The sequence below is a fragment of the Bos grunniens genome, chromosome 5 (assembly GCF_055505025.1).
Source record: "Bos grunniens cultivar Pamir isolate PY7600 chromosome 5, Bosgru_T2T1.0, whole genome shotgun sequence".
NCBI lineage: Eukaryota > Metazoa > Chordata > Mammalia > Artiodactyla > Bovidae > Bos > Bos grunniens.
This window is the reverse complement of record NC_141169.1, coordinates 8,846,293-9,999,725: the sequence shown is the minus strand read 5'-3', so window position 1 is coordinate 9,999,725 and position 1,153,433 is coordinate 8,846,293. Positions and strand designations below refer to the sequence as shown.

The 1,153,433-nt window shown below is 38.2% G+C and overlaps 2 protein-coding genes, 2 long non-coding RNA genes and 1 other non-coding gene across 21 annotated transcripts in view; 3 read left to right on the top strand and 2 right to left on the bottom strand.

Annotated features, from left to right (window-relative positions):
• Positions 1-103,198, top strand: part of PAWR (pro-apoptotic WT1 regulator) — a 128,275-nt gene extending 25,077 nt beyond the window's left edge. The window contains exons 3-7 of the mRNA XM_086398833.1: positions 56,425-56,556; positions 68,003-68,037; positions 90,807-90,957; positions 93,278-93,382; positions 95,512-103,198. Coding sequence (XP_086254959.1) covers positions 56,425-56,556; positions 68,003-68,037; positions 90,807-90,957; positions 93,278-93,382; positions 95,512-95,598 — 510 coding nt within the window. The 3' untranslated portion in view covers positions 95,599-103,198. The remainder of the gene's footprint in view (positions 1-56,424; positions 56,557-68,002; positions 68,038-90,806; positions 90,958-93,277; positions 93,383-95,511) is intronic.
• Positions 75,702-75,837, top strand: LOC147371306 (small nucleolar RNA SNORA5). Its single transcript, XR_015164968.1, has one exon. It is a non-coding gene; the product is annotated as a small nucleolar RNA SNORA5 (small nucleolar RNA).
• Positions 103,199-183,367: 80,169 nt separating the features above from the next.
• On the bottom strand, positions 183,368-798,777 carry SYT1 (synaptotagmin 1). Of its 5 annotated transcripts, none has more exons than XM_086398826.1 (11): positions 798,394-798,777; positions 675,906-676,010; positions 587,431-587,489; positions 410,814-410,996; positions 352,709-352,893; positions 346,190-346,312; positions 341,781-341,948; positions 338,508-338,675; positions 291,713-291,830; positions 191,987-192,120; positions 183,368-186,442 (listed from the first exon to the last, which is right to left on the bottom strand). In XM_086398826.1, exons 4-11 carry the CDS (start codon positions 410,977-410,979, stop codon positions 186,236-186,238), a joined length of 1,269 nt encoding a protein of 422 aa, XP_086254952.1. In that variant the 5' UTR covers positions 410,980-410,996; positions 587,431-587,489; positions 675,906-676,010; positions 798,394-798,777; the 3' UTR covers positions 183,368-186,235. The 5 variants fall into 5 exon arrangements, with proteins under 5 accessions (XP_086254952.1, XP_086254957.1, XP_086254953.1 ...); XM_086398831.1 differs by having other exon boundaries at positions 346,190-346,303; XM_086398827.1 differs by lacking the exon at positions 587,431-587,489.
• LOC147371304 (uncharacterized) lies at positions 234,033-447,933 on the top strand. Of its 13 annotated transcripts, none has more exons than XR_015163439.1 (4): positions 234,054-235,560; positions 377,584-377,625; positions 380,340-380,469; positions 447,605-447,933. It is a non-coding gene; the product is annotated as an uncharacterized LOC147371304 (long non-coding RNA). The 13 variants fall into 13 exon arrangements; XR_015163440.1 differs by lacking the exon at positions 447,605-447,933 and adding an exon at positions 435,653-445,570; XR_015163437.1 differs by lacking the exon at positions 447,605-447,933 and adding an exon at positions 389,210-389,748.
• Positions 798,778-967,103: 168,326 nt separating the features above from the next.
• LOC147371302 (uncharacterized) lies at positions 967,104-1,005,831 on the bottom strand. Its single transcript, XR_015163436.1, has 3 exons — positions 1,005,709-1,005,831; positions 973,618-973,762; positions 967,104-967,392 (listed from the first exon to the last, which is right to left on the bottom strand). It is a non-coding gene; the product is annotated as an uncharacterized LOC147371302 (long non-coding RNA).
• Between the last annotated feature and the right edge of the window lie 147,602 nt (positions 1,005,832-1,153,433).

Here is a 1,153,433-nt window from a genome sequence, read left to right as displayed (position 1 = left end):
TATACAAAATTTGGTCCACTGGAGAAGGAAATGGCACACCACTTCAGTATTCTTGCCTTGAGAACCCCATGAACAGTATGCAAAGGCAAAAAGATAGGACACTGAAAGATGAACTCCACAGGTTGGTAGGTGCCCAGTATGCTACTGAAAATCAGTGGAGAAATAACTCCAAAAGAATGAAGTGACGGAACCAAAGCAAAAACAACACCCAGTTGTGGATGTGACTGGTGATAAAGCAAGGTCTGATGCTGTAAAGAGCAATATTGCATAGGAACCTGGAATGGTAGGTCTATGAATCAAGGCAAATTGGAAGTGGTCAAATAGGAGATGGAAGAGTGAACATTGACATTTTAGGAATCAAAGAACTAAAATGGACTGGAATCGGTGAATTTAATTCAGATGCCCATTATACTACATTATATCTAAGGGCAAGAATCCCTTAGAAGAAGTGGAGTGGCCATCATGGTCAACAAAAGAGTCTGAAATGCAGTACTTGGATGCAATCTCAAAAATGACAGAATGATCTCTGTTTGTTTCCAAGGCAAACCATTCAATGTCACAGTAATCCAAGTCTATGCCCCAACCAGTAATGCTGAAGAAGCTGAAGTTGAATGGTTCTGTGGAAACCTACAAGACCTTCTAAAACTAGCACCCAAAAAAGATGTCCTTTTCTTTTCTTTCTTTTTTTTTTTTTTTAAAGATGTCCTTTTCATGATAGGGGACTGGAATGCAAAAGTAGGAAGTCGAGAAACACCTGGAGTAACAGGCAAATTTGGCCTTGGACTACAGAATGAAGTAGGGCAAAGGCTAATAGAGTTTTGCCAAGAGAACACACTGGTCATAGCAAACACCCTCTTCCAACAACACAAGAGAATACTCTATACATGGACATCACCAGATGGTCAATGCCAAAATCAGATTGATTATATTCTTTGTAGCCAAAGATGGAGAAGCTCTATACAGTCAGCCAAAACAAGACTGGGAGCTGACTGAGGCTCAGATCATGAACTCCTTATTGCCAAATTCAGACTTAAATTGAAGAGAGTGGGGAAAACCATTAGACCATCCAGGTATGACCTAAATCAAATCCCTTACAATTATACAGTGGAAGTGAGAAATAGATTTAAGGGACTAGATCTGATAGAGTGCCTGATTAACTATGGACGGAGGTTTGAGACATTGTATAGGAAACAGGGATCAAGACCATCCCCAAGAAAAAGAAATGCAAAAAGGCAAAATGGCTTTTGAGGAGGCCTTACAAATAGCTGTGAAAAGAAGAGAAGTGAAAAGAAAAGTAGAAAAGGAAAGATATACCCATTTGAATGCAGAGTTCCAAACAATAGCACGGAGAGATAAGAAAGCCTTCCTCAGTGATCAGTGCAAAGAAATAGAGGAAAACAACAGAATGGAAAAGACTAGAGATCTCTTTAAGAAAATCAGAGATACCAAGGGAACATTTCATGCGAGATGGGCACAATAAAAGACAAATGGTATGGACCTAACAAGCAGAAGATATTAAGAACAGATGGCAAGAATACACAGAAGAACTGTACAAAAAATATCTTCACGACCTAGATAATGACGATGGTGAGATCACTCACCTAGAGCCAGACATCCTGGAATGCGAAGTCAAATGGGCCTCAGGAAGCATCACTACGAACAAAGCTAGTGGAGGTGATGGAATTCCACTTGATGATGCTGTGAAAGTGCTGCACTCAATATGCCAGCAAATCTGGAAAACTCAGCAGTGGCTACAGGACTGGAAAAGGTCAGTTTTCATTCCAATCCCAAAGAAAGGCAATACCAAACAATGCTCAAACTACCACACAATTGCATTCATCTCACACACTAGTAAAGTAATGCTCAAAATTCTCCCATCCAGGCTTCAGCAATACATGAACCGTGAACTTCCAGATGTTCAAGCTGGTTTTAGAAAAGGAGAGGAACCAGAGATCAAATTGCCAACATCCGCTGGATCATCGAAAAAGCAAGAGAGTTCCAGAAAAACATCTATTTCTGCTTTCTTGACTATGCCAAAGCCTTTGACTGTGTGGATCACAATAAACTGTGGAAAATTCTGAAAGAGATGGCAATACCAGACCACCTGACCTGCCTCTTGAGAAATTTGTATGCAGGTCAGGAAGCAACGGTTAGAACTGGATATGGAACAACAGACTGGTTCCAAATAGGAAAAGGAGTCCGTCAAGGCTGTACATTGTCACCCTGCTTATTTACCTTCTATGCAGAGTACATCCTGAGAAACACTGGGCTGGATGAAGCACAAGCTGGAATCAAGATTGCCGGGAGAAATATCAATAACCTCAGATATGCAGATGACACCACCCTTATGGCAGAAAGTGAAGAACTGAAAAGCCTCTTGACAAAAGAGAAAGAGGATACTGAAAAAGTTGGCTTAAAACTTAGCATTCAGAAAACTAAGATCATGGCATCCTGTCCCATCACTTCATGGGAAATAGATGGGGAAACAGTGGAAACAGTGACTGACTTTATTTTTGGGGGCTCCCAAATCACTGCAGATCGTGATTGCAGCCATGAAATTAAAAGATGCTTACTCCTTGGAAGAAAAGTTATGACCAGCCTAGATAGCATATTCAAAAGCAGAGATATTACTTTGTCAACAAAGGTCCATCTAGTCAAGGCTACGGTTTTTCCAGTGGTCATGTATGGATGTGAGAGTTGGACTATAAAGAAGGCTGAGTGCTGAAGAATTGATGCTTTTGAACTGTGGTGTTGGGGAAGACTCTTGAGAGTCCCTTGGACTGCAAGGAGGTCCAACCAGTCCATCCTAAAGGAGATCAGTCCTGGGTGTTCTTTGGAAGGACTTACGTTGAAGCTGAAAATCCAATACTTCGGCCACCTGATGCGAAGAGCTGACTCATTTGAAAGACCCTGAATCTCGGAAAGATGAAGGTAGGAGGAGAAGGGGACGACAGAGGATGAGATGGTTGGATAGCATCACCGACTCAATGGAGATAAGTTTGAGTAAGCTCTGGGAGTTGGTGATGGACAGGAATGCCTGCCATGCTGCAGCCCATTGTGTCGCGAAGAGTTGGACACGACTGAGCGACTGAACTGAAGTTATTTAACAGTTTCGTCATACTTTTCCATTTATTACCTTATTTTTTATTTTAAAGAATGTTTGAGAGTTGTTCAACTAATAGTGCATTATCAAGATATTTGTTAGAGTTGCTTCTTTTGGAGCACTTGAAAATGAAGCCTAATTTGGGGTGATTATTGGATGGGGAGATGCTATTTAAATATGTTTCTTAGTTCTATGCTTATGATGACTGTATTTCTCAAACCAATAATAATGATATATGACCTGATGACAAGATAAAGTATTTGAAACTTGGATGATTCTGGAAGAAGAGACGTGAGCCTAGTCTATGATATGGCTTACTCTTGTCATGTGGAGAACGTTTTGAGGCTTGCATGATTCATGAATCTGTACTGCAAGTTACTTAAAATTCTATTAAAATCATAGTGCAGGAAACCATCAGTGTAATATTACTGGTCTTACATCCTTGATCTTTACGTAGCCTCCATTGGATGGGGAATCTTATATATAGCTCAAGCCAATAACTTTCAGGACTAGTCTTTCAGCACCTCTAGGACTGAAGACTTTGAGAGCAAAATGTAAAGAAGGCTCATCAAAGCCCGTATCTGAAATAGAAAAGGACGAGAGTGCATTTTTAGCGTGCACCCATTCCTTCCTTTCCATGGCTTGGTTTTGACGTTTTTCTTCCTTTCAGGGTCTTGGCCATAGCACACAATTAGAAACACATGTGTGTAAGCATGTTGGTGTTTGTATTGGAGGACACAGTATGCTTCTAGTGAGAAGTCCCCAACGTGCTGTCCGGATCCTTCTCTTTACATTTGTCCTGTCTGTAACCTTCCTTTCTTACCAGGTGTTGTTTTGTTTTGATACTCTTGGAGGTGAAGAGTTCAGAAATAAGATGCTGGAGTAACCAAAAACAAACTGTTCAGGACTACGGGCAGCTTAATGGGAAGAAATACTGGTTATAAGTATGTACCCTGTGTGTAAATATAATACCCAGGTCAATAATTTTAAACTTTGGGCAATCTTATTTCATCTATTTCCCCCAGTTTCCATTATTTGAGGCAATTCTAGAATCTTGCCACTTCATTGTAAACAGTATAAATTTATAAAGATAAGAATTCTTTAATAAAAATCACAATACCACTATTATATAAATAATTCCTTAATATCATATATCCGGTGTTCAGATTTCCATGATTATCTCATGCATGTTTTTTTACATTTTGCCCAAATAAGATCTGTAGTACAATGCAATTGGTTGCTGCACCTCTTAAATTTCTTTTAATCTTCACATTCGTCCTCTTTTATTCTTTTGCAGTTTATTGTTTGATTAAAGCTGATTGTCCTGTGCTGACTGCATCCGCATGGTGGTGTTTAATATAATCCTCTGAATTTGTATTTCCTGTAAACACGTAGATTTTGATTTAAACTAGATGTTTGATCAGATTCATGTTCAGTTTTATTTTCTCAAGAATACTTAATAGGTAGTACTTTGTATTCCTAGGAGGATTAAAACCCTGGTCAGCTCTTACGTTAGCAGATGGTGATGAATTCCCTAGATCATCTGTCCCCAAGCTTTTTAGTTTCAGGATATCTTTATCTTCTTTGTCGTTGTTCAGTCATTCAGTTGTGTCCAACTCTTTGCAACCCTAGGGACCGCAGTCAGGCTTCCCTGTCCTTCACTATCTCCTGAAACTTGCTCAAACTCATGTCCATTGAGTCAGTGATGCCATCCAACCATATCATCCTCTGTCGGCCCCTTCTACTCCTGGCCTCAATCTTTCCCAGTGAGTTGACTCTTTGCTCAGGTGGCCGAAGTATTGGAGCTTCAGCTATAGTATCAATCCTTTCAGTGAATATTCAGGGTTGGTTTTCTTTAGGATTGACTGGTTTGATCTCCTTGATGTCCTTGGGGCTCTCAAGAGTCTTGTCCAACACCACAGTTCAAAAGCATCAATTCTTTGGTGCTCAGCTTTCTTTATAGTCCAACTCTCACATCCATACATGACCACTGGAAAAACCACAGGTTTGACTAGACAGACCTTGGTGGGCAAGTTATGTCTCTGCTTTTTAATATACTGTCTAGATTGGTCACAGCTTTTCTTCCAAGGTGCAAGTGTCTTTTAATTACATGGCTGCAGTCAGCATCCACAGTGATTTTGGAGCCCAAGAAAATAAAGTCTCTCACTGTTTCCATTTTTTCCCCTTGTATTTGACATGAAGTGATGGGATTGGATGCCATGATCTTAGTTTTTGGAATGTGGAGTTCGAAGCCAGCTTTGTCAGTGAATTTTTATATTCTTAAAAATCATTAAAAACTCTAAGGACATTTTGTTTATTGTAAATGTTATTATATCTATTGGTGTTTACTTTATTAGAAAAAAAGCTAAAAAAATTTAGAAATGTCTGTTATTTATTTAAAAATAACAATAATAAACTCACTGTATGCTTAAATAAACATTTTCCTGAAAACTATTTTCCAAAACAGAAAGTTAGTGAGAAGAGTGGTCTTATTTTACGTTTTTATAAATCTCTTTATTGTTTGGCTTAAAAGAAGATAGCTGGATTCTCACATCTGCTTTATTCTTTAGTCTGTTATGATATTACTTATGTAATCTTTGAAAACTTCATGTACACTCATGAGAGTGTGTGTGTGTGGGGGGAGTGAGTAACATCTTAGTGTCATTATAATAATACTTAGTATCACTGTAATAATATAGTCTAAAGCTGTCATTTTTCTAGTAGTCATGTATGGATGTGAAAGTTTGACCATAAAGAAGGCTGAGCGCCAAAGAGTTAACGGTCTCGAATTGTGGTGCTGGAGAAGACTCGAGAGGCCTCTGTCTGCAGTGAGATCAAATCAGTCCATCCGAAAGGAGATCAGCACTGAATATTCATTGGAAGGACTGATGCTGAACCTCCACTGCTTTGGCCACTTGATTCCAAGAGCTGACTCATTGGAGAGACCCTGATGCTGACAAAGATTGAAGGCAAAAGGAGAAGAGGGCGGCAGAGGATGAGGTGGTTAGAGAGCATCCCTGACTCAGTGGACATGAGTTAGAGCCAACTCTGGGAGATTGTGAAAGACAGGGAAGCCACGGGATCGCAAAGAGTGGGACACAACAGCTGAACAACAACAACAATTATTGTAGAATATTTTTGATTCTGCACATTCTCTGAAAGGGTTTTGGGAACCCACAGGGGTTCCTTTGGACCTTGTTTTGGGGTCTGCTAGTTTATCTTCATTTTATTAGGGGGTTGCAAAATGGTGATACTCCAATTCTTACTACGTTGGAATTTGTTAGTTGGAGAGTTTTATAAATAATGCTTCTCTTTTATCACCTGTTTATTAGTAATTACCTTGAGATGTTATTTGTACAAATAAGATAGGCTCAGTGCTTGTTTCTTTCCCTTTAGAGAGATGGAAGCTTTATTGTATGTTTCACCATGTAAGAGAAAGGACCATGAAGCCCCCCTTTGTACTAATTGAAACCATTGCTTACCGTTAGAATCTCCTAGAAGGGAAGGGAAGCCCTCTGCTAATACATTTGAGTTGCCTTCTTAAATTATTAAGGTGTAGTTTGTATCTTACAGGTTGCTTATTTAGTAATATATCATATAACATTGTAATCTCTTTAAGAAACTACTAGAAGAAGCTAAAAAGGATTGAAGGCTTCCAGGGTATCTGATGCTTTGAGAAATGTGTGAAGATTAACAAGATTATGTCTGTGAATTGTTTAAAGCTGTTGTATATTGTGAGATATATTACTGTTAACTCCATAGAGGGAAGAATATAGGCTATCTTATGGAATGTTAAGTTTTGCTACAGTTTGATTTTAGAAAACTGAACTTTCTAATCTAATTCCAGAATTGCTTCCCCAATTTGAGCACTCTTGAAGTGAGACTGGGAGTTGTAAGCTGTCATAAATGATAAAATCCAGAAACTGAAACTGGAATGGAATGAAGTCTGGAGAGAGAAGATATGTGTCAGAGCAGTATAAGCAATAGATTAATTAGGCATAATAAAACTTAATTTCTTAATTCATCTTCCCCACAAATGAAAGGGGAAAGTCATCTTAATTTCTTACTTGTGTGTACTTGAGATGAAACATAGAGTCAGTTTTCCTGTACTAAACAGTTTTTATTTTAATTGGCTTTTGGAATTTTTATGATACAATAGAAATATGTTGAGATGAGTTTATTGAGCCAACCATCTATAGATCTTAAAATATTTGGCAGTTTAAATAGCTATTTAATATGGCCTGGAAGTGAGAAGGATGTGAGTTGAAGGATATAAGTTGAACCAAACAGAATAATCTGTCAGCAAAATAAATTTTTTCTAGTGGACTTAATGTCTTGTTTTTGGACCTGGTGAAAATTATTTTAGAGATTAAAATTTAATAGCATAGTTGTGGTTAGACGGTATCTGTTTTAGTTTTATTTGTAGACTATAAGAAAAATTTTAAAATATTTATATATATATATTTTGAATAATATTTGCATAATAATATTCAATAAATATTGAATAATATTTGTATTTATAGAAGTTCATTGAAAAAAGTTAACATTTTTTGGGAGAATCGTTTGAGTAGCCACCATCATTCCATGGAAAAATACCTGTTTGGAAAATAAATTAAATCTTTTCATTGTTTTTTTTTTTTTTTTTTAAACTTTACATAATTGTATTAGTTTTGCCAAATATCAAAATGAATCCATCACAGAAATACATGTGCTCCCCATCCTGAACCCTCCTCCCTTAAATCTTTTCATTGTTTTAATAGTTTTTCCCCCCTTATATATTGGGGGTAATATATCAAACCTCTTTATAGTTGAACCTTATAAATGTTGTTGAATTTTGGAAAAATATTTGGTGAGCTTGTCCTTCCTTCCTGGAAGCTGAAGAATTTTCTAGTTTTTAATGAAGAATGCAGTGATTGGATGTTCACTACAAAGTTAAAATTTTTTTTTGATTAAAGTAGTGAGGATGCACATTTACTATGTTTACACAATTATCAATATATGTTTGTTTTCAGTCTTTTTTTTTCTTAAAGGATAAGCTTTGGAACTTTACCAAAAAAAATGCTTACTTTGACTTTGAAATACTTTAGTATCACGTTTAGAACTTTAAAATAGTTTGGTATCACATTTAGGACTTTCTTCTTAATGCTGTATTTAAAAGCTTTAAATAACTTTTGAAAAACAATATATGACCCCAAACAAGCTAATTCCATGGGTTTAAAAACATAAACAAAAATATACTTTCAGCGCATGTTCAAGTAAATATAGATTCAATTTCTTAGTTTTTTTTTTTTTTAATTGAGATGTAATTGACATATAATATTATATTTGGTATGCAACATAATGATTTGATATGTATATCAATTCAAAATGATTACCACAATAAAATTAGTTATCATCCATCACTAAAAAAAAAACACGTGGTATGATAGTTTATAGTAACTGATAATCTGTCTAAAAGTATGACATGACCCTAAAGGGTCAACATTTAGAGAAGACGTAAGGCAGTAAAGAACCTTTTTTGGGTTTAATTTGTTACTTTTTTGGGTTTTAATGGAGGATTTTGTAGAGGTGCAGTGAAAGACTGGGACTTCCCTAGTGGCTCAGACAGTAAAGAACTTGCCTAACACATAGTGAAAAATAGGGTCATTCTGGTCTTCCTGGGATCCCAGGTGGCACAGTGATAAAGAATTCTGCCAGTTGGACCAGGAGGTGCAGGAGACATGGGTGGATCCCTAGGTCGGGCAGATCTCCTGGAGTTGGAAACGGCAACCTGCTCCAGTGTTCTTGCCTCATGGACAGAGAAGCCTGGAGGGCTGCAGTCCATGGGGTCCAAAAGAGTCAAATGTGACTGAGCAACTGAGCATGCACACAGCCTTTCAAGTAAGGAAAACTTATTTCAGAAAAACACTTGGGAATTAGTTACAGCCCCAGACCTTGATTTGGTAGTCTCTAGTGACTGACTATTTAAAGGGCTGTTTTTAGCTTCGTATAGCTTTTTGAAAATAATCATTTATGAAAAACAGGTAAATAGTCCTGTTAAATTTCTTACTAAGTCTGGTTATTTTTAATAGGCAAATTTTTGTTTAGCATGTAAAATAAACTTCTTTACTATAAGCTGCTACTGCTGAATGTTCGTGTTCTCCCTAAATTTTTATATTGAAGTCTAGTCCCCAGTGTGCTGGTACCTGAAGGAGGAGTCTTTGGGAATTGATTGGGTCATGAAGATGGAGGCCTCATGAATGGGCTTAGGGCCCTATAAAGGAGGTTCTAGTGATTTACCTTGCTCCTTCCACCACGTAAGAAGAGCAGAGAGACCTTCCTCTGTGACCTGGGAAGTGGCTCTCAACAGAAGACGCAGTCTGCCCGGGCCTTGATCCTAGCCTCAAGACTGTGAGAAATGAATTTCTGTTTGTAAGTCACCTAGTCTGTGGTATTTTGTTTATGGCAGCCCAAAGGGAGTAAGACATGAACTATTATTCTCTTTGATAATTTCATATTTGCCAAGACTTAGTACTTCTCCTCGGAGAAGGCAATGGCACCCCACTCCAGTACTCTTGCCTGGAAAATCCCATGGATGGAGGAGCCTGGTAGGCTGAAGTCTGTGGGGTCGCTAAGAGTCGGACACTACTGAGCGACTTCACTTTCACTTTTCACTTTCATGCATTGGAGAAGGAAATGGCAACCCACTCCACAGTGTTCTTGCCTGGAGAATCCCAGGGGCAGGGGAGCCTGGTGGGCTTCTGTCTATGGGGTCGCACAGAGTCAGACACGACTGAAGTGACTTAGCAGCAGCAGCAGTACTTCTCTTGGAATGTTTATTTTGCATGTGCTTTGTAGTTGGATTTGCTTTTAATTTTTTAATTTATTTTATTACACTATAAACACATAGCCTAGTATAGTATGACTTTATTTCGTTTATACGTTGCTGTGTCAGAAGTTCACACTAGCCTGTTTAAAACAAATTTATAAAACTTTAGTTGCCAAATAATCACTAAGGGAGATTTAGTAAGTTTAGGATAGGACCCATGAATTTGCATTTTAAAGATTGTACCAGATAATTTTGGTGAATGTGGACCATCAGCAGTACCTTTGAAAAATTCTGATTTACAGAATTTATTAATAACTTCATGTTAGCTGAAACATATTACTCAGTTTAAATCTCCAGTTTATTTATCTTGGCTTTCAAAGTTTACTTTTTAAAAGACTTCTTAGAGTTATTATTGGTATTTTGCCTGTGAAGATAGAGTAAGGAAGCATTAAGAAAATGTTATTTAAACAATGCTGATCCCTAATCTTAAATAATGAAAATGATATTGTGTTGTCATTGTAAATAAAAATAGCCACCACTTACTTGAGGGCTTTTACTTGACAAATATTTTAGGTAAGCACATTTAATTTATTTAACCCTAACCTTAAAAGATAGGTGAGCGAATCTCCACCTTCCTAATGAGAAATCTGCTCTTGATCAGTTTTATACAAGTAATAACTGATGTAACCAAGGTTGAAATCCATGTCTTGAAGAAAGGATAAAGGGAAGCAAGCTGAGCTGAATTCTAGTTTATCTCATCCCAGAATCCATCTTTCTTAAAAATTAGCATTGTTAATAGTTAACAATATTCAATAGTACTTATTAAGAATATTATGAAGAATAAATATTTGAAATTAATAATTCTTAATAATTATCCGTACATTCGGAGAACGCAATGGCACCCCACTCCAGTACTCTTGCCTGGAAAATCCCATGGGTGGAGGAGCCTAGTAGGCTGCAGTCCATGGGGTTGCTAGGAGTCGGACACAACTGAGCGACTTCACTTTCACTTTTCACTTTCATGCACTGGAGGAGGAAATGGCAACCCACTCCAATGTTCTTGCCTGGAGAATCCCATGGACAGGGAAGCCTGGTGGGCTGCCGTCTATGGGGTTGCACAGGGTCGGGCACGACTGAAGCGACTTAGCAGCAGTAGCAGCAGCATCCTTACATTAACAAAATTTGTATAATGAGAAAATGATGAGTAGATAGGTATTTGTTAATCTTAATGTTTATGTTCCCTCTCAGATTGCTCCCTTGGTGTTTCCTTGGAACCCCAGTCACTTACTCTGAATTTACCATCTTTTTCATACGGAATATAGAGAATGCTGAGATTCTTTTTGGTTTCCTGCCCATTTTTCCTATCTCTCTTATGATTTTAGGTGTTGATTCCACATTTTAGAATTTATCTTCTGTCCTCTGGAAATAGACATGATGGGAATGAGTGCCATTTTATGACTTGAAGTTTGCTGATGCATACATAAATGGACGTTATATGATTTGGTGTAAGCCATTGTGGATTTCTTACTCTGGAATCTGTTAAGAGTTGGGTTCTTCCTTTGATCTTAATGTGTGAATGATGCTTTTGTCTTGAAGAAAGGATAAAGGGAAGCAAGCTGAACTGAATTCTAGTTCACTTTGATGATGTGGTAGGTCCAATTAGTGATGGGCCAGGAGAAGGATGTAAGATATTAGTAATCCCAGGCTATTTTGATTTACTGATAGGGGAGATGCAGAAGAAAGGGCTAGATACATTGGAAAAATCCAGGCTAAAGACTTTAAAGATGTTTGATTTTTCTGTAGCTTTTCCCTAGCTTTCCTAATCTTTGACTTCTTTATTTGTTAGGATACATCTTAATGTAGTTATTCTGTTTAATACCACAGCCTATTTACAGGACTATTGTGAGAATCAAATGAATGTAAAGTATTTTCCCTGCAAATGATTTTTATCATCGTTCCTGTCTCAGATGTCTGGATGTTTTAAGCTCTTCTTATTGACTGGGATTTTTCTGTATTTCAGATAACGTTTACTGCATTTCAGCCTCTTTTGAAAAGGTTGTTTTTTAGCTTGAGAATATTTTCTAGCATTTTTGCAAGTGGCAACATTTGGGTTTTCGTTTAGTATATTTTAATTTATTTTTACTTTTTATTGCTTTCCCATTTTACCTTGTAAATGTGATTAACCAGGCTATATATAACCCTTCTATAATTCCCTGAATCCTGTCTCATCTGAGCCCTGCTTAAAGGTATGGCCCTTTTGACTGTAGTATCTTTTTTACTGAAGATACACAGGCTTTTCGTAACTGTTTATGGAGATAAGGGAAAGTGATGAAGGGAGGGAGCTTTAGTTTAATGTAACATGATGCAAACGCAGCACTGAACTTGGTAGTTAACAAATTTCCTAGTTCTAATAGGGCTTTAAATTTAGGTGTTACTAATACAAGAATCTGGGGGGAGTAAATAAGAAAGCTATCTTCTTACAACTAAAAGTGAAATAGTACCTTACATGTAATGAATTGACTTTTAAGCTACATGCCCATGATAAAACTTCAAATGGTGCAGGCAACAGTGTTCCTTTCTTGTGTGCCTTCCAGAGTTACTCTACTTTTGCCAATAAATATGTATGGATATCCTAAGATTCTTTCTTTCAAGGCTGATGATGAACACTGTCATGAATTTGAAATCTTTTGTTAGTAATTTCCTAGTTAGAAATATTATGGCTAAGAGTTTGAAGTATAAGTTCTTAAGAGCAGATTTTCTTCCTTAGCTTTAAGTATATAATACAGTTACTATTTGTATTCTCCAGTTTGTAAGATTTCATCTTTTTTTCCAAGTCCAATAAAATGCTTTTTTACAGTGTTGCTATAAAGACTGCATCTGGATTTTAGGGAAGAGGTCTGGCCTAGAGATAACAGTTTGGAGGTACTCAGTCTACAGTAGTGGTTTTCGTGTTTTAGCACGTATCATCACTTGGAGATGGAGAAGGAAATGGTACCCCACTCCAGTACTCTTGCCTGGAAAATCCCATGGACAGAGGAGCGTAGTAGGCTACAGTCCATGAGGTCGCAAAGAGTCGGACACGACTGAGCGACTTCACTTCACTTCACTTGGAGAGCTTGTTATACACACATTACTGAGGTCCACCCAGTGTCCAATTCAGTAGGTCTGGGCTGGTATCCAAGAATTGCGTTTCTAACTTGTTCCAAAGTAATACTGATGCTACTATGATTCCACACTTTGAGCATCAGTGATCTGTTCTGTTTAAACCATGTGAAAGTAGACAGATTGAGTTAGCTTGGGTGTAAAAGAGCTGACAGTTCTGAGGGCTGAGGCCCTTTAATTAATGGAGGCAAGGGGTGGGGTTCGGTAGGGTGAGGTGCTGCCAGGTGAAGGAGGAAAGTTCAGGTAGTCAAGTAAATGTGGAAGAAGATCTTTTGTGTTTTATCACTCTCTTGAAAGTTTCAGAATACACACAGACGCAAAGGACTTAAATTCCTAAGAAAAGAATCAGCTGTTTTAAAGAATGGTTCAGTATGTCTGCCTTGAGGGCAGAAAGAAAGGGTTGCAGTAGGGACTGTTTACTCTTTCCTCTTGGCCTGGGGAGGTTTGGCAGTTACCAAAAGCAAAGTCCTCTGAGTGTATGACAGAGGACGTGGTACCGGAGCAAAGGGCCTAGCAGAGTCTCCTAATTGTGAAGGCAGCTTGCCTGTGCTTGAATTCCAGCCATGTTTGTGAATCACTGATCCTTGTATTTGTAATGTTTTTTTTTTTAATATAATGTTAGACACAATCAGTTCAGTTCAGTCGCTCCCCATGGACTGCAGCACACCAGGCCTCCTTGACCATCACCAACTCCCAGAGATTACTCAAACTCATGTCCATTGAGTCAGTGATGCCATCCAACCATCTCATCCTCTGTCGTCCCCTTCTCCTCCTGCCCTCAATCTTTCCCAGCATCAGGGTCTTTTCAAGTGGGTCAGCTCTTCACATCGGGAGCCAAAGTATTGGAGTTTCAGCTTCAACATCAGTCCTTCCAATGAACATTGAGGACTGATTTCCTTTAGGATGGACTGGTTGGATCTCCTTGCAGTCCAAGGGACTCTCAAGAGTCTTCTCCAACACCACAGTTCAAAAGCATCAGTTCTTCAGCACTCGGCTTTCTTTATAGTTCAACTCTCACATCCATACATGACCACTGGAAAAACCATAGCCTTGACTGGACAGACCTAGTAAAGTAATGTCTCTGCTTTGTTGGTTAAAGTAATGTCTCTGCTTTTTAATATGCTGTCTAGGTTGGTCATAACTTTTCTTCCAAGGAGTAAGCCTCTTTTAATTTCATGGCTGCAGTCACCATCTGCAGTGATTTTGGAGCCCCAAAAATAAAGTCTGCCACTGTTAGACACAATAGGTACTCAATAAATTATAACTTTCACCAGATAATCTTTTTTTGGTTCCTGGTTTGTTGATATACCACAGAATCTTTTTTAATTTTGCTAGTATAGAGATTTATACTTTTTGTATTAATTTCTTGAATTACTCATACCCTTTTTGCATTAAGTTTTGCAGTTTTACTGTGGTACAGAATACAAGGAGAGGGAAGAAATACAGGCCTTCTCTTTTAGTGGCTTAAGCAGAACAGGTGGCGTGATGTCAGGGGTTTGCGGCCTCAGGCCAGAGGGGCTCTTTGTTGGCACCACCGCACACTGTCTCCCGGCCTAGCAGAACTGCCATAGGCAGCCGCCGAGTCCCTGAGATGGCACTAGTTGGGATACGCTGAGAGCTTAAAAGACACACAAATTTAATATTAACATTGTTTTCAAAGTCTTCCAAATCCAGTGTGTCTTTTAAAATATTAAAATATTGTATATAATTCTTTATATGAATTATATATTGAAATGATAATTTTGAGCTATTTGATTAAAATATATTATTAAAATTAATTTTCTCTGTGTTTATTTTTACTTTTTTTAATGTGGCTACTAGAAAATATAATATTGCCTGTGGCTTACATTTTGTTTCCATTTGACAGCATGGATATGGGAAGAGGAAGAGCACAGTGGAAACATCCAACTTTATGACTCTAGCATTTGTCAGTGGATGAAAGGGAAAGGAGAAGATAACCAGACAGTGAATCTTACGAAAAGATGAACACAAATCTGTTATCTTTAAATTGCTTGGCAATAGCAATTAGCATGTGTATTCAAAAGATGTAGAGACTCTTCTATAAATTTTTTTTTGTGTTTTTTTTAGTGAGCATTAATTATATAAATGACTTTGGAGAGAGAAAACAGCTGTTTATTAATGTGCCCTTTCCTCAAAGAGGTGAGCCAGAGTTTTTAAAAAACAAATCAGACATTTATTCTAATTTATATAGATAAGGCTTGACAGTTTGAAGAAAATAAACATGTATTATCTGATCATATTGACCTCATTTTTGGTAATTGTAGAAACAGATTTAATGTTAATGCCACTAATAGGTTTATTATACAAACCAGTGGTACTCATACTGCCACAAGCAACTCTTGAGCAGGAGAAGACATAGTTTATATCCCAGGGGGTCTGCATGGTACTAGTATAGCTGCCCAGTTCTTTGAGGTCTTCTGTACTATTCAACAGGATTCCCAGGTGCCTCAGAGGTACAGAATCTGCCTGGCAGTGCAGGAGATGACATGTTTGCTCTTTGGGTCGGGAAGATCCCCTAGAGAAGGAAATGGTAACCCACTCCAGTATTCTTGCCAGGAGAATCCCATGGACAGAGGAGCCTGACAGGCTACAGTCCATGGGATAACAGAGTCAGACACGACTGAGGGACTGAATAGCATGTGCTATTCAACTCCTCCCACCCCCAGTCTTTGAATACATTTAGTGCTTTAGGAATAGGTCCTGTGTGTACTGTGCCTCTGTATGCCATGATGTGTATTTCCAGGAAGAGTGTGTGTACCCTCAAATAAGTACAGCTTCGAAGAAAGTAGAACTAGATCAGATCAAGTGTTCCTTGAAGGCCTCTTTTATGAGTTCTGGATATAATATAGGAGAAGATGATGCCTCTGCTTTCTTTTTTACAGTATTGAAACTATTCTTAATTGGAGGTTAATTCTGTTACACAGTGTCTCCCTCTATCCCATCACATATACAAAATTTTCTCTTATAAATGGTAAGACTAAATACTCTGTTTATAAATTGCAATTTTTAAAAACAAAATTTTAGTTAACACTTTTAGTATAGGTAAAATAACCAAATTCACCAAGTACCTAACTAGTTACAGTAATTACAAATCCGAGGACTTAATCTCTTTTAACCTCAATTTGCTCTCTTATAAAATGGGACTAATTCATCTTGGTATTGATGTATGCGTTAGTAGTAATAATGACATTGATGATAATGACAGTAGAAGTTACTACGTTTTATTACCAGACTCTCTTCCAGGCCTTGGGTGGTTGGTGTTATTACTCCTGTTTTATAAATGAAGAAATTGGCTTTATTTGGAATTCAGATCCATGCGCTGTTGTTTTCCTTTAATTTACACATTAATGCCCTTGACCCCATGTTATTTAGCACACAGTTATTGTTGGGCTTCCCTGACGTACTCCTGATAGCTTACAGTGAATGGTGTCGGATTCGTGATTTCAGAAGATTTAGCTTCCAGACCAGGGACCAGGCTTGGTCACTCAAGAGCTTTTGTGTAACAGAGTTTTATTAAAGTAAGAAAAGGGACAGAGGAAGCTTCTGATGTAGACATCAGAAGGGGGTGGAGAGTGCCCCCCTTGCTAGTCTTATCAAGGCTTTATATATATTTTACCAGACCCACTCCCACAATATAAGTCTTAAGATATTGGGATTAGAACTAACAGTAGAAAGATCTTACCAGACCCATGGGCTTCCCTGGTGGCTCAGTTGGTAAAGAATCCACCTGCAATGCAGGAGACCCTGGTTCTATTCCTCGGTCAGGAAGATCCCCTGGAGAAGGGAATGGCTACCCGCTCCAATATTCTTGGGCTTCCCTTGCGGCTCAGCTGGTAAAGAATTCGCCTGCAATGTGGGAGAGCTGGGTTCAATCCCTGGGTTGGGAAGATCCCCTGGAGAAGGGAATGGCTACCCACTCCAGTATTCTGGCCTGGAGAATTCCATGGACTGTATAGTCCATGGGGTCAGAAAGAGTCAGATGCAACTGAGCAACTTTCACTTTCACTATTGTTGTTTGGTCACTAAATTGTCTTTCACTCTGCGACTCCAAAGACTGTACCCTTCCAGCACACAGAGTACTCATTAAATGGTAATAGGTTAATAAATAAGCACAAAACAAAATGGCTCTAACAAAAAACACTGACGGAATAGAAAGAGTGACAGTGAAGCCAGAGGTTAAAAGGCCAAAACTTTTGCCCAAGGCCATTCTACTAGGTGGAGAAGGGCATGGGAACCCACTCCAGTACTCTTGCCTGGAGAATCCCATGGACAGAGGAGCCTGGTAGGCTGCAGTCCATGGGGTTGCAAAGAGTCGGACACGACTCCAGTGACTTAGCACTCATGCACGCATTCTCCTAGGAGATAATGTATGAAAAACAGAGATTTGAGCCTGGGGATCCATTTGACTCTAAAGGCAAATGATTTCATTACTTACAGCTTAGTTATGTTGTTCTTCAGTTGGTAAGTCGTGTCCTACTCTTTTGTGACCCCAGTAACTGTAGCCTACCAGGCTCCTCTCTCCATGGGATTTCCCAGGAAGAATACTGGGCTGGGTTGTCATTTCCTTCTCCAGAAGGTATTCCTGACCCAGCAATTAAGCCTGGGTCTCCTTCCTTGGCAGACAGATTATTTACCACTGAGCCACCTGGGAAGCCCCTAGTTATCTCTAAAATGTGGAGAATAGTTATCTGGAGTGGTTGAGTAAATGTAACTGTTAAGTGTTACTCTCTGACTCATAGATACTTAGTGACTTTTAGTGATGATGATTAAGATCATAGCTATCTAATGGTAGTATATCCATAAGGAATTCTCTTCTCTTCTTGAATTTATCACTCTTGCTGTTTAAAAATATCATCTTTATAATGATGCAAAATATTCATTGGTTTTTCTTCTTTTACTTCTAACTTTTTTGCTTTTTCTGCATTTGTTGAATTTCTATGGCTTATGCCCTCCCTATGAAATTAGATTGATGTCCAGTTCTGCCATTCTCATTAAGACTTGGACAGTTCTTTTTGCAAATACTTGTACATTTATATTGTGCTTTTGTTTTCTGTGTCTTTATACTTGTATTTCCCTCTCACCCCATTCACACTACATTCCGTGTTTTTCACAATGGTCTTTATTCAGTAAACAATATTTGGAGACTTATTATATGTTCGGTATTGTGCTAGGTGATAGGGATACAGTGATGGGTTTAATAGAGTTTTTCCCTGCTTTTGAGACAACAAATATTAAATAAGTGATCATGAGTGGGATGAGTGTCACAAAAGGCTAAGAATAGGGCAGTGCGTCTTAAAGTGTGGTTTTGGGTCTAACATTATCGTCACCTGGGATCTTTTGAAAAATGCAGATTCTTGGGCTTCTCTCCAGACCTGCTGTCTTACTTAGCGAGCTCTCCAGGTAATGCTTGTGGGTGGTAGAGCTCAAAAACTTTGATGTATGCTGTTAGTAAACCGTGTAACACAGCAGAGTATTCTTATCTTCTGAGTTGATGAGGGTGGTGGTTGTGGTGTGTGCATATGAAGGCTATCCCCATGAAGTATTTTTTAAGCTGTGTTTTCTCCCATTCTCTCCCTCCTCTTTGCTTTTCTCAGTCCCAGCGCTTCTGCTGCTCATTTTTCTCTGTTATCCTGAATTGTCCTGTGGTACTTCAGTGTCTGCTTCCATTCCCGGTTTCTAACATGGTCAGGAAAGAACCAGATTCCCGTCAATGCCACATTGAAGTTTACTCTTGAAAAAAAGATTTTATTTGTGCTGTCTTCTGTTTCCTTCATTCATTTCCTCTGATCCTCCTGACTAGGGTAAACCAGCCAGAGGCTGCTCATCAGAGCTGATTGCAGAACTCCAAGTACTTGTATTTATAACCCACCATGTCTGTTGGAGAAGGGAATGGCACCCCACTCCAGTACTCTTGCCTGGAGAATTCCATGGGGTCGCAAAGAGTTGGACACGACTGTAGCGATTTAGCACCATGTCTGTGGTAGATTTGCTTTTAATGGCTAGCTATGTCTCCTAAACTGCTATCATGGGCCAGGCACTAAACATAATGAACTATATTGTCTTCAGCTTTTTTTTTTTAAACTTTATTTGTTGCACCCATGTCTAATAAAATAGTTGATTAAAAGGAATGAATCTTGGGACTTCTTGGTGGTCCATTGGCTAAGACTTGGTGCTTCCAGTATAGGGGGTCCAAGTTTGATCCCATCAGGAAACTAGATCCCACATGCCATAACTAAGACCTTGTGCAGCCAAATAAATAAAATAAATGAGTATTTAATAATAACATGTGTGTGCTCAGTTGTGTCTGACTCTTTGAGACTGTGGACTCTAGCCCACCAGTCTCTCCTCTGTCCATGGAACTCTCCAGGTGAAAATACTGGAGTGGGTAGCCATTCCCTTCTCTAGGGGATCTTCCTGACCCAGGGATTGAACCTATGTCTTGTGCATTGGCACATTGGCACGTGGATTCTTTACCAGTGAGCCACTTGGGAAGCCCAATAATAATAATATGTCCACCCCACCCCACCCCCGCCACCATGCACGCCAAAAAAAGAGTGAATCTTTTGTCTCCAGGCCCACCCCTCCCACCTCCGCCTTTCAGTTCAGTTCAGTCGCTCAGTCGTGTCCGACTCTTTGCGACCCCATGAACCGCAGCACATCAGGCCTCACTGTCCATCACCAACTCCCGGAGTCCACCCAAACCCACGTCCATTGAGTCTGTGATGCCATCCAACCATCTCCTCCTCTGTTATCTCCCTCTCCTCCTGCCCTCAATCTTTCCCAGCATAATCTCTCATATAATTTGTAAAACTTCTTTTGGGGAGTATGTAGTCTTTTAAACCCAAATATTCTCTTTTGTTAAATATCAGGAAAAAAATGAAAACAGGATGAGCCACTGACTCCTTACTGAAAATCACAGAAAATAACTTTTTAGAACTTCTCATGCTGTTTGTTTCATTGGTAAGTTTTTAATGAATGTCTGGTCTCAAGCTACTGTAGCTTATTTCCTTTCTCTTAAATTATATAAGAATATAATTGATGTTATGATTACAGATAGAAATGTTTGTATTTTTAAAATCAGATTTACTGTGAAATTTTTTAACACTTTAGTTTTTTCTAGAATTGGTTCATCTGGATAATAAAGTGAGCTCAGGGGCTTTCTCCAGACATTTATTACTACTGTATACATGGAGATGAAGCTCCTGAGATGAGGTAGAGAGCAGGGCAAGTGTTGTTTTTTGTTTGTTTTAAATTAAGTTTTTATTGAATTTGTTACAGTATTGCTTCTGTTGTTTATGTCTTGGTTTCTTGGCCATAGGGCGAATGAGATCTTAGCTTCCCGACCAGGGATCGAACCTGCACCCTCTGCATTGGAAGGCGAAGTGTTAACCACTAGACCAGCAGAGAAGTCCCAGGGCCAGTGTTTGTAATGATAGGAACAAATAAAGCGGGACTTCCTCGGTGGTCCAGTGGCTAAGACTCCATGCTCCCTAGTCAGGGAACTAGATCTCACATGCCCCAACTAAGACATGGCACAGCCAAATAAATAAATAATAAACAAATAAACAGACAAATAAAGATTGCTTCTGTTTGTGAATAATAAACAGAATTTGGCCTTCTACATTGACCTATTTAATCGACTATCTAAAATGCTCCTGCTGCAAAGTATTAGAGATTTTTACCTCGAGCTTAGATTTTTATAAGTATGTTAATAGTCAAGAGACTTAACAGATTGAATTTAATAAATATTCCAAAATGAAACAAAAACAGTTACAATTCTGTCTGTGTAAACATTTTAAAGAAGCATTAAAACAGGACTACTTACTGGTATTATTTACTTTGAAGGATGACTAGTTTAGTCTCTTGGAATTTTAATGTTAGATATATAAATCTGCATTTGTTTGGAAGATAGTTCATTTAATTTACTAAATTAAATTCTTATGTGTACTGATGTGCATCTGTATATAAACATAATTTTTTATTCTAACATGAGGCAAAAAAATTTTACTCTGCTTGGTTGGCTGATAGGATGAACATAAATAACCCCATTACTCATCAAAAAAGAAAAACTGGAAGAATTCAAGTATTTAGTTGCCTATGAAATTTAGATGGGAAGATAGACCTTCAAGTTGGACTTCCTCTCATGCTTAATGAGTATATGCATTAATAACTCTTAGCTTGAATCTGAATTAATTTCCTTTAAAAACTCAAGGACAGTTAATTACTGTTGTTTATGTTAAATATAACATATTAGTTAGGAGGGTGCCAAGGCCAGATGAAAAATAATCTACTAGCATCTAGGATTCATGATTTTTCTTAACTGTATTAACTTTAAATACATTTTTTACTGTCTTTCTAGTTAAAGAAGCATATTATCTGATCAAGGATGACTGCCTTGGTGTTCTTTCTCCTGCCTTTGAGGTGCACCAACCCTGCCTCATAATCTTCTCTTTTGTACATTGAACTTTTTCGAGGATTTATCTTACATTTGACATTATAGTTTGCTCTTTCCTTGAAAGACTCCCTGAGAGAAAACTTTTTTCTTTGCTTCAGTTATGACTCATTCTCCAAGTTTCTCCTCTAATTCTTTGAACACACTCCATAATTTCTTTGCTTTATTACTTATTAAATGTTGGTGTTCTTTGTGGTCCTTTCCTAGGCCTTCTTCTGAATCTGTATATAATTGCTCAGCAATCTCAACCACTCCTGTAGCTTTAGTTCCTGTATATATGTTGATAATTTAATTTCTTTGTGGAGATAGATTGACATATGATAAACTGCATAAATTTGAAATGTACCATTTGATAAGTTTTGACATGTGTATACCCATAAAACCATTATAACAATCAAGATATTGAACACATCCATCACCCCCAAAAGTTTACCCATGATCCTTTGTAATTGCTCCCCCATCCAAGGAAACCACTGATTTGCTGTCTGTTACAATAGAATATTTGGCATTTTCTAGAATTTTATATAAATGTAATCATACAGGGTATACTCTTTAAAATCTGGCTTTGAGACTTCCCTGGTGGTCCGCTGGCTAAGACTCTGTGCTCCCAGTGCAAAGGACTCAGGTTCAAATCCTGGTCAGGGAGCTAGATCCTACATGCCGCAACTAGGAGTTCACGTGGCACAACTGAATGTACTGCATGCTGCAGCTAAGACCTGGCTCAGCCCAAATAAATAAATACTAAAGAAAAGAATCTGGCTTCATTTAGCATAGTTGTTTGGCTTGTATTAGTTTCCCACTAATCCTTTCAGATGGGTTAGCCTCGGGGTGCATCCTCATGTGGATGCACTGGTCAGCATTGTTGTTTAGTTGCTGAATTGTGTCTGCCGACTCTTGCAAACTCATAAACTGTAGCCTGCCAGGCTCCTCTGTCCATGGGATTCTCCACACAAGAACACCGGAATGGGTTGCTATTTCCTTCTCCAGGGGATCTTCCTAATCCAGGCATCGAAGCTGAATTTCCTGCATTGGCAGGTGGGTTCTTTACCTCTGAACTACCAGGGAAGCCTCAATGCCTAGCTTAAATCTAGAGAGGAGACCCTTCCAGGTCCCTGGAGATTTTGTGCCGTTGTATTCAGAACTCTGCTCTGCCTACTCTAGCTACCTTGGCCTTTCTGGACTCCCACATCCACTTCTTCAGTTCAGGGAGATGATTGGTCTCTGCCCAGGTTCCTTCTCACTGTGCTGTACTCTGGAGACTCTAAGAAGTAATTACAGAGTCACCCTTAGTTTTCTGTCTCTCATTATGCATTATTGTGTGCTTATAGTTACTGTCTGAAAACCATTGTTTCATGCATTTTATCTATGTTGTTGTTTCAGGCAGGCAGATAAATCTGGTCCTTGTTTCTCCAACTTGGCCAGAATGGATGTCATTTCTGTTAATTGATGAATCTGTATTTCCAGTGCCTCTTTTTCTCTAGAGCTTAATACTTGTGTCAGTCTGCCTACTAAATGTTTCTGCTTTTTTCCCCTAAAAATATATAGTCTTCTCTGCTAAACCTTGTTCTTGTGTTCCTTAGCTTGTGAATGAATAGTACAGCCATCTACCTAGCTTTTCCAATTTACTGATATTATTATTCTGAATTACATGAATATCTTCCATATTTCCCTGCCCCACCTCCATGTCACATCCATTCATTCACTGCATGTTGTCAACTGTCGTTCCTAGATATTGCTCAGATTCATCTACTTCTCTCATATCCTAATGACTACTGTACTATTTCATGCCACTGATATCACTCATTTGGATCATGGTAGTAGCCAGAGAAAGCGATGGCACCCCACTCCAGTACTCTTGCCTGGAAAATCCCATGGATGGAGGAGCCTGGTAGGCTGCAGTCCATGGGGTCGCAAAGAGTTGGACACGACTGAGCGACTTCACTTTCACTTTTCACTTTCATGCATTGGAGAAGGAATTGGCAACCCACTCCAGTGTTCTTGCCTGGAGAATCCCAGGGACGGGGAAGCCTGGTGGGCTGCCATCTATGGGGTCGCACAGAGTTGGACACGACTGAAGCGACTTAGCAGCAGCAGCAGCAGCAGTAGCTCCTAATTAATTTATCTGCCCCCAGTCTATTCTCCATCTTGTCAGAGCTAGATTTCAAAACACAAATGCATGCAATTTTCCTCTTGGAAAAGGATTTAGGAAGTCCATAATTTTTAGTGAGGTCAACATTTCCTCCAGTATCAGAGCTATGTTCAGATTTTGAGTTGCTTTCATACTTCCTTTCTGAAATTTTAAAATAATGGAAAGTAGTAATATATAATGAGGTACGGGACTTTTGGATGTCCCGCTGTCAGGATCCCTCAGATTTAATCTTATGTGCGAATCACTTGAAGCTTTTGTAAAAATGCAGATTTTGTTGAAAGTTAGGGTGAGGTGAGGTGGGATGCGGCCTGAGATTGTACTTTTTTAGCAAGAGTAAATGCATTAGAAAACTAACCGTGATGTTAAGAAATTTTAATGAAAATAAACTTGTACTTCCTTTTATGTCCTTGATTTTTTTTCCGCTCAGTACAACAGCAGTACTTCACGTGCTGAAACTGTTGTAGATTCCTTCAGTGTTACTGAGCAGAAAAGAAAGGGCATTTAAATATTGCAGTCCCCAGAACCTAAGTGATAATTCCCTCTCCCAAGGGGTGGTAAAGCAACACCAGAATTAGGCTTTTTGAGGAGCTTTTCATCTTAAGAGTCTTCCTTGGTTGGTTGATTTTATGGGAAGGAGGAACACGTTTTACACAGAGGAACAAGAGGGCTATCTTTGAGCCATTGTTTTAGAATTATTGCAAAGCTTTGTCTGTTATACTTGACCATAGCCTCTCTTTTTAATATATTGATTATAGGTACTACCTTATTACTGATATTCTTGTTTTTAATTTTTGGCCATAGTACAACTGTTTTGGATTGGCTAGTCCAAGTGTTCCCCCCTGGGGAAGCACACACATTCTTTGCTGATACTTTAGTGAAATAGTGTTTGTAATTAAGATAAAATTTAAATATAGTCACATATAACTAAACATATTATTTATACAAATGGAGGGTGCTGCGATTGTGGGTAGACTTTCATCCATTAGTCTAATCCCTATTTTTATGCCAATAAGGGTATTATTTCTCTGAGTCATAGTACTGGGATATTCCACTGTTATCACAAGCATATTCTTGGTTTTCCCCATTTCTGTTCTTCAAGTACTGTCAATTTATTTTTGTTCATCTTGTTCTCTCAGGTTTGCAGTAGCTCTTCAACATGTTTGACTACTTAAATTAAGCTGATGTGACAGTTTGACTCTTACAGGAAGAGTGCATATTCACACAGTACCTCTAGAGTACTTGCATTTCTGCGATTTACCAAGCTACGTGTAATGATCCTTTAGAACAACTTGAGTTTGTAGGCCTAAACTAAAAATTACGAATTAAATTAAGTTGCCCGTTGTCTACAATTAAAATAATTTGTCAAACTAACAGTTTAAAAAGTAAACTAGAATTTGAAATTGATGAAAGATAGTGTTTTTTAAAAATAAATACTGATATATTCACATGAAAAGTGTTTAAGGAGTTTGAAATTGCATCAATTAAAAAAATTATCCTACTTTGTGGTAGAGAACTCTTGTAAGTAGATCAGTTCAGAATTTTAAGTGATACAGTTGAAACAGGATTTTCTGCATTTGGAATATTTAATTTAGTCCCCTTTTTGCTTAAAGTAGAAATGTGATCTCATATACTGTATTGTTGTAGACAGATAACACAATAATGTGTAGAAAATTATCAAAGGATTGTTTTCATTGAGATTCTTTGTTATTTTGTGTCTTTGCTAATGATGGAGAAAATAAATGTGAAAACTCACAATAGAACCTGTTAAGTTCCTCAGAAAAGAAACTCTTTGTCAAATCCTAAATCCAATTCTTTGCTTTTAAGCCAGGTTTCCGTCCCTCACAAACTAATTTAAATCCTCCCAGGAATGCACAGTGTCCCTGCCAAAGGTTTTCTCATGGTGATTGATGAAAAGATTTGCTGCATTCTTTGTAAATACATTTTAGGGACAGGTTAACGTAGAGGTTGGAAAATGAAGTAAGTGCACAATGGTCCATATTTTTGTCTTTTTTTTTTATAATTAAACTCTTTCCAAAGAGCTTTGAAAAGACATTCCCTACAGAATCACAAATCTGAAGCTTTTTTATATAAACAATTCAGAATGACTCTCTTTGAAAACCTTTCTTTAATCAGCTCAAATACTCATATTTGTCAGGTTGTGGTCTGCATTACAAGGTATATTTAGCCAATGAGCCTCTCTGTGTTGCTTGGTGTATTAAATACTTAAATGCCACTAATGTTCTTCAAAGTTTTTCAGGGTCTTTGCAGATGTGGGCTTAAATTGTTTTTATCTTCCCTTTTTCTCTTTTTATTGTGGTAAAATACATAATACATAACATAAAATTTGCCATGTTAACTATCTTAAAATATACAGTTCAGTGCATTAAGTATATTTACATTGTCAAGCAACCACTTTTTTATTCATCTTCCCAAACTGAAACTCCATCAAACAGTAACTCCTTATTTTTCTTGCCTGCTGTCTCCTACTCCTAACAGCCACCATTCTTTCTGTCCGTGAATTTGAGTACTTCAGGTACCTCACACAAGTAGATTCATATCTACATATTTGTTCATTATTGGCTTATTTCATTTAGCATAGTATCTTCAAAGTTTCATCTGTGTTGTAGCATGTGTCAGAATTTCCTTATCAAGGGTGAATAATATTCCACTGTACATCTATATGATTTTTTGTTTATCCATTCATGGGTCAAATGACACTGAGTTGCTTCCTTTTCTTTCCTTTTGTGCTGAATTTATTATAGAACAAATTCAAGATACTGATTGTATCAGTCGCTTCCAGTGTTTTACAAAAGTGGTTCAGAAATCCACTATAGAAGGGGATCAAGGGACCTAAGCTTCAGGACTCACTCTTTCTTCCTTGATTTTTCTCATTGTCACTTGAGGCTTTACTTCGTGAGTCCAGCCTGGATTTGAGAACAATCTGATGATCCAGCCAGATCTAAGCTGAAATACCACATGAGACAACTGTGTTGAAAGACTGAGCTGAGATAGGAAAGCCTGAGGGCTGGGATCCAGGATTCAGGCCTAGAAGGGAAAGCTTCAAATGCAAATTGTATATGTGCCATAATTTCTGTAACCAATTCTCTTTTGTTTGTAATTTGCCCTTCTTTGAAATTGTACGTATTTACATCCCAATTGCTTACTGTTTGTATTTTCCGAATTGCCTGTTCATGTTTATGGTATATATTCTGTTCATCACATAGCATAAAAATCTAAGTGTGAAGAAAGAAAATGACTTTAAACTTCAGATGTGAAAATTTGCTTTATTTTAAAATTTGTATTTATTTCTTGTGATTATGCTTTATTCATTTCTCAGGCATCTGGTTTTCTCTGTTCAAGATCATTTACTCTAGTATCCAAGTTTCCTAGATTTATTGGTTACAGATTCATAGCTATAAAATGTGTTTGTATTGAATCGTTTCTTCCCATGCCATACTAGCTTCATTCACACCGCTGTTCTGTAATACAGTGAAGGAGTGCTGTGACGTTAAAGTTTGAATTGGGTCTCACAAGCTATTCTTCTCTGAGAACACTGGTGAGATATTATAACATGCAAATTGAATGTTTGCATAATCAAAATGGAAAAGCATGGAATATAAAAATCAGCTTTTTGTAAATCCTAAACCAGAAAACTAACATCTAAGTCTGTTGACTAGTTTAGCTAAATCTTAACTCAGGGTATGGACTCAGTTGGAAGTACAGTAAAAAGGAGCAGATGTTGATTATGTTTAAAGTATTAGCTCAACCTTTGGGTTTTATGTGAAGGGGTAATTCAGATAATATGATCTCCCGTTGCTCTATGTAACAAGGAGATTTTAAAAGTTAAATGGAGATTGGCTTCCACTTAGGGAAGAATGCTCATCTAGAGCCAGTGGTATTTACCAACTGCGCCTGTGAAAACATTCCTTTTACCCTCAGATGCTCACTCAGCTTCCTGTTATCCAAGTGACATTATTATAGCCTTTAGTAGTCAGAGAAATTAAAAGCACATTTTAAAAGCATGAATAACAGAATCTCCCTTCAGTTTTACAGAATTACTGCTTTTTATGATAATTCAAATATCAGAGGATTTCTGAAAATGTAGAGAGTTTGTTTAACTGCTAAACTTTCTGTGACCTTTTAAAGACACAGATCATAGAATTAGAAAGCATATGTCCGTTGTTTTTGTTGTTTGGTTGAGCTGCTCAGTAACTTCTGACTTCATTTAATTGAAAGTGTGACCATTTGAGAAGTTTGGGCCATTTTTTTGCTATGTTTTTTCATTGGTTGAACTATCAATGTAATTAAGTCTTCAGCTATGATAAGATGAACATATGAATATACTTTATCAAATCAAAGTTTTTTATCTGGGTACAGTACCTCTGTGGAGTGCAAAATGGAGTAAGTTTAGTTTATTGGCCATTTGCTTACCTACTAGTCTTTAGTCTTTGTTTACCTATTAGTCTTTAGTCATTTACTCTATGGATTTTTATGCAGATTTCTAAATGTTAGGAGTGTAGGAATGTAGAAAACTTTAGTATTGGGAATGTAATTCTGAAACTTAGTGGATTAATAAATATTTTTTCCCCTTATATCACACTTTTTCCTGTTCAGCTACCCTTCTTTCCCCCAACTGGAAGGATAAGTAAATTCCTTCTGAGTCTGCCTGCAATGCGGGAGATGTGGGTTTGATTCCTGGTTCGGGAAGATCCCCTGGAGAAGGGACAGGCTACCCACTCCAGTATACTTGCCTGGAGAATTCCATGGACAGAGGAGCCTGGTGGGCTGCAGTCCATGGGGTCACAAAGAGTCAGACACGACTGAGTGACTAGCACTTTCTGAGTCTTAGAATTTTAGTTTGTAAAAGGGAGTTGTGTAAAGACTTCCTCTATTGCCTGGCTAACTCGGTGCCTAATGTGTAGTAGAAGCTCCGTAAATGATAGTTTCAGTGGGGGAAGGAATGGATGGGACGAAGTGAGAGAGTAACATTGAAGTATATACATTACCGGGTGGAAAAGAGATAGCTAGTGGGAAATTGCTGTGTAACACAGGTAGCTCAGCCTGGTGCTCTGTGACCTCCCAGATGGGTGGGATTGGCAGTTGGGAGGCAGGCCTGAGAGGGGGGAGATACATGTATGCTTATGGCTGATTCACGGTTATGGCAGAAGCCAACACAACATTGTTAAACAATTATCCTTCAGTTAAAATTAAAAAAAAAATGGTTCCGTTCAGTTCACTCACTCAGAAGTGTCGACTCTTTGTGACCCCATGAACCACAGCACGCCAGGTCTCCCTGTCCATCACCAACTCCCAGAGTTTACCCAAACTCATGTCCATTGAGTTGGTGATGCCATCCAACCATCTCATCCTCTGTCGTCCCCTTCTCCTCCCACCTTCAGTCTTTCCCAGCATCAGGGTCTTTTCAAATGAGTCAACTCTTTGCATCAGGTGGCCTAAGTATTGGAGTTTCAGCTTCAACATCAGTCCTTCCAATGAACACCCAGGAGTGGTCTCCTTTAGGATGGACTGGTTGGATCTCCTTGCAGTCCAAGGGACTCTCAAGAGTCTTCTCCAACACCACAGTTCAAAAGCATCAATTCTTCGGTGCTCAGCTTTCTTTATAGTCCAACTCTCACATCCACGCATGACTACTGGAAAAACCATAGCCTTGACTAGACGGACCTTTGTTCACAAAATAATGTCTCTGCTTTTTAATGTGCTGTCTAGGTTGGTCATAACTTTCCTTCCAAGGAGTAAACATCTTTTAATATCATGGCTGCAGTCACCATCCGCAGTGATTTTGGAGCCCAGAAAAATAAAGTGAGCCACTTGTTTCCACTGTTTCCCCCTCTATTTGCCATGAAGTGATGGGACCAGATGCCACGATCTTAGTTTTCTGAATGTTGAGCTTTAAGCCAACTTTTTCACTCTCCTCTTTCACTTTCATCAAGAGGCTCTTTAGTCCTTCACTTTCTGCCTTAAGGGTGGTGTCATCTGCATATCTGTTATTGATATTTCTCCCGGCAGTCTTGATTCCAGCTTGTGCTTCCTCCAGCCCAGCATTTCTCATGATGTACTCTGCATATAAGTTAAATAAGTAGGGTGATAATATACAGCCTTGATGTACTCCTTTTCCTATTTGGAACCAGTCTGTTGTTCCATGTCCAGTTCTAACTGTTGCTTCTTGACCTACATACAGATATCTCAGTAGGCAGGTCAGGTGGTCTGGTATTCCTATCTCTTTTAAGAATTTACCACAATTTGCTGTGATTCACACAGTCAGAGGCTCTGGCATAGTCAATAAAGCAGAAATAGATGTTTTTCTGGAACTCTCTTGCTTTTTCGATGATCCAGCAGATGTTTGCAATTTGATCTCTGGTTCCTCTGCCTTTTCTAAAACCGGGTTGAACATCTGGAAGTTCACGGTTCACATATTGCTGGTAGTTTCTATTAATTTAATTTACAGTTTTCCTCTTTGCTACCTTATCTAAAGTGTGAAAATTGCTCAGTCATGTCCGACTCTTTGCAGCCCCATGGACCCCTGCCAGGCTCCTCTGTCCATGGAATTCTCCAGGCCAGAGTATTGGAGTGGGTATCCGTTCCCTTCTCCAGGGGATCTTCCCAACCAAGGGATTGAACCCAGGTCTCCAGCATTGCAGGCAGATTCTTTATCATCTGAGCCACCGCGGAAGCCCCTACCTTATCTAAGTGCTTTCTTATTCATGTAACCTATTTTCCAATTTTTAGAACTTTAAGCTACTATAGCTCAAAGAATACTTTTTATCTAATGCTGTATCTTGGGAAAATGTGTCTGAAAAAGCACCACTTTGTTTAACCTGTGTTATGTCAGTGTACTTCCAGAAAACTTTGCTTCCTAAAGTATATCATTAAAAATATTCCTAGAATCAGAATTGAAGGCATCTTTGGAGTTTGAAGTAATTTTCGTTTACCTGACCTTAATTTACCATCCAGTTTAGTCATTGTCTCTGCGGTAGTATGCCTCAAAGTTTAGACATTCACATAACATCTGCTGTTTCTGTGAAGTGCTTAAGTTAATAGTTACTTAATAGTTTTTAAACTTGGCCTTAGATAAGCAATAATAGTTTTGAAGTTATAGGTTCTGTAAACTAGCTATATTATTTCTAATGTATATTAAAACAATTATATAACATTTTGTGATTGTTTAAAATTGTATTGATTTACCTTTTATTAATTGCCTGAAGTTTCCCTGACAAGATGATCATCTAGCCTCTGAATATAATTCCCTTTCTTTCTTGTTTCTATCCCTTTCTATATAAACTTGAACATAATAAATCTTTTTTTTTTAATAGTGAAATATGGCTCTTTGGTGAACAGTGTTAGTTGCTCTGCTGCTGCTGCTAAGTCACTTTAGTCGTGTCTGATTCTGTGCAACCCCATAGATGGCAGCCCACCAGGCTCCCCTGTCCCTGGGATTCTCCAGGCAAGAACACTGGAGTGGGTTGCCATTTCCTTCTCCAGTGCATGAAAGTGAAGTTGCTCAGTCTTGTCCAGTCATGTCTGATTCTTTGCGGCCCCATGGCCTGCCAGGCTCCTCTGTCCATGGGATTTTCCAGGCAAGAATACTGGAGTGGATTGCCATTCCCTTCTCCAGGGGATCTTACCAGCCCAGGGATTGAACCTGTGTCTCCCGAATCACAGGCAGATTCTTTACTTCCTGAGCCACCAGGGAAACAGGAACCATTATAAATACTGCATACAGCTATCTGTTAAGTCTCAAAATACGGGGAATATTTAATATACTTTTTTCACTTAAATATTTTAAGATATTCACTTGGGGAAGGAGACTAGAAATACCCCTATTTTATATGTAGATTTTCCATTCTTTGCAGCCAAAGATGGCATCACCGACTCAATGGACATGAGTTTGAGTGAACTCCAGGAGTTGGTGATGGACAGGGTGGCCTGGCATGCTGTGATTCATGGGGTCTCAAAGAGTCGGATACGACTGAGCCACTGAACTGAACTGATATGTAGATTTTCACTGGTTTCAGCAGGATCCCTGCCTCACCTCCACCCTTGACTATTACTAATATCTTAGAGTCAGGCTCTTCTTTGGTTCAGTGTTTGTTCAGTTCAGTTGCTTAGTCGTGTCCAACTCTTTGTGACCCCATGGACTGTAGCACTCCAGGCTTCCCTGTCCATCAGCAACTCCTGGAGCCTGCTCAAACTCAAGTCCATCGTGTTGTTGATGCCATCCAACTATCTCCCACCTTCAATCTTTCCCAGCATCAGGGTCTTTTCCAGTGAGTCGGTTCTTCGCATCAGGTGGCCATAGTATTGGAGTTTCAGCTTCAGCATCAGTCCTTCCAATGAATATTCAGGACTGATTTCCTTTAGGATGGATTGGTTGGATCTCCTTGAAGTCCAAGGAACTCTCAAGAGTCTCTGGCAACACCACAGTTCAAAAGCATCAATTCTTCTGCACTCAGCTTTCTTTATAGTCCAATTCTCACATTCACACATGACTACTGGAAAAACAATAGCTTTGACTAGATGAACCTTTGTTGGAAAGTAATGTCTCTGCTTTTTAATATGCTCTCTAGGTTGGTCATAGCTTTTCTTCCAAGGAGCAGGTGTCTTTTAATTTCATGACTGCAGTCACCATCTGCAGTGATTTTGGAGCCCAAAAAATAGCCTGTCACTGTTACCGCTGTTTCCCCATCTATTTCCCATGAAGTGATGGGACCAGATGCCATGATCTTAGTTTTCTGAATGTTGAGTTTTAAGGCAACTTTTTAACTCTCCTCTTTCACTTTCATCAAAAGGACTCTTTAGTTCTTCTTCACTTTCTGCCATAAGGGTGGTGTCGTCTGCACATCTGAGGTTATTGATATTTTTCCAGCAATCTTGATTCCAGCTTGTGCTTCAGTCAGCCCAACATTTCACATGATGTACTTTGATATAAGTTAAATAAGCAGGGTGACAATATACAGCCTGGATGTACTTCTTTCCCGATTTGGAACCAGTCTGTTGTTCCATGTCTGGTTCTAACTGTTGCTTCTTGACCTGCATACAGATATCTCAGTAGGCAGGTGGTCTGGTATTCCCACCTCTTTTAAGAATTTTCCGCAGTTTGCTGTGATCCACACAATGAAAGGCTTTGGCGTAGTCAATAAAGGAGAAGTAGATGTTTTTCTGGGGTCTCTCTTGCTTTTTCGATGATCCAGCGGATGTTGGCAATTTGATCTTTGGTTCCTCTGCCTTTTCTAAATCGAGCTAGAATATCTGGAAGTTCATGGTTCACGTCCTATTGAAGCCTGGCTTGGAAAATTTTGAGTGTTTGTAGAGTAAACCTTTTCCATGGGGATAAGATAGTTGCCTGAAGAGGACAGGGAGTGGGGTGTCCTAACTCCCTCTTAAACAGACTTCTCACCATTCCCCCTGGTTTTGCCCAGTCCTCTCCCTTGCCTTTAGGGACTTCTGAACTTTCAGTTCCCAAATCTTTTCCCCAATTTCTTGGTATAATTTTTCCTCCCTTTTCTGGTTGAAATGTAGATTTCAGCTTTTTCTGCTCTGTGAAATAAGCAGTTCATCTGTATTTTAAAGCCAGAATTTAGCTGTCAGGTCTCTTTTGTCTCGATTTTTGTTGATAAGTGCTAATTTGTTTTTAAACATTTCTTCATTGTCATTTTAGTGGAAGGGAGCTGGGATTAAATATATATTTCCCAACTATCAATCGAATCTGAATTCCATGAGGAGAGAATTATTTGTCTTGTTTTTTTTTTTTTGCTCCATTGCTATTTGCATGTATATGTTTGGAAGAATGAGGAATCCATTTGTTTGTATAATAAGTAGCATATTATGAAGTGCTTAATAAGCATAATTTCATTTGAATATTCTTCAATGTGGTTATAAAAACAAATGACCCTACTTATGGTTGAAAATACTGGTACTTGGGAGGAAGTGGAACTTGCTTAAAGTTAGTGGTAGCAGATCTTGACTGCTACCCCTTGTTCTTAATTGAGACCCTGAGCTTGGTTCAACTGAAAAGCCTTTTCAATTGCTATGACCAGATCAACATTGGGCTTTGTGGGCCTTGAAATTTTTCAGAGGAACACTATTGTTGGGATAATGAACATACTGTTATGTCAGAATAGGGTTCTGAAAGTATTATACTTCGGAGAACTTTTGTATAATATTGACATTGTCAATGTTATGTTTATTGTTACCACGACCCATGTGAATTTGTTGAAGAAGCTGAGTCTTTATCATAAGAATACTATGTAGTTGTTTTCCCTATTAGGGAGAAAAGAAGATGAATTTGTGGCAGCCCAAATGAAGGCTTAGGAGTATTTTGTTTCAGAGATAGCTGCAGAGGGGCTAAACTCTGTAGACAAGAACTGGACTTCAGCTGAGCAACAGGGAGGGATGGAGAATGTTCTTTGAAAAGGTGAGGAGTATTTTAGACATTTGTAGATAGAGTTAATAGAGCCTACATGGTAACTTTTATATATGGTCTTTTGAGGATAATATAGTCATTTAATGTTTCATTAAGTTTATTGGTAGTCCCCGCAGAGAATGTCATCAACTTTTGCCTTTTTAGATTTACATATTATTATTTAGGGGGAAATACTTAGGCTACACATAAAATCTAGTTCTCTGTGGTAATCTAAGGAGACACCAACCGAGGTCTGCAGCAGATTGTGTCATTGATGATATGTACCCTATTTTAGATTTGTAGGAAAAAAGAGACACCCCCAATTTCAGGGACTTAAAGGAAAAAAAGGATTCCACTGTCTTTTAAAGGGTCTTAAGGTTGTTAGAAAGAAGCAACATAAAGCAGGAGGGAGATTTCTAAGTTTTATCCATATAACCCTCTGCTACCTCTCTTCTTCCCAATAAATAAAACAAGAGGCAAGGTTAAGGAAAAAAAAAAATTTAGTGACAGTCCCAGTGGCATTTCATTTTAGACTCAAGAAGGTTCCCAAACTTTCTCAGTTCACCACACCCCTAGTGTGCCAGTAATTCCTTCAAAGAAATACCAAATCACACCATTTATTAATACTTAGTAGTTAGGTCTAAACAGGTTAAGTATTTATGTTCTAACGACTAAATAATGAATATGAATTCTTTTACTTTTTTCTTTGAAGAAAGTTTTTTGTTTTTTTTTTTTTTACTTCAGCCGAGCTGCACTGCATGTGGAATCTTAGTTCCTTGACTAGGGATCAAACCCATGGCCCCTCCAGTGGAAGCATAGAGTCCTAACCACTGGACTCCCAAGGACTTACCCCAAGAAATACTATAATTTTATTCTTAAATAGCTAAAATTTTTTTCTAATGGGATGTATACATCTTATATTAATACTAGACCACTTCTTAAAACGTAGAATGAAATGAGATGGGAACTTCTGTCATTTCATTTTACACATTTATTTTTTGTTTTGGCCATTATTTTTTTCTTTCCTTTTAAAAAATTTTTGTTTAGTTCCAGAGGCTTAGTTTTGCAAGATAATGAGTACGTGTAAAGGAATGCAGTAGGATCTAATTTGAAACTGAACTCTTTTGAGCTCGTGGCTCATACAGTGTTCCATAGATGGCACAAGTATTTGTTTCCCTTGGAGCTTGTGGGTTTACTGTACCTTAGTGTGCTGTTTGGGGACCATCGTCCCTATTTAAGGGTTATTAGAGATAGAGTGTGTAGACTCAAGTGTATTTAAAATCTAACTTTCAAGTGAAATCCTGGTCTCAATTTAGACTTCACATAAGTTGTCTTTACTTTAGGTTTCTAGTCTTAAAGGGAAAATATATTTATAGTCAAAGTAACAAATATACAAAACTTCCTCTCTCTGCTCACAGACTTTAAAAGTTAATCATTGTTGTAAGTAAAAGTTGTTTTTTTAAACTTTCTGTAAAAGGACAATATTGAAATACTAGTTGTTTGATAAAGGGAATAGGAAAACAGCTAAGGCAAGGAGAAATGGAATTTTTGTTACCTAGTGTCCTATTTAAATCTTTTATGTAAGTGATTTGGTCAACAGTAAATGCGTTCTGAACACTGAAGGAAGGTATGTAAATGAATACTTCATGCTTGTAATTGTTAGGCATATAATTTGATCTGAACTATGTAATGGGAAAGGCATATTATTATCATTCCTTAAAAGACTTTGAAAGTAGGCTACGCAAGAACATTTTTCAGTAAATGTCAGAATTAAGACAAAATGAACTTATCATTTACTATAGACATTTTGTTTTCTGTCTCATTATAAAAGTCTGGTTCATTTCTTCTGACAATGAGTTCAAGAACTTTGGATCCTTGTAAAATAAACTGAAACTCAATGATATGGGATTTTGGCAATTTAAACCAATCTTAAATTTCAATTATAAAGAAAAGAAACCACATAATAAGCATATTTGTACTGAAGGAATGCTCTCCTTTCTAAATAATAAGTAACTGTTGTTTGTCAATGTTCATTGATTCAGATGTGTGAGATTAAGCGTTATTATCTTAATATTTGTTTTTATACTAAATAGTCTGTATTTATAAAGAAGACATGGACACAAATCAAATAGTAGACCAAAAATGATCCACCTTAGTTTATGTATCTGTTATTCAGTCCAGTAGCATTGAAATTTTTCTCATATGGTTAAGATCCTAATGAAACATTTAAATATTGCTTTCTTTCTGATATTCCTTAACAGTTGAAAATATTACATGGCTCTAGCTTCTCTTCACATGTTTTAAAATAATGGTATATTATAGTTTGGTGAAATTTTCTTTCTCAGTGGCACATAAAAATAATATTAGAACCGGCAATCACTTTATGGCAAATAGATGGCATCACTGACTCAATGGATGTGAGTGTAAGCAAGCTCCAGGAGTTCGTGAGGGACAGGGAGGCCTTGCATGCTGCAGTGCAGGGGGTCACAGAGAGCTGGACACACTGATTAGAACCAGACGTGGAGCAACAGACTGTTTCAAAATTGAGAAAGGAGTACGTCAGGGCTGTGTATTGTCACCCTCCTTATTTAACTTCTGTACTGAGTACATCATGTGAAATACCGGACTGGATGAAGTACAGGCTGGAATCAAGATTGCTGGGAGAAATAGCAATAACCTCAGGTATGTAGATGACAGCACCCTAATGACAGAAAGTGAAGAGGAACTAAAGAGCCTCTTGATGAAGGTGAAACAAGAGAGAGAAAAGGTGCCTTAAAACTCAACATTCAAAAAACTAAGATCACAGCATTTGGTCCCATCGCTTTGTGGCAAATAAATGGGGAAACAGTAAAAATAGTGACAGGCTTTATTTTCTTGGGCTCCAAAATCATTGTGGATGGTGACCACAGCCAAGAAATTAAAAGACGCTTGCTCCTTGGAAGAAAAGCTATGACAAACCTAGAGAGCATATTAAAAAACAGAGACGTCACTTTGCTGACAAAGGTCCATGTAGTCAGAGCTGTGGTTTTTCCCGGTAGTCATGTATAGATGTGAGAGTTGGACCATAAAGAAGGCTGAGCGCTGAAGAATTGATGCTTTTGAACTGTGGTGCTGGAGAAGACTCTTGAGAGTCCCTGCAAGGAGATCAAACCAGTCAATCCTAAAGGAAATCAGTCTTGAATATTCATTGGAAGAAATGATGCTGAAGCTGAAGCTCCAGTACTTTGGCCACCTGATTTGAAGAGCTAACTCGTTGGAAAAGACCTTGATGCTGGAAAGGATTGAGGCAGAAGGCAAAGGGGGCACCAGAGGATGCGACGGATGGCACCGCCGACTCAATGGACATGAGTTTGAGCAAGCTCTGGGAAATAGGAAAGTTGGTGGGCTGCAGTCCATAGGGTCCCCCGAATCGAACACAACTGACTGAACAGCAGCAACAGTGTTTTCAATCAATGGCACCTTTAGATTCAGTGAGATATTTTTCTGATCATCTGCTCCCCAGCCATTCACCCTATAGTATCTCAGATAAATGAATGTTTATGATTCCTGAAAATGCTCAGGAAAGAGTTGTTACTCAGATTCCCGTGGTTAAATCATTAGACATTCTTAATCCTATTAGTAAACATTGTATAAAATACCTGCTGTATTTGAGACCCTTTTTTATAACAGTGAAAGTAAGGAACAAGCTCAGTCACACAGAATAGTAAACACGGCCTAGTGATTAAGAACGTAGGTTCTGCAGCCAACTTGTTTGTGTTTAAGTAGCAGTTCCTTCACTTGTTAGGTGTGTGACTTGAGGCAAATTGCTTGTGAGTGTATATGTGCTCAGTCATGTCCAATTCTTTGTGACTCTCTGGATTGCAGCCTGCCAGGTTCCTCTGCAAGTTGCTTAACTGCTTGCAAATGTGTAAAATAAGGATGATAATAGTTTCTATCTTACAGGGTTGTTGTCTAAATTAAAAGACATGCTCTGAAAAATACTTCAAACAGTGCCTGGCTTATAGTTGCTATATAAATGTCATGTTCTTGTCATTTTTGTATTTGCGTTAGCATGAATAGTGTTCTCTCTAAAAACATTTAAAAAATAGCACTTAGCTAACTTTGTATATGGAGAAGGCAGTGGCACCCCACTCCAGTGTTCTTGCCTGGAGAATCCCAGGGACGGGGGAGCCTGGTGGGCTGCTGTCTATGGGGTCGCACAGAGTTGGACACGACTGAAGCGACTTAGCAGCAGCAGCAACTTTGTATAATCAGTATACTTGAGAATTAAGGACACAAATAGAGTTTGTTATTTAATGAAAGTTAAGGCAAAATGAACCTGTTTGTCTAATACGGTAATTAGACAAAACTTGTTTAAGTGTTTAGTTCCCTTTTTATTGATTCTTTTTCTAGCCACTGCCAATACAGTTCAGTTATTTCCCCTAACTTCCGACTCTTAGATGCACATACACATATACTCATAATTTCTCATCCAGGATTCCTTCCTATCGAACCATTCCAGGATTGAGTTTCTTTAAGCTGCATTCATATACTCCCGGCTGCTCAGTTCTCTCCCAGTTCCTGTATCCTCTTCATACCCAAGATATGTGTATCCAAAGTATAAAAGAGCTTGAGAAATTGGAATCTCCTGGTCACACAGGTTGGGTTGCTTACTTGGGTCATATTATGACTAGAAGCCCGGGATAAAGGAAGACGGTACAGCAACTAGGACTGAGTCCTTGAGTCTTGGGGCCAAGGGATGAGGGGGACATAAAAGAGTTAGGACTAAGGGAGTGCTAAGGAGAGAGACGCTTGGTGGGTGGGGAGCATGCTACGCTCAAGTAGATTAGTTTACTTGTGAAGTTGCTCATTCATTTATTAGTATTCAGGTACCTGTAGTATGCCCGCCTCTGTATTAAGTGCTAACTTAGATTCAAGATCAGTTTTAGTTTTTTTACATAGACAAAACTTTGTATTTTTCTGTGAGAGAAGCTGTTCTTAAAAACGGAAGTATATATTAGTATGAATGATTTATATGATAAATTGCTTTCAGATTGACTATTTGGGGGATGAGAGGATATGCATAGGGGATAGTTCAGTTCAGTTCAGTCGCTCAGTCGTGTCCGACTCTTTGCGACCCCATGAATCACAGCACACCAGGCCTCCCTGTCCATCACCAACTCCCGGAGTTCTCTCAGACTCACATCCAATGAGTCAGTGATGCCATCCAGCCATCTCATCCTCTGTCGTCCCCTTCTCCTCCTGCCCCCAATCCCTCCCAGCATCAGAGTCTTTTCCAATGAGTCAACACTTCGCATGAGGTGGCCAAAGTACTGGAGTTTCAGCTTTGGCATCATTCCTTCCAAAGAAATCCCAGGGCTGATCTCCTTCAGAATGGACTGGTTGGATCTCCTTGCAGTCCAAGGGACTCTCAAGAGTCTTCTCCAACACCACAGTTCAAAAGCATCAATTCTTCGACACTCAGCCTTCTTCACAGTCCAATTCTCACATCCATACATGACCACAGGAAAAACCATAGCCTTGACTAGGTGGACCTTTGTTGGCAAAATAATGTCTCTGCTTTTGAATATGCTGTCTAGGTTGGTCATAACTTTCCTTCCAAGGAGTAAGCGTCTTTTAATTTCATGGCTGCAGTCACCATCTGCAGTGATTTTGGAGCCCCCAAAAATAAAGTCTGACACTGTTTCCACTGTTTCCCCATCTATTTCCCATGAAGTGATGGGACGGGATGCCATGATCTTCGTTTTCTGAATGTTGAGCTTTAAGGCAACTTTTTCACTCTCCACTTTCACTTGCATCAAGAGGCTTTTGAGTTCCTCTTCGCTTTCTGCCATAGGGTGGTGTCATCTGCATATCTGAGGTGATTGATATTTCTGCTGGCAATCTTGATTCCAGCTTGTGCTTCTTCCAGTCCAGCGTTTCTCATGATGTACTCTGCATATAAGTTAAATAAGCAGGGTGACAATATACAGCCTTGACGAACTCCTTTTCCTATTTGGAACCTGTCTGTTGTTCCATGTCCAGTTCTAACTGTTGCTTCCTGACCTGCGTACAGATTTCTCAAGAGGCAGGTCAGGTAGTCTGGCATTCCCATTTCTTTCAGAATTTCCCACAGTTTATTGTGATCCACACAGTCAAAGGCTCTGGCATAGTCAATAAAGCAGAAATAGATGTTTTTCTGGAACTCTCTTGCTTTTTCGATGATCCAGCGGATGTTGGCAATTTGATCTCTGGTTCCTCTGCCTTTTCTAAAACCAGCTTGAACATCAGGAAATTCATGGTTCACATATTGCTGAAGCCTGGCTTGGAGAATTTTGGGCATTACTTTCCTAGCATGTGAGATGAGTGCAATTGAGCAGTAGTTTGACAAGGAAATTTAAACAGAAATGTAAAGCTTCTTAATGGGGCTAGACAAATGCTCCTGAAGGAGAGAGAGGACTGAAAATGAGATTTATAGACGCCACATCAAAAAGCTACATTGTCTTTGTAGGACCTGTACAGAGCTTTAGCTGTACATGTGGACCCTGTAGCATAATTATAACTCTCCCCATATTCTTCTCTAGGATCCCTTTTCCTATAACCTTTCCTTATTTAGTTACTTTTTAATAGTACTGACCATTGGTGGAAATTCTGGCCAAAGGAAACAGAGAAGCTGTTTGGTGGCTTTGTTTCTATAAGCAGAAAAGAGGATTCCAGGACAATTGTTCATTTTCAGAGGATTCGGTTCTATCATTCTTTTTTGTTCAAATATGTATACAAATTATTCTTCATTGTGTTTTTCCATTTCTGAATTCTCAGAGAAGCAAATTGCATTGGGGAAATCTCATTGTGTGTTAGATTGCCTTCTGTTCTATTGAATAATCTTTTTTCTCCCTGCCCCCTAAAACTTCAACAGGTGGTTTGACTATAGGAAATTCTGAGTGTTTTTATAAATACCCATACTCACAAAAGCTAGTAAGATAACTTATTTTAAAAGTTTCAGGGCTTCTGCCTATAGTCCTTTTAGAGTCATTTTAGGTTTGGGTCCTCTGAATTTATTAATCACTAGTTTTCATTCTTCAAGAGAAGGGATTTGACGCTGAGAATGATCCATATTCATTATGTAAGAGGAAAGTGTTGCTTGTTCATTGCTGAAGAAATGAGTCTTCACTGAATTTAGATAGTGTTTCTCACAGTATTCTGTATACAGCAAGGTTTTGAAAATCCTGTTTCTTGTTAGAATCTGTAATGAAATTGACTGTGATTATCAGAAGTTACTTCAAACTGATTACAGATTTTTCAAAATGTATTTTTAAGCAGAAGGAATGTTTTTGAATAAAAATGAATAAATATGCTGTTAAAATTGTTGAAAAATTTTATAGGCCAATTTTCTTGTTGTTTAGTAGCTAAGTTGAGTCCAACTCTTCCGTGAGTTGGACTACCCCATGGACTGTAGCCCAGCAGGCTCCTCCGTCCATAGGATTTCCCAGGCAAGGATACTGGTGTGGTTTACCATTTCCTTTGCCAGAGGATCTTCCCAACCTAGGGATCAAACTCGCCTCCCCTGCTTTGATAGATACTTTCTTTACCACTGAGCCATCAGGGAAGCCGTAGGACAGTCTTTGGAAAGATTTTAGGGAATTTGCATGTATATTCATTATGTTCCCATTATATAGGTGTTACTGACAAGAAGCTGAAAGATCCAGAAATAATACTGGATGAGGTCTCTGCAGTTTGGAAACTTTGAGACTTAATTAAGTAGGCAGAATTTCCAACATAAAAGGCACCAGAGCTATATATATATAGTGTATATAATCAAGAACTAGAATGAGTTAAAAATTAAGGAATTAAGAATTTATAATCTGATGTTTTACATTTGAAATAATTAGACAAGGTTTCAATTGGTACCTACCATGCTTGTGGTTGGATTAACACAGAAGAGAAGGGAGAAAGCGATTCCAGTTGAAACAGCATTGAGCAAAGGAATCTGTACTAGTACGTACCTGTGAGGATTAAATGTAATAATCCAAATAAAGTATTAAAATAGTGCCTAGTACATTGTAAATTTCCAATAAAAGTTAGCTATTATCAGCTTGTTTACTTGTACATCTGAGTGTTCTCTGATGGGAGTTGTTATAATGATAATAAAACATTTACTAAGTTGTAATGTTGCTTTGTGCATCACTAATTTTTAGCTTTTTGTGAACCTATTTCCTTTAATCCTTAAAATTTTATGGGACATAATTATTGTCATCCCCATTTTAAGATTAAAAAAACTGAAGCATAGACTAATTAAATATATTATTGCCCAAACGTCCAGGAAGTTGAAGAGTGGTCATATGGCTCGCATGCATCATTGGATGTAGCTGAGGAAAGGTTGTGAATACTGGAGTGCTTAAGTCAGATAATGTGCTCAGTCGCGCCCAACATTTTGCAACCCCTCCGTTTGTAGCCTGCCAGGCTCCTCTGTCCATCGTATTTCCCAAGCAAGAATACTGGAATGGCTTGTCATTTCCTCCTCCAGGGTATTTTCCCAACTTAGGGATCGAACCCGGGTCTGTTGCATCTCCTGCATTGGCAGGTGAATTCTTTACTACTGAACCACCTGGGAATCCCAGTACAGAAATTTGGAACCTCTAATAAGCTGTACCGTATATTTTCGAGTATATTAAACGGGTGTGCTGTGTGCTCAGTTGTGTCCAAGTTTTTGCAACCCCATGGAGTGTAGCACATCCCAGGCTCCTCTGTCCATGGAATTCTCCAGGCAAGACTATTGGAGTAGGAAAAAGACATGAACCCGTGTCTTTTGCATTGGCAGGTGGATTCTTTACCACCAACACTACCAGGGAAGCCCATGTTAAACAAGACATGTTCATAAATATGCCACCTGGATCTTTAGCTAATTTCATCTAGGCTGAGTATCTCCATCTTTCTACCCTTTGCTAAAACTTGTTTATACACATAGCCAATTTACTCCCTAGCTAGGGTTTCAGAAATAAAGTGATTTTTAATTAAAAAAAAAAAGAGAGAAATTATGGCATTGACATGAGTGACATTACTTTTAAAATATAAGCATCAATCAAATGTTCAAAGTGTGAAAGTGTTAGTCGCTTAGTCATTGTCTGACTCTTAGGGACCCCATGGACTGTAGCCTGCCAGGCTCCTCTGTCCATGGGATTCTCCAGGCAAGAATAGAGGAGTGGGTTGCCATCCCCTTCTCCATGGGATCTTCCCAACCCAGGGATTGAACTCAGGTCTCCTCATTGCAGGCAGAGTCTTTATCATCTGAGCCACCAGGATACTCTAAATGTTCAAATGTATCTCTAAAATAAAAAAAGAAAAAGAAATGTTCAAAGGTTTCACTATTTTTATTTTCATTTAAACCAAGTATGTTGTGAGCTGAAAATCTTAGACAAGGTGTATATCTATTGAAAGCTAAATATAGGTATTTTGCATTGTGTGTTTTCTTTGATTACTCATTGCTTCTCTGGGAGTATAATCAATAGCTTTTGAACTACTGAGCTTTAAGAGCGTGATGTTTGTTTTTCCAGCCTCAGCACTAAACTTACTAAGAACCATCGTTGATACTTTTAAGATAGAATATACTTTACGTATTTGTCTCTCTTTTTGTAGTTCCTTTTGAAGATAGTCTCTCTCCTTATTTTACTGCCTAGTTTGTTTTCCTAGCATTGTTTGTGTGACTCATGTTGAGGGATTTTTGTGGTGTAAATACCAAAGCCTAGTACTTGGAATTACTAATCATTAAAACAAATGCAGTTATGTTGAGACTTGGGTTGTAGTTAATAAAAGAAAGTGTATAGTATAAAGATTGTAGAAAGAATTTTCACCTAAAACTAGTATGATTCTGGAGTCTTTCTTACTAAGTTTGGTAACTTAAAAAATCCAGTGGGAGAATGTCAGATATTGATAGAAGATGATATTAATAAAGTTGTTATGTTCAAGTATAATTGCACAAATAATGTGTTGTATAAGACTTGCTTCTGAGTTACCTGTTTGAACAGCTAAAGGATATGCAGAGACCCTCCTCCTCACTCATTCCAAAAATTAGACAACTTCCTGAAAATATTTATGAATTAAGTTTATACAGTAGAATTGGACTTGCAGCAGTGATGAGCTTTAAATTAGTAACAGCTGATCTGTGAAAAGAGACACGAAAAGCAAAGGAGAAAAGGAAAGATATAAGCATCTGAATGCAGAATTCTAGAGTAGCAAGGAAAGATAAGAAAGTCTTCCTCAGCGATCAATGCAAAGAAATAGAGGAAAACAACACAATGGGAAAGACTAGAGATCTCTTCAAGAAAATTAGAGATAGCAAGGGAACATTTCATGCAAAGATGGGCTCGATAAAGGACAGAAATAGTATGGACAGAAATACCTAACAGAAACAGAAGATATTAAGAAGAGGTGGCAAAAATACACAGAAGAACTGTACAAAAAAGATCTTCACGACCAAGATAATGATGATGGTGTGATCACTCACCTAGAGCCAGACATCCTGGAAAGTGAAGTCAAGTGGGCCTTAGAAAGCATCACTACAAACAAAGCTAGTGGGGGTGATGGAATTCCAGTTGAGTTATTTCAAATCCTGAAAGATGATGCTGTGAAAGTGCTGCACTCAATATGCCAGCAAATTTGGAAAACTCAGCAGTGGCCACAGGACTGGAAAAGGTCAGTTTTCATTCCAATCCCAAAGAAAGGCAATGCCAAAGAATGCTCAAACTACTGCACAGTTGCACTCATCTCACACGCTAGTAAAGTAATGCTCAAAATTCTCCAAGCCAGGCTTCAGCAATACATGAACCGTGAACTCCAGATGTTCAAGCTGGTTTTAGAAAAGGCAGAGGAACCAGAGATCAAATTGCCAACATCCGCTGGATCATGGAAAAAGCAAGAGAGTTCCAGAAAAACATCTATTTCTGTTTTATTGACTATGCCAGAGCCTTTGACTGTGTGGATCACAATAAACTGTGGGAAATTCTGAAAGAGTTGGGAATAACAGACCACCTGACCTGCCTCTGAAGAAATCTGTATGCAGGTCAGGAAGCAACAGTTAGAACTGGACATGGAACAACAGACAGGTTCCAAATAGGAAAAGGAGTTCGTCAAGGCTGTATATTGTCACCCTGCTTATTTAACTTCTATGCAGAGTACATCATGAGAAACGCTGGACTGGAAGAAACACAAGCTGGAATCAAGATTGCCAGGAGAAATATCAGTCACCTCATATATGCAGATGACACCACCCTTATGGCAGAAAGTGAAGAAGAACTCAAAAGCCTCTTGATGAAAGTGAAAGTGGAGAGTGAAAAAGTTGCCTTAAAGCTCAACATTCAGAAAACTATAAGATCATGGCATCTGGTCCCATCACTTCATGTGAAATAGATGGGGAAACAGTGGAAACAGTGTCAGACTTTATTTTTTGGGGCTCCAAAATCACTGCAGATTGTGACTGCAGCCATGAAATTAAAAGACACTTACTCCTTGGAAGGAAAGTTACGACCACCCTAGATAGCATATTCAAAAGCAGAGACATTACTTTGCCAACAAAGGTCCATCTAGTCAAGGCTATGGTTTTTCCTGTGGTCATGTATGGATGTGAGAGTTGGACTATAAAGAAAGCTGAGCACCGAAGAATTGATGCTTTTGAACTGTGGTGTTGGAGAAGACTCTTGAGAGTCCCTTGGACTGCAAGGAGATCCACCCAGTCCATTCTAAAGGAGAACAGTGCTGGGTGTTCTTTGGAAGGAATGATGCCAAAGCTGAAACTCCAGTACTTTGGCCACCTCATGCGAAGTGTTGACTCATTGGAAAAGACTCAGATGTTGGGAGGGATTGGGGGCAGGAAGAGAAGGGGATGGCAGAGGATGAGATGGCTGGATGGCATCACTGACTTGATGGACATGAGTTTGAGTGAACTCTGGGAGATGGTGATGGACAGGGAGGCCTGGCATGCTGCAATTCATGGGGTTGCAAAGAGTCAGACACGACTGAGCCACTGAACTGAACTGAACTGATATGACAGATTGATGCTATTTTTGAAGTCTTAGGGTTTTCCTTCTGAGCTGGACCCTCAGTACTTATCTGGAAATCCTTTACGTATTTTTAACTCAGTTTCATATTTTCCTGCAAAAAAGAGATCAGTCCTGGGTGTTCATTGGAAGGACTGATGTTGAAGCTGAAACTCCAGTACTTTGGCCACCTGATGCGAAGAGCTGACTCATTGGAAAAGACCGTGATGCTGGGAAAGATTGAGGGCAGGAGGAGAAGGGGACGAGAGAGGGTGAGATGTTGGATGGCATCACCGCCTCAATGGACATGGGTTTTGGTGGACTCCGGGAGTTGGTGATGGACAGTGAGGCCTGGTGTGCTGTGATTCATGGGGTCGCAAAGAGTCGAACATGACTGAGCCACTGAACTGAACGTATTTTAAACTTTGAAGCCTATATCCCACTACCTCGTCCTTAACTTTTACCCATGTTTGTCAGCAGGTAAACACAGTTACTTCTCAGAGAAGCTAGAGAACCCTCAGTCAGAACTGTTTTAATATTTATTTGCCTGTATTGTCTTACTTATCTGCGTTTGAGCCATCTTGAGAGCCTCCCCTTGCGCTTTTTAGAAAAGGTTTAGCCTTTGACTTCTCCCTTGGTCCTTCCTTTCCTCTTACATATGCTACAAATATTTTAGATGCTCCACACCAAACTTCTCATCATTTCTTCTCTTTCTAAATTATCTGTGTGCCAGAATGATACCATGAACTAGAAATCCAAAAGTTGTCGTGTTACCACTGCTTACTGCTTTTCAGGTTCAGTTCATTCAGATCCCACTGCTGTTTGCTGTCTGTCCACAATTCTTATCTACTTTCATTTCCTTAGTTCTAACTCATTGCACAGCCCTGTAGTGCTCCCATTTTATAAGATCACACAGCTAATTAATGTTGTTTGGTTTCTCCAAATAATTTATACATTAATTCAAATGTATTGAAATAATTATTCTACCAGGAGAATTTGCTGTCTGGAAATGGCCAGTTTTGAGAATGAATACTATTGAAGGGAAACTGCTAGAGACAGTGTGTGTGTGTGTTAGTCACTCAGTCGTGTCCAACTCTTTGCAACCCCAGGGACTGCAGTCTGCCAGGTTCTTCTTGTCCATGGGATTTCCCAGGCAAGAATACTGGAGTGGGTGGCCATTTCCTTCTCTAGGGGATCTTCCCCACCCAGTGATCAAACCTGGGTCTCCAGCTTTGATTCTTTACTGTCTGAGCCACCAGGGAAACCCTTAATCCTATTAACTTTTAATGATAAAAATAATGTGATTTGGGCATTATCATAAATTGATCAGTAGAACATAATAGAAAGCTAAAACATAGCCATATATAGAAATACAAAGATGCCATTTTGAATTGGTGGTGCAGAGTTAGGGATTGCTTAGAGCCCCAGAGGGTGAACCTAGAACTGTTACTCATACAGCCTCCTGCCAGTGCAGGAGGGGGTTATCCATGTCTGTGACTAGAACACTTGCTTATAAAAAAAATTATTAGAATCCAGACTCACTGTACAAGAAATTAAATATGAGATGAAAAAGTTTAAAAATGAGATGGTAAAAATTAAAGTATGTGTTTAATAGGTCTTAAAGTGGGAAAAACATTTTATTAACATAAAACCACAGGAAGAAAATCCCAGAAGGAAAACTTAAACAATTAAAAGGTGAGCTAGAACAATAAATTGACAATATGCTAGACAAGGATTACCATTTTATTATATGAAGAGCTTTTGGAAATACTAAAGAAATGAATAAACCAGAATAAAAATTGAGAGAGGGTGTCAGTAACAAAAAGTGAAAATATGTAAAGAACTACATAAAGCCACTAAAAAGAGAACAGAAGTTCATCCTGCTAACTAGGATTCAGTGAAGCCATTATTTGTCTAATACGTTCGGCGAGAGTTAAAACAATCTTAATAACGGTGTGTTCAGTTGTGTCCAACTCTTTGTGACCCCATGGATTGTAGTCTACCCAGTTCCTCTGTCCATGGAATTTTCCAGGCAAGAATACTAAAGTGGGTGGCCATTTTCTACTCCATTAGATCTTCCTGACCCAGGGATCAAACCCTTGTCTCTAGCATCTCCAGCATTGGCAGGGGATTCTTTACCACTGGGCCACCTGGGAAGGCCAGTGAGACAACCTTAATGTTCTTGCAGGAAAATTTGGCAGCATGTTTAAAGAGCTATAAAAATTAGAGATGGGCACCCAAATTTATTTGAAAGGCTATTTAGCTTGTATGTCCCACCACACAGATCTGATTAAATAAATCATGCTGTGTTCATAATCTAATATCATACTCTGTAGCTACTAACATTTTTGTGAAAATGAAGAGGTGGATTCCCAGGTGGCTCTAGTGGTAAAGATACCGCTGCCAACTCAGGAGACGCCTGGGTCAGGAAGATCCCCTGGAGGAGGTCATGGCATCCCACTCCAGTATTCTTCTTGGGGAAATTCCTTGGACAGAGGAGGCTGGCAGGCTATGGTCTGTGGGGTTGCAGAGTTGGATATGACTGAAGCGACTTAGCATGCACACATTATATGACTAAGTCTCAAAACAAGATGCCTACAATTATAGATTTATGGGTTTAAAAAAGAAAAAAGTTCTAGTAGAGTGATCTGTATCAAAGTGATGATGGTTGTTTATTTTAAAATAAAGGGTGATTTTTATTTTCTTTTCTCTATTTTAAAGTTTTCTTATAATGTACATTAATTTTGTAATTAGAAAAAAAATGTCATTTTCTGTTTAAAAAGTAACTGTAGTTTTTAGGCTGTTATTATTATTTGTTGAGTTTGCTGAAAATGAGAGTGCTGCCTCTCTAATCATGAATGTTGTTGCTCTTCAAAGACCTTGAAACTGCTGAGCCCTGAGATCTGATTGGGATCCCAGCAGGAGGTGGTATGGTTGAATTGTCCTTGCCTGAGTTGTGTCTGATAGTATCAGTGTAGAATCTGTTGGTGGGCAAGGTACTTTAAAACTGTGGAAAATGAAATTCTGTTTTCATTTTCTGTTTTTTAGAGTATTATATTTTTAGGTTCTTTACAAGTAAGATTGCTTTTTTAGTCTAACGGTGCAAATTCAGCTTTTAAATGCATGAACTCAAAGTACTTATGTTGTATGTTACCAAGTTGTTAGACAGCATAACTGATTCAGTGTGATAGATGAAATTGGTTGCTAGTTTACAAAGTTAATCAGGATGTTTCATGATTAGTCTTGAAAATTTATACATTTTAATTTACCCCACTTTTTCTGGCTTGAGGCTGTGTATGTGTGTGTGTGTATGTGTGTGTGTGTGTCTACGTGTGCACGTGCATGTTTGTAGCAGTTTACAGTCATTGTATTATAGATAGATGTGACCTTTTTCAGCTACCTAATGTGAGAACCACAGTTGTTTATTTTGCTTAGTTCGTTTTACATAAAAATGCTTATATTAATTTGATCTTATTTCAGTATTCTTTTTGCTGTGCTGTAAAGGTTCTTTTGTTAACCATTTCTTGACTTAGGAGCAGAGTGGGAAGGCTAGGAAAAGCTAGGAAGAGGTTGAGTGATGACAGAGTAGTACATGCTAGATACAGGACTAATGGAGGATGGAAAAAAGTGTATTACCAAGAGGGAGGCAGATAAAGCGGCAGTGGTGCTGGCAGGATTGGCATGGTCTGTCTGAAGAAAGCAAGTGGAATCTGTCTTTAAACTCTCCTAATACCGTTCCTGGACGTAGTAACTTTCATTTTGGGGAACACAGTCACTTATCCAAATTCGTGGTTTATAATTGTGTGATCCCAAATACAGAATTTTTTCCCCTCCCCTGGAGCTGTGTAGTTATTTCTTTTTTCCAAAAGCTTTGCTTAGATTGCTTAATTGATTTTCTTCTAAATGTGAAGGGAAATGAGCATGCTTTTAGAGCCACATTTGTATGATTTATGGTACATTGATACAATTAAGCTTACTTGGGTGTTTAGTTCTGTTGTAATTATGTTCCTTGTTGTGATTCATATGATGAAAATGTACTGCTATTCCCTAGTCTTAGCATCTTATAGAGAAGTAATTGTGCAAAAATTTACTGAAAAACTAGAACACGTGAAGAATTTGTATGGATTCCTTATATTAGGATCAGATGTGCATAGATCACAGAGACTGAGGCATTTGGAAAGAAAAATATGGTATTACATTTTGGGGCGGGATTCTGAAAATTAAGGGAACTAATATTTTTAAATCGATTTTATGAACTAATGTTTGGAGGTGAATGAATTGTTCGATTCATTTGTAAGACTCCTCACTTATGATAGGGAATAAATAAGAAAAAGGAATGTGAAGCAGTCTGTAGCTGCTGCTGCTAAGTCGCTTTAGTCGTGTCCGACTCTGCACGACCCCATAGACGGCAGCCCACCAGGCTCCCCTGTCCCTGGGATTCTCCAAGCAAGAACACTGGAGTGGGTTGCCATTTTCTTCTCCAGGCATGAAAGTGAAAAGTGAAAGTGAAGTCACTCAGTCGTGTCCAACTCAGCGACCCCAGGGACTGCAACCTACCAGGCTCCTCTGTCCGTGGGATTTTCCAGGCAAGAGTACTGGAATGGGTCGCCATTGCCTTCTCCAGTCTCTAACTAGGTTTTCCAAAAACTACATAGTAGACCACACAATTTATTCTAATTATGGAAGTGTCAAAACTTGGCTTAGGCATTTATTGTATTAAAAATTAAATAATTTTTAATGCATATGACATTTTTAAAAATTGTACTTTCTTTAGTTGAATGTGCATAGTTTCAGAAAAATAATAGCTCTGAGTGATGATTGTTGTGCTTAGGTATACCTTTACTGTCCAAGAATTCTAATTGATGTAAGTACAAAGCTCTGCTGAATATATCTCTTCTCCATATATGTAAGCACGCCAAGTTGCTTCAGTCATGTCAGACGCTTGAGACCGTATGGACTGTAACCTCCAGGCTCCTCTGTCCCTGGGATTCTCCAAGCAAGAATACTGGAGTAGGTTGCCATGTGCTCCTCCAGGAGATCCTGCTGACCCAGGGATCGAACCTGCATCTCTTCTGTCTCCCCCATTGGTCAGCAGGTTCTTTACCATTAGTGTTGCCATGGAAGCCCCTCTCCGTATACTAAAAGCATTTAAAAAGGTTATTGTGAAGAAAGAAAAAATGAGTTAATACATGTTGTGTTTAAGGTAGGCAAATGATACGTTGGTTGCTTTTTTCTGGATTCTTGAGTTCTGTGGGAATCTCCTTTTTAAAATTGGTAGTGAAAAGCTATTGTGAAATGGGTCTTCTTTAGTTATTTTGGTCTTTGAACTTACTAAATGTTTGATATTTTAAAAACCTTTTTTTGGACTGATAAAAATGTGTTTTATTAGTGAGTCAAATACCACAAATAGCTTTGCTGCCAGTGACATTTTCCAAAATGTTGAGCAACTTAAAAAAATTATTATTAACAAAAATGAAATATCTTATTCTCTGCTTTTAAAGGTTAGTTATCTTTTGGAAAAAAAATCCGCATGTAATTTAAAATCCTGAAACCTCTACCCCCAACACCCTCCCCCCACCCCCATAAAATGTGTTTCGGCTCAGGTAATTTTTGTGCTCCAAGATCACTGCAGATAGTGACTGCAGCCATGAAATTAAAAAACGCTCCTTGGAAGAATGACCAACCTAGGCAGCATATTAAAAAGCATAGACATTACTTTGCCAGCAAAAGTTCGTCTAAGTCTCAAAGCTGTGGTTTTTCCAGTAGTCATATATGGATGTGAGAGCTGGACTATAAAGAAAGCTGAGCACCAAAGAATTGATACTTTTGAACTGTGGTGTTGGAGAAAACTCTTTAGAGTCCCCTGGACTGCAAGGAGATCCAACCAGTCCATCCTAAAGGAAATCAGTCCTGAGCATTCATTGGAAGGACTGATGCTGAAGCTGAAACTCCAAAAGTTTGGCCACCTTATGTGAAAAGCTGACTCATTGGAAAAGACCCTGAGGCTGGGAAAGACTGAAGGCGGGTGGAGAACGGACGACAGAGGATGAGATGGTTGGATGGCATCACCGACTCAATGGACATGAGTTTGAGTAAACTCTGGGAGCTGGTGATGGACAGGGAGGCCTGGCGTGCTGCAGTCCATGAGGTCGCAAAGAGTTGGACATGGCTGAGTAACTGAACTGACTAAATTACAAATAGATTTTTCTTCTGCATGGCTGTTCAGTATTACAGTCTACGTTTGGATGGAATGTGAGTCAGTTCTTTCTTAGAGGGACTAATTTTTCAAATTATACATTTTTAAATTATGCAAGATATCCATTTCATGCTTCTGATCCATAAACAAGTAATATATATTTTAAAATTATCAACATGAGCAGAAATTCCTCCACAAAATTGCTTGCTTCTTAGGGAGTGGTATTGACTGAATAAGAATCATTGGCCAGAGAAACAGTCAAAGAATAGGGAATCCTTTCACCAGGCCCAAAGATATGAAAGAACTTCAAAAACAAATAGCTTCAAGTTGAGTGAAACTTACTGGAGAAAGGTCTTTTTCAAGGAGCCAACTAAGTTTCATTCTGTAGCTGAGAAAAGCAAAATGTTAATCAGGAGGAATTCCAGAGGGCACTGAAGGATGATTTAGAAGGGAGAGGAGGGACAAAGGACTGGGTCAGATTAAGGAATGTACCGGGCAGTATGGAAAGAAGAGTCTGCCAGTGTTGGGGTGAGACCTGGGGAAGTTTGGTCTGCTGTCAGTGACTGAAATAAACATGGAAATGAGACCTGATAGAATTCCTAGAAGTCCCTTTAAAATGAAAAAAAAAAAAAAGTAAAAATCTTAACATATACAGAACTACAGAGTAGATGAATCTTTATATAACTATTATCCAGCTATAACAACAGTTAGCTCTTAGCTACTCCATTTGTCCTGTAACTTCCAGTAATTTTGTGTTCTGCAAGGTGACCTAAGACCCTCACAAATAATATGAAACCAGAATTCCACTGAAAAGTGCTCACTGATATTTTCTTTTTTCTTCGTTTGAACTCTGGGTTATGGTGCAGTAAATGGATTTCATGAGTGATAAATAAGGTTATATGTGGTAGTTGGAAAATTGAGTTTGTGGTTTGTCTTTAAATGGCTTGGGCTGGAGTTCTGACTGCACCCCTCAACAACTTTGTGTCCTTCAGCCTCTTACTTAATTCTCATCCTCACATTCTTCTTATATAAAGTAGTACATAACTCTTGTACTTTTTGTGAAAATTACTTGTGTTTGAAGTACTAGCTGTCAGTGTTTAACAGCGGTCTACGCACCTAGATGATACTCAGTTACTAGTAGACGCTATTACTATTTTAAGTGACCAACCTGGAATTTGAATCTTGGTCTCTCAGATTCCAAATTCCAAATTCTTATAATTTTTTAATCTAACATAGAACTCATTTTAATACCTTCACTAACATTTCTTTCTTTGTGAAGTGAAAGTGTTAGTTACTTAGTTGTGTCCAACTCTTTGCAACCCCATAAACTGTAACCTGCCAGGCTCCTCTGTCCATGGAATTTTCCAGGCAAGAGTACTGGAGTGGGTTGCCATTTCCTTCTTCAGGGATCTTCCTGACCCAGGGATTGAACCCGTGTCTCTTGCATCACCTGCATTGGCAGGTGGGTTATTTATCACTAGCGCCCCCTGGGAAGCCTCTGTTGACCTCTTGTCCTGTACTCCTTTCTCTTTTCTAGCATCATAAGTCTTCATACACTTGAAATGATGAAAATTTATCATCATGTATGTAAGTTGGTGCAGCCACTATGGAAAACAGTATGGAAGTTCCTCAGCAAGCTAAAAATAGAATTACCGTATGCTCCAGCAATCCTACTCCTGGGCATATATCCAGACAAAACTATAATTCGGAAAGATACATGCACCCCTATGTTCACAGGAGCCCTATTTACAATAGCCAACACATGGAAACAAAGTAAATGCCCACCAACAGACGAATCAAGAGAGAAGATGCAGGGTGTATGCACAGTGGAATACGACACCCATCAAGTCCACTCCCAGTGGAATACTACAGTCATAAAAAAGAACAAAAGAATGCCATTTGCAGCAACATGGTGGGAAAAAAAAAAAAAAATTATCTGTTGGTTTGAAGAAGTCTTTTTAAAAGTCCTAAGAGAGATTCTTCTTCTAATCAATATTAATTTCTTAAACTTTGGTAACCTTTACTAGATTTCTTTTATTGAGTCTGTCTCCAACCTCAGATATATCTTTTTTTTTTTTTTTTTTGCCCCTGCTGCATGGCTCGTGGGATCTTAGTTTCCCAACCAGGGATTGAATGTGGGCCCCAGAAGTGAAAGCACTGAGTCTTAACCACTGGATCGACAGGGAATTCCCGAATATATCATTTTTCATAGGACCACATTGCCTACTGTGTTGTTTAACTAGTCTTTCCACTTTTGGTCCCTGTCCCTATTAATCAGAACTCTGAATTGCTGGTACAAGTTCCTGCCCCAAGTCAGCCTTGATCATGCTTTATTTATATTCCAGGGAATTGTATCACTAGAACATCTTTCCGTGTTACGTAATGAAAAGTGCAGACTTCTAAGGCTATTTATTATCTGTATTTCTTTGTGAACAGAGCATATGCGTTTCCATTACTCGCCTCTGTCAAGAACTTTAAAGGATCTGAGATCTTAGCCTCTCACAGGCTAACAAGTTAGCCTCCTATGGGTTCATGGATCCTGGTAGAAGACACTAGTCTCCTGGGTCAGAGTCAAGAACAGTTTGTTACAGCAATAGCAGCAGCCACAATCTTATCATATTTCTTGTACCAGTTACCTAAGCCCCAGTTCCCACAGATTGAGGAGATGAGGGCCAGGTGACACCTGTACACAGTTAGCTGCATTACAGGAGGGCCCCTGAGCATTTTCTGGAATCTCAACCTACCTGTTTTTTTAATTCATCCCTTCCATTCCTTCCCCCAGCTTTCTCTCCATAACATCTTGATGTAAGACCGCGTCTCAGCAGATGCTTCTTCCATGCCCGCCCTGTGGCCCCTGTGTCTGTGAACGTGCCGCTGATTTTCTGTGTTCTCCTGTACTGTAAGCTCCAGTGACCCTTGCTTTGCACAGTGGCTTCAGTTTTTCTCTGTGCACAATATGTAAATCCTATTGCCTTTCCTGCTGTCCTGCCATTGGTATATCTCAGAGTGCCTGCAGAGAGATTATTTATTTTTTGTCTCTTATAGAACACACAAAGGCACTGTATTGGTTAAGAATGTGTTCAGTTACAAGGATTAGATGACCACCATTTCACATTGGGTGTAATGGATAGAGTTTTGTTTTCTGTTTGTGGGTTTTTTCCCGCCATGTACGAAGCCTGGAGGTAGGTAATGGCGGTGTTGCTTTCAATTTTTTAAACAGTCCTTTTTCATGCAAGCTTTTTCATATGCTCTTCCCATCATCTGAAATTCTTTTTTCTGTATTTGCAATTCCAAATTAAACTCATTTTTTAAGTTACAAGTTCTACAGAGTCTTTTGTTGGAGATTTACTCTTGAAGTGAAAATACTCACAGGTACTACTAAGGTAGAAAAAGGGCCACTATCATTGAGTTATCTATGCACATACACACATGTGCGTACACATCTTCCCATTAGATTCTGCATTCTGTGTCTGTGTGGTGTGTCTGCTGCTGCTGCTAAGTTGCTTCAGTCATGTCTGACTCTGTGAGACCCCATAGACGGCAGCCCACCAGGCTCCCCCATCCCTGGGATTCTCCAGGCAAGAACACTGGAGTGGGTTGCCATTTCCTTCTCCAATGCATGAAAGTGAAAAGTGAAAGTGAAGTCGCTCAGTCATGTCTGACTCTTAGCGACCCCATGGACCACAATCTACCAGGCTCCTCTGTCTACAGGATTTTCTAGGCAAGAGTACCGGAATGGGGTGCCATTGCCTTCTGTGTGTCTGTTATTACCCTCCAAAAAGTGCTTTAAGATACACAGTCTATGTACTTGAAGATAGAGTGATACAGAATAAATGAACCCTGGCTTTAAGCAAACCCTGTCACTAGTGGTTAAGAGCCTCAAGAAAAGATGTTGACAGAGGTGTGAATGTGGAGGTTTGGGTTTTAAGTGGATAATTTAGTTTATAGGAATTAAATGCACCTGTTGTTGAAAGGAACACTTTTATTGTGTAGTTTCTGAATGCTCCATATTTCTATTTGCTATCAAATTTATCTTACGTACTTTTAATAAAAACATTTTATTAATATTATATAGAGATAAAATGAAAACTATTCTTTCTTTCAGTGCTTAGATGAATATGAAGATGACGAAGCTGGGCAGAAAGAGCGGAAACGAGAAGATGCGATTACACAACAGAACACAATGCAAAATGAGGCTGTAAGCTTGTTAGATCCAGGAAGTTCTTACCTGCTACAAGTGAGTATTTAGAAATTCTAGACTGTCACTAGCTATTTTAACAATAGTTTTTTTAAGTTACTGGTAATAATTTTTCCAATTTTATTTTAATTGCATCAGCTCCCCTGAAGTACTTTAAATGAATTTAACTATGTATTTTCCTTATGTCTAAATACCTTTTGATGTAAGCAGTATTTGGTCCTTAGATCCTGATCAATGAATATTTACTGATTAACCAAGCAGGTTTAAACAGTATCCATTGTGAGAATAACCAGGAAAAGTAATTAGCTCTTTTGCTCTTAAGTAAGGTTTAGCAGACAGTTCTGTTCTCAGCTGATATTTGCTTTAGAATTACATAGCCAGTAGAGTTGAATAACAAGTTTCTACTAAGTGAAATGTTTAAACATAATAAAACACAATATGTAGTATTGTGAATTTCCAGATACATCAGTGTTTCTGTGTAGTTATAAAATACTTTTTAAAAGAAAATTTAGGTCAGTTTCTAATTAGCTGTTATCTTGGCTTCTTGTGGCACAGAGAATTGGAAGATGTTGGCATTGGAGTACCTCAGTTTAAAGCAGATTGCTCTGCAGAATCATTCCATGCAAACTGTCATTTGGGAATGATCTGTATATATTTAATCTTAAATTAATTTGGCGATATTTTGAGATGTTAAGCTGCTCTGTTGTCTTTTCAGCGTTTTATTTTTTTTTAATGCATTTTATTATGATACCACTTTAAAAGGGGGTTTCCAAGCAGTACATGCATCTCCCTGTTTTATTGATGAAAAAAGATGAAATATAAGGTTGTCTGTTAACTTGCAGGGTTATAATAGAAGGCATTTAACTGAGAGAGGCAAAATGTTTTGAAGTGGTTTGGATATGAATGCAAAATTTCTCTTTCCTCTTCTCTTCGAGGCAGATATTGAGGTGGTGAATGGTAGAATAACACGGGTTTGTCTGTTCCCCTGTATTGCAGTTGCTACTACTAGGAGAAGTAGTACCCTATTACATTAAACTATCTTTGTATCCTTTGTGTATCACAACAAAGTTGAAATGAAACCTGTACATATTCCAGGTCAAGAAATAGGCTTACTTTGTTAGGATAGAGACAGTATAGCATTTAGATTAAGAATCTAGACCTGGTTTCAGTTCTTGATCATGTCACTTAACATCAGGCAACAACTTTTGGAAAGAGAGCTGATTTATTTCTGTTGAATGAAGTCCTTACCCTTTCGAAGCTGGGGAGCTTAGTGTTTAGGTTATTCCCAGGTTTAAACCCAGATACGGAGAAGTGTCAACTGATCTGGCCTCTTGCAGTTTAACTTCTTTCCTATAGCTTTACTAGTCTCTTCCTAGATCTACCCTTCATTTCTCTCATTTTCATTTGTTTCATTAGCAATTAGGATGTGACTCACTGGTGATCGTGGTTTTAAGTATCTATTTTTCAGGCTGTGTGCTTAGGATGAAAGAGAAGCAGAGAGTCTCCCGTGGATTCCAGACTGCCACACTGAAGTGGGAATGGGAACAAGAACTCTTCTGTCTACATAGCTGGCCTCTCTCTGAGTTCCTACCTAAACTCATATTCTGTTACTCTAAGACAGGATAGATTTTATTTATAATTCCAACTTCAAAAATAGTAAATAGAAAGAAAATATTGGCATTTAAAAATACGTATTATGTATTTATGGCTGCGCTGGGTCTCCATGGCTGCATGAGGGCTTTCTCGAGTGGTGGCAAGTGGAGGCTCCTCTCTAGTTGCGGGGCAGGGGCTTCGCATTGTGGAGGCTTCTCTTGATGTAGAGCACTGGCCTGGGGTGCTCAGGCTCAGTAGTTGTGGTGAATGGACTTGGTTGTCCTGCAGCCTGTGGAATCTTCCTGGACCAGGGATTGAACCCATGTCGCCTGTATTGGCAGGCAGATTCTTAACCACTGGACCACCAAGGAAGTCTCCATTGGTTGTTTTAAGGCTTTCTTTCTTTTTTTTTTTAAACAGACCAGAGAGAAAGACTTTTGTTTCTTAGCATTGTCTATGTGGTAGCACAGTTGTCAAGAATCTACCTACAGTGCAGGAGACACAAGAGACACAGGTTCCATCCTTGGGTCAGGAAGATCCCCTGGAGGAGGAAATGGCAACCCATTCTAGGATTCTTACCTGGGAAATCCCATGGGCAGAAGAACCTGGCAGGCTACAGTCCATGGGGTCACCAAGAGTCCCACACAGCTGAGCACACAGGGCACATGTGAATCTTTGCCATTCAGTGAAACAGATTTTTTGAAATGAAGAATGAAATGGGAACATGGATTTGGGGTAATAGTATGCTTTATGAAAGGTTAGAGTATTTTAAGTTTCTGTTTGGCTTTTTTCAAGTAATATGGAATAGTAGTAATAAAATATGAGCCTTTAAATTTTTTTCTTTCATTTTTACCTATAATTTTACACATTTTAACCATGTTTTTCCCTAGGTAGTCATGCCTAATCCTGTCAGTTTTTAAAGTAATATATTAAATCTCTGATTAAATAATACAGGATCAATGGAAAATATGAAAGATAGGAAAGTACCTTTCTTTTTGTATTTTTAAAATTGTTTATTAAATTTTAAACATTAGGCTTAATTAATTTAAAAGGAAACATATGTCACATGCTAAAAAATGCAAAAAGCATAGAAAGGAAAAAAATAGTAAAAAGTCTCTCCCACCTACCTGGTTACCTTCTTTGGAGGCGACTAGTGCTTTCTTTTGGAGAAGGAACTGGCAACCCACTCCAGTGTTCTTGCCTGGAGAATCCCAGGGACGGGGGAGCCTGGTGGGCTGCTGTCTCTGGGGTCGCACAGAGTCGGACACGACTGAAGCGACTTAGCAGCAGCAGCAGCAGCAGCAGTGCTTTCTTTTCTTGTACATTCTTCTCAAGGCAGTGTGTGTGTATAATATACATATTCCTAATTTTAGGCGCACTCTTGCAGCTTGTTCTTTTCATTTAATATTGTGGAGAGACTTCTGCGATAGTACATAAAGAGCTTCCTTATTATCTTTTTTTGTAACCACAGAATATTCTGTTTTATAGATGTATCATAATTTTTCTGACTTGATCATTTAGTTGAAACATGTACGTTTTTGATGCTACAAACAATGTAGTGGTAAAAACCTTTCAATATGTAAGCAACTTACAGTCTTCTGTATATGTGTGTATAAATCAGTAGGATAAAACCCTAGCACTGGAATCTCTGAGTGAAAAGGAATACATGTTTGTAATTTTGATGATATTGCCAAAATTCTCTTTGTAGGTGTTAGAGCATGAACATTTTTTTCATGTTATTCAAATCTCTTTATATATTATTTTCACTGGCATAGAATTTTTTTTTAATGTGAATAGTAGTTGACACAAATTTCCCATTAATAGGATTCCTCAGTGGTTAAACATTTTTGCTATTATAAGTACTACTGAAAGTAATATCTGTGTAAATTGAACTTGTTTTGAATTATTTTCTTTGGCCAGATTACCAGAGATAAACTTATTGGGTCAAAGGTCATAACAATTTTTAAAAATTATGTATTAGCTGTCCCTCATGACTTGCGGGATTTTAGTTCCCCACCAGGGATTGAACTGGTTCTTCTTGCAGTGGAAGCACAAAATCCTAATTACTGGACCACCAGTGAAAGTGGAACTTGCTCAGTCGTGTCCAACTCTGCAACACCATGGACTATACAGTCCCTGGAATTCTCCAGGCCAGAATATTGCAGTGGGTAGCCTTTCCCTTCTCCAGGGGATCTTCCCAACCCAGGGATTGAACCCAGGTCTCCCGCATTGCAGGTGGATTCTTTACCAGCTGAATCACAAGGGACCCCCAAGGAATTCCCTATAATTCATATTTAAGACTAAAAATTTCTCAACATATTGCCTAAATTACTTATAAAGAAAAGTTTATCAGTTTATGTAATCAATAGCATTTTATGAGAGGGCATTTATGAATTTTATTTTACTTCTTTCTTTGATTCATTTATTGATTTTCCTCTTAAAACATTCTCAGGCTAACTGAAAAGTTACAAGTACTGTGTAGAGAATTTTTTTCCCCTTAAAATGTTTGAGACTAAGTTGCTACCTTGATGCCTTATTACCCCCAATACTTCCCTGTGTGTTTTCTGCAATGAAGATCTCCTGCATAACTGCAACATAGCTCTTCAAGATAGAAAATTAAAATTGACATTGACACATTTTTTTACCATCTAGTTTCTTCAGATACCATCAAGTTTCACCAATTGTCCCAATCATTTCCTAAATTATAGCAAAGGGTCTAGTTCAGAATCACATATTCTGTTTAGTTGCTGTATCTCCTTAGTTTCTAGTTTGATCCATCTTTCTTTAGCTTTCTTAATCTTAACACTTTTTAAGACTATAGGTCATTTATTTTTGTCAAATGACCTTCAGTTTGGGTTATCTACTATTTACTTCTGATGAGATTCATGTTGTGTATATCACAGAACTGATGCCGTGTTTTTCTCAGTGTGTAGTCCATCAGGTGACACATGGTTTTAATGTGTTCCGTTGCTGCTGCTGATCACTTTGGTCATGTGATTAAGGTAGTGTTTGCCAGGCTTCCCTGCTGCTGCTTAATAAGTGCTTTGTGGCTAAGTCCTCTGAGCCATGTAGATGACTTTGTCTCCATCAAACTCTCTATTCTCTGCACCCATTTGTCATCTATTTATGTCTGTATATCTGTATCAACTCACTACTCGCCATTTTATCTGATGGGTTTTACCCATTTGTATTAGCTTGATTGCCACAAATTTGGTATCTTAAAACGCCACAAATTTGGTAGCTTAAAACAACACAAGTTTATCAACTTACAGTGTTTTTAGTTGGCAGTCTCATTGGACTGGTAAAACTGTGGATCGAAATCAAAGGGTAAAATCAGGACTGCATTCCTTTTTGGATGCTATAGGAGAGAATCCATTTCCTTGCCTCTTCCAGCTCTTAGCAGCTACCTGAATTCCTTGTCCCTCTTCCTTCTTCAAAGTCAAAATTGTAACTTTTCTGCTTTGCTCTATTTCCCTCTGACTTTCTGCCTCTTTCTTCCACTTTGAGTGACCATTGTGATTACAATGGGCCCATTAGATAACGCAGTACAATCTCCCTATTTAAGGTCATTGATTAGCTACCTTAATTTCCCTTTGCTGTGTAACCTAATATGTTCGAAGGTTTTAGAAATTAAGATGTGAACATCTTTGAGGGTCATTAGTCTACCTTGTTGTTCAGTTGCTAAGTCGTGTCTGACTCCTTGCAGCCCCATGAACTGCAGCACACCAGGCTTCCCTGTCTTTCACTATCTCCCTGAGTTTGCTCTACCACAGCATCACTGTTTGTTTATTTTAATATTCACAGTATCCCAGATTTGGCCCGTGGGAGCCCCTGTAACCTTTTGTATCGTTTGCTGCATCTCCGTCTTAGAATACTTCTTTGTTTTCTGGTGTAATAAGGTATTGCAGACTCATCTGGAGCTTTCTTACTCCAGCCTTGAAAGCAGCTGTGTCTCTAAGGAGCCCTGATTCCTTTTATTGAAAATGATAGTATGAAGCCAAGGTCTGGGCTGTAGTTGTGTTCATGTTGTTGAGGTGTCACTGTTCCTAGTCCCGCTCTATGTACAGACCTACTTTGTGTGTCTATATGCGCATACATACGTATGCATCTGTTTGCTGCTTACTTAGCTGTCTAGCTAGCTACATCTATTTATGCAGATATTAAAACTAATTTATACCAGTATGGCCAATTGTAATCTGATATCGCAAGGCTTAGTCTAGTATTTGTAACTCCCTTTTCTGACATTGGGTAACCTGTTTCACATTATTCTTAATATGTTTTCTTATTTATTCAGTTCCCCTGTATGTAACCTCTCTCCCATTGTCACTCCTTCCTCACGCTGATGCTTTCCTCACCGCAAATGGGTTCTGACGTCACACATTGGCTTTGCCTTCTGCATGAACACTCTTCACTTTCTTCAGGCTTGGCCATTCCCTTGTGAGGCTGCAGATACCTTCTTTCCCTGCTTGGTTCTGACTCCTCATCGCAGGTCGCTCCCCCTGTGGATCCCCTGCCACCTGCTTTGCTCCTGCCGTCCCGTGAGGGCTGCTCTTCCCTCAGGTCTTTCTTTGCCCTGCGCAGACTGAGACCTCATGCTGGATTACTCCTCCCTGGGGTGCCTTATCAACCTGACTGGGTTTTCACCCACTCAGGCCAGGCTACCACTCTGTGGATGCTCTCTTCATCCTATTTATTGTGGCTCTAGCACATCTCCCCTGCTCATTCCCTACAGAGATCCTCTCCACACCCTGCACAGGCTGTGAATTCTCCATGCCAGGCCGCCTCTTCGGGGGAATACCTTCTTTACCCTTATGGGCAAAACCCCCATTTTGGGCCACCCTCCTCCGTGGATGACCATCATGCCCTCACACTCTGTTTGGGGCTCTCAGTATCCCTTCATGGGGCTCCCTTTCTGACCTCTCCTCAGGCCTGATATCCTGACTTCCCTTTCCTGCATTGTCCACCTCTCATCGTTGTGCTCAGGCTCTGATTTCTTATACCAGGCCAAGTTCCCCCGCTGTATGTACATTATGTTCGGTTTTCTTATTTTCATTTTTAAGTTATTTTATCAGTTATACCTTATAGATGTTCCATTCTTCATTCATCTTCAACTTTGTATCTTTAGTATCAATACATTGTGTATACCAGTATAGGTATTTTAATTTACTCCTGAAAGTCGGTTAACGTGGTATACCATAGTCTTATTGAGGGCTCAAATAAATTTGAATAACTTGAGTATTATTTTACTATATTCTACTGGGCCTGAATTTGTCTAATCTTATTTCACATTTGCTTTTATATTTGTTCATACTTTACAAGTTGTGATCTCCCATTGCACCTGTAAAGACAAAGTTCGTGGGATTTCCTTATTGAGCATTGTAAGCTTGAATGAAGCAGAATGTTTTATTTAAACTTACATAAACCAATTTGCTTTGCCAACATTTTCTAAGCTCTACATAGATCTTTCTCCTTTCCTTTTGTAATATAAACCATCCCATTGCAAGGAAGATTATTTTAGGAAAAGTATATTTTAAATCAGTAGTATAATAGACTTTGGAGTTATTGAAGGTCTAATTACATCGTCTTTGAAACTTTAAAGACCAGTATAATCTTAACATTTGTATTTTTTATAAGCAGTTTCAGTGATACTGAAAGTGTTTCTTCTCCCTCGCCCCTACATTTAGACTAAAATTGTCAACTTTTTAACAGTTATAGTAATTGTTATCACTGTTTGCTCAGAAGTCTTTGTGGTCCCTGAAATACAGAGGCTTATAGTTATATTTGTATAGAATTGTGTATTAATACATAGAAGCGTCAAGCATTTTCCTCCTCAAAATTGTAAGGGACTGTTCAGTTCTGTTGCTCAGTCGTGTCCGACTCTGTGACCCCATGAATTGCAGCACACCAGGCCTCCCTGTCCATCACCAACTCCCGGAGTTCACCCAGACTCACGTCCATTGAGTCAGTGATGCCATCCAGCCATCTCATCCTCTGTCGTCCCCTTCTCCTCCTGCCCCCAATCCCTCCCAGCATCAGAGTCTTTTCCAGTGAGTCAGCTCTTCTCATGAGGTGTCCAAAGTACTGGAGTTTCAGCTTTAGCATCATTCCTTCCAAAGAAATCCCAGGGCTGATCTCCTTCAGAATGGACTGGTTGGATCTCCTTGCAGTCCAAGGAGACTCTTGAGAGTCTTCAACACCACAGTTCAAAAGCATCAATTCTTCGGCACTCAGCCTTCTTCACAGTCCAACTCTCACATCCATACATGACCACTGGAAAAACCATAGCCTTGACTAGACGGACCTTTGTTGGCAAAGTAGTGTCTCTGCTTTTGAATATGCTATCTAGGTTGGTCATAACTTTCCTTCTAAGGAGTAAATGTCACTGCACTATAGGTGTTGAATTTTTTTTCCCTTCTAATATTTCAGTTTTGTCTTTTTGTCAGGGTGTAAAGATGGCTTTAAACTCCCATCTCCTACATATGAGTTTTGAATACACTTGAGAAGCAGGCTGCCACCCCTCCCAATCTCTGCTGACACTAATGTAGTCTGTCTGATTTGAGGAACATTTGGTTGTTAAGCAATGAAATTTGGTTACCAGAGTCACTGTGAAATAATATTTAGCTACAAAATGTATAATCTAATAAAAACAGTTTTCAAATCTGGCCAGTAAGCAATAAGCTGAGGAGTGTTGGTCTGCTTTAGAATCTTAACTTGAATATAAGTTATATAGAAATAGACTTAAATCTGATTGTTAACGTATCTTGGACTTGAGCATGGAGTGGTTTGGTCAAGTATGTCTGAGTTTATAATTTTATCAGTTGTACCAGACGAGTTGTATAGAAAATACTGTAAAACTTGAGATATGTTTTAAGTGACTGTGTGCTCAGTCGCTCAGATATGTCTGACTCTTTGCAATCCCATGGACTATAGCCCGCCAGGCTCTGCTGCCCATGGAATTTTTCCAGGCAAGAATAATGAAATGGATTGCCATTTCCTACTCCAGAGGATCTTCCCTACCCAGGGATTGAACCCGCATCTCCTGCATTGGCAGGCGGATTCTTTACCACTGTGCCACCTGGGAAGTGCCTTTTAAGTGACTAGTTGTTTTTTAAAAAGCTGTAAGAAATGTAAAAAATTAGTAGCATACAACTTCTTCTTATTAATAGTACACTTCAATGGTGCTTTTAAGTCATTTATAGGTAGGTCAGTGTAACAGTAGTATCATGCTACTTACTGTAGTGCAGTGTTGCTAAAAACATCCTGCATTTCACATTTCTGTACAGATTAAAATTCTAATCTAAATGTGTATTAGTCTCTAGTTCTACCATGTAAGGGGAAAATGCCTACATGAAGCCTCAAATATTTTTTATTGCCAGGTTTCTATACCATTACAGTCAATATATCAGCTACACACAAATCCGTAAATGTAACAGAGGCTCTTATCATTTAGCAGTTATGCTAATTTCATTGCAGTAAGAAGTAGTCTGGATAATCAGGCTGTGTCATTTTTTGAAATATTTCAGTTATAACCAAAATCAGAGAGGTGTTTATGTTTTGGACCTTACTGTGTCATTAGCATCTTTTCTAGTGCATATTTAATTTAGATGGACATCCTTTAAGGTCTGTGCCTAAAGTTTTAGTTCATATATAATAAGATTAGGGAATATTATGAAAGAAAACCTTGATAAAATATTAGTTGGAATACTGCTTATAAAACTTAAGGGGAAAAGTTGCATTTGAAATCATTACTTTGAGTGCATACACATAACTTTAGTATTTCTTTCTGCTTTATCTAAATACTAGGATTAAACATTTTAATCTAGTTACTGTGGTTTAAAAAATAGTTTTAAAAAACTAGATTTTATAAAGTATATTCTTTGTTATTCACTTAGAGCTATCATATTTTTGTAAATAGGAGCTCTGTTTTACATGTTTGGTGTTAGAGTACAAAGATTCATCTGTCTTATCTTTAGGGTCTCATAGTTTAATGACAGGTAGATAAGAAACTGTTTAAAGTTGACTTGCTAGGCTTTTGTTATTGTCCCTGCTATGAGATCAGTTGGTGCCCAGAGGAGGGTAAAATGTCTTTGAACCAACTGTCGGACCAAGGCTCCTCCAGGGGTGATCCTATTAAAGGGCCAGGCCCACACACATGGGCACTTCTTGTATCGTATCACCTGGTTACTTTCGAAAACTTTTTAATTCCAAGGTGGTGCTTTTTCTATAACTGTAGATTACCAGGGAAGTTATTTCTATAGGTTGTCAATATATATTTATTGCATACTGTTTATACTGAGGTTTTGGGGGAGAAAGAAAGGTGAGAGACCCCTGCTGCCCCTTTATCACATTACTTAAAAATGCCATAAAGTCATATTTAAATAAGCGATGTAGGCTGTTGTGGTGTGTGCTGTGTGTGCTCAGTCGTGTCTAACTCTCTGTGACTCCATGGACTGGAGCCCACTAGGCTCCTCTGTCCATGGAATTTCCCAGGCAAGAATACTGGAGTGGGATGCCATTTGCTAGTAGGCTGCAGTAATGGGACTTTATTGATTTGGAGGAATTAAGTCAGATTCATTAAAGTTCTGCTCAGAAAATTCAGTAAAGATTCTTCCACATCCTAGGTTTTTTTAAAAAAACCTTCACTGTTAATTTTAAATTATTCACCTGTTGTAAAAGAGTTTTGCTAATTGTTTTTATCACTTCCATCATTTAATCCTCACAACAACCTGGTAAAGTAGACATTGTTTTTATTCCTATTTTAGAGATGAAGAAACTGAGACTAATGGAAGTTAAATAACTTGCCACAGTCTCACAGCTACTGGGTAGCCTGTCTGGTTGGAACTTGAATCTAAGTCTTAGTCATAACTGTATGACTTTTCTATCTTGTTTTTCCACATTGATACATTCTTTACCATGTAGTATTTGCTGTTTTAGGCTGGAATCTGATCATCTTATGGGCTTCCCTAGTAGCTCACATGGTAAAGAATCTGCCTGCAATGCAAGAGATCAGGATTTGATCCCTGGGTCTGGAAGATGTCCTGCAGAAGGGAATGCCTACCCACTCCAGTATTCTTGCCTGGAAATTCCATGGACAGAGGAATCTGGTTGGCTGCAGTCCATGGGCTTGCAGAGTCAAAGACTTACTTATTTAAAAAATTAAAAAAAAAATTATAGGAGTATAGTTGATTTGTAATCTGTTAATTAAGACTTATCATTTAGTTTTGACTATGTGTTAGTTGCTCAGTCGTGTCCATCTCTTTGCTACCCCATGGATTGTAGTCCGCCAGGCTCCTCCATCAATTTGATTTTCCATGGGGTTGTGAAAGAGTCCATGGGGTTGTGAAAGAGTCGGACATGACTTAGCAACTAAATAGCAATAACAATAGTTTTCTCACCCCAGAGCTTAATATTAACTTACAGCTATCTTTTTTGGGGGGAGGTCTAGCTTAGAATCAGCATAAAAAATATTTTCTCACCTTTTATTTTTAGCTATTTTAAAAAATAAGCATTAATCATTATATGTCTGTGGTGAATTGTACCCCTCCCTCCTTTTTTTTTAAACTGAGGGCATAGAAAACACTAGAAGGGGGATATGTTGTGTTTTTTAATGCTCGACTTCCAAAAAGGTTTAGATTGGTTGATGAATGATAACCCTTTAAAATATTTTTCTAAGCTTTTAAAATGTTTCCAAATTAAAGATATAATCTTTAAACAGTGATTGGTTTTGTCTGAAAAATCAAATGTAGGATATTGTTTTGTTTGATTGGCAATGTGAATTTTTAAAAGTAATGGTAATTGTTCCAACATTCTCTATCAATTGTTTTATATAACCTGGAATTGTGTGTGCTTTTACACATACCCAAACTGATATGTTGTTATTTTTACTTTACAGGAGCCATCTAGAACAGTTTCAGGCAGATACAAAAGGTAAGAATCCTTAAGTTAAGACTAAGAACATATTGTAGACATATGTGTAATGTCAGAAACCTTAATTATCCTCTTCAAAAGAAACTGCATTGTAGGCAGACCACAACTTATTCTCACATACTCTGCAGTCTGAAAACTGCACACAGCATGGATTTGTAAAGGTTTGATGAACTTAGCAAAAGAAACTTAGAGTCATTTTCACTTGTGTATTTAAACACTGAAAAGATAAGTATAAACCCTGTACTAGTCAGCTTGGAATGCCATAACAAAATGCCATAGACAGGATGGCTAAAATAGAAATTTATTTTCTCACAGTTCTGGAGGCTGTGAAGTCCAAAATCAGTCAGAGTGCCAGCATGGTCTGGTTCTCATGAGGGTTCTCTTCCTGACTCTCAGAGAACTGCCTGCTCACTGTGACCTCATGTGATGGAGAGAGTGGGTAATTTGGTCCGATTCTGTTGGTGAAGGCCTGCCTGCCAGTTGCAGACTTAACAGCTCGCCACTGTGTCCTCACGTAGTGGGAGGGGCTAGAGAGCTCTGCGGTGGCAGTGCTCTTATACACGTGCAGAAGGGCTCCAACTTTGTGACCTAGGCACCTCCCGCAGCCTCACCTCCCAGTGCCCTTACGTTGGACATTAGGGTTTCAGAATAAGAATTTGGAGGGACGCAAGCATTCAAACCATAGCAAGTCCATAGTACCACCTATTCACAATTAAATAATGCTTTTTACCAGAAAATGTGTTTGAGTGTATGTGCTTATGTATAGGAGGAAGAATGTTTGAGTGTGTGTGCTTATGTATAGGAGGAAGATCAGAATTAAGTATGAGAAGTTGTTTAACAGAGATGGCTGAAGTAGTGGTGTCCTTCCCTGTTGAAGCCATAAAGTTGCAGAAGATGTGGTCATCATGCTTGTGCTAATAATTATAGTATAATGGTAAATCTTATCAAGTCTTATAATGTCCAGGGTACTTTATGGAGATCTCATTCAATTCTTGCAACAGTTATCTTATAAGGAAGGTACTGTTGGTAAAATATTTACTTTTACTTTGTAGGTGAGGGAAATGAGACAAAGAGGTAGAATGATTTCACTGTGGTTATAGAACTAGTCAGTATGAGTCCAGATTTGAACTCAGGCAACCTGACTCCAGCACCCACATGCCTGTGCAAGACCATCTACTTAGATTTATATGTATAAAACCTCTGTTTTCCTCTGTTTTATGTTAAGTTTAAAATATATGGTTAAAAGTTGTGGTTGTTATAGTGTATATAAATAAAATATTGATTAAGAAGAGCTGTTATTTTATTATTAAGTTATTAAATAGAAAAGATTTAAATGTTTACTAATAAAACAATGTTTAAGAAGGCTAAGGTTATCAAGGACTAAGTAAATCTGACATGTTTGCCACTGCTGCTGCTTTTTATTTTAATTTCTGAGTAATTTTGATATAGGTATAATGAAACCTGTGATTCCTTTCAACTTCTAACATGTAAGCATTTTTTGGTAATTTTTACTTAGCATGACTAGTTTAAACTGGAAAGAATCTTTTTTTGTTTACTAGCAAGCATTGTCAATCAAAAAGCTTTGATTTGGCCCATTTGCAGGCCACATTCTCAAACCAAAGTATTTTTATCAGTTTTTGTTTTGGGAAATAAAAATGAACTTCAGTAACTTACCACATTTGTTGTATCATTCATACACATTTAGTTCTTAAGTCAGTTCAGTTCAGTTCAGTCGCTCAGTCATGTCCGACTCTTTGCGACCCCATGAATCGCAGCACGCCAGGCCTCCCTATCCACCAACTCCCGGAGTTCACTCAGACTCATGTCCATCGAGTCAGTGATGCCATCCAGCCATCTCATCCTCTGTTGTCCCCTTCTCCTCCTGCCCTCAGTCCTTCCCAGCATCAGAGTCTTTTCCAATGAGTCAACTCTTCGCATGATACACCTTAAATTATAATTGGCACTTTTCAGATTTGCATTCTTTACTTAGGGTCATTAGGGGAATAATTTCCTTACAGATCTTCATCAAAAGCTTTATTTATCATTGATCATTTATTTACCATTTATCATTGTGTTAAATCAGGAAGACAATTGATTTCACAGGGTGTATGTTTTTATTTTTAAGCTTTTTAGACCATTATTTTACTTGTGACCTGTTCGTACACTTGTTGCTTCTTTTATTTTCATAGCCTAGAACATGTGGTTTGTTACGTTTCAACTCTTAAAGGTTTAGCTATGTTTAGTACTACTAAAAAAGTTTTTTTAAGTTACTAATTATTATTCACAAACTCATTGCGACTCAGACACAAGATAAAAAACAAACAAAATCTAGATCTGAACTTATCAATGCCTTATCTAGAGGAATTTGTTGTATTGTATATCAACAGTTAATTACATTCATTAACCTGTCAACAAGTTGCAACAAAGATTGGAGAATGTATATTTCTTGGAGAGGGTGTCTGCTGATTAATGGGGATGAAAAAAAGGAGGAATGGGCTAAAGGATGGATATTTGGCATTATATGTTAGAAAATATTTTCAGTAAACCAAATAACTTACACATATGGCTACACAAACTTAAAAAGTCATCAGAGGATATAGCCATCCACAAGATCAGTTTGTGTGTTCTTATAAATTATGAATTAAATATTAATTTTTTATTACAGTTATCAAGGATGCATTGAATTTGTTAAGCAGTGACTCTATGTAAATGAGAAGAGTAAATGACTCTTCTCATTTATGTAGAACATTTCTTAAATATTCACTGAACTCCTTTTTATAAAGCATGTTTAAATGGGGCTTCCCTGGTGATCTAGTGGTTGAGGCTTTGCGCTCCCAGTGCAGGTCCGATCCCTGAGCAGGGAACTAGATCCCACGTGCCACAACTAAGAGTTTGTATGCTGCAGCTAAAGGCTCCGCATGCCACAGCAGAGGGTGCAGATCCCTGTGTGCTGCAAGTAAAACCCGACACAGCCAAGGACATAAATATTGTTTTAAAAAAAACAACTATGTTTCAATAACTTTGGAAAATTATTTGGGGGTGGGGGTCATAAAGTTTCTGAAACTTAAGGTTTAGGAAGGGTGGACCAGTGGTCATGTATTTGTGGGGGTTTTTTCTCCCCAATGTGTAATTTTCATAATAGAATGTTTCCTTAGTTAAGTTTATAGTTATCTCTTTAAGGTAATTTACTGTATTTAACATATAAGAAAAGAACATGTATGATAGCCCCTAACAGAAAAACTGAAATTTGTAACAATGAAATAGCATATATGCTGTAATATATTAATGTAAAGTTACAATATGGACATTAAACTGATGTTGTAGAAAACATTACCTATAAGAATTAATAATTATTGGAAAATTATTACCTATTTATATTAAACAAGTGGAGGGAGAGCATATAACAAAGGGTATGATAATAAAACAGTGTCTCATATAAAGTGTTCTAAACTTGAACTCTGTTGACAAGCTGCTAAATTTCTATGTAAAAGAATATCATGCTTATTTCGGAGAAGAGCTATATTTTTCACCAGATTTTCAAAGGGATCTGCAATCCAAAAAGGTTATGAACTACTAATAATTGATATATTGTGGAATTGTGGCTCAGCTGGTAAAGAATCCACCTGCAATACAGGAGACCTGGGTTCGATCCCTTGGTTGGGAAGATCCCCTGGAGAAGGGAAAGGCTACCCACTCCGGTAGTCTGACCTGGAGAATTCCATGGACTGTATAGTTCATGGGGTTGCAAAGAGTTGGACACAACTGAGCGACTTTCACTTTCATAACATCTGTTGTCTCTGGGTTATTGGGGTTACTGGAGAGATTGATCATGTTATCTGTTTCCCACAGTGAATGTGTACCATAACTCTCATAGAGTCTGAGAAATGACTTTTGTATTCAATTGTTGCTCTGTTTATGTGTGTGTGTTTAAAGGGAGAGAGAAAGCCTACCCAGCGGGTGGGGCTATTTGGGACAGGGACTGCAGTGGTGGAGTACAGTCAGGCAGAGAGCATATTGAGAATGCGGAGGTCAGGCTGGTGCTTGTTGGTTATTTAATTAAGGATCTTACAGTTTATCCAGTACTCCTGAATATTTGATATCCTTTCTAAAAGGAGGATTTTACTCAGGAGTCTTGTGTTACTTCTAATTGTGAAACTTTAAAGTATCTTATTTTATTGTTGGCCCACACAAGGGCCAACAAGTTCCAAAGCAAGATATACCATGCAAATTCTCTAGCAACATAGGAACACAGCCCTGAGCTCCAATATACAGGCTGTCCAAAGTTACTACAAAACCATAGACATCGCATAACTCATTACTGGACACTTCATTGCACTCCAGAGAGAAGAAATCCAGCTCCACCCACCAGAACACCGACACAAGCTTCCCTAACCAAGAAACCTTGACAAGCCACCTGTACAAACCCACCCACAGTGAGGAAACTCCACAATAAAGAGAACTCCACAAACTGCCAGAATACAGAAAGGACACCCCAAACTCAGCAATATAAACAAGATGAAGAGACAGAGGAATATTCAGCAGGTAAAGGAACAGGATAAATGCCCACCAAACCAAACAAAAGAGGAAGAGATAGGGAATCTACCTGATAAAGAATTCCAAATAATGATAGTGAAAATGATCTAAAATCTTGAAATCAAAATGGAATCACAGATAAATAGCCTGGAGACAAAGATTGAGAAGATGCAGGAAAGGTTTAATAAGGACCTAGAAGAAATAAAAAAGAGTCAATATATAATGAATAATGCAATAAATGAGATCAAAATCACTCTGGAGGCAACAAATAGTAGAATAACAGAGGCAGAAGATAGGATTAGTGAATTAGAAGATAGAATGGTAGAAATAAATGAATCAGAGAGGAAAAAAGAAAAACTAATTAAAAGAAATGAGGACAATCTCAGAGACCTCCAGGACAATATTAAACGCTCCAACATTCGAATCATAGGAGTCCCAGAAGAAGACAAAAAGAAAGACCATGAGAAAATACTTGAGGAGATAATAGTTGAAAACTTCCCTAAAATGGGGAAGGAAATAATCACCCAAGTCCAAGAAACCCAGAGAGTCCCAAACAGGATAAACCCAAGGCGAAACACCCCAAGACACATATTAATCAAATTAACAAAGATCAAACACAAAGAACAAATATTAAAAGCAGCAGGGGAAAACAACAAATATCACACAAAGGGATTCCCATAAGGATAACAGCTGATCTTTCAATAGAAACTCTTCAGGCCAGGAGGGAATGGCAAGACTCACTTAAAGTGATAAAAGAAAATAACCTACAGCCCAGATTACTGTACCCAGCAAGAATCTCATTCAAATATGAAGGAGAGATTAAAATATTGTATTTTAGTGTAAAATTCCTCTAGTTGTAATCTCATGGTGCTGCCAGTCTTGTCCTCATGGTAGTTGTAGAATAACAGTGTTTATCCCCCACCACAACACCTTCTATTCTTCCCACAGAAGATATAAAAATTCCCAGAGGGAGAAAATTTTCAGTAAACAGTGGTGTTTATCCTTGATAATACTGTTTATTCTTTTTCCTTCTGAACATTTCAGTTAATAACTTTGTAACTAAGGGCAGAGGAGGATTCTTTTTGGAGGTGTATTAGTTAGAGATTTGTGTTAACATTCCTGAGTAGAACGTTGCAATCTTTTTGGAGTTAATAAAACAATCTTTTATTCTGGGTATTGTGCACTGTACATATCTAGCCCTGAAAATCGGTTAAAACATTTCTGTTTTTAAAATAAACAGAGCTAAATTTGGCAATAAGAGCTAGTAACACAATTATTCACAATTATGACAGTATTCTTTACAAACATAATATATAGTAGGGATAAATGACTGATTTTTTTTTTCAGTAATATTCCTTATTTTGAATTTGTATATTATCATTTGTATAAAGCAGTAAGAAGGATTTTTAATTAATAGGTTAAACTTTTTGAAATCTTATTTTAAGCTTGTATGTACATCAAGCAAATACAAACATATTAGGGTATATCCACATGTTTAGGTTTTTATTTGTAGTTGTCAGCATTGTAGTTTGTATTTGAATAATCATGTGGTTGATGCAGGTGTGTGGACTTTTTTTAACTGAAAAGAGGCCTTTAAAATGATTCTAGTTCTCTTTTATATATGCTGCAACTTAGGTGATAACCTTACTCTCTTGATTTTCTTTCTACCGCTCTGCTGGTATTTCCCAGTTTTATTTGTATTTCTTCCTTTCCTGTACTTAGTCTTTATGTGTTGGTGTTACTCAGCACTTTGTCTTATTATTTTTGTTCTGTTTATTTGTACTGGAATTTTTTTTCACACTGATGACTTCAGTTATTATATTTACCTATGCTGATGATTCCAAATCATTAGCTCCATTCCTATATAACCGACAACTTTAAAATACCTGTTTTTAGATATCATAGAAGCATCTTAAACTCAGCATGTTCAAAAGCAAACTTGTGAAGCTTAGATTTCAGTGAAAGTGAATGTGATGTTGCTCAGTTGTGTCCGACTCTTTGTGACCCTATGGACTGTAGCCTACTAGGCTCCTCTGTCCATGGGATTTTCCAGGCAAGAGTACTGGAGTGGGCTGCCATTTCCTTCTCCAGGGGATTTTCCTGACCCAGGGATCGAGCCCAGGTCTCCTGCGTTGCAGGCAGACGCTTCACCATCTGAACCATCAGGGAAGCCCTAGATTTCAGTTCAGTTCAGTTCAGTTCAGTTCAGTCGCTCAGTCGTGTCCGACTCTTTGCGACCCCATGAATTGCAGCACGCCAGGCCTCCCTGTCTATCCCCAACTCCCGGAGTTCACTCAAACTCAGGTCCATCGAGTTGGTGATGCATGCCATCCAGCCATCTCATCCTCTGTCGTTCCCTTTTCCTCCTGGCCCCAATCCCTCCCAGCATCAGGGTCTTTTCCAGTGAGTCAGCTCTTCGCGTGAGGCGGCCAAAGTACTGGAGTTTTCAGTTTTAGCATCAGTCCTTCCAAAGAAATCCCAGGGCTGATCTCCTTTAGAATGGACCAATTGGATCTCCTTGCAGTCTAAGGGACTCTCAAGAGTCTTCTCCAACACCACAGTTCAAAAGCATCAATTCTTCAGTGCTCAGCTTTCTTCACAGTCCAACTCTCACATCCATACATGACCACTGGAAAAACCATAGCCTTGACTAGACAGACCTTTGTTGGCAAAGTAATGTCTCTGCTTTTGAATATGCTATCTAGGTTGGTCATAACTTTCCTTCCAAGGAGTAAGCGTCTTTTAATTTCATGACTGCAGTCACCATCTGCAGTGATTTTGGAGCCCAGAAAAATAAAGTCTGACACTGTTTCCACTGTTTCCCCATCTATTTGCCATGAAGTGATGGGACCAGATGCCATGATCTTCATTTTCTGAATGTTGAGCTTTAAGCCAACTTTTTCACTCTCCTCTTTCACCTTCATCAAGAGGCTTTTTGCTTTACTTTCTGCCATAAGGGTGGTGTCATCTACACATCTGAGGTTATTGATATTTCTCCCAGCAATCATAAAATCAGATGTGTTTTTACAAATTAGAAAAAATTATTTTGATGCTTTGGATTTTCAAGTGAAAATTTTAAAAACTCTGTGAGGCATCTCTTTCTGTTATAGCCATTAAAAATAAAAAATGCCCACAGTCAAGTCAAATTCAGCCCTGTTCCCGTGGTAGCAGGGGCTGGCCCGGATGACTGCCACAGCAAACTCTGCAGCTCATGGGCCCTGGGTCCCCTGCCCTGGGACCTGGGGATAAGTTTGGCTATGGACACGGTACGCCCGGTCTGGGGACTCGCTGGGGTGGGAGCAGAGGCAGGCCCTGCCCAGATGGGACATATGTTTAGTAAGCTCAGGCCTAGTTGCTGTCTCGCAGGGCCTGCACTGTATGGGACCCCTGGCCCGCGGGCTATCAAGCTGACCCCTGCGGGAAAGAAAAATAAATAAATAAAAATAAAAAATGCATGCTCATCTTAGAACTGTACCTTCGAATCTTTATATTTCATAAGTTAAAATAAGTTCCTCAGAAGTAAAGAAGCATCTTCAAATTATACTTTCATTAAGAACATTATAGTCAATTTTTGTCAAAACAAAGAAAACTTACACCATAGTTAAAATGTACACTTAAAATTCTTTTCATCCCTTTATGTTCTACTTTTTGTGATACAGTAATAATATTTTAATAATACCATGTTCTAAATCATAGTATTTAATTTACATATATATTTGTATGATAAATTATATGAGTATATTATATATAATCACATATAGTATAAATCATAATATAAAATAGATAAATATACATACCAATGTGTATATAGTGAATAAATTTAGAAACCATTCATTGAAATTCTTCTTAAAATAGTTTTCAGTCTCCTGCTTGCTTTTCCAGTGTCATATCTTATCACTCCTATGTTTACATTTCATGCTTTAGCCATATTGGATTTTTCTGTTTCTCAATAGACCACATACTCTTTCATATTTGCACATTCTTATTCCTCTTTTAAGTCTTGAGTTTAAACATTCTTTTAATGCTGTTCAAAGTGTGGTCCTTGAACTGTTTCTAACCCATGACAAAGTAAGAATAAAACATAAAAGTAAATATTTAGAAGCCTGAATTTCATTTTGACATTGTTATCATCACACCCAGGTTCATGATAAGTGGACTCCTTTATGAACAGGATATTGACTAATTCAAGTACCATGGTACATATGTGTTTGTTGTTTTTTTTTTTTAAACTTTTGCTCTAACTTTTTAGAGCAAAATTGAGGAAAAGGTACACAGGTTTCCCATCTAAACCTGTCCTCACACATGGATAGCCTCCTTCCTATAGGGAGGCGTATTTGTTACAGTTGATGAACTTACACTGACACATCGTAACCAAAGTCCCTAGTTTATATGGTTCTCTCTTGGTGGTGTACCTTCTGTCAGATCAGATCAGATCAGATCAGTCGCTCAGTCGTGTCCGACTCTTTGCGACCCCATGAATTGCAGCACGCCAGGCCTCCCTGTCCATCACCAACTCCCGGAGTTCACTCAGACTCACGTCCATCGAGTCAGTGATGCCATCCAGCCGTCTCATCGTCTGTCGTCCCCTTCTCCTCCTGCCCCCAATCCCTCCCAGCATCAGAGTCTTTTCCAGTGAGTCAACTCTTCGCATGAGGTGGCCAAAGTACTGGAGTTTCAGCTTTAGCATCATTCCTTCCAAAGAAATCCCAGGGCTGATCTCCTTCAGAATGGACTGATTGGATCTCCTTGGAGTCCAAGGGACCCTCAAGAGTCTTCTCCAACACTACAGTTCAATAGCATCAATTCTTCGGCACTCAGCCTTCTTCACAGTCCAACTCTCACATCCATACATGACCACAGGAAAAACCATAGCCTTGACTAGACGAACCTTTGTTGGCAAAGTAATGTCTCTGCTTTTGAATATTCTATCTAGGTTGGTCATAACTTTCCTTCCAAGGAGTAAGCGTCTTTTAATTTCATGGCTGCAGTCACCATCTGTAGTGATTTTGGAGCCCCAAAAAATAAAGTCTGACACTGTTTCCAGAAGTCGTGGGACCAGATGCCATGATCTTTGTTTTCTGAATGTTGAGCTTTAAGCCAACTTTTTCACTCTCCACTTTCACTTTCATCAAGAGGCTTTTGAGTTCCTCTTCACTTTCTGCCATAAGGGTGGTGTCATCTGCATATCTGAGGTGATTGATATTTCTCCAGCAATCTTGATTCCAGTTTGTGTTTCTTCGAGTCCAGCGTTTCTCATGATGTACTCTGCATAGAAGTTAAATAAGCAGGGTGACAATATACAGCCTTGACGGACTGCTCTTCCTATTTGGAACCAGTCTGTTGTTCCCTGTCCAGTTCTAACTGTTGCTTCCTGACTTGTATACAGGTTTCTCAAGAGGCAGGTCAGGTGGTCTGATATTCCCATCTCTTTCAGAATTTCCCACAGTTTATTGTGATCCACACAGTCAAAGGCTTTGGCATAGTCAAGAAAGCAGAAATAGATGTTTTTCTGGAACTCTCTTGCTTTTTCCATGATCCAGCGGATGTTGGCAATTTGATCTCTGGTTCCTCTGCCTTTTCTAAAACCAGCTTGAACATCAGGAAGGTCACGGTTCACATATTGCTGAAGCCTGGCTTGGAGAATTTTGAGCATTACTTTACTAGTGTGTGAGATGAGTGCAATTGTGTGGTAGTTTGAGCATTCTTTGGCATTGCCTTTCTTTGGGATTGGAATGAAAACTGACCTTTTCCAGTCCTGTGGCCACTGCTGAGTTTTCCAAATTTGCTGGCATATTGAGTGCAGCACTTTCACAGCATCATCTTTCAGGATTTGGAATAGTTCAACTGGAATTCCATCACCTCCACTAGCTTTGTTCGTAGTGATGCTTTCTAAAGCCCACTTGACTTCACATTCCAGGATGTCTGGCTCTAGGTGAGTGATCACACCATCATGATTATCTGGGTGGTGAAGATCTTTGTTGTACAGTTCTTCTGTGTATTCTTGCCACCTCTTCTTAATATCTTCTGCTTCTGTTAGGTCCATACCATTTCTGTCCTTTATCGAGCCCATCTTTGCATGAAATGTTCCTTTGGTATCTCTGATTTTCTTGAAGAGATCCCTAGTCTTTCCTATTCTGTTGTTTTCCTCTATTTCTTTGCATTGATCGCTGAAGAAGCCTTTCTTATCTCTTCTTGCTATTCTTTGGAACTCTGCATTCAGATGTTTATATCTTTCCTTTTCTCCTTTGCTTTTCGCTTCTCTTCTTTTCACAGCTATTTGTAAGGCCTCCCCAGACAGCCATTTTGCTTTTTTGCATTTCTTTTCTATGGGAATAGTCTTGATCCCTGTCTCCTGTACAGTGTCACGAACCTCATTCCATAGTTCATCAGGTACTCTATCTATCAGATCTAGGCCCTTAAATCTATTTCTCACTTCCACTGTATAATCATAAGGGATTTGATTTAGGTCATACCTGAATGGTCTAGTGGTTTTCCCTACTTTCTTCAATTTAAGTCTGAATTTGGCAATAAGGAGTTCATGGTCTGAGCCACAGTCAGCTCCTGGTCTTGTTTTTGCTGACTGTATAGAGCTTCTCCATCTTTGGCTGCAAAGAATATAATCACTGATTTCAGTGTTGACCATCTGGTGATGTCCATGTATAGAGTCTGCTTTTGTGTTGTTGGAAGAGGGTGTTTGTTATGACCAGTGCATTTTCTTGGCAAAACTCTATTAGTCTTTGCCCTGCTTCATTCCGTATTCCAAGGCCAAATTTGCCTGTTACTCCAGGTGTTTCTTCCTACTTTTGCATTCCAGTCCCGTATAATGAAAAGGACATCTTTTTTGGGTGTTAGTTCTAAAAGGTCTTGTAGGTCTTCATAGAACCGTTCAACTTCAGCTTCTTCAGCGTTACTGGTTGGGGCATAGACTTGGATTACTGTGATATTGAATGGTTTGCCTTGTAAATGAACAGAGATCATTCTGTCGTTTTTGAGATTGCATCCAAGTACTGCATTTCAAACTCTTTTGTTGACCATGATGGCCACTCCATTTCTTCTGAGGGATTCCTGCCTGCAGTAGTAGATATAATGGTCATCTGAGTTAAATTCACCCATTCCAGTCTATTTCAGTTAGCTGATTCCTAGAATGTCGACATTCACTCTTGCCATCTCTTGTTTGACCACTTCCAATTTGCCTTGATTCATGGACCTGACATTCCAGGTTCCTATGGAATATTGCTCTTTACAGCATCAGACCTTGCTTCTATCACTAGTTACATCCACAGCTAGGTATTGTTTTTGCTTCAGCTCCATCCCTTCATTCTTTCTGGAGTTATTTCTCCACTGATCTCCAGTAGCATATTGGGCACCTCCTGACCTGGGGAGTTCCTCTTTCAGTATCCTATCATTTTGCCTTTTCATACTGTTCATGGGGTTCTCAAGGCAAGAATACTAAAGTGGTTTGCCATTCCCTTCTCCAGTAGACCCCATTCTGTCAAATCTTTCCACCATGACCTGCCCGTCTTGGGTTGCCCCACGGGCATGGCTTAGTTCATTGAGTTAGACAAGGCTGTGGTCCTAGTGTGATTAGATTGACTGTTTTCTGTGAGTATGGTTTCTGTGTGTTTGCCCTCTGATGCCCTCTTGCAACACCTACCGTCTTACTTGGGTTTCTCTTACCTTGGGCGTGGGGTATCTCTTCACGGCTGCTCCAGCAAAGCACAGCCATTGCTCCTTACCTTGGACGAGGGGTATCTCCTCACCCCTGCCCTTCTTGACCTTCAATGTGGGATAGCTCCTCTAGGCCCTCCTGTGCCCATGCAGCCACGGCTCCTTGGATGTGGGATTGGTCTTCCTGGCCACCGCCCCTGGCCTCGGGCTTAGGGGCGTGGGGTAGCTCTTCCCGCCCATCGCTCCTGGCCTCGGGCTTAGGGGCATGGGGTAGCTCCTCCTGGCCGCCGGCCCTGACCTCGGACGTGGGGTAACTCCTGTTGTCACCACCCCTGACCTCAGACGCTGGGTATCTCCTCTCGGCCGCCTGCCCGACCTCGGACGCAGGGTAGCTCCTCTCGGCCATTCCTGCGCCATCGCAGTCTGGTACTCTCGGCTGCTGCCCCTGACCTCAGACGTGGGGTGGCTCCTCTCGGCCGCGCTAATGTGTAATGCCATGTCTCCATCGCTATGTAAAATGATACTATGGTATGATACTGTGGTATCATTTTAGTTTCTGATCTTTTTATGCTCCATGTGCCTTTGCCACAGAGTCATATAATTGAAACCAAACAGTATATAGCCTTCTCAGCTTGGCTTCTTTCACTTAGTAATATACAATTTAAATTTCCTCCATATTATTTCATGGTTTAATAGCCCATTTCTTTTTATGTGCTGAATAATATTCCATTTTCTGGATATACCACAGTTTATTTATCCACTTACTTATTAAAGGGCAGTGTGATTGCTCTCAAGTTTTGGCAGTTATAAATAAAGCTTCTATGAACATCCATGCATAGGTTTGTGTGTAGACATATGTTTTCAGCTCCTTTAGATTAATACCAAGGAGCATGATCCATGGTAAGAGTATGTTTAGTTGTATAGGAAAACCACCAAAGTGTCTCAGAAGCAGCTGTACCAGTTTACATTCCAACCAGCAGTGAATAAGAGTTAATGTTGCTCTATATCCTCACCAGTGTTGATCCTGATTTTAGCCATTTTAATGTGTGTGTAGCAGTATCTGATTTTAATTTGCATTTCCCTGATTACAGATGATATGGAAAATCTTCCTATATGCTATTTTGCCATCTGTATATCTTATTTTCTTATGAGGTGTCTATTAAGTTCTTTGGCTCATTTTTCAGTCTGGTGGTTTGTTATTGTTAAATTGTAGAATTATCTGTATATTTTGGATAATAGTTCTTTATCAGATATATCCTTTTGTAAATATTTTCTTCCAGGCTAGCTTGTCTTGTTCTTTTAACATTGTCTTTCACAGAGCAGAGATATTTAAAATTTTAATGAAGTTCAGCTATCAATCATGGCTTCCCAGGTGGCTCAGTGGTAAAGAATCTGCCTGCCAGTGCACGAGACGAAGGTTTGATCCCTGGGTCAGGAAGGTCTCCTGGAGAAGGAAAAGGCAACCCACTCCAGTATTCTTGCCTCGGAAATCCAATGGATAGAGGAGCCTGGTGGACTACAGTCCAAGGGGTTGCCAAAGAATCAGATACGACTTAGTGACTAAAGAGCAACAACTATCAACTATTTTTCATGGATTGTGCCTTTGATGTTTTACCTAAGAAGTCATCAGCATACCCAGAGTCTTCTGCATTTCTCCTATGTTAGTTGTCTTCTATGAGATTATATATTAATAGTTTTGCATTTTTCATTTAAGTCTTGATCCATTTTGAGTTAACTTTTGTTAAGGGTATGAGTTCTTTGTTTTATTTTTCATTGCATGCACATGTCCAGTTGTTTTCCATTTGTTGAAAAGACAGTTTTGTTCCATTATATTGCCTGTACCCCTTGTCAAAGAGTTTTGGCTTATTTATGTGAGTCTCTTTCTGCTTCTGTTGCTGTTCCATTGCTCTGTTTGTCTCTTCTTTTACCAGTACTGCACTGTCATGATTACTATAGCTTCAAACTAAGTCTTAAGTTGGGTGGTGTTAGCCCGCCAACTTTGTTAATTAATATTGTGTTGCCTATTCTGGATCTGGCCTCTCCATGTAAACTTTAGAATTAGTTTGTCAGTACCAAAAAATAGCTTGTTAGGATTTTTTTTTTTTTTTTTTTAGATTTTGAAACCAGTTTATTTAAGCTTCACAACAATGATGAAAAAGTAGAGACCAGTGGCAGTAGCAACAGATGGATGGTATAGGTGAGGGCTGAGCTTTAAGCCTTCCAGAATCACCAGGAATCAACTTTTATTTCCTATAAAGTTTCAACAGAAGAAACTTATACACCAAAAAACTCAGCTTCGAGAGATGTTCCCTTATGCAGAAATTCTGGAACCCCAGTAATGAAGATGGTTCCCACATTAATACCACAGGCTGAGTCTATTTTCCAGTGTTATGCATTTTCTTACTTTTTGTTTTTGAGTTAGTTTTCTGAGTTTAAGATTCACAGCAAAACTGCTAAGAAGGTACAGAAATTTGCCATATGCCCCTTGCCCACACAAATGTATACTGCTAAGTCACTTCAGTCGTGTCCGACTCTGTGCGACCCCATAGACGGCAGCCCACCAGGCTCCCCCGTCCCTGGGATTCTCCAGGCAAGAACACTGGAGTGGGTTGCCATTTCCTTCTCCAGCTTGTTAGGATTTTGATTGGGCTTGCATTGAGCCAAGAGATCGATGGGAAATCAAAGTTGGGAAGAAGTGGCACGTACCAACATTGACTCTTCCTGTCCACTAACTGGTTTCTCCATTTACTTAGTTCTTCTTTGGTGTCTTTCATCAGTTTTTGTTCTTTTCCTCATATAGATGTTATACATTTTGTCAGATTTATACAGAAGTATCTCATTTTGTAGAGAGCTAATGTAAATGTGTTGTTTTAAATTTCAAATCTCACTTGTTCATTTCTAGTGTGTAGGAAAGGGATTGACTTTTGTGTATTACCCTTATGTCTTGCAGACTAGCTATAATTACTTATTCATTTCAGGAATTTTTTTGTGTTGGTCCTTTCACATTTTCTCCATAGGTGATCATATCATCTGTGAACAAAGGCAGTTTTATCTCTTCCTTCCCCGTCTGTATACCTTTTATTTCCTTTTCTTGTCTTATTGTATTACCTAGACTTCCAGTAAGATACTGAAAAGGAGTTGGTGAAGGGAGACATTCTTGCCTTGTTGATCATAGCAGGAAAGCTTTGAGTGTCTCACCACTAGGTATGATGTAGGTTTGTGTGTGTGTTTGTGTGTGTGTAGATATTCTTTATCAGGTTTAGGAAATTCCTTTCTGTGCTTAGTTGTACTTTTTTTTTTTTTTTTTAATCATATATAGATGTTATAGGCTCCTCCGTCCTTGGGATTTTCCAGGCATGAATACTGGAGTGGGTTGCCATTTCCTTCTCCAGGGGATCTTCCCGACCCAGGGATTGAACCTGGGTCTCCCGCATTGTAGGCAGACGCTTTACCGTCCAAGCTACCAGGGAAGCCATATAGATGTTAGATTTTGTCAAATGCTTTTTCTGTGTCTGTGTGACATGTGATCCTTCTTTAGCCTGTTACTGCAATAGATTACATAATTGTGTATATGTGTGTTTTTTTAAACAGAATCAGCCTTGAATAAATGCCATTTGATTTTTGGTGGATAATTTTTTTCTATACATTCTCAAATTCAATGTGCCAATATTTTGTTGAGGATTTTTGCATCAGTGTTCATGAGAGATCTTAATCTTTATTTTTTAGTTTTCTTATGGTATCTGTCTGATTTTGGTATTAGAGTAATGCTGGCCTCATAAATTAAAATGTATTCCTGCTATTTTTACTTCTGAAAGAGATTTTAGTAATCTGTATAATTTCTTCCTTAGATTTTGGATGGATTCACTAGTGAACCCATCTGGGCCTGATACTTTCTATTTTGCAAAGTTATTAATTATTGATTTAATTTCTTTAATACATACCAGCCTATTGAAATTATTTGTTTCTTGTGTGAATTTTGGCAGATTGTAGCTTCCAAGCAATTGATCTGTTTCATCGAGGTTATCAAATTTGTGGTCAGAGTATTACTTTATTATTATTTGCATGTCCATGGAATCTTCAGTGATATCCCTCTTTCATTTCTGTTGGTAATCTGTGTCCTCTCTTTTTCTTAGCTTGGCTATAGGCCTATTGGTTTTGTTGATATTTTTAAAGAAATAGTTACTGGTTCTTTGATTATTCTGTATTGGTTTCTTGTTTTCAGTTTCATTAATTTCTGCTCTAGTTCTTGTTATTCTTTTATCTGCTTATTTTGGATTTAAAATGCTCTTTCTTTCCTAGTTTCCTAGGGTAGAAACTTAGAGTATTGATTTTAGATCTGTCTTTTCTAATACATGCGTTCAGTGTACACGTTCCTTTCTAAGCACTACTTTCACTGTATTCCACAGATGATAAGTTGTAAATTTTTTTTTGTTTTGTTCAAAATACTTTAAAGTTTCTCTTGAGATTTCTTCTTTGACCCATGTGTTATTTAGAAGTGCATTGTTTAATCTCCATGTTATTCGGGAGTTGTCCAGTTATCTTTCTGTTATTAGTTCTGGTCTAATTCTATTGTGCTCTAAGACCAGGCACAATATGATTTCTAATCTTTTAAATTTGTGACGGTGGGTTTTATGACCCAGAGTTTGGTTTATCTTGGTCATCTTGCAAGCTAGTAAAGAATGTATATTCTGCTATGCCTGTGTTATTTTTATGTTGCTGCTGCTGCTGCTAAGTCAGTTCAGTCATGTCTGACTCTGTGCGACCCCATAGATGGCAGCCTACCAGGCCTCCCCGTCCCTGGGATTCTCCAGGCAAGAACACTGGAGTGGGTTGCCATTTCCTTCTCCAACATTTTTATGTTAGTCATTTGTAAACCAAAATGTGTAAGAATTGAAGAAAATGTGAAGATATATTTACCTTAGAAATCTTGTGTTAAATTTAATCAGACATATTCTTGTTCCATAAATAAAACAATTAAGTAGACATATACTTAAAATAAATATGTAAAAGCTAAAAATCTTTTTTTATTCTTTTCAGTTTCTGCTTTTGTTAGTATTATCTAAATCTAAGAAGTAAATTTTACATTCTTTATTTTTAATTTTAATTTACTTAGAATAAAACAAACTTTACTAGACTTTTTAAAAGAAAAGATACATCTTTTTTGAATGTGACAGAAGTAGTAGACCAAAGTATGATAATGATGGAAGTAATTTCAAAGAGATACAGACCAAAAGAGTTTGTACTTGTTTTGTTGAGAAGAAGTATCCCTCCTATAGTGAGTTCAGTTTTTAGCCATTATTGATAGGGAGGTGCTAAAACCACCCTTATGGCAGAAAGTGAAGAGGAACTCAAAAGCCTCTTGATGAAAGTAAAAGAGGAGAGTGAAAAAGTTGGCTTAAAGCTCAACATTCAGAAAACGAAGATCATGGCATCTGGTCCCATCACTTCATGGGAAATAGATGGGGAAACAGTGGAAACAGTGTCAGACTTTATTTTTTGGGGCTCCAAAATCACTGCAGATGGCGACTGCAGCCATGAAATTAAAAGATGCTTACTCCTCGGAAGAAAAGTTATGACCAACCTAGATAGCATATTGAAAAGCAAAGATAGTACTTTGCCAACAAAGGTCCGTCTAGTCAAGGCTATGGTTTTTCCTGTGGTCATGTACGGAGAAGGCAATGGCACCCCACTCCAGTACTCTTGCCTGGAGAATCCATGGACGGAGGAGCCTGGTTGGCTGCAGTCCATGGGGTTGCTAAGAGTCAGACACGACTGAGCGACTTCACTTTCACTTTTTACTTTCACGCACTGGAGAAGGAAATGGCAATCCACTCCACTGTTCTTGCCTGGAGAATCCCAGGGACAGGGAAGCCTGGTGGGCTGCCATCTATGGGGTCGCACAGAGTCGGACACGACTGAAGCGACTTAGCAGCAGCAGCATGTATGGATGTGAGAGCTGGACTGTGAAGAAAACTGAGCGCCAAAGAATTGATGCTTTTGAACTGTAATGTTGGAGAAGACTCTTGAGAGTCCCTTGGACTGCAAGGCGATCCAACCAGTCCATTCTAAAGGAGATCAGCCATGGGATTTCTTTGGAAGGACTGATGCTAAAGCTGAAACTCCAATACTTTGGCCACCTCATGCGAAGAGTTGACTCATTGGAAAAGACTCTGATGCTGGGAGGGATTGGGGGCAGGAGGAGAAGGGGACAACAGAGGTTGAGATGGCTGGATGGCATCACTGACTCGATGGACGTGAGTCTGAGTGAACTCCGGGAGTTGGTGATGGACAGGGAGGCCTGGCGTGCTGCAATTCATGGGGTCACAAAGAGTCGGACACAACTGAGCAACTGAACTGAACTGAACTGAAAACCATAGTGGGATTATTTGCAGTAATGTACTGGCTGCTGAAACAATAAAACCACCAAATTTAAGTGGCATTTATATGCACGGCGTTACATTCACAACCACAAATGTCTTATTTGAAAGAAAGACTGTCACAGTTAAGAAGCTGACAGAAGCAGATCATCAGGATTTCATTAGTGTTTTGTGAGTTTCTTTTCCAGTCTGACTTCAGGTTGCTGACATTAAAAACTAGGTATGAAAAGTGAAAGATGTTTGCTGGAAGTTGTTGGATGAGTCTGTAGCAAAGTAGATAGTTCATGTAATGCTTCTCAGCTACGCCCATGATTTGTTATATTTAGGGATACAGAAGACCAATTCTTTGACAAAGCAGGATAACAGGAATTTTTGTTACAGTATGATCAATACCTTGATTTTGCTGACATAACAGTAATGTGAAGAAAGAAATTACTTTTCATTTTCTTTGTTGACAAACAATGCTTGCTGTGAAGTATATAAAACTTTGAAGGGCCAACAGATGCGGTTTGGAATGTTTGTTTGTTTTGCAGGAGTGTGTTCTGATTAGATAGAGACAGTGACAGGGAGCAGTGTTGCAGCCTGTGCCAGAGCACAGATAAATGTCTCCTGCTTTCATTGACAAAGTCTGGTTAGGCCGGCTGAGATAAACAGTCACTACAGGCGTGAATTACTGAGACGCTGATACATTAAAGTTGTGGTTTAAAGAAAATTAAAAGATATGAACTGTTACCCTATGCTGACGTATACAGTGATTTTTAGAGGGAAACATTCTGACAAAAGTGTTTGACTTTTGGGATGAACGTCATGTTTTTACAAGCAAAAACCAGGTTTTATAAATCAGCTATACTTCAGTCTTCATTCTAATCCCCAAAAAAGGCAGTGCCAAAGAACACTCAAACTACCGCACAGTTGTGCTCATTTCTCATGCTAGCAAAGTAATGCTGAAAATTCTCCAAGCCAGGCTTCAATAGTACGTGAACCAAGAACTTCAGATGATCAAGCTGGATTTCGAAAAGGTAGAGGAACCAGAGATCAAATTGCCAACATCCCATCATAGAAGAAGCAAGAGAATTCCAGAAAAACATCTACTTCTGCTTCATTGACTATGCTAAAGCCTTTGACTCTGTGGATCACAACCAACTGTGGAAATTTCTGAAAGAGACGGGAATACCAGACCACCTGACCTGCCTCTTGAGAAACCTGTATGCAGGTCAGGAAGCAACAGTTGGAACTGGACATGGAACAACAGACTGGTTCCAATTAGGAAAAGGAGTCCGTCAAGGCTGTATATTGTCACCCTGCTTATTTAACTTATATACAGAGTACATCATGCAAAATGTCGGGCTGGATGAAGCCCAAGCTGGAATGAAGATAGCTAGGATAAATGTCAATAACCTCAGATATGCAGATAACACCACCATTATGACCGAAATCGAAGAGGAACTAAAGAGCCTCTTGATAAAAGTGAAAGAGGAGAATGAAGAAGTTGGCCTAAAACTCAACATTCAGAAAACAAAGATCATGGCATCTGGTCCCATCAGTTCATGACAAATAGATGGGGAAACAATGGGAACAGTGACGGACTTATTTTCTTGGGCTTCAGAATCACTGCAGATGGTGACTGCAGCTGTGAAATTAAAAGACATTTGCTCCTTGGAAGGAAAGCTATGACAAATTTAGACAGCATATCAAAAAGCAGAGACATCACTTTGCCAACAAAGGTCCGTTAGTTAAATCTATGATTTTTCCAGTAGTCACATATGGATGGGAGAGTTGGACCATAAAGAAGGCTGAGCGCTGAAGAATTGATGCTTTTGAACTGTGGTGTTGGAGAAGACTTTTGAGAGTCCCTTGGACAGCAAGGAGATCAAACCAGTCAATCCTAAAGGAAATCAACCCTGAATATTCATTGGAAGAACTGATGCTGAAGCTGAAGCTCCAGTACTTTGGCCACCTGACGTGAAGAGCCAACTCATTAGAAAAGACCCTAATGCTGGGAAAGATTGAAGGCAGGAGGAGTAGACGACAGAGGATGAGATGGTTGGATGACATCATTGACTAAATGGACATGAGTTTGAGCAAGCTCTGGGAGTTGGTGAAGGACAGGGAAGTCTGGCGTGCCACAGTCCATGGGATTGCAAAGAGTCAGACACGACTGAGCAACTGAACAACTAGAAATATTTCAATTTTAAAAGAGGAAACTAGTTTGATCCCCAGCCTTTTAAATATGTGTATGAGACTTATTTGTCTGATAGCATCATTCTTTAAAAAAAAAAAAGATATTAATTAGCCTTTTGTGCAAGAAAGAAATGCCATATTTTTAGTGTTACATAAAGACAAAGAAAAAAAATGAAAGTTAGAAATTTGGGGGGGAAAGATTTTTCAAATTGTTATGGTTCATTCTCCAATACATCAGTAAGTAAGTGATGATTTTAGTATTGCACATTTGCAAAATGTTATAATCCATTACCTTACAAATTTGATAAGATACACTTTGAATTTTATTTTCCATCAAAAGAAAACCCTTGCATAGGGAGTTAATGGATCAGAATTCTATTATTTTCATCAAAAATTGTCTCAGATTTACCAATAATTTTGATAGATAAATGATTAGAACTGGCTACCAGTAAAGGATTGGGGACAAATTTTGAAAAGTGTCATTTTCTGCATAGTGGATAATAATGAGTATCCTGAGCTTGCTCAAATCGCTTTGAAGTCTCTTCTGGTCAGTATACATTGGTGAAACTAATTTTTCTATTGTGAATGCTATTAAATCATAGAGGTAGTTTAGATATACTTTAGCCTTTGTGATCAGCATTGTCATCAGTCTAAGCTAGAGTAGGTTGATGAGCAAGAATGATTCTAGTCTCCACGAAAGCCCCCAGGAAGCTCTGCCTCCCAGTGTTTTTACCATATGTAATCCTTTCCCACATCCCACGCAGGGCTGACGTGGTAGTGTGTCACTTGTGAGCTTCGGTCACAAGAGACTGCAGTGTGTCTTGGTGGTTGTGTCACTTTGTCTCTGGAAGCAGCTGTCTTGTGAACAGCCTAGTAGAGAAGCCCACATACTGAGTAACTGAGGCTTTTGACCAGTTGCCGGTTTGAAACTGAGGCGTTTTGCCATCAGTCCTGTGAATGAGCTTACAGCCAAATTCTCCTCCAGACCAGGCAAGCCTTCAGATGACTGTAGTCCTGACCAACGTCTTGACTAAAACCTCATAAGAGACCCTGAAATATAAACACCCAGCTAATGTGCTTCCAGATTCCTGACCAACAGAAGCTGTCAAATAATTGTGTTGTTTCAAGCCACTAAATTTTGGCATAATTTTTTATGCAGTAATAGATAACTAATGCAAAAAAATAAGAAGGAAGCTTATTATATTAAAGACTTACATACTATTAGTTCAGAGTATGAATTGCTGTTTAATATGAAGAATTGCTATTTCACTGATAAATTTTGGTTAAATAATTAAGAATTACAAAATGACAGAAGTTGCCAGTTTGACAGCTGTTTTTAAATAATAATTGCCTATATGCATACTTCCAATGATGATGACTCATTTTCATGTAATTCTTTTTCTTGTTTATCCTATTACTGAAATATAATTTTACGGGTCTGAATCTATTGCAACATTTAGGCATACATTTTGTATGATGTTTTTCACTTTTATCTTTCCAATTCAATTCTACTTGATCTTACTAAAATATTGGCCCATGATGTAATGGAATTTAAAAATAAAAGGAGAAAGAAAGTAGTTCTTCACTACTTCACACATTTCTACTAGTCTACATTAGGTCCCCTCTTGTAGTTCTCAGAGTACATTACGCTTAACCTTACTGTGATGGTTGTCTTGGTTTATTGTCATTGATCGTGTTCTTGTTACACGGGAAGTTCTGTGAAAGTCACAGTCCATGTCTGTGCTTCCTGTTCCACCCTCAGTGCTCAAAACAATGTCTGCTACTTAGCAGCTTCTCAGTAGATAGATTAGTCAAAAGAATTAATTTTTTTGTATTTTTATTATATTGAAATAATGATTAACTTCTATAATTATAAATAATTTGGCTATCATAATCATGTGTCCTCAGGGGAATGGTAATTGTTTATGGTAAATAGAAAATACTCTTTGCACTCTTCCTGCTGAATATGAGGTATCTTTAAAAAAATGTGTATCTTTTTAATTTCCATAGCACAACCACCGCCTCTGAAGAAGATGTCTCAAGTAGATTTCCCCGAACAGATAGAAGTGGATTCAGCAGGTATAACAGGGATGCAAATGCTTCAGGTAATTTGGTCTCAAGTAGCAGCACATTGGAAAAGAAAATTGAAGATCTTGAAAAGGTATGAATTACAAATTATTTAAGATCTATGAAATTAATATACCATTAGGATTCCTTTTTCACTTTCATAGCAGCTGAGAGAGAAAAATTGAAATGTGTAAGGATGAGGCAGTACCAGGAAAGGGAAGAAAATGAGGGGCATGATGGGAGATACTGTTAGTGTTCATTGGTACTTGTACGTGTAGTCAAACAGCAGCTTTGAATCAGTCTTAATTAGATATTCCCTAGATGCATAGTGGCTAAGCATTTTCTGATTTCTTAGTGCTGTTCTATCCAGTTCTGTTGATGTTAAAACTTTTAGAAATGGAGTCAGTTCTTGAATTGCTTAGTATTTAATGGCTCCTCTCATTCTGCCAAGAGTTGTCTTTAATACTAATATATTGAACACAGTCTTCACCTTTGAAACGGTTGGAAGCATATTCTAGCTAGCAGTGTGTACCACTGTGTGTTTATTATTACATACTCTATTCAGTTTGTAGACTTTCCTCTATGTTCTGAGTTAGAGCCTAGAGCCGCTGTGATGTCTGCAACGATTTTAAGAGTAAACCTGTTTAAGAGTATCTTTGTGGCTCAGACAGTAAAGAATCGGCCTGCAATGAAGGAACTGTGGATTTCATCCCTGGGTCAGGAAGGTCCACGCTGGAGAAGGGAATGGCTACCCAGTCCAGTATTCTTGCCTGGAGAATTCAATGGACAGATGAGCCTGACGGGCCACAGTCCATGGAGTCATCAAGAGTCGGACATGACTGAGTGACTAACACTTGAGAACATGTCAAATGAATATTGGCGTTAATTTATTAACCATGGGTTCTCAAGTTTGTTCTGTAGACATTCAATCCCTAAAATTAATAATGGTGCTGAATTACTTTCTGATTGTTCAAAGCATATCTTGTTGAATTGAAATTATTCCTTGTAAGATAAAAGTTGCTTTAAGTAGAGATTGAATTTTACTCTTTTTTATAACATTATGATTATTTTTAGTTCACATTTGAACTTTAACACTAGTTTCTGTGAGTTTAAATTGAAAAACTTTAAGGGATATATAGTATACTAGTTTTCAAGTCTGTGCATGCTCAGTCGCTCAGTTGTGTCTGACTCTTTGTAACCCTTTCAACTGCTTCTCCGTCCTTGGGTTTGTTAGGCAAGAATACTGCAATGGGTTGCCATTTTCTCCTCCAGGGGATCTTCCTGACCCAGGGATTGAACCTGCATCTCCTGCATTGCATGCAGATTCTTTACCTCCGAGCCATCTGGGAAGTCTTAATAGTTTTCAAGGGGGTTCATCAAAAAAGGCTTTTAAAGTTCACAGAAGTTTGGACTGAGTTGTTGGCAGCAGCAGATTAATGAGACTGTCTGACTGCTTTCCTCTGAGGTCATAAGAAAGAAGCCAAATTCTGGCTGAGACTTTTTCAGTTCGGCTTCACTTTTGCTTCTCAGATGGCTGACCCAGCCTAAAGTCCTGGATTCTAAGCAAGATTTCTCTGAAAAAGGTGTTGCATTGTTTCTTTTTGTTTGTTTGTTTTGGTTTTGGCTGTACACGGCTTGGTGGATCTCAATTTCCCCAACCAGGGATCAGACCCACACTCCCTGCAGTTAGAAGTGTAGAGTCTTAACTACTGGATGGCTGGGGAAGTCACTGCATTGTTTAAGGGGGAAAAAAGTTTAAAAGCTAATATCATTTTCAGCTCCTTCATTTTACCCATTTGTCAATTAACTGGCAGAGCCAAAAGTAAAATGGAGGATCACTATTTTTCTGTTTTCCACAGAGCAATCTCCTTATCTTAAACTGTGTTTTGAACGAAAGTTTTGAGTTTCCTTCAGCAGGGTATTAGTCATTTAATATTAAGAGATACTAAAGAGCTAAAGTCATTGTGCTTAATTGCTCAGCCATGTCTGACTCTTTGCAACCCTATGGACTGTAGCCCGCCAGGCTCATCTGTCCATGGGGATTCTCCAGGCAAGAAGACTGGAGTGGGTTGCCATGCCCTTAGCCAAGGGATCTTCCCAACCCAGGTCCCTGCATTGTAGGCAGATTATTTACCATCTGAGCCACCAGGGAAGCCCATTTGAGTATTGGTATTTGTTAAAAACTTGGGTAAACATTGATTTAATCAGAAGTATATTTTACAATCCTGTTTCCTCTCATTCCCTGGTTCTTTTCTGTGGGATGGGTTCCTCCTTCCCTCCCCAAGTGACTTAAGAAAGTCACTGGAAATTTTCATATATCTAAGGTACTTCACCAGATTTAGTGGATGTATTCTATTTAAGATTAGAAACAACTTGTTACTTCTCAGTTAATACTTTGTAATTTTATGTACCAGGAGGTGGTAAGAGAGAGGCAAGAAAACTTAAGACTTGTGAGACTAATGCAAGATAAAGAAGAAATGATTGGAAAACTCAAAGAAGAAATTGATTTGTTAAATAGAGTGAGTACTCACATATTTCATTTTAATGGTTTTGTTTTTTCCTCTCAATTGGATGAAAATACAGAAATATGAAGAAGTAATTTTATTTAATAATGTGAACTGAATAGTTCATTCCTTTGTTAATGTCACAGTAATTTGTGGTCGTCAGGACTGTCATTTCATTCCATAAACTGATTCTTCTGGCCAATTATCAGTTGTATTTATATTATTCTTCTGGGAATGGACCAGTGAATGGATTTGTTTTGTGTTTTGTTGGAGTCTGGATGTAAGAGGCAGCTTGGTCAGCACCACACATAACATGTACAACAGTACTGGCAGAGTTGCCTCAAAGAAGAACTGAAATTGCTCTTTCTTGCTATAAGAAACGCCACGTGTCTCTGTTTTTGTGGTATTTTGACCACTTTTGCCTGCCCCAGTTATACGTATTCATCCCCCATTTTAGGTTTAGCCTTACTCCAAGTTCTCTATTACTACTGGTCATAACACTTTTTCCTTTTCAGCCCTAGTATTTACTTCCTGCTTAAGAAGTAGGTATTAATGCTAGGCCATACTTAGGTAATGGTTATGAGAAGTGATTTCGTAGTTTTCCTATTTTGAAGGCTTTACATAAGATGGAGGAAAGAAATTTGTTTCAGGGGAAAAAGGAACAAATTCTTAATCCAGTCTTAACTCTAATTCTAAAAGCAGAGAAAATAGAAAGCTGCATTATGTGCAGACTCATTCTAATACAGCTCCATGGATTAACTGTAGGGTGTACAGGAGGACACTGAAACTCAGGCCGGGTATAGGAATTGCATAGTTATATGCTGAGCCAGTAATTGACCTTCAGGTATTCAATAGTGTTAATTTTAAGTAAGCTCTTTCATTCTTGATGACTGCCTTTCATCTTGGTTCAGAACATGGGCATTCCTCTATTGGCTATAGAATGTGATTTAATAAAATCTGCAAATATGTTTGACTTCTGTGATGTACTGGCACTGTCTTAGGCACTGTGTTTATTAAAAAGCATAAGACACCTGCCTTTACAGAGATTATAACCTAATAATGATATATGAACGTATTATTTTATCATTTAATGATAAATCTTAGATAGGTCTCAGTTGTGGTACTTTTAAAAAAGAATCTCATATCTTTATTATTGTTTTTTTTTTTTTTCAACAAATTACTTTCCTAATATCATTTATTTAGTTTGTGAATAAATACAAATTCTGTGTTTGTACTTTTAGAACTCAATTCAAAGACAGTATACTAAATGTATCAGAATGCTGCTGTCCAATAGTGTGCTTAGAATTCAGATTTATCTCTCCAAGTTTAGTATTTTGAATTGCAAGGGTAAATCTATAAATGTCTGCTTTTCCAACCATCAGTAAATAGTCTGCCTTGAAATCGTGTTTCTTCAAACTAAAAATTACAGTGGATTGTCTTTGTATTTATCGAGTGATTGTATTTATGGCACTGGGATTAATATAGGCAACAGAGACCTGGAATCTGATAGCTTTAAAGCTGGAGGGTAATTACATAGTGGCTTTTGCATTTTTGTAAACTCGAAAACCTTTCTCTCAACTCGGTAAGCCCCAGATCTCCTTTTCTGTATGCCTCAGTTATGTCACCTCCCCAGAGTCTCACTCCCCAACATGAACACTTGTTAAGATCACCCAAGGTGGTGGAAGTCTATATAGAACTTGTACTTGGGTCCTTCCTAATGCCTAATGTGACACACGTTTGCAGTCCGAGGCCCCAGACCTCTTACTGACTGCATATGTATTTAGCCCTCAATTTGTGGAAGGAGGGATTTTTTTTTAACTAAAGACTTGTCATTTTTGATTAGAAATTGGAAGGTTCACAACAAACAGTTCTGCTTTCTGACTTCTCTTTAAAAACTGAAAGATCTGACAAGAGCTGGCCTGCATTATCATGATGCCAGTGAGGAGTCTAAGAGTGCATGCTGCCTTTACCTGAGGCGCATATTCCTTCTGAAATTGTTTTCAGAACTAGTCCATGTTTCCAAATTAATTGTTTATATGAATTATCTTTGAATGTGCATTTTGAAGTGTTTTTTTAAATCACCTTCAGAATATTTTTAAGCATTTAAAAAACTTATGTATTATTTTCCTTTTTGTTTCCTAAAGGACCTAGATGACATAGAAGATGAAAATGAACAACTAAAGCAGGAGAATAAAACTCTTTTGAAGGTTGTTGGGCAGCTAACAAGGTAGAAGATTCAAGGCTCAGTGTGGAAAAATATTTTAAAACTACTGAATGTTATGTTAATGCTAGGACAATATTCCTATCCTGTAATGCATTAAACTAACTATGTATATTTATTTCTAGAAAACAGTGGGTGTTTCTTTTCAAAGTATTTCTTTGTCATTATCAGTTTCAAAAAGTATCAACCTTTTACTCCATGAATAAGTAACATCTTTTAGTTACTAAACTGGTAGGTTAGGCCTCTTTTGGTTTTGTGTGATATTCAAATACTATATGGTTTAAACTCACAACCATCTGAATATATTGCATGTATGGTAGTATGTTTTCCCCCTCGAAGAATATACTTAGTGTTTGTTTACATGAATTCAGATACTTTTGGGGGAATTACCTGCAAATGCCTTATTACTGATGTGTACAACTTGTTATATGTTGATGATATTTCATAAAGGTCTTTGGCTACTGTCATTTTTTCTTTTAGCTTATTCTAAGCATTTAGAAGAACATGGAGTCACACTTTTATAACAGTCATCTTTAAAAAGGAAAGCTAAAAAAGTCACTTAATATCAAGTACTAGTTGGCTAAATATAAAATTGAAGAGAATACTTGAATTGTGCTATATAGTAAATTAAAATGTACTATTTTGTATTCAGATATTGAAAAAAATTTAAAATCACTTTGACTTTGGAAAAACATACAGTTGTAATTTTAATGTATAATTTCTTATGTAGGTACTCCTTTTTTTATAATTATGCCAAGGTTTATAAGTGAACATGGAGTATTTTAAAGGTTGTTTATTCATCAAGCCTAAAAAGTATATATAATTTCAGTGACTGTATAAGAAAAACAATTCATATTTTTAACTACATGCATTAGAATCAAACCAAAATATTTATCCACATTTAAAACATTTATATTTACAGTAACAAAGCAGTACATAAACAGAAATAGTACTGAAATATTTTGTTAGTTTCTGACTTGGCAGATAACACTGTGACACAGTTGTTCTCATATGAGAAAATTATTCCCCTACCTCAAATTTAAGGACTTTCCTCTTAACTTTGGATTTTTAAAAACAGAATTATTTTGAAGAATTATGAAAAATTTCTCTTTGATCAAATAATAATAGTATTTAGACTTGTTTTATGTTACGTTTTCATGTTGAGTAAAGAAATTGTCTCCTTTAAGATACATTAAGAATGGTCTGTCTGATGTTGAATCTCTAATAGTACAGCAGTTAATGTATGTAAATAGCTTGAATATAGTAAAATCCATTTTGGGTACCTACCGACTCTTCACTTGCTATGTCACTACATGATTCACTGTTAGAAGATAGGGAGGGATATTGCAGAGTAAATGGTGAGTATCAGATGTTGAATTCTGAAACTCTCTTCAGTAGCCTAGATTGCACCCTCTTGCCTGCCACAGTCCCCCACTTCAGAAGTTCAATCTTGAGTAATCATCAGAGTCACCTGGATTGCTTAAAAGGAGTTCCTAGGTTACCACTTCTAGGTAGGTTTAAGTTGAGACCTTGGATAGAATAAGCTCAACATGTGGTGATTTGGATCATAATTTCGATTTGCAGACAGCTCCTCGTGCCTCTTTCCCCCCATAACTTCCATTGGAATCACTGAAATTAACATAATTTTAGCTATCAGCATTATTTCACCCTTTAGTTTATTTAATAATTAACTTTGTCTCTGGAAAACTTGTCATATGTCCATATATATATATTTACCGAAAAGTTCATTGATAGATTACCAAACTTGATATAGTTGTAGAATTACTGCATAACGGCATCCTTTGGGAGAATATTCCCAGCGTGGGAGTAGTGGTTTGCTGCCCGCTTGTCAAAGTGGCGTGCCAGGCTCAGTCACTGGCTTTGGCTGGGAAGTCCTCATCTCCCTTTCTTTACCCTTGGATGTATGGCAGAAATATCAGTATTGCCTTGTTTCCGATCCGTAGTTTGGATATTGTGAAAATGCTGTCAGTATCCAGCCTTAAAATATATTAGTGTACTCATTCTCCAAATAAGAGAAGTATTTTGAATTTTTTGTTTAACCCATTGGGAAGTAAAGAAATATCTCATTTCCCTCTTTAAATTTATACCAGGTATTAATGCTTTTAAAGACCAAGCCGTTTTAAAATTTTCCCTTTATTTCCGTTTACCAGGAACGTTTGCAATGATGAACTTTTTACATAGTGGTACGTAGTACAGATGCAGGGAGGAGCCTGACCACTTTGGCAAAGCAGTTCATGTGCTGTCTTCCCTTCCATCCTTAAAATGTGCATTTATATCACATACAGGTTTGACACTGAATGTTGAAACGCAAAGTAGGATCTGCTACAGGTTCCCTTTAAATTTTATAAAAAACATTGAGATTTTTAAAAGGTTACTTAAATGTACACTATCTTAAAATACTTGACTGTTGTCAATAAAGTGTTAGTTTTTGTGAAATTATTAGTCCCATTCAGAAATATTTCTTATATTTCCTGGAAATTTGTGGCATAATAAAGCATATCCAGAGTGTATGTGTTTATGATATTATTTTCCAAACAATAAGTTTATTATCTTTAGGATAAACATGACTTGCTTCCTTGATTTCTGGCATATATTAACTTGTGAATTACTGAAGTTATCGTTTCATCTTTCTAAAATTGTTACTGATTTTATTGCACTACAGTTATCTTTAGAGAGGAAGAGGAAGGCTTTCTGGTGTGTATTTCTAAGGGAATTTACTAAATGTAAATAGCCTGTCAAACCTGCTCAAGTAGCTTATGACATAGAAAATTAAGCATCAGTAGATACCTGAAGCAGTGTATCTTTTAAAATAACTTTTTAATTCCAGTAGAAAGCAGTATATTCCTAAAGGTGAAAATCCTACCTCAATTACATGTCGTTTATATTTTCTGGATTAATCTGGATTTTTATAATTAGAAACTAAGATGTAAGTTTTAAAGTCCACTAATACTTTGTGGAAAACAATGCAAGTCAATGTAGTAGAATGTCCATATGTTCAACACTGAAAGACACAATAGGAAGGACTTTGGGTTCGATGATCAATTGGATGTCCTAGACAATATTGCTATGTATAGTGATAGTCATCTTTCGTATTTTTGTAATTCTTTGATCTTGACTCAGTACCTAGTAAGTTCATGCAGTATTGGCACTTATTTAATAACTACTCATAATGTTGTTAATAACCTGTTATAAGATTCAGGCATGTGTTTTCATCTTGCAACACAAGAAACAAACACACCAGCTTTTCACTGAAGAGAATTTATTAAGTGAGGAGGAACTAGCATTTGGGAATTAGACCTTTAAGATAACATGCTAAAGTCGGTGGTAAATGTTATTATATCTAAACCATTCCTAATATGTAACAATAAACTTTCTTTTGCACTGGAACTGTGCTCTCATGAACAAAGGACTTCCCATTGATTAGGATTGTAACTAGTATTACTTATCTGAGAACTAGTGACACTTTTCTTTTGTTGTTTTAATGAACTGAAGACATAGTACTAGTTAGACAGCAAATATTTTGCTTATCAAATCCATCAACAAAGGCACTTCCCCCCATGCTGTTGGTTTTCTCACTGATGTATAGAAGTTAGTCTTTTGATTCTCAGTGTAGGCTTGAATCATTGCCCAAGAAAACCTGAGCCCACGTTGTTTTTTTTTAGTTTACTTAGCTAGAATCTCACAGCATATTAAAGTCATATCCCCACCCCCACCCCCAAATAATTATGTTTGAGTATGTGAAAAAGGTATGGTTACGGGGGTATGTTAAATTTTCATACTTACTCTTTTAGCAAGTATTTATTAGTCAACTGGCTATACAGTTCTAGATATTACAGAAGTTTCCAAAAAATGGACATGGACCAGCACTTATATCTAGAGTGTATAATCTGTAATGGTATATAAGTAGCAGCAGCTGGTCTAATCTGAATAGTTCATTCAAAAGTATTTTGTATTAATTATCCAGCCATTGTATTTAAGCTCTGGATAATAGGTACTGTTTAATTTGCTGTAGCATTTACTGAATGGTGGAAAGACTGAACATATTGGGATGTATCTTTCCATGTTTCTTTCAGATAATTATATATTATGAAAAGAACATTTTAAAGCATTTGGAGCAGTAATGAAGTAAAAACAATTCAATGTATGTCAGATACACCCAACTGTTGATGCTATTCAAATGTGATTTTGTTAGTTTTTCTGTATACATTATTGATTACTGATTTGTTTTTAGGTATTTAAGTCTAATAAACAGTTCACATATTGGCAGTCACTTTGATAATAATAGAATATTAGTGATGATCACTTGATGGACATTTATTACATGCTTGTTTTGTTTCCCCTTCTGGATGCCTGATAGATGTATATTACTTTTTTTTGGTGAACTTGTTTCTTGAAAGTTTTGACCATGCTATTCAGGGTGTTTAATGTTATGCTTTTCTTCTAAATTTAAGTCTAAGATGTCTGCTGTTACTAGTAAAGATCATATGAAAGCTAAAATTTACTGTTTTGTTGAAAAATCAGCTAATTCAGGTTATCCAATTATTCGTAGAGAAGCATCTGATAATTTATTGATCACTTTAGTATTGTGTAGACAACTCTCATAATTCTCATTGCATAGGTTTTTACTGAGGTAGTCAACATGATAAAGATTCACTTCTAATATGCTTTGCATGGAAAATAACAAATATTCAATAAAAAAGTAAATTTTCATTTAATTTTTAACACTGGTTAATTTTTTATTCTTTCCTCTACCATCAGTAAAACCCTGACCTTGAGTTTTATTTTCAAAGTTAAAGGACAGTGCTAATATTCTAATTAACTTTTGTGCCTCTTACTGAAACAATATGTAATACTTTAAAATCTTTAGAATATTATTGTAGCAGGAATTGTGTTTTAAAAGAAAAAAATATAGTATTAATAAATCTGAATATATTTGTGGTGGGGCTTTTTGAAATAGTGAGGAAGTGTACACATAATTGTCTTTGTTTTGAAACTACACAAATAATTTCTTAATCCAAACTTGGATCTATCATCCACTAAGTCAGATGGTGGTCAAAGAATTTCAGGTCCCTTACAGTTAGAAAAGATAAGTAGAGATCTGGGAACGTAAAAATCCAGTCTGTTTGTTTGTTTGTTTGTTTTTTGTAAATGGTTTACAGAACCTTTTGCCTGATGTGTCATTCTTCATACACCTGCACGGGCTAATCGGTCTTTACTTCTAGAACTGTAGATTAATCTTCTCAGTAATGTCATAGATGTCTAACAAGTGAGCAGGCATCTTTCAGTCAGGCTGTTTAGATAATGTCTCAAGTCCTTATGTAAGAATGTGCTCCATTAGCAAGTTTATTAAAAAAATTTTGCAAAGTCTCCTAGTCTGCACTGGAACTGGAGCCCTTTATCTTAGACGTCATCAAATCCCACTCCCCCTTTTTTTTCTCTCTCTGTCTCTTCTAGATTCACTCAGTGGGTGCACACAATTCTATGAGTAGCTTTAAACTACCTACATAATTTTTTAATCTCATGCCTCTAGTTTTCTCTTCCCACTTCTACAAGAGGTTACATTTTATTTCTGGTCAGCTTCTTGGAAAGAACTATGTAATATTAGACCTTTATGTTAAAGAAACAGAAATAGTTATAATACCCTTTACAATCTCCCTCCTCCTTTTTTGGATGTCTAACCATATAAGGCTAAAAAGAAAGCAAAATGTATCTCTTAATTCTGGATCAAATGCATAATTCAGCTGTCACTTCCAAAAAACTACTGTGACTGAATAAAGATGCTTTTAATAAAGGAGAAAGCTACTTGGTGTCAGTTGAGCGATATGGAAAAAAAAAAAAAAAAAAGAATATGATCCAGTTAGGAAAGGTAGATTTAAATCACTAAAGAAAATTATGCCAGTAATTTTCATGTTAACTGTATTCTGTGTTGAAGTATGCAAAACTACTCAGTATAAATTATAGTCAATCCATATATGATCAGCTGCTGTACATGTTTAGATATACTATGGGACATGAAATTTACAGTGTTTATATGACCATATAGGCTTTTATCCAGGGAAATATTTGTGTTTCTTTAAAATGTAAACTATTAATATTTTCTATGATTAAAGGTAAATGATGTCATCAGTGGACATTTTAGTTTTATGGAAGCAAATTTTTAAGAAAAATAGTAGAAAGGTGTCTGATTCCTTTTATTATTCTTGTAGTGCAGGTATAAACAAAGATATCAGTTAGAGGCATAGGAAAGTTCATTTGAAGAACCTGCAAATCACTTTTGGTAAGAATACATTCATCTTATACAAGTGTTCAGAAAATTGGGAAAATTATAGCCTTTTGTAGCAGATTGAAAGTTTCATGTATGAGTAGTTCAGGACAGTAAACATCACTAACTTGAAGTAAAATTATGCCAGTAATTTTCACATTAACCGTATTTATTATTTGATGTAAATCAGTTAATCAGTGAAAACTATAATTGAATGAATGGACATTTCAGAATGCTAATTAATGATCAATAGAAGCCTAAGAGTACCTCTTGTAACTCTTTTGAGAGCAGTATATCTTCAGTTTTGTTAAGCAGAGTAACTCAGTTAACAATTTGAACATAACTTTAACCCTAATTTCGTATAGGGCATCCTGAGTGGCTCAGTGGCAAAGAATCTGCCTGCCATTGCAGGAGTCTTGGGTTCGATCCCTAGGTCAGGAAGATCCCCTGGAAAAGGAAATGGCAACCCACTCCATACTTCTCTTACCTGGAGAAGTCCATGGATAGAGGAGCCCGGCAGGCTACAGTCCATGGAATTGCAGAAGGATCAGTCACGACCTCTAGTGCCTTAACAATTTCATATATCGTGAAAACATTTGGTGGTTAGTTACTCGGTAGCCATATATGCCAGGCATTGTGTTCAGTGCTGTATTTATTTGATTCCTTAAACTTACGCAAGAAAGAGATTGGGAGATTAATTTGCTCAAGGTGACAAAGCAGTGTTTTGTACCTTTTGCTATGACATACTTTTATGACATAATCACTGTCCTATTAAATATTTTCCCAGTGGTTCTCAGAGTCTGGTCCCCACACTGGTATCCTTGGCTTCACTTAGAAACCTGTTAGAATACAAAAGAATACAAATTCTTGGGCCCCACCCAACAACAGAATGAGGTGAGGCCCAACAATCTGTTTTAACAAGCCCTTCAAATGATTCTGATGCAGGTCAAAGCTTGCAAATTTGCATTATGCATTTCTATTTTTAAGCAAAGATCTTTGGTCTTTCTTTTGTTTTTGGACATTGTATAAGCAATATAACAAGAACTTGTGGGGGAAAAAAAAGTGATCTTTTCAGTGTTGCTTATGTTGCAAAAGATTGTATCAGGAAAAGCCTCAGCATGGATACTGGCAGCTTGACATAAACCTATTAGTTTAGTATTATCTCTGGAACTCAAATGAATTCTTAAGTCCAAGAGTCTGTAAATGAAATCTTTGTTTTTCTGTGTTAAGGTCGATCTCTTATTGCCTGAAGCTTTTTGGTATCAGAAAAGCATTTTTGTTAAACTTTAAACCTTAATGGGAGCAAATAAATGTATGTTTCATCAGAGTTATGGGTTTGTTTTTGTTTTCTTGCGTGTACAAATACTGTGGGGTAGTCCATAGGGAGACTGAATTTTCAATTTACTCTCTGTGGAGCCAGAAATTGAAAAGCATTTTCTCCTTAATTGGCCAGTGATGGGAAATCCACAAACTTGGATCTCAATGAGTAAAGAAAATTAAAGTCTATTTGCGTTAATTGTTTTCTTATATTATGAGGTAGTTAAAGAATTACTTTTTTTTGTTTTGTTTTAACTTTCTAAAAGCTCTGGAGCAGGTTTTGATGACAGAATTCTTATGAAGATATGACAGAGAGTACTCGAATACCCCCACACCCGTTTCCCTCTGTTACTAATGTCTGACATTAGTGTGGTGCATTTGTAACAACTAATGAGTCGTATTGGTGCATTATCATTTACTGAAGTTCATACTTGGTTCAAATAGTCTCACTTTTCCCCTAATGTCCTTTCTCTGTTCCAGGATCCACTCTACGGTAGCACATGACATTTAGCTGTTATTTCTCCTCCTTACACCCTAAATTCTGACAGTTTCTTAGACTTTCTTTGTTTTGATGACCTCAACAGTTCTGAGGTATTACTGGTTAGGTATTTTTCATATCTTACTATGGACATTTCAGATATACACAAAAGGAGAAAAATTACCCAATCTTAGTTTATCTATGCCCCCCTTTTTTTTTCTTTTTTTTGCTGAGGTATTTTACAGTTAAATTTCACCTGTAAATACCTGAGTATGTGTGTCTAATAGATAAGGGCTTAAAAAATAACCACAGTATGATCATACCCAACATATTTAATGGTCATTTCTTGATATCATCTGTTTAGTTTGGATTCTCCTGGAAGGCCTGCAAGATATTTAGTGGGGAAAACACCTGTGAGGAAACATGGGGAAGGAGCTAGGGCTGGTTGGGAAACCTCGGTACAGATCTGACTGCAGTGAAGAAGAGAGGGAGGAAAGATGGTTGAGCAGGAAGTCTTCATTCACAGTGAAGTTTGAAGAAAGTTTTAGCAAGTCTTAAAAAGTCCTCCTGCCGAAGATGCTCATTCATCAGAGTACAGTCCTGCATCTTGCAGGAGTGGGCTTGCCTTTGTATTCCTGCTATGCTCCTTTGTTGGCAGGGAGTAGTCAGTAGGAAGCAGGGTCTTAGCTGAACACCGTGGCAGATTCAGATCACAGCAGCTGTCAGTTAATTACCCAGCCTACAGTAGGAGAGTAGAGAAGCCCATTTTCATGGCTGTCTCATGCTGTAATACTGTATGTTCAAATTTCTGCATATACCTCAAAAAACATTCTTTTACTGTTTATTCAAATAAAGATCCAAATGAGAGTCATTCATTGCATTTGGTTGCTATGTCTCTTAAGTCTTTTTTAACCTCTAAATTACACACACCTCCCACTTTTGTACCATTTTTCAGGTTAAAATTAGACGATTTGTCTTGTAGAATTTCTCACATTTTGGATTTGACTGATTCTGTCTTTAAGATGGTGTTAAACTTGTCCGTCTATCCCCTCTGTTATCTGTAAATTGTTAATTAGATGTAAGGGAGTTTATTAGATTCACTATATACCTTTTGGGCAGTAATTTTATAGGTACTGTGTACTTCTGTTGAATCATATTAGAAGGTACATAATGTCTGGGTTGTCTCATTTTTAATGATGCTAGGACAGATGGACAGATTCAGATGTTATTAGATTGATTTCTCTATTTAAAAATTTCATAGCAACCTTTTATGTAATGGTTTTAGCAAACTTTGATAGGTATTGCAGTGATAATTTTCAGATTCTTTCATTCTCTTTACGTAAGTAGTTAGAATTCTTTAAAAAGAAACTCTTCCATCAATTACTTGGTTTCCCTAGAACATAAGGAAGGTAAGATCACATCCTTTTCCTTTATTTACCAGTTTTACAGTAATGGACCAGAGCCCAGGCAACCTCCAAAGGTAAGTCATATATTTGTTTTATGTAGTTAAAGTGTTTAATTCATTGCAATATTTTTATTGTGCCCAGATTATCTCGTATTTGGCCCCTGGGTGCCCCTTCCAAGTTGGCTTCTGTGTCCTTTTTGTCATGGATAGCCTCCTTGTTTTTTTCTGGCATTAGTTGTTCCAGTCTCATCTTGTGCATTTCCTTTTTAGAACCTGGAATTAAGAGCTACCTTTCTTTTGTAGAAAATTAAAGCCTTGATAATCATCTAAATAATCAGATGAAATAAAAACCCGAGAGCGTTTGCAGAGCTCTTAACTGTAAGAGCTGTAAGAACTTTGAAATATTTTCCAACTGGCACTTTTACTGGAAAATTTTAAAATGATGGAAAGCTCCTTGTTGCTTTGCAATTTCTCATTCATTCATTTTCTGTGCAAGTGGTAAGCAGTTCTTAGATATCTTGACTTGAAAAAAAATTTAAATCTATTCATGTCTATTAAGCATCTCAGGACGTTACTATAAAAATCAAGTTTTTTTGGTAGTTAAATCCCATTAAAATGGTGTTCAAATTAGAATGCAGCGCAGAAGTAATGTCAACATGTATAGATGTTCATTGAGTTGGATGTGAAATATCAGACAGCTTATACAATAAGGTATGCTAATAAAATCATAATAAAAGTGGTACCCAAATTGTGACTCCTCCCCCCCCCCAATTAGATTTGGCCCAACAGACAGCTTATACAATAAGGTATGCTAATAAAATCATAATAAAAGTGGTACCCAAATTGTGACACACACACCCCCATTTAAATTTGGCCCAATAGACACTAGACACTTCTGTCTCTAGTCACATCTGAATGAGGGTCAGTTCTGAAGTGCAAGCCAAGTAAGTTTTCACAGCTGTTGTGAGACAGTTGTGGTGAGGAGGAGGAGAAGGAGGAGAAGGAGCGTTGGATGACGACTAGAGGCAGGTTGTGAAGTTGCCCTGTGACTGAGCCCCCAGGAGTCCTTGCTCTTTAGAGTAAAGCCTGGTTGCTGGCAGCTGTCAACCTAGGGCACCACTTGATAATGAGGATTGACAAACCTTTTCTTCTATTCCTACCCATATCTCCATCCAGAAAGAAGGACCCTCTCTTTTCTTCCCAAATACGGAAACCACCTGTGGTGCTTGTGGTGCATGGCCTTCTCAGTGCGGGAGCGTCTCTCGTTGCAGAGAAGTGCAGGCTTTAGAGTGCAGGCTCAGTAGTTGTGGTACATGGATTTAGTTGCTTCACAGCATGTGGAATCTTCTCGGACCAGGGACTGAACCAATGTCCTCTGCATTGATAGGCAGATTCTTAACCACTGGACCACCAGGGAAGTTCTAGAATTCTTGTATTTTGCATCTTGCATTGGCTCACAAATATTCATTGTATATTACTTTGTACTAGTCTCTGATTCTGGGTACTCAGTACATCACAGTGAAGTAAAAGACAAATCCTAGACTACACGAATTTCTTTCTTTGTTGCCCCCAAGAGAATGTTGGCACAGGGTGACTGCTTCCTAGAATGTCCTTTGGAACTTTCCAAAAGATGAGAATTGAAATTCACTGATCTTTTGACAGAGAGTAACCTTAATACATATCACAGACTACAGTTTGCATCATAAAAATCATGCTGATAGGTCTAATGTTGGGGAAAGACAAATTTATTCTCCTAATTTTGAGAAATTAGGGATTTTGAGCATAAATTCATACTTCCATTCATTTAATTTGTTGTATGAATTTTTTTTGTCTCCATATCATATCCTTAATGGCCAGTGCTAGTAAGTTCTCACTGGAGGTCAGGAGTCTACATTTTCCAGTACAGTCTGATCATCTGAAGCATTTGTAATTATTTCCCATTTCTGTGCTTAATTTTATAATGGATTTCCAAATATGGATCTGTATTCCTGTAGCTCATAAAATTCCCAAAGTCAACCATGGTTAAATAAAACTTCTTCTTGTGTTTTTCTTTCCTTCAGAGCTCTGCAGTTGAGGTGGAACTAAGCTACAGTGTACTTTATAAGCTTTTGGTATCTAGTTAGTTGAGAAACCTTCTCCTGTGGTGAAATCATCATCCATTTACTTTTTTTTGCTTTTTTGTGATTGAGTGATCAGGACACTTTATCCTTTTCCTGTGATTTTTGCCTAAAGATTTATTTATTTTGGGAAGAACCTATGTAGGGGAAGTAGAACCAGTTTTGCAAGGATAAATCCTTGATTCACTTATAAACCCAGGATAGCACTTTCCCTTTTATACTTATATTTTTAAAAACACTCTTAAAGTAACTTAAATTGGTAAGAGTTATTTCCCTTTCCCAGGATATTTGAGACGTTTCTCTTATTTTGTCTCAGACAGGTTTATAACCTCTTCCTAACTTTGAAAAGGTGAATATCTCCATGTTGTTCGGGAAATAAGACTGAGAGGAGTGTTTCACCTTGAGATCACATGGTGATATAAACAGAATCAGATACCTGTCTAGTACCTGAAAATGGATGTGTCAACCACTAATAAGATTATTCTGCAACACTGGTCTGTTTAGAGAAAGGTCAGGGATCAAATAATACCATAAAGCCATGTTGTTGTTCAGTCGCTAAGTCATGTCCGACTCGGCCACCTCCTGGACTGCAGCCCACCAGGCTCCTTTGTCCATGGGATTTCTCAGGCAAGAGTACTGGAGTGGGTTGCCATTTCCTTCTCCAGGGGATCTTCCTGACCCAGGGATCAAGTCCCAGCCTCCTCTTGGCAGGCAGATTCTGTATCATTGAGCCACCTGGGAAGCTTACTATAAAATCATAAGATAGAGGAAATCATAAAAATCATTTGAATGGAGGGAGAATGGAAATTAACTTTTCTCCTTATCTCTCCTTATCTCTTGAGAGCATGATTTCAATTCATGTGTCCGAGGTCACTCCGGTAGTAGTGGTATAGCCAGATTCTGAATTTGAGGAGGTCTAACTTGGAAGCCAACCTTCCCAGGTGGCACTAGTGGTAAAGAACCTGCCTGCCAATGCAGGAAAGGTAAGAGACACGGGTTGGATTCCTGGGTTGGGAAGATCCCTTGGAGAAGGAAATGGCAACTCACTACACTGTTCTTGCCTAGGAAATCCCATGGACAGAGGACCCTGGCAGTCAACCGTCCATGGGGTCACAGAGTTGGACGTGACTGAAGCAACTTAGCACGTGACATGTGAACTTGGAAGCCAGCACTTCATTAGGTGGTGAAGAACCTTAGCTGCTGCCTTTGGGTGGGAAACCATGGTTCATCAGATGTTGAGTATATTTTGCCAAATAACCCTGACTATGACTGACACCAACCCTCCCTCCCCAATTCCTTCAAACAGCTCCTAAAGAGGTCTCCTCAGTCCGTTAAGGGATTAATCTCTTCTAGTTGTGCACCTCCCGTCTAATCCTTTAACCATATGTGTGCATTTTGACAACAGTCTGACTCATGTGAGTGTCCCTATGAACTCCAGGTGATTCTGAGGCAGGGTTGGAGAGACTACCACACTTCAAGAAACACCTCCTTGAATTTAGAATCTGGCTATACCACTGCTCTCTGAGTAACCTCGGACACACTGCTTTATAATTTCCTCATCTGCTGCCAGGACAAACCAGTGTCCTAACTTGGCTGTCTCATTCTGAAGGTTAAATGAAAATGTGATGCAGTGCCTGTTATGACTGATGGGAGAAGAATGAAAATGAAGTACCTTTTATAGTGTGATTTGTACCAATGAAGAAATTGAGATTATAATGATTATCTTCCCTGAAATTAAGCAAAAAGTAATCAGGAAGCTCTAATGAGTAATAAAACTGCCATCTAGTCTTACATATCTGTTTTGCTAGGGAGACTATCTGTACTCAGAAGTCCAATGGAAGTAAGTCAGAACTCTGTCCTAAAAAAGACTGTTGCACTGTGTTGATACAAATGTAACATGATCTCTATAGCCCCTGGAAAATTGTGACTACTCAAGAAACACTGAAGGAAATCTTGTTTGGAGGCAAACATACTTTAGAAAGAAAGAGCTTCTTGATTTAGTTTACTTGAGAAGCTCAGACTATGATTTCTCAGTTAGCTTTCTCTTCCTTTCAAATCCCCAAGCTCAACCTGGGCCTGTTTCTCTACCAAGAAATATCTCTGCCTGGACTCCTGAACAAATATATTCCAGAGGAGTATCATTAACCGAGCTGATACGGAAACTAAACACGGTGAATCAGCTTGAGTTCAGAAAGGCTGGCAACAGGTCAGTTTCTTTTCTGTACTTCTCCTCTTGTTTTTTTCAGTGCACCTGATTACTAGAGACTGGTATGTCCTGATAGCAGAGAACAGGAAGTATATCAAAGCAAGGGGCTGTTTGTCCTCTGACCTGCTCCTGTATAACGGCAAGCAGTTTCTGTTGACTTGGATATGTGTACTGTTAATATAAGGCGGCAGAGCAGAGGAGGGCAGTTCCAGGTGTCCTACTAGGGATTTTTTTTTTATTAAGTCACTGAGGCAGAACACCACAGTGGCAACCGAAAGGGCTAGAACATCCCCGCCCCCCCTCACCTCCTGAATTGCACAAGTTTGAAAGTAATGTTTGTCTTATGACCTAGAAAAAGAATCTTAACCGGAATGTGGGTGTTTTGTTTTTTCTAGTTATATGTATGTATTTGAAATCGTACACACAGCATAATTCCTTTTGTTGTATTTTCTCCTCAGATATTATCTTGGATCTTAACGCTTGACCATTCTTACACCTAACGTGCATTATTACTCAAGTAGAAAAATACTCTGCTCAGCTTAAACGTGTGTATTGTCATAAGAAATCTGTGGAGTATAAAAACGAAAGTTTAATCTCTATTTTAATTAAGTTCAGAAATAATAGGAATGGCTTTTTTCTCCATGAATGATATTGATGAGAAAAATTAAAGCAAGTGAGAGACTCTTTTCAACTAAAAATATTTGGAACTTCAGTTTAAATTGGTGGGGATTATGAAAGGTAATGGGCTTCCCTGGTGGCTCAGCGGGAAAGAATCTGATTGCAGTGCAGGAGAGGCAGGAGATGTGGGTTCCCTGAGTTGGAAAGATCCCCTGGAGGAGGGCATGGCAACCCACTCCAGTATTCTTGCCTGGAGAATCCCATGACAGAGGAACCTAGCAGACTACAGTCCATAGGGTTGCAAAGAGTCAGATATGACTGAAGTGACTTAGCACGCACGCATACATAATACGGTAATATGGATTTAGATAGATGGATTACTTTGAAGGGTTAGTAAAACTTCTTAAGGATCTAGCATTTTTAAGGAATTAAATAAGATTTTTTTTAAAAAATTGAGGTCAAATATGTGTTATTCATACATGGTGAATGTAGAACTATTAGTATTATTTCCACATATGCTTTGTCTATCTACATGTTTCTTACTAATCTTTTATGGACAGTGTCTATATTTTTCAGTAGCTCTTAAGTCAATTTATAAATTTCTTTGACTAGATTACTTTTTCTGAAAGATTTTTGTGACTTTTTAGTTTTGTCTTGGGATTGAGTTCTGACCAGTATTTTTTCTTTCTCTTTCTGTAGGCCAATTTACGCGTTTTCTTACCTTAATTTTGTGACTCTAAATTTTTTTTTCATGAAAATAAAATTCTAATACAGATTTCCATTGTAGCCTGCTGAATCCTGGAACTCGTAATATGATTTAAGAAAACTCACTTTCTAAACTGTAGAAAAGAAATCCATTTAGTTAACTCTTGTTTAGTCAGGTTTTTTTTGGTTTGTGGATTATCCATATTCTTTGCTCCACATTTACAGCTTTGCTTTATCTGTTTGTTTGCTTGTTAAGCATGAATAGAGAAACAGAAAGAAGCAGATCTGGTAAGATTTAGCATGGGAACTGAAAAAAAAAAAAACCAACTGATGGCCAAAATAAGGCTTGGCTTGGAGCATTCTGTTGATAGTAAAAGAGAGTGTGACAGTTTTATCTTACTAGCAAACTGTGACCTGTTGATCCTGACACAGTTAGGTTATCGATCAGGGGTTTTGTCCTTTGATCCTGCTGCTAAGTTACTGTGTAGCCTGTGCAAACCCATCAGTATAAGAGTGTAATAGGGAAAATGCCTACATAACTTTGGGTTCATGGTCCAAAGGGATGTTTGTAAAAGGAATTTAAAGAATTCACTGATTGTGATTATGATATTCTAGATACTATATAAGAAACCTCAAAAAAAAATGGTACCTTCTCTCCTAAGATATTGCTGGGCTGAAACTGGTAATGGGCTTTTTTCTCTCGCTCTTCAGAATTTGTGTAACAGTAGCACTATAGAAAATATTTTAGAGTTAATCATTTTGTTCTTCGAATACAATTTAAAGAACACTTTTTATACACATTCTATAGTGTGTAAAACTGTGTCACAGACCTTGACTCAGAGGATTAATTAGCTGAATAATGCCGAAATGGAAACTAAAATAGTTTTCCTGATTTCCTATTCATCAAAATGACATACTCTAAATAGGAGCATTTTTGTTCTATTTATGGAAGTCTGATATACCTATGGTCTGCTGTTACCATGTGTTTAATTTTTTTGTTTTTAATTCAAATGGGGTGGATGGTATGTTGTTAAACAAAGCCAAAGATTTAGGACTAAGCAGGAATCTTCTGAATCATGTGTTTGTAGCATAACAGAATCCCACTCCCTAAGTACAAACAGCCAAAAGTTAACATTTTAAACTGAACTTAGATTGAGGAAAAGTAGAAAAGCACACTGTTGAGATAGTCTTTAAGATTTTGATGCACCACCTACTGAGTGATCTTGGATGTGTCATTTCTCCTTCTTTAGCCTCCACTTCTTAATCTACAAAATACACCACATCATAATAATATCTTTCCTGTTTCATGAAAGTGATTTTGAGGATTCAAAATACAGTGGAAGTTTGTGACATGAGCCATGACAATGTTAGTGATTTATCACTAGTATAAAACCATATGTAGCTGTTATATTAGCTCTTATATTGATAGCAAATGAAATTGACTTTATGTTAGAGGTAAATCTTATGACTTCAAAAGATTTTTTTTTTTAAAGTCTAAAATCCCAGAGATGAAAAGAATCCAAAAGTTATTGGTTGCCAGAATTAAAAGGGAAGTTTTTAATTCAGCTTCTAAATTATCAAAAGATAGAAGCAGGTAAAATGTAAAGCTTATGTTCACAGGTTTCACAACGTACACAACGAATACTGAAGGCCAGAGGGGAGACGGACTTCAGTGCAGAAAAGCAAATAGTCTCCTAAAATCCCTTTTACTATAGTAAGGCCCATCAGTGTAGAGGTCTCATTGTATAACAGGTGCTCAATAAATATTTGTCCAGTGAGTGAATGAATGAATGATGAGTAAATGTACATAAATGCATCTGCTTCTCCCTTGGCTGCTTCTCCTGTTGAAAGACAATCTTTTCACGTTGAAATTCCACAAGAAACTTCTTAACCAAGTCATGTGTTTGGGTCAGTCTGTTTCTAGGCTTGTTTGTGTTTTTCACATTCTTTTTTTTTTTTTTTTGGCCTGCAATACTATTCTGTGACCTCTTTCATGAATTCCAGAAGGTCATTCAGTTGGGCCCCAAGGAAGTTAGTAAATTAAACTTGATTTGGAATGAAATACATAGGGTGTGTGGCTTGGATTGGAATCAAATTAGGTCTGGCTAATCTTATTTTGGTTTAATCTATGTGGGAAAAAATAGAAATAGAGGAAAAACAAATAAACAGAAAATAGTGGGAACTATTCTTGTATAACGATAAGCAGTTTCTGTAAGGAATAGTTCCAAGGGTCAAAACCTGAATTATTTTTATTAAAAGCTTGGGGACAAGATTCAGCAATGGAAAGGCTAACTTCTCCAGTCTTCATAGCTGGTGTTTACTTTTCTAGTTTTTCCAAGCCAGAATCTCTCAGCTTTTAAAATATGGATACTCCATACAGAAGGCATACTACTTAATATATTTCATGCTTTTTAATCTTCTCCAGGGCTCTGCAAATGGAAAAGCCCAATCTTCGGGAAACCTCAGCTACTAGGGAGGCAAAAAAAGTATCTAGTTAAATCATCCAGACTCAAGTCTTGAGCCTCTGATGCGGTCCGTAGGCAAAGAAATGTTGAGAAGGTGCTCTCGATTCTTGCACTAACATAATTTCTTTAAGCTTACCTCCCTTCAGTCATTTCCAGCTTTCAATATATTGGATGACTGAAGACTTAACCTTGGTGCTCAGAGTTCAGGAAATCCCCTTTCATGGCTGGCTGAGAGCATTTGAATAAAATGGGAAACATCTTCAAAGCTACCTGGGAAGAGGAGGGTGGCAGGAAGGAGTAAGGTAAAGCCACTGAGAGTGAGAAGCCGTTTAGTCTGGAGTTCTAACTGGGGCCAGGAGTCTGAATGGGGTTGTTAAATGTTTTGTAGTATATATTTATTTGGCTGTCCTGGGTCTTGGTGGTGGCATGTAGGATCTTTATTTGGGACATGAGAATTCTTAGTTGTAGCATGTAAACTCTTAGTAATGTCATGTGGGATCTAGTTCCCTGACCAAGGATTGAACCCAGGTCCCCTATATTGGGAGTGCGGAGTCTTAAGCACTGAATCACCAGGGAAATCTGAATGAGATTGTTTCCTGAAGAAAGTTTCATGTGATTGCCTAATAAGTACTTATAAAGGAGAGAATGAAGATTTACCATTGGAGTTTCTGGAATGTAGTAATATTTGTTCTTGACAATTGAATTTCCCCTCCCATGGAAGTCAATATTTTGTTCCTTTAATAAAGCAAATTAAGTTTTCACTTTAAAAGGGGAAAGAGTCATTACTTAATTTTTCATATTTAACCTGTGGATCAAAGGGATGAATTAAGGATGACAGTAATGAAACATGGGGAGATGATGTGAAATATATCCCGTGCTTCCTACAGCATTCTAAGTACCGTCTCCCACTTGGTTGTCTGCTGTTGTTGAAGCCTTCATTTGCCTGAGTAGAGGGAAATAATAATGGTTTTTCTGTTGTCTAAAGCAGGCAGCTAGACCAAATGGTTTTGTGCAGTTCTTTTAAGAACTCAGATTAATGATTCCAAAGCAGCAAATAAATTATGGCTTTGGTTAGTTTTCCAGGAGCAGATCTAGTTAGTGACAATTTTCTAAAAGTATAATGGATTTTTGGCTGCTTGAGCAATACTTTATTTTAAAAAATATTTTGTTAGGTAATATTTTGTGTATATATAAAATTATGCACATATATACAGTTATACATTCACTTGTAAAATACGTGGGCTTCCCTGATGCCTAAGCTGGCAAAAAACCCACCTGCAATGTGGGAGACCTGGGTTGGGAAGATCCCTTGGAGAAGGGAACAGGTACCCACTCCAGTATTCTTGGAGAAGGAAATGGCAACCCACTCCAGTGTTCTTTCCTGGAGAATCCCAGGGACGGGGGAGCCTGATGGGCTGCTGTCTATGGGGTCGCACAAAGTCGGACACGACTGAAGCGACTTAGCAGCAGCAGCCAGTATTCTGGCCTGGAGAATTTCATGGCTGTACAGGGTCACAGTGAGTTGGACACGACTGAGTGATTTTCAGCTTCATACATACACTTGTAAAATACGTATTATGCACTATTGATACAGGTTTTAAAATAAAACGAAGATCCAAGTACATACAGGCCAGCTAAAGAAATAATACATTCTGTACTGTTTTTACTGGAGTACGAAGGTCTTAGCACAAATGCTGTTCCTACAGAAAGGATACCATGATTTCATTTTCTGTTTTAGGAATGAAGAGATGGTTACCATTTCGTTAGTTCAGTTCTGATATTCCCTGATAACTAGCTTTTTTTGTTTTTACAGCTTAGAAATGTAGACTTACTCCCTCAGGCACTGCTGACAATATTTTACTTAAAGTAACTGTTGAAATGGTTAGATTAAACAAGCTGCATTCTAATAAATGATATCTTTAAAGGGTTTATAAAAATATGGAGGGATACATACAGATGCCTTAAATCTTTTTTGAAACAAGGGGATGCATGAATAAAAAAGATTTTTAAATGCTCACTTTGCTAAAGTTTAAGAGAGCACATCTAGTATAATCACAACTACTCAGCATGGCAGGAAGAAGAATTAAACATTTGTCCTTATCTCTGGGTGACAGAATTCTCTTTTTTCATAGTCATATTTTCCAAACTTTGAGCATATTTGTTTTTATAATGGAAAAATCTTTTATTATCTTTATTATTTTTAATTAAAGGATGGACTTCCCTGGTGGCTCAGAGGTTAAAGCATCTGCCTGCAATGCAGGAGACCTGGGTTCGGTCCCTGGGTCGTGAAGATCCCCTGGAGAAGGAAATGGCAACCCACTCCAGTATTCCTGCCTGGAGAATCCCATGGACGGAGGAACCTGGTGGGCTACAGTCCACTGGGTCGCAAAGAGTTGGACACGACTGAACGACTTCACTCACTCACTCAAAGGATAGTTGCTTTACAATGTTGTATTGGTTTCTGCCATACCACAGCATGCATCAGCCATAAGGATATGTATCTCTCCCCTCCCTCTTGAGCCTTCCTCCCACCCCCGCCCCCCGGGGTGGCAGCGCCGGGCTGAGCTCCCTGTGTCACAGCTCCCCACTAGCTCTCTATTGCATGTGTATATGTCATTGCTACTCTCACTTCGTCCACCCTCTCCTTCACCTGCTGTGTCCACAAATCCAGTCTCTACGTCTTGCCCCGCAGATAGGTTCAACAGTACCATGAAAAGCCTCTTATTTTTATGAAAATGCATCGATTGCTGCTGCAGTTCCATGATGCCCAGGAGCATTTCTAGTGTGCTTCTGCCACCTTGTGCTTTCTGCAACCCATTGCAGTGATCAAAGAAGGAAGAAAAGCTCTTAGGCAGGTGGGCATTTCCTTGCCGATGCATTTTCATCATGGAGGAGGATGAGGGGGGAACATTTAAGACACATGAAAGGTACATTGTGTGTGAGAGAGAGGTTTTTTTAAAGTTCTGGGGGACTGTTTACTAGATGACATCAGCATTAAAATTTTAGTTTGTGACTAGGACCTGCAACCTGGCAAAGAGAAGAGTAAAGACTTTGGTTTCAGTGTTGATAACAGTAAGCTCCTTAATAAGGTTTTAAAACATATTTTGACACTTTGTATCCTCCTGTTTTTTAAATGTGTTCCTTTCACTTACGTCCAGAGCTCTAGGTAGTTTATTGTTAAATGAGCTTCTTTAAATTAAATCGCCTGCTGTGTTTACATGACTGTTATTCTCTTTTCACATTATCATTCCAGACGACATTCCATTTGTTGAGTTCCTCCAACTATTTATATGGTCTGCTGCCCTGGAGTTATGCTGAGCTCCTGCAAAGGGCATCTCACCTGGAACTTTGGCCTTCCTGCTAGAGCGTAAACAAGTCCAGTTCCATGACCTGTCTGAGGAGCTCTCACATCTTTCTTTTTAGGAATTAATTTAAATACATTTGATTTTGAAATGGTATTTAAAGAACCTGGATGCAAATGACTTATCTTTGTCATCTGAGCAAACACCTATTTCTAGGATAGTGGAAGTGTTTCCTCGTTCACTAATATATTGACAGCAGAAGGCCAAAGGCAGGCTTTTATTTACCCTTTAGACTCAACAGTTGCATTGAAGAATTATGACTTTGACTAAAAACACAGTTACAATCTTAGGAGGGCTTGAAATGTCCAGAAAAAACAAGTTTATTGAGCATCCATGACAGAACAGGCCTGGTACAAGGTTTTTTTTAATATATATAGTTATTTATGTTGTTGTTCAGTGGCTAAGTCGTGGCCTTTTGTAACCCATGGGCTGTAGAGTGCCAGGCCCCTCTGTCCATGGGATTTTCCAGGCAAGAATACTGGAGTGGGTTGCCATTTCCTACTCTGAGGGTCATCCTGACCCGGGGATTGAACTCACATCTCCTGCTTTGGCAGGCAGATTCTCTGAGCCACCAGGGAAACTCGCAGTTATATAGAGTTTTAAATAAAAACTGTGAGATACGTACTTTCTTCCTTCTTCCACATTTAAGGAAACTGAGCTCAGAGATGAGATGACTTACTGAGGATCAGGTAGCTTGAAAATGTCAGAGCAGGAATTTGAACTCAGTGTCCCTGCCTCCAGCTCCATAGCCAATAAAGAGCAGACTGTGTTTCCAAGGCAGACAGGCTCTTTGGTCCTGGTGCTCTGAAAAGGGAAGGCCCAGCTACAGGAAGTGGGTAGGACCCACCAGGAGGCATGTGGGCAGCTTCAGTACCGCCTCTTCAGGAGAGGGCTTCTGGCTTCCCAGCCCCGCCCAGCGTACCTTCCAGTTCTCCCTGTATGCTCAGTTCTGACTTATTTCAGAGAAATAACCTCACTAATCTCCCAGCCTCTCTGGACTCTCGATGAAGTCCAGATTCCTCGGCCTGGCTGGTTAGCCCCTCCAACCCCAGACCTCGCTTCTCTCTGCTGCCCACCACAAGCGTTACTTCAGCTCACGGGACAATTCAGTGTTTACCCTCCTCAGCATCCGGCTGCTCTGCTGGTCCTAGAGTGTTGCTCATTCTTCCTCCTCTGTCCCCCTTCCTCCTACTTGTCTTTTATGGTCTCTGTTTAAAAGTCCTCCTTTCAGAAAGCACTCATCAGACTGCCTTATAAATACTTCATCTTACTGAGATTTGCCACATTTCATAAAACTCACCCTTTTAAAGTGTATACAGTTCAGATGGAATCATCGCCACTATCTAATTTCAGAACATTTTCATCACCCCAGAAAAAGCCCCACACCCATCAAGCCCCTCCTCACTACCCTATGACCCCATGCACTGGCAAGTAGCAGTTTAATGTCTGTGTCTTATGGGTTTGTCTCTTCTGGGCCTTTCATGTAAATGAAATCTCATAATATTTCTCCTTTGGTGTCTGGCTTCTTCCTTTGAGCATAATGTGTTCAGGGTTCATCCATGTAGCATGTAACAGCACTGCATTCCTTTCTATGGCGGGACATTATTCCATTTATGGAAAAGCGACATTTTGTTTATTCCTTCATCAGTCAATGAACGTTTGCATTGTTTTCTCTTTTTGATCATTATGAACAATGCTTCTCTGCATATCTGTGTACAAGTTTTTGTCTGATCATATGTTTCTAATTTTCTTGCATGTGTACGTTGGAGCGAAATTGCTAGATTGTATGTTGTGCGTGCTCAGTTGCGTCAGTCATGTCCGACTCTTTGCCACCCCATGGACTGTAGTCCCCCAGACTCTGTCCATGGGATTCTCCAGGCAAGAATCCTGGAGTGGGTTGCCATGCCCTCCTCCAGGGGAGCTTCCCAACCCAGGGACCTAACCTGTATCTCTTACTGTGTCTCCTGCACTGGCAGGCAGGGGCCTCCCAGAAGCACCACCTGGGAAGCCCGTATGGTAGCTCTGTTTTCCGCAGCAGCAGTAACGTGTTACGATTCCTGCTGGCAGTGTATGGGCGTTCTCATTTCTCCACATCCTTAACTATCATTTGTTATTTTTTTTTTCTTTCCTTTTGTTTTGTTTTAGAAGGTTACAGCCACCTTTGTAGGTGTGAAGTTATAATTGACTTTTAACTGGCTTGTTTATCTCATGACTAAACTCTATGAAAGCAAAGACTAGGCTAGATCTTACTCATTATTGTTCTCCAATGCCTAACACAGTGAGTAGTTGTGCAATTAATATCTGCAAAATGAGTGAGAAGACCCGCAGCTTAGCTGTTTGCTTTGTGTCTGTAGGTCCAGGAAAGATAGGCACTGGAATGGGAGAAACGTGCTGTGCCAGTGCACAGTTTTTACGAGGGTGCTGTAGGATTTTTATAACCTCACTAAGCAGCTGATTCCATGGCTTTAATAGTCTTACCTGAGAAACTCCCCACATGGAGAACGGCATGAGTGCTCATTTCAGCAGCTCAGAATGGGGAGAATATGCTCAGCTCAGCTCTGCTGGCATTTTAATCTGTGATTCCAGGGAGTCTTTCTATTCCAAACACATTTTCTGAGGGCAAGTGAACATTGCCTAATGAGAAACCCATTCATTGCAAGTGAAACTGGAGAAGAAAAAGAACAAAAGTTCCTTTCCTGGAAACAGACAGACCACATTGAGTATACATTCCAAATAATACAGATGGCAGCTTGGTTGTCATGTTCTGAAACCACTCTATTTAGCCAAGTTATAGCTGGGATCTCATCTACTGTTTATCCTTTCCGAGCTCTCTGTTTTAACATGTCCTCCAATCTTGGATTTGTAAAGGTGAGCTGGAAGCAAAGAGGTGCTTCTTCCCTCATTTGCTGGAGCAGGCGATGTCCTGTAAGGAAAGTGCCTGTTAAAGAAATAGCCATGGTGCCTTCTTGGTAATGTTCCTGGGGTGAGTGGGTGTGAGGGCCACAGGAGCCACCTGCAAAACTGTTGAATCGGGTCTCCACCCTTTGTCAACATTCTGCCTAGTCAGGTTTTGCTCCATCGGGAGTCATCCTCCATAGCATTTTCTTCTGTCTTTGTTTTTCTGTACTTTTTTCTCTATTCATCTGCTGTGAAACAGAGTGCCCAACCCTAGGAGCTTCCTCTTCAAATACTTTTAAATTTTGGGAGTAGTTTTCAGCTTCTATCTTCCCGTCAGTACATGTGGATTCCCAGAGTTACAAATCCCCACCCGACTCATTTCAATAAACTTTTCCTGTATTTTATTTTCCCCCCTCTAAAGTACAGTATGGACTCATGATCCTTTGAGGGAAGAGAATGGGAAAGGAGAAGAGAGACCTTTGGGAAAGTCTTAGGTAAATAGTACTGACCTTGTTTAAAGAGTGTTAATGTTATTATATGGCAGTGAAAACACAAAAGAGAAAAAAAGAAACCAAACAGCAACCTCTGTCCAAATATGGCCCACTTGAACTCTGGATGGTATTTCAGCATTGTAGGAAAATTACAGCTATCCCTCTGGCTGCAAATACTTCACCTTATCTGCCTCTGCTGACAGACTGAAGTTGAGCTGGATGTTAGCAGGTGTTGGCTGTTTCCAGAAGTACAGCACCCGTGTTGGGGCAGCGATATCCATGCCCATGCCCCAGCCCTAACCTGGTACCTCTATTCCTCCCTGATGTATCACTTCCCCCCAGACCTTCAGTCAGTGGGTTCCTTTGCATGGCTTCTTCAAATACTAATCTCAGAAGTCAGATAGGAGCCTGTCCCCTGGGCCTCAGAGCACCAGTGGAACTCATAGGAAGGGGAATTTTGCCAAAGAAGCTCAAAGCTTCCAGCAACTTTGCTTTTCTTGGCACACTAGTAGGACTGAATCTACTGGGCTCCAGCTCACACTCCCAGTCTCCAGCAGAAACATGTCCGTCCCTCCCCCACACCTCCAACCCCCATCCCCTCGTTTGCACACATGACTAATCTACTAAATCGCTTCTGACCAGCCTCGCTTTTGAGCAAGCTGATCTTTTGCAACTTGAACACGAAGAGCAGAGTTTTGTACAAAAAAGGCTGTGCATGACTGTTTAACCGTTCATTCCTTTGAAAATTCCTTTTGTTCCTGAGGGCAGAGGAATTCCGGAATGCAGGCAGAAATTCAGGAGGACCAACGTGCAAGTTGAAAGCTCCGGCTTCTGACCTGTACCACGTGGTTCAGCAAGATGGTTACAGATAGCCCGGAAACTTTGGCCCGGGCAGTTCATGCTGGGCTGGGCAGTGCATCTGGATGGATCCACCCCGAAGTTGTTTGTTTACAATGAGTGGAAGGAAAAGTTCTGAAACATCCTGTCACAGGATGTGCGGCCCGGCCTGCCCGAACCCTGCCGCCAGAGGAGACCCGGAACGCTTAGTGGATTAGTGACGACACTGCCCCCCAGTGGTGCGCCTGAGGCCTAGGCGAGTCAGCCGCAGGAGTCCTGCAGTTTCCCTGGGAAGTTTAGCCCGGGAAACTCCCAGCGGGTGTGTGAGAAAGGGGGCGGTGGGGGGGAGAGGCGGGAAGCGAGAGGAAAGCGGGAGGGTTCTTGCCAGTGGAGCTCGTCTCTGAGGCTCTAGTGACCGGGCTCCCGAGATCCACTTAGGGCCTCAGCGAAAACTTTTCTCCCCACCGTTCCAGCATGTGATACTAGGGAAAATCCTGATTAAAGATTAGTGCTAGGACCCTGGGTTCTCCTCCAGCCTCGGAAGCTTCCCCTGGCCCATGTGCCTTTCCCTAACCAGGCTGAGCGGGAACCAGCTGGTGCAAAGGCTCCCCTAGACCAAACTCCCTCTGTGGCACCCTGCGTGAGTGTTTGACCAGACTCCCTCTGTGGCTCCGTCCTCCCTAATACACTGGCTGCCCTGTGCTTCCTTCCACCTTCCTTCAGATGAACTGTGGCCCAATTCCTCAGGTGCCTGTGGGCAGGAATGTTTATAGAGAGCTGCCTCAGGCCTGGGGGAATGACAGGAATGCTGAGAATTTCAGGCACTACTTTTCAGCCCTGGGGAAAGAAAGTTTGGGCCCAGAGGGAGAGGGAGGGGCTTTCGAAAACACCTAAGATCAAAATGACCTTTGGCTAAGGAACCGGCTCTGAAACCGGAGTCTCCTCCAGGAGCCCTTCTCTGGACCTGGGAACTGTTACCCCTGGGCACGGTGGTGGGGGTGGTGGCGGCTGTATAGCTGACTGTAGATATGCTGTATGTATGTGTTTACTCGATCACTCGTGTCCGACTCTCTGCAACTCTGTGGACCTAGCCCACCAGGCTCTTCTGTCTGTGGGATTCTCCAGGCAAGAATACCGGGGTGGGTTGCCATTTCCTCCTTCAGGGATCTTCCCGCCCCAGGGATCAAACCCCGGTCTCATGTGTCTCTGGCATGGCAGGCGGGTTCTTCAACCTGCTGAGCCATTCTGCCAGCATTATGCCATAGACACGTTAGTTGCATCCAACATAATTGGTAAACAAACTGAGGCAACGTTGTGTTGTAGCCACCAGTCTCCCTGGTTTGAGCTGTAAGTACTGTTCCTGGGTTTGCTCCATCCTGGAACTTGCCTTCATTCATGACCGGAAAGAAGGGGGGAAATGGCGAGAGCTTGACTCAGAACTCGACTCAGAACTCTCACCAGAGCCTTGCTATTCACACTAACTTTTTTATTTGGTAATTTTTTTTAATGTCTTGCACTTAACTCACATAAATATGAGAATGACCATCATGCACTCAATCCCTTTTGTAACAATCAGAAGAATCTCACATGGGGAACGTGATTTGGTTGGTTGCTTAATGTGAGGCTCCTGTTTCAAATTTATCATCCTAGGCATGTCTGGCTCTTGAGAGTTTAAGTTTACCTTCAAACACTGCAGCCACCTCACCCCACCACCCTGGTTAGCCTTTGTCCCCATAAACATCTCCTTGGAAACATGAATGTGTTACTTAGGGTAGGAGCACTGCCCCTCACATTCAAGGAGTGCAAACATGAACATGTGTAACCAGTTTTGTGAGAATCTTTCCTTGAGCGAGGGAATAAACATGAAAGGGTCTTTATCTTTCCTGTAATTGCTACTGTGTTCTGTCAAAACTCTTCTCCTTCTGGGTTGTAAGCGCTTTTAATGGTATCTCTTCAGGATTATAATTGCTTTTTTTTTTTAATTTACAATTCAGCAAACATTTATTAAAATTTTTCTTAAAATTTATTTAAATTAATTCTGATAGAAGTATAGTTGATATATAATATTATATGTTATTATATTATAAGTGCTTTTTAATGGTATTTCAGCCCAATTCCATGACTTGTGTTACTCCCAGTTTATTGAAACAAGGTCACTGAAATCTTAAGACTCAGTCATGTTCATTTTAAACATTAAATTATTTTTACTTTAAAAATAATTTTCTCTTCAAAGGCCGTCTTCTCTCTGTTGCCCACATTGCTAGAGGAACCAGTCGTCTTACGTGCTGAAGGGCGGGATGGGGGTCTTTGTGCCCTCACACCCCAGTGCTCTTTGCTCTGCTTGCCCCCTCTGATGTAGGAGCAGAAGATGGCAATGGCTCCTCTTAGCAGTCTGCTTCCACAGGAGGTCTGGATTCAGCTCTCCTTGCTGTAGGCTGTGGCACCTTTCTGGCCAACGCTGACTGCCCTTTGCTCGAGTCTGTGTAGAAGGAGGCAGAGCGCAGTGTCTCTGTTGCGGGGCATGTGCTGGCTCTTCAGTGGGTTCTCCAGATTTTCCCTGGCCAGGCTCCAGGTGGAGATCTCTCTCAGGTGCAGTGTTCTCCTTTAGACCATGTTACACATAGCTGCATGGGCAAGCATGATGGCCAAAGCCCAGTCACCTTCTTTGAAGTCTGTCAGAGCCAAGTGCAACCCTTGTCTTGCTGCTCCAAAGAGCCCAACTCAGCCCATCATCTTGCGCTGCCTGTCAGCTTCAGCATCTCTTTTGCTCCCCTTTCCACTCTTGCAAGGCTCAGATGTTGTGCCAGAACAATGATTTGCCAACTGTCAGACCACAGCCCTTCTCCGGTGCTCTACTTAGCAGTTGTGGTGGGAAGTGACATTTCAGCCTCAATCTTATTGTGTGGGGAGCTCAGATTGAATACTAAGTTTCTAAACAGTGAGGGGCAATGGAAGGGATGGTTGCCACTCTGCAGAATGCATTCCTCCCAAGAGGTACCCCCTGTCTCTCTCCCATTCTATTTCATCAAAGAAGTGAGTCTTCTGGCATGTTGACTATCTCCAATGCTTTTGACTTGTGGTGCTGGAAAAGACTCTTGAGAGTCCCTTTGGACCACCAGGAGATCAAACCAGTCCATTCTAAAGGTAATCAACCCTGAATAGTTGAATAGTCATTGGAAGGACTGATGTTGAAGCTCCAATACTTTGGCTACTTGATGTGAAGATCCGACTCAGGGAAAGATTGAGAGCAGGAGGAGAATGAGACGACAGAGGACAAGATGGTTGGATGGCATCGTTGATTCAATGGACCTAAGTTTGAGCAAACTCTGGGAGATAGTGAAGGACAGGGAAGCCTGGCGTGCTGCAGTCCATGGGGTCACCAGGAGTTGGACATGACTGAGTGACTGAACACAACAATCCTGCATAAAGGCTTCTGTTTCCTATATCTGTGAGTTCTCAGGACATGTTTCCTGTATGTGTGAGTTCTCAGGACTATGGTGGGGTGAAATTTTGTTTGTTGCTACAGGCCTTCCTCAACAGTTCTTGAGCTTCAGTGGTAACAACTGTGTATCATCTAGTGATACCCTTGTTCTCGGTTCTGGTTTCATACTAGATTCAATTCGTCTGAAGTGGGACCTGAGTCTTAATAGTTAAGAAAAAAAAAACTAGTGATTTTGGTTTACACGAGGGTTAGAAACTTGACGTGACCAGTGGAAGACAAAACAGGATCTGGAAGGGACCGCACGTAGAATTAATTCTCAAGTCAGGGTGGGTAGTATAGGAAAAATGTGGTTCTTGAGCTGCAACTAAAAAAAAGCAGGCCTCCTAGCAGAAAGCAGATTGAGGGATGAAGAATTTTGGGGAGGGGGCCAAGAATAGCACTGCTGCTGCCACTGCTAAGTCACTTCAGTCGTGTCTGACCCTGTGCGACCCCATAAACAGCAGCCCACCAGGCTCCCCCGTCCATCCCTGGGATTCTCCAGGCAAGAACACTGGAGTGGGTTGCCATTTCCTTCTCCAGTGCATGAAAGTGAAAAGTGAAAGTGAAGCCGCTCAGTTGTGTCCGACTCTTAGCGACCCCATGGACTGCAGCCCACCAGGCTCCTCCATCCATGGGATTGTCCAGGCAAGAGTACTGGAGTGGGGTGCCATTGCCTTCTCCAATGCATGAAAGTAAAAAGTGAAAGTGAAGTCGCTCAGTTGTGTCTGACTCTTCTCAACCCCATGGACTGCAGCCTACCAGGCTCCTCTGCCCATGGGATTTGCCAGGCAAGAGTACTGGAGTGGAGTGCCATTGCCTTCTCCGGCAAGAGTACTAGTTCCCCCCAAATCTGTCTTTCTAATCATTTTGTTTTTCTTACCATCAAATACCCAATCCTACTCTTTGAAAAAGATTTATTGCTCTTGAACTGCTTCTGAGCACTGCTGACTGGGTTGCACAGGGCACTGTGTCCAAGGCCTTGCTGTCAACATGGTCCTTGTCCTATAACATAGCAGACAGTAGGAGTAGGAATAGATGTTTGCAGATAGTTATCAGACAGGGACCTCCCCTACTTCCAATGCAAAGCGTGCAGATTTGATCCCCAATAAAGGAACTGGGATCCCACATTCCTGTGGCAATAAAAACAACAAAGTTCTATAAAGCAATTATCCTTCAATTAAAAAATAAATTTAAAAATAAATAATAATCATAGATCACTCATTTTTAAAAAATGGTTATCGGACAAGCAGCAACCTCTTTGAAGAGGCTTAGCTCCTGCCTGTGAGAATGATTGCCATTAAATATGTTTTCCTTTGGCACTTAACATACGGCTACTCAGATACCTAGCTTTTTCTCCTTTCTGGACCTTCTTTTTCACCTGCTAAAACTGTAAGCCCACTGCGTAGGTGGTTGACCCCAAAGTCAGGAAGAGTGGGAACATCTCTTTTTGTGTCTCTGTTTTAGGAATGAGAAAACATTCCACTTCTTTCCATGTCTTGGTAACCGAGATTGGCTCATGTCCATTTTAGACCAGTGACTGGTAAAAGGCATGGGATTCCTGTAGGTGGATTAGTCTATTCCTGTGGAGAAGAGTCAGCATTGGAGAGTCAAGCTCCAAGAGCACTTCACTCTGCTTCTCTCTCTTACAGCACTGCTCACACAATTTTGTAGTGTTCTCTTCACTTGTCTGTTTTCCCTAATAGGTCTAGACCTTGTCTTACTGATCTTTTTCTCTTCATATCCTCCTAGAGTTTATAATATGGTTAGAAATATAATACCCACCTGCACATGAACCATGAAGTGAAGTCGCTCAGTCGTGTCCGACTCTTTGCGACCCCATGGACTGTAGCCTACCAGGCTCCCCTGTCCATGGGATTTTCCAGGCAATAGTACTGGAGTGGATTGCCGTTTCCTTCTCCAGGGGATCTTCCAGACCCAGGGATCGAACCCGGGTGCCCCGAATTGGGAAGTCCATAGACACTTTAAATAGATACCTCACATAGTGGCACGGTTTTGTTCTTCAGCTTGGGTACCCTAAAGGAATCAGCGTTATAGGCGGCTACTATAGCAAAGACTATTGGAGATGCATTTGCACCTGGTAGATTGGCAGTAGCTTTTCCAGTCTCTCCAGCTCCCCTGAAGTTCCAATACAGCTGGAGGTGCCTCCAGCAGTATCTTCTGCTAGCTGCATAGTCACATGATGGTTGGTCAATCCGCTGTAGATGCAGTAATGTTGATGAGGATGTTCATAAAGGCAAAGGACTTCTGAGTAAGTCTTATTGACTATTGTGTTTCCTTGAAGGTGCCTGGAGCTGCAGGCATTTGAAGGTCTCCTGTGCTGCTCTTCCTTGCTCTGGTTGGGAAGTGCAGTACTGTCATTTGAACAGCTTTTCTCAGGCATTATTGATCGGGTCTATTTGCCAGAGCACAGAATGAATAGAGACCATACTGGACTAAATAAGACACTAAACTCAGGGCAGCATGACGGAGCTCTCAGTGGCTGAAAGAGTGTAGTACGTACAGCACTTGGCAGAGGGGGAAACATGCATCTGCCAATTATGGGGAAGACATAGAAACAGTTATTTATAAAGTGCTTTTGAGGTATAATTCAGAAAAATGGGCTTAGAATACATGCTACATGGAATGACATTAACTGTCCTAATATACCAAGTGGTGGCATAGATAACTAGTTTGGGGTGCCTGTTCTACTCGTATCTCCTTTTTCAGTTGTAAATGTATAGCCCTGCTGAAAGGATGGGTTCAGGTGGCCAGGTTTGTACCATGGAACCTACACACCTGCCCCCAAATATTGCACCAGGGATGTGGAAACCTGACCTAAGCTGAAGTAATTAGATTTTCTTAGTTTCCTAATGACCCTAAAATGATGGTCCAGTAATGTTGAGTTAGGTCCAGTACCCCAGTTGAGTTTGCCTTTGAGGGATAGAAAGCAAAAATTGTAATTTCTTAACAAGATAGAGACTTAGGGCTCCTGTGGCAGGCTACTTCATTGCCATCAGGGACTCAGGTTTCTTTTGTCCTACTGCTCTGCTGTCTTCAGCACGTGCTGCTTTCTATCCAGTGGTGTGCTGGTAAACTAGTTCTCAGGAGTGCAGTGGGGCATGGGAGTAGAAAGTCTGGACTTGTAATGTTTGCCTGATTCCTGTGTTGACAATATTCCCACTATGGCCAATATCAAGCTACCAGTGATTTAATCACTAGTTTGCAGAATTCTTGAATTTTAACAGTCTGCCCTCTTCTAGCTGGTTCTTCCTCATGGCCCAGAATGGCTGCCTCATCTCCAGCCATTAGAACTGCATTTCAACCAGTAGGGAAGAAGAAATCAAAAAGAAGAGCAAACTCCTTTCCCTTTAAGGTATCTCCCAGAAGTTGTGCACAGCCCTTCCACTTAAATCTCCTTGGACAGAACTTAATCACATGACCATGTCTACTTGGGGTATGTATTGTTCTGAATTTCCATGTGCTCAGCTAAAATTTGTTTTTGTTTTTTTTTTTTACTAAAGAAGAAGAAGGGAATATATGTGGGGGAATATTAGCAGTGTCTATCACTCATCGTGACACCCAGTTCCACATCCGTGACTAAGTTCCTGAGGAGCAGAAGTCCACATTAAAAAGAAGTTCATTTTCAGGAGGAGAAGAATTTAGTGGATGATAAATAGGTGGTTCCAGATAGAGAGGGAATTGCTACTTATTTTTATGTTTTGGCTGACCAGTGAGAATACTCCTTTCTCTTCTGAGTTGGAACCAGTTGAGGGACAGATAGATAAGGCAGATGGAGCTAAAGTGTCATCTTTATTACTGATTAAACTGTTTGATGAACAACCCTGCAGTAACAAAGGGTTCACTCACTTCACCGCCCAAATAAACTTACCTACCTAGTCCAAGCAGGACTGCCCAACTCTTTGCCCTGGGCACCTGCCCTTGAATGTTTCTTACAGAAGGTCCCCTTCCCCCACACCACCCCCCCCCCGCCCCAGCCAAAAAAAAGAACAAAAGGCTACACGAAGCATGAACTTTCTTCTCCCAAATTAACCAGACAGGTAACTGAGATTGATTGAGGGGCAGGGAGAGAAGCCATGCTATGTCCATCCATTACTAAATCATGAGGAAAAAGTGTTCCTGTCTGCTCTTTGTGACCTTTCAAACCTGTTGAGGTTTAGCCAGTCATCCTACAGTTGGTTTATATGAAATCTCTGAAATCTTACAGCTATCTCTGTTTTTTTAAACCAACACAGATGGTTTCTCTTAAAACAAAACTGTCTAATTAAGAAGTGTTACTAAAGGCCATCTTGTGTGGGTCAGACCCTGAATGCTGTAGAATTTTACAAGAAAGATTGTGAGAGAGGATTGGAGCACACAATGGGTTTTTCATGGAAGTGGTAAAACTTGAACTTGTTCTTAAAGTCTGGGCAGGATTTTGCTAGGTTGAGGGGATGGAAGTGTTTCAGTCATGGGGAATTTCACAGGGGAAATGAGAATCAGTTCAGTTCAGTAGCTCAGTCATGTCCGACTCTTTGCGACCCCATGAATCGCAGCACGCCAGGCCTCCCTGTCCATCACCAACTCCCAGAGTCTATTTAAACTCATGTCCATCGAGTCGGTGATGCCATCCAGCCATCTCATCCTCTGTCGTCCCCTTCTCCTCCTGCTCCCAATCCCTCCCAGCATTAGTCTTTTCCAATGAGTCAACTCTTCGCATGAGGTGGCCAAAGTACTGGAGTTTCAGCTTAGCAACATTCCTTCCAAAAAACACCCAGGACTGATCTCCTTTAGAATGGACTGGGTGGATCTCCTTGCAGTTCAAGGGAGTCTCAAGAGTCTTCTCCAACACCACAGTTCAAAAGCATCAATTCTTCGGTGCTCAGCCTTCTTCACAGTCCAACTTTCACATCCATACATGACCACAGGAAAAACCATGGCCTTGACTAGATGAACCTTTGTTGGCAAAGTAATGTCTCTGCTTTTGAACATGCTATCTAGGTTGGTCATAACTTTCCTTCCAAGGAGTAAGCGTCTTTTAATTTCATGACTGCAGTCACCATCTGCAGTGATTTTGGAGCCCAATAAAATAAAGTCTGACACTGTTTCCACTGTTTCCCCATCTATTTCCCATGAAGTGATGGGATCAGATGCCATGATCTACGTTTTCTGAATGTTGAGCTTTAAGCCAACTTTTTCACTCTCCTCTTTCATCTTCATCAAGAGGCTTTTTAGTTCCTTTTCACTTTCTGCCATAAGGGTGGTGTCATCTGCATATCTGAGGTTCTTGATATTTCTCCCGGCAATCTTGATTCCAGCTTGTGCTTCTTCCAGCCCAGCGTTTCTCATGATGTACTCTGCATAGAAGTTAAATAAGCAGGGTGACAATATACAGCCTTGACGTACTCCTTTCCCTATTTGGAACCAGTCTGTTGTTCCATGTCCAGTTCTAACTGTTGCTTCCTGACTTGTATACAAATTTCTCAAGAGGCCGATTAGGTGGTCTGGTATTCCTATCACTTTCAGAATTTTCCACAGTTTATTTTGATCCACACAGTCAAAGGCTTTGGCATAGTCAATAAAGCAGAAATAGATGTTTTTCTGGAACTCTTTTGCTTTTACCATGATCCAGCAGATGTTCGCAATTTGATCTCTGGTTCCTCTGCCTTTTCTGAAACCAGCTTGAACATCTGGATGTTCACAGTTCACCTATTGCTGAAGCCTGGATGGGAGAATTTTGAGCATTAGGAGCGTGTGAGATGAATGCAATTGTGCAGTAGTTTGAGCATTCTTTGGCATTGCCTTTCTTTGGGATTGGAATGAAAACTGACCTTTTCCAGTCCTGTGGCCACTGCTGAGTTTTCCTAATTTGCTGGCATATTGAGTGCAGCACTTTCACAGCATCATCTTTCAGGATTTGAAATAGCTCAACTGGAATTCCATCACCTCCACTAGCTTTGTTCATAGTGATGCTTTCTAAGGCCCACTTGACTTCACATTCCAGGATGTCTGGCTCTAGGTCAGTGATCACACCATCGTGATTATCTGGGTCATGAAGATCTTTTTTGTATAGTTCTTCTGTGTATTCTTCCCACCTCTTCTTAGTATCTTCTGCTTCTGTTAGGTCCATACCATTTCTGTCCTTTATCGAGTCCATCATTGCATGAAATGTTCCCTTGGTTTCTCTCATTTTCTTGAAGAAACCTCTAGTCTTTCCCATTCTTTTGTTTTCCTCTATTTCTTTGCATTGATCACTGAGCATAGGGGAATAGATATAGTTTTGTCAGTTCACTGGTGGTGTTGGTGGGAGACATATTCAGATCATATCAGCCGCTCAGTCATGTCCGACTCTTTGCGACCCCATGAATCGCAGCACACCAGGCCTCCCTGTCCATCACCAACACCCGGAGTTCACTGAGACTCACGTCCATTGACTCAGTGATGCCATCCAGCCATCTCATCCTCTGTCATCCCCTTCTCCTCCTGCCCCCAATCCCTCCCAGCATCAGAGTCTTTTCCAATGAGTCAACTCTTCGCATGAGGTGGCCAAAGTACTGGAGTTTCAGCTTTAGCATCATTCCTTCCAAAGAAATCCCAGGGCTGATCTCCTTCAGAATGGACTGGTTGGATCTCCTTGCAGTCCAAGGGACTCTAAAGAGTCTTCTCCAACACCACAGTTCAAAAGCATCAATTCTTCGGCGCTCAGCCTTCTTCACAGTCCAACTTTCACATCCATACATGACCACAGGAAAAACCATGGCCTTGACTAGACGAACCTTTGTTGGCAAAGTAATGTCTCTGCTTTTGAACATGCTATCTAGGTTGGTCATAATTTTCCTTCCAAGGAGTAAGCGTCTTTTAATTTCATGACTGCAGTCACCATCTGCGGTGATTTTGGAGCCCAGAAAAATAAAGTCTGACACTGTTTCCACTGTTTCCCCATCTATTTCCCATGAAGTGGTGGGACCGGATGCCATGATCTTCATTTTCTGAATGTTGAGCTTTAAGCCAACTTTTTCACTCTCCACTTTGACTTTCATCAAGAGGCTTTTGAGTTCCTCTTCACTTTCTGCCATAAGGGTGGTGTCATCTGCATAGCTGAGGTTCTTGATATTTCTCCTGGCAATCTTGATTCCAGCTTGTGTTTCTTCCAGCCCAGCGTTTCTCATGATGTACTCTGCATATAAGTTAAATAAACAGGGTGACAATAGACAGCCTTGACGAACTCCTTTTCCTATTTGGAACCAGTCTGTTGTTTCATGTCCAGTTCTAACTGTTGCTTCCTGACCTGCATACAAATTTCTCAAGAGGCAGATCCAGGTGGTCTGGTATTCCCATCTCCTGAAGAATTTTCCACAGTTTATTGTGATCCACACAGTCAAAGGCTTTGGCATAGTCAGGAAAGCAGAAATAGATATTTTTCTGGAACTCTCTTGCTTTTTCCATGATCCAGCGGATGTTGGCAATTTGATCTCTGGTTCATCTGCCTTTTCTAAAACCAGCTTGAACATCAGGAAATTCACGGTTCACATATTACTCAGCCATTAAAAAGAATGAGATGATGCCACTTGCAGCAATGTGGCTGGACCTAGAGATTATCATACTAAGTGAAATAAGTTCAAACAGAGCAAGACAAATATCATATGATATGATTTATGTGTGGAACTAAAAAATAATACAAATGAACTTACTTACAAAACAGAAATAGACTCAGAGACGTAGAAAACTGTGGTTACGAAAGGCAATAGCTGTCGGTGGGGGAAGAGGAGATAAATTAGGAGTTTGGAATTAACATATACTCACTACTATATATAAAATAAGTAACCAACAAGGACCCATTCTATAGCACAGGGAACTATACTCAGTATCTTGTAACAGCCTATAATGGAAAAGAATTTCAAATAGAATGTGTGAAATAGAATAAACCATGAGTCTGTTTGCCATACACTTGTGATTAACCCAATATTGTAAATTAAGTATACTTCAATTAAAAAAAAAAGACATGGGTGGTGGTGGGGAACCATAAAGATTCTAGCTGTGGTACCTTTTGGAGACCAGTGAGAAACCAGGTTAGAAAGAGAGCTTGGGAAAACTCTAACACAGAAGTAGCTGATGGAGATAGAAGTTTGTAGCCATTGAAGAAGAACTAAATATAATGTTTTTCCCAGATTATTCTGGAGGAAAAATTACTCTTTGAATTTTTTAGCTGTACAGACCAACAGATTTTTGTTGTTGTTGTTTAATCCATTTAAAATAAATAGCCCTGACTAATACATTCCACTTACAGAATAAAGGGAACTGACTCTCAAACTTTTGTGTGCCTGGAAGACTTGTTAACATACAGATTGCTGATGGCACTTACCCCCGCACTTTCTGATGCAGTAGTTTGGGGAAGGGCTCAGAATTTTCATTTTTATAAGGTCCCTGTGATGCTGCTGGTGGTGGTCCTGGGATCACACTCTGGGAATCACTGGATGAATGAATGAATGAAGGAGAATGAATTCCCTAAGTTGTAAAATGAGAGCTTAGATGAGATCATCTCTGAAGTCTTTTTGAGTCTATGCTTCTTCTAGGTGAGAGGATAACCCATTTATATTTTTTTCCATATAGTAAAAATTTCAGTGTTTACTGAGGTTGCTTTTATCCCCTGCTTGTGAACTAATTTCACATTTTACATGTGGGCTTCCCTGGTGGCTCAGAGGTTAAAGCATCTGCCTGCAATGCGGGAGACCCGGGTTCAATCCCTGGGTCGGGAAGATCCCCTGGAGAAGGAAATGGCAACCCACTCCAGTACTGTTGCCTGGAAAATTCCATGGACTGAGGCTCCTGGTAAGCTACAGTCCATGGGGTCACAAAGAGTCGGACACGACTGAGTGACTTCACTGCACTTCATGTCATTACATAGGTGGGAATCTGAAGGCATGTGATTGGATTGGAGATGCTTTCTCAAGACAAAAGACCCTCAGAACATGTGCTTCCCACATTTTCATGGCTTCGCGCTTTTCTTTCAAGAAAAGAAAAACAGGAAAAAAAGGTAGTAGCTACTTCAAATAGTGTCCACACTACTTTCACAGATAAAAAGAGAAGGGGTGAGACTTTTCCTGTAAAGGAAAAGCACATTTGACCCAGTACTTGAAGCTTTGAAGAGCATTTACTCAAACTGTTAAAAACATTCAACCTCAAGAAAATATTTACCTGATTCATAATTGTCCAAAACTACCAGCTGGATGTCTGGCCCCAGAGGTTTGAGGCTTCCTAGGTCAAACTTAACATAGAACCACGGCAGGCTGATCCCACCACAGGTGGAGGGACTGTCGTCAACATTTGCAGCAGCAGCAGAAGCAGCAGCAAAGCTCTCCCCACTCTGCGTGGCCTGCATACTGCTGGTTGAGTGAAGGTGGCCGACGACAGCTGTGGGCAGCCAGATGGCAAGCTCCACCGAGATTGGGGGCTTCCAGAGTCATACCCTGAGTGATCTTTACATGTGGCCCCACGTCAGGGAGAGGAGGCAGACAGCTGATGTATCCAAGACAACTGGATGACGGGAACACGAAGCTCTCAGCAGCAGAGGCAAGATTCTGAGGGATCAGCAGGATGATGATTTTTTTTTTTTTTCCTAGTAAGATGGGTTTTGTGGTTCCAGCAAATGAGGAAGTGGTTACTCTTTTTGCTGAGAACTCGCCCACATGATTTCAGCTGTGGGTGAATTCTCCCATGATCAGGAATTCTTCCATGATAAGTTAGCAACTGCGGAAAATCTAAAACCCTCGGGTCTCTGTCCTAACCCTGGAGAACCTGATCTTTGACCCAGGTTTTTTTCAGCAAATGGAAACATGAGGGTGGAGCGGAAGGCAGACAAGTCTATCCACTCGGTCCTTCTGACTCAGGCAGGACTTGACAACATTGACCTCGCCACTGGATAGGAGTTTATTTTCTAATTTTAATTTATTTATTTTGGATAGGATTTTAAATGCTCTTCGCACTGTGACTTCCTATTTGGGATCTAGGCTGACTGATTTTATGGCTAGCTGGCTTTACAGCCAGTTCACAATCCATTCTCTCTTCCTCTTAGTCTTGACTCTCTAGTGTTCTATCTCCATCGATTATATTGTGAATTGCTTTTCGATTAGGCTGTGTGTTACTATTCATTATATTCTGTACAGTGAATGTCCCTCACTAATATTCTCAGTCCATAGCTATGTTCTAAATCTGATCTCTTGGTTTTGAAAACATAGTTCAATTCAAAGCTTTGATTCCTATTTGTTCCCTTAGCTCCTGGAGACAGTCATCCTGGAAGCTCCTTTGTTGTTGCTCAGTCGTGTCTGACTCTGTGACCCCATGGACTGCAGCATGCCAGGCTTCCCTGTCCTTCTGTCTCCCAGAGTTTGCTCAACCTCATGTCCATTGAGTCGGTGATGCCGTCCAAACATCTCATTCTCTGTCACCCCTTTCTCTTCCTGCCCTCAGTCTTTCTTAGCATCAGGGACTTTTCCAGTGAGTCAGCTGTTTGCATCAGGTGGCCAAAGTATTGGAGCTTCAGTTTCAGCATCAGTCCTTCCAATGAATATTCAGGATTGATTTCCTTTACGATTGACTGGTTTGATCTCCTTGCAGTCCAAGGGACTCTCAAGAGTTCTCCAACACCACAGTTCAAAAGCATCAATTCTATGGTCAGCCTTCTTTATGGTCCAACTCTCCCATCCATAAATGACCACTGGAAAAACCATACCTTTGACTATATGGACCTTTGTTGGAAAAGTGATATCTCTGCTTTTTACTGTGCTGTCTAGATTTTTCATGGCTTTTCTTCCCAGGAAGAAGCATCTTTTAATTTCATGGCTGCAGTTATGCAGTCTGCAATGATTTTGGAGCCCAAGAAAATACATTCTGTCACTGTTTCCATGGTTTCCCCATCTATTTGCCGTGAAGTGATGGGATCAGATACAATGACCTTAGTTGTTTGAATGTTGAGTTTTAAGCCAACTTTTTCACTCTCTTCTTTCACCTTCATCAAGAGGCTCTTTAGTTCCTCTTCGCTTTCTGCCATAAGGGTGATATCATCTAGGGAAGCTCCTCAGTTCAGTTCAGTTCAGTTCAGTCGCTCAGTCATGTCTGACTCTTTGCTACTCCATGAATTGCAGCAAGCCAGGCCTCCCTGTCCATCACCAACACCCGGAGTTCACCCAAACTCTTGTCCATCGAATCGATGATGCCATCTAGCCATCTCATCCTCTGTCGTTTCCTTCTCCTCCTGCCTCCAATCCCTCCCAGCATCAGAGTCTTTTCCAATGAGTTACCTCTTCGCATGAGGTGGCCAAAGTATTGGAGTTTCAGCTTTAGCATCAGTCCTTCCAAAGAACACCCAGGACTAATCTCCTTTAGAATGGACTAGCTGGATCTCCTTGCAGTCCAAGGGACTCTCAAGAGTCTTCTCCAACACCACAGTTCAAAAGCATCAATTCTTTGGCTCTCAGCTTTCTTCACAGTCCAACTCTCACATCCATACATGACCACTGGAAAAACCATAGCCTTCACTAGACAGACCTTTGTTGGCAAAGTAATGTCTCTGCTTTTGAATATGCTATCTAGGTTGGTCATAACTTTTCTTCCAAGGAGTAAGTGTCTTTTAATTTTATGGCTACAATCACCATCTGCAGTGATTTTGGAGCCCAAAAAAATAGTCTGACACTGTTTCCACTGTTTCCCCATCTATTTCCCATGAAGTGATGGGACCAGATGCCATGATCTTCGTTTTCTGAATATTGAGCTTTAAGCCAACTTTTTCACTCTCTACTTTTCCTTTCATCAGGAGGCTTTTTAGTTCCTCTTCACTTTCTGCCATAAGGGTGGTGTCATCTGCATATATGAGGTTATTGATATTCCTCCCAGAAATCTTGATTCCAGCTTGTGCTTCCTCTAGCCCAGCATTTCTCATGATGTACTCTGCATAGAAGTTAAATAAACAGGGTGACAATACACAGCCTTGACGTACTCCTTTTCCTATTTGGAACCAGTCTGTTTTTCCATGTCCAGTTCTAACTCTTGCTTCCTGACCTGCATACAGGTTTCTCAAGAGGCAGATCAGGTGTCTGGTATTCCCATCTTTGAAGAATTTTCCAGAGTTTGTTGTGGTCCACACATCAAAGGCTTTGGCATAGTCAGTAAAGCAGATTCTGGAACCCTCTTGCTTTTTCGATGATCCAGCGGATGTTGGCAATTTGATCTCTGGTTCTTCTGCGTTTTCTAAAACCAGCTTGATCATCTGGAAGTTCACGTTCACGTATTGCTGAAGCCTGGATGGGAGAATTTTGAGCATCACTTTACTAGTGTGTGAGATGAGTGCAATTGTGCGGTAGTTTGAGCATTCTTTGGCATTGCCTTTCTTTGGGATTGGAATGAAAACTGCCCTTTTCCAGTCCTGTGGCCACTGCTGAGTTTTCCAAATTTGCTGGCATATTGAGTGCAGCACTTTCACAGCATCATTTTCCAGGATTTGAAATAGCTCCACTGCAATTCCATCACCTCCACTAGCTTTGTTCGTAGTGATGCTTTCTAAGGCCCACTTGACTTCACATTCCAGGATGTCTGGCTCTAGATGAGTGATCACACCATCATTATTATCTAGTAGAGGTTAATTTTAGTGCCAAGGAATTCAGATGTTTTCTTTAGAGGTTGTTAGGGAAAGAACTTGAGAGCAAAACAGGGACAGGAGCATGGGGGAAGGTGGAGATGAAGGGTTTGTCTTGGGTTACCTAAGATATACTCTGCCTACTTTCTAATTTCACAAAAGGTTGAAGCCTACTAATGAGTTAGTCTGATGAAAACCCCAGTGTAAAGTGGAGCCTGAATCCCACTCCTTGAAGCTAGAAAAGACACAATTGGTATTACATCCATCAATCACAGATTAAAACTTCCTCTGAAATGGCTTTAAAATCTTTAGATGCCGAAGTGGTGGCAGCCTTGAAGCTCTTTTAGTGTTGCTGTGTTGCCAGAAACCGGGCTAAGCTTTGATTTTTGGAGACCCCACGTTGCAGTATACTAAAGCCTCTGTGTCTGTGTGCATGCTTAGTCATTCAGGCGTGTCTGACTCCTGATGGCCCTGGGGCCCGCGGCCTGCCGGGCTCCTCCGTCCATAGGATTCTCCCAGCGAGAGCCCCGGGGCGCACTGCCACTCCCCCCCGCTCCCCCCAGGTGCTCATCCTCACCCAGCGACTGAACCCAAGCCTTCTGCTCCTCCTGCACTGACAGGCGGACTCTACTGAGCCACCGGGGAGGCCCTGTATTAAATCCTTCAGTGCAGTTCAGTTGCTCAGTCGTGTCTGACTCTCTACGACCCCATGAATCGCAGCACGCCAGGCCTCCCTATCCATCGCCAACTCCCGCAGTTCACCCAAACTCATGTCCATTGTGTCGGTGATGCCATCCAGCCATCTCATCCTCTGTCATCCCCTTCTCCTCCTGCCCCCAATCCCTCCCGGCATCAGGGTCTTTTCCAGTGAGTCAGCTCTTCTCATGAGGTGGCCAGAGTATTGGAGTTTCAGCCTCAGCATCAGTCCTTCCATTGAACGCCCAGGACTGATCTCCTTTAGGATGGACTGGTTGGATCTCCTTGCAGTCCAACGGACTCTCAAGAAAGTGAAAGAGGAGAGTGAGAAAGTTGGCTTAAAGCTCAACATTCAGAAAACTAAGATCATGGCATCTGGTCCCATCACTTCTTGGGAAATAGATGGGGAAACAGTGGAAACAGTGATAGACTATTTTTTGGGGCTCCAAAATCACTGCAGATGGTGATTGCAGTCATGAAATTAAAAGACACTTACTCCTTGGAAGGAAAGTTATGACCAACTTAGACAGCATATTAAAAACCAGAGACATTACTTTGCCAACAAAGGTTCGTCTAGTGAAGGCTATGGTTTTTCCAGTGGTCATATATGGATGTGAGAGTTGGACTGTGAAGAAAGTTGAGTGCCAAAGAATTGATGCTTTTGAACTGTGGTGTTGGAGAAGACTCTTGAGAGTCCCTTGGACTGCAAGGAGATCTGTTAAAATATTCCTAGACTTTTCTGAGAAAGATCATCAAGTCCTTTCTGTCCCTTTTCTCCTGGAAGCTGGGCCAGTTGGATATTAATTAGGTCTTTATTTGACATTCTCATAACTATTGGTAGCTTCATGAACAATCTTTTCCCCTAGGCAAGGCTTGAGGGATACCAGTTTGTGAAAATGTTCTTTTTCTTTTAAGAAAAGTTAGTACTGCCTCTGCTAGTTTCCATGGCTGCATCTCTGTGCATCTGGATATAGGAAATCATTTGCCTTTTTTTTTTAAGTAATTTTATTTGTTTATTTTGACTGTGATGGGTCATCGTTGCTGTGAGGGCATGTCTCTAGTTGCAACGAGCAAGGGCTACTTCTTAGTCATGGTGCTCAGGCTTCTCACTGCAGAGGCTTCTCTTGTTGGGGACTGCAGGCGCTAGCGCGTTGGCTCAGTCGTTGTGGCACATGGGCTCAGTTACCCCTCAACATGCGGGATTTTCTTGGATCAGAGATGGAACACTTGTTTCCTGCATTGGCAGGCAGATTCTTTACTGAGCCACCGGGGAAGCCTGAACATCATTTGCCTTTAATCGTATCATTCTGGGGTCTGGCCAGAGTGAGCTTTGTGTTCTGTATTTGTGGTTTTTATACATGTCGCAGTGTCTACTGACAGAGATACATCACTTAGAAGAGAACACTACTGAACAGTTGCAAGCCTGCAATGGAAATAAAAGAGGTGGGAAGATGGGCTAGAATGCAAACAAATTAATCAGTCACTGAGACGCCTGGGATTCATGTTTAAAATGCTTAGAGATTGTGCCACATGTAAGTAAGAATACAGCACGTGTCATTGTTCTGCTGCTCTATGCGTGTTTTTGCAGACTGTGCCCTTGCTGCTGCCTCCCAGTTTTCTCATTGCTCACAGGTGACACACCTTTCCTGTGTTGCTTGCCTTCCCCGTTTTTCCACAGAGTGGAGCTGTAACTGCACCGAGATGAGGCCAACAAAATTCCAGAGATCAAATGATAATGAGAACGACCACAAGTGTCTGTTTATCTATTGACAGGCGAGGGGAAAAAACTCATCAGGTTTCGTTTGAAGATCTCAAGGTGTGGAAATCAGACTTTTAGATCTTAATCCAGTGAGAATAAAAGATGAACCACCTCTCATGTCTGCTCATGACAAGTCATTTCTTTACTCTGGGAACGAATCTCATCCTCAGTGGTCTGAAATATGCCTTTCAAAGACATAAGTTGTTTGTTTTTGAGATGACGGCACCTCACAGGTGTGCTCAGCCTGGCAGGACGATAGCATCTGATATGTGGAAAAGAAGAGCCTTTCTTGTGTATGTTGTTCAGTAAGTTGGCAAATCCTTATTGATGCAGTTTGTGCCAAGAGGTGTTCTTAGTGTTCCTGAGGGTAGAGCAGAGAACTGAACAGGTGAGTCTCTGACCTTAAGGAGCTTCTACTTGAGTGGAAGGAGACAGTTAATAAAAGTTTATCCGTGCAAGAAATAAAATAGGGTCACATGTTTCAGATTGGCCTAGACTGATCAGGAAAGACCTCTGAGGAGAGACTTCTGAACTGAGGTCTGAACGTTGGGAAGAAACCACCCAACTGACAATTTTGAGGGAACAGGGGCCAAGCTCAACATGTTGGATAGAAACAAGGTCCCTGCATCATGATGTGATAAGGGAGGAAGAAGGTAGGATGAGGTGGGAGAGGGAGGCAGGGGCTGGGTACCAAAGGCTTTAGAGGCCCTGATGAGGAGTTGGGAGTTTCTTCATGATGCCATGCAAAGTCATTGAGTGGCACAGGAACGGGGTGTGGGCTGATTTAATTGGAATAAATAATGTGGCTGCTGTGGAGAGGATGGACAAACAGGACAGGTGTGGTGGTGATGGAGAACTGTTAGTAGGCTTACACTAGGTGGGTAGCAGACGGGGAAGGGAAGAGGTCAGGTTAGAGATACTTACGTATTGTAATCAGAGCTATCAGACTATAGATGGACTGGCTGTAGGATATGAGTGAGAAGAACGGGATGGCTAGTACGTTTTTGACCCGAGCAGCTAGTAAATGGTGGTGCTATTGGTTTTAAAGCTTCTGGTGGTTTTGGGGAGAGAGGAGAATTTGGCAGAGAAATGATACTCTGCAGAGTTCTTTTCAAATCTGCGTAAAGGACTTAAGTCTTTTTGTGCCAAGCTACTCCACTGATGTAATGAGAGATGCATTAATACTTCTAGCCTATAGGGGGCACTTTTACATGATAGTTTGATTCCTAGTACTTCGTGATCTATAATGAATGGCCTGAGTGAAGCATTAATATCAGTAACGGGATTTCTTTAGTTAGAATTTTTCCCCCAAGACTAAAATGGTACTAAGGAAGTGAGTTGGAACTGTAATTAATTCTCTAGGCAATAGAGGACTAGCTTACAATTTTATTTTCAGTCAACTAACTGGTTTGTTTATCGGCTCCAGGACTTTTGGAATGTTAAGGGACTGATTAAAATTAGCCTTGAGGATAAGAAAATAAATACAAATAAATTCCTCACATTCTTGGAGCAAAGAATCCCCACTGAAAAGAGCAACTAGATCTAAAATGCCTGATTTTGTTGGGCTATCAGAGATGATAGATACATATATATATATGCATAATCTTTTTTTCCTATGAATATATATTTCCTATGAATATATTTCTTGCCTAGATTCACAGGGAAAGAATGATATTTCTATCTACCTATCAATCATCTCCTCTCCTGCCTTTTTCCTGTGAATATGAGACAGCAGGAACAGCCACAATTTTGAATCAAAACAACTGAACAGCATCTTGTAAGAATAATGTCTCAGTCTTCTGTCTATTTCTTCTTTCATTTTTCAGTCATTTGGTCAGTCAACAAGCATCTACTGTATTCTAAGCACTCTCTTGCCCTCTGTGGGTACAAAGACTTAGCCTACTGTTTCTTATTATCGGTTACTATGAACCCTTTTATAGTTAAAATGAGTAATAGCAACAAGTTTAGTTTGATGGATCCTAGATGGAGAATTTTGTGTCAGATCCTGAGAGTAAGTAGACAGCATATTAAGGGGTTATCTTGAAGGCAGTGGGAACCACTGAAGCCTTCTACATGTGGAAGAGATTTGATCTAGCTTTGCACATTAGAAAGATTGCTATGGCAACAGTACAAAGATGAAAAGTAAATGAGTCTGTGTACCCGTCACCTGCTCCCAGACCTTTGCCTTCCCTTCCAGGTCACTACGTGTATATAGGCTTGGGACTTGCCACCCTTAATTAGTATATTCTGTGACTCTTAGAAAAGACAGATGCAAAATATGTGCCTTCTTGAAATTCCCTTAGTAAATGCTTCTAGATCAGAGTAAGAAAACTGCCAAACCAGTTAATAACAGTAGCTTTTAAATCTCATCATAATTGCTTTATTAGATGCTATCACCTGAGTAATTTTCCAATTCAAGGATATTTCAAGGAAAAATGTGGTTGAACTTTTACTTTACCAGTCTTTTCTTGTCTTTCCTCTAAGCCCTTTCTTATGAAGTCAAGCAAAGGAAGTAAGCTGGGTGGAGAGTATTACCTTACAACTGAAGATTTGTAGTAGAGTTCAAATGAGGTTTCCCCCCCGGTGGCTTAGAGACTCCTTTGCAATTAACTATATCTGTACTTTGGCCATTCTCTATTTTGTTTTGTTTCCTTTTCTTCTTTTGATCCTGAGACTTTGGTTTTCTGGAAACATCTTAGAAGCAGCCCAGTGAATTTTCTCTCTGATGGGTTATGTATCTTCCTATTTGTAGGGAATGCAGATACAATGACTCAGGGACCAGTAGCCCAGGCAGAGAAATTAGGAGATGAAAAAGGAGAGATATAAATGTCCAGTTTCCACTCCACAGTACTTATGTAATATTGTCAGGGAATGAATGACAGTAAGTTGCTGTGATCATCCAATTCGTCATTCACTTCCTCAGCAGACATCTGTGGAGTACCTCATCCATCACCCAGCAATGCCAGTTCAGCTCTTATCCTCATGGTTATTTTGGCACAGCCTTGGAGAGGGTTTGGTGCACTTATGAAGAAAAAAAAAAAATGAGTTCCTTAAAACTTTAAAGTCATTACTGCTTTACTCTGCTAGCTTATTTAAAGATTCATTTATTAACTCACTCAGCAAATATATTTATTTTGATTAATTACTGTAGAAAATACTATGCTAGGTTTCAGGATTCATGAAAAAAACAAAAAGATGCTGCTTTCAAAGAGCAAAGAAGCTCACTGCATTTCAGTGGTTCCCATGGTGTCAATAAACACATCACTCGAGTTACATCCAATTTAATAACCCGCAGTGGTTTGGAACACTCATTTGAAACGTCCTGGGGCTGGAATAAATAATGAATCATTATTATGAAGTGCGAGGTCCCTGGGGAGTATGATCTTCGGAGTAGCCAGCGATGGGATGAAAGGCGTTTCTGGTCACTGTGGTCGTGTGAGGAGATGGCATCTGTAATAATCCACTCACAGCTCCGGGGCCACAACGGGAGACAGTGCTGCTGCCTCTCTGATATCTGCCGCATGTTCCCAGGTCTTATTTACTGTGCTTTGCATCATCTAAACCCTCCTGACGTTTCCTCTTTGGCTGTAATGAACATTTTTGTTTTCTCCAGAAACTGTTGCCCACTGTCCCTCTCACAGAGTTGCTAACAAGTCTCACAAGTTTCAAGGCCGGAAATGAAAAACCATGTGCAAGCAGAGCAGGAAAAAAAAATTCTGGAGTCAAGTGAGCATGAGTTCACAATAATTTTGTCTTTGTGAATCTACAAAGCATCAAAACATCCCTGCAGGGAATGTTGTGCAGGGATACTAAAGGAATAAGATCTTAGCCTTTGAAAGTTGGGGAGAGGAGCTTTAGTATTGAAGGGTCTGTTGTTATTTCAGGTCTGGAGAAACCTAGAGAATTCAGAGAGATATCACCAAGATAATTTTTAAAAAAAATAGGTTGAAGGTAGAAGATAGGGTGGGAAGAGTGTGGCTTTGAGTAACAGAGGACACGATGGCTTGTGAAGGACAGTTTTCTTGGGAGGCGAGCATGAGTGGAAGGGGAGGCAATGTTGAAGCAGGTCTCCTGTGATTCTTTTTCAACCTCTCTGCAAGGGCGGTTTTAGGCTCCCCCAGTATGTACCATTTCCATTGCAAAACTCATTGCATTTGAAGTGAGGTGAGTGATTCAGCTTAGAAACATGTTCTTAATAGATGTGCTACGTCCCAGGAAGGGCACATGCTTTCCAGCTCCATCCACTTGGAATCCTGAGTAGGCTGCTGGGTGGATTTTTGTTATCTTGTTTACATTATTTCGTATTCTCGTCTGCACAACTGACCTAAAGAAGCCTGTGCTGTAATTGAAAGATGAAGTAGGTAACTGTATGGGAGACACCCATATCAGGCACATGTTAGCTTTTCTACTAAATGGAAACTATTATTATCACAAAGTTACAGAAGACGTTTGCAAAATCCTTATTTCCTGAAGATAGTGAAAAACTACACAGATTTTCATGAAATTGCAATATTAGATATGATCCTGGAAGAGGTAATTTGAAAACCCTCTGTACATTCCCAACAAATACACTTTATTTTGTTTTATTTCCTCAGTGTAAAATAATGTGGAGTTGACATAATTCAAAATATTTACTAGTATATAAAGTAAAATTATATCCCTTCTAATTCTATGCTTAAGGTGATCACCATGAACAGCTTGATGTATACCCTTTCATATCTTTCTCTGGTTACATGAAAAAAAAAAAACCCACACATACACATATGCATACATATACTTTAAAAAAAATAGAATTATATTGTACACGTATTTTTGCAATTTTTTTTATGTAACAATGTATCACGGACATCTTTCTATGACATTTCATGGGGTTCTATCTAGTTTTTATTTTATTTTTGTTTAAATAGCTATATAATATTCCCTAGTGTGGATATATCATTCTTTGTTCAATCAATCTCCTTCTGTTTGACTTTTAGATTGTTGCTTTTTTTTTTTTTTTGCTGTAACAAATGATCCTGCAATGCACAACTGTGTAAGTTTTATTTTTGTAGGATTTAGTCCTAGAAATATGCATGGCTATGTCAATGCATATTTGATGTCGTAATAGGTTAGTTTTCAGAAGACATTGTTAGTTTCTGGTTAGGATTTATTTTAACTGACTTTAAACCAGTGTGTATGGCTTACATTACTGAAAAACAGCTTAAAAGAAATGGCCTATTGACCAATGAGCTAAATGGGACACCAAGTGGATAAAGTTGAAGTCTTTATTTCTCTTGAACTCTGGCAGTTACAAGATTGTCCTCTTCCTAGAGCTTGTTTCAGTAATTCTGATCCCCTGGGAACTAAATCACAGCTCTGGGAACTTTGGGATTTGCTGAGGAAGAATGTTCTTAGATGCTTTAAAGCTATGCTGGCGGCTCCAGTTAGATCATCAGTACCTTTCAGTCAGCAGTGTCACAGAGGTAGGGGAGATGCGGTTTGGAGTGTGGTCTTTGTTCATATCCCTGAGGACTCTGTCAAGATAACCAAGGCGATTTTCTCTTGTACTTGTAACAGTGAAATCAGCTTGGAGAAAATTGGTAGCTTATTGTACTTTAGTGGGAGAAATGTAGCATGCTTAGTTATCCAACTCATATACCTGCCACCTATTGTAGGAAAATGGAATCTGAGAGCCTGTGTCATTTGCATGGTGCAGAGCAAGAGGAAAACTGGTTGTACTGTAGCTGGGGTACTGTTTCTTTGCCCTCCTAGCTCCCTTATCTCCTCTTTCAAACACTTTCACTGCCAAATCCCTAATCCACGTCTGCACAAAGAGAACGCTGCTCCACTGCCAGCACGAGGAAAGCTCTGGGGCCCTTAGAACTCTCCCCGGGCTAAAAGTGCTCCTATTAACTTGTTTGTTGATTTGTTTCTGATAAAGAGCCCTATTTTCTCTCTAGTGGCTCCAGAAGAGGAAATTAATTTCTAGTTTTGAATTCATTTTCTTCTTTATGTAAATAAAGCTTTTATAAAATATAATGCATGCACATAGTTTAAACATAAAATAATGCAAAAAGACTTATAATGGGAAATAATTTCCCCACTCCTTTCCCTGTCAGTTCTGATAGCATTGTTAACTTCTGTTTCTTCTGATGACTGCTTCCATCCCTCTAAACAGAATTCCTACACTGCTCCTTCCTTTCTTTTGTTAAAATTAATTGTATACATATATGTATACTTCACTTACATTTCCTCTTTCCTCTTTTTTCCTTCTTCCCAGTACATTTAAATCATCATTTTACAATTCTGCAATGGGTTATCATATTTAGGTTGTTTTCATGTCTAGAAAGAGAAAATCAATTCCAAGTATTTAAGCAGTAAGAAAAATGTATTTTCCCACAATAGGATGTTCCAAAATAGGTTGGCTACAAGGTTAATTAATTTAGATAATGTCTAAAAGAATATGGAAGGTCCCTTGGAAAAGGAAATGGCAACCCACTGCAGTATTCTTGCCTGGAAAATTCCATGGACAGAGGAGCCTGGCAGGCTAGAGTCCATGGAGTCACAGAGAGTCGGACATGACTGAGCAGGCATGCAAAAGAATGTGAGAGGCTGTTTCCTCCTTAATATCTTTCCCAGAAGCTCAGTGCAGATTTTTCTTTCCTGTAGATTTGGCTGAAACCAACCACATATTCACTGCTATTGGCTGACAAGGGGTGTGCAGTTATCATGATTTAGATCAATCATGATTTACCCTTGATTTTTCTGAGTGCATGATTCTAAAGAATAATGTGGACACGTGAACATGATCTGGGCTCCGCTAACAAGCCAGAAGCAGGGGGAAGGGGAGGTGGCGATGGGTCAGGCACCAGTCACGTCCACTCTAATTACCTTGGTGGCGTGAATTCCTTTTGTACCTTTAGTTGCTCCCCTGTGGGTTCCCCAGCCTTTCTCCTCCACAGTCTTCCCTTCCTTTCACTTGCCAGCATTTGTCAGCTGTGCTTTTACATCATTTGCTACCATTCACACTCTGCTGTGTATATTTAAAAAAAAAAATCTTAAAGTTTTGTGTGTAGATTGACTGACCAAAAATCAATAATTGATGTTTGCAATGCAGTATATAATTCTCTTTGAAAATCAAAATTCTGTCTTCCTAGCCTACTGTGCCTGGTGCATAATGGGGATCTGTATTTGCTGAGTGAATGAATGTGCCCGAGTTACTTACAGATAGATTCTACCTGTAATGTCAAGTCCAATAGGGTGGAGAGAGGGTGCAGGAAGGGTGAGGAAAGGGATGTAGGAACATACATAAATTCGGCAACCCAGCCATCTCACATGGGGTTCTGATATGAAGGTGGTTAAAGCTACTATAGAAACAAAATCTTTGGCTTGAAGGAAGTCTCAGCTTGCATATGTAAATTGCAACTCTCTATGATTCCTCTTCTCCCCAAGAATTGGAAGAATCTTCCTTCCAAAACAGGACAGGGCATGCGTTACTGCCAGCTGGTGGGACTTTGTCCAGTTCTGGACCAGAAATCTGTGTGCAAAATAATTTCCTTTGCTCAGGGCTGGAGAACACACAGCTTTCACACAGGAGATCATACAGGCTTTCAATTAGGATTTACCTCAACAGGCCAGCTCCCTGTGATAAATGACCCACAGGGAAAGACAAATGAAGCCCTGCACTGGGCAAGCTGTTCTCTCAGAATAACTCTGCTCTCTGGGTATTGTCAGTGAGAATTCCTGGTGAGGGGAAATGGATTGTGTCCCAGGGAGAAAAAACACACAGGAGTGAGGACCGCTGTGACAACGGTGGGTGAGGTGGCTTCAAGGAAGAATCAATAACAGATGGATGGAGAGTTAGAAATGTGAGGTTTTATAGAGGAAATCTTTGTAGCTCTAATTAGAAGCGGAATATGGACTCTGCTCAGAAGGCAGCTCTGGAATACCTGCCACTCTGTTTCCCTGTTCGTGCAGCTCACATGATTTCGCATATTGGTGGGCAGAAGCCCTGGTTACACTGACGCTAATTAGAGTGTCTGTCCTCGCACCTAGTGGACCGTTTCCCCCGGCTTTGCATCTCAAGCAGTGAATGGAAGAGGGAATTTTAATGATGTCCTATTAAGGCAGCTAAACAGTGCAACAAATAGTTCTCACTTCCTCAGCTGGCATTGTTAAGAAAATAATTTGTTCTAGCGAAATTCTAGGTCCTTAACAATTGAGGGTTATTGTTCGTTCTCAGAGGACCACGGATTCAGATACCTTTTCAGGTGGATGTAGGGGGAAAGGTGGAAAATGTTGCTTTGGTTTGCACGGAGGAGAGGAATAATTCTTTTCCTCTCATTGACATTCTTTCTCCCATGATAATTATTTTGGAATAATTTTCTCCACCACGGGCCAACTTAGAGTAACTGTGGAAACTGAATTACATAGAAGTGGTGAGCCAAAATTCCTGCATCATTAAATTTAGAATCAGTTAATAACATGGGTTCTTCTAGCAAGTAGCCATTTAAGCAGCCTGCTGCTATTTCAAACCAAAAAAGTTTGAATTGACCCTTGAGATTCAGGGCTGTTCAATCTGGATCTTGGAACCTCTCTGAAATGGGCACAGCTCTTCCCTGTCCTGCCTCTCTCCTTCACCTTAGGATGAGCCCGTATTAATGCTTAGATGACTAACCTCAACCTGGGCCAATTCTCTTGCCTTCCTCAGCTCCAGGCCTCAGTGTGTGGGTGAGTTGCCCGCTGGAATCTGATTGGACTTGGTGGTAGAGCAGTAGGGCCAGGGTGAATGCTATGATTCACACCATGCCAGGTTCCTTTCAGGATACATTTATCACTTGGAATCGCTGTCTCTCTGCTCTTTGTATCTGTATCTTCACTCTCTTTTTCCTCCTTTTTATTGGTAGCCTGGGCCCTCCAGTGTCAGGCCTGACAGCAAAGAGCTCCATCCCATGATGGCGATGGCTATGTCTGCCTGAGATGGGTGGGCCGAGGCTGGAAGGAGAGCTGGAGAGGTTGCTCATCTGATATGGGTGGTGTGAAGATAGCTTCTCTGGCTCTAACTGATGGCTGAGTCAGCTCTCCTGTTAGGACCCGTCAGAAGTTTTAACCTAGTATCTCTTCTGGTTCACTTTTTCAGTCTTTCTCCCTCCACTGGCTTCTTCCTTTAGGACCCACAGATGTGTTTTGATTTCCTTATAGTTGGCCAAGTCATAAGATATGTAGCTCAGTTGATAAAGAATCTGCCTGCAATGCAGGAGACCTGGGTTCAATCCCTGGGTTGGGAAGACCCCCTGGAGAAGGAAATGGCAACCCACTCCAGTATTCTTGCATGGAGAATCCCATGGACAGAGAAGCCTGACGGGCTACAGTCCATGGGGTTCCAAGAGTCGGACATGACTTAGCAACTAAACCACCACCATATAATTGGCCGAACCATGTTTATTTCTGTATATGCATTTATCTCTATCTCTGTCTCCATTTTCTCAACCCAAGACTCCCCAGCGCTATGGCCAACATTCTTGAGTCAAGTCTTCATATTTCATTACCCATGTACTCTTTGACCCTTTTAAATCTGTCTTCTCCCTGTAATATTTATCTGAAATGGCTTCCTTCAAGGTCACAAGCAACATTTTATATTTAAATATTTTTATTATAGAAAATGCCAAACATACATAAAAGTAGAGAGAAGGTTATTCTCATTGAATGCCTGTCGATTTCCTTTTTATAATACTTCCTTTTATAATCATCACTCTCACACTTATCCCATTCCCACTGTAAAGTAACTAATGATGTTGGACTCTGTATCTTTAACAGAATGGTATTAAAGAAAATACAACTACCATATATCTCACTTATCAAAATGAACAATTCTTTTATATCTTCTGATTCCCAGGTATATATTTAAGTTTTTCTGTAACTAATTACCTTTTAACTGCCAATACCAATGAACTTTTGCTTTTATTCCTTTGATTTAATAGTCATAGTAGACCATTTTAGAGTGGTAACATTAAACTCTGGGTATAATAATCCCCTTACCTCAATTCCAGCTGTCGTCACTTTGCCTTTTCTCAAGTGAGGATTGAGAAAATAGCCTAGATAGTCTCTTAGGTTCCTTCCAGTTCAGCTGTGTGTCTCAGAGTCTGCAATAGTTCCTCAAGGAAGCCTGCCTTCCCCAGCTTTCACCTCACCAGGTCCAATTCCTATCCAGGTGTTCCTTGAATATATATATATATATTCCCTGAGGAGAGATCTCTATTGGTCTATCTACCTGTGTATTCCCATCATTGCTATTCTAGATTCCTGAATTTGTTACTTGTTTAACTGTCTGGAGAAGGGAATGGCAATCCACTCCAGTAGTCTTGCCTGGAGAATCCCCATGGACAGAGGAGCCTGGCGGGTCACAGTCCATGGGGTCGCAAAGAGTCGGACACACTGAGCGACTAACACACGAACACTTAACTGTCTGCCACTCGTGGACAATGGACTTCACTGGTGGTTCAAATGGTAAGGAATTCACCTGCAATGCAGGAGACCCAGGTTCGATCCCCGGATTCGGAAGATCCCCTGAATAAGGAAATGACTACCCACTCCAGTATTCCTGCCTGGAGAATTCAATGGACAGAGAAGCCTGGTGGGTTACAGTCCTTGGGTTGCAAAGAGTTAGACACAACTGAGCAATTAACACTTCCACCTCCTGGACAATATCCTCATAGTCATTCTTGTATTTCTAGTGCCTGGTTAAATAGTACTGAACTGTCTAATTAATTCTTAATATTAACATTGCTGTTACTGATATATAGCAGTTATTGATTGCTTACTATATGTTATGTTGTATGCTAAGTGCTATGCGTGCTTTATTTCATTTAATCCTGATAACTCTTTGAATAAAGCCCCATCATCATTATTATTACTTTACAAAAGGCAGAGGAACCAAAGATCAAATTGCCAACATCTGTTGGATCATAGAAAAAGTAAGAGAGTTCCAGAAAAACATCTACTTCTGCTTTACTGACTATGCCAAAGCCTTTAACTGTGTGGATCACAACAAACTGGAAAATTCTGAAAGAGATGGGAATACCAGACCACCTGAACTGCCTCCTGAGAAATCCGTATGCAGGTCAAGAAGAAACAGAACCAAACATGGAACAATGTTCCAAATTGGGAAAGGAGTATGTCAAGGCTGTATGTTGTTACCTTGCTTATTTAACTCATATGCAGAGTATATCATGCGAAATGCTGGGCTGGATGAAGCCCAAACTGGAATCAAGATTGCTGGGAGAAATATCAATAACCTCAGATATGCAGATGACACCACCGTTATGGCAGAAAAGTGAAGAGGAACAAAAGAGCCCCTTGATGAAGGTGAAAGAGGAGAGTGCAAAACCTGGCTTGAAACTCAGCATTCAAAAAAACGAAGATTATGGCATCTGGTTCCATCACTTCATGGCAAATCAATGGGGAAACAGTGACAGACTTTATTTTCTTGAGCTCCAAAATCACTGCAGATGGTGACTGCAGCTATGAAATTAAAAGATGCTTGCTCCTTGGAAGAAAAACTACGATAAACCTAGAAGACATATTAAAAAGCAGAGACATTTCTTTGCCGACAAAGGTCCATCGAGTCAAAGCTATGGTTTTTCCAGTAGTCATGTATGGATGTGAGAGGTGGATCATAAAGAAAGCTGAGTGCCGAAAAATAGATGCTTTAGAACTATGATGCTGAAGAAGACTCTCAAGAGTCCCTTGGACAGCAAGGAGATAAAACCAGTCCATCCTAAAGGAAATCAGTCCTGAATATTCATTAGAAGGACTCTCGAGAGTCCCTTGGACAGCAAGGAGATAAAACCAGTCCATCCTAAAGGAAATCAGTCCTGAATATTCATTAGAAGGACTAATGCTGAAGCTGAAGCTCCAATACTTTTGGCCACCTAATGCAAAGAAATGACTCACTGGAAAAGACCTTGATGCTGGGAAAGATTGAAGGCAGGAGGAGAAGGGGACAACAGAGGATAAGATGGTTGGATGGCATCACTGACTCAATGGACATGAGTCTGAGCAAGCTCCAGGAGTTGGTGATCGACAGGGAAGACTTGCGTGCTGCAGTCCATGGGATCCCCAAGAATTGGACATGACTGAGCGACTGAACTGAACTGACAAGTGAAGAAGCTGAGGCTTAGTGAGGTCACTAGGCCAAGGTAAGAGAAAGAGTGGAACAGAGAGGTCATATGATGTAGAGTTTTTGAGTCCCAAGTATGCTACTCCTTGACTGTGAGATTATGGATGAGCTTTGTTAGATCCTGCAGACCTCTGCTTCTCCACTGGCAACATAAGGATTGTGACAAATCTTTGCCTTACAGAATGGTGATGACTAAATGGGGTGGTGCATTTGAAGGTGCTTGAAAGCTGTTAGGTTTGTGAGAAAATCACACATAATCTTTCAACTATAATTTACTGTTCTTATTTGCAAATAACTGCCTTCCATTCTTTCCCCTAGTCATGTAATGCACAGAGTTGTAATCATAGCATGCATTCTGTTCCGTGACCTACTTTTCCAGTTATGGACATTATTATGTTGCTATATATTTTTCCTTTTTATTGTGAAGTATATCACATACATAGAGTGTATAAAATGCATAAACATAGTTTAAAGAATAATTATAAAATGAAAAGTTGTAATACACGAACTAGATCAAAACATTACCAACACTTTAGTAATGGATCTGTGTCCCTCTGTGGTTGTACCCTCTTTTTAAAAAATTTTTAAAATTTATTTGCATTTGGCTGTGTTGGGTCTTCATTGCTGTGCCCATGCTTTCTCTAGTTGCTGCGAGTAAGGGCTGCTCTGCTGTCGTGTGTGGGCTTCTCATTCCCGTGTCTTCTCTTGTTGAGGAGCACAGGGCCTAGGCGTGCAGGCTTCATAGTCATGGCGTGAAGGCTTAGGTATCCCAAGGCATGTGGGATCTTCCGGGACCAGGGATTGAAGCCATGACCCCTGCACTGGCAGGCATATTCTCAACCACTGGACCACCAGAGAAGTCCTTGTACCTTCTTTAAAAGGTTATCCTTTTAATCTAAAGGAACCCCTGTGTTAGCTCTGTGTTCACCGTGGTGTTTCTCATTTTAGCTTTATCACCTATGTGTGTATACTTCAACAACACAAGCACAAACCTAGCTGTGTAAGGAAAGAGCAATATTGCCCCTTTTAGATGAAACATAAAACATATAACTTTCTCAGAGTCCCTGAATTATAGCCTGGTCTCAGATTTCCTAAAAGTTTTTAGGAGCCCCTTTTTGGGAAGTCGTGGGGCATGGTCACGAGTGAATCCTAGGAAGCAGAGCTTGCACAGTTAGGGGGTCTGGCAGGAGTACAGATGGGCCAGGGACTGGATATATAGTAGGAAAATGTGGAGGGGAGAGAATGCTTTGTGTTCTCCACTTTGAAGCTACAATGGCCTGCTTCAGACTTTCAGGAAGACATCAAAGCAAAATGTTTCTCTAGGAAGAAATGAGTATTCCAAGCTGATCCAAGAGTCAAGGTGCAGAGTAGAGAAGAGAATCATCAAAGTGAAAGTGAAACTTTTAAGTTTAATTAGGTCCCATTTGTTTATTTTTTCTTTTATTTCCAATATTCTGGGAGGTGGGTCATAGAGGATCCTGCTGTGATGTATGTTGGAGAGTGTTTTGCCTATGTTCTCCTCTAGGAGTTTTATAGTTTCTGGTCTTACGTTTAGATCTTTAATCCATTTTGAGTTTATTTTTGTGTATGGTGTTAGAAAGTGCTCTAGTTTCATTCTTTTACAAGTGGTTGACCAGATTTCCCAGCACCACTTGTTAAAGAGATTGTCTTTAATCCATTGTATATTCTTGCCTCCTTTGTCAAAGATAAGGTGTCCATATGTGCGTGGGTTTACCTCTGGGCTTTCTATTTTATTCCATTGATCTATATTTCTGTCTTTGTGCCAGTACCATACTGTCTTGATAACTGTGGCTTTGTAGTAGAGCCTGAAGTCAGGTAGGTTGATTCCTCCAGTTCCATTCTTCTTTCTCAAGATAGCTTTGGCTATTCGAGGTTTTTTGTATTTCCATACAAATTGTGAAATTATTTGTTCTAGCTCTGTGAAGAAGCTTCTGCACATCAAAGGAAACTATTAGCAAGGTGAAAAGGCAGCCTTCACAATGGGAGAAAATAATAGCAAATGAAGCAACAAACAACTAATCTCAAAAATATACAAGCAACTCCTACAGCTCAACTCTAGAAAAATAAATGACCCAATCAAAAAATGGCCCAAAGAACTAAATATACATTTCTCCAAAGAAGACATATAGATGGCTAACAAACACATGAAAAGATGCTCAACATCACTCATTATCAGAGAAATGCAAATCAAAACCACTATGAGGTACCATTTCACGCCAGTCAGAATGGCTGCGATCCAAAAGTCTACAAGCAATAAATGCTGGAGAGGGTGTGGAGAAAAGGGAACCCTCTTACACTGTTGGTGGGAATGCAAACTAGTACAGCCACTATGGAGAACAGTGTGGAGATTCCTTAAAAAACTGGAAATAGAACTGCCTTATGATCCAGCAATCCCACTGCTGGGCATACACACTGAGGAAACCAGAAGGGAAAGAGACATGTGTACCCCAATGTTCATCGCAGCACTGTTTATAATAGCCAGGACATGGAAGCGACCTAGATGTCCATCAACAGATGAATGGATAAGAAAGCTTTGGTACATATACACAATGGAGTATTACTCAGCCATTAAAAAGAATACATTTGAATCAGTTCTAATGAGGTGGATGAAACTGGAGCCTATTACACAGAGTGAAGTAAGCCAGAAAGAAAAACACCAATACAGTATACTAACGCATATATATGGAATTTAGAAGAATGCTAACAATAACCCTGTGTACGAGACAGCAAAAGAGACACTGATGTATATAGAACAGTCTTATGGACTCTGTTGGAGAGGGAGAGGGTGGGGAGATTTGGGAGAATGGCATTGAAACATGTATAATATCATGTATGAAATGAGTCGCCAGTCCAGGTTTGATGCACGATACTGGATGCTTGGGGCTGGTACACTGGGACGACCCAGAGGGATGGTATGGGGAGGGAGGAGGGAGGAGGGTTCAGGATGGGGAGCGCATGTATACCTGTGGTGGATTCATTTCGATGTTTGGCAAAACTAATACAATATTGTAAAGTTTAAAAATAAAATAAAACTAGAAAAAAAAAAAAAACAAGAAAAAAAAGTGAAAGTGAAGTCGCTCAGTCCTGTCTGACTCTTTACGACCCTATGGACTGTAGCCTACCAGGCTCCTCTGTCATGGGATTGTCCAGGCAAGAGTACTGGAGTGGGTTGCCATTGCCTTCTCCAGAGGATCTTCCCGACCCAGGGATGCAACCCAGGTCTCCCGCATTGTAGGCAGATGCTTTACCATCTGAGCCACCAGGGAAGTCCCCAGAATCACCAGTGCATGGTTCAAATAAGCCAAGTGTGCATGGGCAGAGGCTTTAAACCCTCAGATTCTAATGATGACAGAAAGGCAGGGGGACCTTGCTAATTAACGGTAGCTCTCCACATGTCAGTGTTTTGAATAAGACTGTTCTAGTTGCTGCTCTATACTTGTTCTGTAACTATCTTCTTGGGATCTTTCTTCACTTTTCTCCTGAGAATTCCTTTTTCTTTCTTTACTTTGAATCTCCTATTTTCTCAAACCCAATGTTTTTCTCTTTTTTGGTTTACTTCATCATTTCAGTAGAACTAATTAGTCAGTTTTACTCAATAATGAGTTAGTGAGAGTTTTTGTTTTTTGTTTTTTGTTTTTTTTTTTGAGAACATGGATGTCTGAAAATGCCTATATCCCATCGTCTCACCTGTTTGATAGTTTGGTTGTCCTTTGAAGCCTATTCTCCAGTGTCTTCTCTCTGCCAGTGTAGCTGCTGAAATGTCCAGAGTGATAGGGATTTCTTCTCCTTTCCTGTCCTCCTCCTCCTTTCTCCCTCTCGCTCTCTGAAAACTTATAGAATCTTTTCCGTGCCCCACTGTTTTGAAAGAATGTGTACAAAAATGTTCACAATAATGTGCCTTATTCTAGATTACTTTCACCCGCTACTGGCAGACAGTGGATCTTTTCAAGCTGGCATCACAGTTTTGGGAATGTTCCTTAATTATTTTGTGGATGATTTTCTCCTCTTTGTTTCTATGTTTCTGGAGCTTGGATTTCCTGGATTGATTCTCTTATTTTTCTTATCTTTTTCTCTTATTTCCCAGATTTTTATCTTTCTTATGTGTGATAGTGCTCAGTTCAGTCACTCAGTCGTGTCCAACTCTTGCAACCCCATGAACCACAGCATGCCAGGCCTCCCTGTCGATCACCAACTCCCGGAGTCCACCCAAACCCATGTCCATTGATTCGGTGATGCCATCCAACCAACTCATCCTCTGTTGTCCCCTTCTCCTCCTGCCCCCAGTCTTTCCCAGCATCAGGGTCTTTTCCAATGAGTCAGCTCTTCACATGAGGTGGCCAAAGTATTGGGAGTTTCAGCTTCAGCATCAGTCCTTCCAATGAACGCTCAGGACTGATCTCCTTTAGGATGGACTGGTTGGATCTCCTTGCAGTCCAAGGGACTCTCAAGAGTCTTCTCCAACATCACAGTTCAAAAGCATCAATTCTCTGGTGCTCAGCTTTCTTTATAGTCCAACTCTCACATCCATACATGACCACTGGGAAAAACCATAGCCTTGACTGGATGGACTTTAGTTGACCAAGTAATGTCTCTGCTTTTCAATATGCTGTCTAGGTTGGTCATAACTTTCCTTCCAAGGAGTAAGCGTTTTTTTATTTCATGGCTGCAATCACCATCTACAGTGATTTTGGAGCCCAGAAAAATAAAGTCAGCCACTGTTTCCCCATCTATTTCCCATGAAGTGATGGGACCGGATGCCATGATCTACATTTTCTGAATGTTGAGCTTTAAGCCAACTTTTTCACTCTCCTCTTTTACCTTCTATCAAGAGGCTCTTTAGTTCTTCTTCACTTTCTGCCATAGGAAATTTCCTCAACTCTTCTATTTTTTTTTAACTTTTGGTGATCACATTTCTAACTTTCGAGAGCATTTATGCTGTTCTCTGAAGATCTCTTTTAAAAAATAGCATCCTATTTTTGTTTTATGCCCACAATGTCTTATCTGATTAATAACAAATTGTTCATATGTTTTCTCTTTTTGCGTCGTCTCTATTTATACTAGTTCTTTCCCCCTAATTTTGTGTTTTGGGTCTCTATATTCTGTGCAGGATTGAGCATGTTTTCATATATTCAAAGTCATTTGTATTTCCCACACTCTTATTACTATGTATCCATATCTAGTATTTTAAGGTTGACAATCATTAGTATCGGCATGAATGCAGAACTCTTATTGGAGCATAAATTTATAACAGCTTTTTTGGGGAGAAAATAGCAGTGTCTCTCAAAATTTTGAAATGTACGTACCCTTTGATCAAGAATTTAGTATCAGAGAAATGCAAATTAAAGGTACATTGAGAGGTTTCTGGTCAAGAAAAAAATGAAGGGACAAGATTTAACTTGTTACCATAACTGAAAAACTAGGCAGAACCTACAGAACAATCATTTTAAGGCCTTGAATCATAGGCAGTGGGAGATATATTCCTGAGAGGACAATAAACACAAAACTGCCGTGACTGTAGCAGCTCACTCCCTAGGCACTTCCTAGGCCATAGCACAGGAAGGGAACCTGGCAGTCGCAGTTAACTGGGGAGACAGAGATCGGAGTTTGGGGAGGCAATTGTTGCCAACATGGCAACAATTTGTGAGTCAGAGTTCCCTAGAGAATGGGCAGAAAGGAAGGAGACAGAGAAGGAGAGGGAGAGAGGGAGCTGCAAGGGGCCCTCCTGAGAGTTTGGCCCACTACTAAGTGTGAAGGGGGAACTCTCTAAGAGCAGGAAAAATGACCATCAAAAGGAGGAAAGTGCTTCCCTGGTGGTTCAGTGGTTAAGAATCTACCTGCCAGTGCAGGGAATGTGGGTTCAACCCCTACCCTGGGCAGATCCCACACTGCTGCATGGTAACTAGGCCTGAGCACCACAGCTACTGGGCCCATGCAGTGCAACTGTTGAAGCCCATGCTCTTCAACAGGAGAGGCCACTGTGGTGACACGCCCAGGCCATGCAGCTGGAGAGTAGACCCTGCTCACCGCAACGGAGAAAGTCCATGCGCAGCCACGGAGACCCAGCCCTGCCAGAATCAGATAAACAAATGAGTGAGTGAGCGAAAGTCGCTCAGTCATGTCTGACTCTTGGTGACCCCATGGACTATACAGTCCATGGAATTCTCCAGGCCAGAATACTGGAGCGGGTAGCCTTTCTCTTCTCCAGGGCAAGTTCCCAACCCAGGGATCGAACCCAGGTCTCCTGCACTGCAGGTGGATTCTTTACCAACTGAGCTATCAGGGAAGCCCAAATAAATAAATAAATCTTAAAAAAAAAAATGAAATAGGAAGAACAATTGCTGGGATTCAAACAGGCTGGGAATAGTTCATGTTCCCACAAGCCATAGTGGAAAGACCTCATTATATACACGTTGGATAGAAACCTCCAAAGAATATGATCGTAGTACTGGAACTAAATTAGCTCTTGACTAATGACTGCCCTGGATACAACTTAACAAAGCTTAAAAGTAGGTCTTAAAAGTATTCTGCTTATTCCAATAAATTACCTGTGTGTCAGAAAAATATCCAATCTTATTTAAAGGAATACATAGACTCCAGAGATGGTAGAACTAGAAGAAAAGGATACTAAAGCATCTAAATAGATACATGCCATATGTTAAAAAAGGTAGAAGAAAATATGAGTGTGTTTAGGAGAGAAATGATAGTATAGATATGTATTCCAAAAGAAATTTTTAAAGATGAAAAGATACTGTATCTAAGATAAAAAACAGACCAGGTAGGGGTAACAGCAGGTGAGGCAATGGAGAAGACGTGTTCAGTACACTTTAAGGCAGTAGCAGAAACCACCCAAAAGAAAGAGCAGGAAATGAGAAGACTAAAGAAAAAAACTCAAGTAGAGCATTATGTTCTGTGGGACAATATTAAGCAGCCTAAACTCTATGTAATTGGACTTCTGGAAATAAAGGGGAAGGAGAGGGAGAAATATTCAGATGGCTCTGGCCATTACCAGTCATTGGAGGGACTTTGGACAATTTCAGAGGGGCTTTTGGTGACCAAGGCCCATGCTGGACCAGGTCCAGAGTTGGAGTGCCTTGTGTGCATGGCACCGCTGTCTCTGGCAGGTCCAGGCAGCAGACTTAGAAAACTTCAGGGAAGATGCTCCAGAGCACAGGGATCCTTGAGTGGCAAGACGCAGGACAGGGTCCGCACTGGCCTCCAGTCTAATGGTGTGACTGTACCCACTACATTTTATCCCAGGGAAAAGTGCTGGGCCCTTTCCTTTTATGCCCAGTTGCATCTCTGCTGCTGATGGAGTGAGATGTAAATAAGGGTAACGAGCTTTTATTGTATTAAGTCAGTGAGATTTCAGGGCATGTCTATGATAGTAGCTACACAATAATTATTCAAATTAATCATTCCACTTCTTTCATGTTTTAATTACCTTTGAACTTGGGTAACCTCCAGAACGGCTAGTATCTTGTTCTGGTCTTTTTTCCTCATGCTCGTTTGAGTGTCCTCCATCCACCCACTGCACTGTGCTTTTTATAGAACTTCACAACACTTCTAGTTGGCTGATGGCACTTTGTTCTGGTTTCTTTATATCATTCCTGTCATTTTGGGAATTCGGGGTTAAGAAAGTAATTAAATTGTGTGCTTAATCCACCAGCTTGAGTCGATCTTCCTCTCACTGTATTAATTTGCATTTTTTGATTCCTTATAAGCCTGAACATTTCCCCATATGTTTGTTTCCTGATTACTTCCTAATTTGTGAGTTTGCTGCTCATGTCCTTTGCTTTTTCTTTACTGTGATATTCATTTATTATTAAGAATTGAGAACTGCTGCATTCAAATTTATTAATTCAAAAATGTGCCCTGTGCATTTCTGTTTCTCTTTATTTACTCTCCTCTATCCTCTGCTTGTTTAAATTGGACCCTTTGCAACATATCTGAGAGACTTCCTGTTCAGTTACAGACCCAGTCTTCAGTTATCATTCCTCCAATAGTGTCAGGCATATCTCATTTTATCTAGCTTCACTTTACTGCATTTTACAGATTCTGAGTTTTTACAGATTAAAGTTTTGTAAGCACTTTGTGGCAAGCAACTCGGCACCATTTTTCCTATAGTACCTGCTCACTTTGGGTCTTTGTATCACATTCTGCCAATTCTTGCAGTATTTCAAAGCTTTTCGTTATTATTATATTTGTTACAGTGATCTGTGATCAGTGATCTTTGGTGTTGCTATTATAATTTGGGGGGGGCAAGGAGTCACACCCATGTAAGGCAGAGAACTTAGTAGATAAATGTTATATGTGTTCTGCTGCCTGGCTGTTCTTCATCTCTCTCCCTTTTCTCAGGACTCCCTGTTCCCTGGGACATATTGATATGGAAACTGGACCACTTAATAACCCTGCAGTAGCTTCTAGGGGTTCAAGTAAAAAGAAGAGTCACTTAAAAGTCTTTTAAATGACTTTAAAAGAGTCATTTAAAGTCATATCTCTCACTTTAAATCAAAAGCTAGAAGCTTAGCGAAGAAGGCATGTCAGAAGACAAAAGAAAAGGTAGTCAGAAGTGCCTATTAGCCAAGGTGTGAATGCAAAGGAGAAGTTCTTGAAGGAAATTAAAACTGCTGCCCCAGTGAACACACAGGTAATAGGATAGAGAAACAGCCTTATTGGTGATCTGGAAGAAGTTGTAGTGGTCTCGATGGAAGATCAAGCCAGCTACAACATTCCCTCATGCCAAAGCCTACTCCAGAGGAAGGTCCCAACTTTCTCCCCTTTTACGGAAGTTGAGAGAGGTTAGGAAACTGTGGAAGTAAAGTTTGAAGCTAGCAGAGGTGGGTTCATAAAGTTTAAGGAAAGAAGCCATTTCTATAATATAGAAGTACAGGTAAAGCAGCAAGTGATAATATACAAGCGGCAGCAAGGTATCCAGATAATCTAGCTAAGATAATTAACAAAGTTGGCTATGGCTACACTAAACTAGGTTTTCAATGTAGACGATAAATTGAAATGTAGGCGATACATTAACGTTACGTCAACTAGATGATACATTAACTCTGTTAGAAGAAGACGGCATATAGGACTTTCATAGTTGGAGAGGAGAAGTTAATGCCTGGTTTCAAAGCATCCAAGGACAGACCGATTTTTCTGTTAGGGGCTGGTGCCTTGAAGTTGAAGCCAGTGCTCACTTACCATTCCCCTAATCCTAAGGCTCTTAAGAATTATGCTAAACCTACTCTATCTGGGCTCTATAAATGGGACAACAAAGCCTGGATGACAGCACATCTATTTACAACATTGTTTCCTGAGAATTTTAAGCCCACTGTTGAGATCTACTGCTCAGAAAACAAGCTTCTTTTCAAAATATTACTTCTTACTGACAATGCACCTGGTCACCCAAGAGCTCTGATGGAGATGTACAATAAGATTCATGTCATTTTCATGCTGCTAACACAACATTCATTGTGCAGCCTATGGATCAAGGGATAGTTTTAATTTTTAAGTTTTATTATTTAAGAAATATACTATGTAAGGCCATAGACAGTGATTCCTCTGACGGGACTGGGCAAAGTAAATTGAAAACCTTCTGGAAAGAAGTCACTATATAGATGCCATTAAGAACATTCATGCTTCATGAGAAGAGGTATACCAACATTAACAGGAGTTTGGAAGAAGCTGATCCCAATTCCCGTGGCAGATTTCAGTGGAGAAAGTAACTGCAGATGTGGTGAAAGCAGCAAGAGAACCAGAATTAAAGGTGAAGCCTGAAGATGTGACTGAGTTGCTGCAATTTCATGATAAAACTTGAATGAATGGGGAGTTGCTTCTTATGGATGAGCAAAGAAAGTAGTTTCTTGAGATTGAATCTACTCCTGTTGAAAATGCTGTGAAGACTGTTGAAAAGACAACAAATTTAGAATATTATATAAACTTAGTTGATAAAACAGTGGCAGGGTTTGAGAGGATTAACTCCAATTTTGAAAGGAGTTCAACCATGGGTAAAATGCTTATCAAACAGCACTGATGCTACAGAGAAATAGTTTGTGAAAAGAAAAGTCAGTTGATTCAGCAAACTTCATTGTTGTCTTATTTTGACACAAAATTGCCAAACCCACCCCAGCCCTCAGCAACCACCACCCTCATCAGTCAGTAACCATCAACATTGAGGCAAGGCCCTCTTCTAGCAAAAATATTATGACTCACTAAGACCCTAGTGATGATTAGCACTTTTAGCAATAAAGTATTTTTATATTAAGGTATGTACATTGTTTTTCAAGACATAGTGCTATAAACACTTAATAGACTGCGATATATTGTAAATATAACTTTAAATATGCGTGGTACCAAAACTTTCATATGACTTGCTTTATTGTGATATTCACTTTATTATAGTGTTCTGGAACTGAACCCATGATCCCTCTGAGGTAAGGCTGTATTTGTAATGGGAATATATATTGTGTATTTATTCTCACTAGACTTCATACCATGCATTTTATCTATGTTATCATATTTAATTCTTTTTTTTAGAGTTCTATTGAATTTTTAAAAATGTTTAATTGGATAATTGCTTTGCACTGTTGTGTTGGTTTCTGCCATACAACAGTATAAATCAGTCATCAGTCATATTTAATTCTTAAAACAACTTTGCAATAGTTACAATTATTAAACCTGTTTTACAGATGAGGAAACTGAGGTATAGACAGGTAAATTGCCTAAAGTTGCACAGGTGAAGTGAGATGGGACAGGGACTCAAGTCCATTCTGCCTGTTTGCAAAGCCCTTAAACACAACACCCTGCTGATTCCTTTGAATTCCTATTGTCCCTTTGGCCGTGTCACTTGCGTGCAGCATACTTAATTTATGTATAATTATTTATTTTGCGCTGTGTATAGCCTAAATTTCCTATTTGGTTGTAAACTTTTTATGGTTACCCACTTTTGCCATAGAACTGCTCTTCATAGCCTCTGTGCGGATCTCAGGGATAACAAATGATAGGCCTTCAGTGAAGTTTGTTAACTGTATTAATTGTTCAGGATCACTTTGGGGTTAGTTAATTACTATTCCACATTCAAGGTCAGGAGGGGCGGCTGTGAGGAGATACCCTTCGTCCAAGGTAAGGAGCAGTGGCTCTGCTTTGCTGGAGCAGCCATGAAGAGATACCCCACATCCAAGGTAAGAGAAACCCAAGTAAGATGGTAGGTGTTGCGAGAGGGCATCAGAGGGCAGACACACTGAAACCATAATCACAGAAAACTAGTCAATCTAATCACACTAGGACCACAGCCTTGTCTAACTCAATGAAACTAGGCCATGGCTGTGGGGCAACCCAAGACGGGCAGGTCATGGTGGAGAGATGTGACAGAATGGGGTCCACTGGAGAGGGGAATGGCAAACCACTTCAGTATTCTTGCCTTGAGAACCCCATGAACAGTATGAAAAGGCAAAATGATAGGATACTGAAAGAGGAACTCCCCAGGTCAGTAGGTGCCCAATATGCTACTGGAGATCAGTGGAGAAATAACTCCAGAAAGAATGAAGGGATGGAGCTGAAGCAAAAACAATACCCAGCTGTGGATGTGACTGGAGATAGAAGCAAGGTCCGATGCTGTAAAGAGCAATATTGCATAGGAACCTGAAATGTCAGATCCATGAATCAAGGTAAATTGGAAGTGGTCAAACAGGAGATGGCAAGAGTGAACGTCAACATTCTAGGAATCAGGGAACTAAAACGGACTGGAATGGGTGAATTTAACTCAGATGACCATTATATCTATTACTGAGGACAGGAGTCCCTTAGAAGAAATGGAGTAGCCATCATGGTCAACAAAAGTCTGAAATGCAGTACTTGGATGCAATCTCAAAACCAACAGAATGATCTCTGTTCGTTTCCAAGGCAAACCATTCAGTATCACAGTAATTCAAGTCTATGCCCCAACCAGTAACGCTGAAGAAGCTGAAGTTGAACGGTTCTATGAAGACATACAAGACCTTTTAGAACTAACACCCAAAAAAGATGTCCTTTTCATTATAGGGGACTGGAATGCAAAAGTAGGAAGTCAAGAAACACCTGTAGTAACAGGCAAATTTGGCCTTGGAATACGGAATGAAGCAGGGCAAAGGCTAATAGAGTTTTGCCAAGAAAATGCACTGGTCATAGCAAACACCCTCTTCCAACAACACAAGAGAATACTCTACACATGGACATCACCAGATGGTCAACACCGAAATCAGATTGATTATATTCTTTGCAGCCAAAGATGGAGAAGCTCTATACAGTCAACAAAAACAAGACCAAAGCTGACTGTGGCTCAGATCATGAACTCCTTATTGAAAATTCAGACTTAATTGAAGAAAGTAGGGAAAACCACTAAACCATTCAGGTATGACCTAAATCAAATCCCTTATGATTATACAGTGGAAGTGAGACGTAGATTTAAGGGCCTAGATCTGATAGATAGAGTGCCTGATGAACTATGGAATGAGGTTCGTGACATTGTACAGGAGACAGGGATCAAGACCATCCCCATGGAAAAGAAATGCAAAATGGCTGTCTGAGGAGGCCTTACAAATAGCTGTGAAAAGAAGAGAAGTGAAAAGCAAAGGAGAAAAGGAAAGATATAAGCATCTGAATGCAGAGTTCCAAAGAATAGCAAGAAGAGATAAGAAAGCCTTCCTTAGCGATCAATGCAAAGAAATAGAGGAAAATAACAGAATGGGAAAGACTAGAGCTCTCTTCAAGAAAATTAGAGATACCAAGGGAATATTTCATGCAAAGATGGGCTCGATAAAGGACAGAAATGGTATGGACCTAACAGAAGCAGAAGATACTAAGAAGAGGTGGGAAGAATACACAGAAGAACTATACAAAAAAGATCTTCACAACCAAGATAATCACGATGGTATGATCACTGACCTAGAGCCAGACATCCTGGAATGTGAAGTCAAGTGGGCTTTAGAAAGCATCACTACGAACAAAGCTAGTGGAGGTGATGGAATTCCAGTTGAGCTATTTCAAATCCTGAAAGATGATGCTGTGAAAGTGCTGCACTCAACATGCCAGCAAATTTGGAAAACTCAGCAGTGGCCACAGGACTGGAAAAGGTCAGTTTTTATTCCAATCCCAAAGAAAGGCAATGCCCAAGAATGCTCAAACTACCGCACAATTGCACTCATCTCACACACTAGTAAAGTAATGCTAAAAATTCTCCCATCCAGGCTTCAGCAATACGTAAACTGTGAACTTCCAGATGTTCAAGCTGGTTTTAGAAAAGGCAGAGGAACCAGAGATCAAATTGCCAACATCCGCTGGATCATCAAAAAAGCAAGAGAGTTCCAGAAAAATATCTATTTCTGCTTTATTGACTATGCCAAAGGCTTTGACTGTGTGGATCACAATAAACTGTGGAAAATTCTGAAAGAGATGGGAATACCAAACCACCTGATCTGCCTCTTGAGAAATCTGTATGCAGGTCAGGAAGTGACAGTTAGAACTGGACATGGAACAACAGACTGGTTCCAAATAGGAAAAGGAGTACGTCAAGGCTGTATATTGTCACCCTGCTTATTTAACTTCTATGCAAAGTACATCATGAGAAACGCTGGGCTGGAAGAAGCACAAGCTGGAATCAAGATTTCTGGGAGGAATATCAAGAACCTCATATATGCAGATGACACCACCCTTATGGCAGAAAGTGAAGAGGAACTCAAAAGCCTCTTGATGAAAGTGAAAGTGGAGAGTGGAAAAGTTGGTTTAAAGCTCATCATTCAGAAAATGATCATGGCATCTGGTCCCATCACTTCATGGGAAATAGATGGGCAAACAGTGGAAACAGTGTCAGACTTTATTTTTTGTCATCACTGCAGATGGTGACTGCAGCCATGAAATTAAAAGACGCTTACTCCTTGGAAGAAAAGTTATAGCATATTGAAAAGCAGAGATATAACTTTGCCAATAAAGGTCCGTCTAGTCAAGGCTATGGTTTTTCCAGTGGTCCTGTATGGATGTGAGAGTTGTACTGTGAAGAAAGCTGAGCACCAAAGAATTGATGCTTTTGAACTGTGGTGTTGGAGAAGACTCTTGAGAGTCCCTTGGACTGCAAGGAGATCCAACCAGTCCATTCTGAAGGAGATCAGCCCTGGGATTTCTTTGGAAGGAATTATGCTAAGGCTGAAACTCCAGTGCTTTGGCCACCTCATGCAAAGAGTTGACTCATTGGAAAAGACTCTGATGCTGGGAGGGATTGGGGGCAGGAGGAGAAGGGGACAACAGAGGATGAGATGGCTGGATGGCATCACTGACTCGATGGATGTGAGTCTGAGTGAACTCCGGGAGTTGGTGATGGACAGGGAGGCCTCGCGTGTTGCGATTCATGGGGTCACAAAGAGTCAGACACGACTGAGCTACTGAACTGAACTGAACTGAATTACTTAATGGAGATTCTTTTTGCATGCAAATCTGAGAGGCACCTTCTTTGTATTTATCTCTGATAACTCTTGCCACACATTAACTATCACTCCTCCTTGATACGCCTCTTTTTATGGCCGTTTATTTAGAAAGTCCTTATGTGACAATAATCCTTCAGCACTCCATGGAATTCCGCTTGTAATTATGAAGAACTAATATGCATGAAAGTTTCCATAAGTGGGCTTGCTTTTCTTGGCCCTTTTTCAATCAGGTGAAACTTCTTAAAAGAGCCTAGATTCTGTCTCATCAAATTTCCTCCGGTAAAAATTTTCAAGTCTCTGTAGTTACCTTTGAAAATTGCAGGGCAATTTGTCATAATGGCAAAGCAGCCTGTCTTCAATAGAACCTCTAGAGTGGCTTGGGTTATTGCCCTTCCATTCTTACAGAGACTAACAGAGTTCAATCATATCTCCTTTCCCAGCCACTGACTGTCTAAAGAAGAGAGAAAAGATTACAGTGCCATCAAGATGATGATAATACTCAGCAATTTATATCCCCTACATTTCCCCACGTATTTTAGACCTACCCATTCCACAGCATCTTCAAGGCCAGTTGTGCTGGGAACTGAGATGAAGTCCCATTTTCTCCATTCCAAAAGAACAAAGTAGAATTAAAGATATGTATCTAGATCATGGCATCCCAACAGAAGATAATAATACTTAAGGATAGTTATTGTTTTTTACAAAATATGAAATAAAACACTACAAAATCTATTTTCATTATTTAAATTATGAATAGAACTATATTTACAAATAGAATTTATAGAAGGCAATTGCTACAGAGTTAAAACTAATGGTTTTGGATTCTTTGATCAATATTCAGGTTTAGAAAAACTTTTACAGACCAATTGTATATTTATTTCTAATTGCTGACCTACAGAAATTTGCAGTGTAGAGCTTGTGATGGTTATAAATAGATATATATATATATATTTTTTTTTTTTTTGAAGGTGCAGGATGATTTTTATGGTGCACAGTTTGTGTAACTTTTTTGAAAACATGCAAAATGAAACCATGCAAACATGTTAATAGCATGTTACATGGGTAACATGTTAGTTACATGTAAGTAACATGTAAACAACAGAAGTTTAAAAGCACAAGAGAATGATAAATACCAGATTCAGGAGGGGGCAATCTTAGTGGGGTGGGGGGCAAAAGAAATTAGGACAAGCTCATAAGGGTCTTCAAAACATTAGTCACAGAGATCTAAGTGAAAGATCCAGTGCAAATATCTGTTCAGATTCAAAAGAACTAGGGGTGGATTCTTGGGTGTTTATTATGCTTTTAAATACATATATTTTTATTGATTAATACAATATACCTATTGCCAAGAAGGGTTTGGGGTGATATACAATAAAGTATAGGAATAATAAGTCTAAAATACAGACAACTCTTTGCAAGATAAAAATGATGGGAAATGTGTTTGTAAATGTGACTCAATTAATTAAAAGGAAATGTGACAGACAATTGCTTAAATGAGAAAGAAGTTTGTTTTTCTGAAACAGAAAGAAGTTCTGGAGCCCAGGGCAGCCCCGTAATGCCTGCAGCAGACCAGGCTTCTTCCCTCTTGCTGCTTCCCTCTTCTTAGACTGTGCCTTTCAGTGTCATGGTACAAGGTGCTGGCTGCCCCTCAGTGTCATGACTGTGTTCCAGGCAGGGAACAGAGACAGAAGCAAAAGGCTATGTGGGCACACTGGCAGAATTTCCATGTTTGAAATAGCTTGCCTAGAAGCCATACCTAGTTACTCCTGCTTAGATTTCATTTGCTAAAACTTGGTCACAATATCACAAAGGGATGTAGATTCCATGTGTGCTTGTAACTGAAAACTTTGCCACATTGGACAAAAGGGATTTGTAAGGGCAGAAGGGAAAAATGTATATGAAAATATAACTTGCAATGTTTGTTACAGTGACTGATTTTAGTAACTGATTTTAAAAGAAGTATATCTAAAATATATATGTTCAAGTGTTCTAAAAAATTACTCACGAAAATCATGTGTTACTTTAAAGTAAAATTTTCTTGTTTCATGTCAATTATACCTCAATAATTTTGTTCTAATGTTGATAAACATTTTTTTAAAAAGGCGTCTGAGTCAAATTAGTTTGGGACTCCATAATTAAGCAGCAAGAACCAATAACGTAATTGAAATCTGCTTGTAAATCTCCAGGGTGGAGAATAGGATGAAATAATTCCTAAACTTTTTGGCCCCAGAACTCTTCTTTTGGTTTATTTTTAAGACTAGTGTTTCTCAATTTGAGAAATGCTGAGTAGAATTTTATCTTGTGACTGACCAAGAGAAATTTTTATCTTTATTCTATCCAAAAACTTTAGTTAAACCTATCTTTAGGGTATTTTTTATGAATAGTTTTACCAGAAGGAATTTTAAAGATGTTTTGAGCCATAGCAAATTCATTGGAACTCTCCCTCCTTCACATACACCACACACACACACAGAATCTTTTCCTTAAACAACCAGTCATGTCAATTTCTATCTTCTTGTTTGACATTATTATTAGTTTTTAATGGCACATGGTACTTTTTAATGGCACATGGCTCAAGAGCTGTTGGAGAAGACTCTAGGTCTAAAGACACGACTGAGTGACTAAGCACACATCCACACAGTTGTCTTCATGGCTACTTTAGCTGTTCTTGAGCACAGCCTTTCTGGGAGTTTCTACCAAATGCCCAAGTTGTTCAACATGGTCTCTTTACTCTGACTGGCTGGAGCTCAAAATACGCCCTAGGCTCATGTGGGCTTTGGTGGTGTTCAGCTCACAGCATCCCAGTGGCTGTTCCTTCCCTGAGTATTCTTTTTGGCCTGGCCTCATGGAATCTCATCTTGCACACACATAGTTTAGTATTTGGCCAAAAACTCAAGGGACACCTATGCAGAATTTTGGAGCTCCTTTGCTCCTTCTTTTTTTTTTTTCCTAGTACTCTGCCCTACAAATTTCAGCTGCCTCAGTAGCTATGAGCTTTGATCTCTGTTTCCTCAGTTCAGCAAGACCCCCATAATTTGTGTGGTCCCCACGTCTTTCCTTGTGGCTCAGATGGTAAAGAATCTGCCTGCAATGCAGGAGAGCCGGGTTCATTCCCTGGGTCAGGAAGATCCCCTGGAGAAGGGAATGGCAACCCACTCCAGTATTCTTGCCTGGAGAATTCCATGGTCAGAAGAGCCCTGTGGGCTACAGTCCATGGGGTTGCAAAGAGTCAGACAGAACTGAGCAGCTAACATGTATTACCCTTCTTTTAGTATCAAAGTTTCTCCAGGAAGAAACCTGAGATGGTTGTGTGATTCATCTCCTTTGTTTTCTTTTATCCACAAACTCAGTCCTGTGTATCCTGTTTTTCAATATATAAAAATAGTCACTTCAAATATTTTCTCTAGTTTTATAATTGTTCACTGGGAAGAGGGTTAGTCCAGTAGCATTTACTTTCATTTATTGCTGTTGTTGTTGTTGTTCAGTTGCTAAGTTGTGTCTGACTCTTCCCGATCCCGTGGACTGTAGCACAAACTCATGTCCATTGTGTGAGTGATGTCATCCAACCATCTCATCTCATCCTCTGTCATCCCCTTCTCCTCCTACCTTCAATCTTTCCCAGTATCACGGTCTTTTCTACTGAGTTGGCTCTTCTCATCAGTGGCCAAAGTATTGGAGTTTCAGCTTCAGCATCAGTCCTTCCAATGAATATTCACGATTGATTTTCTTTGGACTTGAGTGGTTTGATCTCCTTGCAGTCCAAGGGACTCTCAAGAGTTTTCTCCAACACCACAGTTCTCCTTGCAGTCCAAGGGACTTTCAAAAGTGTTCTCCAACACCACAGCTTCCAGCCTTCTTTATGGTCCAACTCTCACATCCATACATGACTACTGGAAAAACCATAGGTTTGACTGTACATAACTTTGTCTGCAAAGTTAACGTCTCTGCTCTTTAATATGCTATCTAGGTTTGTCATAGCTTTTTCTTCCAAGGAGCAAGCGTTTATTAATTTCATGGCTGCAGTCACCATCTGCAGTGATTTTGGAGCCCAAGAAAATAAAGTCTGTCACTGTTTCCATTATTTCCCCATCTATTTGCCACAAAGTGATGGGTCCAGATGCCATGATCTTCATTTTTTGAATGTTGAGTTTTAAGACAACTTTTTCACTCTCCTCTTTCTCCTTCTTCAAGAGACTCTTCAGTTCCTCTTTGTTTTTCTGCCGTAAGGGGGGTGTCATTTGCATATCTGAGGTTATTGATATTTCTTCCGGCAATCTTGATTCCAGTTTTTGCTACATCCAGCCCAGCATTTCACATGATGTACTCTGCGTATAAGTCAAATAAGCAAGGTGACAATATACGGCCTTGACGTACTCCTTTCCCAGTTTGGAACCAGTCCATTGTTCCATGTCTGATTCTAGCTGTTGCTTCTTGACCTGCATATGATTTCTCAAGAGGCAGGTAAGGTGATCTAGTGTTCCCATCTCTTTTAAGAATTTAAAAAGTTCTTGGTTCATGTACTATTGAAGCTTGGCTTGGAGAATTTTGAGCATTACTTTGCTAGCATGTGAGATGAGTGCAACTGTGTAGTAGTTTGAACATTCTCTGGCATTGACCTTTTTTGGGATTGGAATGAAAACTGATCTTTTCCAGTCCTGTGGCCACTGCTGAGTTTTCCAAATTTGCTGACATATTGACATATCACAGCATCATCTTGTAGGATTTGAAATAGCTCATCTAGAATTCCATCAATTCCACTAGCTTTGTTCATAGTGATGCTAAGGCCCACTTGACTTCACACTCCAAAATGTCTGGTTCTAGGTGAGTGATCACACCATCATGGTTATCTGGATCATGAAGATCTTTTTTTTGTATAGTTCTGTGTATTCTTGCCACCTCTTCTTAATATCTTCTGCTTCTGTTAAGTCCATACTGTTTCTGTCCTTTATTTGCATGAAATGTTCCCTTGGTATCTCTAACTTTCTTGAAGAGCTCTCTAGTCTTTCCTATTCTGTTATTTTCCTCTATTTCTTTTCATTGTTCACTTAGGAAGGCTTTCTTATATCTCTTTGCTATTCTTTGAAACTCTACATTCAGATGGATATATCTTTCCTTTTCTCCTTTCCCTTTTGCTTCTCTTCTTTTCTCAGCTATTTGTAAGGCCTCCTCAGACAGCCATTTTGCCTTTTTGCATTTCTTTTCCTTGGGGATGGTTTTGATCACCACCTCTTGTACAATGTCACAAACCTCTGTCCATAGCTCTTCAGGCACTCTGTCTGTCCGATCTAATCTATTTGTCACTTCTGCTGTATAGTCATAATTATGGCCAAAAGCATATGTCTGATATGAATGACTAAGGATGTGGTTTCTTATCTTTTCTGTTTTCTACCTCTCAACCACAGAGAATGAAAAAGTCAGATACTTTTCATTAAGTAAGCCTTCATCCTTTTCAACAAGGAATGGTCTGGATCCCACCTAGTCAATGAAACAGGAGGATTTCTTCTAGGGTTTTTCTGGAAAGACAGCTTAACTTTCTGATAAAAGGAGAAAGACACTAAGGGGGAGTTCTCTCTCACTGGCCTTACCTACCTCTACCTCTTGCTTCAGTTTATGAGCCCTTGATGTCTTCAGTTATGACAGCTATTTTGGATGATGAGACAACCAACCCAAGGACAGAAAGCCAACCCACTGAGGATTGTGAAGAGGAAAGATGAAAAGAGTCTGGGTGCTCAAAACAATGCTAAGGTACTAAACCAATCCTTGGACTGCCTCCCTTTGGGCTTCATGTTAAGTCTCAACATGTTTTAAATCTCCAGTAGTTTCCGTTGTTGTTTTTATTACTTGAATCCAGAACATTCCTACCTGATGTAGAATTAAATCTTTTCTTTTCCAACTGATGAAACAGTTATAAGACCTTCTACTTTAAAAAAAAGTTTGGCAAAGCTAATACAATATTGTAAAGTTTAAAAATAAAATTAAATTAAAAAAAAAGTCTATTGAAATAGCTACTTTTTCATATTCTGAATTCTTAGATGTATTTTGGTCTCTTGTGGACTTTTTATTTCATCCCATTTTTGTATCTGTGTAGTATGGTGAGTCCTTGGAAGGAAAGTTATGACCAACCTAGATAGCATATTAAAAAGCAGAGATATAACTTTACCAACAAAGGTCCGTCTAGTCAAAGCTATGGTTTTTCCAGTGGTCATGTATGGATGTGAGAGTTGGACTGTGAAGAAGGCTGAGCGCTGAAGAATTGATGCTTTTAAACTGTGGTGTTGGAGAAGACTCTTGGGAGTTCCTTGGACTGCAAGGAGATCCAACCAGTCCATCCTAAAGGAGATCAGTCCTGGGTGTTCATTGGAGCGACTGATGCTGAAGCTGAAACTCCAGTACTTTGGCCACCTCATGTGAAGAGTTGACTCATTGGAAAAGACCCTGATGACAGGAGGGATTGGGGGCAAGAGGAAAAGGGGACTACAGAGGATGAGATGGCTGGATGGCATCACCGACTCGATGGACAAGAGTTTGGGTAAACTCCGGGAGTTGGTGATGGACAGGGAGGCTTGACATGCTGCAATTCATGGGGTCGCAGAGTCGGACACGACTGAGCGACTGAACTAAACTGAACTGAGTATATTGACCATCTAACTTTTCACTGTCCGGTAGGGCAAGAGTTTCTACTGTCCTCAAATGATGAATTATGATATTTCTTTTCAACCTTAGAATACTCTTCTTGGGTCCAATTTTCTTGTAATTGATTTAGCAGAGCAACTCCTGCTTTTGATGTCTTTAAGGGTTATGAGACTAGTAACAATTGGGGAGAAAATGTAGCCATTACCTCAAGGCTTTATGGAAAGAAGATGAAGTTGTTGGTAGTTTGAAAGTTTCTTTAAAACATGCCAGTGTTGCATACAGATAATAATGTCCTAGTGCGATGTTATTTTCAGAAGAGTAAAGCAAAGGGAACATTTACTTCAAAGTTTTGAACAGCTGTTTTCTGTATGGATTGAAAAAAATGCAATTCAAAAGTTGACATCACCATCCCTAAACACATTAGCAAATAGAGAAATGAAGTTGTACAGTAATAAAATATAACGTCCCTTTTCCCATTCTGCTTAAGTGATAGGCAATTAGTCTGCTTTCTGAGTCTCTTGATATGACAGGAGTCTGAGACAAGCAGGCCCCTTAGTTTGCTAACTGCAGCTGTCAGTTGGGAAGGATGTTTTGCTTGACAGTTGATTAGGGGTTAAATGAACTGAAAATATCAGTAATTTTGCTGCTTTTCCATTTATTGTAGCAGCAATTATCTATTTCCCCTGTCATCTCTAAAGACTAGATTTAAACAATTATCTAAGTAAGAAAAACTGATTTTGAATGGCAAAAGAGCAACTAGGATTTGAAACCACTATCTCTTTGAGGAATGAAATTCTCATCTGAAAACTGGCTAAAGTGGTTGATAAGTCTCAAAAGATGCCTCTAGAGATCTACTAGAACTAAATAATACAGTTCTGAAAAAAATATTGAAGCACTATTATCTAGCTCATCCTTAATTATTTGGCCTAACATTACTAATTCTGAGTCAATTAGCTTATGTATTTATTGATCAATATTTATTGAGTCTCTGTGATCAGGATATAGTCCATAGGATCGCACAGACTGGACACGATGGAACGACTGAGCACACACACACCACGTGCAAGGCACCATTCTAGGACCGAGCAAAGCAGGTGAAAGGCTCGGTGCCTAAGGACACATTTCTTTGAGAAGCAGCAGCGAATAGGGGCTTCCCTGGTGGCCCAGTGTCTAGGACTCTGTGCTCCGAAGGCAGGGGGCCTAGGTTCAATCCCTGGTCAGGGAACTAGAGCCGCGTGCCACAACTAAGAGTTTGAACGTCACAACTAAAGATCTTGCATGCTGAAACTTAAAAAAAAAAAAAAAAAGATCCTTCATGCTACCACAGAGATTGAAGTTCCCATGGGTTGCAACTGAGACCTGTTGCAGCCAAATACATAAATAAATATTAAAAAATAAACAACCAATAAACAGATAAACAAGAAAATATTTAGTATGCCAAGCAGTGTTGTTTCACGGAGAAAAATAAAGCAGGTAGGGGCATAGAGGGTAAAGGAATGAGGATGGTGGAAGTTGGTGTTTGATTAAGGTCTTAAAATGAAGGAAAGAGTTATGGGCTCTGGAGGGAATGGCAAGCACAGCAGGTGCAAAGGCCCGGAGGTGGGAGCATGTTTGGCTTGTCTGAGTAGCAGCAGAGAGGCAAGTACAAATGAGTGGTGTGAGCCAACGGGAGAGGCTGAGTGACGAGGTCAAAGCAGTACCTGTGCTGCACCATGCCGGGTCGTGTAAAACCTGGTAAGGAATTCAGTTTTGCTTTTGAGTGAGGTGGAAAATCATTGGAGACTTTTAAGATGAAGAGTGGCATGACCTGTGGGTTTTAACATGATAGTTTGGCTGCTCTATGAAAAATAAACTGAAAGGGAGAAGGAAAAAATTATAGGGGCAAGTTACAGGGCTGAGTTAACCACATGCAAGACAAAGGTGACTTGGACCAGATGGGAGGGTGCTGAGAAGGGGCAGACACCGGTGATTCACAGGTAGGACTGACAGAACTGGCTGATATATTTCACGTGGGTCAGGAAACAACAAGCGTAGTCGTCGTTACCTTTGAGGTCTGGCGTCTTACTGAGATGGGGGAAAACTATACCAGCAGCAAGGTAGGATGGAGAGTGGGTTTGGTACTGGGGAAGAAAAAGGGTTCAAATAGTCATGTTACATTTGAGATGCTATTAGGCATCCAAATGAAACATTGAGTAGGTAGTTGGATAGATGAGACCAGCATTCAAAGACGAAGTCTGGGCTGGAGACAAAAAGTTTGGAGTCATCATCACGTAAACAGCATTAAAGTCACTGGGCACGATGAGAATGCAAAGAGAAGTATGAGCCCCAAGCCTGAGCCCCTTTCAAAGTTCTTAGCACTGTTATTGACTTGATTTGTAACTTTTAATAAGTCTCTTGATCTCTGTATTTCTCAATTTCTAATATCATGTTGTCCAATAAAAATATAATGTGAGCTGCAAAGGGGACCACATAGGTAACTTAAAATATTTTAGGAGTGGAGAAAAGTTTAAAAAGTGAAATTAATGTTTACTATTAAAATGAATTATAATTTTTAAAAATATTTATATTGAACAGTGTGATAGGCAGAATGATGACCCCCCAAGGATGTCCACGATCTCTGAAATGTGATATGTTTCTTACATGGCAAAGGGATTTAGCCATGATCAATGTTAAGGATGAGCTTCCCAGGTGGTGCTAGTGGTAGAGCGTCTGCAGGCAATGCAGGAGGTGCAGGAGACCCCGGTTCAATCCCTGGGTTGGGAAGATACCCTGCGGGAGGGTATGGCAACCCACTCTAGTATTCTTGTCTGGAGAATTCCATTGACAAAGAAGCCTGGTGGGCTACAGTCTGTAGGTTCACACAGGGTTGGACACAACGGAAGTGACTGGGCATGCATGTACTGAGGTTAAGGACATGGAGATGAGGAGAGAGTGTTGAATTATCCAGGTGGGCCCAATTTAATCACACGAGTCCTTCAAAATGGAGAACTTTGTCTATGGTTAGAGAGAAGGAGGAAAGGTCTGCTGCATGAAACAGGGAGGCCACCAGACAAGGACTGTGGGCAACCACTTTAGCCTAATTAGACCCAGTTCAGACTTTTGAACTACAGAAAAGTAAGAATAAATTTGTGCCTTTTTGAGCCAACAAGTTTGTAATAATTTGTATGGTGGCTACAGGAAGCAAATGTATTCAACATATGCTCCATGATCATTTCCAGGTGAAATCAATGTAAAAAATTATTATCAAGCTATTTCACATTAAAAAAAAAATTATACCTAGTCTTTGGAGAAGGCAATGTCACCCCACTCCAGTACTCTTGCCTGGAAAATCCCATGGATGCAGGAGCCTGGTAGGCTGCAGTCCATGGGGTCGCTAAGAGTCGGACACGACTGAGCAACTTCACTTTCATCTCTCCCTTTCATGCATTGGAGAAGGAAATGGCAACCTACTCCAGTGTTCTTGCCTGGAGAATCCCAGGGACGGGGGAGCCTGGTAGACTACCATCTATGGGGTCACACAGAGTCAGACACGACTGAAGTGACTTAGCATAGCATAGCATAGCATAGCATAGCATACCTAGTCTTTGATATCTGACATGTATTTTTACATGTGTAGCACATCTCAGCTTGGACTAGCCCCATTTCAAACGCTCAGCAGCCACATGTGGCTCACGTCTATCGTTTATACGTGGGGCCTCTAACCTGTGAAGCAAGGAGAAGGCTAAACAACTGAGTACAAGGAAGACACATATGACGTTAACTTTCTGTGCCAACTTGGCTGGCTCACAATGCCCAGATATTTGATTAAATGTTATTCTGGATATTTCTGTGAAGATATTTTAGGAACAAGCTAACATTTAAATCAGTGGACTTTAAGTAAAGCAGATTACTCTCCATAATGTGAGTGGGCCTCACCCAATCAGTTGAAGACCTTAAAAATTTGATCTTCTCTGAGCAAGAACTATAGCTGTTCCATGAATCTCCACAAATGTGTGAGTGAATTCCTTAAAATCTCTCCCTCCCTTGGTCTCTCTCTATGCGTGTGTGCCTGCTTAGTGACTCAGTTGCTCTTTGCCACCCATGGACTGTAGCCCACCAGGCTCCTCTGTCCATGAGTTTCTCCAGGCAAGAATACCGGCGTGGGTTGCCATGCCCTCCTCTAGGGGATCATCCCAACCCAAGGATTGAACCCATGTCTTCTGGATTGCAGGAGGGTTCTCTACCATCTGAGCTACCAGGGAAGCCCCCTCTTTCCCTGTATATGTATGTATGCATGTGTATACACATGCATATGTACACACACATACTGTGTTAGTTCTGTGTTTCTCTGGAGGACACTTGACTTTGCATCTGAGACAAAGGAGACACAACATGTTTCTAACCCCCCTCCTGTCCCTGTGTCCAGAATCCAGAGGTTTTTTTTTTTTTTTTATAATTATTTATTTATTTGGCTGTACTGGGTCTTCGTTTCTTGTGGGATCTTTAGTTGCAGCATGTGGGATCTAGTTCCCAGACTAGAGATAGAACCTGGGGTCCCTGCACTGGGAGCAGGGAGTCTTAGCCACTGGATCACCAGGGAAGTCCCCCGAGTCCAGAATCTTATAGGCTAGTGGTCACTCTGGGGAAAGAAAGATGTGGATTGGGAGTGTGCAAGTGGGGCTGGAGGAGAGATATGACATCGCCTGGGAGGCAAGAAGAGGGGAACACAAGGGGAAGGGTCTGTGTGGGGACTGACTTTGGAAAGAGAGAGTCTATTCTGTTTCAGGTAAGACAGGGTCAGAGAGGTCTGATGTGCTGTCCTGGGAATCCTGGTTTCACGTGGGCTGAAGCATTCTGAGTCCTGTCAAGGCCCAAGTGGATGAGCCCTGCATTCATTTTCCAGGATTGCTATAACAAAACAGCTCGGACCGGGAGTCTCAAACAAGACACATTTGTTTTCTCACAGTGCTGGGGCTGGCGGGGAGGTGCTGGCAGGGCTGGCCTCCTCTGAGGCCTCTCTCCTTGGCTTGCAGATGGCTGCCCCTGCACACGGCCTTCCCTCGGTGTGTGCGCAGCCCTCGCGTTTCTGCCTCCTAAGCGCCTTTTCTTAGAAGGACATAAGCCAGATTAGAGTAGAGCCCACCCTATGGCTCCTGGTGATGGAATCACCTCTTTAAAAGCCCTGTCTCCAAACAGAGTCCCCTTCTGCAGCACTGTGAGCTCGGGCTTCGACATATGCATTTTGAAGGAGACACAGTTCAGTCCCTAACATGACCCCACTTCAGTCTGCCTGAGACTCCCAGCCAAAGGACTAGCGCTCAGCTCAGAATAAGTATTTATTGTAAAGTGATTTTATTTGCTATTTGGCTGTGCTGGGTCTTCACTGCTGCTTGGGGTATTCTCTCGTTGTGTGCACGGGGTCCTCTTGTTGTGGAGCCCAGGCTCTGGAGCATCCGGGATGCGGCACACAGTAGGTTCAAGATGAGTGCTCAGTTGTTGTGGCTCCCATGGGATCTTCCCAGACCAGGGATTGAACCTGTGTCTCCTGCGTTGGTGGGTGCATTCTTTACCACTGAGCCACCCGTGGTCACGTATTAAATAAACAGGTAGAGATGATGTATGTCTTGCTGAAGAACTAGTGAAGTAAGAGAACCTTTTCAGGGTGAAGAATGCAGGCTTGGGTGACGATTCCTGGGGGTGAGGGCAGAAGAGGTCAGATGGTTTCTTCCTGACCGTGGGACACAGGCTGGGATCATCCTGGCCGGAGGCAAAGCCAAAGCTAATGCATTGCCCAACCTATAAATGACTGTCCCGAGCCTGCCTAATTTGAGTCAGCTGAGTCTGAGTTCCGGCTCTCAGAAGCCAGCAGCACAGATTTTAGGGATATGTCAGAAAATGAGGCAACTGTGACAGTGACAGGAAATTAGCCAAGGAGCGATTGTCCCGTTCCTTTTATAATTCATAAATCATCCGACTATCTCACATTTGCTGAGGAAGCAGTGCTTTACTATTCCCAAATGTGTTCATTTTCCCCTGAATTAAAAAAAAAAAATCTTCAATATATTCAAAGGAAGTAGCGTCTCTTCAGGCATCGTTACTCTAAACAGCGCTGTTGTTTGCCTGATGGTCAGAGGCGTATGGGGCTTATGGGTGGCTGGAAGAGCACAGACTAGGCCTGAGAACCTCTGCTGCGCGTCCCAGAGACACTGCGTGGGGGACAAAATGTGACCTCTCTCTCCTTCCCCTAATTGCCCAAGTGTCTGTGCACCCTGCCTTCCCTTTCCACTTCACTTAGCAACCTGTTAAGTTTCTACAATATTAACCAATCGAGGAATCTAAAGTTGTGTTAATATCTCACTGCTCTCCAAAAGAGGCTGCCTAAAATATATAGCTGCTGTTGCTGCTGCTAAGTCGCTTCAGTCGTGTCCGACTCTGTTCGACCCCATAGACGGCAGCCCACCAGGCTCCCCCGTCCCTGGGATTCTCCAGTCAAGAACACTGGAGTGGGTTGCCATTTCCTTCTCCAATGCATGAAAGTGAAAAGTGAAAGTGAAGTCTCTCAGTCATGTCCGACTCTTAGCGACCCCATGGACTGCAGCCTACCAGGCTCCTCCGTCCATGGGATTTTCCAGGCAAGAGTACCGGAGTGGGGTGCCATTGCCTTCTCCGAAAATATATAGCAGAGGACTGTTTTCCCTAGCACTAAGTAGGAAGGTGAATGACTGTTGCAGGTCATTGAAAGGTAGTGCATATACTTCTGAAATTTCCTTTCTCATAGTGCTTTTGGTCAAAAGGGAAAACGACCAAGCCACTGCTGTGGCCTGACTTTGTGTCCTCAGCATCCTTTCTCTTTGGGCAGAGGTGAACCAGGACCAAAGGGTAGATAGATGCCCGTTGTTTTTGTCTGCTCAGTACCCACTTTTCTTCCTTGGTGAGGGCCCTTTGATTTTCCTTTGAGGAACTATCTCTGCTTCATCTCTGTGGCTCTTGGGCTGAGACATGACCTGCTGCTGCTGCTGCTAAGTCGATTCAGTCATGTCCGGCTCCGTGCAACCTCATAGACGGCAGCCCACTAGGCTCCTCTGTCCCTGGGATTCTCCAGGCAAGAATACTGGAGTGGGTTGCCATTTTCTTCTCCAATGCATGAAAGTGAAAAGTGAAAGTGAAGTCTCTCAGTCATGTCCGACTCTTAGCGACCCCATGGACTGCAGCCTTCCAGGCTCCTCCGTCCATGGGATTTTCCAGGCAAGAGTACTGGAGTGGGGTGCCATTGCCTTCTCCGGAGACATGACCTATGCCTGGCCAAAGTGAACACTGCCTCACGTGGCCACAGTAGTCATCTGAGGGAGGGCACGCTCCCCAGGCATGTTGATTTGGGTCTGGGAGCTTTAGTGGCGTAATTGTGAAAGTGGCAGTCTCTACAAGTGTGCTAAGCTGGAAGAATAGAAGTTTGAAGGTGCTAGGGGCCATTGTGGAGACACTGGAACTTGACAATGAAGTACCAGTGAGAACAGAATTGGATGGGAGTGGGAGGGGTGGGAAGAAAGAGAACCATGACATTGTGTGTGGCCCTTGATCCAGCTGTTCCTCAATGGGATCATAACTTGAACTTCCTGGTTAGATGACCCAACAGTTCCTCTTGTCTCTGCCTCTTATTGTCTCTACTTCTCTCTCCCTTCCCTGCATCCCTTTCCTTCACTCTCTTTTTCCCTTAATGCAGCTTAAATTGGGTGTCTTGCAGAGGCAACTCAAACAATCCTGCCTATAAAGGTTGTCAGCCCTTTGCTGCACTCCCCTGCCATGGGAGGCAGGAAGTGACCGAGGTAAAGAAGACAGGGGAGAAGGCAGTGAGTCCTTCCTTTTTACAGTACCAAATCCTTTTTAACTTTGTGTGTGTCCTGGCAAGTGCAAGTCCACTTTGCACAGGGAAAAAGCCTTTGCTGGCAAGATGCTTACTGTCAAAGAAGAAGGATGAGTGTGGGAACTTTGGGGATGCATATGGTTGGGGGCAGGGAGGAGATTAGTATAGCTGAAATGCAGGCTTTGCAATGCAGGTAACTCACGGCAGCCCCGGAACTCAGATCACACAAGTCATCAGCAGCAGGTTTGCACGGTGCCTTTATTACTGCTCCCGCTTGATGCTTCCTCCAGCGTAATTATTATTCTGTATGCTTTGGAAATTTTCTTTGTACAGTTAGTATCAGGCTATTTCTCATTTTTATTTTCCTGCCTTTTTTTTTTTAACCTTCTTATTCCAAAGTCAACATCTGACTATTTTACAGTAGAGATTTGTGTGCAGCTTAAATCAGTTGCTAAACATCAAAGAGTCCTGTGCATATTAATAGAGTGTTGCAGGGAGGGGGTAACTGCACACAGGGTTGGAATTTTCAGATCTGTAATAGTCAACTTTGCATAAATGGAGGAAGAATGTGATCTCTTGCCTCTGTTTCATCAGGGGTGGCTCAGACAGGAACACCTGAATCTTAGGAGAAAGGAACTTGAGTGTTTAGAAAGTCTATGCAGTTGCTCAAAGGTTTCCTAATGTTATGGACCAAATGTTTGTGTCCCCCCGAAATTCTTATCTTGAAATCCTAACACTTAAGTGATTGTATTAAGATGGTAGGGGACCTTTGGGGTGACTAGGTTACTAGTGTGGAACCCTTATGATTAGGATTGTGCCCTGATAAAATGGACCCCAGAGAGCTCTCTCGTCCCTTCCACTGTGGGAGAATTCAGCAAGAAGACCACCTCTCACCAGACACTGAACCTGTTGGTGCCTTGACTCTGGACTTCCCAGCCTTCAGAACTGTGAGAAATAAATATATGTTGTTTAAATTACCCATCAATGGTATTCTGGTTTATAGCAGCCTACATGGACTAAGACAGGGGTCCCCACCCCCTGGGGCCACCAACTGGTTCTGGTCCATGGTTGGTTAGGAACTGGGCCACACAGCAGGATGTGAGTGGCTGGTGAAACCAAAACCACCCTCCCCTGCTCCACCCCGGTGCATGGAAAAATGTCTTCCACAAAACTGGTCCCTGGTGCTGAAAAGGTGGGGGACCATTGGACTGAGACGCCTATGTGTCGGTCCTTTGCTTGCTTTTGCTCCACCCTCATCCCCACCTCTAGGTGCTGGTTGTGCCGAAGGTGGCGGGCGCGAAGACCCAGCAGCCTGTTTCCCGGACTCCCGGCCCAGCTGGCTCTGTTGAGGTTCTGCAGGTGGGGGGCCCTGGTTGAGGTGGCAGGGAGGAGAGGGGCGGAGGGAATCCTCTTCCTATTTCCATCTTCTTTTGGCTTTCTCTAGCACGAATGAGCCAATACAGGACCCGATCTTCTGGCAGCTCTAGGCTCCAATGCAGAGCCTCTTTGTGGGTCACAACCCCAGCACTTGAGACCCTGTAGTGTTTCCATAGTAATTCCCACGGGGCCTGGCCCCTCCTCTACAGTTACGGGCTATGTTAACATCTCCATTTCGTGTTTCCAGCCTTAGGGGTGGTGTGATGGGCTCAATTGTGCCCACCCCCAATTTCTGTATTGAAGTCCGAGTGCCCCAATACCTCAGAATGTGTCTGGAGAGAGGGTGCTTGAAGAAGTAATTAAGTATAAGTGAGGTCATCAGGGTGGACCCTAATTCAACATGACCCATGTCCTTATAAGAAGTTAGGACACAGACACACGTAGCAGGAAGTCCATTGAAGACACAGGGACAGGATGCCACCTACAAGCCAAGGAGAGAGATCTCGGACGAAGCACCTTGGTCTCAGCCGTCTACCTCCAAAACTGTGAGAAAGGAAACCTGTGTTGGTTAAGTCACCAGGTCACGGAATGTGAGCTGCCCCTGGGAGGATGCGTGACCTCAGGTAAGGCAGGCTTCCTGGTGGAGGGCACCGGGACTCGGCTGTGAGCTGTCAGCAGACAGTGCTTCTAGCAGATTCTACAGGCTGAAGGGGAGTGGCGATGGCCCACCAGGGAGTCCACTAGGATGGGGCTGGTGAGAGTTCTCAGGGACTCCGTGCATGTCACAGCGTCTTGAGACAAATAAACATATTTATTTGTCTGCCTTGTGTCTTGGTTGAGACATGAGGGATCTGTGTTGCCTGATGTGAGGCTCTGGCTCTCTAGTTGTGCCTGTAGGCTTGGTTACCCTGAGGCATGTGGTACCTTCAACCTGAGTCGCCTGCATTGCAAGGCAGATTCTTAACTGTTGGCCAACCAGGGAAGTCCCTTGGGATAGCATATTTGCATGTCTGCCTGAGACTGGGACCAAGTGAACCTTATGACATCATTTGTTGTCTCTGCATCACCCAGGAGAAACACAGTACACAGCAGGCACCTGATAAATATTGAATTTAGTGAAGGAGAGAGATTTACTTGTTTTACCTGGTAATTGCAATGAGCAGGGAATTTAATGTGTCCTGCTCTCCTTTGGGTTTTAAAATATCTTCTTTTTATTTTGTCCCATTCTGGAGAGGCTTATGGGACTTGGGCTCTAGAGTATAAAAGAAGGACACATTTTGGGCAAAGCAGGGAGCGAGAAAGTGTACCTGGTGAACTGATGATAAATAGGAGCAGAGAAACACGTGTTGAGAATGACACTGCCCAGGAACACTGGGCAGGAACGGCCGAATGCTCTCTGGGCAGTTTTCCCTCTCCAGCCATTCTGTCGTCATAGACACAGGGGCTGGCATTCAGGGCAAGCTTTTGTTTAGCTGCCTGTGTTTCCAGCTGGCCCCAAAGTCAGTAGGCCATGGACTCCCTACCAGGGTCAGGTAAGAAAAAGAGTTGAAAGGCGGCAACATCAACAGGAAATAAAACATTTTTATTGAATACCTGTGTAATATGTTAAGTCATTTTTAAACAACAGTCAGAAAACTACTGTGGAATTCACTACACGAAATGAAACAAAATTTAAACCACCTCATCAAAAATGAAGGTAAAATACAGCTAAAGTAGTTGGCTCGCAGGCCACGAGCCATATGGCAGAAGAAAACACCCCAACATTTCTACAAGATACAGGGAAAATCCACACAGAGAAGCACTCAAGCAGGCAGTAAATATACACGAAGGCAACTAGGCTCATTCTAGAGCATCAGATTCTAATACTTTACACAGCTCTGTCAGAAGGGTGCATGTGGCTTACTGGAGGATGAATCTCAGTCTTGCAGCAGGTTCGGTCACTGACTTGTGACAGATGTAGTACCAGCTGATTCTATGGTGACAGTGTCCCATGTCTGGCAGTGTTGCAAGAGAACGCATTAGTCGTGCTTTAATGCAAGAAATGATGTGTACTTGGCAACTCGAACCTGCTTGTTTCAAAATGTGTGTTTCGGTGCGAACAACTTAAAGCTGAATACAGTGAACTCAAATGTCAATTTCTGATATTCAAGGAACTTAAAAAAGTCAACTCCCTCGCTTTAGTAGGGGCTTATCTTTTAAATCGGAAGGAGTTTCATTTGAATCTTTTTTTTAAAGCAGATGTTTAATCTCACATCAGGACTTGTGCATTTTCTACTGTCTACTTTCTGAAAAAAGTGTGGAGCATCCACAGAAGGGAGAGGTCTTATTCTCCCTTCGTCCTTCAGGTTTATCCCAGTCCAGGACTCTGCTACAACTGGGCTGAAAGGCCAAAGGGCTGGCCTCTGCTTTGATAAGGAAAGAACTAGACAGGAATTCTAGTTCTCTCAGGAAACAGCCAGCCCTACGATTGAAGCTTTCCATTAGCCTTTTTTGAATTCTCTTTGAGGTTTTAAGAACCATGGCAAAATCCAAAAGCCTGAACGTGAGGCTAATGCTTAGCTTCCTTCCATTTTGTTTTGGTATTTTTGAAGACGGACTTTCCCTTCAGAGCATTCCTTCTCTGGCCTGGGAGTGAGAAGGAACCACAGAGGTTGGTGGGAGCAAAGGCTAGGTGCAGTGGAGATCAGAGGCTGCCCTTCGGCTAAGTGGTGGTCTGCTGCAGTGGGGATAAATATGATATATTGCACAGTGCTTGACAAAATGCTGTGTGGTCCACCTCGTGCTTTCTATCGTTCTTGTCCTATGCATAGCTTTTCGGTGCTGAGTTGGTCCTTTGTAATGAGAACTGTTTGTGCTACACACACCTTGGGCAGTGCAGTAGGAGGGAATGGCAGTATTGTTACAATATCACTAAGGAATAGATTGAGTGCTATCCACTGAGGAAACTACGTTACGTGTCTAAGCACACACGGCAGTCACAGTGTTACACAGAGCAGTCCTTTAAGACTCTTATGGAATGACTAGTAGCTTCATAATAGTGCCATTTACTACATAATAACATTGAAAACATGTAAAAACTCCTCCTAAATCAAGCATCTAGTATACATAAGAGGTTGCTTCAGTTTACTAGAACTTGTTCTTGGTTGTGTTTCACCTTTTTTTTTTATTTTAAAGGACAAATTAAAACTTATTTACGTAAAAAGAGCATATAAAAAGATCACTAGCTAACTGTCTGTTTTGGCTTTAATGGAGGTGCATTCAAAACTATGGCTAGTTATTTCCTTCCTCTTTTGATGGGATTACAATACTGTCTGTTTACCACCAAGTAATTTTGTGTCCTAAGCACAGATTGCTGTGTTAAAAATACTCTGCATTCCTTCTAATCCGGTATAATAAAATATTTTGTTATGAAGTCGATGTGCAAACCTTTGGAATCATTGTAGGTGTGACAGCTGGAACGGAATTCACAGGGTGCACGTTGTGTATGAAGGTGAGACGGAGAGCTACTTTTCTTCTTGAATAGTCAGGCAACATTTCGAAATGCCGACTTCTCTCCTCTGCTTCTTCCCACCCCTCCCATCCCTAGATAAATGCGGGTGTGTACACACACACACACACACAAACACACGCACACACGGAATACCATCAAGTCGTTACTCTATGTGCAGTAACATGGAATCATCAACCACTGGTCAGTTGCTTCTGCGAATGTCAGAGTGAAGCTCTGACTTAAGCTCTGTAGATATGCACAGACGGATACTATTCTGTTTGTGGCTGTGCTTCCTGGAGGTCAGGCTGGATGCTGCTCAGATCATGCTAGTTTGCCTGTGAAGAAATTCTACAAAATTGGATTCACCCACCAAATCTGTGGTGCAAGCGTATCTTGGTGCTCATAGGATTCAATAGAAGCTCAGGTTTAAGTTGTCCTTTAAGATGTCAGCTTCACTGTACTAGTGCCTTACAAGTTGAGATTGCTGGAATGCAGATGATACTCTATTTACCGTATAATATATTATCAGCTCTCCTATATCTCAGTCAATTTACGTAGTTTAAAATAGAACATCTTATTAAAAACATCTAGATATACACAGATTAGGAAACGCTTACAACATACAAATACACAAACTAGAAATAAATCTTTAGCATACTGATATGTACAACGGTGTGATACAATAAAGAATTTCCATCATGCTCTATCTACACATCATATTGCTTAAAAGAAGAGTAGATTTGGAGGGCAGTGGTATGATGAAGGGCTTTGGGGCTCTCTACATTTAAATTTGTGCAAATTAAAACAGGATTTGAAGTACCACTGAATTGTGTTAGGAATGCATGGCTGGAAAAACGAAAGGACCCATATTACTGAGGTATTTACAGATACTGGCTAAAGAGCACTATGTGGGCAAACACAGAAAGGCTTCTTCTCCCCTTACTTCTTGACTGCCAGCATGGCGTCAACCTCCTCCTCTACCTGCAGGGTGTGCCACTGGGCGATGGGGCGCCGGGGGTTAGCCAGCATGTCTGACCAGTGTCGCAGCTCCGCCCCGGTGCTGTTGTAGCCCACGAACACTTTGCCGATGGCATCGTTCTTGCCAATCTTGTCATAGTCCAAAACAGTTACCACCACTTGCACTTTCTGAGAGAGGACACAAAATAAGCATTAATCATCCAGCTCTAGAGGTACAGTCCTACCACCAAGCTTCTTTGAGATCCAAGCAATTGGGAGATAAGAAGAACCAATCTGAAAGTACCAGGACAAGGCTGAAAGTCCAGTCCTTCTTGTCATTATTACATCATCAGCATCTTCAAAATACTTAATAAATGTTTCTTTTGGCACAGTTCTAAGACTTTCATGTGAACTGCTCAGTTACATTAGATCCTGTTAACTGCTGTCATGCAGATAAGATGCTAAAGCTCAGAGGAGTTAAATCACCTGCCTGAAGTCATATAAGAAATGAGTGTTCATTTCTTATATGTTTCTGGAGTTCATCTTGTAAAATACCATGCCATGCCGCCCATGTCAACTTGTGTTCACTGTTAAATCCATTTGTTTCCATTGTTTTATCAACAAAATTTCTGACATTAATACTCAGATCATTTTTTTTGGGGGGGTTACAGTTTTCAAAGCAACCATATACTGCAGTCCTATTTCAGGTGGGAAGAGCCAGCATAGTTTAATTTAAAACCACTGTAGAATTTCAGCTAATCGATGATTATTGTGAGTATAAAGTGTGACAATAGAGGGAAAGTCTTCAATAAGTAGTAATTAACTATATTTTTTCTCATTCATAAATTCTCTCAGTAAAAACGAAGTAACTGTGTATCCAGCATTGACATCAGATGGAAATAACCCTTTAAGCTGACAAGATTTACTCCAGTGATTCCATTAGGTTGTGAGGGTTTATTTTATTTTTTCCAAGCTTTAAACTTATTATTTTGCACTGGGGTATAGCCTATTAACAATGCTGTGATAGTTTCAGGTGAGTAGCAAAGGGACTCAGCCATACATACAAATGTATCCATTCTCCTCTAAACCCCCCTCCCATCCAGGTTGGCACATAACACTGAGCAGAGTTCCATGTGCTATACAGTAGGTCCTTGTTGGTTATCCATTTTGAATATGGCTGTGTGTTCATGACCTTCCCAAAGTCCCTGATTATCCCTTCCCCCTGGAAACCCTAAGTTTGTTTTCTAAGTCTGTTTCTTTCTGTTTGGCAAGTTCGTTTGTATCATTTCTTTTTAGATTCCACATAGAAGGGATGTCATATGATATTTCTCCTTTTGCGTGTGACTTACTGTATTCAGCATGACACTCTAGGTCCCTCCCGTTATTACAAATGGCATTATTTCCTTTTTTTTAAATGGCATTATTTCCTTCTTTTTAATGGCTGAGAAATATTGTGATGGCGTATTTAATGCCTTACTTTTTTAACTGGTCAAAGAAAATCTAGGCCAATTTGACATGAAAGAAACGCTTTCTAAAAGTACATTTTAGTTCTTTCTAAGTAACTGATTTGCTTAGTCAAAATAGGCAATGGTTCCAACCTAGAAACCAAGGGAAAATCGGGCCTCAAGACGCGTTGAAGAAGGACTCTCGAGGTCTTTCTCGGGTTGCGGCAGGAAACCCTGGGTTCCCTCGACTTGTGCCGGTGACCTCACGGAGCTTCTCAGGGTGCCTCTGAGAAGTCAGGGATACCGTTGGGTAGGGAGGGGCCTCTCGGGACTCCACTGGGTTCGGTGCAATGGAAGAGGGCCTCATCTCGAGTTGAGGCAGGAAAAGGACAAATTTAGAGTTAAGTGAAATTTATAACTTTTGGTGGCCAGAGTCAAAAGAAGCAGAAAATGTAACGATGGAAGCCAGGGCCAAATGAAGATCCTGCCCAGCTGTGGCCCTTTACTGCTCTATTGTCTGAGGATTGCGTTCTGTACGAACATCCTGAGAGAGGCACCCACACAAAGCTTCAGATCAGAGAAGAATGATCACTTCTGAAAGTGGAATTGAGAATGTAGAATGCACCACACGGGCAGTAAAGGAAGCAAATTTCCATTTTGTGCAGCCGTGGATTGATTCCATTACCAAGAGAAAGACCTATTTACTGGATGGCATTTGGGACCAAGAACAGCGTCATGGTGGTCCTGAGCACTTCTCCCAAGTGACTTATCTGGATGCCATCTGGGGGCAGAGGCACTAGGGGCATCGTGGACAAAGGGAACAAGGGTTTTGGAGGTTGGAGTGAATAGTTGGAGTGAGTTTTGGTTTCACCTAGAAACGTATTGTGGAGAAGGAAATGGCAACCCACTCCAGTGTTCTTGCCTGGAGAATCCCAGGGACGGGGGAGCCTGGTGGGCTTCCGTCTATGGGGTCGCACAGAGTCGGACACGACTGAAGCGACTTAGCAGCAGCAGCAGCAGCAGGAACGTATTGATTAGTAGCAACCAGGACAAAATATCCTTATAAGGGACTTTCCAGCTGTGTATGTAGCATATACATTTTTGGGGAGTAGAGGGATGGTTTGCTACATTTTCCTGTCATTTGGGGAATCAGTATATTTTGCTTCTTTCATGTTTCATGTAGATAGAGGCAGAAAGACAGTCTTATAACCTCAGGATAAATGAAACCTAAGTCCCTATCACAGCATGTTAAATGCTCAATTATTTTCTCTTGGGAAGTGCAAAGCTTAGGTAAGCAGCCTCTTGGGGGAAAAATGAGAAAAAAGAGCAAATTGACTCAAAGAACGGAGAAGACAGGATACAGTCAAAGGCATGCTCATTATTTTCATGCCTCATGGACTCTGTATCAGGCTCTCTCTGTCCTGACAAAATGTTATCTTCTCTGAAAGGCTGCCCCAGAAACCCAGCACACATCTTGTTTCTAATGTGCTTCATTTTTCAATACGTTTGCATTTGCTGAAATTTATAGCTGAAAAGGGACATGTATTTTTTCTTTTAATGTATAGAATTATAGCTCAAAGGAATAGATTTACAATCGGATTTTTTATTGCAATGTCCTGCCTTAAATAGTTTTGTGGAATTAAAGCACAAAATGCCAGGAGGTGTTAATTTCCATAGGACTAATGTCTCAGAACTAAAAAAAAAAAAAAAAAAAAAGAGTTCATCAAATAAATACTGCAAAATAAATTGTCAGAGAAATTTTGGATGTCTTAATTTGCCAGTGGGTCCAAAGCAGTGAGCTCACTGGTTCAGACTAGTTAACAAGTGACTGGGGACAGGGAATCTTCTGCAATGTCATTTACTTGTAGAACAGCTATGGAAAGTAAGTAAGTGTGTACAATCTGCTGCTTCTGCTGCTAAGTCGCTTCAGTCGTGTCCGACTCGTGCGACCCCATAGATGGCAGCCCACCAGGCTTCCCCGTCCCTGGGATTCTCTAGGCAAGAACACTGGAGTGGGTTGCCACAATCTGCTGACATGCGGAAATATATATAAGAAAGGTTATATGAAAACTGTGAACTGATGTGAGGATGGTGGGATTATTGGCAGTTAAAAAACTGGCCTATATTATACAGTAGCTTCTAGCCACAGGCACTTGCTTAGTCGCTTCAGTCGTTTCCGACTCTCTGCGACCCTACGGACCATGGCCTGCCAGGCTCCTCCGTCCATGGGATTCTCCAGGCAAGAATACTGGAAGGGTTGCCGTTTCCTCCCCGACAGGTAGCTGATTAAATTTAAATAAATTAAAATCGAAGTCCCCTGTTACACTAGTGGCTAAGGTGCTCACGGCCCACCTATGGCTGGTGGCTACCGGACTGGACAACACCGATATTCCCATCCTTACAGAGTTCTGTTGGAGCATTAGATCCATTTTCTAATAAAATGCTAATTTGAAGAGAAGGGAATATTAGTATTGTGAATAATAATGGTGGGAACCATATCCTGAGTGTTCGCATGTGCTTAACACTGTTCCAGATGCTTCTACATGCTTCTTGCTTCGCCTGGGTTCTGTTATTATTCCTGTTTTACACACGAGCCTCAGTTTCCTTTTCTTGTTTAACTATTTCTTTATTGGCTGTGCTGAGTCCTCGCTGCCACGTGCCGGCTTTCCCTAGTTCTGGCAAGCGGGGGCTGCTCGCTGGTTGTGGTGCGAGGGCGTCTCATTGCAGTGGCTGCTCTTGTCCCGGGGAATGGACTCAAGCGTGCGGCTTCAGTAGCGGCAGCTCATGGGCTTAGTTGCCCTGTGGCATGTAGAATCGTCCTGCACCAGGGATCGACCCTGTGTCCCCTGCATTGGCAGTTGGATTCTTAGCCCCTGGACCACCAGGCAAGCCCCCAGTTTCCTTATATGTATATAAAACTGGGGTAATAATGGTGCTTCTTTCACAGCATAAGGATTAAATGAGCTTATGCAGGTAAAGTGCATGAGTATGTACCTTGGGCCTATGTACAAAATAAGTATACAATAAATGTGGCTATTATATTAACTTTCTTCATGGAATAAAAGAGTGATTCATTCTTAAAGTACTGTATTTTAAGAATGGATTAAAAGTAAAAATATGCAACTGAAGACTGTTTGCTGACTTTTGTGATTCTGAACCTGTAGAAAGTTCCATGCTGTAGTTTTTAATTGCCCACCCTTCATCTTTCCTTCAAGTCACGAGCAAATTTCCATAGGACTGAAAAGATAGACCCACATCAAATATTTTATAAAGTTTAAAAATAGTGTGGCTTTAACCAATTTGACTCTCTGCCACCCATTAAAAGTTAGTAAAAATAGCCTATAATTAGTGGATGTGAACTTTGGATCCAATAGCCTAACTATGGACTATGAGATAAGAAAACCTAAGCATATTTAAGAATTGCTAAGTAATAAGTGAAAGTGAAAGTTGCTCAGTTGTGTCCGACTCTATGTGACCCCATGGACTATGCAGTCCATGGAAGTCTCTAAACCAGGATACTGGAGTGGGTAGCCTTTGCCTTCTCCAGAGGATCTTTCCAACCCAGGGATCGAACCCAGGTCTGCCGCATTGCAGGCAGGTTCTTTACCAGCTGAGCCACAAGGGAAGCCCTAAGTAGTAAGATTATATGCTATCTCTGTGGCTACATGTAGATCCTATTTTGAACCTATTAACTGCAAGGTCTTTTAATAGAATACTTCCAATCATAATAAATATTATCTAGCAAATTAAGGTTCCTTCTTTACAAAAATAACTATCCATTCCAACTCAGAAACAGGAATCTGAATTTAAACAATTGAAAATACAACTTGACCTAATTTTTCTACTGGTAAAAGATTAATTATGCTGCATATCTAGCATCAACCAAGATATTTCTTTTCTCACTTTTTATTTTTATTTTTTGCTACAAAGAGGTGATAATGAGAAATACTGTGGCTTGAGAGTCAAAAGTTAAAGCTCATTTTTTCTTGACCTTTTAACTGTTGTGGATGTACTTTCTGAATTAGCAGAGTTGTTCTGTTGGTATTCTTTTTCCTACTTTATTTCTGCTCACCAGAATGCTGCTGCTTTTGCTGATGAAGCAGCGTATCCTATGCTGTGTATTTCATCATTTCCCTCTTCACGTAGCTTGAGCATCTAATGTGCGTGGAGTAAGGATGGCAGTTCAAGTAGAGACATGTGCACTGAGAGTTTACAAGGTCTGTGTGTTTAATTTATGCGGTCTGAAGAAACGAAATCGAAGGGGAAGACAAAATATGTTTAACATTACCTGGATTTGCTCAAAGGGTACTTCAAAGCTGAATGACTCATTGTAGTAGGGGTTAAGTGTATTCTTTTTAATTGTTGTCTTTTTCTTCTTCAGCCTCTTGCCATTCTGCATCAGATGAATCTTCACATAAGGATCTGAAAAATAGAAACAAAAACTTTAGGAGATCAGAGACACATATTTTAGATTATAATTGAGTTTATAAAAAGTAAGTGTTTCATATAGGAAAGTAATTGTGTAGCATATGTTTAGTATTTTTAAAAATTTCAAGTGTTTCTTGTTGAAAGATTTTAAGTAACCTATGGGCCATGTATTTTTGGTCATGATATCTCAATGTTTGTAGTTGGATTTAGGAGATGAGAGCAGTGGTGTGCTGGCAAACCTCCTTTTTGGGAAAAAAAAAAAAAGTCTTGATGTAGCATTTGCTAATGTTCATGGTATAAATATTCTCAGCATGGCCAATTTCAAGCTAACTGTTTAACAACTGGCTTAGTAAATTCCTGAAAATTTAGCAGTTGGCTCTTGTAAGCTGGCAAGAAACCGGCTGCAGTATACCACTGCATGGAATAAAATTCTTGACAGAGAGGACAAAGGAGCCGTTTCGTTCTTTCACTTACTCATTTGCTCAAACAATAATAGGCCCTAGGGGTATAGATGTAAACAAACCAGACTATCCCTGTTTTCAGGATAGAACTTCAGACTTGTGGGAGAAATAGACAATGAACTTGAAGAGAAATACATGTGAAAGTATAACTTGAGAAGAGTGCTCTGGAAGAAAAGAGCAGATTGATGTATGATAGAGACTCCCGGGGTGGTATGGTGAGGATGAGGGAAGAATGGAATCATATAGTTAGATCACTTAGGTAAGACCTTTCTGCAGAGGGAACACTGACAGTGAGATGTGAATACTGAAGGGCGAGAAGAGGCTGTGTGTCTGAGTGTGCATGTGTGTGTGAGAGAGAGATACCCAGGATCTGTGCCAGAACATTTCTAGGTAGAAAAGAGCTTCAAGGGTTCAAGGAAAAGCGAATAAGCTGGTAGCACCCCCAAAAGTAATGAGAAAAGGAGCAGGGGAAAGATTCCCTTGGCAGTTTCCCAAGTCTCATTGCTAGGTAAGACAATGGATGGATAAGATGGTTCGCATTACTAACAGATGAATGACCCCCCTACAGGTTATCAAGAACCAATGCCCAAGTTTGATAATAAAATCTACTGTTTCCTGAAACATTTTTCCGTCTGATAGGCAATGCATGTTCATTATAGAAAAATATCAGGGGGCAATGATAAACAAAAAGAGGAAGAAATCATCATGATTTTACTCCCCTGCCATGCCTTCCAAAATTTCTTTCCTTTCTTTCAGAACATGGAGAGCTGTAAAAAAACTTCACAGATATTCTACTCTAATGCCCATGTACTTTTAGAATGTACAGCTGCAGACCAGAGAAGGTGGTTTTTATACCCCTCTTCCAATCCTCCAGTAGAACATAACTTCTGAAGGACAGAAAATTTGTCTGCCGTACTCACTAATTGAATTTACTAAACAGTATCCAGAAGTATTCAATTTTTGTTGAATAAATAAGTGGAACTTATTTAGGGCCTAATAATCTGGGCCTCCTTACCTTTACTTCTCTGTCTTCCCATTGCCCCAAAGCCCAGATTACTTAAATACGTGTAGTCTGCGTTCTTTGTTTTTAATGTTACATCCAGTCAAGGGGCTTGCAATTAAGATTTTAATCAAAATGAAGAATATCTTTAAAAGCCAGATCAAGAAATGAGAAACCATGTGTGTCAACGAAATAGTTGGTCAGTTAAAAAAAGTCCACTGTGAATACTTGCCAATGAAGAGGAAAATGAGAAAAGCCTGCTGCTCTCAGGCAACGCTGATTTTTGGTACAGAGACCTGGCTTGCCTACCAAGCTGCCCGTCTCCTCCATCGCAGCCCCTTACACTGTATAAAGATGGTCAAGCCTCCAGTTGCACCTTGGCACTGACAAAATACCGTGGTACTAAACACTCCCAAATCAGCTTTGATGGCTCCTATGTTCACGTGTGGAAACTCCATCAACCTAAGGCACAGGCTTTTGCAAGACAAGCATGGTGACTGTACGTTTATTCCTTTAACACAGTAAATGACCAGCAAATTCCTTGTGCATCTGCCTTTTGAGCAAGCAAATTAAAAACCAAGATCCTTTCAGATTTCAACATGATCTCTGATGTGACCAACGCCTGCAGGAGAACAAGGTGACTCAGAAAAACTGATTAGTTAGGTTCTCACTGACTGAGGGGGCCAGGTGTGAGCTAACAACTGAGTAACAGGAAAGAGTCAGTCATCTGAAGTCAGTCATCTGAACCAGCCAGAAGGAACCGTACGTGCAGAGCCCCATGCCGCTTGCCTTTCCTCCTGTTTGTGAATCAAGAAAGCAAGGGGGAGGGAGGGGGGTGGTGAGGTCAGGGATGTAACACTGTCAAAAGCAGAATCTGCCATTCCCACCCCAATTCAGAGGTATTCTATAACTTAATGACCCCTCCAGAGGGCTGGAACAGGAGCAGGTTTGGGGCAGTATGAATGGGCAGAGGGAGGCTTTGCCTTTGCAGATTCCTCCTGATACAGGCACCAAAACCACTTACTTTATAGCCAAAATTCCCAGCTTAATCATAACCAAGACTGGCAGGAACTCAAAGGTCTTTTTCTCTTTTTTTCTTCCCAGATTTATTGAGATATAGTTGACACATAACATTGTGTAAGTTTAAGGTGTACAATGTGACGACTTGACGTACATATGAGAAGTGATTACCACAATAAGGTTAGTTAACACAACTGTCAGTTCACATAATTATGACTTTTTTTGGTGGTAAGAACATTTAAGCTCTACTATCTTATTAGCAACTTTCAAGTATAGAACACAACATTGTCAGCATGCCGTCCATTGGATCCCCAGAACTGACTCATCTTGTAACTAGAAGTTTGTACCCCTTGATCAACAACTCCTCACTTCCCTGGCTCCTCAGGCCCTGGCAATCACTATTCTACTTTCTGCTTCTAGGAGTCTTTCTTTTTAAAAAATAGATTCCACATCCACATAAAAGGGAGGTAATACAGCATTTGTCTTTCTCTCTCTGACCTATTTCTCTTAGCATAATGCCCTTGAAGTCCATCCGTGTTGTCGTCTTTTCTTTGTGTGGCTGAATAATACTCTGTCATATCTATCACACTTTCATTATCCATTTATCAGTTGACAAACATATAGGCTGCTTCCATGTCTTGGCAACTGTGAGTAATGCTGCAGCGGACATGGGACTGCAGACATCTTTTTGAGATAGTGATTTCCTTTACTTCAGATGCATACCCAGGAGTGGAATTGCTGCATCATATGGTATCTCTGTTTTTAATTTATCTCGAGGAAACTCCATACTGTTTTCCATAGTGGCTGCACCAACTTATGTTCCCACCAGCAGTGCATGAGGGTCCCCTTTTCTTCACATCTTGAGTGCTTGTACTTCTTGTCTTGCTGATGATAGCTATTCTAGTAGGTGTGGCTTTGATTTTTATTGCCCTGATTATTAGTGATGATTAGCACTGGATCTAATCATCACTAATCATCCATTTTTTCCTGGATCTGTTGGTAATTTGTGTATCTTCTCTGAAAAAATATCATTCTAACCTCTGCCCGTTTTTAATTGGATTAAAAAAAAAATTCTACTTTTCTTTGTTGCTGTTGAGATGTATGAGTTTCTTATATATTTTGGATGTTAGCCCCTTATCTGACATATGGTTTGCAAATCTTTTATCCCACTCCACAGGTTGTCAGAAGTCCTCTTTTTCAATGTTTGTGCCTGGATTAAATCTTGACTGTCTAAGCCCAACAGCTTATGTACCCAAGGTGGTCACATTTGAGCATCTTCTTTGTCCAGCCATCCAAAGTCTTACATTAATTCTCCAATTTCTCTACTCTTCTTCATTTTCATCCACTCTTTGGCTTGATTTCATAAATGTCCTCTGGTTGAAGTCTTGCCCTGGATTCTGGTCCCTTTGGAGATGGCCCTAATCTCTTGATTAGTTCACTAGCAACTTCTTTGGGAACCTAGACCTTGCTCCTGTCTCCCTAAGTATGGCTGAGACTTCTTAATGGAAATATACCCACGTAACTATGAGACACACCCATGCTTTAAGGACACGCACACTTTTTATAGTAAGGATCGCCTCTTCTGTAAAGTAGAACTCTGCATACTTAAATTTGCTCTGTTTTAGGGACTGGTCCCCAAAGCAAATCCTTGTCAGTTTAGTTTCTTAATGGTTTAGAAATCCTGGTCATTGCATGACAAGACATAATTTTATGGAAATGATAAAATAGGCAGTAATGAGACTCCTAGGGATCAAGACCATCCCCATGGAAAAGAAATGCAAAAAAGCAAAATGGCTGTCTGAGGAGGCCTTACAATTAGCTGTGAAAAGAGAAGTGAAAAGCAAAGAAGAAAAGGAAAGATATAAGCATCTGAATGCAGAGTTCCAAAGAATAGCAAGAAGGCATAAGAAAGCCTTCTTCAGCGATCAAAGCAAAGAAATAGAGGAAAACAACAGAATGGGAAAGACTAGAGATCTCTTCAAGAAAATTAGAGATACCAAGGGAACATTTCATGCAAAGATGGGCTCGATAAACGACAGAAATGGTATGGACCTAACAGAAGCAGAAGGTATTAAGAAGAGATGGCAAGAATACACAGAAGAACTGTACAACAAAGATCTTCATGACCCAGATAATCACGATGGTGTGATCACTGACCTAGAGCCAGACATCCTGGAATGTGAATTCAAGTGAGCCTTAGAAAGCATCACTACGAACAAAGCTAGTGGAGGAGATGGAATTCCAGTTGAGCTATTTCAAATCCTGAAAGATGATGCTGTGAAAGTGCTGCACTCAGTATGCCAGCAAATTCGGAAAACTCAGCAGTGGCCACAGGACTGGAAAAGGTCAGTTTTCATTCCAATCCCAAAGAAAGGCAATGCCAAAGAATGCTCAAACTACCGCACAGTTGCACTCATCTCACACGTTACTAAAGTAATGCTCAAAATTCTCCAAGCCAGGCTTCAGCAATATGTGAACCGTGACCTTCCAGATGTTCAAGCTGGTTTTAGAAAAGGCAGAGGAACCAGAGATCAAATTGCCAACATCCGTTGGATCATGGAAAAAGCAAGAGAATTCCAGAAAAACATCTATTTCTGCTTTCTTGACTATGCCAAAGCCTTTGACTGTGTGGATCACAATAAACTATAGAAAATTCTGAAAGAGATGGGAATACCAGACCACCTGATCTGCCTCCTGAGAAATTTGTATGCAGGTCAGGAAGCAACAGTTAGAACTGGACATGGAACAACAGACTGGTTCCAAATAGGAAAAGGAGTCCATCAAGGCTGTATATTGTCACCCTGCTTATTTAACTTCTATGCAGAGTACATCATGAGAAACGCTGGGCTGGAAGAAACACAAGCTGGAATCAAGATTGCTGGGAGAAATATCAAGAACCTCAGCTATGCAGATGACACCACCCTTATGGCAGAAAGTGAAGAGGAACTCAAAAGCCTCTTGATGAAAGGGAAAGTAGAGAGTGAAAAAGTTGCCTTAAAGCTCAACATTCAGAAAACAAAGATCATGGCATCCGGTCCCATCACTTCATGGGAAATAGATGGGGAAAGAGTGGAAACAGTGTCCGACTTTATTTTTTTGGGCTCCAAAATCACTGTAGATGATGACTGCAGCTATGAAATTAAAAGACGCTTATCCTTGGAAGGAAAGTTATGACCAACCTAGATAGCATATTCAAAAGCAGAGACATTACTTTGCAAACAAAGGTCCGTCTAGTCAAGGCTATGGTTTTTCCTGTGGTCATGTATGGATGTGAGAGTTGGACTGTGAAGAAGGCTGAGCACCAAAGAATTGGTGCTTTTGAACTGTGGTGTTGGAGAAGACTCCTGAGAGTCCCTTGGACTGCAAGGATATCCAACCAGTCCATTCTAAAGGAGATCAGTCCTGAGTGTTCTTTGGAAGGAATGATGCTAAGCTGAAACTCCAGTACTTTGGCCACCTCATGCGAAGAGTTGACTCATTGGAAAAGACTCTGATGCTGGGAGGGATTGGGGGCAGGAGGAGAAGGGGACGACAGAAGATGAGATGGCTGGATGGCATCACTGACTCGATGGACGTGAGTCTGAGTGAACTCCGGGAGTTGGTGATGGATAGGGAGGCCTGGCGTGCTGCGATTCATGGGGTCGCAAAGAGTCGGACATGACTGAGTGACTGAATTGAACTGAACTGAACTGAACTGAATGAGACTCCCTAACATTGCCATTGCTCTTGAGTACAACTACTAGATACCATGCGTGGCATCCAAATATCCATTAGGTTTTTGTAAGCCTGTAAATACCACAGGGGGATAGGCAAGCTACAAAGTTGGGCTGCTGTCCTCAGGAACTCCATATGTCTATGACTACACTGCTTATATTCTGTTCCCAGAACAAGTGCTCATGGAACCCTTCATGATCTAAATACTGACAGCCCTCCTTCAACACCATTTCGATAATCCCTATTGCTATTGAAACAGGTGCAAGACTTGGGACAGTTGGCTTTTTATTTGTTTAATTTATCCTAAAAAGGGGGTGGGATCTTTTTGTTTTTCTAACTGTGGTAGAAATGAAGAGCTCTTTTCTGATATCTATCTAGTCTCTAATAGTATATGTTTCTAACTTTTCAGTGCTAGAAAATGATGAGCTAGCATTAGAAAGAAGGTTCTTCCCGCCCAACGATAAACTGCAGTTACAAAGAGTGCAGATTCATTGCCGCATTTTGGGTGATTTTCAGGTGTATCATCTGGTCTTGTTCTCACTACCGCTACCTTCAGTCACCATTTGTCAGGCTCTCTTTTTGTCTGAAATCAGTCTAACTGAACTCTACCTCCTTCTGTCATAATAGTTGTTGTAACTTGGGAGAATTTTAGAACACTGTAGTAAAATCACCCCCAAACTTTTATATGTTGACAGTCCTCTTTCATATAAAATTTAGTTTTTTTGTTCCTAACAAAAACAATTATAGAAGGCAGAGAGATATTTCCCTCAAAAGATAGCCATATCCTAACCCTCGGAATTTGTTAATATGTCACCTTATATAGCAAAAGAGACTTTGCAAATGTAATTAAGGTTAAGGATCTTGAGATGAGAGGGTTGTCTAAGAGGACCCAGTCTAGTCATGTGAGAAAACAGAGGCCCTTTTCTGGTTGTGGTCAGAAAGAGATGTAACAATAGAAGACGGGTGCAGAGATAAACCACACTGCTGGCTTTGGAGATGGGGAAAGGGGCCACCAGCCACAGAATGCAGGTCACCTCTAGAAGCTGGGCATGCACACACTGCATATTTAAAATGGATAGCCAACAGGGACCTGCTGTGCAGCACGTGAAACTCTGCTCGATGTTATGTGGCAGCCTGGATGGGAGGGGAGTCTGGGGGAGAACGGACACACTTGTGTGTCTGGCTGAGCCCCTTCACCACTTACCTGGCAGTGTCACAGCATTCTTAACTGGTTATTCCCCAAGACAAAATAAAAAGGTAAAAAAAAAAAAAGTTGGAAAAGGCAATGGATTCTTGCCTAAAAGGAACACAATTCTGCTGACACTTTGATTTTAGTCAAGTGAGACCTGTGTCAGACTTCTACAGAGCTATATAAACAAGTATTGTTTTTAAAATTAACTTTGTGATTGTTTATCTTGGTAGCAACAGAAAAGTAATACAGCAACCAAAATTGAAGAGATAATTCTGTTGTTTATCTAGCGTGGTTTGAGGATGAGAGTTTAATTTAAATAGATCTAGAAAATAATATTTTGGAAAAAACTGATATTCTTTCCAATCTCCTAAAAATTATTACACTGTTATTCAAAGCAAAATCTTTCAAAAATTTGCTTTTTTTGATTAAAATGTTAACATATAGCATGAAATCAAAAGATAATATTTATGTACAGGTGTTTTAGGGTTCTAGGTAAAATTAGTGAAAATGAAATGCTAGCTGAGAATAATTTTTAAAGTAAGATCCATTGCAAGGTTTAATATAATAATCTTCCTTTATATCTGTAGAGTGCGTGAAGGTGATATATGTACAGGCTTCCCTGGTGGCTCAGATGGTAAAGAATCTGCCTGCAGGGCAGGAGACCCAGGTTTGATTCCTGGGTTGGGAAGACCCCCAACAGAAGGGAATGGCTACCCAATCTAGTATTCTTGCCTAGAGAATTCCATGGACAGAAGATCCTGGCAGGCTACAGTCCATGGGGTTTCAAAGAGTTGGACACGACTAAGTGACTAACACTTTCATATAAAACATGTACAATATACATAACATATATGTAACACACATACATAACATATATATAAACATATTACATATATATGATAAATTATATAATCTCCTTTAATCCGTACAACAATCCCAGTGAAAAAACTGAGGCTTAGAAAGGCTGATTTTTTTTCCCCCAAGAATGTATACCAAGGTCTTCAGACACTGAACCTGCTGCTCTGTGTGATATTTGGAGAAATAAGTTAGCATCCTGTTTGTAAGTACAGACCCTGGAGCTAAACTAACTTGAATCTTGGCTGTGCTACCAGCTGTGTAGTTTGGGCAAGTTATTTAAGCTCTTTATTCCATAGTTCCTTCACCTTAAAGTGATGAGACTGGTCATACCTTGCTCAGAGAATTGTGAAGATTAAATTGAGTTTCTCTTTTGAAAGTTCTTCAGAATGTACTTGGCACATATTTTATTAATTATTCATATTTATTATAGGGTTGTGAAAGGACTGACATCTAAGTCAGCATCTGTGTGTCAGACCCTCCCCCAAATCACTTTGTACAACTGGTGCCCACCATTAGCAAATGGGAAAAAGTCATACCAAGCTAACCCTAGTGCCAGATTTATTTCTGGAAAGAACACCCATGCTGAGCAACTGGTTCATTACTGAAGAATTTACTCCTGTATAAGATGAAAGAGAAGGAGTTTCTTTCTTTTCTACCTGCAGAGATGGTCTTGAGGTGTGTGATGGGAAATGAACCCAACATCCAATATTCCACATCCTCCTGTTCCTGAAGTCAAGACATCAAATGACTCAGAGCTGAGAAGGTGATCTGGAGAGTTCTACCTGCAGTCTTATTACTGTGGTTCTAGGATAGTGTGAGCCAAAACTGTGATATATGGACCTTTCTTTCCAGATATTGAGCTAATGTGGGTATACTTGGACATATTATGTATGGAGAATCTACTTTCCTGATGCTGCTCGAAATGAGGAAACAGAGAAAAGGAGGCCCTCAGCTTTGAGATTTGTTGTTGGAAATACGGTAATATCCATTGGTTGTTGGAGAGAGGTAGTGTCTATACCTCCACTCATAATTTTTCTGTGAATTGCTTTTCATTGTGAGAAAAAAATATAGTCTGATTTCTTTCTTCTGCTTCCACCTAGTCTCAAAACTCCTGCATTCTTTTTTCCACTCTTTCCAATCTAGAGCGAAGGATAGGAAATCATGTTAAAGTTTCAGTGAGAGGATTTGCTAAGACACTTATTGTACCTCACCTTGTAGACGGGAGGCTTGCAAGTACTGACTCTGCCAGGTGAAAGGAGTGTTGAGGATCCCAGGATGGTGACCAGATGAATGCTCGTGTCTCATTTCCATTTTCAGGGATGAGGATGAAGACCTCCTTTGATTGGTTAGGTGATTACTCGGTCAGTTTCAGCTTATGAGCAACTCCGAAGGTGGGAGGGTCATTCTCTGCCAGTTGGGAAGCCTCTTCTCATATGATTCGTGGGGCAGACAGCCTATGGTCTGGGGCCAATCTTTGTCTTTCATGGTTCCTATTCAGGTGTTAATTTTGAGCGGAAGACTTCTCACATATATTTTCACATTAAATGGTAGGAGTCTCCTTTCTGAAGGGTTTATTCCAACAACAAATTCCTAGTAGTCTGATCTGGCCCTGATGCTCCAATATTTAGCTCTAGGTGAAGTGAGCTATCACTACACATAGTCCTTCAGACTTCGCCTCCCATCCCACTCATCTCCATCTGATCCACCCTGGACACACTGAATCTGCCATCCTCTTTTGCTCAGGGAGTAAGAAGAGTGTTGACACATGTACGCCCCTATTTCCTTGTGTTCCAGATTTCCCTACCATCCACCTTGCTTTACAAAGGCTTGGTTGATTTGATGGCTTTGTCTATGGAAGGGATGAAAATAGGGAGGTTGGGTATGGCAATCAGAAGAAACTCTAGAAGCCCTCACTCTGCCAGGTAATTCTCGATACCGCCTTAGCTGGCATTGTTGTGGACTAAATGTGTGTGCTCCCCAGATTTATATGTTAAAATCCTAACCCCTAAGTGTGATGGTATTAAGAGGTGGGGTCTTTGGGAAGTAGTTAGGTCTTGCGGGTGGAGCCTTATAAGAAGAGTCATGATCTTTCTCTATGCCACATGAAGATAGAGTGAGGGGGCAGTTGTTAACCAGGAAGAGAGCCTTTCCTAAGACCCTGACCACGCTGATCTCTCACTTTAAGTGTCTAGGACTGTGAGTAATGAATGTCTGTGGTTTAAGCCACCAAGTCGGTAGTATTCTGTCATAGCAGCCCTACCTACCTATCCACCTACCTACTCACTATCCATCCATCCATCCATCTATCTTCTGTCTCTCTCCAAACTAAAATGACAGTCTTCCCACTAAACTCTCCCTGGGTTCCCTCTGCTTTTTCTCCAGCGTTACTGATCCTTCTTTATTTTCTCCTGTCCCTTCATCTGCCCCAAGATTCTCAAGGACAAATGTTTTCATTTCAATCACATTTGATATTATTTTAGCACACATTTCATAGGCTTTTTCTCTGTACTCCTTTGCTCAGACACCCTGCAGTCCAACCTTATGCTTTCAATATTACTGCTACCTCAGTAAAACAGAGCTTCTGGCCACAGAGTCTGGCACTGGAATGCAATGTTTTCACCAACACTGGTGTCCCTGGCACAGTTTCAACATGTGGAGATACATTCCCAAAAAAGGATAGAGAGTAACCTTTGAGGAAGACTTTGAAACTCAGTATAAAATTCAGCAAATTGTTTTCCTTCAATTACAGGGACACAACTTGGATGAACTTTGCAGAAACATAAGGGCAGCCCACACACTGTACTATAAGGTCATAACTATAACTACCTCAGCTCTGTGATCCTTGGGACAGACACCTACTGATCTCCTCACCTCCCTGTAGGCCTGTTCTTTTGTCAGGAGTCCAGCCTGATCTGGAGCCATCTTTGATCCCTTCTCCACCTCCCATGAACGCTGGGCCACTGGGTGCTGCCCGTTTGCCTTCATCTGGTCACTCTCGTTGGTTCTGTCTTTCTAAATGTTGCCATACTCTAAAGGTAAGAAATCTAATCTCTCTTGCTACTGTAACTTCAATGTCAGACCAGTCTTCCTATAATTGTTAAAAGGGCATTTGATCCCATTTTAATGATTCTCATTAAAACCCTTTAATGACTTGCCAGTGTAAAAAAGTCATTAAAGACAGAAAATCTTTCCATGTGAAAGATAGAAGGCAGGAGGAGAAGGGGATGACAGAGGATGAGATGGTTGGATGGCATCACCGACTCAATGGACGTGAGTTTGAGCAAGCTCCAGGAGATAATAAAGGACAGGGAGACCTGGCGTGTTGCAGTCCATGGGGTCACAAAGAGTTGGACACGACTGAGCAACTCAACAACAGCAGCAGCAATGTAAAACGAATTCCAAACTCGATCGTGGCATTCACAGCCCCATCCTGACTTCCATAAACCCTGTGCTGCTCTCCTGGTCGATACTTACTCTTTGTCACAGAGAATTGAAAATGCTCTGTCTTTGAACTGCCGGTCCTTCAACCTGGAATGCCCTTTCTTTCTCTTCCCCTTGTAAATGTGATTTAAAAGTCACCTCTTCCCTGAAGATTTTATTGATGATTTTCTCAGTCAGAACCTTCAGATAAACCTTTCTTTGCCTGGCAGCATTTTCTTTTGTACTGTTGCAAAGCATGCATCTCTTTCTTTTCGATATTGGAGGACTTCTGTAGTAACCCAGTAACACAAAAACAGTGTTTTTGTGGGGAAATGTGTTTTGAATTCAGAACTACTGGCTTCAGGATGAACTTTGAGGAGACTGTCTCCTTGTAAGAAGGGGGCTCTTTCCATTACTACTCCATACTCGAATGCCCATGAACATGGTCACCCCCTTCTTCCTTCAGGCAGTTCTAATGTCAAATTATGCTAACTTCATAGAAATACAATTGGAAAACAGCTGGCTGTAAGCAATGATCCTTTTGTGTGAGATATAAAGGAGCCACTAAAAGCTTTTTGCATTTACAATGAGAACTGGAAAGCAGCAGTTCAAAGCGGAATAATGCAAGACGCCTGCAGTTCTCATCTTGACAATTTTGCATAATTATACTGTCTTCTTTCTTAACGACTACAGCGACTGTGGGCCCTTGTAACCATGGCCTTTCCATTTCAACCAGAGACTTGATAAGAAATACCCTCATTTCAGCTGTTTTGTTCAATCCCTTCTGAGCCAGTACCCAGCTTCTCAGTAACTATAGGTATCATTCCTTTTATCTTTTTCCTCTGCTGTGGATAATGCTCAGTACATTTCAACGCACAATGTTGGAAGAGGAAAGTAGCACATTTATCAAGTACGGTCTCAAATTTCAAGTGACTGAAAACTCATTTCAAAATGGTGTAAATTGTAAAGGTAGCTTATTGACTTATATGATGGAAAAGTCCAAAAGTAAGACTGTGTGGCAAAGATTAATTGTCCCCTAAATCCTTTCCCCCCTTCTTTAAGTTTTTTAAATTAAAAAAGTTATTTTTAATTGAAGGACAATTGCTTTACAATATTGTGTTCATTTCTGCCATACAGCAACATGAATCACGTGTATGTCCCCTCCCTCTAGAATCAGCCATAGGTACATGTATGTCCCCTCCCTCCCGATCCCGCACCTCTAGGTGGTCACAGAGCCCTGGATTGAGTTCCCTGGGTCATAGAGCAAGCTCCCATTGGCAATCTATTTTACATATGGTACTGTATATGTTTGGAGAAGGCAATGGCACCCCACTCCAGTACTCTTGCCTGGAAAATCCTATGGACGGAGGAGCCTGGTGGGCTGCAATCCATGGGGTCGCTAAGAGTCGGACACGACTGAGCGACTTGACTTTCCCTTTTCACTTTCATGTATTGGAGAAGGAAATGGCAACCCACTCCAGTGTTCTTGCCTGGAGACTCCAGGGACGGGGGAGCCTAGTGGGCTGCCGTCTATGGAGTCGCACAGAGTCGGACATGACTGAAGCGACTTAGCAGCAGCAGCAGCATATATGTTTACTCTCTCCATTCATCCCACTGTCTAATTTTTTTTTACTTTGCATTTTTTAAAACAGATGTATGAAGTTTATTTATTTATTTTTGGTCATGTGATGTGGCTTGTGGGATGTTAGTTCCCCAACCAGGGGTTGAACCCATGCCCATAGCAGTGAAAGCATGGTCCTAACCACTGGACTGCCAGGGAACTCCCTCTGCTTCCCTTTTCATCAATAACTCTTTCATCTGCTGCTGCTGCTGCTAAGTCACTTCAGTCGTGTCCAACTCTGTGTGACCCCATAGACAGCAGCCCACCAGGCTTCCCCATCCCTGGGATTCTCCAGGCAAGAACACTGGAGTGGGTTGCCATTTCCTTCTCCAATGCATGAAAGTGAAAAGTGAAAGTGAATTCACTCAGTCATGTCCGACTCTGTGTGACCCCATGGACTTCAGCCTACCAGGCTCCTCCGTCCATGGGATTTTCCAGTCAAGAGTACTGGAGTAGGGTGCCATTGCCTTCTCCAACTCTTTCATCAGTAACTCCTTTTTCATCAATAAACTCTTAATTTTACTAAGGCACCATTTCACCCAGCTAGAAATATTTCTCCCAGCCTCTCTTACAACACAGTATGGTCCACCTAACTAACTTTTGGCTATTGGAAGGTGAATGGAAGTGATATATCTCAACTCCATAGCATATCTTTGAAACAGTGGCTCTCAGTGGGGAGCTATTTCATCCTCCAGACATTTTGCAAAATGTCTGGAGGATGAATTTACAACATTTTGCAAAAATGGAGACACTTTAGATTCTCATAACTTGGGGGACGATACAGGCATCCCCCAAGTGGGTGGGTCAAGGTCAGGGATTCTGCTAAACATCCTACAATGTACAGAACAGCTCTTAACAGCAAAGAATCACAACCTCCTAAATATCATTAGGGCTAAAATTGATAAACCCTGCCTTAAAGTAGGGCTTCCCTGGTGGCTCAGATGGTAAAGAATCTGCCTGCAATGTGGGAGGGAAGACCCCCTGGAGCAGGAATAGGCAACCCACTCCAGTAGTTTTTCCTGGAGAATTCCATGGACAGAGGAGCCTGGCGGGCTTTAACATAAGGTTCATGCCCTCTACTTTTCTTTTTTTTTTCTTGCATCTGGAACATGGGTGTGACAGGAGGGCAGTGACCTCGCTTTTACCTTGCAATGTAAAGACAGTAGGCGGTTGGGGGACAGGACAAGATAGGAAGATCTTGGGCCCCTAAGTGACCTCACAGCCCAGATCTGCCCACTAATCTCACCCACCCACCCAACTGTGGACATGAGGGTGATGAGGAGCTTCAAAGAGCAGTCCCATCGTTTGGAGGCCCTGTGTGGTGGGATCCCTTTGGTACAGCAGTTCCGTCTGCTCCCTGCTTAATGCTCCTGACTCCAGCAGGATCAGGGTCCCTGGTTCGCTTGTGTCTCTACCGTTTTCTACAGACTCCTCTGAGAGTTCCACGTGGGCCTCCTCGAGATACCCTAGGCTCTTCTCTTAAGGGTATAAATGACTGTACCAGCTTCAAGTCTCATATCACCACACAATACCATCCAAGGGGAAGAGTCTGCATCAGAATTTCCAGGAAAAGCCCCAAGTTCACTCTGATTGGACAAATACAGATGACCCTATGTTAACCCCTGTGGTGAACATATCACAGTGTGATGAGCTAGGCTAGCTTGGTCCTGAGCATCTGTCTATCCCCAAACCAATCAAGAGGTCCAGGTATCCTACCTTTGGTGTTGGGGGTAGGTGCAACTCTAGTCTAAGCCCAGCGTTAAGTATAGAAGAATATGGTGGTTCCTCAAACAGGAGTTAGAAGGCTCTTACCAAGAATGACGAGAATAGAAATTGGAGGCAACCAACCAACGTTTATTGAGTTTTTCCTAGGGTCTTGAGGATTCCATCTGTGTCTAAACTTGAAAGTGTGCATATGCTTATTTTCAGAGAGATACCCCTTCCCACTTGAGATCAAACTCCTAGGAATGAGCCCATTAAGCACTTGTATAAAGTGGTCCATGACATGAAGCTTATTTTATTTTCCCCTAGAGGAAGGCAGAAAAGTATATGTTTGTGTGTCTTACAATAGACAGATAAATCTAATTATCATTGTATTAAAAAAATAAAGTAGTCCAGCAGTATCAGAGACAGCAGAGTTAAAACATGGCAGATTTAGGATTTAGAGTTTCTCTGCCAACGGCAGCTTTTTCTTGTACGCTGATGGAGTCTTTTATCAGTAAGCCAATCATTAAGCAGTATACAAATAATTAAATAGTAATAGGGTTCACAGAACAGACAATTTCCATTCCCATCACTGGCAGTTACAACACATTTACTTGAGGGAGGTCTTTATAAATAATTTACAAGTACTTAGAGAAGACTACATGGAAGAATTTAGATGGCTTTATAGTTTAAAATGCTCCTTGTAATGGTATAGTAAGGATGCAGCATTAAAAATATATTCTGGGAAAATTTTCCTTCTGAGCCCACAATTTAAAAATGAATTTACATTAGTTAAGTGCAGTGTTTGCTAGAAGAATACAACATTACATAAGTGACTGCCACAAAGGAAAGCAGCTTCATTTTAGTGAGACATCATAAAATGGCAAAGGCTGGTTTAGTTCATTAACGGTGGCAGAGTGCTCTGAGGAGACAAAAACATAAGTGCAAAATGCTGTTGTGAATTCAATGGAAAGCATTTCTGGTTGTGAAAGAGGAAGCCTCTGAATTCCAACAATCACTTCTGTTGTTGCCAGAATGGACTGTGTGTGACTGCCAGCTTCTTGACTAAAGGTGTAGGAATGCATGTGCGAGACCTATGGAACAGGACCTAGGGAAGGAAGATTTCCCGGACACGGCGTGCTTACGGGCGTAAGAGAACAGTGTGAGGGTCGGGTCCACCCTTGGTGGGGCAAGGGCTTCACTGTGTTTGCAAAACTCAAATCTTTCCTGTTCAGTGCTGAAGGTAAAATTCTTCATCTATAATTCAACACTCTTCTTCCTGAACTTTGGAAAATCTTTCGGGAAGGGCAAACACATGAGAATAGGAATGGTAGTAATTATGTTCGATTCTTTCTGGATGACTACAGAGAGTTTCATGGAATGACCAAGTATTAACTTTATGAGCCGGTTCAAAAAACAAAAACAGCCAAAGGATTCGGCAAAACAAACAAAATTGCAAACAGCAAATTTGACTTGCCTTTTTTTTTTTTTGACATTTGGGCTTAGCCTCTTATTTATGCCAGATGAAAGATCACTAGTAAGATACTTTTTTTTTTTTCTCCTTCCTTCCTTTCCTTTCTTTTTACAATTATTAGACATTTCTACTAGATGAAATAACATTGGTAACACTGTTACTGGATAACATTGCTAAGATTTTTAAGCACATGTATTATGATATGACAATAAATGGATGCTACTCCTTAACACATAGAGAAGGTTTCCAGGTAGCTCAGTCGTGTCCAACTCTTTGGGACCCCATGGACTGTAGCCTACCAGGCTCCTCCCTCCATGGATTCTCCAGGCTCAGCCTGAGTTCAAAATACAAACAACGAGAGAACAGAGCTGCTGTTACACGTGCTGTGGCAGCAGGGCTGCGCTCTGTGGCAGGACCACGTGAGGCTCACCCAGTTCTCAGATGGCTCAGTTGGAATGGATTTCACCCTCATTAACTCCCCATTCCTTGCATGCACTTGCTTTAAAATATCTACGTGTCTTCTAGACATTCTGTTGTCCAAACATTAGAAGGTTTATGGATCGAGACTGTCTGGGATAATGGAGGGAGAGACTTGGAAATGTTCCCATGGAGAGTGGAGGAATTTCTCTCCGTGGCCTCACTTTGAACTACTTCCAGAACCTGTCAAGGGCCTGGGTCTATCTCCGAGGGAGTGGAGGCATGGTCCCTATGTTTTCTTCACTGGAAGCTGCCTCACCGCTTCTTTTTCTGCTTGAAAAAGGAAATGCATTCATGATCTCTACAAGGTTTCTTTCTCCTTCCTGCTCCCTCCTGCTTTTAAGTGACATTGTTAGCCTGTGGGCCTGGATGAACAAGGTGGCTTTCTTTCATCTCTTCTAGAGAAAGAGATACTGTATTTAAAGACTCATAATATTGTTGATAACTCATGCTTTCCACCACTGTTTGAAGATTTTACTGTATGAATAACGCATGCCCTAGTTTTAAAAGACACAAAACTTTGAGCACCCTGGTTAGCTCTCGTTACTAAGTTTCTTTGTATGAATGTTGATTTCCTTTATCCTTCCAGAGAGATATTTCATTTTGGCTCATTGATGGCCAAATATGGTTCTGTTTTCTAAAGCTGTGACACTGTTTGAAATAAGCGGGTGCTTTGCACGTCAAGAAGATAAGTAGCTTTGCAAGGGAGATCAACTTCTATGTTGGTAATCTGGTTTTCTTACAATATTGTAGGAAGAAAATAAAAATAAACTATGACTTCAATATTATATTGCATATACGAAAATGACACGGAGTAATATAATTCTGTGGTGATTTTTACTGCTTTTTATGAAGCAAATTTGTGATTAAAGTCAATCACTGCATCTCAGTATTTCAGATCTCAGTAAAAAGTCATTATAATGTTATTGTACACACTGAGTTCTTTGGAATTGACATCATCTAGGATACTTCATCCCTAATCATGGAGAAATTAGAGTTGGGGCCTTTGAGTTAGTCAGATTCTTAATACAGAAAGTTTGGTTTCTGTGGGTTGGTTTAATTCTTTTCAAGATTCCAGAGCCATACACTAAATGGCCACAGAGATGGCCCAGAGGTATAAATGTTAGGGTGACTATTTTCCCCACATTTTCCATTTTCTTGAATCACAGATATTCTGTAGGCTGACATCTTTCACTTTGATGACTTTCGGTTTAACCTAAGTGGTTATTTTGGTTTTTTTCTTGACATTATTCCTTAGCTCTGTGGTATCGAATTCATTCACTTATTCATTTATCTGTTCATTTATTCACTCAGCTGCTCAGTTTCTCACTTACTGAGCCCACTAGTGTACCAGGCACTCATCTTTTAGCCAGTGTCCTGTTCAATCCTGTACTCTCATGCCTGGCACGGAGCCTGGCACATGGTAAGAATCCAGTAACATTTGCTAAATGATTGCATCAGTCAGTGAGGTATAAACACCTGTTGAGCAACTCTCAGGGAACAGGGTGTGCGCATACAGAAAACTATAGAACCCAGTTAGTCCTTCAAAGAGCTCACAGTTAGTTAGAAAGGGAAGGCAGAAATTCCTGAAGAGTTTAAATCAACTCATAGCTTCTGTAGTAGGAGAGATAGTGTAAGACGGTATATGTTTTCTTGCTAAATGATTCGTATGGCGATGACTGTGAGAGGAGTTCAGAGCAGATGGACATCCTTCACTTGGTTGAAAACGCTTGGTTTGAATTCAAAGCTCTACACTCAGGGCATCCAAACAAGTGTCATAAAGAGAGAAGCCACCTTTAGTCCTAAAAATCAGCAGCTCTTATGTCCTCTTTTCCTTCCGCCTCCGCATATAGATGTACAATTTCACAAAACGCCAATACAGTGGTATTTGGATGGTGTTTATGCTCGTGTAGAGAAGCAAAAAGGCACTGGATGGATTGTCTTTCTTTGAACTTATTTTTTTTCCCTTGGCCTTTTCTAGTCTTTCTGAGCACAGTGGAATTTCATGGTTACCCTACTGTGATTTTCATAAACAGGCAATCCATACATCTTAAGATGGTTTAAATGAAATGGAATTTTGTATGATATGCAGAATTCTACAAATAGCAGGATGCATATATACCTGCTTGTAACGTTTGCAGGGTTGAGGTTAAAACTACAAACGCAAGTGCAAGTACCGCGTGTCTAAAGTGTTACATGTTGTGAAGTGAAGTGAAAGTGTTAGTCGCTTAGTTGTGTCTGATTCTTTGTGATGCCATAGGCTGTAGTCCGCCAGGCTCCTCTCTCTATGGGATTCTCCAGGCAAGAATACTGGAGTGGGTTGCCACTCCCTTCTCGAGGGGATCTTCCCGACCCAGGGATTGAACCAGGGTCTCCTGCTTTGCAGGTAGATTCGTTACCATCTGAGTCAGCAGGGAAGCCCAAGTGTTGTAAACTAAGATGCAAACTGTTAAAATATGTAGTTTCTATTCTCATATATTGACAAATAAATGTCGATAATAACCAGGCAATCCAGCTTTAAATCAAGAATTCTGAACCCTGGGGCTCAGCAGTGGAAACAGCCTTCTTTTCCCCCTCACTAAACTCCCATGGACACCCTAAGAAGTTTCATATATACTTATGAGGACACCCCAGCCTGCATGTCCCGGTGTCATTCAGCAGCCCCCGAAGGCTGCTCCTCAGCCATGGGGCGTGTACCTGCCTTCAGGTGGCACCCAGAGCCTGGTCCACAGCAGAGTGCTGGCTGCACCCTGAGGGGCACATGTTCTGTTGGTCTTGAGGACCTTTTGGGGCTGCGCTGGTTCTCTGCTGCTATGCGTGCTCTCCCTGGCTTCTGTGGGCAGGGGCCCTGCTCTGTCGTGCTTAGTGGGCTTCTCGCTGTGGAGCACAGGCTCTGGGCACAGGGGCTCAGTAGTTGTGGCTCATGGGCTTAGCTGCCCCGTGGTTTGCAGGATCTTCCCAAACCAGGGGATGAACCTGTGTCCCCTGCGTTGGCAGGTGGATTCTTAACCACTGGACTACGAGAGAAGTCCTTAGGGACTCTATTCCCTGGAAGTGTAGGGAGAGGAGGACCAGAGTGGGTCCTCTAAACTCTGGGTTCCAGGATAAGGTTCCTTCTTGCCCACATCTAAGGTCTGGGTTGCATATTCTTTCCAATTCTTAAAAAGCTCTTAGGCACTATACTATTCACTCTTTATATTTTACATAAAAAAGCTCATTTATTCTCTGTGACCATCCTGAGAGATGTTTCATCACCTCCATTTTACAGCCAAGGAACCTGAAACTAAGTGATGGGACCATGGTCAGACACTTAATATTAGTGATCATAGAAACCCTGATATTAGTGATCATAGAAACCCTGTGGCTTTAAACATTCATCCTAATCTAGCATTCATAAACTCCATCAGTTTTAGACTCCATACATTGTGTAAGGAAGGACGATTAAAACACGACCTAACTCCTTATATGGTTTTCAATCCAGTATTATAGTGTAACTTACATGTTCACATGTCTTAACTAGACTAACAGGCCCTGAATGATCTGGCTAATCTCTACCCCTCCATTTTCATGTCTCAGGATACCACCTCCCACACCTGCTGTTCCAGCCACACGGCCCTTTCTGCATCTTGAATACGCTGTGTTTCATGCACTTTTGGGACCGCATGCCTCCTCTTCATGCCCCTACCCTATATCTCTGTAAGCTCAGCTCTATATCATGTCTTCACAGGAACTCTTTGACTCTCCATTTCAAAGCATTCTCCTTTTATAATCTTCATCAAGGATGACTATCATCCATGAAAATGATGGCAAATGAGACTCGGTGAAAACAGTCGATTTATCCAACAGCCTTTCCCCTGAGTTTCTCATCAGAAATACTCTCCCAGGTGCTGCTCCAGACTGGATAGAATTTGACAGCTGAAATACCTGTAGTGAGCTAATCTCACAATTTGCCTTGGATCACCGGCATTCTGGGCATGAGCTTTCTTAGAGCAGAGGGTATAAAGTCATGAACTCTTTTTGGAGAAAGCTATTCCATATCATTCTTCAGAAGGTTATACCCTGTTTGTAAAGCAAGTTTATCTAGCAAAAGGCGGTGAAATATGGTTTTTCCCTTGGATAACCATCTGTGGTATGGATGAGGTTAGAACATGCTGTTCTCATTCATCCCAGTTTGGTGTCAGGGTGGGAAGGATGATGAGGGTTAAATGCTAAGAACTGTCATCTCTAGGAGTGAAGATCAGAGAGCGAATATTCTAAAGGAAGTTTGTGATTTGCCTTGAAAGTGCATCCAAGGGAATGCAGAGTGAATTAATTTAGTGGAATTGTCAACCAGAGTGAGAGGTCTGCTCTTGAATCTTGAAAATATTTGGATGCTTTGGATACAAGCTTAGTTTCAAAAGGGTTAATCCTTACCCACCAGCGCAGGGTATGCAGATACTTCCAACAACTCCCAACTTGTTACTTCGTCTGAAGACCATTTTAAAGGGACAGTGAAATATCTTTGTTGAGTACATGAATAAGAGGGCAGACGTTATGTTCTAAGATCATTTATGGGCTCTGATTTAAATGGAAAATCTCTCTGTGTTTTTGATACCTCTTTTAGGACATGGCATAAATGAGTCATAGGCCATCTGCCAATGAGTAACATTAATGCTTTTTAGGTAAAACCATTCCTAACAACTGTTAGATGGAGAAGTCTTACAAGATCAACTTGAATACATAATGCTAGACTTTAGGAGTTAAAATTTAGCTAAGGAATTATTCATTAAAATATCAGTGTATTTACCTCTTAAAAATATTGAAAGAGAGTTAGATTTAGTCAAATGAAAGAAAATGTTGTCACGTTGGTATTTTCAACGTGGCAGTCAGAACAGTCCAAAGAATTTAGTTAGGTAACTTATATGAATTTAATATTTGCCTTCCATTCAGGGTGATGTGACTTCAGGCTAAGGATGAGTCTATGTACAGAAATTGAAAATAAGGCCTGAATGAGTCAACTGACCTTGACTCAAGATCTTTTCTGAAAACATACTCACTGCATATTGCTTTAAAAAAGCGAGATTCCTATGTAATCTTGCTGAAGGCCATTGTGAACATGAACAGATGAAAACTGAGTTGGAGTGTAAAAAGGTTTTGGACATTCTTAGAGGGCAAATTACAGGATGAGTGAGGCTTACTGAACATTTGTTATGTGTCCAGTGCTTGGCAAGATGATCTGAAAAGATGGTGAGAAATATGGACACATTGCTATCACCTTGGAGGAAGTTACAATGAATGAGAGTTTTCATCTGAAAACATAAGAACAAATATTAAATTTGGAAATTTAGGTCTACTGGTCCTATCTTCGATAATGCTTGGTTTATGTTATGCTGTTTTTTCCCTGCATCTTTGAAAGGTTTAATATTTATCACTGTAATTTTTAAGGTCCATATTAAAGTAGTATGAAAAATTTATCAAAAAAAGGCATTAATGGACAGGTAGGCAGAGGAACCAGAGATCAAATTGCCAACATCCGCTGGATCATGGAAAAAGCAAGAGAGTTCCAGAAAAACATCTATTTCTGCTTTATTGACTATGCCAAAGCCTTTGACTGTGTGGATCACAATAAACTGTGGGAAATTCTGAGAGAGATGGGAATACCAGACCACCTGACCTGCTTCTTGAGAAACCTATATGCAGGTCATGAGGCAACAGTTAGAACTGGACATGGAACAACAGGCTGGTTCCAAATAGGAAAAGGAGTATGTCAAGGCTGTATACTGTCACCCTGCTTATTTAACTTCTATGCAGAGTACATCATGAGAAACGCTGGACTGGAAGAAACACAAGCTGGAATCAAGATTGCTGGGAGAAATATCAATAACCTCAGATATGCAGATGACACCACCCTTATGGCAGAAAGTGAAGAGGAACTAAAAAGCCTCTTGATGAAAGTGAAAGAGGAGAGTGAAAAAGTTGGCTTAAAGCTCAACATTCAGAAAACAAAGATCATGGCATCTGGTCCCATCACTTCATGGGAAATAGATGGGGAAAGAGTGGAAACAGTGTCAGACTTTATTTTTCTGGGCTCCAAAATCACTGCAGATGGTCACTGCAGCCATGAAATTAAAAGACGCTTACACCTTGGAAGGAAAGTTAGGACCAACCTGCTGCTGCTGCTAAGTCGCTTCTGTCGTGTCCGACTCTGTGCAACCCCATAGACGGCAGCCCACCAGGCTCCTCTGTCCCTGGGATTCTCCAGGCAAGAACACTGGAGTGGGTTGCCATTTCCTCCTCCAATGTATGAAAGTGAAAAGTCAAAGTGAAGTCGCTCAGTCGTGTCCGACTCCTAGCGACCCCATGGACTGCAGCCTACCAGGCTCCTCGTCCATGGGATTTCCCAGGCAAGAGTACTGGAGTGGGGTGCCATTGACCAACTTAGATAGCATATTAAAAAGCAGAGACATTACTTTGCCAACAATGGTCCGTCTAGTCAAGGCTATGGTTTTTCCAGTGGTCCTGTATGGGTGTGAAATTTGGACTGTGAAGAAAGCTGAGCACCGAAGAATTGATGCTTTTGAACTGTGGTGTTGGAGAAAACTCTTGAGAGTCCCTTGGACTGCAGGGAGATCCAACCAGTCCATTCTAAAGGAGATCAGCGTTGGGTGTTCTTTGGAAGGAATGATGCTAAAGCTGAAACTCCAGTACTTTGGCCACCTCATGCGAAGAGTTGACTCACTGGAAAAGACTCTGATGCTGGGAGGGGTTGGGGGCAGGAGGAGAAGGGGACGACAGAGGATGAGATGGCTGGATGGCATCACTGACCTGATGGATGTGAGTTTGAGTGAACTCCAGGAGTTGGTGATGGACAGGGAGGCCTGGCATGCTGCGATTCATGGGGTCGCAAAAAGTCAGGCACGACTGAGCGACTGAACTGAACTGAAGCATTAATGGACAGTGCAATGATTAATGAAAAACATTTAAACTTAAAAAGTCTATAATCACAAACATTAGTTTCATGGAAAAATGGGAAACCAAATAGAGTTTAGAGCGTGGATTTTGTGGCATATTTCTGAGCAAATTAAAACAACAGCTATCAAGTTTATTCGGGAAGTTGATTAATGGTCAATCAACTAGTTTGTAAAAATCAATCCTTACCAACCAGCTGTCAGCCACACTCCAGCACCCCTAGAAAATCCTCAAAAAACAGAGCCCAGGCAAGAAAAAGAAACTGGGCAAATGGAAGCTATGATAACACTGCAGAGAAATCAATAGAAGCATGTCCATGCATTTCAAATTGTAGCAAGAGGGGAGATGTCTATATGCTTATTCCTCCTGTTGGGTTTACTTCCTTCTTTGCTCTTAAAGTGCTTAAGGACAACTGTCATTCCACATACACCTTTGCAAATCCTTATTACAGGTAAATCCACACCACACACACACCCGCCCACATCATTTCACATCTACAACATTTGTTTGTAAAGGCACTTGCAGGAAAAGAGCATCATTCCTTTGTAAGGCTCTCTCTATGGTTATTTGTTTTCTGGCAATGCAGAAATTCCCCTAAATAGGTCATCAGAATACTGATAATCATCTCCAAGGTAACCAGCTTTCAAGGCAACTGGCTGAGAATTACATTTCTGGTTGGGGGAAATTACATTAGAGGCATGATAGTGACACAAGAAGACGCAATCTAGTGCCATTCAAATTCCATTCTAAGTACAGCATTTATCAAATATTTTCTCCATAGTCTGAATTAAGTGTTTTATTTGGGAGACATTTGTAGGTAATGCACAACCTCTTACTGTATACAATAAAAAGCATAAATGTTTGGTTATTTCTTCATTTAGGTTTGGCAAATAGATAGCTTTAGACACTTGGATTTTCTCATGCTGACCCAGGGCCCATACTTAGTAGAAGTCTAGAGACAGGTTTATTCTGACTTCCTGTCTCTGTCTGCTACGATTTGTGTAGGCGTTTGATATACTAAGAGGAGAGATTGGATTCTTATGGCATTGTGCAAGAAAAATCTTGAGCATAAGGTATGAAATTGAAGAACTCTTCTGACAAATGTGTTTCCTAGATATGAAGGAATCCATTTTTTAGTGTCCAGGGTAAGACTAACTCAAGTTCAAGTCCTTGAATGTTTTACAGCGAAGAGGAGCTGGAGCACCACCCAACCAAACCACTTCAGCTCGATGTTGTTTTTATCTGAGCCTTAAAATACTTGGATGATTATGAGGAAGGAGCTATTCATGGCAATCTTATATTTGCAGATCACAGGTAGAGTATTTAATTAGAGTAAAAAAGAAAAAGTTGAGGCCTCCAGCTGAATGCAATAGAGTGAAAACAGAGCATGGACTCGTCCCTTCTTTCTCTCACAACTGAAAAAGTGAATGCTGGACGGATTTCTCTGGTGTCCGGTGGTTAAGAACCTGCCTTGTGGTGCAGGGAACACAGGTTCGACCCCTGGTCGGGGGAACTAATATCCCACATGCTGCAGAGTGGCGGGGCCCATGAGCTACAACTAAGACTCAACACAGCCAAAAACAAATAGTTTTTAAAAAGTGAGTTTCAACTCTAAGAAACACTAGTTTCACCCTCCCCAAAATAAACCAGCTGCCAAATTAGGGCGAGGAGCGCCACCTAATAGTATGGACACGGAAAACAAAGCAAAGTGTGCGTGTACACACGCCTGCAAAATGCAGGCCAAGGAAAGAGAGATTCTGGAGCAACGCAGGGTAGCTCCTAACCTTGACCTACCTCCCTGCCGCTCTGAAGCTTCACTGGCAAATTCGATGAATCGTAAGCCTTCACTATTGCCCTCAAATCTAAAGAAAGTCGACCTGAGTTACTATTCTTATTTTTTCTCCTCTTTTGACTGAGGGGTAGGGGAATGGCTATTAGGCAGAAGTGGGCAAGTTCTTTTGGATAGCACATTATATCAGTCAAGATACTACAACGAATATAAACTCAAGAGAAAGAGAATTTTTCTCTCACTTGTTCCCAGTGCCTGGATTAGAATAATGCCTGGCAGAGAAGATGTAATCAATGTGTCAAATGATTGTGGGGAAAAAAAAAAAAATTCCCAGTGTTCCCTTTTAGGGTGGATATGAGTCCTGGTTGTAGAGAGGGGTTCAAACAGTTCAAAACTCCTATCAAATTCCGGAGGAGAGAGGAGAATCCAGGAGTTCTAATTCACACAAATGCCATGCAGCTTTCACAGGGCCTCCCTTTCCCTTCCGTCTACAGGAAAGTGAGTGGTATTCAATAACCAAGTTCTCAAACCACAGCTCAGTGGGGAAATAAATCAGAGTCCATGGAAACGGAGTCAAGGAGAAGTCATGTACTCTAGATCAGAACAAAGAGAAGCTCTGGAAAGAACAAGATAGGGGGAACAAAACTGCAGTAAATATCCAGACGTGCTAAGGCAACGCTCCCAGATAAAAACAAACAAAACTAATCAACCCTTAAGAGAAAGGAACCTGGCGTGCAGAGGAATGATAAAACCCCCACTCTTAAAGAAAACATAATCCAAAGCACAAAACAGAATTCCTCAGAAGGACTTTGTGCTATGAATCAAGTTAATGAGAACATGCACTCAGAAAAATATGAACTCAAAGATGGGATGATAGAGCAACAGGAAAGCTACAGAATTACAAAGGTTGAGGACAAAAACAGTATTATACACAATAAATAAAGATGATATAACAAGGAATGAAATAAACATGGCTGCAAAAAAGATCAGTGACCTGGAAGAAAGGCTTATAAATAAATACAAGGGGAGCAAAAGAATTAGAAGGTAATAGATCGGAGTTCCAAAGCACTTAACATAATTGAGGATCCCTGAAAAAGAGCCTCCAGTAAATGCAACAGGAAAAGAATTTGCAAATATCATACAAGGAAGTATCACTGAAGACAAACCCACAGATTGAAAGTGTATACCACATTCTCGGACATATTGATAACAGAATGTTTAACATTGCAAGCATATTACTGAACAAATAATTTAAATTCAAGAACACAGACATTCCTCAGGCATTGAAGCGGAAAAAACAAAAGTCACAGACAAGGAAGCAAAAATTAGGCTGCCCTCAACGATCTCCACAATACATTCAACACAGAAGCAATGTGTATGCCAACCAACACGTCAAGACATATTCTATCGTGAAAGAATGTCAGTCAAGGATAACAGGCAATTGGGTCTCATGAATTTCTGGTTTCAGTGATTTGGGATGATGGGGTAGCCAACCTTAGAATATCTATCCTTGCATCTTCCGAAGTGTGTCTTCTGAATTCTAATCCTGTCATGTGTTTCATGAGAAAGGGAGCTGCAGTCAGACCACTGAGAAACGCAGAGCCTTTGTCAGTCTCGCCTTAGAGATTTATAATAAAGTGTGAGAGTGTTAGTTGGTCAGTCATGTCCTACTCTTTGCAACTCCACGGACTGTAGCCCACCAGGCTCCTCTGTCCATGGAATTCTCCAGGCAAGAATACTGGAGTGGGTTGCCATTTCCCTCTCTAGGGGATCTTCCCGACCCAGGGATCCAACTCAGGTTTCCCCACATTGCAGGCAGGTTCTTTACCATCTGAGCCACCAGGCAAACCCAGAGATTTATAATACACATCAGCAAATAAATGACTCTAAGAAATTTCTGCATTAGAGAAACCTGATTTTCCTTTAAAAAAACATTCTGTAACCCAACATTTTTACTGACATAAATTTTACTCCCCAGAACATCTAATAACATCTTGCTGAAAGAGATCCCATTTGGAGAAATTTTGATCTATGATAATGGAGGGGGAAAAGATTTAATAACTCAAAACCGTAGCCAATCCAAAGCAAACCATATTTATTTGCCTACTTTCCCCCTTAAAAACAGTAATACAATTTTATCATTCATTCATTCATTCATTTTAAAGTATTGAGATTTAAAAATCCAGGTACAGGAAGAAAAAAATACTCCCAGCAGAGGGGTGACAGTCAGACCACTTTGAAAGTTCTAATAATAAACTCTCTCCTAAAGCAGCCATTTTCAATCTTTAAGTACAGCTCAATTTCACATCTGCTTTGTGGAAAGGAATGCATCTCTGAAGGCTGCGTTCCCACTATGAACTCTGGACGTGGCAGGACTAGCTCAGTACAAATGAGAGACATTCGAGGAGATGTACTGAATCCGAACACTCTTTTTCTTCTTTTGGGAACTAAGAACGATGTAACTAAGAAGGCAAAGGAGTACACATCTTCTATTGGAGAAGAAAGCAAAGCCACTGCTGCTTTGCAATACTTTCCCCTACTTCTCAGTAATTTTCCAATTTACATAAACAGTTTCTGACAGTGTGCAGTGCCTTCTAATTAGGTTATATACGGCTGCTGGAGAATGGTTGGAAGACTTTGCTGTCTACTCACATCCTCTCTTATGCCACTTTGAACTGGAACAAGTATTTATATTCAAGTCTGAGTTGTCTCTATTTCCCTCCCATCCTATTAGGAGAGAGATAGGTGCCGGAATGTGGAGTGAAAGGTGGGAGGAAGCTTTCGGGTTTCAGATAGTGTTATATATGTCTGTACTTGTAAGATATCACCAGGGAGCTGATGAAGATAAGAGAGCAGGTTAAGGAGTAACTAACTTAGAGAAGGTCAAAGGATTTCAAGGACTGAAGGAAGGGACCCACTAACTGGAATGCTGCAGAAACAGGAATCGTCAGGATATGCTGTCCCCTGCAGGACATTTAGGGAATAACACACCAGTTAAAATTAAAATGTTAAACAAAATCAGTGTTGACAGAATGTGTTCTGGTTGGGGTGTTATTTGGTAATGTCTAGAGCCGTCTATGGGGTCGCACAGAGTCGAACACGACTGAAGTGACTTAGCAGCAGCAGCAGAAAAGTTGAAGAGGTACATTCCCTAAATCCCAGAAATCTCACCCTTACGTAAACATCCTAGAGATATTCGTCCATTTTTGTATCAGGAGACATGTATAGGAGTGCTCCCTGTTGCACTGTTTGTGACAGTAAGAAATTGGAAACAACCCAGATGCTCATTAACAGCAAAGTGTAAATCTTAATAGGAGTATACTCCTACCATGGAATGCTGTACAGCAATTTAAAGGTAGCAAGTTTACATTAATCAATATGAATACATCTGAATAATATAATTTGCATACATTCCTGCATGCTGCTGCTGCTGCTGCTAAGTCGCTTCAGTCATGTCCGACTCTGTGTGACCCCATAGATGGCAGCCCACCAGGCTCCCCCGTCCCACTGGAGTGGGTTGCCATTTCCTTCTCCAGTGCATGAAAGTGAGAAGTCAAAGTGAAGTCGCTCAGTCGTGTCCGACTCTTTACGACCCCATCCACGGACTGCAGCCTACCAGGCTCCTCCGTCCATGGGATTTCCCAGGCAAGAGTACTGGAGTGGGGTGCCATTGCCATTCCTGCCTAAGGATCCATAATATGACGTGTGTGTATTAGTCTCTCAGTCCTGTCTGACTCTTTGTGACCCCATGGACTGTAGACCACCAAGCTCCTCTGTCCATGGAATTCTCCAGGCAACAATACTGGAGCGGGTAGCCATTCCCTTCTCCAGGGGATCTTCCCGACCCAGGGATCCAACCCCCGTCTCCCGCATTGCAGGCAGATTCTTTACCGTCTGAGCCACCAGCGAAGCCCATGTAATATGATACTGTTTATATATATATAAAGTTTGAAAACACATGAAATACATAGAGTATGATGTCATTTATATAACTGAAGACATGCAAAAACAAAACTGTATGTGTAATAAAAACATACTCAAGAATAATGAACATAAAACATGAGACTAGGCTGAGAATCACAAACATCAAACTTAAGAAATTTGATTAACAGTTACCTCTGAGGACAGAAAGGGAGCAGAAGGACCAGAAAGAGTGCCCGAGGTGGGGTGACTGTATGTGCTAAGCTTGGTTTCTCTTGTGTACTGCGTATGTAAGTATTCATTGTATTATACTTAACATTGTAAGGCCTGAAATATTTCATAAAAACAACCAAGGACCTCTGATCCAGATTTGACTAAGATGTCTGCGGTCCCTGCCGTGAGGGCCCTTTCACATTTGGTAGCATGACAATGGTACCCCACCCAGTACTCTTGCCTGGATAATCCCATGGATGGAGGAGCCTGGTAGACTGTAGTCCATGTGGTCTCTAGGAGTTGGACACGACTGAGAGACTTCACTTTCACTTTTCACTTTCATGCATTGGAGAAGGAAATGGCAACCCACTCCAGTGTTCTTGCCTGGAGAATCCCAGGGGCGGGGGAGGCTGGTGGGCTGCCATCTATGGGGTCACACAGAGTCGGACACGACTGAAGTGACTTAGCAGCCACAGCAGCAGCAACATGACTGCCAACACTGAGCCAGTCTGTGCTTACAAAGGTAACTGAATCCCACCTGAGATGCCCCATGTTACCTTCAGACGCAACCCATGTGACCCCACCTGACTTGCCCATCAATCAAGTTCCCATCTGATCCCCCCAGATGGCGTGAGCTCATCATCATGACTGAGGGGTTCGTGCAGAGAGGGTTCAGGCAGAGGAGAAGCAAAGCAAGGCAGGCTGTGCAGACTTAGGAAAAAGGGAATGTGATGGATTTGGAACTGTGTGTTCCAAATGACGTCAGTTTCCTTCTTTTGAAGGAAACCTCTCTGAACTTGATGAACACTGAGTGATGTGGGGGGAAATAAAGACATCCTCAGTTGTAGCACCGTGAGCGCCTGCAGCGTGAGGAAGAAGGTAAAACATCCTGGCTAGCTTGTATTTGGCTATAACAGGTAAGACTCAGAGGTCAGTTAGTTGGGTGCTTAAGGTGAGGCTAGGGTCCCATTTGGAGGCCCCTGTAGGGCATTTCAAGCATCCAGTGAGGTGACATCCTCTGTCAGTGGCTGTCAACACTGGCTTCACGTTTTAATCACTGGAGAGTTTGAAAAACTACTGATTCCTTGGGCCCACTCCCAGAGATTCTGAATTGGTTGGTCTGGGCTGGTGCCTTTGGTGTTTGCATTTTATAGCTGTCACTTTCCCACGATTGTACATTCATCCAGCACTGACTGCTGTGCTGCAGTTGTTATGTCTGTGGTCCTGATAGACCCTTGAGCAACTTTCTGGGCCACTGGTTACCGTGGCTGGGAGGGTCACTGCGGGCCTATCCCAAAGACACGTAACCGAGTAATTACGATAATATGAGACGTGGAAGGTCATACATGTTCTATACTCAGGATGTAAACTGAGGCAGAGGGAGCTCCATGCAGTCCAGCTCTGGAGGGGAGGAGTTTTTGCACAGAGGGAGGGATGACTAATGTTTTTAGAGCCTTGTTGTGAGCATGGGTTTTGAGCAGCCTCAGCATGACCTGAGAACTTGATAAAAATGCAGAACGTCAGGCCCCATCCTGTTTGCTGTAGAACTTTGCTGCAGAAGACCTGCAGCAAATCTTATTTTAACAAGGTCCCCAGGAGATTCATATGGGCACGAAGGCCCGAGAAGCACGACCGTCCTGTGAGAGCACCACCACCCAGAGCTTTACCCGCGTGTGAAAGGGCGTGCGTGGGCTGTCTCAGCTTGGGCAGACGGTGAATGAGGAGCAAGTGCTGGCATCCGGAGAGGCAGGCCTGAGCCTGGTCACGAAGGGGCTTGTGGAGTTTTCTCAGGAATTTGGATTTCATCCTGAAGGTGGTGAGAGGCTAATTAAAGCCAATTAAGGCTTTTCAGCAGGAGAGTGGCACAGTGAGATTTTTGGTTTAGGAAGATACCACTGGCAGGAGTGGGGAGGATGGAAGGAAGGTCAGGGCAGGAGCCCAGGGGCCCAGGTTTGGGAGGCTATTACCATCACAGAGAAGTGGTGAGACCTGAACCCAGGCAGCCCTGGGGGGAAAAGATGGAGGTGGAGACGGGTTATCTGAGAGGCCTGAGCAACAGGACTTATCAACGCTGACAACTCCCGTTTCCTTGAAAAGCCTTTTAGAAATATGTTGTATATCACTGGAAGAAGACAACCCAATACATAAGCAAACCTCAAATCAAAATTTTCAAACACCTGATCTTAAGTCAAAGTCAAAGTCAAGAAAACAGGATTAGGAGGAAAACACAAGTATCCATGATGAATCGTGAAAGCAGACACTGCTGCTGCTGCCAAGTCGCTTCAGTCGTGTCTGACCCTGTGCGACCTCATAGACGGCAGCCCACCAGGCTCCCCCGTCCGTCCCTGGGATTCTCTAGGCAAAAACACTGGAGCGGGTTGCCATTTCCTTCTCCAATGCATGAAAGTGAGAAATGAAAGTGAGGTCGCTCAGTCATGTCCGACTCATAGTGACCCCATGGACTGCAGCCCACCAGACTTCTCCATCCATGGGGTTTTCCAGGCAAGAGTGCTGGAGTGGGGTGCCATTGCCTTCTCCGAGAAGCAGATAAGACCGAATGAAAAGGTCTGTTGTTCCATTTTTCTTGTGCTGCCTCAAATGTATTAAATGGACACTTTTGATGACTGATAATTGATGTACACTTTATGATTTAATTTTAATTTAAAGACGCATTGCTGTTATACAATTTCACAGGAAACAAAGCACAGAAAATATGTACACACAGACACACGCATATATATCTCTCTCTCCAGATTTTTGTTGTATTTTTGTTGTTTATGACTACAAAGTATGGTTTCCTTACTGGCCACAAGAGAGCTGTTCTTTTCACATTTCACTGAAGGTGCAATTGTTTTCTAGAGCGTATCATACCTTTTCTACCTCCGTTTATCAGTAGCACATTGGCAAAAGAATTTGTTAGTCCCAAACTTATAAGAGCAGAAATAAATTTCCAATTGTCTGTTACTTGAAATATTAATGAGGCTGATTGTTTTTTATTCATTCTCTTAACAAAAAAAAATTGAATTCAGTCTTTTTACTTCCATTTTTACCTTTTAGTCAATAACACTAATGGTATATGAGAAGGCTTAGTTTATTATTAACCTCATTAAAAAAAAAGATATTTGATAAAACATGAAACTAAATTACCAACGCTATAATTTTTTATACCTTTGAAAATGTGATTATCTGTTATTTTATCACAAAAGCACAAAAACCTCAAATCTACTTAGAAGAGCATTCATAAATATAAGCATCAAATGGTAATGACAATGACTGTATATGTTTCTGAGCAGTATTGGGTTGGCCAAAAAGTTCTTTTTGAGTTTTTCCGTATGATGATATGGGAAAACACAAACAAACTTTCTGGCCAACCCAGTACTTGAACATGAGAGGAAAATAGCAAAGGAGTTGGACTTTTTGCCCTTGCCCTCCGCCTTGCTGCTGCCTCCTCTTTCAGGCAAACATCTACCAAACCCTTTCTTTCAGGAGACCAGAGTGGTCACGGGACCACTTCTTCAATTTCCTGACCTTGCCTCTGCTCTGTGTCTTTCTGTCTGTCTTTCTGACAAGAGCAGCTCAGACTTAACCTTCACAGTTCCCTCCTTCTCATTAGTTTACTTTCTCAGCAGAATATTCCCTAGGTTTGGAATGAAAATCCTTTAATATCTATTTACACTCCAGAAAACTAAAACACAAATGATCTGTGGTGTCAACGGCCCTACCATTCCAGTGTAGCTGCACTACTTATGCAAACTGCCCGGAGACCTCAAAAGTTCAGAGAAAGCTGAATTTGCATGCATGGCTGGGATCCTGATTGCAAATAGGCTGAGGCTTGCAGAACGAGTTCTATGGTAGCATAGCTCAGCACTTTCTACAAAGAAATCCTAAAATGTCCAGATTGTCTCTTCCGTTGACTGTTAACGGGAACATCTGGGGAGGGCAGTTTGGCAACATTTATCAGCGTTTCAAATGCACATTCCCTTCCACTCAGGGATTCTGCTTGAAAGTTTTTAGGCTGTAAATTCTCTTGCCTAAGTATCCAAGATAGCTATATATACGTGCTCAGTCGTGTCCAATTCTTCGCAACTCCAGGGACTGTAGCCTTCCCGGCTCCTCTGTCCATGGGATTATCCCAGCAAGAATATTGGAACAGTTTCAGTACTTTGCCATTTCCTCCTCCAGGGAATCTTCCTGACCCAGGGATCGAACCTGCATCTCCTGCACTGGCAGTTGGGTTCTTTACCACTGTACCACCTGGGAAGCCCAAGTATTCAAAGGTACATGTATAAGGAGATTCAAAATAATATTGTTTGTGAAGGCAAAAGCACTACATACAATCTCTATGTATCTACTACCGCTGCTGCTGCTGCTAAGTCGCTTCAGTCGTGTCCCACTCTGTGCGACCCCATAGACGGCAGCCCACCAGGCTCCCCCATCCCTGGGATTCTCCAGGCAAGAACACTGGAGTGGGTTGCCATTTCCTTCTTCAATGCATGAAAGTGAAAAGTGAAAATGAAGTCGCTCAGTCGTGTCCGACTCTTTGGGACCCCATGGACTGCAGCTCACCAGGCTCCTCCATCCATGGGATTTTCCAGGCAAGAGTACTGGAGTGGGGTGCCATCACCTTCTCTGGTATCTACTACTAGAGAATGATTTAAAAGTTACTGTTCATTCACACACTAAAATGGTAGGCAATTGCTCCGTGCTCATGCGGAGACGCCTCAGTGGTAAAGCCAAGGAATGTCTTGGTGGGGCTTCACTGTTCCCTACTTCACAGCACTCCCCTTTCTTAGATATGGGCACTTGACGTTCCATTTTATCTAAAGTGGATTACTACAGAGCTTCCAGACCTTCTGTCAGCCAGATCGCCTATGTCAAGCTCCTTCTAAATCTACATTATAGAGATATAACTATAAACATAATTACAGTTTAAAAAGTAAAAAATGTATGATGATATTTATACATAATATAGAATCTATGCATATATGCACATGGAAAATTTCTGGAAGGATTTACCTGAAACAGTGGTTATCTCTGGTTAGAAGGGTTGGCTATGGGGTTGGAGAGGGACTTTACACTTCTGGTCTGTTTTTACTGCTTTTTCATGAACACATTACTTTTATAAATTAAAAAATGAATTTAAATAAACAATTCTATACACACAAGTACATAAAAAGAAAAACTGGGAAAGGCCATGGGAAAAGGGCAGTTATCTAAGTCCTGTGTGAGCAGACACCCTAACCAGATGCCACAGATAAAACAGTCCCTGTGTCTCCTGTGGTGGTCGAGACATCAGAGGTGTGTCCGTATTGCCCATCACTGTATCCCTACCGAAGACATGGTTCCCCTACAGTCCAACTGCCACTTGATTCTTTAGCACCCTGAAGGTTTTGCCTTAAGGCTGGCAGGGGTAGCGAACATCACTTCTCCCGAGAAATCTCCTGTGATTCCTGTGGCCCTCACTGGCTCCTGTCTTCTTTTCACTCCTATTACAAAAAATTCATTGCTTTAGGGTTGGTGCCTATCTCCCCTTTATTTATACTGACAGCATTCCTTTTCTTTCCAGGCCATTGATGGTAGGAAGAGGTCTTCAGTGTAACTACAGCTGCTCCCATCATAGTGTGCCCTGTTGCCCTGCAGACTGACTGATAGCAAATGAAGGTTTTACTTCTGTGCCAGTTTTGCAGGTAGAGCCTCTTGTGTGGCAAAGGGAGAAGATCACACAGCATGTGCCAAATTGCATATAGTGGGACATCCCTGCACAGTAGATGCAACTGTCCTGGGAGTCTTGATTCAGGACAAAGTCTTGACCTCTTAGCATGAAGTATGTGTTCTCAGCCTGTCAACAAACATGCATCAGCACACACGCACACACACACACACATACACACTCACTCAGAATCCTCATCTGCAGCCACTTCCTGCTATATATCCATACTCCTGCTTCACCAAATTATTTGTCTTCCTGGAATGCACAATGTGTTTTTATACCATGATAATAATTTATCCCAACTGTGGTTCAATGGCATCCAGAATGCAATTAACCCATATTCATTTTCTCCTTCCTTTGCATTTTGCTTAATGATGCTTAACTCTAAATAGCTTCTTCCATAGAAGGAGAAAAAAGACTCCAGGGAGACAGTTGGGAGGATGGGCAACCGCCACCGTGTCTTACAGTCTGGTGGGTTTGTAGTGTTCCGTGTTATTGCCTGCTAAATTTTCACGGGGGTGTGCTCCGTATGCGTCACTATACAACATCTAGCCTAAATTGTGAACAAAAACAAGTATTTTTTTTCTTACATGTATGGAAGAGAATTGTTTGGCTCACAGAGGAAAGGAGATAGTTGTGGTTCAATGTTAAATTTTTGGTTCTGCTGGTTGAAGATGAAGTTTATTTTTATTCCTCCTAGTTTTAGTTGCACCTTAGTATTCAGGCATGTGATTGTCTGAAGTTTTGTCCTTATGATCTAATTAGGAATTCTCCTATGGTGTTCAAGTGACCTCTTACATTAACTCTTGATTTACTAACTGGCTTCTAGACACAAAGAGAGGATTAAAAAGCTGCAGAGATAAACTGTTCCAGAATAATGTACATAACACATAAGCAAGAAAGTACCTCAATCCCATTCACAGAGAGTTTGTGTCTAAGATATGTGAAGTTCTCTGCTTAGCAAACATCAGGAAATGACACCAACATGCCAGTTTGACTGGCATGTTGTGATCCGGCTACTTATATCGCCCTAGCTTTTGAGGTAGTGAAATGCCGCACGCCATCAGATACTTAAAGCCATAAAGTTGCTGGCAGCTCAGTTACAAATTTAGATAGGAAAGTATTTGGCGTGAAAATAATTAGCAGATAGATCTTGTGGTTCGCTGACTACTTAATTAAATTGGAGATCCTCTGAATATTTTTATCTGCCTCTCCACTGAGACAAGAGCTTGACAATCAACTCAAGGGAATGACTCGGCTAGGAGAAAACTCACAAGTTACATTGGAAGGACTGTCTATCAAGATCAAGGCAAAATGAACCAAGATCAGGGTGGCTTCTTTCTTAAACAACAGGAAAACAAACTGAGGTACCTTACCTGAAGTGGTCAGGTGGCCTCTTCATTGAGTGCCACTGAGATGGAAGGAAACCTCTTCTCTAATGTTGCCATTCATAAGCATACATGACTCATCAATGGGTAGGGTCTTGTTCCTTTCTGACCAGAGTTAGTACTTCCAAATTTGAGTTCACGAACCTCTTTCTCTCATGTCCTATCTTTTCACAGTAATAAAGAAGGCTACATCTAAGGCAGGGGGAAATGTTCCAATACAATGGTAATCCAAATAAAAGAAATCCAAATAAAAATGAGACTCCTAAGTTGGTTCTATCAGATTGCCAAAGACTTAAAAAAATTATATAATGTTCATTGTTGGTCAAAGTGTGCAGTCATCTGCTAGGCTGGGAGGTAGTAAGAATGTAAAATATTAATACTCTTTCTAAAGGGGAATTTGGCATGCCAAAGCCTTAAGATATGCATATCTTTGATTGGAAAATACACCTTCTAAGGTATATTTTGGATGTAATTGAGGATATGAGAAAAGATGTAGTGACAAAGATAATGATTGTGGTGGTGGTTTAGTCACTAACTTGTGTCTGATTCTTGTGACCCCATGGACTATATAGCCCGCCAGCCTCCTCTGTCCATGGGATTTCCCAGGCAAGCATACTGGAGTAGGTTGTCATTTCCTTCTCCAGGGATCTTCCCAACCCGGGAATCGAACATGGGTCTCCTGCCCTGCAGGCAGATTCTCTACCAACTGAACTATGAGGGAAGTCCTATTAATTGCAGTGTGGCTTATAATACAGAAAAATCTGAAATCACTAAAGAATTTAACAGTTGGATGTTAGTTAAATAAGCTATGGTAAAAATCACATAAAGAAATGATCTATAGGCATTTAAAACAACATTGAAAAATTACTGATGCAGAATAATGTTCACAACATACTGTTGTTAACAAAAGTAGATTAAAAATTAGCATGTTTTGTATATTCCAACTTTATAATGGAAAGTATATAGGTATACAGATGTGCATAAAGATAGGCCTAGAATCATGTACTAAAGAAATTAACCCCATTATTTCTGAGTGGTGAAATTCAAGATAGGTTAAAATTTTTTCTAATTATCTGCGTTTTCAAAAATTTTATAATTTATATTTACCTTAGTGAAAACCAAAACCTACTTCTAATTAATCAATATGAATATTCATGGAGAAGCTAAGTCTTCCGTGACTGTGACGATGACAGCAAGTCAAGGAGCCTGTGGACCTACGATGGTGCCGTGTGTTGCCTGCTCCAGTCGCCCCCTCACCCCTTGGTTTTAGCACCCCAGATTTTAGGTGGGCACACTGCCAGAATAAAAAACTGCTTTTCTCAGTTTCCCTTGCAGGTAAGGTGCTCAAGACTAGATTCAGATCACTGAGACGTAAGTGGAAATACCATGTGGGACTTGAAGAATTTTCACTGAAGGGCCTGGGTTTACTTTATTTCCCCCCTTTTCCTTCTCGCATGGATGTAGCCGCTGCCACAGGGGTCCATGGCATGGAAACCACATGCAGAGGGCAGAGGATGGCAGAGGAGAAAGACAGCTGTAGGTTCCTTGCGACACATGAAGACATCATGTCAGCTCCGGACTGACAGCTTTCATTCTGCTTCATATTATAGACCCATACATTTCTACTTCCTTTAAAGCTCTGCTATTCGGGGGTTTCAGTTATTTGTTGCCGTGCCCGGGCCTTACTAATATATAGACTAATTGTGTTTGTGGTTGTTGCTAACTGATCAGAACCCTTCATGGAAGGGCTTCTTACAACTGGTTGTCCAGAAAAAAAAAAAAAAAAAATATGGAGCATCATTAAAACCATACTTTTGATGTAATTTCTTGAATTTCTAGATGAGTCTCTCATTAGTTGATTTTTTTTTGATGCAGCAGATAAGCCTATCTAGACATGATCTCAAAGGTTGATACAGCCAATTATAATAGCACTAGCTGTCAAATATAATTCTTAATTATATGAGTTAAACATTAAATGGATGTTAATGATGATGAGAATAATGACATTTTCACACCAGAGCAAATGTGGCTTTTTAAAGTACAGAAGTTTTTAATAATTGCATTTAGGAAAAAAGAGCCAATTACTAAAGGAAAGTTTATCATCTGGGATGTATTGTTAAAGGAATTTTTGCCAAATGAATATTTCTGTGAACCAACTTATGAGTTTGAGAGAAAAACTGTATTGACCTCTGAAACAATACATGGATTCTTTAGCTTCAAGTCTTATTGCTACCAAAATTAAGAGGAACAGTATAATTTCTACCATCAATGGATTCATCTATTATTCTTTTCTGGGGATTTGTAACTTATTTTCCCAGATTTCATCATTATGTGGCCAATTTAGAGAACAGTATGATTGGGTGCTTCAAGGATTTAAAGCTTGATGATGATGAAAAGTTTCTTTTGTCAGTTCTGCTTCTATAAAAAACAGGCATTTCAAAATGATTTTTGAAATGGTCTGACAATATAGGCAATTAAAAAACACAAAGTTAATTCTTTCCATCCTCCAACTGTAAGACATTATTAGAAATGAAAGTGGCCGGAGTAGAAAAGAAGGAAAAAAATTTTTTAGAGAGACATCCTCTTTTTCTTTCTTTTATTTTTCTCCTTATCAATGCAAATGTTCATGTTTTCATCTCTGTAGGAATTTTTCCTCACTGCATTCCACAAGCCCAGAGAAACTCGCTGGAACTCATACAAAACCCTCTCCTGCTGCCATATTAGGAATCAAAATGTGTAGCAGAACCCTACTGCCAAGTCGAGATAATCAACAGGGAATGTCTGTGCCTTCAAGCCAAATGAGTGCAGAGAAATGATCAAGGCAGCAAAATAAATAATAAAACAGCACTGGCTTTAGATTGTGGTCTTGTTATATCCCACTCACTAATAAAGCTGTGCTGGAAATTTCTGTACCTGTTGGCTAGTCAAGTACCAGAGTCTAGTTCTGCCTCATTTTCCTGTGGATACAATACACTCTAGGTCACAAGTGTAGCAAAATGAGATAATGTATCTCTGTCTTGTTAACTGCATCAAAAATTGTTGTGGTCTGCACACCTCCTAAATCTTCTACCTTAATACCAAACTGATTCTGCAGTACTTTAAGTTTTAGATTTTTCTTTTGCCAGCTTTTGGAAAGGGCCTCTCAGTATGTGGAAGTTACCAGGAAACGATCCAGCTATCGCTTTCACTCCAACTGAAGCTGGTTGTGAGATAAGTAGTGTCTTCCTAACTTATACCCAGCACTTGGTCTATCACATACTTGACTGGAAATAAATGTTTAATTAATACATGTGACAAATTAAGAGCTGCTTCAAATCACAGCACAGTGGTTCTGGGATCCTAGTGAGGGACAGGATGGGGATTATCTAGTGAGGGCTGAGCAATCATCTAGTGAATTAAACAGAGTATTGTGGAACGAACTGCCTGCTTTATGAACACAGTAATGATTACACCTGGTAACGTAATGCTAGTACGATGAGAAACTTGACCTCGCGACCACATTTCAGAAGTTTTAAAGGAGGCAGGTGTAAGAAGTGAGGAGATCAGAGAACAGAAGCTTTCATAAATCAAGACAATAGATAACAGGAGTCTGGGTGAGAGCAAAATTGTAGACTCAGGATGAAGCAAAGAATTCAGAGCTATTACAATGTAATTTGTGTGCTGTGACTCCCTGGGAAATTATAATTATCAGAGAAATAATAGACCCTTGGTCAAATTGCCTCTGGTCATATTACCTGGATGAGAAAAAGAAAATAACAAAGGGGGAAAAAAGTGGTCTAGAACATTTGAAGGTACAGGGACAAACCAACAAAAATGCTTTCCTTGTATGATTCTCGCATGCCATAGTTTACAAGATTTCCCTGGATCTTGTCTCATTTGACACTTTGTGAAGTCTGCAAGGAGGACCTCCTTACTCCCTTAAGCCAAGTGAGGGCACAGGTTGAATCAATTCTGCTAAATAACTTGCCCAAATTCTCCGTAAGACTGTGCACTAGATCTCAAGTCCTTTCTCAAACTCCCACTAATGCCAACCTAAGATGTTGTTGGTGCCTTCTGGGGGTTCCTCCTTTCCTTCGAGATGAGACTTAGTAACAGGTCCCCAGTTTGTTTGTTTGGTTGTCAGCCTTCCATTTGAGCAATCTGTAATAGTCGCGGGAGCCCACAGCTTGGCTTTAGGGAGGTAAAGCTCTGCCCTGAATGGACAGAGAGATGGGGGTGGAATGCCTTTTGTTAGGAGGACTGGGAAATGATGCCCAGATGCCCAGGCTGCTGCTGCCATCTCCTGTTCAGAGTGTTCACCCAGACCTGCCCTAACACATGTTTCAGAAAAGGCAATGGCAACCCACTCCAGGACTCTTGCCTGGAGAATGCCAGGGACGGGGTAGCCTGGTGGGCTGCCGTCTATGGGGTTGCACAGAGTCGGACACGACTGAAGCGACTTAGCAGCAGCAGCAACACACATTTGCTGTAAATCCGAGTGCCATATCCAGGTCCATCTGATTCCAGGTGAGGCTCAGGAATATTCCTCCCTGCCTTTGAGGGTCCCTATTCAACCTGTTCTGGAGGCTGTGACTTCTGGTGGCCAGCACTGGAAGGTGGTGAGAACAGGATGAAGGGAGTGAAGGCTATTGTTTGCAGGAAGAGGGAGCAGGAAGAAGAGGTCTGCGAGGTGGAGACGTGGTCAAAGATAGAGGCAAGGAAGACGGCGAGGTGCATCTACTCTGACTGTCTTGCATGACCCATCACTGCAATGGAAACCTCTGTGCTGGCCACGTGCAAGAGAGGCGAGGGAGCACAGAAAATCAGGTCCGCTCCTGATTTCAGGAGCAGTCATCAAAGGAGCCTCAGATGAAGCTGACCTGTCCAGATAAATCGCTTATGTGAATTCTGGTTGTATATCTCACCATCCACCGAGGCTTGGAAATAACTCACAGATGAATTCAGCTTTTTTGCTCCTGAGGCTGTAGCGTAGATTCTTAAAGGATCTGGTGAGACGCATGGCCAGAATATCTGCAGAGGCTAATGCTATGAGGGTATAGAGTATGTTTTGGGGCCAAGCGTAGCATAATATGGGCTTCCCTGGTGGCTCAGCAATAAAGAATCTGCCTGCAATGAAGGAGCCACAGGAGACGTGGGTTTGATCCCTGGGTCAGGAAGATCTCCTGGAGAGGGGAATTGCTTACTCACTCCAGTATTCTTGCCTGGAGAATCCCATGGACAGAAGAGCCTGGTGGGCTACAGTCCACCAGGTTGTCAAAGAGTCAGATATGACTGAGGCAACTTAGCTCGTTTGCATGTAGCATAGTATAAATTTGATTCTTGCTCAGAAGTGACCACTTAACAGTACTATTTCTAGGGTTTCATTTTTTAAGGAGAGTAGAATGAATTTCATGAAGATCAACCATTATAATTTAGCCTGCCATTCATGGGAATTTCATAGGCAATGTAAGGCCTCCAACCAGACACAGGGCTATGAGACTGCTCCTGTATTTGATAAATTAGCTTTATTGGGACCCATAGTTTTGCTTTTACCCTGTAAGATCTGTACTCAGAGGTGAAGTCCCTTTGCAGTGTTGTTATCTTGCTTATCCTTGGAGGTCTGGCTTAGTTCCAATTTTAAGAGTAAAATGGATTCTGAGGCCCATTTATAAAATACGACTCAGCTTCATATATTTAAAGAAAACATACGGATTAAACAACATTTTCAGCCACACTGGTTGGAAAATTTCTCAGGTGGCGTCGTTCCTGTAATCAAGAAACTTCTACAATTGTTATTCCCAAATGGCAGCCTTTCTGGTGGGCTTACTAAAAACAAATTGCTGAGCCCCACTCACAGATGCAGTAGATACTGGGTGGGGTCTGAGGATTTGCCTCTCTAACAACTTCTAGCTGTTGTTGATGCTGCTGGGCCTGGGACCACAGTTTGAGACTCACACATGTTTTTTATCAGCCTCTTCCCACCTCTTTATTTCTTCATCTCTGGATCATAACCATAGTCATTTGGGCCTGTTATGGGCTGAATTAGGTTCCCCCAGTTCATATTGTTGAGGACTTAACCCCTAGTAGTACCCCAGAATGTGACTGTATTTGGTGATGGGGTCTTTAAATAGGGAACTAAGATTAAAACAAGGGTGGGCCTCATCCAATCGAAGGCCATCATAGAGAAACGCTGACCTGTGCTGAGCGCCTGCGTTGTGTTCAGTTCACGTCTGACTCTTCGCAAGCCCACGGACTATAGTCTGCCAGGTTCCTTTGTCTGTGGTCTTTCTCAAGCAAGAATACTGGAGGGGGTTGCCGTTTCCTCCTGCAGGGGATCTTCTAGGCCCGGAGACTGACCCCGTGTCTCCTGTGTCTCTTGCACTGGCAGGCGGGTTCTTTATCACTGAGCCCCCTGGGCGGCCCTGGCCTTTCCCAAGGAGGAGGGAATTCTGCCCGCAGACAGCCTGCGGATTTTTGAGCTGCAGCATCAACTCTGCCCTGGTTCTCCAGCGTCCTGCCTACCCTGACAACCTTGAAAATTTCCTGTGAGTCAGTTACTTAAATTTTCTTTCTCTTTACATACACGTATCCATCCTACTGGTTCTGTTCTTCTGGAGCAGAGGTCTGCAACCCTTGGTACCAGCCTGTTAGGAACCAGGCCACACAGCAGGAGGTAAGCAGCAGGCAAGCAAGTAGGCAAGCAAGCTAAGCTCTCCATCACTCACATTACTGCCTGAACCATCCCCTCCCCTCCCACCCACCGTCCTTAGAAAAAGTGCCTTCCACGAAACTGGTCCCTGGTGCCAAAAAGGTTGGGGACCGCTGCTCTGGAGTACCTTCATACAACGTTTCACTCGCATTCAAGTTCTGGTTGAAGACTGAGGGTGAATCTTTTCGTAGGAGTATTTTTCGGGATACATAAAGCACTAGGAAAATGGAGCTTGCTGGCTTTCCCTGTGTCTACCTATCCCCTATCGCTTTTTATGATCGTCTGTTCGGATATGTTGAAGATTTATGATGTATGGGGATTGCTGTGTGCTCAAGAAGAGAACCTAACGGGCCCTCCGTCATGGGGACCATACTTTGCCTTGCTTTTTTAATAGTCTTTTTTGTGGTCAGTGTTATAAAAAAACTCTCCCCCAAGTCTGACTGCTGCTTGGGACTGTGGTTTAACTGCAAGGGCTAATTCAGGCCCTTAATATGCAGGGGAGTCACGTGGAATTTCCTTGGAGTATTCAGAATGCTTTACAAATGTGTCAGCATGAGTGGCTATGGTATCTTATTACCTTCATTTTGACTTTTCCCTAAGTCCTGCCTCACACACTGAGGATTTAATGAGCTTTCACAGAGATGTCTACATCAAAACAGCCCTCGCGGAGCCATAAGCTTTACTGAGCTTGCGTGTCTCATCTTCTATTGTGTTTTTTTTTCCCTGCCTCTGGCATCCATGTGATTGAACTTAGGGGGCTATTTAAGTTTGCAGCACAGAGGAGACACCTGTGAAAATCTGCCTTTTGAGGCTGCCCATCCTAGAGGGGTGTTTCTTGGGCTGCCTTGTTTTCAAGTTTGCCTCGTGAACAGAAATTAGAGCTTTCAGAATGGCTCAAACTTGAAACCCAGGCTTTATCTCCCAAAGCTGGAAACCCTGAGCTTGAGCTGAGGCTGGAAGGAAAGCTCACAACGTGTTGAGATGGCGGCACCTACTGGTCAAGTGTGGTACGGCAGCTTGCGGGAGGCGCGGTCTTGAGGCTGCCCAGGAGCTGGTCCCTGCGGGGGCTCTGTGTAGCGGTTGTGGACGCTTTCCATGGGAGGAATGCTTACTCTCTGAGCTCGCGAGGGCTCGAACGACCCAAGCTGGAGGGTCAGTCAGTGTCAGAGGGTTTTCTGAAGGGCTTGGTGCTTCTGATAGTGCCACAGCACTCGTCTGCAAACAGTGCTGTGAGTATGTACTAGTCCACATTTTTCTTTCTTCCTAAAAAGCTTGCGACTTCATTATTATTTTTATTTTTTTACGATGTAATTATTTTTAATGTCTAGCTTCCATGAGGTAATCTCCTCCTGAGGAGCAAAATACAATTGAAGAGTAAAATGCTTCTCACAGGACTCTCCTAGACGGCAAAGGCACTTGCAAAAGACAGGCATTCTGGGGTGGAAGGATGGGCCACCCTGGGTTTTTCCCCCCACAGGCTTTATCATCAGGAGATTTATATTACTAGCTTCATGAATGTCAAGTGAAACTGTTACAGGAATATTATAGCAATTCTTGATATGTGGTCTATATGGAAACTGATAATTGAGTGCTAGTTAACAGAGTTCTTGCAAGCTAACTACCAGTGTTACATTTGCTTATGTTTGACTTCTTAAAGCATTTTGATACAGTATAATAACAATACAAAGCAGATGAGCCAAGCGACATTAGAACCATCTTCTAGACGTGGTAACAGACACAAGAAACTGAAGAGGTTTACTGAAGGTCACGTTGTTAGGGCTGGCACCCAGGTGACATGTCCCTAACTGCTACCGTGGTGCTTCTCAGACGTGCTGGGGCGATGGCATGCATCCCTAGATTATTATGATGTCGTCTAAAGGGGTGGATGAACATATAAGGAAGTCCTACTTTTGGCTTAGAGGCTCTTCTGGGTTCGCGAATGGGCTTCACAAAAACCAAATACACTGGGGTGTTCTACAGCTGCACGGCAGTGACGCGGACAACAGTGAGTTAGGAAAGGTGGATAAGTGGCACCTGCCTTTCCACACTGTGCCTTTGGTCTCAAACCTGGTCTCGAGCATTAGATGGTCACCTGTCAGATGGCCTGGTTACCTGCAGATAAGCTGTACCGAGGTGACGAAATGGCCTCGAAGTTCCAGAGCCCTGATTTCTGGCCCTGACCTTCCTGCAAGCACCTGTCCTCTGTGTGTTTCTTTGCTTTGTGAAAAATTGAAAACCCTGCCTCCCATCTTCACTCTGGTACTTTTTGCCTGGCACACTCTGTACAAAGTACAGTTGGTAAGGGGATTAATGTAATGATGTGGAATGGCCCAGAAGTTCTAGAAGGAAGGAAAGGCAACTTGTTTTGCAGGCAGCAGGAGAGAGTCTCCTGTGTGCTGGGCATCATGCTTGCTTCTGGATATGTAGCATTTCATTTAGATCATCAATGATAGCCAGGAGGTGTAGCTGTTTGTTGCGATGGGGAAGTCATGGCTCAGCTGGGTTCTTTGCCTCAGGTCCCCAGGCCTGCTTCTCTCTCCCATGTCACACTGTGTCTGGAAACCTTAAGGAGGATCAGGCCTAGGGGAAGAAGGTTAGAGTGGGGACTCTGAAGACAATGGAAGGTCTTACTAGTGTATTTGAAGTGAGGCTCAAGAATAGGAGGGAAGGTGGGGGACTAGGTATGTTCCACTCATCTTGGCTTTAGAGAGGAGGGTACTCGAACTCTTTGCTTTCATTTGAGTCATTGTGGTTTGTCCGGCTGTACGTAAATGTGGCGAAAGGGAAAGCTTCTCTTAAGACCTTGTTCTTTTGGATATAATAATTAGCTTAAAATGTATTCCTCAAGAAAAGCAGAGGGAGGGCAAACATCCTTTATTTCATTGGTTCTCATTACTGTCAACACCAGCATCTGCTGGGAGACTTGTGTGAAATGCAAATTCTTGAGCTCCACTCCAGAGCGCTGTGGTTGGGTGTTGGGACCAGCAATCTGTATTTTAACCAGATCGCCAGATGATTCTGAATTAACGCCCAAGTTTGAGAACCACTTCTCTACTCTGTAATATCTACTACCTGAGAATTTTGGTCTTTCCTTATCTATACGTGAAAAGGTGCCTTTAAAAACAAATCATCAGCAATCATCAAATGTGCTTGCTAAGACTTAATTTATTTCTCTCCTGGTATGTAATGGAAGATAAGTGCAATACTAGGAACTGTCTGGTTATTAGAAATAAAGCCAGTGAAGGTTTTTCCCTTCCTGGCAATATATTTGAACACTTTAATTCTAGAGAAAATACACCTTCTAAATATAACGTTACATCTGAATTTTTACTTTATTTTTTATCTTATTTTCTTTGAAATTATCTCCGGAAGACAATAATTGAATTTTTAAAAAGCCAAAAATTATTCAGATAACGACAGATCACTTGTTTCAATGTCCTATGACAAAATTCACTTAAAAGATAACAATATCAAAAATACTTCTAAAAAGATTAAAGAAAGGATCAATATTTCTTCTATTTCTGTCCTATCCTAATCCCCTAAGACAAGAAATATCTTTGAAATTATAAGATTCTGGGTTTGCAAGATTTCAAAGGAGACCAATCTTGGTGGTACTGGACTGTGTGCTGATGTTGCCAGCACTGAGTAGGTAGGCAGAAACACAGCCTACCATGGCTTAATCTACACGATGAGCTGGACGGTGGTTTGTAGTAAAGGTCTGGAGAGAGACCAGCTAAAAGGGCTGTGACAGAAATATGAAGGGAATCACTGTGAAACATAAAAAATTGCCTTTCTGACTCTTCCAATATCAAGTTATCCCTTCTATTCAAACTCCACTGTTTATAAAACATGCCCATCCTGTACACTTATACCTTTTTTTTTTGGAAATATTAATTTAGATAAGTTCTCCCAGAAAACTTTTCTCGTCCATAAATCCTATTTGTGTTTTGATAAATTTGTTATTGATGAAACTTTACACATGCTGATTTATAACATACATTAACATTGATGCAATCATGTTTTAAAATCTGTTTTATTCTTGGCTTCTAGAGTAGAGGGATCACATTTCATTAGATGTTTTGTTCAGTGGATATGTACTGTCCCCTATCACATCGCACCATAAATAAGGCATTAAGACATATGTGCTTTTGATCCCTGTCACAAGGAAAATTGTTAAGTTGGCTGACAATACAAAGCCAGGATGAGTTAAGAGGCAAGTTAAGAATTGAACACCGTAACACAAATGGTTTTTTTAAGACAGTACTTGCTGAAAAGCCACATCTATTATTGAATACAAGATAATGATTGCTGTGAACTTGAAGCGTAGTTCTTAGTATTCTATCCACCTAAAGTGTGAAATTCCCTCAGTAACATTTGAACAGATTTCCCCTGCTAGTTCAGAGGAGCTCAGCCTCTGTTGTAGCAAGGGCCCTGCTATCCCCCGGTTCTCCTGTTCTGCGGGTCAGACTGACCTTGCATAGTGATTGCTTTCTGAGGCATAATAAATGACAAATGGAATACAATTGATAGTAACAGGGAAAATACTTTGTATTTAGAAATCAATTAGGTCAACTTTCAACTTTAAACAGCAACTCAGCATCTAATGTTTGCAGTATTAAGGTAACTTGACCTCATCCAGTTATAAGGTTAAAAAATTCACCGTGATTTTCCGAGACCCCCAAACTTGAGAGATTTCAATTCTACATCGTCATATAGAATTTACAGTTGCTAATGGAAAATACTGTGTAGGTTTTTCCTATATTGGAAACTGTTGGGATTATAACATCACATAGATGTATAAAAAGATCCTGATATAACATATAAACCATCCTGATATATTTCTCTACGAATCATATCCCCCACCCTACCTCATGTTGAAGATTTAAGACAATGGTGTATTTGATCTAAAATAATGATGAAGAAAACCATTACTTGAGATGTTTGGAGGACCAACTGGAACCTCCCTAGTACCAGGCTGTCGTCTTCTTACTGCAGGGAGGAAGGAAGGACACCGCCTTTCTGCAGACCCTTTCCTCAGTAGCAAGCAGAGCAATGTTCAACATTGCAGGTCTCCCCACTGTCCTCTTTTCCTCGAGAACCCTTTTGTGGCCAGCTCCCCAGTGCCACGGGATGCAAGCAAACACTGTCCCAAAGTTTCGTAGCTCCTGCAAGAACTGGCTCCTGCCTGCCTCTCAGACTTAATTCCCTTGGTGCTCTCAGGGGGGTGCCAAGGTCCAGTCACACCAGCCTTCCAGATAGTCCTCAAATATACAGCATTCCTTCCCATCTCAGGAACTTGGCACTTTCCTTGTTGCTTGGAAAACTTTCTTCCAGAGTTTCAAACATCTCTGTTTGCCAGAGCGGTCAGCCCTCTGCAGTCACCTTCTAAATTATTCTGTAGGCTGTTTCCTTAGCATTTAATGGTATCACAAATTATCTTACTTTTCTTTGGTTTCGTTTAATTATCTCTATTTCGTTTATTATCTCTCCCTACTAGAATGTAAGTCCTTGTGGGTGAATGATCATGTTAACTTGTATAATCCCTGTATCTCTATGATAGTGCCTGCCACTAAATAAATGCTCAGTAAGTATTTGACACAGACTGTCTGAAAAATACTGGTTTTTGATCAAGCCACACAAAGTATTTGAGCTACAATTTTCTCCATTCAATCTGTGATTATATCTCTTAGCCTGGATATATATGAATTCATAAAACTTCTATTCTTTGAGCTCTATCTCATTCTCAATCAGAAAAATAATTTAATTTCATTTTGTATAAGATTAGTATCAACTGGGGAAATTAAAGTCATTGCTTCCCGTGACCTTTAGCCAGTGAGACTGGGCATCTACATTTTAAAAATCTAAGGTGGCTATGTACGTAAAGGATTGAGAAAGACTGGAATAATAGCTTAATATTTAGATATTTAATCTTTACTTTAAAATGCTATAAAATGATCAAATATATCCTCCTATCATGTATTTAAGTAAAAAAAAAAAACAGCAAGTATCAATTTAGGGCAGAAATCACATCAACCAACCTTCCTCTAGTAGGGTAACCTAGCCATCATTACAGAGATTCTTTACTGTTACCTGGAAATCTTTAGATCCTATGAAGTGTTAGACATAATAAATACCTCACTTTCTAAAGTATTAAAATATTTGGTATAGAAATGATTATAAATTATATTCCTAGATATAGTAACCAATTTAGTGTATGAAGTATTGAGTATTTTGCAGCCATAATATAACAAAGATTATCAATGGTTGACTGGGTAGACTATAAAAGTCTCCCTGAATTTAGTACTAAGGATTAATTTAGGAAAACCTGGATACTTGCTTTCTTTACTAAGTGTGGCATAGTAACAAAAATCAAGTTTACCAAAAGTTATTTTATTTTTGATATGATATGCATCAACTTAAATTGTTTTCCTCCCCATTGGTATGTTTCCTGTATCTTTTCTCCTTTCATTAAATTACTGAGTAAAGTGTATACTATACATAGGAGAAGAAATTTCTTTCACTTCATGAATCAAAGATTACTTTTGAAGTCTATAATAAATGTGAAGCTCTCTGCTTCACTAATTAAACAACTAACCCATTCAGAGGAACTTTTGTAGTATAGACATGATTGATTGATGTCTTTTCTATAACTAGTCTTCTCTACATCTTTTTCCTGTCTACTCAGTTTGACAATTGTGTTTAATGCCTATTTTGTATTAGGTCTTTTAAAATAATCTTGGCATTAAGAAATGCTATAAAAAACTGATGCTGCTGCTGCTAAGTCACTTCAGTCATGTCCGACTCTGTGCGACCCCGTAGACGGCAGCCCACCAGGCTCCCCCATCCCTGGGATTCTCCAGGTGAGAACACTGGAGTGGGTTGCCATTTCCTTCTCCAACGCAGGAAAGTGAAAAGTGAAAGTGAAGTTGCTCAGTCATGTCCGACTCTTAGCAACCCATGGACGGCAGCCTACCAGGCTCCACGGGATTACCAGGCAAGAGTACTGGAGTGGGGTGCCATTGCTGTCTCCTATAAAAAAACTGAGTGGTGTGTAAATAGTTTTTAAACATTAGAGTTATCATGAAATTAATCTATTGAATCTTAATTCTACTGATAATTACGGAGGTAATTTAATGTAGACAGGCTAATCCATTTAATAACTAAATACACTCAACAGCAAAACAGCTCTGTTGTGTAGATACATCATTGGTAAGATGGAATTTATGGTCCAGGTGTTTTAGCATTTGAATAAGAGGAAAAATATATCATCTGTTTTAAAATGATGCAGTAGAAATCTGTTTTGATTAAGTCTAGTTAGGTATTACAGTTTATTGATGTGAGCTGAAACAAGTTTTCTTTGGCATATGCCAAACAGATCGATTCCTATCCCAATAGTCAAGCATCTTTAAATGTAATAATTGTGAAAAATATTAACTCTGATAGGAGATGTTAGAATAAAGGGTGAGTTATATGTCATTAATTTCTGATAGGTATTGATCTTGAGTTTAAATGGGTTCATATTTGGATACTGAATCATGCTGCAGACTCTTCTATTATATACAATTCATGTTAATACCTAGCTATAGACCCCTGGCATTTACTAGGTCCTTATCACCCAGCCATCTGGGCTATGTCAACAGTTCATGTATCTGTCTGATTTTAAATAATACATGTGACCAGATGTAGTGCATGAGTGTGAACTGCAGATAATATTGCTTCTCCGGTCAGCCCCTGCTAGAGCTTTCAGTTTAGTCAGAGAGAGGGGACACATTGGCATGGCGGTTGTTTCTGCCCCTCATGCTCCCAGACGCAGACACGTTACCTGACAACACAGAGATGGCACGGTGTGGCCGAGGGTCAGTGTCGGCGAGGGCTTCCCTGGTGGCTCAGCTGGTGAGGCGTCTGCCTGCAGTGCAGGAGACCTGGGTTCCATCCATGGGTTCGGAAGATCCCCTGGAGAAGGGAACGGCTACCCACTCCAGTACTTTGGCCTGGAGAATTCCCGTATCAGAGAGGGATGGGGTGGGGAAGGATGGAGACTGACAGATGTCTAAAGAAGTGCTTTCAGGATTGTCTCTCCAGACAGGGTCAAACTAGATATCCTCAGATTTCTTTAACTGGAGAGACCAATCTTGACTAAACTGACTTATTTTATGTACATCAGATAAACATATATCTACATACATATTTTATGTACATCATTAAACCAACTTACATAGGTTTGCCTCTCTTGATATTCTTTCTCTACTCTTTTTCTTCTTTATACTTCAAATACTTCAAGTACATTGTATGTTACAAGTAGGGTCATGTGGGGAGTAAAGAATTACCCTCCATCTTCCGGTCTTCATTTGCTGTAAGTTGTGAATATATTCTCACTTATGTATAAACAGTCAGCATTATTTGCTGTGTTCTTAAAATCTTTGTGCAGCTGATAGCTTTACTATAAATTATGGGCTCTATATCATTATTCTATATCATCATTTTCCTATTGCATGTAGTTTTCCCACAATGGCGAAAAGCGATGTGGTTTTTATGGATATGTGAGAAAGACAAAGGGATGTTTTAGAAAATGGTTTGTAACTATTTGTTTTTCAAATTGTTGTCCACAAGTGCATCCCCATGGAAACTTGCCTATTTTGGGTATTTCAAACGTACATTTTTAAAAAGATTGAGAATGTGGCAGCCATGGAGATAGTCTCATGAAACAATATCTAAACGGTTCCTTTTATGGAGAAACAAACATGATTAATAGCATATTGTTATGTCTCGTGTCTGCTGATCCCCGCTCATTCTCCAAAGAGCATTATTTCTGCGGTGACACATGCTGATCATGTGGTGTGGATGTGGCACATTTGAAGAAGAATTTACAGTGTATACAAATTGCAGAGCTTTCAACAGTGGATTGATATTTGCCACATAGCTTACAAAATTGCTGTAGTGATGGCCTCGTTTTTATTCATGACATGTAGCATTTGGCCCATTGTCTCCCAAACCTAGCAGGAAGTTTTGAGCTTCTTGGTATTTTAAGATTCCTTGACTTCTTATCACAACAAATCAGCTACCCCAGATAAAAATAAATCCATCTATTTCTTTCCCTCATTTTCCTGACTGGTGTAATCATGTGTAATTCTTACTGTCTACTCAAAACTGTTGGGGGATCAGCTAAAGATTCTATTTTCAGTGGTTATAAAAGATAATATCTTTTCTTTGCTCTTGGCAACATCTTTTCCACATTTAGAAAACAATGAAAATGGGTCATGTTAGCTCTTGGCCATCATCCTAATACATGCTTTGGAGTTAATGACCTATGGACTGTCTCATTCTTTATTAAACTAGAGTTTTGCATTCTTAGGGGGCTTTCCAAAATTTCTGAGCACTGACTCCAGTGTCCTCCGGTGTACACATTTCAGAACTGGGAAGGAATTTTCTTTTCAATTTATTTTTTTATTGAAGGATAATTGCTTTATAGAATTTTGCTGTTTTCTGTCCAACCTCAACATGAATCAGCCATCGGTATACATACATCCCCTCCTGAAAACTTCTTTTACTGTTTGTTTTCAAAAAACACTTTTGTCCTTTGTTTTGTGTTATATATTGTGAAGTTGGTGTTTCTTAGAGGGTGATTCTTCAAGACTTTGCATCAGAATAACCAGGAGTTGTTATATGCAGATACCTGAGTCTCTGTCCCAGAGATGCAGAGTCAGAATCACTGGGGTGGGTCTGGGCACCCGCATTTTTAACAACTATCCCTGGAGATTCTATAATAACACACCCTCCTGATAGAATACAACTGTTTAACCTCTGTGCCTAGGGGCTGTAACTGATCTTGAAAGTAACGACTATCACCTTGCTCCAGGTGACATAATTTGCACTGGACGGCTTGAGTGAAGCCCATGAAAGACTGAATTCAACTTAGAGAGTTTGGCAATCAAGCTAAATATCCTTGGAAACTTCCAGAGTTACATTTAGAATTGTGTCCCATGATACGTGCTGGAAGTGAGACTTGAAACTCTTCAACCATGAAGATGAGGTGGCAGCATTGTGTGGTGAGATGGCACAGGAAACCTGAATATAAACACGAAGCTGGGGTGCAGGTGGAATGACGATCACAGAGCCAGATGAGCGTGGCTTCCAGCTCTGTCTCCATAATAGTGAACAGTTACTTAAGTTCTTAAAGTTTTAGCTTCCTCATCTGCAAAATGATGAGAGTGCTTATTTTCCCACAGGAATGCTGTGAGGATTAGACCAGCTATTCTCTGTGCTACAGAGAATAGTGTAGCACAGTGTCTGACTCTTATCAAGCATTTAGCAAATGGCAGTATTTTACATTATTTAAGTGTGCTAAAAATGTTCTTCATTTCCATGGGCTGTCTAATTTAATGTAGGACTTACTAGATCTATCAGAGGACACATTACTGGGAAAAGTATAAATACCTTGTACTAGAATTTTTATAGTGGGGTATCATCAGTTCAGCATCTTTATACAGAACTATGGTTGACTATTGTGTTGTTGAAAGATGTGTTGCTATAACATATTCTGTAATTTATTGAAAATATGGCTTGAGCCAGGACTGATATTTCCATACCTTAATTTCTTGCCAGGGTGTGAAATGTGAATGAGAATAACCTATTTACACAATTCTGTTGCAAGTAGACAGTCATGGAGAATAATGGGACAAATGGGATAATTTGACTTATTAAATATTTTTTATAAACATGGTATAACTAGGTTTCAGGTAGCATGAATACACATCCCTAATAGCATTCAAAAATGAGTTCCTTAGGAGTTTGTTAAACAGCAAGACTTAGGTATGTCACAGGCTTAGCAGATGGAGACAGAAATCGTGTATATAAAATCATGAGTATCATGTCCTTTGTATAATTTTTATGATTTGTGCTAGAAACTGGGATTTGAAGTATCTGTTTAAGTTTTCTGTGAATAGAAAGGATATAAAAACCCTTTTTAGAAATTTCTACCACTACATGGTTTCAAGCATACAATCCTTCCCCTGAAATCAGTAGTTTTTTTTTTTTGAAGGAAGACAGTGATGTGTATATGTTGGAGAGAAAAAAGACATAAGTAAAGTGTTGAAAGATGTTGACTAAGGAACTGGAAAAATGTTCCAAGTACACTGCAGGTACTTTCAGGCCCAGCTCCATGTATTGCCCACCTCCCCGCAGCTACATGCAAACATGTGTAAGTATTTACACAACATAGTAGAAGAAAAAGTGTGTACTGGATGTAGAGGATCTTTTGTTTTAATGTAACAAAATGACATTATTAATGAGAACTTAATGGTGAGATGTTGAAGATTTTGGATTAAATACATCACCTAAAAATGCTCTTATTATAAACAACTTCTTAAGAAAAGGGTTAAAATATATCCCCTTAATAGTATGTATTAGTCAAACCATTCTAATTCTAGCAGTTATTTGTATATTAAGTATGAACAACCTGGATCTATACATAATTAGGTATTACAGATATTATAGAAATTTCCAAGGCCATCTAATAGGCATTTTAGCCTCTCTCCTAGCAACTATTATGTGGGCATTTCTTAAGACTCTATTGACATTATAAACAACTTTAAAAATAAATCTTAATTGACATCCCCAATAGAATGCACATAGAATATTTTGTGCATCATTCTTAATAAAATGCACATATAAAAAATGGAATAATACAGAATTGATTGAAGCTAGTTAGAATTATCCTCCAAATGTCTGCTCAGCTGACATAGTTGATATTTGAAATTATTTCTCTTGTTTTTACTTTTTACAGTAATTTCATTTGATAGGTGAGCTTTCTAAACCTTATTTAATTAAAGAAGTAATAAAACCATTGATTTTAAAAATATAAGAAAGCTTAGATGTCAAACAGTTAAATTTTTTTCATTTGAGAAATTGATGCCTGGATAAGTTACATGACTTGCCCATAGCTATGATTCGAAATCATTGTATAATCATGACTAGAACTCACTGTGGTGTTTCTCCATTGAACGTTGGTAGAAAAAAGAGGCAGATGTTAACTTTAGAATTACCACTAATTTCCAACCCCTTCTCTGGGCCACTGCTGTCTCTGAAAATTACTACCTCTTCAAGCAAAAGGGTATAATATGCAAAAATATTCCTTTTATGAAGGATATTAGCTAAAATATAAGCGGGTACAGATAGCAGAAGTGCTGACAGTGGAGATAACCTGCCTTTATCTCAGTTGCAGATATCTGCCGTGATTGTCATGTGTACTAACACGTATGTCTAACCATCACACAGTCACTTCCTTCATCCCCTGCAGGCAGACATCTTTATGTCAACTGCATTCAGAATGATTTTATAAAATGCTGCAATAGGTTATTCTTCCAACAGCCTGTTTTTAACGTGTGTGGTTAATGTTGAGAGAGAAGTCAAAAAGGATGAGAAGGTAGAATTATAGAGACATTGACCGTGAACAGACAGTGGGAGAAGAGAGGGAGGAAGGGGTGGGGAGCTGGACGCAGGCGCGAGGCTACTCTGCATGGCACCCGCAGAGCCAGGGCTCTGGAGACTCTGGACACAGACGCCTGGGAACTGCTACCCTCAGGAAAGGGTGCTGAGAATTTTTGTAAAACATTATTAGGTTTCAGAGACTAAGGCAGCAATAGTTATTTAAAGACTCAAACACTAGGGAATTTCAGGAATGCAGAGTAGTTATTAATGTTTTCAATAGGAGTATAATAGGCAGGAAAACAGTCCATGCAACAGAAAACAAAAAGGAGAAAAAAAACTCCCAAAGACATATTTGGGGTGGAAATGTGGCTGTTTCTAAAGAAATCTTACTGTGAACTTTTTTTGGTTGAAAATTCATTGTTTTTAAATAAAAAAAATATATATTTCTCTATAGATATATTTGGTTTGTCAAGAATCAAATACTTCTCTAAAGAGGGATGTGGCTCCTTTCTTTGGGAGTGGTTTAGAGCAATGTGGTTACCGGTGGTTACCAGCAGGGTGATGGACTAGAAACCCTTATGGGTTGACTCAAGGCCCAGGATGTAACAGTGCTGATTAAAGTAGCAGTCCTGACAGCACAAACTACATCAGAGACCGCGGCAGTGACGTTTGCCTGACTGTCTTAACCTTGGACTGGCCTGAGTTTCAGTAGCAAATTTTGTTTTCCTTTTGACTGCAGGGTTTTTCAAGCTTGTTCATGTAATGATAGGCCACTCTATCCACGCACTGAAAAGAGCTGGAAAAATATGGTCTCTGAAGAGGCACGAATCGTGTGCGCTCCCACCTAAGACACCAGTGCACAGTCTGTTCTTGGCTTTCTTTCATTGAGTATGCCCATACATAACACATTTTTTCTGAAATAAAAAAAACAGGTAATCGAATTAATACCCACGAGTGATCGATGCTCCCCTCGAATTGGTAACCTCAGCCTAATACATCAATTTATTCTAAAATACATAATTGTAGTCTGCATATGTAATCTAGCTTACAATTTTGCCATGACACCATTTGAACTCTAAATCTTGGCATTCTGCCACCAGTAATTTTGGTATCGTGACTTTAATTTTCATTGTGAGTGACTTTTTGGAGGGGTGCACATAAAGATTCAAGCTATGTTTTCAAGGCTAATCAGACTTGGAAAATCAATGAATTATACATAAATCTTGATTGAGCACCCACACATAGACAACAAAAAGTACACAAAAAGTCCTGGGAATCCACTTCCAATAACTGATTTACATAGAACTGATTTTTGTCTTAGAGATTTGACGAAAAAGATTTTTGGACAGCTGCTTGTTCCACACGGAATCGCGGTTACCCACCCCGCCCCGTGGTCATTATACATTGCTTGGTAGGTATAACTCAGCGGAAAAGAGGAAACGCTCAAACAACAATTCAAAGACGTCGGTATTAAACACTTATGTATAAACAGATTAGGAACACGATGTCTGTGTAACTCAGGAGAAGTCAATTAAACCTGTCATATAATAAGCGATGATGTCTTCTCACATCTGCCCACAAAACTGAATCATCTTTCATTTTTGTTTGCTGACAATGCTTCTACTCCAAGCTTGAAATGATGAGACTATGCATTAAAATCACCATGGCTCTAAGTATATGGTGTTCCAGAGCTCCCGGGATAGGGTAAAAAATGTTTGTCAAAACAACCCTGCAACTTAGCGCCACAGCATCTTCGTCCGTAACCCATATGCTTAGGCAGTGTAAAGCCACTTAAGAACGTTTGCTGAACTCACATTTTACACGTCAGTGCCAAGCTGAATAATTTTTATACTTATACGAGATACAGGCCAGTCTGGCTACAGGGTCCCTGTAGATTGATAAAGTCTGCTTATTTTAATATGAATCTGTTCAGTTAGACTTGTTTTTGATATCCCAGCATTAGAGACTTAGAGACATGGAAGAGGCTGTCTAAAGATTTTTGGCATACAAATCGAATCCTATAAAATTTGGTTTCAATTTTGTATATAAAATATGTGTTATCAAAATGTTTACATAAAAGCTTATGTATGAGCAATTGCAATAAACATATGTTTAAGAGGTGTTTACTTAAATCTGGGTATTTTCAAAGCCTGGGGACTTTCAGTTGCTGTGTTAATAGTGTTAATTCAGCATTCAGCAAAAGATACAAACATGATACATATGGAAAGTTTGCTTCAACTTCTAAAACTCAATTCCCTTTATTTATGAAAAATCTTCCGTATTAAAATGACCATCTCTCAGCTTACTCTCAATGTTAAGTTTTCCAGAGGAGGGCAAATCCTCTAGTTGTATGACTATGACACAGAATTAAATAGAATTCTTTAATTCGATTAAATTCTAGTTTCCATAGGGAATTCCCAAATAATAGGTATAATCCATAAGAGGTTATATTCTTAGGAACGTTGATCATAATTGAATAGTGTTCTGGAGAGGAATTCCTCTTGTTAGCTTATCAAAATAACAAAGATAAAGAAGGATTTGCATCTTTTGGAAAGGCACACATGCTTTTCCATGTTGAGGAACTGAGAAATGCAATAGTTTATTTTCACGTGTCTGAGTAATCTAAGGATTCACTCTTTTATAAGATAGAAGACATTTGTTTTGTTGCAACAACAAAAGCCTAATTTTAAAATTCTGATCATTTGATGGTGTGTTTTGTCTAACTGTAAATTCTGTGAGGGCTGACAGCAAATGTTCATAAAGATTAGAGAAGCACAAAGAGGTTTTTTCCGTTTGTTTTAGGAAAAACTTTCTGAATTGAAAAAAATGGATATCTTGAATAGCCATCTGTACCACACGGACGTATTTTGTTCTCGTGCCATATTGAACAGGGAGGGAGGAAATGGAAATCTGTGTGTTGTTTTTGTTTTTTTTTGTTTTTTTTTTTTTTTTTCCGTAAAGCAAGTTAGGACCTCTATTATGTTAGGAATAAATATTGCAAGAGCTCTGTTTAGGTGTGGATAAATTTCCCTTAGAGCATTCATATTAGACACAGAACCAGATGATCGATAGTACCAAACAGCACACAGTCTACTGGGGAGAAAATCATATTTTATAAGCAGTTCAGATGAGCTTGCATTTCTACAATACCTGAATTTCTTTAGAAATTCCAAGAAGGGACTGCACTCTGACATTTATACTTCATCACAACCCAAGAATCGCTACTCTGTGTTTGGAGTAGAAATCATTTGCCATACTGTTGAACCATTTTTTTCCCCTTTGAATCCTTATAATCCCTTGTAACAGGGCTAAAAAGTGTTAGAACCATATCATCTTAAGATAAATCATTTCCAGAAGGGCAGAACACATGTACATATTCAACTTTTTGATAAAGCTTCATGTTTCTTTTATTTCTTTTACTTCCTTTTCTTCTCTGAAGTCTCTAATTTTCTTTTTTTCCCCTTCTATAGATTCTTTACTATCTATGAGTAAACAGCAAGGAGAATTACCCCCGCCTCTCCTTTTCCAGGTAAAATAAGGGTGTTGGGAAAGAGTTTCTCAAGAGGATGTGGGTTTACGTACTTGTGAAAATAAATTTCCTGAAGTCAGAGTTCCTTCTAAACATTATCCAGAACTGTGTAAGACCTTAAATCCAAATTCTTAGGGGGAAAAGAATCTCTTGGGGAATGTAAGTGTAGTAAAGTGTCTGGCTGTCTCCTTTAGGAAGAAACTTACAGAGCAAGACAGGCAGAGACATCCCTTTCAGAAAATGCCTCCCACAGTGAGAACAGTCTCTGACTGTTCAGTCCCTTCCCTGAAGTAACAGACTATATGCCTGAGAATCTCTGTGTCTTTTCCATAGGAAGCTTTTCTCTAACCAGGAGTGGGTACCTTGACAACTTGAATGAAAAGCGCGTTGACTAAAATGATCTTAATAAGCATGCCTCATGACCTTCCTCCCCTGTGGTCTCATCAGTGGTCAATAAACTGGACTCACGATCCTCAATTCTTGCAGAAAAACCCATCTGTCAGAGAAGTAATTACCCAGCTAGAGGTATGCCCCTCTGAGGTGAAGCCCAGGAATCATTATAATACTCTGTAATTAGTGCTTATTATTTGATCCTTTCACGTCAGTGGTAGCAGCAAGAAAGTGCCCCTCCGCTGGACGTTCCTATCATAACAAGGCACAGAGAATATTCATGTAAAAGCTTTGCATTGTCTTCATCTTCCTTGCCATGGCAACTTAGAATCAGCTTGCTTCCAAGCAATTTGTAGCTCAACTTGCTCCCTTGACCGCAGACAGCAGACCTGCATTTCATCCAGGAGTATTGAAATCTTTAGCCTGACAACAGGTATCGGTATTATCCTGACAAAGACCTGTATGCTAAGCTCCTCATTTTTCTCTACAGGGACCAGTAGTACTTTCAGGGCTTGTTCTTGGCAGATGTTACTCTAACAGAAATTCAGAAATCAAATCCCGATTCGAAGCCCCTGCCATGCTGCGTGCTGAGATGGGGAGTGAGCACATGCTGCTGCGTCTCAGTCGGCCCTGTTACCTGGACTTTGGCTTTTGTTGCGCGGTGCTTTGTAACCACACTGGTCTTCTGTCTTCTTCAAGGGGCTCTGATAAGGAATATCTGATTATAAGAATTTGAGACAGTCTCAACTGCGGGCTTTTACAAAGTTGAAATATGCAGTTTTACCTTTGAAGGAAGGATAGGTTACTTTGGGGAGAGCAAAAGAAAAGCACCTGTAATCCTTCAAAGGAAAACCAAAGCTGTTGTGTTTTAAAGTAGAAATCAGGGAATTCAGAATAACGGTATTATAGCTTAATACAGGCCATTGATCTTCCATTTTCCAAGAAATGAAAGCTATTAAATCCTGAGAAAGTATGGTGCGGTAGCTAAGGGCATAGGCTTTAGATGACTTAGGTCTCTAAGCCATAGTTATCTCAACTGCAAAATGTTGATAATGATAGTATATATTTCCTAGAACTGCCATTGGAGTCATGGGGTAAAGACTGTCGAGTGTTGAGCACGCAGTAAGCGCAGACTTCTAGTCCTGCCACCTATTTCAATCAGACTGCATGGTGTCACACGCTGGTGCCAATCCTCGTAGGGGTAGCATTCTGGGTCGCACATGCACTGCTCTATCTTAGAAATCCTACATATGGGGGTTGCTCAAGCAGGTCCGGGACACTTGGGCTTTCGAATCTGGGTGCCAGGAGATAATAGGGTTGAGGGGGAAACATCTGGCAAAGTTCCACTTGGGGGAACTGTAAGGGAGGCTGCTTCTAGTTCTGCTAAACAAGCCCTCTTCACTTTTAGGAAAGCACTTGTTAGACGTCGGGTGCAGAGAGAGGAGTGACAGGTATTTACTGATTGAATAAAGGAGCCACGTGAATAAACATGTTTGAGGAACACATTTCAAATCGTATCCATCCAAAGAGTGTCTCTAAACTCCCAGCTCTGTCTGTCTTTCAGAGTATGCTAATTATTTCCTGCTGTTAATATCTGCTCAAAAGCTCCAAATGACAGGTGCTGTTACATCCTCAATTTTGGGGGGAGTTGAAGGAGTGTTATAAGAAATGCCAGGATTAGAGTTAAAATCTTACTTTAGAAGATTCCATCTGCTATGAAAATTAAAGTAAAATAGGCCAACTTGAAGTTTCCCAAAGAGGTGATATTGATTCCAGAAAGGGGTTTTAGATTCATCCATCAGGAAGCACGACCCAAGTAGAGTTAGAAGGTGGGGTCTGCGTGACTGGTTCAGTCATTTCCCTCTCTGCTGTGAACCTGGTGAGGTGTGTGACTTCCTCACGCCGTCTTGTCAATGGGGTAAATAAGACCTGTCTCGGGTCTCTCGTGATAAGATGCCAGACTGCATGTAAACTGTTAGGCACCGCCGGTGGAAGACCTTTAATAATGGCTATTTTAAAAATTGTTATATTTCCTTTGTGTACTTTTAGTATTCTCTTAGTAAACATGCTTTTCAAAGATAGAGTTGTACTAGATGATTCTGTACACAGATATATCTATGATTAATATATTAAGAAGCAAAAGACACAGCAGAGAGATTTATTTGAAATCACAGCTTTTCAAGGTGTTTGATATTGAGTTTGGAAATAAGGATTTCAACCATCCCAAAAGCTTGGGCTAACTAGGACTTTCCATAAAACATCAGGAGGCTTTATGTGGCTTTACTGTATTATTATGTAGTTTAGACTGCTCTTTGAGATTTTAAGATAATTATCCACTCCCTTTAGTATTTTCAGAGTCCTCTAAGGACTCCTTAGAATGGTACACAGTTCGCACCTCCCAGTAACCTTCAAAAGAGCCAATTTTCCTTATTCTTTGAAAATGTACATGTCATTATCCAGAATATTTTCAACTGAGTTTTTAAAAAATGGCAGGGTTTCATTTTGTGGCAGTCTTGCTAACCTAATTAAGTAATCAAGTGATTTGTTATTTCAAGCACCATCCCATTGTCTTGCCTGCATTTTGATTAATTTTCTAAAAGATTTCTCTGCTGATATGCTTATTGGGTTTGAGGACCTTTTATGAAACCATAATCTCAGAACTGAAAATGAGGATGTAACTTATCAGAAACATGACAAGGACACTAGAATTAAATTCATTTCTTTTCTCAGGAGGAAATTACCATGGAAGGATGTGGAAGGTAATTCCTTCTATATCCAGATCTTCAACTCCCACCCCCATTTTGAAAATAAACATTTTGACCCAAGCCCAATTTTTAAACATGCACTCCTTTTTGTTTTGACTTCAGAAGCCACTATCATGACTTCCACAGATTTCCTAGTCTCTTTATGCAAGTAATTGATGTAAGAGCTTTCCCAATGTGGGCTGTTAAGTTCATCTAATGACCATTTTTAGTCATGATATTTGGTGCTTCTCCAAGTGGGGTCCTTAGCTTGGATGTGTGTGTGGGCATTCTAGCATATTCCTTGAGTTAATCACTGCTGATCTGAATTCCAATCTTTATACTTTTGTTCTTGGCATGAGTTCATGATTTAATGCTAGCTTTTCATCAAAAGCATGTGCCCAACTGTGGGTCATGTTTTCTTTTTTATAGCCAATGGGATTAATAAATTGTGCTTTTGACCTACACAAGTGGTTCTTAGATTGGAATGGTGTGACAATCACTGCCAAATCAGAACCTAGACTTGCTTTCAGTGCCTCATAAGCTTTATTAAACTAACATCTCATCAATTCTTTTAAAAACAGTTTCTTTACAAATACATTTCTGTAAATTTACTTAATAGACTATATAGCCCTTCCTCTTTAGTAGTAAGAACCAAAAAGATTGCTTCCAATGGACTCTTTCTCTTGGAGCATTAAGAGTTGCTATTTGTGTCACAGATTATAAAACAGTAGAAGTTTCTTGAAGCTAGGTCATTCTTGCGATATTTTTGAAGGTTGCTGGATCTGTCCTGGAGACAGGTATGGACCAGTAAACTAGGCTTGGATTGGAAGGATTTCATAAAGGAATTAAGCCTTGAACACATTCCAGTTAGTGAGGAAAAGATTTATAGGGGAAATGAAATCTGAGTTTGATCATCTGAGAGACAGGTATTGATATCTTCAGTATGGTGTGTGGCATAAGAAGTAATGCAAATCTAGGATGAGGATTACATGTGAGGATGAGAGTAAATTCCATGGCTAATGACCTGTGTTTTCTATAGTTTTTAGTGGCTTTCAGAGTGAGATCATACGAAGAACGAGAAAGATACTCTAGCCAATAACTTTGAAATGTTCTTGATGGGATAAACACCTAGGAGTAACTGGTCATGGTTGAGATGAAGAAAAGGCAGATTTAAAAGTTAAATGGAATAGCAAGTTATAACTTTGGTTAAAGACCTACTGGATCTCTCCATTTGTTCTAATTGGTATCATAAATTAAACATGTTCCAGAGGAAGCCCATGCTGTCCACCCTCCCTGAACCTGACCTGTGCAGATTTCCCCACCCCAGGGCTCAGCAGCTCCATTCTTCATTTCGCAGGCCAAAATCCATGCCCTCATCTCTAGCTCCTCACTCTTCCATTGACACAAATCCTGTTGGCACTTCTTTCAAAATATATTCAGACTCTGACCACTTAAACAGTCCCATTTTCATTTTTCTCCTAAAAACTGATTATCTAATACACTTTGTAGTTTACTCATTTATCTTGTTTAGTGTTTCTCTCCCTCTCTAGAATATCAGCCTCATGAAAGAGAGTTGACTCTTATTCACTGCTCTATCCTTAGCCTCCAGAACTGCCTAGGATATAGTGTGCATGCCCAGTCCCTTCAGTCGTGTCTACCTCTCTGTGATCCTGTGGACCGTAGCCTGCCGGGCTCCTCTGTCCATGGGATTCTCCAGGCAAGGATACTGGAGTGGGTTGCTGTGCCCTTCTCCAGGGGATCTACCCAACTCAGGGATCGAACCTGCGTCTCTTACGTCTACCTGTATTGGCAGGAGTGTTCTTTACCACTAGGGCCACATGGGAAGCCCAAGGACATAGTAGGCATGCTTTATTTTTATGATCAACGAACAGGTAAAACTGTTATGGAAGAAGGGACAGCACATACTAGATTTAATTGATTCAACAGCAATTTTTGTGTACTTACTCTGTGCCTACTTGAATATTCAAGTATTTAAATCTTGTGTATATAGTATACATTTCACCAAAATGCTAAGTTAGCCTTAGGATTTGGGATAAAATCTATACTATATATCATAGAATACATATACATAATATACTTAGATTTAGAGAATATATATTTATGGCAATGAATTTTTTATATATATATATATATATATATATATATCTATCTCCCCACTTATTTGGGTTGACAAGTTAGTAACTGAAAATTTATAAAATCTCAGGGATCTCATCACATTTGAACAGAATCTTCTTGGAAAGAACTCATTTTTAGAAATATAATTAAATTGTCTTCTCACATACACTCTTTTCTGTTTAGTTTTAGTCAAGACTGGAGTGATGACGAAATAGGTGTTAGAATGTAATTATAAGCTCTCCTGAGAGAATGACAGCAGTTTTCTAAATAACAGATTAGTTTGTTGTATAAATTGTATAGCATTTTATCATCCTGGATATTCTCAATTTATTAATCTTAAAGGACTGTAGAACTAAAAGGAGAGAGGGAACTAAGTTGTTTATATTATAAAATAATAACTATGGGCCAATGTGGATTTTCAAAATTAATGCCATCATATAAAAAAATCTTTTATTTTTGAATAAAATATCACAAAGACAAATTTTAACATACAATTATATACACTGTGTACCAATTCCAAATACATGTAATAGTATTTTAAAGTGACACTGAGATATCAATGTGATCTTACCTCAAGGTTGAGTCTATCAGAAACAGTCTTATTTGGTTCTTCTTCCTACTAAGGAGGATGGACTATGTAGTCATTAAGTTAGTTCACAGAAATGTATTTAGAGAGAAAATAATTATTTTTAAAGAATTCATTGAAAGGTTAGTTTAATAAAGTTTATGAAGCACTAAAAGCAATCAAATCAAGGTTGACTGATTCATTTTGTATGATAAAGAATAAAATTTGTGGAGTGAACATTTTATGGCATGCTTTTGAATTTTTGAAATGTATTTTCCAATATATTATTTGCAATTGGTTGCAGAAGTATATGACTTTGAACAGTAAATACATTTTGTTTAATCTAATAGTGGCATTTGCTATTGAAAAAAATGCTGTCATATGTAAAGGAGGTTAGATTTCAAGACGCAGTCATGATTTCTTGGAAAATAGAAGGATGACGGAAACAGGATCAAGCTTTTTAAAATCTATGTGGCTTAAATAGTTCTATGATTTTTTTTTTGTACTTTATCCTATCCCTAGAAGTTGTCAGTAAATAAGTGTTAGTTGCTCAGTTGTGTCTGACTCTGCCATGTCATAGACTGTAGCCCACCAGGCTCCTCTGACCATGAAATCCTCCAGGTGAGAATATTGGAATGGGTTGCCATTTCCTAGACTGTTTTCTAGTTAGGCCATTATTACCTATACACATAATAAAAAAAAATAAAGTGGTGAAGAATTCAGCTCTTCAGAAAGTAAAAATATCAAACATGTTCTATGAATATCTCTAAAAGGATAGATTTAACAGTGCATGGCACAGAGTTGGTGCTCAGTAGACATGTAGTGAATAAATGAACTTGAATAATAAAAACAGTTTGTGTAAAAAAACCAACATGCATTTTATTGCTTTATGGTTTGCCCTGGAACAGGAGTCCTAGAAATCTTGTGATTAGATAAATCATATATAATATAACATATGTGTTATAGTATCAGGTAGTGAAATATAAAGGATTTTTGGCAGTTTAACAGGAAGTCTGCATCATTTGGATCATTCATTAAATGGGCCATTTGTCACCTTATTTCTGAGTTTAAGTTAAGAAGTTAGCTTTATGCATTGTGCTTTTGGGAAGATACTGCTTCATTTCAAGTTTAGTGCAATATAAGCTAGAAAATTGCCTATTTAGATTACAAAAAAATTCTTGAAGGAAATGCATCTCAGTAGAAGAAGTGGGGGGATTCATGTACCAAAATGTAATCAGAACTCTTTCAGAAAAACAAACTTGTTCTGGATAAGATAGTTGTTCAGTTCAGTTCAGGCGCTCAGCTCAGTTCAGAGTTGTGTCCAACTCTTTGCGACCCCATGGACTGCAGAATGCCGGGCTTCCCTGTCCTTCACTGTCTCCCAGAGTTTGCTCACACTCATTTCCATTGAGTCAGTGATGCCATCCAACCATCTCATCCTCTGCTGTCCCCTTCCCCCCTCGCCTTCAATCTTTCCAACAGCATCAGGGTCTTTTCAAATGAGTCAGCTCTTCGTATCAGGTGGCCAAGTATTAGAGTTTCAGCTTCAACATCAGTCCTTCCAATGAATATTCAGGACTGATTTCCTTTAGGATGAACTGGTTGGATCTCCTTGCAGTCCAAGGGCTTCTCAAGAGTCTTCAGCACCACAGTTCAAAAGCATCAATTCTTCGGCACTCAGCTTTCTTTATAGTCCAACTCTCACATCCATACATGACTACTGGAAAAACCATAGCCTTGACTAGATGGACCTTTGTTGGCAAAGCAATGTCTCTGCTTTTTAATATGCTGTCTGCTGCTGCTGCTGCTGCTAAGTCGCTTCAGTCGTGTCTGACTCTGTGCGACTCCAGAGACAGCAGCCCACCAGGTTGGCCATAACTTTTCTTCCAAGGAGTAAGCATCTTTTAATTTCATGGTTGCAGTCACCATCCGCAGTAATTTTGGAGCCCAAGAAAATAAAGTCTGTCACTGTTTCCACTATTTCCCCATCTATTTGCATGACGTGATGGGACCGGATGCCATGATCTTAGTTTTCTGAATGTTGAGTTTTAAGCCAACTTTTTCACTCTCCTCTTTCACTTTCATCAGGAGGCCTTTAGTTCCTCTTCACTTTCTGCCATAAGGGTGGTGTCATCTGCATATCTGAGGTTATTGATATTTCTCCCAGCAATTTTGATTCCAGCTTGTGCTTCCTCCAGCCCAGCGTTTCTCATGATGTACTCTGCATAGAAGTTAAATAAGCAGGGTGACAATATATAGCCTTGATGTACTCCTTTCCCGATTTGGAACCAGTCTGTTGTTCCATGTCCAGTTCTAACTGTTGCTTCCTGAACTGCACACAGATTTCTCAAGAGGCAGGTCAGGTGGTCTGGTATTCCCATCTTTTGAAGAATTTTCCAGAGTTTGTTGTGGTCCACACAATCAAAGGCTTTGGCATAGTCGATAAAGCAGAAGTAGATATTTTTCTGGAACTCTCTTGCTTTTTTGATGATCCCACGGATGTTGGCAATTTGATCTCTTGTTCCGCTGCCTTTTCTAAAACCAGCTTGAACATCTGGAAGTTCACAGTTCACATACTGTTGAAGCCTGGCTTGGAGAAATTTGAGCATTACTTTAGTAGCGTGTGAGATGAGTGCAATTGTGCAGTAGTTTGAGCATTCTTTGGCATTGCGTTTCTTTGGGATTGGAATGAAAACTGACATTTTCCAGTCCTGTGGCCACTGCTGAGATTTCCTAATTTGCAGCATATTGAGTGCAGCACTTTCACAGCATCATCTTTCAGGATTTGAGATAGCTCAACTGGAATTCCATCACCTCCACTAGCTTTGTTCGTAGTGATGCTTCCTAAGGCCCACTTGACTTCACATTCCAGGATGTCTGGCTCTAGGTGAATGATCACACCATCATGGTTATCTGGGTCATGAAGATCTTTTTTGTATGTTTTGTGTATTCTTGCCACCTCTTCTTAATATCTTCTGCTTCTGTTAGGTCCATACCATTTCTGTCCTTTATTGAGCCCATCTTTGCATGAAATGTTTCTTGAAGAGATCTCTACTCTTTCCCATTCTATTGTTTTCATCTATTTCTTTGCATTGATCACTGAGGAAGGCTTTCTTATCTCTCCTTGCTATTCTTTGGAACTCTGCATTCAAATGGGTATATCTTTCCATTTCTCCTTTGCTTTTCACATCTCTTCTTTTCACAGCTATTTGTAAGGCCTCCTCAGACAGCCATTTTACCTTTTTGCATTTATTTTTCTTGGGGATGGTCTTGATACCTGTGTCCTGTACAATGTCACGAACCTCCGTCCATAGTTCATCAGGCAGTCTATCTATCAGATCTAGTCCCTTAAATCTATTTCTCACTTCCACTCTATAATCATAAGGGATTTGATTTAGGTCATGCCTGAATGGTCTAGTGGTTTTCCCTACTTTGTTCAAAAATGACAGAATGGTTTCTGTTCGTTTCCAAGGCAAACCATTCAATATCATGGTAATCCAAGTCTATGCCCCCATCAGTAATGCTGAAGAAACTGAAGTTCTATGAAGACCTACAAGACTTTCTAGAACTAACACCCAAAAAAGATGTCCTTTTCATTATAAGGCACTGGAATGCAAATGTAGGAAGTGAAGAAACACCTGGAGTGACAGCCAAATTTGGCCTTGGAGTACAGAATGAAGCAGGGTAAAGTCTAATAGAGTTTTGCCAAGAGAACTCACTGGTCATAGCAAACACCATCTTCCAACAACACAGAAGACTCTACACATGGACATCACCAGATGGTCAATACCAAAATCAGACTGATTATATTCTTTGTAGCCAAAGATGGAGAAGCTGTATACGGTCAGCCAACACAAGACCAGGAGCTGACTGTGGCTCAGATCATGAGCTCCTTATTGCCAAACTCAGACTTAAGTTGAAGATAGTTGTTTAGAGGACGAGTAATCATTTTTTTCTCAATGCCCTTGTCCCAAATTTTAAATACATGTTTCAACATACTTATCCTTGCAACACAAGAAGCATATATGGACTGTGATAGAATGACAAGGTAGGAGAATGTTGGCTTTGATGGAATTGTTTCATTTATTCCTTAACTACATTTGTGTACCTGCTCTGTCCAACATGATGTTAGGCACTTGGTGTACATTGGTAATAACATGTTCCTGTAAGCCAGAGGGTCATCAGTCCAACAACCAGCTAGCAATGACTAATGTTATCAGTGAAACCACCAGCAATAAGGGAAGCAAATAATGAAAAATAGCAAATGCTAGGGGAAGAATTCGGAGAAGGCAATGGCACCCCACTCCAGTACTCTTGCCTGGAAAATCCCATGGGTGGTAGAGCCTGGTAGGCTGCAGTCCATGGGGTCGCTAAGAGTCGGACACGACTACGAGACTTCACTTTCACTTTTTACTTTCATGCATTGGAGAAAGAAATGGCAACCCACTCCAGTGTTCTTGCCTGGAGAATCCCAGGGACGGCAAAGCCTGGTGGGCTGCCGTCTATGGGGTTGCACAGAGTCAGAGATGACTGAAGCGACTTAGCAGCAGCAGCAGCAGCAACAGGGGAAGAATTATCTTTGTTTTTCTTTTGCATTATAGTTTATTACAAGATTCTGAATATAGTTCCCTCTGCTATACAGTGGGACCTTGTTATCTTTTTTATATATAGTTGCTTTTATCCACTGGGATGGTAAAGAACCTGCCTGCAGTGTGGGAGACCCAGGTTTGATCCCTTGGAAAAGGGACTAGCTACCCAGTCCAGTATTCTTGCCTGGATAATTCCATGGACAGATGAGCCTGGGTGGAGGGTACAGTCCAGGGGGCTGCAAAGAGTCAAAAACAACTGAGTGACTAACACTTTAAGTTTGTATCCACTAATCCTAAACCCCTAACTTACCCTCCTCTTGTCTTTCCCCTGTGGTAACCATGCTGGTCAGAATGGCCATCATGAAGAAGTCTACAAATACTAAACGCCGGAGAGGGTGCAGAGAAATGGGAACTGTTTTTACATAGGAATTTACATTCTTACCTCCTATACTGTAGGTAGGGGTGTAAATTGGTACAACTACTATGGGAAATAGTATAGAGATTCCTTAAAAAAAATTAGAGTTGTGCCATGATCCAGCAGTCCTATTCCTGGGCATATATCTGGAGAAAAACTGTAATTCGAAAAGATCCATGCACCCCTGTGTTCAGAGCAGCACTATTTACAACAGCCAAGATGTGCATGCTCAGTCACTTCAGGCGTGTCCAACTCTTGTGACCTTATGGACTGCGGCCCATCAGGCACCTCTGTCCATGGGGATTCTCCAGGCAAGACTATTGGAGTAGGTTGCTATGCCCTCCTCCAGGGGATCTTCCAGCCCCAGGGATAGGACCTACATCTCATATCTTTCACATTGGCAGGTGGATTCTTTGCTGCTCGCACCACTTGGGTAAGCCGAGACATGATAGCAACCTAAATGTCCATTGACAGATGAATGGATAAAGAAGATGTGTGTGTGTGTGTGTGAGAGAGAGAATATTACTCATTCCAGAATTCCCCACTGTTGATTATTCCAACGCAAACTCCCTGCTTAGACCCATCAATGTTCCCCTAATACTCTGAGAGCATAAAGTTCTAGTCCCTTGATCCTGCTTTGCCTCTCTCTAATTCATTGCTCATTCTCTGCTGTAGCATTTTCATCACACTTGCCCATGGGTTTCACACAGACGTGCCTTTGCTCACACTATGCTTAGGCCTGTCCTGAGCGTCATAACCCCTCACCCAGTTCTTTCTTCAGGAAGCCCTCATGAACACACACAGTAGAGGTTATCTTCCCTTTCTCTGGCCTCAGGGCTACTGAAATTACTGCCTTTGGACCAAATCTGGCTGCTGTATTTTTTTGGAGGAGTCGGGCATGAACTAAAGAGGTTTTTACATTTTTAAAAGTTGGAAAAGAATTTAAAATATTCCATGAGATGTAAAATTATATGAAATCAAATGTCAGTGTCCCTAAGTAAAGTTTTATTAGAGGATTGTGACCTCTATTCCTAACATATTGTCTATGGGTGTTTGTGTTACAGGGGCAGAGTTGAATAGTTCCAAGAAACCAAGCGGCTTGCAAAGCCTGAAATATTTATCTTGCAGTCTTGCAAAGTCTGAAATATTTCTCTCATTCGCTAGTTAATAAATTACAATGCATTGCCCGCCTGGTTAATGAATAATCGATTTTTTTTTAAGGAAGGAAAATTGAAACAACATGATATAATATCTTCTGTGGTAAAAGAAAAGAAAGGAAAAGAAAATGTAGTATGATTGGCAGATTTTTGGCATACAAACTGGAAACAGTTTTCTGTGGTCTTCAGTGTAGAGTTAAATGTTCTCCATAGGGAAGAAAATATTAGAATTTCTTGTTTTATTTATTTTTTTTTCTTCTAAGAATAAGACCAGGTTAGAGATTTACAAAGATTTGAGGTACAGAACCACGTGGCGCCTTTGTTTGGGCATGATCCACGGGCAGTGTTCAGGGCTCCTGTGGGGGCCATGGGGGCTCACAGTGGAGGCGGGGGCGCCTGGGGACCCTTGCTTGGCTTGCTTGTTTGCTTGCTGTGTTCTGCTATGTACTGGAGTTTATGTGAATTAAGTTATACTTATTTATGGATTATATTTAATTTTAGCCAAACTAATCCTCACAAAATGAGCATATTGCTTAAAATGATTCTTGAAAAATGAAGGTGACTTAAACTTGATAATGCAAATATATTTTACATGAGTAAAAAATAAGAATGTGACAGAACTGGTGGTTTCTAGAGTGAGCTCAGTGTCAGACATAGAGGTAAAAATGATCTATTTCACATTAGAGAAGTGGCCAAAAATCTTTTTTTTAAAAAATATCAGAAACTGATTTATATTTACTGTGAATCTCAATTCATAGTAAATATTGTGACTTTGTGAGGTATTTTTTCAAATTTGACACTTCTTTTTAGAACTAAGTGAAATAAACGTGTGAATTCCTGTGTCACAAGGTTAAAACAATATTTTCAATTGAGGCATATTTACTGACAGTAGTTATGGTAATAACATTGAAAGGGAGAATTATGTTTTTGTCTTTCATAAATGTAAAATGTGTATTTTATTTTTGCATAGGTTTTGCTTTTTTATTTTTAAAGAAGTTCATAATGTTCATTTTATATTACTATAATAGTAGATGTATAAAATTTATAAACCTACAATAAACATGCAAGAAGAATGTGCTCCAGAAGTCTTACTAATTAGAAATCTTAAAATTGGTGTTATTAGACAATTCATTATTAGACAATGTCATTATTAGACAATTGTATGCTGCTTAAACATTGATTGTAAAGAAGGGATAGCTTCTCCTCAGTCCTGTTCTCACTTTGATCTTCATAAAATATTTAATTGGCTTGTAAATAATTTTTTTTGAAAAAACATTTGTTTGAGAAGAATTGCTTATAACTCTGAAGCTAGAGTCTACGGACATTGGGTGAGGGAAACCTTTAATTTCATACCTTGTTGTTTTTTCCCTAATAAATAGACTTTTTATGCTTCGTTCTTTTTGAGACTATAGACTCCATATGGGGATGGACCATGTCTATTTTATTGACTGAATCTTGAGTACCCAGTGTAGGGCTTAGCCCGATGGTGATTGACTTGCTGATTATCTCTGACTTTAAAACCAGTAACAAGAGAAGAGTGAGGTGAGGACCTGATCGTGTTGGACTTTCTCCCTCTCACAGGGCGACAACACATCTTGGACTGAGAAAGTGACTTAGCCTGGGAAATAAAATTTAAAATCTTCTTGTTGAAGGAATCCTCCTGTATAATCAGTAGTGTAATGTTAGTTCACGCTATTTTATACATCATTTGCTTTTTCAGACATACTGTCAACCTTCCAGAGGTTTGTTCTACATTTCCTAGTCATTCTATAAATCTACAGTGTTTTAGACTACCAGGATGGGCTCAGTTGAAGGAAATAACTACAGTATTATGCCTAAAGATGCTGTCCTTTCTATGATAGCGTAATAGGTAATCCGAGGAGTGTCAGTCGTTAGAATTGCACAATGTCATAGCTGGGCTGTGCTAATGTTCATCTATGTGTATAATTGTAATCTGGATACTTTTATTGTGACACAATGTATTCAGTTCAACTTTTGATTCAGCTCACTTCAGTTCATATTTAAGCCCAGTATGGAAGGATAAAATGAAACATTCGCATTTTCATTTTATTTCAACCCTTATGGGGCCCTACTTCAGGCAGTGCTAGATGATGACCACACAGAAATGAATTTAGTCAGGTCTCTGGTGAAAGGAATTCAGAGAGAGCCACAGACACCTACAACGTGTGATAAGTCATGCATGGTAAGGGATAACTCTGGTGTGCCGTGGGAACAGAGAGAAAGGGATAAACAGAGCGCCTGGTGGCCCTAGTGATAAAGAACTCAGTCTCGTGAATGGGGAAAGGCATTTATGGGACACTCTCAGACAGACAAGCCTGTGTTCATGAAATGCATGGACAGTACGAGGTAAAGACCAACGATGATGGGACTAGGATAATGGGGAAGTTTCCTGGAGAAGCACAGACTTAAATTGCTTCCACTCAGGCTCATTGGTTCTGCTCTTCTTGTGACTTTGTGCCAAACTGAAAAGAGGAGGAGTGAAAAAGAAAGGCAAAGGAAGCTTCTTAGCTCACACCTCTGAGGCACGACTTCTGAAATGATTAAAGGAAATTAAAACTGCCCAGGGACTCACTGGCTGCGTGTGACTGCCTTCCCACTGGGAAGCCGCAGCTCTGTTTCATGCCTGCTCTCTTCTGTATTATGTAAACTTGTGAACACTAGCCTTTTCCCTCTTCCCTGGATCTTTCTTTTTTCTTTTTTAGTTGGAAAGACCATAAATTCCTTCAGGACATTATTTTCCAGCAGAAATAAGACACACACACACACACACACACACAAAAGAATAAAGAGCAGCTTCTCTTTTGTTGTTCATGAGGACGTTCACTGTCTATCTGTGAAGTCTCAGGCATTTGCATGTGTTGGCATTTGCAGGCACAGTTGGACATCATTACTTTGTCAAAATAATCTATAGAGGGTATTAATTGTGAGTCAACTGATCATTTTGCAGCTCAAAAGCATTTATTATCTTCTGCGGTTGAGGTTTCTAGGTTTGGGGATTATGGCCAATTGAAATTAGTGTGCGTCGTCTAGACAGTGGAATGTAGTTGGTAAGCAGACAAGCTTAGGTAACAGACGCAGCTGGGTGAGGAGCTGGAACCTGACTTCATTCCCTCTGTGACCTACAGCAAGTCTATTAATTTTACAAGCTTTTGTTTCCTCATTTGCATATGGGGAGAATCTTGACCTCATGGGATTAGGATGAAACAAGACCAAAAGTAGCATTGGCTAGATTATAGGATCCTCCTCATCATCAGTGGTAGTCCTCCATTCTCATTTTTTTATGGAAAAAAAAATACTGCTGGTTGGTGGGGATAAATGTGTTTTTAATAGATACACTCTTCCATGTGCTAATAGAGCTTTAGGCTGAGCATGATCATTAGAGCTTCAGTTATCACCTAGAATGAGACAGTCTTAGGAGATGGGGCGTCAACCTGTTAAATCCCTCCAAACCTTTGGCAGTGAGTCAGGCACCATTTCTGACCCAATGTTCTGCTAAGCTTGCCTTTAAGCCTTTGATTAGGTGCTGAAATGGAACTGACTATGAATCTCCACTGCATATACCCATGATTCCTGTTCAGATCTTCAGAGTTAACAAGAGTAAGTTCAATTATTTCCCCATGTATTTGCAGGTAGGTAACATACTGTCCTCTCTAAGTCTGTTCTTTCGTAGCTTTAGCATCTCCAATTCCTTGAATGGTTCCTTAACTGAGACTGGGTCTGCCTTCTACATGACTCTGATTTCCCTCCAAATTTGCTTCAGAAAGTTAATATCTGTCCTCTTAACTGTGCTTCCAGAAACTAATGCGGTATTCCAGATTTCTCAGTATAGAGTACGTAAGCTGTGTTGCCAGAGTCTCATCTTTGAAATGTATAATCTCAGTTGGTAAGAAAATTATACAGCTGTTTTTACATTTCAAATTAAATGGAAATTTAAATGGTTAGGGAGGTAATGACAGGACCCATCCATACCAACAGAGGTCAAACATAAAAATCTTTGTGCGCATGGACCCACTCAAGATGAAAAAAAAAAAAATGTCCCATTCCTATATCTTGTTTGCAAGCAAATGTTAAGTTCTAGTAGCTTTTAAAACTGGTTTCTCTTACAGCATTAAAGATGGCTAACCTAGTTTTGATTAAAAAATTTTTCAAGTGGTGATTTTAAGAATGAAAATCTATATGCTGTAATTATGTGGGTAAGTTAATTTGAAAGCTGTATCTATTTATATATAAAAATCTGTACATTTAATTTGGTTTAAGGATAGCATCTTCAGTTTTGGACTGAACTTACGTAATACTTTAATTCTATTGTGTTGAATATTATTCCGGGAATACTAAATATATCTTGATTTAAAAAAAATAAAAGCAGCCGTGATCGAAATAGGTTTGTGGTAAGTTTTTAAACGTGAGGATCAAGCTGGAATGTACCTCCTAATTTTGTGTTTATATCTGTCTTGGCATTCTGTGAAGCTCTGACACTTTTTATCCCTGGAATATAGATAGTCTTCAGGTTTTTAGCTTCACAGAAAATGCTTCCTAAGCAATGGGTTTAACCTTGGGTCAGGCTAGCTAGTTTGAGAGAGGCACAGTTCAAAGTTACTGATGTAGGCAAATTTAGCGATTAGTTAAATAACAAATCAAAGTGACATAGAGGGATCATCTCTACTATAGCACAATTCTTCACATTTCTTCACTACTTTCTTAGTATTTTATCTGAGCTGCTTTTCCTGTTGGTAGGTAGAACCATTCATTTGATGTAAGGTGAAGGCTGCAGAGTAGAAGCATAATCCAACCAGAGTGTTCCCCATTTTTTAAAATGCCAGGATGGCCCCAACCTTGGGGATATGTTTGATACAGAAAAGGAGAATTTTAGCTAGAGGAGAACAAGCTAAAGAGAGTCAAGGGCTATAAGGATGTGGGAGTTTACATGGGTACTTCTCTTTTGGTGTTGTGGACATTTGAGAATTTGTAGAGCTAAGTTAATGGAGAAGGAAATGGCAACCCACTCCAGTATTCTTGCCTGGAGAATCCCAGGGACGGCGGAGCCTGGTGGGCTGGCGTCTATGGGGTTGCACAGAGTCGGACGCGACTGAAGCGACTTAGCAGCAGCAGCAGCAGAGCTAAGTTGAAAGTTGGAATCTTGACCACTCAGTTATGCAGAAACAAAGGGCAACAAATGCTGACTCATTGTATGTACTTGGAAATAAAGGTATTCATTATTTGGAAAGACAAGGGGGAGTTGCCCTGGGACAAGGCCTTGCCCCTTCTAGTCAAGTGAACAAAGCGACACCAGGTTCCATCTTGCGGTGTTTTCATTTTACAGAGAGTTTATGCAGCTACCAGGCCTCAACTAGATAATTAAGATGACAGTCTATATTTTTATTCCTATTTGTTAGCAAGTGAACTGTGTTTATCTTGGGTCGGTGATCATAAAGAACCGCTTGGAGGAGAACTCTTAGAAAATTCAAATAACTGAGTTGAAAGTGGTAGAAATACATACTTGAGAAATACACTGCTGGTCTAACTGCTTATCCGATGTGCTAGGTTTTGTGGTCAAGTACTAACAGAAGAGGGGAGCAGGCTCTGCTGGCCTTGGCGTAGGTCTCCTAGAGTAGGTGAGCCCAAGAATGTGATTGCCATCCAAATAGTGGAAGCACATTCTTTAAATATGTGCATTAGCCACAGAAGACTGTATTTTCTAGGAACCAGGATATGGTGAGAAAAACAGTTGACCTAGAACTGTCTTTGGCTTTAGAATAACCAACACTTGCATAGTGCTGTCAAACTGGTTTCCACCTGGCGTTCCTTCATTTGCTAATACCACAGCCTTGCTATTCATACTGCAGCGGTATAAATGATCAGAATCAGAAAGGTTAAAGGCTTCAGATCCAGGTTTTCCAGTGTCAGTTGCTGTTCCTTTTCTGCTGCATCCTGCGGTCTCTCAGGAGCGGGTCTGTTTATGGCTGAGTTGCAGCTCCAGTGGAGGCCGAGGAGACAGGGACAAATACTGGTATTTTCAGATGGGTCTTTATTATTAGGCTCTGCCCTGTAATACCTGTTAAATTATGCCTAAGGCATGCCTTTTGGCAAGGTCAGGGCACTATAAAGCCTTTCTGTAAAGCTAAATTCCTGTTGGGAGGCTTTTAAGGTTTTTATATTTTAATGAAGTTATTAAAATGAAAGTTCAGACTTGCATAATTCATAAGTGTTCACTGCCTCTTGTAAAATCTCTGCCACGAAACTCTTCTTAGAAATTTTTCAGTGAAATTCTTATATAAAACAAGTGCATACCTTCCAGTTAAGGTTAAAATAGATTTCTAATTATAGTAAACTGAAGTTTCCCTGTAATACAGCTTTTCAGGGCTGGTTTCCTTTATAATGTTCTCACTGCATGTAAAAAGGTACTAGAAAATTCAAGAGTATTTTCTAGATACTATACACTTGGAATTGGCAACTTTAGTATAAGCTGCTTTCAAATGTTTAAGTAGTCTTGTAGAAACTAGAAATCAAGAAATCCTTTGAAACATGTTGGTTTTGACTTTGGTAAAGGTATGCAGCATGCTTTTAATTTTTAGTGATTGTCACAGATAAATTCAACTTCTATCAAAGCAATGCTGCTGGATTGAGTGTGTTAATGGATTCAGAAACCTGCAAATATACCTGATGAAAATTTGAAAATTTACAAGCTAATGTCCTGATTTTGTGTGTAAGTGTGTATATTCTTTGCAATCAATCCAGGTCGTCTTTTTAAGCAACGCATTTTTAGGTTTTGAACTTAGGGTAATTGCATCTTACTTTAAAATTGTTTCTTATTTAGAGGCATGATGAAATTGTGTAAATGTAATATTTTAACCTTTCAACAACAGGAACCAGTAGTAGAAGCAGCAGCAAGAAAATTTTAGAAACATTAAAAAATTGGAACTTTCCCGTTTGTTCCTACATATCAATAAGAGAAAGAAACACTTTGTATTGCAGGGATATTGATGCCTTTGCTCTCTTTCAATCTGTTGATGGGACTTGGTTTGGGAGGAACTGATATCTTGATTATATTCCTATCCAGGAACACATTATTCTATTTCGGTCTTGCTTTAAGTCCTTTGGTGAAGTTAGTTTTCTTTACAGTTATATTTATAAGGGAATTACTGAATATATTATGGTATATCCAAACAAGAGGATGTCATACAACTAGAAGAAGTAATGGCACATTTATACATACTGGCCTGGAGGAGTCTCTATTATCTACTGCTAGGTGAAAAAATATTAGAGTAATTCTGATTTTTATGATCTCATTCTTATACAATGCATATGTTATATGTACATGTATAAAATATGTAAATAAAAAACTTTAATGAGTTTCAAATTGTTTCTTTGAACTCTTTGTGAATGGAAAGGGATTAGAAGGACTAGTTTGGGGACTTAATTTTTTACCTTCCATTGAAAATTAGTGGTGGAGTTGTAAGTTATCTTAGTTTTATGAAGCTTCTCCATAATTTGAAAACTAAAGATCAAGGACAATAGTGTAACAGTGCTATGTGTGAACGCATTTGTTTAATTAATTAGGTTATGCAAGTCCATAATGCTAACAAAGGGCAGCTATAACATCCGTAGATAACTGACTTCTACAGTTCCATATGTACATGTATTAGCTCTGCAAGTGTGCCATCACAAAATATGCATTTAACTCTTTTTGGTTCACATGGAACAATTAATCACACTGTCATATCGTTGGCTGACATCAGTAGTTTGAAGTCTAGAATGTTTTAAGTCAGTCTCAATAACATTGCTTTAGTTTTGAGTAAAAGCATTTTGAGATTTCCCAAGGAGATCAAATCATGTGCTCATCTCAAAGGTAAAAAGTTAACTTTGCAAGGAAACAAAGTCTTTTTTTTTTTTTTTTTGTAGAAGAAAAAAATAATAGAAAACCTCCTAGTTTTCCTGGGAACACTAAGAATGATAGCAAAAATTAGTCTATTAGGAATTTTTGAAGGCAACCAGCTGCTATGGTCTCTTGACTTTTATAAGGAATTAGTCTATAAAGGAGTGAAAAAGTAAGGTGATGAGCCACTGCTTTATCTGTTCACGCTGGGCTAGAGATGTGACTAGAGGACCATTTTTGTCTTTACTTCTTCACAGGAAAATGTCTTTATGACCCTCACTGAGGAATAAATATGGAAATGTGTGCATTTCTGGGTTACTCTTTTCCTTTACCTCCTGGAGAATGTCTGTTTCACTTTTTCTTTTTAAGTACTAAGGAAGTGGGGGAATAAAGGAAAAAAAAAATCTGAAAATGACAGCTAAATTTAATTTCAAGAAAACGGTTTTGTTTCTGATCTTATTTCTTAGTTGGTATTTCTATTATAGTATTATTACTCTGATGCCAAAATAATTTCATTAAATGGAAAAAAATTAAAGTCAGATTAGTTGGAAGATAAAGGCAAAATAAGCAGTTAGATTGGCAGAATCTTAAAATCCGTAACTGATTGTTTAGGTAGGGAGGGTTGAAGTATTTCTCCCTAATATTAGTGCCAAGCCCTCTGAGAAGACAAGCATACAATCCCTGTTCTCAAGGTAGCTCATGGGACAAGCAAGTGGCAAGGCCATAAAAAGGAAGGAAAAAGAGATAAATTTATAACAAACCAGGAATAAAGGATGAAGGGACCAAACACAAACAATATATCCTTTTGAAAGTGGAAATGACTATAATAAAGTGCATTTTTAAAAAAAAAAAAAAAGATTGTTTTTGATGTTTCTATGTCTCCGAGCATCGTTATGGTATTTTGGACTTGATAGTATTTTCCATTTTTGTTACCTAACTGTTCCAGGCCTAATGGGAAACAGGCAGTTTCATGAAAGGAAGTGAAAAATAGCAAAGCCATTTGTAATATATTTTTAAAATTTTAAATATAGTTAATTTAGGTGGCGAAATGGTACAGAATCTTGCAGGAGTTGCAAGAGATGCAGGTTCGGTCCCTGGGTCGGATTCCCTGAAGTAGGAAGTGGCAACCCACTCCAGTGTTCTTGCCTGGAAAATTCCCTGGACAGAGGAGTCTGGCGGGCTACAGTCCATGGTGCCACAGAGAGTAGGCCAGGAGTGAGTACACATAGTTAATTTATAACATTGACACAAATGCAATATATTTTTAATAGTTTTATTTAAAAACTAAAATACTTTTTTTTAAATAAATAGTTTTATCAAATACATATAGTATAGATAATAAAATCTCTTAAAGCCCACTAAACACAGTTTAAAAACAATTATTTGGGACTTCAATCCTGCCAGTGCAGTCATCGATTAAATCTGACTTTCCCTATTCATTCTGTATCCTGAATGGAAAACAGAGGATAGTGGGAATGAATGGAAACTCAGGGAAGCAAATAGAGCCATTCTAGGTTGAATCAGTGAGTTGTGCAGCTGTGGGGTCTGTTTCTGATGGTTACTTATGGAAAAGCACAGGGTCCTACAAGACAACACACAGTAAAGCTTTAGAGATTCCCCTTTCAAGCCTATAACTGAAAACAGATCCATACATTGATCTTAACCCATTCCATCTCCTACAGCAACAAGTTTTACTGCTGCTGCTGCTAAGTTGCTTCAGTTGTGTCCAACTCTGCGATCCCATAGATGGCAGCCCACCAGGCTCCCCCATCCCTGGGATTCTTCAGACAAGAACACTGAAGTGGGTTGCCATTTCCTTCTCCAATGCATGAAAGTGAAAAGGGAAAGTGAAGTCGCTCAGTCGTGTCCAACTCTAGAGACCCCATGGACTGCAGCCTACCAGGCTCCTCCGTCCATGGAATTTTCCAGGCAAGAGCACTGGAGTGGGGTGCCATTGCCTTCTCCGACAAGTTTTACTACTCAACTATAAAGCAGCAGAGAAATTTTGGCAAAGAACTTGAGTAGAAAGGTGCCTTTGAGATGATTCTCAGTGGCCCTCCCTTTTATCTACTTTCTTTCAAGCATCAGAGTCCCTCCCTAATTCTAGCATTGTGGGATGTGACAAACAGGTAGGTCTCACTGTAGCTCAGCCTTTCATGATTCAGACTTTAATCATCTCTCTGCTCAGCTTTCCTTTTCCGTACTACAAAGTCCCAGTCTTCTAAGCCTGTCCTCACACACAGCTCCTTCATCCCTGTTTCAGCGGCCTCTCTGGCAGCTGGTCCTTTAACCCTACGCTCTTTCTGACCGTAACCACAGGCACACCACACATGGATGGGCTTTAGTCTGGGTCAAGGTAGGGCATTTTCCCCCTCTTGTATTTGTAAAATCTTCCATGACAACACCAAGCCTCTCTTTTGTAGTGGCACACTTGATAAATGTCTTCAAAGGATGACTCTAGATGACTGTTCTTGGCTTATAATTGATTGACCCTATTATTTTTATACTCTAACACTTTTTCCTTTCAATATATTCTAAGCTTACCCACACTGAAGCTCATCTACCACACTCTGGATTACTCAACCTACTCAACAAAGATTTTTTTTATTCACTGAGCTTGGAATTTCAGTGGCTGGAAACATGTATGTTACCTTCAAAATGGAAGTTTCAAGATGACTTAGTAAAAATTCACAGCGTTCTTTGGAACTATTTCTACTTTTCCATCTGCAGATCTTTTTAACATTGTTCAGCGGCGCTCTCTTTTCTTGGTATGTTGCAATTCTAATTTCTTTGATTTTCTTATTTAAATACATAAGATTGGCTCACAGAGTCCCATAGCATTTTATAGGGAGAGCAAGATTTCAATCAGCCATTGATACTGAGTAGCTGGTAAAACTTTTCTTTAGTCTTCCTCTAGCACCTAATTGGAGAGGGAAATGGCAACCCACTCCAGTATTTTGGCCTGCAAAATTCCATGGACAGAGGAGCCTGGCAGGCTATGGTCCTTGGGGTTCGGACATGGCTGAGCACGAGCACCTAACAGTCACTTGGATCCCTTTGACATGAACTTTCTTTCTTAAGGTTCCAGCAACATCCCTACTCTTCTGATACATTTGAAATTTCACTGTTTTATATCTCATCCTCTTTGGTGCATAATGAATCAATCATTAAAAATAACCTACCAATCTGTACACTGAGAAACTGACACAATCAGCCTAGAAATCCACTAATAATTTATGTCTGATCTTATGAACTCACTGATCCTGTCTTTGCTATTTAAGTCACCAAAATCCAGTTGAACAATCAATCAAATTTATTACATATTAATGGCTTCCACGGAGAAGGCAATGGCACCCCACTCCAGTACTCTTGCCTGGAAAATCCCATGGATGGAGGAGTCTAATAGGCTGCCGTCTATGGGGTCGAACAGATCGGACTCGACTGAAGTGACTTCACTTTCACTTTTCACTTTCATGCATTGGAGAAGGAAATGGCAACCCACTCCAGTGTTCTTGCCTGGATAATCCCAGGGGTGGGGGAGCCTGGTGGGCTGCTGTCTATGGGGTCGCACAGAGTCGGACACGACTGAAGTGACTTCACTTTCACTTTGGCAACCCACTCCAGTGTTCTTGCCTGGAGAATCCCAGGGGCGGGGGAGCCTGGTGGGCTGCTGTCTATGGGGTTGCACAGAGTCGGACACGACTGAAGCGACTTAGCAGCAGCAGCAGCAGCAGCAATGGCTTCCATGATCTAGTTTTCGTTTCAGCATAAAGCAGTGTTGGAATCAGGTAGAATTTTTGGCCATCTCTCAAACTATAACAGGTAGTTAACCATCTGTCATCCAGGTTGAACATGGTGAGAAAGAATAATGCCTGAGAAGTCATGTTTTATTCATAGAGTCTGAAGACTTCTTGGGTTGAGACCCTAAATCTGCCAAATACTGATTCTGTGACCTTGGGAAAGTTTCCTCTCTGTGCTTTACTTCTACCAATAAAATAGCATTAAAAATATTTATCTACATCATAGGGTTGTAAGTGGGAATTAAGTCAGCTCACACAGGTAAAGCGTTTAGAAGGGTATCTGGCTCACATTGTGTGCTGTGAGTGTCTGCTGTTTTCATGTGTACAGCCGAGGACTGGCATTGTGCCTGGCACTGAGTGTGTGTTCAAATGATGTTTGTCATAAGATTGGATATGTACCTGCTGGCTAAGGGACTTATTTCGGAGTTTTGGTGCTGTTCTGAATGAATGCTTTCAGCCTGTTGTTCATATTTTCTGATGTCTGATCTAGCCCATGTCTCATGTCTGCTCTTCTCACTTCATCCAAACCAGTTAGCCCTTCAGGCATAGCATCTCTCTGTGTTTGGTGGGAAATGTGGCTGGGTCTCACATTTTTGGATGATCCAGTTTAAAGATTTGTCATTTCTTTCACAGGTCAGTTTGTTCACATCTTAGGGATTCATACTATTTTATCCATGTTGTAATTAAGCCTTTCAAAGTGTCACAGAATTTTATATTGCAACATTCAAGCCTAAAATTAGGATGAAGCCTTCTGACATCATGACCAACTTAATATGCACATTCCTATCTCGTTAGCTCAATAAGATGCCAGTTTATGCATATTGTGGCTTGACCCTGATATCATGGCCAATTAATTTGCATATCCCTATCTAATTGGCTCAAATAAGTTTTTGCCACTTTATTTGTTGGCTCAGCTCCCAGACTAGTGCCTTTTAGTCCAAATCAGTTGAATTTGAAGTGGTTTTCTTTGTCATGCTTTCAACACCAATGGAAAGACAGATAAGAGTGGTGGTCATGAATGTATAAAGAACAACCTACTGCATTTGTTTCCGGTTGGAAAAAAACTGAAGAAAAGACAATAACTTAGGTATGTGGTCAAGGTACTTTTTAGGAAAGAGGATACTGAGCTAGTTAAGAAGAAATAGGGAGTTTTTGTTTTTTGTTTTTTTGAAACTGCAGTGGATTGGGCAAGGGGTGTATTCTGTATCACTGATGAAAATTCTAACTTGGAATTTGGCTGACCTGGACCTCAGCTGAAATTATGATGTAGAATCTAAGCCTCTATAACATATTTTTCTCTTTCTACTTTTTTAAACAAAAGACTTGTGATATAATTGACAAACATTGTAAGTTTAAAGTGTGCAGTGTGTTGATTTCAAATATTTATATATATTGCAATATGATTTCCACCTAGCTTCAGCTAACTCTATACATTCATATAAAGTATACATACATATAAAGTATATTTTCCTATTAAGATGCATAAGAATAACATAGAGGAATTTTAAAATGACATTTTCAGATTCCCACTCATTGATATTCAATTACAGTGTGGTCTGACGTCGTCTGGGAAATCTTAAAATTTAACATGTGTCTTGGGTGATTCTCATGTAGGTAGAATGTCACATCTTGATGAATAGTACTTGAAAGAGTAACAGACCTGTGCTCATTCATGGTTTCTACGTGGAGTCTAGTGTTTCCCCAAGGGTGGGTAAATTGCTCTTTCCTAGATAACTTTAAGAATATAAATTATTATATTTCTGCTGCTGCTGCTAAGTCGCTTCAGTCACGTCCGACTCTGTGCGACCCCATAGACGGCAGCCCACCAGGCTCCCCCATCCCTGGGATTCTTCAGGCAAGAACACTGGAGTGGGTTGCCATTTCCTTCTCCAATGCATGAAAGTGAAAAGTGAAAGTGAAGTCGCTCAGTTGTATCCAACTCTTAGCGACCCCATGGACTGCAGCCTACCAGGCTCCTCCACCCATGGGATTTTCCAGGCAAGAGTACTGGAGTGGGGTGCCATTGCCTTCTCCCTATTATATTTCTAGGACAGTAGAAACGAGAAGACAAACCCATGACAATGAAAAAAACATTACATTTTGAAGGAAGGAAAGGAGTGTGTGTGTGTGTGTGTGTGTGTGTGTGTGTGTGTGGCAGGGCTGGGGAAGCAGAACAAATCATACTGGTTTAGGCATCAGTCTGCCATAAAGTGATGGTGACTCCTCTACTACCATGCCCCTCCTTTTCTTCCTCTCCCATCATCTCCCTCAAATAGTTGGTGCCATTTGTTAAATCCATCACCCCTTCTTTTGGGACTTAAGATGCTTTGGGGACCTCTCGTATAATCCTACTCTTTGCTTTTCACAATATACATTCCCTAGTGATAAGACAGTTCTGGGGACTGGTAGGAAGAAGACTGGAGGTAGAACTTGTGGTGAAAAGTGAAAGAGAGAAAAAAATGTGCTAGATTGTGAACAGTTTCTGTTCACAATCGCCAAGACATGGAAACAATCTCAATGTCCACTGACAGATGAATGGATAATGAAGGTGTGGTACACATCTATAATGGGATACTACTCAGCCATAAAAAAGAAGGAAACAATGCCATTTGTGGCAACGTGGATGCAACTAGAGATTTTCATACTGAATGACGTAAGTCAGAAAGAGAAAGACAAATACCATATGATATCACATATGTGGAATCTAAAATATAGCACAAATGAACTTATCTACAAAACAGAAATAGACTCATAGACATAGAGAACAGATTTGTGTTTGCCAAAGGGGAGAGGGGTGGGTAAGGATGGAGTGGGAGGTTGAGGTGAGCAGATATAAGCTATTATATATAGGATGGATAAACAATGAGGTCCTATTGTGTAGCACAGGGAACTATAATATGTTCAATATCCAGAGATAAACCATAATGGAAAGGAATACAAAAAAGAATATGTGTGTGTGTGTATGCACACATAGATACAACTGAATCATTTTGCTATATAACAGAAATTAACAACATTTGCAGTTAACAACATTGTAAATAAACTGCACTTCAATTAAAAAGTTTTAAAAAGAGAACAAGTTTCTACCGCACTTTCCAACCAGTCCTCAAGTGATCTCTGAACTGACTGTACCTTGTAACCCCCTCTTCAGCATCCTGACATCAGCAGACTGCTGCAATAGGTGCATATCATTTTAGTCCTTCATATGTTTTCCCCGCACCCTCTTGCTGCCAATGGTTGGCATATTTCTGATGTTATCTTCACAATTTACGTGAACACAAACCATATGAACAGGCTGGGCTGCAAATTTTTACCTTGGTCTGCTTGCCATGGTTCCTAGCGGTACAAAAACTGAAAAATTTCAGAATAATTCTGTCCTACTTTAAGGGCAAGAGGAAAATGGAACAGTCTTTGAGATGTTCTGTGTTGGAATTGTATGACCTAGACTTCAGTCCTAGCTCTACCATTACAAATTGGGTGACTTTGAAGGTCAATACTGACAAAAGCAATGGCCAGTATTGAATGCCACCTATGTGCTAGATGTGGAGCAAGATGATGTATGTACATTATCTAGGGTCTCTAAGCTTCAATTTTCTGAGAATATTACCTTTATAACAACCTTGCAGGCCTATCTTGAGGACCACATGAGAAAAACAAGTAAGAAAAGTGAAGTGAAAGTTGCTCAGTCGTGTCCAATTCTTTGCAACCCCATGGACTATACAGTCCATGGAATTCTCCAGGCCAGAATACTGGAGTGGGCAGCCTTTCCCTTCTCCAGGGGATCTTCCCAACCCAGGGAACGAACCTAGGTCTCCCGCATTGCAGGCAGATTCTTCACCAGCTGAGCCCAAGGGAAGCCCAAGAATACTGGAGTGGGTAGTGTATCCCTTCTCCAGCAGATCTTCCCAACCCAGGGATCAAACTGGGGTCTTCTGCATTTCAGGCAGATTCTTTACCAACTGAACTATCAGGGAAGCCCAGGTAAGAAAAGGTTTTCAAAATTAGAAAAGTGTTCTATAACTATGTGATAATGAGTTCCTAATACTCAAACACAATTTTCAGATTCAAGTTAAAAAGTAGAACTTCTCTCTAAAATAGTAGACTTAAAAACTTATCACTTCCATCTTGCTGATTCAGAAGCTTTGTCTTTCCTTCTTGAAACAGGTACTCAGTGGAAAACTTTCAAAATTTTGTTTATCTTGTGATACAAAGCTCAAACTGAATTTAAGAGTTTTGATATTCCTCATTAGAGCTGTACTTGGAATTCTCTTTTGGGGATGGCTAGAAAACACACACACACACACACACACACACACACACACACAATCAAAACAAGCAAACCTGGGAAGAGTAATTGTATAACAACAACCAGGGCCAAGATTAGGAGCAACGTATCTAGTTATTTCTGACTTGTGAATCTACACAGGTAGAAATTTGAATATAAAAATTAGACAGGAAAAAAATGCAGAAATAGGACCTGACACTTTTAGGAATTCTCAACTCTTCTGATGCTTTCAATTTCTTAGACCTCTTTGCTATAGACTATTAATATCCCCCTAAAAATCATACATTGGAACAGAATCCCCAGTGTGATGGTATTTGGAGGCAGGACCTTTGTGAATTGATTAGGTCTTGAGGGTCAAGCCCTCATGGATGAGATTAGTGGCCTTATAAAAGAGACCCCAAAGAGATGCACTCCTTCTACCTGTGAGGACAGAGAAAACATCTGTGTATGAACCATGAAGGAGGTTCTCATCAGACAGAACCTGTGGACACCTTAATCCTAGAAGCCTCAGCCTCCAGAACTGTGAGAAATACCTGTTTAAGAGATACTCATGTTACAGTATTCTGTTAGAGCAGCCTGAACGGGCTAAGGCACTCTTCATATTCCTACCTCAATTTTCACGAAAAGAAAATGTGTGAAGGCTGCAGAGGCATATTAAGATATGGTTACAACAGAAGGCTTGATTTATTCCCCCCTCCCAAGTACAGGGCACAAAAGCTACTCATTTCCTACTGTACTAGTTGCTCCTGAAGAACAGCCTTGCAGCCTGAAAGACTTAATATTTCAATACAAATAGTTAGATTCAGAAACTCTTGCTGTTGCTTACAAATACTTGAGAGTTGGAATAGGAAGCATCCAGGTTCAAGCCTCTACTGTAGGTAAGTGAATGGGCCAATCAAATTTGTGACTGTAAAGTAGGAGTTGGGATTTGCATTGCTAGCTATATTGGGCATATGATGGAAGCAGAATCTTTGAGCCATACATTTTGAATTAACACAGTAAAAGAGACAAACACTGACTATGTTGAAGAAAGTATGAAATTATTTTTAAACTGTTTCTATTTCTTATTTTTTCAATATTTAATTCCATACCTAGTCTTAATCTGATATTGGGTCTTGGTAAACATGGGTCTACTGATATCTTTTTGTTTGAACTGACCAGCCAATCCCATCACTGTTAAAAAATATACTGTATGTCATTTATCATCATATGTCAATTATACATCAGTAACTTTAAGTATAAAGATGGTAATTGCATTCTTATTTATGAAGCCCCAAACAGAAACAACAAACAGTAAGGGTACAGATAATTAAATAATAATGTATCCATTTCTGTTCAGTTAAGTTCAGTTGCTCATTCATATCCTACTCTTTGCAACTTCATCGGCTACAGCACACCAGGCCTCCCTGTCCATCACTAACGCCCAGAGTTTACTCAAACGCATGTCTATCGAGTCGGTGATGCCATCCAACCATCTAATCCTCTGTTGTCCCCTTCTCCTCCCGCCTTCAATCTTTCCCAGCATCAGAGTCTTTTCCAATGAGTCAGTTCTTCACATCAGGTGGTCAAAGTATGGAGTTTCAGCTTCAGCATTAGTCCTTCCAATGAACACCCAGGACTGATCTCCTTTAGGATGGACTGGTTGGATCTCCTTGCAGTCCAAGGGACTGTCAAAAGTCTTCCCCAACACCACAGTTCAAAAGCATCAGTTCTTTGGCACTCAGCTTTCTGTAGAGTCCAACTCTCACATCCATACATGACTACTGGAAAAACCATAGCTTTCACTAGACAGACCTTTGTTGGCAAAGTAATGTCTCTGGTTTTTAATAAACTGCCTAGGTTGGTCATAACTTTTCTTCCAAGGAGCAAGCATCTTTTAATTTCATGGCTTCAGTCACCATCTGCAGTGATTTTGGAGCCCTCGCAAAATAAAGTCTGTCACTGTTTCCATTGTTTCCCCATCTGGTGATGGGACCAGATACCATGATCTTAGTTTTCTGAATGCTGAGTTTTAAGCCAAATTTTTCACTCTCCTCTTTCACTTTCAATAGGAGGCTCTTCAGTTCCTCTTCCCTTTCTGCCATAAGGGTGGTGTCATCTGCATATCTGAGGTTATTGATATTTCTCCCAGCAATCTTTTTTTTTCTTATTTCTTTTTTTTTTTTTTTAACTTTATTTGGAGGCTAATTACTTTACAATATTGTGGTGGTTTTTCCCATACATTCACGTGAATCAGCCATGGGTGTACATGTGTTCCCCATCCTGACCCTCCCTCCCACCTCCCTCTCCATCCCATCCCTCTGGGTCATCCCAGTGTACCAGCCCTGAGCACCCTGTCTCATGCATCAAACCTGGACTGGTGATCTATTTCACATATGATAATATACATGTTTCAATGCTATTCTCTCCAATTGTCCCACCCTCATCTTCTCCCACAGAGTCCAACAATCTGTTGTTTACATCTGTGTCTCTTTTGCTGTCTCGCATATAGGGTCATTGTTACTGGTAATCTTTCTAAATTCTATATATATGTGTTAATATACTGTATTGGTGTTTTTCTTTCTGACTGACTTCACTCTGTATACTAGGCTCCAGTTTCATCTACCTCATTAGAACTGATTCAAATGCATTCTTTTTAATGGCTGAGTAATATTGCACTGTGTATATGTACCACAGCTTTCTTATCTGTTCATCTGCCGATGGACATCTAGGTTGCTTCCATGTCCTGGCTATTATAAACAGTGCTGCGGTGAACATTGGGGTACACATGTCTCTTTCAAATCTGGTTTCCTCGGTGTGTATGCCCAGCAGTGGGATTGCTGGGTCATAAGGCAGTTCTATTTCCAGTTTTTTAAAGGACTCTCCACACTGTTCTCCATAGTGGCTGTACTAGTTTGCATTCCCACCAACAGTGTAAGAGGGTTCCTTTTTCTCCACACCCTCTCCAGCATTTATTGTTTGTAGACTTTTTGATAGCATCCATTCTGACTGTGTGAGATGGTACCTCATTGTGGTTTTGATTAGCATTTCTGTGATAATGAATTATGCTGAGCATCTTTTCATGTGTTTGGTAGCCATTTGTATGTCTTCTTTGGAGAAATGTCTATTTAGTACTTTGGCCCATTTTTTGATTGGGTCATTTATTTTTCTGGAATTGAGCTGCAGGAGTTGCTTGTATATTTTTGAGATTAATTCTTTGTCAGTTGCTTCATTTGCTATTATTTTCTCCCATTTGGAAGGCTGTCTTTTCACCTTGCTTATAGTTCCTTCATTGTGCAAAAGCTTTTAAGTTTAATTAGGTCCCATTTGATTATTTTTGCTTTTATTTCCATTGCTCTGGGAGATGGGTCATAGAGAATCCTGTTATGATTTATGTCAGAGAGTGTTTTGCCTATGTTTTCCTCTAGGATTTTTGTAGTTTCTGGTCTTACATTTAGATCTTTAATCCATTTTGAGTTTATTTTATGTATGGTGTTAGAAAGTGTTCTAGTTTTATTCTTTTACACATGATTGACCAGTTTTCCCAGCACCACTTGTTAAAGAGATTGTCTTTTCTCCATTGTATATTCTTGCCTCCTTTGTCAAAGATAAGGTGTCCATAGGTGTGTGGATTTATCTCTGGGCTTTCTATTTTGTTCCATTGATCAATATTTCTGTCTTTGTGCCAGTACCATACTGTCTCGATGACTGTTGCTTTGTAGTATAGATTGAAGTCAGGCAGGTTGATTCCTCCAGTTCCATTCTTATTTCTCAAGATTGCTTTGGCTATTTGAGGTTTTTTGTAATTTCATACAAATTGTGAAATTATTTGTTCTAGTTCTGTGAAAAATACTGTTGGTAGCTTGATAGGAATTGCATTGAATCTATAGATTGCTTTGGATAGTATACTCATTTTCACTATATTGATTCTTCTGACCCATGAACATGGTATATTTCTCCATCTATTTGTGTCGTCTTTGATTTCTTTCATCAGTGTTTTATAGTTTTCTATATATAGGTCTTTTGTTTCTGTAGGTAGATTTATTCTTAAGTATTTTATTCTTTTCGTCACAATGGTGAATGGAATTGTTTCCTTAATTTCTCTTTCTCTTTTCTCAATGTTAGTATATAGGAATGCAAGGGATTTCTGTGTGTTAATTTTATGTCCTGCAACTTTACTGTATTCATTGATTAGCCCTAGTAATTTTCTGGTGGAGTCTTTAGGGTTTTCTATATAGAGGATCATGTCATCTGCAATGAGAGTTTTACTTCTTCTTTTCCAATCTGGATTCCTTTTATTTCTTTTTCTGCTCTGATTGCTGTGGCTAAAACTTCCAAAACTATGTTGAACAGTAGTGGTGAGAGTGGGCATCCTTGTCTTGTTCCTGACTTTCAGGGAAATGTTTTCAGTTTTTCACCATTGAGGATGTTTGCTGTGAGTTTATCATATATGGCTTTTATTATGTTGAGGTATGTTCCTTCTATGCCTGCTTTCTGGAGGTTTTTTTTTTTTTATCATAAATGGATGTTAAATTTTGTCAAAGGCTTTCTCTGCATCTATTGAGATAATCATATGGTTTTTATCTTTCAATTTGTAATGTGGTGTATCACATTGATTGATTTGCAAATATTGAAGAATCCTTGCATCACTGGGCTAAAGCCCACTTGGTCATGATGTATGATCTTTTTAATATGTTGTTGGATTCTGTTTGCTAGAATTTTGTTAAGGATTTTTACATCTATATTCATCAGTGATATTGGCCTGTAGTTTTCTTTTTTCTGTGGCATCTTTGTCAGGTTTTGGTATTAGGGTGATGGTGGCCTCATAGAATGAGTTTGGAAGTTTACCTTCCTCTGCAATTTTCTGGAAGATTTGAGTAGGATAGATGTTAGCTCTTCTCTAAATTTTTGGTAGAATTCAGCTGTGAAGCCATCTGGTCCTGGGCTTTTATTTGTTGGAAGATTTCTGATTACAGTTTCGATTTCTGTGCTTGTGATTGGTTTGTTAAGATTTTCCATTCCTTCCTGGTTCAGTTTTTGAAGGTTATACTTTTCTAAGAATTCGTCCATTTCTTCCAAGTTGTCCATTTTATTGGCATATAGTTGTTGATAGTATTCTCTTATGATCCTTTGTATTTCTTGTTGTCTGTTGTGATTTCTCCATTTTCATTACTAATTTTGTTGATTCTTCTCCCTTTGTTTCTTGATGAGTCTGACTAATGGTTTTTCTATTTTATTTACCTTCTCAAAGAACCAGCTTTTAGCTTTGTTGATTTTTTCTATGGTCTCTTTTGTTTCTTTTGCATTTATTTCTGCCCCAATTTTTTGATTTCTTTCCTTCTACTAACCTTGGGGTTCTTTATTTCTTCCTTTTCTAGATGCTTTAGGTGTAGAGTTAGGTTATTTACTTGACTTTTTTCTTGTTTTTTGAGGAATCTTGTATTGCCATGAACCTTCTCCTTAGCACTGCTTTTACTGAGTCCCAAAGGTGTTGGGTTGTTGTGTTTTCATTTTCATTTGTTTCTATGAAGATTTTTATTTCTTTTTTGAATTCTTCTGTGATCTGTTGGTTATTCAGAAGCGTGTTGTTTAGCCTCCATATGTTGGAATTTTTAATAGTTTTTTTCCTGTAGTTGACATCTAATCTTACTGCATTGTGATCAGAAAGGAATGAATTGGAATGATCAGCTTGGAATGATTTCAGTGTTTTTGAATTTATCAAGGCTAGATTTATGGCCTAGGATGTGATCTATTCTGGAGAAGGTTCCGTGTGCACTTGAGAAAAATGTGAAATTCATTGTTTTTCTCCCAGCAATCTTGATTCCAGTTTGTGCTTCATCCAGTCCAGCATTTCTCATGATGTACCCTGCATATAAGTTAAATAAGCAGGGTGACAGTATACAGCCTTGACGTACTCCTTTCCTGATTTGGAACCAGTCTGTTGTTCCATATCCAGTTCTAACTGTTGCTTCCTGACCTGCATACAGATTTCTCAAGAGGCAGATCAGGTGGTCTGATATCCCCATCTTTGGAAGAATTTTCCGAGTTTGTGGTGATCCACACAGACAAAGGCTTTGGCATTGTTAATAAAGCAGAAGTAGATATTTTTCTAAAACTCTCTTGCTTTTTTGATGATCCAACAGATGTTGGCAATTTGATCTCTGGTTCCTCTGCCTTTTCTAAAACCAGCTTGGACATCTGGAAATTCATGGTTCATGTACTATTGAAGCCTGGCTTGCAGAATTTTGAGCATTACTTTGCTAGTGTGTGAGATGAGTGCAATTGTGTGGTAGTTTGAGCATTCTTTGGTGTTGCCTTTCTTTGGGATTGGAATGAAAACTGACCTTTTCCAGTCCTGTGGCCACTGCTGAGATTTCCTAATTTGCTGGCATATTGAGTGCAGCACTTTCACAGCATCATCTTTTAGGATTTGAAGTAGGTCAACTGGAATTCTATCACCTCCACAAGCTTTGTTTGTAGTGATGCTTCCTAAGGCCCACTTGACTTCACATTCCAGGATGTCTGGCTCTAGGTGAGTGATCACACTATCGTGATTATCTGGGTTGTGAAGATTTTTTGGTAGTTCTTTTGTGTATTCTTGCCACCTCTTCTTAATATCTTCTGCTTCTGTTAGGTTCATACCATTTCTGTCCTTTATTGAGCCCATCTTTGTATGAAATGTTCCTTTGCTAGCTCTCATTTCCTCGAAGAGATCTCTAGGCGTTCCCATTCTATTATTTTCCTGTATTTCTTTGCACTGATTTCTGAGGAAGGCTTTCTTATCTCTCCTTGCTATTCTTTGGAACTCTGCATTCAAATGGGTGTATCTTTCATTTTCTCCTTTGCCTTCACTTCCCTTCTTTTCACAGCTATCTGTAAGGCCTCAGACAGCCATTTTGCTTTTTTGCATTTCTTTTCCTTGGGGATGGTCTTGATCCTTGTCTCCTGTACTATGTCATGAACCTCTGTCCATAGTTCATCAGGAACTCTGTCTATCATCTAATCCCTTGAATCTATTTGTCACTTTCACTGTTTAATTGTATAGGATTTGATTTAGGTCATGCCTGAATGGTCTGGTTGTTTCCTCTACTTTCTTCAATTTCAGTCTGAATTTGGCAATAAAGAGTTCATGATCTGAGCCACAGTCAGCTCTGAGTCTTGTTTTGGCTGACTGTACAGAGTTTTTCCATCTTTGGCTGCAAAGAATATAATCAGTCTAATTTCAGTATTGACCATCTAGTGATGTCCATGTATACAGTCTTGTCTTGTGTTGTTGGAAGAGGTTGTTTGCTATAATCAGTGTGTTCTCTTGGCAAAACTCTATTAGCCTTTGCCCTGCTTCATTCTATACCCCAAGGCCAAATATGCCTGTTACTCTAGGTATCTCTTGACTTCCTACTTTTGCATTCCAGTCCCCTATAATGAAAAGGACATCTTCTTTGGGTGTTAGTTCTAGAAGATCTTGTAGGTCTTCTTAGAACCCTTCAACTTCAGCTTCTTCAGCATTACTGTTCGGGGCATAGACTTGGATTACTATGCTATGAATGGTTTGCCTTGGAAATGAACAGAGATCATTCTGTTTTTGAGATTGCATCCAAGTACTGCATTTCGGACTCTTCTGTTGACTATAATGGCTACTCCATTTCTTCTAAGGGATTCTTGCCCACAGAAGTAGATATAATGGTCATCTGAGTTAAATTCACCCATTCCATTCCATTTTAGTTCACTGATTCTTAAATGTCGACGCTCACTCTTGCCATCTCCTGTTTGACCACTTCCAATTTGCCTTGATTCATGGACCTAACATTTCATGTTGCTATGCAATGTTTACAGCATTGGACTTTACTACCATTACTAGTCACATCCACAACTCAGTGTTGTTTTTGCTTTGTCTTTGTCTCTTCACTCTTTCTGGAGTTATTTCTCCACTGTTATCCAGTAGCATATTGGGCATCTGCTGACCTGGGGCATTCATCTTTCAGTGTCCTATCTTTTTGTCTTTTCATACTGTTCATGGGGTTCTCAAGGCAAGAATACTAAAGTGGTTTGCCATTCCCTTCTTCAGTGGACCAGGTTTTTTCATAATTCTCCATCATGACCCGTCTGTCTTGGGTGGCCCTACATGGCATGGCCCATAGTTTCACTGAGTTAGACAAAGCTGTGGTCCATGTGATCCGATTGGTTAGTTTTCTGTGACTGTGGTTTTCAGTCTGTCTGCCCTCTGATGGAGAAGGATAAGAGGATTAAGGAAGCTTCCTGATGGGAGAGACTGAATGAGGGGGAAAATGGGTCTTTTTCTGATGGGTGGGGCCATGCTCAGTAAATATATAATCCAATTTTCTGTTGATGTATTCATAAAATGTAATTATCCCATCAAACATTTTTTCTCCTATGACTCAAGCCATTGATCTAACTGTCCACTGGTTGCTTTCACATTTTGCATATTTAGCCCAAGATTTTATAACATTCTTAATAGAAACAATTACAGTAATATTTAGTGAGCACTTTATTGTGCTTTCATTTATTTCTCAGAATAACCTGATAAACAAGATTCTCTTAGTATTCCAACTTTACAGATAATGCAACTGAGGCTTAGGAAGCTAAAGAACTTGTCCAATGTCAAATTGCTAACAGTGGGAGACTGGGATTTAAACACTGGCAATAACCCCATTTTGGTCCCAATTTACTAGCCATTTCCAACAAATGTGTTTTGGCATTCACATTACCTGAAATGACCTCATTATGTAATTTTGGTCTCCTCGGTAGGTCAACTAACTTTGAGACAGACCATCCAAGTACTTAAAGTTATTTTAATGGTAAGTAGGTTAAACAAATTTGAAATGCAGGACTTGTTTTTTCAGGCCATAACTCCTTTCTAAATAATTCATTATTCATCCAGCAGCTCAGCTTGGTGCTACCGTCAGTGCAGGCACGGTGGGATATATAAATACAGATCACAGTCTAGTGAGAGAAGTGTGAAGTTTGAAGGAAGTAAACAAAGTACTGGCATTTAAGAAAGAGAAAGATTTATTCCTTAGGATTCTTGGAATCCATCCAGCTAAATTGCTCTCTCTCCCAGGCACCCCTCGGGCTCACTTCCCCACCTCTCCCAGGTCATTGCCAAAAGGTCAGCTACTCAGGGGACTTTCTCTGACCACCCCCTTTAAAACCCTCCCCAGCATCTGGCATCCTACACCTCTGCTTTGCTTTCTTCATAGAACTTATCATCTCTTGGTGTACCACATGCCTTTCGTATTTATTGGCTTCCTGTTTGTTTCCCCACATTACAACATAAGGTGCCTAAGGGCAGGGCCCTTGGGTTATTTTGGCCACTGATGTAAACCCAGTTTCAGAACAATGCATAATATAAAGTAGGGAAGCAACTGTTCAATGGATGGAGGAAATAAGACTTAAGCTGGGCCTGAAGAATGGTTAGGATTTAGCTAGACCCTGGTGGATGGAAGAGAATTCCAGGTGAAAGGCATGACTTAAGCAAAGAGTGGAGGCAGCAAATCACATAGCCTGTCCAGTGTGCTGGTCAACTTGGTTAAAATACAAAAATATGGCGGGGCATAGGCTGGACGTATCTATTACGCAGACCTATGTGCCTGTGATAATTTTACAGACAGCAGGAAGCCCATATGATTAGGACTCTTTAAGGGTATTTAGACTTTAAATACCCTTAATTTAATATTTAACAGTTCAACAAAATCATTTCAGGTAATTCAAATTTAGGGATGGAACTGGGATGAGTGGGTGGTGAAGCTAATATAATTGTAAACCCTGGCCAAAAAGCCCACTTTGGTTTCAGTTAACTGTTTTCGGCAAAGTGTAGTTCAACATTTGAAAGAAGAATATATTTCTTCTTTTTTATCAAGTTAGGAAGACTGAGTCAGATATGACCTCTGGCCTTGCCCTTTTCATGTCACAATGTTGAATTAGTACTGTGGGTGGTACGAGTCACGCCAGGGTCCCTTCCTTCACTTGACACCCGGCAATAACCCAGCTACGCATGGGTATGACTGCAAGCCACACAGATATGTCCGGCTAGACACAACTTTCCTTAGCTAAACCTCAAAAGTGCCTGTAGCATCTCTGATGCTGCTAGATAACAAGCGAGATGGAATATAGAAGTCAGAGTGTCAAGAGGCACAAGCTGTGATTAACAAATATGTAACATCTACCTACATCAGTATCTATGGCCATGCAAACTCATTTCTAGGACCTTAGAAGGAGACAACAAATAAGGGACCCTAAAGTTTTCTTGGCTTCATGGTAGAGCTGTTTCTGGAACTCTGAAGGGTGAAAGGTGAATTGGGAGGAAGTTCAGGGGAGCATGAGATGCAGGTGAGTGAGGAGGCGGTTGGCACAGGAGTCTGAACAGAAACGTGTGAGAGTAGATACAGACAAACTACACAATGATACTTGGCTATTGAACCAAAGGAAGTGGAGAGGTCAGAGGTGTCTGAAGTCAGATGTTAGGATACTAAGTAGAACTCTGGGAGTGAAATATTCTTGTGCCTCAAAGTTTGCACATAAATTCAAAACAAGAGTATCCTCTTCTGTTTTCAGGTTCAGATATACTGTATTTATTCCGTTACTGATGCTCAAATGATCACATCTTTGGCTAGTGGAAGTCACTGCAAGGTGACTCCTAAGCCTATTGACATGAGGCTTCCTTGCTTTCTGTATGATGAGATGTTCTAGGCTTGTCTTGAATGCCTTCTGTGCCACACCTAGGATCTACCACAGAGCAAATAAACTCCATGTTCTTCTAGTGAGAAATTGCATTTCAAACCATCTCTGGTTCTAGGGATGCCTATGGCTACTGTTTATAGGCCTTTTTACTGGACAGAACCAGGACAAGGTGGATGTGTATAGACACACACATATGTGTCTGCATATATTTTGCACCTTTGGCACAATAAATACTCTACATTTTTAAAAGAAACTGCTCATTACCTAATGGTGTGAACAAAGAAAATTTAAAGTAGTAAGTTTTTAAATGGGGTCCCAGTGACATGCAAGAAGTAGTGCAGATTTCCTGGGTGACTTATTTATAAAGAGAAGTAAATTTAGGCACCAGGAGTATTTGGCTGACAAATTAGTGGTTCAGTACACGGAACCTTCACTTTAGCATATTTTAGCTGTTATGCTTTAGAATATAAAATCACCATGCTCCATGAGAGTGACCTTTTGAAGTTTGCGATAGTTTTATTAGAGAAAGCGCTGGATAACGAGTAATGTTGGTTCTAATTCCATAGCCACAAACAGTGACAACCATAGTTTGTCTTCGATGACCCTGTGCCATATCAAGAAAATTCCTCCACATTTTAAGTTATTAGAAAATATATAATTGATTTAATTACAGAGAAGAAAATAAAATCAATGGTGTTCAGCTATGGAAATGATAAATCCTTGAGTCTACTTTTCTTTTGAGCAAGAGTTTACTTCTTTGAAAACTAAAATTGGGTTGTACAGTATTTTAAATCTCAAAGTCTCTCCATTACCAACATAAGCTGTAGAGAATAAATATATTACCATGAGAGTTTACCCTCAGATTTTACTGTTCAAATATATTTGAAATACTGAATGTTTAATAAAATAGTATTATTAAAAGCTACATTAGACTATATTTGATAAATGTATCTAATAGTTGTCTTTGCTTATGTAAATATAAACACTTAAATAATACCTGATACATCTCAGATAAAAAAACTATTTTTCACATCATAAATGAATCTTGACCAAATATCAAAAACAAAAAAAGTGAATGAAATTATAATTGGTCATGGATGTCACCTTTCAAAAGATAAGCAAACATTTTTAGCTTTCAGTGCTATAGGATAATTGATATTTGGGTTATGAAGCAGGAAAATAGGCTTCATCTTCTCTGCCAATTCCAATAAATTGAGAGCAACTTCTGTGTTGGCATGAACTCTGAGAGTGCTTTCAGGCTCCAAGGGAAAAGAGAACAGTCACCAATGAAGGAGGGGGACATCGTGGCATGTGTGCTATGCATTTGGTGTCCACGATGAAATTGCATTAAAAAACCCCACAATAAACATCACAGACTTACCAGACAAGCCACCCACATCCATCTTCTTCAGGTTCTTTGCCTCCAGAATGACAACAGTCAGCTTGCCAGCAGTAGGTACATAGCGAAGGGAGAAGCAGATATCACCCAATTTCTCTTGCTATGAAAACCAATAAGAAAGTATAAATATTCTTTTAAATAAAGGTGAATGCAGTTTGTATATATACATTGTAAACACCTCAGGAAGGAGGATTGTCACAATTAGAATTAGAAAACTCTTACATTCACTGGCATTTACTCAGTGATCTTCTATTCACTAAGGTATCATCAAGAGTGATTGTATCTTTCAGTTTTTAAATAGCTCATTTATGCTTTAACATTCATCAAAATACATCCATAATTCAATGGCTCAGGAGATGAGATCAAGATGACTTTTTTAGAGATTACATTCTGAATGTACTGTAGAACTCTTGGCAAATATTCGTAACTTGATTAAATAGCTTTGAAAAGAGACTAGCAGTTCCCCCCACCAACCCCCCGGTAGGATCAACCTAGGATTATGTGTAATATCTAGACTTTTGGAGGAAATGGACTTGCTTTTGTGTTTCTAAACTCTATTTATTGATGAGAAATGATAAATCCCTAATAGCAGAAATGCAACAAAGTATAAGATTTTGCACTTTTAGTTGTACTCACTGAGGTCTAAATTTCTTTTTCCTTATCCTAAAATTTATAAAAATCTAAGCGATGGTTTAAAAAGTGGAATATGTAGCAATACAAAATTTCTCACATGCCCTCGAGTTATTTCATTTGGTACCATATTTCAGTTCCAAGAACATTCACCAATCCTATATTTGAGCATTTCGGAACAACTGATGGAGAGCTTGAAGTGATGATGCTATGTAGAACTTTTACCTTTTTCAGAAGACATCTATAGGTTCAACTGTCTTAAATGTCTTACTCTTTAGGATAACTAAGGACTGTATTGAACACAAGCAAGATTTTTTTCATTCATATTTATAAGCATGGGTGTAGACTCTGTTGTATTCGCAGATGCTGGAGGCACTAGAATGCTCCCTGATGTATGGGGTTAAGGATATGTAAAGAGCCTTTTGATGAAAGTGAAAGAGGAGCATGAAAAAGTTGTCTCAAAACTCAGCTTTCAGAAAACTAAGATCATGGCATCTGGTCCCATCATCATGGCAAATGGGGAAACAATGGAAACAGTGACAAACTTTATTTTTGGGGCTCCAAAATCACTGCAGATAGTGACTGCAGCCATGAAATTTAAAGATGTTTGCTCTTTGAAAGAAAAGCTATGACCAACCTAGATAGCATATTAAAAAGCAGAGATATCACTTTGTCAACAAAGGTCCGTCTAGTCAAGGCTATGGTTTTTCCAGTGGTCATGTATGGATGTGAGAGTTGGACTATGAAGAAAGCTGAGCGCAGAAGAATTGATGGTTTTGAACTGTGGTGTTGGAGAAGACCCTTGAGAGTCCCTTGGACTGCAAGAAGATCCAACCAGTCCATCCTAAAGGAGACCAGTCCTGGGTGTTCATTGGAAGGACTGATGCTGAAGCTGAAACTCCAATACTTTGGCCACCTGATGCGAAGAGTTGACTCATTTGAAAAGACCCTGATGCTGGGAAAGATTGAGGGCCGGAGGAGAAGGGGACAACAGAGGATGAGATGGTTGGATGGCATCACAGACTTGAAGGATATGAGTTTGAGCAAGCTCTGGGAGTTGGTGATGGACAGGGAGGCCTGGCATGCTGCAGTCCATGGGGTCGCAAAGAATCAGACATAACTGAGTGACTGAACTGAACTGATGGCAAATCCAGGTTTAATTTTTTGTATCTTTCCCCAGTCCCCACCTCTCCCCCAACCCCCCTGCCCCCCAGTAATTCCAAAGAAGGTAATGTAACTGTTGTGTCTGACCTCTGCAGATAGGTTTCTAACATAGGAATGAGGTATAGAAGGCCATATCCTCAGGTCTTCTCCTGTTGTATTCCTAATATGACTGCTTTTGGCCTTCTATATAATTTGACATATGTTAAGTTAGCTAAAGTAGCCAGAATCTCCACTGTGGAAATAATAGCCTAGATGTAATTCAATAATTTAAGAAAATGCAATTCCTGTTTTTGGGTATTCATTAAATCCATCTTTCAAAAAGGAAAGGGTATCTACCTGTTCTATGATTTATCTTTAGGGGAGAAGTAATATTTTCAGTGTGTGTGTGTGAGAGAGAGAAAGAGAAAAGGAGAGAGAAAAACAGAAATGGTGCTGACGCAATGCTTTTGAAAGTATCACTGAGTGTGTAGAGCCATGGTTCTTTCATTCCTTGAGTTTACACAATGTCTTACCTATGTATCTCTTATGTTACTGAGGATTTTAATTTGGTCTTACCTGTGCAAGCCTTAATTTTCCCACATAACTATAAATTCTTTGAAGACAACATCATTCCCTAAATTATTACTTTCCACAAATTTTCAGAAAGGAAATACATGGAAATTTGAGATCATTCTCCTGTTTTGAATTTTCTAGGTAATGCCTCCCTTTCATTAGTGTAGATAATAGAGAGTTACATATAATGTGCTAAATTCACCTGAAGTGCCTACTCACCCCTAGGAATTAATTTACACATCAGGAGAATCTAGTAGAATAAATTACTTTTCATAGCCTCTGAAAATACAGAATGGGCCTCAACAGCACAGAAATTAATGCAAAGGATGGACAAATTCATCTGAACCTTAGGAGACAAGAGAAATGTAAACGAACAAAATTGCCGTTCAGAAATGCTTGTTAGGAGGGTTGTTTTTTGCAGGATTCTGTCTATTCACCACAATAGCCTCCCTGGTGGACTCTGTTGGAGAACTGGGTTACTCTAATCATTCTAACAAGGCATTTTGACATGACTGTTCTCTCTCAAATGATACCTCTCTTCATGGCCCCAAATCTAATTCTGCAGTTTGCAGGCATCTCAGTCGTTCTAAACAGAGAGTTGTCCTAACTTCTAGTATATTTTTATTCTTCAGTCTTAAGACATATACAGAATCTTTAAGATTTTACACAGTTTCAGAAGGAAGCAGTTGCAATTTTAAAAAGCATACCTCAAGTAGAACTATGTGAAGTTACCTGTAATTTTACAGCTATGGGATGGGGGAAGAATGAGTGACTGAAAGATAACATTTCAAAATGGATGTTTTGGGAGACAGGGAATTAAGGAAAAGTACTTATTTTAGCACCTTTTACAGACATACATTTAATTCAGTCACTTAGGAACTTCAACAGGTAAGATTTCATTTGCTCAAATGTCAAATTAAGCAAGCATTTTATGTTAACCAGTTGAAGTTGCTTTTCAATGCTAAATATTTTAAGCTCAGTTTACATTAGATTACTTGATGTGTCAGCATGGAACAAAGGCTTTGGACTCAATCCCGAGCTTTCTTTACTATCAGACTGCCATCTGGAAGAATGTAAACTAATACTGCTAACTGACCACCCACTAGGATATTCTCTTTTCGCTTTAAGGTCGTCTTACTAAATGGATGTTCATCAGCAAACATCCCGCTCAGCTGTTTTCCTTCGTAATGCCCCTTTCTGTCAGGGTCACCAGCTAATCTGTTTCCCTTGGCCACCTTCCATTTTGCTGTCTTCCAGTCACTCAACCTGACATTGCTTGATTTTGGTAAATGTATCTTCAAGTATATTTTGTCTTACACTTTTTTCTACCGCAGTCCTCTGCACGACCCCTGCCCTCACCACTTCCACTTCCAGTATGACTTGCATCTCTACCATCACTACCGTCATCCCGCACCATGGTCTCCAACAGCACCTCTATCGCCTCTACCTCCGTCTCACCACCGCCATCTCCACTGTGTGAGATCATGCCTTAAATACTTCTGTCATCTCTTCTGAAACGGACCAAACATTGCCATAATCTCTCCAAAGTCCAATGTCAATCACATACTAATGACAAGCTTATCTTTGAAAGGCCCAAACCCATCTTCCTGTCCTTCCAGAAGCTCTATACTTGGCCCCAACTATCCAAATGTTTTCCTTCGACTTCACTACCTACTTAACTTTCAGAATATATTTTGAATTTGACATATACTTTCCATTTATAGGGTCATCATTTTTGTCCAAGAAGGGTGACCAACCATCCTGGTTTCCTCAAGACTTGACTAGTTTTAGCCTCATAAGTTCTATATCCTGGGAAACCTTGGTCCCAGGCAAACCATGACTATTGGTAACCTTCAGTCTAAATCATCATAATTCTGGATCTAGGCTTCTATAAAAGCCTCCTGACAGCGACTCTGTTTCAACTCTTGCTCTTTCCTTGACTCTTCTTCACATAAAAAGGCAGACTGATCATTTTAAATTGGAACCTGCTCATGAGACGATCCTTCTCAAAGCCCTTCCATGTATTCCCATTTCACTTAAAATAATCTGGATTTCTTGTGCTATGCTATGCTAAGTCACTTCAGTCATGTCCGACTCTGTGCGACCCCATAGACGGCAGCCCACCAGGCTCCCCCGTCCCTGGGATTCTCCAGGCAAGAACACTGGAGTGGGTTGCCATTTCCTTCTCCAATGCATGAAAGTGAAAAGTGAAAGTGAAGTCGCTCAGTGGTGTCCGACTCTTAGCAACCCCATGGATTGCAGCCTAACAGGCTCCTCCGTCCATGGGATTTTCCAAGCAAGAGTACTGGAGTGGGCTGCCAGAGGCTTTATATGATCTGACCCCTCCATCTCCTACCACCGTTCTCCCAACTTTACCTTCTCTCCTCCAAACCTGTTAGGCACACATGGACTCAGAGCCTTTGCTGTGCTCTTCCTTCTGCCTGCAGTCTTCCTCCCCTAGATATCATCATGGATTGCTCCATTAGTTTACTCAGCTTTCTGCTTAACGTAACACCTCTTTAGAGAGCTTTTATATGGCCGTGCTATTGAAGAAGTCCTGCCCACTCCTCAGCACTCACACCACCTCCCCCTTGCCCTGCTTCTTTCCTATCCTGGCACATATCACCAGAAGGCCTATTCGGTTGAGGTTTTCCCCACCAGAATAGGAGACCCACAAGTGCCAGCAGACAGAGTAGAGCTGCATAGGCCTGTTGATGGAATACGTGCAGATTCCCTGCAATCAGCTATAGTCAGTGTCCTCAGTATCCACAGGTTGGGGTCTCCAGGGAAGCAAACTCAGATTTGCATGTGGGAGGTTGACCGGGATGTGTCTTTTGAATCAATACCTGTGAGAGAGTGTAGACAGCAGAATGGTTTGGGCGAAGTGGGGCTGTGGTTTAGTCATATCAGAGGCCTCAGCTGATCCTATGGGAAGTTCTAGAGCTATGACAACTCTTCAGAATTGATCTGAATTCTGAAGAGGGATGAGATTTTATGCTCCTAAATCTACCAGTTTTTCTCTACATCTTGGACCAGGGGTCTCCTCAGCTGTGATGGAGATGCTGAGGAAGAGGAACTCAGTTGCTATGAGCTGTTAGCCATCAACACTCTTGGCCAGTGAAATCAGTGTCTTCATTATGAGGATGGTACAACACGGTGTGAGTGGAGGAGTCACCACAGCAATGACTGTCTTGATGAGCTCTCTTCTTTCCCCTCAGCAGATTTTTGCTTAGTTAGGGAATTCATCTGCAATGACTTTAGTCCCTTATGACTAATCAAATTACCCCTAAGTATGAAGCCCTTAGTCCAAGTTCCATATCTTTAATTCAGCATCTCCATAGCACACAAGAATTCCTGCTAGTAACGCTTTATAGCCCTTAGCCAGTAGTATGGTGCCTAGAGATGATATTTTTTCTTATTCATGTGTGTGAGTTTCCCTCACCCTAAACTCCAGAAGAACAGGGGTGTTACCTAATAAGGCACATAATAGGGACTTAGAAATAACTGTTGGTTGATTGCATTGAAAGGAGAGCCTTACCCATCCTACTCTGTAAACAGCTTGGACACTAGTACTCAGTATAGCAACAGAGTTTCTAGTTTAACCAAGGAGTCCACCAGTGAATATATTTGGAAGTCCGTTTTTGTTGCTAGTGCTGTAGACATGGCTCTGTTAGTCCTTTCATAAAACTGGAAATGAAAACATTTCTGAAAGTACAGTTTTTATACAATAGATTCAAGACCCCATAGAGTTGCAGCCAACAGATGAGTGCTTTTGCTGATGTGATTAGCTCATGAAGGGACCTTATTACTATTAGGAATCTCAGCTTTATGTGTAATTTATTTAGTCAATTGCCTTGATCCCTAGGTGGAACTGCCAGTTAGTGTTAGACAGTTCCAACTGTAAGATTCAGAGAAATTAACCTGCTCTTTTAGAATATGGAGCTGACAATCAGAAAGCACCTTTGTTCTGAGCAGCTTGATAATTCTGATAATTTTAAAAGCACCCACTGAATAGAGTAGACATGAATTAAGGACTTAATACAGACAACTACATCAATATCTTTCCTTTTTGAAAAGCATTATAGATACTAGAACAGAGGTCATCTCCATTGGGTAAATAAAAAGCTTGATTAAAATGAATATTTATTTGATGGCTTTTATAGCAGCATCCATCATTTTAAGTGTAAGAAGAGGTGTTCACTTTAATGACCTTTGCAAATGAGGCTAAGTTCACATGCTTGTTGGAAATATTGTACTTTTGAATGAGTTTTAAAAAGGTACCTGAATTGGCTCAATGCTGTGACATTTTAAAAGGACATATTCTATTTATATTAATCTTAAGATTTTTCTATGTGTTAAATTGGTGATAAATCCTCTGAATAGGTTTTTCTCTGAGGTTGAGAATCTATTTAGAGGTGACAGACAAATGGCAGTCCAACACTGTCTCAAAATGAATCTGGACTCTTTGCATGTTCTCCATTTGTAAAAATACTAAGATGTCATTCATTTATAGGAAAGGTCAATGTCAGGTTTTTAATTTTAATAACATAAGGGTGGTTTTAAATATATCCTTTATGTGGTGGTATCTTTCAAATTCATTTAATTCCCATAACTCCTCTTCTACTCCTGAGGTATCTGCCAAATCAGTATTTACATTTAATGGTCCAGATGGTGACAGTGTGAAATGTTGCTGTGGATGTACCCAGGTTAAAAAGACTGAATCTGACCTAGTGTGCAAATGGACAGTGAATTGTTTAGCTGAATAAGACTATGTTATTTTAATATTTATTTTGTGAGGATACTGTTTAATTTGGATTAACTTTACATTCAGTCTCATTCATTGGTTTCTTACTAAGTAATGATTGAGTTCCACCAAGACTTGTCCAGAGTCTAGTCTAGACTCCATAGATACCTAGAGGGATAGGATGACTTTAAAGAAGTTCAGGATGCCGTGGAGAGACAAATTTAAACAGAATAACAATGTTATGTGTTAGCTGCACTGAACAGGGAGCACAAATGCTCTGGCAGAAAGAGGAGAAGGTTGACGTTTCCAGGGTCTAGTGACAGGACTAAGGAAGGGAGACTTTATTTGAAGATTAATATCCCCCAATAAGTAAGATCAGTTTTCCAGCCAGGAAGGTTTTCCTTCTCATGGAGGGCTGGGTGAAAGAGAGGGTAAAAGGTCTTCAGACCTGAGTTCTGCCACCAGCCACCTGGGGGCGAGGGGCAGTGTGGGGCAGGGGTGCGGTGGAGGGGTGCAGTGCTCCAAGCAAGTTCTTCCTGCACCATTAAACTAGATGCCTCATTCCTTTTTTTCTTTCTGTGAGGATTACATGAATGAGAATCACCTGTGAGCCAAGGGGCACTCACAGTCATGGAGAAGACCAGAAAGAAGGTGACAGAAACAGCAAGGCAGAGGCTAGCCTAGTTAAACAGAAGCTGGCAAGGGGAGAAAAGCCATTTAAAAGCAAGGTTAGGAAGGGACAGTTAGGGAGTTTGGGATGGACATGTACACACTGATATATTTAAAATGGATAACTAACAAGGACCCACGGTATAGCATAGGAAACTCTGCTCAATGTTATGTGCAGCCTGGATGGGAGGGGAGTTTGGGGGAGAATGGGTACATGTGTATATATGGCTGAGTCCCTTCGCTGTTCTGAAACATCACAATGTTGTTAATCAGCTATGCCCCAATACAAAATAAAAACTGTAAGAAACAAACAATCGAAAGCAAGATTAGGGTGGTCAGGGGTCCAAACTCAGTTTTCCACTTCTGACTTCAGCTTGCCAAGGGGTCTGTCCATAAAAAATAGGAGCCTTGAGAAAAGAGAAAAGACAAGGAAAAAAAGCTGATAAATTGAGATTTATCAATAAATTGAGACAAAGCAGTGGGGAAAAAATAGAGAAAGGAATAGAGGGGAGAAAAGAAACTTGGAAAAGAGTAAAGGGGAAAAAAGGCCAGTTTGTTTATTTTATCTTCCATTAGCAAGAGGGCAGAAGGAGGGGAAAGATAAGGAAAATCAAATAACTTGGGACTGGCGAGGAAAGAGGTGGGCGGACTTCGAGGTGTGTGTGTGTGTGTGTGTGTGTGTGGATTCAACAGGGATGAACTGTTGCCTAGGGAGGGCCTCGGTGCTGGGACCCCAATTATTTGTTCAACTAGGAAGAACCCAGGAGAGGTATTTGCCATAATTCAAATCCACAGAAATAAAGAGTTTGATGTGAACCTCAAATGACAGAGAAAATGGATATATTTTGTAGACTGTATCGGACGGAAAAGGACAAGATGCTGCGGTGATTTCCCCCAAGCAAAGGGAAACCAAAGCCTGTTAGTTCTCTTCAGGGTTGAAACAGGTTATAGGTCATATGGCAATTTCATTGAAAAAAAAAAACAACTATGAAATGTTGAAGCTGCATTAATAGCAGCAGAGAGATTTAGCATTAGGATAGGGAAGCAGAATAGGCGGAAAGAGAAAGCTGTTGAGAGGAATATGAGCACTCCACTTTGCAGCCACTTTTCACCCAGAATAGAAATGCATCCTGGCTATTGCTGGAACAGTCAGAAGTGTCCTTGATATGTGTGTCAACAAATCAAAAGGCAACATGAGGAGTTAAGCAAGAAAGGAAAGTGAAGTGTTTGGGGTAGGTGGCCCCTTAGGAAGGTGGCAGTTGGGTTCTTCTGGGGGAGATGAGAAAATTATTGATTAAATGAGGACATTAGCATCAGTCCTACATATTATTTATAGTTCTTTGAAAATGGATTTGAACATGCACCAGAAATTTAGATAAGCTAGTAAGAAAGGGGAAGAATTAAGGTAAAAATTCCTGGAGAAGATGGCAGAGTGCCAAAATCTAGAGGCAGAATGAAATCTTACAATAGAGTACAAGAAGAAGGCAATGGCACCCACTCCAGTACTCTTGCCTGGAAAACCCCAGGGACGGAGGAGCCTGGTAGGCTGCAGTCCATGGGGTCGCGAAGAATCGGACACGACTGAGTGACTTCACTTTCACTTTTCACTTTCACGCATTGGAGAAGGAAATGGCAACCCACTCCAGTTCTTGCCTGGAGAATCCCAGGGACCGGGGAGCCTGGTGGGCTGCCGTCTATGGGGTCACACAGAGTCGGACACGACTGAAGTGACTTAACAGCAGCAACTTTACAATAAAGAGGGAAGTGAATATTCCTGAAGGGATTGGCTCCAGGCTTCTTGATACCCACCAATAGGGGAAGAATGTCATGGGGGTTGGCGGAGTGGATTGTTGGAAAGGGATGGACTGTAGGTTAGATGTGTGAGTGTGAATATATAGCAGGGGGAAAAAAGACTAAATTTTGTGACGGTTCCTGGCTCTTATGATCCACATGAGCAAGAAGAATTAAGACAGCAAAAAAGAGAGGAGTTAGGTTAAACAAAACAGCCTTTTTGGGAGACTCTTGGAAAGGGTGGTCCCACTTGAACAGATTTTTGACCATACAAAGGGCAGCCTATGAAGATGACACTAGAGGATGAAGGCCATGAACATACAGAGGAAAATGATAAAAGTATTATATAAAGATTTACTGCAGGAAATAGCACACTTACACAACAGAAATGTTACTACATGAAAGCAAAGTCATTTTGGTTTGCAGAAAATAGAACCAGAACTATTGCATATTCTTAATTGCACCATGTTCTATTGTGCTTTCAAATCTTTGCACGTCCTGCTTCCTTTGCCTGGTATAACCTCCTTCCCTTTGTTTTCCTACTGGACTCCTCAGTTCTCAGCTGTCATCTCTACTGAGTCATTCCCTGGCCATGCTCAAGAGAAACTGGCTCTTCTTCCCTATTTGCATTTCAATGGCGCCTTTCCAAACTCTCAGTATAGCACTTGTAATATTGATATTCCTACAGATGTCTATTCCCTCTTTGCCTCTTTCATTAGCAAGGCTTGTATTTTCATCAGTTTGGACTAACAAAGGGTCTGCCATAATGGCAAAAAGCTGATATAAAACGAGAGGTCAAGAGTAATTGTGTTTTACTGTGGGAAAGGGACTGGATAGGGAAAATGACATTTTTTTTAGTTTGTGTACTATTGTAAGACAAATTTGGAAATAGTTGGCCAACACACTGATGGGGAAAAACGGAAAGCTATGCTAAGTGTATGAGTGACATTAAAAAAAAAATAGAACTGTCTAGCACATAGCTGATAAAAAGTTTCTTTAGGTTTAAGATATCATTTGAGTTTCTTATTAAAGGGAAAGGGAATATGGAAATAGAGTCTTGGGAATCAAGCTTCCTGGGAGAGTATACATGCCAAGGACAATGTATAAATATCATTAGTGAATAACTGAACAGGGAAAAAACATAAAAGAGTCAAAGAGAAAACAGTTCTGTTTGGGAATAGGTTTTAAAAATGATATGTGAGTAACATTGGGAATTTGGCTAGTTTGGCTGGAGAGAAACTCTAACTAGATTCATAGATTATAGTGCAACTACGTTTTCTAGTAAGAACTGGTAAGAATAAAATGAAAGAAAAGAGCTTCGAAATATTAAACCTGTACTTGAAGTATATTAATATCTTTTCTTGCTAGTTTAATATCAGTAGAATAACCATTTGAAAGTTTCTACTACTACTTTATTATTAAACATTGAGCAACTGGCTCTTGTAAAGATGCGAAAGGATCCTCATTACTTGATGATATAATAGCTAAGGTGGAATATTTGAATTTCTGAACATGTATAAATCCTAATTATGACTATGGTCATTTCCAGGGACATTATCACCCTCCTAGATGGAATGCCAGGAGAACTGTAAGGATCCCTTGAAATGAAGGAAAAAGTTCAGTCCATCTTCTGTATCACAAGCATCTTGCATCTACTTGGCAGTTGGAGTGTCACTGTGGAAATAGTAATATAATCAGATTGTGGGTAATGGAAACCAACTCTTTCTCATGCACAGCCCAGTTAATTCAGTTTTCAAATAAAGATGAGACTGTATGGAGTAGCAAGTTACAGGCATATAGATTAGATATTTGAATTTAGATTTTCATCTTGGCAATGTAATTGACTTGAAGCAATGTTAAGAAATTTGCTTAGCTTGAGTTATCCCCTTCACACAACAGATCACCAATCTCAAATGTGATAAGTGAACACCTCTAACAGCATCTACATTAATCTTAGTTTCTTAGTGAAACTGTCCCATCTGCATATTACTTCTTTTTTAGAGTTTTTGGCTTTTCTCTCTCCAATGGTGATCTGTTCTCATTCATTTCTCCTTAAAGGTTATGCAGCTAATTAGTGAATTTCTCATGTAGACCTTCAATGCATTGCATGTTGTGCTAGACTTACATAGGAAGTCAAGATTATCTCTAAGCATATTTGGAATTCAATTTGCCAAGATTTCACAAATTGTTCATTTTGCAGAAGCAATTTTGTTTCCATCTGGTTTGCCTAGGGGAAAGTTCACTGGTGTTCATTGTTAAGAAAATCAGAGCATCATTTAGGGAATTCAACGGTCCTTTGCATGGAAATGTGGATATCACTACATTACACAGTACAAAAATACAGTTTATCTGCAAATGAGTATGATATGAATTTGAATGGAAGCTATCCTCTTCAGACAAAGAAGCACATAGGTATATCTTATTTGCTTCATTTTGAATGGATTCAGACTGACAGATGCAGTGACCCTGCTGAGATGTCAGGGTTCTTTTTTATGTAAAGGACATCATAGATTTTTATGAGAAATGATGACTAAAAGAATTTAAGAACATGTGTTATGCAATTGTAGCTCAGGGCATTTTAAACTACAGTACTTTCCCTCTTCTATTTACAATAGCATTATGGTTTTCAACTTTTCCACATCATATTATTAATGAAGGAAACTTAGTTTCTAGAAAATGTGACTGAAAAAAATGGACTGATAAATTTTGGTCAATTTCACCAGATGATTTTTTTTTATCATTTTATTAGGATGAGTTTTTATATATGATTTTCATATATGGTTTTACTATGCAATATCCTGCTACTAGAGGTCAATACAAAAAAATTTTAAGAGGATTTTTTCATATTTGAAAATCTCATAAAAGTAATTTTGCCAACACTGTACCCTACAGTAGCTTGCAAATTTCCATGGAAATCTATTTCAGAAAAGTAGTACCATGATTGTTCAATAAATTCTGCAAAGGGACAGATGCAGAGCCTGAGGTAACCCTTATTTCCATTGCTTTGAAATGCATATTCTTGACAAATAAATGAAAAAAATTACATAAGAAAAATCACCATACAAACTTCAGATTATCCCCCAAAATCTTTCAACTAGGAGAAAGAATATGTGAAATCTAAGGGAAATCACTTCAAATTTGAAGCTAGAAAAATATGTATAAAATTGTGCTATCTGCAAAAATCCTATAGGCACTCAGGGTCCTTGAATATTTGAAAAGATTTGGTTGAATATAATGAATCATAGATCATATGACTACTTTTTTGAGATAAGATAGAAGAGGCTTACAGGCTTAAGCTCATGGGAAAAAAGACAAAAATGTAAAGAAAATATGTAATAGTATAAAAGATTACTTTCAAATTTACCCAGAGTGAATTAAAGGCAGCAAAATGAGTCAGTGATGTCCCTTGTTGGTTACAATGGTATAGGGTAAGGTGGGAAATCTTTCTGAAAGAAGTTGTATATAGCATAAATTAAGAATAACAATTTTCGTGTAAGGGTAAATTTTAACTGCTTACAGAGGTAACCAGAGACAATTTTTCCTGGTGTCATTGAGTAAGAGTTTCCTGTGCTTACAAATAAGGTATATCAGAAAGGAAAATGGATCAGAGGTTAAGTTTTTATTCCTAAAATGTGTGAGGTTCTCAAAACTGATTTTTAGAGACAATGCCATGATTAACACTGCAGTGAGACTATCGAGTTCAAATCTTGACATATCATGTCATGTCTGGTTGTGTGATCCGGGAACATTTTTAACCTTTGGGTGACTTTGTATCCTTATCAGTAGAATTGTTGCTCAGTCACTAAGTCGTGTCTGACTCTTTGCGACCCCGTGAACTGCAGCACACCAGGCTTCCCTGTCTTTCATTATCTCCCGGAGTTTGCTCAGACTCATGTCCATTGAGTCAATGATGCCATTCAACTATCTCATCCTGATAATAAACTAAATCGAAGGACTGTTGTGAGGATGAAAGAGTTAATATATGCGATGTGTATACAACAGAAACTGGCACACAGGAAGTGCTCAATTAATGTTAGTCGTAGATCAATATCAGACTGCCATTCATAGATCAGCTTCTCTAATTTGGAAGCTGGATACTTCATATAATTTATTCCATATCTTCATAGCCCTGAAATACAGGTTATCCTTATCTCCATTTCATAATTGGACAGACTGGGGCTCAGCCCTGTGGAGTAACTTTGTTAAGGTAAGATGCTCCTTCGAACCCAGAACACAGGTTTGTTAAGCCCCTGCTCTTTCTTCTTTGTGGCAAATATTGTGAAATTTTAATATTCTTTTTATATGGGGTCATTATTCAATCATATCTAAGACTAATCCAGTAAGATACTGTTAGCACGATGCTGAACTGGGAAAAAAAATTCACATGGCAGCATTTCCCTGGTGGAAGTGTTCACAGCCAGATTTTTCAACTCTAATATTATGCATCATCTGTTAAGCAATTTGTAATTGCTTTCATGTCTTCCTGAGTGTGCGGGAATCAGCGGGCTACAATTCCTGAATGACTGTCTCAAGGTCTTCCATGGATATCTGCAGACTGTTGAAATGAAAGGGTTTCTCAGAGGAGCAGAAACATGTTGAAACAAACTCCCCGCTTCTCCTTTTCGATCCTGAGGTTGTCTGAGTTAAATATATCGACTGAAAGGAGATGGATGACATCACCTTGAATCAGAAGGGATAATAGTCAAATGTATTCTTCTCTTCTCATAGGGATTCACTGAGGTCAAATAAGGGAAAATAGGTAAAAGGATAAGCTTTCTGTAAAAGGGAAGATAAATAAATGCAAGAAAGGGATTATTTTAAGTAAGGAATTAGAAAAATACAAAAGTAAGCCGCCATCTCTAGACACACGACAAGTGCTATATTCTCTGGACTCACGTGGCCAGAGGTCAACAGATGTGGTACAAGGATGGCTCTGCGGCTGAGGCAGGTAGTCGAGATATAGAGCTGGTATGGTTCAGGGATGGTACCAGCTATGGTAGAGGGATGGCTCTGTTAGGCTATCGGAAGTCCAGGTGTACAGCTGGGGTCTCAGGCCAGGGAGACCTAGATTAGAAACCCTGGTTTGCCGCTGCCCAGCTGGGTGACTTTGGGCAGGTTGTTTCACCTCCCTAAGCTGCAGTTTCCTACTGGATAAAAGGGGATAATGATAGTACTGATCTCAACTGGTAGTTCTGAGGATCAAATGAGATGAGATGTATCCAAGGGCTTAGAATGATGCCTAAAACATGGTGTACGTGCACATTGCATGCTCGTTATTTTATTCTTCTCCATAACAAAATTACTAATCAGTTTTTACAACATACTATTGTTTCCATCTTCGTGTGTTCCTTACTCAGCTGGTGTCAGGGGCAGTGCCTGGCACAAAACAGACACTCGTATTTTCGTTGTATTAATGACTGGAAGGATAATGTCACACGAATGTTTATAGAATTTATTATTATTATTTGGCCACACCACTTGGCATGTGCAATCTTAATTCCCCAACCAGGGATCAAATCTGTGCCCCCGGCAGTGGAAGGCCAAGTCTTAACCGCTGGGCCACCAGGGAAGTCCTGCATGGACTGCCTTCTCTTGTCAGTCCTTTTACGAGCTGGTTCTTAGACACGCAGAAGGGCCACAGTCACAGCCAGCGTGGGGACTGGTCAGATGTCTGCGGAAATGCCTCCGGCTGCAGCTGGGCCCTGCCCACGGTCCTCCTTCTGCAGGGAGGCTCGGGGTCTTCTCACACCGCGGGTCTCTCAGAGTTAAAATCCGCTGAATCCTACCCTGGGGTAACACATGGTTTGGATTTTGTTCCCCACTTCACCTGTCAGTGGCCTTGAGCTTGGATCAGCCCAGGAAGGAGTGGGGCTTGAAGTGGTTTATTATACTTGGCTGCTAACTGGGAGGAGTGGAAATGGAAATCAGAACTTCCAGAGGAAGCCAGGAAATATGCCAGCTTAATGGCAAAGATGAAGGCCATTTCTTTCTTTTCTTTAGGACATTGTTTTTTTTCCATCAGAGATTTCTTTTCTGAAGAAAGGACCTGGCTTTTGGCTTTATTTATAAGCAATTTAGAAAAGTACTAGATTCTTAAGGAGATGATGGAATCAGGAAAATTAAAGCAATGCAGGCTGGTAGGTATGGTACTATTTCGGAGAACATAAAATACAGTATATAAAGCATTTAAATTAAACAAGTTTGTGGTGGGGGAAAAGGAGGCTGTTAAAATGATCATAAATGGAAATGAATTGTTTTAATCAACATGTCCAAAAACAGAACTTAATGTTAGTCTTTAAAATTAGTGCATTTTTCTTTTTTAAAAAAACTAATTGGAGGTAGTTTTTGCCATACATTGACACGAATCAGTCATGGGTGTACATGTGCACCCACATTGTGAACCCCTCCCCATCCCATCCCTCTGGGTTGTCCCAGAGCACCCGCTTTGAGAGCCCTGCTTCATGAATGGAACTTGCACTGATCCTCTATTTTACATATGGTAATATACATTTTCAATGCTATTCTCTCAAATCATCCCACCCTCAGCTTCTCCCATGTAGTCCAAAATCTTGTTCTTTACGTCTGTGTCTCTCTTGCTGCCTTGCAAATCGGATCATCATTACTGTCTTTCTAAATTCCATATATACACATTAATATACTATACTGGTGTTTCTCTTTATGACTTACTTCACTCTGTATAATAGGCTCCAGTTTCATCCACCTCATTAGAACTGATTCAGATGAATTATTTTTAATGGCTGAGTAATATTCCATTGTGTATATGTACCACAGTTTTCTTATCCATTTGTCTGCTGATGGACATCTAGGTTGCTTCCATGTCCTAGCTATTGTAAACAGTGCTGCGATGAACATTGGGGTGCATGTGTCTCTTTCAATTCTGGTTTTCTTGGTGTGTGTGCCCAGCAGTGGGATTGCTGGGTCATAAGGCAGTTCTATTTCCAGCTTTTTAAGGAAACACCACACTGTTCTCCATAGTGGCTGTACCAGTTTGCATTCCCACCAACAGTGTAAGAGGGTCCCCTTTTCTCCACACCCTCTCCAGCATTTATTGCTTGTAGACTTTTGGATAGCAGCCATTTTGATTGGCGTGAAATGGTACCTCATTGTGGTTTTGATTTGCATTTCTCTGATAATGAGTGATGTTGAGCATCTTCCAAGTGTTTATTAGCCATCTGTATGTCTTCTTTGGTAGTGCATCTTTCTATAATTTCATTTATTGCCCTGTTTGCTCACTTCTCAGTTAATCAAGCTAGAACTGGAATCACTTTCCGTGGCCTTCACACCCTCACGCGTCTGTCTAATCGAAAACAGAGTACTATAAATCATTTCTTCAAAACTTTTCCAAATTCTTAGTTTCACTGTCATGTGGTTTTGTGGACTCTGCCTCCTAAATGGAAGCAAGAGCCTTCAATTCACAGTCATACTGCCAAAAGATTAGCTTCCTAAACCATAGAGCTAATATGGCCACTGGCAGCTTTAATACCCTCCTGGCTCCCAGCTATCAGAATAAAATGATAGCTTCCACATTCAAGGCACTAAAATATTACCCTTATTTACTTTTCTGACTTAGCCCCTGCCTTCATCATTTTCCTCTTACATGTACTAGATCATAGCCAGATGTTGTTTCTCTTTGAAATGTCTCAAATGCTCACCCTTCTTCCCTGATTGCAAATCCTTATTCTTGACCTGCTGAATTCCTAATCATCCTTTATAACCCACCTCAAATTCACATTCTGATTATTCCTCTGAACTCCCCACCTCCAGACAGCATTATACTTTCCTCTTTGCCTATGAACTACTTGAGTAGTGATATCTAAATCATCTTTATCACCAGGGCCCAGCACAGGATGATCTGTAATAGAAACTTCTGTTGAACTGAAGAATCAGATTAATGAAAGACTTTCTTCCAAGGAGCTATTTCTTTTGCTGATGTGTTTTCACTTGAGATTGTTAAATGTAGAAGATACAGAACACAGTTGCTTATATAGGAGGCCTTTAGTACACATAGTGGATTGATGGCTGGAAAACAGGTTCTTTGTGGTTATGTGTCACAAGGAGCATAGGCTTATACTGACCTGAGTTGAAATACAGGCTGTAACTTTTAATATTCATATGACTTTGTGGGAGAGGGAGTCCCTTTACTTTTCCTTTAGGAAAGGAGGGTAATATTTCCAATACTCTGTAGGACAGCTGTGGCTATTAAACAATATATATAGCTTGGAATACAGTGTTCTTAATTTTATTGAAATAAAGAGACTTTTATGTAATACAAATTTAAAAATTGGGTGGTATATCAATAGTATTCCTGCACAGACTGGGAACAGAAATGTGTTAAGAGATACATAAAAGCTATGTAGAGGTGTATTATTATAGATTTCTATTATCTAGTTGCTAGACTGAATTGTTAAGTTTATAGTAAGAGGAGGCACACAGCTTTCTCAAATTATTGTATTTGTTGTTTAGTCACTAAGTCATGTCCAACTCTTTGCTGTCCCATGGACTGTAGCTCACCACACTGCTCTGTCCATGAGATTTCCCAGGCAAGAATACTGGAGTGGGTTGCCATTTCTTTCTCCAGAAACTATTATATAGTTCCTCCTTAAACTATTATTAACTATTATTAACTTCCCTGGTGGCACCCAGGTTTAATCCCTGGGTTGGGAAGATCTCCTGGAGAAAGAAATGGCAACCAGTATTCTTGCCTAGAAAATCCCATGGACAGAGGAGCCTCTTAGGCTGCAATACATGGGGTCGCTAAGAGTCGGACATGACTGAGCGACTTCACTTCACTTTAAACTATTAATTTTATATTAAACTACTATATATTATACAATATATTATATAAAATTATTATATAATTACATAATTTAATAAAATAATAATTATATAATTACATAATATAAACTAGTAGATCGTTCTTGTCTATAGCAACTATGTAACAGGGAAATCTTCATTTTCCTCATAATTTAATTTCTGGTTGCAGCTGTTCACACACTAGAGCTCGAATAGATAAAAGGCAAGATATTACACCAGCCACACTGGTCATCCTGAGATCTTTTCTTCCGAAATTCAGCATGTGTTTTTTAACTGTCTGCAGAGAGCATATTTATTTATGCCAGTGGCAGGGCATGTGTGTGGGAATCTGAAGTCTCTGGAATGAACACAACCATTAGGACTTTAAAATACCACTTGACGGTCATCCATTTAAAAGCTATTACCAATCAGCTGCCTCTTGTAGGCTGAGGCGGAAAAAAAAAAAAAAAATCTGTGGGTTGAAGACACTTGAAATCAGAGATTAGCAGGAAGATGCCCTCTCATTACCAAACAGGGAGCCAGAATGTCAAACATCTCTAGTTTCTGTAAAGACACAATCTCTTTTCCGGATTTTTTGTAAAGGGCAAAATGAACCAAAACCACTCTTCCCTCACTGCACCACGCTTGTGGTAGTAATATCCTGCATCTCTCTGCCTGCGCCCGCCCACCCCCACCCCCCGTGCCTGCAGAGGCAGCCCTGCTCTAATGAGTACATCTCATTCTGCTCTACCACTTTGCTCTTTCTCAACTTCTGCCTCACCATATTTGGAAATGTCATTCACATTTATATGCAGGCCAGTGCACAAACCAAAATTAATTTAACTCACAATGGCACGTTAATATTATTACTTTTGACACCATGGAAAACTTATTAACTCTAGCTTGTCACAGGCCTCTCAGACTGAATAGTTCAACTACAGCATGGAAAAAAATGTAATCTGAGCTAAAGATTTTCTGGATTGCCAAACATTGTAAAAAGTCAAAATAGTTGAGTTTTGCAATAGTCAGGCTAGGATTAACTGTCTATGAATGGCAAGAAAACCTTGGTCCCATTTTGTTGGACTGCCCTATAAAAATACTTTATGGCACAGGGATTTAGGCTTTATGTATCTTTCCCCTCTATCAACAAATATAGTCTTTGTATTTGAAAGAGGTGGTAGGGAATTTAAGTAACGGTTATTGTATAAGTTATAATAGTTCAAGAGTCTAGAAGGATGAAAATGAGAAAGGAAGCTAGTGTTCATTGCATGATTACTAGCTCTGGGTGTTCTGACATATAGCATCTTGTTACAGTAGTCTGTGATGAGTGTTTTTCTTGCTGAGCTATAATTGACCCAGTGCTACGTTTTGTATTCTCTGTCTTACACAGGAGGAAATGAAAGTGCAGAGAGGTTAGCTGACTTCTCCAAGTTTACACGAACATTAATAGCAGAGGCAGTTAGAACTGAGTTCTATCAAAGACCCTCCTTGATCTGCTACCGTATAAATCAATATGAAATGATAAAATCGTAGGCCTCCCAAAAAATGGACAACCTTTCCTCTGTTTTCCATGAACTGTAGCTTTCATGGTAGTGATTTTACATACATTTTGAATTACTCAAAGCTGGCATTTACAAACAGATCTGACCTTGGCATTGTAAAGGCAATAATAAGGTCAACAAAGTTATAACAAGTTGGCCAAAAACTTCCTTTGTATGGAAAAACCTGAGTGAACTTTTTGGCCAACCCAGTATATTTTTGGTATGAAACTAGGTGCATAACTGTGTTTTTCTTCCCCCCTTGTTAATCACCCAATGTGGTTTGTTGTTGTGCATCTACCAAGAATGAGGGAATATGCTTTTTTTTGTCTTTTAGGCCACAGCACAATTTTTCCCCACCAAGAATGTATATACTAAGTCGCGTCAGTCGTGTCCGACACTGTGCAACCCCAGAGACGGCAGCCCACCAGGCTCCCCCGTTCCTGGGATTCTCCAGGCAAGAACACTGGAGTGGGTTGCCATTTCCTTCTCCAATGCAGGAAAGTGAAAAGTGAAAGTGAAAAGTGAAAGTGAAGTCGCTCAGTCGTGTCCAACTCCTAGCTACCCCATGGACTGCAGCCTACCAGGCTCCTCCGTCCATGGGGTTTTCCAGGCAAGAGTACTGGAGTGGGGAGCCATTGCCTTCTCCCAGAATGTATATATTGTATCATATTCTGTCTGAAACTGTGATTTAGAAAATGACACAGTCAATACTAGGAAGTTCATTTCTTGAGCTTCTGGTAGGCCAGGCAGAAAGTCAAATCTCCTTAGCTGTCAGAGCAGGCCAAAGGTCATGTAGAGAGAAACACATGGTTCAGCCTCCCCCAGACTCAGGCTCCTCCTGCGAAGATACTGAAGTGGGATTCAGATACCACAGTGGGAAATCCATGGGTTCAGTTCAGTTCAGTCATTTAGTCGAGTCAGACTCTTTGCAACCCCGTGAACCGCAGAACACCAGGACTCCCTGTCCATCACCAATTCCCGGAGTTCACTCAAACCCATGTCCATTGAGTCGGTGATGCCATCCAACCATCTCATCCTCTGTCATCCTCTTCTCTTCATGCCCTCAATCTTTCCCAGCATCAGGGTCTTTTCCAATGAGTCAGCTCTTCGCATCAGGTGGCCAAAATACTGGAGTTTCAGTTTCAACATTAGTCCTTCCAATGAACACCCAGGACTGATCTCCTTTAGGATGGATTGGTTGAATCTCCTTGCAGTCCAAGGGACTCTCAAGAGTCTTCAACACCACAGTTCAAAAGCATAAATTCTTTGGTGCTCAGCTTTCTTTACAATCCAACTCTCACATCCATACATGACTTGGAGAAACCATAGCTTTGACTAGATGGATCTTTGTTGGCGAAGTAATGTCTCTGCTTTTTAATATGCTCTCTAGGTTGGTCATAACTTTCCTTCCAAGGAGCAAGTGTTTTCATGGCTGCAGTCACCATCTGTAGTGATTTTGGAGCCCAGAAAAATAAAGTCTGACACTGTTTCCATTGTTTCCCCAATGATTTGCCATGAAGTGATGGAAACAGATGCCATGATCTTCGTTTTCTGAATGTTGAGCTTTAAGCCAACTTTTTCAGTCTCCTCTTTCACTTTCATCAAGAGGCTCTATAGTTCTTATTCACTTTCTGCCATAAGGGTAGTGTTATCTGTATATTTGAGGTTATTGATATTTCTCCCGGCAATCTTGATCCAGTTTGTGCTTCATCCAGCCCAGCGTTTCTCATGATGTACTCTGCATATAAGTTAAATAAGTAGGGTGACAATATACAGCCTTGATGTACTCCTTTTCCTATTTGGAACCAGTCTGTTGTTCCATGTCCAGTTCTAACTGTTGCTTCCTGACCTGCATACAGGTTTCTCAAGAGGCAGGTCAGGTGGTCTGGTATTCCTATCACTTTCCGAATTTTCCACAGTTTATTGTGATCCACACAGTCAAAGGCTTTGGCATAGTCAATAAAGCAGAAATAGATGTTTTTCTGGAACTCTCTTGCTTTTTCCATGATCCAGCGGATGTTGGCAATTTGATCTCTGGTTCCTCTGCCTTTTCTAAAGGCAGCTTGAACATCTGGAAGTTCATGGTTCACATATTGCTGAAGCCTGGCTTGGAGAATTTTGAGCATTACTTTACTAGCGTGTGAGATGAGAGCAATTGTGCGGTAGTTTGAGCATTCTTTGGCATTGCCTTTCTTTGGGATTGGAATGAAAACTGACCTTTTCCAGTCCTGTGGCCACTGCTGAGTTTTCCTAATTTGCTGGCATATTGAGTGCAGCACTTTCATAGTGTCATCTTTCAGTATTTGAAGTAGATCAACTGGAATTCCATCTCCTCCACTGGCTTTGTTCATAGTGATGCTTCCTAAAGCCCACTTGACTTCACATTCCAGGATGTCTGGCTTCAGGTGAGTGATCACACCATCGTGATTATCTGGGTCGTGAAGATCTTTTTTGTATAGTTCTTCTGTGTATTCTTGCCACCTCTTCTTAATATCTTCTGCTTCTGTTAGGGCCCTACCATTTCTGTCCTTTATTGAGCCCAGCTTTACTAAGTTTCATTGCAGTGGAGCAAATCTGCCAATCGCTAGAGTTTCTGGAGGTGACCAGGAGAAGGGAACGAAAAATTGATGGCTACTGAGACTAGAACGCAGCTGGCAGGAAAAATCCATGAGCTTTAAAATTCATGCTGCAGGGAAGCATTTTGAATCAATATGATTCTGTGATGGTATTTCAAAGGTATTGAAAGTTTTTAACAATTTATTTTCTGCCGCGTTAACCCAAGGTATAAGTCTTGATCTTTTTATTTGCCCCATTCCTTTGTGGGACATGGAAACATTCACCATAGAAACTTCTCTTTGCCAGTTAAGATTCTGTTAATGCCATACAGTTTTTTGTAGCTCCTTTCAGATTTATCAGTTTGCCACTGACAAAAGATGTGATATTACACATCTCAGCTGCCACGGAAACACAGCAGGACTGCTCTCTCTGATTTTATATGTTAATCTTGCAATTTCTAATTAAGGGCAAATACTAAATGCTTTTCTGGAATAATCTAGGGGAAGATTTCTGGGGCAGAGTCATTTGGAAAAGGGAAAAGAAGAAAAAACTCATCAGCTGAATATAAATTAAAATGGAAATCCATTTCAGTATGTGGTTATTGCAGCTGGCGGGGGTCTTAAGAGCAGAGAAGTGAATGAAGGAGGGATCATGTGGGTTTACTTTCATATATATATATATATATATGTACACATATATATATATTTTGTAACTCATCATGATAGAGCATTAAGAAAAAAAGCATGTGCGGAAACCAGAACATACTAGACTGAAGTTTAAAAGAGGTGATCATTTGTTACATCAAATGTGCATGAGTGTGTGCATTTTTATTTATACATGTACGTTAAAAATGGGACCCAAAATACCATTTTAGCATCCTAGAACAATCTCATTTTCATAGATCCCCAAATTACTTTCATCCATATACAATTACTTGAAATACCTACAAAACGAGTATGCATGTATATATAAAATTTTATATTTAGCTTTTTCTGCTTCACTTATTAAAGCATTTTTCCATATAATTATGTCTAATGGCTAATATTCTATTAAGTAGCAGTATAATTAGCAATTTCCTTATTTCTGAGCATAGAGCCCATTATAATGTGTGAGTTATAAGTTAAAGCTGGCTTCCATGAATATGAATTTCTATGTGGTATAGACAGGATGGCCAGAGGCTCAGCTTGTTACTGCTCATTTGGAAGAACTCCACTGTGTGAGAGCTCACATCTCTGGGAAAAATATTTTGCTGTGTATAACCTTCATTAAAAATAGATTTTAACCTGGTACTTAAAAAAAAATCTACCTGGTAGAAAAGTCAACATGATATGGCTTTTGTTTTTATTGCATCTGTCTAAGTTTCCACTGAGATATGCTGCCTGTGGGCACTTGCCCAAGAAAAGTTGGCCGGGGGCTGATACATGGAAGCTACTCTGCTAAATCAATTCTCCAGGTCTATCACTGGAGTCCAGAGCTTCAGGACTCGGTTTCTGCTGTTTTTCACTGTCAGAAATTGATGAAAGAGACTAAAAACCGAAGTGCTGATACCATTGTTCGTCAAAGTAATTGCAGAGGGTACGTCCTACAGTGATTCGTCCTATGAAAATGCAGGGAGAGATTAGAAGTTAAAAAAAAAAAAAAGTATGTGTAAGCCTTGATTTAGATTGATGCTACAACTCTTCCTCTTTCATGGCTTTGCTTTTTAAACACCTCCTATGATGAATCACCAGGCTGCTAGATCCCATGAGAGATCACCTTGTTTATCCCCTTACCTTGAAGCAGGATTACAAATCCATGGCCTAATTCTTATTTTTAAAAACCCTCCGGAGAGGTAGGCCCTCTGAGATAGTGTTTCAACACTGCACGCTGCCAGGAGGGTCATCTTTGGTTTCCATGCCGGAAAGCACCTTTTTATTTGGACTTTAGTGGCTTCAGAAGGTCATTCTAAGCTGCCTCAAATGGATATCTTACTCCCAATTAATAGACATTGATTATTCAGTTATTATGAGAGCCCCAAACAGGCAACTAACACAGACGCCACAACTCTGAGACTTGAGGCAAGAGAGGATTGGTTTGGAAGCACAGGGCTGTTTCCCAGTGGCGTCTAGAGAACATGAGTGCATCACACGGATGCAAAACAACATTAACTACTGTTGCTGTTGTTTAGTCACTGAGTCGTGTCCGACTCTTTTGTGACTCCACGGACTGTAGCCCCGCCAGGCTCCTCTGTCCAAGGGATTTCCCAGGCAAAATACTGGAGTGAGTTGCCACTTCCTTCTCCAGGGGATCTTCCCAACCCATGGATCGAAACATTGAGCCACCAGGGAAGCCCAGAATTAAGTATCTTTACTGTTAAACTTGTAACAACAGAGATGATATAAATCTTAGACTTATTCCTTATTTAATCTACATTTTGGGGGACACATATGAATTTAATGAAAGTTGAAATATATGGGACACAAAAAATAATCCAGACAGATGCAGCCTTTTTTAAAAGTAAGAAAATAATCTCAGAATTATTTTAGTAGGAAGAAAAAAGAAGCATAGAAGATGTCAGAAGTTTCCATTCGGGGATCAATTACCCTTAATTTTCACAGTCTGAGAATATGTTTGAATAACTGATATCTGAAACTCTTTGGGGGATTTTTAGCTTACCATGTACAAGTCCTTGTTTAGATGTCCCAGAATTTGAGCTTGGGAAATGAACCATTTGGGTTTTCAGTTCTGAGGCCAAGTGCATGTGATTTTATGTGGAAAGAAGGCACTCAGAAGCATTTTTTTGAGAACATTGGTGGGAGGTTATGCTGAGCATGTCCCAGATGATGCTGGTGGTAAAGAACCTGCCTGTCAATGCAGGAGAAGCAAGAGACACAGGTTTGATCCCTGGGTTGGGAAGATCATCTGGAGGAGGGCATGGCAACCCACTCCTGTATTCTTGCCTGGAGAATCCCGTGGACAAAGCAGGCTGGTGGGCTACAGTCCAGTCCGCAGGGGGTTGCAAAGAGTCAGACACGACTGAATCAACTTAGCACGCATGCACATGCTGAGCATGGCAAGGGAGGTGGGCAGTGGCGGTCACCACATGGGGGCCTGGAGAGAAATAATTCACTACAGCCTCCCTGTTGGGCTCTCTGCCTCTGGTTTCTGCCTTCTGCACTGGCACTCTAATGGCTGGGCAAGCAGCTTCCTGCTCCACTTACAGGAGATCACGCGGTGTCTCGAGCATTATCTTCCTGTAGAAATGACACATGATGAGCTGGGTTTTGCTCCTAGTTACTTAAGTTCTAGCCCAGGGCACTGAATTCATTATGTGCTGAACCTGAGGATTTGAAAGGGGGTTTGATCCTTGTGATTGTGTACTGGGTTTTTCTAAGAAATCATCCCCTGGTGACTTGTACAACAGTACATCCTGGTAAATATTAGTACTTATCTCAGACACAAACCAAAGGCCCCAAACAGCAGCTTGGGCCTAAATCAACCTTGTTAAAATGCAGCTGTGTCTCATCTCTTTTCTGTCTTGAGATTCAGCACTGTGGGATACTGAGTCACAGTCACAGGGATAAACAATGTCCTTTCCTCCACCACACCAAAAAAGGAAGAAACAGAATTCAGACTGCATGTATGCTGTTTAAACAGGCGCCCTTCTGATCCTGATTGCTACTTCAGGAAAACCCTGATCCATTCTTTAAAGGTCACCACCATCACATGCTACATTTCTTCCCTAAGTGAGTTACCAGGGTCCCTTTATACTTGGCTTGAACAATTCCTGACTCCAAACCCCAGGAATCTGATTGTGTAGTCCCTACTTCACATCAGAATTTAAAAATAGAGTAAATAGTAATTAACATGGCTTTTAAGGCAAACTATTTAAATGTCTCGTCCTTACTTCCTAATTATGTGATTTCAGACAAGTTTCTGAGCCACTGTGAGTCTTGATTTCTTCATTTGCATATTTGGCTTAATATGTATACACAAGTGTGTGAGATTTCGTTGAGCTAATGTATTTAATTATTTCAGCTTTAAATTAAATTTGTAAATTGCTTTTTACCTCCCAAGGGAATGGATCAGCAATTAGAATTACAAAGTCAGGTAATTTTCGGACAGAGACCATAAACCAGCAGGTGGAAGATGCTGGATTTGTGTGGGGTGGTGTTGGTGAGAGTCAAGGTCTCTAGAAATCAACTGATGTTCTGATGCAGGAAACCAGGTCTGGCGACTGATATGAGGCTTTGGAATTCATGATTGATGGTGACAACTGCTACTGCTCAGTTATTAAAGGCTAGTTATCTTGATAAAATTCAGACCTAATATACAAGATTTCCAGGAGAAATATCAACAACCTCAAATATGCAGATGAGACCACTCTAATAGCAAAAAAGCAAAGAGGAACTAAAGAGCCTCTTGATGAAGGTGAAAGAGGAGAATGAAAAGCTCTTAGTTTGAACATGGCATCCAGTCCCATCACTTCGTGGCAGATAAATGGGGGAAAAGTGGAAACAGTGACAGACGTTATTTTCCTGGGCTCCAAAATCACTGCAGATGGTGACTGCAGCCACAAAATTAAAAGATGCTTGCTTCTTGAAGGAAAAGCTATGACAAACCTAGACAGAGTATTAAAAAGCAGAGACAACACTTTGCCAACAAAGGTCTACATAGTGAAAGCCATGGTTTTTCCAGTGGTCATGTGTGGTTGTGAGAGTTGGACCATAAAGAAGGCTGAGCACTGAAGAATTGATGCTTTCAAATTGTGCTGGAGGAGACTCTTAAGAGTCGCTCGGACAGCAAGATCAAACCAGTCAATCTTATAGGAAATCAACCCTGAATATTCATTGGAAGGACTAATGCTGAAGCTCCAATACTTCGGCCACCTGATGCAAAAAACCTAATCACTGGAAAAGACCCTGATGCTGGGAAAGATAGAAGGCAGGAAGACAAGGGGATGACAGAGGATGAGATGTGGGATGGCATCACTGACTCAATGGGCATGAGTTTGAGCAAGCTCCAGGAGATAGTGAAGGACAGGAAAGCCTGGTGTGCTGCAGTCCATGGGGTCACACAGAGTCGGATGCTGCTTAGCAACTGAACAACAGCAACATACAAAGTGTTTAAAAGTTGGGCTAAGGTGTATGTGACACGGATTGAGATAATTCACATAAAGATGACAAGAAAATTTCCAGGCAGGAATGCTATGACTTTATTCTTGAAAATATTAAATATTTGGAAGCCATGAAATTAAAAGATGCTTACTCCTTGGAAGGAAAGTTATGACCAACCTAGATAGCATATTCAAAAGCAGAGACATTACTTTGCCAACAAAAGTCTGTCTAGTCAAGGCTATGGTTTTTCCAGTGGTCATGTGAGAGTTGGACTGTGAAGAAAGCTGAGCACCGAAGAACTGATGCTTTTGAACTGTGGTGTTGGAGAAGACTCTTGAGAGTCCCTTGGACTGCAAGGAGATCCAACCAGTCCATTCTAAAGGAGATCGGTCCTGGGTGTTCTTTGGAAGGAATGATGGTAAAGCTGAAACTCCAATACTTTGTCTACCTCATGGGAAGAGTTGACTCATTGGAAAGGACTCTGATGCTGGGAGGGATTGGCGTCAGGAGGAGAAGGGGACGACAGAAGATGAGATGGCTGGATGGCATCACTGACCCAATGGACGTGAGCTTGAGTGAACTCCGGGAGTTGGTGGTGGACAGGGAGGCCTGGCGTGCTGTGATTCATGGGGTGGCAGAGTCGGACATGACTGAGCAAGTCAACTGACTGAAATTGAAAACTGGAAGATAGGCACTTAGTAATCATCTGGTTTTATAAGATGTAGCTCATGCGTTTTCTCTCCCTCTTACTTTTTCTAACAGGTAGAGTTTTGAAATGGAAATCTAGGAGAATCATCGTCTTTCTTTGCATGCTCAGTTGCTCAGTCGTGACTGACTCTTTTTCTATCCCAGGGACCGTAGCTCACTTAGCTCCTCTGTCCTTGGGATTGTCTCAGCAAGAACACTGGAGTGGATATCCATTTCCTCAGCCAGGGGATCTTCCCAGCCCAAGGATTGTACCCGCTTCACTGCAGGCAGATTCTTTACTGCTGAGCCACCAGGGGAGCCCAGGAAAATGGTCAGTGCCATGTTGCTTGCAGTGCCTCATAAAGGAATCATCCATTTTTGGCAGATTCATTGCTCTTTAAAAATTATTTTGGGAGTGACAAAAAAATTGAGAAACTCTACAGAGCTCAAAGTCTTCCATCTAGGGTGAGAATAAGGAGCTTTTCTTGCTTTGTAATACACAGGGGCTTAGAAAACTCTAAGCAGAAAAAGATACTTTGTTTTACAAAGAAATTTCTCTTTTAAGATGCAAGTATACTTCATTAAACACCCTCTGGACAATGTTTCATTGATCTTTGGCGTCTTAGGGATAGGTACAAGGCAGATGTCCAAATCCAAGTTCGTCATTATACCTGGTATCAGGAAAGGTGATGAAAGAGATGAAAGCAGTTACTTCCTCCTGCTGGAAACTAGTCAGGGGATGGAGTGGAACAGATTGCAAGAGGAGGAATAGAGAGCCTTGAAACAAACATGGGAATCCTATGTGGGTCTGTCCCAGATGAATTGACAGCACAAAAAGACACCCAGAAAGCTGGGGGATGGCTAAGAGGGTTGAGCATAGGGATGGGTGTCGAATCCAGGCAGGCTGTGGCAGCCCTCTCTTTGCATCGTGTAGTGGTGGCCTTGGAGTTGAGAGCATATGAATAAGAGAAAGTGAAAAGTGTCTGCAGAGTGGGTTGTGTGTGCAGACTGAAACATCTTCCCTGTACGGGCCCTGTAACCTTGAGGCTTTGCAGTCAGACCAGGTCTGAAGTTCAGGCTCCCATTAGCTGCATACCCTCGTGCTGTTCCGTTTCTCTGAGTTTCAGCTCTTTGTCTGTCATTTGGGGATACAGAGGGTACCACCCTAGTGTGTCATTGTGAGGAATAAATGAGTGAACACAGTTAACCCAGTGTCTGCCTCATATACCAATTCAATAGATGTGAGTTTAAACACAGTTAAGATAAGTTTATGTTCTACCCCATCTTTCCAAGTAACAGAGCTTGGAAAATGCTGTCTGCCAAAAAGAAAAAGATATCATAATTTCTCCTAAAATTAGGCAATCCTACTGTGACACTCGGGTTCCATAGCCTTGATGTCATGTTCAAACATGGCCTCAGTATAGACAAAGCATCAGTACGATGGTGCTTGGAGAACCAATGACCTCAAAGTACACATATCTCCTCAGATTCTTGGTTAAACATTGGTGTTGATTTTTTAAAAAGATTTTTTTTAATCAAGCAAGCATTTCAAAGGCTGTTGTCTACATTCCCTCTTTGTGATGTAGGCTATCCAAGAATATGTTCAAAATCAAAACATACAACTCCAGACTCTTGACCTATTTAACTATTCTAATCTCACTCTGCTGCACTCAATATGCCAGCAAATTTGGAAAACTCAGCAGTGGCCACAGGACTGGAAAAGGTCAGTTTTCATTCCAATCCCAAAGAAAGGCAATGCCAAAGAATGCTCAAACTACCGCACAATTGCACTCATCTCAGATGCTAATAAAGTAATACTCAAAATTCTCCAAGCCAGACTTCAGCAATGCATGAACCGTGAACTTCCAGATGTTCAAGCTGGTTTTAGAAAAGGCAGAGGAACCAGAGATCAAATTGCCAAAATCCGCTGGATCACGGAAAAAGCAAGAGAGTTCCAGAAAAACATCTATTTCTTCTTTATTGACTATGCCAAAGCCTTTGACTGTGTGGATCACAATAAACTGTAGAAAATTTGGAAAGAGATGGGAATACCAGACCACCTGACCTGCCTCTTGAGAAACCTATATGCAGGTCAGGCAGGAAGCAACAGTTAGAACTGGACATGGAACAACAGACTGGTTCCAAATAGGAAAAGAAGCACATCAAGGCTGTATATTGTCACCCTGCTTATTTAACTTATATGCAGAGTACATCATGAGAAACGCTGATCTGGAGGAAGCATAAGCTGGAATAAAGATTGCCAGGAGAAATATCAATAACCTCAAATATGCAGATGATACCACCCTTATGGCAGAAATTGAAGAGGCACTAAAAAGCCTCTTGATGAAAGTGAAAGAGGAGAGTGAAGAAGTTGCCTTAAAGCTCAACATTCAGAAAACTAAGATCATGGCATCTGGTCTCATCACTTCATGGGAAATAGATGGGGAAACAGTGGAAACAGTGTCAGACTTTATCTTTTTGGACTCGAAAATCACTGCAGATGGTGATTGTAGCCATGAAATTAAAAGATGCTTACTCCCTGGAAGGAAAGTTATGACCAACCTAGACAGCATATTCAAAAGCAGACATTACTTTGCCAACAGAGGTCCGTCTAGTCAAGGCTATGGTTTTTCAAGAGTTGGACTGTGAAGAAAGCTGAGTGTTGAAGAATTGATGCTTTTGAACTGTGGTGTTGGAGAAGACTGTTGAGAGTCCCTTGGACTGCAAGGAGATCCAACCAGTCCATCCTAAAGGAGATCAGTTCTGGGTGTTCTTTGGAAGGACTAATGCTGAAGCTGAAACTCCAGTACTTTGGACACCTTATGCGAAGAGTTGACTCATTGGAAAAGACTCTGATGCTGGGAGGGATTGGGGGCAGGAGGAGAAGGGGACGGCAGAGGATGAGATGGCTGGATGGCATCACTGACTCGATGGACGTGAGTCTGAGTGAACTCTGGGAGTTGGCGATGGACAGGGAGGCCTGGCTTGCTGTGGTTCATGGGGTGGCAAAGAGTCAGACACGACTGAGTGACTGAACTCAACTGAACTGAATCTCACTCTATTTTTACTATCTGACACTGAGATACAATTAAGAATAGACAATTCTGACAGTATGCTGGTTCCTAAAAAACAGTTACCCTCTGCTCTCTTTAAACACTAGCAAATAGAACTTAGGGAAGCACCTTGTCAGAATATTGATTTATACATGTAGAAGCAACATCTTACACTGAAGAGCAGTTGGCTACCTTTTGCTAAACACTCTCTTGCCATATTCCAGAGTGTTTGTGGGTTAGAAAATGAGAAGACATGACTAGGAGTATTTTTCAAACAAAGAAAATTTTTTCCCTTTTAATAGAATTGTCTGTAGGGGCCTCATACTTCACTCACAAATCCTCATCTTTACACTCCAGTGTTATCTGAAGTTCAGAAAATTGTTCTTGCATATAAACTAATCATGTTCCATACAAAAACAAAAATACTGATTTAGAAGGTACTTTCGGAAAGGATGTTGAAAGGAGGGGCTAATTCTAGATGAAGGGCATCATTTCTAAGAACCTTCTTCTCTAAGTGTTTTAAAGACTGTCTGTCCGAGGCTGGGTTCCCTGTGCTCTGGGGCCTCCTCCTGCCCGACGCTCTCCTGCGTTTTCCAGGGTGGGTGCTTGCTGGCTCCTGGAGGGCAGGAAAGCGCCCAGGAGCACCCTGACAGACACGCCTGGTTCACAACCTTGCTGTGTTCCATCTCAGGGAGAAAACAGTCACATATTATTAGCAACTTGGGGGACATTTAATGTGGAGCAGAAAAGCAATCTAAATGGTTTATATGTTCCCTGAGTTCTCCTTCTGGGGAGAGAAGAGAGGAGATGAAGCTGGCAGGGGACAGCAAGTGCCAGGAGTTCTGTTTGCCGTAGACTGACAGAATCTTCCCGTCAGTCTTCCCCAAAGCTGGGCTGCCATTCCTTTTTATCTTCAGGCACTTGAAGTCTGGAAAGGGTAGGCAAGAGTGCTGAAAGAGACTGAGACTGTCAGTGGCCCCACAGAGAGAGGAAAAGTACTCATGAAACTGTTAAATGGTACTGGAAACAGTGAATATTTTCCCCCATAAAATGGAGCAAGTGATTTTCTACTTGATGTATCTGTTTACTTTAGGAATTTATTTGGCATCAGATAGACCTGAGTTTCCAAAATAACTTTTTCAAGGTCACATATTACCAGATTATGTTGACACGCAGTGTCTAGAATAGGCACCCATAAAGACAGAAAGTAGATGGATGGTGGCCTACGGATGAGGGTGGGGAATGGGAGTGATTACAAATGAGCACTGGGTGATGGAAATGTTCTATAATTAGGTTCTGACAGTTGGACATTTCTATAAATTTTCTAAAAATGATTGGAAAAAACCAAGAAAAATAAATTTCAAACACATAACTACCTATCATTTTACATTTTTCAACTGCATTTTACATATAAGGAAATGAGGCTCAGAGAGCTGATGGGACTCGGAGCCCAACTTCTGTCCCATTTGATCCCTACTGCATGCTTCCCTGGTGGCTCAGATGGTAAAGAATCTGCCTGCAAGGAGGGAGACCCGGGCTTGATCTCTGGGTTGGGAAGGTCTCCTGGAGAAGGGAATGGCAGCCCACTCCAGTATGCCTGCCTCGAGAATCCCATGGACAGAGGAGCTTGGAGGGCTACTGTCCATGACGGTCATAAAGAGTTGGACACGACTGAGTGACTAACATGTTCTCCTAAGAGCTAACTACTGTGATGTGCAAAAGTAGTTGACACGTTCCTTACTTACAAGGAGCTTATATTCCCGTAGACAACAAAAATGGGTAAGCAAGGCATCTTTTTACATAACAGCACTATGTGGCTGACACTTAGAGAACAGGGATGTGTGTAATGAGGTGCCAATCATACGGTACAGCAGAGAAATAGACTGTGGGGTTAAAGATCAAAGTGATGCTGAGCATTATCAGGACACCTGGTGGAGAGGAGGAGAAAACACTTGAATGCCATACAGTATCACAGTACATCCCTGTATAGGCACCAAGATACCTCGGGGGCTTTTAGATGGTAAAAAATGTTCTGCACCTTGATTGGAGAGGTGCTTATCCTGGTATGTACAGTTGTGAAGACACATTGAACTGTATACTTAATATCTGCATCTCATTATATGTCAAGTTCTACCTCAATTTAAAAAGGTGTGATGTTGCTACAAAAGACACAAAAAAGAGCACAGAAAAGTCTGGAGGAATCTCGAGAAGCAACCATAGGAAGACAGACTGGAAAAGGGATTGGGTAGTCCTCATATTTAGAACACGGTTCTTATGTCAGGAGAAGAAAGCTTAAAGCTTCTCACCCTACAGGAGAGAAGACTAGTGGAAAATGGCTTTGGAATCAGAAAAACAAGTGTCTTGGGTCCTGAGTTCTCATTGGCTGGCCACGTGGCCTGAGGCTGGCTTCATCTATCCAAAGGGGTTTTAGCGTTGACCTTACACTGAGGTGTGGTGCTGATGAGCGGGATCTTGGAGAAGAAGGCTCTGGTTTAAAGGGAGACTGGAAAATTTTGAGGAAATATCCCTTAACTTTGGAAATAGTAGTGGGAGAAAATTCACAGCGTACCTCAGTTCTGTTTCAAATGGGGCCCCAGGCTAACCTAGATACTGTGCTTGCATGTAGAGGGTTTCAGAACCCGAAACATTTTCTTTTTTTAAAAGCAGCTTTATTGAGGTAGAATTCATACACTAGAAAATTTACCTTTTTGAAGTATATAACTGAGTGGATTTTTAGTACATTCAGAGTTGGGTAACCATCACCACTAATTTAAGAATATTTTCATCACCCCACAAAGAAACTCATAGCCATTAGCTGTCATTCCTCACTCCTCCTTGCCCGCTCTCTGCCTGCAGCTCTGAGCCGTAGGCAGCCATTAATCTGCTTTCTGTCTGTGTGGATTTGCCTATTCTGGTTTATCCATGTGTGGCACGTGTCAGTACTACATTCCTTATTTATGGCTGAATAATATTCTGTTATATGACTGCAGCATATATTGTCCAATTATTCACCAGTTGAAAGAAATTTGAGTTCTTTCCACTTCCCGGCATTTGTGAAAGTCTGGCTACGGACCTTCTTGCACAATTATCTTCTGTGTGGATATGTGTCTCTACTTTGCAGGGCAGGTGTATACGTAGGAATAGAATTGCTAGGTCATATGAGTCCTCTCTATTGAACACTTTGAGAAACTGTTAAACTGCTTCCCAAAGTGGCTAAACCCCTCAGAGATGTGTGAGGGTTTTAATTGGTGTGTGAGGGTTTAATGTGATGTGTCTTTCAATTTCACCACATCTTTGCTGACACTTGTTACCGGCAGTCTTTTTGATTTTTAGTAGATCCTGAACGTTGAGTTCTGTTTTGTGGTGTTAGAGCATAGACGTATGTGCTATGGCTTACCTACTCATATGTGCTAAGTCTTATCCTGGATTGGCCTTTGTGATCTCTCCTAGTATCTAAGGTCTCCCATATGGGGGCTAACCTTGGATATCTTGTCTTTGATCAAAACTGGATGACAATATTCTCTGAACTGTTGTGCTGTCTCAGTCTCCTCATAAAAGAAAGAATAGAAGTCTAGTGGCCAGAGCAGTGCTTTTTCAGTGGCAAGGAGATAAGGGCTCTAATCAGTGTTTTCCATAATTTAAAAAGCCTAGTATTTATTGAGAGTTTATTAGGTGCCAAGTATTGATTAGGTGCTTTACATGATTTATTATTATTATTATTTTTGGCCATGCCACTCAGCATGTGGCAGCTTAGTTCCCTGACTAGGGATCAAATCTGTGTCTTGAGCACTGGAAACACAGAGTCTTAATCACTGGACCAGAAGGGAGGTCCCTTTACATGAGTTATCTTTAGAGTGTATCACAACTCATGGAGGTGGGTAATATTAATCCCATTTTATAGAAGGGTTAAGTAACAAGCCTAAGGACACACCGAGAGTAAGTGGAGTCATGGGTGGATACACAGTGGTTGCGTCCAGGGCTAGAGCTTTTATCTACTTGAGGGGCAGTCTCGTCATTAAATTAATCTACTATGCTTAATGGGTCTGTTTATCTTCAGCATTGTTTTTCTAGAAGCTTGTACAGTCCCTAGCTCACAAAAGAGGTTTAATAAATATATGTTGAAAGAATGAAGGAATAAAAGTAATTTGCAATATGTAAGGCCGCCTCTGGTTCATAATTGGAAAGAACCTTTAGCCACATGTAAGGCAAGTAGATTTGCGTGTGTGTCTGCATGCTCCCTCTCTCCTTCTTTAATTATTTAAGTTCTTGTTTATCAGCAAGTCCTCATTCTTCTCCCTTATTCTGTAGTACAAATAGTACAGCTAAACTGCTGACATTTCATCTAATTGCAGAGTAACAGATTGTCACGGATTAAAGATTTCACAATATAAACATTTGGCCTGCTCAAAGCAAGGTAGGAGTAAAACAGACGGTGAAAACATGTAATCTGAAGATGTCACAAACAAGATAATAATAAAAAAAAAATCGTTCCAAAGCATGTGATGAACTCACTAGAAAAGGTGATACTGTAAAAGATCCAGTGGGATTGGAGGACAGGACAGAACAAGACATTCTCTTGCATTGATGACACTGCTTCCCACTCAAAGTCCTCTTCGCTGTTTCAATAATAAAACAACCAGGGATAGGAAAGATGGTGCTTGTCTGTATCATTTTTCTCATTCTTCTTTTTTTCTATTTGTTCCTGTTTCAACTCCCATTCCTTACTTTCTGCTCCTCCCATCTATATTCATGAAATCCATGCTTCTGAACCACTTGGTTTTATTTAAAATTCTACTGAAAACTCTCACTTTTTATTCTTAGGAAAAAATCAAAAACAAAACTAACACCTACACTAGTTTCTATTAAAACATTTCCTTGGCACTAAATGTATCCAGAACTCCTATCTCTTGATGATTTTTCCCATAGTGAGGGAGCATATAATGATGTTATAATGGACATGAACTTGGGCAAACTTCAGGAGATGGTGAAGGACAGAGGCCTGGTGTGTTGCAGTCCATGGGGTCGCAAAGAGTTGGACACAACTAGATGACTGAACAGCAATAACAACAAGCATATTAGTGGCTCAAAGCATTTTGGTCAGAGTCAGAATAGAAATCTCACACGGATATCCACTTCATTACTTTACCACACTAACTATAACTGTTTTACTCAATTGGATCGTCACCTTATAAGCTGTACTTGGAGACAACTTATGACCATTTCAATCGAAGTTACCTTTTAAAGACAGGCCAGAGGACAGAGAGAGAGAGGACAGAGAAGAGAGAAGGGCAGAGAGGACAGAGAGAAGACTGTACTGTATACTGAGAAAGACTTTTGGAGAGAAGGGCTAGAATTCAAAATATAGAGGGGTACCATATAGACAGTACAACTGGAATAATTGCATGTCCTTCCAAGATGACTTCCTTGAAGGTGGCATGAATCATGATGCACGTTTGCAAAAGAAAATGTTTATTTTAATTTGGCCACCAATTCACTTGAAAATACTTAGCACGTTGATGTTTCAGGCACAGTGCCAGGCACTGGGCATAAGAAGACAAGATTGGTAATATCCGTGGACGCACTGAGTATCAGTCAACTAAGTTGCAGTATGGTGGAGTAGAGAGAAAATGGTTTGGGAGTTGAAACTGGGTCTCTTCTGGGGCTTATTCTCTGGGAGGCACTTGACCATTACGTTTTCTGATGTGTGAAATAGGGATAGGAAGAATTACCCCACAGGACCTCACGGAGGACAACCTGAGCTAAGGTGAAAAAGGCACTTCGTAGAGTGTTTTGACATTGAGGTGGGCCTGGCTTCCACATTCCAATTCTTATCCTGGGAAAGAACAAGTTTTACAAGCTTTACTTGGTGTCCTGAGTTTTAGGTTGATCAGTCTGACATTGTAAGGGGAAAACTGACACTGAGCTACTACGTTCGATCTATTTCTCAGAACATCTGTTCAAGCTTTCACTCCATTCCTACCTGGGCCCGTCGCCGGCTGTCTCAGCTCTGTCAATCGGCTCTTACTCATCTCTTAACTTCCAGAGGCATTCTTAGTTTCTTTCTGCCTATTCCAATGCTGCTCAGTTTTCAAGACTAGCTCACTTTTTTCAACTCTTCCACGCATCCTCCCTGCCCATGCCTTTTCTTTGTGCCGAAAACTTATGGTCCATTTTAATTTATACCTTGAATTTGGCACTTTGTGAAGCTCCTTTTGTTCATTTGCATTATGAAATTTTACTATTATTCTTGACCATTTCTCATATGTGAATCTTAATCTTCCATTTTATGTACTTTACAGTGATAATTTCACAGGCGATATAATTTTGAATAAATGAATGGGAATTTATATTCTGTTTAGTGAAGAATTTTTTTAATGGAAAGAAAAGTCCCTCTGACTTCATTAAATTCATTAGCACTCATGAGTGAGTAATATCATCTTTTATTAATGAGTACCTTTGAACCCTAAAGGGCTTTGTATCCTGGGTAAGAATTCATGCTAAGTATTTGAAAATATAATGAAGAAGAAACAAAAATGCCATAGCTATTTACTGTATTTTTTTTCTTTTGCTGTGTTGCCTTTGCAGTGTATTATAATATTTGAGAGAGAACATATATATGTAGATTTTAATCAGTCAAATGCTGTGAAAGAAAACTGACCAAATGTTAAAATTCCAAAATACACAGGACAAAACTTAGGAAAACTAATTTATATCAGTTTGGTTTTGGTTTTTTTGTTTGTGTGTGGTTTTTTTGTTGTTGTTGTTTTGTTTTGCATTTAAATTGAATTTATAGCTACACTTCTAGGCTAAAGAGACTGAGAGATACTGTTTAAAGAAAAAGGTATGGTGGTGTAGAAAGAGTGTAGGCCTCAGACCCGTGTTAGAATTTTAGCTCTGGTATTGGTTGTATGACTTTGGACAAGCTACTTAGACTTTCCTAGGCTTCATTTTTGTTTTTCCCTCATTTTGTAGCCAGATTTAATATGCCAGTTTTGAAGAATGTTGTAAGAATGTTTTTTGTGGACATACAGTAGATTCTCAGTAAATAGTAGTTTTTATTAATATTGATGTTTATAACTTAGGTAGAGAAGTTAGGTAAGCTTTTAATAAGATGAGTCTTGGAAGCTTGGAAGCTGGGCTGGGGATCCAGTGTTCTGGCTAGACAACTGTTGAGGGGAGGGTGATGCAGAAGGTTATGGGGTGACAATGGGAAAACCACAGAAGGTCAGTTTTCAAAATGCCCAGGGTTTCTTCCTCCACTTAATTGTCTAGAGTCTAAATTTATATTTTCTAGGGAATTGACAATTTTTAAAAAAGTTCCAACTAACATATGTCTCTTGCCACCTGTTCTACAAGGCCTGAGGCATTGGCTTCTGTAGTTGCTGACCTCTAACACCCCCTGAAAGGAACGCAGGTGGGAGATCAAGAATGAGGCGCTCTGTGCTCTGGGAGAACTGGCAGAACAAGGCCTTCACAGCATATTTTCAGAAAATCTTATGAACCCACATTCTTACATCTTCCCATACTTAAAGCATGAAAACCATGAATGAAGATATGTGGACCATAAAGAAGGCTGAGTTCTGAAGAACTGATGCTTTCGAACTGTGGTGCTGGAGAAGACTCTTGAGAGTCCCTTGGACTTCAAGGAGATCCAACCAGTCAATCATGAAGGAAATCAGTTCTGAATATTCATTGGAAGGACTGCTATTGAAGCTGAGGCTCCAGTACTTTGGCCACCTGATGCGAAGAGTTGACTCATTGAAAAAGACCCTGATGCTGGGAAAGACTGAGGGCAGGAGGAGAAGGGGACGACAGAGAATGAGATGGCTGGATGGCATCACTGACTCAAGGGACATGAATTTGAGCAATCAGGGAGATAGTGAAGGACAGAGAAGCCTGGCATGCTGCAGTCCATGGGGCCGCGAAGAGTTGAACACTAATTAGTGACTGAAAAACAAGATATCTGTCCTTCGTGGTTAGCAGCAACCTTCTACAGAGATGTATCTAATGGCACAGACCCCATTCATCAAAATCACATATATACTAACCTCTCCCCTTAAGTCTCCCACCCCAGAGTTCCTCAGAGCTCTCTCAGAGGCTGGCTCTGGGGCTATAGTCCTCAGTAAATCCCCCATTAAAATTGAAACTCACAGTTCTCACACTTTGATTTCTGTTGACAAATGATATCAAATTTTCATTTGGAATCTCAGTGAAGTGAGAATTTAGTTTCATCCATTTTGTGCCTGAAAAGTCCTTTTAACTAGAAAGGCAATCAAATTACAGTCCTACACACTAGAGGGATATTTCAAGTTATCTGCTCTTTCCTATGATGATTTTAGAAACCACATCATGAAGCTTGACAATAATTATTATGCACAGCAACACAGTTATAATTGGTGATTACAATTCTGACTGAAAACTCAGAGGCAAGTAAACCACAGCTATGGCCAAAGACATTTCAAAAAGTCAAATGCAACTCTACCTCTATGCTAATTTAAAGGGAAAGTACCACAAGTGGACGCAGAGATACTAAGTACACTAAAATATGGTCTAAATGTAACATATTAAGTTATAAATTTGACTGGAAACAAATAATCTAGATACAGTAAACATAGATTTTGTTCATATTCTTGGACTTCTCCTTGGAACTGATTCCTTCCCAATTCCCTCTGAGTAAATTTCCATGTTGCTAGCAGAGACTTAAATCAGAGCTTTAACTAAATCTTAGCCTTAAATAAAAGTTAAATTAAGCTAAGCCACAAGCTTTCCATGCATCATGGAAACTGGATAAAAAGGTTATAGGAAAAAAAAGTTACATAGAGAAAGGAGATTCTGAATAAGACTTTACCTCCATCCTCCCCAAAAATTAGTGAGAGAAAGCCATTATTTTCATGGCCATCAACAAAACAATAAGAATGATTTTGCTAAGTTTCTATTCTGCCTGCCTTTGATAGAAAATGATCCAAAAAGTGAAAGGATACTAAATCATTCTCATCGTTTGGTACTAAGATATTTTGTTGACAGGTTTTCAGAATACTTTAGACTTCATTTGTAACATAAGATAGTTATTACAACATGGACTTTAAAATGAGAGTTCTGAAATATCTCTCATGGTATAATAAACTCCTCTGCCTCATTCATTCATTTAAAATTACACCTACTGTGTGCTTGCCTCTGTAATCAAACTTGGTTTCACGGTTGGGAACAGCAGACATGGTTGTTTACAATCCAGTGGGGAAAGACAATGAATAAGTAACACATACAAATAAGTACACCTTCCTGGAATGTTATGGGTCAAAATGAGTATCTTTGTGGCCTTTCTGTGATAGATTGTGAGTGACAAGGAAGACTCTTCCTGGCTTTCATATTAAAGTTCCTGCAATTAATCTTTTATAAGAATTTCTGCTCAGGGCATTGATGTGTTGTGCAGGCGTTCTTGGAGGGCGTAAGTTACTATCTGACTGCAAAGTATACTTAGAAACAGCATGATCCTTAGGCAAAAGAGATGCTTAAGGAATAATGACCTGAGCCCATTTCAAAGGAATATCAAGTAATTTGTATAAGCTTAAAAAAAAGCTTGGCTTTTTGATTGAATCTGTAATCTCGAAATGCTTTTTTGTGAAGTAAATGTTTTTCTAATTAGGCTTAAAAATGTGAAATTTTCTTGCCAAATTGATTTTCTATTAAGGCACTAAAGTAGTTTCTCTTTCCTTCTGCTTGGGTACTAATTAAATTATGTCCCAACTTGTTTTAATTCAGCAATCAATTTTTTTTCCATTTGTACTAGATTACAGAATCTCATTTAAAAATCACTCTTTAATGAATTCTACACAAAGCAGAGGTGATGAACATCCTCTAATGGAGACAAATTGTACTGGTCAAGTTATGAGACAGTCTCCTTCAAAAACAAAGGGGTCCGTTGCATTCTGCTGGCATCTTATGCCATTTTTAGGGGTTAAAAAGCAGTGGTGGAAGGCATGGGCTTCCCTGGTGGTACCAGTGGTAAAGGACCTGCCTGCCGATGCAGGAGATATAAGAGACTCTGGTTCCATCCCTGGGATGCCCTGGAGGACCATCCCCTCCAGTATTCTTTCCTGGAGAATCCCATGCAGGGAGCCTGGTGGGCTATGGCCCAGAGGGTCACAAAGAGTCAGATATGACTGCAGCGACTCAGCATGCACACATGCAGTGAAAGGCATATGATAAAAAACTAGGAGTACATGCTAAAATAAGAAGTCTAAATGCCTTGAAGATGTCCCTGATGCTGGGGTACAGAACTGATACAGTTTTTACAATAATCATGAATAAAATTTATTAAAAAAAGAAAATGGAATCATAAGCTATTGATCATAACATTTGAAGTAATTAAGTGAAAATGCTAAATGAATGGGTTTTTGCAAATGTTATAAGGTTGGCTTCAGGTTTGACTTGTGGGTGGCATAAATAAATATTTCTTGAATGATTAGAATGAAAAAAATTTCAAATTCATCAGGCAGTCAGAGGCTATACATGTTAGAAACCTTTTGCAAATGGAAGAACTGTATATACTGATTATAAAGGATGATTTTTGAGGCCTTAACTTGAGAAGGGGGAAAATTAAGACAATGGTTTTATGTGTAAGTGTCTCTTAAAACTCAAAGGATTTCTGTTTTAAAGAGACAAAAAGAAGAGAAAGGCTTAGCTGTCTTGCAAGGTCAGATTCCCTTTTCATCTATGGGAGGTGGGACAGTGGGTGATCAGTCAAAAAAAAAAAAAGGCAAGTGAGCCTAACCTACTAATAAGGGGACTTGGATCGTGTTAATTAGAGAAACGTTAATCAAGTCGGAATGGAAACTTTAGCAGAGAGGTTTTCTCCAGGAGCTAGAATCTTAACAATGGGAGTTGTGTGCATGTTGAGGCTCTTCTGGCACAATTCACCTTTGCAACAGCCCCTGTGCTTCAAACATGTGCTTAGTAACTTTCAGATAAGGCTCCTTTCCATTTTTTTCCCCCAAATTGCTTACACATTTAATTGCTTACTAAAATAACACATTAATTTTTTCACTTACATAATGAACACGTAATTCTTTAATTTACATAATTGCTTCATCATCTTATGACATTTACTTTCAACAACAAAAGCCTATCCCCTTCTATCTCGGGGCTAGATTCTACTGGGTTATAATTAACCCATTTAAATCCAAGTCTCTCCTTGAACAGACTATTATGAACAGCAGTTCAGTTTCTATTCAATAGATTCCAAATCTGTTTCTTGAATTCCTTTTTCTGTCTCTCTTTGGTGTCTTTCACTCATTATGATATTAAAAAATAAGATTTAATACTTTAGAGGAAAGCAAAACAAAAAATCTTAAACAAAATTGCTCATATAAAATGCAAAAAAATTTGTTTGAAATCATGGGAACTAAAGTTAATCTAAGACTTTCATTTATTCATCCTACTTTACTTTTCTCTAAATAATGAACAGTAACATGAAAAGAGAGCACGTATCAATGAGAATAAGTAATTCTTTAGACATAAATGTAATTGGAATCTTATTTCATTTATTAAGAGAAAGTTTATATCTGAATCTAGTCATCCAGAGATACTCTGTAAGCTAGATATCTGCTTTATAAGGTTTCCTATATCATGAGAAAAGGAAACAGTTATTCAACTGAAAACCAAAAATCATTATTCCCAAAGAGGAAAGACTCCAGAGCTTAAAAATACAGCTGTAGAATTATTTCCCATTAAAAACCTCCAGAGATATTCAATAAGTACAGTGGCAGTGAGAAAAAGAATAGAGAAATACATATAGAGGAAAGCTGCTGCTGCTGCTAAGTCGCTCAGTCGTGTCTGACTCCTAGCGACCCCATGGACTGCAGCCTACCAGGCTCCTGCATCCATGGGATTTTCCAGGCCAGAATATTGGAGTGGGGTGACATTGCCTTCTCTGATAGAGGAAAGAGTGGAGAACAAATAGGGAGATGAAAGCTTAAGAAGGAAAGGACACCAAAAAGATTGGGTAGGAAGAAAAAATGGGAGATCGCTTGCTTACTGAACATATCAAATACCAGGCCCCATGCTAGCCACGTTATACTCTATCCTACTTAATCTACAAGATAATGTTAGATCACTTTCTAGATTAAAAAAAATACTGAACTTTAGAGCACACAAGTGACTTGTCTAAGGATTCGGATCTAGTAAATGTATCGATCAGGACTGAAACCTAGGAGTGTTTGATCTTAAAGGCAAAACTTTTACAGAATTTAGTCTAGCTAGCAATAAGCAAGGCAAAGATTAAAATGAGGGAGGAAAATGAGACAACACCGAACTCCATGAAAGCAGGAACGGTATCCACCCTTTTCACTTTTTTTTTTTTTTAAACACTTGGCATAGTCCCAGGAATACAGCAGTACATAATAAACATCTTCATAATGAGTCATTTTGAATACGTTGAATGATAAAACCATCTTCTACAGGGAGAGAAGCCATGGAGGAAAAAAGTTATGAAAGAAACAGAGAACAGGCAAGTCAAGGGTGAGAATAAAAATGTGATTCTTTTTGGGTAATCTACCTAAAGTTGGAAATTTTAGAGTCAAACCTGTCAGCTTAGTGTCAAGTCTCAAACTCTGCCCATATTCAAAGAATTTAAAAAAGAAGATAATGGTTGAATGGCTTACATTTCCTAATTCACACAAAAATATTTACCAATTTTTCAGAGACCTGGTGGGGTATGGTCTTGGAATCCCATATCACTTGACATGACCAGGTAGAGGAAGAGACATGAGCCATGCACTCTGGACAGGAGACTTGTGAAGCACAAGTGGGTCACCTCTGGGACTCACCAAAAAGCCGACCAATAATCAATTAACAAAAACCTATCAGTTAATGAATACTAATGGTCCCATTTTATCCCTGGCCACAAGGAATTTACATGAACCATATGTGAACCATGAACTTCCAGATGTTCAAGCTGGCTTTAGAAAAGGCAGAGGAACCAGAGATCAAATTGCCAACATCCACTGGATCATTGAAAAAGCAAGAGACTTCCAGGAAAACATCTGTTTCTGCTTTATTGACTATGCCAAAGCCTTTGATTATGTGGATCACAATAAACTGTGGAAAATTCTGAAAGAGATGGGAATACCAGACCACCTGACCTGCCTCTTGAGAAACCTATATGCAGGTCAGGAAGCAACAGTTAGAACCAGACATGGAACAACAGACTTGTTCCAAATCAGGAAAGGAGTACGTCAAGGCTGTATATTGTCACCTTGCTTATTTAACTTCTATGCAGAGTACATCATGAGAAACACTGGGCTGGAGGAAGCACAAGCTGGAATCAAGATCGCCAGGAAAAATATCAATAACCTCAGATATGCAGATGACACCACCCTTATGGCAGAAAGTGAAGAGGAACTAAAAAGCCTCTTGATGAAAGTGAAAAGGAGAGTGAAAAAGTTGGCTTAAAACTCAGCATTCAGAAAACTTAAGATCATGGCATCTGGTTCCTTCACTTCATGGCAAATTGTTGGGGAAACAGTGGAAACAGTGACAGACTTTATTTTGGGGGGCTCCAAAATCACTGCAGATGTTGACTGCAGCCATGAAATTAAAAGACATATTCTTCTTGGAAGAAAAGTTATGACCAACTTAGACAGCATATTAAAAAGCAGAGACATTACTTTGTCAACAAAAGTCCATCTAGTGAAAGCTATGGTTTTTCCAGTAGTCATGTATGGATGTGAGAGTTGGACTCTAAAGAAAACTGAGAGCCAAAGAATTGATGCTTTTGAACTGTGGTGTTGGAGAAGACTCTTGAGGGTCCCTTGGACTGCAAGGAGATCCAACCAGTCCATCCTAAAGGAAATCAGTACTGAATATTCATTGGAATGACTGATCCTAAAGCTAAAACTCCAATAGTTCAGCTACTTGATGCAAAGAACTGACTCATTGGAAAAAACTCTGCTGCTGGGAAAGATTGAAGGCAGGAGGAGAAGGGGACGACAGAGGATGAGAGGTTGGATGGCATCACCGACTAGATAGACATGAGTTTTAGTAAACTCTGGGAGCTGGTGATGGACAGGAAGGACTGGCCTGCTGCAGTCCATGGGGTTGTAAAGAGTTGGACACGACTGAGCGACTGAACTGAACAAGGAATTTACACAAAGTCAAATATGCCAATAAAAGATAAAAATTCAATGAAACAGCTCACTACTTTGTTAAATGATTAGAAACATTATGTCCAATTGAGTAAATGTCACATATATTGGATATTAAAATAGATATTGGTGTACTCATCTGGAAGAACAACTTATTAAAGTTATAAAAGTTAAAAACTCAATATTATCCTTGGGTGGTTCTATCCACAGTGGGGCTCAATGTATTTCAGTATCCAGGAATCTAATTTTGACTAACTTCTTTGGGTAAGTTATGTATATTTCCTTTCAAAGAAAAAGCAGAACTTAATTTTGACTTCTTTTGTCCAACCAAGAAATTATTTTAGAGCACTAATAAAATTCAATTTCAGAACGGTAGTAAACAAACTGTTCTAAACCCTTACTGAGTAATAATAATGGTCACAGAAACCTTAGATCGAAAGGATTCCCAGGTTATGGTCTTGGCTGAGTTTCTCTGAAGGCTTGGCTTGCTTTCTGATTTCCCTGGTGGCCCCAAAGTGACCAAACCTTACAAAATCCATGGGGTCTAGGGATCCTAAATGACAAAGGCAGTTGAAATCCCTTGGGTAATTATAGACTATATTAGGAACAAAAAAATGGTTGGGAAAGGAGTTGCTTTAGCAATTAAGGGAAGCTAAGAGTTGTTTGCTTTCCTGGTATTGGCCTGTTGAGACACTAGCAGAGAAAAACGCTAGTGTTAGACTGGCACAGCATAATCATAGAGAAGTTTAAATGCACTAAGGATATTGAATTTCCCGTTTTTAAATCACAGGAAAATCCTGGGCTAACCTATAAAACTGGGGAAAAACAATGTGAAGAATACTATAAAAATGAGTCATTTAAAAAATGGACTTAATATCTATCCACCTTTGTGAATTTTATTTGATGTTTTATTGTGCTCTGAAATTTTTAGGAGAAACAATGACCTGTGATATGCAGAAATAATCAACGAAAAAGTGCCATTTCATTTCTATTTAATAGCTACATAACCTGTGTAGAAAACAAAATCTTTGTAGAAAAATACAAAGGATAAGATGACTTTTTCACTGTCTTTTTAAAGAAGCACATGTGTGTGTATGTGTGTCTGGCTCCAGGGAATGATCCAAGACCTGCACAAATCTCTATTTTCCTTCAAATAAGATTCAGTGGACTTGCATACTTTTTAACGAGGTTATGCAATCCTCTGACCCTATTTTGCCAGCTGTCAGCAGCTGGAGGCCCACATTACTCACACCAGCCCACCATCTCTCAGTAGGTTAGTTTGAGAGTAGCAACTGGCGAGTCCAGCTTGTCATATTAGAAATGCTAATGTTTTTCTTACCTCTTCCTTCTCTGCACTTTGCAGATCACGCCACTCCTCAGTTACGTGACCGAAATCCACCGTGTTCATGGGGACTTTAAATTCCCCAATGATGTCATGCTTTGAGAAGCGATCAAAATCATAGACGGCCATCACCAGAGTTTTGCCACCCAATTCCGAATATGGCACCTAAATAAAAAAGACCAGGATAAAATATCTGGTGACAAAAAAATGCTTAAAATGTGTTACTTTTGCATAGTGTTTAATTTTAATATTTATGTTGGATAAACAGAATAGGGAGAAAAGTAGCACTTTTTCCCCCTTAAATTGAATCATTGACTAACTACTTGGGGCTTAAATTACTTGGGTGAAAGCGAGGGCTTACCACAGTGATTTATCACTTTCTCCCAAAGTTCTAGAAGCTGTTAGTGTTATTAATAATGGCTCCTGCTATTAGTCATGCTAGAAATATTTCAAGAGTAAAACAGGAATAAACCAAGCTGATTGCACTTGACTATATAAGGAACTTTTTCTTGAAGAATGTTTTGTTGTCATTGTTAAGTTAGATTGTCAGGGGACAGCTTACTCAGGGGTAGTTATTTCAAAAGTTCTATTAACTCTTTGAGGCCGTTTGGATGCTATAGTTTAATGAAACAGCGCTTAATGAGAAGACATGCTAGGAGTCCGTAAGGATTGGAATGAAATTCACAAGGTGCCTCCCCTATTCCTTAAAATAATTTACTGATTGACAGGAGCTGACTAGAAAATTGATGTTTTGAATATCAGATTCATTATAATCTAGATCTTGAAGTTCATTCTTAGGAATGACACTCTTTAGGATGAACAGGGGCAAAAGGCCAAAAACTGATGAATTCTCCAGCTGTTCAAAAATATCTGGGACAGATGCTCTGGGCTGGGATGTTTATTAGTGACATTTTTAATATTCAGAGAAAGCAGGGCAATTCCAAGGAAGCTACACTTCAGTAACTGGGAAGAAATGCCTAATTAAGAAATTGTTTAGACTTGTATTGAAGGTTTCATCAATTTTCAGACACTTGTTATTATTTTATCCGTGTAAATAGTTGTCTTATGCTCCAGCAAGCATTTCTCAATTAATTCCGTATATTAAGAAGGAAAGGAGAAGGAAGAATTTTTGACTGTATATATACAAGAAATTTTGTTTTTTTCCAAAGAGCTTTTGTTTTCTATCATTTGTCATCTATTAGGAATTGGGTTAAAATACTATGATTAAAAACTAGGTATAACCCATTTTCCACTTTAGAATGAAAAAGTAAACCCTTCCAAAGAGATGACTTTGAAAGAAAGAAATTAATTTTAGAGTAGAGAACTCTCAAGAGTTCTCAATGAACTCTTGAGAATTGTATCTTATTTCTGAAATTTGTCTAGATTTGTTGGTGATTGTACAAAATGACAGTCAAAAGCCTGAGCTGGAGGTCAGACAGGTCCAAGACTGGGTTTCCCCCTCTTCCAGCTGAAGGGCCTGGGACAAGTAAATAAACCTAGAATGATGAAAACAGTGTCTATTTCACGGGAGCTGGTTGAGGCCAAATGAATACATGTAAAGCATTTAGCACAGTGCTGGCACACAGCAGATACTTAATAAATATTTATTGTTTGAATGATAAGTAGCTCTTTCAAGCGGGCGTTTGTCTTGGAGAAAAGGAGCATTTCATTTGGGGCATGTCAAGTTCATTTTCAGTGGATTTGAACTCAATTTTAAAGCCAATCCCCTTTAAACTATTTTGCTTCCATTTAAGATGCATAATCTACAAGGCCTAAAAGGAGAAACTGGCTAGTTCTCTAGAAACAGTGGTGTATTTTTTAAATGTATGAAAATATATTGTACTCTGGCTTGATTTATGACGTGATCAACTCTCCTAAAATGAAATGGAACCTGATTAAATTTTATAGGCAATTTCAAAATCTCCTGAAGTTATAGACATTACTAGAAATTATTAGCAGGACACATTTTAAAAAAGAAATAGCATATAGATAACTTAAAGCCCCACAATATTTCAAGTAATTTAAGAATGTGCTGGCTAAACAGTGGCTAGAAACTACTGACCTAAATTAGGATCCACACAGAGTCAAATAGAATGATTGTGATTACCTTTTGCAATATTTTTGTTTTATTTTGTTTTCATTGTACGTTCTGTGGCATATTGATCCCAACGATTAGTTTTTCTTAAACTGAGTAGTTTCAGAATGTTTCTAAAGCTACTCTACATTAACTGTCTTGGTTTAGAAACGTGTAGATTTTAAATAGGATTGCTGACAACACATGAGGGATTTTTCTTGTCTTACAAACTCAAATTTTAGAGTGAGTAGAAAGTCAGTACTCTTAGAAAACTAGAAGCAAGGTTCACGAGAATGACTCACACCTGAAGTTTCATCCGTTGATTTAGGATGTTTGTTGACATGCAGTGAGTGCTATCGGTAAGGCTGGCTGGTAGGTGAGTGATTCTGAGTCTGCCTGCTGGCATATTCACAGACATGTATTGTTTTAAGGAACGCATTAAAAATTTTCATATGTTAAAGATACCAACCAAGAGACTGTTTTTATGCATGACTTCAGGTGGAGAACTACAGAGCTTGTACACACGGAGATGCCTGAAGCCCGCCAGCTACCTTTTCCTGGTATTCTGGGGCCAGAATTCCTCTTTGTTATTGTTTGTTAATTGAGGTGTCTCAACAAGATGAAGAACATCAGGGAAGAGCCAAGAGGAAAGGAAAAATGCTAGAGATGGAAAAAAAATAGGCTTCTATTCTTTTTATTTATGGATTTAGAATGTTTTCAAATACTCAAATTGGCCCTGTACACAAAGAATTTTGCAATGAGAGTAATACCTATTTGTATCATTTGAAATAATGTTGGATAGCTTACTTTATTCTGTGGTTGTGATTAGTTTTCAAAACTTGGAAACCTGGGAAAAGCCTATAATCTTTTGGCTTTATTTTAGAGAGGGGGAAACGTTCAGTTCCATGGACACACGGGAAGCTGAACTCACTTTTTGGATACAATTGACATCCGTGTTCTATGCCAGTCCACACTCTATTCTGAAATAGCTGAGCTGAATCCTATTTGGATCAAATTTAAATGCCTAATAGAGTCCTCATTACATTGAAAATAAGAATTATGAATATTCTGAGTAGAATCACTTGTGAATCTCTGAAAGTGGTCATGTGCACATGTCTGTATGTGTCAGGATGAGACTGGTCTGTTCTCTAAAACAACAGAAAAAGTTCAACAGTAAATACACACACAAAAAATACCTTGAAAGTAAATTGCTCGTTGAAGACAGGATTAAGGGTCTTTCGGTGGACTTTTGTCTCAAATTTCTTCTTTTTATCGGGCAGCAGAAAAACCTTCACATAGGGATCAGAGGTGCCCCCCATGTCCAAGGCGGGCAGCTCGGCAGCCTGGATGATTCCTACCAGCAGCTGAAATGAGAGGCAGGAGACGGCCAACATTGGCATTGGTAAACATGTTGGAAAAGATTGATTTGTTCACAAGGCTGCATATTGTGATTGCTCTTTTCTTCTTTGCTTTTGATAAACTTCTATTCTCTTAAGAAGCTGAACACAGAAGGCAAATGAAATGATATACTCAGACTTCAGAAACTCAATTATGACAGACGCAGGCTCTAGGAAGCCTGGTTTTAAACACAAAAGAGGCTTTTTAAAAGGTTGCTGATTACATTTAAATATGGAATTCATATTTGCAAAAGGGTTGCAATCAAATAACTTCCCAGTTGCTAAAAGCCCTTGTGTATTATTTTTCTTACCAGAGTGTGATTTGTAAGTGGAAATAAGTTGTTAAACAATCACAAGCCTGTAATTATAAAGCAGGAAAATTTTATTTTGAACCAACGCTTCAGACCAGCTAAATAGAAATTTCTTAGAAATTTGGTAGCTTTTTGAGATAAAAATAAGATCTCCAAGTTTCTATCATATTTGACCTTTACTTGTATGCTAGCTACTTCTTGTTTTAACTTAGAGTAAAATAATTATTATATATTAAATTCTGTATTTAAATATAGGACATAGGGTCAAAGAAAAATAATTTCAGCTTCATCTAAAAGAAGGGGAGATTACAGTTATGGTTTTAATGCTAAGTGACTGTCTGATTTTATTCAAATACAGCAGAAATCTCTGCATTTCTTCACATCTGATTTTTCTCAGTGATACATTCCTATTTCTTATTATGAATGTGAGTGTTGACTGGCATTGTTCATGTTTTTGCAAAGGAAACAGAAGGTGTGAGCGGACTGTTCTGATGCTCTGCCATCAGTCATGCTGTGTCAACAGACTGGTTGAGATTCGTATGGGAAGCAAAAGTAGACTCTTATTGTTATTCAAGGCATATACTATTCAGAAAATGCAGAATGTATAGCTTTCACATCTTCAAATGGGGTCTGAAATTTTGAGACTGTACTTTTGTCAACCAATAGGGTGGAAAAGCAATTCACCTCTTAAAAAAAAAAGTCACAGCAACTTTTTACAAAATTGATCCATTGTGTGCATAAGTGCACTTTGGCCCGTTGGCTCAATTTTTAATCTGGACCAATACCCTTAAAGATTGTTATTTCCATTTTAATGTTTAAGTATCTTTGTGACATCTTCATACAACAGTAGCAATAATAATGCTGGATTGTAAGTATACAAAACACAGACAGATGGTCAAAGAATGGCTAAAATAGACATAAGCTTATAAAGACATGATTAGTAAAGCAAACAGTTTGTCTCTTGATTTGCCAAGTTGGTATTTGGAATTTGCTTTTGGTTAGCAATGTGAATAAGCGAGATTATATTCTCTCCTTCTCTGTTTTTGCAATACTTTTTCTTTGGGGCAGGGAAAGAACTAGTGATATAGCCTAAAGTCTTTTAAACTTGATCATCTATACTTGGAAGGTTTGGGGGCATTTTGTTGATAAGAGGTGCAATTACTTCTTCCAGCTCCCCTCTGGCTTCTGCTTGAGAGATAAACATCACATTTTTCTCCACCGTGAAAGCTTCTTAGGGGACTTTAAGGATTGTCTTTTAGTTTTGGTAAGCAAGTGTGTATATTTGATTACAGCCTTATCTACAAAAAGTCTCAGACTTTATGTCCCATGACTCACAGGAATCATTTTATAAATCAGATTAGCTGAGAACATTCAGAAAAATAAATACAGAATATTAAATTTTATCAGGTAGAATATTATAGATGCTCAGAATGAAATACCTCCTAAAATGTGTTTGCTAGAAAGAGAATAAATACATTTGCATCATGTTTGAGTAAAAAAATTCAATTCTATATTCTTTTTTTTTCAGTGCTATATTCTTAAAAATAGTACTTTATAAAATGTTACTTATAATACTCAAAACCAATGTAGGAGTTTCAAAATTATGACTAACCAGGATGAGGTATGCCTAGATTTCTATTGAAAAATATGAAAGTAGAATTAATTCGTAGAAAAATGTTGGATACATATATAAAAGCAGTTTGAGTGAGAGTGAGTGAGTGAAAGTCGCTCAGTTGTGTCCGACTCTTTGCGACCCCATGGACTATACAGTCCATGGAATTCTCCAGGCCAGAATACTGGAGTGGGTAGCTGTTCCCTTCTCCAGGGGATCTTCCCAACCCAAGGATTGAACCCAGGTCTCCCACATTGCAGGCAGATTCTTTACCAGCTGATTCACAAGGGAAGCTGCCTATATTTCTGCAAAAGATGTTTTGTGTTCAGATAACATTTGCTGACCTTGACCTTCCCTAGAATTTATAAATAATAGGCAGTTTTGCTCTTAACCAACCCCTGATAATAAAATCATGGTATAAATGATAAAAATAACCTAAAATGCCCTATTTACTTAAGTAGAAATAGTATACCTATAATTCTGTATAAATCCATACTTACAAGGCTGTATCTGTAACCAACATGCAGCTTTCTGGAAAGTAGGATAAAATAACGAACTAGGACTTTAATGAAGCTAATTAAATGCAATTATTTATAATATGACCATGCATATCAATACATTCTTTGTAAGGAATCCTCTGGACACTTCAAAAAGTAAAGATGTTATGTGAACTAAATAAAGCCCAGAATTTCTGCCATTACTTAGAGCTCACAGTATTACTGACTTTGGACATTAGTTACCAAAGCTGACTTTTCGTGTTTGATTTATTTATCATTTACTTCTCATCAAATTGGACATAATTAACACATGCTACAGTTAGGTAGTAACTGTATTTACATCTATCAAGTTCTTTCCCACCCTGAAAGATCAGTGAACTGATCAAACCAGAGAGATTTAAAACAAACTGGAGAGATTTAAAGCTACCCTAGTTGAAAAAGAACTGTCTTAAAGATTCTTAAGAACCTGATCTCTAACTCAGCTAATTCTTATCTAATTTTTAAAATTTCTTGAACACTTGAGAAGGTAAAGGGATGTCATTATCAAAGTCATGGATCCTAGAAGGTCTTTTTAGGTAAAGAGATTTTTCTTTTTAAACATTTATCTTTGGGGTACCATGAAAACAGGGAGTTAATAAAAACTAGCTAATATTATCTGGAGAAGGTGATGGCACCCCACTCCAGTACTCTTGCCTGGAAAATCCCATGGATGGAGGAGCCTGGTAGGCTGCAGTCCATGGGGTCGCTAAGAGTCGGACACGACTGAGCGACTTCACTTTCACTTTTCACTTTCATGCATTGGAGAAGGAAATGGCAACCCACTCCAGTGTTCTTGCCTGGAGAATCCCAGGGACGGGGGAGCCTGGTGGGCTGCCGTCTATGGGGTCACACAGAGTCGGACATGACTGAAGTGACTTAGCAGCAGCAGCAGCTAATATTATCATTCATCTTGGTGGCACTTCACAACTTTTAAAGCCGGAAGGTCTGTTTTTGACACAACTTGTATGGTGGCTCAGATGGTAAAGCGTCGGTCTACCATGCGGGAGACCTGGGTTCAACCCCTGGGTTAGGAAGATCTCCTGGAGAAGGAAATAGTAACCCACTCCAGTATTCTTGCTTGGAAAATCCCATGGACGGAGGAACCTGGTAGGCTACAATCCATGGGGTGGCAAAGACTCGGACATGACTGAACGACTTCACTTTCACTTCACTTTTATTTCATTGTTACTTTTTGGGATGCACGCAAAGGCACTAGAATTCAGTAGCGGGTCTTTCTACTTTTCTGGAGCTGTTAACTCATTCGTGCCAGGAATTCTACCCGGTGTCATAGAAGGAAATGAAACTCATGGAAAGCCGATTTTTAAATCCTTGATTCCTTATCAAGCAGTTAAATTTTTTTTTCAAAACTTTGGCTTAATTGATGGTCTAACTTGCCCTATTTGGAGCTAAATCCATGAATTCTGAAGAAGATCATTGTAGCTCAGGCTGAGGGATCTATGCCTAGAAACTCTCAGAATCAGTCAGATGGCTTCAAGGTAATTTGTATTCTGCCTGCCTGCTGAAAGTGCTATACTAGATGTAATGGGCTGAACCCTGTGGATTCTAATTACCAGAAGTTAAATTAGCAAGTGGGAGACCACCTGTACTTAGAAATGATTTCATCAATAGCTCCGATAATTGCATTTTCCCCTTGTAGCAAATGAAATGTTTTAAGAAGTATCTTGTTTCAGTTTCTGGTTGGTATTTCAGAAAATGTAATGGAATTACAAGACATTTTCCCCCTCGGACCTGGTTATTCTGGAAATCATAATCCAGTGAGTATTGAAGTTTTCCCAGTTTCTCTTCTTCTTTGGGTTCTTCTTTCTCTTCACCATCAGTCAATCCGGTTTCAGCATCATCATCCTTCAGGGCCTATAAGCAAGGGAAGGGGGATCATATGTGAATTCAAGTGAATTTTCATCGAACCCAAATGACACTGGGCCTGTGGTTAACACTTCCAAGCTGTCAGAAGCAAGCACTGAGATGCAGGAATCTCCATTTGTCTGACACACATTCACATCTGCTGCTGACATATTTTTAAAAATTCCATTTGTGCAAGGAATTTTCCCCCCAATCAGCAAGCAACATGGAAGCAATGGAAAAAGCCCCTCAGAATATTGCAAGCAAAAAATGTAAAGTTGTTGCAAAGAAAATGTCAACTTGGTATTATATTTGACTCTGATAAAATCGCTTCTTTCTGAGGTGTGATAAACATGCTGTTAACCAGGCCAGTTTTCACATTCATGTAGTTTAAAGAGATCTACGCTAAGCACCATGTAAAACACCCTTGTTACATGCAGTGGAGTAATTTATATGAAATGTGTGGCCTTTTCTTGCCTTGCTTCCTATGAAAAAGATAGTTGACTAAGTTATTCTTAGAAAAATCGTAATTTCTTATGTCTTTCATATACATTTACAGTGGTTATGGAAAAAGAGGAAAAAAGAAACATGCCACCAGCAAATGCATGTTTAGAGAAAAATCTACTCCAGTTCCATTTTAAGTTTACTGTTTTATTTTTATAACAGCTCCACAGAAAGCTAGGCTGAATTAAATTGATTTATGGGTCTATTTGATACCAAAAGGTAAAAGGAATTATGTTTGCAATTTTGTCAAACTGAACTTTGTATAAAAACTAATTTTGTGGTAACAAGCAAAAATCATGGCATAAAATTCTCAAAACTCAGTTTGGACCAGTTGAATGTTCCTTATAACCTAAAACTTAAGTGTGATGTAAATGGAAATACTAGAAAGCTCATAATTTCATAAAATTCATGCATATGTTCCCTTTATTTAAAAAATATATAATGTATTTTCCCAATATGTGTAAAAATTTTACTCAAAAAGTCATAGGCTGTAAAGATTATAAATATTAGAAGTTCTTTTTCTAGGAGTGTGCATTCTCATTGCTTTAAAGAATTAGAAAAGATAATTAGAAATCCATAAGTAATTATTCAAAGTGTAAAATGATACAGTGTTACATTTTCCTGAACACTATTGAGGTTGAAAACTTTAAAAATCTTTACATGAACCATTTGTATTTTTTCTTCTGGGGACTGCCTGTATAACATACTCTTTGCTAATTTTTCTGCTCTGTTGTTTGCCACTTAGATATCTGTAGAGACTCAATCTTTCTGCTGTTATATTGGCGAATATTCTCTCCTAGGTTTTGGTTATGGCGTTTTCATTGCCTTGTGTGTGTGACAGAAGAATCTAACAAAATCGCAGATAAGACATATGAGTGGTGGGCTGCTTAATATCTCTGACAATGTGAAAAAAAAATCTAAACTCTTGTCAGTGATCAAATTATATCTGAGAACTCTTGTAGAACTCAAATGCAAGAAGTATAACCAGGCTTCAGAAAGGCTTCAGAGTTACTGGACCACAGGTCTACCACCAATCTCCCCACTTCTGTCCCAGATTATATAGCCTTTTTTCTCTGCTCAGAGAAAGGTTTCTGTTCACTTATCCATTTATACAGAGACCTGCAGTGATGCCTCAAAACGGCAACCTCAATCTCCAAACTGACAAGACTTTGCAATTGGGCTCTACTTATCTAACTCTAATTTGATCCTAAAAATCAGACTTGGCATCATCTTACTAGAACTCATTCGGGTGGAAAGATCGCATAAACAGAGAGCCGAACTGTAGTCAGAGATGCTTCCCATTTTGTGCTTCCTGAAACATTTCAGGAGCCTACAATGGACTTTGGAAAATTGCCATTATTACATCTGTGCAGAAACCTTTCAGAACTGGTTAGCCATACCGCATTTTATTTGGAAGTTTATACTTCGTTGTCTCCTTGAATAGTAAAATGTTGATTTACCAATAGCCCAAGGCAGGAGAACAACATAATTATTTAAAAATTAATCTTTTAGCTTGAAGGTGTTGCTAATAGAAAAATAATAGTAAAGTGAAAAGAAAAGACTACTGAGTTTAATTGGAGGACTTGAAGCAGTGAACCCACATTGCCTTTTCAAAACCTCAGCTGTGTATAGGTCTTTAACACTGTGAAAATATGTGTTCAGAAAATGGCAATGTAGGTAATTTGCTTCCTGTAAGACTTTAATTTTTTGAATGGCAAACTACTTAATGCAGTTTTTTGCCTGAAAAAAATCTTCACACTATTCTACCATAAACATAAAAAATTTCATGGATTAAAATACTTTTTCAAATTCTCTTTCGGAACTGACAATTTACGTATCATATTTCAGCTCAGTGTAATTTGAAAGGGTTGAGATATTAAATCTCCTTTTCCCTAAGTGGTTTTTACCCTAATAAAAGGTGCAAGACCATCTCTGCAATTACTCTGCATGAAATAGGGCTAAATTTTTGATAATTTCTCAGTGTCACTGTTCATCTCTGATGTGATTAAGTCTATTCTTGTGCCAAAGGCTGAGCTTAAGCAAGACATTTTCTGTACCTTTACATTAAATTGAGACCTATTAAATCAGTAGCTATTATAATATCTAAAGAGCAAATAGTCCCTACCCCCAACCCCTAACAAAATGCAGAGGAAAAGGCATGTAAGCCCAGAAGTTCTCAGAGGTTGATAAACTGTACTAGAAAAAACTGTGTTGGGAAAAAGATTTTGTTTTAATTGCAAAACTTTAGTGCGTATGCTTCTGGCTTGATTCAACATTCATAAGGTGCTTAGTTGTACTTGGATAAACTGTCAGAAGGTGCTTTGTCCATGCTAAGTTAAACTGTTCAGACTTGGAATTGATAAGGGACACTAAAAAGGGAGCATAAGACAGTGAATTTTCTTTCTGTGCCCATCGATTAAAACTTGAGCTTTCTAATACTGTTCTCTTTAATCAGTTAGTAATGTTTAAAATGAGAACCCTTTATCTTAAGAAAAAAAAATCAATTTAGTTCAGCCTTTTGATGTGTGTCAGAATGGTACACCCTCAGCTGTGGAGCCCCAGCTGCCAGGCCACTAAATGTATCTGAGCATTGACTTAGGGATGTCTAATAGGAGAGGAAACCTACCGCAAGGGACAGTCCCGAACAGTCATGAGACACAACACAGATAGGGAGGACATAGAAGGAAGAAATAAAAATTTAAATATCCACACACAGTAGTAAAAACCATGGAGAAATGACCTCTCCAGACCTCAGACTTTGCAAGTCGATATTGCCCCTCTGTATTTTTAGTGCTTTTAAGTTTTAAACCATTAAAAACCTTTAAATATATATCCTTTGCTGTATAAAAATACTATCTATCATCACCATTTTGTTGTCATTGCAGAATATTTAAAAATTCTTCCTTGGTTATAAAATCTTATCATAGAGACATAGTCATGATTATTGAGCTTTGAATTTATATGCATTCTTATTTGGAATGAAATGGTAAAAATGTACTGATTTCTCCTAGAGCTTAGGTATCTTAAGAAAGCATATCTAAAATGCCTCTTACACCTGTCTACTTTCTAGATATGAAGAGCCATGGGTTATCACTATTGCTTTCCTCATGTTTATGTCAGTATTTTGTCTAAAATTGCTTGAAAATGTAAGTAAAGAATAATTTAACCTTGTTTATGCTATTTTGAACTTGGATGATCAGATGATCACCACATGACATAGCATCTTAAAATATGTACATTTTGTTCTGATGTTTTATCCTTTCTTTTGAAAAAATGATAGAAATCGATTGGTTACTTTTATCTCCTTAAAAAGTAGCATAAGCTATTATTATATAACTGTTTACCAATGGGGCCTATTTTTGCTCGCTCAGAGTATAATTTCTTCTGTACATTTTATTGGTCATAAGTTAAAATAAAACCTATAAAATCCTAGTACCCAAAATGATCTACTTAAAATGATTAAAAAACACCTTTTGGATTGTTGAAATTCTAAATGCTATATTGTGATAGTAGACTGCTATAAACTATCAATGACTTCCTAGTATTTTCTTATTTGACTCATTTCTCTTCCCCTGTCATCCAAAAGACTTGGTGAGCAATGAAAAATTAACCATCGGTTCTCTGTATTTACTGTTTTTGAGATCTTGGTCATTTATCCATGTCATAACAGGGATAATAAACACCGCTACTATGCTATAAATTACAGTCTTAGATCCTACAGAACAAATTCCACAAAGAAAAATACAAATTTATTGTCCTAGGAAGAAAGGATGTAGTAATCATTTAACATTATTTAGTACTTTTAACTGTTAATTCTAGCATACATGAAAACCACATTTGAATTTTATTGAAGATATGAAAATGATAGTATTATATTTCCAGTTTGTTTCATAGATACAGATGAAATCCACATACAAATTACTCAGACCATCCATGTCCATCTAGATTTTTACTACATTTCATCTCCCAAATACGTTGTCTAAAGAAATCTATCAAGTCCTGCTGGTTACACAAAATGATGAAATAAGCAAGACATGATTTAAAACTCCAGCTTCTATGTAACAAATTAGCCAAAAAGAAAAATCCTTAGACATCTGTGGTTGAATATCGGTGCCTGGGCTCCTCTGGCTGTGGTTAGAAACTTTGAGAAAAACGTAACCTTTGATACTGAGCTCAGATTGAAGCTCTCTGAATGGGAATGCAAGTATTGTGTTCGTTCTATAGCTCTGAAACCAAGCAAAAGTTCGAAAATGAGCCTTTGTGAAATCGTTTTCAAGAGACATTACTGTGTCTTTGAGAAAAGTGTTTAAAACTCAAGCTGGGGAGAGGGATTAGTGTCCTGACTGTGTGGAGAACTATGAAAGTGTACTATAAAGGCCCTCCTTAACTAAATTATTCTTAAGGGGATACACATATTTAAGAGTATAATTAATAGTAATACTATAAGGAGAATTGATAAAACTACCTATATATGTTGCTATTAGGGAATAAATAGAAATTTTGATTTATTTGAAGGGAAACAGTGGTAACTCAAAGTATTATCTTGGAAAAATCTTTACATTTACTTTTTATATGAAATAAGTGTTCTTTAGAAATATTCCAAAATGAATATGATTCCAAAAGAGAAGTGAAGGGGCATTTAATTATTATAACTATTAATAGTAGACTTTATTCTCAAGCAAATCATCTGGTCTAGGAAAAATAGACAACAGTATAAAGTAGGGGTCCCCAACCCTCGGCCACTGACCAGACCGCAGAGCAGGAGGTGAGTGGCTACTGAGTAAAGTTTCATCTGCTGCTCCACATCGCACACAGTACTGCCTGAACCCTCCTCATCCCCATCCATAGAAAAATTGTCTTCCACAAAACTGTCCCCTGGTGCCAGAAAGGCTGGGGACTGCTGGTATCAAGGAGCAGTCCTTAGCCTTGGGAAGATAACTCAGGCAGATGGATTTTATAACCTGCGTTATGGCTCTAACTCTCCTTAAGTGGAAGAATAAGAGTTTTGCCTTAAAATTCTACCCTGTTCTTTAGATCCAATTCATCATTCTCTTCCTTCTCTTGTATAACTCATTGTTCCTAAAGCACTCATCACTGAGCTGGATGACTGCATAGGGATGGTAGCTTTCATCATGTGTGACAAATAGCTATAAGACTCAGTATTTAATGGTGATTATGAACCGTGATAATGTTAAAAAGATGTCCTGCCCAAGAGAGAGAACAGATACTCCTTATTCTGTTTCTCAAAATCTAGACCCACTTATAATGGGTTAAACAGATGTAATAAAAATGTTTAGGTATCTTTTCAGTATGCCGGGCCTATCAAGATGGCCCTACGGTCATGGATGCCCTTTCTCGGTTTATATGCCTGGTGGTGGTGGTTTGGTGGTTTAGGTCTGAAGTTAGCTCTGACTCTAGCGACCCCATGGACTGTAGCCCACCAGGCTCCTCTGATCATGGGATTTTTCCCAGGCAAGAATACTGGAGTGGGTTGGGATCTTCCCAACCCAGGGATTGAACCCACTTCCCTGGTGGCTCAGGGGGTAAAAAATCTGCCTTCAATGCAGGAGATAGAGGTTCAATCCCTGGGTCAGGAAGATTCCCCTGGAGAAGGGAATGGCTACCCACTTTAGTATTATTGCCTAGAGAATTCCATAGACTGAGAAGAACAAATTACTTTCCAGTAGGGTAGAACTGTATATGCTTAGGAGACTGGAAAACTGCCACTTGTTTCCATTGTACTTTGGATGTTGAGCAATGACTGAAAGGATTGCAAAACATTTCTACCACACTGGAAAGTGTCTGGATATTGTTTATGTCTTCATTTGGCATGAAATAATAAACTGTCTATTCTTAAATTTTTAATAAAATAATATAAGAAGAAATATGGAGTGAATACGTTACCTGATCTTTCATGGTCTTCCCCAAGTCTTTCACATCCTTCATGTTAATGGCATTCTTCCCTCCCTTTTCCTTTCCCTTCTTCTTGTTTTTCTTTTTGAATAAGCATTTCTTACAGATACAAAAGCAGCAGGTCAGGACTAAAAGGACCGCAACTATGGCTATGGCAATTAAGGCCCATGGTGGCACTGAAAGAAAAAAAAATGTGCAGAGACTATTAATAATGAAGCATTTACGTATGCAAGACCTTTCAATTCACTTGCTGTAAAGCTACTCACTCACCCATTTGTATTTAGTGAGCTCCAGGCACACTGCCGTACGTTGCTTTATCCGTGTTTCCTCTGCCTGTAGTGTATCTATCCTTTCCTCCTCACTCTTCCAGGCATGTCAGATGTCATCTCCTCTCTACAGCTTTCCCTGCTCCTCCAGGCTAGATTTTTATTGATCCATTCCTTCATTTTTTTCGGAGCATATCTCTGGAGTTTGGCTTTTGAATTTAAACCCTGGCTCCCCAGCTTACTAGGTTATGTGACTTTAGGCAAGTTCCTAACCTCTCTCTGTCTCAGTGTCTTCATCTCTTAAGATCTGGTACATATAAACAATGGAATAGTACTCAACCATAAAAAGGAATTAAATTGGGTCCTTTGTACACATGTGGATGGAGCTGGAGAGTGTCATACAGAGTGAAGTAAAAGAGAAAAGCAAATATTCTATATTAATGCAAATATGTGAAATCTAGAAAATGGTATAAATGATCTTTTTTGGAAAGCAGAAATAGAGAAACAGATGTCGAGAACAAATGTAAGGGGGAAAGGGGAGAGGTGGGAGGAACTGCAAGGTTGGGATAGACATATATATATGATTGGTTTCATGTATAAAACAGACAACTGATAGTCTTTCTGAAGATTAAAATAAGAGGTAGTGCTTGGCACATGGCAAAAACTTAATAAATATTAGCTGCTGTTGTTACTTATCTATTAAATACTGCAGGTTCTAGTAACATGTTCTGGGCACAGTGGAAGATGTAGACGTTAATAATAATAAAAAAAACAGAAAAGCAAAGCAAAATCCTAACAGCAGCGAAGGTTAGGAAGAAGGACTTGGTGCTCTGAAAGTAGATCATGGGGAGATTTACCCATACAGGGACTCTGGAAGCAGGACAGTGCTTATAAAGCCAGGCTTAGATTCAGGCTTGGCTGCTTACAGGCTGTGTGCCTGGCCAGACTGTTTAACTGTTATGGATTTCTGTTTGCCTCTCTATAATGTGAAGATAATAATGGTACCCATTTCATCTCCTTTCAAGGCTGAGTTAATAGATGGATTGTCTTAGAATGGCATCCAGCACGTAGCAAAAATTCAATGAATATTAGCTATTTTTTTAAAAAATTCAAGGCATGAGGCTAAGTATTGTGGGTGACAGAGCTCAGAATACATGTGGGAACATTAAGCATGCACATATGAAAAAGGGGGTGACAACTGACAGGATTTAGGTAAGAAAATGAGGGAAGGAAGAGAGATTTTTTTAGATAAGAGCATAGACTTCAGATTTACAGGATCTATTTAATAAAGCATATACAAATAAAGATACTCAAACATTTTTTTCTATTACAAGTTGCCCAACTATTAAAAGTAGCTCTATTTTCTCATTTGTTTTCCCCTGCATATGTGCTTATAAAAAATCAGTTCTCATGGAAACATGGAGGATTTCAGTTTGCCTAGAAAGTAATTATTTATCCATTGAGATTAATCAGGAGAAGTAGTAATTAGATTTGTCTGTTGTAATAAAAAAAAAAAAGACATTGGGTACTGAAATGGTAAGGAAAACTGCTGTTTTCTTCTAGTTACGTAAACATCATTAGTATTAATGATTGTTGAACACAAGTCAGGAGTACTCTGATAATGTAAAAACACTTAAAAATTAACTTCTCTTCAAAACTGAGAAAATTCACTCACTTGGCTCCTTTTGCACTTAGCTTCATAGTGGAAAAGACTTACTCTGCATATTATTCTAGCTTATGAAAGACGACTAGATGTTATACACTATGGATGTCTAAAACCATAACTGCTGAAATTGTCTTTTCAGCCAAAGAAAGATTTGTGTGAAAGTTAGAGATGAGCCCTTCAGTTCAGTTGCTCAGTGGTGTCCAACTGGACTGCAGCACACCAGGCTCTCTGTCCATCACCAGCTCCTGGAGTTCACTCAAACTCATGTTCATTGAGTCAGTGATGCCATCCAACCATCTCATCCTTGGTCGTCCCCCTTTCCTCCCACCCTCAATCTTTCCCAGCATCAGGGTCTTTTCCAATGAGTCAGCTCTTCACATCAGGCGGCCAAACTATTAGAATTTCAGCTTCAGCATCAGTCTTTCCAATGAATATTCAGAACTCATTTCCTTTAGGATGGACTGGTTGGACTCCTTGCAGTCCAAGGAACCCTCAAGAGTCTTCTCCAACACCACAATTCAAAAGCACCAATTCTTTGGCACTCAGCTTTCTTTATAGTCCAACTCTCACATCCGTACATGACCACTGGAAAAACCATAGCTTTGACTAGATGGACCTTTATTGGCAAAGTAATGTCTCTGCTTTTAATATGCTAAGTTGGTCATAACTTTTCTTCCAAGAAGAATGTGTCTTTTAATTTCATGGCTGCAGTCACTATCTGCAGTGATTTTGGAGCCCCCCAAAATAAAGTCTGTCACTGTTTCCATTGTTTCCCCATCTATTTGCCATGAAATGATGGGACGGGATGCCATGATCTTAGTTTTCTGAATGTTGAGTTTTAAGCCACCTTCTTCACTCTCCTCTTTTGCTTTCATCAGGAGGCTTTTTAGTTCTTCCCTTTCTGCCATAAGGGTGGTGTCATCAGCATAGCTGAGGTTATTGATATTTCTCCCGGCAATCTTGACTCCAGCTTCATCCAGCCCAGCATTTGTCATGAAACGCTGCATATGAGTTAAATAAGCAGGGTGACAATATACAGCCTTGACGTACTCCTTTTCCTATCTGGAACCAGTCTGTTGTTCCATGTCCAGTTCTAACTGTTGCTTTCTGACCTGCATATAGGTTTCTCAAGAGGCAGGTCAGGTGGTCTGGTATTCCCATCTCTCTAAGAATTTTCCATAGTTTGTTGTAAGACATATTTTCTTAGAGTTCTCTAATCTCATTAAGCAATCATATTTTTAAAAAAACATAAAGCAAGCTTATGTAACCAATGATATCATTCACAGTACTTCATTTAAAAGCCTGTAAGTCTTTTGATCTAGTTAAAACCTTGCCATGCATGAATAAGCGAGCCTATGTATTCATTACAGGCAAGACAGTATTAATAATAACCCTTCATTTTGAACCTCGTAAATTATCCTCTTAGTCGGACTTGTGTGATAGTCTCTCAGAGAGCTACATAAAACCCTCTTAAATTACCCAAGGCAAGACAGAGATCATTTGACAACCTCACAAAAAGAAAACAGCCTGTGAAAGCCAAGGAACATTATTTATAAGAGTTAGAGAGGAACAGGATTACAGGAAGAAGTTTGATATACAGTAACTTGAAGGTGAATTATAACCACTGAAAACCTTTTGGGTTTGACCTCTGTGCCTTATAGTGCTGCTGTCTTCTAGAGTTGCTTTCAGCTGATCTTCTGAATAGCTTAACTTTAACTTTGAAGATGCTATATTAAACATATGAAATGAGCAAAAATTTCCTCACACTATATTGGCATCTTTAGATAGAATTAAAGAGAAAGCCTTAATGCTATCATTTTATGTACCTGTGTGAAAACTGGGCTGAATAGTTAATTATAAAACACCAATTTAAATTAAAAGAAGTTATTGGAATTGAGTTTTCATGTTAATCTTTTTCTGTTTTATAGAGCAACTAAATCTTGAGAATTTGATAAGTTTAGTCAGAAATACTGTCCACAGTATTATTGCCTTGTAGTATTTATGAAAATAAGTTTCAATATTAGTGACCAAACCTCCTGAAATATATTTTGGATTACACCAAAAATTTATTGAAGATCTACTTATTATGGGCCAGCAGCTGTGCTACAGCTTTACATATATTATATAATCTTCACCGAAATTTTGTTCATTACTAAGCAAAGTAATAGTGGGAGAAATTGAAATATGTTTTACATCATTATTAGTTTAAAATGCACATATTATAAATGTGTACAAAGGAAAAATGCTCGTCTGGCTGTGAAGCCTACTTCATAGGACATTTTACTTTTGAAAAAAATGGACAAAATAAATAACAGCATAAGATGCTGCCAAGAGTAATTTCTTTAATATAAAATCTAGTTTCAATAAAAAATAGGCTCATCAAAATATTGCTACTGGCAGAAAGCTATCAATTTGTTTTTATTGCTACCTAAGGATCTTTAGATCTTTTGGAGAAGACTCTTGAGAGTCCCTTGGACTGCAAGGAGATCCAACCAGTCCATTCTGAAGGAGATCAGCCCTGGGATTTCTTTGGAGCGAATGATGCTAAAGCTGAAACTCCAGTACTTTGGCCACCTCATGTGAAGAGTTGACTCATTGGAAAAGACTCTGATGCTGGGAGAGATTGGGGGCAGGAGGAGAAGGGGACGACAGAGGATGAGATGGCTGGATGGCATCACTGACTCGATGGACGTGAGTCTGAGTGAACTCCTGGAGTTGGTGATGGACAGGGAGGCCTGGCGTGCTGTGATTCATGGTGTTGTAAAGAGTCGGACACAACTGAGCGACTGAACTGAACTGAAATGAAGGATCTTTATATGGAATTTTACAACATGAATTTTAACATTTAACTTAAGGACCTTTCAGCAGAATATAATAGACTAATGGAAAAACTTTCCATTAAAAATGTTATTTTCATCTTCTAGTTAATGAATTAATCTCACATATCATTTAATCTGAAGGTAAACTGATGCACAAGAATTTAGTCAAAGTCAATTCTGTTTCTGATGTTTAGACTTTGTGGTACCCAGAATAATGACTCTTCAACAATGCCCACATTCTGTTCCCTGGAACCTCTGTATGTGTTACTCAACCGAAAAAAAAAAAGGGACTTTTCAAATGTGGTCTTGAGATAGTGAGATTATCCTGGGTTATCTGGATGGACTTATGCTCCTTGTAAGTGGGAAAGGGAGGCAAGAGTTTCAGAATCAGAGATATGTGAGGATTCTGTGCTGTTGATTTTGAAGATGGAGGAAAGGACCATGAACCAAGGAAGGCAGATGATCTCTAGAAGCTGGAAAAAGCAAGAAAATGGATCCTGTCCTACAGCATCAACTGTTGCTGACGCATCCTTTCCCGTGCCTGAACTTTAGGCTAGTTACGTGCTTGCTACTGTATTCCAGAGCTGTGCTCCCAACTGCCTAGAGCATGTTCCTTATGAACCTTTTATTATCTTCTCAAACCAGTTCAAAAACTATGTGGCTTTTGTCAGTGCTTCTATAATTTCCTGCCTCTTGGATATTGGGACCATGTGGAAATTCTAACTTCCATATGCAGCTGATTGGAGAGTCTTGTCATTTCTATTTGGATGCATTTTATTCTATTTTTTTACATATATTTTGACTTGGGAGGCCTGACATTACCTCCCATCTGATCTCCCTTCCCTTCAGTTATCGCTTCTCTCCATTTTATCTGTTCATTGTTATCAAACAAAGCTTTCTTTTTACATTTTTTATTGAAGTATAGTTGATTTACAGTGTTGTATTAGTTTCTGCTGTACAGCAGTGACTCAGTTGTACATACATGTGATATCTATTCTTCATATTCTGTTTCATTATGGTTTATCAAAGGGTGTTGAATATAGTTCCCTGTGCTATAGTAGGACCTTGTTTGTGAACAAAACTTTCGAATACATAATTTTCAGTTATTTTGTGCATAGCTTTTATAGTCCTCTGTGATTTGGCCCAGCCCATCTGTCCACCTTTCATTCTCTCTGCTCTCCTATACCCACCTGTAGTCTCATCAGACTGGACAATTTATTGGGCTTTGCTCAATTTTACCCCCCATGTTTTTCTAAAGCAGATTCATTCTTTTTCAAAATGGCTGTTCTTTCCCTCTTTAGTCATTTAAATACTACCTGTTTCCCCAAGGCTCAATACAAGCCTCACTGAATGTTGACAGATTTTAAAATACAAATATTGCATATATTTGCTAAAATTCCCCTCTCTCACCTAGTGGGAAATAGGGACCATGTGGTATACACTGGGTGGTCTGTTAGACTGGCATAAAAAACATAAATGATGCAAGGATAAAAAGACAAACCTGTAAAAATGTATAAAAGATATTTAAAAGCTCCTTCCTACACGTGAAATTAACTTCTTGCTGACTTAAAGCTTAGCTCTTTGTAGATTATTCATGACACAAAGCAGTGATATTTAATTCAAACTTAATAAAAATGATTTGGAACCAATTAGAAATAAATTTTCATTAGCAAGTCTTCTGGTGGGAAAAAAACCCTAAACAACTATTTTCCCTTATCAAGAGAGGCTGTTATTTTATGAGAAGTTAGCAGTTTCAAAAAGTAATTATTTAATCAAACAATTACTTACTGAGGATCTACTGTGTGTCAGACTTTTTTCTCAGGTCTGGAATACAGTGGTAAACATGGTTTCTGTAATCATGAAGCTTACTTTTGGCTTCCCAGTTGTTAAAAGTTGCTAAGTTCAGTCCTCAGTACATAATATAGTACATTTTCAGATGGAAACTGCATGGCTTAACACACTCCTGTGGACAGATTTAGAACTCCAGGGGTACGTTTATGGATGAACTCAACTAGTAAATATTCTTTCTATAATAAAAATGTAACACTCAAATTGAAAAGTCTCATTCCTCCCACCCCAGAGAGTTTTGGCCCTAAATAAATTTCTTAAATTATTACTTAAGGGAACCTGACATATACTTTAAAAGAGTAGACACTCCAAATATCCTTTTCTTCAATAGAACAAGAAATATTCTTTTCCTTAATATATGGTAAAATCAAAGATGAAAAAGGGTATTGCACAGAGTACATTTATAAAAGAGAAAATTTTAGCATGACTGATAGCAACCATGTGTGTCAACTTTACGCTCCCAGATCTGCTCCTCAGACGTGCATCGTGCCTCAGACTTACGGTATGAGCAGTTGGTGAAAAGGGGTTTTTCTAATTTACATGGAAGGTCCTTATGGCTGAGAGGTGGCCTGCTCAAGCTCTCCTAAATTCTGAGCTCTCACCGCCAAAGAGATTTATTTTTTTGCCTTCTCTAAAATACCTGACTCAGTACTTTCTGCTTAAGGGTGTTCAGTAAATGAAACCCACATCCCTATGCTCCTTCTTTTTCTTAAAGTTTTTCTGTATTGAAGTATAATTGGGTTACAATATCATGTCAGTTTCAGGTATACAGCAAAGTGATTCATATATATGTGTGTGTGTGTGTGTATGTTTATATGTATATATATATATATCTTTTTTCAATTCTTTTTCATTACAGGTTATTACATGATATTGAATATAATTCCATGTAAGACCAAGGTTTTAATCTCAAATTTTATTGCCTTTTGTTCCATCTGTTATAAAAACAAACAAAAGCAAAAAAAAAAAAAAGAAACAAATCCTCTACAGCATATAAATATTTACATACATTATTTCCCCCATTTTGAACTAGAAAAAGTGGTCACTACATTCTATATTCTTGACCTCAAGCAGGAGGGAACTGGACAGTTCCTGAGGCCCACCATACCCCCACATTTTTTGCTGTAGGTCAGCTACTCAATTCCATGCCCTAGGCTCTGATTCTCTCCTTTATTTCTAGTTAGCTACTGCAATCGCCTAGGCTGGCAAACTTTTGGTGGGTTGGCTCATTGGGTTCAAGTTTTAATCAAGGGCAAAACTTAACTGGTTTTGTCTTTCTGCCTTGATTTCACTTTCTAGGGCTGTTCTACATTTGTTCTCCATTCCATTTCCATTAATTGTATTAAGAAACAACCTTAAAAACTTATCTCTTTTACAAGATGGACAGTATTTTCCTCTCTGGGAAATGTAAGCTTATATATTTACATCAGTCCTTGGTATTTGAGCCAAGAGCCTCAAGATACACAGGTGATATCATTGCTATGGCCACTGTAAAAATTCAGCAATATTTTAAAGAATTTTTTACCTTTCATATATCTCTATTTGTCATATGAGTGCCTCCCCACTGCCCTAAGGTCTGTGTAATTCATTTTATGAATCATTTATATAAAACCTAATTTTAACATTTATTGAAGAATTTGCCAACTTCTAGGTTTACCCCATACAAGCCATCTTTCTATATCATAATATATTGATGTAAGACGCAGAATATCATAGAAAAATAATAACTCTGCTCCTAATCAGCAAGAAAAATAACCTATATTTTTCAAGCTTCGCTTTTAGACTATAAGTAATTAGTAAAAACATAAAAGGATAATTTTTCAAAACTTGGCAAAAAAGCCTTGCATTTTAAAGATTTTCCTAAATTAAAGAATGCAAATGGCAAAAAGTTCTGAAAATATGTGAATTAATATACTCATTAACCACCTCTGGAGACAGAATGTTAAATGCAAAATTTGAAATAGTGTATGAGGTGATTCAGAATACGACTTAAGATTAAACCCACCACTCAAAGATCAGAATGAAGAATTTCTCATTATAGCCTGAAATGGCTTCAAAGATCATCCATCTTTGGCTTCTGGGTATTAAGCTTATTTTTCTTCACTCTTTAGAATGGTGGTTGTAAGCCCCCTTTGAGTTGTATTCTCCTTTTAGCATATGACTAAAGCTTTGAATTCTTGATGGGGAAGTATGTATATATATGTTTTAAAATTTCCACACAACTGGGGAAGTGTGGTACTCTTGTGGAAATCACAGTTCCCTAGATCAACAAGACCACTGGATTCTGAATTAAAAACTCCTATTCTAGAGCATCAGAATAAAACTCAAGATTAGTGAGTTAGGGAGAATGTATTCTTTATTTGGTCATCTAACCTTTTATTTCTGGTGCTAGTGGTAAAAAAGAATCTTCCTACCAATGTAGGCGTACTAATCTGCCTACCAAATCTGCATATCAATATATGCCTACCAGCTGCTTACCAATGTATGCATACAATACTTTGGCCACCTGTTGGGAAGAACTGATTCATTGGAAAAGACCCTGATGCCGGGAAAGATTGAAGGCAGGAAGAGAAGGGGACAACAGAAGATGAGATGGTTGGATGGCATCACCGACTTGATGGACATGATTTTAAGTAAGCTCTGGGAGTTGGTGATGGACAGGGAAGCCTGGCGTGCTGCAGTCCATGGGGTCACAAAGAGTCAGACATGACTGAGTGACTGAACTGACTGACCAGTGTAGATGTGGGCTAAGGGAATGGCAACCTGTTCCAGTAGTCTTGGCTGGGAAATCTATGCACAGAGGAGCCTGGTGGGCTACAGTCCATGGGGTCACAAAGTGTTGGACACGACTGAGCACAACATTTCACTTATTTCTTCTTGGCAACCTGCGGTGTGCTTATACAATGCTGGAAGTGGTGGCAGAAACAAAACACAGAGAAGATGGGCCCCTTTCTCCAAGAGCTTATGAAAACTAACTCCCAGGAAAAAACTGTCCGAGACAGGAGGCAATACAAGTTAAACACAGGAATTCACTGCATTAGATGGGCTCTGTAGGTGGCAGGTTAGAGAAGAGTAAGATAAAAGTCCTAGAGTTCAAGGATGGCTTCATCTGGGAGGTGAGTCTTGAGGTGAGCTCAGAAGCCTTCCATGTTACACAGTGAAAATAGCATTTGGGGAATTTCAGTTTTTTCCTTCCCTCTTTCCCTTCCTGACTCCCTCCCTTCCTATTTGACTCCCTCCTTCTCTTTGTTCTTTTCTCCTTCCTTTCCTTTGAGCTTTAGACTCCTTTTAATCAAACTTTTTACCCAGTGACTATCTTGATAAACAAAACTCTCAATAAGACACAGATATAAATCTATGTTTAGATTTTTAAAAATCATAGTAAATGGAAAGACATTTCCTTGAAGTAAACACAAATAACCTTCAGAATTGCCTTTGTTAGAACACATTTCACATTTCCTCTAACACAGTTCTGTTTAGCTTTTCAGTATGAACCCCTGACAAAAACCAAACTGGGAAATGTGTCTGTATAAATGTGCTGTAAAAATGATCCAAGTCATTGACTGGAGTCAGCTGTGCTGTGATAAGTCTCAGTTGAGACCGACTCTTTGTGACCCCATGGACTGTAGCCCGCCAGGCTCCTCTGTCCATGGGGATTCTCCAGGCAAGAGTACAGGAGTGGGTTGCCATGTCTTCCTCAGGGGGATCTTCCCAACCCAGGGATCAAACCTAGGTCTCCCACTTTGCAGGTGGATTCTTTACCATCTGAGCCACCAGGGAAGCCAGGAGTCAACTAACGGTGGCTTTTTGAGGGGGATGTATTGTGTGAAACGGAGAAGGCAATGGCACCCCACTCCAGTACTCTTGCCTGGAGAATCCCAGGGAGGGGGGAGCCTGGTGGGCTACCGTCTATGGGGTCGCACAGAGTCGGGCACGACTGAAGCAACTTAGCATCAGCAGCATTGTGTGAAAAATAACGTCAGAGAGAGGCTCAATCATTCATTCATCCACTTGAATGTCTATTCAATGCAGTAATTCTCAACACATTGGAGGAACAGTGAAGAAGTTTGAAAGAATTTACTTAATCAACTTACAGTCCAGTTGGGCAGATTTGATTAATAGAAGTGAAGCAATTGTGAACAATATCAGCATGTTAAATGCCAAATTAAATGGTGCCTTTTGTTAGATTCTAATTTTATATGGTCACAGCAATCTTATTCTACTTGTCTAATGAGCACTAGCTTAAAATTGCTTTTAAAAACTTTAAAACTTAATAAAATAGGAAATCAGTTTCTTTGTTCACATATGCTTAAAAAACTTAACACAAAATAAGACTTCAGTAAAATACATTGCTTTGATAGACAGGAAATCACAACCTACACATTGCTGATTTTTTCTTTTTTTAACCAGAACCTCTATTCGTTGATTTAAAATGCACTGTGCTGCTGAACAAATTCAGTCCCTGCTGACAACTGATTAAGGTCATGGATATTTCTTGCTTTAGCAAGGCTCAGTCATTACCCAAAGTTAGTTGACTCAAGGCCATTTTATCTGCACAGATATTGATCAAATAACTAATTTTATAAAATGTCTGCAATAATTGTCAGCTATCAATGATAAGGCCAAGTCATCCATATCTTCATGATATTGGACAGTCTGAAATGTGACATGGAAAATGATGTTGAGTCTTTAGGCAGAGATAAGGGCCCTGCACAACTTTCAGGGGATTTAGATAAGGCTCCAGAATCAGCTCAGGAGCTTGCTGTCTGCTGGGTCCAGGGAGAAGTGTGTTGGTAAACATGGAGGGTTGCCAGGTAAGTTGGCAGATGTGAAAGCAATTCACGGGCTAATCAGTGCTGAAGCCCTTGGAAGTTCGTAACATTTTTCAATCATGCTGTGGACAACACAGTTTCCTGGTTAAAGGGAAATCCATTTATCTTGTAACATTTGCAGCATGTCTTTCTTGAGTTTTGATTTCTAAGTTCAAAACTAATAAAGAATTATGTCTCAGATTGTTCTTCCCTGGTAGAAGCTGACTTTCTTCTTGACCTTGATACGTAAGGGCTTCAAAATAAGCCTCTCTTGGATTTCAGTCCAATTAATATTTGATTTTATTTTGATGCTTTGAATTAGGTCAACCATGTATTTAATCTGTTTTCTGTCGTTGGCAAAGATGGCCAAGAAAAAAGACTATTCCAAGAATTGAACATGGCACCTGTTGTTAACTTTGGGATAATTCAATAGTTGAGAGTCTATTTGTTTCTTTACTCAGCAATTTAATATTATTAGGATGAAATACAATTATGATAAAATAATGTCAGCTGAATGGGCAGATATGTTCCCTGCTTCCCTATGCTCTTTTATAACAGAAGAAACAAACAAAAGGACCGTTGCCTTTATTATCTGCTGTTTGGAAGGATCCCCTCCTCCCCCATACTTCCTGTTTAGTATTCTAGGAGCAAACACTGCATTTTTAGAATGCCCTGTAACTTGGAGAGATTTGATTGTACTGACAGGAGAACTGTGTGGTTGCCACGCATGAGCGAAGAAGGGCAGGACTTTCGAGTCTTTCCAGTCATGAAAGCAAAGAGTCAGGTTCATTAATTCCGTTACTATACAAAGTGACAGGTAGACAACAGTGAAAACAAAGCTGCTTGCTTGTCTAGCTCTCCACAGGACATTTTTTCCTTGATGATCCAACGGACTGCTGCTGCTGCAGACTGCACTTATTAATTTTCCTCTCCAACTGTTGTTTTCTCTGTTTGACTCAATCTGTTTCTCCCCATGGCAGTTTGATCTGTCCAATTCTCAATTTGTAGCATTATCTTTTTGTTTCCTGGTTCTCGGATGTGAACTTCCACTTTTAGTTACAGCTCCCATGACCCTTGATTTCCTGTTTCTGGCTTTTGACAGGGTTTCCCCTATGCTGGTCAGTTGTGTATATGGTGACTTTTTATATATCTGTTTTTTCCTTTTAATTATGATTTTTCTTCTGTGCAGAGCTCATGCTTTGAAGCACTGCAACAGTGAGCAGTTGTCAAAGTCCTGCACAGATGTTGGTTTTTGTAGTTTCTGGCAAATCTCCACTAAGAACGTAGAATCCCCTTTACGCTCCTCATTAAACTCAGCTAAACTCAGTCATTTCTTCCTCTGAATGACGACCATTAGACTTCCTCCAAATGTCCACCCCCTGAGTAATACCACGCAGGGGCATTTACATTGTCTCTCATCCACATTCATTTATGCCTTCTGACTTGCATTATCACATCTTGATCCACGGTTTCTAGTATCTTTGTTATTTGTCTCTTCAACATGAAGATGCTATATGAAGAGGGATACTATTATCTTCTATGAAGTATCAGTTGGTCTGGGTACATGGTAAGTCTTAAGAAATGCTTACTGAATAAATGAAAGTATAATCAGAGGTGGAGACAACCTTCTTCAAATACTTTTTACACATAGTGAGGGCCTGGCTCCTGGGACACCTTGTTGAAACTAAAACACACTCTTTATTTATTTATTTTTTTCAGTTTTATTTATTATTATTTTTTTACTTTACAATATTGTGGTGGTTTTTGCCATACATTGACATGAATCCGCCATGGGTGTACACGTGTTCCCCATCCTGAACCCCCCTCCCATCGCCCTCCCCATCCCATCCCTCTGGGTCGTCCCAGTGCACCAGCCCCGAGCACCCTGTATCATGCATTGAACCTGGACTGGTGATTCGTTTCACATATGATAATATACATGTTACAATGCCATTCTCCCATATCATCCCGCCCTCACCCTTTCCCACAGAGTCCAAAAGACTGTTCTATACATCTGTGTCTCTTTTGCTGTCTCACATACAGGGTTATCGTCACCATCTTTCTGAATTCCATATATATGTGTAAAACACACACTTTAAAAAAAATTACAGATTAAATCCTGTTAAGACTTCAAAGACGTATCAACTTTTCTAGATTATTTAGAAAATCTGTGCAAGCATCCTTTATTTTTTTAATTCTAGGCAGACTATGGAAAAAGCAGCAAACTGGCTCATTTTTTCCTGTCAATTATTTTTTCTAAATAGTTTTTATGTTGTATATCCCCTTCAAAGTTTCTCTTAAAATTGTACTAGTGATGCTGATATGGTTTTCCTTTTCTTATATCAAGTCTCTGCAGTATCTCCTCATTCAACCTCTCATTTATAAAGTTCTTGCGTTTTGTGACACTTTCACATTACCTCAACTGATTTGACCCTAAAAGCCAAATTGTAGAGTAGCTAAAGTAGATACCATAAGTAGATCTCCATTTTATAGATCAGAACACTGAGGATTTGAACTATGGTTTCTATAATGTGATTTCTTTTAGAGTGGGATAATACTTAAGTCATTGGGGTTTAATTTTCATGCTCTTATATATTCTGTCATTCTATATAGAAATGAGCAAATATTCACTAAACTGCTAAGAAGAGTTTAGTTTTGTGAACATACTTATATGTTACTGTCTGGATTCTTTTGACTGAAATCATTTTTAATTGTTTATACCAAATCAATAAAATCATGTGTCAAAAGATACTGATAATAATTATAATAACTGGGCAACATCAGATATAACATAGATCGTGCCACTTAAATTACCAAATCAATTTCATCAAGTTATTTAGACTTCCTGAACTTGTTTCACTATCTGTAACAAGGGAGCTGGGTGAAGCAAGGAAATAATTATATAAACTCTGATTTGTGATATGTACATTTATGACATACAGAGTACTTAGAATGGGAAATAATATGAAGGAAAGTTTAAATGTCAGTATTATTTGCCAGCAATTCCTATTAAATTTCACAACTTAAATGCTTAAAACTTGGCTGAGAAAACAAGTTCTAAAATTTAGGTTAGATAAAAGATGAAAAACAAGTAATTTTGTATGCATTATACAACTCCCAGTATACTCAATGTTTTCTGTCTTAACACTATATTAGAATGTCAGGGTAACATTCTAAAATCAAGATTGCTGTCAAAAAAACTGAAAGGCAAAGCATTTTGGTAGTGATCAAGCTATTCATGGGTAAATAATAGAATGCATAAATCATACTTTGGGGGAGAATAAATAATAGTCCCTCAGAACTGCAGCAGCCAACAAATGGTTATGCTATTCAAATATTGCAAGCAGCATTAGGATAATATTAAATTTGTATTAATGGAAATAAACATGTACTACTTTGCATTTTCAATAATTTGTCAATCCAGCCAACACTTCCTGAGGTAAATGTTTTAATATAGCAGTAAAGAAATCAGTGGAAGGATTTTTTACTCTTTCTACTGGCAGAATGGTAGATTTTGCTTGAAGTCGCTCCCCATTCTATAGTTCAACATGCTCTTGAATGCTGTTTTTCTTTCTCCTTAAAAATTAGCCAAGTATTGTAAGTGATTGAAAAGCTATCTTGAATTCAGCATTACGTTCAGTAATTACTTACATACACATTTAAATTATAATGATCAATTTCTATTAAGAACAAACTTTGATCTTACACCATTTGTTTCCACTGAATAATTTATAAAACAGTTGGGTTTATTATTTCATTTAGGCAATATTATCTTCATTCATAGATGGTAAATCTGAAGTACCCAAAATAATATGACTGTCCTAAGATTCTGGGAAAAAACCATGACCCAGTCTCAAGCTCAGTCTTTTGAACATTGAGCTGTTTGTACTAATCCAATTGTTGATGATTCTTATTTCAAATCAATCAACAATGTTAGGATTTAAACTTACCTAGGATCATAATTTTTGGTCATTTACTATTTAAATCATTCCAATGTCATATTCATTTATAGAAAACCTTTATTTTCTTCTGGCTTTGCTCATTATTTTCAAGAAAATAAAGTTAGGAGCCTATAGTTTTCTTTTGATGATTTTGACTAGAATTGAAAATTAGCTGACATTATGATTTAGTAAAATAGTGAAATAGCTAGAGGACTTTCTTTGAAGACTGAAGGCTATGGAACTTAATGGAAGGGATGGCTGTGTTCCCCACCCCCCACAGTGTTTTGCTTATGTTGTAACCATCAAAGTCCGGAGAAGGCAATGGCACCCCACTCCAGTACTCTTGCCTGGAAAATCCCATGGACAGAGGAGCCTGGTGGGCTGCCATCTATGGGGTTGCACAGAGTCAGACACGACTGAGTGACTTCACTTTCACTTTTCATTTTCATGTATTGGAGAAGGAAATGGCAACCCACTCCAGTGTTCTTGCCTGGAGAATCCCAGGGACGGGGGAGCCTGGTGGGCTTCTGTCTATGGGGTTGCACAGAGTCGGACACGACTGAAGTAACTTAGCAGCAGCAGCAACCATCAAAGTCAAGATCCTGGTTGCTGTGCAAATATTGCAATGTTAACATGTACCCTTGGAGGGTCACTAAGTCCAGATACTGCCTGGAAGAAATAGAATTATCTTACTAGACAGTGGCCTTCTAAGATTCTTTGGAAAAGGATAGTAGATCCATTACTTAACATATTGAGGCAAATGCCTTTCAAGCAATATAAATTTTATATTTGAAATTCATCTTAATGATTTCAAATGAAATTATAAAAATTGGAGAAATCTGTGAACTGATGTGGGTAAATCTTTTTGACTAAAGGTCAAACTATTATCTCTGAAAAAAGATGTTTAAATTAAATATTGATGGACAGAAAGGAAGAAAATATAGCACTGAACACAAAACAGATCATCATAAGTATCTTGAGGGGGGAAAAAAAAAAGAATGGAGAGTGTTATCTCCTTTTGAAAAAGCATCCCACTAATCTCAGAAGGATAGCTCACTGACTTAAAAGTGGCAATTGATTGCACTAAGTCATTTCTTTAATCAGTGGTCTTAGAGGTTCTATCATGCATTGAGACAACTAGAACAAAACCAGGAATGCATTTTATGGACATTGCACAAGGGGCAGCAAGTGACCCTGTGTGTGATAACTCGGGTCAGCCCCACTTTGCACCCAGGGACCCTAACGTCACCCTTGCTCCTTCTTGAAGCACATGAAGCACATGAAGCACATGAAGCACAAGCACAAGCACAAGCCTTGTGCCTTGGTTTTCTTTTTTCCATTCACGCTGCCTCCTCTTGTGCATATAGGATAATGTGGAGGCGTCAAGAGAGGGAAGAATACAGTACAGAGTTTGGGGAAGCTATTTTGAGGTGATATGTTCTTTGGCACTTTTTCTGATTGTCTCTGAGCAGCCATCTAAATAGTGAAACGGGATAGGGGGTGGTGGGGAGCTTGTAAGTGGTCTAAGAGTTGCGTGCATTTCCAGAAGAGCTGAAGAGCCATCTCGGCTTCAACAGTGCAAAGGAGGAGGCATCAAAAGCATTTTCACCTCCTGGCTCCTCAATTGTGAGAAGGGTGTCAGTTGCTTTACTTAAGGGTTGTTTGGGTGAGAATCTTAGGTAAATTGCAAAAATACAAATGTGAAAATAATTAAGATGAGCTTAAAGAAGCAGATTGTTTTGTAAAGTTTCAGTCATCTTTGTAATTGGACATGTGGCATGATTACATAATGTTTAATGTAAAAAGTGATCTTGGCTCTGGTCCTCACCCCAGTCTACCCCAACCAAAACCAAAGATTTTACAACAGCAGATGTTAACACCTACGGCTGAGAAAATATTAGGGGAGAGCCATGAGGCTGGCGTCAGACAGAAGTGTTTTCCTTCAGGAAGATGAGATGGTGTTCATTTTGAGTGATTTTGTGGTTCTCTAGGCAAAAGTCCAACTATGGTATAAAACAAAATAGGTTTCTTGGAAAAAATGCCAAGCATAAGGAGAAAAAGTCTTGTCAACACAACTAATCAGAATCACAATTAATATACCATAATGGAAAATAAGTTTCTGACATGGCTGAAACATAATGATTATTTGATTGCTATTCTAAAGCAACACCCAAGAGTTTTACCTTTCTAAATGTGAATAGATTTGGATTAATTTTCCTCATAGAGCAGTTATTTTGGCTGCTTATATGTCAATACAATTTGATTTTTCATTAAGACAAATGTTTTTGTGTGAATTTTAATAAATGTGAAATGGAATAACTGAAACAGTAGAATCATGAAATATCAATTATAATGCTATATATTACTTCAACTCATAATGGTATACTAAAAGGTAGTTGAGGTGTACAGTCAGAGAATACTGTGTTTTAAGTACTGCTAGTCTTTTTCTTCTTTGAGCCTCCTATTTCTCTATGTGAGAAGTGGGACTAATAACACCACAGTAAGAATCAAGAAAATTCCATGAGATATCACCATCTGACACTTGGCACACAAATGAAGTTTAGTAAATGCTAATTCTCTTTCCCATTTTATAGGAAAAGAAATATGTATCAAGTTTTGTTCAAAAACTGTAATACTTTTCATGCGGAAAGTATTTCTTGGTAACATGTTTAAAATGATTAGACCCAAGTAATAAAACTATATGAAACCTGCTGTGCTCCCTCTAAAGATCTGGTTCTCTTTGCCTCTCAAAAATTAAAAGAAAAGAAAATTGGCCCAATGTAATTGCTACAAGTTGGAAGGAATATAGATAATTTGGAGTTAACCCAGCATCAAATAAAGAAGACATTTAAATCTTTTTAGTCAGTGGGACTTATGAGGGAATTAAGGACCTGTTTTCTGTTTTCCATGAAGGGAGAATGAACAAAAATAAACAGAATGTAACAGAGGAGATTGAACATATTGGGGTCAGAGAAGTAGAAATCTCTTAGCTTTAAGTATCAATATAGACTGAAAATTTTAAAAACAGTAGATCTTATGGACTCTGTGGGGGAGGGAGAGGGTGGAGAGATTTGGGAGAATAGCATTGAAACATGTATAATATCATGTATGAAACGAGTCGCCAGTCCAGGTTCGATGCATGGTACTGGATGCTTGGGGCTGGTGCACTGGGACGACCCAGAGGGAGGGTAGGGGAGGGAGGATGGAGGAGGGTTCAGGATGGGGAACGCGGGTGTACCTGTGGCGGATTCATTTAGATATTTGGCAAAACTAATACAATATTGTAAAGTTTAAAAATAAAATTAAATTAAAATAAATAAATAAATAAAAACCTAACTGAATCAAAAAAAAAAAAAAAAAGTAGATCTGATACAGATCATGAAATCTTAGAGGCAACGAAGGCTGTCAAGAAATGATGCCTGGACATCACTTATACTGTCTCGCTGGGTTTTAAGCGTGTGGTCTTAAAGTATATTAATTCCTGTTTGAGAAACCTGCATATTAAAAAAAAAATCTTGAACTGTAGTTGGTTTGCAATGTTGCTAATTTCTGCTGTACAGCAAAGTGATTCAGTTACATACATACACATATATATTTTTCATATTTTCCATTTATGATTTATCATAGGATATTGAATATATTGTTTCCTATTCTATACAGTAGGATCTTGTTTTATCCATTCTCTATAACCCCATCTATTGAATCTATTAACCGCTACTCTCACTCCCTCCCTCTCCCAGGGAAAACTGCATATTACTAGAAGACTACTGAGCACCAAGGCTTTTGGCGCCTCAAACAGGGGCAGGCAGGAGAGGGGATGTGAGGGACTGCCCACGGAGGCTCAGGCCCTAACAGTGGGGTGACCCCTGGGCCATGCTGAGTGGTTCAAGATGATTTCAGTAAGCAGAGTTTCTCCAGCTAGAGGGAATTACTAGATGATCGTCAAAGTGAGACTCTATGCTTTGACCTCATAATATGGTCAGATATTGTAATATAATAAAATTACTTCTCTTTCCCTTTAACAGGATGGCTTGAGACCTAGGTCTATGGGGAAAAATAAGATATTTCTATAAAAACAGAATATTACATTTTTCCCTTAGGAAAATGATCCAGCATTTACATATGAAGAGTCCTTAATTTAAGCTTTTGAATATTTGATCATTGAGAAGTATGGAGTAGAGGAAAATAAAATGGGATTTAGGATTTACAAGAAGGATCTCAGCCACATGAGAGAATTAAAACCTGGGAAAGGTGAGGTGCTCATGGCTTAGCACCATCCTAGGCATGAGATGCAGTTTTAGTGTAGAAAAATGGAACTACCAGAACAAAGCAGAATTTTCTCTTACCGTTCATTTTATGAACCTTGTAGAGTTGCTGTCACTTTATGGGTATCAAGACTGATTTTAAAATGCTTACATTTTGATTCCATAAATATGATTTTTTAAGCTAAATTTTATTTTTTATTGAAGTATTAGTTGATTGTACAATGTCATGTTAATTTCAGGTATACAGCACAGTAATTCAGTTATACATAAATATATTCCTTTTCAAAGTCTTTTCCCTTGTAAGTTATTACAAAATACTGAGTATAGTTCCCTTTTCTATACAGCAAGTCCTTGTTGATTATTTTATATACACTAGTGTGTATATATTAATTCCAAACTCCTAATTAAACCTGAATTTCTTAAGTAGCATTGCATCCAAATGGAATTTTATGGTGTTTGTGGTTTTCTGAGGGAGCACCTTGGGCATCAGTTTCTGAAGGCATTTTGGTGTGTATGCATGTGAAGTAAGCCACCAATAAAAATTTCTTCTCAGAAGATTTCTGTACTATTAAAACTGCATTATTATGAGTAGGAGAAAACCAACAAAGTCTTTGAAATTCCTTTTCTTTGCGGTTCAATGAAATAGCTTTTTTCTCTAAATGCTTATTTACTTCAACTAGTCGTGACAAGATACTCATTTAGAATACTTGCCAAATTCAAAGCATCCAAGAGAACTTGACTGAAATTGATCAAAATGAAGTAAATCCAACAGAACTATAGCAGATAAATGAGAAGTTCTACTCCGAATTTTACCAAAACAACGATGCATTTGAATTTATCCAAGGCCATGGAAAATAAGGAACAGTGACATTAAAACAAAGAAAAATCTTTTTCCCAATTAGAGTCAGCAAGTTTTGCTTTCTGGCTGCGAATCCCTGTAGGAAAAATAAGTATTTCTAAATCTTAGTTGTTTTTGCTCCTTGCCTCCTATATCTCCATATAATCAAGTCCTTTTGGAAAAGAAAGCTGAGCTTTTTAAAATGGCACAGTTATGACAGAAGTGAGAAATTCTCCTTTTACTTAATCGCTCTCTTATTTTACATGCCTCATTTAACCTTTAAGCCTACAAGTGTTAGAATATATAAAATTCAGAATATATAATAAATAGGAAATTCAATTGAATGCCAGTTATTGTGTCTATAATATATAAAAACTGTGGATGTACTTTCACCTTGTTTTAAATTTAGAAGTCTGAATTACATGTTCTTGTACAACTCTAAATGTTCACTCCTGGTGTTCATGTGAAAAGAAGAATTTTTCTTAATGGGAAGAATGTAAAATGATCGAATGAATACAGACAGGAGAGAGGAGAAAGAAAAACCCCAGGTTCAAACTGGCTAGATGCTGAATGTTTAAATTGATTTCTACTGAACATTTCCGTCATTTTATGTGAAAGAAGTTTCCATTTTCTTCAGATTCTGTTTTCCCTTTATTGATCACTGAACTTTCACATCACCTCTCTCAAAATTTCCATACAAATGGCTCATAATTCTGTTACTTTATGAAGTCACTTCTTTATATCTTTCCTTTCCTCATCAGTACACAATATATAGGGAATATTGTGTGTACTGTGACAGCACATGCAATTTTATATTCAGCTTTTTTCATTATGAATATTCACATGATACTACATGGACTTTAATTCTTTCCAACATTATTACAATTTAAGTCAAGCAAAAAGGAATAAAGTGTGAGGTCCATTTACCTCACACCAAGCTGAAAAACTTATAAGATGATGACTGCAGAGGCCACACAGGATCACTTCTGATTGCACTTCCTCTCTTCTCAAGAGGAAAACTCTGCATGAAGTAAAGTGTTTTTTGTTTTGTTTTTTTAAATTCCTGCCCATTTCCTTATGCTTTTACATAAGTGTTCTTAGGAACTTTGTAGACTTAACTCTTGATTCCTAAGAGAACTGCAGTAACATTATAGTGAAATCTTAACAGCAATTTGAACTTTCAGTGTTACAGTCAAATTGGCCTTCGGTTCAGTTCAGTTCAGGTTCAGTCGTGTTCAACTCTTTGCGACCCCATGAATCGCAGCACGCCAGGCCTCCCTGTCCATCACCAACTCCCAGAGTTTACTCAAATTCATGTCCATTGAGTCGGGGATGACATCCAACCATCTCATCCTCAGTTGTCCCCTTCTCCTGCCTTCAATCTTTCCCGGTATCAGGGTCTTTTCCAATGAGTCAGTTCTTTGCATCAGGTGGCCAAAGTATTGGAGTCTCAGCTTTAACATCAGTCCTTCCAATGAACACTCAGGACTGATCTCTTTTAGGATAGACTGGTTGGATCTCCTTGCAGTCCAAGGGACTCTCAAGAGTCTTCTCCAACACCACAGTTCAAAAGCATCATTTCTTCAGCACTCAGCTTTCTTCATAGTCCAACTCTCACATCCATACATGACCACTGGAAAAACCATAGCCTTGACTAGATGGACCTTTGTTGGCAAAGTAATGTCTCTACTTTTTAATATGCTGTCTAGGTTGGTCATAACTTTCCTTCCAAAGAGCAAGCATCTTCTAATTTCATGGCTGCAGTCACCATCTGCAGTGATTTTGGAGTCCAAAAAAAAAAAAAAAAGTCAGCCACTGTTTCCACTGTTTTCTCATCTATTTGCCATGAACTGATGGGATACCATGAGCTTTGTTTTGTGAATGTTGAGCTTTAAGCCAACTTTCTCACTCTCCTCTTTCACTTTCATCAAGAGGCTCTTTAGTTCTTCCCTTTCTGCCGTAAGGGTGGTGTCATGCGCACATCTGAGGTTATTGATATTTCTCCTGGCAGTCTTGATTCCAGCTTGTGCTTCATCAAGCCCAGCATTTCTCACGATGTACTCTGCATAGAGTTAAATAAGCGAGGTGACAGTATACAGCCTTGACGTTCTCCTTTTCCTATTTGGAACCAGTCTGTTGTTCCATGTCCAGTTCTAACTGTTGCTTCCTGACCTACATACAGATTTCTCAGGAAGCAGGTCAGGTGGTCTGATATTCCCATCTCTTTGAGAATTTTTCAGTTTATTGTGATCCACACAGTCAAAGGCTTTGGCATAGTCAATAAAGCAGAAATAGATGTGTTTCTGGAACTCTCTTGCTTTTTTGATGATCCAGCGGACGTTGGCAATTTGATCTCTGGTTCCTCTGCCTTTTCTAAATCCACCTTGAACATCTGGAAGTTCACAGTTCATGTATTTTTGAAGCCTGGCTTGGAGAATTTTGAGTATTACTTTAACAGTGTGTGAGATGTTTGAGCACTTGTGCGGTAGTTTGAGCATTCTTTGGCATTGCCTTTCTTTGGGATTGGAATGAAAACTGACCTTTTCCAGTCCTGTGGCCACTGCTGAGTTTTACAAATTTGCTGGCATGTTGAGTGCAGCACTTTCACAGCATCATCTTTCAGGATTTGAAGTAGCTCAGCTGGAATTCCATCACCTCCACTAGCTTTGTTCGTAGTGATGCTTCCTAAGGCCAACTTGACTTCACATTCCAGGATGTCTGGCTCTAGGTGATTAATCACATCATCAGGATTATCTGATTGTGAACATCTTTTTTGTATAGTTCTTCTGTGTATTCTTGCCACCTCTTCTTAATATCTTCTGCTTCTGTTAGGGCCCTACCATTTCTGTCCTTTATTGTGCCCATCTTTGCATGAAATGTTCCCTTGGTATCTCTGATCTTCTTGAAAAGATCTCTAGTCTTTCCCATTTTATTGTTTTCCTCTATTTGTTTGCACTGATCTCTGAGGAAGGCTTTCTTATCTCTCCTTGGTATTCTTTGGAACTTTACATTCAAATGGGTATATCTTTCCTTTTCTTCTTTGCTTTTCGCTTCTCTTCTTTTCACAGCTATTTGTAAGGCCTCCTCAGACAGCCATTTTTCCTTTTTACATTTCTTTTTCTTGGGGATGGTTTTGATCCCTGTCTCCTGTACAATGTCACAAACCTCCATCCATAGTTCATCAGGCACTCTGTCTATCAGATCTAGTCCCTTAAATCTATTTCTCACTTCCACTGTATAATCATAAGGGATTTGATTTAGGTCATACCTGGATGGTCTAGTAGTTTTCCCTACTTTCTTCAATTTAAGTCTGAATTTTTCCATAAGGAGTTCATGATCTGAGCCACAGTCAGCTCCCAGTCTTGTTTTTCCTGACTGTATAGAGCTTCTCCATCTTTGGCTGCAAAGAATATAATCAGTCTGATTTTGGTGTTGACCATCTGGTGATGTCCATGTGTAGAGTCTTCTCTTGTGTTGTTGAAAGAGGGTATTTGCTATGACCAGTGTGTTCTCTTGGCAAACTCTGTTAGCCTTTGCCCTGCTTCATTCTGTACTCCAAGGCCTATTACTCCAGGTGTTTCTTGACTTCCTACTTTTGCATTCCAGTCCCCTATAATGAAAAGGACATCTTTTTTGGCCTTAAAACATGGCCTTAACAAAATCCAAGTAAATCAGAATCATTATTCTGTGGTGTTCTTAAACATGCCAATTTGTAGGTATATGAAATGTGTGTACTTTAAGCTGGTTATCTTCTGAGAAAGAGATGTCTTGTTTATTTTCATAGCAAAATAAGATAATGTCTTTTTCTATTAACTGTTTAATTTGCTTCCTCTTGAGAATTGATCCTTTTTTCCTTTTAGTAGTCTCCCTCTTAGGGAAATAAAATGCTAAACATCAGAGGAAATTCACATGTCATTGTGGACATTCGAGTTAGTTTTCTTCCTACTCTTTTGACCCACTATGTATAAAACAAGGGATTTTCATTCCAAGGCCATAACCCAGGCTATCAGAGAGGATGTGGATACGAACATCCATTTCCAAAAGTACTGGAGGTTAATAGTGAGATGCTTTTCTTTCTTTCTTGGTTCATTTAGCAGTAATGTTCCAGTGGGATGAGAACAGATTCCTGTTTTCTGTTTGTTCTGCACCAAAAGTGTGATTCGTTGCAATAACCATTGGCAGGATGGTAGATTTAGTTAGTACTAGCCATGAAACTAATATGCACTTTAACCTTTATGCATGACTGCTAATCATCAAAGTCAAGTGCCCAGCTATCACACATGCTGATTGGCAGTTTTAGAAGGATAGAAGTTGACTGTTTTTCCACATGTCAATTAATATACCTTTGTCTACAAGGTTAAAAGTGAGTTATTGTCTTATTCTAACCTTTAATACATTTTCTTCTGTTTCAGATAAAATTGAATTTTGATTCAAGCTATGAAATACCTGATAAGGTAAAATTCAACAAGGTCATTTATCTTGGCTTCAAAGTCATTTATTTTGGCTTCAAGGTCATTTATCTTGGCTATGGCCACACAGAGGCTCTTCTAACAAGTTGCTGGAAGCTATTTTCGTTAGTAAAGTGGTTTCTGGTGGAAAGAGTACTAAAGTTATACTAGCACGCTTAGACCTGAGATTTCCCAAAGTTAATTTAAAGGTGAATCACGGATATATACAGGGAAAGAGTACAGTATCCTAAAATTTAAGTTTTCTAATGTTGCCTCCCAGAGATAAAATTCAAATGTATGATAAGTAAGAAACATCAATTAATGAATAGCAGTTTTCTTTTGTATCAGGCAAAGTAACTGGCATTAAATTTTTGGAAGGGTTCCTATTGTTAAGAATCTTCTGAAAGGATACTTACTATTAGCAGTTGTGTAGATCTCTTGGATAAAAAAAATTGAGTTTGGTTTATTGACCAACCCCTTTTAAAGATCTTGGAACTGAAGCATGAGAAAAATACACATTTTCATCACCAGACTTAATCAAAATATTCAGTAGAATTCTTGCAATTTTAGCGCAGATAACTCAGAAATCACAAGTGTTGGCAAAGTATTTATGCTTGACAGGGTAATGATTTAATAATTTAAATGCCATTCTAAAGCAAGCACAATGGCAAAGAATTAAAAAAATTCCCCAGATTGCAGCTATGGGGTTCTGCAGGCCAACGAAGCCTGCAATTCTCTTTTGGGCTCCTATTTTCAACACTAAATGGTTGGCATTCCAACATTCAGAGGCAATTAAATACACCTGTGCTATCAGAAATTGGAATTGCAAATAATAGGGAGGAAAATGTGTGCTACAGGAAGGAATTCATTTTGCTGTTTCCCTTGGCATTCTGCATACTCGTGTGTTATGGAAAGACATGGAGGTCACCATCTTTTCACTTTGAACTGGAATTCATGCTGTTAAACTGTAAATTGTGGGATTTTTTCAAAGCCATAAGAGGTTGGAGAGTAGATCATCATTCTCTGGTAAGCTCTTCTCTTCCTACATCTCTCACTTTAGAGCAAAGAAAGTCACTATTTATTTTGTATTCTGGGTATATATTGTAATTCAAAATTTGAAGTTGAGATAATCATCATTTAAATAATTAGTTTCTGTAGCACATTCTTGCTATTAACATACTTTAGCATCCACCAGATTGTTAGGTATCTGCCTAACAAAGTTGCTGAGCAAGCCTATTTAGAATTCCACATTATCCACTGAAATGTAGGGAGATTTACCAGTATACCCCAGAGTCTTCTCAGTAGACTTGAAGTTCTCTCCTGGGACAATTGCATAGACAGGAAGTACAGGGGAACATCATTTTAAAAAGTGCTCTTTCAGTTTTACAAGAAGTCTTGTAGAAGGCCATTGCTCTTGGGAAATATACTCTTGGTTGCTTAGACAAACAACCCTTCTTCTTAGACAAACAACCCTTCTTCTTCCTTACTCTGCTAAGGCAACACTGATTTTGCTTATGTATCATGCAGAGATTAGTATACGAAAGAATAGTAGGCCCTATATAGTAATATATATAAAATAGGTAACCAGTAAGGAGCTGTATAGCACAGGGAGCTCTACTCAATACTCTGTAATGGCTTATATGGGAAAAGAATTTTAAAATGAGTTTATGTATAAGTGATTCACTTTGTTCTACAGCAGAAAGTAATGAAACATTGTAAATAAACTGTATTCTAATAAAAATTAAAAAGGAAGAACAGTAGGCCCCTTCCCCAGGCTTTTGAGATGATTTACAATTGAATTAAGTCAGTTTTTGTAATTCCTTTTTTTTGGGTCACTAATTGGGCTAGAGTTGGACATAACCAGTACTCCCAATACTACTGGGTTAGCCAAAATGTTCATTTGAGTTTTTCTTAAGATCTTATGGAAAAACCCAAATAAACATTTTTGTCAACCTACTGTATGAAATGTAAGGGAAATCTGCAGGAGACTCCTGGGAAAAATGTTTTCCCTGACAGAAGAGATAGCATTAGGGGAAAAGACCCTTTCTCCCCACTATCCCCTTCCGACTGGATTGTTGTATGTATGGTGTCTGGAGCTGCCATAGCCATCTTTCAATTATGCAGAGAAGGCCAAGGGAAACTCAGAGTTCCCAGCTGTAAACTAGCTCTGGAACTGCCTAAGAGGAAAAAAATAAAATAAAAAAGTTGCTCAGTCATGTCCAGTTCTTTGCAACTCCATGGCTTGTAGCCCTCCAGGCTCCTCTGTCCATAGAATTCTCCAGGCAATAATACTGGAGTGGGTAGCCATTCCCATCTTCCCGACCCAGGGACTGAACCCATGTCTCCTGCATTGCAGGCAGATTCTTTACTGTCTGAGCCACCAGGGAAGCCCCCAAAGACTTTATTTTATCTGAGACATTTAAATGCTTTATTGCTTAAGTTGCTTGCATCAGTCAGCATAAGTTTAATTACGTAGCAGTAACAAACAGTTCAAACCTCAGGGACTTAAAACAACAAGGGCTTATCTCTCATTCACGTTAGAGGTCTTTGTGTATCAGCAGGGGCTTCTGCTTATTGTAGTCACTCAAAGATCTGGGTCGATGGAGCAAGTACATCTCCAAAATTGCTGGTTTTAGTTCTAGAAGGAAGAGTTCTGAATGTTCACACATCTGAATCAAATGTTGTAGCTCAAAAGTGACACACATGACTTTCACCCACAGCCCAACCTCCCGGAACCAGGGACACAGCTCCCCCTGCACGAGGGTGAGGAAGGGCAGTCATGTCACTTCCCCTAAGGAGGGACGGCCAGAAATGCTCCAACAGTACTGACGATCCCTGTATCAAGCCAAGGTGAGAATCCTGTTATGTGCAGGAAAAAGCAACCTGAGTGTGAAAAGGGGGATGAGGCCTAAAATTTCTGAATGTTAGCGATTAGTATAAACCAGCCATTATGCTGAGTTTTGATGTATGTTAATATCTTTAATATGTACAACAATCTTAGAATGTACTATTATTCTCTGAAAAACTTTCAGAGAAGTTTCTTGTTCAAGATCATTTAGTAGATTAATGTTGATATAATGTTAACTTAGGCAGTTCAGGTGTAAAATTCAATGTTCTTAACTACCATGTCATAAATATCTAATAACTTTGCTTTTTAAATACACACACACCTATTATCTGCCAATTATCTAGCATGTTAAGAAAAAAATAAACAAGTATAGCTACCACAACACTATTGTTGGAAAAAAACAAATATTTCCTAGTGAAGTTTTATCAGTTATTATCCAGTTGCCTGAAGTCAGTATATTGGACAAACAAATTTTGAATCAATTTTCCCAAAGCATGGGAGTGGAGGCAGTTTTTCTTCCATGGTACAGAGGAGCAAAATAAATTTTATAAATTACTAAGCCTGAGGCCTCAATCACTAATAACTTGAGCTTTCCTCACCTGGGGTGAAACAAAATTGAACATAATTTCCAACGTCTGTGGTAAGAAGGAAGGACCCATAGCCCAGAGCTATTCACTTGGTGGATGTTGAAATTCTATATACAAATAAACTTTAGACAAAGAATGCAGATAGCTCATATCCATGGAAGTGCGTCTATACGCCATTTACTCTCTTGGAAGACTATTTTCCTCTTAGTGTTCATGGACTAAATGAGGAGGCATTTAGACCAGGTGATTCTGGAAGTTCAACTGGACTCAAAATATCATTTTCTCTTATTTGAGCAAGTTCTACTTGTTTTCAGGAGAGATTGCTTCATATAAACTCCCTGAATTTGGATTTTAGAATTTAAACTGAAAATTTTTCCTCCTAAGCTTAATTTGTTGTTTGGTAAAAGTATCCCAACTCTTCCTTCCCACTGTTAAGGTGATCTTAGTGTTATTTACCCTGTCTCCTCTTCTTTAAGCATGGGTCTAAGTTGTAGGTCCGAACAAGAAGATGCCACTCCCCCAGGGCATGATGACTGGGGCACGCCTGGATACATGGTATTAGAGTAGTTAGGCCTGGAACTATTCTGACAAATAGTAGATTTAGAAAAGGAAACGCAAAGGCAGAGGTCCTCCTGTCTTCTTCAGTGATGTATCTCTACATTCAGAGTGATGCTGGTACATAGTAAGCGTTCAGCATGGAAAAGGCACTCATGCAGAGTTTCCTCCACTGACTGATGTTAGCCTGAGCTGCTGGGCAGCTGCCACGTGGGAAATGCTGTCCTAGGAGGGAAGTAAAAACTGAAGAAATTCATGCTATAAGTTGAAAAGAGAGAAACCAAATTCTGATGGCATCATTTGAACTTTAGCACTCAGATATGTGGAAGCCATGGTAGGTGGGTGTGTGTTAGTTCCCAGAACCAAAAAAATCACTCTCGTGGATACAAATTAGAGTTGGATTCCACCAAAATAATGCTAATCAGCCATTTTATGTGTGAAGACTCTTCTAGCTCTGGGCTATTATGATGGAATAACCCAAATTGTAGTACCCTAAGTCACTGACTTGTACATTTTATTTATAAATATTTTATTAGAAACTACCTATACTGCAGGAATAAAAACATCTCCAGAGACATATCACAGTTGTGCATGAGAATTGCTCTCAAATTTAAAATCTTTTAAATGACTCAAGGGAGTTGATATATGTAAGAGAGCTTCACCTTGAGTATTCTAGAGATGTCCTTGATGGCAGCAGTAGGGCTATGTTTATACACTGGGATTTTATTAATTGATAAAGGGTATGTGAGAACAGCAGCTATGTGCTTTATCAAAACTGGACGATAACTCACCCCGAAAGGCAAACATACTCAGTGGTGGCCTTTTCCTTCCTGGAAGAACGTCTAGGAGGACTGTGGTTATGACAAGTTCATTCTTGTCTGTAATCCTCCTTTTGCCCAGACAGTGGTATCTTTTTGTCACACACTTAGGGATTTTTTTTTTTATCATCCTGGCTGCATACTAGCTGTATAATTTTGAGCAAGTTAGTTTTTCTAAAATGGAAATAATAATACATGTATTATAGGATTATATGAGGATTACCTGATTTGAGTAAAGCAATATTATTACTAAATTAATAGGAACAATTATTATTATTAGAGGGTCCAGAATCCCACCTGTTTATTGTTTGGGGGCTTTAAGGCTTTCTAGCTATATATTAGTCTTATTCTGATTTGGAGATCCACTCCAGTGTCTGGGCTTCAAAACCTTAACGTTCTACTTAACATTCTAGTTCAATTCCTATAATGGGGTTTTCTTTTTCTAAGTTGCTATTGGGATGAAACAGGGATGGGGAGCTGCCGTCCATGGGGTCACACAGAGTCGGACACGACTGAAGTGACTTAGCAGCAGTAGCAGCAGCATTGGGATGAAAAGTCTTAAACTCCAATTTTTCCAGGGTAAGGAACCTAATCTCTTGCTGATCCATCCGAAAGAGTGGGAAAGATCCATCCCTCTCATTGAGCTCCTGCTATTGCCTCCTCCTCCCTGGAAGTACTCACCACTTCACTGCGCTCAATGTTTGCTGGACGTTTGCATAAATAATTGACCTTTGATCTTTCTCCACCTATCTGATTAGGGATCAAGTCCCTATAGTTGCCTATGTTCCCCTGGGTCTGTCTCCTCTAGAAGACTTTGGCTTCTCACCATTTACCCTCCCAACTCTTTGGATGGATCACTTTTGGGAAAACATGAGGAAAAGGGATATGTTGCATGGTGGTCATCCTTCAAAACCTGTAAGCCTGGAAAAGTGAAAAGTCACCCAGCCCCAGGAAACATGCTTGAGAGATGGACAATATGTAAAATATATACATAAAGTGAAGTCAGTTTTTTCTGTCAAGGATCTTCTACCTCTGAAAACAGAATTAGATTTCATGCATTCTTGCTAAGTTCTCAGATTTTTTTAAATACAGTCAGTTTTTGTGTTATATTTGATCTGTCTCCTTAACTAGCTTCTTTTCAAGCCTAACTCCCAACTATGATTTGCTATCTGTCGAGGGTCTCCAGCTGACTTCAACTTCTGACCCAAAGGTGTTTGTGGTGTTTAGCAATATCTGAAATTATAAATGTTCCAGAATTAAGCCTATCTTGCCTGCCTGTATCCCACCTGAACTGCTGTTCGGTTTTTTGTTTCTGTTTTTTTTTTTTTTTTTGCATTTTTCTGGCTATATCATCATTTCATCATTCTTCTAGTTTTATTCTTGGGTTAATTCTGCCTTCTCTGTCTTTTTTTGCCACCCATTTACATCCTATCTTCTGCCAAATTCCCCTCGATGGCATTTTTGAGACTCCAGACTGCTTCACTTTTAGAAACACCATGCTTCTCCTTGCCTTTAATATTTCATATCTGAATTGCTATGATGATTTCTAAGCAAGACGACAGAGAGGTCTCTGGCTTTCACATTCTTTTTTCAAATACTTTTTCTTTTCCCAGAATATATGCTTTCCCCTCCAAGAATGTCAGGTGCAATGGAGGTTCTCCATCAACTGCACAGCTAAACTTCTCCTTCTCCTGAGTCCTTGTTGGCCATAACATACTTTTAAATCAGTCTATGCTGTACTGTTTATTCATCTCACTCCCCTGCCTGTTAAAAATCCTGTTGTCCATCAATGGAGAAATCTGAGTGGCATTAGTTGCGCACTGTCCTGTCCAGGTAGCTGATTCACTTGCTGCATGAGGGGGCATCCTGGATGGGATTAACGTGTTCTTTGATCACTAACTGGGTCAAGTGGGCTTGCTTCGGCCTCAGTGAACTTTGAAAATTTGATTCAACCAGTCTGACTGCCTTTTTCTAATTGCTTGACCAATAAGATCTTTATTGACTTTAATTTACTGAAATCCCACCTCAAAATGTACTTTCTTGAGGAGTGTTTTCAGCCTACAAGATGGTGCTTGCTACTTTTCTTCTGTGTGCTCTTCTAGTGCAAATGCATGGTTGCTACTATAATTCCCTGTGCTGTTTTTGATCCCCTGCCCTGGAGAGTGTCCTCCAACTCTTTGACGGTGTCTTGTTTCCTTACATGGCTGTGAGCCGTATAAGCATCCGTGTCTGTGTGCTCTGAGCATCCATGGTGCTCCCTCCCCCACTGCCACTGCTGTGCATTCCAAAAGGCCACTGAGCACACCCCAGGCACTCCTTCAATACTGAGTGACCAACTCCCAGTGTGCAGGTGGCTGTAAAACACTCTGCCATGTGAGAAGGGAATATATGATCTTATTTTTTCCATTTGCTAGTGAGATGTTATTCATAATATCCCTTGTGTCCTTAATAATGTCTTATAAATTGTTTCTCTCATAGCAAAGAGTTGTGACTCATTGATTTTGTTTGTGCTATTTTTCTTTATACCCTATATATCTCAGCGATATGATTATGGTCTGTGTATGCTAAAAATGTTTAAAAACAATACTGTATAGGCTAACTATATGAAAAGCATTTCTACTGAGTAAGTTGCACCACTGCTGCTGCTGCTAAGTTGCTTCAGTTGTGTCCGACTCTGTGCGACCCCAGAGACGGCAGCCCACCAGGCTCCCCGTCCCTGGGATTCTCCAGGCAAGAACACTGGAGTGGGTTGCCATTTCCTTCTCCAGTGCATGAAAGTGAAAAGTCAAAGTGAAGTCGCTCAGTTGTGTCCGACCCTCAGCGACCCCATGGACTGCAGCCCAGCAGGCTCCTCCATCCATGGGATTTTCCAGGCAAGAGTGCTGGAGTAGGGTGCCATTGCTTTCTCTGAGTTGCACCACGAGTTGCTAATTTGCAGCTTTTGATATCTTTTTAACAACAGTGAAGCAGAAGTGCTGGTAAACGGTAGAGAGTAGAATGCATTTGGTTTATGGCCATGCAAAGAGATTTGCTAGTTTTTGACTTTGAAACACCTTTCCTGAAGTCTTAATATTTTCTCTATAACTATACTCTGGAGGTTCACAGGTGATAAAATAGTCAGTAAGTTCAATTAACTTCACTTTGCCTTATCTTTTATGACACCTGGAATTGGAGATGGATTTAAAAATTTTAAATTACACAAAAACATCTCCTTTGAAACCCTTATGGTTATTCTTTGACTTTCCAGCAAGTATATATTGCTCATTCTATCACTTTATCCTTGTAACACCTCTAGCAAATACTCTCAGGCTTATACTGGACCCTTACGTTCTAGTCACTGGGCTGGATAAGGGTGATAGAAACTAAAGCGTCATCTCAATCTTATAGAAACTCACAATAGTTGAGAAGAGGTCAACAGAGGTGACGATGATGAAAGATAGAATTCATAATTGCTTCAGAGATAAAGGTTAAAAAAAGAAATTTTGATAAATAGGAGAAAGTACAGAAGAATTGGAATGACCTCGTTATGATGGTATCATAAAGGAGGTGCAGAATTCACATATTTTGAACTGATGATGGAATGACCACCATTGTGAACCAAAGAATGGAGACAAAAATAAGGCCCTGATTGGAAAACTGGACAATCCCTTTTACACAGATTTCCTTCTTTGAATTTCTATTTCTACCGTTCAAGTCAGGCGCTTCTTACCTCCTGCCTGGAATACTTGGATCACCTCTTAATTCCCATTCTTCAGGCTCTCCCTTCCCCAGTTCATTCTGCACTACAAGCCCAGAGGAAATGCCATGCGCTCTGGCCAGGTGACTTCTCTACTGAGAGTACTTCAGTGGTCCCTGGTGAGACTTGGCAGTAAAGGCCTTTGATAACTGGGCTCTACTTATTGTATAGTCTTATTTCCATTTCCCATTATGAAATACATACTCAAAATTTCCAATTTTTATCATTGTTCCCCCATTCTCTCAACCTTCTCTGGGCCTAAAGTGTTAATCATCTCTGATTTTCATTCCATTTTCACTTTCCATGCTTAAAATAAAATGTTTATCATACCCACTACTCTCAACAGGACCCTTACCTTCTGAGATTGACCGATAATATGCCTTCTGGCCTTCAGAATTTATTCTTTTATAGCTTCTATAAAGTAGCATTTTCAGTGAAAGACTAATTTGAGGTTTTCTCCTGAGTTATTCCTCAGAAAATTTTGTGTAAATATTGGTAAAAATGAACAAAATTGCAAAAGATTATCATTTTCAGAATTATTTTCTTTTTTTAACCATCATTTTTTACAGCTATATTTTTCTTAGCATTCTGCTTATAAATTTCAGCACAAAAATACAATATTCTACTTGAGAAATCATAGCAAGGTGAAAGGTTATTTATAGTTGAGTTTCCAAGTAATGAGGAGGTGATATTTTTTAAAGCATGGCTTCTACACAAAGATGTAACAATTTCAGAGTCATTCCTTTGGTGAAAAAAAAAAAAAATCATTGCTTACACTAGATTATGTAGTTACAACAGCTGTATCTCAGTAAAAACAATTTCCAGTAACCTCATTTCCTTGCTAAGACTGCCACCTACTTCACAGACTAAGTTTTAGAATAACTTTTAAAGTGGTCTTTTCATTTTGTCATATAAGAAAAGAAACTAAAGAGAGAAATCTTAGTTCAGGACAAAATCTTTTCAAAAGTAAAATTAGAATCCCAACAAGAATTAAAGTGAAATGTTTGAAAACTTGTGGGGAAAGGTAATTATAGATACCTTTAGTTTTATGATCAAATATATGTGTTTTCTGCATTAGTATACAGGAAATGAGAATTTCTATGAAGAGGGAAAAAAATGCTAAAGGGCTGTGTAAAGGAAATCAGGTGGAAGGTTCCTGAGAATCAAGGTTACCAAACAGAACAAACGCAAGCAAATTATAAAGCTAATAAGGGTGCAACAATATGTAAAGCCAATGATAGTGATGAAGACATTAACAAACGCACCTTAATTTTAGGCTTGGGAAAGAGCAGAGAACACTGGTAATTCTCAGTACTTGAAGGCAGCCTCCACTGCAGCACTTCAAACTGCAGTGAATGGTGTTGATAATGAATTGATCAATTGCTCTAATACATTTGAGAATGTGGGATAAGAGTCCACTATGAAACTGGGTAAAACGGATAACTAATTCTTTTTCCTTTGTGATAAAAGTGTATAGTGCCATGATTCTACATCATAAACCTATACTAGATTCTTAAGCTTTATTAGGTGCAGTTTTACTTCTCACCTCCATTTTCTCCTCCCCACTTCCTTTCCCCTGCTGACTAAATCTGTATGTAAGGTTGCCTTTCCTCCTATTCCTCGTTGACCCCATTAACTTGCTTTCCCTTCTTGAGGTAAGGATATTAGCACTTGTAGAGAGTAGACTTCTGATAATTAATACTACAAGTAAAGCCGATCATTAGCAGCAATGACACATGCCACTCTGGGATGGGCTTAGCTTCAGAGACCTCTTGCTTGGTGCTGACAAATCTTCATGGCTGCTGAGTTTGGAAATGGGGAAAAGGGATGAGATTTTCTGCCCTGCATCTCCAATTTCAGCAATCCTTGCTCCTGAATAGGGGTCTCCAATGCACTCTTGCTGCACTGATTTTGTTTTAGAATATTTTTAATAAGTAGAGACACAAGAAGGATTTAACACGTTTCTTATCTTATTTTACCAGAATAATTGCATCAGTGTGGGGGAAAAAAATCCTCTACCTGATGTTGTGCTTGATACTGAAATGTGAGAAAGCATGTGGCTATACTTGAGCAGTTTTTCAAATTCTATTTAACACACTTTAAAGAAAAAAAAAGTCATGAAAACTGAAGAAGTAGGAAAATGATTGTCTTCAAATCTGGGGGACAAGTTAAGGGGGAAAGTGGCGAATAGCCTGTATTAGTCCATTCAGGTTGCTATAACAAAGCTATCATAGACTAGGTCACTTATAAACCACAGAAATTTGTCACAGTTCTGGAAGCAAGATCAAGGGACCAGCAGATTCTGTGTGTGGTTAGAGCCCAATTCCTGGCTTACAAACAGCTATCCTTTCATTGTATTCTCACATGGCAGAAAGAACAAGGGAGACCTCTGGGATCTCTTTTATAAGGGCACTTAAGGTTCAATCAGTAAAGACTCTGCCTGCAGTGTGGGAGACCTAGGTTTGATTCCTTGGTTGGGAAGATCTCCTGGAGGAGGGCATGGCAACCTACTCTGGTTTTCTTGCCTGGAGAATCTCCATGGACAGAGGAGCCTGGCAGTCCATGGGGTTGAAAGAGTTGGACATCACTGAGCAACTAAGCAAGCACAATCTCATTCATGAAAGCTCCACCTTCATGACTAAATTTCCTCCTAAAGGCCCACCTCCCCATACTGTCACACTGGAATTAGATATTAGCACATGAATTTGAGGAGGAGGTATGCTGTTGTTCAGTTGCCAAGTCGTGTTCAACTCTTTGTGACTCCATGGACTGCAGCTCACCAGGCGTCCTTGTCCCTCACCATCTGTCAGAGTTTGCCCAAGTTCATGTCCATAGAATGGGCGATGCCATCCAACTATCCTCTCCTCTGTTGCCTTCTTCTCCTTCTGCTCTCAATCTTTCCCAGCATCAGGGTCTTTTCCAATAAGTTGGCTCTTCCCATCAAGTAGCCGAAATATTGGAGCTTCAGCTTTAGCATCAGTCCTTCCAATGAATATTCAGGGTTGATTTCCTTTAGGATTGACTGGTCTGTTCTTGCTGTCCACAGGATTCTCGAAAGCCTTTTCCAGCAACACAGTTTGAAAGCCTCAATTCTTCAGCACTCTGCCTTCTTTATGGTTCTACTCTCGCATCCATACGTGACTACTGGAAAGACCGTAGCCTTGACTATTGTACCTTTGTTGGCAAAGTGATGTCTGTGCTTTTTAATACACTGTCTAGGTTTGTCATAGCTCTTCTTCCAAGAAGCAAGCATCTTTTAATTTTGTGGCTGTAGGTGATTTTGGAGCCCAAGAGTATAAAACCTGTTACTGTTTCCACTTTTCCCCTTCTATATGCCATGAAGTGATGGGACCAGATGCTATGATCTTCATTTTTTGAATGTGGAGTTTTAAGTCAGCTCTTTCACCCTCACAAGAGGTTCTTTAGTTCCTGTTTACTTTCTGCCATTAGAGTGGTATCATCTGCATATCTGAGGTTGTTGATATTTCTCCCAGCAATCTTAATTCTAGTTTGTAACTCGTACAGCCTGGCATTTCACATGATATGCTCTGCATATAAGTTAAATAAACAGGGTGACAATATACAGCCTTGTTGTATTCCTTTTTCAATTTTAAACCAGTCAGTTGTTCCATATAAGGTTCTAACTGTTGCATCTTAATCCACATACAGTTTTCTCAGGAGACAGGTAAGATGGTCTGGTATTCCCACTTCCTTAAAAGTTTTCCACAGTTTGTTATGATTCACACAGTTGAAGGCTTTAGCATAGTCAATGAAACAGAAGTAGGTATTTTTCTGGAATTCCTTTGCTCTAGGATCCAGCAAATGTTAGCAATTTGATCTCTGGTGCCTCTGCCCTTTCTAAACCCAGCCTTTACACCTGGAAGTTCTTGACTCAAGTACTGCTGAAGCCTAGCTTGAAGGATTTTATGCATAACCTTACTAGCATGGGAAGTGAGTGCGATTGTCTGGTAGTTTGAATATTCTTTAGTACTTCCCTTCTTGGGAAGTGGGATGAAGGTTGACTTTTTCTAGTCCTGTGGCCACTGCTGGGTTTTCCAAATTTGCTGACATATTGAGTGCATCACTTTAATATCTGCACTAGGATGATGCAATAAGAGGATGTATGTGATAGGAGGGTGTACATGAGCACCCTTACACACAAGTTACTTATTACATACAACATAAGGTCTTACTATGTACAATATGTTTTGGGAGGCAAGAGCATCTTGGAAGAGTTAAGAACCTAGATGGATTTGGATTTGGTTCAAGTTACATGCCAGGATTAGTTTTGCATCCTGAGCTGCTCCTTGGCAGTTGAATGACCTTGATTGCTAAATCTCCCTACCCTTCATCTCATAGACATTATGGAAGCGGTTGATATGAACTCATTATCATTGCCAAAAGATAACCTTTGAAAAATTTGCTAGACTGAGAGTTCGGAAGGGCAAAAACTGCTTCAGCTTTCTCACTCTCTTTAACATTTCTTAGACACCAAACTATGTGTACTGAAACATCTCAACACTTCAGCTCTGCTGCTGCTAATCCTATGAAAACACACTATGTCAGTGGTGATAATGGAATGTTCCCCACCCCCCAGCCAAAAAAGAAATGAACAAGATGAGAATGAGAATTTGAATTTCCAGTTCAAATCTTCTTAATGTTATAAAAAAGTGTACACAGTAGAAATAGATACTAGAGAAAAGGAAATCCCTATTGTTTTTTAATTGAGTAAAATTATTTTGCTCTCTCTTTCACATGCTCTCGTTCCCCTTCCATATCAGTGTGGCAGAATTCTGCGGTGGCTTCCAAGACATCCCCTACCACTCTTAATACCCCACATGCACACATCCTACAGAATGCCTTCTTCATTGTGAGCAAGACTGTGATGTGATAGGTTACTTTATATGCAAGGGTGAAGGGACTTTGCCAATGCAATGAATGTCCCAAGATAGCTGATTTTGAATTAATCAAAAGGGGTACATTATCCTGGGTGTGCTTGACTTCATCAGTTGAAAGTCTTTTAAGGGAGAATTGGCCCTTCCTGATATGAGAGAGATTCTTCTGCTAGCCTCAAAGATGCAGACAGTTTGTGAAAGTGATGCCTCTGGGATCTGAGGGTCTTGGTCCTACCACTGGCAAGGAACTGAATTCCTGCCAAAGATCTGAAGGAGCTCAGAAGAGGGGCCTGAGTCCCTCTTCCAGAATTCAGGGGACACATAGATTGCAATTTGGTGAGACCCTGAGTGGAGGACTCAGTTAAACTGTGCCTGGATTCTTGACCCACATAATCTGTGGGATAATAAATGTGTGCTGTTTTAAGCTTCTAAGTTTGTTATAAGCTTTCATGCAGCAGTAGGAAACTAATCTCTCTCTGCAAACCATTTTTTCCATGTATTTATAACAGTGAAAAATAGACTACAAAACTAATTCAGTAAGTATTTAGTATCTACTTTATAGGAGTAATGGTCTTCTCTGATTGATCAGATGGTAAAAAATCTGCCAGCAATGCAGGAAACTCAGGTTCAATCCCTGGGTCAGGAAGACCCCTGGAGAAGGGGATGGCTACCCTCTCCAGTATTCTTGCCTGGAGAATTCCGTGGACAGAGGAACTTGGCACCTTATAGTCCATGCAGTTGCAAAGAGTTGGACATGACTGAGTTGGACTCACACTTTCACTTTTTCACTATAGGAGTAATACATATAAGAATGTCCATCTCCACCTCCCCTCTAAAATTTTTTAGACTAACATGGAAGCATAAGAGAAACAGCTCTAACATAAGGAAAAAACTGGCAAGTGCCAGAGTGCGAGGCCTATGGAAAGAACAGGGAAAGGGAGACTCTGACCCAGGAAGTAGGAAAGCTAGCACAAACACGGTGCTGTGTGGTCTCAGCAACACTTTATAGTCAAAGCGAATCAGTCATTTGAATGTATCGGAAGGAGTTTCTAAACTCTCTAATGCTGAAGCTCTCAGTGCACTGGACCAGGTTCCCAAGTTACTGCTGTTGCCCCCCAACCCCCCACACACAAAATAGGGATTTGTGGGAATACCAGGGGCATGGATATGTGATGGTCTTCAGAATTAGCCATGAAAGAGCTCACTTTGCCTGTGCTATTGACAGTCTATGTACTTTCGTCTCACTCTGCTCTCTACCTTAACATTTATCCAGTTCCACTTCATCCTGTTAAGTGCGTGAGCTATCATCCTGTTTGGCTTGTCATGGGAGAGGACAGTTCACATTGCTTTCACTTTCTCCCTCCACGTTCTCACTTCTTAACTCCTCACCTCACACCCTGCAAGCTGCCATCCAATGCCAGCTCTCTAATGAAACGAGGCTTTCCAAGGTCAACAAAGAGCTCTAAATCCACAGGCCTTTTCTCAGCATAGACTTCCTTGGTTTTTTATTTCTTCTGATGGTCATGAAAGAAAAAAGAGTTTCAGTTGGACCCATACTCTGTTCTTTATAATGACCTAAAGGCTTAGGGTTGGCAGAATAAAGTATGACCTGCTTAGCCAAGCATTAAATATTCTCCAAAATGAAGTCATATGATTTCATCAAAATCATTTCAATATGTCCTGCAACTCAATCACACTAAACTGTTAACCATAAGCTCTGTGTTGGCACACACAACTCATGTTGTTCAATATGGAGTGGCTTTCCGTCCAGTTGTTTGGTTATGCAAATCCCTCTATCTCTCAAGGCGTAATTCAAAAGGCACCTCTTTCTTAACTAACTCCGTCAGTTACTCCCATGCTAGTTCTCCTTCCTTTGTACTTCGCTTGCTTGTACCTTTCTTTAATACTTATTTCATTATGCCCTGTACCAGAATATATTTTGCCTAATATATTTGAGATTCTTTACCCCTTTATAAAATTAAAACCATAAATACAACAAGATTGTTATGAGGAATAATTGGTCAAATAATAATTTAATAAATAGGTGAGGTCCTGTACTAATCTCTCAAAAATATTGGTAATAATGATGACGATGGTATCTGCTCCCCTCCCCAACTATATTGAAAACATGGTAATGGTATATTGCATGCTTTCATCATTTTGATTTTCCTTAAATTCAATCAGCACACTCTGTACATTTCTTCTGAATCAAACTGGTTACTGTTTATCAGAAACTTTTTACTTAGCTTCTGTGACACTCTACACTTCTGCTTTACCCACTACTCTCTGACAGCTCATTTATCCCTTCATCAATTTCACTGTTCATCCAAGACTTTTACATTTTAAGAATTTATCACTGACTTCCCCATGCTCTGATCCCACACATTCTTACTTAGGACAATTGTCTGCTTTCACACCTAAATTTATATGTGGTCAACTCCACAAACCTCAATTTCCAATGCTGAGCCTTCCCTTGCATTCTCTGTTCCCTACAGAGCATCACCATGAATTGACCACCCAGGTCTTCTGGAATTAATGTTCATTTTCCCCTACACACCCTCAGAGCCAGTTCTGTACCTGTCAAGTGCATGTTCACTGAATCTATCACACCTGTATCTTTTGTTCCACACCAGTTTATGCTTTCATTATCTTTACTGTTCCTTCCCTTGACTCCTTCCTGCCTGGTCCCTCTCTCCAGGCTCTCCCCTTGTATTTATTCCCTCCTACCTACACATTAATGTCAGATTAATGTTCCTAAAACAAAGCTATAATTATGTTACTTCCATATTTAAATATCTTGAATGGTTCCTGGCTCCTCTTTAACAATTTAATAAAGTCTAAACTCTGTAGCCTGATATTGATGGCCCTCTCTAACCTAATTCCAAATTACAATTCCAGGCTCATCTTTGATGACTCTTCTACACATTTCTACTGCCTTACATTGCTATTGTCTCTATGCATACCTTATCTCTCCTACTAGATTATAAGAATGACTACTACTCTATTTGGTATTCTACCACCAAGCAATTCATCCATGCCACACATATTTATCTACTGCCCATCCTTCGTTCGGCACATAGTATATAGTCTAGAGTATGAAAAAATGGATCAAAGTCTGAGGTTATTTTCTGAGAACTTAAAATCTAGTAAGGAAGATATGAGCATAATACTACATAGTTGAAGATAAGTGTATTAAAAGAATAATATGGTTATTCAGGAGGAGCATTACTAGCATTTGAATTGAGCCTTAATCTTTTAGAATATAGAAGCTTGGATATGCAGAGATGAGGGTTAATGACATTTCAGATATAGGATCCCCTACATCTGACTGAGGTAGGACTGACTCAGTCCTACTACGGACTGAGGTACAAAGGCAGGAAATGGAGGCATATCTCTGGGGAACAGTGGACAGTGCAGTTCAAAGAAGATGAACTGAGGCTGGAAAAGTAGGTTGAGGCTAGACTACAGAGGGTCTTAGATGACAAATAACAGAGTTCAAAAACCAGGGGGAAAGTATTAAAGGTTTCTGAGCAAGGGATTGGTCTGTTCAGAGCTGTGCTCTAGGAGGAATCATCTGTAAGATTTATATACTACAGATTGGCCAATGGGTAAAGATAATTATGGGAGCCTTTTAAGAGGCTCTAGTAATTCTAATACAGATGGAGGACCCAAATAGAGCATTAGTGGTGAGACTGGTGAGGAGAGAAGACAGCATTGGACTTGTTAATTATCTAGAGGATGGAGACAAAAAATGGGAAGACTCAAAGACAATGTTATGGTTTTTAGCTTCTGGGTAGTGGTGTGTGTGTGTTTTGTTGGAGCAGGGGAAAGGCGAGTTTAGTTGGGATATACTGTCAATTGCAAATGGCATATTCAGATAAATAGATCTTAAAAAGAGCTTTTTAAGAATGGAATTCATTGTAATTTTGATTTGCATTTTCCTAATAGCTAAAAATGTTGAATGTCAATGATCAATTAATTAATCCTGATATGAGCTTATTGGTCATGTGTATCTTCTTTCACTAAGTATCTGTTCAAATCTCTTGCTAATTTTTGTACTGGTTTGTAAAAAATTTTTAAATAAATATATTCCACAAACAACATCTTTGTCAAATATATATACTGCAGATACTCTTTCAGTCTATGACTTGATTTTTTATTTTCTTAATGGTGCCTTTCAAAAGCAGTAGTATTTGCTTTGAAAGAAGTTTAATTTATCAGCTTTTTATAGTTGAGCTTTTGGTGTCGTTTGAAGCCTGCTATTGCTGGGTAGGGTAAGTGGAGAGTTAATGACCAAAGGGTACAAACTTTCAGCTAAATAAGTTCTGAGGATTGACCGTACAACCTGGTGATTATGGTTAAAATATTGTATTTCATACTTGAAATTTGCTAAGAGTAGATCTTGAATGTTCTCAGTTAAAATAAGAAATGGTGATTGCATGATGGAATTGAAGTATTAGCTAATGCTAAATTGGTAATAATTTTGTATCAAATCAATATGCTGTATAGTTTCAGTCAGTCAGTCAGTTCATTTGCTCAGTCGTGTCTGACTCTTTGCAACCCCATGGACCGCAGCACGCCAGGCCTCCTTGTCCATCACCAACTCCCGGAGTCTACCCAAACCCATGTCCATTGAGTCAGTGATGCCATCCAATCATCTCATCCTCTGTTGTCCCCTTCTCCTCCTACCTTCAATCTTTCCCAGGATCAAAGTCTTTTCCAGTGAGTCAGTTCTTACATCAGGTGGCCAAACTATTGGAGTTTCAGCTTAAGCATCAGTCCTCCCAATGAATATTCAGGACTGATTTCCTTCAGGATGGACTGGTTGGATCTCTTGAAGTCTCTTGAAGTCCAAGAGACTCTCAAGAGTCTTCTCCAACATGACAGTTCAAAAGCATCAATTCTTTGGCGCTCAGCTTTCTTTATAGTCCAAATCTCACATCCATACATGACCACTGAAAAAACCACAGCCTTGACTAGACGGACCTTTGTTGGCAAAGTAATGTCTCTGCTTTTTAATATGCTGTCTAGGTTGGTCATAACTTTTCTTCCAAGGAGCAAGTGTCTTCATAGCTGCAATCACCATCTGCAGTGATTTTGGAGCCCAGAAAAATAAAGTCTGACACTGTTTCCACTGGTTCCCCATCTATTTGCCATGAAGTGATGGGACCAGATGCCATGATCTTCATTTTCTGAATGTTGAGCTTTAAGCCAACTTTTTCACTCTCCTCTCACTTGCATCAAGAGGCTCTTTAGTTCTTCTTCCCTTTCTGCCATAGGGGTTTGTCATCTGCATATCTGAGGTTATTGATATTTCTCCTGGCAATCTTGATTCCAGCTTGTGCTTCATCCAGCCCAGCGTTTCTCATGATGTACTCTGCATAGAAGTTAAATAAGTAGGGTGACAATATACAGCCTTCTTTTCCTATTTGGAACCAGTCTGCTGTCCCATGTCCAGTTCTAACTGTTACTTTCTGACCTGCATACAGGTTTCTCAAGAGGCAGGTCTGGTGGTCTGGTATTCCCATCTCTTGAAGAATTTTCCAGTTTGTTGTGATTCACACAGTCAAAGGCTTTGGCATAGTCAATAAAGCAGAAATAGATGTTTTTCTGGAACTCTCTTGCCTTTTTGATGATCCAATGGATGTTGGCAATTTGATCTCTGATTCCTCTGCCTTTTCTAAAACCAGCTTGAACATATGGAAGTTCACAGTTTACATACTGCTGAAGCCTGGCTTTGAGAATTTTAAGCACTACTTTGCTAGCGTGTGAGATGAGTGCAATTGTGTGGTAGTTTGAGCATTCTTTGGCATTGCCTTTCTTTGAAATTGGTATGAAAACTAACCTTTTCCAGTCCTGTGTCAATTGCTGAGTTTTCCAAATTTGCTGGCATATTGAGTGCAGCACTTTCACAGCATCATCTTTCAGGATTTGAAGTAGCTCAGCTGGAATTCCATCACCTCCACTAGCTTTGTTCGTAGTGATGCTTTCTAAGGCCCCACTTGACTTCACATTCCAGGATGTCTGGCTCTAGGTGAGTGATTGCACCATCATGATTATCTGGGTCATGAAGATCTTTTTTGTATAGTTCTTCTTTGTATTCTTGCCACCTCTTCTTAATATCTTCTGCTTCTGTTAGGTCCCTATCATTTCTGTCCTTAATGTGCCCATCTTTGCATGAAATGTTCCCTTGGTATCTCTAATTTTCTGGAAGAGATCTCTAGTCTTTCCCATTCTGTTGTTTTCTTCTATTTCTTTGCATTGATCACTGAGGAAGGCTTTCTTATCTCTCCTTGCTATTCTTTGGAAGTTTGCATTCAAATGGGCATATTTTTCTTTTTCTTCTTTGCTTTTTGCTTTTCTTCATTTCATAGCTGTTTGTAAGGCCTCCCCAGACAGCCATTTTGCTTTTTTGCATTTCTTTTTCTTGGGGATGGTCTTGATCCCTGTCTCCTGTATAGTTTAATCGTATACAATGTTATGTTATCAATTATATTTCAATAAAGCTGGGAAAAATCAAGAACATTGAATTACCCACTACATTTTCTTCTAGGAGTTTTCTTTTTTTAATTTTTTGTTTAGATCTACAATCTGTTTTGAGTTACCATGGAAATGCACATTACAATTACAATGACATACACAATACCTGTACTACAAATGGCTAGAAAGTCTAACAATTCCAAGTGTTAGCAAGGGCACAGAGCAACTAGAACTTTTATACATCACCGGTAGGATATAAATACCACGGTCATTTTTAGGAAAAGTTTGACAATATTTTTTATACAAAGAAAACAAATATTACATTACTACTCAGCAGTTCCTCAGATAGGTACTCCCCAAGAGGAAATATAGTAAAAGTAAAAGTGTTAGTTGCTCAGTCATATGCAACTTTTTGAGACCCCATGGGTGCTCCTCTGTCCATGGAATTCTCCAAGCAAGAATAGTGGATTGGGTAACCATTCCCTTCTCCAGGGGATTTTCCTAACCCAAGGATCAAATCCGGGTCTCTTGTACTGCAGGCAGATTCTTTACCGTCTGAGCCACCAAAAGAAAACATAAGCAAAACATAAACATGTATAAACTCAAGGACTTACACAAGAATATTTTCAGCAGCTTTATTCTTAAGAGTTCCAAGTTGAAAAAACCTATATTTTCATTAATCAACAACAGACTGTCGACTATAGAATGGAATGCTGAGCAATAAAAAGGAATGGATTACTTATATATAAAAGAACATGGATGAATACTAAAAACATTGGATTCAGTGAAAGAAGCCAGATGCAAGAGACTACACAGTGAATTGTTCCATTTTTATGAAATTTTTGAATAGTCAATATGAATTTATGGTGACAGAAAGCAGATCAATTATCACCTAGAACCAGGGCAGGAATTGCTAGAAAGGGACTTGGAGGCATTGTTTGGAGGGGTGATTACATTTCATATACTTGTCAAAATGTACATTTGCAATGGGTGCACCTTATTGTAAATAAACCATTCCTTAGTAAAGTGAATTTAGCAAAATGCAGGAGCTCAGTAAAGACATTAAGACTTGGAATTGAGTTTAGAGTGTGATTTAAATAAAGAGTATTGGAATTCCTAAAATTATGAAGAAATCATAGAGGTAGATGAATGCCAAAGGCAGATCATGGGAAAGTATCTGTTAGTGACTAAAGGAGGCAGAGGGAATAAGAACACTCAGAAAGATGATTAAAGTCTCAGGAAGCAAGAGAGAAGAGTAAGGGGAAGGTACATGACGCTGGGTGCCTGTATGAAAGGTCCACTGTCCCTGACTTAATGAACGGCCAAGTCAGGAAGTCCAGAGAGAGGCAAAGCTGCATCGAGCTCCAGTGGAGGATAAAAACAGCAGAACTGACTTTGGGAAACTGTGTTCGAGTACTTGAAGCACTAGTAAATCACTTGGTGCTCAGCTTTTAGACAGATCATTAAACTCGAACTCTTATGGAAGTACCTGAGCTTTCATATCAGCAGCATCGGTGCTAGAGTTGAAGGCTACAGAATGCAAAATAGCAAAACAGACTCTCTACTGATGAGGACCTGGAAGACAGCCAGGTAAATCACATCGCTAGAGCCACATTAGCAGGTCTGGAAAAGAAAGGTGGATGGATGACAGCCGCTGTGGAAAGCTGAGGCGACATGGAAGAGTTCCAGTCAGTGTGGGCAAAAGAAGGTTGGCAGGGCCATTCTGAAGCACCACTTCAAATGGTATCCACAGCGTGGCGTCATCGACAACTATAGCCCCTGCAGGACCAGAAGGCTGTGCTCTGTGTGGCTGATAAGTGAAACAGGGAGACTCAGAGTGTCCTGTAAACAGCTCCTCCCCAGTGAGAACCTCACAGAAGTACCCACTGCGGGAAAAGCTGCTGTAACACATTTGCCGGCATCTTTGGGCTCTCAGTGAATGCGCTGGAAACTGGGCTGTGTAGCCTGGCAATCGTTAAAAGATGTGAGCTCATCTTGTTTCCTGGGCATTGCAATACAATACGTTATTTTTAAAACTGAAAGATGAAACTAGTATTAAATCCCAGGTCTCCACTTGAACAAAAATGTTTGTAGGGAGAACCGTGTACTCTGAGGACCAGTTCAGTGGCTATTTGTGTCGCAGAGCTGAATCAGACTGGCCAAAGAGAATTGATTAGTTCCTAACATTTTAATATAATGCAGACAAGGAAGAAAGAAAGCAGATGAAAGGCTGAGTAAAGTAAAAGAGCTCTGGAGGGTCGGCGATCTTTAGTTCAATGTAACGTTGAATTTAACCTTGAATGTTACTATTGTTATTATTACACCTTTCTGTAATTACCCCTTCGGAAGTCCATTTCTGTTTTAATAGAGATATAATTGACATATAAGATTGTATTTGTTTCAAGTGTATAACATAATGATTCAGTACGTGTGTATGTTATGAAATGATCACCCCCAACAAATCTAATTAACATTCATCATATATGCAGTTACAATTTTTTTTCTCGTGATGAGTACTTTTAATATCTAATCTCTTAGCAACTTTCAAATATGCAGTACAGTATTATTAACTACAGTCACCATGCTGTAACTTACTTCCCCATTAGTCAGTCATGGTTTGACTGATTTCCTGTCTCTGGGCTCTGCCAGTTTGTCCTCTGTATCTATGACTGGAAGTCCTTTTCTTGTTAATATAATTACCTAGAGTCTTTTGAGCTAAAAGAGAATAATAATTTTACCTACTATGAGCCAAGTTTTGCTGGGGTTGAGAAGATGAAAAGACAGTGTTTTGATGTCATGTAGATTGGTTGGTATTGAGAGAGGTTGGTATTAGGAAAGAAAACAGATAAGCAAACAGGAAGCAAAAATTATAAACATATGTAAAGCACAGACCTATCACAGGGGGAGAATTGCTGATGAATAGTACATCATGGGGTGGGGAGCGTGAGGACAGGAAGACCTTGAAAAAAGAATAGGGTTCTGAAGCATAACTAGAAATAGTCCAGCTAGAACAGCAGGGGCCACCAAGCCATTTCCGGTAGAGGAGTGAGTTTGGGCAAAGACCTAGACTTATGCGACGATGTGGATAATAAATTCTGTAACTCCAAGGGTCTCTGTATTGCCAAAACAAACTGTGAGAGTGAATAAGTGGAGATGAGGCTGGAATGATGAGGCAAAAACAATATCATATCTTACAATGCTGTCCATGTCTTGCTAGGACACTTTAATTTAGACGTCCTTCTGGTAGAAAAGGAGATCAAATCAGTGAATCTCAAGAGAAATCAACCCTGAATACTCCTTGGAAGACTTATGCTGAAGCTGAAGCTCCAGTATTTTGGTCATCTGACTCATTGGAAAAGTCCCTGATGAGGGAAAGATTGAGGGCAGAAGGGGAAGAGAGTGTCAGAGGATGAGATGGCTGGATGGCATCACCGAGGCAATGGACATGACTTTGGGCAAACTTTAGGAGACGGTGAGGGACGTGGAAGCCTGGTGTGCTGCAGTCTATGGGGTCTCAGAGTCAGACACGACTGGGTGACTGAACAATAACAACTGGTAGAAAAATTCTGAGTCTGTAATGCTATTGAGGCCCAAAACAAGTTCAAATGATATGCTTTATTTAGTTCCTAAGCATGGAATACCAGCCTAGAACATAGTGGGAGTTATATAAAATAAACATTAGAAGCTTATGAATTTTGAATCTGTCCCATACTATATCCAGACAACTTCCCAGAAGTAAGTACTCTGATTATCCTCATTTTACAGAGAGATTAAATGATTTGCTCAAGGTGGCATAGTAGTAACAGCAGAATTGGGACTTTAACCCCAGGCAGACCAACTCCAGAGCTCACACTCTGGCCTTTTATTATAGCAAACAATATTCCACTAAAGCAGGTTACATTCCAATACTTTGGCCACCTGATGCGAAGAACTGACTCATTGGAAAAGACCCTGATGCTGGGAAAATTGAGGGCAGGAGGAGAAGGGGATGACAGAGGATGAGATGGTTGCATGGCATCACCTACTCAATGGACACGGGTTTGAGCAAACTCTGGAAGATAGTGAAGGACAGGGACGCCTGGCGTGCTGTAGTCTATGGGGGTCATAAAGAGTCAGACACAACTCAGTGACTGAACAAAAACAACTAATATTGGGCCAGAGTCTCTGAGGGACTAACTCAGAATTATGGTCAAAGCCTTAAAACTTCAGGCTACTGAAGTGTACAGAAGTATTTAGGGGGTAATATTTATTTAATAGCAGTGTTTTTAATCTATTGCAGTAGTTTAGTGATTTTAAAGAATCTGATCCAAATCCTTATAAAAGAAAATTATTGTCATAAAGTTTTATTTTCAAGGCATCAAATCATGTAACTCCATAAATTAAGGCTCTCATACCCTGAGATCCTGGCTCTTTTCTGAGTTTCTTTGGACAGGTGCACACTCCTTTCCATAAATGGCATAATTATTAGTCAAACATATTTCAATTATTTGTAGCTTACTGTGGATTAAAAAACAAACAAACAAACTTGTTTGTATGTAAAAGGCTTGAAAAGGCAGAGGGTTGAAGTGATTTTGAGACTCCTCCGGGACAGTGGTTTCAGTGAAAGTGTTGCTTGGTGAGGAAATGTTTAAAAGGGCCACTGTTGTCTTCATCTTTATTTCTAAGTTATCTAAGTTCACTTAAAAGGCAGACTGGGGAGGCATGTGGACTCAGATGATAACAAGTTCAGACCTTTTATGATAATATTCTCAGGAATGAAAATCAAAACAAAGAAAAATAAAGCTGAGTGCTAAAAAGATGATGGCACACCACATGACTTCCCTCTGGTTTCTGCTTCTAAATTCTTTATCTAATTTATTGGAAACCAGCACAAACCTGACAGGTTAGCAGCGCGATTAAAGATCTACCTCGTCATTAGGGTGAGGAGAAAACAGCAGTCTCTCAGCTTCATTCGTTTTGCTGTTTTATAGATTTGCATTTGTAGTCAGACTTCCCTGAGTGAAAACACAGCCTGTATTTTGACATGCAACTGCCATGTGGTGAGAAATGTATTTAAAAATAATTTTAAACATTTATCTGCCTATTTGTACAGTATTTCAGCAAGGTGACTCCTGAGCTATTATTAATATATGTCCAAAGTATTGTTCACTTCCCTTATTTTCCTTAGGTGTGTTTACTTAATATCTTTGAAATGCTAATGGAATGTAGCTAAATCAGGTCTAGAAACTTCGCTGAGATCTTAATTCACTTGGTGGCTTAATGTGCTTAGTGTTACTCTGTATTACCTATACTTAGGAAGCTTATAAAATCTCACAGCACTAGTTCATTTTAAAGGCATGCATTTCTTGGGGGAATTTTCTGCATAATAGGCTTCCAAGAGGGAAACAAAATTCAAGGACACATTTAAACAACCTTCCTGAAATACAGCATCAGTAGCATATAATTTTGTTAGGTTTCTATATTGAATATAGGATGTTGGTAGTCAGATTACATACTTGCTCTTTAAAATCAGTATTAAAGCAATTATTTTATAATAATCCTTTTACTCATAGTATAAATAATAGATGCTACAACATATCTACATAAACTTTACAAATCAATACAATGTGCTAACTATAATACAGGAGAAATAATAATTTGTATAAGTCACATTTCATTGTAAAAATCTTCAGAACTTCAAAACTTTACTTGTGTCCCAATGAAGTGATCAAATGTTTACAGTTGCTAAAAGGGATATTTGTATTTGGAGAAATAAGACAGAAATTTTGCAAAAAGTCAGGAGCAAAAGAAAGTTCAGAGGCAAACATCAGAATAAGAGCTAGAATAGTCAGCTTGTATCAGAGCCTTGCAAAAACACTTTCGCGTTGTGTCAAGTTGTTCCAGGTTCAAATCATTATAAACAGGGGTTCCTTTCTTATGCATATCCCAGGGAGACTGTGAAATATGTGCGGAATTGGGAGAGTTTTTAATTGTGTGATACTGTCTCACATGTCGGAAGATGTTTATGTTCTTGGCCCAGGGCCTGTAAATACAAGCAGCTGCCCCGCATGCCCATTTTTCAGCACACTAAAAACGGCCCAACAAATATTCACAACAGCCTGTAGAGGGCAGTGTCAACTCTATTAAGAACCAAACTGACTTGAACTGTTTTTCCACGGTAACCATTTACACACACACACATATACACATACTGTATTGACACACTCTCTATATAAATACACACACATATTCACTTCAGGTATTCTGAGTCAGAGTTAAACTTGAGAAATGATATAACTAAATCAAAATGTTGATTGTGCATCAGCATGAAAGCATGAACATCGTGCTGTGATGAAATACCACCCTTGTCTCCAAGTGTCCTTGTCCCACACACATCCCTTCAGCATGCACTGATGGAGTCACTCCATACTGCAAAGCACTGAAAACAACCCTCATCTGCGTTGTAATTCTCATAGATATTTCAATTCAATAGAGGCTAACAATGAATAATTTCACTTAACATCTTAGCCAGTACTTCTCTCAAGTGTGAGAAGAACTGAGTCAACAGATGAGAGCTGAAGTTGAGTCAGCGGATGATAGCTGAGAAATTAATTTCCACAATGCAGCAGACTCTAACTCTTAGTACTTTGATAGATTGTCATGGGAATAATCTATTACTATCTGAGTGAGTCCAATAAAAGAAATGCAGAAATATAAAGTGAATAAACACTTGTCTTTAAGGCCAAGGGTTAGTGTTAGTCGCTCAGTTGTGTCCAACTCTTTGCGACCCCATGGACCGTAGCCCGCCAGGCTCCTGTCTATGGGATTCTCTAGGTGAGCATACTGGAGTGGGCCGCCATTTCTTTCTCCAAGGGGAAACTCAGTTAGTATTAAACTTGTTTTCCAATTATTTAGTCATTAAGATGAATAACAAAGATGAACATCAGATATCAACCAGTGCCTCTGAATAGGCACATAGAGTCCTAAGAGTTTCTAGTCAGTTGAGATAAATAATAGTGGAGGTGATTACAGTCTTTGTGATATTCTGTGAAGGCATAATCACAAAAGTGCAGAGCTTTCTCCTGACACAGCCTGATCTACAACCTCCACCATGTGTGGCTTACTAGGCTTCAGATTTCTTATCCACAAAAGAGGGATAATAATTATTCTCTCCTAGTAGAGATTTTATAGGGCAGAATGGAGGTCGATTTCACAGAATGCACAGCCCACGCTTCCCTGCAAAGTGCTCAGTGAACACTGGCAATTGTTACAATAATTATTGTTCTTCCCATGCTACTAAGGGTTCTCCTCTTATGTTTCTTGAAAACATCTTCTTGAATTAACACTGTATTCTTGACACTAATAGATGGCAATAACATTATGTTCATTCTACAGCCCCATGAGGGAAAAAAGTACTGGACTGCATTTTTCCTTAGCTTGTAACATATTTAACCAGTTTTACCACTACTGGTTGCGGAGTTCCACTGGTGATTGCTGTGAGGAATAACATTGATACACTCACTATTTGTTCAACTCACTGTCGTCAAACCGTGTTTCATACAGTCGGGTGTCTTTGTAGTTGGCTGGTATATCTTGGGAGGGTGAGTGAGAAAGATATCTTTAACTCACCAAGGCAGCTCTGCCTTGCTGTCCATAGGTTTCTGTACAATATTTCATTTGAACAAAAGGATCCTTGGCTAAAAGGTTTGAAAACGATTGCTTTCTAGATCTTAGTTTCTCCAAGCATGGCATGAGAATCACAGTATTTGGTGTAATGTTAATATCTATAATATTGTAATAACCTATACTGTTGTTTCTTGCATGGTGGCAGATACTTTCAGAGTATGCGGGATACGAATGTGTGTAAGAAACTGTACCTGCCTCTGAGCAGTTTAGATGAAGAGCTTTGAAAGCTTGCAGGATGACTCAATTCTGTTTTGGAAATGAGAGAACTTCTTGTCCAAATGGTAACATTTGAACAGGTTCTTGAGCAATTTAAAAAATGTGTCAGGGTTAATGGTCAAAGGGAATACAGGAAGAGAGAAAAGCAAATTGCCAACTGATTTGAAGCAGTCTTTTAAAGGAGATTTAACAGGACTTAAATGAATGCAGGTATGGAACTGGAGTTGCAATAGATCAGGGAGACAAGGATAATAGTGAGATTTCTTTCCTGAATAGCTAGGGAATGAGATGGCCCAGGGAGAGCATGTAGAATAAGACTGGAACAGGATTAAAAATGGAAGCCTGTAAACTGTGACCTCTACCACTAAAGGGTAGGAAAGACAATGAAAAGGGAGGACCAGTCAATGAAAGAGAATAGGGAGGGAAGGAAGGAAGATGAGGAAATGAGATTATATTCTTAGGAAATCAAGATTTTTCAGATCATGACTGCTGATCATCATAATGATGCAGATATATCTGACCAAATGAAGGTTGAAAGTCACCCTCGTAACTGTGCAAAAAGAAGTACCTGGTGACCATTTTGCCTGTACTTGATGGATGGAAATCAGAGTGGAAGGAGCTGAGTTGTTAGTGGGAGTTGAAGAAATAGACGTCAGGGTTTAGGTTGTGTTTTCCACTCAGTTTGATGTAGATATGAAGGAGGAAGAGAAAACGGTGGGTGACCGAGGAGGTAAAGGAAGAAGAAAAGCTTAGCGTGTATACAGAGAAAACTGACGTTTCTGAAGCACATACGATGCATAGAATTTCACTTGCACATATGTGAACTTTGAGCACACCTATAGGCTAAAAGGAACAAGGGAGTAAGAAAATGAAATGACAAAAGAAAAGAAAATTAGAGATGATGTAAAGAGGAAACACCAAGAGGGAATTTGTCTTTCCTGGAACAGGCATCCTTGGAATGGGTTTGAAGAATGTAATGCTTGAATATTTGGCTGCAGAGTTTCTGGAATTTTCTCAATTTGGGTGTCTGTCTGACCTTAACGGAGGGCTTTTCTAAAAGAGAAATAGACTCGTTAAAAACGACAGTTTGACTCTAATAATAGCTAACACTTATAGGATGCTTACTTTGTGCCAGACACTCTGCTAAGCACTTCATATGCATCGATGCCTCTAGCCAACAACTCTATATGGAGATGTTATTTTTATCCCCATTTTATACCAGAAGAAACTGAAGCACAGAAAGTTGAAGTCACATTCTCCAGGTCACACAGAATATGGCAGAGCTAAGAGCTGAACCCATGCAGTCTGTAACCAGAGCTTGTGTTTCTAAATCCTGTGTTAAACTGTCCACCCAACAGTATTTCTACATGAATTACATAACTATCCTCAGCCCACTTGGTCTTATTCTAGACTCAGAATCAAGTTTTGGCTATTTGGTTTTCTGCTGTACTTCAGGAAAGGTGCACTTGACTTCAAGAAGCTCATGAATATCAAAACCTTAATCACAGCTATTTGGATGACATGAGTTCATGCTTTACAAGCCAACCATGGCCTTAGTCATATTAAAATCAAAGTTGCAAAATAAAGAAGCATTCTGCAAAACCTTGTCTGCTTCATTTAGATAACAGTATGCAGAATGAATGGAAAGATAAAAATGCTCAGAATTTACCATTTCCTTTTCCTTTTTTAAATTTGAAACCCCTTGGTATTATGGATGATATCATCAAGCAGTTTTGTTTGAATATGCTCCGTGCTGGACTCTGCAGATTACCCAACTAATGACATACACACTCCTTGCCATTGTGACACCTCTCTTCTCTCAAGTGGGAATTTCAAGTGACAGACTAAAGCTGTTTGCTATCAATTTTGCAAAAAAACACATCTGCCAGATAACCAAGATTTAGTTCAGAGACAGAAATCAATTAATATTCTAATTTGTTACCTGTCATTAGCATCACACCATATTATGCCAAGTCAAAAGTGATAACCTTTATGTAACATATGCTCCTAAAGGAATTGGATTTAGGGAATATGATTCATTTCTGTGGAGTGTTGCTCCTGTGTATAAATCCCATTAGAAATTTCAATTACACAGGCAGTAAAAATTGTGATGGATTAAAATGAAAGTGTAAAATACGCAGTTGCACATTTATCATAAACCTGTGTGGCTGTATTTATGATTTAGTTTTTCTAGTTATTTGCCAAACCATTTAAAATTTTAGGTATTTCAGTTGTTTTTTCCCCATTAAAAAAATCAAGGAGAGAGCTAGCAGCATCATATTTCTAAGAGATGTTACCTAGATTCTCTGACCTTCTACTATTTTAGGTTGCTGGTCAAAAGTAAATCTCCACAGAGAAAGACTGATGACCTGATCTGATTTCCAGTGCCCAAGAAAGAAATACAGGAATGCGATAGTGGCTTGGGAGGAAGGAATGAAATAAGATTAGCCAAGAGAAAGAAAAAGGGAGAGTTGCACAGATATTTTCCCATGTTGATTCTTTTCCTGTTGATGAACAGGGAGGAAAATATAAAGTACAGATGGCGCTCAGTGGGAAAGGCTAAAAGATAAAGTTATCACTATAAATATGGAGAAAACCTATTTTTTCAATGTGAATGACACAGTCAAGCATTGAAATGATGCTTTCTTTGGTGTTAGAAATCAAATTTTAAAAATTTACTATACTTGATTTATAATGTGTTTATATCTATAGCACAGCAAAGTGATTCAGTAACACATATGTATACACTCTTTTTCATATTCCTTTCCATTATGGTTTATTACAGGGTATTGAATATAGTTCCCTGTGCCATACGGGAGGACCTTGTTTTTCACCTTAAAATTTTTTCAGATGCTTTAAATTTTCAGCCTTTTAAGGACTCAAAATCTAAGAGTGGAGGTTCAGCATGTAAGCCAAGTCAACATTGATTGATTCATTCATTCACTTGACAAATAGAAACTGAGTGCCCTATATATATTAAGGATCACCAGGGTGAAACTATGCATAAAACAGACCCAGAATTTTCCCTTCATACAGGTTACCTAATTTTGAAGGGAGCCAGAACAATTTAAAAACCAGTAATAAAATACACAGCATTTCAGATGGTGCTAAGTAATCCAGTGAGAAATAAAGCAAGGGACAGAGGACAGGAAATGCTGATGGAGTTGGGATGGGGTGAATGGATTATAATTTTGAAAGCATGGTTGGGAAAGCCTAAAGAAAGTGAGAGAATGGCTATTTAATGGGGAACATGAAATCCCACTGTTGTCAACGCTGCCATTGCCTCTCATATTGTTTACCCCTTCAGAGAAGGAAATGATGCTGAAGACAAGGCAGAATACACATTTGATTTGGTGTTAGTCATTGCTTTCTCTGCTTCCCTCTAACACATTTCTTTTAAAGCAAGCGTTTTGATAAAATGGCCAAGTGAGAGTTTGCCCTCGTGATAGATGCATTTAGTTTTTGCCCTGAAGTTGTGACTTCAAAGTCATATCAAAAGTTAGCTGAATCAATCCATTAGCTCAGCAGCACAGAAAGGAAGAGAACCCGAGAGAGCCTGTGTTTCCCCTTTAGGGCTCGCTCTACTGGACTGTCTCTACCTTCCATAGGTTATGAATCTTCATGCTGAGAATGGAAATTACTGACAACTGTGCTAAGAGTATCTTCCAGATGTATCTGAATTCATTAAAAGTGGGCGAACAGATCAACAAGTTGTTAGTTCCAAGGAGGAGAAGATTCCTTGCAGTTTAATTCAGTGTCCTTATAGAATCTTTCTCTTATGAATTTTGTAAATCTCTCATCTAGATTATTGCAACAACCTGTTTTATTCTTTCTCCTTGTCCCCCTAAGCATACTTTCAACACAATAGCAAGAGTGAATTTTAAATTTTTATTTATTTTTAAGCTTTTTATTTTATATTGGAGTATAGCTGATTAACAGTTTTGTGATATTAATAGTTTCTGGTGGACAGCAAAGGGACTCAGCTATACATATACACGTGTCCATTCTCTTTCAAACTCCCCTCCCATTCAGGCTGCCTGATTTTTTTAAGAAAAGCCTACTTCAGATCATGGGATACCTCTGCTCAAAATGTTCCAAAGGCATTTTATTTCACTCAGAGTAAAATCCAGTTTCCTCAGAACAATTCACAAGGCTCCACATCTTGGAGCCTCAGGTTTGCCTTCTGCCATTGCCTACTTTGCTTTATTCTACCAAAGGCGCACTGAGTTCCTTTCTGTTCCAGGTGGATTCTTGCCTAAGGGGCCTTGTATTTCACAGGTTTTAGAACTTTCTCCTCCAGGTTTCCTTACAAAGGAAATCAGCTCAGATCATCCAAGCAAATAATAACCTTCTACCCTCTACCCCTTTGCCTTTCCCACTTTACTCTCCTGTTTTCCATATATTATTTATTATTCCATGATGGACCGTATACATTTCCCTCCTTATTGATTATTTCTTTTGTGAGGGCCAAAATCTGTTTCCCATTAGACACTAGATAAGTATCTGTGTGCTTAGCCACTCAGTCATGTCCAACTCTTTGCAACCCTTGGGCTGTAGCCTGCCAGGCTCCTCTGTCCGTGGGATTTCCCAGGCAAGAATACTGGAGTGGGTTGACATTCCCTTCTCCAGGGGTCTTCCTGACCCTGGGATCAAACCCAGGTCTCCTGCGTTGTAGGTGCAGTCTTTACTGTCTGGGCCACCAGGGAAGCCCAGATAACTGTCGTATAGTAAATGTTTACATTTGAATAGAAAAGACCAACCTGAAATTTAAGATTTAAATTAAATGCCATTGATTGGACTTAGTGCTACACACACTCAAACTTAGGTTCAGTTTATGGTTTCTTTCCAGATGACCGCAAAGAATATGTTAAAAATGCCATTGATTGGACTTAGTGCTACACACACTCAAACTTAGGTTCAGTTTATGGTTTCTTTCCAGATGACTGCAAAGAATATGTTAAAAATTGTGCAAACATTTTTGAAACATTAACATATGAGTGAAAGAAAACTAAACTTGTAATAATGGGAACGTATGTTTTTGCTATTGTTTAGGAATAATCTTTACAATGGAATAATTTCATAAATAAAGATGTAAAATACAGCACAACCCATAAACATTAATATTTTCTGGAGAGAGAGAGACATTGAAGAAGACAAAAAGAACCCACCTACATTAAACACAAGATGGATTTTCATTTATTAAGTATATTTAAATACTTTAGAATACTCCATTTTCAAGACTATACCTTTTTATTTTTGAAATACTACCATTCTAACAATAAAAAAAAAATCAAAGTTCCGCTTATGTTAAGAAGAATACTGCTTTTCGCTTCTAATGGGTAAATTGATTCTCAACCATATATTTTTACATGAGGAACAATATGTAATACTCACATGGAATTTTATGCAACTCATTCATAAACTTCTCCTTCAGCTTGGAGAAGGCATCCTCCTTCCCTTCCCCGGGACTGGCTGGCTCTGTGGCGTTGTGTGGCAGGACCGTCGCCACAGTGGTGACCGGCGGGGCTGCCAGCGCCTCGTGATGGCTCTCACTCACCATCGTGGGTTCAGCTGAGACTGTGAGGGGAGGGAAGCAAAAAAAGCACAATTCAGAATGGCTTGCCTGACCTGGGTGAGAGCTATTCTAGAGATGAAAAGACAGGAGAGGGCACACCTGCTCACTGGGTAAATAGCACGTCATTAGCATATTACTTTATGTTGGCTCATGAAATATTTATAGAGCCACAGAGAAGGTTCTTCCCCAGAAGGGAAGGCCATACATAGTTATTGAAAGCATTCCCTCCTAACAATAGAATGAAACTGTCAAATCTCTTAAGTTACTTATGCAGGCAATTATTTGCTGTGTAGATTTAACTCTCTAACCCATGTCTTACTGAAATGCACATGAAAAAAATATTGACAACATACATGCTCTGTACTCTACACATTTTATGTGTTTTACAAGGAAAGATGAGATGAAATATTTATATTAAAACTGCTGATAAATGATAGCATACATTCAAAATGTTAGTCAATTTAAAAATGTTTGTAAAGAATACTATTGTAATATTGATACTCCAAGATTCCTGAATGTTATATAGAAATTAATTTTTGAGTCTCATTTATTGATAGTATGCTTTCCTCCCAGTTTTTTTTTTTTTTTTTTTTTTGACATTTACCATAGATAATACTGTGACCAGTAATTCACCTGTCTTGCTGGGTGAATTTTTGAAACCACTATAAATGTGACATGATTGACTATATTTATCAAAGCACTGATGATAAAATATGACTTGTCTAATTATTTTAGTTTATTTGGCTTGATTATATTATTGAACTATTTTATTAAATTTATTCGATTACTTTAAATGTTTACCTAGATGAAACTGTTGATACTGATGATACCTTAGCTTTCACATTTCATGTGACTCAGCAAGACTTCAATTACATACACACACAAATGCACACATATGCATGAAATATTTGTATGTATTAAAAAATGGATTTGTTCCTCTAGTGTGAGAATCACCAGATGTGATATGCATCATTACTTGTCTCCATAGGGTAGTTGAGGATATTTGAGGAATTATGGTTTATTGTGGGATTTAAAGGAAATGATTGTGCTAAATAAAATAACGAAGTACAACAGTGTCATCATTAAATTAAAGGTATAGTATCTGTTTCAGCTCAATTTCTGTCATGTTCTGAAAGTGGAATGTCATTCCTGGGATGAGCCTGATGTTCAGCTGATCCCTCTAACTGGCTACACACTTGTTCACAGCTTTTGTGCACACAGATACTTGGATTCTTTCTCTTGGATTACTAAATATTTTCATATTTCCCCAGTTTATTCTGGAATGTAAAACATTTCTATATGTAAGTTGAATGGTCCAAAAGACAATAGGAAAAATAATGCATGTTAAAGAGAGTCAACATGTACAAAATGACCTGAAAGTTTATTCAGTATTTTTTGCTATTGCTGCTAAGGAAGTAAATGAATGTTTCTGTAATTTGCAAAAAAGATCCTTTTCAGACATAAGGTATACCTGGAAGGTGTTTTGTTACAAAAGGTAATATTTATAAACTTGTAAATTAGTAACCAATGATATTATCCCAACTTTTTCTGATTAAAAAAAAATCAAGAAAAGATTATGCAAGAAATATACAGGCAATATTTCTTTTTAGTTAAAGTATACCATGAGAAATTAAAAAAGTCTTTTGCAAGTTATAAAGATAAAATGGGCAGTTAAGGATCTTATACACTAACAAAGACTAATTACTGAATTTATTTTTATTATTTTATATTCTGAGAGATATTGTCTGTAAATAACAAAACTAAGATAGTTACGTTGCTCTTGAAAATCCATATTTATGGAAATAAGATGCTTATGAAGAAGCATCATTTTGCTGATGTAAAAAGTAGCCAGTTATTCACTCCTGACTACTGTGATGACTTCATATTCTCATATACTTTGGTGCATGTGGCCTTGTTTGTTTATTCAGAAAAAAAAATTTATGTTCTACTCAACTCTTGATAAAAAAAAAAAAAGCCAACAATTACTGAGGATTTGATAAGTGGTTTAGATATAGGAAATCAGAGTTCCTACACTACTCCCATGGAGAAGGCAATGGCACCCCACTCCAGTACTCTTGCCTGGAAAATCCATGGACAGAGGAGCCTGGTAGGCTGCAGTCCATGGGATCGCTAAGAGTCGGGAATGACTGAGCGACTTCACTTTCACTTTTCACTTTCATGCATTGGAGAAGGAAATGGCAACCCACTCCAGTGTTCTGGCCTGGAGAATCCCAGGGACGGGGAGCCTGGTGGGCTGCCGTCTCTGGGGTCGCACAGAGTCGGACACGACTGAAGCGACTTAGCAGCAGCAGCAGCACACTACTCCCATGAGATAAGTGTAATTAGCACCCATTTTACAGGTGAGGAGACTACAACCAGTTGGTTAATGGATAGTAGTAATTAGTGGGGTTGAGATTTGTACCTAGGTGTCCTAGCTGCTAGTATCAGAGATATGTATACTATAAGACTAAAATCTAGTAAAATTGCTTTTTGAAAGAGCTTTGGACCATAGCCCTTAGTAAGTAGTACGTTGTGTATTGTGCTCCAGTATACACGCTCTTCCACTCGATGTTATATTTGGAACACATTTCGCATTGGGAAACTTGTCCTTGCTATGTGTGAAAAATTCTGATATGTTCCATTCTATTCTGTTCTATTTTAGTAAATTCTAATTATGCTTATTAGCTTCACAAACCACTATTGGTTTCATAACTGTTTGGAAAATTACTATAGTAAGGGACCTGTTAAGATACAATAATACTAAACAAGGCTAATAAAAACTGAAGATGCCATTTATTAAGAATTTACTATGTGCCAAAATGCTGGCATTGATTTTTAAGTATAATATCCTCAATTTCTTCCTGAAACTCTGAAAAGTAACTTGGTCTTATTTTATAGGGGAAAAAAAAAGGATTGTGAAGAGATTAAGTGACTTGTTCTACACAGATTTAGCCTGATCCAAGGTTCCTTCCACTAATCTTCTTCAATAATAACATTTAAGTGTTATTAAGCAATTAAATCACTACCGGAAAGGTATTTTATGATTTTCTTTTGAGTTGGAAAAAATTTTGCATTTCTATTTTCAAGTTTACCAGTGAATAGAAAACACAAGTCACCTTACTAACAGAAAAGAGATTGATTAATTTTAGAGTTATAGTTACTGAGTTTGTTAAAGTGGAATTTAACATCTTGGAGTGTGCCAAGAGAAATATTATTGAATAGAAAAATAAATTCTCCCCCAGAAGAAAGCTGAAGGTCACAAGCAAGCAATTATAAAATATATACATATTGTCCCTGGGGGGAAAAAAAAACAGAGCTTAATTTCACAAATAGTCAAAGAACTGAAAGTTAATATATATTCATTGTAAACATGGATAAATATAGATGTGAAGGTGAGTATACAAAAATCTTGACAATGGGTAAAAGGCCATAGTTTAGGAAAATACTTTACAGAGGCCAAAGTAAGAGAACATAGTCTATAGAAGCACTCATTTATTTTTTCTAGAAATTCACAATAAAGAATTAATATAAGGATGTTTATAGTAACTCATTTGTAGTATTTTAAGACCAGAAATTACCTAACAGAGACATTAAAATTATGATAATCCATAAAATAATGTTATTAAAATTAAAGGTAAATGTTTACAAATCTGGAAATATATTACAGTATTAGATGAAAATGTGAAAGTGAAGTTGCTCAGTCTTGCCGACTCTTAGGGACCCCATGGACTGCAGCCTACCAGGCTCCTCCATCCATGGGATTTTCCAGGCAAGAGTACTGGAGTGGGGTGCCATTGCCTTCTCCCAAACATTATATAAAGTATGTCCAATTTCTCTGGATGAGATTTTTTTGTAAAAAAAGGTTGGAAAGATATACTTAAAAATATCAACATTGTGGTAGTATATTCACTTTTTTTAATGTATGTTTACATTTTCAACATATTGTAAGCCTAAATTGTTTTAAATTATGCATAGGGAGAAAAGCTTTAAAACTGTTTTGCTCTTGAGGAAACTGTACCTTGCAAAAAGAGATTTATTTCCTAACATCAGATTTTCAAAAAAATCCTTTACGATGTAATAGAAAAAGCTAAACTGCTAGAAAGAAGGATTCAGCTACATGTTTAGCAAATATAATATGCAAAATGGTGACTGGGTAAAATAGAATGTAGAAATATTTTTAAGGTATCATGAAGGCTGATACATTTGTGGTATAAAATGAGGAAAATCAGGATTTTTGGTTGCCATGACAACTTCCCTCTGTTCCTTATATTTATTCTACTTAGTAGGACTTTAATTATGTCTATCTCTGGGTCTACAAATTGATATGGATTTCTCAGCTTATACAGTGAGATAGTCTACCAACCTGCATCAACATAATGATTTTTTTGTTGAAAGAACTATTTCTATCTGTGTTTAAGTATTGCATTTTATCATAATAGCATGCAAAATTAAAGGGCAAACAGGAGAAGAAGGTCAAAAAATATTGAAAAGTACATTATTACTAAGAAAAGTCTTTGAATGTAGAAATGCTCCAAACTGAAAGTAATTCTTGCAGAAACTATTACAGAACCCAGGAGATACCACAGAATGTATTAGTATGTATTTTTGAGGTGGAGGGCAACATGTAGTGATTTTATTCCATCAGAATGTTCTTTGACTTCCTGTAAGTGTAGGTGAAAATCCTAAGAAGATGCCCTGTGTGTCCTTCCCCCCACTTCAGAATGAGGTCTTCAGCTTCACGGAGGGCTCTTGCCGACAACTCACAGCTGAGAAATCTCTCCTAAAGAAATGCCTTTGGCTAAAGGGAACTGCTTTGCCAAGGCTTAAACCCACTTCCCCGGGGACAGCCCACATCCAGTGCCTGGGATGCCAGTGGAAAGGTCTGTCCCCCTGTCTTAATTTGGTTCATCTCTGAAGTACCCTCTGGGATCAGCTAAAAGCTGTGGTAACTGCATGTCAGTTTCAGCAACGCTCCTTGCCTAAGCCTGCTTCCACCACTCTCTTAACATGGAAAGCATTCCCTACTAAGCTACCTCTGACTCAGGGCAGCTTTCCAGGGAATCCAACTTATGATACCCACTCTGAAAGATATTGGGGAAAAAAAAATGAACCACTGTCAAAAGCTTCATTTAAATTCTTTCCCAACCCAAGGATCCTTAGGCAGTAAGTGAACTCTTGCAGCATGATCAAAACCCTCTACAAGTTTGCAAATGTTTGAATGCGAGGCTTCAGGTGTACTGTCTCTCTCTTTATATACTTTCCCTTGCAGGAAGTAAGAGGACAGCCAGAGATTGTATGATCCCTGTCATGGCAGGAGAAAGGGGACTTCTGGCGACAATGCCAATAAAATGGCAAGAGAGAAAACGTTGTTTATCAGAACTTAGAGCAAATGGAGGAGAAGGCAATGGCATCCCACTCCAGTACTCTTGCCTGGAGAATCCCATGGGTGGAGGAGCCTGGTAGGCTGCAGTCCATGGGGTCGTGAAGAGTCTGACACAACTGAGCGACTTCACTTTCACTTTTCACTTTCATGCACTGGAGAAGGAAATGGCAACCCACTCCAGTGTTCTTGCCTGGAGAATCCCAGGGATGGGGGAGCCTGGTGGGCTGCCGTCTATGGGGTCGCACAGAGTCGGACACGACTGAAGTGACTCAGCAGCAGCAGAGTAAATGGAAGCATACCATGCAGCCTATCTTCATGAAACCATAAAACATACAGGGTCGTGGGCCATTTTTCTTCAAAATATTTATTCAAAATATATCCAGGTATGTCCAGATTTTACCTATTTGTTTCATCACAGCAGTCTCCTAAGAGGTGCAGGAAGAATCCTGCTTAAGAGTGTGGTTCTCAGCCAGTATCTCTCATAGGTGTCTGCAAATTGTATACAAATGCACCTGGTTAGCTTTACTTTGAAAAAAGAGTCAACATTCCTCCTCAGTCCCATAAATCCTGCTGCTGCTGCTGCTAAGTCACTTCGGTCGTGTCTGACCCTGTGTAACCTCATAGACGGCAGCCCACCAGGTTCCTCTGTCCCTGGGATTCTCCAGGCAAGAACACTGAATACTGAGATGTCCTTAATATGTGAATCCCAGTGCTTGCCCATCTGTAGCCCCTTTCCACGGGAACTTCCTGCTCACAGACTCTAATGGTGTAAAAGGATCTATGTTGATTACACCATCACCCCATGGATGCAGCAAGTTTAAGGAAGAATGAATATCTAATTCAAGAACACCTCACTTAGATGCTGGCCTGAGGCCAATGACACTCTTCAGCATGAAAAGCTGAGTGAGGCCAATAAGATTCTCTCCTTCAGGAATTGAAGCTATGAGATACCCTAAAGAAAGTGAAGCACAGAGAACAGAAGCAGCATGCGCGCCGCCCCAGAGTTAATAAGAGTCAGGGTTCCAAAGGCAACTGATCCCAGGGCTCACGTCTGTGACCACTGTGCAGTCCTGCCCTCTGGCTGTCCTGCTTGCTTTGGCTTGGTTTTCAGTTCTTTCTGAGTTTCACTACATAGTATCTTGCAAAAACTAATATTGATTGTAATCTGAGTACCTGTACCTTATTAATCAAGAAAGCATAATGAGAAGTAAAATCTGCTATGTGGGTTCACTAGGCTGAGTTGTTTCTGGAGTATCTGGATTTATAGCCAGAGGTGCTGAATTCTGTCACTCGGTCCGCTCTACATTCCTAACTGGATGTGTGTGGAGGAGTGAAGGCACCGACGACGCTGAGACATGGCGCCCCTATTGTGCACGTTTATCAAGGTGCCTGGGAGATGCACTGGTAGTGCAGTGATTAAAACATTCAACTGTGAATACATTTTTTTTCCCACAATACATTTTTCTCCACGTTTTTACATCTGTGAAATGAGGATTTATTTTCCTTATAATCGATGGCATCTCACTATCACTGTCAGCCAGGCCTGTGCACACCCAACTGTCTTCTTACTTCATTGATGTTCCAGTAACAAATCATTTAAGGGCCATTTGAGGAAGAGATCTGAATCCTGGCGGTGGTCTGAAGCTTTCTGTTGAAAGCTCATACACTCAAACTAGCAGAATGAGAGTCAAACAGTTAGGAAGATTTTAGAAGCTCTAATGGAACAATGTTTAAAGAAATGCTTTATCAAACACTCTTGATGGCACGAAGGGAAATGGTGTGCAAGAAAAAGATGGGTATCATCAGCTCTGAGCTGAGAACAGATTTAGAAATCTTTGTAATTTATTAACCAATCTCTTTTGCTTTTATTTTCCTTATCTGAATACATGAAAATGACACAAAATAAAATCTAAGTCAATGATCATTCAAAAAGTACAAAATAAAAATTCAAGTCATATGAAACCATTTCTTGACATAGTTTGCAGTACTTTTTGTTATTGGTCTATGAAATATTGCTGCATCTTATAATTAATGGTTTCTTAGAGTACATGAAATAGACATTTCCTAAAGAATAAGAGAAAGCATGAGCATTGTTTACAAATAATATATTACAAAGTAATAAACTGTATAAAATTTTAAGCAAACCGAGTTATTCATTCCCAGAAGATAAATCACAATTATATTTAATAACTATAGTCAACACAAATTTCAGAACTAGCTAAAAGAAAAACAAATCCCCGAGCCAAATGAAAACCATATTCACTGTGACATTATTTCCCCCCTTAGATTTATAATATAGAGAATAAAAAATGGAAACAATACATATCCAACTCAAAACCCAAGTACTGAATTACTGTGGTAATGATACAGAAAATCAAGAATTTTTATACAAATTGAAAATTTCCCACCTATAATAGGGAAAGAAATCTTGGAAATTGGGATATCAGAGAAGTTTCTAAAGCATTTAATAATAAATTCACAAATTTAACATTTTTTTTCCTAGTAATCCACATATGTACACCCATTTCTCTACTAATGAAGTTTCAAAAACTATAATTTATTTTCAAAGCATCACTCAATAATGGAGAACTTTTATAGCTTTAAAAGGCCTCCCAAGATTTTGGTAAGAATGACAGGGTCATGATCAAGAAAAGACAGCAAGAGAGCTATTTCAGATGCATCATAAAGACTTCAAGTGCATTTTGTAGTGTTTAAAAATGAGAGTTAAAGTCTCCCTTTTTAATTTTTTGATTAAAAAAGACATGAAAGCCTAGAGATGGAAAGGCAATTTTGCACGGATTAATCTGGCATAATTTTCATTAACAGTGTTTTTGTGTACAATATTAATTGAAATTACCTCTTGTGTTGTTGTTTAGTCACTAAGTTGTGTCTGACTCTTTTGTGACCCCGTGGACTGTAGCCCACCAGGCTCCTCTGTCCATGGGATTTCTCAGGCAAGAATAGTGGAGTGGGTTGCCATTTCCAGGGGATCTTCCTGACTCAGGGATAAACCCGTGTCTCCTACACTGCAGGCAGATTCTTTACCACAGAGCCAGCTGGGAACCACATCTCCTGTATACAATAAGATAAAACTCGATGCTTTTGGCATTTTTGGAACAGACACAGGTTAACTGGATCAAGCCAACTGACTCTCAAAATGTTTTCTGTAGCAGTAACAGAATAATCATTTGGAATTCCCATTCTCCATTGCCTTGCTAAAATCTTGCTCTGAACTCTTGCTGTTTCTGAGCTGCAGCACTTGAAATAAAATGTAAGCTTGTGACTCAAAGCCCTCTTTGATCAAACAGTGTGCAAATTGTCATAGTTTTGTTATACAGGAAAGGAAAACTTTAAAATTCATCTACCCACAATTCAGATTGTGTTAAATACGATGGAAATTGCTGCAGTATCCAGTTAAAAACAGTATATTAATAAAGAAAATACCTAACACTTAATAAGCCTGTACTATTAGCAGACATTTTTTAATAGCTTGAAACATAGCTCATTTAATGCTCACTAACTAAACCCTATGAGTCAGGCCATAGTATGTCTTTTATAGACAAGAAACTTTACCAAAGCTTGCATAGCTAGTAAGTGTTGGAATGAGGCTTTGAATTGCAACAGGGCCCATGGAATTTTGCCTCACTAATAAATAAATACATGTTGAATGAATAATTGTGCACCTAGAGTGTGTCTGGCATGATACTGGGTGCTCTAGATATTTTAAGAAGTTCGTTCACCATCTGTATGCATCCCTATGCATCTGGATACATATAGATGGTTTAAATCCAATGTGATATATGCTCACCTCATGCGAAGAGTTGACTCATTGGAAAAGACTCTGATGCTGGGAGGGATTGGGGGCAGGAGGAGAAGGGGACGACAGAGGATGAGATGGCTGGATGGCATCACTGACTCGATGGACGTGAGTCTGAGTGAACTTCGGGAGTTGGTGATGGACAGGGAGGCCTGGCGTGCTGCGATTCATGGGGTCGCAAAGAGTCGGACATGACTGACTGACTGAACTGAACTGAGAAGTGATTATGAAAGACTGAACTGAGAGGATACACCAGGTAGAAAACCACACTGGGATTTAAATATCTGTGTAGTTGGTCCTGAAGGCTAAGTTTATATACTAAATATATCGGATACGAAGTCTTAAAAAGTGATTTGGCTTATTCTTCCTGAATTCAACCTCTATTAGTGTGCTAATGAATTCATTTGGGGATCTGAGACTTGAATGAACAATACACGCAACTTACCAAATAATAATAAACAAGATCATGGGTTAGCTGCTTATCTAACAGTTATTCCTTCCTTCTTATTTTGGATAAGCCATATTTTTTATTTTTTCCAGGTAACTACTACCCCTAATCCCCTGCTCATGGGTAAATCTTACTGTCTCTGTGTCAGTCATGGTCATCCCATACTTCTTCCCAATGGATGGTTAGTACAATGGCAAGTGATCCAGTCTGGGCCTTTGTGGTATAAGAGGAAGTCTAATGGGACTTGGAAATCTACTGGGTGATGTCTGGGAAAGTTTTTCTAACGCCTAAAAATATATGCACAGGAAGTAATTTATCTTTCATTGGTTGGTGTTATATTTGCGTGTGGCAGCTAGAACTGCTTGTAACCATGTTGTGATCATGAGAGACTCTAGTAAAGGAGAAGACAGATGCTTTAGGGGTAAAGGAGCTGAAAGCAGGGAGGAATCATGGTGCTCAGGATAGGCTGAGCTGCTGTACTATTTAACCCTACAACCACCATACCTTGGAACTTCTTGCAATGAGAGATAGTATAGTTCCTTTATAATTTAATCCATTTTGTGTTGTGTTTGGTGTTGCCTACAATCCTAGGTGTTACCAGTGGTAAAGAATCTACCTGCCAAAGTAGGAGACACAAGAGACAAAGCTTCAATCCCTGGGTCGGCAAGATCCCCTGGAGAAGGAAATGGCAACTCACTGCAGTATTCTTGCCAGGAAAATTCCATGGTCAGAGGAGCCTGGAACGCTATAGTCCATGGGATCACAAGGAGTTGGACACAGCTGAGCACACATGCATGCACACTCAGAGTCAAAAGCTAGCAATTACAAATACTTTCTAACGTGATCTCCACAATAACAAAAATGAAATATCTTCCATAGGCTTATTTTCTACTATGCCATGCTAAGGCTGCTTCCTCATATTCTTTACTGTGTGTGTATCTGACCTCTAGTTTTTGATTCTTAGTCTAGGAGACACTTATTACATTTTCTCCTAATCAGAAGAGACTCTTTCTCTACATGCCATGAATTATGGCAAAGATCATAGTCCTGCATCCTAAAGTGCTAGATAAATACAAACTGAATTGATTTGAAGTACCAGAAAATTTTGGCTTTGTCATTGGTTCTAATTTAGAAGATTTTAAAGGTTTAGGTAATCTAATTTTGTACATTTTATTCAACTTGAATGATCTATGTTCTAATATGTCCATCACTAATCAAAGTGTGTGAGTTTGGGGACATTGTACAACTGTTGATTCACTTGGAATATTATAGCAGTAAATCAGGGGGAACCAAACACTTGGAAAGCATATTTGAAAGGTAGGTACCCTAACATATCTATTACGTGGCACACTCTTCAAGCATTTCTTTGTTGTTCAGTCGCCAAGTCATGTCCGACTCTCTGCAGCCCCATGAACTGCAGCATGCCAGTTCCTTAATGGGTTCCTTTTCTTTTGCTTCTCCTCCTCTCACATTTCAGGATCACTGTGAAAAATATGACTTTGATAAAAACTGTTATTGATAGTTTTTTTTAACCTTCATTTAGCCAGCAATTGGACTCAATGCCATTTCCATTTGAATAGTTCACTAACAGGACAGATGAATATATCACAGTTTGTAACTTAGATCTTCAAAGGAAGAATTCAGTGTAATAGTTTGATGTTGAGAAACACGACCTGCAAATATCCTCTCATTTGCATAATCAGGCATTCTGGCTTACTGACAGCAATATGTAGAGTCAAATTGCTTTTTCATTGTAGATTTAGTAATTATAGGCACTATAATTTTCTTGACATAAAGTCATTCTGTCTTATCTCTTTAGGTTTTTCCCCAAGCATATGAATAACTTGATATTATGACATGATGGAAGAAAACTGAAAAGTGATCTAAAGTACTTGTCCTGAATGTGCCCATCTTCCTCTTTGAAAGGTGTGGGATGACTTAATCTCAGAATGCCATATTACAACAATTTTCTGATATTCTCAATTAGAAAGTATCTCTACCTTACTGTGAAGCAACAGATGCAGGGAAGATTTACAACTTGCCCCATTGTGTAGCTCAAGAACATTGATGTTTAGAACCTCAGGTTTATTTAAACACCTGGTTATAAACTATGATGCACTTGTTGGGAGAAAATGTTGATATGTAGCCAAACTTTTTTTTTCATTCATGCCATTAATATGCAACTGCTTTTCCTTAAAATAGGTAATAGCAATAGCTGAATCTCAATCAATATCCAACTAAGAAGATATTTTAGAATGAGGGCACACTGTTACAGAGTCGTCACTGAATGTCATATTACAGATAAACTAACACTTTTACCAAGGTACAAGTATACTAATAGCATGAATAAAATATGAGTGCTGATTTCAATCAACTAAAAGTCACCCTGTATTATAGAAGGTGAAATAGAGAATCGAATAGGAGCTATGACTTAATGTCATTTCACTTGTTTACCAGAGATTTTATTTTTGGACATCACCTGGGGACTTTTGAAATCAAAGACCAAATCAGTGAGAAAAAATAGCAACCAAAAAAAACAAAAACAAAAAAAACAAAACCCAAACTCAAACCAAAAGACTGTGTGAAAGCTTTGTGCCAAACAAAGAAAGAAAAAGGATGAATACTAGCAAAGCACCACTAAAATTAATGGAGTAAAATTATAAAATTGAAGTGAAATATGAGGGTTTTTATACCAACAACTTCAAATCACATAATATTCAAGGCTAGAAGTAGAAAGAACAGGCAAAATATAGCTCTATTAGAAACCTTCAAGCTACACAGGTGAAAATAATAACATAAAGGAAAAATAAATCAAAATGTAGGAATTAGGGTGTAAAAATGATAAAATCCATTAAGGGGCAAGGAGACCTAACCCAAGAATCGAACCCAGGTCTCCCACATCAGAGGCAGATTCTTTACCATCTGAGCCTTCAGGGAAGCCTACAAGGTAAGTAGTGTAGTTAAAGAAGGAGCTTGTGAGCACACATGAGCTTGTGGATGGCCAGCCTGAGAGGGATCTCAGTTCTGACTTTTGTCTTAGCTATAAACATAAGAGCATTCTAAGCCAGTGTTTCACAAAAACCAGACAAAGATGCCACAAAAAAAGAAAACTACAGGCCAATATCACTGATGAACATAGATACAAAAATCCTCATATAAAAAACATATTAATTATATCATACTAAAAAGATCTTAAAAAGATTAGACATATCCTTACAAATAGCTGTGAAAAGAAGAGAAGTGAAAAGCAAAGGAGAAAAGGAAAGATATAAGCATCTGAATGCAGAGTTCCTAAGAATAGCAACGAGAGATAAGAAAGCCTTCCTCAGAGATCAATGCAAAGAAATAGAGGAAAGCAACAGAATGGGAAAGACTAGAGCTCTCTTCAAGAAAATTAGAGATACCAAGGGAATATTTCATGCAAAGATGGGCTTGATAAAGGACAGAAATCGTATGGACCTAAGAGAAGCAGAAGATATTAAGAAGAGGTAGCAAGAATACACAGGACAACTGTACAAAAAAGAGCTTCACGACCCAGATAATCACGATGGTGTGATCACTCACCTAGAGCCAGACATCCTGGAATGTGAAGTCAAGTGGGCCTTAGAAAGCATCACTATGAACAAAGCTAGTGGAGGTGATGGAATTCCAGCTGAGCTATTTCAATCCTGAAAGATGATGCTTTGAAAGTGCTGCACTCAATATGCCAGCAATTTTGCAAAACTCAGCAGTGGCCACAGGACTGGAAAAGGCCAGTTTTCATTCCAATCCCAAAGAAAGCCAATGCCAAAGAATGCTCAAATTACCACACAACTGCACTCATCTCACACGCTAGTAAAGTAATGCTCAAAATTCTCCAAGCCAGGCTTCAGCAATATGTGAACCGTGAACTTCCAGATATTCAAGCGGGTTTTAGAAAAGGCAAAGGAATCAGAGATCAAATTGCCAACATCCATTGGTTCATTGAAAAAGCAAGAAAGTTCCAGAAAAACATCTATTTCTGCTTTATTGATTATGCCAAAGCCTTTGACTGTGTGAATCACAATAAACTGTGGAAAATTCTGAGAGATGGGAATACCAGACCACCTGATCTGCCTCTTGAGAAATCTATATGCAGGTCAGGAAGCAATAGTTAAAATGGACATGGAACAACAGACTGGTTCCAAATAGGAAAAAGAGTACATCAAGGCTGTATATTGTCACCCTGCTTATTTAACTTATGTGCAGAGTACATCATGAGAAACGCTGGGCTGGAAGAAGCACAAGCTGGAATCAAGATTGCCAGGAGAAAGATCAATAAGCTCAGATATGCAGATGTCACCACACTTATGGCAGAAAGTGAAGAGGAACGAAAAAGCCTCTTGATGAAAGTGAAAGAGGAGAGTGAAAAAGTTGGCTTAAAGCTCAACATTCAGAAAATGAAGATCATGGCATCTGGTCCCATCACTTCCTAGGAAATAAATGGGGAAACAGTGGAAACAGTGTCAGACTTTATTTTTCTGGGCTCCAGAATCACTGCAGATAGTGATTGCAGCCATGAAATTAAAAGATGCTTACTCCTTGGAAGAAAAGTTATGACCAACCTAGATAGCATATTAAAAAGTGGAGATATTACTTTGCCAACAAAGGTCCATCTAGTCAAAACCATAGTTTTTCCAGTGGTCTTGTATGGATGTGAGAGTTGGACTGTGAAGAAAGCTGAGTGCCGAAGAATTCATACTTTTGAACTGTGGTGTTAGAGAAGACTCTTGAGAGTCCCTTGGACTGCAAGGAGATCCAACCAGTCCATCCTAAAGGAGATCAGTCCTGGGTGTTCATTGGAAGGACTGATGCTAAAGCTGAAACTCCAGTACGTTGGCCATCTCATGTGAAGAATTGACTCATTGGAAAAGACCCTGATGTTTGGAGGGATTGAGGGCAGGAGGAGAAGGGGATGACAGAGGATGAGATGGCTGGATGGCATCACCGACTCGATGGACATGAGTTTGAGTGAACTCTGGGAGTTGGTGATGGACAGGGAAGCCTGGCGTGCTGCGATTCATGGGGTTACCAAGAGTTGGACATGACTGAGTGACTGAACTGAACTGAATATGTATTAAAAAGATCATGTATCCTGAGCAAGTGGGCTTTATCCTATGGATGCAAGCTTTCTTCAATATTTTCAAGTCAGTCAATGTGATACATCACATTAACAAACTGAAGGATAAAAACCATACGATTATCTTAATAGATGCAGAGAAAGCCTTTGACAAAATTCAACACCCATTTATGATAAAAACTCTCCAAAAAGCAGGCATAGAAGGAACATACCTCAACATAATAAAAGCCATATATGATAAATCCACAGCAAACACTATCCTCAATGGTGAAAAATTGAAAACTCTTCCCCTAAAGTCAGGAACAAGACAAGGGTGCCCACTTACCACTACTATTCAACATTGTTTTGGAATTTTAGCCACACAAATCAGAGAAGAGAAAAAAATAAAAGGAATCCAGATTGGAAAAGAAGTAAAATTCTCTGTTTTTAGATGACATTATTCTCTACATAGAAAACCCTAAAGTCACCACCAGAAAATTACTAGAGCTAATCAATGAATATAGTAAAATTGCAGGACATAAAATTAATACAAAGAAATCCTTTGCATTCCTATACAGTAACAATGAGAAAACAGAAAGAGAAATTAAGGAAACAATCCCATACACCATTGTGACGTAAAGAATAAAATACTTGGAATAAATCTACCTAAAGAAACAAAAGACCTATATATAGAAAACTAAAACACTGATGAAAGAAATCAAAGATAACGCAAATAGATGAAGAGATATACCATGTTCATGGATCAAAAGAATTGATATAGTGAAAATGATTATACTTAAAGCAATCTATAGATTCAGTGTAATCCCTATCAAGCTACCAATGGTATTTTTTCACAGAACTAGAACAAATAATTTCACAATTTGTATGGAAATACAAAAAACCTCGAATAGCCAAAGCAATCTTGAGAAAGAAGAATGGAACAGGAGAAATCAATCTGCCTGACTTCAGACTATACTACAAATCTACAGTCATCAAGAGAGTATAGTACTGGCACAAAGACAGAATTATATCAGTGAAACAAAATAGGAAGCCCAGAGATAGATCCACACACCTATGGACACCCCCTCTTTGACAAAGGAGGCAAGAATATACAATGGAGAAAAGACAGTCTCTTTAACAAGTGGTGCTGGGAAAACTGGTCAACCACTTGTAAAAGAATGAAACTAGAACACTTTCTAACACCATACACAAAAATAAACTCAAAATGGATTAAAGACCTAACTGTAAGACCAGAAAACTCATAGAGGAAAACATAGGCAAAACACTCTCTGGCATAAATCAACAGCAAGATCCTCTATGACCCACCTCCCAGAGTAATGGAAATAAAAACAAAAATAAACAAATGAGACCTAATTAAACTTAAAAGCTTTTGCACAATGAAGGAAACTATAAGCAAGGTGAAAAGACAGCCTTTAGAATGGGAGAAAATAATAGCAAACGAAGCAACTGACAAATAATTAATCTCAAAAATATACAAACAGCTCATTCAGCTCAATACCAGAAAAATAAATGACCCAATCAAAAAATGGGGCAAAGAACTAAACAGACATTTTCCAAAGAAGACAAACAGATGGCTAACAAACACATGAAAAGATGCTCACCATCACTCATTATCAGAGAAATGCAAATCAAAACCATAATGACGTACCATCTCATGCCAATCAGAATGGCTGCTATCAAAAAGTCTACAAACAATAAATGCTGCAGAAGGTTTAGAGAAAAGGGAACCCTCTTACACTGTTGGTGGGAATGCAAACTAGTACAGCCACTATGGAGAACAGTGTGGAGATTAAAAACTGGAAATAGAACTGCCATATGACCCAGCAATCCCACTGCTGGGCATACACACTGAGGAAACCAGAATTGAAAGAGACATGTGTACCCCAATGTTCATTGCAGCACTGTTTATAATAGCCAGGACACAGAAGCAACCTAGATGTCTGTCAGCAGATGAATGGATAAGAAAGTTGTGGTACACATACATGATGGCATATTACTCAGCTATTAAAAAGAATGCATTTGAATCATTTCTAATGAGGTGGTTGAAACTGGAGCTTATTATACAGAGTGAAGTAAGTCAGAAAGAAAAACACCAATACAGTATATTAATACCTATATATGGAATTTAGAAAGATGGTAATGACAGCCCTATATGGCAGCAAAAGAGACACAGATAAAAAAACGGACTTTTGGACTCTGTGGGAGAAGGCAAGGGTGGGATGATTTGAGAGAATAGCATTGAAACATGTATATTGTCATATGTGAAATAGATGGCCAGTCCAAGTTTGATGCATGAAACAGGGCACTCAAAGCTGGAGCACTGGGACAACCGAGAGGGATGGGATGGAGAGGGGGGTGGGATGGGGTTTGGGATGGGGGACACATGTACACCTGTGGCTGATTCATGTCAATGTATGGCAAAAACCACCACAATATTGTAAAGTAATTAGCCTCAAATTAAAATAAATAAATTAATTTAAAAATTAAAAAAAAGCCAGTGTTTCCTAACTTGTTAAGAAATAATATGATAATATACAACTCATAGTCATTATGAAATTAGATAATATGTGAATAAATATATAGCAGGCACTCATTGATAGTTATAATTGATTTAATGCAATGTTTATGATGATGATAGTGGTAACTATCATCGGTAACATCATCATCATTAACATCATCATCATCACCATCATCTTGTCCCTGTAGCAAATATATTCCTATTACAGAGCTAGATGCAAGGAGCATCTCCTGCTCTGATACATGAAAGTTAACACAGTATTATTTGCATGTAGATTTTCCAGCTAGGAAAGAATGTACAAGAGATCCCTAGATGCCTAGTCCTTAAACAAATATTGGGATTCTAACTTAACATTAGTCTCTTGTGAATTGGTTAGTGTTAATTATATCAAAAGATAACTTTCAAAATCATTTTCTATCACTTTGAAGACCAGATCCTGAAATATGGTTCACTTTATCTGTCTACCTCTCTACCTTACCACTCTCTGCTCCCACAGTAACAATTAGATTCAGAAAGAAATGAAACAAATTTATTTTCTGTTTCTTGGTGAAGGTGTTCACCTTTCTCTGGAGTAGGATCTAAATGTATATTTCAGATTTTATCAAATGTTAAATAAAAGGGCAGCTGCTACTGGACCGAGCAACTTCACTTTCACTTTCACTTTCAACTTCCACATAGTACACATATAGGAACCACCTTTCCTCACACTGCTGCTGCTGCTAAGTCGCTTCAGTCATGTCTGACTCTGTGCGACCCCATAGATGGCAGCCCACCAGGCTCCCCCATCCCTGGGATTCTCCAGGCAAGAACACTGGAGTGGGTTGCCATTTCCTAACACTAGCCACTCTAATACAGCTGTAAGACCATTAGCCCCCACACCACGAGGCTTCTAGAAACCTGCTGCTTCAGAAATTAACAAGTTCTGAGAGTCAGAAAGAGCCAGGATTGGATCTAAGGATTACTCCATGGAATAATGGTTGGTTCATGTGGTAATGCTCTGGTTCCAAATTTCATTTCCTTGATTTTTTTTTTTTTTAACCTTCTCAATACTTGTAGAGGTAGCTGTTTCACCAACTCAGTACTTGCCTGACTTATTAAACTATCCCCTCCAATAAGTAGAAATATGACATAGATGTGAGGGGCAGGTTCTGTTACTAAGTTAGGTAGACTGGGCCAATACATAGGTGCTAGGTAAGAGTGTGGGCTCTGACGCCGGGATGTCTGTGCTTGAACCTTGTGCTGGCTAATGTTAGCGACTGGTGTGGATTTCTTCTAAACAAGGCGGTCTTTCACCAGTTAACTCCCTTGTGAATGGAGGGGTTGACTGGGGGTTCAGTGTACCTGGTTGGAATGTACTGATGAGCAGCCTTCTCCTATAGATACCTGGGCAGGTAGTGGCAAGGTAGGCCAGCAATGACCTCCATTATCCAGGTGGGGAAGGCACATCTGTGAAAGTGGACCCTGCTTACTTTCTAATAAAGGGCCGACTCCTGTTCTTTGTAATACCCTTTGAGGTACAGAGTGCCCTGTTCTGCTTCTTCTTTGGTGCTAACTCTTCCCAGACCCTTCCCCACATTAGTCAGCATGTTCCCGTGTAAACTGGAGTCAGTGGACTAGTTGTGAGTGGGCAATTTTCCATTAACAAATTACTCCATCGCAATTGCTCTCCAGGCAAAAGTCTTTGGTCAATTTGTTAAAATATCTGGGGCCAGTTAGGGAAAAGGGTTCTTCTCTCTGGAATGCATTTTCTTCAAGTACTTCCAATTATAGTCTTCTCAGATTTGGTGCCTTAATCAATTATTATAAAATGCTTTCTGTCTGCAGAATGTGTCCCAACTTCTGACTTGTTAAGGTGCTTTCACATTGCCCAGTTTTATGCGCTTCACCCCTTTCTTTTTTATCATTTGAATAGCTTTTGGAAGGAAGCATAAACAATCTCTGTGGTAAATATGCCACCAGGAGCATGATGAAAACATGACCACGTTTTCTTTGATATATAAAAAGACTCCTGTCCTTTATGTTGGAAATGGGGAAAAAATGAGGACTTTACAGTATTCTTGTTGCATTTCTAGAATTATATCATGATTATCTACTTATGTATTTATTTTCCTCACCAGCGTCTGAGCCCCTTGAGTTTTGGGATAGGATGGTATTTGCAATATTTAACACAAAGTCTCAATATCTACTACAGCATGGTAGAAAATTTGATTGTGTTTAGGGTATATACTTACAATATTTGTAGAAGCAGATATTGTATTTTCCTGGCATGAGGGAGTAAAACATATAAATAGGTACAATAGGTGAATTTGCTTGTGATTCTTCATGACTTTTCCTGAGTAGGTGTCACGAGTAGGCTCTGGATGCATTTCTGAGTTTTGCATGTTAGATCAGCTTAAGTTCAGTTTTGAAGAGAATCGGGATTAGCAGAGATGACATAGTATTTGAACAGTGAGAATGGGGCCTGTTTCAAATCCTGAGTGAATATAAATCCTATGCAATATTAGGCACAGTTTGTCATCGAATATTTTTCATCAAAAAATGCTGACAGTGAAGACAGAAGGCAGCTGGTAGACAGCAAAAGGATAGGGAGCATTCAGTGTTGAAAGAGAGATCTATAAAATCATGCTCTTATTCATGATAACAAGTAAAGAAGCCAGCCAGCATCTTGCAAAGGGTGTTAGAAGAAAAGTAGGAATCAGCTGATTCAGATGGCACTTTGTAGAAATTCATCATCAGAGACTGATTAGGGTTCTGAATGAGAAAACAGCATTCCAGATGAGGTAAGAAAGGTGTGGCATTGAAGGGGATAATTAGGACTTTGGGATTAACATGCACAACTATTGTTGTTAAGTCACTAAGTCATGTCTGACTCTGTGACCCCATGGACTGTAGCACATCAAGCCTCTCTGTCCTTCACTATCTCCTGGAGTTTGCTCAAACTCATGTCCATTGAGTTGGTGATGCCATCCATTCATCTCATTCTCTGTCACCACCTTCTCCTCCTGACCTCAATCTTTCCCAGCATCAGAATCTTTTCCAATGTGTCGGCTTTTTGCATCAGGTGGCCAAAGTATTGGAGCTTCAGCTTCACCATCAGTCCTTCCAGTGAATATTCAGAATTGATTACCTTTGCTGTTGCTGCATCGCTTCAGTCGTGTCCGACTCTGTGCAACCCCATGGACTGCAGCCTACCAGGCTCTTCCGTCCATGGGATTTTCCAGGCAAGAGTACTGGAGTGGGTTGCCATTGCCTTCTCCCTGATTAACTTTAGGATTGACTGATTTGATCTCCTTGTTTTACAAAGGACTCTCAAGAGTCTTCACCACCACAATTCGAAAGCATCCATTGTTCGGCACTCAGTCTTCTTTATGGTCCAACTCTCATATCCATACATGACAACTGGAAAAACCATAGCTTTGACTATACAGACTTTGTCAGCAAAGTGAAGTATCTGCTTTTTTTTAAAAAAAAAATCTGGTCTAAGTTTGCTTTTCTTCCAAGGAGAAAGCATCTTTTAATCTTGTGGTTGCAGTCACTGTCCACAGTGATTTTGGAGCCAAGAAAATAAAATTTGCCACTGCTTCTACTTTTTCTGCTTCTATTTGCCATGAAGTGATGGGACCAGATGCCATGATCTTAGATTTTTCAGTGCTGAGTTTTAAGCCAGTTTTTTTCACTCTCCTCTTTCATCCTTATCAAAAGGCTCCTTAATTCCTCTTCACTTTCTGCCATTAGAGTAGTATGATCTGCATATCCAACGTTGTTGATATTTCTCCCAGAAGTCTTAATTCCAGCTTGTGATTCATCTAGCCTGGTATTTCACATGATGTACTTTGCATAGTAAACAAGCAGGGTGACAATATACAGCCTTGACATATCCCTTCCCAATTTGGAACCAGTCATTATTCCATACCCAGTTCTAACTGTTGCCTCTTCATCTGCACACAGGTTTCTCATGAGACTGGTAAGGTGGTCTGATATTCCCATCTCTTGAAGAATTTTCCACAGTTTGTTGTGATTCACACAGTCAAAGGCTTTAGCATAGTCAATGAAGCAGAAATAGACGTTTTTAGGAAATTCCCTTGCTTTCTCCATGATCCAATGAATGTTGGCAGTTTGATCTCTGGTTTCTCTGATTTTTTCTAAACCCAACTTGTACATCTGGAAATTCTCAGTTCATGTACTGTTGAAGCCTAGCTTGGAGGATTTTGAGAATTACTTTGCTAGCATGTGAAATGAGTGCAATTGTGTGGTAGTTTGAACATTCTTTGGCATTGCCTTTCTTTGGGATTGGAATGAAAACTGAGCTTTCCAAATTTGTTGGCATATTGACTGCAGTACTTTAACAGCATCATCTTTTAGGATTTGAAATAGTTCAGCTGGAATTCCATCACCTCCACTAGCTTTATTTATAGTAATGGTTCCTAAGACTCACTTGACTTCACACTTCAGGATGTCTGACCCTAGGTGAGGGATCATACCATCGTGGTTATCTGGGTCATGAAGATCTTTTATGTATAGTTCTGTGTATTCTTGCCACCTCTTCTTAATATCTTCTGCTTCTGGTAGGTCCTTGGCATTTCTGTCCTTTATTGAGCCCATCTTTGCATGAAATGTTCCCTTGCTATCTCCAGTTTTCTTGAAGAGATTTATTGTCTTTTCCGTTCTATTGTTTCCCCCTATTTCTTGGCATAGTTCACATAAGAAGGCTTTCTTATTTCTCCTTGCTATTCTCTGAAACTCTGCATTCAGATGGGTGTGTCTTTCCTTTCCTCCTTTGCCTTTTGCTTATTTTCTTTTCTCAGCTATTTGTAAGGCCTCAGACACTCATTTTGCCTTCTTGCATATCCTTTTCTTTGTATGGTTTTGGTCACCGCCTTCTGTGCAATGTTATGAGCCTCCATTCTTCAGGCACTCTGTCTAATAGATCTATTCCCTTGAATCTATTCATCACCTCCACTGTATAATCATAAGGGATTTAATTTAGGTCATACCTTAATGGCCTGTTGGTTTACCTTACTTTCTTAAATTTAAGCCTGAAATTTGAAAACGGAGCTCATGATCTGAGCCACAATCAGCTCCAGGTTTTGTTTTCCATCTTTGGCTGCAAAGTATATAATCAGTCTGATTTCAGTATTGACCACCTGGATGGTGTCCATGTGTAGAGTTGTCTCTTAGTGTAAACACTATTATATTAAAAATATGTAACCAACAAGGACCTATTGTATAGCATACAGGACTATCCTCAGTATTTTGTAATAAGCTATAAGAGAAAAGAATCTGAAAAAGAATGTATAAATATGTGTGTGTCTCTGTATACATATATACAGAGAGATAGAACTGAATCACTTTCCTATAGACCTGAAGCTAACACAATATTGTAAATCAACTACACTTCAAACAAAACAAAACAAAACAAAACAAAAACAAAAACCACCAACAACTTAGGCAACTGCAGGAGTCTACACTGCCCTTGAGGCTTCTCCTTTGGCATGGCTGGTTAAAGATTATAAACACTGCCCCAGTGAGGAAGCCAAGAAATCTGTATCAGAATGTCAATTGATTTCAGCATGTCCGTGTCCAAGGTTTGTAGTGCAAAAAATTCACACACGCTTCCCCTTTCTTACTGCAGTCTGTCTCCATCATGCCTGGACATTTACTTGACTGCATATATAATTTATAATTGAGGCCTGAGTCTTCAGCTGTTATCAACCCAGAAGGGAAGAATAGGACTGAAGTCCTTAAATTTAAGTATTTTTCTTTATGAATAGGAATGAAAGGGAGAAGAGCTGTAGCAATTTCTTCCCGCATGATCAGTCTGTCATCTTTCACACATACATCTTTTTTTCTGAAGCTGTTATCTACACAGTCACTCCTTTGACTTTCCACCCATAGACACTTACACGACTGCAAATGACAAAAAGCTCACATAAATGAATGTTCAACTTGATTTAAGCATGAAATTCTAATACCATCCAGAGAGGGGTCATGCTGTTTCAAAATAATTTTTAGTGTAATTCTACAAATAAACCATTTATACCAATAAAATACTTGTTTTCTGTGTATTGCATAAAATCAATTTATATTCAAACATTTGGCTATTGCCAAATCCATGTTTTTTAGTAAGCTTAGAAACAAACTACTGTAGAGACCAACTGTGAAACATTTTTACTCTATGAAGAACAATAAAACAAATTAGAATATTTAAAAGATAGTAGAGCAATGGTGACAAGATCAGTTTGGTAGCTGTGGGTCAGCTCTAACAATTTTCTACCTCTGTTCTTACAGCCGATATTTTTTTTTTCTTCCTAGCTCTTGATTTACTTACTCATTAAGTAGAGGGATTCATAAAATTAATTACAGCACAGAAGTTGATATACGTACTAAAATATCACAGACAAGGAACATAAGTTTGCATTTTCTTTATAGTTAATTTCTAGAATTGACTTACAAAGTGGAATTTATAACACATTTCTACAAGCTTTTATTTAAAAGTTAGGAAAACTTATGTGAGATGTGATGGATTCTTCCTTGTTTTGATCTAGAAATAGATTTAATATTTAGAATTAGTTTTCTCTGTGAGTATTACCATGTTTTCTGGGTGATAGTGATGTTTTATTTGCCTGCCTTATTTCTTAGTTGTCCTATTTGTATCCAGCAGAGAGTTTTTTTTTTTTAAGCAAGAATTTATTCATTCATCAATGTAACGGTGCTACCTTTTTAAAAATGTATTTTCTCTGAGAGATTAAATTGGAGTAACTCTAGAGCATTACTCTCAGAATGTGTTTGGGTTTTAAATACTATTCGACACACACATTAACATCAGTAATTTATGTATTCCTTTATTGAGGTCTGGATAAACTAGTAGATATGTGAAACAGATCAGGGATTTGCATTCTGGGGTGAGGTAGCTTTGATCATTATTAAGTAAGGATAGGCAAATCTCCAAGCTTAAAATCTGGTAGAACTATGGCTTTGAAACTCCTCCTTATATCTTGCTTTAAAAGAAAAAGAATGTGTGTTAAAGTTCTTGAACATTTTGGTTATTTCACTGTTTTCAATGAAATGTTCTTAGCTATTTCTATTTCTGTTTTCTCATTCCCTGGACCAAAGGGACTCCCTTCTCTTGCCAGGCTCAGACTTCCAGATTATTCTGCTTGACATATGACTTTAAGTTCTCTTAGAGCTAGACGGTCACCCTTGGCCCACCTGATTTCTACCCCTACCTCGACTTTTATATGGTGATATTGCAACAGAAAAATAATCTAGAATTCTATGTGACCCCATCAAATTACATTGGCTTCAAGTTGACTTGAAGTGTATTTCTTGGGTGTATTTTCATCAATCTCATAAATCTCAGAATACTCCTATATAATGCATTTTTCTAAATACAGATATGAATTAAATATGGACTCCGAAGAAAAGATACACCAGGTTGCACTGAATGATTTGTTCCTGAAATTTCCAAGCTAAAACCTATAGAAGGGGAGTCATGGAACTGCATCCTTAAATTAATAACGTAGAGCTTTTCAAGAACGCTTCAGCCACATCATGTCAAAGTGAAAATCAGCAGGTTTCCAAAACCATGAACACAACTTGACTAGTTTTGACAGTCTATTTATTAATTGCTGCCAAACTGTAATTGTTATTGCATTAATGTTGCCTATCTGCAAAAGAGCAGTGTCAGCTAAGCATCTGCCTCTGAAGTTTGAATATAAATTTATTTCTTTAGGTTTCATCACTGATCTTTAATGTTCTTAATATTTTCAGGCAATTTTATCTACAGCGTCAAATAAATTGTGGAAACTGGAACTAATTGTTTCTCCTAATTGATTAACTCTCTTACCTCCTGTTGTGTGTACAATGCATGTCATCCCGGCTGCATGCAGCAACAGGAGGGAAACTATTAATCAATCATTGAACAATTAGTTCTGATGGGAAGATTTCTCTCCTCTGTTGAAAGGGAAAATAACCTCCTTAAAGGTTAAAGGGACACATTTCTCTGTATTTGCTGCTACAGGAGAAAATATATGGATTAGGCTGATTATTTTTCTACACAAAACTTTAATTCTCAGTTAGGGTTCCTTAAGCTTGGCAGGAGCCAGACATTATGATTAGGACCCAAATCCCTTGATATGCTGCATCATAGGTCCATGAACGTCTGTTTCCACAGCCAGCACATGTTATTGCTGTGCGTTATTTCTTGGTGTGCTTTAATTGCCAGGTTGAACAAGGGATGTGTGTTCACCAATGTATTTTCTTCACCGAACACGAGTCACATAGAAGTTGCTTAATAAATGTGTGTTAAGTAAATGTATAGCTCAGTTCGTAAAGAATCTGCCTGTAATGCAGGAGACCCCGGTTCAATGCCAGCGTGGGGAAGATCCGCTGGGAAAGGAATAGGCTACACACTCCAGTATTCTTGGGCTTCCGTTGTGGCTCAGCTGGAAAAAAATCTGCCTGCAATTCCAGAATCTGTCCGCAATGCGGGAGACCCGGGTTTGATCCCTGGGTTGGGAAGATCCCTTGGAGAAGGAAAAGGCTACCACTCCAGTATTCTGGCCTGGAGAATTCCATGGAATGTATAATCCATGGGGTCGCAAAGAGTCGGGCTTTCAAATGTACAAGTAGAATTTATTGTTTTCAAAATTAAACACTGCAGGCAATTTTAGATTTTTCATGCCACAGAAGGCAGTTCTCTACAAGAAATCCATAGACAGGACAATTCAAGTGAGATATGTTTGAACTCTTTTTCTTTTATTGGAGTATTATTGCTTGACAATGTTGTGTTATTTTCGATTGTACAGTGAAGTGAATTGGCTGTATGTATACATATATGCCCTGTGTCTTGAACGTCCCTCCTAACTTTCACCCCATCACATCCCTCTAGGTCATCACAGAGGACCCAGCTGAGCTTCCTGTGTTTTATAGCAGGTTCCCCCTAGCTATTTATTTCACACATGATACTGTACATTTGTCAGTCCTAATCTCCCAATTCATTCCCCTTCCCGCACGGTATCCATATGTTTATCCTCTAAATCTGTGTCTCTATTTCTGCTTTGTAAATAAGATCGTCTATGCCATTTTTCTAGATTCTACATACATATGTTAATATATGATATTATTTTTCTCTTTCTGACTTACTTCACTCTGTATGGCAGACTCTAGGTTCATCCACATCTCGACAAGCGACCCAGTTTTGTTCCTTTTTATGGTTGAGTAGTATTCCATTGTATACATGTACTACATCTTCTTTATCCATTCATCTGTCATCGGACATAACTTTACATGAACTTATAAAAGGGGAAAAGTAAGTGATTTTTTATATTTAAAATTATATATATATATATTTTCTACCTTAGTTCCTCTGAAGTTAGACTACAAAACAAGGTAGGTCATGTATGAAACTGAATTTGTCACATTTTAATCTGTTGTACCTGAAACTTTCCTCTATGTAAAGATGCCTTATCCTACTTAAGACATCCTTCTCTTTCCCTTTAATCAGCCCCAAAGCCTGATGATGACAATGTGATACTATTTTTAGTTGTCAAACAGTCCCCAAAGTTTCCAAGTTTCTGTATTCTCATGTTTCCCAGTTCCAGTTTATCTGCATTGTATTCTCTTATTTCAGGATTATCTCTTTTTTCTCAGGTATATGATTGTGCAAAGGATAATTCTGAATTAAGTTGGAAGACCAAATGTACTACTTAACCCAACAAAATACAGCACTCACTTTTTAATTAGTGAAATAAATATGATCATTTTGGTGGAGTGAAAAAGCAAGTTAAAAATTTTGGACTCTGAAAACATTATAGACAGGTATAGGAAAAAATGCTAAGGTAAGAGAGGAATGAAAGGGTGACAGCAAACACTTTTTCAACTGGTTTCATAGTTTCTACAAATGTAGATAAGCTACTAGTAAAGTCACATCAGGTAACCACATCTAGTGTAACAAGGAGGAAAGAGAAAATAAAGACCTAGCACGTAGAGAACAGATTTCATCAGTCTGACACGCCCTTACAAATTAAAAGGGGTAGCCATAAATATGCAAAATGGGCTTAGTTAACAATAGGGATTTCCTCAGTAACTTTTGTTTGCATCAGGGCTTCAGGGTTAACAGAATTTGTGTTATTAAAGTTGAGCAAAGTAGCTTATTGAAATGCCACTTTTATATCTATCTTCCTGACATTAAATTCACCCAGGCAGGATTCTATTGACAATTTGACCTCAGCATTTAAGGCATTCCCAGCAGACGAGAATTGGTTTTGCCAGCTCCGTGCATCAAAACAGCTCTACAGAGCAGAAGCGGTTATTTTCACCACTGAACAACAAAGAAAGGATCAATAGATGAAAGAATGTAGTTGGCTGAATGACGCATGCACATGGGCATTTTTTTTTAAGTAATGGAAAAGAGTTTTACTTGAGTCAAACTGAGGATTGTAGCCTCAGAGACACAGATTCGAGAAGTACTTGAATTGTGTTCTGTTGGATTACACAATGGGGGAGGCTTATGTAGGCGAAACCCGAAATTGCGTGAGTTGTTAAGAATTAGGATTGGAGCTGACAAGAAGTGAGGGTGCTTGTTAAGCAAGGATTGACTGGGGTCCAAAGTGATTGCATAGCTACATGGGGGAGACGTCGAGACTAAAAGGTTGTAGCTGGTAGCTGCTAACAGATACATTTTTGAAAACAACTGCATACGTGAGTATCTCCACACACACACACACACACTCTCTCTCTCTCTCTCACACATACACACACACACTCACTCACACACACACACACGCGCACAAACTCATTCACACACACACACACGCACAAACTCACTCACACACACACAAACTCATTCACACACACACTCACACACACACACAAACTCACTCACACACACACACAGACACACAAACTCAAACACACTCACTCACACATACACACATGCAAACTCACACACACACACTCACTCACACATACACACACGCAAACTCACACACACTCACACACACACTCCCTGAACCAGCAGTATCAGCCTTATTGGTAATTTATTGAAAATGTGAATTTGGAAGCCTTCCTCCAGACCTACTGAGGGCAGAATTCTGCAGGCTAGTTCAACAGACGACTCTCTAAGGCATTTTGATGCATGGTATGTATCTGCATGAGAACCACTGCAGTAGTGTTCTAATTAAACAGAGGCAACATCAACCATACTCACTCAGAAAAAAAAAAAAGCAACAATTAAAATTTTTCATACAATATGCCTGCTAGCTTGTGTGATTATTTCAATTCAGTCTCTCACTGAGAACAGTGATCTCTTTCAATGTTGTGTTAGATTGACTCAAATACAGGAAAAATTAGAATACTGAATTTTATGGTAGGCTTATTTTCAAAGGTCATTTAGACTACAGATAAAGTTTGCTTCAGATGCTCACTCTGTGTAAAACACTCCTCTTCTAAAAAATTTAAACAAATTTCAGTGGTCAGCAGAGACTTGAAAATTCAGGGTTCAACAGAAATCAGATGATTGCCATAATAAGAGTCTATGAATTATACAGCCAGTTACATTTTTACTTAAATTTCAGTTTTTAAATTAGTCTGGGCATTTGATAGTTCCAATATGCTGTATGATTTACCAGACCATATAGGGATTTTAAAATATCTAAGAAATAGAGAAAAATAAAACAAATAAAACAAAACCAAAATGAATCCACAAAGAGCAAAATGTTCTGAAATTTGAAGTAAAGAAATAAACATATCTAAAATTAGCATCATCCATTTTTCATGTATTGAACAAACAGATACATTTTGGTCATGATATCTTGATGGATCTTAATAACAGTAAAAAAAAAAATGAAAATACAGAAATAAGGAATTTAAATACTTTAAAGAGAATTTACAATAAACTCTTGGTGGGAAACACCCCTGAATTTCTGCTCTATTTAGTAATTTGCCATAATGGTAAGGGACCGAGCTACCTCCAGTTGCAGCGAATTTTCTATCTAAACTCTGCTCCCATCTAAATCTTTACTATCTGAATCATCTTAATGCTTCAAGTTCTAAGCCGATGGTTTCCTTCTCTGAGCCTGCCCACACAAAATTCATTAATTTTCCTCATGTGTCTCATATGTTCCACTGCCTAGTACATACATGTTTACACATATTCTTCTTACAGTAGCTTGTAAACTCCTTGAGTGTCTAGTAGCAGCATCATTGCATCTTCTTTAGGTCTAGAACAATTCCTGGCATAACGAGGATGTTTAAAAAGCTTTTCTTGGGCTGCTTTCCCTTTCATTTCATATGTTTTTTCTGAAGGTTGTTGGAAAGTTACAAGAACCTTTTCAGCCTGCTAAGAAACTGTTTGGGGTCCTTGGGGTAGTACCCTGATCACAGCACAGCGTAGAGTGGAATGGAATGGAGAGTCACCTGAATAGAACTGACTTTAAGGTCAGGTATGATTTGCTAGTTTGGGAGACCACAGTTTGAAAGGAATTTGTTCTACAGAATCCATTTATGTGAAGCACAGCTAGTGGTATCAACTTATTTGAAAGGAAAGAAGGACAAAAAAATACCAACACTGATTCTCTTAGAGGTCAGTGAGTGTTAATATTTGAATACATGATAAATGGTAAATACATTCACTTTAATCAGTTCTTACACCCTGGGGGGTGATGTTGCGGGGGCAGTTACGTTGGCCCTCCAGGAATGATGAGAGACAGTCAACACAGCTGGCCCCTGAGCAAGCCAGAATGATTTCACAGAATCCATCAGCCGTAAGCAGGATCACTCAGCTTAGCCATGGGAGAAAGGCCACTTTGCCATCATCAAAAGAGGTGCCCTGTCCTCTTGTCTGTCTCTTTTTCTTTGCATTCTCTTTTCTAGATATTCACATTAGGAAACACTAAGACCGTCAATAACTGAAGCATTTCTAACTTCATCCTCATTTCTTGAGAAATAAGCATCTGAGCTTAGAATGTTTTACACATGAGAACAGAAAACAGATTCTACTCTGACACCAGGTCAACTTGGGCAATGAATAAATTAGACTGCCCTGGCGGGGTTGGCTGGTGGTTGTGTCAAAGGAACATTAAACCATGACTTTCCTTCTCCCCCTTCTTATTTGTAGCTGATGAGGAATAAGGTTTTTCCTGTTTCCATCTTTCACAATCTTTCTTTCAAGAAAACATAACTCTTCTTCCATAACTCAGAGTCCTTGTGAGGTCCTTCCAATATTCTCCTGCCTTCTCTCTCTTCCTCTTTCTCCTTGCTCCCTCATCTTCATGTCAAACTTTGCCAAGGTATATTTCATTTCTGTTTGTTTACCACAAGAACAATGTTAGTGATGCACATCTAAAGGGAAGACGAAGTCATAGGATTTAAATTAACATTAGAAATACCTTTTCTTTTCCTCTCAGATCTGACAGTAATATTACCTTTTCAAGGAGGTTTTAAAATTATCTTCAGATAAAAGGAGACTTTCTTCTGTACATCTATTGTTACATGTCTATTTGGCTTTTAGCAGTCATCCTTGTATATCTTAAGTTGTTAATTCCCATCCTCCATACTATTAATAGGTCAGCAGGTAACTCACAGGTTGATGTAAGGATTAAATGAGGAGATTCTATGTATGGGGGAAGTTCCTGGGACATGGCAATGCCCAGTACAAGTTTGACAGGCAGAAAGACAACACTTACCATTCAATTTTGAAGTCAAAATTCACATTAGAATCACAACCAGATATCTCTACCTAATCACCCTGGTATAATGAAACTCACATATCCTCATGTGTAAGTATATTGGGAGGTAGAAGAAAAGATAAATGTTGATTGCATGGCAACTAAGATATAGGATGTTACACTGTAATTAGAAATATTTCTATTAGTAGGAATCATCAGTAAAAGGAATCACCTCGTCTTTGTTCCCAAGGCTTCTCATGTACTGGAATCTAATACTTCAGAAGAAAATTTCATGTCTGTATTTTGAAACAGCGACATGGTTTGCTTTACACATGTTCCTGATAAGTGCAATTTAACAAGTGAAAAATCTACTCTAATGAGGATTTAGATAGATAGATATTTAGATAGGTATTATTGATCCCTATCTATCCATCCATCCATCCGTCTATACCTATCATCACTGGCTTTTGCTAAAGAAATAATAATGTGTTGAGAGATCCTGTGACTAATTTGAATTTAGCATTAACAGTTCCAAGAGTAAACAATTAATAGGATACTTGAGAAACAGAGCAAAGGGTTTACATATATTCAGTGTAAATTAGGAGCCAATAATATGTTACACAAGCAACTAAATTCCTGATCTTCTCTGCTCCAAGACTCATACTTCAATTGTTTCATTGCTAAGTGAAAGGGCTTACAGAACTTTCTGTGCAAATTAGCAGAAGAAACACAAACCTTTTTGCTTTTGTAAGTACCTGCTCTCTTTGCGAAGGGAGTCAACACATCTTTTAGATGGAAATATGTAATAGATTACTCTATCAAAAGTGATTGTGGGACACAAGGTCCTGGAAAAAAGGAGCAACTGGGAGTAAAATGATCCAGTGCTATAAAAATTAGCCTTGCAAACAGAACTAATGAAAAGCTGGGCTTTTTAAGTCCATCAATCCATGATATTAGTGAATGATGGCTGTGACTGAATGAATATAAATTGCTTCTCAAATGAAGGGCATATATCAAAAGTAGCTGAAAGTCATTTCTCTGAAAGAAAGGAATTAATCTGGAGAATGAGACAGATGGTCTTTCCCAGTCTGGTGAAATGCTGCCTATGAGGACCTGGGGATTGAAATGTGGTGATTTCAAATGTCTTAATTTTCACCATCTGTAGAAAACAATGGCATTAAAACTCTGACCTCTGATATTTGAAAAGAAGGTGTGTGTGTTCTCATGTTGATGTAATTTTTTCTATGAGGCTCTTACAGGCCTTTCAACATTAGTTTCATCTATTTTTAGGTGAATTCCAGACTGGATGTTAATAGGTCTCTGAAATTCCTAAGAAACTTGATCCTTAATATGTGATTCTGAAAGGAAAGGAGGAGGTGAATAATGAGTCGTAGTTTAAAAACACTCTTTGACTCTGTGGGGTTCGTATCTTCAAAAAAGTCCACTGGCAATTTTGGAAGAGAATTAATGTAAATCAAATAGGGATCATAAAAATGATTCAAGAGATGAGAGGTTTATTTTTATTAGGATCTCATGCTGCATTTAATTAGGGTTTAGAAATCTACATGGAAGCTTGAAGACTAGAGTGGAAGGCAGGATAGCATAGTGATTAAAGGAATGAACTCTAGGGGATAAACTCTTAAACACCACTTCTGGCATTATTTTTTATTTGTTTGACTGTGTGATCATCTAAGCCTTTGTTTTCTCATTGGTAAAATAAAGATAATTGTATCTTCTACACTGTGTTATTTAGAGGATTAAATGAGATTTACAAATGAAGGATGTAATGTTTGGCACATAATAAGCACTTGATAAACAAAATCAGCTATAATACAAATATCTAAAATCATATTAACATTTTTCAGTTATGCTGTTTAACGTATCTGTGATGGCTTGTAACTCTTAAAATTAAGTAATAGCTAAAAATGAATAGATGCTAACTAAGCACTTAGTCCATTTGATGCAATTCCTTCCAAGGTAGGCATGGCAGTCATCTCCATTGTAGAGATGAGAAAAGTAAGATATACACAGCTTAAATAGATTACATAAGATTACATGGCTAGCAGAGAGACACAGTCCACATTTAAGCCCTGCGACAGAAGATTGTTGCAGAACCATTAAAGATGATACTATTGAGACTCCTAATTTTAGAGGAGGAAAATAACATTCAGAAAGGCACAGTTGCTTCCAAAAGTCAGAATGCTAGTTAGTGGCAAATCAGACTAGACTTGGATTTTTGGTTTCCGACCTAGTCATCTTTATATTCAGTTAGCATTTTTTTCTTTTTTAAACTTAATTAACTGCATTTAAAATTAATGGAAGTTGATGTAGCCGTCATAGCCATCATAGAAGGAATAAGTCCAACTGAGAGAGAACTTTCAAATTTAGAGAATCAAGATTATAAAATTTGAGTGATTGAATACTCGGTTTTTGGTTTTCATAAGAATAGCAAAATGGGACTCTCCCTACTTCTGTATACATTTTCAAAGACTTGCAAAATTTCCACTTACAACTCCTAGATAACTATCTCACATTCATGACTGTAGTTCTACCATTAGTGATCCGTTCATTTGGTTGATTATTTCCTTTTTTAAACTCTCTGTAGGGAGAAAAGAGCAAGCTCTCTCTGGGCGATACTGTAAGATAATAGGACCCTTCCTTCAAGATAGTAAAAAAAGAGTGTTAGGTAGAAAGCCACAGTGCATCGATAACGGAGATGTAGAACTGAGAAGGCAGAATGGAACAAAGGAAAATGAAGCCTTATTTACAGCTCTGCCTGAGGGTCATCCTTGTAAAAGACTTGGGATAATACATGTTTCCTGCTCCATGAGGATGCAATGGGAATAAAGGAAGTCAGCATAAGTGAAAAAAATATAAGCCCTTAGAAAAGGGTTCAAAATCCAAATTACATCCTTCTTTCTCCTTAAAAATCAATTCAGCATGGCTACTTTTAGAAAAAGGAAATGGCTTTTAAGTCACAGATCTGAATTCTAAAATTCAATAAAAAATCTTGTACTAAGATGTTCCAGATACATTTTTTATAAGTTTGAAATCCATTTTTCATAAGGCCTAAAATGGGAAAAAAATCTGTCAATTGGTGAATGTCTTCATTCTAAAAATATTTTCTAGTATTTTGGGCTTTTCACTATATCACATGCTATACAATCTTATAAAGCTTCCTGGATGAATAAGGAAAATGGAATAGAAAATTAAAAAAAAAAAAACAGCACAGTAAATATAAACGTTACTAGACACCAAGATGGTGTGAAAAAATGATTTGCTATTGAAAAGGAGTAAACTTAATGTCTATGTACTCATTTTTGGTTTTTTTAGGATACAGCTCTTTCCCAGTGCAATCTTGATTATCTCACAGAAAGAAACGCGGAAATAATGAAACCTGACATATCCTCTAAATAATACAAATGGAAAGATTCGGGGGGTGGAAAAAGAAAGTAAAGATGAACTGGTGCCTTACAATTCGTGAACAGACACTGTGGCAGGCTGTCTGAGGAGAACCAAAATTAGATATTCGCACATATCAAGGAGGTCCTCGGTGGCTTGAAGTTTTCCTTTTGTTCATTACCAAATACATTGTCTTTGAAGGGAATTCTTATCTGCCCTCTCAGGAAGAGAGAGAAAAAACAGCCTACTAGAAAAGTGAGAAAGCTATTCGTAGGCTCCTACTAATCTTTTGTGAAGCCTCATCCGCTGTCTCCATTAGAGACTAAAAATAACATGGGCTGATACATGAATATGCAATGAAATTTTAAAGCAGTTCGCCCAACTTGGGGGGAAGATTCTCACTGTTACAATTGGGAAATTACCAAAATTAATGTGAATTTATGAAATCCTGCAGGAATTGAATCCCAGGTGCTTGTCAGCTCTTGAGATTGAGTGATAGACAGGCATGCAAACTAAAGGAAAAAGTGGAGGCGCCTCAAGCGTTGCTTTCTGGACTGTACCTGCAGCATGATGATGGGAGAATTATTCCAGTGCTCCTGGAGCAGCTGCTGCTATGACCTCCTTATTATTCCCACTGTTATGCTCAATGACTTTTAAAAACCTATTTTGGGCACAGTTCCTGGGCTCTATCCAATATATATTTTTTTATTCTTCACTGGTATATTGCCACTCGAATGGGCTTAGAGAGTTATGTAAAACAAGCCAGATGGCAGCTGCTTGGGGTTTGAGAGACCTTGTGCTGTAAGGGGGTGGAGAAACAGAAACAAACAAACAAATCTAAAACCAAGCATAAATAAAATAATGTTTAGAAGAGGTGACTATATTTCTTGTATCTAATTAGCAAAACACTCCTAAAGTTATATGCAGAGAAGACAAATGTTAAGTAAACTCTTAAATGAGACCAGATTAGATGGTCTTTGAAGGAGGAAAACAATAATATTTGTGTTCATCATCTCCAAGAATTGGTGTGTCATCACAGCTAGAGTCTGTTAAGTATTGTAACAGAATGGCTTTTGTCTTTTTCATGCACTACGAAAACATGAAACTGACATTCACTAATTATTCATTTGCAATGAAAATGAATCTCAGACCTTAATTGCCTAGTCCTTAGAAAATGACAAATTGTAATTGCAGGAGAAAGCTGGTGGGAGGAAGCGTATCCTACCGCTAATGTATTACCCTGTGGGACACCATGGGGATGGGAGAGTCCATTTTCCACTTGGCCACTTATTGTACATTTAATTTCTGAGGAATCAGCCTCTCGGAGATATTTTTACTAACTGAAATGGACTTCGTGAATAAAATTACTTCCTCTCTCTCAAAGAAAGAATTCTGAAAGTTCAGTTTCTTTTCTAGACCTGAGAAGGTAAGAAATTAGGGCATGTATCAATAAAAAAACACACATATCATAAGTTCCAGGAAAATGAACACAATCAATTTCAATATTCCTATTCTATTTTTGATGAAAGAAAGTGCCAAGCTCTGTGGGATTAAAACCAAAGTCTCCTAGACACTCTCCACTGTACTGTTAAAATACTTTTTACAAAATAATAGTTGATGTGCAATATAGATAAAATGCAAAGCAACTACAGGTATGATGCGTGTAAGGTGAAATCAGTACCAGGAAGTTTGAATGTGCAGAACTGATAAAGTGAGAAACTGAATTTCCTGTTATGTCATTTGTAAGTATTTTACAGTTGATGTGTAAAACCCAGGCAACACTAAAAAATTACAGGTAAAGAAAGGCAAGGGTCAAGTTTGAGAAGATGTAATTGTGTGGGGATCCTTGAGCCTCAAGAAAATCTTGTAGTTTTATGGAAAAGAGGACTTGAAAGGGCTTGCTGAACAAAGACAGGTGATATGGGAAATGCTCTAACAGCAATGTGAACTCTTTTTGGGGACTGAAATGTTAGACAAACACTTCAATTCCTGACATGCTGTAGGGTTGCACTTAGAATAGAAATACTTTGCTATAAAATAACTATAAAGTGATAAATGACTTGATTAGGTGGAACTGGTTCATAATCACAGGTATTTTCAAACCATTTCTTCTATATACTTCTCTTCTACATCTTTAGTTCATACTGCTTGAAGATAGCTGGTACTATGATGATTTGTAGTAAGTCATATTTACAGCAAATTGATTTGTTCTAAACCATCAAAGTATTTTTGGAATGGGTTATTTATTTTTTACATATATTTATCTTTTATCTCCAGGGAAGGTGTTGGCTTCTTGAAGAATCAGACCATTTCTTCCATAATGCAAACCTGGATAATAAGATTTGCCCTGACTACTTGTTATCTGGGTATTGTGAAGAAATCTAACACAGAAGGGATGCTGGAAAGGTGGGATGTTGATTCTGTGAAATATCACAGGAGAATCATTCAGTGTGCATTCAACCTCAAAAGTACCTGAGGCGGAGATGTTACTAGAGTCAATAGGAGGACCTAGAAAAATTGTCTGGAGAAACTGAAGTGCAAGTGGATAAGTGAAATGTAAATGAAGTAGTGTTTAATTTCATTTAAATAAAACCTAGCTCAGAACCTAGCTCTTTGTCAGTCAAATGGGTGACCTCTTGGGAGCACAGGTAATTGGGGAAAAAAATAATAGAATCCAGAAATGATGTCTGAATTCTACTCCAGCTACCCACACGCAAATGTGTCCCTTTTCCTGCTCTGGACCAAGAAATCATGGGGTTTTCTAAAAAATGAACTATAGCACTCTTGAGGATCAGTAACTGCAGATCAAAATGCCAGGTCATAGTGGATGGGACCTTATTCTCCATGATTCGGTTTTGCTAGTGAAGATGTTCTTGCTGAAAGAACAGAGCTCATACAATTTTATGACAAGAAAGAAGACACTGAGATGGGAGACTTTTCAGAGAAAATATTCAACCTTTACTAAAAATAAATATTTTGTTTATAATGTATAAGTAGTTCCTAGTGAATCTAAACTCGGTGTGCCTGTTATGAAATTTGGAATCATTGGGGTAAAAATTACATCTGCACTCTTATACTTCTAAGACTACAAAGTATAATTATTTTACTAGGAAAACATTGAAACACTAAGTTGAAAAAACTACCTAATTTTGGCCAATTCAGACATCCTAAATATTGGATGTCATCTCTTAGATACGATACCGAGTTGTGTGATACCGAGTTGTGTCTATAGAAGACAGTCCAGATAACCATTTAGTGGTGACAACAGCAGTGGCAAAAATCTTTGTAATACTCAAATTAATCTCACTATAATCTCTAGAGTCTAAATGGTGGGATGACTTGCTGATGGCATCACCAGTTTGGGCAGTGTGAACAAATTCAAACCCAGGATTCTCTTGCCAGGTACTAGCTCAACTTATTTATTTAATGCATCACAAAATTCAGCCCTTGAAAGGTTAAGTGAGTTATCTAATGTTATGGAAGTCATAAAAGTATAAATTCCATCTGGAGTTCAGCTGTTATGTGACTTAGTTGATACCTTGCCATAGAGTTATACAGGTAAAATGATGATATTATGATCTATAAAGTTAAGACAGCATCTATAAGAAAGGGAAAACACAGTGAATTTTGGACTTACAACCAAGACCCCTGTGAATTTTCTACCATATGAATTATAACACTGCTAATGAATAACATGATTAACTTGCCCTTCTATTCATGAATTAAATAATAACTTCTTGGCTATTTTATAGTTGTATAACCACTGTAGGGGAAAAACAGTGATCCATGTAGGCAAAAACTGCAGAATGGTTCCTCACCCCGGGAGGTTTGTTGCTTCTGATATTTTAGGAAGATGGCTAGAATAATGGTGGCTGGTGCAGACTGATTTGGCCCTGCTGTGAGCTGCTGAGGGCACAAACACACTGGAAAAAAAAAATTGTAATTTGTAGATTGTGCTTGTGCTTCTTGTTAGGAGATTCTGAAAATGAAGTTGTTTTCTATAATTATGCCCAGCAGGCACAGAACTTACCTTAGTGCTTGCTTGAAAACTTTAGTAAGCATTGGTTGACCCTGAGAACAGCTCAGGAAAACAGAAGGTACAGATCTCAATCGAATATTATGTTTTCCCATGGAACAAAAAAGAACAGAGAAATAAACCTGAAGGGAGTCTATATGATCAGAGGTAGGAGAAAGGCTGTGGAGTAACCTGGCTTATGTCCCTCTTCTAAGAGAGAACTCAAGTCATCTGGGCCCTCTTGCCCAGAGCCTGGTCTCTCAGCCTTGGCATTGTTGACCTTGCAGATGAAATAATTCTTTAGGAGGTTGTCCTGTGCATTGCAGGAACCCTTCCCCATCAGCTGGGTCAACAAAAATGGTTACCTAACATTGCCAAAAGTTCCCCGGGGCAAGATCACCCTTGGTTTTGAATCACTGGCCACGATGAACAGTTCCTCTATATAAAAGATAAATATCTTCCTAGCTGCCCAATTTAGTGCGTTCACTAAAAGCTGGTACACCCTGCACAGCATCACTCACTGCAGGTAGGATAGGTATAAGGTACAAGCTACAAACACCATATCATCTAAGCCAGTCTAGTTCATTCAGATGAAAGGTATATGCTTCTAGGGCAAAGATTTTTGTCTGGCTTGAATCTCTAATGCTTGAACAATGGCTTGCATGTGATTGGTGCACAACAAATATTTGCTGTAACTTAGGCAACAGATGTGTGATTAAATCTTGCCTACATTCTTGGCTAAAGGAATATAACATGTTTGGCTCTTATTCTGAATGATTACTATAAAGACCAGGTTACATCAGAAATTGATCTATGCCAGGTGAAACTGTAACCATTTTTTTTATTGTAGAAAATATGTGTAAAAAATTTTTAGGTGCTTAAGAACAAGAAATAGAGCTGATTTCTAACAAGTAATGGATGATCATTGATGACTTAACTTAGGTCAGTTTAGACAGAATAATATGATGCAGTTTGCTTTTGGGTATTAGATTAAAAGAAAATATTTTCAGTAGAAAGGTTAAAAAGAAGGGTTAACATTTTATATTTTTAAATTATAGTTCAGATCTCTGCTTTCAGTCAGTTAAAAACTATTGTTGGATACAGTTGTTGTAATTGCCTAAGAAATACTGGCCCACAAATATTGTGATACATATTGGCCCAAGAAATACTTAGAACTACATGGCCCATTATCTGAACCTATACATAACTGTTACCTATCTATTATCTACTACCATAAATTTAATCTGAACCTATCCACATAGGTTCAGATTACCCATAACTCTTAGGCTTCATGAAATGAAATGAGCTCTCCAATATGCATTCTGCTGTTTTCACAAACCAGGAAACATATCCTCATGTGTTGTCTTCCAACTTGCTGTTTATGTCGTGAACTACTCAAATAAACCTTATGGAAGACTTTTAGGAAATCTCTAGTTTTAGGAGTTGGGACAAACTAGTGAACAAGAGGGAGAAGGAATGTTGAGGAGGAAAGCTGTGACAACAAAGGGTCCTGATAAAACTAAGAGGGGGTTTAAAGAAGAAACCAAGCATTTGTTCCCTTGTTCTTTTGGCTTCTTTTGAGGCCAGATCACAAGGGCTTGATGAGAGTAAACAGAAGGTGTGATTTTTAAAACAGTGACTTTCAGAATTTTGCCATTGAAAGGACAAGAAAAAGCAATAACTCCAAGAAGGTGAAGAAAGCTGCCTTTAGAATGTGAGAGTCCTATGCGTGTGTGTAGACAGAGAGCAGTTGCCAGGAGAGAGATTAGTCAATTGTAAGCTAAAAAGGAGATGATTTATGGAGCATAGCCGCAGAGGAAGAGTGTGGGCGTGTGGAAGGAAGAAGGAGGGTTAATCTTCAGGGAGAGAACGGGAAGAGTGAAAATAAAAATATTACAGGGAAGGGAGGATAGAGTTGGTATAAATACAAATTGAATGCCCTTGGTTTTCAAGTGAAGTAAAAGCTGAGGTCGTCAGCTAAAAGAACAGGAATACAGGGGTGAACTTCAGACATCTGGAACCTGGAGAAGAAGTACTGCTGAGTGGCAGAGAAAGCCGCTCCGTGTCCCTGCCACGTGCCGAGGGGAGTTGACGGTGGTTCAGTCACATGAGTTGATCTCCCACACTTTTAGTAGCTTGAGAATGGGACCTAATAAATCAGATTGTGAGATCTTAGGAGGTTTTTTAAAATACTAGAAATCTTGGAAGGTATAAAGTTGATACAGAGACTGAGAGCCCTACAGGAAAAATTAAGGCAGAAGATTATATTTTGAGTGAGAGTACCTTAAGTACTATATAGATACAGTTACACTGTAAGACGGAGAAGGCAATGGCACCCCACTCCAGTACTCTTGCCTGGAAAACCCCATGGACAGAGGAGCCTGGAAGGCTGCAGTCCATGGGGTCGCTGAGGGTCGGGCACGACTGAGTGACTTCACTTTCACTTTTCACTTTCATGCATTGGAGAAGGAAATGGCAGCCCACTCCAGTGTTCTTGCCTGGAGAATCCCAGGGATGGTGGAGCCTGGTGGGCTGCCGTCTGTGGGGTCACACAGAGTCGGATACCACTGAAGCAACTCAGCAGCAGCAGCACACTGTAAGAAGTAACAAATGTGATGTGTATTCACTCATGTTTATGTTGTAAGTACTTCATTTTCTTCTAATTCACAAAGATCAGTCTCCGAGATTTATTTTTAGTCTAAATTTCCATTATATGGATTATTTAGCTTTATTTTACATTTTTAATTAGTCCAAGAGAAAAACAACCAAATACTACAATTTCAAAATAAACTACTTGTCCAGTTTTGTCCAGTACTACAGTCTGCTCTGTTTCTGTATATTTATATTATAATAATTACAACAAATGTTGTATAATATACAATATTACAATAAATATTGTGTAATATACAATAATTATAATAAGTATTGTATAATATACAATAATTACAATAAATATTATATAATATACAATAATATACAGTGTAATATACATAAATACTGTATAATATGTAAGAATATATAAATCTGCCACACATATAATTTAAATTTGAGTTTGGAATCAAGAAGTGGATGTGTAAGGAATTCCTAAACTTGCTCTACAAGATTTTTAATTGTCTAATATTATTTAAACAATTAGCACTATTAATATTTTCAGGGAGAATGAATAATTTGGTTATTTTAAGAAGTACAATGACAGAAGTGAAAAGTGGCAGTACGGAGGGGAATTTGGCGGTATTTGATGAAAGTATCCCTGGTATCCTTCTAGGAATTTACCCTGAAGAGACACCTTCAAAAATACAAAACAATACAAACAAGGTTTGTCACTGTGGCCCAATATTGAAGGAAAAACCCTTATGCCAAATTATAGATTGGTTGAATAAATGCTGCTGTATCCATAAAACGGAGTACTATGTGTGAGCGTGTGGGCTACGTTGCTTTAGTCATGCCCGGCTCTTTGTCACCCTATGGACCATAGCCCACTAGGTTACTCTTCCATGGGATTCTCCAGGCAAGAACACTGGAGTGGTTTCATGGCCTCCTCCAGGGGATATACCTGACCCAGGGATCAAACCTGTGTCTCTTAGGTCTCCTGCATTGACAGGCAGGTTCTTTACCACTAAAGCCACCCAGGAAGCCCCAAATGGAGTACTATAAAGCCATAACAAATGAATAAAAGATATCTCTTTGAACTGGTATGAGTTTCCAGATGCATTGTGAAGTGATACACCTTAGTGGTACATAGTCTATGGACATAAAAGAATAGTTTAAAAGTTTTGAGGGATAGGGTGGGAAGGGAGGTGGGAAGGGGGTTCAGGATGTGGGGGACACATGGCTGGTTCATGTTGATGTATGGCAAAAACCATCACAATATTGTAAAGTGATTATACTCCAATTAAAATAAATAAATTAAAACATAAAAATCTCGAGACTGACATAGCAGGATTTTCAGTACTGTTATTGGTATAGTAATTGAAGCTTTTGTGTACTGTAGGATAGAGCAAATGAGAAATACACAGATGATGTTAGAAATTTGTGTTCTCGCAGAGGAACGTGGAGATGTGTATATGGAATGGAAAAAAGTGAAGAAGAATCCTGTGTTGTTGAACTTGACTAAGAGGTTGTAAGTTTGAATGCATTATTAATTTATTTTTTTAAATCAAGCTCTGTCTACCAAAGAGCCTAGAAGATGATATTTCAGTAAAAATGAGTATATCTTGGTTTCTAAATACCATTACCCATGGGAGGCAGAAGTCAGAATAGGACTTCTTGTGTCTAAGTCATGGGCAGGGAAGGTACATGGTGGGCTTAGAGCACCTTTTTTTTTTTTTAAGACTGTAAGGATGACCCCACATCAACAGAGATGTGTCAGAAAGACACACAGCTGGTTTTCAGGGGCCCATATTGGCCAAATTTGGTACAATGTGAATGTGAAAAGTAAAATGATAGTAATAAATGATAAAACAGGAGTCCATGAACCTAGGGTGATACTATTAAATAAAAGGAAAAGAACTTTCTTCTTTACAGTAAAATGCTATCTCAAAATGTAGAACGAATGATAAAATTAGAAAATCACCTTGTTCGCAATAGCCAGTACAATAAGTCATTCAAGCAGGAATCCATAGATGTTAAAACCATTTTGTAAAAGGTATCTGGGGATGTTTATTGTAAAGATTGAAGTGTGCCTTTACAATGGAGCTATTAAGGGCATTTTGGATAATTGGGGAAATTTAAATTTAGATAATATATTTGATAATATTATTGTACGTATGTTCAATTTTTAGGTGTGTGATGTTGGTATTATGAGTATGGAGGAGAGTGTTCTTGCTCTTAAGATACACAAGGAAGTAACTTAGGGATGAAGTGCGTGCATGCTAAGTCGCTTCAGTCATGTCGAATTCTCTGTGACCCTCTGGACTGTAGCCCACCAGGCTCCTCTTCCATAGGATTCTTCAGGCAAGAATACTGGTGTGGATTGCTATCCCCTTGTCCAGGGGATCTTCCTGACCCAGGGATTGAACCCACATCTCTTATATCTCCCTGAATTGGCAGGTGGGTTCTTTACCACTAGTGCCATCTGAAGTGCCTATAGCTTATTTTCACACTGCTCAATCAAAAAGTGTGTGTATACACACACACACACACACAAAGCAAATGTGGCAAAAAGTTACCATTTGGCATAAGCAAAAGATATACATGTGTTCACTGTCCTATTCTTTCAACTGTTTTGGTAAGCTTAAAATTTTTCCAAATGTGAAATTTAAAAAATAGTAATAACCAACCAAGCAAAAGTTAATTGTGTGAAGCAGACTGTACAGTGGTAGAATTTAATAAAAAATTTTCAGTATTAATATTGGTAAGTGTTATGGCCTATATGATTACATCAGTTAAGATCAAATGCAGTAACTCAAATGATCTAGAAAGCTTCTCTATATTGATTGTTGTCATCAGCTTTGCCTCTCAGTCTCAGTAGCATTAGATCTTTTGCTAACACAGTCCTGAAAATCTTCAGACAGTTCCATCATTTATGTCAATACCACCTTCTTCTCCCAATCCATTCTTTATTTTCTGAATTGAATTTAAGCAGTCTAAGGACAAATAGTGTGAAAATAATCGACAAATAGCTCCAATCACTTAAAAAAAATATAACTCAAATTGAAATGATTTAAAATATTGCATGAGTTTAACATAGCTGACTGTGGTGACACTACCCTTCCAGGTCTTTAAGAACAATATCAGATATTAATGTACATTTTCTAGGGTGACTTAGATATGTTTATGCCTGCTGATAAAGGGACAAACCAAAAGGCCTTTTCATAGATTTCCATCAGTGAACTATTTAGTGATTGCTCATGCAATGATAAAGATGAAACTGTCACTAATCTTGCCTTTGTTTCATGAAAAGATAAAGTAGTTACCTCATAAAGCTAATTTACCATGGAGATTCAAATAATGAATTTCTGTGGCAATGGAAAATTTTATTGTCAGAGGTTTGCATGTCCCAAATCTGATGTCTCTAAAAATTACTTGAAAATATTTTTTAAAGAGATGTGCAATGAATTTGAAAGCTGTGCTTTTATAAAGATTTTGAGAGGGGCTTCTGCTAATGGCAGCTTGATTTATCCTACTTGTTAACAGCAAAATGAAAGTTTCCTGAATAAATTTGCCCATGTAAACTCAGAGACAAACTGAGACTATGTATAAGTCAAGTCAAAGTAGGTACTGCATTATTACTGTACTGAGTCTTCTGTGAAGGATAAAACCCAGAACAGCAATAAAATCATAGCAGAAAATGTCCATTACTTCCCTATGATCAACCAGGCCTATGTCGCCGGTGTTATTTTCCATTGTGTTTCTATTAGGACTAAAATTGAATACAGTGTAAGGCCCATTATTTCATGGTTCCTTATTGCATTAATTTCGATAGAAGACAGGCTAAATCATGTTTCCCAGTGCATAACACATATAGAAAACAAGCTGGATGTAACTCCATTAGTTTAGAAGTGAATGACAAATCAAATCCATCCTCTGTGATTTTTTGAAGATACAATAAAATGCTTTTCATAAAAGCCTGCTGAAGTGTAGATGAATATTCACTATAAAATAAATTAAGTTCTTTTAGAGCAATGGACAGTACCTGTCACAGCAACCAAACCAGCCACTGGAGGGCACTGTCACTACATTAGAATGTGTTGCTGAGACCACATGTCTGTCTCTAAAAATTCCCACATTGGTTACTAGCAGCAAGTGCCAATTCAGTGGCTGCCAATTCCTCTTCCTAAATATAAGGTGTTGGAAGAAAGTAAATTTTCAACATCCCAAAGTAGCTTGGCAATACCAAGTTCCAGAGGACGTTATACGAATACATTATGCCATCTCCTGTTCTGTCAGCAGTTCCCTGGGGCTTCAACTCTCAAATGATTATTTCCTTAATCCTTGCTAGTGGTAGTTCCATATCCTTTTCCTATCTAGATTTTTCCTCTTCTCCAGGTGACTTAGACTCTGGCCCAGTCCCTTTTTACTGAGCCATGCACAGTATGTTATAGACTGCCTGCATTTGACTGCACCTGGTAATAAATCCTGGTGACAGATTCAAGGACTAGATCCGAGAGAGTGCCTGAAGAACTAGGGACAGAGGTTCGTGACATTGTACAGGAGGCAGTGATCAAACCATCCTCAAGAAAAAGAAATGCAAAAAGGCAAAATGGTTGTCTGAGGAGGCCTTACAAATAGCTGAGAAAAGAAAAGATGTGAAAGGCAAAGGAGAAAAGGAAAGATATACCCTTTTGAATGCAGAGTTCCAAAGCATAGCAAGCAGAGATAAGAAAGCCTTCCTCAGTGATCAATGCAAAGAAATGGAGAAAAACAACAGAACAGGAAAGATGAGCAATCTCTTCAGAAAATTAGAGATACCAAGGGAATATTTCATGCAAAGATGGGCACAATAAAGGGCAGAAATGGTATTGACCTAAGAGAAGCAGAAGATATTAAGAAGAGGTGGCAAGAATATACAGATGAACTATACAAAAATGATCTTCATGACCCAGATAACGACAATGGTGTGATCACTCACCTAGAGCCAGACATCCTGGAATGCGAAGTCAAGTGGGCCTTGGGAAGCATCACTACGAACAAAGCTAGTGGAAGTGATGGAATTCCAGTTGAGCTATTTCAAATCCTAAAAGATGATGCTGTGAAAGTGCTGCTCTCACTATGCCAGCAAACTTGGAAAACTCAGCAGTGACCAAAGGTCAATTTTCATTGCAATCCCAAAGAAAGGCAATGCCAAAGAATGGTCAAACTACCACACAATCACACTTATCTCACATGCTAGCAAAGTAATGCTCAAAATTCTCTAAGCCAGGCTTGAACAGTACATGAACTGAGAACTTCCAGATGTTCAAGCTGGATTTAGAAAAGGCAGGGGAAACAGAGATCAAATTGCCAACATCCACTGGATCATCGAAAAAGCAAGAGAGTTCCAGAAAAACTTCTGCTTTATTGACTACATCAAAGCCTTCGACTGTGTGGATCACAACAAACTGGAAAATTCTTCAAGAGATGTGAATACCAGACCACCTGACCTGCCACCTGAGAAATCTGTATTCAGGTCAAGAAGCAACAGTTAAAACTGAACATGAAACAGACTGGTTCCAAGTCAGGAAAGGAGTATATCAAGGCTGTATATTGTCACCCTGCTTATTTAACTTATATGCAGAGTACATCATGAGAAATGCTGAGCTGGATGAAGCATAAGCTGGAATCAAGTTTGCCAGGACAAATATCAGTAACCTCAGATATGCAAGTGACACCACCATTATGGCAGAAAGGGAAGAAGAACTAAAGAACTTCTTGATGAAAGTGAAAGAGGAGAGAAAAAAGTTGGCTAAAACTTAACATTCAGAAAATTAAGATCATGGCATCGAGCCCCATCACTTCATGGCAAATAGATGGGAAAGCAATGGAAACAGTGACAGGCTTTATTATTATTTTTTTGGCTCTAATATCACTGCAGATGGTGACTGCAGCCATGAAATTAAAAGATGCTTGCTCCTTGGAAGAAAAGTTATGACCAACCTAGCCAGCGTGTTGAAGAGCAGAGACATTACTTTGCCAACAAAGGTCCGTCTAGTCAGAGCTATGGTTTTTCCAGTGGTCATGCATGGATGTGAGAGTTGGACTATAAAGAAAGCTGAGCTCCGAAGAATTGATGCTTTTGAACGGTGGTGTTGGAGAAGACTCTTGAGAGTCCCTTGGACTGCAAGGAGATCCAACCAATCCATCCCAAAGGAGATCAGTCCTGGGTGTTCATTGGAAGGACTGATGCTGAAGCTGCAGCTCTAGTACTTTGGCCACTTGATGGGAAGAACTGACTCCTTGGAAAAGACCCTGATGATGGGAAAGATTGAGGGCGGGAGAAGAGGGGGACGACAGAGGATGAGATGGTTGGATGTCATCACTGACTCGATTGAAATGAGTTTGAATAATCTCCGGGAGTTGGTGATGGACAGGGAGGCCTGGTGTGCTGCAGTCCATGGGGTCACAAACAGTTGGACACAACTGAGCAACTGAACTGAATAAATCCTCAAAACTTTCTTCTAAACTCTTACTATCTTCTATTAACTGACACCCACGTTCCTGCTGATGTCTCCTAGTCTCTTATTTCCCTATAAGGGCAGGAGAAAGAGTAAGCAGAGTATGTATGTCTCAGTACTACCAGAAAATTGACTACAGCACTTCCTTAAGCCACTTACATTTTCTGTACTTATGCTAGTCATTTGTTCATTATTGTCACCAACAACTTGTAGGATGGGTGTCCATTTTCCTCCACTGGCTTGTACTGCATTTTGCCAACATCCTTTGAAGCATTCTTAGTGATTTCAATATCTCTGTCATTTGGCCATCAAAATTTCTTTTTTTTTTATTTTAATGATTTTTGTAATTATAGTATGGGTTTCATCTCTGGGCAGCACTCCACTTTCCATATTGTATGTTCCAAAATTCCTTTCGGGATAGCCTCTGTCTTCTCTTCATTATAAAACTGTTCATTATTTTTTTCTTCATTTATTACCCCTTCTAGTGTGTGATATAGATGCAATTTCATTCATCCAGCAATTGAGCCAGAGCCACACAATATCTATTGTTAATATACTAATAATATACTATTGTGAATATACTAACAATATACTATTGTTAATATACTATTTCCATAGACTGTCACACATCTTAAATATACACTGCATTTGCTCACTAATCTTAAACACTGTGTGACTGGCTATTTTTTTGCCTCCTAAATATTAATAAAGCATCAATCATTTTAAGTTTATTAAAAATTCACCTCAATGTCAACTTTGATGGGTCCTCTTTGATGCCTGAAAATTCTTCTACTTATTTCTTCTGGATTTACTGCCAGGCTCCTCATTGGAAGCTCAGTTCATTGATCTTGCCTATCTAATTTATACTCCTTTTTAGAACATATCTCTGATACTATCTACCACTTTAAATTGCTTTCTGTTCCTTTCAACCATCTGAGACTCTTTTTCTTTGAAGCCCTATATATGTTGTCTCCTTTAGGACAAGAACACTTATTTTTCACTTCTCATATTCCCACCAAGTGAAGGGGGACTTTCCATAGTAGCATTTAAAGGAAAAATTAAGGGAGTGATGTTCCTGTTTTTTGGGCTTCTTCCTTCCGTCTATCTTTCCCAAGAGAGGAATGCCTGGCCCTATTGATAAATGTGAGGGAAGGAATTGCAAGCTCAGTTCAAGGAACTACAGTGAGGCATACATTTAAGCCCCTAATACAGTTAATATGCTCCCCAAAGCTACTATTTTGAACTTCAGTAGCTTGATTCCTCGGTCTACCTCTCATGTGGTTCTGGACTCTAGAGGGTATGCTATGAATTAGTCCCCTTACATCTTAAGAGTTGATGCACCTTATATGCCACATCATTTTATTCCTTGAGCATCTCTAGTTGCAAAAGTTTTTGGAGGGCAAGAATTCTTATTGATCTGTGACATATGTAGTAGCATCTTGACACATATTCATTGAATTAAACTGTGATGCCCATGTAGGCATCTATAATTTGAAATTCTGTGTCGTCGTCAAATGATCATAGTGTTTCCAAGGAGAGACATTTCTGCCATAGGCTTAAGAAAAAATGTCTTATTCTCTAAAAAATAACTGAAAGAAATACAGGATATATCATAGACACTCCAGATTCCAAGTTTCTTAATAATGGAGAACTCTAATTCACTAGAAAAGTCATACATCCTAGATGACATTAATAATTTTTTCACTGATAAATTTAATGCAGGACATTCTAAATATCATATTAGGTTGTCAATATGTAACCCCATTCTTTAAAAAAAATTCTAGGAGAAAACAAAACAAGTAAGATGCATTAAACAACAACAGCAAAAAACCCAGAAAAAAGATCTAACTAATCTCTTCCAATTACTAAGACCTGCTTTTAAATAGACAGTAAAGTTACCTTAACCTCATACTGTCTTAACCACAGATACCGTCTTCATAAATTTTCATAATGATTTTTTTATTTCTTCACAACAAATGTCTTATCACTTAAAAAATGAAGCATTTAAAAGTGAAGTTCCAGTTTCATCCACCTCATTAGAACTGACTCAAATGCATTCTTTTTAATGGGAGAATGGCATTGAAACATGTATAATATCATATATGAAATGAGTTGCCAGTCCAGGTTCGATGCATGATACTGGATGCTTGGGGCTGGTGCACTGGGATGACCCAGAGGGATGGTATGGGGAGGGAGTTGGGAGGAGGGTTCAGAATGGGGAACACATGTATACTTGTGGTGGATTCATTTTGATATATGGAAAAACCAATACAATATTGTAAAGTTAAAAAATAAAATTAAATTTAAAAAAGTGAAGTTCCAAAATACTTTACATTAGATATCTAGTATGCACATTTTATGTTTTAAAAAATTTAGGATATGAAACTTTAGCAATTATTTCAAAGCATTTAGAGCCATTTTACACTGAATGATTGTACCATTCTGAAATAAAACACTGTTGTAATTTTAAAATGTCTATATCTCTATTTAGAAAAGACTTAGGAACTTAGATAATTCAGTTTGAATTTTTCAGTTTTGACAGCACTATTCTCTATTACAGAAATAAAGATATACAGATTTACATGGTGTAGTAATGAATATACCTTAAAGACCAGTGATCTCTTTATCCTACAAACCATAATAACTAGCATTTATTGAATGTTATAATACTAAATATTGAGTTAGTACTTTTTGGACAGCTCTATTATTTAGTCCCATCATTAAAGTAAGAGGGGAGACATTATGTTACCCCAATTTTATAGATGAGGAGACCGAGGTTAGGAGAGACCACATAGTTTATTGAAATCACACAGCTGGCAAGGAGAATAGCCAAAATCCACATCCACGTGGTCCAGGCTCCAGAGTCCACATTTCTCCTCACTCTTCCTTATCCTTCTTCTGGAAAATCATGCAATGGTTTTGGCAGATTAACCCTCTGATGAACAAATAGTTAAATTCTGGAGGGAATATATGGAATCAGTGAGTGGGGATTACTTTGAAAGACCTATTTCATAAATGGCAATGTGACTAATATGAAGGTCAAATGACTCTTCCTTTTCTATGGTTATTTAGTAACTGCAGGAATCATCTTTGTTAATTATTGATATCCTTCTGCCACACTCCTTCTGAGAAACATAGATGGCAAAGCCCACAGCAGCTTTCAAAGGCAGCTGCTTCATCTCACACCGCCGAGAGGTCAGATCTGCTTGCAGCCCTGGCAGATGAATTTCCCCCACCTTTGAGCCTTCACTAATGCTATCTTCATCCAGAGAGGCCTTCTGTTTCCCTCACAGCATCTGAGAAACCTCTAAATTATTGTCCATAGATTCATGTGATAAAAATAAGCAGGTAAATAAGATTGTATATATTTCTATTTACCCCTGAAATAAGTTCTTATAATTCTCTTTAGTTTTTAAAACATTTTTTAATACAAGTTTTATTTAAACTTCCAGAAATCAGGACATAAATAATTTGTAGGAGTCCTCCAATAACCATATTTACTGCCATTTATAATTAGATGGTGTTTGTATAAAACTGGCTATTTTACTTTATTGAGTTCTTGTGTGAAATTTTGGAGCCACAAACATTATTGCTCATATGTGGAATATTAAAAATAAAACAAAGAAATGGATGTAACCAAACAGAAACAGACTCACAGATATAGAGAAGAAACTCATGGTTACCAGTAGGGAGGTGGGAAGGGGAGGGGCAAGATAGGGGTAGAGGAATAAGAGATATAAAGCACTATATATGCAATAAAGAAGCTACAGGATATACTGTACAGTACAGGGAATGTAGCCAATGTTTTATAATAGCTTTAAATGGAGTACACCTATAAAAATATCAAATCACAAATACCAATGTTGTACATCTGAAACTAATATAATGAGTTAAAAAAGAATTATTTTAGGAAATACTGAGTCACAGGCATTAATGGGTTAATATCGTAGGAGCTAAGGCTGACATTTTTTAGAAAGACATTTGCAAATGAAAATCACAGACTTCCTGCTGTCCCTTGATTCATCCATAATTTCACTGGGACTCTCATTTAAAAGTATCTACATTGTTGGAAATCCATTTAATTTCCCATTCACAAAAGCATTCAACTGGTGATTGCTGCAAACAGGGAAAATTGCTGCTCAAGTATTCAAGAAGTCTTAAAAAGAATATTGAAAACTTTAAAGATGAAAGAACTAATGGCCCAAAGGGATATGTGAAAGCTGTTTAGAAACTTGACTGCTGCTTATTATTGTTGAGGCCAAGTTAAAGAAGAAAATGGTATTTGCTAATTAAGGCAAATCTATTGATAATTAGCCTCTCATATTCCTTTATCTTATACACATTTCATAAATAATAGCTAGTTGTGACCTCAAAAATCACATCCTTGTTAACTTCAAACAACATGATAATATACCCGAGCTCACATATTCTGAGGACAAAGGACTAGTCTGAAACATTTCTTTCAGTGAAAAAGACTTTAGAAAACTATATGCTATTTTCTAACCATAACCAATACTGTATTTGTTTTCCTTGTGACTATACTGAAAGCATTTAAAATGTGAAAACGAGATGTCTTTATTCTGTAAATACTAATGATGCATCAGTAAAAACTAGCAGTATTCTGTGGGAAAGGGAAAGAATAATTACATTTAGCACCGGGTATCTCATCTTTGCCAGATTGAAACATCACTTGTTGGGTTTATTAAAGTTGAAAATTCCTCTTCAAAAAACTAAAAGTAGTACGATCCAGCAGTTTCACTCCTGGGTATGTTCATTATAATGCTGAATCCTGCAACAATCCAGTAAGACAGAACTTTCCTCATTTACAGATGAGGAAACTGAAGCTCAGTGAGACAGTCTGACTATTCAACAGTCACTTGAATAAAGCTTTCCACCAGCTCTCATTGATTCTTCTAAGTTCCCTGTTTAAACAAATCACTAGATGAGTAAGAAGTTAAGTGTACACATATGTGTTAGACCTTAACATAATGTCAATTCTTTAATTATAATATATATTGGACTTTGGGGAATTTATAGCTAAATATTTGGTATTTGGCAATCTTGTCTTTAATATTTATATTTTGTGAAAATAAAGAGCCATTTCGACATAGTAGGTGCAATATGTTCTGATAATACATTCTGGTACAAGCCTTTTGATACTCATGCTTCTTCATAGTATAAAATTTTGATGTTTCAAAAACGAATAAGTTTGTTGAATGAAGGGAGGAATTTTCACTTTTGTAGTATACATTTCGACTTCATTCTCCCCTCCCCACCCCACACACTCATACACTCCTACAAATCAGGGCATAGGACAATGTTTTGTACACAATTAATTCTCAATAAATAAGAATAACTGATGCTAGGTGACAGATTTAATCATCAGAGAAAAAAATTTCCTTTATATCTTGTAGAAACTCAAAGTATGCCTTGAAATAGTAAGATGTTCAAAGCCAGGACTTGTCCACCATTTCTCTGCCCTCTGCAGAGGGAAACTGTGATAGTCATTTGATAAGTACCCAAGAAAGAACTCACTTCAATTGCCTAACTTTTCTAAATAGATATTCTCATTAAACAATTTACTTTGTTATAACCATTATTTTGCCTTTACTGTATTTAATAAATAACCACTGTAACAATATACCAGCGCTTCTTTGTTCACAAAGCACTTTTACGGTGGGTCTTATTTTGTTGGAGGGTGTTCACAAAACAGCAATGTGGTAGAAATTACTTGTTTTATGTATAGAAAGTGAAAGTGAAGTCGCTCAGTTGTGTCCGACTCTTTGCGACCCCATGGACTGTAGCCTACCAGGCTCCTCTGTCCATGGGATTTTCCAGGCAATAGTCCTGGAGTGGATTGCCATTTCCTTCTCCAGGGGATCTTCCCAACCTAGGGATTGAACCCTGGTCTCCCGCATCGTAGACAGATGCTTTACCATCTGAACCACCAGGGAAGTCTATGTACAGAAAAGTTAGACTCAATTTTAAATGATTTGCTGAAGGAAACAGAGCTAGTAAAACTAAGGTGTTTCCAACACTGAGTAAGAGTGTCCTTCTACTGTGCCAAAGCTGTCTCTAAAAAGTTTTCCCCTGGAATCCAACTAGCATTTGTACGGCATCTGTGGTGCTTTCATGCACATTATCTCATTGATCTCCCAAGATCTAGGGAGGTTAGGTATTTTTATACCTGTGTTGCTTCAGTTGGATTTCTAAAACTAGAAGAAGAACATGCTATCACCCAGGATTTAGGACTATTTGTGCTGTTACTGAATCGTTAATAGGGCATCACAAAAATAAAATTTAATGAAATTTTGGTCTAAAAAGATGACCTAGATGGCTATGCTAGGTCATAGACGCTAGGCCTAGATGGCTAATTTTTCTCCCTAAAATACTCTTGTTTGGAATAGCATCTCTGTCTCCCAGATAGCCTCCATGGTTTATACATCAATATAATGCTGTGTCTTCCCTTTATAGAATATGCTGCTGCTGCTGCTGCTGCTAAGTCTCTTCAGTCATGTCCGACTCTGTGCAACCCCATAGATGGCAGCCCACCAGGCTCCCCCATCCCTGGGATTCTCCAGGCAAGAACACTGGAGTGGGTTGCCATTGCCTTCTCTGTCATAGAATATGAAGTGACCACTATTAAAGTCAGCTTTGAATTCTGCTCTATATATTGCATTAAACTTTTATGTTCATTTTTAATGCATTCTATTGCAACTGCGAAGTGACTTAATAAGGTAGTATTGACCAGAATTGCATTAAAGAAACTAATTACCAGTAGAACTTTTTGTAGATTCTGACAACTGGTATACGTTTCAAAATCCTGAGTTGCCTTCTAAAGGATTATTTGTATCAAAATGATGTTTTGCAAAGACAGGTCTCACTACTCTTAAGTTTCAGAAAATATAAAAATATAACTCTTTCTCTGTAAGTACAGATCCATGTTTTGTATAATCAAGCTGGAACCCCCAAGTTGAATCTGGCACAATATCCAAATTTGATCATTGTCTTGGGTTTACCATTTCCATTTGAAAAGATAGGATAATGACTTCTTGTAAAATGTAAACAGTAAAATGATTTTGTGTAAGAAGTCAGGTAGTCAAAATGAGAAAAGGTAAAGAAAACTAATGAATTCAGTGGGTGAACTTTTAGTAAATAATTAGATTTTAGCCAGAAGCAGCTAAGGAAACTTTCCTATAATTGTTTAAAAGAAAATGTGCTTTGGTGCTCATCCTATTGCATTTGCATAATAAATATCTGAAAAACAATGGAGAAGGTGGACAATTCAGTTTCCTTTTTGTTTAAACTCATTAGTTCATAGAATAGGCTTGTAAAAGATTTTGTGCTGCAAGGATTAAAAATAAGCAGATTAATATTCACTTATTTAGGAATGGGAGTCAGGTCTTCAAATAGCAAGTGCTTGATGATAAAAGCTCTTGAGTTATTACAAGAATAAATAATTGTTCCAAATTGCCATCTTCCACTGCAATCAAGATAAATTTCTTAGGCGTCTGTTCAAAGGATAAATTTTCAGTGAAGCACATTTTAATAGAAGAGTCTTTACAGCACAACCATCTGATAAAATCAGCAACTATATCCTCCTTCAAGAATGTAGAACCTTAGAAAATTTGGAATAAGTTTAGTGAACAAAACCTTTCCAACACTATTCTGAGTTGGGTTGGCGCCCAACCTACAGAAATCTTTAATTTGTGAAAAATTCTCTCAAGATACAAATATGTAATAAATGAGGCTGTTTAAAGACCACATAAGCTATTAATCAACAGAGATGCTATCTGTTCAATTACAATTTTTAACCATAAATGTCATAAAAAGTTTAAAATTGTTTCTAAAGATAAATGCAGCAAAAACTTCATGCCCTCTCACTCCCCTTGAATGAGCTTAGATGATATCTAAGAAAAATAACATTTCTCAACACAAATTGGATATCCATGAACAAACTTTTTGAATATGGCAAAAAGCCCATTGTTATTGCTCTGCCACTTCCACAAGGATTCAGATTGAAGTTTCCTCAGTCCCTGCCTCTTATCAAAATTTGTGCCCAACTATGGAGAAGGCGATGGCACCCCACTCCAGTGCTCTTGCCTGGAGAATCCCATGGACGGAGAAGCCTGGTGGGCTGCAGTCCATGGGGTCACTAAGAGTCGGACACGACTGAGCGACTTCCCTTTCATTTTTCACTTTCATGCATTGGAGAAGGAAATGGCAACCCACTCCAGTGTTCTTGCCTGGAGAATCCCAGGGATGGGGGAGCCTGGGGGGCTTCCGTCTATGGGGTCACACAGAGTCGGGCACGACTGAAGTGACTTAGCAGCAGCAGCAGCAGCACTTTAGCAAAGGCTAATGACAGTCAACAGGTCACTCTTCTAAAATATATGCTTTTTATTTTATATCAAAGTCTTAGCCATTAAAGGGCTCTCAGGTGGCTCAGCTGGTAAAGAATCCGCCCGCAATGCGGGAGACCGGGTTCAATCCCTGGGTTGGGAAGATCCCCTGGAGAAGGGAACAGCTACCCCCTCAGGTATTCTGACCTGGAGAATTTCATGGACAGTATAGTCCATGGGGTCAAGAGTTGGACACGACTAAGCAACTTTCACTTCACTTAGCCTTTAAAGGGGTAAGGTAAATCTCATCAACATAAACTTAGGTAATCTACCAGAGTTCTGTCTAGATCACCATTTCCTTCTGTGCCATTTCTCATCTGTTAAATACAAAAACTGAATGTTTTTTGATCTGCTCAGAAATTAAATGTAAATCGAATTCATCCAGTTTGCAACACAATGTGTATTACTACATGCCCCCTCCCATGAGAAACTAATAGTTTCACATACTAGAAAATGGTTTACACTAAATTCCCAAAGATAAAACAAGGGGCTCACCGGCGACTGCAACCACCGAAAACAGTCATTCCTAAAGAATTCTCTTTACACTGTGTTTCTCTGTGCGTGCATAAGAGCAAAACCGCTTCACTTGCGTCTGACTCTTTGTGACCTGATGGACTGCAGCCCACCAGGCTCCTCTGTCCATGGGATTCTCCAGGCAAGAGTACTGGTGGGTTGCCATGCCCTCCTGCCCTCCTGCAAGAGATCTTCCCCACCCAGGGACGAGACTCACGTGTCTTACGTCTCCTGCACTGGCAGGCCGGTTTTTTACCACTAGCGCCACCGGGGGAGCCCGCTGAGCGTGCGCCAAAGGTTAACAGATCTGGTTCTTTCCTGTGCTGCTCACAGCAGAGGTGAGGGAGCAATTTGTGAATATCTATTCATACATACACTTTAATTTAGTGGTGCATCTGACAGCTTGCGATGTTTTTGTAAAACGAATGGAAACATGAGGGCTGAAAGGACAGCCTAGTTTAGGTAAACCAATAGTTAGGGGAACACTCAAAAGCCAAAAAAGAAGAAAAAAAGTACAGCACACTGCAAATTCTGTGAAAGCTTCCAAGTTAAGTGGTTCTCCACTGCAGTGTCTTGCCATAGTAGGGATTCATCACTGACAGTAAAATATCAACAATTCTTAATTATCCACTCTACAAAATATATCTGACTTGATTACATAATTATCCTCACAAACAGGCACCATTTAGTATTTAATTCTACTCATAGGCCGTTTTCCTTTAGCTTTAATGGTGTTTAAAATAATGTATCTTATTAAAAATGGACAGTTTCACCCAGAATTTTAAGTTCGCACCTTCCCTGAAAAAAAATCTGAGGATTTGGCAATACAAGACTTTGAGGGGTTGCCACATTCTTAGATGGGGGTTCTACGCTCCACTTTGCTATAGTCTTTACCATTCTCTATGTCCTCGGTGCTGAATTCAAGCACCTTTTGCTGTTACTACATTGCTATTTTCTTATGGCAGAGAAATATTCGTTTCTATGTTTCAATCAAAAGTGGGAAAAATGAAAATAGAGTAAGAGGGTCATATTTTTCTAAGAAAAGCTTTTTGTAGAAGTGAAGAATGTCTCTTCATAGTTGAAAGAAGGGTAACAGTGTCAGAAGCAGATGATTCGAGATAGCATTAGGAATAGATCAGCTCAAGTCTCTCAAACACTGTACTTACTTGTGTCCTCTCTAAGCATTTAGCTTTGTTACATGAGCTCTGTAAAGAAGAGGGGCAATATTGGACAGTGACAGGAAGGTGGGCTTTGTGCAGGCTGGAGTGCATTGGGAAGCAGGAGGGCTTGCAAGCAAGAGTCTTAGGTTCAAATCCCCACTAAGCCACTTCCTAGAGGCGTAACCCTTGGAAACTTACTAAACCTCAGATTTTATTCATTTATGAGAAGGAGATGTGAGTATTTAAGTAAATAGTCACTCAGTCATATCCAGCTCTTTGCAATTCCATGGACTGTAGCCCACCAGGTTCCTCTGTTCATGGAATTCTCCAGGCCAGAATACTGGAGTGGGTGGCCGTTTCCTTCTCCAGGAGCTCTTCCTGAACCCAGAGATTGAACCTATGTCTCCTGCATTGGCCAGTGGATTCTTTATCATCTGAGCCACCAGCCACTTCCTAGATGTGTAACCCTAGGAATGTTTCTAAACCTCAGATTTTCTTCATTTATGAGATGGAGGTTTGAGTATCTCCTATGCAGCCATTTAGAAGTATTATAAATATCAGAGGTAAAATGGTCACACATATAAGCATTCAATAAATTATAGTCATTTTATCATTAAATAAGTCATTTATTGTTAAATAATATTATTTTGTATCAGATAGAATTACTTCTTTCACCTAAATATAACTTACTTTCAGGTTCTATGATTAAATTGTTTCTACCATCCCTTTATATTTTTCTCTCAACAATCTTCTATACCACAGCAACAACTTTCACTATGAATAGACGACTCTCAAATTTCTCTCTCTAGATCTGACCCGTCTGCAGAAATACAGGTTATAAACTACTCTTAGGTCATTTTCACTTGCATATTCTGACAGCACTTTCAACACAGTGTATCTAGAATTGAAATTTTTCCTCATTATCAACCAAACTGTTGTACTTCTTAACTTGCCATATCATTCAATAGAACCACCTTTTCCCCACTCCTTAAACATTTTCAGCATCAAGACTGAGAAACTTTATCTTCATAGTATTTCTTGAATCCATCTCCATTCATTTATTCACAATGATTTCCCCTAGTTCAAGCCAATATTACCTCTTGGCAAGACTTTTAGGTGGCTCCATCTGCTTCCACAGTGTCACTGACCACATGACTTGGATGCTTCTTAAATTAATTTGTCCAACCCTGTCCTCTTATTTTAAACAGGAACCAGGCACTGATTCTAAATACCAGCTGACATTCCCACATGCAAGACCTATCTTTATTTCAACCTCAGCATGTCCAATATCAAACTCGTAATGCCATGGCCCAATATTTTCATAAGAAGGCTTTTGGTCAGCCTTCTTAGACCTTTAACAGCTATCCTTAAAGCTTCTTTCCTTCTTTTTCTGCATTCAGTAGGACAACAAAACCCCAAAAGTCCATTTCTAAAAGATCTTATATCCCATATTATCTTTCCCTTAATCACTATTGCCATTTACTCTCAGCATATCCATTGTATTTCTATACAACAATATTCAATAAGCATTTGTTCGGTGAATTTAGGTTCTAATGAATTCAGTGACTGGTATAAGTAATTAAACCTGCTACCATTTTTCATAGATTCTAAGATGCACTCATTCTTACATTTTAACATTGGTATAATCGGAATGCTTTTTATGATACATAGTATTTAACTGGAAGCATTTTTATTTCTTATATTTCTTAAAATCATGCACTTTAAAATCAAGGGTGCCTTGCTGAAACATGCTAATGGTTTTCTGAATACCTTCCCAGCCTCTCTCTGTTTCATCTCTTCGACTGATTTGTTGTTGTTGTTTGTAGCCAGAACAAGTCTTAAAATCAAAATGCTGACTGTGACATCTCTGCATAATCCCCAAGCTTACCTAATCTCCACATTGGATTTTTTCTCTTATTTAATCAGAATCCATGAGCCCGTACTTCAGCTTAACATTTACTTCTACTTACCTGCTTTGGGAATCTCTGCTGTCTCTGTGTTGTTTGTAGGATGAATATTCAAACTTCTTCAGCAAAATATAAAAGGCCCTTCTGCATCTCGTCCTAATGGAATTTCCCTGCCTCATTTCTTGAACACATTTTAAATGTCATTTTTATAGACTTTATCAGTTCCCTAAACAAACTGTCATGCCTCAGTATGTGGTGTATGTTTTGTCTTGAAAGACTGTTCTTTGACTAATCCAATCTATCTTTTAGAGTTCAGTTCTAACATCATCTCCCAGAAGTATTTCCTGGATGCCCTGGAGAGAGTCACTCTCTATTTTTAGTGTTCCAAAGGAGGGTGACTCATATTGTGGACTCTGGAGCCAGGCTGCCTGAGCTTGAGTCCTAGCTTCAGCTCTTGAAATAAATTAACCTGTCTGGATCTCATTTTCTCTATCAGTAAAATGGGAAAGTTAATAGCAACTGGTGGCTCAGATGGTAAAGAATCTGCCTGCAATGCAGGAGACCCAGGTTCAGTCCCTGGGTTGGAAAGATTTCCTGGAAAAGGGAAAGGCTACCCACTCCAGTATCCTTGTCTGGAGAATTCCATAGAGAGAGGAGCCAGGCAGGCTATAGCCCATGGGATCACAAAGAGTTGGGTACGACTGAGTGACAAACACACCCAAAAGGTTTGGAGAATTATATAAGTTATACATTGAAATCACTTAGGAGAGTTTCAGGGCCGTAATCAAGGTACAGATTTTAGTATTATGTTCTATAATTGCTTGCACCCCAACCCCAGTTCAAGAGTAAGTCTTGCTCTGACAGGAACAATGTCCCCCTTTTCTTGGCATCTTCAACCCCCAATCTAGTTCCTGATAAATGTCCACACTCTATATAAGTACTTACTGAATGAGTAGTGTCATCAGATAAACATCGAAACACAAGTTGATCATACATAGTCAATTGGGTAAGTTATTTTTTTTTGCTGTGTTTCATGTACAGAGGGAATTACATATGCTTAGAGTTTCATTTAAGTAAGGGATACCTTGTCACCTGCTTTGAACAGGAAATCTTAAAACAGTGGTGGGACCGAGGCTGTGCCTGAGGTGGCTATTTAGGCTCTCACTTTCTGCCGGTCTGTCTTCTGCAGTTTTTAATTGGCCAAGGAGAATACCTGGTGTCAGGACTCCAACCAGCTGAATCAGTGCAAGGGTGAATGATAGTCATGCCTACAGAACACTGCTTTTAAAGATCACTACTAAAAGAATCCCTTGAGCAGGTCACTTTGTCTTGTGGAACAAGCCTGCCTGACAGTGGAAAGGATGGGGTCCTAAGCACAGTGGGTGCGGAGGTGGCAGGAGATGGAATGATCTGTGATCAGGCTAGCGGTCCTACTTGAACTCTTCATCTTCCTCTTCTCAGCACCTTCCTCTGATGCCATGCCCTGTGCTTCCTCTCCACCAGTCTGTCTCTCTCCTGTCTGAGCCAGTCTTGGATGTGATGCTTTGGATACCTTGTGTGCCTGGCTTGGTGAGGGGAAAGGCTACCTGGAAATGCTTGTTCATGCAATTGGCTGTAATGTTTGCCAAGGAGGATCCTTTTGTGAGTGATGTCACTGCTTGCATCCTATCAGAACTTTAAGATGTGTTAAAATTTTACTATTTTTATTAAATAAATGAACAAACAAACAAACAAAAAAACAGCCTGTATTTTTCATGCAGTTTGGGGTGAGCATGGCCTCTGAAGGCAAACTACCTCAAAGCAATGAATACACACAAATAATGACCCTACAAAAGCAAACTGCGTATCAAATGAGTACCTAGGGACCTTCCCTGATAAATATGAGGCCACGTGGCCATAAAGAAAGCTGAGCTCTGAAGAACTGATGCTTTTGAACTGTGGTGTTGGAGAAGACTCTTGAGAGTCCCTTGGACTGCAAGGATATCCAACCAGTCCATCCTAAAGGAAATCAGTCCTGAATATTCATTGGAAGGACTGATGCTGAAGCTGAAACTCCAATATTTTGGACACCTGATGTGAAGAACTGACTCATTGGAAAAGACCCTGATGCTGGGAAAGATTGAGGGCAGGAGGAGAAGGGGACAACAGAGGATGAGATGATTGGATGGCCTCACAGACTCAATGGACATGAGTTTGAGCAAGCTCTGGGAGTTGGTGAGAGACAGGGAGGCCTGGCATGCTGCAGTCGATGAGGTTGCAAAGAGTCGGACACGACTGAGCGACTGAACTGAACTAAACTGATGTGGCCTTCTGCACGGATCCTGGGCTTTACAGTTATATAGAACTACCTGAATTAGCCTCAAAATTCTGCAATTCTGCTAATTCATTTTGTAAAAGCCTACTGAGTCTTGGCTTTGCCATTCATGAAAAAGTAATAATAGTACCCATCTTGCCTGAGGTTGTTCTTAGTGTGAGGTCGTATATGTGACACGCGTATGAAACAGTACTTGATGTCAGTATGTAATGACCAAAGGTTAGACTCACATGGATTTTAGTTTGTGGTTCCTCCGGAAATACTGGTTAGATACTGAACATAGGACTGGGTAATCGTCCCCATCCATATAACAATAGATGATTTAGCAAGCAGATCATATACTCAAGTTACCTAATTGTTACCAACTTCCCACCAAATGTTAAAAATACTCATTAAGTTCTACTCTGTAAATAGGGAGTACTTGAAAGGGGCCTGAAATCGGTAGAAGATTTCTGTCTTATTGTTCCTGCTGAAATGGAATTACCACTAAAAACTTACCAGAGAAAACTTTCTTAAATTTTCATGCCTATTTTTAAAATCTGAATTAAATATTTCTAATTTTTCCAAAGAGTGCATTAATGGAATCATAACTCTGATAGACTCTTTCCTGATATATAAATTGCATTTAAAACATGATTTGTATCCTATAGAGGCATCAGCCAGTGAATCTAAGACACTACTAAATTCACAGATTTTAAACAAAATATATACAGTTAATTTGTTGGCTAGATGAAAAGAAAGTTTTATTCTATTTTAAAAGAATACAGTGTCAACAAAGAAATTGAAGCATGTTTGGACTTTGGCTCAGAAAATGTTTATAGCAAAATATGGATTTTTAAAAATTAAATACTGGAATTCTAAAGAATCTTTAGACATCTGAATTTTTAATCAATAAAGATGAATAACATCATTTCTGATATGCTGAAACAGAGGCTAAACAACCCCTCTTGGCTAAAAAACAGAGCCCACTCTAATATTGTATTATCTTTTTGATAATTCTTCCTTTGAAAAATTACAGTCTTGCTTTATTTTCATCTCTCTTTCATTTGTTTGGCCTGTCGTGGCAATGAGCAATTTTTTTTTTTTTTTTACTATGTGCTTTAGCAAGACATTGCATATTTTAAGAAGAGCAATCTTATTTTTCCATGAACTTGATGTTCGTATCCTTTCAATTTCTAAACGTGGCTCATAAATTCAATCAAATATTTATCTTTACGTTTTCTGGCTCATCAGATCCTGAGCTCAGAGGCGTGGAATGGTGATGCCATGGCCATATGGCTATTTTATGTGGGAAGAGAGAGAATTTCTTGGCTCTTTTGTAAGTTTCTTGGTACATGGATTCAGTAATGAGTACCTCCACACTTACAGGGTAACTTCAGTCACACGGAAACAGCAATTCTCCGCACGCTTTGGTCGTCATGTTGATTCAAAGCCATATGCTTTATCCTGGAGGTCTCTGAGATTGTCCTCATTTCTTTTAATTTGTTTTTCTTTTATTCTCTCTGATTCATTTATTTCTACCATTCTATCTTCTAATTCACTAATCCTATCTTCTGCCTCTGTTATTCTACTATTTGTTGCCTCCAGAGTGTTTTTAATTTCATTTATTGCACACTGCTGGGCATACACACTGAGGAAACCAGAAGGGAAAGAGACACGTGTACCCCAATGTTCATCGCAGCACTGTTGATAATAGCCAGGACATGGAAACAACCTAGATGTCCATCAGCAGATGAATGGATAAGAAAGCTGTGGTACATATACACAATGGAGTATTACTCAGCCATTAAAAAGAATACTTTTGAATCAGTTCTAATGAGGTGGATGAAACTGGAGCCTATTATACAGAGTGAAGTAAGCCAGAAGGACAAACACCAATACAGTATACTAACGCATATATGTGGAATTTAGAAAGATGGTAATGATAACCCTGTATATGAGACAGCAAAAGAGACACTGATGTATAGAACAGGCTTATGGACTCTGTGGGAGAGGGAGAGGGTGGGAAGATTTGGGAGAATGGCATTGAAACATGTGAAATGTCATGTATGAAATGAGATGCCAGTCCAGGTTCAATGCAGGATGCTGGCTGCTTGGGGCTGGTGCACTGGGACGACCCAGAGGGATGGTATGGGGAGGGAGGAGGGAGGAGGGTTCAGGATGGGGAACACATGTATAATTTTTTTTAAATTAAAATTGAATAAAAAAAAAAAAAAGCCATATGCTTTCCCTTGCGAACTTATCTTCACAAATTCCCAAATGAAGCTATGAAGCAATTTGCCTTCAGAGTCCCCTATTCTAGCCATTTCACATTGTCTTCCTATAGTCACTGTGTGGTCACCACTTGGCTATCAGATGCTCCAACAGTAATATTTCCTCAGTGCTTCACTCTACAGAATTTTTCCTTTGTTCCACCAAAGTGTATTATATAAGTCCTTAACTGGATAAAGTTTTATGATCCTTTTTTCCATTATCCCCTCCTGAGAATGATGTGGCGCATGGAGGCAGACCTCTTAGCTTGTATTTTATTCTTCTGTCCTTCAGATTCCTCATTTATTAAAAAGGGAGGGAACAATGTACCTATGACATAGAATTCTTCTGAGGATTAGATAAATCCTTCCTGTGAAGTTCTCAGAGAAATGTGGCAAGCCCTCAAGAAGTGTTAAATACTCTTTCAAGGTAACACTGAAATAATCTAAATTAATAGCTTTTTGGGGAGTAATTTCTCAAGTCATAACTTTTTAGTGGCGCCTTGGTATCCTTTTAAGCATTTTAACTCTGAGTTATACCATGGAAATTTAATAATGAATCAGGTTACTATTAATGAATCAGGTTACTATTACAAGCCCGTAAGTCCTAGTCATACTAATGACTAGGAGAGAGTAGTTGAAGACCATATGATATAGTGAAGATATACTGGACTTCAAGTTTATAAAGTCAGAGGTTCAGTTCTCAGATTTGCCACTTAAAATTGGCTTGGATTTATAAGTTCTTTAACTTTTCGAACATCAATTTCCTTTAGTGTAAACTAGAGACTATATCATTTAGCAACAGTGATTTTTAGGTGGTACATCATTTATGTTCAGTTGATAAATATTCAACTTGGCTTCATTTCTGAACCTTGAATATCTAGTTGAATGCATGGTTAGACCATTGAGAGAGAAATAGCACCATTGTGATAACTCACTTTAAAGAAAAACCTATGAAATTGCAAATTTTCTAAGACATTGTGGTGACAACTGAATGATATTTTTTTTTTTTGAATGATATTTTTTAAAGCCAGAAAGCAAACATCATCTGTGAAGTCCACCCAACAAAGGGAAACCATTTGAAAGTCATACCATTTCAGAAAAGGAAGGATTGACCATGCTGCAAAGTTTGAACCAGCCTTCTCCTATGGCAGGATAATTTGTGCAGAAAACATATTATCTCTTCTATGCCTATGTTTATTGTTCCAGTCATAATTAATGTGTCCCTGTGGTTCATAAATTGAGTTTTTAATCATAGCCATTCTGTAACACAGATGCATTAGGGTAGTCTATTAAAAAGTGTAGCTCAATTTTTCTTTTAGATAATAAAATAGAATTTTCCTGCACTTTCAATGGATGTTTTCCCATCCATAATTTTGATGAAATCCAGGGGCATAAATTTATTGTCAAAAATTTGAGCTCAGGAAAATCTGGGCTTATTGGCATCTTTCTGATGGTAGGGGTCATAAAGACTACCTAGTTTAAAGCTTCCATTTTCCAGATGACAAAATCCTGGGAAATTAAATAATTTGGCAAATCCCCAGACCCTACCCTAGCCATGCCTCCCCAGCCTCTCCTAGTGAAGCTTCCTTTTAAGTTTGATGTATTATTAGAATTCATGTTTTGTGTTGGGCCATTGATCAAGACCTGGGACATAGGTATTTGCAGTTCATTGTCCAAATAAATCCTTTCAAGTCTTGATTTTTCTTTTATATAATTACTGAGGAGAGTCTTAAGGTTGGATGAAGCTGGGTGTATCTTCATTCACTAAAATTAATAGATTTTTCCTTTTGTAATTAACAATATCAGGATATTGATCCACTGAAATTCTTCTATTACCTACATGGAAAATTTTCACGCACTCCCCTGCTTTGATCATTGGAATTTGCTTAGTTTCCTAAAATCCTGGTTTTTTTTTCTTTGGATCAAAGTGAAGTGCAAACTGGAAAACACACTCACTGATACTATTTTAAACTTCATATTTATAAAATGTGATATTTTTAATTGCCTGAAGTTGGGATTATTCTCTCTTCCGCCCCTCCCCCTGGCCCCCGCCCCATTTAGAATGTTTAGAAGATAGGAAAAAAGAGTACTTATAGGAAAGGTTGTGGATGGGATAAGGCATTTTGTAATCACTGAAAGAATTAAAACCAGAAAACAACCTGTAACTCGATTTGGGACATCCATTTCATGCCAGAAATTCGATAAGGAAGCTGTTGTTCAACAATTTCATGCAAAACTGTGCCTGAGAAAATACAGCTTGAGTATTCAAAAGGCAGGTGATGCTACATCCTCCAGAAGTTAAGTAAGCTGTTCATGAAATGATTCCTGAAGTTATTCCTATATTTTTTAAGAACAAAGCAATCATGGGAGTAAAAAATTCCCAAGAATATGCTATAGCATTCTCTTCTGTTCTTCTAGCATTCCGCTCACTGCTTCTCAACCATCTACCAAGCTTCTCTTTCTGAATGAGCAGAGTTCCTTTCTCAGCCCTGTGACTCACTGCATCTCTTGAGCTACATCTCATATACATGCCACAACCTTCAACTTTACTGATGAGCCCGAAATTCCTCTCTCCTGAGTTTCATATCATTTTCTTCCTTCTCTTGGCAGCACAACACTCATCTATTTTTTGTACAAATGATACCATTGAATTTTGTCCTCCTAGCCTCAACTCTGCAGACCAACCAGAAATCTGGGAGTTACCTGAGATTCCATACACACCTGATCATGATGATTCTATATTCTAAGTATCTCTCCTGTCACTGCTGCTGCCAAGTCGCTTCAGTCGTGTCCGACTTTGTGCGACCCCAGAGACGGCAGCCCACTAGGCTCCCCCGTCCCTGGGATTCTCCAGGCAAGAACACTGGAGTGGGATGCCGTTTCCTCCTCCAATGTAGGAAAGTGAAAAGTGAAAGTGAAGTTGCTCAGTCGTGTCTGACTCTTGCGACCCCATGGACTGCAGCCCACCAGGCTCCTCCATCCATGGGATTTTCCAGGCAAGAGTACTCGAGTGGGGTGCCATTGCCTTCTCCACTCCTGTCACTAGTTCCTTTCTATTCTTAAAATCTTAGGTTCAACTTATCATCTCTCGACTGCTTCATTGCTCAAACCTAGGCAACTTCCCACTAGTTTGATTGCTAGCCAACCCAAACTTCTATTACCATTAGGGTGATACTTATAAAATTTAATGTAAACCTGTAATTTCCCTAACTGAAAACCATCAGTGGCTGACTTTTCCTCCGAATCGGTTGAAACATATTAGTTTGTTAAATGATGCCTTTCAACCTAACTCTCTTGGTTAATTAAGTAGCACATATGAATCTAAATTTACAAATTCAAATAACAAGAGATATTGCATTTCTGAATTTTCTTAAACATACTTTAATCCTGTCTAAGCTTCTGTCCTTCTGGGCAAGTGGGAAAATCATTTAGTAAATATGGACTCTATCACCTCAAGGTTATCCCAAAGTTCCAGGGAGTGGCAGATGCCCAAATCACGGACGTTTGTCTGGTCATGATTCATCTGCTTCTCCTGGTCATCCCTGTGATGCCCAGTGTCTCAGCCAGCATGGTCTGTCAGTGGGGTTCTCACCCTAAAAGCTCTTTGCTGTCCATCCCATGCTTGAGGCACAGGAATCTTTGGTGAAGCTGACAGCCTCTGGGTCCGTAGAACAGTCCTTACTGTCATCCTAAGATACTGACAACCAGCTCTCATTATCTGTCTCAAGGAGTCTCTCTTCTTACTCTCTCCTCGTCTTCCAAAGCATGCTCCCCTTATGCTACTTTTCTTGGGACTAAACGTATTTTTTTTTAGTGCATTTATAGTCTTAACAAATGCAACAAGCACCATCAACTTCTGGCTGTTTTTCTTCCCTGGAAAGAAACAGTCTAGGCAAGGAGCAAGGAGCAGGTTACTTGCTTGATGTGCAGAAAAAGGTTAAGATGAAAATAAAAAACAGATATTCTGCATCACTGTAATTTCACACTTCTATGCATATTCTAGCCATTCCAGATAACAGCTCTGTGCTCCTTGTCACCTCTGTCCCTTTGTGTGTGCTCTGCCTGTCCTGTCCATATTTATCTGGACTTTCCTTTACAGCTTTGTTGAGTTCTCACTTAAAATTTGTCTGGTCTAGGTTAAATAATAGAACATCCTATTTATACTGCTCGTTCATCATTAACTCTCATTCATTCATTCAACATGAATGCATAACAGCTGTTACATGTCAGAAATGGTGCTGGGCATTGATGATACTAAGGTGAACAAGAAAAATATATAGGTCTCTATAGAGTTTATGGTCTATCAGGAAGATAGATTTGAAAAAGTAATTGGCAAACAGAATGTGGAATAATTTTTAATAGGGGCAATTTAGTGTACTAAGGCAGTATATTATAAGGGGATAAACCTAGTTTATTGGTCTCTGAGGCAATAATGTTTAAGTGGACCCATAGAGCAGTCATCATACAATTTTTCAATTTTCTCTTTGTCCATCTTTTCCGTTAGATTATGGGTTCTTCAAGGACCAACACAAGACTTTTCATCTCTTTCATATTAAAAAAAAGGTGTTGTATATTGCAATGATGCAAGAGAAAGTCTATTTAAAAATTATTTTATGCTACTTAAATAGATATAATTTAGAAAAAAATATCATGGAAGCCTTAAAATAACATAAAACAGGTCATTTTGCTTATAGAAATTATACACAGCTAACAAGTCTTAGTAAGAAACTACCCAAAGTTGAGTTAAAAATCACTGACAGAAAAAACAAATCTGTTTTTGTAATTTCATTTGAAATTTCACACCATTATCTTTTAAGTAATACTTTCAAATAGCAATAAAACAGTATTCACTTTCAAAGATATAAAGCAAACAGATACATTCTTTCATAATAACATCTTTTTAGGTTAGAAGGGGTCTATAACTCAAAAGGTCAAATAGAAAATGTTAATGAAAATAGAATGTAGTCAAATAAACAAAATAAGAAAATAAATCAAGCTTTTCCTTCAGGCATTGCAAATCTGACTTAAATAGTATTCTCAGAAGATTAAAGCTGCTATTTACTGAAATGTAGTTATGTTCTTATACTTATTAATCAATAATTCTCCTTTTTAACATAAGAATGTAGCATTCTTCCATATATAATAATCTAAAATTATTTGCAAGGACTAATTTAAATGATCATTGAGAAGCTAATTTTTAAAACCTATACTTAACAAATAGGTTAAAAAACCTTATGAAATGAATAATTACAATTATTTAATATAGAAAGCAATGGGTAATTTCAATACTAATGTCTTAGAACCAAATTACAGATATTTTAGTGGTGATTAAACAGATCTATGATCATTACTGTTTCAAAGCTGTAGGAATTAATTTAACTTGTTGCAAATACAGACCTCACACCCCACATCTTTGGAAGCCACTGTGCATCATTTGTAAGAGCCAAAGATCTGTTTCCAAAGAACAATGCCCATGTACATTCTAAGGTGTGCAATCTTGATTACAGAGTGATTCTTGGACTCATGATATTCTCAACAACATAACACCTCAGAAACATTGAAATACTCTTTATTTATATGAAATTGTGTAATCTCTTCATTAGTTACCATGAAACATGTGCTTATTAACTGATCTTTCATTGAACAGGTCAAGGATAATTTGGGAAGCATTTTCTCCTAAAATTAAAAGTGACCATTGCATAATCAAATAGCAATTTAACAGTAGAATTAATTTTGCACAGTTTCATGGAAAAGAAGATTATCATTAAAAACTATTTCCATTGTCTACCGTGAATTGATTATTCCTCTCTCAGGGTCTCCAGGCTTTCACAAAGGTTTTAACAGGAGATTGGAAGGAATTTGCTGCCCACTTATGATGATGCTTCAAAAAAAAAGGTTCTTCAGAATGGATCAAAGGCTGTAATTTTCATGCCATTTCTGTTCAATTTTCTTTTCTCCTAATGTTTTCATTTTTGAAATGGCTATGATTGCAATCCAATTTTGCCCACACAGCACTGCATGCCTAAATGAACCATTTATCACAAACTCTCTGTCTTTTTGATGCTTGAGATTTTTATTTGCTTAGAAGTCTTTTTTTTTTCCCCATTAATGTTTACCATTCAAGCTGCATTACAATTACCTTCAGTAATTACTACCTGTAGTGGCTTATATTATTCTATTCTCCAGATGTGGCATCAAAAGTTCCTATTTCAAACCAATTATATGTTAGTGGAATTCACCGCAACTGCACCATAATGATTCCTTTCTACATCCCTGAAAGATTATAAATTTGAGTCATCCTGACTTAAAAATACTAAAACTTTAAAATCCCTAGGGTTGATATTTCATGAGAATCTCACAGATTTTCATGAACTCATTAGATGTAAGTTCCTTTCTATCAGTTGATATTTATGAATTTTTGTGATAGTGTAGCTACGAGTACATGGCATTGAGCTACGAAGTCTAAGAACCGTAGTTGACAAACTGTTGAATTTAAGGTCTTTTAATGTAGTTTAACTTTACAAAGGCTATTTAAAATTGTCCAAACCTACGTTATAATCATCACAATCAACATTATAATAATAAACCCTTTTCCCCACTTTCAGCACTTACAAAGATAGAAGAAAAATCAGTTTGAATTTAGAGTAAAACAGGTATGGACCTTAAAGTATACACATTTCAGCTCCTTTCCTTGTCTTTTAATTTTCATGGAAATCTGCAGTTAGGGGAACAGTTAAAGTATATTTGCTAAAGACCAGTGTTTTCTTTTCATGTACTTGGAAATAAAGACATAATTGTTAAGAATAAGTATAGAATCAGCTTAGATATGCAAGAGGAGAACAGATAGTAGGCAACAGTAATTTTTGGTAATGATTGTAAAGATTCCTCTTATAATCTAATTTTACATTCTGGAGATTTATGTATTTTTTAAAATGTAGATACTATGCTATTTAGTTTTTCTCCTTTACCTTGTGGACATATGTCACAATTAAATTTTGTAACCTCTCTGCCCTGGGTCAGATCTAATAACATTCAGAAAATATTTTCTGGTGAATTTCAATAGGTTCTGACCATTTTTCTACCTTATGACTCCATAAGGCCATATTTTGAAGTTTATTAATTTCCTGAATTGCTGAAGTAGAGTCACTGATTGTCATTAGGGACATCTCCTACTAGGTTCTGTGGTACAATCTGTCATGGGCTTGGATTCAGAACCTGATTTAAATTCCAGCTCTTTCATAATCATCTGTGTGGTCCTGAGCAAATTATTAAACTTATTTAAGCCTCAGTTTTATCTTCTATAAAGTGATGAAGACTGCAGGAGATGGTATATGGAAAAGGTCTGGCACGCAGTTTATAATCTCTCTGTGTTAGTTCTGATCATTCTAACAAACTGTTTCTTATACACAGGTTAACTTACATCCTCCTGTAACTTGCTTTGTACTTTTAAGTGTATATATGGATCTGTGTATAAAGTGTCTTTGCTGAGAGTGTGCTCAGTCTCTCTGTGGGAATTTGTGGAGGGCTAGGAGGGTGGTTAACATATTCGGCTATAAATTCTCTCATGATTAAAAGTTCTTTAGGGTCTGAAGTGGTTTTTATTTGTTGTGGTGGTTGTTTGTTTCTGCAATAATTTTCTTTTCCCTTTCCCCATAGGACCTAAAATGCTATATGCATAAAAAGAAGCAGTGTAGATAGCATAATTATATAAATCTTGACCTCTGGAGTCCAATTGTTTAAGTCTGAATCACTAGCTTTGTGATGTTTGGAAAGTTATTTAAACATTTTCTCTCTCTCTTTACTCACCTGCAAAGGAGATCTGTTGATAATGATGTCAATCTCATTGGATTTTTACCAAAAGTTTAATACATGAAAAGCATGAAAAATGATGATGCCCTCTTGCACGCTGTGAGCACACACACCTGTTACTTATTACTAGTTCTTAAAGCACTTACGTTCAGTGCGGCTAAGTAGTACTTGCCATAAACAAAATGATTTAAATGAACCCATTAAAATAAGCATTAAATATTTTTGATGAGTTCTGTGTAATTACAATCTTTAAAATTTGTGTACAACAAAATAAGGTATATGAAATCATATTTTTTTAAAAAGTTAACATTCTAAATAAAGTTAGAAAAACAGACTTTTAATGAGGATGAGCAAAAGCCATATAGATTCAGAAAATTGGGTAATGTATTATTAGGCATGTATAGTACAAATTACAGAATACTAAGTGAATTTGTTACCATCTAAAACATTTAAGGTAATGGGGAGATAAGGTCTTGATTTTTTTAAGAGTGGAGATTGTTCTGTAAAGTCAATTAATACACTGATGAAACAAATACTGAGAAAAGAAGCTCCAAAAATCCACAATGCAGAAGCCACAAGCAATTTGGGCTCTGGAAAATATACAGAAAGAATAGCATAGTTGCTTGTAGTATTGAACTTGTTAAATATAGTACAGATATTATCATTTAAAAAAAAAGATATGTAGTAAGTTGTATAGTAAACACTACATATGTTTATTGAATAGTGACTATGACTAAAATTTTCCTATTTAATAAAGATATCTCCTATGAAACTTAAGTATGAGGAATTACATTAGTCATTTTTTCAGTCTCCAGACATCAACAGTTGCAATGATGCTTAGCCAAAATGATGCATACTTGAGTTAATTGACCTGTTGTTTATTATTTTAGAAAGAGTCTGGCTATTATTTTCTCAATGCCAAGTCATTTTTTCTTCTTGAGGTATAGTTTAACTCACTCCTTCAGTTTCTATTTCCCTGCTGGGTACTTCTCCATTAAGAGAGTGGAGTTCCAATGGTGAGAAATGACTCAGCTGGAAATCCAATACATTTTGTCCACCAATATCTTTTTTAAGAGTAGTACTAGAAAATCACTAGACATTCTTTAGATATAGATGAATTAAAAAGTAAGCTCATATTTATATTTCTAGGCCATTCATAACCATGCAAGAAATACTAAAAGTGAAGATGTACAGAGATTACTTTATCAATTGCTTACACTAATGGACATTTTATCAGAATAAAATTATATCCATCTTTTCATTCCTTTCTTCACTTGTTTGATAAGTATTTTTTGTATAACTCTTAAATGCCAGATACTATGCTAGACACATAGTAAGTGAATTGAGATGGAGATTGGGTAGTAAACAAGATGTATAACTATTAATACTCCCTTCATAGAACCTACAGTTTAGTTGAAGACTCAGACATTACACAAATAATTACACAATTACCTTTGTAATGGATTACACGAAGGAACGGTTTTATCAGAGCGTTAAAGGATGAAATCCATGCAAAGTAACTTACAGGTGTGCTCATTAAGTAGGCTTGTTTAAAAATCTAAAGTATATTGTAAAGTAAAAAAAATAATAATAATAAAAAAATAAATTTATTACAAAATAAAAAAATAAAAATCTAAAGTGCTCATCTGGAAGTTGACACGGGAAGTTTGCTAAAGAAATTGACACTGCAGTGTGAGGCTGGGGCATTTGCAAGAGTGGTGGTGACAAATGCTGCCAAGATGGTGAGCAACACAGTAAGCAAAAGAAAGGGTAACTGAAATGAAGAAATAAGCACCAATAAAATCATATCCCCTGTGGCATGGCTTATACAAAGATTTCTTTCAATGCTGTTAATAGAACTTCTGGTGATTCTTTGGGAACTTGGTTTTATTCTTTATCGTTTTGTGTGCTTTTATACAGCAATGTAGAATCTGAGTTTAATTAAATCTCCACTGTTAATTGTTGCACGGATAAGTTTTGATTTACAAAGTTTCTCTAAAACTAAATTGTACTAAATTTACTAGTTTACCTTCGAGGCTTAAGAAAGTGAATGCTTTTATTTCAACTTGCTATGTGAGAATAGAACGCAATATAACGTTTGTTGAGCAACAACCGTGGAAAACACTTGCTATGTGATTTTAGGCACAAATAGGCTTCTCTGACATGGTTTCCACTCCAAAGGAGCTTTGACACAGTGCGCAATATGTGTGTATATTTGTGTTCAGGAGTCCTTCTTCTGCACACAGCTATGAGGACATGAAAAAACACAGGTGCGATTGAGAAGTATAGCACTGGGATGACCCAAGAGAGATGGTACAGGGACGGAGGTGGGAGGGGGGTTCAGGATTGGGAACACGTGTACACCCGTGGTGGATTCATGTTGATGTATGACAAAACCAATACAATATTGTAAAGTAATTAGCCTCTAATGAAAATAAATAAATTTAAATTTAAAAAAAGCAAATAAGTAAAATAAGGACTTTACCATACAATGAAATAAAAGTCAATTGTCTTTTGAGGCAATCTAATTAAAAGTAGACATTGCAAAACCTTACACTAAGAAGCAATAGGGAATGTGAATATTATATTACAAAAGATAAATAAGCACTGGTGCTTGGATCAAGAACAATAAGTAAGAACATCTTTAGGAAAGCATGAAGATTTAAAAAAATGACTAGGTTGGCCATCAGTATATGGAAGACTGAGGGGCAGAATTATAAAGCTTGGAAGTACTCTGGGTCGTAATTAAAAATAATAGAATGGAATGAATGAAAATACAAAATTTGGTCTATCAGGAAAGGTCTTTGATAGTAAAAGTTATTGATTATGAGAGTTTTTCAAGGGTAACGGAAGGAGCTTCATCACTAGGACCTTAGAAATGAACAGGACAAAACCAGTGGTGCAGGGTAGACAGTGGGCAAGCAGGCCTGGTGACTTGTTAGGTTTTTAATTTTTGGTTTCTCTGACTTTATGTTTTTTCTACATTGCATCATTTAAGTTATGACCAGCAATGTTCTCATTGCCTCTTGTAGCAGGAATTTATTTTTTACAATATATTTGCTTTTCCATGGGCATTTCTGTTTATCAAGTTTTGGGAAACACACACCTGGAACTTGAATTAATTTTTTAGATTTCAGATCTAAGGCTCATGAATGATAGTCACAAGAGAAATGAATTGTAAAATAAGCCCAAGTAAAACTGGTTACAATTAGAGAGATTAGTCCAATTTCCTTTTGAACCCGTTCTGCAGATAATGTAGAGGCTCTCTTATTTTCAAGAGCTTTTATATTCCGGATACTGTACCATGTACCTTTATGTGCATTATTTAGTTTAGGCCTCACTAATGTCCGCCTCGGACTTCCCAGGTGGTGCTAGTGGTAAAGAAGCTGCCTACTGAGGCAAGAGACTTGAGAGACTGAAGTTTGATCCCTGGGTCAGGAAGACCTCCTGGAGAAGAGAATGGCATCTCACTCCAGTATTCTTGCCTGGATAATCTCATGGGCAGAGGAGTCTGGTGGGCTACACTCCATAGGGTCGCAAAGAGTCAGACATGACTGAAGCAACTTAGTACCAATAGTCCAATACCATGGAGTAAGGTAATGCTCTTATTTTCCTATATATGGAAGTTGGGGTTTAGAGATGTGCTGCTATCAAGGCTCTTGCTCATTCTATGATGACTATAGGGAGAGCAGGTTGTCCAGGGCAAAGTCAGGTTCTGATACTCTTGATTACTAAGAGTACCAAGCCCTGAATACAATGGAGGACTCTGACAGGACTGGAAAATTTAGTGCCTTCAGGCTACAGCTAAATGGCGTAGAGAAGTGTTTCTCATTTTGGTGGTACAGGGAGAGACAAAGGTGCTTCTATCCTGGCAAGGTAAAACAGAATTCCTCCTTGTTTAAAATGAAATCCTATTGGAAGCTTATCCCATGGATGATTTCTTGGGAGACAAGCTTCTCAAAGCACAATGAGCCAGCCTGTGAAGAGTATTGTAGCGTTCCCAGGGTTGGGTGAGCAGTTGTCATGACTCTGCAGGTGAAGGGGTCTGGTGGAAAGATCACCCCTAGTGCTCAGTCATTTGTAAGTGGAATTATATCACGTGAACTGTGGATGTCTGGGATCTGGGGAAGTGTGCTCACAGGGACTAGTCAGAAGCCTGCTTCCCTCATCTCAATGTGGCCTGATAAGATTGTTAAGGCAGGCTCTCTTGCCTAACAGGGAGGGTCTCATTAAGGAATGTCAGGGAAGAGACTGGTGTCTGGGCCCCATATCTCTGTTCTCTGTATCACTGAGGTACTATTTTATGTCCGCTGTTGGATGGATTATCCTTGTTAACAGGTATTATTGACTTTGCTTTCCTGTATTCTTTCAGAATTCAAGGGAAATAACTTGGGTGCCCTGTCTATTGCCTAGTTGCAATTATAGATAGCATAATTTATTGATAAAAATTGAGAAGGAATTTGATCTATAGTAAGCAAAAGGAGCTAATTTTTGATGAAAGGATAGGTCAAAGAAATGATGATGAGTGTGACATTAGCAGAAGTATATCATGCTCAAGTGTGGTGTGTTTTGTCTTCCACGACACCACTCCCAAATTCCCAACTTACAGTATTTCAGGAAATCCCACAGCAGTGCACAATTTCCCAATCATGACATGTAAATGCTTCTCCAAATTTGTCTTCTGGCAATATGTTAAAAGTTACATCCTGAATTCAGACTTCAAGCTTTTCATTTTAGAGAAATCTTTAACGTGAGCTAACATACTCTTTGAACAGTAAACTATAGGCCTGTAATCAGTATTCTCTTCTGAAAAGAAGAGAAGCAAAAAGCAAAGGAAAAGGAAAGATATAATCTGAATGCAGAGTTCCAAAGAATAGCAAGGAGAGATAAGAAAGCCTTCCTTGGCGATCAATGCAAAGAAATAGAAGAAAACAACAGAATGGGAAAGACTAGAGATCTCTTTAAGAAAATTAGAGATACCAAGGGAACATTTTCATGCAAAGATGGGCTTGATACAGGACAGAAATGGTATGGACCTAACATAAGCAGAAGATATTAAGAAGAGGTGGCAAGAATACACAGAAGAACTGTACAAAAAAGATCTTCACAACCAAGATAATCACGATGGTGTGATCATTCACCTAGAGCCAGACATCCTGGAATGTGAAGTCAAGTGGGCCTTAGAAAGCATCACTATGAACAAAGCTAGTGGAGGTGATGGAATTCCAGTTGAGCTGTTTCCATCCTGAAAGATGATGCTGTGAAAGTGCTGCACTCAATATGCCAGCAAATTTGGAAAACTCAGCAGTGGCCACAGGACTGGAAAAGGTCAGTTTTCATTCCAATCCCAAAGAAAGGCAATGCCAAAGAATGTTCAAACTACCACACAATTGCACTCATCTAATATGCTAGTAAAGTAATGCTCAAAATTCTCCAAGCCAAGCTTCAGCAGTATGTGAACCGTGAACTTCCAGATGTTCAAGCTGGTTTTAGAAAAGGCAGAGGAACCAGAGATCAAATTGCCAACATCTGCCGGATCATCGAAAAAGCAAGAGAGTTCCAGAAAAGCATCCATTTCTGTTTTATTGACTATGCCAAAGCCTTTGACTGTGTGAATCACAATAAACTGTGGAAAATTCTGAAAGAGATGGGAATACCAGACCACCTGACCTGCCTCTTGAGAAACCTGTATGCAGGTCAGGAAGGAAAAGTTAGAACTGGACATGGAATAACAGACTGGTTCCAAATAGGAAAAGGAGTACATCAAGGCTGTATATTGTGACCCTGCTTATTTAACTTATATGCAGAGTACATCATGAGAAATACTGGGCTGGAATCAAGACTGCTGGGAGAAATATCAGTAACCTCAGATATGCAGATGACACCACCCTTATGGCAGAAAGTGAAGAGGAACTCAAAAGCCTCTTGATGAAAGTGAAAGAGGAGAGTGAAATAGTTGCCTTAAAGCTCAACATTCAGAAAACGAAGATCATGGCATCTGGTCCCATCACTTCATGGGAAATAGATGGAGAAACAGTGGAAACAGTGTCAGACTTTATTTTTCTGGGCTCCAAAATCACTGCAGATGGTGAATGCAGCCATGAAATTAAAAGACGCTTACTCCTTGGAAGGAAAGTTATGACCAACCTAGAGAGCATATTCAAAAGCAGAGACATTACTTTGCCAACAAAGACCTGTCTAGTCAAGGCTATGGTTTTTCCTGTGGTCATGTATGGATGTGAGAGTTGGACTGTGAAGAAAGCTGAGTGCTGAAGAATTGATGCTTTTGAAGTATGGTGTTGGAGAAGACTCTTGAGCATCCCTTGGACTGCAAGGAGATCCAACCAGTCCATCCTAAAGGATATCAGTCCTGGGTGTTCATTGGAAGGACTGATGCTGAAGCTGAAACTCCAATACTTTGGCTACCTCATGTGAAGAGTTGACTCATTGGAAAAGACCCTGATGCTGGGAGGGATTGGGAGCAGAAGGAGAAGGGGACAACAGAGGATGAGATGGCTGGATGGCATCACCGACTCAATGCACATGAGTTTGGGTGAATTCTGGGAGTTGGTGATGGACAGTGAGGCCTGGTGTGCTGCGATTCATGGGGTTGCAAAGAGTCCAACACGACTGAGTGACTGAACTGAACTGAACTGAATCAGTATCTATGTAGTGGAGTTTTATTAACTATATTTTTAAGGGAAAAAGTAGAGTAGTATTTTCCAAGTTGCTTGAGCCCAACTCTCTTCCATTTGATCAGAATTTGTAATTTTTCATGAAAAATTGAAGCCTATTTTAAGGAATTTGAGAATGACTACTTGTTCTGATTTTGTTTTCAAAATAATACTCAAGATAAGATTACTAGGTTATGGGTAAAGCATGACTGAAATCTGTAGCAGTGCAAAGTTTTATTTGATTTTCTTATTTGACTATGGCACCACTCCATCAAGGCTGAGCACCCACTGCTGCTGTGATTCAATGTTCCCAATAAAAATGACAGTTGAGTTCAGAATATTAAAGTTTTAATCCCTTTATATGCTGAAGAAAGACAAAACTTCAATATAACAAAGTGAGTGAGAATTTAAACTAATAAAAGCTGATACTGGGCAAATTTACTCATGCTTACCTAAAAAAGGGGCTTAATAGATTATACTATCCACACAAGTGCTGCAAAGGGCAGCACTATAAAATTCTAAAGGTATTTTAATAAATTACTTTTGAGTCTGCGTGTTATGTGTGTGTAAGTAATGCTTACTAGTATTGTTGTTCCTATAGTAACAATTCTAGCAACATGATAAGATATTAATAAGATCGGCTCTTAAGAATCCATTTTTGAAGTATCATCAGAGAAATCTATGTTACTCTCTAGATCTAATCATTCTTTTTTTTTTTTTTAAGAAAAAGGTTTTCTCAAAATCATAGATCCATAGGTTACACAAAAACAATCTTGGGCTTGAAGTTCTGTTATTTCTGCTTCTCACTTGTCCAAGGACAACTTGAGTTTGACCTCTTATCTTAAAATGCACTTGAAGCATAGGAATATATCCTACCATGCCTACTGCAGTTTTCTGTAAGGAAAAATTATATTCCTCAAGGGCACCCCACTCCAGTACTCTTGCCCAGAAAATCCCATGGGTGGAGGAGCCTGGTAGGCTGTAGTCCATGGGGTCGCTAAGAGTCGGACACGACTGAGCGACTTCACTGTCACTTTTCAGTTTCACGCATTGGAGAAGGAAATGGCAACCCACTCCAGTGTTCTTGCCTGGAGAATCCCAGGGACGGGGAGCCTGGTGGGCTGCCGTCTATGGGGTCACACAGAGTCGGACACGACTGAAGTGACTTAGCAGCAAGCAATCTGAGGCTGACAAAAATCAAATAAATGATTTTCTGATTCAGACCCTGGACCTTGGACTCATAACACAGGTACATTCAGTAATAAGTGATAAAACTCTGAAAAGAATTCTGGTACTCAACTGATTAAAACAGTGACAGTCATTTTAATTCTTCTGCTCAAGAGACAAATGAAAGTTCATATGAAATAGTGATCTGCTTACAGTGTCTTATTTCTCCTTATTTTACTGATGTTCATATTTGATTGATTAAATTTGTCTCCACCTCCAAGCATTTTGCCAAATGGAAACATTCTATTTCATCTATCTTAGTAAGCGTCTGCTTCCTGGCATGGGAGATCAATAAAAAGTGTTATTGCTAAGTCTTTCATGGTTGGTCTACATTGTAGGTTGATTTGGTTTTCTTTATTCTGGCCACATTTTCAGTATACTTAACGCAGCCAGCCATAGATTTATTTCTATCTTTACTACCCTCTGGAAAATGTACCTGTGTAAGCCCTCTCATAAAAAGATGAATAATGTAAATTTCCAAGCAGTAGCTAAGAAGAGTCTTAATTTCTCCATGATGTTTTCAGTACTTCAGACTAGTAGAAATGAAGGTGAGCTGCTTACCTGGTACCACAGGGGCTGCTTTGAAATCTGGATGGATGTGTTGTGAGAGAGCTCTGGGGCCCCGGGCGCAGCACTGACCTGCGCTGCCTCGACAAAGATCCTTTCCCGAGATACCAAACTAGACCCAGCCACTCAGGATTACTGCCTGGACACTGCTTCTCCTCTGGCTCTCAGTAATTCTGCTCAGGCCTCACGCAAGACAGCTCCTCAAGCACCTTCAACGACATTCCCTAAGAAACTACATGCTGATTCTCTATTTCAAACTGCTGCTAGCTGAGCTGGGTCCTGATGTACTTTAGGATTGCCCCCCAAAAAAGAAACCCTAGTCAATGACAGTGCTGTTGAACCTAATGAATTATGCAGCCTAATGCCACGTGTTCTTACATGATATTCCTGAGAAAGTATGGGAACAAAAAAGCATGAAAGCAGTAGAAGCAATTAATATCACCTCCTGAGCCCACCTTAACTATGTTAAATGAAATATTTCTAAATAGTTAATATCTTTTTAAACTTTTTTTAAAGAGCAGTTTGAGGTTCACATGTATTGTTTTTTTTTAAAGAGATAATATCTGGCCTTCTACATTCAAATCACTACTAGCCTAAATATTTTCAATCTTTGCCCCGATTACTCAATGATTTCTTTTTCATCAACAATATTAGAACATTGGTTTTGTGTTATCAAATGCAAAATAATCTGCATTATTCAAATAGCAAGCATTTCTCATGTTTTTCAAATGTGTTAACCTATATAGTCACAATAATATTAATGGAAGTAAATAAAATAGCTATTTTAATTAGCTATCCATTCTACTATGTCTGCCTAATGTCACATGTAACATTTCATGCATCTTCATAATAAATTTAAGAAGCACCAAAGATACAAGTATATGTTATTTGTACATTATCAAAGGAGTACATTTTTTAAAACAAAATCCATATGGTGCCACAAAATATTAAAATATAAAATTCCTTAGGCATAAATTAAGAAAAAATGAAGCATAAAGTATAGATTAGTGAGACAAGGCATATATTGAATCTGATCATAGAAAACTGTCATGGAAGGGGAGGTGAGGATGAATAAACCTCATAAGGAAGGGTGAAATAAATACTTATTGTGGAATGAAAGACATTTTGGAACTTTGATATCTGCAGGAGACAGATGGCAAAACATGCTTGCTTCCACAGATAATAGGCTTCATTTTAACAAAACTGAATAGAGACGGCAAAGCAAAAGAGCTGGCCTACTTTTTTTCAAGATGAACACTTAGGAATTGACTCCCTTGACTCTGACTGCCAGTTCATTCTGATGTCAGCGGGCTGAGCTCAGGGTGGGGCAGGGACTAGAGTCTACTGACACCAAGAAACCAGGTGGGTTCTTTTATTTTTTTTGAGAGAGGCAAAGACAGTTGTCATAGTGGTGCTGGTAATATGTAAACCTACAGACTCCTCCTCCTAAGATAGCAAGATCTTCAAATCCTTAAGGAGTCAATACAACCAGGATGCAGATCGGGGTGCTCAAACTTTAGGGTGCATGAGTCAAGTGGCAGCTCAGAGAAGTAATAGTTCTTTAGCCCCACCCTCGTAGATGATGATTCAGGAGTAAATCTAGGGAGCTGTCCTGCATTTTTAAAACATTTCAGTTGACCCTGATGCATGGTAACAAGACACAGTCTTTACAAATCTGGTGGGCTTGGGTTTAAACTCATTCGTTTGCTCTGAGAGCAAATTAAGTGCTCAATAGGCACTTAACTTTGCCTGTGGTCAGATAAATACATTTCAGAGATGTTAATCTGCTGTTATCTTTAGACCAAATTGTATATAGAAACTGCCTAGTTAAAGTGTACTAAATCAAGGAGTGTTCTAGAAAAGCCAGAATTCTAGAGGCAGATATACTGTGAAGGAAACCCAATTCCGCTTTCTTTTACAGAAGCAAATGTGAGCTTCTTGGGAAAAGTTTGCAGAAGAATCTGAAGTCTATAAAGTGTGTAAATACTCCCTTAATGGAAGCACATGGGTTATTAGCCTGTGTCTTCCTCGTGTCATAGAGCCCATGTATTCAGAGACTGTGGCATAGTAAGGACTTGGCTATATTTTCAGTGCTAGCAGGACCTTCCCAGATGAAGGGAGTCTGGCAGCTGCGTGCCCCTCAGGGAAGCCAGGGGCAAGAGAAAAGCCATATGCTGCCTATCTGCTCCTGCTGTGGGGAGCCATTGCATTTCCGTTCATTTCAGCATACCTGTTAAAAAAATCAGGGACTTTCTGTAGCTTCCTGTGGTCTCTTCCTGACATTCCTAGGTCACATGAAATGGTGCATACATGGCCACACTCACTGCTGATATGTTTTGTGCATAACTTGGTAACTGAGGCATAGAAACACTGTCACCTACTCATTCTACTCCATGGCTTGGTTAATCTGTTTACCAGGTTGCCTACTGGTGATATAATTCTTTGCCCTGGAGTAAACCAAAGCGGGCAATGTTTCTTGTTTCAGGGAAAGAGTAATCCTAACCAAGTCACATCAAGCACTATCTTCGTTATAATTTGGCTTTAGTAGATGCAGATGTAAATATTTAGGAATAGGTGCAATATAAAATACAAAAAACATTGTAGACAGAGGATGGACGAATTCCATTTTTCAAAAGCACAATTAAAATTAGATAGCCAGTGGAAATTTACTGTATAACTCAGGGAGCTCAAATCTGGTGCTCTGTAATAACCTAGAAGGGTGGAAGGTGGGAGGGAAGTTCAAAAAGAAGGGAACATACGTATCAGTTCAGTTCAGTCACTCAGTTGTGTCCAACTCTTTGCAACCCCGTGAATCACAGCATGCCAGGCCTCCCTGTCCATCACCAACTCCCGGAGTTCACTCAAACTCATGTCCATCGAGTCGGTGATGCCATCCAGCCATCTCATCCTCTGTTGTCCCCTTCTCCTCCTGCCCCCAATCCGTCCCAGCATCAGAGTCTTTTCCAATGAGTCAACTCTTCGCATGAGGTGGCCAAAGTAGATTCATGTTGATATATAGCAGAAAGCAACACAATATTGCAAAATAATTATCCTCCAACTAAAAATTAATGTTAAAAATTTTTTTTTTCCAATTTTATTTTATTTTTAAACTTTACATAATTGTATTAGTTTTGCCAAATATCAAAATGAATCCGCCACAGGTATATATGTGTTCCCCATCCCGAACCCTCCTCCCTCCTCCCTCCCCATACCATCCCTCTGGGCCGTCCCAGTGCACCAGTCCCAAGCATCCAGCATCGTGCATCGAACCTGGACTGGCAACTCGTTTCCTACATGATATTTTACATGTTTCAATGCCATTCTCCCATATCTTCCCACCCTCTCCCTCTCCCAGAGAGTCCATAAGACTGTTCTATACATCAGTGTCTCTTTTGCTGTCTCGTATACAGAGTTATTGTTACCATCTTTCTAAATTCCATATATTTGCGTTAGTATACTGTATTTATGTTTTTCCTTCTGGCTTACTTCACTCTGTATAATAGGCTCCAGTTTCATCCACCTCATTAAAACTGATTCAAATGTATTCTTTTTAATGGCTGAGTAATACTCCATTGTGTATATGTACCACAGCTTTCTTATCCATTCATCTGCTGATGGACATCTAGGTTGCTTCCATGTCTTGGCTATTATAAACAGTGCTGCGATGAACATTGGGGTACACGTGTCTCTTTCCCTTCTGGTTTCCTCAGTGTGTATGCCCAGCAGTGGGATTGCTGAACACTATTAAAATCAACTCTACATATACTGAATACTTAGAAAACTGTTAATTATCAGGCATTTTTTTCCATTTGTTGTTCAACTGCCAAGTCATGTCCAACTTTTTTGACCCCATGGGCTGCAATATGCCAGGCTTCCCTGTCCTCCACTATCTCCCAGAGCTTGCTCAGATTCATGCATTGAGTCAGTGATGTCATCCAACCATCTCATTCTCTGTCATCCCCTTTTCCTCCTGCCTTCAATCTTTTCCAGCATCAGGGTATTTTCCAAAGAGTAGGCTCTTTGCATCAGGTGGCCAAAGTATTAACAGCAGTCCTTCCATTTCAGAATTGATTTCCTTTAGGTTTGACTGGTTTGATCTCTTTTCAGTCCAAGGGACTCTCAAGAGTCTTCTCTAGCACCACAATTTGAAAACATCAATTCTTTGGCCCTCAGGCTTCTTATGGTCCAACTCTCACATCCATACATGACTACTGGAAAAATTATAGCATTGACAATACACACCTTTGTCAGCAAAGTGACATCTCTGCTTTTTAATACACTGTCTAGGTTTGTTATAGCTTTTCTTCCAAGGAGCAAGCATCTTTTAATTTCATGGCTGCAGTCACTGTCTGCAGTGACTTTGGAACCTGAGAAAATAAAATCTGTCACTGTTTCCACTTTTCCCCCACCTATTTGCCATGAAGTGATAGGGGACTAGATGCCATGATCTTAGTTTTTGAAATGTTGAGTTTTAAGCCAGCCTTTTCACTCTCCTCTTTCATCTTCATCAAGTTATTCCTTTAGTTCCTCTTTGCTTTCTGCCATTAGAGTGGTATCTAATGTGTATCTGAGGTTGTTGATATTTCTCCCAGCAATCTTGATTCCAGCTTGTGCTTCATCCAGCCCGGCATTTCACATGATGTACTCTGCATATAAGTTAAATAAGCAGGGTGACAACATACAGCCTTGACATCTTCCTTTCCCAATTTGGAACCAGTCTATTGTTTCATGTCCAGTTATAACTATTGCTTCTTGACCTGCATACAGGTTTCAGGAGGCAGGTAAGGTGGTCTGGTATTCCCATTTCTTTAAGAATTTTCCACAGCTTGTTGTGATCCATACAGTCAAAGGCTTTAATGTAGTCAATGATGCATAAGTAGATGTTTTTCTGGAATTCCCTTGCTTTTTCTATGTTTCATTGCATGTTGGCAATTTAGTCTCTGGTTCCTCTGCCTTTTCTAAATCCATCTTGAACATCTGGAAGTCCTGTGTTCACATACTGTTGAAGCCTAGCTTGAAGGATTTTGAGCATTATTTTGCTAGCATGTGAAATGAGCTCAGTTTTATAGTAGTTTGAACATTCTTTGATATTACCTTTTTTTAGGATTGGAATGAAAACTGACCTTTTCCAATCCTGTGGTCACCGCTGAGTTTTCCAAATTTTCTCCCCTACTCCAACAGAAAGGAAAATAATTCTGGAGTACTTTGTTACAGTCACAGGCTTATGTACCAGAAATGTATTCAGGGTCTCCCCAGATCATTATAGAAACATGTCATGGTCAGAAATCCTTCTTGGATGATGGAAGCTGAATGAGCAAAGAGACAGTAGTCCTTGGCCTTTTCAAGGCTGGCATATTCTAGAACAAAAGCTCTCTCATCACTGGGTCTCTGATGCTCTGCCCTCTCCCATTCTTAATTTGTCAAGTTCTCAGCTCTTACTTCAGCCTTTATTGGTATCTCCAATTTCAAACCTTAAAGCTTTTAGCCTTAAACACGGGGAAAAAACAGGCTGTGAGCTACCACATGCAAGAGGCCTGGGACTAAGAACACAGACATGCTGAATATTTTTCCTACAGAGATGCTGAGAGCGCTGAAACATGCCTAGGTACTTCTGGTGACGGCAGTGCTGGGCTGAGCCCTAACAGAGCCTAGGGCAAAGGAGGGACCACCAATATTGATTTCGCCTTTCCTTAAAATGTTGTTATTGTATTTATCTATCGTGGACTTTTGATAAATTCTGATTTTAAAAAATTGCTTTAAATATTTACTTGATTATGGATTTTTTTATCATCTTAAATTTTGTATATGAAGCAATTACCCCATTCTGTTCCTTCCTGAGTGAAGGCCTTGAAAAATATAAGGTATTTAACAAATATGTATATAGATTGTGATACAGAGGTGATACAGAATAGGGTAAAGTATAATGCATATTTACACATTGTACTTTATACATACAGTTTACAGTATGAGAAAAAAATACAATATAGTTAATGGATGTGTACCTAGTGTACAATATATATATGAAAAGGAAAACCAAATGGGAAGGAAATTATACTTATCGAGAGTCCATGACATGTATGGATGCATGGAGGCATTGTTTCTGTGAGATTTTATATATATATATAAAACCATACAATATCTATATCCTGATAGATAGCATTTAATGTATTTATATCAACAAATACATATATATATATATATAATGTACATACACATATTTTCATTTAATCCATGCATTTATTTTACATGTTAAGGTGAGGAAATGATAGTTTGGAGAATTTAAGTAACTTGCCCAAAGTTGCAGATCTATGAACAAGGAAGAAGTGAATAAAAGTTAGATAGAGTGATCCGTTTGTAAATTAGGAAGTAGACTATAAATTCTAACAGACTACTACTTTTTAGTATTATTGTATTTAGAAAATACTATAAAATACTTTTCAAGCTTTCATTAAAGACCAATGATGTTTATGTCTCTTTCATTGAGCTTGAAAATATAAATTTGATGCTGAAATGTAAGTTTCTAGTGATATCTTTTTAAAATCGTAAAGATATTTTTGGCTTCAGTTGGTTTCTTAAATTATTAGTTTGAATTACTGCTTTTTTGGTAGGTTTTTTTTTTTTTTTGGTATGCATCTCAGCAATATTTTTAGTGAGCTATGAAATGGAAATTAAGTATTTAAGCATCAGAGAGCTTCAGAGGTAAAGTATTTATCAGTCAGTCAGTACTAGTGAAAGCTGTATGGTTATAGGTAAGATCAGGGAAATCAATATTAATTATTTACACTGCTCTATGTGTCATAATGAATGATGTGATGGTTAAATCAGTATGTGTTTGGGCTTGAAAAAGGACATGAATATCTACAATCATATTTTTATGCATCACTGCTTGCAGAGTAGAATAAACATCTCCTAATAATGTGGCCGAAAAGAAATTTGTGCAGGGGTAAAGAAATATCTATAGTTAATTCAAAAACATGATCCTCTACATAAATACCAGTGCTGGGAAAGGTCAGCCATGCTAACAAAGGGTTGATGTGATATTGAATGTATAAACAAATAAACTATAGAGTTACAACTACATTTAATCCTTATTCATCTAAGATTAAAGAATATGTCTTAAAATGTTTATGAAGTGCATATATGCATAGTTACTCAGTTGTGTCTGATTCTGCCACCCCATGGAAAACCAAAAATTAAACATGCTCAAGATCTTATTTTTACACTGATAATCTAATTTTCAATATTTTCAAAGGTATCTCGGTAGAAGCACAGTGACAAGGTAAAAGTTTACCGTCAGGGTGGAGATAGTCTTGGTTTTGGGAAAAGCTTTTGTCACATCTAATTTATGACTTAGTAGAGTTACTTAACATCTCTGAGTCACGCTGCTCTTGTTTAATTGTGGGAAATGATAGCTGCTTTGTGGGATAGTCATGGATATTAATGATACAGTGGATATAAAGTGCCAAGTACAAAAAAAGTTCTAAGTGTAGTACCTGAAACATGCCAGTCATTTAATAAATGAGAGATCTAACTTGTCATTGATGTCTTTGGATGCAAAGTAATAATACTTTGGAACAAATATTTGATATGATCTACAGAAATGACTAACCATACATTTCATATATGGAATAATGAAAATAATTGATAAGTTTTCTTGTTTCCAGATGAATAATATCTGCACTAATAAAAGTGGAGAGAAAAATCAATTTTAATATGTGAGAGAACCCATATTTAAAATTGATCATTGCCATTATAATTAATGAAAAGCACAAGAAACTTTTTTTTAATAAATAGAAGAGACTTACCATTTACATGTAATAACCTCATTGAACAAATTTTTTTCTTCTAACAGAAACAAATTATTGGCTAAGAATAATTAGTTAAGAAAAACCACATGTTAGATAACATGTTAAAAATGAAAATTACATGGCCAAAATACACTGGTCATCTTCAATAATAATTGTCATTATTATAATGTTATCATTAGAAGCTTTGGAAAATAGCTTATCAGTAATGTGCAATATAAAAGAAATACTTGGAGAGTAGAGGTCTATGTGAGGTCGGGAACTAACTTACCTAGCACATTAATTTGTGAAATTCACTGCTGGTCAAGTTTGGTAATACCAGACAGTGATTAACAAGATGACTTTGGGGTTGGCAGGTTTGGGTTTTAATCCCAGCCTCACTTCTTGTGAGCTGATGGATCTTGAACAAGTTACTTAACTTCTTCAGGGTTTTATTTTTTCCTCTGTAAAAATGGGATAAAATACCAATCTATAATATTATGTGAGTTTAACCAAGATAATGCAGTTAGCAGATATCTGGCTGTTCATAAGAGCACAATAGATAGCAGCTGAAATGATGTCTGCTCTACTAATGAGAATGATATATTTATTTTTATAATAATGGAAAATTAAGTGATTTTCTGTCTAAATGTTAAACTTTAACATTCCCCATTTATTTTAAGCATATTTTCCAGTCTAGACTGAACTCAACCCAAGTCCCTTCAAGCAAATTTCCTGTAAGGAAATTTCCAGGCAGTGTTGTCTCAGGCTACCTGTCTGGGATTCAGAACAATGATTATGACTTGGAGTGAAAGCTTGCCACATTGATTTGCTTTCCTCCAACTGAGATATCAAAAGCTTTTAATTAGCAGCTTATTCTAATTGCTCTTGCTAGGATCTTATTTTTTCCAAAAACTCAACCACTCCAAAAGATGTCTGAAGCCCTCCATCCTTCAACTACTGCCAAGAGAATAAGCATCCACTCACTGACACCAACCCAGGTCCTGTTGACCTGAAAGTAAAGCCATGGACTGGAACAGACTAATATCCCCATAAGTGTCTTTTTTGGTCAAAAGCCAAATGCTCATGTCAACCAAGGAGGTATTTGCACCCAACTCTTAATTTTCCTTATCGCAGAAAGAAAGTTGAATAGTTCTGACTATCTAATCTCACCTCCCCAGTAGATCTTAATTTCTTCTGTCTTAAACTTCCATAATGTTCAGCCTTGTTTTAGACATATGATTGATAGACATTGAACTCTTGTTACTTATTTATTGGTACCTGAGAAAAGCACAGAATAATTTTATGCTTACAAAGACACAAAGGTAGAAAAATATGTTCAAATTCAAGGTTTGAAATTTAATGAGTGAGACATATATTGCTATACTAACCAAATAATATATTACTAAAAAGAGTATATATTAAAAGAAAACAAAACCTTGAATGTAAAATAAAGGAGTATTCTAGTATAGTCTAGTATATGCAGTGTCTCTGAAAGTTGGATTTCATAGCTTCATGAAGCCACAATCAAATCTTGCTATGTTCCAATCATCAGTGTGTGCTAAAGTACAAAATCATCTTCGTTACCCTGACATTTTCCATTCGCTTCTGCTGAATTCCCAGTGAATTCTCCCAACATTCAGAAAAATGCTCCTTGGCATTTACCTTGTCATTTTGATGATGCTATACATCCCACAAACTGACAGAAATTGTCAGGTCTCCTTTGCTTTCATGATCATTCAAACATGCCTTTGTAAACTGGAATTACTTGTAGTGATTGGTGAAAATGATTTTTTATTATTTTCTCACACTTCCATATTGCTCAGGGAAAGGAAGATGTAATTATTCAGTTTATATATGCACAACACTGCTTTTAAAAACTTTTAAAGAGAAGGTAGATTTGGGTTTGACACCCTGCAACAAGGAAAATGGTGTTTGAGATTTGAGACAATTTATTGAATCACACTGAAATCAGAATGTGGACTTTTTATTGGGAAGAGTGGCAGGAAATTGCCAGTATTGACCAGCACGTCCAGATTCAAGAATAACGGGTAATTTCTGATACCTGAAGCCTGCAGTCTGGACACAGATGACTACCAAATCTGTGTTTCTACCAAGGCCTTTATCCTGGGTTCTGGTCTGTTCATTAGGGATTTATACCAGATGGTCTGCTTTCTCATCAAACTCCAACTTTCTTAACCTGTGCTTGTGTAATCTTTCTTTTCCAAACTGGTTACTCTTCAACCTTCCTACTTCTATCAAAGTTGCATCATTTCCCCAGTCACTTAGATGCAAGAACAGCGTTTAGATGTTTCTGCACATGAATCAGCCGTTGGATTCTGTTTCTTTGTCCATATTGCCTTTTACACACATCTCTTCTCCATTCTGGCTCGTTCCTCTGAAGTTCAGATCCATCCTTTCACCTCTGGACATAGCATCACCAAGCCAGAACAAAAGAAAACTTTTTGTTCAAGGAAGCATTTATGTTCAAGGAAACCTTTAATAATGGTTTTCTAGTAGAAAGAAAAGCTACTGCAGTAAACCCACACTCCAAATTATTGCAGTACTCAACTTTTTAACCTCAAAAGAAACAATAGGATTCTCAAATCAAAGGGAAAATAAATTTCAACTAAGTTATAGTAGTCCCATATATAGTTAGCTTTTCTGCCTCCACTTCCCTTCTTTACTTCTCTCTCTTCAATTCATTATATTCCCTTTCATCAGACATCTAACAGTCCTGTAATACATCAGTGTTTCAGGTCTTTGATGGATAAAATCAGCATTTCAAAGTGGTTTGTTGCTTTTAACTCATTTAAATAGCAGTCAAAAGAAGTAATTTTTTCCGTGTAGGTTTATTTTCGAAATTAGATTGTATGGCACTTGCAGTGTGTAAGGTCCGTGAGGCTGCGTCCCTCCTTGTTGGTCTCTGTGGTTGCATTTAGCTTATAACACATTTCAATATCGATGTGGTTTTGTTTCAATTTAAAAACTAGTTTATACTTAACATGAAAAATAAAACAATCAAGAATCTTGGAGTTTCCAAATCTTCTTTGAAGAATCCTGGAGTTTATTAGAGCACAGTTATGGAAATACCTGGAAGAGATTGTCTCTGAGGAACTTCTGAAAGCTAATATTCTGTGACTCTGGTATATGTTGTTACCGTATACCACACACCATACATATTTATAAGATACATATATAAATCACATGGTGGGAATGAGGGAGAGAGTTATGGGAATACTGAAAGAATTACAAATCCAAAGAATTTAAAATCATCAGGACCTTAAAAGGCTACTTCCCTCCTCTGATTATTTTATAGATGAGAACATTGAGGGCCAGAGAGAAATGGAGTAATTTATTCTTTCACTCAAAAAAGGTTATAGTCTGGCGAGATTACAATTTATCTCTGGACCGCTGTCCCATGCCCTGTCTAGGACTCAGTTAGATTAAATATGATTATTGCAACTGTGATTTGTTCTGCTCTTGCCCTATCCACGTGTGTTAAGAGCTATGAAACAACTAAGATTTTGCCCTACGTAAGTTAACAAGGGAGCCATCACAAATCCATGGATGCTGGCAGAAGACAGGAAACTCCAGGGCCAAAGACACAGGATTTCTATGCACGGCACAGCAAGCGGCGTGAGCTTCCTTTTTCAATCCCCTCTGACGGTCCGGGTCTCAGGAGGATTATGTGGATGAGCTGCACATAAGGGACTGGTGTCACAGCTGAGACGGAGGCTTAGAAAACCCGAATCTTTGGGATGATATGCAAAGAAACCAGCCTAACTTTTGCTCTGGATTGCTACCTGCCAAAGCTCTTTGCTACACAACATTCTGGAAAAGACTGAGAATCAAGGTAGCTGGTTCCTAGGCTCTCAAGAGTACCAAAACACGACACCCACAAACTGTCTTGGAGCAATAATGACTCATCTCCACTAGGTTAGTGATGACAGACAAAACAAGGCACGGGATGAAAATGACTTCCAGGTAATGGCAGTTATTCCTAGAGTGAATATGTGTTCCAGTTGCATTTGGCAAGCCCGGTATAGATCAAGCGATACTTTTTAATTTGTTTTAGCACCGTGTCTAACTCTCAATAGTGTCCTATTTTAGTATATAAATTGTATAGCCGCCTATAGTTCACTGTGGAAAAACATGCAATTTTTGAAAAACAACCCCTTCCAGATCAAAAAATTTTCCATTGATCATGACAATATGCCTAAGAATTTCTGATGAATATTAGCAAATTTCCCAGTTTTTATGAACAAAGAAAAGTTTACTTGTTTATAGAAGGGTTTCTGAGAAAGATCTTCAAATTTCCCTTAAAAGTGTTATTTGAGTTTTGTTTGTAGGTAATTCTCTCCATCTGTCCATTTGCGAGATCTGTATCCATTTGCAAAATAAAACATCTTTGAAAATGTTACACACAGATTAAATAATCTTTGATATAACTCTATATTCCACACAAAGCCCTATGACTTAAATGGAATTTTACACATTTATACTTAGATTCATTTATTAAAAAGTCTCTCTCTCCATCTGGTTATGGCATTCTGCTAACAGTAAGTCTCCTGATCTAAACTGCAAAATTTAACCCAGAGATTCCCAAACACTTTGCATTTTTAGCACCATTTCAAATACTAAATTTGTAGAAACTCATAGTCAAATATGGTGAATGAGGCAGTATATTTTGCAATAGAATTCCTCCCAGAGTCCATCAACGTTTCTAGATGGGTTTAGGAAAGCACCTGCCGGGGACCAGCCCCGGCTGATCCAGGGTATTCGAAGGAGAGACGGCATAGGCGAGGATCAGGATACAATAGCTTCAATTAGATATTAATTAAAGATATAAAGAGTAATAGAATAAGGATAGCTCAGTAGGAAAATTCAGTGGAGAAAAGAGGCTGAGTAGCTTGGTTTACGCGGGGGACCAATAAAACTTCAAGACAAGAAGCTTGCACCACTTACGTAGGCCGCAGGCGTCCTTCCGTTCTCCCGAAGGAGAGGAGACACTGAGGCCTCCCCAGTCGGATCTTAGAAGCCCAGGCATAATTAGTAAGCATGGTGGGTTCCACGCTCCAGATGGAGACTCAGCCAGAGTGAGAGAGAGAGCGACATGGGGAGACCAGTATTTTGAGAAACTGATCCCAATTCTTTATTTTCCAGAGTCTGTTTTTATACACTGAGATGTTATACAAAAGTCACGTGGGGACAGCAGTCCTGACTTTTATTAAAGTCAGGTGCTTCACACAAATGTATACAGAGGTCTTAGGGGTGTTACATCATCTTCTGGCCAGGGGGGCCTGCTGACAATTTATGACCCTCTCCTTGTGACAGCGGTCAGTCAATCAGGACACTTATTTCTCCAGGGCTGATTATTCTCAAAACAGACGCCACCCAAGTAAAGTTACATTCCTACAGGGTGAGGGTGTAGTGGGTTTTAGTTAAGGAAAGAATTTACTTAGCCTAAGGTCTAACGTGATTAATATCAAAGGTTAATACTTATTTCTTCTATATATTCATTAATGTGTGTAAGGGCAGGGGATGTGGAGACTTAGCAACAAACATTGGCTCAACAAATGAAAAACCCTTCACCAATACAATTTCTAATCGGCCCATTATACTTATACTAATAGTTTTCTAACTTTTCTAAGGAACCTGTTTTTAGAAGGTTTAAAGCATCTTGTGCCTCTCACAGTTGGGAGGCTGTGAGTGATCACATGTGGCCGGACAAGCCTGTCAGGCAGGCCAGAGAACCTTCAGAGGAGTTTGTAGGTTAAAACACTCTTATCACACCCAGGAATTATTATAACTGGAGCTCTAGGTTAACTCCTTCTCCAAAAGAGGTGGTGGGGGACAGCCCCCTGTAAAGTCAGAGATGTAGGTAAGAGCACAAAGTAGTAAAGTTGGCAGGCTCTGGTTATGGGGGTAGACGCTCGAGGATTTCCAGGGGGACTCCTGAGGCTCGATCCCGCCTTTGCGTATGTCGAGCCTCCTTCCTCATGACCTTTGCCATGGGTGGAGTACCTCACTCTGGCCCCCAACAAGCACCCACGGTTGCTGCAATTCAGTTCCTTCTGTAGTGACTCTTCCTTCTCATACAGTTTTCATCGACCTGACTGCTCTCTCACAGACCCATGAGGGGCAAGTTTCATGGGCCTACTGGGTGTTTGCCTCGACATGTGTCTGTGCTTTTTGGCTCTTACTCATGGCAGACTGTGCCCTGTTCTCCACTGCATCTCACAGCCTGTGATGCTTAATTTTTCATTGACCTTAATAGCATGTGTGTTTGGTTTTAGCAAAAATTAATATATGCGTTGCTGAAGTAAAAACAAAACAAAAATTGTAAAGAGTTTGTGTTTCAGACCACACCAATTGTTGTCACTCTTTAACTAACAACGTGTTTCTAAAATATTCAACCAAACTGCCCATAAAGACAAAGAAGAAAGAAGGGATATCATCAGGAAAGTCTAGGGGACTGTAACCCAAGGTCACTCTTTTCTAACATAAACTCTCATGATTTTTTTTCTTAAAAAAATGCCTTTATACCTTATTGCATTATATATTTATACCTTTATACCTTATTGCATTATATATTTATAATTTTTGAAACAAACAAAAAGTTCTTCCCAACTACTTGAAGACTATAGAATTTCTAGGAAAATGTAACAGGTTTGTCTTGTAACTTGAGAACAACATGCTGCAGTCTGAAGATCACATGCTTGAAATGTTAAGTTTGCTTGGTTGCAATTCAAAAGGGAGATAGGGTTCTAATAATTTCCCTCTTTATCTTGAATTCCATTCCACGATGTTTCTCATACCTTATTCATAACATGACATCCATCTATCTATCCATCCATCCAATGTACATGATTTCATCTTTCTGAATCTATTTCTGTCAACCTGTCCATCTAGGCATATGTCTACCTTTTTGTCTGTCCGGCCATCCACCCATATATGATTCTATGTCTGTCTTTCCATCCATGCATTAATTTACCTAAGTTCCATCTACATCTTTCTGTCTCTCTCTCTGCCTGGCTAGACACTTAATTTCTTAAATAGCTGAATGTCAACAATTTTAACTCATATTAGTCACCCCTGCCAACATGATTCAACATTTATTCCTACAAAAGAGCTGTTCTATTGCTCTTAAGGTAATCATTGTTTTTCCTCTCAGGTTTTATTCTTATATATGGCAGATTAAAGACAGCAGAAGGAAATGGCAGCCCACTCCAGTGTTCTCGCCTGGAGAATCCCAGGGACAGGGGAGCCTGGTGAGCTGTCGTCTCTGGGGTTGCACAGAATCGGACACGATTGAAGCGACCTAGCAGCAGAAGCAGCAACAGGAAACAAAAAGAGCCACACTGAGGCAGGATTTTGGTAGCACGAGAGAGCTTCATGGACTAGATCCTTCCCAGGGGAGGGCGGAAGAATAGGAAAGGCGCATGCTGACCCGCTCTATAATAGCCATTTCCTGCCCGCTGTTCTCCCAGTCTTCAGGACAACTTTGCTGAGGACTTAACCCAGAATCCTCGTATCAGTCCTCTGAGCTAGGTGCTATTTTTATTCCTTTATAGTTCCTAGGTCTTATAATATTAAGTAGCTTACTCATATGCACATGGCAATAATTCTCAGACTCAGATATAATACAAATCAGGCTGGCTTCAAAGCTCTTGCTTTTAAATATTACTAAACTCTTGACCCTCCATTTATTTCATGACAGAAATAGTCCTGACTTTTTCCATATCTTTCTTGCAACCAGTGCTAAATTAAGGGAAAGTCAGATTAAGGGTAGGTTAGTCTGGCATTTTCCAGAAAACCAATGCATAAGTGGCACTAAAATAAATCTATGAATTGTAAGAAGTGGAGAAAACTGTATCAAAATTTGCTTCTGCCTCTGGGAAGAATACTCTGATGAACAGCTTCAGCGATGGGGAAGAGGCTCTAAAGGATTAAGGGATTATGCTTAAGTAACAAATGTCATTTGACTACTTTGAATGGGAGGTAGGTCTAGATCATTCCTAAGCCTTTATTTGGTTGAATAGGATATAAAGCTTTGGGGCTACATTGTAGGTTAGGTGAGATAATAGATTCAATGCCAAGAGATAACTGCCAGCACAATGCCAACAGCCTCCTGGTGAAGTGTGGTCCTTCACCAGGGGTGGGGTCTCCCATGAATCTGAATAACACCAAGCTGTAATCAAGTAGCTTGAGTGCTAATTCTTAAGTTGAAGTCCTAAGATTTTAGTGACTTTGGTACTAACATCACAGAGCTGACAAACAGAACTCATGTAACTGGTAGACCCTACCCTAACTTCAATCTTGAGTCTAAGATATGGTAATAGAGTCACTAATCCTGTATCTCTTACTCTAGCAACCCTCCACAGCAGTTCACTTAGTGACCCAGGACATATGAGGCCCTACCTTATTCTGGGTCTAAAAATACTTTTTTACCAACACCATGTTGAAGTCGTCCAGATAAGACACCCCAAATGAGGTCATTTGACACTGCATATATAATCCTTCCAAAGTAGCTTTGTCATTGGAGTTACTTCTGTGACAATTCTAGCATATTACACCTTTAGTAGTGCCACTGTCTCTCAAGATGTGTACACACACACACACATACACACACACACAGTCTATGTATGTGTATATAAACATACACACACACACACACACGAACTACCTAATAAAGATATAAGCTCTTTACTTTAAATATGCTGATATTAATTTTCTTCCTCATAATCATCTTGGGTTTGGTATCCTTTTTTTTTTTTTTTTTTTTTTGCATGAGGGAATGGACGTTCTGAGGACTGGATTTTGTCTCTAAGATGATACAATAAGAAAGCTGCAGAGTATATTCAAACACTGGGTGTCTGCTATTCCCATTATATCGTGTTGGTCCTGGGGAATTCCTCCCTAAGGCAGGCTGCATAATCTGAAAGACCATAGATTTCTGTCCATGCTTAGGGCAGAGTCAGAAATGTGAATTTGAGGTTAGCTTTGAGAATATAAGTCTTGGTCTTCAGTATATGAGGGTTTTGTTTGAAAGTTTCACAGTGATATAGTTCATGAAAACCCCATGGGGTTGTGGGAAGCATTGAATATATCAGTGTAGGTTCAGGAGCCTGGTGGGCTGCAGTCCACGGGGTCGTGAAGAGTCCGACACGACTGAGCAACTTCACTTTCATTTTTCAATTTCATGCATTGGAGAAGGAAATGGCAACCCACTCCAGTGTTCTTGCCTGGAGAATCCCAGGGACGGGCGAGCCTGGTGGGCTGCCGTCTATGGGGTTGCACAGAGTTGGACACGACTGAAGCGACTTAGCAGCAGCAGCAGCAGAAGGTTCTCATTAGAGTGTCTGGCATATAGTATGTGCTCAATAAATATTAGTTAAAAATATGACAAGAGCATCAATGAAAAAGAAGCAGAGTAGGGAAATATATTAATATTTCCCCATTAGCATCTGAAAGAGTCCTTAACTCGTCTTCTATTCACTTAAGGGGAAGAGCAGTGCTATTCTGGAATTTTTTCTCCTTTATTAATTTACTGGTCAAGAATATACAGAACTTTTACTTGTTAACTTTTAAAAACTATTCTTGTTTATTTCAGGTTTATGGGGAATTGCTAATTTGAGCCCAGTGAGTCTAACAGCAAAAATGGAAAACAAAACCTATAGACACCTGCTGTCATTTAAGGAAATGTAAAATGCTTCAATTGTATTTTAGCCAGTGGGGAAAATATAGTAAAATTATATGCACAAAAGAACCAGATTTGTGCAGCAAATGTATTTCTAATGGGCTTCCCAGGTGGTTCAGTGGTAAGGAATCTGCCTGCCAATGCAGGAGCCACAGGAGATGCAGGTTCAGCCCCTGGGTCTGGAAGATCCCTTGGAGAAGGAAATGGCAACCCACTCCAGTGTTCTTGCCTGAAGAATCCCACGGACAGAGGAGCCTGGAGGGCTACAGTCCATGGGATTGCAGAGTCGGACATGACAGAGCACCCGTGCAGGGACTGTGTTTCTAAAATGTAACTAAATAAAATGTTTGTATTACCATAATATAGTGCTGTGATTTCAAGCTTGAATAAGTCACTCAATCCCTGCGAGCCTCTGTTTCCTTATCTATAGAGTGGGGCTGCTCTTAGTATCTAGAGGATCAGATGAATTAACCATTACATGTTATTATTTTTAACATAATTACCTATTTTGTTTTCTATAAGATTCTTCATACTCTCCCCTATGTGATTTCTGATGTGATAGTTAAGGAATCAGAAAATCAGTTCTATAACTTTGTTAATAGGACATGTATTCTCTCCTATTTTCTCTCTCACAACTACTCCCTACACATACACCACCACCACCATTGAGATGAATACCTTCAGAACAGTGGCCTGGCCCAAAGATTTCAACTGGATGATGGCAACTGCAATGTTGAGGCAGTCAGCATCAGACACTTTTTATTTTATTTTTTAAATTTACTTTTATTTATTTATTTTTGAGCAAGTCACTTTATTCCTCTGGGGTTCAGTGTCCTCATCAGTTAAAAAAAAGGCATTAGACTAGATGACTGCCTAAGATCTCTTTCAAATCTTATATCTTTTGATATTGCAAACACCTTTTTAAATAGATGGAAGCTGAAGGTAGGAATCCAAGAACAACTGCTTTTGTTTAATCTTAGAGCCTATTGGAAACATGGGGAATAAATGGCAGGTTGGTTTGAAGCCTCTGAAGGATATTCATTCTTTCTCCCTCATAAGTGAATTAAACACACATTGGGTGACTCTGTAGAACTTGTCTCCAAATGGAAGGAAGAAATACTATCTTGTAAAACTAGGTTCTTCTTATCATAATCCTTCATTTTTAATCAAATTGCTTATAGAAATGATGGATGTTCATGATCACCTTAGGAGATATCATCATTTATTTTTAAAAAAATAGAGCAAATTAGATTAATAGTTAGAATTATTACTTGAAGGCTAGGGATGTATGGGGGAGATAAAAACAATCTTTCTCAAAATAATTAAGAATTTAATATATATGAAGTCAAGTGGGCCTTAGAAACATCATACGAACAAAGCTAGTGGAGGTGATGGAGTTCCAGTTGACCTATTTCAAATCCTAAAAGATGATGCTTTGAAAGTGCTGCACTCAATATGCCAGCAAATTTGGAAAACTCAGCAGTGGCCACAGGACTGGAAAAGGTCAGTTTTCATTCCAATCCCAAAGAAAGGCAATGCCAAATAATGCTCAAAAGACTGCACAATTGCACTCATCTCACATGCTAGTAAAGTAATGCTCAAAATTCTCCAAGCCAAGCTTCAGCAATACGTGAACCGTGAACTTCCAGATGTTCAAGCTCGTTTTAGAAAAGGCAGAGGAACCAGATCAAATTGCCAACATCTGCTGGATCATGGAAAAAGCAAGAGAGTTCCAGAAAAGCATCCATTTCTGCTTTATTGACTATGCCAAAGCCTTTGACTGTGTGGATCACAATGAACAGTGGAAAATTCTGAAAGAGATGGGAATATGAGACCACCTGACCTGCCTCTTGAGAAACCTATATGCAGGTCAGGAATAACAGTTAGAACTAGATATGGAACAACAGACTGGTTCCAAATAGGAAAAGGAGTACATCAAGGCTGTATATTGTCACCCTGCTTATTTAACTTATATGCAGAGTACATCATGTGAAATGCTGGGCTGGAAGAAGCACAAGCTGGAATCAAGATTGTGGGGAGAAATATCAATAACCTCAGATATGCAGATGACACCACCCTTATGGCAGAAAGTGAAGAGGAACTAAAAAGCCTCTTGATGAAAGTGAAAGAGGAGAGTGAAATAGTTGGCTTAAAGCTCAACATTCAAAAAACGAAGATCATGGCATCTGGTCCCATCACTTCATGGGAAATAGATGGGGAAACAGTGTCAGACTATTTTTTTGGGCTCCAAAATCACTGCAGATGGTGAATGCAGCCATGAAATTAAAGGATGCTTACTCCTTGGAAGGAAAGTTATGACCAACCTAGATAGCATATTCAAAAGCAGAGACATTACTTTGTCAACAAAAGTCTGTCTAGTCAAGGCTATGGTTTTTCCAGTGGTCATGTATGGATGTGAGAGTTGGACTGTGAAGAAAGCTGAGCACCGAAGAACTGATGCTTTTGAACTGTGGTATTGGAGAAGACTCTTGAGAGTGCCTTGAACTGCAAGGTGATCCAACCAGTCCATCCTAAAGGAGATCAGTCCTTGGTGTTCATTGGAAGGACTGATGCTAAAGCTGAAACTCCAATACTTTGGCCACCTCATGTGAAGAGTTGACTCATTGGAAAAGACCCTGATGCTGGGAGGGATTGGGGTCAGGAGGAGAAGGGGATGACAGAGGATGAGATGGCTGGATGGTATCACCAACTCGATGGAGATGAGTTTGAGTAAACTCTGGGAGTTGGTGATGGACAGGGAGACCTGGCGTGCTGTGGTTCATGGGGTCACAAAGAGTCAGACATGACTGAATGACTGAACTGAACTGAACTGAAGAACTTGGTGGAAATAAAGAATCAGCTTAAATATCATCATGTCACTCAAATATTTTCATATCTCTCATTCAAACTTACCAGCCTTAATTCTAGGCAATAAAATGAATATATATGACCAGTTAAATTTTCTTTAGTTACCATATTTCAATCTGAATTAGATATAATGAAGTTCAAAATAGCCCAATTTATAGGAAAGTTTTCCAACTGAAAAACTTCTCCCAAATTAATTTTAGGAAACTAGTTAAAAATTCACACACTTGTTTGGAGTGTGAATCTTTTTGTTGACCTTGTTTCAAAGAAATTTCATATCACTTCTAGTCTTTTATATCTAATTATATGAGTGATGATGAGCTTGAAGAACGAGAATATGCTTAAGACATGTGCTATATTTCTGTAATTTGAAAGATCTTAAGAATCTGGCCAGGAAACATGATAGACAGGTATCTGCTTCAAAGAGTGCTGAAAGCAATGATTAGAGGGGAAGAGTTACATTAAAATGTGTGGCTAAAAATGCAGTTTTCTAAGTTCCCTTTCACAAAGACAGGCAGGACTTTTCATTTTTGTTTATGTCTAGTTATCATGTATTAGGAACTCAATAACTACCAGTTGCCCTGCATGGCATCTTCTATGCTGTGTATCATTCAATACCTTGGGGCTTCCCTGGTGGCTCAGATGGTAAAGCGTCTGCCTGCAATGAGGGAGACCTGGGTTCGATCCCTGGGTTGGGAAGATCCCCTGGGGAAGGAAATGGCAACCCACTCCAATACTCCTTCCTGGAAAATTCCATGGATGGAGGAGCCTGGTGGGTTGCAGTGCGTGGTGGGGTCACAAAGAGTCAGACACGAATGAGTGACTTTACCTTAACATAGTATTAATACCTTAACATAGTATTAATAATTAAGCAACTAGAAGGCTTGACTTCTCTCTATAAGTTCTCTCTTTGGGACGTTAAAAAGCAGTACATGAGCTCCAGAACATTTTTTGAAAGCAGGTAACAAGAATATTTCCTTTCTGGTAGCATCTCAGATGGCTAAGTACACAAGTTTGACAGACTCATCAACCTGATCTTAAAGCTAACCCATAAATGACCTGCCTCCTGAGAAACTTGTATGCAGGTCAAGAATCAACAGAGCTGGACAAGGAACAACAGGCTGGTTCCAAATTGGGAAAGGAGTATGTCATGGCTGTATATTGTCACCTTGCTTATTTAACTTCTATGCAGAGTACATCATGAGAAATGCTGGACTGGATGAAGCACAGCTGGAATCAAGATTGCCAGGAGAAATATTAACCTCAGATATGCAGATGACACCACCCTTGTGGCCGAAAGTGAAGAAGAACTAAAGAGCCTCTTGATGAAAGTGAAAGAGGAGAGTGAAAGAGTTGGCTTAAAGCTCAACATTCAGAAAATGAAGATCATAGCATCTGGTCCCATCATTTCATGGGAAATAGATGGGGAAACAGTGGAAACAGTGTCAGACTTTATTTTTCTGGGCTCCAAAATCACCTCAAATGGTGACTACAGCCATGAAATTAAAAGACGCTTGTTCCTTGGAAGGAAAGTTATGACCAACCTAGACAGCATATTAAAAAGCAGAGATATTACTTTGCCAACAAAAGTCCATCTAGTCAAAGCTATGGTTTTTCCAGTAGTCATGTATGGATGGGAGAGTTGGACTATAAAGAAAGCTGAGTGCCAAAGAATTGATGCTTTTGAACTGTGGTGTTGGAGAAGACTCTTGAGAGTCCCTTGGACTGCAAGGTGATCCAACCAGTCCATCATAAAGGAGATCAGTCCTGGGTGTTTATGGGAAGGACTGATGCTGAAGCTGAAACTCCAATCCTTTGGCCACCTCATGTGAAGAGTTGACTCATTGGAAAAGACCCTGATGCTGTGAGGGATTGGGGGCAGGAGGAGAAGGGGACGACAGAGGATGAGATGGTTGAATGGCATCACTGACTTGATGGACCTGCGTTTGAGTAAATTCTGGGAGTTGGTGATGGACAGGGAGGCCTGACGTGCTGCAGTCCATGGAGTCACAAAGAGTAGGACTCTACTGAGTGACTAAACTGAACTGATGTGATAAATAGCCAGGGAGGGGCACGAGAAGAGCTTATGGGTGATGGTGGATGCAGAGAGTGAGCATGGATTAAAGAGCCCGAAGTGGGAAGAGAAGAAAAGAGTAAACTTGAATTCACCATTACAGAGACCCTGCTTCTGAAATTAACAAAAGGCTATAGCAATATTCAATAGCAGCCTAACTTCCTTTTTAGATTTATTTGATGTCACTTGAAAGTGCATTCTACATTTTATTCCAGGTTGTTCTAGGATGTTAGAAAACCCTGTACACAAAGCAAGTTTTTGCTTTCAATTAACATATGAGGTTGCCTGTTTCAATAGCCCCAAAACATTCATATTTCAAGTCCAGGAATGCCTGGGAAAGAGGTAGCTTGCAGCACATTTCCTGGTTTCTAAACTCAAGTGCCACATGTTGGGAATCAGGTAGGGCAGTGAGTGGTGTGGATGTGAATAGGATCCTCATGACCGGGAAATGGGTTTGCCAGAGAAGAAAAGGAAAATACAGGCTAAGAGTCATTGCAGGGAAGAGAAACTGACCCTAACTCTGGAGTGTACATGGAAGAAATGTATCGATATGGACCAAGACCCACTGTCCCATAAGGGATCATTTGAGACAACACGTAGGTGACGTCTGCTGATTTGAAGCATGCAAACTCACTACTGTAAATACTGGCTCATACTCCTGAATCATTACTTTTTGAAGAAAAGGACTTTACAAGGTCCAGCTGAACTTTCTCCTAGGTCAGGGGACTTGGGTTTCAAGGTTGACCTTGTGTAGTCATGAGTGAATCTCGATCAGATGATGCCTGGATGGCTTCCAAAGTAGAAGAGTGAAATGTTTAAGGAAAGTCTCTTCTTGGAATCACATATCTGATCACATGAAACATCACATAACTTGTTGATAAATTTTTCATATGGAGTCCCCCCTTTTTTTAATGTGTTGATTTAACTCAGCTAATGTATGTGGGGAACAGAAATGTCTTAGTGGATGTCATGTAAGTCCAGTATTACTGATAATGTGTTATTTTGAACAAGTTATATACTCTAAAACTCTGATTATTCAATTGAATTCAGAAAATATGGACACCAGGAAGCTATCCTATGCAGTTCCCTTGCAAATGATGTAATTTGCATTTAAGAAATTACATGGAAGTTAATTGCACTGTTCTCTTGAGTTGACTAGGTTCACATCACTACATAAGACATAAGAATGTTCTGACTTGGATAAATGATTTTCTTCTGTAAGTATAGGCTGCTTCTTTGTGTGCTAATATTTCCCATAAGTAGAAGAATGGGTAGGGATGTGGGGAGCTGAATTCATTGCTTTGGGGAGGCCTTTGCAAACAAATGTTGAGCTTGGTTGCCTGGCCCAGTCTCTTGGACCCAACTGCTCCACAGCAGGCCTTTAGTATGCAGCTGGGATCTTCACTACATCTGGTTATACTGGGGATTAAGAAAGGAGGAAGGGAGATGATATTTTCCCATCTGTGCTTTGGAGGATGCCTGATTAGTTTCTGTCTGTACACAAGGGAAGAATACAGCTACTTAAGTAATTTAGCTTAGAAAAAAAAAGTACAAGTTAACTCAGGAAGTAAAGGAATCTTCCACAATGGATTTGAAGTGTTCCTCTTTGTTTCAGCAATTTTTAGGGCTTTCAAGGTCATTTGCAAGCATACAGTTCTGCTTCCTAAGCTCAAACTGTGAGGTCATGTCAAGTCTCTAGACGTGTAGATAGCAACTTCCAAATAGAAACCCCACCGTTCTAATTTTTGTAGGGGGCCAGAGGAGAATTCTTCTGATAGTGACACTTACTGAATCTTAAAGGGTGAGGAAGAAACAGCTAGAAAAAGTGAGGGTGTAGATATAGGGCCTTCTAGGCTGGATGACCCTGGTGCTGGGAAAGATTGAAGGCAAAAGGAGAAGAGGGTGGCAGAGGATGAGATGGTTGGATGGCATCACCCACTCAATGGACATGAATGTGAGAAAACTCTGATAGTGAAGGACAGGGAAGCCTGGCCTGCTGCAGTCCATAGGGTTGAAAAGAGTTGGACACGACTTAGCGACTGAAAAACAACAGGCTGAAGGAATATTACGACTGAAGAAAAAACATTTATGAAAAGAAGTATAAGGAGTTGGTGTTTCTGGAGAATAAAGTGGGACTTAAGGCTGGAGAGAGATGAAGCTCTATGGGAAAAAACGTGGACCAGATCAAAGATGGACTTGGTAAGGAGCTCAGCCTGCTTTCTATAGGAAACAGCCACAGGTTTTTCAAAAGGGGCGTGGCATATTCATATTATTTATATAGATTTCTCCAGCAGTGTTGAGGGGGTGAGTCTGAGGGTAGGAGACCTTGATAAGAGAGAGTCTAGGGAAGAGACGATGATAGATGTAGTGAAGAGAGGTTAGGGAGGGTAGAGAGATGGACATAGACTCTCTTTAGTTGTACTTAGATGATACTGAGGAGGTACAATATATAGAAGGATATTGGGGTAACAGAGAAAAATAGCATACACCCGTCCTCTCCTACGCTGGCTGGGTGGTGGTGTCAACAAACACTTAGGCATATAGGAAACAGAAGAGGGAAATCACTAGTGGATATCTGGAGTGGGCGGTATCTAGGGAACAAGGAAGGGCAGATATCTTAGGCAGTTAGGCCTGTAGGTATGAGGTTTGAGGTTTGAGAGAGAGGTTTCAGTGGGAAATAATGGATTTCAGAGTAATGAGAGTAAAAAGTAGCAACTGAAAGCATGCAAAGGGATGAGAGCACCCAGGAATATGATGTACCATAGGACAACAGGGCACTCGGGACAGAAGTCTGTGGAGTTAAAGCATTTAAGGAACCAGCAAGGCATATGTGGTAAATTACTTAACTCCCTGGAAAAAAGAACAACTTGATTTTTGTGTTGTGAAACTTACAGATGATAACACACATACAGTGTTTGACTCAACTTTGAGGTTCACTAAATGATCCCTTTTCTTTCTAATTTCAGTACTAGGGCTGTTTGCTTTATTACACAGCAGAGATGGTAAACTGGATTAGCATTTTAAACAAGAGAAGAAGAGACAAGGAGTGCCATTTGTTTCTGCACCAATACTTGCACATGGAAACTATATGTAGACCAGGATGAAATGACTTGTCGGTTCAACTTAAGTGAAAAAAGTTTCCCTTAATACTGCATTTGAAAAATGCTTACCCTTGTGATGTACAATCAAAATCTGAAAAACCTCCATTAGACTTGTGCATACATTTCTAGAAACATTCATTTCTTCACTAAAATCATACTTTTATGATGGTATAGAGGAGCCAGAGGAGCCTGGCAGGCTACAGTCCATAGTGTTGCCAAGAGTTGGACATGACTGAAGCAACTGAGCACCCACACACAACATGCAATTCGCAAGGGCGAGGTGATAGGCGGATTGATAATATAGTTCAAAAATAAAGGATCTTGTCAAGGAGCATTTCTATGATCATCTGATTATTTGGAATAGCAGATAAAGAAAGTCAGAGGCAAGAACAGGGAGGTGAAACGGGCAAAGGGGAAGCTTTCCTGGCTTTGCATTCTAGACTTGGTTACTGCATGTATCCATTTCGATATAAATTCATTTAGTAAATACAGCTATCTTAAGTTGATGATAGCCATTTTTGTAACATTCCTAAACATTTAGGCTCCAGTCCCCTAACCATGAAAATTTGGAGTTTTAAGCTGTTACCCCGAGAGTTCTATAATTTTTTCCAAAAATAAATATAAGCATTTATGATGTATGGCTATCACCAACTATGCTGTAAATATGACCTAACTTTTACGTGGAATAAAGACCAGTTTGACGATCTTCTCTGTGCCACCTATATATTTTCCCTTATCTTCTCTACAGCTTTTTTTAAAAAGGATAAAAATCCAGTCCTGTGCTAAAGGCAGATCAGTTGCTTGCAGCTCTGCACCCCATGGGAGAAAATGGGGTCTCCCAGGCCCACAGCCGCTGCTGCTGACAGGGGACTGATTGCATCCGAGCTCCTATGTTGGGAGTTTTTTGCTTGATACGAGTTTACTCCTGAAGAGTGATGGTGTGGAACTGCAGTCGGCAGTCAGCCACTGTGGAGTTGGTTGCTCCTTCTGAAATTGAAATAAATTGGCCGAGGGAATGTGCAGAACAGCAGTTGGTGAATTTAACATGGAGCACTGTGGGCCCACACGGATAATGACTGCATTATACGACAGCACAGAAAAGGAAAGGGAAAACCCACTTAAGAATATAATGGTTCTCCATATGCATCAAGGCATCAAGAATGTCAACAGACTTTTTGTATTTTAAATGCAGCAAAACAGTGTGAAGAGGGAATTTAATTAGACTACGAATGAGTTTACTGGAACCTCCATCTCTTGCTCATCTGTCTTTATACACTGCTGCTAGATTAATCTTTCTAATATAGGACTTTTAAAAAGCTACTCCCCAGATCAAGAATTTATCCTTAGTGCAGAATTAAAACACTTTAAATTTTATACCCTGGCTTTTTCATTACTCTTTATTATTCACCACTCTCTACATGCCTGTTTCTCCATTCACAAAGGTGTTCCAGATTCTAAAGAGGCCCAGAAGAGCCCTCGTTGTCACACTCATTGGGGTGGGAAAGAAGTGATGTGCCCACCAAGCCTTTAGAGGTGGAATTCAGATTCAGGTATAGGTCTTAAAATACTGAGATGCACAAGAAATTCTCTTTGACCTCCTGGAGCTCAAAATTTAGTGGAAACAGATAGTAGAGCAGATATTTATGCTATAATAAAGTGAGTAGAACATACAACAAGAATTAAAAATGGTGATGACTAAGACGTTGGCTGGTTTGGGAAGAATATTATGGGAAGGACTGATGTCCTGAAAGCAGGGTTTGGATTCAGATTCTGGACTTTGGATTTGGGTTCTGACTTTGGATTCAGAAATCTGAGGTTTGAATCCTTGTTCAATCATGTTGGATGTCTTACATTAATACTCTAAGCCTGGTGTTTCTCTCTAAAGTGGGATACTTAGTAGAGAATTTTTTATTTTATGAGGATTTTGTGTGCTCTCTTAATACATAGAGGGCTTTCCTGCTAGCCAAGGGGTATTTACCTCGATGGTAAAGACTCTGCCTGCAATGCAGGAGACTTGGGTTCGATCCCTGGGTTGGGAAGAGCCCCTGGGGGAGGGCATGGCAACCCACTGCAGTATTTTTGCCTGGAGAATCCCCATGGAGAGAGGAGCCTGGCCGGCTATAGTCCATAGGGTGGCAAAGAGCTGGACAGGACTGAGCGACTAAGCAGAGCCAGTATTTTTGCCTGGAGAATCTCACGGACAGAGGAGCCTGGCGGCTAAAGTCCACAGTGACAAAAACAGGCAGACATGACCGAGCAACACAGCCCACGGTGATGCACAGAGGAGACACTGTTTCCTCACTAGTCGGCTAGCTTTCTTCCATTGTGCCTTGTGCACGTCACTGCCAGGGTAAAATCCCAACCACTCCTCCGAGAGAATGCTAATACCAACCCTAAATTTCTCTGGGCTTCCTGGCCTTCATGCTCCATCATTCCCACAGACACGGTAATACTGCTAACAGCAAGAACCCCAGCAACAGCGACAGAAAACAGTAACTGCAGACACGGACCAGAAACCAGGGTGTTTGGCTGTCTCACTTGTTTTCCATAAATTATCACAGTCCTTATCGGACTCTGAGGTGGACGTTATTATTTCCATGTAAATGCCAACGGGTCTGAGACTCAAACAGTGTAAATGACATTTCCAAGGTCATCTAGCTGGTCCGTGACAGATCCAGGTATCAGGAAGATCTTTCTCACTTCGGAGATTGTACACTACCGTTTTCATATCACTAGAGCCTACCTCTAGTGATATTACAAGCCTGCCTTGTAATTTTCAGAGTGAGGCAAAGAGAGAAACCTTGTAGGGACTAAGTATAGATTTCACTGACTGACAGATACATGGTCTCAGAACTGCTCTAGAAATTCTCAAAGCGGCCCTAAATTGTGAAGGGCAGACTTCAGAGGGGAGCCTCGAAAGCGTGCTGAGTGACAAAAGGAGACCAGTATACTCTGTAAAAACTTTAGGGGAATTCCAGCATCTCCCAGATTCCCAACAAAAATTTTTAATTACAGTCTAAGAAAATTACTAATGTCCTCCAACATCAGTGGATCAAAAGCTATGCTGACCTTATTGTTTCTGTGGGAATAACAAAATGTTTCTGTGCATAAGTTAGCTTATTGTTTCACTCTTAAGACATTTTCAAAATCTTGCATCGAACTTGGACAAAGTCTTTGAAGAGGTGGTTAAAAATTTGTCTATCTAGTGCTGTCTTTCAGACAAAAATAGAAATATCAAAGGCAAACAAATGAAAACATTTTCAAAAGCTTCTGGGGCAAAGTCAGTGACAGGTCTCTTTATTTAATTTTGTGGTTTTGTTGTTGTTCAGAGACCATTCACTTGTGTTGAGGAAGTAGAAAGTGATTTTTTGAGAATTTAGCTGAACATAAACATAAGGAAACATTAAGAACTGTGGCATATGGGGAAAATATCTGTCTCTCTATAAGTGTAATTGAAACCTGTGGCTAACAAGAATAATTGTTGGACCTTCTCTTTAGATAGTTATTTTTTCCGGAATTATTTGCAACTCAGTCCTGCTCAGAAGTAAGGAAAATGAGCTAGACATGTTTTTGAAACTCTTTTCGGAGTTGCAATTTTATAATATTGTAATAAATTCCAAGATGACCATGGGGAGTGTGTTGTTCTACACAAGCATTTTACCGCCACTATGAATTTGCAATAATTGGAGATAATTTACTATTTTATGAAGCATAACAGAATAATTGCACCATTTTCAAATTTAGAGAGAAAAGAGTAAGAGGTCTGGGCAGAATGATAAATGATTCACAGCCTCCTGTGACTGCTTCCTTTTGAAAATGTAGAATCAATGCACATAATAACACACTCCAGTTTTTCACTTTTAAGAGATTTTCATCTTCATTTTATTAGCGGTGCCAATTTGGTGTTTTTTAGTTTGTGTGAATAATGCTGACATTTTCCATTTTAGATACACTTTCCATTTGCTTATTTGTGACATGCATATTGGCTTCACAATCGAGTAGACCTTCCCCTCAAAGACAAATCAGTGTCTTGAACAAGAAATGGACATCCATATACACCCGGCCCGCAGTATCCCAACACAGCCCATATTTAGTGAATATACTTCAAATAGCTACATTCGGTCTCAAAGAAGTGTCTCTAGTCTTGACATATGGTTGTCTCCATGGCTAAAAGTCAAATGCTGCCTGACGGAACTTCAAGGTTGGATAAAACAATAGATGAAGCACTGTAGGAGGGGTTGTTGGCTAGCTGGGTTGCTCTTTGTAACTCCAGACTTAAATCATGGTTGGGGGTAATTCCATTAGGTCCTTGCTTCCACCTAATCAAGGGACAAAGGGTCAAGCTTCTAAAAGGCAGGATACCACCTCCTCTTACCTTTGGAATATCCTCCAAGTCCAACGTTGGAATAGAGTTTCTACTATCCTAAGAGGGAAAATCTAATAGGAAGGAAAAGATTTTCCCTTATAAGCCATAATGCATGGTTGGAGTGAATTACTGCGTTCCGTTTACTCACAGCAGTGTCTTAATCCACCAGGCTGTATGGATGCTCCTCATCTGTGTTCCCACAGGACAGGTATTTTCCTTAACAGAAACATATCGGGCTCTTTTCTTGTCCCTTTCTTTCACTACATGGCTTGTTTGTTAAGGTGAGCATCATAAGATCTGTATGCTATTTATCTCCAGAATATACCATCTTCCCTGTCATGGAGTCAGAACAGGGAAAACACGGATCAAAAGAATGGATGATGGCAGCAGAGATGGGGAGACACAGCATCAGAGATAATGTCTCATTTTGTGGGCTACAGAGCGCTTCATGAGCACCTATGATAAATCTGAGTACTCCATGGTTGACTCAGTCCAGAACTCCAGTAGCAGGGTTTTAGGAAGTAGGGTTAGTGGTAAGCAGATACTTCCTTAAAGCTTTCTATTTCCCTGATATGTAATGATGTCTTTCTTATTCACTGGAAATATTTCATAAAGTCAGTATGGAATGTGAATATATGTGAAAGGAAAATAGATTATATAGTCACATATAAAATTTGGAAAGGCACTGGGTTGAATAAGGTTAAATAGGTTCTATATTTAGGTAGGAGATTTCAGACTTTACTGTGCTTATATGCTCTACATATCTCCAAGGAAAAAGACATACAAGTTCCCCAAATGTAACTGACAATAGAAATTTTCTTTTGTAGATCATCTCATGGAACTTATAATACAGATTTTTTTTTGCTATCCAATAATATACTGTTCATAAGCCATATCTCTTTAGTATAAAATATCTATCAGTAAAGAAATATTTATTTAAAGCTCATAAGTGCACGCTTTAACGGTATATAGCAGTAGAACAAGTATCTCCTTATTCTGTTTGATAAAGCATCATTAAGTCATGGAGGTTGAGCCCCTCAGGCATGTTGGGATATCAGTTATTAAAGTCATATTCAGTAATGTATACTATATAAATATAATTAAAATTGATGCATAGTACATAAAATATTTTGACTAACTTATATATGAAACACAAATATCCTAAATGACTCCTTTTGAAGACAGTAATCAAAAGTGCTTGACCTTCCTGTGAAACACATTTAGGAATTGAAAGATATCTGAGCTTGCTCATTCATCAGCAGCTACCCTAGACAAGTTTATTATCTCTTTATATACTTCTGTTGGTATTCGTGTACCAGTCTGAAAAACCCTTTTATTAGTCTAATTTACATGCCTTTTCCTGGTCTGCACCCTGCCAGTTTAGCTGTCACCTATAATAACTATGAAAAATTGCTGTGAGCTTCCTGCTCTTCTTCTTCTTTTAAAAAGTGCAATGGAACTTCTCTACAACTACCAAAGGGAGTTTTGTTCCAAGAAATAACAAATCTAATTTAGCTATACTGAGTTGCAATCTCTCGTCCTGATAGGCATTTTGTTTAGTATGAAAACTCATCAGTGGAGATTCTCTTAAATTTCTTTCATTTATTTTCAGGGAACATAATACAAATAAAAGAATGTATTTATTTTAGATCACCTAAATATTTTCTGTGCTATAATGGTATAATTAAATGATGCTATTTTATTATCCCTAGCTTTGAAACTTAAGTTTCTTACTGCATCCTACATATACCAGGTAGATAAATCTTACAAATCCCACCTTGAGCAATATCATGCTGCTTCTCAAGATTCTCATAAGATCCCATTGTTGTTCAGTCCCTTACTCAAGTCTGAATCTTTGTGATGCCATGGACTGCAGCATGCCAAGCTTCCCTGTCCTTCACCATCTCCTGGAGCTTGCTCAAACTCATGCCCATTGAGTCAGTGATGCCGTTCAATCATCTCATCTTCTGTCATCCCCTTCTCTTCCAGCCTTCAATCTTTCCCAGCATCAGGGTCTTTTCCAATGAGTCAGTTCTTTGCATCAGGTGGCCAAAGTATTGGAGTTTCAGCTTCAGCATCAGTCCTTCCAATGAATATTCAGGACTGATTTCCTTTAGGATGGACTGGTTGGATCTCCTTGCAGTACAAGGGATGCTCAAGAGTCTTCTCTAACACCACAGTTCAAAAGAATCAATTTTTCAGCACTCGGCTTTCTTTATAGTCCAACTCTCACATCCACACATGTCTACTGGAAAAACCAGAGCTTTGACTAGATGGACCTTTGTTAGCACAGTAATGTCTCTGCTTTTTAATATGCTGTCTAGGTTTGTCAGAGCTTTTCTTCCAGGGAACACGCATCTTATAATTTCATGGCTGCAGTCACTATCTGCAGTGATTTTGGAGCCCCCCAAAATAAAATCTCTCACTGTTTCCCCAACTATTTGCCATGAAATAATGGGACCATGATCTTAGTTTTTTGAATGTTGAGTTTTTAGCCAACTTTTTCACTCTCTTTCACCTTCATCAAGAGGCTGTTTTAATTCCTCTTCATTTTGTGCCATAGGGGTTGTGTCATCTGTATATCTGAGGTTATGTTTTTCCCGGCAATCTTGATTCCAGCTTGTGTTTCATCTAGCCCGGCTTTCTCATGATGTACTCTGAATATAAGTTAAATAGGCAGAGTGACTATATATAGCCTTGATGTACTCCTTTCACAATTTGGAACCAGTTCATTGTTCCATGTCTGGTTCTAACTGTTGCTTCTTGACCTGCATACAGGTTTCTTAGGAGCCGGGTAAGGTGGTCTGGTACTTCAGTCTTTTTAAGAATTTTCCACAGCTTGTTTTGATACACAGTCAAAAGCATTAGTGTACTCAGTGAAGCAGATGTTTTTCCTAGAATTCTCTTGCTTTTTCTCTCACCAAAGGATGTTGGCAATTTGATCTCTGGTTCCTTTGCCTTTTCTAAACCCAGCTTGAACACCTGGAAGTTCACAGTTCATGTTCTGTTGAAGCCTTGCTTGAAGAATTTTCAGCATTACTTGGCTAGTGTGTGAAATGAGTGCAATTGTGCAGTAGTTTGAACATCCTTTGGCATTGCTTTTCTTTGGGGTTGGAATGAAAACAGATCTTTTCCAGTCCTGTGGCCACTGCTGAGTTTTCCAAATTTGCTGGCATATTGACTGCAGCACTTTAACAGCAGCATCTTTTAGGATGAGATAGCTCAGCTGGAATTCCATTACCTCCACTAGCTTTGTTCGTAGTGATGGAGGCCCATTTGACTTCGCACTCCAGGATGTCTGGCTCTAAGTGAGTTATCACACCATCGTGGTTATCTGGGTCATGGAAATCTTTTTTGTATAGTTCTTCTGTGTATTCTTAATATCTCTTCTTAATATCTTCTGCTTCTGTTAGGTCCATACTGTTTGTCTTTTATTATGCCCATCTTTGCATGAAATGTTCCCTTGGTATCTCTAACTTTCTTGAAGAGATCTCTAGTCTTTCCAATTCTATTGTTACTTATCAAACTATGAATTAATTCCTTAGTCTAGCATATAAGGTCCTGACATTTCATTCTTTGTCATCCATTTCCCCCCTTTAACTCTCTGAATAAACTGATTCTCTTGAAAACATGCCCCACATGTTTCTATTATGTTGCTTTTGGCTAATGTCTCTTTATGTTCCAGAATGACTACCTTTATTCTTATTCTTTGAAGGTCGAACAACACTCTTGTTTCCTCTCAGTTTCCATCACTTCCATGAGTCTAGTCGTAATTCAACCCACTGGATTTTGCTTTCTTTTGGGAACCCACTATCCCATTTTTAAATCTTCTTATGTCTAATCCATTGCACGAGGCCTGGCACATATTAGCTATTTAATTTGTCCAGTGAGCTCCTGATTCTCTTGTAGCCTCTCTTTCTTGCCTTGAGTTAAATTTATTTGCATTTTTCTCTAATCCTTTCAACTGAGCTTAAAGTTTCAAGAAGGGCAAAGATTGTATCTATTATTTACTCCTTCTGTGTGCTACAATAAACAGTTTCTAAATTAACTGAAGAAGTCTTATTTTCTCCATTAAGCTTGGAATGAAAAGTTAAAATTTTCTGTGTCATGCTATCACTTCAATGTAGTAAAACTTTTTCAGAGTGTGAAATCTAATACCTCTTATACTCCTCTTGGAGACTAAGATTTCTCATCTTAGTTGTAAGGAAAATGCCAATGGACAGATTCCAAAGACATGCATTTGAGTCTGTTTTTTTTTTTTCCACAAAAATTTTTAATGAATATTTTTTATTGATTTACAATGTTTTGTTAGTTTCAAATATATGGCAGAGTGATTCACCTTACATATATATTCTTTTTCACATTCTTTTCCATTTAGATTCTTATAAGATATTCAGTATAGTTTCCTGTGCTATACAGCAAATCCTTAGTGTTTACCTATTTTATATATAATGGTGTATATCAGTAATGAGTTTTGTTGCAGCACTTGTGACTTTGGACAAGTTTCTTAACTTTTATGCATTTTGGTTTCCTAATTATTTAAAAATAAAAAAAAATTACGCTCACTAAAGAAGTGTAACATGAAAATGAAATGACTGAACACATGAAAAAATCATTGAAACCTGTGAGATGACTTGAAATATATTTGTTCACTAAACAAATACTTTTTGAGTGTTGAGTCTGTGGCAGGCACTGTGGTACTTGAGATAAAAATAATAGTTTTATTTTTAAAATTTATCCTACAGTAGGATGAATGAAAAACTCATTGTCTTTGGAAGGATCTGATGTTCTAGAAGAGACTAACACATAAATAGAGAATTAAAATACCATGCGTGCATGTTAGAGGGAAAGGGAGTGAGAGAGAGGAACATCGTGTGATGGGAAAGAGGTGCTGTGTGCTGGAAGGGAAAGGGCACCTAATCAAGAAGTACGTATAGGCAGGCTTCCCGGCGAAGGCAACGTGTGAGTAGAGACCTGCAGGATAAAGTTAGCCATGAACTAGGACAGAAGCAGAAAGCGTGTTCCAGGGAGAGGAAGAGTGTTTCAGACTGTATTTACATAGGTAAGGCGTGAGAGAGAATGGTGAGAAATGCTGGAGCTGGAGGTGGGTGAGCGGAGCATACAACAGCCCTCTGGATTCTGATATATTCCTCTAAAGGTGTTTCCTTCTTTGCTCCACAGCCTCCTGTCTCAAATTTTGTTAGGAATACTACTGTAGACCAAGGAGTCACCTCAGGATTTTCTTTGAAGTGAAACTAGGATTTTTTAATTTTCAGTGAGGAGCATTTAAATTCACAATATTCTTCATATTTGACTGTTACACTATAGATAGGAACAGTAACATGTTTAAAAAATAGGTAAGTTATTAACAGTTACCCATAGTGTGGCTTCCCTGGGGCTTCCCTTGTAGCTCAGCTGGTAAAGGATCTGCCTGCAATGTGGGAGACCCGTGTTCCATCCCTGGGTTGGGAAGATCCCCTCAAGAAAGGAATGGCTACCCACCCCAGTATTTTTGCCTGGAAAACTCCATGACCAGGAGCCTGGCGGGCTACAGTCCATGGGGTCACACAGAGTCGTGCCAACTGAGCGACTTTCACTTTCATAGTATGGGTAAGCGGTAAGGAGTACTCTTTGTAGAGTTAGACCAGCTTCATCACTTTATTCTTCCATGTCCCTGGGCAGTTCGCTTAATCATTTGACTTTAAAATGATAATGGTATTTATTTATAAAATTATTGTGAGCATTAAAGGAAATGCTTGTGATAACTAAGTATGACGTCTGACACTCGGTAACAGTTCAACAATTGCTGGCTTTTGTTACTTAAAAGCCAATAAGAAGCAAGTTTCTCTGTGTTCTTCTATTTATGCTTTCTTTTCAATCATATATATGTTTAATGTTCTTTTTGGATTAGTTGATATCTATATACTTAAAACAGACTGATTTTAAATTTTATAAAATTAAAAACCCATTTTATTAATCAGTGATTTAGAAAAGTAGCAAATTTCTGATATTAATAATTAGCTTTAGAATTAAAATGTAAATATATTATACCTAAATTCACAATAAAATGTTTTCTGGATTTCCATAGATGACCGATGATTTAAAGATTAGAGTCTCCAACTACTCACAAGAAACTAAGATCTAAATCTTATAAAAATCCGTATTTTAGAAAAGAATGGATTTATTCATAGGTTGCTATGGAACTAAGGGAAACTAGTTCTTGTTTTCAGATTCATTTTTGGTTCTTCCTATATCTTAGCACAGAGAATAAAACCAAGAGCTAATATTAGAGATCAGCCCAGTTTCTTCCCCATTGGAAAAGCTGACCTAGATCTCTACCTATTTCTTGTGTAGGACTCTGGATTCCTGGCAGTCTTCTTTCAATCTTGTTTTCATAAATGAAAAAAAAAAAAAAAGGGTGGGGGTTAAAATTTTTGTCACTTTTTATAAAATGAAGCAGAAGTCAAAAGGAAACAATAGGAAGAATTATATTACCCAGATGAAATTAAGGCAATGAAGTATCATAAGTAAAATGTAATTCAACCAAAAAATTTATTTAAGGTGATAAAAAATACTTGTCTGTAAAGTGTTCACTACGTTTTTAATAAGAAATGGTTAATTTCTTTTCTCTCACATCTCATCAAGGGTCCTGTGGCAGTAGTAACATATACTGGAAAACTTGCTATAGATATTATTATTTTACTGCATCTAATACCTTACATGCAAAGAAAGATTCTGTGGTTAGGATTGGCAGTAACTAGCAACACTGAGTGGACAATGCTTCAGATACTGGACTCAAAAAAGAACAACAATTTCTCCTACAAAGTATCAGATTTTTAAAAGTAGCAAGGAAAATAAATGATACTAAGAAAGATATTTTTTAGAAAAAAACCCTTATCTAAATACCTAACCTAAACTCCATTTTTCTACAATCTTGATTTAAATTGACAGAATTTGCTATTCAGAGTGCTTTCTTATATAGCACCTCATTTGGGTTTCACAACACTGCCATGGGTTATCATTTTCATTTTATAGCTGAGTTGAGAACATTTTGGTGCAAGTAAGTTACATGACCTGTTAAAAAAGATGGCAAGCAAGCAGCAGAGCAGGACATGAGATCCTGGTCTCCCATCTCAGGAGTCACACTGCTGTCCTGCACATTTACTTAAAAAACAGAGTGTCCCAAAAGTTATCTGTAAATAGGTAAAGATAATAATACTCAACATATAGGGTTTGATGATTGTGTTAATTCCGTTTGATGATTGTGTTAATTCCTCTGAAGAGCCTAACACAGTGTCCAGAGTATGTTAATGTTAAATATTTTTAACTATTACTAATATTATTATTATTTATTTCACCAAATATCCCTATGAGAAGAAATTTGTGTATTTTCATCTCAGTTACTAGACTATTATGGGTGAACTGACTTGGGAGAGGAATTGAGGTCATAGCCACGTTTGAAGCTCACAAGTAAATTAAGAAAAGCAGTGATTTAAGAAGTACCATCTTAAAAACATCCTAATTGATCCTAATTGCTGAATTTACATTAAACAACTTTTACTGATTTTTGAAAATGCTTTTTAGTTTTCTGATTATAAAAAGTAGTATATAAACCATGCATAATATGTTAATATTGTAACATTTAAATATGTAAATATTATAGGAATTTTTAAAAATCCACAAAATTTGAGATGGAAAATCAAAATGCACTGTGATCTCACAGACAAGGTTTTTGCTGACCCATTTACATTTCTATAAGAAGAGTCTGGGAGGGCCTCTGTCATTTATATTATCATTCTTAAATAGTAACATTTTAAACAAAATCAAAAGGATAAATACTGTATCTATATTTTGTTTTAAATTTATTTTGTTACTTATGATAGTGAACTTTCAATGAGATTTTTTTTTACCAGTTAACTAATAATATTACAGTTTTTACTAGAATAAATTTAGCATTATTATTGAAATGAAATATATCTTTACATATTAAATATAGTAAGCATTCATTGTGTTATCTTAAATATTTCCCAGATTTTCATATTTTATTGTTCTAATAATGTCTTTTAAAAACTGAAAATGATAGAAGAAAGTAAAAATCATTCCCACTTTAAAAAAATAGGGAAAAAACCCCAAAACCTCACTGCTCTATCAAGCTCTTTTAATCCCACCTAAAGTATTCTTATCAGCTTGGCAGATATCTTCATTTTTTGCTCTTTGAAGAAAATCATTAATTCTTATCTTACACAAAAAGTGATGCCACTTAGTTGTAGCCATTCTATTTTATTATTTTAGATGAATGTTAGAACCAGGTATTTAAACTCTCAAAGTAGTCCAATGACATATTACATAAGATTACATCAAATCTCTAAATTTAGTAAGGAAGAATTTATATTTTTATAATATTTAAGTTTCCCTTCCAGTATCCCATCTACTACATCTTCCTATTTTATTTTTTTCTTTTTAAATAAAGCTTTATAGTTTCTTTGACATAATTCCCACAAATTTTTAAGGATTATTTCTGGATATATATTTTCTTAGTTGGTAATTATTTCTGTCTTGTAACTACTCATGGGTGATACAAATTCAAGTTGCCATTTTTCAGGTATTAATATTGTGTCTAAATTCTTGTAGCTAAAATCTTTAACAATAGCTAATATATTCTTAGAGAATTTTCAGGGACTATTCTATGCAGATAAGCTTGTGCTCTGCAGATAATGATAACTTTGTCTTCTTCTAAAATAAAAGAGGGGATAAGCATGCCATGTTTCTGATTCCAACAATAATGTAAAATTTTATCAAATTCACTGATTTAATTAAGCTTTCTGGGAACAAACCTATCTTCATCATAATGGATGAATAATGTACTTTTGGAATTACTTTGTTAGTACATTTTAAATATATTTTGAACATTTAATTGTACATTTTGTACAAATACATTTAAGTACATTTTGTATCCATCTTTATTAATAGCTGAGGTTTCATGAATTTTTGTTGTATGTTTATTCATATTGATCAAATTTTGAATCAAGAATAACAAAGGATAGCTATTTTACTCTTTTTATATTATAGAAAAAAATGTTATTACTTGAATTTAAAAATTCAATTGATAAACTGTTTGGCTCTGGAATTCTTTGATAATAATTAAAATTTCATCTTGCTTTACTGCTCTACTTACATTTCTTGAGTTAATTTTGATCATTTTTAATTTTCTACAAATGTATTTAACTGAAATTTTCAGGTTTATTAACATATACTTGGTCATAGCTTGTATTTCAGTATTTTGTGTCAGTTGTTGCTCAGTTGCTAAGTGGTGTCCGATTGTTTGCGACCCTATGGGCTGCAGCATGCCAGTCCTCCTTGTCTTTCACTGTCTCCTGGAGTTTGCTCAAATTCATGTCCACTGAGTTGGTGATGCTATTTAACCATCCCATTCTCTGCCACCCTCTTCTCCTTTTGCCTTCAGTCTTTGCTATCATCAGGATCTTTTCCAATGAGTCCACTCTCTGAATCAGGTGGCCAAAGTACTGGAGCTTCATTCAACTTCAGCATCAGTCCTTCTAATGAATATTCTGGGTTGATTTCCTTTAGGATTGAATGGTTTGATCTCCTTGCACTCCAAGGGACACTCTATTTTTTAATTTCATTCATAATTTTATTTATCAAAATAAGCCTGCCTATTTGAAAGAAAAAAACTTTTTTCCCCTTTAACTTTTGTTCTAAAGAACACAATGTGAAATGTGGACATGAATAATTAGGGTATGAAACAATCTATGTCATTTTTGTTTATATTTGCTGATTTTGTTTATACTTCCCTTCTATCATGATTAAAAGTAAAGCAAGGGGAAAGGTGAAGCATTAAAAAAGGGTTTTGTGATAATACCTCATCTATTATGCATCCCTAATGCCCCCCGGGAACTGAGTCATTTAAAGAGGAAATAATTTCATTGCCTTTAGCTATTATGTCAAAGGAAAAGTTTTTTCATCCTGTTGATAGGACTTATTTTCTGGGTAGCTATACAGGGTCTTGGAGAAGGCAATGGCACCCCACTCCAGTACTCTTGCCTGGAAAATCCCATGGACGGGGGAGCCTGGTAGGCTGCAGTCCATGGGGTTGCTAAGAGTCAGACACGACTGAGTGACTTCACTTTCACTTTTCACTTTCATGCACTGGAGGAGGAAATGGCAACCCACTCCAGTGTTCTTGCCTGGAGAATCCCAGGGACGGGGGAGCCTGGTGGGCTGCCGTCTATGGGGTCACACAGAGTTGGACACGACTGAAGCGACTTAGCAGCATGCAGGGTCTGACTATTTCACAACTTCTATATGAAATGATTCTGTGCTTTACAAATGGAACATTTTTAAAAAGACCTCTTTATGAGGGTTTTGTAAATAAATAAGATGTACACAAGAAAAAAAACACAGCTCAAGAATTTTACACCATTTTAAGAGTGAGAAGCATCATCAACAAGTTTTGAATAAGTTGTTTTGGCATCCTGTAAACTAAATATCTGAATAAAAGTGTTCAAGTTCATTATTTAGCTATCATTTACATCCATCAATTAATGTGTAGCATCAGCTCAATGTGCTACTAGCTGTCCTTGTTCACATGGCTTCCGCCCTTCCCTGTCTCATTCCCATTCTTCTAGTTTCTTTAGTGAAATATATTTGGACACTGGGACCATGCCCTTAGCATCCTTTTCTTTTCTCTCCATTCTCTCTGGGCAGAGATATCCCACCAATAGTCAGGGCTTCAGGTACAATCTGAATGTTGATGATACTCCAACCTACATTTCCAACTGGTGCATTTCCCTTTATCTTTTTTTGTTGTTCTACATTTTCTCCTGCTGGCTGGATATCTTACCAGTGTGCCCACAGCTGAGTCATCTTCTGACACAAACTGGGTCCTTTCATTGTCATTTCTTCAGTTTATTCTCTTAGGCTTTGACACCTGTCCTCATTCACTTAGTTACAAAGTCCTGTCAACTTGACCTCCATAACATCTGCAATCCTTTCTGTCCTTTGGGTCTTTATTGTAGAAGTAATTAAACTACTGTAGTTTGAGTGTCCAAAATATTCTGTAAACAACTGATCTATTAATCTTTCCAAAGCATAACACTTCCCCACTCAACAAATATTTAATGATTCTTTCCAGCTTAAGGGGCAGTCTGGTGGTGCACTGGTTGATTCTGTGGATTCTGGTTTCAGTCATATTTGTAGACTTACCTTCCCTTACTCTTCTTTATTTGTTACATCAAGCTGGACCAAACTATATTCCCCAAATGCTCACATTTTTATTAGTGCCAAACATTTGGCTAAGCCCTTTTCATGCATTATGCCTATTAGTACTCACTGCAAATTGTAGTGAGTACATCATTGGAGTGTAGGCATCATTGTTATTTTTGCATAAAGATGTGGAAAGTGAAGCCTGATGAAACAGGGAAGTTGGCCAATACTAACAGTTAGGAAGCAGAAGAGCTAAACCTTGAAGGCAAGCCATTTGCTTCTAAAGCACATGTGTGTTCAATGGCTAAGTCTGAATCCTTTCTGAGCTCATGCCCAATATTTATTCAATATTTTATTAAAATTTAGTATTCAGATTGTTGAACACTTATTGAGACATATGTTTCCAGAAAGTCCTACCTTACAAAAAAGGTCCTTTTCTCTCCTCTTTTAGCCAACTCATTCACTATCATATTATCCTATTTTATTGTTGTAAAGAAGTTCCTGATATTGGAAATTGTTTATTAGAATGAATGAGAGTTGGGATCTAGTCAGCTTTACTCAACCATTCTGTCAAGCCTTAGAAAAAGTACATAATACAGTGTTAAATTAATAACTTTAATCAATAGAGCTTTCTATCTATCCAAAGCTGACTAATCTGTCAGTATCCAAAATAAAGCCACCACTTAAAAAAAGCAGGGAGTTCTGTATCTTCACCATTATTGCCCAGTCATACTGGTCATGGTCACTTGTTTCTTTGTGAGGTCATAACTTAGCACTTTATAACTATAATAAAGGAACATGCTACTTATACACTGCATATACTGTATACTGTGGGTTTTAAAATTCTACACCCTGCTACTTGGTGTGTTCCTAGAGGACAAATATGGTCTCTTACTCAGTTTTTTAAGCACCGTATTTCCTTATTTATATGCTCTCCATAGTTTCTCAGTAAATCTCTATTAAACTTTAAGAAAGAATTCTTCATAGTGTGAGGTACATTTAGAGATGAATATTTTATAATGGATAGACCAAACTACCAAAAAAAATTTGACTTCATTGAGTGATGTCAACATAATAGTTTTGATGACAACCTATCATATAACATTGCAATATACTGCTAAGCAAAAACTATTTTCCAGTGACAATAGCCCATAATAATACACCAAAACAACAAATCCTGAGTAGGCTATTATTAAACAGTTTATTTTTCACTCTAGCAGTATTCTCATATTCTCTTCTATTTGCTGTCTCAAGTTCTTAAAATGCACTTTTGAAGTATCTGTAATGGTAAATTTATAGATCCAAGAATACTTGTACATTACTAGTGTGGGTAAGGACATTGTTTTAAGAGATCCCTATCCTCTGGTATTATTTACTGAAGATTTTAATAACTTTTTTAGCACACAGAAAAATTGCCTGGACAGATCAAACACTTTCTCAATTTGATCAGTGATCTGAGATACATGTAAATCAAGAAAGTTGAGTTGGACACTAATAGGTCACATCCTTCTCATTTCTCTGAAGATTCTAGAAGCTATTATGCATTGAACATTAATAACTACTTAAAATATGTTTTTAGTTTTCAGATAAAATAAATATTATGCTATATAGCTTGATAAAGACTATGAAAAATTCTTTATATGTACTTACAGGAAAAAATATACCTTCTGTCTACCAGATAAGATTTTAAATGACATTTTTCAACAAACAATCTTCCACTCCTAATTCCAGATTATCAGTATAAGAAAAGAAATGGATGGGTAAAACAACCAAAAAACTTGCAAAAGAAAAAACGTATCCTTTAAGAGTTTTCTTATCCTGGACTTTTACACATTTATTATTTTCATTCTTTTGAGTTTCTTTTAAAGTGTCTGTGGAAAGCAAAAATAAGAATAATCCATTTTAAAAGTAGTCTAGATGGAGGTTTAGGGATAATTTGTACTTTCTCACAGTTTTATATCTTTACAATTTTGAATGAATATATACGTTTTTACATAATAATAAAAATAAGTGCCATGACAAATAGGTGTCTGTGTTTAGGGAAAATCATATTTAGTGCCATTTAAAAGCACGAGCTCTAGAGTCATTGCTGATACTGAAATTCAACTCAAATACTGACTTGACCTTGGGCAAATTGCTATCTTCAGTTTTTCTATCTATACAATTGGAATAATAATAAAATTTGCCTTCTAGTTTTTTTTTAGAATGAAATGCTACAAACAACATAAGACACTTTAGAAAATACATGACAAAGGTCAACATTCAAATTATTTCTCAGTGGAGACAAAGGGTGGGTTCCTTTCATCAATTTCTACTATCCGCAGTCAGGATGTTATCTCAGAGGATAATGACCGCCGACTCAAATACATAAAATGATTCGGACATGGCTCATTTTACTATTGCAAGCCTTAATACTGTTTTATCTATATCAGGAATATAAATAACAGCCCAAGTGGTATTTTGCATATTTTTACACAAGTTACTTATGGAACAAACATTTGCAGAGTATTTTCTTTGTGACAGGCAGTGTTCTAAGTGTTAAGACACTGGAAATTCAGTGGCAACAAAAAAGTAAAGATGCTTGCTTTTCTAGAGCTTACATTCCAGTCTGGAAAGAAAACACACACACACACACACACACACACACACATACAGAAGTAAACCATGATACTCCTTAAGTTCTTGGTAAATACTAGGAAAGAAAAGCAGAAGCATAATGGACAGAGAGTGGCTACATCGTACAGGCAACACTGTTTCTGATGGGTCTTTAGGCCCATCATGGAAGAGGTACACGGAAGTCTGGGTGGAGCTTTCCAAATGAGAAAGCTGCGAGTATCATGTCTTTGACTTTCAAGGGTTGCTATGTACCAGAACCAGCAAGAAGCTTGTACAGCTAAGGAGAGGGTGAGGTGGGATGGGGAGATGGAGATGGAGAGGACAGATACGTGTGCATACACATTTGTAAGCATGGAGACTGACTTATCAATGATCTTTTATAGAATTTAGATTTTATTCATAATGTGAATGACAGCCATGAAAAGAGTGCAGGAGCAGAGAGAGATATATTATGATCAAAGAGGAGACACATTCAAGGAAACTTTTAAAAACGATGCTGATGTCTGATGAAGCATCTTCACGAACACAATCTTTATGAACATGTCACTTCAAGACTTTCAGAGGGTGCTCATTTTCAAAGGCAATAACAAATGAAAGAAATAATATGTAACATATTTCTACTTATTTATTGTGGAAAATTATATATAAATAGAAATTTTCCCATTTTAACCCTTTTAAAGTATATAGTTCTATAGCAATAAGAACACTTACATTGTGGTGCAACCACTACCATCATCTGTCTTCAGAACTTCCTCATTTTCCCCAAATGAACCTCTGGACCCATGAAACACTAACTCCTTCTCCCTCCCTTCATCTAGAAAGGGATTCTGTTCTATTTTGTCTCACAACAAGCTGTGGAAAATTCTTAAACAGATGGGAATACCGGACCACCTGACCTGCCTCCTGAAATCTGTATGCAGGTAAAGAAGCAACAGTTATAAATGGACAAGAACAACAGACTGGTTCCAAATAGGGAAAGGAGTACGTTAAGGCTGTATATTGTCACCTTGCTCATTTAAGTTATATACAGAATACATCATGAGAAATGCTGGGCTGGATGAAGCACAAGCTGGAATCAAGATTGCCGGGAGAAATATCAATAACCTCAGATATGCAGATGACACCACCCTTATGGCAGAAAGTGAAGAGGAACTAAAGAGTCTCTTGATGCAAGTGAAAGAGGAGAGTGAAAAAGTTGGCTTAAAGCTCAACATTAAGAAAACTAAGATCATGGCATTTGGTCCCATCACTTCATGTCAAATAGATGGAGAAACAGTGACAGAATTTACTTTTTAGGCACCAAAAGCACTGCAGATGGTGACTGCAGCCATGAAATTAAAAGACCCTTACTCCTTGGAAGAAAAGTCATGACCAACCTAGACAGCATATTAAAAAACAGAGACATTACTTTGCCAACAAATGTCTGTCTAGTCAAAGCTATGGTTTTTCCAGTAGCCATGTGAGAGTTGGACTATAAAGAAGGCTGAGTGCCAAAGAATTGATGCTTTTGAACTGTGGTGTTGGAGAAGACTCTTGAGAGTCCCTTGGACTGCAAGGAGATCCAACCAGTCTGTCCTAAAGGAGATCAGTCCTGAGTGTTCATTGGAAGGACTGATGCTGAAGCTGAGACTCCGATACTTTGGCCACCTGATGCAAAGAACTGACTCACTGGAAAAAACCCTGATGCTGGGAAGGATTGAGGGTGGGAGGAGAAGGGGACGACAGAGGATGAGATGGTTGGATGGCATCGCTGACTCAGTGAACATGAGTTTGAGTAAGCTCCAGGAGTTGGTGAAGGACAGGGAGGCCTGGTGTGCTGCAGTCTATGGGGTTGCAAAGAGTCGGACACGACTGAGCGATTGAACTGGACTGCATTGACCCCGGGGACTTTACGTTTGTGGAATTTACGTATGTATGTGGAAAACATACATACGTTTGTATGTTATTTCTTCTTTTGTAACTGATTTATTTCACTTGGCATAATGTCTTCAAGTTTAATCCATGTTGTAGCACATGTCAGAATTGCCTTCATTTTAAAGCTGAAGAGTTCGGTAGCAATGCATAAGACCCGGGTTTGATCCCTGAGTCGGAAGATCCCCTGGAAAAGGGGATGGCGACCCACTCCAGTATTTTTGCCTTGAGAATTCCATGGACAGAGGAGTGTGGCAGGCTTCAGCCCATGGGGTTGCCAAGAGTTGGACACGGCTGAGAGGTTAACACTTAAGGCTGAAAAACATTCCATTGTGTGTATATACAATATCTGGTTTATTCATTCATTCATTCACATTTAGGTTGCTTCTAACTTTTGGCTATTGTAAATAATGCTATGAAAATGGGTATACATATATCTGTCTTTTCCCTTTTAAGGTATGATTTATTTTTCTGGATGTTAACATTAAAATATATTATGTTGGCAATAATACAATAACTCTACTGACAAATAACCTTATTTATTCCCTTACGAACATATGAATATTGGGGAACAAGATATGATTTGATTAAGTTTACCATGGCAGTGGTCTAGAAGTAGCATATTTATTTTTCATGCTACGACATAGTTTGATTTTTGTTTTTGACAGAGAAACTGAAAGTAACATAAAAATAAAGGATTTGTGTAAAAAATTAAGCCATTCAAATGAGAAAGAAAATGCAGCTACTAATAGATATATACTTTATGGTTTTAAAAGAGTTAAGTATAAACAGAGTGAACTAAAAATTTAGATCAACTGATATTTTTATGAATTTTATCAGTCATTACTACATGTAATCATTCCATAAACTGACTCAGTTTTTATTTTCTGGTTACAAGAATGAATCATTCTCACTCATTATCTTGTTACAGAGAAGCAGAAAATGGAGCAAATACAATAAACACTGCAACCCCATCATCAAATAAGTGTTTTGGTTTCTACCTTTTCATTATTTTTGTAGGCATACTTTCACAAGTATTTGCAAGATGAAAAAAAAAAATGAAAGTGTTAGTTGCTCAGTCGTGTCTGACTCTTTGCAACCCTATGGCTCCTCTGTCCCTGGAGTTCTCCAGGCAGCCATTTCCTTCTCCAGGGGATCTTCCTGACCCAGGGATCAAACCCAAGTCTCCTGCACGGCAGGCAGCTTCTTCACCAGCTGAGCCATCAGGGGAGCTCTGTGTAAGATCCTTTCTTTCTTTCTCCCTACCATCCTCTTTTCATTCTACAAAAAACCAATATGTTGGGAGCATTTTTTTCCTCCTATTATTTTGACTTTTTAAGTTGTCCAGTTTTCATTGACAAACACTTAACACAAAGTATGCCTGATAGTTAAGATGAGGCTTTGGGAGACAACTTGTGTGAGGTCGAAATTAACTGTGGCCCTTTCTAGCTGTGTGACCCTGGGCAAATTACTCAGCCTCTCTGTGCCTCTTTTCCTCATCCTGGAAATGGAGGTAAACCTAATACTTCATACAGTTGCTGTGAGTCCTCAATAAATTAACATTAATGCGTTATTGCTTAAAACACTACCTGGCATGAAATGAGCGCTTAAATGTTGCTTACTATTATTTAACATCAAATGCATTTAAACATTCTGTTCTATTACATATAGATAATGTATCTTCAAGTTGCAAAATTATGGAACTTAACACTCTGACAATACTTGGGAAATATCTGTGGCATCATATGAATTACTGTGATTTTAACCCTTCAGCATATGTAAGAATCACTCGGGTATTGGACAGAAATGTACCCCCGAGGTTCAGATCTGGAGGATCCGGAATAAGGTCAGAGTCTTAGTGCTGTGCCTTGCAAAAGTCGCACTAGCTACATCTCCAGCAGAACTCGATAAGCAAGCCGCTGCCATAACAGAGACCAGTGTCACTGCCATTTAAATAAAATCACACAGGACAGAACTAATATTTTAAAGTGTCTGAGTGTTTGCTGTTAACAAAGACACAGATTTACAAGAAAAATTCTCACTCTTTTAGACATATTTACCAAAGATATTTATAAAAACTTTTCTTCACATTATTAGAAATAACCTATGTAATTTTTGATATTTTACTTTGTATTCATGAAGGACTCCATAATCATCCAAAAAGTTGTAATTCCATCAATGTTTCTGATTTTTGTATAATTCTTCCCTCTTTCTCAAGAGCACATTTCTATCAAACCAGATGTGTAACAACTATGTGCTTTAAATTATTAATTTGTATTCTTCACTTAAAGGATAAGATTAACCAAGCATATGTTTATTTCAAACTGCATTGTTTAAGAACTCCCGGTGGCAATGAATAAGTAATGGTCAGACAAAAAAAACATTATTGTCCTAGGGCTTTTGTGGGGAAAAACATGTTTTGTTTGTTTGTTTGTTTTGAATTAATGTATTTCTTGGTTGGTGAAAAGGACTAAGTCACATCAAAGAGAAATTAACATTTTTCTCAGGGTCAATAACAATGGATTGTGAGCCAAGTAGAAAAATTCACCTCCTGGCTGCATAGCCTTTATTTGGTAAAGTTTACATAGGTTTGTTTTTGCCAAGATTGGATGGCGCTACCGAGAATAACACTCAAGTAGAGCATTCTTTTTTTTTTTTTAATCTCCTTTCTCGTGTTCACAATGTAGAAAATTACCATCGACTGGCTTTTTGAAATGATTTCCTCATTTGTCCTTAAGTGGCCATACTAAATCTCTGAAGGACAGAAAAATCAGTACTCATACATCAGGCCAGTTGAAGCTGCTCTTCACCCAATCTATTTAGTGGGTTGTCCACCTGTTCTGAAATAACAGAGGACAGGTCACAATTTGGGGATCACACTCTGCTTAAATCTGATCTGGCATAGGAACTGCTGACTAGTCCACAGAGAGATGCAGCCCCTTGCTGGGGCCCGACAGGTGCCTGTGCTGGTGTGTGGCTCTCTCCCGCTGCCCCGTCACTGGGCACCACCTGGCTCAGATGGTGCTGGGCAAAAGCTTCAGGATGGAAACAGCGCGTGAGCTGCCACTAGCCAGAAACTCGAGGGTTTTTACTTGGGGTAAACTGGATTCAGGGCCCCTGGTAGCTCAGTTGGTAAAGAATCCACCGGCATTGCAGGAGACCCCGGTTTGATTCCTGGGTTGGGAAGATCCCCTGGAGGAGGGCATGGCAACCCACTCCAGTATTCTTGGGTTTCCATGGTGGCTCAGGTGGTAAAGAATCCACCTGCAATGTGGGAGACCTGGGTTTGATCCCTGGGTTGGGAAGATCCCCTGGAGGAGGGCATGGCAACCCACTCCAGTATTCTTGCCTGGAGAATTCCATGGACAGAGGAGCCTGGTGGCCTATAGTCCCTGGGGTCACAAAAAGTCATAAGCACACCACAGCACAGTACAGACTGGATCCTCTGTAAAAATAATTCATTTTGAAGACTATTTAAAAATATTTAGTTTAAATGACATCTTCATAACCTAAAGATCTAGTCTACTCTTTGAGATGCGGTAATGTGATAACATGGTATGACACTGAAAGATGAACTCCCCAGGTTGGTAGATGCCCAATATGCTACTGGAGATCAGTGGAGAAATAACACCGAAAGAATGAAGAGACAGAGACAAAGCAAAAACAACACCCAGTTGTGGATGTGACTGGTGATGGAAGCAAGGTCCAAAGCTGTAAAGTGCAACATTGCATAGGAACCTGGAATGTTAGGTCCATGAATCAAGGCAAATTGGAAGTGGTCAAACAGGAGATGGCAAGAGTGAACATCGACATTTTAGGAATCAATGAACTAAAATGGACTGGAATGGGTGAATTTAACTCAGATGACCATTACATCTACTGCTGTGGGCAAGAATCCCCTAGAAGAAATGGAGTAGCCATCATAGTCAACAAAAGAGCACGAAATGCAGTACTTGGATGCAATCTCAAAACAACAGAATGATCTCTGTTTGTTTCCAAGGCAAACTACTCAGTATTGTGGTAATCCAAGTCTGTGTCCTGACCTGTAATGCTGAAGAAGCTGAAATTGAATGGTTCTATAAAGACCTATGAGACCTTCTAGAACTAACACCCAAAAAAGATGTCCTTTTCATTATAGGGGACTAGAATGCAAAAGTACAAAGTCAAGAAACACCTACTGTAGTAACAGGCATATTTGGCCTTGGATACAGAATGAAGCAGGGCAAAGGCTAATAATAGAGTTCTGTCAAAAGAATGCACTGGTCATAGCAAACACCCACTTCCAACAACACAAGAGAAGACTCTACACATGGACATCACCAGATGGTCAACACCGAAATCAGACTGATTATATTCTTTGCAGCCAAAGATGGAGAAGCTCTATACAGCCAGCAAAAACAAGACTGGGAGGTGACTATGGCTCAGATCATGAACTCCTTATGGAAAAATTCAGACTTAAATTGAAGAAAGTAGGAAAAACCACTAGATCATTCAGGTATGACCTAAATCAAATCCCTAATGATTATACAGTGGAAGTGAGAAATAGATTTAAGGGACTAGATCTGATAGATAGAGTGCCTGATGAACTATGGATTGAGGTTTGTGACATTGTACAGGAGACAGGGATCAAGACCACTCCTAAGAAAAAGAAATTCAAATAAGCAAAATGGCTGTCTGAGGAGGCCTTATAAATAGCTGTGAAAAGAAGGCGAGCCAAAAGCAAAGGAAAAAGGAAAGATATACCCATTTGAATGCAGAGTTCCAAAGAATAGCAAGAAGAGATAAGAAAGCCTTCCTTAGTGATGAGTGTAAAGAAATAGAGGAAAACAACAGAATGGGAAAGACTAGAGATCTCTTCAAAAAATGAGAGATGCCAAGGGAACATTTCATGCAAAGATGGGCTCAACAGAGCACAGAAATGGTGTGGACCTAACAGAAGCAGAAGATATTAAGAAGAGGTGGCAAGAATACACAGAAGAACTGTACAAAAAAGATCTTCACGACCCAGAGATGGTGTGATCACTCACCTAGAGCCAGACATCCTGGAATGCGAAGTCAGGTGGGCCTTGAAAGCATCACTATGAACAAAGCTAGTGGAGGTGATGGAATTCCAGTTGAGCTATTTCAAATCCTGAAAGATGACGCTGTGAAAGTGCTGCACTCAATATGCCAGCAAATTTGGAAAACTCAGCAGTGGCCACAGGACTGGAAAAGGTCAGTTTTCATTCCAATCCCAAAGAAAGGCAATGTCAAAGAATGCTCAAACTACCACAAAATTGCACTCATCACACATGCTAGTAAAGTAATGCTCAAAATTCTCCCAGCAAGGCTTCAACAGTATGTGAACCATGAATTTCCACATGTTCAAGCTGGTTTTAGAAAAGGCAGAGGAACCAGAGATCAAGTGCCAACATCCACTGGATCATCAAAAAGACAAGAGAGTTCCAGAAAAACATCTATTTCTGCTTTATTGACTACGCCAAAGCCTTTGACTGTGTGGATCACAATAAACTGTGGAAAATTCTGAAAGAGATGGGAATACCAGACCACCTGACCTGCCTCTTGAGAAATTTGTATGCAGGTCAGGAAGCAATAGTTAGAACTGGACATGGAACAACAGACTGGTTCCAAATAGGAAAGGGAGTATGTCAAGGCTGTATATTGCCACCCTGCTTATTTAACTTATATGCAGAGTACATCATGAGAAATGCTGGGCTGGATGAAGCACAAGCTGGGATGAAGATTGCCGGGAGAAATATCAATAACCTCAGATATGCAGATGACAGCACCCCTATGGCAGAAAGGGAAGAAGAACTAAAGAGCCTCTTGATGAAAGTGAAAGTGGAGAGTGAAAAAGTTGGCTTAAAGCTCAACATTCAGAAAACGAAGATCATGGCATCCAGTCCCATCACTTCATGGCAAATAGATGGGAAAAAGTGGAAACAGTGACAGACTATTTTTTCGGGCTCCAAAAATCACTGCTGTTGGTGACTGCAGCCATGAAATAAAAAGACGCTTACTCCTTGGAAGAAAAGTTATGACCAACCTAGACAGCATATTAAAAAGCAGAGACATTACTTTGCCAACAAAGGTCCATCTAATCAAGGCTATGGTTTTTCCAGTAGTCATATAGGATGTGAGAGTTGGACTACAAAGAAAGCTGAGCACTGAAGAATTGATGCTTTTGAACTGTGGTGTTGGAGAAGACTCTTGAGAGTCCCTTGGACTGCAAGGAGTTACAGCCTGTCCATCCTAAAGATCAGTCCTGAGTGTTCATTGAAAGGACTGATTTTGAAGCTGAAACTCCAATACTTTGGCCACCTGATGTGAAGAACTGACTCATTGGAAAAGACCCTGATGCTGGGAAAGATTGATGACAGGAGGAGAAGGGGACAACAGAGGATGAGATATTTGAATGGCATCACTGACTCAATGGACGTGAGTTTGAGTAAACTCTGGTAGTTGTCGAACAGGGAGGCCTGGCCTGCTGCAGTCCATGGGGTAGCAAAGAGTCGAACATGACTGAGTAACTGAACTGAACATGGTAACATTGTTTGATTTAGACAAGTTTAGATCTGGCCAATATTATTTCAGTCCCTATTGCTGGGTGTTTCATTGTTATTTCCTTCTTGTTGCCAGTATTTTGTGGTTTCCTATCCCTGGTTTTATTACTATCTTACAAATAGCTTGTTATTAAATGCTGTTATGGAATTAACAGATTCAAGGTAATGGATAATTAGTAGGGACTGCCTTCTACTCAGTTCATTTGGAGATGACAATGTTTTGGAAGCAGTGGGGACTTTTGTGTTAGAAAGATAGTTTCAAACACACATGCCTCTGCATGTGTGAAAGTTGGTTAGCCTTTTTCAGATTCAGATTTATGTATACAACTCCATGTTAAAATCTCATTCATATAAGTAACACAAGAGGAAATGAAATAAAGAATGTGAAACTCCTATGGTTTGGCACACCCAAGAAACTTATTAAATGGTAGTTAAGATGAAACATTAAGCACAGACAGATTAAGTAAAAACATCACCAAAAAAACTGTTGAGGTGGGAAAACGAATTTTAAAATATCATGGACGATCTACTGGATTTCAGGTGTGCATGTGTACACACACACACACACATACAGGTGAGGAAAACAAGGTTCTCCTCTACTTAGTAATTAGCAATGTAACTTTGAAAGCCCTCTTTTCAATGTCTAAGCAGGATCTTTGAAAGGTAAAATTTCCATCATTACTAAATATACAGGGATAGTTGTGATATTTTTGCAATTATTCCCTGGAGAAGGCAAATAGGCCGTTTTTCAGAAGTCAAAAAGACTGCTTTCCTGCTTGAAAAGGGCTGGGTAAGGTTCTACTTGACAAGATCTTAGCTTTATTTTATGAGTGTTTTCATTTTCCAGAGGGACTTTCAAAGATTGCACAGTATCTTATAGTGATATCAGCTCCTGTGGGTATTCATAAGTAAAGGGAGAACTATGTTTCTGTAGCCCCTCAGAAAACTGCTTTTTAAGACTCCAGAGGTTTAAACCTTGTGGCTAGATGATATCAGTGATCTCTGCTAATGGACTGTCTGGCAGTCTCATGCATCATTAAAAGATGAGAATACCTTACTTGAATTTTGCAAACCAGGAAAAATATATTTGAGGTCTCTCAGAATTGTGGCTGACACCCCTTAGACTAATTTAGAGGACCCAGCTCCATTCAGGGGCTCATGGACTTGACTGCAGTGGTAATGGGACAAAATTGTGCTCTTGGAACAGTCTTAAATGTTTTTGTTTCATCTCATGTTCTATCTTACTCTACACGTTCTATCTTGAGCCACTGTGTCCATACTACGACTTTCCTGCCTATGGAAAGACTCCTGAGTGTCTAACTCAGCTTAGCTCACAGGATCTTTACACCCAGCACTTTCAAAATCAGTGATATGAGCTTCCTCATGCTGATTCAGCTCCAGCCAATATCTCTTTCACTCTCTATTTGGTTTAGGACCTGGGAATTACCCTTTACTTCCGCCTTCTCCCATACTGTGTCATTAACTGATGTGGAATCTGATTTCCTGTAAATCCCTTGATTCTGTCCCAGTCTCTTAATCCTCTTACTCTGTCCCACCTCACTATGTCTATGGCAGTAGACTTTTATTGAACTTAGTACCCATGGCAATTCACCTTCTATTTTCTCTCACAGTCTTTTAGCATCAGTCAGACAGCATCTGGTCCCTTACCTTTACCACTCTTCTTTCCAGTCCCATCTAACTTCTTTATTTTCTCCAAATAAATCATAGCATCACCTTCCTCTATTCCCTTTATCATACTGCTTTTGGTAAACTTAAAATGCCTTCCCTCATTGGCAACTCTTACTTATCCTTTAAGATTCACTGAATATTACCTTTGCAGTATTCCTTGATTGACCCAGAAAAAGTCAAGGCCCTCTCCTCTGGATAATATCTACAGAGAATGGATCTTCCTTAGTAGAACTTGTCTACGTGTCCTGTCTCTCAGGAGTTTGGAAGATCCTTGTGAACCAATATACCATCTGCCTGGCAAACATGACTTTCATGAGCCTCAATACTGAAAAAGGTCAGTTTTCATTCCAATTTCAAAGAAAGGCAATGCCAAAGAATGCTCAAACTACCACACAATTGCACTCATCTCACACGCTAGCAAAGTAATGCTCAAAATTCTCCAAGCCAGGCTTCAACAGTACATGAACTGTGAACTTCCAGATATTCAAGCTAGATTTAGGAAAGGCAGAGGAGCCAGAGATCAAATTGCCAACATCTGTTGGATCATCAAAAAAGCAAGAGAGTTCCAGAAAAACATCTACTTCTGCTTTAATGACTACCCAAAGTCTTTGTGTGGATCACAATGAACTGTGGAAAATTCTTAAAGAGATGGGAATACCAGACCACTTGACCTGCCTCCTGAGAAATCTGTATGCAGGTCAAAGAAGCAACAGTTAGAACTGGACATGGAACAACAGACTGGTTCCAAATCAGGAAAGGAGTACATCAAGGCTGTATATTGTCACCCTGCTTATTTAACTTACACGCAGAGTACATCTTGCAAAATGCCGGGCTGAATGAAGCACAAGCTAGAATGCAGATGACACTATCCTTATGGCAGAAAGGGAAGAAGAACTAAAGAGCCTCTTGATGAAAGTGAAAGAGGAGAGTGAAAAAGTTGGTTTAAAGCTCAACACTCAGAAAACTAAGATCATGGCATCTGATCCCATCACTTCATGGCAAATAGATGGGGAAACAATGGAAATAGTGAGAGACTTTATTTTTTGGGGCTCCAAAATCACTGTAGATGGTGACTGAAGCCATGAAATTAAAAGACGCTTGCTCCTTGGAAGAAAATCTATGACCAACCTAGACAGCATATTAAAAAGCAGAGACATTACTTTGCCAAAAAAGGTCTGTCTAGTCAAAGTTATGATTTTTCCAGTAGTCATGTATGGATGTGAGAGATGACCTATAAAGAAAGCTGAGCACCAAAGAATTGATGCTTTTGAACTGTGGTGTTGGAGAAGACTCTTGACAGTCCCTTGGACTGCAAGGAGATCAAACTAATCCATCCTAAAGGAAATCAGTCCTGAATATTCATTGGAAGGATGGATGCTGAAGCTGAAACTCCAATACTTTGGCCACCTGATACAAAGAACTGACTCATTGGAAAAGACCCTGATGTTGGGAAAGATTGAAGGCAGGAAGAGAAGGGGACAACAAAGGATGAGATGGTTGGATGGTATCACTGACTTGATGGACATGAGTTTGAGTAAGCTCTGGGAGTTGGAGAAGGACATGGAGGCCTGGGGTGCTGCAGTCCATGGGGCCACAAAGACTCAGATACGACTGAGTGATTGAACTGAACTGAATACTGCTTAGGGTTCTCTTGTGGTGATGAGGAGCTTTGGGTTGACAGAAATGATAGGAAAGTATATGTGGTCTTATGTGAGATCAGAATAGCAGTTGGAAGAAGAATAAGAACCAAGATGAAGGCTGAGAGTTTGGAATAATGAGCACTGGACTGAAAGTGGGACTAGAGGGAAAAAAAAATAGATGTCTACACCTTTAGTCAGATTTATTCTTATCAACATTTTGAACAGCTTGTACCAACTTAAGATGACATTTATTCTGACGTCTCTGAAAACTTTTAAAAAGAGATTCACTACAATAAAAATAAATTTTTTTCCTAGTGAAAAAGTACTTGTTCCATCTTCAAGAAATCTATCAGTTGCTAAAAGCAAGCAGGAGGTATAATAAATATACCCTAACTGAAATGATAAGTCTCAGAGAGAAGAAGAGACACCCCTCAGACTATTTGTCCAGCTCACCAGGGTATAGACCTGCACAAGCCAAGCTACAGAGATGACTCTCACCCTCATAGGGTGTTACCAGTTGTTGCTGGCATAATCGCATGGGGACCAATCAATGCCATACACATATTTTAATACACATGCGTTTTTCTCTGAGTTTTGAGTAAATTAAAGATAGATGAATGGGAACAGGCAAAAAAAAAAAAACTACATCTGTGTGTTTTTCTTCAAGGAGACCACAGTTCACGTGTCTTAAGGTGAAGTCGCTTAGTTGTGTCCCACTCTTTGTGACCCTGTGGACTGTAGCCTACCAGGCTTCTCCGTCCATAGGATTCTCCAGGCAAGAATACTGGAGTGGGTTACCATTTCCTTCTCCAGGGGATCTTCCTGACCCGGGGATCTAACCTGGGTCTACCACATTGGAGGCAGACACTTTAACCCTTGAGCCACCAGGGAAGCCTAATGTGACTTGGAGTGTAGTAAATTAAATGTAAGAGACATATTGAAATGTTGCTCTTGGCTCAGATATGAGGTGAAATAAAGAAGTAGCAGAATGCTAAGAGTTGTTGCAGGCTGTGGAAGTGAGGGCTGTCTTTCTTTTTGGAGCTAGTCAGATATCTGGAACATTCTCAGCAACTTCAAATACTCTGAAAGCATGAGTGTTTTGAATTTATACCAGAACAGACCCAGGGAACTTACCATCTTAGAGTTCCTATATGAGTATAAACCATTTCTTTTCAATTTACTCCCACAATTACTGAGTACAGACTACATGTGAGGCTCTGTGCTGGCCAGTGATAACACAAAGGTGAACAGGGTACCAGGGAATTTATAATCTAGTGGGCGAGTGAACCACATAAACAGTTAACTCAATATTATGTGATAAACGTGAAGACAACCAGGAGCATTAAAATTTTGTGGTAGTAGTAACAGCTCTGCAAAAAGACTCACCACTTAATTCAAAACAGAGACATACTGAAGAGACCTAAAGTTAGACATGGCTTGAGCTGTGCACTAACACAGCTGTGGAGGAACTTCGCAGACTTGGTTTTCAGCTTTTCATTCATTTCTGACTATTATAACTCTGGTTTTTCATACTTCAGTTCAATCTAATCAGGCTATTTCAAGCTTGTCAGAATAAAATGTCAAAAGAATATTACAACAGTGATTGGAAAGAACATAAGATTAATTTGAAGTTAAAAACTGCTGCCAATCAACTAGTAAATTGTAGCTTCAACTGTTCATCCTGGCAGTCTAGGCACTGATCCCTCCTTTCCAGTTTTAATCCTCATTATCCTTCTACTTGATGCTTCTCATTTGGAGCCTAAGAGTCTTTCTCTTTTATGAGTGTGATTTTTGCCCACGTCTCACTTTGAATCTTCAAGCCATGATAGTATCTTTCTTCATTTCATTTCTATCCCTCTTTCCTGAGCATGAATGCTCAGTTCTGTCTGACTCTTTGCAACCCTATGGACTGTAGCCCGCCAGGATTCTCTTGTCTATGGAATTCTCCAGGCAAGAATACTGGAGTGGTTTTTCCTCTCCAGGGGATCTTCCCAATGCAGGGATTGAACCCATGTCTCCTGTGTTGGCAAGCAGATTCCTTACCACTGAGCCACCTGAGAAGCCCCACATCCATCCAAGCCCCACATGCTAACCCAGGTCAATTCCTTGGTCTTTTATAATACCATATAGTCATCAATATATTTAATATTAACTTGCTTGAAAATTAAATCTTTATTTTTGCTGCCAATTTTCTTCCTCATAAATCTTCCTCCATCTCAAGAAATGCCAGCTTTGATCTACCTCCTTAGGTCAAAATTCTGGAACCTTTTCTTGAACACCACGCATCCAATCCATCAGTGAATTCTGCCTGGTAATCATCAAAATATATCCAGATTTTGACCACTTTGCTCTGCACCTTTTATCACCGCCCCTGATCCCCCAATATTGACCCAAAGCCACTATTGTCTGAATAATCTTCTAATTGTTCTTCTAATTCATCTACTCTCTCCACCCCTGCCCTTCTTCAATCTGTTCAGTGTGTAATTCTTTCAAAGCATACGTTAGATCTCTCTTTTGCTTTAAAGTCTATTTTTTTTCACGTTTACAAAATTCCTATGCAATCTATGTTTTTCCTCCCCCAGCAAATCTTTCAACTTCATTTCTTTTACTCTCTCCTTCTGTCTGCTCTTAGCTATGCTGTAAACTCCAAGAAGATTAGCTTTTGTTTTGCTCACAATTAGTGTTTAGAGAAGTATCTGGCATTCTCATACTGCTAGTAAGAACCAGCTTATACAACACTGATTTAGAACCAAGGACTATTTTATGTTGCTAGCATACATGATCTCATTTATGCCTCATAATAATCTTAGGAGAGGTATGATTATTATGCTAATTTTACAGATAGGGAGTTGAGGGACAGAGAGGGAGTATGTACTCAATAACTATTTGTTGAGTTATCTCATTCACATAACAGTCACTGAGTGGGAACTCTGCAAGCCAGTTTTCCAACTTATAAGATACATATTGGTTTGTACACCTCAAGGGACTTTTATAAAAAAGAAGAAGGAATGAGTGGGTGAATATATGAAAGTGTCATTTAAACATAAAGCCCCATACATATTGTTCAGTTTCCCTAATTCAATTAGACTTTGCCAATACTTGGATCCTTCTGTTTAACAAATGACCAAAGTCTGACTTCCCATACTGCCTGTCATTATTTTACTCCTTTTTGTCTGACTCAGAGATCACTTTCTCCAGGAAGCCTTCCTTGAACTCCCATTCTCTTCTGCTGCCCCTGTAGCTACTACTTTGGGGCTTTGATGTACCTTACACATTCCTTGTTTGCTTTTCTTCCTCCTTTATCAGACCAAGAATGCTTTGAAGACACTTTGTGCCATTTACTTCTGAATTCCAAAAGTCAGGCACACAGGCAGTGCCAATTACATGCTTATTAAATGAATGGATAACCCAGTAACACATATTATGGCGGACAATTTAAAGAAATATAATAATATTTGAACCTGAATGGGCATTAAACTATATATCCAGGAAGAAAAAAAAAATATAGATTGATGGACTGAAATAAATGTCCTATTCAGATTAATCACCACGTAAGCTAGTGCTTTTCCATAGAGACACGTGATACCCATCCTTCTGTTGTTTTAGTAGCTTTTCCATAAACCAGCAGTGAAGTCCCACTTGCAGTGAAAGTCAGAGAACACCCAGGAGTGTTCCAAATTTTAGAGAAGTCTTAACGGCTCTATAAAAATACCCACAGCTTAATTCAAAACAAAGAATGTAGAGGCCTAAAACTATGCAGGGCCTGACTTGTGCAGCAGCACAGCTGTGAAGGTAACTTTGCAGACTTGCGTTTCATTTTTTTCAGGTTTTCACTTATTTCTGACTTTTGTAACTCTGGTTTTTTATACTTTAGTTCAATCCTATCAAGCTATTTCAAGCTTGTCAGAATACAAAGTCAAAAGAGTATTACAATGGTGATTGGAAAGAACATAAGATTAATTTGAAGTAGAAAGAAGGCATTTTATAAATGAACGTGAAATGCCTGGAGGGCTACCAAGAATACCCGGCTATGCACTAGTTTTTCAGCTCAGATTTGCTGCACACAGCATGCCATGGCCTTGGGAGAAAACCCCATGTCAAATGTCATTGGGAGCTGCTCAGCCAGGCACATAGAAAGGCACATTGCATCAATGATATATGACAAGCCTGGTGGTGATTTTTCTGCTTCAGTGGCCAACTCGTCCAAAGTCTGGACAAGCCAACACACAAATAGTTCATAAAGAACGAGGTTGTCAGAATCATCTTTACAAGGCAGTGACTAGGATGCTTCTTTTAATGAACATTTCACATTTCCATGTAGCCAGGAATGTCTCAACCACTAAAATATCCAGAGAAGCAGATACTAAACTATTGGGGATGGAGGGAAATCTCTAACAAAAGTACCATTAGCTCAATATTCAATCTAATCTGCAGAAAAAAACAATTTCTCATCAATGTGTTTTGAGATTGCTATCTTATCCCACATTACTTTTGCATGTAACAGTACTATGTATTTCTTGAGCCCCATACAGAACAGGTATCTTTGGCATTAAAGTAGGAAAAATGATGGCGGTGTAATACACATCTTGTGCCAGGCAACCGCTAGGTTTTTTTTTTTTTTTAATACATTTGATTAATTTCATAACAGTGAAAACATCAATGATGATGGTGGTGGTGGTGGTAAATTGATCAGTAGATTACTGATCTTTTTTTTAGGCTCAAGACACTTTGCTAAGTACTTCACATGTATTATCTTATTTAATGCTCACAACACTCTTGAGGTAGGTTATAAGGAACTAATTTTATATCAGTTAGGTACTTTGCTCAATGTCAGCTCGTAATTGGACGATCTGGGATTCAAACTGTCTTGGTCATATTTTGGGACCCTCAATTGCTCCTTAATTAATTTAATCTTAAATTAGAATTCATCTTGTCCAGTATATATTTTTTTTCCTGACTTATCTCTGGATTCTTCCAAAGTGTTCCTGGAGACATGTTAAAGGATTTGGGGAGAGTTCTCAATGTCCCCTTTTCCAGGCTCAGATGGACATATTTGACTTTGGCTTAAAATTTCAAGTAAATACACAAGTTTAGGAATCAGATGTGGGCTTTAATCCACACCTCACAGCTCTTATGAGCTTCAGGCAAAATCCTGAGCCTCTTAGGTCCTGGGTCTTCTTGCATGGGATGACAGAGTTGCTGTTTCCGGGTTATTGGAAGAGTTAAGGTATGGCAACCCACTCCAGTATTCTTGCCTGGAGAATCCCATGGACAGAGTGGACAGAGGAGACTGCCAGGCTACAGTCTATGGGGGTACAGAGAGTCGGATAGGACTGAGCAGCTAACACTTTCAAAAGTAAATTATGGAGAGTGCTGGAGCCTAGTGGACATTCAACTAATGCTTGTTATTAAATTACCGTATCATTCCATTTTCCATCACAATATCTTCATGACATTACGTGCTTAGACTGGAAATTTTAATATCTTGATGAATGGATTATGTGTCCTTTGACATTTATGGACAATTTATTCTGGGCATAGTGCCAGCTGTTTTATATATGCTGCATTAGTACAAATTGCTTCACAATACTACTGTGTAAGTGATTCCATTATCATCTTCACTTTATAGCAGAAAACTTGGCGTCTTCAAGAGGTTAAATAATTCCCTGAAAGATTCAGGTCTAGTAAATGGTGGCATCTGGATTCTTCCATGCTTGGTCCCAAAGCACACCACCAAGCCACTGTCCTCTTCACCTCTATGACATTTGACCTTTCTGCTCTATCTCATCCCCTGACAAACCGTGGTTTTTGTTCTTGTTAAGAGGTGTGCCTGTGAACTCCCCCACTCTAATTGTGGTTTCATCAAATAAAAATAGTATTACACGGGATGTCCTCTGCCATGAATAAACAGATGCTGACCTCTCTGCATCAAGGCTGTCTCTTGTTCAGAATCAAATGTAGCACATGTAGCTATAGACTACCCTCTTTCTTTCTCCTTCCTTCCTTCTCAGCTGTAACCACCTTCCTGACATTGGTAGATGTATACATAACTTTTATATTTTATAAAATATAGAGCTCTCTGTAAACAATATATCATAGACATTTTTCAAGTTTTTATATAATTTTTTTAAAAAGGCATTTTTTACATTGAATACATTTTGATGAGTTCAAATCATTTCATACTTTTAAAAAATTCACCTTGGTGTTTCAAAATCACCTTGCCTGTTGCAATTTATTCAGGTCAGTATTTGTAGATAGAGCTCATTTGTTTTCATTTTGGCTCACTGTTGAACTGTGTGAACAAAGCTGATCCATTTACTCAGTGAAGAATAATTGGGTTGTTGCTATGTTTCGCTCTTACAAAGGGAGTAGACCTGAGCATTTTTGTACATAAGTTAAAATGAAAATGTGCCTGTTTCACTGTGGAATTCACCTGGTAGGAACACGAGCGAGCCCGGGCTTGTGAGCACGTTCAGTCTCACCAGCTGTTTTAAAGCTGCTCTCCTTTGTAGTGGCAACAAGTTTACTTCAACCAATAATGTCTATGAGTCTTTCCCTTCCACAACTTCATTACTACCTTGGTATAAGATTAATTTGGGTCAATATCTCTTAATTGGTATCTCAGATGTTATTAGTGAGCTTTAACATCTTTTGATAATTTTATTGGCATTCTAATTTTTTCCTCAATGAAATGCCTGCTCTATTGCCCATTTTTCTTCTAGGCTAATTTGATTTTTTAAAAATATATTTTCTTTGTTTTGGCTTGTCCTTTCACTTTTTAAAGTTTCTTTTTATATCATATAAGTTTTTAATCTTAGTAGGGTCATCATTGTTCTTATGGTTTTTGACTCATGATTTTACAAAAGCATTCGTTCACCAAGAAGCTGCTTAAGGCCTGGGGAAATTGGTAGACCCAGCAAGGACCACTCTTGCAGGCAGCCTCTGTTCATCCACCTCTCAAGCCAGACTTTCCCGGAATCTACCACATTCACTGGAGCCTTCCTTCAGGTCTCTTCCCCGCCGGTCCCTGCCTCTTCCTTGGTTCATGAAATAAAATCTCTCGCACGTGCTCCTTCTTTCAAGGCCCCATCAGCACATAAGCCTTTGTAACTGCTTGGGTCAGAGACAGGAGCAGCAAAGGGAATAGGCCAACCATTGGCCAACTTGTTTCTTCCATTGAGCTTATTCGAAGGTGTGTGTTTATATGTGTAACATATTTTACTTTTCTCACAATTCCCCAGCGGTTATTCACTTATCACTGCAGAAATGGTATTTTTTGTGTGGTGCATGTGTATATCATTTTTCCTCTTGTCTGACTTCTCTGTTCTCAACTCCCTGAGGATATGAACCACGTCTCTTCATAGTTACACCAAGTTATGCTGGGATAGACCGAGTATAACACAAATTTCTGTTAAGTGAATTAACAAATAAGAGACTGAATTTCGTTACAGCATCTGGGAGGTTACTATTCTCTGTTGCTAACTGAGGCTACTTCTTGCCGACCACTGAGCCGAAGATGGGTTTATAAACCTTTGTGAAAACTGATAAACTAAAAAATACACATGCCTGGATAAAAGGCCATGTGACTTCTACTCTTAGATAATGTCTACAGAATATCAAACTTCCTTCCCCAGATCTATGTTGACTCTCCCCCAGCATTCCAGTATGTTTGAGGCCCAGGTGCCTACACTATTCATCTTGACCACAGTAGTTTCAGTGAGAAAAAGTTTAATGACAATGTATACCCTATTTCTATTTTGTAGAGATGACTGAGACACAAAGAAACCAAAGTTTTAAGGTCACAAAGTCAGCTACAGTGTAAGGAAGTAAGACGCTTATAATGGCAAACATTCCTTTATAGAGAGAGAAATGACAAAGCAGCCACTTGTGGTCTTAGAAGCTCCCAAAGAAAGCTGACAGAGAATATGTTATATCAGAGAAACAGATTATTGAAGACAATTTATAATTTGATAGGGAGAAGACGTTGTGGAATAAAAAGAGAAATCAGGACCTATTACCAGTTATGGGAGAGTGCCATATATATCGGAGAAGGCAATGGCACCCCACTCCACCCCACTCTTGCCTGGAAAATCCCATGGACGGAGGAGCCTGGTGGGCTGCAGTCCATGGGGTCACAAAGAGTCAGACAGGACTGAGCGACTTCACTTTCACTTTTCACTTTCATGCATTGGAGAAGGAAATGGCAACCCACTCCAGTGTTCTTGCCTGGAGAATCCCAGGGATGGGGGAGCTGGTGGGGTGCCATCTCTGGGGTCGTGCAGAGTTGGACACAACTGAGGTGACTTAGCAGCAGGCCATATATATAACTTGGACAAAAAGTGAATTTGTGAGGCATAGCAATGTCCATATTGCATCATACAGGTAGTAGTATACTTTTTTCCTTTTTTGGGGTAGATTTTATACACAGGTTTTAAAATGATTGTATCTGTATGGTCTTCCCTGGAAAGGGAGTCAAAATAAGGGAGTCAAGGAGGAGGATGCACTAGGCTATATGTACAGGTTTGCACAAATATGTATGTGCATACAATGATTGCCTTGACATGATACAGGACTCTTCCAATCTCTCTTATTTTTCATCTGTTTAGTCCAAGTCTTTGTCAGTTCCAATCCTACCATACTCAGATTTCTCAATGCCCAGATATATAGCTCTACCACCTAAATAGCTTGGCATCATGATTCCAAATATCCCATTGGGCTGTATCAATTTATCATCAGTCTGATCTTATCATAAAGCTACAACTTTAGATAAAGTATCAACAACCGTAGATACTCTCTTATCTTAGTCCATTGTCAAGACTTCTAAATTCCCAGGCCCATCTGTCATCCTAAACCATTTTGATAAAATGATGAGAGTGGAAATGACCAACTTGACCAGTCTAGCAGCATCCTTACGGCTGTGAGGTCGCCTCGTTGAAGCTGTGGTACCCAAGCAGAAGGCTTGAGTTGCTGCATTAAGATCCCAATGTCTTTAACATCAGTAAATCTTTCTCGTCAGCTTTTCACTTGTGAAATTTAGCTTGTGAATCTTATATGTATTCAACTCCACCACCTTTTTTGTGATTTTTGTTTTGTCTTAAAAATCAAAGAAATGTATTTATATATACTGTCACCAGTCATGATTTCTTTTAGATACAGATTTAGGCTACAGGCTTTATTGTAGTGAATGGCTTTTATTTATGTTTCACAACAGAAAAATTTTAACTCTCCTTGGACTTGAAGGTTAATTAATAATAATTAAATCTATTTCTTCTAGGTACCAAATCACTTAGATAAAAATAAAATGCTTTGGTTAATCATATTATGTTTATTGTTGTCAAACATTCAAATGTCCCAAGATTTTGGTATAATATAAAAAGAAATAAGTAATTTGCAGAATTTTTCTTTTTGTTGATCAACTATCATGATATATAAATGGGTAAATGCCTACATACTAAACCCTCAAGTCTGGTTTTCTGCAGGACCCAAGAATATAATCTTAAATTTGAAATGAGTATTATTAAAAATGCTTGATATCATTGAAAGAGCAGGAGATTTATTTTTGAAGTAAAAGTTTTACTTTTGTAATGATGACTCACATATGAGGAATAGAAAATATTGCAGTGTGAATTTAAGGTTCTCTTCATCCATATCAATGAGCTAACCACAAGTACTGATCTTGTTTTTAAGATATTCTCATTGAGTTGGCAAAAAGGACAGATGGCCCATTTTTCATGTCTATGCCTGTGTTCAATGTTAATAACAGTCATTATAACCTTAAGACCTAAAGTCTGTTTTATCACCAGTGTATTTCATTTTAGGGCATGTCAACAGCAAATAATTCTTTGAAATTATTGTGGTATTTAAAAAGAATAAGGTTATTCATGTTTATAACATAACATATTCCGTAGTTTCTGTAGCTTTAGAGAACACTGCTGTAATTAAAAACAAACAAATGTAAATATCTGAAAATGTCATTTCTACTATCATATTCGGATACATTAATTTTATTTGGTTTATCTCCCTATAAAATATCTAGATAGTTAAATAACACATGACCTCAATTTAAATGAGATAATCTGAATTAGTGGGAATTTTGTTAGATAAAATGTCCTGCTCTACATTCTAAAAAATTAATCCCACAAACATATGCCAATCATCTTATAAAGTTCTAAGGTTTTTATAGCCTGGACTTAGGGCCTTTGATATATCTAATGCTTCATACATCACAGGAGCCATTTAAATCACTGTCTTTAATATGGATTATGCAACAAAATAAAAATTATTACTCTATTAATGTCTGCTTCAGGGAGAGGTTAAAATCATTGGAATATCCTTCTCACATTCTTTATAGCTTATAACAATACTTTCTATAGTAATCTTATTTTTTTCCCCACTATGATTCTATGTTAAGTATTTTCTATTATTTCTTTTTTTCCTCCAAATTTTGTAGAGTATTCCAAAATACCCTAAATCAGAAATCTTCAATGTTCTGGGGATTCTGAATTGTAGCCTAAATCAGTCCCCTATCAGAAAGTAATTTTTAGGTGGATCTTGTGGTAGTCTTTTAAGTCATGTGACTTTTAATTCAATCCCTTAACATAGCTGAGTTTACTTATCGCTTTCCATTGAGTACAGTTGACTCTCTGTGAAGTTGTAACATGTGGTTTAAGTATCCAGTAGCATCCAGGGGCAAGCCAGTATACAGAAGGCCTTCATAAAAATCTAAACCAGGGAATAACTCTCCTTTCTTTCCCTGTATATGCATGTGTGTGTATATGCACACATATACACATATACATATATGTTTCCTGGGAAAGATTGAAGGCAGGAGGAGAAGGGGACAACAGAAGATGAGATGGTTGGATGGCATCACTGACTCGATGGACATGAGTTTGAACAAGCTCTGGGAGTTGGTGATGGACAGGGAAGCCTGGCGCGCTGCAGTCCATGGGGTCACAAAGAGTCGAACACAAGTGAGTGACTGAACTGACTGATATATGTTTCTATATGTGTGTATGTACACATATGGCTAGCAGGTAATATTATATTATATATTTATATTATATACACTTTACATAATTATGCAATATACAATCATATTTTATAATGGTTTTTATATGTAAATTTATAATTCTTAAAAAAAACAATTCTGGCATAAAATAGAATCTTACAGAATATTCTGTGTTTCAAATAGTAGCTATGGGTTCTACCTTTAAAAGGCAATTTATTAGTATTAGATAAAATCATGGAAAACATGAAAGGCTTTTAGTAAAGTCATGGGTATAATTAGAACAGATTTGAGCATTGCATTATAACATCTACCTCAGTTACTCCAGATGTACATAATTAATGTTATTTTTAGTAATTTTTAATTAAGCTTCTACTGTGTGTCAGACAATGAACTGAATGCTTTACATACATTTTCTATTTTCATCCTCACAATGACCCTCAAATAAGAAAGACACCAACATTCTAACTTCAGCAATAAAACAATTGGTGGGCTAGAGGGGGTAAGATCTTATAGTGGAATGGAAGGAGGTTCAGAAGCCAGAATTCAGTGCCAGCTCCGCTGACTCTGCAGTGAGCATGCTTCTCTGCAGTATGTCTCTGCCCATCAAATGGTGGTCAGAAAGTTAAGTAAGAACTGGAGAGTGACCGTAGGTGGAAAAAAAGGGTAACCCTAGTTAGTGGCCCTATGAATAGCTTATAGAGATCTTAGAAAAATTTTCTTTCATGGGAAGTAAGTTTCAAAAACCAGAAATACAATGCTCAATTTTAGTTTCAAAAATATTTGTTCTATTCCTACTAACATATCAATTTGTATACAAATACTTCAGAAAATGAACCAGAAAAAAAGTGAATAATATTTAATACTTTTTAATGATTTGAAATTTAAATGCAAGTAATTACCAGAAGAAAGCATATCAGTTTTAAAATGAGCACATTATTTCTAAAAGGGCCAGAAAGAATGAAGTGATAATAATGAATGGCCCAAGGAATGCTTATTTAGATGTAACGTTATTTTCAAACAGCTTTTTAAAAGTCCCCTTCAGCTAACAACCTGTAAGAAAAGCAAGAACAGACTGAAAAGCAGAAAATACATAATGCTCTTGTTGAAGTTTCTGTCTTTATCTAAATAATTCTTATTTATTTCTGCAAACACTACATGGTCGACTACCTCAAAACCTTATTTAATACTATTTTAAAAGAGGAATGTTCATAAACAGTCTTGATTGCTTTCCCATTGAATGCTCAAGTTATGAAAGAGTCAAACAATTATGTAATTTCCTTTCCTATGTCAGAATGATTCAGAGTGATATTTCATCAACAAGAGGCAGTGGAAAGAAATCAGGGGGATGAAACTTGAAGCTGGAAAGCAGACCTATCCATGGGCTGTCCTGTGTACAATGACAAATCTCTGTGTGATGACTGTGGGCATCCCATGTATGCGTGGGCCAGTTGTGGAATAACCAGCAGTAGTTCAAGGCCAAAACAGCTGCATGACAGTGCTGTGTCTTTAGGTTGAGGAGCCCATTCCTGGGCTCCATTATTTAGAATCTCCCAGATAGTGTAATGGGGCTCCGCAGGTGGTGCAGTGGTAAAGAATCCGCCTGCCAATGCAGGAGATGCCTGAGATGCAGCTTCGATCCACGGCTTGGGAAGATCCGCTGGAGGAAGAAATGGTAACCCACCATAGTATCTTGCCTGGAAAGTTTCCTGGACAGAGGAGCCTGATGGGCTGCAGTCCATGGGGTTGCAAAGAGTCGGATGTCACAGAGCGTCTGAGTACACACACAGACAATGTGACTGGCTGAGTCTTCACTCTCAAATAAGTTCTTTAAACACTATTCAGTTCAGTTCAGTTCAGTCACTCAGTCGTGTCTGAATCTCTGTGACCTCATGGACTGCTGCACGCCAGGCCTTCCTGTCTATCACCATCTCCTGGAGCCTCCTCAAACTCATGTCCATTGTGTTGGTGATGCCATCCAACCATCTCATTCTCTGTCATCAACTTCTCCTCCCACCTTCAATCTTTCCCAGCATCAGGGTCTTTTCTAATGTTTTGATTCTTCGAATCAGATGGCCAAAGTATTGGAGTTTCAGCTTTAGCATCAGTTCTTCCAATGAATATTCAGGACTGATTTCCTTTAGGATAGACAGGTTGGATCTCCTTGCAGTCCAAGGGACTCTGAAGAGTCTTCTCCAACATCACAGTTCAAGAGCATCAATTCTTTGGTTCTCAGCCTTCTTTATAGTTCAACTCTCCCATCCATACATGACCACTGGAAAAACCAGAGCTTTCGATAGATCTTTGTTGGTAAAGTAATGTCTCTGCTTTTTAATATGCTGTCTAGGTTGGTCATAGCTTTTCTTCTAAGGAGCAAGCGTCTTTTAATTTTCACGTCTGCAGTCACCATCTGCAGTGATTTGGAAGCCTAAAAAAATAAAATCTGCCACTGTTTCCATTATTTCCCCATCTATTTGCCATGAAGTGATGGGACTGGATACCATGATCTTAGTTTTCTGAATGTTGAGTTTTAAGCCAACTTTTTCACTCTCCTCTTTCACTTTCATCAAGAGGCTCTTTGGTTCTTCTTCACTTTCTGCCATAAGGGTGGTGTCATCGGCATATCTGAGGTTATTGATATTTCTCCCGGCAATCTTGATTTCAGTTTGTGCTTCATCCAGCATTTCTCATGATGTACTCTGCATAGGAGTTAAATAAGCAGGGTGACAATATACAGCCTTGATGTACTCCTTTCCTGATTTGGAACCAGTCTGTTGTTTCAAGTCCAGTTTTAACTGTTGCTTCTTGACCTGCGTACAGATTTCTCAAGAGGCAGGTTAGATGGTCTGGTATTTCAATTTCTTGAAGAATGTTCCACAGTTTGTTGTGATCCACACAGTCAAAGGCTTTGGTGTAGTCAATAAAGCAGAAGTAGATGTTTTTCTGAAACTCTCTTGCTTTTTTGATGATCCAATGGATGTTGGCAATTTGATCTCTGGTTCCTCTGCTTTTTCTAAATCCAGCTTGAACATTTGGAAGTTCACAGTTCCTGTACTGTTGAAGCCTGGCTTGGAGAATTTTGATCAATACTGTGCTAGCGTGTAAGATGAGTGCAATTGTGTGGTAGTTTGAACATTATTAATATATAGGTAATTCTGGAGTGTATTTTATGATACAAATATTCCTCATGCTTAATAGTCTTATCAATAGACTCACACTGAATGTTTTACACTTGAAGCATCCAGTATGGAAAGCAAAAACAGAGGATTAGGAATCACAATTATGTTTCATCTGATCTGTTTAACCTTGAAATATCTAAAACTGTGTGTAACTCACTTCCAAATAAAGCAGTAAAGAACTGACAGGAAGAAAATAGGTAAAAATATATAAGGGGCCACAGTCCTTCTTCTTAGGAAAGTTTAGTAATCTCTCTGTTTTCAATGCTGATATAATTTGTGATTTATAATCATCAGATATATTTATTTCTAATAATCATAGTTACCTCTTCTTATGGCTTTCTGAGAAAGACATATATGACTATGAAGACAGAAATCCTGGTATAGCAAATTCATGCCTTAGATCATTTTTGTTCTCTGATTCCATAGACTTGTGTTTTATAAAGAGGAGAGGAACTGCCAAATGTGATGAATAATTGCATCACACACCACAGAGGCGGAGGTGACCTTGGAGCTCACATAGCCAGTATCCTCCTTTTCTAAATGAGGGAACTAAGACTTGGGGATTAGGTTCACAGAACTAATAGTAGACATTTTAGATTTGGAACATAAATATCAACGCATCAGAAGCACTCTCCCATAGCAAAAAGGATATTTATGTGTTTCCTCTTGAGACCAAGTTAAACATGGCTCTGTTTACTTACATGGGGAAAGGTTCTTTGGCTACGCTTTGCATCAGACTTCAGAGGCAGACACATTTCAGGACAAAAGTGCCAGATGCCTACCAGAGCCACGTTTGGACTAGCACAAAGATGAGACATTCTAGTGGTGTAAGGGGTAAAGGCTCAAAGAGATGTAACAAAGGTGTAGAGTGGATCTGTAGACCAAAAAGAGAAATTCATGATGAAATTCAGTAAACCTTGACAACTTTGGCCAGGAAGAAAAAGATGGCATGAATCGAGAGGGAGGAAGTTGTGTTAACTCTTCTGTAAGAGTATGATTAGAAATGTTTTCAAGTTTTCAATTCTGCAAATACAGGACTCTTCTAATGTCTGGTTCTGGCAGCACATAACAATATATACATGGTTCCTCTAATTAGTGATCCTTGAGATGTGCAATATTTATAACACTTTTGGTTGGAGGGTTCAGAGTAAAGTAAGTAGAAATGTTGGACTTATTCTCACTCTGGAAAGCAAGAAATAAGGAGCAATACCCAACCGGTTCATTACTGGGCACAGGGGAGCAGCTTGGCGTTTGCCCCAGTGTCCTAGCCCGACCGCTTCCAATGAGGGCTTTCAGGGAATCACGTTCTGATTGAGTGTGAGTGTGTACCCTGAGAGCACCCGTGCTGGTGCTCAGAGGAGGCTGCTCTATCAAACAAACCACGACTTATGTCAGGAATCTTGGCAACAGCAGGACACAAGTCCAAGTGAAAAGTCAAGAAAGGGAGTCTGAGGAGTTGATTTGGGATGTCCTGGCTTCTGAGTAAGCAAACTTCAGGGATGAAGGATGATTAACTCTCTGACATTTTACTCAAAAAACTGTATCAGTAGGCAAAATGATTTAAAGACCCAGGCCAGAGATTAGAGAACAAGTGGATTTTAGAAGTGTTAATGACGAGAGATAGGTCAAGTTCCAGGTCTCTAGGGGCTGGAATATTGGGAAATTACTAAGTCAGAGATTAAGGTACAAGAATGGAGGCAGAACTGGAACATAAATGCTATACAAGTGTCCCTTTCATGAAGAGCGATTTAAATCCCTGATGTTCAAAATGGGGAGCCGTGCTGAATTCACCATTTGAGATGATGGAGACCACCTCCACGGTGAGAGATGGCAGTGTGCGGTGTGACAGAATGTGAAATGGATACTGATTTTCAAAACAAGAGTGAGATGAACAGTTGTGCGCATTAGAGTCCTGATATGTGGTGGTATTTGAAGGTTAACCAATTGCTAGTAAATCCACAGGGTCTGATGAGAGGTCTCATTAAACAAAAATACTCCCTGCGCCTCAGAGTCTGTTGCAAAATGCACAATGTGTGGAACTCTACCGTACTTATGGACTATGAATACATTATTATTTATAGATGGAAGCTGATGACTGTAATGAAAGCAGAGCATTTTAGTTAAATAAGCAAATGATTAAAATTGACAACACAAGTGTAAATAAGGCCCAGATTAATTAAGTTGCTCATTACTTTTCCTTGTAGCAGATATTACTTTGTGTTGAGTGTCCCCCTCCCCCTCAGTTCAGTTCAGTTGCTCAGTCATGTCCGACTCTTTGCAACCCCATGGACTGCAGCATGCCAGGCCTCCCTGTCCATCACCAACTTCCGGAGCCTACGCCAGTGATGCCATCCAACCATCTCATTGCTCCCCCTGTTCCACCACCCTGACTCTTAGTTCCCTGAAAACCCTATAATATTCCAGCCTCAGGGATTTATACTTACAGTCTCCTTAGCAGGAAAGCTCTTCCTTCAGGCAGTGAAGGCCACACCCTCACCTCCTTCAAGTAATCTGCTCAAAGGTCTCCTCCTTGTTGGGTCTTTCTGCCTGATCAGTGCATCGGTAAGCCTATATTTTGGCATCATTTCCAATTCTCCTATCATTACTGTCTTTTTCATCCTAGTATTTACCACCTATGCCATGCTAATTTTGCATGTTTTATTTTCTGTCCCCCTACCTTAGGACTGTCAGATTTAGCAAATAAAAATACAAGGCACCCAGCTAAATTTGAATTTCAGGTGAAATTCAAACTAAAAACAAAATACTTTTTAGTTTGAGTGTGTCCTAAATATTGTATCAGACATTCTTGTACTACAATATTATTACTTGTCACTACTTAAACTGAAAACTCATTCACTGTATCAATATAATTATTTGTGTCCCAAATATTGCACTGCACATACTAAATGTATCGTTTATCTGAAATCCAAATTTAACAGGGCATGCTGTATATTTTCTGATGACACCTCTCTGCCCTCCTCCCGCCACCCCACCCCAGAATTTAAACTACTTGAAGACAGAAGCTTGGAACACTGTTTACTGCCACATTCCCAGTGCCTCGAACAGTGCCAGGCTCTCAAAACATATTACCAGATAATAAATTAACCATTCTATTTTCCTGAAATATTCATTTGATCCTGCCGTTCTTATCCTGGTGAAATATCGTAGGTCCCTTATTTATATAAATAAATCATACAGCAATACTGTGCTCCTGGTAGATGTCTTGCTTCTCTGTAGGGTCCAGTATACAGTCTGGAATCTGCTCAGCACAGTAAGTTTGTAATATGCAACTATAGTACACAAAAAGTTGCAAATATTTTAATGTACCATTTGTGAATTCTAGAGACTGTAGGAAACTCAAATATTACAAAATAGTGTATTTTCAGGTTGGGCATGCATTATACACATAAGTACCTTTTACAAATAAAATTTGTCCGTCTTATGTAAACATTTCTGCTTATGTGTTTTCAGATTTTGTTGTATTCCAATGATTGTCATTGAAGTTACTCTGGGAGGTCATTTTGTACCCTTCCTCAGCTGTAGGCAAGATTTCATCATCTCATTTCCTTAGTTTACCTATTTCAACAAATCACCAGTGATACTGGTCCCATAACGGCCATAATTAGTCTCTATTAGAGCCATTGTTCTTTTTCAGCCCCATCTTTAATTGCTAATTAAACCTAGTTTATCTTTTTCCTTGTTCAGAGAATCCTCTTCATCTTTAAAGACAGAATAATAATTGCTACAGATAGGAATAAAAAACTGATAACTATAAATATATAAGCTCATCTATAGACCTGTATGGATGTGAGAGTTGGACTGTGAAGAAGGCTGAGCACCGAAGAATTGATGCTTTTGAAGTGTGGTGTTGGAGAAGACTCTTGAGAGTCCCTTGGACTGCAAGGAGATCCAACCAGTCCATTCTGAAGGAGATCAGCCCTGGGATGTCTTTGGAAGGAATGATGCTAAAGCTGAAACTCCAGTACTTTGGCCACCTCATGCGAAGAGTTGACTCATTGGAGAAGACTCTGATGCTGGGAGGGATTGGGGGCAGGAGGACAAGGGGACGACAGAGGATGAGATGGCTGGATGGCATCACTGACTCGATGGACGTGAGTCTGAGTGAACTCCGGGAGTTGGTGATGGATAGGGAGGCCTGACGTGCTGCGATTCGTGGGGTCGCAAAGAGTCAGACATGACTGAGTGACTGATCTGATCTGATAGACCTGTAAACTGCAAAAAACTGAGGAATTATTTTATTGTCTGAATTTTTAATTAAACTATTATTATCTTTTAAAGCAAGGAGAACAATAATTAGTGTTTTAGTGAGTACCTAGGGTTGTGTTTTCAAAAGATATATTGAGGTCCTAGTACTAGTAAATGTGATCTTATCTGGGGGTGAGGACTTTGCAGATGTCGTTAAGATGAGATCATATTGCAGTAAAGTGCAAGTCTCTCAGTCATGTCTGACTCTTTGCGACCCCATGGACTATGTAGTCCATGGAATTCTCCAGGCCAGATTACTGGAGTGGGTAGCCATTCTTTTCTCCAGGATACTGCAGTAGGGAGAGCCCTAAGTCCAATATGGTTGGTGTCCTTAGTAGAAGAAGAAAGAGACAGAGACACAGTGCGAAGACAGCCATGGAGAGACACAGGCAGAGGCTGGAATTATGCTTCTGCAAAGCAAGGGACGCCTAGGGCTACCAGAAGCTGGAGGAGGCAAGATGGGCTCTTTCCCTGGGAAGTTCTGGGGGAGCAGGGCCTAGCCAACTATTTTGTTTTAAATTGAAGTATAGTTGATTTATAGTATTGTGTTAATTCCTTCTGTACAGCAAAGTGACTCAGTTACATATATATTTATATTTATCTATCTGTACATTCTTTTCCATTATGGTTTATCTCAGGATACTGAGTGTAGTTCTCTGTGCTATACAGAAGGACGCTGTTATCAGTTCACTCTTGTAGATATCTAGCCCCCAGAACTATGAGAAAATAAATTTCTGTTTTTTAAGCCATCCAAAGTTCTGATAATTTAAGGCAGACCTAGGAGAGAAATACGGTAGACATTTAATAAACGTTTCTCTTATGGAATCCAGTTTTCTAATCTAAAATATTTACTGCCCACAAAAGTAATTACTTTTTCCCTTGTACTCTCTTAATGCAAATTATTATTATTATTATTTTTCCTTTCCATCTTTTCCAGGGCCAGGTTCACGTCACTTATTACCATAACTCCAGTGCTCCTAATAGTGTCTGGCATAAAAGATTATAAATAAAATGTTGTGAATTAACAGATTATTTTTTAAATAAGCAATGTTGATTTACAAAGGTTTCTCTACACTTTAGCCCAATAATGTACTAAAGAGTGTGCTGCTTTCAAACACTAACCCCAAACTGAACAAAGATTGAATTCCCTCTATTTTTTCATTGTTTCTCTAGTTAGGATGAATGGATTGGAATTTCAAGTCACTTGTCTTGTCCATAACGCCTCACCTTTGAGAGGCAAAACTCTCTCTGTATTCAGACTGCTCTGAGAGGGATGAAAGTCTGAGTAATCTTATATTCATGGAGCTTGAAGAATTTTCTATCACTTGCAACTGTTATCTATGTCAAGTTTTGATTAACTGAAATATGACCAAATAGTTTTTTTAAATATAATTCTTCAGTTAAATTTTCTGGAAGAAAATCAAGCTTGGGATAGAAAGAAAGAGCAAAACTTAAGCTGTTAGTGAGGAAAATAGGACTTAAAATAGAAGTGTAATCTCAAGTATAAGTATAGGTTTGCAGTAACAAAGGATGACAAATTCCTAAAATGAATTTTTAAAAAAAGTTAGAAAAAAAAGTGCAATCCAAATAATCAATTGGATTTTAAAAATTAAAGCTGAAAACCTTAATGTGACTTTTTTTTTTTTTTTTCTTAATGTGACTTTTGTTGGCCTTGGGAAAATTAGCTAGCCAAGAGTTTCTTTATCATAGATTGTCAATAAGAGCAAATTACCTGTTGGGCATGGTTAGAATTTTTTGAGGTCTATAAAATATTTTGAAGACAAAAATCCTATGACTAGACAGATTGTTATTCTTGCACTGATGTGTACTTAGGTTACTGACTCTGTCCGGGTCAGTCTGGATGTTATTCATTCTGTAGGTTGGCAGGCCCATTAGATAACATAGTGGGAACTGGTGAGAAGCAGCTTTCAAAAGATAGGCTATAGTTAAAATGGAAGCATTATTTTTATCTATGACACCTTAAGCATCTTTTGAAAAATTTAAGAGGATGAAAATAGAAGGCATTTTGAAAATTCTTAACACTCTTCAAAGCTGTATGTTCAAGGTTATATTTGAGCTTCTACTTGGTATTTACTTTTCTTATTTATCATGCATTCAGTCTGTTGGACAAGATGATATTTAATTCAGTTCTTTCTGAGTTTTCCATTTTGCTTGTCATAGCAGCACATGCATTTTTGGAAAGTATAAAAGTAAAAATTATCCTTTCACCCAGGCAATTTTTTCCCCAATTGAAATATGAAGAATTACACAATACTTATGTTTGCCAAGAGGGCTGAGTTCCAGAAAATAATTTTAACATCTGAGTATATCCACAGGTTGTATTTATCACGTATTCATCACCAGACACACATATATTCTTCTGTCAATGGCATGTCATGGACAAATGGTCTTTAGTAGCCATCATTCTATATAGCAGGAAACTTAAGATTCCTTTTTATAGTTTCATGTTAATTTTTAATTGTTACTGAAGCTAATGTTATAATATCCATAAATAAAATAACAAAAAGAAAAAAAAGTCTTAACAGTCAAATACAAACACAATTTTGGAAAAATAGGAATGTGCAAAGAATAAAAATAGGAATTAAAAAAATTAAGTAACAAAAATAAAGAAGAAAAATGTGGAAATTTTTCTTAATTTTTCAAACACATTTTAAACAAGAAATTAAGTCAGTATCATGGCTTTACTTATGTACATAGTATATTTTGTAAAACCTAAAAAAAAATAGTATGTAAAAGATGTTCTTGATTGCTTTGTCTGCTTATGAATCTAAGATCTCTGTGCTTGCTGTGGTTTAACCATTTGTGAAACTCTTACCAGGTGTATTAGTGTCTGTGTTCACAGTTAAGAACACAGGCACATGTGTTCTTAGTCTCACATTGCTCATTGCCATGCAAGAGAAGATTGGGGAAAATTCGTCTTCACATAACTTAAGAGACTTTATATTAAAGATAGCAACATTTAGGAACAAGATTCCAGCAAGAAGAGCTGTCACTCCAAATGAGAAATTTTAGGTTAATTTGCAGAAAGGATTTCTATTGTTGAATATTAATAAATTTGAGAATTAGTCTTTAGAGGATGACATAATATTGTCTTTAAAATGATTTTTTTTTCTATTTGTAATTGGTAAGAAGTCATACTGTCTTGTATAAATATTAGGATGTGAGGTAATTATCTATATTTTCCACCTTTCATACAGTATCTCTTTCATATAGCTTTTCTGATGGAAAGCTCTTTAAAAAACCCAATCTCACAGACAAGCCAAATTGTATTTAGCATTTCTGCTTGATTTCTTGTGAATGTGGCATTAAAATGTTAGTTGAAAAAAGCTATTTTTCAAATAAAAACATACTGTACTGGCATCTGAAAGGGACGAAGACATGACACCAGGCTTTATGGAACTCACTAAAACATATGTAAACCAGGAACAAATAATATATAAGAGAACTCAGAGGTCTGGCTAAAATTAAGTACTAAGAATATTAAATGCATAAAAGAATAAAAACTATCTTTGCTAAGAATCATTTGAGCAAATAACTGCTCTTGCTTCCGATGCTTATGTTGGCTCCCAATGGTTGGTCAAATAAAATTTTCCATAATGGACAATGATACAATTCAAACGTAAGAGTTTGTGACTAGCTGTATTTTTTACATCTGGTTATATACAGGTCTTGAAGATCATTAGTGCCTGTGAAAATAAACAACTGCAATCTGGAATTTGAAGAATTAATTTAAAATACTCGGGAGTCCATACAACATATTGTGTGGTAGTGCAGGGCACACTTTTATAAGCACAAGTCATGCGCTGCTGTCTTTAAAGGGGGGAGGGGAATCTTTGAGGATCCCTCAGGTGGCTTGAATACCCTGTTTGAAAAATCAAACAACTAAAAATCAGACTTAACAACTGAAATTATTCTATTAAAATGTTTTTCTTGTTTGATCAGTGCCAAGCAGCAGTTTTATATTCACAAGTGGTGAAATATATATATTTTTAAATTATCATTGAAATGAAAGGACAGAATTTTAAAAAAGGTCTCAAGAACTAGGAAAACTTGACCTAGGATTCCCAATGTAACAAACACAAATAATGACAAAAGGGGGAGGCGGGGTGAAAGATTTGGAATTACAAAGGCCTGAATTCAGTTCCCCGATCTCGTTCTTATTAGCTTTGAAAATCATTCAGTCTTCCTGGATCTCTCCTTCTCAGTCTGTAAAACTGACATATCACTTATAGTATCATATTACTAGGCCTAATGGGAAAATGTGGGTAAAACTCCTCACTATAGAACTTCATACAACATGTGCATTCTCCTGGTCGTTACTGTACCAACGTACAGATAAAAGATTAGAAATACTTAGAATAGAGTAAAAGGAAAATAATTTGTCCATATGCAGTGAACACATTCAGAGAGAGGGCTTCTTTTGCTTATAAGGCATTTGTTTGTTGGACGATGTTTATGAGATTTGAAAAAGGGATAATATTAAGACAAGAAAATCATTCCAGAGCACAACTAGCACTCGAACTGCGGAAGAATTTATCTACCTCACATATGTTAGCTATTTATCCCTAGAGTACTTTTTTTTTCAACCTCCATCACCAAAGGATTATGCCCAATTATAATTAATTCTTTAATAATGAAATTGATACCCCTTTCAAGTATTTAGACCAGATAGTAGATTAGACTACACTATAAAATATGCTTCTGAGTAATTATGACCTAATTAATTATTTTAGACAGCTTTAAAAGTTTGATTTACTAATTGGACTCTCTGAAATTGAAAGCAGAAAATAGAGCTGTCCAGCCCACCAGAGGCTTCATTCCATTTGGCACAAAACCAGAGTGAAAGTTGACTTAATTTGTGCTGTTCTGCATGGTTGGGTTTGACAAGTGTATTTGGGTTTCATAAAATAATCAAAGGTCATTTCTGGCCTGAATTTTTGCAACTACAATCCAAGTTAATAAGAAAGAAACCCAAAACGTGCCAGGGACTCTAAGCATGATGTGAACTCCTGTCTTCCTCCTTCAGCCTTGCCCCATGGGTGTGCAGTGAGGAGATAAAAATGCAGAGGCAATGATGCCAAATGACGACTCTTCATCCTGAAATATGCAGGTATATCGCATATGCTACATCAGTTTGTACAAATATCTTCTCAGAGTCTCTGTTTGTAGCTTGGGGTGGTTTGATCTAGAGGGGGACGTATGAAGAACTCTCATGAAGAACTGGGGAAGTTTAAGTGAAGCTTTACAGTCCAGGACCTAATGCCCAACTCCTGACTGCTTCCCTCTGCCCGTTTACACCACTGAGAAGAAAATGTAGTTGGCATTTGATGTTTTCCCTGGAGACCCCAAAAGTCTATATTGCAAGATCTCCTTACAAACTAGCTGCTAGATAGCATCATCTGTGGCCTTGCTGCTGTTCATGTCTTGCTAGTTATTTGCTTCAAAGTTCAGTTAAAGCTGCTTGGAAAAACATGGTTTTCGTACAATCTTAGATTTATAAGAAACTTTTCTCTAAGGGATTCCAAGTCAAGAAGCTTAAAGGTTAAAATAAAAATAACTTAAAATTGACTCTTAAAAATGCCTGTGTATCAGTATAGTTTCCAAATACTTCTTTTAATATTTAAATGGCATTGAAGAGCACATCTCCAAATTCTAATTCCATGGTTCCATGACTCTATTTCTTTGCTTAATACAGGACGCTGAATTTAAGTCAACTATAAGAATTCAATACACATAAAAACTCTATTTTTGTAGGAAGGACATCTGAACGAATGGACGGTATGAGGTATATTATTTTAATAGCATACAACTATCTTTAACCAACATCTATAACATTCTCTTAATATTTCAAAGACTTTTTAAAAATGCTTTCATTTAACGTTTTTATAAACCGGGGTGAATCTCAGAACTTAACTAACTTGTCCTAGCAGAAAGGTTTCTCTGGTGTATGGATATATGATCTAAAGTTACAGTCAACTAGCTGCCTTGAAGAAATATATAAGTAACATTTATGTAGTATGTATTTCTGATCTGTCTTGGAAAGTTTTAAGGTTTTATTCAGATTTCAGAAACAGATTAAGGTGGACTATGTGGTCCTTAGTATTTCTTAGAAAATGAAAAGGTCATCAGATTGGAAAATAAAATTGCTTTATTTAAGATCTAAGCTAGTAGATTATATGAGGGAAAGCAACCAAACCAAGAGCAGCTGAAAATCGTTTGTAACAAAGAGGTAAAATTATGCCTTGCCCTTCTTCAGTGCTTTTTTTTTTTTTTGTGCTCCAAGCATTGTGTGTTAAAACATTATTTCATTTTATTCCTCATCAGGCCAGTGTTATTATTTCCATTGTATGAATTCAGCATTAAGGTATTTTGTTGTACAGTGGGTCAGTCGTGTCCAACTCTTTGCCATCCCATGGACTGCAACATGCCAGGCTTCCCTGTCCTTCACCATCTCCCAGAGCTTGCTCAAATTCATGTCCATTGAGTTGGTGATGCCGTCCAACCATCTCATCCTCTGTTGGCCCCTTCTCCTCCCACCTTCAATCATTCCCAGCATCAGGGTCTTTTCCAATGAGTCAGTTCTTTGCATCAAGTGGCCAAAGTATTGGAGTTTCAGCTTCAGCATCAGTTCTTCCAATGAATATTCAGGGTTCATGTCCTTTAGGATGGACTGGTTTGATTTCCTTGCAGTCCAAGGGACTCCAACACCACAGTTCAAAAGCATCAATTCTTCAGTGCTCAGCCTTCTTTATGATCCAGCTCTCACATCCATACATGACTACTGGAAAAACCACAGCTTTAACTAGATGGACCTTTGTTGGCAAAGTAATGTCTCTGCTTTTTAATATGCTGTCTAGGTTTTTTATAGCTTTTCTTCCAAGTAGCAAGCATCTTGTAATTTCATGGCTGTAATCACCATCTACAGTGATTTTGGAGCCCAAGCAAATAAAATCTCTTACTGTTTCCATTGTTTCCCTATCTATTTGCCTTGAAGTGATTGGACTGGATGCCACGATCTTTGATTTTTGAATGTTGTTTTAATCCAGCTTTTGCACTCTCCTCTTTCAACTTCATCAAGAGGCTCTTCAGTTCCTCTTCATTTTCTGCCATAAGGGTGGTTCATCTGAATATCTGAGGTTATTGATATTTCTCCTGGCAATCTTGATTCCAGTTGTGCTTCATTTAGTCTAGCATTTCGCATGATGTCCTCTGCATAGAAGTTAAATAAGCAGGGTGACAATATACAGCCTTGATGTACCCCTTTTCCAATTTGATCTCTGGTTGCTCTGCCTTTTCTAAATCCAGCTTGAATATCTGGATGTTCTCAGTTCACATACTGTTGAAGCCTAACTTGGAGAATTTGGAGCATTACTTTGCTAGCATGTGAAATATGTGCACTCATGCAATAGTTTGAACATTCTTTGGCAATATTTAATGCAAGGGAATGCAATATTGCTTGTTACTCCTGGACACGGACTCGGCTCTCTCACCCTGGATGGTCACTGAATTTGTTTTGGGAACCAAGAGATACAACATCCTTAATCTGAAGCATAAAGATACAAATTTAAGATTTTTCTGGAATGATACTGTACAACAGTATATAAAGGGAAACCTCTATGAGATGTAGGAGCATAGCTTTGCCGCATCTGTGTGTGTGCGCATACGAGCAAGAGTGTCATCTGGGCTTTTTTGCCTGTGGATGATACATGTGCAGCAGAGCCTGTGCACATGTGTATACCCTTGAGTGTGGTCAGGATATTGTGTGTGTGGGTGATGCATGAGTGCATATGGCTGTGCATGTATGTGGTCTTTTCCTTCCAACTGATAATCCAACTCATTTTTGTTAAATATCTATCTTGTGAATTCAGGACTTTGTTTTTTTTGGTAATTTTTGCAACCCTTCATCTAGAGCACTCAATTTTCCTCTTCCTGTGTATCCTCTTTCTTCCCATCTTTTTTGACTTTCTGCTCATTACTAGTTGAACCATAAGATAATAATGAATGGAAGAAAAATTCAAACCAGTTCACACAGTATCTTCTATTCCTGTAAATGCGCAAAGACTAGTAAAGGTTCCTTTCTCTTTGTGTAACATTTGACTGCCCTGTAGATTTTAATAGTGGGGCACATGTTGGTTAGATCTGATTTAGTAATTGGGAAATGATTATGACACATTTCAAGGTCTTATTATAAATTTTCAAAAATCTCTCTTGATTTTCTTTTTCTCAAGATTTGTTTCTCTGTTTAATCTTGCTTTTCATGACTGCTAACTATTGCTTTTGGAATATTTATCTTTGTGTAGCAGGCAGACAGGAAGAAAAATAAAACATCAGCTTTTCATTTAAAACATTGTCTGTTTGCAGGTATTGCAAGATTTAGAACCCAGTCTCAATCATTAAGCAGAGCAATGTATCTTCTGATACTCACAGTTTACTTGTGAGTGTCTGGTTGGAAAGTATGAAGAACAGTAGAATGAGAGCATGCAACCCTTCTAGAGATGATAGAAAAACCAGAGGTTTCTTAGGATCGATGAGGGCAGGGCTGAGAAGCCAAAGCTTCAGTGTGCCTGAGCAGGAGAATGAATAGTAAATGGTGTTTCCTTGGAGAATAGTTAGTTCCTATTAGGGGCACTGGTGTCAATTAGCATAATCAGTCTCACAGATACCAAAAACGAAAATACACTCACCCTCACACATGTATAGGGTGGATTTTGCATTATTTAGGAATATTTTAATGCAGTAATTTGTAGATTGGGAGATAAAATCCTTTTGTCTTCTTATTTGGTGCATTATAAATACATATAAGAAGTCTGTTTCTAAAATTTGTTAAGGAGTGAACAAAGACCTTGCCTTATAGTAAAAGTGGAAATATTTTAGTAATGAGAACACTAAACTTCTAAATTAGTGGGAAAACAAATCTACAAGCTGACTCATAAAATTCATTTCCCTCTGTGTGAGTTCTGAAGCACTCCGGAATATTTATTTGTTCAAATAAGTGTCTTTGCTCAAAAAAAAAAATGTTTTGTATGTATTACTATGTGCTAGATTAAATTACTACATTGTTATTTATATCCTTGGCTTTCTTTCCTACCCCTTCCCCTCTCATTCTTTCTTCCCTTTCTTTATCTCTTTCCCTCCTTCCCTACCTTCTCAATTTCCTTTCTTCTACCATTCCTTGAGGACAGAGCTCAGAATTAGCAGAGAGTCTGGTGCTGTAGAATCCTCTGCTGTTTGCCGGGCATCGTGTTCAAAGTGCTGGACTGCTCTCTGGAATGACAGGGGTGAGGCGATGGCGAGGTCACCCTGCTGATGGCTGACTCTGCTCTTGTCTGGCATATCTGGTGCATGCTGTGGTAGATGCTCTGAGAATGTGGATGAAAGGTGGAAACTCAGCCTCGGATGAACTTAAATCTGGAAAAGTGGGGTCACACTGTTGAGCCAAAGCTCTGGTGTTTGAATGAATAGGGAACTTTCTGAAATGATAAGCAGGGTGGTTTGTGATCCCAAGGGGGATGGGAGACAACATATGGCTTTGTTTTATATTTTTTTTCCTATTTAATCTTTAAACTTTTCGTGTGTTCTTCCCATTACCCAATTGGTACTTCCCATCCCTTACTTAATGTCAGAGAATCTGCTGTCATTGAGTCTGGAACTGCTAGTGATGAGACAGAATTGTACTTGTATCGATTCTCCTGTCACCCACCCTTGTGGGATTCTGTAAGGTGTCCTTTCTCTCTGTGTTTGTCTATTTCCTCCCCTCCTCCCCATGTTTGTTCATGCACAGGAATGAACAGGATGCTTTGGTACATGTGGAGATATGGGAAGAGTCTGCACAGACTAGAATATCTTTATATTTCTAAACGGCAGGATGCTGTGGGCTGGGATTTCGGTAGGAGACAGTAAAAAATAGCAGCTATGTCTATAAGCTTTACACAGACTTCTTGGGCATACAATTTTGGTCTCAAAACATTATGCTTCTGCTTTAGGCAGTTATTTCCTAGCTAAGTATAATCCCCCAAATTCTTTAAGGACATCAACAGGCAAATCCTCCAATTGCCTTTACCCCTGATGAAATAGAAACATAAACCAGTAGTGGTAGAATAGAAGTCATTATGACAAATGATGCTAACTCAACAAGGGTTCATATTTCAGCACAGGGAAATATGCAACCCACCTCTGAATCTAGAGCCTCAGGATGGTCTTATAGAGAATAAGATGAAATAGAAAGTATTGATTCCAGTTCTGCAAGGGTAGAAAGAGGTACCCTTATGTGAAACTGCTGTGCAAACTGTGAAGTGCTCTACAAGTAAAACAATATTACTATCATTTTAGATGCTAAAATTCAAGCATGATTAGAGAGATAGAAGTAATTATTATTATCTTGGGCAAGTGAAAATTTCTCAGAGTCTTAGTTTCCTCATTTGTAATATGGGGTAATGATACCTACCTTATAGAGTTGTCAAAATTACATATAACATGTGAAAACTGCAAGGCACAGAGCTGGCAAATAGCAGGCATTCATTAAGTGATAATTACTTTTTATTATGATTATAACAGATTTCTAAGCATCTGCAATTTTAGAAGACTCGTAAAGAAAACCTTTCTTTAAAAATTATTAATAAAACAGGTATACGTATTTCCATCTACTGTGGATTCTAGGTGCCCCCAAAATAAGAAAATATCTATGACTTTATATTTCAAGTTTCAGTCAGCATGGGGGATTTCTAAGAATGAAGTTTAAAATAGAGATGCATTGGAATGTCTGAAAGGATAAAACATAGAGAAGGAAAAAAATGACAGAAAGCACAACTGTGAGGGTAGCAGCCTCGGACCAGCGGTGATTTCAGAATGATGATGAGCTCTCACCACTCTGGTTCAGGACTGCTCCAACTTCATGCACAGTGGGGAATCTTCTCTGCCCTTCAACATCAAATTGTACATGCACCTTATTTGTAACAGAACATTGAAAAGTCAATGAAGGCAAACCTGGTAGGCTACTGCCAGAAAACGTCTGAATCAATAGATCACTATCAGCATTGTCTTCCCCAAACAAAACACAAAACTCTTTTAACCAAAAGCATGACAGCACTGGGAAATTTCCTCACTACAGTAACTTAAGCAACATACACCTTGGGAAGTAGGGTTTCTGACCCAACAGGTCAGAAAATAGCAATGTAATGTTATTATGGATCATACTACTGAGGATCCCCTGAGAGATGGTTCTGAACAAAAGGCAAAGTCATACCCTTAAATCCTGGCTCATTTCTATAATGTGAAAACATTAACAAGCTAACAAAAATTATTTTTCTGAAGCTTAACAACTACTATTACTCTATCACTAAGGCTTCTATGCACTAAGCAGAAATAATAACAAGAACAACATGAAAACAACGGTTTTCCATTGGCTAAACTTCAAACACTTGAACTTGACCTTCATGATCTCATTCAGCCTCGACCGTCACCAACCATACCATGTGCTTGAGTAAATTCTTTAGCAATCAAAGTAGAAAACCAGCGTGGAAGTCAGCCATGTAAGGTCAAGATGGATGCCTTTTTACTCTGTAAATTTTTTCAGGCTATGCTAAGCCATATCCAACTGGATTCCAAGTATTTCTTATCTTTGTACTGTTTGTACTATGCTATCGAATTTTAGACTGTCCACCCATTCCACTAGAATGTGAATGACTCCAGGGTGGAGATGGTGTCCTGCCCTGCATATAACACCATGCAAGGCATGTGGGAGGCGGTAGTGTGAAGTGGCAGAGAGCTACAGCCCTGCATCTAGAGTTCCAAGTCCTGTCACTTACCAGCTGTGAAAAGCACTTAACCTCTCTGATCCTCAGCTTCCTCATCTGTAAAAATGGTGATATAGCTTGTCTACTAGAAGATATACACAGATATAAACATGTGTGTGTGTGTGTGTGTCTTGCATTCAGTAAATTCTATCTGTAAAATTACAAGCACATAAGAAACATTTGTGGAAAACATGAAAGGATGAATAGATGATTTCTTATTAAGATTCATCCAGTAATTCTTGAGCAGTGTTTCATAATACATAGATGAGTAGTTAAATGGTAGTGTTAAAAAATTTGAAGGCTATAAATTTGCATTTTTATTTTGAATCAACAGTCCTCTTCTTATCATTCTATTTAGTTTCAGAGATATGGCAATTTAAAAATACCCCTAGGTTCTCAAATTTCCTAAAGAAAAGTTGATGGATAAAAACATCAATCAGATGACTGGCTAACTCTAGTCACAGCAGTTAAAACATGGCATATTCATGACTCATACACCCTAATTATGTTAAACCTATTTCTTTTGCTGATTACCTACTCAGCTAGCTTTCTGTGATTAATTTTAGAGTTTATGACATAAAAAGATAGCTATCCTAGAAGTCAAAAACTCATTGCATTTCTATATTTGCATCTTGTTAGGAAACAGTAAAAACATTCCACATTGGACAACACCGTTATTCAGTACGTTATAGGATAAACAGATAAGCAATATATAGCATATACACACAACGGCTTATTATTCAGGCTTAAAAGGATAAAAACTCTGACACATTCTGTAGCGTGGATGGATTTTGAAGGCATTATACTAAGTGAAGTAAGTCAGATACAAATACTGCATGATTCCACTTTTATGAGATATCTACAGTAGTCAAATTGATAGAGAAGGTAGAATGGTGGTTTCCAGGGGCTGTGGAGAAAGGGAATGCGGAGTTATTGTTTAATGGATACGGAGTTTCAGTTTGGAAAGATGAAAAATTTCTGGAGGAGCTGGCTGGACATCAGTGTGAATGAACATAATGCCATTGAACTGGACATTTAAAAATGGTTAAAACAGCCAATTTTTATATTATATATATTTTATCACAATTTTGAAAAGGTCGAGATAAATGATGGATTTGTACAGGGTTAAAGATACAACTCTTAAAGAAAAGCTTATTGTAATGGAGTGTTTGGAGATGTGGATTAATCCAGCTTTGAGGAAAAATAAGAGGGAAGAGAGTTTTCAATAAAGCCACTGCTATGATAGACCTGAGGGAAAAAAGTAATAAGTTTGGTTAAACTAGCTCTGAGCAACTGCTCAGTCTGAGTCTGGGATACAAAGATGGTAAGCCTACTATGTGCGGTGAGTTCACACTCTCGTGCAGATAGAAACTCTTCAAACATCGTTTTGGTACAAGTAAGTCTGAAATTTGTTTACGAGTATGGATTTTAGCACTACATAGACTCAGGTCTGTATCTGGCTCAAAAATTAAAAGACATGTTATATTAAGAAAGTTAGCTTGCCTCTCAGAATCACAGTATGCCCATTTATGAAGTAGGGGAAATTTCATGTAAGTGCTCTGTGCTCTGCTTAGTCGTTCAGTTGTGTCTGACTCTTTGTGACCTCATGGACTATAGCCCACCAGGCTCTTCTGTCCATGGGGCTTCTCCAGGCAAGAATACTGGAGTGGGTTGCTATGCCCTCCTCCAGAGGATCTTCCCAGTGCAGGAATCGAACCTAGGTCTCCCATATTGCAGGCAGATTCTTTATCTTCTGAGTCGCCAAGGAAACCCTGTAAAGTGCTCAGGAGAAAGTAAGTGTTAAGGGTGACAACCACTGCTGTCAGTCCCAGGACACAGGCACGGCAGGCGCGGCCTCCTCTGCCACTTCCATAACTGTTGATACCAGCACAGAAAGAAAATAGCATTTGTTTCGTCATTACTAGTGGCATTATTCTTGAAAACGTAATCATTATATTTATATCTAGAGTTACGGTACAAATGAAACTTTAGCATTACTTGCTTGATCTGAGTTGTCTAATGGAATAGGTGGTACAGATGGTTGTGATGGACTGAAAGTTTATGTCCCTGCACAGGGCCTGTGGTTCTTGTCCCCAAGTACTTCCACCTACACCACCTGAGCTCATCATTTCAGAACTTTGCACTGTGTACAATCTCCTATGTCATTTGCTTATTTGGGTTAACAATTGTGTGTGAGGGGCTTGTGGGGAGCAGAGAGAATACAGGGTTGCTGTGAATACTCTGGGCCAGTTTTTTTCTTCTTAGAAGTTTCCCTAAACCAGCTGCGATGAGGCATGCTGACCAAGGGAAAAGCAGGGTTAGGAAATCAGAAGCTGAAACCATGTTACAGAAAAGGCAGCCGGAGAATGTAGGACGGGAAGCAGAATTACATCAGGAAAAAGGCAAAGGTTAGAAAGAGATAAGGCAGTGTGGAAAGTGGCTTTACTTCTTGTTCAAATTTTGGACAGGGTCGATGGAGTGTCAGGAGAATTGCTGCTGTCTCCCCTCATTCATCCCAACCCCGCTCCTGATGCTTTGAATACAGTGGCTCAGCAGAGACTGTAGGTTTTCATAGGTTTGTTTGCACAACAACTGAGTAAATACCCACCTCATGAAATAGAAAGAAAACATAAGAGGTGGGGGACAGCCTGTATTGTCTCCATTTTTTTTTCAACTGCCTCAACAACAAATTTGGCTCTTCCTTTTGTAAAAATATATTGACAGTTGTTCAAATCTTACTGTAATTGAAAACAATGGACATATTAATAATTACACAGGTAAGCAGGCCTATCTTTTCTAGAGTTATGTGAATAGGCATAATCCAGAGAAATTTAAAAAATCTTGCATACTAGAATACAAACCAATGCATTTTGGGCATTTGTTTAGAGACCTTATTTCCTCGGTCTGAAACATTTTGTACCAATTCATAAATACAGGCTTTGCCAGGATACTTTTGAAAGTGGAAAATAAAAACAATAGCAGGGTTAAGCAATTTGTATTATACAAGAACAGGAGATGTAAATTGCTCAAATGTACAATGGAACATATGCTGAACCATATTTTTCACATTCCAGAATAGGAATGAAATAAAATTGTCTGTAGTATGTAAAGATTAAATTTTAAGGGAAAGACACAAACAAGATACCATGAACTACATTTTGGTGATAAATGAATTGTTATTATTAATACTGGGATATACTTACCTTTACAGGTAGAAGAGAATTTGACATAAAATGGGAGAGTGGTGTTGCTATTGCTATTCCTTGTCAGTATCATAGATATTTTTTATGATATTTGCAAAATAAAATGGTAGATATGAAATTTGCTAACAGAAAATGGTTGAGGTACTAACATGAGGAGAACCGAAAATGATTCTTTATCATGGGGGAAAATCTGCAAGATAAAAATTTTGTTATCTAAGATTTCATTGATGAAAGAGCTTTGTGATTTCAATTTTTCACATATAAAATTTTATTTAAGTTTTTAAAAGAAGAGTGTTTTATTTTTGCCATGTAGTGGCATAAACTGCCCTTAACTTTACAGTGGTGTATGTAATGTGTTTGGTATAATTTATTTCTAGAAACTTGCTTGGCCCACAGTTTGGTTAGATTTATTTTCTCTGATGAAAATGACCTCATTTGTGAGTTGAAAGGAAGGCATTTCATGGCAGGGTAGAAAGCGTTTTTGATACCCTTCATGTCAAGGTGCATCCTGATTCAATTTAAGAACCATGAAAACTGTCAAAGTGCTTCAAGTCTTACTTTTGACCTCTCTGAGAGGGACCCGTGCTATTGACCTTGTCTCATTTCAGTAGCATTTGCTTTAGGGAGGATGAGGCCTTCTAGGAGACGGCTCATGGTAGACTCCTACTGTATCAAAATCAAATTTCATCTTGCATTCAGGATTTCTAACCAGGCTTCATTCATCCTTTTCCTTCATACCTCCCTTCCTTTTTATTCCTTGCAGACTTGTATGTGTTTTTTTTAAAATAATTCCCCTCACCTATTTCAAAGGAAATATCTTAAATAGCAATATAATACAGAAGTACTATTTGCTGGTATTGTTGTACTAACTTTTGTAATAAACATTTAATTCTGGAATTCTCACATGAAAGCCATAAAGTAGGATTTATTATTTCCATTGCAACACATGAGGACATTGAAGCAAAGAAGTTAAGTTGTCTTCCTGAGGTCTTTCAGCAAGTATGTGGCAGAAAAAGGATCTGAATGCAGCTCCTCCCTCCACTGCCAATGTTCCTAATTACCAAAATGAATAACACAACCCAAAATAATGCCCCAGTGCAGACAAATAGGTAAATAAATCTCAATGTTAGCGCCGATTAGATTTAATATTAATCACTCAGATAGCTGAGCCATTTGTTTTAAAATCTTACTAACTTTTAGACTCCACATATTTTTAAAACCACATTGCTGATTTTAAAGCAATTCCCTTTCTCTATTGTAACTATACAATTTATTTCAGAATCATGAAAGATGAGAAAATTTTCAGAATAACACAAAAGACTAATATCACTGAAAGCATCCAATCAAAACTTAAAGTTTCTATCGACTTCTGCTGAATAAGTATAAGAGCTAACTTCAATGTAGTACTTAAAATTTCGGGCTCTACTAAATTGTCCTAAATCCCATTGCTAACAAAAGTGGAGCTGAGTTTTGAACACAAAGTCAGTTCCCAAAGCCAGTACAAGGCTATAATATGATTACAGAAGGCTCCTACTCAGGTGGTCTAGAAAATACCCCAAGTCATGAAATAGAGTTTAATTTTGCTTTATCATGAATAATAATGATTGTGGGAAACCCGTCTTACCCAATGTCCTAAATAAAGCAACAAAATTCTCAGTCATTTAGTAAGACAAAGTGATTCTGACCACGGTGCATCAGATGACTAACTTCCATTATGGTAAGTCAAAGTACTATTATTCTCTTTATAAAATAGACATTGCAATATTTGTAATTACTAAATAAAAGCTACTTGATTACAGAGCCTGTTCTGTGGTCACACCTGTATTTTAACACCTGGCACAGTGTAGACCACAGACACTCACTAGGAACTACTAAAAAAGAATAATGAATAAATAAAGGAATCAATTTCCAAAATTTGACAAAACATTTTAAGGGAATAAGTCCAGATAATGTTATAAGCATAGAAATCTAAGAAGCACATCTTGTAAGCATCAACTTAATTGTCAATTAATTTACAAATAAAATGTAGAATAAATACAGTTCTCTTTCTTTAGGTGATCTTTTACACTTAAGGCTATCATTCATTTCAATTTTGGTTCTACTTTGTCTATCTAAAGATCATCTTTAATAATTAAATTCTCCTACCATGCTTTAATTTTATCATATGAGGGATAAATAGGCATGATGCAATCTAATGTTCGTGGTAAAAAGTGATAAAGTAGTATTATATGCACATGTGCATATAATACTACTTTATCACTTTAATAAGTGATATATTCTTTACTTTACCTCCTCCCACCACGCCATCACTCGTGGCTAGAAAATGAAACAGGCTTTGCCTTCATCAGTTGTGAAGGGTTTACCTGAGAGTGAAAACTTGAAAAGGGGTAAATCATGCAGAGCTGAGTTCAAATGGTAACTCTGCTGCTTATTAAGTTAGGCTAACTTTATAAGGCTTTCAATTCTTGCTTTCATCATCTACAAAACCATTACAACAAAGGAGAAGTTCTTTTGATACCAAATGAAATTTAATTGTGTAAATAGTAGAGCTTCTGACACAAGCTAAACCCAGTAAGTGTTCCTTTTCCTTTCCTACTCTCTTATTTTTTAATAAGAAGTCTCTCAGAACTATGTGTGAGAAAGCTGATCAAGGTTAAGGGTAAATTATAAATTCAAGAAAAAGGGAATTTTTTGCTGGATGACTATTATTGTCTAAAACAGATATCAATCAATAACTTTGATTTCATCAGCAATGACAGTTATAAATGAAATACTGGATTTCCAAAACAGTAAAGGCAAATTTTCACACAATAGGAAGTTGTTCTTTTTATAGAAACATAGTGTAAGGTTTTATATAACAATGTAATAATCAAAATTTATAATTATGCATCACTGTGGCAATTTAATTAGCTCTCAGAAAGTCTCAGGAAGTAGATTGGAAAAAATATTTTTCATCATCCAGATATAAGAGTAGAGACTTAAAGAGATAATTGCCTAATTGTTGCTGAAGGTACACTGAGTGTATGTATCATTGTTTACCAGTAGTAATTTAGCTGTGTCATCTTGAATGTCATCACCTTCCCTGGGACTCCTCACTATGAGAGGGGGAGTTGATGAAGTCTAGATTCAAACTCAGATTCTCTAATTCTTTCTGCTATAAACATCATCCTAAATATATGACAAAATTTTTGGCAGGTAGAGAGTAGGCATTATTTATATAAATTTATATAAATTTTCATTAGAGCTTTGGTTGAAAGAAGTTTAAATTTTGAGAAGATGATATTTGAACCAGTTTAAGACCCTCAGTTTTTCTATAGAGCTTTCAATTAACATGATAGATAAGAAAAATAGTGGGTGGTTAATAAAGTCAGAGTTCTCCTTGATTCCATCACTAGATACAAGAGCATAGATAAATGACTTGTCTTACCTGCTTCTCTCTAAATGAGGATATTACAGGAGGCAAGGACTATAAAATAACATTAGACCAGATAAGTTTCTTCCATCAATCCCAATAGTATTTAAAGAGGTTTAACAAATCTAGAAAAATGTAAAGAGTTTCTAAGAAACCTTCCCGAGCATCTGATTTTTTCAAACGTATCCTCTCTGTATTATTATTTTCCAGTGTATTTAGAGTCTATAAAGAGCTGATCCATTGAGTTATTAAAAGTACCACTGAGTGTTCAGCAATTGAGAAGAAAATTATTAATATGCAATATCCAAAATTATCCTCTGTCCTTATTTTCTTAAGCACAAGAAGTTTGTGAAATACAATTACAATGTGCTCTAAAAATCTTTAGCAATATTTTATCAATTACCATTTTGTACTGATTGTTTCAAATGCAAGTTGTAAAAGTTCATTTAATAGTAATGGGCTTATAATACAAGTACATATTCTATAGATAAAAACAAGAAAAATAATCATTGTAATATACAGTCTCTTCACCTTATATCATGCTTTACTCAAAGCACTGACACCCCTTACTCATGAATTCTCTGGAGGTTAAGACATAAGGCAAAATGGCTGTCTGGGGAGGCCTTACAAATAGCTGTGAAAAAGAAGAGAAGCAAAAGGCAAAGGAGGAAAGGAAAGATATAACTATTTGAATGCAGAGTTCCAAAGAATAGCAAGGAGAGATAAGAAAGACCTCCTCAGTGATCAGTGCAAAGAAGTAGAAAAAAACAATAGAATGGGAAAGACTAGAGATCTCTTCAAGAAAATTAGAGATACCAAGGGAACATTTCATGCAAAGATGGGCTCAATAAAGGACAGAAATGGTATGGACCTAACAGAAGCAGAAGATATTAAGAAGAGGTGGCAAGAATACACAGAAGAACTGTACAAAAAAGATCTTTATGACCCAGATAACCATAATGGTGTTATCAATCACCTAGAGCCAGACATCCTGGAATGGGAAGTCAAGTGGGCCTTAGGAAACATCACTACGAACAAAGCTAGTGGAGGTGATGGAATTCCAGTTGAGCTATTTCAAATCCTAAAAGATGATGCTGTGAAAGTGCTGCACTCAATATGCCAGCAAATTTGGGAAACTCATCAGTGGCCACAGGACTGGAAAAGGTCAGTTTTCATTCCAATCCCAAAGAAAGGCAATGTCAAAGAATGCTCAAACTACCACAAAATTGCACTCATCACACATGCTAGTAAAGTAATGCTCAAAATTCTCCCAGCAAGGCTTCAACAGTATGTGAACCATGAATTTCCACATGTTCAAGCTGGTTTTAGAAAAGGCAGAGGAACCAGAGATCAAGTGCCAACATCCATTGGATCATCAAAAAGGCAAGAGAGTTCCAGAAAAACATCTATTTCTGCTTTATTGACTATGCCAAAGCCTTTGACTGTGTGGATCACAATAAACTGTGGAAAATTCTGAAAGAGATGGGAATACCAGACCACCTGACCTGCCTCTTGAGAAATTTGTATGCAGGTCAGGAAGCAATAGTTAGAACTGGACATGGAACAACAGACTGGTTCCAAATTGGGAAAGGAGTACGTCAAGGCTGTATATTGTCACCCTACTCATTTAACTTATATGCAGAGTACATCATGAAAAACGCTGGGCTGGATAAAGCACAAGCTGGAATCAAGATAGCCTGGAGAAATATCAATAACCTCAACTATGCAGATGACACCACCCTTATGGCAGAAAGGGAAGAGGAACTAAAAAGCCTCTTGATGAAAGTGAAAGAGGAGAGTGAAAAAGTTGGCTTAAAGCTCAACATTCAGAAAACTAAGATCATGGCGTCTGGTCCCATCACTTCATGGGAAATCGATGGGGAAACAGTGTCAGACTTCATTTTTTTGGGCTCCAAAATCACTGCAGATGGTGACTGCAGCCATGAAATTAAAAGACGCTTGCTCCTTGGAAGGAAAGTTATGACCATCCTAGACAGCACATTAAAAAGCAGAGACATTACTTTGCCAACAAATGTCCATCTAGTCAAAGGTTTGGTTTTTCCAGTAGTCATGTGTGGATGTGAGAGTTTGACTACAAAGAAAGCTGAGCACCAAAGAATTGATGCTTTTGAACTGTGATGTTGGACAAGACTCTTGAGAGTCCCTTGGACTGCAAGGAGATCAAACCAGTCCATTCTAAAGGAGATCAGTCCTGAATATTCATTGGAAGGACTGATGTTGAAGCTGAAACTCCAATACTTTGGTCACCTGATGCAAAGAACTGACTTATTTGAAAAGACCCTGATGCTGGAAAAGATTGAAGGTGGGAGGAGAGGGGGACGACAGAGGATGAGATGGTTGGATGGCATCACCGACTCAATGGACATGAGTTTGGGTAAACTCCGGGAGTTGGTGATGGATGGGGAGGCCTGGCGTCCTGTGGTCTATGGGGTCGCAAAGAGTCCAACACAACTGACTGAACTGACTGACTGACTGAATATACATGTGGGCAACATCATTTTAATTCAGATTACTTTGCTTCATAACTATTTTATAGAATTTTAAAGAAATAAAATATCCTTTTTAAATTATGTACTTTGTGTAAAGTGAAGCAGCACGAGGATACTATTCAGGTAGGTAAGCAAAAGAAAATTCTTTCCCTGCCTCTCTCACACTTCAAAAACAAACAAGATAAATCACATATATATCATCATTAGCATGATTAAATGTATTTAATCATTTAAAATTAAGATGTAATTCATGCATTAAAGTTCTTCAGGTGTTAGAAAATCTCATTATGTAAGTATAATTTGTATATATCCTAGAAAAACTATTTATGAATTTTTTTTTGCATCACACATCCTTTCCATTGGATTTTATTCTATTTTGATATATATCAAGATATAGATCTATCATCTTGTTTCTTCATTTTACTTCAGTGATTCTGTTTTAGATAAATGCATCTGCAAACTCATTTCAAAACTACCAGGGTATGAAAATAGTGGTATACCATAGGTCATCAAAGTGGGTTTTGCTTTTCTATATTTATTTTTTTGCTCTTCACATATTTAAAATTTACAATTGTTACATCTAGGAAATCATTATAATATCACTAGTTCTACTAGAAAGAATGACATCAAGAATGCACTTAATTTTGTTTAATAAGAACATATTTTAGAAAAGCAATTATTACTATCAAATATTAGCTATGTAAGGAAATACAGGTCATAATTAAGCTGTGAAAAGGTTGGAAAGAAAGGCATTAATGGGATTAAGCTCCATTTTAAAGACTGTGGATAGTGGCTATTTTTTAATAATTCTAATTTAATGACTATAAACAAGCCAAGTACCTTGTTTCTGCTTAAAGTTTTGTTCGAAGTTAAAAAAATTTTGCATCACATGCAGATAATGTGAGGTACTTTGATTAAATTTTACTTATTACTTTTCTTCTTCTATAGAATTTAAAATGATATGAAGCTAGTCAAAAGATATGATGGAACCAACATAAACATTTCTGCCACATATATGTATCACAAGGATTGCCCTGGCCTCTTATCTAAGAGGATTATAGGATAAATGATTATCAGTTTGCTCCAATAAATTGAAATTGAGTTTTAGAAGGCTGCACTTTATTTAGTATGTTAGTTTCTTATCTTAGAAAATACCAAGGTGAACATTTCTATTAAAAAAAAAAATTAAGGTTTTCTAATTTTATAGAAGCTCTAGAATAATAATTGTCTCATTAAAACACTTACTGTTCTTTTGGAATTCTGGGGTATTTTGTTCTTTGTTTTCTTTCTTTTGGGTGTTTTTCCTAAAAGGAAACAATATGCACAGTGGTTAGGTGAATACACGTAGTATAGAGTCATTTCATATTGTCATGAACTATAATTGCTTCATTTTATTATTTAATGTTTCTACTTAAACATCTTGCAATATATACATCCAAATACAATACAGTACCATATGTATGCTTAGTAGATACAGTATAAGATGGATAGGATAGGGATTTTAAAGTTGAAGATTTAGAGATCAAGGTCTGTGCATAGTTTATACAGTGATTTTGTGGAAGTTATGCTATTGCCTACATTATAGTTTTTCAGTTTGAAAACTGAAATGCTAGTAATTTAGACAGACATTGTTGGAGAATATTCTATTATTTTATTCAGTAGTCAATTACCCTCTTGCTATATTGAAAGTGAAAGTGAAGTCACTCAGTTGTGTCCGACTCTTAGCGACCCCATGGACTACAGCCCACCAGGCCCTCCGTCCATGGGATTTTCCAGGCAAGAGTACTGGAGTGGGGTGCCATTGCTATATTGAGTATCATATAATTATTATAAATTAAACTTCTACATATCATGTTATTCTTAGATTTTATATTTTCAGTCAAGTTAAGAGCACTTCAATATACTATACTTATTTGCCTGTTTTCCAAGGCAAATCAGGTCCAGAATTTCCTATTGTGAGTATATATACGTACACATACTAGTGTCTATATGCATTATATCCATCTGCACACACACATATATATAATACTACTGGGGTAAGGAAAAAACCTCACATCATTACAGAAAGGAAAATTTTCAGTTTAGAGAGGAAAATTAAATCCTTCCCAAGAGTCAATATCACGAATTGTTTTAATGTAATAAAGATTCAAGAATTTCTGATCTGGTTTGACAAGTTAGCAACTCACAAATGAACAATATCACTGCCACACAAGTACCATTTTATTGTAAGTTCTCATTAGTTTTGGTCTTCCAAATATTTAGAATGAAAACCAAGAAATAGTTAAAAATAGGTTGATAATAGGCTCGTTGCTCTGTTTTATGAGTTCTCACAGTGTCTATTTTACACATAACTATGAAAACATTATAATGCCAGAAGCTCTGGCAATTGGCTTACATAGGAACTCAGTGGAAAAGATCTGAAGTGACAGCTATATTTTCAAAGCTGCATTTAGAGCATCTGTTCAACGGTTAAGACTCCAAGGTCTCCTTTCATTTTAGTCCTGCTTGAAACTCGACTGTTTTCTAGCAAAATCCATTAGAAAGAGCAATGGTAAAACTGCATTTAGATTTACCTGACTGCCTCTTAAAATATGACTCTGAGCCACAGTCAATTTTAGATAAGCTTTGCATACATGGTTCCTGAATACTGACACTTTTCTTATGTAAAACAAAAGCTACAACAGAATGCTGTGGACATACACATTAAGGTAACACGGTGACATAAATCTCTTTGTAAGAAATATGGGGAAAAATCTGTTAGAGCAAAAGAAGGCTTTCTACTAAAAAACTAAAATATTTGACATTATATATATTGCATGTTATTACTTACCAAGGGGCAGGCTTCCCAAAGGGATGCCGTGAAAAGATTAAACAGTTTTTGTGACTTATGAGCCATCTGCAGGGATTCGATTTCATTTTGGTCTTGTATACATATCTATCACAAGGATGAATGGGTAAGCCTGTTCTACTGTAAGGAACAAACAACTATTTTATTTTTAATCTATGTGCTGAATATGGATGTGCATAGTATTTTTCTGGTAGCTAATTTCTGTCTCTTGCATGTGTAAACATCTCTTGTTTTTAGAGGGAAAGTGTGAAAATAACATGGGAGGATTTTGTACCTCCCGTCATCTATCTGGATTTTCAGTAGTGTAATTGCTATCAGTGGGTCTAACTCAGTTTTCTGACATCAAGACTTGGTACTTTTGCATGTTATTACAATACTTTAAAAAAATAAAATGAATCTGTTTAGGTAGGTTCATTTACTTTAAAACCAAAGGCTCTTTCATGTTCTTTTTATCTAGTTTTAGAAGGAAGCTTGACATGGGGAAAAAAAAAAGAAAAATTTCTGAGACTTAGGGATTACTATTGCTCAACAGTGACTAGAAATCACTGCTAAAACCCTGTAGCCCTCATCATAATTCTATTTACAGAACTAAGTAAAATACTTAGTTCTGTATTTTATGCAGTTCATTTCTCTAGTTCATGCTTTGGGCATCATAAATACTACAAATCTGTGTTACTTGCTTTTTTTTTTTTTTGAGGGGAAGGAACTAATTGCATTCACTTTAATTCTAGACATTTAAAAATACACAGCTTTTTCTTTTTTTAAGAGGACTTTTAGATTAAAAAATGACAATATTTACACCCAAACTTTAAAAAATATCTCCAGTATTTCATTCTGATGAAAATATTGATTTTAACTGAGGTTTCACTAACACAGCACACAGCTAAATATTTATTTAGGTTTGGATTTAAGTGCTTACTGCAAATCTGTGTAACATGGCTATTTGTAAACACTATTCTTTGGCTAGAAAGGCAACAGTAGCTCTCTCCCAAGTTTTAAATTTCAAAACTGCAAAGTAGTGATAAACTCAGAGTTCTCTTTATTTTACTGTCTTCCTATAATGCCAAAACTTGCAGTCACAACAGGGCTTTACAGCTGATGCGCTGTTTCCTCAGCACAGATATTCCTATTGCTAATGGATTTTGGTAGCCATCTTTGGCTTAACTTCCTATTCTTGGAGCAGTAGTCATCCTGCAGAAATTACTTTAAAAAGAGATTCTGTCCAGGTCATTAGTGACTGAATATAAGCTTTGAAACAAAAAAGTAAAGCACAGCATGACAACTAAATGGATTACACGATTCTAGATTGGATCCTAGGCCAGTGGGACAAAACACTTAGCTATTAAGAACGTTATCATGACAGAGGATGAAATTTGAATACGGACTACAAATTAGGTAATTGTATTATGTCAATGACATATTACCTGTGTTTGATTCTTGTTTTGTATGATGTAAGAGAATGTCCTGTACTCAGGAAATACATTGAAATATATGCTAAAGTATTTAGGATAAGTCATACCCTGTCTGCAACTTATTCTCCAATGGTTTGAAAAATATACGAACTGTGTATACACACATATAATATGATGACTGTATATATAGATATATAATATGATGACTATATATATATATATAGGTATATCATATTTTATGAGACTGAAAAAGAAACTGACATATAGGATAAAATATAAACAGTTGGTTAACTGAGGTAAAGGGCACATGAGAACTTCCTGTCCTATTCTTGCAATGTTTTATGAAAGTTTGAAACAGCAAACATGACCCCAAAAGAAAATGTAAAAATATCTATTAAAAAACTTAAATAATACAAAATGCCATTTTTCAATATGTCTATGAAACACTGCCCTGTGGCTACTCTTATTTTGTTCATTAGGCACAAGATGGTTTTATTCTGTCTGTAACTACAAAAGATAATGACATTTATCTGGATAACTATCAGGGAGTATTAGGTGATAAAAGAAAAATATTCCATCAAGTAATAGAGTAAATAAACAAATGTTCTGTAACGATGCAATCACTGTAGTTGCTGGTAGGAACAATCGGGCAACAACACAGAATATAGACTTTCTTTTAAAGGAAGATAGGAGGCCAAAAGGCCATAGTAGAGGAAGGAACATTTTCTATTTTTTTGTGTGTAACCATTGACAATCACTTAAGATACTTAAGCCTAACAAGCCTGCCAATACAAAAGAAGCAGATATTTACCAACAAGACTGAAGTGGGTGGGGTCAGGGGAAGGATGAAGGGTTTGCTCATTTTTTTGATGTGACATTTTGTTATACAAGTAAAAACATACTGTAAACCATTGGTTGGCAGTCAGAGTTATAACAAATCACATACTGGGTTCAACCACATTTAACATTTTCATTATACTCAAAATAATTATTTTAGAATGGGGGCCTGATAATGAGGCAAAATGGCACCAAGTCAGGAGTCAGTTTGCACCTTGAAAAGGACGATGAGAACTAATTAAATGAAAAGCTGGGGGAAGTTAATTGGGCCTGGGTGAAGATAAAGACATTATCAATGCATGAAAAAATAAAACTTTTAAAAAAGGGATAGCAGAAAGCCACAGTGAACACAGCTAAGGGAGAAGATACCTAAAGAAACAGTGTCATGAACAGAAGTGTGCCTAGGGGAGCCTCTGTTGGCCTTCAGCTCCTAGGATTGTGCCTATCACACAAATAAATGTTTTTTGGATGAATAATATTGCATGTTGATGAAAGTAAAACTGTCTTATCTAGTGTGTGACTTTAGGTAAATCACTTAATTTATTTTGACCTCAATTACATCAGTCTTGCAGGTTAACCTTGCTCCTTTGTGTGCCATGAAATGAGAGTGTGGAAAAAGGTGATTTTCTAAGGTGCCTTCCATTTCTAAATATTTCTGTATGTAGTTCTGTCTATTAAAATGGGCAACTGTAAACATTTCTGTAGAAGAGAATAGCTAGGTATGAGTGTTAAATGATGAGAAATGGGGGTAGGAGGAGAAAAAGATGAATAAAAGAGGAATGTATTGATTTCAAGTAATGGGAAATAAATCCCATGAAAAGAAACTTTAATATAGAAGACAGAATGTAAACTGTGATTTATAGCTTTGGCATATGTGAAATGACATTTACATATACTATTGATAGAAGCATCCAGATGAAGAAATTTTTAACTATTCTTATTAAAATGACTCTATACACTCTCTGCTTCCACATCTAGAGTCTCCAAGTGAATAGAAAGGGAGAGTGTTCAAAAGAAGCCACGAAATACCAGGAATTTACATAAATAGTCTTCTTCTACAAAGTCAAAGAATTGTTACTGTTCATCTGAGAAAGCTGAAGAAACTCTTAGGATCTATACTTAATTCCATGAAGAGCTATTTCATTTAAGACCCACCAGGCACAACTGTAGATACCTCCGTGATGCCTTTGATGATCAACTGGCTTCCTATCATTTACAATAGCCAAGACATGAAAGCAATGTAAGTCTCCATCAACAGATAAATGGATAAAGAAAATATGGTATACATATACACAATCAAATACTACTCAGCCATTAAAAAGGATGGAATAGTGCTCTTTGCAGCAATACGAATGGACTTAGATATGATCATACTAAGTGAAGTTAAGTCAGAGAAAGACTAATATATATTGCTTATTTGGGGAATCTACAATATGACACAAGTGAACCTATCTATGAGAAAGAAACAGATTCACAGGCATAGAGAACAGACTTGTAGTTGTCAAGGGGAAGGTGGGGAGGGATTGGGAGTTTGCGATTAACAACTGCACACTATTATATTTATGTATAACTGAATCCCTCTGCTATATACCAGAAACGGATATGACATTGTAAATCAACTATACTTCAATAAAACAAACTGAAGAAAACCACTCTTATATGTTTCTTTCCTACAAGCTTGTGGAGCACTTGTATTCTGTAACATAATTTAGCTCTTACTTGTTTATTTTCCCATTGCTTTCCCCAGTTTCAATACTGATTTTGAGTGGATAATTAGAGGTACATGTTTGTTTCCCGAAAATGAGGTGGTGCTTAAACATTCCTCTGTTGATGGAGATGGGCAGAGTATATTTTGAGCTCAGAATATGTACTGGAATAATGATTGGTTCAGTTCAGTCAGTTCAGTTGCTCAGTTGTGTCCAACTCTTTGTGACCCCATGAACCACAGCGCGCCAGGCCTCCCTGTTCATCACCAACTCACGGAGTTTACCCAAACTCATGTCCATTGAGTCGGCGATGCCATCCAACCATCTCATCCTCTGTCGTCTCCTTCTTTTCCTGCCTTCAATCTTTCCCAGCATCAGGGTCTTTTCAAATGAGTCAGCTCTTTGCATCAGGTGGCCAAAGTATTGGAGTTTCAGCTTCAACATCAGTCCTTCCAGTGAACACGCAGGACTGATCTCCTTTAGAACGGACTGGTTGGATCTCCTCGCAGTCCAAGGGACTCGCAAGATGCTTCTCTACAGTTCAAAAGCATCAATTATTCAGCACTCAGCTTTCTTCACAGTCCAACTTTCACATCCATACATGACCACTGGAAAAACCATAGCCTTGACTAGACGGACCTTTGTTGGCAAAGTAATGTCTCTGCTTTTTAATATACTTTCTAGGTTGGTCATAACTTTCCTTCCAAGGAGCAAGTGTCTTTTAATTTCATGGCTGAAATCACCATCTGCAGTGATTTTGGAGCCCCCCCAAATAAAGTCTGCCACTGTTTCCCTTTTTGCCATGAAGTAATGGGACCAGATGCCATGATCTTAGTTTTCTGCATGTTGAGTTTTAAGCCAATTTTTTCACTCTCCTCTTTCACTTTCATCAAGAGGCTGTTTAGTTCTTCTTCACTTTCTGCCATAAGGGTGGTTTGGTAGCCACCAAAAAATGATTCTGTGCCCATCAAGCATGGTTGATGATCCTGAGACAGCTGTGGAGACCCTACCTTGTTTTCTTATCAGCACCCATTCCTCCACACATTTTTTGCAAAAAGAATCAATGATCTATCATATGAGGATGAAAGATGTACTGTTCTTTAACCTGAAAGGCCTAGTCAAATATCCTGAAAGGCCCCTGAAGCTATGAATTGATATTAGTTTGCCAATGAAGGCTGATCCACTTGAGAGGGGCCACTTTCCCAGCTTTGTCATAAGACAGCAGAACGTGCCTTATGGTTCAATGTTTAAATCAAGACTGCTGATGGTGATGCCCCTTTAAGAAAGCTGAAGGGTTGCTGCTGGCTGAATTAGTGTCTCTTTGGGTGGCCAGGGGTATAAAAGATGAGAAAGGCTTAAGGGAAAGAGAAGACACAACAAATGGACTAGTTTCAGATGGTTTTGATTTGTCTACAGATTCTGGTGCTCCAACAGTTAGAGACAGTGAAGAACATTCACATAACATAGATGCTGACATAATTATTGGCTTTATAAACAGGAGAAGGCCACCAAATAGCTTTACAAAGGGCTCCAAAGTAGATATAAAAACTACACGTGCCCTAATAACACATGATGAAGTGACAAGAAATGAAAACAAGATGACAACGTCCTCAAATTTTTGAGGTTGAGTGGGAAGGGTTGGGCAGCAATTCTGGATATAGTTTTAAGATCAAAAGAGAGAAAATGACATTTGAACCTTGACTTACTGCAAATTCAAGCCCAAAGAACCATGATGTTGGGATGTATGCATGAAATTTTTACAGTTCTATGCTGATGGGCTCAGTTCAACACCATGGAAAAATACCAAGTTGGAAGTTCAGGGCTAGAGACAAAGTGATCTTCAGTCCTTTATATTTAATTGGGGAACAAGTATAGAGATAAAACAGAAAGTAAGCAACTTATCACGTTAAACTAGTTCCAAGACACCATCTTTGTTATCTCTTTCTTGCTGGCACATTAAAAAAAGTGTACAGATACAAACATCAATACAAATTTGCTCATAGGTATCCTGGCCCTTTATATTCACATGAAAAATGCCCTCCTCAAAGATTCATTTCTGGGAAGCAGATGATTTTAAAGAGTAATTATAACTGCTATTTAATACGCTGCACTCAGCAGACTGCATATATTTATCACATTCATCTTCACAAGGACATGGTGAAGTAGGTGTTAAATCTCTATTAGCATGTGAGCAAACTTAGGTCAGCACTTATTTGGAATTAGTAAGCGGTAGAGTCAGTATCTACATTCAACTCTGCTTCAGAATTCTATTTTTCCTTTGCAACAAGGTCTCTGTAGTGTTGGAACGGACTTTGAGAATGTAGAAAATCTATTTTCTAGACATTCCTCTTCTACTTTTTTGATGTGTATCACCTGAAGCAGTTCAAATGTTTTCTGCATCTTAATGGCTTCATCTGTAAGATGGGGTAACACAATACCTACCCTAAGGAAACAAAGACTAGGTTATTTGATTTAATGAGGGATCTTTGATTTCAAAAAGTAATTGAATATGTCTAATCTCCAAAGAATAAAAAAGCCTTAAAAGTAGAAGTCTTTTCAAGGAATGTTGAATACATAACCTTTGTAAAATTCATTACTACTCCTGGAAATTTTACCTGAATAGCATTATTCCTACATTAAACAAAAGATTTCTAAATCAACAGAATCGTTTCATCTACATATAAGGATTTACTACTGCGGGATTACCTTCAAGGATATATTTATGAGATGCATAAAACATTCATCCTCCTATTTTTAACTTCAAATACCTACATAGCTCACACAAAATTAGGCAGGAAGTAAAAATGCACCATCACGGCTATGTAGAGATACATTTTCTAACTAGAGTCAACTGAGTGAATATCAAAGTTAAGAACTAATTGCCAAAGGGATGCCTAAAAGATGTTATGTGATAACTCAACACAAAGTTCATGTTAATTTAAACAGCCTAACTCTCAACTCTTTAATTGGACAATGTTTATTTAATCTAAAAGCTTTAGAAATTAAAAACAAAAACAAAATCCAAAAAATGTTACTTGGAGAAAACATCTTTTAAAAACTAGTTCTTAGAATTAGATGTGTGGGTATCAGAAATGGTAAGAATTTCAAAGCATAGAATGGGATTTCCCTTCTGATAATACATGCATATGAAGACAGAGTTTCAGAACACCAGATTCTAGATCCCCCATCAGTGGATGAAGACAAATTGATAAACAGAAAAGACCAAAAGGGAGAAGAAACTAAATAAGATACTGACTATAAGAACTAACCACTTAATTCTGATAAAACTATTTTTCTTAAAATAACCATAAATGCAATCCTATGCAGTTCTAAACTAATAATTTATACATAGATTTCAAAAATGTTGTAGAAACCTAAATATATTTGAGAGAAATGAGTATCCAATAAGTTAACATGGGGGATATATAGTTAAGTCATAATAAATTTTTCACTAGAGAAAGCAGTTGAGTCCTCTAGTATTAGAAATTTGGGGGAGACTTCAATAAAATTTTATGTAAAAATTTGCCATTATTTTACTTAAGTTTGAAAGAGACTTTCATTTCATTTCACCCATGAAATGATGTAATGAATAGAGTATCAGCAGATCAAATGAGGCTGCTTTCTCAGCTCCTACTCTTTGATCCTTTAGGTGTCTAATGGGAATGGCAACTAATTTTCACTGACAAAAGGAATACAATCAAGATTAATTCCCGAGAACTAATTCCTTAGAACAGGCAAATTCCCTTGCAGGCAGGATTCTAGGCAGGGATTATAAGGGCCTGAGTTTTAGGCCTTCTGATAGAAAACTCAAGAGAGCCATCTTCAATTTAAATTGAAAAATTTTTTAGAATTACATATGATACAAGTGAATTTTTACTGTGGTTCTCAGTGGTGTCACTGTGGTTTTTGCCATAGAATCCCCTAGCATTGTAATTTCCTCTTTAAGGTCATGTCATTTTTGAAAAGAAACTGATTTTATTATTATCATTTCCATCTCTTTGATATAGGGGAGACTCAGAACATAATCATACAATAATTCACTTTAAGAGACTAATGGAGTCTATGTAATATCATCTACCACATGTGGATATCTAATTTTACGAACAATCAAAACATGGACTCAAATGTCAATGTAATGAAATCATTTAACTGCTAATTATATTAAGAATAGTAAACCTGGTTGGCAGAGGTTGGGGGAAGCACAAACGCTCTCTGAGCTGAATACAAATTATAGTCTAATTGTCAATATACTGGAGGTGGTCCCATGTCAACTCACAGTTCCATTTCTCTAATAGGCAAAACTCAGCAAATGTCCTTGTATTTCTCTAGGACTATTCTAGGAGTGGCATGGAACAAATGAAGCAGAAGAAAAGGTCCCTGTCCATAGCATCCCGATCCATACATCTGTATGACAGCAGCGAGCACATCATGTTAATGATGTACTAAGCAGTGGCCTGCCATGGAGACCCAGACTCTGGCAACCGCATCTTGGGAGGCATAAGTCCTCTTGAAGGAGGTCGCTGTTAGCTCCACTACAGAGCTGCCAGGTGGGCGATTCACGAATTGGAGAACAATTATACCAAAGAAGTTCTCATCCTGCTGTAAAAGTCCCATGCCCCACAAAAGACTTCCCAACCTGGGGGTCCAGCAAACGGACTGAGTATCCCCAGAGAATCTGATCTTGAAGGTCAGAAGGATTTGATTACAGAAATTCCACAGGGCTAGGGAAACAGTCTTGGAGGGCACAAACAAAACCGTGTGTGCATCAAGACCCAGGAGAAAGGAGCAGTGATCCCAGAAGAGACTGAGCCAAACTCGCCTATGAGTGCTTGGGCGTCTCCAGCAGAGGCATGGGTTGACACTGGCCTGCCTAGGGGTCAGGGGCACTGACTACAACAGTCCTGAGAGGCCCCGCGTGCTGACATAAGTCCTTTTGAAGGAGGTTACTGCCATCATACCTACCATAGTTTGGCCTCAGGTCAAAATACAGGGAGGGAAGACAGCCCCACCCATCAGCAGAAAATCTTATTAAAGATTTACTGAGCATGGCCTTGCCCACCAGAACAAGACCCAGTTTTCCCCACAGCCAGTCCCTCCCATCAGGAAGCTTGCACAAGCCTCTTATCCTCATCAATCAGAGGGCAGACAGGATGAAACCCACAATCATAGAAAACTAACCAAACTGATCACATGGACCAATGTTGCCTAATGCAATGAAACCATGAGCCATGCTGCATAGGCTCACCCTAGACAGACGGGTCATAGTGGAGAGTTCTGATAAAACGTGGCCCATTGAAAAAGGGAATGGCAAACCACTTCAGCATTCTTGCCTTGAGAACTCCAGGAACAATATGAAAGGCAAAATGATAGGACACTGAAAGATGAACTCCCCAGGTCAGTAGGTGCCCAATATGCTACTGGAGAAGAACAGAGAAATAGCTCTAAAAGGAATGAAAGGCTGAGCCAAAGCAGAAACAATGCCAAGTTGTGGATGTGACAGGTGGTGAAAATAAAGCCCAATGCTGGTAAAGAACAATATTGCATAGGAACCTGGAATGTTAGGTCCATGAGTCAAGGTAAATTGGAAAGGGTCAAACAGGAGATGGCAAGAGTGAACATTGACATTTTTGGAATTAGCAAACTAAAATGGACCAGAATGGGTGAATTTAATTCACATTACCATTATATCAACTACTGTGGTCAAGAATCCCTTAAAAGAAATGGACCAGCCCTCAGACAACAAAAGACTCTGAAATGCGGTGCTTGGGTGCAGTCTCAAAAACAAAAGAATGATCTCTGCTCTTTTCCAAGGCAAACCATTCAATATCACAGTAATGCAAGTCTATGCCCTAACCACTAAGGCTGAAGAACCTTAAGTTGAATAGTTCTGTGAAGACCTACAAGATTTTCTACAATCAACACTAAAAAAAGATGTCCTTTCAATTCTGAAAGAGATGGGAATACCAGACCAGCTGATCTGCCTCTTGAAAAACCTGTATACAGGTCAGGAAGCAACAGTTAGAGCTGGACATGGAACAACAGACTGGTTCCAAATAGGAAAAGGAGTACGTCAAGGCTGTATACTGTCACCCTGCTTATTTCACTTATATGTAGAGACATCATGAGAAACGCTGGGCTACAGGAAGCACAAGCTGGAATCAAGATAGCCAGGAGAAATATCAATAACCTCAGATATGCAGATGACACCACCCTTATGGCAGAAAGTGAAGAAGAACTAAACAGCCTCTTGATGAAAGTTGAAAGAGGAGAGTGAAAAAGTTGGCTTAAAGCTCAACATTCAGAAAACTAAGATCATGGCATCTGGTCCCATCACTTCATGGGAAATAGATGGGGAAACAGTGGAAACAGTGTCAGACTTTATTTTTTTGGGCTCCAAAATCACTGCAGATGGTGACTGCAGCCATGAAATTAAAAGACGCTTACTCCTTGGAAGGAAAGTTATGACCAACCTAGACAGCATATTAAAAAGCAGAGACATTACTTTGCCAACAAAGGTCCATCTAGTCAAGGCTGTGGTTTTTCCAGTGGTCATGTATGGATGTGAAAGTTGGACTGTGAAGAAAGCTGAGTGCTGAAGAATTGATACTTTGAACTGTGGTGCTGGAGAAGACTCTTGCAAGTCTCTTGGACTGCAAGGAGATCCAACCAGTCCATCCTAAAGGAGATCAGTCCTGGGTGTTCATTGGAAGGACTGATGCTGAAGCTGAAACTCCTTTGCATCAGGTAGTTTGGCCACCTGATGTGAAGAGCTGACTCATGAAAAGACCCTGATGCTGGGAAAGATTGAGGGCAGGAGGAGAAGGGGATGACAGAGGATGAGATGGTTGGATGGCAACACCGACTCAATGGACATGGGTTTGGGTAAACTCCAGGAGTTGGTGATGCCAGGGAGGCCTGGTGTGCTGTGGTTCATGGGGTCGTAAAGAGTCGGGCACAGCAGAGTGACTGAACTGAACTGAACTTCATTGTAGGGGACTGGAACGCTAAAGGAGGAAGTCAAGACATACCTCGAGTAACAGGCAAGTTTGGCTTTGTAGTACAAAATGAAACAGGACAAAGGCTAACAGAGTTTTGCTAAGAGAATGCACTGGTCATAGCAAACACCCTCTTCCAACAACACAAGAGAGGACTCTACACATGGACATCAACGGATGGTTGATTCTGAAATCAGATTGATTATATTCTTTTTAGGCAAAGATGGAAAAGCTGTATACAACCAGCAAAAACAAAACTGGGAGTTGACTGTAGCTCAGATTATGAACTCCTTTTTGCAAAATTCAGACTTAAATTGAAGAAAGTAGGGAAAAATCACTGGAGAAGGCAATGGCACCCCACTCCAGTACTCTTGCCTGGAAAATATGGATGGAGGAGCCTGGTGGGCTGCAGTTCATGGGGTTGCTGAGAGTCGGATACGACTGAGCCACTTCACTTTCACTTTTCACTTTCATGCATTGGAGAAGGAAATGGCAACCCACTCCAGTGTTCTTGCCTGGAGAATCCCAGGGACGGAGGAGCCTGGTGGGCTGCCATCTATGGGGTCGCACAGAGTCAGACACAACTGAAGTGACTTAGCAGTGGCAGCAGGGAAAACCACTAGGCCATTCAGGTATGACCTAAATCAAATCCCTAGGAATTATACAGTAGAAGTGAGAAACAGATCTGATAGACAGAGTGCCTGAGGAAGTATGGATGGAGGTTTGTAACACTGTACAGCAGGCAGGGATTGAAACCATCCCCAAGAAAAGCAAATGCAAAAAGTGAAAAATAGTTGTCTGAGTAGGCCTTAAAAAAGCTGAGAAAAGAAGAGAAGCAAACAGCAAAGGTTAAAAGAAAGATATTCTGATCTGAATGCAGAGTTCCAGAAAATAGCAAGGAGAAATAAGAAAGCCTGCCTCAGTGATCAGTGCAAGGGAATATAGGAAAACAATAAAATGGGGAAGACTAGAGATCTCTTCAAGAAAACTAGAGAAACCAAGGGAACATTTCATGTAAAGGTGGGCTCAATAAAGGACAGAATAGTAGGGACCTAACAGAAGCAGAAGATATTAAGAGGAGGTGGCAAGAATACATAGAACTATACAAAAAGACCTTAATGACCCAGATAAGCACAATGGTATGATCACTCACCTAGAGCCAGACATCCTGGAATGAGAAGTCAAGTGGGCCTGAGGAAGCATCATTATGAACAAAGCTAGTGGAGGTGATGGAATTCCAAGCGACTATTCAAATCATAAAAGATGGTGCTGTTAAAGTGCTGCACTCAATATGCTAGCAAATTTGGGAAACTCAGTAGTGCCAGGACTGGAAAAGGTCAGTTTTCATTCCAATCCCAAAGAAAGGCAATACCAAGGAATATTCAAATTACTTCACAATTGAACTCATTCCACATGCTAGCAAAGTGATGCTCAAAATGCTCCAAGATAGGCTTCAACAGTACATGAACGGAGAACTTCCAGATGTTCAAGCTGGATTTAGAAAAGGCAGAGGAACCAGAGATCAACTTGCTAACATCCGTTGGATCATAGAAAAAGCAAGAGAATTCCAGAAAAATATCTGCTTCATTGACCATGCTAGAGCCTTTGACTATGTGGATCACAATAAAATGTGGAAAATTCTTAAAGAGATGGGAATACCAGACCACCTAACTGCCTCCTGTGGAATTTGTATGCAGGTCAAGAAGCTACAGTTATAACTGGATATGGAAAAAATGCACTGGTTCCATATTGGGAAAGGAGTATGTCAAGGATGTATCTTGTCACCCTGCTTATTTAATTTATATGCAGAATACATCATGTGAAATGCCGGGCTGGATAAAACACATGCTGGTATCACGACTGCCGGGAGAAATATCAACAACCTCAGACATGGAGACGCTGCTCCTGCTGCTGCTGCTAAGTCGCTTCAGTTGTGTCCGATTCTGTGCGACCCCATAGATGGCCTCCCACCAGGTTCCTCCATCCATGGGATTTTCCAGGCAAGAGTACTGGAGTGGGGTGCCATTTCCTTCTCCAGATATGCAGATAAGACCACCTTTATGTAAGAAAATGAAGAGGAACTCAAGAGCCTCTTGATGAAGGTGAAAGAGGAGCATGAAAAAGCTGGCTTAAAACTCAACATTCAAAAACAAATATGGCATCCAGTTCCATCACTTCATGGCAGATGATGGGGAAACAATGGTGACAGATTTTATATTCTAGGGCTCCAAAATCACTGTGGATGGTGACTGCAACCATGAACGTAAAAGGCACTTACTCCTTGGAAGAAAAACTATGACAAACCTAGACAGGGTATTAAAAAAGCAGAACCCTCACTTTGGAAACAAAGGTCCATATATAGTAAAAGCTATGGTTTTTCCAGTAGTCATGCATGGATGTGACAGTTAGACCATAAAAAAAAGCTGAATGCTGAAGAATTGATCATTTGGAACTGTGGTGTTGGAGAAGACTCTTGAGAGTCCTTTGGATAGCAAGGAGATCAAAGCAGTCGGTCCTAAAGGAAATCAACCCTGAATATTCATTGGAAGGACTGGTGCTGAAACTGAACTCCGATACTTCGGCCACCTGATGTCAAGAGCTGGCTCATTGGAGAAGACCCTGATGCTGGGAAAGATTGAAGGCTGAAGAAGAGGGCGACAGAGGTTGAAATGGTTGGATGGCATCACCGATTCAGTGGACATGAACTTGGGTAATCTCTGTGTGATACTGAGGCACACTGAGGTCTGGTGTGCTGCAGTCCATTGGGTCCCAGAAAGTCCGACATGATGGAGCAACTGAACAACCAAGTAAGAGCAAGCCTATTTCTGTGATGTGTCTGATATAAAAACTACATGATAGGGAACTAATAGGGATCATCACTTTAACAAGGAGTAAGAGGTGACCGTATGGTGAATTAGGGACATTCAAGCCTAAAATGGAAAATTCTTCTGTGTTTTCTGATCAGCTATGGAAGAGCCAATCACACATCAGGCACAATTTACCACAACGTCAAATTTAATCTTGCTATTAAAATGATGAGCAGAAGTCTTTGCAGGAAGCATATAATAAAATTTATAAGCTGTTTAGATCAGGAAAATCCAAATGACTTTTTAAAATAGACCCTTAATATGAGAGGAATCAAAGAATTATAGCATTCATGGTTAAATTCATTGAAAATAATATTGATATTATTTTAATTCATCTCTATTTTATCAAGGATTTATTTAGTAGGTGTTATTTATGTAAATCAAGCCTGAAAATTTAGATAAACATTTATTCTGTTATTAAATACAAATATTTTATTCTTTCTGTAATGAATAAATATGTATATATTTGTGTGTGTGTATATATATATGTATGAGCAATAGCCTCAAAAGTCTAGATGGTGTTCTTGGTAGGTGAGTGTATATTAGAGGTAAGAACTGAAGTAACACTATTGGAGACATAATACATACTTGAAGAAATCTGAACCTGTTTTAGCTAAATCAAGTACTATTTAATGATAATGAAGGTATATATCTGAGCTGACATTATCACTTTGGATCTCCACTTAAACATAAGATTTTCACTTAAGACTCTCCACTTAACATAAGACTTTGGAAGGAATGATGCTAAAGCTGAAACTCCAGTACTTTGGCCACCTCATGTGAAGAGTTGAGTCATTGGAAAAAGACTCTGATGCTGGGAGGGATTGGGGGCAGGAGGAGAAGGGGATGACAGAGGATGAGATGGCTGGATGGCATCACTGACTTGATGGACGTGAGTCTGAGTGAACTCCGGGAGTTGGTGATGGACAGGGAGGCCTGGCGTGCTGCGATTCATGGGGTCACAGGGAGTCAGACACGACTGAGCGACTGAACTGAACTGAGCTGAACTGAACATAAGACTTAACATAATAAACATAAGACTCTCCACTTGAACATAATAATTGTTTCAACAATTATTCTTATTCCTTTTATTCTGTGAAAACCTCACAAAAGCATCTGATGTGTTTCCTTCATGATGTATTTTCATTTAATATATTTTGCTGATAGAATACTTTGGGCAAGGCACCTGCCAAACACTGTTCTGAATTTAAAAAATGAGAAACTCCAAGACATTTCTATCTAGAAGATAAGAGTGGGGGAGAGAGCATTAAACCTACTCATAACTCCCACACAAAGCAATTTATAATAGGTCTCTTTGCATACAAACTAAAATCCACAGAAGTAGCGAAAGCTCCAATGGCTTCGGGTACATGGAAGATTATGTGTTTTGATGGGGAAAAGGTCTCCGAAGACCAGTTATGGAGGAGTAGAGCTATGGGGGAGGAAAAGCAATAGGCATGTTTGGTTTCTAGACAGTAGGCTGGCCGGCAGGAGAACTAAGAGAAAAAAAGGCTGGAAAAGTAGCTTGGACCATATTGTAGACAATCTTAGATTGAGATTAGAGACGGCGGCAAGGAGTAAATGCAGGCTTCTCAAGCAATGAATTGATCTTCTCAGAAGATCAACGTAGTGAAGCAAGTGTTTTAGCGTTCTGCTTAGGTAATGCTCTGTTTCGTTTTTGTGCTGTAAAAATATTTGAATAAAATATAACAAAGCACTATAAGGAAAATTTTTGAAAGTGTATTATAAAGGCCACAATGTTTTTATTTCTTCTGTGGAAATGTTCTTGACACTGAAATTCATGACACATGGAAGAGAAAGATATTGAATTAGAATAACAAAATGTCCTATAATTTGTTCCACGTGGCACACTCTGTACTCAAGAGGGAGAAAGAAAAGTAAATGTAGATAGTAAAGCAAGTTTGATATAAAAATTAAACAGTTTAATGTATTAATACATTAGAATTCATACTATGCAGGTTAAAAACATTGTAAATCACTGCACATGGTGACTGCAGCCATGAAATTAAAAGACACTTACTCCTTGGAAGGAAAGTTATGACCAACCTAGAGAGCATATTCAAAAGCAGAGACATTACTTTGCCAACAAAGGTCCGTCTAGTCAAGGCTATGGTTTCTCCAGTGGTCATGTATGGATGTCAGAGTTGGACTGTGAAGAAACCTGAGTGCCAAAGAATTGATGCTTTTGAACTGTGGTCTTGGAGAAGACTCTTGAGAGTCCCTTGGACTGCAAGGAGATCCAATTAGTCCATCCTAAAGGAGACCAGTCCAGGGTGTTCTTTGGAAGGACTGATGTTGAAGCTGAAACCTCAATACTTCGGCCATCTGATGCGAAGAGCTGACTCATTTGAAAAGACCTTGATGCTGGGAAAGATTGAGGGCAGGAGGAAAAGGGGACGACAGAGGATGAAATGGTTGGATGGCATCACCGACACAATGGACATGGGTTTGGGTAAACTCCGGGAGTTGGTGATGGACAGGGAGGCCTGGTGTGCTGCAGTTCATGGGGTTACAAAGAGTCGGACATGACTGAGCAACTGAACTGAACTAATATTATCTTTTCCCCTTCTTTTCATTGTTTCTTTCTTTTGGCATAGTTTAACTTGAGATCCTTTGCCAGTAAGACCTGGATTCTAATGTTCTAAAGGTGAACATGGGCATGAGCTTCGACAACTTTTGATGCTCTTTTTCTATAATAACAATTTCATCTCAGTAATGCCTCTTAGGATTTTATTTTCCATCTGTGTCATGTGAAGTCATGTGAAGAACTGACTCATTGGAAAAGACCCCGATGCTGGGAAAGATTGAAGGCAGGAGGAGAAGGGGACGACAGAGGATGAAAAGGTTGGACAGCATCATCGACTTGATGGACATGAGTTTGAGGGAACTCTGGGAGTTGGTGAAGGACAGGAAAGCCTGGCGTGCTGCAGTCCATGGGTTCACAAAGAACTGGACATGACTGAGTGACTGAACTGAACTGAATAATTAATTAACTTACAATTACCAAATAACCCCCTCTGTTTACACTTAGCATATCTATATAAATAAAGCTTCACTTAAAGTTCATTAGGTAGAGAAAAGCATTACGTACATGGAAAACATTTTAGTTTCATTGATTTCACAAGTGATGTTACATTAATCATCAAGTCAGAAGTCACAAGTATTTCTGAATCTGGATGGTGGGAAGAAGGCAGCATATATGTTTAGTTTCATAGTCTGTTTTGTTTACTTCCCTTTCTGTTGCTTAATTTTGAAAAGCTTTCAAAAAGTACATTTGCTCCAGCCATAAAACTTTCCAGAACCAACTTCAGTCATTTTTTTTTTTAACTGATTGTACAATGTAGTATACCAGCACAGTATGTAGATGAAAAAAGAAAAAAAAAAACAAAACACACAATTTGCACTGTTGATGCTGATGTATGGAGTAATTTTCTCAGACTCTTTCAACGCAATCTGCAAATGCATTAACAAAGGCTATAAAACAAAACCAACCTGCACTACCCATAACACATGGGGCGAGATATTGAAACGTTTGAAAGCATAATTGATAGCTGCATTAGTAGAAATTACCTAGGGAAGAGAAAATATCCCACCACCATGTAGGACTTCCAAAGCCAAATATATCTTTTACAGTTTCCTGAATAAGAGAATAATGTTCCAACCACTGAACATAGGAGAAAAAAAATATCTGTATGATGACTGTTAACATAAAAGACTCCTTTGAAATAATGCTCTTAGAAAATATATCACTGTTATTTTTCCATGCTGAATGACCCGAACCCCTGCTTACATTTTCTATTTCTTATTCCCATTTCAACTACTCTGTTGATCTTGAGACAAGGTCACTAGTAAAGTGCAATTTTTACTTAAGGAAATGCATAAAATTGTCACTGAATTACCTAATCATCATGCTCTATCCATATTAGTTTATGTATATGTTTTTGAACTTTGAATTTCTAAAGCATTAGAGTGGCCAGGAACATGTATTATGTTACAGAATTTACACTTAGAGTTTCAGAAGGACAATGATAATACAAGAAGATTATGTTTAAAAGTACACTTTTCTATTGGAATAAAGAAATATCTGATAGGGTCTGATGGGGCTGATAGAACACACATAACTTCACAGAAAGGAAATCTGAAGTGGCTTGTGAACCAACAATAAGTTATTTTGCCAAAGTCTTCTAACACACTTTTCATGGAGACATCTTTGAGATGATGGAAATAACAATGTATTTCTATAATATTACTCGAACAAGCGAGCATTAATCTCGTCTTAAAGATCTGATGATACTCAATACACCTGATTTGCTCCTTTATCCTGATCCAATATAGAGATCTTTATCAAGTCATACTATGTCTATACAAAGAAACAGGCAAACTGAAATGAATATAGCCTGGGGATTTATAAGGAGGTCTTTTCACCCACAGACAGGCAATCTGACCAGTTTTAACTCAGCCAGTGGTTGATGTGAATCTCATAGCTAAATTGGTCTCTCTTTATTTAAAGCAATTACAGAATAATTGGTGTGATGCTGTATCTTTAAATTAATTGTTGTGAATAGAATTTATCTTAATAAAACTTTTTCATGAATTTAAATAATTTAATTCTTCTGCTATAAGTTAAAATATCTATAGCATATCATGTTTTAGTTTGCTTATTCCTTGGGAAAAAAGGGAATTCTTTTTTTTCCCCAAATATTTTGGGTATGAGATCATTTAATCATAAATTGGCTTCAAGTGTGTGTGGTTGTCACTTGTCCAAATCTTTTGGTTTTCAACTTGATTTCTACATTGATTAAGCAAGGGTTTGATATATGTAGATGTGTAAATAACTAAAAATATACACAAAATACATAATATTTAGAGCACCTCCAATATGACAGGCACTACTGAGAGAGGGGAATATAGCACACATCCTTATTTTCATGGAACCAATAAATTCCAATAAATACAAGGAACTGTTGTAACTCCAGATAGTAGTAATGGCTATGAAGATAAATATAGGTAAGTGGGTAAGACTTAAAAGAACTAAGCAGAAAGGCAGGAGAGGCTATTCTACATAAAGTAGTTCCAGAAAGGCACTCCAGAAGATATTTGAACAGAGACAAAAGTAAGGGAGATAGCTGTGTGGGAACCTAGGTAAGAACTTTCTGGGTGGAGAGAATATATTTTCCTCAGACATGGAAGCACCATGTCTAGGCAGGGAAAGCTGGTTGTGATCAAGAAGCAGCAAAACAAGAAACTTAAGTTCCCCAAATACAACAGAATAAAGCATTTTCCAAATACTGAGGTGAGGTTATTGTGTGGAGAATTTCAAGAGGTTTATTAAAGGATGTCAAAGTAACACATAATTGTCCAATTCTGTGCAGGTTTTCAAGCAGTTTTAAATACACTCTAACAGCTACAAACAATCAGGGAAATACACTAGTGGTGTCAATAAAATAAAAGCACAGTGTTTTATGTAATACTAATCACTGCAGATGGTGACTGCAGCCATGAAATTAAAAGACGCTTACTCCTTGGAAAAAAAAGTTATGACCAACCTAGACAGCATATTGAAAAGCAGAGACATTACTTTGCCAACAAAGGTCTGTCTAGTCAAGGCTATGGTTTCTCCAGTGGTCATGTATGGATGTGAGAGTTGGACTGTGAAGAAAGCTGAGCACTGAAGAATTGATGCTTTTGAACGGTGGTGTTGGAGAAGACTCCTGAGAGTCTCTTGGACTGCAAGGAGATCCAACCAGTCCATTCTGAAGGAGATCAGCCCTGGGATTTCTTTGGAAGGAATGATGCTAAAGCTGAAACTCCAGTACTTTGGCCACCTCATGCAAAGAGTTGAGTCACTGGAAAAGACTCTGATGCTGGGAGGGATTGGGGGCAGGAGGAGAAGGGGACAACAGAGGATGAGATGGCTGGATGGCATCACCGACTCGATGGACGTGAGTTTGAATGAACTCCAGGAGATGATGATGGACAGGGAGGCCTGGGGTGCTGCAATTCATGGGGTCGCAAAGAGTCGGACACGACTGAGTGACTTAACTGAACTGAACTGATTGTTCAGTTGCTAAGTCACATCTGACTCTGTGACCCCATGAACTGCAGCACGCCAGGTTTCCCGATCCTTCACCATTTCCCAGAGTTTGCTCAAACTCATGTCCATTTATTTAATATGCCTTGTTGTTTTTTTTCCTAATTGCAGAATGGCATTTTCTTGTCAGGAAAGACCATGTTAAATGGATGAGAATGGGAAATCTTTTTCCCCAGCGATCAATATACAAATGCATTAAACACTCACAGAATGAAACTATTTCTGAGTGTTCACTTCCTTGTTTCTATAACCAGGACACTAAAGTCTCCTTGGTCAGGAAACAATAATAACTCCGTGTCCTTGAAATATGTTTATGTCCTTGAAATATGATTCTTATCTCAATGAGTTAATAACTTCTTTCTTGAAAGTGCTCAAACAGAAGAATAAATGCTGTAGCCAATCTGTTAAAATTAGAAGAGCAAGCGATTTTACATGCTTGAATAGTAGTATTTCCTTAAGAAACAAGAAACTAAAATAAAGCATGCATAAAATTAAATAAATATTTAAAATATCATTCTTCACTATAATATTATGCCACAACATTTATATTTCAAGGGCCTTTTCACATATCAACTTTCAGTTTCTTACATCTAGGAAGATTCATTTTGAAATAATTGCACACTTGGAGAAGGCAATGGCACCCCACTCCAGTACACTTGCCTGGAAAATCCCATGGATGGAGGAGCCTAGTAGGCTGCACTTTACTTGTATGCAGATATAAGCTACTTTAGCAAAATCACAGTACACTTTCCAATAATGTATATATGCATCAATATTACCAACCTTCTTGAAAGGTCACTTACACAGGTACAAAGTTTGGCATTTAAAATAAGAAAGAAAAAGAGCTAGAGTCAGACAATCTTTATCACTTTCTACTACTTCATAGCTCTTCCACCCCCAAATATATATAAGCATATATATGTGTATACATTGCATTCATGGCAGAATAAAAAAGCTTGTATATACATGTATATTTATGTATGCATAAAAACACAGATGCACAGATATACACATATGATATACATGTTGTATGTGTATATGCATGTCTATATCTAAGTGTATATGTATCATATGATCAAGAAATCAAATTACATTTATTTTATAATGTAAAATAATATGTGAAATACACTTCAGATTTTTCTCTAGATTTGAGTCTAGAATGACTTTCCCAAGCCAAGCCATTAAACCTATATAGTTTCTAATGATTTTAAAAACGACCATTAGAAAATCGAAGGTTCAATATGATTTAAGCCTCATTTCCAGGCTTGCCAATGCTTCTATAAAGCTTAACAAGCAAATATCATTACATTTTTGCTTTGAGTTGAAGAGTTTTTGGAGTCAACTTAGAGGAAATGGAATCATGCTGATGAGGCTCGTGATTCACATTGAAGTAAGAGTAATGATGTCTCAGATTTTTTTTTTTTTGCCTCTAAGTAATTTCAAGGGAAAATTACTCTGAATTCAGGCTCAAGTATTTAGTATGTGTATCATGTCAAAACACTTTGAGACAAATAAGAGGTGCCTAAATGGTAAAGCCACACATAGAACTTTGGAAAGAAAACACTTCACACATGGTATTCATAAACAGTTACTCAATTAGTATATTTACATATGGGCTTTAGCTTCTGAATGTATGAATTCTATGTGCCTCAAGAAACATTTCATGAGCATATTTTAAATAAGGGTGCTGGTAAGGTCGTGCTTAAAATCTTGCATACTAGGTTTAAGCATTATATGAACCAAGAACTTCCAGATGTCCAAGATGGGTTTAGAAAAGTCAGAGGATCCAGAGATCAAATACCAACATTCACTGGATCATAGAGAAAGTAAGGGAATTCCAGAAAAACATCTACCTCTGTTTCATCGACTATGCCAAAGCCTTTGACTATGTGGATCATGACAAACTATGGAAAGCTCTTAAAGAGATGGGATTATCAGACCATCTTACCTGTTTCCTGAGAAACCTCTGTGCAGTCAAGAGGCAAGAATTAGAACCCTGTATGGAACAACAGGGTTTAGGATTGAGAAAGGAGTGCAACAGGGCTGTCTGTTTTCACCCTATTTATTTAACCTATATGTTGAACACATCATGAGAAATGAGTTACAAGCTGGAATCAAGACAGGTGAGAGAAACATCAACAACCTCAGATGTGCAGATGATACTACTCTAAAGGCAGAAAGCAAAGAGGAACTAAAGAACGTCTTGATGAGGGTGAAGGAAGAGAGTGAAAGAGCCAGATTATAACTAAATATTTAAAAAAAAAAACAAAAAAACTAAGATCGTGATATCTGGCCCCATTACCTAATGGCAAATAGAAAGGGAAAAGGTAGAAGCAATGACAGATTTCCTCTTCTTAGGCTCTAAAATCACTGCAGATGGTGGCTGCAGCCATGTAATCAGAGGATGATTGCTTCTTGGCAGGAAAGCTTTGACAAACCTAGACAGTATGTTTAAAAGCAGAGACATCACTCTGCCAACAAAGGTCCATATAGTCAAGTGTATGGTCTTCTCAGTGGTCACGTACGGTTGTGACAGCTGGACCAGAAAGAAGGCAGAGAGCCAAAGAATTGATGCCTTTGAACTGTGGTGCTGGAGAAGACTCCTGAGTGTCCCTGTAGAGCAAGGAGATCAAACTAGTCAATCTTAAAGGAAACCAACCCTGAACACTCATTGGAAGGACTGATGCTGAAGCTGAAGCTACAGTATTTTGGTCATCTGATGTGAACAGCTGACTCATTGGTAAAGTCCCTGATGTTGGGAAAGATTGAGGGCAGAAGGAAAAGAGGGCATCAGAGGATGAGATGGCTGGATGGGATCACCAATACAATGGACATGAACTTGGGCAAACTCTGGGACATGTGAGTGAGGCCTGACATGCTGCCGTCCATGAGGTCATAAAGAGTTGGACACAACTGGGTGACTGAAAACAACAAATTCTGCTTTGCAACTGACTGTCAAAAGGTCATAGTAAATGTAGGATTAAGCAGCTACTATCCTGGAGCTATTAAAAATAAAATATGTGGCAAGACTTCAAGAAGACAATACATCATCACAGAGGAACAAACGTGTGCTAAATTCTCCGTGAGCTTCATTCTCTGATCCAAATTATTTTTTAATCAATATAGCATAAAAACTATAGCATCTGTATAACAAAATATCTTTGCAGCATCCATACCCCTTGCAGATATAATAATCAAGCACAACATGGACAACAGAAAAGAAAGTAACTTCCAGGTGAGCAGGGATCTTGGCCATTTTAGTCAAACACTATTTTCTTAACACCTACAAAGTCGGCTACATGATACTTCTCAGGAAATATGTGTTGAATGAATAAATGAATGAATGAATGTTGAGACTATGCAGAAATGTATCCTACTCTGTGACTTTATGAGGTATACATACAGTATGAAAACAGTATACGTTTAGTTAATATTTGATAATTAAATGAAGAAATGTCTCTATAGCTCTAAAATAGTAAAGATATGTTACAGATAACATACTGTCAAGTAAAATTCTGGCTTTAGATTTTAATGTGTGTGTGTTAGTCACAGTCATGTCTGACTCTTTGTGACCCCATAAGAGCCCGACCAAGTTCCTCTGTCCATGGAATTCTCCAGGCAAGAATACTGGAGTGGGTACCCATTCTCTTCTCCAGGGGATCTTCCTGACCCAGGGATCAAACTCGGGTCTCTTGCATTGTAGCAGATTAGCTTCTGTATTAACTGGATATTAATACAGCAATTAATCTTGGCCACTGAGCATGAACACCTCTACCTGTTGAATAAGCACATTCCTGGGTTCCTCTATCGATTCTGACATTAAGAAGAAAGCCTGTGACAGGTGCATTCCAGTCTGCCTTTACTGTTGTTTTTGCCCTACTGTTAGCTGGCCAGGTATCTCTTTCAACCCCATTTTCCAGAAAATAAATCCTTGAGTTGTCCCTCAGTAAATGAGTCCTTTCTATCACCAACCACAATTTCCTAGAACCCTTGTCAGTGATGCAAAGCTGGGTTAGAGACCTGTGCATTTTCATCTGTTCCCCCTTCAAACTTCCTCTCTCAGCCTTTGGGAGATCAGCATTTCTACTCCTAGGTGGGGTCAGGATGCCCTTCTTGGGAAGAATCTGAAACAATTCCAGCCATAGATTAGGTAATACTATGATAACAATGAGGAATTTCCTGATACTGATAACAACACTGTGGTTATATAAGAAAATGTGCTTATTTTTAGGAAGTGCACATTCAAGTATTTAGGCAAAAAGAAGCATGGTGTCTTTAACCTACAGGTATGTGGTTCAGAAAAAAAGTTTGTGTGTGTAGATTAAGCAAAGAAAGTGAAAGTGTTAGTTGCTCAGTCGTGTCCGACTCTTTGTGAACCCATAGACTGTAGCCTTCCAGGCTCCTCTGTCCATGGGATTCTCCAGGCAAGAATACTGGAGTAGGTTGCCATTTCCTTCTCCAGGGGGCCTTCCCAACCCAGGGATGGAACTCCTGCACTGAAGGCAGATTCTTCACCATCTGAGCCACCATTGGAGTAGATGATAAAGCAAATGGCCCAGCATATGCAAAGAGTTTATGGTAATTCTTGGTAACCGTCTTGTAACTCTTCTGTCGGAGAAGGCAATGGCACAGCACTCCAGTACTCTTGCCTAGAAAATCCTACGGACAGAGGAGCCTGGTAGGCTGCAGTCCATGGGGTCGCTAAGAGTCGGATACGACTGAGCGACTTCACTTTTCACTTTCATGCATCCGAGAAGGCAATGGCAACCCACTCCAGTGTTCTTGCCTAGAGAATCCCGGGGACAGGGGAGCCTGGTGGGCTGCCGTCTCTGGGGTCGCACAGAGTCAGACATGACTGAAGTGACTTAGCAGCAGCAGCTACTCTTCTGTAGGGGTGAACATAATCATGTAATACTAAATGTATCACAATAAACTGTGGAAAATTCTGAAAGAGATGGGAATACCAGACCACTTGACCTGCCTGAGAAACCTATATGCAGGTCAGGAAGCAACAGTTAGAAACGGACATGGAACAACAGACTGTATCCAAATAGGAAAAGGAGTACATCAAGGCTGTATTTTGTCACCCTGCTTATTTAACTTATATGCAGAGTACATCATGAGAAACTCTGGGCTGGAACAAGCACAAGCTGGAATCAAGACTGCCAGGAGAAATATCAATAAGCTCAGATATGCAGATGACACCATCCTTATGGCTGAAAGTGAAGAGGAACTAAAAAGCTTCTTGATGAAAGTGAAAGAGGAGAGTGAAAAAGTTGGCTTAAAGCTTAACATTCAGAAAACTAAGATCATGGCATTTGGTCCCATCACTTCATGGGAAATAGATGGGGAAACAGTGGAAAGAGTGTCAGACTTTATTTTAGGGGGCTCCAAAATCACTGCAGATAGTGACTGCAGTCATGAAATTAAAAGATGCTTACTCCTTGAAAGGAAAGTTATGACCAACCTAGATAGCATATTAAAAGGCAGAGATGTTACTTTGCCAACAAAGGTCCATCTAGTCAAGGCTATGGTTTTTCCAGTGGTCATGTATGGATGTGAGAATTGGACTGTGAAGAAAGCTGAGCGCCGAAGTATTGATGCTTTTGAACTGTGGTGTTCGAGAAGACTCTTGAGAGTCCCTTGAACTGCAAGGAGATCCAAGCAGTCCATCCTAAAGGAGACAGTCCTGGGTGTTCATTGGAAGGACTGATGCTGAGGCTGAAACTCCAGTACTTTTGCCACCTCATGTGAAAAGTTGACTCATTGGAAAAGACCCTGACGCTGGGAGGGATTGGGGGCAGGAGGAGAATGGGATGACTGAGGATGAGATGGCTGGATGGCATCACCGACTCGATGGACATGAGTTTGGGTGGACTCTGAGCTGGTGATGGACAGGGAGGCCTGGCCTGCTGTAATTCATGGGGTTGCAAAGAGTAAGATACGACTGAGCAACTGAACTGAAATGAAATGTATTACTATGAATTATACAATATATAATAATGAAACATTTAAAGGTTTCTAAAAACAACAACTCCAGGCTGTTTCTTCAATACTTGGCCCTGAGGAAATGCTCACCATACTTGGCCCTGTCAACTTCCTTGAGTCTAGACTGCTCTCAATGAAGCCTCTTCATGCTCCTCTATCTGAAACCTGAGCCACTCACAATAGCCTACATTCTGGCTTTTCCTACCACGGGCCAGGTATCAAGTGTGAGGCCACAGAGACTCCATCATGTGAGAATCTTCAAGTGGCCTCTCTAAAGCCCCTTTTTTCCAGGTTTCCTGCAAGAGGGAAGCTATGTTTTTCCTACCCCCTACAAAGATTCAGAACATACCAACAAATATAGTTAAAGAAACTGTTCAGTTTTCACCAACCTGGCTTCTCCTACTTTGACCCTTTTATTTTATCCTGGTAAGAGAGGACATGAGTTTGAGTAAACTCTGGGAGATGGTGAAAGACAGAGAAGCCTGCCGTCCTGCAGTTGATGGGGTTGCAGAGTCAGACATAACGTAGTGACTGAACAGCAACAAAAAAAGGTATTGCCAAACTAATTTTAAAAAATCTTTGAAAGTTTATGTCGATTACCACCCTTCACTTTGGGATGTGCAGATTTTATCATCTCCTATTTCCTTCTTGACCTTTGAGAGCTTTGCTGAAAGTAAGTAAAAGAGTTTGATTTTAAATACCTGATTATAAAGACAATTCATAAAAGACCTCTAAGAAAAGAACAATAGTTACTGATTTCCTTCTAGGACAAGATAAGTGAAAGAACAACATGGCAGCAAGGTTTTACCTAGAGATCATTTCTAGCCCTAAGACTGATGTACACATAGGTTTTCTTGTCTTTTGAAAGACAGGTTCTGTTTTGTTCAGTGAGGAGGCTTCATCTAATATGGAGGCCCTCAAATGCTTTTGGTCTCAGAACTCCTGTACTAAAAATTTATTGAGGATTCCATGAGAGCACTTATGTATGTGTTACATCTGCATATATATAACTTATTAAAAATTAAAAGTTAGAAATGTAAAATTTTATTCATTTTAAAAACCAGCAAAATAATATATAACATGTTAATATATTTAACATGCTTTAAAAAATAACTATATTCCAAAACAAAAAAAATTAGTGAAAACACTGCCATTGTCTTCAGTTCAGTTCAGTTCAGTTGCTCAGTCGTGTCCGACTCTTTGCGACCCCATGAGCTGCAGCACGCCAGGCCTCCCTGTCCATCACCAGCTCCCGGAGTTCACTCAGACTCATGTCCATCGAGTCAGTGATGCCATCCAGCCATCTCATCCTCTGTTGTCCCCTTCTCCTCCTGCCCCCAGTCCCTCCTAGCATCAGGGTCTTTTCCAATGAGTCAAGTCTTCTCACGAGGTGGCCATTGTCTCACATGTTTGCAAATCTTTTTAGATTTCTTTTTTAATAGAAGGTAGCTATAAAGTCTCACGTCTGCTGCTTTGTCAATTTATTGTGTTGCTATACATCACATAACCTCTGGAAAATATTATTAGGCCATGAGATTGAAAAGGTATAAAAATAGTTTTGATTAAAATAATTTTGACCAAAACGTATAAAAATAGTCTATGATTTTGTAGACTAGGTCTTTGGCCTGCAAGGGTCCTCAGACTGTACTTTGAGAATCCCTAGCCTAAAAGACATTATTTTTGTGGTAAGAATCCTGATTTTGAATCTTAGTTTGTGCCTCGACACAGTTCTAAGGCCTCAGTTGAATTATTTACCCTGTCTCAGTATATCATTGGTAAACTGAGATAATGCTTCTTCATAGGGAGTTAAATGAAATAACATATATAGAGCTTCCCCTGGAGGAGGAAATGGCAGCCCACTCCAGCATTCTTGTCTGGAAAATCCCATGAACGGAGGAGCCTGGCAGGCTACAGTCCATAGGGTTGCAAAGAGTTGGACACGACTGAAGTGACTTCATTTCACTTCACTTACTTGTTTAGATGAATGAGTCAATATTTGGTATAAGTTTCCCCTCTGATACATCCTTCTACAAATTCATTGACACTCATAGACATATTGTCATTGTCTGTATACATTGGTTTGTGAGCTTGGTAGGGTTATATTTTAGCTTTTTCCTTTTCAGTGTCCTCAGTGGGGGTGGAGGAGGACACAAAATAAATACGAATACCTACTTTATTAGAGCGCTATGATGAGAAAACAAAATGGTAGATTTTGAGATGCTTTGAAAAAGAAGGGACATTAAAATATAAGAAATGCACTTATTTGGCAAAACAATAAAAATATTAAGGAATAAGTTTGCTACCTAGACCAAATTCAACTCTTTGAAAGATGAATTATGATTAATTATTTCCTTAAAAAGTCTAGGTTTGGGAACTATACATTTTCCAAATCACTCATCCTATTTTCAAGTTGTTAAGCACACTGAAGAATAAAGTATGCTTTTCTAGGGGGCAGGTGATAGCATTCTCTCTATTCTCCCATCACAAGGTAACTTTCCAATTTGGAGCAAATTGACCTCTTTGGACAGTAGTTTTCATCTTTAAAATGATTTTTTGAAGGTTTAGGTACATCTTTTTAGCTTCCAAATTGTATAATGCTATTATTCTTTTTCTGTAAAATAATGATTGAATGTTTTAAAGAAAAGAGGTGTTTGTAGAATATCAGGCTCATCTCATCACTGCATATATATTTGTTGTTGCATGCACAGCTTTAACTGAGGGCCACTGTGGACTACATGGAGAAAATGTACAAGGCACCTTGATAACGACCATTCTCCATACAAAGGAAAATAAGCCAGTGTTAGTGAGAGACATTCACCAGAAGAAGAAAAAGTTCCTATTTTATGGGCTCATGATAGAATTTCTATCCTTTAGCTCCATTTCTTTTCTCAATAGCCCAAAACCAATTTTATAACTCAGTTGTCTCCCAGCTAAATGTGCAGCCTGCTGCAGAGATGAAAAGTTTGTGAAGCTTAACCATACAAGATAGTATACCTAAGGAGTGCCTGCATATATTTCCAGGGTTGTTTTTATAGTTGAAAGGCGCTTTGCTTCTGTTTGTTTTCCCTTTTTTTTTTTCCTTTCTGCTGCAGGCTTACAAAAAGTATTAACAAAAAGAGATCTATCAAGAATAGAACAGAGAAATTGAATTGGACTGGAAAGACTAAGGTTTACATGTGCAATTATATTAAAAGTGCAGTGTCCACCAGTGTTGACTGAGGATGAGACAATGTCAGAGTTTCTGATCTCATTAAAGTATTATTGCAAAACAGCATCAGTTCTTCATGGAACCATCTGGCATCCTCGTCACACTGTGTACACTGCCACCCATTAGGTCGCCTTGCTTAGCACCAGCCTTGGAGGAATTAAACACCGCAGGTTTCTTCAAAGGGCTCATAAAGTAAATCAGACTTAAACATCAGAGTGATGCATTTTCCTCAACGTGAATCCTCTCCAAAGCACAGGAAACACAGACCTATTGCTATGGACAGGTAACAGTAGGTCATATCAGAAATTTGAATTGATGACTGTGTTCATAATCCATCTATTTTTTTAACAGAAGTGGAAGAATTAGGAAAGGATGCCTGGCATGTATGTGGAATAAAATATACACACACATATGCAATATATATAACTTATTTAACATATAATGTATTGTATATTTTATATGTAATTTTCCATTATTTATATTTATTTTCTGCTAAAATTTTATGTTCTGGAAAAACAAGGAAGTTGACTTCATTTTAGCAATACATCTTATTTTCTTCTTTTTCAGAGAGGAGGCCAATTAGTGCATACTTTCATTATCCTGACAGGGAAATGTCCTGGTGTCCTGTTAATTGAAACGGACAACTTCCTAGGCTCAAAAACCTGTCAGGTGGTCTTGTTGTAGCAACATAATGCTAAGTATGGGCACAGATGAAGTGAGTCACATTTGCAACATGCTGCTGGGTAAATTGATTTAGGAAGATAGAACTTACACTTTGGAAAATAAACTGATGATCACAGAAACATACATTAAAAAACTGCTTATTCAAGCTGATGAAGAACATTCTTAGTATTAGACTTCATTTGCATTCAAGGTCACAAATACTGTGAATACCCAAGGTCAGGGAAAAAAGATAGTGCACCTTCCAAATAATTTATTTTAGATTTGAAGTGTCAGATCCCATAACAACTTAGAATGTTCTATTCATTCTCTTGCTGAATAAATTGACACTGCTTCTGTTTCTCCAAATGAGGCTTTGCATCAGCTCTCTGGGTAAGTATCCTATGGTGCAGTATATTACAGAAAAGCAATTTGTAGAGGTGTGGAGAGAAAAAAAGATTAATGTATTTTTGCATCAAGGGAAACACCTATTTGTTAAATAGGTTATGAAAATGAAACCGTTTAAGTACATATTGCAAGAATTTATTAGTATTTTGATTTCATTTGCAAATTTGGCTTCTGGTTTCTCCAGGCAAACAGTTTCCTCTTTCTCTGACATGAATGGAGTTTGGTAGGAAAAAAAATCCTGAAAGTTGTCTCCCCACTTCTTAAAAAAAAATCCAAACCCCAAACAGCATTTTGCCTAGCAAAGTTAAAAGTAACATAGGACTACCAACTGGCAGATGCTTTATCAAAAAAAAAAAAAAAGGTCTCTCTTGTTGGCTACTATTGATCATTATATCTGTACTGATAGCAACTGTATTAGGTACAGACTAGGGGCTACAATGTTTGCATTTATTATGAGTCATCACTACACAAGTTTATTTATGTGGCTATATCCTCTGTAAGTTTTACAATATAAGTCTGGCACTGCTGATGGTAATTCAAACTAGTTACTTTTAGGGTAACTCAAACCAGGTTTCACATTTATACAATAATTTTCAGAATTACTCCCATGTTAAATTATTTGAAAAAAACATTAGCAGAACACACATTAATGAAATATTATGCCCATATATTTATAAACTATGAGATCATATTACACTGTCTTCATTTACTGTTGGACCATAACCAGCAATCCTATAGCCCCAAATGTTTTTGATACAGGACAAGTGCTCAAAAACTACTTGCTGAATGAATAAAGGAGAGAAACAAGATATACAAGACTGTGGAAGTGAGTTATAAAAAGTTCCTCAATTTAACTGACAGATGTCCTACTTTCAATAGGAATTTGATAAATAGCTACCATGTACAAAGTGCTTATTATGTGCTAAGGAGAACATTGTATCTACATTATTTCATTTAATTCTTGAAATAATTCTGTGAGGCAGGTAGTATTCTCTCATTTTAAGGATAATAAAATTGTCTCAGAGACAGTCCAAGAAACTCAGACAAGGTCATGTGAAGTGAAATGAAAGTTGCTCAATTGTGTCCAACTCTTTGCAACCCCATAGACATCCAGGGAATTATCCAGGCCAGAATACTGGAGTGGGTAGCCTTTCCCTTCTCCAGGGGATCTTCCAACCCAGGGACTGAACCCAGGTCTCCCACATTGCAGGCACATTCTTCACCAGCTGAACCAAAGGGATGCCCAAGAATACTGGAGTGGGTAGACTAACCCTTCTCCAGCAGATCTTCCTGACCCAGGCACTGAACTGGGGTCTCCTGCATTTCAGGGGGATTCTTTCCCAGCTGAGCTACCAAGGAAAAGTCATGGACCTAGCAATTCATAGAACTGATAAATAACATGTTCTGTTCAGTTCAGTCACTCAACCGTGTCCAGCTCTTTGTGACCCCATGGACTGCAGCATGCCAGGCTTCCCTGTCCATCACCAACTCCCGAAACTTACTCAGACTCATGTACATCGAGTCAGTGATGCCATCCCACCATCTCATACATCTCAAAACACATGCATCTTTTCCAAATTATTCTAAAGAAATGCTTTAACTATCAAAATGCCCAGTCTTGGGTCTTGCTTATTGAAGTTAGGTGATGATATCCCTAAGGAGCAGTTTTTCTCCGAGCAAAGCCCTTCTGCCCAGCTCTAGACACTTCTCCACCCCCAAATAGCAACTCTTTCTCTAGGTCTTAATATGACATATATTGGCCCTTGGTTTTCACTCAAAATGTTTATCATATATAATAAAGAATTTAATGAATATAAAAATTTTTGAAAAGTCATATCTTTTGCCCCAAATCTAGGCCTCCTCCCACTCCCTCCTTATTCACAGCCACCCATACTATACTATCCATCTAAATAAACACTAACAATTTTATTTTGAATCAAGTACCTTTTTTTTTTTTTTTTTTTTTTACTGTTTCTACTGACCTCTGCACTTTCTGCCTGGATATCTCCATGGTTTCCTTTATAGACTCTTCGCTAGATTCTTTCTTTTTTGTTAAACTTTTTAAACTCTTTTTTTTTAAATTAAACTTTATTAAATTTTCTTTTTCATTAAACTTTTTATTTTGGATTGGAGTATAGCCAATTAAAAATGCTGTGATAGTTTCCAGTGAACAGCAAAGGGACTCACCACACACATACATGTATCCATTCTCCCCAAACTACGTCCACCCAGGCTGCCAGATTATATCAAGCAGAGTTTCCTGAGCTATACAGTAGGTCCTTGAAAGTTATCCATTTTAAATATAGCAGTCTCTGTATGTCCTAACTTCTAACGCCTCATATTACTCCTTCTACCCATTGATAACCTTGCTGACAGTTATTTTATCAAAGTGCAATCTAATCATGGCAATTTTGTGCTTAAAAATCTTCAACAACTGAGATTCTTTAGCAGAGCATGCAGGGCTCTTAGCAATCTCTCTTTTTATATTTTCTACCTCTTCTCCCCATATTGGCTCCCAGCTCTCACAACATGTTCTGACTCTGTTGAAGTCCCTACCTACAATGTGTCATGCTCTTTCATATTTTCCAAAATAGTGTTGCACACAATGTCCACAATCCCTGCTTATCTACAAATTCTGTTATTAAAAAAATTTTTTTGAAAACTATTAAGCCATTACCTCTTTAGTAAAACCTTTACTTTTTTCTTTTTTTTTTCCAAACTACCTACTTGATGTTCCTTGGTTATGCATTGTCCCAATTAGACTCTCCTGGGCTTACCTGGTGACTCAGATAGTAAAGAATCTGCCTGCATTGCAGAAGACCTGGGTTCAATTCCAAGGTCAGGAAGATCTTCTGGAGAAGGGAATGGCTACCTACTCCAGTATTCTTGCCTTGAGAATTCCATGGACAGAAGAGGCTGGTGGGCTATAGTCTATGGGGTTGCAAAGAGTCAGACACAACTGAGTGACTAATACATACTTATTCTATTATAATTATTTCCTTACATGCCTAATTGTTTTATTAACTTGTAAGCTCAGTGAAGGTAAGAGCTATGATTAGTTATTTCTGTCTTCTTAACATTTAGCACAGTGCCTGGCACAAAATATGTGCCTAATTCAAATAAGTATGAAATGTACCTTAGTGCTAGAGGACATGGCAAACACCTTGCCTGGAGAATTCCATGGACAGAGGAGCCTGGCCAGCTACAGTCCATAGGACTGCAGAGAGTTGGACACGACCGAAGTGACTTAGCACACATGCACATGCCTTAGTGACTAAACAATAACAACACAAAATTATGAAATGTGCCTACTATAGGCACATATAGTCAAAGCTATGGTTTTCCCAGTAGTCATGTATGGATGTGACAGTTGGACCATAAAGAAGGCCGAGCAGCAAAGAATTGATGGTTTTGAACTGTGGTTCTAGAGAAGACTCTTGAGAGTCCCAGGGACAGGAAGGAGATCAAACCAGTCAATCCTAAAGGAAATCAGTCCTGAATATTCATTGGAAGGACTGGTGCTGAAGCTCTAATACTTTGGCCACCTGATGCAAAGAACTGACTCACTGGAAAAGACCCTGGTGTTGGGAAAGACTGAGGGCAAGAGAAGAAGGGGTGGCAGAGGATGAGATGGTTGGATGGTATCACTGACTCAAGGGACATGAATCTGAGCAAACACAGGAGATAGAACAGGGAAGCCTGGCATGCTGTATTTCATGGGGTTGCAAGGAGTTGGACACAAGTTAGTGACTGAACAACAGCAACAATTTCTAATATTCTCTTCTCCTTATCTGAAGTCATATTTTCCTAAGTGTAAATATCTACTATGAGAAAGCAAAACAGATCTCAGGGCTCAGCTAACTATCTTGAGGTTCTCTTTTCCAACACCTTTGGAAATCCTGCAAAGTTTTAACAGAGTCACCGTACCTCCCCACCATTCCCATAAGGGATTTCAAATAAGTCAACAAATCTCACAGCTAGTAACTTCAAAAGTGGGTGAATTACACTTCATTTATTTTTAAGTGTTGATAAAAAGAGACCAAGGTCTTAAAAAAAAAAAAAAAAGTGGGCGATGGAAGTAAGAATTGATATGAATACAATAAACCTTTGTCCTGCTCTGGGAGCAGATAATTAAAGAGACTGATGCTTTGTTACTTCAAATGTCCAAATTGATTTTAGCTAGTGGATCTATGGAGGCCTTTATCCATCATACTACCCTATCCTTCTAAAAATAATACTTTTTCCCAAATTATGTCTAGCTGGAAGTTATTTTTTTTAAATGTCACAAACTAAATAGAAGACCAAATGTTGATATTTAAATCCTAAGCATAAACAGGAACTTAACAATTGTCTCCTCCATGACATTGTTAGAAAAAATTTTACTGTTTAAAAATCCATTTCAAATTAAGTTGCAGAAAGCACTGCTAACCATTTAATGCACATGGATTTGGGGATTGAGTTTTTCCCCTTTAAATTTATAAATATACTACAGGATAATATTTCTGACACCGGTGCACTTAGTAAATAATTTAATTGATTCCAGTTCTGAAAAACTGACCTCTGCGTAGCTGAAGTTGTTCTCCTTTGCCAAGTCATAAATAAAAATTCAGCAACAGTTTTCAGCTAAAGTATAATTATGACCGCTATGACAGCAGAACTGAGGACGGCTGTTTAAATAGGAACAATGTGACTCCAAAGAAAAACATAATGCTTATGGAAACATACTCAATGCAGCCTGAGTTCTAAAAACAACAAGGAAGAGATTAGAGCACTGAAGAGCCATGGATTTATTCTTTTTAGCTTTTATCTGGACATAATATGTGAGAAAATTCACTATAAATGCCGTACCTCACAGCATCACAGATGCTGTGATGGTGAAAGGATATATCTTCAATGTAATTAGTACAAAACAACTGTTTTCTTTTACTTTTTTTTTTCTTCATTACACACTCCATTTAGAATGGCAACACACAAATAAAAGATCGCAGCTATATTAGTTGAATGTGTTTTGGTGGAGGAAGAACTATCATCTGACCCAATTAATCTTGATTTGGGATAAGTGCCTGATAAATGACTTCCCAGGAAGGGAGGCACCATGGCTCATTGCCCGTCGTTTTCATCTTAGATCTGTTGTGTACTCACTGTGCGACCTTGGCAAAGTCATTTAACTTCTTACCTCTTTTTGTTGTAAAGTGTAGCTAATCCTAGCCTACCTCACTTAGCAAAAATAAACACTAACTCTGTATATTCAATAGATGTGAGTGAGAAAGATTACTGATACAAAGGATAAACGTGGTAGAAGATGACTGTATCACACAAGCCTCTGAACAAGTTGCTCTAGATAGAACCAAGAGTTTTCAAAACCTATGTGCTTTCAATGAATTTATTAAACAGGTGCTATCATATTTATTTTGGTCCACTGGACAAAGATTTGCTGGCTGCCTAAAACTGGAACAATATAAATACTCTCTACTTTGATCTTATTTGCTATTTAGGCTCTGATTCTTCTGGTTTAACCCATCAGCAAGGTAGTGCAGATAAAGGCAGTAAAAATATTTATCAATAAAAGACACTGCCAGCAAGACAATAGCTGGTGGCAACTGATATGCACAATAAAAAAGAGGAAAAGTAAAGATTACTCATTGTTATTTAAAATAAAGGGATAATATTACAAACATTTTAAATGGAGTCAGGTATATAAAGTACAAGCTTACATAAGAGTAAACCTATAGCTTTGAATCTTAAATTCAATATGAAGATTTTTGAATATGTTTTCAAACAAATGAAATCTTTCCCCCAAATATAGGCATGATATAGAATGGTTAGAGGGAAGAATTCTAAACACTACTCTAAATGGTATCATTTAGATGGTATCTAATGGTATCATTAGAATTTTTTGAAAAGAGTTCTAATCACATTTGCATGTAGTTTCAGCTCAGTTCAGTTCAGTCACTCAGTCACGTCCAACTCTGCGACCCCATAGACTGCAGTACGCCAGGCTTCCCTGTCCATCACCAACTCCCAGAGCTTACTCAGACTCATGTCCATAGAGTCAGTGATGCCATCCAACCGTCTCATCCTCTTGTCATCCCCTTCTCCTCCTGCCTTCAATCTTTCCCAGCATCAGAGTCTTTTCCAAGGAGTCAGTTCTTCTCATCAAGTAGCCCAAGTATTGGAGTTTCAGCTTCAGCATCAGTCTTTCCAATGAATATTCAGAACTCATTTCCTTTAGGTGCAAATAGCTATACATTTATCGGTATAAAAATGTTTCCTAGTTTATTTGAACTATTTCTTAGTAAGATCTCTCAGAAGGCATATAGGCCCCTGTAGAGTAAGCTCTTTGAAGCCAGGGCCAACATGCTTTTCAACATTATCTCTTTAACACTAGGATAGAGTTAACACATTGTTCTTTGGACCTCAAATGAAATGCCATTGCCTTCTTAACTTGATGGAATGTTCCTACTACAGTTTCATAGACTTCTATAATTTCCCAAATCACTCATCATACTTCTTTGTAATAAATTGATTGTTTTTCTTCTAAGTTATTAGTAAACTCTGGGAGACATTTCTACTTTATGCCCATTAGCACTGGTTATATGGAGCAGAGGACCCAGCCTTTAATAACTCATTAATTAAAAGATATATGCAGTAAATATTAAGTAAATGTTTCCATTACTAGAATACTGTGATCTCACATACCCTCCTCTTCACCAGTAAAAAGATATTTCATTTAAGGTTTCACATGAGATACTAAAGCAACTTTCCAGGATAATGTCAAGAAATAAACATCAAATTCTGCTAGAACTTATCAATAATGCTTGGTATGATAGTGCCAATCTGGCCACATGTCATCATTTCTGCAGCCACAGTCCTAGTCCAAAATGCCTCTTTCCCTTGAATAGACAATCAGATAGACTTGGGAAATGAAGGCATTCTCACAGAAGCAGTCAAGAACTAGATATTAAATAAAGGTATGTTGAGAGGATCTAGCTTTAGAAGAAGACTGTTTTCAATGATTGAGATAATGAAAATTTAGATAAAATGATAAAATAGTTAGGGTGAGGTACTGAAAAGAATCTTGAGTGTCCACAGGGATGGCTTAACAACTGATTGCAGAGCAAGACTCTGTAACTCTATATTGCAGAAATAGAGCAAATGTCAGTGAGAGTAAAATGATCAGGATCTAGGTATTTGGGGGGCATTAAAGGAGACACAGAGGTTGTTAATCAAGAACCCAGATTTCATAAAGAATAATTTAGCAGGCTTTCATAAGTGGGGTTTTCAAATATGAATGACTTCCCTCCTCACTTTCATATCAATTGCTCAGGTGCTTGGTCACGTCCAACTCTTTGCAACCCTGTGGACTATAGTCTGCCCAGGTCCTCTGTCCGTGGGACTCTCCGGGCAAGAATAGTGGAGTGGGTTGCCATTTCCTACCCCATTCATATCAAAAGAAGTAGCAAAAAGGTATAATCTTCATGGGAAAAAAGGCAATGGGAAATGGTATTATGGACAACTTGGTCCCTGTTATGAACATATAAGAGGGCATGATTTTGAGAGGATAGTTTGTTCAGAATGGAATTAAGTATTCCATGGAAGACAACCAAAGTAAGGACATTACACATGAGAGATATTCCCCATCTTTTATTTTCTGAGAGAGGCAAGAGACAGCTAATCCAATCTTCAATTTAGAATGGAAAAAAAAAGCATTTAATTTGTTTCTGTCCAATTTTCATCTTGTCACAGGCTCTCTTCAATTCTAATTCTATTGATTTTTCCACCTCTTTCTTCATAGTACTAGAAAATTATTGAAAGAACAGGATAAAGAAACATCAACCTACTGTAATAGGAATGCCATAGCATCCATTTAGCAATGAAAAGAAACTCAGAAAGCCTCTAGTAAGACCTCAGAATCCACACAGAAGTGTTCCACTAGGAGACACTGAAAAGCAAGTTAAGAAATCTTAGAAATATAATTAGAGTTCAGGATTGTGAATCCAGGAGAGAGCATGGTGACAGCAATGACAGCAAGTGTCATGAAGTACAAAGAATGCTTCTCTGGGCAGAGTGTTCAATATCTATGGAATAAAACACCAAATCTGGGTGAGGGAGAAAAGATGATAATGAAAAAAAGGTAGAATAAAAGGAGGGCTTCCCTGGTGGCTCAGATGGTAAAGAATCTGCCTGCAATGCAGGAGAGCTGGGTTCGATCCCTGAGTGGGAAAGATCCCCTGGAGAAGGGAATGGCTACCCACTGCAATATTCTTGCCTGGAGAACTCTGTGGACAGAGGAGCCTGGTGGGTCCATGGAGTCACAAAGAGTTGGACACAACTGAGCAACTAACACTAACAGAATAAAAGGATGCAACAAAAAGAGCTGATAATCATGGCAAATGAAGGAGGACACAGGTTAAAGCACAGAATCGCAAAATGGTTGGAAAATATAAACATTTACAGTTAATCAAATTATAAAAATAATCAAAATATCAACTGGATTTACTGTCTCATGTCAATATGCAATATACCTTACAATTAATTATTTACATTTATATACCTTATATTTATTTCAGTTCTGTTGATTGACAGCTAACTGATCTTAGGCTTTGACTTTAAAGTCTCAGCTTGTCAGGAAAATGGGAATCACTAGTTTACTTACTTCATTGGGTATTTACACTGATTAAATGAAATAAAAGATACAACTATTTATCATGGTTCCAGGAAGCAAGCAAGAACTTTATACATGTAAATTAGCATTAATAATTATGATTTGCTTTGTTGTCTTTGCTAAAACTCATCGAAATAAAAGATACAACTATTTATCATGGTTCCAGGAAGCAAGCAAGAACTTTATACATGTAAATTAGCATTAATAATTATGATTTGCTTTGTTGTCTTTGCTAAAACTCATCAATAATGAAGTGTACAGATAACCAAAGATTATTCTGGATGTCAGGGGAAAATATAGAGTTGCCTGATATTTTAGGCAATCCACAGGGTGAATGGCCTTGCATAAACTACTGAAAATTCAAAACAGATAAAAAAAATCAACAGAATCTTCATATAAATGGTAAAGATAGAGTCACTAAGATTTAAATATTGTTCTAAGAATGCACAGTATACAAATGTGGATAGATATTTATTTTCTCATGCAAAGTACTAAAAACTTATAAAGCTTTTAAAATACCATCTTGCCTTTCACAACAGTCTTAACAGAAGTTGTCACATGATAACCAGAAAGGTATTCTTGGTGCAATTTAAACATGTAATTAAAGTGAGCAATTCAGATTTTAAATTTAATGTAAAGGCATCTAAATGGAGCAGTTATCTTTAAGTAATCTTGGGAACATAAATACATTTAAAGCAATGTTAAAGTTTCTAAAAGTTTCACTACAATGTTTTCACCATGGAAGAAAACTGTTCTAGGGTAATATTTTCATGTTCAAGTAGTAAAGAAGATAAATCAATAGAGTTTTTATTGAACTCCTGCTGTGGATGCTGTGGGCACTGAATACAGTGGGGCACTTATTCATAAGGACATTAGCTGGGGAAATAAGACTAACAAAAAAACAGGAGAAAACAGTAGAAGATGACACAGTCATCGTTTGGAACACCTTATGCATTCAGCCTGAGGCTCAGGTCAGGATCCGGTGAGTCATTTGTTATTCCTCTCTTTCCTTTAATCTCTATATTATCAAAACCTACCTATTCCACCTCCGCAAAATGGTCCAAATCTGACCACCCCTCCGCATCCTCATAGCCACAAGTATAAACCAAAACACCTTCACCTTTCCCTTGAATAAATGCTTTAGTTTCTTAATTCCACTCCTATTTACTTACAACAATATTCTCCCCAATAGACTGTATAAGCAAGTAAGTACTAGTCACTCAGTCATGTCTGACTCTTTGCGACTCTGTGGACTGTAGCCCACCAGGCTCCTCTGTCCATGGGATTCTCCAGGCAAGAATACTGGAGTGGGTTGCCATTTCCTTCTCTAAATCTCCTAATAAAGGGAAACAATCCTAAAGGAAATTAACCCTGAATATTCCTTGGAAGGACTGATGCTGAAGCTGAAGCTCTAATACTTTGGCCACCTGATGCGAAAAGCCAATCCACTAGAAAAGACCCTGATGCTGGGAAAGATTAAGAGCGGGAGAAGAAGGAGACAAGAGAGAGTGAATGGTTGAATGGCATCACTGACTCGATGGACATGAGTTTGAGCAAACTCTGGGAGATAGTGAAGGAGAGGGAAGTCTGGTGTGCTGCAGTCCACAGGGTTGCAAAGAGTCAAACACGATTGAGCAACTGAACACAACAAATGGTAAACAAAACTGACTGGAAAAAAAAATAGAAATACCACATAAAATATGTCTTATCTTCGCTCCAGGAAAATAGTTTCATGTGCCAAACTTACACATACACTTGTAAAATACATCTTCATTTTAATTTCATAACTACCTGAATTAACTGTGAGCTATACCAGCCCAGAGGACAGGGAGGTCATTGTGGCCTGAAGTAATTACAAAAGCATCTTGGAGGAGGTTGGGGGGGGGGACTTGAGACAGGCCTTGAATTACGACTGGATTTAAATAGCTGCTATACTTAGTCGCATAATTTCCCCTCACCTAATTTTGAGGGGAAATTTGCATCTCCTCTATGCCCAGTTTCTCCTGGCTGGCTCCCATGCCTGTCAATAGCAGCAGCCTGTTTGCTAAAAAATGGCCAACAAGGTAACTAGGAATAATTTCAGGCTGAAAACACTTGAAATGTCCACAAAAAGAAATATTAATGGGTAGAGCACCTTAAGAATACATTTGTATGGACTTTTAAAAATTTTATCTTGGCAGCTTTAAACATGTACAAAGCAACAAAATAGCTGGAGCTATATATTTACTAAAGTCAGTCATCACTGTATAACATCTTAATTACTTGCAACCAAATTGTGCTTCAAAGTTATTAATCACAGTAATACTGTATTTCACCATATGGTTTGACATGGTTTGTTATAGGAAAAGTGGGAACTGTGTTGTAGGACTTCCCTCTTATTCTGCTCTAGAATCAAACTTACCAAAGAAAGCTGTGAAACTTTCTGAGAATATCTTCTGTGACTCTCTAATAATCCTATATAGTAAATTTTAGATAACCCCAAACAAAGCAAAAGGACAAAAGTACAAACAAAAACAGTTGGGAGAGATGTCATTTCAGGGAGTCTCAGAAGGTGGCACCAAATATTCATCTGTACTGACTGCCAAAAGTCAAGAAAAGCCAAACATACAAGCCTGCAATGTCATCATTCCCAGTAGCATGACTAGTTGTCCAGAAAGAGCATCTGTTGCCTGGAGCTCATTCACGGTCATTGCCACTTCTGCCTCCCTTGTCCCCTCATGGTACACTCCAATTACAACTTATTATGGAAGCTGCTCCTTGCATAACTGCCACCCGTTAGCCTTGCAACTTCGGCCAAACAGGTGTCAGCTGTTGGAAATTGTTGCACTGGCCAGTCCTAACCAAGTGTTCCCTTGATAACCCAGAATCCAATATCTTGATTCCCATGTCTTATGTAACTGATCTTCATATATGGGCACAAGTAAACAAAGTAATGTCTCTGCTTTTGAATATGCTATCTAGGTTGGTCATAACTTTCCTTCCAAGGAGTAAGCGTCTTTTAATTTCATGGCTGCAGTCACCATCTGCAGTGATTTTGGAGCCCAGAAAAATAAAGTCTGACACTGTTTCCACTGTTTCCCCATCTATTTCCTATGAAGTGATGGGACCGGATGCCATGATCTTAGTTTTCTGAATGTTGAGCTTTAAGCCAACTTTTTCACTCTCCACTTTCACTTTCATCAAGAGGCTTTTGAGTTCCTCTTCACTTTCTGCCATAAGGGTGGTGTCATCTGCATATCTGAGGTTATTGATATTTCTCCCGGCAATCTTGATTCCAGCTTGTGTTTCTTCCAGTCCAGCGTTTCTCATGATGTACTCTGCATATAAGTTAAATAAACAGGGTGACAATACAGCCTTGACGAACTCCTTTTCCTATTTGGAACCAGTCTGTTGTTCCATGTCCAGTTCTAACTGTTGTTTCCTGACCTGCATACAAATTTCTCAAGAGGCAGATCAGGTGGTCTGGTATTCCCATCTCTTTCAGAATTGTCCACAGTTTATTGTGATCCACACAGTCAAAGGCTTTGGCATAGTCAATAAAGCAGAATGTCTGGCTAGTCAAGGCTATGGTTTTTCCTGTGGTCATGTATGGATGTGAGAGTTGGACTGTGAAGAAGGCTGAACGCCGAAGAATTGACGCTTTTGAACTGTGGTGTTGGAGAAGACTCTTGAGAGTCCCTTGGACTGCAAGGAGATCCAACCAGTCCATTCTGAAGAAGATCAGCCCTGGGATTTCTTTGGAAGGAATGATTCTAAAGCTGAAACTCCAGTACTTTGGCCACCTCATGCGAAGAGTTGACTCATTGGAAAAGACTCTGATGCTGGGAGGGATTGGGGGCAGGAGGAGAAGGGGATGACAGAGGATGAGATGGCTGGATGGCATCACTGACTCAATGGACGTGAGTCTGAGTGAACTCCGGGAGTTGGTGATGGACAGGGAGGCCTGGCGTGCTGCGATTCATGGGGTCACAAAGAGTTGGACACGACTGAACTACTAAACTAAACTGAAACCTATCTGAGATAGAAAATCCTAAAGTAATGAATGCCATCACTTCCTCTCCAAGCTAGAATGGAAATTGGTATTTCTAGTCAATTTCAGGGCTTCTGTGGTGGCTCAGATGATAAAGAATCTGCCTGCAATGCAGGAGACCCAGGTTCAATCCCTGAGTCAGAAAAATCCCCTGGAGAAGGGAATGGCAATCCACTCCAGCATTCTTGCCTAGAGAATTCCATGGACAGAGGAAGAGTTTGTTCTTCCTGGAAAAGGATCTTAGGTGAAACACACGGCTTTTGTTGTTGTTGTTGTTGTTTTACACAGTCTTTCCATTTCATAGGAATTAAACTGTCTAATCTTTAGACATTCTGAAAAGTATACCATCACTCTTCAATGGAAACCAATTAGAGAAAATAAAGGTAGGCAAACAGAGTGCTTCTCAAAACTACAGCACTACCCTAGGTGTCTGATATTAAACTATTAGGGCTCAGGTGTGTCCATGGTGGTAAGACCTATGTCAAGATGTAGGACTGGATTGGGACTCTCATGAAATACATACCTTCAGTGGGACCAGTTCTCAATGTGGAATGGTTTTTTAAACTAAGTGAAGGCTTTTTGAACTCTCGTTGAGTTTAATTCTCTTTCAGAATACTAATAAGTACTCAAAACAAGGGACACATACAGACTGAAAGTGAAGGGCTGGAAAAAGATATTTCATGCCAATGGAGACCAAAAAAAAGCAAGAGTAGCAATACTTGTATCAGATAAAATAGACTTTAAAATAAAGGCTATGAAAAGAGACAAAGAAGGACACTACATAATGATCAAAGGATCAATCCAAGAAGAAGATGTAACAATTATAAATATATATGTACCCAACATAGGAGAACAAAAATATGTAAGGCAAATGCTAACAGGTATGAAAGAGGAAATTTAAAATAACACAATAATAGTGGGAGATTTTATTACTCCACTCACACCTATGGATAGATCAACTAAACAGAAAATTAACAAGGAAACACAAAATTTAAATGACACAATGGACCAGCTAGACCTAATTGATATCTATAGGACATTTCACCCCAAGACAATTAATTTCAACTTTTTCTCAAGTGCACACGGAACCTTCTCCAGGATAGATCACATCTTGGGCCATAAATCTGGCCTTGGTAAATTCAAAAAAGTTGAAATCATTCCAATCATCTTTTATGACCACAGTGCAGAAGATTTGATCTCAATTATAGGAAAAAAACTATTAAAAATTCCAACATATGGAGGCTAAACAACATGCTTCTGAATAACTAACAAATCATAGAAGAAATCAAAATATGCATAGAAATGAATGAAAATGAAAACACAACAACCCCAAACCTATGGGACACTGTAAAAGCGGTGCTAGGGGGAAGGTTCATAGCAATACAGACTTAACTCAAGAAACAAGAAAAAAGTCAAATAAATAACCTAACTGTACACCTAAAGCAACTAGAAAAGGAAGAAATGAAGAACCCCAGGGTTAGTAGAAGGAAAGAAATCTTAAAAATTAGGGCAGAAATAAATGCAAAAGAAACAAAAGAGACCATAGCAAAAATCAACAAAGGTAAAAGCTGGTTCTTTGAGAAGATAAATAAGATTGACAAACCATTAGCTAGACTCATCAAGAAACAAAGGGAGAAGAGTCAAATCAACAAAATTAGAAATGAAAATGGAGAAATCACGACAGACAACACAGAAATACAAAGGACCATAAAAGACTACTATCAGCAACTATATGCCAATAAAATAGACAACTTGGAAGAAATGGACAAATTCTTAGAAAAGTATACCTTTCCAAAACTGAACCAGGAAGAAATAGAAGATCTTAACAGGCCCATCACAAACATGGAAATCAAAATTGTAATCAGAAATCTTCCAGCAAACAAAAGCCCAGGACCAGACAGCTTCACAGCTGAATTCTACCAAAAATTTAGAGAAGAGCTAACACCTATCTTACTCAAATTCTTCCAGAAAATTGCAGAGGAAGGTAAACTTCCAAACTCATTCTATGAGGCCACCATCACCCTAATACCAAAACCAGACAAAGATGCCACACAAAAAAGAAAATTACAGGCCAATATCACTGATGAACATAGATGCAAAAATCCTTAACAAAATTCTAGCAAACAGAATCCAACAACATATTAAAATGACCATACATCATGATCAAGTGGGCATTATCTCAGGGATGCAAGGATTCTTTAATATCTGCAAATCAATCAATGTAATACATCACATTAACAAATTGAAAGATAAAAACCCTATGATTATCTCAATAGATGCAGAGAAAGCCTTTGACAAAATTTAACGTCCATTTATGATAAAAACTCTCCAGAAAGCAAGAATAGATGGAACATACCTCAACATAATAAAAGCTATATATGGCAAACCCACAGCAAACATTATCCTCAATGGTGAAAAACTGAAAGCATTTCCCCTAAAGTCAGGAAAAGGCAAGGGTGCCCACTCTCACCACTACTATTCAACATAGTTTTGGAAGTTTTGGCCACAGCAATCAGAGCAGAAAAATAAATAAAAGGAATCCATATTGGAAAAGAAGAAGTAAAACTCTCACTGTTTGCAGATGACATGATCCTCTACATAGAAAACCCTAAAGACTCTATCAAAAAATTACTGGAGCTAATGAATGAATATAGTAAAGTTGCAGGATATAAAATTAATACACAGAAATCCCTTGCAGTCCTGTAAACTAACAATAAGAAAACAGAGAAATTAAGGAAATTAAGAAATTAAGGAAATTAAGTGCAATTCCATTCACCATTGCAACAAAAAGAATAAAATACTTAGGAATATATCTACCTAAAGAAACAAACAGAGAAGGCAATGGCAGCCCACTCCAGTACTCTTGCCTGGTAAATCCCATGGACGGAGGAGCCTAATAGGCTGCAGTCTATGGGGTCGCTAAGAGTCAGACACGATTGAGCGACTTCACTTTCAATTTTCACTTTCATGCATTTGAGAAGGAAATGGCAACCCACTCCAGTGTTCTTTCCTGGAGAATCCCAGGGATGGGGGAGCCTGGTGGGCTGCCATCTAGGGGGTCGCACAGAGTCAGACACGACTGAAGTGACTTAGCAGCAGCAGCAGCAGCAGCAGCAGCAGCAGCAGCAAAGAAACAAAAGACCTATATATAGAAAACTATAAAGCACTGATGAAAGAAATCAAAGAGGACACAAATGGAGAAATATACCATGTTCATGGATTGGAAGAATCAATATAGTGAAAATGAGTATACTGCCCAAAGCAATCTATAGTTCAATGCAATCCCTATCAAGCTACCAATGGTGTTTTTCACAGAACTAGAAAAAATAATTTCACAATTGGTATGGAAATACAAAAATCCTCGAATAGCCAGAGCAATCTTGAGAAAGAAGAATGCAATAGGAGGAATCAACCTGCCTGACTTTAAGCTCTACTATAAAGCTACAGTCATCAAGAAAGTATGGTCTTGGCACAAAGACAGAAATATAGATCAATGGAACAAAATAGAAAGCCCAGAGATAAATCCAAGCACCTATGGACACCTTATCTTTGACAAAAAAGGCAAGAATATACAATGGAGAAAAGACAATCTCTTTAACAAGTGGTGCTGGGAAAACTGGTCAACCATGTGTAAAAGAATGAACTTAAAACTTTCTAAGTTCAGTTCAGTTCAGTTGCTCAGTCGTGTTCAACTCTTTGCAACCCCATGAACTGCAGCATGCCAAGCCTCCCTGTCCATCACCAACTCCCAGAGTCCACCCAAACCCATGTCCATTGAGTCAGTGATGCCATCCAACCATCTCATCTTCTGTCTTCCCTTTCTCCTCCTGCCCTCAATCTTTCCTAGCATCAGGGTCTTTTCAAAGGAGTCAGCTCTTTGCATCAGGTGGCCAAAGTATTGGAGTTTCAGCTTCAGCATCAGTCCTTCCAATGAACACTCAGGACTGATCTCCTTTAGGATGGACTGGTTGGATCTCCTTAAAGTCCAAGGGACTCTCAAGAGTCCTCCAACATCACAGTTCAAAAGCATCAATTCTTTGGCACTCAGCTTTCTTTATAGTCCAACTCTCACATCCATACATGACTACTGGAAAAACCATAGCCTTGACTAGACGGACCTTTGTTGAAAAAGTAATGTCTCTGCTTTTCAATATACTGTCTAGGTTTGTCATAACTTTCCTTCCAAGGAGTAAGCATCTTTTAATTTCATGGCTGCAGTCACCATCTGCAGTGATTTTAGAAAGAACACTTTCTAACACCATACACAAAAATAAACTCTAAATGGATTAAAGATCTAAACGTAAGACCAGAAACTATAAAACTCCTAGAGGAAATCATAGGCAAAACAATCTCCGACATAAGTCACAGCAGGATCCTCTATGACCCACCTCCCAGAGTATTGGAAATAAAAGCAAAAATAAACAAATGGGACCTAATTAAACTTAAAAGCTTTTGCACAACAAAGGAAACTATAAGCAAGGTGAAAAGACAGCCTTCAGAATGAGAGAAAATAATACCAAATGAAGCAACTGACAAAGAATTAATCTCAAAAATATACAAGCAAATCCTGAAGCTCAATTCCAGAAAAATAAATGACCCAATCAAAAAATGGGCCAAAGAACTAAACAGACAGTTCTCCAAAGAAGACATACAGATGGCTAACAAATACATGAAAAGATGCTCAACATCACTCATTATCAAAGAATGCAAATCAAAACCACAATGAGGTACCATCTCATGCAGGTCAGAATGGCTGCTATCCAAAAATCTACAAACAATAAATGCTGGAGAGGGTGTGGAGAAAAGGGAACCCTCTTACACTGTTGGTGAGAATGCAAACTAGTACAGCCACTATGGAGAACAGTGTGGAGATTCCTTAAAAAACTGGAAATAGAACTGCCTTATGATCCAGCAATCCCACTGCTGGGCGTATACACTGAGGAAACCAGAACTGAAAGAGACACGTGTACCCCAATATTCATCACAGCACTGTTTACAATAGCCAGGACATCGAAGCAACCTAGATGTCCATTCACAGACAAATGGATAAGAAAGCTGTGGTACATATACACAATGGAATATTACTCAGCTGTTAGAAAGAATGCATTTGAATCAGTTCTAATGAGGTGAATGAAACTGGAGCCTGTTATACAGAGTGAAGTAAGCCTGAAAGAAAAACACCAATACAGAATACTAACACATATATATGGAATTTAGAAAGATGGTAACAATAACCCTATATGTGAGACAGCAAAAGAGACACAGATGTACAGAACAGTCTTTTGGACTCTGTGGGAGAAGGCGAGGGTGGGACGATTTGAGAGAATATCATTGAAACATATATATTAACATATATGAAACAGATTGCTAGACCTAAAAATAAAAAATAAAAGAAAAAGAAATGAAGGCAAAAAAAAAAAAAAAAAAAGAAACTGCTGGATTCCCTGGTGGCTCAGATATTAAAGAATCTGCCTATGATGCAGGATACCTGAGTTTAATCCCTGGGTTGGGAAGATCTTCTGGAGAAGGGAACAGCTACCCATTTCAGTATTCTTGCCTGGAGAATCCCATGGACAGAGGAGCGTGGCAGGCTACAGTCCATGGGGTCGCAAAGAGTTGGACACAACTGAATGACTAAGCACACACACACGGCCATACTTGTTTACCTGTCTATTGTTTCAGTCCATAACCTCTAAGTCTAAGTTGGGGCCATGTCTACTCACTCAAAACGATCATGTAGGCTGTCTGAGATATATTAATAATAATGTTAGTGAATGAATAAAAATAATTTCTGTAGGGCTTCCTATAGGTCAAATGCTGTGATTTACATGTATTATCTCATTTAATATATATTAATATATGAAAGCCCTGTGAGAGAGACATTATAAACCTTATTTTTCCTATACAGAAACTGCACATTATTGCATTGCAAAGACTTGCTCAGCTTCAGAACAAGTAAAAAGAAAGCTAGGATTGTGATCTAGGTTTCTGTGACTTTAAAAATTCATGTTCTTTATCTTTGTGAGGGTACTTTCTCCCATTAATAAACATTTGTTTAATTATGAATATGTAAACATTTGTTTACATAAAATGAATCAAGTATTGTCAGGTTTAAACATTAAATGGTTTCAGACATTTTGTGACTTCATTCCTGTTCCCTTTCTAAAGTCTACAGTTAGCCTCTAACACATAAGGTTAGCTGGGACCCTTGAAACAAGGGGTTTTGCAAGCATAGTTTTAATGGAGGCTTGTTACTTGTTACAATGCAGAGGGCTACCAGAAAGTTTTGTTGTGCCCACACAGTAAGGATCAGATCAGATCAAATCAGATCAGTCACTCAGTCGTGTCCGACTCTTTGCGACCCCATGAATCGCAGCACGCCAGGCCTCCCTGTCCATCACCAACTCCTGGAGTTCACTCAGACTCATGTCCATCGAGTCAGTGATGCCATCCAGCCATCTCATCCTCTGTGGTCCCCTTCTCCTTTTGCCCCCAATCCCTCCCAGCATCAGAGTCTTTTCCAATGAGTCAACTCCTTATCCACAGTAAGGATACCAGACTATAAGATGCCATCTGTCAAGGTATTAAAGTTATGTTCTCGGAAACCCTTCTTTTCCTGGCAGTATTATACATGCAGAGTTAAGCTTCAGGTGTTTACATTCTCATCTAAAGTTAAAATGAGCATATGAACATATTAGTCATCAAACCAGCATCACTATGGAGTGGGGACAGTTTTGGATTCAGCTACTTTGAACTATCAATATATAATATGAACTATCACATATAAATATGTGACCTCGAGTCAGTTACTGAACCCCGTTCTGCCCTATTTTCTTTATCTAAATGTGGAGCTAATAAGTTTTTTTCATCATAATATTGTTGTGAAGTGAAATGACACAAAGTACTTAAAGGAAACGGGACACATTAGAAACTCGAAAAATTCTCACAACTATATTCAAATTGTATTTTGATTTTCACCCTGTATTAACAAGTGCTACTATCCTATTGAAATATACCAAACCGATAGCAATGTCAAATACCTCTCTTTAGCTCCAATCCACCAAAACAAAATAACTTAAACATAAGATATTATTGAAAATTTGTTGAAATACAATTACTTATACTAACTAAACAATAATAATGATAAAGTTTGTATATAGTTCAGTGTTTCTCAGCAATAAATGCTTTATATCCAAATCATGTTTATTAGGCACATAAGAGAAGTCAGTACGAATTAGCTAAATTAGTTAACATATTACAATTATTAGAGAGAAGCTGCAACTGCCGTCACCTTTATATTTTATTTATTTTCAAAAAGAATGTAAATTACCTTTAAATGTCCAAATGTATTTCTTGGGAAATTTAGAAAACTGGTAACTTTCACCACAAATAGTTATAAACCAAACGAAATTAAATGAATAGAAGTATGTTTTCTTCATCACTGCTTTGCATATATAAACTACCTGTGATTGTTTTTTCTTGACTAGAATAATAGGTTAAAAAACAGGGTTCTTAGATATTTAAAAGCATAGAAATTGAATTCTTAGTGGCATCATAGTTACCTTAAAGATGAAGGTTAACTGTTAACTGTTTTATTATGGTTTCTGCCCATGGCAGTTTTTCCACATAAATGATGCTTTTTAAAATGCTGGCAATTGTTATTTTAAAACTAGATGAAAAGAGAATTAATCCTTTTAGAAGGAGTGCTGATTCAAATCTGCTAGAAAAAGAAATAGCTCTAATCTGACTTCAAAGCAGAAGAGTTTCTATAGAATTATGAAAGGGACTGTCTAATGCACTGATGAATTGAGAAGGTAGATTCCACCATTGAAAAATAAAATATGAGTAGGTCACAAGTTATGAAAATATCTAATGCTTCCTCAAAATTAAACGTATATATGTATTTTTAAATTCACGTGTACAAGGATCATTGTCACTCAGGACTTTGGAAGGATCTACAGCACAATGTAAATGAAAATAGAGCTTTTTATAGTCAGAAACAAAGAAACAATAGTCCCTCAATGACACATATTAGGTCTGTTTTTATTATAATATTATTTATTTAGCTTCCCTGAATCTCTCAAATTTTTTTTCTAGTTTTGCAGTAATGTCTTAAGTTCGTATCCATTAATATTTACTAGAAATTAGAAAAGTTTATTTTACCGCCTACAACTTTGCCACCTTGGGTTTTAAATAACACATTTATTACAATCTTATTATCATTGACTAAGACAGGTGATGTATGCAAGGAGACATGAAGGTGGAAATTCAGGTGCATTGGAAGAGTGAACACTGGAAAGTCATTAAATGGATTTTGGTTTTTTATGGATCAGTTCCAAACCAGTAATTATCAAGGGACTAGATCCGGGAGATGTCACATATTGTAAACACTAAATTGTCTAGACACTGATCCCTGGGTCAAAGGCATCTGTAATATTTCAGGGAAAAATTGGTATGGAGTGGAGTGTTTAGCCTGACTATCTTGGCCCCATTCCAAGTCGAGAGACTGTAGTCAGGTTTTCTTAAATCCCTGCTGTTGTTTCTTTTGGAGGCTGTACTCTCATTCAATTCCTTTCTTAAATGATTTTCCAGTATTGTTGTGTTCAGTTAAACAACTGCTGTGTTCCACTCCAGTGATGGATAAAGTGATTTCTGTGCTCAGTATAGAGTTTGTAACACAGTCCTTAGGGGGTGAACAGTACAGCACAAATGTATCTTCTACTCATTTTAAAAGAAAGCTACATACTGATCTTATTATAATAGATATGTATTTTTTAAGCCTAATACTACAGGGTTCATGCAATCATTTTCCAAAAAAGAGAATAAGAGTTCAAGCTTTGTTTAATGTTGGACCCCATTCTTCTTATCTTGCCTTACTTCAAGATAGAAGAATCCCAATGGAATGACTCAGTGAACTTGAGATTTAAGCAATACACAGTCATTAAGCAAATGGAATGTGCTTAGTGATGCTCAACTAAACTCACAGTTTGCATAGATATGGAATATAAATGAAATAAGATCAGGGCAAGAGACCAGGGCATCTCAGTAAACACAGCATGAGAACATTTTCTGTGTGACTTGCTCACTACCTGGATACTGAACTTGAGGTTCAAAAGCCAAACTTCATTCATTGGAAAAAAACTGTAAAGCTATGAAATGATGACACAACTTGCATTCTAAGCAAAATTTCCCCTCATAATAAGAAAAAATGACAATGTAAGAAAAAGCCAAGCAAGGAATATTTCACCTTGCAGTCACAAGTGCACTGCTATTCTTTCTGCCAAAGAAATTTCAACTTAAGGTAAACAGGTTGTTCATAAATGAAAGTTATTATAAGTAACCAGTAAGCACATGCTGGGATGAATTTTAATTCATAATTTTTCTTGCCAGAAGGGAGCACACTGCACTAACATGCTCCCCGTCCCCATGCCCCTCAAATTTACTTCATCCATGAATTTCTGCCATTCTTTTTAACTAGTGAAAGATTATGATAAAAATTATGGTAACATTGCTTTAACTTTTTCAAAAGTTTAAGGAGAAAAAAAGGCATACATATTTCTATCTTTTTCCTTTAAGGAAGGATCTGTAAACATTTCTATGCATCCTGCAACAGCAGATTTTTCCTGAAATGTTTTATTTTACTATGCAGATGATGAAAGCAGAGCACTCTCTTAACATGGAGTTAGAAAACCTTGAAATTACTAAAAGCAAAACCTCTCAGTTAATCCAGCCACTGAAATAAATCCACATACTCTGTTTATGTTTTTTAATTTTGAAGCAAGTGCCAAAAAAAGAACATTGATGTGGCTGAAGACAGTCAAAGTGAATACTCATGATAAATTTCATGTGATGAAAAGGAGATGGTCATGCTGAAACTTTTAATAAGGAATACAGTTGTCCCTTAGTATCCCAAGGAATTGGTTCCAGGACCCCTGCAGATACTGAAATCCAAGGATGCTCAAGTCCCGAATATAAACTGCATGGTATTTGCATAAAATGGCACATACTCCCGTAAACATTGAGTTGTCTATGTATTACTTAAAAAAATCTATGTAAATACTATGTAAATAGTTGTAAATACAATGCAAATACTATGTAAATAGTTGCTGGGGTGCAGAAAATTCAGGAGTTCTTTTTTGGAACTTTCTGGAAATTTTTTTCCGGATATTTTTAATCCACATTTGAATTCTGTGGATGCGGGGCCCTTGGATATGGAGGGCTGACTATTTGAAAATCCACATCACTTTGACAAAAATATTCTCCTCTGAAAAACAGACTTTACAATGTGCTGTTCTCCCAGGCATCATTGACACTAAGAATAGACCATAAATTGGTAGTTTAGGGTGCCTTTCAGTTCCAGCTTTTCTGAAAGCACTTCACAAAGCAATTAGTAGCATAATGGTGGTGTGCTGGCTTCTTTGCAGCCTCTCTGTAGCCACTAATAGCACACTATCCTTCCAGCCAGCAGAATGGACTGTAGAGGTGGCCCTGTAACATCTTTAGTATTCTCAACTCTGATCACATTCTCTTCTTAAACAGCATGTTTGGACTTTCTTCTTATTTATAAAACAGCTTAGAGTTAACATATGTGCTAATTAAAAAAAAATCCCTAAGCATTGATTTTTTTTTAAATCTAATTAGGATCTACAGTTGATGTCCTTTAAATCATCCATGACTGATGAAACTCCAGAATGTTTTACTGTCACTCCAGGAGCAGCTTCGGGGGCTTTTTTTCTTTTTAACTGAAGTGAACTTTATAAAGGCATTGTAAAATATCACCATTTTAGTCTATAAAATATAACATGTAAAAGAGAGGAACTGGCTACCATACTGGCAGCTTTCAGCTATTTTAAAGGTTAAATAGGAATTGTCCCTTAAACTTACTGTGATTTCTTTACACTAGAATAGTAATGAATACAGATATGGACAGTAGTGGTATTCTGACTATAAAAGGATCCTAAGGGCAAATACTGTGCAAGTCTTCACTTGTGGAATTCTTTAATGTTGCATAACTTAATTTATTTGAAATGATTTCTGTTGATAATTTGGTTAAGACAACTTTAGTTTTTCTTTTCAAGTAAAGATATATTTGGGAATTTAAGTTGGCACTTCGTGGAGTGTCCCAGTACATAGACATTTCACCAATGGACATCAAAATAAAGAGTAAATCACTTGGTCCAACAACAGTATTTTGAATTCGTGAAAAGATTATAACAAAACATTTTCTATGGAAAACAAAATACCAATTGGAGTCTTTCAGCCCTAGAATAGCATCTTTAAGGATTATTAGACAATCCAGCATCAATCTTGATTGTTTCCATTGTAGAGATGAAGTGTAATTTTCTTTCAAGGATAGAAAGCTTCATATCTTCAAAATGAAGAAGTAGTTAAGGCAGTTCTAAAAAGTGATTTTTTAAAAAACCATTTATCTTTGAAAGCAAGAGAGGTACTTTGTTTCCAAGAAGAAAGTTTACAATTTTTAATATTTCCTCTTTTTAGCTGAAGGAGAAAAATAGCACTTTCCTTTCCATTTTGCTTTGCATCTGAATCACAGCTTAGTAATGGTGAATTAATGTTGCATTACTTTTGAAATAGACCCTGTCCTATATTTTAACATACCCTAATCCAATTTAATATAGTCTGATCTCACATCAGTAATGTTTGCATTTATTTCACGTTTCAAACATTTTGCATATTTCCACAAAACCTCACTGATACATTTAAAATAGTCAGCGTTTCTCAGTATGAACTACCCAATTGTATAATCAAAATCCTGCCACCTATTAAGTGCAAGTGCTTATTTAAAACGTGTGGTGATTAGAACTTTTCTCTCAAATCACATCTTGTTGAAGCTAATGAATTCTTAGCAGGAATATTCACCAGCTTCTACATTTCAGTGATGATCCCTTTCCCTCCTTTTCACCAACATGTTGAATACATTAAGTACTAACAGTGACTGATTGCTGAAAAACCTCTGATACAGCGGCAGAGGACGGCACTGGACCCTGCATGCCACATACCCTTCCTCTTTCAAACACACAAGCTCAAAGTCTGAATATGGGATTATTTTAATTCTAGTTGCTATTAAATACATATGTTCTGATAGATGTAAATTTAGTCCAGGAGAGACAATTTCTGCCAGGGTGAAAGGATTATAAAAGGAAGGACACTACAAGTCATCACTGAACTTGTCCTTGGAAGGGTTGTCAGAAGCAGTTTACACCATGGTTATCCTGGTTTTGAGCATCACCATTAGTCTCCCATTTTTAGACCAAAGAATTTAAAAACATGTCAAAGATCTAGGTTCTTTAAAAATAAGCTCCAGAAAATGAAACTACAGATACACAAAATAATCTCCTTTTAGCAATCATACCATCATAACATCCAAATCACTAGCTGCTCTTCCATGGGAGGAGTTACAGGTCCAAAACACTCACAATCACAGCCAAGAGCATATTAATGCTTTTGAATCATGCCATGGTGGGGGGAAAAAAAAACCCAGCAGATATGAATTTCACTTGGTGGTCAGCACTTAACTATGAGAATATATTAAAATATATTTATTGATGAGTGGAAGAGAGGAGAACTATATAATATTAGCTGGGTCGTGTCACACTACTCATGGAGCCTTGCTGCTGTAGAACTACAATGTCATTACCCCAGAGCAGGACCTTTTTATCACCTCTTTTCATTCCACCCATCCCTTGATAAGTAATAATGTAATAGAGTGAAATTTTCTACCAACACTAAACTCAAGGGATGTACAAAATTTGGTTGGATTTTGCATATAACTAGGCAAGGCAACTTGCTATGCTTAACATTTCTGAGCACACGTTGTGTGGCAGGAGATAGGATAAATGCTTTCTGTGCACTAGCTGATTTATTTTTAAGAACTGTATCAGGAGGAAGTCCTGATTATTATCTCAGTCTTGGAGAGAAGGAAACCAAGTTTAGTGAGGTTAAACAAATCAGCAGAGGTCACAGAGCTAGAAAATGGCAGTCACGATTTGAATCAACTCCATCTAACTCACCTGAGGGGTTTTCTTCTTAAACACAGTGGTAATTCCACACTGCCTCCACACATTTCCCAAGGTCATGTTGTTGCTTAGACACTGCTTCCTGATTTCATATCTTTCAGCACGTGTTCCTCAGCACCTCCATGGGCAGCCCCGTACCAGGTATTCATTCGTTACACAGAAGACACAGTGCTGTCCGCACAGAACTTAGCGTCCAGTGGCCTCGACGAAGGCAGGCCAAGAGGGCTGGCCAAGAGGGCTGGCTTCAGATAAGGAATAAGGATGGCACTGAATTCGCACACTCGGGGTTACCTTTCAAGGACAGCAAATGAAATTTGCTTCTTAATGAAATCCTGACCCCTGTGCTCTTACCTTTCCAACCTTTGCTTCACCTATTTTAAAGGTCAATATCCATAAATTATATCCATACTTGGTCTTTATTTCAGTATTTTTATTTCTCATAGGCAAACAAAATGACTTCTAATCAAGGGCAGCACCAGGGAACCTATGAAGACAGCAAGAGGCTTTCAGGGTGCAGAGCTCTCAGATCCTGTCCTTTCCCCCCCTTTTCCTTTTAGTTTGTTATAATTCTTCTGTTCCTCTCCTTGATCTTGGGCAAAGATTTGATATGAGTCAATATCTAACTTGTTTTGACTTAAATCCACTTGACACTTCCCTGTTAAACATGGACTCAAGCTCTGAACGTTTATGAAGTTATTTTAGGTATTCACAGCACTGAAAAGGGAGACAGGGTTGACTGAAGGGACCAGATTCAACCATCTAGAACTATTCCTCGGAGCAGCTGCTTCCTCTAACTCGTCATTAGGTTACTGAGTGAGAGGATACTCTGAACATGGTGTCCTCTGCAAAACATACACTCTTCTTCCCCCATTCTTTCCTCTGTCTCCTCTTTATCTTCCTTCCCACCCATCATCTCAACCTAACTCTACTCTTTTCTTCTCCATTTCTCTTTCCAAAATAGGGAACGAGAAAGAGGAAAAGAAATTGGAAAGTGACAGCTTTAGGGTAGAAGTCAGCCCTGGGAAGAAAGAAAATCACCTCTGTACACACTCCTGTTATATTCACTCAAGAAACTCAAGAGGAAAGGAACAATTACACATTCTCAAGCTTGTTTATGTTCCTATGCTTCACAAAGAAAAACATGAACACCTCCTCTCAAGCACAATTACTATTAGCAGCACGAATATACAACAATTTAGGCAAAATAGAAAAGCCCGAGGCTTCAGGAATAACATGATCCACAGATGTCCTTGTATTTTGATGATCTCTTCTTTTCTTTTCAGAATTCTAAGAAAATATTCATAATAGAATTCTGTTGAGTTGTCTGGGGCTTGCTGGTTGAGAACAACCACATTGTCCATAGGAATGACTCCCAAGGGCCATGTTTTTTGTTCCGAGAACAGCTTTCCTGGCTATTGACAATTAGTACAGGATAGACCCTTCACACTAAATAGAAAAGTCAAATTACTTTCCTGCTAATTTGGAATTTGAACTGAGAGATACAGGGTGCTAAGCTGTTGGATCTCTAGGAGAATTCTAGAAGCCCAGATAATATATTCTCATCACTGAGACCTCTCTCAATGCACTGGATCACATTCTCCCTAAAGTGTGAAAGCTTATTGCTTCCTTGAGTTCTGTAGATATTGCAGTGCCTTTCTGATAATATCACTGAGAGTTATGTCAGCTCAAATGGTTTATATAGCTTGCCATTCAAAGATTCTTACTTAATACTGTGACCAGACCTATATTTAGGTCTGGTCAATCCAATCCCTGTGAACAGTCCAATCCCTGTTTCTCTGAGATTCTTTAAAACATTGCATTTCCAAAGTCACTTGTGTGAGTTTATCTGTGTTCTTTATCTTTCTCATTTATTTGATCCATTTTCTAAATTTTGCCAGACTGGATTTGGGTGGGTAGGGTAAGGAAGACAGATGGAATTGTAGGATTTGATATATGACTCTGTAGCATCCTCAACTCCTACTGTGCTTTGGGATTATTCTTACATGTGCTATTTGAAGTAGTATTTAGAAACAAATCTCTTGACCATCTAGAGCATCAAAAAGCATATGATCTTTTTGAATTTTGAGGGTCTTCAATAATACCTTTTACTCTTAGCATCAAAACTAAACACTAAGGGAAGTTTAAAGCTCTTGCCTAGGGCTTTAACAAAGTTCCAGTAAAACAAAACTTTCAGAAACCTAGTAGGGTTTATATTTCATGCTTTCCTCTTAGTGTCAACATACTATAGCTTTTACTCAAAAAGAAATGTGTTTTTGCATGGCTCCCCAATGAAATCCTGGAACCAACATTTCCCTTAGGTAGAGATCATGCTTAGTTGCATTTCCCTAAGCCCAAATTGGCTTCCCTGGTGGCTCAGAGATTAAAGCGTCTGCCTCCAATGTGGGATACCCAGGTTCGATCCCTGGGTCGGGAAGATCCCCTGGAGAAGGAAATGGCAACCCACTCCAGTCTTCTGGCCTGGAGAATCCCATGGACAGAGGAGCCTGATAGGCTACAGTCCACGGGGTCGCAAAGAATCGGACACGACTGAGCGACTTCACTTTCACTTTCACGCCCAAATTATGACAGTAGAGGTGCTCAAGGAACTCTCTTGAAAGAAGCTAGTCTTTGATATGAAACAGAAAGTTATATTCATTGAAAATTACAACTAGTATCCATTTTTCATAAGTTACCAAATGCACTGAGACACGGAAACATCAAAGCGACAGCAAAAGCTGACAGAGGTCCTCCAGTACTCTGAAAATAAATGACGTGAAGGTGGAAAGGGGTAAAATTATACCCATAATTTTATCTGTAGACCTTTCTACAATAATAATGGATGGAAGGAGACCTGGATTATTAGGGAAATTGACACACGGAAAACAGTAAGTTCAGTTCAGAAACGTCAGGCAAATTTTTGATTCTAAAAAGTGTATACTGTTACTTAGTAAATCTTTCTTTCTCAACTAAAGAATGTCAATGTAAATTAAGACTGAATCCAAATAACAGCATACAGTTCATTCAAATGGGGATTAATTTGGGGATTGGATACCCCTTGGGGCTACTTCTTACTCGGTATTCCTTTTGTTTTTCTTCTGGGGAAGCTTGGCAGCCACTGCAGGAATTATGTACCGAGTCAAAGAAGATTAGATAAAATCTTCCCGTAGGCTTTCCCAGTCTAACCTACTTGGGGGAACTAGCATAGATAGAATGCAGATATTTAACAGAAATTAATCTCTTTCGGTTATTCAGTCTTCCAATGCTTCATTCTAATACTGTCTACACTGATGTCCTAAGCTTTGCTGGCAAAATGCTGCTGTAACACAATGTCTTTGCTGCTAGAAACAAAAAGCTCTTGAGAATGCCCTTGCTTACACAGCTGCTTTAGGTGATTACATCTTTACACAGATGCTAATTACTCTCAGGAGAAAGCTGCTGAAAGCATCAGGTGAGTAACATAATCTTGCAGTGGATCCCAAAGCGTGACTTCAGGGCTATTATGTATGATGGATATTATTCCTCACTCTTGTTCAAGATCTGAACTCTTCTCTGAAGAAAGTAGGACAGATGGTAAAGCCTTTATAAATGGTATCCAGCTGATCATCAGAATGGGTTACTGAAAGTAGATATACACATTAGATTTTAGCTCATTCCAGAGTGTGGGCCCAGTTTCTACAAGACCGAAGACTCACAGCCAGCTTGACCTAGGAACTCTTGCTAACACGTCAGTCAGTGGGCCTCAGACTTCACTGTGCATTAGAGTTCCTCTGGGAAATTTTTTTTAAAGATTAATGCCCAGGCCTCAGTATGGATTAATCTGTTCAGGGTCTCAGGAGCAGAACCCAGCTGTCAGTATTTTTAAGGCTCTGCAGGTGATTCTAAGTTGTAGCCAAGGTTGAGAGTCACCGCATGCTTTGCACTGCCTCGCTGTACTCAGTCTATATTTGGTGACCTCAGAGCGGTTGTGGCAGGTGGAATGGTTGATTGAAAGAAACAACCCAAGAACTCTCTGATGGAAACAAAAGCCCTGCCACACGGGGCAGTGATGATTGGGAGCGATCATTTCAAAAACATCAACCACAGAACAAAAGACTTCCTCTGAACAAAACAAAATGAAACCCAATAACACAACCCCAAAAGTAAACATGAAAAGAGCTAGAAATAGCAACAGACGGGCTGTCCAGTGACTGTCTTATAAAAGGGCAAACTACACAGATATCTGCTTATCATTCTCCAAAAGTGAAGTAACAGTATCACAGGAACAACTGTAATGTCTTATTGATTGTGGCTATTACAGTTAAAACATTAAAGAGTCACCTGAGTGCTTCCTTAAGGTTTCAAGAAGTAGAAAGGCTTTAGGTGGCTCATTCCCACATGTGTACTCAGTCGTGTCCGACTCTGCTACCCCATGGACTGTAGCCCACCAGGCTCCTCTGTCTATGGAGTTTTCCAGGTAAGAATACTGGAGTGGCTTACCATTTCCTTCTCCATTACATTCTTACAGTAGGTCATTAGCATTAAAGATCGATTGTGAATGGATACCTACGAAAGACTAAAGGACCCTGGTAGGTTGGTTGGAGAGAGAATCTACTTAGGAGAAAGTAAATATAGGAACAATACAGGACGGGGTTGGATGATTCTAATACCAAACTGAGGCCATATTAAAAAAAAAACAACAACACACATCTTAATCGGCTATCAAGTTTTGTGTCACTTTTATGAGTGAAAACTTTGTTTTGCCACCAGCCTACTAGCAATCAGAAAAAAATATTATATGATTCCTAAAGGTCTTTTGGCTTTATCTTTGTCTTTACTACATGCCTGGTGCTCTGAACATAGTTGGAACTGAGAAAAATATTTATTAAATACACAGATGAAGAACAGCATCAGCCCATATCTCATCCTGGCTGAACTCAAGGTCTGGCTACTTAAAAGAAAATGTATATCGAATCTGGGCTCCCCAGGTGGTACTACTGGTAAGAACCCACCTGCCAATGCAGAAGACCTAAGAGACGTGGGTTTGATTCCTGGGTCGAGAAGATAAGCCTGGAGAAGGAAAGGGCACCTGACTTCAGTATTTTCGCCAGGAGAATCCCATGGACAGAGGAACCTGGTAGGCTACACTCCATGGGGTCACAAAGATGTGGATACCATTGAAGTGACTTAGCATATATTGAATAGAGGATATGGTCTTTTTCAAAATTATTATTAGACTGAACTATATGAAACTACCATCTTTATAGGTCAAAATAAGTTGAAGAGCAGTTTCATATGATTCAACATATATGCTTTTTCCCCCCTTTTGTTTGCTATTTAAAGAATTTGGTGTAACAAAAATGACCACAGTCTGCTTAGTTTGAAAGCGTTTCTTTCCAGAAGACAGATGCTATGAATGTATAACTCTCCTAGAAAAACAAAAGTGGGGTCTCAGTGGAAAAGCTGAATTTCTGACCAGGCATCCATATCAGCAAGCAATATGTAAAACAGCATTTCAGGACCTGATGTCAAAGGCTTCAAGTATTCAAGGATGACTGATTTGATGCATGAACTGGATCTCATCAAGAATGTGGAAACTGATTATTCTGAAGGGAAGACTATCAAACTGACAGAAAATAAAAGTACAGATATTTGAATATGACTCTCCTTCTTTGCAAGAAGAAGATTAAGCAGCTTAGTCAATATTCAAGCACACCTGTTTGTTCTGATAAGAAATATATTTTTCCTATGATTATCTGTTCTTTCACAGTTTGAGGTCCAGGATAATTTAGGTCTGACAGTTTCCTATGCTGTTTCAGAGAACAGAGAAATCTAATACAGGCTTTAAGTCATTAGGACGCTATTGGAATAGAAGTGTTGTTGGTTGGTGCACAGGGATTTATTAGCCTATAGCAGCCATCGTGGGGCTCACAAAAAAATGTCAGAGAACAAATATCAAAGCATGAAGAGGAAACAGAATTCTCTCTGCAGTAGTCTTAGCACTAAGTATTTTGAGGAAATATACTTTTGAGGAAGAAACATGCTTTTGAGGAAATACTCCAGGGCTTCCCTGATGGGTCAGCTGGTAAAGAATCTGCCTGCAATGCGGGAGACCTGAGTTTGATCACCAGGTTGGGAAGATCCCCTGGAGAAGAGAACAGCTACCCACTCCAGTATTCTGGCTTGGAGAATTCCATGGACTGTATAAACCATGGGTCACAAAGAGTCAGATATGACTGAGCGACTTTCTATTATTATATTATTTTGAGGAAAGGTGTCTAAAAATGGTTCTTAAATAAACTAAATAAGGATATGCTAATCTATTCACTTTCTTCTTCCAAGCACCCAACAGAATGGACATTGTGAATTTCTAAATATCACACATGGACATCTACAGCTCAGCTACTTAATGCAATGACATCAGTAAGAAATATAGTCAGTCACTATTCAGTCATACAAGGCAAACACATAACAAACAAAACTGTCAAAAGGCAATGCTAATCCTTATTGCATCTGATGTACCTTATATTTTTGATTTTGTTCTATTCTATTCCATTTAAAATAATTGTTCACAAACAACTAATCTGATTCCACGACCCATTAACAGGTCACCATCCACCATCTAATAGGCACTATTTTAAGTTACATCTTAACGAAACCTCATGCCACTGATAAATGAGAAGTCAAAATAGTTGGGGAAACCATATCTACCTTCAGTTCTTGTCTTTGGAATGGTGTTGGGAGGACCCCTTTCAATTCCTGCGTCTAAAGGACACTCTGCTAGAAAGGTCAAACACCTTGCCCAGAGTCACATGGAACTGGCAGAGATCAAATTCAGGTCCAGACAGAAGCAATTCTGAAACTTTTGAATATTCCATCCATCCACCGTGATCTTCTGGTGATATTTGTTGTTTGCTGCTCTGGGGCAAAGGTAAGGAGGAGTTCTTTTCTTTTCCATATAAATGAATCTTCCTGACCACCAGGGTGACTTTGAACTGGGGAAAGGGCAATGGCAAGAGCAGGACAATGACCTTGGTGGAGAGTTCAGTTCCTAGTCTGCATTCTGAGGCCCTAAAATCAAGGTTCCAGGAAATAATGACTCTTCATGTAATGACCCTCACTACAAAACCATCAGCCTTTCCCTCAAACGGTAATCAATTTGACAAAAACATACTTATCCACAAAACAATTCAGCATGATTTTATACAATCTATAAAAAGATTTAGTGCTTACGTATAGCTATCAGTTTTATAAATAGTATCCAAAATGATGAGATTGTGAAAACTTGTTAATCTGAGAGAGTTCATAGAAAATGCTGAATGTCTGAGTTTTTCTAATCCATTTGCAAATCAAAATGATTTCTCTAGGATTTTCTTGGATAAAAATGTCAGTTTATGATTTCAGATGAATGATGAAAAATATTCTTTCAGATAAATGATTCAAAAGGACTAAGTCTGCCCTTCCTCTAATTGCAAATTAAATTTTGCTTTCATCTGTGAAGTCCAAGGGAAATGAAATGAATTATCTAGGGGTCCACAATTTTTAAATATCTATATTAATTAATCACAGTGTTTTTGGCATTAGCTATAGACCCAGAAAAGACCTTGATTCTGGGAAAGATTGAGGGCAGGAAGAGAAGCGGGTGACAGGATCAGATGGTTGGATAGCATTACCGACTCAAGGGACATGAGCTTGAGCTAACTCTAGGAGATGATGAAGGACAAGGAAGCCTGGTGTGCTGTGCAGTCCATGGGGTTGCAAAGAGCCAGACATGACTTAGTGACTGAATAATAACAATAGACCCAGAAGACATGATCCTCTACTACTAATTTTTTAAGAAAAAGAAAACACAGGGTTACTATGGAATATAAAACATTTGAGTTAGATAGAAGGAAGTGTTTCTAAAAGATGTTGTAAGAGCCCCTTTTTAAGAAGGCTTTTACTAATTTCAAAACTGCCTAGAACTACCCTGGTGGTCCATGGGTTTTAACCCATGGTATCACTGGAGGAGGCATGGGTTGGCCCCTGACTGGTAAAATTCCACATGCCATGCAGTGTGGTGTGGACAAGCAAACAAAACCGGCCTAGAGTCAGGCAAGAACTGCGTAACTTCTCGGCATTTCTTTTTTTTTTTTTTTAATCTTTCAAGAGATTTTTATGTTTCATCTCTGCTGTAGGATTTATTGGAATAAAATTGTTAATAATATTCTCTTATCCTTTTAATATCTAATTGTTATGTCATAAACATAGAGATGATCTCTCACACATTCCTGAAATTAGTAATTTGTGTCTTCTTTTTTTTTTTTCAATTTCTTTTAGTTTTTATTTAAACTTTTTTTTTTTTTATATATAGGTCTTTAGTTTCTTTAGGTAGATATATTCCTAAGTATTTTATTCTTTCCGTTGCAATGGTGAATGGAATTGTTTCCTTAATTTCTCTTTCTGTTTTCTCATTATTAGTGTATAGGAATGCAAGGGATTTCTGTGTGTTGATTTTATATCCTGCAACTTTACAATAGTCATTGATTATTTCTAGTAATTTTCTGGTGGAGTCTTTAGGGTTTTCTATGTAGAGGATCATGTCATCTGCAAATAGTGAGAGTTTTACTTCTTCTTTTCCAATTTGGATTCCTTTTATTTCTTTTTCTGCTCTGATTGTTGTGGCCAAAACTTCCAAAACTATGTTGAATAGTAATGGTGAAAGTGGGCACCCTTCTCTTGTTCCTGACTTTAGAGGAAATGCTTTCAATTTTTCACCATTGAGGATAATGTTTGCTGTGGGTTTGTCATATATAGCTTTTATTATGTTGAGGTATGTTCCTTCTATTCCTGCTTTCTGGAGAGTTTTTATCATAAATGGATGTTGAATTTTGTCAAAGGCTTTCTCTGCATCTATTGAGATAATTATATGGTTTTTATTTTTCATTTTGTTAATGTGGTGTATTACATTGATTGATTTGCGGATATTGAAGAATCCTTGCATCCTTGGGATAAAGCCCACTTGGTCATGGTGTATGATCTTTTTAATGTGTTGTTGGATTCTGATTGCTAGAATTTTGTTAAGGATTTTTGCATCTATGTTCATCAGTGATATTGGCCTGTAGTTTTCTTTTTTTGTGGGATCTTTGTCAGGTTTTGGTATTAGGGTGATGGTGGCCTCATAGAATGAGTTTGGAAGTTTACCTTCCTCTGCAATTTTTTGGACTAGTTTGAGCAGGATAGGTGTTAGCTGTTCTCTAAATTTTTTGGTAGAATTCAGCTGTGAAGCCGTCTGGACCTGGACCATTTCTTTTAATGTTATGTTTTTCTGCAAATATTTTAAATTTGATAATGATTTAAGATCTATTCAAATGGAGTAAATGGAGCACTAAAGAGTAGCATCTCTCCTCATTTTCATGTCATTGTTATTCATAAGTTGTTAGGTAAGAAAAATGCTGTTGTTCTGAAGTAAAAAGTAATACAAGGGACGCATACGTGAAATTATTTTATCTTAAAAGTAAAACATAGATTCTCACAAGACCCCATTCACGTGCTCTGTTTCCATCATTTATGCCTTCACGCATTTGTCACAGAGATGATGTCCCCTGCCATTGGTGTTCTTCTTTGATACCAGGGAGTCTGACTTGCAGCATGCAGCCCACGTTTCTCCCAATATTAGTTTGATACAAAAGTTGGACAGATGTTTGAATAGCGAGTACATGTGGCTGTTCCTTTGTATTTTCCTTCTTTATGACATGTGCAGAATCAAAAGCAGATAAGCTCTTACACCAGCCACTGTTTTCAATATCAAGGAGACATACACAAAAGATCTGTGAACAAAATGCAATCTGACATGTCAATAAGAGACAGACTGCTGTAGGAAAGTACCAGATAATTAAATTTAAGAAGGAACCTAAATTTCGGACTTCTCACAATACAGTGTGATATGGCAGACAGAGATAAGAATTTGTACTGAAAAACTCATGCAGATATCAACTCACATTGTTTTTCTCTGTAATAGAACAAATAGAACCAAGTAGCGGTATGGAAGGACAGTGTAAGCTTGATAGTCATGATTTAAATGCCAATGGATTCCTTGGATTATTAGTTTTTGACTTTGGGGGAAAAATCCTGCAATAATAGGAAAGTTGTGGCAAATATGTTTTATCACATTGCTGATTTACTTATCTCCACATCAGAGGTTATGAACTTGTTGAGGGCAATGGCCTGCCTTTTATTCATCTCTGCCAGGGTGCTTGGTGTAAGAGAGAGCCTCAGTAAGCGGATGAACAGTTAATACCGATAAGCCCTACTCACACAGATGGCCGCTGAATCGCAAGAGGCCACCTAACACATTCATATACACAAGCTCCTATTCAAATACCATCCAAAGACCCTCTACCAAAGGTGCATGCATCCTGAAACTTGTTTTTTGGAATTCAGTTTCTTCAGTTCTCTTGTGCATTTTCTAAGCTCTCCTTCCAATATTTCTGATTGTCCCACTTCTGATCCTGCAATAGTCTGTCTATCCCTTCTCTTATGCTGATTTAATCTCTCCTTTGCCTATTGATTTCATTAATTTCCAGCACAGTCCCTGAGTCAGATATGTTTACATCTGAACTCTATTATTTTTCCCCAGCAATCTTTCTCTCTCTGAGTCCCATTTATCCTAGACACGTCACGTCCCCGTTCCTGTTCATTTTACCTCACATACTACTTACAGTCTCCAACCAGGCTGTGGAACACTCAAATGCATTGATCACATTTTATTTATCTGAAAAACTCTAATATCGAATTCACTTGCTGTCACTTGGCAAAGGCCGTTAAAATAATCCTTGTGATATTAACTATTCTTCCTCCCTATGTTTCAATTTATATCTTTTAGACCTATAAACCCAGAAATATAGGTATACTTTTCCCCAGGATTTTTTATTTATATCTTGGTTCATAGGGAGATGATTAATTTCAAAATTATAAAAACATAGTATGAAATTGTAGGCCATTGTTAAGACATCCCATTTCCAAATTAAGAGGCAGCAGAGCACATAGGTTAAGAGTCAACAAGTATGAAAATGAATATGTATACAAATCATTACAACCATATGAAAAAGTTTCATGACTGGCTCCTCTGACATTTAGTGCCATTCTTAAATCAATTGCTATGTCTAGGAAAACACAATCTTGTACTTTCATTCAGCCTACGTTTTGAAGTAGAAAATGTAGATTATAAAGAAAGGAGGAGGTCAACTAAGCCATGAGCACTAGTAGGACAGTGACTTAAGAATGATTTCTACACGTAAAAATAATTTATTTTCCCAATCAAGGAAAAAAAATTCAACAGATGTCACTTAAAATCTTATCAGGAATCACAGAATTTGTGTATTCTTAAAGATGATAGACCCATTATTTTCAAAGTATCCTCGTTTAAAGAAGCACAAATGAATCCTGACTGAGTGTCTACCTCATAGCCCATCCTGTGATAGGTGCTGGAAGCCCAAGAAGAAAGCAGGCATCCTTGACCTAACTGAGGGTGGGGAGGAAACATGACACAGGCCCAAGCAAAAATATATACAATGTTGCATTAGTGATAACTTCTGCACAATAGAAGCAGATATTTAAATATGTATTACATTTAGAGGGACTTGGTATAGATATGGATGCTCAGTAAAGTGGTCGAGGCAAGAGGCTCTAGGAAAATCAATCTGAATAGTGAAAACTGATTGGCCTCCGAAAGATCTAAAGGAGGGAATTTCCAGGCAGAAGGGGCGGGGCAAGAGCAAAAGCCCAGAGATGAGACCTTTATGGCCCGTGGCTATTATCGAGATCTGCTGAAGTTAAGTCCATAATAAATATATGTAAAATAATGATATTCTAGGCTGTGTTTTTCCCTAAGCTAATAAGAAAACATGAAGTTACTGGAAATTATGGTGTGTGTGTGCGTATGTGTGCATGTGTATGATTCTTATTTGTGATGACAGATAATCTTCAAGATAGCCTGTTTGTTCATGGGTTACGATATTCTTTCACTTCTGGAAGCAATGAAGTTGTAGGTGGTACTCTAGGCTAGCTGAGTATACGGTTTCATTCTTGCAGTGGCCATATAAAAAAGGGTATTGCAGAGAAAGGGTGAAAATATTTTGAGCGTACAGTGGATATATTTTTGGTGACGTCATCTTACCCTGATTTAAAAGCCAATGTCTCCTGTAGCAGACATGGATGGTTGCCTTCCTTAGACATTCTGGCATATTATTTAAGAAAATAATTAATGATGGAACCTTGGCCAGAAGAAATGACTCACTTGTCTTGTCAATTGAGATAGTACTCTTTCCTTCTCCAGGGAAAGGGCATTTGATACTGCTCTGAACAAGAGACATTGGGGAAATCTGCTGGTGATTTTCTGGAAAAAAGTTTGCTCTCCAATGAGGAGAGAGAGATAACTGGAAAAAAAAAACAATCCCCCTTTCGGGCAATACAATAAATATTCTTTCATTTACCCTGCTTTCTCTGTTGGCACTGAAGACACGATGCCTGGATTGCAGCACTGACACCGCAAAAGTGGGGGCGAAACCGAGAGACGCTCCGAGGCTGACCCAGGGTTTGCCTGTCTGAGTCAGCCCAGTGCTCTCTGAAGTTAAACCTCACACGCAGACATGGCAAAGTGACAACACAAATGTCAGGAGTATTTCTCTTTAAGCAACTTCTGGTAAGGTGTTCTTTTATTTGCTGCATCTTACTTATTACAAATATTCTTTTTATCTTTCCATCTCAGCCATTTCTCCTGGGGCCCAGCCTCTTGTATCTAATGGCCATTTCATCATCCCTTGAAAGTCCAACGAGAATCCCAAACATACTATATAAAACTACAGCTTTCTTTATCCTCTCTTATCTGATCTTGCTTTAATTCATCTCCATCACAGTGAAAGGCTTTGCCAAATTGTCAGGGCAAAAGTCTAGTATAATTATTTAATTTTCTTCCTCTTCTCCATAACCATTCTATCAACAAGTCATATAGGCTCTACTCTGAAAACATGTTTCATATCGTTTTACTTTTCTCCTCTATACTGCTGTGAGCCTAATCAAAGCTACTAATCCTCTGATAGCTTTTTGCCTGCATTGCTGCAATAACTCCTTCCTGGTCTCTCTGCCTGTGCTTTTGACACCTAAATATATCTTCTCCACAGGAACTAGAATGAATTTCTAAGGTAGTCAATCAGTTCATGGCATTTTCCCACTGAACACTCTATAATGGTTTCCCATTACACTTGGTACAAAATCCAAACTCTGCCACTTCCCACAGAAAGACACCATGAGGAAGAATACTGGAGACCAATATCTCTCAGGATTTATTCAACCAAAATTGAAAGTTCTAAGTACTATCCTGCATGGCTGAAAAGTCAGACTAGTTACCAGCCCTGATTCAGTCAGTCACTTTTTGCCAGAAGTTTTTTTTAAAATTAATTTCTTTTTTATTGAAGGATAATTGCTTTATAGAATTTTGCCGTTTTCATCAAACCTCAACATGAATCAGCCATAGGCATACACATATCCCCTCCCTTTTGACCTCCCTCCCATCTCCCTCCCCATCCCCTCCTCTAGGTTGATCCAGAGCCCCTGTTTAAGTTTCCTGAGCCATACAGCAAATTCCCATTGGCTCTCTATTTTACATATGGTAATGTAAGTTTCCATGTTACTCTCTCCATACATCTCACCCTCTCCTCCCCTCTCCCCATGTCCATAAGTCTATTCTTTATGTCTGTTTTTCAGTCACTTATTAATTCATTTATCCAATAAGTATTTTTTGAACATGTGCAAGGTGTCTGGCATTATACCTGATGTGCATGCTCAGTCACTCAGTCATGTCTGACTTTTTGTAACCTCATGGACTGTAGCCCACCAGACTTCTCTGTCTGTGGAATTTTCTAGGCAAAGATACTAGAATGGGTTACCTTTTCCTACTCCAGGGCATCTTCCCAACCAATGGATTAAACCCATGTCTCCTGTGTCTCCTGCATTCGCAGAAGACTCTTAACCCCTGCGCCATCAGGGAAGGCCCATTATACCTAGTGTTGGAGAAGACTCTTGCAAGTCCCTTGGACTGCAAGGAGATCCAACCAGTCCATCCTAAAGGAAATCAGTCCTGAGTGTTCATTGGAATGACTGATGCTGAAACTCCAATACTTTGGCCACCTGTTGTGAAGAACTGACTCATTGGAAAAGACCCTGATGCTGGGAAAGATTGAAGGCAGGAGGAGAAGGGGATGACAGAGGATGAGATGGCTGGATGGCAACACTGACTCGATGGACATGAGTTTGAGTAAACTCCGGGAATTGGTGATGGACAGGGAGGCCTGGTATGCTGCAGTCCATGGGGTCACAGTCGGACACGACTTAGTGACTTAACTGACTAATGCAAAGTGAATATCAAACAGTATCTATGCAGAGTACTATAGGCTCTGTAAAGTTTTATATCATGTTAAAGAGCAGTAGCAGAGGGCAGGTCATGTACAGTCCTATGGATTCTAGCAAGAACCTTATATATTTGTCTGGGATTAAGATATAACTAAATTGGAGAAGGAAATGGCAACCCACTCCAGTGTTCTTGCCTGGAGAATCCCAGGGACAGGGAAGCCTGGTGGGCTGCCATCTCTGGGGTCGCACAGACTTGGACACGACTGAAGCGACTTAGCAGCAGCAGCAGCAAATAAAAAGTGAGTAAAACAATGAAGGCATACTCCTTGATCCAGCCTAAGAATCTGTGTTTCTTGTTTTCTTAATATCTGAAGAGTCCAAAGTTCTGAGCATAGCCTATGAAGGCCTTTAACCAACATGAGACCTCATGATTCTACAAGGCTCAGAGCCCTCCTCATATGTTGCAGATATGTATATTTTTCATCTAGAGAAAAAAAGAGTACTATTTAGAATTAAAATATACTTTATGAATGCCTATTTAATGTGAAGAGGGCACAGACACATTAAAAGAAATAATCTCAGGTCAAAGAAAGCACAGAATGTCATTCTGAGTATCTTAGGGCTGTAGACTTAGTGCTTTTGAAAAATTTAAATAAATATAGTCACAGAATTAAAAAAAAAAACACTACAAAAGAAAGAAATACCTCCTAAAGTCTGCCTTCACATTTGCACTGATCATGATAACATAATGCCTTTCCAGTGTTCTTTGAGGAATGCTTCCTGGCGCACACACTGTCTCTAAAGACAGACCTCAAAATGTCTTAACAAAATGCTTTGACCAACAGCAGCATTTCTGAAATCCAAGGTGACAACAGTGAAGGGCAACATTCATTTGAATATAAATTTCAGTACATGAGCTTTTTTGAAAAAAAGAAGTTTCGTTATTTCATGGTCATGCTTTATTAAATTTTAGTAGTTATTCATTCTGCATTGTGTCTTAAGTTTTTAAAAAGAGAAATATCAGAAACACTAAGGCAGTTTTCCACCTATATTCAGAGACTAACAATGGTGATGGCATTTTTGGAAAAAAGAAAGCTATGTATCTAATCCTTTCTGTATGTATGGAAAACCACTCATCATAGTCCAGAATCCTATTATAAAGAGACATATAAAAAACATATATTCAGTTTCATGAACTGAAGTTTCAGCAACCATACCAAGCAAATGGATGATTTATATTCCACAAGCTAAAGAATGTAGTTTCAGGATATGAACAGAAATCCTTTCTTACTGTGAAAGAATTATTCGTTTCTTTTAGATGAAATCTGAATTTCATTACATATAAAAAAGAACTGTAACTATTAGAAACCTAATAACTTTTATTCTTTATAGAATTGTTGATTAATATACTTAAATTTTACTTTCTGAGCAATAAATAATAGGCAGAGGCCATTTTTAGTTATGAAATGTGTTAGCTAAATCTTTGCAAAAATTGTGGCAAGCATGTAATTGTTTCATTTTTTTAAAAAGGAAAAAAAAACTATAAGCTTAAAAAGTTTTAGAGAAAACACATAGATTTCTTTGAACTGTCATATGTTCTAAAGTATCAGAGATCTACAAACTAAATGGCGTATTAAATCGCTTCAGTCGTGTCCAACTCTGTGTGACCCCATGGACAGCAGCCCACCAGGCTCCTCCGTCCACAGGATTCTCCAGGCAAGAACACTGGAGTGGGGTGCCATTTCCTTCTCCATAAAATGGCATATTAGAGATACACAAAAACAAACTGGCATAAATGTTTGACACCAATATAAATTCAATTCTATGGTAAACACAAAGATTATATTTTACAAGGTCAGATGTATGCATATAAACTATCTTCCCTATTCCCCAGAAATATTTCTTTCAGTACAAGAATACAAACTGTTAGATTTTTGGTTTGGAAGCTCTTGCATATACAGAAGGAACTGGTGGGAGAACATTACCCTACCCACACACAACATAATGGAATCAGAGAAGATTAGATAAATGTAAGATGGTAGTCCATTTGAAAAGTAGGTACAGTCAATACAATTTTTAAAGTTTTATATAATTTTTCCTTTCTTTGTGATCTTTTAAATGTTGTCCCTCCTTCAAAGTGCTTTTACAAAGTAAAGAACAAGGATGCTGGTAAATAAAAATAGAATAACATACATTTTCCTAACCACAGAGAATTTCTATGAGTAAATACTTTTTGGAATTATTTCCTTCGTTGATTTCAGCAGACTCTGTAGGACATTTTGCATCCAAAATCAAATTGAAGTATAATGACTATAAACCAGTTTATAAAGTCTTATTCAGGGGTCTAAATTATAAAAAAAGAATTTCATCACATCCATACTCAGAGGAAGAAGCAGTAGATTAAGAACCTCCAATATTTTTAGAATTAAAAATTGCTGAAACAACAAAGAATTTATTATCTGTTCTCCACCTGGAATGTGCCCATTGGAATTATGAGGGATGTTGAGTGGGATGACTCTGAGTCTGTTCCTGCAGGAGGACTTCCTAGAATAACATCACAGGATGAGCATTTTACCTTCTATACAACATCAAAACAACCATTAAATCCAAATGATTAATCCGCCCATTCTCCAGACTTGGCTGCCTTATTGAGAGATGCCATTTTGGAAACAGACTTTTCTTTTTTCCTGAAAGATATATCTATCTATATATATATAGATATAAAGATCTGTCTCAGTTCAGTTCAGTTCAGTTTAGTCGCTCATTCATGTCCGACTCTTTGTGACCCCATGAATCGCAGCACGCCAGGCCTCCCTGTCCATCACCAACTCCCGGAGTTCACTCAGACTCACGTCCATCGAGTCAGTGATGCCATCCAGCCATCTCATCCTCTGTCGTCCCCTTCTCCTCCTGCCCCCAATCCCTCCCAGCATCAGAGTCTTTTCCAATGGGTCAACTCTTCGCATGAGGTGGCCAAAGTACTGGAGTTTCAGCTTTAGCATCATTCCTTCCAAAGAAATCCCAGGGCTGATCTCCTTCAGAATGGACTGGTTGGATCTCCTTGCAGTCCAAGGGACTCTCAAGAGTCTTCTCCAACACCACAGTTCAAAAGCATTAATTCTTCGGCACTCAGCCTTCTTCACAGTCCAACTCTTACATCCATACATGACCACAGGAAAAACCATAGCCTTGACTAGACGGACCTTTGTTGGCAAAGTAATGTCTCTGCTTTTCAATATGCTATCTAGGTTGGTCATAACTTTCCTTCCAAGGAGTAAGTGTCTTTTAAAGATCTGTCTATGTGTATATATATATAACTCTCCCATTGCTCATTCAGTGTTGTAACAAATTTATAAAAAAGTTATAATGTTATTAAAAAACATATTTTACAAAGTTATAAAATAACAGCACCTAGAAAATTAAGACGTTGTACTCCTAATCTTCAGATTTATCACTCCAAGCCAAGTACAGTGTCAAAACTTATCTATAAATATTTGATAATTGAGAAGTATTCTAAAAATTTATTTCATCGTCAGGAAAAACTGTATAACTTTTTTCACAAAAGATAATTTTCTATCTTTTCAATCAGTTCAAGAACAGATTTCATGGGACCTAATTAACCTTAAAAGCTTCTGCACATCAAAGGAAACTATTAGCAAGGTGAAAAGACAGCCTTCAGAATGGGAGAAAATAATAGCAAATGAAGCAACCGACAAACAACTAATCTCAAAAATATACAAGCAACTCCTACAGCTCAACTCCAGAAAAATAAACGATCCAATCAAAAAATGGGCCAAAGAACTAAATAGACATTTCTCCAAAAAAGACATACAGATGGCTAACAAACACATGAAAAGATGCTCAACATCACTCATTATCAGAGAAATGCAAATCAAAACCACTATGAGGTACCATTTCACACCAGTCAGAATGGCTGCGATCCAAAAGTCTACAAATAATAAATGCTGGAGAGGGTGTGGAGAAAAGGGAACCCTCTTACACTGTTGGTGGGAATGCAAACTAGTACAGCCACTATGGAGAACAGTGTGGAGATTCCTTAAAAAACTGGAAATAGAACTGCCTTATGATCCAGCAACCCCACTGCTGGGCATACACACTGAGGAAACCAGAAGGGAAAGAGACACGTGTACCCCAATGTTCATCGCAGCACTGTTTATAATAGCCAAGACATGGAAGCAACCTAGATGTCCATCAGCAGATGAATGGATAAGAAAGCTGTGGTACATATACACAATGGAGTATTACTCAGCCATTAAAAAGAATACATTTGAATCAGTTCTAATGAGGTGGATGAAACTGGAGCCTATTATACAGAGTGAAGTAAGCCAGAAGGAAAAACATAAATACAGTATACTAACGCACATATATGGAATTTAGAAAGATGGTAACAATAACCCGGTGTACGAGACAGCAAAAGAGACACTGATGTTTAGAACAGTCTTATGGACTCTGTGGGAGAGGGAGAGGGTGGGAAGATTTGGGAGAATGGCAATGAAACATGTAAAATATCATGTAGGAAACGAGTTGCCAGTCCAGGTTCGATGCATGATGCTGGATGCTTGGGGCTGGTGCACTGGGACGGCCCAGAGGGATGGTATGGGGAGGGAGGAGGGAGGAGGGTTCGGGATGGGGAACACATGTATACCTGTGGCGGATTCATTTTGATATTTGGCAAAACTAATACAATTATGTAAAGTTTAAAAATAAAATAAAATTGGAAGAATAAAAAAAAAAAAAAAAAAACAGAACAGATTTCAGCACTCCTTCTGTGGTTTCTTCAGACAGTGTGAACACATTTTGCCCTTTATGATCTTCAGTGTCCACCATTTTTTATGATGGCCTACATGTATTTAAATTCATATTTCATGCTTCTCCGTTTCTCATTTTAACATCTTGAAATTTCTTTGCTCTCTTCTCACAAAGTGATGTCTCAAACCTTAAGTAATTCGGGTTTTGTTGCTCTTTCTAAATTTCTTTGAATTCTTTTATTTTAAAATTTATTCTATTAGAGTATAGCTGATTTACAATGTTGTGTTAATTTCTGCTGTACAGCAACATGATTAATTATACATATATATATTCTTTTTCAGATTCTTTGCCATTATAGTTTATTATAGGATAATGAATATAGTTCCCTATGTTAATTCTTGTTTTTTAAACTTTTATTGGAATACAATTGATTTATACTATTGTGTTAGTTTCAGGTATGCAGCAAAGCAAATCAAGTGTATCCACCCTTTTCTAGATCCCATATAAGTCATTACAAAGTTTTGAGTAGAGTTCCCAGTGATTGTACCCACCTTACTCTTATGTTTCTATTTGAAGATCTTAGAATGATGCTGATTTTAAAAGTAGCAAGTTTTCAACACTTCAGCTGTTCTGAACCAGAAACTCCATTTAATTCATTACATGCTGCCAAGTCACTTCAGTGGTGTCCGACTCTGTGCGACCCCATAGACGGCAGCCCGCCAGGCTCCCCCATCCCTGGGATTCTCCAGGCAAGAACACTGGAGTGGGTTGCCATTTCCTTCTCCAATGCATGAAAGTGAAAAGTGAAAGTGAAGTTGCTCAGTCGTGTCCGACTCTAGTGACCCCATGGACTGCAGCCTACCAGGCTCCTCCATCCATGGGATTTTCTAGGCAAAAGTACTGGAGTGGGGTGCCATCGCCTTCTCCGCTAAAATGCAATAGTCTACATTTAATGATGGGTCAAGAATGATAACGATGATTTAGAAGACACATTTGAAGCTCTGTTCAGAAGAATGACGATGTTACAGATTAGATATCTGAAGAAATAAATGACGAGGACAGTGAAGCTTCTGTATTTTAGGCCAGTTAACTACCTATCAAAAGGGCACTTCTCTGATGCTATTAAAATTTCAACCTTTTGACACAGAGATATGTCAGCAATGAATTTGGTTTGTAATAATATGCCATTGATGATAATGTCTTTTTAGTTTAGTGAATCCTAGAATAACTAAGTTTTCAAGGCTGAAAACGGGTTTGACTAAAATCACTATATATATATGGTGGTGGTGGTTTGGTTGCTAAGTTGTGTCCCACTCTTGTGACTCCATGGACTGTAGCCTGCCAGGCTCCTCTGTCCATTGGATTCTCCAGGCAAGAATACTGGAGTGGGTTGCCATTTTCTTCTCCATATATATATATATATAAATATATATATATATATATATCCATCTATATATATATATACAGTTACTCAAAATTATTTATGAGTGGTGAACTTCTTTAAGCCATTTCCCTAAAAAGGACCAATGCATTGATTTTGATCTCATTATTGATAAAAGTTTATATAAATGTGGAACTCGAGTTTGCTCCTTTCCTTCAACATACGAAATTATGTTTCGTGTTGTCATCTTGTATTTTAGTTGACGAGATATCTATTCTTTTTTTCCTTGCTTCTTTATATGCTCTTTGTTCTACCTGATTTTTAAGATCTTTGCATTATCTTTGTAGTTCTGTGGCTTTGTTAAAATATATTTGAATTTGTTTTTCCTTATCTGGTTTGCGGCTTGGAGTGATTTTCTATATGGTATTCATAGCTGTGTGCTCAGCCACTCAGTTGTGTCCAACTTTATGTGACCCCATGGACTATAGCCTGCCAGGCTCCTCTGTCTATGGAACGTTCCAGGCACGTCTTTCTTCAAATATGGAAAACTTTCAGCTATTATCTTGTAATTAATCATCTGGCATTCCTAATAGACATTAGTGTGCTTTCTCATTTTATTCCTCTATGTCTTTTAAGTTTTCCATCTCTTAACATTCTGTGTTTATTCTAGAAAAATTCTTTAGGTGTAATTCACAGTCCATTAATATACTCTTAGGTCATTTCTCTTTTTATCCTAAAAGTTTTCATTAGTTTTTTAAATTTGGAAACTGACTGTATAGCACAAGGAACTCTACTCAGTGCTCTGTGGTGACCTAAATGGGAAGGAAATCCAATAAGGAGGGGTTTTATATATATATATATATATATATATATATATATATATATATAGCTGACTCACTTTGCTGTACAGTAGATATTAATACAACATTGGAAAGCAACTATATACCAAGGAAAAAACTATAGTTTTCTTATATTTGAGCATTTGATACTTCAAATCTACTAATTTGTTCTCATGGTGTCTTATTGTTGGTTTTTATTTCTTATTTATCTATAATTTTTAAGGGACTAGTTTATGTTTTTTCATATTGTTAAGCCATCTCAAAGCTTTAGGATTCAAATGCTCTTCCTTACGGTGCCTGCTTATTCTTTATGCTGATAATTCTCATGTGGGGCTTTATCACTATTCATTAAACTGTAAACTCATTTTCAGGTTATTTTTTCCTTTGGGATTCCTATGTGCTTGGTTCAGACATGTTTCCATATAGAATTGTAGGTTTTCAGTAGTTTATATAAATTACATTTGGAGGATTCAGGCACTGTGAATAATATACAATTCAAGTCCCATACTGATATATGCCCAAGCATGGTCTTTTGATATGTCACAAGACAGGTATTTTTCCCCTCTGTTTCATCTAGATTCCTATGCAGACAAGCTCTAGTCACTTCCCTGGATCACTGGGTGCAATTTTCTTGCTGCTTCATCAAGGAGGAAGGAGCTCCTTGCTGGTCTTGAGTTTAGGTGAGAATTCCAGTTCCAGATCTCTAACCTATCTTCAGTTAGATAATTTTCCTTCCTATTGCCACAATGAATTCTCAGAAGTCTATTATTTCATATTGATTAGACACACAGAATCCTTACTAAATTTAAAAATGGCTACTATGACTTCATCCATTGTGAAGTTCCTTCGCCAGACAGAACAACAGAGCAAAAGATTTGTTCTGATTTGTCTCAGAATCAGACATGTAGTCATTGGGAAATGCAACAAAGAAAAATTTGAGGATCAGAAATGATGCTATTAGTACCTTGGATTGTGGAGTATTTGACTCCATAATCACCACAATGTAGTCACCCTGACATTACTTAGCCCTAGCTAACAGAAGCAGAAGAGATTAAGAAGAGGTAGCAAGAATACACAGAACAACTGTACAAAAAAAATGTCTTAATGATCTGGACAAACACAATGGTATGGTCACTCACCTAGAGCCAGACATCCTGGAGTGTGAAATCAAGTTGGCCTTAGGAAGCCTTAGGAAGGCCTTACTATTTAAAAAACAACAACAACAACAACCACAAAAAAATAAAATAAAAAAAAGTTAGTGGGAGGTGATGGAATTCCAGCTGAGCTATTTCAAATCCTAAAAGAAGATTCTGTTAACGTCCTGCAATCAATATGCCAGCAAATTTGGAAAACTAGGCAGTGGCTGCAGGAATGGAAAAGGTCACTTTTCATTCCAATCCAAGAAAGGCAATGCCAAAGAACGTTCAAACTACCATACAACTGCACTCATCTCACATGCTAGAAGGTAATACTCAAAATCCTTCAAGCTAGGCTTCAACAGTTTGTGAACTGAGAACTTCCAGATATAAAAGCTGGATTTAGGCAAAGGCAGAGGAACTAGAGATCAAATTGCCAACATCAGGTTATCATTGAAAAATCAAGAAAATTTGAAAAAAAAAAGTCTAATTATTTTTCATTGATTATACTAAAGCCTTTGACTGTGTGGATCACAACAAACTGTGGACAATTCTGAAAGAGATGGGAATATCAGAACACCTTGCCTACATCTGGAGAAATCTGTATGCAGGTCAAGAAGCAATGGTTAAGAACCAGACATGAACAATGCACTGGTTCAAAATTGGGAAAGGAGTATGTCAAGGCTGTATAATGTGACCCTGCTCATTTAACTTGTATGCAGAGTAGATCATGCGAAATGTCTGACTAGATGAATCCCATGCTGGCATCAAGATTGCCAGGAGAAATATAAACAACTTCAGATATGCAGAGGATACCACCCTAATGGCTGAAAGCAAAGAGGAACTAAAGATGCTCTTGATCAAGGTGAAAAAGGAGAGTGAAAAAGCTGGCTTAAAACTCAACATTCAAAAAACTAAGATCATGGCATCCAGTTCTATCATTTCATAGCAAACAGATGGGGAAACAATGGAAACAGTGACAGACTTTATTTTCTTGGGCTCCAAAATCACTGCAGATGATGACTGCAGTCATGAAATTAAGAGATGATTGCTCTTTGGAAGAAACCTATGACAAACTTTGATAGTGTATTAAAAAGCAGAGACATCATTTGTAGACAAAGGTCCAAAGCTATGGTTTAGACAAAGCTATGGTTTTTCCAGCAGTCATGTATATGGATGTGAGAGTTGGACCATAAAGAAGGCTGAGCACGGAAAAACTAATGCCTTCGAACTGTGGTGCTGGAGAAGACTCTTGAGAGTCCCTTGGACTGCAAGGAGATCAAGTCAGTCAATCCTAAAGGAAATCAGTCCTGAATATTCATTGGAAGGACTGTTGTTGTAGCTCCAATATTTTGGCCACTTGATGCAAAGAACTGACTCCTTGGAAAAGACCCTGATGCTGGGAAAGATTGAGGGCAGGAGGAGAAGGGGGCAATAGAGGATGAGATGGTTAGATGGCATCACCAATTCAATGAATATGAGTTTGAGCAAGCTCCAGAAGATGGTGAGGGACTGGGAAACCTGGCGTGCTGCAGTCCATGGGGTCAGAAAGAGTCAGACACGAGTTATCGACTGAACAACAACAACGCAGATTAGTTTTCTCAGGCAATATAGATTTATCTAATATGTAAATTTATACATGGCATTTAAGAATTGTAAAGCCTTAAAAGAGTTAAAATAAGTGGATCGATGGATTTTAACACATGAACGACAGTAAGAATCAGTGAGATTAAAAAGAGTAAGATCATTGGAAAAAATCTGAAGGAAGAAAATGTAGATTAGAACTATTGGATGACAACTATTTTGTGGGTCTGAATATGTATGTGTTTCCTGTTAATAGTCTGCCTCTCCACTAACATGAACCCTCTATGAGAACAGAAGCCTGGACATAGTGCTTGGAAAACTGACTGGCACAGAAGGCACTGTTGATTCAATAAGTTTGTGACCCAGGCTTTATGATGGACAAGGTTTATTGCTCCAAGGGCTAGTAGAGAACAAAAATATATTGGTTGAAAACCTACGAAATGTCCAACAAGCTTATATGTGATGATAACTGGTGATATAGGACTGGTCAAGCAATTTCAAGTGTCACTTCAAAGGCAGGGAGGAACAGAAGCATTTGGGGAACTCACACAAGGTTGAGTGGCAATACCATTTTGTGGTCTTATTAAGCCAGAGGTTTCATAGTGGTTTTTGAAAGTTGTGAAGCAGAGATAGAAATAACTCAAGGTAGACATTGACCATTCCTGTTCCAAGACTTTCGTTTGAATGTTGCCAATATTCCATTTTATCCTTCACTCTTGAGAATGGATTGGGAAAGAGGGATGCTTCACATTAAAAATCTCTTCAAATCTTCTTCAATGGAAAAAGAACCATTTTTTTTCCCCTAGTGGAATTTCTGGAGTGAAGAGGGATTTTAGGAACCTATATGATAATTTCCGTTGTGCCTCAACCTAAATAGTAATAGAGATTCTGGAAACTTTTCTTTTAGACAATTTATTTTACTAAAAATTAGAACCAATGAAATGTTATGGACACTTTTTTCAGGAAAAAAAAAAGTACTTTTTACACTGAAGATTAGCTTAGTATTGAGACTTGATCAAATCAAGAGACGCTAATGATTACAGGCCTTTATTTTGCAATTATCAAAATTTCTTTGGAGGAAGAATTTTAGTCATGAGGATATAGTTCTGTTTTCCTTTCCACCTCTACCGCTTGTTCTTTAGGGTAAATAAAAGTAAAGGGGACTCAGAGCTGCTAAGACTTCCCTGACCTCCAAAGAAGAGAGGAGGAATAAGACACATATGCCCTTATTGGGGCCCCATTCCTTGGATTATCTAGACTTCACTTCACCATCCCAGGTACAGATACTCTCTGTTTCCTCAAACTATCCAAATTTAATGACTAGAAAAGCAAGACAAATAGTAAAATAGAAAATACTAAAATTCAAATAGAGCAAAATATTCTTTTTGGTCTAAAGTCTGGTCTAAAAGTAGCAAATTTAGCAAAGTACCTAAAACACAGTAGATATTCAAGAAATACTTGGCAAATTAAAGAAAAACCTGTAGGGATAGATGCAACAAATAGGTAATAATTTTGGTCCAATTGAACATGATGCTGAATTTTTTTGAAAGTCACAGAGGATAGAATACCTTAGGCAGTGGGGTCCAATAAAACCTTGAGTGGTAGCTTGAGTCACTGAGAGCAAAAGCTGTTGGTATTAGGCTATGAGATCACCAGTTCTCTCTTTTCATATCTCTTGCTAATGTCCATTGAATTAATTCATGCTCACTGTCTCTGCTTAAACCTTTCTCTTGATCTGCTTTCTAAATGGATGTGAACCTACAATATAGATCGATCCACTTAAAAAACTGAATACACCTGATGCTAGTGGTAAAAGAATCTGCCTATCAATGCAGAAGACACAAGAGACACATGTACAGTCCCTGGGTTGGGAAGATCATTTGGAGGAGGAAATGGCAGCTCGCTCCAGTGTTCTTTCCTGGAAAAATTTCAGGGACAGAGGAGCCAGGCAGGCCACAGTCTGTTGCAAAGAATCAAACACAACTGAGTGACTAAACATGCATACACACACATACACACACACACACACACCCCTGTTTCCTTGAGTGATAAACAGACCATTAACAAGCATCTTCTCTACTTAATAGTAAATTTAATACTGCTTGGGTACCTGTATTTGATACCACTTGCTCCTCAAGCTCTTCTCTTCCTATCTTCTCTTCTTATACTTTTCCTCTGTTCAGAAGAATACTACTCATGTTATAGATACTATCTTGGTGTTTTACAAAGATCCCCTACCCTCTCTTTCAGTTTCTCATTTACTTATAATCAAACATGTTTTTCTTTAGTGTTCATATTCAAAGTAAACAAGTATTTAAAAATATTTTGTTTAATTGGTTTACTTTTTAGAATCACATAGTATTGTTTCCTAACGATTTTCCACTTCAGAGCTGTTTCTTTTACAAATAACATAATTTGACTATAATTTTGTGGATTAAAAAAAATTGAATGTGAGCATCCAACATCATTTATAGCATCATATGTATGTGAAAATGTTTTGAGTTCTAAATATTCAACTTATAAGTTAAACTTTTTAAATACAAGCCAATTGAATTGAATGTCTGCCTGTATTGTAAATGTGATTTTTAAAACCAGCCGAATCAACCTACCTGACTTCAGGCTCTACTACAAAGCCACAGTTATCAAGACAGTATGGTACTGGCACAAAGAGAGAAATATAGACCAATGGAACAAAATAGAAAGCCCAGAGATAAATCCACGCACATATGGACACCTTATCTTTGACAAAGGAGGCAAGAATATACAATGGATTAAAGACAATCTCTTTAACAAGTGGTGCTGGGAAATCTGGTCAACCACTTGTAAAAGAATGAAACTAGAACACTTTCTAACACCATACACAAAAATAAACTCAAAATGGATTAAAGATCTCAATGTAAAACCAGATACTATAAAACTCCTAGAGGAGAACATAGGCAAAACACTCTCTGACATACATCACAGCAGGATCCTCTATGACCCACCTCCCAGAATATTGGAAATAAAAGCAAAAATAAACAAATGGGACCTAATTAAACTTAAAAGCTTCTGCACATCAAAGGAAACTATTAGCAAGGTGAAAAGACAGCCTTCAGAATGGGAGAAAATAATAGCAAATGAAGCAACTGACAAACAACTAATCTCAAAAATATACAAGCAACTCCTACAGCTCAACTCCAGAAAAATAAATGACCCAATCAAAAAATGGGCCAAAGATCTAAATAGACATTTCTCCAAAGAAGACATACAGATGGCTAACAAACACATGAAAAGATGCTCAACATCACTCATTATCAGAGAAATGCAAATCAAAACCACTATGAGGTACCATTTCACACCAGTCAGAATGGCTGTGATCCAAAAGTCTACAAATAATAAATGCTGGAGAGGGTGTGGAGAAAAGGGAACCCTCTTACACTGTTGGTGGGAATGCAAACTAGTACAGCTACTATGGAGAACAGTGTGGAGATTCCTTAAAAAACTGGAAATAGAACTGCCTTATGATCCAGCAATCCCACTGCTGGGCATACACACTGAGGAAACCAGAAGGGAAAGAGACACATGTACCCCAATGTTCATCGCAGCACTGTTTATAATAGCCAGGACATGGAAGCAACCTAGATGTCCATCAGCAGATGAATGGATAAGAAAGCTGTGGTACATATACACAATGGAGTATTACTCAGCCATTAAAAAGAATACATTTGAATCAGTTCTAATGAGGTGGATGAAACTGGAGCCTATTATACAGAGTGAAGTAAGCCAGAAGGAAAAACACCAATACAGTATACTAACGCATATATATGGAATTTAGAAAGATGGTAACGATAACCCTGTATATGAGATAGCAAAAGAGACACTGACGTATAGAACAGTTTTATGGACTTTGTGGGAGAGGGAGAGGGTGGGAAGATTTGGGAGAATGGCATTGAAACATGTAAAATATCATGTATGAAACGAGATGCCAGTCCAGGTTCAATGCACGATACTGGATGCTTGGGGCTAGTGCACTGGGACGACCCAGAGGGATGGTATGGGGAGGGAGGAGGGAGGAGGGTTCAGGATGGGGAACACATGTATACCTGTGGTGGATTCATTTTGATATTTGGCAAAACTAATACAATTATGTAAAGTTTAAAAATAAAATAAAATTAATTAAAAAAAAATAAAAAATAAAACCAGCCGAAAACCAGGAATATTTTATTGATAAAATGATTCTTATGAATCTGGAAGACAAATTATTCCAACTATTTCAGGACATGTTTACTTTATAAAGTAAGTACACCTGAAAACCTAAAGATTTTGATCATTGCCCCTTCTAACCTTTGTCTCAGTAGATTCTACAATGTAGGAAACAAGAATTAATTTTATAGGTCAGATAGTCTCTACAGTTTTCCTGTTAAATCTAATGTTGCTTTTTTGTGCTCATCCAGTGCCAGAGGTAATCACAACATTTCCTTTCTTCACGGTTCAGAAGACAGTCCTTTGTCTCTTCTAACTTCAATGTATACTTCAGAATTTGGCATTTTAAGTTGGCAAGTTGTGTCTGACATTAGGGAATTCCCTAAAATCAGATAACAGAAAAAAACTCACTTATGAATAAATGGGGTATCCATTTATGATGGATTCATGAGCCAAAAGGTTTTACTTAGTTGTACCAATAAATTATCTTTTGAAAGTTTGACACCCACAAGAGTTATCTCAGTGGAAAGCGTAACAAAAGTACAGACTGGAATTCTTAAAGAAATGATGCTTGTTAGACATATCTAATATTGAAAGAATGACTTGATATTTGAAAATTTCATAAAACTAGATTCAAGTGTGAAAATAATAATTGTACAAATATGAATTTAATACACTTTACTATCACAGAGATCATTTACTATTTGGTGACAAACGTTTATCTCCTTAACATCTTTAAGATTTAATTTCAAAATATTTAAGACTCAAATGAAAGGAAAAACAGTCTAAAATCCTTTGTACAGTCCTAGGAGGCAATGGCACCCCACTCCAGTACTCTTGCCTGGAAAATCCCATGGATGGAGGAGCCTGGTGGGCTGCAGTCCATGGGGTCGCAAGGAGTTGGACACGACTGAGCGACTTCACTTTCACTTCTCACTTTCATGCATTGGAGAAGGAAATGGCAACCCACTCCAGTGTTCTTGCCTGGAGAATCCCAGGGACGGGGGAGCCTGGTGGGCTACCGTCTATGGGGTCGCACAGAGTCAGACACGACTGAAGCGACTTAGCAGCAGTAGCAGCAGCAGGAAAAATAAAAATCCTTATTTGTTTTCAGTATATTCTTGTCAATTACATGTCTATAGCTTTACAATATTTTCTCTTGTCTGTCTCCTTGCCAACATATTGAAGAGTATTGCAGTGCTCTGAGATGATCTGATATACATATTTAAAATGCTGATTCTAGAGCCCATTACCAAAGATTAATGTGGAACGTAGGAATAGATATTTTCTTAGATTTGCTTCAGGCTACCTTTTGAGATGTTTCTCAAAATATTTGCAGAGTAGAAGATGAAACTGTTTCTAAAAGGCATCAAAGTAGAAGGGAACAAAACGGAAATATTTTAAGAACTGTATGGTGAGAACCACACTGTCAGAACAGCAGCAGTGTCTTTCATTATATAATGATTGAGATAACCATTATATACTCACAGTGACAATTATTACCTAGGAAACTACTTTTGAGTCCTGGTAACATGCAGTTTCAGAGTCACTTCATTTGTTTTAATAATCTATGTAGGGAAATCGTAAACATTAGAAAAAAATGTTTCAGCAGTTACAGTGATCCTATAACATCATACTGCATTAGAGATAAGAGAAACTTCTAGTATTGCAATGGTTCATTCCCCAAAGGTGAAGAACTGTTTTATAATACAAGCCAACTGGACAGGTTTATTTAATAAGGTGATGAATTTGTAGGAGTATATCACGGTTTTATCTGTGTATGATTTTAGTATTGGAGACCTACTGTAGCCAACTTTCTAAGGAAGAAAAAATTAAGATGCAAATAGAAGAATAAAGCCCAAGACACAGCCTCATACTATAGTATTATTTCCCCTGTATACAATGAGAATCATGTGAAAGGTGATTCTTTAGAAATCCAAAACTTCATTAACATGGTATTCCCAGTAATAATAAGTGAGATAATTTAATCACCTCCAATTTACTTCAGAGAATCTTGTTTATGACTAGTGAAAGGGTGTTCAACATGACAGACCAAAGAAGCAATTTGATTGGTTAATGAAGAATCTAAGAATGATAATTGAATTTGATGGAATTCATTAGTTAGGACATTCAAGCAGATACTTTACAACTGCAATTACGAACACTAACATATGTAATATCACAATATGATATATGTTCTTCATTGTTGAATGTGGCTTACAAGAAAGAGTAAGACATAGTGTGGCACAAAGAAACATCAGCCTGAGACAAATTCTGCCTCCACCCCCTTCCCTTACCCAATACTGTTGCTAAAATCTCATCTGAGTAGCAGGGCACAGAAGCACAGAGGCAGATGCTATGGCATATTCTTTCAGAATGCAAGGCTGCTCAAGATCATCTACAGATAATGAACCATGACAACTTTGGATCTGATAAAGTACAGAATGAGAATGGGAGAAGGCAACAATGTCATAGAGGTGGCCAGGGCCCCATCAACTAAACCAGCATGTCAAGGACATTAATACCCAGTAGTAATTTCAAAAGATATGAACGATACGATTTCCTTTACTGCCAAAAAATATTCACTTGAAATAAGAGATGCAGTCCTATAATTTTCCATACAAATGCATTTTTCTTCCACTTATCACAAGATCATCAACAAAAGATATCAAAGTTTCTTTTTCCATGTACCTTAGACAGCTGCAGTGCAGAGTCCAGAAATGACAGGTGACTGGTCTTCCAATCTGAAGGCAGGTGTTTGTCAAGCTCTTGCTAGTTCTCGTTTTCCTGGTTTTCCTTGAGAGAAAGAATTAAAACATTCATAAAAATGCTGGCCTGCAACTCTGTACTCACCTTCACTACTGTGTATATAGACTTTTGCAGAGGCAACCCATTCATTATACACATCCAGCTCTAGCTTCCTTAATTCCTGGTTGCATTAGGTGCTCCAGGCTAAGAACCAAGAAGTATGCATCATGCAGACATAAAGAAAAATCTAGAAGAAGAAATGTTTCAAGAAAACAACTTTTTTCATTATTCTAGAAGGTGGGTCAAAAAGAATCTTGCTGCGATTTATGTCAAAGAGTGTTCCTATTTCCAGGGCAGGGAGAGAGATGCAGATGTAGAGAGTACTATTACTGACATGATTGTTCACTTTAATATCACGTTAACATGATTTCAAATTTAAAAACACTAGAGCCTTGTGGACACGGGGAAAAGAAGAGGGTGAGACAAATGGAGAGAGTAGCACTGACATATATATATACACACTACCATACGTAAAACACAGAGCTAGTGAGCAGCTGCCATACAGCATGGGTGGCTTACTTGGCGCTCTCTGATTACCTAGAGGGGTGGGCTGGTGGGTGGGAGGGGGGATCAAGAGCGAAGGAATATATGTATACATATAGCTGATTCACATGTGTACACAGAAACTAACACAATCTTGTAAAGCAATTGTACTCCAATTAAAAAAAAAAAAAGAAAAGAAAGCAACTTTCCCCCTATTTCTTTCAACATAGCCTGTTCCATAGCATTGCTCCGGAGAGGAGAAATAGCATGTGCTGCCACAGAAGGCACCTAAAGGAATTACCTCCTGCGGGGAATTATCTCTAAGCAATTCACACTTTGTTTTGCTAACAAGACTCCTTGTTAGGATACTGGAGTGCCATTCTTCTCTGGCAGTGTTCCCCCACCTTTTAGAATTATTGAAAAGCTAACTGAGTCTATTTTGATTTGTGAATCTCTTTGTAAGCAACAGCAGCTGCAACCGTGCTAATAAAAAGGAAACGCGTGGCTATTTACCTTAGGAAGGACACTGAAACACTGCACATACAAAAGCATTTGAGTTGTGGAGGAGGTCTATCAAATATTTTCATAGTTCCCTTCCTTCCCTGCTTCTTTTGTCCTTTTCTCCTCCCTCCTTTCTTTTCAATCCTTTTTTCCCCCTATTCTTTCCTTCTCTTTTTATTCTATTTTTTAATACACTTTTTATCGCATTTATATATTCTCAGAAACAGAACAACCTATCTTATATTTGAAATTTTTAAATAATGATTTTAGAATATGAAATCTCATAAGTAGCAGAGCTCATTCACAAATGTGGACACACACAGGGAGGCTTTAAGTTATCAGCTGCATCTTGTAGCTCCGATTAAGAATGGAGGTTCTGCTGATTCCAGTGGCTCTGATACTTATCAGACCATTCTGCTCTCTTTACGGTTAGAGTTTCAGTTCTCTGGAGAAAGCTAACATGGAAACACTGTTATTTGAGGATTCACATTTCCTACTACAAGTTAAATGAATGCACAATCCCCTACAGCTTTCCTTATATTCTGAATAGCATTTTATAGTTCCTCTGCCGTTATTAAGGAGTCCTCTTTGCCAACTGATGGGCCAGAATCGTTCTGTCTTACATCCATGTTGGAAAATCTTTTGGGGGTTTCCTGGGTTTGTGAAAACCTTAGTTGTTGGTTTCAAGGAAAAGAAGATGCATAAGAGAACATAATTCCTTGACTGGCTTCTGAGCTCCATTTTGCCTGGCTGAGACAGACAAGGGAAGGCTGACTTCAGCTCAGTCTGTTCCCATTATATTTAACAAATATTAATTGAAAGTCTACTGTGGACAATTTGTTTTTGTTGGCCAGGGAGGTCTTGTGATAAAAAAAAAAATGGGACAAGATACTTTCTTGCCTCTGAAAGAACTGGAGAGACAGATGAGAATATAAACTATTATGACAAATAGGTTAAGTGCCACAGTGGAGATTTAGGGTATGGTAGGCATTGATAAATGACTCTTCCCATCCTCAAGGATAATTCTAAGATCTCATTTGGAAAAATGTAGAAAACACTTCTGTGTGTTTATGCACATTGATGAGGGTGTCCGTCACTCACGTGGGGTGAGGGGATGGAATAATAGAGTCCAGATCTATATTGCTCTCTGCAATGATTTATTAGTTTACCCAACTGTAGCTTTTCACAATTGCATCTTCTTTCCAACAATGATTCCAAATGGCTTTTCTCACCAGAAAGCATTAAAAATCTCTCTCCCATGGCTACAAGTCCCAGAAAGTATCTGATTTCTCAGAGCACAGTCCCTGGAGTCACTTTCTAAATGTTGGTGAGAATACATGAGTTAGTAATATATACCCATTTTGGAAGCCAAATATCAAAGATTAAAAAACATCTGTCTTTGGGCCTATGAGCCTACAAGCAAGCGGTAGACTTCCAGCAGCGTCTGGGGCAGGAACAGTGTGTAACACAGATTTAAAAACAAAAGATTCAACTAGAATCATTTAGCTCAGTCACATAGTTTAAAAGGATATTACCAACTCCCATCAGAACCTACTTTACAATGTGTTACATAAAACCATGTGTTGTAAACCTAAGACACTTTTGATGGAAATTCTTTCTCTTAGAAGCAATTTTCTAAACGCTTATTCATGTCAGGCAGGGTGCAAGAGAGTGAGTGCTCATTGGCAAGCAGACAAACAGCTTCCTCTGGTGCCCGCCACACCTCGGCCCACAGAGCTTGCAGGCTAATGAAAGAGAGAGATGACAAAAACACACACACAGAGTATGTATGATACACACTTTAAATGTAATAAATTTCAAAAAGGTAAAGATGCTAGGAGAGTGAGAGGAGGGGGGATTCACCCAGAATTGGTGTCCTTGCAGAAATCGCATTCAGGAATTAGCTGGATTTGCAGGTAGGGTGGAGTCAAGGGGTAGATTCAAGGCAGAATAATACAAGCTCAAGTTGTGATGCAGAGTGGAGCTTCATGTGTTTGAGAAACAAGGACGATAGAAAAGGTCAGTGTGGTTGTAATGTAGTGAGTATGGCGAGGCACGGAGGGTGTCAAGCCTGGAGGCAGGCGTGGGGCAGCCTCTGCCCACGATGTGAAGAGCCATGGAAGCCACTGAGGCATCGAACCCCTTTAGCTACTCTTTGGATAACAGACTGAGTTGGGGGTATTTATTACTATTAAAGTGTTTTTTCTTTTACCTATTCTAAGGAGTGAAATTTATTGTATTGATTTAAAAATTAATTTTCTGACTTGCTGATGTTCAATAGGTCTAGGTAGATTTGCACTCTTAACTTCTGATTAATGTATTTTTCTTCCTAGTACTTATCATTACATACATGCTTGTCTGTTTCTTCCTCTCACCACCACCACCTCTTCAAAAATCTGTAAGAATTAGTTTTTTTTTTCAGTTTGGTTCACTGTTGCCTAGAATATCATTTGGCTACCCCTCTATATAGCAGTAGCTCAACAAATACATGCTGAATCTACAAATGAATAGATAATTTACAAAACTGTCTCCCAGTGCTAGCAATCATTTACTATTATTTTTATCCCGAAGTTACTTTCTTGTGAGGTCAACTTTGCATGGTAAAGTGGAGTCTATTAGACTAATAACATTGCTCCTGGTGATTCATCATTAAAAACAGTATTTATAAATATAAAAACAGCTCATACAATTCAGTAACAAAACAAACAAACAATCCAATCGAAAGCTGGGCAGAATACCCAAGAAAACATAAAGATGTGCCAGCAGACACATGAAAAGATACTCAACTTTGCTAAGTATCAGAGAAATGCAAATCAAAACTACAATGAGGTATCTTCCGAAGCCAGTCAGCATGACCATTATCAAAAAGTCTACAAATAACAAATGCTGGAGAGGATTTGTAGAAAAGGGGCTCCTCCTACATGGTTGGTAGGAACATAAACTGGTGCAGCCAATACAAAAAGCAATATGGAGTTTCCTTAAAAAAGCTAGAGTTGCCATATGATGTGGCAATACACTGGGCATATATCTGGAGAAAGCACTAATGTGAAAAGGTGCCGGCACCCCAGTGTTCATGGCAGCACTACTTATAATGGCCAGGACAACAAGGAAGCAACCTAAAGGTCCATCAGCAAATGAATGGATACAGACGTGGTATATGGATATACAATGGACTACTATACAGTTGTAAAAATAAGGAACTTATACCATTTGCAGCAACATGGATACCTAGAGATTACTATACTAAGTGAAGACAAAAAGAGAAAGACAAATATCATGCGGTATCTCTTATATATGAACCATAAAATATGATATGAATGAACTTATTTAAAAACTAAAAATAGACTCAGACACAGGAAATGAATTTACAGTTACCAAAGAGGGTGCAGAAGGGATAAATTAAAAGTTTTGGATTAGCAGGTACAAAGTACTATACATAAAACAGATTACAACAAGGTCCTACTGTATAGCACAGGGAACTATATTCATTATTCTGTAATAAACCATAATGGAAAAGAATATGAAAAAATATATTAATATATGCCACACACACACGCACACACACACACACACTGAATCACCTTGATATACACCAGAAACTAACACCACATGGTAAGTCAACTATATTTCAATTTAAAGAAGAGTATAATTGTAGCTTATGGGAAACATATAAGTAAACCAATTTGGCAAATTAAATGAATAAAAAAGATAAGGATGAGTAAGTTAACTTGAAAGCAAAATGCATTTTATCTTAATGCACTTCTTTTAGACATTTGGTTCAATCATTTTAAGATTAGACACAATTATTTTTCAGCAAATTCTCTTGATATTTTCACAAAATTCTAAATCCTTTTAGTTATTATCAATTTAGAGATAAATAAAGATAAAAGACTCTCTGGGGCTATTTATTTGACGGGAACTTATTGGGACTTCCCTCAGAGCTCAGTTGGAAAAGAATCCACCTGCATTGCAGGAGACCCCGGTTCGATTCCTGGGTTGGGAAGATCCCACCCACTCCAGTGTTCTTAGGCTTCCCTGTGGTTCAGCTGCTAAAGAATCTGCCTGCAGTGCGGGAGACCTGGGTTCAATTCCAGTATTCTGGCATGGAGAATTCCATGGACTATATAGTCCATGGGGTCACAAAGAGTCGGACACGGCTGAAGAATTTCACTTTCACTTTAGAGGAATTTAACAAATATATCTACTTTAAATTACATAATATTAAAAGGTTATATTTTTATGATACAGATGAATTCATAAAAGCTTATAGACAAAAAATCTAATAAATTATGAATTTTAATAGACATCTCCCACAGAGGAGATGTTTAATTTATCAATTACTGTCTTCTGTGGAACACATGTACTATAAATTTCACCGGGTTAGATACAAACTGTTTTAATATATTAAATAGCTTAAATAATCTAAAGCAATGTGCTTAAGCTAAAGTTTTTCAAGAAAAACTGCCTAAGGTTGTTTGGTTATGAGCCCCTTAATTTTTACTTATGTATGCTGATTTTTTATAGTGTAATTTAAAAAGGTTAATTTGAGTACTGCTTTAATATGGAAAATTAATGTTACAGCAGTCAGTGTAAGTTAAATGGCTCAGTGAATCTAGGTAAAGAAAATATAAATGACTAGTTTATGATGCATTACTTCAGATTTTTTACTTTGTATATAAATAGATCATAGACAATATACCGCAGAATTACCCAAGACACAAAAATGTAAAGAATGATTACATTTGAATGTCCTTATGCCAAGATGCCCTGCAAGATAATTGCACGGAAAAATCTTGTTTGCGACGTGCAAAGGCAAAACATAGGGGAGAAGGGAGAAGGGAGAGGTAGGCTCTTAACTGCACCAAATTTTTTCCCTGTTAAAGAAATAACAAGACAAAATGTTTGCGAATTATATTAAAAACATAGAATTCAAAAGGACTTAAGGAATTATCTAGCCCTTGATTTCGTTACCTGTTGGACTGCAAACCCCTAAAATATTACATAAAATTATAGGTATTTATGTATTTGTGCATTTTCACCAGATTCTCTAAAGGAGTCAGTGATAAAATGTTGATAAAATGTTTAGAAATAGAGATTCACCTGCCCAAGTTCTCATGGCCTACTGGTCGCTTAGTAGAAGCTGTAACTTGTGTCTTTTGATTCTCAGTCCAGTGAATAAAAGTGCCTTTTTAATTATCGACATATTTCCTTGCTATAAAACATAGTCCAAGTCAAACCAACATAGCAATTTTCTTCTAAGTATAGAATGTTAACGTGGCATAAAATACTTAGAAAAACAAGTATTTTCTTTATTATTAGAATTAAATTTGGATTTTTTAGCAGCAAAAAAACAAATGCCAAGGGAGAATTTCTTTACCATGTTGATCAATATAGGATAAAAGCTAAAAAGAATTTTATATAATATTTCTGTGTAAGTTGATCAGAATAATGGAGTTTGAAAGCGCTGGACCTCTTGTTTGATTTAATCCACAAAACAATGCATCTGCTTTCATCTTTTTCTTTTGAAAATTTCATCATAGACTACACTGTGAATTTTAACTACCTGTTTTTGTTCAATTGATTGTCTTCAGTTTCTCTACTCCTTTGTTAGTGAGGACAAATAAATATATTTCTTTTTTCCTTTTGCAAATGAATGTTTCTTTTTTTCTTTTGTAAATGTATTTTCAAGTTTGATTTTAAATTATTCAAAAGAGATTTGGACCTCTTCATAAGATAAATTTGGTTAGGGAAAGAATCTAGTCTAGAGATTTGCTAAAACTACCATAGTCCACATCATCTATACTTTTATGCCATGAACTATTGTTGGCCATGGTTAGTGGTATACTAATTACTAGACAACAAACTAACAACACCAGCAACACTCGACCACTGTGGTAATTTGGGTGAACTCTGACCTGAAGTACCATTTTGTAAAAGATACTGGGAGAACAGATTTATATAGAGAGCATATATATTTATTTTATATATATATAATAAATGTATTATATGAGACTCAGTTCAGTCCAGTTCAGTTGCTCAGTTGTGTCCGACTCTTTGTGACCCCATGAATTGCAGCACCCCAGGCCTCCCTCTCCATCACCAACTCCCAGAGTTCACCCAAACTCATGTCCATCCAGTCAGTGATGCCATCCAGCCATCTCATCCTATGTCATCCCCTTCTCCTCCTGCTCCCAATCCCTCCCAGCATCAGAGTCTTTTCCAATGAGTCAACTCTTCGCATGAGGTGGCCAAAGTACTGGAGTTTCAGCTTTAGCATCACTCCTTCCAAAGAACACCCAGGACTGATCGTCTTTAGGATGGACTGGTTGGATCTTCTTGCAGTCCAAGCGACTCTCAAGAGTCTTCTCCAACACCATAGTTCAAAAGCGTCAATTCTTCGGCACTCAGCTTTCTTCAAAGTCCAACTCTCACATCCATACATGACCACTGGAAAAACTGTAGCCTTGACTAGATGGACCTTTGTTGGCAAAGTAATGTCTCTGCTTTTTAATATGCCGTCTAGCCTGGTCATAACTTTCCTGCCAAGGAGCAAGAGTCTTTTAATTTCATGGCTGCAATCACCATCTGCAGTGATTCTGGAGCCCCAAAAAATAAAGTCTGACACTGTTTCCACTGTTTCCCCATCTATTTCCCATGAGGTGATGGGACCAGATGCCATGATCTTTGTTTTCTGAATGTTGAGCTTTAAGACAACTTTTTCACTCTCCTCTTTCCGTTTCATCAAGAGGCTTTTTAATTACTCTTCACTTTCTGCCATAAAGGTGGTGTCATCTGCATATCTGAGGTTATTGATATTTCTCCCAGCAATCTTGGTTCCAGCTTGTGCTTCTTCCAGCCCACTAAAGACATGTAATTAATTTTATGGCATTGATTCAGTCACAGCCTCAATTTATCACAATAACTTTAAGCATATTACCATCATTCTTAGGTTGAATAAGCCAAGAAATTAACATTTTATTCTGCACAGCTCAAGTTCTAGCAGACTTTCTTCCATGTATGAGTAGAGCAGGGAAAGAGAATGAGAAAGAATAAGAAAGAGAGAATTCATAGGCAAGGTTACAAATCTAGAGACAAAATGTTAGACTCAGCACAACACCAATATGTTCTTAGATGTTCTTTAGTTGCCTGTTTCAAAAGGGTACTCTTTCAATAAAATATTCAAAGAAGCATAATAAAAGTGTGTGCTATTAAACACGTTTGAACTTTTAAATAGTCTGAAATAATATTTATATTGTTACAATTATTTATAACTATTTTATTTATCTCACATCTGACAGGCACATTTTTGGGCTACCCTGATACTTTAAGAATCCACCTGCAATGCAGGAGACCCCAGTTCAATTCCTGGGTTGGGAAGATCCCCTGGAGAAAGCAATAGGCTACCTACTCCAGTGTTCTTGTGCTTCCCTTGTGGCTCAGCTGGTAAGGAATCCGCCTGCAATGTGGGTAGACCTGGGTTTGATCCCTGGGTTGGGAAGATCACCTGGAGAAGGGAAAGGCTACCCACTCCAGTATTCTGGCCTGGAGAATTCCATGGACTGTATAGTCCATGGGGGTCCCAAAGAGTCTGACACGACTGAGAGACTTACAATTTCACTATTTTACTATAAATCCAATTTAAGGAAAAATGATAAAATTGAAATAAAAAACCAAATCCTGTATGAAAAAAGGTTTTTTTGAGTTATATTTACAGTAAAGGGCTGAATTGAACTCTCACAGTCTTATTTTTTGGTTGACATTGGGTTCTAATTTTAGAACTTTCTAGTTATAATTCTCAATTCCTTTATCTAAAAGAAAAACATGTGTAATAAATAACAATTCTCCAGTATTGCTATTGTGAGGACTGGATAATTTAATTCACTTGAAATGTTAGCACTTAATAAGTCTTGTTGGGTTGATGTAGATGACACCACCTTTATGGCAGAAAGTGAAGAGGAACTAAAAAGCCTCTTAATGAAATGCAAAGAGGAGAGTGAAAAAGTTGGCTTAAAGCTCAACATTCAGAAAATGAAGATCATGGCATCTGGTCCCATTACTCCATGGGAAATAGATGGGGAAACAGTGAAAACAGTGTCAGACTTTATTTTTTGGGCTCCAAAACCACTGCAGATGGTGACTGCAGCCATGAAATTAAAAGACGCTTACTCCTTGGAAGGAAAGTTATGACCAACCTAGATAGCATATTCAAAAGCAGAGACATTACTTTGCCAACAAAGGTCCATCTAGTCAAGGCTATGGTTTTCCAGTGGTCATGTATGGATGTGAGAGTTGGATTGTGAAGAAAGCTGAGCACCGAAGAATTGATGCTTTTGAACTGTGGTGTTGGAGAAGACTCTTGAGCATCCCTTGGACTGCAAGGAGATCCAACCAGTCCATCCTAAAGGAGATCAGTCCTGGGTGTTCTTTGGAAGGAGTGATGCTAAAGCTGAAACTCCAGTACTTTGGCCACCTCATGCGAAGAGTTGACTCATTGGAAAAGACTCTGATGCTGGGAGGGATTGGGGGCAGGAGGAGAAAGGGATGACATAGGATGAGATGGCTGGATGGCATCACCGACTGGATAGACATGAGTTTGGGTGAACTCTGGGAGTTGGTGATGAACAGGGAGGCCTGGAGTGCTGCGATTCATGGGGTCTCAAAGAGTTGGACACGACTGAGTGACTGAACTGAACTGAATGTTACCATTACTGCCATTATTACCCTTTTTAACAAGAAGTTAACACAATTTCAAATTTAAAAACACTACAGCCTATAGGTTCCCATTCTTGAATTCTAAAAGAACATACAATTATGGTATAATGGAACGCATGTCACTGTATTGATTGCTAATCAGTTTTTTATGCATATAATGTATTTCCTTATCTGGCCTCTAAGTCTCTTCAGGGCAAGAACTGTCTTATTAATTCATTTTTTCTTTTTCTCTTGTTGTCAATCTCTTCTTTCTTCTCTCCTTTATATCAATATATTTATAGAGCACCTACTTTGTGCTAGACACTTCTGTAGGTCTGAATTTACAGGAGCAAGTAAGGCAGATCAACTCTCTGTCTTCATGTTGCCTACGTTCTTGAAAAATTTAATTAATACTCTGTTACTATTGTATTTGCTAAATTCTATATCAGTGCAAATGTTAGAGCTCCAAGGTAAAAATTTAAGACATGAACAAATATATACATAGTAAACATTTTAGAAAATCTATTTAAAATTTAAGAAATTGTAAAAGATGCAAACATTCATTAAAAGGCAACAAAAATCATGAAAAATTAACTACAATAATGAAGGTTCTGTATTATTTTTCAGTAAACATGTTCAAAATTTTCATGTAAACAAGAACTAAATGAGCCAGGTTATAATTGAGTCACAATAAAAACTTTTATAATTTACAAAAGAGGCTTTCTACTTTGATGAGAAAAGAGTCTATAAATAAACAAATGGAGTAAATTGTAAAAAAAAAAAAAAAATGGTGTAATTTATAGAATAAATTTATTTTGAGCACAGTACTCAGTCCCAGGTTTTTGGATAACACTGTCAACTGTCAGAAGAATCCATATATGAGAAAACCCAGACTTGAGAAAGTACAGTGTAATTGGATAAGAAAGCCTCTCTTGAAATAGCTTGTTCATGTAATAGGAATCACGAAGGTTTGAACCTAAACTTCATAAATTATCTATCATTTTTTAAAAATGATGAATGTTTCTATGATTATTTAGGCAATAAAAAATAATATAAGTAGACAAAAATGGTATCAACTTTGAACAGTTAAGTAAACTTTTGCTGCTGCTGCTGCTTAGTCACTTGTGTCCATCTCTGTGACCCCACTGACTGCAGCCCACCAGGCTCCTCTGTTCATGAGATTTCCCAGGCAAGAATACTGGAGTGGGTTGACATTTCCTTCTCCAGGGGATCTTTCCAACCCAGGACCTGAGCCCACGTTTCCTGGTTGGCAGGTGGATTCTTTACCACCAAAAAGCCTAGAATTTACCAGTTTCTTAAATCAGATATAAAATAAAATAATTTACAAAATTTTATAAATTTTAAACCAAGTCTAATTAATGACTGAACCATTATTTGTAATAAACAGATGAAATTTTAGGGTTATAATAAAAAATTCAAGCTACTTTAATTATTTTCTTAGTTTTTAAAATATGCACATACAAATCAGTGAAATATGTTTACTTTGGAAACTCTTAGAACTTTAAGCATTGCAAATTAAGACAATGTACAAAATCATCTAAACCTACTATATTAGAATACATCTATCTCAATCTAAAGCACTATACTCAAGATAGTGTCTTGGACAAAGAGAGAAACAATCTGTCTCTCTTTGTAGAAATCCTGGATAATATAGTTATCTAGTGATGTCACTGGTCTGCAAACCTTGGGTTTTTAGTGTATTGTTGAAGGCTGGTGGTAGTATATCATTTGTCTAGTTCTATCTCATGAAAATGATAATACTATACTATTATAGCCATCTCCCACCTCATTTCTTCACTTTCAGCAGTTTTCACATCACAGTCAAATCAAACTTCTGGAATAAGTCAAGACACTTCCTCCAATATTCACGTGACGTATTCCTATTCCAGTTTCTGATCACGGCCCATAAGCCTTGGCTGGCCTCACCTCCCTTCCTCATCTCTGTCTTCTCCAGCTCAACAGACCATGTTCCTACCTAGGGCCGTTGCTGTTGCTCTTCTGCCACTAATGACCTTCCCTAGATATTTGCATGGCTCAGTTCCTCAGTTCATTCTAGTCTTTCATCAAGTGTCAGGAAGTCTTCCATTGCCACTGTACCCACTCCCCGTGTGTACGTTCTTTATAAGTTCAAGACCTGATATGATAGACTTTGGTTTATTTGTCCACTTGTTTATTTTGTCTCCCTCTGGCTACCACACATGAAGGCAGACATTTCTGTCTTATTCATGCCCACAGTACCAGCATGTGGAGAGTATCTGGCCTATATGAGCACTCAATAAATATTTCTTGAATGAATTGGTTCTTCGTGTTTCAGCTTAGATATTTTGTCTGCTAAAATATTACTCAATCCCGTTGGCATGGCATCTAGGTTAGATGTCCTGTCTGAGTCTGTTGTGCTCTATGCCTGACACAGATTGGGCAAGTACTCAGTTATCTCTTAGCTAATATGTATAGTGAAGATTCTTTTCGATCTATTTACTTTTCTGAATTCAGAGTAAATTAAGAAATGATATAAGATATTCTTTCCAAATACATGGAACACTTAGAGATTCACAGATGAAATCTGCAATGAAATGGCATAGCATATAAATCCTCTTGAATTAATTTGACACTGTTTCCTTGGGTATGGCCGTAAAATGTTCCTGCTGTATATTTCAGAGATTCCAAAATTTATTTGGGGGGAGGTAGAAGTAAGAACTATAGATCCTTAGGAGAATCTCATAACTCTTCACATAAAAATTCACACAATATATTGTTTATGCTTTTAAGAGTTCAAAGTCGACCTGAAGCTCTAAATAGACTCCTACTCTTTTGACCTTGGGTTAAGAATCTTTGTTCTTTCCTTCTGTTATTTTTGTTTTTGACCAGTTTATAAACAAGTTCATTTTTCTTCACACTAAGCCAAAATATTAATTCCACATCAACTATCCTTTTAGCCTTTACTCACTTTTCTCTTCATCATTTTCATAGTGAAGCAAAGTCGCTCAGTTGTGTCTGACTCTTTGTGACCCCATGAACGGTAGCCTACCAGGTTCATTCATGGGGTTTTCCAGGAAAGAGTACTGGAGTGGTTTGCCATTTCCTTCTCCAGAAGACCTTCCCCACCCAAGGATTGAACCAGGGTCTCCTGCGTTGTAGGCAAACGCTTTATCGTCTGAGCCACCAGGGAAGTCCAAGTGAAAAAGTCATAGTGAACTTTTCTGCATTTAATTCCATGTATCTATTCAGTTCAGGAATCTGGCTTCCTCATTCATTATATCAAAGCCATCATGCATCTCATGGATGTCAAACCGAACACCTAATTCTCAGTCTTCAGTGGTCTAAGCAGCTGAAACTGTGGTGCTGTGTCAATGCCCATACTTTTTGGTTTCTGTGGTTTTGAGTTTTATTGTAGCTTCTTTTTCTGCTTCCTCCTCACTATATTCTAGACCCAAATTTCCTCTAGATGGCTAGCTACTTATAGATATCCTACTGGTACATTAAACCCACAAACCTCAAATGAAACAATGCAATTTCCCTTATATCTTTTTTCTTATTTTGTGTTCCCTGGCTTAGTATCTGATAAGAAAACTGAAATTCATCTTTGACTCAACTTAACTTCCAGTCCCATATCTGATTAAATGTCACAGATTATTGATTCTTTCCCTGAAATGTCCCTGATATTCTTTCCCTTCTATTCTTTCAGGCCACCAACTAATCCACCTCTTATCATGTTACTGCCTATATATGCTTTAGCTTCATAACTGATGTCTTCTCTTTAATATCCTGCCACTTCATTCCAAGCTCCATATTGCCCTGACCTCTAACCTTGCTCTTTTTACAATATTAGAGTACTTTGTGTTGCTATTAAAAGACATACTTTTTTCTTCTAAATACCTCAGTTGATTGCATACAAGTCTGCTTTTACCATCAGGTTATGAATTCCTCAAGGGGAAAAATTATATTCTAACCTCTCTTATACCCTCCACAGTGACTCTTTGGGCTTCCCTGGTGGCACCAGTGGTAAAGAACCCACCTGTCAAAGCAGGAGATGCAGGAGACACAGCTTCCATCCCTGGATTGGGAAGATCTCCTGAAGTTGGAAATGGCAACCCATTCCAATATTCTTGCCTGGAAAATTCCATGGACAGAGAAGCCTGGTGGGGCTACAGTCTGTGGGGCCGCAAAGTTAGACATGACTGAGCACATTGCGATCCTTTGACCACAGTATGAACCTAATAAATATTTGATGAATTGAGCATAAGATATGTGAGAAAAAATAATTCAGAAAATATGTCATCACTGTGACAGGCTGGCCAAGATGCCCTTCTTCTCTACTTTAAAACCAGAAAATAAAACTACATCATTGTCCCTCATAGTTTATGCTCAAATATAAGCTAATATCTTACCATCCTTGGTATTTAATTTTTGAACAAGGAATTGTTTAAAAAATATACTGGAAAATTTAAAGAGAGTAGAAGCATATATTGACTTAGTAGTCATATGTAATCAGAAGTCAATGATTATTTCACTAAAAGTTCTCACAATAGTTATTAGCAAAACAAGGATTTTATGAATATTAACTTTTTGAGTGTTTTATATGTATAAAAATAACATAGGAGTAGTAAGTACTTTCTTCAATATGCTATCCAAAATATATAATATGGGATTAATTCATATACTTCAATTTTTGAACCATACCTCTGAATTCTGTCTAAGGTTCTGTAAATAAACATATGACTTACCTTGTCAGTACTTTTACTCTGACTTATCTGAAGCTAGTGATATGACAGAATGTTTGACATATATGCTGTGAAAAGCTAAAAATGTGGTGTAAGATGAAACTACTTTAGATTGGTAGGTAAAATAAATAGGCAAAATGGTGCATTAGAAAGATTGCAGGTCCTTAGAATCAGACAGGCTTGGGATTAAACTATGATTTTAACATACGCCAGCTCAGGAATCTTAAGAAAATTATTCAAATTCTTGAGTCTTCTCTTTTAAGCCATGATAATGGTACCAGCCTTAGAGTTATGAAGATAGAATGAGGAGAAATGACCAATGAATGATTAAGGTTTTTAAATACGTCCTATTCAGAAAGGATGGGCCCCCTTCTCACTTCCTGTCTTCTAACAGAACATAAAAAAGATACAGTCAAAATGCTAACTCTGATTAATTAACTAGGTTTCATTACATTCACTTATTAAAGAATATGTTTGGATGTTCTACTGGGTTCCAGAAAACATGGTCTATTTGGCAACGACTCTTACAAAAGGTGCCTGACGAGCAGCCTCAGTTCAGCTGTCAGGTCCAGGACTCACGCTGTGGGATTCCTGCCAGCTGGCTGACCCGTGTCCCACCCATGAGGGCGCTCAGGAAGTTGTTTCCTATAAAACGTAACTGAAGTAACGTTCAGTTTACCGGATAACCCTTTTAAAGATGTTAAGTGTTATGGGGACTAGACATAGACTTGAGGGGAAAGCACGTACTCGTTTTGGATTGAAATACCTTGTATTTGAAATACCAGGTCAACCAGACACAGAAATCTAGTAGGAAGCCAAGAGAGAAGATTAGAGACTACACTCCCCAGTACAGCAGAGGTCAGGTTCTGTTTTCTTTACTCAAGGGTACATCTCCCTGCTCATGCTATCTGCTCAATCAGTAATAACAATGGCAACAACAATGACTCTAATAGAACCCTTATTATGAGCCAGATTATGTTCCAAAGAATTTTACCGATAGTTAATTATCACAACCATATGATGGAATATGAAAAACTCAGGCACACAAAAACTAAGTAATTTGCACATCTAACCAGTAAGGTAGACTGACCTCTAACCAGTAATTTAGATTGACAAAAAGAAGTTGACATTTACACCCAAGCATTTTCTCTTTAAAAATCTACACTCTTAATTATCCTCTCTAGCTTGCAAAAGTAAGGAATAAAAAACAAACCAGGGAGCTTAAAATAGTCATACAATACTTAATTTCTATTTTTCAAGAAGTAATTCAGACAACAAACATTCTTTTTCAAGATATGTGAAACTTAACAGAGAGAAATAAAAATGAATAATGAAATCTTGAGAGATTTAAAATTATGAACAATGTTTTATAGTTGAGAAGTAAGATTAGGAATATTTTCTCATCTCTAATTGGGTCTCACTTCTCTTTTATTTGGTGCACATAAAATAGGTCAATTTTCTCCATAACATATCAGAATTTATTGGCATTCTACTAGTTAATAGAAAAGTATTATTACTCATATCAACATTTTAGAATTGTACAGGATTCTAAATTCTTCACACTCATTTGATCTCAACAAAATTGTTACATAGAGAATAAAGCTCAGAAGTTATATATTTGTTTTTTCTACCCTAGGAATGGAAGAAAATTCATCAGCTTCTGCAGTCCAAACACTTTTTCTTTCAAAGTAATTGTACTCACAGTTCCTCATCTTAACCAACCAAAGCTGCTATGACAGGGGACTTGGGCAATTAGAGAGTAATATTGCAAGGTTTCCATGTATCTTTTTTTCTCCTTTTAAGATTTTTGTTTTTTACCTTATTATCTCTGTCTGGCTACACTTTCACAATATCTTCCTTAGATCACAAATTGTAAAGCAGTTTTAATATCACATACAGCATATTCACTAATATAGTTGTTACCATTCAATACAGATTTAATACATGAAGTCAGTCATTCCATTTTTTGGTGAACTTTGTCTTTACCTCAAAATCTTCCAAAACTTTAGAGAGAGAATATATTACTCCTTCTCCTTTTATTATTGTATTAACTCTAAATCGGAAAAGAACATAGTTGCAGATAAAGGACTTTTTTCTCTACTAACACAATAAGAAATGTTTCAAAAATTCAGATACATGAATGTGAATCCAAAGAAGGGAATCTTTAAATTGAGTTTGAACTTTATTCTAACATAAAATTACATAAAGGGAAAACTAATGAAAAAATTTTCAAATTATCTTTTATTAGAGAGCTTCTGAGAAGAAGCTCTGTAACATCCCATTAACCATTCACTTTTTCATTCATGCTACATATATTGTGGAGCAATTATGTGCCAGGCACTGTGTTGAGATCAAAATTATAGTTAAAACTTAGTGGAGCAAGGCCTGCAGAGAAAAGGGTTCCAGGGAGTTGGCTCAGCATATGCAGAGTTTCTAATGTCCACAGAAAGCACAGTGTGAGTGGGGAGCCATAAAACTGGGAAGATAAGGAGGATCCAGACCCCGGAGGTCTTTATATGTCATAGCAAGGACATTGAATTTTTTTTCTTAAAGTTTATAAAATCATCAAAGAGCTCTAAGTGGGATAGGAGGGGCACTAACTTAATCAGAGCTGAATTTTCAAAATGCCACTTCAGCTGTGGTGTGGTGAATAGATTTCAGGAAAAGAATAATAGAAGAGTTAAGTTACACAATTATTTATTCCCAAAACCTATTCAATAAATTCACTGTTCCTATAAACCAATTCTCTTAAAAAGCTTGAATGACAGCTTGTTTTCAGAAAATCCTGTATAGATGAGGGCTGAGAACACAGCAGGCCAACTCCCTGCTTCCTTGCCCTGAACAGATTCACAGATGCCATTTTCCCATCACCTTACAAAGCTGACATACTTGGTTGATATAATACTATGTAATATTATATATATTTATATATTTATAATATTTATAAATATATTTATAATATTATAAAGTTTATAATAAGTTATAAATTTTGAGCTAATTTTTAAATAATGTGATTCAGTTTATATTGATCATTTATAGGCTACCTAGGATAAATTCAGAGAAGGCGATGGCACCCCACTCCAGTACTCTTGCCTGGAAAATCCCATGGGCAGAGGAGCCTGGTGGGCTGCGGTCCATGGGGTTGATAGGAGTCGGACACAACTGAGCGACTTCACTTTCACTTTTCGCTTTCATGCATTGGAGAAGGAAATGGCAACCCATCCCAGTGTTCTTGCCTGGAGAGTCCCAGGGACGGCGGAGCCGGGTAGGCTGCTGTCTCTGGGGTTGTACAGAGTCAGACACGACTGAAGTGACTTAGCAGCAGTAGCAGTAGCAGTAGGATAAATTTGCTTGGAGAAAAGTAAAGGTAACTGACCTATGGACTGATAATAGTTAACTATAACACCCTAAAAAGAGTGCTATTGGAGTTATTAGTGTATGTCAGGCAGTGTTCCAAACACTTTATCTTGTATTGTAATTTAAACTTTGTAAGAATTCTATGAAATAATACCCTAAGAGACCGAAACTTCTTCATAGACTATCCATATCATCACAGTTAAAAAGTCTGAAGTGAGCAAAACAAAAATCAAACTAATGAACTTGAGGGATGGTATGGGGAGGGAGGTGGGAGGGGCATTCAGGATGGGGAACATGTGTACACCTGTGGCAGATTCATGTTGATGTACGGTAAAACCAATACAATATTTTAAAGTAATCAGCCTCCAATTAAAATAAATAAATTTATATTTAAAAAAATAAAATGCTTTAAATACTGGCCAAAAAAATAATAATAATAAAGCCAACAAAAAAGGAGAAAAATCCTATAAAAGAATCCCAAACACAACCTTTTTATCTCAAAACACTTCTGTTATAGTAGATTGCTGTTGTCATAGTTTAGTGGCTAAATTGTGCCTGACTCTCCTGTGACCCCATGAACTGTAACACTCCAGGCTCCTCTGTCCATGGGATTTCCCAGGCAAGAATACTGGAGTGGTTGTCATTTCTTTCTACAGGGGATCTTCTTGACCCAGGAATCAAACCTGCGTCTCTTGCCTTGGAAGTGAATTCTTTACCACTGAGCCACCCAGGGAAGCTCTTATCATAGATTATGTGACATTAAAAAAACACTACAATATCACATTTGGCCTCTGATTAGATCTGACTAACTTACGAGTCAAAAGGTTTTACTATGAATTTGCTAAAGTACAGCATCAGGTATGTAGTAAATGATTATGTTCACTTACCAAAAGATGAAACATCAAGCAGAAAAAAAGGGATGCAGTAGTCAACAGTTACTCCAGTTCAATTCTACAGCTTCCATCTTCTGGAAGGACGATCATTTTATCTGGTGTTAAGTGTCCTTTTGTCTAAGTAGTTCTCAAGTTGCCATTAGTAATGTGTGAGAACTGCTCATCAGTCAAGTAATGCCTACAACCACTTTCTCATTTCTCTTATATGACATACTGCTTGTGATTCAGAGAACAAGCAGACTGCTACAGGAGACAGGGTTGCAAAGATAATAACACCACTTAGAAAGACAAAGGGGATATAATCACTTCAACGAAAGATATGAAGGCAGTCAACTGGGTCAACATGAACTTGCTCATAAAAATGTTGAATCACTAGAATTTAAGAGAGTAACAACTGCTTAAAGCTTGAAATAGCAAACTTAAGATAACAAAACAAGAACTAAATAGAGCACAAAATGGACCTTTGAGTATAGAAATACACACTTCGGAGAGGTAGAATGAAAAGATAAGTTTCTTTAAGGAAAACTATATAATTAATGGATTACAGATCCATTCTGGGCTATTAAAAACAGAGTTCAGTTAGTTTTATAGAGCTCTCTTCTCCACTGTCTGTTCCTTTGCCAGGATATAGGCACAGACCATAAACTAAAAGCAAGTTTTGCAGTTCAAGTATAAGCTGATGTTTTTAGTTCTACAGATAAAACCATGGCATTCCCTTTAAAATTTTTAGCTACCTTAACATTTTCTGTTGAAATTCTTCAAAAATGATCTTCACTCCTATTCACATCTGTCAGAAGCCATCCTTACCCCCACCCTGATATACGCAGAAATCATTTTTGTGTCCCCTAGAACATTCCATGAACCTCCCTTAATGTGACACTAATGTACTGCTTTGCTCCAGCATCTTTACTTGCTGGTTTTTTTTTTTTTTTTTTTTTCAACAGATTGTGCTGTCCCAGGCAGGGAGTACATTAAGACATCTGTCCCTCACACCTGCTTTATCAAGGGATTCCATTAGCTGCTAAAGGAACTTCTTTGAGATGAAGAACTAGGTGAGAAAAACTGAGTCAGAAAGGTGTTTCTATTTTCCAGTTACATATAGTTACCTATTCACTCAAGAAATGAGCAGATCACTGTATTGCCAGTTTCTCTATATATTTAAATTAGAGCAGAAAAGGTGAGGATTCCTAAAATTTATGCCATTACTTAAAATGCTTGTTAAGAGAAAATCTGGAAATGCTAATGGTTAGAGAGAACTCTCAATGAATGGAGTCAAACAGGGTAAAAACATAAACATAAACATAAATGTTCTCTTTTACCTTCTTTTACTTTCTTCCATGACATGCAAAACTCCCAACAAAGCATGAGTAGTAAAGTTGCCTTTTTTGTTGTTTCTTTACTAAGATGTTAGGCCATACAGTATACATAAGGGTCAAAAATTATATAAATTACTCTGAAATTATGTGCCATTTTTATTTAAAAAATGTTAAAAAAAAAAACCTCTGGAAAACAGTTCTTTCCAACTTGAGCTTTATATGGTTTTTCAAAATCACCAGTAGCTTTTCTTTGTTTCTTGAATCCTGTAGTTCAGACTCATTAGAACTGCTTTCTTCAGAAATGGGAACGCTTCATGTGGCCTCCCTGCTCGCAGCATAACAGGCAAATGCACTTACAGTTCCAAAGTTCTCAAAAGCATTTCAAACTGGTATCTCACTTTTCCACTGAGTTCCTCTATAGCTTACGGAGCTGGCATCGTGACTGTGGTTTTATTCGTTTCCAATAGGGTAGAACTCAGCAGTATTCCGTGATGGGTGCACATTTTCTTAAGAAGCTCTGACACCTGTTGTTCTGTGATAAGAACTAGAACCTTATTGATTGTTTCTTTTTTATGGGCCTCTTGTAAGAATTCATCCATCAGAGTTACTGCATATATTAAGCTCTCTTTTGTGTTCATATGGAAAAGTCTAATGGAATACACTCTCATTTACATTTTAGGGTAGCATAAGCAACCTGTTTGTACTAACAGATGGGTACAGAAGGATTAAGGATGTTTGAAGCATATTACAATCAGTATTTTTATGTGAGGAAGCTTTTTGATTATAATTACTCTTAAATAGGATTATAATTTTCATAATTCTAAGCACACATCTTAAAATGTTGTATTTGTAGTTCTATGCAATTTTATTGCAAATACATCCATAACATATATTTAACAAGAAAATCTTTCTTCCAGTTGATTCAGTGTTTTGGAACACTATTTAAGCTCCACACAATAGAGTTTATACTAGTTAATATATACAGTTTTATGTCAGTTTGTGAAACAAATTGAATAATTTGCTGAAAAGTGAGAGACTAAATTTAAAATTAACATATTATAAGAATATTTTCATATAAAATAATTTCTATGTCAGTTTGTGAAACAAATTGAATAATTTGCTGAAAAGTGAGAGACTAAATTTAAAATTAACATATTATAAGAATATTTTCATATAAAATAATTTCATATTATATACAACAGACTCTTTGTCCTATAAACGTTCTTCTCAAATGATATTAAATGGATTTTAAATGTTTTCACACTAGCAAAATGATATCAAAGCATAGGGCACTTTCCTTTACTTAGATTATAGCTGCTAGTAATAAAACGCAATCACTAGAAAGAATAATATATGTTATTTTGAATGATGTTTGTTAAGTGCCTGAATTTGCCTGGTAGGGGCGAGGTATGAATTCCAACACTGGAATGAAGAAACAAACAAAAAATACAAACCAAAACCAAACAAAAACATAGCCAGAAAGCGATCAACAAGCTTCTGCTATATCTGGAAACTAATTTAAATAGAGAAATTTGAAGTATCTATTGATTTCTGGGTCTCTAAGCAACAGCTCTTACATGCAATGTTCTTGTTATAGTTTGGAACTATCTGGGCCATAGAAGCATAATCCATTTATTAAAGGGTACTTGGAGAAGGGAGATAAAACTTTAACTTTCTCACAAGGAAAGATGAGAAGTACTCTCAAAAATGGCTTTTCTTTTCCTTAAAAATTACACCTTGAACAGAATTAGAAGAGGCTATGATCTCAAATGAAACTATGTAAGGACTTAGGGGATAAGGGGAAATTGAGGGAAATGAAATTGCTAAATTGTTTCTATTGATGTTTGAAAATTGTCGGAACGCTAGAATGTAAATATAAATGCAGGTTGACTAAATTGACTTTAAAATTTTAAATGATTTCCTAACCAAATAGTATGGTATAATGGTTACTGCTTTACCACATTTTGTGAGATTTTCATAATTATTTGGGAAGGATTTTTTGAAACTACCTTACAAGATTAAGATTTTCAGTGTTTTATTATTTTATTCAATGTATATAGGACTTAATTGAGTCAAAGGAAAAATGTAGTGTGTTTGGGCAAGCTCAGAGTATTTTGACTTCCAAAGTATAGCAAAGAATATAGACTTTTCATGTCAAAAAACACAGGATCAAATTCTGGTCTCTACCCACCTACTGGCTGTTAACCATAAACAAATGACTTAACTTTTCTGAGTCCATTTAGATGCAAAATATAATTAATAAAATCAACCTCCTAGACTTTTATAAGTATTAACCTCAGTGCTTGAATATAGTAACTGCTTCAACAATCATATTAACCACTTGTGGGCCAATGTTGATAATACACAGCTCTCCACACTAGTTGCCAAATTCCATAAATCTGAGCCATGTTAAGTGATGAGTGTTGTCTATTACTATATAACTCTTTGATAGTACCTTGATTCCTAGGATTCCCACCACTTTGTCTTTAATGCATGTCTTAATAGCAATTTTATTAGGCCTGAAAATTAAGCACAGTAAAGTAGAAATACATTTAAATGGACTAACACTTTTTCATTCATTATGATTTGTTCATCTAACCACCATTCACTTAGAGCCTGTTCTGTGCCTGGCACTGTGCTAGGTATCAAAGTGAAAAGTTGCTCATTTGTGTTGGACTCTTTGGGATGCCATGGACTATACAGTCCATGGAATTCTCCAGGCCAGAATATTGGAGTGGGTAGTCTATCTCTTCTCCAGGTGATCTTCCCAACCCAGGGATGGAACCCAGGTCTTCTGCATTGCAGGCGGATTCTTTACCAGTTGAGCCACAAGGGAAGCCTGCTAATATGAGGGGAAGCTATGAAGAGAAACCTGCTGCCCCGCAGGCAAGTAACATCCACAGAGCAAGGACAGTTTGATTAAAGAAATATAAGAGGTTACACAGTACAAAATAGATTTACTATTAATACTAGAGCAATTATATCAAATGATGTATAATCAGTGGTCATCAAGGCTGGCTATCAAGCTTACTTAAACTGGTAATTACAACTTAGCAAAAAAAAAATTACTCAAGAAGTGGTTATCCTTTTACCATAATGGACTTTATGTCCTGAACAGCAAAATCTTTTAAGGTGTCTGTCATTAAGAGACATGACAAACAAAAATCCCTGCAATGTTCTTAGTAAACTGTGATGCTAAGACAGTATTTTATCCATGAAAGTTCAAAGGGAACTCACCATAACAGGCAAATTTTTATTCCAATGATAATCTGTATCTTTAGAGTTCTATAATTATTCTTTACTGATTAATTTATCAACTATATAGGAGGTCAAATCTCAATAAGAGTCATCTTGGAGTAAGCTTCTAATAAAACACGAAGTCTAAACATAAATGTCCTTGCCAATGATTAATTTTGCTAGGAAACACTTTTTTCCTCCCACTTCTAATGAGTATTTTCAATTTTAAATCATTGCCACCATTGTTTCAGGTATTCAGGATACATCCTTTAAAAACAAAAAAAACGTAAATTTTCCTTGCTGAGAAAAGGAGGGAATAGAATATTAACTTACTACATCCTCAAGGCAATTTAATAATGTAAATGCTATTACCTCCATTTTACAGATAAGGAAACAAATAGCCTGTCACAGAAGAAAACAGGTGGAGGACCCAGGATTCCAACCCAAGCGGTATGCCTCCAGAATCTCTGTGCACTTTACATTAATGCTTGTGTTAAGTTGTTCCAGCTATTTCTCATAAAGTTATTTCACATTTATTAATCATATCCAGACATACAAACAAAACCAGTCACTCTAACAATGTTAGTGCTTCACAGTTACCCAGGTACTTCCTCCCACACCATATTCTCACTCAGGAAAAATAAAACCTAAGTTCAAACAGTTAAAGCAACTTCACTTTATCAAAATTTCTCATATTTATGAGTTTCCATTCTGAAATACTTTGTCATGCCACCCTGTTCTACACTGATCAATTCACTGATTTTTTAGCCAAAGAAAAATATTAATCTTAATATACATTTGATCTTTAAATTTTGAAAGACACAAGAAAATGCGATTGATCTGCTAGATAACCATGGAACAAAAAGACGTATTTCAGTGTTTCTCCTCCCTGCTCCACTGCATTCTTTATCTATACACACACGCACACACACACACACACACACATAATGTCTGGGCGGAAAATAGAATGCATGGTCCCATAAAACTTTTTAAGATATGGCTGAAGGAAGATTGTTTTCTTCCTGGTCATTATAAAGGTGTAGTTCATTGACACTAGACTACTAATGATACAAATAAACACATACATAACCAATAAGCATTTATTTCTCCCTGAGGACCAAACAGTGCTACCTCACTCAAGATATACTGACAAAACTGGGATGCTGGGCTTGGAAAGTTAAATAAGCAACACTTTTCTCCTCTTGTGAATTTTGATCATGCTAATCATTCAGACACTACCTTAATATGATATGTTGTAGAGCATCTAGGCAACTCCTAAAATTATTGGCACTCCTAAATTATTGTTCAACACTTGGAAAAGTGTGCTTTCCCCTCAAAGTATTTGAAAATACTTTAGAAACTATTTAACTGTCATTTTAAGTTGAAGCAGTATTTAAAGATAACAAGAAATACTACCTTTTTTATAGGAGAAAGGGTTTTTAAAAACTAGAAATGTGAAATTATACAATTGAAAAGAAAATCTCAAAAGGCATATGAATTCAGTGCCTGCATTCACACAGCTTTCCCATCTTCAAGGTGCAGATAAAGATTTTAATTAGGTCCCTTGAAAACTGTTTTTAACGCTAAAATAAAAATTCCATCATTACTTTCTTTTCACATAGTACTCAGGATACCATGCCTAAAATTAGGATTTAAATTCATGATTAACATTGCAATAAAAGATTAGATAAATATAACGCAGGCCATACTGCATTCATTTAAGTGCATTTTAGCAAATAGGTTTTTAACATTAAGCATTCATTATTATACACATAGAGATGGGTTGTATATTTTATTTTCCCTCACTTGCTAATATTTTATAAAATCCCAAATGAAAAAAATACATATCTAAAGTTATTTATAATAACAAACATGCCATTACTGAAAAAATGCTCTAGGGTAATTATTGTATACATATCAAACTGACTGAATTCAATATTAAGAAGATATTTACATATATTCTCTCTCTCTTTTTTTTCTTTTTTTTCTCTCTCTCTTTTAAAGCATCTTTTCCATGTCTATACTTACCATAACAAAAGATGAAGAGAATACATGTGAGATTATTTTTAATCATTATCTACTAGTCATTTTGATAATATTTAGTTATCCTCAAATATAAAAGTAATGTTAATAAGTAAGCAAAATAAAAAATTCATTTATCAAATGCATGTTCATTCAACTTGCATTGCACAAATAATCGAAGTTACTGTTAGATTTAATTCTGAAGCCGTGATTTGCAGGAGTCTTGTTTTCATGGTCAAGGTGACTTCTGGATACACTGAGCGAATCCTTACACAGAACTGCACCAAAGAGAAAACAACATGTGTCAACCCTGTGGGTGGAGGTGACACACAATTTAAAATGTCTAATTACACGTTTCACCGTAGCTAAACACCCTGAAAGATGACATGATCTAATTGCAGATTAATGCATTATTTCTCTAAGGCTACAAATGAAGCAGCTAGAGGAAATCTCACACTGATTCCCTAAGTAGTCCAAGACTTATATTAAATGTCTTTGCTTGCCATATAAATATGAATAATCCTCCTGCATAGCACTGACTCCAAATAAAACTAAAATATTACTGGGCATTGAAATATCACTAAGGATTGTTTTTGAAAATTGAATAGGTAAAAATAATCCCAGGCTAGGTACCCAAAGCAAACCAGGCTAGACCTAATGAAAAATCAGATACATTGTCCTCACTCTTTCTGCTTCCTCCTTCATATTCCCTACTTCTTTCTCTTGCTCTCCATTCCTTACTTTCTCATTTTCTTGAATTTTTAATGAAATATTTTTTAAAAAAAACTTTTTTTTCTTCTGGCAATGCCTATTTGGATTTTTTTTAACTTCATACTGTAGTATGAATTTTCAAATTTCATCAAAATTTGTGCTTGCTGGATGCCTAAATTCTTTGAGACATTGCTTCTGGTGGATTATACAATTTGCCTAACTTCTCAATATAATACCTCAATTCTCTTTAAACTGGGAATGACTCTGATTTGCTTTGTTTTTAATAGTTTGCTTATGAGAGAAAAAACTTAGCTCAGAATGCAGAATGTGATTCAATAAATCTATAGTCTCTCCTTTGAGAAAACCACAAATGTTGGTCTCTTTTCTTGATGGAGAAAGGAGTGTATTACCCTGAGCAATTTCCTACAACAATGGCCATTTTAAGGGACCAGAATCTACACAGTTTTCATTATGTCATTGATTGATTTTTACCCTGCAATGAAAATGAATATAAGGAAATATAGGAGTAGAATGTTGTGGGGCTAAAACCTGTATAAAAACAAACGTGCAAATCAAAAACTATAGTCTAGGAATATTCCAGAATTGCCAGTAAACTAATAATGACAACAGTGCTTTTTGGTATAACTACTATACAGTATTCATCTGAATCGAGCATGAGTCATGGCATTCTGACAATCCATGCCGAATTTGAAACACATTGGAACTATAATTTATAGTACAATAGAACCTAAGTCACAGGCACATGTAGTCCAGCCTCTTTAAATATTCTATAAATAATAGCTCAGAGAGGCACAACTGACAATGAGCAGAGGCTGGATGATGAATCATCAAGTAGTTTAAGTAAAACCCTGCCTGATTAAATGCATTGTTTTTAAACCACCTGCATCAGTGTCTGTTGTAGCGGGACAGATCAAATTGTTCTCGGGCTTTTTTCAAAAAAAGCAGACAGGCTTACAAATGACAAGTTTTATCATATTATGAAACTGATGCCAAACTGAAATGCTGAGCATGGTGTAACTGCAATTATCTGTGTTTGGGCCCAGGGTGGAGTGCCAGGCAATGCCAAATACAGGACTGATGTACATGATCAAGCTTGTATGGCTTTGGCTTGTTGACTTGTAATTGCATTTTGGTTTTCATGGCCTGGAGAATTCATTTTTCCTGCCCTCACTTCAGGAGTCTCTTTTGTTTATCCCACCAACCAGTTACCAGATGCTGCATCGACAAAGCTAATTAACAGAGTCTCCTTCGGAAGCTGGGGCTTGCTGAGTGTGGTCATTAGAACAGACAGAAGTGTAGAGGCTGGGGACATCCTGAATGACACAGAAGCTCCAGCAAATGCTCCTGTAGCCAAACCACATGGTGCAGGTGGCTGTGACCACACAATGGCAAAACGTCCACTCAGGTGAATACAAGACCTGGTCGTTTTTAATCTGGCATTTAGCATGATGCCGAATAGTGGGTTGACTAACTTGTTCATTGCCCTGAATCACAACACAGACTAAAAGAGTTTTATTTTAATGTTAACTAGACATTTTATTTAAACAGTTACAGACTGACATCACATATTAAATAATACATTTTAAACTAGTCATCTCCCCTTTCCTTTGGAGTATCCTATTTACTTTTAAAATGTTACGCTTTTAAAACTGACATTACTGTTGTCCTAAACCCTATTTAACACTACTTCTCATATGTTTTCTGTACTAAGACCCAAAATTATCACTAGGCTGTCATTTTACCTTATATCATACTTTGTATCAATTCCTTGCTCATGTCCCTTCTCTACCTGCAACCTACACTGGTGGCTTCTGGAGGAATGGAGACAGAGATGCGTTCTAATTTATCTTTTAATCACTAGAATTCAGCACAAATCCAGTAACAATTGCTTAATAAACCAATGAATGAAGTTCCTGGGCCCATAATATAATGACATATAGATAATTAGGAGATTATATTTTATCCAAAAGAAAAATCTTTGTTTTGTAAAAAAAAAAAAAGCAAACAAACAACAACAAAAAATTAGATGTGAACCTTTACTGTGATAACAATGGACTATACTGAACTAGGGCAAAGAGTTAATCCATAGGCGGACAGTCTGGACTTCACTGTTCTTCTGGAAAAAATACACTGCCCATTTACACAGAGGATGACCTCACATTCCATTAAAAAACAATCACCTCCAAATTAGTAAAACATGGATGAAAAATTTTATCTCTTGATGTCCATGAGTGATGTTGTTTTATATTTAAAATTAAAAGATATAAAAACCCATCAATTCTCATGACACTATTTATGAGTTGGTTCTTTGGTGATAGTGCAGTGGCTCCTCCATCTTGGCCTGAAAGTGAAAGTTTAAGTTGCTCAGTCATGTCTGACTCTTTGCAACCCCATGAACTATACAATACATGAAATTCTCCTGGTAGAATACTGGAGTGGGTAGCCATCCCCTTCTCCAGGGACCTTCCCAAAACAGGGATCGAACCCAGGTCTCCCGCAGTGCAGGCAGATTCTTTACTGGCTGAGCCACAAGGAAAGCCCATCTTGTTCTAAGCAACTAAATTTTCTGTTACATATGTTACAGGGGAAAAAAAATGGCACCATTTTGTTCAGTAATTCTATTAATTACAAGGGCTGATCAGAAACTGTTTCTACTGTTTCTCCATCTATTTGCCATGAAGTGATGGGACCGGATGCTATGATCTTAGTTTTCTGAATGTTGAGCTTTAAGCCAACTTTCACTCTCCTCTTTCACTTTCATCAAAAGGCTCTTTAGTTCCTCCTCACTCTCTGCCATAAGGGTGGTATCTTCTGCATATCCGAGGTTATTGACATTTCTCCCAGCAATCTTGATTCCAGCTTGTGCTTCTTCCAGCCCAGTGTTCCTCATGATGTACTCTGCATATAAGTTAAATAAGCAGGGAGACAATATACAGCCTTGATGTACTCCTTTTCCTATTTGGAACCAGTCTGTTGTTCCATGTCCAGTTCTAACTGTTGCTTCCTGACCTGCATACAGGTTTCTCAAGAGGTAGGTCAGGTGGTCTGGTATTGATGGGAGAAATATCAATAACCTCAGGTATGCAGATGACACCACACTTATGGCAGAAAGTGAAGAAGAACTAAAAAGCCTCTTGATGAAAGTGAAAGAGGAGAGTGAAAAGTTGGCTTAAAGCTCAACATTCAGAAAACTAAGATCATTGTATCCGGTCCCATCACTTCATGGCAAATAGATGGGGAAACAGTGGAAACAGTGGCTGACTTTATTTCTCTGGGCTCCAAAATCATTGCAGATGGTGAATGAAGTCATGAAGTTAAAAGGCACTTACACTTGGAAGGAAAGTTATGACCAACCTAGATAGCATATTAAAAAGCAGAGACAGTACTTTGTCAACAAAGGTCCGTCTAGTCAAGGCTATGGTTTTTCCAGTAGTCATGTATGGATGTGAGAGTCAGACTATAAAGAAAGCTAAGCACCGAAGAATTGATGCTTTTGAACCATGGTGTTGGAGAAGACACTTGAGAGTCCCTTGGACTGCAAGGAGATCCAACCAGTCCATCCTAAAGGAGATCAGTCCTTAGTGTTCATTGGAAGGACTGATGTTGAAGCTGAAACTCCAATACTTTGGCTCCCTGATGCTAAGAGCTGACTTATTTGAAAAGACCCTGATGCTGGGAAGGAGAAGTGGGTGGCAGAGTATGAGATGGTTGGATGGCATCACTGATTCAATGGACATGAGTTTGAGCAAACTCTGGGAGGTGGTGAAGGACAGGGAGGCCTGGTGTGTTGCAGTCCATGGAGTCACAAACTGAGCGACTGAACTGATCAGAAACTGTTAGAACCTAAATTTCACTAGAATTTATGTTATATTATATTTATATATGTTATCATACTTCAGAAAGGGATAGTTTAAATGAAATATGGTGCATCCATTTAACGAAACATAGTAGTGTCAAAATTATAAAGTAGGCTCCTATGAATGCACACATTACTTACATCTTATATGACTGGTAAAATATTAACCTGAAGAATATTATAAAAAACACATTAATGTAAATATACATATATATATGTATATTTATTTATTTATGTATTTTGAAAAGTATGAAAGGATTCACACCAAACTGAAAATTTTAGTTACTTTTAGCAGCTGTCATTCCAGAAAGGCTTTACATTTTCTCCTTTGTGTTTTTAAAATATCTGAGAGTTATGATTTCACAGAAAAATGCTGAAACATTTGTAACTTTTGAAAAAAATAATGTTATTGTGCTGCCAGGCACAAACACTGATTATAATATTCATTTACACGTTTTCTGTTCCTGTTCAAGTAGAGGCAAATTCATATCCCAAATGTTTTTATAGTTCAGATAATTCAGTGTAATTTAGGTTGCCCAGTCTCACCTCTGTGCCCTGTTCAGGCTAACGGGAGGGAAACTTCTTATCTATTGTCTCTAGAGCCTCTGTTTTTCTCAAATTCTTTCTTTTCAATGTGAGGCATAAGCCTAAAAGAGGGATTTGAAAGCCTGATGTATTTTTTTCACTCAGAAATGAATTTCCCTACCTGGTTCCTTTTAATTTTCTTCTTTTAGAGAGACTTATTTTTGCTATAACCCATCTTAGATACTTCCCTTATAGCAATCACTCAGAAACACCTGTCACTGTCAGTCAATCATGGGAATACAGACACTTAAAAGTGAATTATAAGTGAAATGGTGTTGTGATTGAAGTTTCTCAAACTGGGTATTATTTAAGGTTTTGAAAATTCAGCTGTATTATTTTGTGACAATTCATACCTTCTAAACTCACTTGGAACTATCTTGAAACCAATGGATACATTTTACTCATTATCATAGCTCTGCAAATATGACTTGGTATCATTTTAGGAAAATAAACTTTGCTTCACATTCATTATTAATGGTGAATCTTGACTATTCATAAATCTATTTATCAGTATTCCTGCAAGTATTCTGTACTTCCTCTACACCTAAAGCAACTAGAAAAGGAAGAAATGAAGAACCCCATGGTTAGTGGAGGGAAAGAAATCTTAAAAATCAGGGCAGAAATAAATGCAAAAGAAATAAAAGAGACCATAGCAAAAATCAACAAAGCCAAAAGCTGGTTCTTTGAAAGGATAAATAAAATTGACAAACCATTAGCCAGACTCATCAAGAAACAAAGGGAGAAGAATAAAATCAACAAAATTGGAAATGAAAATGGAGAAACCACGACAGACAACACAGAAATACAAAGGATCATAAGAGACTATATCAGTAACTATATGCCAATAAAATGGACAACTTGGAAGAAATGGACAAATTCTTAGAAGAGTACAACTTTCCAAAACTGGACCAGGAAGAAATAGAAAATCTTAACAGGCCCATCACAAGCATGGAAATTGAAACTGTAATCAGAAATCTTCCAGTAAACAAAAGCCCAAGACCAGACAGCTTCTCAGCTGAATTTTACCAAACATTTAGAGAAGAGTTAACACCTATCCTACTCAAACTCTTCCAGAAAATTGCAGAGGAAGGTAAACTTCCAAACTCATTCTATGAGGCCACCATCACCCTAATACCAAAACCAGCAAAGATGCCACAAAAAAGAAAACTACAGGCCAATAACACTGATGAAGATAGATGCAAAAATCCTTAACAAAATTCTACACAGAATCCAACAACATATTAAAAAGACCATGCATCATGATCAAGTGGGCTTTATCCCAGGGATGCAAGGATTCTTCAATATCCACAAATCAATCAATGTAATATACCACATTAACAAATTGAAAGATTAACAACCATACGATTATCTCAATAGATGCAGAGAAAGCCTTTGACAAAACTCAACATCCATTTATGATAAAAACCCTTCAGGAAGCAGGAATAGAAGGAACATAGCTCAACATAATAAAAACTATATATGACAAACACACAGCAAACATTATCCTCAATGGTGAAAAACTGAAAGCATTTCCCCTAAAGTCAGGAAAAGGCAAGGGTGCCCACTCTCACCACTACTATTCAACATAGTTTTGGAAGTTTTACCACAGAAATCAGAGCAGAAAAAGAAATAAAAGGAATCCAGATTGGACAAGAAGTAGTAAAACTCTCACTGTTTGCAGATAACATGATCCTCTTCATAGAAAACCCTTAAGACTCCACCAGAAAATTACTAGAGCTAATCAATGAATAAACTCAAATGGATTAAAGATCTAAATGTAAGACCAGAAACTACAAAACACCTAGAGGAAAACATAGGCAAAACACTCTACGACATAAACCACAGCAGGGTCCTCTATGACCCACCTCCCAGAGTATTGGAAATAAAAGCAAAAATAAACAAATGGGACCCAATTAAACTTAAAAGCTTTTGCACAACAAAGGAAACTATAAACAAGGGAAAAGACAGCCTTCAGAATGGGAGAAAATAATACCAAACGAAGCAACTGACAAAGAATTAATCTCAAAAATATACAAGCAACTCCCACAGCTCAATTCCAGAAAAATAAATGACCCAATCAAAAAATGGGCCAAAGAACTAAACAGACAGTTCTCCAAAGAAGACATACAGATGGCTAACAAACACATGACAAGATGCTCAACATCACTCATTATCAGAGAAATGCAAATCAAAACCACTATGAGGTACTATCTCATGCCAGTCAGAATGGCTACTACCCAAAAGTCTATAAGCAATAAATGCTGGAGAGGGTGTGGAGAAAAGGGAACACTCTTACACTGTTGGTGGGAATGCAAACTAGTACAGCCCCTATGGAGAACAGTGTGGAGATTCCTTAAAAAAATGGAAATAGAACTGCCATATGACCCAGCAATTCCACTGCTGGCATACACACTGAGGAAACCAGAATTGAAAGAGATGCTTGTACTCCAATGTTCATCACAGCACTGTTTATAATAGCCAGGACACGGAAGCAACATAGATGTCCATTAGCAGACAAATGGATAAGAAAGCTATGGTACATATACACAATGGAATATTACTCAACCATTAAAAAGAATACATTTGAATCAGTTCTAATGAGGTGGATGAAACTGTAGCCTATTATACAGAGTGAAGTAAGCCAGAAAGAAAAACACCAATACAGCATATTAATGCATATATATGGAATCTAGAAAGATGGTAATGATAACCCTGTATGCGAGACAGCAAATGAGACACAGATGTATAGAACAGTCTTTTGGACTCTGTGGGAGAGGGCAAGGGTGGGATGATTTGGGAGAATGGTATTGAAACATGGATATTTTCATATGTGAAATAGATCGCCAGTCCAGGTTCGATGCAGGATACAGGATGCTTGGGGCTGGTGCACTGGGATGACCCAGAGGGATGGGATGGGGAGGGAGGTGGGAGAGGGGTTCAGGATGGGAAACACATGTACACATGGCTGATTCATGAAAATGTATGACAAAAACCACTACAATATTGTAAAGTAACTAGCCTCCAATTAAAATAAAAAATTATATATATATATATATAAAACTGCTTCACATTCATTATTAATGGTGACATCTTGACTAGTCATACAATCTATTTATCAGTATTGCTCCAAGTATTCTGTACTTCCAAACATATCTTCTATAGGAAAACTATTAAGACATTCTTTCCAGTATTTTTATGTCTATGGTTCCAAAAATAACTGTTCCCATGTTAGCCCAGGGATATACCACGTCTTTCTTATTATCATAGTTCTTGGCTTGGAGAGGTCATAGCCAATCACTACCTGCTGGTATAAAGAAAATGACTGAATTCAGTGGGACTAAAAATGAGGTGACCTTATTTGCGAATCTGGAATTTTACAACTGACGTACTATAATGTAAGGGGCCCTGCTATCCACTCTAGGAAAAAGGGATTCTAATTTAAACTAGGTAGGGAACATATATTTGAGATGCCAAACTGGAGATATCACGCCTTTAGTATCAGTGCATGCTATGGAAGGACCTCTGCAGTGACTATACAAGTCTCTGTCTGTCTGTGGACACAATCGTGCTTTCGGCACAAGGAGAATGAAGGGAATGTATGCTACTTAAAATGCTAATGTGCTCAGTCTAATTTAAAGTGCTGATAAGTCTATGAAAGTCTATGATAAGATGAATGGGAAATAAATTCTTGACCAGATTAGAATCTTGAAGAAACTGTCAGTCAAACACTACTTGTCATGCGTTGAGTTGATTAAATTCATATAATCTTATACATACATGAATATAATGAATGCAAATTTTACTCCATGAAGCCCAAATTAATAAACAGAATGAATATAACTTCATTTCATAGAATTATACAGAACAGATATAAAATGGCCAACAATTCAAGTATATTATATCTTTGGAATGTTTATCATTAATAACAGTATATTTTCATTAAAATATGGGTTGTGAACTATGCTAAATACTGCAGGCATCATTAATTTTCTGTCACAGTATATAATAAAATTTAAAAAGGCAGTAAGTGACCTGACACAAGTCTTTCTTACCAGCCAGCTGTTAATTTCTAGATGAAATAATACATTCTCTCAATTATGTTTTGCCTGGGAATAAAGAAAGCAATATGACTAAACAAGAAAATTAAATATGTCATTAACTGTAGGAAATGTTATTCCATGACTAATTCCCTCATTTTGAGAGCCTTCAGTATAATTAGTTGTGGTAATACTTACTTAAAAAATTATCTGAGAAGTGCTGTTCTCACTTTTCTTAATTAAGTGGTTAAAATAATCTATAAGACCTTTCATGTATTATATTTGAATCCTTCTCTATCACTACTGTTAAATTTATTCATTTTTATATTCGCTTTCTATGGCTCTTTAAAAGTTCCAAAAAAAAATGAACTTGAAAATTTTACCTGATATTTTAAAACACTACTTGACTATGGGGGCTTTTTAAGATTAAAATATAAAGTACTTATTAAGACTGCTTTGTTAAGATTGGTTTATATAAAAAAGACCTAGTTAACTTATCCATATAGGAGGAAGAGAAAAATAGCTCTAATGCTATCACTTTTTAGACAATATTTCTTGCAACAAGTCCAGGCTTTGCTACATTAGTGAAAATCTCCTAAGCAGTTCAATAAAGAACAACAATAATTTTAATAAACCATAGAAATAAAAAACCAAGCAAAATGGGTATCATTCTCTAAAGCCCCACCATCTGTATGAACCCTTTCTGTGGCCTGTCAGCAGTGAGAAATGATTAGCCTCAGCAATAGAAATTTTAGCACATATTTAACATTTTAATCTCTTACTTTCCCTTATGTGACTCTATTTTGCTTTTTAGATTCAAAGTTTTGCCAGACACTGTTTCATCTGGTTGAATTTGATAGTCTGTATGAGCAGTTCATGACTCTAACTAAAATTGTTTGGCTTGTTTCACAGAAAAGTCTCAATTCATCAGCCACGAGGTTTCCAATTCCAGGTCATAGTGTATAATCTAGGCTAAATGTGAGTGATGTTTCTTTCAAGAAAAGGACTTCGCCAGTAAAAAATCTCCAAGGCAATCATTTCCTTCTGCATTTTTTGGTATATTGTCACTTTGCCAAATTGCAGCCAGAAGAGAAGATAAAGAATTGAGCAGTGCATACAGACATCACCATCTAAACCACCTTCTTGAAGGTTAATTCCTAAACCTATAACATTCCTGCTGTTTGCCAGGAAAGTAGGACTCCAGGGCAGAAGAGGAAGGAACCAAGCTGATGGGGAAAAGTGGCTGCAAATCTTTCAGAAATAGTAAAAATAGCAACAACAACAAAAAGGACCTCATGTGGTAGTCTATCACAATATACAAACCATCCGTAGCTAATAAGTAAGTGTGGTGAAACATTTTGGAAATAAAACTTGCAGAGTCTTCTTTTTTCAGTAGATATAAATAATTTTTTTTATATTCTTTATACTATGAGGCAGACTCAAAACAAATAAATATTTCTTTTTCTATGTTTTGATCAAAGCCAGGGCTTTTGTTGGTTCACCCTAAAGTAGAGATATTCTAACTAAGAATTTAATGACTTTCTAATTTGGTGAGTAAAAGTATCATTAAACAAGTACTTACTACATATTTAGTGTAAGATGTCATGGGCACTATAGAGTTACTGAGTCTAACGGTTTTAAGGGTAGGTCCTCAGACGGTAAAGAAACTGCCTGCAATGTAGGAGACCTTGGTTCGAACCCTGGGTCGGGAAGATCCCCTGAAGAAGGGAATGGCTACCCACTCCAGTATTCTTGCCTGGAGAATTCCATAGACAGAGGAGCCTGGTGGGTTACAGTCCATGGTGTTGCAAAGAGTTGGACATGACTAAGCAATTAATGCACACACACACACACACACACACACACACACACACACCCGTTTTATAAATACAAGCTTTTACCCATGAAGTATTATTAGATACAGAAACTCTGTGTTCCTTTTCCTACTTTGTCTCCAGTGAGGATATGCCTGGCACATACAAGACACCCAGAAAATTCTTGTAGAAGGAATAAATGTGTCCCCTCCTTGTAGAATCTGTTGGGAATTTTCTTTTCCTTCAGATTTTAAACATTTTACTGAAAAATACATGGAAACATTTTTATGTTAGAATTCTCTAACATATAAATATACGGAATTCTCTAGTATATAAATGGAAATCTGCTGTAACATGACATACCTGGGTTATAGCCTAAAAGCTTTTGTATGGATACGACTACCTTACAAAGGAAAAAGGTTCTGAGTTTCTCCTTGAACAAGCCTAGTGGTGATATTCAAGAGGAAGTCACCTACTTTGAACAAAATTTCTTGTATTCCGCCTCCAATCTTCTCCCACAAGGCTAAGAAATATTAGAAAAAATAGAAAAGCCAAGAAAGACTGCCTCCAGTTCCATGTGGGATATGGTTGTGGGAGAGAGAACAGAGGACTAAGGGCGGACAGGGCACAATTCCCCATCATTTACTCTCTCTCTCCAAACAGAAGTGATTGCCATTAATATCATTAGATCTGTGCCCAAACCCACATTATTAGCAAAGCACAATGCTAATGTGACCAGATGATCACCAAAGACTGATGTCTTCATGTGCGTTTCACATAAGCACTGCTGGTCTCATTTCCTCAACGGGGGGTCGGGGGGTGGGGGGAAGGCCTTGCTTGGTAATGCCTGCCTAAGCACATCACCAAATAACCAGAAATTGTGCCAACTACCTGTGGTGGATTCATTTTGATATTTGGCAAAACTAATATAATTATGTAAAGTTTAAAAATAAAATAAAATTAAAAAAAAAAATAAAAAGGAAAAATAGACCATCACATAACACATAAGTTAGACATGTAAGACTATATATGTATGTACACATATGGATAATATATGTATATCATATGAAATAGTCTCTTACATTATGAAACAAATCCAACAGCTATATTGCTGTGTCATTTCCAAATTCCTTTTTCTCTCACAAATGTCTGACTGAGCACTCTTTTTAACTTGCTTTAAGAAACTGTCAAAGGAGAATTAATGTGGTGGTAATGAACTAATGAAGTGATAGAAGCTGTCATTGTTCATTATTTTTCATGTACATATAACCAGATTTTGGCATACAGAAATTGCCGTGAAAATTTTATTTTGAATTTGAGTAGTGACTATAACATATTAAGTTTCCCTAAAACTCTGCAGATTACTTGGACTAATCCTCTAATCTAACTTGAAAGATTACTTTAAGGTTTTTGAATGCTACTGATTTACCAGAGGCTTCATGAACCATGACCTTTTTCTTTAGGAAAAGTGTATTTAAAAAATAAAATTGAGCTCCAAGCAACCATCCCCAAATTTTCTGTTGTAGACTAATTTTGTCACATCAAATTTTACCTGAAGAAAGTGGAACATTAATGAAACTTGGAAATATGTTTTACTTTGTTCTTATGATATTTGACCTCTATAAAATAAAAAAGGAGCCTTGAAAATGAAATAAAAGAAACAATGTGGGAATAGAGAAAAGAAATCAGCCAAAAGACTTACCATTTCTCATGATTGTCCTTACCTGCACTGAGGACAGATATAATAAAGCAAATTAGCTTCAACTAGATTTCAAAAAAAATATTAAAAACCAGCATATGCTGAGAAATGACTTAATACAGAGAATTGTTAAGCCTGACAACTAGCATTCAAGGACTTCTCATTAAGGTGGAGAGATGTCAAAAGCTTCTTAATACAGCTATCTATATCCATATTATAGATTTATATATGTTAATATCCTCAGTTCAGTTCAGTTCAGTGGCTCAGTTGTGTCCAACTCTTTGAGACCCCATGAACCACAGCATGCCAGGCCTCCCTGTCCATCACCAACTCCCGGAGTTCACCCAAACCCATGTCCATTGAGTCAGTGATGCCATCCGACCATCTCAACCTCTGTTGTCCCCTTCTCCTCCTGCCTTCAATCTTTCCCAGCATTGGGGTCTTTTCAAATGAGTCAGTTCTTCGCATCAGGTGGCCAAAGTATTGGTGTTTCAGCTTCAACATCAGTCCTCCCTTACTAAGGAGCCAAAACTAAATGACAGATGGATATTGAGATTAGTAAAATTTTAGGGGCTTCCATGGTAGCTCAGCTGGTAAAGAATCTGCCTGCAATGCAGGAGACCCCTGTTCTATTCCTGGGTCGGGCATTTCCCCTGGAGAAGGGATAGGTTACACACTCCATTATTTTTGGGCTTCCCTGGTGGCTCAGATGGTAAAGACTCTGCCTGTAATGCAGGAGACCTGGGTTTGATCCCTGATTTGGGAAGATTCCCTGGAGGAGGGCACAGCCAACCACACCAGTATTCTTGTCTGGAAAATCCCACGAACAGAGGAGCCTGGCCAGCTACAGTACATGCGGTCACAAAGGGTCAGACATGACTGAGCAACTACACATACAGCACGATTTCAGGAAGGAAGTAGACATTGATCTGGACTTTTAAGATACAACATAAGAAATACTAAAAAGGACAGTCATTTTGACCATCACTGCCTTCTACTGTTAATCTCAGGGTTGCAGGAGACTGTTGTATGATGCTTATATCATGCTTGTGATAATAAATAATAACCTCTTTCTGAACACTTGTTGCTGCTGCTGCTAAGTCGCTTCAGTCATGTCCGCTGACTCTGTGCGACCCCATAGACAGCAGCCCACCAGGCTCCCCTATCCCTGGGATTCTCCAGGCAAGAACATTGGAGTGGGTTGCCATTTCCTCCTCCAATGCATGAAAGTGAAAAGTGAAAGTGAAGTTGCTCTGTCGTGTCCAACTCTTTGCTACCCCATGGACTGCAGCCCACCAGGCTCCTCTGTCCATGGGATTTTCCAGGCAAGAGTCCTGGAGTGGGGTCCAAGTCACATTTGCAATATTCTTAGTAAGTGCAGAAAGTGAATCCAGGGTTCCTACTGCTTTCATGTAACCTGAATGCCTGTGTGGAGGTTGGTTTAGGCTGGAGTTAGTTTCTCCTAGAGGAAAGGGACTGGATTAAGTATCTGGAGATCCTTCCAGCTGTGTAATTATTTTGTATTGATTTTAATTATCCACAAAGCATGAAACTGCTGAGAGCTCTGATTCCAAAGCTACTACCTAAATGTTGCAGAGTCCTACTCTTTCCCCTGCTAATTCAGTTCCCCTGTCTTTACGGGAAAATTAATGCTGCAGATAAAGCTTTAGGTAGCATTTGTCTTTTAACAGTGAAAATAAAGAACTGAAATTCCTAACAGTAAGATTCAACTTTAGAAGCTTCCTGTGTAAGTTCAAAAGGTGACTTTGACCCCAGGTGTCTAGAAAAACAAGAATATGAAAAGCCACATTCTCTTTAATAACGCATAGTTCACATTTACATTTAAATGAAATATCCTTTGAAATGCTTTCTTTTACATCAAACTATTCAACAGCTGACTTTATAAAATAGTTTTTTTTTTTTTTTTTAAACCTAGTTAGAAGTTTCTTGCCACGGTAAGAAATTCAGCAGTACCACAGATCTTAAGGCATTCCATATGTTGTCATTCTTTACTTGCTCAGTTGTATCCAACTCTCTTGCGACCCCATGGACTGTAGCCTGTCAGGTCCTCTGTCCATGGAATTCTCCAGGCAAGAATACTGGAGTGGGTTACCATTTCCTCCTCTAGGAGATATTCCTGACCCAGGGATTGAACCTGCGTCTCCTGCACTGGCAGGCGGATTCTTTACCTACTGAACCCCAGGGAAGCCCACATATGTCTACATCATTCAGCAACTGCCTGATGGACGCTCTCCTGAAGCAACAGATGTTTACACACAAAACATTCTTTTTTTTTTTTTTCTATAAATTCTGAGATCTACCAAGAATAGCAATAGCCAAAACACTGTTTCATTTTAGTGATTCTTCAGTAAGGTATCCTTGATTTTTGGCAATTTCTAATCTGCTAATTTGTTATCATTAGGATCTACAAAAACAACCTAGGTGTGAGTTACACAAAGATAGCAGCTGTTCCCATAATGTTACTGTGGCAGAGTTACACCGTCTGGATAGCTTAGATTTATGCCTGTGGTCCAATCTGTCAACTTCTTTCAAAATTATTTTTTAATTTGTGTTATGAGTGAATCATGAATGATGAGTCACAGGACTTCATAACATTTACTTTACTGATGAAATATTCTTTTCTATAATTTAGTAAGCCTGGCATGCTTATGTGTATGTGTATCTGTGTGTACATTTTAGGACCTTTTTTTTTTATTTCCTTGCACCTGTGCAAATAGATGGAGGGTCATTATCCTAGGTGCTATGACCACAGAAGTCACAGAGTAAAAAAGGCATTATAATAGCAACAAAACACTCCAGAAGTAAATCTAGCGAACTGTGGCTAATTCATAGTTTATGGTGAGGTTTCCTTATCAGTGGAGCCACATTTCTCAATTCGTTTTCCACAACTAGCTTTATCCTATTAAACCCAGAGAGAAGGTTGAGTCTTCAGACATGGCTGACTGAGTACTAGCATGATTAGGACTTAGTTCTTGAAGGCTGTCTGATGTTATATATTGATTTTGTGTCCTATTTTCCTAAAGAACAGTGCCAAAGGAGAAACAAATAGAAGGAAAAGATGGAAAGGAAGAGTGAGGGGAGAGATGCCAACGATTCAGCTGCTATAAGAATGGCAGAAAGAAAGAAGAAAAGACAGGAGTGCAAAAATGACTTTTAGTCCTTGCTCTGATTCTTTCAGTTATAGTTCAAAGACTCCCAGTTCCAAATCTTTGTATCTACTGTTAACTGCCTCACCCTCACCTCCCCTCACACGGTCAGCGTCACATTAGCTCCATAAAATTATCTCAGCAATCCCAGTCACATCTGCGCTTTCCCCAGTAACTGGAAAATCATATCTAATTACCCTCAATCACATTCAAAATATAGGTATTAGAGAGCTTTACCTTTCAGAGAACCAATAATTAGCTAAGTAGTTCTTTTTTATCAACATTTTAATGTTTTGTTTTATTCTGAATAATGTTTCAGCTTTAGAGGACTACAGAATTTTCCAGAAAATAAGGCTTTTTGTTTAAAAGGTTCTGAAGGAGGATGAGAATTTATAATTATTACTAACTCCTTAGAAGATGGCATAAAAACACTTTATCTTTTAATCCCAGTTTGAAGGTAAGAAGCTGCTCATAAAAGAAGGCTATTCTATTTAAGTAATTGTTCAGCACAACTTACCTTAATTTACTTGTCTTTGTAAAATAACCACATCTCTCTTACGTGCATCATGATGATTCGTTCAATACAAGTACTAAAAATACTACTACTAATTATATTTCTGTGATAATCCTCTATGTAATTCCAATAATTCAAGGTATTGCATTATTGTTTGTTACTAGGATAAATATCTCATTTATTCTCAAATTATAATATTTAAAAGCTCCAAAGGCATCCTCTCAAGAAATAAGTAGTTGGTAACAGAGTAAAGAAGGGTATCAAAGCATTCTCATTGTTCTTTCCCTTTTCCAAAAGTCCAAATGAGTCACACCCATAGGTCCAGAATCAAAGACTCTTGGAGATGAAGTCCAAACTCTAATACAATCACAACATAATATACCACTCAAGTTGGTCCCCCTCAGCTTGACTAAATTTTACACCGTTTTCTTCCTGACTCGAAGCTGTCTTTGAATCTGCAACTCAAAGTTATTGTCCCTTTATCTCTCTTTTACTACTTGTACCATGCATGCACACAGTCAGACTCTGCGACCCCATGGACTGGAGCCTGCCAGGCTTTTCCGTCCATGGGATTTCCCAGACAAAAATACTGGAGTGGGTTGCCATTTCCTTCTCCAGGGGATTTTCCTGACCCAGAGATCGAAATTCCATCTTTTGTGTCTCCTGAATAGGCAGGCAGATTTTTTTTTTTTTTTTTTTAACCATTGGTGCCATCTGGGAAGTCCTTTAGAAAATATATCATTGTAAAATCTTTCTCTGCTTCTGTGAAATGTAAATATCTTTAAAAGGTTCTTGCCAGTTTTACAACCCAGAAATGACTTGAAAGTCAACCCTTTCAAATCTAGACATCCAGGAAGACAATTGTTCAGTTGCTAAGTCACGTCTGACTCTTTGTCACCCCATGGACTGTAGGAAGACAGTACCTGTATCTTTCTGTGTCTGTAGGAAGGTAAGTCACTAAATTGATTCAGTTGTGTCTGACTCTTTGAGACCCTATGGACTGTAGCCCTTCAGGCTTCTCTGCCCATGGGGATTCTCCAGGCAGGAATACTGGAGTGGGTTGCCATGCCCTCATCCAGGGGATCTTCCCAACCCAGGGATTGAACAGGTGTCTGTCACATCTCCTGCATTGTCAGGTGGGTTCTTTACCACTGGTGCCACCTGGATAAACCCAATTAACAAACAAAGGTGGGTTGAGAGACTTCCATCCCACCTCTTAAAAATCTCCTGCCCCAGTTTTCCTTGGATTAGAGCTCAGACTGAGACTGGCCTCTCTTTCCTGTTGCCATAGCTTTGACTTAGGCTTGCTTATGAAAAGATCCCAGACTGGGTTACATTCAGAGAAAATTATTTTCAACATCCATTAATAAAGAATTAACATTTACTATTACTTAGTAAACACAAAGGGCTTCCCTGGTGGCTCAGATGGTAGAGAATCTGCCTGCAATGCTGGAGACCTGGATTTGATCTCTGGAGGGGGAAGATCCTCTGGAGAAGGGAATGGCTACCCACTCCAGTATTCTTGCTTGGAGAATTCCATGGACAGAGGAGTCTGGTGGGCTACAGTCCATGGGGTCGCAAAGAGTCAGATATGACTGAGCAACTAACACACCCACCCACACACAGTAGACACAAAAGTTGGAAGAGACCCTGGTGCTGGGAAAGACTGAGGGCAAGAGAACAGCCAAAAGACTTTAGAGCAAGCTTCATGAATAATGTGACCGCTGCCACCCAGGAGACGAGATGTTTCTGGTGTCATCATAGGAAGGCCTAATCTCCCCATTTCTGTCCTGCTGTTCAGATACAGAATTCAAATTATCTAGGTCCAGAATGTACCATCTTTACATCTTACATTTTAAATTTATCTGATGTTCAATTTTAGTTAGTGTTTTTTTTTTTTTTTTAATTCTCCCTGCCCTTAATTCACTGGAAACGGAACCAAATCTAAACTTAAAAGTCAGGCATGATTTCTATGGCATACAAGCCAGAGTATGGTCCTTTCGTCTTTCATGGCTTGGTTACCAATACGTGAAATGACTTGTTAGAATTCACAAATTCAAGATACTCTTTCCCTCCAAGAATGTAGGCTTCCTGCAGCTGCTCCTTGGGCTTATTATATTCTCCAGTTGTATATCAACTTCAGAGGAAGTCTTACATTCTTTCTGCAGTAAATTTCAGTGTGTGTGCTCAGATGCTTAATCATGTCTGACTCTTTGCAACCTCAAGGACTGTAGCCTGCCAGGCTCCTCTGTCCATGGGATTCTCCAGGCAAGAATACTGGAGTGGGTTGCCATTCCCTTCTCCAGGGCGTCTTTCTGACCCAGGGATTGAACCCACATCCCTTATGTCTCCTGCATTAGCAGGCAGGTTCTTTACCACTAGCGCCATGTGGGAAGTCTCAGTGTACCTTTTTGAAAAACAGGTCATATTAATATTTAATTATAAACATATTTAGCTACTTAGATTTCTCACTTCAATATCTAGCTTTTTTTTTTCCTTATCACATAAGCAATTAACCCATGTTTTGACTGGGTGACAGATTTTTAATTCCAGATAGGAGATAAAACCAGTGGTTTTAATATCTCAATTCCTGTTTGTTCAGATGACTTCTAGGTCTTTCACAAATGGAGTGTATTGATACCGATTTTGGGTCGGGTGGTCAAGTTAGCAACAACATTAGAAAGAGATATACTACTGCTTTTTCTCATCCAAAGGATTGTCCTGAAGATCAAACATTCTATAAATTTTATTCAAACCTATTTACTCAATCAAAATATATTCAAGGTTCTTTCACCTGAGAAACCATGGCCAATAAGAATGCAAACTATTTCCCTTATTGATTACCATCAATTTCTTCTAATAAATTTCCTGTTTCTGGAAAGAATCAAACACAAATCAGACACATTTCTTTAAATCTTAATTCCATCCCTTCCCATCTCATTTTTTTCCTCTTGAAGAAGCAAAACAAGCATTAAAAAAAACTTGCCTTATAGATATGTTAAAAAAATTTCTTTGATGGAAGTTTATGAGAGTATTTATAAAGTATTAAACTATCCCTAAAATGGATTGTCTCCCAGGGGATCCAAAGCATGAGGTGGAGAATGTTTGACCCTTTCTACTGTTCCAAATGGAATCTGTACTAGAAAAATTGTAATACACTTTCCCATGGTCTTAACTTGACATGGGCAAATAAATGGTTCTTCAGGAAACAGGATATTTAAATTTTTCTAAATCCTTGAATCTAGCAATATAATTTTTATATTGCTAGATTCAAGGATTTAGAAGCCATAAGAATAATTTTCTTGAACTACTCTTGATGCATATGACAAAATTTTTATTTATAAAGTTATATGTACTTTTTTTCAACCTTTTTCACTTTCCCTCCCCAAACTTTATTCTTCTTTCTTCAAGTCACAGTTTCTTTGAGGCTCTCTAGCTCAACCAACAAATTCTTTTGAGAACAGTCAAACTCACAGAAGTTGACACACTGGGGTAAAGATTGCTCCAAAATTCATCACATAGATTCACTTAAACTATATGCAGCTCAACTCCAGAGCATAAAATAAGATGGGAGAAGAGAGATGAGTACATTATATATGACCTACATATATCTTCATAGGCATATCCTTAATGCAAAGAAAAGTCAAAAATATTATTGAACTTGATTGCTTAAAGAAGTTCCACAAAAATCAAACAATTTTCAATGATACTAAGAGTGATGCCTGATAACCTTTATAATTATGAAAGTCTTGATATGACAGACATTTGCTTTACGTAGAATTAAAAAAAAATATTTTTACATGGGCAAGACTTTCTTAATTTTGTGTTTAAGAGTTTGTTAGGCTATAATTGAAGTAAGGAAATAAAATGAATCAGCTTTAATATAAAAACTGTTTTAGCAGAATTCAGTGAACTGCCTCTTATCCAAGTCAATAGAATATATAATTTTGTATAATCTTTGATTTATATTGATAAGAATCGATAGGATTTAAATTAGAACTAAGTAGAGTTCTCATATTGTTCCCTAAAGGCAACTGAAAAAAAAAAAATGAGGTCAGATAAAAAAAATAAATGGTAGCTATAAAATTAAACAAAATGTTATTTCCATGTGCTGTTAGTATTTACGCAAAATTTCACGTAGTAAACTTAACTTGAAGTGGATTTTCCTTTTCAAATTAAATTGAAATCAAAATATTTTAAACTGACAGCTTAATTATAAATCACATTACCACAGGGATCCTTTTAAAATTAGTATGTTTGCAAGAGTAGGCAATTTGGGGGACAAAAATAGCTTTGTGAGTGTTTTAAAACAAACACAATTGACATTCAGTATAATCTTATACAACATCGTGACATGCCTCCCACGAATACATAGGAGGAAACTGAGGAACAGAAAGCATAAAGGCAGCAGGCATATTCTCCTAGTTGCCACTACCAAGCTAGTGTTCAATTACTACAATTGCTTTCTCATTAGCGGGATCATTATGCTAATAAACAAATAAATAAGAGGAAACCTAACCCAACTCTAAAATTTGGATATTCAGATTAAATTCTTAAGATATTATAGATTTGGAAGAAGAATCAAGTTTGGCCTCTCTCAGTTTCACAAACAGGGGCATAAATCGAAACACCACTAAGGATAAAAGAAAAAATACAAGAAACATCTGCTTCATTGACTAGTCTAAAACCTTTCACTCTATGGATCACAACAAACTGTGGAAAATTCTGAAAGCGATGGGAATACCAGACACTTTACCTGTCTCCTGAGAAACCTGTATGCAGGTCAAGAAGCAACAGTTAGAACTGGACTTGGAACATGGACTGGTTCAAAATTGGGAAAGGGGTACGTCAAGGCTGTATATTGTCACCCTGCTTATTTAACTTATAGGCAGAGTACATCATGAGAAATGCCAGGCTAGATGACTCACAAGCTGGAATAAAGATTGCCAGGAAAAATATCAATAACTTCAGGTATGCAGATGAAACCACCCTTAGGGCAGAAAGTGAAGAGGAATTAATGAGCCTCTTGATAAAGGTGAAAGAAGAGAGTGAAAAGGCTGGCTTAAAACTCAACATTCAAAAAAATAAGATCAAGGCATCTGGTCCCATCACTTCATGGCAAATAGCTGGGGGGAAAATGGAAATAGTGACAGACTTTATTTTCTTGGTCTCCAAAATCACTGCAGTGACTGCAGCCATGAAATTAGAAGATCCTTGCTCCTCAGAAGAAAAGCTCTGACAAAACCAGACAGCATATTAAAAAGCAGAGACATCACTGCCAACAAAGGCCCATATAGTCAAAGCAACAGTATTTCCAAGTAATCATGAACGGACAAGAGAGTTGGACCATAAAGAAAGCTGAGAGCTGAAGAATTGATGTTTTTGAACTGTGGTGTTGGAGAAGATTCTCGAGAATCCTGTGGACTGCAACGAGATCAAACTAGTCAGTCCTAAAGGAAACCAACCCTGAATATTCATTGGATGGACTGATGCTGAAGCTGAAGCTCCAGTAAATACTTAGGCCACTTGACGCAAAGAGCCAACTCACTGGAAAAGACTCTGACGCTGGGAAAGATTGTGGGCAGGAATAGAAGTAGGTAACAGGGGATGAAATGGTTGGATGGCATCATCGACTCAATGGACATGAGTTTGAGCAAACTCCAAGAGAGTAAAGGACAGGGAAGCCTGATGTGCTGCAGTCCATGGGACCTCAAAGAATCAGACATGACTGAGTGACTGAACAAGAACAACAAACACACTGGGAGACTCAGCCACACACAGACTCAGACATGATAAAGTCTATAGAATCATCTTTGTCAAGCCATGTCAAATTTTGTGAATTCCTACAGAAAGTGGCTCCAGTGCTAGCTCGTCCTACATGGATGGAGAGGTGGCTCCAGAAAATAAACTCTGCTTTTACCAACATTGCTGCTGCTGCTGCTGCTAAGTTGCTTCAGTCGTATCTGACTCTGTGCAACCCCATAGACGGCGGCCCACCAGGCTCCCCCGTCCCTGGGATTCTCCAGGCGAGAACACTGGAGTGGGGTGCCATTTCCTTCTCCAATGCATGAAAGTGAAAAGTGAAAGTGAAGTCACTCAGTCGTGTCTGACTCTTCACGACCCCATGGTCTGCAGCCTACCAGGCTCCTCCGTCCATGGGATTCTCCAGGCAAGAGTACTGGAGTGGGGTGCCATTGCTTTCTCCAACATTATCTCTCCTGAAAGCTCAGTTCTCTTTTTAGTTAGATTAGGGCAGCCACTGCATGACAGGCACACTTTGCCCCCCAGAGCTCCTCTCTAGTAAAAGGCAGCATGAGATAAATCGGCCCACCTCTGCTGAAGAAAGAAGGTGCCAACAAGAGACAGAACAAGTGAAACTGGTACAAGTCTGTTAGAATTCTCAAAGCAAAACTGTGATATTAACTCCCAAGATTAACAACAAATAAGCCTCCATAATGGCCACATGCTCATTCACTCACTTCCATGGCACTGATTGGAATTCTCAAGACATGGGTTGAAGTCCTCGGTTCTACGCACAGAAGCAAGCTCCAACTGGGATCTTAGTTCAAATCTGTCTTGCACGACAACTTATGCTGTGGCTTTACTTGTTAATCACTTTAGCCTTCAGCCAATGAAGAGATAAACTGAATTCAGTAGTTCAAAAGCTGGTTGTATCACTTATACCTTCTGACTGCTCAGTCCTCTACCTGGTTGGATTAGGGTAGCCATCTGCACCCCCACAAGAGCTCTTCTCCCTCCTACAGAGAGCTAAACATCAGATCAACTCTCCCACCTCTATGACAGAAAGTAGGTGCCAGCTCTATAGCATAACAAAGTTCACAGTCTTAGAAAATATTTTCACACAGTCTTAGAAAATATTTTCATTCTGTCCTTTAGCCATTTTTAGCCTATAATAGTAACAGAGACGTCAAGCACCTTTCCCAAATCTAATGACCATTTTAGGCTTCACAGCTTAGTGCTATTTCTAAAAGTTTCTTAGTCATTAGCTCTATTTTCCCCAATTCCTGACTTTTCTGTGTTCTATGTTAATTTTTCTTTAACTTCTCACTTCCCCACTCCCAGGCTAGCATTTGGTCTTGTTTGAAAATGTTTTCTGATAAATTTCCACCTGTGCCTCCAGTTTTTCAATATCAGCTTTCCTTATAGGATTTCATTCTTTTTTTACAAATAGGTATACCTAATATGAGGAGAAGGCAATGGCACCCCACTCCAGTATTCTTGCCTGGAAAATCCCATGGATGGAGGAGCCTGGAGGGCTGCAGTCCATGGGGTCGCTGAGGGTCGGACACGACTGAGTGACTTCACTTTCACTTTTCACTTTCATGCATTGGAGAAGGAAATGGCAACCCGCTCCAGTGTTCTTGCCTGGAGAATCCCAGGGATGGGGGAGCCTGGTGGGCTGCCGTCTATGGGGTCGCACAGAGTTGGACACGACTGAAGCGACTTAGCAGCAGCAGCAGCATGTCTAATATGTCTCTCTCTGAATTATCAATGAGCACCTGTAAGTCAGCATAAAACTGTACATATTTAGAATAATGAAACCAGTTTCTCATAAAGATAACCTTACATAAAAATTGGATTTCTAAAGCATCCCAAGAAATTGCTGGAGTTCAGCATACAGTTAGGGACCAAAAGCAGCCTGGTGATGACAGGAGCAAGTTCCACTCAACTCACTAGCAGTAAGGACAGAAGTGGTCACATAAGGGTATATGAGAGGTCAGAAAAGAGAAATTTTCTGGATGGGGGGTGATGTACAAAAATGAGAGGCTTTGGAAGCCCTAGCCATGGCATGGAGAACACGTGGGTTCTGAGGGGTTCCGAGGGGCTGCTGTAGTATTGACCTCATTTAGAAGATGAGACTCAGAAATATGAAAATTGGGTAATAAACAAGCAGCAAGCATCTGTATATTGCTTAAAAAAATTCCTGTGCTGGGGGGTGGGGGTGAGAGGAAGGCTCAAGAGGGAGGGGATATATGTATACTTACAGCTGATTCCCCGTGCTGTACAGCAGAGACGGACATAGCACTGTAAAGCAAATATCCTCCAACTAAAAAAAAAAATCCCTGTGACACTAAAGATATATTAATGTTTTCCTACAAATGAATCAATGTTTAGCATATCTGTGCTATAGAATCACATATTAAATTTTCCATTCGAATGAAGATATTGAACAACTCTAAGTTCACACTGCTATTAACAGATGGATAAGAAAATATGTTTCTACTCTGTCAAGAATATATAAAATATATTTAATAGTAAACATCTCAGGGAGATTATCATGTTGCTGATACCTACATGGTTATTACATTTTTTCTTTTGACATATTATCTCTATTTGCTTCTCAAAAATGATTAAGATTCACAGTTATTTTTTATTTATGAATTCTCTAGAAATATACTTTTGCTTTTTGTTTCTTCCATTGCTTAGTTATGCTGTCATAGTAAAATTAAATTTGATTTTAAATTTTTAATGAAGTTCAATATTTTATACATAGTCATAAAAAGAAATATACAGATGTTTTATTGAGAATATATATATTTCTCCCAATGAAAGAAACACCTTACTTTTGATCCAGAAATACTATGGCAAACCTTTAACAATGAGAAGAAATCTGTTCTCTGGCTTATTTATTGAATATCATTAGTTCTGTACACATAGTAGTATCACGAGTTAAGTATGCACATAACCCATGAGAAAAATGCAGCAATATTAGATGCTTTCAGAAACAAAGCTTTTTCTTCAAAGAATTACATTAAAATAAAAGTGATTCTAATGATGTAATGCTTCCTCCCCCAACTTCCTTTGTGGTGCGTGACTTCATCTAGAAACATTAGCTCTCAGAATGAGTTAAGCATGTAATCCACTCATTTCTTGAGACACACCTAAAGAGTCTTTGTTTTAACCCTGTCTGACAATTCTAACCTTCATATAGAATTACAGCTATTTTCTTCACGTGGAAGGCACCAGTGAAACGAGGTGTTACTTTATGTTTTCTACATAACTCCTCCCATAACATTATGCTTGTCCACAGACAGTAAGCATATTCTACTTTTTAAAGTAATAAGATAGGCCATTAATTAACTGGGAAACTAAACACAATCGTGTTTGGTGAGCAACTGTGATAAGGATATCAAAATAGTCTATTCCCAGTAAGACTTAAAATATCAAAACTGGATAAGAATTGTATTTGCACAGTTGCATTCCAATTTGGTTTTGCTGATGGGAAGAAAATGAATGAAATATTTAAGCAGCGTGTAACTGAAAAGGTAAAGCAATATTATTATATCAATAGCTAGATGGGACGTTTTGGAATCTAATAGGTCCAATCTAAACATTATCTTATTTATTCAACAAAAAAGTTCTATGAAGGAAGAAGAGGGTGGGATAACTCCTCTTGAATAGAATGTCTAGTAAAATTCTAATTTTTGGAAATGGTTAATGTTTCACATATTAAAAAATAAAATAGACAACATTGCTGGCAGGGACCCAAATCTAAAAACCCAAAACAGAAATATGGACAGTCATGTGTTTGTATCAAATGAATAGCATCGCCACACTGGGTGTGGGGGAGAGGGGGAGAATGCAGGTAACTTTTAAACTGTTTGGACTTTGTATATTTGGACTGTATATCCTCAGTTTGAAGACAGAAAATTCTAAACAGCTATTAAATTCTACACAGTAGGTATCTTTTTAAAGTTTATTGGTTAATGATTTTGAAACTATTTTCTATGTGTTCTAGAATTGAACAAAAAATATATTATAGATAATGAGATCTAGATTTTGTACTGTCAGAAATGGGAGTTACAAATATGGGAAAGAGGAAAGATATAATTAACTCTATGATGTTGGTTGGAAATGAACTTGAACTTGTTTCAACCTGGACCAGCATGAATTTATAACTTTTGTGATATAAATAGGAAGCAAGAAAGGTAGGAGGGGAGGAAGAAATATATATGGATATGTATGCACATACCTATATGGTGGTACACACAGCCATCTCTGCTAAAAGCCTAGAAGTAATGACACCCAGTAGCAACATGAAGTTTACCAGGCTCTAAGCTCTTGATTTCAAAATACCTTTCTTTCACTCATATAAACCAAGGCATTTGATGAAATTAATAGTTTCAGGAGGCAGCCAGGGAAGATAAAATGTGAGTCTGAAGTGCCTTCTTATGTCAGAAATTAGGGATGTACTCAAATAATGACGGAGTCATGTCAAAAGGATATAAGGGCCAGCTTGAGGGGGGCTCTCTCTACCCAAATCTCGAACAATCAGAGCATTAAAATAAATAAGGATTTGTAAGTTTCACTAGCAAACATGTTCTTGGTAGACAGAACCTTGGCTAAGAGATGAAGTGATCTAGCTTAACATGGCCATAATGGGCCAACGTAAAGGAGCAAATGGATGTCATGTGCCTCCTGATACGATGCACTGCAAAGGATGTGTCATAGCTTTGTGATCACTACTGAAAGTGCACAGGTACATCTAATTAGGAGGAAACAAAGGACAAACCTAAACTGAGAAATAGTCTGCAAACTAACTGCCCGATATTTAAAAAAAAAAAAAAAAATCCACGTCATGGAACAATACCAAGATTGAGAAACTGTTTCAGAGTAAAGGAGATTAAAGAGAGACGAAAATTGAATGCAAAGCATAAGATGGTATTTGCTTTGGAGATAAAAGACATTATTGGGACAACTACTGAAAACTGAATAAGGTCTGCAGATTAGATAATAGTATTATGACTAGTAAATGTTAATTTCCTGATTTAGGTAAGATAATGTCTTTATTTTTAGGAAATGCACACAAGTATTTAGAAAAAGGAAAGAGGAATCATGCCTGCAACTTACTCTTGAGTGGTTCAGGGCTTTAATCATATACAAAAAGAGACAGAGAGAGAAAAGGAAAAAAATAGAGGGGAGGAGGGAAGAAAGAAGAGAGAGAGAAAGGAAGGGAGAGAGACAAAGTAATAACCATTGGGGATTCCAAGTGAAGTGAAGATAGTAACTCTTTGTACTGTTCTTGCATTTTTTCCTATAACTCTGAAATTATATCAAATAAAAAATATTTTTTTAAAAAGGGAGATCTCTGGTGGCTCAGTGCTAAAGAATCCACTTGCAATATAGGAGACTGCCTGCAATGCAAGAGACACAGGTTTGATTCCTGGGTCAGGAAGATCCCCTGAAGAAGGAAATGGAAACCCTCTCCAGTATCCTTCCCTGGGAAATCTCATGGACAGAGGAGCCTGGCAGGCTACAGACCATGGGGTCGCAAGAGTTGGACATACCTTAGCAACCAAATCACCACCATTTTTAAAAAGCTCCATGATGGGCTTCCCTGGTGGTCCAGTGGTTAAGAATCTGCCTTGGAGTGCAAGAGATAACAGTTCGATCCCTGGTCCAGGAAGATCGTACATGCCTTGGGGCAGATGCGCCCATGTACCAAAACTAATGAGCCCACATTCTGGATGCTGTGAACCGCAACTACCGAGCCCACATGCCACAACTACTGAAGCCCGTGCACCTTAGATCCTGTGCTCCACAGCAAGAGAGGCTACCATGATGAGAAACTCGCATCCTGCAACCAGAGAAAGCCTGCAAGCAGCAATGAAAATCCAGCACAGTCCTAAATAAATAAATATTAAAAAAAAAAAAAAAACAAGCTACAAGGATGTTAAAAAAAAAAAAAAGCTCAAGGCTTTTTAGTTCCTCTTCACTTTCTGCCATAAGGGTGGTGTCATCTGCACATCTGAGGTTATTGATATTTCTCCCGGCAATCTTGATTCCAGCTTGTGCTTCATCCAGTCCAGCGTTTCTCATGATGTACTCTGCATATAAGTTAAATAAGCAGGGTGACAATATACAGCCTTGACGTACTCCTTTTCCTATTTGGAACCAGTCTGTTGTTCCACGTCCAGTTCTAACTGTTGCTTCCTGACCTGCATATAGGTTTCTCAAGAGGCAGGTCAAGTGGTCTGGTATTCCCATCTCTTTCAGAATTTTCCACAGTTTATTGTGATCCACACAGTCAAAGGCTTTGGCATCATCAATAAAGCAGAAATAGATGTTTTTCTGGAACTCTTGATTTTTCGATGATCCAGCAGATGTTGGCAATTTGATCTCTGGTTCCTCTGCCTTTTCTAAAACCAGCTTGAACATCTGGAACTTCACGGTTCATGTATTGCTGAAGCCTGGCTTGGAGAATTTTGAGCATTACTTTACTAGCTTGTGAGATGAGTGCAACTGTGCGGTAGTCTGAGCATTTTGGGGCATTGCCTTTCTTTGGGATTGGAATGAAAACTGACCTTTTCCAGTCCTGTGGCCACTGCTGAGTTTTCCCAATTAGCTGGCATATTGAGTGCAGCACTTTCACAGCATCATCTTTTAGGATTTGAAATAGCTCAACTGGAATTCCATCACCTCTTCTAGCTTTGTTCATAGTGATGCTTTCTAAGGCCCACTTGACTTCACATTCCAGGATGTCTGGCTCTAGGTCAGTGATCACACCATCGTGATTATCTGGGTCGTGAAGATCTTTTTTGTACAGTTCGTCTGTGTATTCTTGCCACCTCTTCTTAATATCTTCTGCTTCTGTTAGGTCCATACCATTTCTGTCCTTTATCAAGCCCATCTTTGTGTGAAATGTTCCCTTGGTATCTCTAATTTTCTTGAAGAGATCTCTAGTCTTTCCCATTCTGTTGTTTTCCTCTATTTCTTTGCACTGATCACTGAGGAAGGCTTTCTAATCTCTCCTTGCTATTACTTGGAAATCTGCATTCAAATGGGTATATCTTTCCTTTTCTCCTTTGCTGTTCAATTATCTTCTTTTCACAGCTATTTGTAAGGCCTACTCAGACAGCCATTTTGCTTTTTTGCATTTCTTTTCCATTCTGCCTTAGAAATGGCTTTATAATGGTTAGCATTTATAATCCTCAAAGATAATTTACATATATCTCCTTAATAGAGACAAAGAAAATTATTTTTTAAATTTTAGAAATACATAAATTTACACTCTATGAAGTTAAATTACTTGCCGAAAGCTAAATAATCAGCAAGTGGCAGGGTCCTAGAGAGGGTCCTACTGAAGACAGGTCCTATAATTTCATGCCATGTAACTCCATTAGTTATACACGTGTTGAACACATAGTGTGTACAGGACATGCTGGTACCTGCTTGGAAAAATTATATGAACATGGAGAACTGTGTCATATATTCAGTGTAAGTGACAGCCCAGTTCAAGACCTGCAAACTGATCATAGTGTCTCATAGTTGAGAGAACTTTATTTGATTCAGAATTGCACAGAGAAAAGTCAAATAATTCTGTACCTCTCTCGGTTTGTGTAACCCTAAGGAAACTTTTATAAAGAAATATTTAGATGTAACTTTTTGATGCAAGATAAAATATATTGAAATTTATGCAGTGATCGTAAAAGATATGTTGATTTAAAAAATATTATCTCTTCTCTTCTCTTAGACCTAAGCTTCTCTTATATAGTTTTCATGAACTACAGAGACATTCAAAAAAAGTTGCTCTTTTGCTTATTTATAAAATCCAGGTATCATTTAGTTTTCACCTCATTCTCATCATCTTTTATTTTTTCCTGACCCTGTCTTTGCAGTGCTTTGTGATTCAAGCCATAGAAAAATTCCAAATAAAATTCAATAACATTGCGATAATCTCAGAAGTACCATGTAAATATACTTTGTATACCTATAAATTGATTCCAAACACCATTCATTTTTAAATATGACTATATCATGATAGCATACCCAACAAGAAGAAATCTTTTCAGGTACATACACCCTTGTAAGCATTTTTACTTATTCTATTTACCCGAACATTAGAATCATGACCTGACCTGTATATAACACATAACTGAAACTTTTTAGGACTTTTAGTGCACACAATTAGAAATTCTTGTATAGATAAAAATCTACTTTAAGGATTCAAAGAATCATTTTTAACAATCTCAATGACCATAAATTTTAGTATTTTAGACCATAAATTTAGTATTTAGTAATTATCATAAATAAATATGATATACTATTAGTATTCTCTCCTTAATAATTTTGATTAAAAATAATAGCTAACTTCTATTTGTTGCTTTCTACCAGATACTCCAATAAGTATATCTTTTTTGCAATAGCCTTAAACATAGTTTCCGTTATAATATTACCATTTTATGATTAGATAACTGAAGCCATAGATAATCTGTTAGGGCCATAAAGTGAAGGAGAAATAATCTGAAATCAGGTATGTCTGACCAGCATTCCTATTATTAACTATCTCTTATACTTACTTCTACTTATTACAGCATATTAGGAAAATATATTACAGTAATAAAAGGATGAAATTAATTGTTTACAATCACACTATAATAATGACTCTAATGAACATTTTGATTAGTTTCCTTTTAATCTTATTTATTTTGTGGTCATCATGGTCTTCATTATTATGAAAGTTATATTGCGAAATAAGATGGATGCCTTTCCCTCTAAAAAGAGGAGAAAATATATATTCAATGAATAGTGCATGGATTGGAAATATGGACTCTAGAACCAGACTGCTTAAGATTGAATCTTAGTACTTTATTTATAAGTGGTACAACCTTGGATAAATTAGCTAATCTGTTTAAACTTTGATTTTCTAATCATTAAGGGTTCATTATTATCATCATTGTTCTCATCATCATATGATGTAAATTTAAATGAGATAATACAGGTAAAAGCAAAGTTCAGGGAAACGTGGAGGAGAAGAAAGAGAATTGATTTCAACTGAGAAAATCATAGAAGGCTTTGAATTGTCAACTGAGACTTTATTTATACATACAGAAGAACAACACTATTTAATGGGCTCTTTCCTCTCTTCCTCAATTAAAAAAAACATTTATGTGGGACCTATCATTAAAAATGCATATTTAGAGATCTTTAGGCTGCAAAGTTTATAAAATTACATCTGACTGCATAAAATGAAGAAATGGAAAACATGAATTTTTGAAAATTCAATTGCTTCTTGAATTTGTATAAAGAAACCTCAATGTGTTTAAGCCATTCCAATATCCCGTAGCACACATTTGTAAATAATATAGTCCTATATTTATCTATGAGGTCTATTCTGTCTTTCCATGTTCATCCGTTAAATGTCATCTATTATCTCATAAAACAACTCAGTGGCAGCTACTACAACTATAACTTTCTCTGTGACCTTGTAAACCATCTTATAAAAGTGCAGCAAACACCCTTAATAAATATTGTTCCACTAGCAAGAAGTTCTTGCCACATTATTAACCTAATCGTGGATTACCATAACTTTAGTTTGGATTTTCCTTTCAAGCCTATTAATCCAAAGAAGACAGGCTACTATCTATTATTCAAAAAATAAAAATATTTGTATGTATTTTTAAATTTAGATTTTTATAGTTAGTTTAGTAGCTTCCTCTTCCTTAGTATTTCAAAAGGACTAAATTTCATAGCTTTCTTGAGCAAAAAACATCCTGGTGGTACTCTAAAGTATATTGACACTAACATATAGTATCTGAGGCTAGCAATGTATATACAAATGATTTCACATATTGGTCTCCAGAAGAATGCATTTCTATTCTGAGCTACATAATGCATATTATTGAAATATTCCGGAGTCTTAGGAATTGTGGCATACACAGACTTTCTTGTACAGATAAAAATCTACCTTAAGAAACTTGTTCAAAGCTTTTAAGCATCACCAGAGAAATATTAACACAAATTTTTTTTTTACTATTTCTTCCAACATCTGATGTCTAGAACATATGCCATTACTTAGCATCTAAGAAGCTTTCTACTGGAAGAAGGTGATAGAAATCTCAAAATTAGAGGTGTGTCTCCACCTGAAGAGGTTCCCTGGTGGCTCAGGGTGAAGAATCCCCCTGCCAAGCAGGAGACACAGGTTTGATCCCTGGGTTAGGAAGATCCCCTGGAGAAGGAAATGACAACCCACTCCAGTCTTCTTGCCTGCGAAATTCTATGGACAGAGGGACCTGGTGGGGCTAGAGTCCATACTATTGCAAAAGAGTAGGATACAACATAGCACCTAAACAACAATTCCACCTGACCCCAAGGGGAGCAGACAGTAACCATGCAGAGCCCTGAAAGCTTGGGTGTGGACGTATACTATGGGTTATGGGCCAGTAATAGATACATCCCACTTCGGACTTTTGTATCTTAACACAGTGAGGCTAAGCTGTAAGGAGAGCTAGTGATTATTCTGAGGATAGGAAAAGAGGTGTCAAGTGTCAAGATCAAAGTCCAGGGACAAAGGCACCAGCGGAGTTCCACGCACACCATCCCCTTATTCCGCCTGGTCTGGTTCTTTATTCAGCTGTCCTGGCCTCGCTCAGTGTTCAGCTTCCCCTGACGTCTTTCTCAGTCTTGAATTCAGTATATTTGGGGAGTTTTTTGGTAAGTTTCCAACACATCATTTAAAAAAAAAAAAGATCCCTAGAGCAGGTTTCTGTTGATTGTAATCTGAAAATACTATGTTTCTATGCATCACAATGGTTTTTGATTTTTAAATTATACATGCTTCTATTACAAAAGCAATAACTTTATATTCTGTATGTTTGCACGGCACCTATAAACACAAATACTGAAATTAAAATAATCACATCATCTGTAACTCTCTACCATCTAGTAATATTCTAAAATTTTGTTTGATAATCCTTAACTCCTATTTCCACATCTCATTCTCAATTATTGTCTATCTCCCAATATCTCACTTACGGTTTTTAACAAAATGCCACCATAATATTGCCTTGAAATTTGAATTTCGATCTAATATCTCATCAACTTTTATAGAAATTGAAGGTTTTTCTTTAGCATCATTACACAGGATGCATAATATTTCCTTAAACGAATGTCCTACAATTAACTGTATAATTTTTGGCTATTCAGACTGTATGCTTTTTCCTTCCCACTATATTAATAAATAATTCTATAAGGAATATCCTTTATATGAAATTTGGCCCCAACTGATGTCTCTATGTACTGTTTTCTTTGTTTGCTTTTGTCTAGGGGGTGCTCTGGTGAATAATGCTCCATGAATAACACACCTGTGATGAGGGTCATTTGCACTGTTCAAGAGAGCCTATCGGTTTAGCCACTCAAGCCTTTTCTATGTTACCAAGAGGTTTATCTCCCAAGCTTGAAAAAGGACCAAAATGTAACCCACTTGTAAGACCACAAGACAGCCCTCTCATCTCAGAGCCTGTAGCTTTTGATTCTCTCAATCATTCAGCCCTGCCCTAATATTGCTTCCCAGAAAAGCAAATTGCACAGACTTGCTGCATGAAGTGGTGCTGGCAGTTTTACAGGGAGGGACGAGGTTTGGCAGGCGACCAGGCTGGAATGGCGAGGATAGCCAGAGAGAGGCTCTTCTCGATCGGTGCTTTCTCAGTCTCTTCCGTGGAGGAATCAAGCCCACTGGGAGCGCCTATGGCATCACTGTCTTATTTAAGCCGAAAAAAAAATTGCTACTTTTGTACATTTCTGAGATAAATTATTTTTCATAGGATTTAACATGGGAGTACTTAAAAACCTTACAGAGGACTTACAAATCTCTTAACAGCATATGGCTTTTAAAATTTCTAAATTTAAAATTTCTAAAAGATGTGCGTTCAATGTTAACATGAGTTCTTAAGATATAACTATTATTTCTTTGGTCTAGCCAACAAGTGACGCTTCAGTTCTATCTCAAGCCCACCTTCTAGTTTATTTTATATTTAATATGCATCATCATAATGAAACAATCATTTGAGAAGCTAATCTGATTAGATGGGCAAGTGCATGTGTGGCTAGGTAGCCAGGGGTATTAACACAGATATATTATTAAGTCTAGGTCCAACTTTATTCTGTGATGTTCAGGCTAATGCTAGAGTCCTGACTATAAACAACAATTGGAATTATATTCAGAAGATAGGAGGGTAAAGAAATCAAAGCCATGACTCATGAAAAACTGCCTGGAGCATAGATGATGTGAAAAGTGAAAGTGAAGTCGCTCAGTCCTGTCTGTTTGGGACCCCATAGACTCCAGCTCCCAGTCTCCACTGTCCATGGGATTCTCCAGGCAAGAGTACTAGAGTGGGGTGCCATTCCTTCTCCAGGGGATCTTCCAGACCCAGGGATCGAACCTGGATCTCCCACATTGTAGGCAAATGCTTTTACCATCTGAGCCACCAGGGAAGCCAGAGATGGTGCAGGAGTATGAATAAAACCATTTTCAAATATTTGAAAGGCTGTTGTGTGGAATATGATTTGTTCTGTCTAGCCATAAGGGGTTGAGCTATAGGTTGAAATATAAGAAAATATTTCAACTCAATAAAAGACACAAGTTTCTAATAAAGCACGGGGTCAGTTATAACTGCTTTGAGAATTTATACTGAGACTGTGAAGAGGTTTTCCAGTTTATATTACTAGAAATAAATGAGGTGGCAAAACAATACTTAAACACAATGGTTTCATAAGTAGTAAGCGCAGAGGCTTGGACAGAGAAGAGAGTTCTAGTTGTAATTAAAAAGGGTTTTCATAGTTTCAGTGGATAAAACTTACCAAGGCACTTGTAAAAAAAGAACACTATGCTCCTTCTCTATGTACATGAATAGGAAAGGAAAACTGTACAGATCAAAGGAACAGTCCAATATTAAGCAATATACTAACTATATCTGCTGGCCCATAAACAAAAACATAGAAGGGAAATGAATTTAACAGGACTGAACTTCGGAATTAGAAAAAGAGATATATCACCTGAGGAATGTTGGTTTCAAATGGGGAGGGAAGAGGGGGGAGGGTTCAGGATGGGGAACACGTGTATACCTGTGGCGGATTCATGTTGATATATGGCAAAACCAATACAATATTGTAAAGCTAAAAAAAAAAAATAATCGAATGTGAGCCCTCCTCAAGTATTCTTTATTAAAAAAGGAATTTTGAATGACCTTATTTGCATTACCTGTGTCATCACTTACTTCATATAAGATATTTGATTTGGCCATGATTCCAATATGATTTAATAGAAAACCACACAATTGGCTAAATAATTTATTCAGACATTTCAATGAAATTAAATAAGAGAATCTGACTCAACAGACAGGTCCTATACATGATTTCAGATCTTGTCTGGCTGGTTCACTTGGAGAGCTGAGCTACCTTATATTTTTTTTTTTAAAAATAAACAACTGCAACCCAAGTCTTCCACTGGGGTTCTTTTCCCTTAGCTTTTCCTATCATATTTTTGCACAGTTTACCATTTAAATGAAAATGCTACTGTATAGCACAGGGAGCTCAGCTCAGGGTTCTGTGATGACCAAAAAGAGTGGGATGGAGGCTTAAAAGGGTGGGAAAATATGTACACATATAGCTGATTCATGTTGTTGTACAGCAGAAACTAACACACCATTGTCAAGCAATTATACTCCAAAAAAAAAAAAAAAATAGGACTATTTCATTTAGACCCAGAGATATCTGATTAAATTCTACAATAAAACATCCCTAAAACATGGCATAATTAAATATCAAAATGCTAAATGTAGGCTTCAAAATAAATCCGTTTCTGTCATATATATGAGAATCTTTAAAAATATAGAGAATTTGAGATGGAAAATGATTAGCAAAGCCTGAAAACCTGTTTAAAACATAATGGTTCTCTTTCTTGATGAGCTGATACAATTTTTTATAAAAGTATCTATGGTAGCAATTTAAAATCTTCAGTGCAATTGCAAAAGGACTTAAAATCTTAAAATAACTTCAGAATTACAGTCAGAATGAGTAGAAGGAAGAAACGATTTTGAAACATAATTTGACAGAGTTTGTGTGATGTCAAATGAGAGAAAAATGGCAAGAAAATAATTTGAAAATACCCTATAAATATAGTAACAAAATAAGAGAGAAAAAAATTTCCACAAGTGCATTTCACAAACTACAAACAGCAAAAGTTATCATTTTGAATGTTGGGCATTAATAATAGCTAAAATACCTTCTATGGCAATCCAGTTTTGTTTCTTTTTCCACCATCAGCTTATCCTAATTCTAGTTTCTTTTCATACTGTCTCACGGGGTTCTCAACATTATGAACAAATATAGTGGAGATGATGGAATTCCAGTTGAGCTATTTCAAATCCTAAAAGATGCTGCTGTTAAAGTGCTGCATTTAATATGCCATAAAATGTGGAAAACTCAGCAGTGGCCACAGGACTAGAAAAAGGTCAGTTTTCATTCCAGTCCCTAAGAAAGGCAATGCCAAAGAATGCTTAAACTACCACACAATTGCACTCATCTCACACGCTAGCAAAGTAATGCTCAAATTTCTTCAAGCTAGGCTTCGACAGTACGTGAACTGAGAACTTCCAGATGTTCAAGCTGGATTTAGAAAAGGCAGCATAAACAGAGATCAAATTGCCAACACCCATTGATCACAAAAAAAGCAAAATAGTTCCAGAAAATATATCTACTTCTGTTTCATAGACTACGCCCAAGCTGTTGACTTTGAGCATTACAACAAACTGTGGAAAATTCTGAAAGAGATGGGAATACCAGACCACCTGACCTGCCTCCTGAGATCTGTAAGTAGGTCAAGAAGCAACAGTTAGAACAGGACATGGACAACGGACTGGTTCCAAATTGGGAAAGGAGTACGTTAAGGCTGTACATTGTCACCTTGCTTATTTAACTTATATGCAGAGCATATCAAGAGAAATACCAGACTGAATGAAGCATAAGCTGGAATCAAGACTGCAGGGAGAAATATCAATAACCTTAGATATGCAGATGATGCTACCTTTATGGCAGAAAGCAAAGAGGAACTGAAGAGCCTCTTGATGAAAGTAAAAGAGCAGAATGAAAAAGCTAGCTTAAAACTCAACATTAAAAAACTAAGGTCATGGCATTCTGTCCCATTACTTCATGGCAAATAGATGGGGAAACAGTGGAAACAGAGACAGACTTTATTTTCTAGGGCTCCAAAATCACTGCAGATGGTGACTCAGTTCAGTTCAATTTAGTTCAGCCACTCAGTCATATCCAACTCTTTGCGACCCCATGAACCACAGCACGCCAGGCCTCCCTGTCCATCACCAACTCCCGGAGTCCACCCAAACTCATGTCCATCGAGTCAGCGATAACATCCAACCATCTCATGCTCTGTCATCCCCTTCTCCTCCTGCCCTCAATCTTTCCCAGCATCAGGGTCTTTTCAAGTCAGCTCTTCGTATCAGGTGGCCAAAGTATTGGAGCTTCAGTATCAGTCCTTCCAATGAATATTCAGGACTGATTTCCTTTAGGATGGACTGGTTGGATCTCCTTGCTGTCCAAGGGACTCTCAAGAGTCTTCTCCAACACCACAGTTTAAAAGCATCAATTCTTCGGCACTAAGCTTCCTTCACAGTCCAACTCTCACATCCATACATGATCACTGGAAAAACCATAGCCTTGGCTAGACGGACCTTTGTTGACAAAGTAATGTCTCTGCTTTTAAATATGCTGTCTAGGTTGGTCATAACTTTCCTTCCAAGGAGTAAGTGTCTTTTAATTTCATGGCTGCAGTCACCATCTGCAGTGATTTTGGAGCCCCCCAAAATAAAGTCTGACACTGTTTCCCCATCTATTTCCCATGAAGTGATGGGAGCAGATGCCATGATCTTAGTTTTCTGAATGTTGAGCCTTAAGCCAACTTTTTCACTCTCCTCTTTCACTTTCATCAAGAGGCTCTTTAGTTCTTCTTCACTTTCTGCCATAAGGGTGGTGTCATCTGCATATCTGAGGTTATTGATATTTCTCCCAGCAATCTTGATTCCAGCCTGTGCTTCCTCCAACCCAGTGTTTCTCATGATGTACTCATGAGAATATGAGTTAAATAAGCCAGATGACAACATACAGCCTTGATGTACTCCTTTTCCTATTTGGAACCAGTCTGTTGTTCCATGTCCAGTTTTAACTGTTGCTTCCTGACCTGCCTACAGGTTTCTCAAGTCAGGTCAGGTGGTCTGGTATTCCCATCTCTTTCTGCAGCCATGAAATTAAAAGACTTTCCCCTTGGAAGTAAACCTATGACAAACCTAGACAGCATATTAAAAAGCAAAGACAGTATTTTACTGACAAAAGTCCATTTAGTCAAAGTTATGGTTTTTCCAGTAGTCATGTTGGATGTGAAAGTTGGACCATAAAGAACATTGAGCACCAAAGAATTGATGCTTTTGAACTGTGGTGCTGGAGAAGAGTCTTGAGAGTCCCTTGGACTGCAAGGAGACCAAACCAGTCAATCCTAAAGGAAATTAGTCCTGAATATTTATTGGAAGGACTGATGCTGAAGCTCCAATACTTTAGCCATCTGATGCAAAGAACTGACTCATTGGAAAAGACCCTGATGCTAGGAAAGACTGAAGGCAGGAGGAGAAGGGGACAACAGAGGATGAGATGTTTGGATGGCAATACAGACTCGATGGACGTGAATTTGAGCAAGCTCCAGGAATTGGTGATGGACAGGGAAGCCAGACGTGCTGTAGTCCATGGGGTCTCAAAGAGTTGGACACGACTGAGAGATTGAACTAAACTGAATTCTAGGTTCTTTAAAAAGGCCAGAAGTTTTATCATTGCAACTTGTGGTTCTCAACCTTGGCTATGCATCCGAATCACTTGGGTTTTCAATATTGTTTTGAGGGCCCTAGCTCAGACCCACTGAATCAGAGTTATAGGAGGGACCTGGAAATTAAATTTCCTGTTTGAAAACTCTCTGTAGATGCTTCTGCAGTAGGGATGTTTGGGAACCGTGGGTCTATTATTAAAATAGTCCCCTAGCTGTACTTCTATTTGCAGAAATCACTTCCTGTGTTCTAGCCAATCCGGTTTGAGACACCACTTCGATCTTCCTAAAGTGTCTCTTTAATGATAGCATCATTTGATTCTAAAACTTTCAATAGCTCATAACTGATATACAGTCTATCTTTTTCAAGATATTACCAGTCATCTTTCAAGGTACATCTCAAAAGCCACTTCCTCTAAGATGCCCACTTTCACAACTCGTGATAAGTTATCACTACTTGTTTGGAATCCCCATTCATTCTGTATTACCCATGGGATACCAACAACCTTCACTTCTGTATTATGTGCATACATGTTGTATTTTTGCATTAGATGACAGGTAAATTAAGGATAGTTACAATATATTATGCATAAATGATTCACAAAGGTAGATATTTGTTTGTATGAAATAACGTATGAAAAGACATAGAAAACAAAACAGCATTCTTGACTCAGAGTTAAATTCAGAGGTTTTATATGCAGAAAAATAAGAACTGTCTCTGAGACAACATTTGAGTTCTATATGTCTTTAAACAGACATCACAAAGTGTAGGGAACCATACACTATCGTACATCATCCTCAGAGGTATAATTCATATGCCTATTTAAACTTATGCAAATGAGGACATTAAAGTGGAAACATATATATAACATGTGCATCAATAAAAGAAAACAAATTACTCTATAATTTGTGGCTGTTAAAGCAGGCTTGTTAAACTGCTTGGTGGCTAAGACACATGAAAACATCTGCTGCAGATGGTCACAGGTTATTATCACCATAGATTTCCAGGAACAAACCCAGGAAACAAAAACCCTTTTCTTTATGTTTCTAGTTCCCAGTTATGCACCTCACTCTTCAATATGAACACAACTCTTTCTTCCCACCCATGGAAATACTTTTCAGGGTACTTTACTAAAGTCTCCATTTCTTTAGACCCCCTAATCATTTCCCCAAAATCTTTTTGAAAACTGACTTGAATCTATTTTCTCAGAATTTTACTCAGGGATGAATTTTATAAGGGAGCAAAAGAATAATTAATTGAAGATTAGTGCCATCTTTTAGTGTTGAAAAAGTTACATAAGTTGTCTTACTTAAGAGTTAGAACAATATGCATGATACATAAAGATTATCTGTATTTTGCATATAAAAATACAAAATAAGATGAATTGATATTCCAAAGGTAAGTCCAGTTTAGTGTCCTTTCCAAAATACCCTGTTTTCTCAAAGACATTTAAATTTTTAGGGGACTCTTAGAGACACAATATTTTTTAATAGGAATACATTGCACCCTTTCAATCTCCCCACTTAGGTGACAAGTGATGCATAAGGCTAATTTATTCATCCTCTAGATCACTGATTAATAATTAATTTCAATTATTGTCAGTTTAATCACTTTCTATATATATCGTTGTGAGTCAAGTAAATCACATATTTTATCAGATCAAAGAAATATTGCAAAATACTTGATTATTATTCAATCAAAGCAAAAAACCAAACAGTGACAATAACCAAAACTCCTAAAACTCACATACTGGTAAAATTTACTTAAAGACCTGTCTGGAACAAGGAAAGAAGGAAGACTTCTGTGTTTAACAAAAATCATAACTACCATCAGCTGAGGAGATTTTTCAAATAATCTGAAAAATGTGCATAATAGAGCATTCTGCTAGCAGGCATACACTTAAAATTATTATGAGATTTAGAGAGAAAATACATAAAGTTTCTCATATATTAATAAAATATCCAATATTATGTGAAATAGAAAGTTGATAGTCTTTTGAAGAAATATCATTCTTCAAACTTTAAATTTCTTCTCAAGTGTTTACTCAGCTAATGGAGAAAAAAGAATATGGTGACTTATGCTAAATTTTTTCTTTTGGCCACACCATGCAGCATACCTTACTTTAGTTCCCCAGCCAGGGATCAACCCTTGAACCCCTGTAGTGAAGCATGGAGTCCTAACCACTGGATTGCTAAGGAATTTCCTAGTCTAAAATTATCTATTGATCTAAAATGAGTATGCTTACAAATTGTATATAAAAAAAGGAAAACGATAGATAAATAAAACGTATCTTTAAAGGATAAAAAAATGAAATTTAGAATTTGGTTCCCTAAAAAAGAAGCCATCACTCTTAAGATTTCTATGGGAATAAAGAGGACTTTGATTTGCATATGACAAAGTTAAGATGTTTTATTTAAGTCATCTGAGAACAGACACAGGAACACATCCTGAGAATAAACAAAAGGATTTCACTTACAACTATAAGTAAAATTTCACTTTCTATTCTGATGTAAGTTAATATACCTAAATAGATTTGCAACATATTTTCAACCAATGGACTTTCTCACTTGTCTTTATTAATTCAAGGCATGTGTTAAAAAATGGCAGTTACTGTTTAGATGGCTACACAGTAATTCCACATGTTTGTATTTTTTTCTGCCTTAGTATATATGAGCTTGGATGTCCTGTCAATATCTGATACCTATGCTAAGTCACTTCAGTTGTTTCCAACTCTGTGCGACCCCATAGACGGCAGCCCACCAGGCTCCCCCGTCCCTGGGATTCTCCAGGCAAGAACACTGGAGTGGGTTGCCATTTCCTTCTCTAATGCATGAAAGTGAAAAGTGAAAGTGAAGTTGCTCAGTCGTGTCTGACTCTTAGGGACCCCATGGATTGCAGCCTAATAGGCTCCTCCGTCCATGGGATTTTCCAAGCAAGAGTACTGGAGTGGGGTGCCATTGCCTTCTCTGACCTGATTCCTAATAAGTTGCAAATTAAGCTTTTACTTATTAAAAATATCTCCCTCACAAAGTATTTTGCACGTAAAGCTCCTTTGACTTCACATCTGATTGCCTTTCTCTGTAGCATGTTCCCAGTGATTACTGAGACTTGAGAATACTTCCATGGCCTAATGTATCTTATTTATATCTATTTCCCAAAGTCAAGGTCTAGGATCATTACAATAACCAGTGTCTCTTTATATGGTTTTTCCAGTAGTCATGTATGGATGTGAGAGTTGGACTGTGAAGAAAGCTGAACGCCAAAGAATTGATGCTTTTGAACTGTGGTGTTGGAGAAGACTCTTGAGAGTCCCTTGGACGGCAAGGAGATCCAACCAGTCCATTCTAAAGGAGATCAGTCCTGGGTGTTCTTTGGAAGGAATGATGCTAAAGCTGAAACTCCAGTACTTTGGCCACCTCATGTGAAGAGTTGACTCATTGGAGAAGACTCTGATGCTGGGAGGGATTGGGCCAGAGGGAGAAGGGGACGACAGAGGATGAGATGGCTGGATGGCATCACCGACTCGATGCACATGAGTTTGAGTAAAGTCCAGGAGTTGGTAATGGACAGGGAGGCCTGGCGTGCTGCGATTCATGGGGTCACAAAGAATCGGACACGACTAGAGACTGAACTGAACTGAACTGAAAACTTCTAGAATAATCTTTAAATTTATTTTCTTAATAATGTTCTATTCATCACTACCTCACAGCCTTGCATTCAAAAATATCTATCACTCGCATTTTCTTAATCCCATTCTCTTCAATCTTATCTTTGTTTATTCTGATATAGCTATTCTGGTTTAGCAATTTCAGTGTTTTTATCGTTATCTCTTCATTTACCTTTACTACTTATCAGCAAATGCTTTGCGTATTATAGAACAAACATTAGGTATTCATTTCTTAAAAGGGAAAGAAATAAGTAAAGAAGAAAAGAAATAAGGGAAGAAGGGGGGATGGAGTAAAGTACAATCATAAATCCATTCTCATTTTCTGAGATATTATAGCTGACTCATATCTAATATTTCATCCCTGATATTACCTTTCTTATGTACCCCAATTCTAAATTCCCTTGCACACATTCTACATAGGAAACTCAGAAATATCATAGAAACTCACCCAGGAATTCATGGAATTAGGAAGTCAGACATAGATGTCATCAATTATGCTGTACTTTGAGTCTTGTAGAAGACTTTGTGATTCTATTAATACAGTCAGTATAGTGGGCAAATATTCATCACATTCAATAATTTAGGACTCCATCATCACTAATTTGTTTAAAATAAAGAGGGAACAAGAAATAAGGCAATGGCAAAGGGGTTTCCTGGGAATTAAGTCACCTTACTTTCCCAGAAAGCCACCAACTTCATCATCACAAAGCCTTAGAGAGGTTAAAGCTGTCTACACTTATGTTCATTTTAACTTTCACTTACTCCTCACCCATCATCCTGACTTGTGGTCTCTTAAGTCCATTGAAACAATCCTTGCTGAAATTCCCAGTGATTTCCATTGTCACTAAATCTAATCAACATTTCTCAGACTTTGGGTGACATAACAGCAGTTTTTGACACAGACAATGTTTTCCCCCACTTTCAAAACATATTTTTCGCTGGTCATCTGTCACATTTGTCTTACACTCCTACCTCTGCGCCCCCTCTTTGTCACCTGCAGGATCATTTGTGTATGTAGTTCAGTCACTAAGTTGTGTCCGACTCTTCTGCAACCCCATGGACTATAGTCCACCAGGCTCTTCTGTTCATGACGTTTTCCAGGCAAGAATACTGGAATGGGTTGCCATTTCCTTCTTCAGGAGATATTCTAGATGCAGGGATTGAACCCACATCCCCTTCATTGGCATACATTAAACAGTGGCGTACCTCCAAATTCAGATTTAGCCTTTCCTTCTTTTTATTCTATGCTCTCTTTCACTTCCACAGTTTGAAAAATGACCTAACACAAATGATTTCTTCTGAGCTCTAAGTCAATATATTCAATTTCCTATAAGACATCTCTTCTAGGATTTATTTCCAAACACACATTCACGTCTGAAATAAAATTCACAATCTTCCCACCCACTCGGTGCATTTTCTATCTCGATGAATAACACCCACATCCATCTAGCTGTACACGCCAGAAAACTCCTCTAGATGACAAACTAATCTATCCACATTCACCTCAGTGTCCCTTTAGTTTCCTCACAATACTGCAGCTTGGATGATCATTTAAAAATGAAAATCTGATCACCTCCCTCCCCTGCTCAACCCCTCTCAGTGGCCTCCTGTCAGTCTTGGACAAATCCTGACACGTTCTAAAAACCTTCATGGTCTCTATTTCTTTAATCTTTTCTTACAGCATATTATTAGGTCCCTGTTCTTTAGCAGCATGGCCTTTTCAGTCCTTTGCCCTCTTGTAAGAATTTGCCAGGATTCTTTCACCCATATGTATCATCAAGTTAATTTCCGCTGTGTCCTCTAGCTATCAGCTCATATGTACCTTACTCAGGAAACCCTGGCTTATCCAGAAAGGCAAAATGTGCTTATAATAAGCTCTCAGAACACTATACATCTTACTTTCTCTTGTAGCATTTTCCAGAGTTGTAACTTAACATTTTCTGTGATTATGATGTAATTACTCTTTTTCCTTTCGTAACTTACAGTTTTCATAAAGGCAAAGGCTGTGCTTGTTTTTGCTTCTCTTTGTATCCAAAATGCCTATCACATGGCAAGAAATCAATAAACACCAACTGAATAAATGAACAATGAATATTTGTGATCTGAACTGGACAGGTGTAAATATCTAGGGATTAATGCTAGTATGAGGCATGTGTGTGGTATTTAACGCTGTAAAGACTAAGTTAAAATGACATACTATCAGACTATAGAAGAATCAAAAGTAACTGGATTATATTAAGGTACGTGTTAGTTATTGAAGTACCAGCTTGGGATGATGACAATATTCAAGAATAAATACAATTTAATGATGATAATTATCTGCATTTTTTTCAGTGAGGATAATGAAGATCAAATCTCTATGTGTACTTATATCTGTATATCTAATTGGCAGAAATTACAAAAGGACTGATATTTAACTATAAGGAAATACGGCAGCAAATAAATCTGGTTAGAATGATTCTTGTAACATTCTCCGGGGATACAAGGATAAAGTATATATATGCACCTGGATTTTTTTTTTCCCCCATGTGTAAAGCCTAAGCTTGTATTCATGATTTTTGGTGCAGTCAGAATTAGGTACTTAACAGGAGAAAGAAATTATATATTCTGGAAAAATTTGAAGGCAAAATCAGAAAAAGATTATCTTTTCTACTTGAAAAACAAGGAAAGAGATGAAGCACAAACAATTTAGAAGCAATTCACTCTGAGAGATTTTTGTAAATGAGTGGCTGATAAGAAATAATGGCATATTCTAATCCTAGAAAGCCCTAAACCAGTCATATGTTTATATAAAGTAACTGCTCACTTGGGAAATATTTATAAGTTAATGAAATTGTGAATGGGGACATGGAATCTGCATGGAGGCTAAAACAGAAGGGAAATATAATGTATGCACTGAAGGCTATACCAGTAAGATAAACATATCTTTGTCATAAAATGTAGTTTTCAAGTTTTTTCTGTCCTGAAGATTGTGAATATTTTTGGTTGACTGAAATGGCTTTAATCATACATTAATTAACTATGTTCAGATTTTAAATCAATTATTTGCAAAAATGTTTAATATTGCTCAGTGTACCAGAAACTGATTGATCCTTAGGTCAGTTCAGTCACTAAGTCATGTCCAACTCTTTGTGACCCATGGACTGCAGCATGCCAGGCTTCCCTGACCATGACCAACTCCCAGAGCTTGCTCAAACTCATGTCCATTGAGTCAGTGATGCCATCCAATCATCTCATCCTCTGTCGTCCCCTTTTCCTCCCACCTTCAATCTTTCCCAGTACCAGGGCTTTTTCCAATGAATAAGTTCTTCACATCAGGTGACCAAAGTACTGGAGCTTCCGCTTCAGTATCAGTCCTTCCAATGAATATTCAGGACTGATTTCCTTCAGAATTGGCTGGTTGGATCTCCTTGCAGTCCAAGGGACTCTAAAGAGCTGTCTCCAACACCAAGTTCAAAATCATCAATTCTTCAGTGCTCAGCTTTCTTTATAGTCCAGCTCTCACATCCATACATGACTACTAGAGAAACCTAATGATTGATCCTAATGAAGTATTAAAACTGATTGCCTAGAAATGCCAGGTAAGAGATCCAACCCAGACATGTAGCAATTCTTCTAAGAGCCAAAACTGTAGACTCTGCCCTCAACCTAACCATGAGTCCTTCTTCATTCATTATAGTTCCAACATTTTCTTAAGCCTATTTATAGAAATAAGGAATAAAACAGGATAAACTGGAAACACTATAAAATAATGATTGGAACATGGCATAACTATGTTTTAGAGATTAGGGGAAAAAATCATGGCTTTACATTAGGAGAGGTAGTCCAAAATGATTAACACAAATTTTGGTCTAAGAATGAACTGTTGAATTCTATTTAGCTTTGTATTGTTAAAATATGTAATCATTAAAACTAGCAGAAATGGTGGCCTGAGTTTCTGTTATCTTTGAAGTTGTACCAGGTGCCCTAAAGGCAACATTATATTTAGGTATTACATAACTGGCACTCAAAAAAAAGCAATTATCTTCAAATTCTCCAAGTTTAAATATACTATTTCAACCAGAATAATGGAATAAGACAGAGTCCATGGCTTTTGAAATTACAAATCCCATGAATATTAGTTGAATGAGTAAATAGAATTTTTACAGAATTCTGAATATTATGGATATGAGGAAAACCGAAGTTAAGAAGGGTAAAGTAATTTACTCCAGATTGAACCACTAGCCTGTGAAGTCCAAAGAACACTTACAGATTCTCTTCTTTGAGTTTCTGAAAACTCTGGCTTTCTATCACTTGCCAAGGGCAAACTGAATTTATGTATATATAAAGAGAGAGTGATTTATATCACTTGGAGAAGGCAATGGCACCCCACTCCAGTACTCTTGCCTGGAAAATCCCATGGATGGAGGAGCCTGGTGGGCTGCAGTCCATGGGGTCGCTCAGAGTCAGACACAACTGAGCAACTTCACTTTCACTTTTCCCTTTCATGCATTGGAGAAGGAAATGGCAACCCACTCCAGTGTTCTTGCCTGGAGAATCCCAGGGACGGGGGAGCCTGGTGGGCTGCCATCTATGGGGTTGCACAGAGTCGGACATGACTGAAGTAACTTAGCAGACTTATCAGTATTGTTGTCTTTGCGTAAACAAGGAGATGAAGTAACTAAAAAAAAAAAAAAAAGACTAGTGTGATCTAAAAACTTCTACTTCTAATAAACCCAATTACTTACACATTTGGGGCATAAAATTAATTTGCATATTTTCTATCAAATGTGGCTATTGGTCTAGTAATTCTAGATATTGGAGTCAGACTTCAAGAAATGGTTGGAGAAATGCCTTTCTTCCCTCTATAGCTGAGAGGTAATTCAAATTATTCCTTCCTTTCAAAGCATTACAGACAGAAATAGACCAATGTTTTATGTAAGCAGCCATCTTGATCATTTTGCTTATGTTAAGAACTTGTGATTTTGATACTGCTTCTCTGGCTGTAAGGCATACACAAACTCACATTTTTATTTCATTTGACAAATAAAAAGTAGCTTCATGACAGTAATAACTTGGAGGCAGATCGGAGTTTCTGACCTAACTTCACAGGGTATTTTATACTTTGGCTTCAATATCATGCCTTTTGAGACTTCCATCCATACCTAAAAGGAGAATTTAGTAGTTAATACTCTAATAAGTATGAAACTTCTAGAAAGGAGGACTTCTTTGAAGATGTAAATCTCTAAGCATTATCACCTAGACTTGATCACTTTGCTAGGATCCCTTGGTCCTTTTATTAGAGAAATGTTGTTCCAAATATACATACATATACATACATAGTATTATCTTTTGATTTTATACATCCTCACATAATTTAACTAATTTTCCATATAATACAGACAATTATGATATCATCAAGCTACTAAGTGAATCTCTTTCATTGTTCAGTCCCTAAGTCATGTCAGAGTCTTTGCGACCTCAAATACTGCAGCATGCCAGGCTCCTCTGTCCTCCACTATCTCCCAGAGTTTGCTCAAATTCTTGTTTATTGAGTCAGTGATGTTATCTAACCATTTCATCCTCTGCTGCCCCCTTCTCCTATTGCCTTCAATCCTTCCCAGCATCAGTGTCTTTTCCAATGAGTAGGCTCTTCGCATCAGGTGGCCAAAGTATCAGAACTTCAGCTTCAGCATGTCCTTCCAATGAATATTCAGGACTGAGTTCCTTTAGGATTAACTGGTTTGATCCCCTTGCTGTCCAAGTGACTCTCAAGAGTCTTCTCTAAACCACAATTCAAAAGCATCAATTCTTTGGTGCTTAGCCTTCTTTATGGTCCAACTCTCACATCTGAACATGACTACTGGAAAAACCATACCTTTGACTATATGGACTTTTGTCAGCAAAGTGATATCTGCTTTTTAATATACTATAGAGTTTTGTATCCTTTTGGGGTGGTTTTTTAATATATCATGTCTTGAAAGAAAGAATAAATGACAGTCTTTTCTGCTTCTTGCCTACTCCATGAACTTGGATACCATTATTTTTCCTGTCATAAATTAATCATAATATCCAATTTCTGGAAATATATTCTTGAGTTTATGAAGCCCCTACCCCTGAACCTAAACATGAAAAGGTTTAATTCCTAATTCTGAGAGCACTTTACCATAAATATATGATTTAACAAATCAAAACATGAAAATCTAACCTTTAAATAATTTACTTCAAAGAATCAATACCAGTAGGTAGCATTAAAGTGCCAGAATTAAGCTTTTCATGTGCAGTTATGAAGTCTTCATCATCTTTGTATTCATTCCTGGCCTAAATAGGCACTCAAATCCAAGTTTAAGAGATACTGCTAAGTCTGCTGCTAAGTCGCTTCAGTCGTGTCCGACTCTGTGTGACCCCATGGACTGCAGCCTACCAGGCTTCTCCGTCCATGGGATTCTCCAGGCAAGAACACTGGAGTGGGTCCTTCTCCAGTTTAAGAGATGAGATGTAGTGAAATGGCAGAATGGCCTAGGGTAGGAACACTGTGTGCTCTGGCAGAGTGAGAACGGAGTCCAGAACACGGCTTTCTCCTGGTATGGACCCTTCCGGAACACTCCCAGTCCGATCACTACCTGCATGAAGACACACAGAGCTAATTCTGCTTGTTCTAATTTCACTTCTATGTCATTCCTCTTGCATGCTAATTTCAGTATGAGTGGGTGGCCAGGGACAACTCACACTCCTGCTGCAGTCGTCGCTTCCCCTTTTTTTTCTCAGTAGCAGTTTTCCCATTGGACATGCTCAGTATTTTATTTTTTAGTATATCTGTCTGCCTTTCACATTAGAATATAAACTCCATGAGGGCAAATATTTTTATCTGTTTTATTCACTGCTATATCTTTAGCACGCACTCTGGCACCTCACAGGTACCCATAGCTATTGGTTGAATTGTTTGAATAAATTTCCACTCATCATAAGGAAATTATTTTTACATTAGGTCTCCTTCTATTCTTTGGGATATATATACAAATGCCTAGAATAAAATTAGTTATCAGCACTTAATAGGAGTAATGTTAATCTTTTTTTTCCCCTACAGTTTAAACACCTTAATATTATTTAATGTAACTGAATTCATCCCCTATTTCCATGAAAAGAAACACTTTAGAGTTCTAGTTTCTAAATATACAAATTTCTTTATTTAATTCATATCTTTTACTCAGTGGCTTGATTGAGAGTATACTAAAAACACTGCTTTGAGTTTTTCAGATTCCTTGAAACAGATTACAAAGAGGAGTACTCCTAAATTATGAATATTTTTATCTTACTTCAGCAAAGGAAAAACTCATCAGTGTTTACAAATTATGAGAAACCTTCCTGGAAAAATAAAATTTCCTGGATGCAACATTTCATATAATCAGAACTATTTTTTTTCTAAATTAGAAATTTAAGTAGGTTTTATGTTATTTACAACTTTTTATAGCACTGAGAAATGCTATAATTTTTAAATCATTTAAATAGGTCAGATAATCAATTTTTCCTTTTCCAAGGTCATTTCCCTTAAAAATAATAGGATTTCTACATTCATTTATCTTTATTTTGCTGAAACTGAAATTATAGCCAAGCAAAGCTAATCTACAGTAGGTGATATATATTAAAAGGTCAGAGATATAAAAATGAGTGGTTTACTCTTTTTCAAATTGTTCCTACTTTGAAGATTTTAATGTACAAACTGTTCTTTAAAAATATTTCAATAATTAATAACTGACAATATCATTTGCAGTTTGCTTGGAAAATATATGTATAGAGCTTGAGGCATTTTACACTTAAGTACAACATATCAAGCCTAGAAATTTTTATAAACAATTTTCAAGCTTCTTGAAACTGGTTTTAGCAATGACATTTTGGGTTTGATGCCAAAAGCAAAGGCAACAAAAGCAAAAACAAACAAGTGGAATTACATTAAACTAAAAAGCTTCTGCACAGCAGAGGAAACCACCACCAAAGTGAAAACACAATCTACCAAACAGAAGAAAATATTTGCAAATCATGTATGTGTAAAGGGTTAATATTCAAAATATATGAAGAACTCATCCAACTCAACAGCAAAATATACAAATAATGTGATTAAGACATAATCAACACACAGAAATCCCTTGCATTCCTATACACTAATAATGAGAAAACAGAAAGAGAAATTAAGGAAACAATTCCATTCACCACTGCAACGGAAAGAATAAAATACTTAGGAATATATCTACCTAAAGAAACTAAAGACCTATATATAGAAAACTATAAAACACTGGTGAAAGAAATCAAAGAGGACACTAATAGATGGAGAAATATACCATGTTCATGGATTGGAAGAATCAATATAGTGAAAATGAGTATACTACCCAAAGCAATTTATAGATTCAATGCAATCCCTATCAAGCTACCAACAGTATTCTTCACAGAGCTAGAACAAATAATTTCACAATTTGTATGGAAATACAAAAAACCTCGAATAGCCAAAGCGATCTTGAGAAAGAAGAATGGAACTGGAGGAATCAACCTACCTGACTTCAGGCTCTACTACAAAGCCACAGTTATCAAGACAGTATGGTACTGGCACAAAGACAGAAATATTGATCAATGGAATAAAATAGAAAGCCCAGAGATAAATCCACGCACATATAGACACCTTATCTTCGACAAAGGAGGCAAGAATATACAATGGATTAAAGACAATCTCTTTAACAAGTGGTGCTGGGAAATCTGGTCAACCACTTGTAAAAGAATGAAACTGGACCACTTTCTAACACCATACACAAAAATAAACTCAAAATGGATTAAAGATCTAAACGTAAGACCAGAAACTATAAAACTCCTAGAGGAGAACATAGGCAAAACACTCTCCGACATACATCACAGCAGGATCCTCTATGACCCACCTCCCAGAATATTGGAAATAAAAGCAAAAATAAACAAATGGGACCTAATTAACCTTAAAAGCTTCTGCACATCAAAGGAAACTATTAGCAAGGTGAAAAGACAGCCTTCAGAATGGGAGAAAATAATAGCAAATGAAGCAACTGACAAACAACTAATCTCAAAAATATACAAGCAACTCCTACAGCTCAACTCCAGAAAAATAAACGACCCAATCAAAAAATGGGCCAAAGAACTAAATAGACATTTCTCCAAAAAAGACATACAGATGGCTAACAAACACATGAAAAGATGCTCAACATCACTCATTACCAGAGAAATGCAAATCAAAACCACTATGAGGTACCATTTCACACCAGTCAGAATGGCTGCGATCCAAAAGTCTACAAATAATAAATGCTGGAGAGGGTGTGGAGAAAAGGGAACCCTCCTACACTGTTGGTGGGAATGCAAACTAGTACAGCCACTATGGAGAACAGTGTGGAGATTCCTTAAAAAACTGGAAATAGAACTGCCTTATGATCCAGCAACCCCACTGCTAGGCATACACACTGAGGAAACCAGAAGGGAAAGAGACACATGTACCCCAATGTTCATCGCAGCACTGTTTATAATAGCCAAGACATGGAAGCAACCTAGATGTCCATCAGCAGATGAATGGATAAGAAAGCTGTGGTACATATACACAATGGAGTATTACTCAGCCATTAAAAAGAATACATTTGAATCAGTTCTAATGAGGTGGATGAAAATGGAGCCTATTATACAGAGTGAAGTAAGCCAGAAGGAAAAACATAAATACAGTATACTAACACATATATATGGAATTTAGAAAGATGGTAACAATAACCCGGTGTACGAGACAGCAAAAGAGACACTGATGTATAGAACAGTCTTATGGACTCTGTGGGAGAGGGAGAGGGTGGGAAGATTTGGGAGAATGGCAATGAAACATGTAAAATATCATGTAGGAAACGAGTTGCCAGTCCAGGTTCGATGCATGATGCTGGATGCTTGGGGCTGGTGCACTGGGACGGCCCAGAGGGATGGTATGGGGAGGGAGGAGGGAGGAGGGTTCGGGATGGGGAACACATGTATACCTGTGGCGGATTCATTTTGATATTTGGCAAAACTAATACAATTATGTAAAGTTTAAAAATAAAATAAAATTGGAAGAATAAAATAAAATAAAATAAAATAAAAGACCATAGTCTGGACAGAAAAAAAAAAAAATATGAATAGACATTTTTCCGAGGAAGACGTACAGATCACCAACAGGCACACTCCAACATGCTTAGCAACACTAATAATCAGGGAAATGTAGAGCAAAAGCACAATGAGGTATCCTTTCACACTATAAGAATGGCTATTATCAAAAAGACTAGAAATAACAAGTGTCAGCAAGGAAGTGGAGAAAAGGGAACACTCGTGTACTGCTGGTGGGAATGCAAATTGGTGTAGCCACTTTGGAAAACAGGATGGAGGCTCCTCAAAATATTAAAAATAGAACTAGCATATTATCTGGCAATGCTACATGTGGGTGTTTATCCAAAGAAAACCAAGACACTAAACCCAAAAGATCTATGCACCCTCATTTTCATTCCAGCGTTGTTTGCAATAGCCAAGGTATGGAAAAAGCCTAAGTGTCTATCAATGGATGACTGGATTAAAAAAAATTAAAAATGTGATACAGAAGATTTTGTATAGCTATATAGTATTCAGCTATACAAAAGAAGATTTTGCGATTGGAGACAAACTATTTGGATCCTGGGTGTTATATTAAGTAAAATAGGTCAGAGAAGGACAAATACTATATGATCTCACTTATATGTGGAAATCTAAAACAACAGAACTAGAGCAGGAACTGGCAACCCACTCCAGGATTCTTGCCTGGAGAATTTCATGGAGACAGGAGCCTGACGGGCTGCAGTTCATGGAGTCACCTAAGAGTCGGACACGATGAGCCACTGAAATACACACACAGAAAACAACAAAAGCAGGAACAACAAAAACAAGCTAATGGATACAAAGAACAGACCGGTAGTTGCCAGAGACAGCAGGGTTTGTGGGGGAGTCATTATGTGGGTCGGAGAAGGCAATGGCACCCCACTCCAGTACTCTTGCCTGGAAAATCCCATGGATGGAGGAGCCTGGTAGGCTGCAGTCCATGGGGTCGCTAGAGTCGGACACGACTGAGCGACTTCACTTTCACTTTTCACTTTCATGCACTGGAGAAGGAAATGGCAACCCACTCCAGTGTTCTTGCCTGGAGAATCCCAGGGACGGGGGAGCCTGGTGGGCTGCCGTCTATGGGGTCGCACAGAGTCGGACACGACTAAAGCGATGCAGCAGCAGCAGCAGCACTATGTGGATGATGGGGGTCAAAAGGTACAAATTCCAGTCATAAGATAACTAAGTTCTGGGGATATAATGTACAACATGGGAACTATAATTTGGTAGACCATCTTAAATACGACACTCTGAAGTCCGTTGCATATTTTCAGCCATTTTGCCTCGGCACAGTTCCATAACTATTTACTTTGTAAAATATAATTTTACATATTTATTGAATATATTTTACTACATACAAACACAATTTCTTCAAATATCCAAAGTTATTTGCTTATAGCCTCTTCTCAATTTGGGGATGAGTGAATAATGTCTCTATGTTCCATACTTTTAATCATTTTCTAAATATTCATCATATCTTTTTCCAACTTTTGTGTTCTAGGATGGATCCCTAATTTTTGGAGTTTCTGAATTAATATTTCCATGTACCATAAATCCAACCAAATTCTCTGCACTAAAGAAGTTGCCTTTGGTCTTAAAAATTTACTTTAGGTCACTTTAAAAGGAGAGATACTTTTCTGTGAGTGCAACTCTTTCACCTTGGGACCTCACCATTAACAATTTTCTACTCAGAGAAGTTTCCCTTCCTAATTCTACTTTATATTTTTAAGCTACTTCTCCTATAGCAAAGCATCCACCTCCACACAATAGACTCAAGTTTTGTTTTTCTAAATTAAATAATCTCTGGGTCAAATCCATATTGTAAGCTTTGTAAAAGTTAACATGCAGGTTAACTTTAGATATCATTTAGGTCCTGCTAGATAAAGCTGTTGTGGAAGCAAGCATCTATCAACAATAAAAACTACTGGCATACAGCTTTATCCTGCGAGTCTCAAAAAGCATATTTTTAAGCAAATATATGGAATATTCTTGAGTTTTCTTCATCAACAAATTCTAATAAAAGAAATAATTTAATTTACTTGTTGAAAATTATAATTTCAGGTAAGCAAACTTTCAAAGAATTTGATGTTAAAAGCTGATCTATGGAGCAGTTTTTTGAGGCCCTATGAATGGCTACAGAATTTATCACCATATATGAACAATGTTTCTAATTAAGAAACTAACCAAATATCTCTTAATGTGAATTTAGTATAATTTGTGTTTTTGTCTTATCATTTAAATATTTTTAAAAGTACTTCAAAACCTGTAAAAGTGATACTTTTATAAATTTCATCATTGATGAAAATACAAAATTTTTGGACATAAATGGATTAGTTTATTACTCTGTATAGAAGACATTATACAAAAATCTTGATTATAAAGGCAAGTAAAATAATTTTTTAAAAACATCTCAGTAAAGGAGATACAAAGAGATACTATCAAAGTATCTAAAACAAAATATCTTTATCAGCTAAAATTTGACATTTTTGTTTTAAATTAAAAAAGAATCAGAAGCTCAGAAGCTGGGGATGCTGAATGATTACTCTCATTTCCCAGAAGAAGCTAAATAACTTTGGGATCCTTAAAGAGTAACTATCTTTGAGGAAACTATTGTTCATTTTTTATATGCAGTAAAGGTCTAAAGTTGTTCCCAAATTCATAGGAGAGAAAAGAAATTTAATGCCTAACTAATAGATTCAAGGTCATGCTGAACCTAACCACTATTAAGTGAGTGATAAATTTCTTTGAAAATCTCCATTATGTTTTACCTTTAAGTATTGAAAGTAGACTTACTTTACTTATAATTAACACTTTAGTTTGTTTTTAAATTAGAAGTAGAGAGCAACTGCTTCCTCTGTTATGATACTTAAAATACTTAGTTTGTAGAGAAATGAGACAATTATCATCTTTTTTATGACTTTTAACCTTATTTTGCTATATTACTTGCATTATCTCATCTTATGTGTTTCTTTCACACATGAAAACAGAAATGGATCCATTAATTCTTTCATTTTAATAATGTAAAAAATCTGAAGAACCTGTAATCTTCCTTTAATAAAAATATATATACTGTATTTTATAAGATTTCATTAACCCAAGGAGATTTATAGAAAGATATTTGTTAATTATTCCAAATTTAAGAATGTAAATAATTTTCAAATGTCTAATGAGAAATTATTTATAAAAGATTTATCCAGTGGTTAAGACTCTGCGCTTCCACTGCAGAGGGCAAGGGTTCAATCCCTGGTCTGGGAAGTAAGATCCCACATGCTCATGTGCAGCCAAAAAAGTTGAATAAAGTAAAAAAAAAAAAAAAAAAAAAAGATTTAGCCAATTTGGGGGAAATAGATTCTTTCTTAGACTGACATATGTAAATTGAGCTAATTGCAGTGTATGAATGTTACCCTAATTTTGAAAAAGGGTTCAACTTTACTTTGGCATTCTTTATTTGTCTCGTGTGTGTGTGTGTGTGTGTGTGTGTGTGTATCTTACAAAATGATCAGCAGTGAGTTTATAGCAGAACCTGCTCATGGAAAGTGCTCAGTGAGTGGACAATACTCATTATTCTCATTATGTAAAAGTTAAAACAAAAACCGAGTTAAAATACAGTTCCACTTAAACTAAAACTCTCTTTTCTCCCAACATTCCCCAAGTATTTGTGGAATTCTGTATGCTTGTCAGATGAGAATTAAAATTGAGTATGGCAGTTCCTGATTCATACCACCACACACACCTACTACTTACGGTTTTTTAGAAAAATGCATACTATTAAATAAATGAACAATGTTCACATTTAGATTCACTGATTTACTACAAGTCAAATATAAAGATTTTCCCAGAATAGGTGGGCATTAAATACTTAGTGAGCAATTAATTTTTATATTTTTTATGGGCTAATGGTCACTCTCTTCAATTCATCTAATTTGCATAAGCTTTCCAATGGATGAATCACATTGCAAACTAATACACAATTAATTTAAGGGCTCAGTCTCCTTCAGATAGTGACTGATTTGATATTTTGTAATACTTAAAGGCAAATTTATCTAAGAAAAGATAAATGAAAATGTAATACTAGCATTTTCTATTTGTGTTTCAAATTGCAACATGAAAAATAAAGTTAATAAATTCATTTATACCAATTTTAGTTAATTAGGATTCTGACACTCTTATGATGCATAACTATTTATTGATAATTTATTGTTTTTTTTTACTAAATGGTGCAATTAATCAGATAGATCAAGTTTTGTATCATATAGATTCAGGGATATATTTTGTGATTCTTTAACAGGAATAAAGATAAAGTGGTATTTTTATGGCCACCCAGCTTAAAGAATACATGAAATTGTTTTTGTGGTTAGGAGACTTTAAAAAGTTCCTGAAATTTTTATATATAAATATATGTATAACTATTTACCTTATATATTGTCATTAAATTAACAATATATGAAATTATAGGCTATTTGTCATACAAGATTATGAGGACTGTAAATATATATATATATATACCCATGATCTACATGTAAAAATGTTCCTGCAGGTCAGAATATCCTAAACATCATTTCATTCAGAAATTCTTGAAATTCTTATATTTGTGTATCCCTTTAACTAATTAAAACTGCAACAAATTCAGAAAATATTAAAAAATCACAATATCCTATAACACAAGTATTACAAATAAAATATTAAATATTTAGAGATGTTTTCCTAGTTTTTTGACATAATATGCCAAAGATATATCCATGTTTACCTTTAAAGATTTATTTGAGATATAATAATTGTATATTTTACTTCCAGCTTTGAATTAATATAAAGTCTAATGTAAAGGGCTATTATCACTGTGGCTTTAATTCTGGCTATCTGTATGTCTTCTTTGGAAAATGTCTACATAGAGGAACCTCAAAAAATTGAAAAGAGAACTATCCTATTTTCCAGCAATTCTACTCTATCCAAAGAAAACAGAAACACTAATCCAGAAAGATATATGCACCTCAATATTCATAACAGCTTTATTTACAATAGCTGAGAAATGGAAGCAATCTAACTATCAACAGATAAATATGGAAAATGTGGTATACGATAGAATATTACTCAGGCATTAAAAAAAAGAGAGAGAGAATGAAATTCTGCCATTTGCAACAATGTAGATGGATGTGCAGGACATTATGCTTAGTGAAATATGTGAGACAGAAAAGGACAAATACTCTATGTTATCGCTCATGCAATCTAAAAAATAAAATAAGCAAATGTATGTAACAAAACAGAAACAGACTCAGAGATATAGAGAACAAACTAGAAGTTTCCAGTGGGGAGAGAGAAGGGGACAGGGCCAAGGTAGGGCTATGGAACTAAGAGATACAAACTACTGTGTATAAAATAAGTAACAAGGACACACTGCACAGCACAAGGAAATAGAGCCATTATTTTGTAATAATTTTAAATGGAATAAAACCTATAAAACACTTGAAAAAAATAAAGGACTATCATCAGTTCTTTGAGTTTAAAACTGATTCTCTACAATTATGTCTATAATAAACTTAGCTAACAGTATTTTTAACCCCATCTCAGCTCCTAGTAACATATACTACTAGGGTTTAAATAGTAAGATCTGAATTTCAAGGTACCTGTTTTATGGTACAATCCCACCAGTTATTTTCAAAAAAACTGAAAACGCCAAATGTTTTATACTATTTACATATCCAAAGTTTTTTTGAGGCTTCAAATTGTCATCAACATCTTGTGATGAGTCTTTCAGAAAGGCTACAAATTCCACGACTGTCAGAGGACAGAATATTATTTTTCTGAGGGATCAGGATCAAGCAAAAGCAAATAATTAGTTATATACATAATGTTAAGATTGTTAAGTTGTTAAGTCATGTCCGATTCTTTTGCGACCCCATGGATTGTAGCCAGCTAGGATCCTCTTTCCATGGGATTTCCCTCCAGACTAGGATACTGGAGTAGGTTGCCATTGCCTTCTCCAGGGGACATACTTGATGCAGGTATCTAACCCAGGTCTCCTTCATTGGCAGGCAAATTCCTTACCAGTGAAGCCAATGTTAAGAATAAGTATCCTTACATGATCAAAGTTAAGGATTGGTTACAGCATAGAGCTAAATGCAAAATACACTTTCAGACAAAGAGGTAAAGAAGCAACACCCACATTTCTTCTATTTTAAAGATGCTGTCTCAAGAATGGATGATGGGATGTGATCTCATTAGTACTGTGAAGGCTGAACACTTAGTAACAACCAATTGGTGCCTGAGAAGATTAGCTTGGACTGATGATCACCATTTTGTTGACAATAACATGAACAAATATTTGGACATATTTTCACAACAGCAAATTATCTCCTTCAGTTACCCTCCAATTTGTACTTGTGCTAGTTTTAACAGCTAGATTGTCTTTTTGCACAAATAATAAAGGCCTCAACCACTAAAATGAAATTCAAAAGGAGGGAAAAGCTTAGTTTTATTAATGGTGAGACAGAAATGTTAATTACAGAGGATAATGAAATATAAAAGAACTCCCTTTGCTGTCTCCAATCCCTTTTGAACTTCTCAGGGGTTTAAATATAATGTTTGCTTGGCAGTTATTCACATCTAGAAAATAAAGAAAAGGAAAAATACTACACTAAAAATCTCAAAAACTCACTAGCCAACTCTAATCTTTATCAATCAAAGAAGATTATTGCCTTTGGGCAAAAATTCTTTTAAGAAGTCCAAATTCAATTTGAAGCTTCTTTTGCTAGAAAACACATAATTTTATCATCATAAAAAAATATTGATGGCTAAATGACTGAACAGAAAACATTTTTCATGACTATTCTTCCTAGTTAGAGAAGTAATGAATTAATATGTCAGTCAGATAGACATGCTTATGCATATATCCTTAAAAATAATGTGTGAAGTTTCTGTATAAGAAAAATACAGTTAAATAAGTGGATTGGATCTTATTCAATCGAAATATCTTATTATAAAAGAACTTAAAATGCAGTTGTGCAAATGTATTAATAGCATTGCCAAATGATTTTAATTGCCTTCTAGTGTTCTGACTAACCACATTAAGTTAAAAATTATGTGCATTTTGACAGTGTTGAGTGTTTAAATTAAGTAACAAGAATGTATCACTAACAGAGATCTAAATGTATGTAACTTTAAAGTACAGAACAAATATTGTTTCACATAAGATTTTTTTTTCTAAAATTATACAGAAGAGCCTGACACTATGCTGTTTACAATTTTCCACTGTGCTTGGAGTACATCCCAACTCTTTTCATGGTTTTCTCAGGGTATTACTTAGAAATACCTAGCATTATCTTCTCTCCTTTCCCCAGTATAACATGATCGAGTCAAACATGCCTTGTTTCCATCTCTCAAACACTCCCTTGGGAGCCTTTGGCTCCTCAGCCTAGAGCATCTGACACATGGCTGGCATCTTCTCGTTTCAGTTCAAATAAGACTTTCTTGACTATTCACTCAAAATTAGCTGTTATCTCTCCACAGTCTCTCTCTAGACTGTTTTATTTTCCTCTGCACTTAAATCTAACATACTTCACCATATTGATTTACTCATGTACTTATTAATGGGCTTCCCAGGTGGCTCAGTGGTAAAGAATCTGCCTGCAATGCAGGAGACCCGGGTTTGATCCCTGGGTCAGGAAGATCCGCTGGAGGAGGAAATGGCAACCCACTCCAGTATTCTTGCCTGGAGAATCCCATGGACAGAGGAGCCTAGCAGGTGACAGTCCATGGGATCGCACAGAATCAGACACGACTGAGCTTATTAGCGTTTGTCTTGTCCTCCTGAACGTAAGTGTCAAGAGAACAGTATGACGTCTACTTTATTCACCAGTTGAGCCCTGGTAATAGAAGGGTGCTGGGCACAATGTCCAAATTAACATTTGCTGAATGAAATAATTAAGTAAATAAACATCCTTCCAGTTATTTTCCCTATCAAAACATTTTACCAGAAAACTACCAAAATACAGCTATCCTTATCTACTGCCTCTCTTAATCACTACCAAAGGATCTATTAACAATTTTCAATGACCAGTTATTTGATTAACTTGTTTTTTTCACATTTGTGTTTGGTTATACCATATTACAATTACAAGGTAATGATATTTTTAATTTAGATAAGGAGTCTATCTATTCATATAATTTTCTTAATCTGTGTTTTGAAAGGCATGAGATAAAAACTAGGAGCTAAATTCAATTATGTAACAAAATTAATGACTTCCTTCAAAAAGCCTTCCTATAGCAAGAATATTCTATTTTACTTATAAAAAAATATTAAGTCTAAAATTATTTTGGACTTTTTAATTACATTAAAATGAATTGATAAAAAATATAAAGCATATTGAACTAAGTATATTAAAGAGAAAGTTTCACATAGTGTTTTAAAAACCAGATTCAAAAAAAACCCAATCATGTTAAGTTTGCAGATTAAATAGAGAGAATAGAACATTTTTAAGAGTTGCATTAAATTGCAAATAGAAAAATCATCTTGGATAAGAAAAAAAACCTAAAAGGAAAAATCTTCTTTGGGGAAAAATGCTAACATTTTATAAGTATATTTTTGAAACTATAAAATGGTATATGTTGTATCCATCTATACTTACATTTTATCTATATTAATATATGTTTAGTATGCCATAAATATAAAGAAAAATTGTATCTGGAGAATTTCACATAGATTTTGAAATTATAACCTTTTTTCCCAGGGTTTGTAGCTTTTCATAGTTACTTCAGTTCCCCTAATTGGCATCCTAGATTACTTAGATTTTCATATTTATTCACTCAATTATTTATTGCATTGCACTTTTAAACTTGTGCCAGGCACTGTTCTAGTTCCAGGAACACACTGGAGGATACAGAAAGTCCTTCACTAGAGACTCATATGAGGAATTCATTGATAGCCTTAAATATTAAGAGAGCTAAATGAGAAATGGAATACATTTTATTTTAAAATAGAGATATTTGGTGAGCATTATTGTCTAGAACTAGCCCCATGTAAGAAACAATAACATATCAGAAGTTGCTAATTCAAAGACACCAAAAATGAAGTGAATTCATCTCATGTTAAGTGTTGGACACATAGTAAGCATTGCCTATTGAAGAGATGAATGAAAGGAATGAATGAAACACTTCAGTATCAACAATTTTTACCATTTTGTTTCTTAGTGAACCTGCAGTTGACTGTTGGAAAACATCCTATATTATAAATACTCAGTTTTAGCTGAAAATTTGCCAGTATCCATTTGGAAAAGATACATATTTAAAAATTGCATTTTAAAATTTTCACTTTTTCACTGCATGTGAAATTGTTGTTAAAGGTTTTCTTCTTTATTGTAAACTGTGCTCAAATTGGCCTGCAGAATAAAAAAAAAAAAATCTGTTCTCCTATTCTCCAAAACCCAGAATACAGTGGAAAGCCAGCTGGCAGGGCCCACTGGCAGGCTGCCATTCTCATCTATGGTTGCAATGCAATCCTAGGGGAAAAAACAATCATGAATTCTGTTTAACTAGGGCCATAGAATGACAGTTGTTTCTTGATGGGCTGCGGGTCTATTACTAAGACAAACTAGATGAAAGCCATTCAAACCCTACTCTCTCTGACTCTGGGAAGATCAGAGGGCTGAGGAAATTTTGAGAATAGAGATTATGCTGTTTGTTATTCTTTAACACAGTGATAAAACAAACAGAAAGGAAAATGAGTTCCAGCACCAACTCATTATTTGACAAACACCATTTCCCCCTCAAGTTGACTGAATTGTCTTCGTATGGTATAGGATCAACCTGTATATGAGGAAATAACAACAAAATGATAACAATCATGATAATTAGCAGTTATTGTTACCTTTTTCCAGGCATTTCTCCAAGAATATTGGTGTTTATTAAGTTATGAAATACTCCAAACAAGTCTATAGGTAGTTGTATTCTTATTCACATTTTACAGATAAGAAATAGGAGAAGGAAGACTAAGTAATTTACTCAGGGTTAATTTGATTCCATATAACACTTTTTCAACTGTACAGACAAGGTAAAGATTTATAAGCTACAGTCACTGACATTCAAGCATTCGTGAATGCCTTAGTAAATTCTTGGTTATTAAAGACAGGAATTCGGCTAGTAGGATTTTTCAGTCTGAGATGTCCCACCCCTTTGGGAGTTAAAGATGAGGAGGAAGGCTACCTAAGCACAAGTTCCAAATGAGCTTTTATATTATATTTAGTTAATTTCCTAACTTTGAATTTCAGCTTTGCCCATGCAGAAGTGTTGTGTGGGCTAACTCGATAAGATAAAATAACATCATTTTTATGTGGAATTTAAAATATAATACAAATGAGCATATATACAAAACAGAAACACACTCACAGGTATAGAAAACAAACTTGGGGTTACCAAACGGGAGACGAAAGAAGGGAGGGGCCAATGAGGGCTATGGGATTAACAGGTACAAACTATATGAAACAGATACAAAACAAGTATTTACTATATAAGACAGGGAACTAGACCCATCTTATAATTACCTATAAATGGATGTAATCTATAAGAACACTGAATTGGTAAGCTGCACACCTGAAATCAACTATACTTCAATAAAAAAATAAAAAATACCAGAGCCTCATCATTGATCAACACTGACCCTGATCAACACACTATTCCATATCTGAGAAGAAAAACTTTCCCCTACCATATTTTTATTTTGTAGTACACACTTATTAATAGGTAAGTATGATCTTTGTGCAATGGTAGATGAAAAACTTCAATATAGGGTATACTCTGTAAATATATGGATCCTTATTAGTTATAGAAAGCAAATCAGTAGGTAGGATCTAATTAAATCAGTACTGGAGCATCAATTGTCTACTCTTTTAAATGATTAAAACAAACTGCTTCATATGCTTCAGCACAGCAGTCTTGAACTGTCATTTTTTTTCAGGCTTACAAAATTTTTGCAGTGATAAAGATTCACCTCTCAGACTGATCAGCATCCAGGACCTGGTCTAATGAAAAAAGTTTAACTTTTACTCACTAAACTCTTGCCCAAAGTACTCTAAGGATAGTTTATTAAGTACTATTTCTATGTTGATACCATTGAACTACAGAAAAAGGAAAGTCACTTTTCTCTTAAGCTCCAAAATCACTAATAATAACTTTATATTTGACATTTGATAGAAAATAAATTAACCTGAATATTTTTCAAATGATATTTCAAGGAAGCAAAGTAGAAAAGCTATTTTATAAAACATTTTAGCTTAATCAGTGTGAAGGCACTACATATTTAAATGCATGGTCTGCTACTTCTATAGTCTATATGTAACAAATTTAAGAATAATTAAAACTTAAACATCTTGTTATTTAATTGACTGCTGATATTGTCATGAATCTTCTTGCTGCTGCTGCCAAGTCGCTTCAGTCATGTCTGACTCTGTGCAACCCCATGGACTGCAGCCCACCAGGCTTCTCCGTCCCTGGGACTCTCCAGGCAAGAACATTGGAGTGGGTTGCCATTTCCTTCTCCAATGCATGAACATGGAAAGTGAAAGCGAAGTCGCTCAGTTGTGTCCGACTCTTAGCGACTCCATGGACTGCAGCCTACCAGGCTCCTCCATCCATGGGATTTTCCGGGCAACAATACTGGAGTGGGGTGCCATTGCCTTCTCCATGAATCTCCTTAGATACTACATATAGGTATTATCACAAATCTATTTAGGTATTATACATAGGTCAAAAGGACTAAAGTACATTCCTCTGAGGTTCTAAAATTTAAGGAAGATAAATATTCTAATTATAGGTTTCTGTTATTTGAAACTAAGCTAATTTTTTGTAGAAAATGGTTTATATTGAACTTTTAAATGCCTATTATCCTTTGTAAAATATATAAAATTACTTTCTTTTTTTTCTTTTTGTATTCATCAAGGAGAAGTGAAGGAGAACTGATACCTTCTTTGCAAATAGTTTTTAGTATTTAATATACTTCATACTTTACACTACTTTAAATCAAAACAGAATTAATGGCTTTAGTATCTACACTATAAATGATTAGTAGAAATATCTTGAGTCCTAAATACTGTAAAGGCTCCATTTACATGAGTATATCGTTTGGGGACATCTGTCCCTAGGGGAGTGTGGTTGCTATTCACTTCAAATTAAGTTCACCTCATCTTTGTTTCAGAATGTGTGTTATGTCCTATGTTAAGCATACACTTTAGATAAAATCTGGGGTTGTCGCAGAAAAATCTGTTTTCCCAGGAGATTTACACTTGTTCCATTGACCATGTTTTCTTATTTGTTCAACAAAAAATGAAACTAAAATGCTGCTCTTTACCCTGAGGCATTTCCCTAGTTGCTTACCATGTGTTTTCACATCTCTTTTCTCTCAAGCACGTTTTTCCAATGTATTTATCTTATAAGTCCTGAGAACACACTGCACAGTCCCTAGTTAGCAGGACTGTTGAAATGGCCAGTTCTTTTGGCAAACAGGGTATAAGTGTAGCAGTCAAAGTTAGAAAAGAATAAACTCAGTTCTAACTTTACACTAAATCCTAAAGAAAAAAGATCTAGAAAGGATTTCTGTGATACTTAAGAAGTGAATTTCTCAGATTCCTTGCTTCACTTTTATATACTGCAAAGTCTCAGGCTATACTCCAGCGATGGAGCCAGGTGCTTTCTGTACATCTACCTTTGAAGTCAGTATAACAGTTTCCATTTTACATTTGGGGGAAAACCTTAATGGTAAGGAAATTGCCCATTGCATGGCAACTAGACAGCTGAACTTGCCTTCTGTCCTTAGGTTTCTTTGGCCATTTTCTTTCTCCTATACCATTACATTTTTCACAAGGTCCTCAGTATAGCTGCTGCTGCTGCTGCTGCTAAGTCTCTTCAGTCGTGTCCGACTCTGTGCGACGCCATAGACAGCAGCCTACCGGGCTTCCCTGTCCCTGGGATTCTCCAGGCAAGAGCACTAGAGTGGGTTGTCATTTCCTTCTCCAATGCATGAAAATGAAAAGTGAAAGTGAAGTCGCTCAGTCGTGTCCGACTCTAGCGACCCCATGGACTGCAGCCCACCTGGCCCCTCTTTCCATGGGATTTTCTAGGCAAAAGTACTGAAGTGGGGTGCCATTGCATTCTCCGCCTCAGTATAGCAGGAGGACTGATTTCTGTACCTTGGAACTGTAGTCAGAGAGGCCATAAACTACAGTAGTGCCCATATATTCAAATATAAAGTTAAGAAAACATTTGACACAGGTACTGTTACTTTTGCACCTTTTTTTCTTTTTGTCTTGAATAGATCAGAATTAGCTTTCCTTATTGAAATAGTTTGCACATATCACAATCATTCATTGTCGGACTTCAAATGCACGCCTCATTTAAAATATTTTGGATTTATAAAAAACATGGATTAACAACTAAAGAGGTTTTCTTATAGAATACCTTCAGAAATATTTTTAAAATAAATCAATCACAGGAGAAATGAAAATGTTTCTGTGATGATAATATATTTTAGTTTAAATGAAAATGCCATTGTTCACGCCACCAACTGTGTCTTTTTTAGAGTCTTTTTATTATGTGGGAAGTACACAAATGCCAATTCTTTAGTAATTGCTACGGTAAATATTATTTTACATTAAGTTCTTAGCAGAATAAATATTATACCAAATAATTTTTTATTGTTTTATTTACCATGTTGATTACTTAATCCTCTAATCCTAAATGTCATAAAGTAGTTTCACGAACAAACATTTTTTGCCTTTTCTCATTTTGTATTTCAAAATGATCTTGTAACTTGAAATAATAAAATCTTTTATGAATAATTCATGTCAGTCCTCAATTCAAGCTCTGATGATAAGGAATCTACCTTTAATGCAGGAGACCTGCATTTGATCCCTGGGTCGGGAAGATCCCCTGGAGAAGGGAATGGAAACCCACTCCAATATTCTTGCCTGGAGAATCCCATGGACAGAGGAGCCTGGTGGGACTACAGTCCATGGTGTCACAGAGTATCTGACATGACTGAACAACTAACAAATGTACACACACACGTCAGTACAAATTTATTTTTGTAGTATTTTATGGGATGCTATGGAAACCTAAAATTTTGACTTAAATAGTCATAACTTAAGAACTAACTCATGAGTTTTTACTATTGTCCAAGCTTTCTAATAAGCACCTAATATTAACCATCTCATTTACTCCTGACAAGTCTATGAGGAGAATACTATTATTTTGATATCCATCTGATAGTGAGGGAATGGGTCCCAGAGAAAGCAACAGAATGAGGAACTTGCCTCGTGTCACACAACTAGGAAGACGTAAGTCTTGAGAGCAAGTCTCCATCAGATTAACTATTAGGCAGGAGCCAACTGTCACTAGACTAGACAAGCAGTGAAAAGCAGGAAAAAACATATTCAAGTCATACATTAAGACTAACACTGAAAATAAATATGTTCAAAGTTCAATAAACAAATCAGAGCACTTACATAGAAGAGGCAGTTGGAATAGGCTTTGAATGACAGATAGGCTTTTAACAAGTGGAGATAAGGGGGAGAGAGATTTAGGCAGAGGGAAAGCAAACAGGAGCAGTTTCAGGCATTGAGTTTTATGACACTTGGACAATTTTGAGGGCACTTTGGAGAAAAAAAAATCATAAAAGCACTAGGAATACAAAGTTAGGTGCAAAGGACATAGTCATCTCACTCATTATGGTTAGCATATCATATTTTTGCATATTTTACTTAAAAAAAATCCACTGGCAGCCGCTCTGTTCCCCCAGGATCTTGGGAGAGTCTGTGTGCAGAGGCCCTAAATATTAAACTCTTAAGGAGAAAAATAGAGGACATCTTATTATGTTTTGTATCATTACCTTGGCGATGACATGTGTGGGTATCTACACAGTATGCATTCATTTCCAATTTATTAACTTAGTGCACCAAAACCAAATGTTTGTCTTGGTTATCTATATAACAGGAGAGGAGTCCAGTCTTTAATGAATCTTTAAAATTAGGTTTAATTTCACTTAAGAGAAATTTCTTTTCTGTAACACATTATCATCCACTGCTCAGGTTTTAGCAGAAATTAGAGTATATTAATGGAGAATGCAATAGCACCCCACTCCAGTACTCTTGCCTGGAAAACCCCATGGATGGAGGAGCCTGCCTGGTGGACTGCAGTCCATGGGGCTGTTAAGAGTCGGACACGACTGAGTGACTTCACTTTCACTTTTCACTTTCCACTTTCATGCACTGGAGAAGGAAATGGTAACCTTCTCCAGTGTTCTTGCCTGGAGAATCCCAGGCAGGGATGGGGGAGCCTGGTGAGCTGCCGTCTATGGGGTCACACAGAGTTGGACACTACTGAAGCGACATAGCAGCAGCAGAGTATATTAAATTGCATTCTGGAAGGAGGCTAAATATTTTTGACTCAACTTTTCTGTAATAGCCCCAGTTAGCATGGGTTTCATGAGTATCCAGTTTTCAGGCTTATTTTTCAGGAATTCCATGAATGTTGGTACTTAGATTTTCTTCCTCTTCAATACAAATGAAGAAGAAGGTATGTACCTAGATCATCTGTCTTTAAAAATTGTGCTTAGTATTGAAATCAAATTTTGCAAACTAAAAGTTTATGTATTCTATTCAGAAATAATGCTATTGGTCGATGCTAACAACTTTACCATCAGTGTTAATCTATATGTTTTGACAATTTAGCCAATGAAAAGTAAAAAATTAGGGCAAGAATCATTACTAGTAGACTGGACGAAGTAAACTGTCATTAACTATTAATTAATTTGACTTTTGATGTTGCAAATGCCCAATAATCTGGAGTGGTTTCCATTTGCAAGCTCACATTCAGCGTGTTCATACTGGCTGCAATCATGACGGGTATCCATTTGTCTGCACAGTCCTAATAGAGCTTAGTAACACTTTTGGTGGCAATGGTCATCAGTAGATTAACCATGTTAGGTGACTTAGGTACTGGAGAAAACAAATCATAAAGAGAACACCATAATAATACATTATATGGGCTATTTTTCAATTTTAGAATTTGACTTATGTTTGTCTCTTTTTTCTCTATTAAAGTGACTTTTCTCATAATAAGACATATACGTAGCTATCTTTAACGTATTGTGAGATTTGCAAAAGTACCACCCTCTCATTGTTAACTGTCATTTCAACTTGAGATGATTTGGGGAAAGAAAATACATTGCTAAATCCAATGTGTATTTGTATCCTACAAATACCAAACACCTTTTATTCATAAGAACTGAGAAAAAAAGAATACACATCAATAGTCATTACTTCAGTGCAGTTCAGTCACTCAGTCATGTCCGACTCTTTGTGACCCATGGACTGCAGCACACCAGACCTCTCTGTCCATAACCAAATCCCGGAGTTTACCCAAACTCATGTCCATTGAGTCGGTAATGCCATCTGACCATCTCATCTCTGTCATCTCTTTCTCCTCCCACCTTCAAACTTTCCCAGCATCATGGTCTTTTCAAATGAGTCAACTCTTCGCATCAGGTGGCCAAAGTATTGAAGTTTCAGCTTCAACATCAGTCCTTCCAATGAACACTGAGGACTGATCTCTTTTAGGATGGACTGGTTCGATCTCCTTGCTGTCCAAAGGACTCTGAAGAGTCTTCTCCAATACCACAGTTCAAAAGCATCAATTCTTTGGCACTCAGCTTTCTTTATAGTCCAACTCTCACATCCATACATGACCACTGGAAAAACCATAGCCTTGACTAGATGGATCTTTGTTGGCAAAGTAATGTCTCTGCTTTTTAATATGCTGTCTAGGTTGGTCATAAGTTTCCTTCTGAGGAGTAAGCACCTTTTAATTTCATGGCTGCAGTCACCATCTGCAGTGATTTCCAAGCCCCCCAAAATAAAGTTAGACACTGTTTCCACTGTTTCCCCATCTATTTCCCATGAAGTGATGGGACCGGATGCCATGATCTTAGTTTTCTGAATGTTGAGCTTTAAGCCAATTTTTCACTGTCCTCTTTCACTTTCAAGAGGCTTTTTAGTTCCTCTTCACTTTCTGCCATAAGGGTGGTGTCATCTGTATATCTGAGGTTATTGATATTTCTCTCTGCAATCTTGATTCCAGCTTGTGCTCCATCGAGCCCAGTGTTTCTCATGATATGCTCTGCTTATAAGTTAAATAAATAGACAATATAGAGCCTTTACATACTCCTTTTCCTATTTGGAACCAGTCTGTTGTTCCATGTCCGATTCTAACTGTTGCTTCCTGATCTGCATACAGATTTCTTAGGAGGCAGGTCAGGTGGTCTGGTATTCCCATCTCTTTCAGAATTTTCCACAGTTTGTTGTGATCCACACAGTCAAAGGCTTTGGCATAGTCAAGAAAGCAGAAATAGATGTTTTTCTGGAACTCTCTTGATTTTTCAATGATTCAGCGGATATTGGCAATTTGATCTTTGGTTCCTCTGCCTTTTCTAAAACCAGCTTGACAGCTGGAAGTTCACAGTTCATGTATTGCTGAAGCCTGGGTTGGAGAATTTTGACCATTACTTTACTAACGTGAGATGAGTGCAATTGTGCAGTATTTTAAGCATTCTTTGGCATTGCCTTTCTTTGGGATTGGAATGAAAACTGACCTTTTCCAGTCCTGTGGTCACTGCTGAGTTTTCCAAATTTGCTGGCATATTGAGTGCAGCACTTTCACAGTATCATCTTTTAGGATTTGAAATAGCTCAACTGGAATTCCATCACCTCCACTAGCTTTGTTCGTAGTGATGCTTCCTAAGGCCCACTTGACTTCACATTCCAGGGTGTCTGGCTCTAGGTCAGTGATCACACCATCGTGATTATCTGGGTCGTGAAGATCTTTTTTGTACAGTTCTGTGTATTCTTGCCACCTCTTCTTAATATCTTCTGCTTTTGTTAGGTCCATACCATTTCTGTCGTTTATCGAGCCCATCTTTGCATGAAATGTTCCCTTGGTATCACTAATTTTTTTGAAGCGATCTCTAGTCTTTTCCATTCTGTTGTTTTCCTCTATTTCTTTGCACTGATCACTGAGGAAGGCTTTCTTATCTCTCCTTGCTATTCTTTGGAACTCTGCATTCAGATGGGTATATCTTTCCTTTTCTCCTTTGCTTTTCACTTCTCTTCACAGCTATTTGTAAGGCCTCCTCAGACAGCCATTTTGCTTTTCTTGCATGTCTTTTACATGGGGATGGTCTTGATCCCTGTCTCCTGTACAATGCCACAAACCTCCCTCCATAGTTCATCAGGCACTCTGTCTATCAGATCTAGGCTCTTAAATCTATTTCTGACTTCCACTGTATAATTGTAAGGGATTTGATATAGGTCATACCTGAATGGTCTAGTGGTTTTCTCCACTTTCTTCAATTCAAGTATGAATTTGGTAATAAGGAGTTCATGATCTGAGCCACAGTCAGCTCCTGGTCTTGTTTTTGCTGACTGTATAGAGCTTCTCCATCTTTGGCTGCACAGAGTATAATCAATCTGATTTCATTGTTGACCATCTGGTGATACTGATGTGTAGAGTCTTCTCTTGTGTGGTTGGAAGAGGGTGTTTGCTGTGACCTGCGCATTCTCTTGGCAAAACTCTATTAGCCTTTGTCCTACTTCATTCTGTACTCCAAGGCCAAATTTTCCTGTTACTCCAGGTGTTTCTTGACTTCCTACTTTTGCATTCCAGTCCCCTATACTGTGGAGAAGGCAATAGCACCCCACTCCAGTACTCTTGCCTGGAAAAACCCATGGATAGAGGAGCCTGGTAGGCTGCAGTCCACGGGTCACTAAGAGTCGGACACAACTGAGCGACTTCACTTTCACCTTTCACTTTCATGCATTGGAGAAGGCAATGGCAACCCACTCCAGTGTTCTTGCCTTGCGAATCCCAGGGACGGGGGAGCCTGGTGGCTGCCGTCTATGGGGTTGCACAAAGTCGGACACAATTAAAGCAACTTAGCAGCAGCAGCAGCAGCCTGTATAATGAAAAGAACATCTTTTTTGGGTGTTAGTTCTAAAAGGTCTTGTAGGTCTTCATAGAACTGTTGAACTTCAGCCTCTTCAGTGTTACTCGTTGGGGCATAGACTTGGATTACCGTGATATTGAATGGTTAGCCTTGGAAACGAACAGAGATCATTCTGTCATTTTTGAGATTGCATCCAAGTACTGCATTTTGGACTCTTTTGTTGACTATGACAGCTACTCCTTTTCTTCTAAGGGAATCTTGCCCACAGTAGTAGATATAATGGCCATCTGAGTTAAATTCACCCATTCCAGTCCATCTTAGTTTGCTGATTCCTAGAATGTCAACGTTCATGCTTGCCATCTCCTGTTTGACCACTTCCAATTGCCTTGATTCATGGTCCTAACATTTCAGGGTATTAAAAAAACCATATATTGATCTTTATATGGAATGAAAAATTGCTAATTTGTAAAATTATGATACAGCTATTAACCTATTCATAGTTTTCTTGGATCTTTTATCTCTTGATTCTTTGTCACACCTAGAAAGATTTATCTTAATAATTTTCATCACTTGAGCTTAACAACACTGGCTTTCTGGATCTAAGAAGACACATATGAGATAACATGCACCTAAGTTTGAGGTTGGTTTGTTTTGGTACCCACTACCATGCTTTTAAAGGGAAAGACTGCTTAATGAATATCACTAAGAAGTGGCTTGTAACCTTTCTCCTGAGCACAGTTCAAATTGTCACAGGTTTCTGGGGACATTACCATCAGTGTCCTTTTATCCCACATATTCTGAGACATATTTAAGTTTTATACCTTAAAAGGCTGTCAAAAATGCCTCCTTCCCAATATAAGTAAATACTGATTCACTGTCATTTCGCAGTGGATACTTTACAATTCAGTAACATCTAGAACTTTTATTAGCTATCTTGATAAATTTGGTCCAGACCCATCGCCCTTTGAGTATTAGAAACTCTTCAGTCTTTTAACTTTATTTTATAAAATGCAGCTCTAGAAGACAGCTATTTTATTTTTTTAAATATAAATTTATTTATTTTAATTGGAGGTTAGGGTATTTTAACATGGAAAGCTGGATACAGAGCAGAAGTATTGAGTTTAATACTTAGGTCAGGCATTGCCTAATTTCCTATTCCTGACCAAGTCTGTTTCCTTATCTTCAAAAGGAAGATGATGATACATGATGGTGTTAGGAAATGAAGAAAAGCATGTGAAAATGCTTTGTATGTACAGTGTAAATTACAATGTATATCAGTATTGATTATGTATCATTCTCTCCTAAAATCTTGCCTTGATGTGTAGTTTTAAAAATAACTACACATCACAAGTCCTTTTTGTGCCTAATGACGTGATAGATGAAAAACACAAGCAAGCAAACAAACAAACAAACAAACAGGAATTGGACCCTTGATCCAGTTAGCAAAAAGATTTTGGTTAAGGTGGAAAGCTAAGTAACATCTATATATGTGAAGAATCAGCAAGATTAATTCCACATAAATGCAAATGTAAAATATAGTATAAGACAGTGTACTATCTATATACTTAAAATCTAGAAGTATTCATGTTAGGATCATGATTATTGTTTTATAGTTCTTATTTAGAAATATTCTAGCTGATGGCTTCTCAGTTAAGCCTTGAAGGTAGGGTGACATTTACACTGATGGAAAGGAAAGAGAGTCTAACTCTGGATAGGAGATCTGTGGTAACAGAAATGTCAGTGAGTGGAGAATGAAGATGTAAAATATGGTATAAGGAGAAGATGAAGAAAGTTTTCAGGGAAGAAGGGATAAATTTGGGGAAGAATGAGTGAGTTGGAAGATGAAGGACTGATCACAATTGAGACAATGCAACATTTAGAAGGGAAGGGAAAGAAAAGGAGGATGAAGATGATGTGATTTGAAGGAAGAAGGTCATGAGCAGTCCAGTTTAATACAGCACTGTGACAGTCAAGTACAGATGTCTACACTCAAAAGCTACGAAATCTGAACTTCTATTTTTCTTCTAATTGGATAGACAGAAGCCTAGAAACAAAACACACTGGACCTATTTAAGAACAGTAAAATAATCAGCCTAGGTCAGTGTAAGCTGCTATAATATAATTTGCTATTGAAGATCTGTACCTCATGTTATTTTGAAATGGACCATAGTGTCTTTCTTCATGACAAATCATGCTGATTATTCTTATTTTACAAAAAAAAAAAAATTCTTGAGGAATATTTAAGGTCCTCAGAATCTAAATGTTTTTAAATCTAAGAAAGATTAGCTAAAAGATACCTGCCATGAATATTTTTACTATTCAACATTTTAAACCATGGCAATATATTAATACATCATGTACTCAACATTTTTATTTATAAACAAATATAATTCAAGTAGGCTCTTCATTATCTTCCCAGACACTCTAATCAATACTACAAATTCTAAGGACTTGTTCATATTCTTTTCCCTACACATTGGAAGTCCCAGAAAACTTTAATAAATAACATTTCTAAACCCAGATAAAGTTCCAGTTCTCCCAACCAATGTGTTACTGATTTTTCTCTTCTTACATATTATACTATATATCACTTCACCCTTATTTTTATACTGTCATTTACCTGTTAATTTCACCTGTATTGTAAGCTCCTCTTCCAGAGGAATAGGTTTTATGCATTTTTTCCTCTCTTGTGGGTGCATTTTGATCTTTTTGACATCTTTACCCTTTGACAATCTGATGGAAAATATGAGCTTATACCACAAAAAAGAAGGCATCTGCAAACATACACATGTTTTCCACATTTCAAGGAAGGGAAAAAAAGTAAAAAGTGAAGTCGCTCAGTCGTGTCCGACTCTTTGTGACCCCATGGACTGTAGCCCACCAGGCTCCACCATCCATGGAATTTTCCAGGCAAGAATACTGGAGTGGGTTGCCAACCCTTCTCCAATTTCAAGGAAAATATTCCGAAATCCTTGAGGTCATATGGATTCAAGGATAATATATCCTGGATTCGTGTTTAACAAACATCCCTGGATAGAACAGGAATTCAATAAATGCTTTTTAAGATTTAACTACAGGTAACCAAGTCATTTTTTTATTGGTTTAACAAAATTAAGTGGGCCAGGCACTTGGGGAGAACTGGGGCAGAAAACTGATAACAGTCAGCCCAAGGAGGGGAAAGAGTAGGAGATGTAGGAGAAAAGAAAAGTGTTGACCTTAGGTATTAACCTAGCTACCGCAGTCTTTCCCTAGTAAGGATTTGTTACCAAGTACACATTTCTTATAGAAGAGCAGGTAGTAAAATCTGTGGATGTGGGAAACCTCAGAATACAAAATGCCTTAAAGAACCTTATGCTCTAAAGTAAAAATAGAAGTGACAGTGAGTAGGAGGAAGGAGGAGGATATGCTGGGATGCAAATCACACCCTTGGTTTCCTGATAAAGCATGACTCAGAAGCTACCAAAGATATTAACCATTACCAGGGAGAGGTATACTGAGCAATGTAAAGTGAAGAAGAGTTCAAAAAAGGTAAATGGAAAAAGTGATCTCAGGAGCATTTCAAAAAGTGAACAACTCTAACAAGATTAGTAAGAATAATAATAGCAATTATAGATACAATTATCATTTTGAAGATTTCTCCTTAAAAATGCTGCCTTTAAAAACTCTAGAATTTCTGGCTGAATGTTCATCTCATAGTAAGCAAGTAAAGAAAAATATTCCCTGATGGTTTACTGAAACAGATCATCATTATACTGACTGAAACAGATCATCACAGCTATAAGGGTTATAAATACTTTTTAATTCTGAATATGTTGGTACGAATTTGACTATGATAAGCACTACTTGGATGATGGTTAATTTTAGAGAATTATATCATAAGTCTTACAACTCTCAAAACAGGCCTTCAGTAGAGTGGGTATCATTTGAAATGTTGATATTGATATATTTTTGTTTAAAATGAAATTAAATGCAAAATATTGCAAAGCATTTCATCTAAAAAAATTAAACTTGAAAACCAGTGTCAATCTAGGTATTTTATGGGAGGTGGCTTTTAGAACCAATTTCATTTACTCTATATTCATGAACCTTAATGCTTCTCTTCCCCTAAATGTCTGAAAGTGCATTCATTAGTAAGTCTTTCAAGCAAAAAAAAAAATAAATAAATAAATAAATAAAAAGATTTTCTTTGCCACTTTCCCAGATGCCTTGAAGTTAGACCAACTTTTATCTACTTGCCCCAAGACACAGATGACATGTATAAAATGCTAAAAGGAAAAAAAAAAAGAGAGAGAGAGAAGAAAAAAGTGGAAGTAAAAATATTAGTCCCTTAGTTGTCCAACTCTGTGACCCCATGGACTGTAGCCTGCCAGGCTACTCTGTCCATTAGATTATCCAGGCAAGAATACTGGAGTGGGTATTCTCCAGGGGATCTTCGCTGGAGAGGATTATTCTCCAGGGGATCTTTGGATTGCAGATTCTTTACTGTCTAAATAAAGGCAGATTCTTTACTGTCTGAGCCACCAGATATTGCAGATTCTTTACTGTCTGAGCCACCAGGAAAGCCCAAAGGGAAGGGAAAAAAAAAAAAAAACTTCTCATTTCCTAAATGGTCATAACAATGGTACACACCTCATAAAAAGTTTGAAACAGTATTAAATGAGCAATGCACTAAAATACTTGGTATAGCAACTGGCATATAATGAAAGCTCTCTACATGTAAAGAAAGTTTGCAAAGACCCCTAAAAATTTCATATTCTTTCAAATATTTTCCAAATTCTTTCTATTGTAAAATACTCATAATGCAGGCAAAATAGGCAAGATTATTTTTAATTATTTTACAACTTGAAACACTTTATAATCCTTGAGATTAACATATTGCACCCTTAAACAAAGACATGGTAAATGTGATTATAGTACAGTACATTAACCAAGAACTTCCAGATGTTTAAGCTGGCTTTAGAAAAGACAGAGGAACCAGAGATCAAACTGGCAAAATCTACCGGATCATGGAAAAAGCAAGGGAATTCCAGAAAAACATTGACTACACTAAAGCCTTTAACACTGTGGATCACAACAAACTCTGGAAAATTCTGAAAGAGATGGGAATACGAGACTACCTTACCTGCCTCCTGAGAAACCTGTATGCAGGTCAAAAAGCAACAGTTAGACCCGGAGATAGAACAATGGACCAGTTCAAAATTGGGAAAGGAGTATGTCAGGCTGTATATTGCTACCCTGCTTATTTAACTTCTATGCAGGGTACATCATGAGAAATGCTGGGTTGGATGAAGGACAAGCTGGGACAAATATCAATACCCTCAGATATTCAGATGACACCACCTAATAGCAGAAAGCAAAGAGGAACTAAAGAGCATCTTGATGAAATTGAAAGAGGAGAGTGAAAAAACTGGCTTAAAACTCAGCATCCAAAAAAACTAAAATCATGGCATCCAGTTCTATCATTTCATGGCAAATAGATGGGGAAACAGTGGAAACAGTGACAGACTTTATTTTCTTGGTCTCCAAAATTACTGCAGATGGTAATGGCAGCCATGAAACTAAAAGATGCTTTCTCTTTGGAAGAAAAGTTATGACAAATCTAGACAGCATATTAAATAGCAGAGACATCATTTTGCCAACAAAGGTACATATAGTCAAGGCTATGGTTTTTCTAGTAGTCATGTACAGATGTGACAGTTGGACTATAAAGAAGGCTGAGTCCCCAAGAATTGATGCTTTTGAACTGTGGTGTTGGGGAAGACTCTTGAGAATCCCTTGGACTGCAAGGAGATCAAACAAGTCAATCCTAAAGGAAATCAACCGTAAATATTCAGTGGAAGGACTGATGCTGGAGCTAAAGCGCCAATACTTTGGCCACCTGATGAGAAGAGCTGACTCACTGGAAAAGACCTTGATGATGGGAAAGATTGAGAGCAGAAGGGGACAATAGAGGATGACATGTTTGCATGGTGTCATTGACTCAAGGGACATGAGTTTGAGTAAACTTCTGGAGATAGTGAAGGACAGGGAAGCCTGGCACGCTGCAGTTCACGGGGTCGCAAAAAGTTGGACACAACTGAGCTACTGAACAACAACAACCACATATTTAGTTCATGTAACATTAACCAAAAGTGTTAGCTCTAACTCTAACATACAAAATATATTATGTTCACTATGAAATAATCATAGTTTGTACAAAATGAAATATCATACAAGATAAATAACAGTATTTTAAAAATGTATAAAGCATTGTATATATAATGGAACATTAATTTTAAACGTGATGTATGTTTACATGTGGACATATTTATGCTTTGGGGTATAAGACGCTATTAACAATGGTTGACTTTGGGAAGATAAGAAGTCACTTTCAACTCACATAGTTTTGGATTATTTTAATATTATAAATATTTTAATGAAATACTTTTTCATTTAAAAATCAAGTTAACACTATATATAAAATAAACAATAAGGTCCTTGTCTAGCACAGGCAAATAAGTATATTCAATATCATATAATAAACCATAATGGAAAAGAATATGAAAAAAAAATGTGTATATACATGTGTAACTGAATCACTTTGCTGTACACCAGAAACTAACACAAGTTTGTAAATCAACTGTACTTCATTAAAGAAAAAAATCAAGCTAAAATATTTCTTTAAAAACATTACTCTTTAGTAGCAATAAACCATATTTTTCTGTAAAAATGCCAGTTTCCAATGTAGAATATTAAACATATATTGAAGATCTATACAGAAAGAATTATTTTTCTTATTAATAGAACTTTTTCTGTGCTTTGAGTGCAATAGATATTTTTGATAAAATTGAGAAATCATTAAAAACAGAGAAGGAAGAAAAGGTGGAAAGGAGATAAAAGGAGAAAAGTAAAGCAAAAGAATGATTATCTGTTTCAAAGATAGTTAGCACTGACCCAAATAATCCAAAATACTGGCCCCATTAAAGTGGAATTGGAATAAATTAATATATAATGTGATTTACTCTTAATTTTCTATCACATTTGAATTAGCACACATTCATTTGGAACTTAGTAGTGAGCTAGGGGGATGATTTATTCTAGAGAAGTACAGACTGATTAAAGAAAATAAATCATGTTTCACCTTGGATGAAATAAGTCAACTATAACTAATTTCAGTTCATAAAGATTCATTACCAAGGCCAAACATTGAGTTTGAAGAAAAGTAGAAATGAGAAACAAATTTTAAAAAAGATATCAACAGGATGATTCATCCAGTAATTTCCACAAAGTGTTTTAAGTTCCTACTTAGTGAAGTGTTACTGACTACAACAAAGCCTTTGAGGGTGTGGATCACAATAAACTGTGGAAAATTCTGAAAGAGATGGGAATACCAGACCACCTAACCTGCCTCTTGAGAAATCTGTATGCAAGTCAGGAAGCAACAGTTAGAACTGGACATGGAACAACAGACTGGTTCCAAGTAGGAAAGGGAGTGCGTCAAGGCTGTATACTGTGCTTATTTAACTTATATGCAGAGTACATCATGAGAAATGCTGGGCTGGAAGAAGCACAAGCTGGAGTCAAGATTGCCGGGAGAAGTATTAATAACCTCAGATATGCAGATGACACCACCCTTATGGCAGAAAGTGAAGAGGAACTAAAAAGCCTCTTGATGAAAGTGAAAGAAGAGAGAGAAAAAGTTGGCTTAAAGCTCAACATTCAGAAAATGAAGATCATGGCATCTTGTCCCATTACTTCATGGGAAATAGATGGGGAAACAGTGTCAGACTTTATTTCTAGGGGCTCCAAAATCACTGCAGATGGTGATTGCTGCCATGAAATTAAAAGACACTTACTCCTTGGAAGCAAAGTTATGACCAATCTAGACAGCATATTAAAAAGCAGAGACATTACCTCGCCAACAAAGGTCTGTCTAGTCAAGGCTATGTTTTTCCACTGCAATAGTCAGGTATGGATGTGAGAATTGGACTATAAAGAAAGCTGAGTGCTGAAGAATTAATGCTTTTGAACTGTGGTGTTGGAGAAGACTCTTGAGAGTCCCTTAGACTGCAAGGTGATCCAACTAGTCCATCCTAAAGGAGATCAGTCCTGGGTGTTCATTGGAAGGACTGATGCTGAAGCTGAAACTCCAATACTTTGGCCACCTGCTGCGAAGAGCTGACTTATTTGAAAAGACCCTGATGCTGTGAAAGATTGAGGGCAGGAGGAGAAGGGGACGACAGAGCATGAGATGGTTGGATGGTATCGCCAACTCTATGGACATGAGTTTGGGTGAACTCTGGGAGTTGGTGATGGACAGGGAGGCCTGGCGTGCTGTGGTTCATGGGGTCACAAAGAGTCGGACATGACTGAGCGACTGAACTGAACTGAACTAGTTAAGTGTTAAGCTAGATCAGTTGACACTGATGATATAATTGGAAACAATATGATAAGCATTAATTCTTCATTGTTATAATTTTATAATGTACTGAATTATTGTTTGAAGAAAAGTATAGAAATATACACATAAATCTAAGAGATTTTTTTAACACAGTCTCAGATTTTTCAGTCTCAGTAATCTCAGTATTCAGAGATTTAAAAAAATCATATCAATTTGTATTTCTGTTACAGTCTCACTATTTTATCTTTAGTTAGAAGATTTATTTTTCACTGCATTTTTTTCAAGTATTTTCTGAAAATGTGTTTTCACACCCAGAGGATGTGAAGAGCAGAGTGTTCCCATTACAAAGAAAAGAAACAAACAAGGGGAGGAAAATGATGGCATGACTTTGAGAAAATATGTTCTAAACTGGAAAAAATCCTAAGGTTAAAATTATAGCAATATATATTTAAAGCACTGTTCTATATCCCACTAAAGATTTCCTCCAATTGAATTTAGTTTCTTCTGTACCCTTACCTGTATGAGATGAATTTATAAATACATTTCTTCTTTAACTGCAGCTAACTATTCAACATCTTCAAACTTATACTCTACTTAGGGTTTTCCAAACTACAAAAATGTTTCAATTACTGTTCAAATCCCTTTCTACCACACAATGATTGCCAGTTCTTGACAACTCTGCCGCATTTTGAAAAGGGATATATTTAAACTCATAATATGGAAAAACTGAACCTTTACTCTCAGATCTAAAGAATAAAAATTAGTTTTAAAAAGCTGGCCACATTGCACTGCTGAGTTTACAGCGTTAGTGTCTGCCCACAGTAGACATGTCCCATGGTAACCCAAGCATAGGGAGGAGCCTGTGCCAGGGCCCTGAGGCAGGAAGAAGTCTGGAGCATTAAAACTTGACTGAAGGCCAAAGGGGTCTGCACTTGAGAATGAGAGAGACAATACGAGAAACTATTCTATTGAATAGGAGGAGCCAGATAATAAATGGACTGGAAAGTCTGAGTAAGAATAGGAGAATTGAGAAGTCAAGGTTGGTTTGATTATGATGTGGTGACGACATAGAGAAAAATAAACAGATTTAAAAGGTACCTACAAACTAAAAATAATAAAGATATCAAATATTTTAGACCTGAGGTCAAGAGAGACAAGAAAACAAAGATGACTCCCAGGTTTCTAGACGGAAAATGGAATCATTTATTAGTATCAAAGAACTGAAAGTTTAGTTTTTCCAAGATGAATCTGAGGTGTCTTTGAGATATCCAAAGGAAAGTGAAAAGTGAAAGTGAAAGTCACTCAGTCGTGTCTTACTCTTTGCATCCCCATGGACTATGCAGTCCATGGAATTCTCCAGGTCAGAATACTGAAGTGGATAGCCTTTCCCTTCTCCAGGGAATCTTCCGAACCCAGGGATCGAACTCAGGTCTCCCACATTGAAGGCAGATTCTTTACCAGCTGAGCCACAAGAGAAGCCCAAGAATACTGGAGTGGGTGGGCTATCCTTTCTCCAGCAGATCTTCCCGAGCCAGGAATCAAACCAGGGTCTCCTGCATTGCAGGCAGATTCTTTACTAACTGAGCGATCAGGGAAGATACCCAAATAAATTTGTTAAATTGACAGTTGTATTTTATGTCAGCACTTCTGGTAAGACAGAAATGATTTCGTTCACTCACCAAACCTACAGGAGTGCTGGCATGCTTAAATACATATTCAGTGTTTGAGATTCAGGTAAAAAAGAGAAGCCTTAATTAAATAATGAACTAAGTGTCTTTTATGATAATGGAAAGGTCCCTTAGAGTGCAGCTCGTGCATGCATCGCCTCCTCTGTGAAGCCATAGCTGTCTGACTAATTGATCACTCACTCTCGCATGCTTTCAGAAAGTTTTCACTTTCCTGTTGCAGCTAATAGAAGAGGCTTCAAGAACTTGGCAACATCCTGTCCTTTCAGGCCCCTAGTATTCATAGTTATTAATGATATCCCATCACATCTCTGTATTTTCTTCCACTCTATAAAATTGTTTATCCATAACCAAAAAAGAAGTACAATATATTGACATCATTCAACTAAAAGCTATTAACAGAAGGAAACAGACTGACATGAATCTGCTTGGTTGAGAGTGACCAGTAACAGCACTGGTGCCAGATTCATTGTGAGCTTAAAACACTTGGAGAACCCACGTAGTTGGAGGCCATGTTGACTGGATCTGGCAAATGGTCTCTAAGTAGAAATTCTGTATGCCTCTTACAGGGTCAAAGTAGTTAACTGCTGATGAGAAACCATCCAGAGCTTTCCTTCTGACTGCAGTGAATTCTTAATACCGTTGTATCAATGTCATTATTTGGAGAGACAGTGTTATAAGTCACTGAAGCTCTCAACAGTATTGGTTCCTGAATGACACAAACCAGAGGATCTTCTGCCACCCCCTCCAAATACACGCATACTTTTCCACAACGGTTACGCTGTACAAACAAGAAGTCAGGTTTATGTGTTTAAGTCGCTGAGGCTTTTCTACTGTTTGTTACCATAGCATATCCTAACCAATCCTGACTACTTCACAGCATGGATCTGAATAAATTATGACTACTTGCTTCTGTCGGAGAAGGCAATGGCACCCCACTCCAGTACGCTTGCCTGGAAAATCCCATGAACGGAGGAGCCTGGTAGGCTGCAGTCCATGGGGTTGCAAAGAGTCGGACACGACTGAGCGACTTCACTTTCACTTTTCACTTTCATGAACTGGAGAAGGAAATGGCAACCCACTCCAGTGTTCTTGTCTGGAGAATCCCAGGGATGGGGGAGCCTGGTGGGCTGCCATCTATGGGGTCGCACAGAGTCGGACACGACTGAGGCGACTTAGCAGCAGCAGCAGCAGCAGCACTTGCTTCTTTCTATAAGTGGTTGGCAGTGTCTGAGAGTTTGTGCTCTTAGATATTTTGGGGCAGATTGATGAATGACTAAAAGATTGAGGACATAATCTCCAACCTTATCCACTATCGTGAGAAAAATCACATGGGCGGTAGGAATGCCAAAGAAGCATCTCTGTGCTGAGCCACTTTAATATCTAATTCCCTTGCAGAGAAACATCATGATTAACTACAGATCGTCTCCTGGTAGCACAGAGAGGTATCAGGGAGACCATACTGTAAAATCACCACATCACAAACTTAATGACAGATTGAGGGGGTTATACTATTTGCTTGTTTTTATTTTTGAACACGAAACTCTAAATATTTAAGCTCAGTCTTCACTGTCGGCTCCATAGACTGGTCTCTATTCACCACTTTAAAGAAAGAAATAATCTGTCACATTTCTGTATTCTCTTCTACTCTATAAAAATGTTTATCCATAACCAAAAGAGAAGTAAAATGTATTGACACCATTGCAACAAACAAAAAGATTAATAGCATTTAGTTAAGAGCAATTAACTGAATTCCTCAGAAGATAGCAGACAAACATTAAACTGCTTGGTTGAGAGTGACCAGTAAGAGCAAGTGGTGCCAGATTCATTGCGAGCTTAAAAAACTACAGTGTAAGTTCACACAAAGTCACCTATATGTGACTACAGTTGAGAACACTATAATTTTGATCTGGGAAAGCTCTTGAATTCCATTCATTTATAGTATGATACTTTTATGTTTCAAATAAGCCACTGCAAGTTCCTGTATATCCATTATATTATACTTATGTATGCTTAATGAGATCGGAAATATACTATAATTCTTTGAAAATTGATAAACATTTTTAGGGAACTGTTTTTATTTAAAACTGCAGATTGGTGTGCTTAGTATGCTGTTACATGAACTTAACTGGTCACAACCAGTATTTTTTTTAATGAATTAAGGGCAAAAGGAAAAGAATTGAAAAGGAGGTATCATAATACAACACCAGTAAGAAACAGTTCATAGAACTTTTGTTCATATAATGTGTATGTGTCTTTGGCAGCAAACTGTGTTTGGATGTCATTCAAAAACATTAGAAAATATAGATTTGGTGGATTAATTCACTTATTCAATAAACATTTTATGGAATGCTCTTTTCCTACTGTTTGTCAGAGTCAAAAGATGATAAAAATATATATATATCATTGCAAAATCTTGAAAAACTTGTAATTTTTCGTGTGATCACATACATTAAAAATCTAAATATACTACACGTGCAAGTATAAATGTACAGATGTAGAAAAACAAGATATTTAGGACACAAAAGAGCCTGGTGCCCACAGGTAAGGAAAACAGAGTATATCACTTAACAAGAATGGTCCATTATAATACTTCACTATAAACCACCTCTCATATAGGTGGTCTTGTGTGAATTTGGCAAAGAATACTTCTTTAGAAATATGTTATTATTAGCATATAATGTCTATAGGAGTCTGAAGAGGGAAAAGAGGGTCATTCAAGACTGACGCTGTAATTACTAATTCATGACTGCTGCAGCATATGGTATGCCACTGGACTACCCCTGACTGTGTTAATACGCCTCTGTAAGCGCCTAGTTTACTACTACAGACTGACCCAGGTAGACTCGGGTTATTGAGTTCTTGAAACCAAGGAATGAGACCAGATAGAGGAAAAATAATTTCTGGTTAATGCTCTGAGACCCTTGCTGTCTAAATGATAATTGACACAAAAGGATTTGTTTCTTTCTGCTTTCAGTGTTTATTTACTTTTGTGTCAAAATCAAAATTTCAGTTTTGTTGGATATAATCGAATATATACTCAGAAGGAAATTACATGGAGGAAAAAAGAACAGTGTGATTAAAAAGCCAAGGTATTCATTTAAATCTAGAGAAACCCTAAAAATTGAGGGTGGGCTGCATGTTCAATTCCCTTAGAAATGAGGGCAAAAGGAGAAAGGCTATTAAGATTTAACAAAAGATATACAGAAACTGTCTAAGGAATCTATGTCGTAAAGGAAAAGAAGCTACTCTTACAAAAGAGAAAATGGAAGATAAAAACATCTGCCTGGTAGTCACCTGAGAGAGCATTTTGAAAGTCAGGGTGGAAATAGTATGTATTCCATGACTATAATTACACAAAAAATGTTCACATGACTACATAGACTGGAAACATATTACACAGAAATAAGATGCTACATATATTTAAGTAACATTGAGGTGAAGTATGATCATCTTATTCTGAAAATCTCCTTAATAATGTGTGTAGATGGTTTTTAGTTAAAATATTAAAGCAGGGTTGCACTCATGAAGCCAGTATCTTTACAACTTCAGCTGTATTTGCCTTTTATCTCTTTTGTAAGTAGAATAAACTCACCCCCACTCCTCTGTCTACTATGCTCTTTTCCTGATGTTTACATAGTCTTTCATGCCTCAACTTATATATTTTTGGTTGGCCAGAGTCCCCAGTTTTACTTTATTAGCCTGTTTTATTTTGTAGTAGCATCTCTCATTATTTTAAGACTACCTTAGTTTTGTTGTTGCTTTTAGCTGTTTGTATCTTTCCCTGGAATGCTAGTTCCCTAAATGCAAGGAACGTGTCTACTCTGTTCGCTTGTATATTCCCAGTACCCAGAATAGTGCCTGGCATATAACAGGCATGTCCTGGTGCTTATGAAGGAAGGTCATTATTCTCTAATAATTCCCTTTCCTTTCAGTTTGAAAAGGTAATAGTGTTTTTGTACAAATTTATTCTATTGCATCTGTATCAATACAAAAGTAGCTATGGTAATCTTAAAATAAAACTCTATATAAACTCCTGAGAACAAGGCCTCAAGCAAAACAAAACAAAAATTTGAGGTATTGACATATACACAGGTGGCCTTGCACATGGCTGTTGGATGGCATCACCGACTCAATGGGCATGAGTTTGAGCAAACTCCAGCAGATGGTAAAGAACAGGCAAGTCTGGTGTGGTGTAGTCCATGGGGTCTCAAAGAGTTGCACATGATTCAGCTATTAAACAAGCCCTCTGAGCTCTGAATCTAAGAGTCCTCAAATTAGTTAAGTATTTTCCTCACTGCATTAAAAAGGAGGAAGGCAAGGCAAAAGGCAAGGACCCAATTAGAGTTAAATGACACTTAACTTAGCCCTCAGCCTCTGAAATGCATTCCTTTTACACTGTTATGGTCATACCAGTTGTTTAATTATTGACTATGTACATACCTGTTCATAAGTGACCATCAAGTCTTTCCAGTGCCACTCCTTTCTACATCCTCAACTATTAACACTATGGACCTTTCACTAGAATTCCCTGGATCTTATCCTGACCCATCAACTAAAGGTTTAGTGCTGGAAAAACCAAGGGTCCTGGAGGAGTCTGCTCCAGCATTAATGCCAGCAGGCATCCTCTGATGGTCAGTGCCCGAACCTTATGAGTTAGGTATTTGTTGTTTTGCCTGCTCTAAATTTAGTCATTTCCCTTCTTTTAACAGCAGAACTCTCTTTCTATGTGGTCGAGTGATGCTTTGTACAACTCTCAAATCCAGGGATGACACAAGGATCAGCTCAGGAAAAAAATCTTATCTCATAGCCTTCACCATAGTGATGAACTTGGGGAAAGTGACCCAAGTTGTTCCAGTCGAGATGATCCTAGACATTTTTGGGGAAGAAAAGTGTTCTCTTTATATGGGGATTTCTTATATGTCTGTAGCCACTGAGAACATTCTTGCCACTTTAAAGAAAGATCCTGATTTTAAATAAAGCAATGGCAGAGAAGCATAGAAATAAGGAGATAGGGAGGGATGGGGGTTGGGGGCTATCTTGATCATATAGCTTGATTTCCCATTTTCAGCTCTGATGAAATCCAGAATATTCCTGGATATTATGGTAACATGAGCTTTAAAATCCCTTTCTCTCTAAACCATTTTCAGTTAGATGGCTTTTTTGAAAGTTAAAGAGTTCTCCACATTTGCATCAATTCTAAGGAGATGGATGAAACTGGAGCCTATTATACAGAGTGAGATAAGTCAGAAAGAGAAATACCAACACAGTATATTAACGCATATATATGGAATTTAGAAGGACAGAAGTGATATGGACCATATATGCAAGACAGCAAAAGAGACACAGATGTAAAGAACAGACTTTTGGACTCTGTGGGAGAAGGCAAGAGTGGGATGATTTGAGAGAATAGCATTGAAACATGTGTATTACCATATGTGAAATAGATGACCAGTGCAAGTCGATGCATGAAGCAGAGCACTCAAAGCAGGTGCTCTGGGACAACCCAGATGGATGGGATGGGGAACGGGTTCAGGATGGGGAGACACATATATATACCCATGGCTGATTCATGTTGATGTAAGGCAAAAACCACAATATTGTTAAGTAATTAGCCTCCAATTAATGTAAATAAATTAACTTTTAAAAAAGTGAAAGAGTTCTTGACTAATAAATAAGGGTGAAGAGTGATTAGATCTGACAACAGCAGACAATTTGCAAAATCATTGCATTTCCATTCCTGGTGAAGTGAAGCTGTTATTAATAAAATATCTTACTGAGGCTCACCATGTCAGAGGAGGTCTTTATACCCAGATCTATGAGACTCCAAATTTCATGTGTTTAGCACATTGCCATAATGGTCATCTGGACTCAAACCATGAAGTACAGTTTGCTTATGGCTCTTCAACTTCTTTTGATCACTTCTATCTCCTTGCTTCCATCTGTCCTACATCTTCTACCACTAAGGAGTCTGATGATTATGATTTCTTATGGTTGAGTATTCACTCTAGAAATAGACTCTTGGTTTTGAATCCAATTCCTTCTACAGAACAGTTGTGAGACCTTAACAAGTTACTTCTTTTCCACATTTTTCTCATCTAAAAAATATAAATTTGTACCAATCTCATAAAATTCTTAGGAATGTTAAATGGAATGAAGTATAGAAAGTATATTAAAAAGTGCCTGACATAGTAAAAGAATATGATTAACCTTTAATCATAAATTTTGGACAAATTTTGTGTTTGTCCAAAAATCTCCTATAAATACCAATCTTACATTCCAATTAATCTTGCATTCTTTCTATAAGCCTTTCCCAATTAAAATCATATTTCCTTTGAGCAGATCATCTAGAAAGTCAATTATGATAATCCACATTGCAAAGTGTACAGCTATTGGTAATCATTTCCAAATGTGCTTGATTCTTAACGTAAGAATTGTCAATTGACGGACTTCACACTAGGAAGGCATAATAACTGGGGCTTGAGTATATTCCCTGCTTAGCCATTTCCATCTTGAAATAAAGAACCAATAGATTCAACAACTTCCATCAATGTTCAGGAAACAGTGAGAAGTTGTATAAGTGCAAATGAGAAAAATAATGTGAGATGAGGTCGGAAATCTTCTAGTAAAACTACAACACACATTTCCCCATCACCTCTTTGTAGCCTCCAGGAGGTACCTTATGACTCTGTACTTTACAAATAAGGAAATACATATATAAAGATAACATTTAATATCATGGTGACATAGCAATGACTCAAGGCTAACTGAATCAAGTGACTCAGGATCAGTGACTTCCCTTATAGATTAGAGAATCATCCCTTGAACAATTTTTAAAATAAATTTATTCCAAAATTAGTCACAAAAGTAATGACAGTATACTAAATTGTCATTGTCTTTTCAATAGAAAGAATAAAGACTATTTATTCAACATACAGTGAAGATATTAGATTTTTGTTTTTATTTTTCATAAGAGCAAACTAGAGAGAACTTAAAAATTTACTGGAGTTTTTCTTTATTAACCACTGAAGCTGTATGAGTCAGTAGGTGAAAATTATTAAAGGCTTCCTAAGTGTGTAATTACAGGCAGGTAACCTAACTTTTGAGTCTCCTTTAGTGCATCTGTAAAATGGAGAACCTCTTCATTATCAAAAGCATATAAGGCAATAATATTTTTTTAAATTCAGTGAGATACAACTGTCATGAAAACAGTGATGTAAATATTATCATTGGATCATTGGAAGAATAAAATTCGAAAAGATGCCTGAAAATACATGCTATTTGTTTGAACTTTTAAATATCACTGTCTTACCTCTAGTCAATCAATTTTGTTCTAAAAATTACCACTGGGATAATTTTTACACGGAAGTTCTCAAAAACTTTCAAATCACGGGACATTCCATTTAAGTGTGCCAAATGCACGAACAAATTACTCTCCCTTATTTATCTATACATACCTTTTGTGAAACCGATCTGAACTGTATACAAACTAAGAGGGAAATCTCTCGGTTACTGACAAAAAATAAATTCAGCAGGTAGAGATGAGTATGGAGTCTAGAGTACCAAGTTCCCAGTAGTTTCTAGAGTAAGGTGATTCATTAAGATATGAAGAAAAAAGTAGGAAAGAAGGAAGGAAGAAAAAGAAGGCAGGCAGGAAGGAGATAAAACAGGAAAAAAAATGGCAAGGAAGGAAGAGAATATAAGAGAATTACTGTATCGTGCCCTTAGCTGGAGAGTTGAACAAATCTTCCAGCAGTGAGTAGTAACATGCTTCAACGCATACGGGTCTGAAAATCCAGCGGTCAGAGAAACCAAACTGTTGCTTTGTGTTCAATATATAAATGATGAAACAGATTCTCAAAGGCATAACAGAACTCATCTATGCCACTCTTCCCTGAAGGAGTCGACTCTCTCCTATCATTAATATTCATTCTGTGTTATCTAGGAATGGTTCTGAGAGTACCTATGATTCTCCAGGAAAAAAAAAATCCAAAACCAAACAGGAACCTTGCATTTTAAGTACATTTTTCCCCCACAATTTTAAAGCGGGCAGTTTTAAACCATTTAGGAATAGTTTGGCTTTTTGTGGCTTTTCTAGAATTATTAAACTCAACTATATCTCAAGATGATTGTTTGGCATTGTATATTTAATATTATAATTGAATAAAAATACAAAAATAGGTACATTATTTGCAATGTCACATTGTTAACTAAGCTTTCATGTACAGGAAATTCTATACAAAGACAAAAAATTCAAGCACTTTTAGGCATATAATGGTCTGGTTTTTAGATATTTAAAAATAAAACTTGTGGCCTTGGATTCTGGACATTGGTTAAAATAAGATAGTGATGTTATTCTATTTAAAAAGAGATGTTAGTGCTCTAGAAATATGCTCTAATGCCCAACAGTTCACTTTATTCATTCCTCAAATCTGATAAAAATGCTACGGATTAGGCAGAAAGCCAGCCCTGTAAACCAGGATCTGGCAGACACTCCAAGCCAGAAACAGATTCCATGCTTTGCTACCTTGTCTTTCTCCTGAGAAATCGTGACAACTTTTCCTCTTAATAATCATGCTAACTCAGAGCCTGGTTGTTAGAGGAGCTTAGCTAGGCCTTGGTAACCTGTGTTGTATCATTTATCCTTGTTTCAAAGGCCATCAAGTCATTTGTCTAAAAAAAATTTGTTAATGACTTTTCCCTCGAAAATAGCAGCTTCCATATTTCAAGGGTAGAGAACAAGGACCGACCCACTGTTTATAATACACAGAATACCAGGGTGGGGGTGTGTGTGCAGAACATCATCTGGGAAAAAGATATACTTAATTGACTCTTTCTCCTTCTCAAGGAAAGGGCAAACAGTTCCAAATTGACGTTTTCATGAGTGTAGCCTGCTGCTTGCTGCTATACTGTTTATACGTACAGTTACTTTCACATAAAATTATGTCTGAAAAAAAAGACTACCAATAATCTAGCCTAAAAGCAAGACTATGTGATGTTTCACAGTAGTATTCAGAGATTCTACAGGAGTAGGAACCAGTTCTCAGGTATCTGTGATAACCAGGATGAGGTACATGAATGCTTGAGTCTCTAACAAGACACAGGTGGACTCGGGAAGTATTAAAGCCAATCGGACACGACTGAAGTGACTTAGCAGCAGCAGCAGCAAGTATGTGAAAATATTTTAAATAATTATTTCAGCTTTACCCACTGGTGTTAATAAGTTAAAAAGTTAGACTGATTCATGGTTTTAACAGTCTCACCTTTTGCTTGGGTCACTTGTGAGTAATCAAAAGAAATTCCATGGAAGAAAAGCTATTTTGTCAATTATGTAAAGCTTATATACATAGCACTTTGAAAGTGTTGACATGAAGTTTGTTATAGCTGAGCATGTTTTGTGTGAGTATTTCCATGTGGTTTTGCCTTCACGTTGATGAAAATATGCCAATAAATCTGAAAGTAGCAATTACTAAATCCAATTATCTGCTTCCAGCTAGAGTGAGGCTTGGGTTGGCATGCAAGGAGACTGGCCCGGAAGCGAAATGAGCCTCAGATAAAAACAGAAGGCTGTCCCCTGGAGGCCACACCCAGGGAACTGTCCCCAGAGGTGTTCGTCTGCTTTCTTCTTTATTCGCTGATGGCGTAAAAGTTGGTTGTAGTCTGGGAGGGTGTGGGAGGCCAACAAGAGATATCGTGTCTCATTTAAGCAACTGGAGTATCAGAAGGCTTTGTATTTAAATAATTCTCTGACTCTACTAGTGCTTAAATACCTATGTGCATTTTATCCTTGATTAGCTAGGTGAATGATTTAGAAAGAAAAAGAAAACACCTATTGCAGGAAACAACATATAACCCTCCTTACTTGTATAATACCCTTTGGCAAAAATAATATTGCACTGTTTGAACTCTAAGCACTTTAGAATTATAAGCAAAGCTACACTGAACAAGTAGAGAAATAGCAGGTTTATTGGGATGAGGCAAGACCAAGTTTCAGTATCATACCTGGATTGAATTAATTGGATATTTTGACCAAAATTCATTCTTGACTGAGTCACTTGGTTAAATGTCTTAGGCACAGTCTGGGGGCTGCCGCAGCAGGACTGTTATCTAGCATGTGCAATGAAATGTTGTGTGACAGGGCTGCTGGGAAATTGCATTTTAACCAAACTACTTCAGAAACCAAATTATTTCACCAGATTCTTATACTAGCTGAGAAAGGCCATTCTCATTCTACATGGGAATTTTCCAGCTCCCATTTTGTACAAACAGTTAAAATATAGAAGGCATTTATTATCTTTATAAGCTTTGCAGTCTTCCAGGGCTCCTCTTCAACAAAATGACTCCGTACATGGATAACTAATATGCTCAACATACTACTAGTGAGACCAATACAGAAATGATTGATTCCTTTTTATCTACACAACGGCAAAACCCAAAATGATGAACTCTGACCTCCTCTCAATTACATTACTGGTAAGTTATGGAAACCAATGTGCCACATTCCTTCCCAGAATTGAATGTATTTGTAAAGGATCAGAATTAGTTCTAAATAATTAGAAGTTGTGGTTTAACTAAGTAGAAAAAATTATAGAAATTACAGAAATTTTTTTAAACTGCTTTGGATTTTCCAAAGACATGTCACAAAATTTCTTTCTAACACAGTATAAATGTGCTACTGTTTTCCTGACATAGGTTCCAATTTGTTTTAGAACTCTCTTAAATAACGTTTTTAAATTTGGAAAGCAAATATTTTAAAAGGAGGTTTCCTTGATATAGGACTTCTGCAATTATATTTAAAACTATAGAAATAACATCCCCAGTGCTTACTCTTCCTACAACATAGCAACATTTCTCATTGCACATTTTAAAAGTAAATAATCTAGCAAAGGTTAAAGTTTTATTCTTATACAACAAGAAAATACTGTGTGCTCTCTTACTTCCAGTAGATAACATGATTATATTTGCAATATTATTTAATATACATTTATTTTCTTATATTAACACATATGAGTAGGATGATGCTCATACATGCCCAGCTATCACAGTTCATCTTATAGTCAATATAAAAATGGTTCTTCAAGAAAGAACACTCCGAAAATGACAGAGAAGATAAAAGAAAAACACTATTTCCTTCAGACAGGAAAAATTAAATCCTGCTTTTAAAAAATGGCCACACTTTAATGGAGAGGTTTGGATCAAGTTTGTAAAAACATTATGAAAAAATAATGCTCATTCTTAAAGAAATTACTAAATATACCGATCGAAACCCCCTTACCTGTAAAAGCAATGATAATCATGTTGATTATATAAAAGATTAAGAACAAATTTACCTTTATGCAAATGTTGAAAGAAACAAAATCTTAGAAAGAAACTTTAATGCCCTGTTATGTCTAAATCATATGAAAATATGATTTCAGGTTATTTGTTACCTGCATATAAAAGTATATCTTGTACTGAGAGGTTTTATTTTTTTTTCAAATCCATGATTCATATGAAAATCACTTCTTCCCTAAGCCACAGAAGAGCTGTATAAAGAGAAAGATCTATATTAATTTTGCCTCTGGGTATTCCTAGTCTTTTCAACCGAATATATATTAAAAGCATCCCTAAGACACTGTCATCTTTCATTAAATGGTACTTTTTACAGAAGAACTTCCTAGTTTCAGCAGATTATATGCTACTGCCCATTAGTATTGAATCCTTTCAGAAAATATTACATAATATATACATATATATACACACACATACATATATATATATACACACATGTGTACATATATATATTCTTAAATACTAGTTGAAATTATTTATTTGGACTGCCATATACTTTATTCCTATTTAAATAGCTTTGAACAATTTCAATGGCAAACAGTTTCAACTAGAAAGCATCTCAGACGTTAAACTTTTGATACAGATATATTTATGACAAGCAAATCATTGAACAATTTTTAGAGTCACAGTGTTTTAGGTATTTAATTTTAGTAAGTATTAGTTTTTAGCAAAACACTTGTAAAACCCACCCCTACATTATTCTATGCCAGAGAATCTAACTTTGGTCTTGGTTTTCTGTAATATTACATCAAATTTGCTCTGTTATGTAATTACACTGTTTACTTTTGCTTTCCTTTCCCCAAATAATTTAATCACTACCATTAGGAAAAAAATATATTATGTTCCAATTTGGAATTAATGGTATCTCTTCCTAGCTATTACACATACCGGAACTCTTAAGAGCTCAAAGAATTTCAGGCTCACATAATTGTCTACGTTAAGTGTGAGATTTTTAAGATCAGATGGCTGTAAAAACCTAATTTTGGAATTCAGTATAAATTGATTTAGTATATTGAACTTAAAGGAGATGAATTGATGTTATATCTATGGTGTCATTAGGCAAGTTCAAATTAGCTTTCAGATCTAACATATTCTGCATTTTATTTATTAATCATCTAGTTCACTTTGCAAATACAATTAAGAGAAGTTACTATATTCTAGCTTTATTTTCAGTTAGCAACAAGTCTAATATGCAAATATTGTAAATACCATAACCATTTTCATATTTCTGGACTAGAACTATCTGACAATTTGACCAGACAGAATAACTAATATTCTCCATTATGAAATGAAGTTCAAAACTACTCTGCAACAATTCTCTATTGTGTTGTATTTTATAAAATTAGTATTTTAGGATTTCCCCTGTAGAGTAGCAACCTTTAGTTCTAATAAAAATACATTAAAGCCTAATTATCATATTTGCTCTGAAACATTAATAAGATTTACTAAGATATTCTTTTAAAAGGAGAAAAGATGAAGGTTGTATGAAACTGTTATCCTAGAACATTTTATGGGATGACAGGGCAATAATTTCCTACAATATATCATTTAAAGTCTTACTTCGATCCACTCACTACATATTGGAATTAGTTCTGACTTCCGGTTTACAAAGGCGTAATTTTTTTTGTAAGCATGTGAAAAACTCAATATTCATGTGCATGTCTTTTACATGTCACTGCTATAATTAACATTTGTTAAGAGTTTCAAACATAAATGTCACAAACCAAGCCCAAACTTGCAACTTTCCTAAGACACGGTGAGAAATAACCAAGTAAAATCTTAATTTGCTCACATGGAAAGCAGTCGGTTTCCTTTCTCTCTTCATGTCTAAACTTGTTAATTCAAATGTACACATGTGAGGCAATTAAACGATTGTCCTTTAGTCCTTGTAACCGAAAGGTGGCACCTCTAAAAATTAGAGTTAGCTTTCAAGAGGTACCACATTAAAAAGGAAAAAAAAAAAAAAACAACAGGCATTTAAATGTCAAAGCCTTAGAAAGAAGATCTTGTTTCTGTGACTTGAGGTTAATTCTACTGAAATAGGAAAGATAAGTGTCTCAAATGGAAAATAGTTTAGAAAATAACACCTATTACATTGACGGTAAATAAATGCAACTCTTCTCTAGTTCAGTGCATAAACTTGATGACTAAAGACATGTAGTGAAAATAATACTTTCTGGGATACATAGATTAGTGTGGAAGGTCAAGCAGAGTTGAGAAAGAAGGCTCCTTTTTCTTATCCCAAGTGGACACATTAAAAAAAAAAAAAAAAGTAAGACTTGGCATTTCCTCTGGTAAATCAAAGGGGAAGATTTATCTGGACACCAACATCTGCTGATTTCTCTGCACTCATGTAGGATCCACTTGGAATGCTTTCCCATTGCATTCAACTAAGCACTTCTTTCTACCTCCTTCCATCTGACAGCCATCACTTATCTGTCTCTGATGAATAACAAGAAAGGAAAGCTTATACCACTGAGGATGCAATTAGAAATTTCTGAGGCTACCATCAAGGTTCTGTCCAGCAAGTCCTGTTCACTTAACCTATCATGCAGGCAGCCAGGGCACAGAGTTGTTTTGACATCTTTCTCTGTATTATAATAAGAGATGAAAACAAAAACATTTTTCCCATTAAGATTTTTGAAATTTGAGGCTATCTTCCTACCATTACTTTCTAAACTTTGTTCCAGTACAAGAGAATTCTTGGCCAACTGAGCTTCCATGTGCCTTCTAAATGGAGTACTAAAATTGTATAAGCATCACGTTTACATCTATTAAATATACTTATTGAAAGAAAATAAGGCAAAGCATGAATTCAGTATCTGGGAAACAATGCAAACAGCAGAAAGAGAGAATGAAATCACAATTCATACACAAATGCAGCTTTAACACAAAAGTTAAATGTTTGCTTTATTTTAAAGGGTTAATCTTCAAGAAAGTCAAAATCAATACATACACAAAGCTAACTAGATTAGCTTTCTCAAAGTAGAAACCCAAGCCTCCTGATAGCATTAGTGTCACTTAAAAATGTTTTGAAACTTTATACATATACGTACATATATCTATATCTATCTATATATGTATATTGCTCCTCAACATAAGGGCCATACCAAAGAATCTCAGGAAATTAATGTTTTTTTTTTTTTTTTCTCTATTGGAAAAGCTTCTCCAAGTTCAGACATTGCCACTGATGGACAATACCAAATAGCCCTACAGGACAGATGGAAGCAGGAAGAGTCAAATGGTGGGCACTTAAAAGCAAGAGCAATTAAGCAGTTGAAAGTGGGTTGAAACGGTGGTTTATTTTTGTTCCATTTGAAGGAATCAAGTGAGAGACACAGCCTCTTGCAAGGAGGAGATCAAGTCAAACTTGACGCTTCACCTCTCTGCACATCTTGTCTACTTCCTTTATTCAGTTTAATTGCTTTCCCTATTCTAATTTTCGCAGAGGTTGTATTCTATCTTGTTCCTTCTCCCTTGCCCTGAGCAGGAAAAAAAAAAATCTTTCTCCTTTCATCACTACCTTCCTCTTTCCTCAGAGAAAAGGCAATCCTCTCCAGGAGGAGAAAAAAGCCCTGTGCGTGCTTCGGTTGGGAGGAGGGAGAAGAGAGATTGAGAAAGGAGTTGGGGGCGGGGGGCGGTGAGGGATAGAAATTGAGGGTAGGGGGCGGAGGAGAGAAGGAAAGAAGAAGATGGGGGATGCCCAACATCAACTCCAGGCTCTGAATCACAGGCGCTGTGCTAAGTGCTTCTCCAGGAGATGCACATGTGGTCTCATTACACTGCTCACAATAGGCCACCCGGGGCTCCCTTCCCAGGTCTCAGTCTCCCCCCACCAAAACCCAAGTGTGCCGAGAAGAAAACCTTCTGGACGGATTTAAGCAAATAGGCACCACCGAGGTGACCGTGCCGCCACTCCCGCTGCCTTACCTGGAGCGGGGAACAGGAGGTGGTGCCTGCTCGCCGGTCCCTACAGCTTCCCGGGGCTGACCGGTGCACACGACTCCTTTCGCTGCCTCTGCTCTTGGAGGGGCAGCCTGCAACACAAAAGGGGGGTGTGGGTGTGGGTGTGTGGGAGGTTTTCCAGGGCCACCAGCTGGTCCCAGCTGGCCGCCCTCACCGTACACACACCCCTCCGGGGCACCAAGCCCCGCTCTCCGGGGAGCACCACCCTGGGGGCTTGCCCCAGTGCAGTCTCAAGTTGCCGCTGCCAAGTGCTGCCGCCGCCGCTGCAGGAGGAGGAGGTGGAAAGACACTGGGGGCAGTACTCGGTCTAGAGCATCCCCACACTGCAGCTTCTCCAGGAATCCCTCCAGTGAGGAGGCGGCCGCCCGTCATCTCCCAGCCCCGGCCGCCTGATTGGCTCCACCGCCGGTACGCTGAGCCAGGGAGCCAATCCGGGCTCACTAATAATAGGTGGATCCGCGCAGCCAACAGCGCCCATCCCAGTTCTGTTAGTGTCTCTCCATCCCCACAGCGGACAGGGACTTGAGGAGGGGGTTGAGGAGCGTTGGGGGAGGGCGGTCAACTCTGAGGGGGTCAGATCCCAAGGAGACGTAATCAAGGGCATCCGATAAACCCTCTGGGTAGTCACAGGAATGCCTCGCAACCTGTTCAGCAAGCCATAAGCATAGGAGAGGGAGGCAGCATAATAAAAAGCTCCCCCCCCCCCCACCTCTCTCTTTTCTTTCTTTTTTTTTACTTTCAATCAAAACCTGCCCTGATACTGAGCATGCCCAGACTGCAACAGCGCCCTAGGAGTTCCGATGTGTGTGGGTTTGCAGGCTGTGGGTGTCTTAGAATGTGGGAGCCGGGAAGAAGAGACAGAAGTTTGTCTTTGGCTATTTGACCCGGAGGAGTTGTGAAAGCAAAGCAGGGCGGGGATAAGAAAGGAGTCCGCCGGAGAGTCCTCACCCTGAGCCATAGGAAGGTGGCCCTCTGGGCCACTGGAGACTGTTAATACCATTGTGTGGGTTCGGGGGTGGAAGAATAATCGGAGCCTTTCTAGACGCCTGGAGACTTTTCTTGAATCAAGGGTGCGGTGCTTGGGAGATGCCGGGATGCGGGCACGGGAAGCTCCTTCCCCTAGGTGGGGCCGGGAAGCGACTCCACCCTGCAGCGGGGGCTGCCAGGCAGAGGAGAGCGCTCTGGGAGTTTCCACTGCGGCGACCAGTAAGTTTGTAGACTTAGGTCAAGTGCGACAATGTTGGGGATGCAGTTTCTGCCAGCCCCCTCCCCCATCTCTCCACCCCTTGCCAGCGCCGTGACGACTGAAGCGTGGGTACTCCCCCTCCTTTCTCTCTTTCCCCTGAACGATTCTGCTCGGAAGTAAGAAGCTTTTCCCCTGTGAGAGCAGTGCTGACCTGATTGCCTCTAAGCTCTAGGGCAATTTATAGCTTGGTAATACGGAGAAGCCAAACTGGGAGATTCAGCGATAGGGGGCAGGGACTGCAAGCATGGCAAGGGGCGGAGCGGAACCTGGCCCCGGTAGGACCGGGTCCATTCTCTGCTCCACAGGTGCAAGGCTTCTGAAACGCAGAGAAGTTATCTCCCTCTCTCACTCACTGACCTTGTTTACTGGCCGTTGAACCCCTGTGTTTTGCTTAGAAATGCTTCCAGTTTGTGTAAACTTTGTCAATGGCTCCAATTGAGAACTCTCCTAATTGGGTTATTTTACTGAGGAGATTATCATGGCACCTCAGTTAAGGAAATAAATAGCTATCTCAATTCCCCAAACCCATCCACTTTGAACTGGAGTTTCATTAACACTGGTTTGCAAAGGTAACTGTATCAAGAATTCAATTAACAGTAACACATTTCTTCAAGTTTTTAATTAAATCTCTGCAATTTATGTAATGTTTAGGATCCTTATTCTAAGTTTAGGGGAAAAGAAGACGACACAAATTAATCGTTTTAATAACAAATACTTGTGTATTCCCCCAAATTGTAACTAAACGTAAATATTTATCTTGTATTTTTTAAAAAGTCCTCAAATCTTAAGAGTAATTTCATAGCTAGAGAAAGATAATAAATGTTAGTTTAAAATCAACTCAGGTATTTGATGAAGCAGAAAAAGAATGAGGAGGATGAAGGTGGAAGAGAAGGAGAAAAAGAAGAAACAATTACCAGTCTAACACTGCTTTCCAATAAATGTCCTCATACAAAAGGATCATATTGAAGTGAAGTGAAGTGAAGTCGCTCAGTCATTTCTGACTTTGCGACCCCATGGACTGTAGCCTACCAGGCTCCTCCATCCATGGGATTCTCCAGTCAAGAATACTGCAGTGGGTTGCCATTTCCTTCTCCAGATGATCTTCCTGACCCAGGCATCGAACCCAGGTCTCCCGCATTGCAGGCAGATGCTTTACATTCTGAGCCACCAAGGAAATCCTAATAAAAATCTCTATTTAAAAAAATACTCTTGGCACACTCTCTAGATTCCAGTAATTAAAAGTTGCATCTTTTTAAAAGTTGTGTCCAATAGCTGCATGTGGAAACAAGTAAATTTATTTTAGAAGAAATTAGTAAGTAGAACATGATTCCATATTAGTTATCTGTTACAGATTCTGACTGTATCATTAATATCTTAGCCAATTTCTCTTCCTGTCTACCTCACATCCTATCCAATAATCAACTCTCTCTCAGTGGTCAGAATCCTAGACAACATGAATGGTGTCAGATGTTTGCATCCCAAAGTTCCTTGCAGAAGGAAGGAACTAACATTCCTGGTTAGCTGGCTAACATAAAAAATGGATTTTACAGGTACACTATGATTCACTTTAGAATAAATAGTGTTTCTGATCATGAATATTAGGAAGACTCCACTTCCGTACTGGATATTAATACACTGTAATTTTTACAGAAGGAAGATTTTTATCCTTTCCTTTATTCTTATGTTTTCCCAGACTCTGGGAAGGAGCTAAAGACCTCCACCTGAGTTCACATACCATGCTATTCAGTTGCACAGGGTATATATCATCTTTGACTTTATAGCAGACTCACCTCCATTAAAAGAAAGATCAGGTCAATTGTCTTTTGTCTCTAACCAGTTTCTCAGGTACTTTTAAAATCTAGAATGCCTATGTCTTATGGTACTAACATTGAACTTATTCCCTGGTCATACAGTATTTAAATATATAAATATGTATATTTGCTATTTTAAAACTGTGTTTATTTTGTTCAATGTTTTCCTTCATCAATCTTTGCTTAAAAAACATCCTTGATCATTTTTCTGCTTCACATTTTTGCTCTGAGATCTTGTCATCATTTTCTTTATTCCTTTTTCAATGGACTCATCTATTTACTACTTTAATGTTCCCTTTGCCATCTATTTTAGGCTACGAGATCAGAATAGAAATTAAATTGGATTGGGGCACTGAGGAGAAAAGTGTGTCTTATGGCAAGAGTGGGAATTAGAGACTTTAGAAACTAGAAATTCATTAAGTGTGAACATGGCTGTCTTCTGTAGACCATAGAAAGAATAAATGAAAAAGGTACCAAGAAAATTCTCTATGTTGTTGGAAAAGCTTGTATATGCTCATTGACCAATTATACTGAAGAGTTCCATTTAATCAACACTCTCATGTACTATTAAGGTTTATATCTTTAATAACCACACTAATTGATGATTCCTAAAGTATCATTTCTAAGAGTTGTGAAAAATGAAAAAATAACCAACTTTTCCATATTTTGCCTGTATAGATTTATTTTGTTTATATCAGTTCTGTTCGGTCTCTCAGTCGTGTCCGACTCTTTGCAACCCCATGAATCGCAGCACGCCAGGCCTCCCTGTCCATCACCAACTCCTGGAGTTCACTAAAACTCACATCCATCGAGTTGGTGATGCCATCCAGCCATCTCATTCTCTGTCGTCCCCTTCTTCTCCTGCCCCCAATCTCTTCCAGCTAGATTCATATTTTATTATTCTTTGAATTTTATTTCTATATATTTTCTTCCACTGCCTTTCAAGATACAGCCTTTTTCCTCCCTCTTTCCAGATGACAGGATTCATTGTTTTCTGGAACAAAAATCTGGATAGAATTTCACCTTCAACACTGTTTCAGTGATCATCAAAAATATCCCTCCAAGCCTCAGTTTCCTCATCTGTAACACAAAGGACACATACATATCTTTAGAACTTTTTGTGAGGATAAAGTAATGCAATGTACATACAGTGTTAGTTTCAACCACATAGCAAGGACTTAATGACATTAATCACTATCATTATTATCATTTCTTTTACTATTGTTTTCATTTTTCAGATTTCTAGGACATGGGACTTCCTATCTCCTAGAAATTGGGAGATCAAGTCCATTTAACATAACAGTGAGATAGACTTCTATCTCCAGAAGAAAATTAATACATGTGGTAAAAACTTGTTTATACATGAAGTGTGAATAGCCTTCTATCTTGCATGTGTTGAGCTTAGACTCTAAGTTTCTAGGAGATGAACAATTTTTAGAGAATGTGCACTTATGTATTTTGTTGTTAACACTTAACTTGTATTACTCTTCAAAATTGGCTTTCTTGGTGGCTCAGATGGTAAAGAATCTGCCTGCAATGCAGGAGACCTGGGTTCGATCCCTGGGTTGTGAAGATCCCCTGGAGAATGGAATGGTAACCCACTCCAGTATTCTTGCCTAGAGAATCCCATGGATGGAGGAGCCTGGTGGGTTATATAGTCCACGGGGTCACAAAGAGTCAGCACAACTGAGCAACTACACTTTCACTTTTTTCACTTTTTAAAATTAAGAAAAATCTATTCTTGAGCAAAAAATATGATCAGTGATGTTTTTGGTTTTTAGAAAGCAAGTGGAACCATCCACATGTTTTCAAAACACTTAAAGACAGTGGAGTCATTCATTTTGGTTTCCTTTTTCTCAAGATGTTTTGGCCTGACAGTATTGCTAATGATGTTATAGGCAATAGGTAAGGAAAAAACTATCAGAGCTGTATTGGAATTAGACAAAAAGAAATTAACCACAATGAATTTTTTTTTTAACTGGGCACCCACAGTTTTAAACAAAGAGAACCTAGAATTGAAAGAGGGAAAAAGAAAATGAATACAGATGGGAATCAAGTCAAATCTTAGTCTCTAGGGTAGAGAGTAAGAGCTCTATAATTGAACTACAATACGTTACAATTTTCACAGAAAAGAAAATAAAGAGCTAGCAGTATTCAATATGGCTTTACAAAAGCCTTTTCTTAAAGTTATGGCTAAGAAAATATTGAAAATGAAAAGGAGGACAGTGACTCAAAAAGTAATATACTGTGTCAGGCAGTTGAGGTTAGTAAGAAAAATAATATTTAAGCGAATCTATCTCAAGGGCAAAATAAAAGTAGTTTGAGCTAATGTTAGCCAAAGGTTTTAGAAGGAAAACCAGCAGTATGTTTTTCAAATACCCTATCACAGAAGAAATATACTGTAGCAAAAAACAAATTTGCTAATAAAGAAAGCAACATTAAATTTGATATTAAGTCCCTTTAAAATCAAGCGGAGGATTCTATTTAACTGAAAACATATGAGTATCATAGTTCAACTACTGTCTTTAATTTTTGTAAAAAAAAAAGTGTCTAGAGATTAATTACTTATTAAAATCTACAGAGAGAGTTAAGGTACGGTAAGACTGTGGAGGAAGAGTAATATTCTTTGTTTTCAACAAGCTAAAATGTTTAATAATGTTTAGGAAAGAAACAGGACATCCACTCAGGACTTCAAAATTTGATTCTGGAATGGTGCCTAGTGTTCTGAGAGAGGGCAGGAAAACACAAATACATCTGATTTATTCTAAGACACTCCTAGAAGGGTTTTTGTAGAATGGGTTATCTGAGTTTGCTTCAATAATTTATAGGCAACCTGGTCTATTTGTCTCTAAGTTGTCTATAATTCACCTAATACTAAATTAAGCATCAGAAACTACTAGGCTCTTGAAGGAAAAAGTTCATTTATTGGCTATGGAACAAAAGTGCTAGTCGCTCAGTCATGTCTGACCCTTTGTGACCCCATGGACTGCAGCCTGCCAGGCTCCTCTGTTCATGGGATTCCCCAGGCAAGAAAACTGGAATGGGTAGCCATTCCCTTCTCCAGGGGATCTTCCCGACACATGGATTGAACCCAGGTCTCCCACATAGCAGGCAGATTCTTTACTGTCTGAGCAACCAGAGAAGCCCATTTACTGGATATTGAACAAAAAGGAAAGATAAACACAAGGTCCTCTACTTCCAGCCTTAGAATAAAAATCTCTCATGCGTTGGGAAGATCCCCTGGAGAAGGGAAAGGCTACCCACTCCAGTATTCTGGCCTGGAGAATTCCATGAACAGAGGACTGTATAGCCCATTGGGTTGCAAAGAGTCGGACACCACTGAGTGACTATCATTTTCATTTTCACTATGGAGCTGGGCATGCTTCCCTTTTGGATACTGAAGATTTCTGACAGAGATGACAAGGCCTGAGAGATTTATCTCTTGGTCTGTGAGTATGCATCCACCCCAAGGTAGTTGGAACTTTCTATGGCTGCCATGATGATGACATCTCCTGGACCAGTTATCTAGTATGTGTGTCCCTGTGTTTTCTGTCTTAAGAAAAAAATAGAGGAGTAGACTTGGCTATCAGAAAGTTGGGTTTCCCTGGTGGTGCAGACAGTAAAGAATACGCCTGCAATGCAGGAGACTTGGGTTTGATCCCTGGATTGGGAAGATCCCCTCGAGGAGGCATGGCAACACACTCCAGTATCCTCCCCAAGAGAGTCCCCATGGACAGAGGAGTCTGGCGGGTTACAGTCCATGGGGTCACAAAGAGTCAGACATGACTGAGTGACTAAGCACAGCACATCAGGAAGTCAATGGGATATAACTATTAAAAATATATTTGAGAAAATTGAAACATAAATGTTCATTTGTCCAACATTGCCCAGTGTATCTCAATCCCCAGGACATGACAATGTTAAGAGAAATTTAATATGCATTAAAAATAACTTTTTAAAGGATTCCAATCCTTCTTTGAAGTGAAGTGAAGTTGCTCAGTTGTGTCCAACTCTTTGCAACCCCATGGACTGTAGCCTACCACACTCCTCCGTCCATGGGATTTTCCAGGCAAGAATACTGGAGTGGGTTGCCATTTCCTTCTCCAGAGCATCTTCCCGACCCAGGGATTGAACCCTGGTCTCCCACATTGTAGGCAGACACTTTACCATATGAGCCACCAGGGAAATCCTTTAATAGGCTCCAAAAATAGAGTAAATGGAAAGATTTATGGATTAAGGAATAACTTAAATAACATTGATAAAACTGTCTCATCATCACCAAGAGAAATGCATGAAACCAGAACAGGAATATTTTGCCAGCCACTCTCCTTAATGAATAAGGTTACTGAGTTTTAGCTGTTGGCTTTAGAACTCTTAGAAGTGTTCATTATAAAATAGTATGCATAGTTGAAAGTTTATTAATAAAGACACCATTATATTCACCATCCAGCTTCAGAAATTAAGAACTAAAAATTACCTTTGCCACCATTCATTTGCTCTTCCTCATCTGATACTCTTTCCTACCTGCACCACCAAAGTAACCACTATCCTATATTTTGTATTTACCATTATCTTCATACTCTATAGTTTTACCACATATATATATGTTAAAATTGTCATTTTTAGTTTTTACTGTTTTTGAATTTTTTATAAATACAGTTGCTCAATAATATATATTCCTTCAATACACTAGCCTGAGTACAATGAGATTTGTCCATGTAGCTGAAGTTTATTCACAATAACTCATATATTGTACTCAGTTATATGAATATGGCATTGTTTTTACCCATTCTTTTGTTTATAGATATTTGCATTGTATGCTATTACATACAGTACTTCTATGATCAGTTTCAGCCATGTCTTTTGTTCCGCATGTGCACAAGTTTCTCTTGGGTATACACCTAGAACAGGGGTCCCCAACCCCAGGGCTGCAGGCTGATACTGGTCTGTGGCCTGGTAGGAACTAGGATGCACAGCAGGAGGTGAGTCGCAGGCCAAACTAAGACCATCTCCTGGACCCCAGTCCACGGAAAAATTGTCTACCATGAAACCAGTTCCAGGTGCCACAAAGGTTGAGGACTGCTACTCCAGAGAATTCACAGAACCTATAAAATCTATTATACAAAGTTTAGTGATAATAACCCCATGTTGAGTATTCTTAACCATCACTTTAAATACGGTTTCTAAAGGAGAAAGATATCAGTGCTATATCTCAGAATATTAAAAATATTTTTTCAAAATTAGCATATTTTATAATGGCAACATGTTGGATTTTATAGAGTATTTTTGCTCATATCCTCTTAATGTCATAGTCCTCTGATTTCATTTCCATTGTTCCCACTCAACAGAGGATGAAAGAGGGTCACATTGTTTAAGAGTCTTGAAATTAAGGGTAACAGGGAGTATAATCAGGTTCTACTGACGCAGTGTCTTGTTTTACCCATTCTCCGTCTTTACTTTCTGCTTTGGTAGCAGTGGAGGATATACGGATGCCAGGCAAATCTAGAATGGAGTATCTATGGTTAGGTTCAGGGTATGGCAGTAAGCAGGAACAAAACTTGGAGCAACCAGGTGAAAATAGCCACTTTGATTCAATGATCAAACAAGTTTTTTCCAAGAGATGAAAGAACTGTGGTGGCGTTAAGTTAAAGAGTAAGAATTTAACATTGGGGGTGTTAAGATGAGCAGATGGGAAGCAGATTCTGTACATGTCAAATAGGTCAGAAGACTTAGAAATTGACTAGAGAAAGACTGTGGACTGCTTTGAGAACAGGTAGCAAAGAACCAGTAAAGCTTGAATTGACCTAAACTTTGGGAAATTAACTTCTCTATCCTGTTTCTAAAGTAATAAGTTAGATATTTTTTCATAAGAGAGGGGCTGTAGTAAAAAATTAAAGTGTGTACAATTGATGTTTCTATGATTTGACTTTAAATAATGTGTCTGCAAGATGCAGCTTTCTTAGGTTATTTATCAAAATGAGGCTGAGAGTTTTGACATTGTTGTTGTTCAGTCACTCAGTCGGTCTGACTCTTGGTGATCCCATGGACTACAGCACATCAGGCTTCCCTGTCCTTCACCATCTCCTGGAGCTTACTCAAACTCATGTCCACTGAACTGGTGATGCCATCCAACCATCTCATCCTCTGTCATCCCTTTCTCCTCCTGCCTTCAATCTTTCCCAGCATCAGGGTCTTTTCCAATGAGTCAGTTCTTCACATCAGTTGGCCAAAGTATTGGAGTTTCAGCTCCAGCTCCAGCATCAGTCCTACCAATGAATATTCAGGACTAATTTCCTTTAGGATTGACTGGTTTGATCTACTTGTAGTCCAAGGGACTCTCAAGAGTCATCTCAACACCACAGTTCAAAAGCATCAATCCTTCAATGCTCAGCCTTCTTTATGATCCCACTCTCACATCCATTCATGACTACTGGAAAAACCATAGCTTTGACTAGACAGACATTTGTTGACAAAGTAATGTCTCTGCTTTTTAACATGCTGTCTAGGTTGGTCACAGCTTTTCTTCTAAGGAGCAAGCATCTTTTAATTTCATGGCTGCAGTCACCATCTGCAGTGATTTTGGAGCCCAAAAAAATAAAGTGTGTCACTGTTTCCATTGTTTCCCCATATATTTGCCATGAAGTGATGGGGCCGAATGCCATGATCTTCATTTTTTGAATGTTGAGTTTTAATCCAACTTTTTCACTCTCCTCTTTTGCCTTCATCAAGAGGTTCTTTAGTTCCTCTTTGGAATAACTGTAAAATATTCATGATGAAAGAATTAAGGACTTCATATAATCTTTTTAATGATTTTTGCTTATAGTTGTTTTATTCTTTTCAAAATGTCTCCATTCCCTTGCTTAATCATTTCCTAGGGTTACTCAACTGAACAATCGAAATGTTTATACTTTCACTTTAACTGCAGAGTTTTCAAAATGTTAAAAAAAATGAACTAGAATTTTTATTTAATCTCAATTAGGATAGATGTATTTAATCTCAAACTTAATGTATGGGACTTTAAGTTTTATACAGTACTTTATATTTTTGTAGCATTTATCTTTTTGTAAACACATACTGAATACTGCTAATGTAAAAATGACTGAGCAATCTAGATTGATAATATGCACAGAAATGGAAAGAAATTTAAATTTTAAACAAAATAAATTTTTACAATTTAATTTCAGTGCTTTTCCCCTTTAAATAATTTTCTAAAACAAGTATTTCTTCATGAACTGCCTCAAGTCTCAATTCTGATATTTTCCAGGCAATGAATAAGGTAGAAAATTATTTCATATCTTTTCTATATTAAAAATGTCTTCCCCTGAATGCCTCACAATATTTTTTGTTGTTTGCACTTTGAAAAGTTGTTAGAGGTTTAAGTTATTTAGCCTTTATAATTACAAGCTTAGGGTTCATAAGGACTTAACAGACGAAGTTTATGGAGAGATGACTGGAAATTTCTGCCTGCCTTCTTATTTCTGTAGGTCTGCAGCCAAGGGTCTTGTTATGGGTCATTGAGCATTATTGAGAAAGAGAACTGGACATGGAAATAGATGCAAGAACTATGCAAGCTAAAAACTATCAAGTTCTTTCTGTTCCATATAATATGCCAGGTTCTATTTGATACCATGTCTAAACATTATGACCTTCAGGGAACAATACCTACAATTTGACTTCTGTCTTCCATATGTCACACAGGTACCTCTAGACCAACTCTATTTAGGCATTAGGCATAGAAGAAGATTCTGGAAAATGGACTAATCTAAAATGGACATGGACACAGAATAATAAATTTATAGATAAAATTCAATACCAATGTTAATGAAAATTGACAAGCTGATTAAAAATTTGTATGGAGGTAAAAATATTTATTGTTTGTGTGAGGTTTTCAGACATTTGATAGAGTTGAGTAGGTTTGTAAGATTAGATATGAAACTTGCTATAGATATGAAATATCTATATGATATGAAACTTGCTATATTAGATATAAAATATTAGAAACTGCTATAAAGATATGAAACTTGCTATAATGTCTCATACTCAAAACTATATGATATTGGTATAAGAACAAATAGATCTAAAAGTAGAGTCCAGAAACATTCTCACATATAAACAGTCACCTGATTTATAAGAAAGGAACATCTATAATTCACTGGGGGAAAGGATTTATTTTCAACAAATGATGCCACACCAACTAAATATATTTATTCAATTGAGTAATTGGAAATAGATCATAGCCACAAATGTGAAAAGTAAAACAGTAAATCTTCTGGAATAAAGTATAGGAGAAAAACTTCATCAGCCTGAAGTGGCAAATAATTATTAAATAAAACACAGAAATAGCTAACCATTAATGGGAAGATTGATATAATGGACTTCATTAAATTAAGAACTTCTGATCAAAGACAACAATCAAACAGTGAAAAGGCAGATCACAAACAGAGAAATCATTGGTAATGCATATATCTGACAAAAGAATTAAATTCAGAACACTTAAGGAATCCCTATGCTCTTAGAATGAATTAGTAACTATGAAGGAAAATACAAATCAAGTTCATCAATATTAAAAAACTATTCAAAGGAAAATTAAGAAACTAAACAGGCAAGACACATACTGGGAAATATTACTCACAAATATCTTGTTTGTATCCAGAATATACTAACAATTCCCATGACAGAATAATAAAGACAGCTAAACAATTCAAAAATTGTGGACAGATGCTTCACATAGTATGAATGGATAATAAGTACATGAAAACATGTGCATATCATTAGTGTACAGAAAATTCAAATTAAAAAAGAGTTAGATATCCCAACAAAACCTGTTAATAAAGCAAAGTACAAGAGCAGATGACTTTCCTGATTAATCAAAATTTTACAGAATTACCTTAAAATCTTTGTCAAATGTGTTTCAAAAATCAAAAGAGGAGAAAACACCTTCTTCACATATTCATTGAGGCTAGCCTGACAAAAAGCCAAGAAAAAATGTCCTTTTCATCATAAGGGGCTGGAATAGAAAAATAGGAAGTCGGGAAATACCTAGAGTAACAGGCAAGATGGCCTTGGAGTACAAAATGAAGCTGGGCAGAGGCTAACAGAGTTTTGCCAAGAGAATGCACTGGTCATACAAAGTAAACACCCGCTGCCAACAACACAAGAGATGACTCTACCAGATGGTCAATACTGAAATCAGGTCGATTATATTCTCTGCAGCCGAAGATAGAGAAGTTCTATACAGTCAGCAAAAACAAGACTGGGAGCTGACTGTGGCTCAGATCATGAACTCCTTATTGCCAAATTCAGACTTAAATTGAACAAAGTAGGGCCATACAGGTATGGCCTAAATCAAATCCCCTAAGGTTATACAGTGAAAGTGACACACAGATTAAAGGGATTAGATCTGATAGAGTTCCTGAAGAACTATGGATGGACGTTCATGACATTGTACATGAGGTGTTGATCAAGACTATCCCCAAGAAAAAGGAATGCAAAAAGGGAAAATGGTTGTCTGAGGAGGCCTTACAAATAGCTCAGAAAAGAAGAGAAGCTAAAGACAAAGGATAAAAGGAAAGATATACCCATCTGAATCCAGAGTTCCAAAGAATAGCAAAGAGAGATAAGAAAGCCTTTCTTAGTGATCAACGCAAAGAAATAAAGGAAAACAATAGAATGGGAAAGACTAGAGATCTCTTCAAGAAAATTAGAGATACCAAGGGAACATCTCATGCAAAGATGGGCACAATAAAACACAGAAATGGTATGGACCTAAGAGAAGCAGAAGACATTAAGAAGAGGTGGAAAAAATACACAGAACTATTGAAAAAAAAATCTTAATGACACAGATAACCATGATGCTGTGATTACTCACCTAGAGCCAGACATCCTGAAATGCTAAGTCAAGTGGGCCTTAAGAAGCATCACTACAAACAAAGCTAGTGGAGGTGATGAATTCCAGTTGAGGTATTTTAAGTCCTAAAAGATGATGCTGTGAAAGTGCTTCACTCAATATGCCAGCAAATTTGGAAAATTCAGCTGTGGTCACAGAACTGGAATGTGGTCAGTCCCAAAGAAAGGCAATGCCAAATAATGTTCAAACTACCACACAATTGCACTCATCTCACAGGCTAGCAAAGTAATGCTCAAAGTTTTCCAAGCCAGGCTTCAACAGTATGCAAACGGAGAACTTCCAGATATTCAAGCTGGATTTAGAAAAGGCAGAGGAACCAGAGTTCAAATTGCCAATATCTGTTGGATCATACAAAAAGCAAGAGAGTTCTAGAAAAACATCTACTTCTGCTTTATTGACTATGCCAAAGCCTTTGACAGTGTGGATCACAAGTGGAAAATTCTTCAAGAGGTGGGAATACCAGACCACCTAATCTGCCTCCTGAGAAATCTGTATGCAGGTCAAGAAGAAACAGTTGGAACTGGACATGGAACAGTGGACTGATTCCAAATTGGAGAAGGGAGTACATCAAGGTTGTATATTGTCACCCTGCTTATTTAACTTCTATGCAGAGTACATCATGCAAAATGCTGGGCTGGATTAAGCACAAACTGGAACCAAGACTGCCGGGAGAAATATCAATAATCTCACATATGCAGATGACACCACCCTTATGGTAGCAAGTAAAGAGAAACTAAAGAGCTTCTTGGTGAAGGTGAAAAAGGAGAGTGAAAAAGCTGTCTTAAAACTCAACATTCAAAAAATGAAGATCATGGCATCTGGTCCCATCACTTCATGGCAAATAGATGGGGAAACAGTGGAAACAGTGACAGACTTTATTTTTCTGGGCTCCAAAATCACTGCAGATGGTGACTGCAGCCATGAAATTAAAAGACATTTGCTCCTTGGAAGAAAAGCCATGACCAACCTAGACAGCATATTAAAAAGCAGAGACATTACATTGCCAACAAATGTCTGTCTAGTCAAAACTATGGTTTTTTCCAGTAGTCATGTATGGATGTGAGAGTTGGACGATAAAGAAAGCTGAGTGCTGAAGAACTGATGCCTTTGAACTGTGGTATTGGAGAAGACTCATGAGAGTCCCTTGGACTGCAAGGAGATCCAACCAGTCCATCCTAAAGGAAATCAGTCCTGAATATTCATTCGAAGAACTGATGCTGACATTCCAATAGTTCAGCTATCTGACTGGAAGAATTGACTCATTGGAAAAGACCCTGATGCTGGGAAAGATTGAAGGCAGGAAGAGAAGGGGATGGTAGAGGATGAGATGGTTGGATGGCATTACCGACTCGATGGACATGAGTTTGAGCAAGCTCCAGGACTTGGTGATGGACAGGGAAGCCTGGCATGCTGCAGCCCACGGGGTCACAAAGAGTTGGACATGACTAAACAACTGAACTAAACTGACAAAAAGCCAAAGACATCACAAGAAAAGTACTGACCAATATCTCTAATGAACACAGATGCAAAAGTCCTGGATAACATACTGGTAAACTGAATCTAATATCTATTAAAGGATTTAACACCATAACAAATTGGGATTTATTCCATGAATGTAAGAGGGATCTAACATGAAAAATCAATATAATAGTATCCTTATGAAGGAAAGTTTAAAAAAAAAATGGTCATCTCAATTGAAGCACAAAAACACTTCACAGAATCTAGTCCATTTTATGATGATGTGCTCATTTGCAGCCAACTATTGGTAACCCCTTGGATTATAGCCCACTAGGCTCCTCTGCCATGTGATTTTCCAGTCACCAATGCTTGATTAGGGTGCTATTTCCTACTCCACGGGATCTCCTGTCCCAGAGATCAAACCCACATCCTTGCATCTCGTGCATTGGCAGGTGGATTCTTGACCACTAGCGCCACCCAGGAACCCCGTTTCATGATGATAACATTAAGCAATCTAGAAATAGAAGGATCTTACTCAACAAGATAAAGGGCACTTATGAATAACCCACATCTAGCATAACTGTCAATGGTGAAATACTGAAAGCTTTTCCCTTAATGAGAAAAAAGAAAATGATTTCACTTTTGCACTTCTATTGAACACTGTACTGGAAGTCATAACTAGAGTATTTAGGCCAGAAAAATACTAAAAGTCATCCACATGGCAATAGAATAAATAACTAAATATATTCTCAGATAACAGGATCTTTTGTATATAAAATCTTAAAGAATGCACATTATAACTGATAAAGGAATAAGCAAATTCAGGAAAGTTAGAGGGTATAATATCAACACACAATATTTGTATATCTATACATTATCAAAGAAAACTTGCACTTCAAAAACAATGAAACTTGCTGAAAAAATAGAAAAAGCTTAAATAAATGTAAAGACATCTCATGTTCATGAATTGTAAGATTTAATTTTGTTAAAATGGCAGCACTCCCCAAAGTGATGTATGGAATCAATGAAATCTCTATCAAAATCCAATGACCATATTGCCGAAAGGGAAACATGATTATAACATTACCATGGGACTGCAAGGGACTCTGAAAAGTCAAGGCAATCATACTTCCTGACTGCAAAACTAACGACAAAGCTACAGTAATCAAAACAGTGGCATTGGAGGAGGAGATCAAGATGGTGGAGTAATAGGATATGGAGCTCCCCTTCTTCCCACAGATATATCAAAAATACGTCTACATATGAAACGACTCTCACCAAACATCCACTGAATGCCAGCACAAGACCTCAGACTTCCAAAAGGGCAGACAATCTCTGAGTAACTGAGTAGGTCAAAAGAAAAAGGAAGGGGAAAAATGAGATGAATCAGGATGGGCCCTGTGCCTCTGGGAGGGAGCTGTGAAGGACGAAAGATTTCCATACACTGGGAAGTCCCCTCACTGGTGGGGACAGAGAGGGAGCTTTGGAAAAGAGAAGAGCTCGAAGAAGAGCACAGCAACAGAGAGCAAAGTGGAGAGAGACTTGCACAGAGGGTCTGTGCCTGAGATGCTTGTCCAGTGGGGTGGTGGGGGCTGGGTACTGAGCTTGGTTTCAGAGGTCAGACCCAGTGAAAGGACTGGGGTTGACTGTGTGAAGATAGCCCATGGGTGCTAGATGTAGTCTACCGCAAATGAGGGAGTCTGGGAAGAAGCCTGGGCCTATCAGAAGGCAAGGGACCATTGTTCTGGACTGTAGGAGGAGGGGGGTGGACTTGCCACAGGAGGTTCTTTCTCTGTGTGCTCATAGGCTGCAGGACACTGCCTACAGGGGTGAGCATGATCTGTGACTATCATCTTGGACCCCAGAGGCCAGTGTAGACTGTCCTTGCTGTTTCCACTCAGGGGCCTATGAGCAAGTGCAGGTCCAGGGCCAACTTCCCTGGAGAGTGCATGTGCATCCCAGCCTGCTACAATTTCCTCTTCCACTAGAGATTTCAGGACACAAAATTAATGCACAGAAATCTCTTGCATTCCTATAGACTAACAATGAAAGTTCAGAAAGAGAAATTAGGAACCAATCCCATTTATCATTGCAATTTCATTTATTCCTAGGTAGTGTAAAAGTACCTATTGACTCACTGGAAAAGACTCTGATGCTGGGAGGCATTGGGGGCAGGAGGAGAAGGGGACGACAGAGGATGAGATGGCTGGATGGCATCACTGACTCGATGGACGTGAGTCTGAGTGAACTCCAGGAGTTGGTGATGGACAGGGAGGCCTGGCGTGCTGCGATTCATGGGGTCACAAAGAGTCGGACACGACTGAGCGACTGACCTGAACTGAACTGAAGGAGGTAAAACACCTGTACTTGTTACAGGAAAGAGTCAATTCTGACTCCATGATGGATCTGTTTCATTGACTTTAACTTTGGTTTCTCGTTGCTTTTGTTATTATAATTATACATAATGACCTGCCTCAGGGAACTCTGGACCTCTGCTTGTAGGGGTAACACAGCCCATTCCTGAGGTTGGCCATTCTGGAAGATGTTTGCAAAATAATGGTCTTTACTCCTTCAACTCCTCCCTCTCTCTGTATTATGAAGGAATCCGGCATCCTGTGGTATGTTTGTTTTGAGACATTAGTCTGCCATCTTCTCAGCCAGCCAGCTTTCTGAGTAACGTTGTATTCCTTGCCTCAACATCTAGCCTCTCAGTTAAGTTGCCTGCCATGCAGCGAGCTGACAGAGCTTGGACTTAGTAACAGATTTAGAAAACTATAAGATACTGATGAAAGAAATTAAAAAATAAATGACACAAACAGGTGGAAAGATATACCATGTTCTTTGATAGAAAAAAGTCAATATTATAAAAATGACTATACTACCCAAAGCAATCCACAGATTCAATGCAATCCCTATCAAATTACCAATGGCATCTTTCACAGAATTAGAACAAAAAAAGTTTTACAGTTTGTATGGAAACACTAAAGATACTGTTTGTATGGAAACACTAAAGATACTGAATAGCCAAAGCAATCTTGAGAAAGAGAAATGGAGCTGGAGGAATCAGGCTCCCTGACTTCAGACTATACTACAAAGCTATAGTAATCAAGACAATATGGTAGTGAAACAAAAGCAAAGATATAGATCAATGCAACAAGATAGAAAGCACAGAGATAAACCCACATGCCTATGGGCACCTTATCTTTGATAAAGAAGACAAGAATATACAATGGAGACAAGACAGTCTTTTCAATAAGTGATGCTGGGAAAACTGGACAGGTACATGTAAAAGAATGAAATTAGAACACTCCCTAACCCTATACATAAAAATAAACTCAAAATGGATTAAATACCTAAATGTAAGGTTGTTCTACTACTAAATGTAAGAATTCTATAAAACTCTTAGAGGAAAGCATAGGCAGAACCCTCTATGGCATAAATCACAACAATATAATTTGACCCATCTCCTATAGTAATGAAAATAAAAACAAACAAACTAAAAAAAAAACAAAAAACAAATGGGACCTAATTTAATTTCAAAGCACACAGAGGGGGAGGGGCTCCCGGGGCGGGCTGGCTGCGGGCCGGGCCAGCCCTCGCCTCGCGGAGGGAAGGCTGGAGGGCGCGCGCCGGGGCCGCCCACTCGCTCCCTTTATAAAAAATAAATAAATAAATAAATAAAAGCACAGCAAACGAAACCATAAATAAGACAAAAAGACAACCCTCAGAATGGGAGAAAATATTTGCAAATGAACAACTAACAAGGGGTTAATCTCCAAGGTATAGAAACAGCTCATGCTCAATATAAAAACACACAAAAAAACAAACCAATAACCTAATCAAAAAATGGGCAGAAGACCTATATAAGACATTTCTCTAAAGAAGACATACAGATGGCCAACAAACACATGAAATGATGCTTATCATCACTAATTATCAAAGAAATGCAAACCAAAACTACAATGAACTTTGTAGTTTTGTAGCCTCACACCAGTCAGAATGGCCATCATCAAAAAATCTGCAAACGAATGCTAAAGAGGGTGTGGAGAAAAGAGAATCCACTTATACTGTTGATGGTAATATAAATTGGTCCAGCCACTATGGAGAACATTATGGGGATTCCTTGAACAACTGAAAAATAGAACTATCATATGACCCAGTGATACTACTCCTGGGCATTTTCCCAGAAAAAAACATAATTCAAAAAGATACATGTAACCCAATGGTCACGGCAGCAATATTTACAATAGCCATTTAGGTTACAAAAGCAACATAAATGTCCATCAAAAGAGGGATGGGATAAAAAAGATGTGGCGTGTGTGTGTGCTCAGTCACTCAGTCAAATTTTGTTCCTTTTAACAGCTGAGTAACAGTTGAATATAGGTATTCAATGGGATATTACTCGACTATAAGAAGGGGTGAAATTGTGCCATTTGCAGATATGTGGATGGGCCTAGAGACTGTCATATAGAGTGAAGTAAGTCAGAAAAAGAAAAACAAATATCAAATAATGTTGCTTATATGCACAATCTAGAAAAATGATACAGATGAATTTATTTGCAAAGTGGAAACAGAAACAGACAGAGAACAAACATGGACACCAAGGTGGGAAAGGGTGGGATGAATTAGGAGACTGAGACTGACATATACACAACTATAGAGTATATATAAAATAGAGAACTAATGAGAACCCACTGTATAGCACAGAGAACTTTACTCAGTGTCCTTTGGTGACCTAAGTGAGAAGGAAATTCAAAAAAGAGATATATTTATACATATGGCTGTTTCACTTTGCTTACAGCAGAAACTAGCATAACATTGTTAAGCAACTATACTGTGATACAAATTAACTTTAAAAAAAGGCACTGGCATAAGGGTAGCTTGTAAACCAATGACACAAACTTGAGAGTACAGAAATAAGTCAAATACCTATGGCCAACTAAATTTTAACAAGGGTGCCAAGAACATTTAATAAGGAAAGGGAGAGTATTTTCAATGAATGGTCTGGGACTACTGTACCTCACGCCATATATAAAAATAAACTCAAAACACTTCATAGTCCTAAAATTAAGAGCTAAAACTCTTAGAACAAAACAAGTAAATCTTCATGATCTTGGACTTGGCAATGATTTCTTCAGTTCAGATCAGTCGCTCAGTCGTGTCTGACTCTTTGCAACCCCATGAATCGCAGCACGCCAGGCCTCCCTGTCCATCACCAACTCCCGGAGTTCACCCAGACTCACGTCCATCGAGTCAGTGATGCCATCCAGCCATCTCATCCTCTGTCGTCCCCTTCTCCTCCTGCCCCCAATCCCTCCCAGCATCACAGTCTTTTCCAATGACAACTCTTCGCATGAGGTGGCCAAAGTACTGGAGTTTCAGCTTTAGCATCATTCCTTCCAAAGAAATCCCAGGGCTGATCTCCTTCAGAATGGACTGGTTGGATCTCCTTGCAGTCCAAGGGACTCTCAAGAGTCTTCTCCAACACCACAGTTCAAAAGCATCAATTCTTTGGCATGCAGCCTTCTTCACATTCCACTCTCACATCCATACATGACCACAGGAAAAACCATAGCCTTGACTAGACGGACCGTTGTTGGCAAAGTAATGTCTCTGCTTTTGAATATGCTATCTAGGTTGGTCATAACTTTCCTTCCAAGGAGTAAGCATCTTTTAATTTCATGGCTGCAGTCACCATCTGCAGTGATTTTGGAGCCCAAAAAAAGTCTGACACTGTTTCCACTGTTTCCCCATCTATTTCCCATGAAGTGATGGGACCAGATGCCATGATCTTCATTTTCTGAAAGTTGAGATTTAAGCCAACTTTTTCACTCTCCACTTTCACTTTCATCAAGAGGCTTTTGAGTTCTTCTTCACTTTCTGCCATAAGGGTGATGTCATCTGCATATCTGAGGTTATTGATATTTCTCCCAGCAATCTTGATTCCAGTTTGTGTTTCTTCCAGCCCAGAGTTTCTCATGATGTACTCTGCATATAAGTTAAATAAGCAGGGTGACAATATACAGCCTTGATGTACTCCTTTTCCTATTTGGAACCAGTCTGTTGTTCCATGTCCAATTCTAACTGTTGCTTCCTGACCTGCATACAAATTTCTCAAGAGGCAGATCAGGTGGTCTGGTATTCCCATCTCTTTCAGAATTTTCCACAGTTTATTGTGATCCACACAGTCAAAGGCTTTGGCATAGTCAATAAAGCAGAAATAGATGTTTTTCTGGAACTCTCTTGCTTTTTCCAAGATCCAGCAGATGTTGGCAATTTGATCTCTGGTTCCTCTGCCTTTTCTAAAACCAGCTTGAACATCTGAAAATTCACGGTTCACATATTGCTGAAGCCTGGCTGGGAGAATTTTGAGCATTACTTTACTAGCGTGTGAGATGAGTGCAATTGTGCAGTAGTTTGAGCATTCTTTGGCATTGCCTTTCTTTGGAATTGGAATGAAAACTGACCTTTTCCAGTCCTGTGGTCACTGCTGAGTTTTCCAAATATGCTGGCATATTGATTGCAGCCCTTTCACAGCATCATCTTTCAGGATTTGAAAGAGCTCAACTGGAATTCCATTACCTCCACTAGCTTTGTTCGTAGTGATGCTTTCTAAGGCCCACTTGACTTCACATTCCAGGATGTCTGGCTCTAGGTCAGTGATCACACCATCGTGATTATCTGGGTCGTGAAGATCTTTTTTGTACAGTTCTTCTGTGTATTCTTGCCACCTCTTCTTAATCTCTTCTGCTTCTGTTAGGTCCATACCATTTCTGTCCTTTATCAAGCCCATCTTTGCATGAAATATTCACTTGGTATCTCTAATTTTCTTGAAGAGATCTCTAGTCTTTCCCATTCTGTTGTTTTCTTCTATTTCTTTGCATTGATCGCTGAAGAAGGCTTTCTTATCTCTTCTTGCTATTTTTGGAACTCTGCATTCAGATGCTTATATCTTTCCTTTTCTCCTTTGCTTTTCACTTCTCTTCTTTTCACAGCTATTTGTAAGGCCTCCCCAGACAGCCATTTTGCTTTTTTGCATTTCTTTTCCATGGGAATGATCTTGATCCCTGTCTCCTGTACAATGTCACGAACCTCATTCCATAGTTCATCAGGCACTCTATCTATCAGATCTAGGCCCTTAAATTAATTTCTCACTTCCACTGTATAATCATAAGGGATTTGATTTAGGTCTTACCTGAATGGTCTAGTGGTTTTCCCTACTTTCTTCAATTTAAGTCTGAATTTGGCAATAAGGAGTTCATGATCTGAGCCACAGTCAGCTCCAGGTCTTGTTTTTGCTGATTGTATAGAGCTTCTCCATCTTTGGCTGCAAAGAATATAATCAATCTGATTTCGGTGTTGACCATCTGGTGATGTCCATGTATAGAGTCTTCTCTTGTGTTGTTGGAAGAGGGTGTTTGTTATGACCAGTGCATTTTCTTGGCAAAACTCTGTTAGTCTTGGCCCTGCTTCATTCCGTATTCCAAGGCCAAATTTGCCTGTTACTCCAGGTGTTTCTTGACTTCCTACTTTTGCATTCCAGTCACCTATAATGAAAAGGACATCTTTTTTGGGTGTTAGTTCTAAAAGGTCTTGTAGGTCTTCATAGGACCTTTCAACTTAAGCTTTTTCAGTGTTACTGGTTGGGGCAAAGACTTGGATTACTGTGATACTGAATGGTTTGCCTTGGAAATGAACAGAGATCATTCCATCATTTTTGAGATTGCATCCAAGTACTGCATTTCGGACTCTTTTGTTGACCTTGATGGCTACTCCATTTCTTCTGAGAGATTCCTGCCTGCAGTAGTAGATATAATGGTCATCTGAGTTAAATTCACCCATCAGCTTGTGACTGGTGCGCTAAGCGCAGGCGGCTGCGACCAGTGTGCTAAGCGTGGCCGAGAGGAGCTACCCCACGTCCGAGGTCAGGGGCAGAAGCTGGGAGGTCCCCATGCCTGAAGGGCGGCGGCCAAGAGGAGTTACCCCACGTCCGAGGTGAAGGGCAGTCGCTGAGAGTGCCAGGTTGTGATGGCGTAGGAACAGCCTAGAGGAGCTACCCCATGTTCGAGGTCAGGGGCAGCGAGAGAGGAGTCACCCCGCATCCAAGGTCGGGGCAGCGGCCAGGAGGAGCAACCCACACCGGAGGCCAGGGGCGGCAGCCAGGAGGACCAACCCCATGTCCAAGGAGCAGTGGCTGCGTGGGCGCAGGAGGGCCTAGAGGAGCTATGCCATGTTGAAGGTCAGGGAGAGCGGCAGTAAGGAGTTAACCCTCGTTCAAGGTAAGGAGCAGCGGCTGCGCTTTGCTGGAGCAGCCGCAAAGAGATACCCCACACCCAAGGTAAGAGAAACCCAAATAAGATGGTTGGTGTTGCAAGAGGGCATCAGAGGGCAGACACATTGAAACCATACTCACAGAAAACTAGTCAATCTAATCACACTAGGACCACAGCCTTGTCTAACTCAATGAAACTAAGCCATGCCTGTGGGGCAACCCAAGATGGGCGGGTCATGGTGGAGAGATCTGACAGAATGTGGTCCACTGGAGAAGGGAATGGCAAACCACTTCAGTATTCTTGCCTTAAGAACCCCATGAACAGTATGAAAAGGCAAAATGATAGGATACTGAAAGAAGAACTCCCCAGGTCAATAGGTGCCCAATATGCTACTGGAGATCAGTGGAGAAATAACTCCAGAAAGAATGAAGGGATGGAGTCAAAGCAAAAAGAATACCCAGCTGTGGATGTGACTGGTGATAGAAGCAAGGTCCGATGCTGTAAAGAGCAATGATTTCTTAGATATACATAAAGAGCATAAGCAATAAAAGATAACAGATAAATCAGATTTTATCAAAATTTATTTTGTTCATTAAAAGACACTATCAAGAGATCTCAGACAACCCACAAATTGGTTGAAAACGTTTTCAAGTCATATAGTTTATCAGGGTCGTTAGTGTCCAATATATATATATAATATTTACAACTTACCAACAAAAAGACAAGCAACCCAATTAAAAATGGGCAAAAAATTAAATGTATATTTTTCCAAAAGGAGGTATGCAAATTGCCGAAAAACTTATCAGAAGTACTGAATATCATCAGTCATTTAGTAACTTAGGACCACAATGATACAACAACTCATATCCAATGGAAAAGGAAAAAAGTGAAAATAAATGTTGGCAAGAGAGTGGAGAAATTTTAACCTTCATACACTGCTGGTGCGCGTGTGCTCAGTCAGTTCAGTCATGTCGGACTCTCTGTGGCCCTATGGACTGAAGTCCACAAGACGCCTTTGTCCATGGGATTTTCCAGGCAAGAATACTGGAGTGAGTTTCTGTTTCCTCCTCCAGGGGATTTTCTCCACCCAGGGATTGAACCTGTGTTTCTTAACTCTCTTGCATTGGCAGATGGGTTCTTTACCACTAAGCGCCACCTGGGAAGCCTGTACACTGCTGGTGGGAATATCAAATAGTGCAGCTGCTCTGAATCCAGTTTGTCAGTTTCTCGATAAGTACAACAGAGTTGCCACATGACCTGGTAACTCTACACCTAGATAAATACGCAAAAGAATGGAACACAGATATTCAAATAAATGCCTACACAAAACATTCATAGCAGCACTATTCACAATAGCGAAAATACAACTCAAATTTCCATCAACAGATGAATGGATATTGTGGTGTGTGTGTATAAAATGGAATAGTGTTCATCCATGAAAACTACTGAAGTACTGATACATGCTACAACACGAATAAAACTTGAAAACATTATGCTAAATGAAAGGAATCAGACAGAAAAGAAAATGTATTTTATGATTTCATTTATATGAAATGCCCAGAAGAGTTAAATCCGTACAGACACAAAGCACATTAGTCACTCCCAGAGACTGAGGAGAGCAATGAGTAAAGAGTTACGGCTTAATAGGTATAGAGTTTCCTTTTGTTTATTTGATTTTTAATTACTTTTTTTTGTTACTGAAGTATAGTTGAATTACAGTGGTGTATTAATTTTCTTAGGGTTTTCTTTTGGATTGATGATAACTTTCTGGAACTAGATAGTGGAAATAATTGAATAACATTGTGGAAGTACAGAATGCCACTGAATCATACACTTTAAAATGGTTAAGATAGTGAATGTTATATGTTTATGTTATGTTGTATATATGTTTTGCCACATTTTTAAAATCAGTGAAGAAAATACAGATGATTCCATGTGCCCAGAGGGAGAGAAGGAAGCAAGAGAATGACACTGTTTTACGTGTTTAGAATATCACTTGATTTATGTGTGCAGTAGGGCTAAGAGGGATCAAAGAAATAGTTTTGGAACATGCATTCTAATTGAATATTTATGGGGTGCTGGCCTGAAGTTTTTTAAGGGAGTTGCTTTGCTGTTTAGCATCTATATAGGAAGTGTACTAATTCATTTTTATACTGAATCTAACTTTTTTGACCCCGAAGTTAAATCTGACACATTTTCAGGAATCTCAGTAGAGATGCCCCTCCTTGATAAAATATCAGTGTATAACCTCTGTCTCCACAATATTAAACAAATTAAGTCTGAGCAGGAATGCTGAGGTCTTTTTATTCTGTTTTTGTTTTTTGTTTTACATTACAACTTTATTTCTTTAGCTTCCCCATATAATTCTTTACTCACAGAGGCTTCTACATTTTCTAATTTTCTTTCAGAATTGTGGTGTCCAGCACCATGCAAGCTCTGATTGCAGTTAAAGAGCTCCTAAATCCAAGTTACTTTAGAACATTTACTTCTGGGCTATTTTAAAGTTATTTTAACTTAATTATACATCTTCTAGACGTATAGGTTCCAGCTTTCCAGGACTATATAGGTGTGGTATATTGTATTTGATGAGACTCAGGAAAAGATGGAGCAATATACATAGGCCAGTTTCTCTGTGTAACTATAGGTTCATTTTTAAAGCATGAGAATTATGTCTTTTCTAGTCTTTTAAAATGCATATGGAAAAAAAATGCATATGAATGTTTGTACTGAAGAGATTTCATTGCTCTCAAATACATACCAGTGCAGGAGTTCATTTCTCTTGCTTTCATTCCAATGGATTGTAGAAAGTTTTCCAATTCAAAATTACTATAAAAGCATTTACTAGGATAAGATCTTCAGGCATATTCTTTAACAAGTTCTCCCTTTTCATGTACACGATAAAAACTTCTATTGTTAAAAATATTGATAATCTTTCTCATTTCTTCACTATACATTTCACAAAAATGCTTTTCCTATATGTTTCAGAATTCTAAAACGATGTAAATGATTTGATTAACTTCTATTTCCACCTCATTTCATAGAATATAAAATTCCATGTGATTATGAAACTATGCACTTTATATTTAGCCTCTCAAATAAACAGATTCAGTATTTAATCATCTAAGAGCAATAGAGAAATTACAATTTAGTGAGCATCATTAAGTGATGAGACTATGCACATTTAATACTTTATTTCACTTAATAAAATGTCAGTATAACATAAAGTGGAAGATATTGATATTATAAATTATTTAAGACTTAAAAATAGAATAATAAAGCCATGATTCTTGAATAGGTACTTTTATTTGAATTTGGAAAACTTCAATTATAATACAAAATTTATGTAATTTATATATTGGTAAAATCTAAAGTATATCAATAAAAACCCCTTGAAACACATGTTCTTTTATTTATAAACTTTTAAAAAAGACATACACATTAAGTTGCAACACAACATGAGGAAAGAAGCAAAGTTAAAAAGGTAAAAATTAAAAAATATATATTTTCAGGAAAAGTAGCAATAGCAGAAATATTTTAGTCAAATATAAATAATTTTAGGTTTTCAAGTGATACAACACTGTAGACATTTAAATAAAAGATTAAATGAATGTTGTACATGAAAAGATAATAATTCAATACAGCAACTGGAAGAATAATTTGTCTCATATATTAAGAGCATTTTGATTTTCTCTAAAATAGTTTAATCAACGTTGTTAGACAGCTTTTTATTATTTAGAAATTGTGTAAATAATCAAACAAAATGATACCTCATGAAATCAGGAGTCCCCTCCGCCCACCCCCATGTGTAAGAGAAGGAATCCACTTGTAGATAAAGGAGAATATTCCTCTGGGATAAACCTCCAAGGAACTAAAATTAAGAATGTCAAGAAAGTTTTTAAGCAATATCAACAAAAATGAGAGAATAAATTTCATGGGTATAATTCTGAACTCCCTTACTGTGACTTTTATTATTAAGTTTAATAATCTTTTTTTTTTTTTTAAGAAACAAATATTTTTCTTCTCCTTTTATTTTAATTGGAGGCTAATTACTTTACAATATTGTATTGGTTTTGCCATACATCAACATGAATCCGCCACAGGTGTACATGTGTTCCCAATCCTGAACCCCCCTTCTACCTCCCTCCCCATACCACCCCTCTGGGTCATCCCAGTGCACCAGCCACAAGCATCCTGTATCCTGGATCAAACCTGGACTGGCCATTTGTTTCTTATATGATATTATACATGTTTCAATGCCATTCTCCCAAATCATCCCCCCCCCCCCGCCCCTGCCCCACAGAGTCCAAAAGACTGTTCTATACATCTGTGTCTCTTTTGCTGTCTCACATACAGGGTTATCATTACCATCTTTCTAAATTCCATATATATGCATTAGTATACTGTATTGGTGTTTTTCTTTCTGGCTTACTTCACTCTGTATAATAGGCTCCAGTTTCATCCACCTCATTAGAACTGATACAAATGTATTCTTTTTAATGGCTGAGTAATACTCCATTGTGTATATGTACCATAGCTTTCTTTTCCATTCATCTGCTGATGGACATCTAGGTTGCTTCCATGTCCTGGCTATTATAAAGAGTGCTGCAAGGAACATTGGGGTACACGTATCTCTTTCAATTCTGGTTTCCTCAGTGTGTATGCCCAGCAGTGGGATTGCTGGATCATAAGGCAGTTCTATTTCCAGTTTTTTAAGGAATCTCCACACTGTTCTCCATAGTGGCTGTACTAGTTTGGGTTTCCACCAACAGTGTAAGAGGGTTCCCTTTTCTCCACACCCTCTCCAGCATTTATTGCTTGTAGACTTTTGAATCGCAACCATTCTGACTGGCGTGAAATGGTACCTCATTGTGGTTTTGATTTGCATTTCTCTGATAATGAGTGATGTTGAGAATCTTTTCATGTGTTTGTTAGCCATCTGTATGTCTTCTTTGGAGAAATGTCTATTTAGTTCCTTGGCCCATTTTTTGATTGGGTCATTTATTTTTCTGGAGTTGAGCTGTAGGAGTTGCTTGTATATTTTTGAGATTAGTTGTTTGTCAGTTGCTTCATTTGCTATTATTTTCTCCTATTCTGAAGGCTGTCTTTTCATCTTGCTTATAGTTTCTTTTGTTGTGCAGAAGCTTTTAATTTTAATTAGTTCCCATTTCTTTGTTTTTGCTTTTATTTCCAATATTCTGGGAGGTGGGTCATAGAGGATCCTGCTGTGATGTATGTCAGAGAGTGTTTTGCCTATGTTCTCCTCTAAGAGTTTTATAGTTTCTGGTCTTACGTTGAGATCTTTAATCCATTTTGAGTTTATTTTTGTGTATGGTGTTAGAAAGTGTTCTAGTTTCATTCTTTTACAAGTGGATGATCAGTTTTCCCAGCACCACTTGTTAAAGAGATTGTCTTTTCTCCATTGTATATTCTTGCCTCCTTTGTCAAAGATAAGGTGTCCATAGGTGTGTGGGTTTATCTCTGGGCTTTCTATTTTGTTCCATTGGTCTATATTTCTGTCTTTGTGCCAGTACCATACTGTCTTGATGACTGTGGCTTTGTAGTAGAGCCTGAAGTCAGGCAGGTTGATTCCTCCAGTTCCATTTTTCTTTCTCAAGATAGCTTTGGCTATTCGAAGTTTTTTGTATTTCCATACAAATTGTGAGATTATTCATTCTAGCTCTGTGAAAAATACCATTGGTAGCTTGATAGGGATTGCACTGAATCTATAAATTGCTTTGGGTAGTATACTCATTTTCACTATATTGATTCTTTCGATCCATGAACATGGTATATTTCTCCATCTATTAGTGTCCTCTTTGATTTCTTTCACCAGTGTTTTATAGTTTTCTATATATAGGTCTTTAGTTTCTTTAGGTAGATATATTCCTAAGTATTTTATTCTTTTCATTGCAATGGTGAATGGGATTGTTTCCTTAATTTCTTTTTCTATTTTCTCATTATTAGTGTATAGGAATGCAAGGGATTTCTGTGTGTTGATTTTATATCCTGAAACTTTACTATAATCATTGATTAGTTCTAGTAATTTTCTGGCGGAGTCTTTAGGGTTTTCTATGCAGAGGATCATGTCATCTGCAAACAGTGAGAGTTTTACTTCTTTTCCAATTTGAATTCCTTTTATTTATTTTTCTGCTCTGATTGCTGTGGCCAAAACTTCCAAAACTGTGTTGAATAGTAGTGGTGAAAGTGGACACCCTTGTCTTGTTCCTGACTTAAGGGGAAATGCTTTCAATTTTTCACCATTGAGGATAATGTTTGCTGTGGGTTTGTCATATATAACTTTTATTATGTTGAGGCATGTTCCTTCTATTCCTGCTTTCTGGAGAGTTTTTATCATAAATGGACGTTGAATTTTGTCAAAGGCTTTCTCTGCATCTATTGAGATAATCATACGGCTTTTATCTTTCAATTTGTTAATGTGGTGTATTACATTGATTGATTTGCAGATACTGAAGAATCCTTGCATCACTGGGATAAAGCCCTCTTGGTCATGATGTATGATCTTTTTAATGTATTGTTGGATTCTGATTGCTAGAATTTTGTTAAGAATTTTTGCATCTATGTTCATCAGTGATATTGGCCTTTAGTTTTCTTTTTTTTGTGGCATCTTTGTCAGGTTTTGGTATTAGTGTGATGGTGGAAGAAATAGACAAATTCTTAGAAAAGTACAACTTTCCAAAACTGAACCAGGAAGAAATAGAAAATCTTAACAGACCCATCACAATCACAGAAGTTGAAACTGTAATCAGAAATCTTCCAGCAAACAAAAGCCCAGGTCCAGACAGCTTCACAGTTGAATTCTATCAAAAATTTAGAGAAGCGTTAACACCTATCATACTCAAACTCTTCCAGAAAATAATTCTTTTAAGAAGTAACTTAGAAAAAAACTCAGTGGAGAAATAATAATTTTCTAAAATTATCTGGAATCAAAAATAAGTTAGGTATTAAATGAAATGTTAATTCTATAAGAGATCTGAGATCAGATCAAGTGTCTTTTCAACCAGAAGAGTACAAAACTGGAAATCAATTACAAGAAGAAAACTGGAAAATTAAAAAAAAAAATGTTAGATTAAACAACATACTCCTGAAGAACCAATGAGTCAAAGAAGAAATCAAATAGGAAATGAATAAAAAAATTCGATACAAATGAAAATGGAAAGACAATAACCAAAACTTATGGGATACAACAAAAGCAGTTCTTTGAGGAAAGTTCATAGCAAAAAAAAAAAAAAAAATGCATACATTAAGAAACAAGAAAGATCTCATAAAAATGATGCAACTTTGCACCTCAAGGAACTAGAAGAACAACAGACTGAGATCAAAGTTAGTAGAAGGAAGAAAATAATAGAAATCATAGTGGAAATAGAGACTACAAAGGCAATGAAACTAAAAGTTGTGTTTTATTTAAAGGAATAAACATGAACAAACCTTTAGCTAGACTCACCAATAAGGAAAAGAGAGAAAAGACTTAAATAGAATTCAGAAATGAAAGAGAGCTGTTACAACTGATACCACAGAAATACTAAGGATCTTAAAAGACTACTACAAACAATAAAATGCTAAAAATTTGAAGTACTTTTGCCTCCTGTGCAAGTATAAGGAATGTCATCTGTTGTTAATCAGAATCCTGGCACTTTTTGTATTTTGTTCAAAATAGATATTATATTTCTTTTTCCTTTTATTCAAAATAGATATAATAAAAATTTTCTAAGTAGAAAATTTTGGAATTACTAAAATTCTTTCAAATGAGTAATCTTTGACTTTACATTACATGTGATGTGCTCTAAGAAAATAATTTCATATATGTATAAGATAGATGTATAAGAATTTTCATCACAGACATTTTTTTTAATAGTGAAAAATTTGGAGTGCTATGAAAACCTATCAAAATAGAGTTGGTTAAGTAGACTGTGGTATATGTACACATGACAGACTACACAGTAATATTTAAAATACAATTATAAGATTTTATGGTATACAATGTTACATAAAATAGTATGTATTACTTGCTTTACCACAGCTATATGAGGAAGATGGTTATTATTATTTTCCAACACAGACATGAATTTCAAGAGAGTTATGCAATTTGTCTTGTGTTCTGTAATAACTAAATGGCAGCTCTATATTTGAAAACTAGGACATTTGAATCTAGGGACAATGATTTGGTCACTAGGATACTGAATTCTCCCTACGTTTATTGACAGGAAATATATCCTTAATATATTACTTAATTACCAATTATTCAGGATAAAAATTGGAAAAGTGAAATATATAGCTACATCTTAAAATATTTCCAGTAACTATATCTGAGAGCAAGGATTTATAGTAATTCCAATTTATTATATTTTTTCTTTCATCTTTTTCTAACTTTCTATAATATTTGTATTCAGTTAGAAAATATAATATTCATGCATATAAAATACTCTCCATGTATTGGTAAATAATGACTGTATGAGGAAAAATAAAATAAAGAATAACACATTCACTCATATAAATACATCTGAACAGTTATTCGCTAAAATATTAATAGGTTTTATATTTAAATGCTAGGTTTCAGGACAAATTTCTTATCTTTTATGTATATTTTATTTTCTCTTTAGTGACAATGTTACATAGGTGATAAAAGTATGAAGAAAATTTAAAATAAAAATATGAAACAATGTACTTTGCTTGTACTGAGTACCCAGTGTTTGAGGTTATGATAGTGGCAGGATGGAAACGCAACTATAAGCCTTTCTATCCCTACAGCAACGTAAACTGCTTAAGTAGTACACAGATAATTTAAGGATGATATAGTCAGTGTTCTCAGAGGAAGCGATTTTCATTCCCTTACCACAGCTGCATAAAGGACAACTCTCAACCACCTGCAAAAATTTCTTTAAAGTATGTCCTAGGAGAATCTCAGCATGCAACTTAGCAGCTTTCTCTTTAAGTGTGTCTTCTTAAAGCAAAGAGAAACAGCCACTCATTGGACTTGAAACTTTTAAGAATCCATATAAGGGAAGAAACACTGTTTTATGCTAAACTAAGCTCAAAATGTGTCTTTTTGAGTAATCTGAACACATGACCCTAAGAAATGAATTTTGTAAATATGAATAGATGGCATGTATATTCTTTTAATCCCAAATCAAATCTCACATCTTCTAACTGTATTTTATTGGGAAAGATCATAGAGCGGGATAATCACAATGACACAAAATGAAAACTTTAGCTAACATTAATCTTGCTAGATTAGCTAGACAATTAGTTTATCTTTAAACAATGTTGTTAAATCTGGTGTAGTCCATGTTCCCTTTGTCACTTTTCTTACTAACACTAGAGAAATAAATTAATAATTCATTTTGAGTTATTTCTTAGAGGACCAGAATCAATGACTGAGAACTATTACTATACAAAGTCAAAAATGTCATTGAGAATGACTGTGACTTCACAATATTCCTTATCATCATGTTTATTAAAGCATTCATTAAAAGTCCATCATGCTAATTTAACAGGGAAAATCTAATAGATTGCCACTGGATAGCTTCCACTAAATTAATGTAGGAGAATAATAATCAGAGCCTTAGCCGTTGTCATTAAGAAATAAAAACTGTAATGAAATTAATTGCAAGCAGAAATCAATGACACTATTAATAAGTGAGATTAAACCTGTAAGACAAAATTTAGTAAAATTTTTGGTTCTCATTTTTTCCTTATAATTCATTGCTATTTTGGTCTCAGTGTTAGTTAATGCATCTTACTCATTATATTGTTATTTGAACTTGTATACACTAATTTGAAGTGCTATAGGGGCAAATGATTCCTGTTTCATTCCTTCTGAATGTGTTCATAAGATATCACATTTCCTCCTTATTCCTCTGATGGCAGACTCTTTTTTAGGGGTGGCTGGCCCAGTGCAAAACTTCCAAGTTGGTAAATTAGTCTATTTCTGTGAGTTCAGTGAGCAAAACAATTTTGATTCTTCCATTATATCCTTCCTCTTAACTTTTATCGGCAGTAAAGGAGATACTTTGATTCTTCTTCTACTGGCCTTTTATCTTGCTTCCTAATTAATCTAGGATCAAGGCAGTGAAGGAAGGTACTCTATTTGGCTTCATCAAGGAACCTAACCTAGAGCACTTTATGTATTGTGTTGTTAGCCATTTTATCTTCATCTTTCCTATGGTGACCATTTCATATTTGGGAAAAAAATGATTACAAATCAGGAGAAACTCAATTATTTTTTTTAATGAGTATAGGATTCAATGAATTAACAAATAGCATAAAGTCAATATATTGTATATAACTGACTATCATCAATCCGTAGCATTTATTAAGTGTTTGGTATTTTATGGAGGACTAGCATAAAAACAAATAAGACTTAAGTGACATCAACAAGAAGGCAGAATAGGAATCCCTGGACTTCCCTACCACTGGCATACAAATTCAACAGCAATACACAGATAAATTCCCTTTGTGAGAAATCCAGAAACTAGTTGAGGGGCTTCTGCAGTCTGCACAAGTACAAAGCCAGTTACATCAAAACTGGCAGAAAAACAAGAAATCCTCTTGCCATAATCCTTTATCTGAAACAGTGCCGTAAAATTGAGAGAAAAACCCCAACTTCCAGCTTACTCATAAGGAAAGAAATAATTAGACAACACATACAGTAGCCCAACTTTTTTGGGTGCTTCCCAAGGGACTGGCTTTTACCTCACATATCTCAGAACACTGAGAGGATAAACATATGCTAGACCCCTGGGACCATGGAAAACAAAGGCAGCGGTTTAAACTAAAATTCATACACTCAGCACAGCTACTCAAGCTTAACACAAAACACGTGGGAGTCAGGAGCTGCCACCCCACCTCCTAGATTCTCTCTAGGAAAGAAAAGATTTGGATCACACATTCAGCTCTAGCAATCTCTCCAGTTACTACCAAAGGGATTGACTTCCATCTCTTCTGTTTAAGGGTACCTAAGAACAAAAATGGTTATTTGGACTAAGAAATGTTCATGGCATCCGGTCCCATCACTTCATGGGAAATAGATGCAGAAACACTGGAAACAGTGTCAGACTTTATTTTTGGGGGCTCCAAAATCACTGCAGATGGTAACTGCAGCCATGAAATTAGAAGACGTTTACTCCTTGGAAGGAAAGTTAGGACCAACCTAGATAGCATATTCGAATGCAGAGACATTATTTTGCCAACAAAGGTCCGTCTAGTCAAGGCTATGGTTTTTCCTGTGGTCATGTATGGATGTGAGAATTGGAATGTGAAGAAGGCTGAGCGCTGAAGAATTGATGCTTTTGAACTGTGGTGTTGGAGAAGACTCTTGAGAGTCCCTTGGACTGCAAGGAGATCCAACCAGTTCATTCTGAAGGAGATCAGCCCTGGGATTTCTTTGGAAGGAATGATGCTAAAGCTGAAACTCCAGTACTTTGGCCACCTCATGCAAAGAGTTGACTCATTGGAAAAGACTCTGATGCTGGGAGGGATTGGGGGCAGGAGGAGAAGGGGACGATAGAGGATGAGATGGCTGGATGGCATTACTGACTCAATGGACGTGAGTCTGGGTGAACCTGGGAGTTGGTGATGGACAGGGAGGCCTGGAGTGCTGCGATTCATGGGGTCGCAGAGAGTCAGACAGGACTAAGCGACTGAACTGAAGAACAAAAATGGTTGTTTGGACTAAGAAATATTTTAAAGGACAACAGAAGTTCTAGCTGGCTTGACTAGTCAATATCATCTTTTGCAGAAGGCCAGTGTTAAAGACAGAGAGCTGGAGATATATATATATATCTCCATATATATATATATATATATATATGTTTTCTGTATAGCTAACAACACAATTAGTTAAAGGAAATGAAGAAATATGGAGCTAAGTTGAAAAACAGGACAAGGTAGAATTTCCCAAACCAGCCCTAATGAAGTGAAGATATATGAATTATCTGATAGTACAATAATGCATGAGTAAGTGGAGGATTTCAACAAAACCATACATCTATAAGAATAACCACATATTACATATGGAGTTTAACAGTACAATGACTGAACTGAAAATCTCAACAGAGGAGTTCAACAACAAACTAGAGCAAGCAGAATAAAGAATTAGCAACTTGAAGACAGGTCATTTGAAATTAGCCAGTCAGAGGAGCAGAAAACAGAGAGAGGGAAGAATGCTTTTACGGGATTCCAAAAAGATGATCAATATACACTATATTATGCAAGTCCCAGAAGAAGAATATAGACAGAAAACAGAAAACAATTAACAAAATAGCAATATTAAATTGACTTACTTCCCTATTATTAATTTCTTTAAATGTAAATAAATTAAACTCTTCAGTCAAAAGGCATAAAGTGGCTGAGTGGATTAAGGAAACAAAAATAAAACAGAAAGAAGCAAGATCCAACTGTGTACTGATTACAAGAGACTCACTTTACATTTATGGACATGCATAGGCTGGGAGGAAAAAAGAATGGAAAAATATAGTCCATGCAAATAAAAACCAAAAGAGAGCAAGAGTAGCTACACTTATATCACATAAAAATGATTTCAGGTAAAAATTGTTACAAGAGATAAGTATATTAAATGACAATTAAAAGGTCAACTCAATAGGAACATATAACAGTTATAAATATATATGTGTCCACATCAAAAAATACAGAAAATATTTCTGAACTAAAGTAGCAAATGGGCAGCAACACAGTAAGAATAGGAGGATATCACACTTTCAATAATGGATAGAACAACTGAACAAAATACCAATACAGAAAGAACAAACAACACTGTAGACTAAATCAGTAACATGCAAGTTGGGCCTGGGGTACAAAATGCAGCAGGGAAAAAGCCAACAGACTTTTGCTAAGAGAATGCACTGGTCACAGCAAACACCATCTTCCAACAACAAAGAGATTAGGCTGATTATATTCTTTGCAGCTGAAGATGGAGAAGCTCTATAGAGTCAACAAAAAGAAGACAAGGAGCTGGCTGGGGCTCAGATCACGAGCTCATTACTGCAAAATTCAGACTTAAAAAACTGTAGAGAAAAGCACTAGGCCATTCAGGTATGATCTAAATCAGATCCCTTATGATTATACAGTGGAAGTGACAAATAGATTCAAAGGATTAGATATAATAGAGTGCATGAAAAGCAATGCATGAAGATTTGTAATATTGTATAGGAGGTGGTGACCAAAATCATCCCCAAGATAGATATGAAATGAGGCAAAATGGTTGTCTGAGGATGCCTTACATGAAACTGAGGAAAGAAGAGACGTGAAAGGCTGAGGAGAAAAGGAAAGATATGTCCATCTGAATGCAGAGTTCCAGAAAATAGCAAGGAGAGATAAGAAAGCCTTCCTCAGTGACCATTCCAAAGAAATAGAGGAAAACAATACAATGGGAAAGACTAGAGATCTCTTCAAGAAAATTAAGATACCAAGGGAACATTTCATGAAAGATGGGCACACACACATACACAAAGACAGAAACAGTGCAGATCTAACAGAAGCAGAAGATATTAAGAAGAGGGGGCAAGAATATAAAAAATGTACAAAAAAGATCTTAAAGACTCGGATACCATGATGGTGTGGGCATTAACCTAGAGCCAGACATCCTGGTGTGTGAAGTCAAGCGGGCCTTCAGTTCAGCACAGTTTAGTTGCTCAGTTGTGTCCGACTCTTGGCAACCTGATGGACTGCACCTCGCCAGGCTTCCATGTCCATCACCAACTCCTGGTGCATACTCAAACTCATGTCCATCGAGTCAGTGATGCCATCCAACCACCTCATCTTCAGTCGTCCTCTTCTTCTCCCACCTTCAATCTTGCACAACATCAGGGGCTTTTCCTACGAGTCAGTTCTTTGCAACAGGTGCCCAAATTATTGGAGTTTCAGCTTCCCTGGTGACTCAGATGGTAAAGCGTCTGCCTACAATGTGGGAGACTGGGTTCGATCCCAGCATTGGAAAGAGCCTCTGGAGAAGGAAATGACAGCCCACTGCAATACTCTTGCCTGGAAAATCCGATGGACGGAGGAATCTGGTAGGCTACAGTCCATGGGGTCACAAAGAGTCGGACACTACTGAGCGGCTTCACTAACAGCTTCAGCATCAATCCTTCCAATGAATATTCAGGACTGATTTCCTCTAGGATGGACTGGTTGGATCTCCTTGCTATCCAAGGGATTCTCAAGAGTCTTCTCCAACACCACAGTTCAAAAGCAACAGTTCTTTGGCACTCAGCTTTCTTTATAGTCCAGTTCTCACATCCATACATGACTACTGGAAAGCCCATAGCTTTGACTAGATGGATATTTGTTGGCAAAGTAACATCTCTGCTTTTTAATATGCTGTCTAGGTTGGTCATAACTTTTCTTCCAAGGAGCAAATGTCTTTTAATTTCATGGCTGCAGTCACCATCTGCAGTGATTTTGGAGCCCCAAAATAAAGTCTGTCTGTCACTATTTCCATTGTTTCCCCATCTATTTGCAATGAATTGATGGGACCAGATGCCATGATCTTAGCTTTCTGAAAGTTGAATTTAAGCCAACTTTTCAGTCTCCTCTTTCAATTTCATCAAGAGTCTCTTTAGTTCTTCTTCACTTTCTGCCATAAGTGTGGTGTCATCTGCATATCTGAGGTTATTGATATTTCTTCAGGAAATCTTGATTCCAGCTTGTGCTTCATCCAGCCAGCGCTTTTCATGATGTACTCTGCATATAAGTTAAATAAGCAGGGTGACAATATACAGCCTTGATGTACTCCTTTTTCTATTTGGGACCAAGCTGTTGTTCCATGTCCAGTTCTAACTGTTGCTTCCTGACCTGCATATAGATTTTTTCAGGAGGCAGGTCAGGTGGTCTGGTATTCCCATCTCTTTCAGATTTTCCCACAGTTTGTTGTGATCCACACAGTCAAAGGCTTTGGCATAGTCAATAAAACAAAAATCGATGTTTTTCTGGAACTCTCTTGATTTTTCTATAATCCAGCAGATGTTGGCAATTTGATCTCTGGTTCCTCTTCCTTTTCTAAATCCAGCCTAAACATCTGGAAGTTCATGGTTCACGTAGTGTTGAAGCCTTGCTTGGAGAATTTTAAGCATGACTTTGCTAGGGTGTAAGATGAATGCAATTGTGCACTAGATTGAACATTCTTTGGCATTGCCTTTCTTTGGGATTGGAATGAAAACTGACCTTTTCCAGTCCTGTGGCCACTGCTGAGTTTTCCAAATTTGCTGGCATATTGAGTGCAGCACTTTCACAGCATCATCTTTCAGGATTTGAAGTAGCTCAACTGGAATTCCATCACCTCCACCAGCTTTGTTCATAGTGATGCTTCCTAAGGCCCACTTGACTTCACATTCCATATGTCTGGCTCTAGGTGAGTAATCACACCATCCTGGTTATCTTGGTCATATAGATCTTTTTTGTATAGTTCTTCTGTGTATTCTTGTCACCTCTTCTTAATCTCTTCTGCTTCTGTTAGGTCCAAATACCATTTCTGTCCTTTATTGTGCCCATCTTTGCATGAAATGTTCCCTTGGTATCTCTAATTTTCTTGAAGAGATCTCTAGTCTTTCCCATTCTATTGTTTTCTTCTATTTCTTTGTATTGATCAGTGAGGAAGTCTTTCTTGCTATTATCTTATTTTGCTATTCTTTGAAACTCTGCATTCAGATGTGTATATCTTTCCTTTTCTCCTTTGCCTTTGCTTCACTTCTTTTCTCAGCTATTTGGAACATCTCCTCAGACAACCATTTTGCCTTCTTGCATTTCTTTTTCTTGGGGACGGTCTTGTTCACTGCCTCCTGCACAATGTCATGAACCTCTGTCCATAGTTCTTCAGGCACTTTGTCTATCAGATCTAATCCCTTGAATCTATATGTCAGTCCCACTGTATAATCTTAAGGGATTTTATTTAGGTCATACCTGAATGGTATAGTGGTTTCCCCTACTTTCTTCAATTTAAGTCTGAATTTGGCAATAAAGAGTTCATGATCTAAGCCACAGTCAGCTCCCGGTTTGTCTTTGCTGACTGTGTAGTTTTTCACCTTTGGCTGCAAAGAATATAATCAGTTTAATTTTGGTATTGGCCATCTAGTGATGTCCATGTCATTTCTTCTCTTGTGTTGTTGCAAGAGGTTGTATGCTATGACCAGTGAAGAGAAAACGCTGTCTTTGCCCTGCTTCATTTTGTATGCCAAGGCCAAAGTTGTCTGTTACTCCAGGTATCTCTTGACTTCCTCCTTTTTCATTCCAGTCCCCTATAATGAAAAGGACATATTTGGGGGATGTTGGTTCTTGAAGGTCTTGTAGGCCTTCATAGAACCGTTAACTTCAGCTTCTTCAGCATTACTGGTTGGTTCATAGACTTGGATTACTGTTATATTGAATGGTTTGCCTTGGAAACAAACAGAGATCATTCTGTCATTTTTGAGATTGTACCCAAGAACTGCAATTTGGACTCTTTTGTTGACTATGAGGGCTACTTCATTTCTTCTAAGGGATTGTTGTCCACAGTAGTAGATATAATGGTCATCTGAGTTAAATTCACCCATTCCAGTCCATTTTAGTTCACCGATTCCTAAAATGTCAATGTTCACTCTTGACATCTCTTGTTTGACTCTTTCCAATTTACCTTGATTCATGGACCTAACATTCCAAGTTCCTATGCAGTACTGTTCTTTACAGCATTGGACTTTACTTCCATCACCAGTCACATCCACAACATGACATTGTGTTTGCTGTTGCTCTGCATCTTCATTCTTTCTGGAGTTATTTCTCCACTGATCTCCAGTAGCATATTGGGCACCTACTGACCTGGGGAGTTCATTTTCAGTGTCCTATCTGTTTGCCTTTCATACTGTTCATGGGGTTCTCAAGGCAAGAATACGGACGTGCTTTGCCATTCCCTTCTCCAGTGGACCACGTTTTGTCAGAACTCTCCACCATGACCCACCCATCTTGGGTGGCCCTACATGGCATGGCTCATAATTAAACAAGTCATTGAGTTAAAAAAGTCGATGAGTTAAACAAGTGATCACTGTGGTCCATGTGGTCCATTTGATTAGTTTTCTGTGACTGTGGTTTCCATTCTGTCTGCCCTCCGAGGGTTAAGGATCAGAGGGTTAAGGAAGCCTCCTGAAGAGAGAGACTGACTAGGGGAAACTGGGTCTTGTTCTGATGGGCAGGGCTATGCTCAGTAAATCTTTAATCCGTTTTTCTGTTGATAGGTGGGGCTGTGTTCCCTCCCCATTGTTTGACTGGAGACCAAACTATGGTAGAGATAATGAAGTTAATGGCGACTTCCTTCAAAAGGTCCAGTGCATGCAATGCCGCATTCAGTGCCCCGGACCCTGCTGCAGGCCACTGCAATCCACACCTCTGCCAGAGACTCCTGGACACTGGCAGGCAAGTCTGGGTCCCCTTCTTGTGGGGTCACTGCCCCTTTCTCCTGGGTCCTAGTGCACACAGGGTTTTGTTTGTACCCTCCAAGAGTCTGTTCCCCCAGTCCTGTGTAAGTTCTGGCCACTTTATGGTGGGATTAATGGTGACCTCCTCCAAGAGGGCTTATGCCATACCCAGGACTGCTGCACCCAGAGCCCCTACCCTGCAGCAGTCCACTGCTGACCTGTACCTCCTCAGGAGACACTACTTACTCAAAGGCAGGTCTGACTCAGTCTTTGTGAGGTCTCCTGGTGCTCACAAGGTTTTGTTGGAGCCCTTTGAGCATCTCTGGTGGGTATGGGGTTGGGGTATTTCACCCCTTGCACGGTCTTGCTGGGGCTTCTCCTTTGCCCTTGGATGTGGGATATCTTTTTTTGGTGGGTATGGGTATGGGGTATTTCACCCCTTGCACGGTCTTGCTGGGGCTTCTCCTTTGCCCTTGGATGTGGGATATCTTTTTTTGGTGGGATCCAACATTCTCCTGTCGATGGTTATTCAGCAGTGAGTTGCAATTCTGGAATTCTCACAGGAGAAGATAAGCGCACATCCTTCTACTCCACCATCTTGGTTTGTATTGGGTTGATTCCAGTATTCTGACCTGGAGAATTCCATGGACTGTATAGTCCATGGTGTCACAGAGTCGGACACGATTGAGCAACTTTCACTTTCTCTTTAACATAGCATTGTTTGTTACCATTCTCTCTCCCTCTCTCTTTCAATACTCCTTTTACTTTACTCACCTAAAAGCACTTTTATTCCATGACTCCTTTAATTAATCTTTTTCTAAGAAGTTGGTATCTTTTTCTTTTCAACCTATTCAACTGCTTCCTTCTTAAGAATTATTCCACATTTCATAAGTAGAAGACTGACAAAACTCAACTGAGTTTTTATTCCCAGGTGAAGGCTGGTTAAACCAGGAGGTGCTAGTGGTAAAGAATCCGCCTGCCAATGCAGGAGATATAAGAGATGTGGGTTCGATCCCTTCATCAGTAAAATCCCCTGGAGAAGAACATGGCAACCCACTTCAGTATTCTTGCCTGGAGAATCCCATGGACAGAGGAGCCTGGCGAGTTATGGTCCGTAGTGTCTCAAAGAGTCAGACACAACTGAAGTGACTTAGCATAGCACACAGCACAGACTAGGGGTAGATTCTTGATCCAACTGGGTTATATAAACTCCTCTGCTGTTTTGAGATCAAAATTCAGAATCCTAGCTAGTCTCTGATGCTAATTACACTGAGTAGATGTGAAAACAGATACTGAAAGAAAACTAAACTTCTAATCAGAAGCCAGACTGCAGAAAAGGAAGAGCCGGAAAAAGAGAAGAGTGGAACAAAGAGTCCTTGACGCTGCCAGCTTTCCAGTTCCTGGGGCTAGTCCTTAGACCTGGCTGAATTTCCATGTCTTCTGTTCTCTGAGATACTTTTGTATCTTTATGAGATATTTTCTTGTTAATTAATTGTAGTACAGTTGTGGGGAGACTGTATAACCTTAGTCAAAAGAATCCTGACATGGAATTTCTTTTTCTTTTGACTCTTCCTCAAGCTCTTCTTTTACTTCCTCTCTTTGCCATTTCTGATATTGCCCCCCCCACCCCCATCTCTTTTCAGGATTGAGAAAGTCCGCTTTACTAACAGTTTTCTCTTCTTTCCCTGTTGCCTTGTCCTTCTATTTAGTATTTATATCTCTTTTTCTACTTTTCCATCTATGTTTTCCTTCTAATGGTACTTCTGACCCTTTTCTGCCCATTCTTAACATAATTCTCCTCTATCATTTCTAGGTCTGTTCTCATTTCATTGCTTTCTTTTTCTTTCTCTTTCACCATTGTCCATTCTTGAATCTAATGTGTCTCCAATCTGAGGCTTGTACCTGTACCCAAATCTTTCTTTAAGGCTTTTTAAGCTCTGAAACTTCCCACCTATGTGAGATAGAAACCTATAATTCTATGTTACTAAAAAACAAAACTGAAGGAAAAAGCTGTTTCATCTCAAAATATAAAAACATGCTATACACAAAAACATATGTAAATATTGTACGAATTTTTCTTATCGAGACAACTTACCAAAATCTATTTCATTTTTCTTTTCAGTGAAAGAAAATTAAACAGACCTCAAGTGCTTCAGGGTCAATATATCATGATTTTATTAAAGCATGCAGACCAAAATTATCAGCTTGTACTATGTGAAAATCTGATAAATAAGGTTTAATCTTGTCCTCAGTTAAAAACCCCACCATCTAAATTGTCCTTCATTGTTCTCCTTACACAAGTTAAAATATGCAGATGAGTGAAATTTCGATGAAGGTAATGTTTATAGTCATTTCTGGGTTAAAGAACAAGATTTATTTCACTTTATGGGAATGTATTTCCTGACATTTGTCTTATTGAATTATTATCAAAATGCTGTAGTTCTAAATATGGGAACTTTCCCAGGAATACAGACTGTAAATGATTATGCAAACATCTAAGCAAAGGCAATCTCCATTATGCACCCCGGCTGTCAGAAATCCTTTGCAGTTTACATTTTGTTGAATATAACAGGTTTCTGTCTGCTGGAATTCCATAGGAAAATTTGAATAGTTTTATAAGTATAAAAACATATAGGTATGCTGTTGCCAATAATTTGAACTCAAAGAGATGAACCTGTTTGAATCATTCCCATGGACGTTCATTTTCTTTTATCAATAGATTATGAAAATTTTGCTAGCCAATATAGAACAAAAGTTGGGTTTCAGATTCATGATCTCTAACATACCATATAAGAAAACTGGCCTGAGTAATCATATAATTCTCTAAGCCTCTATATGTCAACCATAAGTCAAATATGCTTGTTTCGCTACTGCTAATAAGGTATAAGGTTATAAATTCTTCATGCTAATTGTTGCTGGGGAGTGACTAGGATATGACATGAAATTATTTAGGTTTTAGTTTACTGATTTTCACGCATGCATAAAATATTCAAAAAGACTTGCAATAAAAAGCTTTATGCATTGAATTTTAGAACCATTATTTCATTCAGGTGTCTGTTCAAATATCTTCTCCTCAGAATCCAAATTCAGCTTGTCTAAATAAGAACTTCCCTATTACCATTTATACCCATATCTTGCCTTAGTGTGTTTATAGATATATGACCCCTTTAAAAGTGTGGACAGTTATCTGTTTACTGTTCCTTTCCCAGCTATAACATTGGCTTCACAAAGGAAGGGATTCTGCCTTCTTTAGTCCCAACTGTGTTTCCTTGCCAGAAAAGACTCTTTCTTGGTGAATGAACAAATCATAGAACTAGCTATAATGATAAAAAAAAAAAAAAAAAAGATGGAAGTAAAATAAGAAGAGATGAAAGTAAACCAAATTAGTCACAAAGGAATGATTGTTAAATAATCTAGTATAGATACATAACTTAAATGATGAACAGGATGGCTACTTTGCAGTAAACGTTTTTTTGTTTCATTTTGGGGGGATAACATTACATGAATAAGTCAGGACCAGAATTTTATAATCCAATATAATCAACACAGTGTAAATTATACCTGGGGGGAAAAAGACTGAGAAGAAACACCCCAAAATACTCCTAGAACATGTTTCTGGGTGAAGACATAATGAATTTTATTTCTAAATATTTTGCAATTATTATTTATCACCTGTACTCAGAAGAAATAAGGCAAAAAGGAAGAAAAAAAAATTGAAGTAGTGATTGAGAATTGACTATTAGAGACTGACAGATTAGCTAACATGCCAAAACATGTAATGTGAAGACTTTAACAACTAATAATAGTCCAAGATGTCTTTTGAGTATTCATTATGTGCAGGTATCCTTTGAAGTCTTTATATAAACAAAAAATTGCCTAGTTCTTTCTAATTACCAAATGAGGTCAGTATTATTATTGTTGTTGTTGTTATTAATACTACTACTATTATTTCTATTGTGTAAATATAACCCAGAGAGGTTACACTACTTCCCAAAGTTATCCAGCTAAGAGATGGCAGGCCTGGAATTTAAAGTCAAGGTGTTAGTCTTTCCGTTGTGTCTGACTCTTTGCAACCCCATGGACTGTAGCGCCACCAGGCTCCTCCATATATGGGATTTCACAGGCAAGAATACTGGGGTGGGTTGCCCTTTCCTTCTCCAGGTTTCTTCCTGGCCCAAGGATTGAACCCAGGTCTCCGGCATTGCAGGCAGGTTCTTTACCACCTGAGCCACCAGGAAAGCTTATATATTTAAACCCTTGTCTAATTCAGGGTCTTAAAAATAAGAAAGGAAATAGTTGATATAAAAATGAGAATAAATAACAAAACATCATTTAATTCATAAATTCTTATTTAGTTTTTTTCAAAATAAAGTAGTATAAAATGTATTGTTTACTACTTGAAATGGCTCATTGGGGGTTTAGTCAAACATACAAAGCAATCTTGAGTATTTGGACATAAATGTGCAAGCTGCTGCTACAGTGTAAATTGGTGAGCTACAAGACACATATTATGTTATAATTATAGTCTTTTGATAACATACCAGGCTACTATGAATGGCAAGTGGCCTTAATAACTCAGAAATCTGTATGTAAAGAAATCTCATTGAGTCTCATCTTTTTTAATTTTTTGTTTTAACATGTACAATATTTTTATGGATTTGGGTCTAGATGACATTTGGAAGTCGTCTGAAAACTCTTCTATTTTTAATTTATATTTAAATCTATATTTAATATAAATTTATATATAGTTAAATATAGATTTAAATAATTATAATTATATATATATTAAATATAATATATGATATATTAAATATATAACATATATTATGTATAATATATAATTAAATAATTAAATAAAATTAAATATAATAAATTAAATATTTAATATAGTATATAAATTATATGTTTAAATATATATATATTTAAATCTATATTTAAAAAATATAAACCCTTTGGAATTAAATGGCTTGGGTTTGAACTCAAATGAACATTTTTCTCTAGGATAGTTTTCATGAGGCACTACACACAGAACAGATGTATGCTGGAAGCTTAGGTAAGAGGATTTAATATTTCTCTAATGTTCAGAATATAGGCCATTGTGGTTCCATAAAGCTAAGTAACCCAATTGTCATTTTCAAAATTTAGAATTCCAGGTATTTATGACTTATTAATTATAATAAATGGGTTAATTATATAACTATAAAAGTGATTGAAGTCACAGCTGACAGCTGAAAATGCCTTTACAAAACAATATACCCAATTCTGTTCTCAGTGAAAACAGTTCAGGAAATTTAATTTAGGATGCCAGGTGGCACAATAGGTTATACATTAACTTGTCCCCTCTGGAAAATTAAATTTGAATTTGGCTCTGGTCACAAATGAAATGAGTCATTTGGTACATGCCACTAAGGATACTCACAGAAAGCCAAAATGACATTTCATTGAAAAATCACCTGTTAAGAAAAATATCTGCAGTCACTGGGGAATTTTCAAGAAAAATGAACAAGTGCTAAGGCAAAGTGAATGGGATCTAAGGCCTATTGTAGATTGTAGCCTTGCTGGAAGTCTGGAGGAAGGATCATGCTGTGAAATTTATGAGTTTATATGCAGAGAGAAAACCTTAATTTTTAGCCTGTACTTCCTGCTTTCCCCAGTTTCTAGATCCGAGGAGATTATTCACTTATGCCCAAAGAAAAGTTTCCTTTTTCCCTTGTCACAGGTTTAGTCAAATGTCATTTTGTATTGAATTATCAAGGATTACTGAGCTCACTGCAAGAAATCATCTAATTGTGATTTTGAACCATATGTTTCAATCTTCCTGTTCTTTCAGATAAGTAAACAATACAATGAATGAATTGTGTTCTCTCCTTATTAGGGATCGAAGAAAATGTAGAGTTGACAGACTTCAAAGATAATAGTTTTTGCATTAAGACTTGTTCTTTTCACTGTTTCATTCTTGTCCATAAAATAATCAACACAGCAAGAATGTGGAGAGATGATGAGATTAATAAGAGAGCAATAAAATTCCCAACGTAAACAATAAAAGCTCAGTCCTTTCATATTCACTACTGGAGAAATAAAGTATAAAAGTTCTAAAATCACAGTAATTGCTCATGTTTCAAGTACTAATTACTGGATTCTAAAAAGACATTTTTAATTCTTTGTTTTGAGGCCTACAAACTATTTCTTTCTGCTCAAAGTAATATCCAGACCCATACTTAATTATTCCGTGACTGTTGTCAGGCCTCTTCCTGATAGTTGACACTTTCACAGTCTGAGTGGGGTTAGGCATCTTAGCTGTCAGGCCTGAGCGTGCAGGGGCAAACCAAGGGAACCTTTAGCTTACAGTCTTCCCTCAGCAGGCAGATCTCAGACCATTATACCCGTCACTGAAGAGAGGTTATGATAAAAATTTATAGCATGACTAAGTTATGTTAATGACCAAAATTTATTCACAGGATCCCTGAATTTTATTCCCAACAGTACTTGCTAGATGAAGGTCCTTGTTTAGCAATCTTATGAGACCTTAAACAAGGGACAAACCTCACTGTAAGTAGATTAAGACAATTGGGTCATGCAGCAAGATCTTAAAAAAAAAAAAGGTAATAAGATTTGCATATGTTAATATATCCTTCCTTAGTGTAAACATGCAAATGTATCTTTATAGAAAAAAATGCACTGGCCTTCTGGTAAACCTTACTTAGGCACAATGGCCCTAGATTTATTAATAATCTCTATGCACATAGAAAGGAGAAATTATTGCAATTGGGATGATTGGGAAAAAAAACAATAGCAAAACTCAATAAATATACATACATAAAAATGGATATATTCAATTCCTCTACAGAAAAGAAGAAAAAAAAAACTTTATAAGCTTAGCTTCTGTCTTCTCTATGGCCTAACAGAAAATTAGCTCCTTGTACACTATTTTATGTTTTTTTCTTTTATTATCTTGGGAAGCCTAAAAACTAAAAATTATTGCCAGTTTTATGTGATAACACCCAGACCTATATTCTCTAGCAAGGGCACAATAAATACAAATAACAAGGAACTCTTGCTGAAATGTTCAAATGTAATGGATGAAATTATTGCTATTATTATTTTGCTTTGATTATTTTCAGATTTGTAAAATCTGACAAGGAGACTGGCAATTGTGAAAACAAAGACAGAACTGGCAATATGTATTGATGCGCCGTCTCACTTCTAAGAGATAGGCACTGAGTTTGAGCCATTGTAAACAAAATTTTCTTAGGCTTCTGCACGATCATATATTTCTATCTTAGTCTGGAGACAAATTCCACTTTTCAATGATAGGTATAAAACCTTTCAATTTACTATCTATTTATCAAATGACAAATTGAAAAGCAAGTGGCAGTTTTATCAAATGTTAAATCCAGTCTTACTTTTTCAGAACTTCTTTTGTTACCTTTAAAATAGAATTCCAAACATAACCAGAATCTGTGAAAACACTTTAAAATCAATGGCGAATAGAAAATTAGGTCTGTGGAACTTTCAGAATACATTTCCTTAGCCATGCTGCTGCTGCTAAGTCGCTTCAGTCGTGTCCGACTCTGTGCGACCCCGTAGATGGCAGCCCACCAGGCTCCCCCGTCCCTGGGATTCTCCAGGCAAGAACACTGGAGTGGGTTGCCATTTCCTTCTCCAATGCATGAAAGTGAAAAGTGAAAGTGAAGTTGCTCAGTCGTGTCCGACTCTTTGCGACCCCATGGACTGTAGCCTACCAGGCTCCTCTGTCCATGGGATTTTCCAGGCAAGAGTAATGGAGTGGGGTGCCATTGCCTTCTCCATTCCTTAGCCATACCATTATAGAAACTGTTTCTCAGGATTGGAAAGACTATATCAGACCTGAGTTGGGATTTATTTAAGGTTAACATTGTAATGAGAACACAATATCACTATATTGTATTTTCTTACAATTCTCAGATTTATGACTCAATTAATGGGAAAATTCTATCAATGTCTTTATTTTTGATGACTTTGTTTCAATAGACCTCTAATTTGTAAAATACACTTCTGATTGTATGTTTTTAAAGGTTATTTGAGCTTATTATAGCACAATTGGATCATAGAATTCATCAATTTAAACTCCTTCAATGAATACTTATGGCTTTTAGGGTAAAAAACCACGTGTGCATACACATATTTCTTTTAGGGTTCTTAGTTATAAGCACCAAACCACTCTATTTTAAGGAAGAAAAGATTTTTCTGTTGGAGTGCCCATGCTAATAATGGATAGCTAATGGAGAGACTTGGAAGACACAGACATAAGGGAAGGCTAGTGCCATATGCTCTGTCGTGTCTGACTCTTTGCAACCCTATGGTCTGTAGTCCGCCAGGCTCCTCTGTCCGTGGGATTCTCCAGGAAAGAACACTGGAGTGGGTCGCCATTTCTTCTTCCAGGGGATCTTCTGGACCCAGGGATCGAAACTGTAACTTCTGTATCTTCTGTACCACAGGTGGATTCTTTACCCCTGAGCCTCTAGGGAAGCTCATATTTGGCAGAGTTTTGAATACAATTTCAACGAGTAAATAATTGTAAAATATTTGTAAAATACTCATTAATATTTGTAAAATATTTAGAGCTGGAGTGAATGCATAGGAAGATCTATATGTATATTTGCTAAATAAAATATATACCCAGGAATTTTTTTGTCTGGACACAGTCACAGGTAACTTTTAACAAATACTAATCATTTTATCCAAAGAATAGCAAGGAGAGATAAGAAAGCCTTCCTCAGTGATCAGTGCAAAGAAGTAGAAAAAAACAATAGAATGGGAAAAACTAGAGATCTCTTCAAGAAAATTAGAGATACCAAGGGAACATTTCATGCAAAGATGGGCTCAATAAAGGACAGAAATGGTATGGACCTAACAGAAGCAGAAGATATTAAGAAGAGATGACAAGAATACACAGAAGAACTGTACAAAAAAGATCTTATGATCCAGATAATCACAATGGTGTGATCACTCACCTAGAGCCAGACATATGGAATGTGAAGTCAAGTGGGACTTAGGAAACATCACTGTGAACAAAGCTAATGGAGGTGATGGAATTCCAGTTGACCTATTTCAAATCCTAAAAGATGATGCTGTGAAAGTGCTGCACTCAATATGCCAGCAAATTTGGAAAACTCAGCAGTGGCCACAGGACTGGAAAAGGTCAGTTTTCATTCCAATCCCAAAGAAAGGCAATGCCAAGGAAAGCTCAAACTACTGCACAATTGTACTCATCTCACACACTAGTAAAGTAATGCCCAAATTCTCCAAGCCAGGCTTTAGCAATACATGAACCGTGAACTTCCAGATGTTCAAGCTGGATTTAGAAAAGGCAGAGGAACCAGAGATCAAATTGCCAACATCCACTGGATCATACAAAAAGCAAGAGAGTTCCAGAAAAACATCTATTTCTGCTTTATTGACTATGCCAAAGCCTTTGACTGTGTGGATCACAATAAAGTGTGGAAAATTCTGAAAGAATCACCTGACCTGCCTCTTGAGAAACCTATATGCAGTCAGGAAGCAACAGTTAGAACTGGACATGGAACAACAGGTTGGTTCCAAATAGGAAAAGGAGTACATCAAGGCTGTATATTGTCACCCTGCTTATTTAACTTATATGCAGAGTACATCATGATAAATGCTGGGCTGGAAGAAGCACAAGCTGGAATCAAGATTGCCAGGAGAAATATCAATAACCTCAGATATGCAGATGACACCATCTTTATGGCAGAAAGTGAAGAGGAACTAAAAAGCCACTTGAGGAAAGTAAAAGAGGAGAGTGAAAAAGTTGGCTTAAAGCTCAACATTCAGAAAATGAAGAACATTCAGAAAAAGAAGGATCCTTTCTTTGGCATGTGGTCCCATCACTTCATGGCAAATAGATGGGGAAACAGCGGAAACAGTGTCAGACTTCATTTTTTGGGGCTCCAAAATTACTACAGATGGTGACTGCAGCCATGAAATTAAAAGACGCTTACTCATTGGAAGAAAAGTTATGACGAACCTAGATAGCATATTGAAAAGCAGAGACATTACTTTGCCAATAAAGGTTCGTCTAGTCAAGGCTATGGTTTTTCCAGTGGTCATGTATGGATGCAAGATTTGGACTGTGAAGAAGGCTGAGCACCGAAGAATTGATGCTTTTGAACTGTGGTGTTGGAGAAGACTCTTGAGAGTCCCTTGGACTGCAAGGAGATCCAACCAGTCCATTCTAAAGGAGATCAGCTCTGGGATTTCTTTGGAAGGAATGATGTTAAAGCTGAAACTCCAGTACTTTGGCCACCTCATGTGAAGAGTTGACTCATTGGAAAAGACTCTGATGCTGGGAGGGATTGGGGGCAGGAGGAGAAGGGGACGACAGAGGATGAGATGGCTGGATGGTATCACTGACTTGATGGACGTGAGTCTGAATCTACTCCGGGAGTTGGTAATGGACAGGGAGGCCTGGCGTGCTGCGATTCATGGGGTCGCAAAGAGTTGGGCATGACTGAGCAACTGAACTGAACTGAACTGAAGGACTCAATACTCACCAAATGATTAAATGAATTAATGGAATTCACAATATCTGTCCTCCAATTTAGATTCTATTTTTTGATCTATTAAATTTTTTCCTAGCATTTACACATACTTTTGGATATTAGCAAGAAAACAGGATTCAAACTTCCCACTACCTCACTTCATTTAAATCCATTTTCTAATGTTTTGCTTTTCTGTAATCAATGAATGCTAAATTATTTACTCTTTTTACTCAAACCAATACTGTAATGTAGAAATTTTATTGGTGATTACACATGCATGAGGGCAGGATCTTTGTGTTTTTATGTCACTGTATGTATTCATACCTACCGCCATGAAAATGCTTGGTAAACACATGAAGTTGGAACCATAAAAGGCCCTGAATAGCCAAATCAGTCTTGAGAAAGAAGAAGAAAGCTGAAGGCATCACAGTCCTTGACTTCACATGATGTTACAAAGCTACAGTGATCAAAACCATATAATATCAGGATAGAAACAGACACATAGATTTTACACAATGAAACAATAGAAAACCCAGAAATAAATTCACACATATATGCTCAATTGATTTCTGTTGAAGGATCTAAGCATATATAATTGCAGAAGGACAGTGTTTTCAGTAAATAATGCTGGGAAAACTGAACAGCCACATGCAAAAGAATGAAACTGAAGCACTATCTTATTCAAAACACAAAATTAACTTAAAATGAATTAAGATTTAAATATATGACCTGAGACCATAAAATGCTTAGAAGAAAACACAGGCAACAAGCTTTTTGACATCGATCTTAGTGAAGTTTTTTTTTTTTTTTTTTTGACACCAAAAGCAAAGGCAACATAAGCAAAAATAAACAAGTGGTACTACCTTAAACTGAAAAGCTTCTGTGTAGCAAAGGAAAGCATCACCAAAATAAGAAGCCAACCTACTGAATGAGAGAAAATATTTGGAAACAATGTATCTGATAAAGGATTAATATTCAAACTATACAATAACTCATACAACTCAATAGCAAAAATAACTCAAATAATCTGATTTAAAAATGGGCAGAGGTTGAACAGAAATTGTTCCAAAGACATACAGCTGGCCAAGGGGTATGTGAAAAATGGTTCAATATCACTAGTCATGAAGGAAATGCAAATCAAAGCCACAGTAAGATATTACTTCACACCTGTCAGAACGACTGTTCTCAAAACTAGAAATAATGAGTGTGAGTGAGGATATGGAGAGACAGGAGCCCTTCTGCACTGTTGGTGGGAATGTAGATTGGTACAATCACTATAGAAAACAGGATGGAGATTACTAAAAAATTAAAAATAGAAACACCGTATAACTCAGCAATTCCACTTTTAAAAATAACTCAAAGATATAGACACCCCCATGACCACTGTAACATCATTTAGAATAACCAAGATAAAACCTGTGTCTGTTGATGGATAAGTGACCAAAGAAGATGTGGTTTATATAGACAATGGAATATTATTCAGCCTAAAAAAGAATGAAACATTGCCATCTGTGTTAACATGGATGGGCTTCAAGGGTGACTGATACGTCAGACAGAGAAAGATAAATACCATATAATCACACTTATATTTGGAATCTAAAAAAAGAAACAAAAATTTAGCTTACAGATACAAAGAATTAATTGGTGGCTGTCAGAGGAAGGGGATGTTGGGTGAGTGAAATGAATGAAGGAAGGTGTCAAAAGATACAAACTCCTAGTTATAAAATAAATGTTACAGGATGTAACATATAGCATGAGGGTTATAGTTAATAATATTCTATTTTATATTTGAAAGTTGCAAGAGAGTAGACCATAAGAGCTTTCATCACATGAAAAAATATTATAACAATGAATGGTGATGGATGTTAAGTAGACAGTGTGGTCATTTCACAATATACACAAATATTGAATAAATATGCTGTATGTAATGAAACCAACATAAAGTTACATATCAATTATATCTCAAAAGCCTAGTAAATATAATATATACAATCAAAAAATATTTTAAGTGACCAAATGTAAGAATTAGAGAAATATGTGGGGGAAATTTGCCTGCATCTACTTCAATATAAGCAACATTTTCTCTCCCATAAGCATTCAAGGAAGGGAAACTCTCCTCTAAGTTGCTGGGGGAGTGGGATGATAGCCATATTCAAGAATATGAAAGGACAAAATGTGTCAATTATCACATAGTGTCTTGAAGCTTTCTGCCAGCCTCAGAATTTAAATCTTTTCACATTTACATATTACATTTCTTCTCTAGGTTGTTCCCTTAGGAAATTCCTCCAAAAATATCAATTCTGGGAAGTAATATGTTATGGAAAATGCAGTCTTTTTCATTTGAACTACATAATATCTGTGCACTTACCAGTCCCAGGTGTGGAATTACATTTTCTAGATTTTTGCTAGAGTTAGCTTAATTATCAGACCAATCTGAATTCATTTATAGCATGCTCTAAAGAAAAGTCAGAGAGTACTGCTCTAAAGTTTTACCAGAGCTTTTTCTTTCCTGGTTTGTATTTTATTGATTTTTTTTTTTTGATTAATCATGGAGATGATCTATAGCATAAGTGATATTTTTGATACAAATTCAGGCTATAAGAGGTGAATTTAATTTTAATTCACTTTATCCATAGTTATTCATGCATTTATTCACTCAGCACAAATTTACTGAGTACTTACAATGTGCCAGAAATAATGGTATCAACACACAACGGTGAATGGAATTCTAAGAAAAACTGTGACAAAATCAATTGGTATGTAATATCCTTACTCACTTACTTGAAATATGATTCCTAGAAAAAGAATAACTTATCTCTGGTATGTAATAAAAGTTATCCATATGAACTTCAATATTCATTTCAGAAAACAGTCATCATTTTTTAATTTGCTGAAAGTTTGTACAGTTATGTCTCACTCAACACCTCAGAAACTGTCAAAAGTATAATTACAGCATTTTAGAGAGGTAGCTAATCTTAGAGACAATTCAGTCAGAAAACTCAAAATGCAATTTCAAAGTTTAATGATTTGCCTGTTTATTCACATGTTAAAGGTGGAGGCAACATAAGGCCCAGGTATAATGAATCTTAATTCATCCTATTTTTATGACACCATAATGTAGATATTTTCCACCATAGGAACTCAGTTTTTTTCACTTAACATCATTCAGATGTTAAAATACAGCACAGAACTAATTTCTACATCATAGACTGATTTCTACTGTAGACTGCTGTTCACTGAAATCTATTCGCTCTTCTTCCTAGGCATGCAAATTGACTACAGGCCTCACCCTTCCTTACAGTTAGGTGTGAACATGTCCCTGAATTCTAGCAATGGGATAAAATGGAAATATTCTGTGCCATATCAGGGACTAGGATTAAGCAGATGGGTGGCTAGGTCTACACACTTTCTTTCTCCAATGGCTGGCTGCAAATGATAACGAGAGTGTGCAGTATAGAAGGAAGAGATGAAAGAACTCTGGGTCTCCTAATTAGTGCTTAAAGAAGAACTTGCTGGAGTCCAGGATTCACCCCTCTGTGAACTGCTAAATGAGTATGAAATACATTTCTTTTCTTCTTTTTAGTTCTACCAGTTTATTGCTACCAACCCATCTCCCTCCACCTTTGTGCACATGTGCTCAGTCATGTAACCCCATGGACTGCAGCCTGCCAGGCTCCTCTGTCCATGGACTTTTCCAGGCAAGAATACTGGAGTGGGTTGCCATTTCCTAAATTTCTTTTGAACCTTTGTCACTAGAATTTTGTTGATCAATTGATTTATTTCTGCAGTTTTTGCATCACACGTGATTTAGGATTCTTACAAACTTCTTGGAATATGAATATTTAAGCATCTGAATATTAAGCATTGTATAGAATAAAAATTCTATATAATGAAAATTCATGCAACTGTGTTTGCAGGGAGAGTCTAGGTGAAAAAGGGAAACTGATTTTGATATAAAATGAACATATAAGTGTAATTTTAAGTATGGAAATAGCTCTATTTAGACATAGTAACTATTTCATGACTGATTTGAGAGCTAAGAAGTTTTAAAGCCATATAGGAAGTGCCAGTATAAATCTATTAAGTTATTTTTAAAATTTGTCCCTTGTCAACTCTTATGAAACTGTGAGTGAGTATCTGCCAAGAAATGAAGAGGAGCTTTAATTACATTTCTCAATGGATAAAGGATGCAATAAGATTATGTTTCTCATTTCATAATCACATGCACTAAAAAAAACAATGGGCTAACATTTATTCTCCAATGGTTTTAGTTCAAAAATGTTTTAGTCTATTTTTCTCCATAAACTGTACTCATTCCTTATATGCTACATTTTCCTGCCATGGTAGAGATAAGTACTTATATCAGAAAGCTTTAAAGAATTATTTATCATTATTTTAATGAGCAATTAAAGTACAAAAATATACATGTACATTTATGTGTAATATTGGCTCAGATGGTGAAGAATCTGCCTGCAATGCAGAAGACCCAGGCTCAGCCCCTGAATTGTGCAGACATCCCGGAGAAGGGAATGAGTATCCACTCCAGGATCCTTGCCTGGAGAATTCCACGGACAGAGGAGCCTGGTGGGCTACAGTCCAGGGTGTTGCAAAGAGCTGGACATGACTGAGCAACTAACACAAATACTGTAGTAATATACCATACGAAATAAAACACATGCATGTATATGTTTGTATATATATATGTGTGAGTGTGTGTGTGTACACACATACACATGCTACAAGGAATTTTTCCGGGCAGAATAGTTCACAGTAGTCGTTTGTAACCACACACAAACATCTATCGTGTTGTTTCTGCTTCATATTTCAAAAATTCAACGAAATAGTAATAAAAACAATAAAATGTAACACAGTTACTAATTTTATCATTTTCTTTAAAAGATATTTCAAAAATCTGGAAAGATTAAAATAGAAAATTCAAACGTGCAATATCATCTTGAAATAAACACATATCTAAAAAGTAATATCCGGTTATTGTTATTTCAGTTTGTGATAAAAATATCAAGGTTTTCCAAAGCTGTGTTCTTCTCCACTGTACTTAAGAGCAAGAATGAGATGAGTAATAAATTCTAGTTCATTAAACACATTATTGTTGTCAGTACTCAGTGCACTTTTGTTTGGTTGTTTTTGTATGTTTTAATAATGTTAATAAATTTAATAATGTAATAAGCACCAAAAAACTCACCAAGGAAAATCTAAGTCATCTTGCCAACATTTTAGTTTCTGATGGATTTCGTGACTTTTTTTTTTAATATATCACCATTTTCTTTTTCTTTTACTCTTTTTTCTTTTCTTTGGGGTATATTCTATAATAATTAAATTTTTTTCTGATACATGTTGAATTCATTTATTCTGATGTCCCTACCATTCTCATATAAATATTTAAGGCTATAAGATTTCCATAAAGCATGTGTTTTGCTGAATTCTGCAGGTTTTTATAAGTACTGTTTTTACAATCATTCATTTCTATGGAAACTATAATCAGTCTAATTGAGGTATAGGCTCAATTATAGTCAATTTTAAGGGAATTGTATTAAATTTTGAGACAAATATATGTAGTCATATAACTACCACTATAATGACTACATAGAACATCTCTATCATCCCAAGATTACATCATGCTTTTTTGCAGTAATTCCCCTCCACACATCCACTTCAAGCTTGGCAATTAGTGATTATTAAATGTGCCTTTGTGGAATTTTATATAAGCAAAATTATGTAGCAGATGATTTTTTTTTTATCTCAATCTTCTTTGTTTTACTAAGCACGATTTCTTTACCCGTTCACCAGTTGATGGACATTTGGGCTGTTTAGTTTGTAGGCTTTATGAATAAAACTTAATGAACTTTCACATGCAAGTCTTTTTCTGTTTTGTGACTGCTTTTATTTTTTCCTTGATAGCTATTTATTTTAAATATCGCAGTCCTGCTGGTCCCATGGTTAAGACCCCATGCTCAAGACCCCATGCTCCCAAAGCAGTGGGCACAAGTTTGATCCCTGATTGGGGAACTAAGATATTTCAAGCCACATGGCACAGCCAACTGTTAATCAATCTATCATGTACAAGTTTTTGAGTGGACATATATTCTTTCTCCTTCATGAATACCCTAGGATTACTGGTAAACACACATGTGTGAAGTGTGTGTTTACCTTTATATAAATGAACTGGCAAAATATATACTAATGTGGAAACCATACCAGTAATATTTGAGCATTCCAGTTCTACTTTCTCACAGGTACTTGTTACCAATTTCTTTCATTTTACCCATAGTAGTGTAGTTATAATAGCATTACATAGTTAAATTTGTATTTCCCAAATACGTAATGGTGTTGAGTATCTTTTACTGCACTGGCTGGGCATTCATACAACTTCTTTTGTCTATTCTATTTAAACAAAATTACTAGAATTTTTTAAAATTCCGTTTTCTCAGAAATAGACCAACAAACATAGAAAACAAACATAGTTATGATGAAGAGAGGAGGGATAAATAAGGAGTTTGGGATTAGAATACATAACTAACAAGGGAGTTAGAATACATAACTAACAAGGACTTACTGTATAACACAGGTGATTCTCCTCAATATTTTATAATACCTATAAGGGAAAACAATCTGAAAAGGAATATATACATATATAACTGAATCACTTTAATGTACACCTGAATCTAACACAACATTGTAAATGAACTATACTTCAATTAAACAAATAAATATTAAAAATAAAATATTATAAACTTCAGTTTTCTAGTCACACTTGTCACATTTCAAGTGTGACATGCAAAAATACAAACTATAAACTGGGAGAAAAGATTTGAAAACAAAAATCTGATAAAATATTTATTCAACATGGATTTGGAAGTCCTAGTTATGGCAGTCAGAGAAGAAAAAGAAATAAAAGGAATCTAGATTGGAAAAGTAAAACTCTCGCTATTTGCAGATGGAATGATACTATACATAGAACACCCTAAAGATATCATCAGAAAACCACTAGAGCTAATCAGTGAATTTAGCAAAGTGGCAGGATACAAAATCAGTACATAGAATCCCTACACACTAACAATTTCAGAAAGAAATTAAGGAATCAATTCATTTACCACTGAAACAGAAAGAATAAAATACCTAAGAATAAACCTACCTAAGGAGACAAAAGAGCTGTATACAGAAAACTATGACACTGATAAAAGAAAAGAAGACAACATAAACAGGTGGAGGGATATTTGATGTTCCTGGGTTGGAAGAATCAATATTGTGAAAATGACGATACTAACAAATGTAATCTATAGATTCAATGCAGTGCCTATCAAATTACCAATGGCATTTACAGAACTAGAGCAAAAAAAAAAATTCATAGTTCATATGAAACACAAAGACTGAACAGCCATAGCAATTTTGAGAGAGAAGAATGGAGCTGGAGAAATCAACCTTCCTGACTTCAGACTATACTACAAAGCTATAGTCATCAAGACATCAAGTCATCAAGACATCAAGTCATCAAGACAGTATGGTAATGGCAGAACAATAGAAATATAGACCAATGGAACAAGATAGAAAGTCCAGAGATAAACTCATGCATCTATGGATACCTTACTATTGACAGAGCAGGCAAGAATATACAATGGGGCAAAGATATTTTCTTCAATAAATGCTGCTGGGAAAACTGGACAGCTATGTGTAAAAAAATGAAATTAGAACACTCCTAACACTATACACAAAGATAAACTCAAAATGGATCAAAGATCTAAATGTAAGACCAGAAACTGTAAAACTCTTAGAGGAAAACATAGGCAGAACACTCGATGACATAAATCACAGCAAGATCCTCTATGACCCACTTCCTAGAGTAATGGGAATGAAAACAAGAATAAACAAGTGGGACCTAATTAAAGCTAAAAGCTTTTGCACAGCAAAGGAAACTATAAATAAGGTGAAAAGATAACCCTCAGAATTGGAGAAAATAATAGCAAATGAAACAACTGATAAAGGATTAATTAAAAAAAAAAATACAAGCAGTTCATATAGCTCAATACCAGAAAAACAAACAACCCAAGCAAAAAGTGGGGAAAATACCTAAACAGACATTTCTCCAAAGAAGACATACAGATGGTTAACAAACTCATGAAAAGATCTCAACATTGCTCATTATTCAGTTCAGTTCAGTTGATCAATTGTGTCCGACTCTTTGTGACCCCATGAATCTCAGCACGCCAGGCCTCCCTGTCCATCACCAATTCTGGGAGTTTACCCAAACTCATGTACATCGAGTCGGCAATGCCATCCAGCCATCTCATCCTCTGTTGTCCCCTTCTCCTCCTCCCTCCCAGCATCAGAGACTTTTCCAACGAGACAACTCTTTGCATGAGGTGGCCAAAGTATTGGAGTTTCAGCTTCAACATCAGTCCCTCCAATGAACACCCAGGGCTGATTTCCCTTAGGATGGACTGGTTGGATCTTCTTATAGTCCAAGGGACTCTCAAGAGTCTTCTCCAACACCACAGTTCAAAAGCATCCATTCTTCGGCATTCAGCTTTCTTCACAGTCCAACTCTCACATCCATACATGACCACTGGAAAAACCATAGCCTTGACTAGACAGACCTTTGTTGGCAAAGTAATGTCTCTGCTTTTTAATGGTTGGTCATAACGTTCTTTCCAGGGAGTAAACGTCGTTTAATTTCCTGGCTGCAATCACCATCTGCAGTGATTTTGGAGCCCCCCAAAATAAAGTCTGACACTGTTTCCACTGTTTCCCCATCTATTTGCCATGAAGTGATGGGACCAGATGCCATGATCTTAGTTTCCTGAATGTTGAGGTTTAAGCCAACTTTTCCACTCTCCTCTTTCACTTTCATCAAGAGGCTTTTTAGTTCCTCTTCACTTTCTGCCATAAGAGTGCTCATTATTAGAGAAATGCAATTCAAAATTACAATGAGATATCACCTCTGGTCAGAATGGCCACCATCAAAATAATCTATCAACAATAAATGCTGGAGAGAGTGTGGAGAAAATGGAAAGCTCTTGCTGTTGGTGGGAATGTACGAATGTACATACAGTGCATACAGCCACTATGGAGATTTTCCAGTAGTCATGTATGGATGTGGGAGTTGGACTATAAAGAAAGCTGAGCACTGAAGAATTGATGCTTTTGAACTGTGGTGTTGGAGAAGACTCTTGAGAGTCCCTTGGACTGCAAGGAGATCCAACCAGTCCATCCTAAAGGAGATCAGTCCTGGGTGTTTATTGTAAGGTCTGATATTGAAGCTGAAACTCCAATACTTTGGCCACCTGATGCGAAGAGTTGACTCATTTGAAAAGACCCTGATGCTGAGAAAGATTGAGGGCAGGAGGAGAAGGGGATGAAAGAGGAGAAGATAATTGGATGGCATCACGGACTCAATGGACATGAGTTTGGGTGGACTCCGGGAGTTGGTGGTGGACAGGGAGGCCTGGTGTGTTGAGATTCATGGGGTCGCAAAGGGTCGGACATGACTGAGTGACTGAACTGAACTGGTAGAGATCAACATGGAGATTCCTTAAAAAGCTAGGAATAAAACCACCATATTATGCAACAATCCCACTACTAGGCATAAACCCTGAGGTAACCAAAATTGAAAAAGACACATGTACCCCAACGTTCATTACAGCTGTATTTACAATAGCTAGTACATGAAAGCAACCTAGATGTCCTCAACAGATGAATGGATAAAGAAACTGTGGCATGTGTACACAATGGAATATTACTCAGCCATAACAAGGAATGCATTTGAGTCAGTTCTAATGAGGCGGATGAACCTAAAGCCTATTATACAGAGTGATGTAAGTCATAAAGAGAAAAGCAAATATCATACTAACACATAAGTCTCATATATGGAATATAGAGAGATGGTATTGATGAACCTATCTGCAGAACAGGAATGGAAACACAGACAGTGTGAACAAACTTATGGGCATGGCTTCAGGGGGAGGAAGGAAAGGTATGGACAGAATAACATGGAAACATGCATTACCATATGTAAAATAGATAGCCAAAGGGAAATCGCTGTATGACTCAGGGAAATCAAACTGGGGCTCCTTAACAAGGTAAATGGGTGTGATGGGGAGGGAGGTGGGAGAGATGTTCAAGTGGGAGGGGACATGGGTAAACCTATGGCTGATTCATACTGATGTTTGGTAGAAACCAATACAATACTGTAAATCAATTATCCTTCTTTTAAAAATAAACAAATTTTTAAAAATATGATAAAATATTTTAATATAGAACATATAAATAACTCATAACTCAATAAAAAGTGAATCAACCTAGTTTAAACAACAGGAAAAGTTTTGAACAGACACTTCACACAAGAAGTTTTATTCATATGAATTTCTTCATTTTCTAAGTAACTTAGTTTCACCTTACCTTGATATATTTTGGACTTGACCCTTTCAAGTTAATTTTTGTAGGAACAAAGATAGACAGTTTTAATAAAAAGGGCAGGTGTTCTTTTATGTCAGAATTTTTAACATTTAGTTCTATTATTGTTTTGTTTCTAGATCTTCTTTTTCTGATTTTAAGTATGTTGGATCTCCTGTATCTTTTTTTTTCATAATTTAATCTTTTCTCTCAGATTTCATTTTTATTCCTTTATTTTCTGTATCTATCAGTGTGTATTCAGTCATATTTTCTCTCCTGTGGATACTTTCATCTCAAAATTTATTTTTTAGTTGATTTTCTGTTTTCTTCAATTAATTTCATGAATATTTTGTTTTCCATTTTGCTTTGAATTTCTGATTTATCATGGTAAACCTTATCTGTGACAATTAATTAGGTTTAATTCATACTGATGTTATGCACCAGTTTTTCTTTGCTTTGTGGTTTGGGGTATTTCTTCAACTGAAAAAAATTCATTTTTTACTTTATCTTTTCTTTTCACACTGGCTATTTATGACTAATTGGTTCCTTTTACTGTTCTTGATAAGCCTTGTAATATTTTTCTGGACCAGTAATAATGAATTATTCTATGGATGGAGGATAAAAGAGTTTGTGTGATTTCATCTATTAGTTTGAGATTACCTCCAGAATAAAGGACATTTAACAAATGGTGTGTTGGGAGAGGTTGATTTTTGATTTTATATTGCCCAGGGAGCTCATTTGCCTTCAGAATATTTGCTATTTGTCAATGATGTGGGAAGGCAATGACAGCTCCAAATAGCTGAGGGAAAAACAGCAAATGAACCCTGAGGTTGAAGACTCAGAGTCATCAGAGAACCAGAGGCAACTCACTTTTTACTACCTAGAATCAGAAAAGACTTATCCTTTCTCCCAACAAGACAACTTTAGGAGGAGATCCTATTTAGCTTTAATCAGTCCATTAAGTTAAGAAAAGGATGGGTGGGGAAGAATTGCATAAATTTGGTTATTTTAATCTATTTTTATCACATTCTTAAATACATAGGACTTCCAATTTTACTCCAAACAAATCCCCGAGAGTACCCTAGGTCATTGCCAATGTCAGGTAGGCACCATTTGCCCAAAGTCATTGGCAAGGAGAAGCAACAACATAATCCCATTTGTTCTTTTTTTCAGTTTTATGTTTTTGCAGCACTGCAATGCCCCAAGCCCAAAATTCTACACCCTGCCTTGTCCTCCAAACCTTGATAAAACACACTACTTCAAAACAGAACACTAGAAGCTTGGTGTGTTTTTTTGTTTGTTTTGTTTTCCATTAATGAGAGTTTTCTATTTATCACCCCACATTGACCTCACAGGAGGAAATCAGCCAAGGTATTATATAAGCACTAAAACAGTACTCTTACAAAATGAAAACATTGAATTCCTGTAACGTGTGAAGAGTTCCTACAACTAACATAATTCTGAAACTTTTATGAGAACAATTTATTTGGATTTCTTTTAATAAGAGAAATTCTTAATGGAGGTAAGCCTTATAAATTCTGAAATTTTCATCTTTCAGATGATTTTAGATGGAAAAGATGCTTATTTGGCTAACATATGTGCCTTAGTAGGTAATTTTGGCAATTAAGTTTTAAATTATATTTTCTTTTATTAGAGTAAATTATTAACTCAAATTTTAAAAGTATATGTAGAGGTAAGGAAAAACAACGCTTTTTGGAGACTTAGAAGTTAATAAATTTTTGTTTTACTGAGGCACAAAATGAACTACAAAACAACTGGTATTACTTTTTATATAAATATTTGTTTAACAAAAGATTTTAAATTTGGATCAAAGATTCAAATAGGAGTATTTCAGGTATAAATATATAAACCAGATAGACAATCTCAGATTTGTTCATAGTTTCTTATGAGATTTTTCATCCTTGGTTTCTTCTGGATGCTATCTAAAGGAGCAAAATCTTCTGTTTTGAGAATTAAATACTTAAAGATGTAAATATAACAAAGGATGGCAGTAATTCAGTTTATGTACACATGTCATTTTCCTGCTAAATCCATGAATAGTGAATGAGAAAATACCAGCATGGCAAACTAGGCAATAGGAATCTGGCAATGAGCCATATAACACACTAGAGAATTTACCTAATGGTCTAGAATCTCAATATACATAGCAAAGATAAAACCATCTCCAAAACTCCCGGGTAGAATTCTTGAATAGAATATTTTATTAAGAGAATAGTTGGCATTATCTTAGAAGGCTTCTTAAGTCAGTTTAAGTGAAATTTTGTATGAGTAAATCAGGAGGGGTTGAAGATTTTCAATAAAATGGAGTTTTTTGTTTTTTGTTTTTTATAACTTTCTAATCTGAAATAGAGAATAAGTTAAAAGACTGGAGCAGGTATAAAGTTTTATAGACCATAGTGCAATGTCGGCTAGCTTTCAGAGAACCATACATCTCTATTTTATAATCCATTCTCTAAGGGCCTTGGGATTTCAGATAAATTTAAATAAATCAGCCTTGAGTTTTCAGACAGAATTAGAGAACCTATGATTTATGGCCCACTCAGACTTGGACCTGTAATAGTGTAATGACAAAGTAGGAGAGAATTTGAGATGAATGTCAGCTAAGATTACACTTAAAACTCATGCTCAATTGGGTCTTGTCCATGGGGTATGCTCTTTGTAGCTTTGTTTTATCAGTGTATCAAAAGACACTTATGTTTTATAGAACCTTTCAAAATTTATTACTTTCACAAAGGAAAAAATACATATAAATTGAAAAAAATTCTGTGTACTGATTTGAAGCCCACACTAAGGTTTAAAAGGTAAAATCAAAATATTATTTTATCTTGTGCTCTATCAACCTTGTTTTAAAATTTATATTTTTGGCTTAAACTAGAATCCAGCACTTCAGAGATTAAAATTTTGTTGGCATGATCATCATATTGAATTACTCTGAAGGTGACTGGCTAGAGTTTTTTTCCCACCACTGTTTTTTGTATTCAGTATATACAATTTTCAATCGGGAATATAACTGAGAGATGATGGAGTAATTAACTTTCCTCAGTTTGCAATAGTAAACAAGGTATTTTGCTATATTTTACATTTCTGATAGAGTAATAACAGGTACATAGTTGTCTGAGGGCACAATATATCAGACTGGGCACAGTATCAGATTACACATGAATGAAGTAAGGCAATGACTTTTAAGAATTTAAATACTGCTAATTTCAAAAATAATTCCATTAATCAAAATATATTTTAAAACATGACTAAATGAATTTCATAGAAATTCTGTGAAATAGAGAAAGATATGAGGAATAAAAACAATATTATATCTAATCTCACTTTCTAGCTCCCCAAACCCTCAGCATATATAATATTATTTTGGTGTATTAATTTCCAGCATTTTATATGTTCATATATATATTTACATTTGAAATTGGAATTACTTATGATTATGGAAGTATTGTATCTTGCTTTTGTTTATTTTAGATGATTTAAAAAACATTTTCCCTTATCATCCAATATTCTTCCACAGAATTTTAAGATTAACATAGTAGTTTGTGATATATATATATTATATATGTATGTAGCATTATTTAACTGTTTATTAAAATAAACATGATTCTCTTCCACTAGACAAAATGTAGTGAGCTATATACATGAATATCAGTTGATGATGTTATGACTTTTACTAGAGAGTTAGAAATCTGAATAAATAAAAGAAAACTTAAACTTTGTTATAAGTTTTAAATAAGAGAAAAAATGAAGAAAGACATGATATGAAAACAAGACCTAGAAATTAATGATGTCTATAAAGAGATACATTTAAGTCCCAAATTAAAGGAATTAATGTACTCATGTTGCATTATTTCACTAAATAGAGTTAAAATTGAGTTTTTAAATATCCTTTTAGTGTCTCAAACTAACTTAACTAAGTTTAAGCCATATATGCATAGTTTAAGTATTTTGATTTATTTGCACATTTTAATTCAAATGATAATTTTCCATATGGTTATGCAATTTTTATTGTGTTCCAGATGTGACATGCAAATTAAATTACTTTCACATTATGCTCTATAATTAGACATTAATAGAAAAAAATTCTATGTTATTTCTCATTTTGTAGCTCTCATTGAAAGGTAAAAATTTTAAGGAAACATTAATAAGCTTTTAATAAATAAGTTTCTGCTAATTAAGATTGCCTTTTCAGTTAAATAACATACGGGGGTAGAAACAATCCTTGAGTAAAGCATGTAAATTCACTCCTAAAAGCAAACTGAAATACAGCTGTATATGAGAGAGAAGAAATTAATCTGGTACTTATGAGAGAAGGAGGAGAGAATAAATTTTTTTCATAAATTTTGTTGGAAATTTCATCAGATGTTGGTTCTGATTTTTTAGATTTTTGAGGTTGTCAATACATTGGACCACAGAAAGTCAAAGACTAATCATAAGCTATTAAAAAATATATATATATATATATACACACACAGATATATATATAAAGCAGATGAATTAAATATACCCATAATTTCCATTAATCACTGAAGTACATTTTCTTTTAGCTTTCTTACTAATATTATTATATCTTGTACTCTTAACCTTAGACAGTTCTATATACCTCCTTTTTCAAGGTAAGTATAAATATAAGAATAAGTTTAGAATTTAAATATATAGTTTTAAAGGATATATAACTCTCCTTACACCAATGGTCAGATCATCTGCACATAAAATCAACAAGGAAACATCAACTTAAGTGTCACATTAGACCAGACAGACTTAATAAATATATAAATACACACACACACACACACACATACACACACACACACACAGAGTTTCCTCCCCAAACAGCAGAATACTTATATTTTCAAGCACACAGGGAACCTTCTTCAGGAAGGATCACACACTAGGCCACAAAACAAATCTTAATAATTTTAAGAAGACTGAAATTATATCAAAGATTTTTTCTGACCTTAAGAGTGTGAAACTAAAAATAAATTACAAGGAGAAAACGGAAAATTTATCAAATATATACAGGTTAAATAACATCCAACTGAGTTATTCATCCGACCAAGAATCAAAGAGGAAAACAAAAGAGAAATAAAAATAATTTTGAGAAAAAAGAAAATGAAAATGCAATATAACAAAATTAATGGGAATGCAGCAAAAGTAGTTCTAAGAGGAAAATTTCTAGCAATACATGTTCAGCTCAGGAAACAAGAAAAATCTCAAATAAACATCTGAAGTTTACTCTTCAAGGAACTAGAAAAAGAAATGAAAGCCCATATGAAAAGAAAAGAAAAAACAAACACCAGAACAGAAATAAATAAAATAGAGACTAAAAAAGTCAACAGAGAAAAACCAGTGAAACCAAGAGCTGGGTTTTTTTGGGAAAATTAAACAAAATAGACAAACTATCAGCTAGATTCACCAATATAAAGAGAGAGGGCTAAATAAGTAAAATCAGAAATCACAGAGAAGACATTACAATAGATATCACAGATCAAGGATAAGAGACTACTATAAACATTTATATACCAAAATTGAGCTTTGTAAAATGAATGCATACATTCCCAGAAACGTACAGCCTTTTCAACTGAAACACGAAGAAAGAAAATCTGAACAGACTGCTTACTAGCAAGGAGAGTGAATCAGTAATAAAAAAAAATAAAAAGACTGACTCCCAACAAAACAACTCCAGAACCAGACAGTTTCACTCATGTATTCTATCAAACATTCAAATAAGAATTAATACCAAGCAAGAATACCAAAAGTATTCTAATACCAAATAAGAATTAATTCTTCTCAAACTCCTCCAAAAATAGAAGGGAATTCTTCCAAATGCACATTACAAGGGCAGCATTATTCTAATACCAAAACTAGATGAGGATACCACAGAAAAGAAAATTAAATGATAATATCTTTTTTGAATACAAACTAAAAATCCCCAACAAAATTTTAGCAAACTAAATTCAACAATACATTAAAAGGATCATACACTATGATCAAGTAGGATTTATTCTAAGGATCAAAGATAGTTCAATATCTACAGATCAATTAATGGGATACATCACATTAACAAAATGAAAAATGAAAATGACATGACCATCTCAATAAATGCATAAAAAGCATCTAACAAAATTCAACATTCATTTATGATAAATACTCTCAATAAATGGGGATATGGAGCAAATGTACCTCAACATAATAACAGGCTATATATGAGAAGTCCACAGCTAACATCATACTCAAGGCTAAAACCTGAAAACTTTTCCTCTAAGATCAGGAATAAGACAAAAATGTCCACATGTGCTGTTTTTATTGTCATAGTATGGGAAACCCTAGCCAGAGCAAGTACACAAGAAAAAGTAATAAAAGGCATCCAAATCACAAAGGAAAAAAGTAAAATTATCCCTATTTGGAAAAAGAAGCAACAGTTAGAACCAGACATGGAGCAACAGACTGGTTCAAAATTTGGAAAGGAGTACATCAAGGCTTTATATTGTTACCCTGCTTATTTAACTTACATGCAGTGTACATCATGTAAAAATGCTGGGCTAGATGAATCACAAGCTGGAATTAAGACTGTCAGGAGAAATATCAACAACCTAAGACATGCAGATGATACCACTCTAATGGCAGAAAATGAAGGGGAATTCAAGAGCCTTTTGATAACAGTGAAGGAGGAAAATGAAAAAGCTGACTTAAAACTCAGCATTCAGAAAGCTAAAATCATGGCATTCAGTCCCATCACTTCCTGGCAAACAGACAGGGAAAAATTGGAAGCAGTGACAGTTCTTATTTTTGGGGGCTCCAAAATCACTGCAGACAGCGGGTGCAGCCATAAAATTAAAAGCTGCTTGCTCTTTGAAAGGAAAGCTATGATAAACCTGGACATCATATTAAAAAACAGAGACATCACTTTGCCGACAAAGGTCTGCATAGTCAAAGCTATGGTTTTTCCAGTAGTCATGTACAGATGTGAGAGTTGGATCATAAAGAAGGCTGAGCACCAAAGAATTGATGCTTTCAAATTGTGGTGCTGAAGCAGACTCTTGAAATTCCTTTGGACAGCAAGGTGATCAAACCAGTCAATCCTAAAGGCAATCAACTCTGAATATTCATTGGAAGGACGGTTGCTGAAGCTTCAATACTTTGGTTAGCTAATGCGAAGAGCTGACTCACTGGAAAAGACCATGATGCTGGGAAAGATTGAAAGCAAAAGGGGAAGAGGGCAGCAGAGGATAAGATGTTTAAATAGCATCATGGATTTCAGTTCAGTTCAGTTCAGTCCTGTCCGACTCATTGCGACTCCATGAATCGCAGCACGCCAGGCTTTTCTGTCCATCACCAACTCCCGGAGTTCACTCAGACTCATGCCCATCGAGGCAGTGATGCCATCCAGCCATCTCATCCTCTGTCGTCCCCTTCTCCTCCTGCCCCAATCCCTCCCAGCATCAGAGTCTTTTCCAACGAGTCAACTCTTCACATGAGGTGGCCAAAGTACTGGCGTTTCAGCTCTAGCATCATTCCTTCCAAAGAAATCCCAGGGCTGATTTTCAGAATGGACTGGTTGGATCTCCTTGCAGTCCAAGGGACTCTTAAGAGTCTTCTCCAACACCACAGTTCAAAAGCATCAATTCTTCGGTGCTCAGCTTTCTTCACAGTCCAACTCTCACATCCATACACTGGAAAAACCATAGCCTTGACTAGATGGACTTTTGTTGGCAAAGTAATGTCTCTGCTTTTCAATATGCCATCTAGGTTGGTCATAACTTTTCTTCCAAGGAGTAAGCGTCTTTTAATTTCATGGCTGCAGTCACCATCTGCAGTGATTTTGGAGCCCCCAAAAATAAAGTCTGACGCTGTTTCCACCCTTTCCCCATCTATTTCCCATGAAGTGATGGGACCAGATGCCACATGTATGTTAATTTGAGCAAACTCTTGGAGACAGTGGAAGATGGAGGAGCCTGGCATGTGACAGTCCATGAGGTCACAAAGAGTCATACATGACTTAGTGACTGAACAAGAACAACTGCATAAAAAGTCAATCATTCAATCTGTCATTCAATATATCTTTGGTTAAAAGAATATAGAACCTGAGGCTAGCCTGGTGGCTCAATGGTAAAGAATCTACCTGCCAATGCAGGAGACATGGGTTTGATCCCTGATCCAAGAAGGTCCCACATGCTGTGGAACAAGAAAGTCCAGTGTGCCTCACCTATGGAGTCTATGCTCTAGAACCTGGGAGCCACAACTACTGAGCCCGTTAGCCACAATTACTGAAGCTTGCTTGCTCTAGAGTCCCTATTCTGCAACAAGCCACTGCAGAGTCCCTGCTCTGCAACAAGAGAAGCCACAGCAATGAGAAGCCTGCACGCTGCAACTAGAGAGGAGCCACCACTTGCTGCAACTAGAGAAAAGCCCGTGCAACAATGAAGACCCAGCACAGCCAAAAATTTAAAAAAATAAAATAATAAAAGTATATACATCTCCAGAATCAAATCTATGTGTCATTTTAAATATACACATTCTGTCCTTAAAACTCCCCCAACTATATTCACTTTGAGCAATGAACAGTGGCTATGGGTTAAGTACAATCCTCCTCATATATTTAATATGGTAGGTGCTCTATAACTCAATAACAACTCCAAATTTGTGCACAAATTTGGAATTGAATTTTTCTGTATGCACAGCTGGATTCATAATGCATGACTATTTATAAATAACTTAGATACACAAAAATGCAAGGATAATTTTTAGATGATCTTGATATTCAAACCTTAAGCTGGTGACTCAAGTGGCATCATCCTGCCCCATCAGTAATCAGTATCCACTATAATCTTCTGGGCCAATTGCTTTAAAATATATTCTTTTGTGCAGTTTAGAAAGGATTTTTGTTATACAATAAAGTCTTCTCATGTGACAAAATAAGAGTTAAGTATTATGATACATCGGAGAAGGCAATGGCACCCCACTCCAGTACTTTTGCCTAGAAAATCCCATGGGCGGAGGAGCCTGGTAGGCTGCAGTCCACGGGGTCGCTGAGGGTCGGACATGACTGACCGACTTCACTTTCACTTTCATGCATTGGAGAAGGAAATGGCAACCCACTCCAGTGTTCTTGCCTGGAAAAGCCCAGGGACGGGGGAGCCTGGTGGGCTGCCGTCTATGGGTTGCACAGAGTCGGACACGACTGAAGCGACTTAGCAGCAGCAGCAGCAGCATTATGATACATCCACGTGACTTTGAGTGAACTCCAGGAGTTGGTGATGGACAGGGAGGCCTGGGGTGCTGTGATTCATGGAGTCGCAAAGAGTTGGACACGACTGAGCGCCTGAACTGAACTGAACTGAACTGATTATGATACAGAATCCGGGAGGGAAAAAAGCAATGTTTTATACAAAGGAATAAGCTTTTGTCATATGTTGAGTAAAGAAATGTTTTTGTTTAGTTGTTTATATGTTGCAGACCATTTGGAGCATAGGTTAACTGAAAATTCATTTTATACAGTCAACTTTTAAAGTACAATTAATAATTTATATTTGAAAACATTCATTATATATGAAAAACAAATTTGTCCAAGAGCTCCTCGGTCTGCACTTCATCTGCTCAATGGAGAGCCTGTTGGCGTCAGTGATTGTGGATGGTTTGCAGAAGACCATCCCAAATCCCTAGCAATCACTGGATATCCTCCAGAATCAGCCTCAATTTAAGCATGAAGGAGAATTAATGCAGAGGTTCCCTCCAGCTCCTAAGCTCTGAGCATTTAATCACTGCTTTGGCTCTGCTGAGGGCAATCAGCGCATCAGAGCTGTGACTCATCCATGAGTGAGCCGAGTCTGGTATAGACCTGGATGGATGAGAGCTTAATTATACTCTTGTCTTTTTCACAACAGGAGCAACCAGTATATTTAGAGTCCTCTGCACTGTCTGAGGTCATATTTGATTTACTGACCTGAAGATGAAAAACTTCCAGTATGAATAGCCAACTCATGAAATAGCTAGTCTCTCCTTTTTTCTCCATCTCTTCCTATTATTGATGGTGGGTAAGATTTCATCTTAAATATCTCTAACATTTTTTTTATTTGAAGTTTATGGAAATGAAATTGTATTTCTCTCTTGCTTTTCTTTACATCTTAGATTGCCTCAATTTCTTTTTCAGTATGAACTCATTAAATTTCCTGATTTTAGGTCAATACATCTGTTGATACTAGAGATCACTTAGTTCAAGTCATATAACTGCCAAATGTGTTCTTTCAAGGTTTACTACTGGTACCTTGCAACCCTGAAAGTCTGGACAGTTATTAAGAGGCATATATAGATTTTCCAACATAGTACAATGATTTTCTATAGTGAGTTTGCATCTAATCTGATGTTCGCTATCCTAAATTATTTATCCTAAACTATCCTAAATTATTTCAATCTCCACAAAAATTCCTATGAGATAATTTTTTGTCATCTCCATTTAATAAATCTGAAAAGAAAGACTTTGATTTTATGAGATTCAAAAAGCCAGGCCCCAAAATCAAGTAAGTGGTGGACCACAGAGTGAATCCATGTCCCATGATCTTAATCAATAGTACATACTACCTCACACACACAAAAAGGTATATACTGAAAGCTATGAAAATATTTAGATAGGCTGTCTTAAAATAGTTAAATTCTCTAAAACCAAAATATATTTTCTGTGTCTAATATGAGGCAATCCATTGAGAGTTTTTAAGAGTTTAGATTTAACTATAATCTTTTATATAAGAGCCAGATCTTTAGCTGAATCAATTTTTATAAGACTCTATGATGATTTGACAGTGTTCAACATAGCTAAACTAATAATGTATATCAATGATCTTTAGTCTGTATTTTGAAAAATCTTTATCAAATATGAGACTACAATCTTGTGACAAAAATATAGTACTGAGATCCATTACTTCACACATCGTCAAATGGAAATCCTGGTGAATATTTTATTCATGAGATTTCTCAATGTAAGTTTTCAAGATATTAAGCAGCCTAATTATTTTCAAAAGTAGATCTGTGCAGTAAGAGCAACAGGAATATAATTTTAGAATTAGTCTATTTTCACATTTGTTCTATAGCACAGATTTTAGAACACACTTGAAATGTGGAACTTGTAAAAACACTTTAGTCTTACCATCTTATCAAAATGAAATAAGCCCGTGTCTATACCCACACTTGTAATGGAGAATTCCCCAAAGCATCCTGAATTGTCCGCCTAGTTGGGCATTTCTACCATGCGTAATAATTTTTTTAATTCCAAAAATTTCACATTATGATTTGACCAAAATTCCTGGAAGAATTAGGTGTATGTTCAAATTGATAACCATTTTTCTATGTTTATATTTAACTGTCCATTCCTGGACAGTTGTGGCCCCTCTTTTTGTATGTAAGATTTCACATATAATAAAGGGAAGTGAGCACATCAAATAACTGGAGGCTCTGATTCATGGTGCAGGCCTTTGACACAGACCTGACTGAGTGACCATTTGTGTGATCACCTTCAGAACTTCAAAGAACTGGAGTCTTTAAGGGTTCATATCTTCCCATCTTGTTTTGTGTATCAGTTCAGTCGCTCAGTCATGTCTGACTCTTTGCGACCCCACGGACTGCAGCACGCCAGGCTTCCCTGTCCATCACCAACTCCCGGGGCCTACTCAAACTCATGTCCATTGAGTTGGTGATGCCATCCTATCATCTCATCCTCTGTCACCCTTTTCTCCTCCTGCCTTTAATCTTTCCCAGCATCAGGATCTTTTCCAATGAGTAAGTTCTTTGCATCAGGTTGACAAAGTATCAGAGTTTCAGCTTCAGCATCAGTCCTTCCAATGAATATTCAGGATTCATTTCCTTTAGGATGGACCAGTTGGATCTCCTTGCAGTCCAAAGGACTCTCAAGAGTCTTCTCCAACACCACAGTTCAAAAGCATCAATTCTTCAGTACTCAGCTTTCTTCATAGTCCAGCTCTCACATCCATGCATGACTACTGGAAAAACCATAGCTTTGGCTAGATGGACATTTGTTGGCAAATGTTTTAATATGCTGTCTAGGTTGGTCATAGCTTTCCTTCCAAGGAGCAAGCGTCTTTGAATTCCATGGCCGCAGTCACCTTCTACAGTGATTTTGAAGCCCAAGAAAACGAAGTCTCTCACTGTTTCCGTTGTTTCCCCATCTATTTGCCATGAACTGATGGGACTAGATGCCATGATCTTAGTTTTTTGAATGTTGAGTTTTGAGCCAGGTTTTTCACTCTCCTCTTTCAATTTTATCAAGAGGCTCTTTAGTTCTTTGCTTTCTGCCATAAGGGTGGTGTCATCTGCATATCTGATATTTCTCCTGGCAATCTTGATTTAGCTTGTGCTTCATCCAGCCTGGCATTTCGCATGATATAGTCTGCAGATAAGTTAAATAAGCAGGGTGACAATGATGTACTTGATGTACTCCTTTCCCAGTTTGGAACCAGTCTGTTGTTCCATGTCTGATTCTAACTGTTGCTTCTTGATCTGCATACAGATTTCTCAGGAGGCAGGTCAGGTGGTCTGGTATTTCCATCTCTTTAAGAATTTTTCATAGTTTGTTGTGATCCACATTGTCAAAGGCTTTGGCGTAGTCAATAAAGAAGAAGTAAATGTTTTATGTATAGCTCCAACTAAAATAATGACTGATAATAGTGGACTATCCTATGAGTTTGTAACCACAGACAGAAACTACTTCTGTTGTACACATTCCTGTGTGTAGGGATCATAGGCCTTATTTATGCCTTAACATATGTGACTGTGTCTAAGAAATACTACGTATTTCCATACAGTCTTAAACAGTTTACCTTGGGAGCTGAATTCACATGAACAGTCTAAGGTGATTTAAAAGTTGTGCTGTTGAAGAAAAGAGCAGGTTGATATATTGATACAACACAGTTTTCAATATTTATCCAAACCAAATATATTGCTGATCCTGTTCACAGTACCAGTTGTCTTGCTGTATCTCATCGTGAGCACTGTTTGTTGAACCCATGGTAGACAAGGTGTGAGTGGAGAAGCTGGAAGAAAACTCAAGGAGCCGTGGGAACTGCAGATGTGGTTATTCTCTTCTGGCAGCAGACATACTATATTCTCTAGTCTCTTGGATGACCCAACGGGACATAGCAACGCCATTGCTTTTTTAGGTGGAGCTCATACAGGCTTACCCCAAAGTAGCCCGTGACCAAGTGAGTACCTTGTGACGCGCATGCCCAGTGCTATAAATGAGCTCGGCTGTTACGTAGTCATTATTTACAAAACGTGGGGTGAGAGACCTTGAACACGACATCTTGGCTATTTTGCTCTCTCCTCACACCAACCCAAATGTTATTTGTGTAATTGGACTATTCATCCCATCCCAAACAAATCAGTCTACTTCCCGTATTGTCACCACTTTCACCCCTTTGGAGGAATAGAGAAACGGAAAACATAGCAGTTACCCTAATCTAGTCTTTATTTTAATTATGTACCAATTTAATCATGACTCATGATAGCGATCATAACTCATGGACTTTCCTGGCGGCTCAGATGGTAAAGCATCTGCCTACAATGCAGGAGACCCGGGTTCAATCCCTGCGTCGGGAAGATCACCCGAAAAAGGAAATGGCAACCCATTCCAGTATTCTTGCCTGGAAAATCCCATGGACGGAGTCTGGTAGGCTACATACAGTCCACGGGGTCACAAAGAGTCAGACACGACTGAGCCACTTCACTTTTATTTCATGATAGCAATAGGATTCTTAACCATTACTTTCAGAAAGTAGAGTATGATTTTCCCCCAAACCATTTGCTTATTCTTGTCATCATTCTTTTATTATTCCAGTGCTTGAAATTCTGATACAAAGATGTATTTTTAAGTGTTCTTGTTCTTGGAAAAACATCAGTAGGCTCCCAGCAAATCTCTTAAAGCAATGAAACTGCATTCAGATTTTGCATTAAAATGACAGATGAAAGGAGACAGACACCGATGCAGTATAGGAGCAAGGCAGCCAGGTGCTTAGTAAGGATTATCTTTGCGAATTTAAAAAAGAGAGGGGTGGAGGGGAAGCTGCGCACATCAGCCTAAAACCAGGAACAGAAACCCATTGAATTCAAGCTATGTCATGTACTCTATCACTGCCTTGCATGAGCCACCATTCCTTCCTCCTCTACCTTATCCTTCTATTTCTTCAGTTTCCACCCACATGAATTGTTGCTACCACCTATTCTCCTCCAAGGGAGATAGGAGGGTGGACTGGCAGCTTCAGCTCTCTGGAGAGCTGGTGCAGCGCCAGTGCTGGAAATGAGCTCACTGTGAGTGCTGAATACCTTCTGAGCACTGAGATTTCACACTGTGCTAACATGCTTGCAGTTCCATATCTGAGGCTCTGTGTGATTACAAATGTTTAACAGGCTAGTAAGTTTACCTGTAGGAAATATCTGTAGAAACTATATTTTAGAATGATTTCTAAATGTCTTTTTTTTCTTTTCTGAAAAACAGGACAGGATTCAGAGGCTATTCACTTGTAATAGGATAATGACAGATAGCTATTTATTTCTAAAGCTTCTGGAACTAGCTTTTAAGGAGAGCAATTAAAAATGCACCCACGACAGAATAAGAATGTACACTGATAGTACCAGGAACTTGATTTTATTTTCTTTTCCTACATTCCATATGTGTACCAGGCTCCTTGCATCCTCCTCTCCAAGGGTCTTTGAACGATATTCTTTTAGTTGCAAAGTGTCATCCTGAACATAAAAGGTGTGACAGTAAAATAACAAAGACAATTACTAACAAACACCACAATGAGTGCTGACCTTCTAAGAACGCACTCTGGGAGACTATGCTAATTATAATGAAGCTACCCTGGCTTGAAATCTTTTCCAGAATTCTCTTCTGGAATTGTGTTCAGAGAGCCTGTTTTACAAATCACCTAAGAAAATGAATTTCATTACCTTGTGGTCACACCTTGTCTATTCTCGCTCCTGTGAATGCACTCAGGATGGGTTTTAAAACTGAGATGTTTCATAACAGTTTTGAATTTGATGGGAGAGCATTTGTTACCAAGAGAACTTACCAGTTTCTGATTTTTTAAAAAAAACAGAATCTCTTTTTTCAAGTATTCATGAACTGCTTATTGAATTTCAACAAGAAGTTCATGAATTGTTCAGCATCTAGCAAGACTGATTAAATAATATCTAGACCATTTCCATAGACATGAACTTATTATTGTTAGCAACTTCCAGTATTTTCACATGGTAGGTCAAAAGAAAATAATGTTTTAAGAACTCATGAAAAAGTATGTTTCTTCAGTTTTCAAAAGTTCTACAAAATGAGACACCTACCCTGGGGTGAAAACTCATAGTTAACTCTATCAGCTTCCCTCCTGATCCCCCACCCTCCAAAAAATGAAATGCACAAAACTGAAAAACTACAATTAAAAATAAAATAATGGTTTCTTGGTTTTGACTATAATAACCACAGTAAAGAAAAATAAAAATGGATTCTTCAGTTGCATATGAATAACTCAATCATAGCCACTATAAAGCTCTTAATTTAAAAACAATACAAACACCATTCTTCCTCCTCAGTACCCCAGATTACCTCTTATTTTATAGGAGAAAAGCATCACTAACCCCTACTTGAACTGACATGGAAACCATATGCAGAAACCTACTGAGACTCAAGGATTTTCCCACAACACCCCTACTGCCCTAGTGGAATATGGTATGGTATGGTTTATTGTTTTAATTATCACTTAATGTTCATCTTCTGATTGTTTCTATTCATAGAAGTGGAATAAAGATACTTTCTGTGTACTGAGCTTTGCCATCTTTTAGTAGAAATAAAGGACGAGAACTCAATAATTCCTTTTGTAATGATTCCAAATACTCAAAACAGTTAATCTTTCATTTATCATCTTTTCAGTATCTCAGTGTTCAACTCTCTTTAGGATCTTTCTACTCAAAGTGGGAAATAATCAGTAACACCTTCATCACTTGGGAGTTTGTTAGAAACAAAAAATCCCAGACACACTTTAGACCTATTCGATCAAACCCTGCCTTTTAACAATATAGCCAACTTAACTATGCAATTTAATTTTTGTGATACACTGCCCTAGGAGACAGAAAACTGTGGTTGAATTTTGATTCGACCTTTGTGACTGATCAACTGAGGATCATATTCCTTATACATAGGATGAGAATGATATGTCTATAGTTTTTTATACATACAGTTTGGCATTTAACAAGTTCTCCTCCACTCTTCCCCTAGGTAACCAGAACATTCCTTCATGTCCTATTGGGATTCACCTAATCTCCTAGCAGCATATCTACTGATAATATTTATTCCTCAGAATATTATATCTGACAAAAGTCTGCTCCATAGTCAAGCAGAGCTGGATTTCAAATCTGATGCTACCTCTAGGAAGATTTTTAATGACGGTTAAATGAAATAATTTAAAATGTTTAGCAGTTTTTCTGAGATAGAATAACATTTCAACAGTTCAGTTCAAATGAATAGGAATTTGCTCTAAACCAATTGAACGAAATGAATACTACATTGTTTTGTTTGTGTAAAACCAGTAGAATCTGCTTCTAAAGATTTAACTCATTGACCAGAGTTTGATGAGCTTCTCAAAGGTGTACATGTTTTCTATTAAGTGAGGGTAGCAGCTGTCTATGGGGTCACACAGAGTCGGACACAACTGAAGCGACTTAGCAGCAGCAGCAGCAGCAGCTAGTCTTTAGCATGTATTGGATATGAAGGCCTTTTGAACCAATTATTTAATTCCTTGGTTATCTGGCCACATCATTTTTCACTGTCCTTTATTTCCCTCTTTCAAGTATCTAATTCTCACGCAATAGTTAAATTTCCACGCCTTCATGGAAAAAAAAATTCATTGAAAGTAAATGCTGGTTCTTTGAAAGATAAACAAAATGGACAAACTATATACTAGATTCATCAAGAGATATAGAGAAGCCTAAATAAATCAGAAATGAAAGAGATGCTATAACTGATACTGCAGTTATTCAAAACATTATAAGAAACTACTACGAACAATTATATACCAACAAAATGGACAAAACAGAAGAAATAGATACATTCCAAGAAATATACAACCTACCAAGACTGAATCCTGAAGAAACAGAAAGTCTGAACAGACAAATAACTAATAAGGAAATTAAATCAGTAATCAAAAACCTTTCAACAAACAAAAGCCCAGGATTGGATTTCTTCTCTGGTAAACTCTACCACATATTCAAAGAAGAATTAACACCAGCCATTCTCAAACTCTTTCAAAAACAGAGGAGGAGGGAATGCTTTCAAACTCATATCATACAGCCAGAATTACCCTGATACTGAAACCAGACCAGAATGCCACAAGACAAGAAAATTACAGAGCAATATCACTGCTGAATACAGGTGCAAAATTCTCAAAGTATTAGCAAATTGACTTCAGATCAGATCAGATCAGATCTGTCGCTTGGTCATGTCCGACCCTTTGCGACCCCATGAATCGCAGCACGCCAGGCCTTCCTGTCTATCACCAACTCCCAGAGTTCACTCAGACTCACATCCATAGAGTCAGTGATGCCATCCAGCCATCTCATCCTCTGTCTTCCCCTTCTCCTCCTGCCCCCAATCCCTCCCAGCATCAGAGTCTTTTCCAATGAGTCAACTCTTCGCATGAGGTGGACAAAGTACTGGAGTTTCAGCTTTAGCATCATTCCTTCCAAAGAAATCCCAGTGCTGATCTCCTTCAGAATGGACTGGTTGGATCTCCTTGCAGTCCAAGGGACTCTCAAGAGTCTTCTCCAACACCACAGTTCAAAAGCATCAATTCTTCGGTGCTCAGCCTTCTTCACAGTCCAACTCTCACATCCATACATGACCACAGGAAAAACCATAGCCTTGACTAGACGGACCTTTGTTGGCAAAGTAATGTCTCTGCTTTTGAATATGCTATCTAGGTTGGTCATAACTTTCCTTCCAAGGAGTAAGCGTCTTTTAATTTCATGGCTGCAGTCACCATCTGTAGTGATTTTGGAGCCCAGAAAAATAAAGTCTGACACTGTTTCCACTGTTTCCCCATCTATTTCCCATGAAATGGTGGGACTGGATGCCATGATCTTCGTTTTCAACAATACGCTAAAAGGATTATGTACCATGATCAAGTGAGATTTATTCCATGGATGCAAGGATGGTTCAGTAAAAGATTGATCAAAATCAGTCAATGTGGTATACCACATTAACAAAAAAGAAAAAATAATACAATCATCTCCATAGATGCAGAAAAAGCATTTGAAAATATTCAACATCCATTTATGATAAAAACTCTCAACAAAGTGGATATAGAGGGAAGTACAATGTGACAAAGGCCATGTATAAGAAGCCCACAGGTAAAACCATACTCAATGGTGAAAAACTGAAAACTTTTCCCCGATTACCAGGGGCAATACAAGGATGCCCACTCTTTCCACTTTAATTCACATAGTATTGGATGTCCCAGCCAGAGCATATAGGCAAGAAAAGGTAAGGAAAGGCATCCAAATCAGAAAGGAAGAATTAAAACTGTCACTATTTGCAGAGGATATAATACTACATATAGAAAACCCTAGGAGTCCACCAAAGAACATAAGACTAATTAATTTACTCAGAAAAATTTCAGGATCTTACATCAGTATAAAGAAATCTGTCATGTTTCTATACATGAATAAGAAACTAGAAAGAAAAATCAAGCAAACAACCCCATTTACAATTGATTCAAAAAGAATAAAATACCTAGGAATCATTTAACCAAAAGGTGAAAGATTTGTACACTGAAGCTATGACACTGATAAAAGAAATTGAAGAAAATGCAAATAAATGATATTCTGTGTTCATGAGTTATAAATATTAATACTGTTAAAGTGTTTGTACTACCCAAATAGTGTACAGATTCAATGCAATCCCTGTCAAAATTCCAGTGTCATTTTTCACAGATTTAAAACAAACCATCCTGAAATGTGTACAGAACCACTAAAGACCTTGAACATGCTAAGAGTAGCCTAAGGAATCTCGGGAAAGAAGAACAAAGCTGGAGACTTTGTGCTCTCTGATTTAAAATATATTACAAAGCTATGGTAATCAAAATGGCATTGGCATATAAAAAAGACTCACAGATCAATGGAACAGAATAAAGGGCCCAGAAATAAACCTATGTATAAACAGTCAATTCATATTAAAAAGAAAATCAAGACAATACAATGGAGGGAAAATTACCTTTTCAGAGACAATATTGGGGAAACTGGACAGCCACATACAAGAGAATGAAACTCAACCACTATTTAACATCACACACACACACAACTTAAAATGGGCTAAAGATTTGAATGTAACATTTAAAACCATAAACTTCTAGAAGAAAATATAGGTGGAAAACTTCTTGACATGTAGCCCTCCAGGTATATGTGGAATGTTCAGTGCTGAGTTCTGAATTCTAATCCTAGTTTTCCTAACAGGTAGAGACTACCGATTTAAAAAAAAAATTTTTTTTCATAGCTTGTGCTTGGTTTCTCATCTTTTGTCCCATTTAGCTTTGAAATTCGGCAAGTATCTCGAATAAAAACTGACGAGTATTGGTATCAGTTCTCTGTACCACCCATCTGACTGAGATATCTGCCCCTTATGTTTTCTTTTTGTCTTTATATTCCCAGAAAGCAGCCTGTGCTGTTTCTCTACCTATTAGTAGAGGCCTTTTCTCTGGGTTTGTCCTTCTGCCTCACATTTAAAATCGTGAGAAAATGAAAGAGCTATAACATGTTGGTTGGTTTAACCTCCATAATTGTTTATTTCTCAATGATTATGTCAACAAAATTCTCAGTTGTTCTTCAGTGTCTATAATTTTTAAATATATTTAAAAAAAATCAGACTTCTCTTTTTGTTCTCTTGTGGAACATTTTTGTGTTACAAGATACCCTGTCTTAGCCAAAATTAGAAGTCCATTTATGTAGCACTTTTTCTAGTGTATAGGTTTGTTTAATTTTCTGGTACAAGGAGTTTATCTGTGTTGTTCATCATTGTATTCCAAATGCCTATCTTCTGTAACCATATCATAATAGGAACTCAACAAATCTGTATTGAATGAATGGATATACAGTGCCCACATAAAATATGTATGTCCGAGATAAAATCCATCTACTCCTTTCTTTCCTTTTATTGTCAAAAGTAGGTAAGGCAGGCTTAGAAACTAAAGCTCTCAATGTTGGGAATCAGAGGAACCATGTTAAATTTATCTTCTCTGACAATCAGATTTCATTATCTATAAATGCATTTACTCTCTTAGTATCTTGTTCCAAAAGTGAAATGGCACAATATTTGTAAAGAAGCTTTTAAATCTCAGAGTCAACCATCAGTTGTATTTCATTCCTCCATATCACACAAAGAACAGCTCTACAATCTGTTTTCATTGAAAAGTCCAAGTTAATTAGAAAGAGGGAAAGTAAAAGTAATGCATAAAATATCTCTTTCTGGTTTCTACTAACAATATCCACTTTTTCTGTGTTTAAATTCAGTTTTGCTTAGGCTGTAGAAACATGGGAAGAACTGATTTTACAATGACTGAATTACAGCACTGGTGCAGTGATAAGGTGAAAGAGTTGATCTAGTCATTCTGAATGGCCCATGGGATTTTATAAAACAAAAAGACCTATTTAAATTAGGGACACTTGAAAGATCTCTGATTTTAATCATGATGGGTGATCACAGTAGACTCAATGCTTATTAATTCAAAATCTAATTTTTCTATTTCATTGTTGGAAGTTCCTCTCCCCTCCCCGCCTTTGGTCACTGGCAATCTGTGAAGAAGGAATAGTTATCCTTCACAGACTTAGACCCATGGGGAGCTGTACTGGTAGAAAATATAAGTTTATATTCTGCTTATACTTCTACTGATAAACAGCCCTTGAAGCAAAATAATCCTTTACAGTCCAATATGGAGGATTATCAAGAGAAAAAGTCATTTTTATATCCACTGAACTGAACTGAAAATTATAGGCAGATGATGTGATCCAGACACCAGTAATTTCTAGTTCTTCAAAGAATGAATTAAGTTTAAAATAAATGAAAGATTAATATGAAACTAAATCTTTCACTGATGTAGCTTGCTTCAGAATCTTTTCATAACAAAAATATTTTGCTTATTTTAATAAATGAATAAATTCATTTTTAAAATCCAATACACTTTTACTCAGAATCTATTATATGGCATTAAAACTAGTGATAAATTAAAACAAGCAAAAGTACGTATCTTTTTCAAATCTTGAGAACTGATTCCAAAAGCAATGTTTCAAGTATGTATATATGATATCAGTGAAACTTCATTTTTAATTTCTTTTGGGCTATCAAATTTTTGTCTAGAAGCAAAATAATGTTCTTTTAAAATAAAATAAAAAACATTTCCTCTTATTATGGTAATATAAGGTCAAAATTTCAAACCACATATACCTTGATATATGTTAGAAAAACGTTCACATTATCAGTATTGCCTTTTATGCATTTAACTACTGACATTATATATTTAACAAATTTCTTTCTAATTCAATTGGGAAGGAAGTACATCAAGGCTATATATTGTCACCCTGCTTATTTAACTTATATGCAGAGTACATCATGTGAAATGCTGGGCTGGATGAATCACAAGCTGGAGTTAAGATTGCTGGGAGAAATATCAACAACCTAAGATATGCAGATGATAACACTCTAATGGCAGAAAGTGAAGAGGAAATAAGGAGCCTTTTAGTGAAGGTGAAAGAAGAGGGTGAAAAAGCTGGCTTAAAATTCAACATTCAAAAAACTAAGATCATGGCATCCAGTCCCATCAAATAGATGGCAAATCAATGAGGAAACAATGGAAACAGTGACAGACTTTATTTTCTTGAGCTCCAAAATCACTGCTGATGGTGACTGCAACCATGAAATTAAAAAATGCTTTCTCCTTGGAAGAAAAGCTATGACAGACCTAGATAGCATATTAAAAAGCAGAGACATCACTTTGCCAACAAAGGACCGTATAGTCAAAGCTACAGGTTTTCCAGTAGTAATGTATGATGTGAGAGTTGGACCATAAAGAAGGCTGAGTGCTGAAGAATTGATCCTTTCCAATCGTGGTGCAAGAGAAGACTCTTGAGAGTCCCTAGGAGAGCAAGGAGATCAAACCAGTCCATCCTAAAGGAAATCAAGCAGAATAGTCATTGGAAGAACTGATGCTGAACCTGAAGCTCCAATACTTTGGCTACCTGATGCAAAGAGCTGACTCTTTGGAAAAAGACCCTGATGCTGGGAAAGATTCAGGGCAGGAGAAGAAAGGGGTGACAGAGGATGAAATGGTTGTATGGCATCACTGACTCAATGGACACTGAGTTTGAGCAACTGTGAGACAGGGAAGCCTGGCATGCTGCAGTCCGTGGGGTCACAAAGAGGTGACGTTACTTAGTGACTGAACAGCAACATACTAATTCACATACATTTTCCAGTACTCATACATTCCTTTGACTAAATCACTTAACATTATTTAGTTATCTAAGCTCCATAAAAACTTACTGTTAGAAAATATAATCTCCAATGCAGAATACTTTAAAAGATAATTTTATATAGCTAAACTAGTTTTCTTTTTTTTTTTAAACTATGCAAAATCTAATTTTATTTTATGTTTAAACTTTACAATATTGTATTGGTTTTGCCAAATATCGAAATGAATCCACCACAGGTATACACGTGTTCCCCATCCTGAACCCTCCTCCCTCCTCCCTCCCCATACCATCCCTCTGGGTCGTCCCAGTGCACCAGTCCCAAGCATCCAGTATTGTGCATCGAACCTGGACTGGGGACTCGTTTCATATATGATATTATACGTGTTTCAATGCCATTCTCCCAAATCATCCCACCCTCTCCCTCTCCCACAGAGTCCAAAAGACTGTTCTATACATCAGTGTCTCTTTTGCTGTCTCGTATACAGGGTTATTGTTACCATCTTTCTAAATTCCATATATATGTGTTAGTATACTGTATTGGTGTTTTTCTTTCTGGCTTACTTCACTCTGTATAATAGGCTCCAGTTTCATCCACCTCATTAGAACTGATTCAAATGTATTCTTTTTAATGGCTGAGTAATACTCCATTGTGTATATGTACCACAGCTTTTCTATCCATTCATCTGCTGATGGACATCTAGGTTGCTTCCATGTCCTGGCTATTATAAACAGTGCTGTGATGAACATTGGGGTACATGTGTCTCTTTCAATTCTGGTTTCCTCAGTGTGTATGCCCAGCAGTGGGATTGCTGGGTCATAAGGCAGTTCTATTTCCAGTTTCTTAAGGAATCTCCACACTGTTCTCCATAGTGGCTGTACTAGTTTGCATTCCCACCAACAGTGTAAGAGGGTTCCCTTTTCTCCACACCCTCTCCAGCATTTATTGCTTGTAGACTTTTGGAGCTAAACTAGTTTTCTATGTAAAATTACTTTCATTAGAAATATTATTTCCTAATTTTCTTTTACTAATGATTTAGAGTAAAATTAGAATAATCTCTTTTGATTAGCACTTTTTTTTCTGTGTGATAAGGTTAAAAATTATAACTAAGTGATTTAAAGCATCAGGTGAATGGCCACTAGAAACTTTTTCAGGCATGATAAGTGTGGTTATATAAGGGATATAATATTGGTAAGTGAAATTTATCTCATGAGATATTTCATGAATATATTTATATCTCATGATATATGTTCAGATGAACATACTCTTCATTATTTTTGAAGCATATAAGAAAGATAATTGAAAAAGAAGCAATAAGTTTTATAAGCAGAAAAATAAATCCCGAGAGATACAACAAAATACTACTATTGAACTACCTCAATTAATGAGGGATAGTCTAACAAGCAGTTCATTCATATTGAAAAAATAGGGATTTAACTGACATATAAAAATCTCCCATGATGATGAGGATAATCGGTTACTGAAATGTGTTTCTAAGAATTCTGTTGGAATTCCCACTTTTAAAGTGGGCATGCATAATTGGATAACACAAAAAGTACCCAGTAGTAAACTTTAGGATAGACTGGTTCTCTCTTACAATAATGGACAGTCAGTATCATATTTAAACTCAACTCTGAAAGCATTCTCACAATAATTTGGCTAAGAAGACCATTTTAAAAAGGAGATTGATAGCACTTATCTTGTCAGATCTGAGACATATAATATAGACAAAATAATTAAAATTCATAATTTATTGTGTAAATTTTTAAGTAGTATAACGCATAGCTTCTCCAACTTTTTTTTCCTTTAAGATGTCATGAAAAGATAGGAAAAGAAAATTATCATGTTGAAAAAGACAGACTCAAAGTCAACCTGCTGGCAGATTCGGTGAAGAATTTCCAGTAACCAAAAAAGCAATAAATTTTAATTAAGAATAAATCAGTACAGTGACCTAAAAAAGATGTGAACATTTTCACCTTAAAGAAAGTAGATACGCCTTTCCCTTATTTTCCAAAGTGATCTACCGTTCAGTCCAAAAATATAAGATTTGTAACAAAAATATTGGAATAGTAATTATATTCAATGACTTTTTCATCAAACCATTTAATCTCCACTGTTCTACAGGTATCTGTTTTTAAAAATTATCTAGTGATTACTTTTGTAAATAAATGTAAGAAAATATGAATATATTACTAGTATATTTCTTGCACAAAAGATAGCATACCATGTAAATTGTTTGGCATCTTCCCTTTTTTTACTCTGCAGTATATCCTGGAAATTACTACATATCAATTTATTCAGATATTCATCATTCTATTTTGCAGCTACAATGTATTAATATTTGATGGTGTAGACAGAAAATAACTATTCAATAAGTCCCCAACTGAAGGATATGAGCCATTTTCAATACTTTTACACTATAAATAATGCTACAGTGAATAGCTATTTGCCCTAATAATTTTATGCTTTTACTGGTACATCTTAGGAATAGATGCCTGGAAAAGTACTTGCCAGTGAACTGGTAAATGCCAGCAACTTTTCTAGGTCTTGCCACGTTTTTCATCATAAGTGTTGAGCCATTTTGCATTCCCATCAGCAATGACTAGACCTTCCTGTTTCCACACAACAGGGTTTATTATCAAATTTGTAGGTTTTTATCAAAGAGCTTAGGAATAAGATTTTAATGATTATTTGCATTATCATGAATAAGATTTTCTGTCTCTTCACATGTTTAAGAGTTATTTTCATTTCTTCCTCTCTGAATAATTTACATTAGAACAATTAACATTTTCTGTTTAGATGGTGAAAGACAGGGGAGCCTGGCATGCTGCAGTCCATGGGGTTGCAAAGATATGGACATGATTTACTGACTGAACAACAAATAGTCCTCAAATAACGTTTCTCAGTATGTAATTATAATTTTTATTTATTAGTGTTTTCTAGAAAGCAAGTTTTAATGTACTCAAGTCTAGTAATGGTTTAAGTCATAATTAAAAGTGCTTCCCTTTCTCTGGTTCTAAAACAATTTGCCCATGCTTTCTTTGAGCACACAATAGTTTTAAGTTTCCAAATTCTCACCTCTAATCCATTTGGAATTTATTGTGCAGTAAGATGTGATAGTAATCCAGTTTTATCTCTTCACAAATGACTACTAGTTACAACAATCTTTAGCAGAAGGTTTGTATTTCTTCATATTTTTGAGATGCCGCATTGGAGAGTGAATAAAAAATTATAAACATGCATGAAGAATAAATAACAGGAATAATATTAACAGAAATTAGGAAAATTGTTTTAATTAAAATAGGAATTAAGTATACAGATAAATGGGAACCACTATGCTCCCATCAAAATTATGTAAGATCCATAACAAAATATGTCCTGCAAAAGTTTTAAATTTCAAAAGGATGGGCCTCTTTCAACACCTATAAACCATGGACAAAAATGAAGTAGTTTTGAATTTAAAGATGTCAAAAAGGCCCTGGATTTACTGTTAAAGATATTGAGCAAATAAGTTTAAAATTCAAGAATTTTATAAAGAACCAAGTCTTCCATGCCAGAAGAGAGTGAAATTCTCAGTGATATACGAGGGTTCAGGAAACATACCACCTATGTGTTTTTTAAAATATACTATTCACAACACACAAAATACACACATTAAAAATTTAAGATGTTCTTGTTATTTTTAATGAATACTTCAACATGATATATGCATCAGATATTTTGCCAAAAAATGGGGTTAGCTGATGATCAAAACAGAAGTTGACCTTGTCTTCATGGAGCATTACAGAGAAAAATACATGAACTTATAACCTTTAAAAAAAGGGGCTTGTATTATAAAAGAACATTTTAAAGTTTTAATACAGTTTGGTTCTTGACTTTGGGAATTCATTCAATTTGTCAAGCTTTTCTCATGTAGGTTGGATAGATATTTGTTTTGATTGTCTATTTTTCCTAAGGGAAAATGTGATTTTGAGCCACATGCTTAGTCTTACAACTCACATGAAATTTCCTGTCTTTTTAAGAACTCACTTAAAATTACTGTGCTAAAGATAAAAAGATAAACTAAACAAACAAAAAAAAATTCAGTTCAGTTCAGTCGCTCAGTTGTGTTAGACTCTTTGCAACCCCATGAATCACAGCACGCCAGGCCTCCCTGTCCATCACAAACTCCCGGGTTCACTCAAGCACAGTCCATTGAGTCGGTGATGCCATCCAGCCACCTCATCTTCTGGTGTCCCCTTCTCCTCCTGCCCCCAATCCCTCCCAATATCAGAGTCTTTTCCAATGAGACAACTCTTCACATGAGGTGGTCAAAGTATTGGAGTTTCAGCTTCAGTATCATTCCCTCCAAAGAAATCCCAGGACTGATCTCCTTCAGAATGGACTAGTTGGATCTCCTTGCAGTCCAAGGGACTCTCAAGAGTCTTCTCCAACACCACAGTTCAAAAGCATCAATTCTTCGGCGCTCAGCTTTCTTCACAGTCCAACTCTCACATCCATACATGACCACTGGAAAAACCATAGCCTTAACTAGATGGACCTTTGTTGGAAAAGTAATGTCTCTGCTTTTGAATATGCTATCTAGGTTGGTCATAACTTTCCTTCCAAGGATTAAGCGTCGTTTAATTTCATGGCTGCAATCACCATCTGCAGTGGTTTTGGAGCCCCAAAAAATAAAGTCTGACACTGTTTCCACTGTTTCCCCATCTATTTCCCATGAAGTGATGGGACCAGATGCCATGATCTTAGTTTTCTGAAATTTGAGCTTAAAGTCAACTTTTTCACTCTCCTCTTTCACTTTCATCAAGAGGCTTTTGAGTTCCTCTTCACTTTCTGCCATAAGGGTGGTGTCATCTGCATATCTGAGCTTATTGAGATGCTCCTGGCAATCTTGATTCCAGATTGTGCTTCCAGCCCAGCATTTCTCATGATGTATTCTGCATATAAGTTAAATAAACAGGGTGACAATATACAGCCTTGACGTAATCCTTTTTCTATTTGGAACCAGTCTGTTGTTCCATGTCCAGTTCTAACTGTTGCTTCCTGACCTGCATACAGGTTTCTCAAGAGGCAGGTCAGGTGGTCTGGTATTCCTATCTCTTTCAGAATTTTCCACAGTTTATTGTGATCCACACAGTCAAAGGCTTTGGCATAGTCAATAAAGCAGAAATAGATGTTTTTCTAGAACGCTCTTCCTTTTTCCATGATCCAGCAGTTGTTGGCAATTTGATCTCTGGTTCCTCTGCCTTTTCTAAAACCAGCTTGAACATCTGGAAGTTCACGGTTCATGTATTACTGAAACCTGGCTTGGAGAATTTTGAGCATTACTTTACTAGCATGTTAGATGAGTGCAATTGTGCCATGGTTTGAGCATTCTTTGGCATTGTCTTTCTTTGGGATTGGAATGAAAACTGACCTTTTCCAGTCGTGTGGCCACTGCTGAGTTTTCCAAAATTGCTGGAATATTGAGTGCAGCACTTACACAACATCATCTTTCAGGATTTGAAATATCTCAACTGGAATTCCATCACCTCCACTAGCTTTGTTCATAGTCATGCTTTCTAAGGCCCACTTGACTTCACATTCCAGGATGTCTGACTCTAGGTCAGTGATCACACCATCGTGATTATCTGGGACGTGAAGATCTTTTTTGTACAGTTCTTCTGTGTATTCGTGCCACCTCTTCTTAATGTCTTCTGCTTCTGTTAGGTCCATACCATTTCTGTCCTTTATCGAGCCCATCTTTGCATGAAATGTTCCCTTGGTATCTCTAATTTTCTTGAAGAGATCTCTAGTCTTTCCCATTCTGTTGTTTTCCTCTATTTCTTTGTATTGATTGCTGAGGAAGTCTTTCTCATCTCTCCTTGCTATTCTTTGGACCTCTCCATTCAGATGCTTATGTCTTTCCTTTTCTCCTTTGCTTTTTGCTTCTCTTCTTTTCACAGCTATTTGTTAGCCCTCCGCTGATAGCCATTTTGCTTTTCTGCATTTCTTTTCCATGGTGATGGTCTTGATCTCTGTCTCCTGTACAATGTCGTGTGAATCTCTGTCCATAGTTCATCAGTCACTCTATGGATCAGATTTAGTCCCTTAAATCTATTTCTCACTTCCACTGTATAATCATAAGGGATTTGATTTAGGTCATACCTGAATGGTCTAGTGGTTTTCCTTACTTTCTTCAATTTAAGTCTGAATTTGGCAATAAGGAGTTCATGATTTGAGCCACAGTCAGCTCCTGATCTTGTTTTTGCTGACTGTATAGAGCTTCTCCATCTTTGGCTGCAAAGAATATAATCAATCTGATTTTGGTGTTGATCATCTGGTGATGTCAATGTGTAGAATCTTCTCTTGTGTTGTTGGAAGAGGGTGTTTGCTATGACCAGTGTGTTCTCTTGGCAAAACTCTATTAAACTTTGCCCTGCTTCATTCCGTATTCCAAGGCTAAATTTGCCCATTACCCCAGGTGTTTCTTGACTTCCTACTTCTGCATTCCAGTCCTGTATAATGCAAAGGACATCTTTTTTGGGTGTTAGTTCTAAAAGGTCTTGAAGATCTTCATAGAACCGTTCAACTTCAGCTTCTTCAGCGTTACTCTTGGGGCATAAACTTGGATTACTGTGATATTGAATGGAATTATACTGTCTCCAGAAAGGCAATTCTTGACCAAGAAAACCTTTGTTCCTTCGTTGATCATTGTTCAAACCATATATGAAATAATCTCAAGTATGTAAAGTAAAAGTCTCGGAGGGAGGAGCCAAGATGGCGGAGGAGTAGGACGGGGAGAACACTTTCTCCCCCACAAATTCATCAAAAGAGCATTTAAAGGTTGAGTAAATTCCACAAAACAACTTCTGAATGCTGGCAGAGGACATCAGGCACCCAGAAAAGCAACCCAACTCTTCGAAAGGAGGTAGGAAAAAATATTAAAGACAAAAAAAGAGACAAAAGAGGGAGGGACAGAGTTCCGTCCCGGGAAGGGAGTCTTAAAAAGAGAGAAGTTTCCAAACACCAGGAAACCTTCTCACTGCTGAATCTGTGCCAAGCTTTGGAAGCACAGAGGGCAACATAACAGGGAGAAAAAATAAATAAACAATTAAAACTCGCAGATTGCGAGCCCTACAGTAACTCCCCCAGCGGAGAAGCAGCACAGACGCCTGCATCCGCCATTAGCAAGCGGGGGCTGGGCAGGGAGGCACGGCGTGGGCTGCATCGCTGAGAGTAAGGATCTGGCCTGAATACCCTGAGCGCTATCTGAGTGAAATAATTTGGGCTAGCAAACCAGACTGTGGGATATCTACCACGCGAAAAGCCAGCCCCAAACTAAGACACCGCCAGGCCCACGCACGGAACAAAGGACTGAACAGAGATAGCCGGCTGCAGACCTTCCCCCTCCGGTGACAGGCAGCCAGAGCCGGAAGGGGGCAATCGCAGCCCGAGAGAGACATTATCTATAAAACTGTAAGCAGGCTTCTTTGCTAACTAAAACTTCTTGGGGGTCTGGACGGTCAACATCTGCCTGAGAAGGTGCGCCGGTTTTACACCCAGATAACCGAGTGGCAGGGAGGCAATAAGTCGCAGCATTGGCGCTCGCCAAACACCTCATCATCTGAGCTGCTCAGACCTGGGAAGACCACAAAACGCAGGCCCAACTGAGTCTGTGCTTCTGAGGACTACCCGAGTGCCTGAACCTGAGCGGCTTGGACCTGGGAGGTGCATGCAACCCAGGGCCGGCCTCGGATTGTTCCCAGCGGAACAACCTAGAGCCCGAGCAGTGTGGGCAGGGAGGCTACACGCGCCGTGAGCGGGAACAGACCCAGTGTGGTTGAGGCACTGCGAGCTCACGCCAGTGTTATTTGTTTGCAGCATCCCTCCCTACCTCCCCACAGCGCGACCAAACAAGTAAGCCTAAAAAAAAAAAAAAAAGTTTCCTCCACCGTCCCCTTTGTGTCAGGGCGGAAACCAGATACTGAAGAGACTAGCAAACAGAAGAAGATATAACAGAGGGAAATGCCTTGGAAGCTACAGGCAATAGATCAAAACCCTGTGGTTACTATGGACTACATAGGAAGGGGCATATAGATCTTGAGAAATATAAGTCAGACCAAGGAACTAGCCAAAAATGAACTGAACCCACAATACCCACAACAAAACCAAGAAAGTCCTAGATATATTTTTATTATTTTTACGATCATTTTTTTAATTAAAAAAAAATTAAGTCCTCTATTGTTCCTTTAATTTTCACTTTTATAACCTATTACTTTGCAAAAAAAAAAAAAAAAAAGACCCTATTTTTTTTCTTCTTCAGCAAACTTCATATATATATATTTTATAATTTTTTGACCTTGTTTTTTTTTTCTTCTTTTCTTTAACATTGTATTTTTGAAATTCCAAACTCTACTCTAGATTTTTAATTTTAGCTTTTTGGTATATGTTATCAATTTTGTACCTATATTTTTTTTTATAATTTCTGTGACTTTTTTTTTTCTTCTCTGTTTCTTTCTCTTCTTCTTTTATATAACATTGTATATCTGAAATTCCAAACTCTATTCTAGATTTTTAATTTATGCTTTTTGGTATTTGATATCAATTTTGTACCTGTATTTTCTTTATAATTTTTGCGACATTGTTGGTTTTTGTTTGTTTTCTCTCTTTTTCTTTTTTTTTTTTTTAACATTGTATTTTTGAAATTCCAAACTCTACTCTAGATTTTTAATTTTTTGCTTTTTGGTATTAGTTATCAATTTTGTACCTGTACTTTCTTTATAATTTTCACAACCTTGTTTGTTTTTTTTGTTCGTTTTTTCTCTCTTTCTTTTCCTTCTTCTTTTCTTTAACATCGTATTTTTGAAATTCCAAACTCTACTCTAGATTTTTAATTTTTGCTTTTATGTATTTGTTACCAATTTTGTACCTTTAAGAACCCAATCTTCAGGACTCATTTTTCACTAGGGAGCGAGATTACTGGCTTGACTGCTCTCTCTCCCTTTGGACTCTCCTTTTTCTCCACCAGGTCGCCTGTGTCTCCTCCCTAACCCCTCTCTACTCTACCCAACTCTGTGAATTTCTGTGTGTTCCAGATGGTGGAGAACACTTAGGGAACTGATTACTGGCTGGATCTGTCTCCCTCCTTTTCATTCCCCCCTTTTATCCTTCTGGCCACCTCTATCATCTTCCTCCTTCTTCTCTTCTCTGTATAGCTCTGTGAACATCTCTGAGTGGTCCAGTTGTGGAGTGCACATAAGGAAGTGACTACTGGCTAGCCCACTCTCTCCACTATTGATTCCACCTCATCTGATTTGGGTCACCTCTAACTCCCTCCTCCCTCTTCTCTTCTCCATGTAACCCTGTGAACGTCTCTGAGTGACCCTCACAGTAGAGAAACTTTTCATCTTTAATGTAGATGTTTTATCAATGGTGCTGTATAGAAGGAGAAGTTTTGAAACTACTGTAAACATAAGACCGATAACCAGAAGCAGGAGACTTAAGTCCAAACCCTGATTCCAGGGAACTCCTGACTCCAAGGAACATTAATTGACAGGAGCTCATCAAATACCTCCATACCGACACTGAAACCAAGCACCACACAAGGGCCAATAAGTTCCAGGGCAAGACATACCAAGCAAATTCTCCAGCAACAAAGGAACACAGCCCTGAGCTTCAAGATACAGGCTGCCCAAGTCACCCCAAAACTATAGACATCTCATAACTCATTACTGGACATTTCACTGCACTCCAGAGAGAAGAAATACAGCTCCACCCACCAGAACACCGACACAAGCTTCCCTAACCAGGAAACCTTGACAAGCCACCAGTACAAACCCACACACAGTGAGGAAACAATAAAGAGAACTCCACAAACTGCCAGAATACAGAAAGGACACCCCAAACTCAGCAATTTTAACAAGATGAAGAGACAGAGGAATACTCAGCAGATAAAGGAACAGGATAAATGCCCACCAAACCAAACCAAAGAGGAAGAGATAGGGAATCTACCTGATAAAGAATTCCAAATAATGATAGTGAAATTAATCCAAAATCTTGAAATTAAAATGGAATCACAGATAAATAGCCTGGAGACAAGAATTGAGAAGATGCAAGAAAGGTTTAACAAGGACCTAGAAGAAATAAAAAAGAGTCAATATATAATGAATAATGCAATAAATGAAATTAAAAACACTCTGGAGGCAACAAATAGTAGAATAACAGAGGCAGAAGATAGGATTAGTGAATTAGAAGATAGAATGGTAGAAATAAATGAATCAGAGAGGATAAAAGAAAAACGAATTAAAAGAAATGAGGACAATCTCAGAGACCTCCAGGACAATATTAAATGCTACAACATTCGAATCATAGGGGTCCCAGAAGAAGAAGACAAAAAGAAAGACCATGAGAAAATACTTGAGGAGATAATAGTTGAAAACTTCCCTAAAATGGGGAAGGAAATAATCACCCAAGTCCAAGAAACCCAGAGAGTCCCAAACAGGATAAACCCAAGGAGAAACACCCCAAGACACATATTAATCAAATTAACAAAGATCAAACACAAAGAACAAATATTAAAAGCAGCAAGGGAAAAACAACAAATAACACACAAGGGAATTCCCATAAGGATAACAGCTGATCTTTCAATAGAAACTCTTCAAGCCAGGAGGGAATGGCAAGACATACTTAAAGTGATGAAAGAAAATAACCTACAGCCCAGATTATTGTACCCAGCAAGGATCTCATTCAAGTATGAAGGAGAAATCAAAAGCTTTTCAGACAAGCAAAAGCTGAGAGAATTCTGCACCACCAAACCAGCTCTCCAACAAATACTAAAGGATATTCTCTAGACAGGAAACACAAAAACGATAAACTCGAACCCAAAACAATAAAGTAAATGGCAACGGGATCATACTTATCAGTAATTACCTTAAACGTAAATGGGTTGAATGCCCCAACCAAAAGACAAAGACTGGCTGAATGGATACAAAACCAAGACCCCTACATATGTTGTCTACAAGAGACCCACCTCAAAACAGGGGACACATACAGACTGAAAGTGAAGGGCTGGAAAAAGATTTTCCATGCAAATAGGGACCAAAAGAAAGCAGGAGTAGCAATACTCATATCAGATAAAATAGACTTTAAAACAAAGGCTGTGAAAAGAGACAAAGAAGGTCACTACATAATGATCAAAGGATCAATCCAAGAAGAAGATATAACAATTATAAATATATATGCACCCAACACAGGAGCACCGCAGTATGTAAGACAAATGCTAACAAATATGAAAGGAGAAATTAACAATAACACAATAATAGTGGGAGACTTTAATACCCCACTCACACCTATGGGTAGATCAACTAAACAGAAAATTAACAAGGAAACACAAACTTTAAACGATACAATAGACCAGTTAGACCTAATTGATATCTATAGGACATTTCATCCCAAAACAATGAATTTCACCTTTTTCTCAAGCGCACATGGAACCTTCTCCAGGATAGATCACATCCTGGGCCATAAAGCTAGCCTTGGTAAATTCAAAAAATAGAAATCATTCCAAGCATCTTTTCTGACCACAATGCAGTAAGATTAGATCTCAGTTACAGGAGAAAAACTATTAAAAATTCCAACATATGGAGGCTGAACAACACGCTGCTGAATAACCAACAAATCACAGAAGAAATCAAAAAAGAAATCAAAATTTGCATAGAAATGAATGAAAATGAAAACACAACAACCCAAAACCTGTGGGATACTGTAAAAGCAGTGTTAAGGGGAAAGTTCATAGCAATACAGGCATACCTCAAGAAACAAGAAAAAAGTCAAATAAATAACCTAACTCTACACCTAAAGCAACTAGAAAAGGAAGAAATGAAGAACCCCAGGGTTAGTAGAAGGAAAGAAATCTTAAAAATTAGAGCAGAAATAAATGCAAAAGAAACAAAAGAGACCATAGCAAAAATCAACAAAACCAAAAGCTGGTTCTTTGAAAGGATAAATAAAATTGACAAACCATTAGCCAGACTCATCAAGAAACAAAGGAAGAAAAATCAAATCAACAAAATTAGAAACGAAAATGGAGAGATCACAACAGACAACACAGAAATACAAAGGATCATAAGAGACTACTATCAACAATTATATGCCAATAAAATGGACAACGTGGAAGAAATGGACAAATTCTTAGAAAAGTACAACTTTCCAAAACTCGACCAGGAAGAAATAGAAAATCTTAACAGACCCATCACAAGCACAGAAATTGAAACTGTAATCAAAAATCTCCCAGCAAACAAACGCCCCAGTCCAGACGGCTTCACAGCTGAATTCTACCAAAAATTTAGAGAAGAGCTAACACCTATCCTGCTCAAACTCTTCCAGAAAATTGCAGAGGAAGGTAAACTTCCAAACTCATTCTATGAGGCCACCATCACCCTAATACCAAAACCTGACAAAGATCCCACAAAAAAAGAAAACTACAGGCCAATATCACTGATGAACATAGATGCAAAAATCCTTAACAAAATTCTAGCAACCAGAATCCAACAACACATTAAAAAGATCATACACCATGACCAAGTGGGCTTTATCCCAGGGATGCAAGGATTCTTCAATATCCGCAAATCAATCAATGTAATACACCACATTAACAAATTGAAAAATAAAAACCATATGATTATCTCAATAGATGCAGAGAAAGCCTTTGACAAAATTCAACACCCATTTATGATAAGAACTCTCCAGAAAGCAGGAATAGAAGGAACATACCTCAACATAATAAAAGCTATATATGACAAACCCACAGCAAACATTATCCTCAATGGTGAAAAACTGAAAGCATTTCCTCTAAAGTCAGGAACAAGACAAGGGTGCCCACTTTCACCATTACTATTCAACATAGTTTTGGAAGTTTTGGCCACAGCAATCAGAGCAGAAAAAGAAATAAAAGGAATCCAAATTGGAAAAGAAGTAGTAAAACTCTCACTATTTGCAGATGACATGATCCTCTACATATAAAACCCTAAAGACTCCACCAGAAAATTACTAGAAATAATCAATGACTATAGTAAAGTTGCAGGATATAAAATCAACACACAGAAATCCCTTGCATTCCTATACACTAATAATGAAAAAACAGAAAGAGAAATTAAGGAAACAATTCCATTCACCATTGCAACGGAAAGAATAAAATACTTAGGAATATATCTACCTAAATAAACTAAAGACCTATATATAGAAAACTATAAAACACTGGTGAAAGAAATCAAAGAGGACACTAATAGATGGAGAAATATACCATGTTCATGGATTGGAAGAATCAATATAGTGAAAATGAGTATACTACCCAAAGCAATTTATAGATTCAATGCAATCCCTATCAAGCTACCAACAGTATTCTTCACAGAACTAGAACAAATAATTTTACAATTTGTATGGAAATACAAAAAACCTCGAATAGCCAAAGCGATCTTGAGAAAAGAATGGAACTGGAGGAATCAACCTACCTGACTTCAGGCTCTACTACAAAGCCACAGTTATCAAGACAGTATGGTACTGGCACAAAGACAGAAATATAGATCAATGGAACAAAATAGAAAGCCCAGAGATAAATCCACGCACATATGGACACCTTACCTTTGACAAAGGAGGCAAGAATATACAATGGATTAAAGACAATCTCTTTAACAAGTGGTGCTGGGAAATCTGGTCAACCACTTGTAAAAGAATGAAACTAGAACACTTTCTAACACCATACACAAAAATAAACTCAAAATGGATTAAAGATCTAAACGTAAGACCAGAAACTATAAAACTCCTAGAGGAGAACATAGGCAAAACACTCTCTGACATACATCACAGCAGGATCCTCTATGACCCACCTCCCAGAATATTGGAAATAAAAGCAAAAATAAACAAATGGGACCTAATTAACCTTAAAAGCTTCTGCACATCAAAGGAAACTATTAGCAAGGTGAAAAGACAGCCTTCAGAATGGGAGAAAATAATAGCAAATGAAGCAACTGACAAACAACTAATCTCAAAAATATACAAGCAACTCCTACAGCTCAACTCCAGAAAAATAAATGACCCAATTAAAAAATGGGCCAAAGAACTAAATAGACATTTCTCCAAAGAAGATGTACAGATGGCTAACAAACACATGAAAAGATGCTCAACATCACTCATTATCAGAGAAATGCAAATCAAAACCACTATGAGGTACCATTTCACACCAGTTAGAATGGCTGCGATCCAAAAGTCTACAAATAATATATGCTGGAGAGGGTGTGGAGAAAAGGGAACCCTCTTACACTGTTGGTGGGAATGCAAACTAGTACAGCCCCTATGGAGAACAGTGTGGAGATTCCTTAAAAAACTGGAAATAGAACTGCCATATGACCCAGCAATCCCACTGCTGGGCATACACACTGAGGAAACCAGAAGGGAAAGAGACACGTGTACCCCAATGTTCATCACAGCACTGTTTATAATAGCCAGGACATGGAAGCAACCTAGATGTCCATCAGCAGATGAATGGATAAGAAAGCTTTGGTACATATACACAATGGAGTATTACTCAGCCATTAAAAAGAATACATTTGAATCAGTTCTAATGAGGTGGATGAAACTGGAGCCTATTATACAGAGTGAAGTAAGCCAGAAGGAAAAACATCAATACAGTATACTAACGCATGTATATGGAATTTAGAAAGATGGTAACAATAACCCGGTGTACGAGACAGCAAAAGAGACACTGATGTATAGAACAGTCTTATGGACTCTGTGGGAGAGGGAGAGGGTGGGAAGATTTGGGAGAATGACATTGAAACATGTAAAATATCATGTAAGAAACGAGTTGCCAGTCCAGGTTCGATGCACGATACTGGATGCTTGGGGCTAGTGCACTGGGATGACCCAGAGGGATGGTATGGGGAGGGAGGAGGGTTCAGGATGGGGAACACATGTATACCTGTGGCGGATTCATTTTGATATTTGGCAAAACTAATACAATTATGTAAGTTTAAAAATAAAATAAAATTTAAAAAAAATAATAAAGTAAAAGTCTCTACAAAAGAGAAGACAATTATTTTAAGAGTCTCTTTGTTATGGTGGCGAGCCTACTGTAACTAATATAATGTGACATTAGCATTCTTACTGTACAAAGATCTCTTTCATATTTATAAGTGACCTATTAGAACCTATTTTATAAAAAGATCAAGGACCTGGAAATATCATTTATAAACACCAAGTTAAATCATGTTCAACCTCACTTGGAGAAAATTCAAATTTACTCAAATGATGCAATTTTTAGAATATCAAAATGAAAAAAATTCATGTTCATAAATCTGAGCCTATACTTCTATTCATATGTTTCTTAGGCATTACATTCAGTACACGGATATAGCTATTTCGATAAAAGTGCAACTAAAACATTGCATAAAATAAGTGCTTTTGATCTGTATAAGATGTTTTTATTAGAATACAGATGGATGTAACTCCATACCAGATTTCCACAGAAATGGCCTAAAAGAAGAAAAAAAAAAATATGGAGGTTGATTTTATAGTAGCAAAAAGGCCAGTCTTATGCAGCTTTAGTGAATCTATATTAATTATGCAGGCAGAATGAGCTTCTTATATGAAAGCACAGATCCAGGAGAAGCAATAAGGAAGACATTCATAACTTCATTGGAAGAAGGCAATGGCACCCCACTCCAGTACTCTTTCCTGGAAAATCCCATGGATGGAGCAGCCTGGAAGGCTGCAATCCATGGGGTTGCCAAGGTCGGACACGACTGAGCGACTAACACTTTCACTTTTCACTTTCATGCACTGGAGAAGGAAATGGCAACCCACTCCAGTGTTCTTGCCTTGAGAATCCCAGGGACAGAGGAGCCTGGTGGGCTGCCGTCTACAGGGTCACACAAAGTCAGACACGACTGAAGTGACTAGCAGCAGCAGCAGCAGCAGCATAACTTCATTACTGACCACTGCAGATTTGAAGCAGAGGACACTTGTTCTTGAGACCAGCTCATGCAAGATAGAAGAAGTTTAAACTTGCATATAATACAGCTCTCAGAATGAGAAACAGAATAGATGGATTATAAGCAGTGATCAAATAAATGCAAGATGAAAACACCGCTAACCTGAAAAAGGTCCTTCAACTTCTTTGCAAAGCAATTTTAACTAAGGTAAAGAGACACAAATCCTAGACAAAGTCTGGTAATAAAAAGATACAGGCAAAACAAAACAAAACTGTACCAATATACTTAGAACCCAAATCAGATTTTCAGCAGGTATCTGTGCAATACTGAATACCTAAAAAAGAGAAAAGTTTTAAAGTAAAAAGATTGCACTTTTGAAAATATTTATTCAACCAAATTGTCATTCTCTTTCAAAGATAAAGCCAAGTCCTTCTCAGACATTAGGAGGCCAATATACTGTCTGTAAAAAATTAATCAAAGAGATACTTCAATTGACTGAGAGATAAATGACATGAGGGATGGAAGAACAAAGAGATTGTGATTTTAAAGGATTTCAGTTGAGACATAGAAGCAACGAATTCAGTTTAAAAATTAATTCCTGTGGCTAAAATTAATGCAAACATTAAACATTGTTCTTTGTAGGAAAGTAAATAAATTAAAAAATATGAATATAATACACTTTCCAGATAACATTAACAAAAATAGAAGTTAAACATAAGCAGAAAAACTAGTCCTGTCACTTATGAAAATAAATAGATCTAGATTTTAAAATATAGGTAAGTCTATTAAAGTCCTGCCAGTTTATTGAAAAAAATAAAACTGTAGGATGGAAAGATTGAAATAGACTTTTTCATACTCCTGCTCCCAAATACCACCTAGAGTTCATAGATTTTTCAGTCACTCTCCAATATTGACTAAAAGCCTCATTTTCTAATTTAGAGAGTCTGCTTTGATATAAAGCAAAGGCTGATTTCCTCTTTCCTTTCAAAGCTTCTTTTCGTTTCCCCTCACTTCTTTTCTTCTGAACCCACCAAGTGGAAAGGGGATGTCTTGCCAAATGTGACTCCCTTCTCCTCCAGCTAAGCCAGCCCCCAGCAGGAGCGGGAAGTTCCCAGGACTCACAACTTAGTGTGACAGCTGCTACTCTAGTCCAGCAACCTGGAACTGTGCTCATGTCTGATATGTAAATCTGGCTGTATTTGCTTTTTCTGCCTGTGAGGTGCTTCTGCAGGCTCTTGGAGATCCTATCACTGCACGCCGCCCCCTCACCCCCAGCATCCTGATCTGTGCAGTGCTGCTTCCAAGGACCGGTTTTGGCCTTCCCACTGTCCTGCCCTCAGGAGGACCTCCCTACAGGGATCCGATCACTGGGTTTGTTCCCCGTCTGGGAGGACTCTCACCTAACTTCCTTTCTCGGAAGTTTCCACAGGAAAACTCACAGCCAAACTCTGAACCTCAGTGCTTCCGCACGTCTCCCTCACATCTGTCACTCCAGGCTTCTCCAGCTCACCTCTGGCCTTTAGACGTTTTTCCAGGCATGACACGGGGCATCAGTTGCAGTGCCTTTCTAAATCCAGGACACGTGTCAGTCTTTCCAAACGTGCTCTTGGAAACTTTCATTCTTAGTGGGAGGGAATGACCATCTGTGGCTACAGAAGAAAGGAAGACTCCATAGAATTCTTTATCCTCCTCAGAGTAACTATCTTCTGTAAAGAATTCTTAGCTCTTGCTCACATAATTTGTGGTGGGAGATTTATTAACAGGAGCAGAACCAATTTGGACACCTCTCTTGCATGTTCTTCCTGACAGTTCTATATCTAAAATGACAGGTTACCTTGAGCTGATTGTTCTCACATTTGAGGTCACATTTTAAAACAAAACAGCCTTGAACATTCTCCTACATACTTAAAGGCCTCGAGTATTTGGCATAAATCTTCTAACCTCAGTCCCACCTACTCCAAGCAATTTGGCTACAGCGGCTTTCTTTCAGTAAATCTTAAGTACCTGCTCTTTCCTCTTCCTACAACACTATTCTCTTAAATCTCTTGAGTGGCTGGATATTCATTCAGTTCAGTCGCTCAGTCGTGGCTGACTCTTTGCAACCCCATGAATCACAGCACGCCAGGCCTCCCTGTCCATCACCATCTCCCCGATTCACTCAAACTCACGTCCATCGAGTTGGTGATGCCATCCAGCCATCTCATCCTCTGTCGTCCCCTTTTCCTCCTGTCTCCAATCCCTCCAAGCATCAGAGTCTTTTCCAATGAGTCAACTCTTCACATGAAGTGGCCAAAGTACTGGAGTTTCAGCGTTAGCATCATTCCTTCCAAAGAAATCCCAGGGCTGATCTCCTTTAGAATGGACTGGTTGGATGTCCTTGCAGTCCAAGGGACTCTCAAGAGTCTTCTCCAACACCACAGTTCAAAAGCATCAATTCTTTGGTGCTCAGCCTTCTTCATAGTCCAACTCTCACATCCATACATGACAACTGGAAAAACCATAGCCTTGACTAGACAGACCTTTGTTGGCAAAGTAATGTCTCTGCTTTTCAATATGCCATCTAAGTTGGTCATAACTTTCTTTCCAAGGAGTAAGTGTTTTTTAATTTCATGGCTGCAGTCACCATCTTCAGTGATTTTGGAGCCCAGAAAAATAAAGTCTGACGCTGTTTCCACCCTTTCCCCATCTATTTCCCATGAAGTGATGGGACCAGATGCCATGATCTTTGTTTTCTAAATGTTGAGCTTTAAGCCAACTTTTTCACTCTCCTCTTTCACTTTCATCAAGAGGCTTTTTAGTTCCTCTTCACTTTCTGCCATAAGGGTGGTGTCATCTGCATGTCATCTGCATGAGGTTATTGATATTTCTCCTGGCAATCTTGATTCCAGCTTGTGCTTCTTCCAGCCCAGTGTTTCTCATGATGTACTCTGCATATAAGTTAAATAAGCAGGGTGACAATATACAGCCTTGACGTACTCCTTTTCCTATTTGGAACCAGTCTGTTGTTCCATGTCCAGTTCTAACTGTTGCTTCCCGACCTGCATATAGATTTCTCAAGAGGCAGGTCAGGATATTCATACAGAAAGAAGCAATTGCTTAGAGAAACCTTCCCTGCTCGCTTATTTAGAATATCTCATATCCCCTTTATCTCATTTGATTGCTTTACTGTCTCCATGGAGCTTAATAATATGTAGAATATGATCTGCCTCTTCCCACATGAAGGTAAATTCCAGGGAAGTAACAACCTTGGATATATTTCACACCACTCTCTCCCCAGAGACTAGAAAGCTGCCTACTTGAGGCTGTGTACCAATAGATAGACTTTATGGAATAAAAAGTTAAAATAGAACAAAGTCTAGAATATAAAAGAATGGTATATTCTGTATAAAAGAGAAAATCAACAAAGAACTGGGAGAAAGAAGTAAAAAAAAATGTCAAAGTATAGGTAAAATTTACTAGGCAAGTATAAACTTGAGGAAACAGATATACAAATATTAAAAGTTGACAACTTCCACTGAGTAGGTATACAGATAAAAAGGGAAAGCCAAAATTAATACAGACCTTCATTATCTTTTAGTGTCAAATATCAAAGCAACAAAGATGGTACCATGAGATAAGAAAACGAGTTCAGTAAGAGCAGGAATTTTTGGATTTATCTTTTTAATTAACTATGATATCCACAGTGGAAAAGGCAACCCACTTCAGTATTCTTGCCTGGGAAATCCCATGTTTAGAGGAGCTTGGTGGGCTACAGTTGAGGGAATTGCAAAAGAGCTGAATATGACTTAGCAACTAAACAACAACAACAAAAATCCATAGTACGAAGAAAAATGCCTGGAATATGATGGGTATTCAGTAAATAGTTGGTGAATGAATGAATGACTCAATTTAAAGCAAACACTTATTATAGACTCAATAAAAATTGAAAAAAAAAGTGATGGTAGTTGCACTGTTTAAGTATCATTCAAAGCATGGGCAGACCAATTAGGCAAAAGAGATACATTGATGGGAATTTACAATAATGTGATCATAATTAAGATTAATATTACTTTGCAAATGCCTTCGATTCTTTCAGTTCTCTTTTTTTGTGTATTTACCTGGAACAATCACAATTGTGACATTTTCATGTATTTTTTGAATGAATTTAGTAATATTATTGTGTAATGAATAAATTATTAATATAGATTGATTCAAATTAAATATTTAACCTTGCAAGGGAAGAATATATACTTTTGCAAATATTTACATACTTTATTATAAATCAGGCTATGCCTAATAAGGGTGCTTCCCAGATGGCTCAGTGGTGAAGAGTCCACTATCAATGTAGGAGACACAGGAGATGCAGGTTCAATCCCTGGGTTGGGAAGATCCCCTGGAGAAGGAAATGACAACCCACTCTAGCACTCTTGCCTGGAGAAACTCATTGTCAGAGGAGTCTGGTGGACTCCATGGGGTCTCAGAGTTGAACATGACTGAGCAACTGAGCACAGCATACACTTAATGAATATTTTAATCAGCTCTTAAATGTAATAATATCAAATCATTATCAAATTACAAATACAGTAATATCAAATTCCTGTAACAAACTAGGTATTAATGAAAAAATTTAAATAAAAAACATTCATTCACTATCAAATTAAAAAAAGAAAGTCTCAAACAATTATTGTTTCAAAGGAGAAAAACACAGAATTTGAAAAACAAATTGTTAATAAAAGAGCACAAATTATGTAGTAAAATCTACACTTAAGAGCTAATCATATATGCTTATTATATTACTTAATAATTAAGGAAAAATATGTTAATAATCATTCAATTCAGCATTCTAGAAAAGGAACCACAAATGGAAGTACAGAAATAAAAACTTTCCCTAGCTTTATTCACATTTATATTGGTATATATTTTGCGATGTCTATTCATTACGTAGTCATACAATTACAAAAGCAATACAGTAAATAGATAAATGAGTATGCGAGATCAGCTTTTATATCTACAGTATACTAGTGCTTCTAAACCACTGTCCCACAAAGCCTTGATTTATAGTATATTTATAGCTATGTTTTTGTGTGATGGTAAAGTACTTATGTTCAAGTATGTTTGGGAAATTTCAAACTGAACAAAAATAAGGAGATATTTTGACTAGGAATTTTCAGATCAGATAAGTTATGGCATACTGCTGATTTCTAATTTCCCTGTTACACTGTATGAATTTATTTTATTAAGGAATATTTCTTTCTTGGCACATTTCTTGGCAAATGCATGCATGCACGTCTAACTCTTTTGAGACCCTATGGACTGTAGCCCACCAGGCTCCCAGCAAGAACCCTGGAGTAGGTTTCCATGTCCTCCTCCAGGGGATCTTCCCAACCCAGGGATCGAACCCAGGTCTTCTGCATTGCAGGCAGATTCTTTACCACTGAGCCACTTGGGAATCTTGTTTCTTGGCACATCTGTTATCAATTCCTGAATCCAGTATCTCCAAAAGCCCATTTTATGCTATTATTATATATTCTAAGATTTTATTAAACTGGTGATTTTCTAGGAAAACATACAAGGACCAAAATTGAATACAGAACAAAATGTATCAATAATAATGGAATAAATAAAAAGTTAAAGAATTGCAATCAGAGCAGGCAATGACCACAGACCATTTAATAAATGACCTTTTCAATCATTTTAGATAAAAAGTCAGTAAAATATGCCAGGAAATAGAAAATATTGGTTCTCTGTTAATTTTATAAGTTTTAAATCTGTTAATTTTATAAATCAGTGCTTACCACTGATACACAAATGTATCAAAGATACCAATATCTATCTCTTTGGTGAAATCCAACACCAAATAAAATATCCAGCAGTATAGTGAAAAAAAAAAAAAAAGAAACTTTGACAAAGTAAGATTACTTATCACACATTTAAAGATTGCTTGTGCTTTACAAAATGCATACATATAAATCATCCTATCAATGATTCAGAGAAAAAATGGCTTAGTAATCACATTTATCTAATCCAGCCATGAACAACATCAACTCTAATGTTAGATTGTAATTCCTGACATTCTCCCAGGAGTCTTGTCTAGTCACTTTGCATAAATGGCTTTGTAGTTTGCTTTGATAAGCATTTCATCTAGCTTCTAGAATTATGAGCATGAGATCATCTGAAGTACGTTTTTTTAATAAAGTTGCACATGAAGATGTTGGTAAAAATCTTTTAGTTACTAAAATCTTTCATTTTAAAATCTTTCTCCTTTATCTGATCTCTTTATGGTATTTCTACTTTGGGTGGTCATTTTTCCTTTTAAATGAACAAAACTAACTCATACTCATGTGTGATAAACAGTAACATAAAGAACAAGTTGAAAGATTGAGGCAGGAGGAGAAGGGGATAACAGAGGATGAGATGATTGGATGGCATCACTGACTCAATGGACACGAATTTGAGTAAACTCTGGGAGTTGGTGATGGACAGGAAAGCCTGGCATGCTGCAGTCCATGGAGTCACAAAGGGTTGGACACGACTGAGAGAATGAACTGAACTGATGAATAAAATAATTAAAATCTATATTCATTGTTACCTTACCAATGTAAGATTACCCACTTAGGGATTACAATAAAAAATGTGAGTCAGAAGCTTTAAAACTTTCATGCCCTACCAAGATGGTACATTTGGAATTTAGAAGTAATGAAAATAAAAATTTGTCTTTAATTTTCTACCTCACTTTTGTGAGATGGATTTTATTCATTTTTAAATATATCAGAGACATTTATCTGAGGAAACATAAGAGTCAATATAAAGTTCATGCTATGCAAATATGCTCTTCTATCTGGGAAGGCTGAAGCTATAAAGTTCCTGTTGAGATTAGCATAGTCCCAACATTTCAGACTTTAGAGAAAGCTAGGAAGTGAGAAGACTGAACTACAATAAATATCAAAAAGGTCAATTATAAGCCTTGATCCAGTATCTTTCTGGAAGATTACTGCTCCTAAATCTCCCACTTGGCCAACTGGCATACTGGTACATGAATTTTTGTCATTACAAGGAAGAGATTTTTGTTTCCTACATAGGAAGTTACTAGGATTTTAGTATTTTTTTGTCCACCCAACTCATCCATCCAGTCATTCATTTAGTCAGTCAGCCGGTCATATATCAACAGGGTGTACACATAGAAGAATTAATATGGCTGAATACGCAAAAAAAGAAAGCCAAAGAGTATCTACAATAATAAGGACAAAATATTGCAGATGAAAAACACCATTCCACCCAGTCTTTATCTAATAAAACATAGTATTTGTCAATGTATTTCTGTTGGAATGGATGAGCATCATAAATTGTAAAGGAAAGAACACTACCCCTGAGTATCAGAAGATATAATTACATTTCTTGAGCAAACTGTGTGCCTGTCTTTAATATAAAGGTTCTATCAGAGTACACGATTAAATGTGGTACCTCTGTAAGAATCCACTTGAGAAATCTTTCTCTGATGTTGGGATGAAAAAACTTGCTCGCTCGTTTGTTCTCCATCTAGGTTCTTTCTCAGTGTTACAGATACTGTGGTCACTTTTCTTTCTTTATTTTCTAGGAATCTCATAGCCATATTTGTGGCTCCTTTATCATGATTTTAGATTTTAATTCTTTGATCTAAACTTCATTTCTCCTTATCCTTGATGAAATAATCTATTTTTACTCTATCCCGATGTTCACATTTCTACAATCTTTATAAAAAAGAGGCTTTTGAAATGAAGTGTGGCAAAAAAAAAAAATAAATAAAACCCGCAGAGCCTTCCTATCCTTTGCCCTCTACTTTCCCCTATTTCCACATCATTATGTTATTTAGAAACTGCAGTAGCCTCTGCAGGCTTTCCAAGTGGTGGAGTGGTAAAGAATCTGCCTGCCGATGCAGGAGACACAGGAGACAGGTTCCTTCCCTGGGTTGGGAAGATCCCCTGGAGGAGGAAATAGCGACCAACTCCAGTATTCTTGCCTAAAAAATCCCACGGACAGAGGAGCCTGATGAGCTACAGCCTATGGGGTTGCAGAGTCAGACATGACTGAGCGACTGAGTATGCACACATGTATGTAGCCTCCAAAACAACGTCCTCTTCACTAGGTTGTCTTTATATCACCCTCTGTAACACTACTCCTCTATCATCATCCTAATTCTTTTAACTTACCACTCCAATATTTAATATCTCTCTTTACTACTCTATTGCTATAGAATATAATTACTATCCTTCAAGGAGTTTCTAAACTGTAAACTGATTTTTAATTAACAACAGTATGCTTCATGAAAAATACTATAAAAAGTGAAAGTCACTCAGTCACATCCAGCTCTTTGCAACCCCGTGGACTATATGGTCCATGGAATTCTCTAGGCCAGAATGTTGGAGTGGGTAGCCGTTCCCTTCTCCAGGGGATCTTCCCAATCCAGGAGTTGAATCCAGGTCTCCCGCATTACAGGCAGATTCTATACCAGCTGAGCCACCAGGAAGACCAAGAATACTGGAGTGGGTAGCCTATCTCTTCTCCAGTGGACCTTCCTGACCCAGGAATCAAACCAGGGTTCTCCTGCATTGCAGACAGATTCTTTACCAGTTCAGCTACCAGGGAAGCCTGAAAACACACACACACACACACACCAAACACACACACACACCAAACACACACACACACACCAAAGCTAAAAATTGGGACATATGTGCATTATCTTGGAACAAAATATTTTAAGAGTGGAGAAAAATATTTTATAAATACCAATTATTATCATTATACAATATAGTGTAAAAGCTAAATGATAAGAGGCCCCTAATGAAGACTAGACTTGCTGCTTCTGCAAACAACTAGAAAACTGGACAAAATAGTAGAGAAAACTGCTTACATATATCCTTCTCAAGAGAAGGGAGACACACCAGATTTGGTCTTGTTTTATGCCTGTAGAATAAGGCAATGGCACCCCACTCCAGTACTCTTACTTAGAAAATCCCATGGACAGAGGACACTGGTAGGCTGCGGTCCATGGGGCTGTGAAGAGTCAGCCACGACTAAGTGACTTCACTTTCACTTTCATTCATTGGAGAAGGAAATGGCAACCCACTCTAGTGTTCTTGCCTGGAGAATCCCAGGGACGGGGGAGCCTGGTGGGCTGCCGTCTATGGGGTTGCACAGAGTCGGACACAACTGAAGTGACTTAGCAGCAGCAGCAGCAGCAGTCTCTTTCTAGATTATGCTACAAGAAGATGGGTTTAAGTAGAGCACAGAAGTCTTGCTAAGTTGAGAGAGCAGATATCAGAGATGTTACTGAAGTAGCCAGAATTTACTGAAAAAAATTTTGAGCAGAGAACCAAAAGGAGAAAGCTGCTCAGAGATATGGGCACAGAGTCTACATATAGGTTCCCACATGTCCTTGGCTGAGACCTGTCAAATCTATGTTCAAATGAGTAAAACTAAAGCAATTCACACACACACACACACACACACACACACACCAGTCTGACAAGTTAAAATTAATTATCTGATTGTAATTGATCTTACTAAGCAAAATCTGATACCCTTCAAGGAGAAAACATTCAAATTGTCTACAGCATCATCACCACAATACCATAATATAATTTAAAAACATTTTTTCTAATTTTTTAAATCCATTTATACCCATTTCATAGCCACTTAGTCTTGTTTGGTACAACTAGATTTAAAATTGCTATGTTTTAATTGGCAACTTATTTTTTACTTAAAATAGTATTCTTCAAAACAGAAACATCATGAAATTTGAAACACAGAAAATGAAATTCTTACATATATCTACCGTTAGAGAAAATTATAAAAATAAACCATGTTTTTTAAAAACTTGGGTCATATTCTGGATAAACATTTGTTTTCATTGTGGCAAAATTTTTGTCTGTGCAAAATAGAAGTCTTCAAAGTTTAATCCTACGCATTTTCATGAATGTACATAGAACCATATAAGAAATATCCCAATGAAAGTATAGAATATTTCCATCATTCCAACAGGTTTATTTGTACTACCCTTCAAGTAAATTTCTCTCCTCATATTTTTACTGATAATACATTTTTGAATTTCATATCAAACATACCATATAGTACATATATTTTTGTCTGGTTTCTTTCACTCAAGTACTGTTTTTGAGATGCATGTATGCTTTGCATTTACATGGTGCTCAGATTTTTTTATTATTAAGTAGTGCTCTATCTTATGAATGAAAATAATTTTTATCCACCATCTTGGTAAATGGTATTTGAGTTGTTTCCAAATTTTGGCAATTACAAATATTAGCAAAAAAAAAAAAAAAAAGTCACTGCTAACATGTTTCCCAAAATGATTATGTCATTTAGGCCTTTCACCTGAAGTATGTGAGTAACCTCTTGTTCCATGTTCATGAAACTTTTGACAATAGCAGCTTTTAAATTTTAACTGCATGTGATATAAAGTTTAGCATAAGTGACATTTAGTCAATAGTGTTGGCAAAACCATCACCACTACAGTTCCAGAATATTTTCATCACTCCAAAAGGAAACCCCAATCCCAGTAGTCATTTCTTATTCTTCACCTCACCCTGAATTATTTTTTTTTTTCGGTGCAGTATCTCTCTTTCTTTTTATTGAACTCCCAAGTATACAAAAATGCAATTGAAGTGAAATTTTAGTTATTTAGATATTCTTTATCAGTCTGATAAAATCAGATTTATAAATTAAATAACATTGTGTAATAGTCACACAGTTGAAAGACTAATTTAGTTCCAATTAAAGGAATTACTATGCATTATAGCTTAGTTTTCTCTTTAGGTGATGAGAGTCCAGAATATATCGAAAGTACCAGAATTCAAAACTCCCAAGGAGCCTTCCTTAATCTTTGGCTTTTTCTTCCATTATCTTTCTCAACCTTTCTTCTCCAGCATCTTAACGTTTAATGGCTATATTTTCTCTGTTGCCCAGAGCTCATCTGATTTGAAAAAAGTATAGACAGAGACTAGCCTAGGTACCTGTGCTAAGAGGCCTCCAAACGCAAATAAAATTAGACCACATCTAGTCTATTCCAGAGCAGTCAGTATTTTCATTCTATAGAAAGTACTGATGCAAATACTTCCACCTTTGAGGTGTGGGCGATAATGGAAAATTTTCAAATGTTTTTACAAATTCTTTGACTCTGTTATATCAATAAATGAAATCTAATCCCATCCCCCCCTTTTTTTTTTGACTATAGTCAGTCAACTTTAGTGACTTGTTTCTAATAAATGGAATAAAGTGGATTTAATATCACATGCCTACTGAAGCAGGACCATTTAAACTGAGACAGCTTCCACCAGTTCTCTCACTTAGAGAGGTTATCCTTAAGAACCAGCTACCAAGAAATGAAGAGGCCCACACAGAGAAGTTACATGTGTGTCCTCTGATAACAGCAGCTGGCTGAGGTTCCAGTCAACAATTATCAAGCAGCAGATATTTAATAAAAAAAAATCTTCAAAAAACTATGAATAAAAGTATACTGCATTTTTTATATTCTTTACATAAAGAATTTATACAAAAATCATACAGATAGCATTATATCTAATGATCAGAAACTGGACATTTTCCTTACTAGATCAGAAATTATGCAAGAATATTTTCTCCCACTATTGGATTTCTAGAATTACTATGTAATATAGGTTGCTGAAATATCACTTATTCACATCTTGATCTGTAGATTCAATGCCATTCCAGTTAAATTCCCAGCAAGCTATTTCTTAGACAGACTTATTCTAAAGTTTATATGGAAAGAAAAAAGACCTATGATAGATAACAATACCAAAGAACAAAGTTAACCATCTCATACTACTTGATTTCAAGACCAATTATAAAGCTACATTAATCAGGATAGAAGCATTGGAAGAAAAATAAGACACAAATCAATGAAACAGATGCACACATAGTTAACTAGTCCTTGATAATAATACAGATAATATTTAATGGAGAAATAATCATCTTTTCAACAAAAGCAACTCCAAGTAAATATGCAAAATATTGCCTAAACACAGACCTTATATCTCACAAAAAATTAACTCAAAATGGGTCACATACCTTAATGTGAAATTTCTGATGGAAACATAAAATAGTATCTACATGAACTTAGACTAACAATTAGCTTTCAAATATGATACCAATAGTATGATGCGTGAAATTCAAAAGAAATAAAGACGTACTTCATTAAAAATTTTTCTAAAAATGAAATTTTGTTGAGAGAATGAAAAAATTAGTCGCTAAGAGAAAATATTTACAAAACACATATTTGATAAAAGATTTGTATTCAAAATACACCAAGAACTATTAACACTCAGTAATTATAAAACTAAGATCATGGCATCTGGTCCCATCACTTCATGGCAAATAGATGGGGAAACAGTGGAAACAATGGCTGACTTTATTTTTCTGGGCTCCAAAATTACTGTAGATGGTGACTGCCGCCATGAACTTAAAAGACACTTTCTCCTTGGAAGGAAAGTTATACCAACCTAGATACAATATTCAAAAGCAGAGACATTACTTTGCCAACAAAGATCCGTCTAGTCAAGGCCATGGTTTTTCCAGTGGTCATGTATGGATGTGAGATTTGGACTATAAAGAAAGCTGAGCACCGAAGAACTGATGTTTTTGAATTGGGGTATTTGAGAAGACTCTTGAGAGTTCCTTGGACTGCAAGGAGATCCAACCAGTCCATCTTAAAGGAAATCAGTCCTGAATATTCATTGGAAGGAGTGATGCTGAAGGTGAAACTCCAATACTCTGGCCACCTAATGCAAAGAACTGACTCATTTAAAAATACGCTGATGATGGGAAAGATTGAGCAGAAGGGGACATCAGAGGATGAGATGGTTGGATGGCATCATCGACTCAATGGACATGAGTTTGAGTAAACTCTGGCAGTTGGTGATGGACAGGGAAGCCTGGCATGCTGTAGTCCATGGGGTCGCAAAGAGTCAGACACGACTGAGCGACTGAACTGAAAAGGTATAAACAGACATATCATCAAAGAAGATACAAAAATGGCAACCTAGTATCTTGGAAAGCTTCCACATCATCTGCCTTTAGGGAACTGCAAATTGAAACAGCAGTGAGATAATTCTCTATATCTATTACAATGGCCAAAATCTGAAAACAATGACAATACCAATATTTTTAAAATGAAGAACAACAAGAACTCTCATTTACTACTATGGTGATATAAAATGGTATAATGACTTAGAAGATGGGTTGGCAGTTTCTTACAAAAGTAAATATAGTCTTACCATATAATCCTACTGCCATGCTTCTATATATTTATTCAATTGATTTGAAAACCTGCTGCTGCTGCTAAGTCGCTTCAGTTGTGTCCGACTCTTAGCAACTCCACGGACTGTAGCCTACCAGGCTCCTCCGTCCATGGGATTTTCCAGGCAAGAGTACTGGAGTGGGTTGCCATTGCCTTCTCCAGATTTGAAAACCTATGCCTATACAAAAACCTGCAGATGTTTATGGCAAATTTATTCATAATTTTCCAAGCTGGAAGCAACCAAGATGTCCTATAAGAGATGAACAGGTAAACTATATCTACATAATATCATTTAGCAATAAAAAATGAGTTATCAAGCCATACAGAACATAAATCAATCTTAAATGAATATTGCTAGTAAAATAAACCAGGCTGAGCCATACAGAAGACAGAAAATAGCAGAATTCTCTAAAGCAATATCCATCAAAAATTAATTAATTAAAAAGAATAGTCTGAGAAAGCTACATAAACTATGATACCAACTACACAACATTCTGGAAAGGCAAAAATACATCATGGGTTGTCAGGAGTTCAAGAGATAGGGGTTGCAATAGATGAAGTACAGGAAATCCGGGGGTGATTAAACTGCTCTGTGAGACTCTTTAATGGTAAGTACAGGACATCAAGCATTTGTTAAAACTCACAGAACTTTACAGCACAGACAGTGAACCTCAAAGTATGCAAATATTTGTGAGGTTATTCAGGGGTTTAGGGGAGTCATGGGATGAAATGCTAAATGTGACCAGAACATTTTAACTATATTACAGCTATATGAAGCCATGTCACTGAATGGTATGGAAGAACAATTTGATGAGCTAAGTAACGTTGGAAATGAGCGGAGTATATTCCACTAAGGGAAAAAAGAGCTGTACATAGTACTGTAGTTTAGTTGATAAAATTGTTTCCCATGGGCATATGTATTAGTAATTCTGAACCCACTTTATTTGTACGCAGGAGCTAAGCAATCATGGAAATGTTAGGGGATGGTAGGAGTAAGCTTTCTCAGTGTTGGAATGGGAAGTTATAGATTAGGGAAAGAAAGCTAGATTAGACTTGAGACATCAGTATCAATTCATAGTTGGTATAGATATAGATAACTGAAAATAAAAACATGTGCATATTCATAGGTTAGTACACAAATATGTGCCTCCATGCTGTGTCAGCTGAAAGACCCTAGAAATAATAATGCCCTACTAGCAACAAGAATACCTAGCACCTAGACTTTGGACCTCAATAAAAGAGACAAGAGAAAAGGATGGTTCTTACAATGGCACAGGAAGTATATAAACAAGACTAGAGCATCTTATAATTCCAGAAAGTAAGAAAGCCCTAAAAAAAAGAAAAAAAAAATACCACAATTATGAGGATAAGTCAAGGGAATCAGGAGTCGTCTCAAAGAGTTCTCAATATCCAAAATGGAAAAGCTTGAGAAACAAAGTAAACCAAGCAGTATTATACTATAATCCAAAGTATAAAACAAATATGCACGAGTCCATAAAAATCACTAGGGATTGAGTAATAAATGAAAGAGAAAAATAGATGACTTTCAAGTAACTTATGTAGATACTCTGCCCTTAAGGAGGCATAAAATCATAATTTCCCAGTCCTTAAGTGTGAACTACACACACTGACTTTCTTCCAGAGGGTATATAATGAAAGGGAGGGGAAAACATACCTCAAGCAGATGATCAAGATTAAACTGGTAGGAAGAATACTACTGGCCTCTGTGATGTATATGTTGTAGGCCCTGGAACATGTGGATATGTTATGTTACATGGCAAAGGCAAATTAAGGGTGCAGTTGGAATTAAGTTTTCTAATGAGCTGACCTTAAGATAAGGGAGGTATTCTTGTATTATTCAGATGGGCCTAATGTAATCACAAGGGCCCTTAAAAATGGAAGAGGGAGACAGAAGAGGAGTCAGAAGAAGATGTGACTGTGCATAAAGGCACTGAGGAGTGTAGCATTGCTGAATGTGAAGGCGGGGGAAAGGGGCTAGGAGTCAAGAAACAAGAAAAGCCTCTAGAAGTTGGAATGGCAAGAAAACAGATGCTACCCCAGAGCCTACAAAAAAAAAATACAGTTCCTGTGACATCTTGATTTTAGCCCAGTAAGACCAATGTTGGATTTGTAAATGATAGAAACAGAAGGTAATATTTTCTTGTTTCTTAAGCTTCTAAAGTTTGTGGTGATTCATTACAGCAAAACTAGAAAATGAACAAAGCTAACGTCAACAATAGGGAAGCCACACTGGCAATATGCGCCTGTGACATTCTGTGATGAGAACGGCACGTCATCTCTGCGGTGTCACCCTCAGAACATATTACCCCAGTCTAACAATGAGAAACTCATCAAACAAATAGCAAGTTAAGCATATTATACACAAACGCCTGACCAACAATTCCTGGAAATTACAAGGTCATCAAAAGTAAAGGAAGTCTGAGAAACTCTTGAGGCCAAGAGGAGTTTAAGGAGACATGAGCATGTATGCAATGTAATGTGTTATCTAGAATGAAATGCTGAAACAGAAAAAAGGACATTAGGATAAAACTGAGAAGATCTGAGCACATGATAGTTCAGCACTTTAGCTGATACTAATATATCAATATCGATTCATTACTTGTGACAAAAGTACTATACTAATGTAAGATGTAATAGGAATGGAAACTGGGTATGGAGTATTCAGGAACTGTTTACTATCTTTGCAAAAAATTCGTAAATATAAAATTGTTATCTAACAAAAAGTTGATTTTAAAAAAGAAGCCTTTGAGATGACTCGAATTCTAGACACTGTCTGACTTCTGTGACATGAGTGATCCTAAGGGAGAGAAACTTGACTAAGATCAACTCCAGAACTCTGAGAGACATTATTTTTTTTTAAATGTTGTTTTTAATACCATCAGATTCAACATGGTTTGTTTTGCAGAAATAGATAAAGGGAACAATCTCGAAAACTAAGAAATGTCCTTTGCACCCCTTTCCCTGACCCTCACTAAGCTCTCCTCTGCAAAGGTGGCTAGGCTTCACAGAGATGGGCTCTTTAAAATAGACCTGAATCATGTCACTCTGGGCAGTCTCCTCGTTTTTCTATTTTGAGGTGAGTGTTCTATAAACTAAAATCAATTCTGCTGATTATGAGTAAGACAGTATAGTTTTTACTAACTGTTCTGTTTTGAATCTTAAATAAAAGCCATCATCTTCTTATACATACAAAAATAGCAATAGTAAAAGCCAACCCATTTAGTGAGTGCTTATTTTATGCCATGATCTTTATATATATATATATATATAATACACATAATGACATTCAATCCTACAGCTCCGTGATGAACCTACCTATACTGGTTACCTTATAGATGATGAAACCAAGACTCTGAGAAATTAGGTAACTTCTTAAAGTTGCACAACTGGTAGGCACGGCAGGAAGACCTGTAACTAGATGATTTGACTCCACAATCCATGTAGTAAGTAACACAATACCCTTCCAACTAACAAACAAGCCATCTGTACCACCTGGACTGCATAAACACTGAAAAAAAAGAAACCAGAATTATCACTTCATGGCAAAGAGATGGGGAAACAATGGAATCAGTGACAGACTTTCTTATTCACCTCCCAAATCATTGCAGGTGGGGACTGCAGTCATGAAATTAGAAGACACTTGCTCCATGGAAGAAAAGCTATGACAAACCTGGACAGCATATTAAAAAGCAAAGCAGAGACATTACTTTGTTGACAAAGGTCTGTCTAATCAAAGCTATGGTTTTTCCAGTATATGTGAGAGTTGAACCATAGAGAAGGCTGAGCACTGAAGAACTGATGCTTTTGAACTATGGTGTTGGAGAAAACTCTTAAAGAGTCCCTTGGACTGCAAGGAGATCCAACCAGTCAATCCTAAAGTGAAATCAACCCTGAATATTCATTGGAAAGACTGGTACTGAAATTGAAGCTCCAGTACTTGGATCACCTTATGCCAAGAGTTGACTCATTAGAAAAGCCCTGACACTGGGAAAGAGAAGAGAAGGGGATGACAGAGGATGAGATGGTTGGCACCACTAATTCAATGGACATGAGTTTTAGCAAGCTCTGGGAAACGGTGAAGGAAAGGAAACCTGGTGTGCTGCAGTCCATGGGATGGCAAAGAGTCAGACATGACTGAGAGACTGAAAAACACCAAAAGACTTATTCCAGGATCTTAGAGATCAAGCCTTCCTTCATACCCCATCCTCAGATACCACCTTAAATTCCTCTATTCTTGACACCTGTCTTTTCTTGTAAACTTATTCCCATATTTTCTGTGCTTTCTCTCCCTACTCCATTTTTCTCACTGTTCCCTTCTAATTCTTCCCTTTTGCCTCTGGAATGACCCTTTCATGGTCAACAGATTTTCCTACTTACTCAACTCTCTCACAGCTTGCTAACTCCATTCAGCTTAGTTTCTCTCATCACTGATAAAAATTTTATTGGTGGTAATGATGATAGTGATTATTGTCAAATTATAACTTGGTATTAATAACCCTCTCTTGAGATTTGTGATATCCGTTGATATACATCTGCACAATCTTGTTATCTTTCCTGAATACCATTATTTACCATCCTGGTAAAATCTATAGCCATTGAAGGCCGTGGTGGGCTGACCCAGGTGTGGCTCTCTCCAGCCTCTAGACTTGGAATTTCTTCATCTCCTTAACTCAAGAGCCTGCAACTATTGTTTACAGAGGTCACCCACATGCACAGTCAAATATTAGCTACTGCTGATTTTTCTCAAAAGTTCTGCCTCCAAATTGCAAGTTTTAATAATCCATTTTCTTAATACCTTTTTTGAGGGGCTTCAACTATACTCTTGTAACAGTATCAATGATGTTGCTTTTGTTTGATCTTTTATAATTATTTGGAAAAACAAGCAATGTCAGTGCTCGAATCTTGAATATTTCTAAGATTCTATCTTCCCGTCTTCTCTGCAATTCTCAATACAGTTGAGAGAAAGTGACTTAATTGTGTCATTTTTTGTCACTGTAAATTTACAGTCCTCCCAAACTTCTTGGAAATCTCTGCATATGACAGAGTTGGCTCCCTTTGCTATTCCTCAGGGCTTAATTATACCTCCATATAAACTAGAGATTCTCTATGGCCTTCTAAAATGTTTCTCAAAATGTTATAGATGCTCACAGAGAATTTTGATATAACCTGCCACCTCTATTCCATAAACAAGGTGATCAGTAAACTTACCTGGAATGATTCTGGCTATGTATTTTCTTACTCATAGATTACTATTTTCAGACATTTTTTCAAATGCTAAGAATTTCAACACTTAGTCATCATGAGAATCTATCAAGATATATATCATTACCATTTTCAGATGAGGAAAAGGGATTAGAGATCATAGCTCAGGTCATATAGAATATGCGTATCAGTGTTCAGAGTTGAACTCTTCCAACATTAAATTATGCTTTGGTGCACCATGCCTCTTGTCTCAGCAGTCTCAAACGCATGTCAAGTGTATTTTTGTCCTGGTCATTCCAATGTAAATGTAGAGCTGGCTGCATTTCTCTGCAGCAGAGAAAAAGAGAGCATTTGCAGGCTTGGGGGAAATCATTCTGACATTTTCAAGTTTTAGCAAAGTTTCAGACTCCACATGTTTCAAAGCACTTGGAAAGTTATCCTCTGCATTTTTTTGAGAGCTGCACGACAACATCGAAAGAGCAGAGGCTCAAAGTCTGCAGTAGCCCTGAGGAGGCACAGATCTCTGAGATTCTGACAGGAGACTGACTTTCTGAGCTGAGCAAAAATTAAGAACTGTGGAGTATTCACCTTCTCATCCCTCTTGTCCCTTCTGTTTTCAATGCCCTGATGATTCGATTCAGATTAGGTAAACCTCATCAGGTTAAAGGAATCGGTCCATGGCCAATTACTAACTTGATGACAACATGGCTTGTTGATAGCAGGATCACCAGATCAACTAGCCATCACAGGTTACTACATACTTTCTTTAAAATGAATTCTCTTATTTAGTTTAATGAACTATTTCTGAGGAGACAGGTAGAAATTTCACCGTATTACTGAGAAAAGTTTATGTATTGGGAAAGAACCCTTTCTACAAAAACTGAATTATATTTAAAAATGTGAAATGTGTGCTCTGCACACAGACACTGAGTTTTCTTCAGGCCAGCCTTCAAAAACTTAACCATATTCTTGCTTTTGAAATGTGGTTTTGTTTTTGTTTTTTCTTTCAGGTAATAAAAGTTTAACCAGAACAACAGCAACAAACCAATGGGTCCAGAGAATCAAAATCCAGTTTGAGAGGCAACTGCTTTCTGTTTTTTTTCCCCCCATAACATAATTTTTAGCACCTTTCTGTTTTTTACACTTTGGTGAATATATTAGTTCAATACATACTTGCCTAATTTTTTCCCATATAAATCTACCACTTTCAAAGTTTGCACAGACATAATCTCATTTCTTACACAACAAGCATAACTTGATTTGTATTTCGTATTCTCATGTGAGACTACAGTTACTTTTTTTAAATTAACTTATCCTTTATTGAGTTGTTTAAACATATTAGTTACTATATTTTCATCTTTGTAAATTCTGATCTTCTAGATAAGTTTAAAGAAATTTTAACATTTTATACATTGTCATGTTAAAGCATGCAGCAGAAAGGCATTCTTGCTATAACATTTTCAAACAGTTCTCTGAATTGATACTGGAAGGCTTTGGTCATTTGTGAATCTGATTCTTAAACTTTGGAGTGCACCAGAAATGCACTAAAAATTGAGGTGCCTTTTGAGACTGCAAGAGATGGAGACTCGAGCATTTATATGTTAAACAACCATCACAGGGTACTCTGTAGCTTATGAAGTCTGAGATCCAGTGCACTGTAAGATTTTTTTCAAATTCTCTCTCAACAGCTTTGAGTTTATTATGTGTCACTTTCATTATGTTTTGAGCAAATGAATGAGAACAAAAAATGCTATACTAGCTCTTGAGCTCTTGGAAAACTTTTGCCCAAGAATAAAACTTTTAATGTGAGCCTATCTAGTCCATCGGGATGGGTAGTCATCTGATGGTGACACACAGAGAATGACTGACAAAATTAACAGGGAAAGTTTTTATTAAAATGATTACCCTACTGCCTAAATTGATGACAACATGTAATTTTCTTCTTTGTAGCCCTCACTATAATTTGCTTGATTTAGTTCACTAAGAGAAAAGTTATATTTTTCTATGATCACTGTAGCAACATCAAAAGAAGGTGCTTTCATGTTGTAAGCATTTTATAATGCCAACCAAAAGGCATATCCTTAACAGGAAGAAACCAAAAGGTTAGTTTCAATTATGATCATCCTATGCTTGTGATGACTTGAGTGATCCTGCTCAGATCATAAAGAAGATACAAAACACACTCCTCCTACACATGCCAACCAGTGAGAGAGATACCCTGCTCTTTAAATGTTCCAGTCCTTAAAATAGATATTTCTAAAGATCAGCCTTGGAACTCAGAATTCACAGTCCCAACTTCCTTATAAAAAAATTACTAAGATAACTCTCACTGTATTTATATTTTTCCTGAGTCCTTGGTACCCCTCCTTGGCATTGGTCTAATGCCAAGAATATACTTCTCTATTCCTAAACTCTGGGTTTCCTCAAGGATAAAGGCAATGCATCCTATAGAGATTTCTGAGTTGATTTCTGAGGCCATATGATTCTCAAGGAGAGAAATACATCCTTTACCTCTAAATCTAACCATATCATTTTCCACCTTAAAATCCATGTGCTATCTCCTTAGCATAAAATTAAAGCTCCACAATATGGCTTAAGCCTATCTACAAACTTTTCTTCCTCTTTCTCCAGTTTTATCTCCTATGGTTTTTGTCTTCCACCTGAAAAGTCAGGGCCACAGTAACCTGTCTGTAGCTTCGTGAACATTCCATTTTGCTTCTTTTCTCATTGCTCATGCTCTCTCTGTAGTATATGTCCTCAGGTTCTGAAGCCTAACTTCCTTCTGAAACTTTTAATTTTACAGCTCAGAAAAGGCATATAATAAGAATCATCCTTGGGTTTCAGGCTAGGTTACCTGATATGCCCTACAGTTCCAGAATACTTTGTGTACATCCTGCCAGAATGGATTTCACTTTTAAAAAAATTTTATTCCTTTCCCATCACACTGACCTATTATTGATGGATAGGAAATATGTCTAATTCATCTTTAAAATGTCTAAAAATAGTCTCAGAGTTGACCCTCAATAAATTTTGAATAAGGGAATAAATGGATATTTCTAACTCCTAAAGAGGAGATACAATAAACCTATGGGTTTATTCAGAATGCAGATACATAGGCCCATATTTTATCTATTAAAACTGAACATCAGGGTGTGGGGCCTGTAATGTGGCTTTTATTAGCTGTTCAGGTGATTTAGACATACATTATATTTTGAGAAGAGTAAGTCAAGACATTTCTAAGCCTTTCTCTGAGGAAGTTATTATTTACTCAAGTATCAATCTACATAACTAAATGATAAATGTAATCGAAATTATTATGGGCTGCATGAATCACCAACACAACACTTATTTTTAAAATCCTTTAATGTTTTAAAGATTTATCCCAGGGAGCTGTTTATTTCTTCAACCAGGGCAGAAGTGTGAAAGATTTCTTCACAGTTCTTCTAATTATACAATCACACCATCAACGATGTAAAATGAATCAATACTGCAATGCTGTTTCAGTACACAGCTTTTGGAAGAAATGTACTATGAAGCTAGGCTACACTGTCAATTTAAAACAAAACAGCCTAGACTGAAATGAAACAGAGCATCTCAAAATCAAACACAGAAAGATGGTATTCTATTTTTTCCTCCTGTCATCCCCAGAAAAGGAGATACAAGAGCTTATACGGGATCACTCAGTATCATTTTTAATATTTAAGTTTACTCTTTTTAATGAGATGTTATCACACAACATTCTCCTTATTTCCATTAAAATCTATTTTAAAAATAAAACCTTGGCATTCTACATTTTTCATTCCATTTTTAGAAAATAAGTGTAACTAGAAATTGGGTTGGAATGTTTCCTTAGTCTTATGTGATCTTTCATCTTTGCAGCCCAACCTACATTTCCCTATGATCAATCAAGAAAAGTGCAGGAATAATGCAAGAGTCTGCCAAGGTCAAAATACAAATTCTTCAAAAGAATTCAGGATAGATAGAACTTTGCTGAGAAGTAACAGTGGAAACAGTGTCAGACTTTATTTTGGGGGGCTCCAAAATCACTGAAGATGGTGATTGCAGCCATGAAATTCAAAGATGCTTACTCCTTGGAAGGAAAGTTATGACCAAACTAGATAGCACATTAAAAAGCAGAGATATTACTTTGCTAACAAAGGCCCATCTAGTCAAGGCTATGGTTTTTCCTGTGGTCATGTATGGATGTGAGAATTGGACTGTGAAGAAAGCTGAGTGCCGAAGAATTGATGCTTTTGAACTGTGGTGTTGGAGAAGACTCTTGAGAGTCCCTTGGACTGCAAGGAGATCCAACCAGTCCATCCTAAAGAGACCAGTCCTGGGTGTTCATTGGAAGGACTGATGCTAAAGATATTACTTTGCCAACAAAGGCCCATCCAGTCAAGGCTATGGTTTTTCCAGTGGTCATGTATGGATGTGAGAGTTGGACTGTGAAGAAAGCTGAGCACTGAAGAATTGATGTTTTTGATGCTTTTGTTGGAAAAGACTCTCGAGAGTCCCTTGGGCTGCAAGGAGATCCAACCAGTCCATCCTAAAGGAGATCATTCCTGGGTGTTCATTGGAAGGACTGATGCTGAAGCTGAAACTCCAATACTTTGGCCACCTCATGCAAATTATTGACTAATTGGAAAAGACCCTGATGCTGGGAGGGATTGGGGGCAGGAGGAGAAGGGGACGACAGAGGATGAGATGGCTGGATGGCATCACTGACTCAATGCACATGCGTTTGGATCAACTGCGGGAGTTGGTGATGGACAGGAAGGCCTGATGTGCTGTGATTCATGGGGTCACAAAGAGTCGGACATGACTGAGCGACCGAACTGAACATTTATGAACTGATACAGTTCATTTATTTAATGAAAAGTCAGAGGATGTGGGTCACATGGGAAAGCTGTACCAAACTAGGTATGATCTTGTTTGTAATTTACCCACAAGTGACTTTTGAAAGACAAGAAAGATTCCCACTGTAATTGGTGAGAATTTCAATAAAAAGGAAGACATTTCTACAACAATGATTACATCCTAATGAAAAGCCAAATATGTTAGCACGTATGATATTCCTAAGATAATTAACACTACTGTTTCAATGAACTTTGGTTTAGAGTTTATTTGGAAAGGAAACTGTCTTGGTGCAATCATGCAAAATGTTATTTGAACAAGGGATAAACCATTTTGCTAAAAGAGTAGGAAGGTAACAGACATGGAAAAATGGTATCTATGTTGGAATCTGTATTTCTTAAGTGCTGTCTATGTATCAGACAATGTCAGTGCTTTAGACCAGGACTTGATTTAACAGCTACACCATTCTGGTATGTATTATCATCACGAAAATTTACAGATGTTGAATCTAGGCATCACAAAATCAGTACTTGGCACAGAGAGACTCAGAATCCAAGTGAATCTAACTCTGAAGCACAGCCTTTTCCCCCTACACCATAGTTTACAGATCATGGATTTGCAGTCACTTTGACCCTCATGGTGTCTACCTTCTTGTCTCCAATGATCACCAATCTCTCCAACTGACTTGTTAATTATGCCTTCCATTCTCTTTCTTTCCCAATTCAGTATTTGGCAATTCTGTTGAACTGTAAGACTAAAAACAGCAATAATATTAAATACATTATAGTTCCCTTTGATTTGCAAATCACTTCAACTAGAAAACCTTACAATTGGTAATTAATAGCAATGGGAGTCCTGAAATATATTTGCTTTTGTAAAAATGTTAAAAGATCATTTAGCACCTCCAGAACACCTTATTATTAAATGTTTGGAGCGATCTTATGTTGGCCTAACAGACATAACCTTATACACAGCTTAAGGGTAAGGAGATCTCATTTTATCTTTTCTTTCATTATTTATCTTATCAATATAATCATATAATTTAATACCAATGTCATAATCCAACAGTATAAAAACATAGGAAAAAAGACTCTTTCTTCCTTCTGCCTCTGTACCTCCCTTTTTTTCTTTCCTATCTTTTTCTTTCTTTCCTTTTTGCTCTTTCTCAAAGAGTGAATGAATATCCTCTGTGTTCTATACCCCATTTTAAGCAAGGACCTACTGTTGTTGTTCAGTTACTGTCATGGCTAACTCTTTGTGACCCCATGGACTGTATCCCGCCATGTTCCTCTGTCCTGCAACATCTCCCAGAGTCTCCTCAAATTCATCTCCATTGAGTTGGTGATGTATCACATCTTCAGGGAAGTCCTATGGTGCAGCAGTAAAGAATCTGCCTGCAACGCAGGAGACATGAGTTCAATCCCTGGGTAGAGAAGATTTCCTGGAGAATGAAATGGCAACCCACTCCAGTATTCTTGCCTGGGAAATGCCATGGACAGAGGAGCCTGGCAGGCTATGGTCCATGGAGTCACAAAAGAGTCAGACATCACTTAGTGACTACATACACACACATATAGATAACAAGAGTCTACTCTATAGCACAGGGAATTATACTCAACATTTTGAAATAATATATAAGAGAAAAAAATTCTGAAAAAAAATATATAAAATTGATTCATTGTGCTGTCCACCAGAAACTAACACAACATTGTAAATTCATCAATAAAAATAAATATGTAAATAAACTTTTTTGAGTTTTATGCTTGAGGAAAAACTTCATATTGAGCAGCAGAGAAAGTCTGACTTTGCAGTAAGCTGGGCTACAGATCATGGGGTCTCAAAGACTTGGACATGACTGAGTGGAAAAGGCAATGGCAGCCCACTCCAGTACTCTTGCCTGGAAAATCCCATGGAGGGAGGAGTCTGCTAGGTTGCAGTCTATGTGGTCGCTAAGGGTCGGACACGACTGAGTGACTTCACTTTCACTTTTCACTTTCATGCACTGGAGAAGGAAATGGCAATCCACTCCAGCATTCTTGCCTTGAGAATCCTATGGACAGAGGAGTCCATGGAGTCACAAAGAGTAGGACATGACTGAGTGACTAACACACAATTTATATTCTAGTGTTATGTTACTATGGTCAGAGAATGGGGTTAGTTAGCAACTTTGGGAAGTTTTCTAAACTGTTCTCTCTAGCTTGGAATGAGACTTTTTTGTTTGTTCTATAATTGTTGCATCAACATTAAAAACAATGCTCTATGAGCATGTAATCTCTGTTCACAGAGTAAAATGTTAAATATCTTACAGATACATTTTTTAAAAATTGTAGTAATACAGTAAACTTCCAGATTATCTCATTTAAAGGCTCTACTTATCTTTTTTTTTCCCTCAGGGCGCCTACAATTCTCTATAGCTACTTGCGAAAAACATACTTTCTTTTTTAAGAACTGACTCTTAGTCCCCTGAGGGATCCTCCAAGGATGGCGGAGAGACAGTGTATACTCTACTCCCTGGGACACTAAATAAGTAGTCAATAGTAAACTATGGGCATTTAGAGGACTCATGACCCGAATATTTCGAACCATATGTACAATCCACAATTTGAGAAGGGTTTTTACTTTCTACATTTTTCTTTTAAACTGCAAAGTTCTCTTTAAATTTCTAAGCCACTTTTGTCTTAGTGGAAGGAGGCTATGTCATTTGAAAAGGGGTAAGAATTGATGCTTTTGAACTGTGGTGTTGGAGAAGACTCTTGAGAGTCCCTTGGACTGCAAGGAGATCCAACCAGTCCATCCTAAAGGAGATCAATCCTGGGTGTTCTTTGGAAGGACTGATGCTAAAGCTGGAACTCCAATACTTTGGCTACCTCATGCAAAGAGTTGACTCATTGGAAAAGACTCTGATGCTGGGAAGGATTGGGGACAGGAGGAGAAGGGGATGACAGAGGATGAGATGGCTGGATGGCATCACCGACTCAACGGACATGAGTTTGAGTGAACTCCGGGAGTTGGTGATGGACAGAGAGGCCTGGCGTGCTGCGATTCATGGGATTGCAAAGAGTCGGACACAACTGAGCAACTGAACTGAACTGAACTCCCAATAGCTATTATCTGCTTAAAAATTGAACACATTTTCCTGGGCTGAGACTGTTTGACCATCTTTTTGTAATGATATAGTAGGTAGTCCCACATTAGGAAAGGGAAGGAAGTCTAAAACCCATTGCAATTGTATTTACTCTGTTGCTTAATACAAGATTGTTGTTGTTGAGTTGCTAAATCATGTCTGACTCTTTTGTGACCCCATGGACTGTAGCCTGCCAGGCTCCTCTGTCCATAGAATTTCAAAGCAATACTGCTGGAATGAGTTGCCATTTTCTTCTCCAGGGGATCTTCCTGACCCAGGAATCAAACCTATTGGCAGGTGGACTGTTAATCTATTTTATACATAGTAGTGTATATATGGGCTTCCCTGGTTGCTCAGATGGTAAAGAATCCACCTGCAATGGCTGGCAGGCTACAGTTCATGGTGGTCACAAAGAGTCAGACACAATTGAGAGACTAACACTCACTTTGCATTTTCAGTGTATGTATGCCTTCCGAATCTCCCAATCCATCCCACCACCAACCCTTTCCACCCTTGGTCTCCACACGTTTGTTCTCTCCATTTGTGTCTCTCTTTCGGCTTTGAAAATAACTTCAATGCTCCTGATTCTTTAAGCCATTTCCCTCTCTTATTTCTCTCTTCCTGGAAGATTTTAGAAGTTACTTACATGCTTGTAGACTATCTGGCACAAAACTGGAGAAAGCTTCAACTCTCAAACAGGTATTCCTGTACCTGGTCCTGAATTTGTTTCTAACTGGCTGTGGGTTGTATTTTTCCTCTTTGTATCTTAGTTGCATTGTTTGCAAAAAGGAAGGAAATGCATGTATCTCAGAGTTGTGATAAACATGAGATCGTTTATAGGAAGATATCTAGCACCTAGTTCAACATTTTCATCCTCTTTGGTCATATTCTTACATTGTTCTAACAGATTTTCAATGTCTAGAGAGAATATCACAGTACACAAGTCTCGTGAAACATCAACCGGTTTTAACTCAGTTCAGGCAAAATGTTTTCTACATACTTCTGCAGCAATAAAAAATGATATTTAAATGGAAGACTTTAGAAAAAAGCAGGACTGAAAGTGATTCAAATAAGTATATTATGGTAACCTTGTAATGAGAATGTTTTGGACTTTTGTTTACTACTTTCTCACTGTGAAAGAAAATAAACTAACCAGACTAGAACCTTTATTGAATTAAATTATTCTACTTCTAAAGGCTATTAGGAAGTTTTATGCTGACTTCACACTTGGCTCAATGGTCACAGTAATGAGAATTCCTCTGAAGAATATAAAGACTCTCAATCTATGAGAAGATAAATATGTTAAGTTTAGGAGATGTCACTGACTAATTTTCCATGAGAATTTCCTACATTTTAACTAGGAAAAATAGCCTTGAAAATGTTTAAATTATTCACATGGATGACATAAAATATATTTTATATATTATAGAAAATTATTAGATGAAGAGCAATGTTTTCAGTTTCAGTTTTTTTGAGATCTTTTCTTAAAAGGTAGGGCTTCCCTGGTGGCTCAGACAGTAAAGAATCCTCCTGCAACGTGCAAGACCTGGGTTTGATCCCAGGATTGGGAAAATACCCTGGAGAAGGGATAGGCTACCCACTCCAGTATGCTGGCCTGGAGAATTTCATGGACAGAGGAGCCTGGCAGGCTACAGTCCAAGAGGTTGCAAAGAGTCGGACACAACCAAGCAACTTTCACTTAGCAGCATGGTTTACTGGTTAACTGCGTTTATGCACAAGTCAGGCTTTATGGGTTGAACAATAGTTCCACCCTTTACTAGGATAAAACATGAATCTCCTTGTGTCTCAGGGAGCTCATCTGTACAAATGGATAAGAAGGGAGCAAACACGAGAGATACTATCAAGGAGCTGATACAGCATCTGCTGCTAAGTCGCTTCAGTCGTGTCCGACTCTGTGCAATCCCACAGACGGCAGCCCACCAGGCTCTGCCATCCCTGGGATTCTCCAGGCAAGAACACTGGAGTGGGTTGCCATTTCCTTCTCCAATGCATGAAAGTGAAAAGTGAAAGTGAAGTTGCTCAGTCGTGATGCCATGGACTGCAGCCCACCAGGCTCCTCTGTCCATGGGATTTTCCAGGCAAGAGTACTGGAGTGGGGTGCCATTGCCTTCTCCAATACAGCATCTAGTAAGTGATAAATAAAATGGCTTTGGAAGTCAATGGCAGTGGAGAAGCAGTGTGTAGTGCAGCAGAGGAAATACCACAGGCCTGGACCCAGGCAGCCACAGCCCAGGCTCTGATCTGGCCAGGAGCTTCCTATGTGATGGTGCAAGGCTGGTTTCATTTCTCTGGGATCTAATTTTCCCATCTGGAATTAGCTCTGAATTTCAAAATTCCATGAGCTATTGATTTTTAACACTAGGGGAATAAGCTGGTTGAATCAAAATCTGACGTGTATTCAACATCTGTTCTTAGAACCCACAGTTAAAGAACTGAAATAAATGTGGAAAGTCACAGGGCTGTAACAGTCAGGATTATATTCAGAAGAACATATTAACAAATATATCATCTTCTGGCAGAGGCTGAAATCTACTGCAGGTTGCTATGCTGTGCTTCTTCGCTCAGTGGTGTCCAACTCTTTGCAACCTCAAGGATGGTAGCCCATCAGGCTCCTCTGTCCACGGAGGACAGGCTGCTCTTGTCCATTCTCCAGGCAAGAATTCTGGACTGGATTGCCATTCCCTCCTCCAGGGGATTGAATATAGACTGATTCTAATTGGTTTCTAGGCTAGTAATCATAATATATATATACACACACACACACACACACATATATATACATTTACATACATACACACATATATAAATGTAGTTTGAGATATATTTTCTTAGCATGGTTATCTTTAGATATAATCAACTTTGAAGTTTATATAAAGTCTTTATGTAAAGACAAACTAGAATTTTGTTTTGTTGTTAAGAAGAGATGTCTTACCCTGATTTAAATTATATTGGGAGATGAAATCAATAAACTGATTATAGTAAACCAGCTACATTTTCCAGGAAGCCTACTTAGGACTAATGCAAAGAAAAACACATTTAGCATAGATTTTTAAAAGGCCAACTTTTTGTTCTTGCATATGTTTACATATGCTGTTTCCATTCTGCCACAAAATTAACAATTATATGAGCCAGAAGAACCCATCTAGTCTGCACTGTTACACTTTCCTTGCTCCTATTATAGAATTATCTGGGAAGATGATGAAATACTGCTCACTACTAAGTGATTTATGTCTATATGGCCATTTATCATTAGAGGTAATTGCGGCTTGGTGTAGAGCCTGAAGTCTTAGTGTAATTCTGTGTTAGCAGGGGATCTTGGCAATATAGGCTTTTTGTGTCCACCATCCTTTCATCCCACCTTTCTGGTATTTTCCATCTTAGCAAACGGAAACATCTGTCTAAGCACAAACTGAAAGTCTGAGTCATTCTTGACACTGCCCTCCTTTTCACCACCTCTCGTACGTTCAATCTAGCACTAAATCTTTTATATTTTATCTTAAATATTTCTTGAATACTTCTATTTCCGTGTCTCTAACGTGCCCACCTAACCCAACCTGTCACTGTTTGTCCTCTGTCCTACTTGTCATCTCTAAGTACCTTCTCTTCACTCACACTTTCCCTAACCCAGTCTCCACCATTAAATGACTTCTTTTGTTCTTAGGCTAAGGCGCAATAACCTCTACACGACTGATTGCTTCTAATAGAGTATTGTCTCTCCATCTCTTTTGCTTCACATATACACATCCTCAGGAATGTCTTCCCATTTGGTTGCCTCCTGGAATAGCATTTATTGCACAGTGTATTCATATATTCATTTCTGTAGAGATTTCATTAAGGTCTAGCTCTCTGTTACTGTGCAAATTCCCTGAGAGCCCCCATTCATGCCTGCTGTCACAAGCCTTTTTTTTTTTATGTCCAGCCATCATCTGTCCAAAGCACAGTTTGAAGCACAATTGGTACTGGATATATTTTGAATGAATAAATGGATAAATGAAGGAATGATTGCTAATGTTATAAACAGTTTTCTGGCTCATGACTCAGCTTTTGACTAAGATACCTTTTACTAATTGATTTCAGGGGAAAACGAGAATCAACTGGACACATCTAAATAACCTGTATAAAATATTCCATGTCATTATTTTTGTTTTGGTGCTTCCATCTGTCAATGTTAATTAAGTGATTAGGGTACTTTTCATTATTTAAATTTATTTCTTATCATCCTAATGTAGGCCAAATTTCCTCAGAAGTTGTGAGTGTTAGCTTAAAACTTCCTTTAGGCTATAAGGATGCAATTATACTGTATATTATGAAGTGTTAAATAATCATATACAATTTTTATTTAGACTTACTGCTTTTCTTCCAGCCTTCTTATACTCAAGTTTCTTTATTTTTCTTATTTTTTTCCAACTGTAAGCTCACATTAAGGGAGCCAAATAATAAATTTCCACTAGATACTTCACATATGCTCCTCACACAATATTACTCAAAAACAAACTTGCAAGTAGGCGTCTATTCTTTGGAGGCAGCACCCTAACAGATTGTTGAGTCAAACCAGAAGCTTTCTTTTCTCCCATTCCTCTCCCATCATCCTCATTTCTCTTATTCCCTCTTCTCCTCTCCCCATTTTGGCTTTGCTTCCCCACCTCCTCCCAACCTGTTCTCAGAGCTTCCCCTCACGCCGTCTCTACACTTTTGCCAGGCTACTCTCCTTCCCTCAACCTGCTCGGTACACACAGACACGTCTCGCTTAGCTGCAAATGCAGGTAACTTGTTCTTCCCACCTTTTTTCTCAGTCACACTGCACACTTGGTCTGTTTTCCCTGGTTCCTTACACGTAGTTGTCGACCTCACGCTTCTTATCACACGTGCCACGTACAGATTTAGTCCTGCTCTCTCACTTGCTAGCTATGTGACTTTGGGTTCTGTGCCTCTGTGACTGTATAGTAGTTTTCTCTACTAGAAATCAGACATTATAACGGTATTCAGAAACAGGGGCTCTGCACTAACACAATTTAAGGGACTGCTTAAAAAATGATACTACAAAACTGAGAGTAAAAATTGGTGCAAGGCTGTTACTAATTGAGAATATGAGAAGAAACCAAATTAAAGTACAGCTTATTAAAACCTGATTCAGACCATAATATCACAAAAAATGAAGAAATAAAGCAATATTTGCATTCGTTAACTAATACTACTTTACAAGACATTTTGCCTGCAAAATTTGGCTGCAAACTTACTGATCTGATGGTGCTATCTTTCTATGATGGCAACTTTGTAAATAATTTTCTATAGAGAGAACTGAAAAAGACTTTAGTATTCCTACCGGAGTAGATTGAAAATTTTATTAATAGTTTAGAAATGGTTGTTTCAGATTTATAACCTATTACTGGCAATATTGGAGAAGGAAATGGCAACCCACTCCAGTATCCTCGCCATGGATGGTGAAGCCTGGCAGGTTACAGTCCGTGAGGTCGCAGAGTCAGACATGACTGAGCGACTTCACTTTCACTTCATTCACTGGCAATATCACATAGATTTTTAAGAATCACTATCTAATTTGGGAAAACATTTGTCGTGTTTGGGAAAACATCATGTCATACATGGAAGTCTCTTCCGCGTATGCGCTATAAGATACAAAGGGTTTTTCATAGACTGCCTCTGTATTTTTCCAACTCTGTTCCTCCCTCACTCTCCATACACTTCTTGGGCTGGAAGTCATAGAAGCCACTTATACCCTAATGCTATCCATCATTCAGTATCTTATAGGTTGAGACAGAGCACCTCAAATCACCTTAAATTAATTCATAATTAATATGCTAGATGGGGTCACAAAGAGTGGGACATGACTGAGTGACTGAACTGAACTGAATGCTATCTTCCATTCAGGATCTTACAGGTTGTGCATGGAGCATCTCAGATCCCCTTAAATTAATTCATAATTAATATGCTACAAGGGCTTCCCAGGGAGTGCTAGTGATAAAGAATCCATCTGCCAGTGCAGGAGACCCAAGAGATGCAGGTTGGATCTCTGGGTCAGGAAGATTCCCTGGAGTAGGAAATGGTAACCCACTCCAGTATTCTTGCCTGGAATATTCCATGGACAGAGGAGCCTTGTGAGCTACAGCCCATGGGGCCACAAAGACTTGGACATGACTGAGCACAATATGTTACCAATAAAATCAGTTTTTAAACTATTCTATGGTGAATAAGTCTATATTAAGGTAATAAGAAATATACTCAAAATAACAAAATGAAAAATATTGTCAGTCTGTCTTATTTCAAGAGTCATGGAAAAAATACATATGCGTGTTCAGAATGTTCTAATAATTAACACCTAGAGTTTACTGTATGACAGGCACTCTTCTAAACACTTTATATGAGTAGTAATCCTTTCTATTACCCTATGTGGTAAGTGGTTTTGCATTCCCACTTTACAGATGAAGAAATCGAGGCCTGGCTATTTTTATCATATTTAATCTCTACAGTGCATGCTATTTTTCTCTTTTAAATGGATCATAAGAATTTTACATACCATTCTATATAAAGTAAAATGGTAAAAATCTACTTGAGATAATTCAAGATCACTTTTCAAAGACAAAAGTACAGGTAAAATGACTAGATATACTTCACTTCTTTTTTAAACTTCACTAAACTTTGAAGGTTTGATTTAGCTATATTTGGAAGTTCATGCCAGAAAAATATTACATGGAATGTATTGCTTAAAAATAACCTGGTATCTATAGTACACAAATGTCAGCCAGGAATTAGAGCTCCAGAGTGGGCTAAGCTCTACTGACCTTCCTCTCAATCTCTTTTTGGCAAAACCAATACAATATTGTAAAGTAAAAAAAATAAAAAATAAAAATCTTGGTTTCAAAAAATTAAAAAAAAAATAAAATCTTCGCTTTGCTTGGAGATGTAGGTCAAAGATGTCTTCTTTGTAACCTGTCTCTGCACTCACCTAAAGGAGGTTGATTATGACCCACTTAAGTCATACTTGTATCTTGTATAAACAAAACTCTGTTAGACATAGTCAGAAGACTATTTGATTATATGTGCTTTTTTTTTAAATTTTCCTGTAAATATAAACTGCTATAACTCAGGGATCTTTTCTATTTGTTTTAGTGCTAGAACCAAGCAAAGTACTCAACAATTAGATGTCAAATAGATCAACAAATATTGGACGAGAGCTTTGGAATTCAACCTTTACAAGACAAAGCATTCTAGTTATTTGAAAATTATGTGGTAAAAAAGGGTTGAGAATTTCACATGAAAATTTTTCTGTATTATTTTCTTGAGGATGGATTTATGGATTCTTAAATGACAAATGAATCCAATCTGACTCAAACAAGTTTTGTTAGAACAAGCATGTAAATTTGCACATTTGGAAAGCACTGCTATTTTTATTCTTTCCTACTACCTTTACAAATCCTATGCCTTTTGAATACTTTTATGCAAGTGATGATACCACTTATGAACAGGAAACTAACACAGACTTATTTGAGCATCTCTGTAATATACTTTTGACTTTAAATTCAATATATTGTTTCAAAAGTATCTTTGATGATTTCTTTGGTGGTCTTCTATGTATCATAGACTAGCACTTATGAATTTGCCTTATTTTTATAATAGCCCTATCTTTTTTTCACATTATTTACAACTCATAATATATTTTATTTTTTACTTATATTTCATATTTTTATACAGATATTACTTTAAAAGTTTAGAACTAGACAGTCATATTACCCACTTCAATTCAACAAAGTTGCAGTGTTATAATCAGCTAATGAAAGCTATTAAGCAGCATGTAATACAATTGAGTTTATGCTTGAGAAGATCAGCCTGAGCGTTTTATGGATGATAAAACTGGAGGGGACGAGAGGCCAATTACAAGCTTATTTTATTTATTTATGTATTTTCTGACCTGGCAGGCAACAGTCCATGGGGTCACAGAGTTGGACACAACTGAGCAACTAACACTAGAGTTGATTTAAGATATTGTGTTAATCTCTGCTATACAGCAAAGTGAATTGGTTACACGTGTACATATATCCACTCTTGTTTTAGATTATTTTCCCATATAGGTCATATGGAGTATTGAGAAGAGTTCCCTGTGCTATACAGTAGGTCCTTCTTTGTTGCCTATTTTATATAAATATTAGCATGTATAAATAACTCCCCTGGTGGCTCAGATGGTAAAGAATATTCCTGCAATGCAGGAAACCTGGGTTCATTCCCTGGGTCAGGAAGATCCCCTGGAAAAGGGAAAGGCTACCCACTCCAGTGCTCTTGCCTGGAGAATTCCATGGACAGAGGACCCTGGCAGGTTGCACTACATGGGGTCATAAAGAATTGGACACAATTGAGAGACTAACACAGACACACACTGTGTATAAAAGTTAAGGTTAAAGATGAAGAGTCTTGAACCATAGCAATTGTGGCCAGGATGAAAAATAAAACATGGATTCTAGAGAGGTTAGGACTTCCCTGGTTTCTCAGATGGTAAAGTGTCTGCCTACAATGCTGGAGGCCCAGGTTCAATCCCTGGGTTGGGAAGATCCCCTGGAGAAGGAAATGGCAACCCACTCCAGTATTAACTGGAGAATCCCATGGACAGAGGAGCCTTGTAGGCTACAGTCCATGGGGTCGCAAAGAGTGGGACATGACTGAGCGACTTCACGTTCACTTTCTTTCTGGAGAGGTTATAAAAGAAGAGAAATAGACCTTTGGATCGCAGCCATTCTGACTGGCGTGAAATGTACCTCATTGTGGTTTTGATTTGCATTTCTCTGATAATGAGTGATGTTGAGCATCTTTTCATGTGTTTGTTAGCCATCTGTATGTCTTCTTTGGAGAAATGTTTGCTTAGTTCTTTAGCCCATTTTTTGATTGGGCCGTTTATTTTTCTTGAATTGAGCTGCAGGAGTTGCTTGTATATTTTTGAGATTAGTTGTTTGTCAGTTGCTTCATTTGCTATTATTTTCTCCCATTCCGAACACTGTCTTTTCACCTTGTTTACAGTTTCCTTTGTTGTGCAGAAGCTTTTAATTTTAATTAGGTCCCATTTGTTTATTTTTGCTTTTATTTCCAATATTCTGGGAGGTGGGTCATAGAGGATCCTGCTGTGATTTATGTTGGAGAGTGTTTTGCCTATGTTCTCCTCTAGGAGTTTTATAGTTTCTGGTCTTATGTTTAGATGTTTAATCCATTTTGATGCTATCCAAAAGTCTACAAGCAATAAATGCTGGAGAGGGTGTGGAGAAAAGGGAACCCTCTTACACTGTTAGTGGGAATGCAAACTAGTACAGCCACTATGGAGAACAGTGTGGAGATTCCTTAAAAAACTGGAAATAGAACTGCCTTATGACCCAGCAATCCCACTGCTGGGCATACACACTGAGAAAACCAGAATTGAAAGAGACACGTGTACCCCAATGTTCATCACAGCACTGTTTATAATAGCCAGGACATGAAAGCAACCTAGATGTCCATCAGCAGATGAATGGATAAGAAAGCTGTGGTACATATACACAATGGAGTATTACTCAGCCATTAAAAAGAATACATTTGAATCAGTTCTAATGAGGTGGATGAAACTGGAGCCTATTATACAGAGTGAAATAAGCCAGAAAGAAAAACACCAATACAGTATACTAACACATATATATGGAATTTAGAAAGATGGTAATGATAACCCTGTATGCAAGACAGCAAAAGAGACACAGTTGTATAGAACAGTCTTTTGGACTCTGCGGGGAGAAGGAGAGGGTGGGATGATTTGGGAGAATGGCATTGAAACATGTATAATATCATATAAGAAATGAATCGCCAGTCCAGGTTCGATGCAGGATACAGGATGCTTGGGGCTGGTGCACTGGGATGACCCAGAGGGATAGGATGGGGAGGGAGGTGTGAGGGGGGTTCAGGATTGGGAACACGTGTACACCCGTGGCGGATTCATGTTGATGTATGGCAAAACCAATACAATATTGTAAAGTAATTAGCCTCCAATTAAAATAAATAAATTTATAATAAAAAAAAGAAAAGAAATAAAGAGATTTTGGGGCTGACTGCTTGGATGGGATTTTGTTCGTTTGTTTGTTTTTTAAGTAACTGGAGTTATGAAAATGAGTTTGGTTTTGGCAGGCTTTTGAGCTAACACGTCTCAGCCTGCAGTGAAGAAATTAACAACGTGGGGCTCAAGGCACAGAGGTCATGTTTTGATTCATTTGTGTAACCCTTAGTGACCAGGTAGATGTACAAAGTGAGAGGCGGAAAAGCTGCCGAGTTTCTGGTTTGGATTTCTACTAGGTTGTGACACAAATTTTTACGTTCACTAGAAAAATTAACAGCGCCTAGTGGATGTTCAAAATTATTTATAAGTATTGTTTTATCAATAATAGAGAGCTCAGAAATAAGATTTTGGCAGATTTGAATGAATGATTCTAGAACAATTGCTAGTATTATTGAGTGATTACTATTTTTAGCATTGCCCCCAGAGCTTTTGATGCAGTACTTTATTTAATCTGCAGAACTCTATGAGAACAGTACTATTATGGTCTTCATTTATATATGAGAAAGTTGTGGAGAAGAGAAGTTAACAGCTAGTAATTAATATGGAGATGTTTTGAGCCCTAAGTTCTTAAAGGTGAAATTTAACATGTCCATACAGTATGCAGCTATAGTAACAAATAAAGGAGATTACTGCAACCAGGAGTAAGATGAAACAGTATTTACTGTAGTTGAGAATACTTAGTAACATGATTTATTCAACTCTCCAAGACTGTCCATAGGCCTGGGTGCTATGCTACATATTGAGAACACAGAACTATAGAAAACATGGTCCTTACATACCATCTATGCATTGGGGAATTCTGAAACTTACAGAAGTAATAAGATGAAATAGTCAAAATTTTTTGAACACTCCCCATGCTCTGATCAATCATAAAGATTATTTTTATTATTTGCAGCCTTCATTCATCATTTATTTAACACAAATTTATTGAATACCAACCATGAGCCAGACAATCTGCTGGATGTTGGGGAAACGAAAGTATATAGGAAAAACTAAGTTAAGTCAGGTTTATTGCAAATAACCAGGAATTACAAAGAACAGTTTGTAATTTTTCTGTTTTTTTATTTTTTTAGATTATATAATTGATGATCAGATATGTTAGAATTTCCCAGCATCACAGAACTTTTAACCGATAAGGCTAGGACTTGAATCAAGGTCACTCATCTATGAAAGTACAGCTGACTCAGTATGTATTGAGAGGTTGCTGTGTTTCAGATCATAAGTACAGCAGTGGATAAGATAAAGAAGATAAACATAGGTCATATCCTTTTGAAAAATATAGTTCTATCCAGTGCTCCTTAACCTAAATATTAGTGTTGTTGTTTAGTTGCTAACTTGTTTCCAACTCTTGCGACTCCATGGACTGTATGTAGCCTGCCAGGCTCCTCTGTCCATGGAATTCTCCAGGCAAGAATACTGAAGTGGGTTGCCATTTCCTCCTCTGGGGGATTCCTGACCCAGGGATCGAACCCACATCTCCTATATGGCAGGTGGATTCTGCACCACTGAGCCACCGGGGAAGCACAAGTATTAGTATCAGATCAGATCAGTTGCTCAGTCGTGTCCGACTCTTTGTAACCTCATGAATTGCAGCACGCCAGGCCTCCCTGTCCATCACCAACTCCTGGAGTTCACTGAGACTCACGTCCATCGAGTCAGTGATGTCATCCAGCCATCTCATCCTCTGTTGTCCCCTTCTCCTCCTGCCCCCAATCCCTCCCAGCATCAGAGTCTTTTCCAATGAGTCAACTCTTCGCATGAGGTGGACAAAGTACTGGTTTCAGCTTTAGCATCATTCCTTCCAAAGAAATCCCAGGGCTGATCTCCTTCAGAATGGACTGGTTGGATCTCCTTGCAGTCCAAGGGACTCTTAAGAGTCTTCTCCAACACCACACTTCAAAAGCATCAATTCTTTTGGCGCTCAGCCTTCTTCACAGTCCAACTCTCACATCCATACATGACCACAGGAAAAACCATAGCCTTGACTAGACGAACCTTTGTTGGCAAAGTAATGTCTCTGCTTTTGAACATGCTATCTAGGTTGGTCATAACTTTCCTTCCAAGGAGTAAGCATCTTTTAATTTCATGGCTGCAGTCACCATCTGTAGTGATTTTGGAGCCCAGAAAAATAAAGTCTGACACTGTTTCCACTGTTTCCCCATCTATTTCCCATGAAGTGATGGGACCAGATGCCATGATCTTTGTTTTCTGAATGTTGAGCTTTAAGCCAACATTTAAGTATCAGTATAGGTCCAAAAAACTGGAAACTACAGTGAATAATATAGGACAATGAGTAAATTTAGAGGGCTGTAAAAGAAGTTAGAGTTTTTAAAGAAGCTGGTGATCAGAAGCAACTGCTAGGCAATGTACAATAGTTTGACGTTGTTCAAGGAGCAAAAAACAAAGAGCCTTGCTGTCTCCCTTCAGTGCCTCCTATCAAGAGAATCTAACTAGAAAGAAACCAGAAATCTAACTAGAAACTAGAAACCACAAGAGAAATGTGGTTTGCAGAGTCCCAGGCCAGAGTATCATAGACCAAAGGTCTAGATGGTAGGTGTGGAGCTGAGAGACAATAGGGAGCTGACAGACATGCCCCCTATCAGAGGGAATATCATCAGAAATTTATGAAATTTTGGGTCCAGGCAAGGTGGTAGAAACTACGCAATCCAGCGTGCTTCTTTTTCAAATGAGAAAAGTGAGGTCCAAGGGAACTGACTGTCTTGTAAATGGTTATACCACCTGTAAGCATGAGAGTCAGGAAAGGAATCTAGATTTTCTTATTTTGCATTTCCCTGAAATTTCTGCTATTCAACGCTATCTCTAAGGACAATGAACAAATTGATGGTCAATGTTCTCCAAGGTGAACAAGAGAATCTTTAAAGGATGCAACAGATGAAGAATTGATATAATGGACAATTCTTATATCTTACCAATGTAAAAATAAATTATTGCCTAATTATTTTAATATGAGAGCAAACTTTTAGAATTTAGGGAACAGATGATAGTGTATTTTTTTCTGTTTCTTAAATTCTATTCTTCTGGTTTCAAATTAAGTATCACTCAGAGATTAAACATCCAGAATTTTTTAATGATTTTCATGTAATTTTACATTTTTTTGACGTTATTTGATAATTTAGTTCTATTCAGTGATTCTCAGGTATGAGATTCTCACTAAGAGGGAATGCACAGGGCAAAGAATGTTAAAGTGACACAGCCTGCTTCTTCATTCCTTAATCTCAAAGTACACTGTGCTGATTGAATTGCCATGGACACAGTGTTTTTAATCTGGGCATAGAAAGCTGGTTGATGAGCAACTATGCTCCAGCAGTATCTCCTCCTTTTTGCAGAATCACTCGGACAATAAGGAATCTGCCTGCCATGCAGGAGAATTGATGCTTTTGAACTGTGGTGTTGGAGAAGACTCTTGAGAGTCCCTTGCACTGCAAGGAGATCCAACCAGTTCTTCCTAAGGGAAATCAGTCCTGAATATTCATTGGAAGGACTGATGCTGAAACTCCAATACTTTGGCCACCTGATATGAAGAACTGACTCATTTGAAAAGGCCCTGATGCTGGGAAAGATTGGGGGCAGGAAGAGAAGGGGACAACAGAGGATGAGGTGGTTGGATGGCATCACTGACTCAATGGATAAGAGTTTGAGTAAACTCCGGAAGTTGGTGATGGACAGGGAGGCCTGGCATGCTGCAGTCTATGGAGTCACAAAGAGTAGGACACGACTGAGCGACTGAACTGACTGACTGACTACAATGCAGAAAACCTGGGTTCAAGCCTTGGGTTGGAAAGATCCCCTGGAGAAGGAAATGGCAACTCATCCCTGTATTCTTGCCTGGGAAACACCATGGACAGAGGAGCCTGGCAGACTGCAGTCCATGGGGTAGCAGAGAAACGGACATGACTGAGCCACTAAGCCCACACGCTACAGAGTTAAGCCAAATCATAGGTCTCTGTGAGTTACAGCTTGTTTGACTAGCCCAGATTTGTGCAACCTTGAAAGTCTGTGAGAATGTATGTTTTGCAAAGATGTGGTTGTTTTCACAGATATGCTTTTGAATAAAGATACCTACACCTCAAGCCCTCTTTAATCCATTTTATGTAAGGTATAACAAATCTCACAAAACATTAAAACTACAAGGATTTACTGATTCACATTGCCGGGGTTTTTGTTTGGGCATTTTTCTTAAGTGATCTTTTGATGTCAAAGTCTTTTGTTTAATTCATTCAATAAGAGCTGGCTTTTCCTTTCAAAGGTTTAAAATGAAAATGGCATTTAATTTTAGCACTTTCTTATCTTGGCATAAAGCTGAACTTTGGCAATTCAGAAATGTTTTATCTTCAAAAAGCAAAGATTCTAGAAATTTAAGCAGCTGTACCAACTGATTTCATTGATAAAATCATACAGTTACACACTGATTAACTTTTTTTTTTTCCCTGAGAAGAGTTGTTCTAAAGCAACAATTAATAAACCAATTTGGGAAGCTGCTCAGTTTTACAAGGTGGACTTTTCCCATGAATACTGATCATTCATAAATGATGTACCAAATATTCACATTAAGCTAGGGAAAAAATCATCTAATTTTACATCCATGATCAAAGGATGATGGTTACTTTAGAGAATATGCATTATGGGTCAGCTCAAATTTTGCATTTAGGTTTGATTTAATTATTTAGGTTTGATTTAAACACTGTTTAAGCAGCAAAATAAAAATCAAATTAAGTGGTAGAATCATTTGTATAGTACAATGAATCTCGTATTGCATGGCCTTTGCTATTCAAAAGAAAAATCCAAATAGTCTTAGAATCAGGAAAAAAAAATTCTCATTGAAATCTTTTTCCTCTAGACATATTCTCTAGCTTCTAATGAAATCTTGTATTTATCACAGAGAGATTAATTATTTTCAGCATCAGAAATTCCTGAGTTGTCAAGATTACTGCAAAGATAGAATAGTGCATTAGCTAAAATAGAGCACCATTAGGTGCTCAAAAATGTAAAGGTAAAGGAGAATTCTAGAAATGAGTAAGGAAAGAAAGAATATGGGAAATGAAGCAAAATCAAGTAGATAAATTATAGATGTTAAGACAGCTACATGGCAGGTGAGAATAAGGTGAGTCTTAACTCAATCATGAGTGAGTTATTCAATATCAAATAAATATCCTATTAGGTAATAGGAATCTAAAACAGCGATTTCAATTTGTGGGTATTCTCCAACTACTAGATATGGTTACTTTTTTCATTTTGAAACTAAAATATCCTTTTGTTCCTACTCAAAACTTTTGGTCACTTTAATAAAAAAGAAATACCCTGTGATTTAAAAACTCTGCTTTAAAACTGTTTCCATAGGCAAAACGTACAGAGATGAAACAGGATTTTTCTTGTGAATCACAAAAAAATAGAAAAATAATTTTGATGCCAAGGCTAATGAATGCTATTACTGACCACAGCCTTTCATTTGAAGATATAATGAATCACTGTTGCCTCAGATCTTTCTGTTCAAATATCAGCTTGTCTTGTCTTGTGCTTGTGTTCAGTTGTGTCCAACTCTTTGCAACCCTTTGGGCTGTAGACCGCCAGGCTCTTCTGTTCATGGGATTTTTTAGGCAAGATTGCTAGAGTGGGTTCTATTTCCTCTTATAGGAGCTCTTCCCAACCCAAGAATCAAACTCATGTCCCCCGTGTCTCCTGCATTGCAGGCAGATTCTTTACCTGCTGAGCTATTGGGGAAAGATCATAGTGGCTTTCTATTCATTAAACACTTTTACAAATGCTTAGCACTGCAAGCATAGATTTTGGAATACAGTTATTTAATTTATTAATTCTGTAATCTTGAAAAGTATCAGCCCTTCTGATAATCTGTTTCCTTATCTGTAGAATGGAGTTAGTGATAGCTACCCTTTTATAAGTGTTGTGAGAAACAACTTATTAAATATTACGTGCACAGTATTTCTTCTAATTATTGCAATTCATCAAATATGTTCTTTTTTTCCCCAAGGAGCAGGAGAGAAAGGGATAAGTATGGAGACCAGATTGTAATTAAACTATTACAAAGCTATACTATTAGTACATTTTATTAAATTAAAGGTGATTTGATAATTAGCACTGTTTGGCAGAAAGATTTTAGTAGACTAAAAATAACATTTATTTCAGATGTCCATCTGTCAAAATAGATTGTCTAACAGTTACTTACACATTCTTAAAGCTGCTAAGTGTAACTTTATGCATCATGAGAAACTGGTCCGAGAGATGGCAGCATGACTCAGTAGTAACAACGCTGACCACCATCACAGCAGTGGTTATTAATACTTACTGAACATGAGATGTGCCATGTACTTTTATAAGTGTTTTACATTATTATCTCATATGATTTACACAACAGTCCTGTGAGACAGCGATGATTAGTATTACCGTTTTACAGCAGAGAGAAGTTAGTGAGAGACCTATCCTACAGCTAGTGGAGTAACACAATCAAGGCCTGAATCCAGGGAACCTTGACTCCAGATCCTGCTTTGGTGTCCTAGGATCGTCGGATGGACAACAAGACCTCCACACTGCTAGAAAACGTCTCCAAACTAGACTGAGCTAAAAAGATCAAAGTGGTAAGGACATTGCCTACCTTCTTGGACTCAGATGCAATGGTTTTCTCACATAAAGCTGTGTATACTTCATTCAAATTATGAAAAATTCTAACAAAAATATGTAGTATATACTTAACTTCCACCCAACATCCTTTGATATTTAGAATATTTAACAAGGATTATGACAGCAATCACCAGGTGAGTCCTTGAGGACCTACTGTTTTCCTCATGAACCCTCAATCTTGCTGCAGTCTTGACAGGATGGACAAATGTGTTGGGGAGAGATCCTAACACATTTGAGAGGGTCAGGTTTGTGGCTCTTTTTCTTTCAATACTCACATATCTCAAACATCTGGCATGACTGAAAATTGTGCATATTTGCTGAAAATTGGGCTAACTGACATCTGTTTGTACATGTATTGTTTAGTCAAATTATGAGAATAAAAAGCTTACTGCTTATAAAATTGCATAATAAAGACTAAGTAATGACATTGTTTGGTGAACTCAGGTATTGGTGCTTTGAACCATTTGAAAAAGGGAAAGAAGGAAACCTCTGGAATCAGAAAAGAATTGTGTAAGTAAGCCTGCTGTAAAGAAAATCTAGTTTTTAAAGACTCCTTGGAGATCACAAAATTGCAGTATGGTATAAGATGCACACCATCTGAAATCTTTTTTACTACAGCAGCTATTTTACATTGTGTCTCTGGCCTCGTGGGAACTATAAGTAGGCATGTGTGGGATCAATTCTTTGTTTATGACCACATGCAATCTAAATAAAGACAATCATTGCTGTACAATAGTTATTACTACTATGATAAACATCAGTATCTACTATAGAGTAGGAACAAATATGATACTCATAGAACAATTTTCCTGGAGAGAGGTTTAAAAATTAATATTCCAATCGAGACATAAAGAGGCATAATAACATAAAATAATAAAGGAATATGATTTTGCCTCTGATTAAAGAGACAAAGAGTGTGAGGTCTTGGAGAAAAGATCACTGCATGAACTTAAAGATAGTTGGGATTGTTAAGAAATTTAAAATTTAATGTTTTCAACATCAAAGAGTAAAAGACAAATAAAACTAGCATTGTGTTAGCTTAAATATTTTAATAGTAAAGCATGACTATTTTATTTTAGTATATAGGTACATAGTGCACAGAACTGTATACAATTAAAATAACTACAACCTAGACAGCATATTAAAAAGCAGAGATATTACTTTGCCAACAAAGATCCATCTAGTCAAAGCTATGGTTTTTCCAGGTGTCATGTATGGATAAGAGAGTTGGACTATAAAGAAAGCTGAGCACTGAAGAACTGATGCTTTTAAACTGCGGTGTTGGAGAAGACTCTTGAGAGTCCCTTGGACTGCAAGGAGATTTACCCAATCCATCCTAAAGGAAATCAGTCCTGAATATTCATTGGAAGGACTGATGCTGAAGCTGAAACTCTAATACTTTGGCCACCTAATGTGAAGAGCTGACTCACTGGAAAAGACCCTGATGCTGGGAAGGATTGAAGGTGAGAGGAGAAGGGGACAACAGAGGATGAGATGGTTGGATGGCATCACTGACTTAATGGGCATGAGTCTGAGTAGATTCTGGGAGTTGGTAATGGACAGGGAGGCCTGGTGTGCTGCAGTCCATGGGGTCACAAAGAGTCGGAAACGACTGAGTGACTGAACTGAACTGACTGAAATAACTGCAGCCCTTCACCCAGTTGCTAAGCTATTTCCTAGAAAAAGCAACTCATTTTCTCTGCCTTTTATCTAAATATCTGTATGTGCACATGCACACACATCCCAGAAATGAAGATTCAATCAGAAAAGAGCAAATTATGAGGGAAATTTTAAGAAAGAATGGATAATATTAGCATTTCAAAGGGAATAAAAAAACTTGAGTGAAATAATATTATCCCTTTATTTATATTAAAGATAACTTGGGTTATGAAGAGACTGATTAGCAAGGGTCAAGAAAAAATGTAGGGTATGTAAAGGATTGCCAAAAATTTTAATTCTTTTATCAAAGTTGATTCTTTTAAAATAGTTAGAGCATGCAATTCACCTAGTGTTTTTCACACATAGTGACATAAATCTCAAATACTTCTGAAAACTATGTATTATTAGTCATAATTTATTGATGATGAACTGAGCCTTGGAGGACATGATCAACTTCTTAAGTTTGTACATTTAATGATGGAAAAGCCAAGTTTTGAGTTCTATTTGTCTAATTCCTAAGCCCATATTTCCCCATTAAAATGTATTAATTTTCTCCTAATTTTGAGAGAGAGAATTCAAAAAACATTTAAAAAGTACCAAATTTAGATCCAGGGTAAAAACACATAAGGAATTTGTTTTAGGTGATATACATTGAAGAGGATTAAGTACATAGTGTGCTAATGTTAAGATCATACTTTCAATTTCATTTTATATGGAAAAGTAATTTCTATCATTGCTAGATTTACGTATTCCCCTCCCCTCATCTCTATATAGAGCTATTTCTCAGCTAAAAGTTTATTGTAATGTACTAAATTAGAAATTATTGCCTATGTACCAGAGATTTTGAAACAAACAATAAAACCATGCTCCAAAGATGAAGAGACATTGCTAAACTAGAAGAAATATAAAATACAGTGAGGCACATGAACTGAACTTTTGTGCACATGCTGAAAATTTATGTTGGGCCTCCATGAAGTTCTCTCCCTTTCTTAAAAATAGCCACAGAAGAGAAGAAAAACCCACCCTCCAACTCACTCCTCAACCCTGTGGATTTCAGTAAGATTATATTTTATATAATATATAAATTATACTTTATTTTTTATAAATTATAAAATTTATAATTTTAGAAGGAAAGAGATCTGCTACAGTGATTTTACAAATATAGACAAATTACTATATTTCTAGAGAAATAAAAATAGTTATATAGTGTGCTGTGGAAAGTCCAACAAACTTTATTGTGAGGGGTAAATTGGCATTTTGAAAACTAAGGGGGAAAGCCCATCTTATACTTCATTTAAGAACACAATTACATACAATGGAATGTTGCTGCTAAGTCACTTCAGTCGTGTCCGACTCTGTGTGACCCCACGGACAGCAGCCCACCAGGCTCCCCCGTCCCTGGGATTCTCCAGGCAAGAACACTGGAGTGGGCTGCCATTGCCTTCTCCAACAATGGAATGTTATTGAGCCATAAAAAAGAATGAAATAATGCCATTTGCAGTAATGTGGCTAGACCAACAGATCATACTAATTGAAATAAGATAAAGACAAATACCACATGATACCACTTACACATAGAATCTAAATATGATACATATAAACTTATTTTACAAAACAGAAACAGACTCATAGACCTAGAGAACAGACTTCTGGTTACAGAAGCAGGGGAAAAAGAAACTGGGAATTTGAGACTAATAAATGCACATTACTATAGATAAAATAAACAACAAGGACCTACTGTATGGCACAGAGAACTGTATTCAATACCTTATAATCATCTATAATGGAAAGAAATTTGAAATAGATAAATATACCAACAATCACTTTGCTATGTACATAGCTGGTGCTGCTAAGTTGCTTCAGTCGTGTCCGACTTTGTGAGACGCCAGAGACGGCAGCCCACCAGGCTCCCCCGTCCCTGGGATTCTCCAGGCAAGAACACTGGAGTGGCTTGCCATTTCCTTCTCCAATATACCTACCTAAAATACTGTAAATCAACTATATCTCAATTTTTAAAGATCTAAAAAAAACACACAAACATATAATTACCTAGAGTTAAATAAATTCATTCTATAAAGCTTCTTTAATTAAAATTGTAACTTGAATAGCTTCAGACCTAGAGACAGAATCCCCATCCTATTTTCAGAGAAGGAAGAGAGACACAGATGTAGAGAATAGACATGCTGTGGATACAGAGGGGAAAGGAGAGGGAGAGATTAACTGGGATATTGGGACTGACATACATACACTAACATGTGTAAAACAGCTAGCTAGTGGGAACTTGCTATAAAGCACAGAAAGTTCTGCTTAGTGCTCTATGATGACCTAGATGGGTGGGATGCGGGTGGGGTGGGAGGGAGATCTAAGAGGAAGGGATATTAATATACTTTGAAATGTGGCTTATAGAAGATTAATTTGAATGATCAAGATAGACAATGGAACATTTGTTATAATGTACTTTTCATAGGGAAATCATTATCTCCATAAAATACTTCAAGTAAGACTTTGTTTTGTGGAAAACTTTCAAAACAACTTTTCTATATGATGTACATAGATGACTTAAGACAGAAAAACAAAAAAGTTGTATAATAAGTTAAACTTTCCATGGAAACTTCTAAGATCTAAGTGCTTTAAGAGGTTTAACTACATTATGATGAAAGTTCTAGGAGACAGAGTATCACAAATGACCGATAATTCACACTTTCACTGAGACCTCCTGCTCCAAAAAAATGAACTTACTATTTAGTCCCTTGATAATTAGCTCCTATTGTCAAAGATTCAGTTACAATTTGAAAAGATAATCCTAAACGTCAAGAACCATGCCGTCTTATAAATAAGGATGATATTTAAGAAGAAAAGTATGTAGTGTTACAAAAGAAAGGAAAATGTTTTTGTGCTGCATTTACTATTAAAATACCTTATATCTCACTCACATGCTAATTCTTCTATATGAAAGATACCTTCTATTTATTATGAATGCTGTTACCCCCTATTTCCCCTTGTTAAACACTAACAAATTTTTAAGTAATACCTCAGAGCTATAAGGCACCCCACTCCAGTACTCTTGCCTAGAAAATCCCATGGACGAAGGAGCCTCGTGGGATGCAGTCCATGGATTCGCTAAGAGTCAGACACGACTTCACTTTCACTTTCACTTTTCAATTTTCACTTTCATGCATTGGAGAAGAAAATAGCAACCCACTCCAGTGTTCTTGCCTGGAGAATCCCAGGGACGGGGGAGCCTGGTGGGCTGCCGTCTACGGGTTGCACAGAGTCGGACACGACTGCAGAGACTTAGCAGCAGCAGCAGCAGCAGCAGCAGCAGAGCTATAAGTAAGCTACTGAAGAGGAAAATTAGAGCATATATAAGAAATCCTGTTTATTGTTTGGTGTCAGATGAAGAGAGGTCTCCAAATTATGATTTTTTTCCTAAATTTATTATATTTACTAATTGAATCCTTGAGATTACATTCGTGTATATTCAGTAATTACTACACTATATAATTCAGGCCTGCCATTTAGGTAAGCAGCCACTTCAGACCAAATCAAAGACTTACTAACAATTGGGAGATATATTGCTAAACTGAGTGATAAACAAAACAGCAGGCAGAGCTCCTATGTAAAACAACTTGGGAAAAACAGCTAGTTGTGAATTTTAAAATAGCACAGGATTTAACAACTTAATTCTCAAAGATAAGTCAACAATTCCACTTAGCACTTCATTTTGATCTGTGCTTTGATGCTAGCTTCTATCTATATTGATCTTGCTACATTTTACTAAAGAGCTTGTAAAAATCATCAAACCAGTCAATCCTAAAGGAAATCAGCTCTGAATATTCATTGGAAGGTGTGTTGCTGAAGCTCCAATACTTTGGCCACCTGATGCGAGGAGACAACTCATTGGAAAAACCCTGATGTTGGGAAAGATGGAAGGCAAAAAGAGAAGGGGGTGGCAGAGGATGAAATGGTTAGATACCATCACTGACTCAATGGACATGAATTTGAACAAACTCCAGGAGACAGTGGAGGACTGAAGAGCCTGGCATGCAACTAACAGTCCACGAGGCTGCAAAGAGTTGGCCATGACTTAGAGATTGAAGAACAACAATGTAAAGCCATCAGTTGTGCAAACAGAATAGAAATAATTCAGTTAGCCATAGACATGAAATACAGTTTTTAAGGGTTTAGGTTAACCCAGTAAAGGAACACACAAATTTAAGTAAAATAGACTCATAGTTATAAGTCATAAATATAGGGGAGGGGAAAGAGTAGAATGTTATGGACTTAATTGTGTCCCCCCAAAATTCATATGTTGAAGAACTAATTACCAACATAACTACATTTGGAAATAGGGCCTTTAAGGAGCTAATTAAGGTTAAACGTTGTCATAAGTGTGGGGACCTAATCAGACTGGTGTCCTCATGAGAAGACAGGGAACAGAGATGCTCACAGGCAGAGAGCGAAGGTCATGCAAGGACCGCAAGAAGGCAGCCGGCTGTAAGCCAAGGTGAGAGGCCTCAGGACAAACCTCCTCCTGACCTCCTCGACTTCAGAGCTGTGAGTCAGCAATTTTCTGTTGTTTGAGCCATCCAGTCTATGTTTCTTTAATTTTTATTTATTTATTTATTTTTAACCATTTATTTATTACATTTCTTTATTATTATTATTATTTTTACTTTACAATATTGTATTGGTTTTGCCATACATCAACATGAATCCGCCACAGGTGTACACGTGTTCCCCTTCCTGAACCCCTCTCCCACCTCCCTCCCTGTACCATCCCTCTGGGTCATCCCAGTGCACCAGCCCCAAGCATCCTGTATCCTGCATCGAACCTGGACTGGCGATTTGTTTCTTATATGATATTATACATGTTTCAATGCCATTCTCCCAAATCATGCCACCCTCTCCCTCTCCCCGCAGAGTCCAAAAGACTGTTCTATACATCTGTGTCTCTTTTGCTGTCTCGCATACAGGGTTATCATTACCATCTTTCTAAATTCCATATATATGCGTTAGTATACTGTATTGGTGTTTTTCTTTCTGGCTTACTTCACTTTGTATAATAGGCTCCAGTTTCATCTACCTCATTAGAACTGATTCAAAAGTTTTTAATTAATATTCTGGCAGACCTACTGAAATAATGTACCTCCCCCACAAATCATACTTTTGCATCTTTGTAATCCTATCCCAGCCTCTCACCCCATTCTCTGTCAACCATTGATTTTTAATGCCACTATAGTTTGTGTGCATTTTACAGAATTTCATATAAGTGAAATCATACAGATTATTCATTTTCTGTTTGACTTCTTTAACTCAATATAATTATTTTCTAATTCATTCATGTTCTAGCCTTGGATCAATAGTTCGTTCCTTTTTATTATATGTATATATCTCAGTTTATCCACTCATCTTTTGATCGATACTTACATTGCTTTTGGCTATAACAAATAAAGCTGTGCAGTCTTATGGATATATGTTTTTATTTCTCTTGGGTAAATACCTACAAGATGTCAGAGAATGTTTAATTTTTAAGCAACTGCCAAACTGATTTCCAAAATGGCTGAAATTTAAAGAGAGATGCCATTTATGATAGCCTCAAAATATGAATACTTAAGGATAAATCTCACAAGATATGAAAAATCTGAAAACTTTTGAAGGTTGCTGAGAAGCATTAGACCTAATAGAGAGAAATACATTCTATGGAGGAAGGAAGATTCGGTAATTTAAGATGCCAGTTCTTACCAAACTGATCTATCAATTTCACATAATCCTAATCAAAACTGAAGAGGTAATTTTGTAGATTGAAAAATTAATCCTAGGACTTATAGAGAAATGCAAAAAACCTAGAATAGCAAATAAGCTTGAAATAATTGGAAGACTAATGCTACCTAACTTCTAAAACTACAACATACAAGACAGTGTGACATTGGTATAAAGATAGACAAAAAGATCAATGGAACAAAATGGAAAGTCAGAAACAGTCCCACACATATATGGACCATTATTGTCAGAGATGCACATTGAATTGAAAAAAAAAATGATAATTTTTAGGAATGCCAAATGAAGACCACATTTACCAACACTGATTTTTAATATTAACAAATTATTACATGCATTTAAATTGACTATTATGTTGGTAATAAGTTGCATGTCAATTTAAATAAAGAAGGCTAGAGGACTGCAGAAACAAGGTAGAAAATAGCAATTATAATTTTGTTAAGCAGTAAATGCTACCACCATGTCCTTGCTGTTAAAGTCATTCAAACAAAAAAGTTCTTTAAATTCCATGTTGGAAAGTACAGAACAGGGCATTTCAGGCAAAAGGAAATCAGCAAGGCATTTCATCAGTTCCTTCTTTATACCTCTCTGGGCTCTCATTTCCTCCTGTCTGGCTTATTGCAATAGCCCTCTCAATGGCCTTCTAGTTGGTGAGATCTCCTGCCTTCAATCCATTCTATTCACAGCCACTGTGTTAATTTCCCCCAAACACCCAATTTTTGATGCCAATCTTTTGATCAAATGACCTAAGGCAGCAATTTTAGAAAATGTTACTACAGTTTGGGCAATATTAAAAGTTGTTCCTCAAAAAAAGTTTTGCAAATACATTTGGAAAATAAGGTTTTAATAAACTATGTTTGTGTGGAACTTAAGATTTTAAGAGGCTAATACATGAAATGAATCTTCAAAGTGGGAATGAGAAAGGATGTAGAATGCATTGATTTTGGAACATCCAGCTGGGAAAAGCTGACATAAAATAAAGACAGTGTGGTGGTTATTTCACACTGTATACATGTTATCAAATCATCAAGTTGTAAACCTTAAATTAAAAAAATTTTGAATTGCCACTGTATCTCAAAATTGGGGGAAAAAAGAAATGTGTGAAGAATCCACACAAAAAATCAAAGTTGGAAGGTTTAAGATTACTGTTAAAACATCTATTTTACTGCTATGTACTACTAATAAGTGATGATTTAAATTTCAAAACTAACACAATTAAACTGTAACTAATAGAATTAGAACATAAAATTTGAAACATATTTTAAATTTTTTATAATGAAAACACATTGCTGAGAGAAATATAATAGGATATTTTTTAAAAATCAGAGCTATACCATAATCATAGATTGAAAGACACATTATTGCCTCAAGTCAATTCTCCACAATTTGACTTACAATTCATCACAATCCCAATCAAAACCTCAGACTTTATTGGGTAGGGATTGATAGGATAATTCTAAAATTTATATATAAATGCAAAGAACAAATAATTCTGCAAAAGTAAAACAAAGTTGGAGGAACTATACTAGCAGATTTCAAGACTTACTATCAGGTTGGCCAGAGAGTTCATTCAATTTTTACACACAATATTATGAAAAACCCAAATTAACTTCTTGGCCAACCCAATACTAAACTAGAGTAATCTAGACAGTATAGCACTGGTGCAAAATTGAAAGTCTAGAAAAGCTGTCATCTATACACTGCCAATTGCTTTTTGACAAAGGCAATTTTCAATGGGGTGGGAAAAGTCTTTTCAATACACAATGGAGTATTACTCAGCCATTAAAAAGAATACATTTGAATCAGTTCTAATGAGGTGGATGAAATTGGAGCCTATTATACAGAGTGAAGTAAGCCAGAAAGAAAAACACCAATACAGTATACTAACGCATATATATGGAATTTAGAAAGATGGTAACAATAACCCTGTGTACGAGACAGCAAAAGAGACACTGATGTATAGATCAGTCTTATGGCCTCTGTGGGAGAGGGAGAGGGTGGGGAGATTTGGGAGAATGGCATTGAAACATGTATAATATCATGTATGAAACGAGTCACCAGTCCAAGTTCGATGCACGATACTGGATGCTTGGGGCTGGTGCACTGGGACGACCCAGAGGGATGGTAGGGGAGGGAGGAGGGAGGGGGGTTCAGGATGGGGAACACGTGTATACCTGTGGTGGATTCATTTCGATATTTGGCAAAACCAATACAATATTGTAAAGTTTAAAAATAAAATTAAATTAAAAAAAAAAAGAAATAATGCTGGAGCAGTTGTTTTTCTACATACAAAACAATACAAAATACTGACTCTAGACCCTTACCTCATACCATATACAATACTTTACTTGAAATGAATCATCTCTCTATTTGTAAGAACTAGGACATAAAGATTTTCTAGGAAACACTGGAAAACATTAGTGACTTTATATAACAAAAAGATCTCTTAGGAAAAAAGGAACTGTATAACAATCAATAAATGAAACTTCTTCAAAATTACAAACTTCTCTTCAAAATCAGTTGTTAAGGCAATGAAAAGTCAAGCCACAAAGGAGACAATATCTACAAACAGCTGGAAAAGAATCTGAATAAAAATAAAAATATTCCACAACTCAATGATAAAAATAGATCAAATATTTGAATGGCCACCTCAAAGAAGATTTACTAATACCAAGTAAACACAAGAAGAAATGTTCAAGATTCTTAGTCATCAGTAAAGTACCAATTTAAAAACACAAAGTGATACCACAGAACTCCCACTTGAAACACTAAAATTAGGAAAACTGGCCCAAAACAAGTGTTTGTGAGAATGTAAAACTATTGGCACTCAGACTGCTAGTGGTAACAGTCTTAGAAAATTAAACACAAAACTACTTTATGGCATATCACAATATGAGAGATTCTTTTTTTTTTAATTTTATTTTATTTTTAAACTTTACATAATTGTATTAGTTTTGCCAAATATCAAAACGAATCTGCCACAGGAGAGATTCTTAAAAATGCTCAGGGAAAAATTCCCCATTTTCTTTCCCCCACGTACATTATACAATCATATGATTGCATAATGGCATTGTATGGTGGGACTAATTACCATCATGTCTATAATTATTTTAAGTAAAATTCTAGAAAATACAAATTCACATATAATTACAGAAGGAAGAGCAGTGGTTATTTGGGGCTGGAGTGGTGGAAAAGTTGGACTACAGGAGAGCACTAAGGGAACTTAAAGAATTCATGGAAGTGTCTGTTATTTTACCTGTGGTGATGATTTACACACACACACACACACACACACACACACACACGAGTGGGTGATGAAAAGTGAAAGTGTTATTTCCTCACTCGTGTCCAACTCTTTGTGACCCCCATGACTGTAACCTGCCACCAGGCTCCTCTGTCCATGGAATTTTCCAGGCAAGAATACTGGGGTGGGAGCCCTGGTCTCCCACATTGCAGGCAGATTCTGTACCATCTGAGCCACCAGGGAAGCCCCATACAAGCACGCGCACGCGCACACACACACACACACTCATACAGACACTCACACACACACTCACACTCAGTTATGTTGAAATTTATCACATTTCAATATGAACACGTTATTAAACATCAATTACACCACAATAAAGCTATTTTTTAACCTACACAAGGGAATAAAGGTAATATTTCTCAACTTGGAATTCCTTGCTCTCTACAATCTGACCAGTCTGAAAATATTCTAATGACAATGGCCAATACTTGCTGATCTGAGGTCTGAACGTGGCCTGGCTAAGTATTTCTCCTCCTTTGCAATGTTATTATGTTTTTGCCTCCTAGAACTGCTGCTGCTGCTGCTGCTAAATCGCTTCAGTTGTGTCCGACTCTGTGCAACCCAATAGATGGCAGCCCACTAGGCTCCCCTGCCCCTGGGATTCCCCAGGCAAGAACACTGGAGTGGGTTGCCATTTTCTTCTGCAATGTATGAAAGTGAAAAGTGAAAGGGAAGTCACTCAGTTGTGTCGGACTCTTCGTGACCCCATGGACTGCAGCCCACCAGGCTCCTCCGTCCATGGGATTTTCCAGGCAAGAGTACTGGAGTGGGGTGCCATTGCCTTCTCCACCTAGAACTGTGGGATTAAGAAAAAAAAAAGTCTTCAGAGTTTAGTTATTTCACCAAGATAAATCGTGGTGTTAAATTTTCCTAGAACACAATCTAAATATGTACTGATCTAGGTATTAATTGATTCCAGGAATTATTCCTTTATCGTGTCTTTGGAAGTCTTTCAGCATTTCTTTGAAAGTATTTTCTGTATTTATCTGGGGATTGTAATCTTCATTATGTGCCCACCCCACAAATATCAACTACATCATCATCTATATTGACCAAGACAACTTGAACCTCTCTCTCAGGTTGACTAAACTTTAGACTGGTTTTATCCTGCCTCTGACCTCTGTCTCACCTGCCTTACAAAATCCAGATGGCCTAGCCATAGAGGCCTCTCTCCTCCAATTACTGAGGGCATTTCCTTTAGAAAACTTATCATTATAAATTTTTTCTCTATTCCTTTGTGATTTAACTCTTTTTAGAAGTTTCTTGCTGGTTTTGTAACTCAAAGACCTGGGAGTCATCTCTTCAAAATGTAATAAACAAGGGAGACAGCATCCCTCTGTCTCAGTTTCTGTGGGAGAGGAGGAGCTTAACTTGCCTCACTCCAATTATGAGACTATCTTGTGACGATGGTATGATACAATGGTCTGTGGTCCCCCAAACTCACTCTCTCACCCCTTCTATCAGCCAAGTTCAGCTTAGACTGCATTTCCCTCTTTTCCCCCTATTACAATAGCACTGAATAAAGTCCTCTTCACCTATTTAACTTTGTATCACACATTTTTTGCATTGCCAATATCTCTTTTCCCTTTCCCTCAGTGTATTCATATATTCCTCATGCCTGCCTGGCAAGCTAGAGTGAACACTAAAAAGATTTGTTCTTTTTTAGTATGATTTTGAAGTTATCTATTTTAATTTAAATGTTCATTCTGCTAGCTCCTTTTCCAATTGATAATTTGGTATTTTGCATCTTACCCTTTGATGTCTTTAACCTGAAAGGGTAAAGCAATTCTTTTCCTATAATTCTAAAATGTGTTTAAGTGAATGCATTTACCTAAAATTGCAGTATGTCTTTACATAAAACATGGATATCTCCTTTCATTTTGGTGAAGAACTTTCACATTAACTTCACATGGCATTTACTTTTAATTTTGCTGTTAGAAATATTCCCACTGAGGTTCATAATTGTCCCTAAATGTTGTACAGAGATTCCCTTTTTTCTTTCCTACCTCTTATCATGGTATCACTTCAATATTTTAAAGGCTTCAATGTTATTGCATTATTTCCTTCCTCCAATTAATAGGCTTATTCAGCTTTTGGGAGCGGTGGATACTAAAGGAGACAAGGCAGCAGGCAGCTAACTTCTTTCAACTTTTCCTACAGATTTATTGAATTTCATTTCCCATTGGTATCATGGCCATTTAAGTGTATGTCAGGATGAGATCTTCATTTCTAGGTTTTTGGGAGTGAATACCATCTTGGAAAAAGTTCGATCTAATGTGATTTTCTATGGCTCATAGAATTTTCTATTGAACCTTTAACACAGAATATCTTTGTTGACCCAAAATGTCTTCACAATGTCATTCCATTGTTTATCCTTGACTCAACTATAATTACAATCTCTCCTTTTCCTTTAAATGAAATTCCTGCTAATCTTTTGTTTTGCTTACTCTGCTTCTCATTCTACAGAATGAGAGTGAATCCATAAATATATCCCACTATTAACCTCCAAAAGTGAAAGTCAGTCGTGTCTGACTTTTTGCGAGCACATGGGCTATACAGTCCATGGAATTCTCCAGGCCAGCATACTGGAATGGATAGCCTTTCCCTTCTCCAGGGGATCTTCCCCACCCACCCAGGGATCAGACCCTGGTCTCCCATATTGCAGATGGATTCTTTACCAGCTGAGCCACCAGGGAAGCCCAAGAATACTGGAGTGGGCACCCTATCCATTCTCCAGCAGATCTTCCCGACCCAGGAATTGAACTGGGGTCTCCTGCATTGCAGGCAGATTCTTTACCAGCTGAGCCACCAGGGAAGTCCCTATTAACCTCCAAGCAAGAACATTTAGTGGCATTATTCAGAATGTTCCCATCCACCATCTAAACCCCTTATCATCCTTAGGATTATAGGTAATACTTACTGCAGTGTAGAGTACTTCATCTAAACTCCATGTTATACAGCATATAACCTATGCAATTTGAAGTATAGCTTTACTGCCACTATTTAGTTCTGGTATACATATGCAGTGTACATCCAATTTGAGGCTGTTTTTCTTCTTTGAAAGAGATTAATGCATTGTAGACGTTGCCAACTTTCTTGCAAGTCTTCCCAGATTAGCATTAAAATAACATTCAAATGTGCTCTGTGCTGCAAACACAACATTTGATCAATTCATGAGACATGATTAGCACCCATTTGCCTAATCTCTTTTAATAATTTGACAGTTGATACCCCTCTAACAAGTCTCTCTGCTTCAGCTCTTATTCCCCTGTTCAGTTTATTTTCAGCAGAGCAGCCAAAATTCTTCTGCTAAAATGAAAGGCACATCATATCGTTCCCCCACTCAAAATCCTCCAGTAGTTTATATTTCATGATTAAGTCTCAAGGTTCCTATTATGAAATATAAGCACCTTCAGGGCCCAAGTTCCCTTTATGTCTCTAACCTCATCTCCTACACTTTCTCCCTAGTTCACACGAGTTGACACAACCTTGTCGAGGCCCCCAGTACTCCCCCCTCAAGCCATTTGCTTTGCCTCTTCCCCAGTTTAGTCCCTTTAGACTAAGATTCAACTTCTCAGAAGACTTTTTGTTAACAGTATGTATTTTATATCTTAGCCCAATTTATTTTTATTTATTTAACTTTTTGGCCACGTGGCATGTGGGATCTTAGTTCCCGACCAGAGATTGACCCTGCGACCCCCACAGTGCAAGTGCAGAGTCTTAACCAACAGACTACCAGGGAAGTCCCTCAGACTTCCATGACCACCCTGTACCATCTAACCTTCTTTCCTGTCTCTCATCTCCCTTGGCACTTGCTGCTGCTACTGCTGCTAAGTCACTTCAGTCGTGTCCGACTCTGTGCGGCCCCAGAGATGGCAGCCCACCAGGCTCCCCCGTCCCTGGGATTCTACAGGCAAGAACACTGGAGTGGGTTGCCATTTCCTTCTCCAATGCATGAAAGTGAAAATGAAGTCATTCAGTCGTGTCCGACTCTTCACAACCCCATGGATTGCAGCCCACCAGGCTCCTCCACCCGTGGGATTTTCCAGGCAAGAGTACTGGAGTGGGGTGCCATTGCCTTTTCTACCCTTGGCACTTACAGTCTATTTATTTATCTTGCTTATCATGTTATCTTCCCATGAAACTCTAAGTTCCACATGGGCGAGGCTCTTGTCTGACTTGTTCATGTCACATCCCCAGGGCTCAGAGCAGTGTGGCTGCTGTGAGTGGAATGTTTATGTTCTCCCAAATTCATATGTTATATCTCTAACCCATATTGATTGTGGCTTTAGGAAGTGGAACCTTTAGGATGTAATTAGGTTTCAATTAGGTCATGAGAGAGGAACCCAAGAGGAGGCTCAGTATTCTTATAAGAAGGGAAGAGACACCCTGGAGCTTCTTCCTTCTGCCATGTGAGCAAGAAGGCAGTCATCTGAAAATCAGAAAAAGGACTCTTGCCAGACACAAACATGCTGCTATCCTGATCTCAGACTTCTAGCTTCCAGAACTGTGAGAAAATAAGTATCTGTAATTCAAGCCACACACACTATGGTATTTAGTTATGGGAGCCCAAGCTCACTAAATTACTGGCCCATAACTAATAATTAACAGTTGAATGAGTATATGAATAGACCAGGGTCTAGAAACAAAGGACCCTGATGGCTTGGGTCTGGGGACCTTCTCTCCAGACAGGAGAATTCAGCTGCCACAAATCAAGATGATCCATGCTATCCAAATTGGTGGTAAAAATAAAATCAGTAATCTAGAAATATTATTGACAGTGTTCAGTGTAGCATATATCTCATAGAAATACTCTAGTGTACTGATTTTAAGGGCAGACTGCAGAGCTGGAATGCCTGGGTTGAATCTTCAGCTTGGCCACTTACAAATAACTTGTGCAAGTTACCTAATCTCTTGTAAGTAATTTGCAAAATGGATAGAGAAGTAATACCTGCCTCACGAAACACCCTCTGACATAAGTTGTACCAATGTTTTCTCAGGTCAGTCTTCAAAGACAATATAAATAAAGATGACAATAAACAAATGGGACCTAATCAAACTTAGAAAGCGGTTGCACACCAAATGAAACCATAAACAAAAAGACAATTTGTGGACTGGAAGAAAATATTGGCAAATGATACAACAGGGCTTAATCTCCAAAATATATAAACAGCTCAAATAATTCAATAACAACAACAAAAAATCCAATTAAAAACTGTATAGAAGACCTGAATAGACGATTCTTCAATTAAGATATACAGATGGCCAACAGGCATATGAAAAGATGCTCATCATCACTAATTATTAGAGAAATGCAAGTCAAAACTGCAACGAGGCATCACCTTACACCAGTCAGAATGGTCATCATTAAAAATTCTATAAATAATAAATGCTGGAAAGGATATGGAGAAAAAGGAACACTCCTACACTGTTGGTAGGTATGGACAATGGTGCAGCTGCTATGAAAATGGTATGGAAGTTTCTCCAGAAACTAAAACTAGAGTTGGCATGGAATCTAGCAATCCCACGCCTGGGTATATACACAGACAAAGCTTTAATTCAAAAAGATACACGCACTGCTGTGTTCATAGCAGCACTACTTACAATAGCCAAAACATGGAAACAACCTATATGTCCATCAACAGATGAATGGATAAAGATGATGTGCTGTATATATACACACACAGCAACATGCATGAACCTAGAAGATATCATTCTAAGTGAGGTTAGTCAGAAAGAGAAAGGCAAGTACTAAGGGTATCATTTATATGTGGAATCTAAAATATGACATAAATGAACACATCTATGAGACAGAAAAGACTCATAGACCTAGACAACAGACTTACTGTTGCCAAAGGGGAGGAGTATGTGGAAGGGAAGGACTGAGAATTTGGGATTAGTAGATACAAATTATCATGTATAGGATGGATAAATAACAAGGTCCTACCATTTGATATCCTATAATAGACCTAATGGAAAAGAGACTTCCCTCGTGGCTCAGATGGTAAAGTGTCTGTCTACAACACGGGAGACCCGGGTTGTAATGGAAAAGAATATGAAAAGTAATATGCACAATATATATTTATAATTAAATCACTTTGCTGTACAGCAGAAATTAACAAAACACTGCAAATCAACTGTACTTCGGAAAAAAAAATAATACCTGCTTCACAGAATTATGAAGATTACAAAACTTCATGTATGGGAGTATTTAAATTTAGGCTACATATTTACTGCCCAGTAGATATTGGATCATGTTTACTGCTGTGAAGTTGCTCAGTTTTATTCAAGAATTCACAACTAAGATATGTCTCTAAGCAAAATGGCTATCATTTTCAAAGCCTCCTAGCTTTATATCCCCTTTTCTGATGACCAAATTTGTACATAATGGCAAAACTCATTCTTTAAAAGGAAGGGAAAATCGCATTTTAACCTTCAAAAATTAAAAGCCATTATTTCTTCCTGATACTCTCAAATCTCTCAAAGGTCACAACTGCCTAGATCTAAAACCAGATGAAATCTGAGGCTTGGATCAGATCAGATCAGTTGCTCAGTCGTGTCCGACTCTTTGCGACCCCATGAATTGCAGCACGCCAGGCCTCCCTGTCCATCACCAACTCCTGGAGTTCACTCAGACTCATGTCCATCGAGTCAGCGATGCCATCCAGCCATCTCATTCTCTGTCGTCCCCTTCTCCTCCTGCCCCCAATCCCTCCCAGCATCAGAGTCTCTTCCAATGAGTCAACTCTTCGCATGAGGTGGCCAAAGTACTGGAGTTTCAGCTTTAGCATCATTCCTTCTAAAGACATCCCAGGGCTGATCTCCTTCAAAATGGACTGGTTGGATCTCCTTGCAGTCCAAGGGACTCTCAAGAGTCTTCTCCAACACCACAGTTCAAAAGCATCAATTCTTCAGCACTCAGCCTTCCTCACAGTCCAACTCTCACATCCATACATGACCGCAGGAAAAACCATAGCCTTGACTAGCCGGAACTTTGTTGGCAAAGTAATGTCTCTGCTTTCGAATATTCTATCTAGGTAGGTCATAACTCTCCTTCCAAGGAGTAAGCGTTTTTTAATTTCATGGCTGCAGTCACCATCTGCAGTGATTTTGGAGCCCAGAAAAATAAAGTGTTTTTTTCTGACACTGTTTCCACTGTTTCCCCATCTATTTCCTAAGAAGTGGTGGGACCAGATGCCATGATCTTCATTTTCTGAATGTTGAGCTTTAAGCCAACTTTTTCACTCTCCACATTCACTTTCATCAAGAGGCTTTTGAGTTCCTCTTCACTTTCTGCCATAAGGGTGGTGTCATCTGCATATCTGAGGTTATTGATATTTCTCCCGGCAATCTTGATTCCAGTTTGTGTTTCTTCCAGTCCAGCATTTCTCATGATGTACTCTGCATATAAGTTAAATAAACGGGGTGACAATATACAGCCTTGACGAACTCCTTTCCCTATTTGGAACTAGTCTGTTGTTCCATGTCCAGTTTTAACTGTTGCTTCCTGACCTGCATACAAATTTCTCAAGAGACAGATCAGGTGTTCTGGTATTCCTATCTCTTTCAGAATTTTCCACAGTTTATTGTGATCCACACAGTCAAAGGCTTTGGCATAGTCGATAAAGCAGAAATAGATGTTTTTCTGGACTCTTTTGCTTTTTCCATGATCCAGCGGATGTTGGCAATTTGATCTCTGGTTCCTCTGCCTTTTCTAAAACCAGCTTGAACATCAGGAAGTTCACGGTTCACATATTGCTGAAGCCTGGTTTGGAGAATTTTGAGCGTTACTTTACTAGCATGTGAGATGAGTGCAATTGTGCGGTAGTTTGAGCATTCTTTGGCATTGCCTTTCTTTGGGATTGGAATGAAAACTGACCTTTTCCAGTCGTGTGGCCACTGCTGAGTTTTCCAAATTTGCTGGCATATTGAGTGAAGCACTTTCACAGCATCATCTTTCAGGATTTGGAATAGCTCAACTGGAATTCTATCACCTCCACTAGCTTTGTTCGTAGTGATGCTTTCTAAGGCCCACTTGACTTCACATTCCAGGATGTCTGGCTCTAGGTCAGTGATCACACCATTGTGATTATCTGGGTCATGAAGGACTTCCTTATAATAAAATTATTCCTTTTTCTTCCCTTTGTGATGAGCAACAAGTACAATCACACAATCAGAATATTAAAACTATCAAAGGAATAGAGTTCATATAGGTCACACTCATTTCTCTGATGAGCAAATTGAAGTTTCAGTAGATGTTTCATAATGGATGCTTAACATATAACTCTTAGGGTTTAATCTAAATCCTATTACATTAAGAAGAAATAACTCAGAGAAGAAAACTTTCTACTTGCTTAGACCAAAACTCAAATGGTTTCAGCATGAGTAGGCTTAAAATTTCAATATATACAATAGTACTTAAATGCTAGAGAATACTCAAACATTTGTGAATAGGACAACTGGATAAATACATCTTGAACACATGTGTTTTAAATGAAGCCTGATGTGTCTATGCATAAACACAGTTGCATTTAACATCACAAGAAGAGTACATCACTTTCACAAATTAACTTTCTGCCTTTACATGAAGATCATGACCCCAAATAAAAAAGTAGCCTATGATTTTTATATTAAGAGTATTTGATAAATAAAAATAATTTTCAAACATCTGTATCTCCATGCATGTAAGCAATTTACCATTATGATCTCTATGATTTCAGTTTTACCTAACTAAAATGAACCATCTAAAGAAAATGCGTGTAATTAATTAACTGAAGAGAAGTTATTTTTGGTATCTTTTTTGGCACTGATCACTTATTAGTCACACTGAGGACCTACTATCCACAACTGACATAGCTGAATCTCACAAAAACTATTCTGCTCTTTACCTATTCAAAAACTTTGCTCCAAATTTTAGGCTGCTATTTCTCTCACTTGCTTTCTTTCTCTACCCATGATTCCTTCCCCTTGTAGAAATTGATATGCATAGTGTGACAGTGCCTTTAGCCAACACACTACTCATATCAAAAGGAAATTGCTCTTATTCTTATGAATGTTTGGCAAAAATACCTGCTAGGAAAGCTTATTTCCTTTTATTGGGATGCCTGAATTCTAAGCAGTAAACAGCAGTCACTGAATTATTTTTAAAATGGCAGCACTTAAACATTTATAATTCTTTAGAAGACCTTGGGAATACTATAAGGCTGATTTTTCAGGCCAGAGATTTATGTATTCATTTTCTAATTAGCAGGTATCATTTGCTGGTGTGTGCATGTTCAGTCATGTTTGACTCTCTTGTGACCCCATGCACTGTAGACTGCCAAGATCCTCTGTTCATTGGATTTCCCCAGCAAGAATACTGGAATGGGTTGCCATTTCCTCCTCCAGGGGATCTTCCGTACCTGGGCAATCAAACCTGGGTCTCCTGCATTGTAGGTGGATTCTTTACCACTGAGTCACCATCATTTGCTCTAAAACCCAAATTAATATTCAGTAGCTCCTCATCCAAACACTATCGCATTTGCAAATGTCTGTGTAATATTGATGAGGCTAAAACCAGTGGGTTAGTTTTTTAAGAAACAGTCATATTTTATATCAAGTAGCTGTTTAAGTATATTTTTATATGCAGTAATAACACTTATGCATCATCCTCAATTGAATCCCACTTCCCAAGCATCAACTTCTTCCTAGATTGGCTGAGTGCATGAGGTCTATTGAGCCATTAGCTTTTACTGAGGTATAGAGGAGTAGCAGTCCCTACAGAATAGAGAATTAACTCTTGCCCTGTAGCAAAGCTTTTTCCTGGTTTCCCTTCACAATGGGATTCCTTTAACCATGCCTTGTTCTAATGAAACCAGAGTAAAGTGGCAGTCAGAAGAAGAAAATGAAATCTATTGAAATGAAATCATCACATGAGTCTGGCTTTAGCTTCTCACAATAGGGTGATCTGAGATGATTAATCTTCAATGACAGACCTCCTCTGGGGGTGTCCATGGAAATTCCTCTAGTATTAAAGTACACATGTCCTAAAATGGAAGTAATAGCTGTCATTCATGAGAAGATTTTTTAAATGCTCTGGCTACCCACTCTAGGATTCTTGTCTGGAGAATTCCATGAACAGAGGAGCCTGGCAGGCTACAGTCCATAGGGTCACAAAGAGTTGGACAGGGCTGAGCGACTAACAGAAAGGTGTAATGTATGAAACATGAATCTTGAAAGTAAAGTAAAAGTGTTAGTCTCTCAGTAGTGCCTGACTCTTTGTGACCCCATGGACTGGAGCCCACCAGGCTCATCTGCCCATGAAATTCTCCAGGCAAGTATACTGGAGTGGGTAGCCATTCCACTCTCCAAGGAATCTTCCCAACCAAAGGACTAAGCCCAGGTCTCCCACATTGCAGGCAGATTCTTAACCATCTAAGCCACCAGAGAAACCCTGACATGATTAATCTTCAATAATACACCTCCCTCTGGAGGTCCATGGAAATTCCTCTGAGTACTAAAGCACGCATGTTCTAAAATGGAAGTAACAGCTGCCATTTATGAAAAGGTTTTCTCAATATTACCTAAGAAGATGTAGTATCTGATACCAGTAAGGAGACTTCTACTACAAGGTAAGTGGCAAAGGATTTGAAAGACCTTTTTCTCTCGCACAATAAAAATAAGAAAAAAAAAAAATGAGATGAAATAAAAACCATAGTTCTCTGTGGAATTAGGAAAAAGCATTTGCAAAGAAACCTTGATAAGCTGAATTTCAGGGAATAATTCAGCCTTCATAGTTGAACAGAGTATGATGTATCTTCTACAGAGTTCCTAGAAATATGTATAGATTGAGAACAGAATTCTAAAACCTGTAATCCAATTTCCACTTTAAAAAGCTAGACAACAACAAAAAAGAACAAACTAAACTGGTTGGATGGCATCACCAACTCAATGGACATGAGTTTGGGTAGACTCCGGGAGTTGGTGATGGACAGGGAGTCCTAGCATGCTGCAGTCCATGGGGTCATAAAGAATCGGATGTGACTGAGGGACTAAACTGAACTGAAACTGAAACCCAAAGTAAGCAGATGGGAGAAAATAACAAAAAAACAGAAAATTATAGAATAGAAAAAAAAAAATCACACTAAAAGCCAATTTTTAGTGTGAGAGAAAAACAAAAAGATAACAAAGAGAAGGACAAAGAAAAAAACAAAATTGATAAATCTATCAGTTTACAATGAACAAACATAAGAGAAAAAAATTGCCAATATCAGGAATAGAGGAAGAAATTATTATAGATTCTATAGGCACTAAGAAAATAATAAAGAAATACTATGAACAATCTTATATCAATAAATTTGACAATTCACATGCAATTGACAGATTCCTTGAAAAATACATTATCAAAACTAATCCAATAGCCTTACACCTATTCCATGACTTGAATTCATAATTTAAAATTGTCCCACAAGTAAAACCTTAGACCCACATGTTGAATTCTCTACCACATTTAAGAAATTATATAGTCATTTCAATAGGAGTATTTGATCATATTCCATGACCATTCATGATTAAAATCCTCAGCAAAGTGAGAGTCTAAGGAAAATTCTTCAATCTAATAAAGAGCACCTTGAGAAAAAAAAAATCTACAGTCAACATCATAGTTAATGATTAAGTACTTTACTTTCTAAGGGAACCAGGCAAGTTTGTTTGTTCTCAATAGTTCTACAGACACTGTGATGGAGTTCCCATTTGGGGCAATAAGACAAGTAAAAAAAAAATATATATATATATATATGTGTGTGTGTGTGTGTGTGTGTGTATATAGTTAAGATTAAAAAGGAAAATTGAAATGTAGTTTTCATAGACAACATAACTTCATAGTAAATTTTAAAACTCTATTAAAAATGCTATAACTACTAAGCAAATTATCAGTTCATAAGACAGAGGAGCCTGGCAGGCTACAGTCCATGGGGTCACAAGAGTTGGACAAGACTTAGTGACTAAACCACCACCATCAAGACAATATACAAAAATTAATTGCATTGTTATAGACTATGACCAGTTGGATAATGAAACAAAATAAATTATCATTCTTAATATCAGAAAGAGTAGATAAATTTAGTAAGAATATTTTATATCTCTACACTGAAAAACTATGAAACAAAAATGAAGGAAACTAAGGAAAAAATAAATTGGGAACTACTAATTAATTGGATGACTCAACCTCATTAATATGTCAATCAAAACCCTGGTAAGTACCCTCCTTCTTTCCTCATCTCTCCCTGCCTACCTCAGGTAGAAATAAAAACAAGCTAATTCTAAAGAGATCCAACCAGTCCATTCTGAAGGAGATCAGCCCTGGGATTTCTTTGGAAGGAATGATGCTAAAGCTGAAACTCCAGTACTTTGGCCACCTCATGCGAAGAGTTGACTCATTGGAAAAGACTCTGATGCTGGGAGGGCTTGGGGGCAGGAGGAGAAGGGGACAACAGAGGATGAGATGGCTGGATGGCATCACCGACTCTCTGGACATGAGTTTGAATAAACTCTGGGAGTTGGTGATGGACAGGGAGACCTGGTGTGCTGCAATTCATGGGGTTGCAGAGTCAGACATGACTGAGCGACTGAACTGAACTGAATTCTAAAGTATGTATGAAATTATTAAATGCAAAGAACATCAAATACCTGAAACACTCATGAAAGGACACACCTACACTACTTAATTTTACAACCTACTCTTGAATAATGACAGTCAAAATGGTATGGTGTGGTATAAAGATTGATAAATAGGTCAGTAGAACATAATAAAGAGTCCAGAAACAGACAAACAGATATGGTCAATGGATTTTTCACAAAGTGGCCAAGCAATTCTATGGGAGAAGGAAAATTTTCAAAAAATTATCTGCAACAACTTATATCCACATGAAAAATAATGACCCCTAGCTCCTATCTTGTATATACACAAAATTTCAAAATTAATAGGAGAATGCATTCACTATCTTGGGGTAGCAAAGATTTCTTAGAACTAAAAAGGCAATAAACATGAAATGATAAACTGGACATCAAAATTATAAATTTCTACTCTTTAAAAGACAATATTAAAAATAAGCCACAGATTCAAATTTACATATTTACATATCTATTATACATAATCATGTATACTTTTATATAATTGTTGCACATTTTAATAAATTTGCAAACAACTCAAAAAGTAGACAAAAGGTTTGAATGGACACTTCACAAAAGAAGTTGTGTAAAACAATAAGCATATAAAGAGATGCTTATCATCACTAGTAATCAGTGGAATCAAATTAAAACCAAAAATTAAGACTCACTAGGATCGCTAAAATTATAAACAATTCCAAGTGTTATTGAAATGTACAATTGGAACTCTCATACACTGCTAAGAGGTGTAAAATCTTACAATTTCTTTAACAGACAGATTGGCAGTTTCTTATAAATTCAAGCATATAACAAGGCATGTGAGCAAGCGATGCCACTCATTAATTTCTACCGAAGAGAAATGAAAAGATAGGTCTACAAAAGATTTGTCTAAGAATTTTCACAATAGATTTATAATAGCCAAAAATGTGGGAGTTGGGTATAGGATGGGGTGGAAATGTCCATCAACAGGTGAATGTACAAATTTTGGAATATTTATATATTCATCTAATGGAGTGCCATTCAACAATGAAAATTAACTTACTGTTGACACTTTCAATACCACTGATTAATCTTTAAAACACGATGAGCAGAGGAGGTCAAACACAAAAATGTATACATTATACGAAGCTTAAGAACAGCAAACTAATTATGGTGTTGGAAATCAGCAAAGTGGCTGTTCAGGTGGGGAATTGCCTGAAAAGAATACAAAAAAAGTAGGATGATGAAAGTTTTCTTTATGTGGACTGGGGTGGTGTTTATACTGGTGTATTTGTTTGTCAAAACACATACTATATAGTTAAGAACTGTGCATTAATTATATAAATTCTGCCCACAAAACATTGAAAAGTTCTGGTTAATATTCTTTCCTTTTTTCATCTTCTATCTCACTGAACACTATCACTAAGGAGGAAATGTAGGAAGTGAGTACAGGGTCAAATACAGGTTCATAGTGTCTTCTCTCAGTGTTTCCTCCTTTGGTCTCTCAATAATTTAGTTAGTGCTGAATACAATGTCCAGCACATATTAAGCATTTTTAAGTACTAGGCATAAAAAGTCCATTCATATATGATTCCTACACCCTGTTTAAGGTCTGAAAATATAGCATTAATTTATCGGGATAAACTCTACCCCAGCCAGCTCATATCAGTTTGTGAATTCCTACTAAATTTTTTTAAACAATGTGTCACCAAACTTCTTAGATTCTCTTTGTTTCTAGAGGTAGTTCGGTGTAAAAGAATGAGTATCTTAAGTTAATTCTTTGGACTGACCAAATCTGACTGCTGTTTCTGTATCTCTATCAGAAGCTGTCCTATGACCTCCCTTTTGGTAAATGTGGGGTGCACACACACATCAGTCCTGAGACTGGAAAGATGCAAGGACAAGGTGTGAAACACCCACGTACTAGCCTACCCTGGTAGCTCAGTTGGTGAAGAATCTGCCTACAGTGCAGGAGACCCAGGTTTGACCCCTGGGTTGGGAAGATCCCCTGGAGGAAGAAATGGCAACCCACTCCCATATTCTTGTCTGGAGAATCCTATGGACAGAGGACCCTGGCAGGCTGCAGTCCATGGGGTCCCCCGAGTTGGTCACAACCTAGTAACTAAACCACCACCATTTTAAGTTTTGCCATAAAAGTTATCATGGCCATTACAATTGTGTGAGGGTAGTGGGGAGATGCCATTACAAATTTTAAGCAGGAGAAAGACAAGTTCGGTCTTGCCTTAAGAGACCTCACTATGGTCACAATGTGAGAAAAGACTTAAGGATGAGATGTTGTGCCAGGGTCCAGCCCCGGTGGATCCAGGGAATTCGAAGCGGGGACGGCGACGGCGAGGATCAGGAAACAATTGCTTAATTAAACGTTAATTAAGGATATAGAGTGGTTAAATAAGGATAGCTCAGTGAGGAAATTCAGTGGAGAAAAGAGGCTGAATAATTCAGCCAGAAGGTGAGAGAAAGAACGACATGGGGAGACCAAGCTTCGGTGAACAAGGCCCACACTTTATTTTCCAAAGCAGTTTTTATACCTTAAGTTATGCATAGAGGATAATGGGGGAAGGGGTAGAGTCATGCAGTAAGCCAGGCTTTCTTCCTGCAAACTTATCATATGCAAAAGTTTAGGTGATTTGCATCATCTTCTGGCCCAGAGGCCTGTTAACATTTTAAGACCCTTTCTTCAGAAAACTTCTTTTTCTCTAAAGGTGATTAATCAGGCGCCACCCTCCAAAAGCATTAAAGTTGCATTCCTACAGGGCAAAGGTGTGGTGGGCTGTAACAAGAAAAAGAATTAACTCAAGGGTCCAAGGTTACAAACATTAAAGCTACTATTTACACCAATTATATTAATCAATACACTGCCAGGGACACAGCAGGTAAGGGATACAGTAGCAGCAAACATTGGCTCAACAAGTGAAAAACCCTTCACCAATACAATTTCTAATCAATCTTTTAACTGCTCAAAGGAATCTGTATTTAGACAGTTTAGAACATCTCACGCCTCTCACGGTTGTGAACTAAAACACTCTTGTCATGCCCAGGACAGCCCCCCGTAAAGTCAGAGGTGTAGGTGAGAGCACAAAGCAGTAAAGTAGGCAGACTCTGGTTTTGGGGGTAGATGCTTGAGAATTTCCAGGGGTACTCCTGAGGCTCAATCAGGCCTTTGTGTATTCCGAGCCTCCTTCCTCATGACCTTTGCCACGGGCGGAGTTCCTCACCCTGGCTCCCGGCAATATTGAAAATAGACCACTTTAAGGTTATGATACTCAGTCAAGATGTCACAAGGGACTAAATTAAATCAGGGGATTGAACTGGTGCTGTGAAAAATGTTACTAAGGAAGAAAAATATGTAAGAGGTGATAACAGAAGTTACAGACAAAACAATTTTCTAGGATGTTTCATAGGCTTCTGGCTTGAATGATTGATCCTTTCCAATGACAGAATATAAAAAAAGGAAAACATTATCTACCTGGGATAGGCATTCAGTTCAGTGCTGGACTATTGAGTTTCAAATGACTGTGGGATATCCCATGGAGGTTTATACCAAGTCACTGGTTGGTTCAAAGTATAGCAGAGAAAGCTGACCTGGAATTGGTCTGTTTACCTGCTTGTAAATGGCAGTTGAAGCTGCTCAGGTCATCTGAGGGGGATACAGAATGAATAGCAGTGGGACAAAGAAACAATACTGAATAACTTGGACTTTTAAATGATTAAGAAAGAGATAAGCCCATAATAAACGTCCTAGAAAGAGCAACCAAATAAAGTAGGAGGAAGATCAGGAATATTGCTACAAAACTCAAAGGAGAAATCTGCAGAGAAAGTCACCCTGTGCTGCACATTGGCTGATTAGCCTTCACAAGGGACATTACGAAAGCAGATCCATTCAGCCCAGATCATACTTAACGGACCACTTGGTAGGAAATGTTATCTAGTAGAAAGGAGAAATAGAGATATAGAATTCTTACCATGGTTGAACCTAAATCCACAAGGTTCTTTCTTTAATATCCCATTTGGTTATATGGATAAGTTATCTTCAACATGCCACCATGACCCAATCAACTGGGAAACTGCTACCTCCATTTTACAAAGAACTAACTTAGAGAAATTGAATAAACTACCTAGGTTTTAAGTGACAGTAAGGATTTGAAATAAGTCTAAGTCCAAGCCTTTTTCTACTACATTAAGACACAGCATCTCTATTACCTCTACCACCATTATTTATGTATTTTTTAAAGAACAGGAGCTCAGTAAAAACAGGAAGTCTGGCAGAGGGAATTGCAAATATTGGAACCTGCAAATTGCAAGTCAAAACATTATCATGTATTCTTTCTTCATAATAATAATGAGCCTTGGGAGGGGATACCAAAATTAATGCCAATCATCTTTGTCTTTCCTTTAGACACAGCTCACAATTACTGAGTACTTGAGCAGTGGCCAAAATAGTTTTAATCACTTTACATGTTATGAACTCCTTTAATCCTCCAACAGTGCTACAAGATAGGTTTTATTACTTTTTCAGCCATGGAGAGGAGGACACTAAAACCGGAAGGGTTGTGCCCAAGTACGCTTCCACAGCTGCTACTGAGTGTATGTAGGCAGCAAATCTGGGATTCTGATCTAGGCAGTCTAGAATGTGACTGTACTCAAAAGAGCAAAGTCACGCTGTGTAATGAGCATTCAGGGAGACCTGGGAGAACTGCCTGGACTCATCTGCCTCAGAACAGTATCCAGATGTTGCTCTGCCTGAAGTTCATCATCAGAGCTTTTTTCCTTTGGGATAAGTTTTGCTTGTTCCAAACTTCATCCATCAATATCAACTCACTTTTAACTTGGTGTGAATTAGATTAAAAAAAAAAAAAGAGGCAGCTGGCATTGGAGCTAACCAGTGATGTGTAGAAGGGTCAAAAATGAAGAGATGAAGGTGAGATGTTTGCCTAGGGCTTTTCCTGCTCAAACAGTTGCTCATAAACAGATAAGAAGGGAGTGGCGAAGACTCCTTCAACCCTCATTCTGCTTGGTAGATTCTAGACCGGGCCATGGTCAAGAAGACACTTGCTTTTGCTTAACTGAAACAGGGAAGATCGACCAAGCGATCCACAATTACAACACCCTGGCATTCACCGGCTGCCTCTCCAGAGTCCAGTTCAACCAAATTGCTCCTCTCAAGGCGGCCTTGAGGCAGACCAGTGCCTCAGCTCACGTGCGCATCCAGGGCGAGCTGGTGGAATCCAACTGCAGGGCCTCCCCGCTCACCCTGTCACCCATGTCGTCCGCCACCAATCCCTGGCACTGGGACCACCTGGATTCAGCCAGTGCTAATTTTCCGTATAACCCAGGACAAGGCCAGGCCATAAGAAATGGAGTCAACAGAAACCTGGCCATCATCGGAGGGGTCATTGCGTGGTGATCTTCACCATTCTCTGCACCTTGGTCTTCCTCATTCGCTACATGTTCCGTCACAAGGGCACCTAGCACACCAACCAGGTGAAGGGCGCGGAGTCTGCCAAGAGCGCCGATGCCGCCATCATGAACAATGACCCCAACTTCACAGATACCATCCACGGGAGCAAAAAGGAATGGCGCATTTGAGGGGCGGCTCTTTGGCTCAGGGAAGTGGGGGACGGGGGCTGGCGGAGCCTGACCAGGGAGGAGGGCAAGGGACGGAAGCACCCTACTTCATACTTCTGAGAACACCCTGCAGATATCAGCACAAGCCGGGGGAGGCAAGCGACGGCAAACTCCTGGAGACTGACGGCCACACACAAAAAAAACAAAAACAACTTTTTGATATTTCTTTATAGCTGAGTTTCCCCTTCTGTATCAAAACAAAATAATACAAAAATTGCTTTTAGAGTTTAAGTGATGGTCAACATTTGTAGGTACGAAAGTGGAGAGTGAAAAAGTTGGCTTAAAGCTCAACATTCAGAAAACGAAGATCACGGCATCCGGTCCCATCACTTAATGGGAAATAGATGGGGAAATAGTGGAAACAGTGTCAGACTTTATTTTTTCGGGCTCCAAAATCACTGCAGATGGTGACTGCAGTCATGAAATTAAAAGATGCTTACTCCTTGAAAGGAAAGTTATGACCAACCTAGATAGCATGTTGAAAAGCAGAGACATTACTTTGCCAACAAAGGTCCGTCTAGTCAAGCCTATGGTTTTTCCTGTGGTCATGTATGGATGTGAGAGTTGGACTGTGAAGAAGGCTGAGCACCGAAGAACTGATGCTTTGAACTGTGGTGTTGGAGAAGACTCTTGAGAGTCCCTTGGACTGCAAGGAGATCCAACCAGTCCATTCTAAAGGAGATCAGCCCTGGGATTTCTTTGGAAGAAATGATGCTAAAGCTGAAACTCCAGTACTTTGGCCACTTCACGCGAAGAGCTGACTCATTGGAAAAGACTCTGATGCTGGGAGGGATTGGGAGCAAGAGGAGAAGGGGACGACAGAGGATGAGATGGCTGGATGGCATCACTGAGTCGATGGACATGAGTCTGAGTGAACTCTGGGAGTTGGTGATGGACAGGGAGGCCTGGCGTGCTGCGATTCATGGGGTCACAAAGAGTTGGACATGACTGAACGACTGATCTCCCTCTTGTGTGACAGAACCATCAGGACAACACAGAGAAGCTTTCAGACCCAGGGGAAGCTGTCCCCCATTGGATTGGTGGTTTTACTTTGGATCAGATTCTACGCTATTACACTGCTCCATGTCTGTAGTGTTAGACCTATCTGGTGTCTATAACACTCAGCTACAATACCTGGTGATCAGCCAAGACAAAGGGTTTTCCCTCTGCTTTAACTACAAGATACTAGGTTAGACTGTATGTATGTGTAAGCACCATGGTGAGGAATTAGATCCAGATGTTGAGATGTATTGGCCCTGTGTCTTTTATGGTTGGTATCAGGAGAGTGAACACTTCTTAGAGAATGCGTAAGTTAGGTTGCTCTTCTTATTTTGCTTTATCTGGTCTTTATGCGCCTGTGACAAGATCCTAGCAGACAGTGTCTCTGAATGGATGGACCAAAGTAAAGCCAAGTTGTGATTGTGGAAAAAAAAAAGAAGGGAGTGGCAAAACTCAGCCCCAAAATTCAAGTTTCCATTTTAGCTGTTAATCTATCCAAAAGAGCAAAACTTCTGTCCCTTTTTATTTTCTTTACTACTTAAGTTTCCTAAGTGTGGGAGCATACATATTCACCTTGATTTAATATTCTGCTTTTGAGATTGGATTTTTGGCAAACCATGACCAATTACCTTTGGTCTCTAGGAAGCAAAATAACAGTGTCCATAGATCTATAGACTTCAGCTGCAAAATCAAAGGAAGCCCATAAAGTCTGACTGGTTGTTCATAGTTAACTAAGAAAGGAAATGGTCCAATTTGCCAAATAAGAAAACATGATCTGTGCCTTCAAATGTGTATCTGCCAAAATAGAGCATGAACAAATCCTGTTATCAGTGTTCTGAAAATGATTCAGCTGTATCCTTTATGCCTTTTTTAACATCTTTTTGTCATTTTGGTTTTCTCTGCCACTCCTACTTGGAAAGAGGAAAAGAAAAAAAGAATCAAGATAAAAAAATTCACCCAAATCCTTTTAACAATTAATAGCTCTAGGAAGTTTTTTTTTTTTTTTTTCTTTTGTTTGTTATGTTTTGCTAGGTAGAAACTGCAAATGTTGATTTAAAATAAGACTGTTAAATCTTCAAAACATTTCTTCTATATATCTAATATCATAAAAAACCAAAAGACAGATTTCCAAGTGGGCGAGAAAAATTTTCAGGTTTGGGAAATGACATCTTAAATTATATCTGTGATTCAAAATTTTATTGTGTTTTCTAGTAAAATCATTGTTATTCTTCAAGGAGTGAGGATGAAGTTAAAGAATGCATTTCATTAAGCAGTAAAACTGACTATGGCAAAGTAACCAGAAAATACTTCCTCATCAGAGCTATTTTCGCCAAAAGTAAAGGCACACACCTTTACTTAATTGGCTGTATCCATTTAATCTTTAAAGCTAATGGCTCATTGGCCTGCACCTTCTTCAACTTCTACAGTAAGACCAAGGCTGCATGGGCAACACAAGAAACAGGCAGAAGATGGCCCTTCCATTGGTGGCAAAAGCTCTGAAGCCATTTATATCTGGACAAAGATGTGTAGTATCTATCCTAACATTTTCCCAACTTCCCTACGGAGCTATGTTCTGATTTTCTTGCTCTAGCTAAGCTATTATTACTGTTAATGTTCTTGTCAGTAACTCAGATTAACAAAGTTAAAATATAACGATACAAAGAAAACAATTAAAAAGTGATTTCTAACTTTAAGACTAGCAATACCACCATTATGAATTGGAAGTCCAAACAGAAACATGTCTTTCTCTGCTTAAAATCCTCCAGTGGCTCCCATATTGCTTATAGGATAAAGTCCAAATTCCTTAGCATGCTATTTAATGCTTTTTATAATCTATCTGCTACCAACTTTCCTAGTCTCACCCCTTCCATCACCTTACTCTGACCATCAACTATTACTAGAGAAAGCATTTGGCTCTTCCTGGAGCAGTGGAAGCATGACACTGGAGCGACTTTGAGGAGATACTCCATGTCCAAGGGCAAAGGAGAAGCCCCAGGAAGATGGTAGGAGGGGTGAAATTGCATTTAGAGTCAAGCCCCATAGCTGCCAGAGATGCTCAGATGGCTCAAACATACCTTGTGCACAACAGGACACAGAAACCCCACAGAGACCCCCAGAACTGTGTCTGAGTGTCTCCTGTGGAGGTACACGTCAGCAGTGGACTGCTTCAGGGACAGGGGCTCTGGGTGCAATAGATCTGGGTATGGCACAAGCCCTCTTAGAGGAGGTCACCATTAACCCCACCATAGAGCTGCCAGAACTTACACAGGACTGGGGAAACAGACTGTTGGAAGGCACAAACAGAACCTTGTGTGCACCAGGACCCAGGAGAAAGGAGCAGTGACCCCACAAGAGATGGACCCAGACTTGCCCATGAGTGACCAGGAGTCTCCAGAAGAGTTGTGGGTTGGCGGTGGCCTGCTGCAGGGCTGGAGGCACTGAGTGCAGCAGTGCTGGCATGGGACCTTCTGAAGGAGATCACCATTATCTTCTTTACCTCCACTGTAGTTTGGCCTCTGGTCAAATAAATGGGAGGGAACACAGGCCCGCCCATCAACATAAAATTAGATTAAAGATTTACTGAGCATGGCCCCGCCCATCAGAACAAGACTCAGTTTCTCCCTCAGTCAATCTCTCTCAGCAGGAAGCTTCCATAAGCCTCTTATCCTTGTCCATCAGAGGGCAGACAGAAAGAAAACCAGAATCACAAAAAAGTAAGCAATGTGATCACATTGACCACAACCTTGTCTAACTCATAGAAACTATGAGCCATGCCCTGTGGGGCCACCCAAGATGGACAGGTCATGGTGGAGAGTTCTGACAAAACATGGTCCACTGGAGAAGGGAATGGCAAATCACTTTAGTATTCTTGCCTTGAGAACCCCAAAAACAGTATGAAAAGGCAAAAAGATAGGACACTGAAAGACGAACGCCCCAGTTCAGTAGGTGCCCAATATGCTATGGGAGATCAGTGGAGAAATAACTCCAGAAAGAATGAAGAGATGGAACCAAAGCAGAAACAAAACCCAATTGTGGATGTAACTGGTGATGGAAGTAAAATCAATGCTGTAAAGAGCAATATTGCATAGGAACCTGGAATGTTAAGTCCATGAATCAAGGCAGATTGGAAGTGGTCAAACAGGAGATGGGAAGAGTGAAGATTGACATCTTAGGAATCAGCAAACTGAAATGGACTGGAATGGGTGAATTTAACTCAGATGATCATTATATCTACTACTGTGGGCAAGAATCCCTTAGAAGAAATGGAGTATCCATCATAGTCAACAAAAGAGTCCAAATTGCAGTACTTGGATGCAATCTCAAAAACGACAGAATGATCTCTGTTCGTTTCCAAGGCAAACCAGTCAATATCACGGTAATCCAAGTCTATGCCCTGACCAGTAAGGCTGAAGAACCTGAAGTTGAATGGTACTATGAAGACCTACAAGACCTTCTAGAACTAACACCCCCAAAAGATGTCCATTTCATATGGGGGACTGGAATGCAAAAGTAGGAAGTCAAGAAACACCTGGAGTAACAGGCAAATTTGGCCTTGGCACAGAATGAAGCAGGGTAAAGGCTAATAGAGTTTTGTCAAAAGAACACACTGGCCATAGCAAACACCTTCTTCCAGCAACACAAGAGAAGACTCTACACATGGACATCACCAGATGGTCAATACTGAAATCAGCTGGATTATATTCTTTGCAGCCAAAGATGGAGAAGCTCTATACAGTCAGCAAAAACAAGACTAGGAGCTGACTGTGGCTCAGATCATGAACTCCTTATTGCCAAATTCAGACTTACATTGAAGAAAGTAGGGAAAACCACTAGACCATTCAGGTATGACCTAAACCAAATCCCTTATGACTATACAGTGGAAGTGACAAATAGATTCAAGGGATTAGATCTGATAGACAGAGTGCCTGAACAGCTATGGATGGAGGTTCATGACATTGTACAGGAGGCAGGGATCAAGACCATCCCCAAGGAAAAGAAATGTAAAAAGGCAAAATTATTGCCTGAGGAGGCCTTACAAATAGCTGTGAAAAGAAGAGAAGCATAAAGCAAAGGAGAAAAGGAAAGATATACCCATTTGAATGCAGAGTTCCAAAGAGTAGCAAGGAGAGATAAAGCCTTCCTCAGTGATCAGTGCAAAGAAATAGAGGAAAACAATAGAATGGGAAAGACTAGAGATCTCTTCAAGAAAATTAAAGATATATATGGAATTTAGAAAGATGATAACAATAACCCTGTGTACGAGACAGCAAAAGAGACACTGATGTATGGAACAGTCTTATGGACTCTGTGGGAGAGGGAGGGGGGGGAAGATTTGGGAGAATGGCATTGAAACATGTAAAATATCATGTATGAAACGAGATGCCAGTCCAGGTTCGATGCACGATACTGGATGCTTGGGGCTAGTGCACTGGGACGACCCAGAGGGATGGTATGGGGAGGGAGGAGGAAGGAGGGTTCAGGATGGGGAGCACATGTATACCTGTGATGGATTCATTTTGATATTTGGCAAAACTAATACAATTATGTAAAGTTTAAAAATAAAATAAAATTAAAAAAAAATTAAAGATACCAAGGGAACATTTCATGCAAAGACGGGCACAATGAAGAACAGAAATGGTATGGACCTAACAGAAGCAGAAGATACTAAGAAGAGGTGGCAACAATACACAGAAGAAATATATTTAAAAAGTTCTTCATGATCCAGATAATCATGATGGTATGATCACTGACCTAGAGCCATACTTCCTGGAATGCTAAGTCAAGTGGGCCTTAGGAAGCATCACTACGAACAAAGCTAGTAGAGGTGATGGAATTGCAGTTGAGCTATTTCAAATCCTAAAAGATGATGCTATGAAAGTGCTGCACTCAATATGCCAGCAAATTTGGAAAACTCAACCCTGGCCACAGGACTGGAAATTGTCAGTTTCCATTCCAATTCCAAAGAAAGGCAATGCCAAAGAATGCTCAGACGACCACACAATTGCACTCATCTCACATGCTAGCAACATAATGCTCAGAATTCCCCAAGCCAGGCTTCAAAAGTATGTGATCCATGAACTTCCATATATTCAAGCTGGATTTAGAAATGGCAGAGGAACCAGAGATCAAATTGCCAACATTCGCTGGATCATCGAAAAAGCAAGAGAGTTCCAGAAAATCATCTACTTCTGCTTTATTGACTACCTTAAAGCCTTTGACCGTGTGGATCACAACAAACTCAGAAAAATTCTTCAAGAGATGGGAATATCAGACAACCTGATCTGCCTCCTGAGAAAGCTGTATGCAGGTCGTGAAGCAACAGTTAAAACTGGACTTGGAATAGCAGACTGGTTCCAAATTGGGAAAGGAGTACGTTAAGGCTGTATATTGTCACCCTGCTTATTTAACTTATATGCAGAGTACATCATGAGAAATGCTTGGCTGGATGAAAGCACAAGCTGGAATCAAGATTGCCGGGAGAAATATCAACAATCTCAGATATGCAGATGATGACACCACCCTTACGACAGAAAGCGAAGAACTGAAGAGCCTCTTGATGAAAGTGAAAGAGGAGAGGGAAATGGGTGCCTTAAAATTCAACATTCAAAAACTAAGATCATGGCATCTGATCCCATCATTTCATGGCAAATAGATGGGGAAACAATGGAAACAGTGACAGACTATTTTTTGGGGCTCCAAAATCACTGCAGTTGGTAACTGTGGCCATGAAATTAAAGACACTTGCTCCCTGGGAAAAGAGTTATGACCAACCTAGACAGCATATTAAAAAGCAGAGACATTACTTTGCCAACAAAGGTACGTCTAGTCAAAGTTACGGTTTTTCTAGTAGTCATGTATGGATGTGGGAGCTGGACTATAAAGAAGGCTGATCCTTGAAGAACTGATGCTTTTGAACTGTAGTTTTGGAGGATACTCTTGAGAGTCCCTTGGACTTCAAGGAGATCCAACCAGTCCATCCTAAAGGAAACCATTCCTGAATATTCATTAGAAGGACTGATGCTGAAGCTGAAACTCCAATACTTTGGCCACCTGATGCAAAGAAGTGACTCATTTGAAAAGACCCTGATGCTGGGAAAGATTGAAGGTGATAGGAGAAGGGGATGACACAGGATGAGATAGTTGTATAGCATCACTAACTCAATGGACATGAATTTGAGCAAACTCCAGGAATTGGTGATGGACAGGGAGGCCTGGCGAGCTGCAGTCCATGGGCTCGCATAGTGTTGGACACGATGTATGACTGAACTGAACTAACTCTGACTATCTACTACAACTAGAGGAAGTATTTGGCTCCTCCTGGAGCAGATCATGTACTTTTACTGTCCCGCCTTTATGTATGCTGTGCTTAGTCGCTCAGGTCTGTCTGACTCTTTTGACCCCATGGGCTGCTGCCTGCCAGGCTCCTCTGTCCATGGGGCTTCTCCAGGGAAGAATACTGGAGTGGGTTGGCATGCCCTTCTCAAGTCTTTTGTACATAGCTTCTGCTAAATAAAGTCCTGCTGGTGAAAAGAAAAGCATCACCTGGTAACTAAAAGAACATGGGCTCTGCTATTATACCACCAGGGTATAAATGCTGGCCACATCACATATTAACAGTGTGATTTTATTTGAAGCCTGCCTCTCAATTTTCTTATCTACAAAATTAAGGAAATCGTTAGGCTTCTCTCATGGGACTGTTAATTCTCATGAAAATCTTAGCAGGGTACTTCTCTGCTAAGTGATACTTTTTTTAATTAATCATGTGTTTTGAATTATTTTATTTATGCCTCTTTTTATTATGTTTACTCATAGCGTGTCAATTTAGACATAATTGGTGTTTGTGTCTTGATAACCTTTGCAACAAAAGTACCTAAAACAGTACCTAAACAGTACCTAAAGCATTGTAACATACTTACAATGATTTATTTTATGCCAAATATAGCTATGCTGCTGCTGCTAAGTCGCTTCAGTCGTGTCTGACTCTGTGGGACCCCATAGACGGCAGCCCACCAGGCTCCCCCGTCCCTGGGATTCTCCAGGCAAGAATACTGAAGTGGGTTGCCATTTCCTTCTCCAATGCATGAAAGTGAAAAGTGAAAGGGAAGTCGCTCAGTCGTGTCCGACTCTTAGCAAACCCATGGACTACAACCTACCAGGCTCCTCCATCTATGGGATTTTCCAGGCAAGAGTACTAGAGTGGGGTGCCCTTACCTTCTCTGAAATATAGCTACAGTATCGTATTATTTTTAAGAAAAAATAAAACCATATTGCTGATTGTGATATTTAAATTATCAGGGATGTATGTGCCCAAAAGAACTCCTAGGTTAATTATCAAGTTATTTGGGATTATCTCAGAGTGATTTCAGCTTTCCTGCTGGCACAGATGGTGAAGAATCTGCCCACAATGAGGTCTGATTCCTGGGTTGGAAGATCCCCTGGAGGAAGACATGGCAATCCACAACAGTATTCTTGCTTGGAGAATCCCCATGGACACAGGAGCCTGTGTCCTCACAGACCATGAGGTTGCAAAGAGTCAGACGTGACTGAGCACAAGCACAGAGAGATGGCATTATGATTTTTATTTTTTCTTTTTGTTTTTCCGTATTGTCAAATTACATATGATACTATTAATATGAAGATAGTATAAATATTTAAAGTTGTATTTTATTATTAGAATTTATTCATGATAAGAATATTTAACATGAGATCTAACCTCAACAAAGTCTTAAGTGTATGATGTGTTATTATTGATTACAGATACAGTATTGTATAGCAGATCCCTAGAGCTTATTCACTTTGCTTAACTAAAACTATATTCCCTTTAATTGTTAACTCTTCATTTCTCCCTACCCCTAGTTTCGGGCAATCACCATTCTTGTCTTTTGTTCTATTAATTGGACTATTTTATATACCTCATTTAAGTGGACATACAGTATTTGTGTTAGTGTGACTGGCTTATTTTTCTTAGCATAATGTCCTCAACATTCACCCATGTTGTTGCATATTGCAAAATTTCACTCTTTTTCAAGGCTGGGTAGTATTCCACCATATGTATATACCATACTTCCTTTATTCATTCTAGCAATGAACATTTAGGTTGTTAGATCTTGAGTATTGTGAATATTGTTACAGTGAACCTGAGAATGTGAATATGTACAGAATGAAAGTATTTATGAACCATAAATCTGAGAAGAGAGTTAATTTCCAAACACATAAGAAAATGATCCAAGCATTGGAAATGTTTTTAAATTTTGACTCATTGGAGCCTAAATTATCAATACAATCAAGTTAAAGAGGTTAATGAGCTGGATGGGAGAATTGAGTCTATAATTTTCTTGGAATTGTGGCCAGCCATGAATTATTATTCCTATTTCACTTCAAATTATGATTGCCCCATTCCCTGAAGCAGGTATATTTTTTTACTAGCCTGACACTACAGTTTACAAACTGTAACTATAGTAAAACTTAAGCTTATAAATGGAACAAAGAGAGGAGAAACCATCTAAGCTGAAAAGAAAGAGTAAAGTATCTTTCGGAGCTAACTGGAGAAGTTAGAAGAGAAGGGGTGGTGGGAAATTGGAGAAACTCATACCGGGATGAATGAGCTGTTAATGAGGACACACGGGGAAATGCAGAGAGATGCAGTGACTTTGACCCCTGGACCGTGTCCATCATCTTTAATGATTCCTCTCCCTTGTTTCCACTCCTACTTTTTCTGTTTTTCCTTTTACTTCATGGAATGCCTTTGAATTTTCTTCTTCTTTTGTAACATTCTTACTCTGTACTTCTCTATTCTCCCCAACTCTTTGAATTCTCCTTCTCATGCTCAGCTGATGCCGCTGATGGGGTACCATTATTATTTGCAGTTACCAACCCAGCCTTTTTTATCTTTTTCTTTCTTTCTTGTTATAACGGAAAAAAAACTTCTCTACCTGTGCTTATAATCCCATCTGTTTTCCTCTCAAATACTTGTTGTTTCATTTACTACTTACTCTTTTTCAAATCTGACCTTTCTATCAGCTCCTTCCAATTAGCATTTTAACATGATTATATTTTATCTATATTAAAAACCAAATAGACAAAAACCTTGCCTCATTTATCACACCATGGTCTTTTCTCCTCACTGCTCTAACTTTTTTTCCATTATACAGTCAAACTTAGCAATGACCAAAAAGTTGCTTATGCTCAATATCTCAGCATCTTCATCTCTTGTTTACTTCTTAGTAGGCTTCAGTTCAGCTTTCTAGTCCCCTGGAACTGCTCTTACCGAGTTCACCGATGGGCTCCATGTTACTCAGTCAAATGGATGTCTCCAAAGTTCTGGTTTCAAAACTCAGCTGCACTTAATACAGCTGATGACTCCTTTTTATTAGTAATACTTTCTGCCCTTGCTTTCATGATACCACTTCTCCAGATTTTATTCCAGTGTCCCTGTCCCCTTGTTCTCACTATCAGTTCTTCCTATTGAACTCTACTATTAAATGCTTGAAAATATCAAGAGCCTCTTCTAGATTCTCTTCTAATTCTATCCCTTTTCATCTATGGAATGACATGCGCTTCCATGACTTCACTTATAATCTGAGAGCTGTATTTCTAGAGCTCTCACATTGCTTCCGATTTCAAGATTCTCATACCCAGCCATCTGTTGGACATTTGGATAGCTCACAGTCATCTCAGATTTAATATGTACAAAAACTCTACTCACTCTGTAAATGACACTATTTTCTACCCAATTCAAGCTAAAAACCTGGCAGACTGTTCTCTCTCTCTTCCACTCACATCCACTTAATCACTTACTATTGATGATTCTACCTTATAAATGTCTCTCAAGTGCATCCACCTCATTCTAGCCTCGCTGCTAATAATATTTTCTAAGTCATAAGCATTTCTATTATATTACTATAATAATAGCCTTTTAACTGGCCTCCAGAATTTCTCTTCTTAACCCATTCCTTCTTGGGTATTACCAAACTCCCGTGACTACCATCAAGCATGAAGCCCTACAATGTACTATTGTGAATTCAATTATGAGCATGAGATCTGCTACATATCAATTTATAGCCTTGCTAGGGATGGTGGGTAATGGTGGTTGTGGTGCAGATGAAGATATACAGATTATTTGATGAATAGTAACTTCACATCTAATTCAATGTCTCACATGGTTTTGGAGCAGAATAACCAATGACCTTCAGGCTATTGTAATTCCATTTAGATATTGAAAATCAAACTCATTCTCTTCTGTCTCCAGATATACCACCACCAAAATAGGCATTGTCTTATTGAATCTTTGTAACAACTCTGTTACAAAAAAAAAAAAAAGGAATAATTATTCAACCTTTAAGAGTGCAGAATTAATGTTTGTAAAGCAGATTGGAAAATTAACCAGTGTCTCATTTCATGTTTGTCTCTGTTCAGAGCAAGAACCTACAACCTTTGTGTGGATGGCATGTGTGGGGCGAGGTTTTGTTCACAGGTAGAACTGGAATCTTCCGTAGTTACAGGTCATTTGTGTTTTTAAGTTATGTAGAGGCAGGGTGCTCATAATGCTGGTGGTGGTATAACCTAACTTAGTAAAATTTTAAAGCTGATGAGAACATGGAGATGATTCGGTTCAACATTCCAGTTGGAAAGACAAGAAATTCAAGTTGAAAGGTTAGAGGATTTAATTTGCCTGAAATGACACAATAAGCTTTTGTGAGAGCTGGGACCCAGATCTGACTCTAACTTTCAGTGCAATCCTAGTCAAATACTCAAGCCTCCCAGTTTTATTTCAAGCTTCTTTACCTTAGAAAATAATTCTCCATACATTTCTTTGAAATTGCAAGCTTGTCATGTGAGCTTTTAATACATTTAAATATTGTGAAATCCAACTTGAAGGGGTTTATTTAAATTTATCTTGAGACTTTCACTGTTTACGTATGCAGAAGATGATAATTGACAAACTCCAGGGTGTCAGGAACAGATTAATGACATTAATAAAATAAAAAGAGTCAGGAAGTGATACTGAATGACAAGAATCTGGCTGGGGCTGGTTGTCTAACTAAATCAAGTCCAGACTTAAGGCAAACAAACAAAAGGCCAGGCCCAGAAACAGAGTGCTAAGTGGGTTAGAGATTCTGACGGAAAAGGCAGTGCTCTGGCTGGCTGCCAGAGAAAGAAGCGTTTGGGTGCATTGAAAGGCTCCTCAGAATGTCTGGATGACTCAGTGGCTCCTGTCTTCTCCAATCTACTTCATGTTAAAGAACTGCACCCCTTTTTGTGCCCTCATGGTATATTTCCAGGGTTCGTTCATTGATAATTTTGGTAAACAAGCCAAGAGAATATATCCTTTGACTGTAGTCATTACATTGTTAACCTTTTTCAAGGAACCCAAGGATCTAGTTCGATGATACTTATCCAACCTCTTCTCACTGGCCATTGCTCTTGTGGAGTGTCTGTCTTTCAAGGACCTGAAGCCAACATTTAACCTAATTTGAGGGCCCTTCCCCCTATTCCTCTCCATCTCCTCTTCTGAAAAGGGAAAGAAGACGAGACCTCAAGACGATTCAAGTCAGCAAAGAACAAAAGGACCAATCAAGTTAGCCTTTCAGGCTTAAACCACCCTCATTCCAGATGTGGCAGTTGTCTCCTGTTTCACAGCTCTAAAGTTTGTCTGTTTTACAAGTATAATTCAGATGGCCTGAGGTTAGGACAATACAGGTTGGGCATAGAGGTGATTAGTCATGTTGGACAAGCTTGATGAGGAAATAATGGGAGTGTGCTATTGGGTACCAGATTTTTAAGCTTAGAGGCTTCCAGATTGATCGCTTTTTCAATAAAGACAGTCACAAAAAATTGACTATGTAGTCTTAGTCACAGTAATACTTTTAAGAGGATCATATAGATAGATATGATCGTAGATGCTGAGATTTTTCATGAGTCAGTGTGATGTTCATTTTCCTTCATGTGTGACTTTCAGCTAAGTTAATAATGGTTTAGGTAGACTCTGTGTCGAGTTGCCTGAATTTTAGTCATATGTTAATTTACCATTTATTTAAAGTGGTGGAACTTCCCCACTATTGGCAGAAGCGTGGAGGTCACTAGAACCCTGAGGAGGGGCAGCTCACCCAGCGTGCAAGGTCAGGGAAGACTTCCAAAAGAAGGTGGCACGTGAGATGTTTTTGGTTTGAGAAAAAAACACAGATAAATACGAATTTTTAAGAGGAGTGAATTGAACCATTGTACATTGGAAATAGGGAGGCTCATGGTTCAATTTTTAATACACCAAATAACAATATAATTCCTTTGCTAAAGAGGATCTGACATTCTTTTAATGATGATATCAGCATTTAAAAAGTTTGGCTAAAACAAGGTGTTAATTAGGAACTTGATCTATAATTATTTAAAGAGATGGTAGAAATGGAAAATATTGGGAGAAAATGATCATAATTCTATAGCACTTTGAAATTCTTCTTACCAAGGCTTTCTCCAGTATGGAGGGGGTAGTTAACAGCTATAAAATATCAAAATAAGATATAAATGCATAGTGCTTCACGGGATAAGGATACTTAAAATGAGTAATCATGTTGCAGACTTCAAGAGAAGACTCTACACATGGACATCACCAGATGGTCAATACTGAAATCAGATTGATTATATTACTTGCAGTGAGAGAGAGAGAAGCTCTCTACAGTCAGCAAAAACAAGACTGGGAGCTGACTGCAGCACAGATCATGAACTCCTTATTGCCAAATTCAGACATAAATTGAAGAAAGTAAGGAAACCACTAGACCATTCAGGTATGACCTAAACCAAAGCCCTTATGACTATACAGTGGAAGTGACAAATAGATTCAAGGGATTAGATCTGACTGAGTACCTGAAGAACTATGGACGGAGGTTTGTGACATTGTACAGGAGGCAGGGATCAAGACCATCCCCAAAGAAAAGAAATGCAAAAAGGCAAAATGGCTGTCTGAGGAGGCCTCACAAATAGCTGAGAATAGAAGAGAAGGGAAAGACAAAGGAGAAAAGGAAAGATATACCCATTTGAATGCAGAGTTCCAAAGAATAGCAAGGAGAGATAAGAAAGCCTTTCTCAGTGATCAATGCAAAGAAATAGAGGAAGACATTAGAATAGGAAAGACTAGAGATCTCTTCAAGAAAATTAGAGATACCAAGGGAACATTTCATGCAAAGATGGGCACAATGAAGAACAGAAATGGTATGGCCCTAACAGAAGCAGAAAGAAGAGGTGGCAAAAATACATAGAACTATATAAAAAATATCTTCAAGACCCAGATAATCACAATGATGTGATCATTCACCTAGATCCAGACATCCTGGAATGTGAAGTCAAGGGGGCCCTAGAAGCATCACTGTGAACAAAGCTAGTGGAGGTGATGGAATTCCAGTTGAGCTATTTCAAATTCTGAAAGATGATGCTATGAAAGTGTTGCACTCAATATGCCAGCAAATTTGGAAAATTCAGCAGTGGCCAAGGGCTGGAAAAGGTCAGTTTTAATTCCACTTCCAAAGAAAGGCAATGCAAAAGAATGCTCAAACTACCACACAATTGTACTCATCTCACAGGCTAGTAAACTAATGCTCAAAATTCTCCAAGCCAGGTTTAAACAGTACTGTGATCCATGAACTTCCAGATACTCAACCTGGGTTTAGAAAAGGCAGAGGAACCAGAGATCAAATTGCCAACATCTGTTGGATCATCAAAAAAGCAAGAGAGTTCCAGAAAAATATCTACTTCTGCTTTATTGACTGCACTAAAGCCTTTGACTGTGTGGATCACAACAAACTCTGGAAAATCCTTAAAGTGATAGGAATACCAGACCACCTGACCTGCCTCTTGAGAAATCTGTATGCAGGTCAGGAAGCAACATTTAGAACTAGACATGGAACAACAGACAGGTTCCAAATCAGGAAAGGAGTACATCAAGGCTGTATATTGTCACCCTGCTTACTTAACTTATATGCAGAGTACATCCTGAGAAATGCTTGGCTGGATGAAGCACAAGCTGAAATCAAGATTGCCAGGAGAAAAATCAAGAACCTCAGATATACAGATGACACCACCCTTGTGGCAGAAAGCGAAGAAGAACTAAAGAGCCTCTTGATGAAAGTGAGAGTGCAGAAGGAAAAAGTTGGCTTAAAACTCAACATTCAGAAAAGTAAGATCATGTATCTGGTCCCATCACTTCATGGCAAAGAGATGGGGAAACAATGGAAACAGTGAAAGACTTCCTTTTTGGGGGCTTCAAAATCACTGCAGATGGTAACTATGGCCATGAAATTAAAAGACACTTACTCCTTGGAAGGAAAGTTATGACCAAACTAGATACCATATTGAAAAGCAGAGACATTACTTTGCCAACAAAGGTCCGTCTAGTCAAAGTTATGGTTTTTCCAGTGGCCAGGTATGGATGTGAGAGTTGGACTGTGAAATAGCTGAGTGCTGAAGAATTGATGCTTTTGAACTGTGGTGTTGGAGGAGATTCTTGAGAGTGCCTTGCACTTCAAGGAGATCCAACCAGTCCATTCTAAAGATGAGTCCTGGGTGTTCTCTGGAAGGGCTGATGCTGAAGCTGAAACTTCAATACTTTGGCCACCTGATGTGAAGAGCTGACTCACTTGAAAAGACCCTGATGCTGAGAAAGATTGAAGGTGGGAGGAGAAGGGGACATCAGAGGATGAGAGGGCTGGATGGCATCACTGACTCAATGGACATGAGTTTGAGCAAACTCCAGGAATTGGCGATTGACAGGGAGGCCTGTTGGGCTGCCGTCCTTGGGATCCCAAGGAGTTGGACACGACTGAGCGACTGAACTGAACTGATTCCTTCAATTAGGTGTATTTTGCTATAAAAACATGCAATTTTGCCTTCCTTTTAGAATAAACTGGCCAAAGAAGACTTAGATGAGCCTGCTAAGCAAAATAATATACAGTAGTTTAAACTTAAATGTATATCAGAAGTCATAGGATTTGTTAGGAGGCTAGTCTGAAACAACATACATAGATCTTTTGAGTACTTATGTTAAATATCCACCTTACAATAATGACAATGATAATAATGATTTTACTGATGATGTAGAACTATAATATTTTAAGCATTCAGAACCTTAATTTTCAACATTAGAAGAAAGTAACAGAACTAGTTTAAAGTGAAATGTTTAAAGCTGCATAGGGCTTAAGGAGCTACTTATTGTATCAGGCATTTATGATTATTCATCTGCTGAGTAGGTCATAGAAGGTGTTATACCCAGAGTGCTGATTGCAGATGATAATTACATTAATCACTCTTACTTTTACAAATATAATCCCCTGCCACACTCATTGAAATAAAAGGTCAGATATTTTCTACTATAAAATTCATCCATGCAAGAAGTTTGAGAGGAAAAATATACCCAATTAAAGATATAAAGACAAAAGCAATGAATCTCCCTTCACATAAAAACAGCCACAATTAATGTCTGTTGTGCATTCTGGTTTTCTCTATGTTATGCTTTGTTTTTGATTAATGAGCTATAAAGTGTTATATTCATACTGTATGAAGAATTTAGTATACTTTTAAAAACTGTCATAAGCATTTTATATATTACAGTATTTTAAATGAATATGAACATCAATTTTTAGAGTTGCATGAGATTACATTAAGAGGATGTCTATCCACTTGGCATTACTAAATATTTTTATGTTGCCTCCAATCTTTCATTTGTATAAATAACACTGGAACACATGTACTTAATTCCTTTCTATACTTATTTTTTTGGCTTAGAAGAACTCTGTAAAAATAGGTAAAAAGAACTGCCTTCCAAAACACTTATATTTAAATTCTAATCAGTAAAATACTAGAAAGCATTTTTTCTAATAATATGTAGGAAAACTACTGAATTTTTATGCCATTTTAATCAAATATTTTAGGCATATATGCATTACATGAAAAATAAAACACTCTTGCCATTTCTAAGAATTATATTTACTGTTTCTATTTTCAGTTCTGACCATGCTATTGATCAGAGCTTCCAAATTATTGCTAGAGGTATATATGGGTTATTGTGTCAAAATATCACATTCTGGCTTAAGAAAACCTGAATTGAAAATGTGAGTGTGATCATATCACACAGAAGCTTGGCCAAATTGCAAAACACCTTGAGTTATAGGGTTTGTCCATTTGTTGATAAAGTAGGGCTAACATTAGCTACGTTAAAAGATAAATGTAGGATTAAAATAGACCTTTATAAGAGACCGGGCTGTAGACGTTCAGCAAGTGGTTACTAGTGACTTCCCTGGTGGCCCAGTCATTAAGACTTTGCCTTCAAATGAAGCGGGTGAGGGCTCCAACTCTGGTGGGGAAGGTAAGACCCCACATCCCCCATGGCCAAAAAACCCAGAACATAACAGAAGCAATATTGTAACAAATTCAATAAAGACCTTAAAAATGGTCCATGTGCACTCTCTTACCACTTGCCATGTCTGGGCTTGAATGTTGATTCACAAGGTCGACTGGAAACCCCACAAGGATATAGCAAAACCTTTGTCAGCCTGGGTCCCTGAATGACTGTGTCAAGTAGAACTCTTTCTTTCTCTGATTCCAGTTGCCATGTATTTGAGTGAGACACTGTGATAACCCTAAACTGCAGGATTTATCTGTCACACTTTTAAGGTTTATTTATACCTATAAAGAAACTGGTATTAGAAATGGTGTTCAGTTCAGCCACTCAGCTGTGTCTGACTCTTTGCACCCCCATGGACTGCAGGACATCAGGCTTCCCTGCCCTACACCAACTACCAGAGCTGGCTCAAAGTCATGGTGAACTCATCAGTGATGCCATCCATCCATCTCATCCTCTGTGGTCCCCTTCTCCTCCTGCCTTCAATCTTTCCCAGCATCAGGGTCTTTTCTAAGGAGTCACTTCTTTGCATCAAGGCTGAAGTATTGAGTTTCAGCTTCAGCATCAGTACTTCCAATGAATATTCAGGACTGATTTCCATTAGGATGGACTGGTTGATCTCCTTGCAGTCCAAGGGACTCTCAAGAGTCTTCTCCAACACCACAGTTCAAAATCATCAATTCTTCAGCGCTCAGCTTTGTTTACAGTCCAACTCTCACATCCATACATGACTACTGGAAAAACCATAGCTTTGACTAGACAGACCTTTGTTGGCAAAGTAATGTCTCTGCTTTTTATATGCTGTCTAGGTTTGTCATAGTTTTCTCCCAAGAAGCAAGTGTCTTAATTTCATGGCTACAATCACCATCTGCAGTGATTTTGGAGACCCAAAAAATAAAGTTTCCCCCACAGTCAGTCTCTCCCATCAGGGAGCTTCCATAAGCCAATGAAAACCACAATCACAGAAAACTAATCAAACTGATCATGTGGACTACAGCCTTGTCTAATTCAGTGAAACAATGAGCCATGCCATGTAGGGCCACCCAAGATGGACAGGTCATGGTGGAGAGTTCTGACAAAATGTGGCCCACTGGAGAATGGAATGGCAAACCACTTCAGTATTCTTGCCTTGAGAACCACATGAACAGTATGAAAAGGCAAAAAGATATGACACTGAAAGATAAACTCCCCTGGTCAGTAGGTACCCAATATGCTACTGGAAAAGAGTGGAGAAATAACTCCAGAAAGAATGAAGAGGCAAAGCCAAAGTGAAAACAATGCCAGCTGTGGATGTGTCTGGTGATGGAAGTAAAGTCTGATGCTGTAAAGAGCAATATTGCATAGGAACCTGGAATGTGAGGTCCATGAGTCAAGGCAAATGGAAGTGGTCAAACAGGAGATGGCAAGAGTGAACATTGACATTTTAGAACTCAGTGAACTAAAATGGACTGAAATGGGTGAATTTAACGCAGATGACCATTGTATCTACTATTGTGGGCAAGAAGCCCTTAGAAGAAATGGAGCAGCCCTCATAGTAAAAAAAAAAAAAAACAAAAAGAGTCTGATATGCAGTACTTGGATGCAATCTCAAAAACAACAGAATGATTTCTGTTCATTTCCAAGGCAAACCATTCAATATCACAGTAATCCAAGTCTATGCCCCAACCAGTAATGCTGAAGAAGCTGAACGATTCTATGAAGATGTACAAGACCTTTTAGAACTAGCATCCCCCAAAAAGAAATGATGTATTATCATTTAAAAGACAAAAACCACAAACTAAAGTGGCCCTGGCATGGTAGTTGTATAGTGGGAAAGCTGTTGCTCCCTGTGCCAGGGACAAAATGTTATATTAAACTGTCACACATAATGATTTGGAAAGCTTGCCATAGCTCTTAGGAGAAAGGATGAAAATAGGAGAGACACTTTAGCAAGCATTAGATTGAAAGAGATCAAGCACTGGTCAGTTTGCAAAGTCAGCAAATCTTGAATGTTGCAGGTGGCTACCCAGAAATTCAGCTGAAAAAAGTTTGCCATCTTCTATACATGGTTTCCATTTTCCCTGGATCTTAACAAGTTGCTGAGAAGGGAAGAGAGAAAAAGTGCTTATGGGAGGTGGCCCCCTACCTAGGGGATGCGTCCAGAAGTGGGAGAAGACACTTCAACCAGCATTGGTCTGCAGTCAGTCAGATGCCTCTTTCCTCCATTCTGTGTAGCTATAAAAATCAAGCTCTCAGCTGGACTGTTGCTTTCCAGAAAAAACTCTACTCCAACAAAAGAGAATCAACATTTTTGCTGGACAGATAGCTAATTCCACTGTTGCCATTAGCCTAAGCCTCTAGTATCTCAGAATTTCTCTATTACAAAGATACTGCTTACTTTAAACAATAGGTTTGGGTTTATTTCTCAGTCATGACCGACACGTGTGACCCCATGGATTGTAGCCCACCAGGTTCCTCTGTCCATGGGATTTCCCAGGCAAGAATATTGGAGTGGGTCGCTATTTCCTTCTCCAGGGGACCTTCCCAACCCAGGGATTGAACTCAGGTCTCCTGCACTTCAGGCACTTTTTACTGACTGAGCCACCAGGGAAGTTGCAATTTATATCCAACAATATAGAATCTATATTGCAATTTTTATCAGCTAGTCAGTAATAGAGGGTAATAATTGCAAAGACAGCCAATCTATCCTAGCATATTAGTACCAGTGTTGAAGGGAACAGGATCATGGGCCAGTGTCAATGGGACTTGTTTCTGTTTGGTAAAGGGAGCTCAGGTACCTGGTTCCCAATTCCCAGCTCTTCCTCTGTGGCTGTATCTGGTTTACTCGTTGACTTTGTGATTCTCCTGGCTATGCTGTCTTTCTCAGCCCTCAGGGATCTCACAGTCTGTTCATGCTGGGCTTTTGCATCTTCTATACTTGAGTAGTCCCTTATAGTTGGCACTGTAAATGGGTTTTTCCCAAACATCTATACTCAGATTTGTTCAGGATTTTATAATCAGACTTGATGATAGCAATAAACAGAAGGTCTAAGTGTAGGATGTATAAAGGAAACTAGGTCTTTAAAAGTATGAGTTTTCCATGAACTTAAGAATTCTCAGGATTGGGAACACGTGTACACCCGTGGCGGATTCATGCTGATGTATGGCAAAACCAATACAATACTGTAAAGTAATTAGCCTCTAATTAAAATAAATAAAATTAAATTAAAAAAAAATTCTTTAAAAAAAACAAAATTTTTCAAAGAAATGGTCCTTCTATTGGAGAAAAAAAACTAAAGCTCCATTAGGTGCTGTTGCTTTGACAAATTTAATAGTCCTAGGCTGACAGACAGGAGGCAGCTGCTCATGTACTTGAAATACACAGCTGGTGTGCCAGAACTGACATCTTCCTTTTTTGCTACCCTTGGCTTCATTAACCTTCAGAACGCCTTTTATCCCTCTGTCTTAAACTAATTTTATTACTCCCTTAAGAGTCTGGCATGAGCAACAGAACATGAGCTATGTCTGTAATTGTGTTAACCAATTAGGTTATTTAACGGAGGCCTAAAGTTTACCCCCAATTTTAGATGTGTATGGAGGTAAAAATTGGAGCATTTCATCTTAGCTAATGTGATACAGGTTCCCAGTATATCTTTTTCCTTAGGTTCAAATACATTTTGTTCAACCTGCATGAAGTATATTGCCATAATTCCTAATGGTGCCATATATTTCAGCTTTCCTAAAAGCACATTGGCAGAGAAGGCAATGGCACCCCACTCCAGTCCTCTTGCCTGGAAAACCCCATGGACGGAGGAGCCTGGTAGGCTGCAGTCCATGGGGTCGCTAAGAGTCGGACATGACTGAGCGACTTGACTTTCACTTTTCACTTTCGTGCATTGGAGAAGGAAATGGCAACCCACTCCAGTGTTCTTGCCTGGAGAATCCCAGGGACAGGGGAGCCTGGTGGGCTGCCATCTATGGGGTCGCACAAGTCAGACCCGACTGAAGTGACTTAGCAGCAAAAGCACATTGGAAAAATGGAGTGGAGTTTCTCCTCCACAACATTAATACTGTATTATCAAGGCTTAAAAATATGACTTAATTTAGTAACATTTTACATTTAAATATGGTCCACTATTTACCTATGCAAATAAGAATATTGCAGAGAACTAGTTAGGAAGAAAAATATCACATAGCACTGGAAAACCTCTGAGTATTCCAACTCTTTATTTACTCTGTTCAGTGAAATTCTATTCCTAATCCTTGCTCCCAAGTACTTTTTCTAGCTATCCTGAAAATTCCTCTTTTCCCCCAGTTTTATTTGCATAGTGAATATATCTCAATGGTAGTCAATTGAGTGTATTATGAAATAGAATGCAATCAACAGGCTTGATCCTTAAACAAAAACTTGACTTATGCATGGAGAAATTGCTTTGCAGGTGTTTCTGTCTGTCTCTGTCACTATTTGGCAGCAGATTACAAGGTATTTTGGTTAAGAATGTGAGGTTTGTTCAGTTTTTGGCAGGGGATAATTTTACAATGTAACATCTATATCTCACTGAGAGTGGGTCAGGAAACATCCTTAAATATGAAGATCACAAACAACTTTCTCCCCTTTCCTAACAATAGAAACATGCATTAGAATAGCTAGGAACTTTAAAAAATTATTTCAATTTTTCCTTTAATTATTTCTTTTAGTTATATTAATGCCTTACATTTTATTACTTTTTGTTTTTTATACTTTTGCCCTACATTTCATGCTCATAGCACTTTCCACTGTAGCAATAGTTAATATGTTCACTTTCCACTCAAAAAAAAAAAAAAAATGTTCCTTTTGTGACAGGCACACATACCTCTGGGATAGACTACCGTAACCAGTGAGTGCTCAGCTTTGTCAGCCAAGAAGGCCATTTTAATTCATAAGGCTTGTCATTTATCAGAAAGTAATCTATACCTCCTGATTGTCTTTTTCTATCATATTATTATTATTTCTTTGTAGGCATTCAGACCTAGTAGTCCCAATCTAGGAACCAAACTTACATAAAGCTGGATTAAGTCATCTGTTGATGGTATGATTTCTGGGTGAACAGGGCCCAGGGGCCCTAAAATATACTTCTCTCTCCTGCTCACTGGTGCCTGAAGGTAATTCCCTAGAGTGTCATTATTTTCACTTATGGTTTCTTGGTCTCTGTTAACATGCAAACAGCCCTGGAAGCACAGAGATATGTATTTTGTACCTATATGCATGATATTTTAGTATCTTTTTATGCCTGGGTTTCACTATTTAAGAATTAAGACTTTGAGGGGACTGGGAAGGTTTAGAGCAAGTAAATACCGTAACACTGCTCTGTTTCAACAAAGTTATGTGCTGAAGTTTAGGATCTTGTTTTCTAGTGACATAATTTTTTATATATATAACTAGTCATTGTACCCACTGGCCACTAAATAACATAATTTAATTGAATGCAGAGAGAATTCCAGTAGGAAGCAAAAGCATTCTGCCATTTCCTTAAGCTGGAAAGCAAGCATTACATTCAGATGCTAAATTGTGACAGACGTTTCTAGTGGCATATGGCTCTTTGGAAGCCTTCCCTGTTTGGGAAACTGGCAGTTCTGAAGTCACCTCTGGTTGGTCACATGGCTAGCTTGCTGATGGACTGTCTAAAGCTTCCAGCAGACTTTTAGAATCATCAAAACACATTTGATTCACACTGAATCTTTGGTGTCACTCTGAGCAATGGAGTTACTTCCTTCTATCAGAGCAAAAGTGCCTAAAAGCTTAGTGTGAGACCTAGATGAGTATTTTTCTTTTTAAATATCAGAGCCCTCCTCCCCAATTTCCATTAAGCATCAGATATCCAAATAGTCTTCCCTTACATGGAGGTATCAAGACAGATATCTGAACTCAGCTGGTAATAATTGGGCCGGAAACTACTTCCCTCCTGAATTATCTCATAGAAGAGCCTAAATAAACCTTTCTACTTCAGCCCAATTCACTTCAAGAGAAGAGCTTTTCACAGCTGTGTGGCTCATGAGGCCCTGGGGACTCAACTGCACAGTATGTTCAATTTCTCTGTACAAAATCCATCTGAGAGAAAATTCTGGAAGTATAACAAGTCTTAATGATGTAAGATGTTTCTCAGAGGGTAATTTGTAAGCAGGTCAACATCCTTACCTTTGGAAACAAATGATGTCAGTTCTCATTTGCACCAAATGTTTATTTCATCATTTGCTTTATGGCTAAATATTGGGCTATAGTGTTAAATCAATGAATAGGGTAGCAGTACACATAAAACAGTGTAGCAAATTTGTATTATTACAAATTACAAATATATGTAAGATTTTGGGTTTTTTCCTTTTTAGAAGAAAAATTTTACTTTTTTTATATGCATTTTTCCCCCATAGAAGTTTAAACAGCTCTGTAGTCCAAAGAAAATTGCAAGTCACTAGCTCAGAACTTGTCGGTAAATTTTAGACTAGATAAGTATTTGCAAATGAAGAGGTTCCAGTGGAAAGAGTTCCTTTGAAACCTCAGAAAGAATGAGTCTTTTTCTGGCTTTGTCACAATGCAAATTAACAATTTTGAATGAGTTCCATAACTTCATTAGACCTCTGTTTATTCATCTGTCAGTTGGGTGTTAAAGTTGTTAACTCAGATTTCTTGGAAGGCTAAAATAAGATTAAAGAAGTAAAGATACTTTAATTTGTTAAATGTCATTATCTTAAATGTACATTATGTATATTATACATCATTAGCAAATCACTTTTGATTATTTAATCAGTACATGACTAGTCCTAAACCTAGTTACGCCTCTCAGTCAGACCTCATCTGGATCTAGTCTATGCATAAAAAAAGCATACCAAAATCTGCAATCAGAAAACCTGAGCACTAGTTTCCAAAAGATTGACTTCCAGCCATGAGCCTTTATTCTTCTGAGCCTCAGTTTCTATCTCAAAAAAAGTATCATAATAATAGTACTTGTCTCCCAGGGGTATTATAAGGAATGAATGAGTTTTTGAGTTGGTGTATAAGCATATATACATTCAATATATTTTGTAACTTATGAAGTGTTAGTCTAATCATCATAATTATAAACCCACTTAAACTTTTATTAAAGTACCCACTCCTCACAATGTATTTCATGACATCATGGTGAGAGTATAATAGATATAAATCAACAAGAGCAGTTGAAAACAAAATTTAGCTTCCAGACAACCATATAGTGTATTTCATTCTCTGGCAATATTTTTAGTTTTCATTGTATTTTAAGCTTCTGAGTTTGAAAAATGAGAGCTAGTTTACATGAAATTTCAAAAGTACCCTGATCTTGAATAGTGGATAAGGCAATGGCACCCCACTCCATAGGTTTTATGCTTAAACTTCCATTCTGTAGAAAAACAGTTACAAAAAACCCACTTGAAATCAGTTGTTATGTTCGAGGAGATGACTTTCATTTGAAGCACATTGCTTAAATACTACCTCTGAGTAGTAGACAGATTGTAGATTAAAATTTTTAACTCTTGTATGGACAAATGCACATAAGAAAATGTCTCTAAGTTTTCAGATTAACTGTAAATCTTCAGTGGTTTACACATATGTTTAGCCATCCACATCCAGAAAATTTCTAGTTGTTTTTCTACAAGGTTAAGCTTAATGCTGGGTTTATAATGTAAATACTTTTTACAGCTTTATTAAGAAAGCGAAAAAGTAAACAAGACGCATCAATGACAATAAATGACAGAATAAAAAGTAGTTAATTTTGTTCTCCACATTTTCCAATTCCTCTATTTCCTGCCAGCGATCAAGTCCCTCTATTTTCTTGCCTCAAAGAATTTTACAGAACTGAAAACAGCATTATTTTAGAAGAAAATTTTTCTGTCCCTGATAGAAGTGTAAACTTAGCCTAACAGGGGAGAGGGGCGAGGAGAGCTTCAGGCACATGGAAAATAATTTCCTTATCCTGCAGGTCACAGTGGAGAGGCACGTCTGCGCGGCCGTGCACAGGCCCCAGGGATTCAGCGGGGACGACCACGCTTGCAGCTGGAGAGGCAGAAGGCCAGGCTTGGGAAGGTCAGACCTTGGCAGGGATGTCAGGGCCAAGTCTTAAAATGTACTTTCTGCTACTGATGGCACATTTTCACCAAGACTCCTATGCTTTTACTGTTCCTGACAGGACACAGAACAACAAAAAGGAAAACCCACCACCAGAAGCAACCTATTTTACACATAAATGATTCATCAATACATCAATATACAATATATATTACAGAATATATACTTCTTCCACTAAGAATTCAGGCTTTATATGTACATCTAAATGTATAGATACAGATATATTAATATATTTAAAGTATATTCAAATAAAATCTTTTGGAAGATGGTTGGGAGATAACTCACTGTTCTAAAACCTGGTCAATAAAAGAATCAAAGACTTTTATTCCGAGTATCTTGTCTGGAGATGACTTGGACATGAAGATTTTGTTAAGTTCCTTGGTGATGCTGTTGTGTAACCAAGTTTGAGAACTACAATTCTAGATATAACTGTGAGTTTACATGATATCACGAAGTACAGAGGAACATGGCAAATGACATCATGAAGATGAAATTAGAAACATCCTAAATGTGAGATGCTCTACAATCACGTCTCTAAGTGTGGCCTACACAGCTCTGGCACTAGATAGGAGGAAGCTTGTTAGAAATACAGACTCTCAGGCCTTGACCTAGGCCTACTGACTCAGAATCTTCATTTTAACATGATTCTCATGTTATTCATAGGCACATTAATATCTGTTCATATGAATATAGCTCATACAAGCTAGCTGTTTAAAAAGCACTTGCTCATTTAGAAATAATTGGGAAAATTTGAACTGAATGATGACATTAAGAAATCTGAGACATTGTAAGGTCTTATAAAAATAGAGAACATTTATCTTTCAGTGACACATAATAAGTTATGTATACATAATAAGTTATTAATGGATTAAAGATGATGAAGTTTAGGATTTGCATCAGAATAGTTCATAAGGAGAGGAGGAAAACAGGGTATAGATGAGAAGATTAGACATACTGGTAATAGGAGGTTCATAACATTATTCTCTTTGATTCCAAGTATTGCTTAAAGTTTTCCATTATAGTAAGTTTCTTTTAAAGGATATTAAATGATTGCTCATGTTCTACAACAACAAAAAAAATTTTTTATAAATACTAGTTTATCTGTAATGCAGCACCTGAGCAATGTATTGAAATTTTTGACTTAAGAATTCTAGTTAAGTTTGTTTCCCTCCAAAATCTGTGCTTGTACTTCATACATAGTCTCCATAATACTCAAAGGCCTGGCAGAACATGCTTCACACTCATTCCGTGTATAGAAAGTGCCAAGCATTGTATTATGCTTTAGACTTCCACAGGAAGTAACAAGAAATGGAAAAGAAAAAAATAAACATAAATACTGTAATAATATTCATAATATAATAATGTAAGCAGAGTCTTAGGACAGGTAAGAGGAAATATTTTGGCCATGGACATACACATGTTTCAGAGAAGGAAAGGCATTTGGGAGGTTTATCATTTGAGGGTTGGTAGGTATTATTTCAGTATTCTTGCCTTGAGGACCCCATGAACAGTATGAAAAGGCAAAAAGATAGGACACTGAAAGATGAACTCCCCAGGTCAGTAGGTGCCCAATATGCTACTGGAGATCAGTGGAGAAAAAATTCCAGAAAGAATGAAGAGACAGACCCAAAGCAAAAACAACACCCAGTTGTGGATGTTCTGACTGGTGATGGAAGCAAGGTCTGATGCTGTAAAGAGCAAATATTGCATAGGAACCTGGAATGTTAGGTTCATGAATCAAGACAAATTGGAAGTGGTCGAACAGGAGATGGCAAGAGTGAATGTCGCCAATACTTTGGCCACCTGATGCAAAGAACTGACTCATTTGAAAAGACCTTGATGCTGAGAAAGATTGAGGTCAAGAGGAGAAGGGGACAACAGAGGATGAGATGGTTGGATGGCATCACCGACTCAATGGACACGAGTTTGGGTAAACTCCAGGAACTGGCAATTGACAGGGAGCCTGGCATGCTGCAGTCCATGGGATCACAAGGAGTCGGACATGGCTGAGCGACTGAGCTGAACTGAGGTATGATTTCCTAGATTATGGGATCAGTATGGACAGAAACAGGAAACTGTGAAAAAGCCTGGAATACTCCTAGATGGTAATAACCCAGTATGGAAGGAAAAATGAACATGGCGGTGAAGTGCCACGTATATGATCACGAAGCGATGGGAGCCAGGAGAGAACGGTAGATTTCAACTGTCTTACCCAGCATGCTAACTCATGCTTCAGTGCAATGTGAAGTACCTAGTAAAAGAATGGACAGCTGGATCCTGAGGTGAATTAGGAACCAAGAGATATGTTCAATGTTGGTGGCATGATTGTAGTTTTGGAAAAAATAGCAATGGCAACAGTGTAGACAACAGTCTAGACACAAACAGCTGAAGAGTAGAACAGAAGGCTCCTCTAATAGCTTAAGGGAGTAACTGCTACCTCTTTACCTATGCTAAAGATAAAGAGGTAGCAGGATGAGTGGACATCAGCTTTAAAGCATATTTCTGAATAGGAATTAGCAGGACATGGTGACTGGATGGGACCGTGACCAAAAGGAAACGGTAATTGATGACTTTGTTTTAACATGTAAGACTGGATTTACAATACACTTTATTGCAGCAAAGGAAAAGTACAAAAGCTTTTCCTTGAAGAAGGACTGATAAATTCTGTTTTGAACAAGTTAAGTCTGAGATGCCTGAGGTCAGCATTGGAATGATAAATCTGGAGCTATCTAAGGACTTCAGAAAACTTGTGTGGGAGGCCTTTGCATATAAAACAAATCATAATACTGAAAAGGTGATAGCTAAATTTCACTGAATTCTTTAGAGCTAGACACTCAATATATTTCATCTGGATGACAACTGAAGTCACAGGGGTGGATAGAAAATAAATCACCGGAGAGAGGAAAAAGGAACTAAGACAGGACCTAGAATTTGAAATTCCTTGTCGCTAACTGCAATCTCCATCATGATTCCTTTCCCATTTTGATGCTTGCAAAACACTAGTTGCCTCCTTTCCCTGCATTCTCAGATCCCTCACTCTCCTTTTTCTATGAGACTATAACCCCTTCTAGACTATTGCCTCTTAACTTAATTGGGTTTCTTAGACCCATCTTTTAGCAATGGGTCTGAAAATTCCTAAGAATTCCTCCTCCAGAATCCAAAGTGCATCATTTATTTTTCTCCATTTCCAAATATTAAATGCTCACTATTGTAACAAAATGTCTAAGCACCGTGTGAGTTTGTACCTTTATTTTATATTCATCTATTTCAACAAGCCCTATTTAAATCCCTCCATATGGAGAAGAAATACAGCAAAATTGAAATAAATTCCCTATTTTCATGAGGGGGAGATATTTATCATAAACATTAAGAATAAATAAGTGATGGTGGAAAGTGCTATGAAGAATCAAGCAGGATAGGGAAATGGAAAGTGGAATAGGTGTGCTGTATAATAAGAATGTGTGTAGCGGCATGTGTGTGTGTATACAATTCTAGTTTGAAGAGGCTTGTTAGAGCCATATTCTCTGATAAGGAGCCTCTTTCTGGCTGCCTCTTATACCCACCTACTAACTGTTGGACATGGAACAACAGACTGGTTCCAAATAGGAAAAGGAGTACATCAAGGCTGTATATTATTACTCTGCTTATTTAACTTATATGCAGAGTACATCATGAGAAACACTGGGCTGGAAAAAGCACAAGCTGGAATCAATATTGCTAGGAGAAATATCATAACCTCAGATATGCAGATGACACCACCCTTATGGCAGAAAGTGAAGAGGAACTAAAAAGCCTCTTGATGAAAGTGAAAGAGGAGAGTGAAAAAGTTCGCTTAAAGCCCAACATTCAGAAAAATAAGATCATGGCATCTGGTCCCATCACTTCATGGGAAATAGATGGGAAAACAGTGGAAACAGTGTCAGACTTTATTTTGGGGGGCTCCAAAATCACTGAAGATGGTGACTGCAGCCATGAAATTCAAAGATGCTTACTCCTTGGAAGGAAAGTTATGTCCAACCTAGATAGCATATTGAAAAACAGAGATATTACTTTGCCAACAAAGGTCCATCTAGTCAAGGCTATGGTTTTTTCAGTGGTCATGTATGGATGTAAGAGTTAGACTGTGAAGAAAGCTGAGCGCTGAAGAACTGATGCTTTTGAACTGTGATGTTGGAGAAGACTCTTGAGAGTCCCCTGGGCTGCAAGGAGATCCAGCCAGCCCATCCTAAAGGAGACCAGTCCCAGGTGTTTACTGGAAAGACTGATGCTGAAGCTGAAACTCCAATACTTTGGCCACCTCATGCGAAGAGATGACTCATTGGAAAAGACCTTGATGCTGGGAGGGATTGGGGGCAGGAGGAGAAGGGGACGACAGAGGATGAGATGGCTGGATGGCATCACCAACTTGATGGACATGAGTTTGAGTAAACTCCAGGGCAGTTGGTGATGGACAGGGAGGTCTGGCGTGCTGCGATTCATGGGGTCGCAAAGAGTCAGACACGACTGAGGTACTGAACTGAACTGTTCACATTATAAAATGTCCAAAGGATATCTGGCACTACTTTCTCCATAATTTTGTCAATGTTAATAATTTGTGTGGATTCCTCTTTTACCATTATGCCTAACATTATCAAAATTCAATTTTAAAATCTACTTTTACTCTGCAGAGTTCTGGGCCCCAACTATCAACCACATGAGAGAAGTTTTTACCTGGTAATTTTGTAAGTTCCTCAAATAGAAATGCAAAATGATCCTTTTTCCTGATTCAACTGTCTTTCTTCCAGTTTGCTTTATAAATGACTACCACCATTTTCTGAGTCACTCAGGGTAAAGTCAAGTGCAATTCCCATTCCTTGTATTACATTTACTTTACATCAGTTTTCACATTTAAAAATTTTCTTCAGCTTCTCATCCAGTAGCACCACTTACTCTTCATGTCTCTCTCTCTTTAGTCACTAAGTCGTGTCTGACTCTTGCAACCCCAAGGACTGTAGCTTGCCAGGCTCCTCTGTCCATGGGATTCTCCAGGCAACGATACTGGAGTGGGCTGCCATTTATGACAAAACACTACTCTGGGGCAGAGGCAGACTCCCAGGCATGAAGGGTCTGGGGAGTCACATGAAATCACGTTCCCTTTATCCCACAAGCATCAAGGAGCCAGTGAAGGGTCTGGACAGGGCACGGTCCATTATATGTTAAGCTGAGAATACTCCAGAGGTAGTATTGACAGATTCAAGTTTGAGCATATGTATTATTTTCCAATTTCTCCTGCCGTTCCTGTCATTCTCATCATCAGGACTAACCATTGGTATAAACTTTGCTACTGGCATTTCATTAGTTCATCAAGATTCTGTGCTAAGTCCACCCTCTTTATGAAAACTTAACAATCCTACATGGAAAAAAAAACTCTCTTCCTCAGATGACTAATGTTTTCAGATTTTGTTTTCTACCCTCATGGTGGTTATGATTACTATTGTGTCTTATTTACTGATCTATGTGTTTAATCTTCCAAACTAGGTCATCTTTTCATTAGACATAGGATTATTTCATATTCTCTCAAACCTAATTCAGTATTATGTTCATATGAGAGAGTCAAAGGATATTGGTACATTGGGCTAATATTTATAAACTATAGCAAATTAAAGATAGTTCAAACAAGAGTCATATATAAATATAATTATGTGAAAGCTAAAATTAAAATTGTTACACTATTTAGACTTGTTCTAGATCAACTAACACTTGTAACTGAGGTTCTCAAGAGAAAAATAACCATGGGGAGAAGTATTCACAGAATGTTTTTATTCCAAGCTGGCACTCCATCTTAAAATCTCAAAGCAATTCCCTAGTGAAACAGATTGGCACAGGTTAACTTGTTAGCCTTCTCAAAATAAAAACAGACAAACAGGGAGGGAACGCAAACAAGACAGAGCATTCCTGTCCAGAGCAAACCTTGGAGAGCCATTCTATTTTGGAAGTAATATGGGAGTCAAAGAGTGTAGGGGAGGGTGGGGAGGAGAGAAGAGGGAGGAAAGAAAGATATACAATAGAATAACTTGGCTACTCAAAGGAAAAACAACTCCCTCTGTCCTTTTTTTCCCCCTCATTATTCTTTTAGTAATTGCATTAAAAAAATAGGGAAGAGAGATCGCCCTCACATATACTGAATTTTTTACCCCTTTATTTGCAAAGTTCAACCGATTATCATAGTGGCCAATAAAATTTCAAGAGTTTGGTTCACAGCAGTGATTGCCTTTCTTGGGGTTGTGAGCCAGGGATATGATAGGAAGGGCTGCTCCTCTCAACTTGCCTCAATGAACTCAGATTCTCCGCTTCCCCTTATCTTTGGTTGGGGGGAGGGTGGGGACTTCAGTTCTCTCATCCTCGAAGTTCTGGGTTTTCTAGGGTGAGACTCTTGATGGGCAATTTAGGGAAGCATTGGTCATGTGTCTAAATCTGTGTCCTTGTGGGCTTCACAGTGACTGAGAGAGAATTCAAGTCACAAAGTTCTCAGGCGGGTGTGAGGCTGAGCAGAGAGTGATTGTAGTGAGAGTTGGGTTTATTTAAGATTTGAAGTAAAGTGAGAAAGTAGTCTGGACTTTGCATTATTGCTAGCTTGCCATTCTAGTATTCTTGGTGATGAGACAATCTGAATTTTTCTGGAAAAATGTGATCAATATTCGACAGTGGTATCTCAAAGTTCTGGATTAATTATGTCAACTCCAGGCTTTGCTTTAATCTGGCTTCACAGAGCTAAGGAATACAGATTAGTTACCTTGGACTCTACTGAAATATTTATTTATGTTTTCAATTCTGACCCTCTTCCTAAATTTCTCAAACAGCAATTATACCAGCAAGTCTTACCAAAAAGGAATTTTATAAAGTTAATTGAAGTTTTACTAGGTAATCTTTCTCCTGTTGCTTTTTTCTTCTCTATTAGAAATTTATAGCATTTGCGGAAAAATATCAGTACTATAAGAAAGTAGAAGTATTTCCACACACTCTAATGTTGAACTAACCTGGCCCCTATTAGCCTTAGGTTTGCTCAGAAGTCAAGCATCTGAGATACAAAAGACATAAGAAAAGACAAGAAATGTATTTCCAAAGACAAAAATGTAAGACTGCTTTTCTTCTTTTAAGAAGCAGCTACTCAAGAACCCTTAAATTCTCTCCAATATCGTTGACCTTTAAAACTTAATTTCTTGGAAAAGAAAATGAAAGATGTCTGCTTTGCAAATTTAAGAAAACCATTTGGGGATGTGTGGGAGGCGAGTGACACATCAGGGCTTCTCTTACGGGCCTCAGTGCAGTGGGTTCCAGGCTCCGTGAGGAAGGGAGTCCTTCCCTTCCTTATCCATCCAGATGGCTTCCCTTTTAAGGATGAGAAAATCATTTTTGCTTTACCATTGGCTAACAGTAGAATTTATTGTAACACATTACCTGCTCCTTGTAGGGTGGGAAGAAGAGAGTGCCTGTGACAGGCTCTCCGGTGACATCCCATTCAAAGCAGAGGCCCACAGAACACTGAGTAAACTGGATGTGTTGCGAGAACCATCCGTGATGGGAAATGGAAAGTACCAGGACCAAGCACGGCTCATGGGGCTTCCTGAGAAACCTCATAGTCACAGCACTTACAAGAAGTGTTTCTGATATATAAAGAATGCATACAGCTCAACAGAAAAAACACAAGCCAATTTAAAAAATGAGACTATCTGAACAGACATTTTTTCCAAAGAAAGCACACAGATGGCTGAGAGGTACATGAAAAGATGCTCAATATTACTAATCAAGGAAATACAAATTTAAAACCATACCACAATAATCTGACATGTGTCAGATTAACTTTTACCCATCTGAATACACAAAAATCAGTCTATGGTTTTAGAAGTGGATCAGGAATAATCATGGCAGAGTCCCACACTCAAGCAGCAAACACATATGACAGGAAACCATTATTAAACTATCTTTATATAATGAGCACCTTAGGTTCTGGCTCAAGATGGTGAGGTAAAGAGGTCTCGAACTCACCTCTTCCCATAGTTACACTAAATGTACAGTTACATATGGAAAACTATCCTATGGAGCGGGGGAGAAAATCTAAGAAATTCACAGAGCAAATCCATATCTGGCCAAAGAGAAAAAAGCTCAAATACATGGAAGTAGTTAGAAAAGGCTGAGACATTAATCTCACCAAAACCGCCACCACCCAGCATTGCCAGGCAGAGTCAGGAAGGAACTCAAACCTGAAACTTCTACCTGAGGACAAACGGCTTCATCCCACACATTAAGCACCTCAACTTTTAGGACCTTCCCCTGAGAGGTGAAGCCCCAAAACATCTAGCTTGTAAACCAATAGGGCTCATGCCCATGAGACTAATGGGGCTGTGGTGAATGAGAAACAATTCATCTGTCCCTAGGGCCTGGGACAGATGATGCTGTTTGAAAAGGGCCCAGATTTTATGAGAAAGAGGCTCATTTGTTATGTATGATGATGGATGTTTACTAGACTTGTTGTGGTGACTGCTTCACAATCGCTTCACAGTATATACATTTAATCATTATAGTTGCACACCAGAAACTAATTTAGCATTATGTCAATTATAACTCAATTTAAAAAAGCTGGGCCTGAGCAACACAGAGTAAATGCAGAGTCATCCACTGAGACAGAAACAACCTGGAGAGGAACGGGGAGGATGTGACTAAGGCTTCTTTTCTGAGATGCCTGCTAGACATCAAAAGCGGTAGGTAAATGAGTCCAGGCTTAAAGAATAGGTCAGAGACAGTTATAAGTTTTGGACCCATTTTCTTTGTGATAACATTTTAGAGTCATGGGGTAAATGTTATCACCCAGGGAGTGAGCATGATAAAGTATGTACAGACATCTCTTTTAAGGAATTTTGCTATAAGAAAAGCTTTCAGAAAAGTAGCTGCCTACGCACATTCATAGAACACCTGTGATGTGTGGTGACCTGTACATAATCATATAGGTCTCAGGTGATGGGAAAATCCATTATTTGAAATGTAAAAAGCTTTTTCTCTTAAGGAATATAATATCCAAGGCCAGCATCCCCAGCTCTAGTTTTCCTCCAATTACATCACACAGTTTTCTAGACAAAATTAATAGTTTCCAGTTCAGAATGATCTCTGACAAGAAGATTCCACGACAACCTCTCTCAGTCGATCACTAAGATATCCATAAAGTCAGTTTTTTTAAAAAAAGATTCACAACTTTGGAAACCAAGACTGTCAGAAAACATAACAGAATGTAAGAGGAATCAGCACAAATTATTACTTAAATTGAACAACAGCAGGGAAAACTCACAGAGCACAGCTCGATTTTACTCCGAGTTAAAATTAAATATAAAATGGAGATCAAACTTGAGAATGCCATGGACAGAACCGTGTAAGTCACATAAAGAAAATGAAAATCTAGCTTATTTCATGAACATAAGGAAAACTTAATTTAGGTTATTTCTTATAAACCCCCCTGAATATCGTAAAAGAAATTGAAGTCACCTTCCCACAAAATGATATGAGATAATCACTGTGAACCAATCCCTTACTGTCTGGAAACCCCCACTGTAATAACCCATCATTATAAATATCCAACAACTACCACATTTTCACTTTATAGTCCATCCTGTAACTTCATGCCCCCGAGGTTCACATAGTTTTCATGTTTGGAGGCTCCCAGTTTACTAACTATTCTTATATGTACCATAAACTCTTATTTCATACTATTTATTGATGTGGTAGTTTAAATTTTGCTATCTCTGGATTTTTTCTGACAATAGATAATTTAATAAAATATATTTCTTCTGATTTCTAGATAAAAATGGCACAATAAAAACATATTTACTTTTGCTCCCTCATGAATTCTTACTGAAACTACAGGATGGACTTTAAGACTTAAGACCAAAAGGAAGAGGAGAAGACAGACCACACACAATTTTTGAAAAGATAACATAAAGAGAAAAGGGTCAACTTACTCATTGGACTCCAGCATCCTGGCTCTCAAAGCAACTGCAGGGAAGGCTGAGAAACAGGCCAATTTATACTACAGATAATATTAAGTATTGGCTGCACCTGAGGCTCTGACATAGCAGTGTTTGTGCCTTATCCCATTCTCCACTTGGTGCAGTTGGATGCTTTTACTGCTTCCATCCTGTAAGAGAGAAGATTCGTTCTATGAAAACAGTTAAACATTCTTCAGACCAGGAAAAGTTAGGCACAGTTAAAGTTAGAAATACTATACTAACAATAAGTGAATTAAATGAATATTTACATGCAGAATACTGAGTTCCCATCAACTGTCTACATGTGAGAATGAAAACTGGAAACTCTTAGATGAAAACTTGGGTGTAAATCTTCAAAACTTCAAAACGTGGGAGTAAATCTTCATAACTTTTCATGAAGTGTAAAACTTCATAACTTCATAATTAGATAGTGAGTTCATAGGTATGACATCAAATACACAAGATCTGTTAGATCTTTTTTCAATCATCTAGTTTACTGAGTTGACTTTTTTTCTAGGGCCTGGGCCTAGATTGTTATAGTTTCCACATTTTATTTATTCTTCACCTTTTTTCAGTCTCAGCATTACTTCCTCTTACCATCATGCTACATCCTCCTATATATTCAAATGCAACCCAACCTTCTACCTCATGTAGTTTCTTCTTTAATCAAAACTATTTATTGATCACATGGTTTGTGTAATTCATTGTTCTATACTAGGAAATAGCACCAATGAGTAAGATACTGTCTCTGCCTGCAAGAAGCATATAGTTTGTCAAGAAAGAATTAACCATTATGGTGTAAACAGTGAAGAAGAGAGACAGCAGCCAACATTCATGGACCACCTGTATCTGCCAGGCACATTTTGGGTTCCAGACAACCCTGTGAAATCAAGTTTTTTCACCCTTACACTAGGAGAAGTGGAAGTTAAGAAAGATTGGATAACTTGATCACACAGCTAGCAACTCATCCCCAACAGTCTGTGTGAGCCCAAAGCTTCCCATTATACCGTGATGAGATGAAAACATCACCCAGCAAACTTGCCTCTTTCAATTCCCTACCATATTTTGTTCTGTGCCATATATATGGCATTTATCATGCACTGGATTAATGATTATTTCTTATATTTACTCAGAAAATAATTGTTTGAATACCTGCAAACTTCTTGACATTGGACCAGGTGCTAAGAAATACAACACGACAAAATCCTTGCCTTCAAGACACTCCCAGTCTAGTGTGAGAGGAAGACAGTTACAGCGACATTTACCAGTATACTGAGGATTCCATTAGAGTGATGGTCCTGCTTTGAAATGTCAAAAGCCTCTGTCACCTCCTATCTCTGTACTGGTTCACCCTCTACAGAACCTAATCCTTCTTGGCATGGCTACGTTGGGGCTTCTTTGGAGAAGATTAGATAGGGATACCCAACTCTGCCTTAAGGTATCAGAGAAGGTTTACTTCGTGGGGGATTATTTAAACAAAATTTTAAAAGATGACTAGAAGAACAAGGGATGAAAGTGCATTCCAGGGTGAAACAGAATCACGGGTAAACACAGTTATGAGATGGTAGGACATGAAATCCAGAATCTGCTCAGGGGGGAAGTGGTAAGAAATGGGACTGGAAACATAATCACAATCATTATTCTGGGTAGCTTTAAGAAACTGATATCTTCGCCCCAATCAAGAACACTTACATCAGGAGCCTGGCAGGGCCAGGGGAGAGGAGCTCAGTGAGGAGAAAAGACGTGGCATTGGACTTAAAAAAAAAAAAAAATTCACCAGAGGGATTCTGATGAGCATTCATGGTTGAGAATCAGTGCTGCAGGCAAAGGGCAAACAAGTAAGCTTAGGAAACAGAAGGCATGACCACATTTGTGCTTAGGCAAAGCATTCTGATGACAGTGCAAAAAATAAACTGAAGGGTGTACAGTAGGAGATAACAGATGCAGTAAGAATTTGTTATAATGGTCCACACAAGAGATGATCAGCCCTTAACATGATTTTGCATGCCTTTTGGCCTTTATGTTAGAGAGACTGCAAACATGTTGTCTGATGGTTTCCTGTCACACTGGTTTCCCCAATGACTTTTTGACTAGTGCAGTGTAGATAACATAGTAATATTTGTTGAATCAAAGCATTTCATAACAAAACAAAGGTTAACACTGATGAAAAAATAAAATAAAAATTATCTTTTGAAAAATGTATTTCATGGAACTTCCCTGTCAGTCCAGTGGTTAAGATTTCACCATTCAGTGCAAGGGTTGTGGGTCTGATCCCTGGTCAGGGAGCTAAGCTTCCACAGGCCTTGCAGCCAAAACATAAAATGGAAGCAATGTTGTAACAAACTCAATAAAGATTTTAAAAATGGTTCATGTCAAAAAAAAATCTTAAAAAAATTAAAGTGTCTTTCATGACCATAACACATAATATAATGCATGCTCTTCCAAAAACCATGAAAAAGGCATGCCAATACCAACAAAAGAATTAAAATGAATCTTTGGTCTACCTCTTTAAGATATGCATTTTGGTTAGTTCCTCTTCTCTGGTTACTAGTCACATAGTTGATATTATTTTCTACTTAACTGGAAAAACTAAATCATGTTATAAGCAATTTTTCTACATCATTAAAAGCTCTTGATCATGCTTACTTAGAAGATCACATAATATGAAATACTATAATTTACCAGTATTTTCTCAGTTGTTGGACATTTAGATGGTTTCTAGTTTTTTACTATTGTAGGAGATGACCATATTTGACAAAACTTTTGCTTGAATTTCTGATTATTTCTTTAGATTGGATGTTAAGAAATGAATTTATTACAGAAAAGAGAAAGAATGTTTTGAAGGATTTTGATAAATATTGAAAAATTGTTTTCCTTGGAGCTTTTCCAATGTCCATTCCTCCCAACCAAGTAATTGATTTAATTTTTACCTACAACCTTGCCAGAATTATGTATTTTCATATTTTTGCACTAAGTGTTAAGGAATATAAAAGAAAAATCCCCCAAATCCTTGCTTGCTTTCATTATGCTCTTGGTCTATTGTGAGAGACAGGTTAGTGAAAGTGAAGTGAAGTTGCTCAGTCGTGTCTGATGAAGGGACATACAAAAAAAAAAAAAAGGTACTGTGGACTTTTACAGAGTGATGCTTCTACTTTTTTTTTTTTTCAAGATTGTGATTATTTTATTTTTTTAATTTAGAATGTATTTATTTTAATTAGAGGCTAATTACTTTACAATATTGTACTGGTTTTGCTATACATCAACATGAATCTGCCAGGGGTGTACACGTGTTCCCAATCCTGAAACCCCCCTCCCACCTCCCTCCCCATACCATCCCTCTGGGTCATCCCAGTGCACCAGCCCCAAGCATTGAACCTGGACTGGCAATTTGTTTCTTATATGATATTATACATGTTTCAATGCCATTCTCCCAAATCATTCCCCCTACTCCCCATAGAGTCCAAAAGACTGTTCTATACATCTGTGTCTCTTTTGCTGTCTCGCATACAGGGTTATTGTTACCATCTTTCTAAATTCCATATATATGCATTAGTGTACTGTATTGGTGTTTTTGTTTCTGGCTTACTTCACTCTGTATAATAGGCTCCAGTTTTATCCACCTCATTAGAACTGATTCAAATGTATTCTTTTTAATGGCTGAGTAATACACAATTGTGTATATGTACCACAGCTTTCTTATCCATTCCTCTGCTGATGGACATCTAGGTTGCTTCCATGTCCTGGCTATTATAAACAGTGCTGCGATGAACATTGGGGTACACGTGTCTCTTTCAATTCTGGTTTCCTCAGTGTGTATGCCCAGCAGTGGGATTGTTGTGTCATATAGCAGTTTTATTTCCAGTTTTTTTAAGGAATCTCCACACTGTTCTCCATAGTGGCTGTACTAGTTTGCATTCCCACCAACAGTGTAAGAGGGTTCCCATTTCTCCACATCCTCTCCAGCATTTATTGCTTGTACTAATAATGAGAAAATAGAAAGAGAAATTAAGGAAACAATCCCATTCACCATTAATGAAAAGAATAAAATACTTAGGAACTCCAGGAGTTGGTGATGGACAGGGAGGCCTGGCATGCTGTGATTCATGGGGTCACAAAGAGTCAGACATGACTGAGTGACTGAGCTGAACTGAACTGAAAGAAACTAAAGACCTATATATATAAAACTATAAAACACTGGTGAAAGAAATCAAAGAGGACACTAACAGATGGAGAAATATACCATGTCCAGGGATTGGAAGAATCAATATAGTGAAAATGGGTATACTACCCAAAGCAATCTATAGATTCAATGCAATCTCTATCAAGCTACCAATGGTATTTTTCATAGAGCTAGAACAAATAATTTCACAATTTGTATGGAAATACAAAAAACCTTGAATAGCCAAAGCTATCTTGAACAAGAAGAATGGAACTGGAGGAATCAACCTGCCTGACTTCAGGCTCTACTACAAAGCCACAGTCATCAAGACAGTATGGTACTGGCACAAGGACAGAAATATAGACCAATGGAACAAAATATAAAGCCCAGGGATAAACCCACGCACATATGGACACCTTATCTTTACAAAGGAGGCAAGAATATACAATGGAGAAAAGACAATCTCTTTAACAAGTGGTGCTGGGAAAACTGGTCAACCTCTTGTAAAATAATGAAACTAGAACACTTTCTAACACTATACACAAAAATAAACTCAAAATGGATTAAAGATCTAAACATAAGACCAGAAACTATAAAACTCTTAGAGGAGAACATAGGCAAAACACTCTCCGACATAAATCACAGCAGGATCCTCTATGACCCACCTCCCAGAATACTGGAAATAAAAGCTTCTACTTTTGATTTTCCAAATTCTCCATCATTTCCCATTTCTGTGTAGTGGTCCATCTAGCTGTAGCACTGAAACTTTATATGCCTGAATATATTTGGATTCATTTGAAGCAGAGTGGTAGGTGATAATATATTGCATTATTTTAATCTGTACTAGTGTGATATACAATTTTGATCATTTTTAAATTGTGTATTCCACTTTTATAAATTATATGATATACAGTTTTCAAATTCTAAATGTACAAGTGTGGGACTTTTTGCCTGGATTTACATCAGGTGATTCATACTTTTTTATTCTCATTCTCAAGCTATTTAAATGTATTAATATAAAACAGCCAATTTCATCATTATTTATTTTAAAATTGTATCTGTATATCTTTACATAATCTGTCTCCACATATTTTCTGCTTCATATTAATTGGATTTTTCAGAATTTTGCTTTTTAAACTTAATGGATAATTTTTTTAATTGTACTCATTTTCAGTATACTAATTTAGGGTTTATTGATACTACTATTTAGGGCTTTCATTTTACCACATGAAACTGAGTTTCGAATATTCACATTCTAGCTTCTTAGTTGAATAGCTTTTCCATTTTATTAATTATGTATTTGAAGATTGCAATTTACATCTATTTTTAAAATCATGACATTTTCAAGTTCAGGGAAAAAAGCATAGAGAATAACATGGCATGCCTACACATAATTATCATTTAGTTATGTCAATTTTTTTTTATCTTGGCAATACTTTCTATAGATAATTTTTAAGAAATAAAAAATGACTGTTAGTTTGCTACAACTGCCTACCAAGGTACCCCAAACCAGGTGACTTAAGAAGAGAAATTTATCATTTCACAGTTCTGATTAACATTTTATTAACATTTTCCCAATGTTATTATTTGGGATGGATGTGTTTATAATTTGAGAGTGTTCCATATTCATTCTGGATCCTTCGTATTTCACATATCTTCTCTCCATTAATGGCTTCTCTTAACTCTTCACTCATGGGGGTTGTTGTTTTGCCTTTTTTTTTTTTTTCTTTTTCCTATGGGTATGTGGTACAAAAACCTTTCATTTTAATTAGGCAATGTGAAACTTTAAAATGATGTGTATTATTTGCGGCATTTTCTAAAAGAAAAAAAACCTTCTGTAGAAATTGTGTCAATTGGATTTAAAGCCTTGAAAACACTTGAAAAACTCAGCAATAAAAAGACACAAGTTTTGTGTGTATAAGTGTATGCGCATGTGTAAACACAACATGAGTGCACACAAATATTTGCTACAGTTCAGAATCCGTTTTAATGAATTTTACATTTGGATAAGCAGTGATCTTGACAGTATTTTTTTTGTGAGCCATTCTTTCCACACTGATTGGTCATGTTATCTTATTCATACTTCAACTTTCTAAATGAATGAGGATCCATCTCTAGGCTCACTATTCTGGTTCTTTGCTATATTTATTGTCTTACTATTTAAGATAACCAAGTTTTCTTAATCACTAGGGCATTTTAACAGTAAATTTTGCTATTTGCAGGAAAAATCATATTTTGTTGTCTTTCAAAATTACCTGAGCTTCCCCTGGTCTTTTGTACATGTATATGCACATGGAACAACAGACTGGTTCCAAATAGGAAAAGGAGTACATCAAGGCTGTATATTGTCACCCTGCTTATTTAACTTTATATGCAGAGTACATCATGAGAAACGCTGGACTGGAAGAAACACAAGCTGGAATCAAGATTGCCGGGAGAAATATCAATAACCTCAGATATGCAGATGACACCACCCTTATGGCAGAAAGCGAAGAGGAACTAAAAAGCCTCTTGATGAAAGTGAATGTGGAGAGTTAAAAAGTTGGCTTAAAGCCCAACATTCAGAAAATGAAGATCATGGCATCCGGTCCCATCACTTCATGGGAAATAGATGGGGAAACAGTGGAAAAAGTGTCAGACTTTATTTTTCTGGGCTCCAAAATCACTGCAAATGGTGACTGCAGCCATGAAATTAAAAGACGCTTACTCCTTGGAAGGAAAGTTATGACCAACCTAGACAGCATATTCAAAAGCAGAGATATTACTTTGCCAACAAAGGTCCAGCTAGTCAAGGCTATGGTTTTTCCTGTGGTCATGTACGGATGTGAGAGTTGGACTGTGAAGAAGGCTGAGCGCCAAAGAATTGATGCTTTTGAACTGTAGTGTTGGAGAAGACTCTTAAGAGTCCCTTGGACTGCAAGGAGATCCAACCAGTCCATTCTGAAGATCAGCCCTGGGATTTCTTTGGAAGGAATGATGCTAAAGCTGAAACTCCAGTACTTTGGCCACCTCATGTGAAGAGTTGATTCATTTGGAAAGGACTCTGATGCTGGGAGGGATTGGGGGCAGGAGGAGAAGGGGACGGCAAAGGATGAGATGGCTGGATGGCATCACTGACTCGATGAACGTGAGTCTGAGTGAACTGCAGGAGTTGGTGATGGACAGGGAGGCCTGGCATGCTATGATTCATGGGGTCACAAAGAGTCGGACACGACTGAGTGACTGAACTGACTGGCTGATGCTTTCTTTTTTTTTTTTTTTTCTTTTTTTTCTAATTTTATTTTATTTTTAAACTTTACATAATTGTATTAGTTTTGCCAAATATCAAAATGAATCCGCCACAGGTATACATGTGTTCCCCATCCCGAACCCTCCTCCCTCCTCCCTCCCCATACCATCCCTCTGGGCCGTGCCAGTGCACCAGCCCCAAGCAGCCAGCATCGTGCATCGAACCTGGACTGGCAACTCGTTTCCTACATGATATTTTACATGTTTCATTGCCATTCTCCCAAATCTTCCCACCCTCTCCCTCTCCCACAGAGTCCATAAGACCGTTCTATACATCAGTGTCTCCCTTGCTGTCTCGTACACCGGGTTATTGTTACCATCTTTCTAAATTCCATATATATGCGTTAGTAAAGTTGCAGGATATAAAATCAACACACAGAAATCCCTTGCATTCCTATACACTAATAATGAGAAAACAGAAAGAGAAATTAAGGAAACAATTCCATTCACCATTGCAATGGAAAGAATAAAATACTTAGGAATATATCTACCTAAAGAAACTAAAGACCTATATATAGAAAACTATAAAACACTGGTGAAAGAAATCAAAGAGGACACTAATAGATGGCTGATGCTTTCTTGAGTCAGCTTGCTCCTGCTGAAAACTCTTGCTGGAATGTTGGTTGGAAAGTATTGGCTTTTTGCTTATTTGAGGATGATTTGAGCTAACCAAGTTAGAGATTTTCTAACCATTACATTTTATAATTTCCATTTACTTGGGTGTTCTTTTATGCTCCTCAGTGTTTTAAAACTTTCCCCACATATTCTTGAATATATTGTCAGATTTATTTGTATGTAACTTAAGATTCCGGAGAAGGTGATGGCACCCAACTCCAGTACTCTTGCCTGGAAAATCCCATGGATGGAGGAGCCTGGTAGACTGCAGTCCATGGGGTCACTAAGAGTCGGACACGACTGAGTGACTTCATTTTCACGTTCATGCATTGGAGAAGGAAATGGCAACCCACTCCAGTGTTCTTGCCTGGAGAATCCCAGGGATGGGGGAGCCTGGTGAGCTGCTGTCTATGGGGTCGCACAGAGTCGGACACGACTGAAGGGACTTAGCAGCAGCAGCAACATAAGATTCTGTGAATATTGTGTAGGTCTTTTTCTTCTCTTGTGTTTCCTGCCTAGAGAAGTTCCTTTAGCACTTCTTGTAGAGCTGGTTTGGTGGTGATGAATTCTCTTAACTTTTCCTTATCTGGAAAGCTTTTGACTTCCCTATCAAATCTGAATGAGAGTCTTGCTCAAGGGTCTTCCTTCTCTAGGCAGGAAACACAAGAAAGGAAACAAACCCAAAACAATTAAGAAAATGGTAACATATTGATAATCACCTTAAATATAAATGGATTAAACGCACTAACAAAAAGACATAGACTTGTTGGGAAGATGAAAGTGTGTGCATGTATGCACTTCCACTTACCACATCACTCTGTTTAACTCCCAAAATTGTATGTAATTATTTATACTGTTAGGTTAATCATGTTTCCATTAAGGCTTGCGACTGTAATGATCTTTTATTTTTTGTCTGGCTATTGATTGTGAAAACTGATAAACGTTTTTTACTATTGTGATTATGTAACTATTATCTGCCTAATGCCATTATATCATGACTGGTCAACAGAGAATAATAGAATTTGCAGGGATGCCTGGCGTGCTAAAGTACATGGGGTTGCAAAGAGACAAGACAGAGCGATTGAACTGAACTGTATCACTGAAACTATCATTTAATAGAAAAATCTTGTCATCACACTTTAAAATTCAGATGTATATCAGAATTATTTTGGAATTTTTGAAAAATGCATATGCTTAGGTGTTGATATTCTCCAAAGCTTCAGATATGTTTCTAATAACCAGCCATGTTTAAAAACTAGACTATATAATAATGTTTTACTTTTATTTAGTTTGTTTCACTTTTGCTATTTCATATTAGTGCTCCCATTTCATTTAGTTTGTCTTGCAATTTTTCCATCTTTTGTGTGTGTGTGTGCTTGTTCTTTCTCAAGCCTTTATCAAGCATAGTAGAAAAGTTTTCTCATCAGTTCAGTTCAGTTGTTCAGTCATGTCCGACTCTTTGCAACCCCATGAATCGAAGCACGCCAGGCCTCCCTGTCCATCACAAACTCCCGGAGTTCACTCAGACTCACGTCCATAGAGTCAGTGATGCCATCCAGCCATCTCATCCTCTGTCGTCCCCTTCTCCTCCTGCCCCCAATCCCTCCAAGCATCAGAGTCTTTTCCAATGAGTCAACTCCTTGCATGAAGTGGCAAAAGTACTGGAGTTTCAGCTTTAGCATCATTCCTTCCAAAGAAATCCCAGGGCTGATCTCCTTCAGAATGGACTGGTTGGATCTCCTTTCAGTCCAAGGGACTCTCAAGAGTCTTCTCCAACACCACAGTTAAAAAGCATCAATTCTTCGATGCTAAGCCTTCTTCACAGTCCAACTCTCACATCCATACATGACCACAGGAAAAACCATAGTAGAAAAGTTTTTGCATACATGTATATAAATAGTATATATAATATATACATGTATTTTAGGAAACATGAATTTTTGCCTAGCTAAAAAATTTATGATATTTTGATTCCACATTTTTGATTTAGTATGAGAGAATGCTAGATTTCTAATTTATATTCACTCAAAATTTTGATATAGTTCCACATATTTTGGCATGTAGTAAACTGCTAGAAGTCTAAAAAGTTTATTATCTTAATGACTTAAAGACAAAAGAATTGAATGAGGCTTGAAACTTCTAATCCAGTTCTGAGTATATGAAGAAATACTATATCATAAAAACCCAAAACAAAATAGGAAATTAACATGTGATACAGTATTATTAACCAAAATACATTTTTTCTTCAAATTTCACAAAATTTTATGCTAGTGTCCATTATTTGTTTTCATACCTTATTCAAGATTCCACATTGTATTTAGTTGCATTGAGAAGCTTCAGCTGCATACAACAAGTTCTGATATATTCTCTTTTCATTTTTATTCTGTTACAAATATTGTTATGGCTTCTTAGATACATCCACTTAAAAGTGGATATCTAGTCTCAAAATACATGGGGTTTTTAAAGTATATTTATTATTAATTTTTCATTTAAAAGCTTTCCTTTCTGCAATCCCCCCCTGTATCTGATGCAAAGAAGTGACTTATTTGAAAAGACCTTGATGCTGGGAGAGATTGAAGGTGGGAGGGGAAGGGGATGACAGAGGATGAGATGGTTGGATGGCATCACCGACTCAATGGACATGAGTTTGAGTAAACTCCAGGAGCTGGTTGGAGCAGGCGATGGCACCCCACTCCAGTACTCTTGCCTGGAAAATCCCATGGATGGAAGAGCCTGGTAGGCTGCGGTCCATAGGGTCGCGAAGAGTCCGACACGACTGAGTGACTTCACTTTTCACTTTTCACTTTCATGCATTGGAAAAGGCAATGGCAACCCACTCCAGTGTTCTTGCCTGGAGAATCCCAGGGACAGGGGAGCCTGGTGGGCTGCCGTCTATGGGGTCGCACAGAGTCGGACACGACTGAAGCGACTTAGCAGCAGCAGCAGCAGCAGCTGGGAGTTGGTGAGGGACAGGGAGGCCTGCGTGTTGCAGTCCATGGGGTTGCAAAGAGTTGGACACGACTGAACGACTGAACTGAACTGAAATTTATTGAGGTTTCCCATGGCTAAGTCAAATATCTCTCTTGGTAAAAGTCACATTACACTTGAAAATATGTGGTTTATTTTCAAATATCTTTTGATATTGATTTCTAACATAATTCCACAGTGATAAGAGAATAGACTCTATATGATTTCAATACCATGAAATTTTTACACCTTGTTTTATGTTCCTGAATATGTTCCAGTGTCTCCTAGTTTATGGGAACTTGAATAGAATTTGTATCCTACTGTTGTGTGAAAGTAGGGAAAACCACTAGACCATTCAGGTATGACCTAAATCAAATCCTTTATGATTATACAGTGGAAGTGAGAAATAGATGTAAGGGCCTAGATCTGATAGATACAGTGCCTGATGAACTATGGAATGAGGTTCGTGACATTGTACAGGAGACAGGGATCAAGACCATTCCCATGGAAAAGAAATGCAAAAAAGCAAAATAGCTGTCTGGGGAGGCCTTACAAATAGCTGTGAAAGAAGAGAAGCGAAAAGCAAAGGAGCAAAGGAAAGATTTAAGCATCTGAATGCAGAGTTCCAAAGAATAGGAAGAAGAGATAAGAAAGCCTTCCTCAGCGATCAGTGCAAAGAAATAGAGGAAAACAACAGAATGGGAAAGACTAGAGATATCTTCAAGAAAATTAGAGATACAAAGCGAACATTTCATGCAAAGATGGGCTCAATAAAGGACAGAAATGGTATGGACCTAACAGAAGCAGAAGATATTAAGAAGAGGTGGCAAGAATACACAGAAGAACTATACAAAAAAGATCTTCACGACCCAGATAATCACGATGGTATGATCACTGACCTAGAGCCAGACATCCTGGAATGTGAAGTCAAGTGGGCCTTAGAAAGCATCACTACAAACAAAGCTAGTGGAGGTGATGGAATTCCAGTTGATCTCTTTCAAGTCCTGAAAGATGATGCTGTGAAAGTGCTGCACTCAATATGCCAGAAAATTTGGAAAAGTCAGCAGTGGCCACAGGACTGGAAAAGGTCAGTTTTCATTCCAATCCCAAAGAAAGGCAATGCCAGAAATTCTCAAACTACCGCTCAATTGCACTCATCTCACATGCTAGTAAAGTAATGCTCAAAATTCTCCAAGCCAGGCTTCAGCAATATGTGAACCGTGAACTTCCTGATGTTCAAGCTGGTTTTAGAAAAGGCAGAGGAACCAGAGATCAAATTGCCAACATCTGCTGGATCATGGAAAAAGCAAGAGAGTTCCAGAAAAGCATCTATTTCTGCTTTATTGACTATGCCAAAGCCTTTGACTGTGTGGATCACAATAAACTGTGGAAAATTCTGAAAGAGATGGGAATGCAGAGACATTACTTTGCCAACAAAGGTTCGTCTAGTCAAGGCTATGGTTTTTCCAGTGGTCATGTATGGATGTGAGAGTTGGACTGTGAAGAAGGCTGAGCGCCAAAGAATTGATGCTTTTTAACTGTGTGTTGAAGACTCTTGAGAGTCCCTTGGACTGCAAGGAGATCCAACCAGTCCATTCTGAATGAGATCAGCCCTGGGATTTCTTTGGAAGGAATGATGCTAAAGCTGAAACTCCAGTACTTTGGCCACCTCATGCGAAGAGTTGACTCACTGGAAAAGACTCTGATGCTGGGAGGGATTGGGGGCAGGAGGAGAAGGGGACGACAGAGGATGAGATGGCTGGATGGCATCACTGACTCGATGGACGTGAGTCTGAGTGAACTGCGGGAGTTGGTGATGGACAGGGAGGCCTGGCTTGCTGCAATTCATGGGGTCGCAAAGAGTCGGACAGGACTGAGTAACTGAACTGAACTGAACTGTTGTGTGAAAATTGTATAAATCTTCATTATGTTGTATTTGTTTATAGTGTTTTCCAGGTGACTATATCCTTTTACTTTTCTCTATATTCACTTTACTAATTTTTAAGAGTTTGATAATGAAACACACTAAGAATCTTAATTTATCTACTTAAAAAAATAATGGTAATATATAGTGGAATTTACTTTGCTCTCTATCTACTAAGTCTCCAGTAAATGTATAAATACTTTCATAACTTAAAAAAAATTTAAAAAAGAAAGCACAAAAATATCTGTGAATAGTATTATTTCAATTATTTTTTCTAGTTTGATTATTATTCCTGTATAGAAAAATTATTAATTTTTACATTTTGATATAAATTTTTTGATCTAAAAAAGTTCTTGCTGAATTTTTTAAATAATTATAACAGTTTATATAAGTTCCTCTGGATTTTCTATGAACACAACTAAAATGCAGTTGAATTTTTAACACAATCATTTGTACCAATATTTTAAGTGATGAGTTTAATGCTTACTTATATTATGATTAATTATATGTTTACTTCTTATGCCTTCTGGTTGCTTGATAAAATTTTGTCACCTCCCTCCCACCATTCTGCGTTCACCTGCTGCTCAGAGAGCTACAGATTCTATTTCTAATTTTTGTTGTTCTTTAAAACATTCCTACTTAATTATAAATTATAAATGTTAATGCATTTAAAGTTCTACTACTTTTTACAATGCAAAAAACAAAATTATTTTTGCAAACCATTGAAAATTTTAGCTATACTTTTTAAAATACAAAATTATCACTATTTTACAATTCATTTACAAATAATTTGTCATATGTTCAACATTTTTTCTACTTGCTGGTTTGACTTTTTTTTATTAAAAAATTGTTTAATATTTTTTTCTGAATGAACTTAAGCTTGTTAAGACTGAAAATATATTTTCCTGTGCTCATAATTTATAATTTATCAAGCTATAATATTTTAGTTTCACAATTATTGTCTCTCAGCCTTTTGAGGGAATACTTCTTGCTTTTTTCTTCTTATATCTGTTGGTTTTCTAATATTTCATTTGTCGGTAACTTGAATTTACTCTGTTGCCTTTCCAAGATTTGTCTCTGTATCTCTGATGTTCTCAGGTACCAAAACTGCATGTTAAGGCATAACTTTACCCTTAGTTAGGTGAATTTTAAGTCTGAGAACCTGAGTCTTTAATTTGGGTAATTTTGCAATATTTAGCTACTTAAATATTGCTTCTTTACTATTTCTTCTACTCTTTTATTCAGGAATTCTAATTCCTGTTAGATTTTTGGTGGAGCTTTTCAAGTTATCTTTCAAATCATTTAAGTCTTCTGTCTCTCTGTGCTGAATAGCTGGTACCATACGCTAATTCTCCAGGATTAAGGCAGATGGGATATTTCTTTCAGTGAATATAATTTCCTTTAGGTCTAACTGCTTTTCCTTCATACACACTTAATCTCACTTCCTTTCTGCCTACTTTTATTTTGTAATTTCTTATTCATTTTAATGATGGTTCACATACCATTACTTCATATGTGTCTTTCAGAATATTAAACATACATGCTTAAAATTTTCACGGACTAGTCCACAACATTAATCTCACCTGCAGTGACATTCCAAAGAGGGAGGGTTGGGGAGGGACAGTGGGAGTATCTATGTTACAGGCAACAAGGGGTTATACTGACTCTTGAGACTTAAAAAAAAATTTTTTTTTAATGACTTCAATTTATTCTGCTTTTTTATCATCGCCAAGGTCTAGCATTTCCAAACAATATCAATGAGAATGACCAAGAGGTCCTTAACATTTCCCTCGGCTTGATTAAACCTTAGACAAGTTTCTTCCTGACCATAATAAGCTCCTGAGCTGCAGAGTATCTCCCCTTTGATGAAAATTTTCTCCCAGCCTCTTGCCATTTTTACAACCTAGAAATGTCTCAAGAACCTGGGACTCATCTCTTTGAAATGTAATCATCAAGAAAGATGGCACTCCTATCTCTTAGTCTCTGTGGGATGGTAGGAATCTAACTTTGATAGGAACCAATTAGCACACACAAATAGGCTAATCACATTGCCCAAGCTCCCCTTAATCCAACACCTTTTAGTATTTTTCCATTAGCTCACACAATGTTTAAAACATCTCCCATCTTTTGTTTCAGTGGAGTTTAGCTCAAGCTCTCTCCTTTATTGTAATTCTCATGAATAAAGTCTTCTTTGTCTGTTTAACTCTGTGTAGTATAATTATTCTTTGACAGTCCAAAGTACTCTGATCCACAGTCACCTGGAGTAATCTACAATTCTTATTAAATGAGATTACATTCCAATCACTGGCTGCATTTGTCTTTCTTCATGCAAGGTATTCTCTTACCATTAGTTTCCAGGGCTGCTGTTGTAATGTGCTAATTACCTACTATATCCGTTTATCTCTTATTCCTTAGTATTTAGTTGAGTGTCAGTATATCCAATTAAGATAGTGCCTCGAAGGCAGCATTGGCCAGAGGACTAAACTTCAGACAATGGTGATGTAAGTAGAAGTTAGGAGGGTCTACTCCATGTGTGTGTGTGTGTGTGTGTGTGTGTGTGTGTGTGTGTGTGTGTGTGTATGTGTTAGTTGCTCAGTTGTATCTGACTCTTTGGGACACCATGAACTGTAGCCTGCGAGGCTCCTATCCCATGGAGTTCTCCAGGCACATATACTGGAATGAGTAGCCATCCCCTTCTCCAGGTGATCTGCCCAATCCAGGGATCGAACTCAGATCTCCCACATTGCAGGCAGATTGTTTATCATCTGAGCCAAGAGGGAAGCCCACTCCTTCCATATGTGTATGCAGTTATATAGTAATACACATAGTTCCATATGAGCTTCCCAGGTGGTGCTAATGTAAAGAATCTGCCTGCCAATGCAGGAGGCACAGGAGTTGAGGGTTCGATCCCTGGGTCAGGAAGATCCGCTGGAGAAGGAAATGGCAACCCACTTCAATATTCTTGCCTGGAGAATTCCACGGTCAGAGGAGCCTGGAGGGCTATAGTTCATAGGGTCGCAAAGAGTCAGACACTACTGAGGTGAGTTCACATGTACACACTCCTTAACTTACCTTTCTTGACAGATGGAGAAATCCCACCTTATTTGTTGTTATTCTTGTTTAGTCACTAGGTCGTGTCTGACTCTTTGCAACCCCATGAGCTGCAGCCAGCCTTCCCTGTCCTTCACTATTTCTCGGAGCTTGCTCAAACTCACGTCCATTCAGTCGGTGATGGCATCCAACCACCTCATCATCTGTCACCCCCTTCTCTTCCTGCCCTCAGTCTTTCCCAGCTTCAGGGTCTTTTCCAATTAGTCAGCTCTTCACATCAGGTGACCAAAGTATTGAAGCTTCAGCTTCAGCATCAGTTCTTTCAGTGAAAATTCAGGGTTTATTTCCTTTAAGATTGACTGGTTTGAGCTCTTTGCAGTCCAAGGGACTCTTAAGTCTTCCCCAGCACCACAATTCGAAAACATCAATTCTTTATGGTCTAACTCTCACATTCATTCATGACTACTGGAAAAACCATGGCTTTGACTATATGAATCTTTGTTTGCAAAATGACATTTCTACTTTTTAATATGCTGTCTAGGTTTGTCATAGCTTTTCTTCCAAGGTGCAAGCATCTTTTAATTTTATGGCTGAGTCACCTTGTTGAATTGACTCTAAGTTTTCTGTTATGTTCAGCTAAGCTTAAACCTTCAGTAACAGAGCTTCCATCATCTAACCTGCCACAAAGAATTACTGATTTAGGGAAAAAGAATTGCCTTTTGAAGAAACAGTACTGTTTTGTGGCAGATGGTGACATGAGCTTGGGCCACTGAATAGGACTCTCAGTGATGCAGTTCCTCACCAGTTAGTCAATATTCCTTCCCAGAGCTTACAAAGCATTGATTTTATACTTACTTTTCAAATACCTAACATCAACCTAGATCAGAATTCACCAGGTGTTTCTGTTGTTGTTGTTGTTTTAAGACAAAATTAAACACACAAAGAGCTGTAGATCTACACACTGACAGTAAAAAGAGAGGGACACAATAGTAGCAGAATGAATCTAGAGTGAAAAAAAGAGGCCTATCAGATGGACCCCAGAGTGGCACTGTATGCCGTAATGGAGCATGTTAGCTTGTAATCATATCAACTCATTATCATGCATTACAAGGTATTTTAAAATGCTATTTTCTTTCTGGATAGACAGTAGTGCTTTTGCTCAATTCCCTCTAGCAGTCACAGATGTGCAGGTGCATAACACTGCATGCTCAAATTTCCAACCATGAGGCAGAGTACTGAGAATAATTCACATGGACTGATCAGCAGGCTTATGTGTTTTTCCCATATATATATATATTGGAAATTTTCTTCATCCCATATCTTGGTTTCATATTTTGTGGTTAACTAGCTTTCTTTCTATGTTTCTGCCCTCAAGTGAAGAAGTACTATTTCAAATATTAAGCCTATTGATATTAACTAATATTAATTTACAAAACCCAGTTACTGCTGACTGTTTGAAACTCAACTCAATTACTTCGTACTTACCAGTGTAAGAATTTGGAGACCACCTTACCAGACCTCCATCAAATTTGGTTTTTAATAGAAAAAGAAGCAACTAAAAAGCATACATACCATCACTTCCAATCCATATTTATGAAAGTGTGTTTTAGTGAAAATTTTAGTTTACAAGATACTGCAAACTAGAACTTTGGAATAAAAAAGAATAGTTATATCCTAATAAAGATATTTATTATTTTTAAATTACACTGCTAAAAATCACATATATATATGTATACACACACACACACATATATATATATAATCAATCCTATATAATGATCAATATTATCTCTAACAAAATATCTGATAGGAAGTCTATGTATCAAAGAGAAGACTCATGAATCAGAATTTGGATTTACTAAGATACAGGGTAGGCCATGGTCTCCTGATGTTTTTGGAGGATCTTCCTTTGAACCCAAAGACTCTCCCACATGCCTACATGATGTCTTATTTTTGAAATGTCACTGTTTGCTGAGGGATATCAAAGTAGCTCACTGAATCAGCAGGAAGACTAGAAAAACTCCTCAAAGAAATAGAGGGAATTAAGGTTCAATGAAGATTTAGCCACGGACACGTACACTTAGGATTGTGTGGCAGATTATATTATGCTCTCAATTCTCCATTCCCTTCTAATAACATTATACATTCACACCCTTGCCATAGTCTCTTGTTTGAAAAGGTGTATTTCCCGGCCTCCTGACTTTGGACTTGGCCATGTGACTTGCTGTACCCAATTGGATATTAGTGGGCATGATAGAGCAAACGCTTGCAAAAAGTGCATTTACCAGGCATGCTACTATCGCAGAAAACATGAGCCATATGGAGAAATCCTAAATGCTAGGCATGGCCTGGAGCCAAGTTCAGCCATGCACAGTCAAGATCAGCTGAGCCCCAGTTAACATGCAACGCATGAGTGAGAAGCAAATGCTTCTGTTGTATGCCACTGAGATTTCTATCATAGTTTATTGTGAGTATAAGCTGAATGATACAGGAAAACAATGGCCCCAGTACTACTGGTCACTGATGGCCATAGATGCTGTTTAAAATAGCAATAGATATCCCTCTACTTTTCTGATTTTCCCCTTAATTTCCCAGACAAAATTGGGTAATTATATATCAAAAGGTAATATAGCTCCTTCTGCTTTCATGGAAGCAAGTGAGGTCATTTCCCAAATACATAAGTGTTATGCCAAAACAGGAAGGGTTTTCTGATACTGGATAGCCAAGACAACAGAAATACACTACAATTACCCCCAAAAAAGACATAAGCATGCAAAAGAATCCCAATTTAGGAAGATAAAGACTAACAGTGCAACATTTTCAAAAGATGTTCCTTAATACTTAATAAGTATTAACCAAAACAATAGCTCAGTGTTTATTTTTAAAATCTGGAGTATAAAAGAAAATTTGCCATCTTTCATTCAGGTTTTTCTCTGAGCCTTTAAAATATATAATTTCATAAACACACACACAGACAACCTTTTTGTGACTTTGCTAAGTAACAAAAGACATATTTGTAGCAGTCCCTAAGTTTGATCAATGACCTGTTTTTTTGGCATTTCATATGTGATGTGTTTTATTTGTGCCTGATAATACAAACTGAGAAATACTATTAGAGGAAATCACAAAGTACTTTTGGATACAAGGAAATAGTGACTAATTGTGTCTGCCAAGAGTTGCATTTAGAGAGGGATTCTTGTGAGCAGAATCTAGAATGAGGCATAGGAATTTTCCAGGGCAACTTTTGAGAGAAGAGCATTTCAAGTACAGGAAAGACAGTCTAATATGAAAGACAGATATATAATGAAGTACTTGAAAATTTCAGACAAGCGAGGATGGTGGAAGTTTAGATGTTTGTGATGGTGGATACAGCAAAGGCAATAAGTAAAGGCACTCTGGTGTGGTGCTTAAGAGCATGGACTTTAGCCTTCAGCACACCAGAGTAACTGGCTCTGTGAACCTGGGCAAAAGCAGTTACTTCTCCCTGTCCCAGCTTCTTGAATTATGAGGTACTAAACTTGATGGCACATTCAAAGAATGCCAAGCAATTCCAATAGGCTGCAGTAAAGCATGGGAGGTAGGGAAGGGTAAGTAAGGAATATATACTGGAAAAATCCTCAAAAATATAGCTGCTTGAATATACACTCTGAGTCAGGTACTTCTCTGTACAGTTTATACACATAAACTAATTTATCTTCAAAATAATCACGAAGGTAGATACTATACTTTGCCTCATTACAATTGAGGGAATTGGAGCACAAAGATATTAAGTAATTGACTCAAAGTTACACAATTAGTAAATTGCAGAACTGAATTCGTTGCTCTGGTCACCGTGTTCCAGAGTCCATGCTTCTAACCACTATGCCAGTGCCTTTCAAAGTAATTTTGTTAATCTCAATCCACAGCAAGAAATGTGTTTCATGTCATAAATTACTGTATGTGTGTGGATTTCAATTTCACAAAATTACAATTATCCTTACTAAGTGTGATTTATGTAGATGTTTCTATTCTAGTATAATCTACTTAATTATTTTAGAACTATTGGTCAAAGTAAAAGGATAAATTTATTTTGAAACCATTTGATCATAGTCTACTATGTGAATAATACTGCACTTTGTCCTAATTTGCATCCCTTTGAAGGAATTTAGAATTTACTCTACAAAAAGAGAGAGAGAAAATGAAGGGCTTAAAACAAGGGACTAATCCAATCAGATAATGTGGTTTAAAAATATCATCCCCAATAGTGTGGATGTTAAATTGGAGAGAGTTGGCATTGGAAGGAACAAACCTACTTAAGAGATTTTTTTAATATTAAAAAAGAAAATAAAGCATGGAGAGCAGGAGACAGAAAATACAACAAAAGGACATGACAGAGTGACTCATTAAATCCAGAAGATGAAACAGGAGTGAGTGGAGGGCAACTCCCATATTTCCAATTTTATTATGCAAGAAGATGAATGTAAAGATAAATAGCTCTCTGTCACCATTTAACATTATATCATTTTCCCTAAGCAACAAGTTTATTCCATATGTATTCTACTTGATCTGTAATTCATTTACTCCTTCATACATTAATTCAACAAATATTAGCCCCTGCTCTAGGGCAGTTTTGGTTTAGCTGCCTGGTGGAAAAAATTACAAAGGGAAGTGGAATAGGGAATGTGAGGATGGGGGTGGGAGCTCAAAGTCTTAAATTGGATGGGGAGAGAAGCCTCCTGAGGAAAGTGAGACTTGAATAATAACCTGTAAGATGTCAGGCAGTGGGTCTTATATTTCAGAATATTTTTTAAGTTCCACCATCTTTGATACTTCAATTTTCCTGATTTTATTCATGTTAATTTTTATTGTTCTCTTTTTAGGTGACCCTTCTCCTTCTATTTGACCAAAAGTATTGAATACATATATAACAGCTGACTATTGGAAAAGGCCCTGATGCTGGGAAAGATTGATAGCAAAAGGAGAAAAGGGCAGCAGAGGATGAGATGGTTGGATGGCATCACTGACTCAATGGACATGAGTTTGAGCAAGCTCCAGGAGATAGTGAAGGACAGGGAAGCCTGGTTTGCTGCAGTCCACAGGGTCACAGAGAGTTGGACACAACTTAATGACTGAACAACAACAACAAATTGAATATATAAAGTATATATTATTAACCAAGCATTGAAATAAATCGCTTTATAAATATTATATAATTTAATCACCAAAACCTTTGAAATTTTAATTTTATTATTCCCATTTACAGATGAAAAAAACAGTTGCTTAGATGCTTACGTAATATGCTTGAACTCACAGAGCTAGTGTAAGAGGAGAATTTCATCTCTAACTACAAAGATTTAACCTTTGCAGGTCTTAGCCATTATTATATATATATTGATTTGTTTATGTAGGCACACCTCAATTTTATCATGTTTATAGATATTGTGATTTTTACAAATTCAAGGTGGATGGAAAACTTGCATTGAGCAAGCCTATCAGCCTGTCAATTTTCTAACACTAGCTCACATCTGTGTGTAACATTTTAGTAATTCTTACAATATCTCAAACTTTCTCTTTATTATGATCACGGTGATCTGTGATCAGTGATCTTTGAACTCACTATTGCAATTGTTTCGGGGTACTGTGAATGGCACCAATATAAAAAGACAAACAATCTTTAAGTGTGTCTGTTCTGACTGCTCCATTGACCCAGTCTCTCTCCCTCTCCTTGGAACTCCCTACTCCCTGGGTCACAAAAATACTGAAATTAGGTCAGTTAACAGTCCTACAATGGCCTCTTAGTGTTCAAGTGAATGAAGACTTGCATATCTCTCACTTTCAATCAAAAGTTAGAAATGATTAGTCTTAGTGAGGAAGCCATGTTGAAGGCTGAGATAGGCTGAAAGCTAGGCCTCTTGTGTCTAGTTAGCTAAGCTGTGAATGCAAAGGTAATGTTCTTCAAAGAAACTACTATTGCAGTGAACACACAAATGATAAGAAATGGAAACAGCCTTATTGCTGACATGGGGAAAGTTTCAGTCATCTGGAGAGATCAAACCAGCCACAACATTCCCTTAGGCCAAAGCCAAGCTCAGAGAAAGGCCTCAGCTTTATTTAATTCTATGAAGGCTGAGAGAGGGGAGGAAGCTGTGAAAGAAGAGCTTGAAGCCAGCAGAGGAGGGTTCATGAGGTTTAAGGAAAGAAGCCATCTCCATAACATCAAAGTGCAAGGGGAAGCAGCAAGTGATAATGTAGAAGCAAGTTATCCAGGTATAGCTAACATCATGAATGAAGGTGGTTACTCTGAACAACAGATTTCCATGTAGAAAAAAAAAAAAAAAAAACATCCTTATATTGGAAGAAGAAGCCATCTCGACTTGCAAAAGGAGAGAGGAAAAACCAACGCCTAACTTCAAAGCATCAAAAGACAGGTTGCCTCTCTTGTTAGGGACTAATGCATCTGGTGACTTGACGTTGAAGCCAATGCTTGTTTACCATTCCCCAAATCCTAGGACCCATCAGAGTTAAGCTAAATCTACTCTGCCTGTTTTCTACAAATGGAACAACAAAGCTCAGATGATGTACATCTGTTGACAACACTGTTTACTGAATATTTTAAGCCCACTATTGAGACCCACTGCTCAGAAAAAAAAAAAAAAAATACTTTTCAAACTATAACTGCTCATTGACAATGTGCATGGTCACTCAAGAGCTCTGGTGGCAATGTAAATAAGATTAATATTGTTTTCATGCTGCAAAGATAACATCTATTCTGCAGCCCATGGATCAAGGAGTAAATTTGGCTTTCAAGTCTTATTATTTAAGAAACACATTTTGTGAGGCTGCCATAGCTTGGGATTCCTCTGATGGATCTGGGCAAAGTCCACTGAGCCTTTTTGGGAAGGATTCACCATTCTAGATGCCAATAAACACATTCATGGCTCATCAAAATAGCAACATTAACAAGAGTTTAGAAGAAGTTGATTCCAACCCTCATGGATGACTTCAGGAAGTTCAAGATTTCAGTGGAGGAAATAACTAAAGATGTGGCAGAAGTAGCAAGAGAACTAAAGTTAGAAGTGGAACCTGAAGATGTTACTGAGTTGTGTAATCTCACAATAAAGAACTGAGCTGCTTCCTTATGGCTGAACAAAGGAAGTGGTTTCTTGAGATGAAATCTACCTGGTGAAGATGCTGTGAAAATAACTGAAATGACAACAGAGGATTTAGAATATTACATAAACTGAATTGATAAAACAGCAGTAGGGTTTGAGAGGATTGACTCCAATTTGGAAAGATGTTCTGCTGCTGCAGCTGCTGCTAAGTCACTTCAGTCGTGTCTGACTCTGTGCGACCCCATAGATGGCAGCCCACCAGGCCCCCCCGTCCCTGGGATTCTCCAGGCAAGAACACTGGAGTGGGTTGCCATTTCCTTCTCCAATGGAAAGATGTTCTACTGTGGGTGAAATGCTATCAAACAGCATTGCATGCCACAAGGGAGTCATTCCTGAAAGGAAGAGCCAATCAGTGTGGCAAACATTATTGTCTTATTTTAAGAAATTGCTACCCCTACTTCAGCAACCACCACCCTAAACAATCAGCAGCCACCAACATGGAGGCAAGATCCACCAGGAGCAAAAGGATTATGACTTGCTGAAGACTTAGATGAGGGCTGGAATTTTGGGAATCAAAATATTTTTAATTAGGGAATGTATTTTTTCTTTTAGGCATAAAGCCTAAGAAGGCATAAATTCTTTTAAGCATAAAGCTATTGCACACTTGATAGATGATAGCATAAGGTAAATACAATTTTTATATGCATTGGGAAACAAAAAAATTCTTGTGACTCACTTTATTATGGTGGTCTGGAACTGAACCTGTAATAATCCTGAGGTATATCTGTATTTGTTTATTTGAAAATCTTAATTTATTTGTAAATTTCATCTTAGTTTACTTGTATAACACTTCAGGTCTTACTAATTGGAACTGTTTGTACTTGTAGAGTCAAAATTTCATATCTGATCATCTGATATTCTTGAACTGTATTTATTTTAAGATTATTGAGGCAGAAGGATTATCATACTTTTTATTAAAATATTTTATTGCTGAAGTCCAAGGCATATTTCTAACTATCTTTCTTTGCTATTATGAATTTCACAATGATATAGTCCTTTCCCGTGAAAGGACCCAATACTACATAGGTGAGTAAGTATGGACCACTCTATAGTGACCCTGGCTAAGACCACAGTGAGTACAAAAATAGATCATTAGAAGGCTGATGGGAATAGAAATCTAAAATCCTGCGTATGCGTTCCTGAATGCGTTAGTAGAATATTGTTTAGAAATGCAACAGCCTACTTTTAACTTTGAAATTTAATAATCAGAAAACAAAATGAGATTTAACAAGCAACAGCTGCTCTGGAACTATGTCTCAGGTGTTCGGAATGAATCCCTGCATCTTATAAGAATACTGTCTGAAAGAATGTGATGAAAGGTGCTGGAGAGGGTAGTCACACCTTTGTAAATCAAGAGTATATCAATGTAGAAAAAAAAATCACAGGAAGGAGATAAGAAAGGATAACTTATAAGGAAGGAGATGTTCTGAAAAGATAAACTTTCCAATGCTGGCAATGCTGCTTTGAACTCCTCAGATATGACCACTTTAACATTTCAGTAATTAACAGTACCATTGGAGCAAACGTGTACAATGTGGAACATACAGAGTATTGAGACCTAGAAATGCTTGTCAATATGTAATGCAAGGCAGATTTTTAACAACTTTGCAGTCTGTATTTTTAACAGTTCCATCTGGTGATAAATTATCATTTCATCTGTTTTCCTACTTGAATTCAACGTAGAAGCTGCGTTCATTGTTTCCACTGTCTTTTTGCAAATTTATAATCAAAATCAATCACGATGTATCGGATACTCTCGTTTTAGTGGAATCAGTAGTTTTTGAATGTCACTGGTACATCTGCCTTCTTAATTTATTAGTAGATGTTTATTAAGAAATTGAGGACTTTTTTCTTTAAAGAAATACAAGAAGGTAAGAAAAGTTCAAAAATCATCTCTGATCTCTGGAGGAAAAGAAATGTGTGCACGTGTGTGTGGAGGAGGGCGGACTAGCCATCCTGGAAGGTAGACGTACCTACTGCTCAAAACTTGGTGTGGGATGACATATGATCTTCCACAGTTGAGCCTTTGAGCCTCTTCAAAGTCTGTGGCTGTAAACTGCCAGGGGCAGTGATCTGAATGTTTTCATGTTTTGTTCCCCAGTCTATCTCCACATGGAAAACTCTTCATAAACACAACGACCCGACTTACCAAGTCAGGCAGCATTTTGCATACATTTAAAAAATAGGTAGTTTAATTGCCTATTTGCATTTTTTTTGCATTATACTTTTAGAAGCTTCAGCTTGAGGCTTGTGTGTTTACAAATATATGCCTTATACTTAATAAGTATGCCCTTCACATTATAAATTCTTGAAAACATTTGCTGAGTGAATACATCAGTAGCAACTAGCGCTCAAGGTCACAGACGTAGATGGCACCATGATCTCAGAGAATTTTTCCTGGTAGTCTGTGACACATCCTAAAGATCTGGCTTCCTGAGTCCATTTTTCTGTTTCATGGAGTGAATTGTTTGTTTTATTATTAAATAATTTCCATTAAATTATTTTACTATTCACATTACTTCATTTGAAATGTCTCCAACTTTGTGAAATCTTAGCCAGCTTCTCCCTCTGTTTTCCATACATGGAATCTCTCTCTCCCTCATGCCTGTTTTCCTAGGACACTTTAATTATTTCAGTAGTACAGCATTGATCAGATTGTACTGTGGTTGCTTGTTCCTATGACCACCTATTACATTAATCTGTTACTCTTTTGAGGCTTTTATGATTTTCTTTCAGTCTCCAGCTTTAAAACAGGTTGGACACATGTGTTAATCATCTCTCTATTTTTTTTTAATTTAATTACTAATGGGCCAAAACCCCCAGGTTTGGGAAGAAGTGTCTTTTATCTTTTTACTGTTAAATGGTATAATGGAGAGCCCTAGCTTCAGGTGTAACAAGAGATATACTCTTTAGGAAGCATGTGGTTCTTAGCAATTAGAAATTCCCAGAGTATCATAGAGGACTATAGGGCATTCCTTGAAATGTACCTGCCAGTTGTAAAGTAACCATCTAAGAAGCCTGAGAGTCACTGTTATGTTCCCAGCTCCCTCTGAGCATCTTCTTTTGCATGGTTACCTCTTAACCAGAGGACACCTGAATCAATAAAGAATTGACACCAGCTATAAATGAATTCAGGAAAGACTGGCCAGCACCCCACGATCTTTGCAAACTTTCATGTGTGTTTTCAATTGTTTTTTCATAGACATATTTCCATGTTTCCCAATGTGTTTTTGAAACATTTGTTCCAGAGTATGCCAAGAGCTGTCATTTACAAAAAGACTTCATGATTAAGTGAATTTGGAGAATGAAGGGTAAATTAAAATAAAGCAAAGCAAAACAAAACAAAACATAGAATCTTGAATTAGGATTTTCCACAGCTTCTAATATCCAAATAAAGCCTGAATTTTCAGGGGAAATAATATGGAATGTTTTTAAACAAGCATTGAACCAATGAAATGTAGTATTTTTAACTTTTGTGATACAATTGTCAGAATACACTTTTATGAAATATGAATCAATATCACTAAAATTTTCCTACTGCTAGGTATTCTTCTCAAATATTTATCCTATTTGTATATATACCACTTCCTGCATAACTCAGATATGGAGAGAAGACCAGGAACTCTTCCTCAACTGGTGTTAATGGCATTCTAAGACATGCCACATGAATACTTTCTGTAATTAAATTTTAAATTAATATATCAGTTCAAAGGTAATTGCCACATGCAAAAATTTTTGTGCTAATGTACAAATCCAAATTGATTAGATTTTCAAATAATATTATGTGATTATATGTTCCCCTTTTATTTCTTTGTCCTTTTCAGAATCAATCTGTGATATCCTTAAATATATACTCTTACCACAGTAAAGGCTCAAATTTAGAAATATGAGATGCAAATTAGCAAATGTATAACAATAAAAAATGTGAAATGTGCTTGTGGTAATGCATGAAAAATAATTCTGGCTAAAATCTCAGCTCTCATCTAACTTCTCAACACATAGAAAAAGTTAATGAAAGTGATTTCAGAATTTTGCTCTATGAACAAGGATACTTTACATTTATTTTCCAAGCTACCATGTAATTGTACTTATATTTCATTAAGTGCAGTTCTTATGTCTTACTTTTACTCAGCAAGAATTCATATTCTTACAATTCTGGGACTGTGTAATATCACTGTGCTATATATCAGAATAAATGGCAGAATAATACAATAAAATGGTTGATAAACTAGAAAATAGAAACATGACCAATTGCTAGAGATTTATTAAGCCAACTATTTTTAGCAAAAAATTAATATTTCACTAAGTAAAAAAGAAAAGATTGAACCAAAATTCATTCCTTAGATATTGCACAGATATATGCTTCAATGTGGTAAAGTCAATGAAATTTATTGAAAAAATGTCATGTGAGGTTATTTGCTAACTTATTAACAAGATACTGGTTGTCTCTTTAAAGAGAGGAGTGGTCCTAAGATGGCCGAGGAATAGAAGGGGGAGACCACTTTCTCCCCCACAAATTTATTGAAAGATCATTTGAATGCTGAGCAAATTCCACAAAACAACTTCTGAAAGCTGACAGTGGACACCAGGCACCCAGAAATGCAGCCCATTGTCTTTGAAAGGAGGTAGGACAAAAGATAAAAGATAAAAAGAGAGACAAAAAAGTTAGGGATGGAGACCCATCCCAGGGAGGGAGTCGTGAAAGAGGAGAAGTTTCCAAACACCGGCGGGTCTGTGGGGAGTTTTGGAATCTCAGAGGGCAACATAACTGGGAGGAAAAATACATACATAAATAAATAAAACCCACAGATTATCCGCCTAGATAGCATATTGAAAAGCAGAGACATTACTTTGCCAACAAACGTCCGTTTAGTCAAGGCTATGGTTTTTCCAGTGGACATGTATGGATGTGAGAGTTGGACTGTGAAGAAGGCTGAGAGCCAAAGAATTGGTGCTTTTGAACTGTGGTGTTGGAGAAGACTCTTGAGAGTCCCTTGGACTGCAAGGAGATACAACCAGTCCATTCTAAAGGAAATCAGCCCTGGGTGTTCTTTGGAAGGAATGATGCTAAAGCTGAAACTCCAATACTTTGGCCACCTCATGAGATGAGTTGACTCGTTGGAAAAGACTCTGCTGCTGGGAGGGATTGGGGGCAGGAGGAAAAGGACAACAGAGGATGAGATGGCTGGATGGCATCACCAACTCGACGGACATGAGTTTGAGTGAACTCCGGGAGATGGTGATGGACAGGGAGGCCTGGCGTGCTGCAATTCATGGGGTCGCAAAGAGTTGGACACGACTGAGCGACTGAACTGAACTGAACTGAGCCTGAATGCCCTGAGGACAATCTGAGGGAGCTAACATGAGATAGCAACCCAAACTGTGGGATAGCCAGATAGAGAACATTTTCACAAAAAGCTCTAACCTAAGGCAATGCTGGCCCGCTCACAGAACAAAGGACTGAGCAAATACCAGAGGAGAGCTAGCCAGCTGCGGATTGGCCCATCCCCCTCCCGCCCAGAGGCAGAGAGGCAGGTGGGCAACAGCCAGAGCCGGAAAGGGGCAATCTCGGCCCCAGAGACAGCATCATCCTCTACCAAATTGTGAGCAGGCTCCCAGTTGCTAACCAAGTCTTCCTGGGATCCTGGATGGTTGACACCCTCCAGGAGGGTCACAACCAGAGATCAGCTCCCCAGAGGAGACACACAGCACACCTGAGATGGCGGTCCCACTGCACACCCAGGAAACTGAGCAGCTGGGACTGGGGAGGCGATAAGAGGCACTGCCCACCTGGGCAGTGTGCGCTTGCCAAGCACCCGGTCGCCTGAGCTGCTCAGACCTGGGAAGGGCACAAAATGCAGGCTCAACCAAGTCTGTGCCTTTGTGGAGTACCTGAGAACCTGAACCTGAGTGGCTTATACCTGGGAAGTGCACGAAACCCAAGGCCTGCTTTAGACAGTTCCCCTGCAGAGCAACCTGGAGACTGAGCAGTGTAGACCGGGAAAGCCATGAGCAGGGGCAAACCCAGTGTGGCCCAGGCACTGCGAGCACTCCCTACACACGCCAGTGATAGTTGTTTGTGGTGTTCCTCGCTCCCCACAGCACAACTGAACAAAAAGCCTAAATAAGTGACCACCTCCACTGCCTTGCATCAGGGTGGAAATTAGACACTGAAGAAACTTGCAAATAGAGGAAGCCAAAATAAACAAAGAAGAGGGAACTGCTCTGGAAGTGACAGGTGCAACAGATTAAAACCCTGTAGTTAGCAATGAATACACTGGAAGGGGCCTATAGACCTTGAGAAGAAGTATAAGCTGGAACAAGGAACTATCTGAAACTGAACTGACTCCACACTGCCTTCAACAGCTCCAGAGAAATTCCTAGATCTATTTTACTATTATCATTTTTTTTAATTTAAAAAAATTTTTAATTTTAAGTCCTTTATTACTCTTTTAATTTTCATTTTTATAACCCACCAGTACTGGTTTCTTTGTTTTATTTTTTCCTTGCCTTTTCTGCTGATAACAAAAATAAATGGTTTGGTAACTGCTAAGTATTGTGAATATAATCAATCTGATTTCGGTGTTGACCATCTGGTGATGTCCATGTATAGAGTCTTCTCTTGTGTTGTTAGGAGAGGGTGTTTGCTATGACCAGTGCATTTTCTTGGCAAAACTCTATTAGTCTTTGCCCTGCTTCATTCCGTATTCCAAGGCCAAATTTGCCTGTTACTCCAGGTGTTTCTTGACTTCCTACTTTTGCATTCCAGTCCCCTATAATGAAAAGGACATCTTTTTTGGGGTGTTAGTTCTAAAAGGTCTTGTAGGTCTTCATAGAACCGTTCAACTTCAGCTTCTTCAGCATTACTGGTTGGGGCATAGACTTGGATTACTGTGATATTGAATGGTTTGCCTTGGAAACGAATAGAGATCATTCTGTCGTTTTTGAAATTGCATCCAAGTACTGCATTTTGGACTCTTTTGTTGACCATGATGGCTACTCCATTTCTTCTGAGGAATTCCTGCCCACAGTAGTAGATATAATGGTCATCTGAGTTAAATTCACCCATTCCAGTCCATTTTAGTTCGCTGATTCCTAGAATGTCTTGCCATCTCTTGTTTGACCACTTCCAATTTGCCTTGATTCACAGACCTGACATTCCAGGTTCCTATGCAATATTGCTCTTTACAGCATCGGACCTTGCTTCTATCACCAGTCACATCCACAGCTGGGTATTGTTTTTGCTTTGGCCCCATCCCTTCATTCTTTCTGGAGTTATTTCTCCACTGATCTCCAGTAGCATATTGGGCACCTACTGACCTGGGGAGTTTCTCGTTCAGTATCCTATCATTTTGCCTTTCATACTGTTCATGGGGTTCTCAAGGCAAGAATACTGAAGTTGTTTGCCATTCCCTTTTCCAGTGGACCACATTCTGTCAGATCTCTCCACCATGACCCGCCCATCTTGGGTTCCCCACAGGCATGGCTTAGTTTCATTGAGTTAGACAAGGCTGTGGTCCTAGTGTGATAGAAGACAAAAAGAAAGGCCATGAGAAAATACTTGACGAGATAATAGTTGAAAACTTCCCTAAAATGGGGAAGAAAATAGCCACTCAAGTCCAAGAAACCCAGAGAGTCCCAAACAGGATAAACCCAAGGCAAAACACCCCAAGACACATATTAATCAAATTAACAAAGATCAAACACAAAGAACAAATATTAAAAGCAGCAAGGGAAAAACAACAAATAACACACAAGGGGATTCCCATAAGGATAACAGCTGATCTTTCAATAGAAACTCTTCAGGCCAGAAGGGAATGGCAGGGCATACTTAAAGTGATGAAAGAGAAAAATCTACAACCAAGATTACTGTACTCAGCAAGGATCTCATTTAAATATGAAGGAGAAATCAAAAAGCTTTACAGACAAGCAAAAGCTGATAGAATTCAGCACCACCAAACCAGCTCTTCAACAAGTGCTAAAGGATCTTCTCTAGACAGGAAACACAGAAACAGTGTATAAACTCGAAACCAAAACAACAAAGTAAATGGCAACAGGATCATACTTATCAATAATTACCTTAAATGTAAATTGGTTTAATGCCCCAACCAAAAGACAAAGACTGGCTGAATGGATACAAAAACAAGACCCTTATATATGCTGTCTACAAGAGACCCACCTCAAACAAGGCACACATATAGACTGAAAGTGAAGGGCTGGAAAAAAAAGATATTTCATGCAAATGGAGACCAAAAGACAGCAGGAGTAGCAATACTCATATCAGATAAAATAGACTTTAAAACAAAGGCTGTGAAAAGAGACAAAGAAGGACATTACATAATGATCAAAGGATCAATCCAAGAAGAAGATATAACGTTATAAATATATGTGCACCTACATAGGAGCACCGCAATATGTAAGGCAAAGGCTAACAAGTATGAAAGGGTAAATGAACAGTAACACAATAATAGTGGGAGTCTTTAATACCCCACTCACACCTATGGATAGATCAGCTAAACAGATTATTAGCAAGAAAAGACAAACTTTAAATGATACAATGGACCAGTTAGACCTTATTGATATCTATAGGACATTTCACCCCAAAACAATGAATTTCACCTTTTTCTCAAATGCTCGTGGAACCTTCTCCAGGATAGATCACATCCTGGGCCATAAATCTAGCCTTGGTAAATAAAAAAAAAAAAAAAGAAAGAAAATCATTTCGAGCATCTTTTCTGATCACAAGGCAGTAAGATTAGATGTCAACTACAGGGGAAAAAAAACTATTACAAATACAAACATATGGAGGCTAAACAACACGCTTCTGAATAACCAACAAATCACAGAAGAAATAAAAAAATGCATAGAAACAAAACACAAAAAACACAAAACCTATGGAACTCAGTAAAAAGAGTGTTAAGGGGAAGGTTCATAGCAATACAAGCTTACCTAAAGAAATAGGAGAAAACTCAGATAAATAACCTAACTCTACACCTAGAGCTGGAGAAGGCAATGGCACCCCACTCCAGTACTCTTGCCTGGAAAATCCCATGGATGGAGGAGCCTGGTAGGCTCCAGACCATGGGGTCGCGGAGTCAGACACCACTGAGTGACTTCACTTTCACTTTTCCCTTTCATGCACTGGAGAAGGAAATGGCAACCCACTCCAGTGTTCTTGCCTGGAGAATCCCTGGGATGGGAGAGCCTGGTGGGCCACCGTCTATGGGGTCGCACAGAGTCAGACATGACTGAAGCGACTTAGCAGCAGCAGCAGTAGCAGCACACCTAGAGCAACTAGAAAAGGAAGAAATGAGGAACCCCAGGGTTAGTAGAAGGAAAGAAATTATAAAAATTAGGGCAGAAATAAATGAAAAAGAAACAAAGGAGACCATAGCAAAAATCAACAAAGCTAAAAGCTGGTTCTTTGAGTAAATAAAATAGACAAACCACTAGCCAGACTCATCAAAAAAATAAGGGAGAAGAATCAAATCAATAAAATGCAAAATGCAAATGGAGAAATCACAACAGACAACACAGAAATACAAAGGATCATAAGGGACTACTATCAGCAACTATATGCCAATAAAATGGACAACTTGGAAGAAATGGACAAATTTTTAGAAAAGTATAACTTTCCAAAATGGAACCAGGAAGAAATAGAAAATCTTAACAGACCAATCACAAGCACGGAAATCAAAACTGTAATCAGAAATCTTCCAGCAAACAAAAGCCCAGGACCAAATGGCTTCACAGCTGAATTCTACCAAAAATTTAGAGAAGAGCTAACACCTATCTTACTCAAATTCTTCCAGAAAACTGCAGAGGAAGGTAAACTTCCAAACTTACTCTATGAGGCCACCATCACCCTAATACCAAAATCAGACAAAGATGCCACCAAAAAAAGAAACTACAGGCCAATATCACTACTAAACATAGATGCAAAAATCCTTAACCAAATTCTAGCAAACAGAATCCAACAACATATGAAAAAGATCATACATCATGACCAAGTGTGCTTTATCCCAGGGATGAAAGGATTCTTCAATATCCGCAAATCAATCAACGTAATACACCACATTAACAAATTGAAAGATAAAAACCATATGATTATCTCAATGTATGAAGTCACTCAGTTGTGTCTGACTCTTTACAACCCCATGGACTGCAGCATACCAGGCTACTCTGTCCATGGATTTTTCCAGGCAAGAGTACCAGAGTGGGTTTCCATTTCCTTCTCCAGGGGATCTTCCCAACCCAGGTATTGAGCCTGGGTCTCACACATTGTAGGCAGATTCTTTACTCTCTGAGCCACCAGGGAAGCTGCAGAGATAACCTTTGACAAAATTCAACATTCATTTATGATTAAAAAAAAAAAAACCTCCAGAAAGCAGGCATAGAAGGAACATACCTCAACATAATAAAAGCCATATATGATAAACCCACAGCAAACATTATCCTCAATGGTGAAAAACTGAAAGCATTTCCCCTAAAGTCAGGAACAAGACAAGGATGCCCACTCTCACCACTACTATTTAACACAGTTTTGGAAGTTCTAGCCACAGAAATCAGAGAATAAAAAGAAATAAAAGGAATCCAGATTGGAAAAGAAGTAAAACATTCACCGTTTGCAGATGACATGATCCTCTACATAGAAAACCCTAAAGACACCACCAGAAAATTACTAGAGCTAATCAATAAATATAGTAAAGTTGTAGGATATAAAATTAATACATAGAAATCCCTTGCATTCCTACACACTAACAAAGAGAAAACAGAAAAAGAAATTAAGGAAACAGTTCCTTTCACCATTGCAATGAAAAGAATAAAATACTTAGGAATATATCTATCTAAAGAAATAAAAGACCTATATATAGAAAACCATAAAACACTGATGAAAGAAATCAAAGATGACACAAATAGATGGAGAAATATACCATGTTCATGGATGGGAAGAATCAATATAGTGAAAATGACTATACTACCCATGGCAATCTATAGATTCAATGCAATCCCTATCAAGTTACCAACAGTATTTTTCAGAGAACTAGAACAAATAATTTCACGATTTGTATGGAAATACAAAAAACGTCAAATAGCCAAAGCAATATTAAGAAAGAAGAATGGAACTGGAAGAATGAACCTGCCTGACTTCAGGCTATACTACAAAGCTACAGTCATCAAGACAGTATGGTACTGGCACAAAGACAGAAATATAGATCAATGGAACAAAATAGAAAGCCAAGAGATATATTCACACACCTATGGACACGTTATCTTTGACAAAGGATTTTGTATACAAGAATATACAATGGAGAAAAGACAATCTCTTTAACAAGTGGTGCTGGGGAAACTGGTCAACCACTTGTAAAAGAATGAAACTCGAACACTTTCTAACACCATACACAAAAATAAACTCAAAATGGATTAAAGATCTAAACATAAGACCAGAAACTATAAAAATCTTAGAGGAGAACATAGGCAAAACACTCTCTGACATAAATCACAGCAGGATCCTCTATGACCCACCTCCCAGAATAATGGAAATAAAAGCAAAATAAACAAACAGGACCTAATTAAACTTAAAAGCTTTTGCACAATGAAGGAAACTATAAGCAAGCTGAAAAGACAGCCTTCAGAATGGGAGAAAATAATAGCAAACGAAGCAACTGACAAAGAATTAATCTCAAAAATATACAAGCAGTTCCTGCAGCTCAATTCCAGAAAAATAAACGATCCAATAAAAAAAATGGGCCAAAGAACTAAACAGACATTTCTCCAAAGAAGACATATGGTACCATCTCACGCCAGTCAGAATGGCTGCGATCCAAAAGTCTACAAACAATAAATGCTGGATAGCATGTGGAGAAAAGAGACCCCTCTTACATTGTTGGTGGGAATGCAAACTAGTACAGCTAGTACAGAGAACAGTTTGGAGACTACTTAGAAAACTGGAAATAGAACTGCCATATGACCCAGCAATCCCACTGGTGGCATACACACCAGGAAGCCAGAATTGAAAGAGACACATGTACCCCAATGTTCATCGCAGCAATGTTTACAATAGCCAGGACATGGAAGCAACCTAGATGTCCATCAGCAGATGAATGGATAAGAAGGCTGTGGTACATATACACAATGGAATATTACTCAGCCATTAAAAAGAATGCATTTCAATCAGTTCTAACGAGGTGGATGAAACTGGAGCCTATTATCCAGGGTGAAGTCAGAAAGAAAAACACCAATACAGTATACTAATGCATATATATGGAATTTAGAAAGATGGTAACCATGACCCTATATGTGAGACAGCAAAAGAGACACAGATGTTAAGACAGTCTTTTGGACTCTGTGGGAGAAGGCAAGGGTGGGATGATTTGAGAGAATAGCATTTAAAAATGTATATGTGAAACAGATTGCCAGTCCAGGTTCGATGCATTAGACAGGGTGCTCAGGGCTGATGCACTGGGATGACCCTGAGGGGTGGGATGGGGAGGGACGTGGGAGGGGGGTTCAGGATGGGAAACACAGGTACACTCATGGCTAATTCATGTCAATGTATGGCAAAAACCACTACAATACTGTAAAGTAATTAGCCTCCAATTAAAATAAATAAATAAATTTTTAAAAATAAATAAAATGAGGTGTATTTTCTCTTTAGTTGTCTAAGGTTATGTTATAAAGAAGAAAAATATTATTCTTCAATGTTTATATTTTTAAAATGTGTCATAATTAAATGCCATAGTAATTTAATGTATCACATTAAGATGCAGAAAATATCAAAATAATTCAAATCCCAAGTTAATAGAATAAATCTTGAAATTGATATGTTTATACACAAAAATTTATATTACTATATTTCCTTAGGCTTTCAAAAACCTGCACTATATTACATTTTCATTTTCTTCAGTTCCAATTTGCTGACATCTTTTTTAAAAGAAATTTGCTTACAAGCTTTGGCTCTTGGCATCCGTATAGTTGGGTATGAAACATCTCCACTCTGAATGAGCAGGAGACAGAGCTGCTCACATCCACAGCTGGAATGGAGCTGCTTCTATAAAAATGGGAAGTAGCAGCTGCAGGGAACATAAATTGTGTCACTGATTTGATTTTGCAAAGCAAACACATTCTTCGTGCCATGATTTAGCTTGCTAATTAAGCGTTCCATAATTAAAAGAACTTTGGAAGAAAATAATTCTGGATTAAGCTCAACTTCTACACCTTCTGAGATCTCCTTATAACATTTTCCACATTTTCAAAACCAGTATAACTCAGACTGAATGCCTTCAACAAGAGGATGATTTGCAAATAATGCCCCTTTGGGTAACTGCGTCTGGTGTCAGACTTTTATTACAATTGAATAAATAGTGAAGTTGAACAGGAGAATATCACTCTATGACACCTGCATCTTGAGAACTATGCAAATGAAAAGCGGTACATTTCCTCTTGTTTTGTTCCAGGTATCAGCAAACTTTTTCTATAAAGGGCCATACCAAATATCTCAGACTTTGTGTGTCATAAGCTTTATGGTGCAACTATTCAATGTTTCCTTTTAGGGGGAAAGCAACTATAGACAATATGCAAATAAATGGGCATGTCTATGTTCCAATAAAACTTTATTTACAAAAACAGGTAATGGGTCAGAATTGCGAATCTTGGTCTATTTAATTCTCAAAAATGAAAGTCAATGATAACCTAAGCAGTATTAGTAAATATGACATCATGTTGTAAAACCAACACTGTGTTACATGTAATTCATACCTGATATATGTTATACAGAGAGGGAATCCTCATACATAGTAGGTAACATCATGTGTGTATGTGTATATATATGTGCAAATGCATATGTATAGTTAGAGACAGAGAAAATTATACATACATAACACATTTTATAAAGTATGTGTGAAATAGGAGAATAGAAAATTATGGAAGAAGTTGAATCTTGACTAATAATGTAATGCTGCTAAGTTGCATCAGTCGTGTCTGACTCTGTGCAACCCCATAGATGGCAGCCCACCAGGATCCCCCATTCCTGGGATTCTCCAGGCAAGAACACTGGAGTGGGTTGCCATTTCCTTCTCCAATGCATGAAAGTGAAAAGTGAAAGTAAAGTCGCTCAGTCGTGTCCGACTCCTAGTGACCCCATGGACTGCAGCGCACCAGGCTCCTCCGTTCATGGGATTTTCCAGGCAAGAGTACTGGAGTGGGGTGCCATTTTCTTCTCCCAATAATGTAATAAGAACAACTATATGAGAAAATTGATGACTTATGTAGGGGCTTCTCTTGTGGCTCAGCTGGTAAAGAATCTGCCTGCAATGCAGGAGACCTGGATTCGATACCTGGGTTGGGACGATCCCCTGGAGACGGGAAAGGCTACCCACTCCAGTATTCTGGCCTGGAGAATTCCATGGACTGTATAGTCCATGGGGTCATAAAGAAGTGGACACAACTGAGCAACTTTCACTTCACTTCACATTTGTTTGTAATTTGTATGTAGAAGTTTAATCAATTAAACATATATGCTGAGTATTTTTATGAGTTGAAAACTCTTCTATTATTAATAGAAATGAAATAAATCATGCTTTCTTTTAGAAGCTCAGCTTAGAGTTGACATGTATGCATATAATATCATAGCCAGGAAAATCTTAATATAAACACATATGTATACTATAATATATATCACATTATATTGTAAAAATACTTATATGTGCATGTATGTGTGTGCATATATACATGCATATATATATACATACACGTGTATATATACATACACATGTATATACCTATGTGTGTATATATATAATGTGAAATATATATATATCTCACATTAATAGTACAGACAACAAACATTATTGAAATTGGGAAAGAAGAGAATAGTGAGCAGTGTGATGGGATGAAAGGCCTTTAAAGAAAGACTTTAAGCTTTAAAATTGACTTTGAAATATGAACAAATGGACTAGATTTATGTTAGCAAGAGGGGGATATAGTTTTAGGTGCTGCAGAACACTGAGCCCAGGTAATTGGTAGGAAATGTTAAGCTGAGCTAATGTGAGAGATAAGCTTATTTTTATTGTTCTTTCTTTTAAATGATTTTTGATGTGAACCATTTTAAAGTCTTTATTGAATTTGTTATAATATTGCTTCTGGTTTATTGTTTGGGGTTTTGGGCCTGAGGCACGTGGCATCTTAGCTCCTTGACCAGGGGCAGAACCTAACACCTCCTGCCCTGGACGGTGAAGTCTTAACCACTGGACTACTACAGAAGGCCCAAGATTTTCAAGATTAGATTGGAGCGCAACTGGAAAAAAGCCTTGAATATCAGATAAAGTTTTAACTTTATTTTGTAACCAATGTAGAACTAGTTCTTAACCAGAGAAGCACCTTAATGAAACTACTTTCCAAGGTGATTCCTCCAGGACATTGTAAACTGTGATGATCCCAGAAGGTGTCAGAGGACACTGAAGCTGACAGGGGAGGTGGTTCCAAAGTGGGTGGAGAGAGACAGAAACGGTGTGTTGGCAAAGCCAGTGAAACTGAAGAGGTATGTCACTGAGCTAGACTAGAGCAACCATCATATAAACATCTGGCATTCCCATTTGCTTAATGCACATATACTATTATGAGCCAAAGAACACACTAAGCAGTGACACTTTTACTCACATTCATATGTTTTATCTTACACAAATGATGGAACTTGCTAAATGACTGGGACTTTGACATGAAATGTCTATCACAGCACACCAATAGTTGTTTAAGGAAAAATAGCCTCAGCAACTTCAAAGACCGTTTGGAATCAAGCAAACTGAAGAAATGCTAACAACTTTTTTAAAAGAGTCTTTAAAGCCGGACTTGTTGCGAGGACAATACTGTGTGTAATGAATCTCCTTACCAGGGATGCTTCTGGCTCAGGGTCTCTTCTGTTTCCTCTGCACCTGGGGTGTTCAAACTGCTCAGCATCCATCCCTCTCTTCACTCAGGACCCAGCTCAAATGACTGCCCCTGACCACACGCCCAATCTCAGCCAGTCCCTCTTCCACTACTTTCTATCGTTCCACTTTATTTTTTTTCACAATTTTACAAAACTATATAAAGTGATTTGCGTTCTGCTTTTCCATGGTCTTTGGGTATGTATTTTTTGACAATGGGGACATTGCCTTATTTTGCTATTCCTGTATCGCTGGTACCTGGAACAGAACTTGGCCCATATAAAGCACTCAATACATATGAACCAAATGAGAAAATGAGTGATTAAATTTAAGAATAACTGTGCACATAAACAGACTTGATCATTTCCTGTTACCACTGGCCCCATCAGTAGCCTAAGTCCCCATCACGTAAGTGGGTATATCTCCTATTTCTCTTGAGATTCTAACCTCCCGTTTCAAATAGTCTCTACACACTGAAGAGAAGTATATCTTACGAAACCCCCGCTGTGATCAAGACAGTTTATAGAATTGAAGGTCTCCCCCTCATGTTAAATAGAACTGAAAGTACTCATCCATTAATCATTAAAGCTTAAACTATAAATTATAAAGCTCTCAGAAGTGTTCCTTGGCAGCTATCTAGTGTCATTTCCTAAGATTTCAATCTACTTTTCTCAGTCAAGCTGCTTTCTTGAAGGTTGCCTGCAAACTCTAGAGACATTCTTTTTTAAATTTTCAGTTGGATTATAACTGCCTTACAATATTGTGTTAGTTCCTGCCATACATCAACGTGAATCAGCCATAGGTTTACATATGTCCCCTCCCTCTTAAACTGCCCTCCCACCTCCCACCCCATCCCACCCCTCTACGATGTCACAGTCCTCTCTCTGTGCTTTTACATGGACTATTACTAATGCACAAAAGACATTTTCCATTCAAATTCACTCATCCAAACCCTGCGAAGCATTCACAGACCATCTCAAGTAACTTATACTCTATGAAATCTTCTCTGATCTATTATATGCTTTGCCTTCATTCTTGAATTAAACACTTCTTTAAATGGTTTCTCTAGCAATGTTTTAGGGTCACTCTACAAATATTTTGCCTTCACACTGAATTTTTAAACATCACCGGTGAATCAATTTTGGGGAATTACAAGGAAAATATTTCTCTTCTACTCTGCAAGGAATCTACCACAATGAATAATGCTTATTTATAACTACTTCTTAAATTCAATTATAATTAATTAAAATTTTTGCTTACATTTTTTAATCTGGATTTTTTTTAAATACACATATTTATATGCACACCTCAGAAATGAAAATACCTCTGTACCACAATTTAACATGTGTAAGGATCATTCCTTCTCCAAGTTCTACCATTGAGAGTGCCTTTTGGGACGCAGTTGCATTCAGTTTATGGCACTTAACACTACTTGTATCTTTGCCTCTTTGCCCACAGGGTGATCTCCTTCAGTTTGTTCTGCTAGAAGCAAACTGGTTTAATTTGCTCCTACTAGTTGCTCCACAGCTGTGTCACATCATGGTACCTGGTGCCAGAGCAGGCTTTATTCTCTATTGCTTCTGCTTCCCAAGTAACAAACTGTATCACTTCCTGACATATCATAGCTGTTTGACAATCTTTTCTTTTTACAATCTAACCCTGGAACACATGCAACAGAGTTGAATTGTACCGAGTACTTGTGATTACACAAGTACAGTGATAACACACTGTATTTTTAAAGTCATGTTGGCTCCTATATTGCCATTTTATCTTACACAAGTCTTATAATTTCTTTGAATGTCATACTTCAGAGGAAAAGTTTTCTCAACGTCTTCTAAGAGTCATAGATTGTGGATAATATCTTCCTCATTACATTTGTAGTTTGGTGTCCCTGCTCGGTCAATGATGCTTGTTTATGTTTTATTCTTTCCAGTTTTTTTGGTAACAATTAATTAATTCTTCTATGTAGCAACACTTGGTGACTTTTAAGATTACTAGTAAGAATATAAATGCAAAATTATTCTCTTCAGCCTATGTATGTTTCATCCTTAATTTCATGGTTTGTGGTTGCTTGAATTTTTTACACAGTATACTTGTGGCGGATTCATTTTGATATTTGGCAAAACTAATACAATTATGTAAAGTTTAAAAATAAAATAAAATTAAAAAATAAATAAATAAATAAAAAATAAACTATTCAAAAAAATAAATTAAAAAATTAACAAAATAAAAATAAAATCCCATCAAATCCCTGAACAAACCAAGTTTCAATCCTTGCTTCCATCACTGAATATATATACTACCCTTAATTGAATAGGACAAGATGGGCTGTACACACATACTCTAATTCACTTAATATCAGCAAAGGATTGTATTCTGTTTTCTTGCAAGACCCTTTAGGCATTAGAGTATTCCTCTAAAAAGCCAAACCACTTCCAGAACTCAGACCTATTCTTGATAACAGTTTATGAAAGTCATGGATATAACTGAGAGATTTTTATAGGGTTCTTTGCTTTTTATTGTAAAGCAAATATGACACTTTCTCTTTTAAACTATTTTCTCAAGAAGTACAGTGAATCTAGATACAAGAATTAGGAGGTAAGAATAGAGATATATAAACTAAGTAGCTGTGGCAGTAGGTTCATCACTAGTCATGGCTGACTCCTTGCAACCCCATGGACTGTAGCCCCCCAGGCTCCTCTGTCCATGGAATTCTCCAGGCAAGAATACTAGAGTGGGTAGTCCTCCAGGAGATCTTCTCAACCCACAGATCTCCTGCACAGCAGGCAGATTCTTTACCACTGAGCCACCAGGGAATCCCCAAATATAAACTAAACATCCATGTAATGGAGTGACTAATCCAGAAGGAATTCCACCAAGATTTTTCCGTGGATGAAAATTTCAAAGTGGTGGCATAGAGTGGAAGACCATACGATAATAAAGGAAAAGATAAAACATTTTAAGCAGCTTTTCCTCCTTCTGTTATACATTCCATTCTGAAATGTTTTTGGGCAAGAGAAAATTATAAACAATATCATGAACATACCAGCTAGTTTAAGTACAGCATGTAATTCCGTCATTTCACCCTCTCCTTTAAAGAAAACATTTAACAAAATATTTTATCTGTAATTCTCAGACACATTTTATTCTTTTACTATCCCTAAAAAAGTCTTTATTTAATATAGTTTGTGAAATACATCAATGTTAGTATATGTGGCTCTAAGATATTTATTTGTACTGCTACACAGTATTACATTTTATTATACTACCTTTATTTGTGACTATTATAACATTGCTACTGTAATATTGCTGCATGTAATATTTCTACATGTAATATTATACATGCATATCTGTCTCCTTGTGCAAACAGCTTTCTAAAGTATATAATTAGAAATGGAATTCCATAGGCTAAATTCATTTTTTATTTGCTAGTTAGTGTATAATCAACTTTTTCTCAAAGGAGGCTATAACAGACAGATTTGGGTCAGAGTGTGATTTTCCTTCATCCACCTTTTTGAATCACTAGAGTATTTATTTTGGCCAGTTTGGTGTAAAATTAGATATGACTGTGGTTTCAATTCAGATTCCCATTGTATTAATGCAATTGATAATCTTTTCATAATATTTGTGGGCTTGGGGCTCTCTCTTCCAACAAAATGTATATTTTGCCCTCATTTCTGGAAAACATTTTTTGTTATGAATTTGGACATGTGTTTCATATAATCTATGCACTAATCCTTTGTCAGTTACATGTATTGCAACATTTTTTCCTGTATCTACATGTATCTGTCACATTTCATGAATTGAACTATCTTTTCTTTCATGGTTACTGCTTTTTAAATCTTACATATTCTTTCCTAACAAAAGCTATTGTGGTATTTTTCTACAAATTTTTGTTTCCATGCTTTTATTTTTAATCAATCTGCAATTTGTGTGTGTCTTGAACGTGGGATGCTAACTAGGTTTCTTTTCCATATGATTAACCAGTTGACTAACAGACAATTTTTACTAAACAGTCTGTTCTTTCTTCTTAATCTATAGGGTTTCTGCTGTCATAAATCAAGTTTTCAAAGATGCATGGATGTGCTTTGCTCATAATGAGTCTTGATATCTTATAATAAATATATTAGAATACATCTAGTAACTGAATACTCTCATCACCTTTTATTCTTTTACAAGATTGATATTTCCAAACTCATTCTATTAATATGAGGCCACAATCAGCCTGATACCAAAACCAAAGATATCATAAAAAATACAATTATAGGCCAATATCACTGATAAACATAGATGCCAACATTCTCAACAAAATACTAGCTACATATAAAACAATGAAACTAGAATATTCTCTAACACCACACACAAAGTAAAGTCAAAACATATTAAAGAACTAAATGTAAGAACAAATGCTATAAAACTTTTAGAGGAAAACATAAGCAGGACACTTGATGACATAAATCATAGCAATGTCTTTTTGGGTCCACCTCTATAGTTGCTGTTGTAATGAAAATAAAAATAAACAAATGGGACCTAATTAAAATTAAAAACTTTTGTATGTGATAGGAAGCCATAAACACAATGAAAAGACAACCTACAAAATGGGAGAAAATATTTCAAACAGAGTGACCAACAAGGGATTAATCTTCAAAATATACAAATAGTTCATGCACCTCAATGTCAAAAAAAAAAGAAACAACCCAATCAAAAAATGGGCAGAAGATCTAAGTAGACATTTTTCCAAAGAAGGTCTACAGATGGCCAAAAAGCACATTAAAAGGCAATGAACATCATAAATCACTAGGGGAAATGCAAATCAAACCTACAATCGGTATCACCTCACACTTGTTCAGAATGAGAATCATGAAAAAAATCTACAAACAATAAATGTTGGAGAGGGTGTGGAGAAAAGGGAACCCTCTTTACACGACTGGTAGAAATGTAAATTGGTACAACCACTGTGGAGAACAGCACAGAGATTCCTTTAAAAACTAAAAATAGAACCACCCTATGATGGAGTAATCCCACTCCTGAGCATATATTCAGAGAAAATCATAATTCGAAAAGATACATGTATCCCAATGTTCACAGCAGCAGTTTTTACAACAAAACACAAGACATGGAAGCAACCTAAGAATGAAGAGTGGTGCATATAAACAATGGAATATTAGCCACAAAAAGAACAAAATAATGTTATTTACTTCAGCATGGATGGACATGGAAATAGTCATACTAAGTGAAGTAATTCAGACAAAAAAATATCATACATTATCACTTAGATGTCAATTTTTTTTAAAGTGACACAAATTAACTCATTTACAAAACAGAAACAGACTCAGACTTCAAAACAAACTTATGGTTACCAAATGGGAATGGTAAGCATTAGGGATGGTTTAGGATAAAATAGGGATTAACTAGGAGTTTGGAATTAACATATACACACTACTACATATAAAGTGAGTGAAGTGAAGTCGCTTACTCGTGTCCAACTCTTTGCGACCCCATGGACTGTAACCTATCAGGCTCCTCCATCCATGGGATTTTCCAGGCAAGAATACTGGAGTGGGTTGCCTTTCCCTTCTCCAGGGGATCTTCCCGACCCAGGAATCAAACCCAGGTCTCCTGCATGGCATGCAGACGCTTTACCGTCTGAGCCACCAGGGAAGCTACATATGAAATGGATAATCAACAAGGACCTACAGTATAGCACAGGGAAATACATTCAGTATTCTGTAATAATCTACATGGAAGAAAAGCCTGGAGAATATATAAGTGAAAGTGTTACTTGCTCAGTTCTGTCCAACTTTTTGAGACCCCATGGACTGTTGCCTGCCAGGTTCATCTGTCCATGGAATTCTCCAGGCAAAAATACTGCAGTGAGTGGCCATTCCCTTCTCCAAGAGCTGTTCCAGAACCAGAGATGGAACCCTGTTAATCTTGCGTCTCCTGTGCTGGCAGGAAGATTCTTTACCATCTGCACCATTATCCATATGTGTGACTCCCCAGGTGGTGCGATGGTAATGAATCTGCCTGCCAATCAGGAGATGCAAGGGGCATGTGTTTGATCCCTGGGTCTGGAAGATCTCTTGGAGTAGAAAATGGCAACTCTCTCCAGTATTCTTGTCTTGTATTGCACTGAAAAAATAATTGTTACGTTTGAGTTCTTCTACCCACTAATGTGTTTTATATCTCTACTATTTTAAAAGTAATTTTAATGACTTTAAATAAAGTATTTTTTATACAGATCACAATCACCACTTGCATTTATATCTAGATATTTCATATTTTTGTTCCTAGTGTAAGTGACCTTTACAAATTACACTTTCTAAAAGTTATGTAGAATAGCCATTGATTCATCTATGTCAATTTTATAAACAGCCAAACTGCTTTATTTCTATATTCAATACTTTTTAGATAGTTTTGAAACTTCTGTGTGATCACAACTGATCTGTGGATGATTATAACTTTTCTTCGTTTGCAATTTTTATTCTCCTTCTCTACTTCACCTTCATTTTTGTGCTCACCAGTAGTTTCCATCACAGACAGAATTAAAATGGAGAAAAAAAACCTCATTGCTCTACTCTTTTTTTTAATATTGTATTGGTTTTGCCATACCTACTCTTAACTTTAAAGGAAATACTTAACAAATTTTGTCAGTGATATTCTTTAATTTTAAGTAGTTTTCCTTTATCAGAGTAAGAAATTGTAAATCTCTTTCAAGTTTAATGGAATATTATTTTATCATTAATGTTTAATATTAATGAGTGCTAAATTGTATCAAATGTTTTTCATCAGTCTGTTGAGATGGTCATATTGTTATTCGTTTCAACATCAATGTGCAGAATTACAATGATAGAATTTCTAACATTTTTGCATTTTGGTGATAAACCCACCTGTGTGTGATACATTAATCTATTTTACACATAGTCAAAATGAATTTAACAATAATTATTTCAAATTTTTGTATGTCTCTACAAATTATATTTACTTATAATTTTCTCTCTTACTTTCTGCCTTGTCGTCAAGATCATACTGATTTCATAAGAAGAATTTGTGAATATTACTTCTCTTTATCTAATCTATACTATTAGATCTCTGTACTATGGACATTTGTTTGAATTCATTTGTTAAATAATACAGGCCTAGTAGTTTAATATGCATAGTATCTGATGGATAGCTTTATAGCTACTAATTAATGTGACTAAATTTCCTTATTGATCAAAAATATACCCAGAACTTCTTTTGTAGTCACTGGTAAACTATGGCCAAAGGGAAAAAATCCAACCTGTTGCCTATCTTCATAAATAAAGGTTTGTGAAACAGAGCCAGTCCTACTCATGTACATATTATCTTTGAGGCATTCATACTAAAAATAGCCAAGCTGAAAAGTTAGGACAGATTACTTAAGTTACAAAGTATACTTACTATTTAGCCTTACTATTTAGCCCTTTGCAGGAAAAGTTCATCCAGAATGATAAAATGCCAATTAACATTTACTGAAATTATTATCAATAATAGTATCAATATTTGTTTTACGTATTATCGTCATTATCATGAGGGAAGTTTGTGCTTTCCCGGGTTGGACATAGAAAAGATAGAATCGTAAGTGGTAAAGTTCTTACTTGACTGCTGATGTCATGAGCTGGCTTCAGGTTCTATGAGCTTGTCCAATATTTGAAACTACTCTCTCATATGAAACATTTTTGTACATTCTTCAGAAATCCCCCTTTTCTGGGGCTATTATCTGCATTTCCCTTGATTTCCAAGTGATGTACTATCAGCTCACTTTTTTAGTGTTTCTACAATCAGCAGCTATCTAGCAATGCCAGTTAGATTTCTTCCTCTTTGTACAGTATCAGATACAAACCCATGCTGCTGTGCTCACTTACAATTATTAACACAGTTGGTCATATATTATTTTCCACAACCTGGTAATAATGCAGCAGTAGTTCACTTTAGCTTCTACCATCAAATAAGCCATCTCTGGCTTTTTTAAAGTAACATTTTTCCATTTTGTTTTTAATTGAAGTATAGTTTATTTATAATATTTTGTTAATTTCAGATGTATAGAAAAGTAATTCATATATATATACACTTAAGGTTATTTTCTATTATAAGTTATCACAAGGTATTAAATATTGTTCCCTGTTATATAGCAAATCCTTGTTGATTATCTTTTTTAGATATTACAGCTTCTATCTGTTAATGCCATACTCCTAGTTTACCCCTTCCAACCTCCCTTTCCCCATTGAATTTGTTTTCTATGTGAATCTGTTTTATGTTTTGTACATAAATTCAATTGTAGTATTTCTTAGATGCCAGGTACAACCGATATCATATAATGCTTATCTTTCTCTGTCTGACTTACCACACTTAATACGGTATTCTCTAGGTCCATCCATGTTTCTGAAAATGGTAATATTTCATTCTTTTTTAAAGCAATCATGAGGAAAAAGAACAAAGCTGCAAGCATAATTCTCCCAGACTTTAGTCAATAGTACAGTATTGATTACAGTAATCAAAAAAAGCATGGTATTGGCACAAAAATGGGACAGAATAGAGAGCTCACAAGTAAACTCACCCACCTACAGTCAATTAATCTATAACAAAGAAGGCAAGAATATACAATGGAGAAAAAAATAGTCTCTTCAGCAAGTCGAGTCTGAAAAGCTGGACATTCTCATGTAAATCAATGAACTTGGGATGCGCCCTCACACCATATACAACAGTAAACTCAAAATGGTTTAAAGACCTAAGACATGGCACCATAAATCTCCTAGAAGAGAATACAAACAAACATTCTCAGACATAAGTTGCAGCAATACTATCTTAGATCAGTCTCCCAATGCAAAACAAAATCAAAATTAAACAAATGGGACCTAATTAAACTTAAAAGCTTTGGATAGAAAAGGAAGCCAACAAAATGAAAAGACAATCTATGGAATAGGAGGAAAATATTTCCAGATGATGTGACTGGCAAGGAGTTAATATCCAAAATATACAGATAGCTTGTACACCTCAATATCAGAAAGCAAACAACCAAAAAAAGTGCAGAAGACCTAAATAGATTATTTCACCAAAGAAGACATACAGATGGCTAACAGGCACATGAAAAGGTGCTTAGCAAAGCTAATTATCAGAGAAATGCAAATCAAAACCACTATAGGGTATCATCTCACACCTGTCAGATTGGCTATTCTCAAAAAGTGTATAAATATTAAATACTAGAAAGGGTATGGAGAAAAAAGGAACCCTCCTACAATGTTGGTGAGGATGTAAATTGGCACAGCTACTATAGAGAACAGTATGGAGGTGTTTAAAAATATAAAAATACAGCTAATATACTATCCAATAATCCCACCCCTGGGTATATATCTGGAAAAGATGAAAATTCTAATTTGGAGAGATATTCATGGTAGCACTAGCTAAGACACACAAACATCCCAAATGCCTATCAACAAATAATGTGTTTAAGACATGGTACCTGCAAACAATGGAATATTACTTAGTCATTTCTTGTTCTTGATATTTTCCAAAGAGGATTTAGGAGACAAATGTTTTCTAAATTAATCCTGCGGAAACCATTCTTTTTTCTTGGGCTTTGGTGATGGATCAATAGTCCTATCCATTCTCTTTCTGAGAGTGGGGTTCCTAGCATAGCTTATGAGAAAGAAATTCTTCCAAAAATAACTCTCACTCTCAATTATTTTATAACCTTGATATATGTGACAGTTAAGAGTATTTCACTAATTCTCAGAAAACAATTTTGAAATTTACACATAAGCCTTTGGTACCTAACAGCCATCAGCTTATGGTGGCTCAGACAAAATTAGATGAATCTCATTTACACAGATAATTTTACTGACTGACCTAACTGTGCGACAAGGCATGTGTGAGTCCAGATCTCCAACTTATTGCCATAGTAGCTGATGATTTTTCAAATTAGAAACTGCCTTCTGGCATAGCTCTGTTCTTTGAAAAGTATCTCTGATATAATTGTGAAGATTGAATGAGACAACATGTATGATAATTACTTTTACAATGCCTGGCACAGAGAGGAGATAAAATAAATGCATGTTTCTTTTCCCTGACTTCTCTGGTGGCTCAGATGGTAAAGCGTCTGCCTACAATGTGGGAGACCCTTCTCCTGGAGAAGGGAATGGCAATCCACTCCAGTATTCTCGCCTGGAAAATCCCTCGGACAGAGGAGCCTATTAGGCTGCAATCCATGGGGTCGCAAAGAGTTGGACACAACTGAGTGACTTTACTTTCACTTTTCTTTCCTTTAATGCACATAATTAAAATGCCAAACTACTATATCAGAAGTCTCAAATTTAAACTCTATCTGCTGAATTACCCGCATGATGATAACTTACTAGAACTTGGTATAAGAAACTCCCTTTGACAAGACCTTTAACTCCAGGTCATCAGTTTTCACCAACAAGCCTTACACACTGCCTTATCTGGCCAGCTCAGATATATATTTACACTTGAAAACTTTGTCTTTATTACATTTTCCAATAAGATCCAAAATTCCCTTTCTGTCTGTTCACTACTAAAATCACCATAGCATTGTACTTGATTATACAGCTTAAATTCCAGTTGAGCTATTTCAAATCCTAAAAGATGATGCTGTGAAAGTGCTGCACTCAATATGCCAGCAAATTTGGAAAACTCAGCAGTGGCCACAGGACTGGAAAAGGTCAGTTTTCATTCAAATCCCAAGGAAAGGCAATGCCAAAGAATGCTCAAACTACCACACAACTGAACTCACCTCACATGCTAGTAAAGTAATGCACAAAATTCCCCAAGCCAGGCTTCAACAATATATGAACCATGAACTTCCAGATGTTCAAGCTGGTTTTAGAAAAGGCAGAGGAACCAGAGATCAAATTGCCAACATCGGCTGGATCATCAAAAAATCAAGAGAGTTCCAGAAAAACATCTATTTCTGCTTTATTGACTATGCCAAAGACTTTGACTGTGTGGATCGCAACAAACTCTGGAAAATTCTTAAAGAAATGGGAATACCAGACCACCTGACCTGCTTCTTGAGAAATCTGTATGCAGGTCAGGAAGGAACAGTTAGAACTGGACATGGAACAACAGACTAGTTCCAAATAGGAAAAGGAGTATGTCAAGGCTGTATATTGTCACCCTGCTTATTTAACTTATATGTAGAGTACATCATGAGAAACGCTGGGCTGGAAGAAGCACAAGCTGGAATTAAGATTGCCAGGAGAAATATCAATAACCTCAGATATGCAGATGACACCACCGTTAAGGCAGAAAGCAAAGAACTAAAGAGCCTCTTGATGAAAGTGAAAGAGGAGAGTTAAAAAGTTGGCTTAAAGTTCAACATTCAGAAAACGAAGATCATGGCATCCGGTCCCATAACTTCATGGCAAATAGATGGGGAAACAGGGGAAACACTGTCAGACTTTATTTTTGGGGCTCCAAAATCACTGCAGATGGTGACTGCAGCCATGAAATTAAAAGATGCTTGCTCCTTGGAAGAAAAGCTGTGACCAACCTAGACAGGATATTAAAAATCAGAGACATCACTTAGCCAACAAAGCTATAGTTTTTCCAGTGGTCATGTATGGATGTGAGAGTTGGACTGTGAAGAAAGGTGAGCACTGAAGAATTGATGCTTTTGAACTGTGGTTTTGGAGAAGACTCTTGAGAGTCCCTTGGACTGCAAGCAGATCCAACCAGTCCATGCTAATGGAGATCAGTCCTGAGTGTTCATTGGAAGGACTGATGTTGAAGCTGAAACTCCAATACTTTGGCCAACTGATGTGAAGAGCTGACTCATTGGAAAAGACCCTGATGCTGGGAGGGATTGAAAGTGGGAGGAGAAGGGGACAACCCAGGGTGAGACGGTTGGATGGCATCACCGACACAAAGGAGATGAGTTTGAGTAAACTCCGGGAGTTGGTGATGGACAGGAAGGCCTGGTGTGCTGCAGTCCATGGGGTCGCAAAGAGTCAGACATGACTGAGCGACTGAACTGAACTGATACAGCTTAAAAGTGTGCCTGAAGTTCCCATCTACAACATGCTCCTGGCTACCTCTGCCTTCATTTCATACCTCTCCTCTATCTTTCATTGTAATATCCAAGTTGGTCTCTGCTATTCCTTGAACATAGCAAGTCAGAACAATCTCAGGATGTCTCAATTTCTAGTGCCTCTGAATAGACCATATTTCTCCCATATATCAGCCTAGTTTTTCCCAATACTTCTAGGTTCCTGTCAAAATGGAAGCATCACCTTCACAGAGAGACTTCCCTGACCATGCTGTCTGAAATAGTTCTCTCTACTATTCTGACACTCTGGTTTTTCTCCAGAGTAGTTATTACTACTTTATCTTATGCATACTTATTTAATGTTGACTGAGGTTCTCAATAGAATGTAAGCTTCAAAAGAACAGGCTGCCATGGGCAGTACCTGGACTAGAGCATAGAATTTAACAAGTGCTCAATATATATGTGTCACTGGTGTTTTTAACTGAGATATGACTATCATTGGAGAAGGCAATGGCATCCCACTCCAGTACTCTTGCCTGGGAAATCCCATGGACAGAGGAGCCTGGTAGGCAGCAGTGCATGGGGTTGCTAAGAGTCAGATTCGACTGAGCAGCTTCACTTTCACTTGTCACTTTCATGCATTGGAGAAGGAAATGACAACCCACTCCAGTGTTCTTGCCTGGAGAATCCTAGGGATGGGGGAGCCTGGTGGGCTGCTGTCTATGGGGTCTCACAGAGTCGGACACGACTGAAGTGACTTAGCAGCAGCAGCAGCATGATTATCATATGACATTGTATTAGTTTTAGGTACACAACATAGTGGTTTAATGCATGTATATATTGCCAAATGATTACTGTAGTAAGTTTTGTTAACTATCACAACTCAGTTAAAATTCTTTTTCTTGTGATAAGAACTTTTAAGATTAACTCTTTTAGCAATGCTCAAATATACAAAATGCAGTATAATAAACTATAGTCCTAATGCAGTAAATTATAACCACAGGGCTTATTTATTTTTATTATTGAAAATTTGTACCTTCTGACCACCTTCAACTCACTTTACCCACCCCCCATCTGTCCCTCTGGCAACCACAAATCTGTTCTCTATATCTAGAAGTTCAGTCCCGGGGTTTTGTTTTATGATTCCACATATAAATGAGATCATATTGTAATTGCCTTTGTCTGACTTATTTCACTTGAGATTTATTTTACTTAGCCTCACCTTCCATCCACGTTGTAAAAAATGATAACTTTCTTTTTAGTGGTTGAATAATATTCCATCTTATATATGCACTTTTTCCATATGCATACATCCATTGATGAATGCTTAGGTTGTTTTATTGGTTGATTAGCCAGTTAATTAAAAATACTTCTGTGGATAATACAGAGACAATGTCAAGAGTATGTCATGGTTGCGATTATGTGACAGTGATGGAGACTGTGATACATGAGTTTATGTTAAGTCAAATGGATTCAGAAGATAAGCCTTGAACACAGTTCCTTCTATAACTTTTAATAAGGCCTAAAATAAGGAAGAGAATAAAACTTCTGACTTCTGTGATGGCTAATTTTATGTATCAACTTTGTTAGGTCACAGTGCCCAGATATTTATTCAACGTTTCTGGATGTTTATGTGAGGATTTTTTTTAGATGAGATGAACATTTAAATTCATGGATTTTTGAGTATAGCAGACTACCCTCCATCATGTGGGCATGACTCAGCCAATCAGTTAAAGACTGTAATACAATAAAGACACCTCTCCCACCAAAACAGGGGGTTTTACCAGCAGACTGCCTTTGTACTTGAACTTCACAGTGATTCTACACTGGGTCTTCAGCCTGCTGGACCACTCAGGAGATTGGTAAAAAAAAGCTGACTGCAATGCAGGAGACCTGAGTTCAATCCCTGGGTTGGGAAGATCCCCTTCTATCCACTCCAGTATTCCTGCCTGGAGAATTCCTTGGACAGAGGAACCTGATAGCTTACAGACCATGAGGTTGCAAAGAGTCAGACACAACTGAGTAACTAACACACAACACACACACAACAGCTGCCGTAATCATATGAGCCAATAACTTAAAATCAATTTCTCTCTCTGTGTAAAAATAAATATGTGTATATATAAAAGGTATGTGTGTATACATATATAAAAGACATATATAAAATGAACAATATAGCTTCCAAAATGGAAACAACTTAAGTATCTAGAATTAACATTTAACACAAAAATTTCATATATTTATGCTCTGTAGCTCACATGAGACTTAAGTACTTTTGAACAACCTGTAAGTGAAAAAATAAATTAAGGGGAAAATGTAAAGAATCAAACCATGTTAATAATGAAGATAGGTCTATTCAACCACACAGATTAAAGGTCTCTATACTGAAACTCTGATTTTAATGCCATATATATCTTGTCCTAAAATAATTTATTTTTCAATAAAGTAATTTATTTCTCAATGACATAGTAATAGCAGCAGCTTCAGTTCTATATGGTATTACACATTATTACCTGGATTAAGAATCTAGTGCTCAGATGGCCCAGAGAGTCTGCCATGCAGATGAATAAAAAAGAGAGAAGAGAAGAGAAGAAAAAACAGCCATAGGCCTCCAACTACAGCATCGGAAGGAGTTCAGCTAATGAAGAAGATAGAGTCATAGATACATTGGGAAGCAAGATGGGTGGATTGAAGATTGGATGCTTATAATCATATTAATTCCTTTCCATATTCAGAAGAGGTAGAAGTAAAAATGTGCTACGATGAACTCTGTTCTAAAGGTCTAGGATTTCCTCAGTGCCCCTCATCCCATGAAGGCTGCTAGTGGGCAGCACAAAAGGGAAAGCTGCCTGGGGTAGCCTCACCCTGTAGTCAATGTGACTCAAGCAATATCTCAAATTCTCATCAGTTACATTAAAAAGTTTTTCCTCTCTTGAGGATGAACCAGGAAAGAAAAAGGTCACCTCTGTTCTACAGAACATACGTGGGTTAGAATATAGAGAAGAAAGCAACAAGCAATTATTAAAACATGCAAATCCCTCATATTCACAAGGAATGATAAGGGGAGAAAAGACATTATGTTGTCACAGAGGTAAGGAATGAAGGAAGAGTATTGTACCTTGGAGCAAGAGAGAGTTTAATGGGGAAGAAATGATTAATAGTCAGGAATGATACTGAAAGGTTGAAGATAATAAGAAAAGGTCACTGGTGATTATATGTCTAAATTTTATGACCTATGAAGGGTTATAACATTAATTTTTGAGACCACTGGGTCAATTCTAAATAATTCTAGAATATGCAAAGCCTAGCATGGCATTTATTTACAGAAATCAAATTTCTGAAATAAACTTACATTCAGCAAGCCTTCCCATGAAAGAAAAATGTTTGTGCTAACATGAAGCTAAGATAGAGGTTTTTAAGAACCACATTTATATTCCAAATTTTTACAAATACATTTATTACTTCATATTAAAGAGATTCTCCATCTTGTTTCTTCTTTCCCAGAAATCCCTGATTTATCTTGAATGTAATATATATAAAGATGAGGCTGCTTCTTTCAGAAAACTTAATCTGAACTTCTGCACTCACAGAACACTTTGGTCTTGAATCAAATAGAATTTAATTATTCCTCCAACCTGGAACTGTTTCTTGTCTATTTTTGGACCCATATTTATTTTTTAATATTGACAATGAGAAGTACTGGGTATTTTGTTTGTTTGTTTGGGCCTTACCACATGGCTTCAATTATTTAGAATTGACCTGGTGGTCTCAAAAATTAATGTTATAACCCTTCATGGGTCATAAAATTTAGACATATAATCACCAACTCAATGATCTTTTCTTTTTATCTTCAACCTTTCAGCAACATTCCTGACTATTAATCATTTCTTCTTCATTAAACTCTCTCTTGCCCCAAGGTACCATACTCTTCCTTCATTCCTTACCTCTGTGACGACATAATGTCTTTTTTCCCCCTTATCACTCCTTGCAGGATCTCAACTCCCCAACCAGGAATCAAGCCCAGGCCCTCGGTAGTGAAAGCTCAGAGTCCTAACCTCTGGGCCACCAGGGAATTCCCTGGACTTAAACTTCAGCAATATTTCTAACAGAGCAGTTAAATAATGCATATTTATTGAGTAAATAAAATGAATGAATGATGATCAAGTCATTCGGAAAACAAACATAAAACATGCTACCATTGTTATATTTTGACTCTAGCTTGGGGCATCAAGCTTATAGAAGTGAAATCCATAGAACAAAATAACATACATGGAAAAAATAGTACGAACTGAGCAGAGGGACAGAGAATCAAAATTAACAGAATAGGACTATGGTTACTCAGGGAAGACTTCCTGAGGGAAACCAATTTCAAAGCTAATTGCAAAGACTTTGGCAGGCATGGAAAAGCAGTCTATGTGGGAGTGTGTACTTTTGGAAATAAGGAGAATATCCAAGACTGCCAGAGAAAGAGGAGCAGATACTTAAAGCTAGTTTCATGAAAAACAAAAAAAGTTACACAGAGGAAAGCAAGCCAATCTACTTGAATGGATTGAAAAGTGTCTGTTTGCTGGTGCAACAGAAGCAAAGATCAGCTGGAGAGAACCACTGAGGTTACCAGGCTCAAGAGTTTGGATTTAATATGGTAGGCACCAGGGTGCTCTGCCCTGAGGGTCCTTGAGTAGGAATGACATGATGAAAATGGTGCTTGAGAAAGATTATTCCTGCAGCAGGGGGTCAATAGCCTAAAACTCGAAAGGGGAACATTTACACCTACCACATTCACCAAAACATTACGCTCTGCCAGCCTCACAGACCTCAGTGATTATAAGAGATTATTTTTGAAGGCCCTGGACTTTTGGTGGCATATTTTGGTTATGATCTTTGCCAAGGGATTTCTTGTCTCTTTCTTTTCTCTTATCTTTTTACTTTAACAAATGCCCTGCTGCTGACAAAGATAGGGTCCACAATCATTTATCTTCTGCTGCCTGTGGCAGGTTGATGAAAACGGTTGCATTTTAAGCTACTTCTGTGTGTTTCCTTGATGGTGACTTCAGCTGTGACAGGGGCATTAACCTTAGGGGTGAGGAAACAATTCTTACTTCATGCTTTCTCAGCTCAGAGCTTCTCCTCAGCAGGGAGAAAGCAAATCACGTACATTATTTGAAGCAATTTTGTGATTTATCCACTGGGCACTGACCTACAATCAAGTGAACTTTGCTTAAAACCTCTGAATGGATTTTTAACTGCTGCTGTGGGGCGAAGGGAGACATATTCAGGCATCCACCTTCTCAAAAGCAAACTTCTCTAAAAAAAATTGTCCAAAAAGCCAGAGTGTGCTGTATCTTTAACCTTAAATTGACCTATATCCAGTTTTAAAAATAGAGTAAATTCTCATTTTATTTCTTAAAATTAGATGCTAGTTGCATATGCACACCAAATACAATGGAGAGGGGATTCCTTGAATTTGGTTTCCTCAAAATTTATGTCACAGACTTAAACACCATTTTATAAATGGATACTAAAAAATAAAAAATATTGAATTATTTTCTATGCCTGTCCAAATGGATCTTACCAGAGAATTTCAACTGGAGATGATTTAAGAAACTCACATCTAGATTACTGATGAAGTTATCAAATTATGCTTAAAAGTATAGAGTTCTGTCTCACTAACAACTTATTTGATTGCAAAATGATGAATCAAATTGATGAATTTAATGATTAATCAATTTTTCATTAATACATTTAAAATGAGAATACATTTTATCCTACCCTTGACTTCAAAGCAATGGTTTACTACCTCCTGGGAATTTACTGATCTGACACTCTTTGATCTCATGTCAATGATTTACTCTTTCTCTTAAAAAAAAAAAAGAACATGAATTAAAAATATTTCTTTAACTAAAATTTATTTTTGATACTTTGAAGATGGAGACCTTTTAGGATGGCATATTACAGGGTTGACTATCAGGGCCACTGTGAAGTGGCATAGCTACTTTACAGCAGGATATTTCTGGGCAATGTGTCAGACTGCCAATTTCAGAGGGTGCCGTGTAGAGTAGGGCCTGGCAGTCAGCAGTTGAAGAGGAAAATGCTAGGACAGTGAAAACTGACAGCCATATAATCCAGAATTGCTTCTCCACACTGTCAGTGGTAAATTTTATGACTACCTGAGTGATGGGCTAAAGGACTGAATAAACGAGGACTTAACAAGAGCAGAAAGACTCTATGTAGAAGGAATACCTCACTCCTAACAATGCCAAAAGAAGGGTTCTGACCAGGAGTTCTGATCACAGGCATAAGAACTGGCCTGGAATCTTGGAAGTAATAATAACAGGCAATAATTAGTTAATGCTTACTCTCTGCCGTATATTGCTCCAATGGCTTCACAGGGGTTATAACTCAATTCCTATAATCAACCTGTGAGGGAGATATTTTATCACTGACACTTTTTTTTTATGAATAGGGAAACTGGGGTACAGAAAAATTAAGTAACTGGCCCTAAGATTATACAACTATTAAAGGATGGAGAAGAATGTGAAACTAAATATTACAAAATATAATATATTTACAGTATGTTAAAAAAATAACATGTGATATTAAAAAAAGAATTATGTGCATTTATATGTGTATTAAAATAGGCTGTCTGAAATGTATTAACAATAAAAAAAGAAATTTATATTCAGTATGAGGATGTCTGCATATTAAATATGTATATTTATATAGAAGTGAAATGAACTGAAAGTCACTCAGTTGTGTCTGACTCTGCAACACCATGGACTGTAGCCTGCCAGCCTGCCGGGCTCCTCTGTCCAAGGAATTCTCCAGGCCAAAATACTGGAGTGGGTAGCCTATCCATTATTCAGCTCATCTTCCCAACCCAGGAATTGAACCAGGGTCTCCTGCATTGCAGGTAGATTCTTTAGTAGCTGAGCTATCAGGAAAGCCTAAATATATAGAAAGATATATTAATTGAAACATTAATTTTATGATATATTTATGTATAATAGAATATTAATTTAAAAATTAAAATACAGTTGATGTACAATATTATGTTAGTTTCAAATATACTACATAATGATGTGAAATTTACAAATATTATGAAATGATCACAAGTCTAGTAAACCATGTGTCATTATGACAATTGTTGTTTAGTCACTCAATTATGTCTGACACTTTGTGACTCCAAGACTGTAGCCCACCAGTAGCTCCTCTGTCCATGGGATTCTCTAGGCAAGAATACTGGAGTGGGTTTCCATTTCCTTCTCCACATTATTACAATACAATTGACCACGTTCCTTATGCTATATATTATATCTCTGTGACTTAATTATCATATACTGAAGGTTTGCACCTCTTAATCCCCTGATACAAACTTATCTCCCTCCTTTTCGACAACCTTCATTTGTTCTCTGTATCTTTGAGTTCATTTTTGTTTTGTTTTGTTTGTTCTGTTTTTTAGATTCTACATGTAAGTGAGACCATGTGGTATTTCTTTCTCTATCTGACTTACTCCACTTAGCATAAAACCCTCTAGATACATCTATTGTCACATACTTTGGGTTATTTTTAACAGCTGAGTAATATTCCATTGTGAAGTCATGGAAGGAGGTAAGCTCAGAGTTTTTCTACTTCATCATTTTGTCCACACATCAAGATATTTATTTCTTTGTAAAGTATCAAAAATCTGAGCTGCATTATTTTCTGCTGCTGAGCAGAAAGTGAAACTTTAAATGATGACCTTGGATAATCAGCTAAGATTTCCTAGCAAAGGGTTGAAGACACAGCCACTTTCTCCTTGCTGCATTTAGTTAATATGAGAAAGAATAGAAAAATTTTTAAAGGAACTGTTAAATTCCTGTTTTAAGTTCTGAAACAGGGCCAAGGTCTGACTACACTAAGTTTGCTGGAGAGATTAGACATGCAGCTCATGCAACCAATCAACCACTGAAGCAGAAACACTGCTGGCTTGGATTAAAGAGGGGCAGAGATGAGATGACATGAAAAAGGGTTTTGGGATTCTAGGACTTTACAGGCAGGATATGGGCCAAGAGAGCCACTCAGCTGTGAACACCTGTTAACCTTCAGGAAAACGAAAGGACAATGCTAAATATAGCTCAGAGGTGTGCAGGGCTGCTGCTGCCAACATGGAACCAGAGAGCTCAGGTCCTGGGTGCTGAGCCATCTTCTCTATTAGAGAGAATAGAGCTACTACTGAGGGATCAGAGGAAAGGGCCACCTCTCAAATCTCAACTGAAAAATAGACATGATATTTGAATAGAGATACTACCTAAGAAGAAATGTGGATAGCATATGTCAACACGGAAGATACTCAACATTATTAGTCTTTTGTTGTTGTTTAGTTGCTAAGTCGTGCCTGACACTTTTGGGACCCCAAAATCACACTGAGATTTACCAAGCCAAACTTAATAGTGTGGCTAAAACTAAAAAGGTTGATTAAACCCAAAGTTAATGAGGATATGAATGAATTGGAAATTCATAAACTGCTTATGGGAATATCAGATGCTACAAGCACTTTGAAAAGTCATTTGGCAAATTTCATTTTAAAAGTTACACATAGGGAGGCAGTCCTAAGAAGGCGGAGGAATAGGATGGTGAGACCATTTTCTCCCCCACAAATTCATCCAAAGAACATTTAAACGCTGAGTAAATTCCACAAAACAACTTCTGAATGCCAGCAGAGGACATCAGGCACCCAGAAAAGCAGCCCAGTGTCTTTGAAAGGAGGTGATTTATCAATGGTGCTGTATAGATGGAGAAGTCTTGAGACTACTGTAAAAATAAGACTGAAAACTAGAAGCAGGAGGCTTAAGTCCAAATCCTGAGAACACCAGAGAACTCCTGACTCCAGGGAACATTAATCAACAGGAGCTCATCAAATGCCTCCATACCTACACTGAAACCAAGCACCACCCAAGGGCCAACAAGTTCCAGAGCAAGACATAACACACAAATTCTCCAGCAACACAGGAACACAGCCCTGAGCTTCAATATGCAGGCTGCCCAAAGTTACTCCAAACCCACTGACATCTCATAACTCATTACTGGACACTTCATTGTACTCCAGAGAGAAGAAATCCAGCTCCACCCACCAGAACACCAGCACAAGCTTCCCTAACCAGGAAACATTGACAAGCCACCTGTATAACCCCACCCACAGCGAGGAAACTCCACAATAAAGAGAACTCCACAAACTGCCAGAATACAGAAAGGCCACCCCAAACACAGCAAGATGAAGAGACAAAGGAATACCCAGCAGGTAAAGGAACAGGATAAATGCCCAGCAAACAAAACAAAAGAGGATGAGATAGGGAATCTACCTGGTAAAGAATTCCGAATAATGATAGTGAAAATGATCCAAAATCTTGAAATCAAAATGGAATCACAGATAAATAGCCTGGAGACAAGGATTGAGAAGATGCAAGAAAGGTTTAACAAGGACCTAGAAGAAATAAAAAAGAGTCAATATATAACGAATAATGCAATAAGTGAAATCAAAAACACTCTAGAGGCAACAAATAGTAGAATAATGGAGGCAGAAAATATGATTAGTGAAATAGAAGATAGAATGGTAGAAATAAATGAACCAGAGAGGAAAAAAGAAAAATGAATTAAAAGAAATGAGGACAATCTCAGAGACCTCCAGGACAATATTAAATGCCCCAACATTCAAATCATAGGAATCCCAGAATAAGAAGACAAAAAGAAAGACCATGAGAAAATACTTGAGGAGATAATAGTTGAAAACTTCCCCAAAATGGGGAAGGAAATAATCACCCAAGTCCAAGAAACCCAGAGAGTCCCAAACAGGATAAACCCAAGGTGAAACACCCCAAGACACATATTAATCAAATTAACAAAGATCAAACACAAAGAACAAATATTAAAAGCAGCAAGGGAAAAACAACAAATAACACACAAGGGGATTCTCATAAGGATAACAGCTGATCTTTCAATAGAAACTCTTCAAGCCAGGAGGGAATGGCAAGACATATTTAAAATGATGAAAGAAAATAACCTACAGCCCAGATTATTGGATCTCACTCAAATATGAAGGAGAAATCAAAAGCTTCACAGAAAAGCAAAAGCTGAGAGAATTCAGCACCACCAAACCAGCTCTCCAACAAATACTAAAGGAGATTCTCTAGACAGGAGACACAAAAAGGGTGTATAAACTCGAACACAAAACAATAAAATAAATGGCAATGGGATCATACTTATCAATAATTACCTTAAACATAAATGGGTTGAATGCCCCAACCAAAAGACAAAGACTGGCTGAATGGAAACAAAAACAAGACCCCTATATATGTTGTCTACAAGAGACCCACCTCAAAACAGGGGAAACATACAGACTGAAAGTGAAGGGCTGGAAAAAGATATTCCACACAAATAGAGACCAAAAGAAAGCAGGAGTAGCAATACTCATATCAGATAAAATAGACTTTAAAACAAAGGCTGTGAAAAGAGACAAAGAAGGTCACTACATAATGATCAAAGGATCAATCCAAGAAGAAGATATAACAATTATAAATATATATATGCACCCAACATAGGAGCATCACAATATGTAAGACAAATGCTAACAAGTATGAAAGGGGAAATGAACAATAACACAATAATAGTGGGAGACTTTAATACCCTACTCACACCTATGGATAGACCAACTAAACAGAAAATTAGTAAGGAAATACAAACTTTAAATGATACACTAGACCAGTTAGATCTAATTGATATCTATAGGACATTTCACCCCAAAACAATGAATTTCACCTTTTTCTCAAGCACACATGGAACCTTCTCCAGGATAGGTCACATCTGGGCCATAAATCTAGCCTTGGTAAATTTTTAAAAATTGAAATTATTCCAAGCATCTTTTCTGACCACAATGCAGTAAGATTAGATCTCAATTACAGGAGAAAAACTGTTAAAAATTCCAACATATGGAGGCTGAATAACATGCTGCTGAATAACCAACAAATCACAGAAGAAATAAAAAAAGAAATCAAAATATGCATAGAAATGAATGAAAATGAAAACACAACAACCCAAAAACTGTGGGATACTGTAAAAGCAGTGTTAAGGGGAAAGTTCATAGCAATACAGGCATACCTTAAGAAACAAGAAAAAAGTCAAATAAATAACCTAACTCTACACCTAAAGCAACTAGAAAAGGAAGAAATGAACTCCAGGGTTAGTAAAAGGAAAAAAATCTTAAAAATTAGGGCAGAAATAAATGCAAAAGAAACAAAAGAGACCATAGCAAAAATCAACAAAGCCAAAAGCTGGTTCTTTGAAAGGATAAATAAAATTGACAAAACCATTAGCCAGACTCATCAAGAAACAAAGGGAGAAAAATCAAATCAATAAAATTAGAAATGAAAATGGAGAGATCACAACAGATAACCAAGAATACAAAGGATCATAAGAGACTACTATCAGTAATTATATGCCAATAAAATGGACAACTTGGAAGAAATGGACAAATTTTTAGAAAAGTATAACTTTCCTAAACTGAACCAGGAAGAAATAGAAAATCTTAACAGACCCATCACAAGCACAGAAATTGAAACTGTAATCAGAAATCTTCCAGCAAACAAAAGCCCAGGTCCAGACGGCTTCACAGCTGAATTCTACCAAAAATTTAGAGAAGAGCTCACACCTATCCTACTCAAACTCTTCCAGAAAATTGCAGAGGAAGGTAAACTTTCAAACACATTCTATGAGGCCACCATCACCCTAATACCAAAACCTGACAAAGATGCCACAAAAAAAGAAAACTACAGGCTAATATCACTGATAACCATAGATGCAAAAATCCTTAAAATTCTTAAGGATTTTTAAAAAAATTCTAGCAATCAGAATCCAATAACATATTAAAAAGATCATACATCATGACCAAGTGGGCTTTATCCCAGGGATGCAAGGATTCTTCAATATCCGCAAATCAATCAATGTAATACACCACATTAACAAATTGAAAAAATAAAAGCCATATGATTATCTCAATAGATGCAGAGAAAGCCTTTGACAAATTTCAACATCCATTTATGATAAAAACTCTCCAGAAAGCAGGAATAGAAGGAACATACCTCAACATAATAAAAGCTATATATGACAAACCCACAGCAAACATTGTCCTCAATGGTGAAAAATTGAAAGCATTTCCCCTAAAGTCAGGAACAAGACAAGGGTGCCCACTTTCACCACTACTATTTAACACAGTTTTGGAAGTTTTGTTCACAGCAGTCAGAGCAGAAAAAGAAATAAAAGGAATCCAAATTGGAAAAGAAGAAGTAAAACTCTCACTGTTTGCAGATGACATGATCCTCTACGTAGAAAACCCTAAAGACTCCACGAAAAAATTACTACAGCTAATCGATGAGTATAGTAAAGTTGCAGGATATAAAATCAACACACAGAAATCCTTTGCATTCCTATGCACTAACAAAGAGAAAATAGAAAGAGAAATTAAGGAAACAATTCCATTCACCATTGCAATGAAAAGAATAAAATACTTAGGAATATATCTACCTAAAGAAACTAAAGACCTATATGTAGAAAACTGTAAAACACTAGTGAAAGAAATCAAAGAGGACATTAATAGATGGAGAAATATACCATGTTCATGGATTGGAAGAATCAATATAGTGAAAATGAGTATACTACCCAAAGCAATCTATAGATTCAATGCAATCCTTATCAAGCTACCAATGGTATTTTTCACAGAGCTAGAACAAATAATTTCACAATTTGTATGGAAATACAAAAAACCTCGAATAGCCAAAGCACTCTTGAGAAAGAAGAATGGAACTGGAGGAATTAACCTCCCTGACTCAGGCTCTACTACAAAGCCATAGTCATCAAGACAGTATGGTATTGGCACAAAGACAGAAATATAGATCAATGGAACAAAATAGAAAGCCCAGAGATAAACCCATGCACCTATGGACACCTTATCTTTACAAAGGAGGCAAGAATATACAATGGATTAAAGACAATCTCTTTAACAAGTGGTGCTGGGAAAACTGGTCAACCACTTGTAAAAGAATGAAACTAGAACACTTTCTAACACCATACACAAAAATAAACTCAAAATGGATTAAAGATCTAGACGTAAGACCAGAAACTATAAAACTCTCAGAGGAGAACATAGGCAAAACACTCTCTGACATAAATCACAGCAGGATCCTTTATGACCCACCTCCCAGAATATTGGAAAGAAAAGGAAAAATAAACAAATGGGACCTAATTAAAATGAAAAGCTTCTGCACAACAAAGGAAACTATTAGCAAGATGAAAAGGCAGCCTTCAGAATGGGAGAAAATAATAGCAAATGAAGCAACTGACAAACAACTAATCTCAAAAATATACAAGCAACTCCTACAGCTCAACTCCAGAAAAATAAACGACCCAATCAAAAAATGGGCCAAAGAACTAAACAGACATTTCTCCAAAGAAGCCATACAGATGGATAACAAACACATGAAAAGATGTTCAATATCACTCATTATCAGGAAAATGCAAATCAAAACCACAATGAGGTACCATTTCATGCCAGTCAGAATGGCTCCTGTCCAAAAGTCTACAAGCAATAAATGCTGGAGAGGGTGTGGAGAAAAGGGAACCCTCTTACACTGTTGGTGGGAATGCAAACTAGTACAGCCACTATGGAGAACAGTGTGGAGATTCCTTAAAAAACTGGAAATAGAACTGCCTTATGATCCAGCAATCCCACTGCTGGGTATACACACCAAGGAAACCAGAAGGGAAAGAGACACGTGTACCCCAATGTTCATCGCAGCACTGGTTCTAATAGCCAGGACATGGAAGCAACCTAGATGTCCATCAGCAGATGAATGGATAAGAAAGCTTTGGTACATATACACAATGGAGTATTACTCAGCCATTAAAAAGAATACATTTGAATCAGTTCTAATGAGGTGGATGAAACTGGAGCCTATTATACAGAGTGAAGTAAGCCAGAAAGAAAAACACCAATACAGTATACTAATGCATACATATGGAATTTAGAAAGATGGTAATGATAACCCTGTATGTGAGACAGCAAAAGAGACACAGACGTATAGAACAGTTTTTTGGACTCTGTGGGAGGGTGAGGGTGGGATGATTTGGGAGAATGGCATTGAAACATGTATAATATCATATAAGAAATGAATCGCCAGTCCAGGTTTGATACAGGATGCTTGGGGCTGGTACACTGGTATGACCCGGAAGGATGGTACGGGGAGGGAGGTGGGAGGGGGCTTCAGGATGGGAAACACGCATACACCTGGGGGTGGATTCATGTTGATGTGTGGCAGAACCAATACAATATTGTGAAGTAAAAAAATAATAATAATAAAATGAAGCAGTGAAGTGAAAAAATAAAAATAAAAAAATAATAAAAGTTACACATAACACCTACCATATGGCCTAGTCTTTCCTAGGTATTTACCCAAGAGAGAGGAAAAAAAAAAAAAAAGCCTAAGTCCATACAAGGATTTGTACATGAATACTCATAGCATCCAACTGGAAACAATTCTGAAGTCCATCAATAGATGAATAATAGATAAACTGGGGTATGTTCATATAATGGAATGTTGCTCGGCAGGAAAAAAGAATGAAGTATATATGATACACACTCAGACATGCCCTAATCTTAAAATAGCTAAGCTAAGTGAAAGCAAGCAAAGAATACATCTCTCCAGAATTCCATTTATACAAACCATATAAAATGGGAACTACAGTGCCAGAAAGCAGATAAGTGGTTACTCTGAGCTGGGCACTAGCGGGCAAGAATTACAAATGATCAAGAGAAAACTTTTTGAGTGACTGATTTGTCTGTGTGTTGATTGTAGTGGTAGTTTTATGGATACACACAAATATAAAAATTTATCGATCTATACACTTTAGTATATGTGATATACTATATATCAGGTATACCTCAATAAAGCTGTTAAAAATATATTAGGTGAATTTCCCCATCTCATTAATTATTTTTCTAAACATCCTGCATGATATATTACCACACGTATAAATCATAATTTATATATTCTCCTAGTTATTTAAAAATATTTTACTTAATATTTTATCTTATATATTTTAATGTAATGAACAAAATATACACTGGAAGTTGCTTTTCATATTTAGAGAATCTAGCAGTTATTTCACAATGGATATAGAAAAATAGCTGTATATTTGGGGATAGAGTCTTTTTCTTCTTTCTCAATACAATTTTTTAAATCTTTGTTAGTGGTGGTTGAAATTGAAGCATAATGAAACAGATAGTTGAAGCATAATGAAACAGATATTTGAGAAACATTTGTTAAATAGTTATGTGTGGCAGAGATTGTGAGGACAAATTTTGAACTATGTTCTAGCTTCTTGCTGGGGATACATTAAAACTATATTTCCAAATGTTCTTGAACTTTTAGGTGAGGCTACATGATGAAGTTTTGTGGTCAGTGGATTGTTACAAATAAAAGTGATCATGCCATCTTCAGGGGTAGGCATATGCATTTTCTAATGTCATCGTCTATGCTGCTTTTCCTGGTTTGCTACCTGGATATGATGTACCTACTGGAGGACTCAAAAGCCTCACAGGATGATGTGACCATCAACACGAACAGCCCAGGTTCCTAAATGACATGGAGCATATAGCCTTTCCTCTCCCAACCAATTCACAATAATTTATTACAGAAAGGAAAATAAGCCCTCCTGTACTAAGTCACTGAGATTTAGAAATCGTGTGCTTTAGCAGTTAGCATATGGTGACTGGGGCTTCCCTGGTGGCGCAGGGGTAAAGAATCTGTCTGCCAATGCAGGAGACATGGGTTTGATCCTTGGGTCTGGAAGATCCCTTGGAGGAGGTAATAGCAATGCACGCCAGTATTCTTGCCTGGAAAATCCCATGGACAGAGGAGCCTGGTGGGCTACAAGGGGTTAAAAAAGGGTCAGACAAGACTTAGTGACTAAACAACAGCAATAATACAGTGACTAAATATACCTTTGTTGTGGATACCATATACTAAATGAATATATGATTATATTTAAAAATGGATGAGGTTAGCCCAAAAGAGAATTACAAAGCAAGTCTAAGATACATGAAGTGAATTTTGGTTTACTTTTTACCATTTCAGGTATTTTTTGCTTCTTCTCATTTCAATGCTATAAAAGATATCAAATGCGTGTGGATAAACAGGAGGATAAAGGTGATATAAATACATTCAGCAAGAAACAATGCTGACTTTAAAGATGTCAGGGAATCAAGTTTAAAATGACTTGTAAAGCAGGAATAAACAGAAGGGGCACAGTTGTTGAGATGATATAAATAAGAAGTTAGACATATTTGAAATGAAAGTCACTCAGTTGTGTCCGACTCTTTGTGACCCATGGACTGTACAGTCCATGGAATTTTCCAGGCCAGAATACTGGTATACGTAGCCGTTCCCTTCTCCAGGGAATCTTCCCAACCCAGGGATTGAACCCAGGTCTCCCGCATTGCAGGCGGAGTGTTTACCAGCTCAGCCACAAGGGAAGCCCAAGAATACTGGAGTGGGTAGCCTATTCTTTCTCTAACCGATCTTCCTGACTCAGGAACCAAACCGGGGTCTCCTGCATTGCCTGTAGATTCTTTACCAGCTGAGCTACCAGGGAAGCCCATTAGACATGTTTAAAGTTACTTAGATGTTTGTTTTCTCCAACTTAAGTTTTGTTTGCTTTATCAAGCTAAGTAGAATCCATTTAACTTTTATTATCCATGAAATATACTAATCCGTAGTAACTTCTACAAAATTCTACAACTCCCCTTTCAGAAGGACTGTGACCTTCTCAGATATACATGATCACTGTTGTATTCCTAGCAACTTGGTTGTTATTTCTCACTTTCCAAAGGAACACACAGTTTAAATGTGAAGTACTTCCTGTCTGTGGCTTGTTTTTCCTAGTCGGTAGCTCTGCAAAACTCTCCAGTGCCCATACTGAGGTAAGGAGTTACCCTCAGCATTTATTGGTCAGTTGTATGTGACCCCACACTTACAGGGCCTGAACCACATAAGGCTTTTTAATTTCCTGATACCTAAACATTCAATGCAGAAAAGCTTTGGAATACAGTCTAGGATTTCTCTACAGAATGTCACTCTGCCAATCAGTTCAGGTACTCATAGAAATAACCACGATATCATACTAAGGGCATTAGATCTGTTCAATTTAAGCTGGAGACTTACTCTGTCTGCCATTTACTTGCATGTAAACTTGGAGGGACTTACTAATGTAAGCCTTTTCAGTTTCTGAACTATAGAATTTTGATTATAACTTACAAAATAATAGACACATTTTAATTACACTGTTTAATAAATATAAAATATGTAAGACAACTACTAGGCATTCAGAAAAGATTTCATTATTATTTTGCAGATATAGAAGAAGCCTTCTAGAATCTTCCTTCTCAGTAAGTGCCAAGGGTCTTTCAGATTGAGATACTAGGATAGTGTGGGAGTTATCCAATCAGATCCAGTTTGGACCCCAAGCATCAGCATTAGGAACCAAGTCAAAATTAGCATCATGCTGGTAGAATCTGCCTCATAAACCTACATGATATGATGTGCATAAATTAAAAATATATATTAAATAACATGAATTTGGAATATTAATATGAAAGTTACTCTAATATTAAACTAAATTAAATGTGAATGCCCTTCTTATATTAGGTATATGATTCTTCCTGTTCAGGATACCAATTGTATTAATTGTGGCCAACTTCGCATATTCTTATTACTTTATCATAGCTTGGATATAGGTGGGTTTGTTGTTCTTATTAGAGTTACCACAACTGCACTACCAAACTCAACTGCAATTGGCATATGTATATTTTAGTGGAATGAGGACTGAAAGAAAAAAATGTCTGCTATTTATTAACTACAGGCAATACTTGTTCATTGCTTCAGATTTCAGAGAGGGATTTTTTTTCCCAGTACTTAAAAGTTAGGCTTGGATACTTAAATCCTTATTTTCAAAATAACAATAAGCAAATGCAGGATACAGGATGCTTGGGGCTGGTGCACTGGGATGACCCAGAGGGATGGTATGGGGAGAGAGGTGGGAGGGGGGTTCAGGAAGGGGAACACATGTACACCTGTGGCGGATTCATGTTGATGTATGGCAAAACCTATACAATATTGTAAAGTAACTAGCCTCTAATTAAAATAAATAAATTAAAAAAAAAAAAAACCAATAAGCAAAGACCTTGTGGTCAGCTCCAGTATTCTTGCCTGGAGAATCCTATAGACAGAGGATCCTGGCAGGCTACAGTTCACGGACTTGCACAGAGTCGAACACAACTGAGTGGCTAACACAACACTGTGGTCGACCGCTTCATACATACGTTTGCTTGTACATTTGCAAAGATTTTTATATCCATACTGCTTGCTTGAGGGATAAAATGTCAATAACAATTTGAAAGGAGTATATTCTATGACCAACTGGAATTGATCTCACAAAATTATTCACACTTGTACACAAAGATATTTGTATAAGAATGAGCAATGTATCATCAGCACTAAATATTAAAAAATACAATTGCACACAACCCTATGGACCATAGCCCACCAGGCTCCTCTGTCCATGGATTCTCCAGGCAAGAACACTGAAGTGGGTTTCCATTTCTACCTCCAGGGGATCCTCCTGACCCAGGGATCAAATTCACATCTCTTTCGGTTCCTGCATTAATAGGCAGCTTCTTTACCAATAGTACCACCTGGGAATCCCCAAAACAGCATGATATTGCACAAAAACATACATAAAAATCAATGGAACAGAAAAGAGAGCCAGAAATAAATCCATATATCTATGGATAATTAGTCTTTGACAAAAGAGATAAGAATATACAGTGGGAAAAAGACAGTCTCTTCAGCAGGTGGTGTTGGGAAATTTGGACAGCTACATGTATATCAATGAAGTTAGAACACACTCTTACAAAATATACAACATCAAAAAAATCCTCTCAAAATGGCTTAAATACTTAGGCATGAGACATGGCACCATAAAACTCTTACTCCTAGAAGAGAACATAGGCAAAACAGTCTCTGACATAAAGAGTATCAATGTTTTCTTAGGTCAGCCTCACAAGGCAAAATAATTAAAAGCAAAAATACATAAATGAGACCTAATTAAATTCATAAGCTTTTACAGAGCAAATGAAACCATAAAGAAAACAAAACAAACACACAAAAAATGAAAACTACGAACTGGGAGAAAATATTTGCAAATGATGTGACCAACAGGGACTTAATGTCAAATATATACAAACAGCTCCTTCAATTCAATATCAAAAAAACCAAACAACCCAATCAAAAAGAATATTTAGACATTTTTCCAAAGCACACGTACAGATAGCCAATAGGCACATGAAAAGAAAGTCATCATTACTAATAATTAGAGAAATGCAAATCAAGACTACAATGAGGTACAACCTCACACCAGTTATAACGCGTACATGCTTAGTAACTTAGTATAGTTCAGATCAGTCGCTCAGTCATGTCCGACTCTTTGCGACCCCATGAATCCCAGCACGCCAGGCCTCCCTGTCCATCACCAACTCCCGGAGTTCACCCAAACTCATGTGCATTGAGTCGGTGATGCCATCCTGCCATCTTATCCTCTGTTGTCCCCTTCTCCTCCTGCCCTCAATCCCTCCCAGCAACAGGCTCTTTTCCAATGAGTCAACTCTTCGTACGAGGTGGCCAAAGAACTGGAGTTTCAGCTTCAGCATCAGTCCTTCCAATGAACACCCAGGACTGATCTCCTTCAGAATGGACTGGTTGGATCTCCTTGCAGTCCAAGGGACTCTCAAGAGTCTTCTCCAACACCACAGTTCAAAAACATCAATTCTTCAGTGCTCACCTTTCTTCACAGTCCAACTCTCACATCCATACATGACCACTGGAAAAACTATGGCCTTGACTAGACGGACCTTTGTAGGCAATGTAATGTCTCTGCTTTCGAATATGCTATCTAGGTTGGTCATAACTTTCCTTCCAAGGAGTAAGCGTCTTTTAATTTCATGGCTGCAGTCACCATCTGCAGTGATTTTGGAGGCCTCCAAAATAAAGTCTGACACTGTTTCCACTGTTTCCTATCTATTTCCCATGAAGTGATGGGGCCAGATGCCATGATCTTAGCTTTCTGAATGTTGAGATTTAAGCCAACTTTTTCACTCTCCTCTTTCACTTTCATCAAGAGGCTTCTTAGTTCCACTTCACTTTCTGCCATAAGGGTGGTGTCATCTGCATATCTGAGGTTATTGATATTTCTCCTGGCAATCTTGATTCCAGCTTGTGCTTCTTCCAGCCCAGAGTTTCTCATGATGTACTCTGCATATAAGTTAAATAAGCAGGGTGACAATATACAGCCTTGACGTACTGCTTTTCCTATTTGGAACCAGTCTGTTGTTCCATGTCCGGTTCTAACTGTTGCTTCCTGACCTGCATATAGGTTTCTCAAGAGGCAGATCAAGTGGTCTCGTATTCCCATCTCTTTCAGAATTTTCCACAGTTTATTGTGATCTACACAGTTAAAGGCTTTGGCATAGTCAATAAAGCAGAAATAGATGTTTTTCTGGAACTCTTTTGCTTTTTTGATGATTCAGCAGGTGTTGGCAATTTGATCTCTGGTTCCTCTTTTCTAAAACCAGCTTGAGCATCTGGAAGTTCATGGTTCACATACTGCTGAGGCCTGGCTTGGAGAATTTTGAGCATTACTTTATTAGCGTATGCTGCTGCTGCTGCTAAGTCACTTCAGTCATGTCCGACTCTGTGTGACCCCACAGACGGAAGCTCACAAGGCTCCCCAGTCCCTGGGATTCTCCAGGCAAGAACACTGGAGTGGGTTGCCATTTCCTCCTTCAATGCATGAAAGTGAAAAGTGAAAGTGAAGTCGCTCAGTTGTATCCAACTCTTTGCGACTGCATGGACTGCAGCCTACCAGGCTTCTCTGTCCATGGAATTTTCCAGGAAAGAGTACTGGAGTGGAGTGCCATCACCTTCTTAATTATTAGCATACGAGATGAGTGCAATTGTGCGGTAGTTTGAGCATTCTCTGGCATTGCCTTTCTTTGGGATTGGAAAGAAAACTGACCTTTTCCAGTCTTGTGGCCACTGCTGAATTTTCCAAATTTGCTGGCATATTGAGTGCAGCACTTTCACAGCATCATCTTTCAGGATTTGAAATAGCTCAACTGGAATTCCATCACCTCCACAAGCTTTATTCGTAATGATGTTAAGGCCCACTTGACTTCACATTCCAGGATGTCTGGCTCTAGGTCAGTGATCACACCATCGTGATTATCTGGGTCATGAAGATCTTTTTTGTATAGTTCTTCTGTGTATTCTTGCACCTCTTCTTAATATCTTCTGCTTCTGTTAGGTCCATACCATTTCTGTCCTTTATCGAGCCCATCTTTGCGTGAAATGTTCCCTTGGTATCTCTAATTCTCTTGAAGTGATCTCTAGTCTTTCCCATTCTGTTGTTTTCCTCTATTTCTTTGCATTGATTGCTGAAGAAGGCTTTCTTATCTCTCCTTGCTATTCTTTGGAACTCTGCATTCAGATGCTTATATCTTTCCTTTTCTCCTTTGCTTTTTACTTCTCTTCTTTTCACAGCTATTTGTAAGGCCTCCTCAGACAGCCATTTTGCTTTTTTGCATTTCTTTTCCATGGGGATGGTCTTGATCCCTGTCTCCTGTATAATGTCACGAACCTCCGTCCATAGTTCATAAGGCTCTCTGTCTATTAGATCTAGCCCCTTAAATCTATTTCTCACTCATTTGATTTAGGTCATACCTGAGTGGTCTAGTAATTTTCCCCACTTTCTTCAATTTAAGTCTGAATTTGGCAATAAGGAGTTCATGATCTGAGCCACAGTCAGCTACTGGTTTTGTTTTTGCTGACTATATAGAGCTTCTCCATCCTTGGCTGCAAGTATATAATCACTCTGATTTCGGTGTTGACCATCTGGTGATGTCCATATGTAGAGTCTTCTCTTTTTTGTTGGAAGTCGGCGTTTGCTATGACCAGTACGTTCTCCTGGCAAAACTCTATTAGCCTTTGCCCTGCTTCATTACATATTCCAAGGCCAAATTTGCCTGTTACTCCAGGTGTTTCTTGACTTCCTACTTTTGTATTCCAGTCTCCTATAATGAGGACATCTTTTCTGGGTGTTAGTTCTAAAAGGTCTTGTAGGTCTTCATAGAACCGTTCAACTTCAGCTTCTTCAGCGTTACTGGTTGGGCATACATAAGCTTGGATTATCGTGATATTGAATGGTTTGCCTTGGAAACGAACAGAGATCATCTGTTGTTTTTGAGATTGCATCCAAGTACCTCATTTTGGAATCTTTTGTTGACCATGATGGCTACTCCATTTCTTCTAAGGGATTCCTGCCCACAGGAGTAGATATAATGGTCATCTGAGTTAAATTCACCCTTTCCAGTCCATTTTAGTTTGCTTGTTCCTAGAATGTCGATGTTCACTCTTGCCTTCTCCTGTTTGACCATTTCCAATTTGCCTTGACTCAGGGACCTGACATTCCAGGTTCCTATGCAATATTGCTCTTTACAGCATCGGACCTTGCTTCTATCACCAGTCACATCCACAACTGGGTATTGTTTTTGTTTTGGCTCCATCCCTTCAGTCTTCCTGGAGTTATTTCTCCACTGATCTCCAGTAGCATATTGGGCACCTACCGACCTGTGGAGTTCCCCTTTCAGTATCCCATAATTTTGCCATTTCATACTGTTCGTGGGGTTCTCAAGGCAAGAGTCATGAAGTGGTTTGCCATTCCCTTCTCCAGTGGACCACAGTCTGTCAGACCTCTCTACCATGACCTTCCCATCTTGGGTGGCCTCACATGGCATGGCTTAGTTTCACTGAGTTAGAGAAGGCTATGGTCATGTGATCAGATTGGCTAGTTTTCTGTGAGTATGGTTTCAGTGTGTCTGCCCTCTGATACTCTCTCTCACCACCTACCATCTTACTTGGATTTGTCTTACCTTGGACGTGGGGTATCTCTTCACAGATGCTCCAGCAAAGTGCAGCCGCTGCTCCTTACCTTGGACAAGGGGTATCTCCTCACGGCCGCCACTCCTGACATTGAATATGGAGTAGTTCCTCTTGGCCCTCCTGCGCCCATGCAGCCGCCACTCCTTGGACGTGGGGTTGCTCCTCTCGGCCACTGCCCTGACCTCCGGCATGGGGTAGCTCATCTTGGCTGCTGCCCCTGACCTCAGACATGGGGTAGCTCCTCTCGGCCGCTCCTGTGCCAATGAAGCCTGGCACTCTTGGTCACCACCCCTGACCCTGGGCGAGGGATAGCCCCTCTCGGCCATGCTTCTGCGTGGTTCATCGCAGTTATATCCAACCCTTTGCCACCCCATGGACTGCAACCTCCCAGGTTCCATTGGAATTCTCCAGGCAAGAATACTGGAGTGGGTTGCCATGCCCTCCTCCAGGGGATCTTTCCAACCCAGGGAATGAACCCAGGTCTCCCGCATTGCAGGTAGATTCTTTACCATCTGAGCCAAGAGGGAAGCCCCCAATTATAATGGTCATCATTAAAAAGTCTGTAAGTAATAAATGCTAGAGAGGGTGTAGAGAAAAGGGAACCCTCTTACTCTGTTAGTGGGAATGTAAATTGATGAGGCAGTATGGAAAACTACAGTTTCCTGAAAAAAAAAAAAAAATAGAATTGCCATAGGATCCAGAAATCCCACTCCCACACATATACCCAGATTAAAACTATGATGATTCGAAAAGATACATGTACTGCTATGTTCTTAGCAGCACTATCTACAATAGCTGAGACATAAAAATGACCTAAATGTTCAATAAATAAGATGTTGAACATAGAGAATAGAACACTAACCATCAAAAAAGCATGAAATATGTCATTTGCAGCAGCATGGATGCAACTAAGATGATCATACTAAGTGAAATAAGTCAAAAAGAGAAAGACAGGTAGCATATGATATCACTTAAATGTGGAATCTAAACTATGACACAAACGAACCTATCAATGAAAGAGAAATGGACTCTTAGACATAGAAAACAGATTTGTGGTTGCCTAAGGGAAAGAAGACGGGAAGGGAAGGATCAGGAGTTTGGGATTAGCAGATGCAAAGTATTATTTATAGGATGGATAAGCAACAAGGTCACAGGGAACTATATTCAATATCCTGTGATAAACAATAAAGGAAAAGAACATATATGATAACATAGTTGCTTTATTGTACAGCAGAAATTAAACACAACAAGGTAAGTCAATTACACTTCAATAAAATAAAAAACATGAAACACAAAAGAACAGAGAAAGTAATCATTTCACAATAAATTAGACTTTTAAGCTGTTCAGTTCAGTTCAGTTCAGTCGCTCAGTTGTGTCTGACTGTTTGCAACCCCATGAATTACAGCATGCCAGGCCTCCCTGTCCATCACCATCTCCCGGAGCTCACTCACACTCACATCCATAGAGTCGGTGATGCCATCCAGCCATCTCATCCTCTGTCGTCCCCTTCTCCTCCTGCCCCCAATCCCTCCCAGCATCAGGCTCTTTTCCAATGAGTCAACTCTTCGCATCAGGTGACCAAAGTACTGGACTTTCAGCTTTAGCATCGTTCCTTCCAAAGAACACCCAGGGCTGATCTCCTTTAGAATGGACTGGTTGGATCTCCTTGCAGTCCAAGGGACTCTCAAGAGTCTTCTCCAACACCACAGTTCAAAAGCATCAATTCTTCAGCGCTCAGCTTTCTTCACAGTCCAACTCTCACATCCATACATGACCACTGGAAAAACCATAGCCCTGACTAGACGGACCTTTGTTGGCAAAATAATGTCTCTGCTTTTCAATATGCTATCTAGGTTAGTCGTAACTTTCCTTCCAAGGAGTAAGCGTATTTTAATTTCATGGCTGCAATCACCATCTGTAATTAGTATAGGAAAAAGGAGTCCAAAATAGTGGTGGCTAAAAGACAAAGAAAGGAAAAAGACCCTGAAAATAGAAGAAAGGTCTGAGGACCAGAGTGAGAACCTCAGGTGAAACACACAGCCCTCCTGGCTAGCCCAACTTACATAGGGCAGGCTCAGGGGGAGGAGAAAAAACATATAAAAAGAGGAGCCAAGACTGAGCCTCTTCTCTTCACATCTTTTGGGTTGGCCCACCCTCACAACTCAAGCATGTATTTTCCTTTGCTTGCCAAATAAAACTGAGGTGTAACTGAGCTGTAACACTGGACCACCGCTTCAAATTTTTGCTGCGGCAGGACAGAACTGAGGAAATTACACACTGCTCCGACAAACCAATTTGATTCAGTTCAGTTCACTTCAGTCACTCAGTCGTGTACAACTCTTTGTGACCCCATGGACTGCAGCACACGAGGCCTCCCTGTCCATCACCAACTCCCAGAGCTTGCTCAAACTCGTGTCCATTGAGTCGGTGATGCCATCCAACCATCTCATCCCCTGTCATCCCCTTCTCTTCCTGCCTTCAACCTTTCCCAGCATCAGAGTTTTTAAATAAGTCAGTTCTTCACATCAGGTGGCCAAAGTATTGGAGTTTCAGCTTCAACATCAGTCCTTCCAATGAATATTCAGGGCTGATTCCCTTTAGGATGGACTAGTTGGATCTCCTTGCAATCCAAGGGACTCTCAAGAGTCTTGTTCAACACCACAGTTCAAAAGCATCAGCTCTTCAGTGCTCAGCTTTCTTTATAGTCCAACTCTCACATCAATACTTGACTACCGAAAAAAACCGTAGCTTTGACTAGAGAGACCTTTGTTGTTAAAGTAATGTCTGCTTTTAAATATGCTGTCTGCTGCTGCTGCTAAGTCGCTTCAGTCGTGTCCGACTCTGTGCGACCCCATAGATGGCAGCCCACCAGGCGCCGCCAACCCCCCTCCCCCGTCCCTGGGATTCTCCAGGCAAGAACACTGGAGTGGGTTGCCATTTCCTTCTCCAATAAATATGCTGTCTAGGTTGGTCATAACTTTTCTTTCATGGAGCAAGCATTTTTTAATTTCATGGCTGCAGTCACCATCTGCAGTGATTTTGGAGACCCCCAAAATAAAGTCTGTCACTGTTTCCATTGCTTCCCCATTTTTTTGCCATGAATTATGGGACCAGATGCCATGATCTTAGTTTTCTGAATGTTGAGCTGTAAGCCAACTTTTTCACTCTCCTCTTTCATTATCATCAAGAGGCTTTTGAGTTCCTCTTCCCTTTCTGCCATAAGGGTGGTGTCATCTGCATATCTGAGGTTATTGATATTTCTACTGGCAATCTTGATTCATTTAATTAAAATACCTTTATATATATATATATATATATATATATATATATATATATACATACACACACACACACACACACACACACACACACACACACACATATATATATTCAGGAACTACTGAGTATAAGAAAATGAATAGAGAATGATAAAGAAAAAAGTTGAAAATGGATCCTCTGTGGATTTGCATCCTCATGCTTAAACTTCAAAATATACCCTTGGCCTGCAATTATATTTAGTTTCTTCTTTCTCAATCACCATGATTTAAACACCTCCACAGGACTCATCTCTATCCCTTATTTCCTGTGAAAATCAGGCTTGCTTGTCCAACTGTTTATTGGTACACATCTGAAATGTATCTCTGTCACCTTAAAACATATTCAAAACTAAACTTTTCACCTTTCTTCACAATATTCCTGTTGCTTTCCTTATACAGGTATGTTCATTACTCTATCAAGTCCTCAAACATACCAGGTTCAAGACCAGGAATTCTCTTTGATCTCTTCCTTGACTCTAATAGCTGAACAGCTTTCAAATTCTGCCAGTTCCACCTTTGAAATATTAATTAGTTATAGCCTCTCCCTATTGCTAATGTCACTACCTTAGCCAAGTTCCAATTACATTCACCACCAGTCTTTTGAAACCCCTCTGAATCAGTTTTCCAGTTACCCATTTATTGCTGCTCACTTCATTGGTATTAAGCATCTAACAAGTAAAAGTGAAAGCACTTAGTAAGCAACTGGTTTTTACAAGATTATACTTAGATACTGAGGAATTAAAGGCAAATGAATCACAGACCCTACCTTTTCATAAATCTGATCATGTTCATTACATTTCCCCAAATATTAAGACTTACTGATTTCTCCCTAAGTAGTTCCAATTCTTTCTTAAATATTGAAGTCCTCTCCATGCAGCTATGGAGCTTTTTTTCCTCTCAAATAACCTTTATTTTCAAATTTAACATTTGAAAGTACTAGGTAGACAGAGCTTGGAGAAGGAAATGGCAACCCACTCCAGTATTCTTTCCTGGAGAATGCCAGGGACAGAGGAGCCTGGTGGGCTGCCGTCTATGGGGTCGCACAGAGTTGGACATAACTGATGTGGCTTACCAGCAGGTAGACAGAACAACAGAGAAGGCAATGGCAAGCCACTCCAGTACTCTTGCCTAGAAAATCCCATGGACGGAGGAGCCTGGTAGGCTGCAGTCCATGGGGTCGCAAAGAGTTGGACACGACTGAGCGATTTCACTTTTACTTTTCACTTTCACACATTGGAGAAGAAAATGGCAACCCACTCCAGTGTTCTTGCCTGGAGAATCCCAGGGACGGGGAAGCCTGGTGGGCTGCCGTCTACGGGGTCACACAGAGTCAGATACAACTGAAGCAACTTAGAAGCAGCAGCAGACAGAGCAAATCAAATCCACTACAAGGATAAGCAGGCTTTCAGAGACACTATTACCAGAACTCCTCACCAATCCTGCCAAACTCTCTCCCTTCTATCTCTCTCTCTCTCTTTTTTTTTTTTTTAATTTTTTTTTTTTTATCCTTCTCTCTCTCTTGACCAGAGTCAGCTGGGCCCAGCTCAGCTTCACTGCCTCTCTCAACACCCCCTTCATGCTTCAGAACAAAAGTCTGGTTTGGTTTTGTTCATGTGCCTGATGGAGAGAAAACTTAAAGACTGAGAACATATTCACCACCTCTTAAAGTTCAAATGAGAATATTTTTAATTTTAGATAAGGTCAAGCTCTTCCCTCAGGAAGAAACAAGGATCCAGACACTGTCCTACAGAATCCTCCTCCAGTCAGACTGCTCTACCAGCTTGCAGCTCTTCATACTCCCTGCTGTCCTGTTTTGCCTGGTGATATTCTCACTCCCTGCAGAGAAGCTTCCTTTCTTATCTGCAAATCCAAATCCTCAAATTGAGCTCAAGGTCTGCTTGCCCACTAAATCTTCTCTGATTGCTCAACTGAATATAATACTTGGCAATACCACACTTTTGATGGCACCTTTTATCTGGCAATTACAATTTTACAGTGTATTTAGTTCTTTAAATACAAATCATATTTTGCTATTCAACTATCATGCACTTTATGGAAAGATTCACATTTCATTCTATGGATGTAACTCCTTGGATGTACTAAATTTGCTTTTAAAGTAAATAAACATAGTTTCCATTAGAAAATAAATTGTATTTAAATAGCTTATTGAAAAAGAAAATAATCCTCTTCCTCTCTAACACTGACTTTCTTGAATTTTACCTCCTTTCCAACTAGGAATTGTGCTTAGTGATGGAAATTTTCAATCACTTCCTAAATTATATATATATATATATATATATATAAAGCCTCCATTAAAATGATCAAAACCAAGATTTCCTTAATGCAAATGCTTGATATATGAACTTTTGACCAAGTAATATAAGGAATGAAATTAACCATTCATTAGATGAGAACACAGCAAGCATCTTGAAATGAAAAGTTTTGATAGTATTTTTGCTCACTTTTCAGATCTCTCTCATCTAGTATAAGTTTTTAATAAAGAGATGTTTTACAAAAGAAACTCTCCACCCTCATTTTCCAAGTCAGATATAAAAGAGATCTTCCTTCACTTTGCCTAATGCATAGCCAGTGAAGAAAAAGAACATTCTACTTCTATCTAATGCTTTTAAAAGGCTGGGCTCCCTAAGCAGGATTGCTAAACTAGAAGACTAGCTGTCATGCAGCAGCCTGAGTTTAAATTCTGATCCACCTTCCTGTTTCTAACTTGTGAAACAAATATATTTCCAGCAGGAAGCTTCAGGCTTCTCCCTCTTTGTGAGCACCTCTAATAAAGCAGGAGCTGTGAGAGAATTATTTTTGTGCCTGCTTCTCAGTACAACTGCTGCATATATCCTGTTGTGTACAAGAGACTCCCGGAATCTACATTGCTTTCTGAGCATATGACTTCACGAGCCTGGACCTCTAGGATGGAAAGTCACAATAAGAAAAAGGAGATTTCTAATATGAGTGATGTTTCTCAAACACCTGAAGATTTAAGGTCATCTAATAGGCCTTGGGCAATTGTTTGGAAAGAAACAATATCTTTATCAACAAAAGGGAAATGAAGCAGAAGACACAAGGAGTTTTTCTTGCACTTGAATGAAATGTCATTGCAAATAGCTTGGGAGATAAACAAAACTGGCATGGAGACCTGCATTTGTTGCACTACAATGACATAATCTCTACAAACTTACGTTTCTTCAATTGCAAAATGCATATAATCGTGTTACCTAAATACAGTTATGACAATTAAATGTGATAATTGATACAATGTACCTAGCACTTGTCTTGGTACTTTCTCTAAAACTATTAGCATTGTGAATATTTATCATTTAAAATAGAAGCTTCTTGCAGCAGATGTTGACCACCTAAACAATCACTGCACTTTATGTTGTCTTATATCCTGATTGTATATATTTCTACCCTCTCCCACTATATCCATATGGCCGAGTAAACCTAACTTCACCCCTCAACTCTATCAGTGGGTCTGATTTGTGTCAGAATAATTCCCTTCAAGCAGTCAGATGCTGGCTAATGATAATCTCTCCTCAGAGGTTAATCAGAAGCTCTAGAGGCTGATTTTTCTTGCTCACAAGAGAGAGGTGCAGAAAGCCTCTCTTTTTATACCTGTGATACAAGCACAGAGGCATGTAACCTTGGGTGCTATATTGGCAGTCATCCTATCACCATGAGGAATCGTCCAGGAAACCAACCTCAGGATGAAGCCAAGGTCAAAGCACACAGACAGGGCAACATATTGTTCTTGATGACATCGTCACATCACTGGATCAGTAAGCCTCCCCCTACAACTAGTATTTTGGTAATGCTGTTGCTTAGTTGCTCAGTCGTATATGACTCTTGGTGACCCCATGGACTGCAGCATGCCAGGCTTCCCTCTCCTTCACTATCTCATGAAATTTGCTCAAACTCATGTGCATTGAATCGATGATGCCATCCAACCATCTCATCCTCTGTTGCCCCTTTTCCTTCTGCCCTCAGTCATTCCCAGCATCAGGGTCTTTTCCAATGAGTCAGCTCTTCATATCAGGTGGCCAAAGTACTGGAGTTTCAGCTTCAGCATCAGTCCTTTCAATGACTATTCAGGGTTGATTTTCTTTAGGATGGACTGTTTTGATCTCCTTGCAGTCCAAGGGACTTTCAAGAGTCTTCTCCAGAACCACAATTTGAAAGCATCAGTTGATCAGTGCTTGGCTTTCTTTATGGTCCAACTCCCACATCCGTACATGACTACCGGAAAAACCACTGCTTTGACTATACAGTTCTTTGTCAGCAAAGTTATGCCTCTGCTTTTTAGTACACTGTTTAGGTTGGTCATAACTTTTCTTCCAAGGAGCAAGCGTCTTTTAATTTCATGGCTGCAGTCATCATCCACAGTGTTTTTGGAGTCTAAGAAAATAGTCTGTCACTGTTTCCATTTATTTCCCCATCTATTTGCCATGAAGTGATCGGACTGCATGCCATGATCTTCATTTTCTGAATGTTGTTTTAAGCCACCTTTTCACTCTCCTGTTCTGCTTTCATCAAGAGGCTCTTTAGCTCCTCTTTGCTTTCTGCCATTAGGGTGATGTCATCTGCATATTTAAGGTTATTGATATTTCTCCCAGCAATCTTGATTCCAGCTTGAATTTAATCCAGCCTGGCATTTTGTATAGTGTACTCTGCATATAAGTTAACGAATTTCTTCATTGTTTAAACTACTTTGATTTTTTTTTAATTTATTGCAGCAGGGTAGAGAATGGAGAATCTCATTTTTAAACAATGGGTTCAATAATTGTTTTAAACAATTTCATCTTTTAAGTCCATTTCCAATTTGCAGTCAGAGAATCAGTGAAAGATATTCTCAGTTTCTCCTGACAATTATACTGTAGTGAGGAGGAAATCTGAAGAGGGGGGTGAGTCAATTGTGTGCAATTTGTGAAAAATTCCTAACAATTTCTCTGTATCCCATAATTATTTACTGTTCATACAGATATCTTAAAAGTCATTTGCTTGAGAAGTCCTAAAATGTGAGGCACATAGCTTTCTTAAGTTTTCTACATGACTTTCCCCATAAAAAATAAATAAATGAATGACATTTCTACATAACTTTTCCCTGACTTTTTTCATGAAAAAGCAAAAACAAATGAACAGCATTTCATCACTCTTGCAGTGTAACCTCATCTCTCCCACAGACTTAGTTATTATTTACACTGATCGTTTTCAAATGTTATCCCTCTCCAGACTTCTTTTGAATTGCAACACTATACATTTATCTGCCTCCTGAAAATTTTTACTTACAATTTGACAATTTAAATCTATTGCCCAAAGTCAATATCATTTTTTTTCTCCAAAACTTAATCTCTCTTCTGTTATCCCTTTCTCAGTTAGTGCTACTGTTATTCATTCAATATCTCAAGTTATTCTATAATCTTTCCAGATGCTTCCTTGTCACCAACCTCCAAGAATAACCAAGTACTGTCAACTATATCAGCTTATCATCTCCTGTGGTTATCTTCTTTCCAGCTTTTCTACCACTTCTGCTGAAATAAAGTTTTCATCATTTGGGGCTTATCTATCAAATTATGCTTCTAATTTGTCAGATTGTCTCTAGTGTCTTTTTTCTTGCACTTATCACCTACAGTGTTACCAACTTTTCATTCACCAAACCAGTCATCATGCCATTTTCTGCACCCCATTACCTCATAAGAATATCTAAATAAGACAAGTTTTTAAAATGATCTATGCCTGGTTAACTTCACAACTTCAACTCTTATAGGCCCTCACCAAACACTTTTCACACTGTTCTTTCTTAGGCAAAAACTATCTCTAAATTGACCTCTGTACCATTTAATTGCTAAGCTACTCTGCCTAGATCGTGAAATCGTATTTGTCCTGAATATATATCATTTAGCTGAGTAATGACATGTAGCTATAGTGAGGTTGTCTATACTTTCTTCTTAAATTAAAAATGAATGGAGGACTTCCAAAATTGTTAGAAAAGATAGAAAAACCCATAGTGAATCAACCAAAAATGAGAAAAATTTGAGTAGTGTTCATATGTTCATACATTAATAAAAGAAAATTGATAAATTAACCTAAAAATTTTTACTCTAAAAGTATTCTGAAATATAATTTGCCTTTCCTCAACAAAACCTTGACCTCAACACAGAATCTGATTTTAGGAATACATGCTTTTTCTTGATGATTTATGTACAAAGGAACCAAAGAAATGAAAAGGATCAGATACGAACACTTAGACTATTGATTAGCTTATTGTTTGCTGCCAGATCACTTCTTTTTCTTTCTGTGCTGTGCTTAGCCACTCAGTCATGTCCGACTCTTTGTGACCCCATGAACTGTAGCCTGCTAGGCTCCTTTGTCCATGGGGATTCTCCAGGCAAGAATACTGGAATGGGTTGACATGCCCTCCTCCAGGGGATCTTCCCAACCCAGGGATAGAACCCAGGTATCCCACATCATAGGGGGATTCTTTACTCTCTGAGCAACCAGGGAAGCCTTTTCCTTCTATAGGGGATTTGAAAAATTATTTTAAAACTATGGACTCTAAAGACTAACTATGTGAATGTAAATTTGAAGTGAGTTTTTACAGAATGCACTTTAGAGAGCCTACATATTCAAGTGATATTTATCTGGCAAAATATGCAACCAAATTAATTTGCTTAAAACATCTATGGAATTGCCCTTTTAAAATTCTCCTGGTCAGATCCCAACCCCAAAAGGAACTAGCATTAATTACATATTCCAGAAATACATTTATTTAACCAAACACCATTTTCTTTTCATTCATGGAACTGGAGAAGGTTGCCATGCCCTTCTACAGGGAATCTTCCTGACCTAGGGATTGAACTCATGTCTCTTACATCTCCTGCACTGGCAAGTAGGTTCTTTATCACTAGCACCAACTGGGAAACCCAAGTCATGGAACAGATATCCGGTATTAATCTACTCTGTGTCTCAGTGGGGTTAAAATAGTGATCCAAAGGGACAGAAATTCTTGGTTTCTGGATGATTATCTTCTAATGATGCTTAATATCTGCCTCATCTCTTCTGCTCCCTGCTGCTGCTGCTGCTGCTGAGTCACTTCAGTCGTGTCCAACTCTGTACGACCCCATAGATGGCAGCCCACCAGGCTCCCCCGTCCCTGGGATTCTCAAGGCAAGAACACTGGAGTGGGTTGCCATGTCCTCCTCCAATGCATGAAAGTGAAAAGTGAAAGTGAAGTTGCTCAGTCGTGTCCGACTCTTAGCGACCCCATGGACTGCGGCCCACCAGGCTCCTCCGTCCATGGGATTTTCCAGGCAAGAGTACTAGAGTGAGGTGCCATGGCCTTCTCTGAGTCCTCATTAAACATACAGGCACATACATGTACACATTCATATTGGGTGGGGTGTGGAGAGAGCTGATATTGGCACCCTGAAGTTAAGGAAATCAATAAATTTATATTGGTTGATAAAAGTTTATGATTTTTTTAACTAGCCATGAAATTTGAATTACTGTTGCTGTTCAACTTTAGAAATAGGTTTCTTTATGCATAAGAGTATTCACTGTGACTAAGAAAGGTAAGAGAATAGTCATTTTTTGTCAATTGCTATAATCCTCATACATTTAAAACCTAATAGGTTAATACTTGTGTCTTTTACTTTTATTTACATTATCAATTCAAATATTTCATTAGCCTAGAATAAGAGCTTTCAGTTCTGGTGACCCTGTGGTTGATGATGTTATGTTGATAATACTGTCCAAGTATTTCCTGACACATAATAATGAGAAAGTGTGCAAAACTGTGGTAGTTATTAATTGCCTGTGTAATACAGTAGTTGGTCCTTTAACCGAAGCTGATTGAGTTAATAATTGAATATTTGAAATGATGACTCACAGTTGACTTTCTCTATGTGTTTGAATTTACCATGGTAACCAGGAATTGGTTTTGTCACTGTGTTGTATATTGCTTTAAATTAAACTGATGGGATTAATAACTGAATGGCAATTATTAAAGCTGTACAGCTGATATTTCATTATCTTGGTTATTTTCTATCTATTATGCTCACATACAGACTCTATAACTTCCCATCTGCCTATTATCATCAACAAAGCAAGAGGTTATGCCTGTTAATCCTCACATATCTTAATTAATGCACTAATGTGGACATCATTTTTACATTTTCATTATTTTAATTCTAAAAAATACTTGAGAAGCTATAGTGTTGAAATGTTTATATTTATATAAAGATATTAAGAATTAAGAGTAGCTTACTATCAGTTCAGTTCAGTTCAGTCGCTCAGTCATGTCTGACTCTTTGCAACCCCATGAATCGCAGCACGCCAGGCCTCCCTGTCCATCACCAACTCCCGGAGTTCACTCAGACTCATGTCCATTGAGTCAGTGATAATTTTTGTTACCTTATCTTTTCTTTGAAGGGATAACAGATTTATTTTGAAACATCACATAAATGTATATATTTGCTTTTTGTAAAATAGTGGTATCACCATTGTTTTATGGGCTAGGAAACAGAGGATTACTTTTTAAATATATTATTTGCCCCAGTTTGTCAGTAATAGAGCAGAGAACAAAGGGAAAACTGTCTATTTGACTTATTTCCAGTTTACCTTTTGTAGATTTCTTTCTGTCAGGCACTTCCAGAATACCTTCTGAAGGTCACATTTTTCATCCTGTTTTAAAACTTTAAATGACTTTCCATTACCTATATGAGTTCTCCCAGTCTTTGACATTCAATGCCCTACATAATCCCTCAATTTTATTTATATTTTTTAAGTTGAACTAAATAATAGCAAAGATATTAGAAGATGTATTTTCTAAAAATAACCTTATTATCAATATGGAGAATGAATTGGGGAGAAACTGGAGGCAAGCAAGCTGGCTAGATTCTAATATTAGTTCAGGTGAGACAAAATAAATAGGGTTTACAAAAAGACAGGCAAACCTCTTGGGACATGCACTCTTTAACTGTAGGGTTTAATACAGTAAACATTATGGGGTATTGGATGCGATATAATTAATTTGTTTAAGGAAGTCTTAATCCTGTGATCATTTCATAGCTGGAGCCCCTTTGCTCTATGCCAAAAGACCTGTGTCGTTATTCCCGTGAACACAAGCCATCTGATGAATGTACATTAACAAGTCACAAAAGTATCCAGCAAGAACAGCAATTACACACCTTACTACAAAACCAAGAAATGTTCATTTTAAATCTCACTATACTTTGGTCAGACTGTATTAGAATTATGTTTGTTTGCTTGTTTTTTTTTGGGGGGGTAAGTTTCTTTTATTTATTTATCTTTTGGATTGTTGTTGTTGCAAGTGCAAAATTTCAGGTGATCAATTAAAGATTCATGTTTAAGTGAAAACTCCATAAGTAACTCAGTTTGTTCAAGTTAGTTTCAACAGGTTATTCTTGAGGACTCACTGCATTCAAGGTATAAAGTATGGCTGATGGAACTGTTTTGACTTGAAAAATGAGATACTGAATTGGGGCGGGGGGGTGGAAGTGTCCTAAGAACTGACTTTTACTTTCTGAAAGAAGTATGTGTTCTCTTTTGTACTAGACCCTAAATTCAGAAGCAATGAATGAAAGCTGTCCAATGGCAACTGTCAGTTTAATACTAAGAAAGAACTTAACAAGTTAGAAATATCTAAAAATCAAATAGATGATAGTGTGCCAATCTCTGTTTAATCAGAGAAAGAATGGGCTCTTTTTTTATTTTTCACACTTTAGTGATCTGCATTCATACGCTGAGTGGAAGTTTGGGTTAAATTATATCTAGGCTCATTCTATCCATGGTAACATATGCCAGAGAAGAGAATGGAAAACTAGGGGTTTCAATATCTGGTCCTGGTTGTGATATTTATTAGCTGATTGAATTAGGCCAGGTCCTTCAAGTCTTAAATTCCTTCATCTTTCTATTAAAGAAGCCATTTCCCTAAAAATAAATTAATGGTATTATATCATACCTGAGAGAAAGAAAAGAATTCAACTGTTAAGAAAAAAAAAAAAAAAAACCAAGGAAAAGGATACTCATTTGGATCTTCATAATAAATTTTTACTAGAATACTTTTAATTATAACTGAGCTATTCACAGATGTACTAGCATTCTATATATGTGACAAGCAATGGTATTAATACAAAATTATTTCAAGCAATTCATAATTGGGTTATCTAAAGAGATTCATTTCTGTACCTCCACATTTTTAAATTCCAGAAGGGCTTCTCATTTTAATAAAATGTCAAGTAAATTTATTTCATTTTTATACACACATCCATGTATATCTTAATTGGATTTATGCCTCAGGGTTCTCATCAAAGATCAATTAAAAACATTAATCATCTGATCTGAACTACCATCTAAGGAACGTGAAATTAGCCTTTTCTTAGGTTCTTCATTTACTATTTTTTAGAACTACCTCTATTTCTATGGATTTATTCCGTTAAACTTCTGTGTTATCTCTGCAAAGAACTCAAACCACTTCAATAAGGCAATTTTATATTAAAATCATAACTGTTATTTACAATAGCTATCATGATTTCTGCTCTTTTGTTCAGTGGAGAGATGTGTTCTTTTAAGAATATCAGTGATTTCTCTAATCCCAGGCCATTGTCTAAGACTTGAGGGTGTTCATTCCAGAAATAAACAGGATTTGTCACAGTTCATTTCTCTGTTGCATCTTTAGGGAAATAGCACTTTAGTGCTAGAAAAGATAAAGCTGAGTGGAAAAAAAATTTTCAAATGTTAGTAGGCCCAAAGTCATCTAACCTAGGAAGAAGGTCTGAAGGGAAATAAATCTCCCCGACCCTCTCCGTCACTGAGCTCAGATCTCCTGTGACCCTGGTTAGTGTATAGGTAAGGGGGGGTTTCTGTGCACCTTGAGTGGAATATTTTGCACTGAAATTATATTCAATTTCACTCAACCTTAATCATCTAGAGGTATCAAGAGAATACTTTTAGAGTCAGACTGAGGGGAATGGACAACTCCCAGACAAAAGTGATATTTGAGGCAATTATTTGTTAACTACTTTGACCACCTCTTCTCTTATAATATATAATCTTTGACATGTCAACTACAAATTGGCACTTGCCTTCTACCTGTACAAGGATTAAATCATGTATTGCTGCGGCTGCTGATTTTTAACACCCCCTGAAAAGAGTTTGGGGTGGAGAGCAGAAAAGAGGCACTCTGCTGGGGCAGGGGTGAGGGAGACTGGCAGGATAGGCTTTCAGAGAGGTATTTTCAAGAGCCAATTTTATGAGCCCAAGTTCTTATACTGCCTCATATTTATAAAAGCACTAAAATTCTTCATGGTGATGGCTGTTCCTCATGACTAGCAGAAACCTTCTGGAAAAATTGTACTGGATTGCATGTATTCTCCCTTCACCAAAATCTCAAATATACTACCTTCTCCCCTGCCTCTTTGGAGCAGTTTCACAGAGCTAGCTGAGCCGCTGTCTCCCAAGCTGCAATCCTCATTTTGCCCCAAACAAAACTTAGCTTGCTGCTCTCCTGTTGCACATTTTGGTCGACATATATGCAAAACGTATTTTCACATGTTTGATAACCAAGATTTAGAACTCTGTATTATTAATCAGAAGACAATATGACTAGTTTATATTTGTGTATTGTTTGTTCATGTGACTTTATATACACCATCTTGATTTGTGTCTGATGAAATGTTTTTAGTTACACAACAGAGTCCCAGTAGCCTGATTTTTCTGAGCTCAAGAAAGTGTGCTACATAGTTATGAAGCAAAGTAGTGAAAGCCAAGCAATTTACAGAATGACAAAACAAGGACAGTAACAGTAATGTCATTAGCGACCAATATATAATGTTTACTTACCATACATAAAGCACTGGCTGTAAATCCCCATTCCAGATCTGGATCAAGATGTAGCAATGAGATTTTGAACCACATATTGCAGCATACACAATTATTAAAGGTAGTAGGACCAGCTGGTTTTGAATTTGATAAATCATCTAATATTTAACGGGAGTTTTTCTACAAGTGAAGCCACCTAGGAATTAGAAAGCAAAAATAAGTGATAAACAATATTCTAAATAGCATGTAATTTAATATTTTATACTTTTCCTTTTCTTATAAAAGAAGGACCACAAAACTAAGCCTTTTATAAAAAGATTGCCCTTTACTTCCCCACTTTCAGAATTAGAGCATCATTTCTTATTGGATGTTCAGTATAATGCAAGTTACACTGGAAAGAATGAATATTGATTGCATCCCCAAATTTCATTTTCTCCTTTTTTTTTTTTTGCCAAGAGTAGCCCTCTTAACATTTAAGGACTTCCCCTCTTTGCATTTGTGCCCTGTATTTTATTGGGATTGACAGAATAATTCATGAGTATTTGACCAAATCTATATTGCTGAGAATTACAATATATTATAAGAGATCCTGAAAAAGTTTCTTTCTTCTTTGGTTGTATGGTGTACTATTCTGAGGTCAAGAGCAGATACTCAAAGAGGATGAAGCAGAAGTGAAAGTCTTAATGGAACCACACCCTCTCTTTGGCCTTTTTTTGGATATAATTTAAGTCTCTCTCTCTCTCTCTTTTTTTTTATTAAGTGAAGTGACTTGAATTTTGTATTGGCTGAAAATATATCAGACTAAGTGATATTGTGAAGAATCCAATTTAGAGAGTGTTGGTGGACTCCTCTGGCAGCTGCAACTTTTATTAATTGTGATATTAATTTGCCTCTATAATATAATATGATGTGAGAATTATGTTGGCACCTCAGCATAAATTTTAAATTCCTCTGTTCCATACTGTAAGTTCCAAAAAGGTAAAAAATATTTCTCTTTGGTGTACTGCCAATGATGCTAAACTAATACAGTTTGGGGCACAGAGTAGATGTTGACTCAATCTTCACAAAAAGAACGGAATAAGGAAGAGAGGGAGGAGGAGGGGGAAAAAGTAGGCCCACCACTTTTCCTAGTTCAGAGCTAGAGAATAACTACAGAAAGCTAGATTATTGTGAATGCTTTAAAATCAGGATAAAAACTAAACAAGAGCACAAAGAATACCCATCATGATTTTCTTAAATATTACTTTGGAATATATTCTCTTTGAATAAAAACAAAAAGCTCATAAAATTTTAAAACAAAATAAAAGTCAAATAAAATTAAAAAAAATTTTTAACAAAATAAAAGTCAAAATTAAAATATTCTAGATAGTCAACCTGGATGCTTAAAATATATACAAATTTATGCTTCTTGTTTTTCTAAAATGAGATATAATACATATGAATTACAAAAGCTGCATTCTACATTAAAAACTGTACTTGACTTGGGATAATGGGATTATCAGCTACTTCAGATTTCAAAATTCTCAGAGTAAATAGGACTATATTCTTAAAATCCAGTTTCAAACCTTCAAAGTACATTATTTTAATTTACCTTCTTTCTTTTACAAGAAAAGGGTACTCAACTATGTCATCACTTCTCTACTTGTGATTCTTGAAATGACATTCATCTAAATAACATAGGACACATATTGCTTTAACTCGATCTACAATAACTTCCTGCAAAGAAGGCTTATAACTCCTAATGACCTGATTATGAACTGTATAAACATATATTCAAACTTTATTTTCTCCAGTAAGATGAGAAACCCTTGGGGATGTTTGAACATTTACTAAGATTCAAGTTTTGAGACATTCTTATCAAAATAGGGTTAATTTAACACACCAAGATTCTCTTCTGTACACAGTTCCTTTAGAACACTACTTGAAACACAAATGTCATTTACTTTTAAAATATCTGAAGGTTTCTGAAAGTCTAGGAAGATATCAGCATATAAAAACAGCACTGATCATATGCTGTGTATATCAGTGCTATCCAACAGAACTTTTTCCAGTGATGGAAATGTTTTGCATTTTCTAGTACTCTAGGCACTAGTCAGACAGAGAGCTAGGACATAGAATGTGGCTAGTGTGGCTGAGTAGTTGAATTTTATTTAATTAATTTATATTAAAGTAGTCACATGACTAAGTGATGGCTGCAGTGGGAAGCACATGTAGTTAATGAGAGTCTCAGTCTTTGGAGCCAAACACTGTTTTCTCTCTCCCTCTTCTCTTTGTTCTACATTAACGTCCCCTTCTTTTCTCTTTGTTCCCTTTCTATTCTTCACTCTAAATATTGTACAGCACAACTTTATATGTGTTATCTGTTGAGTCAGGAAAAAGAGTAAACCTAAAATAAATCTAAGTCATAGGTTTTCTTTTTCTGAGCATTTAAAATTGAGTTGGGGAGTTGTGTATATGTGTGCAAACATCATATATATTTACATACATACACATAGGCATGTAAAATATATATATATATATATCCTGATTACATCAAATAATTTTGTACATAATGTCAGAGGAATAGAAGATTACTGTAATCAGAGTATCTTGATATGGCTGAAGCAGGGAGTTGTTCAAATGCCTCTTTAAGAATAAATTTAGAAAAGTATTCAAGGTTTAGATCACAGTAAACCTCAAAATAAATTCCATTTTTACTCACTGGACAATAGAAAAATATTTAAGAGTTTGAAACTAGATTATAACATGTTTTATCTTTATAAGATTATTCTGGGACCATTGATCTGTCTTCTAATAAGATAGTGTACTTCAACTGTCTCTACATTATGTTACAATTATCTTTGTATATATCAATTTTATCAACTAGAATCCAAAGAGTATTAAGAGAAGAAATGATTCTTATTTTTTCTAGTCATGATGTCAGACTCATAGTAAGTACTCACAAGCTATTATAAATTATTTATTGGATTCAGGTACATTCAAAACTATAAATACTTATGTAAATCTCAAATAGTTTCAAAAACTGTTTAGCCTAAATTCCAGTTTTTTTCCTTTGCTCCTTTTTTATAGTAATAGCTAGAATGTACTTCTCATTTTTGTAATTAAGTATTTCATCTTTTATTCAGTATCTGCAAAGTAAATTTTAATTTGGGGTACAAATAGAGAAATCAGAGTCTAAATTTGCTGATCATAGAGGATGGTCTTCCTTTTAACACCGTCCGTTCATTCCTGGTTCAAATTACAGATACAGGAAAATCGGTTCTCTTCTCAGATATTAGGGACTTGAAGATTCCTTTTGGTCAAAAAGATACAATTGAAATACACAAGCCAGATTAAAGAAAGCCAAGGAGGTCATCACTATCCCTTCTGCCAACAGTAGATAAGTGAATATAGCTGAGCAGAGGTATTTGACATTTCAATTCTACCTTGACTATCTGAAACACAGCATTCACATGAACAATGTGCTCTCTTCAGTAATGGCTCTTCATCTCTTAGTTTTTATGCAGATTTCTATGCTAGCTAAAATGGTACCATCTTTTTTGTTTCCCTCGTAAATCCAGACTTATGTGAGCCTCAGCTCCTAAACAAAGACCAGTAACATCTCAGGCCTGTCAACAGTCAGACAGCCAAAGTAGGTCCATATAACAACACAAGGGAAACACCTTGATTAGTGTAGAACAGCAGGGAAATGGATCCTCAAAGAATTCAAATCAGAGATGTCAAGCAAGTAGATTAGAAAATATAATAATATTAAGCAGGGGTTTCCATGACTAAACAGAGATAAGTATCTCTCAACAGTAGGTGATGCAATGCACAAAACATGCAAAATAAAATTGCTCCCAAAGTATATTTCTTATACCCTGATGATAATGTTTTGGAATTTCTCAAGATCACTTTTAAAGAATGCAGAAAATGTATAAAGAATAATTCATGATACTTGCCTTAAGGGAAATCACAGTCCAAAAACTGAGTCAGATATGCAAACCTTAATCATTCATGTGATAATTCAGGTTTTGTAACAGTTACATACAGGATTTACTGAAGGCTGTAGAGGGAGTTGATTACCTAAATGCTTCTAGGCAGGAAAGACAGTAGGGAGGGCTTCGGAGAAAAAGGAGGTGTTAGTTGTTTGATGGATGAATAATGACTTTTCAAGTGATAAGGGGAAAAGTATTTTAGACAGTAAAAGCAAACTGCACAAAGGCATAAGGGTATATATACCTCAAGAAGCATCTGCTGAATTCCAAGTAGGTTCATGTACTAAGCTGTAAAGTGAGGCAACAGAGGAGAGAACATGAACTTCGATGTAAGACAAGCTCACAGCACTGACCCACCACTCAGTAGCTGGTTATTTCAGATTATATTAAAGAACTTATCTGAGTTTTATTTGTTAGAAGAAAGGAATAGTAATTTCTGTGTGATCTTCTGGGGAAGACGAAACAAAAGAGCCGTCCAAACTGCTTTCACAGGAGGTAAATAAGATGTTCCATCTAGCACAGTTGTTACTACCATCTTCAGCACTGTACTCACCTTCAGACTGGGGAAGTAGGCTCTTGGAAGGCCAGTGTTCTACATTGACTATATATGCAGGACACATTTAAAGACTTATAAGAGAGAAAAACAAACACGCAATTGTTTTAGGAAAATCACTCTGACAGCATCCCAGAAAATGGGAAGGACTAAGTCTGGAATCAGGAGAAACAGTGGGGACACAGGGGCAGTAACCCTGTAAACATGAGCACAAAACTGAGGCGCTAAGTACAGAACTGACAGGCTAGGTGTTGAGATGAGGGGAGGAGGTGTTACCATGCTTATTTTTTCCCTTCTCTCTTCCCCCTTGCAAAGCTTTAGTGGTTTATGAAAGGCTTCTGACACAAAATCACCATTGAAGTTGCTGTGGTTACAGTGAGAAGGAAGAAAACATGGTGGATCTTTTCTTCCTATCCCATTCTGAAAACAGTAATTTTATCACACTATATTTCAGAATGTTGTGTTATAGTTAATCTTCTGCCAGGAAAGTTTTCTGTTCTGGCTTTCCAAGAAAATATAAGGAATAACAGGAAGCCTGTCACTCAAACTTTACCTCTTGCACTCATCCAAGATATTGAAGTCAGTACATAATGTGTGATAAAGAGCTTCAAGTGATGCAACAGTGAAGAAGAAACAGTCGACAATACATGAACATGTTTGTTGGGCACCGCCATTGTCACTCAGAGCAATATAACTATAAAAATTCTGTCATAACCAGCACTATTTCCTTATCAAAAATGTTTAATTTTCAGAAAGCAGCAATATAACACAGACTTTTAAGGAAGATCACACATTTCTTCCTCTAAGCCTGCTTTAAGTTTTAGTTGATTATACTTTGTTTAAATTCATAGCATTTCTTAGTTACTATATTTGACTCATACTGTTCATATGGTTCCTGGGGTTCTGAAGGCAAGAATACTGAAGTGGTTTGCCATTCCCTTCTCCAGTGGACCACGTTTTGTCAGAACTCTCCACCGTGACCTGTCCGTCTTGGGTGGCCTTACACAGCATGGCTCATAGTCATTGAGTTAGACAAGGCTGTGGTCCATGTGATCAGACTGGTTAGTTTTCTGTGATTGTGGTTTTCAGTCTGTTTGCCCTTTGATGGAGAAGGGTAAGAGGTTTATGGAAGCTCCCTGATGGGAGAGATTGAATGAGGGGAAACTGGGTCTTGTTCTGATGGGTGGGGCCATGCTCAGTAAATCTTTAACCCAATTTTCTCTTCAAGGGTGGAGCTGTGTTCCCTCCATGTTATTTACCTGGGCCAAACTATGGTGGAGGTAATGAAGATAATGGTGACCTCCTTCAATAGGTCCCATGCAAGTACTGCTACACTCAGTGCCCCAACCTTGCAGCAGCTCACCGCCGACCCACACCTCTGCTGGAGACTCCTGAACACTCCTGGGCAAGTCTGGGTCAGTCTCTTATGGCATCACTGCTCCTTTCTCCTAGGCCCTGGTGCACACAAGGTTCTGTTTGTGCCCTCCAAGAGTCTATTGCCCAGTCCTGTGTAAGTTCAGGCAGCTCTATGGTGGGGTTAATGGCGACCTCCTCCAAGAGGGCTTATGCCATACCCAAGTCACGGCACCCAGAGCCCCAGCCCCTGTGGCAGTCCACTGCTGACCTGTACCTCCTCAGGAGACATCCAAACACAGTTCTGTCTCAGTCTCTGGGGTCCCTGGGTCTTGGTGCACACAAGGTTTGTCTGAGCACACTGAGCATCTCTGGTGGGAATGGGGTGTGATTCTAAACGTGAATTTGCCCCTCCTACAGTCTTGTTCGGGCTTCTCCTTTGCCCTTGGACGTGGGGTATCTCTTCACAGCCACTCCAGCACGAGGCAGCCCCGCATGAACTCCCCAGGTCGGTAGGTGCCCAATATACTATGGGAGATCAGTGGAGAAATAACCTAAAAAGAATAAAGACACAGAACCAAAGCAAAAACAACACCCAGTTGTGGATGTGACTGGTGATAGAAGCAAAGTCTGATGCCTTAAAGAGCAATATTGCATAGGAACCTGGAATGTTAGGTCCATTCAGTTCAGCTCAGTCGCACAGTCATGTCTGAGTCTCTATGACCCCACGGACCACAGCATGCAGGGCCTCCCTGCCCATCACCATCTCCTGGAGTTTACCCAAACTCATCTCCATTGACTTGGTTATGCCATCCAACCATCTCATCCTCTGTCATCCCCTTCTGCTCTTGCCTTCAATCTTTCCCAGCATCAGAGTTTTTTCAAATGAGTCAGCTCTTCACATCAAGTGGCCAAAGTATTGGAGTTTCAGCTTCTACATCAGTCCTTCCAATGAACACTCAGGACTGATCTCCTTTAGGATGGACTGGTTGGATCTCCTTGCAGTCCAAGGGACTCTCAAGAGTCTTCCAACATTGCGGTTCAAAAGCATCAATTCTTCAGCGCTCAGCTTTCTTTATAGTTCAACTCTCACATCCATACATGACCACTGGAAAAACCATAGCCTTGACGAGACAACAGGAGATGACAAGAGTGACTGTTGACATTTAAGGAATCAGTGAACTAAAATGGACTAGAATGGGTGGATTTAACTCAGATGACCATTTTATCTACTAATGTGGGTAAGAATCCCTTAGAAGAAATGGAGTAGCCCACACAGTCAACAGAAGAGTCTGAAATGCAGTACTTGGATGCAATCTCAAAAATGACAGAGTGATCTCTGTTCATTTCCAAGGCAAACCATTCAATGCCACAGTAATCCAAGTCTAAGCTCTGATCAGTACTGCTGAAAAAGCTGAAGTTGAATGGTTCTTTGAAGACCTACAAGACCTTCTAGAACTAACACCCAAGAAAGATGTCCTTTTCATTACAGGGGACTGGAATGCAAAAGTAGAAAGTCAAGAAACAACTAGAGTAAGAGGCAAATTTGGCCTTGGAGTGTGGAATGAAGCAGGGCAAAGGCTAATAGAGTTTTCCCAACAGAACTCACTGGTCATAGCAAACACTCTCTTCCAATAACACAAGAGAAGACTCTACACAAGGACATCACCAGATAGTCAATACCAAAATCAGATTGATTATATTATTTGCAGCCAAAGATGGGGAAGCTCAGAAAAAACAAGACCAGTAGCTGACTGTGGCTCAGATTATGAACTCCTTATTGCCAAATTCAGACTTAAATTGAAGACAGTAGGGAAAACCACTAGACCATTCAGGTATGATCTAAATCAAATCCTTTACAATCATACAGTGGAAGTGAGAAATAGATTCAAGGGATTAGATCTGATAGACAGAGTGCCTGAAGAACTATGGACAGAGGTTTGTGACATTGTACAGGAGACAGGGATCAAGACCATCCCCAACAAAAAGAAAGGCAAAAAAAAAAAAAAGGCTGTCTGAGAAGGACTTACAAATAGCTGTGAAAAAGAAGAGAAGTGAAAAGCAAAGGAGAAAAGGAAAGATATGCCCATTTGAATGAAGAGTTCTGAAGAATAGCAAGGAAAAATAAGAAAGCCTTCCTCAGTGATCAGTGCAAAGAAATAGAGGAAGACAATAGAATGGGAAAGACTAGAGAACTCGTCAAGAAAATTGGAGATACTTAGGGAGCATTTCATGCAAAGATGGGCTCGATAAAGGACATAAATGGTAGGGACCTAACAGAGCAGAAGACATTAAAAGAGGTGGCAAGAATACACAGAAGAACTGTACAAAAAAGAGCTTCATGACCCAGATAATCATGACGGTGTGATCACTCATCTAGAACCAGACATCCTGGAATACGAAGTCAAGCGGGCCTTAGGAAGCATCACTAGGAACAACGCTAGTGGAGGTGATGGAACCCAGTTGAACTATTTCAAATCCTAAAAGATGATGCTGTGAGGAGTGCTTCACTCAATATGCCAGTAAATTTGGAAAACTCAGCAGTGACCACAGGACTGGAAAAGGTCCGTTTTCATCCCAGTCCCAAAGAAAAGCAATGTCAAAGATTGCTCAAGCTACCTCACAATTGCACTCATGTCACATGCTAGTAAATTAATGCTCAAAATTCTCCAAGCCAGGCTTCACCAGTACTTGAACTATGAACTTCCAGATGTTCAAGCTGGATTTAGAAAAGACAGAGGAACCAGAGATCAAATTGCCAACATCTGATGGATCATCGAAAAAGCAAGAAAGTTCCAGAAAAACATCTATTTCTGATTTATTGACTATGCCAAAGCCTTTGTGTGGATTACAACAAACTGTGGAAAGTTCTTAAAGGGATGTGAATACCAGACCACCTGACCTGTCCCTTGGGAAATCTGTGTGCAGATCAGGAAGCAACAGTTAGAACTGGACATGGAACAACAGACTGGTTCCAAATCGGGAAAGGAGTATATCAAGGCTGTATATTGTCACTGTGCTTATTTAACTTACATGCAGAGTATATCATGAGAAACGCTGGGCTGGATGAATTAATTGCACAAGCTGGAATCAAGATTGCCGAGAGAAATATCAATAACCTCAGATATGCAGATGATATCCCCCTTATGGCAGAAAGTGAAGAGGAACTAAAAAGCCTCTTGAGGAAAGTGAAAGAGGAGAGTGAAAAAGTTGGCTTAAAGCTCAGCATTCAGAAAACTAAGATCATCGCATCTGGTCCCATAATTCATGGCAAATAGATGGGGAAACAGTGGAAACAGTGACGGATTTTATTTTGGGGGGCTCCAAAATCACTGCGGATGGTAACTGCAGCCATGAAATTAAAAGATGCTTACTCCTTGGAAGGAAAGTTATGACCAACCTAGACAACATATTAAAAAGCAGAGACATTACTTTGCCAACAAAAGTCCACCTAGTCAAAGCTATGGTTTTTCTAGTAGTCTTGTATGGATGTGAGAGCTGGACTATAAAGAAGGCTGAGCACCGAAGAATTGATGTTTTTGAACTGTGGTGTTGGAGAAGACTCTTGAGAGTCCCTTGGACTACAAGGAGATCTAACCAGTCCATCCTAAGGACATCAGTCCTGATTATCGGATATTATTGGAAGGACTGATGTTGAAGTTGAAATTCCAATACTTTGGCCACCTGATGTGAAGAACTAACTCATATAAATAGACCCTGATGTTGGGAAAAATTGAAGGCAGGAGGAGAAGGGGATGACAGAGGGTGAGATGGTTGGATGGCATCACCGACTCAATGGACATGAATCTGAGTAAACTCGGGGAGTTGGTGATAGACAGGGAGGCCTGGCGTGCTGCAGTCCATGGGGTTGAAAAGAGTCAGACACGACTGAGCAGGTGAACTGACTGACTGATATTTCTATTCACTGGGGCACAGTTGCTAGAAGCAGTAAACATTTGCTCCTTGGAAGAAAAGCTATGACAAACCTAGACAGTGTGTTAAAAAGCAGACATCACTTTGCCACCAAAGGTCCTTATAGTCAAAGCTATGGTTTTTCCAGTAGTCATGTTATGGATGTGAGAGTTGGACCAATAAGAACACTGAGAGCTAAAAAATTTATGCTTTCAAACTGTGGTGCTGGAAAAGATTCTTGGGAGTCCCAAGCAAGGAGATCAAACCAGTCAATCCTAAAGGAAATGAACCCTGAATATTCATTGGAAGGACTGCTGCTGAAGTTGACGCTCCAATACTTTGGACACCTGTTGAGAAGAGCCAGTTCATTGGAAAAGATCTGATGCTGGGAAAAGTTGAGGGCAGGAGGAGGAGGGGATGACAGAGGATGAGATGGTTGGATCTCATACTGACTAATGGGCATGAGTTTGAGAAAATTCCAGGAGATAGTGAAGGACAAGGAAGGCTGGCATGCTGTAGTCCATGGGGTTGCAAAGAGTTGGACATGACTGAGTGACTGAAAAATAGCAACAATACATTATCACATAAGACTGACTTTGCCTATTTTATTTTTACTGTCTTTGCTCCCAAAATGCTTATAATCTAATAGCAGGGCAGACTGTTGGAAACTAAGTGCAAATATTGGAGAAAATGTATATATTATATATATATTATATTTTATAAATATAGTATATATTTTATATTTTTTCATTCTCCCTATAGATATTTGAGGTTTGTTTATTCCTCTTTAATTTAAATATTTTGTTACTGTATTATCCAAAACTAATTCAGCATTTTTCTACCACCATCACTGAATTAGGCAATCTTGCTGATGGGAAGTGTAACACACCATAAGAAAATAATTTTGAGATGGTTTAAATTCATACTTGTGAAAATTAATGACTGTGTAAGGAGAAAAACATGCTTCCAGTAAAGAAGCAAACACAGAGATAATTAGAGAGCATTCAATAATATAAAATTAATATTTTATGACTCATATTCATGTTCTTCCATTTGATGATTGTTTCAAAGCTTAGTAAAGGATATGTTACCAATTAGTTACTTTCTAAATTACACTCAACTGAAAAAGAAACTGTCAAACAACTGAAAAAATTGTAGGTGATATAGAATATTTTCATGTAATAAGAGGTATTTCTTATGACATAAGCAAGATTTCTCTTGGTTCCAAAAATCTTATTATACCAAAATGTCATCAGTCTCAAATTTATATTCCCTATGTACGAAAAAAAATGCTGAGAAAAAATAATTATTTCCAGCTACTCTTTGGACTCTATGAATGAGGTAGGTATGAATATAAGAATTTATTTAAATTTCTTGATTTAAGCAATACATATGAAATTATATAAAGGCAAAGGTAAATATCATCTGACATACACACCCCTTATTTCCACTCCCATAGAACTATGAGACTGTCATTGTTAAATATTCTCATGAATTAAGATTCTCACACCTCCTCTTTTTTTTGACTAGTCAGTGCACATAGACCTGGGGAGAAAAAAATGGCAACCATTTTTCCTGGAGAAAAAAACAGCAACTCATTCTGGTATTCTTGCCTGGGGAAAACCGTGGACAGAGAAGCCTGGCAGGCAACATGGGGCTGTAAAGAGTCAGTTCAGTTTAGTCGTTCAATCGTATCAGACTCTTTGCGACCCCATGAATCGCAGGACGCCAGGCCTCCCTGTCCATCACCAACTCCCGGAGTTCACTCAGACTCACATCCAGAGAGTCGGTGATGCCATCCAGCCATCTCATCCTCTGTCGTCCCCTTCTCCTCCTGCCCGCAATCCCTCCCAGCATCACAGTCTTTTCCAATGAGTTAACTCTTCGCATGAGGTGGCCAAAGGATTGGAGTTTCAGCCTCAGCATCAGTCCTTCCAGTGAAGGACTGGTCTCCTTTAGAATGGACTGGTTGGATCTCCTTGCAGTCCAAGGGACTCTCAAGAGTCTTCTCCAACATCACAGCTCAAGCATTAATTCTTCAGCGCTCAGCTTTCTTTATAGTCCAACTCTCACATCCATACATGACCACTGGAAAAACCATAGCCTTGACTAGACCTTTTGTTGACAAAGTAATGTCTCTGCTTTTCAATATGCAGTCTAGGTTGGTCATAACTTTCCTTCCAAGAAGTAAGTGTCTTTTAATTTCATGGCTGAAGTCACTATCTGCAGTGATTTTGGAGCCCCCCAAAATAAAGTCTGACACTGTTTCCACTGTTTCCCCATCTATTTGCCATGAATTATGGGACCAGATGCCATGATCTTCGTTTTCTGAATGTTGAGCCAACTTTTTCACTCTCCTCTTTCACTTTCCTCAAGAGGCTTTTTAGTTCCTTTTCACTTTCTGCCATAAGGGTGGCATCATCTGCATATCTGAGGTTACTGATATTTCTCCCAGAAATCTTGATTCCATCTTGTGTTTCTTCCAGTCTAGCATTTCATGATGTACTCTGCAAAGAAGTTAAAAAAGCAGGGTGACAATATACAGCCTTGATGTACTCCTTTTCCTATTTGGAACCAGTCTGTTGTTCCATGTCCAGTTCTAACTGTGGCTTCCTTACCTGCACACAGATTTCCCAAGGGGCAGGTCAGGTGGTCTGTTATTCCCATCTCTTTCAGAATTTTCCACAGTTTATTGTGATCCACACAGTCAAAGGATTTGGCATAGTCAGTAAAGCAGAAATAGATGTTTTTCTGGAACTTTCTTGCTTTTTCGATGATCCAACGGATGTTGGCAATTTGATCTCTGGTTCCTCTGCCTTTTCTAAAACCAGCTTGAACATCAGGAAGTTCATGGTTCACATATTGCTGAAGCCTGGCTTGGAGAATTTTGAGCATTGCTTTACTAGTGTGTGAGATGAATGCAACTGTGCAGTAGTTTGAGCATTCTTTGGCATGCCTTTCTTTGGGACTGGAATGAAAACTGACCTTTTCCAGTCCTGTGGCCACTGCTGAGTTTTCCAAATTTGCTGGCATATTGAGTGCAGCACTTTCACAGCATCATCTTTCAGGATTTGAAAGAGCTCAAGTGGAATTCCATCACCTCCACAAGCTTTGTTCATAGTGATGCTTTCTAAGGGCCACTTGACTTCACATTCCAGGATGTCTGGCTCTAGGTGAGTGATCACACCATCGTGATTATCTTTGTCATGAAGATTTTTTTGTACAGTTCTTCTGTGTATTCTTGCACCTCTTCTTAATATCTTCTGCTTCTGTTAGGTCCATACCATTTCTGTCCTTTATCGAGCCCATCTTTGCATGAAATGTTCCCTTGGCATCTCTAATTTTCTTGAAGTGATCTCTAGTCTTTCCCATTCTGTTTCTTTACACTGATCGCTGAGGAAGGCTTTCTTATCTCTTCTTGCTATTCTTTGGAACTCTGCATTCAGATGCTTATATCTTTCCTTTTCTCCTTTGCTTTTCATTTCTCTTCTTTTCACAGCTGTTTGTAAAGCCTCCTCAGACAGCTATTTTGCTTTTTTCCATTTCTTTTCCATGGGGATGGTCTTCATCCCTGTCTCCTGTACAATGTCATGAACCTCCGTCCATCATTTATCAGGTACTCTGTCTATCAGATCTAGTCCCTTAAATCTATTTCTCACTTCCACTGTATAATCATAAGGAATTTGACTTAGGTCATAACTAAGTGGTCTATTTGTTTTCCCCACTTTCTTCAATTTAAGTCTGAATTTGGCAGTAAGGTGCTCATGATCTGAGCCACAGTCACCTCCTGGTCTTGTTTTTGCTCACTGTATAGAGCCTCTTCATCTTTGGCTGCAAAGAATATAATCAATCTGATTTCAGTGTTGACCATCAGGTGATGTCCATGTGCAGAGTCTTCTCTTGTGTTGTTAGAAGAGGGTGTTTGCTATGACCAGTGCATTCTCTTGGCAGAACTCTATTAGACTTTTCCCTGCTTCATTCCGTATTCTCAGGCCAAATTTGCCTGTAACTCCAGGTGTTTCTTGACTTCCTACTTTTGCATTCCAGTCCCCTATAATGAAAAGAACATCTTTTTTTGGGTGGTAGTTCTAGAAGGCCTTGTAGGTCTTCATAGAACCATTCAACTTCAGCTTCTTCAGCATTACGGGTTGGGGCATAGGCTTGGATTACCGTGATATTGAATGGTTTGCCTTGGAAACAAACAGAGATCATTCTGTTGTTTTTGAGATTGCATCCAAGTACTGCATTTCATACTCTTTCATTGACCATGATGGCTACTCCCTTTATTCTAAGGGATTCCTGCCCACAGTAGTAGATATATCGGTCATATGAGTTAAATTCACCCATTCCAGTCAAGTTTAGTTCACTGATTCCTAGAGTGCCGACGTTCACTCTTGCCATCTCCTGTTTGACCACTTTCAATTTGCCTTGATTCACGGACCTAACATTCCAGGTTTCTATGCAATATTGCTCTTTACAGCATCAGACCTTGCTTCTATTACCAGTCTCATCGACAACTGGGTATTGTTCTTTGTTTGGCTCCATCCCTTCAGTCTTTCTGAAGTTATTTCTCCACTGATCTCCTGTAGCATTTTGGGCACCTACCGACCTGGGTAGTTCATCTTTCAGTGTCCTATCATTTTGCCTTTTCATACTGTTCATGGGGTTCTCAAGGCAAAAATACTGAAGTGGTTTTCCATTCCCTTCTCCAGTGGACCACATTCTGTCAGACCTCTCCACTATGACCCACCTGTCTTGGGTGGCCCCACATGCCATGGCTTAGTTTCACCGAGTTAGACAAGGCTGTGGTCTATGTAATCAGATTGGCTAGTTTTCTGTGATTGTGGTTTCAGTGTGTCTGCCCTCTGATGCCCTCTTGCAACACCTACCGTCTTACTTGGGTTTCTCTTACCTTGGACGTGGGATATCTCTTCACGGCTGCTCCAGCAAAGAGCACCTGCTGCTCCTTACCTTGGATGAGGGTTATCTCCTCACCGCCGCCCCTCCTGACCCTGAATGTGGAGTAGCTCCTCTTGGCCCTCCTGGGCCCGTGCAGCCACTGCTCCTTGGTTGTGGGGTTGTTTCTCTGGGCCACTGCCCTTGACCTCGGGTGTGGGGTAGCTCCTTTTGGCTGCTCCTGTGCCATCGCAGCCTGGTGCTCTCGGTGGCCGCCCCTGACCTTGGGCTTTGGGTAGCTCCTCTCGGCCGCACTTCTGCGCAGACACTACTAAATGAAACGCATAAAATTTTATATAAATTGTGATCATTTACACAATGTTCATACTATTTTCTTTTACATAGGTGCCTCATATTCTTTACTGCTTCTGTTTCCTCCCTCTATATCTCACCTTCACCACAGTCCTAACCAAAGTTGTAGGTAGTGTGTTGAAATTATCTTAGTATAAAAAAATCTCTATTTTTTGTGCTGGTAGAGACATATACTCATAGGTAAACTTGCATGGGATATTTTACATTATATAGAAGGGTATATTCAGAGTAACTGCCACGCCTCTCTGTGCATTTTTCACTCATCAATAACTTCTGAAAACTGCAAATCACTCCAGGTTATCTGAGTTAAATGGCTCCATAACATTCTATGTTGTAAATGTACCTTTATATATTTCACCCACATTACATGATTCTAACTTTATGAAATCATAATAGAATTTTAACTTTTAAGAGATTTTGAGATACTGATTTAGTAAAGCATTTGCTCAGGTTCTTATGTTTGAACCCTTCTTTCCCTTGTACTGATCTCTAAGAAAACCCTTCTGTTACTCAGCCTGGGAGTGAAAGTAAAGGGAAAGTACACAATTTTAAAAGTAAATAAAACATTCACAGATAAGCTTGAGTTGACTGCAATCAAATTTCATCTCAAAAATTTTATGACTCAATTTAAAATTTCATTGATGTGAAATGAAAAAAAAAAAAGTTACTTAGCATACATTTCAAAAAGTTCCAGGAGCAATTTAAATGTTTGAAGTCTGGCATCACAAGGTGCCAGGAAGTCCTTTCTGAAATTCCTCTTCTCTTCATGTTAGATTCTTGGCTTATTTGCATTTAACTTTAAACTACTACCATCACATTAATGGAGGAAATTGAGTTAATAGGATTCTAATTGTTTTATTAATGGCTAAAATCATAAGTTTGATGTAAAATTATATATCCATAATTTACTAAAGTTTCAAAGGGAATTGTTCATGGTGTACAGAATTAAAAGTATGCATGTTGGGCATTACAAAGAAGTTACCTGGTTCTATAATTCTGTCTCTGCCACTGACTATTTGAATAAATTTAGGCAGAGTATCTGTCCTCCATCTATAAGCTGAATCAACGCTATCAGTTGTGAGAGTAAAATCAAGTAAGATATATGAGTCTGTTTCACATATCTACAAATAGTAAATAGAGAATAACATTTTCATGAAGTAATCATTGCAGAACAGACATAAGAAAACTATTAACCTTCCATTCATTCATTTAACAAATATATTCTGAATATTTCTAGATACCATAAGTGGAACTAGAACTAAAAACAGAGTAGGCCAAACAATAATGAATAAAGAAAAGTATTTCCCTTCAAGAAGAACTTCTGTGTCATATGTGTATATACAATGTTATAGAAATTTAAATCCCTTTTAAGGGATTATAAGGAGCTATAACCAAAGAGGTGTGTGCTTATGCAAAATTAGAAGCAAAGTTTCATTCAGTCAGATGGAATAAAATCAAAGCTCGAAACATTGACAAGGATAATTTACTTAAGCTCTCTTGAGCCTTTCTTCAAACGTAAAAATAGGGAAATTAACACTTTTCTTACAGTGTTATTTTAATAACAAAATTAAAAGATAATAGCTACCCATCCATGCATCTACTTATCTATTCATCCATCTATCCATGCCATATACTGGAAAATAAATGGATCATTCTTCCTTTCTATATATATTTTTAATTCTTAGATTAACATTTCTCAAATGTGATTCTTTCAAAAAAGCATCAAAATTCTTTCTTGTGCACGGAGATGAAAAAGGCCTTAGTTGGATTTCCTGACACATATTTTCTTTTTCTTTTTTTCTCATTTGTTCACAAACCTTTATTGATAACTTTGCTGGGTTTTGTGGGAGGGAATCAATTAACAAAAATAAAGGGACATCATTGCCAACAAGTGGAACAACTGGACACATATACACACACATATATAAATCATTCAGTGCACAATTATATTTTAACACAGCAGCAACCTCAAAGTCAATGTTACTTCCACCTTGCTTCCAGCATGTGTTAAGTTGCCATATCACATTTTATATTTTGCTTACTTATTTGTTTATTTATTTATGACTGCTCTATTCATCTTAAGATGTCAGCAGCGGCTTGTGGGGCCTCACATAGTATGTGATCACACTTTAAGTACGTTGCAATGTCCTTTCTATGTTACACGGCTTCTGCCATATTTTCCTCTATTTTTGTTCCTGGTCTGACACACATTTTCATGATTTGGTAGCACTGAGCACAGTGAAAGTGTTGGTTGCTCAGTCATGTCCGATTCTTTGTGACCCCATGGACCGTTAGCCTGCCAGGCTCCTCTGTCCATGGGATTTTCCAGGCGAGAATACTGGAGTGGGTTGCCATGCCTTTTTTTCAAAGGGTTTTCCTGACCCAGGAATCAAACCCACGTCTCCTGAATTGTAGGCAGATTCTTTACCGTGTAAGCTACCAGGGTCACAGTAGTCATTTCAGTTTAGGTTTTCTAAGTGACTTAATCACATCCTATGTAAAGACTTTTCTTTTATGTTACAGAAAAAAAATTATTTTAATTTTCAAATGCTAGGTAGATATACCAATGGAAATATTTTACAAGCTTAAATTTTGTCTAAAGCTTTGGTGTCTATGTTGAACCACTGTCCCTCTAAAGTTCATCTAAGAGGGATAAAAAAGGCCCCACAGCTGCATGAAAGGATCTTGGATATAAGTAGAAAGAATTGGAGATACTGAGGGAGAAGCCAGTAAGTCTTTAATATATTGGGGAAAGGGGATGAACATGATCAGATTTCTGAAAAGATAGGGTCTGTGGTCCATTTGGCTTTAATTCTGCAGTATCTAAGTATAGTCCTGCAAAACCAGTTGCTTACTGTTTTCATTTTTAGACAGCTTTTATCAATGGACATGACAAAGTGAATGGGGGGGAAAAAAAGGTAAGAAAAATTATGTAAAGGAGTTGTAAGAGACTGATGGTGAACGTAAACGAGTCTTGACTAGTTCAGTGATGTTGGCAATGGGAAGACACCATGACTAGCATTTCAAAGGTAGTACTGATAGGATTTGAAAACTACTTGGCTATTAGATAAAAGAAGAGAAAAAAGAGAATTCCTAGTTTTGAACCTGGGCTTCAAAAAATATTTTAGATTGAGTGAATTAGAACACAAATATCAATGTGTATTTAATTCAGCTAAGATAGCACCTACAGAAAAACTTATATAAGCATCTGTATCAGAAAATAGGAAAGGTCTAAGATTTCTAACTTCTCATATTTACAATCTAGAAAAAGAAAAGCAAACTAAACGTAAAACAAGAAGAAGTAATAAAACAAAACATAAAAAAAAATCCAGAACATGTTTCTTTGAAAGAGCCATAAAATTAATGTACCTCTAGCCACACTAATTTTTAAAAAGGAAAAGTTATAAACTACAAGACTAGAAATGAAAGGGGGGCTATCCTTACAAATCTTACAGCCATTAGAAGCTTATAATAGGAAAATACTTTCATCAACTCTATACCAATAACTTTGACAACTAAGGTGGAAAGGAGAGCACCAAGAGCTGTGCCGTTGGCCTCAGTCAGCTCCCAGAGGGAATCCTGTTTCTTCCACTTGCTTGAAGTTTGTCCTCGGATGAAGTACTTAATTTTCCTAAGCCTCATCTGAAACTTGAGGAGTCAAACCACAGGTCTCACAGGTTTATTCTGAAAATTCAATGAGATCTTGAGATCATTCAGATCAAGCACAGAGGAAGGTATATAGTAAATGCTAAATGAATGATATCAATATATGATTATCATTTTACTGTTTTTACTGCTACTAAAGTAGGAAATGGCAACCCACTCCAGTATGCTTACCTGGGAAATCCCATGGACAGAAGAGCCTGGTGGGCTACAATCCATGGGGTCACAAAGAGTCAGACACGACTGAGCACAAAGCACAACAACAGAAAACACCCAAATCCCAATAGGCTGTCAAGATACAATAACATCCACATCCCGGTTTGCCTATTCCTGTGCGTGCATGCATGCATGCTAAGTCACTTCAGTCATACCCAACTCTTTGCAACTCTATGGACTCACCAAGAGGAGCTCACCAAGCTCCTCTGTCCATGGGATTCTCCAGGCAAAAAATTCAGGAGTGGGTTGCCATGCCCTTCTCCAGGGGATCTTCCTGACTCAGGGATCGAACTCATCTCTTATATCTACTGCATTGGCAAGCAGGTTCTTTATCACTAGGGCCACCTTGGAAGCCCCTGTCTATTCTATTCTTACCTCCAACTTGAGTAGAAGCACCCTGCTATCACCAGTGCTCACCAAGTAAACCCTAACAAGACCTGGTGGTATTTTTGCACACATTTCAAAAAGGGACTACCTCTTAGATGACAAACCCTAAGACAGCATTCATGTTGACCAAGCAAATCACACACCAGAATTCTTTATATGCTCACCTAATGGCCAAGTGTCTTTGAACAAGGCAAGAATTTCAGAAACATACAGATGTTTAGAAGGTGTCCTGTGTCCTTCGTGGCACCATGAGACAAAATGGGCCACAGCAAAACCTTTGCATTAGTCACTGCCTCTCCAGTTATATGCCCATGTACAAACAAAAGGATTGCTATTCTTTGTCATTTGAGCCTAGGACTTGGGGCCAAAGGAGGATAAGTTGCTCATGGGGGAAGGTGTTTTGGGAAGTGCAAACTGCCCCAGAAAATACTACATTCTCTAACGTCAGAAGGCGGGAGGAGACCAGGGATTCTTGAAGAAGCACAAGCCCCTCAAGAATGTACAAGCATTCTTGTACAGGAGCAGGGCTGGGTGAGGGAGGTGAGGAAGGAAGTGAAGGGCAAGAGGGAATAGCCATGGGGGCAGGATTCTGAGAGGGAGCAGAGTGGTAAGATTTCCATTTGGATGACAATGTGTGGAATCTGAAAAGCAAAAGAAAAACATACTATGTGACATTTATTGATGCTAATCCAGATTTCAATTTATATTTTACATTAGATGGTATTATGCGTATGTATAGTAGTGTCATAACATAAAATCAATCCTAGATTTTTGACATTTTATTGTTTCTTAAAGTTGAATGCACAACGTATTAAAAGTAAAATATTTTTCCTCAAAAAAGTTATTACTTTGATGTATCTTTCATCCACTGGTGTCCTAAAATTTCAGAGCATAACTACTTTAGAAAAAATTAAAAGTACACAAACGTATGTGTACAAAATTCATCCATGAAACCATTTCATCTGCATTAAATCCAAAGGCACAGCAGACCTGGGACCCAGCAGTTCAGCCCTGTCTTTCCTTCCCCTCTTTGCCGTGGCTCTGCAGAGGTCCCTTCCTAGTAGTTTGATGTACGAGTCTCTCACCAAACCTGGCTCTCAACCAGCTACTCTGGACTTGTTTCAGTTGCGTTATCATCTGTCCCAACCAACCTCACTCTCATCTCCCCTTTTCTTTTTCTTCCATATTAGAAGGAAAACAAAACCCTCTCTTGCTACTCTGATCCTATCTGATACTACTACATGGTATTTTGCTTTCCATTAGTATCTACATTTATTATACTTCTTGCTACCATGGCAACTAACCACTTATAGTAAAATCCTAGATACCAGGTTTCTCATTTTCAACAGATAATCTGCATTGTGCACTTTTTCTCCCTCCCCATTTTAGGCCCGAAAACCTCAGTATAATCGAACCTATATTTCTCTAACAGAATCTCCCTCTCTCTCTCTCTTTTTTTTATTACCTTTTTTGAGTAACAATAAATGTATTTATAAAATAGCATCAAGTTTTTAAACAAACAGGAAAAAAGATATTCCTAAATACTTTCACTTTTTGCTTTCAGGAAAGGCAGTGCAGGGGTCCCTTTGATTACTAAAAACAAATAACTTGTGACTTCTGGAAATTGTACAACTGTCTTTATGTTACAATAACATGAGGACTTTTAAAACTAGCACTGTGACTTATTTTGGGGTTTTAGTTTGATAAATAACCTTATGCAATCTGCTATGGTGACGTAAGCACAGGCCACTTAGAGATAGAATTTAATTCGTTTCATGTAAGACAACTTATACAACTTTCTCCAAAATTTTACTGAAATTCAACCAGTTTATTTTATAGAATTTTATTTCATTTATTCATATAATACATATCCTATCTAGTCAGCTATGACAAAATGACCTTTCCCATTGCAGAGTCTTTGTGTCCCACGATTTGACTTACGAGCTAGGATTTCAGTAGTTTTGTTTTCCAAGAAGTACAATAGTTTATCTTTACCCACAGAGGAGAGACAAGCAGAATTCTTCAAAATGATGTGAGCTTTCAGAGCAAATAGCCTCTTCTGAGGAAATGGTTTATATGGACAAGAGAGATGATTGGATTTTTACAAAGAACTATGAAGCCATTTACCATAAAAGAGAAAAAAATAGGAGCACAGGAAAACTGTAATTTAGGCTTATATAATAAAATACAAAGGACAGTGAAGTAATAAACTAAAGTTATATACAAAACAATGCCAAGAGTATGCCTAGGATAACTAGAATATGTAGCTTTAGAGTTTGAATGTTTTCTAAACTTTCAAACAACTTTTTAAAAAGAGAAATATATCGTGAATTTATAAATTTCTATGTCATTAGAAAAACACAATTTCTGTCAACTTTGAGTAGATATTTATACTGCATACTATCTAAACATCTAGCTTTTATTCAAATCAATATTCTTGCTGTTTTTATACACAATGTCAAGCAATCTGAAGTTTCCAATTATCTTACTTGACTCATTGGAAAAGACTCTGATGCTGGGAGGGATTGGGGGCAGGAGGAGAAGGGCATGACAGAGGATGAGATGGCTGGATGGCATCACTGACTCGATGGACGTGAGTTTGGGTGAACTCTGGGAATTGGTGATGGACAGGGAGGCCCGGCGTGCTGCGATTCATGGGGTTGCAAAGAGTCGGACACGACTGAGCGACTGAAATGAACTGACTGATGGAGTATCTGTGTGTGGAAATTTCCTACCTTTTAAGGTCAGGGGTCATGACAGAAATCAGTGTAGTTTGGCACATTTAGTGTTTATTTTTGTCTAGTCTAAGACATGGCCTTCCTTACCTGTCAAATCCTCAAATATTAATCAGCAAGGACCTTGGAGAAATCAATGCATTTTCATACCTTCTTTTATTCTACTGTATAATGAAAAATCCTTGCAATAACTACCTTACCCTCTTCCTAATAAAAGTTTCATTTCAATTATAGGTTATTTTTATTTTGGAAATTTTTGTATACACTTATGTCAAACCAAGATTTTCTATAATGATACCAGACATGGTTGTGCTGGTAGAAGAATAAGTGGGTTTGAAGGCATAATGCACAAAGACAGACATGGTTTAGCACAACTGACTTTCCACTTGGATATCAAGTGCAAAAGTGTAGTTGAACATGCTCTGGAAAGAATATGGTTTCTCATCACTTCTTCCTAGTTTCACTCTAAAAGAAACACAAATTTAATGGATCACATTTCCTATACTGGGACACACTAGAGTTGTTGGGAGTGAAAGTTTCCAAAGGAAAAGGATTACAATGTAACTAATAATCAGGTAGAAGTGGTCTCTTCTTCTTTCCCATTATTTCAAAGGGACTGAACTGACAAACTCGAATCAGTTTTCTTTCTTCCCTTTCCTGTGGCAGGGAATCATTTAACAAATACTTGTTGTTCAATAATGATTAGAAAGGCATGATTATAATTCAATATCCTTACAAGTGTACTGCTAATGGAGATAAGCTGGGGGGCGGGGAGGGTGGTTGTGGGGGGAAGTATGGAGAGACAGATAGTAAGAAAGATCAGTCTATCGTATTGAGAGCTTTCCTAGTGTTTTAGTGCTAACCCTGATACTAGTGCCCTTCATTTTGACTAAAGAGTTTTCTTCATAGAGGAAAAAAAAAAAAACTATCAAAAATCACAAGATTGAGATTAATAAATGAGAAAAATGTTCCCATATCTGTGAAAATTCTTGTGATCACTTCTTTTTTTTTTTCCTTCCAGTATTGCTGAGATATAATTGACATATAGTACTGTACAAATTTAAGGTGTACAGCATGATTTGACTTACAAACATCATGAAATGTTTATCACAAGTTCTGTAAACATTTATCATCTTATATTGATAAAAAATTAAAGAACTAGTAAAAAGATATTTTCCCTTGTGATGAGAACTCTTAGAATTTACTTTCTTAACAAGTATATATAAAATATAGCGTGTAAATTACATTTATCATGTTGTATATTACACCCTTAGTATCTATTTATCCTTACAGCTGGAAGTTTGCACCTTTGGACCACCTTTATCCTACTCCCCCCTCTCCCTACTCTCCACCCCCAGTAACCACAATTCTTATGTTTTTCTATGAGTTTGTTATTTTCACTTGTTTGTTTTGAAGTATAATTGACCTAAAACACTATGTGATTTGATATTTCTATATATTTCAAAATGATCACCATGTTTAAGTCCAGTTATGATCTGTCACACTACTAAGATATGATATACTTAGGGACTATATTTTCCACAGTGTACATTTCACACCTGTTATTCATTTATTTTGCAACTGAAAGTTTTTACTTCTTATTATCCTCACCTCCTTTCCTCCCCCACACCCCTCTCCTCTGACAGTCACTAGTTCTCTGCATCTACAGTTCTGTTTCTGGTTTGTTATGTTTGTTCATTTGTTGTTTTTCACATTCTACACACAAGTAAAATCATACAGTGTCTTTCTCTTAACTTGTTTCACTTAGCATAATACCCTCTAGTCTCATCTGTGTTGTCACAATGGCTAAATGTTACTTTTTTATTGCCAAATAATATTTCACTGTCTGTGTGTATATTGCATGCATGAGTGCTCGGTTGCTCAGTCATGTCAGACCCTGCAGAATGCAGGCTCTTCTGGCCATGGGATTTCCCTGGCAAAATTACTAGAGTAGGTTGTCATTTTCATCTCCAGGGGATCTTCCTGACCCAGGGATCAAACCCGGGTACTCTGCATTGTAGGAGGTCTCCTTCATTACAGGTGGATTCTTTATCAACTGAGCCATATCACTTCTTCTTTATCCCTTTGTCTGTAGGTGGGAACTTAGACAGCTTCCATACCTTGGCTACTGTAAATAGTGCTGCAATAAACATGGGGGTACATATATCTTTTCTAATTAGTGTTTTTGTTTTCTTTGGATATATACTCAGGTGTCAAATTGCTGGATTAAATGGTATGCCTAACCCACCAATGGGAGAAGGCGATGGCACCCCACTCCAGTACTCCAGTACTTTCCATGCCTGGAAAGTCCCATGGATGGAGGAGCCTGGTGGGCTATAGTCCATGGGGTCGCTAAGAGTTGGACACGACTGAACGACTTCACTTTCACTTTTCACTTTCCTGCATTGGAGAAGGAAATAGCAACCCACTCCAGTGTTCTTGCCTGGAGAATCCCAGGGATGGGGGAGCCTGGTGGGCTGTCGTCTCTGGGGTCGCACAGAGTCAGGCATGCCTGAAGTGACTTAGCAGCAGCAACCCACCAATATTGCATGGGGTTTCCCTTTCTCCATATCCACACCAACACTTATTGTTTGTCTTTTGGATAGTAACCATTGTGATAGGTGAGAGGTGATATCTCACCATGGTTTTGATTTGCATTTCCCTCATGATTAATGATATTGAACATCTTTTATGTGCCAGTTGGACATCTATATGCCTTCTATGGAAAAATGTCTATCCTGACCCTCTGCCCATTTTCAAATAACTTTTTTTTATGTTAATATGAGTTCTTTGCATATTTTGTATATTAACCCCTTATCAGATAATATTGCTTGCAAATATTTTCTCCTTTGTGGATAGTTTGCTTCACTGTGGAGAAGCTATTTAGTTTGTTGTAGTCCCATTTGTTTATTTTTGCTTATGTTTCCTTTGCCTGAGAAGACATATCCAAAAAATATATGTAACTAAGACTGATACCAAGGAGCATACTGCCCATGTTTTCTTCTAGAACTTGTATGGTCTCAGATCTTACATTAAGTATGTAATGCATTTTGAATTTATTTTTGCTTGAGATATTAGAAAGTCATTCAGCTTGATTCTTTTGCATGGAGCAGTCTAGTTTTCCCAACACCATGGATTGAAAAAGATGTCTTTCCCTGTTGTATATTATTGCCTCCTATGTAATAGATTAATCGCCTAAATAAGCGTGGCCTCATTTCCGGTCTCTCTGTTTCATTGATCTATGCATTTGTATTGGCCCAGTACCATGTGGTTTGATTATTGTATCTTTGCTGTATAGTCTGAAATCAGGGAGTATGATACCTCCATTTTGTTCTTCTGTCTAAAGATTATTTTAGCTATTTGGGGATTTTTGTGTTTTCATGAACTGAATACTTCCAGATGTTCAAGTTGGATTTAGGAAAGGCAGAGGAACCAGAGTTCAAATTGCCAACATCCACTGGATCATAGAAAAGACAAGAGAATTCCAGAAAAACATTTATTTCTGCTTCATTGACTATGCTAAAGCCTGTGATAGTATGGATCACAACAAACTGTGGAAAGTTCTTAAAGAGATGGGGATACCTGACCACCTTGCCCGCCTCCTGAGAAATCTGTATTCAGGTCAGGAAGCAACAATTAGAACCAGATATGGAACAACAGACTGGTTCAAAATTGGGAAAGGAGTACATCAAGGCTGTATGCTGTCATCCAGCTTATTTAACTTATATTCAGAGGACATCATATGAAATGCCAGGCTGGATGAAGCACAAGCTAGAATCAAGATGAAGGGAGAAATATCAATAACCTCAGATACGCAGATGACACCACCTTATGGCAGAAAGCAAAGAGGAACTGAAGAGCCTCTTAACGAAGGTGAAAGAGGAGAGTGAAAAAACTGGTTTAAAATTCAACATTTAAAAACCTAAGATCATGGCATCTGGTCCCATCACTTCGTGGCAAATAGATGGGGAAACATTGGAAATAGTGACAGACTTTATTTTCTTGGGCTGCAAAATCACTGCAGGTGGTGACTGCAACCATGAAATTAAATGACACTTGAAGCTATGACCAACCTAGATAGCATATTAAAAAGCAGAGACATTACTTTGCCAACAAAGGTCTGTATAGTTAAAGCTATGGTTTTTTCCAGTAATTATGTATGGATGTGAGAGTTGGACCATAAAGAAAGTTGAGCATCAAAGAATTGATGCTTTTGAACTGTCATGTTGGAGAAGATTCTTGAGAGTCCCTTGGATTGCAAGGAGATCAAACCAGTCCATTGTAAAGGAATTCAGTCCTGAATATTCATTGGCAGGACTGATGCTGAAGCTGAAGCTCCAATGCTTTGGCTATCTGATGAGAAGAGCCAACTCATTAGAAAACACCCTGATACTGGGAAAGATTGAAGGCAGGAGGAGAAAGGGACAACAGAGGATAAGACAGTTGGATGGCATCACTGACCCAGTGGACAGGGGTTTGAGCAAGCTCCAGGAGATAGTTAAGGACAGGGAAGCCTGACATACAGCAGTCCATGGGTTTGCAAAGAGTCAGATATGAATGAGTGACTGAACAACAACAACAGTTTGTAGAATTATTTGCTCTAGTTCTGTGAAAAATGCCACTGACACTTTGACAGGGACTGCAATGAATCTGTAGATTGACTTGTGTAGTGTAGTCATTTTAATAATAGTAATCCTTTCAGCTGATGAACAAGATACATTTTTCCATTGTTTGTGTCATCTTCAATTTGTTTAATCAATGTCTTACAGTTTTCCAAGTACAGGCCTTCAACCTCTTTAGTTAGATTTATTGCTGGGCATTTTATTCCTTTTCAGGCAACTGTAATTGGGACTGTTTCTTTAATTTTTCTTTTATAGATTATGATTAATGTATAGAAATACAATAGATTTATGCATCTTGTATCCTGTAACTTTTCTGAATTTATTGATGAGTTCTAGTGGTTTTGGGGTGGCGTCTTTAGGCAAACATCATTGGCAGACAGTGATAGTTCTACTTTTTCCATTCCATTTTAGATTTCCTTTTATTTAACATTTTGGTCTAATTGCTGTAGCTACAACTTTTAATACCATGTTGAATAAAAGTGGAAAGAGCAGTTATCCTTGTGTTTTTGCTTATCCTAGTGATCAGGTGAATGATCAGTGATAAGGTGAATGATGTCAGATTCCTGATCTTGGAAGAAGAAGATTTAACTTTGGAACTAGGGACCAGGCTGGATCACTCAGGAGTTTTTGTACAGCAGAGTTTTATTAAAGTTTAAAAAGGTCCAGAGGAAGCTTCTGACACAGACACCAGAAGGGGAACAGAGAGTGCCCCTCTCACTAGTCTAAGCAAGGGATCTATATACTTTTAATTGATCATTACAATAAATCAGGGCTTCCCTGATAGCTCAGTTAGTAAAGAATCTGCCTGCAATGCAGGAGACCTAGGTTCGATTTCTGGGTCAGGAAGATCCACTGGGGAAGGGATAGGCTAGCCACACCAGTATTCTTGGGCTTCCCTTGTGGCTCAGCTGGTAAAGAATTCACCTGCAATGAGGGAAACCTGGGTTAGATCCCTGGGTTGGGAAGATCCCCTGAAGAAGGGAAAGGCTACCCACTCCAGTATTCTGGCCTGGACAATAAATCAAAAGAATGTCTCAAGGTTGTAAAGATCTTACCAGACCCAATCCCACAATTTACATTCTAAGATAACAAGATTAGAACTTAACAATAGAAAGATCTTACCAGACCCACTCCCATAATATACATTTTAAGTTAACAGGATTAGTTAGAAGGTTTCCAAGAAGGAGAAACTGTCCTCAAGCAGAATACACTGTTGTTATATATTCCTTACTAAGGAACATAGAAAAAAAAAGTTTGTCCCTTCCTCTTCCTTGAGAATTCCAGACCCCTATCTCCTCCTTGAGAGCCCCAGACCCCTTTCTCCTCCTCCGGGGCTTCTTATCAACCTGCTGAGGAATTGACTCTCTCACTAGAAGAAATGCTTTTAGCTTTTCTCTACTGAATACAATGTAAGTTATGGGCTTTCCATATATAGCCTTTATTCAGTAGAGATATGTTCTTTCTATACTGACTTGTTGAGAGTTATTAATTTTTTTAATCATAGATGGATGCTGAATTTTGTCAAAAGCTTTTTCTGCATCTGTTGAGATGATCCTGTGATTTTATTCTTCAATTTGTTAATGTGGTGTATCCTATTGTTTTGAGTTTTGGATAATAAACCATCCTGGCACCCCTGCGATAAATCTCATTTGATCATGGAAGAGTATTCCTTTTAGTGCATTATTGAATTCAGTTTGCTAATATTTTTTTGAGGATTTTGGCCTCTATGTTTATCAGTGATATTGGCCTGTAACCCTCTTATCACTTCCTTTTTTCACAGGTAGTCTTAAACTCTTTATTGAACCCCTACTACATGCTAGAACTTTTAATATAGTGGTTCTCAACAAGCTTACTATTTAGAATGGGGAAAAGAACATATTTTCATATAAATAAATAAGTACATGATTATAAATTGTGCTAATGAAGCTAAAAAAAAAAAGAGTAGAAGCTGAGAAGAAAGCCTGCTTAGATAAGAGGTCAGGGTAAACCACACTGTGGCTACAGCATTTACACCAAGCCTGAAGGGTGAGAGGAGAGAGCCATGCGGACAGCATGACAAGAGCAGCCCAGGGAGAGAGAGGAGCCCAGATAAGAGTCTGAGTTAAGAAAAGTCTTGAAATGACCAAGAACCTAAAAAACCCATGCAGTTGGAGCAAAATAATCAATAAGAAAAGTATTGGAAGTGATTTGCGAGATAAAGACCATGTTAAGGAATTTTAGCTATGTTAAATGCAACAGAAAGCCCTTCAACATTTTTGAGAGAGTTTAATATCTTTGGCCACATTATTTACTTACTTGAGTACAAATAATGTAGTTGTATAACTTCCAGAACATATCCATCCCACTTTCCTTAAGTGGGATGAGGTTCTTTTAAGCTGTCTTAAATGACTAACAGAGATTGAATGAACCAGAAGAAAAAATACTGTTAACTCTACCATTCACTGGTCTATTATGGAGAAAAACTTGTCTTCAGAAGAGAATTTGGCAGACTTTTCATTTTCTGCACCATTATACTCTTTCACTGTATAAAACAGAGACATCAATATATTTATGTATGATGTGTGCTGTGGAAGTATTTAAAGTATTGACCATATTTTTATCTCCCAGATATGTGGTCCTAAAATACATACACATACTAGTCTCTCTCCATAGCCCCACTCCTTGCTCAAGGCACCTTAGTAATTTCCAAAATGCTAACCAGGGCTACAAATCATATTCTAAGCCTGATTACCACATTTTCCTGAGTACCACAAATTACAATAATACTTATTAAATAGCAGTTATCACTGTTCAATTCAATTCCTCCTAATAGCAATTGCAATGAAAGAGACATTTGAAACTTTTAAGCAAGCCATATTTTCTGGGAGATTTTGTGTTTATCCAAATCTTCAATCAAACCACAAATTTCCCATAATTTTTCCCTAGACTTAAAAGTAGAAAAGACATCTAAATAGTTTTTTTGAAATGTCAGAAGAAAGTCTCCTAGGAAAGGACAGATGGAACATGTATCAGCAGGTTATAGACTATACCTAATTTTGAATATGTAATAATAAGTGCTAAATATAATTAAAAGCTAAAGTGAGACAGAAAAATAACATCTTGGAGTAAGGATCAGGAATCCCATTTTCTGTTGCTGCTATGTGGTCACATTTCCCATAGAGCATGAAAACATGAAATTCTTAAGCATCTCACTGTAACATTAATAAATGATGCTCCAAACCTTGTCCCTGGAGAGGTCATTCAATCTTTAACACTGAACAGTTTGGCTTTTGTCAAATGAAAACAGATCATTAGATGATTAAATGCAAGCGTGTGCATGCACCCTAGTGGGTGGTTTATTTGTATTTTGTTTCCAACCTTCCCCGAATCCTTTTACATAATAGAGGCAGAATAAAACACACTGTAGTCCCACTGGACCATCCCTAACACTTAATATGTTACACTTTTCTAAGAAATCAGGACACTATGAGACTGATTTGAACTGCTGCATTTGACCCCTTTGCAGAACACATCCCCTCAGTCTTCTCTTCATGTAACCTGTACTTGGCTTATATTTAGCATTTAGCTAGGGCAAGCCGGCCAAGAACATTGCTTTTTAGAGCTCTTTGGCTGAAGACTGCCTTAAGAATCTCAATTCGGCTTTGACATTCAGACCTTGGAAAAAGCAATAAATTCCACATCTTTAGTCTTATCATTCGATATGTATCCCTTTGGAGCTGGTGCTAAAGAAGCCCTGAATGAAAGTCAAAGACAGATGCTTCCCACACATCTCACTTGACTGCTTAAAAAAAGAATTATTTCACACAAGAAGCTGTTCAGTTGAAAGAGATCAATAAAAGAGAAGCATAAAATCTATCTTCCTGTTCAACCAAATGGCTAACAATAATTAACATGGGGGACATAAGAATACTTCAGATGCCTACAGTTTTGTTTTAGAGGTCAAAAGAGAAATATGTGAAAGATTTGATATTCCAGGGTTGGGGACAGTCTTGTTTTGTGGTCAATCGACACATAATTCATCAAAGGTAGCTGGCAATATCATGCATGTGAAGCTCTGCAGAACAACTTTCTGCCCCCTAGATTGAAAATATTTGAGAAGGGAATAAGATCTGCTGGCATATGAGAACAATGGTAAATTCAACAAGTTCAATGGTAATTTCAATAGGACAGTTTACCAGCTGTATGAAAGTGTTTGGTTGGGAGATTAGAATTGGAAAAAGCCAGAGTTAGAGGGGTCATTCAAACAAAAGGGAACTGTATCTCTATATTACATATTTATTGGCTATTTCCCGTGCGATTTGACTGGATTCTCCCACAAAACAGGCATTGTATGTTGGCCTGTGTGTAAAAAAGTAACAAATAAATTGGAACTTGAAATTTAAATGTATTTTTCTTTGTTAGTAAGTATAGAGGTTTATTGAGTTGCCTTAAGTCTGATTTCTAGCAACCAGAAATTGGTGGGGGCCTCAGTTAACAGATGTAACTCCCAGAGAACTTGATTTGTTTTTGCTGGTATTTGAAGTTACTATTACTTCCCCAAGGTAGGACAATTAAATAACTCTCTTTCTTAACCATATAGAATATATTTTGTTCATAATCTTTTCATAAACACAAGACCTAGTTATGAGGATAGTAGAAGAGGAAGATATTGACATATTTATATTTTTATTTAAAAATTGCTCAGTGAATGCTTGACACAAAGTAGGTACAAGGCCAGGCACCTCAGATTCAAAGCTGGGGTCTTGTATAAGAGATAACAGTAATGGAGAATTCTAATTGGTCTCATTTAGTAGCTAGGATCAGTGATTCAGAAAATTCACTCAACTGAATTTAAGAAGAAACATGTATTGTAAGGATATATTTATTGTTAATGCTAATTATAATATATATCCTTATTATACATTCTCTCTCTATAAATATATGCACTATACATATGCAATTTGATACTTTCTAATAGTGTATACACACACATCATGCACAAAGGGATGCAAACACAGCTGTAGCCTGCCAGGTTCCTCAGTCCATGGGATTTTCCAGGCAAGAATACTGGAGTAGGTTGCCATTTCCTTTATACATATGCACATGCTGCTGCTAAGTCGCTTCAGTCATGTCCGACTCTGTGCGACCCCATAGACAGAAGCCCACTGGGCTCCCCCATCCCTGGGATTCTCCAGGCAAGAACACTGGAGTGGGTTGCCATTTCCTTCTCCATGCATGAAAGTGAAAAGTGAAAGGGAAGTCGCTCAGTCGTGTCCGACTCTTAGCGACCCCATGGACTACAGGCTCCTCTGCCCATGGGATTTTCCAGGCAAGAGTACTGGAGTGGGGTGCCATTGCCTTCTCTGATATATGTACATAAAGCTATATATTAATATATACAAACCAGGAATTGAAGAGGCAGCCTATAGCTCATCTCTACTTTGCTCCTTCCCTCTCCCCTTCCTTCCTTCTCTCCCTCCCTCTCTCTGTCTACTCTCTAAGCATATACTTTCCATTCTTCCTTGGTCTACTCAAGTCTTTATCTTCTATGCTTCTTCCATATCCTTTCAAACTTTTAGCTTCTATGAAGCTTTGAATCCATTAACCCACACAATAGACATTTCCTAAACACATAATATGTGCAGGCACAGTGCATGAAACATTGAAAATAAATTATAGGACTATAAAACAGAAATTGCACTGGATTTGTTAAAAAAATGAGAAGACAAGTATTATTTGAGCTGCTGAAGTAGGGGAAGGACTTCAGTACAGAACTGAACTCAACTCCATTATCAAAAGGCAGGAGAGTTTTTAAGCACTGGGGTGAGCTAGTTGAAAATACTAGATGAAGTTAAGGGGAAGTTGGTCAACGTGATTATGCTGTCTGTGTTTGCTTGTTGAAAGATGTTAGGCTCCTACCCTCCCACAGAAGAAGAGGAGACAGTAGTTCTAGTTTTCTTGGTGACTACATTTCAAAGGGGTGGCTCCCAGGTCCTTGAGAAAACTATCCCTCAGTTGTAAAACTGCTAATAGACTGAGAAAATTTACATCTCAAAGAATTTAGTTTCAAGTTTTCTAAAGTAAAATTTCTAAGAAAAGGGAGGTCAGCGTCCTATAGTCAGGAATAAGTTTGCCTCAAATTTAGTTTCACTGAGAGAAACATTTAAGACTGTATTAGTCAGAGATATAGCAGGCAAAAACATTAGGCAAAATTCCAGCCCACATGAAGCTTATATTTTAGGAGCCTATAATAATAACAGATAAACAAAGTTTAAGTAAATCAATAAAAGTGTATGTCTGATTATGTTGTATGATTCTAAAGCAGGGAGAAAGGCATGGGTCACACTGGGTAAGGGGTAGTTCCATCTCAGTAGGGATTCACAGACTTTGTCACTAATAAGGAACCTTCATTTTGAGCAAAGTTCTGAAGGGAATATGATTAACCTAGGAAATATTTAAGGGAAGAGAATTCCAGGCAGAGGTGAGAATGAGCATAAAAATCCCTGAGTCAGGAGCATACTTGATGGGAGTCCCAAGACTCAGGAGGAAGGCAGAAGAGATGAAATCTGGGAGATAACAGAGAGGAAACACAACAGACCCTGTAAGGACCTTGAGATCCCAGCAAGGACTTTAATTTTCATTTTGCAGGAGAGGGCTACAAAGCAAGGATAATAATAGCCTTTGACTAACTTTATAAAATGACTACTCTGGCTACTGCATTAACAAAAGTTTTGTTGTGATAGAGACATGCAGAGGCTGGGAGACATTCTGTTAACTTTATCTAGGAGACATTTGGAATCTGGAGTTGAGGGCAGTGGTATGAATCAGAGATGAAAATGTGTGCCTCATCAGTGTATAGATGTGTTATAGGATCACCTGAGTGGATGAGTATACTAACAGAGCCAGTATAGACAAAAGAAAGAATTACCTTGATGGATGATAATGAGGAGAAAACAGAAGCTCCAAAGGAGGATGAGAGAGGTAGAGGGTAACCTGGTGACTGCGATTTTCTGAAGGACAGGGGAAGAAAGTATTTGAAGGTACAATACTCGACCACCTTTATACTCAGAGGTATAGCACCTCTGAATTGTCAAGAAAAAAGGTGACAGAAATTTCACTTCTAAAGTGGTAGAGTAAAAGCTTGATTACAGCAGTTCAGGAAAGTAGAGAACTCTATGAAAGTAGAGTCTCTATCTGTTAGAGACTATTTTATTCTGGAAATTTTTCCCATAAAGGGAAGATGAGAAATAAGACAATAGCTAAAAGGAGATGTAGATTCAGACATATATTTGTATGTTTAAGACAACGATTTATCAGAAGAGGAAAAAGATAATGTAGGAGAAAAAGGAGAGAACTGCTAGACTAGTGTTCTTGAATAAACGAGAGGCTGGGATTGAGTGCATCGGGGAATGGGTGGGCCTTCAGTAAGCATGGTCAGTTAGCACACCTGTGGTAAACGTAGGGAGGCAGGGTTTATGGGCACAGATGGAAGCGGATGAGTAGATACGGAGACAGGGACTTTTTGTAAAATACTCGTAGAAATTCTTTCAACTTCAGGGTATGATTCAGTTCTTTCCAATTCAATTTGGCCAGAGAATCTCAGCAGCCTAGCTCAAATGTTCCTACTTGGTTGTGCCGCTCATCCTAAGGCATAGATCACAGAGCATCTTTTGGCTTAGCTGGCTCCCTGTCAGCGGAACATTCTTGGTCTGAAGACCTCGCCAGGAGAACAGAATTAGTGGTCCAAGTCACAGATTTTTACACAGCAGGGATTCAGGGGGAATAGTTTCTCTTGGAAGAATATATGACTAGCAGGTTCTGTGAATATATCTTACCTTACGAAAAAAAGACATAAACACAAATAGAGGTATCAAAGTGCTGTGTGGGCTATGACACAGGATACAGAGCCTAAATAAACTTAGGAGAAGAGCAAGTCATAAGAGAATAACATCACAGAAGAGAGTCTGGAAGGATTATTGCTAATTGTCAGAAAGATAGCCCAGAAATAGGAAAAATGGAGCCATTAAATATAGATATATCATATTTGAGGAACTAACTGCAAGTTGCTCAACACAGCAGGTGCATAAGGGGTGGGATGAGGCTGAGAGAATGAATGAGAAGTCAAGTTAGTAAGAAATTAAGAGGTGAGAGCATAAAGAGCCTTAATACCCACTCCAAAGACTTAGGACTTCATATTCATATTGCACACAGCAAGTCATATTAGCATCTAATGAAGAATTTGCACCCTCCTGAATCAGAATGGAGGTTAACCTGTAGGTGAGAGAGACCAGGGACTATTTGGAAAAATCCAGAAGAGAAAGGATAAGGATTGACCCTGAAATGGGAACAGAAAGGGTGAGAGCTGAGGAATAATGTGAGAGATTTCTTGGCCAGGGACAGGACAGGGTCTACAGTGACTGCATCCGTGTGAGCCTGAACCACATATATGTGCTTAAAACATGGAGCTTCGCAGAATAAACACAGTGACCAAAGCATCTTACTTGAGAATGTCTGCTTACCTAAAAGAATTCACAATACATAAAAAATTACCCATATATATTATTGTTTAGAATTTAGGCTCCAAACAAATATTACAAGAAATTCTTATAAACTCAGACAATGTTATAGACTCAATTTTATCTAATTCTTTTGATATTAAAATAGAAAACATCAATGGGGTAACCTTGCAAGACTATTTAGTGATAATGATCATATTTAATATATTTTGAGATGGCATCTGCATTTTCTTTCAATACTCACAATATTTCTCTGGAGCAAGTAATGATACTCCATTTTACAGATGAGAAATCAGACACAGAGTGGTTAAAAAAAAAAAAAACTTGTTCAAGCTAATAATTGGTATATATAGTAATTCTTTTCTGATATAGATACTAATAAGCCTGAGTCCTAGTGTTTGAGTAACTAACTTTCTAGAAGGAAGAGATTGGTATATAAATAAATGAAATTATGTTAGGTCAATGCTAAAAGTAAGTGCAAAGCACACATGGTAAAAGCTCAAGGAGGAAGGGATTATCTTAATAATATTTTAATAATAAAATATAAAATAAAAATCAGGTACATTTCACAAATCTTGGCCAAAAAAGGAGCAAAGCTGATGTGAGGTATGGTAGGTTAGATTAGGCCAGAGCAGACTGGAGGTTGGTAGGACAGGAAGGTAGGCTGCAGCTTATAAGGGGTTTTATTAAAAGTCAAGACAGCAGTTCTCAAAGTATGGTCTATGGACCTCTGGAGTCCCTAAGACTCTTTCAGGGTGTTTCATAATGTCAAAACAGATTTTGTTTGGAAGATATTTTCTTGAAAATGAGCAAAGCGAATCTGTCATTGTGAGGTAACAACTACTAGTATTTGTTGCCAATGACAAAATTCAAATTTTAGAGAAAATTAGGATTTTAGGAAACTCGTATCTGCCAGCTTCCTAGTGTATAACATTTTAAAATGAGATTCGGGATGGTATCAATGAATGTGATTTCTTGATATTCTACAGGGAAGTGCATCAGCTTTTGGAATAACCTTAGTGAACCAATATTTTTCATATAACCAAAACATGGTATTATAAGATCACACTTGGGTAAAAACAGCCTTATGGACTCTGTGGGAGAGGGAGAGGGTGGGAAGATTTGGGAGAATGGCATTGAAACATGTAAAATATCATGTATGAAACGAGTTGCCAGTCCAGGTTCGATGCACAATACTGGATGCTTGGGACTAGTGCACTGGGACGACCCAGAGGGATGGTATGGGGAGGGAGGAGGGAGGAGGGTTCAGGATGGGGAACACATGTATACCTGTGGCGGATTCATTTTGATATTTGGCAAAACTAATACAATTATGTAAAGATTAAAAATAAAATAAAATTAAAAAAAAAAAGAGAAATACCAAAAAAATAAATAAATAAAGTGCTGAGACACCAGAGAAGCCCTTTTCAAGTGCAAGTTAGACCAACAGACTGTAATTTAAGAGTCAAAAAAAGAGTCATGGATATCATTTAAGGTCATATATTTCAAATACTTGTAAGAAACTACCATTTGTTGAGATCTGGTGTAATATCAAAGAAGAATATTCACAATTTTCTGAAAGAGACTACTGAAATAGTCCTTCATTCCCAACTACATATTTCTGTGAGGTATGATTTTTCTCACATATTTCAACCAAAACAACACATCACAATAGGCTGAATGCAGAAGCAGACAGTGGACTTCTACTAAGCTAAACATTGAACACTGATTTACAAAAATACACAATGCCACTCTGCTCACCATTTCGTTTTTGTCTGAGAAAATGTATCATTTTCTCATAAAAATGCATTACTTATGTTAATATATAATAGATAGAGTATTTTAAATGAATTAATAAATAATTGCCTCAGTTTCCATTTCTATCACAGTAAATACACATGGGTTTGACCTCCATAAACAAAAGCTTTCAGAAGTCATCAATAAATTTTAAGGACATAAAGAGGTCAGGAGATCAAAAAGTTTGGAACCAGTGTACTAAGTAAGCTGGGAAGTTTTATTTACGGCAATGAGTAGAAAAATAGATTTGTATTTAGAGCATGACTCAGTAAGCAGGCTGGAAATAAACTAGGAGAAACTATCGCCTTGGTGAAAGTTTGTGAGGTTTATCTTCTAAATAAAATTTGGAAGAGAGGTTATTTTCTGATTTCAATTACTAAACAGATTTAAATCCGGTACAAAATGTTCTATCCTATACCAATTCTCACTCTAGCGTAAATGGTTTTGAAGGTTTTAATATATTCATTACACTTAAGAAAAAAATAGTTAAGTAACAATAAAATTCACTGCAGATGCACAACAGCGAAAAAATGAAGAAGAGAGTGGAAACTGTTCTGATATCTTAAGGGTGTTCATGTGGAAGAAGAATTAAAGTTATCTGCTCCAGTGAGCATAATGAGTTCCAGTGGTCGGAATTGGCAGGGAGGCAGATTTCAGAACTTTGTGACAATTAGAACTGTTGAAAAACAGAATGAACTGTCTAATTTGGCTGTTAACTCCTTGAAAATAACTACTATTCGTGATGCTGACTTCATACAAGCCACTTTGTTAGGTACTTGATGTGGTATCAGTCCATTTAATTCTTATAGTAACCCAGTGGTTACTAAGTGGTAGGTATGGTTACATCCTTGGGCCCTGTTTTAGAAATTAGGAAACAAACTTAATTGTTTCACTCTTCACTGACTTTCCCAAGGTTACTCAGCAAGCAAAAGGCAAAGCCAGGGTTCAAATTCAGGACCCCTGATTCTCCCCATCAGGACTCTTGCCACCAGCCTTTCCATGGAATATGTGACAGCATCTATGAAGGATATTGTGAAAGAGTGGATTAAAAGCTTTATGAGATTCATTTTAAACACTAAGATTTTTTAACAGCTTGGGGAAGGGACTTTGCCATTTGTATTCTCAAAACTTTTCACAATGCCTGGAGCATAGTTTATTTTTAATAAGTATGTGTTAAATTAGTAAATGAAAACTTCATGATTGTAAAATTAAAAGAGATGAAAAGCACTATTTAGAAAGTTATGTTATTTTTAATCATCCCAATGATTAAGAGTTGTAATTGGTGCATTTCAATATTACTTGGTCTAAGCTAAAAACAACTGAAAACCAATAGCAGTGTTGAAAACCCTTCAGTTCCTCAATTCCACATAGATATGACCTTGGGCCCCGGGAAAACAAGTCTTTTGGTGTTTTATTATATTGTTTTTGCGTGTTGGACTGGTTTGATGGAGTTTGCATGCTGGAAAATCCAGAGCACATCTTTTCCTAATGTATTTTTCTCAGAAACGGAGTTGTATGATTAACAAATTATTGGCTATTTTCAGTATCCACGGACATCTCTCAGGTAGTTCTTGTGGAGTCAGAGAAGGAGAAGTTTCCTAAGTACTTATAAAATGAATGTGGATTGTTTCCAAATTCTTTGCTTTATTGTATTTATGGTTGACCATATTAAGACACCATGATAGAAAAGTGTCAGTCACTCAGTCATGTCCAACTCTTTGTGACCCCCTGGACTGTAGCCCACCAGGTTCCTTTGTCCATGGAATTCCCCAGGCAAGAATACTGGAGTGGGTGGCCAGTCCCTTCTCCAGGGGATCTTTCTGAGCCAGAGATCAGACACGGTTCTCCTACACTGCAAGTGTTTTTTTTTTTTTTTTTAAACCATCTGAGCCCCCAGAGAATAGAAGTATCAAAATAGTAAAACTCAGAAAGATCTGTCCAATTATAGCTCGACCATTAGTTAGTGTTGAACTGTGGCTCCCAGATTAATTAAAATATAAAATAAATTGCTAGCTTCATGTACTTGTGGAAAAGGAGACAAACAGAATAGCAGAGTCCTTTTCTGTCCATTTGTGCTTCTGTGTATTATTTGAAGCTTGGTCTCCTGTTAATTATTAAGATATGCTCACTTCTACCTGACTCTTCCCAAGCAACATGACACAACCAATTGTAAATTTCAGATGTCCAACATGACCACTGAGATCAAACATAAAAGCTTATTAAATTCATGAAGGGAGAACTTCTTTAATTTATATGCAAATTTATATATCAGCATGCAGATTTTATGGTCTCTAGCTACTCTGACAATATCTGTAGCCTTATTGTGTATTGACCACTGTTGCTGTGGGGTTTCACTGAAAAGATCTCGACAATAAAATCTGTAGCCAACATGCTGGCTGCCTGTCTGAAGTAATACTAGGATATCTAGCCATTTAGTGACTGGTTTCTGAAGTTAGATCTGTCCCCATGATGCATAAGAAGAATTAATTAAATTATTTTAAGGGGTGTGTTTTGGTGAAAGATAATTTGGCAAATTATGTATTTTTTTAATTTCTAAGAAAGGAAAAATATTTGAAAGAGCTCAGCTGTACAGAGAAAGACATAGCTGCAATTTAGAAAAACTGAAAACAAACGAGCAAAAAGTCAGTAGAGACATGCGTTGTTCTTAAAATCCAATTTGGCAGATATTGTTAACTTTGGTGATAAGGCTTTCTGAAAAGTCCCAAGAGACAGTTATGCACAGAACAATGGACCTTGGACTAAACTAAAGAAAGGGGGTGCAGGGAAATTTCTTTCCCTCTGTTGAAAACAGGCAACTCTTTTAATTTCTATTAAAAATTATGCATGCTGAGTGGTGTCTCACAGCTTACTGAACAGTGCTATCAGACTGAAGACACTTTAGACCTGTGTGTATCAACAGAAGTCATTCATAGGAAATTCCATGCTACTTAGTGGAAAATGATGATAAGAGTTGGGTGAGAATTCAGAGACTGGATCCCGCTGGTTACAGATCACTTGAGTTAGAAAAGATCCCTGGATAGTTCTTCCTAAGTTACTCTGTCAGTCCCTGATTTCCTTCTCATGCGGCAACAAATCTCAGGGACTCGCTATGAGAAACAAACTCAACCCCCTTTGATGCTCTTCCCCTTCAAGGCCACCTTGGTTATTCCCCTGCTGCTGCCACCTCTACTTGCTATCCAGGTGATACGTGCTCTCAGGTAGGTCTCTGATGCCTCCCAGCCACGTACCCACTACAAGTCAGATGAGCACTGACCATGAGACAATATGGTGGCAAGGCCTGAATGGTTACAGCACAAATGTGTAGTGTGAATTTTTTTTTCTCTTTCATCCCTTTTACTTGTTATTGAAGTTAATTCATAATGCTGTATTAGTTTCAAGCGTATAGGAATTCACACAATACATATATATATATATATATATATATATATACACATATACACACATACCTATATATGAGTGTGTGCTTGTGTAGATACATGCATGCGTGTATGCTCAGTTGCTTAGTTGTGTCCAACTATTTGCGACCCTATAGACTGTAGCCTGTGAGGCTCTTCGGTCCATGGGAATTCTCCAGGGGATCTCCCCAACCCAAGGATCATAACTGCATCTACTGTGCCTCCTGCATTGGAGGTGGATTCTTTACCACTGAGCCACCTGGGGAACACACACACACACACACACGTATTGTGTGAATTTTAAGTTCAGCTTATATTATTTCCTTTTTGCAAGTACAGAATTTCATTTTTGCAACTTTTATTGCTCTAGGGCAAATCTTCTTTCAAACCAGGAATTCAATTTATGTCCAAAATCTCACTGCCTAGCCACACACAGCCTAATGACACTTTATGTCATTTAGGGAATCAAGGATTCTAGGGGGATGTCCATGAACTCACTTTGATTCCTTTATTGTTCTCTTTCTTTCCCTCATATATCTTCAATGCATTGATGTTCCAATCTATATAACTTTCATTTTTAAAAAATCTGACAGCTTGAATACATCTAGAAGCTGATACCCTGTGGTTGGCCTGAATTCAAGTATTGAGAAAAGAACTGAAATCTAGACATTTCCCCATCTTGTCACTAAAATTCCCATGGAACTGATAGGCTTATTTCAGCATCTGTTGAAATAAAACTTGATATAATATAAAAGTGTCAAAAATGAATTTTTAAATAAGTAGTTAATGATGCTGCAGAGCTGGTTATTCCAGCTGAGTAGGTTTATAATGTAAACATATTTAAAGGTGGCAGAGATATTTTTATATTTTTAGGATATTTTCCTATCCTAGTTAACAAAAACATTCTCATTTACATTTATCTTGAACTATCAAATCAGGGGGCATTAGAAAGATAAGAGGCAGCAGGATTAGAAACTTGTCCTACATTAAGGCTTAACAATGTAGAAATTAAAATTTCTTCTGAATTTCAGGATATTTTCACCACAGTACAAATGTCAATAGAATCCACCTGCAATGCAGGAGACCAGGGTTCAATCCCTGGGTTGGGAAGATCCCCTGGAGGAGGGCATGGCAACCCACTCTGGTATTCTTGCTTGGAGAATCCCCATGGACAGAGGAGCCTGGCAGGTTACAGTCTATGGGGTTGCAAAGAATCAGACACAACTGAGCAACTAAGCACAAGCATGTGAATGGAGTTAAAAATTACCATTTCCTTTTAGAAGACTCTGGCTTAGGAAGCTGGGCAAAACTGACAGCAGACAATTTGATGCCAGCATCTCATGTTGGATCTTTCGCTCATTCCCTCCTCCTCTCATCTTCTCCCAAACTGTCTCTCTGAAAGCCCATGCTTTGGAGAGTGTGCGTGATTGGCACTAAAGGCTCTCATGGTCATCCTGGTATTTGTTCTTCCATTCCTGCCACCTTTTAAACCTTCTAGTTGATACCTTGAGGAAAATCCCAAATAAGACAGCATCCGGTAAGTTCCAAGTCTATACTGCAGCCTGCCTTTACCTGAAATCTGTTCAGAAGACTATTTCAGTCTTCTCAGTTCTTTGAAATAGAATACATTCTCACTAGAACCCCATCTGAATTTGTATGTTCTTAAAATGTGTGTACTTAATTCCGAGATGCTGAAACATATAAAAGATATCTTACCACTTCCTGTTTCCACCTGAACTAAAACACTTAACATTGTATAATATGTATGTATATATGTTTTTTTTAAAGAGAATTGTCCCAATTAACTAACCAGTGTTCAAAATGCCCTTAGTAATTTCAAATGTAGAAAATGAGTTTATCTCAAAGTGTTTTCAGATGTAAAAAGTGAGATTTATCTCAAAACTGCCAGAAGATTCATGGAGTGACTTGGCACCTGACTTCCTTTCCTTCACAAATAGTACTTTTGTTATCATAAAAGAAATACTGACTTATTTCCAGTAAATGATCATGTTGTGTATGAATAGGCTTCCTAGCCCTTTACAGGGAATGCAATGTGCTGTACATTCAGCCAAAAAGACTATTCAGAAATGATTAATGGTGACCAAATCACATGAGCTTTTACAGTCTTCCAGAATAATGTTTGTTCCAGGAAATATTTATTTCTGGCATTTATTTATTCTTTCCTCATATTCTTTTTGAGCACCTAGCAGGCACAATGACTTGCCAAACGAATCTACTAAAACTATGAAATAATAATCACTACTATTTACTAAAAGTTCTAAAAATCTGCCTCATTCAATCCCAGCTTCAATCAAGCAAGGTAGGTTTACCAGTGAGGGTTCTCCAAAGGGAAAGAACCAATATGGTGTGTATGTATGCATATAAGCACAGACATATGGAGAGAGGATATATATGGATTAGAGAGAGAGAGAATGAGAATATATGAGATTTTAAGGAACTGCTAAGTCCAAAATCTTTAGAGCAGGCCATCAGGCTGGAAATCCTGGCAGGGTTTCTATGCTACAGTCTTGAGGGAAAAGGGTTTCTCTTTTTGGAAACCTCAGTTATTCCTCTTAAGACCTTTGACTGATTGAATGAGGCCCACCCACATCATGGAAAGTAATCTGTTTTACTCAAAGTCTACTTGTTTAAGTATTAATCACATCTAAAACATGTGTTCACAGCAGCATCTTGACTAGTATTTGACCAAATAACTAGACACTATACCCCAGGCAAGTTGACATAAAATTAATCATCACAGTGATATTATTATATTTTATACATAAGGTGCTGAGGTTCAGAGAAATATTTACGGGGATTCACTCAGATAATAATTGAGAAATTGGAAAACTGAGTCAGTTTTGGCCTAAAACCAGAATGTTTTTGTCAGTATCACAATAAACAGTGAGTGGTATGTTTTAAAACCAGATATATTGTCCTTGTATTTTAAGCACTTAGAATTACTTTTGGTGGGGAAATGGCAGGCGGATCTTTACCACTGAGTCACCTGGGGAGCCATGGTGGGGGATGTCAGGTTACAATTCGTTCATTCATTCAACCAGCACATGATAATTGAGTCTCCTATATAAAGGGTACTGTGCCAGAAGCTGGGGGTGGGACAGAGAACAAAACAAGACAATGGCTCTGCCTGCCCTGAGGAGAAATGACGGTAGTTCAGTGTCAGATCTCCCGATAGCAAGCGCTGCAGATAAACACGAAACCAAGTAGGGATGATGGGGTCACTCTCAGTGGTGCTGATATTTGAGGAGAGACCTGAATGAAGTAAGACAATAAACAATACATATGTTGGGAAAGAAACGTTATCTTCAGTTAAAGGGAAAAGCAAGTGCAATGGCCATAAGATGGGATGAACACTTGATATGTTTCAGGGATAGCAAGAGACTAATTGACTGGAGCAGAAAGATTTTAAAAGGCTTATGGAGTAAGAGATTCAACATAGCAAAAACAGAGCAAAATAGTTCTAAAGGCAGGGGGAAAACAAGAAGTGTTAAGTTCAGGAGCACTCAGCAAAGGAAATAGTCTTTTTTCTACATTTTTAAAGTACTTTAAAAGAATTTTTAATTGGGTGGTAATTGCTTTACCATGTTGTGTAGGTTTCAGCCATACAACAACATGAATAAGCTATAAGTATACAAACATTCCCTCCCTCTTGAACCTCCTCCCACCATACACCCCATCCCATCCCTCTAGGTTGTTACAGAGCACTGGTTTGAGCTCCCTGTGTTATAAGCAACAGTTCTAAGTAGAATGCTTGAAATTAGCAAAAAATAAATGATAGAAAAGCAGGAACGACTTGGATAAATGCATTGAATCTTGAAGTAGAACAGATAAAAATGAAGAAACCTGAATAAGTACAATGGCTTGACTAAGAAAGAGAACCCATACTGTAGAGAAATCCTGTTGGTGACTGGAAATCTAGGGATGATGGATGAGAGGAATCAGTGGGTGAGTATGCAGGCTGAAGGCCTGTGTCTAGGCAGGTGCCAAAGAATTTGTTGAGAATTGATTAAAAGGAAGTTAATGAAAAACAAAAACAGAGCCTACAGTTTTACTTACATTGAAGAAGTGATCATCATTAGTATTCAAAATGGGTGGTCGATGCTGAAAGAAATATTTGAAGATAATTAAGAAAAGATTGCTGGGAGAAATATCAACCACCTCAGATATGAAGATGATACCACCCTAATGGCAGAAAGAAAAGTGAAAGTGAAGTCACTCAGTTGTGTTCAACTCTTTGCAAACCTGTGGACTGCAGCCCCCTAGGCTCCTCCATCCATGGGATTTTTCAGGAAAGAATACTGGAGTGGGTTGCCATTTCCTTCTCCAGTTGGAGCTTCCTGACCCAGGAATCAAACTCAGGTCTCCCACAATACAGGGAGACTCTACCATCTGAGCCACCAGGGAATCCCAATGGCAGAAAGTGAAGAGGAACTAAAGAGCCTCCTGATGAGGGTGAAAGAGGAGAATGAAAAAGCTGGCTTAAAACTCAGCATTCAAAAAACTAACATCATGGCATCTGGTTCCATCATTTCATGGCAAATAGATGGGGAAAAAGTGGAAATAATGACACATTTTATTTTCGTGGTTTCCAAGATAACTGCTGACAGTGACTGCAGCCACAAAATTTAAAAATGCTCACTCCTTGGAAGGAAAGCTGTGACAAACTTAGCATATTAAAAAGTAGAGACATCACTCTGCCAATAAAGGTGCATACAGTCAAAGCTACGGTTTTTCCAGTAGTCAGGTACAGATGTGAGAGTTCGACCATAAAGAAGGCTGAGTGCCGAAGAAATGATGCTTTCAAACTGTGGTGTTGGAGAAGACTCTTGGACCGCAAGGAGATCCAACCAGTCCATTCTGAAGGAGATCAGCCCTGGGATTTCTTTGGAAGGACTGATGCTGAAGCTGAAACTCCAAAACTTAGGCCACCTCATGCGAAGAGTTGACTGACTGGAAAAGACCCTTATGCTGGGAGGGATAGGGGGCAGGAGGAGAAGGGGCAGCAGAGGATTATACGGTTGGATGGCATCACTGACCCGATGGACATGAAATTTGAGCAAACTCTGGGAGATAGTGAAGGACAGGGAAGCTTGGCAGGCTGCAGTTCATGTGGTTGCAAAGAGCCGACATGAACAACTTAGCAACTGAACAACAAAAGAAAAGTTAACAACAAAAGAAAAGTTATGAGTGCTTTCTGCATAGTAGGCGTGTTTATATGCACCATCTCCTCTGTTTCTTATGGTAATCATTATGACATGTGGTATCATTATTACCTATATCCTGTTAGAGACAGGGAAGCTGAAAAGAAGAAATATTAACTAACTTGTGTGAAGTTACATAGCTAATAAATTGTTGAGCTGTTACTTTAACCCAAACAATCTGGCTCTAAAGCCCAAGTTTAACTAATAGTGTCTTCCAAAGTATCTATCAGTGCAATTTATGATATGGGCTAGCAACCTTTATGGCACATAGTAGGTTCAAAATCATCCTGCTAAATTGAAAGAAAATTCAATTATATTAACTGGGATACAAAAAAAAAAAAGGTAAAGAAACTTGGATATAAAATACAGCAGTACTTCTGGTTTGCAATGATGGTCTGAACCAATAAGAAATATAGCCATGGACACAGAGAGAGGGGGGAAGCCTAATTAATAGAACATAGTGATGAATGCAAAGAGTTGACTCATTGGAAAAGACTCTGATGATGGGAGGGATTGGGGGCAAGAGGAGAAGGGGACGACAGAGGATGAGATGGCTGGATGGCATCACTGACTCGATGGACGTGAGTCTCAGTGAACTCCGGGAGTTGGTGATGGACAGGGAGGCCTGGCATGCTGCCATTCATGGGGTCGCAAAGAGTTGAACACGACTGAGCGACTGATCTGATCTGATCTGATCTGAGTGATGAATTTGATTCAGAAGATACAAGATTGAAAATTAAGTATAATTTCAATGTTGTAAGTTTACAATGATAGGAGATTAGTAATTATCAATGAGAAGAATACAATTGGTTATAATTTACTATATCAAACACAAAGATTAAATTTCATGTAATCCTAACCCTGTGAGGTTTCTAAAGAATGATTATTTCCGTTTTATAAATAGCATTGGTCAAATATCGGAGCAGGTGATGGCACCCCACTCCAGTACTCTTGCCTGGAAAATCCCATGGATGGAGGAGCCTGGTATGCTGCAGTCCATGGGGTCGCGAAGGGTCAGACACGACTGAGCGACTTCACTTTCACTTTTCACTTTCATGCACTGGAGAAGGAAATGGCAACTCACTCCAGTGTTCTTGCCTGGAGAATCCCAGGGATGGGGGGGTCTGGTGGGCTGCCATCTATGGGGTCACACAGAGTCGGACACGACTGAAGCAACTTAGCAGCAGCAGCAGCAGTTCAAATATATGCTTGAAAGCTACAGTGATAGCAAGTGGCTCAGCCAAGTTCAAATCTAGTCTGTCTAAATCCAAGAGCCATCCTCTTTTCACTCTACATGCTACTTCTACTGCTTGATAGGTCGGTTCTCAGCATTTAGAGGGTTCTCCAACTAGTGCTACAAGATTGCCCAAATATTTAAGCCAGAAAAACACTGAGATTCAGGGCTGCAAAAGCATATTCAGGAATTATCAACAAATCATATAAGTCAAAATGCTTAACAAAAAGAAAAAAGTTCAGAAAAGAAAGGCAGAATTGTAGTCCAGAAATGATGCTGGGGAGTAGATGGTCTGGAGGAAAGAGGGAGAAAGGTGGACACCAGCTGCTGATGGGGAAAGACAAAGACCAAGAAGCTGCTACTCTTTGACATACAGATTTTTCAGAGCAACAAAATCCAAAATCTTAGCAGTGGAATGACACCTCCACCACACAGTTTCAGCTATGCCCCCTGCATAAGCGAACACCATCTGCCACGGAGGCGGAACAGTGGTGAATTGGAATAGCAGTCCAGACTCATTTTTGAAAACTTGGCAATGACTTTACATGGCAATATGACTGAAGTTTGCAAGGATGTAAGTGCTTCCTTGTACTAGCCAACTTATTGTACATTCTCAAACAGAAAACAAACAAACAGAAATTCTGCCTAATTCACTAACGATTTTCTGTGGCTTTATCCCAAGCAACAGACCTTCAAAATAATAGCTTAGGCTCCAAACAACATATCCTTAACACTGATTGGGTGTGACTCCATCACACATTACTCAACAGGCTGCATGGGTGTAGGGATGATGGGGCATTTGGAGGGGAAGGTCTGACTCAGAATGTTGGTAGCCACAATCTGTTATACAGTACATCCATATCTTTCAAACGGGATATTTTATTCTTTAGCATTTAATTCTAGCTTTGGACTATTCTACAACAGAATAAACCAAAATAAGTCAGGCACTGAAAATGTGAGTGGAATTTCATGAAAACTGTTTGATTTCACTTCTCAAACCCCAAAGGAGCCTAAGCCATCCATTCACAACAGCCACACAGTTGTAAAAAGAGTGAATATTTATTTTCCTGCTTTTTCCACTTTTTAACAGGACAGCCAGGAAGTATATGGGAGACCAAAACGTAGGCTTGTGGAAGGCACACACCCCAGGCAGCCAGCGTGGGCTGGCTTAAACCCCTAAAGTTCCATTTGAACAGATGGAAAATTCTACTCACCTTAGGAAACTACTCATCCATCCCTGGGGCTTAATTGTCCCAGGTGTTGTGGCCATCTGCCAGACTTATTTACAACAAATGCTTGCTAAAAAAATGGGAGACTGAAATCTCACAGCTTCTTTAGAACACAGTCAAAAAGCATACGGAATTGGAAATTAAAGCTCAAATCTTATATCTACCACTTCTACCATGGCAGTTTCTACAGTGAAAGAGACAAGAGAGACTGATTAGGCAGGGGGAGCTGTTGACATAAACTGAAAGTGAGAGAATGTTTCAAGGGCAGAGGGGTGAAGAATGCAGGGATACATTGGAATTTGAAGGCTTAGGACGCAATGACAATTTTCAGAGAGAACTATTTATTCAATATTTTTGGTGAGAACAAGTGGACATTTAGGTTTACATGAGCAAAGATTCCAGAGAAGCAAGCAAAAGGAAGAGGAGGGGACAGATAGTTAATAAAAAACAACACATTTTTTATATTAGCTTAAATGCTTATAATATGCAAATATTCAGTAGAACATTCTTGAAGCTTCTTGTATCAGCAATCTGTGTTATGGTGCCCTGGCCACAGAAGTAGAGTAAATGCCTGCAACACAATTAATTAACCAAAGCTGTCATTTCAGCAAAGAAAGCAATTTTTGGTTGTTCATGAATGAACTTATTAATCCATTTTCAGTCTTCTTTTAACAGAGCTAAGAAAACTAATACAAGCCCAACTATTTCTGTTTGCTTTAAAAAGTAAAGTTTAGTGGCTTTGAAAATAAAATAGGGATTGAAATTAAAATTAAGGTAAATTAGAAATAAGTACAATTAAAATGTAAAGAGTGAAACCTACAAAGTACTCTAATTCCATTAAGGAATTAGGTGGCTAACTGTAAAGACGGAACTTGAAGAACTTCACTAGCAACTATTTCTAAAAGAGAGCTGCATTTCTGTTTTTTATTTACTCCAAATCTTTTCCTCAAGCAGCTCCCTCTTCTTCTCCCTCTGAAACCGAAGACCTGGTCATATTCCAGTATCAATGCCACTTGATGGTTTCTACCGTTTCTATTTCTTCCTCTGCATCAACATTTAAAATAGTCTCAGCTTTCTACTTGAAGATACTTAAAACATAAGTAATATATGTTCTCACCTCCATCTGAGCACAAGTTTAATTTAAAATGTGATTTTTTTTTCATGTGAGTGGAATTTGTGCTGTCACCTCCATCTTGCTACAACCTTCATGGTATAAAAATCTCTAACCTGATGTAGTACTATCCTTGTAATAGTCCTAACTTTTGCCAGTTGTGTGTACATCAGTAGCTCCTCTGACCTCTGGCACATACTTTCTCAGCTCATCAACTTCTATTGGTTACTAGTCTTCGATTTAACAGTAATTCAATTTGGTGGTTGCCCAGTTTACTACCGGTCTTACCCTCCTCAGCTATAGCAAACTGACCTTATAAGGTAGCTTTTCTTTTTCACTGCAATAATTTTAGAGCATCTTCTAAGAGCTCCCTCTCCATGATAAACTCAAAGCAGCAGCTATAAGTAGCATAGCTCTCTCAGGAAAATGACTGTTGCTTATGTGGGTTGCCTAGGAAAGCAGCCTGTGTGGAACTATAATGCATGACCCAAACTGCCCACATTTCTCTCTTTTTTTTTGGTACTTTTCCCTTAGATTCACATGAATTCTTATATGCCCTAAAGATTTTAATAATAAAGATAATAAAATGATAAACATTCCCCTAGACTATATGGAGGATATAAGTTTCCGTGAGAAACCCTCAAAGGAGCTTAAAATCAGTTTTGAAGGCAGATATGCACACAATTAATAGGAGTAAAGGAAATCAGTCCTGAATATTCATTGGGAAGACTGATGCTGAAGCTGAAACTCCAATACTTTGGCCCCCTCATGCAAAGAACTGACTCATTTGAAAAGACCCTGATGCTTGGAAAGATTGAAGGTGGGAGAAGAAGGGGATGACAGAGGATGAGATGGTCGGATGGCATCGCCAACTCAATGGATATGAGTTTGAGTAACCTCCAGGAGTCGGTGATGGAAAGGGAAGCCTGGCGTGCTGAAGTCCATGAGGTTACAAAGAGTTGGACACAACTGAGCAACTGAATTGAACTGAATAGGAATAAATAAAGGTTGTAAAGGAGAAATTATGGAATCTTGAATTAATCTCGGTTGGCCTATTGAAATATTATAGGGGGGGAGAATATTTTTAATGTGATACATAAAACCTTGTTGTCTCAAACATTAGAAATCTTTACTGTGAAGGAAGCAGAGTAGATAGAAGGGATGCTCTTACAGTTTATCCCAATAGCAGAAGAAACCCTAAAAAGCCAATATGGATCTGGGGGTCATAGTACACTTTTCATTCTGTGAGCGAATTTCAAACTTGAATCCACGGAGAATTTAGAATCCAAACAGAAAGCAGAAAAACATGCGCATTATGACCTTTAAAAAGGAGCAGTATTATTTAGTACTATTTAAACAACACACTGGAAGTTGCACACCTAGTTAACAAGGCACTTACAAGTCTGAAGACTTATTTCAATTCAAATAATTATGTTTGAATTCTATCATCATAGCTATCTTTCAAAGTTATCCTTACATTCTAAAGCACATTATTTTAACCTGTTACAAGGCCCGTTTTCATCCCCTCTGTGTGTCCCTGTCTGCACCATCTACCTACAGGTGATAATAATGGAATCTGTTCTTAGTTTGTGAATATCGAGGACCCAAACTAATAGCGTAAGAAGAGCTGCATCCCATTCCCTTCTAAGGACCAGAACCATGTTCTTGCCAATACTTTCACTGCTTCCAGCTCTTCTGGCATCACAGCAGGTAGACCTCCAGAGGGGTTCCAGTTCTGCAGATGGAATTTGAGACAGTTTGCCATACAGAAGTCCTGCTCCTGTGCCCCACTGACTTACATTAGACTGCTTGAAAATTGACAGTGACTCTGATCTGCCTGAGTTAGGTTTGACTTATCTGGCCTTCATACTTGGGAGTTTAGTTCTCTCTTTTTTTTTTTTTAGTATAGCCAATTAACAATGTTGTGATAGTTTCAGGTGGATGGCAAAGGGACTCAGTCGTACATATACATGTATCTGTTCTCCCCCAGACTCTCCTTCTATCTAGGTTATCACACAACATTGAGCAGCGTTCCCTGTGCTATACAGTAGGTCCTTGATGGTCATCCACTTTTAAATACAGCAGAGTGTACATGTCGAGGTCAAACTCTCTAACTGTCTCTTCCCCCATCCTTCCCAGCTCTGACAACCATAAGCTCATTGTCTGAGTCTGTGAGTCTGTTTCTGTGGGCCAGGGACACAAGGGTCCTTTGTGTTATACATTTAGACCATATTAGACATGGTACTTCGGGAGTATGATAGATTTGGTTAAATCAATGAAAAGTTATTTGGACAAATTTTGCAAATAATATATGTGACATCTTGGTAATACCATTTAGGGTCCCAAATATATTGCTATAAAATAAAAGCTGCAATCCATGCGTGGGTCTGATTCTGAAGGCATTCTCAAAAAGGAATTCACCAAATGTCTGTAATTCCCAAAATGATTACTTTAAAGATCATTTTCAATTTAGAAATATATTTTCTTCTCTCCCCAAAGCATATCATTTTATTGGCATATATACCCCAAAGTAAATAAGTACGCTAAACTACATTGACAATACCATCTTAGGTTTATATCCATTATCATCACTTTTTAAAAAATCTTTACGGATCATGGGGTGTTCCAAGTCATACTTAAAACATTTTTTCCTGAATTCATTTAGGAAATTCATCCTTAATAGTATAAGGATACCAGAGATACAAAACTAGCTGTATTCTCTTTTCTGAAGCTCAAAGAGATCTGCAGAACTAAAGCAAGTATTAATTAATATACATATTAATAATTTATTTCTCTAATTTTAACTTCAATAGCTAATTTTTATTTTAAGAAAATATCAAGGAGATGCAAAGTATTATAGAAACTTCATTTTCCCTTCAAAAAGCAAGGTAAAGCTTCTAAATTCTTCCCCAAACTACGCCTGCCCTAATTATGTCCTACCTTTTACAGTAGGAGGACAGTTTGGTCTTCCTACCTATTAATTATCAGACTTACTTGTAGAGACTGTTGGTGAGAATGCAATCAGGACTTCTTTGAGTAAAAGTGGAATGATTGCATATGATGGTTTTACAACTGAGAAACTTAAAATGTGAGACAAATGCACCATGAAAAAGCAATCTAAAGTCTGTCTACATTTTAATCAATACTCTGACTAGTATCTGTAACCTGTAAAAACAATTCTCTTTAGCTTGGAAAGATTCAACTGTTAAGAAATCTTCTTTAAGAAATTCATCTCTGGCTCTATAGACTGAGGCAGACTTCTTGGGAAATATGGTTCCAATGAACATAAATATAGCCACCATCAACTTTGAGTGTGATCTATTTCACACCGGCAAATGATTTAGTCTTTAGCAGGTGTTTGGAAAGAAAATTAAATTTACATTAGGAACCAAATAATTTCTTCCTCAGGCCCCATGGTATGCCCACAATAATTGAAGTCCTGTAAATAATTCAGGCTCTATCTGCCATGATGGCAGCCAGGACCCAATTTAGTAATATTCCAGGAAGCTAAGAGGGGTTGATGCTCTCTGATAGCAATGTGGGAACAAAGCCCTTTGCTGGCATCAAAATATGACTTAATCCTCATCCAATGGGCATACCTGATAGATGCCAAGGCCAAGATTATTGCTCTTCAGAGATTTTTGTTAGCAACTCATTGCCTGGAGTCTCCTGACATGCTCTGTTAGCCCTTTGGTATGCACTTCATTAGTTTCTGAATCAGTTTCTCCAGTTGCAGACACAGAATATTTGGTGATGAGTTTGTTTTGAACATGGCCCCAGCCCTCCAGGTTCAATCCAACAGTGAAGATAAAACTTAAAAAAAAAAAAAAAAAAAAACAGTGTTTTAGGATTCTCATAAAAAGAAAAGTATATACAGCATGTAAATGGGGTGCTTAAAACAATTGAGGGTAGCAGTGGGTCACCACTGATTCTCCCTTTAGCTTATTATCCCCCAATCTAGCACCAAGTCATAAAAGTCACAGCTTCTTCTACATTTAAATCCCTTTATTTCCCTCTAATCCCACTGTCCTCATCTTAATCCAGGCCACTACTCTCATTTTTAACTTAGATCACAGCAAGCAACTCCTTAACAGATATGCATTCTTACCCTCTTTGTCTTCTTTATGTTCTTCAATGTAATAGAAGCTTGCGAAATGATTATTATCATTTAGACATACAGAAATAAACTATTTTGATTGTGATTGAAGAACTACCCTAAGACATTTCTGTCATCTGACTGAAGAACAGTTGTGTGTGCCCCAAATGGCCAGCTGTTGACAGAAAGCTTGAGAAAGCAACTGTCATGCATGTTCACAAATCACAGCACAACCTTCTTGGCTGCACAAGCAAAAAGGAAAAACACTTAGCTGGCAGGAAGACAACTTCACACACCCACAGTGTTGTTACCTCTCTGAGTTTAATTAGAAACTTAAATCCAGAATAGTATGAAACAAATTAGACTTTCCCATCTAAAGATGTCACAGTTGTCTTGTATTTTAATAACAGCAGCACAGAAGTTCACTGTGAGATGGATCCAGATAGAGGGAACATCTACAGCTTTCTATATAGAGCAATGCATGGAAGTAGCAGCTTCTCCTGTCTGTGCTCAAAATGCTTCCATTAAAGCCAAGGTCACTCTTGAATATTGCTGGTGGTACCCTGCAACTCAGAAGTCAGGTAAGCAGTAGGCCGCCTTAAGGAGGATCACCAGTTTGCACGTGGGACTTACCCTTGACTGCTTAATGCACATGATGAGAGAATTCACCATGCCGCACCTGGTGTCGATAGATGAAGGGGTGTCTCAAGGAAGCAACTCTGATATTAAGCATATTAATGCTTAGATATAATAAGCACTACTACAAACAAAGCAAATGGAGGTGATGGAATTCCAAATGAGCTATTTCAATTCCTAGAAGATGATGCTGTTAAAGTGCTGCACTCATTATGTTAGCAACCCAGCAGTGGCCACAGGACTGGAAAAGGTGAGTTTTCATTCCAGTCCTAAAGAAGGCAATGCCAAAGAATGTTCAAACTACCAAACAACTGTACTCATTCCAGATGCTGGTAAGGTAATGCTCAAAAATCCTTCAAGCTAGGCTTCAACAGTATGTGAACTGAGAACTTGCAGATGTACAAGCTGGGCTTAGAAAAGACAGGGGAACTAGATATCAAATTGCCAACATCTGCTGAATGACAGAGAAAGCAAGGGAATTCCAGAGAAACATCTATTTCTCCTTTATTTACTATGCTAAAGCCATTGACCATGTGGATCACAACAAACTGAAAATTTTTTAAAGAGATGGGAGTACCAGATCACCTAACCTGTCTCCTGAAAAACTTGTATGTGGGTCAAGAAACAACAGTGAGAACCAGCCATGGAACAACAGACTGGTTCAAGATTGGGAAAGGAGTACAACAAAACTGTATATTGTTACTCTGCTTATTTATCTTCTATGCAGAGTACATCATGCAAAATGCTGGACTGGATGAATCACAAGCTGGAATCAAGATTGCCAGGAGAAATATCAACAACCTCAGATATGCAGATGATACCACTCTAAAGCAGAAATTGATGAGAAGTTTAAAAGGCTCTTAATGGGGGTGAAAGAGGAGAGTGGAAAAGCTGGCTTGAAATTCAACATTCAAAATTCTATGATCATGGCATCCGTTCCCATTGCTTCATGCGATTAGAAAGGGAAAAAATGGAAGCCGTGACAGATTTCATTTTCTTTGACTCCAAAATCACAGTGGACAGTGTTTGCAGCCATAAAATTAAAAGACATTTTCTCCCTAGAAGGCAAGCTATGACAAAACTAGAATCATATTAAAAAAGCAGAGATGCCCCTTTGCCGACAAAGGTGCATACAGACAAAGCTATGGTTTTTCCAATATCTATGTAAAGATGTGAGAGTTGCACCAAAAAGAAGGCTGAGCACCAAAGAATTGATGCTTCGAATTGTGGTGCTGGAGAAGGCTCTTGTGAGCCTTTTGGACTATGAGGAGATCATATCAGTCATCCTAAAGGAAATCAACCCTGAATATTCTTTGGAAGAGCTGATGCTGAAGTTGAAGCTCCAATACTTTGCCCATGTGATGTGAAGAGCCAACTCACTGGAAAAGATCCTGATGCTGGTAAAGATTGAAGGCAGGAGGAGAAAGGGATGGCAGAGGATGAGATGGTTAGTATCACCAACTCCATGCACATGAATATGAGAAAACTTCAGGAGATAGTGGAGGGTAGATGAGCCTGGCATGCTGCAGTCCATGGGTTCACAAAGAGTCAGAGATGACTTAGGGACTGAACAACAACAGTAACAAAAGCTGTCCTGTTTTCTTTCCCACCTCAACCATAAAATTACTTATCAATTCTCCATATATTTGGCTCTTTAAATGTTCATGTCCTTTCCTTTCCATTCATATGGTCTTCCTTGTGTTTTAAACTTTCTTTCTTCTTCCCCTGAATGATTGTGATGCCTTCCTTGGGTTTGGGCCTCCAAATAATCCTTGTCCTGTCTCCAAACAATCATCTACTGTGCTGAATGACCTCCTCAAAATATTGATCTGGTCATGTCACACTTCTGTGGGGTCCCCACTCCATAAACAGAATCCTGATTACTTTTCAGTCTGTCAACCTCTTTAAATGCTAACATCTGCCTGCCTCCTCACTCATTACCTACCACTTCTTCTTTATTTCAATCTCTCTGCAGTACGTCTCATTCCCCACATGTATTCTATCTCTTCCTACATCTGTACACACATACACTTAGCCCTCGCTGCATGGAGGCAATCTGCTTGAACTTTTTCAAATTAACACTTGTTGTTTTTCAAAATTCAGCTTAACAATCAACTCCAGGAAATTTCCTTTTCATCTCAATTCCAAATATTATTGTGTATCATCCCTTCTGGGTCTTTTATACATATAAAGAGTTATATAATAACAGTGGAAATGTACCTGTCTCCAGTGTTAAACTATTTCCTGAGATTCAGTTTAATCAATTTGATTATGAGTCTTACAAAAGAACAAAGTAGGATGCTCTTCAAAGGAGGATGTCGTCTGAAGTCAGAACACCTATTTTCAAGTCCATGTTCTTCCCCTTAATAGCTGTGACCTCAATCATCATTTAATCTTTTATGTTTCATTTCCTCACCTGTTATAAAGTAAATGATCATGATAAGAAATCAGTTGAAGGAAAAAAAGTGAAATGAGACTTAGTAAATGAAAGTATTTTTTATCTATAAAATACGAAAACATATTACTATCCTATGACCTTGAGAGCTCCTTGGCAGCAGAGACCATGTTTTGACATCTCTGTATGATTCTTCTCCCTTCACAGTCAGGCTTAGCTTAACACTGATCTGGTACAAAATTCGGGTTTCATTAAAATATATTGCTTTTTAACTAGTAGTGAGAAAAGTAAGCTTTTTACTTTAAAATTTGTAAAGACTTTTTGTTGGAAAATTTCACCCAAAAGGGAAAAAGCACTGTAAGAAGCATGAATACTTAAAACTTGAACTTAGCACATTAATTAGACTCCTGAAGAATAGAAAGAATAAAAGAGACAAAAATAATAAAATTCAATAACATCTACTATAATGTATTCTTGACTTTTTTGGAGAGAGTATAATTCAAAGAATAGCAATTTAAATTTGAGAACCTTCTCCTAGAGCTTTCCCTGGACAACTGAGGAGCATACATTTTGTTTTGTAATTTTGTCTAAAACTTTGCAGCCATTTTCAACACCTGGAAACCCTTCCTCTCACGTAGAAGTTATTGGAGTCTTGCTTCCAGATGTCTTCCTAGAGTCGGCATTCCTAGAGATTTGTCATTATCTCTGACTGCCACTCTTACTTCCTCAGTTATGATTCTGTTTCTATGATATTTTTGGCAAGTTATGATACAGAAACTATTATAGCCATCAGCTCAAGCAAAAACATGTTAGAAACACAGTACTTGATAGATTTGAGGGGAAATCCAATATAGGTAAGATACTATCCTTGTTTGGGGGTATAATTCAATATTGTTTTAAATACTGCAGACAAATTATGATATATGGACTGATAAATACCTTACAGGACACACAGCAAAGTGTTGTGAGAATTGCACAGAAAGGACAGTTGAGTTGACTCAAACTCATGTGATGCCATCCAACCATCTCACCCTCTGTAGTCCCCTTCAAATAACTTAATTTACTAAGTTTCTTGGACTCAGGGAGTTGGTGATGGACAGGAAGGCCTGGTGTTGCTGCAGTCCATGGGGTCACAAAGAGTTGGACAGAAGTGAGTGACTGAACTGAACTGAACTCATCCTTTTTTCATTCAGCAGCTGTTAATGAATGAGAAAACCTATCCTTCAGCACAAATGTCCATAGTTGATAATCTAGAAATCTGTCTATTGTGAATTTGTAATTTAATTAAGACTCCCTCCTTATCTCAAACTACAATGTACCTATTATAAGGGTAATCCAGAGATTATAAACATGCTAGTTTGCATTGAAGAAAAAGAAACCACATTTAAAATCTTATTACAGCTAATAACTGAATAAATATAAAAGGAGCATCCCAAATCAATGGAGAGAAAATTATTTAATAAATGGATTAAAAGTTGGCATTCTAAAAATGATTTAGTTTGGTTCTCTACACAGTATCATATACTAAAAAAAAAAAAAAAAAAAAAGACTTTTAACCAAATAGCTAAATGTAAACTACAAACTTCACCCAGACAAGAAAATACATTGTCCATTAGATATCTCTGGGGTTTTCTGACTATTCAGTGTAAGGAATCCACCTGCCAGTGCAGGAGACACGGGTATTATCCCTGGGTCAGGAAGATCTCCTGGAGGAGGGCATGGCAACCCACTCCAGTCTTCTTGCTTGGGAAATCCCGTGGACACAGAAGCCTGATGGGCTATAGTTCATGGGGTCAAAAAATGGTTGGACATGACTTAACAATCATACAACAACAATTAAATATCTTTAAAGTAAAAAATTTCTAATCTGGAAGCAAGAGGAGAAATTCCAAAGGAAAGTGCATATGAATTCAAATATATTCAAAGTATAGTTGTAGATTAAAGCATGAAAAAGAAAAACTAGAATTAAAAGCCAAAACAACATAGGAAACATAGTGGCAACAAATATAACAGACCAAAGGTTAATCTCTTCATT

Coding starts and splice junctions, on each gene's coding strand:
- SYT1 (XM_086398826.1), bottom strand. CDS start 410,979: ATGGTGAGTGAGAGCCATCACGAGGCGCTGGCAGCCCCGCCGGTCACC. Junction 338,676..341,780: donor ACGAGCAATTTACTTTCAAG/GTATTTTTTGTG, acceptor TTTTTTATTTAG/GTGCCATATTCGGAATTGGG. Junction 186,443..191,986: donor TACCCTTTGAGCAAATCCAG/GTAATGTTAAAC, acceptor GTCCTCTCTCAG/AAAGTGCAAGTGGTGGTAAC.